At 32.6% G+C, this 909,504-nt stretch overlaps 17 protein-coding genes, 1 long non-coding RNA gene and 1 other non-coding gene across 31 annotated transcripts; 9 read left to right on the top strand and 10 right to left on the bottom strand.

The window, feature by feature from the left end:
- Window positions 1–6,202: 6,202 nt before the first annotated feature.
- On the bottom strand, window positions 6,203–496,250 carry LOC130663026 (uncharacterized). Of its 6 annotated transcripts, XM_057462056.1 has the most exons (13): window positions 496,016–496,249; window positions 495,801–495,942; window positions 495,477–495,700; window positions 495,276–495,359; window positions 293,186–293,311; window positions 226,316–226,443; window positions 226,100–226,225; window positions 205,732–206,086; window positions 205,485–205,656; window positions 192,878–192,977; window positions 142,420–142,594; window positions 129,649–129,891; window positions 6,204–10,805 (listed from the first exon to the last, which is right to left on the bottom strand). In XM_057462056.1, the coding sequence occupies exons 5-13, from the start codon at window positions 293,259–293,261 to the stop codon at window positions 6,946–6,948; spliced, it is 5,235 nt and encodes a 1,744-aa protein (XP_057318039.1). In that variant the 5' UTR covers window positions 293,262–293,311; window positions 495,276–495,359; window positions 495,477–495,700; window positions 495,801–495,942; window positions 496,016–496,249; the 3' UTR covers window positions 6,204–6,945. The 6 variants fall into 6 exon arrangements, with proteins under 6 accessions (XP_057318042.1, XP_057318039.1, XP_057318038.1 ...); XM_057462055.1 differs by having other exon boundaries at window positions 495,801–496,249; XM_057462059.1 differs by lacking the exon at window positions 226,100–226,225 and having other exon boundaries at window positions 6,203–10,805; window positions 495,801–496,250.
- Window positions 93,439–94,210, top strand: LOC130663034 (uncharacterized). The gene is made up of 3 exons (XM_057462081.1): window positions 93,439–93,592; window positions 93,678–93,928; window positions 94,018–94,210. Exons 1-3 carry the CDS (start codon window positions 93,518–93,520, stop codon window positions 94,049–94,051), a joined length of 360 nt encoding a protein of 119 aa, XP_057318064.1. The 5' UTR covers window positions 93,439–93,517; the 3' UTR covers window positions 94,052–94,210.
- Window positions 171,270–173,553, top strand: LOC130663036 (uncharacterized). Its single transcript, XR_008989149.1, has 6 exons — window positions 171,270–171,380; window positions 171,623–171,740; window positions 171,879–172,404; window positions 172,514–172,859; window positions 172,954–173,090; window positions 173,238–173,553. It is a non-coding gene; the product is annotated as an uncharacterized LOC130663036 (long non-coding RNA).
- On the bottom strand, window positions 388,397–394,819 carry LOC130678392 (uncharacterized). Its single transcript, XM_057485543.1, has 4 exons — window positions 394,529–394,819; window positions 394,272–394,448; window positions 393,835–394,204; window positions 388,397–388,603 (listed from the first exon to the last, which is right to left on the bottom strand). Exons 1-4 carry the CDS (start codon window positions 394,690–394,692, stop codon window positions 388,397–388,399), a joined length of 918 nt encoding a protein of 305 aa, XP_057341526.1. The 5' UTR covers window positions 394,693–394,819.
- On the bottom strand, window positions 421,112–427,534 carry LOC130678391 (uncharacterized). Its single transcript, XM_057485542.1, has 4 exons — window positions 427,244–427,534; window positions 426,987–427,163; window positions 426,550–426,919; window positions 421,112–421,318 (listed from the first exon to the last, which is right to left on the bottom strand). The coding sequence occupies exons 1-4, from the start codon at window positions 427,405–427,407 to the stop codon at window positions 421,112–421,114; spliced, it is 918 nt and encodes a 305-aa protein (XP_057341525.1). The 5' UTR covers window positions 427,408–427,534.
- Window positions 496,251–541,101: 44,851 nt separating the features above from the next.
- Window positions 541,102–541,896, bottom strand: LOC130664289 (uncharacterized). The gene has a single exon (XM_057464180.1). The coding sequence runs from the start codon at window positions 541,894–541,896 to the stop codon at window positions 541,102–541,104; it is 795 nt and encodes a 264-aa protein (XP_057320163.1).
- A 12,464-nt stretch (window positions 541,897–554,360) lies between these two features.
- LOC130664288 (uncharacterized) lies at window positions 554,361–555,215 on the top strand. The gene has a single exon (XM_057464179.1). It carries the CDS (start codon window positions 554,361–554,363, stop codon window positions 555,213–555,215), a length of 855 nt encoding a protein of 284 aa, XP_057320162.1.
- A 36-nt stretch (window positions 555,216–555,251) lies between these two features.
- On the top strand, window positions 555,252–555,854 carry LOC130664283 (uncharacterized). Its single transcript, XM_057464170.1, has one exon. It carries the CDS (start codon window positions 555,252–555,254, stop codon window positions 555,852–555,854), a length of 603 nt encoding a protein of 200 aa, XP_057320153.1.
- A 13,348-nt stretch (window positions 555,855–569,202) lies between these two features.
- LOC130678771 (DNA-binding protein RFX2) lies at window positions 569,203–684,729 on the bottom strand. Of its 3 annotated transcripts, none has more exons than XM_057486229.1 (16): window positions 684,341–684,729; window positions 653,252–653,555; window positions 652,876–653,068; window positions 633,135–633,240; window positions 632,962–633,061; window positions 632,737–632,892; window positions 596,757–596,885; window positions 583,456–583,637; window positions 579,667–580,140; window positions 579,467–579,588; window positions 579,269–579,366; window positions 579,045–579,200; window positions 578,770–578,972; window positions 570,050–570,203; window positions 569,924–569,975; window positions 569,203–569,845 (listed from the first exon to the last, which is right to left on the bottom strand). In XM_057486229.1, exons 2-16 carry the CDS (start codon window positions 653,483–653,485, stop codon window positions 569,802–569,804), a joined length of 2,403 nt encoding a protein of 800 aa, XP_057342212.1. In that variant the 5' UTR covers window positions 653,486–653,555; window positions 684,341–684,729; the 3' UTR covers window positions 569,203–569,801. The 3 variants fall into 3 exon arrangements, with proteins under 3 accessions (XP_057342212.1, XP_057342211.1, XP_057342213.1); XM_057486228.1 differs by having other exon boundaries at window positions 569,204–569,845; window positions 684,180–684,729; XM_057486230.1 differs by lacking the exon at window positions 596,757–596,885 and having other exon boundaries at window positions 569,205–569,845; window positions 684,180–684,728.
- LOC130664281 (uncharacterized) lies at window positions 664,303–664,764 on the bottom strand. The gene has a single exon (XM_057464169.1). It carries the CDS (start codon window positions 664,762–664,764, stop codon window positions 664,303–664,305), a length of 462 nt encoding a protein of 153 aa, XP_057320152.1.
- Window positions 684,730–688,962: 4,233 nt separating the features above from the next.
- LOC130678773 (solute carrier family 35 member E1 homolog) lies at window positions 688,963–699,649 on the top strand. The gene is made up of 3 exons (XM_057486231.1): window positions 688,963–689,389; window positions 697,274–697,482; window positions 697,552–699,649. Exons 1-3 carry the CDS (start codon window positions 689,071–689,073, stop codon window positions 698,053–698,055), a joined length of 1,032 nt encoding a protein of 343 aa, XP_057342214.1. The 5' UTR covers window positions 688,963–689,070; the 3' UTR covers window positions 698,056–699,649.
- A 9,169-nt stretch (window positions 699,650–708,818) lies between these two features.
- On the bottom strand, window positions 708,819–730,560 carry LOC130663497 (uncharacterized). The gene is made up of 5 exons (XM_057462749.1): window positions 730,364–730,560; window positions 730,056–730,272; window positions 715,443–715,676; window positions 715,072–715,363; window positions 708,819–711,025 (listed from the first exon to the last, which is right to left on the bottom strand). The coding sequence occupies exons 1-5, from the start codon at window positions 730,402–730,404 to the stop codon at window positions 710,565–710,567; spliced, it is 1,245 nt and encodes a 414-aa protein (XP_057318732.1). The 5' UTR covers window positions 730,405–730,560; the 3' UTR covers window positions 708,819–710,564.
- Window positions 730,561–780,014: 49,454 nt separating this feature from the next.
- On the bottom strand, window positions 780,015–782,483 carry LOC130678437 (uncharacterized). Its single transcript, XM_057485633.1, has 3 exons — window positions 782,073–782,483; window positions 781,540–781,648; window positions 780,015–780,861 (listed from the first exon to the last, which is right to left on the bottom strand). Exons 1-3 carry the CDS (start codon window positions 782,312–782,314, stop codon window positions 780,169–780,171), a joined length of 1,044 nt encoding a protein of 347 aa, XP_057341616.1. The 5' UTR covers window positions 782,315–782,483; the 3' UTR covers window positions 780,015–780,168.
- A 213-nt stretch (window positions 782,484–782,696) lies between these two features.
- LOC130678435 (uncharacterized) lies at window positions 782,697–786,307 on the top strand. Its single transcript, XM_057485630.1, has 4 exons — window positions 782,697–782,941; window positions 783,045–783,156; window positions 783,215–783,443; window positions 784,658–786,307. Exons 1-4 carry the CDS (start codon window positions 782,697–782,699, stop codon window positions 785,680–785,682), a joined length of 1,611 nt encoding a protein of 536 aa, XP_057341613.1. The 3' UTR covers window positions 785,683–786,307.
- A 1,178-nt stretch (window positions 786,308–787,485) lies between these two features.
- LOC130664276 (uncharacterized) lies at window positions 787,486–792,326 on the top strand. The gene is made up of 9 exons (XM_057464164.1): window positions 787,486–787,806; window positions 789,786–790,034; window positions 790,128–790,196; window positions 790,283–790,342; window positions 790,468–790,677; window positions 790,742–790,872; window positions 790,964–791,171; window positions 791,255–791,415; window positions 792,175–792,326. The coding sequence occupies exons 1-9, from the start codon at window positions 787,486–787,488 to the stop codon at window positions 792,188–792,190; spliced, it is 1,425 nt and encodes a 474-aa protein (XP_057320147.1). The 3' UTR covers window positions 792,191–792,326.
- On the top strand, window positions 792,183–795,184 carry LOC130678434 (uncharacterized). 2 transcript variants are annotated; one of them, XM_057485629.1, is made up of 6 exons: window positions 792,183–792,635; window positions 792,709–792,861; window positions 792,918–793,080; window positions 793,146–793,249; window positions 793,813–794,067; window positions 794,165–795,184. In XM_057485629.1, exons 1-6 carry the CDS (start codon window positions 792,234–792,236, stop codon window positions 794,843–794,845), a joined length of 1,758 nt encoding a protein of 585 aa, XP_057341612.1. In that variant the 5' UTR covers window positions 792,183–792,233; the 3' UTR covers window positions 794,846–795,184. The 2 variants fall into 2 exon arrangements, with proteins under 2 accessions (XP_057341612.1, XP_057341611.1); XM_057485628.1 differs by lacking the exon at window positions 793,146–793,249 and having other exon boundaries at window positions 792,200–792,635; window positions 792,918–793,094.
- Window positions 795,185–803,490: 8,306 nt separating this feature from the next.
- On the bottom strand, window positions 803,491–868,035 carry LOC130678432 (uncharacterized). 4 transcript variants are annotated; one of them, XM_057485625.1, is made up of 8 exons: window positions 867,717–868,035; window positions 867,561–867,616; window positions 866,531–866,668; window positions 866,269–866,452; window positions 864,408–866,189; window positions 830,319–830,487; window positions 829,840–830,247; window positions 803,491–804,107 (listed from the first exon to the last, which is right to left on the bottom strand). In XM_057485625.1, exons 4-7 carry the CDS (start codon window positions 866,383–866,385, stop codon window positions 829,853–829,855), a joined length of 2,463 nt encoding a protein of 820 aa, XP_057341608.1. In that variant the 5' UTR covers window positions 866,386–866,452; window positions 866,531–866,668; window positions 867,561–867,616; window positions 867,717–868,035; the 3' UTR covers window positions 803,491–804,107; window positions 829,840–829,852. The 4 variants fall into 4 exon arrangements, with proteins under 4 accessions (XP_057341608.1, XP_057341606.1, XP_057341607.1 ...); XM_057485623.1 differs by having other exon boundaries at window positions 867,561–868,035; XM_057485624.1 differs by having other exon boundaries at window positions 866,535–866,668; window positions 867,561–868,035.
- Trnal-caa (transfer RNA leucine (anticodon CAA)) lies at window positions 855,360–855,475 on the bottom strand. The gene is made up of 2 exons: window positions 855,438–855,475; window positions 855,360–855,404 (listed from the first exon to the last, which is right to left on the bottom strand). It is a non-coding gene; the product is annotated as a tRNA-Leu (tRNA).
- A 5,281-nt stretch (window positions 868,036–873,316) lies between the features above and the next one.
- Window positions 873,317–877,784, top strand: LOC130678436 (ran-binding protein 3). Of its 2 annotated transcripts, none has more exons than XM_057485632.1 (4): window positions 873,317–873,453; window positions 873,680–873,766; window positions 876,430–877,148; window positions 877,228–877,784. In XM_057485632.1, exons 1-4 carry the CDS (start codon window positions 873,438–873,440, stop codon window positions 877,537–877,539), a joined length of 1,134 nt encoding a protein of 377 aa, XP_057341615.1. In that variant the 5' UTR covers window positions 873,317–873,437; the 3' UTR covers window positions 877,540–877,784. The 2 variants fall into 2 exon arrangements, with proteins under 2 accessions (XP_057341615.1, XP_057341614.1); XM_057485631.1 differs by lacking the exon at window positions 873,317–873,453 and adding an exon at window positions 873,470–873,610.
- The last annotated feature ends 31,720 nt before the right edge of the window (window positions 877,785–909,504 follow it).

The following is a 909,504-nucleotide window of genomic DNA, read 5'->3' as shown; positions in this document are numbered from 1 at the left end:
ATAATTTTAAAAATATTAAAACTCATTGAATTTTACATAAACGAGATAATTAGTTTAAATAATAATTTTAATAAACTCAAAAACTTAGGTTATCTACAGATAAACAGTGTTTTCAATATGACATTCAATTCAATAATAGTATATAATTACTTACATTCATACATTCGCGTTACATAATCTTCTTATTATTATTAATAAATAATTATTTATTATTATTATTATTATTATTATAACATAACTAATAAACATAAATATTCTTAGCGTCAATGTTATTGCACATGTAACGGAAGATAAGTTTAAAAGTTACGAAGTATACCGAGTGCGGCCGAACAGCTATACACTTACGGAGGCACACGAACTGGCCCAAACGTTACCGAAAGTGAATTTTTTTTTGTTACACCTATGATCCCGTGATGAGAAGAATGCTCACAATTTCCGACGCGCATGAAAAAAATATTTTTTTATAAATTATATATAATATTGAGGGATTTCAAAAGTTCATAATTTGGAAATAGATAAAATTACTCGAAGGTAGAAAAAATTTCATCTACCCTTTCCATTTGAAAAAAAAAAGTTATCATCGTTTTAAATCAAGCGTAAGCAAAATGGTCATAACGTGAGTGCTGACGGGTTAATAAAAATAAATCACAGATAATAGCATAGAGTACAAAAGTTGATCACGAGTTTATATCAGAGCACTTATTAAGCATAATTCGATTGCGTTTAGTTTTCATTGAGTTTAATATAAATTACATGGCACCGTACACATGAAATATTATATACATATATATATATATAGAGCGCAGTTGATGTGAAGATTGAGTTTATCGAGTTTATGGATTACGATTTTTTTCTATAATTTTACACGGCACCATACACGTGAATTAATTTATAGGATAGAGCGCAGTAATGAATAACTTATTAACAATTAATGATTTACAAATATCACAATTAGTTCGAGTATAATTTTAATTCACGAATAAATTTATAACGTTCACTACTATTTCACACTACCCACGGCGGAGTGTGGTTAGTGTCAAATAGGCGTTATGGCCCACCGATGGTAAAAACTGAAAATAAAAATAAATAAACAGAAAAAAACAAAACCAAAAATGTCCTTTGGAGATGCCCACGATCCCACTGGACACTCAGCTCCTCTCAGGCTGGGTTAGAAATCCGAATTGGGCGCCAGTTCGTGTACCCCACGAACAAAATAATAAATCAAACAATAAATAAAAGAAAATGAAATAATAAAATAAAACAGAGAGCAGTTTTCAGGTATTGGAAGAGGATAGCAAGAAAGAGATAGTTTGCAATAAATAAATAATAAGATTTAAATAAATCCCGGGTTGGTAGCCATTTACCCGATTTAATTTATAAATGTGCAGCGGGTATATAAACAATAAACAATAATAAAGAAATAATAGTAATCACTTCACAATATAAAAGTACTGACCATAGTCAAATAACGCAAAAAAAAACAATAAATATAATAAACAAATGTTCCTTTGGTTATCACTCGCACGTGATAAATAATAAATATAAATAATTAATTATAATACTTTTTATGCGCACAATATGAATATATCACAATATTAATTATTAAACTCAAAATAACTTAGAACTGATAATAGATTAAATCAGTATCGCAACTAATAGAGCACCCACTGGTGATATTCAAATAAGTGTAAAATATCTTTCCTATGATATTCAAAATATGATAAGTAAATAACATAAATGTTAATAATTATTTACCGGCAAACATATACACGGTCACCAATAATTATTAACTAATACAAAATAATACTTGTAAATATCAGTAATTATTTACCGTCAATCCTATACACGGTCACCAATAATTACTTATTATAAAACATAATACTAGTAAATATCAATAATTATTTACCGTCAATCATATACACGGTCACCAATAATTATTGAATAACAAAATATAATAAATATTACTTTCCAAGTTTTGGACAAATTTCCGTTGGGACAAACAAGTACGCGATTATATATATGTATATAATGGAATTTACTCTAAGTATTGCGCTCTCTCTCACTCACACGTGAGAGATATATGAATGGCCACCAACGCGGGACAAATTACACGCCAATGTATAGAGCACAAAGGTACTTACAGTCTTCGTTGTAATATAAAATGCGTACAGGTTCCATTGGCATCAATTATTATTTTGGCAATAGTTATTGCAACAACTGCAATCACGCCAATTGCCAAGTGTCCAATACACTTTATAAATTTCAATAATGGCCAAATGGCGTCCCAACAAAATACTTTATGGCAACAGCAACACACCTTGCTCTTACAATTGCTTATCCACGTCTGACCATGGCAGCACGTGAGTCCCATGCCGGCACCTCGGCCGGCGCCATCTTATAGTGTTCTCCCATTTTAACCAATGGAGCCATATACCTGTCGCATGTTAATGTACTCATCGACACCAACATGATGCATGAGTTGTTTTTGTATGTAATTTGTCCATTCCCGACATTAAATGACCATTCGCATATTTCAGGGCCAATTAATAATATAATATTATAAACAAATATTCCCTCATTTTATTTATAAGACCCGTAAATTTATTTTAAATAAGTAAACAAATTTACGGCGGCCAACTGTTGCGTTGACGCGCATGCGTCAACCAACCAAAATAATAATAATAATAATCAAATAATTAAATAAATAAATGCGCAATTATCCATCCCAGCGTATATAAAATCCATTTTATCGTTTATAAAATTCAGTAAATTTTACTGAGCTGAACGCAATTTTTACCTAGGAAATTGAATACATAATAGAAACACAGTAAATAAAATAAGATAATACATAAAATAATAATAATAATAGTAACGACAATAATAATAATATATGAGACGTGTTGAGCAGCGTGTGCTGCCATCTGCTGCCTCATCCGACCTAATGCGAAGATGCCGCGATATCTAAATATCGTGACAAATTTAATTACGCGACATGAAGAGTACGAGTGAGAACCGAGTAAAAATAATTAGATGCATCGAGAGCCGAGACTGAACGTATATATAATTTTGCAGTCACAAATAAAATTTGATATTGATTTTAGGGATTAAGTATGACTGGATGACTGACTGATGACATCAGTCACACCAGTTGGCGTCAAGAACAATAAATAATTAAGCAATGAGTAGTAAAGTAAATTGTAAATTGAAATAAATTATTTGTGGCTGCAAAGTCACGTGATGGCGAATGCATATATAGATATAGCCGGCAGGTTAGTTTAACATGCGGTCAGCACAAAAATGATCACAGATTTTATGTATGAAATTAGGAATATAATTGAAAAATATAGATAATAAACAATACCTGATAAATCAGCGAGTAATGGTCAGAATAATATAATCGATAACACAGAGTAATTTGCACGATGTAATTAACTTGAATAAATGCTGATAGCACGTGGTGTTCTATAACAGGTGTTGTAGAATAATGCCAGCTGCCGCGTAGCTGGCTATCGAGTTGAAATTCCGAGTATCAGAGGGCGCGTCGATAGCAGCACCTCTGGTATAGTAGAGCGTAGAGTTATCAAGTGTTCTGGCGCGAACATTTGATATTTACGCAACAACTATAATACGGCGTATTTCGAGTCTCGTCATATAGTTTGTACCTGCTCTTACCGATTCCGGATAATCATTATTATTAATAATATTATTTTTTTTTTTTGTTATTTTTTTTTATTTACTATTTGTGTACTAATAAATAATTTAAAGTTAAGTATATGTGTGGATACTAAGTTACCGACGATTGTGGATGTCAAGTGAATTGACATTACATTGCCGCCAAGTTGCAAAACCGCGTAGAGTCCTACGTTCTATGTTACATACAGTATCTCAAGTCGGAGTAACCCGTATTATTATTTTGTTTCCGGCTGTTAGTTTTTTTTGTTTTGTTATTGATTTAAACTATTTCTAATTAAAATACAAGTTGTTCTAGAGTCAGTTGTTAACCGAGTCCGGTGCCGACGCCGGGGTAGTTCTTTGTAACGAGTTGTCTCGTTATACCGTACAATTAATGTGTGTTTCCGAATAAACTGATTTGTTTGATTCCAAAATACAGACCATTTATTTAACGTAATTTTAAGTGCCCATCCTATTCCCGATCCGCCACCCTGAGTCGACGACAACGACGATTGCGAACTTCGGTGAGTAAACTCACCTGGCGCCCAACCACCGCAGAAACCGAACAGGTAAGCCAAATAGTTGTGAGGGGATTAGTTCGCCTGACGGATTCCAGGCGAACTAAATAACCGGTCACAATATATATACTATATACATATATAAACTTTTGAACCATCGGTATTTTAGTAACCTACTGGATGAATTATAATAGATTATGGCAAATTCTTTGAAAGTTCTACCATGAGGACAAATGCTAACGATAGATTTCTATAAAATCTACTGAAAACGTATGTGATAATAGAAATAACTACTTAGCTATATTGATAAGACGTTTCTTAATATTGATTAATCATAAGTATTTTTTACTTTGTAACGAGGATTAAGTCTCCTCATTATCATACCGTGATAATAGGCCATCACATGAGGTAATTTGCCCCATGTTCTCTAATTTATCTACCAGAAGCCTCTGCTAGACCGCATTATTATTATAAACCCCTTCTACCTGATTTATCGGAGAAAGGATGCGCACGATGTCGACGCAATAGCGCCGGCGAATCTATAGAAAGGCCTGCGCGCCATATATCATTGTTCAATATTCATTATCCAAGTATAATGTATTGAAACACAGTATTATTTCTTTTTAATTAGTATTAAGTACCATGATAGAGTACGCGTTTCATCGTCTAACCTTACCCTATCCCCTCTTAATTCTTTCGTCCGTTTATCCTTATCCATTCACGAAAATTGTGATAACGGCCTCAGAATTGTCTTAGTAAGTAAGCCGCTTTCTATCTATTTTTATCTGCTATACCAGTGATCTATACCCATGGGTAAGAAGAGCAACATCCTGATTCAACATCTACATCAGCTAAGTATAATAATTTTATTATGACTTATTTAACCGGGTATAATTAATCAACATCTGATTACGTGGCCAATTATGCAAATAATTAACCTTTTCATATAATTCATCTTTACCTTGGCCCCATTAATCCCAATCCTTTATATACGCACACCACGTATATATAAACTCACGGTCACATGGTCGTCTGGTCTTTACGAACCGGGTAATACGGGATCGATTATCAAATAATCAGCTCAATAGCTAAAAGGGTCACGGGCCCATTTAATTGAAAATGGCTAACGGATGGTTGATTTACCCCTTTTACAGGGGTGGACCTCAACTTCGTTTCAACTTTCATAAATATTTTATGGTCTAAATAACTACAAAGTTGGGTTGATAAAAAATTTACTATTTATTAATCAAAAGTAATTTTAGTTTTAAAAACTAGTGATGATAGATTTAACTCTTTGGCTATGTTGATAAGAAGTAGGTTGATTGATTACTTATAATAAATTAAATACTTTTAATTTTTAAAAATATGTGATTCTAAAAGTATGTACTTGCCTGTATCTTTCTAATCGCTACTTAATATATACTATCTTATATTACTTAATATAATAAATCGTTAATAAAAATTGTTGCTAAAGTTCTTTTATAAAATTAAACGAATAGAATAAAGATAATAATATTTGAAATACACTTCTTTATCTCATAATAATTTATCAATACTTCAATTAGTATCATCTTATTTTAGCTAAAAAGATATTATAAAATATATTTGAAGTTTAAATATTCGCGCCTATTTCAAGTAACGACACTAGCACCACATGACAGTTACTTTGGACATGGTGAAAAAATAAATTTCTGGCAACCTTGCAGTACAGTGACTTAACTCAGCACGATTCGTTCAATTATTAGAATTGCACCAAGAACATGTCTTAAAATGTTGTCAGATCAAATGGGACTTCAGCAAGAATAGTGCTGCCAACTTCTTTTCGCAAAACGAAAAAAAACTAATTCAATTATAACTAGGAAAACTGTGAAGATTTGTATTTAAATATCTTTAATCTCAATAGTTCAAATATAAAAATATAGAGTGAATAACTATGTTAAGTATATGATTATTCTTTTTTTTACGAAGTGAATCAAACAAATTGTATATTTGTGAGTGAGACATATATATTAATTAAATAAATCATTTAATTAAAAACTATAATGTTCATGTATTTTATTATTTTAACAGCTTAAAATTATATACAAACGCAAATATTTAGAAAAATGAAAATAAATTAATGATATTCAATCAAAATAAATAATACTTCAATACTCTTTATTAATCAGCCATTCAAATAATGATTCGATCATTTTTCGTTACCCATGTATACATTCACATATGTGGTTGAATGCGTACTTAACGAGAGACACTTCCGTGCTTCTAGCTTAAAGTACTACAATTCTTTTCATTCACATAATATTTTAAATAATTTTGTAAACTTCTATCATAATTGTATTTAAAAGAATATCCATTTTGTATTCAATATATATACTTATTGTTTCATGTCCATAAAATGATTCTTGATTCTGTCTATTATCCATGGTTAATGATCTTTTCGAATCTATTAAAACTTTATTGATTTTATTTTGATTAGATTTTACGCTCGATTGGATTCCACCTGCCAATACTAATTTCAATACTCGTCACATTGTATTTTTAGTTGAATACGTCTCAAAATGCAATGTAGGACAAAGTATTATTTAATTGCACTTTGGCTTCCTCACTCGGAGTTTTTTGTTTATTCTGAAAACATATCAGCCTTTGATGAAAGTTGTGAGTATTGTTTTGTACATTCCAAAGACCATTGTTTGTCTTCAAATTCTGCATGTGCAACAGTTTTAATTTGATTATTTATCTCTATATTTGATAACGGTCATAACTTATTTATACTATTAAGAGTAAAATCATCTTCTTTAGAGTATTCATAATCAGCTGATAGCTCTTCAGAGGCAGTTTGAAGTATTGATAAATGAGAATTAAATTTTGTGTCTACATTCATAGTTTTTTTAGGTGATATCATTGAAGAGTCTGAAGTGTTTTGTTTATCATCATTTAAATGGTTATCATAATGATTGGGTGATTTATTTAAATGCACCGCAGCTTCTTGATCGGTCTTACAAGAGTACAGAGATGAAATATCCGTACATATTTTTTGATTAGGTGAAATTTTATCTTCATAGCAAACACGAAATTTATATGAATTGTGCAACAAAATTTCATCCTGATTTTTTATTTCATAATTTTCAGAAGTTGTGACATGATCTTCGTTAGGCTCGAAGCTAGATTCCCACGATTTATTACGTGTATTATGCGAAAATTGTTTACTAGAAAATTCAAAAGGAATGCTTTTCAATACTTGAACATTATAGGGCTCATGGAAAGGGTGAGAAATATCTGGAGATATGAAATTAAATGTTTTTTCAAATTCATCATAACATTTCACAGGAATTTCACTTTTAGACCGAGCCGATGATTCTGTAATATGACCGAGTGGTGACACTGATTCCTGAATCATATTAGAGAGATTTGATCGCACAGAATCATGTGGTGACATTTTATCCAATTTCTCTAATTCACGATAAATGTCAATGTCACTGTTCAAAAATAAATCTTCAGCTCGAGGACATATTGATTCCATACTATACTCTTTCAAGTTATCTATACAATCTGGAAACTTTTCAGGATGACTGTAAGTATCTTTAAAGAAGTGGTAATCTCTTTGGTGTTCTAAATTCTTAGAAAATTGTTGAAAAAATTCATTCGATGAGCAGCTACAAATATTCAGTGCTTCAATATCATTAGGGCTTTTTTTAGAAAATTCACTAAAGAGGCATAAATTATTTGGCGATTTTCGTTCGCACTCGTCTATCATCCTTGAGAGTTCCTCATCCATCTTATTGTGGATTAAAGGTTCTTTTGAATACAAGAAATTAGTTATAGATATTCTATCCTCATCGAAATGGAAAACTTCTTTATCATCAGTTAAAGAAAGTTGAGAATGTTCGACATTGATTTTCTTATCAAATTCAGATTTTTCAATACCACTCGAAGGATTGAAATCACTAAAATTAATATTGGCTAATTCCTCATTTATTTCATATTCGTTCAATCCTATGTGCTCTAAGATTGGGCTAAAAATTTTTGATATTTCCTCATTGATAGGACTGATTGTAATTTCTTGTGATATTTCTTCCAAATCTGGTAGGCATTTCTTAGCCTGACAAGTAAGGATTTTGTGAAGGATTGCTGAATTTTCTTGTATTATTTTCAAAGCTCGATCACAGCTGTCCCTCCGCCCATTTTCACCCTTTTTTCGTGGTTGAACTTTAGTCCAAACACCTAATTTACATTCAATTTTACCACTTGATTCGTCAGTATCTTTGTTTTTTGCATACTTTATTAAAAAGCTGTCACTTTCTTCATCCATTTGAATTTTTGGTTCAATAGCATAACTTTTACTAGGATTGGTCAATACGTTGGAACCCGAAAATTCGACTTCATCTTCAGATAATTGACAAGCAAAATCATGTAAAGAATATTCACACCTCTCTTTGAAATCATTCAAATCATTACTTTCATCAGATTTTTTTTGAGAAGTGAGAATGTCTGTTTTATTTCCCGCTATGGATGATTGAGTTCCAGTAAGTTTTGAATTTTCAAAAAAATTCCTAGAAATGTTTCTAGTTGTCACTGACCCTTGCATTGGAGTAGATATTTGCAGCTCACTAAGATCTTTATTACAATGATGGTAATTCTGTTCAAAAAATTTTGATCCACATAATTGAGAAGTTGAATGATCCATTTTTTTTGACGTATTCAAATATTTTGATTGATTATCAGATTTTATCTGTGATATAGATATATTATCGGTAGATATTTTATCTGGTAGCCTTTTATAATTTGAACTGATCACGTCCAAATCCATAATACTTGATTCTTCGTTTTTCTGTTTTCCGCAATACCACAAATCTACAAATTGAGTTGCAGAAGTGTTTGCTGAATTAGAACATTCTGTACGTAAATCATGTATAGGTTGTGTATCGGTAGTTTGTGAAAATGATAACAACTTTCCTCTATCGTAAAAATTTGATTTGTCATACTCTTTCAAACTTGTTGATCTCGTGGGTAAGATATTTTCAAATGGAATGCCATTCTTTTCCATTTCATTGGTACGAATTGGTGAAGGAGATTTTTTAATGGATTCTATGATAGGAAAAAAAGGTGAAATTACAGGACTAGGTTTACATGGAGATTTGAAAAAGTCATTTTGGTGACCGTTGAGCGCATGAAATTTATTTGTAATGCCTTTTACTGGTGATTGGAGTATGGGATTGACTATTTTCTCAGCATTTTCGGCTTCTATATGATTATCTAATGAGTTTCTCAAACTTTCAGTTATGGATTTATTAGGAAAAACGTTTACTTCATGATTGGGAAAATCTAAATTAAAAGCAGTTGATGAAGTAGATCCATCAACCTTTAATCTGGAACTATTTTCAAATAAGCTTGAGTCGACTGTTAACCTTGAGTGTACATTATCTGACTGAGTCAAGACCAATTGCAATCTATTTAAATTTCCATTAACAGAATAATGTTTAGAGTTATAACAATTTTGTTTCCTCTGTGAGTGAGAATTCTTCATGATGAAGAAACCATTCGAGTCTGATATTGCTGATTCTTTAGAATTACAAAATATCTTATTGAGTTTATGGTCATCCTGCTGTCTACCTTCGTCAACATTAAGATTGCGAAAGTAATTGGGAATCACTACTGGTTCTGTTTGGTTATGTATAAATGTATTCTTTCCTTGTAAAATATCATTGATCTGCTCATTAGATTCAGTGATTTTATTTGTCAACAGTTCTAAGTCAGTTAACATTACCTTTCGATCAACGACAGATGACATTGGTGAAAGATTTATGATATCATAATTTGAGTCACCTACTGTTTGTTCTATACTTTTTTTTATGTTGGATGATGAATAAGAATCGATTATTGCATTATCTTTACTTAGCGTTGTAGGAATGAAAATTCCGTTTAGAGTACGTTCACTTGATAATTCACTACCTATCAAAATAGATGAGTTTTCGAGTAGAACATCACTATTCACTAACGCATTGCTAATCGAAGGTTCTTTAGCACTATCATAATGTTCGTCTATTGGAGTATCATTGTCATTTTCCTGGAAACTCGTTTCGATGGGACTTGAATGAGAACAGTTACTGAATTTATCTTCAATATTTTTCAGTACAGATGATTTTGAACACATAAATTCTTTATCTTGTGACTTCAGAATTTCATTCGTTTTTTCATTTTTCAAATTATCTTTATCAATGCATGTCTTAATCTCAATTAAATTATTGTCTGCAGAAAGACTTCGGATATTATCAGCAATTTTAATGATGGATGAAGAGCAACCTACCTTCATCCATTTTTCGTTTTCACATTCGTTTACTTCATCGACCGATGAATCTTTTTCCATACTTCGTAAACTATAACTTGATGGACAGTTCGTTGGAAGATCACTTGATCGTGGATGTTTTCCATCAATTGATTTTATATCGGGGTTGTCTGACAAAGAAGCTTGATCTTCGCTATCACTCGAATGTCCATGTTCGTCACAAAGTTCTGTTGATGTACTATCGCTATCAGTACTCTGTTTTCTAACATATGGACGACAAGTTAAACTTTCTTCTAACGGTCGTAAACATTTTGGTTCGTTCTCACCTGCACCTGAAAAAGTAACAAATGATTTACTTTTTGGAGAAATGACCTAATTATTCTAAAAAGCAATACAAAAGAAATAACAAGTACAATAATAAATTAACGTTTAATTTTTTGCTTTCCACTTATGACAGACATCTAGAACTAATTAAATTTATTTTTTCCAGATTCAACGAAATTTGAACGATTCGATTCTGTTAGCAGAAAGTAGGATGTGATAATTCATATACTATCAACCCCCCCCCCTCCAAGTTGTTATATGGGAAAATTCATTAGTGTATCGTTCTTGAAAAATCATTCATATAAATTTTATCAATAGCAATTATAACAAGAATCCTACGTTTATTCACAACAGGGACGCCAATAGTTTCGTCTTGTTCGTTATAAATTACACACGTGCGATTAATTTAATGAAATAATAAATAACGAAAATTATACAAACATTAATACTCAAGATGCGCCTGCTTTAGTTCTTCAGGCTAGGCTACTGTACGATAGGCGTAAGCTTGCTTTTATAAGACAGACAAAAATAATAATAATTCAGGGAAGAAATCCTAAGCTTAAGCCCAAAGCGGAATGACAACCAAAGAAATATAATAAAATAAAATTTTAGTAGATAATTATCACTAAAAAATATCCAGGAAATAAATAATTGCTACCCTTACAGAAAATTAACTAAAGAACACTACAAAAAATTTATTTGAGTTGCAGCAATCATGACATATGGAACGTCACAAGCACCAACGAATTTTGTTGTATTTACGAGCATGGTAACTCAAGACTTATAATTAAGCTTACAGTAATTTACGATTTTGATACAGATTTTTGATTAAGTTATAGTTTGAGAATTAAATATGGAGTAACGTTTGGCTACAGTTATGGATTTTTGCTAAGAAAAATTATAGTAAAGAATTAGAATCAGAATTATAGAAATTAAATATGGAATATGGTTTGAAATTAAAGTTCTGAAAATGATAAAGTTTGAGGTTTGGATTTACTGTTTTTAGTATTTTAAGTATGCGGACGAGTCAGTGTTACCGTGGAGCGGGACTTGAATTAGTCACCTGGTATCATCTGATGATAGAACCTAGTTCTATCTCTCTGAGACTTTTTGGTTGATTGCAGAGGTCTAGCTGTGATGCTAGCGCTCCAGAATATACAGAATTTGACGGATGCAGGATGGGATCAGTTTTGGAGTTTTGGTTTGGCACGCCTCAACAGTAATTTTGTGACCGTTGCTATTGTGGAAGCCGTTTGGTCATTTTTAGTTATTTAGTCTGACAGGCCTCAGAGGCCAAGCTATGGCCACTTGTACCACTGAGAAAGTCATAGGTCACTTAGTTTATAATTTTTATGATCTCAGCTGAAGTCTGTTTCAGGAGAGCAACTACCAAGGATATCCATACTCAGAATCAGGTAAATGAGAACGTTTGGTCAGGCATGAGCCTCCAGTTACCGATATAGTAAAGATTTAGATTGATTTATGGATTTAGAATATAGAAGTCAGTTATAGATTATGATAACGTTTAGTTTGGATTTTGAATTAAGAGAGAGAAGTCAAAGGGAGATCTTCGAAAAGTACGGACGTGAGCATTTGACTCTAATCGCTCGAAGCGAGTAGACGTGTGCAGTAACTACGCTCCAGTTCATGGCATTGCGGAGAGCTACAAGTTAAGATTATTGCTACAAAAGTATCATTCAGAAGAGTGTAAGACGTTACTTGATATTTATTCATCAGTAATCAGGTATGAAATAATTATTATAAATAATTAATCGAGTTCGAGTCAAAGTCTTGAGATATTATGCTACTGTTTTAATTAAAGAAAATATTTGCGATCTGAAAGAATAATGAGAATATTGTTACAGGTTAGAATCACGTTCACGATTTCTTGTTAATATTATCGTTATAAAATAATTATAAGAAATATGTTTAGTTATTAAACTAATGAACATCAATATGAGACCCACGTACGTTTGTTTTATGATTTTGTTAAAGAAAATGTTCTAGAGTATCGAATTTATAATTATTGTTCTAGTTTACCGAATATTATTCGATTACCGTTTAGTTTCAGTTAATTAATTAATTAATTTATAATGTATCGATACGCATCATTTAGATGTCCATTTACTTCCCGTTAAGATTAATTTTATTATTATTACATTCAGTATTTCGTTAAAGGGTGAAATTATTTGTATTAAGCTACAGTATTTTGTTTATTGTTAATAAAAAATATAAGAAATTTATTTAATTGTGTTTAAAAGATTTTTTTCCATTTTTTCAGCAGCAATTTTCTGCTATTTTATCGATTTTTTGCAATTTTATGAATGTTTGAAGGGAATATGGGCCAAATTTATTGCAGAATCAGATCAAGCAGATTAAATTACATGACAATCTTCGTCAATCCGGGTCCACGAAATTTTGTATACCAAGATAATCTCAATTTTCTTCGATTTTTGCAATTTTTGATGATTTTTTACAATTTTTTTAGATTTAAAACGGTTTATGATTGAAGTACGATCGAAATTAGTATTTAACAGATCGAAATACATGAAAATTATGTTAGCCTTAAATCTCAAAATTTCTTTTCTTGCCAAAACATCGAATTTTGGCTATTCTTTAGGGTTTTTTGCAATTTACTCGAAATCAAAGGCTGGACGCCTAAACTGACTCGAAATTTGTATTCAGCGGGTCGAAAAACATGCCCGTAGATAGGTGGCGCCCGGTGTACAGACAATTTTTTTTTGTGTGCCGGTGTTATTAATGCGTGGCTTTGGTGATAGTTCCACAGATTAAAAAGTATCTAGTTTTATTTTATGCTAGGTTTTGAGATAATTCCACAGATCAAAGATTATCTAATTCCATGATTTACTGGTGTGGTGATTCCAGTGATAAAAATGATCTGGCGCCCTATTCGTATTGAGACTGGAGGCTAAAGGCAGAGAACGAAGTTTCCGTCTAGAAAAAATTCGTTCCAAAAACGGTAATGATAGCGAACTTCTGAAACTAAGACAATTGGGAACTTCAAAATGAACATTGAAAAAATGAGAAGTGTGACAAATTTTGAACAACGGTATACTTTTCTTGCAGGATATTTATATTTTTTGAGCGAAAATAATTTAGATTGACAATTTTATGATTTTAACCCTTAACGGCCACACGGGGTGATTAGTAACCCCAGGCTTAAAAAAAGTGGGATTAGAGGTCTTAAACCTTACAAATAAATACAATAAACGCCATCTGCCGGTAACAGACATGTGTGAGATGTGACTTCACTACATAGAAAGCCAAAGAAATGCACGGTGGCGTTGTGAGCGTTCGTTTTATCGGCCTGGGGTAACTAGTTACCCCAGTGTGGCCGTAACCGCAGTTCAGTCACAATATTTATTTTATTTTTATCAACTTATTTCAGTGTCAATCGATAAAATAAAGGTAAATTGTTCATTTTTTGTGGACACCATTTAAATATAGTGGAAACCTAAACATGCAAACATGCAAATAACCTTTTCAATAAGACAATTTATAAATAAATTGAGAAAAATATAGTTAGCCCGAACTGGGAATCGAACCCAGACCAATTCGGTATCGCGCCGAGTGCTCTACCAGTTGAGCTATCCGGCACTATACTATATTCCATTCAATTTGATCTATAACTTATTGAGCCTGTATTTTGCCTCCATAGTAATTTTGCAAAATAACTATACTTTTTGAAGAATTGGTGGATACTGTTATTTTTTGTAGTAGTGGTATATATTGTGCAGACAACCCTAAAGTTTTAGTCGTTAATATTGCAAAATGGCGGAGTAGTGAATTTTTTTGCAAAAAAAGCCATTTTTTCAGAATTTTGACCTATATGACCAGTTTTTAGAACGCCATCTATAAATTAACCAAGTTAAACCATTAAAAATATTGAAGAACTCGTCAACGAACATGACCCAATTAGTTAAAAGTCTCAAAAACATTTACACATCTTGTCTGGCCGGGTTTTTTAGCGTGAGGTAATGAGTTACCCTATGTGGCCGTTATGAGGCCTGAGGGAGGTGTGGCCGTTAAGGGTTAAAGAACTTAAAAATAGTATATTTATTTGAGGATTATAAAGATTAGAATATGTTAACTCATACCAGAATTTTTAAGGTTTAAGTCTAAAAAATTTTTGTTTTTGTATTTTTTTATTTCTTAGAAAATTAAAGATTTGAGAATTACTATAAACGTCTTCTAGCTTTTTCCGGAATCTTATCAGAATGAAATCCGTTCGAGATTTTCTTTCTTGTTGGAAAATAGTTGAAAAAAAAAAAAAAAAATTTATGATTGGAACTAATCATGAACATTTTTTCACTCTTAGTAGAACTTTTTGGCAAATTTGAGGATTTGTATTATCTTGCTACTTGTTCAGAAAATAGTCAGTAAAAAAGTTTTTGGAACCAATTATGAACATTTTCTGACTCTTATTAGAACTTTCTGGAAAACGCTGGGTTTTGAATTATGTTACTACAAGTTCAGAACAGGTTAAGAAAAAAAGTTTTTAGAACCAATTACGAAAATTTTTTGACACTTACAAGAACTTTTCGGAAAATTCCGGTATTTATCATATTTTAAACATGTTCGAAAGCTGTTCCAAAAAAATAGTGTTTGGGGCGCATTATATATAGGGGAAGGGCGGCAAAATGGGCCCTCTAAAATTTTGGATGCCTTGAAATATTTTGGGGCGAATTGGTCCCCCAAAAATTTTTACCATGCAAAGTGTTGGGTGGGAGAGGGGGGTAAAATGGGCTGCCTAGACTTTAATAACCTTCGAATATTTTCTAGCCCAACGGGTTGCTAAAATTTTGTTAACAGAAATGATTAAAGAATCATGATAAGAAACAAACTAGGTCACGAGTTCAACAGCATTACTAACTATAATTTTTTCTAAAAACAATGAGCATGAGCAGTTTATATCGAATATTATATGTTATGGCACGAAAATTCAATTTTTTCAAAATATTCGAATAGTAAATAATCCAACAGCAAACGTTGAGACAAATCGTTTCTCTCTTTGCCAATCTAACCAGTAGCCACCAGGATTCGCGGGTTGAACCCTGGCTAAGGCTGGCCTCTACGAAATTTTTATTTTTGCTGGGACAGAGCAATGGGCTAGGGTTCTTGCTTTGCAAGTGCTTCGCACTTATTCCAACACGGCAACGTATGAGAAAACTTATCAACTTACCTCACGGCTTATAAAGTTATAGATTAAACTTATCGATAGTCGAATTACTACTTGTAACTTAATTGATATTTATTTATTCAAACTATTCAATAATCTTACCAGTATTTTCGGATGTGAATAGGATGAACAGATAATAGATACAGTGAATGATTAACAATTGCAATGATTGTTTATTGCCAATTATAATAATGAAAATTACTTACAAGAAAATGCAAGCGCTGGATGTAATGTAGACGGCACAGTATATTTTTATATCGCAAGTATACTGCCGGTAACGTACAGTAATATTTAATTTGTTTAAACTTTATTTGAAAGAATTAATAACTAAACAATAAAATCTAGTCACGATAATTGCCAGTAATATACAGAATGTCGCAAATAAATTGCTAATATATTAACAGGATCACAAATAAATTGCTAGCAAATTACAATAGTAGATAATTTATACGTTTTAATGTTAATTGATCCAGGATCGAAGTGATTGACCGATAATTTAGGGCGTAGGACTAGCCTCGGGACTGTCCTCACTACACTCTTACGGACATGCGTCGACGTGATAATTCGTCATGTGAACGAGGCACTATGGCTCATGTAGATTCAGACGGCAACGAGACGGGGAAAATTGGGAACCGCAAGGTTGAGGACGAAGATAACAATGCAAATTGTCTCAACGTTGAATTGAGTTATTTTAGAGTCCAAACGTTCACAAACAACTCGTTTCTATACTAAATACATAGTAAAAAGTTTCAAAACATAAAACAAACGAGAAACATGCATTGAGTTTTGTTGGGGGCCCGTTATACCTAACTTTTGAGGATTATTTAATTTTAATAGACACAGCAAATTAACCCCAACAACATAGCAGAAGAAAAAAAAAGTGAAACAAGCTGAAAAACTCACATGATAACGATTTTTGGAGACGGCCCATATTGCTCCACATTTTCAAATATTTTATTTTTAATGGACAGAACAAATTAAGGTCAAATACGTGGCAAGGGAGTAAAGAAAAGAAAAACAAATAAAAAAAACTGAAGATTTGAAAAATTTTTTGTATTACTCAAAAAATGTTAATAATTAGTTCTAAAAACTTTTTTTCTAAATATTTTCTGAATAAATAGCAAAATAATACAAAACCCTTAATTTTCCAATAAGTTTATATAAGAGTAAAAAAATTTTTATGATTGGTTCCAAAAACTTTTTTTCTGAACATTTTCTAAACAAGTAGCTAATATTAAAAAACACCAAGTTTTCCAATAAGTTCTACTAAGAGTCAAAAAATGTTCATAAATAGTTCAATAAACCTTTTTTTCTGAACATTTTCTGAACTAGTACACTCCTCACATAAATTAAGGGAGCAAGAAAAAAATCCAAATTTTTGGGGGATTTTTAACAGGCTGTAACTTGTAGAAAAATGGTCGTACCGAAAATAAAAAAAAAGGAAATTGTAGCTCTAAGTGTCTAGTTTTTGGATCTAAGTTCTAAAATTTTTTTTCTCAATTTTTTTTCAAGTAATCTTAAGAAAACCACCGAAAAAAAAATTTTCGAAATTTTTTTGTTTTTTTCTTTTATCCTACGGACTTGGAAAAAATTAATTAGACTCAACCTTTATATAGACCAGATAACTTGTTTATTCAGCTTTAATTTGCTTTTTTAAAGATCTTGATACGAGCATTTTTCGCTGAGATATCGGTGTTTGAATGGAAAAAGATCATTTTGTCTTTGATTATCAATATCTCAGCAACCAATGATCGCACAGAAAATTCAAGGTTGGTTTCAAAAACTTGAATAAAGTCTCTATAAGAATTGGCTATTGAGTTTTTGAAAAAAAAATTTTTTTCAATCATAACATGAATTTCAAAAAGCAACCAAAAATGGGCTTTTTGTGGTTTTTTGGAAAATCAAGCGCCTACTCAAAAATATCGCGGAAACCACTAATGTTAAGTGTGCCTTTTACTATTCAATATACCCACAAAAACCCTACCAAGTTTCAATTTAATCCAGCCAACCGTTTTTATATCCCACTTGATTGAATTTTTGAAAAAATTAAAGGAGCAAGAATTTCGCTCCGAAAAGGTCATAATTATTTTTAAAAATAAAAAAAAAATGTTTTTTTTTTCATTTGCCTCTCAATTCTGTACCAGTGACTTGGTAAATTTAGAAAAAAAAAAAATCGAAAATTTTTGAAAAAAAATTCAAAAATTCAAAAAAATTTTTTTTTTTTTATTGACTGAAAATTAAAAAAATATAATGACTCACGTTCTAACCGATTTTCCTTTTCCGGACTTTAATTTACCTAGTCACAAATTAATTGAATAAATTAAAAGTTGACACTCCCAAGGCAAATTGAATATTCGTTCTACGAATATTGGGACAATAGTTTTTTGTGAGAAGCTAAACAGTGTCTAAAAAAAAACAGTTCTCCTTAAAATTATCCTGCTTTCTTGGTAATTGAACCGATCAACAGTTTTTCTCAAAACTACCGTATTTTGGAATTTTTACTAAAACAAATTAACTGTGAGTTTTTGCAAACTTTAGTTTTTGTTTTAATTTTTTATAATGCCTAGGCGGCATTTATCCGCGCCACAAGTCGCTCAGATAGTGACTCTAGTCGACGAAGGGTACACTTACCGAGAAGTCGGGGATCGTCTGGACATTAGTTCATCTGTCGTAACTCACGCATATAATCGGTATTTGGAGACTGGTGATTATCAACGACGAGTTGGCCAAGGTCGTCGACGCGCAACTAATCCTCGCGATGACCGAGCGATCGTTCGGCGCGTTCGTCAAGAACCTTTCGTTCCTGCAAACGTTGTCGCCCGAAATTTTCCGAACCGTCGACAACAACAACAACAACAACAACAACAACAACAACAACAACAACAACGACGACGACGACAACAGCGACCGCGGAACATTTCAGTTCAAACGGTTCGAAATCGTCTCCGTGAGACTAGAGTGCAATCAAGACGTGCCGCCCGAGTACCGATGTTATCAACCATACATCGCCGAGCCCGTCTGGCTTATGCTCGTCAACATGTTCATTGGTCCACGAGGCAATGGAACAATGTTTTATTTTCTGATGAGTGTCGGGTATGCCTGTTTGGAAATGACCGAAGATCCCGGGTTTGGCGCCGTCAGGGAGAGCGTTTTTCACCTAACTTCACTCAGCCAGTAGCTGCTTATAACGGAGGGTCGGTGATGGTTTGGGGAGGAGTTTCAAGATTTACGTGAACTCCTTTGGTAATCGTCCACCAAAATCTAAACGCTACGCGCTACATTAATTAGATCTTACGACCTGTTGTCTTGCCTCTACGGCAGCATAATAGAGGATTTATTTTCATGCAAGACAATGCTCGGCCTCACACAGCAAACATCACCCGTCGGTTTTTTCAAAGACACGACATAACGTTGTTAAGGCATCCATCGGTAAGCCCCGATCTTAACCCTATCGAGCATGTATGGGATATCCTGAAGCGCCGATTGCGTCAGAATTATCCCAATTTAAGGACTTTAGCAGCATTGGAGCAGGCGCTAATCGAAACTTGGCAACGGATTCCGCAGTCAATGATTCGAAACTGCATTTCGAATATGCCTGAAAGGTTGCGGGCTGTTATTAGGAGCAGAGGTGGCAATATACGGTATTAGCAAACACACACACACACACACACACACACACACACACACACACACACACACACACATGATCTTCGGAGATTGAGTTTGGAGTCACAATTTACTGTGGAAGTGACGAACCACAGGGTCTCATTCTCTGATAAAATCACACACATACACGTGCGCAAGCACAAAAGAAGCGTAGATCCGCCGCGCAACCTCCACGTGGTACGCTTTGGGTAACGCTAATGTCGGCGGTAATTTTTTTTAGTTTTTGAATTTTTTTTCAAAAATTTTCGATTTTTTTTTTTTCCAAATTTACCAAGTCACTGGTACAGAATTGAGAGGTAAATGAAAAAAAAAACATTTTTTTTTTTATTTTTAAAAATAATTATGACCTTTTCGGAGCGAAATTCTTGCTCCTTTAATTTTTTCAAAAATTCAATCAAGTGGGATATAAAAACGGTTGGCTGGATTAAATTGAAACTTGGTAGGGTTTTTGTGGGTATATTGAATAGTAAAAGGCACACTTAACATTAGTGGTTTCCGCGATATTTTTGAGTAGGCGCTTGATTTTCCAAAAAACCACAAAAAGCCCATTTTTGGTTGCTTTTTGAAATTCATGTTATGATTGAAAAAAATTTTTTTTTCAAAAACTCAATAGCCAATTCTTATAGAGTCTTTATTCAAGTTTTTGAAACCAACCTTGAATTTTCTGTGCGATCATTGGTTGCTGAGATATTGATAATCAAAGACAAAATGATCTTTTTCCATTCAAACACCGATATCTCAGCGAAAAATGCTCGTATCAAGATCTTTAAAAAAGCAAATTAAAGCTGAATAAACAAGTTATCTGGTCTATATAAAGGTTGAGTCTAATTAATTTTTTCCAAGTCCGTAGGATAAAAGAAAAAAACAAAAAAATTTCGAAAATTTTTTTTTCGGTGGTTTTCTTAAGATTACTTGAAAAAAAATTGAGAAAAAAAATTTTAGAACTTAGATCCAAAAACTAGACACTTAGAGCTACAATTTCCTTTTTTTTTATTTTCGGTACGACCATTTTTCTACAAGTTACAGCCTGTTAAAAATCCCCCAAAAATTTGGATTTTTTTCTTGCTCCCTTAATTTATGTGAGGAGTGTAGTAAGATAATGCTAACCCCCGAATTTTCACGAAACTTTCAATAGGAGTCAGAAAATGTTCATGATTGGTTCTACAAATTTTTTCTGAACATTTTCTGAACAAGTAGCAAGATAATACAAATCCTCAAATTTACCAGAAAGTACTACTAAGAGTGAAAAAATGTTCATGATTAGTTCTGTTTGAATAATTAATAGTTAATTAACTATAATAATAAGAGGATGAGAGGATCTGATGTGTGTGAATTGGTCGCGATGAAATAATTTTATTTCACTCAAGATTTACTGAAATAATCACTATAAATAATTTATTTACACTATGTACATTAACTGAGATTTTATTTGCATGAGAATATCAATATTTAATTGTATTTAGTATTTAAAGTAATTTACACTCACGTGCAACACGTGGCCGAATAATTGGCACGTGGTGAGAATAATTTACCTGAAATAACTTGAAATTCAACACTGAGACCAAAAATAATTTACGCAATAATTAACTGGAATTATTACACGCAAATTTGAACTATTATTTGAATGAAAGCGATGAATAAAGTTTTTGACTGGTGCTCGTCCACCAAGTATCCAGCACTTTTTGCGAACATGAGACAATGTGAGTTGGGTACCTCCATGCAAGGTGCGTAAATGAAAATCTGCGATGATGAGATATGAGAGCGTACAATCCTTGGGCAGGATCGCTCGACGTTTGCTGTCAGAATCCAAAGTAGAGTTCTGAAGACATTCTCTGACTTTGATAAGACCAGCTTGGTCGATATATGCTGTGAGTCGGGTGAAAAAGTGAGATTTCTTGAGAGCTTTACCTTGAGATAGTGATGAGATTTCTGATGAGAAATATTCCTGCTGAGTAGATTTAATCCAATAGACCAGAGCCGCTTGAAGTTCAGCAGGAGTGAGAGGTGAGATGTTGATCTTTGTACCAGGTACCTTTTTGAAACATGAGATTTCTCGAAAAACTGTTGCTGTGCAACGTAGAAGAGCTGTGAGGGTTGTCCATGAGTGAATAAAAGATGATAGTGACATGAGAGGTGGACTAGTTGAGACATGAGACTGGCAAGGTCTTATTTCTGAGTTTACTTGCTCTGTTTCGTCAGATGTCGAGCTGAGAACTTGATGAGATGGCCATTAAGTGGAAGGATCAGCTAGCCAGCTGGGTCCTGACTACCATAGCTGATGATTGATAAGTTGAGGCGCTGTGAGACCCCCTGGAAGCACAGTCAGCAGGATTCTGCTTCCCTGAAATGTATCCCCATTGTGCATCTAGAGAATGTTGCTGAATGGCTTCAACTCGATTTTTGACGAATCCCTTACATCTTATAAGTTCACTGGTCACCCAGGCTAGTGTGGTGGATTAGTCAGTCCAAAAATAGGTCGGAACATGAGATAGTTGAAGCGTTGTTGAGACATGAGATGCAAGTTTTGAGAGCAATAATGCAGCTGAGAGCTCAAGTCAAAGAATATTAAGTCGTTTGAATGGTGAGACCTTTGTTTTTGAGCAAAGGAGAGAAATAAGAGCTTGTTCACCAGGTTGACAGACTCTGAGATATACTACTGCAGACATTGCAGCTTGAGAGGTGTCAGAAAACCCGTGAATCTCGATGCTTGATGAGTTTCGGATGAGTTGATCCATCGAGGAATTCTGAGTTGAGAGAGTTGAGGAAGTTCATCGCGGAAAGTCTTCTATCGGTGAACTAGCTCTGGTGAGAGTTCATCGCCCCAGTCGACCTTTTAAAGCCAAAGGTCCTGGATGAGAATTTTTGCTTCAACGATTACTGGTGGGATTAAACCCAGAGAGTCAAATAATTGAGCAGCCTCTGAGGTGATGGTGCGTTTAGTGATGCTAAGAGTCTGAGAAGTTTCGCCAGTAAACGTGAGAACATCTTCTTGACAGTTTCATGAGAGGCCCAATATTTTTGAGATATTATCTGAGAATGAATGAGAATCTTCTGGACTGAGTGATGATGAGATTTTGCTAAACTCAGGATTATTGCTATTCCATTTAGCTAATGGAAGGCAACCTGAGTTGCAGAGTGCTTCAACATGATTTGCAATGTCGTCGAGATCACTGAGATTGTCAGCACCACCGCCGATGTCGTCAACGTAGCTGCCTTTTTGGAATGGTTCCACTGCTAGTGGAAATTGAGACTCTTCGTCAATGAGAAGTTGTTTGAGAACTCGGCCAGCTAGGTACAGTGCAGGTCGAGTGCCGTAGGTGACAATCTTGAGTTGATATGTCACGATGAGATCATTCTCAGTCCAGAGAATACGCTGATAATCTCTGTCATCAGGGTGAATGAGAATTTGACGAAACATCTTCACAATGTCTGTCAAAAAGATGTATCTATGACTTCTGAGATATAGCAGTACATCACAGATTTTTGATTGCAAGCTTAGGCCGATATGCAGATGATCATTGAAAAAACTAGCTGATGATGTTTTGCTCGAACCGTTGAAGACGATTGTCAACTTGGTCGTTTCACTGTCTTTACGAACGACGCAGTGATGAGTTAAATAATATACATGAGATGGTTCAGGCGATGATGATAATGAGACTCGCTGCATGTGTCCGAATGCTTCATACTCGGTGATAAATGCGGTGTACTAACTCTGAAGTTTAGAGTCCTGAGACAGACGCTTGTTGAAGCGTTTGAGACAACGCTGCGCAATATGGCGAGATTCACCTAGCTTCTAAGATGACGATTTGAAGGGTGAACGTACGATGTATCGTCCTGATGCATCTCGAGAATGAGTGGCTAGAAAGTGAGCTTCAGAATTCAGCTTCCTCGACAGTGAGAGTTTCGTTGCAAGACTCTGGAACCTCTTCAAGTTTCCAGAACTTTGTGAGAGAGTCGTGCAGTTGAGAATTTGACATGATATGATGAGACAGACCAGGTGATTGATGCGATTGATCATGAACTGGACCCAGGATCGTCCAACCGAGTATTGTTCTCATAGCAATCGGTTCTGCACTGAGAAAAAAAAATACTATTTTCCAAACATGAATTTCTTCGTTCATGAAATCCGTTCAAAATTATTATTGTTATTATAAATTATCAATTCCTTGAGAAAAGAGCATCGAATTTATTTTTGTTATTATATGAATTCGATATTATATTATGAGTAAACAAAAGAATAGCTCTACTTGAATTAAATTAAAATTATTTCCTTCAATTCTACGAATTCTTGAGACAAAATTATATATTCTTGAAAATTATCAAGAATATATGTTCTTGTATCGAGTAAATGTTCTTGATAGAAGTATTTTTTTTTCAGTGTGAGGAACTCCCTGACTTGAGACCTGGTCGTATAATTTTACTGTAGAAATCTGTGCCAATGAGAAAGTCAATTTTTCCAGATTCGTGGAATTCTGGGTCAGCAAGTTCTAGATCTTGAACATGAGACCATAGAGCTGGTGAGATTAAGACTGATGGAATCTGCGCTGTGATGTTCTTGAGAATGTGAGCGTTAAGAGATGCGTGCTCTGATGAGATGGTAGAATGCAGTATGAATGAGACCATACCTTCTGATTTTCCTGATGAGATATTGCCGACTCCTTGTAACGGTATACGCTATGACTGCGCGATGAGACTGCAAGTGCGAACAGCAGCTTGAGAAATCAGAGTAAGTTCTGATCCAGGATCAATGAGAACTCTGATACGATGAGACGAACCCGATGGGTGAGAAATCAGAGCTTGTGCGGTTGCCAACAGCACTGTAGGTTGAGTTGTCACTGGCTTGTGATCTGATGCACGGCTGATGGCTGATGAGATGACAGCTGCTGTCTGAGAAGCGCAAAATTGTTATTGCTGAGACTGTTGCAGCTGAGATTCTGGCTGAGATGCAAGTGGAGGTGAGTTAGTTTATGCCTCATCTTCAACTGCTAGTGGCTTCTTTGTCAGCCTCATGAGACGAGAATAGTGCAGCATCGAACGATGTTGCTCATCGCATTTCTTGCAACGGCGACGGTCCTTGGAACGGCAATTTTCAAAGCTGTGATCGCCGAGACAGTTACGACACAGATACTAATGAACTGCAAGCTGAAATCGTTCATTTGGACACATTGCCTGGAATTTCGGACAACCCACGATGAAGTGATTGCCTTTACAGCATGCACAGTAATCCGATTTGAATGAGAGCGTATGTTTAGGTGCTGCTGGGTGAGACTGAGACGTGTTAGTTTGAGACTTTGAAGGCTAAGACTGCTGGTTACGTCGTGCTTGATGAGACGGAGGCTGAGATCGATGAGACTGATCATGAGTAGCGACGAATGCCTGCGCGGAAGGATTTCGGGGCTTGTTGCCCTTGTTGACACGCAAAATCTGCCTGAGGATTACGTGGTTAGACGCCACACTCCATCGCTTCACGGTCTCTTGCGCGACCTGTGAGAAATCTGCGCAGGTCTTCGTAAGTTGAAAACTCTGTAGAAGTGCCTAAGTGCACTTCCCCAGCCTCTCGTAATGAGATGCCCAGCTTCTTGACGATGAGATGGACCAGGATCTGGTCCCAGTGCTCTGTCGGTGATCCCAATGTCTTGAGAGCTTGCACTGCCTCGTTGGCAGTGTTGATGATGGCCTCGAGTTGTTTGGCGGAGTTGCTGTCAGCTGGTCTAATGCTGAACAGCTTTTCTAGCTGCGCCGAGATGAGAAGACCCTTGTTGTCGTATTGTTGGACAACTGCGTCCTATGCAGATGCAAATGAGTCCCCAGTGACTCAGATGTTTGCGATGAGACGGGCGGCATCACTTTTCAATGCCGACTTGAGATGGTATATCTTCTCAACAGTGGTGAGAGATGCATTTTCCCCGATGAGAGATACAAACATGTCGTTGAAGTGTTTCCACTCTTGGTATCGTCTTGAGAATTTAGGCACAGGGATAGTCGGGACATTAGGCCGACTTTGAGTGGGCACGATGAGACTAGAGTTGGCGAGAACACTGCCTTGTGAGGAAAGTGCCGACTCCAACTCATGAATTCGGTGCAGGAGAGCGTCCTGCGCTCCTTGAAATAATTTGAGAGCCTTCTCAAACAAACCGTCCGTAAAATATTTGTGTTCAACGGATACGTCAGCCTTGTGCGAGAGTAGTTTTACATGATCCTCTATAAATTTGGCCCAGTGATGAGAGAGGAAGTCCAACTTCGTGTTGGCTGCACGTAATTTGAGGTTGTCAATTACGCCCGCTTCTGCAGATGCTGACACTGAAGTGAACACTGAGATCCGGTTTTGCTGCAGTGTAATTCGGTTTGAGACCGTAGTCATGTCTGAAAAAACAGCAAATGAGACACAAAAGAAACTAAAATTGAGTTGAGAACGTTACTGAGATGAGGAATGAACTGACAGTGGTCACTGCTCTGTTATGAGACGTTGAGATGAAATACTCTGTAATGAGACGCTGTAGATAAGATCTAACTTGTACACTAAACACTTTACAATAATTACTCTGCACTGAGGTATCCCTTAATTATTTTCCACACGTGAAGTACCACATCCAGGGTACTCCGCATGAACCTGTGTTGAAGTGAGAAATATGCACTGAACAAAAATTCACTTTGCGTCACTGAGAAAGTTTTTAAATAAAATTATTCAACCAATTCACACGATCCGGCTCGAAGGACCACAAAATGTTTAAAAAGTTTGGAAAATCCAAATAAGCATGCCTCAAGCGCTCGTGTCATACACGAATTATTTAGATTAAATGTTTATGTTACGATTTGTTAATTTTTTCATAACGACTCCTAACCTTTTTTTTTTTTAATTTTTTCTTACAGCTGTATACAACCTCTAAAAAACTAGAAAGTTGAACTGTGTGCTACGCGTACGCTTTTATTCTCACAATCAGAAATCGGAGGCCGCAGCATTTTGAGATATTCGATACTAAACAACTTCACGTTTAATCTCAACCTCTAATTAAGATATTTATTTTTAAAAAATGACGGATCTAAATATAAAGAATTTGAGTGTAATTGCCAGGCAAAAAATTTAATTACAGCTAAACGGTCCTATATACAGCTATGACTTTCAATACGCCTATTTCCTCTTATTTAATGTTTTTTTTTATACAATAACGGAACAAATTAAAGGATCAAAAAAAAAATTCCCACTTTTTGGGCGATTTTCAACAGGCCCTAACTTTGAGAGAAATGGTCGTACAAGAAATAAAACAAAAGGAAATCGTAGCTCCAAGTGTCTACTTTTTGGATTAGAACTTCAAAATTTTTTAGCGTCAGCGGTATTAGAGTAATCTTAATAAAACCAGCGACAAAAAAATTTTCAAATTTAAAAAATATTTTTTTTTTGGTCTTCGGGCGTGGAAAAATTTTTTTTTGCTTAACCACTATGAGGATTGGATACCTTCATTATTCAGCTTTAACTTTTTTTTTTTTGGACCTTGATACGTCCACTTCTCGCCGAGATATCGGTCTTCAAATGGAAAAGGATCCGTTTGTTTTTGATTATCGATATCTCAGAAACCAATGATCGCACAGAAAGTTGATGGTGGGTTTTAAATACTTGAAGGAATTTTCTTCAACGATTAGCCATTGCTTTTTCGAAAAAAAAATTTTTTCCTATCGACACATGAATTTCAAAAAAAAAATTTTTTCAAAAAAATGCACAGTTTACATTTTCGATTTCCTCAATATTTCGTTTCAGCGCTTGATTTTCCAAAAAACCACAAAAAGCCCTTTTTTTGTTGCATTTTTAAATTCATGTGTCGATAGGAAAAAATTTTTTTTTCGAAAAAGCAATGGCTAATCGTTGAAGGGAATTCATTCAAGTTTTTAAAACCCACCATTAACTTTCTGTGCGATCATTGGTTTCTGAGATATCGATAATCAAAGACAAAAGGATCCTTTTCCATTTGAAGACCGATATTTCGGCGAGAAGTGGACGTATCAAGGTCCATAAAAAAAGAAATTAAAGCTGAATAGTGAATGTATCCGATCCTCATAGTGGTTAAGCAAAAAAAAATTTTTCCACGCCCGAAGACCAAAAAAAAAAAAATTTTTAAATTTGAAAATTTTCGGAAAAAATCTTCGGAAAAAATCTTGGTTTAGTATGCTACACAGTTTCGTCCTAAGCACGTTATTTTTGACGTACTCTGCTTTAGACTGTATTAACGCGTTCTGCAAAAATGAATTATACACATACGCAAAAATATACTACATACATAACAATATTACTAAGTAATTTTTTTTTAATTATTTACTTTCAAGTAATAAATACGAATTTTTATAACATCTTGTTTCATTTCATTTTTAACTACTCTCTAAACATGGATAAGTGAAAATAAGTGAATATTCACTAATTCCAAGTGCAAACCAAATCACTAACTTCGAAAAGTCCGACAACGTTTCACTGCAGAACTTTTTTTTTTTTTTTTCCTTTGATGGCTAACGGCCCTTCAGTGCCATGTGCTAGTATCTGTTATGGATTGTTAATTCACTGCAGAACTTGCTGAGCAAAGGTGTGGCTATCAGGGCCACTTCCCTGATAGCCAAGTTGGCCGCAACTTGTTGGGAATTGACAATCTACTGCCGTAACCCGTCGCCAAGTTAACCGCAAAAGTTGGTATTTCCATAAGTTGACGGCAACTTTCCGAGAAACTTGTCGACAACTTTCAGCTTGTGTAACTGTTGCCGAAAACTTGTCTACAAGTTGCTCAAAACTTGGTGATAGGTTGCGGCAGTAGATTGTCGCCAAGTTTCTCAGCAACTTGTAGCCAACTTGTAGTCAACAATTACACAAGCTAAAAGTTGTCGTCAAGTTGGTCGCAACTCAGATACACCAACTTTTTGATCAGAAACTCTGGCTATCAGGGTTACTCTTTATTATAATTAATTATTTAACTATTTATTTGTTTTCTTTTTTTTGCTTAGGGGAGACCGGGGCAAGACGGCCCACCTAAGCCGGTTATTATTATTTGTGGCTTTTAACCATCAAGTCGATTTACTCTTGTCCAACTTGAACTCAATTCACCAAAATTTTGGTGAAGCTCCTGAAAGAAAATATTTTTTTTTTTTTTTTGGCAAGACGGCCCCCTCCGAAAAAAAATGAAAAAAAAAATTTTTTTTTTTTAATTGTAAAAAAATTTCCCGCGTAACAAATGTTTATATTTTTCTCTTTAACAACTGTATTTACTTTAATATTACTCGAAATAACCTTTTTTGATATAATACGAGTCATTTTTTCACTTCTGTAGAAAATTGATTATTGGTTTTTTTAACTTTTTCAAATGCTCTATTTTAATCCAAATCCATATAATTAACCAAAAAATGATATTTCTATTAAATTAATCATGACTAGGTTATAATACTATGAAATACATTTTCTTTTAGAATTTTTGAGTGGTTCATTTTGCCCCAAGTTTCACGTATCGGGCTAAAAATGAGTAAATAATCTAAATTTGTGATAATCAAAAGAAAACAAGAAAAAAAGATTTTTGGTTAGTTTTTGAGGTGGGCCTTCTTGCCCCAGGTGGGTCGTCTTGCCCCGGTCTCCCCTACATTTAAGGAACTACTAAACTAATTTATTATAATAGAAAATTATTATAGAAAGTATTAAAAAATTCCCGCGGATAGAATGGAAATCTTTGCTAACGCCATCTAGCACGCTCCGATAGAAGAAGCAGGTCTTCACTAACTCTGTTTATATATTTTTTTTATATATGGCAGCTTGAGATGTAAATTTTTTAGCTTCGACAGTACACATTTTATTATTTTATAATCAAACGAATAATAATAGAGTTGTAGATTTTTAATCAGTTTGTCACAATGAATTTACGGATATATTGAAATAAAATTTAAAAGAATTAGTTTTGTTTTTCGAAAGTTATGGAGATTACAAGAAGAGTGTTACATGTATTTTACAGTATTTTTTTCCGCAAAATTCATTTTTTATCTAAATTGTGGGTTGGACCAACTGTTTATTGTTTAGAAAAATGACCATTGATGTTTTCTTTTATTGTGGTATGAAGGCTGACCTGCTTTAACCACTATATTATTATTTATTTAAATAAAACTCTGACGGAACCCAGTTTTTTAATTTTTAGGCGAGAGTAGAGCATACCTACGCTCGCGCTTAAGGCATGCAATAATGAATAGTTTATTAATTATAATAATGAGAGGATCAGAGAATCTGGTGTGTGTGAATTGGTTGGGATGAAATAATTTTATTTGACCCAAGATTTACCGAAATAAACACTATGAATGATTTATTTACACTATGTACATTAACTGAGATTTTATTTGCATGAGAATATTAATATTTAATTGTATTTAATATTTATTTGAAGTAATTTACACTCGCGTGCAACACGTGGTCAAGATGGCTTCGAGGCGCGAACAATGCCGGTACACGCGGTGAGAATAATTTACCTGAGATAACTTGAGATTCAACACTGAGACCAAAAATAATTTACGCAAAAATTAACTGGAATTATTAGACGCAAATTTGAACTATTATTTGAATAAGAGCACAACTGATTCATTAATTCGAGAGCGATTTAATAAAAGCACAAGGCGTCCACCATAAATAACTGTAAGCAATAGGAAAGAGAGAGAGCTTTAGATGGGTGAGAGAGACAGCACTTCTGTCTTCTTTATCCCCACTCAAACAGTCTTGCGATGAGAATGAGACTAGCGGAGCCGCCTATACTTGAGAGACGGTACTGTCGATCAAGTATCCGCCGTGAGAGCGCGGGAGATTTGAACAAGTTCCAATCGTAAATTTTTTTTTTTTTAACTATTTTCCAAGAAGAAAGAATATCTCGAACAGATTTTATGTTGATAAGATTCCGAAAAAAGCTAAAAGACGTTCATAGTAACTCTCAAATCTTTAATTATCTAACAACTAAAAAAATACAAAAATAAAAATTTTTTAGACTCAGACCCTAAAAATTCTGGTATGAGTTAATATATTGACATTCTAATCTTTATAATCCTCAAGTAAGTATACTTTTTTTAAGTTCTTCAAAATCATAAAATTGTCAATCTAAATTATTTTCGCTCAAAAAATATAAAAATCCTGCAAAAAAAAATATACCGTTGTTCAAAATTTATCACACTTCTCATTTTTCAATGTTCCGAAAATGTTCATTTTGAAGTTCCCAATTGTCTCAGTTTCTGAACGTTCACTATCATGAACGTTTTTGAAAAGAATTTTTTTCACATGAGTTTGTATAAGAATTTGTTCAATTATAAATTTTTGGAACATGTTGAAAAAATCGTTCAATTAAAAAATACCATTAATCATTAATCCTTCATTACATTACAAGTATAAATACAAACTTTAAAAATAGTATATTACACACCTAGGGAAGTAAAGTAAGAAATGTCTCAGATCAAATGTAATTGTTGGCCGAGGCGAAGCCGAGGTCACCAAATATGTAATTTGAGGCTTTCTTATTTACTTCCCTAGGAGTGTATACTATTTTTCTCCTCGATGGAAGCAGAAAGCGGCAACTTCGTTTTGCACAGCGGGACGAAAGTTGCACTTTCCGCCCGAAGGTGAGAAAAATTAATATCAAAATGAAAGTGAGAGTATATGTTTATAGAAAATTTCTAAAATAACACATTCATACAATTTATTACATTTTTAACTTCCCGCTAAGAAAATTGTAAATTTTCAAAAATTCGGGAAGTTAATGTTTTTACCCTGCTTTTCGAAAATCGAGTTTTCATCAGATGTTGTTTTAAGGTCCTAGGAAGCTATTCTGACTATTTTCAGAATGATGTCCGAGTGTATGTATGTCCGAGTGTATGTATGTATGTGTGTGTGTGGAGTGTAAACTTTTTTTAACTTTTTAGCTAATGAATCGATTTGGATGTTTAAGGTGGCAATCGATAGAGCTTGTTGGCCATCAACTTTCCTAAAAATTTCGAATCATTTGATCATGTACACTCGAAAATATTGGCGAATTACGCAAAAAAAAAATTTTTATTGAGTTTTTTAGTGATTTTTCTGAAACAACTTGAACGATCAACTTCAAAATCTAGTTAGCTCTAGAATTTGATAAAATGCGTCTATTGATGCCTTAGACATCTCAATCGGATAATTTGTTCGAGAGATATCGCGGAAGAAAGAGATGGTAAAAAACAGTTATTTGCGAATGTCTTTGAGACGACTTAACCAAACAATTTCAAAATCTAATCTGCTCTAGAACTTAATAAAACGCGTCAATTGCCACCTCAACCATAACAATCAGTTAATTCGTTCACGAAATATCGTGGGAGAAATAAATGCTAAAAAACGGTTTTTTGTTAAACAATGGCATACGAAAGTATTTTCGAGCTCAAAAATGTGTTCACAATAATGTTTTCGAGCTCAAGAAGCTCGAAAACAGCGGGAAGTATTGGGGCTGGCCCGCAGGGTCAACCGATATACCGATTTTTATTTACCATATCAGTATTATAATTTTTTTCGCATAAGTTATTATAGATATTTTATAATCACAAAATTTTTAAAAAATGCATACATGAAATTCTATAACAATTAATTTATAAAAATACTACTGAAGGAAATGAAAAAAAAAATCTGTCTATCGGTTAACCCTGCGGGCCAGCCGTACAACTTCCCACTGTTTTTGAGCTCTAGGAGCTCGATAACATTGTTGTGAATACATTTTCAAGCTCTTCGAGCTTGAAAATACTTTTAAATGCCGTGGTTTTCTCAAACGATATCTCTCAAACGAATTGACCGATTGAGATGGTTGAGGTGGCAATTGGCGCGTATTATTTAGTTCTAAATTGATCAGATTTTGGAATTGATCGGATGAGTCGCTTCAAAGATAATGGAAGGAAACCGTTTTCCGTTTTATTGAATTCTAGAGCTAGTAAGATTTCGGAATCGATAAATTAAGCCATTTCTGAAAAATTAAAAAAAACTGAAAAAAAAACTTTTTTTTTCTGTGTTTCTTCTATATCTTAGAGTCCATTTGATCTACCGATTTCAAATTTTCACAAAAGTTGACGGTCAACAAATTCTCTCGATTGCCGCCTCAACCATCTCAATCGGTCAATTCATTCAAAAGATATGAAGAGTTTACATCCATACACACACACACACACACACACACACACACACACACACACACACACACACACACACACACACACACACACACACACACACACACACACACTCACACATACAAACACACACATACAAGCCCACAGACAATCGAAAATCCTTCTGAAAATAATCAGAATAGCTTCCTAGGACCTCAAAACGCCGACATCTCATCAAAACTCGATTTTCGAAAATCGGGGTGAAAACAATAACTTCCCGAATTTTTGAAAATTTACAATTTTCTTAGCAGAGTTAAAAACAATGATAATAATTATTAATAAAATTATAATTGTAATTACAATAATAATAGTTATAATAATTATAATAACAATAATAATAAAGAATCTCATCCTCTCTACATATATTTACGCATAGGTATTCATACGTTAGTATGTGTGCGAGAGTTGAAATCTTCAAACAAAGCACACCGAACAGGCACACATACACACATAGGTCACGTTACATCGGATTTGTGTCTAGAGTCGCCTGTCCATGAGTATTGGTTTTGTGTTTTCTTTAATATACTTACACTCTCTTATAGTCATCGAACATTGACTATACCAAGCAACGTATGAAACTAAGTGCCTTCTCTTACGGACCGACCAATCAGTGCGATTGTCGCTTATTTGATGCTCGTGGACACTCACGTGTTGTCAAAATATATCATTAGTCCAGTCTAGTCCAGCTTATGCTGTTGTGCCGAACAGTTCAAAAGTGATTGTAAGCATTATCCGAAGTGAACGTATTGTTTATAAAAGTCTACATGTTTGCTCACATAAAATTTGTTAAAAGTGGAAAGTTCAAAATAGTCCGTGTAGAGCAGTTATGTAATTACAAGCCTGACTGTCCCAAAAAAATCTGTGAGATAGAAGAAGGTGAACTTTATCTTAAAGCTATTGTCGTCGTGGTTCGAAGTAAGTGAATCTTAATAACATGATATATCTCGCTTCTTATAATTAATTACATATCAATTGTAAATTATTGAGATATAATATTAGCAAAGTACATTTTATTTGTATACTGGTCGATTTAAGATTATTCGATCTTACATTTGTTATTTCTAATATTCAATTAATCAAGTATTTAACGAGCTCGTAAATTTGACATATTTTTTTTTTGACCAAAATAATAGTTAAAGATAACAAATGTAAATCATAAATAATTACATAAAAAACCATAAAGCTTTGTGAAAACTTACAAAATCTCATAGGGACTTATAAAAACTCATAGAACTTATGCTCAATGTCAAATAACTAATTAAACCGTATAGAACTATAATTTATGTTGCATTGCAAGTACATCATCAGTTTCAGTTGTCATTGGATCTTTCAATTTTAAATAAATTTTACATAATTATGATATTTTTTTTGATAACTGTTGACTGTTTGTAAATAAGAGAGGTATCGAAAAATACTTCGTTAACTAATCAATTGAAAAATAACTTTAAAAAAATTCACACTCATACATCGATCGATCAAGGTTTATTCAGACCTATGCTTATAATTTATAATATTACAGTTCCATTTATTTAATCAAATGTTTAAAATAACTTATAATTTCAATATTTTTTTTACGGCCAAAATAATTGACAGTGAGCAAAAGTATAAATCATAAAAAATTACAAAAAAATAATGTTGAACTGATAAAATCCAATAAAATCTCTCAAAAAATCATAAAGCTTTGAAGAAACTTATAAATTCTCATAGGAACTTATAAAAACTCATAGAACTTATGCTCAATGTCAAAAAACTTATTGTACCGTATAGAACTAAAATTCTTGTTGTACTGCAGGAACAGCAATTTCGGTTGCAATTGAATTTTTTTATATTCATTAACACTTATCGTCATATCGATATAGATTGTAGATAAGCGTACTACATAATTATTAATGATCTGTTTCACTCTAGATTCTGAGAAGGAGTTATCCAAAGCAGTGGAATCAAGAAGGAAAAACCCCTCCTGTGACACTATCGTCAGAATTATCTGAAGGAGAACTAAAAATTTAAAAAAAACGGGAACCCAAACTGGATGATAAAATACTTATTCATGCTTATATCACTGTCAACTCTAAAACCTCATAGAACCTTACAAAATACTTTAAGAATTCCAATGATAACAGCACCTTATATTTTTGTATAAATCCTTATACAATTATACCTATAAAATACTTGTTCATACTTATTAATTCAACTGTCAACCCTAAAATCTCATAGAACTTTATAAAGACTTTGAGAATTCCAATGTTAACATCGTGTTCTATTTTTGAATTAATCCTTATGAAAATAATAGCTATAAAATACTTATTCATGATTATATCACTGTCAACCCTAAAACCTCATAGAACCTTATAAAATACTTTAAGTATTCCAATGATACCAGCGCCTAATATTTTTGTATAAATCCTTATACAATCATAACTATGAAATACTTATTTCTACTCATATAACTGTCAACCCTAATGTCTCAAATAATCTTTTAAATAGTGCAAAAAATCTCAATAATTATCAATCATGAAACTCTTTCGATCTGATAAATACCGTCAGTCATGTTCTGTACAAATTTTTCTTATAAAACGTCATAAAAGAAGAGAATACTTTCGTTGTCTCATAGAAAATCTATAAGGTTTTATGATAAATGGAAACCAAAGTAACAGGTTCGAAATTGTTCTCGAAAATAATTTCTATGAGGAACTATGTGTAATTACAGTGCCTAATACACATCACTTTCTCCTACATTTTTCCATATACTTTTATTCTTATGAGAATCTATAAGATTTTTTTAACATGGATCATTACATATTTTATTACACATGTATATTTTCGTTTCTAACTAGGTTTACTCAGTGTCAGATTACCAATCCGACATTTTGGTAATACGCGGTTAACTCAGTATCACTCGTACATTTATAAATAAATATATAAGGATATTAAAAATATTTGAATCGCGGATTAAGAATCTTGAATTGAAAAACTGACCTTCAATTGGCTTCAACTTTGCCCTTGCGACATTAAAAACATTCTGAATACACTCTGGAAATATTCTGGTAACACGATGCAACCATACGGACTCCAGAGTATTTCCAGAATGGTTTTGTGCCCTTTTCTGAGAGTGAACCCAGAGTATTTCCAGAGCGGATACGGAGTAAATCCAAAGTGTTTCCAGAAAGTATCCAGAGTGGATACATACTGACACCGTTATGCATCCACATTGAACACAAACTGATACCAAAGTGTTTCCAGAATGTTTCCAGAGTGGGATCAGAGTGGGATCAGAGTGAATACATACTCAAACCAGAGGGTATTCAGAGTAAATGAATACTGAAAGAAAAAAAAAATTTACCGAAATATATTATTTTAAGAATATTCAAGAGCATTTATTGAATACAAAAATCAATTTTTTTTTGTCATTACCTGAAACGTATTTTATGTTTCTGGATTGTAAAAACAATTTTTTCAAGAAAACAAAAATATTTGACATTATTGTCACAATGTAATATAGCATCTACTATATGACCATCCAAACAGGCACTTGTCACTCTGTCAAATAACAGAGAAATAGCCGTGACAGAATTATTTTTAAATATAGAATATAAAAACTCTGAAACACCTATCTAACCAGGAACAGGACAATCATAAGTTGGGCGCGATCTAGCGGCGAACACTGAACTACTTCCACTGCTGCTTAGCACCAGTGACTTTCTCCTCCTTCACATATATCTTCTCCCAGCAAATTTTTCTCTCAAGTCTTTCACATTAAAACCCGGGTCAAAGCAAAAATTTTTTTTTGGGATAAAAATACTTAATGAAAATAACAATTTTTAAAAAAACAATTGTTTCTTAAAAAATATTTTTTATTGCTAAAAAGCGAATTTGCTAATTAATAATTTTTTTGTATTTATTAAAAAGTATTCATAAAAATTACTGTTATTCATAATTCCTTAAGCAATTGAGTTAGAGCTTCGGTTACAAGCTCGATTTGTTTAATGATTAATGGATAATAAAAACGACTTGAAGTGTTGTAGTTGTGTCTTCAATAAGTTATTTTAATAACAATAGAGAAGAACAGAAAGGTAGCGACAAGTCCAAGTGTACAATAATTTAAAAAATTATATAAAAGATTAAAAAAAATTTTTTTCTACAAAATAAAACGCATGGTTATTTTTAGTATTTGAAAAAAATATGGCGTGAAAATTTATTTGTTTACAACAAATTGTTTGTTTAATAAACAAATAATAAATAAATGAAAAAAATTTTTTTTCTAATATAACAGAACATGATAAATAATTATTAAAAAAAAATAATGGTTCCTTAATATCAATATTGAGTAAAAAAAAAAATTGTTAATTAGCTAATGCGCTGTTTAGCAAAAAAAATTTTTTTAAGAAACGATTTTTTTCTTAAAATTCCTTATTTTTATTAAGCGTTTTTTTCCCAAAAAAAAATCTTATTAAATCTAATTAGCAATGTATTTGTTTATGACAATTATTTAAACAATGCAAGTAAAAATTTTTTTCAAATTATTGTTATGTAGCTTTCAGCAATAAAAAAACAAAATAATCAAAAAAAATAAATTTTCTTGATTGCTTTATTTACGTTTTTTATTTTTTAATGGCTTAGATTGTTAATAAAATCGAAATTTTTTTATTTTTTCACCAGCTATCTTTTCTAAACCCTTTTAAGAATAGCTTTAAGAAGTAAAAAAAATTCGGGGTTTTTAGTTTGGAAATAATCAGGGTTTTTATGTAAACTTTCAACAAGTAAAAATTAATTAATTAACAAAAGCATAGTTAATTAAAAAATTTGGGTTAAGATTGTTTTTCTGTAGATTATTATTGATTTATGAGTTTAGAAAGTACCCAATTTTTTTTATTCCTTAGTATTTAAATTTTATCGACTCTGGGCCCATTTTGAAAACACTCTGATTTCATCCTGTACTCATTTTGAGCCCATTTTGAAAACACTTTGATTCCATTCTGGACTCACTGTGGGCCCATTCTGAAAACACTTTGATTTCATTCTGGATTCACTTTGAGTCCATTCTGAAAACACTTTGATCTACTCTGGATCAATTCTGAAACCACTTTGGTTTCACTCTGGAAAAAGGGCACAAAACCACTCTGGAAACATACTGGATTTAGAATGTTTACATTCTGACTATGATTCCAGAGTGTTTCCAGAGTGGGTTGAAGGTCGCAAGGGTGGTGAAAATGAACAAGGGCCGCCTTCGTTCTGAACTAAGCGCGAGCTAGCGAAAAGTTGGAGAGGTGCTGAAAATTTTCGAATAATCTACCTTCCATTCTGGCCACCAAATGGCATTTTTTATAGATGAAATCTGTTTTTTGGCTGATTTCACTCCTTGTGTGAAAAAAATTGCTCAAAATAAATATTCGAATTTGTGAAATAAAGGAATTTATATGATGTTTTATGCCATAACCATATAATGTTTCATGACCGGATACTGTAAAAATTTATTAGTGAATTCGTCAGGAATTAATTTACTTCACGTACAAAGTAAATAGTGCATTTAAAAGTAAATTTCCAAGTTTAGGTTAAATTTAAAATGATCTTATAGCAGTTTAAAAGAAGAAAGTAAGTATTAGCAAACATCTATTTTGTCGTAAATATTACGCGATTAGATCGTCATAGATCTCTATCGATCTGATAGTAAATGAAATTATTTGCCGTACGTTAATCTACGATGATCTACTTAGATCATAAGCTACCCGCAGGTAATAAGACCTAAGTGACAGAAATGATATTTAAAATAACCGCCTCCACTAAACGCTACCCTGGTAGAAGGGTCTTGCATAGAGATGCAACGACAAGTTTATAGAAATCCGATACTACGTTCTCTGTCTCCTATATTTCATCATCCATCATATGATGTCGTAGCGCAGAAAAAATCTTAAAAAACAATCTAGTCTTCTGTCTTTATAAAAGTATTGTTGCTAAATTTAAGTGATGATTCATCTCTAATACCAATTTTATTAAGTATAATTCAACGATTCCAGTTTGATTAACCCGTAGTAAAATAAGCCCTATTCGTATGATTTTTGTGAAAGTTTAATTTTTTGTTCGTTTGTGGTATAAATTACCATGACTTCATTATATTTTATGGCTGATGTATTGAAATAAAGATTGATGATACATTCTGATGATGAAATGCAAGATTTTCGATTCTTTTCAAAATATCCCTTAGCTAGGCCTTATTACCCGCCGGTACCTTATCCATTTTTTTAGGAGTTAAAAAATAAAATTTTAATTATTTGTTTGTTTATGCATTCATTGTATTATATTTCTCTTAATTACTTTATATAAAACAAAGAATTTAAAAAGTTTCGAAACAAGAATCAATCGTATAGAAACATCATATTGTAATTTATAATATGCCATTTATTTATTGGTAAGTTTCTTCTGTGTCACCTTATACAATATACCGAAGAAATGGAAGACTATGAAATAGACAATTTTGGCAACTACGTCAAACCGCTTTGTAAGTACAGTTTTTTTATATCGACTTAATAAATTTTAATCTAATTCAAGTATTTGTAGTACATAAATGTTTTTTTTTCCAGGTAGTCAAAGACTCGAAAATCTGTTAATCTGGATCGGGATTCAAGATTAGAGTGATGAATTTAAAATTTTAAAATGGTCAGATGCTGACATTAGAATTAAATCATTATGGAAGTGAGTGATTGTTATATTTTACAATAATTGTTCAATTGCATTTATTAGTTTAACAGAATACTAATGAAAATCTTTTTATTTCAGAGAAATCGCAGAAGACAGTCAGTTGAAGGGGCGATACACAGCGGTGGAATGTTGGATTCGCTGGTGTCGACTCGTTCAAAAATATAGCGTTCGTATGATTTTAATTTTAAACACGTACTTTCGTTAGTATACTTTAAATAATTTGATGATCATTTAAAAAAATTACAACGATTATTTTTTCAGAGATTAAGAACTATCAATATAGAAGAAAGACGGAGCATGTCTAATCATTGGACATTAGGGTACTTCAAAAAAAACTTTAATTTTTTTTTTTCGCTCTTACCCCATAAAACGTTAGTGGTTGCCGGTGAAAAAATCCTCCCAAAAGATGGACTCTCCAGCTCAACTCTAAGAGGTCGCTATTTTAATTTTAATTTCCCATCTGATTCAAATGTAAAAATTTATTTTTTTATTCAAAGTGTAATTACTCGTAAGCTGCTCAATATTTTTCAAATTTATATATAGATCATCAAAGTTGATTTCTCAAGCTTTCCAAAACCCTATGACAAGTCATGATTATCCCCAATTGAAGCTAGCAAAAAGAAATCGAAAATTAACAATTTCATTTTGAAATACAAAATCGATACTTTTCAGATAGCTTTACTTGACATTTGAATAAGGGTAATTATGACTTGTCATAGGGTTTTGGAAAGCTTGAGGACTCAGCTTTAAAGGTCTATGTATAAATTTGAGAAATATTGATCAGCGTACGAGTAATTACACTTTGAATGAAAAAATAAATTTTTACATGTTAATCCGATGGGAAATTAAAATTGAAATAGCGACCTCTTAGAGTTGAGCTAGAGAGCCCATCTTTTGGAAGGATTTTTTTCTCGGCAACCACTAACGTTTTAGGAGGTAAGAGCGAAAAAAAAAATCTGGGCGTCGGTTGACCCTGCGGGCCAGCCCCAAACTTCCCGCTGTTTTCGAGCTCAAAGAGCTTGAAAACATTACTGTGAACATATCTTCGAGCTCGAAAATGCTATTACCTGAGATTACTTTTTTATAAGCTATTCAAGCTCTACCAAGTTAGGTTTATTGCTAAAGTTTGACAAGTTAAGAATCGAAAATTATTAACGACGAAGCGGTTTTCAAATTTTTATTCTCGGTTATGTTCAATGAAATAAATGTATCGAGGCAGAAATCAATGTCAGTGATCAAAATCAAGATTTGAATGAGTTTTGACCTAGGTCAGAGCAACAATATATGAAATATCCGAGAAACATATTAAAAACTGGGTTTTCTGAATTTTTTGCTGATAATATGATTCAAACTAAAGAACAAGTTAGATGTCATTGTATGATGCTTGACAGAGAGTATAAAGAGAAAGAGTTGGTATGATTTCAGACACATTTAGTACATTATATTTTGATTTATCCGGAAAAAATAACATTTTATGTTGTTTTCTTAACTTTTCAACGCCGATATCTTTTTAAATAATCAACCGATTTTGACGTTTGAGGTGGCAATCGGCGCGATTTCTAGATCTTTCTAGAATTCTAGATCCGATTAAAATTTGAAAACGATCGGTTCAACCGTTTTGAAGATATGTGAAAAAATCCGTTTTTCACTATTTCTTTCTCCAACGATATCTCTCGAACGCATTAACCGATTGAGATGGTTGTGGTTGCATTCGACGCGGCTTATGAAGTTCTAGAGCTGATTAGATTTTGAAGTCGATCGTTCTACTCGTTTCTGAGAAATCAATAAAAAACTAAAAAAAAAAAATTTTTTTTTTTTCGTAATTCGCCAATATTTTCGAGTATACTTGATCAAATAATCTGGAATTTTCAGGAAAATTGACGGACAACAAGCTCTTTCGATTGCCACCTTAAACATCCAAATCGGTTTATTAGTTAAAAAGTTACAAAGACTTTACACACACACACACACACACACACACACACACACACACACACACACACACACACACACACACACACACACACACACACACACGCACACACACACACACACACATACACTCGGACATCATTCTGAAAATAGTCAGAATAGCTTCCTAGGACCTCAAAACGTCGACATCTGATGAAAACTCGATTGTCGAAAATTGGGGTGAAAACAATAATTTCCCGAATTTTCGAAAATTTTTGAAGTTTTTTTTGAAGCACTCTATCGGACATATTATTTTATGTTTCGGAAACATGAATTATTATTACAAGATATGTAAATTCTTTTGCATTTAAATCTAAATTTAAATCTAAATACAAGACAAAAAATATATATTGTTAATAACATGAATACAATTTATTAGCTTATGTGCATTTAATTTCAAATAAATAATTGTCTTACAGTGCTCTTTGGATATTTTAATTGATCGTGATCTCATTGATCGACATAAAAAAAACTAGAGAGCACTCAAATCTTGGAGGTTGTTTTCATGACAACGAATAAAAATTATTCAGGGCTTCACTAGAGCCGAGACAAGACAAGATTGGGAAAGTCTTGTCTTGATCTCGAAAGCTTTGATCTCGTCTTGATCTTGACTTCAAAATGCAAGTCTTCCATCGATCTCGAGAAATAAGTTATTAATAATATTGTCTTGTATTGTCTTATCAAGATCTCGTCTTGGTCTTGAATAGCCTAAAATTTTTTTAATATCTGTCATAATACAACACACAGTTGAGTATTTTTTTTTCAATATAGGAAAAATTTATTATTTTTTAAATCTTCTATAAATATACTCGATCGTTTTAAGTACTTTTAAAATGTTATAACTTTTAAACCTAATAAACATTATTATAATTAATAAACTTAATAAAAATCACTTAGGGTAAGATTATAAATAATTAAATCTTTCCATACAGTGTAAAACATTGTCGTAAACAATTTATTAACATACAAATTCTGAAAATGAATGAATAAATGAAACAGCTTATTAACATTCTATAATAGTAATTAAACTTAAAAAATACTGATCACAGAGTTTAAAAGTTTATTGTTGTTGATCGACATTTTAAAAAGTAATACTTTTAATTTTATTTTTTAAGCTACATGTTTTTAAGTCTTGTCACGACTTAGTGAGATGTTTTTAATGATTTTGGTCTTGGTCTTGAATTGCGATCTATAATATCGTCTTGGTCTTGTCTTGACAAATCGAGACGAGGTCAAGACAAGACCAATATAATCTCAACCTTGAGTGGAGCCCTACAATTATTTATGTTTATGACAAATTATTTGTACAATAACCTGTACAGAGAAAATAAATAATAAATAGATAATAAATACTGAAGAAATAAAATATAACATATAAAGTAAGAGGCTTAAAAACCTTGTACAATATCACAATCTTGCTGCCAACCCAAAAAGCGATGCCAATTACTCAAAAATCAATGGAATAACTTGAATGATTTGTTGAATATTTATAAAAGTGAAAAGACCTTTTCCCTTCGGGGATGTGGGCTTTTTTCTTTAATCGGTTTTGAATATATAAGTGACAAACTAGCTTTAGATTTTGCAACATGAAAGAGAAGGAGGAGGAAGAGATTTTAACGTGGATGGTCTTTGAGTCTTGCAGGTAAACTTGCGAAACGATAAGGCGGGAACGCTGGAGACAGGTGCCTTGTGGGAAGAGGAACGTATTGATGTCCTTCTTCTGCAAGAGCCATACGCAGCTGCAAGTAACAAATGTTTTAGTATACCTGGTTTTGGAAAAAATGTACAAATTGCTACTACAACTGGGGGGAGGCCATTTGCGGCCATTTGTCTAATTAATCCAAAGTATAAAATGATACAAATTTCGCAACTAAGCACCGCGCACTGCGTATGCGCTCAAATTGTGGGTCCAGGCATTTCTCTCTATGTGGTATTGTCATACTTCCAGTGTCGCGACGAAATAGAAATTCACAACACGCAACTAGAAAAGGTAGCTCAGGCACTAATGGGAAACAGGGTTTTATTCGGGATGGACGCGAACGCTAGGTCTATTAGATGGGGCCCAGAGACAAACGAGAAGGGAGAGAAATTGGAAGACTTTATAGACTACTATGGGTTGGAGATATTCAATATAAAAAGGGAGAGCCCAACTTATGCTTCGACATCAGGGGAATCATACATAGATGTCACCTTAGCCACCCCAAAACTTGCACGGTACGTACGAGACTGGTCCATCAAACGCGAGTGGGTGCAAAGTACCGACCACTATGCGATCGATATCAGCCTAGGAATTCCAAGAGATTGGGAGGGTCTCGATGGGGCAGATCCCAAGCGGTTCAACCTAGCGTTGGCTGACTGGGAGAAGTTCCGCGAGAAATAACCAGAACTCGCAAGAGTGAACCTTGAGGGCCTAGTGCTGGAAACGGTCGAGGACGTGGAAAAGTATTCCAATGTACTTACTAAAGCCATACTAGTGTCATGCGAATTTGCTATCCCACGGAAGAAGGCACACGTAAAATCATACCCATGGTGGACCAGAGAATTAACCAAAGAAAAGAGAGTAGTCTACAAAGCTTGAAAAGGATATCAGAGGAAGGCGGATAAAAGTAAAAAGACAGAACTTAAAGAGACGTACTTAGGACTTTGTAAAACATACTTGAAACACGTTAAAAGACAGAGAGAAAACAGCTGGCGAGAGTTTGTTACGTCCAACGTTAACAAGGAGCACTGGGGCATCGTTTACAAGCTCCAGGCAGACAAACACCGAGTTAACAGAGTGCTCACCAATCTCCGCGCGATGGACGATCCACAAAAAAGTTTTAAGGACACAGCTAGCTGCTTTCTTGACACACAAATTGTAGACGACAATCCTGCGGAAGAAACAGAAGAGCAGAAAGTAACTCGGGAGAATTCAGAGACGCCACCAGACACCGTGGACGCCGACTTATTCACCCCGCGCGAACTATGCGAAATTTGAAGGACCCTCAAAAATAAAAAAGCATCCGGACCGGATTTGGTAGAAAACGATGCTCTTGGAACCGTTTGTCCTGATAGTTGTCGTAAATTACCGCATTATTTATTTTATTTCATATTTTATCTAGTAGTGTATTGAGTTTTGTGATTCGTCATCGTTGAGAGGTTCCCGATGTTGTATTCAGGTATTTATTTGCGTGATGGACCGAGGGTACTGGACCGAGGGCTTTTTGGGCCCTCCGCGTCACTCCCGCGTCATCTTTACGGTATTTTATTTTGTTTTATTTTGTTATTTAATTTTTAATATTAATTTCATTGATCGGCTTCATTCGCATTAAAAGAACGGCGACCCTCTCTTCACAACCTAGCATACTGAGCGCACCAGGACAAGCCGCTACCACCGGTCATGTCTCTCATCTTCGAAAGGTATAGTTTTTAGGTTTTAATTTACGTGTACGTTTAGACCGGTCGCCGATATTGGTGAAATAAAAGTCGGCTGGCGCCCTTCAGGATCTGGAGGAGATGAGAGGGATGATTGTGGGTGAAGTGTAACGTAGCCCAATTTTGTTTAATTAGAGTTTTAAGTTATTGAGTAATTTTATTGAGCAAGGCATTTTGAGTAATTATTGGGTTTAATTGAGTATAAGAGAATATTACGTTACAGCTCCTTGAGAGCAGTGATAGAGACGCGAGTGACCCCAAATCTTATAGGCCAAAACCACATCCCCAAACTTTAAAATTTTTAATGGTTTCAGCAAAGATTGTCTCCACCACAAGCTCAGCAGCCAGTTCCAACACCGAGAGGAGGGAGGAGAGAACTACTAGATCGCGGCTCAACTGGGGGGGGGGGGCGTATTCCAAGCCCCACTTCGATCAGAGTCTCTTTATTTCTTGAGATGGGAGGAGTGTTGGGTCCACGTGAGGTTGGACTCGTAGTGGCTGTGGTTAGATACCACACGTCATGAGGATTCTTGATTATACCTCCGGTTAATGTCCACCTTAGTTTCGACTAAGTGCGTCGTCTGGGTAGAAGAGATGGGATTTCGCAGCGCGTGTATGCCCTAAAGGGTGAGGCAACGGCTTTCGGTTGGCGGAGGTGGACTTAGGTCCCGTTACGTTAACTAACTATCGTATCAGGAGTTTTTAGATAAGCTTCTAGTATTTTTGTTAATAATGATGTTTGCTTGCCATTCGTATTACTTATGAATGCTCTGATTGACAATCAATGGAATATTGACTGTAGAATTGTATTTATGAAATTAAACGTTCCGTTATAATGTTCTAGGCCTTTAATCATCCTTAGTTTAATTTGAGGTTTTATTTGTTTTTTCTCTAGAATATTAAAATCATAACTCTTCTACCACCCATTGAACATCAAAATTTTTTAGCCCAACTACGCTGAGAAACTTAGATTTCTGATAAATCGGGCCGACATATTTTCCTAAGGCGGTTATATTCTTCTATGGCAAACTCACTGGTGCTAATATTATCAGGATCAAAATTGATTGCATGAAGATCGTTTAACGTTGTTAGTCTAGACAATAGCACATAAATCTGACCACTTGAAATAATTTAATTACCAACATCAATAACTGCATTTGGGAGGCTCAAACTTTGACTTTTGTGTATATATTATACCATAACTAAGGCATATCGGAAATTTCTCACGAATAACAATCGCATTGTTCATCGCTTGGAATTTTACACCCATTCGTTTAATTTTATATTCTTTATCTGAACTTAGAATAACTATTAAATAATCAACAGTTTCACAATCTTAAGCCATAACTATAGATTTTACTGTTTCAATTGCACCATTTTTGAGCCCTAACGTACTATCAAAGTTTCGTGTTATCATTATTTTAGCCCCTCCTTTTAATAATATCATTTTCGCTGAACCTGCAGTTCAAATCTTATCATCAAGTTGATTTCAAACTAATATGCTTGTCTTTTAAATGATTTCGAACAATCCAGTAAATCACATGCTTCAATTACTACCTCATCCGATGAAAGTCAATTTAACATTCTGCTGTTAAATATATCACATTGCTTACATGTCGGTAATAAACATACTGTTTCAATAAGTACTTTTATTCATGAAATCTGTCACGTTACGATTTAATTTATTGAATATTAATTAGTTTGTAAGAGTCAAAATTAAATTCTAAGTTCGAACTTAAATTGTTACGCGAGCATTTCACCGCTACGCCAGCGTCGAGACATCTGTCTGCTCGCAAAAAGCTCGCCTGCGCGTAGCGCTGTGTGTGTGCATGTATACGAATTAAATTTAATTGATAATTTAAAAACATTCATGAATAAATTTTTTAGTTTTGAGTTTAAACTTATAATTTGAAGGTATTTGGGCAACCTAATTCATCATAACATTGTGCCCCAATAATTACTTTGTATTTTATTTAACTAAACATTTCAGCCAGGTATTGAGGTATTGGAAGGTGCCACGCGTTAATATCCGCGCCAAAATATTCCCGCGACAAAGTATCCGACGACAATATATTCTCACGACAAAATTTCTCTGCGACAAAATGTCCCACGACAAAATATCTCTGGATAAAATATCTTTAAAATTAAATATTTTTATAACGGAATCATTTAAAAAATCTTTTTATAACAGAATCATTTGAAAAAATTGAAAATAAAAAAAAAATATTTTGATGAAAAAAAAATTTATTTTTAGTTTAAAAAATTTGTATTATCAAGTAAAAATTTGAAACTAATTGCAATATTCAGTTCATAAGTAGCTTAAAAATCATTCATATGAAATTTGTGATTTCCGAAATTCGAATTCTGGCGCCGTTAATTAATTCAATAATGTTGCATCACCTACATTTGAATCTAATGACGATGCACGAAGCATTTTAAGTTGTTGGGGTGTCCAGCAGATTCCGGCATTATAGCTATTGATTGTTATTAATATTTTGCGCAATAAGGTTTCTTAAGTAATATAAAAAAATCAATTTCAAAAATTTTATCCATTGTAAGTTATGTTATAATTATAAAATGCCGTTAAAATTAGTTCCTTTACAGAAAAGTAATAAATTATTATTCCACAATGGTGTACTGTACTTTAAAGAAAAAAACAATAAGAATAGTGTAACTTGATTATGTGCAGTTATTGATTGTAAAATTATCATCCACACTGATTGTGAGGAATGTACAGGTTTGTTTATATGTAACCATAGTATATTTTGAATGTTTGAAGATTTAACTATGTGATATATATTGTGACATTGGGAAAATATCTGGTCCTCGGCGGATCCCACGTGTCACCGTATTTTTGCTAGTTGATTTTTTTTTATTTGATTAGTTAGATAATAATAACACTCAATGTTAGCCTACAAGGCACACGTGAGTGAAGTTGAGCAAAAAGGTCAGGCAGCACGACTGATGACAGGCCTCCGGCAACGATCCTCAAATGCTTTGGTAGGTAAATATCTTTCAATGTTAGTTCAAGTTAATTTAAGTAAGTCGAGATAATTAGTTGATAAGTAGCCGATGGAACACGAAACCACTCGCTTCACCGGAACAGGACCGCGATTTTTTGTGACGAACAAGCGAAGTGCGCTGTTATGCGTGTGTGTGTGTGTGTGTTATAACAAATATTATTTGATTAATTACGTATGAAAAACAATCGTAATGATTTGAACGAGTGATCGAAATACAATTATATTATATTATTTAATTTAATTCAAAGATTTCGGAGAACTGCGGATTTTCTGTGTCTTGTCCGTAACGACAGTTGAGTCTTCACCGCGTACAATACTCTGACGTCACTCGTCAAGTATTTCGTTAAGACAGGCAGTTATATTTATGTGATCAATTTGTGTGCTAAACAGGAATGAACCGTATGATAAATTGAGTTGGTTTTTGTTCATTTATGTTAGTTTATATCGGATCTTAAGCCGAGTTCCAGTGATCTTTATTTTGTTTTGCTTCGAAAACTGATTATGTTTATTTGTTATATCGATCAATTTGGTATTTGGTTAAATATAAGTTAATTTTATTTTGTGTTGATTCTGATCAATTATTTAATTGTAATCTTGAGTGCCTGACCTTTCTCGAAACCGCCACCCTGAGCCGATTTGTTTTGATAATTGATATTTGGTGATTATAAAATCACCTGGCGCCCAACTCTAAATAAGTTTGAACAAGGTTACCAAATTGTACAGGTACTCGAACATCACTCCGGTAGATCCCCAGTGATGGAAAACCCATGACAATATATATATATATATATATATATATATATATATATATATATATATATATATATATATATATATATATATATATATATATATATTTAGTGGTTGAGGTGATAATATAAATTATTAAAACCAACTAATTAATTTAAACAAATTGTTTTATTTAAATAAACGAAAGTAACACAGTGATTGTAAGTATACAGTAAAGGGAAAATGCTTGGATGCGTATCTGCAGTCCAGCGCTCTATTACTTATTGTCCCCACTAATGTGGTAGAGATGGATAAATGAAAAAATCGATGTTCGACGGAAACTGTCGAATTTTATCGATCGCGTCACCTAGTAGCAACGTTACATAGATATGGGGTATTCCATGCCAAATCGACCACTTTTGAACCCGACCCCTTTAGATTTAGCTGAAACTTTACTATTCTTTTCTACCCTTTGAAAAACATTTTTGAGAATTTGTTCAAATTTTTTTATCCAACCCAAAAAAAGTTATGAATTTTTCAAAAAAATGGCTTTTTTAGTTTCAAATAGTTATAACTTTGTTAGAAATTGACTTTTGGGTACCTTTCTTTTTTTTTAATTTTTGTTTTTGAATGAACTTTTCGAAAAAATATACGAAAAAAATTTAACATGATCAATTATATTAAATATCCGGTTGTTTTAAGTAAAATCGTCATTTTTTCGAAGTCCGCCATTTTCTTATTTTTTTTCGTGTTATGTCCAATTTGGTAGCTTGTACCGTAATAATTTGGACAAATTATTATTTTTATTATTTTCAGTCTTAGTCTTTTGACCACTAGAACTGGATCACACTGAGTGTAATTATCTGGGAGGTGTGTTGAAATAAAAGATGTTTGATGGACAAATTAAATTACTATATATTATAAACTTGAAAAATTCGATGATATGAATACAATAAACTTGATATTATTTTATGAAAGTATTAGGTGGCTAGTCAGCCGATTCTAATGTACAATAAATTTCGTTTTAATAACTAGAGAGGACTATAGGATTTTGAATACAGTATAACTTTCATGATATTTCCATGTGTTGGAAATGTTTTTGTTTTTAATACAACATAAACTTAAAATTTACAGTACCTGTAGTCACAGCAACTGGATGTTTGTATGATCGTAGTTTTCACTGACTCTAGGGATTACCTTCGCTAACAATTTATTTTAACAGTTGAATTTAAACTAATAAAATCACTAATTTTAATAAAACTCTTAATAATGTAAGTGTGCGGACACTTGTATAATATAAACTAGTACGGAACTAGTGTAAAAGTGTGAGAACACTTGTATAAAATTGAACTAGTACGGAACTAGTGTAAAAGTGTGAGAACACTTGTATAAAATTGAACTAGTACGGAACTAGTGTAAAAGTGTGAGAACACTTGTATAAAATTGAACTAGTATGGAACTAGTGTAAAAGTGTGAGAACACTTGTATAAAATTGAGCTAGTACGGAACTAGTGTAACTTAATTTTTGTGAAGACACTGTGACTTGAACTTCACTGCCTCAATGGACCTCTTGTCCGGGACTAACTATTTTTTGTTTAACGACCCTTTTCATAATTTCTTATCGGATCCTATTTCGTCTATTGTTTGGGGGAAACTGTGTCCAATCGAAACACAGTTCCTATGAGTCCTTTCCCTTTCTCTAAGATTTTCACCTTAGGAAAGCGGTAAGGGCACACCCCTATGTGGGCCTATATGCGTGCGCACCCACACATCCATCCACATGTACAATTTTTTTACTTATAACAATATTTTAAATTTAAATGTTTAAATTTATTTATTCTTCTTTGTAATATTATGATTTGTTAACTTAAAATATTAATTTTAATTAACATTATATTTTTGTGATTGGCGTTGAACCTATATTATTTATTTGTCGTTTAAATTTATTTATAATTATCGTTTTTGAATTTGTTTATTATACTGTGTAATAAATTTGTTTATTATACTTTGTAATATTATGATTCGTTTGTAACAGGGTAAAATAGATCCCAATAATTATTTAATTATTTCTAAAATTGGATTTGTCCACGGTCGATAACGGGCCCTAATTATAATTCGGTTCATTAAATTGAGTGATTTGACATGTCACCGGGTGTCGCTAATCAGTGAGACCCGAACATCCGCCCCTCTCTTTTGCTAATAAATTTAGTAGGGATGAGTTTTCTGGGGGTGAATCAAAGAGACCCGAGTCGAATACTTATAAGGGAGTGCCGTGCCAAAAATCGGGAGAGTTCGTTGGACACCCAGAGAGAGTCAATCGGACGACCGAAGGCGATGGACGCCTAAGTGAGAGTTAGTGAACAACCAGAGTGATTGGACGCATCATCTACACCATTCTATACGAGGCAAGACGAGGATCTTAATAATCGGGAGCAAGAACAATCCGAAAAATTGGGAACCAGAAGAGCAGATTCACCTGTAAGGAAAACTGGACGACAGTTGGATGAATAGCCGGTTATCAGCTACGAGTCTCATCTGGTTGCTGCTGAAAAAATTCATCAAGGTAAAATTATAATTAATTAAGGCCGGAATTTATATTCCAATGGCAGAATTAATTATAATTAATTTAATTAATATCTTTCCGTTGGTCCTCGCGTATATAAATTGGAAGTTGTAGGCCGTTGGCCATTACAACCACGCTCCTCGTCTTTTCAAAAGTTGTGTCACGCCGCTCTTATTCGCCATCTTGTCTATAACTCTGAATTATTTTATCCGAGGCCTTTGGCTGGAATAAAATAATTTTCCCGCGTAAATAATTAATTAGATAAACTATCGTATCACGTCAATAAATTAATTGAGGCCGGAATTTATTCCAGTGGCTGAATTAATTCATAAATAAACTTTAATTTACTCGAATCCGTCAGTAAGATTCAAGACCCAAGTGACGCCAGATCAATGGCCAAATTTCTAGTCAATTCATAACGTAATTCTAGTCGTGATTTAATTATAAATTAATTTTAAGTTAATTAATTAAAATATCTAAATGAAATGAAGTCGTAAAAAGGACGCTAGAGTTGTGATATATTGTTATTGAGTAAAATGGAAAGAAACGGATTATTTTATTGTGAAGTAAATTAATGTATAAAAATACTGGTAAAATTATTAGTGGAAAATTATAAGGAAAAATTAATTAATTAATACTTAATTTAAACAACAAATTAATTAATTGATAGGTGTAAAATCAGTGAGTTAATTATAGATTAAGGAAGTGATAAATTGTAATCAGAATGAGTTAATGTGGGAAATTTTATATGAGAAATTTAGTTGAATTAGAGTCATATAATATTGGGTGAAAAGATTGTAATGATGTTGAAGGTACAAAAGGATAACAGAGTTTTGAGTAGAATCAAGTAATGTTAATTGAAAGAAAATGTGTCTGTGATTTAGGTCCTGTGGACAAAAATATAAGTTAGGTTTAAGATATGTCCGGTGGACACTAGAATTAGGAAAATGCGGGTTAACGTCCTGTGGACGGTTTTTTAAAAGTAGAAATTAAGGAAAATAAGGTTTAACGTCCGGTGGACGGTTTTTTAATCAAGGTGTATTAAGGTTCAAGGTTTAACGTCCGGTGGACGGTTTTTTTACGAGAGTGTGTGTGTGACGTCCGGGAGACGCTTAAAATACGTGTGTGTGTGTTAGTGTGGAAACGTCCAGGGGACGCATTTAGTTTGTCATAAGTTTAGTTTGTCATAAAAATATTAGTTTGTCATAAGCATAGATTGTCATAAGATTATTAATTGTCATGAAGGGAAAATAAATAATAAGCAAGGTGCTTAATTAATAAGAAATTGGAATTAAAGCATTTAATAAATTTATTTCAGCCTGTTCATCATTCCTCTCCTCTCTCACAAAATTATAAAATTTACGAACGACCCTGAGCATATATTAAAATTACATTAACATCCGGTTCTGGAAGGCTGAGTCCATCTTTCAGTGGCGCCCTAATATTCGACTATAATACTTAGGTGTGACCAGACTTGGCAAGCTAAACACTCTGTCATAGGTTAACTTTAAAATATCAATTTTAGTTAACATTATATTTTCTTGATTGGCGTTGAGTCTATATTATTTATTTGTCGTTTAAATTTATTTATAATTATCGTTTTTAAATTTGTTTATTATACTTTGTAATATTATGATTGGTTAAATTTAAAATATCAATTTTAGTTAACATTATATTTTCTTGATTGGCGTTGAGCCTATATTATTTATTTATTGTTATAAGTTTTCTACTATTTTTGTTAGTCAATTAAATCCTAATTTAAATTTAAAATAGGTGGCTAGCAGCCAACTCTAATTATTTGATTATTAGTTATTCTTTTAATATTTGAATCTAAGAAATATTACGTTTTAGAAATTATTTATTTGGTTATTAATTATTTTTTTTTATAATTTCATTATTTGAATATTACGTTTTAAAAATTATTTATTCAATTGTTAGCTATTTTTTTAATTGACGTTTGAATTTTTTTTTTATTTATTTTAAATTATTAAATTTTATTCAATGACCATTTCGTCATTAAAATTTAATTTTTCTATTTGTTTTGTGATGCCAAGATGTCTCGACAAAATTGCACTCAAAGAGAAAGTGAGGGATTAAGATTATATTTATTTGTAACTAAAAAATATATTCCACGTACACTTTTGCTGATAAATATTTTTGGTTTTCTACAAAAGTGTTTTCAGCTGGCCTTTGGGCCTTTACAATTGCCTGAGGGGTCATTAAGATTACATTTGGGTGTTTGCTCTAGCATTTCAAAAAAAATGTCAAAGCAAACAAGTCTAAATCACTTAAAAGCATTTTACATTCGTCATGTCTTATCACTAAATATTATCGAAACATAAAAATGATAATAAAGAAAATAAAATCTGGTCGTCGGCTCAATTTTAATAAATAAAACAGAAATTAGCGATAAAATACAACGTTCAGCATTTTAGCTGGACGTAACATTCTCAAAAAAAACTTCAATTTACTTGACGACTATCCCCGCTAATCCCGAGATGGGCCGATTTTTTTTTATATTTTTATTATTCATTTAAAAAAAAATTATCAAATTTTCAAAAATGGAAAAAATTTTTTTTCTGAAACTTTATTTCTATCATAAAATAAATATAATTTAACGATTTTGTGATACAATTCTCAATTTATAATATGTATAATTTTAACCTATCAGTAAGGTCGATAAACTAGGGTAGGACAATTGTAGACTTTCCTACAGTCAGTATACTAGAAACTATATGCTAGTATGTATCGATTTATAAATACGGTTTTTTCATACTGTCTAAAATATAACCTGTAAATTGCTGTTAATCTTTTGTGCGATCAAGTGTCTAGTGAAAGATTGTTGATATCACATTTGGTACATAAATAAATAATTATTTTAGTTTATGAAGGCTATTTTGATTTGGTGTTATTTGAAAAGCTAATTGTTTTATTCTATAAAACCAAATTGATTGGAAGAATTTTATGAAAACATTATGGCATCAATGAAGCGATTCGATCGATGTTGTAATCCATTTAAGTTGGAATCACAATTAAGAAAAATGGGTTTACGTCCAGCAACTGACATTATGAAAGTAACGTTAGGATTAGATGGAAATTATTTGTTATGCAGATCGTGTCGAAAAGAAGCTTCAAAATTAGTAAAGGAACAAACAAATACTAGTGATGATCCTAATGTTGATGCAAGTGACCATAATGATGATTTTAATGACAACAATGAGAACAATGATGGTGCTGACAGTGATAGTAACACAACTGCCACGGATCTTCCGTTATCCTTATCATTCCGTAAGTTTTTTAAAATTATTCATACATTACTTAAATACATTCCTAGCAACTACATGTTTCATTGTTTTTTTAAGGTTCCTTGTCGTTTAATAGCAAACCCAGAAATTCACAATCAAGCTCGGCATCCCAAGTTAGCGCTGCAACTCAATTACCCGTTATAAACGATGCATTGCGACTGTTGAATCAATCACCGATTCCTACAAAAAAATTGAATGATTATCAATTTTTAAATAATAAAATAATTCAGATATCTGACAGCTTAAAAAAAATTTTGCTCTCAGCTGCCGATGAAGGATCGATCGACGAAGATGGTGAAAATTTTCGCTCCTTAATTAAAATGCTGTTGATAAATTCAATGATAAAAAAACGGATAAGTCTTTAAAAATACAAATTATAACATTGTTACCTGAAAAATGGAATGAAAGACGTATTTGTGAAACTATGAATACATCACGACATTTAACAAGGGTAGCAAAAAAGTTGGTTGAAGAAAAGGGTATACTTTCAACACCTGAATCGAAATTAGGTAGGTATTGCGTGGAATTGATGTTTCTGGTACATCTGAAGACTGAATTACTTAACATTTTTTGTATAGGGAGGACAAATACTCATCAAATGTTATTAAAAATTGAGAATTTTTACAACGATGATGAGTATAGTACTTTGATGCCCGGTATGAAAGACTTTGTTTCAGTTCGAAATATTGATGGTAATCGAGTACAAGTCCAAAAACGGCTTGTTCTGTCTAACTTAAAAGAACTGTACCAATGTTTCCGTGAAATAAACTCAACAGAGAAAATTTGATTTTCGAAATTTGCTTCTTTACGACCGAAACATTGTGTGTTAGCAGGAGCAAGTGGAACACACACCATCTGTGTATGTACGATCCATCAAAACTTTAAGTTGATGATGCTCGGTAATTATCAAATTAATTAATAATTATAAGTGAGTGAATTTTCTGTTTATTTAACAACTTTTCTTTTAAGTGCAAATCTTCATTCCTTAACAATAAATACAGAAAAGCTCATGAAACACTGTAGTGATTGTTTGGACATGATAATTTGTGAGACTTCATCGGTTCAATGTTATTTGGGTAGATGTAACAACTGTCCAGGGGTAGATGAGTTGAGTAACATTCTACTAACATGTTTTGAGAATCAGGAGATTGAGAATATTACGTATAAGTGTTGGATATCAAAACCGAGAAGTAGTTTGGAAACTTTTATCAAGCCTACAGAAGAATTTGTTGAAAACTTTTGTAGTGAATTAAAAGTTCTTTTACCTCACTCATTTATTGCTAAAGAACAAGCCAAATATTCGAAAACATTGAAAGAAACACTGAAACCGAATGAATTGTCATTATTTGTGATTTTGCAGAGAATTACGCGTTCGTAGTACAAAATGCAGCATCTGGTTTTCACTGGAATAATAACCAGGCAACAGTTTTTCGCTGGTTATTTATTACAAAATAAATGATGAACTTGATCACAAAAGTTTAGTAATTATTTCAGATTGTAATAATCACGATGCCGTTGCTGTTCATGTTTTCATCAAACTAATAACTGATTATGTAAAAAGTCTTCCTGAACGCTGTAACAAGATTTATTATTTTTCTGATGGGGCTCCTCAACAGTTCAAAAACTTCAAAAATTTTGTAAATTTATATTATCATGAAGATGATTTTGATATTCCTGCTGAATGGCATTTTTCTGCGACTGCCCATGGCAAAGGTCCGTGTGATGGAATTGGTGGCATCATCAAACGACACGCAGCAAGAGCAAGTCTCCAGCTTGCAGTTGATAAACAAATAACAACACCGATAGAATTTTTTGAATGGGCTTCTAATCCGAATAACTTACCAAATATCATAGTTAAGTTTTCTCCAGAAGAAGATCATAATACAGCGATAACTGATTTAAATGACAGATTTTTGAAAACGAAACCAATTGTAGGAACTCAACAATTACATTGTATAATTCCGGACAAAAATGGTTGTTTGTATGTTAAAAAATTTTCAAACTCTAATGAACACAGAATTTGTAAAATATTGAAACGCGAAAGAGAAAATTAATAAATAATTTTTTGTATTGTTTTTGTGAAATCATTGGATATCAACTGTATTAATCATTAAGCTTAGTTATTACAGTCGTGAATTAAATCTATAAATTGAGAATTGTATCACAAAATCGTTAAATTATTTTTTTTCTATGATAGAAATAAAGTTTACAAAAAAAAAAATTTTTCCATTTTTGAAAATTTGATACTTTTTTTTTAAATGAATAAAAAAAATATAAAAAAAAATCGGCCCATCTCGGGATTAGCGGGGATAGTTGTCAAATAAATTGAAGTTTTTTTTGAGAAAAAAAAAAAAAAATAAAATGGCGGACTTCGAAAAAATGACGATTTTACTTAAAACAACCGGATATTTAATATAATTGATCATGTTAAATTTTTTTCGTATATTTTTTCGAAAAGTTCATTCAAAAACAAATATTTAAAAAAAAGAAAGGTACCCAAAAGTCAATTTCTAACAAAGTTATAACTATTTGAAACTAAAAAAGCCATTTTTTTGAAAAATTCATAACTTTTTTTGGGTTGGATAAAAAAATTTGAAAAAATTCTCAAAAATGTCTTTCAAAGGGTAGAAAAGAATAGTAAAGTTTCAGCTAAATCTAAAGGGGTCGGGTTCAAAAGTGGTCGATTTGGCATGGAATACCCCATATATATATATATATATATATATATATTCGAGTTTTTATACATGACTATTGGACTCAAAAATGCAGCACGAGCGTTCCAGAGATTTATCGACGAAATCACCGTGGTCTGGATTTCATATTCCCGGGAAAAACGAATCATATATGGTCATATATAGATCATACATGGGACATATATGACGATACATGGGAATATATAGTTTTCGATTGTCATTGTATATGAATATATATAACTATATATAGGTATATATAGTAATATATATTGTGACGTTATTTTTTTGGACGAGGCTTGGATTGAGTTGACGTCACAAGCACCAACTGATTTTGGGGCATAATCGAGTATGGTAACTCAAGATTCAGAATTTAGCTACAGTAAATTGCGATTGTTATACAGTTTTTTTTGGTGATCGAGTTATAGTTAAGAATAAAATATGGAGTAACGTTTGGCTACAGAAAATTTATATGGGAAATTTATTATGGGATATGGGCGGAGATTAGAGTTGGTTAAAAGATAAAGTTTGAGTTTTGGAATTTACAGGTTTTGATTTATTGAGTATGTGGAAAAGTCGGTGCAACCGTGGAATGGGGCTCAGGTAATTGCCACCCGGTTGTATCTGATGTCAGGATGCTTGCCTGACCCTATGAGACTTCCAGGTGGAGTGCAGAGGTCTAGCTGAAATGCTAGCGCTCCAAAATAAGGACTATGGCTTAGGAATATGAGATCAGTTTTTGTCTTTATGATTGGCAGGACTCAGCGATGGTATAGTGACCACTATCGCTGTGGAAGCCGCTATTTCTGGTCAATTTTTGGAGTTTTGGGTTTTGTTGGTAGGCCTCAGTGGACAGCTTTGACCAGTGTGCTGCTGAGGGTAACAGTTGGTCACTTAAATTTAAGAATTTTAGTCTGCGATCTCACCGAAGCCAAGTCCAGGAGAGCGTACACATTGGGATATCCATACTCAATATCGAGTTGGAGTTATGGAGTAAAGTATAGAGAGCCGGTATAATGGCGATGATGTTTTTGGTTTGGGGAGTACAGTAGGGGATTCGACTCTGGTCGCTCGAAGCGAGCAGACGTGTTCAGGAGTGATGCTTCAGAAAGCTACAGGTTGGAAATATTGCTACAGAAGTATTGTTTTAAACAGTGTGAGACGTTACTTGACATTTTATTCATCAGTAATCAGGTATGAGATAATTATTATAAATAATTAGTCGAGTTCGAGTTAGAATCTTGAGGTATTATGCTATGGTTTTAGTAAAAGAAAAGATATAGGATCTGTGAAAAGTATGAGAAAGTAGTTACAGTTTAGAGTCATGTTCGCGATCTGTTGTTAATATTATTTTTATAAAATAATCATAGGGAATCTGTTAGTCAGTAAGTTAATTATTGCCTAATGAACGTCAAAAATGAGATCCAGGTACGTTAGTCGTACGATTTTTGCTACAGCAAGTATGCTAGAGTAACAAATTTAAGATTATTGTTCCCGTTTACCGAGTACTATTTGAGTATCGGTTGGCTCCAGTTAATTAATTATTTTTAATTAATTTAGTTATCAAGTTTTGACGTGCATCATGTAGATGCCAAGTTGCCGTCCGGATTTACCGGATCGTTGTATTTTTCGGATTCAGTATTTGGTTATAGAGAGTAAGATTATTTGTACTATGTCCTAGTATTTGTTTTGTTTTATTGTTAAATAAAAATTGCAAATCATTTAATAATTTACACGAGTTTGGGATGATTTAACCCGGACCACTCCCTCTCTCCATAAACCTACACACTGAGCGACACCACGGCATACCGTAACTCTGTTTTTAGTGCTCCAGTCTCTGTCTTGTTTCGCTATTAAGTTCTAAACATTTTAGTTTTAGTTTTGAATTTTACTTCTGCGTGGTTTTGATGATAATTCCACAGATCAAAAATTATCCAATTTATTTATGCGTGGTTTTGATGATAATTCCACAGATCATAAATGATCAAAATTTTCTAATTTACTGGTTTGGTGATTCCAGTGATAAAAATTACCTGGCGCCCTATTAGTATTGAGACTGGAGGCTAAGGACAGAGAACGAAGTTGTAGCGCAAGAATTAGCGTATAATTTTTGCGTTATAATATTCATACATAAAAGTTAACATGAAAATTGTATACATCTCAAATTCTATGTATGACCATATGTTACTTTATTCGGACATATATAACAATACATGAGAATATATAGTTTTCAATTGTTATTGTATATGAATATATATTACTATATATAGGTATATATAATAATATATAGTCATACATGAAAGTGAACATGAAAATTTCTTACATCTCGATATCATATACATTAAATATTAATTAACCAATTTTTATTGTAATAACAATACTCAATTAACCAGTATCATTATATTTCGCTTTTTCGAAAATAATTATATTTGTTCCGTCGGGAACGGAAGTCCTAAAATTAATTGTCATCATAATAATATTTAAAAAATGAAATAATTAAATGAGTCCCCATCTAGCGGTGCTCAAATTCATTTCGTCGCCAACTCGGGTCGCACCGCGAACGCGCGCGCTAAACATAGCGTCGGTTTCTCTGTGCATCTTCGTTGCACTCACGCCTTCAGCATATCTCTGTCACTCGGGTGTCTAACGTTTCCGTTCCGTCGAAACCACAACCCGGCGTCACCGCGTCTTTTCGTCAGTTGACCACAAGTCTTCATACTGTACGCACTTGCTGTGAACATTCTATCTAATAAATTGCCAAGCCAATATTAAAATCAGTAATAATTGTTAATTAATTGAGTATCAGATTCAATTTGAATCCATTGTTGACGGATAAGTATCTTTCAATAATATTTATTCAATACTTGATTTTATTTTGTGAAATCAGAACATTCTTGTGCTAACAATAAGATCGCGTTTTTATTACGTCGTAGTACAAACAAGCCGGGACTTGTTGCGCGTGGGTCTTACCCATTAAATCTCGAATACTTAGCCGTGTTTCCATTAATTATTCAATAGGATTGAATTTGATATTTAATATTAATATTCGTATTAATATTAAATAATAATAGCTTCAAATAATATTGAATATTTAATAATTATCAACTTACATTAATTTCAGTCAAATCGCCGGGTCTATTCGTTTACATCTTAAATACTAGTTACCGTTGCAGTGATTTAACATAAATAATTATCATACATACGTGATAATCATAATCCAGATAACACTAAAATTTGATATTTGTTCGCGCCTTAATTATTCTCAACGCACCTTGCCGTTGTCATATAGATATCATATCTAACCTCATTTATACGATAGCCACATGACTAACAGCATCTAACAATTCAATTGATTAAATTCATGTTTAACTGCAGTCAAACAATATCTTTTGTCATAAGTAACAATTTCATGACAACAACGATCGGTCAAAATTAAATCAAATCAACGACTAGTCGCATTATATTGTCACCAGACAATTTATTGAAATTTCAACATATCGAGCGCAATTTGCGATCTCATTACTTGAACAATTCAAATCACATAACCGATCTGATCAATCGGTAACATCGCCGCAGCGCACCGAAAGCTTTCACTCATTCATTCGCTCTCTAGTACCAAGTACTAGCTAATCGTCCCACAGTGGACACTCGAGCTCTCGCTCACAATATACAGACGTGTATATTTTCTTACAACCAACTCGATCCAAGATCGAAGTCAGTACGACGATCCAACGTTCGCGTACTCTCTGACTTATACGACGATCCAACATCGCGTAAACTTTCGCTATATCTAAACTCTCGTGCATATCATCACAACACACACATATATACATTAAATTATACATTCAATATCTTGTGTCAATTGTTCAACGAGTTACCATCATTATCATATCTCAATCTTCTTAATCTTTCTCATTGTACTTCTTCAAAGGGTTTTATGCCGTAGTGCTTTCCCTAACTTTTTTTTTGGGTCAAAATATATTCTTCATTTTTGATATACCCAAACCACGACTTTCATTGAATAATACCTATTCATCCTATCCATCCTTATAATTATTTAATTTAAAACTAGATCATTAATTTAATTTCATTTACAGGTAAATTTAGATTTTTAAATATAAAATAAAATACAAAAAACAAAGGGAACATTTTCCCACAAACAATATTCTTTCAATCTTGAGTAGCACAACTAAACTTCGTTGTAACTGTCGGTCACATAGCCAAGTCGTCAAAGCGTCGGTCTCTCGTACGGAAGGTTCTGGGTTCGAGTCCTACTAAAGCGGGTGCGGTCATTAATAAGTCTAGCGTTTTTTCTCTGAATTGAAATTTTCAATTCAATCAGGAATTCAATTATTCGCAGGTCTAATAATCTCTGCGTTGCCAAAATAATGAAAAAAATAAAAATTTTTTTAATTCAGTCAAAATTACTATACATAGTCATATCAAGTCGTATATGGTCATATCGAACTATATATGCCCATATATTGTCAATTTCTATACATAGGTCAAGTTATATATATTCATATTAAGCTATGTACGGCCGTATAAAATTATATTATTTTTATATACAGCCAATTTCTATATATAGCCATATATGTTGCATTTATATATGGCCATATATAATTCGTTTTTCCCGGGTTTCCATACATCGACGATATACTAGTCACATCCGAAGACGAAGAGGAGCATTTAAAACACCTCAAGACATTATTTTAACGTCCTCGTGATTACGGATTAGTAATAAACGTTCCAAAGTGCCAGCTAGGCAAAACTGAAGTTAAATTCCTCAGTTATTTAGTCAACGAACACGGCATTAAACCATTGCCGGAAAAGTTAAGGCTATCGTTAATCTCCAGCCTCCTAAAACCGTTAAAGAACTTCGTGGATTCCTTGGCAAAATTAATTTCTTCAGAAAGTTCATTAAGAACGCTGCAGAAATTTTAGCGCCGTTAAATAAAGTACTGGAAGAACCGAAAATCAAAGAATCGCATCCTGTCAACTGGGCAGCTGATTTGCAAAACGCTTTTGATGCCGCTAAGAACCCAAGAACTCCAAGAACCCACGTGAATTGGGCAGTTTTTACTGATGCATCAGAAATCGGGATCGGTGCCGTCCTCCAGCAACGCGTAAACAACGACTGGCAGCCGCTGGCTTTCTTTAGCCGTCGATCCAAAAATTGTCGACTTATGATTGAAAACTACACGCGATCTACGAAGCCGTGAGACATTTCCGGCACATTTTCGAGGGTTGACACGGAATGATCTATACAGACCACAAACCGCTTCAACACGCGTTTAAACAGCGTACGGAAAGAGTTTTACCATGGAAATTCCGCCGTCTGGATTTTATCGGTCAATTTACGACTGACATTAGACATGTGTTGGGCAACGACAATATTGTCACTGAAACAGTGTCACGAGTCGAAGCAGTGTCTATTGCTATCACATCGGAAGAACTTGCCGATGCACAAAAGCAAGATCTCGAGCTTCAACAACTGCTGCAACAGACAACCGCGTTGCAGCTTCGACGAATCATTGTCGACAACGGTTTAGCATTGTACTATGACATTGCGTCAGGTACGGTGCAACCAAACGTCCCAGGACCGCTGAGAAAGAAAGTGTTCGATTCACTACATACGCTCACTCACCCTGGAATCAATGGATCATTGAAAATGATCTTTAAACGATACGTCTGGCCGTCGATTAATAAAGATTGCCGAGAATGGGCGAAATCTTGCATTGATTGCCAGAAGAATAACATTCAGAGAAACGTGTCATCGCCGATCTCCAGCTTTGAACCTCCAACTGAACGATTCAAGCACATTCATATCGACCTAGTGTCTTCAAAAGCATCAATAGGCTTTAACCAGTGTTTAACGATCATCGACCGATTCACTAGGTTTTCTGAGGCTGTCCCGTTATCCAATGGAACTGCAGAGACAATAGCTCATGCACTATCGCTGCACTGGATTTCACGCCACGGAGTACCAAAACGCATAACTTCGGACCAAGGTCCGCAATTTCAATCATTATTCCAGTCACTATTAAAAATGTACGGAATAAAACATCTACACACTACGCCGTATCATCCGCAAGCCAACGGTCTCGCCGAACGTTTACATCGTCAGCTTGAATCAGTACTTTAGTGTCACCAAGAGTAATGGTATGACGCATTACCAGCCGTTTTGCTCGGCTTACGCGCTGCCTGGAAAGACGACATACAGACGACACCGGCTAAAATAGTATACGGTGAGCCTATCCGATTACCCGGTGATTTACTTACTCCCACTAATAAAACTACGCCTTATGACATTGTCAACACATTAAAACGTCATTTTAATTCATTGGCACCGGCCGAAATGTCGCATCACAGCAAGCATTCTGTTTTTCGTTTCAGGAACCTTAGTACTTGCAGCCACGTACTGGAACGGAATGAACAAGTTTGACCATCTTTCTCACCGCCGTACGAAGGCTCATATCGTTTCATAACCCGGCACGACAAATACTTCATCGTCGATTTTCGCGGACAACAAATCGCCATTTCTGTGGACAGATTGAAGCTGGTTTACGAGATGAATCCAATGGACACGACGATGATAACAAACTCCCAGCCGAATAACACAGCAACCTGTGTTAACATTCAAAAATTCACACGATTGAATTTTTTATCATATTAAAGTTCTTATTACAAAGTAATAATTCACCACATTATTATATTCATTCATTTAATAATTTATTTATTCAAATCGATTGTAAATATGTCATTACTTTAATTATCGTGTGTTAAATTTGAAAACAAAAAAACAAAGCGGGTTCTGTAGCGTTGCTACTAGGTGAAGCGATCAATAAATTTCGGCAGTTTACGTCGAACATCGATTTTTTATTTTTCCGTCTGTACCTCATTTGTAGAGACAATAAGTAATAGACCGCTGGGCTGCATAAACAAATCGCAGCATTTCTCTTTACTGTATACTTATAATTACTGTGTTACTTCGTTAGTTAAATAAAACATTTTTTTAACGTAATTAGTTGGATTTAATGATTTATAATATCACCTCAACCACTGAGTATATATATATATATATATATATATATATATATATATATATTAGGGTGCTTCATTTCCGAGCCAGATTTTTTTTTTTCAAGTTTATATGAAAAAAACCATAGTTCAACACAAAAAAAAAAATTTTCGCGCAAGAAAAAAAACTCCATGTCGATTACAGATCTAACTCATTGAAAAATCCGATTTTCCCATTTAAATAACATGGGAAAAATTTTTAACTTCCCCCTAAGAAAATCGATGATTGATCTGACTATTTTCAGAATGATGTCCGAGTGTATGTATGTGTGTGTGTGTGTGTGTATACACTTTGTAACTTTTTAACTAATGAACCGATTTAGATGGTTAAGGTGACCATCGAAAGAGTTTGTTGGCCGTCAACTTTCCTAAAAATTTCAGATCATTTCATTAAGTAGACTCGAAAACATTGGTGAATTACGAAGAAAAAAAATTTTTTTTTTTAGTTTATTATGCATTTCTTAGAAACGAGTTGAACGATCAACTTAAAAATCTAATCAGCTCTAGAACTTGATAAAACGCGTCGATCGCCGCCTTAACCATCTCAATCGGTTAATTTGATCGAGAGATGTCGTTGGAGAGAGAAATGGTGAAAAACGGGTTTTATCAAATATGTTCAAAACGGATCAATTCCAAAATTATATCAGCTTTAGAATTCGAGAAAACGCGCTGATTGCCACCTCAAACGTCAAAATCGGTTCATTAGTTCAAAAGATATCGGCGCTGAAAAGTTAAAAAAATAACATAAAACGTTATTTTTTCCGGATAAATCATAATATAATGTGCTAAAATGTGTCTGAAATCATGTAAACTTTTCCTCTTTATGGTCTCTTTTGATTATCATATATAGTCATTTAACTTGTTAGTTGGTTTGAATCATATTATCAACAAAAAATTGATAAAACACAGTTTTTAATATTTTTCTCGGATATTTTATATATTATTGCTCTGACATGAGTCACAACTTATTTAAATCATGATTTTGATTACTGACAATGATTTCTGCCTCAATACGTTTATTTCATTAAACATAATCGGGAATTAAAATTTAAAAACCGTTCTTCATTAATGATTTTCGACTCTTAAATTTTCAAACTTTAGCATAGAACGTTACTTGTTAGAACTTGAAAAGCTTATAAAAAAACAATTGCATGCGATAGGATTTTCGAGCTCGAAGAGCTCAAAAATAAATTCACAGTAATGTTTTCAAGCTCCTTTAGCTCGAAAACAGCGGGAAGTTTTGGGGCTGGCCCGATGGGTCAACTGACGCCCAGATTTTTTTTTTAGCTTCAAGTATTTTTAACCTCGTTAACAATTGAATAGATCGAATATACTAATACATAATTTTGTAGGAAATTGATCGCTCTACATAAAAGGTCTCTAATCAATTTTCGATAAATCCATCTGTTTCAGAGTTATTAGAGCTTAAAGTAAAGTTGGAGATCGTTTTACTTTTCCGGTGAAACTATCAGACTTATCACGAAATACTGTAAGGTCTTTTTTGTTGTCAATTATATTTTCTACAAATTATTATCAGTAAAGTTTTTTCAAATTCCGCATTATTTTCTAGTTATTTTCATTTTAATTTCAAGCTCTGAAAAAAGTGGTTCTGATCGATGTCAAGAGCTCGACATCAAAATGAAAATAACTAGAAAACAATGCGGAATTTGAAAAAATTTTGCTGAAAATAATTTCTAGAGAATAAAATTGTCAACAAAAAAGACCTCATAAAAATTTGTGATAAGTCTGATAGTTCCACCAAAAAGTAAAAAGGTCTACAACTTTACTTCGAGCTCTAATAACTTTTGAATAGATGGATTTATCGAAAAATGATAAAAGCCTTTTTTTGTAGAGCGTTCAATTTCCTACAAAAATATGTATTAGTCTATTTGATCTTTGGATTTGTTAATGAGGTTAAAAATACTTGAAGCTAAAAAAAAATTTTTTTCCATGTTATTTAAATGGGAAAATCGAAAATTTTTTTTTTGTGTTGAACTATGGTTTTTTCCACATGCACTTAAAAAAAAAAATCGGTCGATCGGTTAACCCTGCGGGTCAGCCCCAAAACTTCCCGCTGTTTTCGAGGTCAACGAGCTCGAAAACATCACTGTGAATACATTTTCGAGCTCGAAGAGGTATGCCATTGTTTTCTAAAGAAACATTTGTTACCATTTCTTTCTCCCACGATATCTCGTGAACGAATTAACCGATTTTAATAGTTGAGGCGGCAATCGACGCGTTTTATTAAGTTCTAGAGCTGATTAGATTTTGAAATCGAATGATTCAATTTTTTTGTAGATATCCGAAAAAAAAACATTTTTCACTATTTTTTTTAATCAACGATATCTCGTAAACGAATGGGCCGATTAAGACGATTGACGCAGCAATCGACGTGTTTTATCAAGTTCTAAAGCTGATCAAATTTTAAAATTGATTTATCTAGCTGTTTTTGAGAAATTTCAAAAAAACTAAAAAAAAATTTTTTTTTGAATTCTTTCGTCAACGGTTTTTCTTGAACGAATGAACCGATTTTGATGGTTGAGGTGGCATTCGACGTGGCTTATAGAGTTTCAGAGCTGATTAGATTTTGGAATCAATCCATCGAGCAAATTAAACGTTATCCAAATAAAACATTTTTGAAAAAATTTTATTTTTGAAATATCTCTGAACGCACCCTACCGATTAAGTTTTTACGGCTTCAAGATTTAACAAGCCGCGTCGAATGACACCTCAACGATCAAATTCAGTCCATCCCTTCAAGAGTTATGAATATTTACATACATACGTACGTACACACATACATACACTCGGACATCATCGTGGAATTAGTCAGGATAGCTTCCTAGAACCTCAAAATGTCAAAATCTGATAGAAATTTGGTTTCTGCAAATCGGACCGAAACCAATAACTTCCCGAATTTTTGAAAATTTTCAATTTTCTTAGCTGGAAGTTAAAAAATCTGGCTCCGAAATGAAGCACCCTAATATACACATACATACATAAATTTTTTAACGAATGGTATTTTTGAACTTTACTCAACTAATTATGATAGTTTATGACGAAATCCTTTGAAAAATCGACCATGAGGACAAATAAAATAGTTAGATTTTTAAAAAAATCTACCTAAAAATAGTCGGTGTTTTGGGCTACCCTAATATATATTTATGTAATATACCGGACTTTTGAGGACACGATTGCGTCTACAATTCTTATCCGATCTTAATGAAATTTTCTACACTTATATTATGTGTAATTACCACGGTTAAGTTCAAAGATAGGCTAAATCGGTTGATTTGCTTAGAAGTTATGGCTGTTTGAAATTTTAACGATTTTCGAAAATATCAGTTTTCAATCACTTTTAAAGTCCATATAACATTAAAACCAAAATTCATAGATAATTTCTGTAAAAAGTATTTTAAAGCTTGACTGATAAGCTTTAATTTTTGACCTTAAACTTTATATTTTGACCATTTCTTCCCAAAATTTGATGGCCTTGAAAATTATAATGGAATCAAAAAATGTTGAAAATATGGTTTCCATTCTACATAACTTATGCTTGTCCTATTATAATCGAGTTTCATCAGTTGTATTCGATTGTGCACAAAATAACCCGTAAATTATACAATTATTTTGTATTTTGAAGGTATTTCTTTCATTATTTATGATGTTTCAATCGTACCTGTACGTCCTATAATTATAATTGGTCTTGCCATCGTAATAGCAATTACAATAATGATCTCATACTAATTACATTTTCTATACTTTGTTTACGTGAAGGTTAGTTTGGTACATTACCTATATCAGGGTGGCGCAAAAAAACCAACTATTTTTTTTTTTCGATCTCGCATGAAAATTTTTTGATTTAAGATGTTTCAAGAAGCCTCTCCAAAAATCAACTCGATAAAAAATTTTCAAGAGGTCGCTCACGAATTTTGAAAATATAAAAAAAAATACCATTCAGCAGCCGAAATGGAAGGTAGATTTTCCAATTAATCTATATAAAAAGTTTCATACATACATATCTTGTGAGATATGTTAGTGTATAGTCATGATATGAAATTAGGCTTGTTTTCTAAGAGTGAGGGTAAAAAAAGAAAACGACGATTTTCGATAGAGAACTTCAAATAGTTGATTTGACAAAACATTATATAGGTAACGTACCAAACTAACCTTCTCGTAAACACAGTATAGAAAATTTAATTAGTATGAGATCATAATTGTAATTGCTATTACGATGGCAAGATCATTTATAATTATAGGACGTACAGATACGATTGAAACATCATAAATAATAAAAGAAATACTTTCAAAATATAAAATAACTGTGAAATTTACAGGTTATTTTGTTCACAATAAAATACAACTGACAAAATTGTATTATAATGGGAAATGTATAAGTTGCGTGGAATAAACCCCATATTGTCAGCATTTTTTGATTCCATTAGAATTTTTAAGGCTATCAAATAATTAGAAGAAATGTTCAAAACATGAAGTTTAGGGTCAAAAATTAAAGCTTACTAAACAAGCTTTAAAATGATTTTTACTGAAATTGTCTATTAGTTTAAGTTTTAATGTTATATGAACTTCAATAGTGAATAAAAACTGATATTTTCGAAAAATCGTGAAAATTTCAAACAGCCATTACGTCAAAACTAATCGACCGATTTCGCTCATCTTCGAATTCGATCAAGATAATCGCCTATAGAATAAGTGTAAAAAATTTCATTAAGATCCGATAAGAACTGTGGGCGCTATCGTAATGACAAGACCAGTGATAATCATAGGGATTAGAGGTACATTTGATACATCATAAATAATAAAAGAAATACTTTTAAAATCTAAAATAGCAGTGAAATTCACAGGTTATTTTGTTCTCAATAAAATACAACTGACGAATCTGGATTATAATCGGACAAGCATAACTTATGTGGAATGAAAACCATATTTTCAACATTTTTTGATTGTATTAAAATTTTCCAGGCTATCAAATTATTGGAAGAAATGGTCAAAATGTGAAATTTACGGTCATAAATTAAAGCTTATTAGTCAAGTTTTAAAATACTTCTTACAGAAATTCTCTATGAAATTTAGTTTTAAAGTTATATGGACTTTAAAAGTGATTAAAAACTGATTTTTTTGAAAAATCGTTAAAATTTCAAACAGCTATAACTTCTAAACTAATCGACCGATTCAGCCTATCTTCGAACTTAACCGTGGTAATTGCACCTAAAATAAGTGAAGAAGATTTCATTAAGATCGGATAAGAATTGCAGACGCAATCGTGTCCTCAAAAGTCCGTTATATTACATAAATATATATATATATACATATATATATATATATATATATATATATATATATATATATATATATATATATATATATATATATATATATATACATATATATATATATACATATATATATATATATACATATATATATATATATACATATATATATATATATATATTAGGGTGGTCCTTATTCTGGACATTTTCGAATTTTTATGCTCCCAGAGGCTTATGTGGTTCGAAATAAATAAAAAAAAATATCCTCGAAGTTCCAGGTCTCTATCTCAATTTTTACCCGTGCCGCACAGCGATGTAACTTTCCCATTTAAATAACACGAGGTTTTTGGCATTGAACAATTAATTTTTTATTCCGGCTAAAATAATTGTTCGAAAAATTTGAAACTCTGTAGACTTTATCCTTATATTAGCAGCTGCTCCTCAGAATTTCTACAGATTATCAGCTACTATAATTTTGGGGGTACAACATGATGAAAAAAAAGAAAAAAAAATTTTTTCATTTCTATCTAAAATTTTTTTTAAATAACATATCAAATCACTCTGCATCCTTATCAGAAGTTCTTCCTTTTTTTCATTCTCGCACCCAAGTGGGTAAACGGCACATCTTTGTTGCACTAATACAGTAATCAGGAGCTTTTTTTTTTTCAATTACAACAGTAAAAATTCCCTTAAAGTTTAAGCTCTTAATTCTTACGGGAAGAGTTACCGCAAAATTTTTCTTGTGATTTTTTTCAAGAAATATTTTCGTTTATGTTATTTGACTTTGTGTCTTTTTAAGAAATACATAATGCATTTAATTGATATCTGAGATCGGTATATCTATTGTAACGGGGTGGAATGCTCCCACATTACAATTTAAATATAATCTCGACTCGCGCCAAAAGATCCGCCCTTCTTCTTCAACAACTGTCAACAACTGAACAAAATACAGTCACTGATGCGCCGGGGTCGCTACGGTCGAGTCCCGACTTTTGGTTTTAGGGGTTGGCCAACCTGAGTGGAGAGGTACGAGGGCCAGAGACGACGAGCGATCGGTCTCTTGGCTCGCAGCAACCGCCGTGGACGGACGTGCCTTTCTATCAACTACCACTAACATCTTGGTTTCCACAAGTATCTACTACTACTACTACTACACGTGCTGCTAGTCATCATTCAAATTGGGCCAAGAGCATATAAGCCCACGGCTCGTGGAAGGTTATTTCTTTAATTAAGTTTATTAAGTTTATTTAACGGTTATTTATATAATAATTATTGTGGATTGGATCTGGTCGATGGGAAAGGATTGGAACGGTTTGGTGGACTTGGAAGGAAGGACTGGGTCTGGTTTTGGTCTTGGAGGAAAAGGATAGTTGGAATAAGAAGGACTGGTTAAGGTTGGAGATTGTTGGAGTAAGTGAGCTCGTTTGTCTTATTGTCGGGTTAACTATTCATTTGTTAAAAAATATTTTATTAATTGAGGAGTCGTTATCTGTTAAAGTAGTCGAGTCAATTTATTAGAGTCAGTAGAGTCACATTGCTGTTTATAAAATTAGTCGAGTCAGTGTCATCCGTCATTTTGGTTATTGTTCATCTCATTAATTATCTGTAAAGCGGCTTCGTCAAATAAATGCCATTGTTTTATATTTAAATTGAACATATAAATTTAATCTACCACAACCTTCCTAATAAGTTAGGTATAAGAAATTCTCTCTTCATATTTTAATACTGTGTGGTCCAGTAAGGGGCTTACCCTCACCTGGAGATACTGAGTTCAGCTAGACAGGTTTGCAGGACACCTTAAGTTTTGCACATGTGTGGGACACTTATTGTATTGAGACCACAATCACAAATTAATATAATAAGTGCACCCATTACACTATGCCACTAGTCATATTACGTCTTAGTTTAACATTTAATGAATATTATCAATAAATTAAATTTCTTTCAATATTTGCTTAAATAAATTGGTCACCTCTAAGTTTATTATTTGTTTTAAGCAATAAATAATAAACAAAAGGTTGATAGTTTTGTGTATTATAATATCGAAATAATTATTTATTTACAATTTTCTACCCTCGCAGATTTGAATTACGGTGGAAACACGATGGGTTTGTTCCATTGTACCACTGTGATTACGCGGTGTATCCACCGTGATTCCACCGTGGCTTTGCCACCGTGTATACACAGTGGTCAAGCCACCGTGAAATCATGGTGGATACACCGCGTAATCACAGTGGATACACTGTGTATACCCGGTGGTAAAATGGAACAAACCCACCGTGTAACCACGGTGGATCCACGGTGTTTACACTTCCACGGTATTTCCACCGTGATTCAAATCTGCGAGGGATAACTATAATAAATTATTAATAAAACAGATCTCTTTTATAAATAAATATAATGAACTTAAAAAATCACAAAAACAAAATTTGCGGCACGTGGTCCTGTTGAAATTAAGAGCTCAAACTGTAAGGAAATTTTTTCTGTCGTAATTGAAATCGTTTGAGAGGCGATTTTAATAAATTCAAAAAATCCGTTTCAGGAACACTTTACTGCACACTTATGCAAAGTTCCTGATTACTGTATTAGTGCAACAAAGATATACCGTTTACCTACTTATGTGCGAGGATAAAAAAAAGTAAGAACTTCTCATAAAGATGTAGACTGATTTGATATGTTATTTGAAAAAAATTTCAGCTAAAAATAATAAAAATAATTTTTTTTTTTTTTCATCATGCTGTACCCCCAAAATTATAGTAGCTGAAAATCTATAAAAATTCTGAGGAGTAGCTGCTAATATGACGATAAAGTCTACAAAGTTTCTAATTCTTCGAACAATTACTTTAGCCGGAATAAAAAATTAATTGTTCAATGCCAAAAACCTCGTGTTATTTAAATGGGAAACTTACATCGCTGTGCGGCACGGGTAAAAATTGAGATAGAGACCTGAAACCTTGAGGATATTTTTTTTTATTTATTTCGAACCACATAAGCCTCTGGGAGCATAAAAATTCGAAAATGTCCAGAATAAGGACCACCCTAATGTACTTTTTTATTTTTATACCCTTTTTGTACCCTATTTGTACCCTATATTTGTGCCCTAAAGTACATAAAAAACTTATTATTTCTATTTCTCGGGTTATATTTTCATTCATTGTCATGCAAATTAATGGTGATAAAATCTTTATTATTAGTAGAAGCTTTATTATTAATATTCAAGGGTCGCTCAAAAACGTCCAAAAGACAGCACTCGGAAACATTCGAAATTCTTGAGCGAGGTTTAAATATTCAAATTTGGGGCTGAAATTCTCAGCGTAGTCATGATTTCACAAATATAAACTATTGCTGCCACGAGAAAGAAAAAAATTTAGAAATAAAAATCCGAATTTCGATTATTCTTGATATTTTCAAAATTCGTGAGCGACCTCTTGAAAATTTTTTATCGAGCTGATTTTTGGAGAGGCTTCTTAAAACATCGTAAACCAACAAATTTTCATGCGAAATCGAAAAAAAAAAATTGTCAGTTTTTTTGCGCCACCCTAACCTATATAATATTTTGTTAAATCAACTATCAGAAGTTCTCTATCGAAAATAGCCGTTGACTTTTTTTACCCTCACTCTTAGAAAACCAGCCTATTTTCATATCATGACTATACACTAACATATATCACGAGATCTGTATGTATGAAACTTTTTATATTATTTAATTGGAAAATCTACCTTCCATTTCGGCTGCCGAATGGCCTTTTTCTTGTATGGTTTTATTATTATGGTTTCGAGGGACGATTATCATGTTTTTGTTTTTTTGTGGGGTAAAAAAAGCCGATAACGGCCAGAGAAACCCGTTCGGGTTGAGGTTTTTTTTTAGTACTTCGGTGTGTTCGATTTTTGTTTAATTTGTTATGTAAGTGTACCAAGCGTGAGGACACACAAGATAGGCACAAGCGGCAAGTAGTTGTAAGAGCCGAACGTGGCATAAACTATTATGTGGATCTCCTTATTAGTATTTAAGTCGAATAAGACTGAGCACTAGGGTGTCCGTTATTTACCAAGTTGGCTATTTCCACTTGGGTATCGTCAAAATCGGTTCTTGTTTACCTAAAAACAATTTTAGAAACAAAAAAAAATTTTCACGATGCCGTTTAACCCTGCCTAAATAACGATACTTTTCCCATTTGATTAACATAGGATTTTTGCACTTGTTAGCAAATAATTTTTATTTCGCTCATTATACTGATTAACTTACCAACAATGCTCGATTCTGCTTCTCCCTGGTTAAAAAAGTGAATTAAAAAGGATTAAAAAAGCACACATACTTAATACTCCTTAATACTCTTTAATACTCTTAATTCTCCAGAGAATTCAGATCGAACATAAAATGAATCCTTTTTAATTCTCCATCATCTAGCGACAAAATTATTATCGTTTTAGGATTAAAAAGAATAAAAAAGGATTAAATATTTTTAATCCTAACTTATCCTTTTTAATTCTAAAATAATATTGCAATTTCTGATCGCGCAGAGGATTCAAGAGAATAAAAGAGGATTCAAAAAGTTTAATTCTAACTAATTCTTTTTAATTCTGAAAAAATATTCAATTTCTGTTCCCGTGGAGGATTCAAGAGAATAAAAGAGGATTCTAAAACGTTTAATCCTAACTAATTCTTTTTAATTCTAAAATAACTTGGAATTTCTGTTCTCGCGGAGGATTTAAGAGAATAAAAAAGGATTCAAAAGAGTTTAATCCTAACTAATTCTTTTTAATTCTAAAATAATATTTAATTTCCGTTCCCGTGGAGGATTAAAGAGAATAAAAGAGGATTGGAAAAAGTTTAATTCTAACTAATCCTTTTTAAATCCAAATTAATATTAAATTTCTGTTCCCGTGAAGGATTCGAGAGAATAAAAGAAGATTCAAAAAAGTTTAATCCTAACTAATTCTTTTTAATTCTAAAATAATATTTAATTGCTGTTCCCGTGGAGGATTCAAGAGAATAAAAGGGGATTGGAAAAAGTTTAATTCTAACTAATCCTTTTTAATTCTAAAATAATATTGAAATTCTGTTCCCGAGGAGGATTCAAGAGAATAATAGAGGATTCTAAAAAGTTTAATCCTAACTAATTCTTTTTAATTCTAAAATAACTTAGAAGTTCTGTTCTCGCGGAGGATTTAAGAGAATAAAAAAGGATTCAAAAAAGTTTAATCCTAACTCATTCTTTTTAATTCTAAAATAATATTTAATTTCTGTTCTCGTGGAGGATTCAAGAGAATAGAAGAGGATTCAACAAAGATTAATCCTAACTAATCCTTTTCAATTCTAAAACAACTTTGAATTTCTGTTCTCGCGGAGGATTCAAGAGAAAAATAGAGGATTCAAAATAGTTTAATCCTAACTAATTCTTTTTAATTCTAAAATAATATTTAATTTCCGTTCCCGTGGAGGATTCAAGAGAATAAAAGAGGATTGGAAAAAGTTTAATTCTAACTAATCCTTTTTAAATCCAAATTAATATTAAATTTCTGTTCCCGTCGAGGATTCAAGAGAATAAAAGAGGATTGAAAAAAGTTTAATCCTAACTAATTCTTCTCAATTCTGAAATAACTTGGAATTTCCGTTCCCGTGGAGGATTCAAGAGAATAAAAGAGGATTGAAAAGGTTTAATCCTAACTAATTCTTTTTAATTCTAAAATAATATTTAATTTCCGTTCCCGTGGAGGATTCAAGAGAATAAAAGAGGTTTGGAAAAAGTTTAATTCTAACTAATCCTTTTTAATTCTAGAATAATATTTAATTTCTGTTCCCGTGGAGGATTCAAGAGAATAAAAGAGGATTGGAAAAAGTTAAATTCTAACTAATCCTTTTTCATTCTAAAATAACTTTAAATTTCTGTTCTCGCGGAGGATTCAAGAGAATTAAAGAGAATTGGAAAAAGTTTAATTCTAACTAATCCTTTTTAATTCTAAATTAATATTATATTTCTGTTTCCGAGGAGGATTCAAGAGAATAGAAGAGGATTAAAAAAAGTTAAATCCTAACTAATTCTTTTTAATTCTAAAGCAACTTTGAATTTCTGTTCTCGCGGAGGGTTCAAGAGAATCAAAAAGGATTGGAAAAAGTTCAATTCTAACTAATCCTTTTTAAATTCAAATTAATATTAAATTTCTGTTTCCGTGGAGGATTCGAGAGAATAGAAGAAGATTCAAAAAAGTTTATCCCTAACTAATTCTTTTTAATTCTAAAATAATATTTAATTTCTGTTCCCGTAGAGGATTCAAGAGAATAAAAGAGGATTGGAAAAAGTTTAATTCTAACTAATCCTTTTTAATTCTAAAATAATATTAAATTTCTATTCCCGAGGAGGATTCAAGAGAATAAAAGAGAATTCTAAAAAGTTCAATCCTAACTAATTCTTTTTAATTCTAAAATAACTTTGAATTTCTGTCCTCGTGGAGGATTCAAGAGAGTAAAAGAGGATTCAAAAAAGTTTAATCCTAACTAATTCTTTTTCATTCTAAAATAACTTTGAATTTCTGTCCTCGCGGAGGATTCAAGTGAATAAAAGAGGATTCAAAAAAGTTTATTTCTAACTAATTCTTTTTAATTCTAAAATAACTTTGAATTTCTGTTCTCGTGGAGGATTCAAGAAAATAAAAGAGGATTGGAAAAAGTTTAATTCTAACTAATCCTTTTTAAATCCAAATTAATATCAAATTTCTGTACCCGTGAAGGATTCGAGAGAATAAAAGAAAATTAAAAAAAGTTTAATCCTAACTAATTCTTTTTTATTCTAAAATAATATTTAATTTCTGTTCCCGTGGAGGATTCAAGAGAATAAAAGAGGATTGGAAAAAGTTTAATTCTAACTAATCCTTTTTAATTCTAAAATAATATTAAAATTCTGTTCCCGAGGAGGATTCAAGAGAATAATAGAGGATTCTAAAAAGTTTAATCCTACCTAATTCTTTTTAATTCTAAAATAACTTGGAATTTCTGTTCTCGCAGAGGATTTAAGAGAATAAAAAAGGATTCAAAAAAGTTTAATCCTAACTAATTTTTTTTAATTCTAAAATAATATTTAATTTTCGTTCCCGTGGAGGATTCAAGAGAATAAAAGAGGATTGAAAAAAGTTAAATCCTAACTAATTCTTTTTAATTCTAATATAATATTTAATTTCCGTTCCCGTGGAGGATTCAAGAGAATAAAAGAGGATTGGAAAAAGTTTAATTCTAACTAATCCTCTTTAATTCTAAAAGAATATCAAATTTCTGTTCCCGTGGAGGATTTAAGAGAATAAAAGAGGATTCAAAAAAGTTTAATCCTAACTAATTCTTTTTAATTCTAAAATAACTTGGGATTTCTGTTCTCGCGGAGGATTTAAGAGAATAAAAAAGGATTCAAAAAAGTTTAATCCTAACTAATTCTTTTTAATTCTAAAATAATATTTAATTTCCGTTCCCGTGGAGGATTCAAGAGAATAAAAGAGGATTGGAAAAAGTTTAATTCTAACTTATCCTTTTTAAATCCAAATTAATATTTAATTTCTGTTCTCGTGGAGGATTCAAGAGAATAGAAGAGGATTCAACAAAATTTAATCCTAACTAATCCTTTTCAATTCTAAAACAACTTCGAATTTTTGTTCTCGCGGAGGATTCAAGAGAAAAATAGAGGATTCAAAATAGTTTAATCCTAACTAATTCTTTTTAATTCTAAAATAATATTTAATTTCCGTTCCCGTGGAGGATTCAAGAGAATAAAAGAGGATTGGAAAAAGTTTAATTCTAACTAATCCTTTTTAAATCCAAATTAATATTAAATTTCTGTTCCCGTCGAGGATTCAAGAGAATAAAAGAGGATTGAAAAAAGTTTAATCCTAACTAATTCTTTTCAATTCTAAAATAACTTGGAATTTCCGTTCCCGTGGAGGATTCAAGAGAATAAAAGAGGATTGAAAAGGTTTAATCCTAACTAATTCTTTTTAATTCTAAAATAATATTCAATTTCTGTTCCCGTGGAGGATTCAAGAGAATAAAAGAGGATTGGAAAAAGTTAAATCCTAACTCATCCTTTTTCATTCTAAAATAACTTTAAATTTCTGTTCTCGCGGAGGATTCAAGAGAATTAAAGAGAATTGGAAAAAGTTTAATTCTAACTAATCCTTTTTAATTCTAAAATAATATTAAAATTCTGTTCCCGAGGAGGATTCAAGAGAATAATAGAGGATTCTAAAAAGTTTAATCCTACCTAATTCTTTTTAATTCTAAAATAACTTGGAATTTCTGTTCTCGCAGAGGATTTAAGAGAATAAAAAAGGATTCAAAAAAGTTTAATCCTAACTAATTTTTTTTAATTCTAAAATAATATTTAATTTTCGTTCCCGTGGAGGATTCAAGAGAATAAAAGAGGATTGAAAAAAGTTAAATCCTAACTAATTCTTTTTAATTCTAATATAATATTTAATTTCCGTTCCCGTGGAGGATTCAAGAGAATAAAAGAGGATTGGAAAAAGTTTAATTCTAACTAATCCTCTTTAATTCTAAAAGAATATCAAATTTCTGTTCCCGTGGAGGATTTAAGAGAATAAAAGAGGATTCAAAAAAGTTTAATCCTAACTAATTCTTTTTAATTCTAAAATAACTTGGGATTTCTGTTCTCGCGGAGGATTTAAGAGAATAAAAAAGGATTCAAAAAAGTTTAATCCTAACTAATTCTTTTTAATTCTAAAATAATATTTAATTTCCGTTCCCGTGGAGGATTCAAGAGAATAAAAGAGGATTGGAAAAAGTTTAATTCTAACTTATCCTTTTTAAATCCAAATTAATATTTAATTTCTGTTCTCGTGGAGGATTCAAGAGAATAGAAGAGGATTCAACAAAATTTAATCCTAACTAATCCTTTTCAATTCTAAAACAACTTCGAATTTTTGTTCTCGCAGAGGATTCAAGAGAAAAATAGAGGATTCAAAATAGTTTAATCCTAACTAATTCTTTTTAATTCTAAAATAATATTTAATTTCCGTTCCCGTGGAGGATTCAAGAGAATAAAAGAGGATTGGAAAAAGTTTAATTCTAACTAATCCTTTTTAAATCCAAATTAATATTAAATTTCTGTTCCCGTCGAGGATTCAAGAGAATAAAAGAGGATTGAAAAAAGTTTAATCCTAACTAATTCTTTTCAATTCTAAAATAACTTGGAATTTCCGTTCCCGTGGAGGATTCAAGAGAATAAAAGAGGATTGAAAAGGTTTAATCCTAACTAATTCTTTTTAATTCTAAAATAATATTCAATTTCTGTTCCCGTGGAGGATTCAAGAGAATAAAAGAGGATTGGAAAAAGTTAAATCCTAACTCATCCTTTTTCATTCTAAAATAACTTTAAATTTCTGTTCTCGCGGAGGATTCAAGAGAATTAAAGAGAATTGGAAAAAGTTTAATTCTAACTAATCCTTTTTAATTCTAAAATAATATTAAAATTCTGTTCCCGAGGAGGATTCAAGAGAATAATAGAGGATTCTAAAAAGTTTAATCCTACCTAATTCTTTTTAATTCTAAAATAACTTGGAATTTCTGTTCTCGCAGAGGATTTAAGAGAATAAAAAAGGATTCAAAAAAGTTTAATCCTAACTAATTTTTTTTAATTCTAAAATAATATTTAATTTTCGTTCCCGTGGAGGATTCAAGAGAATAAAAGAGGATTGAAAAAAGTTAAATCCTAACTAATTCTTTTTAATTCTAATATAATATTTAATTTCCGTTCCCGTGGAGGATTCAAGAGAATAAAAGAGGATTGGAAAAAGTTTAATTCTAACTAATCCTCTTTAATTCTAAAAGAATATCAAATTTCTGTTCCCGTGGAGGATTTAAGAGAATAAAAGAGGATTCAAAAAAGTTTAATCCTAACTAATTCTTTTTAATTCTAAAATAACTTGGGATTTCTGTTCTCGCGGAGGATTTAAGAGAATAAAAAAGGATTCAAAAAAGTTTAATCCTAACTAATTCTTTTTAATTCTAAAATAATATTTAATTTCCGTTCCCGTGGAGGATTCAAGAGAATAAAAGAGGATTGGAAAAAGTTTAATTCTAACTTATCCTTTTTAAATCCAAATTAATATTTAATTTCTGTTCTCGTGGAGGATTCAAGAGAATAGAAGAGGATTCAACAAAATTTAATCCTAACTAATCCTTTTCAATTCTAAAACAACTTCGAATTTTTGTTCTCGCGGAGGATTCAAGAGAAAAATAGAGGATTCAAAATAGTTTAATCCTAACTAATTCTTTTTAATTCTAAAATAATATTTAATTTCCGTTCCCGTGGAGGATTCAAGAGAATAAAAGAGGATTGGAAAAAGTTTAATTCTAACTAATCCTTTTTAAATACAAATTAATATTAAATTTCTGTTCCCGTCGAGGATTCAAGAGAATAAAAGAGGATTGAAAAAAGTTTAATCCTAACTAATTCTTTTCAATTCTAAAATAACTTGGAATTTCCGTTCCCGTGGAGGATTCAAGAGAATAAAAGAGGATTGAAAAGGTTTAATCCTAACTAATTCTTTTTAATTCTAAAATAATATTCAATTTCTGTTCCCGTGGAGGATTCAAGAGAATAAAAGAGGATTGGAAAAAGTTAAATCCTAACTCATCCTTTTTCATTCTAAAATAACTTTAAATTTCTGTTCTCGCGGAGGATTCAAGAGAATTAAAGAGAATTGGAAAAAGTTTAATTCTAACTAATCCTTTTTAATTCTAAATTGATGTTAAATTTTGGTTTCCGAGGAGGATTCAAGAGAATAGAAGAGGATTAAAAAAAGTTAAATTCTAACTAATTCTTTTTAGTTCCAAAGCAACTTTGAATTTCTGTTCTCGCGGAGGATTCAAGAGAATAAAAAAGGATTGGAAAAAGTTTAATTCTAACTAATTCTTTTTAATTCTAAAATAATATTTAATTTCCGTTCCCGTGGAGGATTAAAGAGAATAAAAGAGGATTGGAAAAAGTTTAATTCTAACTAATCCTTTTTAAATCCAAATTAATATTAAATTTCTGTTCCCGTGAAGGATTCGAGAGAATAAAAGAAGATTCAAAAAAGTTTAATCCTAACTAATTCTTTTTAATTCTAAAATAATATTTAATTGCTGTTCCCGAGGAGGATTCAAGAGAATAATAGACGATTCTAAAAAGTTTAATCCTAACTAATTCTTTTTAATTCTTAAATAATATTAAATTTCTGTTCCCGAGAAGGATTCAAGAGAATAAAAGAGAATTCTAAAAAGTTTATTCCTAACTAATTCTTTTTAATTCTAAAATAACTTTGAATTTCTGTTCTCGTGGAGGATTCAAGAGAATGAAATAGGATTCTAAAAAGTTTAATTCTAACTAATCCTTTTTTATTCTAAAATAACTTCGAATTTCTGTCCTCGCGGAGGATTCAAGAGAATAAAAGAGAATTCGAAAAAGTTTAATTCTAACTAATCCTTTTTAATTCTATATTAATATTAAATTTTTGTTCCCGAGGAGGATTCAAGAGAATAAAAGAGTATTTAAAAAAGTTTAATCCTAACTAATTCTTCTTAATTCTAAATAACTTTGAATTTCTGTTCTCGCGGAGGATTCAAGAGAATAAAAGAGGATTCAAAATAGTTTAATCCTAACTTATTCTTTTTAATTCTAAAATAATTTTTAATTCCTGTTCCCGTGGAGGAGTCAAGAGAATAAAAGAGGATTGGAAAAAGTTTAATTCTAACTAATCCTTTTTAATTCTAAAATAACTTTGAATTTCCGTCCTCGCAGAGGATTCAAGAGAATAAAAGAAGATTCGGAAAAATTTAATTCTAACTAATTCTTTTTAATTCTAAAATAATGTTGCATTTTTCTTTCTTCCCGTGAATTCGAGAGAATAAAATAGGATCCGAAAAAGTTATATTCCATCTTATTTTTTTTAATTTTAAAGTCATGTTGCAATTTCTGTTTTTTCCGAGAATTCGAGAGAATAAACCAGGATTCGAAAAAGTTGTATTCCATTTTATTTTTTTTTAATTTCAAAGTCATGTTGCAATTCCTGTTCTCGCTGAGAATTTGAGAGAATTGTAACCATAACAAAAAAAATTATTTTTCTTTTAAGGGCATTCTCAGACAGTGCCCCCACTTTTTAAGAATATGCAATGACTTTCAACTATCATAACCGTATTAAAATTTTATTAATCAATTAAAAAAAAATCAAAATTCTAATTGAAAAAAAGACAACGTAGTCGTAATTTCGTTGCGATATAGAATTTAGAAAAAATTACTTACCCAACAAAATTAAAAAATTCTAATTATAAAATTGACAGGACGATTTCACGAAAATTTATATAACGAATTTTGTTTAACTTCGAATTTATCTCAAGTGTAAATAATTTTTTTTTTATATTTATATATCGGCGTAATTACAACTACGTTGTCCTTTTTTCAATTAATGCTTCAATTTTTTTTTAATTAACTGCTAAAAATTTGATACGCTTATAACAGTTGAAAGTCATTCAAAATTTCTAAAAAGTGGGGGGCACTGTCTGAGAATGGCCTTAAACTTTGAAAAAACAAAATAATAATGATTAGTAATTATTTATATATTAAAATTTTATTCTGGGAAAGAAAAGAAATAATAATTTTATACGTGAAATTTTATTTTTTTTTATGGAGAAATTTGTGGAAAAAAAAAGTAATTAAAAGAGAAAAAGGCAACGGGAAGAAAATGTAAGAGTGATCGTGAGACGCTCGCCGACCGACAATCTGGCGGGAGAGAGTAAGTGATCAAAAGTTAGTTCCGCGCTCACCGCTAGAGCGTGCGGGCTTCTTGGATATGGACACTTATAGTAGAAGTGGTAAAAGCAAATGCAGCGGACGTTAATCGTCAGTCTTCACTCTACTGCTACCAAGTGAACTTTGCGTAGCAGAGTGGGAAGTACCTACTGGTAGTGGCGCAGTATACCCTGCACCACGTCCTATATATATATATATATATATATATATATATCTGGTATAGATAATATATTATTTTTGGTATAACCAGTGGTCTTCTCCATGGACAATTCGGGATATCCATCCCAGTTCAGGCTCTCTATATTTTTCTTGAGAATAGTTCTTTATTCTTTTCGATTAATATGAAGAGAATTAAAAAGCATTAAAAATTTTAAAATATGAATTCTCCTCAATTCGATTTAATTCTCTAAAGAGAATTAAAAAGTATTAAAAATTACAAAATATGAATTCTCCTCAATTCTATTTAATTCTCTGAAGAGAATTTAAAAGTATTAAAAATTTTAAAATATGAATTCTCCTCAATTCGATTTAATTCTCTGAAGAGAATTAAAAACTATTAAAAATTTCAAAATATGAATTCTCCTCAATTCTATTTAATTCTCTGAAGAGAATTTAAAAGTATTAAAAATTTCAAAATATGAATTCTCCTTAATTCTAGTTAATCCTCTGAAGAGAATTTAAAAGTATTAAAAATTTTAAAATATGAATTCTCCTCAATTCTATTCAATTCTCTGAAGAGAATTTAAAAGAATTAAAAATTTAAAAATATGAATTCTCCTCAATTCGATTGAATTCTCTGAAGAGAATTAAAAGGTATTAAAAATTTCAAAATATGAATTCTCATTAATTCTATTTAATTTTCTGAAGAGAATTTAAAAGTTTTGAAAATTTCAAAATATGAATTCTCCTTAATTCTATTCAATTCTCTGAAGAGAATTTAAAAGTATTGAAAATTTCAAAATATGAATTCTCCTCAATTCTATTTAATTCTCTGAAGAGAATTTAAAAGTATTAAAAATTTCAAAATATGAATTCTCCTTAATTCTATATAATTCTCTAAAGAGAATTTAAAAGTACTAAAAATTTCAAAATATGAATTCTCCTTAATTCTATTTAATTCTCTGAAGAGAATTTAAAAGTATTAAAAATTTCAAAATATGAATTCTCCTTAATTCTAGTTAATCCTCTGAAGAGAATTTAAAAGTATTAAAAATTTTAAAATATGAATTCTCCTCAATTCTATTTAATTCTCTGAAGAGAATTTAAAAGAATTAAAAATTTAAAAATATGAATTCTCCTCAATTCGATTGAATTCTCTGAAGAGAATTAAAAAGTATTAAAAATTTCAAAATATGAATTCTCCTCAATTCTATTTAATTCTCTGAAGAGAATTTAAAAGTACTAAAAATTTCTAAATATGAATTCTCCTTAATTCTATTTAATTCTCTGAAGAGAATTTAAAAGTTTTGAAAATTTCAAAATATGAATTCTCCTTAATTCTATTTAATTCTCTGAAGAGAATTAAAAAGGATTCAATTCATTTTTAATCCTCTCTAATTCTCTTTTTTAACCAGGGCTATTATGATCTCTTTAAACGGAGAAATTTTCATATTGGCTCAAAAAATTTATCACATAACCTTTGGAAAGGTCAAAATTTATTTTTATTGATTTTTCTGGTTATTTCGCTTAAACTACTGACTAATTAATTTTTATTCTGTACTTCATTTAAAGTTTCTTATTTTTTGCTTCCAAAGAATAATTCTAATACATAGCCCTCTAGCGGACGGTTGTTAAAGTGAAAAAAAACAATAAAATAGTTTTTTACTTATTGTCTATTCTGGTTGTTGTGGTTCTGTTGACAACAATATTTTATTTTTGGATAGTCAACAGTATAATTCTTAATTCATGTTATAATATCAAATTTTTAATTGTTAAGTTGAAGTGACAATGCAATGAATTGAAAGTGGGAAAATTGATCAGTATCCAACTAAAAAATATCTTTCTAACCTCGAGAGCTCCAATCGATTGAAAATTGAGATCTTTCATCATGAGTTTAGTAAAAAATTTACGAAAACCGATGTTTTTATTGGAGAATCTTACGGATGATATAAATAGTAATAAATTACCTACTAATAAACAAGTTTTAAGGTTACTATTTTACTATACTAAAAACATGAAAACTACAATTTACGATGGATGTAAAATAACTATTGAAAAAGTTAAAAAATTTTGGATATTTGCTGGTATTTTTACATTAGATGACAAACGATGTATTCAAAAATTGCAAAAATTGCATGATGAATACAGAAATGTGCATAAAAATGCAGGTGTGTCATCAAACCAACAAAAAGAGCAAGAGTTTTCAATCAAATTAGAAAGTTTATCTGACATAGCTCACGCTAGAGTTTTTGAAATGGTCAGAAATGATATAAAAAACTTTTTAATCGATCAACGATCAGAAAGACAATTTCATCTGAATTTTTCGGGCAATCAACGAGGAAATGTAATTGAGTTATCTGGTAATATCAATAAAATATTAGTCAATTAATAAATGAAACGTTTATAAAATACTTGAATTTACTTTTGATGTGACTTAATATTCAATATATATGGTATTTCAGAGAAACAGGATGATGATCGCCCTACTGAAGTATCAACTTCTGATAATCCACTTGTTGTAAATGATAATCGGTCCATCGAAGTGTTAACCCCTGAAAACATTGAAGCAGCATCTTGGAATGTAGAACACTAGTTAAAAGATTCTGAATTATCAAGAGAAAATTCAGGTATTCGACTTGAACTTAATCATTCCGTTGAATTATCTATTGAGAGCATAAATTGAGCAATAAAACATAATTGATTTTCTTTCAGAAAACTATTTGCCGTTGAGTTTGACAAGCAGAGGTGGAGCAACGTCTAGTGGGGAAGCATTAACTTTTTCTTCACTACCAAGTCAACGATCAGAATTTGAACCAGGTGGAAGATATTATAATCGGAAGGATGAGAGAGGAACTATTAATATTATGACAGAGAACGTTGTCGCTACATTGGATAATTGTAAAGTCTCTTATAGAAATTCTGTCCGTATTATATCTGCAATATTTGAAGCGTTAGAATTTGATACCAATAATCTAATTTTGAACAAAACATCATTCAATGAACAGCGAGAAAAAATTCGAGAGCAAAAAGCTTTAAAAATTCAAAAATTATTTGGTGACGTCCCGCTTACTGCAGCTGTTCTTCATTGGGATGGTAAGCTTATACCAGATTCTGTTTCGTGTAAGCAAGTTGATCGCGTACCTATTTTAATTAGTAATAATGGGACTGAAAAACTTTTGAGCGTACCTGTTTTACCTGACGGAAAAGGAAAAACTTAAGCTGAAGAAATTTTTAGTGTTCTTAATAATTTGAGCTTAACCGAATCTATCAAGGCACTGTGTTGCGATACAACCGCTTCTAATCTAGGTTGCATTAATGGAGCCGCAGTATTATTGGAACAAATGCTGGAAACAGATTTATTATGGCTACCGTGTCAGCATCACATATATGAGCTAACTCTTACGAGTGTTTTCGCTTTAAAGTTACCAGGTACTACTGAACCAAACGTCCCTTTGTTCAAAAAGTTTCAAAGTTCTTGGAATACAATAAATAAAAATAAATTTAAAGATGGATTAGAGGGAAACAAAATTAACAGAAAATTGATTAATCGAGTTGACGAAATAGATCGAAACATCCAAAATTTATTAGGTACGGTTGTACCCCGCGACGATTACAAAGAGCTTCTTGAATTGTCTCGAATATTTCTTGGTACTGTCGACCATCAAAGTGTTCATTTTTATAAACCTGGAGCTTTCCATCACGCTCGCTGGATGTCGAAAGCCATTTACTCATTAAAAATTTACATTTTTCGAGATGCTTTTGAACTATCACCAGAAGAAGAAAAAAGTTTATTGGACGTTTGTTTATTCGTGGTATTTATATATGTGAGATTTTGGTATACAGCACCTCTTGCTATAACGGCTCCGAACCAAGATTTGCAAGTTTTGAAAGCAGTTTATGCTTATAAAACTATTGATAAGTGTTTATCTGAAGCTGTCTTGAAAAAAATTAAAAACCATTTATGGTACTTGAGTTCAGAAGTGGTGGCACTCTCATTTTTTGATAAAAATATATCAGACTATATCAAACGCAAAATGGTCAAAGCGTTGACCTTAGATACGGCTTATGAATTTGGTTGTCCCAAAAAGTATTCTATAAACAATGATAGTGATATAAAAAATTTACAAACTAAAGAAATTGATTACTTTGTAAATTGCAATACTTTAGACTTCTTTAAGAGATTTGATATTAATCCGAGATTTTTGGAACTTGACGTGCAGAGATGGCATAAAAATGATGGTTATTTGAAAGGATTAGAGATTGCTGAGAAGATTAAAGTTGTTAATGATGTATCAGAGAGAGCTGTACAATTGACTCAAGAATATATAAATGTGTTAGCTAAAGATGAGAATCAAAAACAGTATCTTCTCCAGGTGATAAAAGAGTATAAGAATGAATTTCCAAATGCTACTAAGGAATGCCTGACAAAAAAGATGAAAGTTCAATAATTTACATATGTATTAAAATAAAATCAATCATGATTTGTGTGTTAAAATTTACATTTATAACCTGTATGATTATTGAAAGTTTGAAATAAAAGATTTTACACGAAATTCAGAATAAAAATTAATTAGTCAGTAGTTTAAGCGAAATAACCAGAAAAATCAATAAAAATAAATTTTGACCTATCCAAAGGTTATGTGATAAATTTTTTGCGCCGATATAAAAATTTCTCCGTTTAAAAGGATCATAATAGAAGCAGAATCGAGAATTGTTGGTAAGTTAAAGAGTATAATGAACGAAATAAAAATTATTTGCTAAAAAGTGCAAAAATCCCATGTTAATTAAATGGGAAAAGTATCGTTATTTAGGCAGGGTTAAACGGCATCGTAAAATTTTTTTTTTGTTTCTAAAATTGTTTTTAGGTCAACAAGAACCGATTTTGACTATACAGACGTGGAAATAGCCAACTTGGTAAATAACGGACACCCTACTGAGCACCCTATTGAATAAAAGACTTAGTTTGGTATATTGTTATTAATTTCTTTTGGTGATGGGTAATCTTAGAGTTATTTGTTTACAGCATCCAGATGGTGACGAACTAGTGATTGTAGAAGTACCAGTGTTCGAAATGAATTACGACTGGTTCCCCGTGTCGACGTCTGGGGAGGGGTGTTGTGATATTTTAAATTTCACTTTATAGTTCGACGCCGACACGTGATCACTTTATTTATTTAATCCTTACATCATTTTGAATAATGTAAGGCTGTGTTTATTTTAACAGCTGCCGTATTTCGACTTGGCTGATCACGACTGCTTAAATAATTTTTCCTGCGGATATTAATTTCATCGTTCAGTTGGCAACTGGGTACAACAAGGATCCGAGCCTCGGAATACCTATGATAATCATAGAGCACTAAGTTAAGTACTAATTGAGTTAGTTTAAGTTAGACAATAACCGACAATAGCCGAGGGACGACTTTCTGTTTTATTACCGCCAGCGAAAACTTCCGAATTTAACATCGTCCAGCGAGTTAGCCGGCAGGACGACCGTACATCCGAACGAATAGGCCAATGTCCACGAACAGACGTAGCAAAGGTTTATACGGCATATAGTAGACTTGCACGGCGTATTTATTGTTAAAGCCGGATTGACATCAAGTACTCGAGGAGCAACTTGGCATCGACCGTCCCCAATTGGTAATCGCAGCCCGGCTCGAGACGCTACCGACACACCGTCGAGTGTGAGATCCCGGAACTGAAGGTTAGATTGAGAAAACGAAAACAGATGACGCCATCCTGGATCGTACCTCGTGTTAGAGAAATTTAAAATGTCACAATATATATTGTGACGGGTTTTTCACCTCCGGGGATCTACTGGAGTGAAATCCGAGTACACGTACTACTTGGCGACCTTGTTCAAAATTTTTTGAGTTGGGCACCAGGTGATTTTATAATCACCAATCAAACAATCATTAAAAATCGGCTCAGGGTGGCGGATCGGGGAAAGGTCAGGCACTTAAGATTACTATTAAATAATTGATCAGAATTCACCCAAAAACTAGTCGTATACTAAACAAACAAAAGAATTGATCGGTATCTCAAATATTATCGGTTCACAACAAAATATAAATGCCGTTGTCGGTTTGTCTCGATATAAACACAAAAAAAGTGTATGTGTCAGCTCCGATGCACAATTGGAGTTTACTCCTTCAGATAGACTGTCTAAATAGACACAAAGAAGGCTAACCAGTTATACAAAGCTAGATGACGAAACGTTTAAAAATACTGGAATCTGGATAGCTAGGAAAATTCAAGTGATTTTCTATGTTCGTTGTTATAATTTATATTTATTGTATAATGGTAAAATTCACTATATTTAAATTCACATTAATTATATTATCACAGTGATATTTATTTATTCGAGTCTATATAAACATTAATTTGCAGAAGCGCGGTAAAAGTAAATCACTTTTAAGTTAAGCACACACATGCCATGCGGTCGAGAATTCAAAGCCGAGAATGGATGCTGATTTTATCAAAAACGCGATGCAAAGCTGAACTGAACACTGATGATAATGGAACTAATGTCACTAGAACAAATTAAAGCGTTATTATTTTAATTTATAGCAAGATTGATTAGTTTTTGCGAGATTAGGAAAAGCAAAGATAACTTTATTGAAACGAGGTTTTTGCAACGAGAGAGCAAAAGCAATAATAATTAACAAAAGATAAGCTAGAGAGCGCCTGTTGTACAAGTTAGCGACTGATAGGACTTCACGTGGGGCAACTAGCAAGCTTCACGTTGGTTAACCGTGGCTGAATCGATAGTGCAGAGATCTACGGTGCGTGCGATCGAAGCGACGGCTGAGAGAAAGCGAGGGAGATTTGAAGACTAGTCTAAGAAAAAGATTAATACCATATCAAATGGTAAAACGAATAAATGAAAATACTGAAATAATGTATTTTTATTCTATTTTAGTCTAGTCGAGAAGTTGATTTCCTGCAAAAAATAGTTACCGTTCTCCTAAAAATGTGGATGATGGCTTGAACGATCCGAAATGGTGTCTAGAAAAAGACATTTTTTTGAATATTTTCTGGAAAAGAAAATAACGATTGTTATTAACAAAAAACCGTTTAAAAAATTAGCCGTCCAGCTTTTTGGCAAAATCTCAAAAAGTATAAGTAATAGCTCAAATATTGAAAAAGTTTCTAAAAGAGCAGAAAATTTTAGTACGAAAGTTCTGTACTCCCCGCATTGTTGCTCCAATATTCATAATTTTAATTTAACTTTGAAAATCGGCTTTTGCGTGGCAGTTTCGGAGTGCGCGCGCCACCACTCTAGTGAGCGTAGTTGTTAAATAATCTGCTATGTAATTAAGTATTAATTGAAAAATTCTGGTGTCATCTAGACATTTCAAAGAATATGATTCTTGCCTTGCAAAGTTACAGCAATTTGTTTGTTGACAAATCGAGTCAGTGCTTGGACTTTGTCGTGCTCCAAAATCCAGGTGTTTTTTATAAAATTGAAAAAAAATGTTTTTTGCTATGTTGTTGCAGGTTGCTGTTTTTGTAATTTTTTAATGTTCTAGAAATAAATTAAAATGAAAAAAAAATTGTTTATAACAAATTGTTGAATAAATACATGAATAAATTGTTGACAAAAAAAATTTTTTTTGACAAGAAACATTTTTTTTATTAAAAATCATTATTTTCTTACGCTAACAAGATGGTGTAAAACAAATTTTCAAAAATACTTAATTAATCCATTTGTTTATAAAAAGTTCATAAAAAAATGATATGAAAAAATTCGAATAGTAATCATATAATGCCTAACAAGAATATGAAATCAGTCATAGCTTAAAATTAAAAAAAAAAATTATTTAACATACATTATTTTAATTTTCAATTCTTTTGTTACTTTAAAAATTAATAATTAATAAAATTAAAATATTTGATCAACTTTCACAACGTCATCATGTTGATTATGTTTGTGAAAAGGGCTCCAAGAATAAAAAAATTTATAGTTTATTTATTTAAACTTTTATACCGCCTTTTACGACAACACAAACCCGTAAAAAGAATCTTGATGAACGATTGAATAACTTTTTGAAGAATGGTGATACCCCTGATTAAAAAAATGTATTTGACAGGATTAAAAAGGATTAAAATTTTAATACTTTCAAATCCTTCTAAATACTGTAAATCCTTTTTTAAAATTCACGATTAATCATATTAAATACTTTTTAATACTAAAATAATCGAAAGGAGTAGAAGGATTTGAAAGGATTTAACTAGCATTTAAAATTTTTAATGCTATCGAATACTTTTTAATCCTGAAATAAAGTCTTTATTTTAAAATCTTTTTAGGATATAAAAGGATTCAACTAGCATTTGAAATTTCTAATGCTACCGAATACTTGTTAATCCTGAAATAATTTTTATATTTCGTTATCTTTTTAGGATATGAAAGGATTCAACTAGCATTTAAAATTTTTAATGCTATCGAATACTTTTTAATCCTGAAATAAAGTTTTTATTTTAATATCTTTTTAGGATATAAAAGGATTCAACTAGCATTCGAAATTTCTAATGCTACCGAATACTTTTTAATCCTGAAATAATATTTTTATTTCATAACCTTTTTAGGATATAGAAGAATTTCACCAGTATTTAAAATTTTTTATGCTACCGAATACTTTTTAATCCTGAAATAATTTTTATATTTCGTTATCTTTTTAGGATTTAAATGAATTTAACCAGTATTTGAAATTTCTAATGCTATCGAATACTTTTTAATCCTGAAATAATGTTTTTATTTCGTTATCTTTTTAGGATATGAAAGGATTCAACTAGAATTTAAAATTTCTAATGCTACCGATTACTTTTTAATCCTGAAATAATGTTTTCATTCCGTTATCTTTTTAGGATATAAACGAATTTAATCAGTATTTGAAATTTTTAATGCTATTGAATACTTTTTAATCCTGAAATAATTTTTATATTTCGTTATCTTTTTAGGATTTAAATGAATTTAACCAGTGTTATGTCCGCCGCTTAATTTTTAATTATTTATCCGGGATTTCTCCCTTTGGTAGCGATAGTAATTTTTGGACAAGCGGGTTGGAGGGTGCGGACAACAATAAAGAATACGAGGAAGAAATTATCTTCCTATAATTTATTATTTATAGTGGATCTTTTCGAAAATTAAGAACCCAAACGTCTTCAAAGAGACTGGTGCTCTTGTTTAAGCCAAAAGTAATTTTTATGATGATAGAAAAATAGTTCTTTCACCTACCTTTCGATGTCAATTCTTCTAGTGCGGCAGCTATTATCCCTCCAGAACTAAACAGCTCACTCGGCCTTCCTGTAAGGTTGGTAGAATGGGTGCGGCTGGGTTGATAGGATGATATCTTATGTACTACTTTCGAATGAAAATCGAACGGCTTGAGTGATGAACTTGATCTTTTATTATATTTTAATTTACAACGTCTTAACTGAACGTCACTTGTTCACTCTAGTTTTTCACAACTTTATATTTTATTTATATTATAAAATTATTTATCTTATCGGATATTTTTAAACAGATTTTTATTTATAAATGCGTCCTTTTTCACACCCAAAAGGGGTTTTATGCGCAGAAACTCGGCACAAAGTGAGATCACAAATTCACGTGATTTGTGTCACAATTCACTCGAACCGGATAGATCTTCGAGATCTTTCAATTGCAATTAAGAACTATACTCTACACGATAGTTGACTATCAGCCGAGTATCTAACTCAATTGACAATTTAATTTATTAATAATGACCGTAAATGAATAAATTAATATCCTACACGAACTTAATCAGCCGGATACCTAGATCGATTTACGGTATAATTGATTTGAATTTTTGTAAATGAATAAATTAATATCCTACACGAACTTAATCAGCCGGATACCTAGATCGATTTACAATTTATTTATAGTGAATTTGGAAAACCGTAACTGATAAAATAATATCCTACACGAAATTAATCAGCCGGATACCTAAATCAGCGACGATTACTTATTGCCACGTCGGAAGATTTCTGCAATAAGATTACGGGCTATCGACGCCGTTTACGCGGACCAAGAAGTTGAAAATGAACTGAAGGCCCTGAGCCATGGTGCTCAGGCTTTTTATAAACTTTGTTTTGACAATTGATGGGGAATTTTTAATTATCGTCATTGGTTGAGAGTGACGACAGTTTATCATTTATTCGTTAAACTTATTGCAGGTGTCTTCCCACTATTCTTTGCCGCATAAAAAGGTGAAAAAGCTGACGCTGCGTTGTCGCGCGCTTTTCAAAGAGGAGCTCAGGAATAATTATTTTAAATAATTATTAACATAAAAAAAAAATTATTTGGACATAACAATCCCCCGGAAAGTAAGAGTGTTGCAAAATTCTCTTGCTTTCCTAAACATATGTCCCCTCTTTCGAAAAGCTCGCGATAACGCTTACAAATTTATTCAAAAAGAAACTTACAGCTAAATATATGAAAGTATTTAAAATATAGAAGATTACATCTGAGGTTCCCAATATTTATGGTGTATACGTTGTAATGCACGTATATATGTTAGTTAGTAAAAATTTATAAAGTTTTTCCCCTAAAATCTACGATTTCCATCACCAAAGAAAAATATAATTATTATTTATAAATATAAGGATTAAATATAAAATTCCATTCATATGATTCCCATATAGTTGTAAATATATATATAGATATATTATATATATATGCATCAATATACAGGTGACCTTGAGAAATATAAGGTTGTCTAGATACTGAAATAAGCTGGAGAAGATAGTTTCGCGATTGACTGCAAATCTGCATCGAGCCGACATCTGGCGATGTTTAATTGCGAGTTCGTTTTGCCGCGTCTGCACAAGCGAATTTGATCTCCGGCTACCGTCTTATCTCGGTACGCATTCCAATTGCTGCTGAGAGCTATTCTCAGTGTGCAATTCGACTTGTTGAAGTGAAGGTGAATAAAATAAAAAAAAAAATTTTGAAATGTATGCCACCGACGAACATATCCAGGGCTTCTCGTCCTGGATGCAATACGTCATTCACCGCGGTGGATCCAGGGTAAGTTTGGCTCCATTTATTGATCGTATTTATCCGTCGGTTTTTTTTTTTTTTTGATTAAAAAAAAAAAAAAATTTTCTTTCAGACCATCTTACAGATGGGTGTTCTCGTGGGTAGCTTGGTCGGGTTTATAAACCCGACCAATGCTATCGAGGTGATAGACGTGGTGTGGTCGATGGCTGCGGGGCATCTTCCACCGGAATTGATCCAGGCTCGGTGGTTCTTCGAAGGTGCCCTGGAGTCCACGGGGCCATTTGAGGTTGTCATGGCCCCCAACCATGAGGAGATCGAGGTATTGTCGGTCTGCCTCATGGAGACGGCCGAGAGCCTGTTACGGTAAGCTAAAATTCATCTGAATTAATAAAAAAAAAAAAAACCTATTAATGTTTATCCCTTATCTCCCCCCTTTTTTTTTTTTTTTCCAGCGACTGGACTCGGGAACTCCTAAGGCTCCAGTAGGGTTCCACGGTCGAATAGGGGAAGAGGCAGAGGGAAGCCGAAAAAGAGAGGAAAAAAAAAAAAAAAAAATTTTATACCATAATTAATAAATATTAAGTGTTATAAATATCCAAAAAAAAATTCAATTTCGTGTGTGGTGTTTTTTTTCTTTCCAATAATAAAATTTAAAATTTAATTTTTTTGAATTTCTGTGTTTGTTTGTTTTTTTTTCTTTCCCCCCCCCCTTTTTATTTTCCATTAAAAGAAAATCAGTAGGTGGGTTTATTAATTAAGTTATCAAAATAAGTTAGTTTAATTAATTTAGGTTAAGTCGTTTATTATTTTATTTATTTTAGTTTTAATAAAACTTAGTTTAATTATTATTGTTAAATTTAATTTATAAAATGGTCGTGTAGGAGCGAGTGAGCGCGATAGATTTAGTCGGGACGTGGGAGGGAGAGAGAGCCCGTTGCGCGACCGTGAGCGACAGCTGTCGCTAATCGGTCTCTTCTTTGCCCGCGTTCGCAACTCTCGCGACGGTGTGGCATCAATGAGATGCTAAGTATCGACCGCTGAATTGATCTTAGATTTACCGGTAAGTGTCTCCATCTTACAGTCACCGAAAGGACTATTCTCTAAACAGCTTATTTCATGTATAAATCAATGATATGTTTTATATCGTAAATAATTTTGAATAATTGATGGCTTTTTAATGATAATGTTGAAGAATTCGACCTGAAAATTAAGAATGAAGGTCACTTATATAGATAGCATGCATGAGGAATGATTTTTTTTTCTTTTTTTTTTTTTTTTTTTTTTTTTGAGATTATTCTCAGTATACCCATAAGTATTTCAGTGATATTTTATGGAAAGATTTTTGAGGATTCTTTTCGTTGCTTTTGCGTATATCGCTTGGTTTTATTCGCGGTCAGTTTTTTTTTTTTTTTAATTTGCTGATTTCGCAAGGCCACGGTTATTATTGTGTTTGTTTTTTTTTTCTTTTATAGAGTAAGAAAAGATGATTTTTAAACATATTTCTTTACATCAAGTAGTTCTTAAAGCTAGTGGACGCTCGTTACAGTTGAGGGGTAAGTCGGTATAAAAACCCATTTTCAATTTAAAATTAAGGAATTTGATAACTCCAAAAAAAAAATATTTATATATTGAAACTCGTAATTTCAGAATTTACTGAAAATGTGTTTTACTCGTCAAACTATCGAGATTGCTGATCCGGAAATGGATCTTTTACCAGTTTTACTGGATGAAATTTTGATGGAGGTGCGAGCCCGTTGGTACCTAGATTCGGATCCAATCTTTTTGTTCGTTTCTCATCAATATGAGGTTGACTGGATCCATTCAATAGCACCACCCTTGCCCCCAATAGGAGCGGATGGTCGCGCTCTTACCTTACTAGAGGTATTTTTATATACTCATATTTTTCTTTATATACGGAGGCATTCTTTAAAAGTGATAATTTTTGACCATTTTAGTATGTCGTGATCAACTTACATTGGTATTTTACGGACGATGTTCTAATTGGTAACAGCTATTTAATGGAAGTCCTGAGATATATCCGTCGCATTCGAGGATGCAGAAATGATTTGCGTCTGTTAAATTCTACTCTGAAAGACTCTAGTATCGCCTGGCTTTTCAAAAGGCGCTAATGTTTTGAATTTGAAAAAAAAATAAATTTCGAACGAATTTAGAAAAATGTATAGCGTTTTATTTGTTTAGTCTTTAAAAATCATTCTCATTGTTTTAGTCTTTAGTTTAGTTTGCGTGACTTCGACAACCGTTCTCACGGTTAGCGCGTCTTGTTACTGCTGACGACGCGTAGAGTGACGCTCACGGTTGAGAGTGACGACAGTTTATCATTTATTCGTTAAACTTATTGCAGGTGTCTTCCCACTATTCTTTGCCGCATAAAAAGGTGAAAAAGCTGACGCTGCGTTGTCGCGCGCTTTTCAAAGAGGAGCTCAGGAATAATTATTTTAAATAATTATTAACATAAAAAAAAAATTATTTGGACATAACAATCCCCCGGAAAGTAAGAGGGTTGCAAAATTCTCTTGCTTTCCTAAACATATGTCCCCTCTTTTAAAAAGCTCGCGATAACGCTTACAAATTTAGTTAAAAAGAACTTACAGCTAGATATATGAAAATATTTAAAATATAGAAGATTACATTTGAGTTTCCCAATATTTATGGTGTATATGTATGTATATATATGTTAATATGAATTTTATATAGTTCTTTTCTTAAAATATATCATTTCCCATTACCAAAATAATTATAATTATTCTTAAATATAAGGATTACATAGTATGATTATCCCAAATTAGGATTACAATATTATTTATTTCAACTTTTCACACGCATATGATGTGTACACTTAAGCATATTTTATGACCTTGAGAAAATAAAGGCAAAGTGAATTTCAACATGTTTGACAATTTAGTTTAATAGTTTTAAGAGTGACTTTTATTATTTTATTCATAAGTTTAATTCCATGTGATTTTAACAAACACTCTCACAGCTACCGCGTCTTATTACCGCTGACGGTGCGTTTATACGTTAAGTCGGGCATTCAGTCATCTGATTTGGAACTGGCACAATGTGCACGTCTTTCGATCAAAAGTATGACCTTGGGGATCCCATTTATTATTTTATAAGATTTTACGCCGAATTTACTTATATTCGGAGGAATTTTTTTTTTTTCAATTTGGGATCCCAGAATTCACATTTGTGAGTGTTATTACTCGTGTGGTGTGTGTAATAATCTGTTACACGTAAGTGTTAAAGTGTCAAGTCCAGTTAATTGTAATTGCAGTGTTTATTAATTCGTCTATTTATCCAGTTTTATTTAAGTCGGGGTTCTCTACCGTGCTGTCCATCCCGGCTAAAGCGTGAGCTTTTCCTGGCATGGAGTAAACATCTTTGAAGGGAAAAGGACGAGGACTTGGATGATTGGATGGAGGACTGGATATCAATTTTCTGGCTCTTTAGGGAAGATGGAGGTGATGAGCCAGAAGAGTAGGAATTCGAGGTAGCGGAAGAAAATGGGGCAATTCGGCCATCACCAGCGTTCGCTGGGTAACCGAAGTGATGTTACCACTTGCAAGTCAAGTTCACCTGTCGGTTTTCTCTTTTTAATAAAGAGAAAATGAGCTTAAAGATCGTGTGTTCCTTCTTTTAACTCAAGAATTCGCCCATTCCGTCAAATAACCATATACAACTTGGATATGGTTAAATATGCAAGTGTATACGTCAAGAAAACTTGGTTTTCCCTTTTCTTTTTGAGCTTAAAGTTTTTTTTTTTTTTTTTTATTACGGCGCAATTATCTAAATTCGCCAGGTAAGTGTTTTTAGTTTATTATGGAACTTATGACTAGTCTTAGGTGAGTAACATCCTGAAGTTGGTTTTTGAAAGAAAAATTTCTTTCTATTTACTGCTTCCATTTTCTTGTTATAGGTGGTGAAAAGGAGTTTTTTTTTATGGAGTTTCCATGGGGCTTAAATTTTCAAAAGGAGAATTTGGCAGAGAAATGGCGTCCTGTAAGAAAATTTTGTCAAGGCTGTGATAATATTTGTCAGCGGCTGTCATCTGCGTTTGGATTCGCGCATGCGCTAAAGGTAAACGTTTAAATAATTTGCTTAAGTTTCAAAAGTAATTTCGCGGTTTTTAACAGGAATTTACCAATTATCCTGTTTTCTCGAATGTTCAGGTGATTTTAAATTCCTTTAATAGTTTAAATGTAAAAAGCTATTATTAATTTTCTTTTTTTCCTTTCAAAATTTATCCTAAAATTTAAGTCTAGTCTAGTAATATGTCTCTTAATTAAAATTTTCCTTTTTTTTTAAAGTAAAGTGGTGGTAAAATAGGAATCTTCTTCGAAGATAACCATAATATGTTTAACTGAATACAAAAATTTATAAATGTTTTCAAAAATGGCCCCGAAAATTACTTCGGGATCAGTTCCTAAATAATTAGAAGAAGATTGCTATTTTTACCACGCGAATTTTTTTGTTTGATTATACATTTCTCTTATCTTATTTAGGTTGATTATATTGGTGCATTGAAGTCGGAGAGACGGAGACCTCTGGATGTACGAGTTGGAGTTGTTCGCCGATTTGCGGAGAATGAGACATGAGTTGGTGTCGACGGATGATCTTGGAGTTCGATGACCTCTGGTTGGTCCTTAATTTGGACTGCCTTTGGTTTGAGATCGGAGGTACGTTTGGTTTCTGTCATTGTCTTATGAAGTACCTCGACTGGCTGCTTGTTTTTCTTGTAGGTGAAGCAGCGCCTCTTGCCTGAGCAAATACAGAATTTGAAGAAAACTGGAACGATGAGAATAACACACAAGATAACGAGGATGGACATATTTCCCGCCGTCATTGTTCGTTGTATCTCGTCTTCCTGATGATGCAGCGCTATTTCAGACATCCGGTTTTCTGTTTCTTCTAATCCTGCTCCCCAGGGTTGAAATTTATCGATTGTGTTTAACGGGTCGATGTTCTTTTTGAAGAGAAATCCTGAGACTTTGGGCTCAGCTGTTAAATTTGTTGACAGTGTTTCCAAAGTTAAATTTAACTTCGGCAGCGTGATATTCAGCTGGGTGATTTCTTCATCTATACTTTTGATTAAGTATTTTCCGTTTTTTATTTCACATCTGCCCTGGATATGGATCATCCCTGTTCCATTGATGTAGTAGTCTTTTTCCACTGGGTCCAAACATTTGAGACTTAATCTTTCCTCTTTGCAGGTCGAGTAAGCCCAAGAGTTTGGTTGATTGAGCTTGGTCCACGTAGTTTTGCAATCGGGGATAATGCGGATGTTGCAAGTTCTCGAAATGTCTTCTGTCGATTTCAAGAGCAGCTTCATTTCGCAGTCGACTTCTTCAGGATCTTCTGTAGATTGAAATGGAATATCGGGACGACACGATAGATCTTCTCCGATGGTTCTGCATTTATTTATATATTCAGAGTCTGCCAGGAAAAAATCTTCGCAGGCCTGGATCGGTAACCAAGAACCTTTTGGATGGTAAGATGGTCAAAGTTTGAATTTTTCCGTTCACATTTTCTGGTTTTGGCAACGGTCTCATTTCATACGATAGTAGCGGAATCTTGTGGAACAGAGGCAAGGTTACTATAATGAGTAAATAACCTTTTGCCCTCGCTACCTTTACTGTCGATACTGCTGACAAAGTTGAGAGGTCCATCCTGTCAATCGGCTGAGGTGGATTTAAATCAGGATGTTTCCGCATGATGTCGATCGTTGCTTTGTAAAGTTGTTTTGGCGATATCGCTTGAGGAGAGAGTCTGCCGGCTTTTGCCTCTTCGATGATAGTTTCAGCCTCTCTCAGGACTCGTAGGTGGTGATTGGCGACTTCTAAGCGCTCATCCCCCAGCATGAGGACTTTCGTGACATAAACGACTTTTTCTAAGGAGTTTAGCGTTGCGTTTATGAATGCGTGAGTGACGTCTGCGAGTTTGTTCAGATTTGACTGCATCTGAGCCTCACTCTGAAGGATGGTATTAATCTCACTCTTGACGATGTGGGTGGCGTTCTGTACCAGGTGCACCATTTCGGCATTATCTTGGTATAACTTGTTGATTTCCTTATTAATGTGTTCCTTGTCTTCATAATCCATGGTCCCAAACAATTCTCGAGAAATCGTGCCTATAAAACCGAACCATGGAGCTCTCTGGTTACGGTCAAGTGGCGGTGTTTGGAAATTCGTTTCGTCGAGGAGTTGGTCTAAGCGATGCATGGCCTGATATATTTGAACCTGTACCTCATTTATCATGTCGATTTTCAGATAATGCATGCAGGACCCGACGTCGATGATCTTGGCACAAGCGAGCATGGTTGAGTGTATATGTTCCAACTCGAAGGGGTACAGGTCTACCAACCCCTTGACGTTAATGGAAGAAATGATGCACCAATTTTCTTCAATCAAGTGAATCCTCTTAAATGGGTCATACAATAACCCTGGGTTGTCTGCCAATGGTTGAATGGTCATGACGTCCTTGGATTGGCTGCCTTCTATGATGATGGCCAAGAATATCAACAACGCCTTCATGGTGGTAAATTATTTCCTTGGATCTGAAACAGAGAACTTTATAAAGGTTTAGCCTTTTGATCGACAGCAGGTTTAGCCTTATTAGGGTTGACCAATTTTCGGTTCCCTTTGTCATTCAGGTAAATAAGACTTCCAAATTCGTTAATTTCGACAATTTCATAAGGCCCGGTGTAATAAACATCGAGTTTATTTTTCCTCGGCTCTTTTAGAACATAAATAAAATCACCTACTTTAAAGGTTCTGGCATGTATGTGTCGATCATAACGAATTTTGGAATCTTGTTTTGCCTTATTGAGACAATCAGCAGCGATTTCTCTAACTTCCGATAATCTTCCCATAAGGTCAGCGAGATAATCAGAATAAGTTTCGATTCTGGAATAATCAGGGAATTGGGTTGGCAATCGAGCTCTCCGACCAAACATCAACTCAAATGGAGTGAATTTGGTAGAGGTGTGCACGTTTGTATTGTAACTCAACGCAGCAAGACCCACATATCGATCCCAGTTCGGATACTTATCTGAAATTACTCGCAAGAAGTCTATCAGTGGTTGATGGCTCCTTTCTAAGGATCCGTTTGACTGGGGGTAATAACCCGAAGTCGTTAATCTTTGTATTTTTAAAGCTTTTGCAAGCTGTTGTATTATTTTCGAGGTAAATGACGTACCTTTGTCTGAGAGGATGACTCTCGGACACCCATAATAACACATATATCGATCGACAAGGGCTTCAGCCACTGTTGTCGATCGGATATCGGGTATTGGAATCGCGGTTACGGCTTTCGAAAAGTTATCCTGGATCGTCAGGATATGGACATTTCCACTTCTGGTCATTGGAAGTGGTCCAACGGTATCGATGGAAATTTTCTCGAAGGGCTCGAAGGGAGTATCGGTTATCATCATTGGTTGTTTAGTTTTTATTCGCGTGAGTTTGTTTTTCTGGCAAATTTCGCATTTCTGGATAAATCTATAGATCTTTTCCTTCATGCCGGGCCAGTAGAATCTCTCGCGGATTCGCCAATAAGTTTTCACGACACCTTTGTGGCCTGCTATAGGGCTACAGTGGTTTTCTTCGATGATTTTATCGCGTAATTCTTCGGCAGGAACTTCTATATTTCCTTCGCAAAGAGTTACCTCGATTGGACAATCGCCCAACTCTTGTATGAGATAAGACTTTATGTTCAAATCGTCGAAGTCATCCCCCTGTTTCGCTATGCGGAACGTATAAATCTCATGTTTGAACATGGATGCTCGTAGATTTCGTAGTCCTTCAATTAAATTTGTTAAATCAATTTTTTCGAAATGATTCTTCTTAACGAAGACAGTGAAGATGAGGCATTGACCCAATTTAGTGACAAGTACGTCACCCATTTTTGGTTTAGCCACCTTCAGGTCTTCGCGATTGATGAAAGTAAGATCTCTCAACAGACGTGAAACTGGTTTCATCATCTCGCAATCCAGAGACAGGAAATGCACCATGTGATCTCTCACATACGTGATTCCATCTCGACTGTCTTTGAATTTAATTTGATTTTTAGGCAGTTTCTGAGGTCTGTCAGATTCAGAGCCAGATGAAGAAGAAACTTCGGGCGGTGAGTAGTTTTGACCACTCAAATCTTCGGCTATGTCCGAAGATGGAGGATCGAAGACGCACCCTGGAGCTTGATTCGGAAATTTGGGTGGCAAATCATCATTCACAGCCGGCTCATCCCCCAGTTGTTCGTCAACAACTTCCGGATGTGTCACATGGCGAAGATCCGATTCATTTGCCTGCTCATTTCCGTCGTCTTGTTCTTGGTGTACCTCTACTTGAATCACCGTGGCTTCGTCATATTGTGTGGTCTCTGATTGGTTTGATTGAGAAGAGCTCTCTTCCCCTCTCGTCAGATCTTTTGTAGAATTTTTATTTGGTGATTTGGGTTGCTGGTTTTCGTTCGGCAACGTTTTGTCATTATCATTATTTTTTGGAGAAACTTCCCCCGTTCGCTTGGGAGTTTCCCTTGGTGCTATACTGGAAGATGCAGCTGGAAAATCTTCAGTATTTAAGGTTTGAGAAGTAGAAGGTCTTGCTGTGATGGTAGAATTCCGATTGTCTGCTTCTACATCGTCATTCCAATAGAAGGTTTTAGAGTGGTCATCATATTCCAGTCCTTTATGCTCTTTCTGCGCAGCTCTCAACACAGTGTGTTTCCACATGGGAGTAGATGGGCTTGAACCACCACTTAAATATTTTTCGCGAAGTTTGGTAGCTCGCGACAACGGTGGAGTTGCTGGATTTGTCTCGACTTGGACTTCTGGTTCAGAGCAGCTGGCTTCGCTGGAGTCTTCATCTTCTTCAGTATTTTCATTATCTCGAAGAAATTCGTCTTCTTCTTCTTCTTCTATTTCTTCGGATTCGTCCGGGTCTTCGTTTTCATCGTGTTCGTGCGGAAGGTAACTCTGTTCAAGATATTCTCTGACTTCTTTGGCCACCTGAGGGCTGACTACTGGCAGTGGATTGTAGTAGTCGTCTGGATGGACAGAGCAATCCGCTTCTTTATCTGGGATGTTAACGGTTCGTTGTTCAAGAGCTCTGTTGAAACGTTCGAATGATTTTCTCAAATCTTCCCGCAATTGTTGTCGATCTATCGCCTCGGGCGAATTTTCATCCCCCTGATCGCTGGAGCTTTTATCCTGTTCGTTCATCAGATATTCTTCGTTCATGAGTCGGACTGCTTCTTCTTCCTCCTCATCTGTTTCTTCCGAATTTGTTTCAGGTTCTGGTTCCGGATCTACTGGAGCTTGAGGTTTTGATGATGCGGGTGGTTGATTTTCTTCGAATACGTCGTCTTCAATACCCCCTGAAACGTCAGGTTCGGCGGTACTTATCTCACAATAATTTACCTTTTTCCGATTTGGGTTTAGTTCTGTGGCTCTTCTCATACGTAAACGAGAAGCAATTGTGTCACGAGGTTGTGGAGCGCTGTTGACACGGGGTTTATTTTTACCTCCCGGTTTTCGACCTCGTTTTACTGCTGCTACTGCTTCGTCGTCAGGACAAGAGTTTTTCTTGAGCGGTAACATTACGGCTTCCTTGATAGGTGTTTCTTCTGAATTAATCTCTGCCGGAGATCTTCCCTCGGGATTGTAAGATAGTCCTTCTGCATATTGCTCGGAGATTTTATGACGAACAACAACAGAGAATTTATATTCGCTTAATTTAGATCTCCATTTGATTTGGCGTTCTGTAACGGTTTGGCTATCCTTTAACCAGGACATACAAGGACTACTCGTATACAAGGTGAAGGGCTTACCGTAGAGGTAAGGCCGGAATTGTTGCACCGCATACAAAACAGCCAAACATTCTTTTTCGTTGTGTGTATATCTGGTTTCAGTTTCTTGCAAAACTCTAGATGTACATGAGACAATCTTTTCAACAATTGCGTCTGGGTTTTCGGGAGTTTGATCTTCGTTATCGAGTTCTTGACTCAAAATACCCGAGATGCCAACATCAGACGAACTAGTCGCTAATATGAATGGTCGATTAAAGTCTGGGTAAGCGAGGAATGAATTTTCGCACAGTGCATTCTTTATGTCATCGAAAGCTTTTTGAGAATCAGCTGACCAGACGAACGGCTTAGTTTTTCTGGTAAGGTCAGTGATTGGTTTCGCTCTTTCAGCGAAGTTTTCGATGAAACGTCGGTAGTAGTTAGCTAATCCCATAAATTTGCGCGCCTCCGTATGGTTACGGGGGTGGGATGCATTTTTAAGGGATGAAATTTTTTTCGGGTCAGGTTTCACGCCATTTTTAGTGATAATATGACCCAAATATTCCACCTCAGGGCAGAGAAATTTACATTTCTCGGGCTGAAGAGTTAGCCCAGCCTCTCGAAGGCGGTTGAAAAGTCTTTGCACTCGCACTTCATGCTCTTCAAGTGAAGATGCGTAACTTACGAAATCATCCAGGTAAATGAACAATTCAGTGCCTTTTAAGCCACTCAAAGTGGAGTCCATCATGCGTTGGAAAATTGCTGGAGCGCACTCAAGCCCGAAGGGCATACAGCAGTACTCCCAATGGCCATCAGGGGTAGAAAACGCAGTTTTCTCAGCATCCCTGGGATCCATTGGTACTTGATGGAAACCGCTTGCAAGATCAAACACGCTGAAATATTTCGCTCCACCGAGTTGATCTAAAATGTCAATTATGAGTGGTAAGGGATAAGCATCCCCGATGGTTATTTTATTCAAATTTCGAAAATCGATAACCATTCTCCATTTCTTATTACCTTGTGCGTCAGATTTCTTAGGGACGATCCACAAGGGCGAATTATACGGAGATTTGGATTTACGTATAATTCCCTGTTTGAATAAATTATCAACTTGTTTCTTGATTTCCTCGCGATGTTCTTGAGGAAAACGATATTGTTTGATTCGGACTGGCGTATCGCTTGTGGTTTCGATTTTACAAGTGAACTTTTTGGAGCGACCCAAACGATCGCCAGGAAGATGAAAAATATCATGATTTCTCTGTATGAGTTTAAATATTTGTCTTTTCTCGAGTCGATTGAGATGGTGCGTCGGAATTTTATTCAGGATCGCGTCGATACGCTCCCTTCTGGATAAAGATTTCCTTTCGGGTGAGGAATCAGGTGTTTCAGAATTTTCATCTGAAAGGTCTGGATGGTCGTATTCAAATTCCTCGAGAATCTGAGGCTCGATGTTAATTTCTGCTGGGTCGGATGTAGTATTGATGACCATACACATCGCTTGACCTTCGTCCACTGAGACAACAGCTTCGCCCATTAAGAGTCCTTCCTCTAGAGGAATCTTACGGAGATAGCCTTGTTTGATTTTTGGATTCAGGACAGGTACAGAAACAGACATTCGCATACGGGGTGGGATTACGTATGAACGAGATGGTTTTACTCCTAGGCTGAAGTATAGAGGTCGAGATGGTCGAGAGAATAAGTTCAGAGATTGATGATTATATGAGATTTCTGCTTGCTCTTTTCTCAAAAAGTTGTTCCCCAAAATGCCCACGCCATTGAAGGGTAAATTACCTTCACAAACGTGAAATCGAATTTTGGATCCCAAAACTTTCAGTTCGACAGAACCGATCGTCTCCATGGGATGCCCATTCAAACCACGGAGTAGCATCGTGTCACCACGATCCACTCTAATTTCGGGTTTAAGGGCTGAAGAATTTATCAAACAGACATCCCCCCCTGTATCCACAAGAAAGCACTGTAATTCTCCGTGAAGAGAATTACATGAATCGAATATTTTTGGGCCTGTCCCCAGCGACAGGATATACCCTCCTTCAAGGTCGTCTTCCATTGTGAAAGGGATAGGACGGATAGGTCGATTTTTGAGGACCAGCGTATTCCAGTAAAAGGAAATGCCAGCTCGTTCTTTGATGAAAAATTCGTTTCCAAGGATACCCGGGTAACCTCCAGGTGATCCAGGTACAACCTGAAAACAAATATCTACTTCAAAGACCTTGAGCGTCACAGTTCCGATGATTGGCATACTGCTGGTCGCTATGCCGCCCACTTTACCTCCGTTTTCTGGGTAAACGATGGTGTCATCCCCCAGAGCGTCGATACAAAGAAGGTTCAGGTCAGAACCTGTATCCAGTAGAACTTCACAACCACCCTGGAAGAGGTCTGGAGATTTCATCCAGACTCTCGGACCTTTACCGATTACTAGTGCGAGGGCTTCGGGCGTTGAAGGATTTTGAATTCCTTCGCAGTCTGAGGCCTCTGCTGGGCACTCATGGATCGGCGAGGCTCGCGGGGCATACTCGCAGTCGCCTCGGCCTGTCGAGCGCCCATTAAGTTTAAATGATCGTCGTTGTTTTTCCTTGGGGCGGATTTATTCGAATCGCGGTGAGGGCAGAACGGACAGTCGCAACATGGAGCGTTTAATTTCAGATGCTCCAGTTTTTCGGAGTCTATGTCAGCAGGATCAAACGTCACTGTCTTTGGTCTGGCTGTAAACTGCTCTTCCGTACGAGAACGTGGAGTGCTTTTCTTGTACGTTCGTGGAGTTGAATCATCGTCACGAGTCTGGCTACGTCCCCCTTTACTTGAGGTGTAAGCGTAAGTTAAGTAGTCTGCGGACTCTGCACTGGCGTCAGAGTCTACACTGTATTCGTCGTCTGTGTCATATTTACTTCGTCTGTGGTTATTCTTAGAGTAACTGAATGTTCGTCCTCTAGTCTCTCTACGATCGTCGTAATCGTTGTAATCTCGACGAGGTCTCTGATAATCGTCTTTCGAGTATCGTCTGTTATAGTCTCCGTCATAGTCTCGACGGTCTTTATGAGAATTACGCGAAAATTCGTTAGAATCGCGTTTCCGAGCAGGCCGCAAACATTCGCGAGTTCGCTCTTCTTTAATCGCCTTGTAAAGCTCTTCCAGCGTTCTGGGGTTTTTTAGACGCGCAAGACATTTTGGAAGGTCAGGCAAAGCGGAATAAAGGAGGTCGAATGCAACCTTTTCTTGCTGCGACATGATGGCGTCTCGATTTTCTGCTGGGAGTGCAGCTTCCAGGCCTTTGATCATCTTGCGTAACCTGAAATAGAAGTCTTCGATAGTTTCCCCGTCCTTTGGGGACGCTGCAGCTAGACGTTTGTGCCAGATAAGAGCTGGATCGCCGTGGCGAAACCTCTCTCCCAGAGCGTCGAGAAGTTCTTCAACGCTGTGAATCGGAGTGTATTCAATGATGCTCTTAGCACGACCCGAAATTCTCTTCGCGATTTTTGCAACGAACATGTCATGGTGGTCTGGGAGGATGCATGGTAACCAGCTTCGTACGATTGCGTCAAATTCTCTGAAATCTTGTTCGCAAGTCGGGCCTTCACCGTTGAAATTAGGTAGCTCTCGATAGAGATCTTTGGCCATATCGTACTGGGTTGGTGGGGTGTTTGCATCGTGCAAAGTGGCATCCAGCCGGATGATGGGTCTGTCGTTGTCAGGCATTTCTGCTTGTAAGCCGTGAAATGGGGGAGGCGTTAGATTTCTTCGCCTCCGGTGTTGTTTATTACGAGTAATGGTGGTGACCACACCCTAAGGTGTTGCGAAGCGACGATTTTATGAGTCGTTAAACTCGAAATGCAAATTGCTGACTTAGTCAGACAGAGAGAGAAAGAATTACTTTCAACAGCTCGAAGCTGGGACAATAAAGTCGATGTTTGACTTTTCGCTGACTTTGCGGTTTGATCGCGAAGTCGCGGACTGTGAACTCAGGTGTTTCGCAACTCGATTGAGGGGCAGAAAACGCTGAGTTCGCAATACGTGGAATTGCTAACCGTTAAGGTGTGGCAAGTCCACGAAAACAGGGTGTGGCACTTTCAAAAATGCCACGAAAATATAATTTTGAAATTTTTAGAATTTTGAAAATAGGAAAATTACCACAAATCTACCTTTAATATCAAAATTGGTAGAAAAATGATACCTGTGGCTCAAAAAGAAGGATTTTTAATTTCGAAAATCCCACCGCTGCCACCAGTGTTCTTTATGTTATGTCCGCCGCTTAATTTTTAATTATTTATCCGGGATTTCTCCCTTTGGTAGCGATAGTAATTTTTGGACAAGCGGGTTGGAGGGTGCGGACAACAATAAAGAATACGAGGAAGAAATTATCTTCCTATAATTTATTATTTATAGTGGATCTTTTCGAAAATTAAGAACCCAAACGTCTTCAAAGAGACTGGTGCTCTTGTTTAAGCCAAAAGTAATTTTTATGATGATAGAAAAATAGTTCTTTCACCTACCTTTCGATGTCAATTCTTCTAGTGCGGCAGCTATTATCCCTCCAGAACTAAACAGCTCACTCGGCCTTCCTGTAAGGTTGGTAGAATGGGTGCGGCTGGGTTGATAGGATGATATCTTATGTACTACTTTCGAATGAAAATCGAACGGCTTGAGTGATGAACTTGATCTTTTATTATATTTTAATTTACAACGTCTTAACTGAACGTCACTTGTTCACTCTAGTTTTTCACAACTTTATATTTTATTTATATTATAAAATTATTTATCTTATCGGATATTTTTAAACAGATTTTTATTTATAAATGCGTCCTTTTTCACACCCAAAAGGGGTTTTATGCGCAGAAACTCGGCACAAAGTGAGATCACAAATTCACGTGATTTGTGTCACAATTCACTCGAACCGGATAGATCTTCGAGATCTTTCAATTGCAATTAAGAACTATACTCTACACGATAGTTGACTATCAGCCGAGTATCTAACTCAATTGACAATTTAATTTATTAATAATGACCGTAAATGAATAAATTAATATCCTACACGAACTTAATCAGCCGGATACCTAGATCGATTTACGGTATAATTGATTTGAATTTTTGTAAATGAATAAATTAATATCCTACACGAACTTAATCAGCCGGATACCTAGATCGATTTACAATTTATTTATAGTGAATTTGGAAAACCGTAACTGATAAAATAATATCCTACACGAAATTAATCAGCCGGATACCTAAATCAGCGACGATTACTTATTGCCACGTCGGAAGATTTCTGCAATAAGATTACGGGCTATCGACGCCGTTTACGCGGACCAAGAAGTTGAAAATGAACTGAAGGCCCTGAGCCATGGTGCTCAGGCTTTTTATAAACTTTGTTTTGACAATTGATGGGGAATTTTTAATTATCGTCATTGGTTGAGAGTGACGACAGTTTATCATTTATTCGTTAAACTTATTGCAGGTGTCTTCCCACTATTCTTTGCCGCATAAAAAGGTGAAAAAGCTGACGCTGCGTTGTCGCGCGCTTTTCAAAGAGGAGCTCAGGAATAATTATTTTAAATAATTATTAACATAAAAAAAAAATTATTTGGACATAACACCAGTATTTGAAATTTCTAATGCTATCGAATACTTTTTAATCCTGAAATAATGTTTTTATTTCGTTATCTTTTTAGGATATGAAAGGATTCAACTAGCATTTAAAATTTTTAATGCTATCGAATACTTTTTAATCCTGAAATAAAGTCTTTATTTTAAAATCTTTTTAGGATATAAAAGGATTCAACTAGCATTTGAAATTTCTAATGCTACCGAATACTTTTTAATCCTGAAATAATTTTTATATTTCGTTATCTTTTTAGGATTTAAATGAATTTAACCAGTATTTGAAATTTCTAATGCTATCGAATACTTTTTAATCCTGAAATAATGTTTTTATTTCGTTATCTTTTTAGGATATGAAAGGATTCAACTAGCATTTAAAATTTTTAATGCTATCGAATACTTTTTAATCCTGAAATAAAGTTTTTATTTTAATATCTTTTTAGGATATAAAAGGATTCAACTAGCATTCGAAATTTCTAATGCTACCGAATACTTTTTAATCCTGAAATAATATTTTTGTTTCATAACCTTTTTAGGATATAGAAGAATTTCACCAGTATTTAAAATTTTTTATGCTACCGAATACTTTTTAATCCTGAAATAATTTTTATATTTCGTTATCTTTTTAGGATTTAAATGAATTTAACCAGTATTTGAAATTTCTAATGCTATCGAATACTTTTTAATCCTGAAATAATGTTTTTATTTCGTTATCTTTTTAGGATATAAAAGGATTCAACTAGAATTTAAAATTTCTAATGCTACCGATTACTTTTTAATCCTGAAATAATGTTTTCATTCCGTTATCTTTTTAGGATATAAACGAATTTAATCAGTATTTGAAATTTTTAATGCTATTGAATACTTTTTAATCCTGAAATAATTTTTTTATTTCATAACCTTTTTAGGATATAGAAGGATTTCACCAGTATTTAAAATTTCTTATGCTACCGAATACTTTTTAATCCTGAAATAATTTTTATATTTCGTTATCTTTTTAGGATATGAAAGGATTCAACTAGCATTTAAAATTTCTAATACTATTGAATACTTTTTAATCCTGAAATCATATTTTTATTTCGTTATCTTTTTAGGATATAAAAGGATTCAACTAGCATTTAAAATTTCTAATACTATTGAATACTTTTTAATCCTGAAATCATATTTTTATTTCGTTATCTTTTTAGGATATAAAAGGATTCAACTAGCATTTAAAATTTCTAATACTACTGAATACTTTTTAATCCTGAAATCATATTTTTATTTCGTTATCTTTTTAGGATATAAAAGGATTCAACTAGCATTTAAAATTTCTAATACTATTGAATACTTTTTAATCCTGAAATCATTCTTTTGATTTCGTTATCTTTTTAGGATATAAAAGGATTCAACTAGCATTTGAAATTTCTAATGCTACCGAATACTTTTTAATCCTGAAATAATGTTTTTATTTCGTTATCTTTTTAGGATTAAAAAGTATTTAAAAGTATTTGACAGTTTAAATCATTTCAAATCCTGTTAAATCATGTTTTCAGGATTAAATAGTATTTAACAGAATTAAAAAATTTGAATCATGTTAAATCCTTCTGAATCATATTTTCAGGATTCGATAGCATTCATAAGGATATAAATTTTTTTAATCCTTTCAAATACTTTTGTTTAATCAGGGACAACTTTTATTATCGTGGAATCATATTCTTTGAAGTGTCTAGATGACACCAGAATGTTTTAATTAATATTTAATTGCATAAAAAATTATTTAAAAACTACGCTTACTAAAGTAGCGACGCGCGTATGCCGAAACAGCCGCGCAAAAGCCGATTTTCAACTGTTATAATAATAAATAAATGCATGCCAGGACTGGTTGGTGGTTAGGATGTTGGAAAAATATGCATATTTAAAAATATAACAATATTTTTATTTGTCACAGCACAAATTATCACTGGATTACAAATTAAATCGTTGATTTAATTTATCAATACTGTTAAATGTCTGAGGTCATGAATACGTAAATGATTGAATACAAATTACTGAATTGAGCTCGAGTAAATAAACGAAGTAAAATAATTAAGTTGAGTTTAATTGAACACTGAGTTGATCGCAAAAATTGCACACATGAATTACTATTTTTGATAGCACTGAATGCATAACTAATTTAGTTATTGAGTTTTAATAATAATGATCACTTGATTGAATTGAATTTAATGAGCTCAGAATAAATTACACTGATTTTAATTTATTTGGTGAACACGTGGTAGCATGATAGCAGAGACTACCGAGCGAAAAATAACTTTAATTTAAGTTGGAAATTGAGCATAATGATAATTAAATAAATAATAAAACTGAGTCTTTTACTTTTATGAGCACTTGAATTAATTTATAAAGTAGTAATTAAGCACCTGTACGAATTTCCGTAGAATTAACCTCCTCAGGAATAGGTTGTAGATCACTGGATTGCTTGATGTTTTTCATTATTTATTTTCTGAGCTCGCAATTATAAAAATAATTATATTTTTATAGAGAGTTATGAACCCTTAATGTAATTAATGAATTACTTTTATTTATTCACTCAAGATAAGTGCAAATTTAATAGATTATGAAAAACACGTGCCCGGGAAAAAATGATCAGGCCTGACCATGCCTGTTCATGTATGATTAGGCCTGAAATTAGACCTGATCATGCCTGTTCATGTATGATCAGGCCTGAAATTAGACATGATCAGGCCTGATCATACCTGTCCATGCCTTTTCATGTCTGAGGCGTTAAATACACTCAGGCCTGTTCATGGCTGTTCATGTCTGTTCATGCCTGACCATGTCTGTTCATGTCTGAAGCGTTATATGCGTTCAGGCCTGATCATACCTGTCCATGCCTGTCCATGTCTGTTCATGTCTGTTCATGTCTGAAGTGTTAAATACAGTCAGGCCTAATCATACGTGTCCATGCCTGGTCATGTCTGTTCATGTCTGAAGCGTTCAATACAGTCAGGTCTGATCATGCCTGTTCAGGCCTGATCATGTCTGTTCATGGCTGTTCATGTCGGAAGCGTTAAATACAGTCAGGTCTGATCATGCCTGATCATGTCTGTTCATGGCTGTTCATGGTTGTTCATGTCTGAAGCGTTAACTACACTCAGGACTGATCATACCTGCCCATGCCTGGTCATGTCTGTTCATGTCTGAAGCGTTGAATAAGCTCAGGCCTGATCAGGCCTGTTCATGCCTGGTTATGTCTGTTCATGTCTGTTCATAGATATAAAATTTTTTCAACCAAGAATCTATCACGTATAACCCGGGAAAAAAAGATCAGACCTGATCAGACATGAACAGGCATGAGTCTTAAGACTTTCAGTACTTGAAGTTCGTACGAGACCTATTTTTCAACTTAATCTCTTAGGTCAACAGGTAACGAGGCGAACTTTCAAGCGCAAGGTCCACGGTTCGAATCCTAGACACTCCCATATTTTTTATTTTTTTTTCATTTTTATAGAAATAATTATATATAATTGTATATAGTTATGCATAATTATATATAATTATATAGGACCATTTTTTATATATAATTGTTTTACCAGAATGGGCATGAACAGGCATAAACAGACCTGATCAGACCTGAACATGCCTGATCAGGCCTGGTCAGGCATGACCATTTTTCATGTCTGATCAGGCCTGAAGACTCATGCCTTCTCATGTCTGATCAGGCCTAAACATTTTTTCCCGGGTGGTGTCACTTGAAATAATCTGAACGCAAGAATAATGGCGTCGGTCTTCTCGACACGAGGCAGGAAATTCATGCGCGCATGCGTCGCACTGCGTAAGTCAAGTTTTAATTGCTAGACACTAGGCCCCAGTAGGTGGTGCCTCTATTTGCCGGAAGTGCAACTACATTCAAATTTGAATGTAGTTGTGATTACGCAACATCAACGTTAAATTAAAATTATAAATATTAGAGCTACAATTCGGAAGTTGAGAACTTATGCACTAAAATTTTTTGCTCTTTCAGAAACTTTTTTAATATTTGAGCCATCATTTATACTTATCGAAATTTTCCCAAAAAGCTAGAAGTCTTATTTTTTTAACGGTTTTTTGTTAATAACAATTGTAAAATTCTTTTCTAGAAAATATCCAAAAAATGTCTTTTTCTAGACGCCATTCCGGATCGTTTAAGCAACTAACCATATTTTGAGGACACCTGTAACTATTTTTCGCAGAAAATAAACTTCTTGACTAGACTAGCATACCCTATGTATGTCTTAATACTCAGGCCTAAAAAGTGAAAGGTGTCCAGAATAGGTTGCGCACAAAAACGTTACGAAGTCATTCATTCAGTAGATTTCACTCTTCTCGCCTTATGTGAAAATCGATTCTTAAGAAGTAAACTCCAATATTGCTCGTAGAAATCCTACTTGATTAAAACATACAGTCAGTTCGTTACTCAAAAGAAAAATAGTCGATTGACGAAATAAAGAAAAGTCGGTTATTTTATTGTCCGGAGACACACATACAGCGTAAGTATTAACGAAATACTTGACGAGTGATGTGAGAGTATTCGTACACGGCGAGGCAACAACACTGCTGTTGCGAATGAGACACAAATAATCCGTAATCCTCAAAATTGCTTGAATGAAATAAAATAAAATAGAAATAATATTTCATTTCAGTAACGCATTGAATTTCACTATCATATAATAATTACACGTAATTAACTATTTAATTAGTATTGTAAAACGCACTTCACTTGCTCATTAACACAAAAAAATCGGTTATACACGTTGTTCAGTTTCGCGCCGATACTTTGGCTTGTTCACTTGTTTACAAATAAAGCGGATTACGGTTCAATCGAAATTAATTGATAATCGGTTAATTGTCCGTTGATCAAACTCGGATTGGTCGTAAAAGTCGTACATCGCGTTGTTCAAGAGTCGGAATTGAATTCTTCTATTGGTCGGGGTCAAATTGTTCAAAATACCAAAACGCGGCTGTTCAGTTCGACGTCTCAGCCGGACCTCTCGTTTCAATCCAAGCGTTGGATCGATACTCGGTCGAAGTCAAAATATTCGCTCATAGGTGTCACCAGAATTGGCTCAATGAAAAATGAAGTTTAATAAATCACAAACTATAAAAGGAACTCAAAAACTTCATTGTTTGATACCAAATGACGATGGAAGTTTACTTGTAAAACAATACTCAAATTCAACTGAATTTAAAATTTACAAATTGGTTAAGTGTCAAAAAAAATAAACATCATTCATTACTTTAGAGTTTAAATCCGGATCAATTTCATTTACTGTCTTTCCTGGAGGTTTTTTTTTCCTTATTGGCTATTGTCCCAAAAAGCCCACGTGCCACCTCTCCTAGATTATAAAGATAACTCATAAGAGTTACCCTCGCAGATTTGAATCACGGTGGAAACACCGTGGAAGTGTCAACACCGTGGATCCACCGTGGTTACACAGTGGATTTGTTCCATTTCACCACCGGGTATACACAGTGTATCCACGGTGATTACGCGGTGTATCCACCGTGATTCTATGGTGTCTTGACCACTGTGTATACACGGTGTTTCCACTGTGATTACGCGGTGTATCCACCGTGATTCCACGGTGGCTTTGTACTATTTCACCACCGCGTAATCGCAGTGGAAACACCGTGTATACACAGTGGTCAAGTCACTGTGAAATCACGGTGGATACACCGCGTAATCACGGTGGTAAAATGGAACAAACCCACCGTATTTCCACCGTGATTCAAATCTGCGAGGGTTCTTAGTCGATTTTTAAAATTCATTTACTGAATGAGTGGGAAAACTTAAAAAAATAGCATACTCCGAATGGCACAGTGTTTAAAAAAAATTATAGCAGCTAAATAGACCGATCTGAGAATGTTTATTGGTCAAACTCAGTCGGAAAATAATATTAAGGGAAAAAAAAGAATTGATTACCCACAATCGAATTAGTCTCAAAATTTTACAAATTCATCCAAGTTTTTTTGAGAATTTTTTCAAAAAAATCGAAGGGGGCATACATTTCGATAAAACGTTTTTTTGCTTAAAACTTAAAATAAACAATAAAGGATTCGATTAAGAATAAAAACGTATTTTTTTCTTGAAATCACATCCGAAAACGAAAATTATGAGAGAAAAAATGATCCGTTTGGTGTATTTTTCGCGAAGTTATAACCGTTTGAAAAAAAAAAACCTTGTATTTTGAAAAAAAAATGGTATCTCGGAAACGAGTAGTCCAAAACATTTGAAGAAATTCATGAAAGCATTTTTTATCAGCCTTCAAAACACATAAATTTTTCAAAAGTATTGGAGGGGGTGACCTCAAAAAGTGTCCGAATTGGTATGGAACGCCCCATACACACTAGGGTCGGTAAAAAAAATCAACTATTTTTTTTTGCACGTCCCACGGAAAAATGGGTTGCTAGACACCTTGAAAAAATTCTCACCAAATAGGAGCTCTTAATTTCAATCGGAAGATCCTCCGCATGGCAGTTGTTTATTTTTTTTCTTAGTACAATAGAAAAAGATCCATACCTCATCATTAATTGATTGTACATAAAAATGTTTAAAAAAAAATTTGTAGAAAATTTGTTGCTCTTCAAAAAAGGTATCGTATATTTTTTCCGTAAACCTCACCATTTGAATGATATTGAAGATTTAAGTTTGATCGTTTTAAGACAAATTTCATTTTTGTTTATAAAATTCATAACTCGACAATAAATGACCATTATAAAATGCGCAATATCAATTTTTGTAGAAAATTACCTGCTCTATGAAAATGGTGTCTTATGTTTTGGCGATTAAATTAAGCGTTCAAAAGATATCCATCATCAAAGTATCATGTGTGCTGATTGTAAGAGTTTTTGATTAGATGACCGAAAAATTTCAATTTAATTTATAGGTTTTGAGAAAAAGGTATAGCCGGATTACTATGGGAATTCTGCCCCCATGGCTTATTTGACTCAATTTTTAGCTCTTTAACTCGAACGGTATTCAAGAATTTCAAAAAAACCTATTTTTTCTGAATTATTTTTATGTTTATAGTAAAATTCGGAATTATTCAATAACGATTTTTTTCCTAATTCTGACGAGTCCAAAACATAAAACAAATCATATGATTGTGATTCTCAAACGGAAAGCCAATTTTTAACGGAGAAAAGAAAATAATAATCTTTTTTTTTAGCCTTTTTGAAACATGTCACTCACCAAAATTTGTCAGAAAATGTCTTTTATACTTCTTTGTACTCAGGAATTTTCCGTAATTTATTGGAGTGGTGGAACAATTAAAAAAAAATAAAAAACTTATTCCTTTCTTAAATGCTTGCGTTTTAACAAGCTTATATTTTTTTTTAGTACAAATACACTGGTCATGAAAATTAAGGGATAGAAAAAAAATTTGAAATTTTTGGGTTATTTTCAACATGCTGTAACTCGGTGAAAAATGTTCCTAGAAAAAAAATAGGAAGAGCAAATTGTAGCCTCAGGTTTTTTGTTTTCAGATCTGGACCTCAAATTTTTTTATCATGCACGATTCCGGAGTAATCATAGAAGAACCGACAAAAAAATCGGTCTGTCAGTTGACCCTGCGGACCAGCCCCAAAAACTTCCCACTGTTTTCGAGCTCAAGAACCTCGAAAACATTATTGTGAATACATTTTCAAGCTCTTCGAGCTCGAAAATACTTTTGTATGCTGTTTTTTTCGAAAAAAAACGTTTATCACTATTTCTTTTATCAACGATATCTCTCGAACGAATAAACCGATTGAAACGATTGAGGTGGTGATCGACGCGTGTTATCAAGTTCTAAAGCTGATTAAATTTTGAATTCGATTTATCGAGTCGTTTTTGAGATATTTAAAAAAAAATAAAATAATTTATTTTTTTTAATTCATTCGACAACGGTTTCTCTTGAACGAATGAATCGATTTTGATGGCTGGGGTGGCATTTGACGCGGCGTATAAAGCTTCAGAGCCCAGTCGATTATGGAATCAATCGATCGAGCACATTAAAAGTTATCCAAAAAAAACATTCTTGAAAAAATTTTATTTTTTGAATATCTCTGAACGAGCCCTACCGATCAAGCTCGATTTCTCACAGCTTCAAGATATTGACAAGCCGCATCGAATGACAACTTACAGTTCAAAATCGGTTCATCCGTTCAAAAGATACAGGTATTTACATACGTACGTACATACATACATACACACACTCGGACATCAACTTGAAATTTAGTCTAGTCGATAAGTTGAAAATGGTCGAAAATAGAGATACTGCTCTTAAAATTAGGCGAGATAGCTCATTGGATCCGGAATGACGTCTAAAAAAATGTGCCAAAAGATTGTATTAGCACGTAAAAAATTGCAAAAGTTATAAACAAATCAAGATGAAAAAAAACAGGCTTTTCGTTTTTTGCCAATATTTCATAAACAATTAATATTTAAGAAATCTAATAAAAAGATTCTTTAAGAGGAGGAAATTTCAAAATAAAAACTCCCATCTCCCAAATTTCTATCTCCATTACTTATAATTTTGATTTAACGCTGAAAATGGGTCTCCGCGCGATATTCTTAAGTTGCGCGCGCAGCGTCAAAAGCAAGTTCGACACAATAATTAATTTATTTAAGGTATTAAATATTTTTTTTTTAATTTATTCCCGTTGGAAATTTTACTTAAAGTTAATTTTTCAACAAGTTGAACGATTGTTAACTAACAAAATTTTCTCGAACTGAGTAAATGAGAAAAAATGTTTAAATAATTGTCGTATAAATTTTTCGCTTCGTGGAGCCTTTCTTACATACATACTTAACAAGATCACGCGATGAAAGTTAAAGAAATATTCATACTTTGTTTATAATAATTTTTGTACTTGAACAAAAACTGAACAATCCAAGTAATGTTGCTAAAAAAATTTTTTTTTCTCTTAATCATCATATTATCGTTCTTTCATTAATACAAGATATCAATTGATTTGGAAAAAAAAATTTTTCCGTCATTTGTTGATAAATTTTTTATAAACAAATTGATTATTTTGATATTTAAAAAAAAGTTTTTTTTTACAAATTCATTCTATTACAAATATTATGATTTTTAAAAAACAAATTTTTCCTTAATAACAATTTTTAATTGTTTATAATCGTTTTTTTTATATTTCGATGGTTTAAATAATTAGTTAAGAAATTATTTTTTATCTAAAAATCATAATTGACAGTCCTCTATAAAGTAACAAAAAAAAAATATTTTTTTATCAACAATTTTATTGTTTATTAACTTACTAATTTGTTATAAACAAATTTTCAACTTTGTTATATTTTTTTTCTGAATCTTATAAAATTTACAAATACGACCACATATAACAAAGTATAGAAAAAAAATTTTTTCAATTTTTTATTGTACTTTTAAAAAATACGTGCTACAAAAGTTGCAGCGACTGCGTCATTTGTCTACTAAAAAACTAATATAACTTTTAAACTATTAGAGATACGAAAATAAATATTATTGCCGATTTTATAAAGGGTTAAACGATCTTTCAAATAAGCTGTTATAAAAATTTTTAGTCATTGATAATCTTCTGTTATGCGCATTTGTTTATAAAAACTAATATTTTTTTCGATGCTTGTCGAACTCTCGTGATTTCTAACTAGTGAGAGAATCGTAAAACAGAAAAAACGGCATTTAACTTTTTAAAAAATGCATGACAATAGATTATCAATGACTAAAAATTTTTATAACAGCTTATTTGAAAGATCGTTTAACCCTTTATAAAATCGGCAATAATGTTTATTTTCGGATCTCTAATAGTTTAAAAGTTATATTAGTTTTTTTGTGGACAAATGAAGCAGCCACTGCAACTTTTGTAGCACGTATTTTTTAAAAGTACAATAAAAAATTGAAAAAATTTTTTTTCTATACTTTGTTATATGTGGTCGTATTTGTAAATTTTATAAGATTCAGAAAAAAAATATAACAAAGTTGAAAATTTGTTTATAACAAATTGGTAAGTATATATGGGGCATTCCATGCCAAATCACCGAGGTTTCGGCCCGACCCCCTTCGATTTCGCTGAAAATTTTTTATCATTTTCTACCCTACCAAAGACATTTTCCTGAATTTTTTCAGATTTTTTTACCCAACCCAAAAAAAGTTACGAATTTTTGAAAAAAAACGCTCTTTTGTTTTCAAATTGCTGTAACTTTGACACAAATTGACATTTTGGCACTTTTTTTTTTTTGAAAAATTTTGTTTTTAATTGTAGTTTTCAGAAAAAAATACAAAAAATTTTTCGGAAGTCACGATATATAAAATATTTCATTTTTTTCAATAAAACCGTAATTTTTTCGAAGTCGGAAACCTTCGATTCTCAATTTTTTTGTCTCAAAAAAAACTTCAACCAAGACAGTATTGGACCCCGCCATTCCCATTTTGTGCCGACTTTCCTTTACATTTTTTTTTTTCGATTGAAATTAAAAAAATTTCTAAATTTGGCTTATTTTTTATGACTTTGCGCTGAAGTTTCTTTGGATTGTTTTTAAAAGCTCAGAAGTTGAATAAAATTGGACAATAACAACCGTAAAGTGTATTAGGGGCAAGAATTGATTTTTTCGGAAGAAAATTCCCAATTTTGAAATACAGTGAAACCTAAACCTACAATTAACCTTCTCACTAAGACAATTCATAGATGAACTCAGAAAAATATCGATAGCCCGAACTGAGAATCGAACCTAGACCATGTCGGTATCGCGCCGAGTGCTCTACCAGTTGAGATATCCGGTACTATACTATATTCCGTTCAATTTGATCTAAAATTGTCTATAAGGCTATCGATATTTTTCTGAGTTCATCTATAAATTGTCTTAGAGAGAAGGTTAATTGTAGGTTTAGGTTTCACTGTATTTCAAAATTGGGAATTTTCTTCCGAAAAAATCAATTCTTGCCCCTAATACACTTTACGGTTGTTATTGTCCAATTTTATTCAACTTCTGAGCTTTTAAAAACAATCCAAAGAAACTTCAGCGCAAAGTCATAAAAAATAAGCCAAATTTAAAAATTTTTTTAATTTCAATCGAAAAAAAAAAATGTAAAGGAAAGTCGGCACAAAATGGGAATGGCGGGGTCCAATACTGTCTTGGTTGAAGTTTTTTTTGAGACAAAAAAATTGAGAATCGAAGGTTTCCGACTTCGAAAAAATTACGGTTTTATTGAAAAAACTGAAATATTTTATATATCGTGACTTCCGAAAAATTTTTTGTATTTTTTTCTGAAAACTACAATTATAAACAAAATTTTTCAGAAAAAAAAAGTGCCAAAATGTCAATTTGTGTCAAAGTTACAGCAATTTGAAAACAAAAGAGCGTTTTTTTTCAAAAATTCGTAACTTTTTTTGGGTTGGGTAAAAAAATCTGAAAAAATTCAGGAAAATGTCTTTGGTAGGGTAGAAAATGATAAAAAATTTTCAGCGAAATCGAAGGAGGTCGGGCCGAAACCTCGGTGATTTGGCATGGAATGCCCCATATAGAGGACTGTCAATTATGATTTTTAGATAAGAAATAATTTCTTAACTAATTATTTAAACCACCGAAATATAAAAAAAACGAATATAAACAATTAAAAATTGTTATTAAGGAAAAATTTGTTTTTTAGAAATCATAATATTTGTAATAGAATGAATTTGTGAAAAAAATTTTTTTTTAAATATCAAAATAATCAATTTGTTTATAAAAAATTTATCAACAAATGACGGAAAAATTTTTTTTTTCAAATCAATTGATATCTTGTATTAATGAAAGAACGATAATATGATGATTAAGAAAAAAAAAAATTTTTTTAGCAACATCCTAAGAAGCTATTCTGACTATTTTCAGAATGATGTCCAAGTGTATGTATGTATGTATGTGTGTGTGTGTGTGTGTGTGTGTGTGTGTGTGTGTGTGTGTGTGTGTGTGTGTGTGTGTGTGTGTGTGTGTGTGTGTGTGTGTGTGTGTGTGTGTGTGTGTGTAAACTCTTTGTCACTTTTTAACTAATGAATCGAGTTGGATGGTTGACGTGGCAATCGAAAGAGCTTGTTGGCCCTTAACTTTGCTGAAAATTTCAGATCATTTAATCAAGTAGAAAATATTGGCGAATTATGAAAAAAAAAAAAATTTTTTTTTTCGTTTTTTAGTGATTTCTCAGAAACGACTTGAACGATTGACTTGAAAATCTTATCAGCTCTAAAACTTGATAAGCCGCGTCGAATGCTACCTCAACCATCTCAATCGGTTAATTCGTTCGAGAGATATCGTTGGTGGAAGAAATGATAAAAAACGGTTTTTTTCGATTATCTTTGAAGTTACTTATCCGATCAATTTTAAAATCTAATCAGCTCTAGAATTTAAGAAAACGCGCCGATTACCACCTCAAACGTCAAAATCGGTTGATTAGTTCAAAAGATATCAGCGCTGAAAAGTTAAAAAAATAACATTTTATGTTATTCTTTCCTTATAAATCAAAAATATAATGTGCTAAAATGTGTCTGAAATCATACCAACTCTTTCTCAATATAGTCTCTTTCGATCATCAGCTAATGTCATGTAACTTGTTCCTTAGTTTTGAACATATTGTCAGCAAAAAATTGAAAAAACCTAGTCGTTAATGTTTTTCTCGGATATTCCATATATTATTGCTCTGACCTAAGTTAAAACTCATTCAAATCTTGATTTTGATCACTGACATTGATTTCTGCCTCAGTACATGTACTTCAGAGAACATAATCGAAAATAAAAATTTAAAAGCCGCATCTTTATCAATGATTTCTGATTCTTAAGTTTTAAACTCTAGCTTGAAACGTTATTTGTTAGATCTTGAAAAGCTCAAAAAAAAATGATTGCACGTAATAGCTTTTTCGAGCTCGAAGTGCTCGAAAATATATTCACAGTGATGATTTCAAGCTCCTTGAGCTCGGAAACAGCAGGAAGTTTTGGGGCTGGCCTGCAGGCCCAACCGACGCCCAGATTTTTTTGTTTCGATATTTTTCTTCTTTATCATCTTCAAAATGATTTTTCTTAACATCGAAATCATTTTGAAGATGATAAAAAAGAAAAATATAAAAAAAAATGTTTTTTAAGAATTACTGATTTTGGTTGAAGAAACGAAGCTTGTCGCTAAAAAAAACTTTTTGACATTGAAGAAATGATTGAAAACCAAAGAATCGCTAATTATGCGATTTTTGGCTAAATCAATAAATTTAAAGCTTCGGGACACTAAGAAAGAACAATCGCAGCGCATTGAAATTTCTAGGGTTTTTCCAGGACACTTTGAGGTTGAAAAAAAAAACGACGATATCCTTTGTTTATCCGTTGTATCCAAAGTTATAGCAAGATTTCCAAATATCCTTAAACATGCAAATTTTGACCTGTTTTTTAATAAACATTATCGCTTCAAAATAAATTTTTCCATCAAAAGCCACTAATTTTGCCTTATAAGGTATATTTTGCAGTTTTTAAAACCCTACTTCCATTCTCTGTGCAACTAATAGGTCCGGAGTTATTGATTATCAAAGCCAAAATGGACTTTTTTGCTTTGATCAATGATAACTCGGTACCAAACTGTCGAAAAGACATGTTCAGGCCGCCAAATTAAGGGGCACAAAATTTCCTAAAAGAGTCGTAAAGTCGGATTATTCAAAAAAATTTATTGAAGCCCACAGACTTGTTGAAAGACGAGCAAAAATTTTTTTTCGTCGGTTTTCTTATGATTACTCCGGAATAGTCTATGATAATAAAATTTGAGGTCCAGATCTGAAAACTAGAAACTTGAGGCTACCATTTGCTTTTCCTATTTTTTTTCTATGACCATTTTTCACCGAGTTACAGCATGTTGAAAGTCACCCAAAAATTTCGAATATTTTTTCTATCCCTCAATTTTCGTGACCAGTGTAAATACGTAGAAAATTTTTTTTTAACAAAAATATATCCTCGCAAAAGATAAACATATATACTATGTGTATAAGGCCCATACTGTTATATGCGTCTTCAATATGGAGCAATCCAAGCAAAGTAAAGTATGACAGATTAGAGAAAATACAAAAAAAAGCCTGCGTATAGCACTAAATGCCAAACCAGGGTTAAGTATCAAATCAATTATTAAACAAACAGGATTCTCTAGAATTAAAGATGCTGTGTTACGACACACAACGAATTTCTACACGACTCAAATTAAAAATATATATATTTTATTTGACTTATGCTGTGAAACTACCAGAAATCCATGGCATACCCTGGCGGATCTTATTTTACAGTATTTTTCGGTATCACTATCGTAGTTTACCGGAACTTACCGTAGAATTACCGTACTTGACTACCGTAAACTACGGTAGTGATATCGAAAAATACCGTGAAATTAGATATGCTCACAGGAACAGTAATTGTACCGTAACTTTTGCGAAATTCATCTGTTTAAAGGTTATTGGAGCTTGAAATCCAATTGATAGGAAGCTTCGAGATCTTTCTACTTTTTTGGTGAAACTATCAGACTTATCACGAAACGTCATAGAATCTTTTTTGTTGAGAATCCTATTCATTAAAAATTATCTCCGATAATGTTTTTTAAAATCCCGCATTTTTTTCTAGCTATTTCCATTCTAATGTCAAGCTCTTAAAACAAATTAGTGTTCTGATCGATTTCAAGAGCTTGTCATGAAAATGGAAATAACTAGTAAACAATGCGAAGTTTTGAGACACTTTATTAGAGGTAATTTGTAAAAAATAAAAGTGTGTACAAAAAAGACACTAACATTTTGTGATAAGCCTGATAGTTTCACCGGAAAAGTAAAAAAATCTAGAAATTTGCTATAAATCTGACTTTTAAGTTTAGAATAAATTAATTTATTAGAAAAATTTTAATTTAAGTTAAGAATAAAATAATTCTTATAAATAGCACGTAATAAATCGAATTTAATTATTTTTCCTAACTTATTACAGCAACGCTAAACTTAACCAATAAACTCAGCATGTCATAAACAAAAATTAAACTGATTATTATAATCACTTGTTAAGCATATTCTCACGCAAAAAATGTAAAAAATCACATATCATAAATTTTTATGTTTCAATTATTTGAAATCAATTGATTTATCATTTAAATCCACAATGATTATTATTCAATAATGTAACGCTTATAAAATGAACAGGAGACACTGCGCAGAAAATCTAATAGCTGATTATCTGGCGAGGGAGCGTGTTTCAGCTGTCTCAAAATAGCCCGGCAAATTCAAATGTATGAAACTTAAAAGAAAGAAAAACTTAATAAAATAGTTTTCTGATTGCTTTTAAGAGCTCAACATTGAAATGAAAATAACTAGAAAACAAAGCAGAATTCGAAAAACTTTATCCGTAATAATTTGGAAGGAATAAAATTACCTTCAAAAAAATTTTTATGACATACCCGACTAGAATTTCTTCCTGATTTGCCTGAAGTACCATAAGGACCTTATCGGGTTAATATAAGGTTTGCCTTATTAGGGCAAACCTGACAAGTTCCTTGTCAGGTCCTCATCAGGATATCCTAATTAAAAAAAAATTTATTTGCCACCGGGCCAACCCGACGAGTTCCTGATCAGGATCTCGTCAGGATATCCTTATTCAAAAAAAAGTTATTTGCCATCGGGTCAACCTGACAAGTTCCTGATCAGACCCTCGTCAGGATATCCTTATTCAAAAAAAGTTATTTGCTATCGGGTCAACCTGACAAGTTCTTTGTCAAGACCTCGTCAGGATATTTCTATTTAAAAAATCTGTCTATCGGTTGACCCTGCGGGCTAGCCCTAGAACTTCCCGCTGTTTTCGAGCTCCTTGGTCTCTAAAACATTGTTGTTAATACATTTTCGAGCTCTTTGAGCTCGAAGACACCGTTGTTTCCCTTTTTATGAGCTTTTCAAGCTCAACAGGGTTACGTTTTATGTTAAAGTTTAAAAATTTAGAATCTAAAATAATGAATAAATGAGGATTTTTTAACTTCCCGCTGAGGAAAATCAACGATTTTCAAAAAATTCGGGAAGTTATTGGTTTCACCCCGATTTTCAAAAACCGGGTTTTCATCATATGTCGACATTTGAAGGTGCTAGGGTGCTATTCTGACATTTTCAGAGCGATGTCTGTATGTATGTATGTATGTATGTGTGTGTGTGTGTGTGTGTGTGTGTGTGTGTGTGTGTGTGTGTATGTGTGTGTGTGTGTGTGTGTGTGTGTGTGTGTGTGTGTGTGTGTGTGTGTGTATGTGTGTGTGTGTGTGTGTGTGTGTGTGTGTGTGTGTGTGTGTGTGTGTGTGTGTGTGTGTGTGTGTGTGTGTGTGTGTGTGTGTGTGTGTGTGTGTGTGGATGTAAACCTCTCATATCGTTTTGATGAATGAACCGATTTAGATGGTTTTTGCGGCATTCGAAAGATATCTTTTGAACTTAGATTTTCAAAAAAATTTTAGACCAATTAGTCAAATAAACTCTGAGATATTTAAGAAATACGAAAAAAAAAAAATTTTTTTTTCGTTTTTTTTGGATATTGTGAAAACTGTTGGATCGATCAATTCCAAAATCTAATCAGCTTTAGAACTTGATAAAAGCTTTCGATTGCCACCAAGAACGGCTCAATCAGATAATCCGTTCGAAAGATATCGTCGACGAAAGAAACAGTAAGAAACGGTTTTTTGCAAATATCGTCGAAACGACTAAACCAATCATTCCCAAAATTTCATCAGCTCTAGACCTCAATAAAACGCGTCGATTGCCACCTCAACCGTCTTAATCGGATAATCCGTTCAAGAAGTATCGTCGACGAAAGAATGGAAAAAATCGTTTTTTTCCGTTTTTCGTGGATATTTCGGAATCTATCAAATCGATCAAGTCCAAAATCTAATCAGCTCTAGAACTCGATGTGAGCATTCTATTTCCACCTCAACCGTCTCAATCGGATAATCCGTTCAAGAGATATCGTCGACAACAGAATGGAAAAAAATCGTTTTTTTTTTTTTATTTTTCGTGAATATTTCGGAAACTATCGAATCGATCAATTCCAAAACCTAATCAGCTTTAGAACTCGATAAAAGCATTCGATTGCTGCCCAGAACGTCCCAATCAGATAATCCGTTCCAGAGATATTGTTGACGGAATAATAAATGTAAAATCTATATGTGCTTTTTCCATTAAAAAACATCATAATTACTGAACATAATTACTCAAAACTAATATGTTCTTCTTTATATAAGTCATTGAAAGTGATTGCTCAAAAATTGTCATGTTCGCTGGTATCACGATATACTTACACGATGTAGATACAACGAATCACGTAAATACTTATTTTTGAGCTAATTATTGAACATAATTGTAATAAAATATATAAAAAACGCTCATTCATTCGTTATTTTGGATTCTAAATTTTTAAACTTTAACATAAACCGTAACCCTTTTGAGCTTGAAAAGCTCATAAAAAAGGGAAACAAAGATATTGTCGAAAATGTATTTATACCAATGTTTTCGAGCTCTTAGAGCTTGAAAATAGCGGGAAGTTTAGGGGCTGGCCTGCAGGGCCAACCGATACCCAGATTTTTATATTTGTTCACAATTATGGTCAATAATTAGCTCAAAAATAAGTATTTACGTAATACGTTGTATCTATATCGTGTAAACATATCCTGATACGAGCAAACATGACGATTTGTAGGCAATCACTTCCAATGACTTATATAAAGAAAAAAATATTAGTTTTGAGTAATTTTTTCAGTAATTATTATGTTATTCAATGAAAAAAACAGATATTGATTTAACATTTATTATTCCGTTGACGATATCTCTCGAACGGATTATCTGGTTGGGACATTCTTGGCACCAATCGAATGATTTTATCGAGTTCTAAAGCTGATTAGATTTTGGAATTGATCGATTCGATAGTTTCCGAAATATTTACGAAAAACGAAAAAAAAACGATTTTTTTTCATTCTTTCGTCGACGATATCTCTCAAACGGATTATCTGATTAAGACGGTTGAGGTGGCAATCGGCGCGTTTTATTGAGGTCTAGAGCTGATTAGATTTTGGAATTGATCGATCCAACAGTTTTCACAATATCCAAAAAAAAAAACGAAAAAAAAATTTTTTTTTTTCGTATTTCTTAAATATCTCAGAGTTTATTTGACTAAATGGTCTAAAATTTTTTTGAAAATCTAAGTTCAGAAGATATCTTTCGAATGCCGCAAGAACCATCTAAATCGGTTCATTCATCAAAAAGATATGAGAGGTTTACATCCACATACACACACACACACACACATACATACATACAGACATCGCTCTGAAAATGTCAGAATAGCATCTTAGCACCTTCAAATGTCGACATATGATGGAAACCCGGTTTTTTAAAATCGGGGTGGAACCAATAACTTCCCGAATTTTTTGAAAATCGTCGATTTTCTCAGCGGGAAGTTAAAAAAAGTGATTTGCCATCGGGTCAACCTGACGAGTTGCTGTTCAGGGCCTCGTCAGGATATTCTTATTAAAAAAAAAGTTATCCCATCTCTTTAAATATTTCATTTACAGGCTAAAAATTAAAAAAAGTACAAAATAATATCATATAAAAATCACGTCAATCATTGTAACACAGATTTTTTACTTTTTCATCAATTATTCTTTGACATCATAATGAATATTATATTTACACTTTCAAGATCACTTGTGTATGTTAGCCCAGTGGATAGCATCGAGGACTTTGAATCGAAAGGACGCAGGTTCGAGCCCAGCAGTTATCGGGATTTTTTAATCAATAAAAAATATGTTTACTTCCTTTAATTAATGCTCTCAATACAATAGATAACATTCTCGATCGAATTAAAATTCTCTTATTTTTGTTTTGCAATTTAATATTTTTTTAAAAATAATTACTAATAAGGTAATCCTGATAAGGATTTGATGAGGATATCCTGATAAGGATTTGATGAGGATATCCTGATAAGGCAATCCTGATAAGGACGTGATGAGGATATCCTGGTAAGGTCCTGATAAGGCAATCCCGATAAGGACCTCATGGGTCTTAAGCGTTACATCAATATCAGGATCCTCGTCAGGATACCCTGATCGGGACCTTATTTGAAGTAAGGTTAACCCGATAAGGACCTCGTCAGGCCCTTATGAAAAATTCTAGTCGGGTATTTTGTGATAAGACTGATAGTTCCGCCGGAAAAATAAAAAGATCTCAAAATTCACTATAAACTTTACTTTAAGCTCAAATAACGTTTAAACAGTTGGATTTATCAAAAAATAATAAGAGAATTTTTTTGTATAGCGTTCAATTTCCTACAACCATAATAATCTTGCATAAACATCCGTTCATTGGTTTATGAGCTTTAAATTTTCTACACTTTCAATTTTTGGACACCATGAATAAATAAAATTGAAAAATGTTAGTACATCAACTTTTTTGTGTCCATTTTTCTCATAGCATTTCCAACTTAACCCATACCTGAATTATAGTAGATTTTCGAAGATATGTTTATCTTATTTGTTGGTAGATTTAGCCATTTTTTCTAGCCTTTTATTTTTGAGTCCCAGATGGTAAAAGTTATTAAATTGTAGTAGAACTTTAGGTACTTGCCAAATTTACAGAAATACTTTTAGATAACTGTATTCTACGGTGGCAGACAAAAAATTTACGGTAAGAATACAGTAGGCTTACCGTAAAAGAATTCTATACCCATTTCGGAATTTTTGCGGTAGATTACCGTAACTTTCCGTAATTTTGCGTGAAAATTCGGTGGGATACCGCAATTTTACCGCCAAATTCGGTAGCAGTACGGAATACTACGGTATTCTGTGTTTTTTACGGTAATTTACCGTAAATTCACCTAAATTTCGGTTTTTTACCGTATTTCAGGTCCGCCAGGGTAAATATAAAATGCCGCGTCGAACGCTAATAAATAAGCATCTGACCTAGTAGTATTAAGTCTTAATTTGTAAGTAGTTTGTAAGGCTGTCTAGTCATAACAATCAAATATTAATCTAATTAGGTTTTTTCTAAACTTTTTCCTAAACAAAATGGAATCTAAATGTTAATTTTTTATGAAATTATAGAATAATATCTGTAAAATAAAGAAAAAACGAAAGTTCATGCGAGTTAAGTCTTAAGGACAGAAATCGAAAATAAATAATAAGTATAAGCAATGTATTAATTATACTATTGAATGTAAAATAGATCAACAAAATATTATGAAAACTGTAACTGTAGCGGCAGTGCATTAATTCTTCACCAGTCTAACTGGAAAGAATACTCTCTACAGATAGCCAGCAAAGCTATCAGCGCTCCTCAACGAATAAATATTCAAGCGAGCAAGGCTTCAATATTCTCTAGCTACGTCTCAACAACAACCAGTTCTTTTTATAACTAACGTTGTCTTAGCTCTTTTCAGGGCTAGTCAACTAGACCTCCGGGTCAACGTAAGACTACTTGCCATCTCAACGGTTCTTTTTAGAACCAGTCATATCTATTTTTTAACGTTATAACTCAACAGTCTTTTTCAAGACCAAACCGGCCTTTTTCAAAGCTCCAACACTTTCTAACGTAAGAAATTTGCTTCAATAGTAAACTATACAACCGGCAGACTCCTCGTTAAACACAATTTTACTACAAAACTTATACTTCTGCATTAGTTTCATACATACCAGAAGATTCCCTTTTTATTTCCATGAAGGTATTTGTATTTCGGTTGTTTACTGCAACACTGTTGTAGTCCACTTGACTCTTGTGACAATGAAGGGCTATAAGTCGAGTTTTTTGTGATGGAATTGAACTTGTCGCTGGTCGCAGCCGTCTAGTTTTAGCACTTATTAATGCACTTTTCCCAAAAAATAGATCATTCATGGTTTGAGATGATGGTGGTATTACAGTTTGCCTCACACGTGCTCCTGTTGAAAATTCATATAACAATTTTAAATCAAATAATTTTCGATGATTGGTAATTATATTGAAAGTTCTAGGTATTTTTTACGGTTTTCTAATCTGTTAAGACGGTAATAATTATTTTTGTTGCAAAGCAAAAAAATATGACAATATGTCAAATACTATTATACGATTACAAGATAGAGACTATGAGCCACTGATTCATGTTATAACTGCAATGCTTTATAGAACATATGTGACCTACACATATACTTGCATAATACATGTGACTTCCGATATAGTTATTGATCAACCACCACTTTTTAATTTAAGATTGAAGAAAATTAGTGTAAAATAAAAATTACAGTTGTATCAACTAACTGGAGTAATAACGATTCACTTACACTTTACTTCCGGGTAAAACGAATTAAATATGGCTGTATAGGACTGTATATGGAGCATACATACTTTTTGAACAATTCCATAAGGGTCATTCCATGTCAAATGTTGTGAAGGAGATGGAAAGAATGCAACGACTAGGATCTCCAGCACCGTGAATAGAGACACGTATTCAATATTTTTCACTAAAAACGATCTAGATTTAATTTGTTTTAATATTGTTAAGCATAAATTTTATAAAAAATGATTTTTGTTTACTTCCTAGTTTTATTTTTCACAAACAAAAACAATAAACTAGTTCGATAGATTACTGGTAAGTAGGTAGTTGTAACGATTTTCTATTTTAGATATGATCAGGTGGAAAGAAACCAACATAAACATGAGATTTGTAGCATGTCTCTGTACTTATCTTATCAAGGTGTTCAAAATCAATTTCAAAATTTTACACACATGCTACATCCCAGTCTGCTCGTCAGATGTCTCTGACCATTTTTAAATACTAATTATAACGTAATTATTACATACTAATTAAGACGTATAATTATAATTCAGCAAGTTGCAGGATATAATCAGATGTAATAATATGATAAAATATAATAATATAATATAATATAATCCCTCACTGATTTGAATCACGGTGGAAACACGGTGGGTTTGTTCCATTTTACCACTGTGATTACGCGGTGTATCCACCGTGATTCCACGGTGGTTTGACGACTGTGTATACACGGTGTTTTCACTGTGATTTCGCGGTGATACACCGTGGAACCACGGTGGTGAAATAGCACAAAGCCTCCGTGGATCACGGTGGATACACCGCGTAATCACAGTGGATACACTGTGTATACCCGGTGGTGAAATGGAACAAACCCACCGTGTAACCACGGTGGATCCACGGTGTTTGCACTTCCACGGTGTTTTCACCGTGATTCAAATCTGCGAGGGATAATATAAAATAACATAGTATAATGTTATTCAGAATATTTAAAACATATGGATAAAAAATTTTTTCTCTTTATATTTCTTATATACAAATAAACGCTGACACCTCGAGTTTCTCTCGGGACTCTCAGCTGCACAAGTACCTATTTAGTTCTAAAATAACTTTTGATCAATGGTAAGGGACTTATTTGTTAATAACAAAAACGGAGAGAGCGTGCGAACAGAGAATGAATCATTCGAGAATATTGCTTATATCGATCCACCCCTCTACATCGAACGTTGTGCGGGGCTGATGCGCAAACGCCACGTTTTGATAACACTTACTCTAGTTTTTCTCGATCAAGAGGAATCAGTCCGAAACTTAGAATCATTGAGATCAATCAGGCTCATAAAATCTTAACTTCGTTCTCACCTTCTTGAAGTAATTGATAGGAATATCTTAACATTATTATAAATTACTTCAATTGTATATTTCCACACTCTAAAACTATTTCTTTACAATTGAATAAGTAGGATTTAGATATATCGAATAATATATCCAAACGACCAGATTATTACAACCACCAAATGGTGGCTGTTCAACTCATACTTAATTATTATTTGTAATTAGCGGTAGAGGCAGCCGTTTGGCACGCACGTGGCTCGGGCGATCACCAAAGTTACGTACCATCGAGCAGGATTGCTACTTGACTGGGTGACCGCTTAGCCACGCGTCGGGTTCGAACGAAGGTCTCTGACCGTTAAGCGCGGGATGAGGATCTAGTGGTCGGTAAAATGGGAATTTTATCGATCACTAGAGCCTCACCCAATCCAAACTATACTGGCTATGTTTTCTCTGTGGTTTTCCTACGCCACTGCAGGTCTATCGTGAGGTGAGATAGTGGGGCATCACTGTAATGATGTGGTACAGTATAAGCACAAGTCAGCCACAAAATAAAAGCAGAGGGAGAAGTAAGCAGTTTACGATAGAAAGGCGAAAGTGTACAAGGCCATGAGGCTATACACTGCAACAATGCGATTAATTATTATTTATAATTACATGCAAGTTCATATTGCGTCCATCTTAAATCTACCGTCAAACCACGCCAGCACCAACACATGAACTAGAACGTAACAACTTATATATAATTTAAATTGTTGGCAAAGATGGATTCGAACAGACTGGTCAAATCAGAAAATGAGAAAATTTTTTTTTACAAAAAAAATGACATTAAGTTATCAGAGTGAAATTGAATCAACACAAAAAAACTACTATCGAAATTTTCTTTAGTGTGCTCGAAATTTTTTTTTTCTAACGTAAGAATAAAAAATAAAAAGTAAAATTGTGAAACAAAAGAAAAAAGTTGAGTGAGAATTGAAGTGAGCGAAATAAATAATAATAAAAATTTTAATAACTGAAGTTAAATATTTGAGAAGAATTAAAATAAAACCATTATAAAAAGATTTTAAACTAAACATTTAAATTAAAAATTTGGAAAATTGATTTTTCTTAAGATCTAAAATCCAATTTTTTAACTTCCCGCTGAGAAAATTGAAAATTTTCAACAATTCGGGAAGTTATTGGTTTTGGTCCAATTTTCGGAAATCAAATTTCTATCAAATTTTGACGTTTTTAGGTTCTAGGAAGCTATTCTGACTAACTTCAAGACGATGACTGTGAAAATTTAAGCTCGATCGGTAAAGTGTGTTTGGAGATATTCCAAAAATAGAATTTTTTTTAAAATGTTTTTCTTGGATAACTTTTAATTTGCTCAATGGATTGATTCCTAAATCTAATCAGCTCTGAAACTTTATAAGTCGCGTGGAATGCCACCTCAACTGTCAAAATTGGTTCATTCGTTCGAGAGAAACCATTAACAAAAGAATTAACAAAACATTTTTTGTTGGTTTTTTTAAAATTTCTCAAAAACGACTCGACAGATTAATTTAAAAATTTGATCAGCTTTAGAATTCGTTAGAATGCGTCGATTGCTCCCTCAACTGTCTCAATCGGTTGATTCGATTAAGAGATATCGTGGGAGAAATAATGGTAGTAAACGTTTTTTTTCGAAAACAACGGCATACAAAGGTATTTTCGAGCTGTTCGAGCTCGAAAATATATGGGGCATTCCACGCCATATCGGACGGTTTCAAAAATTGATTTTTCCGATTTTCTTAATTTTTTGATATTTGTTGGTGCCCCTCAAAAGAGGCTTCCTGGTAAATTTTGAGATTTTTTTGATCAATGGTTCAAAAAATATCGAGTTTTGAAAAAAACCGCTCTTTTTATGGTTTTTTGATCATAACTTTCGTAATAATGGTCGAAATTCAATGGCTTTTTTTTCAAAATTTTCGATATGAGATGGCCTTTACAGCAAAAAATACAAAACAAATATACAAAATGTTTTTAATCAAGATTTTTGAATTTTAAGTTTTCAACCGTGTTTTTACAAAAAGATGTATCCGGGTGGATGTTAAAATCCCACATAGCCAAAATCCCACATCGCCAAAATCCCACACAGCCAAAATCCCACATAGCCAAAATCCCACACAGCCAAAATTCATTGGTTGAGATAGAGAAAAATTCGAGAATATTCGATAAAATAATAATAATAATAATTTAGGTGGGGTTTTGAGTAGGGGATTCTGAGAAAAAAATTATTTATCTGTTTATTATATCAAAGTTTCAAAATATCTAGATTACTGTTTAAATCTTACCCCCTCCCCCGCCCCACCCACTATAGTTTTAAAAGGGTTTAATTGAAAGGGTTAAATACTTAAGAAACTATTTAAAAGTTTAAAAAAAATATTTAAAACTTAAAAAAAAAAAAAGGTTTGTGTGTCAGCTCCGACGCACGATTGGAGTTTACTCCTTCAGATCGACTGTCTAAATAGGCACAGAATTAAAGGCTTACTAGTCTAAGAAAAAGATTAATACCATATCAAATGGTAAATAAACGAATCAATGAAAATACCTAAATAATGTATTTTTTTTCTATTTTAGTCTAGTCGAGAAGTTGAGTTCCTGCAAAAAATAGTTACAGGTCTCCTAAAAATATAGTTGATGGCTTAAACGATCTGGAATGGCGTCTAGAAAAAGACGTTATTGGATTTTTTTTGGAAAAATCAAATTACAATTGTTCAATCAATTAAAAAATTGAAAACATGCTGGTGTCATCTAGACACTTTAAAGAATATGATTTCGCGGTAATAAAAGTTGCATCACCATTTTTCAAAAAGTTATTCAATTGTTAATCAACATTTTTTTTACGGGTTTGAGTTGTCATAAAAGGCGGCATAAAAGTTTAAATAATTAATCTGTAAATTTTTTGTTTCTTGGAGCCCTTTTTATAAACATACTCAACAAGATGACAGTATGAAAGTTTATACAATATTTTGATTTCATTAATTATTAATTTTTGAACTACCAAGAAAATTCAAAATTAAAATAGTGTATGTTAAATAATTTTTTTTTAATTTTAAGTTATTACTGATTTCATATTCTTCTTAGGCATTAGATGATTACTTTTCAATTTTTTTATTGCCCTTTGTTTATAAATTTTTTATACACAAATGGATTAATTAAATATTTTAGAAAACTTTTTTTTCACCATATTGTTAGCGTGAGGAAATAATGATTTCAAAAAACAAAATTTTCTTAAAAACTATATCTTATTGTTTATAATCGTTTTTTTCATCAAGGAATCGTTTTTTTTAATCATCATTTGCATTTCTAAATATAATGGCAAAAAAAAAATTTTTTTTGTCAACAATTTGTTCATTTGTTTGTTTGACAACTTTTTTTTTTATTTTAATTTTTTTCTAGAACATAAAAAAATTACGGAAGCAGCAACCTGCAACAATATAGCAAATAAAAATTTTTTAAATTTTTTACAAAACATCTGGATTTTGGAGTACGACCAAGTCCAAGCACTGACTCAATTTGTCAACAAACAAATTGCTGTAATTTTGCAACTATTGCAGATACAGTTTTCGACCTTCTAGTAGTTTTTATACAGTATGAGTTAAGCTTTCTTATAAATTCTAAACCTAACGTTTATCTATTATGCAGTTCTCTAACAACACGCATTTATTTATAAATATTATAAATGCATTTTTAAGAAAAAAAATTTTTTTTTTATTATTATTAGCTTACGCTAACAATATGGTGAACAAAAATTTTCCAAAAATATTTAAGTAATCCATTTATTTTTAAAAAGATTATAAAGTTTATAAAATGGCATGAAAAATTTGAAAAGTAATCATATAATGCCTAACAAGAATATAAAATCAGTAATAGCTTAAAATTAAAAAAAAACACATGAGAATACAAAATAATAATGCTCACTATACGTACCATTAGAGTACGACTGATATACTATATATATATTTATCATTTAAAGACGCCGTAGAGTATATATATTATATATATATATATATATATATATATATATATATATATATATATATATATATATATATATATATATATATATATATATATATATATATATATATATATATATATATATTAGGGTGCTTCGTTTCCGGCGAAAGTATTTTTTTCGTTGCTCATCAAGCAAAATATTGTTTTTTATGCTGAAACGAAAATTCCTGGTAAGTTTGAGCTCTTAATTCCAATCCTAAGTACATTCCATTTGATTTCAAAGATTTCCCATTTAAAATACACGTAAATTAAATTACTTTTTTCTTAACTTTCTAATACTCAGCTGCGTTTTTTGATATCGGCGCGGTTTTGGTTGCAAATTGTAGGCTATTTGGTGTTCTTCAAAAGTGCCCGTAGTTACTTAGCTGTAATTCCAGCTGTTTTACTTGTGACCGTTGCGGAAGTTATTTTTCCTATAAAATTGACCTTTATTGGCTTGCAGAACGTAAACCAATGAAACTACACTATAAATGCTAATAGAAATTTTATAGGAAATTTTATTCCCTTCAAAAAAAGTCCTATGAGTCAAGTCGCTAAAGTCCATAGTTTCCGAGTTATAGTAATTTTAATAATTTGAAAAATAAAATATAAAAAAAAACAATTACAATTGATATTTTATTTTTCAAATTATTAAAATTACTATAACTCGGAAACTATGGACTTTAGCGACTTGACTCATAGGACTTTTTTTGAAGGGAATAAAATTTCCTATAAAATTTCTATTAGCATTTATAGTGTAGTTTCATTGGTTTACGTTCTGCAAGCCAATAAAGGTCAATTTTATAGGAAAAATAACTTCCGCAACGGTCACAAGTAAAACAGCTGGAATTACAGCTAAGTAACTACGGGCACTTTTGAAGAACACCAAATAGCCTACAATTTGCAACCAAAACCGCGCCGATATCAAAAAACGCAGCTGAGTATTAGAAAGTTAAGAAAAAAGTAATTTAATTTACGTGTATTTTAAATGGGAAATCTTTGAAATCAAATGGAATGTACTTAGGATTGGAATTAAGAGCTCAAACTTACCAGGAATTTTCGTTTCAGCATAAAAAACAATATTTTGCTTGATGAGCAACGAAAAAAATACTTTCGCCGGAAACGAAGCACCCTAATATATATATTAGACTGGGCCAAAAAAATTGACTATTTTTTTTTTTCATAGCTATATCGAAAATATTATTCAGGATGACAAAAAAAAAATTTCATGAAAGTTTGAGTCCTTAATATTAATTTTAAGAGGTCTATCATCGCAATTTTTAATTTTAATTCATAATTTGATGTTTTACGTCAGAACTGCTAAAACATTGGAGTAAAAAAAATTCATTTCCACTTTTTCTTATGTAAAATTGAATTCCCTACAAAAAAAGTCTGATTGAAAATTTTCGTCAGACAAGCCGTTTCCGATTAATTGAGCTTAATAAATTGATATATTTTTTCGATTTAACATTTTTACTTTTGAATTTTGTAACTGACAAATCAAGAAATATCTAAAATAGATCATGACAGATTCTTAAAGGAAATTTAATGCTCTACAAAAAAGGCCTCTTAACATTTTTTGCTAAATTCACTCCTTCGAAAGTTATTCAAGGTTGAATTTGAGTCAAAACGATTTCAATAACGTAAATAACTTTCGAAGGAGTGAATTTAGCAAAATATGTTAAGAGGCCTTTTTTGTAGAGCCTTAAATTTCTTTCGAAAATCTGTCATGGTCTTTATTAGATATTTATTGATTTGTCAGTTACAAAATTCAAAAGTAAAAATGTTAAATCGAAAAAATATATCAATTTGTTAAGCTTAATTAATCGGAAACGGCTTGTCTGACGAAAATTTTTAATCAGACCTTTTTTGTAGGGAATTTAATTTTACATAAGAATAATTGGAAATGAATTTTTTTTACTCGAATGTTTTAGCAGTTCTGACGTAAAACATCAAATTATGAATTAAAATTAAAAATTGCGATGATAGACCTCTTAAAATTAATTTTAAGGGCTCAAACTTTCATGAAATTTTTTTTTTGTCATTCTGAATAATATTTTCGATATAGCTATGAAAAAAAAAATAGTCAATTTTTTTGGCCCAGTCTAATATATATATATATATATATATATATATATATATATATATATATATATATATAGGTAAATCGTATACATACCATGCATTCGTACGGTGCCCCGTAGGATACCCTATACTATGGAGACTATATATACGTATATAGTCTCCATACCTTATACACTCACGCCGTAAAGTATATATTATGTACCTATATATATTATAGGTACTCATATTTTTTCCATAGCGGGCTCCTTATCTGAAAATCGATTTTAAGGAGTAAACTCCAAAAAAATATTTCAAAATTTTTAAAAATATTTAAAACTGTTCAAAGCGCAACAGCCTCTGAAAATCTGCAGAAATCCGTTTTATCGGGGGGAGGGGGGGGGTGAAGCCCCCCAGTTTAACTACTAATGAGAATTAACTTTTGTTCCACTAAGAAAAAAATAATGAGGAATGGAAACTGATTTCATTACCCATTATTATAGTAATGAGTAATGAAACTCAAATGCATTAACTAAAGTAATGCATTTTTTACAACTCTGCTCATATATATACATACATATATAAATTTTCGAACCAATGGTATTTTTGGAACCTACTCGATTAATTATGACAGATTAAAGCAAAATTCTTTGGAAATTCTACCATGAGGACAAATGCAAAAGATAGATTTCTACGAAATCTACTTATAGATTTCTATAAAATCGACTAACAACATCTCAACAGTTTTTTCAATTATTCCAAGAGTTTTACAAATCTGGAATTCTATTTCTACCAGAACATCGACGAAAGGTTGTGGAAACACATGGCGTTTATTGTATTTAAAATTGGTCTTGTGGTTATTGTGAATAGATAATAAAATATTTACTTCAGAAATGCAAAAACTTTCTTGTTGACCCAATATTTTATGTTTGAGCATGCACATTTTTGATAGATACCTGCATGATCAAGCCATCAGCATGCATATGTAAATGAACGGAGACGAATTTTAATTTGATATACAACTTACGTTAACTTATTGTATGAACGCTTGTTCTCATCACAAATAGGAAAAATTATGTTTGTAAAGCACTATTTATCAGTAATGTCTAAGCCACCTACAAAATTTTGAAATTCATTATTGTTGTTCTCAATGAAAATTGAACAAAAGTATGAATGGCAAATATCTTGAAGAAAAATAGTATTTTCCCTATATTTTGTTACGTCCAGCTAAAATGCTGAACGTTATATTTTATTGTTAATTTCTGTTTTATTTATTAAAATTGAGCCGACGACCAGATTTTATTTTTTTGATTATCATTTTTATGTTTCGATAATATTTAGTGATAAGACATGACGCAGTTGTAAAATGCTCTTAAAAGATTTAGACTTGTTTGCTTTGACATTTTTTGAAATGCTAGAGCAAACACATAAATGTAATTATAATGACCCCTCAGGCAATTGTAAAGGCCCAAAGGCCAGCTGAAAACACTTTCCGTAGAAAACCAAAAATATTTATCAGCAAAAGTGTACGTGGAATATATTTTTTAGTTACAAATAAATATAATCTTAATCCCTCATTTTCTCTTCGAGTGCACTTTTGTCGAGACATCTTGGCATCACAAAACAAATAGAAAAATTAAATTTTAATGACGAAATAGTTATTAAATAAAATTTAATAATTTAAAATAAATAAAAAATATTCAAACGTCAATTAAGAGAATAACTAACAATCGAATAAATAATTTTTAAAACGTAATACTCAAGTAATGAAATTCTAAAAAAAATAATTAATATCCAAAAAAATAATTTCTAAAACGTAATATTTCTTACATTCAAATATTAAAAGAATAACTAATAATCAAATAAATAGAGTCGGCTGCTAGCCACCTATTTTAAATTTACATTAGGATTTAATTGACTAACAAAAATAGTAGAAAACTTATAACAATAAATAAATAATATAGGCTCAACGCTAATCAAGAAAATATAATGCTATCTAAAATTGATATTTTAAAGTTACCCAATCATAATATTACAAGGTATGATAAACAAATTTATTACAAAGTATAATAAACAAATTTAAAAACCATAATTATAAATAAATTTAAACGACAAATAAATAATATAATCTCAACGCCAATCAAGAAAATATAATGTTAATTAAAATTAATATTTTAAGTTAACAAATCATAATATTACAAAGAATAATAAATAAATTTAAACATTTAGATTTAAAATATTGTTATAAGTAAAAAATTGTACATGTGGATGGATGTGTGGGTGCGCACGCACATAGGCCCACATAGGGGTGTGCCCTTACCGCTTTCCTAAGGTGAAAATATTAGAGAAAGGGAAAGGACCCATAGGGACTGTGTTCCGATTGGACACAGTTTTCCCCCAAACAATAGACGAAATAGGATCCGATAAGAAATTATGAAAAGGGTCGTTAAACAAAAAATAGTTAGTCCCGCCCTGTGGAAAAGCTCTCATAAATTCTGATAAAATATTGAATATTTTTTATGAGAATCTATGAGCTTCGAAAATATCTATGAGATTTAAAAAAATTCTCATATGAATTTTTATGAGAATCTATGAGTCAAAGCTTTTGATGTTTTCCTATCATGATTTCCGTACTAGATTTTTAAAAGAATGAGTAAGATTTTTTAATTTATGAGATTTTGTGACTCGAATTCCGCCAACGATTATGAGATTCAATAAGTACTTTCATTTCTATAAGATTGTTACAGTTTATTCTAATGTATTTTCAATAAGAATTGATCAGGCGAATTTCGATGTTATAATACTTACAAAATCTCAATAAGATTATTTTTTTATGCAAGTTTCTTCACGCAAGTTTTTTTGTATTCTCCGACCAAAATAACAAAAGTTGTTTAAGCCAAGAGAAAAAATTTCTCGGGAGAAAAGATCGATATGGAGAAGGGGAAAGTCACCGGTGCTAGGCAGCAGCAGCGGGAGTAGTTCGGTGCTCGCCACGAGATCGCGCCTACGATTTGTAGTGTCCCTGGTAAGACATTTATTTCAGAAGTGTTATATTCCAAATTTCAATACGATTTTATTCGAGTACTCCTGTCATTTGACAGACCAACAAGTACCTGTTTGGGTTGTACTATGGTATATCCCATAATACATCATGACTTTAATATTTAATATTAATGTTTACTTGAGTAAATTTGATAAATAAATAAATGGACTCAATTTCATAGATTTTTCGTGAATAGATTGCTAAAGATTTTCCGCGTAAATACTCATACAAATATTCTTGAGTATACATAATAGAAACTTTTTGAATTCATGCTAAAAAATTCAATAATTTAGCATATAAACTATATGGAAAATAACTGTACTCACATTGATTAATCAGTATCAAATCTTGTATGATTACTTTAGAAATCGTCTCATACAATTTTATTCATTTCCAAAATCTACTCAATTGTAAACTTTACATTTTTCAAAAACTTATAAATACTTATAATTACAATATTACAGCTTCTGTTTCTTATAGATTCTGATAATTTATATGAGAATTTTAAGAAAAAAATTTTTTTGATGCACCATCTATGAGAAAATAATTGTATCAGAATTTTTGAGATTTTTCGTGGACAAATACTGATCGTTTTCTCATAGCCAATTTTTTTTTATGAGTTTTTATAAGACCTTTTCCACAGGGCGGACAAAAGGTCCATTGAGGCAGTGAAGTTCAAGTCACAGTGTCTTCACAAAAATTAAGTTACACTAGTTCCGTATTAGTTCAATTTTATACAAGTGTTCTCACACTTTTACACTAGTTCCGTACTAGTTCAATTTTATACAAGTGTTCTCACACTTTTACACTAGTTCCGTACTAGTTCAGTTTTATACAGCGTTCTCACGCCTTTACACTAGTTCCGTACTAGTTTATATTATACAAGTGTCCGCACACTTACAGTATTAAGAGTTATTAAAATTCGTGGGTTTTATAAGTTAAATTCAACTGTTAAAATAAATTGTTAGCAAAAGTAATACCTAGAGTCAGTGAAAACTACGATCATACAAACATCCAGTTGCTGCGAATACAGGTACTGTAATTTTTAAGTTTATGTTGTATTAAACAAAAACATTTCCAACACACGGAAATACCGAAAAAATGTATTGTATTCAAAATTCTATAGTCCTCTCTAGTTATTAAAACGAATTTCATTGTAAATTAGAGTCGGCTGACTAGCCACCTAATACTTTCATAAAATAATATCAAGTTTATTGTATTCATATCATCGAATTTTTCAATTTTATAATATATAGTAATTCAATTTGTACATCAAACATCTTTTATTTCAACACACCTCCCAGATAATTACACTCAGTGTGATCCCGGTCTATCGGTCGAAAGACTAGGGCCGAAAATAATAAAAATAATAATTTGTCCAAAATATTACGGTACAAGCTACCACATTCTGACCATAACAATTTAGACAATCGATCAACGAAATAAAAAGACATTATAGTCATCTTTCTATAAGAAATTTGATAATAGATATTCTTGTCAATAAACGAATAACCTTTTTTTCCGTTCGTAATGGGATATAACAAAAACCTGAAGTAATAAAACGAAATTTTTCCTCAGCACTTAAGTAGCAGCAATTAGTAGAAAAATTTAGTAAAAAATAATAGCATTCTTTATTTTCTCCGATTTAGAGTGAATTGCTTTGGAAACAAGAATTTATATTGTATTGCTAATAATATTAAAAACCTTTTGTGATACGACGTGGAACTGCAAATATTGTAGCAGCAACAGGCAATTTGTCCTCATCTTCTGTCTCACTCTCTTCATTGTCACTTAATGTTCGAGCCCACGGAGTAATATTATATCGATGTTTCTCTCGTAAATCATCAATTCTATGCAGAGTGCCCATATTTACAATCGCCTGATAAATAAAATACGTTAGTAAGACGAGATAGTTCTACAATGAAATATTTTTTTAACATTAGACATCGTGATAATAATTCAATAGTAATCATCATACATTTGTCTAGTCCCGAGTCGAAATATTAGACGTAAATCGAACGTTCTTAACGTTTTAAACGTAAATTGAACGTTTTTACTGTTTTGGACGTAAATTGAACGTTTTTAACGTTTTGAACGTAGATTGGAGTATCATAAATTGAAAACATATTTATCATAAAACTAAAACTCATTTGTACTTCCAATAAGAAAACATAAGCATATACAAAAAAAGTTTTTTCCTCGATTTTGTACTCCTGGATTATAATCACGTCAATTCCTTAAAATTTTGTCGTCCGCTTATCTGGCTCTCAAATGAAGAATTCTTATTTTAAAAAAAAATTTTTTTCAGTTTCATACTTCTATCTTCAACACTATAAATGTATATCTGTTAATATATTATGATATCAAGGTGATGAAAATTGTTATTACGAATATTGAAATAAATTAATTGATGTTATCATTAAACTAAAATCATAACTCATGAAATTACCAATTTTTTATGAACCAAAATACAAAAAAATCGTTCAAATTACTTTCAAAACGTTCAAAACGTTTAATTTATGTTTAAAACGTTAAGAACGTTCAAATTACGTTTCAAACGTTAAGAACGTTCAAATTACGTTCAAAACGTTAAGAACGTTCAACTTACGTCTAATTTCGACTCGGGGTTGTCCGAACAGTTATAAAAAAATAAAATTACAGTGCTCCCTCTCTATAATTCCGAATTCGGGGCAAAAATTCTATGAATTCCTTCTTAGAGAGGGACCCCACTTTTTCTTAAGAGTAGTAAACAGAGAAATCCGCGCGCATTCTTTCTAAACGTACATAAATATATTCTGTATACAACGTAGCGAGAGTAGGGGAACACATTCCCCTCAAAATGAGGAGAAGAAGAATTATAGCAAGGGAAATTATTGTGAGGGAGCACTGTATCTTGTCATGTCCTAAGATGCAAAATATGTGATGTCATGGGAATGATGAAACATAAATTTTTCTGTCGATCCTATATGATGACACAAGTATCACTGCTGTTATTAATAAATACAAACTAAACGAATCCCTTTATTAAATCATTCACTCGTTGGTTATTAAGATATCAAATGAATCGATTTGGATGATTAAGGCGGCAATCGAAAGAGCTTGTTGGCCATCAACTTTCTTGAAAATTTCAGATCGTTTGATCAAGTAGACTCGAACGTATTGGCAAATTACGAGAAAAAAAAATCGGTCTGTCAGTTGACCCTGCGAGCCAGTCCCAAAACTTCCCGCTGTTTTCGAGCTCAAGAACCTCGAAAACATTATTGTGAATACATTTTCGAGCTCTTCGAGCTCGAAAATACGTTTGTGTGCTGTTGTTTTCGAAAAAAAAAACGTTTTTTACCATTTTTTCTCCAACGATATCTCTCAAACGAATAAACCGATTGAGACGGTTGAGGTGGCAATCGACGCGTTTTATCAAGTTTTAAAGCTGATTAAATTTTGAATTCGATTTATCGAGTCGTTTTTGAGATATTTCAGAAAAAATAAAAAAATTTTTTTTTTTTTAATTCTTTCGACAACGGTTTCTCTTGAACGAATGAACCGATTTTGATGGTTGAGGTGACATTCGACGCGGCTTATAAAGCTCTAGAGCTCAGTCCATTTTGGAATCAATCCATCGAGCACATTAAAAGTTATAAAAAAAAAACATTTTCGAACAAATTCTATTTTGGGAATATCTCTGAACGAGCCCTACCGATCAAGCTCAATTTTCTTACAGCTTCGAGATATTGACAAGCCGCGTCGAATGACACCTTAAAGTTCAAACTCAGTTCATCCGTTCAAAAGATACAGGTATTTACATACGTACGTACGTACATACTGAGACAATGTGAATTGTCTTCTTCACCTTCAGCCTTGCGGTTCCCAATTTTCCCCGTCTCGTTGCTGTCTGAAAAGACACCAGTCATAGTGACATGGTCACATGACTGATTGTTACGTCGACGCATGTCCGTAAGGGTGAAGTGGGGACGGTCCCGAGGCTAGCCCTACGCCCAAAATTATCGGTCAATCACTTCGATCCTGGATCAATTAGCGATAAGACGTATAATTTAGTTTTGCTGTCATATATTAACATTTTATTTGCGACTTTGTTAATACGGATAACTACTTTGTAAATCGGGAAATTAACTTGCGTTATAGTTGTATTACTGGCAATTCTCTTGCGATATACTTTACTGTCCAAGTTTACTGATTATTATAAACAAAGTTAGTTCCATTAAATATTACTGTACGTTACCGGCGATATAATCGCGATATAAAATTATACTGTGCCACGTATCTGTCTACATTACATCCAGCGCTTGCACTTTCTTGTAAGTAATTTTCATTATTATAATTGGCAATAAACAATCATTGCACTTGTTAATCATTCACTGTATCTATTATCGGTTCATCCTATTTATTTCCTATTTTACTGGTAAGCTTATCGAATAGTCTGATAAAATAAATATTAACTAAGTTACAAATAGTAATTTGACCATCAATAAGAATATCCTATAATTTTATAAGCCGTGAGGTAAGTTGATAAGTTTTAACATGCGTTGCCGAGTTTGAATAAGTGCGGGTCATTGCTTTGCAAGAACCCTAGTCCACTGCTCTGTCCAAGTAAAATAAAATTTGTTAGAGGCCAGCCTAAGCCAGGGTTCAACCCGCGAATTCTGGTGGCTGCTGGTAAAAATCGTGAGTACAGAAAGCGATTTGTCTCAATACATACATACATACATACACTCGGGCATCATCTTGAAATTAGTCAGAATAGCTTCCTAGGACCTCAAAATGTCGACATCTGATGAAAATTCGATTTTCGTAAATCGGACCGAAACCAATAACTTCCTGAATTTTTGGAAATTTACAATTTTCTTAGCGGAAAGTTAAAAAATTTTTTTTTTGTTTCTTATTGATTTATTAGAAACGAGTTGAACGATCGACTTCAAAATCTATTCAGCTCTAGAACTTGATAAAACGCGTCGATCGCTGCCTTAATCATCTCAATCGGTAAATTTTTTCGAGAGATGTCGTTGGAGAAAGAAATGGTGAAAAACGGGTTTTTCCAAATATCTTCGAAACGGCAGAACGGATCGATTCCAAAATTGTATGAGCTCTAGCATTCGAGCAAAGGCGCTGATTGCCCTCTCAAACGTCAAAATTGGTTCATTAGTTCGAAAGATATCGGCGCTGAAAAGTTAAAAAAATAACATAAAACGTGATTTTTTCCGGATATTTCATATATTATTGCTCTGACCTAAGTCAAAACTCAAGCAAATCTTGATTTTGATCACTGACATTGATTTCTACCTCGATTCATTTATTTCATTGAACATAATCGAGAATAAAAATTTGAAAACCGCTTCTTCATTAATAATTTTCGATTTTTAACTTGTCAAACTTTAGCGAAAAACGTAACTTGGTAGAGCTTGAAAAGCTTATAAAAAATACTCCAGGTAATAGCATTCTCGAGCTCGAAAATATATTCACAGTAATGTTTTCAAGCTCCTTGAGCTTGAAAACAGCGGGAAGTTTTTGGGCTGGCCCGCAGGGTCAACCGATGCCCAGATTTTCTTTTCAGCAACGAACAGTGTCTTGAATACTATTGTAACGTTAATTTAGCAACCAGACCAGTCATTTTACTCCTAGGCTACCTAAAACTCGATTTTATGTAGAATTAAATTTTTTTTTAATTTTCTGAAAATTCAAAGAAAAGAAAAAAAAATGTGATGAAATCAGTGAATTGTTTTTTTTTTTATTAACAAAAAATTAAAAATTAAAAATTCTGCTTACCGTAAATTAATTTTTAAACCTATTAAATACGTTAAAATACGACATATAAATTGCTGGTATTATGAAAAAAATTTCCTAGATAATATAGAAAAAAAAATCGGTTTATCGGTTGACCCTGCCAGCCCTAAAACTTCTCGTTGTTTTCGAGCTCTTTGAACTCGAAAACGTTGTTGTGAATATATTTTAGAGCTTATTGAGCTCGAAAATACTTTTGGATGCAATTGTTTTCGAAAAAAACCGTTAATTAGCATTTGTTCTCTCACAATATCTCACGAAAGAAGTGACCGATTTTGGTAGTAGAGGCGGAAATCGACGTATTTTGTTGGGTTCTAGAGCCGATCAAATTCTTGAATTGTTTGGTTGGGTTATTTCAAAGATATTCGCCAACAACTGTTTTTTACCATTTATTTTTCCCTCGATATCATTTCGTGAGAAATCAGTAAAAAACGAAAAAATAAATCGGTCTGTCGGTTGACCCTGCGGGCCAGCTCTAAAACTTCCCGCGATTAAAAACTCCTTGAGCTTGAAAACGTTGTTGTAAATACATTTTCGATCTCTTCGAGCTCGAAAATACTTTTGTATGTCATTGTTTTCGACAAAAACCGTTTATTGCACGACTCATAATTAGCATTTCTTTCTCCCAAGATATCTCCCGAACGAATTGATCGATTTTGATGGTTGAGGTGGCAATCGACGCGTTTGATTAAATTCTATACCTGCCTGGATTTAAAAATTGATCAAATAAGCCACTTCAAAGTTAAATGAAAAAACCGTTTTCCTCTATTTCTTTCGCCAACAATATCTTTTGAACGCATTAACTGATTGAGATGGTTGAGAAGGCAATCGATGCGCTTTGTTGTGTTTCTAAGCTGATGAGATTTTAAAATCAATCGATCGAGCCTTTTTTGAAAAATTTGAAAAAAATCTAAAAAAAAATTTTTTTCTTTGTATTTCTTTAATATCTAGAGTCTATCTTATTGATCGATCTAAAAATTTCAGGAAAGTTGACGGCCAACAAACTCATTCGTTTGCCACCCCAACCATCTCAGTCGGTCAATTCATTAAAAAGATATGGAGAGTTTACATCCATACACACACGCACACACATACATACATACAGATAATCGGATTTCATCCTGAAAATAGTCAGAATAGCTTCCTAGGACCTCAAAACGTTGACATCTGATGAAAATTCGATTTTCGAAAATTGAGGTGAAAACAATGACTTCCCGAATTTTTGAAAATTTACAATTTTCTTAGCCGAAAGTTAAAAATCGGTCTATCGGTTGACTCTGTGGGCCAGCCCCAAAACTTCCTGCTGTTTCCGAGCTCCTTGAGCTCAAAAAAATTGTTGTAAATACATTTTCAAGCTCTTCGAGTTTGAAAATACTTTTGCATGCCGTTGTTCTCGTAAAAAACCGTTTTTTAGCATTTTTCTTCCGACGATATCTCCTGAACTAATGAACCGATATTGATGTTCGAAGTGGCGATCGACGTGTTTTGTCGAAATATAGAGCTGATTAGATTTTGAAGTTGATCGTTCGAGTCGTTTCTGAGAATTTAAAAAAAAAAACTAAAAAAAACTCGGTCTATCGGTTGACCCTACGAGCCAGCCCCAAAACTTCCCGCTGGTTTCGAGCTGTTTGGTTTAACTAAATAAGTCAAAATTCATAAAGAATCTGTGCCACGCGCCCAAATAAATTATATTGGAATTGTTGCCGCTGACGAGCGACAAGATAATTACTAAATCTATTTCTACGAATAATCGTAAGTAATTTTTATTATTATATCTGGCACAATAAATTGTTTATCATATTTCATTATGTTGCCTGTACTTTGCCTACATTTCTTAAAAGCAACTTATTCTTTATTAATTAAGTAAATTCGAGAATATATAGCCGTAAGGTGGGTTATTGTAGTTTTGTCTGTTGTCTGATCGAATGAGTGCGGGTTTATTTCTTGCGAGAACCTCACTGTATTGTCCAAGTAATGTAAATTTCGTAGAGGCCAGCCTAAGCCAGGGTTTAACCCGCGAATTCTGGTGACCGCTGGTAAAAATCGCGAGTATAAAAAGCGATTTGTCACAGTATATATAATTGTTTATTAAATTGATAATCAAAGTTAGAAGTATGTATATCCGCCATTGTCTTCTATACGGATTTCAACAAGGAAAAAGTGCTGCTGAAGGTCAAAGAATAATCAGTGCAACTCATGGTGACAGTGTTATTGATGACAGTGCTTGTCGAAGATGGTTTCGGAAATTTACAAATGGAGATTTTAATTCAAATGATAAACCACGCTCTAGAAGGTCTTCAACAATTAATGACGAGGAATTGCAAAAATTACCAGATCCAGATTCTGCGCAAACGCTACAAGAACTTGCAGAAAAGCTGAGCATCACTCAACAAGCTATTTCTGAAAGATTACGTGCTTCAGGGAAGATTCAGAATGAACGAAAATACCCCATGAATTAACTCCAGATCAATGAAAGAGACGAGTTGATACCTGTCTGTCTTTGTTTTTACGGCAGAAAAGAAAGTTTTTTATGGAAACTTGTAACAGGTGAAGAAAAGTGGGTTTATTATGAGAATTCTAAACGTTGCAAACATTGGGTAGACTCAGGACAACCAACGACATCAACACTAAAGCGTAAAGTTTTTGGAAAAAAAAAAATTCTGCTTTGTATTTGGTGGGATGAATGGGGCGTGCTATATAATGAGTTACTCAAACCAGGAAAAACCATTACTGGAGAACGCTACAGTTGTCAATTAAAAAATAAGCAGATGAAATCAACGAAATAAAAAGATTTGCGGGACAAAAACCTCGGCAAGTGATACTGCAGCATAATAACGCCAGGCTGCAGATATGTTCAATCGTCTACCGCACTATACATGATATACAGTCGGAAGTTTTACGGCACGCAGCGCATTTACCAGACATTGCACCATATGATTTTCACCTATTCCGGTCGTTGCAAAATAACTTGGCAGACAAACACTTACAAAATAAAAGTAAAGCGCAAAAAATAAAAAGTGACCTCATTTCATCAAAAAATCAAGTATTTTATCGCCGTGGAATTAATTGGTTGCCTGAGCATTAGCAAGGGGTGATAGATGCTGACGGTGGTAATTTTGATGAAGATTCGTATTTTATTTAAAAATTTTTCAATATACACTGGCCACAAAAATTGAAGGATAGATCTGGACCTCAAATTTTTTTATAATGCACGGTTCCGGAGTAATCTTAAGAAAGCCGACGAAAAATAAATTTTCAAAATTTTTTCGGATAATCCGACCTTATGACTCTGTTACGAAATTTTATGCCCTTTAATTTGGCAGCCTGAAAAAGTCTCTACGATGATTTGCCGCCGAGTTATCATTGATCAAAGCAAAAAAGCCCATTTTGGCTTTGATAATCAATAACTCCGGACTTATTGGTCATACAGAGAATGGCAGTAGGCATTCGAAAATTGGAAAACATTCTCTATAAGGCAAAAATAGTGGCTTTTGATAGAACAAATTTTTTTGAAGCGATAATGTTCATTAAAAAACAGATCAAAATTCGCATGTTTAAGGATATTCGGAAATCTTGCTATAACTTTGAACGGATGAACAAAGGATATCATCGTTTTTTTTAACTTTAAAGTGTCCTGCTTTTTTGCGTTGATCAATGATAACTCGGCGCTAAATTGTTGTAGAGACTTTCTTAGGCCGCCAAATGAAAGGGCGAAAAATTTCCTAAAAGAGTCTTAAGGTCGGATTAACTAAAAAAATTTATTGAAGCCCATAGACTTGTTGGAAGACAAGCAAAAATTTTGAAAATTTTTTTTGTCGGTTTTCTTAAGATTACTCCGGAACCGTGCATGATAAAAAAATTTGAGGTCCAGATCTGAAAACTAGAAACTTGAGGCTAAAATTTGCTATTTTTTTATTTTTTTTCTAAAACTATTTTTCACCGAGTTACAGCTTGTTGAAATCACCCAAAAATTTCAAATATTTTTTCTATCTCTCAATTTTTGTGACCAGTGTGTTTCTTTTGACAAAAAACAGGTAGAACTTTTTTGTACACTTAATACTTTTTGTTATAAATGTTTCGATCGTTTAAATTACCCTGGCAAGTGGAACAATTACATTGTTTGAAAAATTAAAACAAAGATATGCTTTCTATCCATGTGAAACAAATTTTATCTTTATAAACTGTTTATTTTTTTTATAGTTACTTAGTTGATTACACAAACGAGTTAAAAAGTGAATAAACTCGCTTAACGACCTTCTCGCGCTTACTTACCTCTACTATTCGTTCTCAAGCTTTTACGGCATCTATTTCGTACTCATTGTTGTAATTGGAAAGAATAATGTTGGTATGAGCTCTAACTTCCAATACCTCAATGATTGCTGAAAAGTTATTGAGGCATGCAATGAGAAAGTTTGATAGAATACAACAATAAACAAAATTGAATTTTTTTAAAGTCTCTAGGACCAATTGTTACTAACAAATTCATTACTCAAAAATGCCATTTGGCAGCCAGAATGGAAGGTAGATTTCTCTGAAAACGTTCGCAAAATTTTGAATTCTCATAAAAGTAGTCAAATTTATTATAAAATGACAATCAAAACAAGTTATAGACTATCTATTACAATATAATCGGCGTATACCGCTAACGATAAACAGCTGATGAAACCTTGTATAAAACGAAAGACACATTTGCCAAGGGATTTACTTGGAATACTTGAAGAGACTACGGCTAGGAATTTTACTCGATTTCCTCTCAGACTAGTGTTGGTTTTCGTACATTTCTTCATTATGATTTCACTTTCTACAATATGAATGAACGGAGTGTCTATAGCCACCAGTCAAGGATAGATCCAGAACTGTAAAAACGCACAAATGGCACTGAAAACTGCCGTTCCGTGACTGTGAGAGTTAGAGGCATGGGCTAGTAGTAAGAGTGGGCTACAATTTTCTATTTCGTGACCGTAAGAGTTGCAGACTCGGACAAGTTAGAAAAGGGAGCTATGATTTTTAGTTGCGTAATCGTAAGAGTTAGAGGAACAGACTAGTTAGAAGAGGGGGCTATAACTTTCTGTTCCATGACCGTAAGAGTTAGAGGCACAGACTAGTTAGAAGAGGAGGCTATAACTTTCTGTTCCACGACCATAAGAGTTAGAGACACGGATAAGTTAGAATAGTCCAAGAGCTGGTGACACATTTTTGGGAAGGTCCTCACGGCAAGTTGAAATAGCGAAAAAATATAATTTTGTCAATTCGCGAATCGAGATTTGCGAGTCTTGCAAAGAGTTAGCGGTTATTTTTTTACTGCGCAGCATATAACATTTTCATAAAAAAATTCCAAAAAATGTATTTTTGGCAACTTAATTCTTTTTTTTTTCTTTTAATTTAGCTCATATATAATAAAAAAAAAAGCCATATCTATAATAACACATTGTCCAAAGCCAATTTTGAAACTAAACTTAAGAAACATTATGAAAGAAAGCTCAAATTTTCTATTTTACACAATAAAAAAATTGTTGGTCCCATTAACCGTGAAATTGACGAGAATTTATATTCTCTGTTGAAAGAAAAACCCATCCTTCATAGTGCTGTTCTCATCTTGTTACGGAAAATATTAGAAATTGAAAAAAATCGTTACCAGAGGAAATAACTACGTCAGAATTGTTGAAAGGAGAATGCAACATTCCTCAAACCTTACAGATTTTTATCTTACAGTTTCAAGTGGTTGTCACGGTTGTTACGATGTTGGCATCGTACGCCTCCGGTTGTTATCGGGACAGAACTGTCACATGACTAGTGCGACAGTTCTGTCTATAAAAGAGCGCGTTAACGTGCTACCGGTGCTTTTTCACAGTCGGCTTTAGCTTGTTTCACTGTTGGCTTTTGCTTATTGCTGTGCGTAGTAATTGACCTGTTAGCTGATCGTCATTACTACTTATTAATTTATTCTTAACTCATATTTGTTGGTAACTTGTCTAGTGTCAGTGATAATTAGTTAAGTAAATTATCCAGTATTTATTACATCATATCTGTTTGTGATAAATAATAGCTCATATCTGTTGCTATACCAGAGACAGTTATTTGAATAAATTGGTAGATAGCCCTGTACCGTTAAGTACAGTAACGATATTGATAAACCAGTGTGTGTGCGACGTGGCATAATAGTTTATTATTGGTTAAATAAATAATTATTCTATTTACTGAAACCAGTGTTAGAGTGAATTCACCTGTGTTTCCCAAGTCCACATTAGACAATTAAGAGTCTCCTTAGCTACGACATTTGGGTATCAGTATCACGGTCCAAGGAGGCGATTTCCAAGGATCAACCAGTTGCCAGTCCAAGGACATCCAGGACTACATCTATCTCCGAACTCAATCTTAGGCTAAGTACTAGTATTAGTTTAGAATTGTGAGGCTCGTTCGGGTAAATTAATTTATTGCAAAGGCATTTTTTTAAATTAAATCTAAGAAGTCAGAGTTTCATAAGAGCTAGCGGGGCAAACTTTGACCCACTACCTGCACCCTTCCACCATTAAGTGCAGGATAACGTACCCCAGCGTTACACGGTAGACGAAGAAAAGGTTATGACAGTTATAGAGTAAGCAACTCGCTAGCTTCTGACCTGATTTATTATGTGTCGAAAGGTAAAATTAAAACGAGTAAACATATAACTTTAAGGATGACTTTAAAAAGTTTAACTAGCAGTCGAAAAATTGTTGAAATTATTAATCGATATGGCCACTGCTGCAGTTATCATGTTGTTGAAGAGCTTGAAACAGAAGCTACGTTTACATCGTCTGGTCAATCGGAATTATGTCCTGATGGAATTATAAGAGCAAATGGATTAAATACAGGTGTAGCATTTGACGATTTTGACCGCTTCGTTGATACTGCTTCTGGCAAAAATACACTACACGACCCGGTTGGAATAATCTACCAAGATGTCGTTGAAAATCCCACAGTTGTGCACAAAAATTGACCTCGAAGATGATGCTGCTGCTGTAGACTTAGAAAATGATGCCGCTTATGACCTTGAAAACCATGGTGCCGTTAATCTCGAAGATGGTTCTGCTGCTGAAAACTATGAAATTCAACCTAAAAAAATACGAAAAAGACGACGGACATTTGAAACGATTCGAGCGGAATTACAACCAATACACAAGATTCCTAAGATGTCAGCTCTGTTATTACCTATTACAGATGATCGACGTTTAATAGTCCCACAAACATTAGACCAAATCAATAAAATTGATACATTGTGGATGTTCTCACATGCACTGGACATTCAAGATACTCCAATGTGGGTTGGATTTAATTGCAAGTTTACAGAAGACAAAAATAAGAAGAAACAAATCATTCGTTATCTAACACCTCTAAATGAATCTCCAACTGATCCAAAAGTTGTTCTTGAAACCATGAATTAAAGTTTAAAAATTGCCGATGAGCTTAGCGAACCAATCATAAGTGTGTCTTATGATTTAGCGATTGCTAAGATTGCCATGCACATTCAGTCAGTTCAAAGTCTGGAATACGACAATTTGTTTATTCATTTAGGAATGTTTCATGTGATGTTTGCGTACTTTAAAGCAGTCGGAAAATTCATAGCCGGATGCGGGTTAATGAATGTCGCAGTTGGTTCAGGGCTGTTAGCAAGTGGATCTGTGGAATCATTCCTCACAGGCAAACACTTCAATCGCTGCAAGAGAATTCATCCTATAATGTCACTAGGGTTAGAAATGATGAACTTCCAATTATTCCTAGAAAACAGAAGCATCACGATTGGAGATGTCCTGCGTATGGAACTTCTTAAATTTAATAAAAGTAAATTATCACTCACAGCAATATTGGAAAATGAAGAAATGTCAGAGCTTGGAAATTCATATTTTTTATATTGAGAAGACTGTTTAAACGGATCGTTCGGTAAAACAGTCCAATTTTATACGACATATAAATTTTATTAATTATTATCACTTGTTAAGTCGGAGTATCAGGGCGGGAGATTTTGCAATATTTAAATATGTTTTGCCAAAAATTGCAAATCTATTTTTTGTGCTCAACCAGCCGAATTACGCTCGTTGGTTAGTGAAATATCACAACAATTTACTTACAATCGGCGAAACCCATCCGGAAATTAGTCAAACGATGGAAAAAGGATGTTTAGGAATTCAGAGGACTGACAAATCTTTTTCAAGGCAGCCTATCGATCTAACTCTAGAACGAACAATTAATGCTGAAGCTGCAAAGAGATTAGTCAGTATTATTAATTTTACGAATTCAATCTCAGCTCGACAACGGTGGTGTAAAAGCCATGAGATTCGATCTAGTGTAATATCGTATACATATGAAATTACAGGTCCCCAAAAACGCCAGGACGTTACAAATGATCTAGAAAAGCATAATATAAAGAGAAACACGAAATTGTTGAGAAATTTCATCAACGCATTTTCAAAATTCATGAATCCTTTTGATTCTACCCTCGACAAGAATGTGCTTTACAATATTTCAAATGGAAAATCAGCTTCTGAAAATGTCAAAAAATTTTTAATAGGCCTGGAAAGTGCTGGTAACGAGTCCCGAGTAAAATTTATTTCGGAATGTTCCGAATCTCATGATTTATCATGTGACGGTCACGAAGAAGCAGACACAAAAATTGTACACCATTTCTGTAAAATAAATAATGATACTGCAACAAATGTAATAATAAAATCTTGCGATACAGATGTTCTAATTATCATGCTGGAAAACATGGATCACTTGGAGTGTGATAACCTTTCAATTTTTATGGAATATGGAAACAACAATAAGAAAAGATTAATTAATATATCCCAGTTGTCCATTGAACTAGGACGAAAAGTGTATTCGAGTTTACCTGGCTTTCATGCCTTGACTCGTTGCGACTATAACCCTTCTTTCTTCAAAAAAGGGACGAAGAGGCCACTCCAAATTTTGAAAGGTAATGAGGATTACCAAAAAGCTTCAACAGATCTCGGATCTGCTCATGTAACAGGCTTAAAATTTCAAGCGTTTTCGGTATTAGAGAAATTTGTTTGCGAAATGTATGGTTTTAAAACTTTAACTAATATTTATACTGCTAGATTTGAAAAATTTTGTTCGACTTACAAAGCGAATAACCCCGATGAACCATTCAAAAAATAGTTCAAAATCTACGACGCATCAAATCTGCCACCATGCAAGGCAGAATTACAGCAACAACTTCTTCGGACTCTATACATTACCAGCATTTGGCGTACTTCGCATTTACGTTTCCCAAGTACTTTGGCACCAACCAGAAATGGATGGGACCTTCAAGATGGAAAGTATGAATTTTACTGGTTGGAAGGAGATTGTATGCCGTCTTCTGTTATGGATGCTTTAAAAGCAGTAAACGAAAACCAACAACAAAATACAACTAAACGTCATTTTATCGCATTCCATATAATTCTATTATTTAATGTATACTAATCATATGTTATTTTTCAGCAATTTCACAAGATATTGACGAAAATTCAACAGAGGTGAATATTGAAGATGATCAGTTTGACAATGATAATCTCTTCGACAATGAAGAGGATTTCTCTGGCAGAGAATCTTCTGAGAGCAGTGAAGAAGAAGAAGAAAATTAATAACATAATAAATATGTATAAATTTATTTTCATATTATAATTCGAACGTAATTCTTAATTTAATAAAAATTGACAACTGAAAAAAATGATTGAATTATTTAATCCCTAAAAATTATTCTTCCTGTCAAGAAGAAAAAAGTTATTGACCGTGGCCTGGTTTTTGTTTTTTAAGCTTTAATAGTAATTAATAACAATGATTGAATAAGTTATGCGAGACCATAAATTAATATATTCCATGTGTAATTAATTGAAATATCATAAAATACTAAATAACAAAAAATTACATAAAATAAAAGTTTTTTTTCTATTTTTTTTATTGACGTCGGGAAATCAATAATTGGGCCTAAATTTTTAGGATTGTTGCAGAATTTGAACCCGAAAACTGTAACCTATTTAAATAAGGTTATATTCAATTATTTTAAATAAGGTTATTTGTGAATTATTATATCGACGAAACGCGAGAAAATTAAAATTTTCAGAAGCTGTGCGCCTTACCTTACAATACAAAATGATTTTTTTTTTTCGAAAATACAAAATTATGTTAAATATAAATTATTTATTTTACGTAAAATTTTTGCTTAATTATTTTTTCAAGACAAAAATAAAATTTTTGGAATTTCACAATTTTTTAATATATGCGACAAGAGCAATTGTCGTTTCTTAAATTTTTAATTTTTTTATAAATTAAAAAAAAAAAACTTCAGAATACTCCGTTGTAATCACAGAGCTCGAACTATAATCGAAACACGCGGTTTCTCAGTAACCAATCACAGCGCGAGGAGCGTGGGCCCCCATCAGCTGCCGTCATGCGTCGATAAGCTATCTCTCTCGCACCTATGTCGACACATAAGACTTTTCTGTCATATTTATTTTCAAGCTTTATTCACGTCTGGCAATTATTTAAAACCGCTAAATCTGTCTGGCAATTTGCAGATATGATTAAAATTACTCAATAAATACGATGATTAAAATTTGAAATTGCCAAAAGTACATTTTTTGGGAATTATAATAAAATATGTTCAGAGGTGTCTGGCAATATTTTATAACCAACAAAAAAGTCTGGCATTTTTTTTTTTTATTATATATGAGCTAAATTGAAAGAACAAAAAAGAATTAAGTTGCCAAAAATACATTTTGTGGAATTTTTTTTGCAAATGTTATATGCTGCGCAGTAAAAAAATAACCGCTAACTGTTTGCAAGACTCGCAAATTTCGATTCGCGAATTAACAAAATTATATTTTTTCGCTATGTCAACTTGCCGTGAGAACCTTCCCAAAAATGTGTCACCAGCTCTCCGACTAGAAAAGGAAACTATAATTTTCTGATGCGTAGCCGTAAGAGTTGCCGACATGGAGTAGTTTTAAGAGAGGGCTATAGTTTTCTATTCTGCTATCGTGAAAGTTAGAGGCGTGGACTAGTTATGAGAGGGGGCTATAATTTTCTCTTCTGTGACCGTAAAAGTTAGTAGCACTTACCGGTTTATCAAAGGAGATTTTTTTTTTTTTTTATACAACAATACTGAATCGACTTCCTATATCGACAGATTTAATTCGCACATTCTGCATCTATTATATTAAAAAATTTGAAGCCTGGAAACAAATGATTAGACATGAGGAGGCAGTAGCGGGCATGACAATACCTGATCAGGCACAAACACAGACATGATCAGTTCTGTAATTATTGATCCATGTTTAACCAACTATTAACAGGCTTAATCATGTAAATTGTTAATTTTTTCAAGATTGTAGAGCTCGGAAATACAATAATATGAAGGGCATTGTGAAGCTTGCAAAACCTGTGAATATTGACAATAATGTTATGGAACTTAAGGAGCTTGAAAACAGCAGGAAATTTTGGGGTTGCTCTGCAGGTACAACCGGTTTTTCAATTTTTTTGCTTAGAAATATTAGACTGGATTTTCGATACAATTTGATCAATAAGAATAAATTTTATTAACTCTTAATTCTCACGTCAAAAAGCCTATGAGTCTTTTTCCTATGTTTGATCATCATCAATAAAAAAACGTACATTCGAAAATATTGCATCTTCCAATTTCACAATCATCAATCATATAGAGTACAAACACGCTTTTTGTATGACGAATCAATATTCAGGCGCATACAAATGACGAGCACTTCGGAATTTCGAAAATTTGGTAAGAAACATTTCGTAAGGAATGCAATGATGCACAAAAAAGTTGCCAATATGAGATTTTATTATAACACTGATAGTTTTGCTTGAAAAGTTTAGTAATATTGCTATTTACTATGACTTTAACTTTGACTTACATTTCTTTTGATAAAGTTAATTTATATACTGACGATAATAGATATTTATTTCTGACCATTCAATTCTCTAAAAAAATATGTATTGAACTTTACGGTACCGTGGTTCGCTAACGAGTTATGTATGTTGATTCAACGCTTGAATCAAAATAAATAGTTTGGATTTTAGATCAAAACTTTAGCAAATTCTTTCTCATATTAGTTCAACGGTAAATGGAACAAAATGAAATTGGTGCCTCTATAATGATGAATATTGAAAGCTCATATTTGGCTAAAATACTGAGTCTTGAATACTCTTTTGAAATTTTCGAGACACATCTAAAGAAAAAGAAAACTATCCGGAGATCGATTGACCCCGTTGCCAGACCTAAAGCTTCCCGCTGTTTTCGAGGTCAATCAGCCAAAAAACAGCATTGCCAACACTATCAATCTTCTTGAGGATAATGGTGTCCGAAAGTCAATGGTGTTAAAATTTCAAGACAAAATTCGAGTCATATAAGAAGTAACTTCAACACTTTTCAATTGCTGACAGCAACACAATAAATCTGTCTATCGGTTGACCCTGTGGGCCAGCCCCAAAACTTCCCGCTGTTTTCGAGCTCCTTGAGCGTGAACGAATGAACCGATTTCGATAGTTGAGGCGGAAATTGACGTATTTTATTGAGTTCTAGAGCTGATCAGATTTTGGAATTGTTTGGTTAAGTTTTTTTCAAAAATATTTGCAAATAACTGTTTTTTACCATTTTTTTCTCACTCGAAATCTCTCGAATAAATTAACCGATTGAGATGGCTAAGGCGGAAATCGAAGCGATTTATTGAGTTCTAGAGCTGGTTTGATTTTGAAATTGATTGATTCAATTTTTTTGTAGATATTCGAAAAAAAAACGGTTCTCACTATTTCTTTCATCAACGGTATCTTTCAAATGGATTGACCGATTGAGATGGTTAAGATATCAATCGACGCGTTTTATCAAGTTCTAATGCTCATTAAATTTTGAAATTGATTTATCCAGTCATTTTTTAAAAATTCCAAAAAAACCAAGAAGACAGTTTTATTTGAATTCTTTCGTTTTCGATTTATATTAAACGGATAAATTAGTCAGAATAGCTTTCTAGAACCTCAAAACTTCAAGATTTGATAGAAATTTGACTTCCGAAAATCGGAGCGAAATCAACAACTTCCCGAATTTTTTAAAATTTTCAATTTTCGTAGCGGGAAGTTAAAAAAATGTTAACTTATATATTTTGTTTTTGTACCATGGATTATTTTTAGGTTATCTAAAGTGTCAACAATTATTGTTCAACATTGAACTATTCTGTAATAGTAAACATGACCCTAAATATCGCAAACAGTTAACGATTTTCGATTTCTTTTTTCGACAAATAAATTACAAAAAAAAAAAAAAAAAAAAACTATGGACATGTAAAAAAAAAAAGAACGAAGCTACGGATGCAATTTTTTAAATACTTTTTTTTTAACTATGCGAATCATGAACTCTGTCAACTTTATTTTTTTTTTTCAATTGAAAATAATTAACACCCAGGTAACAAAAATAATAACTAACCAAACAAAACTGATGCTTAATGGCGACTTCCGCGTGAATCGAAAAATGACATTTTTTTAATCCAATTCAACTGTCGCTTCAACACTTTTTTATGTTGATTTCGAAGTAACACTTACTAAATGTTGATAATTCCAATTTTCGTATTAGGTAACACTTTCAAAGTGTTGAATAGTAGATTGATCAAAAAGTTTTAAAGTAACACAGAGAATTGAGTTGATTCGACACAAAATCATCGACACAAAAAAAATAACACGGACTGTTGTTAACACAGATACACAATATTTTTTACTGTGTATGGAGGGAACAAAACAGACTAAATAGACAATGTGCTGTTATAAATTTCAAAACATTTGGTGGATTATATTATAAGTTATATGAAAAAAATGAGGAGAATTTTTATTTATTACATTTTTCGTCACCGATATTTTTTGAACTAATTAACCACCTTCGATGTTTAAAACTGCAATCGACGCGTTTTATTAAGTTCTAAAGCTGGCTAAACTTATTAATCGATCAGCCAAGTCTCTTCTGAGAAATTCCAAATAAATGGGTTTACTCAAATACGACCTCATCCTAGCTCTAATATCGGCAGCTCTAATCAAACACAGATTTTATGTAATAAAACATTCATGAAAGTGACACGGCCGATGATCCAAAAACAACTGATACCCGACAATTGGTCTCCGACAATTGATCCTTGAGACAATTGATCCGCCGATAAAATATACTCACACACATATAAATGTGAAAAATTTGTGTGAGTGTATTTTTTATGTTACACGCACCCAAAATTAGTAAAAAAAGGGCGTAATTTTTCACATTTATATGTGTGTGAGTATATTTTATCGGTGGATCAATTAATGCAAGGATCAATTGTCGGGGATCAATCGTCTTTGGATCAACGGTCAGGTAACCATTCATGAATGTATTCTGATTTTAGATGACCATACATAAACCTTTACCTGATTTCATGTAATCATACATAATAATTTTATATTGTACATATGACCATGACAAAAACATTTTTGCACCGAGAGTTTAAATTTTTTATTCAATAAAGTGTCCTGATATCCAAGTTGATGATAAGTTGGCATCAATTTATTGCTGTAACTTGTCGCCGAGTTGAATGCAATAAGTTACCGTGCGCACAAATTGACATCGACTGGGTGTAAGTTTTCTGTTCAACTTAGCGAAAAATTTTGACAAGAGACTGACGCAATCTTTATGGGAAAATCGAAGCTAAATTGTGGCCGACAGCTGCAAAGTGCTTACTTACCGTCAAATTGTTTCAACTAACTGACATCGCCTTGCCAGAACATCACAGTTGCTCATTGAACTTCAAGACAGTATTACCCCTGTAAGTGACGGTCTTTCACTACGACGAATTTTTTCATTTTTACAAACTTTGCTTAACGCTAAACCAAAAAAATTTTCGAAATACCTAAGACCCTCACTTAATATTTTAGTTTCATAGTGTGAGTGTGCGTGTGTGTATGTGTTTGTGTGTGTGAGCATGTTCGTTGCATTTTATTGAGTAGTTGATCATGTTATGAGATTTTTAGGGGCAATATGGGCATGCAACAATTGTAGGCAATGGGTTTTTTTTTATTTAAAATTTATCATATTTAATGAAATTGATGAATAGTTTTAATTCCATGAAATGATTCTATAGTGCAGTTAGCTTAAAAATAAAAGACCATTTGTAGGTGACTTCCTCATAAGATGATCTGATCTAAAAACTATTTTAAAAAATACTCCAAAAAATACTTATAAAAACGTCCAAAAATATTTATGCGAGGATCGCTACGCTGTAAAAAATTTGCGGAGTAAACGCGGAGTGGATGAATTTTTGTTTATTCACTCCCTTTCGGAGTAAAATTCACTCCGAATGGAATTTATCGTGGAGTGGATGATTTCTTATTTATTTGAAGTACTCGGAGTGAATTCAACTCCGAAGGAGAGTTTCAAAAAATATTCATTATAAAAAAGTTACTAATACGTAGTGAGCATAGGTCTTTGATATTTTGACATTTTTTTGAGTACGGCAATAATTATGAGCTCTTTTTTCATGTATTCGCACAATATGATTTTTAAAAATTATAAGCGGCTGACAATGAAATTTTCACAAATATAATTTAACTGAGTCACAAATTGTCATATGACTTACATCAAGCAGACTAAGAGATAACATTTCATATTTTACCGGAATATCAAACATTTCCATAAAACTATGTCACCAAAGCTATTCAATGATTTATTTTTTTCAATATGTGTTATGCATATAAAATTATGATTTAGCGAGTTGCTAAAATATGTTATCAATAAAAAACACAATATTTTAAGCTTACACTGAGAAAAAAATTACTTTTAGGAAAAATGCCCTTGTTTGGTTGAAGATACTCTATTTGGTTCAAGTAAGTTGATTGGCTGAAAAACGTATAAGTTCAGAAAAAACAGTTGGCTGTTTGAATAAAAGAATTTTTTCTTTTCGTTTCAGTAAATCAATTGATTTATTGGCTTAAGATATTTCAACTTTACTCAATACATTTACTATAATTGATCAATTCATTTTCAAAATACTTTTTTAAAATAATTAATCTATGATACAAAATTTATATAGTTTTCAGGCAAGCAATACTTTATACTATTGAACTCACGATAGATTCAGTTGAGCAACTATTAAGCAATTTAATGTCGCAAAAGAATATAGTTCACACAAATATGTACAATATTAATTCAAATTTTAAAAAGTTACTTTCAAGATAATCTACACTCGCATGAATGTAGCATATATGTTATAGCTAAACTTCAAATATTTGATGTCATCATTTAAATATTTTTGTCTCAAAAATATTTACATTGTGTTTAATAAAAAAAAATAAAATTCAATACTAAGTTAATATCATATCCACTAACGCTAAGAGAATACTATAAAATAAACTACACGTTCTCATCCGAAAATGATAATATAACTACATATTTCCTTTAAGTTCATTATTTAGACTTTTTATTCTTACATACAATAATAAAATGAATGAGGTTAGAAATTTTTTCTTTATTTTTAAATTTTCAAGAAGTTACGAGAAAGCGCCTTTTTCTGAAAAAATATTTCTATTGGCAAGGTGCGCGACGAAAACGACATCTGTCGACCGCATTAAATCATCCTCAAAAAGCACAGAGAAAATACGGAAAGTTTTTATAAACAAATAATTAAAATTTTTAAAGATTGCGAAATATATGTGTGATACCACATTTGAAAGGTGGAAAAATATAGAGTAGATTGTACTGAAAAAAATAAGTATCAAAAATTTTAATAAATACAAAATAAATATTATTTTGAACGACATAAGGTTAGCTTGTAATAATAATAATAATAACAATAATAGTCATAATAACAAATGAGTTAAAATAATTATAATTATAATTTTTTCAAAGTTAAAATTATTAATTTGCATTAAGTAAAGAAAGTGAAGTGATTTAAATTATTCGTAATTTTGAATTTTAAAACTCAACAATTAAAAATACTTTGGGTTAAAAATTTGTAATTTAAAAAATTCCCCGTAATAATTTTTAGCCAAAGATGAATATCATGGATGGAAATGTATAAAACTTGCAATTACTATTTCTGTCAGTATTTTTGCAATTAACAACACAACAACTACTTGTTCTTATTTTTTAACATTGCTTTCATTTAACTATTCACAAGACAAGTGCGATTTAACGCGTATTTCGTCCACTGCAGGCGCTACAATCGATTCGATTGTCCCCACCCTATACTCCACACCCTGCCAATACTTAATGATAAAACGTAGTTTTTTGAAGACATCGCTCAAGGTTAGTTATTTCGAGAATTGAAGTATATTTTTAAATGTTTCTAACAGTTGAATATATGAAACTGAATTATTCTCGAAAAAATGTTTTGATTCTATGCGACGATTGAACAAGATTTTTCTCAAAAATCTTATTTATTTTGTCTGTTTTGTACTGAACAAAAAACTTCTTATCTCAAATCTGAATTAGAATATGAATATTATTTTTTTTCCATTCAAAGGAGGTTGTTTCTGAAGCATATAAGTGAGTTCTTTATTCAATGATGTAACATAATTAACTTCATAACTTCGTATTATTACCTGGAGACTCATTTAGTTTAATGCAAAATAAAATTTTTTGTTCAGCAAAATCAAAATCTGGCCTCAAATAAATAATTGTTTGGTATCTTTAATGCATAATGAGCATGCTAAGTAATTACGATCTTACTGAAAAAACACGAAAAATCCGGATGCATAGCATAAATTGATAAAAAATATCAACCTAAATCAGAAAAGTATTCTTTCACAAAATGACAGTTTTGTTTCAAGTCAGTCTGTTTTCTCAACTCGAAAAATTATTTCTGAATTGTAGACTAAAAATCTTGAATGAAGTATTTTAAAAATCTCCAACCAAAAGTTTTGCTCTCGATCAGAAAATTTTCATTCTTGAAACAAGTATTTAATATTCTTGAAGCGAGTATTTGTAATCTTGTACCAATATTGTTGTCAAAAAATTTATTTTCTTGTTTCCAAATATTTAGGGCATTCTTTGGATAAAGATTGCAACAGAAAATTCTCTTTATTGTAGCTATATTACAGTTTTGAAAAATACACTGGTCACAAAAATTAAGGGATAGAAAAAAAATTTGAAATTTTTGGGTGATTTTCAACATGCTGTAACTCGGTGAAAAATAGTTGTAGAAAAAAAAAAGAATAAAGCAAATTGTAGCCTCTAGTTTCTTGTTTTCAGATCTGGACCTCAAATTTTTTTGTCATGCACGATTCCGGAGTAATCTTAAGAAAACCGACAAAAAAAAAATTTTCAAAATTTTTGCTCGTCTTCCAAGAAGTCTATGGGCTTCAATAAATTGTTTTGGGGAAACCGACCTTATGACTCTTGAAGGAAATTCTATGCTCTTTAATTTGGCGGCCTAAAAATCTCTCTACGACGATTCGGCGCCAAGTTATCATTGATGGTGTGACACTTTTTCGGACCAAGACAATTCATCCCCGATGATTCATCTCCAACAATTCATCCCCGCGGGAATTTATCCCTGCGACAGTTCATTCTTTGATAACTCATCCCTGACAACTCATCACTTAATTCTGATATTCTTAATAGAAATCAAGAAATTTTAAATAAAATTCAATAAAAAAAAAAAAAAACTAAAACAAAAACGAAATTTAATCAAAAAAAAAAAAATATATTTTTAGGTAGATTTCTTTAGAAATCGGACTATTGCAATGGGTCTCATGATCGAATTATCAAAGAATTTTACCACCATATATCTTCGTTCTTCCCTGATTAAACAAAAGTATTTGACAGGATTAAAAAAATTTATATCCTTATGAATGCTATCGAATCCTGAAAATATGATTCAGAAGAATTTAACATGATTCAAATTTTTTAATTCTGTTAAATACTATTTAATCCTGAAAACATGATTTAACAGGATTTGAAATGATTTAAACTGTTAAATACTTTTAAATACTTTTTAATCCTAAAAAGATAACGAAATATAAAAATTATTTCAGGATTAAAAAGTATTCGGTAGCATAAGAAATTTGAAATACTGGTTCAATCCTTCTATATCCTAAAAAGGTTATGAAATAAAAACATTATTTCAGGATTAATAAGTATTTGGTAGCATTAGAAATTTCAAACACTGGTTAAATCCTTCTATATCCTAAAAAGGTAATTAAATAAAAAAATTATTTCAGGATTAAAAAGTATTCGGTAGCATTAGAAATTTCAAATACTGATTAAATTCGTTTATATCCTAAAAAGATAACGGAATGAAAACATGATTTCAGGATTAAAAAGTATTCAATAGCATTAAAAATTTCAAATACTGGTTGAATCCGTTTACATCCTAAAAAGGTTATGAAATAAAAAAATTATTTCAGGATTAAAAAGTATTCAATAGCATTAAAAATTTCAAATACTGGTTAAATCCTTCTATATCCTAAAAAGATAATTAAATAAAAAAATTATTTCAGGATTAAAAAGTATTCGGTAGCATTAGAAATTTTAAATGCTAGTTGAATCCTTTTATATCCTAAAAAGATAACGAAATAAAAACATTATTTCAGGATTAAAAAGTATTCAATAGCATTAGAATTTTCAAATACTGGTTAAATTCATTTAAATCCTAAAAAAATAACGAAATATAAAAATTATTTCAGGATTAAAAAGTATTCGATAGCATTAAAAATTTTAAATACTGGTTGAATCCTTTTATATCCTAAAAAGATAACGAAATAAAAACATTATTTCAGGATCAAAAAGTATTCAATAGAACTAGAAATTTCAAATGCTAGTTAAATCCTTTCAAATCCTTCTACTCCTTTCGATTATTTTAGTATTAAAAAGTATTTAATATGATTAATCGTGAATTTTGAAAAAGGATTTACAGTATTTATCAGGATTTGAAAGTATTAAAATTTTAATCCTTTTTAATCCTGTCAAATACATTTTTTTAATCAGGGTTTACCTAGTAGAGTCAAAAAATACTATCGACTCAAAAGTTTATATATGTATATTAGGGTGCTTCATTTCGGAGCCAGATTTTTTTTTTCGAGTGCATGTGTTAAAAACTATAGTACAACACAAAAAAAAAATTTTTGCGCCAGAAAAAAAAATTCCATGTCGATTACAGACCTAGCTCATTGAAAAATTCAATTTTCCCATTTAAATAACATGGGAAAAATTTTTTTTTTAGCTTTAAGTATTTTTAACCTTGTTAACAAATCAATAGATCGAATAGACTAATACATACTTTTGTAGGGAATTGAGCGTTCTACAAAAAAGGTTTCTTATCATTTTTCGATAAATCCATCTATTCAAAAGTTATTAGAGCTCGAAGTAAAGTTGGAGACCTTTTTACTTTTCAGGTGAAACTATCAGTCTTATCACGAAATTTTATGAAATCTTTTTTGTTGACAATTTTATTCTCTACAAGTTATTATCAGTGAAATTTTTTCAAATTCCGCATTATTTTCTATTTATTTTCATTCTAATTTCAAGCTCTTAAAAATGTAGTTCTGGCCGATTTCAAGAGCTCGACATTAAAATAGAAATAACTAGAAAACGATGCTGGATCTTAAAAAACTTTACTAACAATAATTTGAAGGGAATAAAATTGTCAACAAAAAAGATCATATAACATTTTGTGATAAGTCTAATAGTTTCGCCGGAATAGTAAAAAGATCTCCAACTTTACTTCGAGCTCCAATAACTTTTGAACAGATGGGTTTATCGAAAAATGATAAGAGACCTTTTTTGTAGAGCGTTCAATTTCCTACGAAAATATGTATTAGTCTATTTGATCTATTGATTTGTTTAATGAGTTAACGATACTTAAAGCTAAATAAAAAATTTTTCCCGTGTTATATAAACTATAATAATAAAATCCCGATGGCTGTTGGGCTCGAACCTACATCCGTCTGATTTAAAGTCCTTGATGCTAACCACTGCGCTGACACTCATATGTAATTTTGTAAGTGTAATTATTATATTCATTATGATTTCAAAGAATAACCGATAAAGAAGTAAAAAATCCGTGCTGCAATGATTGACGTAATTTTTATACAATATTCTTTTGTACTTTGCTTAATTTTTACCTTGTAAATAAAATATTTTAAGGGACTGGATAACTTTTCTATTAATAAGGATATCCTCATGTAGTCTTGATAAGGAACACGTCAGGTTGACCTATCAGCAAATAAATTTTTTTAACTTTCCCGTTAAGAAAATCGATGATTCTCGAAAAATTCAGGAAGTTACTTTTTAACTAATGAACTGGTACTTTTTAACTAATGAACCGATTTAGATGTTTAAGGTGGCAATCGAAAGAGCTTGTTGGCCGTCAACTTTCCTGAAAATTTCAGATCATTTGATCAAGTAGACTCAAAAATATTGGTGAATTACGAAAAAAAAAATTTTTTTTTTTTAGTTTTTTATTAATTTCTCAGAAACGAGTTGAACAATCCACTTCAAAATCTAATCAACTCTAGAACTTAATAAAATGCGTTGATCGCCGCCTTAACCATCTCAATTGGTTAATTTGTTCGAGAGATATCGTAGAAGAAAGAAATGGTGAAAAACGGGTTTCTCCAAATATCTTCGAAACGGCAGAACGGATCGATTCCAAAATTATATCAGCTCTAGAATTCGAGAAAACGCGCCGATTGCCTTCTCAAACGTCTAAATCGGTTCATTAGTTCAAAAGATATCGGCGCTGAAAAGTTAAGAAAATAACATAAAACGTTATTTTTTCCGGATAAATCAAAATATAATGTACTAATTGTGTCTGAAATCATATCAACTATTCGTCTTTATAATCTCTTTCGATCATCATAGAATGTCATCTAACTTGTTCTTTAGTTTAAATCATATTATCAGCAAAAATTGAGAAAACCCAGTTTTTAATATGTTTCTCGGATATTTCATATGTTATTGCCCTGACCTAAGTCAAAACTCACTCAAATCTTGATTTTGATCACTGACATTGATTTCTGCCTCGATACATTTATTTCATTGAACATAATCGTAAATAAAAATTTGAAAACCGCTTCTCCATTAATAATTTTCGATTCTTAACTTGTCAAACTTTAGCAAAATACGTCACTTGGTAGAGCTTGAAAAGCTCATAAAAAATAAACCCAGGTAATTGCATTTTCAAGCTCGAAGAGCTTGAAAATATATTTACAGCAATGTTTTCAAGCTCTTTGAGCTCGAAAACATCGGGAAGTTGTGGGGCTGGCCCGCAGGGTCAACCGACGCCCAGATTTTCAACTTCCCGCTAAGAAAATTGTAAATTATAAAAAATTCGGGAAGTTATTGGTTTCGGTCCGATTTACGAAAATCGAATTTTCATCAGTTGTCGAGGTCCTAGGAAGCTATTCTGACTAATTTCAAGATAATGCCCGAGTGTATGTATGTATGTATGTACGTATGTACGTACGTACGTACGTACGTATGTAAATACCTGTATCTTTTGAACGGATGAACTGAGTTTGAACTTTAAGGTGTCATTCGACGCGGCTTGTCAATATCTCGAAGCTGTAAGAAAATTGAGCTTGATCGGTAGGGCTCGTTCAGAGATATTCCCAAAATAGAATTTGTTCGAAAATGTTTTTTTTTGATAACTTTTAATGTGCTCGATGGATTGATTCCAAAATGGACTGAGCTCTAGAGCTTTATAAGCCGCGTCGAATGTCACCTCAACCATCAAAATCGGTTCATTCGTTCAAGAGAAACCGTTGTCAAAAGAATTAAAAAAAAAAAAATTTTTTTATTTTTTCTGAAATATCTCAAAAACGACTCGATAAATCGAATTCAAAATTTGATCAGCTTTAGAACTTGATAAAACGCGTCGATTGCTACCTCAACCGTCTCAATCAGTTTATTCGTTTGAGAGATGTCGTTGGAGAAAAAATGGTAAAAAACGTTTTTTTTTCGAAAACAACAGCACACAAACGTATTTTCGAGCTCGAAGAGCTCGAAAATATATTCACAATAATGTTTTCGAGGTTCTTGAGCTCGAAAACAGTGGGAAGTTTTGGGGCTGGCCCGCAGGGTCAACTGATAGACCGATTTTTTGAATAAAGATATCCTGATGAAGTTCTAATACGGAACTTGTCAGGTCAGCCGGATGGCAAATAACTTTTTTTTAAATAAGGATATCCTGATGAGTTCCTGATAAGGAACTCGTCTGGTTTGCCTTAATAAGGCAAACCTTATATTAACCTGACGAGGTCCTTATGCACGGAAAAAAGAGCAGTTGAAAAATTACAGTTTCTACAGTAGAAAAGGCTTTCAGAGCAAAAATTTTTAAACATTAAAGCTTAAAATGTAATGTTAGAAATTTGTTATAGTAATAAAATTAATATAATTTTAAGCAGCTAATGTTACAGTTTAAATCGACAGTATCGAGTTTGAAACTGTAATATTTGTTATTTCTGTAAAATTTACTGATAAAAAATGTAATTTGTACAGTTTCAGACTCGGAGCGCTTTACTACTATACGAAACTGTAATTTTTCAACTGCTCTTTTTTCCGTGTGGTACTTAAGGCAAATAGGGAAAAAATTCTAGTCAGTATGATACACTGTAAAAAATCAGTAGGAATTCGGAGTAATTACGGACTTTATCTAAATCCAAATTTACTCCGTTACTCAGAATTTCAGAGTTTCAGAGTTTTAAAAAAAAAGTCACTCCGCATACGGAGTAAATAGGGAGTTTGACTCTTTAGCGGAGTAGTCTAGATTCTATTTCAGTCTGCATAATAGATTTGGAGTTTTAATAGTAAAATAAACTCGCCTTTGGAGGAAATTTGACTCCGATTAATCGAGCTTGAGCTAAGAGTGGGTGCCCCTGCCTTGGCCGTCCAATAGCAGTCCAGACTTGGGCCAAGGTAGGATTACCTAAGTTTGGCTATAACTATTGTTTAATAAGTAGATCATATAAATATATTAGTTCAATATTAGTAAATTCGTTCAGTAGCTATCGTTCGGACCTAGCAATCAGAAGGACGACAGTTCACGCCCAGAGCCCAGCAGAATTTTCACTGAGTTTTTTTCGCATCATTTACCTCCCTTTGATAGTTTAAACGTTAATGATCATGAACTCTACAAGGTTAATAATAATAATTTTTTTTTTTTAATTAAATTTATCTGTTTCTTCGATGTATGGGCCAGATCTGGCAACGAAGCCCGGGCCAGGTCTGGCAATGAATCATGAGCCAGGTCTAGCAATCAGGATAGGCCCTGTGTTATCATTCCAGACTTATACCAAGGCTGGCTTGTAAGCTTGGCCCAAGGATACTGGACTCTTTCATTGAGTCCTCGGAATAATTGTAACCGTTGCAGAATGTAACGTTACAATTTATTGGCATGTGAAAAACTCCAAAACAAAACTTTCTTGACGCAAGACTGTAATAGCCTTGGTTTCAGTAAGTAACACATTTTGTTTAAGAAAAGTGTTTATTATATCAAGATACGCAAATTTAAAAAATGAGTAATTCTACTACTGAATCGAGTGTGAAAAAAGTATAGTTTTAAAAATTTTTCTTTTTAAGTAACAAAATTATTTTACTTCATCCAAGAAATATCTGGTTTACCCTCTGTCTACTAAACAATTTCTTTGATAAAAAAGAATGATCTCCATCCGATAAATTTTTTTTTGTGTATATGTGTGTTTATTCTGTGATTTTCTTTTGTTTAAGTTATGCGATTGTTTTATTTATAAATTAAGATTGATTTAGTATCATCGTTTGTTATTAAAAAAAAAAATTATCATAATGACAGATATTTATGTCAAAGATTTTTTAGTTTTGTGTGGCTTGGATGAATATTCTGAAGTTTTTGAAGGTATGTGTACCATTTTTTTATAGTGGAAACCTAAACATGCAAACCTCTCAATAAGACAATTTATAGATAAATTGAGAAAAAGATAGATAGCCCGAACTGGGAATCGAACCCAGACCTATTCGGTATCACGCCGAGTGCTCTACCAGTTGAGCTATCTACACTACTCAATATTTTATTAATGTTGTTCAAATAAAATTTACAGTATTAACTTACTCTTTATTGATTTAAAATTTTATGTATAGATTACGGCGTTGATAAAAAAAGTTGTTTCGATTAAACGATAATCTAATAAATAATTACGTCTCCAGTCCAGAGCATAGAATTATATTGAAGACTAAATTGAAAGAAATAATATCTAACGTGAGTAACACAAATAGTTTTTTAATTTATTATTATAATAATATTTTTTTTTAATGTGGTGGATAAATATCCTAAAATATTAACCATTTATTGCACACCAAAAATTTAGTTAAATTTTGAAAATTATTAATTTTATAGAATGACAACTGTGGAGAAAACGACGAAGATGGTTTATCAGTAGTATCTTATGAAGAAAATGTAGCTCTCGAAGTTTTGACTGATATTTATGCCCAAAAAATTTGTTTGTTTAGCAGAATATCTGTATCTGAAATCGAAAAAATTCTTCACTCAAATTATATAACAAATTATTTGGTTAATAATTATAAACCTGATGTTGGAATTGATGATTCACAATCAAATTGTATTGTAGACGTAATTGCTAATAATTTGCTGTTAATTACTGAAGACTGGGAAAGTCCACACTATGAGACTATTGCAAAAAATATCATAAAAATTTTTCCAAGTGAAGATTTAGCTACTTACTATATTCCACGAATATTAAAAAAAGAATCTCGTGACAACGCATATCATCCTCCTCGTGGAAAAATCGTTGACAAGTTTAAAAATTCAAAATATGAATGTCGTAAGTATTCAGGACGCTGTCAAAAAAGATTGAGAGATCCGTCATCAGATGAAAATACTGCTAAGATTCCTAAACTTGATGGTAATGTATTATTTACATACACATCATAACTCTAATTCAAATTAAAAAAAAATTTCTTCAATTAATTAATTGTTTTATGAAAATTCGAAACGAATTATTTTTTTCAAAGCAAAACTTAAACGTACAAGATAGCGTAAAGTGGTTGGAGGAATTCGAGTACCCAAATGAAGATCTTATTACACATTGGAATATTGCAGCTAACTACCGTTCTGATTGGATAAAAAAAAGCAACTCCGGAGTAGCCGATATTATCACTGCATGGCCAGTTTTAAAAAACCCTGCAGTTGGTATCAAATTAATTCTTGAAGACTTTAATAGTTTAGGTCTAATCACTGGAAATCCAATAAGTAAATGGGGTAAATTTATAAAAAATATACGGGATTTAACGACACCACTAAAAAACGACTACGTCAAGACTTTGTGTGAAGTCATTGAGTTGGAGTCATCATCAAAGAGTATAACATTTTTCAGATTTTATTTATACAGTTATATTAGCTTTTAATTTATTTCTTTAGTTTTAAATATTACAGTAATTGATTCTATACCTAGATTCTCGAGTTGTTGCTCAATTATTATTGATTCCTCATCTTATCGCTCCGAAAGTGAAATTATCGAAAACTAATGAATTTAAATCTCCAAAATGTTCAACTCAAATTACAAAAAACAGTCTTGTAATTATTGTAAAAGTACGTATGATTTTCAATTTGTTATAAAAAAAAAAACTCTCAAAGAGTGCTCAATAAATAAAGTTAGTTTATTTTATTACATAAATAATTTAAAGATTTTTGATATTAAAATAAACAGTATTTTTTTATTTTGTTCGATTGCTAAAGCGCATGATGATATCAAGAAAGCTTCAGGTAATACATTTTTACCTCCGCACATTGTTGCGATTGGGCAAGCTGTTTCCTACATCAAGGCATTGTATCTTTGTGTGGATTCGATAAAGTATCCTGTTGAAGGTATACAAGCTATTGACGCTTGTTTTAAATTTTACTTCGTTTTTTATATTAACTACCCTAAAGCAAGCCGTTATATATGGAATACAATACAACAAGTTTTATACAATTTTACAACTAAACAAGATTACCAAGAGTCTCATGTAATGAGATTGATGAAAAAGTTGCAGCGGTCATTTAATGATGACAATTCAACGTGAATAATTGACTAATTTCTATGCCAATATTTGAATAATGACTTCATTACCAACCCGATAATTACCTGAATTAATTATGAAGCCATTATTTTATTGCTTTTTTTTGTTTAGTATGATGAAATTTTTTTTAATTATCCAATAACTTACTTGATTCTGGTTAAAACTCTTGAATATCATTGATATAGCGATTTAAAGGAGTGAAGTTTCTCATGTTAAAATATTTACTTAATATTATTTTATGCTCCACTAAAAATCTTGAAAACGTGTTGAATTAATATGTTATTAAAATACTTTACACATATTAAAATCATTGATGTGATTACAATAGAATAATATTGAGTAAAATAACAGAAGATTAATAGTATTTTTCCCGAATAGTTTATATTGTTCAATGCTTAAATGTTTCATTTGATTTTATAATTTCAATTTATTAATTAATTGATGTATACACTGAGAAAAAAAAATACTTGTATCAAGAACATTTACTCGATACAAGGACATACATTCTTGATAATTTTCAAGAATATACAATTTCGTCTCAAGAATTCGTAAAATTGAAGGAAATAATTTTTATTTAATTCAAGTAAAGCTATTCTTTTGTTTACTCATAATATAATATCAAATTCATATAATAACAAAAATAAATTTGATGCTCTTTTCTCAAGAAATTGATAATTAATGATAATATAATAAATATTTTGAACGGATTTCTTGAACAAAGAAATTCTGGTTTGGAAAATAGTATTTTTTTTCTCAGTGTATTAATTAAAGTTTTCCCAACAACTTTGTTTACTACTTTATTCTTCAAATGAGTCTCATAAAAAAATAATTTATAATACTCCAATATTATTTCGATGTATCAACTTAATAGTACGATCGATAAAAGTTAATTATTATCCGTTTAATTTTTTTTTTCCATATTTCGAGATTATATTAAATTATTTTAGGATTATTATGGCCCACGCATGCCCTTTCTGTCAAAAATATTTAGATTTTCCTGACTTAATGACTCATATTAAAATAGATCATAAATTACAAAAACAACAACAATGTAATTGTTGTCATCTCTATAGTAGTTTCGAAAATATTTATAGCTATATGAAACATTTAAATGCGAAGCATTTGGATTCAAAAATATCTTCGAATAGTTCAGTCATACGAGTAAACTCATTAAATAACGTTTCTGTTTTTTTAAACAAATATACTGATGAACTGACCGATATCACTCCTTTAAAAAAATTAAAACTTGACGAATCATTCTCAAAACAATCTGAATCAATTCATTGTAGTAGTTCCTCAATTGATAGTAATTGTTGTTTAATTGATAAAGAAGACGAATATCAACCTCAAAACCTAATTTTACAAAATAAAAGGTCATTTTTGTCTAATAAAATAACACATAAAGATTTTCAAAAAACTCAATTAGATACACCACATTGTTCTTTAAATAATTCTGTGGCAATCCGAACAGAAACAGTGAATAATTTTAGTGGTCGAATGACAAAAAGTTCTATAGACAATGATACCTTATTTGATTCCGGCAATAAAGCTTTTGATAATGTAAATAAATTCGCAATGAAATGGCACAGTAAATTAGAAATACCGCGATGTATGGCCCAAGAGCTGATCAATGACGTAGCTAGTTTAAATAATTCTCTTCTATCTGACACATTCAATCAAACAAATTGTTCTTTGGACCGTGAACATATGGGTTCATTATCACAAGTAGCACAGAATACTTTTTCCCATTTTAAAACAGAGCACCTGACACTAAACATTTTTAAAGCTTCTAAAAATTATATACCTCCCCGTTCGCTCATCATAACAAATGTTTTACATTCGAGAAAAATGAATAAAATGCGCAGTATACGAAGTAAACCAATAAAAATTGAATCGATACCTATTAAATTGGTTTTAGAAAGATTTTTGTCTCTTCCAAATAGTTTTAAGATAATTACAGATCATATGGAGACAGTAAAGTGCAGCAAACGTGTTATCTCACCTCTACAAGGTAATCTTTGGAAAAATATAGAAACTAAATTTTCGGGTAAAATTGTATTACCATTATTATTCTATTTTGATGACTTCGAAATTAAAAACATTTTCGGATCTCATCGAGGTTTACATAAGCTTGGTGCAGTTTATATATCCATGCCTTGTCTGCCAAAAGAATATTCTAGTCTTGTTAATAATATTTTTCTTGCACAGCTGCATAATAGCAGAGACTATAAAAATTTATCAAACCGTAAAATTTTTGCTCATATAAAAAAACAACTAGCTGAATTGGAGCAAAATGGCTTAGTTATTAATGTAAATAGGAAAAAAATTACTATTTATTTCGCGTTGTTGTCAGTTATTGGGGACAACTTAGGACAGCATGAGCTTCTAGGATTTACAACCAATTTCTGGCATAATTCAGCGTGTCGCATATGTTTGGCAACTAAAATTACTCGTAGTAAACTGTCAGAAAAAAAAAATACTTAGAAAAAAAATTAATTATAAAAAACATTCACGCGAAAAATCACATGGAGTTACCGAAGAATGTGTGTTTAATGATTTAAAAAATTACCATATTATTGATAACGTTTCAATTGATTGTATGCATGATTTGTATGAAGGAGTTTGTCGATACGTAATTCCAAAAATACTGTATAATTTAATTAAAATTCACAAATATTTTTCGATTGATACTTTAAATTCTACAATAAAAAATTTTGATCACGGTTCCTCTTATGGGTTAAATATTCCTCCTGAAATAAAAATTGCTGCTTTGAAAAAAGGTTCGCTTATAATATCCGCATCTGAAATGAAAACATTAATTAAATATCTCGGTTGTTATGTAGGAGGTCTTATTCGTCAAGAAAATAAAGAATAGAAACTATATACATTACTAAGGCAAATAATATCTATTGTTGATAGTGTAACGAGTAAAATAATGGGTTAAATTAGAATTATTAATTAAACATTAAATATAAGCCAAATTAATTATGAATCAAAATCATTTTAACTACCAGAAAATCAGAACTTGGATGAATTCGCAAATTGTTACCAATTATACATCACCACATTGATAATTTCCAATAAATAGTTACCCCTTTTTGCTCAGTTTAGCTCGCCGGAGTCCAGGGTTCAAAAGGGGTCTTTAATTTATAGACAGTTTTATGAATAAACAATAATCAAAACTTTATTTAAACAAAACAAAAACCTTTTTACATGAGCTCCGATGCTCAGTTCTACTACTCTTACAATAATTAACATCCATAATTTAACGCGGGTTAATAACAAAATGTCACTGGTTATTAATATTTCCACGCGGTCACGTAACACACAAAATACACACACACACATACCAAAATTTACGCGGCCTAACATCGCGGTCTACCCCTTCCCGGTTGCTTCAGGGGAGTCTGGTCGACTACCCCGTCGGCCCTACACGCGTCCTATCCCCCGAAGGTAAGCGGATGGTCTCCGACCTCTCCGACAAACCCCCATCTACTCGGCTAAGATCACCCTTTGGCAGAATGCCTCTGGGTGGGGATGCTCAACCCTCCATGAGAGAAAAGGTTCGTTTACCTGGTTCGGTCGAGCTCCTGGTAAACGGCCTTCCTTGATGTTGACTGGGAATGGTCTTCCTCGGACAACCTCTTGGAGAGACTAAGTTCGCCTCTACGGGCTTATATGCGCGGTTTTATCGTCATATCTATCCGCTGTAGATGTGGACGGAAATAAATTCCATCACCCTCTATTGTCGAAATCGAAAGTATACTGTTTGTAGAATTCTTCTAAGTCCAGAGTTATAGAGTCAAACGGAATCGAGAAAAAATAATTTTATCAAATGTAAAACTGAATTTAAAGACAAATAATTCGTTTAAGATGTTAAGTAAATACTAACTACCAAGAACTTAGCCGTGCGAGCGACGGTAATCCGGGCGGACGGATAGAAAATGAAAGAATGAACGATTGAAATATTAGAGTTTATTTCAATTTCAGCTAATATTTCTCGTATTTCAGTTTATTTTATAATTCTTTCAATCTCTTGAATCTTTTAAAAGGTTCATTTGAAATCTCTATAAGCGTTTTTATTCTATTTCCTTTGACTCTGCCTGCTCAGGACTTAAAATAATTTTCGCTTGGGCGCGCATTCACATACTCATACAGTGCATCCATATAATTTTGTATCTCGCTAGATTCATTCAACTTAAACTTAAAAGTCGATAAACACAGTAATATAAGTATAAATAAATAATAATACGTCATTACCGAACGGAAATAATAATGTTTATAATAAGAAAAGAAAAAAAAATAAACCCAATAGTATATAAAAGTAATACAAGAAATTAGTATAAGTCATATTAATAAGAAATAATAGAAATATAAATAAGAAATAGTTTTTAAGTCAGTAGATTTAAGAGTAGTAGTAAGTACATAGTAGATTAGTAATTAGTTGTTTAAACAATAAAACAAACATAGTATTAGAATTTTAGTCCTAGATTTAAGTATAGTAATAATACTAGTTTTAAGTAATTATAGTGACAATAATTTAGTATAATAATATAAACGATAAGTAGTAATAAGAACTAGTGGCAATAAGTAAATCAATAGTAATTAGATAGAATACTAAATATAAGGAAAAAATAGTCATGAAGTAGTATTAAGTCATAAGTAGTGTCGCAACTTTTGCCCGTTTAAAAAGTCCTAGAGAAAAAAAATTGAAAATCGTAAAATTAAAAAATTCAAAAGTCGTGATTTCAAATAACGAGGCAGCTAATTTCACGATTCCGAATATTTATTTAGAATCCTGCTTAGAAAAACAAAGACATAGTTATGATTGAAGCTAGCAAAAAAACCCGTCTGAAAAAATCAGAGTTATTCAAAAAATGAATTCAAATGCTTAAATAAAACAGAACGATTCGATAAAAAAAATTAATTCACAACGAAAATTAACTGTCAATCTGACATACTGAACGTAAGAGGAAATGAAATATGTGTCAATTAAATAATAATGATCCCACACACTTTCCCACACATTATCCCACACATTATCCCACACATTTTCCCACACGATTTGCCACACATTCAGTTACACATTATCCCACACACTTTCGCACAAATTATCCCACACATTTTCCCACACATTTAGCCACACAATCAGACATACATTATCGCACACATTTTCCCACACACTTTACCACAAATTATCCCACACATTCTCCCATACATTTAGCCACACAATCAAACACACATTATCCCACACATTTTTCCACAGATTTTCCCACACATTTAGCCACACATTTTACCACACGCTTTCCCACACATTCAGTCACAGATTATCCCACACATTTTCTCAAACATTATCCCACACACTTTCCCACACATTCAGCCACACACTTTCGCACACATTATCCCACACATTTTCCCACACATTATCCCACGGATTTTCCAACACATTCTTCCACAAATTTTCCCACACATTTAGCCACACATTTAGCCACACATTTTCCCATACATTATCCCACACATTTTCCCACACATTCAGCCACACACTTTCGCACACATTATCCCACACATTTTCCCACACATTATCCCACGGATTTTCCAACACATTCTTCCACAAATTTTCCCACACATTTAGCCACACATTTAGCCACACATTTTCCCATACATTATCCCACACATTTTCCCACACATTATCCCACACATTTTCCCACACATTTTCCCACACATTATCCCACGGATTTTCCAACACATTCTTCCACAAATTTTCCCACACATTTAGCCACACATTATCCCACACATTTAGCCACACATTTTCCCATACATTATCCCACACATTTAGCCACACATTTTCTCACACATTTTCTCACACATTATCCCACACATTATCCCACACATTTAGCCACACATTATCCCACACATTTTCCCACACATTTTCTCACACATTATCCCACACATTTAGCGACAAATTATCTGACACACTTTGTGATATAATTGTGTGGCTAAATGTGTGGGAGAATGTGTTGGAAAATCTGTGGGATAATGTGTGGCTGAATGTGTGGGAAATCGTGTGGGAAAATGTGTGGGATAGTGTGTGACTGATTGTGTAGGAAAATGTGTGGGATAATGTGTGTCTGATTGTGTGGGAAAATGTGTGGGATAATGTGTGTCTGATTGTGTGGGAAAATGTGTGGGATAATGTGTGTCTGATTGTGTGGGAAAATGTGTGGGATAATTTGTGCAAAAGTGTGTGGCTGAATGTGTGGGAAAGTGTGTGGGATAATGTTTGAGAAAATGTGTGGGATAATCTGTGACTGAATGTGTGGGAAAGTGTGTGGGAAAATGTGTGGGATAATGTGTGGGAAAATGTGTGGAAAAATGTGTGGGATAATGTGTGTCTGATTGTGTGGCTAAATGTATGGGAGAATGTGTGGGAAAATGTGTGGGATAATTTGTGGTAAAGTGTGTGGGATAATGTGTGGCTGAATGTGTGGGAAATCGTGTGGGAAAATGTGTGGGATAATGTGTGGGAAAGTGTGTGGGATCATTATTATTTCATTGACACATATTTCATTTCCTCTCACGTTCAGTATGTCAGATTGACAGTTAATTTTCGTTGTGAATCAATTTTTTTTATTGAATCGTTCTGTTTTATTTAATCATTTGAATTCATTATTTGAATAACTCTGATTTTTTCAGACGGGTTTTTTTTGCTAGCTTCAATCATAACTATGTCTTTGTTTTTCTATGCAGGATTCTAAGTAAATATTCTGAATCGTGAAATTAGCTGCCTCGTTATTTGAAATCACGACTTTCGAATTTTTAAATTTTACGATTTTCAATTTTTTCCCTAGGACTTTTTAAACGGGCAAAAGTTGCGACACTAGTCATAAGTATAAGAAATAGTAATACTACAAATAGCAATAGTAGAGTAGTTTTTAAATCACAATGATAGTAACTAGAGTAAGTATTCATTTTCACAGCACTATTTAAAAATCACAGGTGCCCTCCGTACTGGTTCACTGGGTCACTCTACTCCACCATCACAATAGCTATAGTTATATTTCGAGTCAAATCTCAAAATTACAAAAACTTGGTTCTCAACATCATTTTTTATATATGAAAATTTTTAATAAATCTTTAGTATTCAAATTTCATTATCTTATAAGCTACAGTCGACTGATGAAAGTTCTTGGGCCCTTGAAATACTATTCTTCAATGCGCTATGAAGGATACCATAAAAAATTGAAAAAAATTTCTAAAGCCACTAACTCGAGAGTAAATCCTGCACACACTTTAGGAATAAAAAATCAACAAAAAATATATCAATTATTTAATGACAATTGTGGACTTTCATCACGTTTATCGTGTAATATTTCAAATCAAAAAAATGTCTGCTCTGTTGATGAATACTCAAATTTCGCAGATATTTTGCCGTTGATATTATCAAATTGCATTGTAACAAAATCGTTAAAAATTTATGGAACAAATTATGAAACTAATATGATATTAAAAGTCGATGGTAGTGATGATGATGATAAATCACATGCAAAATTCGGTCAAATTCGCTATATTTGTCTCAAAAACGAATATACACTTGATAAAATTGCGTTTTTATATACATCTATGAAAAACGTAAATTTTTCTTATCAGATTCAGGGACTTGAGGTTAATGACAGTATAGAATGGGGCATAATTTTTCACGATGATCTTGACAATTATAAGCCACTTGAAATTCATATAGTAGAAAATAAAAAATATATTGTAATGTTATAGTGATAAAGCTATTATAAAAATGTGCTTATTTATAAAAATTAAACAAAAATATTTATATATTCAATGACCCTTAAATATTTACAATTTACCATATAAAAATGGATATAGTGGTTTAAAAAAGAACATCTTTTAATCAAACTTTGTGTATTTTTAAGTTAAATTCATAAATTAATGTAAAAGTGTTATTTCTTATAAATAAAATGCGATTTAACAAAAATAAATAAATTTTGTAATAAATATTCATATTTTTAGCTTGAGCTAGAGCGTAATTTTATTTAATTATTGAACAGTATAATTGAGAAGTTTTTATTTGAACTGCAATAAAAAGTATCATCACAATAAAATCTAATAAATTTTTAAAAGTGAAAAAAAGATCAGAAATTAAATACTGACTTTTTTAAGGTAAGAATTTTAAATTTCTATTCCATTATATTATATACTTTAAATGAACAATGATTCATTGACACGAAATGGGAACCATATAGTTTCAAAATTTTATAATATAATGAAAATATAGATTTTTTTTTTGTTACATATTTTTTTTTTTATTACATATATGTTTTATCCTAATTAAGATATCTAATATTTAATTAACGTAATAAGTATGTTAAATTAGAAAAACTCTTATTTTAACAAAAACAATAATCATTAAAATGAAAAAATGACTTAGTCTGCATAAAAAATTATTTACTTTTCTGTTCGTCGTAAGTTTTGAAGTAAAAAAAAAAACTTAATAGATTATGCCGTATTATTTTTTATTTACTATAGATGACTATCTAATTCTAAAAATAAAAAAATACGCGCAAAAAAATATTATACTGAATATGTAAAATTAACTGTAAAGAATAAAAATTTGTTGATTTATTCAACACAGTAATTCTATCATACATTTTGCACTTTCTCGAATAAAGAAATCTAGAATTTACTCTTCATCTGTTATATTTTCAAAGAATTTTTGGTTTGATAACTTTTAAAGATTTTCTACACCATATGCTTCATTAGCACTACATCCAAATTTATGTGATAAATAAAAATTTATTATTACTCCACGTGATATCAAATTTTTTTAAAATATTAATGAGTCAATTTTATCAACTGATTTAGTGAAAACAAAAGTTGATAATGCAAAAGACAAAACTAATACATCGAAGTAATTTATTATAGTTTTACAAGTATAAAAAACGTACTGGAGAAAGGTGCATTGTCTCTTTAAAAAATGGCGTAGTCTTGGGACCGTAGTTTACATTCTTCTAACAAGACAACAATTGATTTTACCAATACTAAACGTCATTGTAGAAAAGTAAAATTATTTTGAAATAGTGTATTTTATATTTTTACAGTCCAACTACAATACTACTGACCAGCTCCATAAGAAATGATTGAAGTGTGTTTTTCCGTTGCGAATGAACTTATTTTATAAATAAAAAATATTAATACTCTGACAAGATTTAAATTCTTCAGCTCAATATTATGTTTTATTTTTATAAAATACTATTTACATAGCAAGCATAACAACATTTTCGACTTTCTACATTCATTAGCTCTGACGAAAATTTAATACCTAGATAGAATTAAATTATTTATAATATGAAACAATGAAATATTTTACCTATAATTATTTTACCAACAAAAGAAGTAATCATATACATCTACTAGATCACTAAGTATTATAAGTAATACAAAAAGATTTTTTATTTCAGAATTTATAACCTTGTTAAGATCAATAAGTAATGCCAAAAAATAAAAACTTTGATCGTAATAAATAAAAACGTTTCTTGCTTGTAGCCGTTTTAATTTAGTTGATTATTTCAAATCTACTGACATTAAAATTAAATGTAGTTTTAAAAAATGGTTAGTTATGTAAACAACATTTGGTAATATAGTAACTATATTATTTTATAAAGATAAACGTAATATACTCTTTGTATACAAAAGAAAAAATAATTTTACGTTCAACAAATTGCTTTAGTTAAGTTAGCTTTACTTGATTCAAGCTAATTTTTATTTATTTTTTTTTTTTTTAATTTCTTGTGTCAATAATTTTGCTTTTTTTTTTCTCAATAACTTTAAACCATTTCAAACTAATTATTTTCATCATGATAAGAATGTTACTTTTACAGTAGGTAACAGAAGACTTTGTAATGAATACAAATATTTTCTGAGCTTTATACATAAACTTCAATCAATTAAATAGGCTTTCACATTAAATATTTTCAAAATTACAAGAAAGAAATTAACTTGACTTACAGAATATTTCATTATATTATTGAGATCATTATATTGTCAAGAGAAATAAAATATATAATCATATAAAAAGTTTTCCGTTATTAAATGTTTGAAATTTTGAGAGAAGAAATGCTTAGGTTGCTTTGAAAATTGTTTTCTCTTTATGATAAAAAAGCTGTATTTTGAAAAAAAAATTACTATGCAAAAAATTGTATTTTCTTCAATCAAAAAAGTATGATGTTGAAAATTTTCAACAAATTAATTTCTTGTAACAAGAACGTACTTATTTGTCAAAAGTACTTTTTTTTCTCAGTGTAAATATCAATATTTGAATGAATTATTTATTAAAAAAGTTATTTTTCTAATTACCAACTGTTTCTATTTAATATAAATTTATTTAAGTATTAAAACGCTGGACCGGAGTGAACGCAGGGTGAAATAAAATCCGTGTCACTCCACAATCACTCCGCCCATGAAAAAGTTCCTATTCTCACCACCTGTGGAGTAATTCTTACTTAACTCATTGTTGCAAGTTGTACTATTGAATAATAATTATTTATGTGGGTGACGAGAAATAAAAAGTTAAATGTCACTCCCGAGTCAAAGTGTCAAGAGCACACGATTTTCAAGTCCATTTCCTAATTATTATTTAATTATTTATTCTTTATTTGTATTTGCCGCTTAAAGCGACAGCTAAGTTATTATCCTTATTTTGGATGAGTTGGTGTCGGTCTACGCGTCGCTTGACGGCGCATACACTCTCCCGCTCGCTCGCTGTGGCTCGCTCACGTGCTTGTCACTTGGCGGTTTTATGTGATACTACGTAGTTACAACTAAAGTATTTTTGTACTGCTTATATTATAATACTTATAAATTAATACTAAAGATTGTTAAGAAGTTATTGATGTTTATTAGAAGTTAATGAAGATTAGACTCAGTTAATATAATTAATGTGTTCAACTTTTATTCAAAACCCGACAGGTTATTGGGCTTCAATGCACGCTTCCACTGCGTACGTGGTTTATTTATTAAAAAAATTAAATTTTGTGGAAGTGATTTATCACAAGATAAGAGTATTTATGAATATTGTTTTAGAAAAGAAATTTCGAAAAATCAATATAAGAATATAAGACGTAAGTAGAGATGAATGAAGCATGCATGCAAGAAAATATAAAACGCAATAAATATGTTTGCTCACGCGATTATAAATGTAGTTTTTTCTATTATTATATTTTATTATACGTATTTTTTGTGTCGCTAAAGTCCTTGAGAATTTTCAAAATGTTTAAATTTTACTCTCTCGGCAAACTTTGCTTAAATATTTGTGCCTTTAAATAATATTTATCATAAGTCCAATATTTGCATTCTATATTTAAAATCAAATCCCAATTGTTGTATGTCGAAGTACGGATAGTAACAAAAAACTTAAACAGACTAATAATTTATGACTTAATCATCAAGGGTTCAGTCCTAAGTCTCCAAAAAATATACATTTTTACCACTGTCTCGCCAGCTGAACTAAATTACTTTATTACTCCTTCGATCCTAAAATACTTTCCCATGCCTTCTTCAAGCCCATGTGTTTCTTGTATTGTTCTACCGTAGTACAGTACTTCGAGAGTTCTATCCTTTTCTTTTCCTTATTGGTCTTTCCTTAGTTTCTCTCGTTCGTTCTACCCTTCTTCCTTCACCTATCTGTCCCTCCTGTCTATTTTCCGCTTGCCAATCAGATGTCCAAATTTTCCAAAGACACCCCCAGCTGACCTTTTTCCCACCCACCCTTGAGGACTCTGACGTCACGATCGGGGACTCAGACTCAAGTTCGTTCTTTAAGAAATAGTTAGTTATCAACCATCAGTTAACCCGATCTGTCGAGATTCTTTTGAATTCTCTCCATTATCCAAAATTACCACTTGTCGAGACTCGCCGAGTTCTCTCCGTACCAATTAAACCGTATTCTTACTTTGAATCATAACAACTAAGAATTATTGTTCGTTTAACTTGACCATTTTTTACAATTTACGTTTATATCTAAATTTAATTATAATTACTTTTGTTTGTATTGTAAAATCTAACGGAAGTGCATTAAACTATACAATCATTAATAAGACATTAGTTTTGTTCTTATTAAATTTATCATAAATTTATTTAAACATTCCCTTTAGATTTAAGTATTTTTTATGATAAAAAACAAAATACGTTTTAATAGACGCTTAATTTAGACAACCTAGAAAGATTTGACAAATCTTTATTTGTTTAATTTAATAAATTCATAGATTTCTGAAAATATTTTTCAGTATATTAGATGGTGACAAATAGATTTACATTAAGTAGATTGTCTTTTGTTTTATGATGAAATCGCTGGCGAGGCTGGTAGACGCAAAAAAATTCAAGATGTCGGCCAACAACGTCATAATAACAATAGTACACGAAAACCACGTGTATTACAATAGTACTTTTAGATTATGATTTTTAAAAGATGATTTGAATTAAATTTTAAATTTAATTATTATTTTTTTTTTCATTATTTTAAAACTGTATTTGGACATGTCATTGATAGTGATCAATATAAAATTCGTATTAAAGCTATTTCGGTAACTTTGGCTATGCGACGCTTGTGTTCGGCATCAAGTAGCTTATAGTTTGTGAGGTTGTTTGTTTACATAATGTATCCCGAGTGTGTGCGTGATCAACCGCCTCCAACGTTGTTTTATTGCCGTGCGTAAAACTGTACGTTGGAATAGGTGTGCGTACTCGAGGTGATGCTGTGGGAATGATCAATCTTGCTTCCCGATGAAAAAAGATTTTGTCTAATCATATATGATTATATATGTTCATATATCTGATCATATATGATTATATATGTTCATATATCTGATCATATACGATTATATATAACCATATATGACATTATATATAATCATGCATGATTATATATAATGTCATATATAATATTATATAATTATATATGACCTCATACATAATTAGATCTGATCATACCTGGCTGTTATAAGCCCATATATAAGTCTATGTACGATCAGATCTGATCATATATGTGTATATATAGTTAGATCTGATCAGACATGGCTAATATAAATTCATGTATAGCCGTGCATACGCTTATATATGATTGGATCCGATCAGGCATGACTGATATATGGAGTTATATACGTCTATGTATGATTAAATCTGATCTGACTTTATTGATATGAAACCTATAAATATCTAATTATATATATATATATATATATATATATATATATATATATATATATATATATATATATATATATATATATATATATATATATAACGCGCCATGTTGCGACGATAGCGGCCACAATTTTTAACAGATCTTAATGAAACTTGGCCCACTTATTCTATGAACGATTAGCTTGGTTAAGTTCGAAGATGAGCAAAATCGGTTCACTAGTTTAGGAATGGCGGACATTTGAAATTCTAAAAAAAACGAAAAATCCTACTTTTTTGGTTTTTTTCGTAAATAACTTTTTAACGGGTACATCTATCCTTATTATGTAAAAAGAACTTGATAGCCGACAGAAAAAGCTGTATTTTAGTTTTTTTATTTTTTGTTTTACGATAATTGTTTGACTTTTAATAAGGGTTCAAAGTGACATAATTGACTTATGTGTTATGGTGATAATGCTATTGTTAATATCTTTAAAAATTTTTGATGGGTGATTATTAAATTATATATACTTATTAAAAGTGGAACAATTATCGTAAGAAATCTACATCCATTTCGGATGCCGAATGGCCTTTTTTTTTCTTTTTATTTACTTTTTTAAGTATAATAAAAAGTTAATTATATTATATAGAATTTTGTTTTATTTAAAAAATTCGAAAAATCCACAGAGTAATGTACTTTCTAAACATAAATAAATGGAATAAGTAAATATTCACTAATTCTGAGTGCCAACCGAACCACTTTTTGAAATCAGTGGTTCAGTTTGCACTTGAAATTAGTGAATATTCACTTATTTATGTTTAGAGAGTAATTTACCACAGAGTGACACGGTAAGTTTCCAAGAATAGTAATATATATAAATTACGATTTTTTTTTATTTTTTATTAATTAAGAGTCCACTATGAAAACCGAAAATTTAAAATAAAAAAAAAAGAAGAAAGCTGCTTATTTGAGTTTGATTGTCGGAATTTGCGTTTTGAACAGATATTTTTTAAGTCCCAAAAATCGTTCTTGACAATTTGCAAATTGTATATGTAAATAAGCTCAAGTTCAAAATAGAAAAAAAAATCTGAAAAACGGGCGACCTTGCGGGCCAGGCCCGAAACTTCCCACTGTTTTCGAGCTCGAGGAGCTCAAAAATATTGTTGTCAACACATATCCAAGCTCTTTGAGCTTGACAATACTTTGAATGCATTGGTATTTTTGAGCTCTTCGAGGTAGGAATAAGTTACGTTTTGTTACATTCTTCGAGAATTCGAAGAATAATTAAATTAATCAAGAACATTCGTTTTTTAAAGTTTCGCTCACATTTGAATCGTTTATTTGAGAAACCCCATAAGTCAAGAAAACAAAATTTTTCAGGAAACACAAAAAACATTTTTTTGGAAAAACTTGACATTGAAAGAATAAATAAATAATTGAATACAATGATGTTAGCGTCTCTGAAAAAGATTTCAACAAGAAAAATTTAATTTTTTAATCGAAACGACGAAAAAATTATTTAAAGTTGGTTGACTTATGGGGTTTCTCAACCAAACGGAAAAAAAAGTTAAAAAATCATTGTTTTTTTTAATATTTCCACTCGAATCATTCATTACACTGATAAAATGAAGTATTAAATTTGTATTTAAACTCTGGAACTTAGAAATTACAAAAAATTATAATTAATTCAAACATTTTAATTAGTCATATAACAGTCAACAATAAAACAACATTTGAAATTAATTTCCCAAAAAAGCGTGAATTTTAAATAGAAAAAAAAAGTAATTTCTGTAAAACTAAAACTCCATATGTTTATTTGAGTCATCGACTTATGGGGTTTCTCAATTAAGTGAAATTGCTGTCACCCCGGTAATTTTTATGATACTGAAGTTAGCCGACGTTTAATAAATTTTGCACTTTTATTAAAAACGACAAATTTAGAAAAAAAAATTTTTTAAAAAATTGCTCCAAGGCTTCTAACTTTTCTACATGTGCATATTTTTAGTTTTTTTTTTTTTTTAAATTAAAGTGTTGAAAAAAAATTCAGAAATTTTAAATTGTCTGCAAACTTCAGGATCATTAATTTTTTTTTAAACGCTGATTTCATGCATATTCTGATTGATTTCTATGGAGGGACATCCAAAGAACCCAAAATTGCAAAAAACCCAATTTCGTAAAAAACATGACTTATGGGGTTTCTCAAAAAAACGATTCATTTATGGTTGCTAAATTTAATTTTTTGAAAAGAAATTGAAAGATATGATGAAGATGGAAAGTTACATGAACTTGATATTAAATCAGCGAATTGATATATACAACATACGAAAAATAGTAATTAATAGACCATGCGTTTTTTTTAATTTTTATCCATGGTTATACTTGAAAAATCGATGTATTCAAACAGAAATTGATAAAAGGGATTGAGATGCAGAATTATGAGAATTTTAAATTTCTATCAAAAAATTCTTTCCGTGTAGATAATCGTACGAGTTTGCGATGACAATTTCCTCATCTCCGTAAAGAAATTGTTTCTTGCTTGGAGGTCTGGAGTATATTCTTCTCTCAGAATTTTATTGATTAAGCATAAAGAGTAGAGCTTCCAGTTATATGGCATATTTTTCAGAAATGCATTCTGAATATTATCAGGGCCTGGTGCCTTAGTATTCTTGCAGCTGGCGGAAGCCTTATCTAATTCTTCCATGAAGAATTCTCAGTCCAATACTGGGTGTTCTACCCCATAGAACAATGTGTTATCAAAAGAACAATGAGGGATGATTTTGTTGTAGAAATCTTCCCAGACCTCAAGAGTAATTGGATTACGTGTAAATTGAGTGCGCCTGACTCCATTTATTGTCTTCCAGAATTTAGTTATATTTTTAGTATTTGCAAGAGCGTCTAACTTTTTTGCTTGTAACTTCCTCTTTTTATTCTTAATTAACTTCGAATAGACTCTCTTGGCATTTCTGTATGCATCGAGTTCCGGTTTGTTGAAGGCTGTTAATTTACAGTCGGCAAATAATTCCTTAAATGAATTGCGTGCGTTTCGACAATCAATGTCAAACCATTCTTGATTATGCTGCTTCGACTTCCGGTGTTTCGCGCTAGATTTGCAGATCATATAGTAGAGAGTGTGGCATCGTTAATGGCGTCATTGAGCTTTGCGCTGATTCGATCTATATTTTCTTCAGCGAAGTTGACTGCAATTTTACACGAGTTTCTTAGGTGGTCCTTGTAAATTACCTTATTTTCCGGCTTGCAGGTAAGGAATTTTCTCATCACATTATTTTCAGGTTTATTGAGTCTATCTTCACTCTGTACAAATAAGCTGATCATGATTGGGAAGTGGTCGGAGGGGTTGTGTTCTTGAATAACCTTTAGGTCTTTAATAGCATAAAGCCAGTTACTGCTGATCCATCCTAGACCCACAATGCTACGACCAATATGGGCGCAGGTGAATTGTGCCGGAGTGCCACTAACTGTTCTTCCATTAAGTAGTACCAGGCTGTTGCTCTCCAAGCATTCGGCCAACTTTGGACTTCTATAATTGATCGTTGTGTCTAATGAGACTCTTTCAGGGCTTAGATTTGTTCCATATGTTACCTCTTTCGGCAGAGTATTGAGGTTACTACGTCGTGCATTGAAATCGCTCGTCACTAATAAGGGGAGATGGTCCATAGGAGCACATAATTTCATCTAGCGTGACTTGGAAAAGATCCAGTAGTGTGCTTATGTCCCGAGATGGCCTGAAGTATACACAAGCAATAGCAATAATTGCTTCAAGTTGCTACAATTTGCAGTGAAAAAAGATCCAGCTGTCTGATATTTCAATGGCTTTGGCTTGGTAATGTTTTTTGATGATAACCGCAAGTCCTCCACAAGCGCGTCCAGTGCTTCTTTCTTTGATTGCATTGGCGTTAAAAGCTTGGTACGTGTCCCAGTCACGAGGAAGAGATAATGTAGTAGTTGACCACGTTTCGCAGATGCAGAAGATATCTGCGGCATATATTACTTCTTGATTGAAAAGATTGCTAATGCCACTTGAAATCCATACTATTATTGAAAATTTTTAGTTTGTTGCTGGTTACTTGAATGATTGCTGAGTGCATGCCTTTGATTTAAAGTCTTGTCTAGTTTTAAAATATTCTGATTGTGATCCCAGTAGTGCCAGGTGCCATCTAATTTTATTTTGTGACCCTTTATTTCCGTTCCCAGACTAAGAATATTTTTTTCTTTCGCGATTAAAATCCGTTTAGTTCTCTGTTCAAGTTCACGGGTTGTTAAATCGTTGGATCCACCATGGTTACACGGTGGGTTTGTTCCATTTCACCACCGGGTATACACAGTGTATCCACTGTGATTACGCAGTGTATCCACCGTGATTCCACGGTGGCTTGACCACTGTGTATACACGGTGTTTCCACTGTGATTACGCGGTGTATCTACCGTGATTCCACGGTGGCTTTGTGCTATTTCACCACCGTGGTTCCACGCTGTATCAACCACGTGATCACAGTGAAAACACCGTGTATACACGGTGGTAAAGCCACCGTGGAATCATGGTGGATACACCGCGTAATCACAGTGGTAAAATGGAACAAACCCACCGTGTTTCCACCGTGATTCAAATCTGCGAGGGAACTTATAGACTAGCTATCTTGTCAACTTTCTATTCCTGCAGATTAAATGAAAATTGTGATTGTACTTGCATTATTTAGTTTAGTTTGATTAATAGAGCACTTTTTGAGTTCACCACTTCACAGTATCGAGGACACTTTTTTCTATTTATTATATGAAGCAGGCAGTCATTCTAACCCATAGCGCTTAGTAAAATCAATGACAGATTCTAGCTGTAAATTATTTGTCATGGTTGTGAAATTATTGAATATTTTAAAAGTTCAACTATTTTTGTATAGAATCACTATTTCTCACCTCCAAAAATATTGAAATAATTATCTGAATTTAAGTAAATACCGGGAACACTAAAGTTTGTGTGTTTATATTATTGCAGTGCTATCTAACCTCCGCTTTTGAGGCAATTAATAAAACGTGAATAGCACACATGAGTTGTAAATAAAATTATGGATGCAACATGTAGGTTAAGTCATAATACGTTACTTGTGATGTGTGGCAAAAGAGGTGAAGCGCCTTCTATTGGGTGCCAAACCAGCAAGTACCACCCACTCCTCAGGTTTTGCCACTACTAGTCCAAACCGTTAGGAGTATCAATTATATAATGTTTTGCATCATATTACACGTTGCAATGCTGTGGTTGCAGGAAGCCAGTAGGTACCGTTGCGAAGTAGTGGATGAAACCTTTCTTAGGGTATAGGGAAAAGTTGCCTTCCACCAGTTATCAATGAGCAACCTGTCGACCAGTGCAGGAAATTGGTACCACGGAAGGCCACTTCTCCAAGCCCTCTTCGGTCAGAGTCTCTTTATTTCCTGAGATGTCCAAAACGAGGCCCACAGAGGTAGGACTCGTGGTGGCTGTGGTTAGATTACACGCACAATGAGAAATTTCGGTTATACCTCTGGTTAATGTCCACCTTAGTGGATTATAATTTGGATTATATTTTTTGGCTAAGAGTGTTTTTTCGGTCAGAAAGTGGAGATGACCCCGTCACGCGCGTATGCTTAAAAGGGTCAGATAACGACCTCCGGTTGGTGGAGGTGGACTTTGGTCCCGTTACATTAATTAATTAATTCACAAGTCTTGTTACATCAACTAACACCTGTGATTTGTTTGTACGTTCAATGGGCCATGATTATTGAGTTACTTTAACTCTGATTTATTATTTGAATATACCTAAAATAGTAAGTACCTAAATTTTTCTTGATCCCCTAATCTGAGACTAAATTAATCAATTAGTTGGTATTTAATTACATCTCGTACCCAACTTTTTAAATAAGGTAAGCCGAGTATTTTGTGCCCTATTTGGCTGCCTGAAGGACGGAGAGGTGCTCCCAAATCTAGTTTCAATATAGAAGTGGGTTCTCCAATTACGAAAAATTATTTGAAATGATTTAAAACAATTTAAATCAACTAATATATAGATATATACTTAAAATGGAGTCAATCATTTTTCATAATCAGAGTTTGTAAATAAATATGAGTATATAAATTCAGAAACCTTAATTAAAATATTTGTGTCTGTAAACTCCAGCATTTCTCTCGTAAGAACTCCCATGATGCTATAAAATTCATCAGTAGATGTAACAGTTATGATACGGCTGAAACAAAAAAATCGTTATTATAAATAAAAATTCATGATTTAAGTAACTTTTCGCTCACAAATTAATCGCTCTAATATCACTTTTCCGGGAAGTTATTACGTTCGGGAAGTGTATTGAGAGACAGCGAAGTAGAGAGTTTTGGATCTGCCAATGAGCAGCAGAGAGTTTCTGAGTAGCCATGACGGAGTCACGAGCCGATACCAAACGCTGTGGATAGCGATTATCAAGAGGTAAGTCTAGTCAAATGTACAAACCACATTTTTTTATTGTGTTCCGGTGTTATTACATAAACCTAAGGTTAATTTATAATCAATCTAAACTTATAATAGGATGCCAATTAGCACCCTAACATTTTCACCTACACTATGACCTGTCCATATTCCTACTAGTGCCCAAGAGTGAGCGTTAATTGGCAGTTCTACCCTGTTTTGTAACCCTGAGCACAACAGCAGCTCGGGTTTCCTCTAGATTTCGTACCGATATTCTCACCTGCTACTATCACTAACAATTATACGGAGTCAGCATCCACAACGAAATATTTCAAAATCGCGAAAATTGAATAAATTAATAATTTATTAAATAATCGACGACCAGGACCCACCGAAGGGTTCTTGCACTCTAATGAGACCCAACCTGGACTTGAATAATATCATAAATAATTAAAAAAATGAAATTAATGTTGAAAAACTACCAGTATGTAACATTGGTGCAGTGAACACGATCAGAAACCATTGTAGAAACAATAAAAATATTTAAACAATGCTGTGAAATTTTCAGTATGTACACGGTGAAAAATTTCTATGGGTGCATATTATCCGTGAGCCATACTGATACTTTATAAAAATTTAAAGTGGAAATACACTAAAGTCGTACTGTTCTAGTAAGTATTTGTAATGACTCATAGTATATTCAGAAATCTCATCTATTAATATAGTTAATTGAAATACATTCTAATAGTAGAAATTCATGCAACTCAATGAATATGAAAGATTCCTACAGCAACTCTATATTAGGTAGATTTTTCTGAAATCTAACGATTGCATTTATCCTCATGGTCGATTTTTCAAGGAATTTTGTCATAACCTATCATAATTAGTTGAGTAGGGTTTAAAAATACCACTCGTTAAAACATTCATATCGATATACTGCCATTCTAATACGTCGTATCCCACAAAATTTGACATTTTCACTTTTAATGAAAAATGGAATCATTGTAACAATGTGCGCAGCTTATATCAAAATTTTAGAGGTCAAATTGGTTATTTAGTATTTTTTAATAAATATTCTAATATGTCGTATCCCACATTCGCATAGGTTCAGTCACGCTTAACATTTTCAATTTTAAGTTAATTTTAAGTAAGCAATTAATGACATCAGTAAGAAGGCAATTATGCATATTTTTTTACTCTCCTTACAGCATACAATTCAAAATTGTTTATTTACTACAACTGCGTGTATTTTATAAAAAACATAATAATAAATTTGTAGGTTATACCAATGTAAACATATCACAAATAATTTTCTCTGCTGACCGTGAAACGTTGTTATCGTCTCCTGAAAAATTTTCCAAATGTGGGATACGACGTATTAGAATGGCAGTATATATATATATATATATATATATATATATATATATATATATATTTTTAAGTTTGAAGATGGGCTAAATCATTCGATTAGTTTAGAAGATATGGCTGTTTCAAATTCCCACGATTTTTCAAAAAAAAAAAATTTTATCCACTTTTAAGTTCATATAACTTTAAAACTAAAACTCATAGATAATTTCCGTAAAATGTATTTAAAAGCTTGTCTAATAAGCTTTAATTTATGACCTTAAACTTGATGTTTTGACCATTTCTTCCAATAATTTGATAGCCTTAAAAATTTTAATGGAATCAAAAAATGTTGAAAATATGGTTTTCATTTCACATAACTTATGCATTTCCCATTATAATACAATTTTGTCAGTCGTATTATAGTGTGAACAAAATAACCTGTAAATTTCACTGCTATTTTATATTTTAAAAGTATTTTTAATTTCCCGCTAAAGAAAATCGACGATTTTCGAAAAATTGGAAAGTTATTGTTTTCACCCCGATTTTCGAAAGTCGAGTTTCCATCAGATGTCGACGTTTTGAGGTCCTAGGAAGCTATTCTGACTATTTTCAGAATGATGTCCGAGTGTATGTATGTGTGTGTGTGTGTGTGTGTGTGTGTGTGTGTGTGTGTGTGTGTGTGTGTGTGTGTGTGTGTCTATGTGTGTGTAAACTCTTTGTAACTTTTTAACTAATGAATCGATTTGGATGGTTGAGGTAACAATCGAAAGAGCTTGTTAGCCCTCAACTTTCCTGAAAATTTCAGATCATTTGATCAAGTAGACTCGAAAATATTGGCGGATTACGAAAAAAAAAAATTTTTTTTTTAGTTTTTTAGTGATTTCTCAGAAACGACTCGAACGATCGACTTCAAAATCTAATCAGCTCTAGAACTTTATAAGCCGCGTCAGATGCCACCTCAACCATCTCAATCAGTTAATTTGTTCGAGAGATATCGTTGGCGAAAGAAATGATAAAAAATGGTTTTTTTCGATTATCTGTGAAGTGACTCATCTGATCAATTTCAAAATCTAATTAGCTCTAGAACTCAATAAAACGCGCCGATTGCCACCCCAAACGTCAAAATCGGTTGATTACTTCAAAAGATATCCGCGCTGAAAAGTTAAAAAATTACATTTCATGTTATTTTTCCTGAATAAATCAAAATATAACGTGCTAAAATGTGTCTGAAATCATACCAACTCTTTCTCAATATAGTCTCTTTCGATCATCAGATAATGTCATGTAACTTGTTCCTTAGTTTTAAACATATTCTCAGCAAAAAATTGAAAAAACCCAGTCTTTAATGTTTTTCTCGGATATTCCATATGTTATTGCTTTGACCTAAGTCAAAACTCATTCAAATCTTGATTTTGATCACTGACATTGATTTTTGCCTCAATACATAGACTTCAGAGAACATAATCGAAAATAAAAATTTAAAAGCCGCTTCTTCATTAATGATTTTTGATTCTCAACTTTCAAACTCTAGCATAAAACGTTACTTTTTAGATCTTGAAAAGCTCATAAAAAAATGATTGCATGTAATAGCTCTTCGAGCTCGAAAATATATTCACAGTGATGTTTTCAAGCTCCTTGAGCTCGAAAGCAGCGGGAAGTTTTGGGGCTGGCTTTTTATCTGGGAGGGAATGACGTATCTTATTGTCTAAACATTTTTATTAGAACTTATTCTTAAAGATTGAAGCAACTCACGCTAGCATAGCGTAGAGTATCAAAAAGTATGGTTGGATGGGATACGTTGTTCCCATGATCTGGCTGCAACGGCCCTTTTGTGGAGTGCGTTTGTAAAAGATTTTTGGGAGAAGTAGAAAAGAAGGGGAATAAACTACGACTAGAATAGAAGGGCTAACGTAGTCAGTCGAAAAGAGTGTTCAATAGAGTGTTTCAAAAAAATTGAATATTTTATTTTTTTTTCAATGAACGTTGAGAAATCGTTAGAGTATCTCTAGAAGAAGATCCTTTGAAGATATGAGCTCTTAATATTAATATTTAGAGGTGGTGTTTTGTAATTTTCTATTCCTCATTTGAATAACATAGAAAAAAATTGTTTCCAACTTTGAAATCTTGTAACTTGACAACAAATCGCTGAAGAAGATTGATAAAAACATATTCTTTTAGGAAATTGAACGCTCTATAAAAAAGGTCTGAATAAAGGTTTCTGTAAGTCACGTCGTATTGAAGATATCAAGCCTCAAATTTGGACCTATTCCAAATTTTTGAATTATTTTTTTTAATTGTGACAAAATTAATTCATATCAAATACAAAACAAATTTTCTGATCAACTTATGATCAGAAATCCATAATAATTAATAAAAAATGATTATTTTTATCTATTTTTAACAAAAATTACTAATATATCACTGATATACGGCAAATATCATTATAAATTATTAAATAATATGTGACGTCACGACGTCGTATTCCTGCTGTCAATCAAATTATTAAAAATCGTACATGCTATGCCATCTGGCTATGCATAAATTAATTAATTAGCAAATGACTTCCAGCCATTATTACGGCTGATGATTTTTAAATTTGAATTGAAATTCAAATTATTTTTATTATGAAATATTGTTGTTGATAATTATAAATAAATAAATATAAAAATGAAAAATTTGATTTTTTTTCAAAATTTTTTTTTCCAAAATTTTTTTTTTTACTATTTTTTTCGATAATCGATCTTTTTGATCCAAGAAATGAAGATTATCGGTAAAAAAAACATTTTCAAATCGAAAAAATGAACAAAAACTGAGAAACTACCAATTATGGTGATTTTTGACAAAATCGATAAATTTAAAGCTTCGGGGCACTAAGAAAGAAAAATCGCAGCGATTTGAAATTTTCAAGGTTTTTTCAGGACACTTTGAGGTTGAAAAAAAGTCAAAGTTATTCTTTGTTCATCCGTTATATCCAAAGTTATAGCAAGATTTCCGAATATCCTTAAATTTGTAAATTTTGACCTGTTTTTTACCAAACAATGTCGCTTTAATAAAAATTTTTCCATCAAATGCCACTAATTTTGCCTTATAGAGAATGTTTTCTAGTTTTCAAAACCCTGCTTCCATTCTCTGTACGACCAATACATCCGGAGTTATTGATTATCAAAGCCAAAATGGACTTTTTTGGTTTGATCAATGATAACTCGGCGCCAAATCGTTGTAGAGACTTTTTAAGGCCACCAAATTAAAGGGCATAGAATTTCCAAGAAAAGTCAGACAGTCGAATTATTGAAAAAAAATTTATTGTCACCCATAGAGGTATTGAAAGACCAGCAAAAATTTTGAAAAATATTTTTTCGTTAGTTTTCTTATGATTACTCCGGAACCGTACATGATAAAAAATTCTAAGGTCCAGATCTAAAAACTAGAAACTTGAGGCTACAATTTGCTTTTTTCATTTTTTTTATACGACCATTTTTCACCGAGTTACAGCATGTTGAAAATCACCTAAAAATTTCGGATTTTTTTTCTATCCCTTAATTTCTGTGACCAGTGTAGATAATTTATATATATACTAGACTGTGCCGAATGAAATCGATATTTTTTTTTTCGGTCCCATACGAAAATTAGGTTGTCTCACTAAAAAAAAAAATCCTGAAAAAATTTCAGCTCGATATGTCTATTTTTTAGTTAGCGTTTGCGTAAATAAGAATTTTCTAATAAAATTGTTTTTTATCCCAACTTAATATTTTACAAGTCAGTAAATATAACTGATTCAAAAATGGCCAAGGTGCCATTTTGTAGGGAATTTCATTCTCTACAAAAGGAACTTTTGATCGAATGAAAAACATCAGCCAATTTTTTACTGCAGCCATTTTAACCTAATTTTTTTTCAAAATTTATATTTATATTTACTATTAAACGCTTAGAAAATTATGTTGCTATGTATGAAACTTATTGAATTCAATTTTTCTAGGAACCTTTATGATCCCAAGGAATAGTTTTTACACTTAAAGTAATAAAACTAACATTAAACTATTGATATTAACGATATTTCTTACAAGACTTCTTCTTCGTTTTGACATTTTTCGCATTTAATCTTTCTAATAATTTTTTTCTGCATTAGAATATCGTTCGTAATTGTGATTTTGAGATTCTCATACTGCTGATCAAAAATTATTACTTTATTGATAAAAATATACATTGTTTATCATAATAAAATACCCATAAAAATTCAATTAAAGAAAAAATTGACGTTCGATTTCCTACAAAAATATATGTATTAGTCTATTCGATCTATTGATTTGTTAACGAGGTTATTAATACTTGAAGCTACAAACAAAATTTTTCCCATGTTATTGAAATGGGAAAATCCAATTTTTCAATAAGCTAGGTCTGTAATCGACATAGAATTTTTTTCCTTGCGTGACATTTTTTTTTTTGTGTTGAACTATGGTTTTTTCCACATGCACTTAAAAAAAAAAATCTGGCTCCGAAATGAACCACCCTAATATATATGTCGGAAAGTCATTACAAGCTTGGGCGTTATCCCGAGTATTGGTTTCAATATTAATATCTCTCAATTTTATTTAAAATGTAAACGAATTATAATTATGCAACACAGTAATTTAATATTAAAAGTATTGTTCACGAATAATGATACTTAGACAAGTAATATAATGGAGATAGTGTCGCACAAATATCAAAATACACTAAATACTAACTAATGCAATAATTGATTACAAAGGAAATTATAATAATTGTAATACACGACAGTCCCCATAATATTCAAATAAAACCCGATCGAATAATTTACAAATACTACGGCAAACTAGGCTCGAGAACGAATCCACGGTCGACAGGATAACTTGAACTCGCACAACGAATGCTCAATCAGAACTGACCGACTCAACTAGTCCAAAAAACTCTGTACTCTTCATTAGAAACCTTTTAGTCAAAATGTTTAAAGAAGGACAACAATCTTATTATCTTACTATCTTGTCCTCTGTGTCTTACTATATCCATCCTGTGACCGTGGCTACGTTTGGTGAACAGATGTCACAGCGAGCCTAAGCCTCCCGTAATAAACATAATCTACTTAAGTTGTAAACAACTAGAGCTTAAATTTTATTTAATTGTTACTGTAAAAACTAGTCTCGACTGTTAGGAACTTCCCGTCCAATTGGAAAACCCCATTTTATTCTTTCATCTCCGACATATATATATATATATATATATATATACATAGACACGATATAACGAGCCTTGTCATCACGATAGCGCCCGCAATTCTTAACGGATCTTAATGAAATTTTATACACGTATTATTGGACGATTACCTTGATCAAGTTCGAAGATGAGCCGAATCGGTCAAATTGTTTGGAAGTTGTGGGTGTTTGAAATTTTTTTTGATTTTCATAAAAATGAATTTTCTGGCTTTATTCTTAAATAACTTTTGAACCAAAAATGATAACTCGATTCTGTAAAAAATATCTCAAAATTTGGACGATTAGCTTTAATTTTCACTGTAATACTTGATTTTTTTAAACATCTTTTCTAATAATTTAATGATATCGAAAATTTCACAAAAAATAAAAAAAGCTTATTTTTGCAGCTTAGTCTTCAAATAACTTCTAAATGATAAGGCATAACTTATTTACTCGAAATTCATGTTGTTGCGTAATCACAACTACATTCAAATTTGAATGTAGTTGAACTTCCGGCAAATAGAGGCAGCACCTACTGGGGCCTAGTGTCCATCTATGAGAACTTGACTTGCACTGTGCGACGCATGCGCATGAATTTATCCTGCCTCGTGGCAAGAAGACCGACGCCATTATCTATTCGTTTATACAATTTCAAGTGTCACCACGTGTTTTGTATAATCTACAAAAATTGCGCTCATCTCGAGTAACTAATTAAAAGTAATCAATTAATTACATTCAGAGTTCATTACTCTATATAAAAATATAATTATTTTTATAATCGCGAGCTCCAGAGCTCATAAAATAATTAATAAATAACATCAAGAAATTCAGTGTTCTACAACCTGTTCCTGACGAGGTTATATCATCGAGAAAGCAACAGGTGCATTTTTTATTAAACATTTACTTGCTATCAGTGCTCAATTAATTTAAAAGACTCAGTTTTATTATTTATTCAATTATCATTATGCTCAATTTCTTAATTAAATTAAAAGTTATGTTTCGCTCAGTAGCCTCTGCTATCATGCTACCACGTGTTCAACAAATAAATTAAAATCAGTGTAATTTATCATGAGCTCATTAAATTCAATTCAATTAAGTGATCATCACTATTAAAACTCAATAACAAAAATATTTATGTATTCAGTGCTATTAAAAATAGTAATTAATGTGTTCACTTCGCTCAGTAACCTCTGACATCATGTTACTTATTATCATGACATTTTTGCATTCAACTCAATGTTCAATTAAACTCAACTTGATTATTTTTAATTCATTATTTACTCGAGCTCAACTCAATAATTTGTATTCAATTATTCACGTATTCATGAGCTCAGACAATTAACAGTATTTATAAATTCAATAAACTATTTAATTTGCATCCCAGTGATATTTTGTGCTGTGACAAATAAAAATATTGTTATATTTTTAAATATGCGTATTTTTCAAACATCCCAACCACCAACCAGTCCTGGCATGTCTTTATTTAATTAATATTACAACACATGTATAAGCTTACAAAATAAGTATTAATTACACTATTGTAGCTATATTGTATTTACATAAGAAATCTACCTCTCCACTCCGGGTAAGGCTAGATGACTCTTTTTTTTTTAACTTTCCAGCGTTGATATCTTTGATCTAATTAATTCATGTAACGGGGCTGTTAGGCCCACCTTAGGGATGGTAAAGTCGACTTCGATTTTAATCGAAAATCGATTTTTCACTCAAAATAATCGATTTTTTACAATCGAACTATCGTTATCGAAATCGATTGATAATCGACTTCAAGCTTCCGACTTTAGTACTGTTGACGTCGCAACAGCAGCGCACCAAAGTCCGCAGATGCTATTTTCATGCAAATGGAAAATATAAAGACGAGATCTGTTCACGCAGAGAATTTTACAGTATTTTTTGCATCAAAAATTTATACACAAATTACTATAGTCATAGTAACATGAGGACAGTATGGAATTATTGTACAAATTACCAATACTGTAGAAATTTTTGAAATACATCGAACAGAATTCACAAGGTGCATTGTAATTTTGACAAAGCAACAAGTAAAATTCATACCAACTGCATAGTAAAATTTACCAGGCTAAATCAGAATATTTAGTATGCAGTTGGTATAAATTTTGTCTGTTGCTTTTTCAAAATCACAATGCACCTTGTAAATTCTGTTCGATATATTTTAAAAATTTCTACAGTATCATTTGTTACTATGATCAAAATGTCCTCATGTTACTATGACTATAGTAATTTTTCTATAAATTTTTGATGCAAAAAATACCGTAAAATTCTCTGTGTGTGATTATGCCTAATAACTTATCGCTAGTAACACATCACTGTTTACATTTTTTTAATAACTCTCTCATGACTACATATTTTTTAGTATTAATAGTCTTTTTTACCGCTGTTTGCAATTTAAATTTCCAAATAAGTTCCTGTGATTCATAACAAACACCAAATCAACAAATATGTCAAGTATAAACGATAAGTACGGAGAAATCATTTAGATCTAATAGGTTTAAGTGTTTGTTTTCGAATATTTTAAATTGTTGTTCTTGTATGTTGATATAGCTTAAAAGTATGGATATGTTGAAATAAAAGTTACAATATAAATATAAGTTTTGAATCTTTGTCTTTTAAGTAAATTATCATATTGTATGCAATAGTTTGCTTGAATGATAGAATAACCGAAAAAATCGATTAAGATCGATTGTGAACAACGATTAATCGATTCTTATAATTACAAAAATTACGATTAATCGAAAAATTGAAAATCGATTTTTTGAATTCCGTTTCCATCCTTAGCCCACCTCCGTTTGACGGGAGGCCGATACCTCGCCCTTTTGAATATACTTGCGCTGCGTGGTCCCTATTTATATAATCAATTTCCACCATATATTATAAAAGCGAAATTTGAGCATAAGCTCACATTAACTCACCCATTAGGCATGCATCGCATGTGGGTGCCTCACTAACAACCGCCACGAGTCCGGCCTCATTTGGACCCTAAGACTCCTCCCATCTTAGGAAATAGAGAGACTCTGGTCGAAGTGGGGCTTGGAATGGATCCCCCATGGTACCAGACTTCAGCTCTGGTCAACCGCTTGCATAGATTCGTAGTGGGATACAAGTTCTCCCCATACCCTATGTAAAAGGCTTCTCCACTTGTCTCTTTCCGGTTCCCAACAAGCAATTATCCGCTTGTTCGTCCCCTGCTAGATTTTTTACTTTTTCCAAGCCAGTACCAGTACCACTCTAATTATTCAAGCCGAATCAAAGTTTAGAGCAACTTGGGGGGCTTTTGAACTAATAAACCGATTTTGACATTTGAGGTGGCAATCGGCGCGTTTTCTTGAATTCTAAAGCTGATTAGATTTTGAAGTTGATCATTTAACTCGTTTCTGAGAAATCAATAAGAAACTAAAAAAAATTTTTTTTTTGTAATTCGCAAAGATTTTCGAGTCTACTTGATCAAATGATCTGAAATTTTCCGGAAAGTTGATGACCAACAAGCTCTTTCGATTGCCGCCTTACCTATCTAAATCGGTTAATTAGTTAAAAAGTTACAAAGAGTTTACATATATACACAAGCACACACATACATACAGACACTCGGACATCATTCCGAAAATAGTCAGAATAGCTCCCTAGGACCTCAAAACGTCGGCATCTGATGAAAACTCGACTTTCGAAAATCGGGGTGAAAACAATAACTTCCCGAATTTTTCGAAAATCGTCGATTTTCTTAGCGGGAAGTTAAACATAATTTTAAAACCCTACGCCCCCCTGAATGAACTTCAAATAATTCTATAAATTTTCAATTTGATCCGAATGTTTTCTTCAGGACGATTGCTCGAAATTTTACAAAACAATTGAAGGAACAAGTTTTGTTCTTTTAATTGTGTAATCATCGTCAAAATGAACAAATTATTTATTTTTCGACCTTTCTTCTATTTTGGCGGTATCGTCACTTATTATCCGAAGACGAAATATCCGCGACAAAATATCCGTATACATTTGATGCGATAGACGCAATATCCCCGGACTAAATACTGAATAGATAAAATATTCCCGACACAATCTCTTATAATGAAAATACTTTTCACATAAATAGTACGGTACTTTTTTATTAGAAATGTTTAATATATTCGCACATAAAATTTGGGTGTGTGATATTAACCCGTCAGTACTCCCGTTATGAGCATTTTGCTCACGCTCGATTTTGAATATGAATAACTTTTTTTTTTTCAAATGGAACGAATAGTTAAAATTGTTTCTATCTTTGAATAATTTTATACATTTTCAGATTCCGTTTAAAAAAAATTTGTTTGGTTGTCATAGAAATTATCAAAAAATTTTTCTTTTAATGCTCCTCATAAAATGTGAGCATTTTCCTCATTACGGGCGTAAAGGCGTAAGTGAAAAAATTCTATGTTCGGTTACTCTCGTGACTGCTCGTATACCTTCGACAGTCTGCGGTGTGCGAAGTTATTCGGTTGAATTCGTTAAAGCTTAAACTACGTTTATTAATCGTAAATAAAATACAATCATCATCTAATTGTTTTTTATTATTCTTATAATACATAGAGTAATTAATTAATGAAAAATATTTTCTTGTTTAAAATTTGAAAAAATTTGTTTGGTGCCTACGCGCATAAGCGTTGAGCGTGAGCTAAATTCTCATCACGGGCGTAAAGTATACCGAAAAACTAACGGGAGTGCTGAGGGGTTAAAAATAGATCAACACATATGCTTGAAATCGTACTGCGCCCTTTTTTCACAGATTTTGGGTGAGTATGATTTTGTACATAGGTCAACACATGCTTGGGATGGTACGGTACCCGTTTATCGAAAACCAGTAATTATTTTTTCACTTAAAATATATATTCGGATATTTTATCGCGGATATTTTGTTGGGGATATTTTATTCGCGAACTACAAGTCGTGCTACCATTTTTGCTTTAGCTACTCAGTAAATATAAGGCAAAGATAAAAAAAAATTCCCTATATTTCACGATATTTTTCATGATTTCTCAATAGTCGTAGCTCTAAAAAAATTTCGATCAAATGATCTCAAAACTAGAGATTTCAAGCTGGAAGATGCTTTTTTTTCAAATCTCGATACGATAATTTTTCACGATTCAGCCTTCCAAAAGTAACTACAATATTTCTAAAATTCTTTTGTTCCTTCAAATTTTGCGTTAATATATAAAGGTCAAGAACTCCTAAAAAAAACTCTTGATTCGAAAGCGTGTCAGTACGCTGGCTTTCTGAGCACAGGAATTAGAGCCTTACACTCCATCTTGATAGTCGCTGTCCATAGCGCTCAGTATTCGCTCGTGACTCTTTCATGGACACTCGTAGGCTAAACACTTTTCACTAGTAGCTACAAGCAGGTTCCATCGTAGCCTTTGCAGAATGTAACATTACAATACATACATGTATGAACTTTTGAATCAACGGTATTTTTGGAAGCTACTCAACTAATTATGGTAGAGTATGACAAAATTTTTTGAAGACTCTGCTCTCTGCTGTAATGGTAGATACAAAGTGATTATACGTTGGCACTATAGGCATTGCGGTTAGTTGAAAAGACATGGCAAGATAAAAATATCATCAATCTTGTTTAATGAGTTAGCAAGAGAGTCAAAAGTGGTATTTACTTTCAATTCAAAAGTTAGTAATAACTTTTTTTAACAACTTCTAGTCAAAAAAATTAATTAGTTACATACTCGGAAATCCCTTCCCAAATAGCCAAAGCCGTCTTCAAAAGTATTTCATTTCCTTCTAGAAATATTAAGTCCCAGACACGAAGAACAGTATGTTGAGGTAAGCAATGACAGAAAAGTGTAAGAAACCATTGCATTGTGAACACGTTGATCAAAGGTGGTTCATAGCTGCTCCCTGTAATGACGAATTATTATACTTCGAGATAAGTAAAAATACTAATGCTCAGAGGAATAAGTGTTAATAATGTACCTGTTGTGTTATTTTTTATATTATTTTGTAGAGATTCTAAATGTTTAGATAATTTAGGTAACTTCATGCGTAAAAGATCTCCGAATACAGCCATATCCACCGATAAACCTCGCAGATTTTCCGCAAAATAATCTTCCGGCAACACACCTTCAATTAAATAAATTAGTACTTTAACAGCAGATACTTCAGTTCTGTCTGTCACTTGAAGAATAAGAGCTGCAAGAACATTTAGACCTTGACAGTATCCGACAGATTTGTTCCAACGTGCATATCCTAATAATACTCGCCGCAAAACCTTCTGATTATCACGACCAGCAGCACCACAAAATAAGCTGCATCCAGTTCTATGCAAATCCTATAAAACAAAAAATCTTCTCATGTAAAATATAATCAATCAGCTGTAAAAATAAAAAAAAAATGATTTCATTCAATTTTATAATGCATTATCAAATATTAGAAAACAGATTTTATAAATATGGACATTATAAAATTCTATAAGATTTCATATAGTTTTTGTGAGTGAAGTCAATGTTATAATAGAAAGGAATATAGTCATATAATATAGCCATATAGTCGTATAATATTTAATAAACCCCTTAAGTATTATTTAAAGATTCACTGACTTTAAGGAATCGAATACAATAAGAAGGAAATGTATAGAGGTTTTTTTCCACTGGCCAATAAAAAATTGCAAAAGTTTTGTAAGATTTACCATAAAGATTATTATATTTTTATAGATTGAAATTCAACGCTAAGAATAAAAATCATAAAATTTTCTAAGTATTGAAAAATCTCATAAAGTATAAATACAGGGAACAAAATATAAAAAAATTCTATGAAACTTTGTAGAATATTAATTCACCCCATCACCCATGAGCCAGTTAAATTGTTACAAACATATTTATTAGATCAAATAATAAATTCAAGCAATACGTTATCTCCAGGATTGGACCAATGATAAGGTTAAAACTTTGACTATCAAGCTATGAGCGAGATGCGTTAACGACCTTTAAACGGGACTTAAATATTATTGATTTGTTCAGCCCTAGTTTTGAAACTTGTAACGGGTACTTTTATTACTAATTTATTGTAAACACTCTTACCCCCGGCTCGAGTGAAGCTCGCCGGAGTCCAGGATTCTAACGAGGGTAAATTATTGTGTAAAGTCAACTATAAGTAAATTACAGAACCTCTTTATTCTAATAAAATAACAATAGTACAATTACAATACGGCGAATAACCAAAAAAAAAAACCCCACTCGTACTCGGCGTTACAATTCTCAGTTACCGCCGTCGGTACAAAACGTTTTCCCAAATCGCGTTGCAAAGCTCCCCTTTTCGGCCCTCTGTCCCCGGTTCCTGACGGGTAGCTAGTGCCACCCCGCAGGCCCTATTCCGCATTACCCGAGGGGAGAGTGAATAAAATCCACCTCGCCCCCACCTACTCGGTTGTGATCGCCTACCACCGTTTGGCTGAAGGCCTCCCGGTGGGGAGTTGCCTTTTCGTCGTGGGTGAAACTGTTCACTTACCTGTGTCGTAATCCGCGCCAGGTAGAGTGGACCCTCTTTAATTCCTCGTCTAGAAGACTCCCGTCGAGGAATTAAACCCAGAGAAAAGTTGCCCAACGGTGGATAATTTTGGGCTTTCACTTCAACCTTAGTGATCTATAAGCGAAAATTATTCGCCCAACATCGCCACCTATCGTGTGCCGTGGAACTTCGAAAAACTCACCGATCATTCTAAGTCCCAATTAATTTTCGCTGTTAAATATTTATTTTCACTCAGACAATTCATAATTTTCACAACAAAATATATTTTCATACAAATGCTCTCCGGAACTTAGGCCCATGACATTCAAACAAAAAAATTATTTTATCATAAATTATTTTCTGTTCTAAATTTCCTTAGGACTTAGAATGAAAATTTAATGAGTATTAATTCATAACATTCAAGTAGATAATACTTTGAAGAAACTCAATTTTTGTTCTTCTTTAGAACAAAAATCGGCTCACTAATTCGCTTTTATCAGTTCGACGGTAGTTGCCGCAAGCGAACCAACGTCGACCTTGTCGGCCCTCTATCGCAGCGATGGAGAACTCTCGACGTTCACTCTCATTTAAACATTCATTCAAACTGAACCGTCGCTGATAACAATTTTAATCACGGAAATAATAAACCAAAATAAATATAATAAATGTTTATAATAATATTCGTCGTACGCAAGTAACTAACTAATAATTTTTAAATAATCATTTAATCATAATGAAAGAATATATAATACTAACAATAGTAATAAATGTAATTAATTATAATAATAATAACGATAGTAATAGTAATAGTAATAATCGTAATCATAGAAAATACGAAACAAAAATAATAATCGTAAACAAAACAAAACAACAAAAACAAAATACTGTAGTGTCATGGTCCAGTCCATGTTCCTCACAAACTGATAGACTAGGAACGTCAAAATCTTGTATAAAGAAGTATCGGTTAGTAATAAATAATAGAATTGTAATATTCATATTCCTGGCGGTTCGTAATTTTGGTGGACCACCGGTGGAAACACCATGGAAGTGTAAACACAGTGTAATTTCAGTGGATCCTCGGTAGTTACACGGTGTTTTTAGGCCACTATATCACAGTGTATACACCAAATTTTACAGTGGCAACATGGTGATCGCACAGTGTACCCATTATAGTCACGCATTGTACTCACGTTGGTAACATAGTGTATTCATCGCGGTTACACTTTATACTCACCGTGGTTACACAGCGTATCTTTAGTTATCATCCAATACATTCATCGTAGTTTTATAGTATTTCTATGATTATCACACGGTATATTTTCCAAGATTACACAGAGATTTAATCGTGGTTACACGGTGTATTTACGGCATTTGCAAAGTGATTACACGATGTATTTTGATGGGTTCATAGAGTTTTCGCGGTGATTATATTAAAGTATTTTCTTGATAACTGGATACCATACAGATTCGCAAGGAAGTTCAAAAATTACTTTCTTATGGTTTTATATTTCGAGATACGCATAAGTAAAATTTAAAACAAATTACTGATTTGAACACAAATAATTAGATTGCAAACATTTTCTGGAAAATTGAATCATAGACAAGTTTACCATCATGTAGCAGGTATGTTAGAGTTTTAAATAATTCTATTATGTAAATGGAAGTGTTGGACACTAAATGTAAATTTGGATATTTTCAATTTTCCGTCAATACAAATTTCAAACTTTCTAGAGAAAAAGAGAGGGTTGTACTAGAATTGTTTTAAAATTTATTTTTATTTGTGAAAAACTCGTAAACCAATTTGTTTTGTTTATATTATAATTATCAATTTTAATCTAAACGATGCATATGTTGTGCCAAGGCAAATCGCACAGTCTATCTTGTGCAACTTTTACCAGACACGTAAGCATCGCAGTAACAGTTTACCCCGAATTATCCGAATGAATCGCACAATCTATTCCGAGCAATACTGTCTAATGCAACAAGCTCACATCAAGCCCAACTGGAAGTTACGTAAATACCCCACTATGTTCCTGCCAATTCTTCATGCAGCCTTCTAAACCTGTCAATCAGATCCACAGAAGCCTGTTATGCCAATGTCATCAGAATGGACATGGCGTAGAATTTAAAATTATCTTCCAAAGACTTAACGGCTCAAGACTTCTTAAGATCGGTTAGCTGAAAAATCATCACGCTGAGTCAGACTGAACGACAGGTCCTCAATGTGCTACCGGAGCTAAGAGAGGGAAACAACTAATTTTTGTGGGGGTGATTACCAGAACTGGAGAAACTGGTACGATTTGAAGCTGCGTTTCTCCGATGGTTGGGTATGAAGCAAAGTGACCCAGAAATCCACATAGAGATTTCCGCTAAAAACAATTAGCAACGTGAAACCTTACCGGTGCCCAGAATCGTAGATGAAATACCAGTCCAAATCGCCAATGTGAATAACCACAACACAACGTTGAGGGGTCCATTGCGAGGCAGTGAACCGAATCGGGTGCTATGTCAAATGCAAGAGGTGAAGAAAGTCAAATCCGGTCGGAGCCAGAAAAGTACAAAGACAAAGTTCAGTACTACGAGTCTGAGTACGACCAGGATAAAGAAAGTAATAGAGGGGGGGGGGGTCCTTAGTGCATCATTCTCCCATCCCAATACAGGGGGCAGGTCTCACTGTTGGGAAGTGCAGTTCGTGAGTCAGACGACCCCTGTTTATTAGGGTGAAGTACCAATGTTCCCGGGGTGCAGTCGACACCACAAGGGTATGAACAAGTCGAAAAAGAAGACTCTAGAGGTCACCAATACGCTAATTAGCTCAACGACGTGTCGTCAGTCGAGAACAACTTTTACGTAGCAGCGAGCGGGTTCGATCCATCGTCAGAAACGGCCAAGTTGGCCATTGAAATTTCCATTTTGGGCATTTGGTCAGACGGTATTCTAGATACGAGAGCAGAAAGGACCTTCATGTCATCACAAGCTTACGAGAAGGTGCAATCGTGTGCCGCAAAACCCCCAAAGCCTACTTTGGTGTGTAGAGCAGGTGTGTGGTTAGCAGACGCTCACACGGTGCATCCTAAGGTAGGTGCTTTTTGTTATTGAAGTCAATGGAGGACAAAGCCCACAGTCATCCGATCGTTGAGTTGCGACGTTGTTATGAGAATGGATTTTTGCAGATATTGGAAAGTTGAGGCAGAAAAATCCACGTGGTGATCAGCATAATTTGACGTCGAATATCTGGTCCTATGAAAGAAGTTCACTAACCTTTCCTCGGCTCTCCAAGCACTGTCCAAAAGCAAAACGGAGGTATTGGAGAAATTCCTGGACGATCCATTTGCATTTATAAACAAAGACGACGTGGGTCTCATTGACATAGTGACGCACAAAATCAAACTCGTTGACGAGACCCGAATCAGTGGAAGGATCAGAAAAAGACCCAACGTAGTACAGAAGGCTCTACACGGCGAAGTAAATTGGTTACTGAAGAAAGTTTCATTATGAGAAGTAACAGCACGTGGGCGTGTCAACCGATTATGGAGAAGAAACAAGACGGGCCATAGCATTTTTGCGTAAACTTCACTCCCGTTAACGACAGAATGGAAAACCCCATGTACGCCATCCCGTTTATGTCGGCTATCCTAGACACATTGAGGAATGCGACTTTCACCTCAACCATTGACCACAAAAAAGCGTTCCATCAGGTAGAGATAGACTGAATTTAATTAAATTAACTCTGAAATTAATTTCTTACCAAGGACACTACAAGCGGTTTGGCGTGATTTCGTGGTGAGCACCGAACTATTCTCGCTGCTGCTGCCTAGCACCAGTGACTTCCCTCTTCTCCATATATTTCTTGTCTCCCAAGACATTTTTCTTTCGTTTTGAGCAACATTTTTTTTCTTGGTTAACGAATAGTAATTATTCCAAGAAATTTAATTTTTTTCAAACGAAACAACCCAATATTGCTAAGATAACCTGATACGGCTTTCTTCAATAAAATATCTCTTTTATCAAGAAATAAAAAGTCTTGAAACAAGTAAAAATTTTTGGATTGAAGCATAAAAATATGTTAACTTGAGGAAAAAAAATTTTAATCCAAGATAAAAATTTATAACAAATACTGTTTTTGAATTCGCGACGGAGACGCGAACAACCCCAGTACTGTATGCGGTCACCCACGTGTAAAACAAAAAAAATTATAATGTCGAAAGTCCAAAAAAAAAATAAAATATTGGTCAATGTTACTTCAATTAAATTTTAAATTAATAAATAAATAATAAGGTTATTAAATTGCAAATAATGAATAAAGGTGTGCCTGGACCAGCTCCTCAGGCTGGGTTAGTGCACGTAGGCGCCAGACCGTTTCTCTAAAACGGACAAAATATTTTATCAGGGGGAAAATTTGCGAGGGAAAATCCGAGCGAGTATAGCCAGTAACAAGGCGGATAAATCGAATGAAATAATAAAAATAAGAAATAATCAGAAAAGGAAAAAAAGCACAGTTGAAAATATATATAAATAATAAAATAAATTAAATATAGCAGAAAAAAGACCCAGGAAAATAAATATAGAGTATTTCCCCGAGAATTGTTGGATCCAATTATTTATATAAAATTATCAAGAATCTTTGATACAATATTTCACTGATAATACAAATTATAATCTTTAATAAACCCCTGGGGGCTGAATCTATACAATGCAAAAAAATTCCGAACTTAAATCCAATATTTAAATTAATAATAAAGTATGGGTATATCACAATAATTCACTTAAATAAATAAACAATCCTTCAAGATTAATTAATGTAAATAAAAATTTATCACTACCTCAAACCTTGGGTTACCCTTTACACTATATAGGGGGAGAAAGATACGTTGCACTCTCGCTCTCATTCACCGAATTTCCAAAATTATAACATAAATTATTTAACATAAATAATTATCACTCTTTCAATAATTATAGATAATAAAAGAAATATAATATAAATTGCTTGACCACTGGGGTACACAAAGACTGCAAGTTATGCACAGAAAGAAAGAAAAATATAAATAATAATTACTCGGGATTAATTAATTAAATAATAATAATAACTATAATATAATAAAATTAAATAATAATAATAATCCCACTTTATAATTATTATGATTTGCTCAGGAATTTTTCCTCTGAACGATTACGTCGTCGGCTTAGGAATTTTTTCTCTTAGCCGGTGTATAGCTATAGCTATAAGTATAGATATAGGTAGCTATCGATATATCGATATATCGAACTACCGCAAACGCGCAATTCCCAATGTTAAATCATAAATTAAACAAAATACAATTAATTTATTATCCCCAATTCCTTTTATATATGAAAATGTATCATTCAGGGGTATCTAAACACAAAATCAGCCAAATTATTCGCGTCGTGATTGCCAACAATTCCCGGGGAGGTTACAGGTAACAATGCATGGAGAGGAATCAAAGTACTTACTAATTACTGCTTCAACTTCCAAAAAAGAACCCTGATAACCACGTACCCGGTGAATTTGACAAATAAACTTTTTATTAGTTAGACCACAAATGATGACGAAATTAATTAATAGACCAAAACGTATTGACAACGTAAAATAAAAAACAGCGTCTGCTCAGTAACACTTTCCGTACCTTTCTGAATACTTAATGGGCCGGCCACTTGTTGGCCACCCACGTGGCGCAACAATCGCCCTTAATTATTATTATCGCTGTTACCTAGCCCCGGGCCTTTGAATTAATTAAATAAATTATAAGAACATTTTTACCCCACCTGAATGATACATAATAAATTAAATACATTTAAGTAGTATTTATTTATACCAGAATAATAATCGTAAAACATATATATAATTAAATAATAATTATTTAACACATGTCACCCGCGTCGATATTTCAGGAGAAAATATTGATTTTTCCCCTCCTCTGCGGTCAATATTTCTCATCTCCTCAATACCTGGACATGAAATTTGATCGAAATAAAATAAAAACAATCGTTGGGGCATAATGTGACCACACATTATGTCCCCTGAATAACGCCAAATCATAAATATCCCCTTTTAAATAATAAATAATAAATGTAATTATTTTTAAATTAAAAATTAAAATTCTAGCACACACGTGCTCTCATTCACGCCGCGCGCATGCGCGAGCAAACGCTGTCTCACCGGCGTGGCAACGAAATGCCCGCGTAACCATTCAAATTTAAACTTAAATACTATTTTTATTACTTATTACTAATTGATTATTAATTTATTTGAATGGTTACGTGACGAATTTCAAAATAATTATTTATTTGGCGTAAGAAAATTCTGATTTTCCGAATTGTTAAAAAAAGTTTTTTTGTATCAATAATATTTTTCTTGGTTCACGCTAACTGTATTTCTGTGTAGAAAAACTTAAATTTGACAGATGCGTGTAGGTTTTCATAACGTACAAATAAAAAACGTTATGAGAAAAAAATACTATTATTACAAAATACTCATACAACATGAACACTGCAGTGTTTAGAAATGTTTAAATTGATGGAGTTTTATAATTTTTATATCATAAAATAATTCTAGTTATTAATATTGATTCTAAATGAATTTATAGTGTACTGTTGACACCCGAAGGTGACGGACGTGCCTTACGTATAGCGAATTATCGAGTTAGTGTTAAAAAGTATAATATAGTGTTTTCTGGATCATAGTGGCGGTTGTAATTTCAGTGAATTTGTTATGTGGTTAATATAACTCATAGGTTGCTACAACAACCCTTTATTTGGTCTGTTCTTCTCGCCGAGAAGAGTAGAAAAACAAAAATGCCACTTCAACAGGAAAGATCCTACGCCACAGTAAGCGAACGATCAACCAAAGAGCAAGCTATCATAATCGAAGCTATTCATAAAATGCCAATTGAAGAATATTGCAAAGAAATTGAAAGTAAAATTGGACCAATAACCGTGCACTATGGGTCAAGGATCTCCCAAGACAGAATTTGTATATATGTAGCAAGTAAAGAATTAGCCCAAACCCTCGTTAATACCCACAAATACATTCATGTAGAAGGTAATAGACTCCCGATAAAGCCATTGTTTACCCTAAACAAGAGAATTATAATATCAAATGTACAGCCGTTTATCCCCAATAATGTCATTAAGCAAGCATTGCTCACTTCAAAAAACATTAAACCCTCACGGGTATTTTGTCACTTCGAGCTGGTGTGATTGACCAAGACTACTCACACTGTTTCAGTTTCAGGTGCCAAATGTATGTTAAACCCGAAGACGCAAGAATAATCCCAGGGCAATTACAAATCAAGCATGACAATACCAAATAACAACCGAATAAATAATTTCTGAAACATAATATTTCTTAGATTCAAATATTAAAAGAATAACTAATAATCAAATAAATAATTTCTAAACGTAATACTATTATAATTTCTTAATATTATAAATAGAGTCGACTGCTAGTCACCTATTTTAAATTCAAATTAAGATTTAATTGACTAACAAAAATAGTAGAAAACTTATAACAATGAATAAATAATATAGGCTCAACGCCAATCAAAAAATATAATGTTAATTAAAATTAATATTTTAAGTTAACAAATCACAACATTACAAAAAGTAATAAATAAATTTAAACATTTAAATTTAAAATATTGTTATAAGTAAAACATTGTACATGTGGATGGATGTGTGGATGCGCACGCAAATAGGCCCACATAGGGGTGTGCCCTTACCGATTCCCTCAGGTGAAAATCTTAGAGAAAGAAAAAGGACCCATAGGAACTGTGTTTCGATTGGACACAGTTTTCCCCCAAACAATAGACGAAATAGGATCCGATAAGAAAACATAAAAAGGGTCGTAAAACACTAATATAGTTAATCCCGGACAAGAGGTCCATTGAGGCAGTGAAGTTCAAGTCACAGTATCTTCACAAAAATTAAGTTACACTAGTTCCGTACTAGTTCAATTTTATACAAGTGTTCTCACACTTTTACACTAGTTCCCTACTAGTTCCATTTTATACAGCGTTCTCACGCTTTTACACTAGTTCCGTACTAGTTTATTTTATACAAGTGTCCGCACACTTACATTATTAAGAGTTTTATTAAAATTAGTGGTTTTATAAGTTTAAATTCAACTGTTAAAATAAATTGTTAGCGAAAGTAATACCTAGAGCCAGTGAAAACTACAATTATACAAACATCCAGTTGCTGCGACTACAGGTACTGTAATTTTTAAGTTTATGTTGTATTAAAAACAAAAACATTCCCAACACACGGAAATATCGTAAAAGTTGTATTGTATCTAAAATTCTATAGTCCTCTCTAGTTATTAAAACGAAATTTATTGTACATTAGAGTCGGCTGACTAGCCACCTAATACTTTCATAAAATAATATCAAGTTTATTGTATTCATATCATCGAATTTTTCAATTTTATAATATATAGTAATTTAATTTGTACATCAAACATCTTTTATTTCAACACACCTCCCAGATAATTACACTCAGTGTGATCCCGGTCTAGTGGTTGAAAGACGAGGGCCGAAAATAATAATTATAATAATTTGTCCAAAATATTACGGTACAAGCTACCATTTTGGACATAACAAAAGAATAAAAACTGATTTCTATGATATTTTTTTTCCTTATCATCATCACAATTGATTTTCTTAATATCAAGAGTATCGTGAAGATGATTAGGAAAAAAAATATAAAAAAAAAAATTTCGAAAAAATCAATTTCTTAAAAAACATTTTTCAATGGTAAATGTTTTTGATTTCATTATTCGGCATACCTTTGATCAATTACTACGGAAAAACGGTTCAATGGGTCAATGTGAAACTTTACAGGGTTACGAAGGGCACACACTAAAATAGGATTTCTTGGCACAAAAAATTCTTACTCACTTCAGGAAATTTATTACTTGTTCTAAGAAATTCCTTGCATTATGAATTGAAGAAGAAAATTTTCTTGGGACGATAAAAAATTTTCTTGCTAAGCAAAAATTTTTTGCACCAAGAAATTTTTTCTAGTCCTTAGAAATTTTTTGTTTTCATTTCATAATGAAAAATTTTGCTTGCTCCAAGAAATCCTTCTTCTTTGTGCAAGTTCAATTGAAAAAAAAACGTAGTGACATTAGGATTTTCCCCTATATCCATTACCTAGTGGTTGTGTGAAATGAGACGATGAACAAATTGAGTCCCCTGCAGATATGGCTTGCCTAGTAATTAATAATTGTAACGCTGAAAATTACAAATAATAATTTAGTATTTATTGAAAGTTATGTACACTAAATTTTATTGGTCGAAAATTCGCCATAGTGAATGCGACAATTAATTCAATGTTAAATAGTAGTGAATGCTATAAGCGGCTGAGGCAGCCGTTCGGCATGCGCGTGGCTCGGGCGATCACCGAAGTTAAGTAGCATTGAGCATGGTTACGATTTGGCTGGGTGACCGTTTAGCCACGCGTTGGGTTCGAAAGAAGGTCTCTGACCGTTAGGCGCGGGATGAAGATCCAGTGATCGGTAAAATGGGAATTTTATCGATCACTGGAGCTTCACCCAAACCGAAACTGTACTGGCTAGGTTTTCTCTGTGGTTTCCCTACGCCACTACACCTCCATTGCACAAGGGAGGTTGTAGGGCATCACCGTAATGATGCAGTACAGTATAAGCACAAGTCGGGCCACAGCCGCACAATGAAGGCAGAAAGAGAAGTAAAGCAGTTGCGATATAAAGGCAAAAAGTGTAAAAGGCCGTTACTACGGCTATATACTAGAAAACAATTAAAAATAAAAAAAAAATAGTAGTGAATGCATCTAGAAAAATTATCACGAGAAAAAAAATGTGACGCGTGGTTGTTGGTGAATGTAACGAGAACACGTGGCAAGTTAATTAATTTAATTCACAGCGAGAATCGTTATTAACTCAATGAGTAGTTGCCTTGAAATCACGAACTACTTATCGAGAATAATTTAGCAATAAAAAGCGAATCCTGTACGTATCCTTCACTTGCCGCGCGATGGTGACGTGTGCATCATGGATGCCGAAGCAAATTTTGCTACTTGCCTCAAAAGGCGTCAATATGTAGTAGTTAGCCGCCAACTTTTTCAATTGGTTGGTTAATAGCTGGGCTCTTGAGTCAGCTGGACGCAACAATAAAGCCAGAAAGTACGTACAGGTCCCAAATTGTAAGTGATCCACCAATAACCTGACTTCAAAGTTAGTTAGTAGTTTGGCTACTTCCGGATGTAGCAAAGATACCCGAACTTCACTTAGAGCGAACATGATTATGACTGATGTTACGTCCAGATACGGACTTAATTTTATATTTATTTTAGTCCAAGCCAACGGCTTATAGACTGGGAATCTGTGAGGATGTTTGTCTGGGTTGAAGATTAATAAAACTTAAATTACAATTAATTATCTATATTGAGACCAGAGATATAATTTTACAAATACAAAATTTTACAAATAAAAATTCTAACGCTATAACTTAAAATATTCTATGAAAATACTAGGTGGTTAACGGCCGACACTAGAGTCTATGAATTTGGGTTTGTCTGTATATTAGGTGGCTATCAGCCGACGCTAAGTAGTATGAATCTGAATTTATATATGAAGTCGTTACCATGAGAGTAATTTCAATAACCGATTGAATACAAAATAATTTGACATATAATTATATATAAAGTAACTTGAAAATTACAGTACCTGAGATCGCAGCTATTAGCTTGGTTTATTACACTGAATGGACTAAATAGAGATTACAAAAAGTACTCGCGAAATATTGAAGAGTTTAAATGAGGAAGCACTTGCACGATAATTGAATGGACTTGAGTGTGTGGACACTTGCAAAATATTTGAATTAATTTTCAGTGTGAAGACACTTGAAATAAAATATTTGAATCAATTTTCAGTGTGAGGACACTCGAAAATCAAAAAATATAGTTGAATTAATTTTCAGTGTGAGGACACTCGAAAATAAAAAAAAAGGAAATTAGTGCTGAACTAATACGGAAAAAGTGTGAGGACACTTGTATTTCCTTTCCTTAATCAACCGGAACTAAACTGGACTGAGCCGAACTGCCTCGATTTTTGGTTCGAGTCGAACCGTTCGACGACACTTTTTATAATCTCTTATCTGGTCTACTCAAAGTACTGTTTTGGGGGAAATCTGTGTCCAATCGGAGCACAGTTCCTATGGGACCTTTCCCTTTCTCTATGATTTTTACCTTAGGAAGGTGGGAAGGGCATGCCCCTATGTGGACCTATGTGCGTGCGCACCCACACATACACCCACATGTACAATATTTTACTTATAAAAATATAAAAATTTAAATATTTAAATTTATTTATACTTATTGTTTAAATTTATTTATAATAATATTACTCAAATTTATTTATGATAATATCATTAAAATTATCTATAATAATATTATTTAAATTCATTTATAATAATATTACTTAATTTATTTATAACAATATTACTTAAATTCATCAATAATAATATTATTTAAATTTATTTATAAATTTATTTAATGTTATAATTATAAGCTTAAAATATCAATTTTAGTTAACATTTATATTATTTAAATTGGCGTTGAGCCTATATTATTTAATTATTATTATAGGTTTTATTTAACTTGAAAATTATTAATTTTGTTGGTCAATTAAATCCTAATTTGAATTTAAGATAGGTGGCTAGCAGCCGACTCTATTTGTAATATTAAAAGTAAAAATTATATTTTCTATCTTAAATTTTAAATTACTCATGACGTTTTTGTATGAATTTTTAATTATATTTTTAATTATTCTTTCAATTGAAGTTTATAAATTGAATTATTCTTTTATTTATTTAAAAAGTCTATGTTTTAGAAATTATTATTGAATTATTAATTATTCTTGTAGTTGGAGTTGATGAGTTATATATTTGAATAATAATATTACGTGTAGAGATTATTTATTTGATTATTAATTTTTCGTGTAGTTGAAGTTGAAGAGTTATATATTTGAATTTAGAGATTATCAATTTTTCTTGTAGTATATATTTGAGTTTTGTTTTTAAAAATTATTTATTGGATTGCTATTTATTATTTGAATATTTTCCTATTTTATTTATTCTTTTAAATTGTTTATTTAAATATTTTTTTCATTTGTTTTAAATCATTGAGTTTCAGTTAATGACCATTTCGTCATTAAAATTAGATTTTCTATTTGTTTTGTGATGCCACGATGTCTCGACAAAGTGCACTTAAAGAGAAAGTAAGGGATTAAGATTATATTATTTTTAGCTCAAAATTTATGTTCCACGTACACTTTTTGTTGATAAATATTTTTGTTTTCTACGAAAAGTGTTTCCAGATGGCCTTTGGGCCTTTACAATTGCCCGAGGGGTCATTAAGATTACGTTTAGGTGTTTGCTCTAGCATTTCAAAAAATGTCAAAGCAAACAAGTCTTAATCCCTTAAAAGCATTTTTACAAGTACGTCATGCCTTATCAATAAAAATTATCAAAAAAATAAAAATAATAATAGAAAAAAATAAAATCTGGTCGTCGGCTCGATTTTCATCAATAAAACAAAATTAGCAATAAAATATAACGTTCAGCATTTAGCTGGACGTAACACTGAACAGGTTGATTTACTGTAAAACCGAAAAAGTCAATTTTTTGTACTTATTTCTAATAGATGTTACGAATAAAAAAATTATTTTTTATAAAAAATTATGAATGGGTCTTGTAGAGAATTTTTTAAATTATTCAAAGCCACCCTCCGATTTTCTGTGTGATCATTAGTAGCTGCAATATCGATAATCAAAGCCAACAAGATCCTTCTTTGTTTAATAGCTAAGATCTCAGCAACAAATTGTCGGGCACAGCTCATAAAAAACGCAAATTAAATCTGAATAAATGTGCTAACTGACCTATACATTAGTTAAGCTGGAAAACATTTTCGTCAGCGCGTAGATCCTTGAAAAGAAATCTGGGCGTTGGTTGACTCTGCGGGCCAGCCCCAAAACTTCCCGCTGTTTTCGAGCTCAAGGAGCTTGAAAACATTACTCTGAATATATTTTCGAGCTCTTCTAGATCGAAAATGCTATTACCTGCGGTTATTTTTTATGAGCTTTTCAAGCTCTACCAAGTTGCGTTTTTTGCTAAAGTTTGACAAGTTAAGAATCGAAAATTGTTAATGAAGAAGCGGTTTTTAAATTTTTATTCTTGATTATGTTCAATGAAATAAATGTATTAAGGCAGAAATCAATGTCAGTGATCAAAATCGAGATTTGAGTGAGTTTTGACTTAGGTCAGAGCAATAATATATGAAATATCCGAGAAAAACATTAAAAACTGGATTTTCTCAATTTTTTTGCTGATAATATGTTTTAAACTAAAGAACAAGTTGGATTATATTAAATGATAATCGAAAGAGACTATAAACAGAAAGAGTTAGTATGATTTCAAAAACATTTAGTACATTATATTTTGATTTATCCGGAAGAAATAACATTTTCTGTTATTTTTGTAACTTTTCAGCGCTGATATTTTTTGAACTAATAAACCGATTGTGACGTTTGGGGTGGCATTCGGCGCGTTTTATTGAGTTCTAGAGCTGATTAGATTTTGAAATTGATCGGATGAGTCACTTCAAAGATAATCGAAAAAAACCGTTTTTTATCATTTTTTTTCGCCGACGATTTCTCTCGAACAAATTAACCGATTGAGATGGTTGAGGTGGCATTCGACGCGGTTTATAAAGTTCTAAAGCTGATTAAATTTTGAAGTCGATCGTTCAAATCGTTTCTGAGAAGTCACTAAAAAACTAAAAAATAAATTTTTTTTTTTCGTAATTCGCCGATATTTTCGAGTCTGCTTGATCAAATGATCTGAAATTTTCAGGAAAGTTGAGCGCCAACAAGCTCATCCGATTGCCACCCCAACCATCCAAATCGATTCATTGGTTAAATTGTTACAAAGAGTTTACACTCACACACACACACACACACACACACACATACACTCGGACATCATTCTGAAAATAGTCAGAATAGCTTCCTAGGACCTTAAAACGTCGACATCTGACGAAAACTCGACTTTCAAAAATCGGGGTGAAAACAATAACTTCCCGATTTTTCGAAAATCGTCGATTTTCTTAGCGGGAAGTTAAAAATTTGTCTATTGGTTCACCCTGCGGGCCAGCCCTAAAACTTCCCGCTGTTTTCGAGCTCCGTGAGCTCGAACACTCTGTCGTGAATACATTTTCGAGCTCGAAAATACTTTTGTATGCCGTTCTTTTCGAAAAAAATAGTTGTTTACCATTTTTTCTCTAACGATATCTCTCAAACAAAAAAACCAATTAAGACGGTTGAGGTGGCAATCGACGCGTTTTATCAAGTTCTAAAGCTGATCAAATTTTGAATTCGATTCGTCGAGTCGTTTTTGAGATATTTCAAAAAAAATATAAAAAAATTTTTTTTAACTCTTTCGACAACGGTTTCTCTTGAACGAATGAACCGATTTTGATGGTTGAGGTGGCATTCGACGCGGCTTATAAAGCTTTAGAGCCCAGTCGATTTTAAAATCAATCTATTGAGCACATTAAAAGTTATCCATAAAAAACATTTTTGAAACAATTTTAGTTTTGGAATATCTCTGAACGAGCCTTACCGATCAAGCTCAATTTCCCACAGCTTCAAGATATTGACAAGCTGCGTCGAATGACACCTTAAAGTTCAATATCGGTTCATTCGTTCAAAAGATACAGGTACGTACATACATACACACATACACTCGGACATCATCTTGAAATTAGTCAGAATAGCTTCCTAGGACCTCAAAACATCGACATCTGATGAAAATTCAATTTTCGTAAATCGGAACGAAACCAATAACTTCCCGAATTTTTGAAAAATTTACAATTTTCTTAGCGGGGAGTTAAAAAGAACAATTTGGAAAATTTCTGTCTCGCATCATTTCTCATGATTGTGTGATATTTGTAGCTCTTCCAAAAATTTGATCAGAAGACCTAAAGACTAGAGATTTTAATCATTTAACTATTTTTTCAAAATCTCGATACGGATTTTTTAACAAAGATACAGCCTTCCGAAACTTATGACAGAGTGATTAGCTTGCCAAGTCTGGTCGCACCTAAGTATTATAGACGAATATTAGGGCGCCACTGTAAGATGGACTCGGCCTTCAGAACCGGATGTTAAATTAATTTTATCATATGCTCAGGGTCGTTCGTAAATTTTATAATTTTGTGAGAGAGGAGAGGAATGATGAACAGGCTGAAATAAATTTATTTAAGACTTTAATTCCAATTTTAACCAGTATAAGCACCTTGCTTTTATATTTATTTTCCCTTAATGACAATTATAACCTTATGACAAACTAAATTCTTATGACAAACTAATTATTCCTTATGACAAACTAATTGTGTCCACTGGACGTTTTTCACACTCTCACACACGTATTTTAAGCGTCTTCCGGACGTAACACACACACACACACACTCTCTTTAAAAAACCGTCCACCGGACGTTAAACCTTATTTTCCTTAAATTCTACTTTAAACAACCGTCCACAGGACGTTAACCCGCATTTTCTTATTTCCTAGTGTCCACCGGACATATCTTAAACCTAACTTAATCTTTGTCCACCGGACTTACATCACAGACACAGTTTCTTTACTCTAACTTGACTCTACGAATTAATTGACTCTAGTTTTAACAATACTCCGTAACTTTTCCCACTTAAATTTTTACAATTCATAATTCACTGTCTCTCCAATCAATTAATTTATTTTTGTTTAACGTAATTTATAAATTAATTAATTTTTGCCACTTATAATTTCCCTCTCATTATTTTCTCTGATTAATTTACCACAATTATTATTCATTTATAACTTTCAATTTCTAAATTCTTCACTGACAATTTTCACAATTAAATTTATTTCACATTCAAAATAATCCGTTTTCTCAACTTTACTCAAAATTTAATATACCCAAACTCTAGTATCTTTTATTTAGTTTTTAGATATTTTAATTAACTTAAAATAAATTTAATAATCACGTAATGACTAGAATTTGATTTCGGGTTGACTAGAATTTTAGGCCGGTGAATTGGCGTCACACGGTTCCCGATTTTATTGACGTTGATAGAGTAAATCGATTGAATTAATGAATCTTAGAATTAATGCGGCCGACGGAATAAATTCCAGCCTGTATTAATCTTAAGGGGTTATATCCACTTGCGAGGCAGAAAAAACGCGTTTTTTTGTGAATTTTTTTCCAAGAGGCATTTTATTTTATACATTAATGGAAAAAATGTACTTAAACAGAATTTAATGTACTTTAACAATCAGCGGTTTATTTAAAAAAATATTGGATCCCCTAGCTCCTGTAGATGATCTGCGGAGAGACCTCCAAAAAAAGGTGCTTGGCGGTGAGCAAGATATCTCTGGTCCAAATTATCTGAAAACCAAAAACCAAAAATATTTAGTTTTGTAATAAATAAATACAGGTAATGATCGAAGGTCTAGTCAAAATTTTGATTTTTGACAAAATGGCGGCTGTTCAAAAAAAAAATTCAATTTTTCATGAAAATTTTTCACTTTGAAGTGGCTTAAAAAATCGAAATTATTGTCCAAAACCTTATTCCTTCGATCATTACCTGAAAAATATATCTGAGTAAGTCGTGTAAAAATTTCAAACCGATCGGTTTAGCGGTTTCGGAGAAATTTTGCTCACCGACTCTGAAAACACGGTTTTGAGATAAACACGTTTAAAGTTTCGGGAACGATTTACACTAAATTAAAATTTTTTTTTTCAACTTACATCGTGTCATCTATTCCAGCATCATAAGAGGAACCCTCTGCTTCGTCGTTTGCCTCCAAAATGTTTAATTGTTGTTGTCTACGAGCCATTCTCCCCTCGCGCGTCGACCCTTGCGCTATTGCGTCCGAAATTGAGATGCGCTCTGCGTCGTCTTTACTCGCGTAGGAATGAGCATTGGGTCCAAGTGATAATCCCATAGCACTCAAATAACATTTACTTTAATTAATTGAACCTTACACACTGAGAAATACACAAACTGAGCACAAACACAACTTGTCTACGTGGAAATCACTTTTAACTGATGAATTCACATATTTTTAACTTAAAATTCCTCAACATAGGTTTCAAGTATAAACTAGACCTTTTGTATTATTATTTTAGGGTCCCAAACACAATATAAGTCGAGAACAAAAGTATAGCGGCTACGAGAAATAGCTGCTACTCCGGCTCGTGCTCTGCCTACTTTCGAACGCTCGGAGACGTCCTTACTAATACGCTCATATCTCCGAAACTAATTGTCGGATCGATTTGAAATTTTCAGAGAATATTCTTGAATATATGTACATTCAAAAAATTACAAAAAAAAAAATTCGATTTTTTGAAAATCACAAGTGGATATAACCCCTTGAGATCAATTAATAAATTAATTTATAACGGCTGGAGAGCCTGAAATAAATTAATAAATTAATAGTTTTAATGACCGGATTATTTATGCGATAATTTTATTTTATTCTGGCTGTGGAGCCTTGAATAAATACTACAGAGTTTCGAACACTTAATGGCGACAAAACGAGACGCGATAGAACTTTCGAGAACACGAGATTGAACGGCTGGAAAGCCTGAACTATCCGTTTCTTTACGCGTGATCAACCGAAAGATATTAAGTAATATAATATAATTAATTTGCCAGATTAATAAAATTAATCAGAGGCCTGAATTAATTATAATTTACCTCTAATTTTAATTTCAGCAGTCCTTGGAACTTATAGTGATGATCTGCCCCGGCTGCTAGCAATCGCTCGATGTTAGTGGTTTTCTTTTTCAGGTTTCCGTTGTCCGGATTTCGTCCTCGTATTTTTGCTTCCGTCACAAATTTTATTATTTAATTCGCAATGTACTAGATAACCTTGTATTACAATGTGTCTGATCACTTTTGTCGTTCACTAACTCTTGTCTTCACTTAGGCGTCCATCGCCTTCGGTCGTCCGACTGACTCTCTCTATTTTTGGCATTTCACTCCCTTATAACTCTTCGATTCGGGTCTCTTTGATTTACCCCCGGAAAACTCATCCCTACTAAATTAATTAGTCAAAGAGAGGGACGAATGTTCGGGTCTCACTGATTAGCGACACCCGGTGACATGTCGAATCACTTTATTTACTAAACCGGGTTATAATTACGACCCGTTATCGACCGTGGACAAATCCAAATTTAGATCTTAATAAATAGTCATTGGAATCTATTTGACCCTGTTACAAACTAACCAATATATTCTTAGAATTTTTCTGTTTCTTCAATATTTTCCATTAATGTATTTCAATATCTATCTAACTAAACGATGTCCAATTTACACAAAATCGAAATTCTAAAGAACCTTTTCGATTGTCACGACGGTTAGATCGGTTTGTTCGTCACAAATTTATCGAAAATTCACATGCATAGACACACACACGTACGCGCATGCGCACACGGAAACTTGAACACACACAGCTATCACTCTGAAAATAGTCAAAATTGTTCCTTAGGACCTGAAAACGTTTACGTCTAATCAAATCTTAATTTTAAAAAATCAGTATAAATTCAATTATATTTGACTTGTATTCGTGGTTAGAAGTTATACTTTGAAATCGTTATGTTTAATTTTTCAATTCTTTATTGGAATAGAACTAAATACTGTCGTCCTTAACATGGAACTTTTTATTGATTTTTTATATAATTGATAATTGTAAATAGTATTATTTGATTTAGAATGTAATTGATTCTAAAGTCTTACCTTCACAATTTGGATACCAAGCTTTTCGTCATCTGCGCTTGTCCACTCGTTGAAACAAAGTTTTTCTACTTTTTTCCAGTCGATTCCTCGCTGCTCTAAATGACGGTCTGCTAGTATCAACCATAACTAATGAATAGCGTTTATATTTATGATAAACGATTCCGATATTTAATTAAAATGTAACAGTACTAGATTAATCAATTATAGATACTATACCTTTTTACGAAATTCATGAGGTATTCCTTCTGATAATCTTGCCACCATTTTCATTGCATCAAGCCATTGCGCGAATCCATTCTCACCTGGTTGAGGTGTTATACTCATATCCATTTTCATATCTCCACCTATGTATAAACAAAACAAAAATCATCGGTTTGACCATGTGATGAAATCTAATGTGTAAAAATATTTTGGATAAAATTATCAAGTTGTCAAAAATAAACTTTTTAGAAAATTTTTACAAACTGATCGAGACCTTACAAATGCCAATTTATATGTTTTGAGATGTTAAAAATCCATATTTTTTAGATCATCTTTCCTAAAATTTTTTTCACAATGCTTCAAGACTCATGAGTCACCGATATTCCAAGTTTGAAATACTGGTTACTTGAAAAACTACAGATTCAACGAGAGTACGGAAGACCACTAGTGTGATTTTAATTATTGTTTTTTTTTATTGGTTTCTAAATATCCCTTGCGGGTTATAACCTGACTTTCACTTCACAACTACATAAAAATAGAAAAAAATCAACATATACATAGATATTTTTAAATATAAACAACCGTTTTACATCAAATATTTCTTAATCCTAAAATCTTGTCCTACAAAACACTCCTTTACATATTCCAATCTTCCACCCTTCATCCTTCACACTCCAGGGCATCAATAGAAAAAGAAACTCTCAAAGAAACAACTCATTTACCTTTACTTATTCCTTCACTCCCTCACACACATCCCGTGACCTCCGTTTCCGTTGCTCTTTACCTAACTATCTTCCCCTCCTTCCCCCCTCATCTCCAATTCTTTAATTCAGTTTTCCCTTTGCCCATCCTTCCCTAACACTTCCTTCCTCATCTCCCGCCACCCTTTTTCTACCCCGAATCCCGAGCAAACCACCCATACGTGTTCCCATGTCTCTTGTATCAACACATCCTACATATCCGTTCCTCCTCTTTTCCCCAATACCTAGCCCCGTTCATTACATCCTCAAGTCTGAACCTCGCCACCCTTCTTCACTTTTCTTCCTTTTAGCTCCTCTTCAAATACCTCGGTACCCCTATCCTCTTTATATATTTATATTCTCTATTTCCCTTCGAATCCCTAATCTTTTTTCATCTATCCTTCCACTGCCTTTTCCTATCTGCTTCCGTTACCCTTTCCCCTCTCATTTCTCCATTCTCTCATTTCTTCTCTACCTCTGCTAAATCCCACCCTCTTTTCTCGTAATAGTCTTTTCTCTTACCTTCCCACATTTCTCCGCTTTTTCCCGCTTTCACTCTTGTCCTCATTTCTAACCTACATCTTCACTCCAGCTCTCCTCCTTTTCTTTCCTCTATTCGTTTTTCATACCCCCACGCTCTCATTCCTGCTCTTACTACCATCTCATCCCTGCTAAGCTCTTCTCTGACCATAGATCCCGGAACCCTCCTCGAAACCCCTAACACCCGTCTCAAGGGGCTCTAGGGCAAAACAACTCCAGTCAAAACGACTCGGTACAAAAACAATTCCGGTCAAAACACTATATACAAATACAACTCCGGTCAGTAAAACTCGGGTTAAGCAACACGCAAACTAAAAGTTTACTTGTCGCACTTAAATTTACTTGTCGCAGGCAGATAATCGTATAACGCACACGAATGTCGTGGAAACAGTTGAATGGGCGAACAGCTATTTGGTGAACAAAAAAGCGTGCACTAAGATAGCACTTATATTGCTATAAATATAACCCTTATATTGCATTAAAGGTAACCCTTCGCTCATCGCTTTCACTTTCTCCGATCGTGACAACATTTTAGAATTCAGTTACTTCAATTTAAAATTTACTGGAAAACTATTATCAGTTGTGACGTTACATTGCTGAGGAAATGGAGTTTGAAGGTTGGAGTACGTGTGAGTCGGTGTGATAGAGAGATAAAACGTGAGTATGTGTGTTGAGTTGAGTGTAGTAGATAACGAGTTGAAGATATGGAGTATAAATGTGTATGATAAGTTAAGTGTGCGATAGTGTACGTGTACGGTATGTGGTATGTTTTGGAGTGTCTGTGTGATGGAGCGTGGATTTAACGGGGGATGTCTAGCTGTGTCGCGGATAGTGGCCAAGATAACGTGCCTCCCGACCAGTGATGACGACTAGGCCTAGGCTTAGCCCTCGGGGTTGACGTGGTGATTGCGAAGGTGCGACTGAGATGTCGCCGCCCCTTCGTGGTGGTACCCGGAGTTAGCTGGGGTACGTGTACGTTCATTGGGGGAATGGCAGGCCTCGTTTGCGATGCTCGAGGAAGCCAACAATTCGTTAACTTCAGATATCATGGGGAGTGACATTACGGGAAGGCCCGTGAGTCCACGGCTTGTATGCTTGTGAAGGTAAGAATGGATGGAGAAGCGAGAATGTGAGATTAAAAGAGAAGGAATGAAGCGAGTGGGAGATTATCGTGGAACAGTCGGGTAACTACCGTTGAAGAAAATAGTGAAGAATTGGCGTCGCTCGTGAACGAGTCGACCCAGTAGTCGAGTTTGGAGTCAGAGTAAGCGGTGGTGGGTTGGAGAGTCGCCATGGTGGACCTCGACCGCAACCGTGGACTGCTGTCGTTTTGGAGCTTGTTGCTCTGTGTATGGTGCTCTTGGAGCCGTCTGTCGTATTAATTAACTGTCGTAAATTACCGCATTATTTATTTATAGTTTATTTTATATCTTACGTAGTAGTGTATTAAGTTTTGTGTTTCGTCGTCGTCGAGAGGTTCCCAATGTCTTGCCCAGGTATTTATTTGCGTGATGTACCGAGCGTACTGGACCGTGGGTCTTTCAGGCACTCCGCGTTGCTCTCGCGTCATCTTTATTGTATTTTATTTAGTTTTGTTTTGTTATTTTATGTCTTTTATATTGGTTAATTAATCGGCTTCTTTCGCAGGAAAAGAACCACGACCCTCTCTCCACAACCTAGCATACTGAGCGCACCAGGACATGCCGCTACCACCGTTCATGTCTCTCATCTCCAAAGGGTATAGTTTTTAGGTTTTAATTTACGTGTACGTTTAGACCGGTTGCCGATACCGGGGAAATAAAAGTCGGCTGGCGCCCGTCAGGATCTGGAGGAGATGAGAGGGGTGATTAGTGGGCGAAGTGTAACGTAGCCCGATTTCGTGTAATTTGAGTTTTGAGTTTTTGAGTAAATTTATTGAGTAAGAATTTTTGAGTAATTATTGGGTTTATTGAGTATATAAGAAATATCTACGTTACACAGTATAAGATTCATTTTTTTGAAATCATTAACAGTCGTTTATTTTACCCAACTAAAATTATTCATTTAATTCAATTTAAGATTTATTAAGTTGAAGATTTATTAATATCATCAATCCATCCTGAAACTCAACAATTATTAATATTCTTGAATTGATTTAATTCAACTTAAGGTTGCTCGGACATAAATGCACTTTTCAAGATCAGAATCTAATTTTTTGATATGTTATGAATTGCTATCTCATACGTCTAAATTAACTTTCGGAATAGATCTGACGAAGGGTTATTGTTAAATAAATTATTAAAAATTGAAATTTAACATGTAGCCTATAGAGAATATTGGCGAGATACTCATATATCGATTTATACGACTAACTCTTATAATGATTAAAAGACAACAAACTTCTATTTCAATTAATCAACTGTCATGAAATACGTTAAAAATAAAATGAAAATTTTTTGACAAAGGCTTTAAAAAATATTTCAATGCAAAAGATAAAAAATTCACGAGAATATCAGTCCACTATACTTAAAAATAAATAAATCACGTGATTTAACACAGTGTGGCAACGTTGCATAGAATAAATCGCGCCAACTTCGAATTGTAAAAATTCTAGTGTATTTTTATCGGTTATGCTTTTATATTTCTTTATAAAGAACAGAATTTATTGTTTTCAATTTATTAAACTGAGAAAAAATATTTATTTTCGATACGTATGCGGCACGGTCGGGATTCTGACAGCTTGAAGTGACGTCACGAGTTTGAAGCTATGGGCGCTTTCTTATCAAGACCGGATATAGTACGAGGTCTTAATGAGAATGTATCCATAGCCTCAAACGCGTGTCAGCACTTTAAGTCTGTCAAGGTTCCTACTTTTGAGCATAAAGTATCGGATAACATTTTTTGTCATATCAACGGCGGAAGTTGAATTTGGAAGAGAAACAGTCAAAAATGTTTTAAGTCGCGTAGGAATGTAGAGACAGATAGAGAGAGAGAGGTTACTTTTCGATACAAGTTCGAGGAAAGTTAACCAAACTATAGATTGCCAAAAATGGTATAGCTTGCGCCCTCCGCTTGGTGCTTGAAAATCCAACTTTCGATGTTGATAAGACAAAAAAATATATTTTAAAATATAACTATAATATTAAGAATGTAATAAGCAGTGGAGGAAAAAGAAATGCAGAAACACTCAACACTTTACATCACATTTTTTTTTTATTTATTTTTAATCTCGCAAATCGCCTATTGTGCAGTGTTCGGCAAAAACGATATTTTCGTCAATTTCATTACCACTAATAACTCTGTGTTAAGAAATTGTATAACTGCTGCATTGAATATTATTCATTACTTAAACATTCAGTAATTAGACAATAATGTATTTCTAATATTTTAAAATTCGATAATTAATATTCGATTGTTAATCAATAAATTTATAACTTGTAATTGAGATCAAATAAATACTCAATAACCAAGTAATTAAAATTTAGCTCATGCGGATTACCGATTTTTAAAAAAATTACGTAATTGTTCTTTCAAAATTATCAATTATCTGAATAATTAGATACTTATGTACTCTAATTACTAATTTTTAAAAAAATTAATTAATTATAATTTCCAATTATCGATTACTTGAATAATTAAGAACTTATGTACTCTAATTACTAACTTTTAAAAAAATTAGTTAATTATAATTTCCAATTATCGATTACTTGAATAATTAAGAACTTCACTTTTCTAATTCCTACACAGAAAAAACAGATATCTTGAGTCAAGAAAATATTTTTGAAGACAAACGTTTTCGGGAACCAAGTCAAGATTTTCTTGAGCCAAGAGAATTCGTCTTGGTTGGAGAAGATTTCTACTTTATCTGAGAAAATTTAGGTCTCCAAAGAAATTTTCTTGAATCAAGAATATTTACCTTCAGTCAAGAATTTTTTTTTTGTGTGTAGTTGCTAAAAGAATTGTTTAATATTATTTCTACCTATCAATTAAGGAATAAAATACTTAATTGAACTTATTGTTTATAAATTTCTCAAACAAGTCTCAGTTTCCCAAAATGAAAGTTGAGAGTTGAAAACAACATTGAACTTTATAATGCCTATTTAAGTCGGTCAATAACAAAATTTCAATGAAGGATTATTTTTGAAGTAATAGGATCACTCCTATTTCATTAAAATTTTGAAGGATAAGAAAAAGTTTTTCCCCTTTCTATTAAAATAGGACACAGATGAATTTTTAAATTGCCAAAATTTAATAACAAAAATGTACGTTCCATTTAAATGTGGTTTTAGTACTGGAAAAATTCATTCATTAATTTAAAAAATGATATTGGTAAAGGAAATAATTAAAAATTTTCAAAAAGTCCGATAAAAAACTAATTTTTCTACTTGAAAATCTCAATTTTTAAGTGAAAAATTAATTTGGTTAACTAAAAAGTAATCTTCCGTTTCAATAATCTCATTTTTCAACATTAAAAAAATTCATTTTCGCGGTATTTCCCTGAAATAAAAAAAATACGTACATCGGGGAGGGTGGGGCAGAGCGGCTCTCCTAAGCCAATTATTACTTTTTGTGGCTTTCAACCATCAGATCACTTTACTTTTGTCCTATTTCGAACAAAATTATGGACATTTTGCCGAAATTCTGAAAAAATTTTTTTTTTGTGGGGCAGAGAGGCCCCCCTTCAAAAAAAGATAAATTTTTTTTTTTTTTTTTAAACTGTTTTCATCATTAAGAATGTATTTCTTTCTCTTGACAACTATTTTTGGTTTTATATTAATCAAAAAAAATTTTTTAAGGTGTAATAAATTTACCCCAGCTATAGAGAATCAGCCAAAAAATGGATTAATATGTTAAATTTTTTATTAAAATTTTCGGCTGGTCCTTTTTGCCCCAGGTGTCATGCGTAGGGATATAGTAATTAGACAAACAAAAAAAATTTTTTTGTTGATCAAAATTTCAGGGGGGTCGCTTTGCCCCACCCTCCCCTATACAGAAATTTTAGCTTTTAACCTGTGATTAACAGTCCCGCTCGAAGTTTAAGGCGAATCTTCATATATATATATATATATATATATATATATATATATATATATACAGGCATACAAATATCTAATTCTGTTTAGTTTTTTATCGATTATAATTAAACAATAAGGAATTAAGAAACTATTTCTATTAATAATCTTCTCCCTACGATGCCGAAGTTAATACATAAGAAGTTTATCATTTGCTTTCATTTTGAACAAAATAAATGTAGTAAAAATATGTCTGCCGTGTTTCAAAAAGTATTTTCCTTGATTATTGTATACTTATATTACCCTCTAAGTAAAATATTAATACGTTGAATTAAATTCAAGTTCTGAAAATTTTTTCACCTTAATAAGTTGAGAGTAATGCACAACCTTAAACGCTTCGCGTTATAAGGTGTGCAATATTTAAAATATTTTTAAATTTGACTTTTAAGTTGTAAGGTTCATCTCTTTTTAAGATGAATTCACATTTTATATTTTTTAAAAATTGCTGGTGACTAGCTAAAATTTCTTTAATAATTTCAATGCGTGGGTTAAATCGTGGAGTCTTTATAATTATTATTTTCTTTGGTGTTTAAAACATTTGATAATTTTTTTGTTTTTATTAATTACTAATAAAAGCAATTTCTAATGTTATACGTTATATTAATTTTGTTGTTTTTAACGACTGCGGCTGATAAAAAACCAACTGATAGCAATAAAAATCAGAGAAATTTCAATAAAATTTCGATGCGATATCGATGATTAGCAAAAAAATAATTTTTTAATTTGAAAATACGTTTCTGGGATCTCAAAATGGCAACTTCGGATGAAAACTCGATTTTTGAAAATCAGACTGAAATCTAATTCTAATCATAGTAATAATAATAATAGCCGTAAAAATACTCAAATAAGAATAACTTATACGCTGTGATAAAGAAAATTAAATACACGGTCGCGGCAGCGGTGGCTCGCAATCGTCGCTCGCTCTTTTCGTCGGTGAGTACCACAATGCTGGCTCTCACTGTTCGCGATGCCTCTTCGCCTCCCCGCGTCTGCTACCTTCTTCACATTCCACTAGTAGTAGGATCAATGACACAATCGATTATATCCGAGATTAATCGATAAGGGCCGAAAAGGATTATTGAAGAGCGGGGAGTAGTCCTACCACTACATATGTAGCTTAAGCTTGCAAGTAAAGCTTACGCAGCAACTGTGTTAACCAGTTTTAAACACGTTCTGAAAAGAGTTCTTACATAGTAATTTAATATAGTGGAAACCTAAACATGCAAACATGCAAATAACCTTCTCAATAAGACAATTTATAGATAAATTGAGAAAAATATAGATAGCCCGAACTGGGAATCGAACCTAGACCAATTCGGTATCGCGCCGAGTGCTCTACCAGTTGAGCTATCCGGCCCTATACTATATTCCGTTCAATTTGATCTATAACTTATTGAGCCACACCGTCCATCGTACGGTAATACACCATTTAAATATAGTGGAAACCTAAAAATTTTCCAAGAATTCTTTTGTAATGGTCGACATTATTTTTAACGTATTTTGTGTGTTGATTTCACAATAACATATAGAATATACAGTAACATATTTTCTACTAATTATTAATTTTCCAAAATATTTGGCAATATTTTCTGGCTAATTACTAATTTGAAATAAAAATTAGTAATTATTTCTACTAATTATTTAATTTTATGAAAAATTAGTAATAATTTTTGGCTAATTACAAATTTAAAAAAAAATTAGTAATATTTTTTTGCTAATTATTTATTTCCCAGAAAATTAGTAATTTTTTTCTACTAATTATTTAATTTGATGAAAAATTAGTAATAATTTCGGGCTAATTACTTATTTTTACGGAAAATTAATAATATTTTCTTGCTAATTACTAATTTCTGAAAAAAATCATTAATATTAATTTGTTAATTCTTAATTTTTTTAAAAATTAGGTAATGGAAATAGAAAATTTTTTTTTTGCTGATCACTGCTATTGTGTCTAAATTGATTTGTATAACTCATCTTGCTGTTACTGTTGCGTAAATTTCAAATGTTCGCGCCAGAACATTTGATAACTCGACGCTCTACTATACCAGAGGTGCTGCTATCGACGCGCCCTCTGATACTCGGAATTTCAACTCGATAGCCAGCTACGCGGCAACTGGCATTACTCTACAACACTTGTGATAGAACACCACGTGCTACCAGTTTTTATTGTAATTCAATTACATCGTGTTAATTACTCTACACTATCAAGTACATCATTTTAATTGTAACTCGCTGATACACCATGTATTTGTTATCATCTATATTCTTCAATTATATCCGGTTTTTCATATATAAACTCTGTGCTCATTGCTGTGGTGACCGCGTGTCAAATTAACATGCCGGCTATATATATATATATTTACATATACTCGCAATCACGTGACTTTGCAGCCACAAATAATTATTCTTAATTTACATTCACTTTCATTACTCATCAATTAATTATTTACTCGTACATGATGTCAACTGGTGTGACTGATGTCATCATTCAGTCATCCAGTAATCTTAATCTCAAAAATCAATATCAAATTTTATTTGTGACTGCAAAGTAACTATTATACGCTCAGACTCGGCTCACTAAGCATCTATTAAGTTCATACTCGGCTCTTACTCGTTCTCAATGTCGCGTATCAAATTAATTGTGACGAAAACTCATACTCGAAATATTTGCGATCGTTGTGAATTATTAATTGTTTATAATTCATTCATTACTGCGCTCTATACTATAAATTAATTCACGTGTATGGTGCCGTGTAAATTATAGAAAACTCATAATCAATTAAACTCAAAAACTCAATCTTTCATTCAACTGCGCTCTATGTATATACTTATAATATTTCATGTGTACGGTGCCATGCAATTTATATAAAACTCAATTAAACTCAAATGCAATTGAATAATGTTCAATAAGTGCTCGAATATAAACTCGTGATCGACTCTTGTACTCTACGCTATTATCTGTGATTTATTTTTATTAAATATGGACAATACACCAAATAAGTGAATTTTTATTTCTTTCACCATCCCGATCCAGCAAACTAAATATTTAATGTAGTTTTTAAGTTAATATTTTACATTATGGTCCTTCGAGCCGGATCGGATGGTGGAAACCGCGTAAAAGTGATCACAGACTAAACTCGTGCTCCTATACTCTAGAAACTCTAATCTTATAATCAATTCACCATATTCTCCAATTGTGATGGAAAGAAATCGACAGGGGAGGGAGTTTCTAAGACGGACGCTCCAACTCCTATTCACTCCAAGCATCGTCGTCCATGAGACAAAGTGCTCCTGCTCAAACACAATAAGAATTTGCGCTTCCGCACGACACTCAAGCACTCGACACGCACTCGCACTCGCCTACTACAAACTCACCGCACTCATACAACACTCTTGCCCACACTCAAGCTCAACATACTCATGATCGCAGCACTCGTACTCATCACTCGCCCACTCAAAACTCAACAACTGGTTGTACTCAAACTCATCATTACGCTACGTTACTAGCGACTTGTCAAGTCCACGTAGTGACCAAGTTAAGTACTCATCCAATACGCATTCTCTTAGATACCGGTTCTGAGATATCCTTTGTTTCAGATTCATTGGTAAGAATGCTCAATATTTCTCGTGCTCGATCACACCTTACTATCCTAGGGATCGGTGCAGCCAAGGCTGGCCATACCAGAGGGTGTGCAACTCTCACTCTGCGCTCATGCCACTCGAATCAATCACTCACGATCAAGGCACATATTCTCAGTGGTTTAACTGCTCAATTACCATCTGACCAAGTCCTAGATACCGACTTGGCACAGTACTCGCATCTCACGCTCGCAGATCCAGAGTTTGGAACCCCAGGTCCAACGGATGTCATCCTTGGTGCTGATTACTACGGCCAGGTCATCACTGGCGAGATCATCAAGTGCAAATCTCCTGGATTACTCGCTCAAAACACCATCTTTGGCTGGATTATCATTGGTCCAGTCCAAGCTCGGCTCAACAAACCACTGAGAATTCATCATGCTGTCTCCAATCATCATGATCAAGATCTTCAAGATTTATTAACTCGGTTCTGGCTCCAAGAAGAGGTCAGTTCAACTCAATTACGCTCATTAACCCCCGAAGAAGAGGCTTGTGAAGCCCACTTCCGGGACACTCACACTCGAGACAGCTCTGGCAGATACATCGTCAGACTGCCATTGATATCAGACCCGCAACAACTGGGGAACTCATACACAGCAGCCCGTCGCTGCTTACAACATCTCATGCGACGGCTTGATCATGATGCTCGGCTCAAAACACTCTACATAAACTTCATGGCAGAGTATCTCGAACTCAAGCACATGGTGCCTGCGGCATCATCTACATCATCAGTTCAATACTTCCTACCCCACCATGGGGTACTGAAGGAGGACAACAACAACGTCAAGATCCGTGTGGTCTTCAACGGCTCAAAACCAACCAGTTCAGGACTCTCACTCAACGACATCATGCATACCGGGCCAAAATTACTCGTTAACATCTTCGACGTACTCATCAGCTCGCGACAACACCGGTTCATCTTTATCACAGATGTTACCAAAATGTATCGACAGATTTTGGTTCACGAAAAGGACCAAGGTCTGCAACAAATACTCTGGTTTGATAAGGAAGGAAACATCATCCCCTTCAAACTTACTACAGTTACTTATGGGACGAAATCAGCTCCATTTCTTGCTGTTCGAGCCCTGCTCCCATTGGTCGAAGATGAAGGACATAGATTCCCACTCGCAATCGATCCACTCACTAAAGGTCGGTATGTCGACGACATTTCCGGAGGCGCAGATGATCTCGAGTCATTGCAAGCCGTTGCAGATGATATCGAGGTTCTGTGCAAGGCGGGCGGATTCCCACTCGCCAAATGGGCAAGCAATCATCGCAAATTACTTCAGCTCAATCGTGCGGAAGCGATTACACAATAAAATTGAGGATCCAGAAGTCAGCACCAAAATTCTTGGGATGTACTGGTCTTCAAACAAGGATCAATTCTCGTTCAAACACTCGCCTCCATGCTCAACTCAACCGTGCACAAAACGTGCAATTCTATCAGAGATTGCTCAGATCTTTGATCCACTGGGATTCCTATCACCACTCATAATTCAAGCCAAAATGTTCATGCAGGAACTTTGGCTTGTCAAACTCGGCTGGGACACTCCATTGTCTGCAGAATTACGACAGAAATGGACTTCATTCAAAACTCAACTCGATATGATTCATATCATCAAGATTCCCAGATGGATCCACTCGTCCACGAACTCGGCTCTAGAAATCCATGGATTCTCCGATGCCTCGCAATTGGCGATGGCCTCGGCAGTATTTATCAAGGTCCTACCGACAACTCGAACTCAGAGGGCAAAGGTTACGCTGCTTTGCTCTAAAACCAAGGTGGCACCGTTGAAACCCCTAACGATTCCACGCTTGGAACTCACTGCGGCTCACATGTTGGCAAAACTCGTCAAACACTGCCAGACTACACTCAACTACTCGCATGTGCCAACATATCTTTGGACCGATTCATCAATCACGCTCACGTGGATACACTCGCATCCGTCTCGCTGGAAAGACTTTGTCAGGAATAGGGTGTCATTTATTCAAGAACTAATTCCAGATGGCCACTGGAAGTTTGTCCCTGGCACTGACAATCCAGCAGATTGTGCAACTCGAGGCTTGACAACCAGTCAGCTTAAAACTCATCAACTATGGTGGTCTGGCCCATCATGGTTGCTCGAAGACTCGCCGTCCTGGCCAACCAGTCCTATTCATAAAGATGCAGATACTCACCTGGAAGAACGTCCAGTCAAATCACCCTATGTTTCGGCTCAACCACTCAACTCGTCTTGGACGCTAATGGAACGTCCAATCCCACTATTGCGTATGCTCAGAGTTACAGCAATTTGTGGGAGGGTACGCGATATAATCAAACGCATACCACACTCGACTCTCACTCATCCACTCACATCAACTGAAATCAACCTTGCACTCCAGTTCTGCATCAAGGAAACTCAACGTATTCATTTCTATTCTGAACTCCAATTACTCGCAAAACAGGCATCATGGCCAAAGGATCACCCATTTGCTCGGTTGGTGGCTTATCAAGACACCGATGGCATCATCCGAGTAGGGGGGAGATTGGACAATGCTCCAAACTCAGATCAACAGAAGCATCCTGCAATTCTACCTCGTGATGCTGCTCTAACTCGACTCGTCATCTCTGATGCCCATCAGCGTACCATGCATGGTGGTACTCAACTCACACTCGCTCATACTCGACTCCGATACTGGATCATTGGTGGACGTCAACCAGTACGTTCACACATACCCAAATGTCTCGTCTGTGCTCATCGAGGTGTTCGCGCTCAGCAATTAATGGGACAACTCCCAACTCAACGTGTCACTCCAGCGCCACCATTTTCTCACACTGGAGTTGATTACGCTGGTCCAGTATCAATAAAATCATGGAAAGGTCGAGGATCCAGGATATACAAGGGCTGGATCTGTGTGTTTGTCTGCCTGACCACATCAGCAGTTCACGTCGAACTTGTCAGCGACTACTCATCATCAGGATTCATAGCAGCTCTCCGACGGTTTATTCACCGTCGAGGGGTATGTACAGCACTCTACAGCGACTGTGGAACGACATTCCAAGGCGCGTACTCGGAACTCAAGCGGCTCTTCACTCAAGGCACTCAAGAATCTCATGCTCTACTCGATTGGGCCACTGTGCATCAAATCACATGGCATTTCAATCCTCCTGCTGCTCCCCATATGGGTGGTAAATGGGAAGCCGCAGTGAAATCAGTGAAACATCACCTGACTCGCACACTCGGAGAATCAGCCTTCACGTTTGAAGAACTTACGACTCTTTTAACGCAAGTGGAGGGGATTTTGAACTCGAGACCATTGGAGGCTCTATCCGACGATCCTCAGGATCCTTCATCGCTCACTCCAGGTCATTTTGTCATTGGGAGACCAATTGTTGCGATCCCTGAACCTTCACTCATGGATACAGAAGTATCAAGACTCTCTCGCTGGCAGTTCATTCAGCAACGTGTCCAGCATTTTTGGAATCACTGGTCTACCAGTTACATTCAACGTCATCTGGCTCGAACCAAGTGGCATCATGCTCGCAATGACATCAAACTCGGCTCACTAGTCCTTCTCACTGATGAACGAACTCCACCAACTCGATGGCCACTCGCGAAAGTGACTGCACTCCATCCAGGGAAGGACAACCTCACTCGAGTGGTAACCATTCAAACAGCCACTGGTACTCTCACTCGTCCAATTGCCAAGCTCGCACTCTTACCACTTGCTCCAGAACCAGATGCCTAACTCAATGGCAATCTACTCACCAATCATCAGGTACTCAAGATCATAATCAGCAACTCTGTTCCTGATGGCGGGCGGAATGTTGCGTAAATTTCAAATGTTCGCGCCAGAACATTTGATAACTCGACGCTCTACTATACCAGAGGTGCTGCTATCGACGCGCCCTCTGATACTCGGAATTTCAACTCGATAGCCAGCTACGCGGCAACTGGCATTACTCTACAACACTTGTGATAGAACACCACGTGCTACCAGTTTTTATTGTAATTCAATTACATCGTGTTAATTACTCTACACTATCAAGTACATCATTTTAATTGTAACTCGCTGATACACCATGTATTTGTTATCATCTATATTCTTCAATTATATCCGGTTTTTCATATATAAACTCTGTGCTCATTGCTGTGGTGACCGCGTGTCAAATTAACATGCCGGCTATATATATATATATTTACATATACTCGCAATCACGTGACTTTGCAGCCACAAATAATTATTCTTAATTTACATTCACTTTCATTACTCATCAATTAATTATTTACTCGTACATGATGTCAACTGGTGTGACTGATGTCATCATTCAGTCATCCAGTAATCTTAATCTCAAAAATCAATATCAAATTTTATTTGTGACTGCAAAGTAACTATTATACGCTCAGACTCGGCTCACTAAGCATCTATTAAGTTCATACTCGGCTCTTACTCGTTCTCAATGTCGCGTATCAAATTAATTGTGACGAAAACTCATACTCGAAATATTTGCGATCGTTGTGAATTATTAATTGTTTATAATTCATTCATTACTGCGCTCTATACTATAAATTAATTCACGTGTATGGTGCCGTGTAAATTATAGAAAACTCATAATCAATTAAACTCAAAAACTCAATCTTTCATTCAACTGCGCTCTATGTATATACTTATAATATTTCATGTGTACGGTGCCATGCAATTTATATAAAACTCAATTAAACTCAAATGCAATTGAATAATGTTCAATAAGTGCTCGAATATAAACTCGTGATCGACTCTTGTACTCTACGCTATTATCTGTGATTTATTTTTATTAAATATGGACAATACACCAAATAAGTGAATTTTTATTTCTTTCACCATCCCGATCCAGCAAACTAAATATTTAATGTAGTTTTTAAGTTAATATTCTACAGTTACAAATAACCTATTACAACTGAGCACTACACGGCGAGGTAAATATAAACAGCTTTTAAGCGTGATGTTGCCAGGTCTACGTTTTGTAAAAAAATACTCGAGTCAAACGTTGACTATTTTTTGTTTTTGTTGATAAAATTATTGAATTAATCTAATTAATAATAATGTTAGGTAACGGTTAAATTATAGCAATTAATTTTCGTATCCAAATTTATAATTTTAATAAAAAAAAATGTAGATTCTATTATGACTTACGGAGTACTGTCCGTGCACCTTAAGATTCATCGCAAATTAATTAACATTATAAAATTTAATCTGAAATTATTAGCAGTTTTAAACTCACTCATGATTATTGGCATATCAAATTCATTCAATTTAAATTAAAATAGATTTATGATTGATCAACATTATTCTGATCTCATTAACAAATTTTATTGGCATATCGAGTTCATATCAACTGGAAATTTATTGTAAGATCCATGTCGAATTTATTGACATTTTAAATACATTTAATTCTCAACCAATTAAAATTTCAAAAATTATTTACTATTTATTTATTTCAATTGGAAAATTATCTTCAAATTGTTAAAATTAAAATTTCTTAAATTCTGTTTACATGAAAGTTCATTTTCAAATAATCTTCTACAACTGAATAATCATCAGTTTATTTTACAATTTCGTAAAAACTTTACCTAAGGCTTTTATTTAATTGTGAAAATTTATTGATTCAATTTTCCGTTGAGGACTATAACATCAATCTCTTAAGTCTTATTCAGGATTACAGGTTCATTGACTGACTCATTTATTCAATTAAGAATTTAACTTAGTAGTATGAAGATTTTACTTAAGAGAGAGAATTCTGTCAAAACCATATTAGGTTTATTTTCTTCTGTTTATTTGATTTCATTATTAATTAAATTATTCAATTCATTTACTCCGATCAATCGGATTAAATTAACACCAATCAATTAAATATCATATTATTTTATTCCTTTGAAATTTAAATTCAATTCAGATCAATCTAGTTTTATCAAGACCTGCAACAAATACCAAAGTCCCTCATCATCTACTCCTTCTCCCTTGTCCAGAAAAATGGCTTAATTGTCCTAAATACACAGTGATTATATATAGCAAAAAATAGATCGATCCCGGTTTGTCAATGATCACTCTGTTCATGTTCTTAGTGTATTTCAAAAACCTATAAGTAAACCATTTCCTTACTGTTCACACAATCTTGTTCAAACACACGATTAAAATCTCAATTGTTCAACCAGTAAAATTATTCAATTTTTTTCTTTCTATTAAGAGTCAGTAAAGGAATCGCATATTCTGAATCGTGAACAAGGTTATTCCTTCATTTTCTTCTCTAACTGAGTTAATTTATAACTTGATTTCTTTTGAAAGCGACTTTTGGGACAAACTCCGTTATCAATATATTTTCGAACAGACCCTATGGCGCTGAAACTACGCAGGCCTAAGGGCTCTGTTTTAAAGCCAAAATATATTGAAAATACGACTCCTGTACGGAGTACGCAAAGATATGTTCTGGTCCTGGTTTAAAAAGGATTAAAGAAGCACACATATTAAATACTATTTAATACTTTCTAATACTCTCAATTCTCAGGAGAATTAATATCAAACCTAAAACGAATCCTTTTTAATTCTCCTTCATCTAGCAAAAAAATTATTATCATTTTAGGATTAAAAAGAATAAAGTAGGATCAAATATTTTTAATACTAACTTATCCTGTTTAATTCTAAAATAATGTTGCAATTTCTGTTCTCACTGAGACTTCAAGAGAATAAAAGAGGATTTGAAAGAGTTTAATTCTAACTAATTCTTTTTAATTCTAGAATAATGTCGCAATTTCAGTTCTCGCTGAGAATTCGAGAGAATAAGGAGGACTTAAAAAAGTTTGATTCTAACTAATTCTTTTTAATTCTGAAATAATGTTCAATTTCAGTTCTCGCGGAGGATTCGAAAGAATAAAGAAGGATTTGAAAAAGTTTAATTTTAACTAATTCTTTTTAATTTTAAAATAATGTTGCAATTTCTGTTCTCCCTGAGACTTCGAGAGAATAAAAGAGGATTTGAAATAGTTTAATTCTAACTAATTCTTTTTAATTCTAGAATAATGTCGCAATTTCAGTTCTCGCTGAGAATTCGAGAGAATAAGGAGGACTTGAAAAAGTTTGATTTTAACTAATTCTTTTTAATTCTGAAATAATGTTCAATTTCAGTTCTCGCGGAGGATTCGAGAGAATAAAGAAGGATTTGAAAAAGTTTAATTCTAACTAATTCTTTTTAATTCTAAAATAATGTTCCATTTTCGTTCTCGCGGAGAAATCGAGAGAATATAAGAAGATTAAAAAAAGTTTGATTCTAATTAATTCTTTTTAATTCTAAAATAATGTTGCAATTTCTGTTTTCGTGGAGGATTCGAAAGAATAAAATAGGATTCAACGGCGATTAATATCCATCTATCCTTTTTAATTCTAAAATGTTGTCACAATTTCTGTCCTCACGGAGAATTCGAGAGAATAATAGAGGATTTGAAAAAGTTCAATTCTAACTTATTCTTTTTAATTCTGAACTAATGTGCAATTTCTGTTCTCGCAGAGGATTCGAGATAATTGTAACGAAAACAAAAAAAAATATTTTTCTTTTTAACTTAAAAAAAAAAAAATAACAATAAATAGTAATTATTTATTTAATAAAATTTTATTTTGAAAAAAAAAAAGAAATAATGATTGTATACGTGAAATTTTATTTTCTTTTATGGAGAAATTTTTGGAGAAAAAAAAAGTTATAAAAAGAGAAAAAGGCAAAGGGAAAAAAAATGTGTGAGTGAACGTGAGACGCTCGCCGATCGATAATCCGGCGGATGGGAGTAAGTGAGTAAAAAATAGTTCTGCGTTTACCGCTAGAGCGCGCAATCTTTTCGGATATGGACACTTATAATAGAAGTGTTAAAAGCGAATGCAGCGGACATTTTTGGCAGTCAGCACTCCACTATTACCAAGTGAACTTCACTTAGCAGAGTGAGAAGTACCTACTGGTAGTGGTGTAGTATACCCTGCACCACGTCCTATGTATATTAGGGTGGTTGTTAAATATTAAATTTTCTCAGGCGCTTCATAAAATGCTTCTTTTTAGTGAAAAAATAAGTGGGGAGTTCAGTTTTGTCATTTTAAGTAAAAAGAACAAGTGCCGAAAAACGATCAAAGTTCATTTTTCGATATAATCGCGGTTTTTTTTAAATATCTCATGAAATATGCAGATCAAAGGGAAAAACCATAAGAACAATTTTGTAGAAAATTGAATTCTTGACAAAAAAAATCATCTTCATTTCTTTTATGAAATGTGTATTCATGAAGATAGTTTAAAAAACCTACTTTAGATCTGATGAATTGAGCGTTTTAAGGATTACAAATTTTGAATATAACATTTTTCTAAGTTTATAGAAACTGTAACAAGCATTAATAATTGATATGTTACGAGTTACAGAGTTGTCTATGTTGAAGATAAAACGTTATTTTTAACATTCGTTATCCTTAAAATGCCCAATTCATAAGATCTAAGAAAGTTCTTTTAAAATATCTTCATAAATACACGTTTTATAAAAAAAATGAAGATGACCTTTTTTGTCAAGAATTTAATTTCCTACAAAATTGTGTCTATGGTTTTTTCCTTTAATCAGCATATTCCATGAAATATTAAAAAAAAACCTCGAATGTATAGAAAAGTGAACTTTGATCGACTTCGGCACGTGTTCTTGTTACTTAAAACAAGAAAAACATATTCCCCACGTATCTTTTCACTATAAAGAAGCTTTTTATGGGGTGTCTGAGAAAATTCAATTTTTAACGACCACCCTAATATATATATATATATATATATATATATATATATATATATATATATATATATATATATATATATATATATATATGTATATATATATATCCGGTATAGACATTATATTATATTTGGTATAACCAGTGGTCTTCCCCATGGACAATGCGGGATATCCATCCCAGTTCGGGCTATCTATATTTTTTTCGGGAACAGCTTTTTGTTCTATTCAATTCCCGGTGAATGATTCAATAGTATTGAATGGGATCTAAAATAAAAGACTCAATACATTCGAATTCGAGAATAAAGAATTTAAAAGTCTTAAAAATTTCTCAATTTGAATTCTTCTTGATTCTATTCCATTCTTCATAAAACATTCGGTAGTATTGAAAGTCTTTTATTTTAAATCCAATTTAATACTTTTTAATCCTTCATGGAAAATTAAATAGAATAAAAAGCTTATAATGCTGAATTTTTAGGTAGATTTCTTTAGAAATCGGACTATCGCAATAGATCTCATGATCGAATTATCAATGAATTTTGCCGCCATATATCTTATTTTACCTAGTAGAGTCATAAAATACCATCTACTCAAAAGTTTATATATGTATGTATTGTGACGTTATTTGTCGTAAAGGGGTCAAATCAAAGTGAACGTCACAAACACCAACGAATATTATTGTATTTACGAGCATGGTAACTCAAGACTTATAATTTAGCTTACAGTAATTTACGATTTTTGATTAAGTTATAGTTTAAGAATTGAATATGGAGTAACGTTTGGCTACAGTTATGGATTTTTGGATAAAGAAAATAAGAATTAGAATCAGAATTATTGAAAATTAGTATGGGATATGGTTTGAGATTAAAGTTTGGGAAAATGATTGTTTGAGTTTTGGATTTTTAATATTTTGAGTATGTGGACGAGTCAGTGTTACCGTGGAGCGGGACTTAAATTAGTCACCCGGTATCATCTGATGATAGAACCTAGTTCTATCCCTCTGAGACTTCTTGGTTGATTGCAGAGGTCTAGCTGAGATGCTAGTGCTCCAGTATATAAGGAATTTGACGGATGCAGAATGGGATCAGTTTTGGAGTTTTGGTTTGGCAGGCCTCAACAGTAATTTTGTGACCGTTGCTGTTGTGGAAGCCGTTTGGTCATTTTTAAATTATTAGTCTGACAGGCCTCAGAGGACAAGTCATGACCACTTGTACCGCTGAGGAAGTCATAGGTCACTTAGTTTATAAGTTTTATGATCCCAGCTGAAGTCTGTTCCAGGAGAGCAACTGCCAAGGATATCCATACTCAAAATGGGTTTAGTGAGTACGTTTGGTGAGGACTTGAGCCTCCAGTTACCGTTATAGTAAAGATTGGGTTGGATTTTAGAATTTAGAATATAGAGGTCAGTTATTGATAACGATGGGATTGAGTTTGGGGTTTTTAGAATTGAGAATTGAGAGAGAGAAGTCGAAGGGAGACCTTCGAGGAGTACGGACGTGGGCATTCGACTCTAGTCGCTTGAAGCGAGTAGACGTGTGCAGTAATGGCGCTACAGTTCAAGGCATTGCGGAAAGCTACAGATTAAGATTATTGCTACAGAAGTATTGTTTAAAAACAGTGTAAGACGTTACTTGATATTTATTCACCAGACATCAGGTATGAACTATTTATTATAAATAATTAATCGAGTTCGAGTCAGAAGTCTTGAGGTATTATGCTCCTGTTTTAATTAAAGAAAAGATTTTAAAATCTGAGAGAATTATGAGAATAATGTTACATTTTTAGAGTCACGATCATGTTCCATTGTTAATATTATTTTATAAAAGAATTATAAGAAATATGTTTGATTGGTAAACCAATTAGTGTCTAATTAACATCGAAATGAGACCCATGTACGTTAGTTTTACGATTTTGCTAAAGAGAATGTTCTAGAGTATCGAATCCATAATTATTGTTCTAGTTTACCAAATATTATCTGATTATCGTTTAGTTCTAGTTAATCAATTGTTTTATTTATAAAATATCGATACGTATCATTTAGATGTCAATTTACCTTCCGTTAAGATTAATTTTATTGTATTCAGCATTCGTTATAGAGACAAAACATTATTTGTACTGAACTACCGTATTTTATTTATTGTTAAATAGAGTTTTGGGATTATTTTTTGTTAAATAAAAGTTGCAAATTTAAAAATGAATCTACATGACTTTGGGAATGATGTAACCCGGACCACTCCCTCTCTCCATAAACCTACACACTGAGCGACACCATGGCATACCGTAACTCTGTTTTTAGTTTTCCAGTCTCCGTTTTGTTTTGCTAATAAGTTCTGAGCATTTTGTTAAGTTTTAGTTTTAGTTTTGTTTATGCGTGGTTTTGGTGATAATTCCACAGATCAAAAATTATCCAAAATTTCATGATTTACTGGTTTGGTGATTCCAGTGATAAAAAAATACCTGGCGCCCTATTCGTATTGAGACTGGAGGCTAAAGGCAGAGAACGAAGTTATAGCGCAGAAATTAGCGTCTAGTTTTTGTGTTATAGTATGTATATATATATATATATATATATATATATATATATAAACGTATGTATGTATAATGCATAGTTTGAGCCACTTTTTGTTTTGATTTTTCTACTTAAATTTGTCTCCTTGATCATTTTCAAAAAAAACTTTTTTTTATAGAGCAATATTTCTGAGAAGTGTCCCCAAATATGCGTTCTGCTTAACGTATAGTTTGGGGATTGTCCCCATAGTATGCCCTATATTTAACGCATACTTTGAGGTCTTTTTGGCTGACACGACTGCGCCGGCTAATGGTGCATTATATGTTTATACTGTCCCCAAAGTATGCGTTCTGCTTAACGCATAGTTTGAGGACTGACCCGGAAGTATGCATTATATTTAAAGCATACTTTGACCTGACTATTTCTTCATTTTTCTTCTTAAATTTGCCTCCTCCATCCGTTCCTATGCATACTTTAGGGACATCTTGCTTATATATCGCATAGTTTTAGGACAATTTGATACTTTAGGTACTGTCCCCATAGTATCAAATTGTGCAACGCATAGTTTAGGGATCTGACTTTAAAATATTCTATCAAGTATTTATAGACATTGTCGTCACTCTATCGCATAGTTAAAGGACGACCATATATTCTGAAAGCCGTTCTAAAAAAAAGGATCTAACGCATAGTTTGGGGAAGTTTTTCCGATATATATCATAGCTTGGAGAAATTTTACTCTATATATCATATAGCTTGGAGACAGCAGAATACTCAGGAGACCGTTCTAAAAAAACACTTTAACGCATAGTTTGCGGACATTTTTTCGATAGATCGCATAGTTCGAGGAGAACTTAATAATCTGAAAACCGTTCGAAAAAATGGCTTTAACGCATAGTTTGAGGATATTTTTCCGATATATAGCATAGATTGGGGACATTTTCCCTATATATCAGACAGTTTGGGGACAGCTCAATACTCGGAAGATCGTTCTGGAAAAAATAGCTTTAAGGCATAGTTTGAGTACTTTTTCCCGATATATCGCGTAGTTTAGGGACGATTTCCTAATGTGTCATATCGCTCGAGGACAGCTTATTACTTTAAAGACCGTCAATCAATATTTCTTTAACGTATAGTTTAAGGAAATTTTCCCGATACATTGCGTAGTTTGAGGACAATTTAATATTTAGAAGCTCGTTCTAAATAAATGGCTTAAAGGCATAGTTTGAGGACTTTTTCCCGATATATCGCATAGTTTAGGGACAATTTCTTTATGTGTCATATCGCTCGAGGACAGCTTATTACTCTGAAAACCGTCAATCAAAATTGCTTTAACGCATAGTTTGAGGACATTTATCCGATACATCGCATAGTTTGGGGACAATTATCCGGTACATCGCATAGTTTAGGGACAATTCAATATTCCAAAGATCGTTCCGAAAAAATGACTTTAAGGCATTGTTTGGGGACCTTTTCCAGATATATCGCATACTTCGGGGACATTTTTCCTATGAATTGTATAGTTCGAGGACAGTTGTTCGATTTATCGCATAGTTTGAGGGGCTCCGCGACATTTGGCCCGTGGACAGAAAACCCCCTGACGATTGATCCCCGGATAGTTGATCCTGAGGACTATTATCTGAAACGGTTTTAAATGCGTTTATATAAATATCGATGGTGATGTGGCACATGGATAGTAAAAAAGACAACCATGTACACATAGATGGCGTTTATTTACCTACGTGTTGCCAGTAACTTACTATCTTACAATAGATTAAATAAAAATTAAACAATATTTAATAATTAGTTTTATTCAACACCGTACAATGGACGGTGGCGTTATAGGTCGAACCGATTTATAATTTTTTGGTAACTTCAGTATTAGGTATGAGGTAGGATGCATTGGAGGTGCCTTATTGATGTTTTCACCAACACATCTGGGGAGGAACCTAGTATTGTTCGGAGTCTATTAAACTTTAGGTTTGATAAAGATTATAAGTTCGGTGATTTAACGCGGCAAATTACACATTTTAATATGCGATATCCACTAATTATTGACTAGTTATTAGCTAGATATTTAATTGTACACGAGTCAGTTAACATCAATAAAATGGCGTTCCATGTATCATCTTTAAATATACTCTAACATCAATTCTTGTTTTAAGTTTTAACTTTGAACAAGATTACTAGGAATATAACTGTGATTGGCTCTTTGGGAGATTTCGGCCCTTTTTTTACTATTAACAAAAATATATAAAAAAAATGAAAAATTGACTTTCGGAGCTAAAACAATCAACATAGATCGCGTTAGAGCAAAACCGTTTTACACACTTTTACAAAGATCAAATATTCAACAAATAAAATGGATTTCAAAACGATAGCATAGAATCGGGCTAAGTTATATTACTTTACGAAAAAAAGTTATTCGATATACATGCTTTTTATATAGGAAAAATTTAATGCTCGAGAGGAAGTACTTGAAATAAAAATTAAGAGCTGAAATTTTTAGGGAAGTATTTTCTTAACATGAACAACGAAATTTTCTTGTGTCAGCTAAAAAAATAATTTTCGTTTCAAACGAAGCACCCTACTATAGACCCAAAAAACAAAACGAAAAAATTAAAAAATCTTTGTCTCAAGCTATTTCTGATGATTACGTCATGACCGTGTTCAAAAAACTAATTTTGCCAAAAAATGTTTAAACTAAAGATTTCAAGCTTTAAATTCGGAAAGGTCCCAAAACTAGCTTTAAAGCCATTTGTTTAAAACAGTTTTCAGAACAATGAATTGTCCCCAAACCATGCGATGTATCGGAAAATGTCCCTAAACTGTGCGTTAAAGCCTTTTTCTTTCCAACAGTCTTCAGAGTATTAAGTTGTCCTCAAACTATGCGATATATCGAGATAATGAAAAGAACGTCCACAAACTATGTGATATATTAAGAGCATGTTCCTAAACTATGTGATATATCGAAATAATGTCCCAAAACTATGTGAAAGTTTTTTTATAGAACGCTCAGACTATTAAGCTGCTGCCGAGCTATTTAATATACAGGGAATATGGTTCGAAACTATGTGATAGATCGAAAACGTCTCTAAACTTTCTCCTCAAACTATATGATACATTGAGGAAATGTCCCCAAACTACGCGATTAAGTTTTTTTTCAAAAACGGTCTTCAGAGTAGTAACGAATCTACACTTATCCAAAAGAAACAAAAAAGTGTTTCAGAGATATTTGAAAAGCTGTATTTCCGTAAAAAATGATCGTGTAAAAAAAAACAGAAAAAACGATTCGAATCGGTCCAGACAAACAGTTCAATCTGTCTGGAGACCCAAAAAACGAAACCAAAAAATTTAAAAAATATTTTTTGCAAGCGATTTCTTACAATTAAGCCATAACTATGGCTGGAAGATTATTTTGCAATAAATCGAAAAGATCCCTTAACTATACTTCAAAGCCATATGTTCAGACTGGTCTTAAGGATATTGAATTGTTCCTAAACCATGCAATATATCAATAAAATGTCCTTAAACTGTGCGATATATCGGGAAAAAGTCCCCAAACTATGCATTAACGCCACTTTTTCAAAACAGTCTACAGAATATTGAATTGTCCTCCAAAAATGCGATAAATCGGAAAAATGACCCCAAACTGTGCGTTAAAGCCGTTTTCTTCAGAAAACAGTCTACAGAGTATTAAGTAGGCCCAAAACTATGCGGTATGTGAAGAAAATGTCTCCGAGTATGCGATATATCGAGTGAGTGCCCCAAACTACGCGATTAAAATTTTTTTTTTTTTAGAATGGTTTTCAGACTATTAAGCTGTCCTCAAACTGTGCGATATGTCGAGAGAATGTCCTCAATCTATTTGATATATCGAAGAAATGTCCCAAAACTATGCGTTAAAGTTGTTTCCTTCAGAACGATCTTCAGAATATTAAGCTGTCCCCGAACTATAGGATACATAGAAAAAATCCTCCTGAACTATGCAATATCGGGGAAACGTCCCAAAACTATGCGACACAGCCATAGTTCAAGAACGGTTTTCAAAGTGTCAAGTTGTCCACAATCTATTCGATATATTGAAATAATGTCCCCCAACTATGCGTTACAGTTTTTTTTTTCATTCATGCGATATAAGTGCTATCTTGACGCACGCTCTTTTGTTCGCCCAATAGTTGTTTGCCCATTTAACTGTTTCCACGACCGTTGTGTGCGTTCTACGATTATCTGCGTGCGACAAGTAAATTTGAGTGTGACAAGTAAACTTGCGACAAATTTTAGTTGTTGCATGCAGATTATCGTGTAATCCACAAAAATTTGGCGGCAACAGTTGAATGGGCAAACAGCTACTTGGTGAACAAAACAGCGAGCACCAAAATAGTACTCATATCGCATTAATAATAAAAAAATGTATGTTTAATTCGGGCGGTGTTGCCGATTACCCAAACAAGCAAATGAGCGCACTCATTTCGTTTGTGCGATCAACTCTGCTCTCGTGAGCAATCAACAACGTACCGCACTAGTTGTACAATATACTATTTTAGAATGGTCTTCTAAGTATTAGGCTGTCTCCGAACTATACGCTGTGTAGGGTAAATGTCCTTAAACTATACGATATGTCGAAAGAATGTCTTCAAACTATGCGTTAAAGTTATTTTTCCAGAACGGTCTTCTGAGTATTATGCTGTATTCGAACTGTACGCTATGTGAGGTGGAGCGTATGGGAAAACCTGATAAAAATCGTTCACGTTAACGTAATATTTTAGTTAAATTGAGAAATCAAAGATACGTCAGTGACTTTATAACAAATATTAGAAATAACCCCCTTAAAGTTGGGAAAGTGATTCCAGGATGTGATAGAGAATTAGATACTTTAATTTATATTCATCGCAGGCATCCTCCAGCTTTGTACAAACTTCGCATGGATGTGAGGTAGCAATTCCCGAATATTTTACCTTAAAATATTTGGATTTATTGCTCCTCAGTATGTGTAAGGTATGCAAATGAGAAGCCTCCAAGTAAGTTATTGCCGTCAACGGGTACGGAGCCATTGAAAAGGATGTTAGATTGATGATCAGAGGCTCCGTGTCTACCATCATCAGCTATTTCAGTTCCTATAATTAATGTTAATAATTCAACAGCACATAACTTAAGAATATGCCATATTAATGTGTCCTGAGAAAACTATAATTCCGCGGCGACCACCTGCACCTTGGTTTACTGAAGATATAAAAGTATTACAGAATCGTCGTGATAGGTTATAGAGAATTTATAAAAGAACAGAAAATGCGTATACGGAGTATTCAAATGTGAGAAATTGATTAAGCAACGTATCACTACAGCAAAAAAACAATATTTTGATGTGCAATCAAGTATGGCGAGGAATTCACGTGGGTTATGGAATGATTTACGTAGGTTTGGTTTAGTTAAACGTAAAAATGTAGACCCTCGCAGATTTGAATCACGGTGGAAACACGGTGGGTTTGTTCCATTTTACCACTGTGATTACGCGGTATACCCACCGTGATTCCACGGTGGCTTAACCACCGTGTATACACGGTGTTTCCCCTGTGATTACGCGGTGGATACACCGTGTGCCGTGTGTGGCTGTGTGCCATTTCACCACCGTGGTTCCACGGTGTATCCACCGCGTAATCACAGGGGAAACACCGTGTATACACGGTGGTCAAATGGAACAAACCCACCGTGGTTACACGGTGGATCCACGGTGTTTACACTTCCACGGTGTTTCCACCGTGATTCAAATCTGCGAGGGGAATCTACTTTTAAATTTAATTTGAATGAATTAAATGATTATTTTGTAAAATCAGTTAGCGTTTTGAATGAGACAAGTGATGATCTAGCTGACATTTCATTATGTAATAATAACAATGATGTATTCTTTAATTTTAGTGAGCTTAGTCATGAGTCAGTTAAAAAATCTATAATGAAATTAACATCCGATTCAGTTGGTCCTGATAACTTTTCGATTAAGGCCTATAAAATTGTGATACCATTTTTGTTACCGGCTTTCACTACATTGTTTGATAAATCTTTATCGTCTGGTATATTTCCTGCATCGTGGAAATCATCGCATATAATACCTATCCCTAAAAAGTGCAATCCCACAATTTTTAAAGATTACAGGCCAATCTGAATACTAAGCAATCTGTCAAAAGCGTTAGAAAGATGTGTTTGTGAACAAATAGTTAAATATATTGATGATGATAATTACTTTGATAAGTATCGAACAGGTTTTAAAGAGGGTTCAAGCACTCAAATGGCTGTTATTGAATTCCACGATAATGTTCGTTTGTTTATTGAAGAATCTAAAGTCACCATTGCTGTCCTCTTTGATTTAAGTAAGGCGTTTGATTTGGTTAATCATAAAAGACTACTGCATAAGTTGCGGTGCATGAATTTCTCAGAAAATGTAATTAACTGGATAGCCTCTTCTTCAAGTCAAAGAAAGCAATCAGCTAGATGGGACAAGAACACGTCATCTTGGGAAGAAGTACTAAGTGGCGTACCACAAGATGGCGTACTTGGTCCTCTACTATTTTCATTATATATAGTAGATTTAGCCAATATATTAAATTGTAAATATCTCTTTTACGCTGATGATCTAATTATATATTTATCATGTTATCCATCGTAAATATGTGACTATGTAATTATGCTCAACAATGAGATTAAAAAAATTGTGGACTGGTGTAAGCTAAACTATCTCAGGATGAATGCTTCAAAAACAAAAGCAAGTATACTTGGTAGTAGAATTAAAGTTAACTGTGATGAATGTAAATCAGCACCGAATATTATTGTAAATAATTGCATTATTCCTTATGTTAATTCTGTTAAATATCTAGGAGTAATAATTGATAACACTTTGTCATAGGAAAATCAGGTCACAAATATATGTAATCGTACGATGAAAACATTGGCACAATTAAAAGTTAGTAATGAAATATTTAATGAGCAGATGCGGATAAAATTAGTAACGACACTGATTTTTCCGATTTTTGATTATTGTACTGCAGCTTTTCTAATATTATAAGTAGATTACAACTTAAATTACAAAGGAAACTGAATGCGTGTGTTAGATTTATTTATAAAATTGCTAGGTTTGAACATGTCAATGCGTATTGTAAAAGATTAGGTTGGTTAAAGTTAAAATCGAGGAGAGATTATTTTATTGCTTGCATATTTTACAAAGAAATACGTTTGAACTTTAACCAACTATTTTGATCGAAATTAGAGTTTCTGCCTGTTTTGTTACTTAGAGGAGATATTAGGTAAGACTACTTAAGAATATCAAAATGTAGATCATCAATATATGAAAACTCGTTTTTAATTCATGGTATGCATGTATGGAATTCTTTACCGCCAGAACTAACTACTTTGCAAACTTTTGAAGAATTTACGATATAATAATTAATTAATAATTTTTTTTGTTAAAAATGTAAAACATACACATGTATATATTTTACAAGATTTTTTTGTATTTTTTGGTGGTCCTCAGGAAGCTACGGCTCTAGGATCAAATAAATATATTCATCTATCTATCTATGTAGGAAAAATGGCCCCAAACTACTTGATACATCGGGAAAAGGTCGCCGAACTTTGCCTTGAAGTCATTATTTCAGAACGATCTTCAGAATATTGAATTGTTCTCAAACTACGCAATATATCGGAAAAAGATACTCAAACTATGCGTTAAAGCAATTTCGATTAACGGTTTTCGGAGTAATAAGTTGTCTCTGAACTATATGATACATTGGGAAATTGTCCCTAAAATATGCAATATATCGAGAGAAAGTCCCCGAACTATGCTTTAAAGCCTTTTTTCCGAAACAATCGCCAAAATATTGAATTGTCTTCAAACTATGCGATACATCGAAGAAATATTCCCAAACTATGCGTTCAAGTCTTTTTTTCAGAACGGTCTCCAGAGTTTTGAGCTGTCCTCGAACTATACGATATATAGGGAAAATGTCCCCAAACTATGCGATATATCGGGGAATCATTCCCAAACTATGCAATGCGGCCATTTTTTAAGAACGGTTTTTAGAGTATTAGGTTGTCCCCAAACTATGCGTTGACGTTTTTTTTCAGAATGGTCTTCAGAGTATTAAGCAATCCCTGAACTATACGATACCTAGGGACAATGTCCCCAAACTATGCAATATAAGATGAACGTCCCCAAACAATGCGAAAAAGCCATTCTTTAAAAACGGTTTTCAAAATATTAAGTTGTCCACAAACTATGGGATATATTGAAATAATGTCTCCAAACTATGCGTTAAAAGACTTTAACGCATAGTTTGGGGACATTTTTTCATTATATGGCTTAGTTTGAAGACAATTCAATATTTTAGAGATCGTTTTGAAAAAATAGCTTTAAAGCATAGTTTAGAGACTTTTTCTCGATATATCGCAAAGTTTACGGACAATTTTCCGATGTTCCATATCGCTCAAGGATGGCTCATTACTCTGAAGAACATCAATAGAAATTGCTTTAACGAGTAGTTTGATGACATTTTTCCGATACATCGCGTAGTTTGGGGACAATTCAATATTCTAAAGACCGTTCTGAAAAAAAAGACTTGAGGGCATAGTTTGGGGACATTTTTTCGATATATCGCATAGTTTGAGAACATTTTTTCTACATATATATCGCATAGTTTGGAGACGAATTGATACTCTGAAAACGGTTCTTAAACCGTGGCTGTATCGCATGGTTTGGGGCCATTTTCCCTATTTGTCGTATATTTCGGGGACAGCTCAATGCTTTGAAGACAGTCAATCTAATTTGCTTTGATGCTTAGTTTGAGGACATTTTTCCACTACATCGTATAGTTCGAAGACAATTCAATATTTTTATGATCGTTCTAAGAAAATGGCTCTAAAGCATAGTTTCAGGACAATTTCCCAATGTATCATACCGCTGTAGGATAGCTTATTACTCTGGCGACCGTCAATGGAAGTAGCTTTGAAGCATAGTTTAAGGGTATAGTCTAGTTGATCATTTTTGAAAAATTGTTTTTGTTTTTTTTTACATTTTTTTGATGTATATGTATCCAAGCATATTGAACTAAATTTTTATGTAGATCCGATTAGTGTAAGTGTATTTTCCTGAATCTAAAGGTCAACAAACACGATTTTACGTGTATCAAATATATGAACAGACACAGCGTGGACACATCAAGAGAGAGCAGAACGGAAGAAAAGAAGGCCAAATTCGAAGCAAACGAAAGTTTTGATTAAGAAACTGCACTTCGTTCGGTGCAGGCATTGCAGATCAAATTTTGGTAATGTTTTTTTTTTATTCAAAAAAACTTTAAACGCGCTTATCTCAAAACTACGTTTTCGCCTGCGTGAATTACGATTTTTTCGGAACCCGTGAGCTGATCCTTCGGAAATTTTAACCAAATATTATACATATAAGTACTTACAAGATGAACTAAAATCATATTAAAATTTTAATTTTAACTAATTTTTTTTTTTACAAATAACAGCGAAAAAACACTGTTTTTCATTGTTTAAAATTTTGTTAATTAAAATTAATAAAAATGGTCCAAAATTAATATCGCTAGTCTGCCTCGTAGCTACTGTCATGCCGAATTTAAAACACTTGTTGTATGAACATACTTATATAAATAAATAAATAAATTTTTTTTTTATAATTCAAGACTTCATTTATCATCCCTTACAGTGTTTGAATACTTATCTTCATAGCAAGCTTGCAAAAAATTCTCGAAAGTAGACTATTTTTCTAGACCACGAACTAGACTACACCCTTAGGTACATGTTTCCGATATACTGCGTAGTTTGGGGACAATTCAATATTCTAACGCTCGTTCCGAAAAAAATGACTTTACGGTATAGTTCGAGGACTTTCCCCAATATATCACATAGTTTGGGGACATTTTTTCTACATAGCGTATAGCTTCGAGTCAGCCTAATACTCATAAAACCGTTCTAAAAAAAAAAAAACTTCTTTTCAGAACGGTTTTCAGGTTATCAATTTGTCTACAAACTATGCGATATATTGAAATAATGTCCCTAAACTATGCGTTAAAGTCTTTTCTTTTCAGAACGGTCTTCTCAGTTTTTAGCTGTCCTGAAACTATACGCTATGTAAAGAAAATGTCCCCGAACAATACGATATATCGAAAAAATGTCCTCGAACTATGCCCTCAAGTCTTTTTTTCAGAACGGTCTTGAGAGTTTTGAGCTGCCCGTGAACTATACGATATATAGGGAAAATGTCCCCAAACAATACGTGACAGCAATTGTTATTGACGGTCTTCAGAGTAATAAGCTGTCCTCAAGGGATATGATACATAAGGAAAATGTCCCCAAACTTGGCGATATATCGGGAAAATGTCCCTAAACTAGGCGCTTAAGCCATTTTTTTATACGGTCTTCAGATTACTAAATTGTCCTCAAACTGTGCGATATATCTAAAAAATGTCCTCAAACTATGCGATATAGCAACTACAATGTGTATTAAAACTTCATAGAATATTTCAAGTCCGGTCCCGAAACCGCGTCCTTTGAGAACATTTCCATAAACTATGCAATGCACGATTTGATAATTTGAAGACTGACCCCAAAGTATCAAAATGTCCGCAAACTACGCAATATATCGGAAAAATGTACTCAAACATGTTTCAAAGCAATTTCGATTGACGGTCTTCAGATAAATAAACCATCCTAGAGCGATATGATACATCGGGGAGTTGTTCCTAAACTATGCATTAAAGCAATTTTGATTGTCGGTCTTCAGAGTGATAAGCTGTCCTGGAGGGATATGGCACATAAGAAAAATGTCCCCAAACTATGCAATTTATCGGGAAAATGTCCCCAAGCTATGCGTGATAGCAATTTTAATTGAGGGTCTTCAGAGTAATGAGCTGTCCTCGAGGGATATGGTACATAGGGGAAATGTCCCCAAACTATACGATATATCGGGAAAATGTCCGCAAACTATGCGTTGAAGCCATTTGTTTCGACGGTCTTCAAATCATTAGGTTGTCCTAAACTATGCAATATAACAAAAAAATGTCTCCAAACTATGCATTAAAGTCTTTTGTTACTTTCCGCTAAGAAAATTGTAAATTTTCAAAAATTTGTGAAATTGTTTTTACCCCGATTTTCAAAAATTGAGTTTTCATCAGATGTCGACGCTTATAGGTCCTAGGAAGCTATTTCGTCTATTTGCAGCATGGTGTCCGAGTGTGTGTGTGTATGTATGTGTGTGTGTGTGTGTGTGTGTGTGTGTGTGTGTGTGTGTGTGTGTGTGTGTGTGTGTGTGTGTGTGTGTGTGTGTGTGTGTGTGTGTGTGTGTGTGTGAGTGTGAGTTGTAAACTCTTCGTAACTTTTTAACTAATGAATCGAATTAGAGGTTCAAGGCGGCAATCAAGACAGCTTGTTAGTCATTAACTTTTCTGAGAATTTCAGATCATTTGATCGAGTAGACTCGAAAATATTGGCGAATTACGAAAAAAAGAAATTTTTTTTCAGCTTTTTATTGATTTCCCAGAAACGAGTTGAACGATCGACTTCAAAATCTATTCAGCTGTCGAACTTCATAAGCTGCGTCGAATGCGACCTCGACCATCTCAATCGGTTGATTTGTTCGAAAGATATTATGGGACAAAGAAAAAGTGAAAAACAGTTATTTGCAAATATCTTTGCAATAACAACCAAAATATTCCAAATGTTCTTAAACTATGCGATATATCAAGAAATGTCCCTTAACTATGCGACATAACAGTAAGTGTCCTCAAACTATGCATTAAAGCCATTTTTTTGGACGGTCTTCAAATTATTGAGTTGTCCTGTAACTATGCGATTCATCGGAATAATGTTTCCAAGCTATGCTTTAAAGCCATTTTTTGAGAATGGTTTTCAGAATATTGAATTGTCCTCAAACTATGCGATATATTGGAAAAATGTCCACAAACTAAGCGTTCAATCCTTTTTTTCTTGAAGGGTTTTCAAAGTGTAAAGTCGTCCTCAAACTATGCAATATATCGAAAAAATGTCCCCAAACTATGCGATATATCGGGAATATGTCCCCAAACTATGCGTTAAAACCATTTTTTTGAACGGTCTTCCAAATATCGAGTTGTCCTCAAACTATGCGATATATCGAAAAAATGTCTCCAAACTATGCTCTAAAGCTATTTATTGAGAACAGTTTACAGAATATTGAATTGTCCCCAAACTATGCGATATATTGGACAAATGTCCTCACACTATACGTTCGATGCTTTTTTTCTAGAACGGTCTTCAAATTATCAACTTGTCCTCAAACTTAGCGATATGTCAGAAAAATGTCTCTAAACTATGCTTTAAAGCAAGTTTTTGAGAATGGTTTCCAGAAAATTGAATTGTCCCTCAACTATGCGATATATTGGAAAAAGGGCCCCAAACTATGCGTTCGATCCTTTTTTCTAAAACGGTTTTCAAAGTGTAAAGTCGTCATGAAACTATGCAATATATTGAAAAAATGTCTCCAAACTTTGCGATATAACCACGATAATATGTATAAATACTTTATAGGATATTTCCGGGTCTGGTCCCCAAAATATGCGTTGAGCTCAACGCATACTTTAGGGACATGTCCCCAAACTATGCGCTGCACAATTTGATAGTTTGAGGACAAACCCAAAAATATCAAACTGTCCCCGAACTATGCGATATATTGTGAAAGTATCCCCAAACTATGCGTTTAAGTCTTTTTTTAAAACGGTTTTTAGAGTATTAAACTGTCCCCGAACTATACTATGTATAGGAAAAATGTCCCCATACTATGCGATTTATTGGAAAAATGTCTCGAAACTATTCGTTAAAGCCATTTTTTTAGACGGTCTTCAGATTTTTAAGTTATCCTCGAACTATCCGAAATATCGAAAAAATGTCCTCAAACTATGCGATATAGCCATGTTTTTTACGTTTAAAAACTTTTGTGGCCCTGAAAAGGGCCGTTTTGTTTTTATGAAACGATGACTATCATTAGAGCAGCTGCTCGAACGTTCCTCCTCCAACTTGGATGCAAAGACGGCAGCGTCTTATCAAATCTGTCCTGACTTTCTCCATCATGTCAGGAGTAATGTTCAGGTATGCCACCTGAATTCTCGCCATCGTCTCAAACTGATCCTCAGGTTCTATCTCGTAAACGACTCCTTTTATGTAACCCCACAAGAAAAAATTCAGAGGTGTCAAGTCTGGTGACCTTGGAGGCCATGGAAAGGGACCGTTTCTCCCGATCCAAGAATTGGGATACGTTGCATTCAGGTACTCTGTCACCTGCGCTGCTGTATGCGTCGGTGCACCATCATGCTGGAACCACTGAGGACGTTCATCAGGTGGTAGCTGCGCCAGAGCTTCCGGCAGCACTTCTTGTAGGAACGTCAGATAATTGGCGCCCTAATTCACATTTTACTAAATAAACGATCTATCACAAGAATTATGATTTACGTAAATTTCCCTACTTACGTTCAGAGCGTCCGGCAAAGGATGGAGAATTACGACGTTGCCAACAATGCCACCCCACATATTAATTTTCCACTTATTTTGGAAATTGCGGTCTCGAGTGAAATGAGGATTTTTTACGGCGTACTCATGCGAATTGTGTTGATTAAAACACCCTTCACGAGTGAAAAGTGATTCGTCTGTCCACAATACACGCTGTAAAAAGTCAGGATCATTGGCAACCATCTCCAAAATACGGTTGCAAAAAGCTATCCGCTGTTCAAAATCACCAGGTCCTAATTTTTGAACTTTAGTTGCGTGGAATGGATGCAATTCTCTCGCTTTATTTATACGATTAATTGACGTACGAGAAATCTGCAACTGACGCTCAAGTTTGCAGACACTAGTGTGAGGATCGTTCTCCACTGCGTCAACCACACGATCTTCATTACGCAGATTACGTATGTCTCGAGGACGACCTACACGCTCGACGCGGGCTGGCAAAATATTTCCAGTATCCCGAAGACGTTGAGCAGCACCGAGAATCACGTGATGGTTTGGATGACGAGCACGGTTTGGGTAACGTTCAGCATACACACGACAAGCATCCCTAGCGTTATAGTGACACTCGCCGTACAACATGATCATGTCCGCATAATCCGAAGCAGAATACTGATTTTCACGAGGCATAGCGAAAAGAAGTGCAGTTATTGAAGATTCAATAGAGACTAACGTTTGTTAATAGTTTGCATCGATAAATTTTAAAAACAAGTGAAAAACGATGAACAGAGAGAAACAAAAATTAGTAAAACGAGAAAAAGACAGCGAGTGTCTTGGACACAGCGTCAAATTTCCAAGAAAAAAAATTCAATAAAGTATATTGAAGAAAGCAACAAACAGTAAGGAGTAAAAGAGATACAAATAAATACTCAGTAGCATTTGAAGAAATACTCATAAAAATTATACAAAATAACAACATCGGCGATCGTCCTATGGAGGCTTAGCTGTCGGCATAATACTAAAAGTGAGTTAATAATAGAATGGAAAAAAAACAATCTGTCGCGAAATTTGACTGAAATGAAAATAAATAAAAAATTTCAAACGTCTTATCATCTCATGCCAATCAGTCGATAAGAACAAAAAATTTTTAGTTTTCAATTTATGCGAAACTAGATTTTTATAAAAAATCCTCAGCATTTCATTAAACTGCCGGCAGTCAGTTAATAAAAGCAGAATAATTTTTTTTTTTTGCATGACTGGACTTTTACTTGTGAAAAATCCTCAGATGATCCTCAAACTGTCGGCAGTCATCTGACTACCAGTCAGTTCATAAGAGCAAAATAATTTTTTTTTTGCATGACTGGACTTTTATTTTTAAAAAATTCTCAGTTCTTTTCGAAACTGTTGCCAGTCAGCTGACCGCCAGTCAGTTGATAAGAGCAAAATAATTTTTTTTTTGCGGGACTGGACTTTTATTTTTAAAAAATTCTCAGTTCTTTTCGAAACTGTTGGCAGTCAGCTGACTACCAGTCAGTTGATAGGAGAAAAATAATTTTTTTTTTGCGGGACTGGACTTTTATTTTTAAAAAATTCTCAGTTCTTTTCGAAACTGTTGGCAGTCGGCTGGCTGCCAGTCAGTTGATAAGAGCAAAATAATTTTTTTCTTACGCGGGACATGATTTTTAAAGAAAAAATCCTCAGCCGTTCATTTAACTGTTGGCAGTCAGCTGACTGCCAGTCAGTTGATAAGAGCAAAATAATTTTTTTTTTGCGGGGTTGAATTTTAGATAAAAAATTCTCAGCCGTTCGTTTAACTGTTGGCAGTCAGCTGACTACCAGTCAGTTGATAAGAGAAAAATAATTTTTTTTTTGCGGGACTGGACTTTTATTTTTAAAAAATTCTCAGTTCTTTTCGAAACTGTTGGCAGTCAGCTGACTGCCAGTCAGTTGATAAGAGAAAAATAATTTTTTTTTTGCGGGACTGGACTTTTATTTTTAAAAAATTCTCAGTTTTTTTCGAAACTGTTGGCAGTCAGCTGACTGCCAGTCAGTTGATAAGAGCAAAATAAATTTTTTTTTGCGCTACTGAATTTTAGATAAAAAATTCTCAGCCGTTCGTTTAACTGTTGGCAATCAGCTGACTGCCAGTCAGTTGATATGTGCGAAATAATTTTTTTTTAATAATTGCGAAACTAGATTTTTTAAAAAAAATCCTTTGTTATTTTTTAAACTGGTAGCAGTCAGCTGACCGTTTGTCAGTTAATAACAAAATAAAAATTAGTTTTTTTTCGCAGGACTCGATTTTTGCGAAGAGATAAAAAATTAAATAATTAAAATTTCCATTCGCGTGCATCTCGCGTTGTGAAAGCCGCTGAACGACAGCCGAGCGCTCACGCATTGAAGCTTCCCCCAGACTGTTCACCCCACTTTACTGGTTCGCGCTAATGCTCTCTTCTGATTGGCTACCTTTTTTAATCAATAACAATTTACCTGTTCGTCAGGTGAAAAAATGGCAGAGGACTTTTCGTCCCAGAATTTCGTCCTCTATCTGGCCTTAAAATTTGGGCCGGAACTTTCGGGACACCCTATATATATATATATATATATATATATATATATATATATATGTCGAAAAGTCATTACAAGCTTGGGCGTTATCCAGAGTATTTGTTCAAATCCCCCGCGCTCAGTTATGCTATTCTCACCGTCGATATCTTATCGCCCGCATTACCGATCAGTCGCCTACTATAGGCGGCTCCGCTAGTCGCGTTCTCATACCAGGGACCGCTGGAGTGGGGATGAAGAAGACGGATGCGCTGTCTCTCTCACTCTTTCAACGCTCTCTCTCACACATTCTGTTACAGTGATTTCATGGCTGACGCCTTGTGCTCTCATAAATCTTTTCGTAATATTCTAATCTTTTGCGTTCTCAGTAAAGTAATCAGTGCATTTTGTTCATAATAATTCATAGTAATTATTTATTGCATTATTTTTGTTCTCATTAATATTCTCAGTGTTTTTTTTTTTGCATAAAATTAGTCTCACCTCGTGTACCGGCATTGTTCGCGCCTCGACGCCATCTTGGCCACGTGTTGATCGCGAGTGTAATTCTCATTAAATAAACATCAATAACATTAAATAATCTCAAGTCTCATTATAAATAATTAGCAATAAGTGTATATATTGTAAATAACATATTTATAGTGTTTATTATTGCAAATTGAAGTGTTAAATAAATTTTTTCACTACCCGCCAATTCACACACACCAGATCCTCTCATCCTATCATCATATAATTAATTAGAAATTAATTATTTAAACAGTATTGGTCTCAATATTAATATCTCTCAATTTTATTTAAAATGTAAACGAATTATAATTATGCAACACAGTGATTTAATATTAAAAGTATTGTTCACGAATAATGGTACTTAGACAAGTAATATAATGGAGATAGTGTCGCAAAAATATCAAAATACACTAAATACTAATTAATGCAATAATTGATTACAAAGGAAATTATAATAATTGTAATACACGACAGTCCCCATAATATTCAAATAAAACCCGATCGAATAATTTACAAATACTACGGCAAACTAGGCTCGAGAACGAATCCACGGTCGACAGGATAACTTGAACTCGCACAACGAATGCTCAATCAGAACTGACCAACTCAACTAGTCCAAAAAACTCTGTACTCTTCATTATAGAAACCTTTTAGTCAAAATGTTTAAAGAAGGACAACAATCTTATTATCTTACTATCTTGTTCTCTGTGTCTTACTATATCCATCCTGTGAACGTGGCTACGTTTGGTGAACAGATGTCACAGCGAGCCTAAGCCTCCCGTAATAAACATAATCTACTTAAGTTGTAAACAACTAGAGCTTAAATTTTATTTAACTGTTACTGTAAAAACTAGTCTCGACTGTTAGGAATTTCCCGTCCAATTGGAAAACCCCATTTTATTCTGTCATCTCCGACATATATATTAGACCGGTTCGAGAAAATCGACTATTTTTTTATTTTCAAAACCCGCAGTGAAATATCTTCCTAGTCATTAAAGAAGAAGCCTGTGGAAACGGGAGCTCTTAATTTCAATTTTGAAAGGTCGCTCATGGTAAATTTCTATTTTACGTTTAAATAACATGGGAAAAAAATTTTTTTATTTTTTTATTTTTCTAGCTCGGCATTCGCACGTCATATAAATAAGTCCATAGCATATTCTTGTAGAGAATTTAACGCTCTACAAAAAAGATCTCTTATCATTTTTTGATAAATCCATCCATTCGAAAGTTATCGGAGCTAGAAGTCAAATCTATAATAAATTTCCAAATCTTTTTACTTTTCCAGCAAAACTATCAGGCTAATCAAAAAATGTCATGGAATCTTTTTTATAGACAATTTTACTCCCTACAAATTATTTCCAATGAAGTTCATTCAAATTCCGCATTATTTTCTAGTTATTTTCGTTTTAATCTTAAGTTCTCAGAATAGAGTAGAAGACTCTTATTTTTACGAGCTTGGCATTAAAATGAAAACAACTAGAAAACAATGCGGTATTTCAAAGAACTTCATTGAAAATAATTTGTAGGGAATAAAATTGTCTATAAAAAAGATTCTATGAAATTTTTTGATTAGTCTGATAGTTTTCTTGGAAAAGTAAAAAGATCTGGAAATTTATTATAGATTTGACTTCCAGCTCCGATAACTTTTGAATGGATGGATTTATCAAAAAATGATAAGAGATCTTTTTTGTAGAGCGTTAAATTCTCTACAAGAATATGCTATGGACTTATTTATATGACGTGCGAATGCCGAGCTAGAAAAATAAAAAAATCAAAAATTTTTTTTCCTCTGTTATTTAAACGTAAAATAGAAATTTACGATGAGCGACCTTTCAAAATCGATATTAAGATCTCCCGTTTCCACAGGCTCCTCCTTTCATGGCTGGGAAGTTATTTCACGGCGGGTTTTGAAAAAAAAAAAATAGTCGATTTTTTTGAACCGGTCTAATATATATATATATATATATATATATATATATATATATATATATATATATATATATATATATATATATATATATATATATATATTTATATTTATATTTATATATGTGTGCTAGCTTACAATTGTACCTATATAATTATCAATATATGAGCTGACTTATAAACTTACGGATATAATTAACTATACTCAAACTTACTACATTATATATGAGAAACTATATATCGTTTTTGGCCACTTATATGGTCCTATATTTGTCCATATGGGGCATTCCACGCCAAATCGACCACTTTTGAACACGACCCCTTTAGATTTGGCCGAAAATTTTTTCTCTTTTTCTACCCCATCAAAAACGTTTCGCATAATTTTTTCAAATTTTTTCACCCAACCAAAAAAAAGTTATAAATTTTTGAAAATAATGGCTTTTTTTGTTTTTAAATAGATATAACTTTTTCAAAATTCGACTGATTGGGACTTTTTTTTCCAAATTTTTGTTTTTAAATTTACTTTTCGAAAAAAAAAAATACAAAAAAATTATTGCAACCTATCTTCATTGTTTTTTTTTTTTGTAGATTTTTGGAAGAAACCAAAAATTGTTTTATGTTTACCATTTTTGATTTTTGATTTTTTTTTTTATATAAAACTTTGACATTTTCTGCAAATCCTCAAATTTTTTCAGATTGATGTTTTTTCGATTTATAATTTTTTTTTTCAGTTATAAAAAAAAATTTTCACCACTAGCCTTATTTCTCATAACACCATGCTTAAAATTTTTGAGAGTGCTCAGAGAACTTTTAAATATGGAAAAAACGATAAATTTGAATGGTAATCATCGAAATAATTTAAATTTTGTTCGAAAAATCAAGTTAAATAATAAAAGGACCTAGTGAATAATTTTTTTGTATTTTTTTCTGAAAACTACATTCAAAAACGAAAAAATAGGAGAAAAAAAAGTTTTCGTTTAATCCATTTTCGGACAGATACTGGCAATTAAAAAAAAAAATTCTTTTAACCACAAGACAATGAGTGTAGAAGGAGTTTTTTTCGAATCACCAGCATTTGTCCAAAAATGTACCAAACGAAAACTTTTTCTTTTCATTTTCTTCGTTTTTGAATTTAGTTTTTAGAAAAAAAAATTATACAGAATGTCCTTCTATTTTGTGACTTGATTTTTCAAACAAAATTCAAATTATTTCAATGATTACCATTTAAATTTATTGCTTTTATTTTTTTTTTTTAAATTTAAAAGTTTTCTGAGCACTCTCAAAAATTTTATGCATGGTGTTATGAGAAATAAGGCTAGTTGTAGAAAAATTTTTTTTTTCAAGTGGAAAAAAAAATGTAAATAGAAAAAACATCACTGAAAAAATTCAAGGATTTGCAGAAAATGTCAAAGTTTTATGTGAAAAATAAATTAAAACTCGATAATGGTAAACATCAAAAAATTTTTGATTTTTTCCATAAATCTACAATAAAAACCATGAAGATAGGTTGCAATAATTTTTTATATTTTTTTTTCAAAAAGTACATTTAAAATCAAAAATTTGAAAAAAAACACGTTCCAATCAGTCGAATTTTGAAAAAGTTATAGCTATTTAAAATAAAAAAAGCCATTTTTTTAAAAATTTATAACTTTTTTTTGGTTGGGTAAAAAAATTAGAAAACATTTTGAGAATCACCCTGGCGGATCTGATTTTACGGTATTTTTCGGTATCACTACCGTAGTTTACGGTAATGTCACCGTAATTAAGTACGGTAAATTCCGGTAAACTACGGTAGATTCCGCGGAAATCACGGAAAATTCCGCGGAATCTACCATCACTGATAAGACTGATAGTTTCGCCGGAAAAATAAAAAGATCTCAAAATTCACTATAAACTTGACTTTAAGCTCAAATAACTTTAAAACAGTTGGATTTATCAACAAATAATAAGAGACTTTTTTTGTATAGCGTTCAATTTCCTACAACCATAATAATCTTGCATAAACATCCGTTTATTGGTTTGTGAGCTTTAAATTTTCTATACTTCCAATTTTTGGACACCATGAATAAATAAAAGTGAAAAATGTTAGTACATCAACTTTTTTGTGTCCATTTTTCTCATAGCATTTCCAATTTAACCCATACCTGAATTGTAGTAGATTTTCTAAGATATGTTTATTAGGGTGGCGCAAAAAAACCAACTATTTTTTTTTTTCCATCTCGCATGAAAATTTGTTGGTTTACGATGTTTGAAGAAGCCTCTCCACAAATCAGCTCGATAAACAATTTTTAAGAGGTCGCTCACGAATTTTGAAAATATCAAAAATGATCGAAACTCGGATTTTTATTTAAAAATTTTTTTTTTCTCGTGGCAGCAATAGTTTATATTTGTAAAATCATGACTACGCTGAAAATTTCAGCCCAACATTTAAATATTTAAACGGCGCTCAAGAATTTTGAATGTTTCCGAGCGCAGTCTCTTGGACGTTTTTGAGCGACCCTTAAATATTGATAATAAAGCTTCTCGATTTTTTCACCATCAATTTGCATGACAATGAATGAAAATATAACCCGAGAAATAGAAATAATAAGTTATTTACATACTTTTTTATTTTTTAATCCAATTTGTAGGTTTTTTCGCTTATTCAGAACTGACCGAATTTCATTGTTTAAGACTGTTCTGTATATTTTTGGTTGTGCAAAAGTTATGTTTAAGTGAAATAACAGTAATTGAGTTATAAAAACTAATTTAAACTATTAGTTACATATTATCAGTTAATATTCGAAATTTTTGAGTGCCGTTTAAATATTTATATTTTGGTCTGAAATTTTCAGCATAGTGATGATTTTACAAATATAAACTATTGCTGCCACGAGAAAAAAAAAAAAATTTTTAATAAAAATCCGAATTTCGATCATTTTTTATATTTTCAAAATTCGTGAGCGACCTCTTAAAAATTTTTTATCGAGCTGATTTGTGGAGAGGCTTCTAAAAACATCGTAAACCAACAAATTTTCATGTGAGATGGAAAAAAAAAATTAACGTCTGGAAAGCCAGCATTGTGATTTGAGCAGAATCGCACAATTTTTATGTATTAATTTAGTGCTAATTTAGTGCCAATTTAATGCCGGTGTACGGAATTTGGTGCTATTTTTGGATCTGAGAAAATTGGTACAATGCTAGCTTCTCTGCAAGCTAGCATTGTACCATGGAAAAATACAAATTAACGCTGCATAGAAAATTGGCTCATAGCTGCATAATTAGTGCTCAATAGGTGCTGTCGATCCAGCTTAAGAGAATGCTTAAAAAAATTTTTAAACATATTTAACATACCTAACAATGCTAGTTCGACAATCACCAAGCATAGAGTGGTCAGTATCGAAAGTTTTGAATCGCTGCGCACATTTTTGTTACAAAGAGAATTAAGTGCTCATTAAGTGCTGTTGATTGAGCTCGAGAGTATGCATTAAAAAAATTTTTAAACGTTTTTAATGCACATACAATGCTAGATTGACGATCACCGAGCATGGAGCGGGCGAAATCAAGAGATTGGAATCACTGCGCACATTTTTGTCGCAACAAGAATCAAGTGCTCATTAAGTGCTGTTGATTTAGCTCGAGAGTATGCATTAAAAAAATTTTTAAACGTACTTAACATACCTAACAATGCTAGCTCGGCGATCACCAAGCATAGAGTGGCCAGATTCAAAAAATTCGAATCACCGTGCACATTTTTGTCGCAAAGAGAATTAAGTACTCATTAAGTGCTGTCGGTACAGATGAATAGTCTAAATTAAAGAAAAAACAATTTATAGATTTATTATATCTTACAATGCTTGCTTGACGATTACTAAGCTGAAAACAGTTGAAATCGAGGGATTTGATTCACTGCCTACGTTTTGGTCGAAAATAGGATTAAGTTCTCATTTACTGCTGTCGATACAGTTGAAGAGTGTACATTAAATAAAGTTTTAAAGACTTATTATACCTTACAATGCTAGCTCCACGATTTCTAAGTAAAAAGTAGATAGAATCAAGGGATGAAAATCGCTGTGTACTTTTTGGTCGCAAATAGAACTAAGCGCTCATCAAGTACTGTCGATACAGCTAAAGCGTGTACATCAAATAAAGTTTTATAGACTTATTATTCTTTACAACGCTAACTGGAGGACTACCAAGCGCAAAGCAACTAGATTCGAGGGATTTGAGTCGCTGCGCAATTTGTCGCTGTAAGGGGAGTTAAATGCTCATTACGTGCTGTCGATACAGCCGAAAAGTTTTCGTTGAATTATATTCTCATGTATTTAATATGCTTTTCAATTCTATTATACAGTTACCAAGTGTTGCTGACTACAATGTTCCGCACTATTTTGTTCAAAAAGTGTTAAGTACTAATTACGTATTTCGTCGATGCAGCAAGAGGTTGATTATTAAATGAATTTTTTCCTTATATCTTTTATACTCTTCAATGCTACCTTAATACTGAATCGTTAGATTACCAAGGTTTCAGTTATTAGGTACTCATAAATCCCACTCAATATTCAATGCGTAACGTCTTTGCTGACATAGCTGAAAAACGTTTTAAAATAGTATATTGTCTAGTGAGGATACTAAGGTAGCCTTCATGTGACAAAGGCAATGTTTTCAGCACGAGTCGTAAGGTTACATACACGGTCCGAAGGCCCGTATACGTTTCCCGGAGACGTGTGCTGAAATCATTGCGCTTGCCGGATAAAGACTGTCTGAGTGTCGTACTATGCACTACATTTTATTCAACAATTGCCTGATTAACGCGATTAATGACAATCTGCGAAGCGATGTCTGCGGCTGCTTAGGGACACGGTGCACCCAGCAAATGACAACAAACCATCGGCTTTAAAATTTAAAATTTATATTTGATTGATTTAAAATTCACTCAGGAAATTACGATACCTGAACTCAAACCTGAGCTAAACAATTTGAGTAATCGCTTAAGTCTCAAAATACAAGGATTCCCATTGCTGAAACGTTATAGCTCCCTTCGTAAATTGCAGAGGGTGGTGTCTTACTTATTGCGATTCACGTTCAACACAAGGCACAATAATCGGAGCCGTTCAGGCCCTTTGAGTTCTTCGGAGATTTCTACTGCCCACAACCTCATCATAATGCTTACCCAATCCTCATCCTTCTCTCGAGAAATCAATTGTTTGAAAAGAAATGAATCTTTGCCCGAATCCAGCAAGTTAATTCCTTTAACTCCATACTTGGATGATACAGGAATATTAAGGGTTGGTGGTCGACTTTAGCGATCTTCTTTGCCCTTAGATCAGTGTCATCCCATCCTTTTACCTGCACACCATCACATAACTCATCTTATTATACGCGATGAGCATACACGCCTCATGCACGCTGGTGCCCAAGCGACTTGATATTCCATTCGCCAAACTTATTGGCCGTTAGACGCACGAAACGCTATAAGAAAAATTATTCATAAGTGCTTGCCCTGTTTTCGTGCAAAACCTCGTTTAGCTGATCACGATCCCGGTCTCTTGCCTGAATATCGCGTCATAGCTGCGCGGCCTTTCCTTAAAACCGGAGTAGATTATTGCGGTCCGTTAAATATAAAAGAAAGACGACTTCGTAACCGCAGAAAACTCAAGGTCTATGTGGCCATCTATATATGCATGTCAACCCAGGCTGTACACCTGGAACTGGTTTCCGATCTAACCACGGAAGCCTTTCTCGCAGCGCCAGTCTCAAGCGCCTGTTTTCTCGAAGGGGAAAGTCTCTTGAAATTTTTTCTGATAACGCAACGAATTTTGTAGGTGCTGACAGAGAATTACAATCATTATTCGAGTCAGCTGAGCACCAAACTCTCCTTAAGCAATATCTTGGTACTGAAGGGATTGCTTGGCATTTTATCCCTCCCAGATCTCCTCATTTTGGAGGGCTCTGGAAAGCCGCGGTCAAATCCTTTAAAAGACATTTAATTAGAACTGTTGGAGACACTTTATTGACAAACGAGCAGTTATAAACATATATAATCGAAATAAAAGCGATATTAAACTCTCGTCCTTTGTCACCTATGTCCTCTGATCCTAATGACTTTTTATCCCTGACCGCTGGTCACTTCCTAACTGGTAGTCCATTGACTAGCTATCCGGAGATCGACTTCTCCAGCACTCCATCCAATCGCCTGTCTGCCTGGCAGTAAGCACAAAAGTTGAAGCAGCATTTTTGGAAACGTTGGCATAAAGAGTATCTGAACAACGTAATCAGTTCATGATGATAAGGACGGGCAGGTTATTTATAAATAAGATATTGGTATTCGTGGTTATTACGTTAAGTATATTACAGGTATATAATAATATACAGGGTGATTCAGAATTACCTTCACAGCGGGAAAACTTGAATAGAGGAGACGATTCTAAGCATAAAGTTCCTTAGCCATTTTTCAAAATTCTCAATAGTTTTTGAGTTATTTAAAATCTAAATTGACCAATCAACGACATGCTTTGAGATTTAAAAAAAATTAAAAAGAATAATGAATAAGTTTGGCAACGCCGCAACAGTAAACTTCAAGTTATACACTATTTATTTAATTTAAAAAGTTCGATTTGTCACAGAAGAGAAACAAAACACACAATTACAACATAGAATATATTCGTATATTTTGTTTTATCTTTTCTCTTTTTATAGAAAGAATTATTAATGGAAAATAATGCTTTTATTGAAAATGAAGCTTTTGGAAATTCGAAAAAAAAAAAAAAAATTACAGATTTTTAATTATATGATGAGCAACCCAGATTAAAAAAAGAAATTTGAAAACTAATTGAATTGTGTTTTACCAGAATGAAAGCAATTTCAAATAGACAAATATATAGATATACACATCATTTTAAAATCTTTTATTTCGCTTGCTCTGTCTCGCTCAAGACTTTGCTAAGCGCTCATTGCACGTCATACTAAACATATTTGTAAAGATCTCGCGGATTGTCTTGTGAAACATGTTCCAAGTGATCTTTCTCGGCGATTAGCTATCTGACTATCTCGCTAATGGTCTTGCTGGTGATCTTTCTTAGAATTTTGCTGGTGATCTTGCTGACCATCTGGCTGATGGTCTCCTGGTGGTCTTGCTGACCATCTTGCTGGTGGTCTTGCTGGTGATCTTGCTGGTGGTCTTGCTGGTGGTCTTGCTGAAGGTCTTGCTGGTGGTCTCGCTGGTGATCTGTCTTGTGGTCCTGCTGGTGATCTATCTGGTGGTCCTGCTGGTGGTCTTGCTGAAGGTCTTGCTGAAGGTCTTGCTGAAGGTTTCGCTGGTGATCTTGCTGATGGTCTTGCTGAAGGTCTTGCTGGTGGTCTTGCTGAAGGTCTTGCTGGTGGTCTTGCGGGTGGTCTCGCTGGTGATCTTTCTTGTGGTCCTGCTGGTGATCTATCTGGTGGTCCTGCTGGTGGTCTTGCTGATGGTCTTGCTAGATGGTTAGCAAGACCACCAGCAAGACCACCAGCAGGACCACCAGATAGATCACCAGCAGGACCACAAGAAAGATCACCAGCGAGACCACTAGCAAGACCACCAGCAAGACCATCAGCAAGATCACCAGCGAGACCACCCGCAAGACCACCAGCAAGACCTTCAGCAAGACCACCAGCAAGACCTTCAGCAAGACCATCAGCAAGATCACCAGCGAAACCTTCAGCAAGACCTTCAGCAAGACCTTCAGCAAGACCACCAGCAGGACCACCAGATAGATCACCAGCAGGACCACAAGACAGATCACCAGCGAGACCACCAGCAAGACCTTCAGCAAGACCACCAGCAAGACCACCAGCAAGATCACCAGCAAGACCACCAGCAAGATGGTCAGCAAGACCACCAGGAGACCATCAGCCAGATGGTCAGCAAGATCACCAGCAAAATTCTAAGAAAGATCACCAGCAAGACCATTAGCGAGATAGTCAGATAGCTAATCGCCGAGAAAGATCACTTGGAACATGTTTCACAAGACAATCCGCGAGATCTTTACAAATATGTTTAGTATGACGTGCAATGAGCGCTTAGCAAAGTCTTGAGCGAGACAGAGCAAGCGAAATAAAAGATTTTAAAATGATGTGTATATCTATATATTTGTCTATTTGAAATTGCTTTCATTCTGGTAAAACACAATTCAATTAGTTTTCAAATTTCTTTTTTTAATCTGGGTTGCTCATCATATAATTAAAAATCTGTAATTTTTTTTTTTTTTTTCGAATTTCCAAAAGCTTCATTTTCAATAAAAGCATTATTTTCCATTAATAATTCTTTCTATAAAAAGAGAAAAGATAAAACAAAATATACGAATATATTCTATGTTGTAATTGTGTGTTTTGTTTCTCTTCTGTGACAAATCGAACTTTTTAAATTAAATAAATAGTGTATAACTTGAAGTTTACTGTTGCGGCGTTGCCAAACTTATTCATTATTCTTTTTAATTTTTTTTAAATCTCAAAGCATGTCGTTGATTGGTCAATTTAGATTTTAAATAACTCAAAAACTATTGAGAATTTTGAAAAATGGCTAAGGAACTTTATGCTTAGAATCGTCTCCTCTATTCAAGTTTTCCCGCTGTGAAGGTAATTCTGAATCACCCTGTATATAGATACAAGATACACGTCCGTTCAGGATGGTGTACTGGTAAGAACAAACCACTATACATAGATTGGCAATGGTCATTAGTATAGCTAATACATTCTGGTAACTTCTGGAACATACTAACACTATGAACCTTGCCCCTCAACACCCTCTCTTAAGTTATATAGTACGTGCATACTAATCCAAGCTCACACACACTGATTTACAATACCTATATTGCTCACACATTTTCTGTGTTTAATACCACTCAAACCTTTTGTAAACATATCTGCTGGCATTCTTTCTGTACACAGATATTTTACATCTATCACACCGCACGCATACTTATTTCTTACAAAATGATGTCTTACATCGATATGTTTAGTACGCTGGTGATATACATCGTTCTTGATCATACTGATTGCGCTCTGATTATCATTCAGTATCGTGACAGTCTCTGATTCTTCCTGTATACCTAAACTTACTAACAGGCCTTTCAAGTATAGGGCCTCTTTAGTAGCCTCCGCTACCGCCATATACTCTGCCTCTGTACTTGAGAGTGCCACCGTTTTTTGTTTACGCGCTTCACAACTAATTACAGATCCCGCCAGAATGAATCCATACCCCGTATACGACTTACGGTCCGTTGAGTCCCCTCCCCAGTTAGCATCTACAACGGCAAATAGAGCTAGCCCGGTTTGCTCAAATCTCAACCCGTAATCTAACGTACCCTTCAAATACCTCAAAACCCTTTTCGCGGCTTTCCAATGCTCGACATTGTAGTTGGTATTGAATTGACTTAAATAATTCACCGCGTACATTATATCTGGCCTGTAGTTATCGCAAGATACAACAACGCTCCGATTAAACTCTGGTACGGATACTTATTCATTTCCGATTCACTCACACGTTCTGGTTTTACTAAATTACTTTTAGCCTCGACGGGTGTGTCTATCGGCTTACACTCATCCATCCCAAAACGTTTAAGTATGGCCCTGGCATACTGTCTCTGTCTCAAGAACACACGTGACTTTTCGTCCCGCTCAAACTCGATACCAATACAACTTTTAACTAGTCCGAGATCTTTAGTCTCGAATGACTTTGACAACGTTTTCTTTATTTCACCTATCCAGGCCTTGTCGTCACTAGCTAATAAGATATCATCTACGTATATTGCTATATACATCATACTGTCACCTTTCCGGTTCACAAACAGATATTTGTCGTGTGGCACTGCATTAAAACCTAATACATGAATTATATCTACTAATTTTCGATGCCACTCAACCCCGGCTTGGCGCAACCCATACAACGACTTTTTCAGAGCACATACACTGTCACTCCCCGCTTTCAAGCCCTCTCTCCAGCGCTTTACGGTTTCTATTATTTTCCCGTCGCGTATTATCTTTCCGCCTAAACCGATGGGCTCACCCGCACTTATTTTTTCGATAATCTCATGCATACACTCGGGCACTTCCATGTATACACTTTCGCGCAATTCACCGTTTAAATACGCGGTAACTATATCCATCTGGTGAATTTTCAAGTTGAATTCCGCTGCTATCGCTGCCATGATCCTCACTGACGTTGACTTCACTACTGGTGAAAATGTCTCGGTGAAATCTTCTCCTGGCCTCTGAGAACACCCTTTTGCTAATAATCTGACCTTTCTTTTGCCATCAGATTTAGTGCAAACTACGTAGCGACTTCCGATTACCTTTCTGTTTCTGGCTCTCCTTTCGATTTCCCATGTCTTGTTCTTTATTTGAGCTAGCATCTCTTCTTCTAATGCTATCTTCCACGAGTCCGCATTTTCTGTCTTGCTCGCTTGTTTCCATGTAGTCAGATTTTCCGTCACTGTCAGATATGCGAAAACATCTTCTTCCATCGCATCATCTTCTATTCCTTCATTCTCTCCTTCGGTAGCAGCTTCGTGGTCATCTCCACTCTGTTCGTCTGGTACTGTGACGTATACTTTCTTCGGTCTTCCTACCGATCCTGTCCGAATGTACATCGGTCGTCCCCGGCCTCTCTTGCTGGGTAACTCTACGCCTTCCCAAGACTTTGTAGCACCTCTCTTTCTCTGGGGTCTCTCTAGTTTCGTTTCTGGTTCGGGCTTCTCTGGCTCTTCGCTCGGCATCTCGAGTTCTTCACACTGCTCATCACACTCCTCTTCGCAATGCTCCTCTATTACCTCAGTGTTTCTCTCGTTTTTAAATATTTCCTTATATTCGCCCTCAAAACCAATCTGATCGACAAACTTCACATCCCATGTAGTTTTCACTGATCTATCTTGTGGAAAATAGACACGATATGCCTTCGAGGCAAGTGCATATCCTATAAATACCCCTGGTACTGATCTGGAGTCTAGTTTCCCGCGTTTTTGCGTCTTATCCAAGACGAAAGCCTTTGTTCCAAACACTTGCATGTGTTTTACTGGAAGGGGTTTTCCCCACCACACACAATACGGTATTTCTCCGTTTAACGCACTGGTCGGACATCTATTTCTGGTATAGTTTGCGTTGCTTAACGCCTCGGCCCACAGGTGAGGGGGTGCCCCTGCCTGCCGCATCATACATCGTACCATCTCTATCAGTGTTTTGTTTTTTCTCTCCGCAATGCCGTTCTGTTGGGGCGTGTGAGGTACCGTCAATCTTTTCCGAATTCAATTTTTCCGTAGATATTCGTTGAATTCCCCGTTACAATATTCCGTTCCGTCGTCTGATTGTAGAGCCTTTATCCTTTCCCCGGTCTGGTTTTCCACCTCGCTCTTGTATTCTTTGAACTTCTCCACGACTTCAGATTTATTTTTCATTAAGTATATCTGACACCATCTTGACTTGCCATCAATGAAGGTGACGAAATATCTTTTTCCTGAGTTAGATGTGTGTCGCATTGGTCCAAATACATCTGAATGCACTATTTCTAATAACTTCTGAGTTCTTTGTTCACTGGTCTTGGGAAAAGGTAATCTGGTCTGTTTTCCTTGTATGCATACTTGCACTCTGATAATTTTTCACTATCGCTTATTTCCAAGCCATACACCAATTTATTTTTGGCAATGAGCTTCAGGTCTCGCTCATTTACATGCCCCAACTTTTCATGCCGCTTATCTATCCCTAGTTTTTCACTAGTTACGGCACTGTTAACACTGTCTTTGATGTCTTTTATAAAGTACAGGTTCCCGTGTCTCTGCGCGCGCATAATCACATCATTATTTTTATTTACCACTACCACTTCAGTTTTCCTGAAGGTCACTGTATGTCCAAAGTCTATAGCCCGTGCCACCGAGAATAGATTGGTTCTCAAATCTGATACATATGATATGTTCTTAAACCCGATGTCAATTGTCTTTTACCCGTCGACACTTTCACCGAAACGTTTCCCGTTCCCAATATTTTAGTGTTTTTATCAGTTGCCAGGCTCAACGCTGCATGTTTAGGCTTAAACTCACTAAACTTATTCCTACTGTTACACAAATGACTGGTCGCACCCACTGTCTATACACCAACACGCGTTACCACTACTACTGTCCATAGCTTGTTCACTGGTACTTAACGATGACTCATTTACATTTCTCGCACTACTGTATTCTCTTCTGTTTCTTTCTGGGCAGTTCTTTGCGATGTGCCCTCTCTTATGACACTTGAAACATTCGACTTCCCGCCGAAAATTCTCGTCCCGAGAACTCGACACCTTTGGCTTTCCGCCATTTTGTCCACGTTGTCTCCTCTGATTTTACCTCGAATACATTGCTCTTTGTGCTGGCTCGACATGTTGTTCTGCATGTCCCTCCTGGTATTCAAGAATTTTGACCCAGAGTTCGTCCAGTGATGGTAACTCCTTCTGTGTTTCTATCGATGTCTGGAACACTGTGTAACTTTCTGGTAAGCTGTTTAACAACAGGATCACCAACATCTCATTGGCTATCTCCAGCTTGACCTCTCGCAGTCTTTTCACTGTCTCTGTGAACTCGGTGATGTGTTTCCTCACATCATCTTCCTCTGTCATCTTTAACAAAGTTAGCTTTTTCAGAAGGTAAGCTTTTCGCGCCGGTCCCCCAGATTCGTACGTCGCCTTGATCTAATCCCAGATTTCCTTCGACGTCTCCAAGTCATCGTATGCTGCTGCCTTGTCTGTCCCCAATGCTATCAAAAGATCCGCCATCGCCTTTCTGTCCTTTTTGACCCACGCTGCGATATCTTCTGTTCCTGGTCTGGGTTTGGTTTTTTCACCAACAACATATTCCCACGTTTCATGACTCATTAGAATACCCTTCATCTGTGTTTTCCACGACTGGTAATTCTCTCTAGTAAGGGGATCTATTTTAATTGAAAAAGCCATTTTTTACTGATCACTAAAGAACCACAAATCGACACTATCAACTTTTATGCTAGTCACAGCACACAACGGTTTTCCCGCCGAAATTGTTCGAGCTCTTATGCCTAGTGTCTCACAATGACGAACTCCACGCCGCTGCACGCTATCAAAACTTCTCGATGCTTTTCGCGCGTTTTTCACGTGCTACTAATTAATTACTTTATTTAATTAACAACCACTTTGATCTTAACGATGGGATACCCACGTTATCTGGACCCATAACCTGATGATAAGGACGGGCAGGTTATTAATAAATAAGATATTAGTATTCGTGGTTATTACGTTAAGTATATTACAGGTATATAACAATATATATAGATACAAGATACACGTCCGTTTAGGATGGTGTACTAGTAAGAACAAACCACTATACATAGATTGGCAATGGTCATTAGTATAGCTAATACATTCTGGTAACTTCTGGAACATACTAGCACTGTAAACCTTGCCCCTCAACAGTTCACATCACCGATCTGGAAACAACATTCAACTGCAGGTGGGAATGTTGGTGATGATCCTCGAGGACAACCTACCACCCCTGGCCTGGTCCATAGGCAGAATCACTGCTGTTCATCTAGGAGAAGATGGCATAGTACGCGTGGTAACTCTGAAGACTAAGAATGGCGAGTACTAGCGTTGTACTAAAAAACTATGCCCTTTGCCTCTGGAGTAAAATGTCCACCCTATCTCATTGAACTAGGATCGTTCAAGGACGGCGGCATGTTTAGTTGTCTGCATTTTTTAAATCAAAATTTAAATAATAAAATTTTTAATATTTAATTATCAAATAGTTCTATACAAAATGATTGTAATTTTAGTATGAATCATGTCTTGTAAAAATACTTAATTCTATTGTTTGCCTATTCTATATTTTTATGAAATAAGCCTGGTAGCTGCACATTTTTTCTTATTCATTTTTTTTAAGCTCTTAGTCTTATAATGTTTTCCCAATACTTTATTTTATAAATGTTTTTAAGATGACCCCTGGAACAATAACTTGGTTTTCCCAATCTTTTCAAAGTAAGCTACCATGTACACCTAAAATTTATTTTCAAACATTTCTTTACTGCTTTCATAGAAATATTTTTATATATTTGTCAAACATGCCATTGTCCATTAAGTTAAATATTTTTTGCCTAGTTTTAATCTTTTAAAAGTAAAAATTGTAATCCTTCATGTTTATGACTTTGCGACTTTTCTCAGGTACCTCTATCTCCCGGTCCCAAAATCTCACTCCTACGTCACGTCTAACTGAGTCCTGCCCTTCTTGGGAGGTCACTAGTCCCTACTTCCCTAATTATTCTCCAATTACTTTCCTCCATTTCCTTCAATTTAGTCTACTACTAAAATTTCCATCCCCTCCCGGCTTGTTTGTCCAACTAAGTAATTTTTTGCAATCTATCTCATAAGTTAGTGTTAAGTACAATAATGTTGAAGCAACCACGCTTCAGTCTCTTGTTCATCTCTTTAAATAAATACTTGTCTTAGCATTCAATACAGCGTCTTGCTACAATTACTTAGTGCATGAACACTATACGTTATATATTATTATAGTTATAAATAATATATAATTCTCTTTCAATATCTCTCGTATCAAAATAGTTACGGGGCAAAACATTGGTAATTATAACACAAAAAATAGAAAATGGCACTAGAAAGTTAAATAATTTTAACTAATCCGGCTCGAAGGACCAATGTTTAGACTCGCGGTTGGTTTACCGTAAGTGATTGTTGTTACGTGCAAGACTTGGGATAAGTTTTGCACCAAAAAATATATTCAAGATATAAGTGAACTAGTATTTTTATTTATGCGACTGTGCGCTGTGATACTTCCAAGAGTAACTGAACTTGCAATAGTTTACAATATTTTGAGATAACTTGACCCAGGGCGTGGGTCATTACAACATTTAGTAGTGGGAATGGGGAAATAGGAAGTAGGAAAAGTTGTCAACGAATGGCAAGTAGGTCAGGTGACCAGAAGGAGGAGTAATTAACAAGGGACAGTTTTTGGGAAGGTGTAGGCGGCGAGAGAGGCCAGGTGCAAGGTTTGACGTCATTGGGTCCAAGAGCATACCTGAGGATAATTGAGGTAACGGAATATCTGGACCCTAATAGCAATGTTTACCAAACTTATAAGTACGTCTACTGAATTTTATAATAATTTGCAGACTACAACAAAGGAAATAAACCCAGAATATTGCTAAGAGATTACAAAAATGTCTAAATGTACACTTTATGACTATAAGAGGATGACCGGGAATACCCATCTGTTCTGCTATAAATATTTGAATGTTTTCTAAAATATAATACTTTAATGACTGGGAAAATCCAGTTTTTTGGCGACAACTTACTATAATTTTTAAGCCTAAGACTGCAATGAACAAATAAGCAGCTTCAAACTCAAGTAAAAAATGAAATTTAAGTGTTCATTTAAAAAATGCATTAGAAACAGATCAATTAAAAATCTAAAGTCTAGACAAAATAATTATTTTTAAATATAATAAAAAATATTTAAATTAAAAAATATAAAATTATAATTGCGCGACTGAACATGCCGCCCCCCTTAAACGGTCTGGTTCAATCAAATGGGGTGAAGTCATCATCTTCTCCATCTATGGGAAGAGGGCAGAGCTTCTTGACACATCGCTGGTATTCGCCGGTTTTGGTTTTGAGTGTTACTACTCTTACAATTCCATCCTGGCCCGGATGTACGGTGACGATGCGTCCTAGAGCTCATTTTAAAGGAGGCAAATTCTCCTCAAAAATGAGAACTAATGATCCGACCTTGAGATTAGGAGGTTCTGAACGAGATCCGCTGAATTTGATAAGTTGCTGCAGATACTCCTTATGCCAGCGTGTCCAGACGTGCTGCTCAAGCTGCTGAGCATGCTGCCAGGCTGACAAACGATTAGCTGGTGTTTCCGAAAGGTCAATCTTTGGAAAAGAAGTCAATGGGCTACCAATAAGGAAATGGGTAGGAGACAATGGGAGAAGATCGTTGGGATCAGAGGACATAGGAGATATGGGTACAGCTTTTGTGCACATGCATATATATACCGCTACATAAACCTTTATGAGACCGCGGTTTCGATGACGTTTCTCTTTAATATAAAAGGGACCACAATAGTCCACACCAACGCGAAGGAAGGGCCTCGAAGAGGTCTTACGTTGAGCAGGTAGAATTCCCATACGATGATCTAAAAGACGTGGCTTAGCACGATAACAGGGCACAGATTTGTGAATTACGCTCCTCGTGGTACTCCGGCCGTTCAAAGGCCAATATACCTGGCGTACAGAATATAGGGTCGACTGTATTCCCGCATGCTTAAGCCTTATGTGTTCTGCTCGTATAATTATCCTTGTAATATGATGCTGGCTCGGCAATAAAATAGGATGGCGCTGGTCCGAGGCTATAGAAGCATGTGCGATCCTGCATCCAACACGCAGGATACCACAGTCATCCAAAATTGGGTTCAATGGAATTAATTTACTAGTAGCAGGAAGCTGTTCACCTCTACTTATTAATTCGATATCTTTTTCAAATGATGATAATTGGACCATTTTAATAATTAAATTATGAGATTGCGAAAGTTCATCGGTGCTTAATGGACCCAATTTGCGCTGCTTATTAGATATGGCGTTGTAAATCAAACGCATTATGTATGCAATAACTCTCTGTAGCTTGCTGAATGAGCTATATCTTTCAATAAGATTATACTTTTTGGCGGCGGAAAGTTCCTCAAGCTCCCAAAAACGAGTTAAATTTACGTCTGGAGGGCCTGACTGAACAGCCATATGACAAGATACACTTGTAACCTGAGGAAATTGATTGAGCTCACCGGCAACAGTCCAACCCAATTGTACTTTTTGCAATACCGCCTCAGAGTGGTTTTTTAATGATATTTGCCCTACGCTGAGCAATTTATAAAATAATTTAACTCCAATCAAGGCATCCACCTTGGAAGGCTTAAAGAAATCAGGATCTGCTAGTTGTATATTTTGAGGTAAATCGAGCGCAGCCTGATTGATAGAAATAGAAGGCATAGTTTGGCTGATTTGAGGTATAATTAAAAAATCAGCCGTTTTTTCATATTTGCTGACACGAGAACGCAATGTAACACGTGCAGAGAAATTAAAATTAGTAGAAGTATTATCAATGCCTATGACAAAAGTATTTGTAGGTTTTTTAACGAAATTTAAAAAATTTGCAACGTCCTCAGTTATAAAATGCGCTTGAGAACCCGCATCCAAAAATACACGACAAGGTTTACTTTTACCTTGACTATTAACTAGGTCAACGATAGCAGTGGCTAATACCGCTTGTGATGGTGATTGAACATGCATGCTCGTAGTACTTGTGGCAAAATGTGACGAAACTTGATTTCCATTAGTTTGACCAGAATGATCATTACCTTTTCCAAAGTGCAAAAGCATATGGTGCTTTTGCTTACAATTACGGCACGGTTGAGATGTACATTTGAACGATCGGTGGTTCTTTTTTAAGCAATTGGTACACCAACCCCCATTTCTTGATGCTTCGAACCGATCGTAAGGAGTTAAGGCAGTGAACTTGCTGCGAGTGTATACTTGATGGTTTTCATTACAGTATACACACCACTGCTCATGCGTGGCAGCCATGAATGATTGCTGCGGTTTATTATCATTATTATGATGCCGAGAACTCTGCTTTTCTTTTACAGGTTTTGGAGCTGAAGTCTGCGCTCTAACACCTTCTAATTGAGCGCGTCGCTTAAGAAACTCTATAAAATTTTTAATAGTAGAGCGACCTGCACCAGTACTGACATCCTCTCTCCGTTCACGGGCGGAAAAGTTAAGTTTTTCACGAAGAATAACGATTAAGATGGAGTCCCATGAAGCTATGGGCTCCTTCAAAGCCTTGAGAGCACGTAAGTGCTTCTGTAAGCTATCCAGGAAAGATCGCACTGATAATTCCTTAGATAAAGAAGGCATATCTCTAATGGCTATAATATGATAATCCCGTATGTAATTACGATCATCATATCTTCCTTTTAAAAGTTCCCAAGCCACTTCGTAATTTTCATCAGAAGCCTCAATGGCCTCAATTATCTCAGCTGCTTCACCTTTCAAACAACCTTTTGAATAAAACAGCTTACGAACAGGTAGGATATTTAAATCCTTATGAACTAGAGAATTAAACAAATCATGTAAACCCAACCAAGTGTCATAAGTCCTCTTGAAAGTTGGCAACGAAATAGTCGGCAATCCGGATGCAGTATTAGCATAAGGATCATACGAGAAGCTTTGCGCAGCTTGAGGCATTAACTGCGGTTGATTGCGAGGACTCAAATCATGAGAAACTCCAATTTGCTGACCAGGGTCGGGTTGCCTAGGAAAAACTTGCTCCTGGCTTGTTGAGATCGCTGCAGGCGGGTCGAGCACCTCATTATTAATTGGAAGCGTTAAGTTACTGGTATTGCTTCCGTATCGTGAGCATTGAGATTTTCTTGCTGTGGCGCGATATTTTGAGACGAATCTTGTGAAGGAGCTGCAGGCGTGGCGAAATTTTTTGAATACTGCACCAAAAGTTTAGTAGCGATACCATATTCATTAAAATACATTTCATCAAATTCAATACGATGTGCAAAAAACTCATCAGATTCATCCTGCAAGCCTTCAAGATCTTCTTGAAACCCGAGGAATTTATTGCACACTTCCTCTATTTCGCGAAACCTTTTTTCGAGAACCGAGACATCACTTTCTGGTCCAAATTTAGCCAAAAAATTAGAATAAGCAGTTAAAGATCTCTTGGCATCAGTCCGTTTGTTGGCCAATGATTTAATAAGAGCTTCCGTCATAGTGAGATAGTGAATTTAATATAATAATGATAATAAAACGCGGAAAAATCAAAATAAAGGCAATAACCAAAAGTGTAAGGAAATAGGAAGTCAATTAACTTACTTTATCAACTGGATGATGATTACAAAACTTGATGAAAAAGCACTGCAGACTCTAAATACTAGAAGTTAAACAGGAACAGCCGACGTCGTTTCCACTGGATAACAGTTGTTGAACAGGAACAGACGATGGAGATAGGTTCACCGGTCGATGCTTGATACTGTAAACTCTGATTGCACTTAAATCTTGTTGAACACGCACTGACTCGATATTAATAAAGTTGCGCAATTGCAACGTAATTATAACACAAAAAATAGAAGATGCCACTGGAAAGTTAATCAAATTTAACTAATCCAGCTCGAAAAACCTTTAAGGTTTAGCCCCGTAACTATTTTGTTACGAGAGATATTGAAAAAAAATTATATATTATTTATAACTATAATAATATATAACGTATAGTGTTCATGCACTAAGTAATTGTAGCAAGACGCTGTATTGAATGCTAAGACAAGTATTTATTTAAAGAGATGAACAAGAGACTGAAGCGTGGTTGCTTCAAAATTATTGTACTTAACACTAACTTATGAGATAGATTGCAAAAAATTACTTAGTTGGACAAACAAGCCGGGAGGGGATGGAAATTTTAGTAGTAGACTAAATTGAAGGAAATGGAGGAAAGTAATTGGAGAATAATTAGGGAAGTAGGGACTAGTGACCTCCCAAGAAGGGCAGGACTCAGTTAGACGTGACGTAGGAGTGAGATTTTGGGACCGGGAGATAGAGGTGCCTGAGAAAAGTCGCAAAGTCATAAACATGAAGGATTACAATTTTTACTTTTAAAAGATTAAAACTAGGCAAAAAATATTTAACTTAATGGACAATGGCATGTTTGACAAATATATAAAAATATTTCTATGAAAGCAGTAAAGAAATGTTTGAAAATAAATTTTAGGTGTACATGGTAGCTTACTTTAAAAAGATTGGGAAAACCAAGTTATTGTTCCAGGGGTCATCTTAAAAACATTTATAAAATAAAGTATTGGGAAAACATTATAAGACTAAGAGCTTAAAAAAAATGAATAAGAAAAAATGTGCAGCTACCAGGCTTATTTCATAAAAATATAGAATAGGCAAACAATAGAATTAAGTATTTTTACAAGACATGATTCATACTAAAATTACAATCGTTTTGTATAGAACTATTTGATAATTAAATATTAAAAATTCTATTATTTAAATTTTGATTTAAAAAATGCAGACAACTAAACATGCCACCGCCCTTGAACGATCCTAGTTCAATGAGATAGGGTGGACATTTTACTCCAGAGGCAAAGGGCATAGTTTTTTAGTACAACGCTTGTACTCGACATTCTTAGTCTTCAGAGTTACCACGCGTACGATGCCATCTTCTCCTGGATAAACAGCAGTGATTCTGCCTATGGACCAGGCCAGAGACGGTAGGTTGTCCTCGAGGATCATCACCAACATTCCCACCTGCAGTCGAATGTTGTTCCCAGATCGGTGATGTAAACTGATTACGTTGTTCAGATACTCTTTATGCCAACGTTTTCAAAAATGCTGCTTCAACTTTTGTGCTTACTGCCAGGCAGACAGGCGATTGGATGGAGTGCTGGAGAAGTCGATCTCCGGATAGCTAGTCAATGGACTACCAGTTAGGAAGTGACCAGCGGTCAGGGGTAAAAAGTCATTAGGATCAGAGGACATAGGTGACAAAGGACGAGAGTTTAATATCGCTTTTATTTCGATTATATATGTTTCTAACTGCTCGTTTGTCAATAAAGTGTCTCCAACAGTTCTAATTAAATGTCTTTTAAAGGATTTGACCGCGGCTTCCCAGAGCCCTCCAAAATGAGGAGATCTGGGAGGGATAAAATGCCAAGCAATCCCTTCAGTACCAAGATATTGCTTAAGGAGAGTTTGGTGCTCAGCTGACTCGAATAATGATTGTAATTCTCTGTCAGCACCTACAAAATTCGTTGCGTTATCAGAAAAAATTTCAAGAGACTTTCCCCTTCGAGAAAACAGGCGCTTGAGACTGGCGCTGCGAGAAAGGCTTCCGTGGTTAGATTGGAAACCAGTTCCAGGTGTACAGCCTGGGTTGACATGCATATATAGATGGCCACATAGACCTTGAGTTTTCTGCGGTTACGAAGTCGTCTTTCTTTTATATTTAACGGACCGCAATAATCTACTCCGGTTTTAAGGAAAGGCCGCGCAGCTACGACGCGATATTCAGGCAAGAGACCGGGATCGTGATCAGCTAAACGAGGTTTTGCACGAAAACAGGGCAAGCACTTATGAATAATTTTTCTTATAGCGTTTCGTGCGTCCAACGGCCAATAAGTTTGGCGAATGGAATATCAAGTCGCTTGGGCACCAGCGTGCATGAGGCGTGTATGCTCATCGCGTATAATAAGATGAGTTATGTGATGGTGTGAAGGTAAAAGGATGGGACGACACTGATCTAAGGGCAAAGAAGATCGCTAAAGTCGACCACCAACCCTTAATATTCCTGTATCATCCAAGTATGGAGTTAAAGGAATTAACTTGCTGGATTCGGGCAAAGATTCATTTCTTTTCAAACAATTGATTTCTCGAGTGAAGGATGAGGATTGGGTAAGCATTATGATGAGGTTTTTGTCACATAAAGGCTATCTTAATATTCTAACTAGACAATATACTATTTTAAAACGTTCGTCAGCTATGTCAGCAATAACGTTACGCATTAAATATTGAGTGGGATATATGAGTACCTAATAACTGAAACCTCTGTAATCTAACGGTTCAGTATTAAGGTAGCATTGAAGAGTATAAAAGATTTAAGGAAAAAATTTATTTAGTGATCAACCTCTAGCTGGATCGACGAAATACGTAATTAGTACTTAACACTTTTTGAACAAAATAGTGCGGAACATTGTAGTCAGCAACACTTGGTGACTATAATAAAATTGAAAAGCATATTAAATACATGAGAATATAATTCAACGAAAACTTTTCGGCTGTATCGACAGCACGTAATGAGCATTTAACTCCCCTTCCAGCGACAAATTGCGCAGCGACTCAAATCCCTCGAATCTAGTTGCTTTGTGCTTGGTAGTCCTCCAGTTAGCATTGTAAGGTATAATAAGTCTTTAAAACTTTATTTAATGTACACTCTTCAACTGTATCGACAGCACTAAATGAGAACTTAATCCTATTTTCGACCAAAACGTAGGCAGTGAATCAAATCCCTCGATTCCAACTATTTTCTGCTTAGTAATCGTCAAGCAAGCATTGTAAGATATAGTAAATCTATAAAATTTTTTTCTCTAATTAAGACTATTCAGGTGTACCGACCAGCAGCGATTCAAAACTTTCGATACTGACCACTCTATGCCAGGTCGTCGAGCTAGCATTGTTAGGTATGTCAAATATGATTGACAATTTTTGTAATGCATACTCTTGAGCTGAATCGACAGCACTTGATTCTCTTTACGACAAAAATGTGCGCAGCGATTTATCTCTCTTGATTCCGCCCGCTCCATGCTCGGTGATCGTCAATCTAACGTCGTATGCACATTAAAAACGTTTAAAAATTTTTTTAATGCATACTCTTGAGCTGGATCGACAGCACTTAATGAGCACTTAATTCTCGTTGTGACAAAAATGTGCGCAGCGATTCAAAACTTTCGATACTGACCACTCTATGCTTGGTTATCGTCGAGCTAGCATTGTTAGGTATGTTAAGTATGTTTAAAAAATTTTTTTAAGCATTATCTTAAGCTGGATCGACAGCACTTAATGAGCACTAATTATGCAGCTATGAGCCAATTTTCTGTGCAGCGTTAATTTGTACTTTTCCATGGTACAATGCTAGCTTGCAGAGAAGCTAGAATTGTACTAATTTTCTCAGATCCAAATATAGCACTAAATTCCGTACACCGGCATTAAATTGGCACTAAATTAGCACTAAATTAATAAATAAGAATTGTGCGATTCTGCTCAAATGACAATGCTGGCTTTACAGACATAAAAAATTAGTCGGTTTTTTTGCGCCAACCTAATGTTTATCTTATTTGTTGGTAGATTTAGCCATTTTTTCTAGCCTTTTATTTTTGAGTCCCAGATGGTAAAAGTTATTAAATTGTAGTAAAACTTTAAGTACTTGCCAAATTTACAGAAATACATTTAGATAACTGTATTCTACAGTGGCAGACAAAAAATTTACGGTAAGAATACGGTAGGCTTACCGTAAAAGATTTTTATACCCATTTCGGAATTTTTGCGGTAGATTACCGTAACTTACCGTAATTTTACGTGAAAATTCGGTGGGATACCGCAATTTTACCGAGAAATTCAGTAGCAATACGCAATACTACGGTATTACGGTTTTTTACGGTAGTTTACGGTAATTTACCGTAACTTCAACGAAATTTCGGTTTTTTACCGTATCTCAGGTCCGCTAGGGTCGATTTTGATGGGGTAGAAAAAGAGAAAAAATTTTCAGCCAAATCTAAAGGTGTCGTGTTCAAAAGTGGGCGATTTGGCATGGAATGCCCCAGATATATTTATTATACATGGTATTTTCATGCGGGAGAGTAGCCATTATGAAGAACCATGTAAATTTCAAAATGCCATATTTTTTTACTGTACTATATGAAAAATCATTTGTTGTATCAATTATCCGTCTTTAACAAGAGCTACCCTTAGATCTGATTTAATCAGTATTGAGATTTTTAAGAATAAGTTATATGATTATCCACTAAATCTAGATTTTAATTAATGAAATTTAGAACGGCATATAGTTGAACTTTACATCTCTCATTATTATTTGTATTTTCGTCTTTATGACTGATTTAAATTGTTAACTCTACTCTCTAAACATGAATTAGTGATTTTTCACTAATTTTAAGTGAATATTCACTAATTGTCAATGCTACAATCGTACCACGCAGAATTAGTGAATATTCACTAAATGAATATGTAAATATTGGAATTCACTGATTCGATAAGTGAATATGAGAATCCACTAAATTGAAAAGTGAATGAGGAAATCCACTGATTTTATCGGTGAAAAAAAATATTATATTGCGAAAAAAAAAATATAAGACACTTGTCATTAGATCCAAAATGTAATTAATGTATTAGAATCATTACTTAGAGGAAGTATACATGATTTTGATTGATAAAAAAATCCCGGTGACTGCTGGGCTCGAACCTGCATCCTTCCGATTCAAAGTCTTTGATGTTATCCACTGCGCTGGCCTATGCTTACGATCGCGTGAGTGCAAATAGTATATTCGTTATGATCCCAAACAATAACTGATGAAGAAATAAAAAATCCGTGATGTTATGATTGACGTACTCTTCATATGAATATATTACACCGGCACACAAAAAAAAATAAGTTCTCTGTACTTTTGACGGGACCGATTTATTCCCATGTATTTTGACCCGCTGAATCCGAATCCGAGGTCCGTTTAACCCGTACACCCTCAGATTTTTAGAAAACTTTAAAAAACCTCAAAAATACACAAAAATCGACTGTTTTTCAAATTTATAAATTTTTTTAACCCTAACTAAGCATGATTTTTATGTACTTCGATCCTTTACATACTAACCTGAAGTTTATTTAAAACATTAGCCATTTAAAGTCTGAGTAAATTCCAAAAAATCCCAAAAAATTGCAAAAAAGCAAAAAAATTCTTAGTATTGTGATGAAAAAAATTTTATAGGGCTAAATAAATAATTATTTTCATGTATGTTTATCTGTCACATATAATTCTCGAACATCCATGGCTCAGACATCTCTAAAATTTTAAATAAATGGCAAAAATTCCCAAAAAATCGAAAAAAATAAAATTTGGTATAACAAAAATCATTTTTTAAATCGAAATAAATAAAAGAAATCATATTGTTCGATCTGTGATATATATATATAAAATATTTTGGCCTAAAACATAAAAAAATTTTAATATGCTTCAAAAAATTTTGTTCATCACAACACTAAGAATTTTTTTGCTTTTTTGCAATTTTTTGGAGTTTTTTGGAATTTACTCAGACTTTAAATGGCTAATGTTTTAAATAAACTTCAGGTTAGTATGTGGAGGACTGAAATACATAAAAATCATGCTTAGTTAGGGTTAAATAAATTTATAAATTGAAAAAACGGTCGATTTTTGTGTATTTTTGAGGTTTTTTAAAGTTTTCTAAAAATCTGAGGGTGTACGGGTTAAACGGACCTCGGATTCGGATTCAGCGGGTCAAAATACATGGGAATAAATCGGTCCCGTCAAAAGTACAGAGAACTTATTTTTTTTTGTGTGCCGGTGTTATTGTTCTGTACTTCTATTTTTTTTTATTTTGAAAGTTTTTTATTACAATTTTTAAAAATAGTACCATAATTATTAATTATATTTATATCGAATAAAATATTTAATTATTTGCTAGGTAAAGTTACTAGTGAAATTGTGAAATTCATCAATTAAGAAGTGAATAACAGTTTCACTCGTAGAAATTATGAAAATATCGCTAGTTCAGTAGTGAAAATCACTAATTTGCTAGTGAAAATTATAGTACTAAATTTATTAGCAAGAATTCACTAATTTGTTATTTAAATACACTGATTATGAAGTGAATACTGCTTCACTAACGTAATTAATGAAATTTCCACTAATTCATGTTTAGAGAGTATTGTTTTTTGATCACTTTTGTAAGATTATTTACATGATTTCATCTTATTTTTTAATCAATTTTGTAAGATTATTTTCATGATTTCATCTTACCAATTGACTTATGCCTTAGCATGAAAAATTAAACAAAAAAAAAATAAATAAATAAATAATGGTCACTCTTAAAAAATTTGCAAAGAATTTTTGTGTGTATTTGAAATATTTATAATTTAAAAAAAACTAAATTAAAAAGTTACTAAAAAGTAATTACTATTAATGAATAAATACCCCCACGTAAATTACTGTATAAAATTTAATAAAAAAGTCTTACAACATTTTGTGATAAAAATGATATTTTCGTCAAGAATGTTAAATGATACTAAAATTTACCATGGCTTGGTATTTGACGTTAAATAAGTTTTGAAATGGTGAATTTATCAAAAAATTATAAGATACCTTTTTTTGTGGAGCATTCAATTTCCAAAAAAAATATCTATCGACATTCCAGTACAATAATTTGCTGATAAGTGAAAAATTCGAAATTAATAAAAATTGCCCCGTGATATTTGAATGGTAAATAGAGAACTGCAATCAGGGAGTACTTAATATTATCATTAAGGGCTCAAATTTTAACAGGCGTCTTTTTTTATCCAACTAAAACTTTTGAGTGTGTCCTTAAAAAAAAAAAAAATAATAATAATCGATTTCTTCGAATTGGTCTAATATACATGCATACTAGGGTGGTCACTAAAAATTAAATTTTCTCAGGCGCCCCATAGAAAGCATCTTTTTAGTGAAAAAATAAGTAAAGAATTTGGTTTTTCTTTTGAAGTGAAAAAAATATGTGCTTCAGGACGATCAAAGTTCATTTTTCGATACAATCGCGGTTTTTTTTTTTAAATATCTCATGAAATATTCAGATTAAAGGAAAAAATTATGAAAACAATTTTGTAGAAAACTAAATTTTTGACAACAAATTTATGTTTATTTTTCCATAAAATGTGTATTTACAAAGATATTTACAAAAACTTTTTTTGATCTTATCAATTGAGCATTTCCAGGATTACGAATGTTAAAAATAACATCCTTTCTTAGTTACAGATAACTTCGTACCTCGTAATACATCAATCATTAATGCTTGTTATAGTTTCTATATATTTAGAAAAATGTTATTTTCAACATTTGTAATCCTTAAAACGCTCAATTCATCCGATCTAAAAAAAGATTTCATTACATATCTTCGAAAATACATATTTTATGAAAAATAAAGATTATGACCTTTTTTGTCAAGAATTTAATCTCTTTAAAATTGTTCCTATGGTTTTTCCTTTCATCTGCATATTTCATAAGATATTTAAGAAAAACTGCGATTGTATCGAAAAAATGGACTTCGATCGTCCTGAGGCAAGTGTTCTTGTTACTTAGAAAAAACCAAATTCCCCACACATTTTTTCACTAAAAAGAAGCTTTTCATGGAGCGTCTGAAAAAATTTAATTCTTAACGACAACCCTAATCCATACATCCTACATACATATTTACACGCACAATTTGTTATTATCGAATAATGCATCCTCTGAATTTATATTATTGTTTAGGTACAAATGGGGCTTAGAATCACTGATAGGGAGGCATTTGATATATATAATTGCATTACCTTTATACTTTGTAGTGCCAGCAACATGAGCAGTTCCAGTTGCGAGATTCTTGAGGGAGTTGAAAAATGCACTCATTTTTGAAATAAATCCTCCGATTTTTATTGTTAGTTCTTCTCATTTCGTTTCTATAACAATATTTTATTTCGATTTTAATAAGAAATACAGTCATTCAAAAAATTAAAAGAACCGAAAAATTTCGCTCAGTAAATCGGAAAGTGGCTTTAAAATCTTTAACAAGTTCCCTACAAGACTCCTTCATAATTGTTTATCAAACAAATTTAATTCTATTTGTAACATCCATTAGAAAGAAGTACGAACTGGAAAGACTAATGTTGCCAAGTTCTTCTTTAGCTGAATGTACTTGTACCCCTGTACTGCTAAAATGATGTTATAAATTTTTGAATAGATCCATCAAAGTATTTTTCCGGCGCAATTGATCAAAGTTTTACATAACAATTAAAGCAACAAGTTTTGCGACTGTGGTTGTGTTATCATCATCATCGAAATGAAAAAATTATTCTTTTCAGTTTTTGGTAGATTTTATAGCAATCTAACTATTGTATTGGTCCCCGTGACGCAACTTTTCAAAAATTTCATCATTTTTTTTTCGTTTATTAGTTGAAATTCGTTAGTCGATATTATGAAAATCTAACTATTGTGTTTGTCCGCATGACACAACTTTACAAAAATTTTGACATTTTCTATCTTATTTAGTCGAGTAGGTTCCAAAAATACTATTGGTGAAAAAATTTATATACCCTGGCAGATTTGAATCACGGTGGGAAAAACGTGAAAGTGTAAACATCGTGGATCCACTGTGGTTACACGGTGGGTTTGTTCCATTTCACCACCGGGTATACACAGTGTATCCATTGTGATTACGCGGTGTATCCACCGTGATTACGCGGTGGCTTGACCACTGTGTATACACGGTGTTCCCACTGTGATTACGCGGTGTATCCAGCGTGATTCCACGGTGGCCTTGTGCTATTTCACCACCGTGTTTCCACGGTGTATCCACCGCGTAATCACAGTGGAAACACCGTATATACACGGTGGTCAAGCCACCGTGTAATCACGGTGGATACACCGCGTAATCACAGTGGTAAAATGGAACAAACCCACCGTGTTTCCACCGTGATTCAAATCTGCGAGGGATATGTATTCATGTTAGGGTGCGTCATTTCGGAGAAACATTTTTTTCTTAAGTGCATGTGGAAAAAATCATAGTTCAACACAAAACAAAAATTTTCGCGCAAGAAAAAAATTTTTATGTCGATTACCGACATACTCATTGAAAAATTCGATTTCCCATTCAAATAACACGGGAAAATTTTTTATTTAAGGTTGAGTATTTTCAATTCATTATGTTACGATGTGGGATCGTACGCCGCCGTTTGAGCTCGGGTAGTGATTGTCACGTGCTCCAATATGGTGTTGCCGCCTATATAAGCACGTGCAACCAGTACCTAGTGATTTTTACTTGTAGCGGAGTTGCTGTATATACTACCGACTTTTGCTAAGTACTACTCGCAGTATAAATCATAGTAGCTATTTGTCGTACGTGCTTTTACTGCCACCGTATCAGAGTCAGAGTTAATTGATGTTATAGTTGGTTACAGTTAGTTAACCAGGTCAATTAACCAGTGCAATTATTACATTTAGTTAATAATTATAATAACCAGTTAGTGTTATACCAGTATCGGTGAATTATCCGATTATTTTGAGTATTTGGAGTAGTAAGCCCTGTGCACTTAGTCACAGTAACGTTGATATCATACGCAGTTAGTTGTGTGATTATCAGACTTGTACCAGTGTGTTTGTGTGTGGCAATTAGATAATTATTAGTTAAATAAATAATTAACTAAACTTTAACTGAACCAGTGTTTGAGTGAATTCACCTGATCCAGTCCACGCTCCTATAATTAAGTATAAGAGTAGCAGCACCAGGTCAACCACGGATCCAAGAAGGAGATTTCCAAGGATCAACCACGCCAGTTCACGATCATCAAGAACTTCTATCCCGAACATTGAGATTAGGCTAAGTACCTAGGTTTAGTTTTAATCTTGTAAGGCCAGTTCGGATAAAATCAAAGAAAGACGAGTCTCATAATTGAGTTTAGCTGGGTGATCTCGCGAAAGCTATATCTAACATCGAAAATATAGTTTGTACGTAAACCCGACGTTACAATAGCGCCCAACGGGTTTTAATTAATTAATTAAGCCAAAAAAAAAAAAATTAACATCTTCCAATTGCATAAACTTATGTTAGTTACTTTGTAATTAGAAAAATTCCAGACGTAAAAACCAGTAAATTTCGAGTTAGAGCCTGCGAAATAAAGTAAAACATCGGATAAAAGTTATCAGTTATCAAGCAGGTTCAATTACAAAAATTGTTCCCGGAAAAATTCCTAAAGCGTTGACTTTTTTCGCGTTTTATCAGAAAGAAAACGCGCAATAATTATTTTTATTTAAAACATTTAATTTATTAATCATAAATTTATTATTTTTCTTTGCATTTTTTTGATTAGTTTTCGAAAAAACTAAAGTTTTGTTTTATTTTTATTTCAATTTCCAAAAAAATTGGAAATAACAAAAGAAAAATTACCCGGGATTAATTTTTCTAAGAATTCCTTTTTGCCCGGGAACACAAAAGATAAAATTATTACATAAATAATTAAACAGTGCACATTCTTCCGGTAGAGAATTAAAAGAAAGTACCAGAAAAATAATAGATTAAGATTGTTAATTTTAATATCTAAGTGTATAAATAATTTTGTAAAATTAGTTATAAGTAATATTTATATGTGTAATTAGTAATTAAGCATATTTAATTTATCAGTTTACTATAAAAGTACAAAATTTATCAAATAAATGATAAAGAGATTTAGTACAAAACCGGAAGTGACAAAATAAAACTTAAGAATTATAAAACCAGAAAATTCTAGAATAAAGTCTTTGTGAGAAAATAAAGGTCAATAAGGATTAAAAATCCATTGAAAATAATAATAACGACTCGCTTAGCAACAGAGATTTTGAAAGAAAAAAAAAACTTAAGTTTTAAAGAAAATAAAATAATAATAATAATCCGCTTAGTAACAGGAAATAAATCAGAACGACAAATATCCGAACAGCCAGGAAGACTCATTGTCGCGATCGAATTATTATTATTATTATTATATACAAATATTAGATCATAGAGAATAAGAGATAATCCGCAAAAGCGGCAAAAATTTGAAATTGTAATTATTTGTTACAGAGAATTGCCTGAGAATTCATCCGCCTTACAATCGGTAACATAGAAATTACCAGAATAAATATCCACCTAATAAGTTACCGCCATCTGTACAGTCAGTAAATAACCAGACTCGATAAAAAAAGACGCAAGTAAAGTTGTTGACAATAAAATTTATTACGCATCACGGATTTGCATAAAGCGAAATAAAGTACAAAGTAAATAAAATGTAATATAAACGTTTTGATATAAAATAAAACTAAAGTTATATAGTAAAGTATATAAATTTAAATACCAGAAAATAAAAGGGATATAAGAGATACCCAAAAATATAAAATTTTTAATAACAGGTTATCTACGCAGATACATACAGGTATTGAATTTAATATATTTTATATTCAAATAAAATGAAATAAATAATAAAATATTAAATTTTAAAAATATAGTTAAAAATATTTAGTATAACATTCTGGAAAAAAAAATATAGTTTTTTATATAAATCAATACATTTAATTTCAAAACGTGATCGCGAATAATAATACTGCCTTATTGTAAGTCAACAGGTGTAACAAGCGGCAAGCGGAGGATTCTGGTCATCGAATATATTGTTTAATTGTTATTTTTTTCATTTTTATTTTTTATTTTTTGTTTTTTTTCACTTGTCCAATTTTCTGTTTATTCTTTCCCCGCGGGTAATCTCAAAAAATTCAAGATGGTCAAAACAAGAAAATATACAAAAGAACTCCAAGCGGAAATGAGATCAATGGTAAACCAATCGATGGCGGAAATAAAAAAGGAAGTGAAAGAAACGATTTGCCAACAATTAAACACAACAAGATATCATGGAAACCAAGATCGACAAGCAGACAGAACAAATAAATTTGACCAGATAGAACGGCAATCGACAGAGCCAAATAAAATCAATCAGAAGGCATGCAGACAAATACGAGTAATTACAGAAAACAGAAAACTATCAAAACCGTACACACTCATAAGACATGATGAGTGGATGTCGGCAGACCAGTTCGATTTCGTACAAACTTCCGAAGGTGAGGATGACATTGACAGTGAGGAGATAATAATACACGCGCCTCCAAGACACGAGTCACAGCCTTTAAATGTGACAACTCTAACAAAGGAAGAAAGACTATGGGGTCTAGACAAATTTAAAAGAGAAGTGTTCATGTCAAATGTGAAACAAACAGAGGAACTACAAGTTGACAACGTGATATGGTGCAAGATGATGGCCGATGTCAACTGGACAAAACACAGGGTGAGAACAGAAAAAAACCTGACGGCTCGCATCGAAATAATTGAGTCGATGCCAAAATTTACTAGTCAAAAACACGTAGAACAGTTGGAAAAGGAACTGGGAATAAGAAAAGGAGATGTGGGATATTGGGACAATTCCATAATAATCTATATAGTAAAGGATGTACAACTCTGGGACAATACAGAAGACCTGAAGGGAATCCAGAACTCAACCAAAATACACCAGAAGACGCAACACGAGATGAGATCACGCGAGAACGAAAACGTGCCCATGAATAATTACAACAAATATTCACTGCAGTATACGCAACCTCAAATATATGCGCACAGTAGACCAGAGATACAAAACACGTCCAGACCAGGACAGAGAACCCAATATCAAGGTCACCAGGGATTCCAAACGGTAAATACTACGTACAATACACGAGAAGAAAATATGAAAAGACGAGCCGATAAAATAAAATCAATGGAAACATTGATAAGAAGTAATAACCTGAAATATACAGCAGACTCACAACCTAAGCAGTGGCTACAAGCATTCACTGAGACCTGCATTGAACAAGACATGGAATTTGAAGGAAGAATTGATCTGTTAAAAATAGCAATAGCCAATAAAAAAGAATGGTTCAAACAAAACGTGAACACATGGACGAACTGGGAGGATGTGAAAAAATCATTCAATGTATCATTCTGTAAGACAACGTTAGACACAGAAATACTCCAAGAGATATTTGGCATATTCCAGAAGAAGAATGAGGACACACAGGAATTTGTGAGACAGGTGAGGAGCAAATTCGCTGAATTAGAAGATCCGATGTCAACATCCAAACAACTGGAGGTGATAAAACCAAAGCTTAATGTGGAGATTCAGAGAGAATTAAACTCGATGCCGAAGGCAACGACATACAAGCAATTCGCTGAATCGATATCCATCGCGGAAAGCAGAGTAGCGGATATGAGAAGATCAAGAGAAAATAGGAGATCAGAAATCCGTAGGCTGCAGTCGACAAAAGAGTCAATGGCGGAAACAGAATCGGAAACAGAAACAGAACGGGATAAAATCAGAAGAATCCAGAAAAGGATTAAACAACATAAAAAAATTATAAAAAAGAACCAAGTCAAGCATAAAAATGCTGACGACAATAACGACAAGAAAAAGTTAAATGTCGTATTCAACAAAGAGAAATACAGTTACAGAGATATATCAAAGTCAAGTGATCGCAGTAAAAGATCAGGATCCGATACATCGAGATCATCAGGGAGATCAGTAGGCGGCACGTACACGTGCTTGAACTGCGGAAAGAAAGGCGATCACAAGACCAGAGTGTGCACAGAAGACAAAGTAGACGTCTGTGTACGCTGTTTTAAAATAGGGGAGACAGTAAAGAAATGTAACTGTGTAAAAAACTAGAGAGGCGAGCGCATCAGCGGGAATTGTTGCTCGTACCTCAAATACTCCCCGCAACAACCCGTCAACGCAAGGGGGAGAGGCCATCCAGCCACAGCTATTCAGATAACACGAATAGCATGACAGACGACCACATGACATCAAGCGAGTCGGAAGTAAGCGCGGACGGGATTAACCAGACTAAATATGAAAAAAAAAATTTTTTATAACTGTAAAAATAGCTGTGCCATAATGGGAAATTACATTGCGACGTGTTGTTGGGATGACTATTACGAGCCGTCACCGGTCCGTACGAGGAAAGTGGTAGTGAATAAACAACCAGCAGCAGCCCAACCAGAGAAAGTGTGTACAATCTACTAACCACCATTACTGGCCTAACCTACATTATGACGTGACAGAGTATTCAACAACTGTGAAGTCTGAAAATTGAATAAACCAGATACTAATCCACCACAAGTCATACCAGGACATCGACCAATAACGGAGTTATGGGAAAGTGTCTCAGTGAACACAGTCGGACCACTGCCCAGGTCAACACACCAGAAAACTCACCTGATTGTCTTGTGTGACATGTATTCAAGATACTCGGAAGTTCAACCCATCTCAGAACCTACGGGTAGTAAGATCGTATTTTTTCTACGTTCTGTATTTAATCGTTGGGGCTACCCAAGGGTAGTTGTCACAGACAACGGAACAGAATTTGTAAATAAGGTAGTATCAGAGTATTTATAGACTAATAACATCATACATGAGTTGACACCCACCTATCATCCACAGGCAAATCCTGTGGAAAGAATAAACAAAAATTTAAAGACTTTAATCAGAACTTTTCTTACAGATAAGCATTCCAAATGGGACCAGAATCTTCCAGAACTTGTTTATGCTTATAATACATCTGTTTACAGCTCGCTGACCGTCAGTCCAGCTTATTTAAATTTCGGCCGCGACCCGAGGTACCTAGATCTCCATCGGGGAGGAAAAGTCTTAACAGAATTTCATAATCCGAATCATCGAAATACAGTTTTGTCGCTAATCGATGAATAAAGACACTATATCGAGTCTTTTATGATCAAAGCTCAAAATAGACAGGATAAGCAGGCACCAGAGCCCAATATCGAGATTGATATCGGTACAGAGGTATTTATTAAAAATAAACAGTTGAGTAAAAAGGCTGATGGATTCGCAGGTAAGCTTGCGGCACCCAGAAAAGGGCCGTTTTATATACATAGTTTTTACTGAAACAGTTTAGTAAATGTATGCGACAAAAATAATGTATTGATATGGACATATAGTATCAGTGATCTGACAATACCGCGCAGATCTACTAGACACCAGTTAAAAGTCAAACAATCAGTCGTATAGGTGTTAGAAATCTAAATAAAATATTGTAATGCTGATACTAGTATGGTACACAGTTTAATCTCAGTGTTATTCCAGAATGGAGGCCCTGGGGCAAGTATTGTCTTCAAAGACCAAGTTACCACAAGAGATGTCGGATGCTCGACAGCTGCTTAGAGCGCAGCGATTTCACGGAAAAATCGGCGACCGCCAATCGTACTGGTTGCACCCGGCTTTCACTTCACCAGCCGGTTACTTTGGTTTTGATATCCCCGTGACGATGAACATCACGTTATTATCAGGGTTCCACCGGAGAAAGAGTAACGTCTTCATTTATTTGGAACGAGACTCAGTATTAGCAGTGCCTGAGGAACCAGTGGAAGTAAAAGCTAAATTGCCAGTAATACCGGTACTATCAGTACCAATCAAATGCCAGATCACAATGGGTCAACACACGCAGTTTGTTGACACCAACTTGAAGCATGTCCCGTCCAACACCGAATGGCAGGAAGCAGTGAAAAAATCGCCAAGACAATGACTGCAAAAACCACCCGTACAGTAGCCACGCAAACTATTGAAACGCGGCTCGCACCAGTTCCTGAACCAGGGTGCTTAAAATGCAAACAAGCGGGTCATTCATTCGACAAGTGTCCAAATGAATTACGAGGTGATTGTTTCTGCACCAATTGCAGACGGCTTAGGCATACCAACGATGACTGTCCATACCAGATGTGGCGCACTGATGGCTATCAGGCAATGAGAGGATACTGTCGTCGTTGCTCGACGCAGCATCCATTTGAAAATGACTCCTGTCAAGACTGCAGACAGAGAAGTCTAATGACCAAAGCAGCGCGGGGAGCTTATTCAATCCTGCCCCCGTAATTTACCAGAAGACGACCAAGAATTTATGCATCGACAAGAGATCCGACCAGTATTGCTCAAGAAAAGTGTGGATATTCTACAATAGTGATTTAATTTATAAACCGGTTTTTTGTTCTTATTATTACATGGTCAATATTATTTTTTTTTTATTTTTTATTTTTGTTTTGAGTGCATAAATTCAGAATTACAGATTCAGACTAGTAATTAACCAGAGTAATTGGTTAAAACTTTTATTTGACAATAGTATAATACAGTAAATGTTCAGTTCATTTTAATTTTTTATTTTTTACTTATCCCTGATTAAAAAAAATGATTAAAAATGATTTCACACGTTAAATGTCCATAAGAGACAGGATTAGAAATGATTTGAAGGATTAAAAAGTATTTAAAATGATTAAAAAACAAATCATTTTAAATACAGTTATCCAAAAAATTAAAGGAACAAGAAAATTTTATAAATTTTTTAGTGATTTTTGGAAGGCTGTATTTTCGTGAAAAATGATCGTATCGAAAAAATAAAAAAAGGAAATGGAAGCTTGAAATCTCTAGTTTGAAGATCTTTCAGCTAAATATTTTTTTGAGCCACGGTTTTTGCGGAATCAGAAAAAAAAGGTCGAGACAAAATTTTTCTAAATTTTTTGGTTTCGTTTTTTAGGTCAACGGGGCCGGGAAAATTTTTCTCGAAAAAACGAATTTATGGTTTGTTAAGGAAATTTATTCAGCTACAATTTGCTTTTTTTTGTTTCTCTGTGCGATAATTTGCTGCTGAGATATCAGCCTTCAAATGAAAAAGGATCCTTTTGTCTTAGATTATTGATATCTCAGCAAGAAATGGTCTCACAGTAATTTAAAGGGCAGTTTAATAAACTTGAATAAATCCCCTACAAGCTCCATTTTTGATTTAAAAAAAAAAATATTTTTTCATCCTTGATATCCATTTGAAAAACCTTTAAAAAATGGCCATTTTCTGGTTTTTTAGTCGACTCATCGCTACTCTGCAAATATTGATAAAAAAAATAATGTTGCCAGGTAATTTTACAGCTTAATGTACCCCCAAAAACCCTGGAAATTTTCAGATTGATTCATTGAACCGTTTGTCCGGTCCGATTGCTCAAAGTTTTACAAAACAATTAAAGGAACAAGTTTTGTTCCTTAATCTGTGTAATCGTTATCAAAATGAAAAAATCAATTTTTTTCGGATTTTCTTTCATTTTTGCGTTAATTATTCAGTAAATGTAAGGTAAAGAAAAAAAAAAAAATTTTCCAAAAAACGAGACCAAACAAGAATTTTTTCCAATTTTTTTTTTTAATGTTTTATTCGGGGGGTTATTTTTTTTTTCGTTTTTCGGAAAAAAATTTTTTTTTTTCTTTACCTCACATTTACTGAATAATTAACGCAAAAATGAAAGAAAATCCGAAATAAATTGATTTTTTCATTTTGATAACGATTACACAGATTAAGGAACCAAACTTGTTCCTTTAATTGTTTTGTAAAACTTTGAGCAATCGGACCGGACAAACGGTTCAATGGATCAATCTGAAAATTTCCAGGGTTTTTGGGGGTACATTAAGCTGTAAAATTACCTGGCAACATTATTTTTTTTTATCAATATTTGCAGAGCAGCGATGAGTCGACTAAAAAACGAGAAAATGGCCATTTTTTAAAGGTTTTTCAAATGGATATCAAGGATGAAAAAATTTTTTTTTTTTTTTAAATCAAAAACGGAGCTTGTAGGGGATTTATTCAAGTTTATTAAACTGCCCTTTAAATTACTGTGTGACTATTTCTTGCTGAGATATCAATAATCAAAGACAAAAGGATCCTTTTTCATTTGAAAACTGATATCTCAGCAGCAAATTGTCATACAGAGAAACAAAAAAACTCAAATTGTAGCTGAATAAATTTCCTAAACAAGCCATGAATTCGTTTTTTTGAAAAAATTTTTCCCGGCCCCGTAGACCTAATAAACGAAACCAAAAAATTTAGAACAATTTTGTCTCGACCTTTTTCTTCTGATTCCGCAAAAACCGTGGCTCAAAAAAATATTTTGCTGAAAGATCTTCAAACTAGAGATTTCAAGCTTCCATTTCCTTTTTTTATTTTTTCGATACGATCATTTTTCACGAAAATACAGCCTTCCAAAAATCACTAAAAAATTTATAAAATTTTCTTGTTCCTTTAATTTTTTGGATAAGTGTACTTTTTAATCATTTTTTTCAATCAGGGATAATGTATAAGAATTATTATTTGTAATTTCCATTTTTATTTTTATAGTTTGTCTACTACTGGAAAAGTGTACCTGAAAGTAAAATAATGTATAAGGACATTGATGAGTCCATGACTGAACTGCTAAGTATTTAATACTAAAAGATGTCAATTGACAATATTTATATTTGTATTAATGTTTAATTTATAAGATGTTTATAAAAAATATATTTATTTTGATGAGTACTGGGATACTTGCTATGATATTGTACAGCAGTATCACCAGATTATGCCACGGTGTGAATGTGAGCTTGCATCGTGTGATATAAATGTTACTGTCGGCGTATTTATCATTAACTTCAACCGGCTTACCCTCAACTTGGTAGTTGATTTACCCGGGTTAAAGTTAAGGGGGGTGGTGTTACGATGTGGGATCGTACGCCACCGTTTGAGCTCAGGTAGTGATTGTCACGTGCTCCAATATGGCGTCGCCGCCTATATAAGCACGTGCAACCAGTACCCAGTGCTTTTTACTTGTAGCGGAGTTGCTGTATATAAGTCGAAATTTCGTGTACAATTATTGCAGGAATCCGCCCTAGGCGTTGAAAAGTCAATCAGAGGATTTTTAATAATTTTTTAACTTAAACCCTATTACAGGAATCCGCATCTGCGTTGAAAAGTCGATAGGGCACTTCTTAAATAATCTAGGCTAATTCTTATTGCAGGAATCCGCATCTGCGTCGAAAAGTCAATAAGAAATAGTCAAAGATTGCTAAATTCTATTAACCTTACTGCAGGAATCCGCCCTAGGCGTCGAAAAGTCAGTAAGGGATTTAAATTTTATATTAAAAATCCTCAAATATTGATCTAAAATTCGATCTGACGCAACTGTAGTAATCGTTCGTCTAGTACAATATTTGTCGGATTTATAAAAACCATCCGGTACGATCGAACCAGTGACGCAAATCACGTGAATTTGCGATTCCATCTCGTGCCGAGTTAATTTGCGCATAAAACCACTTTTCGGGTGTGAAAAAGGACGCATTCAAAATAAATTGAAATTTTATAAAAATATCTGTTAAGGATAAATAATCCTATAATATAAATTAAATATAAAGCTGTGATAAACTAGAGTGAACAAGTGACGTTCAGTAAAAACGTTGTAATTTGAAATAATTAATAAAAGATCAAGTTCATCACTCCAACCTTGCGGTTTCATTCGAAAGTAGTACATAAGATATCATCCTACCAACCCTGCCGCACCCATTCTACCAACCCTCAGGAAGGTCGAGTGAGCTGTTTAGTCCTGGAGGGATAATAGCTGCCGCGCTAGAAGAATTGACATCGAAAGGTAGGTGAAAGAGCTATTCTTCTATCATCATAAAATACTTTGGCTTAAACAAGTGCACCAGTTTCTTCGGAGGCGTTTGGGTTCTTAATTTTCGAAATGATCCACTATAAATAATAAATTATAGGAAGATAATTTCTTCCTCGTATTCTTTATTGTTGTCCGCACCCTTCAACCCGCTTGTCCAAAATTACTATCGCTACCAAAGGGAGAAATCCCGGATAAACAATTAAAATTAAGCGGCGGACATAACAAATATATAAATAATTACTAATCATTATTATTTTGTTTTTTCAAAGTTTAAAAGAAAAATAATTTTTTTTTGTTATGGTTACAATTCTCTCGAATTCTCAGGGAGAACAGGAATTGCAACATGACTTTGAAATTAAAAAAAATAAGTTGATATTAAGCTTTTTGAATCCTGTTTTATTCTCTCGGATTCTCAACGAGAACAGGAATTGCAACATGACTTTGAAATTAAAAAATAATAAGATGGAATTAAACTTTTTCGAATCCTGTTTTATTCTCTCGGATTCTCGGGAAGAACAGAAATTGCAGCATTATTTTAGAATTGAAAAGAATTAGTTAAAATTAAATTTTTCCGAATCCTCTTTTATTCTCTTGAATCCTCCGCGAGAACAGAAATTGATTATTATTCTAGAAACCCTAGCGAATTTGTTAATACCGAAAATTTAAGATTCTTTTGATGAATTTTTCGATTTTCGAAAGTCGAGTTTTCATCAGATGTCGACGTTTTGAGGTCCCAGGAAGCTATTCTGACTATTTTCGGAATGATGTCCGAGCGTATGTATGTATGTATGTGTGTGTGTGTGTGTGTGTGTGTGTGTGTGTGTGTGTGTGTGTGTGTGTGTATAAACTCTTTGTAACTTTTTAACTAATGAATCGATTTGGATGGTTGAGGTGGCAATCGAAAGAGCTTGTTGGCCCTCAACTTTTCTGAAAATTTCAGATCATTCGATCGAGCAGACTCGAAAATATTGGCGAATTACAAAAAAAAAAAATTTTTTTTTAGTTTTTTAGTGATTTCTCAGAAACGACTCAAACGATCGACTTCAAAATCTAATCAGCTCTAGAACTTTACAAGCCGCGTCGAATGCCACCTCAACCATCACAATCGGTTCATTAGTTCAAAAGATATCGGTGCTGAAAAGTTAAAAAAATAACATAAAATGTTATTTTTTCCGGATAAATCGAAATGTAATGTACTAAATGTTTTTGAAATCATACCAACTCTTTCTGTTTATAGTCTCTTTCGATTATCATTTAATGTCATCTCACTTGTTCTTTAGTTTAAAACATATCATCAGCAAAAAATTGAGAAAAACCAGTTTTTAATGTTTCTCTGGGATATTTCGTATATTATTGCTCTGACCCTAGTCAAAACTCACTCAAATCTCGATTTTGATCACTGACATTGATTTCTGCCTCGATAAATTTATTTTATTGAACATAATCGAGAATAAAAATTAAAAAACCGCTTCTTCATTAACAATTTTCGATTCTTAACTTGTCAAACTTTAGCAAAAAACGCAACTTGGTAGAGCTTGAAAAGCTCATATAAAATAATCGCAGGTAATAGCATTTTTGATCTAGAAGAGCTCGAAAATATATTCAGAGTAATGTTTTCAAGCTCAAGGAGCTTGAAAACAGCGGGTAGTTTTGGGGCTGGCCCGCAGGGTCAACCGACGCCCAGATTTTTCATCTCAGTATAACTTCGGTATAAATTGTCCAAAAAAATACCTAAATTATTATAATGGATAAGTGTAATTTGAGTATACTTTTAGAATTCTACTGAAAACATACCAAAATGATACTCAAATACCAGGTAAGTTTTAGATATTTTTTCGGTGTAACCAAATTCGCTAGGGATTAAAAGGAATTAGTTAGAATTAAACTTTTTCCAATCCTTTTTTATCATATTGACTCCTCCGCGAGAACAGAAATTGAATATTACTTTGGAATTAACAAGAATTAGTTAGAATTAAACATTTTCGAATCCTTTTTTATTCTCTTGAGTCCTCCACGGAAACAGAAATTAGATATTATTTTAAAATTGAAAAGAATTAGTTAGAATTGAACTTTTTGAATCCTTTTTTATTCTTTTTAATCCACCGCGAGAACAGAAATTGCAACATTGTTTTAGAATTAAAAAGAGTTAGTTAGAATTAAACTTTTTCGAATCCTCTTTTATACTTTCGAATCCTCCGCACGATCAGAAATTGAAATATTATTTTAGGATTAAAAAGGATAAGTTAGGATTAAACTTTTTTGAATCCTCTTTTATTCTCTTGAATCCTCCGCGGAAACAGAAATTAAATATTATTTTAGAATTAAAAAGAATTAGTTGGAATTAAACTTTTTGAATCCTTTTTTATTCTTTTCAATCCACCGCGAGAACAGAAATTGCAGCTGTATTAAAGAGAATTAAGTAGTATTAAATATGTGTGCTTTTTTAATCTTTTTTAATTCACTTTTTTAACCAGGGGTTAGTGTTATACCGGTATCGGTGAATTTTCCGATTATTTGGAGTATTTTGAGTAGTTAGCCCTGTGCACTTAGTCACAGTAACGTTGATATCATACGCAGTTAGTTGTGTGATTATCAGATTTGTACCATCTAAACTATAACTGAACCAGTGTTTGAGTGAATTCACCTGATCCAGTCCACGCTCCTATAATTAAGTATAAGAGTAGCAGCACCAGGTCAACCACGGATCCAAGAAGGAGATTTCCAAGGATCAACCACGCCAGTTCACGATCATCAAGAACTTCTATCCCGAACATTGAGATTAGGCTAAGTACCTAGGTTTAGTTTTAATCTTGTAAGGCCAGTTCGGGTAAAATCAAAGAAAGACGAGTCTCATAATTGAGTTTAGCTGGGTAAACTCGCGAAAGCTATATCTAACATCGAAAATATAGTTTGTACGTAAACCCGACGTTACAATTAGCAAATCAATAGTTCGAATAAACTGATACATATTTTCGTAGGGAAATAAACGCTCTACAAAATAGGTCCCTTATTATTTATTAATAAATCCATCTGTTCAAAAGTTATTAGAGCTGGAAGTAAAGTTGGAGATTTTTTTTACTTTTCCGGCGAAACTATCAGACTTATCACAAAATGTTGTAGGGTCTCTTTTGTTGAAAATTTTATTCTTAACAAATTATTGTCAGTCAAGGTTTTTCAAATTTCGCATCGCTTTCTTAGTTATATATATGTATATATATTAGGGTGATCCAAAAAATAACAAACTTTTTTTTTTTTCTTCCAAACAGGTTCAAAAGTTTCATTTAGATAAAAAAAGACGCCTGTGAAAATTAGAGCTCTTAATATTAACATTAAGAGGTTCCTCATCGCACTTTTCTATTTTCCATAAGAATAACATGGGAAAAATTTTTTTTACGTCTTCTGATTTTTATAAGTAGCTAACGATGCGTCATAGGAATAAATGGCAGGCATATTTTTGTAGGGAATTGAATGCTCTACAAAAAAAGATTCTTATCATTTTTTGAGGAATCTATTTGTTCAAAAGTTATTTGAGGTTGAAGTCGAATTCATATTAAATTTTGAGATTTTCTACTTTTCCGGTGAAACTATGAGACTTATTACAAAATATCAGCAGACCTTTTTTGTAGAAAATTTTATTCCCTAAAAGTTATTTCTAATAAAGTTTTTTCGAATTCCGCATTGCTTTCTAGTTATTTTTATTTTAATGTCAAGCTCTTAAAATCGATCAGAAGACTATTTTTTTATGAGCATCACATTAAAATAAAAATAACTAGAAAACAATGCGGAATTCGAAAAAACTTTATTCGAAATAACTTTTAGGGAATAAAATTGTCTACAAAAAAGGTCCAATGGTATTTTGTAATAAGTCTGATAGTTTCGCCGGAAAAGTAGAAAATCTCAAAATTTAATATGAATTCGACTTCAACCTCAAATAACTTTTAAACAAATAGATTCCTCAAAAAATGATAGGAATTTTTTTTTGTAGAGCATTCGATTCCCTACAAAAATATGCCTGCCAATTATTCCTATGACGCATCGTTAGCTACTTATAAAAATCAGAAGACGTAAAAAAAATTTTTCCCATGTTATTCTTATGGAAAATAGAAAAGTGCGATGAGGAACCTCTTAATGTTAATATTAAGAGCTCTAATTTTCACAGGCGTCTTTTTTTATCTAAATGAAACTTTTGAACCTGTTTGAAAGAAAAAAAAAAAAATTTGTTATTTTTTGGATCACCCTAATATATATACATATATTTGACGATATTATTGAATCGTTATTTGGCGACATTCTGAGGATATTGGAAAATTTATCAATGATGTAATTGCGTTTGCCAAAAATACTGAAATTACCCGGGAAAAAATCATCAGGCCTGATTATGCTTGATCCAGGCATGACTTTACACGATCATGCAAAGACATGTCCAATCATGTATGACATGGCAAGAATAGTCATACGTGATCCATGCAATATCATGCATGACCAAGCATAATTATGAATGATCATGCCTGAATTTGCATGATTCAGGTATGATCGTGCATGATACAGGCATGACTGTACACGATCATGCAAATCCATGTTCAATAGCGCATGGTCATGCATGACGAGGAAAGTATAGTCACGCATGATTCGTGCAACGTCATGCATGACCAAGCTCAGTCATCAATGATCATTCATGGCACTGCACGAATTATGCATCGTCATGCATGACCATATAAATTCATGTTCAATTGTTCATGATCATGCATGACAAGGAAAGTATAGTCACGCATGATTCGTGCAACGTCATGCATGACCAAGCTCGGTCATCAACGATCATTCATGGCACTGCACGAATTATGCATCGTCATGCATGACCATATAAAATCATGTTCAATTGTTCATGATCATGCATGACGAGGAAAGAATAGTCGGACATGATTCATGCAACGTCATGCATGACCAAGCTCAGTCATGAATGATCATTCATGACACTGCACGAATTATGCAACGTCATGCATGAGCATGTAAAATCATGCCCAATCATGCATGACTATATATAACGGGAAATTAATCATCATGCATGAAACTGCATGACTGAGTATGACTATGCCTGATTCATACAAAGTGATATTCAATCATGTATTATCATAGATGAGAATGTATGATTCGGAATGTATAATAATAGTTATAATTAAAAAATTTTGTTGCTTAAAATTCATTTTTTAATAATATAAAACTATTACATAAATCATTTCCTACACGCAATACATAGTGCATTGTTTCAATTTAATTTATTGTTAGAAATAATAGTTTTCCACTTTCACGAATGGGCATTATATGAGTTATATTCACCTGATTTTCAACATTACAGAAAAATTTTGTATGTTCAATAACAAATTCTTCTAAAACAAAACGTATTATTTTCCCTAACTCTACGAAAAATTGTATTGATCCGTAAATAATTTAATCATTATCAGCCAAAGTTATCTGTACTGTGAAACTGTTAGTTTTTACTATTTTATAAGCTTTAAGGCTTAGACCAGACTAAGCATGGTCATGTATGAATCATGCACGATTAAGCATGATTCATGCAAAATCATGTCTGATCATGCAAAAAAATACAATCGAAATCCGATCGAGTTTGAATCAGACTTAATTGAAGTTTTTAATCAGGAATAATCAAATGTTTTTGATTGAAAAATTTCAATAATTCAACATTTATTTTTATTTTGAAGTTAGTAGTTAAAGTTATTTTGTTTATTTTTATCGATGATTAAAATAAATTTAATTTATAATTTTTGATTCAACTAAGAATTCAAATTAATCTTTTTTCTAAAAAATAATTAAAATAGATTTAATTACAAATTTTCTTTTTATTTATTGAAGAATTGAATTAATAAATTATTGTGAAATTGATAATGATAGTCAATACAATTGCATATTTTTTTTTCTATCAATGAATAATTAAGATTAATTTTATTGTTAAATTTGCTTGTAATTTATAACTAGAATTATTTCCATTGATTATTAAAAAAATATGTAATAACCAAATCAAGATTGAATTCGAATGATATTTTATTTTTTACAACCGGAGTTTTTAAAAGATGTTAAGAATCGTCGTAATCTGAATGAGACAGGTCAGCCTAGTGGACAGCGGACGTGCATTATAACACGACGGTCGTGGGTTTGAGACCCGTCACGGGTTAAATTTCAATAACACTTTTCAGCCAGTAAACATTAACTATGCATCAATACCAACAAAATAAGTTAATTTAAAATTGAATTATCATTATTTTAATTTTTTTAAAATAATTCTAGGGATTATGCTTGATCAGGACTGGTCATGCTTGGTCAAACATGATTATGCTTGCTCAAGCATGAGAGAGCATGAGAGAGCATGATCATGTCTGACCGATCATGATCACGCATGCTCATGGCTGGCAAATATTCAGGCATGATCATGCATGAGATTAACGTATGATCATGCATTATCAGGTCTGATGATTTTTTCCCCGGTATTGAAAGTGCGCGAGAAGTATCTTGCCCCGGCTATGCTGAAAAAATAAAGTTAGCATAGAATCTGTTCGAAATTAGTCAAAAAACGGAAAAATTGAAATTACCTATACTTATGAAATCATAAAAATGGGTCCTCACGGTTCAAAGTATGTAAGAACTGTTATTTTTTTTTTTTTAATAACTTAGCTATAAATATTTATTTATTTACTAACTTTTATAGACTTCACATATGCACTGATGAGTGTAACCACGATGCCCAAATCGAGTTCGAGGATATAAGCGACGAAAGAGACATTTTCGACGACGACGACGCTGCTGCTATCCCAGATTCCTATTATTTTAGAAAAGCGAATGAGGGAAAAAACAATGAATTGGCTATCCGAAGAAAAGAAATCGAATTACAATTCTCTCATTTGAAGGAATTATTATCATGCTTTAAAGATCGCAAAGATTACAAACAAGGTTGTCATGAAATAACATTTATATTAACCAAGTTATTGTTTGAAGCTAACAAACCGCAATACTGGAACTAATAATTGATTTTGGGGTTTTGAGATGCCCGATGGCAGATTTGTGATAAAAGAACTTTGTTCTAGTGATATTTGTGATGAAGTGTATACATATGGACTTGCACGATGTAAACATTGGTTGTTTGAACCACCTTTGGATCAAATTGAGGTTGCTGTAATGCAAAAAAGTGTTAATCACTGTGGACATCAACATTAAATATCATGAATATCTGGTATGCTACCATATGGATTATTGAAAGAAATTCTAAATATTATAGTCAAAAGTACACATTACTTTAGCATACAAGGTTAACAAAAGAAGAAATGGCTTGAAGACCTAATTGACTCCACTGTAACGATTATCGATTTATACTTCATGTGCATTTCAAAATGTCCAAGAGTTCCAAAGATGGTCCTGGCATTATTAAGGAATTCAACCAACCTATGGAAAGTCTGTTCACATCTTCAATCAATTGCGGAATTTACTTTGTATGGATGATCGAGATATTGCATGTCTTGATGATACGTTTATCCATGAAAATGCAACCCAGCAAATCGATAACGCTTGGCACAAACTACCGGAACGATTAAAAAATAGTGAAAATTGATGGGCTATCAAAGGTGTCGGGATCATTTTATTTTCCGTAATGATATCCCTGATAGCTTTGCATATCCATTTAGAAAAGATTGCTCTAACTGTAGTGTATTTTTAGGTTAAGAAAAAATATCAACAATCTATTATACTATGTATTTGAGGTTATGTTACACTAAAATGTATATTTTAAGGTTAAAAAAAAACTATAGTTTATTATGTATTTGAGATTATGTCAAATAAAAAAAAATATTTAAGGTTATGCAAGTGTTCAGCCACGAGCTTGATTAAGTTTAAAAGCTTCGTGCATTTCCACTGGTCCGGGAGCTGCCAAACTCGCTACTGACTTCAAGGTCAGAATAGTGCCGGGTCACTCGCTATATGGCCCCGACACTTGTAATTTATTGCTCATGACTGTGTCAAGACGGCATGAGAACCCGCTACCAAACCGACCAATCAGAAAAATTGGCGGTTAACTGTTTCCTGTTGGCGCGCTTTTCAGCCAATGGGAAAATTTGCTGGGACAGCCATGCTGTCGACGTCACCTTCAAGCGGGAACGAAGGAAGAAGCCATCGTTTCATCATGCTATTCTATAACGTGCTCTTGTACTGAAAACCTCGTGGGTTAAAACCGCTCTGATAATATTCAGTATTTTCTTGTGAACTAATACTAAAATCTTGTGCTAATTTATCCTCAATATTTAGTCAGTAAATTAAGGCTGCTATTTATTGAGAATAAATAAATCATGTTTCGCGTGTAATTAATAAGTAAATTAATTTCCGTGAACTTAACCGCTACCGACCACGTGTCGGCTTTTATACGTGATTCTTTCTTTATACTGTCTCATCCGCTATCGCGTATTTATTAAAGTTGAATTCGCCATTACTAATTATTTCTCGCAATAATTACATGCATAAAGTAGAAATAAATAGTTAATTTATTTCTTATAAAAAGTTGTGTAATTTTTAATTGTTAAAATTACTATCACCTACACCAGATCCTCTAGATTAATTCGCTCATTTTACAGTAAGACTTAAATGTATATGTTAGGCTACAAGTAATAAAAACAATATATATCAATATAAAAAAAGTTTAATCATGTATAAATGTAAATTTTTTAATTAATACAGGTTCAATGATTATATTTGATTTATTAATTCTTTGTTTAAATCGTTCTCGATCTCTTGCTGCTTGTTTCCATTCGCATCTTCTTGCTTGTTCGTGTGCAAATCTCCGTACATACATGTAACGTATGGTTGGCGTTGGATTAAATGGAACAGTCTTCATATTAGTTTTCGTACGATGCTGCTCATAGGATTATATTCGACTATGCGATCATGTATAATGAGGCAGGACATTGATTTACAGATTCAAATTCCAGGTTAATGTCCACTGATCCAGATTTAATTAATTCGTTTTGTTTCGAGCAATCGATAACATACAGTAGTGCTTGTTCCAAAAATATTTTCTTCGTCAGCAGTGGCTGTCCAGTTCGGGCTATCTATATTTTTCTCAATTTGTTTATAAATTGTCTTATTGAGAAAGTCAATTGCAAGTTTAGGTTTCACTATGTTTAAAAATTGGTATATTACCGTAAGATGGACGGTGTGGCTCAGTAAGTTATAGATCAAATTGAACGGAATATAGTATAGTACCGGATAGCTCAACTGGTAGAGCACGCGGCGCGATACCGACATGGTCTGGGTTCGATTCCCAGTTCAGGCTATCTATATTTTTCTCAATTTGTCTTATTGAGAAGGTTAATTGTAAATTTAGGTTTCACTATATTTAAGAATTGGCAAAGTCCATCGGATAAAATGTCATGCAACCGAGCATATTGCACGACTCATGATGCGAAGCATCAGAGTGTGCTTCACGATCGAAAAATTTTTTTCGCCTCACTTTGGCAACTATTTTAATTATTATACCCTTGTTAGTTCACGGATTTAAGATATTTTGCATACTATTTTGAAGATAATTTAATGAAGATTAGTTCCATACTTTTCAAAAATTTATTTAGTTTAATAAAAACGGAGAAAACATCAAAATAGTTTTAAAAAATATCCTTTTTGTCAAGTCTGAAACCCATATACATTGTAACTTGTGAAAAAATGCAGTAATTGAATCAATTTTAATTTTTTTAAATTCTTTAAAAGAATTGTAAGTCTCCTATAGCAAATGGCTAGGTAACTCAGTGTCGTTTAATTATAATTAATAAAAGAATGAAAAAGGCTGTATAACTATATCTATATATACAGTCAGAACCAGTGATTGATACCACCCATGGTTACAAGCGTACCAACAGAAAACTCTATGCAAGAAATTTCTATGCTCGGATATCTTTCTGTAGTAAACATTCCTAGTCGGCATAATTATCATTGAGGGCAATTATATTACAAGATATTTTGATGTCAAAATTATTCTATGCAGAATATTTCTATGCAGGACTTCTCTGTGCAAGATATCTCTATGCAAGATATCTCTACGTAAGATATCTGTATGCAGGAGATCTTGATGCAAGGCATCTCTATGCAGGACATTTGTATGCAGGACAAATATATGTAAGACTATGGCTTCAAGAGTAAATACACTGGTCACAGAAATTAAGGGATAGAAAAAAAATCCGAAATTTTTAGGTGATTTTCAACATGCTGTAACTTGGTGAAAAATGGTCGTATGAAAAATCTAAAAAAAGCAAATTGTAGCCTTAAGTTTCTAGTTTTCAGATCTGGACCTCAAAAATTTTTATCATGTACGGTTCCGGAGTAATCATAAGAAAACCAACGAAAAAAAAATTTTCAAAATTTTTGCTGGTCTTTCAATACCTCTATGGGCGACAATAAATTTTTTTGAATAATCCGACTGTCTGACTTTTCTCGGAAATTTTATGCCCTTTAATTTGGTGGCCTTAAAAAGTCTCTACGACGATTTGGCGCCGAGTTATCATTGATCAAAGCAAAAAAGTCCATTTTGGCTTTGATAATCAATAACTCCGGATGTATTGGTCGTACGGAGAATGGAAGCAGGGTTTTGAAAACTAGAAAACATTCTCTATAAGGCAAAATTAGTGGCATTTGATAGAAAAATTTTTTTTTAAGCGAAATTGTTTGGTAAAAAACAGGTCAAAATTCACAAATTTAAGGATATTCGGAAATCTTGCTATAACTTTGGATATAACGGATGAACAAAGGATATCTTCGACTTTTTTTCAACCTCAAAGTGTCCTGAAAAAACCCTAAAAATTTCAAATCGCTGCGATTTTTCTTTCTTAGTGCCCCGAAGCTTTAAATTTATCGATTTTGTCAAAAATCACCATAATTGGTAGTTTCTCGGTTTTTGTTCATTTTTTCGATTTGAAAACGTTTTTTTTACCGATAATCTTCATTTCTTCGATCAAAAATATCGATTATCGAAAAAAATTGAAAAAAAAAGATTTTGAAAAAATTTTTTTTTTTTCTCAAAATTTTTTTTTCCAAAAATTTTTTTTTTTCGAAATTTTTGTTGTTGTTGTATCTGCAATGATTCATCATTGTCAAAAAAAATTCCTAAAATTTTTTTTACCGCTGTAACTGCATCTGCTTTAAATGTCAACTTAACAAACATACGCTTTGGGTAACTCTAATGCCGGCGGTAAAAAAAATTTTAGGAATTTTTTTTGACAATGATGAATCATTGCAGATACAACAACAACAAAAATTTCGAAAAAAAAAAATTTTTGGAAAAAAAAATTTTGAGAAAAAAAAAAAATTTTTTCAAAATCTTTTTTTTTCAATTTTTTTCGATAATCGATATTTTTGATCGAAGAAATGAAGATTATCGGTAAAAAAAACGTTTTCAAATCGAAAAAATGAACAAAAACCGAGAAACTACCAATTATGGTGATTTTTGACAAAATCGATAAATTTAAAGCTTCGGGGCACTAAGAAAGAAAAATCGCAGCGATTTGAAATTTTTAGGGTTTTTTCAGGACACTTTGAGGTTGAAAAAAAGTCGAAGATATCCTTTGTTCATCCGTTATATCCAAAGTTATAGCAAGATTTCCGAATATCCTTAAATTTGTGAATTTTGACCTGTTTTTTACCAAACAATTTCGCTTTAAAAAAAATTTTTCTATCAAATGCCACTAATTTTGCCTTATAGAGAATGGTTTCTAGTTTTCAAAACCCTGCTTCCATTCTCCGTACGACCAATACATCCGGAGTTATTGATTATCAAAGCCAAAATGGACTTTTTTGCTTTGATCAATGATAACTCGGCGCCAAATCGTCGTAGAGACTTTTTAAGGCCACCAAATTAAAGGGCATAAAATTTCCGAGAAAAGTCAGACAGTCGGATTATTCAAAAAAATTTATTGTCGCCCATAGAGGTATTGAAAGACCAGCAAAAATTTTGAAAATTTTTTTTTCGTTGGTTTTCTTATGATTACTCCGGAACCGTACATGATAAAAATTTTTGAGGTCCAGATCTGAAAACTAGAAACTTGAGGCTACAATTTGCTTTTTTTAGATTTTTCATACGACCATTTTTCACCAAGTTACAGCATGTTGAAAATCACCTAAAAATTTCGGATTTTTTTTCTATCCCTTAATTTTTGTGACCAGTGTATACAAAAACAATTAATGAGCCGTTTCGATTGCCGCCAAGAACGTCTAAATTGATCGATTCGTTCTAAAGATATCGTATACGACAAAAATTAATTTCTTTTAGCAAAATATATTTATATTTTCGTTGAACAATAAAATAAACATTTTTTTGACTTCGAAGAGCTCAACAATTTGCCAATCAAAACGTTTTTGAGCTTTCTGAGCTCGAAAAGAGCGAGAAGTTTCCGAGTTGGCCCACTGGGTCAACCGTTTTCAGGTTTTTTTTTTACTTTTTTCAAAGGAATTTTTTCAATGAAAAAAAAATATTTCACTATTTATTATTTTTTAAAACTGAGATCTATGTGTTGAAGTTATTTTATTATGGAGAAAAATAATTAGACATGTATTTGTTTAGCATAGAAATCTGCCACATAGAAATGTCCTGCATAGAGATATCTTGCATAGAGATGTCCTGCAATAGAAATATTCTTCATAGAAAAGTTTTAACATAGATTTATCTTATAACATAATTGACCTTCATATAACTATGCTAGCAAGAAATCTATTGCACGGAGTTATCACAGCATAGACTTGTCAGTTGGTACGCTTGTAACCATGGACGGTATGAATCACTGGTTCTGACTGTATCTATGTAAAATTAACATGGATGGTCATATATCTATACATGATACGTACATTTACTCCACCAGGGGCGCTTGCGCATTGCCGCCCCAGTACAGCTGTTTTTTTTGCTAATTGGTAAGCCTGAATTTTTTCAATTCAATTTTTTAAATTTTTTTTTTCATTTACATATATTTTGTTTTTTGTTATTAATCGAGATATTTTGAGTAGGTTTTTTTATAATGATAAAAAAAATACTTATATATTAAAAAAAAAACAATAACAAATTTTAATGAAAGAAAATTGTATATATTTTAAATTTATTCGTGCTTCCCGCCATTTTTTTATTATTATCTTATTTTTTCATAATAAATGAACATTATGAGTCGGACACTTTTGGATTTTTCAAATTTTGATTGTTTGCAATGTTGAGGTTTAAATTCCCATAAGGGTTCCCTCTAAGAGTTTAAAAATAATTTTATGTCCCTAATGTTGCAGTGATCGAATCCGGTGGTATTTTTAGTTGCGTCATTTTTTCTTGCTGTTTGGAATCCGGGGATCACATAACGTGGTTTCTCGAGCTGCGTAGAAGTTTTGACAGCCCGGATGTGCTTCGAAGTATTTGGTAATAGAGGATACTCGGACAGCTCCTAAGCACGGAAACTGATTGAGATAGCTGGATCACTTGTAATATAATTCAAAGTTCCAATTTTTTGTTTATCAGCCATAGTCACATATGGTACAATCCACTCGATTTTTTGCAGTGTAATTTTAACAGCTTTAGCATGAGCTTTAGCAGCAGGTGTAGCCACAATGTATGCATTTAAATCAGAATTTGATCTTATTAAACTTAATTCATGCTTTGCATTGATGACAATTTTATGGTAGTCTTCAGCAAATCCAAGTAGAAGACTCAGTGGTATAGATACATCAAAGTAGCCATTATCATTGTGTAATTTGCTTATAGCTTCATCCATAATCCAGCCTGAATTTTCGAGTGTATTTTGTTGAGCTGGACTCAGTGATGTGTATCCTTCTATGATACTTGTGATACCAACATTTTTGTTACGATCAATCTTATCACCATTGAGTTCATAGCGCATTTCTTCAAACATATGACAAACTGTCATGTTGACCATGTGAGTCGTTGCACTTACAGGTGTACCATCGGACTTTGTTAATTTTCCGTACACATGTAATGTACTTCTACTTGGAATTAGACACAAATCTTGATGTTGAACTGCAATTCTTATTTTAATCTTTAGAGCTTTAGCGTACTTCAGTAAGTCGATGTTTGCGAGTGCTCGATGTGGTAGCTCTACTTGTTTTTTGACTTGCATCTTCTGCCTGCTGGATATGGTCGCAAGTATAAACCCACACCACGTCTGTAAAGCTTCAAGTATAAACCTTTACCTATGAATATTTGTTCCAATTTAAAATTATGACGTTTGCTCTCTTCTAGTCGATTTTTAGCAGCACTTGTATCATTTACAGATTTCGCTATACCAGCAACACCTCCAGCAAAAGCTCCTGTGGCACTCAAGCCAGCAAAAAGTGGTATTAAAAATGCTAGTATACCGCCAACTTTAGATGGAACGTAAAATTCGTGGCAGCCTGATATTTTTTTTCCCCACCAGATGTTTTTACTGTCTGTCGAGTACCCTTCAACGTTTTTTTAATTGGATCATCTCCAGGAGTCATGGACTTTTTGGCAGCTGTGACAACTTGCCTTAGTGCTACTTGCTTCTTTTCACTAGTTTTTCTCTTGCTGGTCTTTCTCTTGCCAGTCATTCTCTCACTAGGCTTTCACTTACTAGCTGTTCTCTTCTTCAACCCCATGGTACGCTGATGGGCATCAGAGATGACGAATCAAGTTAGAGCAGCATCACGAGGTAAAATTGCAGGATGCTTCTGTTGATCAGAGTCTGGAGCATTTTCCAATCTCCCCCCCTACTCGGATGATACCATCAGTGTCTTGATAAGCCACCAACCGAGCAAATGGGTGATCCTTTGGCCATGATACCTGTTTTGCGAGTAGTAGGAGTTCAGAGTTGAAGTGAGTACGTTGAGTTTCCTTGATGCAGAACTGGAGTGCGAGGTTGATTTCAGTTGATGTGAGTGGACGAGCGAGAGTCGAGTGTGGTATGCGTTTGATCATATCGCGTACCCTCCCACAGATAGCTGTGACTCTGAGCATGCGCAACAGTGGGATTGGACGTTCCATAAACGTCCAAGTTGAGTTGAGTGGTTGAGCCGAAACGTAGAGTGATTTGACTGGACGTTCTTCCAGGTGAGTATCTGCATCGTTATGGATAGGACTGATTGGCCAGGACGGTGAGTCTTTGAGCAACTATGATGGGCCAGACCACCATAGTTGATGAGTTTTCAGCTGACTGGTTGTCAAGCCTCGAGTTGCACAATCTGCTGGATTGTCAGTGCCAGGAACAAACTTCCAGTGGCCATCTGGAATTAGTTCTTGAATGAATGACACCCGATTCCTGACAAAGTCTTTCCAGCGAGACGGGTGCGAGTGTATCCACGTGAGCGTGATTGATGAATCGGTCCAAAGATATGTTGGCACATGCGAGTAATTGAGTGTAGTCTGACAATGTTTGACGAGTTTTGCCAACATGTGAGCCGCGATGAGTTCCAAGCGTGGAATCATTAGGGTTTTCAACGGTGCCACCTTGGTTTTAGAGCAAAGCAGCGTAACCTTTGCCCTCTGAGTTCAAGTTGTTGGTAGGACCTTGATAAAAACTACCGCAGCCATCGCCAATTGCGAGGCATCGGAGAATCCATGGATTTCTAGAGCCGAGTTCGTGGACGAGTGGATCCATCTGGGAATTTTGATGATATCAATCATGTTGAGTTGAGTCTTGAATGAAATCCATTTCTGACGTAGTTCTGCAGACAATGGAGTGTCCCAGCCGAGTTGGACAAGCCAAAGTTCCTGCATGAACATTTTGGCTTGAATTATGAGTGGTGATAAGAATCCCAGTGGATCAAAGATCTGAGCAATCTCTGATAAAATTGCACGCTTTGTGCACGGTTGAGTTGAGCATGGTGGCGAGTGTTTGAACGAGAATAGATCCTTGTTTGAAGACCAGTACATCCCAAGAATTTTGGTGCTGACTTCTGGATCCTCAATTTTATTGTGTAATCGCTTCCGCACGATTGAGCTGAAGTAATTTGCGATGATTGCTTGCCCATTTGGCGAGTGGGAATCCGCCCGCCATGCACAGACCCTCGATATCATCTGCAACTGCTTGCAGTGACTCGAGATCATCTGCGCCTCCGGAAATGTCGTCGACATACCGTCCTTTGGTGAGTGGATCGATTGCGAGTGGGAACCGATGTCCTTCATCTTCGACTAATTGGAGTAGGGATCGAACCGCAAGAAATGGAGCCGATTTCGTCCCATAGGTAACTGTAGTAAGTTTGAAGGGATTGATGTTTCCTTCCTCATCAACCCAGAGTATTTGTTGCAGACCCTGGTCCTTTTCGTGAATCAAAATTTGTCGATACATTTTGGTAACATCTGTGATAAAGATGAACCGGTGTTGTCTTGAGCTGATGAGTACGTCGAAGATGTTAACGAGTAATTTTGGCCCGGTATGCATGATGTCGTTGAGTGAGAGTCCTGAACTGGTTGGTTTTGAGCCGTTGAAGACCACACGGATCTTGAAGTTGTTGTTGTCTTTCTTCAGTACCCCATGGTGAGGTAGGAAGTATTGAATTGATGATGTAGATGATGCCGCAGGCACCATGTGCTTGAGTTCGAGATATTCTGCCATGAAGTTCATGTAGAGTGTTTTGAGCCGAGCATCATGATCAAGACGTCGCATGAGATGTTGTAAGCAGTGACGAGCTGCTGTTTATGAGTTCCCCAGTTGTTGCGGGTCCGATACTAATGGCAGCCTAACAATTTATCTGCCAGAACTGTCTCGAGTGTGAGTGTCCCGGAAGTGAGCTTCACAAGCCTCTTCTTCGGGAGTTAATGAGCGTGATTGAGTTGAACTGACCTCTTCTTGGAGCCAGAACCGAGTTAGTAAGTCTTGAAGATCTTGATCATGATGATTAGAGACAGCATGATGAATTCTCAGTGGTTTGTGGAGCCGAACTTGGACTGGGCCAATGATAATCCAGCCAAAAATTGTATTTTGAGCGAGTAATCCAGGAGATTTGCATTTGATGATCTCTCCAGTGATGACCTGGCCGTAATAATCAGCTCCAAGGATGACATCCGTTGGACCTGGAGTTCCAAAGTCTGGATCTGCGAGCGTGAGATGCGAGTACTGCACCGATCCCTAGGATAGTAAGGTGCGATCGAGCACGAGAAATATTCAACATTCTTACCAATGAATCTGAAACAAAAGATATCTCAAAACCGGTATCTAAGAGAATGCGAATTGGATGAGTACTTAACTTGGTCATTACGTAGACTTGACAAGTCGCGAGTAACGTTGCATAATGATGAGCTTGAGTACAACCAGTTGTTGAGTTCTGAGTGGGTGAGTGACGAGTTAGAGTGCTGCGATCATGAGTATTGTGAGTTTGAGTGTGGGCAAGAGTGCTGTTTGAGTGCAATGAGCTTGTAGTAGGCGAGTGCGAGTGAGTATCGAGTGCTTGAGTGTCGTGCGGAAGCACAAATTCTTCTTGAGTTTGAACAGGAGCACTTTGAGTGTGAGTTGCAGGGATTCCTGGATGAATCATAGAGTGGTGCTGTCTCTATCTCAATTTTAACCCGTGCCGCACAGCGATGTAAGTTTCCCATTTAAATAACACGGGGTTTTCGGCATTGAACAATTAATTTGTTATTCCGGCTAAAGTAATTGTTCGAAAAATTTGAAACTCTGTAGACTTTATCCTCATATTAGCAGCTACTCCTCAGAATTTTTATAGATTTTCAGCTACTATAATTTTAGGGGTACAGCATAATGAAAAAAAAAAAAAATTATTTTTTTTATTTTGAGCTAAAATTTTTTTCAAATAACATATCAAATCAGTCTGCATCTTTATCAGAAGTTCTTACTTTTTTTCATTCTCGCACATAAGTGGGTGAACGGTATATCTTTGTTGCACTAATACAGTAATCAAGAACTTTGCATTAGTGTGCAGGAAAGTGTTCCTTAAACGGATTTTTTGAATTTAATACAATCACCTCTCAAACGGTTTCAATAACGACAGAAAAAAATTCCCTTAAAGTTTGAGCTCTTAATTCCAACGGGACCACGTGCCGCAAATTTTGTTTTGGTGATTTTCTAAGTTCATTATATTTATTTATAAAAGAGATCTATTTTATTAATAATTTATTATAGTTAGAAAATTGTATATAAATTATGATTTCGATATTAAAATACACAAAACTATCAACCTTCTGTTCAATATTTATTGCTTAAACCAAATAATAAACTTAAAGATGACGAACTTATTTAAGCAAATATTGAAAGAAATTTAATTTATAGATTATATTTACTAAATGTTAAACTCAGACATACAGCATAGATATACCGATCTCTGATATCGATTGAATGCATTATGTATTTTTGAAAAAGACACAAAGTCAAATAACATAAACAAAAAAATTTCTTGAAAAAATCACAAAAAAAATTTTGCGGTAACTCTTCCCGTTAGAATTAAGAGCTTAAACTTTAAAGAAATTTTTTCTGTTGTAATTAAAACTATTTTGAGAGGTGATCGTAATAAATTCGAAAAATCCTTTTAAGATACACTCTACTGCACATTAACGCACTATTGTCTTACTTAGCAAAGTGCGCTTTAATTTTTTGAAAATATTCGTTTGTTCATAAGAAAAACTCGTCCAAAGCTCCTGATTACTGTATTAGTGCAACAAAAAATGCTGTACACCCAATTGGGTACGAGAATGAAAAAAAGTAAGAACTTCCGATCAGCATGCAGAGTGATTTGATATGTTATTTAAAAAAAATTTTAGATAGAAATAAAAAGTATTTTTTTTTCTTTTTTTTGATCATGCTGTACCTCCAAAATTATAGTAGCTGAAAATCTGTAAAAATTCTGAGGAGCAGCTACTGATATAAGGATAAAGTCTACAGAGTTTCAAATTTTTCGAACAATTACTTTAGCCGGAATAAAAAATTAATTGTTCAATGCCAAAAACCCCGTGTTATTTAAATGGGAAACTTACGTCGCTGTGCGGCACGGGTTAAAATTGAGATAGAGATCTGAAACTTTGAGGATATTTTTTTTTATTTATTTCGAACCACACAAGCCTCTGGGAGCATAAAAATTCAAAAATGTCCAAAATCAGGACCACCCTAATATATATATATATATATATATAAATAAATATATACATATACATATATATACGAACACACAAAATGTAAATTTTTTTTTTTTTGTACTATATGAAAATTATACCTACGGAACACTAAAAATATGTTTAAATTGTCATTTATTTTTACTGAACAAAAAAACAAACAAAAACCAATTGGACTAAAACTAATCTAAATTTTCGTGTTTCAATAAGATACTTGGTAGTCATTTTGATTTCAAAATTTTTTCATACGTTAGATGCAAACTTGGCGCACATTTTTATAGATGAAATCTGTTTTTTGTCTGATTGAATCCTACTAAAACTATTAGTTATATTTATTTCAGAATTTTTCCATGTAAAATAAGGAAAAATATCTGATTTTATTGTATTTCTTAAGCATATTTCGGAATTTTAGCATCATCGACATAGGGCGATATTTATTTTATGTTAAAAATTCGATTATTTTTGTATTTCTTAACAATTAAAATAGTATTGATTTGTTTAGAGACAAAATTATCAAAAAATATTAGTTTCTAATTTTTGTCATAATGTTGCACCAATACGAAAAAATTGACAAATTCCTGAGTAAAGCCGAGCGTAAGAGACGTCTTCTGACAAAATTTAGCAATTGTATGTTTTCAAAAACGCAGTCAAAATAATGATTTTAGTTTTCTTTCTATTGTTAAAAATCGGCTTTCAATTGGCGACTCACAACATAAGTGTTTTTTCATGGCTTTTACTTGTAAGTATTTAGGAAAAAATCGCCATTCATTAATTCCAAATTTTACTATTGAAAAAAAAATGAAACTCGAAAAACAGGTTTTTTTTTAATAACTCGAAAACTATTTGAGATTAAGAGCTCAAATCCTGACTGAATTTTTTTCATTTGGTACCAAATCAACCCCCGAAGTGCCGATAGAAAACCGTGGGGGCCGATTCAGCATGCTTATCCGGCTATACCTCAGATAATAAACATATATAATTATTTACATAAAATTTTCATTTTTACAAACTTATAAAATCAATTATAACTATTTTTATTAGCATTCTCATTTTCACAGTTATTCCTTCTTCATCTACAATTATATCGTGAATACTTGGCACTTTGTAACCCCATGGCAAAGTGTCGGTACTGTTGTCAATGAGCTGACGTTTGTCATCAGCCCAAATTAGCGCTACTTCATTGTGTACAATAGTTTTGACATTATGTTTTTCGCTCTTGATTAAATATTGTTTTTTCGTGAAATTAACATAATTTTTCAAGCATCGCTTGTAATCATCAAACGTGATTGTTCGCAAAGTTAGACCTTTCACTCCCTTTGCTTGATTTTTGGCCTTTTCATTCTTGTATGTCTTAAATGCATATAATTTAGCCCTGAGTCCAGTGAATTCAGTCATAATTTCACCATTATTTTCATCTTTCATTAGACCCAGGACTTTTTTATTTGCTAGCGGCATGTTGTAAATGTTATCAGCCAGGTAGTCTGAAGTATCAAACTTTGAAATATCACGTTTGATGGTTTCAAATATATCTGGCACAGTGAAGTGATAAATTAAACTATCTGTATCAGTGTACATTAATTTAGACTCATCATTTTTTGAATTTTATTTGATATAATTATACTAGAAGTCATAGATGAATGTTTTTGAAAAGTCCAATATTGTAAAACCAACATAAATTGGTTGATTAAAGAAGACTATTGCTTGCGTTAGTTTAATTATAACCATATCTTCATCAAATATGGTAAGACTATGAAAATTCGGTTTGAAAATCAAAGCTTTAGCACCAAATCTTCCTGTCCATTTAGTTTTAATTTGATCATCTCTATGCTTCCTAACGTTTTCCATAGTCTTGCCAAATACAGCGTTGTTCATTAGTTTAAAAAAATTTTTTTCAAACTCATTTTTTGCTAATTTTCTACAATCTGTGTTTTTATCTATATATGATTGAAGCCAAGCAGACTGTTCGAATTCAAGAATACTGTGAACTTTTTTAAATTTTAATCCTAATTCTAGACACTGTTGCAAATTTTTATAGTGTATTACATAATTTTTTTTATCATTCATGCAATATAAGTGCTATCTTGGCGCACGCTCTTTTGTTCGCCAAATAGCTGTTTGCCCATTCAACTGTTTCCACGACATTTGTGTGCGTTAAACGATTATCTGCGTGCGACAAGTAAATTTGAGTGCGACAAGTAAACTTGTCGCACTCAAATTTACTTCTTGTCGCATGCAGATTATCGTTTAACCCACAAAAATGTCGCGGCAACAGTTGAATCAGCAAAAAGCTACTTGGAGAATAAAACAGCGAGCACTAAGATAGTACTTATATTGCATTAATGATAAAAAAAACTGTGTTCAATTCGTGCGGTGTTGTCGATTACCCACTCGAGCGAATGAGCGCACTCACTTCGTTCGTGCGCTCAACTTCGCTCTCGTGGGCAATCGACAACTTACCGCACTAGTTGTACAATATACTATTTTATCATTCAAAGTAGATGATAGTTTAGAATGTTTACTTCCTGGTGGTACAAAATGCCCAGGACACAAAGGCAAATCTTTATGAAGCTCAAGTAAGTCTTCAGGATACTCTAAATCTACTTCTAATATATATCCTATGTTTACATCATTAAAGAATTTATCAAAATCATCTACATCCTTTACCCACTCAAATGAGATTTTTGGTAGTGGCATACTTATTGCCGTACCATACAAATTGTTTACATCATAGTACATGAGATAAGATTCAGCCTTGCTAGGATCGAAATCTTTACACGGAAAGAATTTGTCGATAAAAATTATTCTCTAATTTCGAGTAATCCTGGGCCATTGCAAAAAATTGGTATTTTTTGTTTTAAATTAAAAATTTTTTGTTTAAATCCCTAGCGGATCCGAATTACGGTAGATACAGTGATTTACCGTAATTTACGGTGCCTAGCAGAATTACCGTAAATTACGGTAATCTATGGTAAATTACGGTAATCTACGGCAAATTACGGTAAATTGCCGTAATTTACGGTAATTCTGCTAGGCTGAAAAATTACGGTAAATTACGGCAATTTACCGTAATTTGCCGTAGATTACCGTAATTTACGGTAATTCTGCTAGGCACCGTAAATTACGGTAAATTACGGTAAATCACTGTATTTACCGTAATTCGGATCCGCTAGGGATATTAACGTTGCTAGACTATGTTTTACTCTACTACTGAGTAATTTTTTAAAAGTCTTATATTTAATCGATTATTGTGAATATCTCATCTTAATCTATTAATTTTTACTCCATGCGATTAATTTTTACTCCCCAATATACCATTCTTTTAAACCCATTAACTTTTTGATGAAAAACTGCTTATAGCTCGAATAAATTTTCTTATCTATGGGAGTAATTTTTACTCTAAACTGCAGAGTAGTACTTCAGTAGTCTCCGTTAATCTTCGGTTAATATCGGCTTCAATTAAATGTCTTTTATTTTGCTCGCGACTAGTTAACTTCCATGTTACGCACACAAACGTACGGCTGGAAAAAAAGACGATCTCTGTATCTCTCTATAACTTAATATTTACTGAAAAAAAAAAAAAAAAATTTGTATTTTCTCTTCTTCAACACAATAAGAGTAATATTTTTTTTTATTCTTCTTCAAAATATTTATTTTAAGTCATATTCTAAGGCAATTAGATGGTTTTTAGATTTTTTATATAAATTTCAGCCTATTAATTGTAATTTTTATTGTAATTCAATATAAATTCTATAAATTGAATAATCAACTATTTATCATAACCTAAGAGTAAAAATTGAATTAGAGAGAATTTATTTAGACATCCGCTAGGGGTAATTTTTACTCGCAATTATGAGTACAAATTAATCTGATTGATTTTTACTCACTGAAAGAGTAAAATTTCGTAATTCGAAAGTAAAAAGTCGTAATGGCCCAAGATTACTCGATTTAGAGTAATTTTTAGAATAAATAACATAGCAATATTCATACGAAAATTCTTTCCGTGTACCCATGTACCGATTATTAGCAGCAGCATCCTGGTTTGTACACTATGAGATCGCATCAAAAGCAAGTTTAGTAATGTAGCGGATCTAGACTGTAAGTTTTGAAACAGCTGCTACGAAAATTCTCAAAAACATCAGCTAACAGAAGTACATCAGTTTTAAGATATAAATTTGAGTAATCACCGAGAGTTTTAACGTTAAACTTATCCCAAACTAAATTTGCAAAAGAATAATCTTCACCCGAAATATTATTATCAGTTAATTTAGAAAAAAATTTGTCTTTATCAGGCAACTGTTTATCATTAAGTTTATCTACACTGATAGAAAATTTATATTGACTCAAGAAATATTTTCTTGAGCCAAGAATTTATTTCTGAAGAAAACCAATTGTCTTGCTTCAAGAAATTCTTGTCTTGATTTAGATTTTCTTGGCTCTATAGATTTTGTATCTTCGATGGATAACTCTCGTGTCTTGACCCGAAACTATATTATCTTCAATCGATACTATCGAATTCTTCAAGCAAGACCACTTGTCTTCAACTAAAAATGTCGTATTATTATTTTAAGAACTTTACATTTTTTGTTCAAGTAATAATTTCTTGATTGAAGATGTTTTTAAAGTAATGAAAAAAACATTTTTTTTTTAAATAAATTTCTACTTTAACATATCTGAAGTAAATGAATAGAGTCCTAAAAAATCACTTTGAAACTTTTTATTTTTAAAATAAAAAAAAAAGTTTTTTTTCAAGCTGAGTAAATTGATATCTTGATTTAAAAACCGCGCCATTCTCGAAACGAGTCGGTAATGTCTTAAACCTACATTTTGCCTATCTCAATCCAAGAGCAAGAAATTCTTGAGCGAAATATGTCAGAATTTTGTTTCAAAACAAAAAAGGCTTCATCGAAAAATCAAATTCTCAAACAAAGAATTTTTTTTCTCTATCCGAGAATTTCAATTTTTTGGTTCAAGGACTTATTTCTTGAATTAAAACAATTAAAAATTTTGAAACAAGAACCACATTTTGAAGAAAAAATTTTTCTTGAATCAAGATAGTTTTTCTATCAGTGTACATTGTCAACATACTCATATGGGAATACACCTTTGCGGGTAACTAATTTTAATTTTTCTACATCAGGATAGTGAAGTTTTGTTATTTGTTTCTCATCATCACCAAGATATGCTGCTAATTAATCAAGACTTGATGCCATAAATCGGAATGAGTTTATGAAACGCAAAGAAACTGAAATACTTGCAATAGACTTTGTGAATGATATATATCTTCCTTTGTTAATTGGTAATAATATCATATCACCTTCAAAAGTTGAAAGACTATGGGAATAACATAAGACTTGAGATAGTTGACATTACGAGATATATGTACTGAACCGCGATAATTACCCGTAAAGTGACAGTGATCATAACATTTATCTGTATTTGAAGAAAATGATCTTTCGCAAATACGACAAAGAGTTGCCTGATTATGATTTGCTTGCTGTTGTTTCGTTAGTGGCTTCATGGCTATGGGATGTTTTAAATATCCTTCAAATTCAATAGCCAAGTCTGAGTTTTTTCGAAAACCACTCAATACATGTTGGTGATCGACTTATTTCGAATTTGGATAATTTATTACCATAACTACAATGATAATAGAAAACTATACTGTGTAGGAAGTGCTTTTGTGTTTCAACATATTGTGACTCAAGTGTACATTCCAGGTCTGCGTATACAACAAACGGGACAGTGTCTTTACATTTATAATTTTTAAATTTAAAAATTCTATCATTCCCATCAGGAAATTCCATTCGAACTTGTTCAACTTTCTAACTGTCTGCTTTATGATTTTCATACGAATATTTAAATTTAAATGATTCAAACATTGATCACAAAAGAATAATTGACAATGAGCATCTGATATTTGGCTTTTAACTAATCGAGATAAATTTTTTATTAATGCAAAGTGAAATTTGGGTTCAAAAGTTTTTAAATCTTCAGATATATTTAAATTTACATTTTGTTAAACCATTAAAAGATGAATACCCTCGCGGTTTTGCGAATGCCGTAAAAATGCCGTAAATTTTCGGCATTTATGCACATGCCGTAAATTTACCGTAATAATTTGGTAGTAATATGGTTATATTGGCCAGTTTTTTTCCTGTAGTTATGCCATATACTTACTGTACTTATACTGTAGAGTTATCAGATTACTACAGTAGTATTACTATAAAAATGCCGAACTTTTACCAAAAAAATGCTGTAAAAAAACTATAAAAATGCCGAACATTTACCAAAAAAATGCTGTAAAAATACTATAAAAATGCCGCACTTTTACCGAAAAAATGCTGTATAAAAACCATAATAATACGACAATTTTATAATAATAAAATCGTATTTTTTTGGTAATAATACCGTAGATATCCTGCAATTTTGCCAGATTTATCCTGATATAATGGAAAATTGTAAAAAATTTGGTTTCATTTTTTTGTTTGCTTCTGCATTTAAAATCATTGAAAATGTGCAAAATGTAAATTTTTTTATTTTATTCTATTAGTTCACACATTTCTTATGCAAACAAAAGAATGTGAGTGAATATAACAATCCGGGAAAATTGAGTTTTTCAATTTTCTTAAGTTTGTTTGTATCCATATAAATACAATTAGTACCAGGTTCCAAGTAAGCGATTTGGCATAATTATTAACAGATCAGACTTTGAGTCGTGAGGACTCGGGATCAAACTCACGAGTTGACGGATTTTTTTTTTTTTTTTTTTTTCAGGACAGTTATTGAATATATAACTTTTTAATGTTATATATAATTATATAAAATTATATATAACTAAATAAAATTTTATATAATTTTTTTTCCGGGTTGAACGGTTTGATGCTGCAAAAATGCCGAAAATATGCTGTATAAATACGGTTTTAATGCGATTAAAATACCGTATATATTCTGTTTTATTACCGTAAATATTCTGAATTTATTTCGTAAATTTTTGGTAGTAATGCAGCAAAAAAACTGGCCAAAATAACTTGAGTAATACCATATTTATGCAGTATTTATACCGTATAATTCCGGTATTATTTCGGTATTTCCAAAACCGCGAGGGTAGTATCGTTATCAGATTTTAAATTGTTACTTAAATGCAAAAGAATAATTACACTTTTTTCAGTTTTTTTACCGGTATATTTAGACTCAATACCATAAACATTAATCGATAAATTATTTAATTTTTCAAATTCAGGAATGTCTTTGATAGATATAGGATACTGAAAACCTTCATACTTAAGAATTGAGCTGAAATGGTTGTATTCTGAAGTTCTCTGGAAGTTTGGAACGGGCTGATGTAACACTACATTGACGGAGCATAGAAAACAAAACTTATCCGAGTTCTGAATATTTATAAATGTTTTTTTGTCCCAGATGTCCTTGGGCATCATGACAAACGTTGAATCACCAGCTTGAAGAGGTGCATATCTTGACATCGTGATGACCAAGTTATTTATTTCAATCAAACTCCACCCAAAATCTTTTTGATTAAAGTCTTCAACTTTTTTTAACACTTTTTCATATACATTGTCGGTACACTAGTCAGCAAGAGATGTTGCAGGTAAAATTTCGCTGCTTTTAATGTTGAATGATTTTGTTTCTTCAACAGTGTTTTCGTTTTTTGCATTTCTGAATTTGCAAAATAATTCTACACTGACTTTAAGACCTGCAACATCATTCAACATATCTTAAACTTTTGCAATCACTAAATTTTGAGAGTCAGTTAAGAAAGTTCTCAAGTCAGTGTGAGCACGATTCACCACACAGCCAGTCTTGATGTTATTCGTAAACGCGTTTTCTAGGTCTTGCCATTTAATTGAATTATTTCTTACACCCAAGTCACCACCGGTAACTTGACCACTAACACGAGCAAATTGATCGCCATACCAGCACAGTAGTACAATGTTCGCTTGCACACTTCTTTTCACTTAGACACTTGTTTGCTGATCCAACAAAATGTCATTAAAATAATTAATTGTGTCAACACACATTTGGTAGCACTTTTGACATTGTTTTTCACTCACTGTGTCTTGTTGCAAATCATTAAATGACTTTGCTACTGTATCCACTAAACTTTGAATTGCATCAATAATACCACGAGATTGCGCTATCTTTAATAAAATTGTTTTTATTCAATCACTAATTTACATGATTAAAGATTTTCTGCTTAAAGTTTTTTGAATGTACAAAATAAGTGTTTTAAGTCTAAACAGTTCTTTAACACAGAAATAAATTGTAGACATAATTAAAAAAATATTTTTGATATAAAATCCCAGTGAACACATCAACGTAACAGGGATGTCACATTTATAGAATGAAAACTTCCGGTTACGTAAAATCATAAGTCACATGTCCATCACATCTTCATAACATGTATATCACAATTTCACACTCATTTACGTAACATTGTTACGTAACACAATGAACATAAATGTGATGTTAACGTGACGTACATGTTACATTGGTGATATAACGGTGATGTGATTTGAATATTATATTTACATAACATAGAAGACATGAAAAAAAACAAATTTTACGTTAAGGTTATATAACAGTGACCTCTAAGTGACGTCATTTTCTATTAAATTGTACAAGGCACTTTTATGCGCTAGAAATTATAATTGCTATATTAATAAAAAAATTCACAAAGGAAAAACATAAGAAATATTAATATGTGATTTATTGGCTGAAAAACATACATACTTTTTTTATAAACTTATCCAAAAAATTAAAGGTACAAAAAAATGTTATAAATTTTTTAGTGATTTTTGGAAGGCTGTATTTTCGTGAAAAATGATCGTATTGAAAAAACAAAAAAAGCAAATTGAAGCTTGAAATCTCTAAAATTTTTTTCATCCTTGATATCCACTTGAAAAACCCTTAAAAAATGGCCATTTTCTGGGTTTTTAGTCGACTCATCGCTACTCTGCAAATATTGATTAAAAAAACAATGTTGCCAGGCAATTTTACAGCTTAATGTATCCCCAAAAACCATGGAAATTTTCAGATTAATCCATCGAATCGTTTGTCCGGGCCGATTGCTCAAAGTTTTACAAAACAATTAAAGGAACAACCCGGGTCAAAAATAAAACTTGATTTAGACTTGGTTTACTAAGTCGAAATTTGGAGCCGTTTTTCACAAGACAAACTCGACTTTTTTTACGGAGATATGGAATACATTGAGTTTTCGCCTTGGTTTAGATTTAATTGGCTTACTTAGTCACGAGTTGAGACGAAAAAGTAGAAATCAAGTCGAAATTGACTTGGTTTAGACTTATTCGACTTAACTTATAAGTCGAAAAAGTCAGATCTAAGGTAAAATAATTTTTATACACTAATGGAAAAAATTAAAGGATCAAAAAAAAATTCCAAATTTTTGGGCGATTTTCAACAGGCCTCAACTTTGAGAGAAATGGTCGTACAAGAAATATAAAAAAAGGAAATTGTAGCTCCAAGTGTCTACTTTTTGGATTAGATCTTCAAAATTTTTTAGCGTCAGCAATTTCAGAGTAATCTTAGAAAAACCAGCGACAAAAAACTTATTAAATTAAAAAAAATTTTTTTTTTTGGTCTTCGGGCGTGGAAAAATTTTTTTTTTGCTTAACCACTACGAGGATCGGATACCGTTATTATTCAGCTTTAATTTCTTTTTTTATGGACCTTGATACGTCCACTTCTCGCCGAGATATCGGTCTTCAAATGGAAAAGGATCCGTTTGTTTTTGATTATCGATATCTCAGAAACCAATGATCGTAAAAAAAGTTGATGATGGATTTTAAAAACTTGAATAAATTCCCTTCAACGATTAGCCATTGCTTTTTCGAAAAAAAAAATTTTTCCTATCGTCACATGAATTTAAAAATGCAACAAAAAAAGGGCATCTTGTGGTTTTCTGGAAAATCAAGCGCTGAATCGAAAATATTGTGGAAATCGATAATGTTTACTGTGCATTTTACAGTTCAATATTTCCACAAAAACCCTACAAAGAGCCAGATCAATCCAACCAGCCGTTTATTTGTTTCACTCGATCAAAGTTTTGAAAAAATGAAAGGATCACGTTTTTTGCTCTAAAAAGCTCATAATCTTCAACAAGATGATAATAAACATTTTTTCTGAGCTTTGTCTACAATTTTATCGCAGACAGTGCTTAAATTTCCAAAAAAGAAAAAAGTTTTTTTTCAAAACAAAATTTTCAAAAAAAATTTTTTTTTGGAATAACTTTAGGAAATTTACAAAACTAACACCCAATTATTTTTAACACGTTTTCGTAGCTATGTTACGTTCCCGTAATATTTTATTGATTAAATTAAATTAATTATTTTTAATAAATTAATTTTTTGCAATGTAACGGAAATCGTTTACGATAAGAGAGTCGCCGTGGCTCGCGGGTAGTCAAAACAGATGACGATGCATGAGACCCGGGTTACGATGATTCTCTCACAGAGAACCTGAGATGCAGCGTCAACATTTTGTCAACTCTGTTGACTTTATTATATTTTTATAATGACTAAATAGTCAGTCCTTCGAGAGAGCTCATAGAGCTCGATCCTCTGCTCTCTATATAGTTAATAAACGTAATTAATTCTAAATTAATTCAACCTTATTTTGGGGTGCCAATTGGCACCCCAATATTTTCACCTACACTATGACCTATCCATTTATAACAGGGCTAAGCTGCTACTCTGGTCGTCCTTACAAAGGGCGCCACTGGAAGTAATAACGGCCTCCCAGAGCCGGATCTTGGATCGTCAGGGTCGGTGTAAAATAGATTTGTAAGAGAAGGAAGAGGAAGGATAATTTATAATTAATTAATTTATTTCACAATTAACAATTTTAACCTTTATTTATTTAAACCTTGACAATATTTATTTAAACCTTTATTCTTATAACCTTTTATTACCTTATTAAACCTTATTACCTATAACTTTATTACCTAATGTCAACTACCTTTGACTATATCACACACACACTCACTCTGAGTCCCCTGGACTATAATACACATACACGACTTAATACTTTCCACGCGGTCGACAAGACCCTCTACGTGGCTAATATTTTCCCGCGCGGTCCCCTGGACCCTCTACGCGATATAAAACCTTAACTAATTAATTCACGCGGTCCCCTGGACCCTCTACGTGATTACAAAACCTTAATAACTATTTCACGCGGTCACCTTGACCCTCTACGTGAATAAAACCTTATTTAATTAATTCACAAATTCCATAATTACACTATCCACTCCCACACACTTTACAATATAAAATTCCACTATTAAAATTTAACCATATTCAAATTCCTTATCAATTAATTTACCGTTTACAATTACCACATTATTATTTACCAAATTAAAATCACTAATCAATTACTAACAACTAATTTCTTATCAACGTTAAACTTTCTTTTAACAACCATTTTGTTAAGCCGGTTTTAGGATTTATTTTAGTTTACCGGTTAACATTTTATTCACTGACTCTATATCCAATACTCAAACTCGAACACGTTTTACTTAACGACACTTTTTAACGTTTATATATTATTTGATTTTTATTTAATTACTTAACTTAATTATAATTAATTTATCCTATTATTAGTGACTAGATTATTTTGACTAGATTGCAATTGCTTTTCCGGCGAATGCCTTACACAACCTGCCTGGAAAATTCCAGAAGAATTTTCCGGCGATGCTTTATACAACCTGCCTGGAAATAACAAAGCTAATTATTAAGACCGGCTTTCGATTGAATATTACACGAAAATAGACACGACAATACTTCGCGGACACGATGTATAACTGCGTATTTAATTAATAAATATTCTGGGAATATTCTATAAAATACTTATCACGATTACGTTTATTCTTTCCCCATCGGTTGTCCAGTATTAGTTGTCCTGGTCTGGTAATTGTCCTGGTCCGTGTAATTGTCCTATTCCATGTAGTTGTCCTGGTGGTCACTTGGTCCTCCCGGCTCGGTGCTTCCCGGTTGTAACTTTGGGCGTCTAGATGTTTGCCCGATCCTCTGGACTCTTGTCTTGAACGTCTGTTCAGTCTGGTCGTTCCGGTCACTACTTCTCTTTTTCACTGCTGTCTTCTAGTTTTATTAATTTCTCTCGATTATTTTCGGCAATGATCGGAAAACCCCTCCCTGATTAATTATGATTGGGCCTAGCGTGAGAGTATTTTCTATTAGCGCGCCCGGCGACAAGTCGAAAAACTTAATCGAATGCTTAATTGGGGTAGCAGGTAAGGTAGGTGGCCATCAGTGATAAATCACAATTTTGGTCAATAGAATGACCCAATTTACCCCGTTACACATTCACTATCCAAAATAAATAATTACAATAAAATAATCGACGACCAAGGCCCACCGGGGGTCTGTCGATACTCCAATGAGGCCAAACCTAAATTAAATTTAATAATTAAAAATTATTTTTATTTTTAATTAGTTTGGGGTAATTCTCAAAACGTAACAGTGTTGCTGTGACTAGGATCAGTGACCATTGTTTATAGACTATACAAATAATTATTGAATAATTAAAAATTAATATTGGGAATTATTCAAAACGTAACAGCTGCATTCCGTGATTTTACTGATCTCTCAGTCATTAAATTCAAAAAAAATTTTTTTTTTGAAATTTTTGTTTCGATATATATATTAGGGTGCTTTTATTTTTGCGACTATTTTTTTTTTTTTCGCTCCCATCCCGAAATTTTGTTGGAAATACCCCCAAAAAAATTCCCTGAGAGTTTGGACCCTTAATATTAATATTAAGTACTCGACCACAGCGTGTGAAGATTTCCCATTTAAAATACACGTAAACTTGGGTTTTTATTTTTTAAACTTCTATAACTCCGCGGCATTTTATGATATCATCTCGCTTAAAGTCGCGATTTTCTCAGAATTAAATGCTCTACAAAAGTGCCCGTGGTCGCGAAGTCGTAACTCATACAGGTGGGGTAGTACGGACCACTAAACTGAATTTTTTCATAGGATTCTTGTTTTTTCTCTCAACAACAAGACCTACAGAAAAAATGTAAATAATAATTTTATAGGAAATTCAATTTTCTACAAAAAAAGGTCCTTAGCACCAAATCACTCAGATTGATATTTTTTGAGAGATTAGTCAAATAAGAAATCAATATTTTCTAAGATTTGCTTCGACATTTTACGGGAATTCAATGCTACGTAAACTTCAATAATTAATATCTCACAAAATATCAATCTAAGTGATTCGGTGCTAAGGACCTTTTTTGTAGGAAATTAAATTTCCTGTAAAGTTGTCGTTTGCATTTTTTCTGTAGGTCTTGTTGTTTATGAGATAATGAGAGAAAAAACAAGAATTCTATGAAAAAATTCAATTTAGCGGTCCGTAGTACCCCACCTTTATGAGTAACGACTTCGCGACAATGGGCACTTTTGTAGAGCATTTAATTCTGAGGAAATCCCGAATTTGGACGAGATGATGTCATAAAATGCCGCGGAGTTATAGAAGTTTAAAAAATGAAAACCCAAGTTTACGTGTATTTTAAATGGGAAATCTTCACACGCTGTGGTCGAGTACTTAATATTAATATTAAAGGCTCAAACTCTCAGGGAATTTTTAGAGGGGTATTTCAAACAAAATTTCGGGATGGGAGCGAAAAAAAAAAAATAGTCGCAAAAATAAAAGCACCCTAATATATATATATATATATATATCCGTATTTTATTCAAAATACATTTTCCTTTTTAACTTTGGGCGCCGCCACTGGCAGCCCAATATTAATACACACCTCATACTGGGCGCCGCCCCCGGCAGCCTAATATTCTCACCTGCTTTGGGCGCTGATACTGGCAGCCCAAGCACTTCCTTCCTGACTTCCGAAATTCATGCCAAGAAGCCGAAGGACAGGTAAAGAGGCCCAATTACGTCGGGTCCTTCGTACGATCCATGAGGATCTCGGTCGTTCAGTTCATCAACGCCGCCGCCTAGAAATCGTTGCCGAGGAAGTTCTTCTCGATCCAGTGACGTTGGTTATTCCGAATTCGGGTATTGCGTTAAGTGAGGTTCGTGAGTTACCGAGCTCTTGTGTTGTTGAGCCGTCGAGCTCTTGTGTCGTTGAGCCATCGAGCTCTTGTGTTGTTGAGCTGTCGAGCTCTTGTGGTGTGGTCCAACAGCTGGAGTCGCTCGTCCTTACGGAGGAACCAAGCCTTCAAAGCTCTTCCTGTGCAGAGGAGGATTCACGGGCAAACCCAGTCTTCTGGACTGGTATCAGTGAGGGTTGGCAGTTGGATCCAATGGGCGTTCCATCCGTCCATCCACCCAGCGGGAGCATCCCTTTCCACGACCCTCGTTACGGGTACTACTCAGAGTCCTATTTCAAGGCCACCGACCGAGACGAGTACGCACCAGCGGAGGCGAAGAAATTACGAAAAAAAGGGATTATTTGGGCCGACTTGTGGAGCCCATAATCTCCACCATGGTAAGTCATTGAACTTTTTGCATAAAATAAGAGAAGGGCAACAGCTGACGCACCTGGAGTCTATCGACACCCTAACGACATCAACCTGGTAAAATTAAAAATATTCTGTCTGATTAATAGATAAGCCAGAATGTAACAACGTTCTATTCAGTTTTTTTTTTTTTTTCGTTTTTCAGAAATTTTTTTTTTCCTCTTTACCTTACATTTACTGAATAACTAACGCAAAAATGAAAGAAAATCCGAAAAAAATTTATTTTTTCATTTTGGTAATGATTACACAATTTAAGGAACAAAACTTCCCGGGTCAAAAATAAAACTTAATTCAGGCTCGCTACGCCTTATTTTCTTCTGAAGTTATCGATTTGCCGACGATTTTTTGATAAGATCTCGACTTTTTCGACTTAAATTTAAAAAAAGTCGAGTTTGTCTTGTGAAAAACGGCTCCAAATTTCGACTTAGTAAACCAAGTCTAAATCAAGTTTTATTTTTGACCCGGGTTGTTCCTTTAATTGTTTTGTAAAACTTTGAGCAATCGGCCCGGACAAACGATTCGATGGATTAATCTGAAAATTTCCATGGTTTTTGGGGATACATTAAGCTGTAAAATTGCCTGGCAACATTATTTTTTTAATCAATATTTGCAGAGTAGCGATGAGTCGACTAAAAACCCAGAAAATGGCCATTTTTTAAGAGTTTTTCAAGTGGATATCAAGGATGAAAAAAATTTGAGAAATTTCAAGCTTCAGTTTGCTTTTTTTGTTTTTTCAATACGATCATTTTTCACGAAAATACAGCCTTCCAAAAATCACTAAAAAATTTATAAAATTTCTTTGTTTCTTAATTTTTTGGATAAGTGTATGAAAGTACACTTTTTTAAATTGCTTGACCTTGACGTGTTGAGAGTAGAGCACTACCTCAACTCTTCGCTTATGAGGCGTGCAATAAATATTTAAAAATCTCCAAGTTCTTACTTTTGTTTATTTTTCTTGATACTGAAATATTATTTGTATTTTTTTAGTACCGTCCCATACGGATCGATACCAGACGAAAATGTATCCGTTGGACTGGTTACCTCGAATGTGCATTCGATTGGGGGATAAAAGTTGGATAATATGTATCCTTGAAGGAACAATTTGCGAGCCCATAAATTTCTTAGCGGTGGTTTCTTGAACTACCAAATATTTATTATGCAGCAACTACATGTTCGCACATCAGACCCGTTATTAATTTTTCCGCCTGCTTATAAATAATTATTTTATAATTATTTATTTGTATTTAATTTAATAAAAAAAAAAATAAAATAACAATAAAAATTATAAAAACCAAACAAAATGTCTAATAATAAAAGAAATATATTAAAACAATAAAAATAATTATTTCAATTATTTACAAGCAAATGAAAATACAGATGGAAATTTTTATAAATAAAAAAAAAAAGTTTACTTCACCGATTCGACATGAAACTCAGCACGTTTCAATAACAAATATTATTTTTTACATAAATTAAATGTAAAATTATTAATTATAGCAAATACATAATTTTTACGCATAAGCCTTCCTATTGCAATGTCGTCAAATACGTACATCATTTTAAAGTAAAATTTTTTACATAAATGTGATGAAATGTTTCGATGTAAAATAAATATAACTATTTTTATGTTAGAGTGCTGTAACATTATGAACATATCCGAAATATTACATTGTGATGTAAATGTGACCGTGAAATAGAATCACCAAGATTATGTCACTTATAAGTCGATTTTGTTACGTGATTTTGAGGTAATATCTAGAATGTAAAGCTAACGTTAGTATGTGATATAAATATAGAGTCACATTTAGGTCACCACTGTGATATCACTCGGTCAGTAACATGCATGTAATCTTAATGTCACATTTACGACACAAATTTGGCGTACCATTTACATTCCAATTTATATCATCAGAATGTAAATTTTACGTTGAATTTGTTATGTTACATCTTCTCTAGATGTGATATCACTGTTATGTTGGTGTGTTCACTGGGATAAATCACTCACAATTAAAAACACCAAAAAAAAAATTGTCTGTGCACCGGGTGCCACCTATCTACGGGCATGTTTTTCGACCCGCTGAATACGAATTTCAAGTCCGTTTAGGCCGCCCAGCCTTCAATTTCGAGTAAATTGCAAAAAACCTCCAAAAATATTGAAAATTCGATGTTTTGGCAAGAAAAAAAATTTTGAGATCTAAAGAGAGCACAATTTTTATGTATTTTGATCTGTGAAATACTAATTTCGATCGTACTTTAATCATAAACTTTTTTAATTCTAAAAAAATTGTAAAATACCCTTAAAAATTGCAAAAATTGGGATTATCTTGGTACAAAAATTTTTGTGGACCCGGATTGACAAAGATTTTCATGTGTCGCGTGACCATTCAAATTAATTTATAATTAATTAGTGATAAGAATTAAAAATAGTATTTAAGTTTAAATTTGAATGATTACGCGGGCTTTTCGACACCACGCCGGTGCGGAGACAGCGTTTGCTCGTGGAGTGGCGCATGCGCGCGACGTGAATGAGAGCACGTGTATGATGATATTTTAATTTATGATTTAAAAATAATTATCATTAAGATTTTTTAATTATAAGTTGACAGTTATAATTTTATAATGTCTGGGCAGTATAATGTGTGGTCACATTATGCCCCAATAAGATTTAATATTTTATTATGATTAAACTTAATATCCAGGTATCAAGGTCCTGATAAATACCGGCCGCAGGGTAGGGGAGATCGATATTTTCCTCTCCAATATCGACACTGATTATTTGAGTTTAAATAATTATTATTTAATTTATCGTATAGTTTAAAATTATTATTTTGGCATAAATCAATACTAGATAAATGTATTTAATTTAATATGTATCATTCAGGTTGGGGAATAATGTTTCTATAATTTATTTATTGAATTTAAAATAGGCCCAGGGCTAGATAATAATAATAATAATTACGGGTGATTGTTGCGCCACTTGGGTGGCCAACAAGTGGCCAGCCCAAAAAGCAATTAGAAAGGTACGGACAATCAAGACAAGCAGACGATGTCGCTAAAAATTTGCTAAATAAGTTGCTATTGCGTTTTATTTAATTAAAATTGGTAAATTCACGGGGTGTGGTGAATTGGTTATTAGTTCGAGTTTTTATTTGGATTGACCTGGGAACAATATCGAGTAAGTACTCTTGTATTCTCTTTCCATGCATTGTCACTGATAACTTCCCCGGGAATTGTTAGTATTCGCGGCGTAAAATTCACGTGTGTGCATCACACACCCGTGAAAAATTTAATTTATCCTGTATTCCTTTTCTCCTGAATGATACATATGTACGGAACATTCCATACCAAATCGACCACTTTTTGAGGTCACCCCCTCCTATATTTTTGAAAAATTTATATGTTTTGGAGGCTGATAAAAAACGCTCTCATGAATTTTTTCAAATATTTTTGACTACTCATTTCCAAGATGACAATTTTTTTCAAAATACGAGGTTTTTTTTTGAAACAGTTATAACTTTGCGAAAAATATACCAATCGTATCGTTTTTTTTTTTTCAAAATCTACATTTTTGAATGTTCTTTCAAGAAAAAAATACGCTTTTATTCTTAATCAATTCCTTCATTGTTTATTTTAAGTTTCAAACAAAAAAAAAATTTTTTCGAAATGTATGCCCCCTTCGATTTTTTTGAAAAATTTCTCAAAAAAATTCGGATGAATTTAGAAAATTTTAAGACCAATCCGATCTTGGGCAAACAATTCGTTCTATTTTTTTTCTTAATTCGAAAACATTTTTTTTTCTTAAATATTATTTTTCGACTTAATTTGACCAATAAACATTCTCAGATCGGTCTATTTAGCTGCTATGATTTTTTTTTTAACACTGTGCCGGTTGGAGTATACTATTTTTTATAAGTTTTTCTATTCATTCAGTAAATGAATTTTAAAAATCATCTAAGAACTACTTATGAGTTATCTTTATAACCTAGGAGAGGTGGCACGTGGCCGATAGTCAATAAGAAAAAAAAACCAAGGAAAGGATAGTAAATGAAATTGATCCGCATTCAAACCCCAAAGTAATAAACGATGTTTATTTTTTTTGAAGCTTGAACAATTTTTGAATTTTAAATTCAGTTGAATTTGAGTATTGTTTTACAAGTAAACTTTCATCGTCATTTGGTATCACACAATGAAATTTTTGAGTTCCTTTTGTAGTTGCTGTTCTATTAAACTTCATTGTGTGATAGTGATACTCATATGAAGTTCTTAGTTGATTTTTAAAATTCATTTACTGAATAAATAGAAAAACTTAAAAAAATAGTATCTCCAACCAGCACAGTATTTAAAAAAAAATCATAGCAGCTAAAAAGACCGATCTAAGAATTAAGAAAAAAAATAGAACGAATTGTTTGACCACGATCGGATTGGTCTTAAAATTTTCTAAATTCATCCGAGTTTTTTTGAGAAATTTTTCAAAAAAATCGAAGGGGGCATACATTTCGAAAAAATGTTTTCTTCGTTTAAAACTTAAAATAAATAATGAAGGAATTGATTAAGAATAAAAGCGTATTCTTTTCTTGAAAGAACATTCAAAAATGAAGATTCTGAAAAAAAAATGATACGATTGGTATATTTTTCGCAAAGTTATAACCGTTTCAAAAAAAAAACCTCGTATTTTGAAAAAAATCGATATCTCGGAAACGAGTAGTCAAAAAAATTTGAAAAAATTCATGAGAGCGTTTTTTATCAGCCTCCAAAACATATAAATTTTTCAAAAATATCGGAGGGGGTGACCTCAAAAAGTTGTCGATTTGGTATGGAATGCCCCATACATATATCGAGGGTTGAATATAATAAAATAAATATATTTTGTTTAAAATTTAATTAAAAAGTAGAAATTGCGTGCGTACAGTGGTTTGCTGTATATATATTTGGGTGGCCCAAAAAAACCGACTATTTTTTTTTTTCGAGTCTCTAATGAAAATTTGTTGGTTTAAGATGTTTCAAGACGCCTCTCTAAAAATCAGCTCGATAAAAAATTTTCAAGAGGTCGCTCACGAATTTGGAAAATATCAAAAATCATCGAAATTAGGATTTTTTTGTTCTAAATTTCTTCTTTCTTGTAGCAGCTGTAGTTTATATTTATAAAATCATGATTACGCTGAAAATTTCTGCTCAAAATTAAAATATTTAAACGTCGCTCAAGAATTTTGAATGTTTCCGAGTACTGTCTCTTGGACGTATTCGAGCAACCCTTGAATGTTAATAATAAACCTTCTCAATTTTTTTACCATCAATTTGTATCATAATGAATAAAAATACAACCCGAGAAATAGAAATAATAAGTTATTTACATACTTTTTTAGTTTTTAATTCAATTTTTAGGTTTTTTTCGCTGATTCAAAACTTACCCAATTTTATTGTTTAAGACTGTCCTGTATATTTTCGGTTATGCAAAAGTTATATTCAAGTGAAATGACAGTAATTGAGTTATAAAAAAATACAAAAACTAATTCAAAGTATTAGTTACATATTATCAGTTAATATTCAAAATTCTTGAGCGCCGTTTAAATATTTAAATATTGGGCTGAAATTTTCAGCACAGTCATAATTTTACAGATATAAAATATTGCTGCCACGAGGAAGAAAAAATTCCGAAACAAAAAATCCTAATTCCAATCATTTTTGATATTTTCAAAATTCGTGAGCGACCTCTTGAAAATTTTTTATTGAGCTGATTTTTGGAGAGGCTTCTTAAAACATCTTAAACCAAAAAATTTTCGTTAGAGACTCAAAAAAAAAAAATAGTCGGGTTTTTTGGGCCACCCTAATATATATATATTGAAACGATGTTGTGGTCCACCCCCTGTAATAGTGGGTGAATCAACCGTCCGTTACCTATTTCTGACTTTCGTAAGAAATAGGCCCGTGTCCCTTTTAGCCAGTGGGCTAATTATTTGGTAACTGATCCTGGTGTTACCCGGTTCGTAAGGACCAGACGACCGGTTGGCCTTGAATTTATATATGCCGAGTGCATATAAAGGATCGGGAGTCGTGGGGCAATATAAATTATATGAAAAGAAATTAGATTACAGGTATTTGCGTAGCAAGCCAAAGAGTGATAAACACAAGAGGTTGAAAAAGTTATAATAATAATAGAATTGTTATACTTACCTATGGGTTGCTGGTTAAATGATGCAGGTAGAAATTAGAAGGTAATAATTATAAGAGACAATTGTGACCTAAGCATCACAATTGTCGATTTAAAACCACGAGAAGGTGGATTACGGGGTTGCCGTCTTCTGTAGGGAATGCTATAGGCTATGGTGTACGACCAAGGTCGTACGAGGCTGCGCAAAGCACACCTCTACGGGGTTACCGTCTTCTGCAGAAAATGCTGCAGGCTAGGATGTGTGAGTAATTCACACGAGGATACGCCAAGGAGTACCTCTACGGGGTTGCCGTCTTCTGTAAGGAAAGGATACAGGCTATGGTGTATGAATAACTCATACGAGGATATGTAAAAGTATATCCCCACGGGGTTTCCGTCTTCTGTGAGGAAAGGACACAGGCTATAGTGTATGATAGTCATACGAGGATACGTAAAAGTGTATCCCCACGGGTTTTCCGTCTTCTGTAAGGAAATTATACAGGCTAGGAGGTGCAAGCAGGTTTACACGAGAATGCAGTAATTGCATTCCCACGGGGTTTCCGTCTTTTATAGGTAAAAGGCTATAGGCTAGGAGGTGTGTAATCACACAGGATAGACCAAAGTATATCCGTATGGGGTTTCCGTCGTCCATAGTGAAAGCTATGGGCTAAACTTATCTAATGGTAATGCTTAGAAACTACTAGACAAGCAGGTAGAGTTTTGAAAATTAAAAAAAGGTTAAAATGTAAACTAAGTTTATTATAAAGACATAATGAAGAGTATATAAGAAAAGCTGATGATAATCGGGGCGCAGGCCTTTTTATAGATTCACGTCGATGCTTACGCGTCGACGTGGTGCGCATCCCTTCCATTAAAAATGCGAATGGAGAGGGATTATGAAATAATAATAATAATTAAATAATGCTAAAGTAGGTAAACCAGATAACAAGTGGTAGATACCCTCGGTAACCGTCTATTATCATGGTATGACAATGAGGTATTATAAACCTCGTTACAATATATATTTATATATATATATATATATATATATATATATATATATATATATATATATATATTTATACACTTATCCAAAAAATTAAAGGAACAAGAAAATTTTATAAATTTTTTAGTAATTTTTGGAAGGCTGTATTTTCGTGAAAAATGATCGTATCGAAAAATTTAAAAAAGCAAATTGAAGCTTGAAATCTTTTCGAGAAGAGAAGAAAAATTTTTTTTTCCGAAAAACAAAAAAAAATAACCCTCCGAATGAAACGTAAAAAAATAAAAATGTGAAAAAATTCTTGTTTGGTCTCGTTTTTTGGAAAATTTTTTTTTTTTCCTCTTTACATTACATTTACTGAATAACTAACGCAAAAATGAAAGAAAATAAAAAAAAATTAATTTTTTCATTTTGGTAATGATTACACAAATTACGAAACAAAACTTGTTCCTTTAATTGTTTTGTAAAACTTTGAGCAATCGGTCCGGACAAACGGTTCAATGGATCAATCTGAAAAGTTCCAGGGTTTTTAAGGGTACATTAAGCTGTAAAATTACCTGGCAACATTATTTTTTTTATCAATATTTGCAGAGTACCCTCGCAGATTTGAATCACGGTGGAAACACGGTGGGTTTGTTCCATTGTACCACTGTGATTACGCGGTGTATCCGACGTGATTCCACGGTGGCTTTGCCACCGTGTATACACGGTGTTTTCACTGTGATTACCCGGTGGATACACCGTGGAACCACGGTGGTGAAATAGCACAGCCACCGTGGAATCACGGTGGGTACACCGCGTAATCACAGTGGGAACACCGTGTATACACAGTGGTCAAGCCACCGTGAAATCACGGTGGATACACCGCGTAATCACAGTGGATACACTGTGTATACCCGGTGGTAAAATGGAACAAACCCACCGTGTAACCACGGTGGATCCACGGTGTTTACACTTCCACGGTGTTTCCACCGTGATTCAAATCTGCGAGGGTAGCGATGAGTTGACTAAAAAACCAGAAAATGGCCATTTTTCAAAGGTTTTTCAAATGGATATCAAGGATGAAAAAAAAATTATTTTTTGAAAAAATCGAAAATGGAGCTTGTAGGGGATTTATTTAAGTTTATTAAACTGCCCTTTAAATTACTGTGAGACCATTTCTTGCTGAGATATCAATAATCAAAGACAAAAGGATCCTTTTTCATTTGAAGGCTGATATCTCAGCAGCAAATTGTCGTACAGAGAAACAAAAAAAGCAAATTGTAGCTGAATAAATTTCCTAAACAAGCCATAAATTCGTTTTTTTGAAAAAAATTTTCCCGGCCCCGTTGACCTAAAAAACGAAACCAAAAAATTTAGAAAAATTTTGTCTCGACCTTTTTCGTATGATTCCGCAAAAACCGTGGCTCAAAAAAATATTTTGCTGAAAGATCGTTAAACTAGAGATTTCAAGCTTTAATTTGCTTTTTTATTTTTTTCGATACGATCATTTTTCACGAAAATACAGCCTTCCAAAAATTACTAAAAAATTTATAAAATTTTCTTGTTCCTTTAATTTTTTGGATAAGTGTATATTAGGGTGGGCCAAAAATCCGCTTTTTTTGAATTTTCATTATTAACACCAAAAATATTTTTCTTTGTACGAAAAAAAAATTTTTCGGAAAACAAAAAATATTTTAGGTCGATATCTTAGGCTTGCCGAATCCCGCTAAAGTTAGAAGTTGTTTAAAATTTTTTTTTCAACTTATTTTGATCGGAAATTTAATTCTCCACAAAAAAGGTCCTATAATAGAATTACGTAAAGTTGATAGTTACTGAGATAATTGCAATTTTGCTCTAAAAAATGAAATTTTTCAAGATATTATTACTTTTTCAGGGTGAAAAATAAATTTTATCATAAAAATTTCATAGGAAATTCTATTTTCTACAAAACAGACCTAATAAAAATTTATTCAAAGTTGATAGTTACAAAGATAATAGCAATTCTTGGTGAAAGCCACCAAATAACGAGAAATGTGACTATCTAAACACAAAACTGCCAGTTTCTGAATAACTCTAAATTTCAAGTTCTTACCAGAAGACCAATTTTGTAAGAAATTTAATTTTCCATGAAATTTATATGATAAAATTCATATTTTACCCTGAAAAAGTGATAATATCTTGAAAAATTATATTTTTTAGAACAAAATTGCAATTATCTCAGTAACTATCAACCGAATGTAATTTTATTAAAGGACCTTTTATGTCGAGAATTAAATTTCCGATCAAAATAAGTTAAAAAAAAAATTTTAAACAACTTCTAACTTTAGCGGGATTTGGCGAGCCTAAGATATCGACCTAAAATTTTTTTTGTTATCCGAAAAATTTTTTTTTTGTACAAAGAAAAATATTTTTGGTATTAATAATAAAAATTCAAAAAAAGCGGATTTTCGGCCCACCCGAATATATATATATATATATATATATATATATATATATATATATATACTCGTATCCATAGCGATACGCCGGCTCTGGAAAGAAAGTTCCTGAGGCGACGACGTAATCGTTCAGAAAAAAATTCCTGGACAATAATAATAATTATTAAAATCGGAAGTATTATTAATTAAGATTATTGTCATTATTATTTAAATAAGTATACCCGAAATATTATTTATGTTTCTTTTCTGCATATAACTTACAGTTATTATTTACCCCAGCGGTCAATTAATTTATATTATATTTGTGGTTATAAACAATTATTGTAAGCCATATCTTTCTCCCTGTATACATTGTAAAGGAGTAACCTAAGGTTTACGATTGCGATTAATTTTTTTAGGTAGATTTTTTTAAAAATCTAACTATTGTATTTGTTCTCCTGGTCGATTTTTCAAGGGATTTCGTTATAAACTATCATAATTAGTTGAGTAGAGCTCAGAAATACTATTCGTTAAAAAGGAAATGAGAAAAGGAAATTGTAGCTCCAAGTATCTACTTTTTAAATTAGAACTTCAAAATTTTTTAGCGTCAGCAGTTTTTGAGTAATCTTAGAAAAACCAGCGACAAAAAAATTCTCAAATTTTTTTAATTTTTGGTCTCCGGGCGTGGAAAAATTATTTTTGCTTAACCACTATGAGAATCGGATACCTTCATTATTCAGCTTTAATTTCTTTTTTTATGGACCTTGATACGTCCACTTCTCGCCGAGATATCGGTCTTCAAATGGAAAAGGATCCTTTTGTCTTTGATTATCGATATCTCAGAAACCAATGATCGCACAGAAAGTTAATGGTGGGTTTTAAAAACTTGAATGAATTCCCTTCAACGATTAGCCATTGCTTTTTCGAAAAAAAAAATTTTTCCTATCGTCACATGAATTTAAAAATGCCACAAAAAAAGGGCTTTTTGTGGTTTTTTGGAAAATTAAGAAAGTTAAGCTGAAACGAAAATATTGTGGAAATCGATAATGTTTACTGTGCATTTTACAGTTCAATATGTCCCCAACAACCCTGCATAGAGCCAGATTAATCCAACCTGCCGTTTTTTTGTTTCACGCGATCAAATTTTTTCTGAGCTTTGTCCACAATTTTATTGCAGACAGTGCTTGAATTTCCAAAAAAGAAAAAACTTTTTTTTTGAAACAAAATTTTCAAAAAAAAAATTTTTTCAAAAAACTTTTTTTTTGAAACAAAATTAAAAAAAAAAAATTTTTTTCAAAAAAATTTTTTTTTGGAATAACTTTAGGAAATTTACAAAACCAACACCCAATAATTTTTAACACGTTTACGTCGCTGCATTCCGTGATTTTACTGATCTCTCAGTCATTAAATTAAAAAAAAATTTTCTTTTTTTAAATTTTTGTTACGAAAAAAAACTTAGTTTCTTTTTTGGAACTTTAAGCACTGTCTGCAATAAAATTGTGGACAAAGCTCAGAAAAAATGTTTGTTTTCATCTTGTTAAAGATTATGAGTTTTTCAGAGCAAAAAACGTGATCCTTTAATTTTGTCTAAAATTTGATCGCGTGAAACAAAAAAACGGCTGGTTGGATTAATCTGGCTCTCTGCAGGGTTTTTGTGGACATATTGAACTGTAAAATGCACAGTAAACATTATCGATTTCCACAATATTTTCGTTTCAGCGCTTAATTTTCCAAAAAACCACAAAAAGCCCTTTTTTTGTGGCATTTTTAAATTCATGTGACGATAGGAAAAATTTTTTTTTTCGAAAAAACAATGGCTAATCGTTGAAGGGAATTTATTCAAGTTTTCAAAACTCACCATTAACTTTCTGTGCGATCATTGGTTTCTGAGATATCGATAATCAAAGACAAAAGGATCCTTTTCCATTTGAAGACCGATATCTCGGCGAGAAGTGGACGTATCAAGGTCCATAAAAAAAGAAATTACAGCTGAATAATGAGGTATCCGATCCTTATAGTGGTTAAGCAAAAATAATTTTTTCCACGTCCGGAGACCAAAAAAAAAAAATCAAAAAAATTAAAAATTTTTTTGTCGCTGGTTTACCTAAGATTACTCTAAAACCGCTGACGTTAAACAATTTTAAAGTTCTAACCCAAAAAGCAGACATTTGGAGCTACAATTTCCTTTTTTTATATTTCTTGTACGACCATTTCTCTCAAAGTTAGGGCCTGTTGAAAATCGCCTAAAAATTTGGAATTTTTTTTTGATCCTTTAATTTTTTCCATTAGTGTATATATTATAACACAAAAACTAGACGCTAATTTCTGCGCTATAACTTCGTTCTCTGCCTTTAGCCTCCAGTCTCAATACGAATAGGGCGCCAGGTAATTTTTATCACTGGAATCACCAAACCAGTAAATCATGAAATTTTGGATAATTTTTGATCTGTGGAATTATCACCAAAACCACGCATAAACAAAACTAAAACTAAAACTTAACAAAATGCTCAGAACTTATTAGCAAAACAAAACGGAGACTGGAAAACTAAAAACAGAGTTACGGTATGCCATGGTGTCGCTCAGTGTGTAGGTTTATGGAGAGAGGGAGTGGTCCGGGTTACATCATTCCCCAAAGTCATGTAGATCCATTTTTAATTTGCAACTTTTATTTAACAACAATAATCTCAAAACTCTATGTAACAATAAATAAAATACGGTAGCTCAGTACAAATAATAATTTTCTCTATAACGAATGCTGAATATAATAAAATTAATCTTAACAGAAGGTGAATTGACGTCTAAATGATACGTATCGATATCTTACAAATAAATCAATCAATTAACTAGAACTAAATTATAATCAAATAATATTTGGTAAACTAGAACGATAATTATAGACTCGATACTCTAGAACATTCTCTTTAGCAAAATCGTAAAACTAACGTACATGGGTCTCATTTCGATGTTAATTACACTAATTGGCTTAACAATCAAACATATTTCTTATAATTCTTTTATAAAATAATATTAACAATGGAACATGATCGTGACTCTAAAAATGTAACATTATTCTCTCAGATATTAAATCTTTTCTTTAATTAAAACAGGAGCATAATACCTCAAGACTTTTGATTCGAACTCGATTAATTATTTATAATAATTATTTCATACCTGATGTCTGGTGAATAAATATCAAGTAACGTCTTACACTGTTTTAAATAATACTTCTGTATCAATAATCTCAATCTGTAGCTTTCCACAATGCCTTGAACTGTAGCGCCATTACTGCACACGTCTACTCGCTTCAAGCGACTAGAGTCGAATGCCCACGTCCGTACTCCTCGAAGGTCTCCCTTCGACTACTTCCTCTCAATTCTCAATTCTAAAAACCCCAAACTCAATCCTATCGTTATCAATAACTGACCTCTATATTCTAAATTCTAAAATCCAACTCAATCTTTACTATAACGGTAACTGGAGGCTCAAGTCCTCGCCAAACGTACTCACTAAACTCATTCTGAGGATGGATATCCTTGGCAGTTGCTCTCCTGGAACAGACTTCAGCTGGGATCATAAAACTTATAAACTAAGTGACCAATGACTTCCTCAGCGGTACAAGTGGTCATGACTTGTCCTCTGAGGCCTGTCAGACTAATAATTTAAAAATGACCAAACGGCTTCCACAACAGCAACGGTCACAAAATTACTGTTGAGGCCTGCCAAAACAAAACTCCAAACTGATCCCATTCAGCATCCGTCAAATTCCTTATATACTGGAGCACTAGCATCTCAGCTAGACCTCTGGATTTAACCAAGAAGTCTCAGAGGGATAGAACTAGGTTCTATCATCAGATGATACCGGGTGACTAATTTAAGTCCCGCTCCACGGTAACACTGACTCGTCCACATACTCAAAGTACCAAAAATCCAAAACTCAAACAATCATTTTCCCAAACTTTAATCTCAAACCATATCCCCTACTAATTTCCCATAATTCTGATTCTAATTCTTATTTTCTTTATCCCAAAATTCCATAACTGTAGCCAGACGTTACTCCATATTTAATTCTTAAACTATAACTTAATCAAAAATCTGTATCAAAATCGTAAATTACTGTAAGCTAAATTATGAGTCTTGAATTACCATGCTCGTGAATACAATAAAATTCGTTGGTGTTTGTGACGTTCACTTTGAGTTGACCCCCATACGAAAAATAACGTCACAATATATATATATATATATATATATATATACACTTATCCAAAAAATTAAAGGAACAAGAAAATTTTATAAATTTTTTAGTGATTTTTGGAAGGCCGTATTTTTGTGAAAAATGATCGCATCGAAAAAACAAAAAAAGCAAATTGAAGCTTGAAATCTCTAGTTTGAAGATCTTCCAGCAAAATATTTTTTTGAGCCACGGTTTTTACGGAATCATAAGAAAAAAGTCGAGACAGAATTTTTCTAAATTTTTTAGTTTTGTTTTTTAGGTCTACGGGGCCGGGAAAAATTTTTTCAAAAAAACGAATTCATAGCTCGTTTAGGAAATTTATTCAGCCACAATTTGCTTTTTTTCGTTTCTCTGTACGACAATTTGCTGCTGAGATATCAGCCTTTAAATGAAAAAGGAGCCTTTTGTCTTTGATTATTGATATCTCAGCAAGTAATGGTCACACAGTAATTTAAAGGGCAGTTTAATAAACTTGAATAAATTCCCTACAAGCTACATTTTCGATTTTTTCAAAAAAAAATTTTTTTTCATCTTTGATATCCATTTGAAAAACCCACAAAAAATGACCATTTTCTGGATTTTTAGTCAACTCATCGCTACTCTGCAAATATTGATAAAAAAAATAATGTTGCCAGGTAATTTTACAGCTTAATGTACCCCCAAAAACCCTGGAAATTTTCAGATTGATCCATTGAACCGTTTGTCCGGTCCGATTGCTCAAAGTTTTGCAAAACAATTAAAGGAACAAGTTTTGTTCCTTAAATTGTGTAATCATTACCAAAATGAAAAAATTAATTTTTTTCGGATTTTCTTTCATTTTTCCGTTAGTTATTCAGTAAATGTAAGGTCAAGAGGAAAAAAAAAATTTTTTTCCGAAAAACGAAAAAAAAAATAACCCCCCGAATGAAACGTAAAAAAAAAAAAAATGTAAAAAAATTCTTGTTTGGTCTCGTTTTTTGGAAAATTTTTTTTTTTTCTCTTGACCTTACATTTACTGAATAACTAACGGAAAAATGAAAGAAAATCCGAAAAAAATTAATTTTTTCATTTTGGTAATGATTACACAATTTAAGGAACAAAACTTGTTCCTTTAATTGTTTTGCAAAACTTTGAGCAATCGGACCGGACAAACGGTTCAATGGATCAATCTGAAAATTTCCAGGGTTTTTGGGGGTACATTAAGCTGTAAAATTACCTGGCAACATTATTTTTTTTATCAATATTTGCAGAGTAGCGATGAGTTGACTAAAAATCCAGAAAATGGTCATTTTTTGTGGGTTTTTCAAATGGATATCAAAGATGAAAAAAAATTTTTTTTTGAAAAAATCGAAAATGTAGCTTGTAGGGAATTTATTCAAGTTTATTAAACTGCCCTTTAAATTACTGTGTGACCATTACTTGCTGAGATATCAATAATCAAAGACAAAAGGCTCCTTTTTCATTTAAAGGCTGATATCTCAGCAGCAAATTGTCGTACAGAGAAACAAAAAAAAGTAAATTGTGGCTGAATAAATTTCCTAAACGAGCTATGAATTCGTTTTTTTGAAAAAATTTTTCCCGGCCCCGTAGACCTAAAAAACAAAATTAAAAAATTTAGAAAAATTCTGTCTCGACTTTTTTCTTATGATTCCGTTAAAACCGTGGCTCAAAAAAATATTTTGCTGGAAGATCTTCAAACTAGAGATTTCAAGCTTCAATTTGCTTTTTTTATTTTTTCGATGCGATCATTTTTCACCAAAATACGGCCTTCCAAAAATCACTAAAAAATTTATAAAATTTTCTTGTTCCTTTAATTTTTTGGATAAGTGTATATATATATATATTTATGTAATATAACGGACTCTCGAGGACACGATTGCGTCTACAATTCTTATCGGATCTTAATGAAATTTTCTCCACTTATTTTATGTGTAATTACCACGGTTAAGTTCGAAAATAGACTGAATCGGTCGAAAATATGGTTTTCATTCCACATAAGTTATGCTTGTCCCATTATAATCCAGTTCCGTCAGCTGTATTTATTTTTGCACATAATAACCGGTAAATCTCACTGCTATTTTGTATTTCAAAAGTATTTCTTTTATTATTTATGATGTATCAAATGTACCTCTAACCTCTATTATTATCACTAGTCATGTCATTAGAATAGCACCCACAGTTCTTATCGGATATTAATGAAATTTTTCACACTTATTCTATAGCAGATTATCTTGATCGAATTTGAAGATGAGCTAAATCAGTCAATTAGTTTTGAAGTAATGGTTGTTTGAAATTTTCATGACTTTTCGAAAAAATCAGTTTTTATTTACTGTTGAAGTTCATATAACATTAAAACTAAAACTGATCGGCAATTTCAGTAAAAGGTATCATAAAGCTTGTTTAGTAAGCCTTTATATTTGACCTTAAACTTTATGTTTTGACCATTTCTTCCAATAATTTGATGGCCTTGAAAATTCTAACGGAATCAACAAATGTTGCAAATATGGTGTTCATTCTACATAACTTATGCATTTCCCTTTATAATATAATTTTGTCAGTAGAATTTTGTTGTGAACAAAATAACCTGTAAATTTCACAGCAATTTTATGTTTTAAAAGTATTTCTTTTATTATTTATGATGTATCAAATGTCCCTCGTAGATTTGAATCACGGTGGAAACACCGTGGATCCACCGTGGTTACACGGTGGGTTTGTTCCATTTCACCACCGGGTATACACAGTGTATCCACTGTGATTACGCGGTGTATCTGCCGTGACTCCACGGTGGCTTGACCACTGTGTATACACGGTGTTTCCGATGTGATTACGCGGTGGATACAGCGTGATTCCACGGTGGCTTTGTGCTATTTCACCACCGTGGTTCCACGCTGTATCCACCGCGTAATCACAGTGGTAAAATGGAACAAACCCATTTTGTTTCCACCGTGATTCAAATCTGCGAGGGGTACCTCTAATCCCTATGATTATCACTGGTCTTGCCATCGTAATAGCGATTACATTTATGATCTCATACTAATTAAATTTTCTATACTTTTTTTGCGTGAAGGTTAGTTTAATACATTACCTATATAATGTTTTGTCAAATCAACTATCTGAACTTCTCTATCGAAAATAGCCGTTGTCTTTTTTTACCCTCACTCTTAGAAAACGAGCCTAAGTTCATAACATGACTGTACACTAACATGTATCACATAATATGTAGATATGTAACTTTTTATATAGATTAATTGGAAAATCTACCTTTCATTTCGGCTGCCAAATGACCTTTTTTTTTTGTTTACATGAATTAATTTTCATGAATTGTTTATTCCGTTTAAAGGGAATTATTATGATATAGTAATTATTATTATTGAATTTAAATTTGAATTTTTGGATTTATATAGATTCTATCCTCAGGGGTTTATTTATGATTATAAGTTATATTTATAATTAAACTATTGTATCAAAGATTTTGGTATTTTATGTAAATAATTTAAGCCAACAATTTTCGGGGAAATACTCAGTATTTATTTTTCCTGGGTCTTTCTCCTACTGTATTTAATTTGTTTTATTATTTTCTATATAATTAATTGTGCTTATTTTCTGATTATTTCTTTTTTTAATTTCATTCGATTGTTATCAGCTTCGAACAACCTGCTCGCTCGGATCATTCCTCACAAATTTTCCCCTGATAAATTATTTTTGTCCGTTTTATGTAAACGGTCTGGCGCCTAAGTGCACAAATCCAGCCTGAGGAGCTGGTCCAGGCACACCTTTATTTTATTTATTTATAATTTAATATCATTATTTATGAATATTTAAATATTATTATTTTGAGTCGTATTTATTATTTATAATTTAAAATTTGATTTACACACGTGGGTGACCGCATACGGTACTGGGGTTGTTCGCGTCTCCGTCGCGGATTTAAGAAAACAGTATACGATATACATGTAATTTAATCAGCTTGATCTGATTCTGCAATAAATTTGGCCCGTAGTCCCCTCAAACATTTATAAAATCGCAAAAAATCGATAAAAAGCAGATAATTGCTGCTGAAAAAATGAAAAAAAATCTTTTAAACACAATTAAATAAATTTCTTGTATTTTTTATTAACAAAATACAAGATTAAGATCCAAGAATGTATATAAATTCGATTTTTAACGGTTTTTCAAGGGTATTGTACTGTTTCATTCTCAAATGATCTACGACGTGGATACCTCTTTTTCCACCTTTTCCTTTATTTAGTAAAAATTTGCCATCGTGTTAGGCTTTCAACTTCTTCGATGTGCAGACTTCATTTCATTGCATAATCGCTTGTATTTGCAACCAGGGCACCTCCTCGGGGTGACGGTGGGCAACAAAACCATCTGGCAGAGTCCCTGGGTTAACGGCGTGTGTGCCGTCATGGCAGGTACAAGTGATGACTACTTTACGATGCAGGGATTCGGAAACCCAGTATCAGTGTCTGGTCAGGGTGAGAAAGCAGGCCCGCAGGCGTCGTCATCCAGCGACTGCAGCTCTTCAGTAGTGGGAACCTTAGCTACTGGAGGGTATACTATTACAAGAAGCAATTCCCATCTATGCAATAAGAGTCCTGATCTATTTTGTTACGTTTGTGGGGAGTTTGAGCCGGTAAAAAACCGCAGAACGTTTTCAGATAGATTAAAACGAGATTATGCAGAATGCTTTTGCATTCAAATTCCAAATTTGAATTCTGCCTGGGTCCCACACTTTGTTTACGGTCGATGTAATACTATGTTGACACGATGGGAAAAAACCAAAAACAGAGAAAACTTGAAATTTGCAATTTTCATGATCTGGACTTCACCAACTAGTTCGCATAACTGTTTTTTCCGTATTACTGAAATTGCCGGTTTTACTTCGTTGAATAGAAGTAAAATACAGTACGCCAATGTTTCATCAGCTGTTAAGCCACATAAAACAGTCATTGTTGATGAAACCGAAGCTCTTGAAGAGATGGAAGTAGAAAAAGAAGTAGTACCAGTGGAGGAAGAAGAGGAAGAAGAAATTTCTGATAATGAAAATCCCGAAGATGAAGATTTCATGCTTGATGGGAAAACGAAAGACCCTGAAACATTTAGTCGAGAAGAACTAAATGATCTCATACAAGATTTAAATTTGCCTAAGGATGCCTAAAGCTGAATTACTGGCATCAAGACTAAAAAATTAAAATTTGTTAGCTAAAAAGGTAACGGCTTACTTTTATCGGAATAGAGAAGAGGAGTTCCGGAAGTTTTTCACAAAGGACGATGAGAACTCGGTGGTGTACTGTTCCAATGTTAAAGGCTTGGTTGATGAATTAAAACCTAATATCTATAAAGGCGATAAGTGGAGACTCTTTATAGATTCATCAACTAGAAGTCTCAAAGCTGTCTTGCTTCACATTGGAAACATATTAGCGCCAATTTCAATAGCCCATTCGACGAAGCTTGAAGAGACCTATGAAAATTTGGGAATTGTATTGGATAAGATAAAGTATTCAGAACACCAATGGCAAATGTGCGGGGATCTCAAAATCGCAACACTTCTTTTAGGCCAACAATCAGGATTCACAAAATATCCTTGCTATCTATGTTTGTGAGATAGCAGAGATAGAAAGAATCACTATGTGAAAAAAGAATGGCCTATGAGAGTGCAATTAAATGCCGGTACTTATAATGTAATACGAACACCATTCATTCAGCCTTCAAACTATTTGCTACCGCCACTTCACATCAAACTAGATCTCATAAAACAATATGTCAAAGGATGGACAAGGATGGTGATTGTTTTCAGTACTTGAGAGAAAAGTTTCCGGCGATAAATGATGCCAAATGAAAAGAGGGAATTTTTAATGGACCCCAAATTAGAACTCTATTTCAGAATGTTAATATTATAAGTAAAATAAATAATATAGAGAGAGCAGCTGGGGTAAGTTTCAAAAATGTGTGTCATAACTTTTTAGGAAATAATAAAAGTGAAAATTACAGGGCAATAGTCGAAGAATTAGTGACAAATTACAAAAATTTAGGATGCTTAATGAATCTAAAATTATACTTCCTAGATTCTCACATCGACCACTTTTCTGAAAATCTTGGGGAGTACAGTGAAGAACAGGGTAAACGTTTTCATCAAGACATAAGTGAAATGAAGACTAGGTATCAAGGAAATTGGAATATCAACATGATGGCAGACTATTGCTGGACACTCAAAAGAGATATACCAAAAGAAAATAACAAACGGAAGAAAAATCCACTCCGTAGATCATTTGAAAATAAAAGAGTTCGATACCACCGGAAAACAGTTTAAAAGTTAGGAAAATCATTCTTCTAATTCTGTTTATACGTCATTTTCATAGATTTTACAATTTTTTTGCATTTTTAGATTTCCATCTCGTATTTTGTTAATAAAAAATACAATAAATTTATTTAATTGTGTTTAAAAGATTTTTTTCCATTTTTTCAGCAGCAATATTCTGCTATTTTATTGATTTTTTGTAATTTTATGAATGTTTGTGGAGACTATGGGCCAAATTAATTGCAGAATCAGATCCAGCAGATTAAATTACATGAAAATCTTCGTCAATCCGGGTCCAAAAAATTTTTTATACCAAGATAATCCCAATTTTCTTCGATTTTTGCAATTTTTGATGATTTTTTACAATTTTTTTAGATTAAAAACGGCTTATGATTGAAGTACGATCAAAATTAGTATTTAACAGAACATGTTGCGTAATCACAACTACATTCAAATTTGAATGTAGTTGAACTTCCGGCAAATAGAGGCAGCACCTACTGGGGCCTAGTGTCCATCTATGAGAACTTGACTTGCACTGTGCGACGCATGCGCATGAATTTATCCTGCCTCGTGGCAAGAAGACCGACGCCATTATCTATTCGTTTATACAATTTCAAGTGTCACCACGTGTCTTGTATAATCTATTAAAATTGCGCTCATCTCGAGTAACTAATTAAAATTAATCAATCAATTACATTCAGAGTTCATTACTCTATATAAAAATATAATTATTTTTATAATCGCGAGCTCCAGAGCTCATAAAATAATTAATAAAACAACTTCAAGAAATCCAGCGTTCTACAACCTGTTCCTGACGAGGTTATATCATCGAGAAAGCAACAGGTGCATTATTTATTAAACATTCACTTGCTATCAGTGCTCAATTAATTTAAAAGACTCAGTTTTATTATTTATTTAATTATCATTATGCTCAATTTCTTAATTAATTTAAAAGTTATGTTTCGCTCAGTAGCCTCTGCTATCATGCTACCACGTGTTCAACAAATAAATTAAAATCAGTGTAATTTATCATGAGCTCATTAAATTCAATTCAATTAAGTGATCATCACTATTAAAACTCAATAACAAAAATATTTATGTATTCAGTGCTATTAAAAATAGTAATTAATGTGTTCACTTCGCTCAGTAACCTCTGACATCATGTTACTTATTATCATGACATTTTTGCATTCAACTCAGTGTTCAATTAAACTCAACTTGATTATTTTTAATTCATTATTTACTCGAGCTCAACTCAATAATTTGTATTCAATTATTCACGTATTCATGAGCTCAGACAATTAACAGCAACCCAGTGATATTTTGTGCTGTGACAAATAAAAATATTGTTATATTTTTAAATATGCGTATTTTTCAAACATCCCAACCACCAACCAGTCCTGGCATGTCTTTATTTAATTAATATTACAACAGAACAAAATACATTAAAATTATGCTTGCCTTAGATCTTAAAATTTTTTTTCTTGCTAAAACATCGAATTTTCGCTATTTCTTGGGGTTTCTGCAATTTACTCGAAATTGAAGGCTGGACTGCCTAAACCGACTTGAAATTCGTATTCAGCGGGTCGAAAAACATGCCCGAAGATAGGTGGCACCCGATGTACAGACAATTTTTTTTTTGTGTGCCGGTGAAATTATATGACAGTTTTTTCTGTTTAAAGTTTTCGAATGCACAAAATAACTTTTTTTAGTCTAAGCACTTCTTTAACACAGAAAGAATAAAAATTTTTATTCACAATTATTGATAAATAATTATTATTAAAATGATATTTTTTCTAGTACAGAGTTTTTTATCACTTATCAACAAATTTTTTACCACAAAAATCTTTTAAGCACGAAAGTTTTATGTTAAAAGCTTTGTAATAGGGTAAAATAGATTCCAATGACTAATTAATTATTTCTAAAATTGGATTTGTCCACGGTCGATAACGGGCCCTAATTATAATTCGGTTTATTAAATTGAGTGATTCGACATGTCATCGGGTGTCGCTAATCAGTGAGACCCGAACATCCGCCCCTCTCTTTTGCTAATTAATTTAGTAGGGATGAGTTTTCCGGGGGTGAATCGAAGAGTTATAAGGGAGTGCCGTGCCAAAAATCGAGAGAGTTCGTTGGACATCCAGAGAGTCAGTCGGACGACCGAAGGCGATGGACGCCTAAGTGAAGACAAGAGTTAGTGAACGACTAAAGTGATCAGACACATTGTAATACAAAGTTATCTAGTACATTGCGAATTAAATAATACCATTGTGACGGAAGCAAAAATACGAGGACGAAATCCGGACAACGGAAACCTGAAAACTCAACTAACATCGAGAGATTGGTAGCAGCCCGAAGCAAATCATCACCTAAAAATTCCAAGGACTGCTGAAATATAATTGGAGGTAAATCATAATTAATTCAGGCCTCTGATTAATTTTATTAATCTGGCAAATTAATCATAATATATTATTTAATATCTTTCCGTTGATCTCGCGTAAAGAAACGGATAGTTCAGGCTCTCCAGCCGTTCAATCTCGTGTTCTCGAAAGTTCCGTCGCGTCATTTGTCGTCAATATCTGGTTTAAACTCTGTAGTATTTATTCAAGGCTCCACAGCCAGAATAAAATAAAATTATCGCATAAATAATCCGGTCATTAAAACTATTAATTTATTCCAGGCTCTCCAGCCGTTATAAATTAATTTATTAATTGATATTAAGATTAATACAGGCTGGAATTTATTCCGTCGGCCGCATTAATTCTAAGATTCATTAATTCAATCGATTTACTCTATCAACGTCAATAAAATCGGGAACCGTGTGACGCCAATTCACCGGCCGAAAATTCTAGTCAACCCAAAATCAAATTCTAGTCATTACGTGATTATTAAATTAATTTTAAGTTAAATAAAATATCTAAAATTTAAATAAAAGATACTAGAGTTTGGGTAAATTAAATTTTGAGTAAAATTGAGAAAACGGATTATTTTGAATGTGAAATAAATTTAATTGTGAAAATTGTCAGTGAAACATTTAGGAATTGAAAGTTATAAATGAATAAGAATTGTGGCAAATTAATTAGAAAAAATTAATCAGTCAAAATAATTGGTGAAAAATTTATAAGTGGTAAAATTAATTAATTTATAAATTACATTAAACAAAAATAAATTAATTGATTGGAAATACAGTGAATTATGAATTGTAAAAATTTAAGTGGGAAAAGTTACTAAGTATTGTTAAAATTAGAGTCAATTAATTTGTAGAGTCAAGTTAGAGTAAAGAAACTGTGTCTGTGATGTAAGTCCGGTGGACAAAGATTAAGTTAGGTTTAGGATATGTCCGGTGGACACTAGGAAATAAGAATATGCGGGTTAACGTCCTGTGGACGGTTTTTTAAAGTATAATTAAGGAAAATAAGGTTTAACGTCCGGTGGACGGTTTTTTTTATCGAGGTTTATTAAGGTTAAAGGTTTAACGTCCGGTGGACGGTTTTTTAAAGAGAGTGTGTGTGTAAGTGTGTTACGTCCGGGAGACGCTTAAAATACGTGTGTGTGTGGGAATGTGAAAAACGTCCAGGGGACGATATTTAGTTTTGTCATAAGGAACACCGTTCAGGGGACGAGATATTTAGTTTGTCATAAGAATATTAGTTTGTCATAAGAATATAGTTTGTCATAAGGTAATTAATTGTTATAAAGAGGTTAAATAAATAATAAGCAAGGTGCTTAAAATAATTGAAATTAAAAGCAAAGTTTTAATAAAATTTATTTTAGCCTGTTCACTGTTCCTCTCCTCTCTCACAAAATATAAAATTTACGAACGACCCTGAGCATATAAAATAAATACAATTAACATCCGGTTCTGGAAGGCCGAGTCCATCTTCCAGTGGCGCCCTAATATTCGACTATAATACTAAGGTGCGACCAGACTTGGCAAGCTAAACACTCTGTCATAGCTTGCTAAAAAATATTACTTGAAATATTGATTATTAAAATCAGAATAACTTTTAATCGCGAAGTATTTCACACAAAATTAACAGAATGAATACACGGGGTGATGTACTTCACTGCAAGGCTCGTACTTCCTTTTAATGAAGTACGCTCTCACGCGCGTCGTTTTGTAGGAATCACTTGTGCAGTAGAAAATTTTATAGTTCTCAAATGTACCAACTTTATTAAATAAAATCCCCAGAAACTTGAAAAAATCCCCTAGCAAATGACAATAATTCCCTAAAAAAGAACAAAAATTCCCTAGATTGCATCAACATAACCTAAGATGTAGATGGCGCGACGAAAAGTTTGACGTCATCTTCTACGAAATTGAAAATTGAACTAGATGACGTTTTGATCTAAAAATAGAATCGAGTGAGTCATCATCTTAAAATAAACATTCTACTGCGCAGTTAAAAATTAAAATAACAATGGAACGTTTTTTTCTCAGAACTCGATGAGTCATAATCTAAAAATAAAAATCCTACTACGCAGTTAAAAATTAAACAAAGGAAGTTGATGAGTCAACTTCATTTGAAAAATAAACATTCTGAAACATTCTACTATATTTTTATCGATTTATCTATAAATTGCCTTATTGAGAAGGTTATTTGCATATTTGCATGTTTAGGTTTTCACCTTATTTGAATGGTGTATTACCGTACGATGGACGGTATGGCTCAATAAGTTATAGATCAAATTGAACGGAATATAGTATAGTGCTGGATAGCTCAACTGGTAGAGCACTTGGCGCGATTCCGAATTGTTCTGGCTTCGTTTTCCAGTTCGGGCTATCTATATTTTTTTTCAATTTATCTATAAATCGTCTTATTGAGAAGGTTGTTTGCATGTTTGGATGTTTACGTTTCCACTATATTTAAATGGCATATTAACGCAGTTATCTCAAACGAAGGACATTTTCAGCTAATGAAATTGAAGATTACTAGTTAAAAATAGTGTCGTGCGCGAAATAATAAAAATAACAAATAGCTGAGCTGTATTAATTCTCCAGTTACTCTACGATTGTTGCTGAAATACAAGCTATAAAAATGGAAATAATACTAGTTGTGCAAGGGTTTAGAGGTTCCGATAATCAATTTATCGTGAAAGAACTCAACGATTCAACATGAAATTAAAGGACTTAAAGAGTTATCATGTACACTATTTCAACCATCATATAATTGAGAATTGCTACCACATCAATGTCAACGTCAAAACACCTGGATCATATACAATCACCATGGAATCACCTGGAATGCTGGAAAGATACCATATTCTAAGCTACATGAAGTTTTTGATCATGGGACAAGTAATTATAAGTACATTTATGTCAAAGGCGGTGAAAAAAATTTATGGGTACAAGATATAGTTGGACAAGATAAAGTTGTCATCAATGTGGAAGATTTCAAATGACCCGCCCTTAGAAATAATAAATTTTTCGATTGTAATTTCTGTAATTATCATTGCAAATTAAATGATAAATATCTATGTGCTATAGAAGATGTAAAATTGATGAAAAATTGGTTTTTAAATTATTGAGCAAAATTTAAAAAAAAAAAATTTATTTCTGACTTTTTTCAACTTAAATAATTTTTATTTCTCACTTTCTTTTTCTCTCAAACTTAACTCAACTAATTTTAATTTAATTATTATAAAATAGTGTAAGGTTACTTGGTTAATAATTATATATGATGTTTTAAGGTATTAAATAGTTAATTAATTTTAAATTTTGCTTGATTTTAATAAGTGATTTTTATAAGTTAAAAATTATTTTAATTTAAATCAAAAGAAAAAGAAATGATTTTATTGAAAAGTATGCAACTGTTTCATTGTTTAAAAAAATATATAGTTATCAAGTAAGTGTATCATTTTTTTTCATTATTAATTAATTTGTTCTATTTATTTTTTTTTTTCATTACGATGTGAAAACATAGAGATGTATAGAGTTAACATCAATCTCAGTAGCTGGTTAATCCCCCTAGATGGCAGTTTTCACCTAAGTGCACGTTCTGAAGTCTTTAAGCGCGCTATACAAAAGCGAACCAATCAGGTCCCTTCTTTTATATAATAAGTTTTTTGATCGGTTGGTTTTTACCACAACAAAGAAATTGTTTACTTGAGAAGATAAAAACCTGTCAAGCCTTAAACCTAAAAAATACGTCTAGAGAAGCTTCAAGAGTGCCATCTTTGTATATACGTCGTAAGTATTGTTTCATTATTAATGTAAAAATAATAATTGAATAAACATCGATAAATAATTGAATCGCTTAATAAACAGTAACAACGTCAGTCAAATAAAAATGAATAATTGTTATCTTTTAAATGAAAAAATATCCTTAGAAAATGTGACACCTGTGTGTCGAGAGCTCGAAGAGCTCGAAAATGTATTTACAATAATGTTTTCGAGGTTCTTGAGCTCGAAAACAGCGGGAAGTTATGGGGCTGGCTCGTAGGGTCAACTGATAGACCGATTTTTTTTTGTAGCTTCAAGTACATACTTGAAAAAAGGTTAAAAACTTTTTAACCTCGTTAACAAATCGATAGATCGAATAGACTAACACATATTTTTGTAGAGAATTGAACGCTCTACAAAGAAAGTCTCTTATCATTTTTCGATAAATCCATCTGTTTCGAAGTTATTAGAGCTCGAAGTAAAGTTGGAGATCGTTTTACTTTTCTGGTGAAACTATCAGACTTATCACAAAATGTTACGTAGTATTTTTTGTTGCCAATTTTATTCTCTACAAATTATTATCAGTAAAGTTTTTCCAAATTCCGCATTGTTTTCTAGTTATTTTCATTTTAATTTCAAGCTCTGAAAAAAGTGGTTCCGATCGATTTCAAGAGCTCGACATTGAAATGAAATTAACTAGAAAACAATGCGGGATTTGAAAAAACTTTACTGATAATAATTTATAGAGAGTAAAATTTTCGACAAAAAAGACTCTACAAACTTTTGTGACAAGTCTACGTTTGATGAACAGATGTCACAGCGAGCCTAAGCCGCCGCAATAAACATAATCTACTTAAGTTGTAAACAACTAGAGCTTAAATTTTACTTAATTGTTACTGTAAAAACTAGTCTCGACTGTTGGGAATTTCCCGTTCCATTGGAAAACCCCATTTTATTCTTTCATCTCCGAGATATATATTGAGACAAATCGCCTTTTCGCTTGGCGATTCTAACCAGCAGCCACCAGGATTTGCGGGTTGAACCCTGGCTTAGGCTGGCCTCTACGAAATTTAATTTTTGCTGGGACAGAGCAATGGGCTAAGGTTCTTGCAAAGTAAGAACCCGCACTTATTCCAACACGGCGACGTATGAGAAAACTTATCAACTTACCTCATGGCTTATAAAATTATAGATTATTCTTATCAATAGTCGAATTACTATTTGTAACTTAATTAATATTTATTTTATCAGATTATTCAATAATCTTAACAGTAAAATGGGAAATAAATAGGATGAACAGATAATAGATACAGTGAATGATTAACAATTGCAATGATTATTTATTGCCGATTATAATAATAAAAATTACTTACAAGAAAGTGCAAGCGCTGGATATAATGCAAACAGATGCGTGGCACAGTATAATTTTATATTGCGAGTATATCGCCAATAATGTACAGTAATATTTAATTCAACTAACTTTGTTTATAATAATCAGTAAACTTGGACAAAAAAGTATATAGCAAGAGAATTGCTAGTAATACAACTATAACGCAAGTTAACTTCCCGATTTACAAAGTAGTTATCCGTATTAACAAAGTCGCAAATAAATTGCCAGTATATGACGGTAAAACTAAATTATACGTCTTAATGCTAATTGATCCAGGATCGGAGTGATTGACCGATAATTTTGGGCGTAGGGCTAGCCTCGGGACTCCCCCACTTCACCCTTACGGTCATTCGTCGACGTGATAATTAGTCATGTGACTACTGCGCTATGACTTGTATAGTTTCAGACGGCAACGAGACGGGGAAAAATGGGAACCGCAAGGCTGAGGACAAAGATGACAATTCACATTGTCAATATATATATATATATATATATATATATATATATATATATATATATATATATATATATATATATATATATATATATATATATATATATATATTAGGGTGGCTCATTTGAAACGACTATTTTTTTTTTTTTGGTCCATTGACGGAATATTGTTCTAGACATAAAAAAAAAATTTTCCACAAAATTTGAACCCTTAATTTTAATTTTAAGAACTCGCTAATTGAATTTGAAATTTTCCCATTCATTTAGCATGTAAAGTGGAGGTTTTTTTTTTTTAATTATCTATAGCTCTGCTGCATTTCACGTTTTTTTACTGTCCATAGGCAGAAGTTATAGGCAAACCTTTATACTTCAAAAGTTCCTACAGTAAAATTTATGTGACAGGAACGGGGTCAGAGTTAAAAAATGTAAAAGTCGATTTTTATCGATTTTTGCGTATTTTTTGAGTTTTTCGTAGAAAATATTGTAGTTACCGAAAAAAGGTAAATGACAAAATTGTAGGAAATCAAATTTGCTACAAAAAAGGTCCTGTAAGCCAAGGCTGTAAAATCTGTTGTTTCTGAAATAAATTGAATTATACATATGAAAATTCAAGATATCTTTGCAGTATATGGTTTGTTAAATTAATAATTTAATTTTCATTTATTAAATGTTTTTTTTGAACATCATATTACTTTTTCATAAAAATATAACTTAAAAAAAATTTATCTATATGGGGCATTCCACGCCAAATCGGACGGTTTCAAAAATTGATTTTTCCGATTTTCTTCGATTTTTGGTATTTTTTAGTACCCCTCATAAGAGGCTTCCCGGTAAATTTTGAGATCTTTTTGATTAATGGTTCAAAAAATATCGAATTTAAAAAAAAAACCGCTCTTTTTATGGTTTTTTGATCATAACTTTCGTAATAATGGTCGAAATTCAATGTTTTTTTATTCAAAATTTTCGTTTTGAGTTGGCCTTTTCAGACAAAAATGCATAACAAATATACAAAATGTTTTTGATCGAGATTTTTGAATTTTAAGTTTTCAACCGTGTTCCAAAATTTTATATAATTATTCGAAAAAGCGACGAAGCTATATTCACTAAGGAGTCCTCTAGTTCATAAAACAATCGTTAATGTAAAATTTTTGAAAGAACACGGAAATAATTAAAAACGTTTGTGATACAGTTTTGTCGCTTTTCCGAATAATTATATGAAATTTTGGAGCTCCTATAGCAAATCTAATGTTTCTTTTGCTTCGAAATAGTTGCTTTTTAAAAACTAAAAGTATTTATTATAACAGCTTATAAATAGCATTAACTTTTACTTACTGCTTTTAAATCCCTACTCAGAACGAAAAAATATCGGAATCAATTTATAATATTCAAGAAAAACAAGTGTACAATGTCAAAAATCGGTACTGATAATAATTTATAGCAAAAAAAAAATTTTTTTTAATTTCGAAAAATCGAAAAAAAATAGTAATTATGGAAGGCCCACTACTGGACCGGGCTTAAAAGTTGCAGAATGGATAGAAGTTTAAGATAGGAAATTCTCAAGAAAATCGAAGGATACACCCTTTTTTAAAAACACGGTTGAATACTTAAAATTCAAAAATCTCGATCAAAAACATTTTGTATATTTGTTATGCATTTTTGTCTGAAAAGGCCAACTCAAAACGAAAATTTTGAATAAAAAAACATTGAATTTCGACCATTATTACGAAAGTTATGATCAAAAAACCATAAAAAGAGCGGTTTTTTTTTTAAATTCGATATCTTTTGAACCATTAATCAAAAAGATCTCAAAATTTACCGGGAAGCCTCTTTTGAGGGGTACTAAAAAATACCAAAAATCGAAGAAAATCGGAAAAATCAATTTTTGAAACCGTCCGATTTGGCGTGGAATGCCCCATATAGATAAATTTTTTTTAAGTTATATTTTTATGAAAAAGTAATATGATGTTCAAAAAAAACATTTAATAAATGAAAATTAAATTATTAATTTAACAAACCATATACTGCAAAGATATCTTGAATTTTCATATGTATAATTCAGTTTATTTCAGAAACAACAGATTTTACAGCCTTGGCTTACAGGACCTTTTTTGTAGCAAATTTGATTTCCTACAATTTTGTCATTTACTTTTTTTCGGTAACTACAATATTTTCTACGAAAAACTCAAAAAATACGCAAAAATCGATCAAAATCGACTTTTACATTTTTTAACTCTGACCCCGTTCCTGTCACATAAATTGTACTGTAGGAACTTTTGAAGTATAAAGGTTTGCCTATAACTTCTGCCTATGGACAGTAAAAAAACGTGAAATGCAGCAGAGCTATAGATAATTAAAAAAAAAAAAACCTCCACTTTACATGCTAAATGAATGGGAAAATTTCAAATTCAATTAGCGAGTTCTTAAAATTAAAATTAAGGGTTCAAATTTTGTGGAAAATTTTTTTTTTATGTCTAGAACAATATTCCGTCAATGGACCAAAAAAAAAAAAATAGTCGTTTCAAATGAGCCACCCTAATATATATATATATATATATATTAGGGTGAGCCAAAAAAATCAACCTATCGAAATTATGTCTTAAAAAGCACCTATATATCTAGAAAAAAATTCTCCCATTGGGCAAAATTTTTAGCTCAATTTTAAAAGGTGTCGGTAGCCATCTGAAATTTCCCATTTAAATAACATGCAAACAAATTTTTTTTGATTAAAAATATTCTAACTTTTGAACCATGTGAGTCAAAAATTCGGCTCTAGAATATTCTTGTAGGGAATTAAATTTCTTAAAAGAAAGTCTTGGGAGTCGAATTTGTAAACTTGATACTTCGTATTATCAAAAAAAATTTGTTTGCATGTTATTTAAATGGGAAATTTCAGATGGCTACCGACACCTTTTAAAATTGAGCTAAAAATTTTGCCCAATGGGAGAATTTTTTTCTCGATATATAGATCCGTTCTAAGACATAAATTCGATAGGTTGGTTTTTTTGGCTCACCTTAATATATATATATATATATATATATATATATATATATATATATATATATATATATATATATATATTGAGACAATGCGAATTGACTTTGTCATTTCAGCCTTGCGGTTTCCGTTTTTATCCGTCTCGTTGCCGTCTGATATTGTACGTCATATTGCCGTGGTCACATAATGAGTCTTTACGTCGACACATGTCCGACAGGGTGAGGTGGGGATGGAGCTCACCGGCAGGCCCTAGACCCTTAATTATCGGTCAATCACTTCGATCCTGGATCAACTTGCGTATAGACGTTTTCTTAATTAATTATCCAGTATCTATTCTGGCAATTGTACTTGCGAGTTTATATTTCATATCTTACTGCAAATTAGCTTGTAATGTTATTCCTTCTTAGTTAGTTATTAGTTGTAGTAAATAAGATTTAAGCAAATACATTTTTCTGTACGTTGCCGGCGATATACTCGCATTACAAATAATATCAAATCAGATAATAAATTGAGTGTGTTATTCCACGTAAAGGTATATTGTATTCAGCGTAAACCAGGACTCTCCTGATTTTTTTATCTTTCGAAAACGTTATTGTAAGTACTTGAGATTTATTATAATTGGCAATAAACTTGCATAATTTTCAATATAAATCTTTCACATTATACCTCGTTTCTCATCCCATCTATATCCTAAAATACTGGTAAAAGGGTTGAATAAACCATCAGTATTCCCGATGAAAAAAGATTTTGTCTAATCATATATGATCATGCATAATTGTCTATATATGATCAGATCCACAAATTGGCCAGGTCTGATCATACATAACTTGATCTGTTTATATATGAACAGATATGTTCATATATGATGATCATGCATGAACGAATATAGTCATTTTTAGAATCTCATTTAGAATATCTGTAAATTATTAATTAAGTTAATTAGGATTTATTGTCTTCATCAATTTAAATGTTGGTTAAATTTAAATAATAAAAAAAAAAAAAATTATCCGTTGACTACTATTTTACTACGAGGTCACCCGTCCAATTAATGTCCCACGCCGATGCTGCTTAACTTTGGTTATGGATGGATTGTAGTCTGATCCTCTAGTCTGTTCTACACTTATAATTAAGAAAAGTTTATGGCATTACTTAACTCAAATAATCAAATCGATACGTTATACTTTTAAATTGCTGCCGAAACCTTTGAACATTTTTAAAGTATTGGGGATTTAAGTTTGATTGATAGTTGACAGAATAAAAATTTAATAACTTTGATATTTAAAAATTTTCATATTATTTAATATATATTGTAACGAGGTTAATGATACCTCATTATCATACCGTGATAATGGACGATTACCGAGTTTATTTACCATGTGTTATTTAATTTACCTGCTAACATATTGACTAATTATTATTATTATTTCATAATCCTTCTCCATTTGTGTTTTAAATGGAAGGGATGCGCACCACGTCGACGCGTAAGCATTGACGTGAATCTATGAAAAGGCCTGCGCCCCGATTATCATCAGCTTTAGTTTCTCACCTTCAATTTCATTATGTCTTTATAATAAATAAGATTTATATTTTAACTTCTTTCTTTTAACTTTTAACTACCTGTTTACGCCTGAGTATCCAGTAGTATCTAAGTACTCCCTTAGATAATAATATAATCATAAACTGCAATGATTCATTTCGTGTAAACCTACCTACACATTATCCTAGCCTACAGTACCTGCCTGTAGAAGACGGCAACCCCGTAGAGGTGCATACCTGCTGTATCCTCATCCTAGCCTATAGTACCTGCCTATAGAAGACGGTAACCCCGTAGCGATGTATACCTGCTACATCCTTTTCCTACAATACCTGCTTGTAGAAGTGTGTACCTGCCACGATATTTTCCCACAATACCTGCTTGTGGAAGCGTGTACCTGCCACGATATTTTCCCACAATACCTGCTTGTGGAAGCGTGTACCTGCCACGATATTTCCCTACAATACCTGCTTGTAGCTGTACCAGACAATTGTGATACTGAACTCACAATTGTCTTAAGTAATTACTGCTCATATTTGTCAATACCAGTGAATCAACAACTCAAAGGTAAGTATAATAACACTTATTATACCTTTTATAATATCTTGTGCTTCTCACTCTTTTGGCTTGCTATGCAAATACGTGTAGTCTACCTTCTTTTCATATATCACTTATATATAACTTGCCCCACGACTTCCGATCCTTTATATGCACTTGACATATATAAATTCAAGGCCAACCGGTCGTCTGGTCCTTACGAACCGGGTAACACCAGGATCAGTTACCAAATAATAAGCCCACTGGCTAAAAGGGACACGGGCCCATTTAATTAAAATGGGTAACTTCACCCGTTCTTCGGTTGATTCACCCCTACTAGAGGGGGTGGACCTCAACATCGTTTCAATATATATATATATATTTATTGGAACTATATATATAATTAAATATTTATAGGTTTCATACTAATAAAGTCTGATCAGATCCAATCATATATAAACTTATGCACGGCTGTACATGAATTTATATTAGCCATGTCTGATCAGATCTAATTATATATAGTCCTATATCTAATTACACTAATGCAAAAAATTTAAGGAGCAGAAAAATTTTATAAATTTTTTAGTGATTGTTGGAAGGCTGTAACTTGGTGAAAAATGATCGTATCAAGATTTTAAAAAAAGCATATTATAGCTTGAAATCTCTAGTTTTGGTGCATTTTTTTCAAAATTTTTTAAAAGCTCCGGTTATTGCGCAAACATGAGAAATACTGATAGACAAAAAATTTCTTAATTTTTTTTCTTTTTTCCGAAGAGCCTACGGACCGCGAAAAAATTCTTTCAACTAAACGAATGCATAGTTCGTTTAGCAAATTTATTCAGCTTCAATTTGGTTTTTTTTAACCTCGTAGGACGATTTGTCGCAGAGATATCAGCCTTCAAACAGAAAATGATCTTTTTGGCTTTGATCATCGATATTTTCGGTACCAATGATCGCACAGAAAGTTGAAGGGCGGCGATAAAAACTTGAATAAATTCTCTACGAGACCCTGTCATCATTTTTTGGAAAAAAAATTTTTTTCATTTTTAACATCCATTAGAAGTAAGTACAAAAAAATGACTTTTTTTGGTTTTTTAGTAAATCAACCGCTACTCTGCAAATATCGATAAAAAAAATAATGTTGCCAGGGACTTTTTTAGCTTAATGTACTCCTCAGACCCCTGTAAATTTTTAAATTGATCTATCGAACCGTTTTTTGGGAATCATCAATCAAAGTTTAGCTAAACAATTAAAGGAGCAAGTTTTGTTCCTTTAATTGTGTAATCATAATCAAAATGAAAAAAATTTTTTTTTTCGACTTTTCTCAAATTTTTGCGTTGGTGACTCAGCAAATGCAAGGAAATGACAAAAAAAATAAAAAATGTCAAAAAAAAATTTAGAACACAAAAAAAAAGTTTCAATTTCTTTTTCTTCTTTTTTTTTCTTGACGTTTTTTATTTTTTTTGTTATTTCCTTGCATTTGCTGAGTCACCAACGCAAAAATTTGAGAAAAGTCGAAAAAAAAAATTTTTTTCATTTTGATTATGATTACACAATTAAAGGAACAAAACTTGCTCCTTTAATTGTTTAGCTAAACTTTGATTGATGATTCCCAAAAAACGGTTCGATAGATCAATTTAAAAATTTACAGGGGTCTGAGGAGTACATTAAGCTAAAAAAGTCCCTGGCAACATTATTTTTTTTATCGATATTTGCAGAGTAGCGGTTGATTTACTAAAAAACCAAAAAAAGTCATTTTTTTGTACTTACTTCTAATGGATGTTAAAAATGAAAAAAATTTTTTTTCCAAAAAATGATGACAGGGTCTCGTAGAGAATTTATTCAAGTTTTTATCGCCGCCCTTCAACTTTCTGTGCGATCATTGGTACCGAAAATATCGATGATCAAAGCCAAAAAGATCATTTTCTGTTTGAAGGCTGATATCTCTGCGACAAATCGTCCTACGAGGTTAAAAAAAACCAAATTGAAGCTGAATAAATTTGCTAAACGAATTATGCATTCGTTTAGTTGAAAGAATTTTTTCGCGGTCCGTAGGCTCTTCGGAAGAAAGAAAAAAAATTAAGAAATTTTTTGTCTATCAGTATTTCTCATGTTTGCGCAATAACCGGAGCTTTTAAAAAATTTTGAAAAAAATGCACCAAAACTAGAGATTTCAAGCTATAATATGCTTTTTTTTAAATCTTGATACGATCATTTTTCACCAAGTTACAGCCTTCCAACAATCACTAAAAAATTTATAAAATTTTTCTGCTCCTTGAATTTTTTGCATTAGTGTATATATGGGTTTTTATCAGTCATGTCTGATCAGATCTAATCATGTATAGATTTATATATGATTATAAATGGAGTAATAACAGCCCCGTATGATCATATCTAATTATACATAGACTCATATATGATCAGATCAAATTATGTATAGGCTTATATATACTCAGATCTGATCATATATAGACTTAAGTATGAATATATTTGGGGTCATAACAGCCAGGTATGATCAGATCTACTTATATATAGACTTATATATAAATAGATCTCATCATTTATAGACTTATATATGGGCTTATAACAGCCAGGTATGATCAGATCTAATTATGTATGGGGTCATATATAATTATATATAATTATATATGACCCCATATATAATCATGCATGATTATATATAACTTTCTATATGATTATATATAATCAGATATGATCATGTATATGAACATATATAATCATATATGATTAGACAAAATCTTTTTTCATCGGGTTATTAGTTAAGTCATAAGTTAGAAATCTATAAAAATAATTAACAATTTATAATAAGCCGTAAGGTAAGTTGATAAGTTTTTTTACATACATTGCCGAGTTTGGACAAGCGCAGGTTCTTACTTTGCTCTGTCCCAGTAACTAAAAATTTCGTAGAAGCCAGCCTAAGCCAAGGTTCAACCTGCAAATCCCGGTGGCTGCTGGTAAGAATCGCAAAGAGAAAAGGCGATTTGTCTCAACTGGCGCTCGAACATGGACTTTGCAGTAGTTCAAACAGGCAACAAAAAATTCTATTAATTTTTCTCACGGCTTTACAGAAAAAAAAATCAGTCTATCAATTGACCCTGTGGGCCAGACCCGAAACTTCCCGCTGTTTTCGAGCTCAAGAACCTCGAAAATATTATTGTGAAAACATTTTCGAGCTCGAAAATACGTTTGTGTGCTGTTGTTTTCGAAAAAAAACGTTTTTTACTATTTTTTATCCAACGATATCTCTCAAACGAATAAACCGATTGAGACGGTTGAGGTTGCAATCGACGTATTCTATCGAGTTCTAGAGCTGATAAGATTTTGGAATTTTTTACTTCAGTTGTTTCAAAGATATTCGCAAAAAATCGTTTTTCACCATTTCTTTCTCCCGCGATAACTCTCGAGCGAATTATCCGATTGAGATGGCTAAGGCGGCAATCGACGCGTTTTATTGAGTTCTAGAGCTGATTAGATTTTGAAGTTGATCGTATAAGTCGTTTCTGAGAAATCAATAAAAAACTAAAAAAAAAAAAATTTTTTTTTTCGTAATTCGCCAATATTTTCGAGTCTACTTGATCAAATGATCTTAAATTTTTCAGAAAAGTTGATGGCCAACAAGCTCTTTCGATTGCCGCCTTAACCATCCAAATCGGTTCATTAGTTAAAATGTTATAGACCGGTCACACACATACATACACACATACACACACACACACACACACACACACACACACACACACACACACACACACACACACACACACACACACACACACACACACACACACACATACATACATACATACATACATACTTACAGACACTCGGACATCATTCTGAAAATAGTCAGAATACCTTCCTAGGACCTCAAAACGTCGACATCTGATGAAATTTCGATTTTCGCAAATAGGGGTGAAAACAATAACTTCCCAATTTTTCGAAAATCCTCGATTTTCTTAGCGGGAAGTTAAAAATTTCATAAAATTTTCAGTAATAGTTTTTAAAAATTTCTTACCAGTATCAAAAAAAAATATCTATTCCTCTACATTTATCATAGCGTCACATGTCACAATCCATTACCATCATCCAATGTCACCATATAATTAATCTCCAAATTTTTCTTAATTATTATAAATTATCTGAAGTAAAATCAAATCATATTTGTCATTGTTATATTGTGTGCCGGTTTCGTTCCTATAAACTTCTCGTGCACTTTAACCTTGAGCGTATACTGGCTGCACGCGTCGCTATCTGAGACACCAGTATTTGTTATCTTTACAGTTTGCAGTATATTTTCTTTACACTTTACAGTATATTTTCTAAAGTACAGTAAATCCCTTTTTTTCGTGACACAAAAGATTATATTCGTTTTCGATTTAAAATAAAATATCTTTTGCTCGACAAAATAAAATAAATACTTAAACAAACTACAAATAAAATCTTTGCAGTGATAAATAAAAATTTATTAGTCATCAAGAATTGTAATAACCAAAGTAAATCATTAACTACTCTATCCAATAAATAAATAATCTTCACAGCTTTGAATTAAATTTCAATTTGATAATTATTGACAAAACAAATTTACTTATAATCCAACAAAAATTTTAATAGTTCGGATTGAACAAAAGCATCAATTATAAAATCTTGATAAATCATTTCTGCAAAGAGTTTATTTTCGATTAATGAAAAATTTTTGGTCAAATTATGCTGTTAGCGAGGACGCCGACTTTACAACTACCTCCTTCGGTCAGTTCAGCCAACAACCCCACTGATCTCTTACATTTCCCTACTACATCGGGCGCGGCAATCGCAAGTACGAGCGCAATGGATGATCTCGTTGGGCTCATGCAGCGTGACGATGTACATAACAGCACCGGATGTACCCAAAATTCAGCTAGAAATAATCATAATAATGTCGCGACCACCAGCGCGGGCGGTAATGTTAATGTTAACCCCTACAACGTTAGTGGGGTTGTACCGATTTCTGAGTCTCAGAATACAACCTCTGTTGCCGTATTACAAAACGTAGTTCTGGGACTACAAACAGTAATCGAAGCACTGCGGGCCGAACGTCAGCACTTACTTCGAATATCGAGTACGGTTTGGTGACCCTTGGGTGCACCATCACCACCCTTAAATATTTGGCCTAACGCGTCAAGCATGTGGGTGTCGAGAGAGTTATTTCCCGCTGATACTGTGACGTCACAAGCAGCAAACCCCCTCTTTACTAGTCATGTTAATTTACATTCACATGCACCCATTCCGACAACGCAAGCGAGCGGACTGCAGTTCGCCATGCCTAGTTTACCTGCGCGTGAACCGTACGCGCACCCGATGATCCCACCACCAATTCAAACGTTACCGCCACATATGAATCTCCAGTCTTCGCTTCCATACACACACACACACAATCACACAGTGGTAATAACGTACCAGCACATGCGAACATATACTCTCGAGTTCTATTGCCGTCTACCTATCCACCAGCACAGCCGTCAGTGTGGTATAGTACTTATACAGTCCCGGCGGGAAATTCAAATACGAGCGGATCCAATTCTATGCAGTTATATGATCTTAGTCGGCTTGTTAAATCTTGGAATATCTCGTTCCCTCCTCGTAATCGATCTTCTCCTATTGGCAAGGTGCGCGACGGAAACGACATCTGTCGACCGCATTAAATCATCCTCTAAAAGCGCAGAGATAATACGGCAAATTGATATAAACAAATAATTAAAATTTATAAAAATCGTGAAATATATGTGCAATACCACACTTGAAAGGTGGAAAAAAATAAATAGGATTGTATTAAAAAAGTAAGTATAAAAAATTTAAATAAATATTAAATAAATATTCTTTCGCACTGCATAAGGTTAGCTTCTGATAATAATAATAACAACAACAATAATAGTCATAGTAACGAAAGAGTTCAAATAATTATAATTATTTTAAATTTGAAAACATTAATTTGCATTAAGTAAAGAAATCAAAATGATTTCAATTATTTGTAATTTTAAATTTTGAAACTCTAGAATTTAAAAAACTTTGTGTTAAAAATTTTTAACAACTATTTGTTCTCATTTTTTAACACTGCTTTCATATAACAATTCACAACATAAGTGCGATTTAACGCGTGTTTCGTCCACTGCGGGCGCTGTAGTAGATTCGGTTGTCCTTACCCTATATCCCACACCTTGCCAATTGGTGCAAAGAAATATTTAAAATTAATTGAGCAGCGGATGGTTAGCAACGATTTTTCCTTCCAAAAATTTTCAGGCAGTTTTAACAAACACCCTTAACGGCGACGTACTCGAGTGGTACTATAAAAATGAAGGTTTATTTCATAGCTGGGCGGCTTTCAAAGAATTTTTTAAGATTAGGCAGGTTCAGCAAACAGATGAGGTGGTGTTGCAGGGGATTTATTCGGCAAAACAAAGCAGCGACGAGACAGGAGTTACGTTTATTAATCGCATGCAAAGCGTTTTTGCAAAACTCGAAGATCCGTTACCACAAACAAAACAAATTCGAATTATAACTTCGCGATTTAATCCTCATTTCCTTCAAAAATTTTCGGACACCACAATAATGACGTACGCGGAATTATATACACGGGTCAGTGCTTGGCAGCCGACGGCTGATGCGCTGATCCCTCATTTCAAAATTCCTAAAGAAAATAACAGTAGAATCAAAACGCGTAGTCAATTGAATTCCATCAAAGACTCAGAAGCAGATCAACTAAACAGTATAGGGACGGTACAGTCTTCTACCTCACCCGGTAATAATAACTTTGCAAACAATAATTCTAATAGAAACAATAATTTTAATAGAAATAATAATTTTAACAACAATAAAAATTTTCATAATTCTAAATACACTCAAAATCCTGCACAGTCAGATTCATCTAGTAAAAATTTGAATTCTGAGTCTTCTACCTTATTAAATAACTTTAAGTCTATGATGAAAACCATTTTAGAAAAATTAAATCAAACCGCTGTAAATACGTCACCGGGAGAAGTCAATTCAACCCCAGTATCACCAAATATTACACCAAAAGCTCCTGTCTGCGGTCGTTGTGGAAGAATTGGTCATGTTGCTGAAGTTTGTTGTGGGCCCGTAACTGATGAGTTGCGTATTAAAGCAAGATTGCCTCTTCATGCTCGTCCTCCGATTCCAAAAAACGCGTAAGTGCCCTGGTAGATACCAACCACCTTACCAGGGCTTCTGTGTCAACTAATAACTCGGATAAGCTCATTGAAATTAATAATGATAAACCTGTTTCGTCGCAATTAAATCCTGATGCTCCTAAATTTATGATTAGCAATGGAAAATTCTTTTTAAATTATTCTACTGCTGCTGATGCTCCAAAATTGGTCGGTAACGTTGCAGAAAATCTCAACGTTGATTTCATTGACTTGTCAACTCCTCTTGATCAAATTACTGACAAGCCGGCAGATGCAGAGTCCAATTGGGAGACGAGTTCCGAAGCTTCTCAGCAAGTGCGAAATATTAAAAAATCAAGAACTGAAAACTCGATGAAAACCTTAAAATCAAAAATTAAAATTCTATAACCCCGGCGCGTGGTCCTTAAATTAAAACTAATAAAACTCAATTAAAAAATTCTTTACTTGACCTCAAAATCGAAGAACGGCAACGGCAAACTGTCACGAAGTTTGAGAATGAGTCAGAGACAGACGATACCCCTCTCTGTGATCTAATGGAGGATAGTAGTCCTTTATATGACTCAGAGATCGATGAGTATCGCTTTGATTCAAGTGAAGAAATTGCCCATACCCCAAAATTTACGATACAAATTGATGCAGACAATCCACAAAGTACATTACTACCGATGTTCAGTAATGATAATAAATTCGGCTCTATGACGTCTTCAGCAAGCCTTAAAGCACCGTCGACAGTCAGCTGCATGATTGCAAAAATTTTTATTGGCAAATACGAGCTGGAAGCATTACTGGATAGCGGGAGTGAGCGCAGTTATATTTCTGAGGTTGTTTATGAACAAATCAACGAAAATCAACTGCAAGATCTCACGCCTGATCCCACTATCACTCACGGAGTAACGATGGATAACTTCAAGTCCACGCAAACACGTGGTGGAGCGCCATTTAAAATAAAACTAGATGGTCATGATAGCATTACTTGGTTAACTGTCTTATCTGAATTATCTACTCCAGTAATTCTTGGTCTTGATTTCTGATAGCTAACAGATATTCAAGTAAATTCCAAGGAGAATACTTGGAAATGAAATACCAGTAATGTCACTCATTAATTTTTCTCTTGGTCTGGATTTACAAATCAATCAGCATTGAATGTACTATCTTTAGCTGAACGGGTTGATCTTGAAAAATTTTTATCTAACGAATTTGAGAAAAATAAACAAGACCAGTTGGGTCTAACCCATGTAGTTCAACATCGTATTGAACTAACAGATGACACTCCAGTGCGTACTAAACCTTATCGCAGAAGTCCTCCAGTAATGAAAGCCATGCACGACAGAGTTGACGAATTACTTGCGAAGGGTTATATTCAGCCTTCGAATAGTGCTTGGGCAAGTTCACCGGTAATGGTACTAAAGAAAAACAATACTTGGCGCATGTGCATCAATTACCGGCCATTAAATAAAGTAACGAAAAAATCTGCTTATCCGTTACCGATTATGCACCGCATCTTATCAAGTCTTCAGGGTGCGAAAGTAATTTCGGTACTTGATTTCAGTTATGCCTTCCATCACGTTTTGGTTGAGCCAAACAGCCGTCAATATACCTCCTTTTGTGTATATGGACGAGGGTTATTTGAATGGATCCGGATGCCATTTGGTCTTACTAATGCACCTAGTACTTATCAAAAAGTCTCTGATACGGTACGACGAGGAATCATTGAGTAGTTAAAAACACAGTTTTCTAATACCCCGGGAAAAAATGATCAGACCTGACCATGCCTGTTCATGTATGATCAGGCCTGAAATCAGACCTGATCATGCCTGTTCATGTATGATTAGGCCTGAAATTAGACATGATCAGGCCTGACCATACCTGTCCATGCCTGTTCATGTCTGAAGCGTTAAATACAGTCAGGTCTGATCATGCCTGTTCATACCTGTCCATGCCTGTTCATGCCTGGTCATGTCTGTTCATGCCTGTTCATGTCTGAAGCGTTAAATACGCTCAGGCCTGATCATACCTGTCCATGCCTGTTCATGCCTGGTCATATATGTTCATGTCTATTCATGTCTGAAGCGTTAAATACGCTCATGCCTGATCATACCTGTCCATGCCTGGTCATGTCTGTTCATGCCTGTTCATGTCTGAAGCGTTAAATACGCTCAGGCCTGATCATACCTGTCCATGCCTGTTCATGCCTGGTCATATATGTTCATGTCTGTTCATGGCTGTTCATGTCTGCTCAAAGATCTAAAATTTTGTTGACCAAGAATCTATCACGTATAAGATTTTCATTACTTGAAGTTCATACGAAACTTACTTTTCAACTAAATCTCTTAGGTCAGTGGGTAGCGAGTTACACTTTCGAGCGCAAGGTCCACGGTTCAAATCCTGCACACGCCCGAATTTTTTATTTTTTTTATTTTTATAGCAATAATTATATACATGTATAATTGAATATAGTTATACATAATTATATATAATTATATAGGGTCATTTTTTGTATATAATTTTTTTACCCAGATGGGCATGAACAGACATGAACATACCTGATCAGACCTGAACATGCCTGATCAGGCCTGGTCAGGCATGGTCATTTTTCATGTCTGATCAGGCCTGAAGACTCATGCCTGTTCATGTCTGATCAGGTCTGATCATTTTTTCCCGGGACTGAGGCCGAAAATAAAATTTTCGCTTATCTCGACGACTACATAATTGTCAGTGATGACTTTGTGACGTTTGCTACGTAAATATTAAAATCATTGGGTGTTTGATGTCGCAACACGGAGATTTCTAACGAAAAACAACCCTGGGACCTAGATCTCTCGGATGTCCCACTTATGGTGAAAGCATTGGAGAGATCTGGTGGCGTCACGAAGTGAATGTTTAAGGGTAACCTACCCCATTTGGTACCATACTTTCACTTTACCTTCTAAAACGTCCCCTCCAGAGACTCAGGGTGCGCAGTAGACCCCTAAAATCTGTATATAAACCCCCGAGAATCTTCCAAAGACAGTCAGTCACTCTCAGTTGTAACCAAGTAAAGACTGAACTCAGTAGTGCAAGCAAGTCTGTTCTACGCTCGAATAATACCATCATCCAGGTCTAATTGGCACAGAGAAGTTGATTCACCAAGCGAATTGAGCCCCATGGTGGCAGCGGCAACGCTCAACTTGTGAGTACCCTGCAATCGAATCGCTAAAAGGAATTACGCTCAACTTGTGAGTACGTTCCGAACCTGATTCGAGTCGCGAAGAGACTTGTCCATTGCAAGTGACTAGAAGATTCACGGGTCACACCCAAAAAGGGTAAGCAAACGCACTACTCAAAAACCTACCGCATTACTAACACTAGATTGTAACAGGAATTAATAAGCATTGTAAACACATTGGTAAAAGAATATATTCTTCTCTTTCTCTAAAACAAGTTTCATCATTTCCACAAAACCTTTCACTTTCCCAAATCGTAGAGAATAAGACTTCTCGAGGTCTATCCGGCAGCCCACCTCTCTTTCATTCCTAATACCCTAGTAGCCACGCAGGGTAAATAAATTGGGAACCCGATAGAATTCGCATCTGCTCGGCGAATTACTATGAAACAAATCACGCCCATCAAGGTAGGCAAATAAAATACTAATCATAATAAGCATGAGTTACGACACATGTATGCAACCACCCTCGATACTGAGTACGTTGCTTTAATATATTTTCAACGTCTAAATTGACGCGTATTAATTAAACGGGAACAAAGTAACCCGCTATTTTCTTTTATTGATTTCTTTATTGTGCATCGATAACCGCGAATTATCTAATTTAAGTATTAAAATACCTACCCCGGACGTGACAACTTAAAAGAGCATGAAATTCTTCTTCAAGCTGTTTTTGAAGGATTCCGCAAGGCTGGAATAAAAATGAACGAAGAAAAAAGTCATTTCGTATGCTCTGAAGTTCATTTTTTGGGCTTCATCATTAATGAAGAGGGTTTGAAACCTAATCCAGCCTGATTGGAACCGATTGCGGATTATAAACGACCTACTAACCGGAAGGAACTGAGAAGATTTAATGGGTTAGTTAACTGGTACCATAAACATCTTAAAAATGTCGCACAAGTTTAAGGTCCATTGAATAAGTTGACAAGTACTCGAGTTCCATGGGAATGGACAGATATTGAAGAAAAAGCTTTTGTGGAAACGAAAGAAGCTCTATTAAAAGCCGCAACATTGTCATTACCACGTCCAGACTTGTCTTATTGTTTATATACTGATGCCATCAACACTGGGTTAGGCTCTGTCTTAACTCAGTATGATCCAGAACATGACCGGGAATATTTAATTATCTGTTTGAGTCGACCGTTAAATAAAGCAGAAATAAATTACACAACAACAGAGAAACAATGTCTTGCTGTTGTGTGGTCCTTACGAAAATTACGCGGTTATATCGAAAGTCACTATCTATACTGATCACTCCACATTGAAATGGCTTCACTCGCTAAAAAATCCTGCAAGTAGATTAGCAAGGTGGGCTATCGACATTTCTGCTTACGATATTGAAGTTGTCCACTATCGGGATACGCAGAATGAAGCTCCAGATGCACTTTCGCCTCGATATGAAGAACCAGAGACCGCCGATTCACTTGTTTCAGATTCCAATCCTTCATTGCTGTGTGTAATTGCGCAAAATTCCGCTTGATATGATGAAAAAGTCCGCGTCGTTCAAAAATATCTTGATAATTATCGCGAGTGGAAATACGAGAATGATAAGTTGTATTTTTATCGTCCATTAGCTGTCAAGGAAATACTGAGTGAATTAAATCCTTGGAAAGTCGTTTTAACTGAGCCAGAAATTCGTCCAGCTATCGAGAAAGCCCACAATGAAGCACAATCCGGCCATCTTGGGATTGATAAACCTTATCAACGGATACGCGATAATTTCTACTGGCCAGGCATGTTTAAAGATGTCTCATCTTACGTTTCAGCTTGTGAGACCTGCATAATGACCAAAAGTGACCGGACAAAACCGCAAGGATACATCGGAACAAGACCACCAACCCAACCTTGGTCTATTATCTCGATTAACACAATCGGCCCATATACTCGTTCAACTATGGGAAATCAATATGCTCTCGTTATTGAAGATCTTCATACGCGCTATCTCGAAATCTTTCCCCTGAAACAACAATCTGGAAAAATCATAAAACATCACCTGACGGCTGTATTTAATCATTGGGGTCCTCCTTGTCAAATTATTTCGGATAACGGCAAAGAATTCATAAACAAAGACATAATTAATTAAAACAGTCAATTTAATATAAAATTCACACCAACCACTATCAGTCACCCTTGCGCAAATCCCGTCAAACGCTGTAATCGTACGATTAAACCCATGATTGTCGCGTTTACGAGTAAAAATCAGAAAGACTGAGACAAACATCTTGATGATTTAAAGTTCGCGTATAATACCGCAGTACATACTGCCCTAGGTGTATCACCATTTTATTTAAATCACGGACGCGACGCACGACTGATTAATGACACCGATCCTTTTGAGAACTTCGACGTATCTGACGTTACCGTTTGGCAAGCCCAAATGGACCGTGCAGTCGAATTAAGACATTTTGTTGAGTAAAATATGTTGAAAGCTCGGGAACGTACGCGTATACAACATGAGCAGAAATTTTCTGATATTCCAATAGATTTAGAAATTGGTGATGAAGTTTACTATCTGAATAAAAAATTAAGTAAAAAAGTCGATGGTTACAATGTTAAATTGGGACCCGCCATTGTATCTAAAACTTTAGGTCCTCTAGTAGTTCAATTACAAGATGATGCCGGTAACGATATTGGCACATATTATTACAATGATTTAAAAATTCCTAGACGGTCTCGAAGACGTCACTGATTATTTTCGATATATTGCAGATCACTCACCATGAAAGTCAAATTATTTGGAGATTCAGATACTGACGTTTCACCTCATGAGTCTGAGAGTGAAGTATTTGATATCGAAATACCATCAACTCATTTAGTCACACCATCATCTGATCAATTATCACTTTCATCAAACACTACATCAGCACCTACATTGGAATTACGTGCTACTAAAACTCCACCATCAACTGCGTAACCGGCTGCACCTGCAATCTCAACAACAATCGCACCGTCACCAACAGTACCAATAATAGCTGCCACAACATCATCACCGAATTGGTTTATGGGATCCTAGTTTTCGTCATCGCTGTGGCAGACTACCATGAATTTGGAGTTTAATTGTCCATCACCTGAACTATACCAACAGAGTGCAAATACTTTGCCGTCGTCATATATACATATACATATATATATTAGACTGTGCCAAATGAAATCGATATTTTTTTTTTTCGGTCCCATACGAAAATTAGGTTGTCTCACTAAAAAAAAAAATTCTGAAAAAATTTCAGCTCGATATGTCTATTTTTCAGTTAGCGCTCGCGCAAATAAGAATTTTCTAATAAAATTTTTTTTTATGCCAACTTAATATTTTACAACTCATTAAATATAACTGATTAAAAGATGGCCAAGGTGCCATTTTGTAGGGGATTCGATTCTCTACAAAAGTAACTTTTGATCGAATGGAAAACATCAGCCAATTTTTTTCTGCAGCCATTTGAACCTAATTTTTTTTCAAAATTTACATTTATATTTATTATTAATCGCTTAGAAAACAATGTTGCTATGTATGAAACTTATTGAATTCAATTTCTCTCGGAACCTTTATGATCCCAAGAAATAGTTTTCATACTTGAAGTAATAAAGCTAACATCAAACTATTGATATTAACGATATTTCTAACAATAATTTTTCTTCGTTTTGACATTTTTCGCATTTAATCTTTCTAGTAATTTTTTTCTGCATTAGAATATCGTTCGTAATTGTGATTTTGAGATTCTCATACTGCTGATCAAAAATTATTACTTTAATGATAAAAATATACATTGTTTATGATAATAAAATACTACTAAAAATTAAAATAAAGGAAAAAAGAGATGTTTTAATTGTGCAGAAAAGTTTTTATCGATTCTGTTACTAGTTTTTAAGAGCTTATGATATGTCAGAAGACCCTATTGCGAATATAAACTGTACTTGCTCCAAACTAATTAATTAGTTAGTTTATTAATCAATAAATAGATAAACTAAATAACTTCTACTAGAAGTTGTTGCTGCCCATTGTAGGCAATTTTCAGATTGTTTGCAATAGGTTCCCGAGTCGAAATATCGAGTGTGATTCCAGCGCCTCGAGCGTCTCGAGTGTAATCCCAGCGCCTCAAGCGTGTCGAGTGTAACTCCAGCACCTCGAGTGTGTCGAGTGTAACTTTAGCGCCTCGAGCGTGTCGAGTGTAACTCCAACGTCTCGGACGTTGCAAATGTAAAATCCATGTTTTAAAAGCATTACAAACATGAATTTCATTTTGTAAATATAAAAAACGTAAATTAAACGTAAGATTCTCAGTACAGTGAAAATCCGAAATGGTTCATTGTTATGGAATCAATTTCCTCGAAGCAGGTGGTCCTAAATAGATAAGTTTATCTATTGTGGTAGTGAAAAATTATTCGTTTTGGTGTTTAACCTTCCGTTACACGCGCTTTCTCTAGTGTTTCACTCGTATTCACGCCAACTCTATAGGTGCTTTTTCATGCTGACGCTTGATGCTGCTTTTTAGCGTCAAATTCTGTCACGTGATGAGAATTTAACTTGTGCGCCATCCAGAAAAAATGAAGCGATAACTTATAGCGTTTAGCGTCAAATTTAAGCGATAAATAATACACGAGTATCGAAAGTCGATGTATTGATGTCCAGTCTTTCTATCTTTGTACTTTATAATTGATATTTCCCTCAAAACTCATTGTAAATATTTCCCCCGATAACCAGAGTTTCTGATCAGAAAGTTGGTGTACATGAGTTGCGACCAACTTGACGATGAGTTGTCGACAACTTTCAGCTTTTGTGACTGTTGACTGCAAATTGTTTTCAAGTTTTCCAGAAATTTGGCGACAATCTACCACTGCAATCTGTCAAAAACTTTCTGAGAAACTTGCAGTCAATGGTTATAAAAGCTGAAAGGTGTTGACAACTTTCTCAGAAAGTTGCTATCAACTTATGGAAATGTCTACTTCGCGACAGGTTGCGGCAGTAGATTGCCGTCAAGTTGCGGTCAACTTGGCTATCAGGGGTTAAAGAATCAAAGTAACAGTCAATATTACAACTGGTAACGTAAAACAAAAACCTATCTGATATTTCTCAATATTTATTTTAGCACCCGCTGCATTTATGAAATCACAAAGTAACAGCTGATTGTTGTTTTGAAAAGATCGGCTATTATCGATGCGATTCTTTGAGTGACTTTGACGCTTATATGACCCGGCAAGAAAAGCTAAACTAAATTTAGCTTTATCGCTACATTTTTTCTAGGTGGTGCACATGTTAAATTCTCATCACGTGATCGAATTTGACGCTAAAAAGCAGCGTCAAGCGTCAGCATGAAAAAACACCTTATTAGGTTGAGTAGTGATGTGCGGGGAATCCCCGTATAGCGCGTGTAACGAAGGGTTAATAAATGGTCGAGATCGAAACTACTCGTTGTATTAGGCTTATCAACTTTTCGACTGGTCGATTATGTGAGGATCATTTGTGTACATTGTAGTATCGATTGTGACCAATCGAATGTAATCAGCTGATAGGCTGACAGGTCTGATAATTGTTGTTAAAATAAGAACACATATTTAAACTAAATGTTTATTCTTTAAATGATTAAAATGATAAATTTTAATTTAAAATATTTTATTGAAAATGATGGTAAGTGATTAATAAATTTTCAGTGGCGTATTTTATATATATTTCATCTTCTGAGTTAACCTGAAAAAAAAAACTGTTTATTTTTTATTTCTCTACTTAAAATACATGTACTTTAAAGATTTCTACTTATAATAATTAATTTAAAAAAATAAAATTTATGTCAATTCTAAAAAAAACTATTGAAACTAATCTTTGGTAACACTTTTATAAATTTCAATTATAGAAAGTGAAAAAATTTTATTGTTTTTTTTTTTTATCACAACTAAAAAAATTAATAGTAAATCATTATACAAAGCATAATGCAATGCAGTTTTTTAATATCAATTATAACTTAGAACTAAATAGGTTAATAAATATAATTTATAAAAATGAAATTTTTAATTCATTTAATTTATTGTTACAGCTTTGCCGACATCTCAGTAATAAATCGTCAAACAAACTGATTATTATTATGTCTAAAGATTTAAAAGTGTCACAAAAAAATAAATACGTCAATGACTGGATGTGGTTTTGTTCAAAAAATTTTTCACGTGAAAATAATTTTTTAGAGTTTTTGAGTCATTGAATTAATCAGATCAACTCGGCCAACTTATCTGCTGATCAAACTTGAGCTCATTCAGTCATTGAGTATAAAAAAGTGAAATGTCATTGAAATTTTTGTAATAATGCTCTTATAGACATGGAACTTCTAGAGGTTACTTATCATCGATTAAAGTTTGGGAAATAATTGATTCTATAGATTCTATTTTGGGCATACTCGCGTGGTCATCTTTGTACAGCAAATAAAAACCTTCTGGCAAACTGATGAATATCTTCAATGAACACTGGTACTGATCATCGTTTTGGTTGTAAGACAATTCATCGCTTGTATAAATACTCTCTAATGCTATGATTTCATCTTTCTGTTGTTCACTAGCCATTTCAAATTAATTATTTGATAAACCAACAGCTACTTAAATAAATAGAGCTAATATTTTTTTGGTAATTAAAAATTGAAGCGTAAAAAATTATGAGTTATGTTGGTTACTTTATAAAACTAGTCTGTATTTATCAGAAAAATTGCGACTACGTCAACATAAATTTTATTGATCATTATGTTCAATAAAATATTTTAAAATGAAATTTATCATTTTAATCATTTGAAGAATAAACATTTAGTTTAAATATGTGTTCTTATTTTAACAACAATCATCAGATCTGTCAGCCTGTCAGCTGATTACATTCGATTGGTCAAAATCGATACTACAATGTACACAAATGATTTGATATATTAAATTCATAAAATATATATAATATATTAATTTAATATATTAAATTCATAAAAATTCAAGCTATACTTAGTAAATAAAAATTGAGAAAGTTTTAAACTTTTATTGTGCATAACCTTTTTTAATATTTAAAATATGCTTAATTATTTACGATCCTGAATTTAGCAGACAATTAAAAATTTTTCGATTTTTTTTGAACAATTAAATTTGAATAAAAAAAAAAAAAAATAAAAATATGCACATGTAGAAAATTTAAAAGACTATAAGTGCAATTTTTGGAAATATTTTTTCTTTTATAATTTCTCGCTTTAATAAAAATCCAAAAACTATTAGACGTCGGCTAACTTCAGTATCATTAATTATTTTAAGGGTCATACAAAATAAATTAAATAAATAAAAAAAAAAGAATGGTTAGTTTGAAGACAAAGTGTTTGAGATAATGTAAAACGTTATTAAATTAAAAAGATGAAAATATGCAAATGAACATGAACACTTGTACTGCACTGAAAAATAAAACTATGTAAATTCAAATAAAGTAACCTTTAACGGCATTAAATTTATAAATGTGAGATGGTACTGAGTCCCATCCTACATTGTAGTCAGTTAAATGTAGCATGGTAACTGAATAAATGTTAGATTTAAATAGGTCCCATCGGTAACATAGGACTGGTTACCATCCTATAGATTGGACTGACTCCAATGTAAGATCGTAGCCACCACCACGCGGGATTCGACTCAGTCCCATGTTACGCAGCCCCATCTTGGATGGAACTGAGTACAATCTCAGATTGGACTGAGTTAAATGTACATTGTAGCCACTACAATGTAGATTGTAGCAGGTCCAATGTGTAAATTTTTTTCACACCAGATGGGACTCAGTACAATCCGACATTGTACCCAGTCCAATCTCGTTCTTTCCGTGTAGTGTATAGTTATGATATGAAATTAGGCTCGTTCTCTAAGAGTAAGAGTAAAAAAAGACAATGACTATTTTCGATGGAGAACTTCAGATAGTTGATTTGACAAAACATTATGTAGGTAATGTACCAAACTAACCTTCGCGTAAGCAAAGTATGGGAAGTTTAATTAGTATAATCATAATTGTAATCGCTATTACGATGGCAAGACCGGTTATAATGATAGGACGTACAGGTACGTTTGAAACATCATAAGTGATAAAAGAAATCCATTTAAAATATAAAATAGCAGTGAAATCTACAGGTGATTTTCTTTACAATGAAATACAACTGAAAAAAATGTATTATAATGGGAAATGCATAAGTTATGTGGAATAAAAAACCATATTCCCAACATTTTTTGATTTCATTAAAAATTTCAAGGCTATCAAATTATTGGAAGAAATGGTCAAAACAAGAAGCTTGAGGTCATAAATTAAAGCTTACTAAACAAGCTTTAAAAAACTTTTTACGAAAATTGTCTATGAATGTTAGTTTTAAAGTTATATAAGCTTTAGCAGTGATTAAAAACTGATTTTTACGAAAAATCATGAAAATTTCAAACAGTCATAATTTCAAAACTATCCAAACGATTCATCCCATCTTTGAACTTGATCAAGGTAATTGCCTATAGAATAAGTGTAAAATTTCATTAAGATCCGATAAGAACTATGGGTGCTATCGTAATGACAAGACCAGTGATAATCATAGGGATGAGAGGTACATTTGATACATCATAAATAATAAAAGAAATACTTTTAAAATTTAAAATAGCAGTGATATTAACAAGTTATTTTGTGCACAATAAAATACAATTGACGAAACTGGATTATTATGGGACAAGCATAAGTTATGTGGAATGAAAACCATATTTTTAACATTTTTTGATTCCATTAAAATTTTCAAGGCTATCAAATTATTGGAAGAAATGGTATAAATATAAAGTTTAAGGTCATGAATTAAAGCTTATTAGTCAAGTTTTAAAATACTTTTTACAAAAATTCTCTATGAATTTTAGTTTTCAAGTTATATGGACTTTAAAAGTGATTAAAAACGGATTTTTTCGAAAAATCGTTAAAATTTGAAACAGCCACAACTTCTAAACTAATTGACCGATTCAGCCCATCTTCGAACTTAACCGTGGTAATTACACATAAAATAAGTGAAGAAAATTTCATTAAGATCGGATAAGAACTGTAGACGCAATCGTGTCCTCAAAAGTCCGTTATATCACATAAATATGGGTCATTCCACCAAATAAAATTATTTTTACGGGGCGACCCTCGCAGATTTGGTTTAAACTTCGTGGAGGTGTTCTGTATACTAAAATAAAAATTCTCTAAAAATTTGAGCCTTCAATGTGTAGCTGTTTCGAAGTTATGATTTTTTGAATTTTAAGAAAAATTTTTTTTCAACATTTTCATTAATTTTTTTGAAGGAAAAAACTTTTTTCAAAATTCGAGGCCATAACAGTTTTTTGTAGGAAAAATTCTCAGCTTTCCAATAAAAATATCTATTTTTTATTTTACGTTACAGAAGACTTTAAAATTCGATTAAAGTGGAAAAAACGATTTTTCTGACTGTGCGGCGCGTGATACATCGAAGTTAATATTTTTTTCTGAAGGCTGAGACTTTTTCCCACAAAATATGTAATTTTCACGATGTGCATATTTTTTGTTTAAACGAAGTGAAATAAAATGTAAACTCTCTATGATTAAAAAACTTTAATTTTCGAACTTTGCGATGAAGTTGATACATTTTTAACATAAGCGTATCGTAGGTTATTATTGATAGGTGAAAAAAAGTGTAATGATTGGGTGCCTTTCACCGTTTTTGACTCCAAGTATCGTACGTCTAAAATATCCTTTTTCTGTAAATACTCTTAATTTTTTATGAAAGTAAAATCAATACCAGTCAAAGTTTTAGAAGCCCAGGAGTAAAGATCTTGCGGTGTAAGGATATGTTTTTTGGTACCCATTTGCAGTGAAGCTCTGGCAGCAAGTCGTTTTACTGTACCTGCGAGCCCATCGCATGGCCCTTTACCATGGGCGGTGGCGAAAAAATGCCATTCAGCATATATTTGAAAATCATCATTATGATAACACATGTTCATAAATGCTTTTTTATTCTTAAATTGCTGTGGCGCTCCGTCTGAGAAATAAAAAAGCTTTTTTATGACAGCAAATTTTTTTTTCAGATAAGCAATAAATTGGTCTTGAAACAAATAAACTAGAATTGTGTCATGTTTGAGGCAATCAGAAATTCCAACTAGGCTGCAATGTTTGATAACATTATCTTCGTTAAAATAAACGACCATTGGAAATAAGGTAGCCTGATCATTATTCCAATGAAAAGCTTGAGCTGCTTCTTGTGCAACAAATGCATAATTTTCTGCAAAATCAAGAACTATTGCAAACTCACCGACTTTTAAATTTAGCTTCAAATCTGAAAAATATCGGCTTCGCGTTTTCGCTATAAAATCGTGTTTCAAGAGTTTTTCAAGATTCAACATTAACGTATCAATGAATTTTTCTGAATCTAAAACGACATCAACGATAGTACATCGATCTGCAGATGTCTACATTTTGTATTGGATTTCACCAACATCCAATTAATCAAATGATGCATGAAAATAGCTAGCGATTTTTCCGCTAGTCGGACACCTTTGACAATTTTTGAAGTAGCAATTCCGTCGGATTAGTACAAACCAATTTTCTTAAGAGATTGTTATAAATCGGCTGAGATTCAGAAATCCATGGACTATTTTTGGCGATTTTTAAAAAATTACATCCTGAAAAAAAGATTGAAATGAAACAATCATGAAATTAACAAAGATTGACGCACTGTATGTAATTTACAATTACCTTCCAGCATTAACTTTACATTTTGATGTATAGTACATACACATACAACGTGTGTACCACTACTTCCAGCAAGGATACAGTGCCCAGGTCTTAAACTTGCAAATCTTGAGAAATGGATCGGTACTGAATCATATTTAGTCTTAAGGGGGGGGGGGGGGGGGGGTAGGGTTTTAAATGCGAAAAAGAAGCATATTTTTGTGATTTTTTTCCGGCGAGATGAGTAATATAATTTCATTAAACTTAATCACATATTATTGTACAACTTTTGAAGAATATCAGAAAAAATTTTTAACGAAAAATATTGATTAATAAGCTGGTGACGTTGATACTCCGGAGGCGCCTCGAAAAAAAGTCGTTTTGCGGTGTACATCATAACTCGTTACCGGATCATCGGAAAACAAAAAAATTAATATGCATTTTAAAGTTGATGTATTTCTCGAGGTAACCACGAAGAGTTTTTTTTTTTTTTTTTTTTTCAATTTTTTGCAGCACTTGAAAGTGAAAAACGTGATTTTAGCTCAAAAAATCGCGGTTAATTTGTTATTAAAAAATAGAAAAAAAAGAAAAACAAAAAAAAACTCTTCGTAGTTACCTGTTAATTTATGTGAAGAAGTAATGTTCAAATTTTCAAAGGGATCGGTTCAGTACATTTTGAGTTATGATGTTCACGGACTTTAAAAATACCGTTTTCGGGAAAATCCATTTAAAGTTTTTTATTCGTGAAAATTTGAAATAAACTATCAATCAAAGAATATGAATTTTTATACTTATATTGAGTCATCAGTTTACATCCTTTGAAAGACACACTGCCGGAGAAAGGGATTCGGAAGAACAAAGAAAATTGCAGCTGATTTCTACTAGGGGTATGTAGGGACAGGTCGGGCAGGTATAAAATTCAGGTATACCGGCCGGTCATTTGAAACGCTGTAATTCCGTTAGTTTTACTCGGATTGATTTAAAATTTGTACACAATATTCTTGACATATTGCTCATTCAGAAAAAAAATTAAAAAAAAATTTTTTTTTAAATAATTTAAAACCCCTACCCCCCCCCCCTTAAAATTTTGGTATAATTCCTTTAAATTACACAAAATTAATTTTTTTTGGACTCTACTACGGACACCATCAGAATTCTTCACCGATTTAAAATCCTTCATGCCTGCTAATTGCTTTGAATTTTCTTCACTTTCGTAAAAATCAATCACAAGTTTCCTAACATCTAGGTTAAGTAGTTGATTACCCGAAGATCTTATAGGATCAGAATTTTCATTACTCTCCTGATCAGCTTCTAATTCAATATTTTTTAGTTTCTGTTTCAAGTTCACGGCCTTTGTTCGAGAACAGTTGAACTCGCTCTGTATTAGACTGATCTCCCAACTATCGGGTAAAAAGGAAAGTAATTTATTTTTGATAGAACTAAAAAAAAAGACAGTGAATATCGATAAGAAAACAATTGAGTGATTGTATTGTAAAAAAAAGTTACGTGTTTGTTTCAGCGTTATATAATTCCTTCAATTTAGCTATCATTGATCTATAATCTTGACTAATCTTACGGTATGTAGATTCAGGTAATATTCCAAATTGTGATCGAAATTTATTGTCAAGAGCAGCGTAGCTCTCATCAAGTTTTTTTACTCCATATTGTTTTTCAGAGTACAATCTAAAATTAAATATGAAGAAGTGTGATTAAATATGTTCATGTTGGTACAGTAATAATCAAATTAATATAATGAATCATACTTATTCTTTTCAATAGGAGAAATATTTAAGAATTCCTCCAATGAGTGATCATTAAAATCGCACATATTAGCACTAAAATTACTGATAGTTCTAGTTACAGCACTTTCTGAAGTACTTATTTCCTCTGATATACTTAAATTCTCAACACTCACTTGACTTGACATATTTGCTTCTTCTTGTGGGTCTGTTGGAATAAATTCTTTGACGCTAAATCGACAGCGAACACATAAAAAAGAAGTTTCATCCGCTTCAGAAAATTTCCAAAGATCTTGCTGTGGGAATTTGCGTAAATCTGTTGTATCTTTTTTATCTGAATATATAAATTACACTAATGGAAAAAATTAAAGGATCAAAAAAAAATTCTAAATTTTTAGGCGATTTTCAACAGGCTCTAACTTTGATAGAAATGGTCGTACAAGAAATAAAAAAAAAGGAAATTGTAGCTCCAAGTGTCTACTTTTTGGATTAGAACTTCAAAATTTTTTAGCGTCAGCAGTTTTTGAGTAATCTTAGAAAAACCAGCGACAAAAAAATTTTCAAATGTAAAAAATTTTTTTTTTTGGTCTCCGGGCGTGGGAAAAATTATTTTTGCTTAACCACTATGAGGATCGCATACCTTCATTATTCAGCTTTAGTTTCTTTTTTTATGGACCTTGATACGTCCACTTCTCGCCGAGATATCGGTCTTCAAATGGAAAAGAATCCTTTGGTCTTTGATTATCGATATCTCAGAAACCAATAATCGCAAAGAAAGTTGATGGTGGGTTTTAAAAACTTGAATAAATTCCCTTCAACGATTAGCCATTGTTTTTCCGAAAAAAAAATTTTTTCCTATCGTCACATGAATTTAAAAATGCAACAAAAAAAGGGCTTTTTGTGTTTTTTTGGAAAATCAAGCGCTGAAACGAAAATATTGTGGAAATCGATAATGTTGACTGTGCATTTTATAGCTCAATATGTCCACAAAAACCCTGCAGAGAGCCAGATTAATCCAACCAGCCGTTTTTTTGTTTCACGCGATCAAATTTTTCAAAGAATTAAAGGATCACGTTTTTTGCTCTGAAAAGCTCATAATCTTTAACAAGATGGAAAATAACATTTTTTCGGAGCTTTGTCCACAATTTTATTGCGAACAATGCTTAAATTTCCAAAAAAGAAAAAAGTTTTTTTTCGAAACAAAAATTTCAAAAAAAAAATTTTTTCAAAAAATTTTTTTTTGGAATAACTGTAGGAAATTTACAAAACCAACACCCAATAATTTTTAACACGTTTACGTCGCCGCATTCCGTGATTTTACTGATCTCTCAGACATTAAATTCAAAAAAATTTTTTTTTTTTTAAATTATTGTTTCGAAAAAAAACGTTTTCTCTGGTTTACCCGCTCTAGCATTATTTAATTATTATTTTTATTTCATAATCCCTTTCCATTCGCACTTTAAATGGAAGGGATGCGCATCACGTCGACGCGTAAGCATCGACGTGAGTATATAAAAAGGCCTGCGCGCCGATTATCATCAGCTTTTTCTTATATATTCTTCATTATGTCTTTATAATAAATTTAGTTTACATTTTAACCTTTTTAATTTTTAAAACTTTACCTGCTTGTCTAGTAGTTTCTAAGCATTGCTATTAGATAAGTTTAGCCCATAGCCTTTACTATGGACGACGGAAACCCCGTACGGATATACCTTGGTCTATCCTGTGTGATTACACACCTCCTAGCCTATAGCCTTGTACCTATAGAAAACGGAAACCCCGTAGGAATACAATTACTGCATTCCCGTGTAAACCTGCTTGCAGCTCCTAGCCTGTATAATTTCCTCACAGAAGACGGAAAACCCGTGGGGATACACTTTTATGTATCCTCGTATGAGTTATTCATACACCATAGCCTGTGTCCTTTCCTCACAGAAGACGGAAACCCCGTGGGGATATACTTTTCCATATCCTCGTATGAGTTATTCATACACCATAGCCTGTATCATTTCCTTACAGAAGACGGCAACCCCTTGGCGTATCCTCGTGTGAATTACTCACACTTCCTAGCCTACAGCATTTTACTGTAGAAGACGGCAACCCCGTAGAGGTGTGCCTTGCGCAGCCTCATACGACCTTGGTCGTACACCATAGCCTATAGCATTCCCTATAGAAGACGGCAACCCCGTAATCCACCTTTTTGTGTGGTTTTTAATCAACAATTGTGACGCTTAGGTCACAATTGTCTCTTTTAATTATTACCTGCTAATTATCTCTACCTGCATCATTGAACCAGCTATTTATAGGTAAGTATAACAATTCTATCATTATTATAACTTTTTCAACCTCTTGTGCTTATCACTCGTTGGCTTGCTAGGCAAATACTTGTAATCTAATTTCTTTTCATATAATTTATATTGCCCCACGACTCCCGATCCTTCATATGCCTTTTGCGTATATAAATTCAAGGCCAACCGGTCGTCTGGTCCTTACGAACCGGGTAACACCAGGATCAGTTACCGAATAATTAGCCCGCTGGCTAAAAGGGACACGGGCTTATTTCTTACGAAAGTCAGAAATAGGTAACGGACGGTTGATTCACCCACTATTAAAGGGGGTGGACCTCAACATCGTTTCAATATGTAATATAACGCGCCATGTTGCGACGATAGCGACCACAATTTTTAATAGATCTTAATGAAACTTGGTTCACTTATTCTATGAACGATTAGCTTGGTTAAGTTCGAAGATGAGCAAAATCGGTCAACTAGTTTAGAAATGGTGAACATTTGAAATGCAAAAAAAAAAAAAATTCTACTTTTTTGGTTTTTTTAGTAAATAACTTTTAACGGGTATATCTATCCTTGTCACATAAAAAGAACTTGATAGCCGATAAAGTAAGCTATATTTTCCTTTTTTGATTTTTTGTTTTACGATAATTGTTCGACTTTTAATAAGGGTTCAAAGTCACATAATTGACTTATGGTGATAATGCCATTGTTTATATCTTTAAAAATTTTTGATGGATGATTATTAAATTACATATACTTATTAAAAGTGGAACAATTACGTAAGAAATCTACTTCCATTTCGGATGCCGAATGGCCTTTTTTTTAGTAAATATATACTTGTTACCAGTGCTCAAATAATTAAAGGACTCAATATTACAATTAATTACTTATCATTATGCTCAATATTTTCAAATAAATAAAAAGTTATATTTCGCTCAGTAGCCTCTGCAATCATGCTACCACGTGTTAAACACATAAATTAAATTCAGTGCAATTTAATATGAGCTCATTTAATTCAGTTACTTCAGTGATCATTATTGTTAAAACTCAATAATTAAATTATTATGTATCTAGTGGTATTTAAAAATAGTAATGAACGTGTTCAATAATTAACTTCGCTCGATAACCTCTGATTTTATGTTACTTTTCATTCTGACATTTTTACAATCAAATCAGTGTTCAACTAAACTCAAATTAATTACTTAAATTATTTACATTAATTGCTCGAGCTCAAGTTCACAATTTGCATTCATTTAACTACGTATTCACGAGCTCAGACAATTAACAGTATTAATCAATTAAATCAACGATTTGATTTGTAAACCAGTGATATTTTGTGCTGTGAAAAATAAAAATATTGATATATTTTTTAATATGCGTATTTTTCCAACATCCTAACCACGAACCAGTCCTGGCATGCATTTATTTTACTATTATTACAACACTGACTATAGGTTGAGCCTTGGCCCTGTTGTCACTTGCCGAGCTTCGGCAGCTGAGCGTTGGCCCAATGGTTTGATTACGTTGAGTCAAGTCTTGGCAGCTAACCATTGGCCCAAGTCTACGCCGAGGCTTGGTTCAATGGTTTCATTAAATTAAGCCGAGCCTTGGGTAGTGACCATTGGCCCGAGCTTTGGCCAGGGCCAGACCCTATGTTTTGATTTTTGTTAAATCGAGCCTTGGCCGCTGACCATTGGCCCAAGAATCAGCCGAGACTGGGCCCGATAGTTTAATTTTTGTCAAGCTGAGCCTTGGCAGCTGACCATTGGCCAATGCCTCAGCCTGGGTTAAATTTTTATTTAATATTAAAATTAGCAACTTTACATGGATCTATATATGTAGCGTTGCTACAATGATAAGCGATCAATGAATTTTGGCAATCTACGCCGAACATCGATTTTTCTATTTTCCGTCTTTGCATCATTCGTAGAGACACAATAAGTTATACCACTGGACTGCATACACGCATCTAAGCATTTTTCTATTGTCTTCTTAATTTTACTGTGTTGCATTCGTTTGATAAATGAAAATATTTATTCATAACATAATTGGTTGGTTTAAATAATTTATTAATTATATTTAATATTACCTTAACCGCTATAATTAGTGACACCCAGACGTTTGGTGAAACCCTATCACGCATCTAACGTCCTCCACATCCACATTAGGCACGTCCCTCTCTTCACAGGACGAAGTGCGACTGTACTCTTAAAAACTGAGAAACAAGTACGCCCACTTGTGTGATGACTCGGACTCAGACAATTCTCGCTCCTGGTTCGTTCTTTCCTTCGCAGGTTGAGTACACACTATCCTGCCACAAAAGAAGTTGTCAGAACGGCTACGGATGCAAAACACCAAAGACCTCAACGTTATTTCCAAGCTGTTAATGCTTTCCTCTGACTGTTCATCCCACTCTACCCATTTGCGCTAATGCTTTATTCTGATTGGCTATATTGTTTAATTAATAACGATTTACCTGTTCATCGGGTGGAAAATCGTAGAAAACTTTTCGTCTCAGAATTTTGTCTTCTATCTAGATTTCAAGTCTCGGGCGAGACTTGTGGAACACCCTGTATATATATATATATATATATATATATATATATATATATATATATATATATATATATATATATATATATATATTAGGGTGGCTCATTTGAAACGACTATTTTTTTTTTTTTGGTCCATTGACGGAATATTGTTCTAGACATAAAAAAAAAATTTTCCACAAAATTTGAACCCTTAATTTTAATTTTAAGAACTCGCTAATTGAATTTGAAATTTTCCCATTCATTTAGCATGTAAAGTGGAGGTTTTTTTTTTTTAATTATCTATAGCTCTGCTGCATTTCACGTTTTTTTACTGTCCATAGGCAGAAGTTATAGGCAAACCTTTATACTTCAAAAGTTCCTACAGTAAAATTTATGTGACAGGAACGGGGTCAGAGTTAAAAAATGTAAAAGTCGATTTTTATCGATTTTTGCGTATTTTTTGAGTTTTTCGTAGAAAATATTGTAGTTACCGAAAAAAGGTAAATGACAAAATTGTAGGAAATCAAATTTGCTACAAAAAAGGTCCTGTAAGCCAAGGCTGTAAAATCTGTTGTTTCTGAAATAAATTGAATTATACATATGAAAATTCAAGATATCTTTGCAGTATATGGTTTGTTAAATTAATAATTTAATTTTCATTTATTAAATGTTTTTTTTGAACATCATATTACTTTTTCATAAAAATATAACTTAAAAAAAATTTATCTATATGGGGCATTCCACGCCAAATCGGACGGTTTCAAAAATTGATTTTTCCGATTTTCTTCGATTTTTGGTATTTTTTAGTACCCCTCATAAGAGGCTTCCCGGTAAATTTTGAGATCTTTTTGATTAATGGTTCAAAAAATATCGAATTTAAAAAAAAAACCGCTCTTTTTATGGTTTTTTGATCATAACTTTCGTAATAATGGTCGAAATTCAATGTTTTTTTATTCAAAATTTTCGTTTTGAGTTGGCCTTTTCAGACAAAAATGCATAACAAATATACAAAATGTTTTTGATCGAGATTTTTGAATTTTAAGTTTTCAACCGTGTTCCAAAATTTTATATAATTATTCGAAAAAGCGACGAAGCTATATTCACTAAGGAGTCCTCTAGTTCATAAAACAATCGTTAATGTAAAATTTTTGAAAGAACACGGAAATAATTAAAAACGTTTGTGATACAGTTTTGTCGCTTTTCCGAATAATTATATGAAATTTTGGAGCTCCTATAGCAAATCTAATGTTTCTTTTGCTTCGAAATAGTTGCTTTTTAAAAACTAAAAGTATTTATTATAACAGCTTATAAATAGCATTAACTTTTACTTACTGCTTTTAAATCCCTACTCAGAACGAAAAAATATCGGAATCAATTTATAATATTCAAGAAAAACAAGTGTACAATGTCAAAAATCGGTACTGATAATAATTTATAGCAAAAAAAAAATTTTTTTTAATTTCGAAAAATCGAAAAAAAATAGTAATTATGGAAGGCCCACTACTGGACCGGGCTTAAAAGTTGCAGAATGGATAGAAGTTTAAGATAGGAAATTCTCAAGAAAATCGAAGGATACACCCTTTTTTAAAAACACGGTTGAATACTTAAAATTCAAAAATCTCGATCAAAAACATTTTGTATATTTGTTATGCATTTTTGTCTGAAAAGGCCAACTCAAAACGAAAATTTTGAATAAAAAAACATTGAATTTCGACCATTATTACGAAAGTTATGATCAAAAAACCATAAAAAGAGCGGTTTTTTTTTTAAATTCGATATCTTTTGAACCATTAATCAAAAAGATCTCAAAATTTACCGGGAAGCCTCTTTTGAGGGGTACTAAAAAATACCAAAAATCGAAGAAAATCGGAAAAATCAATTTTTGAAACCGTCCGATTTGGCGTGGAATGCCCCATATAGATAAATTTTTTTTAAGTTATATTTTTATGAAAAAGTAATATGATGTTCAAAAAAAACATTTAATAAATGAAAATTAAATTATTAATTTAACAAACCATATACTGCAAAGATATCTTGAATTTTCATATGTATAATTCAGTTTATTTCAGAAACAACAGATTTTACAGCCTTGGCTTACAGGACCTTTTTTGTAGCAAATTTGATTTCCTACAATTTTGTCATTTACTTTTTTTCGGTAACTACAATATTTTCTACGAAAAACTCAAAAAATACGCAAAAATCGATCAAAATCGACTTTTACATTTTTTAACTCTGACCCCGTTCCTGTCACATAAATTGTACTGTAGGAACTTTTGAAGTATAAAGGTTTGCCTATAACTTCTGCCTATGGACAGTAAAAAAACGTGAAATGCAGCAGAGCTATAGATAATTAAAAAAAAAAAAACCTCCACTTTACATGCTAAATGAATGGGAAAATTTCAAATTCAATTAGCGAGTTCTTAAAATTAAAATTAAGGGTTCAAATTTTGTGGAAAATTTTTTTTTTATGTCTAGAACAATATTCCGTCAATGGACCAAAAAAAAAAAAATAGTCGTTTCAAATGAGCCACCCTAATATATATATATATATATATATTAGGGTGAGCCAAAAAAATCAACCTATCGAAATTATGTCTTAAAAAGCACCTATATATCTAGAAAAAAATTCTCCCATTGGGCAAAATTTTTAGCTCAATTTTAAAAGGTGTCGGTAGCCATCTGAAATTTCCCATTTAAATAACATGCAAACAAATTTTTTTTGATTAAAAATATTCTAACTTTTGAACCATGTGAGTCAAAAATTCGGCTCTAGAATATTCTTGTAGGGAATTAAATTTCTTAAAAGAAAGTCTTGGGAGTCGAATTTGTAAACTTGATACTTCGTATTATCAAAAAAAATTTGTTTGCATGTTATTTAAATGGGAAATTTCAGATGGCTACCGACACCTTTTAAAATTGAGCTAAAAATTTTGCCCAATGGGAGAATTTTTTTCTCGATATATAGATCCGTTCTAAGACATAAATTCGATAGGTTGGTTTTTTTGGCTCACCTTAATATATATATATATATATATATATATATATATATATATATATATATATATATATATATATATATTGAGACAATGCGAATTGACTTTGTCATTTCAGCCTTGCGGTTTCCGTTTTTATCCGTCTCGTTGCCGTCTGATATTGTACGTCATATTGCCGTGGTCACATAATGAGTCTTTACGTCGACACATGTCCGACAGGGTGAGGTGGGGATGGAGCTCACCGGCAGGCCCTAGACCCTTAATTATCGGTCAATCACTTCGATCCTGGATCAACTTGCGTATAGACGTTTTCTTAATTAATTATCCAGTATCTATTCTGGCAATTGTACTTGCGAGTTTATATTTCATATCTTACTGCAAATTAGCTTGTAATGTTATTCCTTCTTAGTTAGTTATTAGTTGTAGTAAATAAGATTTAAGCAAATACATTTTTCTGTACGTTGCCGGCGATATACTCGCATTACAAATAATATCAAATCAGATAATAAATTGAGTGTGTTATTCCACGTAAAGGTATATTGTATTCAGCGTAAACCAGGACTCTCCTGATTTTTTTATCTTTCGAAAACGTTATTGTAAGTACTTGAGATTTATTATAATTGGCAATAAACTTGCATAATTTTCAATATAAATCTTTCACATTATACCTCGTTTCTCATCCCATCTATATCCTAAAATACTGGTAAAAGGGTTGAATAAACCATCAGTATTCCCGATGAAAAAAGATTTTGTCTAATCATATATGATCATGCATAATTGTCTATATATGATCAGATCCACAAATTGGCCAGGTCTGATCATACATAACTTGATCTGTTTATATATGAACAGATATGTTCATATATGATGATCATGCATGAACGAATATAGTCATTTTTAGAATCTCATTTAGAATATCTGTAAATTATTAATTAAGTTAATTAGGATTTATTGTCTTCATCAATTTAAATGTTGGTTAAATTTAAATAATAAAAAAAAAAAAAATTATCCGTTGACTACTATTTTACTACGAGGTCACCCGTCCAATTAATGTCCCACGCCGATGCTGCTTAACTTTGGTTATGGATGGATTGTAGTCTGATCCTCTAGTCTGTTCTACACTTATAATTAAGAAAAGTTTATGGCATTACTTAACTCAAATAATCAAATCGATACGTTATACTTTTAAATTGCTGCCGAAACCTTTGAACATTTTTAAAGTATTGGGGATTTAAGTTTGATTGATAGTTGACAGAATAAAAATTTAATAACTTTGATATTTAAAAATTTTCATATTATTTAATATATATTGTAACGAGGTTAATGATACCTCATTATCATACCGTGATAATGGACGATTACCGAGTTTATTTACCATGTGTTATTTAATTTACCTGCTAACATATTGACTAATTATTATTATTATTTCATAATCCTTCTCCATTTGTGTTTTAAATGGAAGGGATGCGCACCACGTCGACGCGTAAGCATTGACGTGAATCTATGAAAAGGCCTGCGCCCCGATTATCATCAGCTTTAGTTTCTCACCTTCAATTTCATTATGTCTTTATAATAAATAAGATTTATATTTTAACTTCTTTCTTTTAACTTTTAACTACCTGTTTACGCCTGAGTATCCAGTAGTATCTAAGTACTCCCTTAGATAATAATATAATCATAAACTGCAATGATTCATTTCGTGTAAACCTACCTACACATTATCCTAGCCTACAGTACCTGCCTGTAGAAGACGGCAACCCCGTAGAGGTGCATACCTGCTGTATCCTCATCCTAGCCTATAGTACCTGCCTATAGAAGACGGTAACCCCGTAGCGATGTATACCTGCTACATCCTTTTCCTACAATACCTGCTTGTAGAAGTGTGTACCTGCCACGATATTTTCCCACAATACCTGCTTGTGGAAGCGTGTACCTGCCACGATATTTTCCCACAATACCTGCTTGTGGAAGCGTGTACCTGCCACGATATTTCCCTACAATACCTGCTTGTAGCTGTACCAGACAATTGTGATACTGAACTCACAATTGTCTTAAGTAATTACTGCTCATATTTGTCAATACCAGTGAATCAACAACTCAAAGGTAAGTATAATAACACTTATTATACCTTTTATAATATCTTGTGCTTCTCACTCTTTTGGCTTGCTATGCAAATACGTGTAGTCTACCTTCTTTTCATATATCACTTATATATAACTTGCCCCACGACTTCCGATCCTTTATATGCACTTGACATATATAAATTCAAGGCCAACCGGTCGTCTGGTCCTTACGAACCGGGTAACACCAGGATCAGTTACCAAATAATAAGCCCACTGGCTAAAAGGGACACGGGCCCATTTAATTAAAATGGGTAACTTCACCCGTTCTTCGGTTGATTCACCCCTACTAGAGGGGGTGGACCTCAACATCGTTTCAATATATATATATATATTTATTGGAACTATATATATAATTAAATATTTATAGGTTTCATACTAATAAAGTCTGATCAGATCCAATCATATATAAACTTATGCACGGCTGTACATGAATTTATATTAGCCATGTCTGATCAGATCTAATTATATATAGTCCTATATCTAATTACACTAATGCAAAAAATTTAAGGAGCAGAAAAATTTTATAAATTTTTTAGTGATTGTTGGAAGGCTGTAACTTGGTGAAAAATGATCGTATCAAGATTTTAAAAAAAGCATATTATAGCTTGAAATCTCTAGTTTTGGTGCATTTTTTTCAAAATTTTTTAAAAGCTCCGGTTATTGCGCAAACATGAGAAATACTGATAGACAAAAAATTTCTTAATTTTTTTTCTTTTTTCCGAAGAGCCTACGGACCGCGAAAAAATTCTTTCAACTAAACGAATGCATAGTTCGTTTAGCAAATTTATTCAGCTTCAATTTGGTTTTTTTTAACCTCGTAGGACGATTTGTCGCAGAGATATCAGCCTTCAAACAGAAAATGATCTTTTTGGCTTTGATCATCGATATTTTCGGTACCAATGATCGCACAGAAAGTTGAAGGGCGGCGATAAAAACTTGAATAAATTCTCTACGAGACCCTGTCATCATTTTTTGGAAAAAAAATTTTTTTCATTTTTAACATCCATTAGAAGTAAGTACAAAAAAATGACTTTTTTTGGTTTTTTAGTAAATCAACCGCTACTCTGCAAATATCGATAAAAAAAATAATGTTGCCAGGGACTTTTTTAGCTTAATGTACTCCTCAGACCCCTGTAAATTTTTAAATTGATCTATCGAACCGTTTTTTGGGAATCATCAATCAAAGTTTAGCTAAACAATTAAAGGAGCAAGTTTTGTTCCTTTAATTGTGTAATCATAATCAAAATGAAAAAAATTTTTTTTTTCGACTTTTCTCAAATTTTTGCGTTGGTGACTCAGCAAATGCAAGGAAATGACAAAAAAAATAAAAAATGTCAAAAAAAAATTTAGAACACAAAAAAAAAGTTTCAATTTCTTTTTCTTCTTTTTTTTTCTTGACGTTTTTTATTTTTTTTGTTATTTCCTTGCATTTGCTGAGTCACCAACGCAAAAATTTGAGAAAAGTCGAAAAAAAAAATTTTTTTCATTTTGATTATGATTACACAATTAAAGGAACAAAACTTGCTCCTTTAATTGTTTAGCTAAACTTTGATTGATGATTCCCAAAAAACGGTTCGATAGATCAATTTAAAAATTTACAGGGGTCTGAGGAGTACATTAAGCTAAAAAAGTCCCTGGCAACATTATTTTTTTTATCGATATTTGCAGAGTAGCGGTTGATTTACTAAAAAACCAAAAAAAGTCATTTTTTTGTACTTACTTCTAATGGATGTTAAAAATGAAAAAAATTTTTTTTCCAAAAAATGATGACAGGGTCTCGTAGAGAATTTATTCAAGTTTTTATCGCCGCCCTTCAACTTTCTGTGCGATCATTGGTACCGAAAATATCGATGATCAAAGCCAAAAAGATCATTTTCTGTTTGAAGGCTGATATCTCTGCGACAAATCGTCCTACGAGGTTAAAAAAAACCAAATTGAAGCTGAATAAATTTGCTAAACGAATTATGCATTCGTTTAGTTGAAAGAATTTTTTCGCGGTCCGTAGGCTCTTCGGAAGAAAGAAAAAAAATTAAGAAATTTTTTGTCTATCAGTATTTCTCATGTTTGCGCAATAACCGGAGCTTTTAAAAAATTTTGAAAAAAATGCACCAAAACTAGAGATTTCAAGCTATAATATGCTTTTTTTTAAATCTTGATACGATCATTTTTCACCAAGTTACAGCCTTCCAACAATCACTAAAAAATTTATAAAATTTTTCTGCTCCTTGAATTTTTTGCATTAGTGTATATATGGGTTTTTATCAGTCATGTCTGATCAGATCTAATCATGTATAGATTTATATATGATTATAAATGGAGTAATAACAGCCCCGTATGATCATATCTAATTATACATAGACTCATATATGATCAGATCAAATTATGTATAGGCTTATATATACTCAGATCTGATCATATATAGACTTAAGTATGAATATATTTGGGGTCATAACAGCCAGGTATGATCAGATCTACTTATATATAGACTTATATATAAATAGATCTCATCATTTATAGACTTATATATGGGCTTATAACAGCCAGGTATGATCAGATCTAATTATGTATGGGGTCATATATAATTATATATAATTATATATGACCCCATATATAATCATGCATGATTATATATAACTTTCTATATGATTATATATAATCAGATATGATCATGTATATGAACATATATAATCATATATGATTAGACAAAATCTTTTTTCATCGGGTTATTAGTTAAGTCATAAGTTAGAAATCTATAAAAATAATTAACAATTTATAATAAGCCGTAAGGTAAGTTGATAAGTTTTTTTACATACATTGCCGAGTTTGGACAAGCGCAGGTTCTTACTTTGCTCTGTCCCAGTAACTAAAAATTTCGTAGAAGCCAGCCTAAGCCAAGGTTCAACCTGCAAATCCCGGTGGCTGCTGGTAAGAATCGCAAAGAGAAAAGGCGATTTGTCTCAACTGGCGCTCGAACATGGACTTTGCAGTAGTTCAAACAGGCAACAAAAAATTCTATTAATTTTTCTCACGGCTTTACAGAAAAAAAAATCAGTCTATCAATTGACCCTGTGGGCCAGACCCGAAACTTCCCGCTGTTTTCGAGCTCAAGAACCTCGAAAATATTATTGTGAAAACATTTTCGAGCTCGAAAATACGTTTGTGTGCTGTTGTTTTCGAAAAAAAACGTTTTTTACTATTTTTTATCCAACGATATCTCTCAAACGAATAAACCGATTGAGACGGTTGAGGTTGCAATCGACGTATTCTATCGAGTTCTAGAGCTGATAAGATTTTGGAATTTTTTACTTCAGTTGTTTCAAAGATATTCGCAAAAAATCGTTTTTCACCATTTCTTTCTCCCGCGATAACTCTCGAGCGAATTATCCGATTGAGATGGCTAAGGCGGCAATCGACGCGTTTTATTGAGTTCTAGAGCTGATTAGATTTTGAAGTTGATCGTATAAGTCGTTTCTGAGAAATCAATAAAAAACTAAAAAAAAAAAAATTTTTTTTTTCGTAATTCGCCAATATTTTCGAGTCTACTTGATCAAATGATCTTAAATTTTTCAGAAAAGTTGATGGCCAACAAGCTCTTTCGATTGCCGCCTTAACCATCCAAATCGGTTCATTAGTTAAAATGTTATAGACCGGTCACACACATACATACACACATACACACACACACACACACACACACACACACACACACACACACACACACACACACACACACACACACACACACACACACACACACACACATACATACATACATACATACATACTTACAGACACTCGGACATCATTCTGAAAATAGTCAGAATACCTTCCTAGGACCTCAAAACGTCGACATCTGATGAAATTTCGATTTTCGCAAATAGGGGTGAAAACAATAACTTCCCAATTTTTCGAAAATCCTCGATTTTCTTAGCGGGAAGTTAAAAATTTCATAAAATTTTCAGTAATAGTTTTTAAAAATTTCTTACCAGTATCAAAAAAAAATATCTATTCCTCTACATTTATCATAGCGTCACATGTCACAATCCATTACCATCATCCAATGTCACCATATAATTAATCTCCAAATTTTTCTTAATTATTATAAATTATCTGAAGTAAAATCAAATCATATTTGTCATTGTTATATTGTGTGCCGGTTTCGTTCCTATAAACTTCTCGTGCACTTTAACCTTGAGCGTATACTGGCTGCACGCGTCGCTATCTGAGACACCAGTATTTGTTATCTTTACAGTTTGCAGTATATTTTCTTTACACTTTACAGTATATTTTCTAAAGTACAGTAAATCCCTTTTTTTCGTGACACAAAAGATTATATTCGTTTTCGATTTAAAATAAAATATCTTTTGCTCGACAAAATAAAATAAATACTTAAACAAACTACAAATAAAATCTTTGCAGTGATAAATAAAAATTTATTAGTCATCAAGAATTGTAATAACCAAAGTAAATCATTAACTACTCTATCCAATAAATAAATAATCTTCACAGCTTTGAATTAAATTTCAATTTGATAATTATTGACAAAACAAATTTACTTATAATCCAACAAAAATTTTAATAGTTCGGATTGAACAAAAGCATCAATTATAAAATCTTGATAAATCATTTCTGCAAAGAGTTTATTTTCGATTAATGAAAAATTTTTGGTCAAATTATGCTGTTAGCGAGGACGCCGACTTTACAACTACCTCCTTCGGTCAGTTCAGCCAACAACCCCACTGATCTCTTACATTTCCCTACTACATCGGGCGCGGCAATCGCAAGTACGAGCGCAATGGATGATCTCGTTGGGCTCATGCAGCGTGACGATGTACATAACAGCACCGGATGTACCCAAAATTCAGCTAGAAATAATCATAATAATGTCGCGACCACCAGCGCGGGCGGTAATGTTAATGTTAACCCCTACAACGTTAGTGGGGTTGTACCGATTTCTGAGTCTCAGAATACAACCTCTGTTGCCGTATTACAAAACGTAGTTCTGGGACTACAAACAGTAATCGAAGCACTGCGGGCCGAACGTCAGCACTTACTTCGAATATCGAGTACGGTTTGGTGACCCTTGGGTGCACCATCACCACCCTTAAATATTTGGCCTAACGCGTCAAGCATGTGGGTGTCGAGAGAGTTATTTCCCGCTGATACTGTGACGTCACAAGCAGCAAACCCCCTCTTTACTAGTCATGTTAATTTACATTCACATGCACCCATTCCGACAACGCAAGCGAGCGGACTGCAGTTCGCCATGCCTAGTTTACCTGCGCGTGAACCGTACGCGCACCCGATGATCCCACCACCAATTCAAACGTTACCGCCACATATGAATCTCCAGTCTTCGCTTCCATACACACACACACACAATCACACAGTGGTAATAACGTACCAGCACATGCGAACATATACTCTCGAGTTCTATTGCCGTCTACCTATCCACCAGCACAGCCGTCAGTGTGGTATAGTACTTATACAGTCCCGGCGGGAAATTCAAATACGAGCGGATCCAATTCTATGCAGTTATATGATCTTAGTCGGCTTGTTAAATCTTGGAATATCTCGTTCCCTCCTCGTAATCGATCTTCTCCTATTGGCAAGGTGCGCGACGGAAACGACATCTGTCGACCGCATTAAATCATCCTCTAAAAGCGCAGAGATAATACGGCAAATTGATATAAACAAATAATTAAAATTTATAAAAATCGTGAAATATATGTGCAATACCACACTTGAAAGGTGGAAAAAAATAAATAGGATTGTATTAAAAAAGTAAGTATAAAAAATTTAAATAAATATTAAATAAATATTCTTTCGCACTGCATAAGGTTAGCTTCTGATAATAATAATAACAACAACAATAATAGTCATAGTAACGAAAGAGTTCAAATAATTATAATTATTTTAAATTTGAAAACATTAATTTGCATTAAGTAAAGAAATCAAAATGATTTCAATTATTTGTAATTTTAAATTTTGAAACTCTAGAATTTAAAAAACTTTGTGTTAAAAATTTTTAACAACTATTTGTTCTCATTTTTTAACACTGCTTTCATATAACAATTCACAACATAAGTGCGATTTAACGCGTGTTTCGTCCACTGCGGGCGCTGTAGTAGATTCGGTTGTCCTTACCCTATATCCCACACCTTGCCAATTGGTGCAAAGAAATATTTAAAATTAATTGAGCAGCGGATGGTTAGCAACGATTTTTCCTTCCAAAAATTTTCAGGCAGTTTTAACAAACACCCTTAACGGCGACGTACTCGAGTGGTACTATAAAAATGAAGGTTTATTTCATAGCTGGGCGGCTTTCAAAGAATTTTTTAAGATTAGGCAGGTTCAGCAAACAGATGAGGTGGTGTTGCAGGGGATTTATTCGGCAAAACAAAGCAGCGACGAGACAGGAGTTACGTTTATTAATCGCATGCAAAGCGTTTTTGCAAAACTCGAAGATCCGTTACCACAAACAAAACAAATTCGAATTATAACTTCGCGATTTAATCCTCATTTCCTTCAAAAATTTTCGGACACCACAATAATGACGTACGCGGAATTATATACACGGGTCAGTGCTTGGCAGCCGACGGCTGATGCGCTGATCCCTCATTTCAAAATTCCTAAAGAAAATAACAGTAGAATCAAAACGCGTAGTCAATTGAATTCCATCAAAGACTCAGAAGCAGATCAACTAAACAGTATAGGGACGGTACAGTCTTCTACCTCACCCGGTAATAATAACTTTGCAAACAATAATTCTAATAGAAACAATAATTTTAATAGAAATAATAATTTTAACAACAATAAAAATTTTCATAATTCTAAATACACTCAAAATCCTGCACAGTCAGATTCATCTAGTAAAAATTTGAATTCTGAGTCTTCTACCTTATTAAATAACTTTAAGTCTATGATGAAAACCATTTTAGAAAAATTAAATCAAACCGCTGTAAATACGTCACCGGGAGAAGTCAATTCAACCCCAGTATCACCAAATATTACACCAAAAGCTCCTGTCTGCGGTCGTTGTGGAAGAATTGGTCATGTTGCTGAAGTTTGTTGTGGGCCCGTAACTGATGAGTTGCGTATTAAAGCAAGATTGCCTCTTCATGCTCGTCCTCCGATTCCAAAAAACGCGTAAGTGCCCTGGTAGATACCAACCACCTTACCAGGGCTTCTGTGTCAACTAATAACTCGGATAAGCTCATTGAAATTAATAATGATAAACCTGTTTCGTCGCAATTAAATCCTGATGCTCCTAAATTTATGATTAGCAATGGAAAATTCTTTTTAAATTATTCTACTGCTGCTGATGCTCCAAAATTGGTCGGTAACGTTGCAGAAAATCTCAACGTTGATTTCATTGACTTGTCAACTCCTCTTGATCAAATTACTGACAAGCCGGCAGATGCAGAGTCCAATTGGGAGACGAGTTCCGAAGCTTCTCAGCAAGTGCGAAATATTAAAAAATCAAGAACTGAAAACTCGATGAAAACCTTAAAATCAAAAATTAAAATTCTATAACCCCGGCGCGTGGTCCTTAAATTAAAACTAATAAAACTCAATTAAAAAATTCTTTACTTGACCTCAAAATCGAAGAACGGCAACGGCAAACTGTCACGAAGTTTGAGAATGAGTCAGAGACAGACGATACCCCTCTCTGTGATCTAATGGAGGATAGTAGTCCTTTATATGACTCAGAGATCGATGAGTATCGCTTTGATTCAAGTGAAGAAATTGCCCATACCCCAAAATTTACGATACAAATTGATGCAGACAATCCACAAAGTACATTACTACCGATGTTCAGTAATGATAATAAATTCGGCTCTATGACGTCTTCAGCAAGCCTTAAAGCACCGTCGACAGTCAGCTGCATGATTGCAAAAATTTTTATTGGCAAATACGAGCTGGAAGCATTACTGGATAGCGGGAGTGAGCGCAGTTATATTTCTGAGGTTGTTTATGAACAAATCAACGAAAATCAACTGCAAGATCTCACGCCTGATCCCACTATCACTCACGGAGTAACGATGGATAACTTCAAGTCCACGCAAACACGTGGTGGAGCGCCATTTAAAATAAAACTAGATGGTCATGATAGCATTACTTGGTTAACTGTCTTATCTGAATTATCTACTCCAGTAATTCTTGGTCTTGATTTCTGATAGCTAACAGATATTCAAGTAAATTCCAAGGAGAATACTTGGAAATGAAATACCAGTAATGTCACTCATTAATTTTTCTCTTGGTCTGGATTTACAAATCAATCAGCATTGAATGTACTATCTTTAGCTGAACGGGTTGATCTTGAAAAATTTTTATCTAACGAATTTGAGAAAAATAAACAAGACCAGTTGGGTCTAACCCATGTAGTTCAACATCGTATTGAACTAACAGATGACACTCCAGTGCGTACTAAACCTTATCGCAGAAGTCCTCCAGTAATGAAAGCCATGCACGACAGAGTTGACGAATTACTTGCGAAGGGTTATATTCAGCCTTCGAATAGTGCTTGGGCAAGTTCACCGGTAATGGTACTAAAGAAAAACAATACTTGGCGCATGTGCATCAATTACCGGCCATTAAATAAAGTAACGAAAAAATCTGCTTATCCGTTACCGATTATGCACCGCATCTTATCAAGTCTTCAGGGTGCGAAAGTAATTTCGGTACTTGATTTCAGTTATGCCTTCCATCACGTTTTGGTTGAGCCAAACAGCCGTCAATATACCTCCTTTTGTGTATATGGACGAGGGTTATTTGAATGGATCCGGATGCCATTTGGTCTTACTAATGCACCTAGTACTTATCAAAAAGTCTCTGATACGGTACGACGAGGAATCATTGAGTAGTTAAAAACACAGTTTTCTAATACCCCGGGAAAAAATGATCAGACCTGACCATGCCTGTTCATGTATGATCAGGCCTGAAATCAGACCTGATCATGCCTGTTCATGTATGATTAGGCCTGAAATTAGACATGATCAGGCCTGACCATACCTGTCCATGCCTGTTCATGTCTGAAGCGTTAAATACAGTCAGGTCTGATCATGCCTGTTCATACCTGTCCATGCCTGTTCATGCCTGGTCATGTCTGTTCATGCCTGTTCATGTCTGAAGCGTTAAATACGCTCAGGCCTGATCATACCTGTCCATGCCTGTTCATGCCTGGTCATATATGTTCATGTCTATTCATGTCTGAAGCGTTAAATACGCTCATGCCTGATCATACCTGTCCATGCCTGGTCATGTCTGTTCATGCCTGTTCATGTCTGAAGCGTTAAATACGCTCAGGCCTGATCATACCTGTCCATGCCTGTTCATGCCTGGTCATATATGTTCATGTCTGTTCATGGCTGTTCATGTCTGCTCAAAGATCTAAAATTTTGTTGACCAAGAATCTATCACGTATAAGATTTTCATTACTTGAAGTTCATACGAAACTTACTTTTCAACTAAATCTCTTAGGTCAGTGGGTAGCGAGTTACACTTTCGAGCGCAAGGTCCACGGTTCAAATCCTGCACACGCCCGAATTTTTTATTTTTTTTATTTTTATAGCAATAATTATATACATGTATAATTGAATATAGTTATACATAATTATATATAATTATATAGGGTCATTTTTTGTATATAATTTTTTTACCCAGATGGGCATGAACAGACATGAACATACCTGATCAGACCTGAACATGCCTGATCAGGCCTGGTCAGGCATGGTCATTTTTCATGTCTGATCAGGCCTGAAGACTCATGCCTGTTCATGTCTGATCAGGTCTGATCATTTTTTCCCGGGACTGAGGCCGAAAATAAAATTTTCGCTTATCTCGACGACTACATAATTGTCAGTGATGACTTTGTGACGTTTGCTACGTAAATATTAAAATCATTGGGTGTTTGATGTCGCAACACGGAGATTTCTAACGAAAAACAACCCTGGGACCTAGATCTCTCGGATGTCCCACTTATGGTGAAAGCATTGGAGAGATCTGGTGGCGTCACGAAGTGAATGTTTAAGGGTAACCTACCCCATTTGGTACCATACTTTCACTTTACCTTCTAAAACGTCCCCTCCAGAGACTCAGGGTGCGCAGTAGACCCCTAAAATCTGTATATAAACCCCCGAGAATCTTCCAAAGACAGTCAGTCACTCTCAGTTGTAACCAAGTAAAGACTGAACTCAGTAGTGCAAGCAAGTCTGTTCTACGCTCGAATAATACCATCATCCAGGTCTAATTGGCACAGAGAAGTTGATTCACCAAGCGAATTGAGCCCCATGGTGGCAGCGGCAACGCTCAACTTGTGAGTACCCTGCAATCGAATCGCTAAAAGGAATTACGCTCAACTTGTGAGTACGTTCCGAACCTGATTCGAGTCGCGAAGAGACTTGTCCATTGCAAGTGACTAGAAGATTCACGGGTCACACCCAAAAAGGGTAAGCAAACGCACTACTCAAAAACCTACCGCATTACTAACACTAGATTGTAACAGGAATTAATAAGCATTGTAAACACATTGGTAAAAGAATATATTCTTCTCTTTCTCTAAAACAAGTTTCATCATTTCCACAAAACCTTTCACTTTCCCAAATCGTAGAGAATAAGACTTCTCGAGGTCTATCCGGCAGCCCACCTCTCTTTCATTCCTAATACCCTAGTAGCCACGCAGGGTAAATAAATTGGGAACCCGATAGAATTCGCATCTGCTCGGCGAATTACTATGAAACAAATCACGCCCATCAAGGTAGGCAAATAAAATACTAATCATAATAAGCATGAGTTACGACACATGTATGCAACCACCCTCGATACTGAGTACGTTGCTTTAATATATTTTCAACGTCTAAATTGACGCGTATTAATTAAACGGGAACAAAGTAACCCGCTATTTTCTTTTATTGATTTCTTTATTGTGCATCGATAACCGCGAATTATCTAATTTAAGTATTAAAATACCTACCCCGGACGTGACAACTTAAAAGAGCATGAAATTCTTCTTCAAGCTGTTTTTGAAGGATTCCGCAAGGCTGGAATAAAAATGAACGAAGAAAAAAGTCATTTCGTATGCTCTGAAGTTCATTTTTTGGGCTTCATCATTAATGAAGAGGGTTTGAAACCTAATCCAGCCTGATTGGAACCGATTGCGGATTATAAACGACCTACTAACCGGAAGGAACTGAGAAGATTTAATGGGTTAGTTAACTGGTACCATAAACATCTTAAAAATGTCGCACAAGTTTAAGGTCCATTGAATAAGTTGACAAGTACTCGAGTTCCATGGGAATGGACAGATATTGAAGAAAAAGCTTTTGTGGAAACGAAAGAAGCTCTATTAAAAGCCGCAACATTGTCATTACCACGTCCAGACTTGTCTTATTGTTTATATACTGATGCCATCAACACTGGGTTAGGCTCTGTCTTAACTCAGTATGATCCAGAACATGACCGGGAATATTTAATTATCTGTTTGAGTCGACCGTTAAATAAAGCAGAAATAAATTACACAACAACAGAGAAACAATGTCTTGCTGTTGTGTGGTCCTTACGAAAATTACGCGGTTATATCGAAAGTCACTATCTATACTGATCACTCCACATTGAAATGGCTTCACTCGCTAAAAAATCCTGCAAGTAGATTAGCAAGGTGGGCTATCGACATTTCTGCTTACGATATTGAAGTTGTCCACTATCGGGATACGCAGAATGAAGCTCCAGATGCACTTTCGCCTCGATATGAAGAACCAGAGACCGCCGATTCACTTGTTTCAGATTCCAATCCTTCATTGCTGTGTGTAATTGCGCAAAATTCCGCTTGATATGATGAAAAAGTCCGCGTCGTTCAAAAATATCTTGATAATTATCGCGAGTGGAAATACGAGAATGATAAGTTGTATTTTTATCGTCCATTAGCTGTCAAGGAAATACTGAGTGAATTAAATCCTTGGAAAGTCGTTTTAACTGAGCCAGAAATTCGTCCAGCTATCGAGAAAGCCCACAATGAAGCACAATCCGGCCATCTTGGGATTGATAAACCTTATCAACGGATACGCGATAATTTCTACTGGCCAGGCATGTTTAAAGATGTCTCATCTTACGTTTCAGCTTGTGAGACCTGCATAATGACCAAAAGTGACCGGACAAAACCGCAAGGATACATCGGAACAAGACCACCAACCCAACCTTGGTCTATTATCTCGATTAACACAATCGGCCCATATACTCGTTCAACTATGGGAAATCAATATGCTCTCGTTATTGAAGATCTTCATACGCGCTATCTCGAAATCTTTCCCCTGAAACAACAATCTGGAAAAATCATAAAACATCACCTGACGGCTGTATTTAATCATTGGGGTCCTCCTTGTCAAATTATTTCGGATAACGGCAAAGAATTCATAAACAAAGACATAATTAATTAAAACAGTCAATTTAATATAAAATTCACACCAACCACTATCAGTCACCCTTGCGCAAATCCCGTCAAACGCTGTAATCGTACGATTAAACCCATGATTGTCGCGTTTACGAGTAAAAATCAGAAAGACTGAGACAAACATCTTGATGATTTAAAGTTCGCGTATAATACCGCAGTACATACTGCCCTAGGTGTATCACCATTTTATTTAAATCACGGACGCGACGCACGACTGATTAATGACACCGATCCTTTTGAGAACTTCGACGTATCTGACGTTACCGTTTGGCAAGCCCAAATGGACCGTGCAGTCGAATTAAGACATTTTGTTGAGTAAAATATGTTGAAAGCTCGGGAACGTACGCGTATACAACATGAGCAGAAATTTTCTGATATTCCAATAGATTTAGAAATTGGTGATGAAGTTTACTATCTGAATAAAAAATTAAGTAAAAAAGTCGATGGTTACAATGTTAAATTGGGACCCGCCATTGTATCTAAAACTTTAGGTCCTCTAGTAGTTCAATTACAAGATGATGCCGGTAACGATATTGGCACATATTATTACAATGATTTAAAAATTCCTAGACGGTCTCGAAGACGTCACTGATTATTTTCGATATATTGCAGATCACTCACCATGAAAGTCAAATTATTTGGAGATTCAGATACTGACGTTTCACCTCATGAGTCTGAGAGTGAAGTATTTGATATCGAAATACCATCAACTCATTTAGTCACACCATCATCTGATCAATTATCACTTTCATCAAACACTACATCAGCACCTACATTGGAATTACGTGCTACTAAAACTCCACCATCAACTGCGTAACCGGCTGCACCTGCAATCTCAACAACAATCGCACCGTCACCAACAGTACCAATAATAGCTGCCACAACATCATCACCGAATTGGTTTATGGGATCCTAGTTTTCGTCATCGCTGTGGCAGACTACCATGAATTTGGAGTTTAATTGTCCATCACCTGAACTATACCAACAGAGTGCAAATACTTTGCCGTCGTCATATATACATATACATATATATATTAGACTGTGCCAAATGAAATCGATATTTTTTTTTTTCGGTCCCATACGAAAATTAGGTTGTCTCACTAAAAAAAAAAATTCTGAAAAAATTTCAGCTCGATATGTCTATTTTTCAGTTAGCGCTCGCGCAAATAAGAATTTTCTAATAAAATTTTTTTTTATGCCAACTTAATATTTTACAACTCATTAAATATAACTGATTAAAAGATGGCCAAGGTGCCATTTTGTAGGGGATTCGATTCTCTACAAAAGTAACTTTTGATCGAATGGAAAACATCAGCCAATTTTTTTCTGCAGCCATTTGAACCTAATTTTTTTTCAAAATTTACATTTATATTTATTATTAATCGCTTAGAAAACAATGTTGCTATGTATGAAACTTATTGAATTCAATTTCTCTCGGAACCTTTATGATCCCAAGAAATAGTTTTCATACTTGAAGTAATAAAGCTAACATCAAACTATTGATATTAACGATATTTCTAACAATAATTTTTCTTCGTTTTGACATTTTTCGCATTTAATCTTTCTAGTAATTTTTTTCTGCATTAGAATATCGTTCGTAATTGTGATTTTGAGATTCTCATACTGCTGATCAAAAATTATTACTTTAATGATAAAAATATACATTGTTTATGATAATAAAATACTACTAAAAATTAAAATAAAGGAAAAAAGAGATGTTTTAATTGTGCAGAAAAGTTTTTATCGATTCTGTTACTAGTTTTTAAGAGCTTATGATATGTCAGAAGACCCTATTGCGAATATAAACTGTACTTGCTCCAAACTAATTAATTAGTTAGTTTATTAATCAATAAATAGATAAACTAAATAACTTCTACTAGAAGTTGTTGCTGCCCATTGTAGGCAATTTTCAGATTGTTTGCAATAGGTTCCCGAGTCGAAATATCGAGTGTGATTCCAGCGCCTCGAGCGTCTCGAGTGTAATCCCAGCGCCTCAAGCGTGTCGAGTGTAACTCCAGCACCTCGAGTGTGTCGAGTGTAACTTTAGCGCCTCGAGCGTGTCGAGTGTAACTCCAACGTCTCGGACGTTGCAAATGTAAAATCCATGTTTTAAAAGCATTACAAACATGAATTTCATTTTGTAAATATAAAAAACGTAAATTAAACGTAAGATTCTCAGTACAGTGAAAATCCGAAATGGTTCATTGTTATGGAATCAATTTCCTCGAAGCAGGTGGTCCTAAATAGATAAGTTTATCTATTGTGGTAGTGAAAAATTATTCGTTTTGGTGTTTAACCTTCCGTTACACGCGCTTTCTCTAGTGTTTCACTCGTATTCACGCCAACTCTATAGGTGCTTTTTCATGCTGACGCTTGATGCTGCTTTTTAGCGTCAAATTCTGTCACGTGATGAGAATTTAACTTGTGCGCCATCCAGAAAAAATGAAGCGATAACTTATAGCGTTTAGCGTCAAATTTAAGCGATAAATAATACACGAGTATCGAAAGTCGATGTATTGATGTCCAGTCTTTCTATCTTTGTACTTTATAATTGATATTTCCCTCAAAACTCATTGTAAATATTTCCCCCGATAACCAGAGTTTCTGATCAGAAAGTTGGTGTACATGAGTTGCGACCAACTTGACGATGAGTTGTCGACAACTTTCAGCTTTTGTGACTGTTGACTGCAAATTGTTTTCAAGTTTTCCAGAAATTTGGCGACAATCTACCACTGCAATCTGTCAAAAACTTTCTGAGAAACTTGCAGTCAATGGTTATAAAAGCTGAAAGGTGTTGACAACTTTCTCAGAAAGTTGCTATCAACTTATGGAAATGTCTACTTCGCGACAGGTTGCGGCAGTAGATTGCCGTCAAGTTGCGGTCAACTTGGCTATCAGGGGTTAAAGAATCAAAGTAACAGTCAATATTACAACTGGTAACGTAAAACAAAAACCTATCTGATATTTCTCAATATTTATTTTAGCACCCGCTGCATTTATGAAATCACAAAGTAACAGCTGATTGTTGTTTTGAAAAGATCGGCTATTATCGATGCGATTCTTTGAGTGACTTTGACGCTTATATGACCCGGCAAGAAAAGCTAAACTAAATTTAGCTTTATCGCTACATTTTTTCTAGGTGGTGCACATGTTAAATTCTCATCACGTGATCGAATTTGACGCTAAAAAGCAGCGTCAAGCGTCAGCATGAAAAAACACCTTATTAGGTTGAGTAGTGATGTGCGGGGAATCCCCGTATAGCGCGTGTAACGAAGGGTTAATAAATGGTCGAGATCGAAACTACTCGTTGTATTAGGCTTATCAACTTTTCGACTGGTCGATTATGTGAGGATCATTTGTGTACATTGTAGTATCGATTGTGACCAATCGAATGTAATCAGCTGATAGGCTGACAGGTCTGATAATTGTTGTTAAAATAAGAACACATATTTAAACTAAATGTTTATTCTTTAAATGATTAAAATGATAAATTTTAATTTAAAATATTTTATTGAAAATGATGGTAAGTGATTAATAAATTTTCAGTGGCGTATTTTATATATATTTCATCTTCTGAGTTAACCTGAAAAAAAAAACTGTTTATTTTTTATTTCTCTACTTAAAATACATGTACTTTAAAGATTTCTACTTATAATAATTAATTTAAAAAAATAAAATTTATGTCAATTCTAAAAAAAACTATTGAAACTAATCTTTGGTAACACTTTTATAAATTTCAATTATAGAAAGTGAAAAAATTTTATTGTTTTTTTTTTTTATCACAACTAAAAAAATTAATAGTAAATCATTATACAAAGCATAATGCAATGCAGTTTTTTAATATCAATTATAACTTAGAACTAAATAGGTTAATAAATATAATTTATAAAAATGAAATTTTTAATTCATTTAATTTATTGTTACAGCTTTGCCGACATCTCAGTAATAAATCGTCAAACAAACTGATTATTATTATGTCTAAAGATTTAAAAGTGTCACAAAAAAATAAATACGTCAATGACTGGATGTGGTTTTGTTCAAAAAATTTTTCACGTGAAAATAATTTTTTAGAGTTTTTGAGTCATTGAATTAATCAGATCAACTCGGCCAACTTATCTGCTGATCAAACTTGAGCTCATTCAGTCATTGAGTATAAAAAAGTGAAATGTCATTGAAATTTTTGTAATAATGCTCTTATAGACATGGAACTTCTAGAGGTTACTTATCATCGATTAAAGTTTGGGAAATAATTGATTCTATAGATTCTATTTTGGGCATACTCGCGTGGTCATCTTTGTACAGCAAATAAAAACCTTCTGGCAAACTGATGAATATCTTCAATGAACACTGGTACTGATCATCGTTTTGGTTGTAAGACAATTCATCGCTTGTATAAATACTCTCTAATGCTATGATTTCATCTTTCTGTTGTTCACTAGCCATTTCAAATTAATTATTTGATAAACCAACAGCTACTTAAATAAATAGAGCTAATATTTTTTTGGTAATTAAAAATTGAAGCGTAAAAAATTATGAGTTATGTTGGTTACTTTATAAAACTAGTCTGTATTTATCAGAAAAATTGCGACTACGTCAACATAAATTTTATTGATCATTATGTTCAATAAAATATTTTAAAATGAAATTTATCATTTTAATCATTTGAAGAATAAACATTTAGTTTAAATATGTGTTCTTATTTTAACAACAATCATCAGATCTGTCAGCCTGTCAGCTGATTACATTCGATTGGTCAAAATCGATACTACAATGTACACAAATGATTTGATATATTAAATTCATAAAATATATATAATATATTAATTTAATATATTAAATTCATAAAAATTCAAGCTATACTTAGTAAATAAAAATTGAGAAAGTTTTAAACTTTTATTGTGCATAACCTTTTTTAATATTTAAAATATGCTTAATTATTTACGATCCTGAATTTAGCAGACAATTAAAAATTTTTCGATTTTTTTTGAACAATTAAATTTGAATAAAAAAAAAAAAAAATAAAAATATGCACATGTAGAAAATTTAAAAGACTATAAGTGCAATTTTTGGAAATATTTTTTCTTTTATAATTTCTCGCTTTAATAAAAATCCAAAAACTATTAGACGTCGGCTAACTTCAGTATCATTAATTATTTTAAGGGTCATACAAAATAAATTAAATAAATAAAAAAAAAAGAATGGTTAGTTTGAAGACAAAGTGTTTGAGATAATGTAAAACGTTATTAAATTAAAAAGATGAAAATATGCAAATGAACATGAACACTTGTACTGCACTGAAAAATAAAACTATGTAAATTCAAATAAAGTAACCTTTAACGGCATTAAATTTATAAATGTGAGATGGTACTGAGTCCCATCCTACATTGTAGTCAGTTAAATGTAGCATGGTAACTGAATAAATGTTAGATTTAAATAGGTCCCATCGGTAACATAGGACTGGTTACCATCCTATAGATTGGACTGACTCCAATGTAAGATCGTAGCCACCACCACGCGGGATTCGACTCAGTCCCATGTTACGCAGCCCCATCTTGGATGGAACTGAGTACAATCTCAGATTGGACTGAGTTAAATGTACATTGTAGCCACTACAATGTAGATTGTAGCAGGTCCAATGTGTAAATTTTTTTCACACCAGATGGGACTCAGTACAATCCGACATTGTACCCAGTCCAATCTCGTTCTTTCCGTGTAGTGTATAGTTATGATATGAAATTAGGCTCGTTCTCTAAGAGTAAGAGTAAAAAAAGACAATGACTATTTTCGATGGAGAACTTCAGATAGTTGATTTGACAAAACATTATGTAGGTAATGTACCAAACTAACCTTCGCGTAAGCAAAGTATGGGAAGTTTAATTAGTATAATCATAATTGTAATCGCTATTACGATGGCAAGACCGGTTATAATGATAGGACGTACAGGTACGTTTGAAACATCATAAGTGATAAAAGAAATCCATTTAAAATATAAAATAGCAGTGAAATCTACAGGTGATTTTCTTTACAATGAAATACAACTGAAAAAAATGTATTATAATGGGAAATGCATAAGTTATGTGGAATAAAAAACCATATTCCCAACATTTTTTGATTTCATTAAAAATTTCAAGGCTATCAAATTATTGGAAGAAATGGTCAAAACAAGAAGCTTGAGGTCATAAATTAAAGCTTACTAAACAAGCTTTAAAAAACTTTTTACGAAAATTGTCTATGAATGTTAGTTTTAAAGTTATATAAGCTTTAGCAGTGATTAAAAACTGATTTTTACGAAAAATCATGAAAATTTCAAACAGTCATAATTTCAAAACTATCCAAACGATTCATCCCATCTTTGAACTTGATCAAGGTAATTGCCTATAGAATAAGTGTAAAATTTCATTAAGATCCGATAAGAACTATGGGTGCTATCGTAATGACAAGACCAGTGATAATCATAGGGATGAGAGGTACATTTGATACATCATAAATAATAAAAGAAATACTTTTAAAATTTAAAATAGCAGTGATATTAACAAGTTATTTTGTGCACAATAAAATACAATTGACGAAACTGGATTATTATGGGACAAGCATAAGTTATGTGGAATGAAAACCATATTTTTAACATTTTTTGATTCCATTAAAATTTTCAAGGCTATCAAATTATTGGAAGAAATGGTATAAATATAAAGTTTAAGGTCATGAATTAAAGCTTATTAGTCAAGTTTTAAAATACTTTTTACAAAAATTCTCTATGAATTTTAGTTTTCAAGTTATATGGACTTTAAAAGTGATTAAAAACGGATTTTTTCGAAAAATCGTTAAAATTTGAAACAGCCACAACTTCTAAACTAATTGACCGATTCAGCCCATCTTCGAACTTAACCGTGGTAATTACACATAAAATAAGTGAAGAAAATTTCATTAAGATCGGATAAGAACTGTAGACGCAATCGTGTCCTCAAAAGTCCGTTATATCACATAAATATGGGTCATTCCACCAAATAAAATTATTTTTACGGGGCGACCCTCGCAGATTTGGTTTAAACTTCGTGGAGGTGTTCTGTATACTAAAATAAAAATTCTCTAAAAATTTGAGCCTTCAATGTGTAGCTGTTTCGAAGTTATGATTTTTTGAATTTTAAGAAAAATTTTTTTTCAACATTTTCATTAATTTTTTTGAAGGAAAAAACTTTTTTCAAAATTCGAGGCCATAACAGTTTTTTGTAGGAAAAATTCTCAGCTTTCCAATAAAAATATCTATTTTTTATTTTACGTTACAGAAGACTTTAAAATTCGATTAAAGTGGAAAAAACGATTTTTCTGACTGTGCGGCGCGTGATACATCGAAGTTAATATTTTTTTCTGAAGGCTGAGACTTTTTCCCACAAAATATGTAATTTTCACGATGTGCATATTTTTTGTTTAAACGAAGTGAAATAAAATGTAAACTCTCTATGATTAAAAAACTTTAATTTTCGAACTTTGCGATGAAGTTGATACATTTTTAACATAAGCGTATCGTAGGTTATTATTGATAGGTGAAAAAAAGTGTAATGATTGGGTGCCTTTCACCGTTTTTGACTCCAAGTATCGTACGTCTAAAATATCCTTTTTCTGTAAATACTCTTAATTTTTTATGAAAGTAAAATCAATACCAGTCAAAGTTTTAGAAGCCCAGGAGTAAAGATCTTGCGGTGTAAGGATATGTTTTTTGGTACCCATTTGCAGTGAAGCTCTGGCAGCAAGTCGTTTTACTGTACCTGCGAGCCCATCGCATGGCCCTTTACCATGGGCGGTGGCGAAAAAATGCCATTCAGCATATATTTGAAAATCATCATTATGATAACACATGTTCATAAATGCTTTTTTATTCTTAAATTGCTGTGGCGCTCCGTCTGAGAAATAAAAAAGCTTTTTTATGACAGCAAATTTTTTTTTCAGATAAGCAATAAATTGGTCTTGAAACAAATAAACTAGAATTGTGTCATGTTTGAGGCAATCAGAAATTCCAACTAGGCTGCAATGTTTGATAACATTATCTTCGTTAAAATAAACGACCATTGGAAATAAGGTAGCCTGATCATTATTCCAATGAAAAGCTTGAGCTGCTTCTTGTGCAACAAATGCATAATTTTCTGCAAAATCAAGAACTATTGCAAACTCACCGACTTTTAAATTTAGCTTCAAATCTGAAAAATATCGGCTTCGCGTTTTCGCTATAAAATCGTGTTTCAAGAGTTTTTCAAGATTCAACATTAACGTATCAATGAATTTTTCTGAATCTAAAACGACATCAACGATAGTACATCGATCTGCAGATGTCTACATTTTGTATTGGATTTCACCAACATCCAATTAATCAAATGATGCATGAAAATAGCTAGCGATTTTTCCGCTAGTCGGACACCTTTGACAATTTTTGAAGTAGCAATTCCGTCGGATTAGTACAAACCAATTTTCTTAAGAGATTGTTATAAATCGGCTGAGATTCAGAAATCCATGGACTATTTTTGGCGATTTTTAAAAAATTACATCCTGAAAAAAAGATTGAAATGAAACAATCATGAAATTAACAAAGATTGACGCACTGTATGTAATTTACAATTACCTTCCAGCATTAACTTTACATTTTGATGTATAGTACATACACATACAACGTGTGTACCACTACTTCCAGCAAGGATACAGTGCCCAGGTCTTAAACTTGCAAATCTTGAGAAATGGATCGGTACTGAATCATATTTAGTCTTAAGGGGGGGGGGGGGGGGGGGTAGGGTTTTAAATGCGAAAAAGAAGCATATTTTTGTGATTTTTTTCCGGCGAGATGAGTAATATAATTTCATTAAACTTAATCACATATTATTGTACAACTTTTGAAGAATATCAGAAAAAATTTTTAACGAAAAATATTGATTAATAAGCTGGTGACGTTGATACTCCGGAGGCGCCTCGAAAAAAAGTCGTTTTGCGGTGTACATCATAACTCGTTACCGGATCATCGGAAAACAAAAAAATTAATATGCATTTTAAAGTTGATGTATTTCTCGAGGTAACCACGAAGAGTTTTTTTTTTTTTTTTTTTTTCAATTTTTTGCAGCACTTGAAAGTGAAAAACGTGATTTTAGCTCAAAAAATCGCGGTTAATTTGTTATTAAAAAATAGAAAAAAAAGAAAAACAAAAAAAAACTCTTCGTAGTTACCTGTTAATTTATGTGAAGAAGTAATGTTCAAATTTTCAAAGGGATCGGTTCAGTACATTTTGAGTTATGATGTTCACGGACTTTAAAAATACCGTTTTCGGGAAAATCCATTTAAAGTTTTTTATTCGTGAAAATTTGAAATAAACTATCAATCAAAGAATATGAATTTTTATACTTATATTGAGTCATCAGTTTACATCCTTTGAAAGACACACTGCCGGAGAAAGGGATTCGGAAGAACAAAGAAAATTGCAGCTGATTTCTACTAGGGGTATGTAGGGACAGGTCGGGCAGGTATAAAATTCAGGTATACCGGCCGGTCATTTGAAACGCTGTAATTCCGTTAGTTTTACTCGGATTGATTTAAAATTTGTACACAATATTCTTGACATATTGCTCATTCAGAAAAAAAATTAAAAAAAAATTTTTTTTTAAATAATTTAAAACCCCTACCCCCCCCCCCTTAAAATTTTGGTATAATTCCTTTAAATTACACAAAATTAATTTTTTTTGGACTCTACTACGGACACCATCAGAATTCTTCACCGATTTAAAATCCTTCATGCCTGCTAATTGCTTTGAATTTTCTTCACTTTCGTAAAAATCAATCACAAGTTTCCTAACATCTAGGTTAAGTAGTTGATTACCCGAAGATCTTATAGGATCAGAATTTTCATTACTCTCCTGATCAGCTTCTAATTCAATATTTTTTAGTTTCTGTTTCAAGTTCACGGCCTTTGTTCGAGAACAGTTGAACTCGCTCTGTATTAGACTGATCTCCCAACTATCGGGTAAAAAGGAAAGTAATTTATTTTTGATAGAACTAAAAAAAAAGACAGTGAATATCGATAAGAAAACAATTGAGTGATTGTATTGTAAAAAAAAGTTACGTGTTTGTTTCAGCGTTATATAATTCCTTCAATTTAGCTATCATTGATCTATAATCTTGACTAATCTTACGGTATGTAGATTCAGGTAATATTCCAAATTGTGATCGAAATTTATTGTCAAGAGCAGCGTAGCTCTCATCAAGTTTTTTTACTCCATATTGTTTTTCAGAGTACAATCTAAAATTAAATATGAAGAAGTGTGATTAAATATGTTCATGTTGGTACAGTAATAATCAAATTAATATAATGAATCATACTTATTCTTTTCAATAGGAGAAATATTTAAGAATTCCTCCAATGAGTGATCATTAAAATCGCACATATTAGCACTAAAATTACTGATAGTTCTAGTTACAGCACTTTCTGAAGTACTTATTTCCTCTGATATACTTAAATTCTCAACACTCACTTGACTTGACATATTTGCTTCTTCTTGTGGGTCTGTTGGAATAAATTCTTTGACGCTAAATCGACAGCGAACACATAAAAAAGAAGTTTCATCCGCTTCAGAAAATTTCCAAAGATCTTGCTGTGGGAATTTGCGTAAATCTGTTGTATCTTTTTTATCTGAATATATAAATTACACTAATGGAAAAAATTAAAGGATCAAAAAAAAATTCTAAATTTTTAGGCGATTTTCAACAGGCTCTAACTTTGATAGAAATGGTCGTACAAGAAATAAAAAAAAAGGAAATTGTAGCTCCAAGTGTCTACTTTTTGGATTAGAACTTCAAAATTTTTTAGCGTCAGCAGTTTTTGAGTAATCTTAGAAAAACCAGCGACAAAAAAATTTTCAAATGTAAAAAATTTTTTTTTTTGGTCTCCGGGCGTGGGAAAAATTATTTTTGCTTAACCACTATGAGGATCGCATACCTTCATTATTCAGCTTTAGTTTCTTTTTTTATGGACCTTGATACGTCCACTTCTCGCCGAGATATCGGTCTTCAAATGGAAAAGAATCCTTTGGTCTTTGATTATCGATATCTCAGAAACCAATAATCGCAAAGAAAGTTGATGGTGGGTTTTAAAAACTTGAATAAATTCCCTTCAACGATTAGCCATTGTTTTTCCGAAAAAAAAATTTTTTCCTATCGTCACATGAATTTAAAAATGCAACAAAAAAAGGGCTTTTTGTGTTTTTTTGGAAAATCAAGCGCTGAAACGAAAATATTGTGGAAATCGATAATGTTGACTGTGCATTTTATAGCTCAATATGTCCACAAAAACCCTGCAGAGAGCCAGATTAATCCAACCAGCCGTTTTTTTGTTTCACGCGATCAAATTTTTCAAAGAATTAAAGGATCACGTTTTTTGCTCTGAAAAGCTCATAATCTTTAACAAGATGGAAAATAACATTTTTTCGGAGCTTTGTCCACAATTTTATTGCGAACAATGCTTAAATTTCCAAAAAAGAAAAAAGTTTTTTTTCGAAACAAAAATTTCAAAAAAAAAATTTTTTCAAAAAATTTTTTTTTGGAATAACTGTAGGAAATTTACAAAACCAACACCCAATAATTTTTAACACGTTTACGTCGCCGCATTCCGTGATTTTACTGATCTCTCAGACATTAAATTCAAAAAAATTTTTTTTTTTTTAAATTATTGTTTCGAAAAAAAACGTTTTCTCTGGTTTACCCGCTCTAGCATTATTTAATTATTATTTTTATTTCATAATCCCTTTCCATTCGCACTTTAAATGGAAGGGATGCGCATCACGTCGACGCGTAAGCATCGACGTGAGTATATAAAAAGGCCTGCGCGCCGATTATCATCAGCTTTTTCTTATATATTCTTCATTATGTCTTTATAATAAATTTAGTTTACATTTTAACCTTTTTAATTTTTAAAACTTTACCTGCTTGTCTAGTAGTTTCTAAGCATTGCTATTAGATAAGTTTAGCCCATAGCCTTTACTATGGACGACGGAAACCCCGTACGGATATACCTTGGTCTATCCTGTGTGATTACACACCTCCTAGCCTATAGCCTTGTACCTATAGAAAACGGAAACCCCGTAGGAATACAATTACTGCATTCCCGTGTAAACCTGCTTGCAGCTCCTAGCCTGTATAATTTCCTCACAGAAGACGGAAAACCCGTGGGGATACACTTTTATGTATCCTCGTATGAGTTATTCATACACCATAGCCTGTGTCCTTTCCTCACAGAAGACGGAAACCCCGTGGGGATATACTTTTCCATATCCTCGTATGAGTTATTCATACACCATAGCCTGTATCATTTCCTTACAGAAGACGGCAACCCCTTGGCGTATCCTCGTGTGAATTACTCACACTTCCTAGCCTACAGCATTTTACTGTAGAAGACGGCAACCCCGTAGAGGTGTGCCTTGCGCAGCCTCATACGACCTTGGTCGTACACCATAGCCTATAGCATTCCCTATAGAAGACGGCAACCCCGTAATCCACCTTTTTGTGTGGTTTTTAATCAACAATTGTGACGCTTAGGTCACAATTGTCTCTTTTAATTATTACCTGCTAATTATCTCTACCTGCATCATTGAACCAGCTATTTATAGGTAAGTATAACAATTCTATCATTATTATAACTTTTTCAACCTCTTGTGCTTATCACTCGTTGGCTTGCTAGGCAAATACTTGTAATCTAATTTCTTTTCATATAATTTATATTGCCCCACGACTCCCGATCCTTCATATGCCTTTTGCGTATATAAATTCAAGGCCAACCGGTCGTCTGGTCCTTACGAACCGGGTAACACCAGGATCAGTTACCGAATAATTAGCCCGCTGGCTAAAAGGGACACGGGCTTATTTCTTACGAAAGTCAGAAATAGGTAACGGACGGTTGATTCACCCACTATTAAAGGGGGTGGACCTCAACATCGTTTCAATATGTAATATAACGCGCCATGTTGCGACGATAGCGACCACAATTTTTAATAGATCTTAATGAAACTTGGTTCACTTATTCTATGAACGATTAGCTTGGTTAAGTTCGAAGATGAGCAAAATCGGTCAACTAGTTTAGAAATGGTGAACATTTGAAATGCAAAAAAAAAAAAAATTCTACTTTTTTGGTTTTTTTAGTAAATAACTTTTAACGGGTATATCTATCCTTGTCACATAAAAAGAACTTGATAGCCGATAAAGTAAGCTATATTTTCCTTTTTTGATTTTTTGTTTTACGATAATTGTTCGACTTTTAATAAGGGTTCAAAGTCACATAATTGACTTATGGTGATAATGCCATTGTTTATATCTTTAAAAATTTTTGATGGATGATTATTAAATTACATATACTTATTAAAAGTGGAACAATTACGTAAGAAATCTACTTCCATTTCGGATGCCGAATGGCCTTTTTTTTAGTAAATATATACTTGTTACCAGTGCTCAAATAATTAAAGGACTCAATATTACAATTAATTACTTATCATTATGCTCAATATTTTCAAATAAATAAAAAGTTATATTTCGCTCAGTAGCCTCTGCAATCATGCTACCACGTGTTAAACACATAAATTAAATTCAGTGCAATTTAATATGAGCTCATTTAATTCAGTTACTTCAGTGATCATTATTGTTAAAACTCAATAATTAAATTATTATGTATCTAGTGGTATTTAAAAATAGTAATGAACGTGTTCAATAATTAACTTCGCTCGATAACCTCTGATTTTATGTTACTTTTCATTCTGACATTTTTACAATCAAATCAGTGTTCAACTAAACTCAAATTAATTACTTAAATTATTTACATTAATTGCTCGAGCTCAAGTTCACAATTTGCATTCATTTAACTACGTATTCACGAGCTCAGACAATTAACAGTATTAATCAATTAAATCAACGATTTGATTTGTAAACCAGTGATATTTTGTGCTGTGAAAAATAAAAATATTGATATATTTTTTAATATGCGTATTTTTCCAACATCCTAACCACGAACCAGTCCTGGCATGCATTTATTTTACTATTATTACAACACTGACTATAGGTTGAGCCTTGGCCCTGTTGTCACTTGCCGAGCTTCGGCAGCTGAGCGTTGGCCCAATGGTTTGATTACGTTGAGTCAAGTCTTGGCAGCTAACCATTGGCCCAAGTCTACGCCGAGGCTTGGTTCAATGGTTTCATTAAATTAAGCCGAGCCTTGGGTAGTGACCATTGGCCCGAGCTTTGGCCAGGGCCAGACCCTATGTTTTGATTTTTGTTAAATCGAGCCTTGGCCGCTGACCATTGGCCCAAGAATCAGCCGAGACTGGGCCCGATAGTTTAATTTTTGTCAAGCTGAGCCTTGGCAGCTGACCATTGGCCAATGCCTCAGCCTGGGTTAAATTTTTATTTAATATTAAAATTAGCAACTTTACATGGATCTATATATGTAGCGTTGCTACAATGATAAGCGATCAATGAATTTTGGCAATCTACGCCGAACATCGATTTTTCTATTTTCCGTCTTTGCATCATTCGTAGAGACACAATAAGTTATACCACTGGACTGCATACACGCATCTAAGCATTTTTCTATTGTCTTCTTAATTTTACTGTGTTGCATTCGTTTGATAAATGAAAATATTTATTCATAACATAATTGGTTGGTTTAAATAATTTATTAATTATATTTAATATTACCTTAACCGCTATAATTAGTGACACCCAGACGTTTGGTGAAACCCTATCACGCATCTAACGTCCTCCACATCCACATTAGGCACGTCCCTCTCTTCACAGGACGAAGTGCGACTGTACTCTTAAAAACTGAGAAACAAGTACGCCCACTTGTGTGATGACTCGGACTCAGACAATTCTCGCTCCTGGTTCGTTCTTTCCTTCGCAGGTTGAGTACACACTATCCTGCCACAAAAGAAGTTGTCAGAACGGCTACGGATGCAAAACACCAAAGACCTCAACGTTATTTCCAAGCTGTTAATGCTTTCCTCTGACTGTTCATCCCACTCTACCCATTTGCGCTAATGCTTTATTCTGATTGGCTATATTGTTTAATTAATAACGATTTACCTGTTCATCGGGTGGAAAATCGTAGAAAACTTTTCGTCTCAGAATTTTGTCTTCTATCTAGATTTCAAGTCTCGGGCGAGACTTGTGGAACACCCTGTATATATATATATATATATATATATATATATATATATATATATATATATATATATATATTAGGGTGTCCCAAAATAAAAAAATATTTTTTTTTTTAACGTCTTATGGGCTCAAAAGTTACTTCATGTTATAAAAAGAATCCTCACAAAATTTCAGCCAGATATCTTTAAAATTGAGCTATCACAAAGGGGGGTCCCCTTTCCCATTTAAAACACACGCAAAAATTTTTCATTTTAGTTTTTCGTTATAAAGACTATGAAAAAATTTTTTTTTCCAGTTTTGCCTAGTATGATTTTGTAGGAAATTAAATTCTCTACAAAAAAGTGCTGATGCATTATGTATGTCAAACGAACTGGGAAAAAGTTACGGGGCTTCGAAAATCAACAAAAATTTAGTTTAATTAGTGTCCAATTTTTTTTTATTATTTTTTATTTTTATTGCATCAAAAAATTTTTTTTCAAATTTTAACCCCTACGCTCTTGTAGGAAATTTAATTTCCTTCAAAAAGTATCTGGTATAATATATACGTCAAATGAATGAGAAAAAAGTTACAGGGCTTTCTATGTCAACGAAAAGTTTAAAAAATATTAATTTTTTGAACTAAAATGTCAACGGAAAGTGAACTTCATTTTTCGTTGACATAGAAAGCCCTGTAACTTTTTTCTTATTCATTTGACGTATATATGATACCAAATACTTTTTGAAGGAAATTAAATTTCCTACAAGAGCGTAGGGGTTAGAATTTGAAAAAAAATTTTTTGATGCAATAAAAATAAAAAATAATAAAAAAAAATTGGACACTAATTAAACTAAATTTTTGTTGATTTTCGAAGCCCCGTAACTTTTTCCCAGTTCGTTTGACATACATAATGCATCAGCACTTTTTTGTAGAGAATTTAATTTCCTACAAAATCATACTAGGCCAAACCGGGAAAAAAAATTTTTTCATAGTCTTTATAACGAAAAACTAAAATGAAAAATTTTTGCGTGTGTTTTAAATGGGAAAGGGGACCCCCCTTTGTGATAGCTCAATTTTAAAGATATCTGGCTGAAATTTTGTGAGGATTCTTTTTATAATATGAAGTAACTTTTGAGCCCATAAGACGTTAAAAAAAAAAATATTTTTTTATTTTGGGACACCCTAATATATATATATATTAGACTGGGCCAAAAAAATTGACTATTTTTTTTTTTCATAGCTATATCGAAAATATTATTCAGGATGACAAAAAAAAAATTTCATGAAAGTTTGAGTCCTTAATATTAATTTTAAGAGGTCTATTATCGCAATTTTTAATTTTAATTCATAATTTGATGTTTTACGTCAGAACTGCTAAAACATTGGAGTAAAAAAAATTCATTTCCACTTTTTCTTATGTAAAATTGAATTCCCTACAAAAAAGGTCTGATTGAAAATTTTCGTCAGACAAGCCGTTTCCGATTAATTGAGCTTAATAAATTGATATATTTTTTCGATTTAACATTTTTACTTTTGAATTTTGTAACTGACAAATCAAGAAATATCTAAAAAAGATCATGACAGGTTCCTAAAGGAAATTTAATGCTCTACAAAAAAGGCTTCTTAACATTTTTTGCTAAATTCACTCCTTCGAAAGTTATTCAAGGTTGAATTTGAGTCAAAACGATTTCAATAACGTAAATAACTTTCGAAGGAGTGAATTTAGCAAAATATGTTAAGAGGCCTTTTTTGTAGAGCCTTAAATTTCTTTCGAAAATCTGTCATGGTCTTTATTAGATATTTATTGATTTGTCAGTTACAAAATTCAAAAGTAAAAATGTTAAATCGAAAAAATATATCAATTTGTTAAGCTTAATTAATCGGAAACGGCTTGTCTGACGAAAATTTTTAATCAGACCTTTTTTGTAGGGAATTTAATTTTACATAAGAATAATTGGAAATGAATTTTTTTTACTCAAATGTTTTAGCAGTTCTGACGTAAAACATCAAATTATGAATTAAAATTAAAAATTGCGATGATAGACCTCTTAAAATTAATTTTAAGGGCTCAAACTTTCATGAAATTTTTTTTTTGTCATTCTGAATAATATTTTCGATATAGCTATGAAAAAAAAAAATAGTCAATTTTTTTGGCCCAGTCTAATATATATATATATATATATATATATATATATATATATATATATATATATATATATATATATATATATATATGTGTGTGTGTGTGTGGTGGTTCGGCTTCACTCTGCGAGATGGCATTGTACAACTCGCCTATCGCAATACCTCCTCCCTACACCTGTTTCAATATATAACATTTCCAACATGTAACTTCCAATTTGGCGTCTTAGGTGGTGTATACGATAGACAAACTCAACTGAAGAGTCTCAGCTATCGTATACTTAGACGAAACGCCTCTCACGCCACAAATACTTTTTTCTACCTCTCCTCTTCTCATCATTACTCACAACGTTACACTCTTTGGTACACTGTTAAAAATTTTTGTAAAATTACACTAGTTTTACAAAGCAATGGTATGGTAATAATACAAACCACTGTATGCCAATACAAAATTACTACACAATTTGAGTGATCTTGCAGGATGTATTAGGAAAACTACTAATATAAGTTGCGATTTTACCATTTCTGTGTATAAATCGTACTCAAGTTGTAATTTTACAAAACAGTACATTGATTTTAAATAACAAGCTGAAGATGAGAGTTTTACAAAAAATTTTTGTGATTCAAATTGCAATAATTCTTAGTAAAAGTATAAATAAATATTGCAATTTATATTGCAGTGAAATCATTCAAATTTTACAAACCTTAATTATTTTTTTACAAATTCTATTTCAGAATTACAGAGTGTATTGTAATTTCTCTATGAGTTTTTTTTATTACACACGAGCTGTAATTTTACAAAACAGTACGTTGATTTTAAATAGAAATCGTTCAAAATTTACCAAAAATGCTTGTAATTTAATTCACTACAATCCTTAGAAAATTAAGAAAAAGTATTGTAATTGATATTACAATGAAGTCATTGAAATTTTACAATCCTTAGTTTTTTTCTTACCAATTCTATTGTAGAATTACAGAGCATATTGTAATTTTATCATACATTTCTATTTATTATACCCGATTTAAAATTGTACAAAACAATACGTTGATTTTAAATGACAATCTTTTAAAGTTTACACAAGATGTTTGTCAGTCTATTTGCTACAATTTCTTGTAGAATTAAAAAAATGAATTGTAATTAATATTACAATGAAGTCATTAAAATTTCACAAACTTCAATTTTTTTTTTTCACGAATTTTATTGTAGAATTGCAAAGCGTATTGTAATTATACCATCAGTATTTAGTACTTTAGCCCGCTCGGCCACCACACGCATTCGGAACTAAATATTTAATCTGTTACTTCCTGCTATTCAATACTATATATACTCAAGACTAAGCTATAAGAAAAATTATTTTATTAGATACTATAAAATTAAAAGAATTCGATATTTATAAAAAAAAAGTTTTTGCCTTTATTTGTAAATCATCAAGTTTTCTTAATTTAAGAATATTTTATTTTAAATTATGATAAATAATAAATATTCACTATTGAAATATTAATCTAAATGATGTTCTCTTTATTTTTTGCAATAGTTTAAATTCAATTTATACAGTTTTGAAAAAAAAGCTATTCAATTTTTTTATTTATTTATTTTGTTTCACAATTCTGAAGAATTTTACAGTCTTAAGCTTTTATAAAATTAACTAAATTAGATAATTACAGATAAAGTTTTGCTCGGAAATTCCTAAAATAGCTAAATTCATAATAAATAAAATACATATGTGCCCAAATATTTGCTAAACACAAATAATTATAGGAGCATTTATGAAATAATTGATATTATTTTTTTTTTAATTTCATTTCTATCGATTAATGACATTAAAAATTCAAATTTTGATTTTGAAATTGGATTAATGATAGATGTACCGTAGCAGATCACTATCAAAGGAGAGTTAAATCATGGAGAAAACACTGATAATTTGCTGTGAAAATATCATAGAGTCACAGTGCTAATACTACTAGGTCTCCATGGGATCACAGTAAAATCATGGTAAAACTACTATGAACTGACTGTGAAACTATTGTGAAGCCGCAGAGTTAACACCATCAGATTACTATGGAATCACAGTGAATTCTTAGTGAAACCACGATAAACTTTCTGCAAATCCATGATAAAGCCTCAGTGTTACCATTGTCGGGTTACCATAAATCGATAGTTCATCGACAGTAAGATTATCATGAAACTATAGTAAATTAAACGTTAGCCTACCAAAGAATCACAAGTAAAATCAAAATGGAACTACCATAAAATTACTGTAAAATTACTACAGAATCACAGTGACGAAATGGCACAAAATGACTGTGAATTCACTATGGAATTACCGTCAATACACAGTAAACTCACGGTAAAATTGATCTCACTGTCATTTCACTGTGATTTTACAGTAACTCCGAATCCGCAAGGAATTGAATCGTATTTAAATGTTTTTCTTTTGACATATTACATTTTGAAATAAAAAATCTTAGAAAATGTTAAAAAACACCCCTAAAAAGTTAAAAAAATCTTATGTATACCTAATGGAATGCAATGTTAACACTATAGTGTACAATTAAATTCAGCAGTCCCTGTCGGTTGCGTGGCCTAGTCGTTAAAGCGTCGGTCTTTCGTGCGTAGGGTCCCGAGTTCGAATCCCACTAATGTGTGTGCGTTTATTAATAAGTTTAGCGTTTTTTCTCTGAATGAAAAATTTCTAATTCGATTAGAAATTAAATATCGCATATCTAATACTCCCAATATCGTCAAAATAATTGGACAAGAAATTAAAAAAAAAACTTTTTTATTTCAATGTTTGTAATATTACAATACTATATTGTAAAATTACTTCAAAGAAAGCCATTTGTTGTAATAATAATTAAATAAAGACATGCCAGGACTGGTTGGTGGTTAGGATGTTAGAAAAATACGCATATTTAAAAATATAACAATATTTTTATTTGTCACAGCACAAAATAACACTGGGTTGCAAATTAAATAGTTTATTTAATTTATCAATACTGTTAAATGTCTGAGCTCATGAATACATGAATGATTGAATACAAATTATTGAATTGAGCTCGAGTAAATAAATAAATTAAAAATAATCAAGTTGAGTTTAATTGAACACTGAGTTGATTGCAGAAAATGTCATGATAATAAGTAATATGATGTCAGAGGTTACTGAGCGAAGTAAATTATTGAACACGTAAATTACTATTTTTAATAGCACTGAATACATAAATAATTTAGTTATTGAGTTTTAATAATAATGATCACTAAATTGAATTGAATTCAATGAGCTCATAATAAATTACACTGATTCTAATTTATTTGTTGAACACGTGGTAGCATGATTGCAGAGGCTACTGAGCGAAAAATAACTTTTAATTTCCCTGATTAAAAAAAATGATTAAAAAGTATTTAAAATGATTTGTTTTTTAATCATTTTAAATACTCTTTAATCCTTCAAATCATTTCTAATCCTGTCTCTTATGGACATTTAACGTGTGAAATCATTTTTAATCATTGTTTTTAATCAGGGTTAATTAAGAAATTGAGCATAATGATAATCAAATAAATAATAAAATTGAGTCCTTTATTTTGATGAACACTGGAATTAATTTATAAAGTAGAAATTAAGCACCTGTACGATTTTCCGTCGAAATAACCTCCTGAAGAACAGGTTGTAGAACACTGGATTTCTTGATGTTTTTTATTATTTATTTTATGAGCTCTGGTGCTTGCAATTATACAAATAATTATATTTTTATATAGAGTTACGAACTCTTAATGTAATTAATTAATTACTTTTAATTATTTACTCGAGATGAGTGCAAATTTATTAGATTATATAAAACACGTGGTGTCACTAGAAATTATATGAACGAAATATAGATAATAATGGCGTTGGTCTTCTCAACACGAGGCAGTAAAAATCGATGCGCATGCGTCGCACTGCGCTAGTCAAGTTTGAATTTCTAGACACTAGGCCCCAGTAGGTGCTGCCTCTATTTGCCGGAAGTGCAACTACATTCAAATTTGAATGTAGTTGTGATTACGCAACACCATTATATGTGATGTAATATTCAAGTAAGATATTGTAACGTTCCGAAACCGACTGATTGAAAATTGTTTGTAAAATTACTAAACTGTTTTATAATATCCCTAATTTAACAGAGCTTCATATGTTTCGTAAAATTACAAAACTTACAACGTAAAATAATAGGCTAATTCTCGAAAAACGTTTTGTATTATTACTATAACTACTTTGTAATATTCCAAGGCAAATACAGTGGAAAATGTTTTGTAAAATTACGATAGAAATTTTTAACAGTAGGTATTGCAATTTTACAACACGTATGATCTCTTGAAAGTATCGTATTAAAACAGTTACACATTGTGATTTTACAAATGATTTCCAATTGAATTGTTTTCGAAAATTATAACATTCGTTGTGTAAAATTTACAAACCTTTTTTTATTATCTGTTTTGTAAGATTAGTAGTTTTGTATTGCAATTTTCCAAAACAAAAATTGTAAAAAATGTGTAATAAAATTACAACACTGGTTTTATTAAATCACAAAACTGCATTGGCAATTGACTTCCAACACATTTCTTGTAAAATTACCATAGAAATTTTTAACAGTGTATGTAGCGACTCAAGCAGTGATTGTTTCAATCTAATCCTAAAGAGTCGTCGCTATATGTATATGTATATAGAGGACCAGGGCACAACGGTCCACCAAGTATAAGATTAATATCAAGAGTTGAAATTTTCTAAAAAGTAAAATTATTTGATATACAATAATTTTTATTTGATTAGTTATTGCTATGTACAAAACTTTAGTCAACATAAATGTTAAAGTTCAATAAACAATATAGTAGTGCTACTTGATCTTACTCTTAATTTATTCATTTATATAAAATCATAAAATTACAAATTAATAAATATATGTCATTATACTCATCACATAATTTTAAGTTTGTTAAATAAAACTACACTTCACCTCATCTTTACGATCTAATATTTCTAAATTAAATTGCATTTAAATAATTAACAAACAAATAAATCATGATTATCTGAACATCAGATTTAGCACAGTAGATAGCGTCCCGGCCTAGTAATCAGAAGGATCTCAGTTCGAACCCCGATAGCCCCCAAATAATTTTATTTGTTATTTCCCATTAATTCCGTAATTAGTTAATTACACTCCAATGTAATGTCGATAAAAGTGTGATCAAACTTTTTTTAAATTATATTTATTGATTTCAATAATAATATATTAGATCGAGCATTGGGTCAGCTTCAGATTTTTCGCTCCCCGAGGTTTGGCCGAGGCTTGATTTTTCGTTTCCCAAGCCATGGACAGCATCCAAGGCTTGGACCGATGCTCACCCAATGGTTCAGCCAAGGCTTGACCAAGGTCTGCGCCAAGGCTCGGAACTCTGGCATGATGACTGGCCAATGCCTGGCCCGAGCCTTGTCCAATGGTCCCTTCCTATCAGGGTAGAGTCCCAAGCCAAGAAAGTTTCGTCTTGCATTCGCTCATAGGTGCTTCCTCCTTCGCACCCTAAGGAATGAATACTCCTTACTCTTTCTTTCTCACACTAGCGCAGCAAATGGATTTTTAGTCAACATTTTTGTTTTAAATAAACTAAGAATTAAATAACTAAATTATGTTGCATCTGTCCGTACAATTGAGAGATAGAAAAAAAATTCTAAATTTTTTTGTGATTTTCAACATGCTATAAGTCGGTGAAAAATGGTGGTAGAAAAAAAAAATAAGCAAATTGTAGTCTCAAGTTTCTAGTTTTCAGATCTGGACTTCAAATTTTTTATCATGCACGGCTCCGGAGTAATTCTAAGAAAACCGACAAAAAAAAAATTTTCAAAATTTTTGCTCGTCTTCCAACAAGTCTATGGGCTTCAATAAATTTTTTTGGATAATCTGACCTTATGTCGTTTTGACTCAACTTCAACCTTGAATAACTTTTGAAGGAGTGAATTTAGCAAGAAATGTTAGGAGACCTTTTTTGTAGAGCATTAAATTTCTTTCAAGAACATGTATCTTGACCAAAAAAAATTTTAATATTTCTAGTAGTTAGAAAAATCCAAAATAGAAACAATCAATTTGAAAAACAAATCAATGTTCAAGACACGGTTACAAGGAAACGGCTCGTTTTACGTTAATTTACATAGAGAGATTTTTTGTAGGGAATTTAATTTCCTTTAAAAATATACATTGCTCAAGTTTTTCAAGTAGATGATTTACGAGTTTTGGGTAAAAAATGAAATTTCTGCCAAAAAACTAAAAGTCGTAACGATACTCCTCTCAATATCAATATTAAAGGCTCAAACTTACACAGTAATTTTTTTTTGTCATCAGGAACAATATTTTCACAGTATTGAAAAAAAAAATAGTGGATTTTTTTGCCCAGTCTAATATATATATATATATACAGGGTGTTCCAAAAGTCTCGCCCGAGACTTAAAATCTACATAGAAAACAAAATTCTGAGACGAAAAGTCCTCTACGATTTTTTCACCTGATGAACAGGTAAATTGTTATTAATCAAACAAGATAGCCAATCAGGATGAAGCATTAGCGCAAACGAGTAGAGTGGGATGAACAGTCGGAGGAAAGCATTAACAGCGTGAGCGCTCAACTGACGTTCAGCAGCTCTCACAACGCGTGATGCCCATGGATGACACATACATTTGTTTATGTTTTTTATTTTTCATAAAAATACAGTCGCACAGACAAAATGTTTCTTTTCTTATCAGCTGTCTGACAGATAGTCGACAGTCAACAAATGGGAGGTCAGCAGAAGATTTTTATTTAAAGTCCGCAAAAATAAAAATAAACTTTTTATTTTCTTTCATCAACTGACTAACAGTCAGTCGACTGCCAGAAGTTGGGAGACAGCGAAGGATTTTTTTCTTAAATCCAGTCTCGCAATAATAAGAACTCTCATATTCCTGACGTTAGAAAAATTTGGTGGCCCTGAAAAGGGCCGTTTTTTTTATGTTGAATGTTGCTATCACTTGAGCAGCTGCTCGAACGTTCTGCCCCCAACTTGTATATATAGACGACAGCATTTTATCAAGTCTGCCCTGACTTTGTCCATCATGTCAGGAGTAATGTTCAAGTACGCCACCTGAATTCTCGCCATCGTCTCAAACTGATCCTCTGATTCTGTCTCGTATACGACTTCTTCTATGTAACCCCCAAGAAAAAATCCAGAGGCGTTAAGTCTGGTGATCTTGGAGGCCACGGAAAGGGACCGTTTCTCCCGATCCAAGAATTGGGATACGTCGCATTCAGGTGCGCTGTCACCTGCGCTGCTGTATGCGTCGGTGCACCGTCATGCTGAAACCATTGAGGACTTTCATTAGGTGGTAGCTGTTCCAGAGCTTCCGGCAGCACTTCCCGCAGAAACGTCAGATAATTGTCACCCTAATTACTATGTTACTCAATAAATGATCTATCACAAGAATTATTATTTCCATAAATTACCCTACTTATATTCATAGTGTAACAGGGTAAAATAGATCCCAATAACTATTTAATTATTTCTAAAATTGGATTTGTCCACGGTCGATAACGGGCCCTAATTATAATTCGGTTTATTAAATTGAGTGATTCGACATGTCACCGGGTGTCGCTAATCAGTGAGACCCGAACATCAGCCCCTCTCTTTTGCTAATTAATTTAGTAGGGATGAGTTTTCCGGGGGTGAATCGAAGAGTTATAAGGGAGTGCCGTGCCAAAAATCGGGAGAGTTCGTTGGACACCGAGAGAGAGTCAATCGGACGACCGAAGGCGATGGACGCCTAAGTGAGACTTAGTGAACGACTAGAATGATTGGACGCATCATCTACACCATTTTATACGAGGCAAGACGAGGACCTTAATAATCTGGAGCAAGAACAACCGGACAATCGAGAACCAGAAGAGCAGATTCACCTGTAAGGAAAATTGGACGACAATTGGAGAAATAGCCGGACATCAGCTACGAGTCTCATCTGGTTGCTGCTGTAAAATTCATCAAGGTAAAATTATAATTAATTAAGGCCGGAATTTATATTCCAATGGCAGAATTAATTATAATTAATTTAATTAATATCTTTCCGTTGGTCCTCGCATATATAAATTGGTAGTTGTAGGCCGTTGGCCATTATAACCACGCGCCTCGTCTTTTCAAAAGTGTCGCGCCGCTCTCATTCGCTATATTGTGTCTATAACTCTGAATTTATTTTATCCGAGGCCTTTGGCTGGAATAAAATAATTTTCCCGCGTAAATATCTAATTAAATAAATTATTCGATAACGTCAGTAAATTAATTGAGGCCGGAATTTATTCCAGTGGCTGAATTAATTCATAAATAAACTTCAATTTACTCGAATCCGTCAGTAAGATTCAAGACCCGAGTGACGCCAACTCAATGGCCGAATTTCTAGTCAATTCATAACGTAATTCTAGTCGTGATTTAATTACAAATTAATTTTAAGTTAATTAATTAAAATATCTAAATAAAATGAAGTCGTAAAAAGGACGCTAGAGTTGTGATATATTGTTATTGAGTAAAATGGAAAGAAACGGATTATTTTATTGTGAAGTAAATTAATGTATAAAATTACTGGTAAAATTATTAGTGGAAAATTATAAGGAAAGATTAATTAATTAATACTTAATTTAAACAATAAATTAATTAATTAATAGGTGTAAAATCAGTGAGTTAATTATAGATTAAGGAAGTGATAAATTGTAATCAAAATGAGTTGATGTGGGAAATTTATATTGGAATTTTAGTTGAATCAGAGTCATGAAATTTTGGGTGAAAAGATTGTGATGATATTGAAAATACAAAAGAAAATAGAGTTTTAAATAGAGTCAAAGTAATGTTAATTAAAAGAAATTGTGTTTGTGATGTAAGTCCGGTGGACAAAATATAAGTTAGGTTTAAGATAGGTCCGGTGGACACTAGAATTAAGGAAATGCGGGTTAACGTCCTGTGGACGGTTTTTTAAAAGTAGAAATTAAGGAAAATAAGGTTTAACGTCCAGTGGACGGTTTTTTATCGAAGTTTATTAAGGTTAAAGGTTTAACGTCCGGTGGACGGTTTTTTAAAAAGAGTGTGTGTGTCTGTTACGTCCGGAAGACGCCTAAAATACGTGTGTGTGTGGGAGTGTGGAAACGTCCAGGGGACGCATTTAGTTTGTCATAAGAATTTAGTTTGTCACAAGGTTATAATTGTCATTAAAGGAAAAATATAAAAGCAAGGTGAAAAGCGGCTGAGGCAGCCGTTCGGCACACGCGTGGCTCGGGCGATCACCGAAGTTAAGTAGCATTGAGCATGGCCACTACTTGGCTGGGTGACCGTTTAGCCACGCGTTGGGTTCGAACGAAGGTCTCTGTCCGTTAGGCGCGGGATGAAGATCCAGTGATCGGTAAAATGGGAATTTTATCGACCACTGGAGCTTCACCCAAACCGAACTGTACTGGCAATGGTTTTCTCTGTGGTTTTCCTTGCCCCTATACCCCCACAGCCAAGGTGGAGGATAGGGTATCACCGTAATGGTACAGTACAGTATAAGCACAAGTCGGGCCACAGCCGCACAATGAAAAGCAGATAAAGAAAGGAAGCAGTTGCGATGTAAAAGGCAAAAAGTGTAAAAGGTCGTACATGCGGCTATACACTGGAACAATTATTCATTCATATAAAAGCAAGGTGCTTATAATTATTAAAATTGAAAGCAAAGTCTTAAATAAATTTATTTCAGCCTGTTCATCATTCCTCTCCTCTCTCACAAAATTATAAAATTTACGAACGACCCTGAGCATATAAAATAATTACATCAACATCCGGTTCTGGAAGGCCGAGTCCATCTTCCAGTGGCGCCCTAATATTCGACTATAATACTATAATAATAAGGTGCGACCAGACTTGGCAAGCTAATCACTCTGTCATAATAGCGTCCGGTAAAGGATGGAGAATCACAACGTTCCCAACAATGCCACCTCACATATTAATTTTCCACTTATTTTGGAAATTGCGATCTCGAGTGAAATGAGGATTTTCCAAAGCGTATTGATGCGTATTGTGTTGATTAAAACACCCTTCACGAGTGACGAGTGATTTGTCGGTCCACAATACGCGCTTTAAAAAATCAGAATCATTCGCATTCACCTCTAAAATTCGGTTGCAAAACGCTATCCGCTGCTCGAAATCACCAGGTCCCAATTTTTGAACTTAAGTTGCGTGGAATGGATGCAATTCTCTTGCACGAGTTATACGACTAATCGACGTATAAGAAATCTGCAACCGACGCGCAAGTTTGCGGACACTAGCGTTAGGATCATCTAGCACTGCCTCAACTGCACGATCTTTGTTACGGCCCGTACGTACGTCTCGAGGACGACCTATATGCTCAACGCGGGCTGGTAAAATATTCCCAGTTTCCCGAAGACGATGAACAGCACGAAGAATTACGTGATGATCTGGATGACGAGCACGATTCGCGTAACGATCAGCATACACACGACAAGCATTCATAGCGTTGTGGCCACACTCGGCGTAGATCATAATCATGTCCGCATAATCCGAAGCAAAATAATGATTTTCACGAGGCATAGCGAAACGTATTGTGTCGTTACGGAAGATTCAATGAAGACTAACATTCGCTAATAGTTTGCACCAATAAATTTTAAAAACAATTGAAAACGATGAAAAGAGACAAACAATATTCAGTGGCACAAGAAAAAGACAGCGAGTGCCTTGGACACAGCATCGAATTTCCACGAAAAAAAATTAAATAATTGTCTTGGGAGAATGCACAAAACAGTAAGGAGAAAGAGGGATAAAAGTAAATACTCGATATTATTTAAAGAGATACTAGCTAAATTTATTTTGACTGAGAAAATCGGCGATCGTCCTCTGAAGGAATGGCTGTCAGCATTATGATCTTAAAGGTTGGTTATAAAGTAAATGGAAGAACAATCTGTCGACGAATTTGTTCGAGATAAAAATAATTAAAGATTAAGAATGTCACATTAGTTTTTGATGATTAATGTGAGACTAGATTTAAAAAAAAAATCGTCAGGTGTTCTCTTAACTGCTGACATTCGACTGACTGTCAGCCAGTTGATTAAGAAAAATAAAAAGTTCATTTTTATTTTTGAGCGACTGGATTAAAAAAAAAAAGGCCATTCGGCATCCGAAATGGAAGTAGATTTCTTACTTCAATCAAACCGTTAATAATAGATGTACCCATTACAACGTTATTTAGAAAAAAATAACACAGAAAACAGCATTTTTCATTCATTAGAAAATTAAAAATTGCCACCATTTCTAGAATGCTTAATCGATTCTCATAAATTTTTGAACTTGATTAAGATAATTACCTAAAGAATAAGTATTTACAATTGAATAATCACCCATCAAAAATTTTCAAAAATATAAGCAATGGCATTATCACCATAACACATAAGTCAATTATGTGACTTTGAACCCTTATTAAAAGTCGAACAATTATCGTAAAACAAAAAACAAAAAAAGGAAAATATAGCTTATTCTATCGGCTATCAAGTTCTTTTTACGTAATAAGGATAGATATACCCCGAAGGAAGTGAAGGAATCATTTTCAATCAACCAGGAAGTCCCACTGAAGCACCAAGCACTCCAGGTATTTAAGTTGTCCCGGATTACCAGGACTCTCTGGATTTTCTTCTGAAAGACTAGCAGAGGAAGTGAAAAACATCATTTTCAGCCAACCAGGCTAGAAGGCAATCCCACTGGATTTGGAGAATTTAAAATGACCAGGACTCTCGGGATTTTTTTTGTACAAAAATGAATGGCGGAAAACTATTTATTTTCAGTAAAGAATACTTTTCCACTGAAGCACCAAGCACTTGGTGGTTTAGTGGAAGTGTCAGGTTGGCTAAAACGATTGTTTTTCCATTGCCTTTGACATTTTATTAAATACAATCCAAAGAATCCTGGTCATCTTAAAATACTTCAAGTCTCGAGGCGCTTGGTGCTTCAGAAGGGGTGCTTGGTTGGTTAAAACTGATATTTTTCACTCCTCGTGTCATTTTCTTAACGGAAAATCCAGAGAGAGCCCTGTAAATTTGGGCCACTTCAACACCTGGAGTACTTGGCCCGCGCGAAAAATATAGATCTCTGGAAAATAGTATATACCCGGCTGATATATTTAATATCGTCGTAAGCATTCTATTATGCTGGGATGTAACCAAGATGATATATTTTTGCCTATGAAGATCCTCCAGTAGAGCTGTTGGGTTGGATGAGAATAATTTTTTTACTACGTTTGATAGTTTTTTCAAAGAAAATCCAGATAATCCTGATTATCTTGGACCACTCAAACACCAGGATCGCTTGGTATTTCAGTGGGACTTCCTGGTTGGCTGAAAATGATTTCTTTCACTCCCTTCGACAGTTTTTCATTAGAAAATCCAAAGGGTTCTGGCACCTTGGGCCACTCAAACACCTGGATCACTTGGTATTTCAGTGGGACTTCCTGGTTGGTTGAAAATGATTTATTTCACTCTCTGATAGTCTTTCATGAAAAAACCAGAGGGTCCTGGCACTTCTGACCACCTTGACACCTGGATCACTTGGTGCTTCAGTGGGACTTCCTGGTTGGCTGAAAATGATTTCCTCCACTTCCTTCGATAGTTTTTCATAAGAAAATCCAGAGGGTTCTGGCACCTTGAACCACTCTAACACCTGGATCACTTGGTGCTCCACGGGGACTTCCTGGTTGGTTGAGAATGATTTTTTTTCTCTCTCCGATAGTCCTTCAAAAGAAAACTCAGTGTGTCCTGGTCATCTTGGACAACTTTAACACCTGGAGTGATTTTCACCCTAGTAGAACTATTCGGTTGGTAGATAATGGAGCTCTCAGGCTGTTAGGACAACCACTAGCAACGTGACGCTGATATTTGCCGCTCGTACTCTATGACGCCCTACTATTGAAACCTCAGTCAGCGCATACAACCAAAATATATTAAAAATGTATTTTTTTTGTATTTTGTAGGTATTTTTAGAAATATATTTCGAATATATTTCTCATATATTTTTTATATATGTACGCATACATTCCACATATATTTTAAATATATTTTAAATGTAAGAAAAACGGCCAAAAGTGATATAATCAAAATGTAGGTTTAATATATTCTAAATATATCTTACATACATATTTATGTATTTTTTATATATTTCTCATCTATTTTTAATATATTCATAAATATATTTTTTTTATATTTAAAATATATATTATTTCCATGGGGGTATAGCTGTTCAAAATTTTCACGATTTTTAAAAAAAAATTTTTTATTCACTGTTAAAGTTTATATATCTTTTAAACAAGGCTTTATATTTTAACCAGCTAAGCCGGTTAAAAAAGTTAACCAGGCTAAAAATTAGCCAACCACTCAGCTAAGCCGGTTAGTTCAAATTAGCTAAGCTAATCAGCTAAAAGTAAAATCAGTTAAAAAGTGAACACGGTATTAAACTTAAATAATCATGACGTGATAGTTTAATTGCGATTTTAAATTAGATAGAATTTAACGCTATGAATTTTCACTTCGATTTACTATATTATATTTAACCAAAAAATTAAAACTAATATTAAATTAAGTTTTCTATTGATATATTTACAATTTTCAATTGATTTCCTCTAAAAGGTCACGATTTTGATATAAAAATATCAATAAATTGGCATTCTCCGGTAATAAACAACTCCTTTTAGCAGAAATAACATTTCCTGCAGTCGAAAATACTCTCTCGGAAGGTGTACTTGACGACGGGATGCCCAAATATCTTCTAGCATAACTAGCTAAAATTGGATACTTGTGACGCTTTGAGTTCCACCATGGCAAAGGATTTTCTCCTTTTGAGATGGTGAACTCTTTTTCATATTTATCCATTTAAAATCATGAACTTCCAACTTCAGCCAAGGATCAAAGAGAGCAAAATTTGGAGTACCTTTTTGATCCTAAACGTGGTTTATCGGGGGGACTTGAACGAATGGTCAGTTTTGAAGATAAAACTGTCGTCGAAAAAGAAATGGATAAATATGAAAAAGAGCTCACCATCTCAAAAGGAGAAAATCCTTTGCTATAGTGGAACTCAAAGCGTCACAAGTATCCAATTTTAGCTAGTTATGCTACAAGATATTTGGGCATCCCGTCGTCAAGTACACCTTCCGAGAGTATTTTCGACGGCAGGAAATGTTATTTCTGCTAAAAGGAGTTGTTTATTACCGGAGAATGCCAATTTATTGATATTTTTATATCAAAATCGTGACCTTTTAGAGGAAATTAATTAAAAATTGTAAATATATTAATAGAAAACTTAGTTTAATATTAGTTTTAATTTTTTGTGTTAAATATTATATGATAAATTGAAGTAAAAATTCATAGCGTTAAATTCTATCTAATTTAAAATCTGCAATTAAACTATCACGTCATGATTATTTAAGCTTAATATCGTGTTCACTTTTTAACTGATTTTACTTTTAGCTGATTAGCTTAGCTAATTTGAATTAACCGGCTTAGCTGAGTGGTTGGCTAATTTTTAGCCTGGTTAGCTTTTTTAACCGGCTTAGCTGGTTAAAATGTAAAGCCTCACTTTTAAACTAAAGCTGATAAACAATTTTCGTAAGAAGTATCTTGAAGCTCGTTTAATCAGCTTTAATGTTTGACCTTCAACTTCATTTTTTGACTATTTCTTCCAATAATTTGATAGCCTTGAAAGTTTGGACATCATCAAGAAAATAAGAAAATATGGCTTCGATTCCGGATAACTAATGTATTTCCCATTATAATCTAATTTCGTCAGTTCTATTTCGTTGTGAACATAATAATCTGTATACTTCACAACTATTTTATATTTTCAAAGTCTATATATATAAATATATGAACGTCGCGGCGCGAGTCAACTGTGTCTATACCGATGCCATATGCCTGTTTAACCTCTTTCGTATTCAAATTTATTATAATAATAAATAAATATAAATTATAACTGTTCAGTCAAGACCCAATTCGCTACCACCTGAGAACGCCGAACCTCACCAATAGGTCGGCAGCACCTTCGCTATTTGAACTTACGCGCGAAATCTTGGCCAATGGGGAAATTCCATCATTTGAATAATTAGTTCCAACTTTGAATAAAAGAGTTGCGACATGAAACGCACTCATTGGCTCAAGATTTCTACAAGCTACGTGGATTTTCGCTATTGGCTGAAATTTCGTCAGCGTCGGCTATTAATTTTCTGATTGGTCTACCGCTCTGACGTCATAAAGAAACCGTTGTGAGCTTTCACTTTACAACGTTTCCTCAATTTCTCAACGTGCTTTTGAACAGTTCACCTCGTGTACTAAAATCGCTTCGCTATTATAAAAGTTTTCTTGTGCTTTTAAAGTAATTCTTGTGCTGAATTATATTCAATACTTAGTCAGTATATCAAGGCTGCTATTTATTGGATATAAATAAATTGTCATCCGCTAATAATAAATTACTCAAAGTAATTTCCGTGTGTTTAACCACAAAGTACCACGTGTTTCTTTTATACTCGTGTATTAAGTCGCATTCGCTATCTAGTATTGTCGCATTCGCTATACAGTATTCTTACAATTATATGTAAAAAGTGTAAATAAACAGTTAATTTATTTTATTCTAAAAGTGTGTAATTTTTAATTATTGAATTCACCACACCTACACCAGAATCCCACAGAGCACTCGCTCATTCTACAATAACTGTTATTTACCTAATTGTTTATTAATCTATCATTATTCTCTATCAATTCTATGAAAATTCCTTGAGCTTAATATTTAAGTTTTCATTTTGAAGTCTCTAAATATTTGCTTGCGCCGTTTTTGATAATTTTGATGAATTTATAAATTCCGAATTTTTTATGAATTGTGTAAGATTTCATCAATACATATTTTATTACGTGTCTATATTTCCATTTCTAACCATGCTTACTTAAATTCGGTTTATTAGTCCGAGATTTTAGTAATACGTGACGAACTTCATATTGCTCGTACATTTATATATAAATATATCAGTATATTAACAATAATTGAATCGCGGATTGAAAAATTGATCTTCAACCTTAGTAAAAATAAAAAAGAGCCGCCATCGTTTTAAACTCAGCGCAAGATAACTTGTGTTAATAGATGAGTGACTCATTTGTTAGTAACAAAAGTGAAGAGATCGTGAGAATTGAGTATATCCAACAAATATTGAAATAGATCATTCGAGAACATGCGTTATCTCGAATGACCCCTCCATATGAATCGGTGCGCGGGTCTGATGCCCAAACGTATTGGTAAGAGTTACTCTAGTTTTTCCCGATCAAGAGAAGTCAGTCTGAAGTATAGAATCATCGAGAGCAGTCAGGCTCAATATTAAAAACTCAACTTCGTTCTCACATTCTCGAAGCTATTGTTAAGAATAACTTAACAATATTATATCACCACAATTGTTCGTTTCACAATTCTCCAACTATCTCTTTATTCATTGAATAAAACAGATCCAGATAATATATTTAATTACACATAAATATTACCAGTTTATTTCAACCACCAAATGGTGGCTGTTCAACCCATACTTAATTATTATTTATAATTATATATAAGTTTTCATCACGTCCAATTTGAATCGACCGCTCAACTACGCCAGCGCCAAAACATCAACCAGGACGTAACAGAATTTATAACCAGCAAATTTTATTTTGAAAATATACAATGCTCTAAAATAAAATATATATTTTCTTTTATAGTTAATGCTATAAGAAAAAACATACTTTCAAGTTATATGAACATTATATTCAAACATACATAAATTTTCGCCGTTTTATATAATTATATATTTTCATACACTGTAAAAAATTCGCGGAGTGAATGCGGATTAAATCCGGAGTGAATGAATTTTTAATTATTCACTTCCCTCGGAGTGAAATTCACTCCGCAGGGAAGTTTTCGCGGGGTAGATAATTTTTTATTAATTTAATCTCTCCGGAGTGAAATTCACTCCAGAGCGAAGTTTTGAAAATATTATCAATAAAATATAACTCCACTCAATAAAATTGAAGTAAAAATTAGCATATTACATTATTGATCAGCTGATATAGACACACATACGCACATACATATTTAGGCACACACGCGCACTCACACACACACGCACGCACACATTTGCACACAGCACACATTTGCACACACGCACAAATTTGCACACACGCACATATTGCACACACGCAGAAATTTGCACACATGCACACATTCGCACACACGCACACAAACCCCTGCACACACCCAAACACACACATGCACGCAAACACACACTCGCACACACACACACATTGTTTAGCAGTTTAATATAAATTAATATCAATTTATTTAAGTATTAAAACTCCGGACCGGAGTGAATTGGGAGTGAAATAAAATCCGCGTCACTCCGAGATCACTCCGCTAAAAAAAACTCCTAATTCACTCCGCATGCGGAGTGATTTTTTTTAAAACTCCGGAACTCCGAGTGGCGGAGTGAATGCGGAGTGAATTCGGATTTAATTTCAATCCGAATTCATTTCGGATTCACTCCGGATTTTTTACAGTGTATAAAAAATAAAAATATTCATTTTTTTATGCGGGATATCATTTGAACTAACTAAACGATTTTGATGTTCGATGTGACAATCAGTGCGTTTTAATGAGTTTCAGAGCTAATTAGAGTTGGAAATTAATTGATTGAGCCGTTCCTACAAAATTTCGACAAAACTGTTAAAACCTAAGTAAATCGTTAGTTTTGAAATTTTTATTTAATTCTTTCGACAACGGTTTCTATCGAATGAACCCTCACGGTTTTAAGATTGCCGTAAAAATGCCGTAAATATTTGACATTTATGCGCATGCCGTAAATTTTCCGTTATAATTTGATATTATCATGGTTAGAGTGGCCAGTTTTTTTACTATAGTTATGCAGTATCTTTACTGTCCTTGAACTGTAGAGTAGGGTGGGCTGAAAATCCGCGTTTTTTAAATTTTCATTATTAATACCAAAAATATTTTTCTTTGTACAAAAAGAAAAATTTTCGGAAAACAAAAAAAATTTTAAGTCGATATCTTAGGCTCGCCAAATCCCGCTACAGTTAGAAGTTATTTAAAATTTTTTTTCCAATTTATTCTGATCGGAAATTTAATTCTCTACAAAAAAGGTCCTATAATAAAATTACATAAAGTTGATAGTTACTGAGATAATTGCAATATTGCTCTAAAAAATATAATTTTTCAAGATATTATCACTTTTTCAGGGTAAAAAATAAATTTTATCATCAAAATTTCATAGGAAATTCAATTTTCTATAAAACAGACCTAATAAAAATTTATTCAAAGTTGATAGTCACAAAAATACTAGCGATTCTTGGTGACCCCCATGGAAAAAATTTATATGTTGAATATATTAAAAATATATTTCTACATATAAAAAAAATATAAATAAAATATATATGGAATATATAACTTTTGGTCGATTTTCGTATATATAAAATATATGTTCAATATAATGAAGTTATATGTATAATATATTTTCTATGGATAGTCACAAAGGGTGACACGACCGATGATCCGAGGACAATTGATCCGCGACAATTAATCCGCGACAATTGATCCTTGCGACGATTGATCCGTCGATAAAATGCGTTTAACATAAAAAATTACGCCCTTTTTTCACTAATTTGTGTGTGAGTATATTTTTTACGTTACACGCACACAAAATTAGTGAAAAAAGGGCGTAATTTTTCATGTCACACGCATTTTATCGACGGATCAATCGTCGCAAGGATCGATTGTCACGGATTAATTGTCGCGGATCAATTGTCCTCGGATCATTTGTTACGTGACCTCACAAAGGCAGTAGAAGCTTAAAGAAATATATACAAAATATATTGGCTTTATATTTAAAATATAATTGATAGAATATATTGTGAATATATGTTAAATATATTTAGTTTATAAGGAAAATACAATAATTAAATATAACCAAAATATATGTGACGTATATTTGAATTATATTAAAAATATAAGTAGGTACCCTGTTTAGAAAATCTCATAGAATCCAATAGGTTCTCATAAGTTCCCATAGAGATTTTATAAGAATGAATGAGTTCTATGAGAAGTGCTATAGTTAAGTATAGGGTCTTATACATACAGCTATAAGAATCTATCGGATTTTATAAGCAGGGTACTTCTAAAAAAAATTATATGCAGATTATAGTAGGTGTATATATAAAATATAAAGAATGATATATAAACTAAATATATTGAAAATATATACAAAATATAAGCCGAACATATGATTGAAATGTATAAAGAATGTATTTCGAGAAAAATGATTCCAAAATGACTAGGAGGACCTATCATGGAGTTTTCTTTGGAAAATTTGGGCCTGAAAAGTTAAGGAAGGTAACCTGCAGGGGTGCCTAGAAAAACCGATCCAAATTTGTCACACGGAATTTTGTAGGAGTCTTTCTAGAAGAAATTTGTGCCTGAAAAAAATAGGGATGGTAACCAACAAAAGTGCCTGGATAAAAAAGTCGAAAATTTTCATAGGAGCGAGGTAATCAGTCATATTTTTTCCAGGCCTAAATTTTTTCTAGAAAGACTCCCACAAAGGCCCCATGACATTTTTGGAACTTTTTTTGAAGGCACCCTCGCAAGTTACTACGCCTATATTTTTCAGGCACAAGTTTTTGTTACGAAGACTTTAATGACAGTCTTCACGGTCATTTTGGAGTTTTTCTCTCAGAAACCTCAGCTGCTGACCTCGATTATTTTTTTCAGGTTAAATTTCTCCTAAAAAAAAACTCCTACAAAAACCCGTGTGACAAATTAATTTAGACCGGTTTTTCTAGGCACCCCTGCAGGTTACCGCCCCTAACTTTTCAGGCCCAAATTTTCCAAAGAAAACTCCATCATAGGTCCGCCTAGTCATTTTGGAATCATTTTTTTCGGAATATATTCTTTATACATTTCAATCATATGTTCGGCTTATATTTTGTATATATTTTCAATATATTTAGTTTATATATCATTCTTCACATTTTATATATGCACCTACTATAATCTGCATATATTTCTTTTAGAAGTACCTACTTACATTTTTAATTTAATTCAAATGTACGTCACATATATTTTGGTTATATTTAATTATTATATTTTCCTTATAAACTAAATATATTGAACATATATTCACAATATATTCTATCAATTATATTTTAAATATAAAGCCAATATATTTTGTATATATTTCTTTGAACTTTTACTGCCTTCATGATTATCCATACAAAATATATTATACATATAACTTCATTATATTGAACACATATTTTATATATACGAAAATCGGCCAAAAGTTATATATTCCATATATATTCTATTTATATTTTTTAAGTTCCCGCTAAGAAAATCGACGATTTTCGAAAAATTTGGAAGTTATTGTTTTCACCCCAATTTTCGAAAGTCGAGTTTTCATCAGATGTCGACGTTTTGAGGTCCTAGGAAGCTATTCTGACTATTTTCAGGATGAAATCCGATTATCTGTATGTATGTATGTGTGTGTGAGTGTGTGTGTGTGTGTGTGTGTGTGTGTGTGTGTGTGTGTGTGTGTGTGTGTGTGTGTGTGTGTGTGTGTAAACTCTTTGTGACTTTTTAACTAATGAATCGATTTAGATGGTTGAGGTGGCAATCGAAAGAGCTTGTTGGCCCTTAACTTTCCTAAAAATTTAAGATCATTTGATCAAGCAGACTCAAAAATATTGGCAAATTACGAAAAAAAAAAAATTTTATTTAGTTTTTTAGTGATTTCTCAGAAACGACTTGAACGATCGACTTCAAAATCTCATCAGCTCTAGAACTTTATAAGCCGCGTCGAATGCCACCTCAACCATCTCAATCGGTTAATTTGTTCGAGAGATATCGTTAGCGAAAGAAATGATAAAAAACGGTTTTTTCCGATTATCTTTGAAGTGACTCATCCGATCCATTTCAACATTTAATCAGCTCTAGAATTTAAGAAAATTCGCCGATTGCCACCTCGAACGTAAAAATCGGTTGATTAGTTCAAAAGATATCGGTGCTGAAAAGTTATAAAAATAACATTTTATGCTATGTTACGTCCCAGCCTGTATGGCAGATGACGTAGGCTTTTATACTTCCTTAATTCCCGACCTGAAACCTAACTAATTATATCGAATATCGATAATCTAGTAATTCCAATAATATTTAATTAATCATATAAAATAATATAATATAATAATAGAATAATATTACTTAAGACATTTGAACGTTAAGGATATGAGTAATAGTTGATAAACTTATTTTTCTATATTTTATCAAATATAAATAAGCGCTGACGCCTCGAGTTAACCCTCGAGACGTGCAGCTGCACAAATACCTATTTTGTTTAAGATAGCTTTTGTTAATAGATAAGTGACTCATTTGTTAGTAACAAAAGTAGAGAGATCGTGAGAACTAAGTATTTTCAATAAATATTAGAATGGATCATTCGAGAACATGCGTTATCTCGAATAACCCCTCCATATGACTCGATGCGCGGGTCTAATGCCCAAACGTATTGATAAGAGTTACTCTAGTTTTTCTCGATCAAGAGAAACCAGTCTGAAATATAGAATCATAGAGAGCAGTTAGGCTCAATATTAAAAACTCAACTTCGTTCTCACATTCTCGAAGCTATTGTTAAGAATAACTTAACAATATTATAACACTAGAATTGTACGTTTCACAAATTCTCCAACTATCTCTTTATTCATTGAATAAATCCGATCCAGATAATATATCTAATAACATATAAATATAACCAGTTTATTTCAACCACCAAATGGTGGCTGTTCAACCCATACTTAATTATTATTTATAATTATATGTAAGATTCCATCACGTCCAATTTAAATTGACCGCTCAACTACGCCAGCGCCAAAACACCAACCAGGACGTAACAACTTATATATAATTAAAATTGGTGGCAGCGACGGATTCGAATAGCCCCCGAATAGACTGGTCAAAATCTCAAAAATCCGAAAATTTTTTTTTTAAAAACAAAAAAATTGACATCAAGCTATCAAAGTGAAAAATTAAGTGAGAATTGAAGTGAGTAAAATTAATAATAATAAAAATTTAAATAAACGAAATTAAAATTTCATAAATAATTAAAAGAAAATCATAAAAAAAATAAATAAAATAATAATATCGAACATTTAAATTAAAAATTCGGAAATTTTTTCAATCTCCGAGATCTGAAATTTAATTTTTTTTTCGCTCTCATAAAATAATAAATAAAGAAAAATATATAAAAATCGATTGAAACAAAAATTTCAAATTAAAAATTAAAGTCAAGGTAAAATTATTAGTGAGTGAAGTAAGTGGATAATAAAAAAAAATTTATTATCAAAATTAAAAGTAAAACTTCAAGACAATATTTAAAGAGAATATTCAGGTCGAGTAAGCAGAGAACCTGAAAAATTGTTTTTTTTGCTGATTCAACCAAATTACCATCATCATTCACGGCTTCCGACGGACAGTTCAACACCAATAAGTGCTGAGAAATCTGCAACATCGTGTTACCTGCAATCTTCACTATCAAGCTTCCGACGGCAACGAAGATCTTCACATCAATCATAATTTATTTTTACAATCATCTAAGTAGTAAGTTGATTTATCGATATCATTTAATTTTGTAAATTTTTTTTTGCGTTATATAAATTTAAAAACATAAATTCATAAAAATGTCTAAAATAGAAGCTATGGAAGTTTCTCTCACAGAAGCAAAAGTCACAATAGAAACATTAGTGAATGAAATTCGAAAATTGAGATCAGATCATGAACAAATAAAAGATACTTTTAATGAAAATTTTGAAACTGAACTAGCGCGACGCGTACGAGAGGAAATGAATAAAACGAACACCACAAATTTAGATTCACAATTAATAATAAATTCTAACAGAACCCAAAATAATAATAATATTAATAAAATTGATTATAAAGACTTTCTAAAAACCATCCCAGACTTCGACGGTACAAAAGACGGTTATCCCAAAGAGTCATTTACAAAAGCGTGCAGAAATGCTAAGAAAATTTTTAAAGACGATATTAACGAAGAATTTCTAGTTAAATTAATACAGACAAAATGTAAAGGTGAACCTTTAAAAAGGGTTAGTACCATAGACCTGACAAATATCGACGACTTTATTTCATTTTTAAATTTACACTTTAGACAAAGTAAAGAAATCTCACTATGGATGAGAGAATTTGATAACTTTCAACAATACCCAAACGAACGCGTCAGAGATTTTAACTATAGAATAAGCCAGCATTTGCGAAATACATTGTCAGAAATTGAATATACCGACGGGGAAAATAAAACAGAAAAGGCTACGCTAGCTAAAGAAACCGCTATTCGTTCATTCATATCAGGGTTACACCCAAAATTTGCTATTTTTTTACGAGAAGATAAATACCCAGACCTCGACTACGCGACAAAATCAGCCGAAAAAGTAGAAAAACAACTACAACAAATGAGAAATGTCGATAATTTTTTCAATATATATGATTCTCGAACACAAAGTAAAGATTACCATCACGTTTTAACTTCACATACTAGACAAAACCTTCAAAATAATACTGACTTAACCCAGAACATTCGTAATTCAAATAATGATCATAAAAATCCAAATCAATTTCAAAAAAATCATCAAAACTATTTTGAAAAATCGAGACAAGATAAATATCAAAATCCTAGAAATTTTAATCAAAATACTAGATTTTGTAATTTCTGCAAAAGAAATAATCATAATATCGGGGAATGCAGAATTTTAATGCAAAGGAAAAATATTGAATCTAATCAAACTATAAACAAAAATATTCTTCAATGTGATTATTGTAAAATGAACGGTCATTTAATGAATAATTGCAGAAAAAAAATGTATGACGAAAGACATCGTGACAGACTAGACTCAAAACCGAGTTCAAGTACGGGAAACGCAAACCCGTTCCCTCGAGTCGGCGCTCCGATGGGAAACGTATCAGCTCAGCGCCAAATTTCGAACAAAAACTAAGAATACCAACGCGAACTTATGTCGTAGGTGCTATATCAATAGATTACAAACCTACGTCTATCATGCTCAAATCTAAAGATATTATATCGAGTTACGGAAAAATTTTAATTGACACGGGATGTAGTTTAAATTTAATAAAATACGGCGAAGTAAAATATAAAAATTTAATTGATGATTCTTATTGCTATAAACTAAATGGAGTATCTGAAGCCATTACTTTAGGTAGAATTAAAATGCAAATCTTTAAGGGGTTATATCCACTTGTGATTTTCAAAAAATCGAATTTTTTTTTTGTCATTTTTTGAATGTACATATATTCAAGAATATTCTCTGAAAATTTCAAATCGATCCGACAATTAGTTTCGGAGATATGAGCGTATTAGTAAGGACGCCTCCGAGCGTTCGAAAGTAGGCAGAGCGCGAACCGGAGTAGCAGCTATTTCTCGTAGCCGCTATACTTTTGTTCTCGACTTATATTGTGTTTGGGACCCTAAAATAATAATACAAAAGGTCTAGTTTATACTTGAAACCTATGTTGAGGAATTTTAAATTAAAAATATGTGAATTCATCAGTTAAAAGTGATTTCCACGTAGACAAGTTGTGTTTGTGCTCAGTTTGTGTATTTCTCAGTGTGTAAAGTTCAATTAATTAAAGTAAATGTTATTTGAGTGCTATGGGATTATCACTTGGACCCAATGCTCATTCCTACGCGAGTAAAGACGACGCAGAGCGCATCTCAATTTCGGACGCAATAGCGCAAGGGTCGACGCGCGAGGGGAGAATGGCTCGTAGACAACAACAATTAAACATTTTGGAGGCAAACGACGAAGCAGAGGGTTCCTCTTATGATGCTGGAATAGATGACACGATGTAAGTTGAAAAAAAAAAATTTTAATTTAGTGTAAATCGTTCCCGAAACTTTAAACGCGTTTATCTCAAAACCGTGTTTTCAGAGTCAGTGAGCAAAATTTCTCCGAAACCGCTAAACCGATCGGTTTGAAATTTTTACACGACTTACTCAGATATATTTTTCAGGTAATGATCGGAGGAATAAGGTTTTGGACAATAATTTCGATTTTTTAAGCCACTTCGAAGTGAAAAATTTTCATGAAAAATTGAATTTTTTTTTTGAACAGCCGCCATTTTGTCAAAAATCAAAATTTTGACTAGACCTTCGATCATTACCTGTATTTATTTATTACAAAACTAAATATTTTTGGTTTTTGGTTTTCAGATAATTTGGACCAGAGATATCTTGCTCACCGCCAAGCACCTTTTTTTGGAGGTCTCTCCGCAGATCATCTACAGGAGCTAGGGGATCCAATATTTTTTTAAATAAACCGCTGATTGTTAAAGTACATTCAATTCTGTTTAAGTACATTTTTTCCATTAATGTATAAAATAAAATGCCTCTTGGAAAAAAATTCACAAAAAAACGCGTTTTTTCTGCCTCGCAAGTGGATATAACCCCTTAATGAAACTACATACTTTCATGTCATCCCAGATGAATTTTCTTTAGATTATAGTGGAATACTCGGTATGGAATTTTTACGCGAACATGGCGGGATAATCAACTTAGTAGAAAATACTATAACTTTTAAACATTTAAATAATTTAGAATTATCATTCACGGAGGGAGAATATTTCGTTTTAAAAGCTCGAACAAAAACAGCAATGTTTGTTCGAGTCGACAGTAAACTTAAAGAGGGTTATGCACCTCGTATAGAATTCGAAGACGGTATTTACGCAGGCGAAGCTTTAGTTAGGAATAATAATGGTATTGCTTATTTGTACGCGATTAATACTCTTAGTAAAGATGTTAAAGTAAAAGTGCCCGTAATTCTACTGTACCCCTTTGGGACAAGTGAAGACGAGGACAGTACTTTGACGCAAGACGACACAGATAAATACGATAATAGTACCACGGCCGGGGAAAATCGTGTCAATAAAGTGTTAAAACTCTTGCGTTTAAAACATTTGAATGGGGAAGAGCGTAAAGCGATAGTTTCTCTTGTAGAAAAATACGCTGACCTGTTCCACATTCCAGGAGAATCATTGCGCGCTACAGAGACAGCGGCACACAGTATACCTACTAACGATGACGTACCGGTAAATACTCGACAATCTCCCTATAATTCCTCTCTATGGATAGTACCTAAAAAGGCTGATTCAAAAGGCAATAAAAGATGGCGTTTTGTAATTGATTATCGTAAATTAAATGAAAAAACTATTAAAGACGCATACCCATTGCCGTTGATAAATGATATTCTTGATCAACTGGGTGGCGCAATTTATTTTTCAATTTTCGATTTAAAATCTGGATTTCACCAAATTAAAATGCATCCAAAAGATAAACATAAAACAGCATTTACAACTCCTCATGGTCATTATCAATTTAATAGAATGCCATTTGGACTTAAAAATGCTCCTGCAACGTTCCAAAGGTTAATGGATTTAGTTTTACGCGGGTTACAAGGAGCTGATCTCTTTGTTTACTTAGACGGTATCGTTATTTATGCACGTTCTCTAGAAGAACATAATACTAAATTTGAAAAACTGGCCGAACGTTTGCGTGGTGCAAATCTAACTCTTCAAGCTGATAAATGTGAATTTTTAAAGAAAGAAGTAATTTATCTAGGCCATCTTATATCTGCTGACGGTGTCAAGCCTGATCCCGATAAAATTAAAGCGATCAAATGTTTCAAAACACCCGTAAATACAACACAAGTGAGAGAGTTTTTTGGACTTGCTGGTTATTATCGGCGATTTATTAAAGATTTCGCAAAAATCGCTAAGTGCCTATCCGATCTTACAAGTAAAAACGCAAGATTTACATGGACGCCTGAACATCAGGTAGCTTTTGAAACCTTGCGAGACAAACTATGTACAGCTCCGATATTGCAATATCCTGATTTTTCGAAACCATTTATTTTAACGACCGATGCATCTAACTATGCAGTTGGAGCAATTCTCTCACAAGGTAAAATTGGAGAGGATACTATCGTCGTGGCAGCTTCTCGTGTGCTTAATAAACACGAAAAGAATTATTCGACCACTGAAAAAGAAATGGTCGCAGCTTTATTCGGTATGAAAACAATTAGACCGTATCTCTATGGCAGAAAGTTTACTCTTGTCACCGATCACAGACCGCTTGTGTGGGTAAATAATATGAATGACCCAACATCGCGTGTAATGAGATGGAGAGAACGGCTTAAAGAGTTCGAATATACCGTATTATATAAAGCGGGTAAAATAAACACCAACGCGGACGCTTTATCGCGTAACCCAATAATCAAAAACAGCGAAGTTTATCCTATTAAAATTAAATGGTGACCTGGTAAACCTGGAATCGCTAGATTGCGATCTTCGGATCCATCTGACTCCGGAAGAGTCATAACAAAAAAATCCAAAAAATATACTAATACAGAGTCAAGTAACTCAGAAGAAAAATTAAAAACGCGAAATATTAATAAAAATAAATTGCATGTAAATTTAAGCAAAAATACGGAAGAAAATGTAAGTTCAGAGGAAAGTTATTCAAGTAGTTAAATAAATTCGGTAATTCAAATTCTCGAGCCAAATACTCGAGCGGTCGATAATGAAAATTCGGTCGAAAAAAGTAAAGTAAATGAGTCAAGAACTCAAATGGTTGGGCCCATCAATAAATTAACTACGGACCCAACAGTCAAAAATACTAGCGACGGCAATAGGATTAGCTACCCTATCGATCGACGATTAGTTTACATAAACAAGGAAAACGGATATACCGGTGAAAATAAAAACTTAAAAAAGAAAACATCTAACGTTAGACGGTATAATCCATATAATAAAATTTCAGAAACCGAATCAAGAATAAATAAGAATAAAAATGAAAATGATAAAGTAAATAAAAACTTGGAAAGTTATAATCCTCGAAATCCTTTGAATAAAAATTCCAATCTTAATGATGAAAATAAAAATAAAAAAGAAATTAATAAAGTAACATCTGATAAAAATTTAAAAAGTAATAAAAGACAACCTTTCGAAAATTTTGAGTCAAATATATCTATTATACTTCCTGATTATTCTGATGGATCATCCTCATCAGGAGACATTTATGACGCGGCAGCCCTAAGAAAACGACTCATTAAAAATCACCCTTCGTATTCAAGTGACGATTCTTATTTGACAGATTTTGGTCTTTCTTATATAGCAAATTAATCTATAAAATTCCCAAAACATAAGAAATCTCGTAATTCATCAGCATTATCTCAATCCTCACATTCGTATATACCTGAAACTCCTAAAATCACTGATCTTTCATTACCATTATTAACAGACGTACAGACGCCAATCACAGCTTCAACCTCAAATTTAAAACCACAGACAAATATTGAAAATACAGAAATCAATAAAAACAAATCAGTACTTTCTCAAATTAAAAGATCACATAGACTAGCAGAATTTACACCTTCCCCAGCAGTTCGCACACGCAGAAAAATAGAAAAAACTAACGATAAGACAAAGAAAATTATTACTCTAGACACCTCAGACGACGAATCAAATATAGACGAAACAGAAATTATAAATTCAAAAATATATTCAAGCAACTCAAATGACAACGACACAGACTCGCCAATTGAGACTATTCCTATTATCCCAAGATCGCCTACACGGAATGTTACAAAAAGCCCAATTAAATTATGCCCAGATCCCATACGAAGTCCTATAAGAAAAATTAATAATTCTAAAAATATAGGAGGCGCGATTTCATGGTCATCAGAAGAAGGTGGTGACCACCCAAAAATTTTAAATGTAGAAGCTTTAGTGCATGCAGATCCTTATGTCGAATCTAACGCTCATGTAAATATGGAAATTGATAAAACTACTTCCAACAACTCACTTACACGACCGATGGACATACAGACGTCATCCGATGATAACGTAATACCGCCGACTATTGTAAACATTGATAAAAATAAAACTAAAGTACAAAAAGTAGAAATAAAAAATAATCCTAAAACAAATAATGACGAACCACGACAACAAAGTCCTAGTAAAGCCATAGAAAAACATCGTGTAGTAACAAATAGTCAAACGATAAATAATGTTACTAACAGCGAACAGCAGCTACGCAGGTCAAAAAGACAGCATAAGCCCAAAACGTGCTCGTGTTGCACAGATAATGATAAACATACGCATTAGGGTGATTCAAAAAAAAAGAATATTTTTTTTTTCGTTTGGTACTTTGAAAAATAGGTTCCTATACACCTCTAAGAAAGCCTCTCCAAGCATGAGTTCTTAATTGTAACGGGAAGGTCCTCCTTCTTACAGTTTTCTATTTTTTCTTATTATCAGATAGAAAAATTTATATCTCGCTCCCAACTACTTGAAAAAATATCTTGTTCTTGAAATTGAATGCTCTACAAAAAAGGTCTCTTACGATTTTTTCGTAAACCCAACCGTTTAAAAGATATTAACGGTTAAAGTTTGATTATTTTTGGGAAAATTTTTTATTTCTTATGAATTTTATAACTCAATGAAAAAAAATCATTATGAATGATGAAACTCATAGTTTTGTAGGAAATTTACTGCTCTATAAAAATGGTCTCTTATGATTTTTCGATCAAGTTGAGCGTTTACGAGATATTCATCGTCAAACATCAATGCATATCAATTTTTCTAGTTTTTGATCAATAATTCGAAAAATTTCAATTTATTCTGTGAGTTTCAAGGAAATTTAGACAAATTGAGTTTTTATTATAAAAGCAACTTCTATAGATGTTTTCTGTTCAAAAATTCATTTGAAAGTTTTTATTCTAATAATATTTTTTTTTAATTTTATCTTTAACAATTTAAAATCTTAATCGCGTTGTCATTTATTATTATGAAATTTGTTCAGTGCGTATTTTTAAATTGTTTTTCTCAAAATATACATAAAATTTTCGTTCGAGGGGATTTTTGTTTTGAATTCCATTTCTTCTTCTGTTTGTCTTCTGAAACTAACGCCATCTATGTTTTTTACTCTCAACTATCTTCAGTATCTACCCATTTAATACCGTATTTTCAGTGTTCCTAAAACTGATCATCTTGAATACGTAATAAAATAATTCATTCCAAATAAGTCTTATAATCATCACATAAATTTATTTATCATCAATTAACCTACAATGAATAAAGAAATACGTTTTATCGGAATACCTCTAGAAAGAATTTCGGAACGTGAAAGAGGTTATGCGTGTGTTTTTCTACCAACTTAAAATTTTAAAGTATTCAATCAAACAAAGTGCTAAAAATTCAGTTGACCAAGTTATTGAACTGTGGAGAAAAAATCAGATTCCAACTAGTGGAGCTCCTAATGCAGTCAAAAAATTTCTTCGCTATCACAATCAATGGTTAAAATTACAAAAAAATTTCGATAAAAAGAATTCAGCGCAAAACCAAAAGGAAATGAAATTTCAGACTGATCTTGAACAATTATTCGACATTGTGAGCGAACAATCCTTAAAAGTGCTTGACGATAGTATTAGAAAGTTGTATTTGGATCAAAAATTCGGTACCCATAAAGAGATTCTTTCTAATAATGTACCTGTATCAAACTTAACTACAACTATGATGGGAATAGATGAGAGTAGTAAGTATCTGAGATATTTAATTATTATAAAGTCAGGTAGTAGTGTAACTTATCATAGATGACTAGATGACATTTGACTAGACAATTTTTGGAGTCCTTTCTTAATTATTTGTCATCAAAATGAATAAATTCTATACATTTTCTTCGTTTAATTTATAAAACAGATCTTATTCCAGACTTAGATCAACCGTCTACCAGTCATGCGATTGTTCCAAGTGAAAAATCAGAGTCGTTCTCTACGTATACATTAAGTGGAGTTACAAATTTTGGATCTGATTCAGAGTATGAACCTCCAATTCCGACAAAACGAGCAAAACTTGATGTCTTAACTCCTGAAGTCATTTTTGGACTCGACCGAGCTAATGTCAGCAGTAGAAATGTGATGTTTATTATTGCTCCGGTTTTACTAGCGGTAGGTATTAAAATTGAAGATACAACGCTCAGTTATAGTTCAATTCAACGAGCTCGTATGCTTCAAAGAGAAGACATTGCTAAAGGACTTAAATACAACTTTAAAACACACGATAAATACGTTGTGCATTGGGACGGAAAAATGCTGAATGACCTTGTTGGATCAAAATCTGTGGAACGGCTACCAGTTATTTTAACTCCCTCGCAGATTTGAATCACGGTGGAAACACCGTGGAAGTGTAAACACCGTGGACCCACCGTGGTTACCCGGTGGGTTTGTTCCATTTCACCACCGGGTATACACAGTGTATCCACTGTGATTTCACGGTGGCTTTGTGCTATTTCACCACCGTGATTCCACGGTGTATCCACCGCGTAATCGCAGTGGAAACACCGTGTATACACAGTGGTCAATCTACCGTGGAATCACGGTGGATACACCGCGTTATCACAGTGGTAAAATGGAACAAACCCACCGTGTTTCCACCGTGATTCAAATCTGCGAGGGCTGCATTTGGTACCGAACAATTACTTGGGGTTCCAAAAATGAATTCTGGGACGGCAGACAATCAAACATCAGCCATTTTATCGACATTGAGTGAATGGGGTATTATTAATTATGTTAAGGCGATGTGTTTTGACACGACGGCAGTTAATACAGGTAACTTATCAATGATAATTTAATCTAAAAAATATTTAATTATTAACGTTCTAGTTTAATTTTTATTGCTTACTGAATTTCACTTTTGAAATTATTGAGAATTATTTACTCATTTAGATTTTAAATATAATCTACAATTTGTTTAAAATATTAAATTTAACGATAGTTATCTATTTTCTTCATACAGGAATTCATAACGGTACATGTAAGGCAATTGAAAAGACTTTGGGAAGAGAGTTAATCTGGTTACCATGTCGTCACCACATTTTTGAGATCATATTGAGAAGTGCATTTGAAGTATATTGGCCTGTGTCATCGGTGGCACGTCTAAATACCCGAAGACAAATCACCCGTGACAGAATACCCGCGACAAAATACCCGACGACAAAATACCCGATACCAAAATACCCGACGACAAATCACCCGACGACAAAATACCCGCAAACCAAAACACCCTCGACAAAACACCCGCAATTAAAAACACCCGCCACACGGTGTGACGCTTTTTGACCAAGATAATTCATCCTGAAAATCAATTGAAATTAAAAAAATCTCTTTATTTTTTTTATGTGTGGGTATATTCTTTTAATTGCACACACACAAAAATCGTGAAAAAAGGGCGCTATGCTTCACACCCTTTTATGTATGTTGGGTATTGGACTGCGAGTATTTCATCGTGGGTATTTTGGCGTCGGGTATTTTGGCATCGGGTATTTTGTCATTGGGTATTTTGTCGCGGGTATTTTGGTTTGCGGGTGTTTTGCCGCGGGTATTTTGTCGCGGGTATTTTGTCGTAGGGTGAATTGTTACGCAACCGTGTCATCTGGGCCAAACGTACCAATGTTCGGAAGATTTAAAAAATCATGGGATGAAATAAATAAAACTAATTATAAATCTGGAATTGAAGATACTGTTGTTGCTGATATCATTTTGGATAAAAAAAATGAAATATCTAGTTTAATTGCACAATCCTTACAGGTATGATTTAACTGCGATTTTAAGAAAACAAATTTTCTTGTTTCTGACAAATTTTTAATTGTTTTTGATAGTTACTACAACCCCGAGATGACTATAAAGAATTGTTGGAATTGTCGTTGATTTTCCTTGGAGAAATGCCTCAAGAAGAAATTTTTTTCAAACGTCCTGGTGCAATCCATCATGCTAGGTGGATGGCGAAGGCAATTTACAGTTTAAAAATGTTTCTATTCAGAAATGAATTTAAACTTTCTAATAAAGAATTGCACGGTCTTCGGCAAATTTGTATATTTATAGTTACACTGTATTTAAAAGCTTGGTTTTCATCAACTTCTGCAACAACTGCTGCTAATCATGACTTGCAGTTTTTGAAAAATTTATTCGAGTACAAAAATATCAATTCATTGATTTCTTCAGCAACTTGTGAAAAAATGATTTTGCATTGATGGTATTTAAGTGATGAACTTGCCATTTTATCATTATTTGACGATACCGTTTCATTGGAAGTAAAAAAAAATATTGTTGGAGCTGTTAATACTCGTAACGGTACAGATTCTAAAGCTAAAAAATTTATAATTGATAAAAACGATTTGAATTCATTAACGCAAAAAAGTCTGAGTGACTTTGTTTCTAAAAAGTCTTTAAATCTCTTTAAAATCTTTGATTTACCATATGACTTCCTTGATAAAGATATTGAATCGTGGCCTACTAATGACAGTTACATTGAAAATAAAGAATACTTTAAGCAATTGAAAGTTGTTAATGATTCAGCAGAACGAGCTGTTGCATTAGTTAGTGAGTATAATCAATGCTTGACAAAAAATGAAGAGCAATTCCAATACTTATTGCAAGTTATCAAAGAACATCGAAAAAAATACCCAAACTGCAATAGAGGAAATTATTTACAGTAAAAGTGTACCGTTATGTTGAAAATATTGAAAATTATATGGCAGTTGATAATTAAATAAATAAATTTTTCGATAAAATAGTGAAACACATGTGAAACACACTAAATTGAATTATATATTTAAAAAAATGCACTAGTTTTTTGTTTTAATGTAATCAAACATGCCCAAGACTAAAAAAACTAATTAAAAAAATAGTTCATAACATATTTCTATTCATAGAAACTCAAATTTGTCTAAATTTCCTTGAAACTCACAGAATAAATTGAAATTTTTCGAATTATTGATCAAAAACTAGAAAAATTGATATGCATTGATGTTTGACGATGAATATCTCGTAAACGCTCAACTTGATCGAAAAATCATAAGAGACCATTTTTATAGAGCAGTAAATTTCCTACAAAACTATGAGTTTCATCATTCATAATGATTTTTTTTCATTGAGTTATAAAATTCATAAGAAATAAAAAATTTTCCCAAAAATAATCAAACTTTAACCGTTAATATCTTTTAAACGGTTGGGTTTACGAAAAAATCGTAAGAGACCTTTTTTGTAGAGCATTCAATTTCAAGAACAAGATATTTTTTCAAGTAGTTGGGAGCGAGATATAAATTTTTCTATCTGATAATAAGAAAAAATAGAAAACTGTAAGAAGGAGGACCTTCCCGTTACAATTAAGAACTCATGCTTGGAGAGGCTTTCTTAGAGGTGTATAGGAACCTATTTTTCAAAGTACCAAACGAAAAAAAAAATATTCTTTTTTTTTGAATCACCCTAATACGCATACACAAAAACACATTCCATATAAGATACAAAAACTTTCAGAAAATATCAAAATAAGAACGAAAAAACCAAAAAATAATAAAAATAATTTTCTACCCCAATTGCCGAAAATAATGGTTACCCTCGAAGCAATTAATCGCCAATAAAATGCAATTGATAAGCTTTCAAAAAATAAATTGAGCGTAATAAATGAAAATGTACAACCGATCAATTCCCAAAATTCCTTCCCAAATAGAGAACCACAAAATCCTGCGAAACATATAAATTCACCCGTTGATCAAAATTTGAGTTCAGTCGAACGAATAAATTCATTCAATGACCGAAATTTTGATCAACGAGAACAAATAAATTCATTTAATGATGAAAACCTTGATCAAATCGAACAAATAAATTTATCTAGTAATATAACATATTTTTAACAAAATTTAACAGAACTAAATTCAGATAGTAATCAAGAGCAAATAAACAGTGTAATTATAGCAGAAAATAATAATCCGTCTAATGTACAAATAGATTCAGACGATGATTCATCCGTAGTTTCAGTAATGTCGAACGACTTTAGCAACGATAATATAATAGAAACTAGAGACAATTTAGAAATGCAAAAAAGTAGTTATTTATGTTTTTTTAATACAGATGGTCCCGTTCCAAGCGAAATAGGAAAACAATTATTATTGTCAGGATATTTAAATTTAAGTCCATTTGCTGAATATAAAGTAGGTCAAGTAATCAAAATGGGAACATCTAAAAGAAAAGTATTTGCGTTAGTTATTAAAAATAACAACACAGATGTAGCTACCGAAAAAGATTATTGCAAAGCTTTTAAAAATTTAAAATTATATATGGAAAAATCAAAATTAAAATCTATTAGTGTTTCTCAAGGACGAAGTAATTTACCCAAAACTGTATGGTCAAAAATTAAAAATATTATAGCTAAAACATTTAAAGGAACCGATATTAAAATAATCATTTGTAGAGATCAAATAAAATTTGGAAAATCCAAAAGTGCACGCCTCGAACACTCATGTTATGTTTTTTTTTAAAAGTTAAATTTCGAATAAAATTGAATATCCCGCTCTTTTCCCATAGAAGTTTCCATGATAAATATACGGTAATAAAAGTAAAAAAAAAAAATAAGGAGAACATTCCTAATGAAAAATGGCGGCAGTGTGTGTTTGTTTACATGTAAAATTGCCGGTTTTAACCGTTATGATTTATTTTTAAAAAAACGAGAAGGCCTACAGTAGTGATTTTCAAAAGGAACCTTCTTTGCTTAATTCTGAAAATTGTGAAAAAAAAATTAAGTAGTTTCGTCAAGTCGTTCTCGAGATATCCATACCACGCCGTTTTTTTTAACCACAGACTAATGGACGTCCACGATAAATTTTTTTTAATGAACTTTTTTTTATATTAATACATATTGGACAAATTAAAGAAAGTATCAGGATTATTTATTAGTGTTTCAGCTTTATATTGATGTGCTTTTCATAATGTGTAAGAGTAATAGAAAAAAAATATATGCACTTTAATGAGTGGAATTCGTGTGACCTTGACAGGTCGGTTATAAAGCACAACCTCGCCGCTTCGCTTCCGAGGCGTGCAATAATACCTCCGGTAGAAGAGAGACAAAAGATAATGGCAGAGAATCATGAAACCCCAATGGCAGGTCATAAAGGTGTCACTAAAACTTACAATAGAATTAGACAAAGATATTTTTGGGATAATATTAAAAAAAATGTTGAAGATTTTGTTAGAAAATGTATCAGTTGTCAGAAAAAGAAATTAGTAAGAATTAAAATAAAACAACCGATGGTAATTACCGATACATCCGCAGAAATTTGGGATAAATTAACATTAGATATAGTAGTACCGAATAAAACATCGGCAAACGGTTATTCATACATTTTAACAATGCAAGATGATCTCCCTAGATATTGTTTTGCAATACCATTAGTATCCATGACAGCCAAAGACATCGCGATAGCATTAGTAGAAAATTTTATTTTAAAACACGGTTGCCCAAGAGTAATTTTAACCGTCCAAGGTCAAGCATTTATAGGTAAAGTTATGAATTGTTTAGCCAAAACTTTCAAAATGAAACAAATAAAAACAACAGCTTTTCACCCTCAATCGAATGGTTCATTAGAAAGAAGTCATCAAGTCTTAACAGATTATATCAACCATTTCACAAATAAAAATGACTGGGATAAATGGTTGCCTCATGCAACTTTTGCTTATAATACGAGTGTACACGAAGGTACAAAGTTCACCCCATATAGATTAGTTTTTGGTAAAGAAGCGCGATTACCATCAGAATTTTCATGTTTAGACGATATCCCTACATACGCAGATTACGTTAAAGAACTCGCAACTCGACTGTTAGAATCAAGAAAAGAAGCAAGAGAAAATTTAGAAAATTAAAAATTAAAATCCAAAGTACGATATGATAAGAAAATAAATCCTGTAAAGTTTAAAATAGGTCAAAATATTTATTTAATAAGAAACCAGAGAGACGGTTATTTTGATGACAATTATTTGGGTCCTTATAAAATTACCGAAATTTTCCCAGATATAAACGATATAGAAATTGAATATAAACCTGGAAAAAGAAAACTTATCCATTGCGACAAAGCTAAGATAGCTTATAAGTAAATCGAAATTTTTTTTACACCAATACCTTTTCAAAAACGCATTTAAGTAACCCTAGGGAACAAATGATTCATCAAAAGTAACAAAAAAAAAAATAAATAATATCAAATAGTTCATGTTCTGATTTAATAACTACGTATGATTAAGGAAATTAAAAATTCTAATACAAATACTTTTAAAAGACATAATTGAAATTAAATGTTTAGAAAATATAAGATTAAATAATAAAAAAAAAAAAAAATATAAATAAATAAACAAAAAAATAATGATAATAAAAATAAACGAATAAAACGAATTAAATAACGCTAAAAATAAAATATTCTAGAACCAGTGTAATAATAGCTAATAATTATAGTTAATAATATAACCCAGAATAGATAATAGGTAATCGTAAAAATAACCAAATAGTAACCAAATTTTTGAAATTAAAACAATATGAGATATTGAAAATATAAAACGAATAGAAAAGAAAAGGAAAAGTAAATTAATTTAAAAAATAGTTTAACAGAATATATCGTATAGATACACTAAAGAAAAATGAATAAATAAATGAATAAAAAGAAAAATTTTATTATAATAAATTAATAATAGACAAATAAAACAATAGAATTTTTTTTTCTTTTCCATATGCATAACCGGAATCAATATTTATTTAATAATTTAGTTATAAAAAAAAGAAGAAAATAAACAAAAAAAAACTTATTAGAAATAAAAAAAAATAATAATAAATAAATGAATAAGTAAATAATATAAATTTTTTTTTAATAATAATCTCAAGAAATAAAAGAAATAAGAACTTTTTTTTGCAAATGTAACCATTATAGTGAATAACACATTTATATTGTATAATATTACATAAGTAAATTGATATGTAAGCATAATTCTTTAATGATTTAAGAAAAAAAAATATAAAATGAACACAAAAAAATGATATATGAAAGAAATTAAAAATGTACAGATTTCACGTCGGTAAAATAAAACTTGAATATTTAGTATCTTTCACAGATAAGGCCCGAACGAGCGAGGGCGCTCGTCTACCGGGTTGGGGCGTGTTACGTCCCAGCCTGTATGGCAGGTGACGTAGGCTTTTATACTTCCTTAATTCCCGACCTGAAACCTAACTAATTATATCGAATATCGATAATCTAGTAATTCCAATAATATTTAATTAATCATATAAAATAATATAATATAATAATAGAATAATATTACTTAAGACATTTGAACGTTAAGGATATGAGTAATAGTTGATAAACTTATTTTTCTATATTTTATCAAATATAAATAAGCGCTGACGCCTCGGGTTAACCCTCGAGACGTGCAGCTGCACAAATACCTATTTTGTTTAAGATAGCTTTTGTTAATTGATAAGTGACTCATTTGTTAGTAACAAAAGTAGAGAGATCGTGAGAACTAAGTATTTTCAATAAATATTAGAATGGATCATTCGAGAACATGCGTTATCTCGAATGACCCCTCCATATGACTCGATGCGCGGGTCTAATGCCCAAACGTATTGATAAGAGTTACTCTAGTTTTTCTCGATCAAGAGAAACCAGTCTGAAATATAGAATCATAGAGAGCAGTTAGGCTCAATATTAAAAACTCAACTTCGTTCTCACATTCTCGAAGCTATTGTTAAGAATAACTTAACAATATTATAACACTAGAATTGTACGTTTCACAAATTCTCCAACTATCTCTTTATTCATTGAATAAATCCGATCCAGATAATATATCTAATAACATATAAATATAACCAGTTTATTTCAACTACCAAATGGTGGCTGTTCAACCCATACTTAATTATTATTTATAATTATATGTAAGTTTCCATCACGTCCAATTTAAATCGACCGCTCAACTACGCCAGCGCCAAAACACCAACCAGGACGTAACAGTTATTTTCTCCAGATAAATCAAAATATAATGTGCTAAAATGTGTCTGAAATCATACCAACTCTTTCTCAATATAGTCTCTTTCGATAATCAGATAATGTCATGGAACTTGTTCCTTAGTTTTAAACATATTCTCAGCAAAAAATTGAAAAAACCCAGTCTTTAATGTTTTTTTCGGATATTCCATATATTATTGCTCTGACCTAAGTCAAAACTCATTCAAATCTTGATTTTGATCACTGACATTGATTTCCGCCTCAACACATTTCTTCAGAGAACATAATCGATAATAAAAATTTAAAAGCCGCTTCTTCATTAATGATTTTCAATTCTTAACTTTTCAAACTCTAGCATAAAACGTATCTTGTTAGAGCTTGAAAAGCTCATAAAAAAACGATTCCTTGCAATAGCATTTTCGGGCTCGAAGAGCTCGAAAATATATTCACAGTGATGTTTTCAAGCTCCTTGAGCTCGAAAACAGCGGGAAGTTTTGGGGCTGGCCCGCAGGGCCAACCGACGCCCAGATTTTTTTATATGTAGCATATATTCGCTTATATTTTCATTATATTTGACATATATTTTTGTTATATTACGTTTATATATGATTTATGTGTAGAAATATATTTTTAATATATTCAACATATAAATTTTTTCCATGGGGGGAAAGCCACCAATTAACGAAAAATGTGAATATCTACACATAAAACTGCCAGTTTCTGAATAAATATAAATTTCAAGTTTTTACCAGAAGGCCAATTTTGTAAGAAATTCGATTTTCCATGAAATTTATACGTTAAAATTCATATTTTATCCTAAAAAATTTATAATATCTTTATAAATTATATTTTTGAGAACAAAATTGCAATTATCTCAGTAATTATCAGCTTTACGTAATTTTATTATAAGACTTTTTTGTAGAGAATTGAATTTCCGATCAAAATAAGTTAGAAAAAAAATTTTAAATAACTTCTAACTTTAGCGGGATTTGGTGTTACGTTCTGGCTTTAATTAAATTTAAATAAAAATTTTAGAAATATTTTTTTTGAAGTCTCGAATTATTTATTCGCCACAGTGGGCGAATAAACGGTTCGACACTTCTTATAATCATAATTAATTAATAAATTAATAAATCGTTACTTTGTTGGCGATATTATTTTTATTCACAGCCAACAATGTAACGGAAATCTCTTGCGATAAGAGAGTCGGCGTGGCTCGCGGATAGTCTAAACAGATGACGATGCATGAGACTCGGGCCACGACGATTCTCTCATAGAAAATCTGAGATGCATCGTTAACATTTTGATAATGTATAATACCAAGGAGCGACAGAATCAAGTCAGTCGTTAACAGTCAGTCGTTTACAAGGCAGTCGATCACAAGATCTGGTAGAGCCCAGAACTCTACACAAACCTGCTGGCTTGATCCTGTCACTCGGACTTGAAGCAAAATATATATCCGTATTTTATTTAAATACGCACTTCTTATTTAAACTTTGGGCGCCGCTACGGGCAGCCCAAAAATCACATACCTCGTATTGGGCGCCGCTACTGGCAGCCCAATACGCTCACCTGCTTTGGGCGCCGATACTGGCAGCCCAAGCACTTCCTTCCCGAATCCGAAATTCATGCTTCGAGGCCGATGACGCAGGAGGTCAGGATGTGCGGTACAGCTCGGTCGCGGGAGTCGAGGTGTTATCGCGGACCTCACCGAAGGTCGTCCGAGAATCAAGTCGGAGGAAGTTTTTGTTGAGCTTTCGAGCTCATGTGTTGTTGAGCTTTCGAGCTCGTGTGTTGTTGAGCTTTCAAGCTCTTGTGTTGTTGAGCCTTCATGCTCTGGTGGTTTGATCGACGAATTAAAATTGCTTTCCTCTACGAAGGAACCGAGTCTTCGGGGCTGGTCTTGTTCGCGTTCAAAGGAGGCATCAAAGGAATTACTTGGGGCGAGCTATAGGGCCCACAATCGTCATCATGGTAAGTCAATAAACTTTTTTTTGCATAAAATAAAAGAAGGTCAACGGCTGACGCACCTGGGGTCTATTGACACCCTAACGACGTCAACCTGGTTAAATTAAAAATATTCTGTCGGATTAATAGATAAGCTAGAATGTAACATTGGCGAGCCTAAGATATCGACCTAAATTTTTTTTTTGACCGAAAAATTTTTTTTTTGTACAAAGAAAAATATTTTTGGTATTAATAATGAAAACTCAAAAAAAGCGAATTTTCGGCCCACCCTACTGCAGAGTGACCAGAATACTACAGTAAAATTACTATAACAATGCCGAACTTTTACCGAAAAAACGCTATATAAAGACCGTAATAATACGATAATTTAATAATAAAAAATCGTATTTTTTTGGTAATAATACTGTAGATATCCTGCGATTTTGCCAGATTTATGCTGATATAATAGAAATAAATCACCAACAAACCCAAAGAACATGAAGAGAGAAGAGGAGCGGACTTCAACGCCACGATCTCAGCATAACGTTAAACAAAATTTTAATTAATTATAAGGTTTCTGAAATTATCTTGACCTGTGAAATACCAAAAATGTAACGAGCAATAAAGAATATTTAAATTAATGATCAACTGATCAGACTTTGAATAATTAGGACTCGGACCGAGCCCAAGAGTTGACGGTTTTTTTTTTTTTTTTTCCATGACAGTTATTGCCCAGTGAACACATGACCTTATTTTGACGTCATACGTAGGTCATAGAAATGTCACGACATCTGATGTAAATTCGATGTCAATCTGACGTTCTGCATGACTTTAATATGATGTAAAGCTTGTGACATCATATTGATGTACACATGACTCTTGTATGACGTCAGAGTTATGACTTATGTATTACGTACGTTTGACATAAAATCTACATCACATTATTACGTAGTAATAAAGTCATTATCGTATATCACAATGATGTAATTTTAAAATCATACATTTATGTCAGTAGCAAAGTCACGGTTATACGTAATATGGATGTCACTCTTAAATCATATCTTTACATCAGTGACAAGTCATCATTTTACGCAATGCTGATGTAATTTCCGAGTTATAGTTTTTTATCATCTATTTATTAAAACAAAACAATCATAGAATAAATTTTCAAAAATTTGTAAATGTGTAAAAATAACAACTAAACGTTGTAGATTTTTGGGTCCAAAGTAATCGATAAACTCGATAATAGATTATTCAGACGTTTTAGATTGAAACATTAGCATCATAAAAAAATTAATTTTATTTTTTTAAATGATATATCGAAATCATCATTTAGGATGACAAAGAAAATGTAACGACAGTTTGAACTCTTTTGATATTAAGATTATAAAGTTTAGTATCGCAATTTTTCAATCGATTAAATTTCATTCGATTTTGTGCAATTGTTTAATATTTCGAAAAATTTTATATAAGATTTTTTAATTTTCACATCACAACAAAAAATTAAAAAATTTGATAAAACTAAATGAAATTTTAAACAATTATCATCGAGGCCGAAAAATATTGTTTCTATAAATTTTCATATAAGTTCATAAAGTTTTTTTAAATTTTGTAAAAATCTTTCACGAAAACTAATGAACATTGTCTTTTCCGGCATTTCACTCTAAATACATCAATTAAGCACGAGATTTGAACTCCCGTGATGTGGACTAGTGAGCAACGTTCAAGACTACCAGCCAAGAGGAACCGTGTTCGAACCCAGCAGACGCCCAGGATTTTTATATTATTTAACGTTATCTAATCTTGTTCCTGAATTCACAATACATTCGCGCGGTAATAATCAGATCAAAAATTCGGTATTTCATTTTTTTTTTTTTTTTTTCAAAAATATTTTTTCTGAATTGATAATTTTGACATCACCCATATGTCATATTGACGTCATAGAATGTCACACAGACATCACATTGACGTCAAGTATACGTCATTAGTTTTACATCATAATCTTACGTAAAAAAGTGGGAAATAATGAGTCACACCTGACTCATTCGTGACTTATATCTTACGTAAATGATGACTTAGCGTAAAGTCACTCTGACGTCAAATTTACGTAAATGTGTTTACTGGGTATGTATATATAACTCTATAAAGTTATATATAATTATATAAAATTATATAATATATACATAGTTATATATAAGGGGCATTTCATACTAAATCGACCACTTTTTGAGGTCACCCCCTCCGATAGTTTCGAAAAATTTATATGTTTTGGAGGCTAATAAAAAACGCTCTCATGAATTTTTTCAAATTTTTTTGACTACTCGTTTCCAAGATGCTGATTTTTTTCAAAATACGAGAATTTTTTTTTAAACGGTTATAATTTTGCGAAAAATATACCAATCGGATCGTTTTTTTTCTCAAAATCTTTATTTTTGAATGTTCTTTCAAGAAAAAAATACGCTTTTATTTTTAATCAATTCCTCTATGGTTTATTTTAAGTTTTAAACAAAAAAAAACGTTTTTTCGAAATGTATGCCCCCTTCGATTTTTATGGAAAAATTCTCAAAAAAACTTGGATGAATTTAGAAAATTTTGAGACCGATCCGATCGTGGGCAAACAATTCGTTCTATTATTTTTCATAATTCGAAAACATTTTTTTTTCTTAAATATTATTTTTCGACTTAATTTGACCAATAAACATTCTCAGATCGGTCTATTTAGCTGCTATGATTTTTTTTTTTAATACTGTGCTGGTTGGAGTATACTATTTTTTGACGTTTTTCTATTCATTCAGTAAATGAATTTTAAAAATCATCTACGAACTACTTATGAGTTATCTTTATAACCTAGGAGAGGTGGCACATGGCCGATAGTCAATAAGGAAAAAAAAACCAAGGAAAGGATAGTAAATGAAATCGATCCGCATTCAAGCCCCAAAGTAACAAACGATGTTTATTTTTTTTTACGCTTAAACAATTTTTGAATTTTAAATTCAGTTGAATTTGAGTATTGTTTTACAAGTAAACTTCCATCGTCATTTGGTATCACACAATGAAGTTTTTGAGTTCCTTTTGTAGTTGCTGTTCTATTAAACTTCATTGGGTGATAGGGATACTCATAAGTAGTTCTTCGTTGATTTTTAAAATTCATATACTAAATGAGTAGAAAAACTTCAAAAAATAGTATACTCCAACTGACACAGTATTTAAAAAAAAATCATAGCAGCTAAATAGACCGATCTGAGAATGTTTATTGGTCAAATTAAGTCGAAAAATAATATTTAAGAAAAGAAAATGTTTTCGAATTAAGAAAAAAAATAGAACGAATTGTTTGCCCATGATCGGATTGGTCTCAAAATTTTCTAAATTCGTCTAAACTTTTTTTAGAGAATTTTTTCATAAAAATCGAAGGGGGCATACATTTCGAAATAACGTTTTTTTTTGTTTAAAACTTAAATTAAACCATGAAGAAATTGATTAAGAATGAAAGCGTATTTTTTCCTTGAAAAAACATTCAAAAATGAAGATTTTGAAAAAAAAACGATCCGATTGGTATATTTTTCGCAAAGTTATAACCGTTTCAAGAAAAAACCTCGTATTTTGAAAAAAATCAGTATCTTGGAAACGAGTAGTCAAAAAAATTTGAAAAAATTCATGAGAGCGTTTTTTATCAGCCTCCAAAACATATAAATTTTTCAAAAATATCGGAGGGGGTGACCTCAAAAAGTGGCCAATTTGATATGGAATGCCATAATTATATTAAATTATGTAATACTAAATAAAATTTTATATACCCTCGCAAATTTGAATCACGGTGGAAACACCGTAGAAGTGTAAACATCGTGGATCCACCGGGGTTACACGGTGGGTTTGTGCCATTTCACCACCGGGTATACACAGTGTATCCACTGTGATTACGCGGTGTATCCACCGTGATTCCACGGTGGCTTGACCACTGTGTATACACGCTGTTTCCACTGTGATGACGCGGTAATTATATATACATTTTTTTCCGGGTAGAACGGTTTAATGCTACAAAAATGCCAAAAATATACGATAAATATGCTGTACAATTACGGTTTTAATGCTGTTAATAAACCGTATTTTTTCTGTTTTATTACCGTAAATATTCTGAATTTATTTCGTAAATTTTTGATAGTAATGCGGAAAAAAACTGGCAAAAATAACTTGAGTAATACCATATTTATGCAGTATTTATACCGTGTAATTCCGGTATTTCCAAAACCGCAAGGGAATGAACCGATTTTGATAAACGAAGTGGCATTCGTCGCAGCTTATAAAGCTTAAAGCTGATATTAATTCAGAATCATTGGCTGAGCTGTTTCTGCAAAATTAAAAAAAAAACTATGAAGATTAAAGTAAATCATTGTTTTTAAAATTTTTAATCGACAATATTTTTGGGAACTATCCCTGTGGAAAAGGTCTTATAAAATCTCATAAAAAAAATTGGCTATGAGAAAACGATCAGTATTTGTCCGCGAAAAATCTCAAAAATTCTGATACAATTATTTTCTCATAGATGGTGCATCAAAAAAAATTTTTTCTTGAAATTCTCATATAAATTATCAGAATCTATAAGAAACAGAAGCTGTAATATTGTGATTATAAGTATTTATAAGTTTTCGAAAAATGTAAAGTTTACCATTGAGTAGATTTTGGAAATGAATAAGATTGTATGAGACGATTTCTGAAGTAATCATACAAGATTTGATACTGATTAATCAATGTGAGTACAGTAATTTTCCATATAGTAATGAAAAAATTTATGAGATTGATTAAGTTATAGTTTCTTTAGTATTGATTAAGGTTTATATGCTAAATTATTGAATTTTTTAGCATGAATTCAAAAAGTTTTTTTTGTGTATACTCAAGAATATTTGTATGAGTAATTACGCGGAAAATCCTTAGCAATCTATTCACGAAATATCTATGGAATTGAGTCAGTTTATTTATTCATCAAACATTACTCAAGTAAACATTAATATTAAATATTAAAGTCATGATGTATTATGGGATATACCATAGTACAACCTAAACAGGTACTTGTTGATCTGTCAAATGACAGAGGAGTACTCGAATAAAATCGTATTGAAATTTGGAATATAACACTTCTGAAATAAATGTCTTACCAGGGACACTACAAATCGTAGGCGCGATCTAGTGGCGAGCACCGAACTACTCCCGCTGCTGCTGCCTAGCACCGGTGACTTTCCCCTTCTCCATATCGATCTTTTCTCCCGAGAAATTTTTTCTCTTGGCTTAAGCAACTTTTGTTATTTTGGTCGGAGAATACAAAAATACTTGCGTGAAAAGAATAGTACTTGTTCCGAGAAATTTTATTCTATTTAACCAAAAAAATGCAATATTGCTACAAAAAAATAATGTACCTTGCACCAAAAAAAAAAAAATGGGGCAAGATACATTACTGGGTTTGTAAAAAATCACATAAACACTTATATTTTCACTCATCTCCGAACAGTTAAAATATTCAAAGTACAAAAAAAAGTGATAATATTAGTATTTTTGGTGTAAATTCTTGTAAAAAAATGAAGTTAAGCAATTATTTTTGAATGAATCTGATAAAATTAATATTTTATGTGAATGGAAATTATTTATAAAATCTCATAAGTACTCCATAATATTTTATAAGTAATAGCCTTCTAACTAAAACTTACAAAAACTCATAAATCACATAGCTTTTAAATTAAAATTAAATCTTTTAAGTTTTTACAAGTTAATTCTATTATAGATTTTCTTACTAATTCTCATAAAATTTTTATGAGAAAAAGGTCTGCATTTGTCCATGTGATTCCTGATTCAGTCTCATAAAATTTCGAAGAAATACATGTTAAATATTTTCTCATAAAATATGACAAATATTTTATGATATTCAATAAGATATTATCTCCTAGGATAACTCTTACTAAAACTTATAAATTCTGAAAATTTCGTATAAATAAATATTCCTATGGAGATTTTGTAAGTAATATAACATCGGAATTCGCCTGATCAATTCTTATTGAAAATATATTAGAATAAACTGTAACAATCTTATAGAAGTGAAAGTACTTATTCAATCTCATAATCGTTGGCGGAATTCGAGTCACAAAATCTCATAAATTAAAAAATCTTACTCATTCTTTTAAAAATCTAGTACGGAATCATGATAGGAAAACATCAAAAGCTTTGACTCAAAGATTCTCATAAAAGTTCATATGAGAATTTTTTTAAATCTCATAGATATTTTCGAAGCTCATAGATTCTCATAAAAAATATTCAATATCTTATCAGAATTTATTAGAGCTTTTCCACAGGGATGAACCGATTTTGACGTTCAAGGTGAAATTCGATGTAGTTTTTTGATCAATCACGTTGAAAAACACATAGTCGTCAGTTAGTTCAACGATTCAGATTTTATCAGAAAAAAATCTGGGCGTCAGTTGGCTCTGCGGGCCAGCCCCAAAACTTCCCGCTGTTTTCGAGCTTAAGGAGCTTGAAAACATCACTGCGAATATATTTTCGAGCTCTTCGAGCTCGAAAATGCTATTACATGCAATCATTTTTTTATGAGCTTTTCAAGCTTTAACAGGTTACGTTTTATGCTAGAGTTTGAAAAGTTAAGAATCGAAAATCATTAATGAAGAAGCGGCTTTAAAATTGTTATCATCGATTATGTTCTCTGAAATAAATTTATTGAGGCAGAAATCAATGTCAGTGATCAAAATCAAGATTTGAATGAGTTTTGACTTAGGTCAGAGCAATAATATATGGAATATCCGAGAAAAACATTAACGTCTGGGTTTTTTCAAATTTTTTCTGACAATATGTTTAAAACTACCCGATGAAAAAAGATTTTGTCTAATCATATATGATTATATATGATCATATATATGATCATATATGATTATGTATAATCATATATGAAGTTATATATAATCATGCATGATTATATATGGGGTCATATATAATTATATATGACCCCATACATAATTTGATCAGATCATACCTGGCATTTATAAGCCCACATATGAGTCTATGTATGATCAGATCTGATTATATATAAGACTATATATAATTAGATCTGATCAGATCTGATCATATGTGAGTCTATGCATAATTAGATATGATCATACCTGGCTGTTATAACCCCATATATAATCATACATGAGTATATATATGATCAGATCTATTTATATATAAGTCTATATATACCCAGTGAACACATGACCTTATTTTGACGTCATACGTAGGTCATAGCAATGTCACGACATCTGATGTAAATTTGATGTCAATCTGACGTTCTATATGACTTTAATATGATGTAAAGCTTGTGACATCATATTGATGTAAGCATGACTCTTGTACGATGTCACAGTTATGACTTATGTATTACGAACGTTTGACATAGAATCTACATCACATTGTTATGTAGTAATAAAGTCATTATCCGTATATCATAATGACGTAATTTTAAAATCATACATTTATGTCAGTAGCAAAGTCACGGTTATACGTAATATGGATGTCACTCTTAAATCATTTCTTTACATCAGTGACAAGTCAGTATTTTACGCAATGCTGATGTAATGTCCGAGTCATAGTTTTTTATCATCTATTTATTGAAATAAAACAATCATAGAATGAATTTTCAAACATGTGTAAATGTGTAAAAATAACAACTAAACATCGAACATTTTTGGGGTCAAAGTAATCGATCAACTCGGTAATAGATCATTCAGACGTTTTAGATTAAAACATTAGCGTGAGCATAAAAAAATTAACTTTATTTTTTTTAATGATATATCGAAAATATCATTTAGAATGACAAAGAAAATGTAACAACAGTTTGAACTCTTTTGCTATTATGATTTTAAAGTTTAGTATCACAATTTTTCAATAGATTGAATTTTATACGATTTTGTGAAATTATTTAATGTTTCGCAAAATTTTTACATAAGATTTTTTAAATTTGACATCACAACAAAAAATTAAAAAATTTGATAAAACTTAATGAAATTTTATACAATTATCATCGAGGTCGACAAATATTGCTTCTATAAAATTTCATATAAGTTCATGGAGTTTTTTAAATTTTGTAAAAATCGATCACGAAAACTTATTAACTCTGTCTTTTCCGGCATTTCACTCTAAATACATTAATTAAGCACGAGATTTGAACTCTCGTGATGTGGACCAGTGAGCAACGTTCAGGACTCCCAGCCAAGAGGAGCCGTGTTCGAACCCAGCAGACGCCCAGGATTTTTTCATCATTTAACGTTATCTAATCTTGTTTCAGAATTCACAATGCGTTCGCGCGGTAATAATCAAATCAAAAATTCGGTATTTCATTTTATTTTTTTTTTTTTCAAAATATTTTTTCCGAATTGATAATTTTGACATCACCCATATGTCATATTGACGTCATAGAAAATCACACAGACATCACATTTACATCATGCATACGTCATTAGTTTTACATCATAATCTTACGTAAAAAAGTGGGAAATAATAAGTCACACCTGACACACTCGTGACTTATATCTTACGTAAATGATGACATAGCGTAACGTCACTCTGACGTCAAATTTACGTCAATGTGTTTACTGGGTAGTTAGATCTGATCATACCTGGCTGTTATAAGCCTGTATATGAGTCTATATATGATCAGATCTGATTAGATATAAGTTTATATATAATTCGATCTGATCAGATCTGATCATATATGAGTCTACATATAATTAGATATAACCATACCTGGCTGTTATAACCTCATATATGATCATATATAAGTCTATACATGATTAGATCTGATCAGACATGATTGATACTAAGCCATATATAATTAGATATAGGCCTATATATAATTAGATCTGATCAGACATGACTGATACAAACCTATATGTAGTTATATATGTCTATGTATGATTAAATTTGATCAGACTTCATTGATATGAAACCTATAAATATTTAAATATATATATATATATATATATATATATATATATATATATATATATATATATATATATATTAGGGTGATCCAAAAAATAACAAATTTTTTTTTTTTCTTCCAAACAGGTTCAAAAGTTTCATTTAGATAAAAAAAGACGCCTGTGAAAATAAGAGCTCTTAATATTAACATTAAGAGGTTCCTCATCGCACTTTTCTATTTTCCATAAGAATAACACGGGAAAAATTGTTTTTACGTCTTCTGATTTTTATAAGTAGCTAACGATGCGTCATAGGAATAAATGGCAGGCATATTTTTGTAGGGAATTGAATGCTCTACAAAAAAAGATTCTTATCATTTTTTGAGGAATCTATTTGTTCAAAAGTTATTTGAGGTTGAAGTCGAATTCATATTAAATTTTGAGATTTTCTACTTTTCCGGTGAAACTATCAGACTTATTACAAAATATCATCAGACCTTTTTTGTAGACAATTTTATTCCCTAAAAGTTATTCCGAATAAAGTTTTTTCGAATTCCGCATTGCTTTCTAGTTATTTTTATTTTAATGTCAAGCTCTTAAAATCGATCAGAAGACTATTTTTTTATGAGCATCACTGTATTATGGATTGTATCCAATTTAAACAAATAAACACTCGATAATTGAAATATATATATATATATATATATATATATATATATATATATATATCTGTATATATATATTAGGGTGAGCCAAAAAAACCAACCTATCGAATTTACGTCTTAAAAAGGATGTGTATATCGAGAAAAAAATCCACCCATTGGGCATAATTTTGAGCTCAATTTTAAAAGGTGTCGGTAGCCATCTGAAATTCTCTATTTAAATAACATGCAAAACAAACTTTTTTGATTAAAAATATTATAACTTTTGAACCGTGTGAGATAAAAATTTGGCTCTAGAATATTCTTGTAGGGCATTGAATTTCTTTAAAAAAAGTCCGAGGAGTCGAATTTGTAAACTTGATATTTTATATACTAACAGGCCATCAAAGTCTAGAGTAAACAGAACCATACAAATTTAAGGTTTTATTATTAAAAATATCAATACTACGAGAAAATTTGTCCTACATGTAGTGCAATGAAATCACCAACAATATCCACGTTGTAACAAATAATATTGTGTTATCGATCACAATAAAAGAAAAGTATTTGGAAAATCCACATAAAACCTTACATTTGTATGATTCTGTTTACTCTAGACTTTGATAGCCCGTTAGTATACGAGATATCAAGTTTACAAATTCGACTCCTAGGACTTTCTTTTAAGAAATTTAATTCCCTACAAGAATATTCTAGAGCCGAATTTTTATCTCACATGGTTCAAAAGTTATAATATTTTTAATCAAAAAAATTTTTTTGCATGTTATTTACATATGAAATTTCAGATGGCTACCGACACCTTTTAAAATTGAGCTAAAAATTTTGCCCAATGGGAGAATTTTTTTCTAGATATATAGGTGCTTTCTAAGACGTAAATTCGATAGGTTGGTTTTTTTGGCTCACCCTAATAAATATATATTAAATAATATGACAATTTTTCAATATCAATGTAATTAAATTTTTATTAAGTCAACTATCAATCAAACTTAAATCCCCAATACTTAGAAAATATTTAAAGGTTTCGGCAGCAATTTAAAAGTATAAATCGATATGGATTGATATACGAATATTTATAAGTTTATAGATAAATAGATTGGATTATATGTATCTAATGAATTCTATTGTATTTTATGTACAAAACGAAATTCATCGTTAGGCGTATTATTTACTTAGGATGTATCAATTTGATTATTTGAGTTAAGTAATGCCATAAACGTTTCGTAATTGTAAGTGTACAACAGACTAGAGGATCAGACTACAAACCATCGATAACCAATGTTAAACAGCATGGACGTGGGCCATTAATTGGACGGGTGACCTCGTAGTAAAATAATAGTCAATGGTTAATAATTTTTTTTTTTTTATTTAATTTTAACCGACATTTATATTGATGAAGACAATAAATCCTAATTAAACTACTTAATTAATAATTTACAGATATTCTAAATGAGATTCTAACAATGACTATATTCGTTCATGCATGATTATATATAATCATATATGATCATGTATAATCAGATCAAGTTATGTATGATCAGACCTGGCCAATTTTTGGATCTGATCATATATAGACAATTATGCATGATCATATATGATTAGACAAAATCTTTTTTCATCGGGATATCTAGGGGTGAAACTACCCATCAAAGTTTAGGCCCCAAACGGGTGTTTTTCAAGTTTCGCATACTTGCAGTTTGAATTGTGAGCGGGCAGTTTGAGGAGGAAGTACCCGGCGGTCTTGAAGACGTGACTTGAGGCTCGTACTTCGGCTCATTCACTGTTGCTCTCTCTCTTTCCACTTTGTGTCCAGGGGACGTATTGTGTTGGGGGCTGTTGTGCGCACGGGGAACCGAGAAATCGGTTAATGCGCATAAATCATGGCTGAGTGGGCTGGAAGCCCTCGATGTGCTCGAAGAAATTAATTGAGTCCCGGACGTCGTTTGGAACGGTCAGAAGAGAAATTTTCTCGCTTGTCTTTTCGCGCCTATAAGATACTCCAGATAATCAGACAATTCGTCTCGTTTTCAAAATCTTTTCCGATAAGTTTAAAGTAATTAAATAAGTTTTAGAAGTTAAATTTTAATTGAGTGAGAACTTGATACACGCGCGGCCATCGCGAGTGCGACGTACGTCAAAGACCCATTACAGTCGTTCTGACGCCATTTGGTCGCAGCCAGTTGCCGAGGGTCTATATTGTAACGAATGTAAACAATAGGATGTAACGATGAGATATGTTTAAGTATGAAATTTAATAAAATGTTAGAGATACTTGTTTTGTTCTTTATTATGTGCAGATAATATTTCCAATTTCATTGGGAAAGGAGAGAAGGAGTCCATTCCTTGTCCTTCACGGAGGAGGGGAAGGAGTTCTTGTTCCCATCCCGCCCTCGCGGTTTTGGAAATACCGGAATGATACCGGAATTATACGGTATAAATACTGCATAAATATGGTATTACTCAAGTTATTTTGGCCAGTTTTTTTGCCGCATTACTACCAAAAATTTACGAAATGAATTCAGAATATTTACGGTAATAAAACAGAAAAAATACGGTATTTTAACAGCATTAAAACCGTAATTATGCAGCATATTTTCAGCATTTTTGCAGCATCAAACCGTTCTACCCGGAACAAAAATTATATATAATTATATAATATTTTATTCAATTATATATAACATCATAAAGTTATAGGTCTAATAATTGTCATGAAAAAAAAAAAAAAAAAAAAAAACCCGCCAACTCGTGGGCTCGATCCCGAGACCTACTGATTAAAAGCCTGATCTGTTAACTATTAGGCCAAATTGCTTACTCGAGAATTGATACTAATTGTATTTATATGCATACAAACAAACTTAAAAAAATTGAGAACCTCAATTTTCCCGGATTGTTATTTCTACTTACATTATTTTGTTTCAATAAATGTGTGAACTAATAGAATAAAATATGAAATTTTACATTTTGCACATTTTCGATGATTTTAACTGCAGAAGCAAATATAAAATAAAACCAAATTTTTTACAATTTTTCATTATATCAGGATAAATCTGGCAAAATCGCAGGATATCTACGGTATTATTACCAAAAAAATACAATTTTATTATTATAAAATTATCGTATTATTACGGTATTTATATAGCATTTTTTCGGTAAAAGTTCGGCATTTTTATAGTAATTTTACTGTAGTAATCTGGTAACTCTACAGTATAAGTACAGGAAAAAAACTGGCCAATATAACCATATTACTACCAAATTATTACGGTAAATTTACGGCATTTTTACGGCATTCGCAAAACCGCGAGGGCGTACCTGTTCCCATTCCCATTGAAAATCCATTAATCAAGAGAATGCTTACATTTTTAATTTTATTTATTTTGATTCGTTGAATAGGAAAATAGAGTCACGTTCACTGATTTACTTTTTAGCAGAATATTTTATTTTTTAACTTTCCGCTAAGAAAATCGACGATTTTCGAAAAAATTCGGGAAGTTATTGTTTTCACCCCGATTTTCGAAAGTCGAGTTTTCATCAGATGTCGACGTTTTGAGGTCCTAGGAAGCTATTCTGACTATTTTCAGAATGATGTCCGAGTGTGTGTGTATGTGTGTGTGTGTGTGTGTGTAAACTCTTTGTAACTTTTTAACTAATGAATCGATTTGGATGGTTGAGGTGGCAATCGAAAGAGCTTGTTAGCCCTCAACTTTTCTGAAAATTTCAGATCATTTGATCAAGTAGACTCGAAAATATTGGCGAAATACGAAAAAAAAAATTTTCTTTTTAATTTTTTAGTGATTTCTCAGAAACGACTCGAACAATCGACTTCAAAATCTAATCGCCCCTAGAACTTTATAAGCCGCGTCGAATGCCACCACAGCAATCTCAATCGGTTAATTTGTTCGAGAGATATCGTTGGCGAAAGAAATGATAAAAAACGGTTTTTTTCGATTATCTTTGAAGTGACTCATCTGATCAATTTCAAAATCTAATCAGCTCTAGAACTCAATAAAACGCGCCGATTGCCACCTCAAACGTCAAAATCGGTTAATTAGTTCAAAAGATATCGGCGCTGAAAAGTTAAAAAAATAACATTTTATGTTATTTTTTCCGGATAAATCAAAATATAATGGGCTAAAATGTGTCTGAAATCATACCAACTCTTTCTCAATATAGTCTCTTTCGATCATCAGATAATGTCATGTAACTTGTTCCTTAGTTTTAAACATATTGTCAGCAAAAAATTAAAAAAACCCAGTCTTTAATGCTTTTCTCGGATATTCCATGTATTATTGCTCTGACCTAAGTCAAAACTCATTCAAATCTTGATTTTGATCACTGACATTGATTTCTGCCTCAATACATGTACTTCAGAGAACATAATCGAAAATATAAATTAAAAAGTCGCTTCTTCATTAATGATTTTTGGTTCTTAACTTTTAATCTCAGCATAAACCGTTACTTGTTAGATCTTGAAAAGCTCACAAAAAAATGATTGCATGTAATAGCATTTTCGAAAATATATTCACAGTGATGTTTTCAAGCTCCTTGAGCTCGAAAACAGCGGGAAGTTTTGGAGCTGGCCCGCAGGGCCAACCGACGCCCAGATTTTTTATTATCAATTCTTAGCTCAATTAAACTATAGACTATTTTTTTATTTTTTTTATTATCTTTGCGTTAGCCTGCAGGGTTGTTTTTTGGCTACGGTGTTTTTTTCCCTGTAGGGTGATAGATAGGGTGTGTTGGGACCATAGCGGAATCGAACGAAGATTGTAAATAGTTTTAATTTCAATTAAGTTCGATTCTTCCAACACAAATTTTATCGGGACGATAATTTTATTGAGAAGGGGGTAGTGTAACGAATGTGAAACTGATCTATTAAATATTTGAATAGCTAGAAAACAAATGCCTTCTTCTCTTGTTTTATAGATACGCGACAAAAGTCAGTCAGTCTTATATTGACAACTAAACAGCAAACATTGTATCTCAATAAACTATATTGCTCTCTCTTGCTTTCTTTTACTGCTGTTAATTGTGGTGTTATTATTTATAATTTAAGTGTGTTATCATTGTAGTGTATAAGTGATATTAATTTAAGATACCAATCACTACAATTTGGTGTCAGAAGTGCGCGTAACCTTCGTGTGTATTTACAAATATAAAATAAAAAAGCTGTCAAAATATTGCGACGCGACGGGAAAGACAAAGATTTGAAACGATCGTGTTTTCGATATTAAAAAAAAAAAAAAAAAAAACGTAAATTCAGTGATCAATTAAACGAGTTTAGTGAAAAAATATTTTTTTTAATTTGTGATAAAGTGCGTGTGTGAATTTAAATAAATTCGGTGATGAATTAAATAAGTTTTGCCAATATTTTTTTTACAATATTAAAGTGCGTGTAAGTGAGTGAAGTGACATATTAAAAAAAAAAAAAAATAATAATAAATAAATAATTATGCCACGACGGACAAGGCAAACAATTGCCGATGATGTTTCGGACATCATCGAAGACGCTCGGGACAATAGGCTGAGAAACGAGCTTGATAACAAACTAGAGGAGTTCCGCGAGCACATTACATGCTGTTTGGAGAAGAAGAGTGAAGAAGATGAGAAAAAGAGAGAAGAGGATGAAAAGAGGTTCGACAGCCTGGAATCCAAATTCTCCAGGATGGAAGGATTTCTCAGCAGGATTGCAGATAAATTAGAAGACACATCAAAAAGGCACAAATCCGGTGATGTACCCCTTACTAATAATAATAATAATAATAATAATAATAATAATAATAATAATAATAGTAGTCGCGACACAACATTTGATGCGGTTCCTCGTCGGAACATTAATGTTGACGCGGAAATTCATGTTGACGCGGAAATAAATAAAAATTTAGAAAATAAATCGGGCGAAAAATTTGATAAAAACAAACCAAAAATAATCGCGACATCAAACCCATCATTTGTTTTTAGACCGATTGATTCAATTAAGCCAGACACATTTGATGCTTCTATATCTGCTGATAGATATCTAAAACATTTTGAAATCGTTTCAAATCACAACGGATGGACAGATCAAATTAAAGCATCATACTTAGGAGCTTTATTGAGAGGAAAAGCTCAAACAATTTTAGAAAAATTATCGTCGGATGAATTAAAAAATTACGATAAAATTAAAGAAATTTTAATATCGCGATTCGGAGAAAGAAAATTTTCTTATGTTTATTTAAATGAATTACAAAATAAAGAACAAAAATTTAACGAGCCTCTTGACAGCTTTGCTGAAACAATAGACAAACTTTCTCGCCTCGCGTATCCCGATTTAACAGATGATATGATTGAACGCCAATCTTCTCAACAATTTATTAGTGGGTTACTAGACAAAAAATTACGATATTCTTTAAGATCTGAAAAAATTTTTACGTTCAATAAAGCTTTAGAAAGAGCTTTAGAATTAGAATCAATTTCAAAATTAATTGACAGTGAGGAAAGAAATAAAATTCACCCAAATAATAATTTTAAACAATTAGATAATTATAAAACTAATTTAAAAAGAAAACTAGAATTTGATAATAGTGATCGTAAATGTTGGAATTGTAATAAACAAGGTCATTTCATGAGGGATTGTAGAAATCCACAAATAAATAATCAACACAATTCGCAACAAAATAAGAAACCTCGATATAACCAAAATAATTAAAAATTTATTTACTTCAATGCGATTGGGAGGGTCCTTATGAAATTGAAAATAGGCTAAATAACGTAGTTTATAGAATCAGAAAAATCCCCAAACGAAAATATAAAATCGTGCATGTAATCCGTCTTGCACCGTACTGTGATCAATAAGAAGAAATAAAGAGAAGTCCGGCTGGGGCCCTGAACGATCTCAGTGTAGACGTTGTAAAGGGTTCCCGGGATTCTGTAGTCAGTTAGTAAGTCTAGGATATCTTGCAAACTGATAGAATTGAAGATGTCTGAACGACTACTAAAGACTGGTATAGTCCTTAGGAGAAATCTGGCAGTGGACCCTGAATAGCCACACTGTAGACGTTGCTGAAGAGTTCCCGAGATTCTGAAAGAAGTCTGGCTGAGGGCTCTGAACGATCTTGGTGGTAACGTTATTCGAGAGATTCCCGGGATTCTATAAGGACTGGAAATGTTCTGGGTTTGAGTATATTAGCTGAAGGGAAGTCTGGCCGTGGGCCCTGAACGATTAATCGTTGCGGGGTTCCCGAGATTCCTCAGTCATTGATCGGAGACTGGATATTTCTTTTGATCTAAGTGAGCTCAACGAGGATCAAAAGTTTGATTCTGAGGACTTATCAATGGCTAAGAGCAACCTGACTGGAGCTTTGGGATCCATCCGGAGTTGACACAGTCGACATTTCTCTTTTGTTGATGGCCACGACTTCTGAGAGATAGATGGATGCCCTGGAGAGTTTCCGAGGAGCTTTTAGGGAGAAAAATGAAATTCGTTGCAACGTGTGTTATTCAGAATCATTGGTATGTTAGCTCGAGATAACATATCGGAGAATGGTCTGGATGAATCGAACGGCAGAACATTGAGCATTTAAGATCAAAAATTATTGAATTGATCACACTAAAAGTTTATAATGAACAACTGATAAATAATGGAATGTAACGATGAAATATGTTTAACTATAAAATTTAATAAAATATTGGAGATACTTGTTTTGTTCTTTATTATGTGCAGATAATATTTCCAATTTCATTGGGGAAGGAGAGAAGGAGTCCATTCCTAGTCCTTCAAGGAGGAGAGGAAGGAGTTCCTGTTCCCATCCCGTACCTGATCCCATTCCCATTGAAGGTCCATTCAATCAAGAGGAGGGTTACATTTTAAATTTTATTTATTTTTGATTCGTGAATAGAAAAATAGAGTCACGCATACCAATTAACTTCTTAGCAGAATATTTTATTTTTTATTATTATCAATTCTTAGCTCAATTAAACTATAGACTATTTTTTTATTTTTTTATCATCTTTGCGTTAGCCTACAGGGTTGTTTTTGGGCTATGGTGTTTTTTTCCCTGTAGGGTGATAGATAGGGTGTGTTGGGACCATAGCGGAATCGAACGAAGATTGTAAATAGTTTTAATTTCAATTAAGTTCGATTCTTCCAACACAAATTTTATCGGGACGATAATTTTATTGAGAAGGGGGTAGTGTAACGAATGTGAAACTGATCTATTAAATATTTGAATAGCTAGAAAACAAATGCCTTCTTCTCTTGTTTTATAGATACGCGACAAAAGTCAGTCAGTCTTATATTGACAACTAAACAGCAAACATTGTATCTCAATAAACTATATTGCTCTCTCTTGCTTTCTTTTACTGCTGTTAATTGTGGTGTTATTATTTATAATTTAAGTGTGTTATCATTGTAGTGTATAAGTGATATTAATTTAAGATACCAATCACTACAATTTTTTTTTTTTTTTATTTAATTTTAACCGACATTTATATTGATGAAGACAATAAATTCTAATTAAACTACTTAATTAATAATTTACAGATATTCTAAATGAGATTCTAAAAATGACTATATTCGTTTATGCATGATTATACGTAATCATATATGGTCATGTATGAACATATCAAGTTATGAATGATCAGACCTGGCCAATTTTTGGATCTGATCATATATAGACGATTATGCATGATCATATATGATAAGACAAAATCTTTTTTCATCGGGTAAGGAACAATTTATATGACATTATCTGATGATCGAAAGAGACTATAAAGAGAAAGAGTTGGTATGATTTCAGACACATTTTAGCACATTATATTTTGATTTATCTGGAAAAAATAACATCAAATGTTATTTTTTTTACTTTTCAGCGCCGATATCTTTTGAACTAATCAACCGATTTTGACGTTTGAAGTGGCAATCGGCGCGTTTTCTTGAATTCTAGAGCTGATTAAATTTTGAAATTGATTGGATGAGTCACTTCAAAGATAATCGAAAAAAACCGTTTTTTATCATTTCTTTTGCCAACGATATCTCTCGAAAAAATTAACCGATTGAGATGGTTGAGGTGGCATTCAACGCGGCTTATAAAGTTCTAGAGCTGATTAGATTTTGAAGTCGATCGTTTAAGTCGTTTCTGAGAAATCACTAAAAAACTAAAAAAAAAATTTTTTTTTTCGTAATTCGCCAATATTATCGAGCCTACTTGATCAAATGATCTGAAATTTTCAGGAAAGTTGAGGGCCAACAAGCTCTTTCGATTGCCACCTCAATCATCCGAATCGATTTATTAGTTGAAAAGTTACAAAGAGTACACACACACACACTCGGACATCATTCTGAAAACAGTCAGAATAGCTTTCTAGGACCTCAGAACGTTGACATCTGATGAAAACTCGACATTCGAAAATCGGGGTGAAAACAATAACTTCCCAATTTTTCGAAAATCGTCGATTTTCTTGGCGGGAAGTTAAAAACACATTTTCACAATTTTTTCGACAACGGTTTCTCTCGAATGAATTAACCGATATTGATGGTTGAGGTGGCATTTGACGCTGTTAATAAAGTTTCAGAGCTGATTCGATTTTGGAATCAATTCATTGAGCACGATAGAAGTTAGTAAAAAAAAACATTTTTGAACAATTTTTACTCTTGAAATATCTCCGAACGTATGGTACCGATTATGCTCAATTTCTCAAAAATTGTTGGAATTGATGAGCCGCTTCGAACACCACTTTAACGAGCTAAATCGGTTACCCGTTCAAAAGTTACATAATATTTACATTCGAACGTACTTACATACACTCGGACATCATCTTGACATTAATCAGAATAGCTTCCTAGAACCTCAAATGGTCAAAATCTGTTAGAAATTTGATGTTCGAAAATCTGACCATAACCAATAACTTCCCTTTTTCAATTTTCAATTTTCTTAGAAAAAATATCTCTCACTTTAAGAAATATAAATTCTTGAATCAAGTAAAAATTTTTTGATTTAAGCGTAAAAATTTCTTGACGCGAGAGAAAAATTTTAATATAAGTTAGAAATTTAAAGATAATTTTCTACTTGTTGCAAGTAAATTTTGATTTTTCGAGTAGATCAAAAATTTTCTTGAATCGAAAATATTTTTTTTGATTCAAGTTAACTGTTTTTTCTGTGAAGACATCTTGATCATTTACATTAACACTATCATCAAATGTATAATTTCTGACATAGTTATTACAAAACGTAACATGCACACACATGTACGGGTCATTTTATCAATAATCAACAATTATTTATACACGAGGAATTCTTTCATAAAACCGTTAATTCAATAAATTTTAAATTTGTAATCTCTGATTTCTCGTTATTGTTAACTTAATGGTAGAGTGTTGCTGTCATTGTTCAAGATGTCTGATGTAATTAAAATAAAAATATCGAAACATAGCGTTATGAACAATTAAACGAACAACACGTTTTTTTCGGTCTTTTTTCTCCTAAATACTAGAATATTTAAGAGATATTAGTATATATTTATTCGAAATACCAGTTTTGAGAGTAGATTGATGTATTTTAGACCACTGAACAGTACTTGACATATTATGCAGAGAAGTAGTCCACTTCGAAGGTCCTAAAAGAAGTTCGCATAGATGACATTTAAATTTTCTTTCGTTTTTATTACGGTTATTAAAATCTATCGAATAATCAAAAAAATTTTGAATTATTCATATAAATATTTTTTACTAACTTTTGTGAAAGCTTATGACAGCAATATCAATCAACTTCAACGGAGAGAAAACCAATTGAAATATATATGACTTGTGCCAGTTAATGTGGAAAGGTGGACTCGATATCCTCGATAGTAATCAGCTGTCACGTTTAATATTACTGTAGGGAGATTTAAAATATGGTGTATTCTACTCAAAAAAAAAAAACCGACGAGTTCAAAAGCTGGTACAACTGCAAATTTTTCTGTAAATAATAAAATCATTTTCATTCTTTTACGTACTTACACAAAGACTCAGTTTTTATTTCACTTATTGATTAAGAGTCCTAATATTTATTGATGTACCATTTTCACTGTGGTGATCTCCATTGAAAGCTGAGCTTAGTCTGTTTCTATTGTTCAAACAGCTTATTTTTTTACAATCTACTTTGGTTTATCGGTTATTATTTTAATTAGCATGTTGGCAATGAGGAAGAACCATATATATCTACAAAAATTTCAACTTCCAAGTTAGAAATAGTGTAAAATACAATTAGCACTTCCGAGAAATAATACGATACTTTATCAATCAAATGTCAATAATTGTTAACTTCGTTTTCTTAATCAATCTGCAAAATTAGTTGACACACTTGCACCGTGTTTTACTGTGTAATATTTAACAAAATAAAAAAGTCACTTCGTTGATTTCACTCTGGCAAAATATTACAAATGTACCTAACAACTTGACTGAGTCAGCTGAGAGCTAACAGGGAGTAACGTAATCGAATTTCCAATAATGTAAACGCGTGCGCACGCCTTGTTTTACCCATAGCCATAAAGTTCACTATCAACATGAGAAAGCTCTGATGTTTTCTAGAAACACTATAGACGGTACATTACAAGAGTAGTGACTTTTTCATTTTATCGTTTGGATTTTCACGGAAAATGTAATGTTTTCATTGTAATAATAACTACAAAATTTGTAAACTTACAATTCTTAAAAAAAAAATCTCATCTTCTGAAGACAGTTTTCGTATATATGTTACGATTTATCTAACGTAATAAAATTACATTGTAGAAAAGATTTTAGTTACTCATGAAGAGACTGGATACTTTCAACATGACTGATTCTAATACACTGTATTCAACCTATTGCGGATGCATCGTATGAAACATGAAATATAATTTACAATTTTTATTAAGATTGTTACTAACAGGCAAGCAATAAAAGTGAAAGATACTATAAAAAAATAGTTTGAATAATCATTTATTTTGTGCCCTGCGCAATCATATATTAGGGTGATTCAAAAAACAAACGAAGTTTTTTTTCTTCTAAACAGGTTCGAAAGTTTCGTTTAGATAAAAAAAAGACGCCTGTGAAAATTAGAGCTCTTAATATTAATATTAACATTGTCCGCATTGCACTTTTCTATTTCCCATAAGAATAACATGGAAAAAATTTTTTTTACGTCTTCTGATGTTTATAAGTAGCTAACGATGCGTCATAGGAATAATTGGCAGGCATATTTTTGTAGGGAATTGAATACTCTACAAAAAAAGATTCTTATCATTTTTTGAGGAATCTATTTGTTCAAAAGTTTTTTGAGGTTGAAGTCAAATTCATATTAAATTTTGAGATTTTCTTACTTTTCCTGCGAGACTATCAGACCTATATCAAAATATCATTGGACCTTTTTTGTAGACAATTTTATTCCCTAGAAGTTTTTCTTATAAAGTTTTTTCGAATTCCGTATTGTTTTCTAGTTATTTTTATTTTAATGTCATGCTCTTAAAATCGATCAGAAGACTAGTTTTTTTATGAACAAGACATTAAAATAAAAATAACTAGAAAACAATGCGGAATTCGAAAAAACTTTATAAAAAAAACTTCTAGAGAATAAAATTGTCTACAAAAACGGTCCAATGATATTTTGTAATCCCGCATGGAAAAACTTTATATGTGAAAAAATATACTTAAAAATATATGAATATTATAGTGTGATATATCGCACAATATATAAAATAATATTTATATTTTTGCCGTATTAATATATGATAATATATTGACAAAAAATATATTGCTACAATATATTAACTATACATTTATCAATATAACTTTTTTTATGTATGTTGAGCATATATATCTTGCATATATATCTTGATATATTTTACTATATATTGATATATTGTATTGTAAGTAGTATATTCATTAATATACAGTATGATGTATATTTATAACATAAGTTTTCCAGTATATTGCAAAATATATGGTACTCCATATATTTTGCAACATATAACGTCCAATATATTTCAAAATATATGGTACTATACATATTTTTGTACTATGGTATGTTACATAATAAAAACCATGCATTTTAGTTTGTAATTTTCATTTCTATGCTATTGGGCAGCTTCTCAAAAAATATCGGTATATAAAGACTATAATTTTCAATATATCGAGAAAAATATAATTTTTAATATATTGGAAACATATAACTTCAATATATCGCAAACCATAAATTCAAACATATTTCTTCCATGTATGATCAATTATATACAGACAATATAGTACTAATTATATGAGTCAAAATATATATAAATTTTATTATATTATACTTTATAAATTACATACATACCATCCATATATGACGAAAATATATTGAGCATATATGAGATAATATATATAGAAAAATATAAAACATTATATAAAAAGAAATATATTATTAAAAATATATAATCCAATATATGTCACAAACATATATTCATAAATATATATATTTTTGCCGCCATATATTTATCACATATTCTCCATATACATTTTTATATATTTTTAACAATATATAGCTTTTCCATGCGGGATAGGTCTGATAGTTTCGCAGGAAAAGTAAGAAAATCTCAAAATTTAATATGAATTTGACTTCAACCTCAAATAACTTTTGAACAAATAGATTCCTCAAAGAATGATAAGAATCTTTTTTTATAGAGCATTCAATTCCCTACAAAAATATGCCTGCCAATTATTCCTATGACGCATCATTAGCTACTTATAAAAATCAGAAGACGTAAAAAAAATTTTTTCCATGTTATTCTTATGGGAAATAGAAAAGTGCAATGCGGACAATGTTAATACTAATATTAAGAGCTCTAATTTTCACAGGCGTCGTTTTTTATTTAAACAAAACTTTTGAACCTGTTTGAAAGAAAAAAAAAATTTGCTTGTTATTTGAATCATCCTAATATATATACAATATGTATAGAAAATATATTTCTAATAGCTAACTTTTGGCCGATTTTCGTATATATTTTACATATTTTAATTGTAACTTAAATATATTAAAAAAAGGGTGAGAGGGGCAAAGCGGGGTACTCAAGGAAATACTGAGTTTTTGAGGACTTAAATACAGTAAATCTTTTTAACTTCCCGCTGAGAAAATTGACGATTTTCAAAAAATATGAAAAGTTATTGGTTTCACCCCGATTTTCAAAGATCGGGTTTTCATCATATGTCGACGTTTGAAGGTGCTTGGATGCTATTCTGACATTTTCAGAGCAATGTCTGTATGTGTGTGTGTGCGTGTGTGTGAATGTAAATCTCTCATATCTTTTTACACTGTTAAAAATAATTTGAAAATTACATTATAAAAGGAATTGAATTTTCATAACTAGATATTCGAATTGTTTTTTCAATAAGAAAAGCTTCAAATTTAATATATGTAATTTAATAATCAAGCTGGTATTTAAAATTAAAAAAAAAATATGAATTTTAATAAACGTATTTAAAATTTATACTTGTTTTTTAAATTTTCAAAGCAAGTATTAAAAATTTTAAGACATATTGAATTTTAATAATTCCATTTGAAATTTCAGAATACTTATTTGAAAATTCAAATGCTTGTATATGAAATTTCTGACGTGATGCGCGGTCAGTAATCAAGGATTCCCTGATTAAAAAAAGCGATTTAAAACGATTTGTAATGTTAAATGCCCATAAGAAGAGGGATTCAAAAGTATTCAAGGTATTCAAAAGCATTAAAAAGTATTTAAAATTTTTTCTTTCGAATCGTTTTAAATAGCTTTTTTTAATCAGGGTTGTGTAGTGAAATACATAATATATGTGAATAATGTAAGCGTTGTAAATCAGACTTTGTTATTGTTAAGTTTTTATTTGCTAAATAATATAAAGTAAATAAAACCTGTGACTGAACTGAACATCATTGACAGTATAATAAATGATGAATGATAAAATGATAGTATTAAATGTAATATAGCATAATACTAATAAACACAATAGTTTTATAGTGATTTAAATATTAAAATGTAATTTAACTTTAAAATATTTATTTAATTACTAGTGCTTTAAACGTTCAAGAAAAAAAAATATAATTACCCGCTATGTTATGTTATATTATAAAAATAGTTGATGAAAATACAAAATTTATAATGTTGTTTATAAGGAATTGATAACAGTTTACAAAATGTTGAAGCTTTATCAATGAACATTTTGTTACGTTTTATACCTAATAGTCTTTAATTTCCATCCCGTATGAAAAAGCAATATATGAGCTTCAGTATAATTCAAAATATATGATAAATTATATAGAATTATAAGAAGTCATATATGGAGCCATATACAAAATTTTGCCGAAATATAATATGATTTTATAATTCGCAACTTATATATCGGTAGAATATTTTTTTTTCACATGCTAACTTATAAGTATTGCTTATAATATTTTATACTATACTTTAAGTTATATGATAAGATATATGATTTAATTATATGACTCACATATAATATTTATACATGTAAATATATAATTATATAAATATTGAGACAAATCGCTTTTCGTCTTCGCGATTTTTACCAGCAGCCACCAGAATTTGCGGGTTGAACCCTGGCTTAGGCTGGCCTCTAACAAATTTTATTTTACTTGGACAGAGCAGTGGGCTGGGGTTCTTGCAAAGCGAAGACCCGCACTTATTCAAACTCGGCAACGCATGTTAAAACTTATCAACTTACCTCACGGCTTATAAAATTATAGAATATTCTTATTGATGGTCAAATGACTATTTGTAACTTAATTAATATTTATTTTGTTAGACTATTCGATAATCTTACTAGTAAAATAGGAAATAAATAGGATGAACAGATAATGGATACAGTGAATGATTAACAATTGCAATGATTGTTTATTGCCAATTATAATAATAAAAATTACTTACAAGAAAGTGCACGCGCTGGATATAATGTAGACAGATGCGTGGCACAGTATAATTTTATATCGCGAGTATATCGCCGGTAACGTACAGTAATATTTAATTGAACTAACTTTGTTTATAATAATCAGTAAACTTGGACAGTAAAGTATATCGCAAGAGAATTGCCAGTAATACAACTATAACCCAAGTTAATTTCCCGATTTACAAAGTAGTTATCCGTATTAACAAAGTCGCAAATAAATTGCTGGTATATGACAGTAAAACTAAATTATACATCTTATCGCTAATTGACCCAGGATCGAAGTGAAGTTCAATCATTGTAGGATCTTAGGGCTGAATTTTTGGGCTTGCTCCCCAATTCCCCTCACGGTCATGCGTTGAGGTGATAATTAGTCATGTGACCATGGCACTATGACTCTAGCTTTAGGTGGTTTCAGACGGCAACGAGACGGGGAAAAATGGGAACCGCAAGGCTGAAGGAGAAGATGACAATTCACATTGTCTCAATATATGTTCACATATATTTGTATAAATGTATGTAAATATATATTTATATAGATATATGTTTACATATATTTGCACAAATATATGTATATAAATATATGATAATTACATTATATATTATAATTACATAAATCTAAGCTATGATATTTTTAGTATTTTTATGTAGTTACATGATAACTACAACTATTTATATTTTTTTCTACTATCGTGATGTAGTGTATTTGTTTTTACTTTATTAACAGAATTTATCTGAATTTAATAGAATTAAAAATTTAATTCTGTTTAATTCGATCGAATTCAGTTGTTTAATCAGGGATCATATGTATACAATCCCTCGCAGATTTGAATCACGGTGGAAACACGGTGGGTTTGTTCCATTTTACCACTGTGATTACGCGGTGTATCCACCATGATTCCACGGTGGCTTTACCACCGTGTATACACGGTGTTTTCACTGTGATTACGCAGTGGATACAGCGTGGAACCACGGTGGTGAAATAGCACAAAGCCACCGTGGAATCACGGTGGATACACCGCGTAATCACAGTGGATACACTGTGTATACACAGTGGTTAAGCTATCGTGGAATCACGGTGGATACACCGCGTAATCACAGTGGATACACTGTGTATACCCGGTGGTGAAATGGAACAAACCCACCGTGTAACCACGGTGGATCCACGGTGTTTCCACCGTGATTCAAATCTGCGAGGAATATTACATATATTATAAATTACATGGATTCTAATAACATTGAATTTATAAATTAATTTATAAGATAAAACATACATTTTACGTTACAAATTAATATATAAAACGGACATATAATTTTTGATACAATATCAGATGAATATAATCACACATATTATAAATGATATGGATTATTATAATATTAAACGTATAAATTATTATATATGATAAATCATATATTAATCAATATTAATAATTTTGCCGCCATATATATTCAGTTATTTACCATATATTTTTATATATATTATCGACAGTATATGGTTTTTTCATACGGGATGTAACCATACACTGTTAAAATAATTGTTTGAATTTCCAAAACATTGTATATAACGCAATAAACACATACAATTCTGTTTGAAATCTCATTGTAACGATCGTATAGAATTTAAAATACACGCTTTTGAATTTTCGAATAAATGCTTCAGATTTTCAACAACATCTATTTAAAAATTAAAGAGAAAGTATTTGAAAATTAAAAAAAAGCATTTAAAAATCCAAAGTGTTAATTTGAGAATTCAAAAACGTGTATTTTAAATTCTATATGAAATTAGTAATGAAATTTCAAGCACAAATGTATGTGTTTATTGCGTTATATACTATGTTTTGTAAATTCAAACAATTTTTTTAACAGTGTAATGAATGAACTGATTTAGATGCTTCTTGCAGCATTCGATAGATTCCTTCTGAACTTAAATTTCCAGAAAATTTTAGATCATTTAGTCAAATAGACTCTAAGATATTTAAGAAATCCGAAAAAATTTTTTTTTTCGTTTTTTTTTTATATTTTGAAAACTGTTGGATCGATTAATTCCAAAATCTAATCAGCTCTAGAACTCGATAAAAGCTTTCGATTGCCGCCAAGAACGTCTCAATCGGATAATTTGTTCGGAAGATATCGTCGACGAAAGAAATAGCAAAAACGTTTTTTTGCAAATATCGTCGAAATGACTGAACCAATCATTCACAAAATTTTATCAGCTCTAGAACTCAATAAAACGCGCCAATTGTTACCTTAAACGTCTCAATCGGATAATCTGTTCGAGAGATATCGTCGACGAAAGAATGGAAAAAAATCGTTTTTTTTTCGTTTATCGTGAATATTTCGAAAACTATCGAATCGATCAATTCCAAAATGTAATCAGCTCTAGAACTCGATACAAGTATTCGATTGCTGCCAAGAACGTCCTTATCAGATAATCCGTTCGAGAGATATCGTCGACGGAATAATAAATGTAAAATCTATATCTGCTTTTTTCATTAAGAGCTCTTCGAGCTCGAAAATACTTTTGTTTGCCATTGTTTTTTAAAAAAACATTTTTTAGCGTTTCTTTTTCTCACGATATCTCGCGAACGAATGAACCGATTTTGATGGTTGAGGTGGCATTCGACGCGGCTCTTGAAGTTTTAGAGCTGATTAGATTTTGGAATTAATCCATCGAACAAATTAAAAGTTATCCAAATAAAACATTTTTGAAAAAATTTTATTTTTGAAATATCTTCGAACGCACCCTACCGATTAAGCTCAAATCTTTACAGCTTCAAGATATTACCAAGCCGCGTCGAATGACATCTCAAAGATCAAAATTGGTTCATCCGTTCAAGAGTTATGAATATTTACATACATACATACGTACGTACGTACACACATACATACACTCGGACATCATCGTGAAATTAGTCAGGATGTAACAGGGTAAAATAGATTCCAATGACTATTTATTAAGATCTAAATTTAGATTTATCCACGGTCGATAACGGGTCCTAATTATAACTCGGTTTATTAAATTGAGTGATTCGACATGTCACCGGGTGTCGCTAATCAGTGAGACCCGAACATCCGTCCCTCTCTTTGACTAATTTAGTAGGGATGAGTTTTCCGGGGGTAAATCAAAGAGACCCGAATCGAAGAGTTCTAAGGGAGTAAAGTGCCAAAAATCGAGAGAGTTCATCGGACACCCAAAAGGATCAGACGTAGAAAACAAAAAGGTAAATATAAAAGTCTGCGTCCGCTTCACGTGAAACGAGGCGATTAATTCTGTTAATTATCAATTTTTACCTGGCACTTAGAGGCCATTCTATTAAGTAACTATATATATAAAAATACTTATACGTACTGATCATTGACAAATTTCAATCAATCATAACTTAATAATTATATCCATTGGCGTAAAGAGGCATAAATTAAGGAGCGAGAAGTTATTGAGGCAACGGAAAAACCTGGAAAATTTGGAGATATCAACATCAGCTACTGAACCGCATCCGACGGCAGAACAATCGCTGAATCCATCAAGTGTTGCTGAAATTATATTTGGAGGTAAATTATAATTAATTAAGGCATCTGATTAATTCATTAATCTGGCTAATTAATTATAATATATTACTTAATATCTTTCCGTTGATCTCGCGTAAAGAAACGGATAGTTCAGGCTCTCCAGCCGTTCAACCTCGTATTCTCGAAAGTTCCATCGCGTCTCGCTTTGCTGCCGTTAAGTGTTCGAACTCTGTAGTATTTATTCAAGGCTCTACAGCCGGAATAAAATAAAGTTGTCGCGTAAATAATCCGGTAATTAAAATTATTAATTTATAAATTCATTCCAGGCTCTTCAGCCGTTATAAATTAATTTATTACTGCATCTTAAGATTAATACAGGCTGGAATTTATCCCGTCAGCCGTATTAATTCCTAAGTCAGAAGTTTTCAATCAACTTACTCGAATAACGTCAGTAAAAATCGGGATCCGCGTGACGCCAATTCACCGGCTGAATTTCTAGTCAACCCGAAATCAAATTCTAGTCATTACGTGATTGCGAAATTAATTTTAAGTTAATTAATTAAAATATCTAAAAATTAAATGAAAGATGCTAGAGTTTGGGTAAATCAAATTTTGAGTAAAGTTGAGAACGGATTATTTTGAAAGTGAAATAAATTTGATTGTGAAAAGTATCAGTGAAAAATTTAGAAATTGAAAGTTATAAATGAATAATAATTGTGGCAAATTAATTATAAAATTTCAATAAGTCAAAAATAATTAGTGGAAATTTACAAGTGGTAAAATTAATTAATTTATAAATTACATTAAACAAAAGAATAAATTAATTGATTGAAAAGACAGTGAATTATAGTATGAGAAACTTTATATTGAGTATTGAGAATTTTGAATTGTAAAATTTAAGTGGGAAAAGTTACTGAGTAATGTTAAAATTAGAGGCAATTAATTAATAGAGTCAAATTCATGTTAATTAAAAGAAACTATGTCTGTGATGTAAGTCCGGTGGACAAAGATTAAGTTAGGTTTAAGATATGTCCGGTGGACACTAGGAAATAAGAAATGCGGGTTAACATCCTGTGGACGGTTTTTAAAGTAGAATTTAAGGAAAATGAGGTTTAACTTCCGGTCGACGGTTTTTTAATGGGAGTGTGTGTGTGAGTGTGTTACGTCCGGAAGACGCTTAAAATACGTGTGTGTGTGGGAGTGTGAAAAACGTCCAGGGGACGATATTTAGTTTGTCATAAGGAAAACGTCTAGGAGACGAAATTAGTTTGTCATCAGATTAGTTTGTCATAAGATTATTAATTATTATAAAAAGGGTTAAATAAATAATAAGCAAGGTGCTTAAAGTTATTAAAATTGAAAGTAAAGTTTTAAATAAATTTATTTCAGCCTGTTCACTATTCCTCTACTCTCTCACAAAATATAAAATTTACAAACGACCCTGAGTTTCTAAATAAAATCCAATTAACATCCGGTTCTGGAAGGCCGAGTCCATCTTCCAGTGGCACCCTAATATTCGTCTATAATACTTAGATGCGACCAGACTTGGCAAGCTAATCACTCTATCATAAGGATAGCTTCCTAGAACCTCAAAACGTCAAAATCTGATAGAAATTCGGTTTTTGCAAATCGGACCGAAACCAATAACATCCCGAATTTTTGAAAATTTTCAATTTTCTTAGCGGGAAGTAAAAAAAGTTATTTAAAAAAAATATATAACAGCCGCCAGAAAAGCTGGGTATCCATTAGACCGGTTCAAAAAAATCGACTATTTTTTTTTTTCAAAACCCGCAGTGAAATATCTTCCTAGTCATGAAAAAAGAAGCCTTTGAAAACGGGAGCTCTTAATATCAATTTTGAAAGGTCGCTCATCGTAAATTTCTATTTTAAGTTTAAATAACATGGAAAAAAAAATTTTAACTTTGGAGTTTTACAACTCACTTTGGAGTTAACATTTCGAGGTGAGAGATACATATTTTCGAAGGAAATTAAACGCTCTAAATAAATTGTCTCCTATGTTTTTTCTCTAAGTCTACTCCTTTAAAAGTTATTCGAGTTGAAAGTTCAACATGTAATTAATTTAACCTTTTTTTCTTACTTGTTCTTAAATATTTCATGATTATTATTGAAAAAAAAAATTTGTCTTAAACTATTAAATTATCAAGTTTAACGTCGTTGACAAAGTAGATCCTTATTGTTCTACTATGAGGAATAAATGACGTCATTTATTGAAAAGTACTTTTCAATTTAAAAAATCTGAAATTATTTCTCTCTTTGAAGTTTAAAAAACAATTGAATTGTATGTACATAATTTTTCCTGAGTAAGTGTCGTCTTTTCATCAAAATGTCATTGTTTGGTTATCGATATTTAACTGTTGTTCTTAGCATTATTCGGAATGTATACTTAATAAGTATACATTTGTTTTCATTATTGATAATAAAATACTATAATTTTTAAAAAGTGAAATATCTTTAAATAATTATACAACAGTACCAAAAAAGAAAGTTGATAATGCGGCACATCTCTATTTCACCGGTAAAAAAGTGCACTACATTTTCTACAAACCACAGTTGGTCGTTTTTCCGAAAAATTATGTACATACAATTCAAATTTTTTTTAAACTTCAAAGAGAGAATTAATTTCAGATTTTTTAAATTGAAAAGTCATTTATTCCTCATAGTAGAACAATAAAGATCTACTTTGTCAACGACATTAAACTTGATAATTTAATATTTTAAGACAAACTTTTTTTTTTCAATAAGAATCATGAAATATTTAAGAACAATTAAGAAAAAAAGGTTAAATTAATTACATGTTGAACTTTAAACTCGAATAACTTTTAAAAGGATAGACTTAAAGAAAAAACATAAGAGACAATTTACTTAGAGCGTTCAATTTTCTTCAAAAATATGTATCTCTCACCCCGACATGTTAATTCCAAAATGAGTTGTAAAATTCCAAAGTTGAAAATTTTTTTTTCCCATGTTATTTAAACGTAAAATAGAAATTTACGATGAGCGACTTTTCAGAATTGATATCAAGAGTTCCTGTTTTCAAAGGCTTCTTTTTTCATGACTAGGAAGATATTTAACTGCGGGTTTTGAAAAAAAAAAAATAGTCGATTTTTTTGAACCGGTCTAGTATCCATACCGAATAAATATAAATCAGAGTACTTGGGTGGTGTTAAATTGGTGTAAAGACGAAATAATACCGATGTAAAAGTGAGGTAAAATGCGTCCGTTCAGAGTATTAATTTTATAAAGCTTAGAAAAGACAAAAAATGTCAGTATTTTATGAAAATTTATGAAAAATATCATTTCAAAAAAAAATTCAACGTATAGAACTTGGAAAAAAATACAAACGAGAAGATATAAAAATTTAATGAATATTAGTGTCTAATGTATGGTTTACGGAATGACTGTCATTTACGTCGAGAAGATGAAAACCTGCAAAAAATAGTTACAGGTCTTCTCAAAATATGGTTAATGGCTTATACGATCCGGAATGGCGTCTAGAAAAAAACTTTTTTTGGATTTTTTCTGGAAAAGAAAATTGTTGTTGTTATTAACAAAAAACCGTTAAAAAAATTAACCTTCCAGCTTTTTGGAAAAATCTCAAAAAGTATAAGTGATAGCTAAAATATTAAAAAAGTTTTCATTAAATTTTCCCAGAACAAGAGGATCACCTCAAGCTTTGCTCTCACCTGGAATCTCCTGCACTTCATGAGCACTTAAATGACGTACCATTCAATTTACTCTGAGACGATAAAGTCTGAGCTTTACCGCTGAAAAATCTCAAGCTGGCAGACCAAACCGAAACTAAAAAAAAATTAATGTATCATGATTCTTGAGTCGATTATCGACTAATAGTTGACTAATGATATCATTAGAATCATTGGTGATTGAAATGGTGGACATAAAATTGTGTAATTCTTGAATAAATTATGTATAACATAAATAATTATGTAAATAAGTACATATCGCAATTCAAATTTCTTCCTGATAATATTCATTAAATTTTTATATCTTATAACGGTGGGCCCTGGCTACTGCGTGTCCATGTAGCCAAGAACCACTGTTAAGTTATTATTCCCGGTCTTTATTATTAATTAATTTAATTCGCGATTTAGTTCGATTACCGTTGGTTCTGAAACTCGGGAACTTGAAATTCTCGGGGTGAGTCGGCTCGTCCTGAGCCGGACACGCGGCTGAAAATAAACTTAACTCTAAAGGACTCTGGTGATAGTTTATTAATTAATACTCAAATAATATAAACTATTGTATTTTATTTAACCAACCCTTTACATATAAATTTTCCCCTTATTTATATATATATATATATGCGTAATCATTACAAATTTTATTCAAAGAATTTATCGGGTGATCTGCGCGGGAATAAGTATCGTGGAAAATGAGAAATATTGGCGGGAAATCACCGCGTTGAAGAGAGAGGCATCATACGAAATCGTTATAGATTAATTATTTATATATGCGAGTAAATATCTGGACTTACTGCCGGAATCGGACGACGTTGCATTTTCCTAGTCCCTGGGTGATCCACGGGGTAGATGACAGATCCGGGTATGTACAGCAGTTAGCCTCCTTAGGTGAATATTCAAAACAGCACTTGGTTTACTTGACCAGCCACAACCACAAGTAGTACAAATCACTGGAGAAAATAATTTTAAGCAAAGTAGAGAAAAGAAAAGCGACTGGTCGATCAGCGCACTCGAGCACAAATGTCGTCTTCAAATTAACTGTCTCGGGTCAACACCTCGTGTTGACCCCCTTCCAATTATGCGCAGTGACCAATTTCCGCATCTCCGCTGCGCTAAGACTTCCGCCAAGACTCAGCCAAACTCGCAAACGAGAAAACCAAATGAGAGCGAGAGAGAGAGAACAAAGGAAGCGAGAGAGCCTCACTCTCACGTCTGAAAATCGCTGCTACACGGTTACAATCTTCTCGTTTGTATTACATTTTTTTTCCAAGTTCTATACGTTGAATTTTTTTTTAAATGATATTTTTCATTAATTTTCATATGATACTGACATTTTTTGTCTTTTCTAAGCTTTATAAAATTAATGCTCTGAACGGACGCATTTTACCTCACTTTTACATCGGTATTATTTCGTCTTTACACCAATTTAACACCACCCAAGTACACGTCTTACACTGGTGTTATTATATTTCAACACCGCTTTTCTTACAGTGTAGTACATATGCTCTGATTTATATCTATTCGTTATGGATACCCAGCTTTCCTGGTGGCTGTTATATATTTTTTTTAAATAATTTTTTTTTTCAGAGAATGCATTGAGTTTTTCGGGAGCACTTAATAAGCACTTAAATCTTACGCCATAAAAAAAATAATTTTTTTTATCAAATGGTTTGCCAGTCTTTAAAATTCTAGCAGTCCATCCGTTTTTTGTAAATTTTGCGAAAATCGTTTGTGCACCTAATTTGCTATTGGCGCACCTAAATAGCACCTAAAAAGCCCCTAATTTGTTCTTAATCTAAATTCAATTTTATTAAGTTGGGTCAGCTAATTTTACAGGCATTACTTATTACGCTCGATATAAAATTTATATAAATAAAAATACTAATCTTTACTTGATTTAATATTATTTACTCTGGGGAGAGACAGACGCGGGAACTCAAAATATATATTTGGCAACACTGGGTTGCATACCATCAAATTACAAAATAAATTTAACCCAGAGAAATAATATTTTAAAAAACTATTGTAAGAGAAGGAGTCAAATACGCTATCCTTGTCTATAATCCACTAAGGTATTCGACGCGTCTACGCACGTATACCAAACTCTGGGACATACGCCGAATATACTCAACTTATTATTACAACAATAACTCAGGTTTAATTATTAATCAATTAAATATCGTGATCAACTCTACGAGGGTCCAGCGATAGCCAATGTAACAAATGATAATACAGATGACTTACCGGCGTTGATAATAATTGACTTCTGGAGTTTTAAATAACAATTAATACGAAACTTTTGAATTGAATTGAATGGAATTGAATTGAATTGAGTGAGATTTGACTCCTTTGTTGGTTTAGTGTAGAGCCGAGCATTCAGTTCTTTTGAACCATTGTACTCGGCCCTACTCGGTCAAATCTCGTTAAATTAAGGTTAGATTGGCAGATTTATGGATTTCGAGAATCGCAGATTCTCTAGTAGGTTAGGCCGAGTACCATCACATATCCCTAAGATGTCTTTCCTTACATCCTCTAAGGCCCTGCATTGGCTCAGCAAGTGAAGAGGAGTTTCGTCCTCTGAATTGCATCTGGGGCATACCGAGTCATCGGTGATGCCCATGAGCTTCAGATGCCTCCCGGTAAACCAATGTCCTGTGACAAGCCTGACAATAATCCTCAGTTTGGATCTATCGAGCTCTACTAGACTGGTACCTAGCAACCTCGATGGTCCTTCAACTGGTGCCCTCGTATGTCGCATGCCTCCGGCCTCAAGCCACAGGTCCCGGAACCTGTTACAGGTCCATTAAGTCAAGTGGTTTCTAATGAAGCACGAAGGCACCGGAATTTAACAGACTGGCTCGGAGCCCGTTTTGCAGGCCCCTGCCCTTGCTAATTCATTTGCTGTGTCATTCCCTTTTATACCGCTATGACCCGGTACCCAAATGAAATTGACATAGTTGGCGCTCGCTAGTTTGTTAGCGAGTGTAATACAGTCCCGTACAAGCTTTGAAGTCACCACGACAGATGTGAGTGCCTTGAGAGCTGCACGGCTGTCACTGCATATGTATATGTGTTTGTTCCTGTGATCTAGCTCTAGAATATGCTTTACACAGGCCCAGATCGCATATATCTCTGCCTGAAAAATAGAGGCAGTGTGTTCCAGTCCAAGAGATATCCCAGTTTTGGGTCCGCCGCTATAAATTCCCGCTCCTGCTCCCTCTACCCTTTTGGACCCGTCCGTAAACCAGACTAGCCCTTGGGGGGATAGGATTCCATCACTCTCTTCTTCCCATTCCTGCCTGTTCGGAAAGAGGACTTTGAATTTATATCGTAGGTGGTAGCTACGAGCACTATAGTCCCCTCCTTGGGCCAGGACCTTTTCGAGATCTCTGTTCCGTAGGATGGACGCATGTCCCGTCCTAGCCTTCGACCACAGTCCAACAAAATGTAGCCTCAATGCCGTTTCACAGCTAGAGATTCTGCAGTTATGTTTGGAGAAACTACATTTAGGAATGCCCCCATAGCCAGGGTAGGAGTTGTTTTAAACGCTCCTGTTATGCCTAGCAAAGCAAGTCGGTAGACCTTATTTAATGCCTTCATGTTGATGTCCCTTAGTATTGCGGGCCACCAAATGACAGAGGCAAAGGTTAGCTGGGGTATCAAAATAGCCGTGTAAATCCACTTGACTATTTTGGTTTTAGACCCCACGTTGTACCAAATATCCTTCTACAGGCCCAAAAAGTGGCAGTGGCTTTATAAGCCTGTTTTCCTATATGGCTTCTCTACGTGAGCTTATTGTCCAGAGTTACTCCAAGATAGCGTACCTCTGTTGAAAACTTCAGCTCAGTGCCGAAAATTGAAGGCGCATTTAACTTCTGCTTCCTCTTTTCAGTGAAGAGCACCATCTCTGTCTTGCTAGGGTTAACTTTCAGAGATCTATCGGTGCACCATTTCTGTACAAGATCGGGTGCTCTTTGCATCCTCCATCTTATCTCTACTGGGCTACAACCTCTGATCATCAAAGTAACGTCATCCGCGTAGCCCACTGCGTGTACTCCTAGCTTCTCCAGCCGTACTAGGAGCTCGTTAATGACACAGCCAAATGAGAGGAGAGGTCACGCCTCCTTGCGGACAGCCTCTTCTAACACGGGCCGGTACCTTAGTGTCACTAAGTTCGGTTGTCACTATTCTCGAGCGAAGCATATTGTGGGCCCATTCTGTGATAGATTCCTCTATCCTAAATTGTTCCGCTGCTTCGCAAATGGCTTCGAAGGGTGTATTATCAAACGCCCCTTCAATATCAATGAATACTCCCAGAACTGATTCCCTCTGGCGAAAGGCCCCCTCGACGTAGCTAACTACTTCATGTTGAGCCGTTTCGACGGATTTGCCAGCCTGGTATGCATGTTGTGAATGATGCACTGGTATTCGACTCAGCGCTTCATCCCTTATGTGTCTGTCTACCATCCTTTCCAGGGTTTGTAAAAGGAAGGAAGTCAGACTAATAGTCCTGAAGGATTTCGCCAGGTCATAGCAACTTTTCTCAGGTTTTGATATAAAGACTACCCTGACCTCGTGCCATGCCACAGGCCCTAAAAATTTGTAGAAGGTGTTTGCGAAGTGATTCTTCACCCTCTTGTCGCTGGAGAAGGTGGAGACAGAACGACCACAATTTCTGGAGGTATGAGAGCAGTGCCAGTTTCCTGAGCAGCACCAGCCACTTCAGTCTTCTGGCCCTGCTTCCCTACCTTTGCTTTTGCCTTTGCAGGAGGCACTGCTCCGGACGTAGACTTCGCTGCCGTGCCAGCAGCCCCTCCCGAAGCACCCCCACCCGCCCTAGCTGCGCCCTTGGATGAGGCCTCGTGAAAACGAGCCTTACCCAGACCGAAGTGGGGAGAGTAGTTGCACCCCGAGAGTGCCGCCAGTGACCGCTGGTCCACTCCCAGAACAAGGTGGATGGTTTTACCTACTACCCGACGGTCCCAGACCCACTACAATTGAGTAGTGAGCCCAGGATTTTGTCGTGCCAGCCTGTTCAGGATGACCTTGGTTTCCTCAGTGGTACCAAGAACCGCCGTCAGCTTCTTCAGTCTAGGAAGTTTTTCATTCTCCAGAGCTTGAAGAACGAGTCCCTCTTCAGCCTTAATAGCCGGGACAGTCTCCAGCAACCACTGTTTAGCTTTATCATCAGCACAGGTAACCCACAGAGCTCCCTGATCCCACCAGCATCCGTCAAAGCACGGGACGGACTGTCCTGTGGGGACAGCATCCAACGCCTTGACTAACGCCTGTGTGACCAGATCACCCGTCTCCTGGCTCAGCAACGCGTCAGGGTATCCAGAAGGTACGATATTATATGGCCTTCGCGCATATACTATGGCTAACTTTCTGTCCGCCCTAACTGCGTCACCGAAACCAGTCGGCTTGTAAGCCACTTTGCCGCGTTTTGTCACTTTTTTACCTCTGGTGGGGTTCGGTCCTCAGGTCTGGGCCTTTTAGAGCAACCAGCTACTGAAGAGCCATCCTCCACCGAGGTTACGCTGATGGGGGAAGGAACGTCCCCGCTGTTTTGCCCCGAAAATTGTTCCCGTGCGGCCGATTTGGCTTTCCGGGCCCTCTTTTTCGCAGCTCCACTGCGGTTCTTTTTCCTTCCCCCATCCTCTAGAGTTCCAAGCGTTAGCTGAGCCTCCCGTGCCCTCCTCAACGTCCATGTGGACATTTAGAAGATCGGAGTCCTCTTTCGAAGCCTCCAATCCAGAGTTTTTATTTTGAAATGTTTCCATATTTGGTCCCACGAGTAGTCAGGAAATATGAGGTCGCCGCTGGCAGAGCCTGATTGCACAGCGGAAGGTGCATGAATACAATGGGGTTGCACCTGGTGCCCCAAGGTGCATCGTTGAGAACACAGTACCCCTGTGCCATCCAGCCCTCAGTACGATAGCTTACACCTTGGCTTGGGAGAGGTCCGCGACATGGCCTTGGTCCCCCTGGGCTGGTTTTTACGCCAGCCGGGTTTCCTGTAGCACATGTTAACCAAAGTAGTCGTGGCCTGCCCACAATGTCCTTCCCGCTGGAGGTCATCGTGAGCCACCACCCCACCCTGGCCGTCCCCCTATCCACCACCTGGGGACACGCCCGGTTCGCCCTCAACCATGTTGCCCGCTCTCATTTACGGAGATTAGACAACCCAGGTACGAAACTTTTACTTTCAATTCAATATAACAAAAAAATTAACTATCACCAAATTAACTCTCTTTAATATTCATAAACTTTTATAACGGCAACTGGGCCAGAATAATTTTACTTAAAAATTGCGGACAATAACACGTCCTATCTTTACAATAGCCCGGTCCTCTCTAATTATTTTTCCGCGTCGGTTTTCCGACGGATGGGTATCACTCACGTGTTATCCCCTCTAATGACCTCGGACCCGAAATCATAAATTAAAATTAAATATTTAAACATATTACCCGACCTGAGTTATATGACAATAATGAATGAAATAATATTATTCATCAATATTTATACACATAATAATAATAAAGCCTTAAAACAGTAACATAATAATTATTTTAGTGCACCACGTGGCGGGAGGGATATATTGATTTTTATCCCCACTATATTGACTTAATCTCCCTTCGGTCAATATTTTTATACAATATATACGCGCACGTGTGCTACTAACTGAAATGAAAATATTGATTAAATACATGAAATTCAAAATAATTATCAAAACATGAACATAATAAACAATTCACGGTGAGATGGAAAAGCCCGCGCAGCGATTTACGTTTGAATCGCTACGTGACATAATATATGTTATAATATATTAATTTTTGGTTATAATTTTCAGCTTTATTTTGAAACACTGTACTCAGCTTTGTAGTGTGTACTCTACGAAAGTAGTATTTTTCTGTTTGTTCATAAAATTCAATTTTTTTTCTAAGTTCAGCATAATCACTGAATTCTTGGTTTTCAAAAAGTTTGGCTTTTCATAATTATAAAATCACTGTTGTCTCTTTCATATATTTTTTAATAACGCAATTAACACAATGTAATGGACGCAGTAGCACAATTTAATGAACATTGTAAGTTAAACGCGAAAAAACAATCAGAATTCTGATTAAAAACTCCGATTGAATCTGATTGAAACTCAATCAGAATTCTATCAGTTTCAATCGGAAACAAGTTTTCAGTCAGAAATGTTCGGGAGCGTTAGAGGTCTCCGATTGACTTTCAATCGGATTCAATCGGAAAATTTTTTTTTAATTTTCTGATTGAATCTGATTGAAATATTTCAATCAGATACAATCGAATTCAATCGAAAAATAAAAATTTATTTCTTGATTATTATTATTATTATTTTTTTTTTTGTTAAATGCTCAGGGGGGTATCCCCGGTAGTACGACTCTACCAAGGGCCTCAGCTGAGCGCCAAATCGTTACTGCTGCGATGCATCATCAACAAGATGATCAGCATGCGCAGCAGGCCAAGTTTCTTTGCCTTAGGAGACGGAGGGACCCGAAAATAACAGCCTTTTGCATCCGCGATGCCAGAAACTCAACTTGCGCTGAACAAGTTGGTATTCTAGCCAATGCAGATACAAAAGACTGTTTCATCCCTCCAAGGACGCCAACAATGAGGACGACAAGTTTGACACGGTAGCCGGGGTAAAGTTTGCCAATTTCAAACAGGAAATCCTGATACATCTCGCGTTTGTGCTCTTCATTAACCGTTATGTTATACTCAGCAGGTGCTGAGAACTCAATGACATAAATGTCACGAGTGGTTTTATCGAAGAGCACAATATCAGGTTTGTTGTGATCTATTTTCCGAGTTGTTGCGAATGGCACGTTCCAATAAATACGGCAACGGTCATTCTCAACAACTAGCGGAATATCTCCTGGCAGATAAGGCAGCACTGGTGTTTTATCGATACCGTGCGTATGTCTAAGGTGGTAATAAAGTACTCGCAGAGCAGCATTGTGACGCTGGATGTATGCACCTTTTGCCAGCACAGGACATGCTGACAAGATATGCATAAGCGTCTCTGGATGTTGCTTACATACCCTACACGATGTATCGGGTAGCTGCATCTGGAGTACTTTCGCACGGTATTCGAGGGTATTGATTAAACCATCTTGGCAGGCAAAAATATATCCTTCGGTCTCGGACATCAGGCCAGCTGACTTAAGGAAGGAAAACGTCAGCTGGGTGGACAAGCCATGATCACGCACGTGTTTAAAGAACACGCTGTGCATGGACTTGTCCATGTGTGTACTGAGCAGTTTTTGCTGCTCAGCATTCCTGACGACACTCTTAAATTCCTTCTTAGCGAGTTCAATAAGAGGGTTTACTCTTTCGAGACCGAGGGATTTTGCCGCGTACCTTGCTGCCTTATATAAGAACGTTCCCTTCTGCAGATTCTCATGACTATGAACAATCTGCATAAGGAAGTCGTTCTCATCTGCAGTGAAATGGACAACTTCGTATGTTAGACCAAAAACCAAACGATCGTGTAGACACTCCAAGCTCTGTAGACCTCTCCCTCCGATGTGCCGGGAAAGGTATAATCTGGTGACTGAGGACTTAGGGTGCATGCTCCGATTGATATTCATGACTTTGCGTGTCTTGATATCGAGATCTCTAAGCTATTTTCGGGTTCATTTAAGGACACCGAAAGAGAAGAGTAGTACTGGGACAGCAAGCATGTTTGTTGCAGGGACTTTGTTTTTTCCGGAAAGTTCTGATTACCAGATCTTCCGGAGTCTCCACCCATACTCGCTGCAGAGAGTCGTTTTGATTTTCGAGACGTCCTGCGTAGGACTCCCGTCAATCCCTCGATATTTGTACGACTCTCCGGCGTCAAGATGGTCAATGACGCTCCCATCTACTAACTCGATATTGTCGCGCAAATCAGAGCACTTACCCTTCACCAGATTAACGACCGCGCACTTGTCCAACCCAAAAGCCATGCCGACATCCCGTGTATACTCCCCTACAATGTTCAAGGCTGTCTGAAGGTGTTCCTCATCAAGAGCATATACCTTCAGATCATCTATGTAGAGTAAGTGGGTGATCGAATATTTCCGATCAGTTGGTGGGCCCACTGAGTATCCACGGGTACGGCGTAGCGCAACAGATATCGGCAGCAGTGAGATGGAAAACAGCAGAGGGCTCAGGGAATCTCCCTGGTAGACATCTCGTTTGTACTGTACAACTTCGGTCACACGTTTGTCGTTGCCACATGATATGTGGAACCGTGTTCACCAAAGTTGCATCGTACGCTGTATGCATCCTACTGTATCGCGATTGACCCCAAGGCATGTGAGCAAAAAGAGAATGAGCTCATGAGATGTCGAGTCAAATGCCTTACGGTAGTCAATCCAGGCCATCGACAGGTTGCGCTGATAGTAGACCGCGTCTTGAATGACACAACGATTGGATTATTACTAACAGATTCTCTTTGCAACCTGACAGGCCTCTTTTACTGCCACGCTGTTCGTATATCTGCTGCTATACAGGATCTATCTCCTGCAGAATGCGATTGTTCAAGATTTTTGTGAAAATCTTATAAACCGCATCCAAACAGGTGATAGGCCTGAAGTTCTTTGGGTCAGACAATTCGCCTTTCTCGGGGATGAGCACGGTTTGCCCTTCTACAGCCAGCACGGAATAGGTTCGTTGCCTCTGATAAACGCTGTAAAAATCTTGGCCAGATGGCTATGGGTAGAAGTAAGTTTCTTCCACGAAAATAAGTTAATGCCATCCGGACCCGGAGCAGCCCAGTTTTTACCATTATTCAGAGCCAAACGAACTTCTTCCACGCTGACTCCAGGGCTCTCTTCATCAGCATTGTCGTTTCGTTGGTGGGGACAAAATGCCTCGAAGTCGTTGAGAGCTGGAGTGTCACTATTCACGTTCAGTTGATCACCATACAACCCGGACCAGAAAGCTTCTACTCGCTCGATAGATGGGGGATCGCCAGAAACCGATGTCTTAGGTGTCAGAAAGCGTGGAGGACTTAACCGAAACAAAGAGTTATCGGTCAGCCGCTTCAGCTTTTTCTCTAGTGACTTTTTAGCAGTCACCAGAGCCCGCAATCTGTTAAGGGAACCTTCTTTGATGTTAAGGAGATTCTCCTTATTCAGTGTCTGATGTTGATATCGTAGTCCAGCCGCAATACGGCGGACTTTAGGCGTAAACGCTTTACGAGCATTTACGTACTCAATCACACACTGAATGCGGAAGACATGTTTCCGGAGATCATCAATCTTCAGTGAAAGCTGCCTAATGCGACCTCTCATCTTAGCCTCAGGAGAAGAAGTCTTCTTTTTTGCCGGAGGTAAGAGTGAGGAAGCAGCATTATAGACAGCTTGATTGATGGTGAGTAGAGTAGAATCCTCCTGAATCCGAGTCGTTAGCTCGTGGTTTTCCGTGTCAAGTAGATGTTTCGGGTATTGTATCTTCTTAGAGATACATACGTGCCGTGTGTCAAAATCATTGTCGGCGTCTTCGGAAGAATGGCGTCTCTCCTGATGTAGCTGTGCTGGAAAAGACAGACGGTGAGATACTCGTCTGTTAGGTAACAGTGATCGTCTTGTTTATCGGAGATGAAAGGCGTAATCACGAAGATGTTGTCGTGAACAATGGCTATGGTTAGGGTGCATATCGCTCCAGAGAGCATGCATCCTAGCCATGTAACCTCTCCGCTTTGGTTCACTGTTATTATAGCACATCAGGAGATCGACTCGTAATTCCTCCGTCCACCTTAATGCAGTCCGTTGTTCGCCAGGGTCGTCATCATTCGGAATCTCGGTGCTCCGCCCAGCTAGTGGGTAGCCCTCATCCGAGAAGGGCCGGTTGTGGGGAGCACTTCTGTGTTCAGGATTATCTTGAACTCAGTTTACTTTACATTGGGGAGTTAACCCAATGCAAAGGTTGTTGTGCGCTTTGTAGGCCAGCAGATGGAAGGCCAGCCTACTTTGCCCACGATGCGCCACGGGGTAAATGAACCCCCGCTGGCCACACAACATGCACCGTGGGCAATTATTATTATTATTATTATTATTGTTATTATTATTATTATCATAAATTAATGAAATAATTTCTTTTACAGTCTCGTGTATAATACTTTCTGTGCGCACAGCTCAACATGTATTGGTGTACCTGGATCTTGTGTGATACTTCCTGTGTACACACGTTCCCGATGAAAAAAGATTTTATATAATTGTATACAGTTATATATGAATTATATACAATTCGATAGTAGTGATATATAATTATATTAAATTTTTATATAATTATATAGAATCGTATACAATTATATATAATCTATACGAATACAGTGTGTGATTATATACAAATGTATATATTTGTATACAATTATATAGAATTGTGTATAATTTCTTGTTGTTAAATTGCAGGGAAAAATTATCGATTTTAATGTAAGTGTCTATTATATATAATATTGTTATAAATTCTGACTTTTCAACTTAAATTCTATCTGTAGTATTATACATTATAACGATAAAATAATCAATAATAGTTGTGATAGATTAATTTATTATTATTTATTCAATGTTTACCAAACCTCTCTTACGTCGTCAGGTTTTTTACAAATATAGTTACCTACTCGTACAAGATAACAAATATATTTCAAATTTTCTAGTTCAACAAGAAAGTATTTCATAGACTCAGTTACTGGTATTATATGTTTTACCGTTGATTTAGTCTTTAAATGAGTCATCATCTTATCTTGTTCAACATGCAAACATCTAATCATGAAGTACAATCGCCTTTGTCTCTCAAAAAAAATCTCAAATGAAAATGACCCGATCCAATTGTATACAATCGTACAGAATTATATACAATTATATACGATTGTATATAATTAGATAAAATTATGTCTGATTGTATACAATTGGATCGGGCCATTTTTTCTATCCAATTTATATATAATTTTATACAATTTCATAAAATCTTTTTTTATCGGGTTATTACTGTCTTTAAAAAAAAATTCTGCAGTAACCTGTCGAAGACGTCCTGTGCACACAGGACCTGTCTACAGGAGTCCATGTGTAGTGCGAATAGTCACTACGGGAATTAACTGCTCTATAAAAATGGTGTCTTATGTTTGGCCGATAAAATTAAGCAAAAATTATATAAATCTTTCTAATTTCATTATATATAAATATATGTACCCGATGAAAAAAGTTTTTGTCTAATTATATATGATTAATGATCATATATATAATCATATATAATTATATATAATTATACATGAAATTATACATAATAATACATGATTAAGTAAGAAATAATAAGTAAGAAATAACTAACGCAAGGCTTAAACCAAAGAAGTATTTATTATACAAGCTTAAACCCGACAATGTTTAACGAAAGTAAGTAGGTATATCTATATCTATTCGACGATGTGACCGCTCAGCCGTCCAGTACAATTGTAATCCCTCTGCCTCTGCCTTCTGAGGCCCTCGGGTCCCTTGACCTGTGGGGGTAACGGAGACATCACGTGATGGGGGTGGGTTTGACGTCACAGCCAGGCTGTCCAGCAGCCTACGTGTCCGGGGCAATATGGTCGCTTCTTACATACATGGGATTATATATAATTATATATAAGCCTATATATAATCAGATCTGATCATATATGAGTCTATATATAATTAGATATAATCATAGCTGTTACGACCCCATATATAATCATATATAAATCTATACATGATTAGATCTGATCAGACATGACTGATACAAACCCATATATAATTAGATATAGGCCTGTATATAATCATATCTGGTCTGACATGGCTAATATATATTCATATATAGTCGTGCATAAGTTTATATATGATTGAATCTGATCAGACTTTATATATATGAAACCTATAAATATTTAGTTATGTATATAGTTTCAATAAATATATATATATATATATATATATATATATATATATATATGTAGGAATTGTTGTTGGTCGGGGAAAAACAATTCACTACGTTAAATAACAATTGGTTATATATTATAATTTATATATCACAGAATAATGTTATTAACAAAAATCGAAACTGCACGTGGCAATCAATATAAAAGCTAGTTGCTAACTGTGTCTCTAAATAGGTAAGCGGTGATTACCAAAATCTTCGAGCGCCGAGTGTCGGCGGAAACACTCGAAATATTTAATTTTAATTGTACGACTTGGTCGCTACAGTACTTCCCTTCTTAAAAAAAAAATTTGATAATTAATATGTATAATGAATTATGGTAAGTTATTTACAGTGAGAGAAAAAAAAATAATAAATAAACTAATAGTTCGAAAATTATGATGGAAAGTGCAAAATAAAAAAAAATGATAAAAAAAATTGCTAATCGTCGGTTGCGACGTAAACAGGCTTCAGTCTGTCTATAGAGATCGCCGTGTTTGTGCCCTTGAGATTCACGATGAAGTATTTCTCATATCGGGTGATAACTTCGTATGGGCCTTCGTAGGGTAAAGAAAACGACGGTCGAATTTGGTCGTTGCGTACCAGAACGTGAGAACTTCAGTTGAGGTCTCTGAAACAGAAACAGAACGTGTTCCGTGACGCGACGTTTCGGCCGGTGCCAAGTTATTAAAATGTACTTTTAAACTACGGAGAATACTTTGAGCATTCTCATGTTTGTTCGACGGAACAATGAGTTCTCCGGGTAAGCGGATAGGCTCACCATATACGAGTTCAGCTGGTGTAGTTTGTATGTCCTCTTTCCAAGCGGCGCGGAGACCAAGCAGGACGGCGGGTAGTGCGTCGTACCATGTGTCATCGTGGCACAGTAGGGCGGCTTTGAGCTGTCGGTGAAGACGTTCCACCAGGCCGTTTGCCTGAGGATGATACGCGGTCGTACGCAGGTGTCTTATACCGAAGAATTTCATCAGCGATTGAAACAATGCGGAGGTGAATTGTGCTCCTCGGTCCGACGTTATTTTTACTGATACTCCGTACCGGGAAATCCAATTGATGATCAGGGCACTCGCCACAGTGTCAGCGTCTCCATCTCTTAAAGGAATAGCTTCTGGGAAGCGGGTAAATCGATCGACGATCGTCAGGCATTTATTGTATCCATGCGATGCTGGTAAGATGACGAGATCTATGTGAATATGTTCAAATCTTTGTGTTGGAAAATCGAATCGAGAGATTGGAGATGTCACGTGCCGGGTGATCTTGTTGCGCTGACAGTTGACGCAAGCTTTGGCCCATTCTCGACAGTCTTTTTTAATCGATGGCCAGATATAGCGTTTGCTTACCAATTTTTGCGATGCTTTTGTTATGTCCAAATAAAATTTTTTTTGTTAATAATTATTTAAAATAATTATTTCTGAGCTCCTCTTTGAAAAGCGCGCGAAAACGCAGCGTCAGCTTTTTCACCTTTTTATGCGGCAAATAATAGTGGGAAGACACCTGCAATAAGTTCAACGAATAAATAATAAACTGTCGTCACTTTCCACCAATGACAATGATTATAAATTCCCCATCAAATTACCAATCAAAGTTTATAAAAAGCCTGAGCACCCATAGCTCAAGGCTAGTCGGTTCTTAAAACTTACGGTCCGCGAATATTCGAACGTCGAAATTTCGTGCACTCTTATTGCAGGATTCCGCCCTAGGCGTTGAAAGGTCAATAAGAGGATTTTTAATATTTTCAATATAAACCTTATTGCAGGAATCCGTTTCGGCGTTGAATAATCAATAAGGCATTTCTTAATTTATCTAGACTAATTCTTATTGCAGGAATCCGCTACGGCGTTGAAATAATCAATAAGAAATAGTCAAAGATCGTGAATTTATCACTAACCTTACTGCAGGAATCCGCCCTAGGCGTAGAATAATCAGTAAGGCATTTAAAACTAAAATCTTTTGAGTCAATTATTGCAGGAATCCGTTTCGGCGTTGAATAATCAGTAATTGAATTCAAATTATTATTAAAAATCCTCAAATATTGATCTAAAATTCGATCTGACGCAACTGTAGTAATCGTTCGTCTAATACAATATTTGCCGGATTTTAAAAATCATCCGGTACGATCGAACCAGTGACGCAAATCACGTGAATTTGCGATTCCATCTCGTGCCGAGTTAATTTGCGCATAAAACCACTTTTCGGGTGTGAAAAAGGACGCATTAAATATAAAATAAAATCTTAATAAAATAATTGTCAAGGATAAATAATCCTATAATATAAGTAAACTTAAAATTGTGAAAACTTAGAGTGAACAAGTGACGTTCAGTAAAAACGTTGTAATTTGAAATAATTAATAAAAGATCAAGTTCATCACTTCAACCTTGCGGTTTCATTCGAAAGTAGTACATAAGATATCATCCTACCAACCCAGCCGCACTTATTCTACCAACCCTCAGGAAGGTCGAGTGAGCTGTTTAGTCCTGAAGGGATAATAGCTGCCGCACTAGAAGAATTGACATCGAAAGGTAGGTGAAAGAACTATTTTTCTATCATCATAAAATACTTTTGGCTTAAACAAGAGCACCAGTCTCTTTGAAGACGTTTGGGTTCTTAATTTTCGAAAAGATCCACCATAAATAATAAATTATAGGAAGATAATTTCTTCCTCGTATTTTTTATTGTTGTCCGCACCCTCCAACCCGCTTGTCCAAAATTACTATCGCTACCAAAGGGAGAAATCCCGGATAAATAATTAAAAATTAAGCGGCGGACATAACATAAAGAACACTGGTGGCAGCGGTGGGATTTTCGAAATTAAAAATCCTTCTTTTTGAGCCACAGGTATCATTTTTCTACCAATTTTGATATTAAAGGTAGATTTGTGGTAATTTTCCTATTTTCAAAAGTCAAAAAAATTCAAAATTATATTTTCGTGGCATTTTTGAAAGTGCCACACCCTGTTTTCGTGGACTTGCCACACCTTAACGGTTAGCAATTCCACGTATTGCGAACTCAGCGTTTTCTGCCCCTCAATCGAGTTGCGAAACACCTGAGTTCACAGTCCGCGACTTCGCGATCAAACCGCAAAGTCAGCGAAAAGTCAAACATCGACTTTATTGTCACAGCTTCGAGCTGTCGAAAGTAATTCTTTCTCTCTCTGTCTGACTAAGTCAGCAATTTGCATTTCGAGTTTAACGACTCATAAAATCGTCGCTTCACCAACACCTTAGGGTGTGGTCACCACCATTACTCGTAATAAACAACACCGGAGGCGAAGAAATCTAACGCCTCCCCCATTTCACGGCTTACAAGCAGAAATGCCTGACAACGACAGACCCATCATCCGGCTGGATGCCACTTTGCACGATGCAAACACCCCACCAACCCAGTACGATATGGCCAAAGATCTCTATCGAGAGCTACCTAATTTCAACGGTGAAGGCCCAACTTGCGAACAAGATTTCAGAGAATTTGACGCAATCGTACGAAGCTGGTTACCATGCATCCTCCCAGACCACCATGACATGTTCGTTGCAAAAATCGCGAAGAGAATTTCGGGTCGTGCTAAGAGCATCATTGAATACACTCCGATTCACAGCGTTGAAGAACTTCTCGACGCTCTGGGAGAGAGGTTTCGCCACGGCGATCCAGCTCTTATCTGGCACAAACGTCTAGCTGCAGCGTCCTCAAAGGACGGGGAAACCATCGAAGACTTTTATTTCAGGTTACGCAAGATGATCAAAGGCCTGGAAGCTGCACTCCCAGCAGAAAATCGAGACGCCATCATGTCGCAGCAAGAAAAGGTTGCATTCGACCTCCTTTATTCCGCTTTGCCTGACCTTCCAAAATGTCTTGCGCGTCTAAAAAACCCCAGAACGCTGGAAGAGCTTTACAAAGCGATTAAAGAAGAGCGAACCCGCGAATGTTTGCGGCCTGCTCGGAAACGCGATTCTAACGAATTTTCGCGTAATTCTCATAAAGACCGTCGAGACTACGACGGAGACTATAACAGACGATACTCGAAAGACGATTATCAGAGACCTCGTCGAGATTACAACGATTACGACGATCGTAGAGAGATTAGAGGACGAACATTCAGTTACTCTAAGAATAACCACAGACGAAGTAAATATGACACAGACGACGAAGACAGTGTAGACTCTGACGCCAGTGCAGAGTCCGCAGACTACTTAACTTACGCTTACACCTCAAGTAAAGGGGGACGTAGCCAGACTCGTGACGACGATTCGACTCCACGAACGTACAAGAAAAGCACTTTACGTTCTCGTACAGAAGAGCAGTTTACAGCCAGACCAAAGACTGTGACGTTTGATCCTGCTGACATAGACGCTGAAAAACTGGAGCATCTGAAATTAAACGCTCCATGTTGCGACTGCCCGTTCTGCCCTCACCGCGATTCGAATAAATCCGCCCCAAGGAAAAACAACGACGATCATTTAAACTTAATGGGCGCTCGACAGGCCGAGGCGACTGCGAGTATGCCCCGCGAGCCTCGCCGATCCATGAGCGCCCAGCAGAGGCCTCAGACTGCGAAGGAATTCAAAATCCTTCAACGCCCGAAGCCCTCGCACTAGTAATCGGTAAAGGTCCGAGAGTCTGGATGCAATCTCCAGACCTCTTCCAGGGTGGTTGTGAAGTTCTACTGGATACAGGTTCTGACCTGAACCTTCTTTGTATCGACGCTCTGGGGGATGACACCATCGTTTACCCAGAAAACGGAGGTAAAGTGGGCGGCATAGCGACCAGCAGTATGCCAATCATCGGAACTGTGACGCTCAAGGTCTTTGAAGTAGATATTTGTTTTCAGGTTGTACCTGGATCACCTGGAGGTTACCCGGGTATCCTTGGAAACGAATTTTTCATCAAAGAACGAGCTGGCATTTCCTTTTATTGGAATACGTTGGTCCTCAAAAATCGACCTACCCGTCCTATCCCTTTTACGATGGAAGACGACCTTGACGGAGGTTATATCCTGTCCTTAGGGACAGGACCAAAAATTTTTGACTCGTGTAATTCCCTTCATGGAGAATTACAATGCTTTCTCGTGGATACAGGGGGGGATGTCTGTTTGATAAATTCTTCAGCCCTTAAACCCGAAATTAGAGTGGATCGTGGTGACACGATGCTACTCCGTGGTTTGAATGGGCATCCCATGGAGACGATCGGTTCTGTCGAACTGAAAGTTTTGGGATCCAAAATTCGATTTCACGTTTGTGAGGGTAATTTACCCTTCAATGGCGTGGGCATCTTGGGAAACAACTTTCTGAGAAAGGAACAGGCCGAAATCTCGTATCATCATCAATCTCTGAATTTATTTTCCAGACCTTCCCGACCCCTATACTTCAGCCTAGGGGTAAAGCCATCACGTTCGTATGTCATTCCACCCCGTATGCGAATGTCTGTCTCCGTACCTGTCTTGAATCCAAAAATCAGACAAGGCTATCTCCGTAAGGTCCCTCTTAAGGAAGGACTCTTAATGGGCGAAGCCGTTGTTTCTGTGGATGATGGCCAGGCGATGTGTATGGTGATCAACACGACATCGGACCCAGCGAAAATCGAGATCGAACCTCAAATGCTTGAAGAATTCGAATTCGATCACCTCGATTCATCCGACGAATATTCCGATACTGCTGAAACTCCACCGGAAACGAACTCACTTTCTAAGCAAGAACGTGTCCACTCAATCTTTGACAAAATCCCCACTGACCACCTCAGTCGTACGGAAAGGAAACAAATCTTTCGACTTATACAGAAAAATCACGATATTTTTCACCTTCCTGGCGACCGTCTGGGACGATCTAAAAGGTTCACTTGTAGAATCGAAACCACGAGTGATACGCCAGTCCGAATCAAACAATACCGGTTTCCTCAAGAACATCGCGAGGAAATCAAGAAACAAGTCGATAATTTACTCAAACAAGGAATTATACGAAAATCAAAATCTCCGTATAATTCGCCCTTGTGGATCGTCCCTAAGAAATCTGACGCACAAGGTAATAAGAAATGGAGAATGGTTATCGATTTTCGAAATTTGAATAAAATAACCATCGGGGATGCTTATCCCTTACCACTCATAATTGACATTCTAGATCAACTCGGTGGAGCGAAATATTTCAGCGTGTTTGATCTTGCAAGCGGTTTCCATCAAGTACCAATGGATCCCAGGGATGCTGAGAAAACTGCGTTTTCTACCCCTGATGGCCATTGGGAGTACTGCTGTATGCCTTTCGGGCTTGAGTGCGCTCCAGCAATTTTCCAACGCATGATGGACTCCACTTTGAGTGGTTTAAAAGGCACTGAATTGTTCATTTACCTGGATGATTTCGTAAGTTACGCATCTTCACTTGAAGAGCATGAAGTGCGAGTGCAAAGACTTTTCAACCGCCTTCGAGAGGCTGGGCTAACTCTTCAGCCCGAGAAATGTAAATTTCTCTGCCCTGAGGTGGAATATTTGGGTCATATTATCACTAAAAATGGCGTGAAACCTGACCCGAAGAAAATTTCATCCCTTAAAAATGCATCCCACCCCCGTAACCATACGGAGGCGCGCAAATTTATGGGATTAGCTAACTACTACCGACGTTTCATCAAAAACTTCGCTGAAAGAGCGAAACCAATCACTGACCTTACCAGAAAAACTAAACCGTTCGTCTGGTCAGCTGATTCTCAAAAAGCTTTCGATGACATAAAGAATGCATTGTGCGAGAATTCATTCCTCGCTTACCCAGATTTTAATCGACCGTTTATACTAGCAACTAGTTCATCCGATGTTGGCATCTCGGGTATCTTGAGCCAAGAACTCGATAACGAAGATCAAACTCCTGAAAACCCGGATGCAAATGTCGAGAAAATTGTCTCATGTACATCTAGAGTTTTGCAAGAAACTGAAACCAGATATACACACAACGAAAAAGAATGTTTGGCTGTTTTGTATGCGGTGCAACAATTCCGGCCTTACCTCTACGGTAAGCCCTTCACCTTGTATACAAGTAGTCCTTGTATGTCCTGGTTAAAGGATAGCCAAACCGTTACAGAACGCCAAATCAAATGGAGATCTAAATTAAGCGAATATAAATTCTCTGTTGTTGTTCGTCATAAAATCTCCGAGCAATATGCAGAAGGACTATCTTACAATCCCGAGGGAAGATCTCCGGCAGAGATTAATTCAGAAGAAACACCTATCAAGGAAGCCGTAATGTTACCGCTCAAGAAAAACTCTTGTCCTGACGACGAAGCAGTAGCAGCAGTAAAACGAGGTCGAAAACCGGGAGGTAAAAATAAACCCCGTGTCAACAGCGCTCCACAACCTCGTGACACAATTGCTTCTCGTTTACGTATGAGAAGAGCCACAGAACTAAACCCAAATCGGAAAAAGGTAAATTATTGTGAGATAAGTACCGCCGAACCTGACGTTTCAGGGGGTATTGAAGACGACGTATTCGAAGAAAATCAACCACCCGCATCATCAAAACCTCAAGCTCCAGTAGATCCGGAACCAGAACCTGAAACAAATTCGGAAGAAACAGATGAGGAGGAAGAAGAAGCAGTCCGACTCATGAACGAAGAATATCTGATGAACGAACAGGATAAAAGCTCCAGCGATCAGGGGGATGAAAATTCGCCCGAGGCGATAGATCGACAACAATTGCGGGAAGATTTGAGAAAATCATTCGAACGTTTCAACAGAGCTCTTGAACAACGAACCGTTAACATCCCAGATAAAGAAGCGGATTGCTCTGTCCATCCAGACGACTACTACAATCCACTGCCAGTAGTCAGCCCTCAGGTGGCCAAAGAAGTCAGAGAATATCTTGAACAGAGTTACCTTCCGCACAAATACGATGAAAACGAAGACCCGGACGAATCCGAAGAAATAGAAGAAGAAGAAGAAGACGAATTTCTTCGAGATAATGAAAATACTGAAGAAGATGAAGACTCCAGCGAAGCCAGCTGCTCTGAACCAGAAGTCCAAGTCGAGACAAATCCAGCAACTCCACCGTTGTCGCGAGCTACCAAACTTCGCGAAAAATATTTAAGTGGTGGTTCAAGCCCATCTACTCCCATGTGGAAACACACTGTGTTGAGAGCTGCACAGAAAGAGCATAAAGGACTGGAATATGATGACCATTCTAAAACCTTCTATTGGAATGACGATGTAGAAGCAGACAATCGGAATTCTACCATCACAGCAAGACCTTCTACTTCTCAAACCTTAAATACTGAAGATTTTCCAGCTGCATCTTCCAGTATAGCACCAAGGGAAACTCCCAAGCGAATGGGGGAAGTTTCTCCAAAAAATAATGATAATAACAAAACGTTGCTGAACGAAAGCCAGCAACCCAAATCACCAAATAAAAATTCTACAAAAGATCTAACGAGAGGGGAAGAAAGCTCTTCTCAATCAAACCAATCAGAGACCACACAATATGACGAAGCCACGGTGATTCAAGTAGAGGTACACCAAGAACAAGACGACGGAAATGAGCAGGCAAATGAATCGGATCTTCGCCATGTGACACATCCGGAAGTTGTTGACGAACAACTGGGGGATGAGCCGGCTGTGAATGATGATTTGCCACCTAAATTTCCGAATCAAGCTCCATGGTGCGTCTTCGACCCTCCATCTTCGGACATAGCCGAAGATTTGAGTGGTCAAAACTACTCACCGCCCGAAGTTTCTTCTTCATCTGGCTCTGAATCTGACAGACCTCAGAAACTGCCTAAAAATCAAATTAAATTCAAAGACAGTCGAGATGGAATCACGTATGTGAGAGATCACATGGTGCATTTCCTGTCCTTGGATTGTGAAATGATGAAACCAGTTTCAAAGCTGTTGAGAGATCTCACTTTCATCAATCGAGAAGACCTGAAAGCGGCTAGACCAAAATTGGGTGACGTACTTGTCACAAAATTGGGTCAATGTTCCATCTTTACCGTTTTCGTCAAGAAAAATCATTTTGAAAAAATCGACTTAACAAGTTTAATTGAAGGACTAAGAAATCTACGAGCATCCATGTTCAAACATGAGATTTATACGTTCCGCATAGCGAAACAGGGGGATGACTTCGACGATTTGAACATAAAGTCTTATCTCATACAAGAGTTGGGCGATTGTCCAATCGAGGTAACTCTTTGCGAAGGAAATATAGAAGTTCCTGCCGAAGAATTACGCGATAAAATCATCGAAGAAAACCACTGTAGCCCTATAGCAGGCCACAAAGGTGTCGTGAAAACTTATTGGCGAATCCGCGAGAGATTCTACTGGCCCGGCATGAAGGAAAAGATCTATAGATTTATCCAGAAATGCGAAATTTGCCAGAAAAACAAACTCACGCGAATAAAAACTAAACAACCAATGATGATAACCGATACTCCCTTCGAGCCCTTCGAGAAAATTTCCATCGATACCGTTGGACCACTTCCAATGACCAGAAGTGGAAATGTCCATATCCTGACGATCCAGGATAACTTTTCGAAAGCCGTAACCGCGATCCCGATACCCGATATCCGATCGACAACAGTGGCTGAAGCCCTTGTCGATCGATATATGTGTTATTATGGGTGTCCGAGAGTCATCCTCTCAGACAAAGGTACGTCATTTACCTCGAAAATAATACAACAGCTTGCAAAAGCTTTAAAAATACAAAGATTAACGACTTCGGGTTATTACCCCCAGTCAAATGGATCCTTAGAAAGGAGCCATCAACCATTGATAGACTTTTTGCGGGTAATTTCAGATAAGTATCCGAACTGGGATCGATATGTGGGTCTTGCTGCGTTGAGTTACAATACAAATGTGCATACTTCTACCAAATTCACTCCATTTGAGTTGATGTTTGGTCGAAGAGCTGGATTGCCAACCCAATTCCCTGATTATTCCAGAATCGAAACTTATTCTGATTATCTCGCTGACCTTATGGGAAGATTATCAGAAGTTAGAGAAATCGCTGCTGATTGTCTCAATAAGGCAAAACAAGATTCCAAAACTCGTTATGATCGACACATACATGCCAGAACCTTTAAAGTAGGTGATTTTATTTATGTTCTAAAAGAGCCGAGGAAAAATAAACTCGATGTTTACTACACCGGGCCTTATGAAATTGTCGAAATTAACGAATTTGGAAGTCTTATTTACCTGAATGACAAAGGGAACCGAAAATTGGTCAACCCTAATAAGGCTAAACCTGCTGTCGATCAAAAGGCTAAACCTTTATAAAGTTCTCTGTTTCAGATCCAAGGAAATAATTTACCACCATGAAGGCGTTGTTGATATTCTTGGCCATCATCATAGAAGGCAGCCAATCCAAGGACGTCATGACCATTCAACCATTGGCGGACAACCCAGGGTTAATGTATGACCCATTTAAGAAGATTCACTTGATTGAAGAAAATTGGTGCATCATTTCTTCCATTAACGTCAAGGGGTTGGTGGACCTGTACCCCTTCGAGTTGGAACATATACATTCAACCATGCTCGCTTGTGCCAAGATCATCGACGTCGGGTCCTGCATGCATTATCTGAAAATCGACATGATAAATGAGGTACAGGTTCAAATATATCAGGCCATGCATCGCTTAGACCAACTCCTCGACGAAACGAATTTTCAAACACCGCCACTTGACCGTAACCAGAGAGCTCCATGGTTCGGTTTCATAGGCACGATTTCTCGAGAATTGTTTGGGACCATGGATTATGAAGACAAAGAACACATTAATAAGGAAATTAACAAGTTATACCAAGATAATGCCGAAATGGTGCACCTGGTACAGAACGCCACTCACATCGTCAAGAGTGAGATTAATACCATCCTTCAGAGTGAGGCTCAGATGCAGTCAAATCTAAACAAACTCGCGGACGTCACTCACGCATTCATAAACGCAACGCTAAACTCCTTGGAAAAAGTAGTTTATGTCACGAAAGTCCTCATGCTGGGGGATGAGCGCTTAGAAGTCGCCAATCACCACCTACGAGTCCTGAGAGAGGCCGAAACCATCATCGAAGAGGCAAAAGCCGGCAGACTCTCTCCTCAAGCGATATCACCAAAACAACTTTACAAAGCAACGATCGACATCATGCGGAAACATCCTGATTTGAACCCACCTCAGCCGATTGACAGGATGGACCTCTCAACCTTGTCAGCAGTATCGACAGTAAAGGTAGCGAGGGCAAAAGGTTATTTACTCATTATAGTAACCTTGCCTCTGTTCCACAAGATTCCGCTACTATCGTATGAAATGAGACCGTTGCCAAAACCAGAAAACGTGAACGGAAAAATTCAAACTTTGACCATCTTACCATCCAAAAGGTTCTTGGTTACAGATCCAGGCCTGCGAAGATTTTTCCTGGCAGACTCTGAATATATAAATAAATGCAGAACCATCGGAGAAGATCTATCGTGTCGTCCCGATATTCCATTTCAATCTACAGAAGATCCTGAAGAAGTCGACTGCGAAATGAAGCTGCTCTTGAAATCGACAGAAGATATTTCGAGAACTTGCAACATCCGCATTATCCCCGATTGCAAAACTACATGGATAAAGCTAAATCAACCAAACTCTTGGGCTTACTCGACCTGCAAAGAGGAAAAATTAAGTCTCAAATGTTTGGACCCAGTCGAAAAAGACTACTACATCAATGGAACAGGGATGATCCATATCCAGGGCAGATGTGAAATGAAAAACGGAAAATACTTAATCAAAAGTATAGATGAGGAAATCACCCAGCTGAATATCACGCTGCCGAAGTTAAATTTAACCTTGGAAGCACTGTCAACTAATTTAACAGCGGAGCCCAAAGTCTCAGGGTTTCTCTTCAAAAAGAACATCGACCCGTTAAACACAATCGATAAATTTCAACCCTGGGGAGCAGGACTAGAAGAAACAGAAAACCGGATGTCTGAAATATCGCTGCATCATCAGGAGGACGAGATACAACGAACGATGACGGCGGGAAATATGTCTATCCTCGTCATCTTGTGTGTCATTCTCATCGTGCCAGTTTTCCTCAAGTGTTGTATCTGCTCAGGCAAGAGGCGTTGCTTCACCTACAAGAAAAATAAGCAGCCAGTCGAGGTACTTCATAAGACAATAACAGAAACCAAACGTACCTCCGATCTCAAACCAAAGGCAGTCCAAATCAAGGATCAACCAGAGGTCATCGAACTCCAAGATCATCCGTCGACACCAACTCATGTCTCATTCTCTGCAAATCGGCGAACAACTCCAACTCGTACATCCAGAGGTCTCCGTCTCTCCGACTTTAACGCACCAATATAATCAACCTAAATAAGATAAGAATAATGTATAATCAAACAAAATTCACGTGGTAGAAATAGCAATCTTCTTCTAACTAATTAGCAACTGATCCCGAAGTAATTTTCGGGGTCATTTTTGAAAACATTTACAAATTTTTGCATTCGTTTAAACTTATCTATAGTTATCTTTGAGGAAGATTCCTATTTTACCACCACCTTATTTTAAAAAGAGGAAAAAAATTTTAACTAAGAAATATACTGCTAGACTTAAGTTTACCAGATAGATTCTGAGAAAAAGAAAGAAATTTAATAATAGATTTTTATATCTAAACTATTAAAGAGATTTAAAATCACCTGAACAAAAAAGGGAAACAGGATAATTGGTAAATTCCTGTTAAAAACCGCGAAATTACTTTTGAAATTAAAGCAAATTATTTAAACGTTTACCTTTCATAGCGCATGCGCGAATCCAAACGCAGATGACAGCCGCTGACAAATATTATCACAGCCTTAACAAAAATTTTCTTACAGGACGCCATTTCTCTGCCAAATTCTCCTTTTGAAAATTTAAACCCCATGGAAACTCCTTAAAAAAAAAAAAAAAACTCCTTTTCACCACCTATAACAAGAAAATGGAAGCAGTAAACAGAAAGAAATTTTTCTTTCAAGACCAACTTCAGAATGTTACTCACCTCAGATTAGTCATATGTTCCATAATAAACTAAGAACACTTACCTGGCGAATTAGAAAATTGCGCCGTAATAAAAAAAAAAGGGAAACAAAAAAAAAAGGGGGTGAAACTTTAAACTCAGACAGAAAAAGGAAAAACCAAGTTTTCCTTACGTATACCCTTGCATATTCAATCATATCCAAGTTGTATACGGTTATTTTTGGAATGTGTGAATTTTTGGGTTAAAAAGAAAGAACGCACGATCTTTAAGCTGATTTTCCTTTTATTAATAAGAGAAAACCGACAGCTGAACTTGACTTGCAAGTGGTAACATCATTTCGGTTACCCAGCGAACGCTGGTGATGGCTGAATTGCCCCATTTTCTTCCTCCATCTCGAATTCCTCTTCTTCCGGCTCGTCCTCTCCATCCTCCCTAAAGAGCCAGGAAATGGATTTCCAATCCTCCATCCAATCATCCAAATCCTCGTCCTTTTCCCTCCAAAGGTGCTTGCTCCATGCCAGAAAAAGCTCACGCTTTAGACGGGATGGGCAGTCCGGCAGAGAACCCCGACTCAAATAATACTAGACAAACAAACCGACATTTTAAATAACACTAAAATCACGATCAACTAGATCTTTCACCTCAACACTTACGTGTAGCAAATTATTACGCACACCACAAACATCATAACACTCACAAGTATGAATGTTGGGGGCCCAAATTTCAAAAATCCTCCGAATATAAATAAATTCGGAATAAGATCTTATAAAATAATAAATGGGATCCCCAAGGTTATACTTCTGACCGAAAGACTTACACATTGTACTAGTTACAAATCAGATGACTGAATGCCCGACTTAACGCATAAACGCGTCGTCAGCAGTAACAAGACGCGCTAACCGTGAGAACGGTTGTCGAAGTCACACAAACTAAACTTAAGAATAAAACAATGAGAATGATTTTTAAAGACTAAACAAATAAAATGCTATACATTTTTCTAAATTCGTTCGCAATTTATTTTGTCAAATTCAAAACATTAGCGCCTTTTGAAAAGCCAGGCGATACTAGAGTCTTTCAGAGTAGAATTTAACAGACGCAAATCATTTCTGCATCCTCGAATGCGACGGATATATCTCAAGACTTCCATTAAATAGCTGTTACCAATTAGAACATCGTCCGTAAAGTACCAATGTAAGTTGATCACGACATACTAAAATGGTCAAAAATTATCATTTTTAAAGAATGCCTCCTTATATAAAGAAAAATATGAGTATATAAAAATACCTCTAGTAAGGTAAGAGCGCGACCATCCGCTCCTATTGGGGGCAAGGGTGGTGCTATCGAATGGATCCAGTCAACCTCATATTGATGAGAAACGAACAAAAAGATTGGATCCGAATCTAGGTACCAACGAGCTCGCACCTCCATCAAAATTTCATCCAGTAAAACTGGTAAAAGATCCATTTCCGGATCAGCAATCTCGATAGTTTGACGAGTAAAACACATTTTCAGTAAATTCTGAAATTACGAGTTTCAATATATAAATAATTTTTTTTTTGGGAGTTATCAAATTCCTTAATTTTAAATTGAAAATGGGTTTTTATACCGACTTACCCCTCAACTGTAACGAGCGTCCATTAGCTTTAAGAACTACTTGATGTAAAGAAATATGTTTAAAAATCATCTTTTCTTACTCTATAAAAGAAAAAAAAACAAACACAATAATAACCGTGGCCTTGCGAAATCAGCAAATTAAAAAAAAAAAAAAAAAAAAACTGACCGCGAATAAAACCAAGCGATATACGCAAAAGCAACGAAAAGAATTCTCAAAAACTCCCATAAAATATCACTGAAATACTTATGGGTATACTGAGAATAATCTCTAAAAATCATTCCACATGCATGCTATTTATATAAGTGACCTTCATTCTTAATTTTCAGGTTGAACTCTTCAACATTATCATTAAAAAGCCATCATTTGTTCAAAATTATTTACGATATAAAACATAGCAATCATTCATACATGAAATAAGCTGGTTTAGAGAGTAGTTCCTTCGGTGACTGTAAGATGGAGACACTTGCCAGTAAATCTCAGATCAATACGACGGTCGATACTTAGCATCTCATTGATGTCACACCGTCGCGAGAGTTGCGAACGCGGGCAAAGAAGAGACCGATTAGCGACAGCTGTCGCTCACGGTCGCGCAACGGGCTCTCTCTCCCTCCCACGTCCCGACTAAATCTATCGCGCTCACTCGCTCCTACACGACCATTTTATGAATTAAATTTAACAATAATAACTAAACTAAGTTTTATTAAAACTAAAATAAATAAAATAATAAACGACTTAACCTAAATTAATTAAACTAACTTATTTTGATAACTTAATTAATAAACTCACCTACTGATTTTCTTTTAATGGAAAATAAAAAGGGGTGGGGGGAAAGGAAAAAAAAACAAACACGGAAATTCAAAAAAATTAAATTTTAAATTTTATTATAAGGAAAAAAAAACACCACACACGAAATTGATTATAAATAAAAAATTTTTTTTTGAAATCATGAAATTATATTAAAATTTTTTTTTTTTTTTGAATATTTATAATACTTAATATTTATTAATGAATATACTTTATGGTATGTAATTTTTTTTTTTTCTTCTCTTTTTCGGCTTCCCTCCGCCTCTTCCTCTAGTCGACCGTTGAACCCTACTGGAGCCTTAGGAGTTCCCGAGTCCAGTCACTAAAAAAAAAAAAAAGGGAGATAAGGGATAAACATTAATAGATTCTTTTCTTTTATTAATTCAGAGGAATTTTAGCTTACCGTAATAGGCTCTCGGCCGTCTCCATGAGGCAGACCGACAATATCTCGATCTCCTCATGGTTGGGGGCCATGACGACCTCAAATGGCCCCGTGGACTCCAGGGCACCTTCAAAGAACCACCGAGCCTGGGTCAATTCCGGTGGAAGATGCCCCGCAGCCATCGACCACACCACGTCTATCACCTCGATAGCATTGGTCGGGTTTATAAACCCGACCAAGCTACCCACGAGCACGCCCATTTGTAAGATGGTCTGAAAGAAATTTCCTTTTTTAAAAAAAAAAAAAAACGACGGATAAATACGATTAATAAATGGAGCCAAACTTACCCTGGATCCGCCGCGGTGAATGACGTATTGCATCCAGGACGAGAAGCCCTGGATGTGTTCATCGGTGGCATACATTTCTTATTTTTTTTTTATTTTATTATTCACCTTCACTTCAACAAGTCGAATTGCACACTGAGAATAGCTCTCAGCGGCAATTGGAATGCGTACCGAGATAAGACGGTAGCCGGAGATCAAATTCGCTTGTGCAGACGCGGCAAAACGAACTCGCAATTAAACATCGCCAGATGTCGGCTCGATGCAGATTTGCAGTCAATCGCGAAACTATCTTCTCCAGCTTATTTCAGTATCTAGACAACCTTATATTTCTCAAGGTCACCTGTATATTGATGCATATATATATATATATCTATATACATATTTACAACTATATGGGAATCATATGAATGGAATTTTATATTTAATCCTTATATTTATAAATAATAATTATATTTTTCTTTGGTGATGGAAATCGTAGATTTTAGGGGAAAAACTTTATAAATTTTTACTAACTAACATATATACGTGTATTACAACGTATACACCATAAATATTGGGAAACTCAGATGTAATCTTCTATATTTAGAATATTTTCTTATATTTAGCTGTAAGTTTCTTTTTAAATAAATTTGTAAGTGTTATCGCGAGCTTCTTAAAAGAGGGGACATATGTTTAGGAAAGCAAGAGAGTTCTGCAACCCTCTTACTTTCCGGGGGATTGTTATGTCCAAATAAAATTTTTTTTGTTAATAATTATTTAAAATAATTATTTCTGAGCTCCTCTTTGAAAAGCGCGCGAAAACGCAGCGTCAGCTTTTTCACCTTTTTATGCGGCAAATAATAGTGGGAAGACACCTGCAATAAGTTCAACGAATAAATAATAAACTGTCGTCACTTTCCACCAATGACAATGATTATAAATTCCCCATCAAATTACCAATCAAAGTTTATAAAAAGCCTGAGCACCCATAGCTCAAGGCTAGTCGGTTCTTAAAACTTACGGTCCGCGAATATTCGAACGTCGAAATTTCGTGCACTCTTATTGCAGGATTCCGCCCTAGGCGTTGAAAGGTCAATAAGAGGATTTTTAATATTTTCAATATAAACCTTATTGCAGGAATCCGTTTCGGCGTTGAATAATCAATAAGGCATTTCTTAATTTATCTAGACTAATTCTTATTGCAGGAATCCGCTACGGCGTTGAAATAATCAATAAGAAATAGTCAAAGATCGTGAATTTATCACTAACCTTACTGCAGGAATCCGCCCTAGGCGTAGAATAATCAGTAAGGCATTTAAAACTAAAATCTTTTGAGTCAATTATTGCAGGAATCCGTTTCGGCGTTGAATAATCAGTAATTGAATTCAAATTATTATTAAAAATCCTCAAATATTGATCTAAAATTCGATCTGACGCAACTGTAGTAATCGTTCGTCTAATACAATATTTGCCGGATTTTAAAAATCATCCGGTACGATCGAACCAGTGACGCAAATCACGTGAATTTGCGATTCCATCTCGTGCCGAGTTAATTTGCGCATAAAACCACTTTTCGGGTGTGAAAAAGGACGCATTAAATATAAAATAAAATCTTAATAAAATAATTGTCAAGGATAAATAATCCTATAATATAAGTAAACTTAAAATTGTGAAAACTTAGAGTGAACAAGTGACGTTCAGTAAAAACGTTGTAATTTGAAATAATTAATAAAAGATCAAGTTCATCACTTCAACCTTGCGGTTTCATTCGAAAGTAGTACATAAGATATCATCCTACCAACCCAGCCGCACTTATTCTACCAACCCTCAGGAAGGTCGAGTGAGCTGTTTAGTCCTGGAGGGATAATAGCTGCCGCACTAGAAGAATTGACATCGAAAGGTAGGTGAAAGAACTATTTTTCTATCATCATAAAATACTTTTGGCTTAAACAAGAGCACCAGTCTCTTTGAAGACGTTTGGGTTCTTAATTTTCGAAAAGATCCACCATAAATAATAAATTATAGGAAGATAATTTCTTCCTCGTATTCTTTATTGTTGTCCGCACCCTCCAACCCGCTTGTCCAAAATTACTATCGCTACCAAAGGGAGAAATCCCGGATAAATAATTAAAAATTAAGCGGCGGACATAACACTTTAGAGCCTGGATGTGCAAGAGAGTGCAGAGCGTTGAAAACTTTCCTTCGTAGTGGACCAGGAATGTAAGGACGCGGTTTACCTGACGAAACGTCACAGTAAACTGCGGTTGGGTGGTCGTCGAAGATGATGCGTTGCCACTGTAGTGATGTCGTTGCGTTGTTTAGTAGATCTTGTAGTTCGAGGTCGACTTTCTGAGCGTTTGCAAGCTCGTGGGTCGTGATTGGTGTCGAAATGGTTTCGACACGTGACAAGGTGTCTGCGACGATGTTTTCGGGGCCCGCGATGTGTCTGAAATCGCTTGTAAATTGTCCGATGAAATCGAGGCGTCGAAATTGCCATGGAGAAGCTCTTTCAGTGCGTTGTTGAAAAGCGTGAAGCAAAGGCTTATGATCAGTGTAAATGGCGACGTGCTTGCCTTCGAAAATGTGACGGAAGTGTCGTACAGCTTCAAAGACCGCGTGAAGCTCACGGTCATACGTCGAAAGTTTTTGGATTGAAGGTTGCAGCTTTTTGCTGAAGAAGGCCAGTGGCTGCCATTGACCTCCAACTTGTTGTTGAAGAACCGCTCCAATAGCTGTGTTGGAAGCGTCTGAAAATATCGCCCATGGTGCATCGATTACCGGGTGCGCGAGCAACGTCGCGTCAGCCAGTGCTCGTTTTGCGTCGTTAAAGGCTCGTCGGAGCTCTGGAGTCTCTACTATTGGCGATGAGCTTCTTACTCTTGGACCTTCCAAAAGTTTGTTCAGTGGCGCCAGGATTTCGGCGGCGTTCTTGACAAATTTCCTGTAAAAATTAATAGTGCCCAGGAAACCGCCCAGTACGGAGATAGTACTAGGGAATTTAAGGTTAGAAATCGCGTCAACCCTGTCGGGCAACGGCTTGGTACCTGCGTCGCTGACCTTGTGTCCCAAGAATGTTACCTTTTTTTGCCCGAAAACAGATTTTGCTGTGTTGATGACGAGTCCGTGGTCCTCTAGTCGTCGAAACAGGATGCCTAGATGTTCTAGGTGTTGGTCGTCGTCTTCGGAGGCAATCAAGAAGTCGTCGATGTACGGGAAAACAAATGGTAGGTCTGATGTAATCTCATCGACGAATCGTTGGAATGATTGCCCGGCGTTTCGTAGTCCGAAAGTCATGAACAAAAATTCAAAAAGTCCGAACGGCGTGATGATCGCCGTTTTCTCGATATCATTTTCGGCGACTGGGATTTGATTGAAGGCGCGAACTAAGTCGATCACGGAAAATACTCTTTTACCGTGTAATGTCGCCGTAAAATCTTCTAGTCGTCTGACTGGGTATCTGTCCGATACTGTGCGGGCATTAAGGAGGCGGTAGTCACCACATGGTCTCCATTCTCCGGATTTCTTGGGAACAAGATGTAATGCAGATGTCCATGGACTCTTGGATGGTCTTGCTATGCCAAGTTGGACCATTTTTCTGAACTCTTCTTGCGCGATCCTCAAGTTGTTCGGAGCGAGAGGTCTCGCTTTGCATGAGACTGGTTGCCCAGGCGTCGTTTTGATGTAGTGGACCGTGAAATGTTTTCTAGTCGTCGCGGCACCGTCAGGTCGAGTAATAGATGGGTACTTCAACAACAGTTTGTGATAAACTGTGTCTCCCTCTACTACTTTAATACAGTCCATGTCGGACGCTATTGAATCGACGTTTGTTTGAAGGCCTGTGGATCCGTCACGAAGTTTCTTATTTTTCAGGTCGACTACCAAGTCAAAATGACTCAAAAAGTCGGCGCCGATGATCGGTTTCGTGACGTCAGCGATGATAAATTTCCAGGTGAATTCGCGACGTAGTCCGAGGTTAAGCGAGAGTGTGATGACGCCGTAAGTTTCGATGAGAGAGCCGTTGGCTGCGCGTAGTTGATAGCCGACGGGGGTCGGTTTGTACTTCAACCGCTGATACGGGTATATGGAAAGATTGGAACCAGAATCCACGATATATTGTGTATTGGTGGCTAGATCTGTGACAAATAGGCGGTGTGAAGATGACAGAGAGTTGCTTCCCGCCACTAGGGACTCCCGTTTGCGTTTCCCGCGAACTTGCATCCGTCGGCGCACTTGTAAGCCTGTTTGCCGAATTTTATGTGGTAATAACAGATGCCGTCTTTAAGTTTGCCTCGTCCTTTGGACTGGGACCTATTTCGGGGTTTTCGAGACGTCAAAAGTCCTCTTTGTCTGATCTGAGCTGATGATAGAGCGGCGACGCAGTGAGTTAGCTCGGAGATCTGTTTTTCGAGCGCTGAGATCTGAGTATTCGATGGTGTGGACACTGCTGCGGCGGAATTGTGAGACACAGCGAACATCTCATGAATTTTGTCTGCTGTTTTGGCCAAGTCGTCGATTGTCGCAGTATCTGGGGACACGGCGAGTAACTCTTGCGTCTTCTTTGGCAGATTCGACTTCCATCTGGTCCTGAGTACAGCTTCATCAATCGTTGGGGCTAGCGATTTTAGATGTCGTAGGAATTGTGAAGGTGAGCGATCACCTATTGCCTCGCCGTCTAAGAGCTGGCGCAGTTTGGCTGATTCAGACGCGGAAAAACACTTGATCAGCGCTTCTTTGAGCTGGCTGAAAGGCGTAAGTGTTGGCGGGTTGATGATCATTGCCTTAACTTCGTGTGCGGACTCGGAGTCGATCAGCGAAATAGCGTGATTGAATTTTTCCCGCTTTTGTACAATGCCGTGTATAGAGAATTGTGCTTCCAGTTGCGCAAACCATATTTTGGCTCGCTTCGGGCTGAAGGGAGGCGCCTTGATAGCGTTGACGAACAACTGCTTGGTGTCTTTCGTCTCGTTCTCTGACATAGTGATTATTTTTCTATCTGATAAACACAAAGTATTAGTAATAGAATAATCAAGACAAAAAAAGGAACAATACTTAAATTCTCAGTCGGTGTGGAATTCTTTCTGGGATTAACTTTTCAATACTGACGTCACAACTCTGGAATGCGGCGGCGCTTGAGTTTCGGCGCCAAAAAAAATATGAACAATACTGTCGATCCTTCAAGGTCACGTCGCGGTAGGATTCACCCTCACACACACTTATCACTTTCCGATTTGCACTAGAGTGGCCCTCGGGATAAACTAATGCAGCACAACATCCAGGGCGCTCAGCAATGCACTAGCTGTGATAAGTTATGCACTACGTCGGATTTCTCACTTTTGCAACACCACAAAAGAAATGGACGCGGTTGAAACCAACTAAGATGATTAATTTCATGCAAACTCGACGCTTTCCTTAATAATTAATAAAAAAAATCACGTCGGGGTCACCAATGTAGGAATTGTTGTTGGTCGGGGAAAAACAATTCACTACGTTAAATAACAATTGGTTATTTATTATAATTTATATATTACAGAATAATGTTATTAACAAAAATCGAAACTGCACGTAGCAATCAATATAAAAGCTAGTTGCTAACTGTGTCTCTAAATAGGTAAGCGGTGATTACCAAAATCTTCGAGCGCCGAGTGTCGGCGGAAAAACTCGAAATATTTAATTTTAATTGTACGACTTGGTCGCTACATATATATATATATATGTCGGAGATAAAATAATACTTGGGTTTTTCCTGACTTGGGAAAGTCCCAACTATATTGAGTTCGTTTTTAGACAATAAAAACTTAGTAAAAATATTTTACAATTTAATCCGCTTAAGATTTTGTTAGTTTTCATATTTACGTTTATGACGGTAGACTTAAGTCGAAGGAGCCCGTCTGGGCATCCAACGTAGACACGATCGAGAGATAGCAATATTTTCGGTATAATGAATTTTCAAACATATGGAAGTAATTGTACGAGTTTGTAAAAATTACCTGAGATATAGTTTTGGTCGATTCGGGGACTCAAGAATATTGGGTACAGAGAGTTAGTTCTAATTGAGCAAAGGAACGGACAACATTGCTATCCGACCGATCGTGTATTCGTTTCGATTTTAACTTTACCGCCGCGCACATTTCACAACAGTAACTAGAATATTGTCAATAGTTGTTATTCTCTAGTAAACTAATCGTTTGTAATAATTTGTGTATTTAATATTGTGTAATATTTGATATTTCTGTAATCTTTAATATTTTCTTGGATACTTTGATATTGTGTAGTTGTCCGATACTGATATTATTGCTTGTAATATTATTGCTTAGTGTATGCGATATTTGTGAGTAGTAATTACCTGTGTGTGTTCGTTAATTTATTTAATAAATAAGATGAGTGACAAAGGTAACAACGTAGACCCGAGTCTCATTTATACCTTAACTGGTAATTCGACATATATATATATATATATTTGGCGACGATGCTTTAGGATTAGATTGCAATAATCACTGCCTAAGTCGCCAACTACCAAAGAGTGAAGCGTTGTGAGAGATAATGAGAAGAGGAGAGATAGAAAAATCAATTTGTGGGGAGAGAGGCGTTACGTCTAAGTATACGATAGCTGAGACTCTTCAGTTAGGTGTGTCTATCGTATACCCCACTTAAGACGCCGTGTTGGAAGTTACAAGTTGGAAAATGTTATATATTGAAACAGGCATAGGGACGAGGTATTGCGAGAGGCGCGAGTTGTGAATGCCATTTCGTAGAGTGAAGCCAAACCACCACACATATATATATATATATATATATATATATATATATATATATATATATATTCAATAATATGACAATTTTTTAATATCAAAGTTATTAAATTTTTATTTTGTCAACTATCAATCAAACTTAAATTCCCAATACTTAAAAAATGTTCAAATGTTTCGGCAGCAATTTAAAAGTATAAAGTATCAATTTGATTATTTGAGTTAAGTAACCCTGGCGGATCCGATTCCACTAAATCCCCTGAAATTCCACCGTGTAAATGTGAAAAAATTCCACACAACATACACTTAAATTACACCGTACTCCTCCGGGTTACACGACTTTTACCTGCTACTCCCACCGGAGCTTTGATGAAAGAAAGAGTACATCAATACTACACTGACTTTACACGACGACTGTTTCAGTGAAAATTTAAATTTTACGCTTAAATTACATCGTATTATACGATTTTTACTTGCTATTCCCACCGGAGCTTCAATAGAAGAAAGAGTACACTATAACTACACTTATTTTACACCACGGATGATTCAGTGGAAATGTAAATTGTACGCTTAAACTTCATCCTATACAACGTATTAAATAAATTGTAAATTTTTTTCATATAGTAGAAACTCTATACTTTTTACAAAAATAATTTTTTTTTGTAAGTCCAAGTTTAATTTCTGAGAATTAATATTCACGGAAGCATTGGTAATAAATACTAATGCCATGATGTAAAATAGGATATACTATAATACCACGAAAAAAGGTACTCATCACTTTGTCAAATGACAGAGGAGTACTCGTGCCAAAATTGCTTATAGCACCAGTGACCTCCCTCTCCTACATATATACATATATATCATTACTCCCGAGTTATTTTTCTCTTAGTTTAAGCATTTTTTTTTTCGTGCGTGGGAGGCTATCACCGCTAAACCCACCCACGTGTTACGTCCTGGAGTCGTGTCGGCTTGTGAGTTGCCGGCGCGAATTGTTTGAATTGGACGTGACTGTAGATCTTCAGATGCGGGGTAGTTCTCGAAAGCTCGAAATAACTTGGTCGTAATTCAAAGAATAAATATGTTTGATTTATTTATATAAAATAGAATAGTCGAAGAATTTGGATGAATATACACTTGAATTTACAATTATTATGTGACAAATAACTTCGTGTCAAAAGAATAATATAATTAATTTATACCGGGAGTTTACTTGCGTGTTATATACCGCACTACTATAATTTCTGGTTGATGTGAGAGAGTGATGCATTGGGCATCGGCTTTTTATATCTTTACATGAGCCAACACCCTAGAGAAAAGTGGGCTAAGGTTTTAGGGCCTTATTCCCAAAAAAAGGGAGTTCGTTATCATCGTTCGACGCGGATGCTATTGCGTCAGCAGTCGGACGATGTTTTTCAATGTTTTCACTTTTTCGTGGAAAAACTAATTTCACTTTTTATATTCTTTTAACAGTCATTATTTGTCGTACAATTATTCTTATCTATTTTTATTCATTAACATTCCTTTAGAGAAATTGTTGATGATGAATAAATATTATAATGCATTAAAAATATCTTATCTATTTGACTATTTTTAAGTGCATACTTATTAATATTTATTATAAAGAAAATATATTATTATTCTATTATTTAAATATATCGATTTGGCGGGTCTCAGGTCGGTCTATTATTATTTAAGATTTAAAAATTGGCAGAGCCATCTGATGAGCAGGCTGGGACGTAACACACGGAACCCAAGCTGCCCTAGTAGAAATAATCGAGTTTTCACTCGATATAAACCAGTAACTGGCCAGTGATATTGAGTAAAAACTCGAAATCGCGCCACCTACAACTAAGTCATAAACATTGGTCACACCGACACTGAACCTTTACTATTGTGTGTGTCTGTTTATTTTTTTCTGTTAACCTGTACACGTCGTTGTTTTAAAAAATATTAAAAAACAGTGTGAATTAATTCAAATTTGTGTATGTCAACGTGGAAATATTTTACAAAATATATTACAAAATGGATGCGGTAAAAAAAGTTGACACAATAAATGAATATTTTTTTAATTTTCTTCAATTAAAAATAATTACTTTATTGTCAGATTTATTGTTGTTATTCTATTAATCTAATGATGTTATTTATTTCATAATATAAAAAAATATAAATTAAACGTTTATGTCATATCGTTTATTTAACATTATTTTTATTTTATTTGACAATTTTTTATAACCCTTGATAACCTCAATATTCAAAATTGATAGTTTCACTGAAGCCGCCATGTTTTGCTCGATCTCTAGTAAAACTGGCCAGTTACTTGACAAGACTCGATATTACACTGGCCAGTTACTGGTTTAAGTCTAGTTAAACTGGCTAGTTACTGGCTAAAAACTCGATATCATTTCTACTAGGGTGACGTTCACGAAGCTTTACAACACTCTGATGCATTCCACTAATTATCGCTTGAGAAGAAATTGGTCATGTACATCTGTCGATGGCTCCCGGACTATGATGTTAATTTGAAAAACCTACAAAAAATGGCCTTTTTATGGTTTTTTAGTTACTTAACCGCTGCTTCAAGAATATTGATGGAAAGGGGAATGTTTCCAGGTGACTTAGAGCTTAATGTACCCCCAAAAGCCCTGGAAATTTTCAAATCGATCCATTGAACTGTTTGTCCGGGTCGATTGTTCAAAGTTTTACAAAACAATCTAAGGAACAAGTTTTGTTCCTTAATTTGTGTAATCATTACCAAAATGAAAAAATTATTTTTTTTCGAATTTTCTTTCATTTTTGCGTTAGTTATTCAGTAAATGTAAGGTAAAGAAAAAAAAATCTCCAAAAACGAGATGAAACAAGAATTTTTTGACGTTTTACTCGGAGTTTTTTTTTTTTTTTTTTTTTTTTCGTTTCTCGGAAATTATTTTTTTTCCTTTTTTATTATAAGGCTGATATCTCAGCAGCAAATTCTCGTACAAAGAAACAAAAAAAGCAAATTGTAGCTGAATAAATTTCCTAAACGAGCCAGTAATTGATTTTTTGGAAAAAAATTTTCCCGGGCCCGTAGACCTGCAAAATAAAACCAAAAAATTAAAAAAAATTTTGTCTCGAGCTATTTATTATGATTCGGCAAAAACGGTGGCTCAAAAAATTATATTGCTGGAAGATCTTCAAACAAGAGTTTTCAAGCTTCAATTTGCTTTTTTACTTTTTTCAATACGATCATTTTTCACGAAAATACAGCCGTCCAAAAATCACTAAAAAATTTATAAAATTTTCTTGTTCCTTTCATTTTTTGAATAAGTGTAGAATTATATTAGTAGTTTATCTATCGAGTGCAATCGTGTTTAAGACATGAGTGTGAAGATTGGTGCCCGAGCCGAAGGCGAGGGTACCAACACGCGAGCGTCTTAGACTCGATTGTACTAGATAAATACATTAGTTTTTGTGACAGATATTTGAAATTTACTACATTTAGTGCTTATAAATGGCAGGTTATAAATCCGCGTTTATTTATTTGATAAGATTGTTTTGAGTATTTGTTGAAAATTAGAGAGAAGTCGGTAAGTGGACTAATTCAAATGATGATAAATTTTGTCACAAGATGGCTCATTAAGTTACTTCGATATTTTTTAGTCGTTTGCTATCGCACATGTAACCACAAAATATTTTTTGATCCGATGATGACGTCACTATTAGAACGATTAGGTATCTTTTTTACCAGCTGTATCTTATCTAATATTTTTAGCTGCCGGCTATAGGCACTAAATGTCGTAGATTTCAAGTGTCTGTCACAAAAATAATTATATAAAATCACATATAATTTTTTTTACTCGGGCGCTTAAATTACATCTTATCACACGGTTTTTACATGCTCTTCCCACCGGAGCTTCGATGAAAGAAAGAGTACACCAAAACTACACTTATTTTACACGGCAGCGGTTTTAGTGGGAATTTCAATTTTACGCTCAAATTACACGATATTATACGGCTTTTTCAGTGCACGAACTCCTTCAACGTGAAAATAACTATTTTAGATACTAATTACACCAAAAATTTAAAAATTTTAAAAATACGCTAGAAAACGCAGACAATACGTCGTAAAAACTCCAAGGAAACACAGTAGAAACCTCTTGTCATCATGGTAGACAAAACAGCGTTTTTTAACGAAATACACCGTTGATACGTCGATTTTTTAGCGAGTTTGTACGGTGGCGCTTGAACCACTAGAATATACAGTGGAAACTCAATGGTAATAGAATGTAAAAAAAGTGTCAGTAGATTAGTGTGAAACAAGGGTAAATTAAAAGTGAAATTTTCACAAACCCACCTTGTGATACACGTGAAATTCCGGTGTATTTTCAGTGTAATTCGGATTACACTAAGTTACACTGAAACCCACGGCGAAAACGGATCCGCCAGGGAATGGCATCAACTTTTCTTAATTATAAGTGTAGATTAGACTAGGGGATCTGACTACAATCCATCGATAACCAAAGTTAAGCAGCATCGGCGTGGGACATTCATTGGACGGGTGACCTCGTAGTAAAATAGTAGTCAACAGATAATAATTTTTTTTTTATCATTCAATTTTAACCGACATTTAAATTGATGAAGACAATAAATCCTAATTAAATTACTTAATTAATAATTTACAGATATTCTAAAAGAAATTTAAAAAATGACTATATTCGTTCATGCATGATTATATATAATCATATATGATCATGTATAAACATATCTGATTATATATAATTAGACCTGGCCAATTTTCGGATTCAATCATATATAGATGACTGTGCATAATTATATATGATTAGACAAAACCTTTTTTCATCGGGTAATTATAGAATTATATATATATATATATATATATATATATATATTTTTTTTTATATAAATATACATAATTATGTTATCTTATATATAATCATACATATTTATACATTCGGTTGAAAAAATTTTATATAATTTTATGTAATTATATAAAATTTTATTCAATTAAGTTCTAAAAATTTTGATCGAATGGCAATTTCTGCGTGAATATCGAGCTGTGCGGGTGTGTGAATCATAATATTTTGAGAAAAAATTTAGATACGACCAAACAACGTAAGATTATTCATAAAAACTGCATAATGATTAATAAAATAAAGTCTATAAAATTTTTTAATTTATTATCGCATTCATAAATGTTATGAAAAAAAACTTTTTTTTTTATTCTTGGAAATAAACTAACAAGACCCAAAGCGGGATGACAGCTAAAAAATTTTGAAGTTTCGACAATGAATTAAGTTATAAAAAACTGAGATATAAAATTAAAAAAGTCTTAGTTAAGTTTAAAAGATTTTAACTTCTCATTTTTTTTTAATTTGCCAAAAGAAGGAATTATTGCCCCACTATTAGTGGGTATACCGCTATTGGTCTCTTTACCCTATAAACAAAAACATAATTAAATCCAATCCAAATAATAGAATCAATCATTTATTAATGTCTTCAATTTTCTAAAGTCCATTTGTATCCAAATAAATGTATACAATCCCTCGCGGTTTTGGAAATACCGAAATAATACCGGAATGATACGGTATAAATACTGCATAAATATGGTATTACTCAAGTTATTTTGGCCAGTTTTTTTGCCGCATTACTACCAAAAATTTACGAAATAAATTCAGAATATTTACGGTAATAAAACAGAAAATATACGGTATTTTAACCGCATTAAAACCGTATTTATACAGCATATTTATCGTATATTTTCGGCATTTTTGCAGTATCAAACCGTTCTACCCGGAAATAAAATTATATAAAATTTTATTTAGTTATATATAATTTTATGTAATTATATATAACATTATAAAGTTATATATTCAATAACTGTCATAAAAAAAAAAAAAAAATACCCGTCAATCCGTGAGTTCGATCCCATGTCCTAACGATTCAAAGTCTGATCTGTTAACCATCATGCCAAATCGCTTACTTGAAACCTGATACTAATTGTATTTATATGGATACAAACAAACTTAAGAAAATTGAAAAACTCAATTTTCCCGGATTGTTATATTCACTCACATTCTTTTGTTTGAAAAAGAAATGTGTGAACTAATAGAATAAAATAAAAAAATTTACATTTTGCACATTTTCAATGATTTTAGATGCAGAAGCAAACAAAAAATAGAACCAACTTTTTTACAATTTTCCATTATATCAGGATAAATCTGGCAAAATCGCAGGATATCTACGGTATTATTACCAAAAAAATACGATTTTATTATTATAAAATTATCATATTATTACGGTTTTTATACAGCATTTTTTTGGTAAATGTTCGGCATTTTTATAGTTTTTTTACAGCATTTTTTTGGTAAAAGTTCGGCATTTTTATAGTAATACTACTGTAGTAATCTGATAACTCTACAGTATAAGTACAGTAAGTATATGGCATAACTACAGGGAAAAAACTGGCCAATATAACCATATTACTACCAAATTATTATGGTAAATTTACGGCATGTGCATAAATGCCGAAAATTTACGGCATTTTTACGGCATTCGCAAAACCGCGAGGGATTAACTTATCCTTTCAAGTTTGTGATTCAGCAAAGTGGTTAACACATCAGACTTCGAATCAGAAAAGCTTGGGTTCAAGCCCAGCAGTTGGCGAGGTTTTTTTTCTTTTATATTATATTCTTTTTATCATAATTCTATATAATTATATATAATTTTTTTTTCCCGGGTTTGCAGTAAAACTTACTAAAAATTTACGGTGGGTTTACCGTAAATTACGGTAGGTTTACCGTAAACTACGGTGGGTTTACCGTAAATTATGGTGAGTCTAGTCTAATTGTCACGGTGGATTTACCGTAAAATACCGTAGATTTACGGTAAATCAGGTCCGCTAGGGTCGTGATTTCTAAATATTAAAAATAAAATGTTTAGAATCATTGAAGAAAAATTTTTAAAATAAAAGTGAAGTAATGAAAATATTTAGGACATAAAGTGGAATTTGTATGAAATTCATAAACTAAATTGAAATTTTTCGATTATCTAATCAAAAACTCTTAAAATCAGTACACATGAAAGTTTGATGATGAATATCTTTTGAAGGCTTCATTTAATTGCCAACCCTGGCGGATTGGAATCACCCCGGAAACACCCTGGAATCACGGTGGATCCACGGTGGGTTTTTTAACCTCCCGCTAAGAAAATCGACGATTTTCGAAAAATTGGGAAGTTATTGTTTTTACCCCGATTTGCGAAAATCGAAATTTCATTAGATGTCGACGTTTTGAGGTCCTAGGAAGCTATCCTAACTATTTTCAGAATGATGTCCGAGTATCTGTAAGTATGTGTGTGTGTGTGTGTGTGTGTGTGTGTGTGTGTGTGTGTGTGTGTGTGTGTGACCGGTCTATAACTTTTTAACTAATGAACCGATTTGAATGGTTAAAGCGGCAATCGAAAAAGATCGTTGGCCATCAACTTTGCTAAAAATTTCAGATCATTTGATCAAGTAGACTCGAAAATATTGGCGAATTACGAAAAAAAAATTTTTTTTTTAGTTTTTTATTGATTTCTCAGAAACGACTCATACGATCAACTTCAAAATCTAATCAGCTCTAGAACCCAATAAAACGCGTCGAATGCGACCTCAACCATCAAAATCGGTCAATTCGTTCCTGAGATATCGTAGGAGAATGAAATGCTAAAATCGGTTTTTTTCGAAAACAATGGCACACAAAAGTATTTTCGAGCTCCAAGAGCTTGAAAACAGCGGGAAGTTTTGGGGCTGGCCCGCAGGGTCAACCGATAGACAGATTTTTTTTCATTTTGTCACCGTGATTCCATGGCGGTTATACGGTGTACCCACCCTGATTCTACGATGGTTACACGGTGTACCCATCGTGATTCCACGTACACCGCCTAATCATCGTGGAATCTCGGTGAATACACCGTGGAATCATAGTGGGTACACCGTGTAATCATCGTGGAAACACCGTGTGACCACCGTGGAATTAGGGTGATAAAATGGCACAAACCCACCGTGTAACCACCCTGGATCCACCGTGATTCCACCGTGTTTCCACTCCCAGGGTGTTTCCAGGGTGATTCAAAACCGCCAGGGAAAACATAAGACACCGTTTTTATAGAGCAGTTAATTTCCTACAAAAACGTGTATTGCGCAATTTATAATACGCTGAGAAAAAAAAATACTTTCATTAAGAACATTACTTGATACAAGAACATATGTTCTTGATAATTTTCAAGAATATATAATTTTGTCTCAAGAATTTGTAGAATTGAAGGAAATAATTTTATTTAATTTAAGTAAAGCTATTCTTTTGTTTACTCATGATATAATATCAAATTCATATAATAACAAAAATAAATTTGATGCTCTTTTCTCAAGAAATTGATAATTAATAATAATGAAATAAGTATTTTAAAGGGATTTCTGGAACCAAGAAATTCTTGTTTGGAAAATAGTATTTTTTTCTCAGTATAGTCATTTATTGTCAAGTTATAAAATTCGTAAACAAAAATGAAATTTGTCTTAAAATAATCAAACTTAAATCTTTAATATCATTCAAATGGTGAGGTTTACGGAAAAAACATAAGAGACCTTTTTTGTAGAACATTAAATTCCTTACAAAATTCTCTCAAAACATTTTTCTGTAAAATCAATTAATGATGAAGTATCAATTTTTTTCTATTGGACTGAGAAGAAAATAAAAAACTGCGATCAACGCCATCTTCCTATTGAAATTAAGAGCTTCATATTTGGTGAGAATATTTTTAAGATGTCTAGCAACCCATTTTTTTGTGTCACTTGTAAAAAAAAATAGTTGATTTTTTTAACCCACCCTATTACTTATACATTTTAAACAAAAAAATGATTTTTTATTTATTTATCTTTGTTTCAGTGGGTTAAGACAATGCCGCTATACCAATTCGACATCATTAGCGTCGGGTGTCCGGAACGCCTTTTGAATATTTTGGAGAGGATTCGGGACCGAATCTCCATCAACGGAGATTGGTCCAACGTCCGCAAGCGGGAATGTTAAGAGGGCAGTGAAGAAGAAGAGAACTTTTAGAAAAAATTTAAAAATTAGTGAATATAAGTATTTACGTGTGCGTGTATGTGTGTGGATGTAATGAAGATATCTGTTTTTATATCCATACATGTGGGAAAAATAGAAAATAATCTGCTTTTAAAATGGATGTGTCATGCCGATAAAAAAAAAAAATTAATTCTATTAGTACGTGTGTGTATGTGTGAAAAATAGAAAAAATTTGTTTTTATAAATAAGCGTGTGCGTGTGAAGAAAATGTTAAATAAAAAAAAAAACAAAAATCTGTTTTTATTTAAATTATACCGCCATTAGATTTAATCTCCACACCTGCATGCCATAAACTCCAATGTCTAATTTCCCATTTGATTTATTGCACCTTCGGTACACCTGCATGCCATAAACTCCTATTTTCCTCATGTAAATATTTTCACAACTCAACACCTGCATGCCATAAAAGATCGTTTAAATATTTTCACACCTCCACACATGCAGCCGCTTTCCACACTGACAAAGGAAATTCCCTGTGACGTCACCAGACCCCTGTCCACCTCACCCTTCCCCCTCGAGAAAACCCCCTCATAAAATCCAGGAGTAGGGGCCAGACATGTCTCCCCAGTTATGCTCTATACTACTCAAGTGCAGAAAATTATACTAAAGCATGGGCCTTTTTAACCGAAACTTATTAGAAAGAACGCGCACTAGTTTTGAGACACTATGATGCTATTTTAGGTCTTGGTTCCATACTTAATTCTACTAACGAAAATCTTACCAAACTCATAGATGACGCCCGTGAACACTTAAATGATTTAGAGTCATTAAACGCAAAACCGACTGATGCATTTGTAGTGCAAATCTTAGAACTTAAATTACCAATGGAAATTCGATACAAATGGGAAGAAACTTTTACTGAAGATAACACTCTCTCAACATTCGAGTCTTTTAGTAAATTTATAATAAAAACAGCCATCCGGCTTAGCACACGTAAACCCTATCAATAGCACAATACTAACAACTCTTTTAAACGATAACGTACAGATCATGCAGGAAACGCTCATAAAACACAAAAAGGTTAACCTACGGCCTGGGCCCTTCTCACATCAAGATCTATCACTTGTTCTCAATGCAAAGGTTCACACCCTCTTTACAAATGTCAAAACTTTAATATTCTACCAGTTGAACAACGCATAAAATTCGTCAAATCAGCCCGACTTTGCCAAAATTGCCTCCGTGAACATAAGGGGACCAGCAATTCTATCAAATGCAAAATCCGCCAGAAGTTTCACTACACTATACATCTCAAACAAACCTCAACTCATCAGCCAACTAATCCAAATACAGTAAAAACCAGTACCTCCAAACCTGATGAAGTTACCACTCCAATAGTAACAGACAAGGAAGGAACAGCATGACTATCCGTACACACTCTTGCAACGATCTTAAGAACACCACGATTTCCATTGATGATGAGTGCCATCATACAGATGCGTGATTCAGCTGGTAATTTTATGCGAGCTCGTGCCTTGCTTGATACCTGTGTAACAGCCAATTTCATTACAGAAAATTTAACACACAAATTTAAAACTTCCAACGCAAATTTGTTTTCTTCCTATCAGAGCAGTTAATGGAATGAAAACCTTCTCCAAGCACATTGTTCAAGGAACTTGCAAATCTCTGAATAATAAATTTCAAAAATCATTATCATTCTTAACAGTTGACCGAATTGCGGACTTAAGTCAAAGTGAAACGTTTCCACGTAACGTAATTCACATACCCAAAAATGTAAGATCGGCTGATCCTCAATTTCATGTACCACGAACAGTTGATGTACTCATTGGTTCAGGAACCACTTTATCTTTCTTATACATCGGGCAAATTAACCTCTCACATAATGCCTGTGATATAATCTTGCAAAAAACACAACTTGGCTGGGTCGTAGCGGGGGGAGTCAATAATGACAATGACGTGCAACCTGTATCTTGTCGATTAACAGATCTATCAAGTCAATTAACTAGATTTTGGATAATTGAGGACGCAGGCCCAAAGAGCTTTAGATCTCTGAACGACTATCTATGTGAAACTCATTATCACTGTCACACTACTCGTAATACTGACAGACGCTACGTTGTTCAACTAACATTCCGTGTTGAAAATGTTGAATTCGGAGATTCAAAAACCCAAGCTTACAGACGATTTTCTTCTTTCCAGAGGAGATTAAATGCTGATGCGCAGCTTAAGACAGAATATTGTAAAGTTATGCGAGAATACATCGATCTTGGTCACATGGTACATGTCTCAGACAATCATGAACCTGGATATTATATGCCTCACGACCCGGTGATTAAAGCTTTCAGCACCACCACCAAGGTGCGCGTCGTATTTAACGCTTCTGCCAAATCTGATAAAGGTATTTCTCTAAATGAAGTCTTGTTGACCGGACCTACTATCCAAGGCCATCTCTTTACTATTCTCTTACGTTTCTGAACGCATGTCTATGCTATGTCCTGAGATATTGCACAAATGTATCGACAAATTTGTGTCTATCCTGATCATCACAAATTCCAACGAATACTTCACTATCATAATAACATTATTAGTACCTTTGAGCTTCAACGAGTGATATTTGGAGTACCTGCTGCACCGTTCTTGGCAACGCATACGGTAAATCAACTTGCTGATGATAAAGTCCATAACTTCCCAAGAGCTTCTAAAATCTTGAAACGAGATTTTTATGTCGACAATCATTTGACTGGAACTAATTCTCTGGCTGAAATTTTACAATTACGCGATGAAATCATCCAACTTGTAAGAAAAGGGGGTTTTGGACTGAGACAATGGGCATCTCATCATCAACGTACTCTCGATAATTTTGATGAAAAAACTCTCGACTTAGACTGTGCAATTAATGATGATCCAATTACAAAAACTCTTGGTGTTGTCTGGAATTCACGTACTGACAGTTTTATTTATACTGTCAATCCAATTGATCCTTCTCGAAAAATAACCAAGCATCCAATTCTATCGGACATTGCAAAAATTTTTGACCCCATCGGCCTTCTGGGTCCTGTGGTTTTAGCCGCAAAAACCATTATCCAAGAATATTGGAAAATCAAGATTCATTAGGACGAAGCCGTTCCGCAAGAATTCCACTCCCACTGGCTTAAATTTTCCGAACAACTACCTCGTATCAAAGATTTCTCTATTGAGCGTAATCTCATCATTCCCAATGCAATTGACATACAAATACACGGATTCTGTGACGCAAGTAAGGTTGGCTATGGTGCGTGTTTGTATGTACGATCAACAGATTAACACGGACAAAAAATTGTCTGGTTAGCTTGCTCAAAATCGAGAGTTGCCCCTCTCAAGGACATGACAATACCAAAATTGAAATTGTGTAGCGTACAATTAATCTCACGACTATATCGAGACACACTCCCAGCCTTCAACTTCTCTAAATCTCAAATTATATTTTGTTCACTCTACTATTGTTCTCCAATGGTTGAAACGATCACCTCACTCCCTCAAGGTTTTTGAAGCCAATTGCGTCGCAGAAATCCAATCTCTTGGAAATGAAGTAGAGTGGCGATATGTCCGAACTCAAGACAATCCAGCTGATTGCTTGTCCAGGGATCAACTCCCCTCTGACTTCTTAACCAATCACAGGTGGTTTGAAGGCCCGTCTTGGCTCTCACAGGATCAAAGGGAATGGCCTGTTTCCATTCAACTTACCCCATCAGAACTTCCTGGTGTGAGAAAAAATACCTGTTTAATTGCTACCGCCGCAAACCTGTTCCAACGCTTCTCGTCTTACTCTACACTTATAAATTCTCTCGCATATTGTTGGCGTATGCTCAAATCCAGTACTTTCAAATATAAATCTATGAGTGTGGAAGAGAGAACCTTGACTGAAATGAAAATTTTATTGTTACGTCCAGCTAAATGCTGAACGTTATATTTTTATTACTAATTTTGTTTTATTGATGAAAATCGAGCCGACGACCAGATTTTATTTTTTTCTATAATTACTTTTATATTTTTGATAATTTTTATTGATAAGGCATGACGTAGTTGTAAAAATGCTTTTAAGGGATTAAGACTTGTTTGCTTTGACATTTTTTGAAATGCTAGAGCAAACACCTAAACGTAGTCTTAATGACCCCTCGGGCAATTGTAAAGGCCCAAAGGCCATCTGGAAACACTTTTCGTAGAAAACAAAAATATTTATCAACAAAAAGTGTACGTGGAACATAAATTTTGAGCTAAAAATAAAATAATCTTAATCCCTTACTTTCTCTTTAAGTGCACTTTGTCGAGACATCGTGGCATCACAAAACAAATAGAAAAATCTAATTTTAATGACGAAATGGTCATTAACTGAAACTCAATAATTTAAAACAAATGAAAAAAAAAAAATATATTTAAATAAACAATTTAAAAGAATAAATAAAATAGGAAAATATTCAAATAATAAATAGCAATCCAATAAATAATTTTTAAAAACGAAACTCAAATATATACTACAAGAAAAATTAATAATCTCTAAATTCAAATGTATAACTCATCAATTTCAACTACAAGAAAAATTAATAATCAAATAAATAATCTCTACACGTAATATTATTATTTAAATATATAACTCATCAACTCCAATTACAAGAATAACTAATAATTCAATAATAATTTCTAAGATGGTCCAACATAGACTTTTTAAATAAATAAAAGAATAATTCAATTTATCACTTCAATTGAAAGAATAATTAAAAATATAATTAAAAATTCATACAAAAACGTCATGAATAATTTAAAATTTAAGATAGAAAATATAATTTTTACTTTCAATATTACAAATAGAGTCGGCTGCTAGCCACCTATCTTAAATTCAAATTAGGATTTAATTGACCAACAAAATTAATAATTTTTAAGTTAAATAAAACCTATAACAATAATTAAATAATATAGGCTCAACGCCAATTTAAATAATATCAACGTTAACTAAAATTGATATTTTAAGCTAATAATTATAACATTAAATAAATTTATAAATAAATTTAAATAATATTAGTATAGATAAATTTAAGTAATATTGTTATAAATAAATTAAGTAATATTATTATAAATGAATTTAAATAATATTATTATAGGTAATTTTAATGATATTATTATAAATAAATTTGAATAATATTATTATAAATAAATTTAAACAATAAGTATAAACAAATTTAAATATTTAAATTTTTATATTTTTATAAATAAAATATGGTACATGTGGGTGTATGTGTGAGTGCGCACGCACATAGGTCCACATAGGGGCATGCCCTTCCCACTTTCCTAAGTTGAAAATCATAGAGAAAGGGAAAGGTCCCATAGGAACTGTGCTCCGATCGGACACAGTTTTCCCCCAAAAACAGTACTTCGAGTAGACCTGATAAGAGATTATAAAAAGTGTCGTCAAACCAAAAATCGACACAATTCGTCAGTTCACAGTTCGATAGTTCGGCTCAGCTCAGTTTAGTTCCGGTTGATTAAGGAAAGGAAAATACAAGTGTCCTCACACTTTTTCCGTATTAGTTCAGCACTAATTTCCTTTTTTTTTTTATTTTCGAGTGTCCTCACACTGAAAATTAATTCAACTATATTTATTTATTTTCGAGTGTCCTCACACTGAAAATTAATTCAATTTTTATTTCAAGTGTCTTCACACTGAAAGTTAATTCAAATATTTTGCAAGTGTCCACACACTCAAGTCCATTCATTTATCGTGCAAGTGTTTCCTCATTTAAACTCTTCAATATTTAGCGAGTACTTTTTGTAATCTCTACTCAGTCAATTCAGTGTAATAAATCAAACTAATAGCTGCGATCTCAGGTACTGTAATTTTTAAGTTACTTTATATATAATTATATGTCAAATTATTTTATATTCAATCGGTTATTGAAATTACCCTCATGGTAATGACTTCATATATACATTCAGATTCATACTACTTAGCGTCGGCTGATAGCCACCTAATATACAAACGAACCCAAACTCATAATCTCTAGTGTCGGCTGATAGCCACCTAATATACAGACAAACCCAAACTCATAGACTCTAGTGTCGATCGTTATCCACTTAGTATTTTCATAGAATATTTTAAGTTATAGTGTTAGAATTTTTATTTGTAAAATTTTGTATTTGTAAAGTTATATTTTTGGGTCTCAATATAGATAATTAATTGTAATTTAAGTTTTATTAATCTTCAACCCAGACAAACATCCTCACAGATTCCCAGTCTATAAGCCGTTGGCTTGGACTAAAATAAATATAAAATTAAGTCCGTATCTGGACGTAACATTATCTATAATTCAAAATGAACAGTTTCATTGTGAAATTGAACAAATTAAAGAAACCGGTACGACAAAAAAACTACGATTACGAAGTCTAAATCCATTCATCGATCAGCACGGACTGTTGCGAGTTGGTGGGCGTTTGAAACACGCACCCATCTCCTTCACTGAAAAACATCCCTCGCAGATTTGAATCACGGTGGAAACACGGTGGGTTTGTTCCATTTTACCACTGTGATAACGCGGTGTATCCACCGTGATTCCACGGTGGCTTGACCACTGTGTAGACACGGTGTTTCCACTGCGATTACGCGGTGGATACACCGTGGAATCACGGTGGTGAAATAGCACAAAGCCACCGTGGAATCACAGTGGATACACCGCGTAATCACAGTGGAAACACCGTGCATACACAGTGGTCAAGCCACCGTGGAATCACCGTAGATACACCGCGTAATCACAGTGGATACACTGTGTATACCCGGTGGTGAAATGGAACAAACCCACCGGGTAACCACGGTGGATCCACGGTGTTTACACTTCCACGGTGTTTCCACCGTGATTCAAATCTGCGAGGGATCCAATTTTATTACCTTCTAATCATCATGTTACGGACCTAATTATTCGTGAAATACATAAAAATTCACATCATTCAGGTATCCAAAGTACTCTCTCAAATCTCCGACACCGATTCTGGGTATTGGATGGAAAAAATCAAGTACGGCGGATTGTTCGACGATGTGTCGAATGCATTCGACACCGTCCCACGTTTTTACATGGGAAAATGGCAAATTTACCAACTGCTCGAGTTACTGAATCAGCCGCTTTCTCCCACGTAGGTGTGGATTATTTCGGACCCTTATTCATCAAAGAACGAAAATTAAGAAATCGGAATAAGATCAAAGTTTATGGATATGTTTTTATTTGCTTGGCCACGAAAGCCGTGCACCTAGAGATCGCAAGTAACTTAACTACTGACGGTTTTTTGAGGTCCTTTCGGCGATTTATTAGCCGTCGAGGTATTCCTTCTCATGTATATTCTGTTAATGGCACTAATTTTGTGGGCGCGAGCAATCAGCTACGAGAACTCTATCTCCTATTTACCTCAAAATCTCACCATGACCAGGTAAATGATTAAGCTGTCCGAAAAAATTTTAACTGGCATTTAAATCCTCCCTTATCTCCTCATTTTTGGGGCATTTGAGAGGCTGCAGGAAAATTATTCAAACACCACTTCAAACGAGTGGTAAAAGACCAACTCCTTACCTTTGAGGAATTAAATTCTTTGACTATACAAATTGAAGCCATACTCAATTCTCGCCCCTTATGCTCTTTATCTAGTGATCCTAATGATCCTATTGCCTTGACACCTGCCCACATTTTGATAGGACGCCCTCTCACCATGCTACCTGAAAATGATTTTTCTGATGTTCCAGATAATCGGCTTAGCGTCTAGCAATTCATAGCCAAGACCAGACAAGATTTTTGGAAACGCTGGTACTTGGAGTAGCTCCGGGAGCTCCAAGTCCGTCAAAAATGGCAATCATCTCAGGGTGAGATTAAAACCAACCAGATTGTGCTTCTCATGAACAAGAATCAACCATGCATGTGGTGGCAGCTGGGGGTGATTGTCGAAACTCATCCAGGCGATAACGGAATCACACGAGTCGCATCAGTCAGGACTACACAAAGGCTGTTTAAACGAAACGTCACTCTGCTATGTCCTTTGCCAATCAATTGTTAAAATCTTAAATTTGTAAAATTGTATTATGTATTGAATTGTATAACATCATATTTACACAGTACATTGCTCACTTGTTCGCAACGGGGAGAGTGTGTTGAGTTGTCGTCATAACGCAGAAAGGGCTTCGTGAATTTAACATCAAATTGCTTACACAAATTTAAATGAGTACGAACGACGCGCTCAAATACACACACATATATATCATCTGTGTAGATGCTCTAGCAAAGGGCTAGAACAACGGTCTCGTACTCGACTCCCAAGCTCCCTGACTCAAAATCAAACAACGATCGCCGCCGCTCATGCGCGGACGTCAAGTCGGAGAGAGGCTGAGCTGCCGGCACAAACCAATAGCTCTGGGCCTTCCAAACGATACAGTCTCCCTGTGAACACGGTTACCTTTGCTAATATTATACGCATTTTGAACATAGCGCCTCTCGGCCATTTTTGCTTCACAATTAACAATTATTAATCGCAAGTAATTATCATTGTGATAATTACATCACAATAACTGGTTCCCACACCAGCAATTAATAAAAATCAGTTAGTTCTTACGCTAACAATTAACGGCGGTTGAGCTCACTCCTATTGCGTCTTAACTCAAAGACGTAATTATAACACATACATACACACATACATCACATTCACACGATCGTGTATGAATCACGGAGGTTTTATCTCAGCCAATCTGAGTTTTTCTCCTCTGGGAAAATAAATTCATTCATATCATCCCCAACATTATGGAATTATTTAATTATCTAACCTCAACCTAATTTATTTATAACAACTTAATTAATCAAAAACAAGAAAGACGGGAAATAGACTAAGTGTTGTAATAACAATAAAATTAATGCATGCCAGGACTGGTTGGTGGTTAGGATGTTGGAAAAATACGCATATTAAAAAATATAACAATTTTTTTATTTGTAGCAGCACAAAATATCACTGGGTTACAAATTAAATCGTTGATTTAATTGATTAATACTGTTAATTGTCTAAGCCAATGAATAAGGAATTAAATGAATGCAAATTGTCAAATTGAGCTCGAGTAATTGATTTAAATAATTCAAGCAATTAATTTGAGTTTAGTTGAACACTGATTTGATTGTAAAAATGTCAGAATGAAAAGTAACATGAAATCAGAGGTTACCGAGCGAAGTTAATTATTGAATACGGTAATTACTACTTCTAAATAACACTAGATACATAATAATTTAATTATTGAGTTTTCATAATAATGATCACTGAATTAAATGAAGTTAATGAGCTCATATTAAATTGCACTGAATTTAAGTTATTTGTTAAACACGTGGTAGCATGATTGCAGAGGCTACTGAGCGAAATATAACATTTAATTTATTTAAAGGTTTGAGCATAATGATAATTAATTAATTGTAATATTGAGTCCTTTAATTATTTGAGCACTGGTAACGAGTAAATATTTATTAAAAAATGCACCTGTTTCTTTCCCGATGAATAACCTCGTGGTCGATGATCGCTGATTTAGTTGAGTTCCTTATTAATTTTTTAATGAGCTTTTATGATTGCAATTATAAAAATAGTTGTATTTTTATAACGCTTTATGATCACTAAATGCGTTGAATTAATTACATTCATTTAATTACTCGTGATGAGCCCAAAATGAATAGATTTAATATAACACGTGTTGTAACATGAGTATACGTAAACCGAAAGATAATGGCGTCGGTCTTCTCGTCACGAGGCAGGAAAATTCTATGCGCATGCGCCGCACTGCGCTAGTCAAGTTTGAATTGACACACACTAGGCCCCAGTAGGTGCTGCCTCTATTTGCCGGAAGTGCAACTAAATTCAAATTTGAATGTAGTTGTGATTACGCAACACTAAGTGACTATCTTTCGACAAAGAGGGGCCGCTGTGCCCCACTCTCCCGTATGGCCATGCATGGCCGTATATAGTTCATACATAGCCATATATGGCCATATATAGATATACAGATTTTTTATATGAAAAATTTGAGCTGACTATTACAATTACTTATAAACAGGATGTTGTAGCCCTGGTGGTTTTGAATCACCCTGGAAGCACCGCGTAATCACCGTGGATACACCGTGGAATCACGGTTGGTACACCGTAGAATCACGGTGGGTACACCGTAGAATCACGGTGGGTACAACGTGTAACCATCGTGGATCCACCGTGATTCTACCGTGTTTCTACTCCCAGGGTGTTTCCAGGGTGATTCAAAACAGCCAGGAAGTGTAAAAAAATAGTAAATTCTTTTGATATCACTAACAGCATATTGACGATTATATTTTGCTTTTTCGAAAGTGATTATATTCTTTTAATCTTACGTAGCACAACTAAACTTCGTTGTAACTGTCCGTTGCATAGCCTAGTCGTCAAAGAGTCGGTCTTTCGTACGAAAGGTCCCGGGTTCGAATCCTACTGAAGCGGGTGCGGTCATTAGTAAGTCTAACGTTTTTTCTCTGAATTAAAAATTTCTAATTCGATGAGGGATTCAATTATTCGCATATCTGATAATCTCTGCGTCGCCAAAATAATTAAAAAAAATTTTTTTTTTTTAAATTAGTTAAAATTTCGGTTATACTTTGAAATACGAGACCTCATCAATTATTTTATAATATACAGAAAAAGTCTCACTGTAACATATAAAAACGAGCGCAGAACATCTAAGTTGCCGATGGAAACGAATAGATATGATTAATTAGGAATTTGTGCATTAGATGGCGTTGTTGATTTATCGATAATCAATAACTCAATAAAATTTAATTTTTACTTAATAATTAATTTTATTTAAACCGTACGATGGACGGTGGCATGATAGGTCCAACCCATTTATAATTTTATGGTAACTTCAGTGTTAGGTCTGAGGCAGGATGTGATAGAGGTGCCTCACTGACGATTCCACCATCACATCCGAGATGAAACCTAACATTGGTCGGAGTCTAATGAATTTATTCGTTAAAGATTGTTATTGGTGAATTAACAACAAGGTTAACCCAAAATTTAGTGATTAATTTGTTAATTAATTTATCAATTAATTCATAGGTATAGTGAATTTTGAGCACGTGTCGTGTGTGTACATGGTGTAAACATCAAAATGGTGGCTTATCCGACTTCATCGACAATAAATTCGCTCGGGTAGCTTTCTTATACACAAAAATAAAGATTGTGTGAAAGTTACAAGTTAAAATAAAGGGTCTCGTATTCTAAAGTATAACCAAAATTTCTATACTAGTCATATCAAGTCATATATGTCCGTATCAAGCTATGTATGGTCATTCATGGCCATAGCTGGCCAATTTCTATACCTGGCCGTATATGGAGCATTCATACATGGCCATATATGAATCATTTTTCACGGGAGTAACCGTTTAAAAATTAAGTAAACTTTGTAGATTATGGAATAGCAATAATTTATTTGCGTAAAGGTTACATTTGGTATATTATCTATATGATGTTTTGTCAAATTAACTATCTGTAGTTCTCCAAGAAAGAAAGTCGTCCATTTTTACCCTTACTCTTAGAAAACGAGCCTAATTTCATACCATTATTACACACTAACATGTATCACAAGATGTTCATGTACGAAACTAACTTATCCAATTGATTGAGTGAGAAATCTACCTTCCATCTCGGCTGCAGAATGGCTTATTTTGTGTTATAATATCCCTGGCGGTTTTGAATCACCCTGAAAACACTTTGGAAACACAGTGGAATCACGGTGGGTTTTTTTTCATTTTATTACCGTGATTCCACGGTGGTTACACAGTGTACCCATCCTGATTCCACGGTGGTTACACGGTGTACCCACCGTGATTCCACGTACACCGCGTAATCACCGTGGATACACCGTGGAATCTCGGTGAATACACCGTGAGATCACGGTGGGTACACCGTGTAACCATCGTGGGAACACCGTGTAACCACCGTGTATACACGGTGATAAAATGGCACAAACCCACCGCGTAACCACCCTGGATCCACCGTGATTCCACCGTGTTTTCACTCCCTGAGAGTTTCCAGGTCGTTTCCAGGGTGATTCAAAACTGCCAGGGATATAAGTGAAATACCAGTGGCCTACTCTCTCACTCACTGACTCACTCACTCATCACAAGATCCCCCGAACTATAGGTCCTATTAACTTGAAGTTTGACATACATATTTCTTTCTCAACGTAGACGCTCTATACACTGTAAGTATTCACGTTCATTAGCCAAAAAACTCACAGAATTGAGATCCGAAAAGAATATAACTCACGATTCGAAAAAATTAATAGCACTTTTTTTTTTTTAAAGATTAACTCTTACAGCAGTTCGTAAGGACGTCGAAAATTTAACTATATCCGATTTTTTTGTCAAGAACCTACAAATTTGGAATTTCAAATAAATATTAGTTACAATCAGAAAATCAATGGTCTAAATTTTCAACTTCCCGCTAAGAAAATTGAAAATTATAGAAAATTCGGGAAGTTCTTGGTTTCGATCCGATTTTCGAAAACCGAGTTTTCATCAGATGTCGACGTTTTGAGGTCTTAGGAAGCAAGTCTGACCCGGTGCTTTCTTTGGAAATTTTTATTTCTCGCGCATGCGCAGATCAAATGTGCACTGGTTCTGCGCATATTTGTTTTAAGCGCCAGAATTTAAAAAAAATGTTTATGAAAATTAATTAAAATTTTTTCTAAGATAGTACCTCAGCGCTATCAGTAATCTTAGATCAAGTTACAATTGAAAACATCCTAAAAATAATATCTCGTTTGTAAAATATATTCATTACTAATTTCGCTTCGATAATTGTTGATAATAAATCAAATACATATTCGTCGACCCCGTTTATGAAAATAATTTTCAACTTCCCACTAAGAGAATCGAAAATTTTCAAAAAAAGGGAAGTTATTGGTGTCGATCCGATTTTCGAATATTGAATCTCTAACAGATCTTGACGTTTTGAGGTTCTAGGAAGCTATTCTGATTAATTTCAAGGTGATGTCCGAGCTTATGTGTGTATGTACGTACGTACGTACGTATGTATGTAAATATTCTGTAACTTTTGAACGGATGAACCGATTGAGCTTTTCAAGATCGCGTCTGGAGCAGCTTATCAATTCCAACAATTTCTAAAAAAAAATGAGCATAACCGGTACAGTATATTCGGAGATATTCCAAAAATAAGATTTTTTCAACAAAATTTTTCTTCGAATAACTTGTGACGTGATCGGTTGATCGATTCCAAAATCTCATCAGGTAAAATATAAGCCGCGTCGAATGCTACCGTAACCATCAATATCGGTTCATTAGTTGAAAAGAAACCGTTGTCAAAAGAATTTTGAAAAAGTATCATTTTCTAATCAAACCAAAATTGTTGAGCTAAATTATAAAATATTTTTTTAACATCAGCGGTCAAAATACTGCGTCAAATGTCACTTTAAACGTCAAAAATCGATTTACCATTTCAAAAAATATTGGTGATTAAAAGTGAAAAAAATAACGATTCCTTCTTTTTTCCCGAATAATTCATAATATCAATTATCAAATGTTTCAAAATTTTTTTTTGAATGTAGAGGTCAAAAAATTGTGCCAAATGCCTTATCGGACTTCAAAATCAGTTCATTATTTCCAAAAATATTATTGATATAAGATAAAAGAAAAGAACGGTTTAGTTCTTTATTTTTTGTTTGTTATTGTTTATTACTTGAATTTTCGGGATATGATGATTTATTTGACATGAGATGATTTATTTTCCGTCTGTTTCAGAAGAATCAGTCGAAACGTTGCAAAAAATCGAAAAAAAAAATTTTTTATTCTGAGGCACGAAGGCCTCCTCCCTAAAAAATTATAAAAAAAAAAATTTTTATTTCCCGTGAAGTTATGAACTCTATAATGTCACGTGCCAAATGCTAAAAGGGCGTATCAAAGTTATACGCCCTTTTGGCTTTGAAGAACCAAAAGGGCGTATAATTTTTTTTTTTGTGCCAATCGTTTTGTAGACATGTTCTAAGTCTAAAAATGAAAAAAAAATCTCCAAAGCCAAAAGGGCGTATATCTTCAGATACGCCCTTTTGGCGTTAGTACGTCAAAGTTTTTTTTTCTGCAGATCTTTACGTTTCGAACCATTCTAAAAAGAATGGCAAAAAAAAATTTGTTTATACGCCCTTTTGGCATGGAACCCTATCTAACTGCTGTAATACGCCCCTTTGGCATTTGGCACGTGGTGTTTTTATCATATGTTAGGCCAATATGTGATATGTGGAGTAAAATGGACCAATTAAAAAAAAAATTTCGACTAAAAAATTAACTTGACCGAAAATAAAAAAAAGTAATAATTTTTTCGTTAAAATTTTTTTTCGAATAGTCCATTTTGCCCCACATATCACATATTGACCTAAAATATAATAAAAACATTAAAAAAGTCATAACTTGACGGAAAATGAAAAAGAAAAATAATTTTTTCAAGTGGTCCATTTTTCCCCACATATTACATATTGGCCTAAAATATGATAAAACCATTATAGAGGTCATAACTTGACGGAAAATAAAGAAAAAATTTTTACCTAATTTTTGAGGGGGGCCTTCGTGCCCTATGCTCCCCTACTATCTTAGAAAAAATATTAATTAATTTTCATAAAATTTTCTTTTAAATTCTGGCGCTTAAAACAAATGTGCGCAGAACTAGAGCACATCTTGATCTGCGCATGCGCGAGAAACAAAAATTTCCAAAGAAAGCACCCGCCATTTTCAAGATAATGTCTGAGAGATTGTATGTAGTGTGCGCGCGCGTGTGTGTGTGTTTGTGTATGTGTGTGTGTGTAAGCTTGCTATAACTTCTTAACTAATGAACCGATCCGAACGGTTCTTGTGGCAATCGAAAAAGCTTGTTAGCTATCAACTTTCCTGAAAATTTCAGATCAATCAATTTAATGGTCTCGAAGATATAAAAGAAATACGAAAAAAAAAATAAATATTTTTTTGTTTTTCGGAAATTTTCAAAAAACGACTCAATCGATTAATTCCAAAATCTAGTCAGTTTTAGAACTTAACAAAATGCGTCGATTGCTACCTCAACCATCAAAATAGATTAATTCTTTCGAGAGACATCGAGGGAGGAAGAAATGCCAAAAAACGGTTATTTTCCAAATATTTTTGAAACGGCTGAACTGACTAATTTCAAATTTTAATCAGCTTTCGAACTTAATGAAACGCATCGATTGCCACATTAAACGTTAAAATTGATCAATTAGCTCAACAGATATTGGCGTCGAAAAGTTAAAGAAACGCTCATTCGTTAATTATTTTCGATTCTAAGATTTCAAACTTTAACATAAAACGTAACTCTTTTGAACTTGAAAATGTCATCAAAAAACAATCGCATTAGAAAGTATTTCGAGCTTAAAGAGCTCGAGAATGTATATGTATTAGCATTTTCGAGCTTTTTTTTCTGAGCTCGAAAACAGCGGGAAGTTTTGGGGCTAGTCCGCAGGGCCAACCGTTGCCCAGATTTTTTTTAACGACTTGAATTGTACAGGAGTTCTTGAGAGCGTCAAAATTGGAGATTTTTGTACTTCGACCAAAAGACTTACAATATCAGAACTTGAAACGAATATTAGCTACCATACAAGAAAATCAATACTGAAAATTTATTACCGATAATATACTCTTCGAAGACTTTGCGAGGACGTTTAAAATTCAAATTTCTCCGTTCCTGAACCAAAAGACCTATAGACTCGAAATTTAAAACAAATTTTTACTCGCGAAAAGAAAATGAAGGGCGTAAATTTTTTTCAGAAAGTTGACTTTTATGAAGGTTCGCAGGGTCGTAAAACGAAAATTTTGACGTCTTTAATTTTAAAGATCTACAGGCTTAAAACGTGAAATTTTTATAATCTACACTGCAAAAAATAACTGGTGCACTTTTTTCTTATAAAACCTATTGCCATGGAGATAGCCGGAGTACCCTGATTAAGAAAAATTATTTGAAATGATTCAAAAAAATCTCAAATGATTTAAAACAATTAGAATTGACTAATATATACACTTAGCATGGATTAAATCATTTTTCTTAATAAGGGTACCGTGTCTCCGGATGTAACTTTTTTCTATTGTAGACTATATGTTCATTACAAAAAAAAAAAAAATACATAAGGGTAAAAATACATAAGAAAAATGATTTAATCCATGCTAAGTGTATATATTAGTCAATTCTAATTGTTTTAAATCATTTGAGATTTTTTTGAAATGATTCAAAAAAATCTCAAATGATTTAAAACAATTAGAATTGACTAATATATACACTTAGCATGGATTAAATCATTTTTCTTAATAAGGGTACCGTGTCTCCGGATGTAACTTTTTTCTATTGTAGACTATACGTTCATTACAAAAAAAAAAATACATAAGGGTAAATATTGTTAAGGTATATTTTATTATTTTTTTTTATCAGGCATTTTTTTATTTAAGTTTATGTTATTGTAAAGAAATTTATGGACATGTTAAAAAAAAAAAAAAGATTTTGTGAGTATACAACTTTCAATCAATTATTTATATCTTCGGATGAGTTTTCTAAGAGAACGCTGAATGTTGATGGTCCCATAGATTTGATCAAATGCAGTTCAGCTAAAAAGATGGTTGACGCTCATTTATTGTATCTAAAAACATCTTCTGCTTTTTAATAAAATGGTTTTTTATTCTTCAACTTTATTTTATTTTACTTTTTTTTTTTCGAAGAACTTTGCAATATTTATTAATCATTTTGTTTTATTCGTTACATAAACTTAAACCTCCTCATTTTGGTTCTGCTTCAAGACTATTGTGGATTAGTCAGAATATTTGTTATTCTTATTAAGTTACTGATGTCCGTCAAATTCCATTCTGTTTTAACATAAAATAATTTCTCAAACTAGTTTATACTTAACGACATGTGGTTTTTAACAAAATTTCAATATTGTAAGAAAAAGTCTATATATTGCACAGATTCTGTTGTTTAAAGAGCACTGGCACTTAGTTAGCTCATTTTCATACGTTTTTGTTCGCTTATAGTTGGAGAATCTAAAATATTTTCAATTTCACAATTGATTATCGCATTTATATAATTATTTATCGTTTTAAGTTACGGTAATTACTCACTTCCATTTGAAGTTACATCATAATTATTGATAATCTGATAAGTTTGGTTTTTCTGAAATTGATGAAAAAATTGTTTCAATTTCTGAGTGATCAGCTAAATTTAATTAACATGAATATAGTTATTACATCACCCATTACAGCTATTGGAGTAGTGCCCGTTGCAATAGCGACCTGATGCTCAATAAGGTAAAACATGTATTCATCGTAAAGTAATCGGATGAGATGAAAAGATCCAAAACTGGCAGCACTGCGTAATGTCAAATCACGGATAACCATAGAACTGAAAATAAAAAATAAATTATTGAGCAAGTATTAATGAATATGATTTACACATAAGCCATTCCATTAAATGAAAATATTTTTTGGCCCGTGATTATTCTTTTAATTACATTTACTTCGTACATTTTAAAAATATTTTATAACTAATAGAACATAAGAAATCAATGTGGGAATAAAGCATTAGAAGCACAGTCGAACAGTAATTTTTCAACTGGTTCCGTAGCCTAGCGGTATTATCGTTGGTCTCTCGCGCATGTAGTGTGGTAGGTATTAGGTTCGAATCCCCCGTGGGGTAGTGACGAAAATCCTATTCTCAGAAAGAAGAGCGAGCATATAGGTATGATATAAATGTGTTAATGCAGTATGAAAGTAATTACCTCGTACTTCACTTGAATAGAGAGGAAAAAAAAAATTAATTTTTTGAATTTATCGTTATTGAAATAATTGAAGGCGCTAAACTAATATAGTAGCTAAAACTATTAATTTTTAATAGTGATTACTATATTTATTAGGGTGAGCCAAAAAAACCAACCTATCGAATTTATGTCTTAAAAAGGACCTATATATCGAGAAAAAAATTCTCCCATTGGGCAAAATTTTTAGCTCAATTTTAAAAGGTGTCGGTAGGTATCTGAAATTTCCCATTTAAATAACATGGAAAAAATTTTTTTTTTATTAAAAATATTATAATTTTTGAACCGTGTGAGATGAAAATTCAGCTCTAGAATATTCTTGTATGGCATTAAATTTCTTTAAAAAAAGTCCTGTGAGTCGAATTTGTAAACTTGATATTTCGTATACTAACAGGCCATCAAAGTCTAGAGTAAACAAAATCATACAAATTTAAGGCTTTATTATTAAAAATATCAACACTACAAGAAAATTTGTTCTACAAATGTAGTGCAATGAAAGCACCAACAATATCCACGTTGTAACAAATAATATTTTGTTATCGATCACAATAAAAGAAAAATATTTGGAAAATCCAAATAAAACCTTAAATTTGTATGATTCTGTTTACTCTAGACTTTGATAGCCTGTTAGTATACGAAATATCAAGTTTACAAATTTGACTCCCAGGACTTTCTTTTGAGAAATTTAATGCCCTACAAGAATATTCTAAAGCCGAACTTTTTGTCTCACATGGTTCAAAAGTTATAAGATTTATAATAAAAAAAAATTATTTTGCATGTTATTTAAATGGGAAATTTCAAATGGCTACCGACACTTTTTAAAATTGGGCTACAAATTTTGCCTAATGGGAGAATTTTTTTCTCAATATATAGGTCCTTTTTGAGACGTAAATTCGATAGGTTGGTTTTTTTGGCTCACCCTAATATTTATATTGTAATGATAATTATATCAAATTAGGCTTGCTAACGATAGAAGTATAGTTGTCATAACAATTCTCTTCTAGACATGCTGATAAAAAAACTGCTACCTGAAAAAAACAAAAAATTTGCTACCGTGACAAAAGTCAAGATTACGCAGCTATTTGTTAAGATAACAAATCTATCTTGGTCAACGCAACGAAGTGATATTTGTTGTGGCAAGTAAAGTGAAGTTGCCGTTGTAACAAATGACATGTGTTAAGTAAAATATTATTTATTTGTTCACAATTGTTATCTGGAAAATAACTGTCTGTCTAAATTGAGCTAAGTATCACGTTTACAACTATGACCAATACTGACTATCAGCCTTAGTAATGTATTAGATGAAGAAAATTCTATGCGTATTCGAAAAGTTTTCCTCAACACATTATTTGTTAAAACAGCAACTTCACTTTACTTACCACAACAAATGTCACTTCATTGCGTTAACCAAGATAGTTTTGTTATCATACCACATAGCTGCGTAATCTTGACTTTTGTTACGGTACCAATGTTTTTTTTCAGTGCGCAACAAATGATCATTAATCATCTTTAACTACTTAATCAATAACTATGTTAATATTGCTTATATATTAAATAGTATTTTAAACATTTAAATATTTTTATGATTATTCTTTCTCAACGCAAAATTATCATAAATTACACATTTATACGCTTGACAGTGTAAAATTTTTAATTCACACCACCTAAATTTAACACGATATTTGGTGTAATTTTCACACCGAGTCATTTACACTACACCGGGTCCGAAAATTTTTTTACAGTGGATTAGTTAGAATGCACTTTTTTGACTGTAGCATTTTTTTTTTTTTTTTCATTTTCAGACTTAGACTAAACTTTTTAATAAATTCCTTGGAACAAAAATTTGTAGATCCTTTTAGCTTTAGGTCACAAAATTTTCAAATTCCTTAAGCTAAAAGGGCGCATAATTAAGGGCATACGCCCTTTTAACTTTAGGAAATCTATGTTCGATTTTCATGCGTAAAAAATGTTTACTAATCGATTAGCGATAAGAAAAAAATTTATGCGCCCTTTTACCTTTTAGCACGCGATATATTAGGGTGGTCCTTATTTTGGGGATTTCGGACTTTTTTTTCACGATAGTCCTCAATCGGTTTCACATAAATAGAAAAAAATTCTTGTCAATTTACAGCTCTTAATTTCAATTTTAATCTGGCCCTTACCGCAGTCAAAGTTTTAAATGGAAAATACGTATGATTTCGATGCAAAAATTTGAAACTTGGCATATATATTCATTATATTGTAAGGAATAAGTTGGTAACTTACGATTTTTTTCGTAATCAATTTTTGGATATTTGTATCATCCAAAAATCTACTTCTTACTCGATTTTCGAAATTTTAATTAAATGAGAGGATTCAATTTAATAGATAATTATGAGTGTGGAAAAAAATATGGGGGTTGAAAAAAGTTACCTTCGACGATATGTCTATGACTGATCTAGAATGTTCTGGGTTGTTCTATAGAAATTTCAAAAATAATCTTGAAAGTTCTTAAATATATTTAAATTTTTATAATCATTAAATAATTATCTTAATCAGTCTGGAAAGTTCGGGATTGTTCTAGAAATTTCGAGAATCATTTGGGAAGCTCCAAACTGTTCTTACTGGATTTAAATCAATTGAAAATGATTCTAATTTATCTACAATGCTCTGGAGTGTTCTATAAATTTCAAGGATTATGTGAAAAGCTCTTAAGTATATTCAAAATTTTAAAAGATCACTCATCTCCAAAGGATTGAGATCTTAGGTTTTAATTCACGTGTACATTTAGACCGGTTGCCGATACCGGGGAAACAAAAGTCAGTTGGTTCCGTCAGGATCTGGAGGAAATGAGAGAGATGACAGGTGGACGAAGTGAAGCGTGGCCCGATTTTGTCTAATTTCAGTATTGAGTAAAAGGGCATAGCCGGATTAATATAGGGATTCTGCCCCCATGGCTTTTTTGACATAAACTTAGGGGGTCGATTTGGTGTCGAATGAAAATAATTCACCTCAATTTTTAGCTCTTTAACTCAAACGGTAATATGAAATAATCTATAATAGTATGAAATAATCTATAAGTATTAGGGTGTCCAAAAAAAAACAAATATATTTTTTTTCAACGTCTTATGAGCTCAAAAGTTACTTTATGTTATAAGGAAAATCCTCACCGAATTTCAGCCAGATATCTTCAACATTGAGCTTTCACAAAGGGGGGTCCCCTTTCCCATTTAAAATATGCGCGAAAATTTTTCATTTCAGTTTTTCGGTATTAAGACTATGGAAAAAATTTTTTTTTCAATTTTGCCTAGTATAATTTCGTAGGAAATTAAAGTCTCTACAAAAAAAAGGCCATTCGGCAGCCGAAATAGAAGGTAGATTTATAAAAAGTCACATACATACATATCTTGTGATGCATGTTAGTATAGACATGATATGATATTAGGCTCGTTTTCTTAGAGTGAGGGTAAAAAAAGACAACGACTATTTTCGATAGAGAACTTCAGATAGTTGATTCGACAAAGCATTATATAGGTAATCTACCAAACTAACCTTCACGTAAAAAAGTATAGAAAATTTAATTAGTATGAGATCATAATTGTAATTGCTATTACGATGGCAAGATCAGATATAATTTTAGGACTACAGGTACGATTGAAACATCATAAATATTAAAAGAAATACTTTTAAAATATAAAATAGCTGTAAAATTTGCAGGTTATTTTGTTCACAATAAAGTACAACTGACAAAATTGTATTATAATGGAAAATACATAAGTTATGTGGAATGAAAACCATATTTTAGACTTTTTTTGATTTCATGAAAATTTCAAGGCTATCAAATTATTGGAAGAAATACTCGAAACATAAAGGTTAAGGTCATAAATTAAAGCTTATTAGTCAAAATTTGAAATACTTTTTACAGAAATTATCTATGAGTTTCAGTTTTAAAATTATATAAACTTTAAAAGTGGATAAAAACTGATTTTTTCGAAAAATCGTGAAAATTTTAAACAGCCATAACTTCAAAACTTTTCAAACGATTTAGCCCATCTTTAAACTTGATCAAGATAATCGCCTATAGAATAAGTGTGGAAAATTTCATTAAGATCCGATAAGAACTGTAGGTGCTGTCGTAATGACAAGACCAGTGATAATCATAGGGAGTAGAGGTACATTTGATACATCATAAGTAATAACAGAAATACTTTTAAAATATAAAATAGCAGTGAAATTTACAGGTTATTTTGTGCACAATAAAATACAACTGACGAAACCGGATTATAATGGAAAATTCATAAGTTATGTGGAATGAAACCCATATTTTCAACATTTTTTGATTCCATTAAAATTTTCAAGGTCATCAAATTATAGGATGAAATGGTCGAAATATAAAGTCTAAGGTCATAAATTAAAGCTTATTAGACAAGCTTTCAGATACTTTTTACGGAAATTGTCTACGAGTATTAGTTTTAAAATTATATGAACTTGAATGTGGAAAAAAATTGATTTTTTCAAAAAATCATGGAAATTTCAAAAAGCCATAACTTCTAAACTAATCAACCGAGTTTGCCCATCTTCGAACTTAACCGTGATAATCACCCATAGAATAAGTGTGAAAAATTTCATTAAGATCTGATAAGAATTGTAGGCGTAATCGTGTCCTCAAAACTGCGTTATATCCCATATATATATATATATATATATATATATATATATATATATATACATACATATATAAATTTTTTAACGGATGGTATTTTTGAACCCTACTCAACTAATTATGATAGGTTGTGACAAAATTCCTTGAAGAATCGACCATGAAGACAAATACAATAGTTAGATTTTAGAAAAATCTACCTAAAAAGTGTTCAAGCATTATATACGTCAAACGAACTGGGACAAAGTTACGGGTTTCAAAGATCAACAAAAATTTAGTTTCCTCAATGTTTATTTTTTTAAAATTATTTTTCATTTTTATTCCGTCAAAAAAATTTTTTTCAAATTTTAACGAGCACATTCTTGTAGAAAATTTAATTTCCTACAAAAAGTATCTGATATCATATATACGTCAAGTTTGTTAAAACGCAAGAATTTTTAAAAAAATGAGTTTTTAATTTTTTTTGAATTGTTCTACCAATTCAAAAAATTCAAAAAAATTCCTGAGTATAGAGGAGTATGAAAGACATTTTCAAAAAGGCTAAAAAAAAAGATTATAATTTTCTTTTCTCCGTTAAAAATCGGCTTTCCGTTTGAGAATCACTAACATATGATTTTTTCATGTTTTGGACTCGTAAGAATTAGAAAAAAAACCATCATTGATTAATTCCGAATTTTACTATAAAAATGAAAATAATTTCGAAAAAACAGGTTTTTTTGAAATTCTCGAATACCGTTTGAGTTAAAGAGCCAAAAATTGAGGTGAATTATTGTTATTCGACACCAAATCGACCCCCTAAGTTTAAGTCAAAAAAGCCATGGGGGCAGAATCCCCATATTAATCCGGCTATACCCTTTATGTGTAATTTTGTTGAGTCTGATAGAGTAATAAAATTATATGTTACAATATACTGTGACGTAATTTTTCGTATGGATTTTATAGTTTTAGTTTTAATTTCGCGTGGTTTTGGTGATAATTCCACAAATCAAAAATTATCCAGTTTTTATGTATGCGCGGTTTTGAGATAATGCCACAGATCAAAAATTATCTAACTTAGGATTTACTGGTTTGGTGATTCCAGTGATAAAAAGGCCATTCGGCAGCCGAAATGGTAGGTAGATTTTCCAATTAATCTATATAAAAAGTTTCATACATACATATCTTGTGATACATGTTAGTGTACATGTTGTGACGTTACATTGCCGAGGGGATGGAGTTGAAGGTTGGAGTACGTGGGTCTGTGTGATAGCGAGAGAAAAAGTGAGTATGTGTGTCGAGTTGAGGGTATTGGATAATGAGTTGAGGATATGGGGTATAAATGTGTATGGTAAGATAAGTGTGTGATAGAGTACGTGTACGGTGTGGGGTATGTTTCTGGAGTGTCTGTGTGATGGAGCGTGGATTTAACGGGGGAGGTCTAGCTGTGTCGCGGATAGTGGCCAAGATAACGTGCCTCCAGACCAGTGATGACGACTAGCCCTCAGGGTTGACGTGGTGATCACGGAGGTGCGACTGAGATGTCGCCGCCCCTTCGTGGTGGTACCCGAAGTTAGCTGGGGTACGTGTACGGTTACAGGGGGGATGGCAGGCCTCGTTTGCGATGCTCGAGGAAGCCAACAATTCGCTAACTTCGGATATCTCGGGGAGTAACATTACAAGAAGGCCCGTGAGTCCACGGCTTGTATGCTTGTGAAGGTAAGGATGGATGGAGGAGCGAGAATGTGGGATTGAAAGAGATGAAGTGGAGTAAGCGAATTAGAGTGGGAGATTATCGTGTAACAGTTGTGTGACTACCGTTGAGGAGAAAAGTGGAGACTTGGCGTCGTTCGTGAACGAGTCGACCCAGTAGTCGAGTTTGGAGTTTTAGAGTAAGCGGTGGTGAGTCGGAGAGTCGCCCGGGTGGACCTCGACCACGACCGTGGACTGCTGTCGTTTTGGAGCTTGTGGCTCTGGGTATGGTGCTCTTGGAGCCGTTTGTCGTGATAGTTGTCGCAAATTACCGCATTATTTATTTATATTTTATTTTATATCTTATCTAGTAGTGTATAAAGTTTGTGATTCGTCGTCGTCGAGAAGTTCCCGATGTCTTGCCCAGGTATTTATTTGCGTGATGGACCAAGAGTATTGGACCGCGGGTCTTTTGGGCCCTCCTCCGCGTCACTCTCGCGTCATCTTCATGGTAATTTTATTTAGTTTTGTTTTGTTATTTCATGTCTTTTCTATTATGTAAATAATCGGCTTCTTTCGCATTGAAAGAACCGCGACCCTCTCTCCACAACCTAGCATACTGAGTGCACCAGGACATGCCGCTACCGCCGGTCATGTCTCTCATCTCCAAAGGGTATAGTTTATAGGTTTTAATTTACGTGCACGTTTAGACCGGTTGCCGATACCGGGGAAATAAAAGTCGGCTGGCGCCCGTCAGGATCTGGAGGAGATGAGAGGGGTGATTGGTGGGCGAAGTGTAACGTAGCCTGATTTTGAGTAATTTCAGTTTTGAGTTCTGGAGTAAATTTGTTGAGTAAAAAGTTTTGAGTAATTATTGGGTTTAATTGAGTCTTAAAAAATATTACGTTACAATGTATAGTCATGATATGAAATCAGGCTCGTTTGCTAAGAGTGAGAGTCAAAAAAGACAACGACTATTTTCGACAGAGAACTTCAGATAGTTGATTTGACAAAACATTATAGATGTAATGTACCAAACTAACCTTCACGTAAACAAAGTATAGAAAATTTAATTAGTATGAGATTATAATTGTAATGACTATTACAATGACAAGATCAGATATAATTATAGGACGTGTAGGTACGATTGAAACATCATTCATAACAAAAGAAATACTTTTACAATATAAAATAGCTGTGAAATTTACAGGTTATTTTGTGTACAATAAAATAAAACTGACGAAATTGGATTATAATTGGAAATGCTTAAGTTATGTGCAATAAAACCCATATTTTCAACATTTTTTGATTTCATTAAAAATTTCAAGGCTATCAAATTATTGGAAGAAATAGTCAAAACATAAAGCTTAAGGTCATAAATTAAAGATTATTAGAGAAGCTTTCAGATACTTTTTACGGAAATTGTCTATGAATATTAGTTTTGAAGTTATATAAGTTTTAGCAGTGATTAAAAACCGATTTCTACGAAAAACCATGAAAACTTCAAACAGCTATAATTTCAAAACAATTCAAACGATTCAGCCCATCTTCGAACTTGATCAAGGTAATTGCCTATAGAATAAGTGTAAAAAATTTCATTAAGATCTGATAAGAATTGTAGGCGTAATCGTGTCCTCAAAACTGCGTTATATCCCATATATATAAATATATACATACATTTATAAATTTTTTAATGGATGGTATTTTCGAACCCTACTCAACTAATTACGGTAGGTTGTGACAAAATTCCTTGAAAAATTAAGCATGAGGACGAATACAATAGTTAGATTTTAGAAAAATCTACCCAAAAAAAAAATAAGTTTGATAATATGAATGACTGATTGTACCTGTAAAATGACCATTTTAATAAAAATTGACGAGCTGCTTTCGCAAATGATGATTTCCCTTCAAAAGGTTTCAATACTTGAGTAACGACACTTTTCAACCAAATTGCCCACTGTTCTAATGAATTTTGCTGTTGTAAAGTGACCTTAAAATCTGCTTCTAATCTTTGAACTACTGTATAATCACATTGGCAAACCCATGAAGCCTTGAAATAAGTTCAATAATTATTTTCATTTATAAAATAAATGTAACGCATAATTAATCATCCATTACGTACTTGCTCTTGAACATTATGAAAATCTACACGATTTAAGTCTGCCAACATTTGATTGATTTGACTAGAATTTTGAAGTACAGCACGTGCAGCCTGAGCAAGGTGATTCAATGACGTATATCTACGTAGAGTTTGGGCAAAAGCTGAAACAGCTGTTAACTGAAAATAAAAACGTGAATTTTATTCTGTCTTATAATAAATATGTTTAAAAAGTAGAGTCAACCCACTTTAATTTGCATCATTTCTTCTGGACAGTCATTCATGGCTGCCGTTAACCAGGATTCCAATCCTTTTGCAAAATTTCTAATAGACTGTGTCAGTGTACCTTTATATATTCCCAAACAAAGTGGATTATTAGAAACACAGATGAAATATGGAATATTCGTCATACGCCGAAAAAAAAAAAAAATAATAACTAAACTCACTGGGAATCGGTCGAAGAACATCTGGCATCAACACTTCGACTAGATTTTGATAAAATGTATAATCAACTGTCTTAATAAAATCTTGAACTTCACCACATTTACACATATGATATAATTTCGTTCTGTTGAAAATGAATTATTTAATATAAATAAAGTTGTAGCTAATAATTTATAAAATTATATAATATTAATAAATTTACTTTGATAAATATTTTTCTTCCTCACATTCGTCTCCATTATTATTATCTTGACTTCTCCAGAATTCTCGCCAAAGACTTTCGATCGTACCAAACTCAAAGTTTAGAACCGCGTCGAGAAAAGCTTCACAATGTTCACGATAAATACTACGAAATGTATCAATATCTTCTAGTGTGCAATCTTCAGGAAGTGATGAGTCATGATTAACAATTATCTCAGGAAATTCGGGAATAGCACCATTCGCTTCACCCAAGTACTGATGATATTGTGATGACAAATTACTTGAGGAAATACTAGCGGTCCCATGGGAATTATTTTCATAGATTGCCTCTTGTTTTTGATTATTAATAAATTTAAATCTTTTGGTATGGCTATTTGAATTTTGTTGATGTCGTGATGTTCCATCTTCATTCAACATTATTAAAGGAGAAGTCGGCTTTACCCGGATCCCGTAATAATGATATTTGGAATTTCCACTAAAAATGTAAATGTCAAAAAATTCCATAAAAAATACTTTAGATGAAAAATTTAAAACAATATTTTCCCTTATTTTCGAAATATTCAATTTTTATTAGCGGGGAGTTAAAAAATGTTTTTTTTTTTTTTTTTTTTTTTACAAAAATCGATGTTTTTCTTATTTCTAAGAATAAAATTTAGACAAACGTATAAATCCTTAGTAAAACCAGATAAAATCACGATTAAAGTTTAATTAAATTTTTAATTATGAATTTTACATAAATAAAATTATTTAGTTACAGCATTATCCATTTTTCCTCAACTAATTCTTGAATTTAGTTGCGAGCAGCATATTTCAAGCACGAGAGAACCTCGCCGTTTTCACCATTATACTTTATAGTTATATTGAGAAAAAGCATAACGCTGACATTCGTTTTAAGCAATTTTGTATTTTAATTTAAGTTTATCATTTGTTAGAAATCGCCAAAGTGATTCTCCCAGCCTTGGGAAAGAGCTCAAAAGTTTTCAACAGTCGATAACAAGTTAATGCCATCTCGGGAGGTTCTCCTTCGAAAAGTCGATATAAGAAATATCAAACAAAGTACAGTAAGAGAATAGAGAGATACTCCTGGAGTCTTTACTGATTGGATATTGTGACGGCTAGCTGTGTTTATTTTTGCTTTTTCGCTTTACTTAGGCTGTATTTTGATAAAATTTTAGGTTAGTTTATTAGTTAATCAACAACTTAAGTGGTTGTTAACTCACAGCTATCGAATTCGAATATTAAGTAAGATTAAAATAATCGAGTTAATTCTGGTCACGCGGTAATTAAGCATTTTGTTAATTTGATTGAGTACTTGTTTACGATTTTTAGTGCGAGTTTCCTTGATTTAAAACTTCAATCCAAACCGATTGATTCTAGTTGAATATTAATCGAATTATTTGATGGCATTATGGTTTTGTTTGTGATAATTTTTTAACATTTGGAAAATTGTTATTGGGGTGTCTAGCTATTAGAAATTATTATTGCAGCAATACTCAAGTGCAATTATTTCGTTTCACGAGTAAAGTGTATATGTTATATGTATGCTTTACGTTATCTGCATTTGTGGTTAATGATATTAATTGACTTAATCAATTTTTTGAGTTTACATCAAGTCTTCGCTTCATTTGTAACTCATCTGTCATATCGTAAATTTGTATTTTATTAAATGATATTTTTAACTTCTCGTTAAGAGAATTTGAAGTTAAAAAAATAAAGGTAAGTTATTGTTTTCAGTCCGATTTTCAAAAATCGATTTTTTAATAGATGTCAATGTTTTCAAGTCCGGGGGGCTGTTTTGACTATTTTCCGAGCAGTGTATGTGTGTGTGTATGCATGCATATGTGCTTGCGACTATATGTAATCCTTCTATAACTATTAAAATAATCAACCGATTTGAATGGTTTTTCCGGCAGTTAAAAGAACTTGTGAGCAGCCGATATTCCTGTGGATTTCAGATCATTAGATCGAATAGATGCTGAGATAATTAAAGCACACGAAAAAAACTTGTTTTTTAGAATATGTGAATTTTTCAAAAAATTCTTGGAAAATCCAAAAATGTACACCTCAAACACTCACGTAATATTTCGGGTAGCTAATTTACTTCCATTCATTAATGAATCACATATTTCTTTTCCATTTAAAAAAAAAGTTTTATCTGTTCAATTAATACGAAAGATTTTGGATAGTACGATACTGACAATTCATATTTACTTACCGAGAAAAATAGTTAAATAACTAATAACAAAAATAGAAAAAAAGCAACTAACCTAATTACATTAATTTTTTATTTTATTTCAATACTCTGCTACACGTCATCCATAGTTTTTGTCTCAGTTTAAACATTTTTTTCCACATAAGAAATAGCCGCTTTCAGTTTGCATCACCAGGTGTCTCATTGAAAGTGATCAAGTTTCAAAAGTAAAAAAAAAATGTCTGCAGTATGTGTTTGTTTACATATTAAACTATCAGTTTTAAAAATAATGATTTAATATAAAAGAACGAAAAGGAGTACAGAAGTGATTATTGAGAGGAACTATCTTTTCATGATTCTGAAGATAGTGAAAAAAATAAGTTGTTTTGTAAAATAGTTCTCGAGATATATTGTTCACAGAGAATTTATGAATCACAGACTGAAGGACAACCACGATATAATTTCTTTATCGAACTTTTTTTATAATAATGCGTGTTGTTGTTCAATTTAAGAAAAGCGTCAATCTTGTTCATTAATTTTTCCTTTTTCTATTAATGTACTTTCCATATCGTATTAGTGCGGTGAACAAAAATAAATACGGCTTAATGTGAGGAAAACGCGAGACTTAAAAAATTCGACAGTAGAGCCCAAGCTCTCCGCTTCGCGTTCAAGGTGTGCAATACGACTTGATTAATCAATTCGAAAATCAGTTAACGAATTCAACAAAATGCGTCGATTGCCGTAAGAACTATTACAATCGGTTGATTTGTTTAAGAGATATCGTTTATTAAAAATTAAAAAAATAATAATTCAGCGTATTTTCTTTGGATAACTCATAATTCAATGTACTGAAAGTTTCAAACATGATATCAGATCTCTATCATTACTGTAAATATTCATTACTGCATGATTCATACAATAGAGAATTCGTCTAAAAAATATTAAAAAATTGAGTGTCTCCTGAATTTTTCTTAGATATTTTATATTGCGACGTTTCAATCTAATTCAAAACTCATTTCATCAAAAATGATCCGAAGCAAGCATTCAAGAGTGGCTCTTCGCGCTCAAGATAAGTTATGTCTTGCCTAGGGCTACAAAAGCTTGAAAGTTTGATTATAATTAAAAAACATACAATTCTGAAATTATTGTATATGATTATTATTAAGTAAAGGCAAAGATTTCGACAGAACTAGATTTAAGTAACCAGGATAAAGAGTAAAAGCAGTTTTGGATTGAATTGCAACTTTGCAATATGAAGTATCAAAAAAAAAAAATCAGACGTACTCGAACAATTCTTCAAGTGTTAAGTAGATTTCTCATAAAAATCTAACTGAGGTATATTTTTTTAAACATTTCACCATAATGTCTCATTTGTATAAGCAGGTTCAAAAAATATCACTAGATTACAAGTTTATAGAGCTATGTTATATTGTAAAGCGTTGTCAGATAAATCGCGTCGATAACTTTCAATTTAAAAACAAATATATTAATAAATAAAATTTAGCTTTACACCTTAAAGCCAATTTGTTTGATCGATATCGATTACTCTCAAAAGATAAATTAAGCAAGTTTAAGAAAAATATATAATTATTATTTTACCGAGTTCCTAGACGTCGAGTTCTCAAACCAAGGAATACAGATCGAATTAATTTACCAAAACTTGCTGCATTCACAGGATCTAGTTTATTATCGGAACAGTGGCGTAAATAATGATTATAGAGCGTTGATCTTGGTAGAGAAACGCCGTCAGCTGTCTCATAGTTTTCCAATAACCATTGAACCTGTTGATTAGAAATTTAAATATGAATAAAAAATAATTGTTTTAAGAAACAAAATCAGATATGTAAAAATCATCAAACAATTTATGTTTATTCGGGTTATTTTAATACAACAAAATGTTCTCATAAATCACCACACCATTTTTGATTTTGTTGCGACTAGTCAAAATCGTTCTTTTACATGCTAAAAAATAATTTCTGATAAAATCCATTAGAAGTAAAAATTAATCTTGTCAGCATCATAAACTCTAACGTGTTAAACGATATATAAAAAAATTTTAGACTCGGTTTCATAGTTTTTAAATTATTGAATTTTAAAAGCATAGCTGTCATGCAACTAGCAACATTTGACCTCGATTTATATGATGTTATTAAAAAATATTATAAAAAATAAATGTAAACCTGAAAAACTCTATTTGATCATTGCAAAATTGAACAAAAAAAAACAAATTTTGTTAATTTGACTTAAAGGTATCGTGCATAAAAAGGACCATGCTATCATGAAGATAATAAAAATAGTTAGAATCAGGTTACTTTCTTTGTTTAATTTGTTGCAGGAGGGTTCGTGAAGCGCGTAGAACTACAAAAAAAGCCATTCGGCATCCGAAATAGAAGTAGATTTCTATATTTATATAATTTAATAAACGAAGTTTATTTTTTTTGACGCTTAAACAATTTGTGAATTTCAAATTCAGTTGAATTTAAGTATTGTTTTACAATCCCGGGAAAAAATGATCAGACCTGATCAGACATGAACAGGAATGAGTCTTCAGGCCTGATCAGACATGAAAAATGACTATGCCTGACCAGGCCTGATCAGGCATGTTCAGGTCTGATCCGGTATGTTCATGTCTGTTCATGCCCATCCGGGTAAAAAAATTATATATAAAAAATGGCCCTATATAATTATATATAATTATGTATAACTATATTCAATTATACATGTATATAATTATTGCTATAAAAATAAAAAAAATAAAAAATTCGGGCGTGTGCAGGTTTTGAACCGTGGACCTTGCGCTTGAAAGTGTAACTCACTACCCACTGACCTAAGAGATTTAGTTGAAAAGTAAGTTTCGTATGAACTTCAAGTAATAAAAATCTTATACGTGATAGATTCTTGGTCAACAAAATTTTAGATCTATGAGCAGACATGAACAGCCATGAACAGACATGAACATATATGACCAGGCATGAACAGGCATGGACAGGTATGATCAGGCCTGAGCGTATTTAACGCTTCAGACATGAACAGGCATGAACAGACATGACCAGGCATGGACAGGTATGATCAGGCATGAGCGTATTTAACGCTTCAGACATGAACAGGCATGGACAGGCATGGACAGGTATGATCAGGCATGAGCGTATTTAACTCTTCAGACATGACCAGGCATGAACAGGCATGGACAGGTATGAACAGGCATGATCAGACCTGACTGTATTTAACGCTTCAGACATGAACAGGCATGAACAGGCATGATCAGGCCTGAGTGTATTCAACGCTTCAGACATGAACAGACATGAACAGGCATGGACAGGTATTATCAGGCCTGATCATGTCTAATTTCAGGCCTAATCATACATGAACAGGCGTGATCAGGTCTAATTTCAGGCCTGATCATACATCAATAGGCATGGTCAGGTCTGATCATTTTTTCCCGGAAAGTAAACTTCCATCTTCATTTGGTATTACGAAATGAAGTTTAATAGAACAGCAATTACAAAAGGAACTCAAAAACTTCATTGTGTGATACAAATTGACAATGGAAGTTTACTTGTAAAACAATACTCAAATTCAACTGAATTTGAAATTCACAAATTGTTTAAGCGTCAAAAAAATTAAACTTCGTTTATTACTTTGGGGTTTAAATTCGGATCAATTTCATTTACTATCCTTTCCTGGGTATTTTTTGTTCCTTATTGGCTATCGTCCCAATAAGGCCACGTACCACTTCTCCCAGGTCATAAAGATAACTCATAAGTAGTTCTTAGTTGATTTTTAAAATTTATTTATTGAATGACTAGAAAAACTTCCAAAAATAGTATACTCCGAACGGCACAGTATTTAAAAAAAAATCATAACATCTAAATAGACCGATCTGAGAATGTTCATTGGTCAAATTAAGTCGAAAAACAATATTTAGGGAAAAAAACTTTTTTCGAATTAAGAAAAAAAATAGAACGAATTGTTTGTCCACGATCGGATTGGTCTCAAAATTTTCTAAATTCATCAAAATTTTTTTTAGAATTTTTTCAAAAAAATCGGATGGGGCATACATTTCCAAAAAACGTTTTTTTTGCTTCAAACTTAAAATAAAAAATGAAGGAATTGATTAAGAATAAAAACGTGTTTTTTTCTTGAAAGAACATTCAAAAACGAAGATTTTAGAAAAAAAAACGATCCGATTGGTGTACTTTTCGCGAAGTTATAACCGTTTCAAAAAAAAAACCTCGTATTTTGAAAAAAATCGGTATCTCGGAAACAAGTAGTCAAAAAAATTTGAAAAAATTCATGAGAGCGTTTTTTATCAGCCTCCAAAACATATAAATTTTTCAAGAATATCGGAGGGGGTGACCTCAAAAAGTGGCCGATTTGGTATGGAATGCCCCATATATAGGTCATTCCATCAAATAAAGTTATTTTTACGGGGCGACCTACGCAGATTTGGTTCAACCTTGTGGAGGTGTTCTGTGTATTAAAAAAAAAAATTCTCTGAAAATTTGAGAAAACCATAACAGTTATTCGTTGGAAAAATTATCAGCTTTTCAATAAAAATACTCATTTTTTATTTTAAGTTACAGAAGACCTTTTAAAATTCGATTAAAGAAGAAAAAACGATTTATATGACTGTGCGGCGTTTGATACATCTATTTTAATATTATTTTCTGAAAGCTGGGACTTTTTCCCACAAAATATGTAATTTTTACGGTGTGCATATTTTTTGTTTGAACAAAATTAAATAAAATATTAACTCTCTACGATTAAAAAACTTTAATTAGCTTTAAAAAGCGTCAGCAAGATGACGAGCAAGGTGGTGAGCGATACCGTCAGCAAAATTATGCCATGACCGTTAGCTGGACGACAAGCGAGACCATCAGGAAGATTACCGTGCTACACCAAAAGTATCTGAAATTTTATAAAAGAAATTTTGCCTCCTATTTATTCACGATTGAATTGATGTCACACTGTTGAAAATCGGGATCGAATTCGAAGTGATCACGGATTTCATTTGAATCCGTATTTACTCCGTCATTTGGAGTTCAGAGTTTTAGAAAAAAAATCACTCCGCATACGGTGTGAATAGGTACTTGGAATTTTCTGCGGAGTCATTTCGAAGTGGATTTTATTCAAATCAGAATTTTCTCTAATTCGGAGTTTTAATATTAAAATAAACTCACTTTCGGAGTAAATTCCACTCCGAAGAGGATTTAATTCGCGTTAACTCCGCAAATTTTTCATAATCGCAAGTATTTTGCAAAATCTCATTCAATAATTTGATTTGTTCGAAATCGCAATAGGTTACATGAATTCCACGTGTTTTGCTGTCAACCTCTTTAATATTTGACATTTGAGTTATTATTGATTTCGATCTTGTTTTTGTTCTCTTTTTTACGTTTAATTGTTAGCACCAACTTCCAGGCCCTGGGAATTAGTAATTTGAACTTTGATTTTCGTGTTTTGTTTAATAGTGATTTCAGACTATTGATGTTATCTGCTTTAATGACAGTTCTGACTTTGTAATCAAGTTTGATAAAAATTTGTGTAAATAATAAATAGTATTTATGGTTTCTGTTTAATTATAAATTGCAAATCATAAGTTACGCGTACACTAATGGTTGATCACACCATTGATCTTAAATTAACTTGATTCTAACTGGCTGCTGACACTGAAACTAATTTTCAATGCAGGTCATCATGAAAAAAATAGTGTGAACCACGACTTCACGTTGCAGTTATTGTCAAATTTTGCCTACGGCTCGGGCAGCCTACTTCACTCTCGTCTGATATAGTTTTGTTTCATCTCTTGTTACACAATAAACTATTAGAGTTTGATAAAACTATAAAATCACTGACTTGTATTTAAATAATTATTGATTTTATTCAAACAAAAAATATGCACATCGTGAAAATTACATATTTTGTGGGAAAAAGTCTCAGCTTTCAGAAAAAAATATCAAAATCGGTGTATCAAGCGCCGCACAGTCATAAAAATCGTTTTTTCTTCTTTAATCGAATTTTAAAGTCTTCTGTAACGTAAAATAAAAAATGGATATTTTTATTGGAAAGCTGAGAATTTTTCATACAAAAAACTGTTATGTGCTCATTTTTTTAAAAAAGTTTTTTCGCAGGGTCTACCGATAGCCAGATTTTTTTGTTTGATACAAGCAGTCCATGAAAAATTTATCCTACCGATGAATATCCTACCGTTTCTGTCCTTGCTGCTATCAACTGCACTGACGTAATCGTGTATGAATAAATAGTAAATTTATCAAGATAGGAAATTTTATTCTATCATAAATTTTATAAAATTTGATATAATTTTGAATTAACTAATCGTTTCATAAAAAACTATACAACATATAATTAATAATATAAGAACGAAATTATAGATCGCAAAAAAAGTAATTATTTTATTAAAATTTATAAAAGTTCGTGAAAGTTATAAAACCACTATAAATTTTGTACAGTAAAAAAGTATGAAATTTTACGAAGTTTTATCAAATTTTATAGAATTTCGAACATTTTCACAAGCATTTTAAAAATACTGAAAAAACATGAGCACTGAATATAATTTTGTTTTTCAAAAATTTAAGTATTGAAAGGTGTTTTTTTCGAAATTACAGTTAATAATTTCGTAAGAAATTTTATTCTGTCCAAAAATTTGTTCACATCTAATGTTTTTACGGTCTCGTCATAATGCCAAAAAAAGATGCACTCAAAACTTGAGGAAAAAAAACGTGAGCGTCATTTGTTATTAACAACAAACAAAAACAAGTAACAACATATGATTGTATTTTCGAAGTTATTCATCAAGGCCTTATTTCAAAGAGCAATTAATGTAGGAACTTTGTTAGTTTTCTTTAACTTTCTGTTGAGAAAATTTGAAAAGTTTTCGTTTTTACCCCGATACTGAAAATTCGTGTTTTCATCAGATGTTGATGTTTTCAGGTTCTAGAAAGCTATCCTGATCATTTTCAGAATGATGGCCAAGTTTCTATATTTATGTAGGTGTGTGTGGTGGGTAGTCGTGAGTGTGTGTGTGTGTGTGTGTGGTGGGTAGTCGTGAGTGTTTGTGTGTGTAGATGTCAACCTCTCTTATTTTTGTAATAAACGAACCGATCGAGATAGTTCTCGCGGGATTTGAAAGAGTTCTTCTAAATTTGGAGTTTTGTGTAAATTTAAGATCATTTAGTCAAATAGATTCTGAGATATTCAAGAAATACGAAAAAAAAAATTCTTTTTTTATTTTTCTAGAATATTTTGAAAACTGTTTGATCAATCAATTCCAAACTCTAATCAGCTCTAGAACTCGATGAAAGCTTTCGATTGCTTCCGCTCGAGAGATATCGTTGACAGAAAATTAGAAAATAATTGCTTTTTTTGTTTTTCTCAAATATTTTTGAAACTCCTTGTTATTAAAAAATATTATTTACTGAAAAAAAAAAAATTGTAAAAAAAAAAATTAAAAATCTTTCGAAGTATTGACGATATCATGAGGCAAAGCTTTGTTGGTGGAGTAAGTAATTGCCTAGGTAATCGAAATGAATCAATTCATGTTGACCTTCGGAAAAGTACCGGAAATGTCTTGCGACTTCATAGACCACAAGTAACTTGCGGTCGTAGATTAATAATTTTTTGATTGATGGCTGTAATTTTTAGCTAAAAAGCTCGCTGGCTGGCAATCTTTAAATGCGCCCTGCTGAAGAACAGCACTGATTCCTATTTCTGATGCAGCAGTAAAAACAGCGCAACCCACGTCGATTTGAAATCCACTACTCGATTTGCACTAAAGGTTCCTTGTATTAATACTGATGCTGGATAACGGTGATAAATGCTCCGAAATACACCAGTAGTGATAAAAGATAAAAAAATGAACAAGGATAAGAAAAATATGAAACACTACACAAAATGAATTCACAAAAAATTTATGTTGTAGTAATTGTGCATTATAATCGCAGTCTCACCGAGTAATCGGCAATACGACAAAAATTAATGGTTAAATGACGCGAGTTCTCACAAGACTTTTTAATGCTTAACAACACGTATTCGACGCTTCCCTTAAGAAGAGATTACGTTTGTCCCCACTTCGGCGTCGAACTATAGGATAAGAATGGAGTAATTACTGCCTAAATCGTTAAATACTAGATAGGGTGAAACGGTGTTTATGTGAATGAGAAAAATATAAAAATGGTTATATTTACGATCAAGTGAGTATTTACGGTGAATGAGTTTGAAAATAAAAGATGAAAAAGTAAATTTAAGAATGAGAAGGGTTTTATCTAAGTATACGTTAGCTGAGACCCTTAAGATAGGTGTGGCTATCTTATACCCTACCTAAGACACCGTGTTGGATAGGACATGTTAGAAACAACGAGTCACTGCAAAAGGCACAAGTAACACAATTTTGAAAATGCTACCGTCCGATGGACAGTATCTCAATAGATATATTGAACGGAAAATGGCAAAGGCCCGGATAGCTCAACAAGTAGAGCACTTGGTGCCAACCGACATAGTCTGCGTTCAACTCCCAATCCAGACTATCCATATTTTACTCGATTTATCTACATATTTTTGATTGAGGTGGTTCTTTCCTTATTCTTTCCAGATCGCTCCTATCTTAATCCTGCTCTCTTAATAATAACTTATAAATTTTATTTCGTTAACGACATTATTGAATCGAATAGATCCTATCAATGTGAGCAACGATGAATTTTCTTAGTTAGTTGATTTTGTTTTATATCAACTCATGTTCAAAAGTAAGTCATTAACATCGCGCGGACCATGGAGAGAAACATTAACTCATAAACTTTGTGCGGACCATTGCACCTCAAAGCATTGCGGCGACAACTCTACCCCCTCCAGTCCCAAGCTGGGCTTCTTATTGGACTGCAATAACTCGACCCCCTCTACTCTCAATTCAGCCACCTCGTTGGAGCGCAGTAACCGAATATTTCCACTACATGCTGAACATTCTAGAAGCCGGCTCTCGGGTATAAGAGGAAGGAAGCTGAAAGTGGCAGCGTATTCATTCATGACCAGTTAATTGGTAAAGAATACTCTTCAGATAGCGAGCAAGGCTATCAGCGATTACTAACGAACAAATGTTCAAGCGAGCAAGGCTTGAATATTTTCCAGATACTTCTCATACACCAACTTTCTCATACCAAACCGGTTTTTTTCAAGGCCACCAAACAATTCTAACGTACGAATTCGCTTCAATCAAGTTACTAAATAACCGGCAAACTACTCGTCGAATAACTTATAAGCTAATTTTCAGCAGATCTATTAGTTTGAACGATCGATTATTGTGATATCGATCAATTTAATTATGTTTGTTTCATATACAATAGTTTATTTTCATTATTTTTGATTTGTTATTTTGATCGTAATCTGAAGTGCCTGACCTTGCCCTGATCCACCATCTTAGATTACAAAATACAAGATTTGTTTATTGATGTTTATTACATCTGGCACCCATCTTAAAGATAATTTGAACAAAGTAAGCCACATAGTAGTTTTGTGCTGCAATCAGTCAGCTACTGATCTATAGGCAACTTGAAATCCGGTTACTACATTCACATAAATACAACAACATATATACGTATGTTGGCGGGAAAGTTAAACTGATTTTAAAACATTTGTATGTCTGGAAAAGCAATGCTTCCTTTTTATTGGATAGAAGCGTGGTTGAGTTAGTCAGATATTGACAACTTAACAGAGTACATCTTGTATATCAATAAACATTCTATTCTTTGTCTTTCTTTTACCGTTGTAAATTGTGGTGTTATTATTTCTAGTTTAAATGTGTTATTATTTCGATTTTCTGTGTTATTATTCCAGGTTTAAGTGTGTTACTATTTTGATATAAGCTGTAACGAAATAAAATTTATTTATCATCAAGGATAATCGTGATTTTCCGCGCCGGTCAGTTACCCGAGCCGTAACCCCAAATGAGTACCAGTATCAGTTTTTCGACTTATCGCGGGGCGTGATAATTGAAAAAGTTCGAACGTCAGTCTCAATTTTAACTAAGTGGGAAAGCCATTTTCCGATAATTGCCGAAAATGCTCTAGTTAAAGATATAGAATCTTAAGACGGTGACTGAAAAAAGGAGCCAACAAGTTAGACAGACGCACATCTGGTCGTTAATTTTACCTAGAAAGCAGGAAACAAAGTGAAGACCAAGATAATTCTTGAAGACACCGAGCGTATTTTTCAGTACAAACGTGTGAAATTGAGTGTTAACGAATCAGTGTCTCCAGTGAAATAAAATCTCGGCAGGAAAGTCAGAATTTATAATAAACAAATAAATTAATAATTTATCACGTGTTTATTCAATGAAATTCTCGGCAACAAAGCCAGAATTTATTATAAATAAATATTTTACGGCAAGAATTTACTAATTACGTAATTCCCATTAGTATTTGGTAAAAAAATAACTCTTGGTAAGGAAGCCAAAATTAATTGTGAAATTAAAATAAATTAATCATTTCGAATAATAATCCTTGGCAAGGAAGCCAGAGTTAGCTATTAAATTAAATTATTATAATAAGGATTTAACTATAATTGAAAATTAATAAACATAATTATTACAATAAATTGTGGAGTAAATAGATGAGAAATCTGAGTTTGGATAAAAAATGTAACGAGGTTTCAAAAGAAACCTCATTATAAGGCAATTATAACCGGTATCTGTCGGTATTTTACTTGATGTAACCTAAGAATAACCGTTATTATCAATTAGTAAAACTGTAGTAAATTATGGACATTTTTGGTTGAGAACTTCGACTGATCCTGCTTCACGAACTTTGATTAGACCAACAAGCAACTAGTGCAGTGCACAATATATATATGCAACGATTCAGAAGACAAGGATGGGAATTATGATCTGTCCGATGAATCTCATCGAGAACTATTGCCTACAATGAATGTGGGAGAGTTAAAAAGGCTCTTAGAAATGGATCGCAAATTCACTTCCCGTCCAGCAATAGAAAAACAACTCGAAGCTTGAGGAAAGTCATGAAAATATTCAATTTGGTTACTACATAAGCTGATACCACTTTCATGGAGCTACTTAGTCACCATCGTACTAATGAGTACGGCAAATTAACCCAGTTAAATCTATGATTTTCTTTGAAATAGTAAAGTACTATTGCAAGTGCATAGGTTTATATATTTTATATGTCCACGCACACAAAACCCTTGAAAAAAAGGCACCGTACTATTTCAAGCGCATAGGTTTCTATAATTTACATTTCCACGCACACAAAACCTGAGCAAAAATGGAAATCGCATTATTTTTTATCGATATTTAATCTTGATGATATTTTGACATCAGATATTTTATCGCGGATATTAACGCAGGTAACCCCTAAGAATATGCCCTTTGCGACACTGAAAATATGACGAGACCACATAGAGAAAAGTTCCAGGACCCACTATTTGAGCGCATATGCAGTGAGAAGTGTTCAGTTGAAAAATTTGAATCGTTTCGTACATTGGATTCGTTAAGCAAATAGCCGCAATTGACCTTTTCCCAGTTGTAGCGGCGAGCTGCACATCACTGCCAAAATCGCGTGTATTGAAACCTTTGTCAACTTTGTCGCTGCTGCGTACAGCTCTTGCAGAAAAAGGAAATCAATACGTGGCTTCTCCTACAAGGCACCTGTCCCTAGTTTTCCGGCCCTATCGTTTCGCAAGTTTATCTGCAGGACTCGATGGCCATCCATGCTAATACTTGTTTCGGCCAGACAAAAAATTAATTCATGTAATGAGGCCGAAGTCCATTTGACAGAAGGACGTTTTCTTGCCTATTTCAGACACACACGCGCTGCGAATATCATGCCTTTTCTACTAAAATGTCACCCAAGCAAAATATTGAGTATAGACCGATTATTGGCATTACCCTAGGATCAATGATGAGATTGAAGATTCTTTAGCGTGTGGGTGCCGAACAAACAGCCATCACGAGTCTATATCTCTTTTGGGTCAAACACTACTACCATCTCGGGAAATAAAGAGACTTGGGTCGAAGAGGGCTTGGAAAGGTCCCCCGTGGTACCAATTCCCTGTATTGGTCGACATGTTGACATAGATTCGTGATGAGATGCAACCTCACCTCAATACCCTAAAAAGGGTTTCTTCCACTTATAATCACAAAGACTTCAGACATGACATTAGACATATCTACCTTCATCCATCACCTAATGATCTCTAATCTACGAGCTTTTTCGGGCGCCATAATTTTTTAAGACAAATCACGGCGGGGTACGGTCCACTCAAGAGGCCAGGCTTAACAAGGGTAACTCTTCTATTATAAACTGACTGATGATTACATTGAATGTCTAGTTTATAAATATACGCCTATAAAAACACGTCTTAAAAACCCGCCATCTTTGTACACGAAATTATTTCATATCTGAATATACTAAGCCAAGTTTTTTTCAACTGTAGAAGCACCGTCGTTGTCTATCACCTGCCATCAACGCGAATGCAGAAATAGAATGCCTTCTTTGTGGAAGTTTTTAGGCTTTGGATTAAAGAAAGTCGGAAGACTACTTGTACGGCAATCTTCATTTATAAATATTTTATCTTCCAATTAATGAAGTAGAGAAGGAAATAGGTGGTAATCTAATGGCATAATAACTGGAAAGCACGGCGGATAGGAAAGGACAGCCCAGCCAAATGGAAATATTTTTTCATGAAAGCTCTTGCTGAGCAGACACTACTATCGAGTAAAAGTAAAAAGTTAACTTTATTTTGATTTTTCAGAAATCTCGCTGCTATCCAATTGCTTACAGTAAATGTTTTCGGTGATGGCCGTGTTCGTTGGCAGGTGCTCTCAGTAAATAATTCCGTTTATATTCAACGACACACTTGAAAAAACTTTTTAATTCATGTCAGGTATTTGTGGCAGTGTACTCGTTTCTCCAGTTCCAAGCATTTAGCGTGTACGCGACTAATTGACGTAAATAACCCACTTCTCATTTACTCCAATGACACGCCGTAGTCATTCATTAATAGGACGGTAACTAAGTAGTTTCTTGCATGCGTTGGCTCTCTTTCGAAATTGATGCAGAATTAGCTCATGTAGCAACCAAACAATATTTCCATAACTTTTCTAAAGCGTAGAGTTGTGTTTCTATTGCAGTATTAGAGTACTGAAGTTTATTGCTGTTGTCACTTTAGGAGAAGGTTTATATTTCATAGTCTTGTAAAAATGAATAATAAAAAATAAAACTAGTAAAATCGAGATCGTTGTTTTTTCACCACAATAAAACACATTGTTAATTATAAGCGCAGTTAATCTATCATAAGGATACAAAAAATAAAAACCGAAAAAAATCTGAAAAATAGTTGATATAGCAGATCAGGTCTTGAAATATTAACAGCCTTAGATTTAAAAGATTTAATACATTTTTGATGTTTTCAAACTCAAAAACTGATATTTGCGTAGGTTGAAACGAAAAGATGTAAACATTTTGAATCACGAAATATATAGGCTACTTTTCGAAGATTTTTTCAAGATTATTGAGAGATAGTTGGAAACAGTAGTTAATAAATTCAACCGAATCGAACTAATAAGCTATAAAATACGTGCATAAAAAACGATGAAAACCCGGTATTCTTCAATTTTCAGTTGTCACTGATTTCTCTCCAACTGATAAACCGATTAAAAAAATTTTCAAAAAAATCAATTTTCTTGAAAAAAAAAATTTCTATTCGTGTCTTATAGACGATGTTTTAAAGTTCTTAAAACCCTACTTCGGTTCCCGGTACGACCGATATATCCCGAGTTATTAATTGTCTCCGTGCCAAATCTTCGTAGAAACTTTTTGAGGGTGGCAAATTAAAGGACATGAAATTGCCTAAAAGAGTCATAAGGTGAGATTATCAACAAAAATTGTGTGAAGCCCATGGACCTTTTTAAAGATTAGTAAAAATTGGTAAATTTTTTTTGCGGTGGTTATCTTAGGATTACTCTGGAACCGTACATGGTAAAAAATTTTGAAGGCCAGATCTGAAAACTAGAAACTTGAACTACAATTTGCTTTTTTTTCCTTCACTGTAAGACCATTTTTCTCTGAGTTACAGCATATTGAATATCGTTAAAAAATTTACAATTTTTTTTATGTCTCTTAATTTCTGTTAGTAGTGGAGAAAACCTGACTTTGTTCGGGCTCAAAGAGCTTGAACATATACTGGCAATAATTTTCGAGCTCCTTGACCTCGAAAACAGCGGAAAGTTTTGGGCTTGCTCGCAGGATCAACCAGATTCCAGATTTTTTTGTTCGAAACTTCCAATGCTTACAGTAGGAAGTTAGAAAAAAAATATCATTTGCATTCAAATTATTCATATTATAAAGGAACCGTCAAAACATATACTAATATAATCATGAATAATCAAAAATGAAATTGAATCAATCTTCATTTTTTATTAACAACTATTTTAAATGTAAATAAAATGGTTTATGGATTTTCTTGAATCAATGATAAGAGTCAATTCAAGTAGTCTCAGAACCATTGGAATGTTGAAAAAAAAAAAATTATCGTTTCGAAGTGTATCCAAACATGTAAAAAAACGATTCATCTCAGCAACAGTAAAATCAACACTGGTACAACAACAACTTAAAACAATTTTATATGGGATGCCTAAATTAGCAGTAGGAAATTAATTTTTCGAGGTTTTATATTGTTCTGGACATATACACTAATCGAAAACTGTGACAAATAGTACATCACAACTATTAAATAATGAACTTATGCAAAATTATGACAAAGAAGCTACAGCAATATTAAATAAGCTTAAAATTACAACAAAGAAAATCATGCATATGTATTAAACAGTAGCCTTAATTAAAGGTGTGACACAAATGAAGAGTTGTTCTGTGGCTTACAGTGGCCTGAGAAACTCTAGTGGCATGCGTCATATTTGCTACAGAGTTGGCTTCTTCTACGCTGATAGTAGCACTTCCCGCATTACCGCTGATCAAGTATGCCCCTCCACCCCCGCTAACAACAGCTTCCTATCAAAAACCCATTGCCATTCATTTGTTAATAATGCAAATCAACAATACTTGTAATAACGTTTTATCATTAAACTTATTCCTCTCCTTATTATGACACAATTACATTATAGCAAATATTTTTCTATAATTCCAATTTAAGTTATCCATTTACTAATCGTCTCTCATTCATTAACGGGTATTCTCACATTTAGAAATCGAAAAATCATTTTTTTCCTTCATTATAACATTGCCAACGCTTTATACAAAATTAGTGCTAAAGTTATTTGCAATGTTGAAAGTTTTATAAGAAATTATGACAGTAGAGCAAACCAGTCTAAATGCTTTGATTCGAAACAAAATAATTGTATTAAAATGAATTTATTGATTTATATATATATATATATATATATATATATATATATTCTTGAAAATGTAAAACTTATTTATTCTCATGACGAATTAATCATGCTATTATTAAACTAGAGCTGAAAAAATTAATAAACAAACTCAATGCTTTCGGCGGAATTAGATAATCGATTTTTTTTTTCAGATGAATGTTTCGTTACTACTTGCATTTTACAAAGTGATTAAAAAAATTACGGGTAAAAAACATCTTAAATAAGTAACTAGCTTATCTTTCTGTAAAAAGCATTTTGTTACCCTCAGTCGATGATAAATAAATAAAAAAAATTAAAAAATATCATACGAAATGATCACGTGAAATATATATTTTGTCCGGAATATTTTGTCGCGGTTATTTTGTCCGCGGATATGTAGTCGTGGCACCATATTTGTAAATTATGATAATTATCCATGAAAATTCTTATTGTTGATATTTATTATCGTACTTCACGCTTTCGAAATTGTCAAAACTATATTATCGAAAGTATCAAAATTATACACTGTGAAGTCATGTAAAACTATAAGATGCAATAGCTTTTCGTCAATATATTTTATAATAGATTAATTTTCATTAGTTACGTTTTTTAATTTTGATATTATTTTCTATGCAAATCATTTAACAAATTCACAAAATTTTGATCACTCGCGCTATTTTATTACTTGATTCACATACGCTATTTTCACACATCATGCCTTTCAGTTCAACAAGAAGTGATTATTGGTTATAAATTAGTTGATATAATTGTTTTAATAATAACATTAAGTCGAATCGAACAATAATTATCGTTGTTGAATATTCATAGTAATCATAGAGTTATACCATTTGGAAGTTTTACTGCGATTTCCAAACTAGTGCTAGTTTTATGCATTGATTGATCCTTAGTATTAATTTGATATTTCCTACAGTGTTCTCAATGCAGTCATTAAATTATTGATTATAGTTTATATCGCAAAATAAAAAATAAACTCAGTGTGAGCAGAAATAAAGGGATTTCTATTATTGTAATTACCACTGTGATTATATTTCGTTTCATCATGCTGCATCAACTCCTATTATTCCTAAAGCAGTTTTTTCTTCTTTAATTAGAAAAAAAACTTTAAACTTAAAAAATTGATCAAAATATTGTAAAAATAAAAAAAATGATCTTCCAAGTTTTTTTTCAGCTTCAGCAATAGAAGAACTATTCCAATAATTGCTTTATAATGAAAAATATTAAAGTCATTTGACGAAATAAGTTACAAGATTTTTTTAACTTCCTGCTAAGAAAATTGAAGAAAAACTCAACATTTCGGGAAGTTATTGTTTTCATCCGAATTTTCAAAAATAGAAATTTTATCAGAATTCGACGTTTTGAGGTCCTAGGAAGCTATTCTGACTATTTTCAGAATTGTATACGAGTGTCTGTATGTATGTTCGTGTGTGTGCTTGTATGTGTATCTATGCATGTATGTAAACTCTTTATAACTTTTTTACCAAACAATCAATTCGAATGGTATCGCTGGCAATCGGAAGAGCTTGCTAGCCATTAACTTTCCGGTAAAGTTGTCATCAATCGGTCGAATAGACTTGAAGATATATGAAATAAACGAGAAAAAAATTCTTTTTCAGTTTCTTAAAAATTTATGAAAGCGACTCACTCGATCGATTTCAAAATCTAATCAGCTCTAAAACTCAATGAATCGCGTCGAATTCTGCAACAGCCGTCTCGATTGAATAATTCGTTCGAAAGATATAGCGGGAGAATTAAATGGTAGAGAACGGTCTTTTGCGAATATCTTGAAAACAACCAAACCAAACAATTCCAAAATCTAATCAGCTATAGAATTTAATAAAACTCGTCGATCGCTACGTAGAACATCAAAATCGGTTGATTAGTTCAAAAGATATCGACGACAAAAAATTTAAAAACTAACATTTTATGTCATTTTTCTCGGATAAATCATAATATAATGTACTAACATGTGTTTACAATAATATCAACTCTTCGTCTTTATGGTCTCTTTCGATCGCGTAATAATAAAATGCAATTTATTCATTATTTTAAATGATATTATTAACAAAAAAATTGAAAGGAAAAACCGTTTTTAATATTTTTCTCGGATATTATATATGTTAACGCTCTGATTTAAGTCACAACTTATTTAAATCCTTATTGTAATCACTGACATTGATTTCCACCTGAATACATTTATTTTATTGAATATAATTCAAAATAAAATTTAAAAAACGTTTGTTTAATAATTATTTCCGATACTTGAATTTTCAAAATTTTATGTAAAACTTTATTTATTTCGAGTTTGAAGAGCTCGAAAATACCAATGCTGTTAAAAGTATTCTCAAGCGCTAAGAATGAAAAAAAAAACATCAATAATAATAATGTTTTCTAGCTCATTGAGCTCGAAAAAAGTCAAAAGTTTTAGGGATGGCCCAACCCGCAGGGTCAATCGATTTCCAGATTTTTTTTTAATTAATTACAGAATAAACAGTCTAAGTTTTATGGATAATAAAAATTAAAAAAAAAATTACCAATTATTAAGAATAACTAAATACTGACAATCCAGTAATATAAGAAAGCAATGACTGCTTTTATCAGGATTTTAAGGATTATTTGAATGCTGCATTGATAATATCTAAGAACATTGTCATGAAATAATTAATAAACATATGAATTTATGATTTAGGAATCGTTATATGCTATGAAAAAGTTACAAAAATTCTTTGGCGAAATTTTTTGAAAAAGTATATTATTGCTGAATCCACATCAAATTGATTGACGAGTAAACAACCACGGAGAGTAAAGTGAAAGGCTTTTATCGATAACTTACAGCGTTAGACTACTTGCTTATATCTATTAGGGTGTCCGGTATTTCCCAAGTTGTTTTTTTTTTGCTGCCGCCCCTCGAATTTTTAGTTTTTGCCCTAAAAAAAATTTTTTTACCTAAACAAGCTTTTAATTTTCAAATTATGCCGTACCGAAATCATAGTACATTTTCCACTCAAATAACATGGCATTTTTTTACATTTTGCATTTAATTTTTTATTTCTGAAGCAAATAAAACTACAACTAGGATCAAGAAAGATTTTGATAAGAAATTTTTCGCTCTACAAAAAAGGTCTTTTTGATTTTTTCGATAAAATCATTCTTTTAAAAGTTATTCACCATTGAAGTTGTGTCCATAGTTTATAACTAACTTTTTTTTGTAATTTACTGCAAATTTAAATTGCACCTTTTGATTTTGCCCAAAAAAGGATCGGCAGGTATACGACTCAGTCATAAGTGACACTACCAAAAATAAAACTACTCAATTGAAATCAGCCGCAACATGCCTATCTAGAAAATTCCCGCTCCAATAAAATATCCACCATCTTAAAATCTCTATCAATGAAAAAATCTACCACGACATAATCACTACCAGACAAAAAAACACTACCAAGTTTCATTTATGAATAAACTCTACTATTTGAAACCCCTACCATCGACTTACGGATGTATATTTTGCAGACGATAAATTTATTTTTGATTAATTGGGAATCATTTGGGAAGATTAATGAATATAATTTCATTTTTAAGGACCAATTAATAAATGAGTAGTTAATTTATTTTTTTTGAGCGTTTAGTAAGCATGTTAGAAAATAAAATTAACACGATTTTTTCGTTAGTTAATAGTAATCTATTTGGGAAGAAAGTTATGAATCGTTTTAGTTTCAGCATCCCAAATGCTAATTACTCATTAATTAATTAGTCCTAAATAATAGTGTTACATTCCTAAATCTTTCCAAATAATTCCCAATTAATTAAAAATAGTTTTAATCAAAAAAAAAATTTTTTTCGGTTAATTATACAGCCGTAAGTTGATGGTAGGAATTTCAAACGGTATAGTTTATTCGTAAATGCAACTTGGTAGTGTTTTTTTCTGGTAGTGATTACATCGTGGTAAATTTTTTCATTGATAGAGATTTGAAGATGGTAGATATTTTATTGGAGCGGGAATTTTCTAGATAGGCATGCGACTGATTTCAATTGGGTAGAGTTTTATTTATGGTAGGGTCGCTTATGACTGATTTGTATACCTGCCGCTCCTTTTTAGGTCAAAATTAAAACGTGCAATTTAAATTTGCAGTAAAGGATAAAAAAATTCAGTTATAAACTATGAACACAACTTGAATCGAGAATAACTTTAAAAAAATGATTTTATCGAAAAAATCAAAGAGTATTTTTTTTGTAGAGCGGAAAATTTTCGATCAAAACTTTTCTTGATTCTAGTTGTAGATTCATTTGCTTCAGACATGAAAAATTAAATGCAAAAAGTAAAAAAATCCCATGTTATTTGAATGGGAAATATAACATGATTTCGGCACGGTTTAATTTCAAAATTAAGAGCTTGTTTAGGTTGGATAATTTTTTTTAGGGCAAAAACTAAAAGTTCAGGGTGCGGTAGCAAAAAAAATAACAACTTGGGAAATAACAGATACCCTAACATCTTAGTTATTCATGCACCTTGGGCGAACCTCGCGCCATCACGGTCAAGGTGAGTAATGTTTGCAACAGGGATAGTATAAAGCCGAAGCCCGTTAGGGCCGAGTAAGCGCACAGATCCTCATCTACACCACCACTCAGTTTACTCAACAGTATTTGTTTTATCTCACTCTTTTTATTTCATCCCATTCCCACATTCTGTCATTTACCTCTTTTTTTTTACGTTTTCTCGTGCTCTTCCATCCTATAAGGTGCTCTGGTGTTTCGAACTCATTCTCACATAACCTACATCCCCAATCTTTGTGCTCTTTTTCAAACACTCTCCCCACGCACCCACACTTCAGCCTCGCCTATTGCTCCTTACATTCACTTTTTATCTCATCTTTTTTCAATAGCTAATTTTTTCTACTTCCTGGACTATGCCCTTATACACTTTGCTGTAACTGGACACTCTTATCCTCTCCCACTCATTCTTCCTTATCTTCTTTTTATGTTTTTTTTTTTTTGCCATTCCTTAATTTTTTTTTCTATCTCTACCATTTCTTTTTCCTCATATATCATTTTCACTATTTTCCCACATCCCATTTTTGATGAAAATTCTTTCACCGTCTTTCCCTATTTTGATGGGTCGTTGTTTAGAATTCCCCTTATATCTTCCTTCAGACCAACTCTTGGCCATCTCTCTGCTCACTTTTAGTATATTTATTATGTATCTTGCCGCTCTTTCCTTGATTATTATTTCTACCTCTTCGCTATTTGTTTCTCTTCCAACTATGTAGTCTGGCATATTTCTTGCTGCTCCTAATGCCATCCTATTTAGCTTAATTAGTACTATTTTTATTCTCGCCGCTTTGCTCCATCCCCATACCTCGACACCATACATGCATCTTGTATTCACTAGTATGTTCATCAGATATGTCCTGTCTTTAATATTATTTCTCTCCGTCCTTTTTATTCAACACCATGTCACGTTAGCTGTTCTTCAGTTTTCCCGCCAATTCTTTTATGTATCTCTCTACTTCGTTTTTAACCGTGAACCAGTATCCTAAATATTTAAATTCATTTACCACTTCAATTTCCTGTTTCTGAAAGCTCCGTTCTTTATCTTTGTTTTTCCCTCCTCTTCTAAATACAATTACCTAAGTTTTCTTCATGTTCACTTCCATTTTATGTTTCCCCACATATTTCTGAACCGTCTTCAGCATTTCTCTAAGACCCTCTGCCTCATCAGCTATAATGGCCACGTCATCTGCATATTTCTCAATAATAATTTTTTCCTTGCCAATCACCGTCCCTCCAATATTCTGTCTCATTATTTCATCCTTTAAGTTCTTCTGTTACTCTATTTCCTAGCATAACTTCGTTTGTCGTGTTTTCATAAATTTTCCTAATCATCTTATGCATCCTTAGTCTCATACCCACCTTCCACAAATTCCGTAGCATTATTTTCCTATCAACTTTATCGAACGCCGCTCTAAAATCAATAAAAGCTACATACAATTTTTTTTTATTCTTTTTCAATCTGTTATTTATTGTAGAATTCAGCGTGGATACGTGATCTCTTGTTCCTCTCCCTTTTCTAAACACCGCTTGACTCACCTTCATTTTATTTTTTCTGTCCACCCATCTGCTAATTTTCTCCGTCGTCATTAATTTTAGTATTTTATATCCAAAGTCTAACCGTGATATCCCTCTATAATTCTTGCTCGTTCCCAACCTTGCATACTTCCCTCTTTCCACATTTTATTTATTATTCTTCTTGATTCCTCAATCATTCCTCACTGATTGTCTCTTTATAGTCCGCCGCTTGGTCTTTATCCCATCTTATCGAGTATTCTCCCACTGCTTTACTTTGTCCGTCTTCTTCATTCTCTACACCTTCGCCCATTGGACTTTTTCTTTCTTCTGTTTTATATGTTAGCCTTATGAACAGGTGATCCGATTCTATTCTTTCTAGCACTTCAAATTTTTTCACTACGTCTTTATCTCTTCTTTCTATTATCAGCGCTAAATCTATCACCGTCCCGCAGCACTCACTTACCCCTCCTATAAATGTTACTTTTCTCAGTTCGTATTTTCGTATTTCCTATCCCACTTATGTATGTCTGAATTGCATTGCTTTTTCCCTTGCTTCTGTGCGTATTCGTCTGTTGTTCTCCAGCTCTTTCTCCGTTATGCTGCTCTAATTCCTGATGCGTATCGTTCTCCACGCTATTTGCTCTTCCAACAATTTTTTGTTTTTCCTTTTTTAAATCCTTGTTCAGCATCGCCACTTTTTTTCCAGTTCATTTATTCTTGATTTCAACTTCTCCCTCTCCTCATACCACATTCTTCTTTCATACTCCGCGTTTCTCATTTTTTGTGCCAATTCTTCCGTATATTCCTCGCAATTTAAGCATTCATATCCGTTTAAAGCCTGTTTGATGATCTCTTTGCACTCTTTCATTTCATTAACTTCCTTATCATGTTGTGTTTTCAACGTCTTGTCCATTCTGTTTGCTATTAGCTCCAGTCCACACTTTTCTGTCTCCCATTTCTTTTCCCACTTCTCCATCATCTCCTTTAGCTCCTCCATATTCTCGGCTATTACCTTTCTCATTTTCTCTTCATCCTTACGCCTTTCACTCTTGTTATTATTATCTCCACTGTCTCTTGCTGTAATTTTTTCACTATTTTCTATAATTTGCTCTTCTGCTTTATCGCCTCCCTCCACTTCTGTAGCTTTCTCCTTATTGCTGTCATTTTCTGGCATGTCATCTTGCTCATCTGACTTATTATTTACGACTTTTTCCCCGCTTTCTATCTGACTCTCCTCTGTCACCATGTCATTTTTCTTCTCCTTCTCTTTGTTCCTACTCGTCATCTCCGCTGCCACTGTATTGCCCTCCTGTTTTTGTGACTTCTCCGCCATCTGCGAGTTACTTCTCAAAGCGTATTTTCGAATGTCTTCGAACTCAACCTTCCTTTTGGTCTTGTTGTTAGTACCTGTACTTACAGGTGTCTCTGTTAACTCGCTTCTTCTGTCTTTTCCACTCACCACTTTTGCCTTGCCGCCTTTTTTGGCGTCTTTCGTTATAACCTTACACTGGACTTTTTTTTTCAGCCCACCTTTCTTTCCACTTTTTTATCACTCCTCTGCTTTGTTAAATTATTAACTTACTCTTTTTTTGTAATTTTTATTATTTTTAGCTACTATCCCTTTTGATTTCGTTATTTTCCTTCTAAGCGTACAATTGCTGGTCTTCACTGTTTCGCCACCTACCGGCTTTCTCTTTTTATTAGATTAGTAATTACTTAATTAAGTAATAAGAAACAATAACATATTTGAACTTTAACTACAACATATTTAAACTTTAGTAGGAAACAATTTTTTTTTTCTTAAATAATATTTTTAACTAGACTTTTTGGCTGTCTAATCACTCAATAAGAAATCTTACTTTTTTTTTTTAATTCTGACGTCAACATATGTTAATCATTAATATATTAATCACAAGTAAATTTTTTGACAAAGTTACCAGTCGTAATACTATTTAATGATTATAAATAAAATAATTACTTGTGATTAATTAGTATGTTACAGTTGTCGCTATCAGAATGAGAATTATTCAAATCCATTTTTCAAATCTTCAATTCGTGTTAAACAACTAAGAATACCGTAACACTCAGATTTCAGTTTTGATTTTGTATTATCTTTTCTACATAACATGCGCCCGGCACACTTCTCGAAATTACAGCTGACAACACAGCTACTCGACCATATGAAGATCAGTGCACGCATGCGCAACTTTCTCCTCGACTGTATAGAGCTCATTACAATCCACTAGCCACTAGCGCGTAAGCGCATTATTTACCGATTGAGTTTCGTCTGCACGTAAAAATCCGCATACGTCCGCCGAGGATAAAAATAAGTATATACTAGTTATTATCATATAATTTCACCATAGACTATTATGCACTAATCGCAGAAATTAACAAATATAAAAAAAATTCCAAATTTTTAAGTGATTTTGAACATGCTGTAACTCGGAGCAAAATGGTCGCACAGCAAAAACAAAAAAGCAAATTGTAGCTTTAAGTGTCTAGTTTTCAGATTCGAATTTTCAGGATTTTCATCATGCAAGGTTCTGGGGTAATGCTTACGTTGAAGAAAGTCTGTGGGCTCTAATAAATTTTTTTGATAATCTTACCTTAAAGCTCTCTTAGGTAATTTAATGCCCTTCAATTTCCCATCCTCGAAATGTCTCTACGACAATTTGGCGCGGGTTATCATTGGTCAAAGCAAAAAAGTCTATTTTGGCTCTGACAGTTAATAACTCGGGATATATCCGTCGTACCGGGAATGGAAGTAGGGTTTTAAAAACTTCAAAACATTCTCTATAAGACCCGAATAGTGGCTTTTAATGAAAACGTTTTTTTCGATGCGACAATGTTGATTAAAAAGAAGGTAAAAATTCACATATTTAAGGATGTTTGGGAATCTTGGTATAACTTTAGATATAACGGATGAACGAAGGATACCGTCGATTTTTTTTCCAACCTTAAATTGTCTCGAAAAACTCCTGAGAATTTCTAAACGCAGAGATTTTTTTTTTTTAGTGTCCCGAAGCTCTAAATTTATCGTTTGCGCCAAAAATCGCACAATAAGCTATTCTTTGGTTTTCGATCATTTCTTCACTTTCAAAATGTTTTTTAGTGACAAACATTTCTTTAATCAAAAACATTAATTATTGGAAGAAATTGAGAAAGAAACTATTTTTTGAAAACTTTCTCTTTTTTCAAAAAAATCGATTTTTTCAACTATTTATTTTTTTGATTGTTTTATTCCTTATCTCCCCAATGCTTTCGATGTTAAAAGAATCAATTGTTAAGATGATAAGAAAAAAAAATCGAAAAAATAAAGTTTTGAAAAAGTCGTTTAAAAAAAAAAAGAAAGAAAATTTTCGAAAAAAAATTTTTTTTTCAAATTTTTTCCAATAACTATTGTTTTTGATTGAAGAAATAAGGATTATTACTATAAACAACCTTTTGAAATTGTATAGATGCCACCTGGCAACACGAATGAAAAGTACGTGCAAAACATCAGATGTAATAAAAGAAATACTTTTAAAATATAAAATAGCTGTGAAATTTACAGGTTATTTTGTTCACAATAAAATACACTCAACGGCTTTGGATTATAATGGGAAATAAATAACTTATGAGAAAAGAAAATCATATTATCGAAATTTTTCGATTCCATTAAAACTTTCAAGGCTAACAAATTATTAGAAGAAATAGTCAAAAGATAAAGTTTAAGGTCATAAATTGAAGCTTATTAGACAAGCATTAAGATACGTTTTACGGAAATTGTCTATGAGTATAAGTATCAAAGTTTTATGAAGTTAAAAGTGAATAAAAACGGATTTTTTCGAAAATAGAAATTTTAAACAGCCATAACTTCTAAACTAATCAACTGATTGAGCCCATCTTCGAACTTAACCGTCATAACTACACATAGAATGAGTGTGGGAAATTTCATTGGGATCTGATAAGAATTGTAGTCACAATCGTGTCCTTAAAATTCCGTTGTATTACATATTTATTAGGGTGGGTTATTTCGGAGCAACAGTTTTTTTTTTAAATGCATGTGGAAAAAATCATAGTTTTTTTGATGTCGAGCTCATTTCAATGTCAAGCTCTTGAAATCGATCCGAACACTACTTTTTTAAGAGCTTAAAATTAAAATGAAAATAAAATTCTCAACAAAAAAGACCCTATAACATTATGTGATAAGTCTGATGATTTCGCCGAAAAAGTAAAAAGATCATCAACTTTACTTCGAGCTCTAATAACTTTTGAACAGATGGATTTATCAAAAAAAGATAAGAGATTTTTTTTGTAGAACGTTCAATTCCCTACAAAAATATATATTTGTTTATTCGATCTATTGATTAGTTAACGAGTTAAAAATACTCAAAGTTAGAAAAAAAATTTCCTGTGTTATTTAAATGGGAAATCAAATTTTTCAATGAGCTAGGTCTGTAATCGACATAGAATTTATTTCCTGCGCGAAAATTGTTTTTTTGCGTTGAACTATGATTTTTTCCACATGCACAAAAAAAAATGTTTCTCCGAAATGACCCATCCTGATAAATATGTAATATAACGGAGTTTTAAGGACACGATTGTGCCTACAATTCTTATCGGATCCTAATGAAATTTTCCACACTCATTCTATGTGTAGTTATCACGGTTAAGTTCGAAGATAGGCTCAATCAGTTGATTAGTTTAGAAGTTATGGCTGTTTGAAATTTCCATTTTCGAAAAAATCCGTTTTTATCCACTTTCAAGTTCATATAATTTTAAAACTAATACTCATAGACAATTTCCGTAAAAAGTATCTGAAAACTTGTCTAATAAGCTTTAATTTATAACCTTAAACTTTATGTTTTGATCATTTCTTCCAATAATTTTTTAGCCTTTAAAGTTTTAATGGAATCAAAAAATGTCAAAAATATGGTTTTCATTTCACATAACTTATGCATTTCCCATTATACTACAATTTCGTCAGTAATAACTTGTAAATTTCAATCCGGGATTTCAGTAAAACGTAATTAGGATAGTATTACTCGTACATATATATATAAATTTATAACTATACTAACAATATTTAAATCGCGGATAAAGAATCTCGGATTGCAAAACTGACCTTAAAAAATTAGCTTCAACCTTTGTAAAAATGAACAAGGGCCGCCTTCGTTTTATACTAAGCGGGAGCTACCAAAAAGTCGGGAAGGTGCTAAAACTTTTCGATAAATCTACCTTCCATTTTGGCTGCCGAATGACCTTTTATTAAAATCCTCTCGTGTCTAAAGTTTTCAGAAAAGAAGGATAAATAACAGCTGATATTTTTGGTGTCGGTATCTTCTGGTGATATCTATAGTAATTTTCCTTAATTGCTCCGATTTCGTTTATATACGGCCATCCAAAGCCGATCAATTTTTCAAGAATCGCTATGTTCAGATAGCTATTACTTTTTTCTCGAAACTTCGATTTGCTTCAAATTTTCAGAAAAGCTGTTTTGTTATCTCCCTAAAAAGCACTGAAAATTTCGACTTTGGTATCAAACTTGGATCCGAGGTATAAATTTTCAGACATCCCGAAGATTGCTTTGTTTAAAATAATTTTTGCGAATTAGTTTTCATATGTCTAATGAATGGCTTACTTGTTTTTAAGTTTTTTATCAATACCTGATTGGAATTTTTTATGCTACTGCTGTTGATTCTTATTTAAGTAGTGTATTAAATAATAAGGACGATCACAGCGTTCTTAAACACGAAATATTTACTTCCTGCACGGAAAAAAATAAATAGAACTGGCTACCATGTCAGATTGTAGTCAGTGCTATCTGTAGAAAAAAAAAAATTGAGATAGCAGTGGGTCCTATCTACGTAGTACTGGCTACTCTCTACATTGTACTCAGCGCCATGTCGGATGTTGCTCACTACTATCCTACATATTACACTCTTACATATTGCCCAGTTCTATGTACATAGCAGCCAGTCGTATGTCAGATAGCAGAGGTTACTTTTTGCACATATTACCCACTGCTATCTGCAGATAGCGCCTGCGTCTATTTTTACATATTGCTGGTTACTGTGTATCATAGTAGAGAGTTCTATGTAAGATAGCAATGAGTACTATCTGAGATATTTTTTCCCGTAACGACTTAAATAATTTTTTTTAGGGATGGCGCTAGTATTCATTACTGACAACGAACAAATAAAATTATTATCTGACATACGATTGGCTGCTATGTACATAGAACTGGGCAATATGTAAGAGTGAAATATGTAAGATAGTAGTGAGCAACATCCGACATGGCGCTGAGTACAATGTAGAGAGTAGCCAGTACTACGTAGATAGGACCCTCTGCTATCTCAAATTTTTAACTTCCCGCTAAGAAAATCGACGATTTTCGAAAAATTGGGAAGTTATTGTTTTTACCCAGATTTGCGAAAATCGAAATTTCATCAGATGTCGACGTTTTGAGGTTCTAGGAAGCTATTCTGACTATTTTCAGATTGATGTCCGAGTGTGTGTCCGTGTGTGTGTGTGTGTGTGTGTGTGTGTGTGTGTGTGTGTGGGGGGGGGGTATGTATGTGTGTGATCGGTCTATAACTTTTTAACTAATGAACCGATTTGGATGGTTGAGGCGGCAATCGAAAGAACTTGTTGGCCATCAACTTTTCTGAAAATTTCAGATCATTTGATCAAGTAGACTCAATAATATTGGCGAATTACGAAAAAAAAAATTTTTTTTTTTTAGTTTTTTATTGATTTCTCACAAACGACTTATACGATCAACTCCAAAATCTAATAAGCTCTAGAACTTGATGAAACGCGTCAATTGCCGCCTTAGCCATCTCAATCGGATAATTCGTTCGAGAGTTATTGTGGGCAAAAGAAATGGTAAAAAACGGTTTTTTGCGAATATCTTCGAAACAACTGAACCAAACAATTTCAAAATTTGATCAGCTCTAGAACTCAATAAAATACGCCGATTGCCACCTCAACCATCAAAATCGGTCAATTCGTTCCTGAGATATCGTGGGAGAAAGAAATGCTAAAATCGGTTCTTTTCGAAAACAATGGCACACAAAAGTATTTTCGAGCTCGAAGAGCTCGAAAATGTATCCACAACAATGTTTTTGAGCTCGAGGAGCTCGAAAACAGCGGGAAGTTTTGGGGCTGGCCCGCAGGGTCAACCGATAGACAGATTTTTAATTATTTTTTCGTTGTCACTATGAATTTTTCCAAAAACGATTCAATTTTTTGAAAAGATTCTCAAAATCGTCGCTAGGTGGCGTCTTGCAAAGAGACAAATGATAAACAATAGATAATTACCGAGTTTGTGGTTTCTACAGTTTAAAAAACATTTTATTTAATAAACAGTATTATTTAAATGATAAAAAAAATTATGTCTTTTAAGACAGTCAATGAAAAATGTTGTATTTGCTCAAAGTTTTTGAAAAAAGTTCCTGGTACTTATAAGCGTTTATGTACAAATAAAGACATTGATGAATATTCGTTTATTTTTTATTATGATTTTTCTATTGGTGACGGTGTCTGTGGAAAATGTCGATTGGAGATGTATAAAAAATAACCACAAACTCGGTAATTATCTATTGTTTATGATTTGTCTTTTTGCAAGACGCCACCTAGCGACGATTTTGAGAATATTTCCAAAAAAATTGAATCGTTTTTGGAAAAATTCATAGTGCCAACGAAAAAATAATTAAAAAATGCTCTGATCACCAAGCTGTAAAACAAAAAGTTGTTTTTAAAAATATTTCTTAAATTTAATAAATAATTAATTATTTTGAACTATTTTAATTTTTTACATTGATGAAAAAATTTCTGTCATTGTTTTAAATACAAAATATTATTTCTGATAGCTACAAACTATCTGAATATGCATTAAATTAAAAAAGTATAGCCTAAACTTTTTGAATAGATGCATTAATTGAGCTGAAAAATGGTTTTTATTTTTTTTTAACGATGGCCTACCTTTTTTAAAAATCTGAAAAAATTATGTGTTATAGGGGAGTACATAAGGCTTTGAAAAAAAATAGTTTCATAATTGTGCCAAAATTTTATCATAGTTAGAAAAAACAATTCTGAAAAAAACAATTTGTTTTTCAAGAATCTTATGAAGCTATAAAACTGTTAATTTTTTTTTTGAAAACTATTATGAGCTCCCAAAACATACTAAATTTTTAGACAAATCGGTTAAGCCAATCCTGAGAAAAAAAAATTTTTCTATTTTTTACATAATATTTATTTCCTTGGAAACGGATTTAGTTAGACATCTGAAACTTTCAGGATCTTAGTATCTTATTAGTACCTTCATATCCTCTAAGTATCATTCAAATATCTTTCCGGGGCCGATCCACCATACTTATACCCCTAGGGCCTTGATTCTATCTAATATTTGAGGAATAAGCGAAATAAAAAAATTATAAAGAATTTTTTCTTAATGTCACGAATCAAAATAGTAAATGTGAGCTAAATTAAATATTCTACACTGGTCACAGAAATTAAGGGATAGAAAAAAAATCCGAAATTTTTAGGTGATTTTCAACATGCTGTAACTCGGTGAAAAATGGTCGTATAAAAAAAATAAAAAAAGCAAATTGTAGCCTCAAGTTTCTAGTTTTCAGATCTGGACCTCAAAATTTTTTATCATGTACGGTTCCGGAGTAATCATAAGAAAACCAACGAAAAAAAAATTTCCAAAATTTTTGCTGGTCTTTCAATACCTCTATGGGCGACAGTAAATTTTTTTGAATAATCCGACTATCTGACTTTTCTCGGAAATTTTATGCCCTTTAATTTGGTGGCCTTAAAAAGTCTCTACGACGATTTGGCGCCGAGTTATCATTGATCAAAGCAAAAAAGTCCATTTTGGCTTTGATAATCAATAACTCCGGATGTATTGGTCGTACAGAGAATAGAAGCAGGGTTTTGAAAACTGGAAAACATTCTCTATAAGGCAAAATTAGTGGCATTTGATAGAAAAATTTTTTTTAAAGCGATATTGTTTGGTAAAAAACAGGTCAAAATTCACAAATTTAAGGATATTTGGAAATCTTGCTATAACTTTGGATATAACGGATAAACAAAGGATATCTTCGACTTTTTTTCAACCTTTAAGTGTCCTGAAAAAACCCTGAAAATTTCAAATAGCTGCGATTTTTCTTTCTTAGTGCCCCGAAGCTTTAAATTTATCGATTTTGTCAAAAATCACCATAATTGGTAGTTTCTCGGTTTTTGTTCATTTTTTCGATTTGAAAATGGTTTTTTTACCGATAATCTCCATTTCTTTGATCAAAAAGATCGATAATCGAAAAAAATTGAAAAAAAAAAAATTTTGAAAAAAAATTTTTTTTTTTTCAAAATTTTTTTTTTCAAAAATTTTTTTTTTTCGAAATTTTTTTTTTGTTGTATCTGCAATGATTTATCATTGTCAAAAAAAATTCCTAAAATTTTTTTTACCGCCGGCATTAGAGTTACCCAAAGGGTATGTTTGTTAAGTTGACATTTGAAGCAGATGCAGTTACAGTGGTAAAAAAAATTTTAGGAATTTTTTTTAACAATGATAAATCATTGCAGATACAACAAAAAAAAAATTTTGAAAAAAAAAAATTTTTGAAAAAAAAAATTTTGAAAAAAAAAAAATTTTTTTTCAAAATTTTTTTTTTTCAATTTTTTTCGATTATCGATCTTTTTGATCAAAGAAATGGAGATTATCGGTAAAAAAACCATTTTCAAATCGAAAAAATGAACAAAAACCGAGAAACTACCAATTATGGTGATTTTTGACAAAATCGATAAATTTAAAGCTTCGGGGCACTAAGAAAGAAAAATCGCAGCTATTTGAAATTTTCAGGGTTTTTTCAGGACACTTAAAGGTTGAAAAAAAGTCGAAGATATCCTTTGTTTATCCGTTATATCCAAAGTTATAGCAAGATTTCCAAATATCCTTAAATTTGTGAATTTTGACCTGTTTTTTACCAAACAATATCGCTTTAAAAAAAATTTTTCTATCAAATGCCACTAATTTTGCCTTATAGAGAATGTTTTCCAGTTTTCAAAACCCTGCTTCTATTCTCTGTACGACCAATACATCCGGAGTTATTGATTATCAAAGCCAAAATGGACTTTTTTGCTTTGATCAATGATAACTCGGCGCCAAATCGTCGTAGAGACTTTTTAAGGCCACCAAATTAAAGGGCATAAAATTTCCGAGAAAAGTCAGATAGTCGGATTATTCAAAAAAATTTACTGTCGCCCATAGAGGTATTGAAAGACCAGCAAAAATTTTGGAAATTTTTTTTTCGTTGGTTTTCTTATGATTACTTCGGAACCGTACATGATAAAAAATTTTGAGGTCCAGATCTGAAAACTAGAAACTTGAGGCTACAATTTGCTTTTTTTATTTTTTTTATACGACCATTTTTCACCGAGTTACAGCATGTTGAAAATCACCTAAAAATTTCGGATTTTTTTTCTATCCCTTAATTTCTGTGACCAGTGTATTTGGAAGTATAGAGTAAATGAAGTAATTTTGAGAGAACAATTCGTGATGTTAATGTGTCACGTAGCGATTCAAACGTGAATCGCTGCGCGCGCTTTCCCATTTCGCCGTGATTTTAACAACACCTCCTAGCTATTAAAGCGCATTTATTTATTATAATATTTTATTATATAAGTATTTATATTATTTTGATTAATTATTTAATTATGATTTATTTTTGAATTATTGATATTATTGTTTATTATGTTTATGTTTTGAAAATTATTTTGAATTTTATGCACTTAATCGATATTGTCATTTCAGTTAGTAGCACACGTGCGCGTATGTATTGTACAAAAATATCGACCGAAGGGAGAGTAAGTCGATATGGTGGGGATAAAATCCAATATATCCCTCCCGCCACGTGGTGCACTGGAATAATTATTATTTTATTGTTTAAAGGGTTAATTATGATTATCTTTATAAATATTGATGAATAATATTATTTAATTTATTATTATCATATAACTCAGGTCGGGAAATATGTTTAAATATTTTATTTTAATTGATAATTTCGGGTCCGAGGTCATTAGAGGGGATAACACGTGAGTGATACCCATCCCTCGGAAAACCGACGCGTGGAAAATAATCAGAGAGGACCGGGCTATTGTAAAGATAGGACGTGTTGTTGTTGTCCGCGATTTAAGTGAAATTATTCTGGCCCAGTTGCCGTTACAAAATTAATTAAATATTAAAGAGAGTTGATTTGGTGATCATTAGTTTTTTCGGTATATTGAATTGAAAGTAAAAAGTTACGGATTAATTGTTATTTAAGACTTCAGAAGTAAATTATTATCAGCGCCGGTAAGTCACCTGTATTATCATTTGTTGCATCGGCTATCGCTGGACTCTCAATAGAGTTGATCGCGATATTTAATTGATTAATAATTGAACCTGAGTTATTATTTATAATAATAAGTTGAGTATATTCGGCGTACGTCCCAGAGTTTGGTATACGTGCGTAGACGCGTCGAATACATTCCTTAGTGGATTATAGACAAGGATAGCGTTTGAATCCTTGTCTTACGGTAGTATTTAAAATATTATTTCTCTGGGTAAAATTTATTTTATAATTTGATGGTATGCAACCTAGTGTTGCCAAATATATTTTGAGTTCCCGCGTCTTTCTCTCCCCAGAGCAAATAATATAAAATAAAGATTGGTATTTTTATATGTATAAATTTTAAATTGAGTTCATATGGTAAAAATTTGTAATTTGTAATTTGAATTCCCCAGTGGATAATTTAAGTTAATTTGATTTTTATTATTATTATTTGACGGTATTAAGTATATTATTATTTGTTAAAATTTACTATAAAGAATTAATGTATGGTAAATAACATTTGGTATTATAATAGTTTGTTGGATTTATATTTATAAATATATTTGAATTAAATAATAGTAAAAGGATTCCAGTGATAGCCAACATTTGTTTGTTTATTTCCTGGATATATTTTAGTGATAAGTATTCCTTGTTTATTTTATTCATTATATTTATTTGGTTTATTTCTGCTTGGTGCATACATTCTCGCTCGAAATTTGGTCCCGTGACCTCTCCCCTGATTTAATATTATTTTTGTCCGTTTTGTAAAAACGGGCTGGCGCCCTCGTGCACTAACCCAGCCTGAAGAGCTGGTTCAGGCACACTCTTATTTTATTTATTATTTTGAGACATTTATTATTATTATTATTATTATTTATTATTTATAATTTTGTATTACACGTGGGTGACCGCATACGGTTTACCGAATTTATTCGCGTCTCCGTCACGAATTAAAAAACGGTATACGTTATAAATGAGTTTAAAGTCTTATGAGTGTCTAGGTTGCTTTTTGAGCCTCATTGAGAAACCTTCTAATACGCATTATTATTTGAATTTAAATGAATTAGATATTACAATTTTCTATGCAATTGGGACACTATGTTTTTTACAATAATAATAATTGTATTATGTACATTACCTTTATTCTAGAATTCATATTGATTCAATTACCGTGAATCAAGATTCAAATTACGCTATTCACGCGTTAAATCATTGGAATTTTACTGTGTATCACGGTGAACTCTCACGGTAAATCACTAGATTTTACCGTGAATTGGATCAGCCAGGGGTAATAAGCTACTTAAATAAGAATCAACAGCAGTAACATAAAAAATTTCAATTTGGTATTGATAACAAACTGAAAACCAAGTAAATCATTAGATATATGAAAACTAATTCGCAAAAATTATTTCAAACAAAGGAATCGTCGGGGTGTTTGAATCACCTTCTTTTCTGATCTATTTTCGAGAAAAAAATTGGTGTCCAAATCGATGATCCACGCGCGCACACTTTCATCGAAAAGTAATGGATCTGCCCATACATATGTATATATGTAGCGTTGCTACAATGAGAAGCGATCGATTAATTTCGGCAATCTACGCCAAACATCGATTTTTCCGTTTTCTGTCTTTACCTCATTCGTATAGACACAATAAATTATACCGCTGGACTGCATATACGCATTTAAGCATTTTCTATTGTATTTTTACTTTTACTGTGTTACATTCGTTCGTTGAATTAAATGAATATTTTTATTACATTATCTTGAAATTTTAATCTTGACTTAAAATTTTTTATCCTTAAGTCAACATGTTTTTATACACGGAAAGAATTTTCGTATGAATATGGCCATGTTATTTATTCTAAAAATTACTTTAAATCGAGTAATCTTGGGCCATTACGACTTTTTACTTTCGAATCACGAAATTTTACTCTTTCAGTGAGTAAAAATCAATCAGATTAATTTTTACTCACAATTGCGAGTAAAAATTACCCCTAGCGGATGTCTAAATAAATTATCTCTAATTCAATTTTTACTAGTAGGTTATGATAAAAAGTTGATTATTCAATTTATAAAATTTATATTGAATTACAATAAAAATTACAATAGGCTGAAATTTCTATAAAAAATCTAAAAACCATCTAATTGCCTAAGAATATGACTTAAAATAAATATTTTGAAAAAGAATAAAAAAAAAAATATTACTCTTATTGTGTTGAAAAAGAAAAAATACAAATTTTTTGTTTTTTTTTAAATAAATATTAAGTTATAGAGAGATACAGAGATCATCTTTTTTTCCAGCCCTACGTTTGTGTGCGTAACATGTAAGTTGTCGCGAGCAAAATAAAAGACATTTAATTGAAGCCGATATTAACCGAAGATTAACGGAGACTACTGAAATATTACTCTGCAGTTTAGAGTAAAAATTACTCTCATAGATAAGAAAATTTATTCGAGTTATAAGCAGTTTTTCATCAAACAGTTAATGGGTTTAAAAGAATGGTATATTGGGGAGTAAAATTTAATCGCATATGGAGTAAAAATTGATAGATTAAGATGAGATATTCACAATAATCAATTAAATATAAGACTTTTAAAAAATTACTCAGTAGTAGAGTAAAACATGGTCTAGCAACGTTAATATTTAAACAAAAAATATTAAATTTAAAACGAAAAATACCAATTTTTTGCAACGGCCCAGGATTACTCGAAATTAGAGAGTAATTTTTATCGAAAAATTCTTTCCGTGTACTTAAATAGAAAAATTTTCACTTGTTTCAAGAAGAAAGATATGTTGGTTTTTTGTGGCAATATTGCATTTTCTTGTTTGAAGAAATTTTAATTTCCCGGAACGAGTACTATTTGCCCCATGAAAAAAATTCATTCAAAAAATATATCTAACACACGTGTAAAAAATATATTTTTAATAGCTAAATTTTGGTAGATTTTCGTAAACATTTTAAGTGTAATTTAAATACACTCATGCAAGAAATTGAATAAATCGAAAAATTTTAAAATTTCTTGAATGTTTTTGCAAAGCTATAACTTTGTGAAAAAAAATCTTATCGAACTTTGAAAAAAAGCATTTAAAAGCCTGAAATCTCTAGTTTCTATATATTTTCATCGAAATTTATCTAGAGCTACGACCATCGCGCAATCATGAGAAATAATAGCCAAACAAAAATTTTCGAAATTTTTTTGTTCTTTTAGAGTCCACAGGCCGTGGAAAATTTTTTCAGCTAAGCCAATCAAAACTAGAGATTTCAAGATTTTAGATGCATTTTTAAAATCTTGATCCGATTTTTTTTCACAAATAAGTTACAGCCTTGCAAAAAATCACTAAAAAAAATTTTAAAATTTTTTTTGTACAATTTTTTGCATTAATGAATATTAAAAATATATTTTAGAATATAAAAAAATATATGCATGAAAATATTAATAAAATATATTAAATACATGTTGAAAATTATAGAAAAAAATATCGATATGATAATATAAGAAAAATATATTGCCATAAAATTTCAAAGAAGGTAAAAGCCCCTAACCCGCTCAGTACCATAAGTCGCTCACTTTAACTTTAATGCGTTTTTTATAATTTTTATAAAAAAATTTCAACTAAAAAAATCATTATTGATAAATAATTATTTGTGAATCTAAATATATTGAAATATGATGTATCAAAGTATTTTATAATAGATTATAAACTTAAATTAATTGAATGTTTTCAAAAATTCATTGATTAAATTTAGGTTACGTCAAATTTTTTAAGAATTGTTATAACTATAATAAGCTATGTCTTACTAAATATATTTTTAAAATTCATGAAAATTTATATCATGAAAGAATAAAGTTGTGTAATTTATAAATTATTTTCCAAATCAATAAACTTGTCATGGTTTAATTGATATTGTCTTTGAGCGACTATAGGGCCATGTGTTGATCGAGTAATGGTACATCACAACTTTTAACGAGCGACTATGGGCATACTCAAGGACCTTATTTAAAAAATTAATTATAATTATTTATCAATATTATTCTTCAAACTAAAATTTTATTCTAATACTTAAAACTACAAAAAATAACTAACAAAAAAAAAAGTTTTTGATTTTATTTAATCATTTATATTGAGTGATATAATCTCACTCCAATGAAAAGTGAGCGGGTATAGGGGCTTTTACCAAAAAATATAATTATGGAAGTCTAAAAATTATATTTTTAATTTAATCGACATAGGAAAAAAAATTATATCTTTTTTATATAATTTTTAATATGTTATTCATATAATTTTGTTATATATTTTTTTTTTCTATGTTGTTGATCAAATTGAAACTATGTTTTTAATATTTTCATAATTATATTTTTTATACCGGAAAAAAATGATTTCTTGACGGAAGAAATATCTTGAATTATGACTAGAAGACTATAATTTTTTTAGGTTTGGAAAAATGTCTTAGGGCAAGAATTTTTTTCTCGACTCAAAAAATACATTTTTGCTCCAAAAAAATTTTTGCTTTTAATTTAGGGTACTAAAAATTTCTTATGTTAAGTAAAAATTATTTGCGCAGCGAAACTTTTTCTTGTGTAGATTTGAAATATATTTTTAACTTCCCGTGAAGAAAATTGAAAATTTTCGAAAATTCAGGAAGTTATTATTGGTTTCGATCCGATTTTCGAAAATTGAATTTCTATCAGATCTTGGCGTTTTGAGGTTCTAGGAAGCTATTCTGACTAACTTCAAGATGATGTTCGAGTGTATATATGTGTGTATGTACGTACGTACGTATGTAAATATCTGTAACTTTTGAACGGATAAACCAATTTCGATCGTCAGGGTGGCATTCGACGCATTTCTTGATAAAATTTGTGTAATTTTTTCACTGTTAAAATTCCAACACCACTAACCAGATTCTCTTAGTTTATTCGCTCATTTTACATTTTGGTCCTTCGAGCCAGATCTGGCGTGGTTTTAACAATTAAAAATTATTAAAATTAAAAAATCGTAAAAAAATTATGAGAAAAAGTGTGTGATGTCAGTGATCGTGAAAGTGAAAATCGCTAAGTGCTGTGGGCATTGCTGAGCACTGCTAGAGTGCTGCCCTTAGTGATCAAATTTACACACCGGTGTAAAAAGACTCTTCAGCTTTTTCGATCGAAAACTTAGCGTCGGTTTCACGTCTCGCATCTATTTTGTGCATTACGTATTATCAAGATGGCCGCCAAACTCCAAGTCGCTCTACAACTGAACTGCATCGACACGATGCACAACATGGCTACCCGTTTAACTGATGACGCACTCGCTTCACAAAGCGCTGCCACTATTGATGCTGAACTTACGATTCTGAAAAGTTCACGAACTCTTGTCAAAAAAAGATGCCTCCAATCCCGCTTGGAAATTGTTAATCATTCGCTACACTAATCGCGTCGATACATTAAGACGTTACATCGATGAATTCGCTTATTGAGGCGCCGCTTCTCGCCAAGGTACCGAATAGTTCCAATTTCGATACCTTTCACAGAATTTTCTAACTCTTTCTGCTTTCAGTTAACACAATCGCTATCAATTGATGTCTTACTCGCTACCGCTATTGTAAAGTTGAATTCGCTAACAGGAAGTACATGTACTGCTCGTGTACTTATTGATCAAGGATCGGAGCTATCTTTTGTGAAGCATTCGTTAATTAAGAAGCTGGATATACCACTCACAGTAGAAAATTTCGTTGCTACTCAGAAATAGAATCAGAGATACGACCGTAGTATGTGATGATCACGAAAAAAGCAAGTATAACATACTCAATTTATTTTTCTAATTTGTTTTTTAATTCTTTCAATACTTATTGTTTTGGATCAAAGAAATAAGGATTATCGCGAAAAAAAATCTTTTGAAAATTGAAAAAATTAATGAAAACCGAAGAATTGCTCATGACACGATTTTTGGCGGAAACAATAAATTTAAAGCTTTGGGGCACTAAGGGAAAAAAATCGCAACGCTTTGAAACTTGCAAGGTTTTTTTAAGACACTTTTAGGTTGAGAAATTATCGACGATATCTTTCGTTCATTCATTATATTTAAAGTTATACCAAGTTATCCAAATATCCTCAAGTATTTGAACTTTTTCCTTTTTTTTAATCAACATTTTCACTTCGAAAAGATTTTTTCCATTAAAAGCTACTGATTGTGACTTGAAGAGAATGTTTTGCAGTTTTTAAAACCCTACTTCCATACCTTCTAAGATCAATATGTCCCGAGTTATTGACTGTCAACTTCAAAATGAACTCTTCTTCAATCGGCGATAACTCTGCGCTAAATCGTCATAAAAACTTCTTAACGGCGGCAAATCAAAGGGCATTACATAACTTAACAGAGCTTTGAAGTAAGATTATCGAAGAAATTTTATTGAAGCCCACAAGGTAAAGTACCCAGTACTTGAACACTTCTAAAAATGGGACCAGTAGTTGAACAGACTTTTAGAATTGTTGTTATACAAAATCCGTATATATATTATGAGTAATACGCACATGTTATAATTATTCAATGATACAGTAATTGATTACTGTAAGTTTTTTCAATTATAACTCAAAAAAATTATATATTTTTTTTTAACTTTAAAGTTGACATGTCGAGAACAGCCGATAGATGCTATTTTTTTCATGAAAAAGATACTATGCCGTAAGCCAAACAGTCAGTAAAAAAAAACGGTATATCATCATTTTAAATAAAAAAAATTATACCACCCAATGAAATAGTCTTTTCTAAATACTATATATTTTTTGCAAAGACATAAACTAAAATTTTTATATTAAATTTTAGCGTCTAACTATACCTCTCAATGTTCAAACAGGTACCCAAAACTTGAACGAGATAGCGTTACATGTTCAAGTATTAGGTCCATATTATTTTCATGACAGCAATAGGTGAACAGCGTAAAATTTATTCTAGTGCAATAACAAATAATCTAATTTGATTATTTATTTTTCAAAAAGACATACAAAAATAAAGTATGAGTGATTCATCAACAATTAGTGTAATAATTTTAAGTGATTTTGTGTGAAAACGTATCTATTTCATCAAAATAAATTTTTATTATTTTCTAACCAAAAAAAGTTCACAACATATAGGTAAGATGAAAATTGCGAATAACATTTATCTGTTAATAAAAAATAATCCGTTACAATTAGTAAAATTTACAATAAAGTTTGTTAAATCCATAAATTTTCACGACTTAACAACTTTACAAAAAACTTTAAAAATTAAACAAGAAACTATTTAGATCTAAAAGTTTAAATTCTTGTTCTGTCCTTGTAATAAAAAATTTACATTTATAATAAATAAATAAAAGTATTTATGATTTTCAATTCAGGTAACAGTTCATTTTTTGTGTTGTTTTTAGTTCATAATAATTAATTCATTAGTAATAAAAAATGTAATTAAAAAATTGAATACAAATATTTCTCATTTTTAAATCATCATATTGTTCAAGTATTATTAATCAAGTATTATTTTTAATATTATTCAATAACATATTATAATTCTTTTGATATTTCAATAAAACGTTGAAAAATTTTGGTGTGCCTATTGCCATATATTTTATTAGTTTAACTACTGCTCCCGGAGTGTTCAACTACTGCGGCTTGTCAGAGTTGATCGTTCAACTACTACTCCTTTCATAGTCTATCTTAAAAACGTTGTCATAATATAAATATTCAATTATCTATGTTATTTTGCGCTTCAATTAATTCAAAATTGTTTATATTTTCATGAAAATCATTAATTTAAACTAATAATTACAACTTTATATATTAAAAGTAGGGTCAAATACGTTTTACTTTAAAACCTGTTCAACTACTGGGTACTTTACCTTAGACCGTTTTTATGAAAAGCCAAAATTTCAAAATTTTTTTTTGCGGTGGTTTTCTTAGGATTACTCTGTAACCGAGCATAATAAAAATTTTCCAATTCCAGATCTGAAAACTAAACACTTGCAGCTCCAATTAGCTTTTTTTATTTTTCCTGTACGACTATTTCACTCCTAGTTACAGCATGTTGAACGTCCCTTTAAATTTTGAATTTTTTTAATATCCATTAATTTTTGTGACTAGTGTATACAAAAATATACGTATTATAGATGCAATTTGGCCTGGATATGTTTTTTTAGTATAGGAATACAACGACCGAAATGCAGATACAAAATAATAATTCTATAACAGCTGTACTGTATCCCTTATGGAAAATCACGATTTAAATTGTAACACAATGCTTTGGAGTACAAAAAATGAAAATCAACTAAAATGACATAACTTTCCAATTTAAGAAGTAAAGTATTAATTGCAAAAAGTCAGTAATCATGCAAATTAACAACAATAATTATAACAGTCGTCAAGTGCGCAAAAAGTAACCCTCACTCACCCGATGCCACGTATCTCACCTGGTTGCCGTGCCTCTAGTCATCGCCGAAATCCAAATCGAATGTGAGAGCCTTGTCATTTGCACCCAAACTCATAAGCATGTGTTTACAATGCACGAGTGTTCAACAATATTATTAAAAAGCCTGATTACCGTGCAACCAACAAGCAACTTGATAAAGTAATACTTTACACAAAATCAAGACCGATAATAATACGACTTAACGATAGTAGTACCTCTGAATTAAATCAATTGAGCCAAAATGACACAAAAATATACACATCGAACCGGCACAAAGCTAACACAGGTACGACTAGATTGATAGCTCGTTATTCTCCGAGCACGCGGTTCATGATACCTCCATATCGATCGTTGACGAACGATCTCAAAAATTACTTATTAAGGAGGTTCGAGCGAATCTAATGTAAAAAGGATTTTCCAACTTTAAGATTCGAAACAAGAGCTAATAAGCCCACTGGGTGGAAGCTTATTTGGAATTGTTGGAGTCTGTGAACATCATTGTTGGAGTCTGTTAGTATAACTGTTGGAGTATTGAAGTGGACTTGGACTTGAAGATTTGGAAGCGATAACTGTTGGAGGATTGGAGGACTGGAGGACTGGTGTTGATTGGAGAGAAAGTTGGAATGTCGAAGGAAATTTATTCAGAGTTGAAGTGAGTGGAGTTAATTTGTCGAGTAAAATTTAGAGTCAGTAGAGTCACTTCATCAGCCAAATTTAATTATTGTTCATATCCATTTTTCTTGTTGTAAAGCGGCTTCGTTAGTAGCTATAAGTATAAGTGAAATAAGATTTCTCTCAAAAGTGTGATACTGTGTGGTCCAGTACGGGGTCACCTTCATCCTGAGATTACTGAGTATAGCTAGACAAGTACATAAAACACCTCAAGTTATATATATGTGTGGGCCCTTGTTTTATCAAGACCACAATAAGATTGATAAGATAAGTGGATCCATTACAATACATAGTATTAAGGGTTTGGCAACGTCATGAAAGCAGGCGAGAGAAAAAACAAAGATAGAAATACATTAAAAAGAGAGACGAGATTAAGATGTTTAAGAAGTTTAAGAAGTTAGAACGCACTGTTGCCACATCTTTTTATTAAATCATATGAGTCAAAAACAACCGAGTTATTTCGTTACTTTCTTTCATTAAATAAGTAATAATTTTTAATTTATAAATTCGTTATGTTACTATGAATTAATATAACTATTACACGGACAAAAAACTCTCGCAATTTTCACAATCTTTTTATCAAACTTTTTATTCTATAAAATTGTAACGCTGGACCAGACTCTCCAAATAATATACTATATACTATACCCGGGAAAAAATGATTTTGCCTAATCATATATGATCATGCATAATTGTCTATATATGATCAGATCCAAAAATTGGCCAGGTCTGATCATACATAACTTGATCTGTTTATACATGATCATATATGATTATATATAATCATGCATGAACGAATATAGTCATTTTTAGAATCTCATTTAGAATATCTGTAAATTATTAATTAAGTAGTTTAATTAGGATTTATTGTCTTCATCAATATCAATGTTGGTTAAAATTAAATAAAAAAAAAAAAAAAAAATTATTAACCATCGACAATTATTTTACTACGAGGTCACCCATCCAATTAATGACCAACGCCGATGCTGCTTAACTTTGGTTATCGATGGTTTGTAGTCTGATCCTCTAGTCTGTTATACACTTACAATTAAGAAAAGTTTATGGCATTACTTAACTCAAATAATCATATTGATACTTTATACTTTTAAATTACTGCCGAAACCTTTGAACATTTTTTAAGTATTGGGGATTTAAGTTTGATTGATAGTTGACAGAATAAAAATTTAATAACATTGATATTAAAAAATTGTCATATTAATTAATATATATATATATATATATATATATATATATATATATATACATTTAAATATTTATAGGTTTCATATCAATGAAATCTGATCAGATTTAATCATAGACATATATAACTACATATAGGTTTATATCAGTCACGTCTGATCAGATCTAATTATATATAGGCCTATATCTAATTATATATGGGTTTGTATCAATCATGTCTGATCAGATCTAATCATGTATAGACTTATATATGATCATATATGGGGTTACAACATCTAGGTATGATTATATCTAATTATATATAGACTCATATATGATCAGACCTGATCATATATAGACTTGTACATGATTATATATGGGGTCATAACAGCCAGGTATGATCAGATCTAACTATATATAGACTTATATATAAATAGATCTGATCATATATAGACTTATGTATGATTATATATGGGGTCATAACAGCCAGGTATGATCATATCTAATTATACATAGACTTATATATAATCAGATCTGATCAGATCTAATTATATATAGACTTATATATAATCAGATCTGATTATATATAGACTTATATATGGGCTTATAACAGCCAGGTATGATCAGATCTAATTATGTATGGGGTCATATATAATTATATATAATTATATATGACCCCATATATAATCATGCATGATTATATATAACTTCATATATGATTATATATAATCATATATGATCATATATATGAACATATATAATCATATATGATTAGGCAAAATCATTTTTTCCCGGGTATACTATCGTAAATTCTATTTGATAAATATTACTACCAAAAACATTATAATGACCAATACTATAGAGCAAATTTTACAAGCCTGGTTAACAATACGAGTATCGTAAAATTCAACAATCGATAATGTGAAATTTTCACCCCTACGAACGAAAAAGAGAAGGTTGCTGACTGATGCAGCCAGAGAGAAAATAGAGAAAGAGAAGCATTGAAGGAAAATTTTAGAGGACACATGGCTCTTGACAAGATTGTCAAATAAGTATGAGGTAGAATTGTTATATATTGAAACAGGCATGAAGATAAACACTTGCGAGAAGCGTAGATGGTAGTGCCATCTCGTACAGAAAAGCCGAATCCCAATATACATTTATATATACCCATACAAACATCTTATCATAGTGTAGGTAACTCATACACTGGTCACTCATATGTACACTAGCGCTATGCACAAAAAATACTATTAACATCAATTTAGAAATACTCCTATTTGAGTATCGTAAAATTTGTTACTTACACTGAAAAGATACAGAGGCAGCACTGGAAAGTTAAAAAAAAGTACAAGAATAATTATGTTTTTGTATCTTATTTTTCATTCCTATACTTTTTACGATACCAGTATTGTATTTTTCTAACTAAACTTAATACAACAATCTTTTGGTAAAATTACGATGGTAAATTGTAAAAACTCTTTTGTAAACAGTAAGTTTTCGTAAAAAATATTTGATAGTTTACGGTAAAACGAGTAGGGTGCGGGATTACAATACTCGTATAATAAATTTTCATAGAATTTTTTTTTCGTGTAGGACAATTAAGCAAACAAAACAATTCAAACACTACTTTGACTCACTAGTTTCGCGTAACCTCCTTAATAAAAAAATCCTCCTATAATTTCAGTTTAGTGTCTCAAAAATTGAACTGGCACAAGGGGAGGTCCCCTTCCTATTTAAAAAAAAAAGATTTCTTTTCTACTTTGTAAATAACTGTCAAAAAATTTTATCTATTTTTGGATTCTGAAATCTTGTAGGAAATTGAATTCTCTACATAAAAAAAAAATTTGGGCGTCGGTTGACCCTGCGGGCCAGCCCTAAAACTTCCCGCTGTTTTCGAGCTCAAGGAGCTTGAAAACATCACTGTGAATGTATTTTCGAGCTCTCCGAGCTCGAAAATGCTATTACATGGAATCATTTTTTTATGAGCTTTTCAAGCTCTAACAAGTTACGTTTTATGCTAAAGTTTTAAAAGTTAAGAATCAAAAATCATTAATGAAGAAGCGGCTTTTAAATTTTTATTATCGATTATGTTCTCTGAAATAAATGTGTTAAGGCAGAAATCAATGTCAGTGATCAAAATCAAGATTTGAATGAGTTTAGACTTAGGTCAGAGCAATGATATATGGAATATCCGAGAAAAACATTAAAGACTGGGTTTTTGAATTTTTTGCTGACAATATCTTTAAAACTAAGGAACAAGTTATATGAGATTATCTGATGATCAGAAGAGACTACAAAGAGAAAGAGTTGGTATGATTTCTTGCCTTGATTCACGGGAATTCAAAAACTCAAAAATAATTTTAAAAAATTAGGATAATTTTTTTTTTTTTAATTTCGTTTTCATCGAAATCTTATGAACTAATCAACTGATTTTTATGTTCTATGCGGCATTAAATTCTGCTTTTCAACCACTAACGTTACAAATATTTAAAAATTAATCAGTACAACAATTCTGATATTATTCAAAAAATGCTAGGGTTGCACTCGAGCCGAGACAAGACAAGATTGGAACGAAGATTTATAAATAAAAAAAAAAAAACATTTTCGTTTACACTTTTGTTATGGAATAACTCGAAACGTATTGGCAGGGTGTGGAGTATAGGGTGGGGACAATCGAATCGATTGTAGCGCCTGCAGTGGACGAAATATGCGTTAAATCGCACTTGTCTTGTGAATAGTTAAATGAAAGCAATGTTAAAAAATAAGAACAAGTAGTTGTTGTGTTGTTAATTGCAAAAATACTGACAGAAATAGTAATTGCAAGTTTTATACATTTCCATCCATGATATTCATCTTTGGCTAAAAATTATTACGGGGAATTTTTTAAATTACAAATTTTTAACCCAAAGTATTTTTAATTGTTGAGTTTTAAAATTCAAAATTACGAATAATTTAAATCACTTCACTTTCTTTACTTAATGCAAATTAATAATTTTAACTTTGAAAAAATTATAATTATAATTATTTTAACTCATTTGTTATTATGACTATTATTGTTATTATTATTATTATTACAAGCTAACCTTATATCGTTCAAAATAATATTTATTTTGTATTTATTAAAATTTTTGATACTTATTTTTTTCAGTACAATCTACTCTATATTTTTCCACCTTTCAAATGTGGTATCACACATATATTTCGCAATCTTTAAAAATTTTAATTATTTGTTTATAAAAACTTTCCGTATTCTCTCTGTGCTTTTTGAGGATGATTTAATGCGGTCGACAGATGTCGTTTTCGTCGCGCACCTTGCCAATACTACCGATCAAGCTCAATTGTTCACAGAATCGAGGCAATGATGAACCACTTCGAATGCCATATTATCCAAAAGTTCCCATAGAATCCACTGAAATGGGTCAAAAATGACATAGAAACCAATTAAGTCGGTTGATTTCTATGCGGTTTTCGACCTATTTGGGTGGATTCTATGAGAATATGTACGTACATACACTTGGACATCAGCTTGAAAATAAGAGCTTAAAAAGAATAGCTTACTACGACTTTAAAAATGATGAGGTCTGCTCAAAACTCGGCTTCCGAAAATTAAACCAACACTAATAACTTTCCTTTTTTTTTTTTTTAATTTTAAATGTTCTTCGCAGGAAGTTGGAATATCTGGAAAAAAAAATTGACCCTGCAAGGCAGTCGCAAAACTTACATCTCGGCCAAGTAAACCGATTAAGATGGTTCTTTCGCAATCAATGCGTTTTATTGAGTTCTACACGGAAAAAACAAAACAGTACTGGTTATTGTTCTGCGCAGTAATCGACGAACAGTACAGGGAAAAATACATTTTAACATGACCGATTCATATTACAGCAGGGATGAGTCATAGCTTAACACGTACTATTACTTTTTGAACAGTAACCAGTGCTGTGCTACACAATACATGAAACATATGACTGGTTATTGACAAAATAGTTGCTATTAACATTCAGAACAGTACTCAGTCCTGTTCTGACATGAACGGTTACTACATTCATATGTGTCTTTACTATTCTTGAAAGTAGAGGTCTATTCTAACCTTTCTCTATAGTTGAATAGTTTTCTGTCAATTAGCTTTAATGCGTTTTACAAACTGATGATTAAACTTATAATTTGTTATAAAAAAAAAGTTAGAAATAAATAATATTCTCTAATATATCTAGCCAAATATTCTCATAAAATCATCATTAAGAAGTTTCAATTTCTGGTATATTAAAGAATATTATTTATTTCTAACTTTTTTAACTTCCCGCTAAGAAAATTGTAAATTTTCAAAAATTCGGGAAGTTATTGGTTTCGGTCCGATTTACGAAAATCGAATTTCCATCAGATGTCGACGTTTCGAGGTCCTAGGAAGCTATCCTGACTAATTTCACGATGATGTCCGAGTGTATGTATGTGTGTACGTACGTACGTATGTAAATATTCTATAACTTTTGAACGGATGAACCGTTTTTGATCGTTAAGGTGTCATTCGACGCAGCTTGTTAAATACTATGAGCTGTGAAAAATTGAACTTAATCGGTAGGGTGCGTTTAGAGATATTTCTAAAATAAAATTTTTTCGAAAATGTTTTATTTGGATAACTTTCAATTTGCTTGATAGATTTATTCCAAAATCTCATCAGCTCTAGAACTCTATAAGCCGCGTCAAATGCCACCTCAACCATCAAAATCGGTTCATTCGTTCAAGAGAAACCGTTGACGAAAGAATTCAAAAAAAAAATTTTTTTTGGTTTTTTCGAAATTTCTCAAAAACGACTCGATAAATCGATTTTAAAATTTGATCAGCTTTAGAACTTGATAAAACACGTCGATTGCCGCCTCAACCATCAAAATCGGTTAATTCGTTCGCGAGATATCGTGGGAGAAAGAAATGCTAAAAAATGGTTTTTTACAAAACAATGGCATACAAAAGTATTTGCGAACTCGAAGAGCTCGAAAATGTATTCACAATAATGTTTTCGAGCTCAACGAGCTCGAAAACAGCGGGAAGTTTTGGGGCTGGCCCGCAGGGTCAACTGACAGACCGATTTTTTTATAACAAACTATAAGTTTAATCATCAGTTTGTAAAACGCATTAAAGCTAATTGACAGAAAACTATTCAACTATAGAGAAAAGTTAGAATAGACCTTTACTGTCAAGAATAGTAAAGACACATATGAATGTAGTAACCGTTCATGTCAGAACAGGACTGAATAAAAAAACATGAAACTTTTCATTTTTATGTATAATTATTCTTAAGAAAACATGTTTTTTAATAATTTTTTATATGTTCATACTTCGAGGATACAAATAATTTTTTTAGCTCAAAGAGATCAAACAAACAAATTCACTCAAGGGTATTATTGAGCTTAAAGAGCTCGACAATGTATTCACAAGGATGGTCGCGAACTTCAATAGCTTCATAACAGTAGAAATTTTTGAAGCTGGCCCACAAGGTCAACCGTTTGCCAGAGTTTTTAACTTCCTGATAAGAAAACTGAAAATTTTTAAAATCAAAAAAGGTAAGTTATTAGTTTCAGTCCGATTTTTGAAAACCGAATTTTGAACAGATCTAGACGTTTGGAGGTTCTAGAAAGCTGTTCTGACTAATTTCGAGATGATGTGCATGCACGCGCGCGTGTGTGTGTGTGTGTGTGTGTATGCGCGTGTGTGTGTGAACCTTTTACACTTATCCAAAAAATTAAAGGAACAATAAAATTTTATAAATTTTTTAATGATTTTTTGAAGGCTGTATTTTCGTAAAAAATGATCTATCGAAAAAACAAAAAAAGCAAATTGAAGCTGGAAATCTCTGGTTTCAAGATCTTCCAGCAAAATAATTTTCTGAGCCACGGTTTTCGCGGAATCATAAGAAATAGGTCGAGACAAAATTTTTCTAAATTTTTTAGTTTTGTCGTTTAGGTCTACGGGCCCGGGAAAATTTTTTTGAAAAAAACCAATTCATGGCTCGTTTAGGAAATTTATTCAGGTACATTTTGCTTTTTTTGTTTCTCTGTACGACAATTCGCTGCTGAGATATCAGCTTTCAAATGAAAAAGGATCCTTTTGTCTTTGATTATTGATATCTCAGCAACTAATGGTCGCACAGAAATTTGAAGGGCAGTCTAGGAAACTTGAATGAATTCCCTATAAACTCCATTTTCGATTTAAAAAAAAAAAAAATGTTTTTTTATCCTTCACATCAATTTGAAAAACCCACAAAAAACGGCCATTTTCTGGTTTTTTAGTCAACTCATCGCTACTTTGCAAATATTGATAGAAAGGTTAATGTTGCCAGGTGATTTTACAACTTAATGTACCCCCAAAAACCCTAGAAATTTGCAGATTGATCCATTGAACCGTTTGTCCGGTTCGATTGCTCAAAGTTTTACAAAACAATTAAAGAAACAAGTTTTGCTCCTTAATTTGTGTAATGATTACCAAAATGAAAAAATTAATTTTTTCCGGATTTTCTTTTATTTTTGCGTTAGTTATTCAGTAAATGTAAGGTAAAGAGAAAAAAAATTTTTTTTTCGAAAAACGAGATAAAATAAGAATTTTATGCTTTTTTTTTACGTTTTACTCGGGGGTTTTTTTTCGTATTGATCGGCAGTTATCGATCAAATTGAACGGAATATAGTATAGTGCCGGATAGCTCAACTGGTAGAGCACTCGGCGCGATACCGAATTGGTCTGGGTTCGATTCCCAGTTCGGGCTATCTATATTTTTCTCAATTTATCTATAAATTGTCTTATTGAGAAGGTTATTTACATGTTTGCATGTTTAGGTTTCCACTATATTTAAATGGTGTTTTACCGTACGATGGACGGTGTGGCTCAATAAGTTATAGATCAAATTGAACGGAATATAGTATAGTGTAGTCCACCATTTAAATATAGTGGAAACCTAAACATGCAAACATGCAAATAACCTTCTCAGTAAGACAATTTATAGATAAATTGAGAAAAATGTAGATAGCCCGAACTAGGAATCAAACCCAGACCAATTCGGTATCGCGCGGCGTGCTCTACCAGTTGAGCTATCCGACACTATACTATATTCCGTTCAATTCCGTCCGAAGGAAAATAAACAAAATTATTTAAATTTTTATTTTTTTTATAACTTGTAAACTACTTAAGCGATCGACTCCAAAATATAATCAGTTTTAAGTCTTGATGAACACTTTCGATTGTCGCAAAGCACGTTCAAATCGGTTAACTTGCTCCAAAGATATCGTCGGACAAAAAAAGGTTACACACACATACATGCACACACACACATACACAAAGCCAGACGTCCATCCGGAAATAATCAGTACAGTTTTCTAGAACCTCAAAACGTCGGGATCCGATGAAAACTCAATTATCGAAAATCGAACCAAAACCAATAACTTTCCTTTTTTTTTGAAAATTTTCATAGCGGGAAGTTAGAAGAGTCAACTCAGAAAATACTGACACCTTACTGTAAGTAGTGGTAAGTTCTACGACTGGTTCACATTGTTAACCAGTTTTCGAATTTTTTATCCATTTGCCGAGAAATGATCACCTTGTCATTATTAGAAAACTTCTTAAATACATATTTAGCCTTGAGATTCAGCTATGGCTTTTCAGAAATCTCGATTTTTCGATGTTTTAAATGGAAATATCTGCTTGGTTACAACTAAATGTTATTGTGTCAATGATTTAAAGAGAAGAAATTTTTTTTAAAAACTCAAAATGATTGTATCGAAAAACTCACTGCATTTTCAGTTTGTGGACTCGCTCGAGTTGCTGAAGTAGATATCAGTGCATGAGTTGAGTTATCACCTTCAACAACACTCTGCTGAATCAAATAAGTGCCGTTACCTTGCGATAATATTTGACTGGCAGTAGTATTCGAGCCTTGTCCGGAAACCTGGAATGTCATTGGTACTCAAATAATTTTTCAAGGCGCTAAATCGATAAACTAACTTTTGTTTCGTACTTGGGCATAAGTTACAGGCGTATTAGTGGGCGTGTAATATTGGCTTGAAGAGGAGGTGTACATAGTTCCTGCTTCGCCAACAGCATAAACTGGATATGTCCTAAAGTAGAAAAAAAAATTTTTAATTCCGTTTAAGTGATTGAACTGCCACATTTGGTATTAAAAATCAGTACATCTGTCCGTTGGATATATTGTAAGTTGAACCATCTCCTTCAACATATTGCACATAAGTAGGATGTGATACCGATTCGGAGCTGACTGCTTCACCATCACCAGATACTGAAAAAAATTGGAAAAATATCAAATGTATTTCAGAAAATTTGACTTGAAATAAAAATCAGTACTCTCTTAAAATGAATCAGCGAAATTTCACTAGTTCAATCAGTGAACTTTTAGTGTGATTGAATCAGAATATCACGCTCATTGGTTTCAACCAGTTAACTAAAAATGTCGCGTACAAAATGCCAAAAGGGCGTATAAATTGATTTTTTTGCCAATCACTTTGCAAACATATTCTAAGCTTAAAAATAAAAAAAAAATTCCAACGGCAAAAGGGCGTATGTCTCAAATTATATGCCATTTTGGCTTTAGGAACTTGAACACTTTGTGATCCAAAGCCAACAGGGCGTAAGAAAATTTTTTTTTCTAATCGCCTGTCAAACATATTCTAAGCTGGAAAATGAAAAAAAATGTCGAAGCCCGAAAAGCGTAATGTTTATTTAATCCGATTTTATTACAAAATAAATGTTTAATTTGAATGCTTCAGAAAATGAATTATAATTTCCTGAAATTGAAACAAAGAAAAAAATTAAAAACAAAGAAATGAATTATAATTTTCTGATTTATAATTTACTGAAAAAAAAGTATTTTTCCTTCCGGAATCCAAAATACTATCGATCCAGTTTTTCTTATAGTTAGTAAACGTATTCTTACTGTGAGAAACCTGGTATAATTCCCACAGCAATACCAATTTTTCTTGTGGGACTAAACCTTTATACTATTTTATGTTTACGTATAACATGTTTTACATAAACATTTATTATAACCGCTTATAAATAGCATTAACTTTTACTTACTGCTTTCAAATCCTTACTCAGAACAAAACAATATCGAAATGAATTTATAATATGCAAGAGAAACAAGTCTGCAGTGTCAAAAATCGGTACTGATCATAATTCATAGCGAAAAAAAAATTTTTTCAATTTTCAAAAATCGTAAAAAAATAGTAATTATGGAAGGCCTACTACCGGACCGAGCTTTAAAGTTGCAGAGTGGATAGAAGTTTAAGATAGAAAATTTTCAAGAAAATTGAAGGATACATATTTTTTTAAAAACACGGTTGAAAACTTAAAATTCAAAAATCTCGATTAAAAACATTTCGTATATTTGTTTTGTATTTTTTTCTGTAAAGGCCATCTAAAAACAAAAATGTTGAAAAAAAAACCATTGAATTTCGACCATTATTACGAAAGTTATGATAAAAAAACTATAAAAAAGAGCGGTTTTCTTGAAAATTCGATATTTTTTGAACCATTGATAAAAAAAATCTCAAAATTTACCAGGAAGCCTCTTTTGAGGGGTACTAAAAAATACCAAAAAATTAAGAAAATCGGAAAAATCAATTTTTGAAACCGTCCGATTTGGCGTGGAATGCCCCATTTAATACCCTAAAATGGGTGAAGGAGCTGAAAGGTACATCTTTCATAGACAATTTCCTATTTGGATAGGATATTTTCATGCTGTTTAATCATATTATAGACTTAGAAATACACTGGTCACAGAAATTAAGGGATAGAAAAAAAATCCGAAATTTTTAGGTGATTTTCAACATGCTGTAACTTGGTGAAAAATGGTCGTATGAAAAATCTAAAAAAAGCAAATTGTAGCCTCAAGTTTCTAGTTTTCAGATCTGGACCTCGAAAATTTTTATCATGTACGGTTCCGGAGTAATCATAAGAAAACCAACGAAAAAAAAATTTTCAAAATTTTTGCTGGTCTTTCAATACCTCTATGGGCGACAATAAATTTTTTTGAATAATCCGACTGTCTGACTTTTCTCGGAAATTTTATGCCCTTTAATTTGGTGGCCTTAAAAAGTCTCTACGACGATTTGGCGCCGAGTTATCATTGATCAAAGCAAAAAAGTCCATTTTGGCTTTGATAATCAATAACTCCGGATGTATTGGTCGTACGGAGAATGGAAGCAGGGTTTTGAAAACTAGAAAACATTCTCTATAAGGCAAAATTAGTGGCATTTGATAGAAAAATTTTTTTTAAAGCGAAATTGTTTGGTAAAAAACAGGTCAAAATTCACAAATTTAAGGATATTCGGAAATCTTGCTATAACTTTGGATATAACGGATCAACAAAGGATATCTTCGACTTTTTTACAACCTCAAAGTGTCCTGAAAAAACCCTAAAAATTTCAAATCGCTGCGATTTTTCTTTCTTAGTGCCCCGAAGCTTTAAATTTATCGATTTTGTCAAAAATCACCATAATTGGTAGTTTCTCGGTTTTTGTTCATTTTTTCGATTTGAAAACGTTTTTTTTACCGATAATCTTCATTTCTTCCATCAAAAAGATCGATTATCGAAAAAAATTGAAAAAAAAAGATTTTGAAAAAATTTTTTTTTTTTCTCAAAATTTTTTTTTCCAAAAATTTTTTTTTTTCGAAATTTTTGTTGTTGTTGTATCTGCAATGATTCATCATTGTCAAAAAAAATTCCTAAAATTTTTTTTACCGCTGTAACTGCATCTGCTTTAAATGTCAACTTAACAAACATACGCTTTGGGTAACTCTAATGCCGGCGGTAAAAAAAATTTTAGGAATTTTTTTTGACAATGATGAATCATTGCAGATACAACAACAACAAAAATTTCGAAAAAAAAAAATTTTTGGAAAAAAAAATTTTGAGAAAAAAAAAAATTTTTTTCAAAATCTTTTTTTTTCAATTTTTTTTGATAATCGATCTTTTTGATCGAAGAAATGAAGATTATCGGTAAAAAAAAACGTTTTCAAATCGAAAAAATGAACAAAAACCGAGAAACTACCAATTATGGTGATTTTTGACAAAATCGATAAATTTAAAGCTTCGGGGCACTAAGAAAGAAAAATCGCAGCGATTTGAAATTTTTAGGGTTTTTTCAGGACACTTTGAGGTTGTAAAAAAGTCGAAGATATCCTTTGTTGATCCGTTATATCCAAAGTTATAGCAAGATTTCCGAATATCCTTAAATTTGTGAATTTTGACCTGTTTTTTACCAAACAATTTCGCTTTAAAAAAAATTTTTCTATCAAATGCCACTAATTTTGCCTTATAGAGAATGTTTTCTAGTTTTCAAAACCCTGCTTCCATTCTCCGTACGACCAATACATCCGGAGTTATTAATTATCAAAGCCAAAATGGACTTTTTTGCTTTGATCAATGATAACTCGGCGCCAAATCGTCGTAGAGACTTTTTAAGGCCACCAAATTAAAGGGCATAAAATTTCCGAGAAAAGTCAGACAGTCGGATTATTCAAAAAAATTTATTGTCGCCCATAGAGGTATTGAAAGACCAGCAAAAATTTTGAAAATTTTTTTTTCGTTGGTTTTCTTATGATTACTCCGGAACCGTACATGATAAAAATTTTCGAGGTCCAGATCTGAAAACTAGAAACTTGAGGCTACAATTTGCTTTTTTTAGATTTTTCATACGACCATTTTTCACCAAGTTACAGCATGTTGAAAATCACCTAAAAATTTCGGATTTTTTTTCTATCCCTTAATTTCTGTGACCAGTGTAGAATAAACAAGCTTACATTGAACATATACATCAACAAGCTTACATTGGACATATACGACTAATTTTGCTTCCCGAGTTGCTGTTAAGATGACTATTTTCGTTTATTTCGTGTCAAAAATAGTAATGACCATCGTTACATTGTTAGATTATAGATGCTATTCAAAAGTTATAGTTCTATCTTGCATAACACCAGTGGACTCATTCAAAAAGCTAATATTAATATCTCTGCCTCAAACTACTTTCTATTAACATGATCGGAATTGAAGTACTACAACCCGATTTTCAAAAATCGAAATTCCATCAGATGTCGACGTTTTGAGGTCCTAGGAAGCTGACTGTTTTCAGAATGATATCCGAGTGTCTATACGCGCGCGCGCATGTGTGTGTGTGTGTGTGTGTGTGTGTGTGTGTGTGTGTGTGTGTGTGTGTGTGTGTGTGTGTGTGTGTGTGTGTGTGTGTGTGCGTGTGTGTGTGTGTGTGTGTGTATGTATGTGTGTGTGTGTGTGTGTGTGTGTGTGTGTGTGTGTGTGTGTGTGTGTGTGTGTGTGTGTGTGATCATTCTATAACTTTTTAACTAACCAACTGATTTAGATGGTTTTTGCGACAATCAAAAGAGCTTGTTAACTATCAACTTTCCTGTGGATTTCAGATTATTTGATTAAATAGACTATAAAATAATAAAGAAATACAAAAAAAAAATCATTGTTTTTCTGAATTGACTCAAAAACAACTTGATCGACCGATTCCAAAATTTAATCAACTCTAGAACTCAATAAAAAGCATCGATTGCCGCAAAAACAATCTCAATTCTTGAAGGGAAAGAAATGATAAAAAACGGTTTTTTGCAATTATCTTTGAAGTGACTCGCCCGATCGATTACTTAATCTAGTCAGCTTCAGAACTAAATAAAATGCGACGATTGCCACAATGAACGTCGAAATCGGTTGATGTTTTTAAAGATATCGGCGTTGAAAAATTGGAAAAATAACAATTTACCTCGTTTTTCTTGGATAACTCAGAATATAATTTACCTAATGGTCCAAAAATCATACTTGCTTTTCGGCTTTATAGTTTTATTCGATCACCATTGTGATGGTGGGATGGTGTACTGCCGAGATGACCAGTACCCAGTGAACACATGACCTTATTTTGACGTCATACGTAGGTCATAGCAATGTCACGACATCTGATGTAAATTTGATGTCAATCTGACGTTCTATATGACTTTAATATGATGTAAAGCTTGTGACATCATATTGATGTAAGCATGACTCTTGTACGATGTCACAGTTATGACTTATGTATTACGAACGTTTGACATAGAATCTACATCACATTGTTATGTAGTAATAAAGTCATTATCCGTATATCATAATGACGTAATTTTAAAATCATACATTTATGTCAGTAGCAAAGTCACGGTTATACGTAATGTGGATGTCACTCTTAAATCATATCTTTACATCAGTGACAAGTCAGTATTTTACGCAATGCTGATGTAATGTCCGAGTCATAGTTTTTTATCATCTATTTATTGAAATAAAACAATCATAGAATGAATTTTCAAACATGTGTAAATGTGTAAAAATAACAACTAAACATCGAACATTTTTGGGGTCAAAGTAATCGATCAACTCGGTAATAGATCATTCAGACGTTTTAGATTAAAACATTAGCGTGAGCATAAAAAAATTAACTTTATTTTTTTAAATGATATATCGAAAATATCATTTAGAATGACAAAGAAAATGTAACAACAGTTTGAACTCTTTTGCTATTATGATTTTAAAGTTTAGTATCACAATTTTTCAATAGATTGAATTTTATACGATTTTGTGAAATTATTTAATGTTTCGCAAAATTTTTACATAAGATTTTTTAAATTTGACATCACAACAAAAAATTAAAAAATTTGATAAAACTTAATGAAATTTTATACAATTATCATCGAGGTCGACAAATATTGCTTCTATAAAATTTCATATAAGTTCATGGAGTTTTTTAAATTTTGTAAAAATCGATCACGAAAACTTATTAACTCTGTCTTTTCCGGCATTTCACTCTAAATACATTAATTAAGCACGAGATTTGAACTCTCGTGATGTGGACCAGTGAGCAACGTTCAGGACTCCCAGCCAAGAGGAGCCGTGTTCGAACCCAGCAGACGCCCAGGATTTTTTCATCATTTAACGTTATCTAATCTTGTTTCAGAATTCACAATGCGTTCGCGCGGTAATAATCAAATCAAAAATTCGGTATTTCATTTTATTTTTTTTTTTTTCAAAATATTTTTTCCGAATTGATAATTTTGACATCACCCATATGTCATATTGACGTCATAGAAAATCACACAGACATCACATTTACATCATGCATACGTCATTAGTTTTACATCATAATCTTACGTAAAAAAGTGGGAAATAATGAGTCACACCTGACACACTCGTGACTTAAATCTTACGTAAATGATGACATAGCGTAACGTCACTCTGACGTCAAATTTACGTCAATGTGTTTACTGGGTATTGAGGGCACCTGTGATTTGTGTTTGTGATAACTTGTGCTTAATCTAATGTTCTTATTACTATGACTACTTATCGTTTATATATTACTATGCTTATTGTTAATACTATAATTACTTAAAACTAGTATTAATACTACTACTACACTTAAAACTACTGACTTGAAGGCTATTTCTTATTAATATGACTATTATTATGAAAACTTATGATTCATTTATCAATGTTCTAATTTTGTGTTATTTTTATATACTATTGGGTTTATTTTCTTATTATAAACACTATTTGTTTATATTAATATGGCTGTGTTGAATGAATCTAGCGAAATATAAAATTATATGGATGTACGGTATGAGTATGTGAATGCGCGCCCGAGCGAAAATTATTCTAAGTCCTGAGCAGGCAAAGTCAAAGGAAATAAAATAAAAACGCTGATACAGATTTCAAATGAATCGTTTAAAAGATTCAAGAGATTGAAAGAATTATAAAATAAACTGAAATACGAGAAATATTAGCTGAAATTGGAATAAACTCTAATATTTCAATCGTTCATTCTTTCATTTTCTATCCGTCCGCCCGGATTACCGTCGCTCGTACGGCTAAGTTCTCGGTAGTTAGTATTTACTTAACATCTTAAACGAATTCTTTTTCTTTAAATTCAGTTTTACATTTGATAAAATTATTTTTTGCTCGATTTCCTTTGACTTTATAACTCTGGACTTAGAAAATATTTCACAAACAGTATACTCTCGATGTCAACAACAGAGGGCGATGGAATTTATTCCCGTCCATATCTACAGCGGATAGTTATAATGATAAAACCGCGCATTTAAGCCCGTAGAGGGAACTTAGTCTCTCCAAGAGGTTGTCTGAGGAAGACCATTCCCAGTCAACACCAAGGAAGGCCGTTTACCAGGAGTTCGACCGAACCAGGTAAACGAACCTTTTCTCTCATGGAGGGTTGAGGGTCCCCACCCAGAGGCCTTCTGCCAAAGGGTGAATTTAGCCGAGTAGATGGGGGTTTTATCGGAGACCATCCGCTTACCCTCGGGGGAAAGGAACTCGTGTAGGGCTGACGGGGAAGTCGACCAGACTCCCCTGAAGCAACCGGGAAAGGGTAGACCGCGATGTTAGGCCGCGTAAATTTTGGTAAAGGATGTATGTACGTATGTGTGTGTGTGTGTGTATTTTGTGTGTTACGTGACCGCGTGGAAATATTAATAACCAGCGACATTTTGTTATTAACCAGCGTTAACTTATGGATGTTAATTATTGTAAGGGTAGTAGAACTGAGCATCAGAGCTCATGTAAATAGGTTTTTGTTTTGTTTCTTGTTTAAATAAAGTTTTGATTATTGTTTATTTATAAAACTGTCTATAAATTAAAAACCCCTTTTTGAACCCTGGACTCCGACGAGCTTAACCGAGCAAAAAGGGGTAACTGTTTATTTGAAATTATCAATGTGGTGATGCATAATTGATAACAAATTACTTATTCATCTAAGTTCTGATTTTCTGGTATTTAAAATGATTTGTCATAATTAATTCGGCTTATATTTAATGTTTAATTAATAATTTTAATTTAAACCCGTTATTTTACTCGTTACACCATGTAATATCATGCAACTCTTTCTTTAGTTTAAATATTATTATCATTAAAAAAATTTAAAAAACACCGTTTTTAACAATTTTCTGGCATATTTTATATCTAAGCGCTCTGATCTAAGTTCAAAACTCATCCGAATCATTAGTTTGATCACTTACATTGATTACTGCCTGATTACATTTAATCTATTAAGCATAATCGTGAATAAAAATTAAAAAAAAATTACATTCAAAAGTGTTTCCGAGTTTGAAAATGCATTCTCAATAATGTTTTCGAGCTCCTCGAAACACCGGGAAGTTCTAGGGCCAATCGTCACCTAGATTTTTAACTTCCCGCTAAGAAAATTGTAAATTTTCAAAAATTCGGGAAGTTATTGGTTTCGGTCCGATTTACGAAAATCGAATTTCCATCAGATGTCGACGTTTTGAGTTCCTACACGGAAAAAAATAAATAGAACTGGCTACCATGTCAGATAGTAGTCAGTGCCATCTGAAGAAAAAAAATCGGTCTGTCAGCTGACCCTGCGGGCCAGCCCCAAAACTTCCCGCTGTTTTCGAGCTCGTTGAGCTCGAAAACGCTATTGTAAATACATTTTCGAGCTCTTCGAGCTCGCAAATACTTTTGTATGCCATTGTTTTGTAAAAAACCATTTTTTAGCATTTCTTTCTCCCACGATATCTCGCAAACGAATTAACCGATTTTGATGGTTGAGGCGGCAATCGACGCTTTTTGTCAAGTTCAAAACTGATCAAATTTTGGATTCGATTTATCGAGTCGTTTTTGAGATATTTCAGGAAAAATAAAAATTTTTTTTTTTTTAATTCTTTCGACAACGGTTTCTCTTGAACGAATGAACCGATTTTGATGGTTAAGGTGGCATTCGACGCGGCTTATAAAGCTCTAGAGCCCAGTCCATTTTGGAATTAATCCATTGAGCACATTAAAAGTTATCCAAAAAAAAACATTTTCGAAAAAAACTTTATTTTTGGAATATCTCTGAACGAGCCCTACCGATCAAGCTCAATTTTCTCTCGGCTTCAAGATATTGACAATCCGCGTCGAATGACACCTTAAAGTTCAAAATCGGTTCATCCGTTCAAAAGATACAGGTATTTACATACGTACGTACGTACGTACATACATACATACATACACTCGGACATCATCTTGAAATTAGTCAGAATAGCTTCCTAGGACCTCAAAACGTCGACATCTGATGGAAATTCGATTTTCGTAAATCGGACCGAAACCAATAACTTCCCGAATTTTTGAAAATTTATAATTTTCTTAGCGGGAAGTTAAAAATCTGGGCGTCGGTTGACCCTGCGGACCAGCCCCAAAACTTCCCGCTGTTTTCGAGCTCAAGCAGCTTGAAAACATTACTGTAAATATATTTTCGAGCTCATCGAGCTCGAAAATGCTATAACCTGGGATTATTTTTTTATAAGCTTTTCAAGCTCTACCAAGTAACGTTTTTTGCTAAAGTTTGACAAGTTAAGAATCGAAAATTATTAATGAGGAAGCGGTTTTCAAATTTTTGTTCTCGATTATGTTCGATGAAATAAATGTATCGAGGCAGAAATCAATGTCAGTGATCAAAATCAAGATTTGAATGAGTTTTGACTTAGGTCAGAGCAATAATATATGGAATATCCGAGAAAGGCTGTGTTTTACAATTTTCTGCTGACAATATGTTTAAAACTAAGGAACAAGTTATATGACATTATCTAATAATCGGAAGAGACTATAAAGAGAAAGAGTTGGTATGATTTCAGACACATTTTAGCACATCATATTTTGATTTATCTGGAAAAAATAACATAAAATGTTCTTTTTTTAACTTTTCAGCGCCGATATCTTTTGAACTAATCAACTGATTTTGACGTTTGAGGTGGCAATCAGCGCGTTTTCTAGAATTCTAGAGCTGATTGAATTTTGAAATTGATCAGATAAGTCACTTCAAAGATAATCGAAAAAACCCGTTTTTTATCATTTCTTTCGCGAACGATATCTCTCGAACAAATTAACCGATTGAGATGGTTAAGCTGGCATTCGACGCGGCTTATAAAGTTCTAGAGCTGATTAGATTTTAAAGTCGATCGTTTAACTCGTTTCTGAGAAATCACTAAAAAACTAACAAAAAAAATTTTTTATATTCCGTAATTCGCCAATATTTTCGAGTCTACTTGATCAAATGATTTGAAATTTTCAGGAAAGTTGAGGGCCAACAAGCTCTTTCGATTGCCACCTCAACCATCCAAATCGATTTATTAGTTAAAAAGTTACAAAGGGTTTACACACACACACACACACACACACACACACACACACACACACACACACACACACACACACACACACACACACACACACACACACACACACACACACACACACACACACACACACACACACACACACACACACACACACACACACACACACACACACACACACACACACACACACACACACACACACACACACACACACACACACACACACACACACACACACACACACACACACACACACACACACACACACACACACACACACACACACACACACACACACACACACACACACACACACACACACACACACACACACACACACACACACACACACACACACACACACACACACACACACACACACACACACACACACACACACACACACACACACACACACACACACACACACACACACACACACACACACACACACACACACACACACACACACACACACACACACACACACACACACACACACACACACACACACACACACACACACACACACACACACACACACATACATGCCTACATACAGACATCGCTCTGAAAAAGTCAGAATAGCATCCTAGCACCTTCAAATGTCGACATATGATGAAAACCCGGTTTTTGAAAATCGGGGCGAAACCAATAACTTCCCGAATTTTCAGAAAATCGTCGATTTTCTCCGCGGGAAGTTAAAAAAATTGAGATAGCAGTGGGTCCTATCTACGTAGTACTGGCTACTCTCTACATTGTACTCAGCACCATGTCGGATGTTGCTCACTACTATCCTACATAGTACACTCTTACATATTGCCCAGTTCTATGTTCATAGCAGCCAGTCGTATGTCAGATAGCAAAGGTTACTTTTTAAACATATTACCCACTGCTATCTGCAGATAGCGCCTGCATTTATGTCAACATATTGCTGGTTACTGTGTATCATAGTAGAGAGTTCTATGTAAGATAGCAATGAGTACTATCTGAGATATTTTTTTCCGTAAGGACTTAAATAATTTTTTTTTAGGGATGGCGCAAGTATTTATTATTGACAACGAACAAATAAAATTATTATCATAACTAAATTAATTATGATTTATTCAACTACGTTTACGTATTTAAATATATAATTATTAATTATATATGATATTTTTTTTGATTTGTTTATATTTATTTATATTAAGTATTTAAAAATATAATTACATCATATGAGTTCGTTAATTGCTGAACACTTAAATTTTAAATTTTATTCTATAAAATAAGTTTTTTTCAGTTACGGTAGTAAATTTATAATAATAATTATTATTATTATAATTAATTTATTTCCATAAATGAAAAAAACTTAATTTATAAAATAAAATTCAAAATTCAAGTGTTCATTAATTATAATTAATAATTGTAATTGTATAATAATTGTTGTTATAATAAAGTTATTATCATGAATGAAAAAAACCTTATTTTATAAAATAAAATTTTAAATTTACGTGTTCAGCAATTGACGAACTCATATGATGTAATTATATTTTTAAATACGTAATATAAATAAATATAAACAAATAAAAAAAAATATCATATATAATTAATAATTATATATTTAAATACGTAAACGTAGATGAATAAGTCATAATTAATTTAGTTATGATAATAATTTTATTTGTTCGTTGTCAATAATAAATACTTGCGCCATCCCTAAAAAAAAATTATGTAAGTCCTTACGGAAAAAAATATCTCAGATAGTACTCATTGCTATCTTACATAGAACTCTCTACTATGATACACAGTAACCAGCAATATGTTAACATAAATGCAGGCGCTATCTGCAGATAGCAGTGGGTAATATGTTTAAAAAGTAACCTTTGCTATCTGACATACGACTGGCTGCTATGAACATAGAACTGGGCAATATGTAAGAGTGTACTATGTAGGATAGTAGTGAGCAACATCCGACATGGTGCTGAGTACAATGTAGAGAGTAGCCAGTACTACGTAGATAGGACCCACTGCTATCTCAATTTTTTTAACTTCCCGCGGAGAAAATCGACGATTTTCTGAAAATTCGGGAAGTTATTGGTTTCGCCCCGATTTTCAAAAACCGGGTTTTCATCATATGTCGACATTTGAAGGTGCTAGGATGCTATTCTGACTTTTTCAGAGCGATGTCTGTATGTAGGCATGTGTGTGTGTGTGTGTGTGTGTGTGTGTGTGTGTGTGTGTGTGTGTGTGTGTGTGTGTGTGTGTAAACCCTTTGTGACTTTTTAACTAATAAATCGATTTGGATGGTTGAGGTGGCAATCGAAAGAGCTTGTTGGCCCTCAACTTTCCTGAAAATTTCAAATCATTTGATCTAGTAGACTCGAAAATATTGGCGAATTACGGAATAAAAAAAATTTTTTTTGTTAGTTTTTTAGTGATTTCTCAGAAACGACTTAAACGATCGACTTAAAATCTAATCAGCTTTAGAACTTTATAAGCCGCGTCGAATGCCACCTTAACCATCTCAATCGGTTAATTTGTTCGAGAGATATCGTTCGCGAAAGAAATGATAAAAAACGGGTTTTTTCGATTATCTTTGGCGCTGGAAAGTTAAAAAAATAACATTTTATGTTATTTTTTCCGGATAAATCAAAATATAATGTGCTAAAATGTGTCTGAAGTCATACCAACTCTTTCTCTTTACAGTCTCTTCCGATCATCAGATAATGTCATGTAACTTGTTCCTTAGTTTTAAACATACTGTCAGCAAAAAATTGAAAAAACCCAGTCGTTAATGTTTTTCTCGGATATTCCATATGTTATTGCTCTGACCTAAGTCGAAACTCATTCAAATCTTGATTTTGATCACTGACATTGATTTCTGCCTCAATACATGTACTTCAGAGAACATAATCGAAAATCAAAATTTAAAAGCCGCTTCTTTATTAATGATTTTTGATTTTTAACTTTTAAACTCTAGCATAAAACGTTACTTGTTAGATCTTGAAAAGCTTATTTTTTTTCTCGAAAACAGGTTCAAAAGTTTTATTTAGATATAAAAATACGTCTGTGAAAATTAGAGCATGGAATAATTTTTTTATTCAACGCATGCCTGATTATCACGACTTCACATATCTGCAAAGCAAATACTAAATGACCGTTTACCGATCAGTGTCAATCGCAAATATCCGATCAAATCCTACTGAAGTGAATCGGATTTCTCAACCAGGGTGTGTAAATATTCTGTAACTTTTGAACGAATGATCCGATTTGGCTTTTTCAAGTAGCGTTTGAAGTGGCTCATTAATTCCAACAATTTGTAGAAAATTGAGCATAGTCGGTACAGTGTATTCGAAAATATCGCAAAAATGAAATTTTTTTTCGGATAGTTTGTAATGTACTTGATGGTTTGATTCCAAAATCTAATTAGCTCTGAAACTTTATAAGCCGCGTCAAATTCTATACAGAAAAAACAGTTAACTTGAACCAAGGAAGATATTCTCGATTCAAAAATTTTTTTTACCGATTCGGAAATTAAAATTTACTTGCACCAAGTAAACAATTATCTTGGAATTTTTATCTTGAATCAAAATTTTTTTTCTCACGTCAACATATTTTTACACTTAAATAAAAAAATTTTCACTTGTTTCAAGAATTTATACTTCTTAAAGTAAGAGATATGTTTTTTGAAGCAAGATGTATTATCTCTTTGTAGCAATGTTGCATTTTTTTGTTTAAAAAAAATAAAATTTCTTGGAACAAGTACTATACTTTTCACGCAAGTATTTTCGTGCGCTCCGACCAAGAAAACAAAAGTTGCTGAATCCCAGAGAAAAAATTTCTTGGGAGAAAAGATAAATATGGAAAAGGGGAAAGTCACCGGTGCTAGGCGGCAGCAGCGGAAGTGGTTCGGTGCTCGCCACGAGATCGCGCCCGGCTCCGTGTGAATTTGAATACAATTTTGTTCGAGTACTCCTCGGACATTCAATAGAGTAACAAGTACCTTCTTCGATTGTACTATAGTAAATCCAATAGTACATCATGACATTAATATTTAACATTAATGGTTACTTGAATGATTTTTCTCAAAATAAATAACAAAAAAATACGTTTCAAATAAAAAAAAGAATTGACACGTCAACTTTTCGGAGAGAGACTACACTTCTGACTGAGGAAATTTTCCGTTTTTACTAAAGAAGCAAACTTTTGGAGCAAGATTTTTTTTCTTGGCCAAGGTATGTTGGTACTAAGAAGATACGTTGATCATGCAAGTATTAGACCTTTATTTTCTGTGGGTTTTGAAAAAATAAAAAAAAACCGAAAATTAGAAAAAAAAATCGGTCTGTCAGTTGACCCTGCGGGCCAGCCCCAAAACTTCCTGCTGTTTTCGAGCTCAAGAACCTCGAAAACATAATTGTGAGTACATTTTCGAGCTCTTCGAGCTCGAAAATACGTATGTATGCTGTTGTTTTCGAAAAAAAACGTTTTTTACCATTTTTTCTCCAACGATATCTCTCAAACGAATAAACCGACTGAGACGGTTGAGGTGGCAATCGACGCGTTTTATCAAGTTCTAAAGCTGATCAAATTTTGAAATTGATTTATTGAGTCGATTTTGAGATATTTCAAAAAAACTAAAAAAAAAAATTTTTTTAATTCTTTCGACAACGGTTTTTCTTGAACGAATGAAGCGATTTTGATGGTTAAGGTGGCATTGGACGCGGCTTATGAAGCTCTAAAGCCCAGTCCATTTCGGAATCAATCCATCGAGCACATTAAAAGTTATCAAAAAAAAACATTTTTGAAAAAACTTTATTTTTACTAAGTTTTTATTGTCTAAAAACGAACTCAATATAGTTAGGACTTTCCCGAGTCTCAGGATAAACCCAAGTATTATTTTATCTCCGACATATATATATGGATTAGGGTGGCCCAAAAAAACCGACTATTTTTTTTTTCGAGTCTCTAATGAAAATTTGTTGATTCAAGATGTTTTAAGAAGCCTCTCCAAAAATCAGCTCGATAAAAAAATTTCATGAGGTCGCTCACGAATTTTGAAAATATCAAAAATGATCAAAATTCGGATTTTTTTGTTCTAAATTTCTTCTTTCTCGTGGCAGCTATAGTTTATATTTATGAAATTATGACTACGCTGAAAATTTCAGCCCAAAATTCAAATATTTGAACGTCGCTCAAGAATTTTTAATGTTTCCGAGTACTGTCTCTTGGATGTTTTCGAGCGACCCTTGAACATTAATAATAATGCTTCTCAATTTTTTCACCATCAATTTGTATCATAATGAATCAAAATACAACCCGAGATATATAAATAATAAGTTATTTACATACTATTTTATTTTTCAATTCAATTTTTAGGTTTTTTTGCTTTTTCGAAACTTACCCAATTTTATTGTTTAAGACTGTCCTGTATATTTTCGGTTATGCAAAAGTTATATTTAAGTGAAATGACAGTAATTGAGTTATAAAAAAATACAAAAACTAATTCAAAGTTTTAGTTACATATTATCAGTTAATATTCAAAATTCTTGAGCGCCGTTTAAATATTTGAATTTTGGGCTGAAATTTTCAGCGTAGTCATGATTTCATAAATATAAACTATAGCTGCCATGAGAAAGAAGAAATTTAGAACAAAAAATTCCGAATTTCGATCATTTTTGATATTTTCAAAATTCGTGAGCGACCTCATGAAAATTTTTTATCGAGCTGATTTTTGGAGAGGCTTCTTAAAACATCTTGAATCAACAAATTTTCATTAGAGACGCGAAAAAAAAAATAGTCGGTTTTTTTGGACCACCCTTATATGGATACATATTGTAACGGGTTGTTCACTACCGGGGATCTACCGGAGTGATGCCCGAATACCCTCATTTTTGGCAACCTTATTCGAATTATTATAAGTTGGGCGACAGGTAATTTAATAATCACCCATTAGCATTTCTTTCTCCCACGATATCTCGAGAAATAATTAATCGATTTTGATGGTTGAGGTAGCAATCGACGCATTTTAATAAATTCTAAAGTTGATTAGATTTTGGAATCGTTTAGTTCAGTTGTTTCGAGGATATTCGAAAAAAAACGTTTTTCACTATTTCTTTCATCAACGATATCTCTCAAACGAATTGACCGATTAAGATGGTTGAGGTGGTAATCGACGCGCTTATCAAGTTCTAAAGCTGATCGAATTTTGAAATTAATTTATCCACCCTAGGGTGGTCCTTATTTTGGACATTTTCGAATTTTTATGCTCCCAGAGGCTTATGTGGTTCGAAATAAATAAAAAAAAATATCTTCAAAGTTTCAGGTCTTTATCTCAATTTTAACCCGTGCCGCACAGCGATGTAAGTTTCCCATTTAAATAACACGGGGTTTTTGGCATTGAACGATTAAGTTTTTATTCCGGCTAAAGTTATTGTTCGAAAAATTTGAAACTCTGTAGACTTTAATCCTCATATTAGCAGCTACTCCTCAGAATTTTTACAGATTTTCAGCTACTATAATTTTGGGGGTACAGCATGATGAAAAAAAAGAAAAAAATTATTTTTTTTATTTTTAGCTAAAATTTTTTTCAAATAACATATCAAATCAGTCTGCATCCTTATCAGAAGTTCTTCCTTTTTTTCATTTTCGCACCTAAGTGGGTGAACGGTATATCTTTGTTGCACTAATACAGTAATCAGGAACTTTGCATTAGTGTGCAGTAAAGTGTTCCTTAAAAGGATTTTTTAAATTTATTACGATTACCTCACAAACGGTTTCAATTACGGCAGAAAAAAATTCCCTCAAAGTTTGAGCTCTCAATTCCAACAGAACCACGTGTCGCAAACTTTTTTTTTGTGATTTTTTAATTTTATTATATTTATTTATAAAAGAGATCTATTTTATTAATGATTTATTATAGTTAGAAAATTGAAAACAAATAATTATTTCGAAATTATAATGCACAAAACTATCAACCTTTTGTTTATTATTTATTGCTTAAAACAAATAATAAATTTAAAGGTGACCAACTTATTTAAGCAAACATTGAAAGAAATTTAATTTATTGATAATATTTATCAACTGTTAAACTGAGACATAATATGATTAGTGGCATTGATATACCGATCTCAGATATCAATTGAATGCATTATGTATTTTTGAAAAAGACATATTGTCAAATAACATAAACAAAAATATTTCTTGAAAAAATCACAAAAAAAATTTTGCAGTAACTCTTCCCGTCAAAATTAAGAGCTTAAACTTTAAGGGAATTTTTTCTGTTGTAATTGAGAAGAAATGCTCCTGATTATTGTATTAGTGCAACAAAGATATGCCGTTCACCCACTTGGGTGCGAGAATGAAAAAAAGGAAAAACTTCTGCAAAGGATGCAGAGTGATTTGATATGTTATTTGAAAAAAATTGTAGCTAAAAATAAAAAAAATAATTTTTTTCTTTTTTTTCATCATGCTGTAGCCCCAAAATTATAGTAGCTGAAAATCTGTAAAAATTCTGAGGAGTAGCTGCTAATATGAGGATAAAGTCTACAGAGTTTCAAATTTTTCGAACAATAACTTTAGCCGGAATAAAAACTTAATCGTTCAATGCCAAAAACCCCGTGTTATTTAAATGGGAAACTTACATCGCTGTGCGACACGGGTTAAAATTGAGATAAAGACCTGAAACTTTGAGGATATTTTTATTTATTTATTTCGAACCACATAAGCCTCTGGGAGCATAAAAATTCGAAAATGTCCAAAATAAGGACCACCCTAATCCACCCGTTTCTGAGAAATTTCAAAAAAACTAAAAAAAAAAATTTTTTTTTAATTCTTTCGTTAACGGTTTTTCTTGAACGAATGAACCGATTTTGATAATTGAGGTAGCATTCGACGCGGCTTATAAAATTTTAGAGCTGATTAGATTTTAGAATCAATCCATTCGAGCAAATTAAAAGTTATCCAGAAAAAACATTTTTAAAAAAATTTTATTTTTGAAATATCTCCAAACGCACATTACCGATTAAGCTCAATTTTTCACAGCTCATAGTATTTAACAAGCTGCGTCGAATGACACCTTAACGATCAAAAACGGTTCATCCGTTCAAAAGTTATAGAATATTTACATACGTACGTACGTACACACATACATACACTCGGACATCATCGTGAAATTAGTCAGGATAGCTTCCTAGAACCTCAAAACGTCAAATCCTGATAGAAATTTGGTTTTTGCAAATCGGACCGAAACCAATAACTTCCTGAATTTTTGAAAATTTTCAATTTTCTTAGCGGGAAGTTAAAAAACAAAAATTATCGTATATTGAACAAAACAAAATAATTAATCGGTATCACGAAAAAAAATTATCGGTTTACAAGACAAAATATAATTCACCGGTTTCGGCTTGACTCGATACAAACAAAATTGTTCGTAAAGTAATCGTACTTGATCTACGTCACATAGTCAGTTCATTCGATACAAAAATTCGGTTGACGAAATAAATTAAACTTTTATTTTCTTTTCCGGACACACATACAACGTACGCATTATCGGAATACTATATGAGTAACTTCAGAGTATTTTACACGGTTAGGCTATAAGACTGCCATTGCAAATGGAACACAGTTAATTCGTGGTTCTCAGAAAATTTTTAATGAAATGAAATAAAATATAAAATAATATTTTATTTTAATAACGCGTTTAAATATGCACTGTCATTCAATTATTACACGAAATTAATCAATTATAACTTTGTATCGAAGTTTCTTAACAGCACGATGGATATTCTTCTTGCTTAAGCGCGAGAAAGATCCCTGTTCGAATCTTCATCAAAATAGTTTTTTGATTTTCCGTTATGAAAATCGATGTTTTTCGGGAAATTTGCGAAGATCATTTTCACTTCAATTTTCGAAAGTCGAGTTTTCTTTAGAAGTTGGCGTTTTGAGGTCCTAGAAGGTATCGTGATTATTTTCAGAATGATATTCAAGTGTCGCGCACGCGTGCGTGTATATGTGGATTTTAATTTCTTAGAAATGACTTGAATCGAACTATTTTTAGTTCTAATCATTTCTATAACTCAGTAAAATACGCCAATTGTCGCGAGAATCATCTTAATTGACTAATTTTCATTTGATATATTTTATATTTCGCAGTTATGATCTAATTCGAAATTCCTTTCACTCTATCTTGAATAAGGTAAAATACTTAGTAACCGATCAGAGAACTAGTTGTCGATCACTTAATGTATTTGTATATCTATATTTAGTAAATTTAGATATACAATTACATGAGTGATCGGGTATTGGGTCTCTTACCTTACTTTCATCTAATTCTGTTCAAATCTATTTTTCCCCTTACGAATAATCGTTCACAAAATTTTAAGTTGCATGTTTTTTCCTGATTTTTTTAATTTTCTCGATGCAAGGCCAGACTGCTTTTTAGCTCGAAAAGAGCGGGCATTTTTAGGGCTGGCCTGCAGCATTAACCGTTTCCCAGATTTTTTATTATAATATTTGTTTTGAACAACTCAATAAATGCAACAGATTCTTTTTAATATTAATTTTCTATTCGTTACGTGTTTGTGCGGTACAAAAATAATATAAATAATTAAATGTAAATGAGTCGCGGGATCTTGGCAGTTCGATAATAGAGCTCAACCTTTTCACTTCCGAAGGGAGTAATAGTATTGACAATTTATAAGTTGAATATTGTGATGATAAATTTTAAACTATTAAACAAATATTTCACCTGTGACGGTTATATAGTGCGGTGAACCACTAACGATTGCGCTTGTAGATGTAGACGCTACATCCGAGTTGATGAGGGTATGCTGACCTGAATGAGTTGTATTCACAACTACTTGAGCTGTCACGTGAGCAGAAGTTCCAGAAGAACTATTCGACGAATCCGCAGCGGTTTCCAATGAATCTTGAACTACGAGCTGAAACGATCAGTTCGAATAATATTGTATTTTTCAGCTTTTGTGAGACTACGAATATCACTCGACAGACATGTTTTGTTTTAACTCGAATGCACAACAAAAAATAGCTACAAATCAATCGAAAACCACATTGTAATTTTACGAAATCAGAATTTAACAAATAAACCTAAACGCTGCACGAACCTGTATCGGCTGAAGGTTATTGGTGGTTGTAGAATTCGGACTAGCGACTACTGTAATAATTTGTTGATTCCTTGTAGATTGACCTTGTGATATGCTACCTGTATTACTGGCACTAGTAGTAGTATCGACAATGATGCTTGGCTTAGTTTCCACTTCTACGATTGCTGAATTATTGCCACTATGAGCAGTCCCTGTGGAGGCTGCTAGAGCAAATTGGGCTCCAGTTGTGGTCATATTTTTGAAACCAATTTATCTCGTTGCACTTGAGATATTACGGCTACTTCTTTGAATCTGTACAGACGCTCTAACAGAGATAAAAGCACATAAATTTAATTACAAAGTAACTGCAATGTGTTATAATATTTTCATAGAAGTCATATTCAAAACTTAGAAGCATAAAATATGTATTAAAGAAATTCATTTTGAGGAAAGATTTTTTTTTACCCACCAAGTAAAGTATTATTAAACGTGGTAAAACTCTAATTGCCTACAGATTTCAACCCTTAATGTAAATTCTAAGTACTTTTAAATGTGTTTTAAGTTTTTCCATTTAGAAAGTATAGGAAATTTATTAATTACTGTGTAATTTTCTGATGCTCAGTCGTTTTCTGAGATATTGGGTCGACGTTTGCGGTATTCTTTAAAAAATGAAATGCTTTTCAAAATAACTGTTGGTAACTTTACTGAGATTTAAATAGTTTCATCCGTGTCAGTTACAGAAGTCATTTATTTATTATAACATATGTTACTTTGTAGACAGTGAATAAACAACGAAACTAGTGGTAGAAAAGCAAATAAGAACTTCGTAGCAAATTGAATTCTCTACAAAAAAAAAAGTATTATTAGACAAGTTGCGAAAGTTGTACGTTTATAAGATGTACACTACTAGAACAGAAACTACACTAACAGAAATTAAGGGATAAAAAAAAAAATTGCAAATTTTTTAGCGATTTTCAACATGCTGTAACTCGGAGGAAAATAGTCGTACAGAAAAAAAAATGGAAATTTTAGCTTCAAGTTTCTAGTTTTTAGATCTAGCCTTCAAAATTCTTTATCATGCACGGCTCTGGAGTAATCCTAAAAAAACCACCGCAAATAAAATTTTCCAAATTTTTGCTCGTCTTAAGAAAGCTCTATGGGCTTTAATGGATTTTTTTCGATAATCTCACCTCAAAGTTCTTTTAGGCTATTTTATGCCCTTTAATTTGCCGCCCTCAAAATGTCTCTACGACGATGTGGCGCGGAGTTATCATTGATCAAAGCAAAAAGTCCATTTTGACTTTGACAGTCAATAACTCTGGACATATTGGTCGCACACAAAATGGAAGTAGGATTTTGAAAACTGCAAAACTTCTCTGAGACACGATTAGTGGCTTTTGATGAAAAAAATTTTTTCGAAGCTACAATGTTGTAACGGGGTAAATTGAGTTACATTATCGACCAAAATCGTGATTTTTCACGGATGGTCACTTACTCCACCTGCTACCCCGAATGAACATTCAATTAAGTTTTTCGACTTGTCACCGGGCGCGCTAATTAAAAATATTCACACGCTAGGCCCAATCATAATTAATTAAGGGAGGAGTTTTCCGATCATGGTCGAAAATAATCGAGCGAAATTAATAAAACTAGAAGACAGCAGCGAAAGAGAACATCGGTGACCGGGACGACCAGACAGAACAGACGTTCAACACAGTCAGTAGGACTGGGTAACCACCAAGACGCACCCAGGAACAGAGCCGACAGGACCGGATAACCACCTAGACGCACACAGAGTCGGCAGGACTGGGCAATCATCGGGACGCACAGACACGAGACGATACACGGACCGGAACAAACTACACGGACCAGGACAACTAATACTGGGCGAGCGACGGGAAAAGAATACAACGTAAATCGTAAAAGGTATTCTGTAAAATATCCCAGACAGGGAAGCCGTAATATTTATTAACTAAAACACATAATTAAACGTTGTGTCCGCGAAGTATTGTCGTGTCTATTATCGTGTAATATTCAATCGGAACCCGGACTCAACATAATTAGCTTTGTTATTTCCAGGCAGGTTGTGTAAGTCATTCGCCGGAAAATTCTTCTGGAATTTTCCAGGCAGGTTGTGTAAAGCATTCGCCGGAAAATCAATTGCGATCTAGTCAAAATTATCTAGTCATTAATAATAGGATAAATTTATTATAATTAAGTTAAATAATTTAAATAAAAATCAATTAATAAATTAGAAAGGTTAAATGTGTCGGGAAGAAAACGTGAAAATTGATAATCAAGTTTTGACTATTAGATATAGAGTCGGTGAATAAAATGTTCAGCGGTCAAATAAAATAAATCGTAAACCGGCTTGACAAAATTAAATTGATAAAGAAAGTGTTAGTGGTAATAAATAATTAATGTAATTGATAGTGATTTTAATTTGGTAAATAATGATGTAGAAATTAATTTTATTTTAAATCAGAGAATAGATAAATTGGAATTTTATAATGGTAAAAGTTTGTGGGAGTGAAAAGCGTAATTATGGAAATTGTTGATAATTAAATAAGCTGTAAATAAATTTCGTGAATTCTGCTAAAGTTCTTGAAATCGCGTAGAGGGTCAATGTGACCGCGTGAGTTAATTAATTAATGTTTGATATCGCATAGAGGGTCCAGGGGACCGCGCGGAAAAATATAAGGTTTTTAACCACGTAGAGAGTCTCGTCGACCACGTGGAGTAAATTTCTAAGTCGTGTGTGTGTATTATAGTCCAGGGGACTCAGTGTGAGTGTGTGTGTGTAATAGCCAAAAGTAGTTAGCTTATATTAAGTTGCATATATTCGTCAAAAGTAGTTGACGTTAGGTTTATAAGGTTTAATAAGATTTATAAGGTCACAAGGTTATGAAGTTTAATTATATATTGTCAAGGTTAAATAAATAAAGGTTAAAATTGTTAAAAGTGAAATAAATTAATTAATTATAAATTATCCTTCCTCTTCCTTCTCTTACAAACCAATTTTTACAACGAGCCTGACGATCTAAGATCCAGCTCTGGGAGGCCGTTATTACTTCAAGTGGCGCCCTTAAAAAGGACGACCAGAGTAACAGCATAGCCCTGTTATAATGTCAAATGAAAAAATCGGTCTATCGGTTGACCCTGCGGGCCAGCCCCAAAACCCCGCTGTTGTCGAGCTCCTTGAGCCCGAAAATATTGTTGTAAATACATTTTCGAGCTCTTCGAGCTCGAAAATACTTTTGTATACCGTTGTTTAAAAAAAAAACCGGTTTTTACCATTTTTTCTCCAACGATATCTCTCAGATAAATTGACCCATTGAGACGGTTGAGGTGGCAATTGTCGCGTTTTATTGAGTTGTCAAACTGATCAGATTTTGGAATTGATCGGATGAGTCGCTTCGAAGATGATCGAAGACAACCGTTTTCCACCATTTCTTTCTCGATCAATATCTCTCGAAGGAATGGACCGATTGAGATGGTTGAGACGGCAATCGACGCGATTTATTGAATTCTAGAGCTGATTGGATTCTGGAATCGATCGATGGAGTCATTTCTGAAAAAGGCCCTAGGGGTATAAGTATGGTAAATCGGCCCCGGAAAGATATTTGAATGATACATAGAGGATATGTAGGTACTAATAAAATACTAAGTTCCTGAAAGTTTCAGATGTCTAACTAAATCCGTTTCCAAGGAAATAAATATTATGTAAAAAATAGAAAAATTTTTTTTTCTCAGGATTGGCTTAATTGATTGGTCTAAAAATTTAGTATGTTTTGGGAGCTCATGATAGCTTTCAAAAAAAAATTATTAACAGTTTTATAGCTTCATAAGATCTTTGAAAAACAAATTGTTTTTTTCTAACTATGATACAATTTTGGCACAATTATGAAACTATTTTTTTTCAAAGCCTTATGTACTCCCTTATAACATAATTTTTTCAGATTTTTAAAAAAGGTACGCCATCGTTAATAAAAATAAAAACCATTTTTCAGCTCAATTAATGCATCTATTCAAAAAGTTTAGGCTATACTTTTTTAATTTAATGCATATTTAGATAGTTTGTAGCTATCAGAAATAATATTTTGTATTTAAAACAATCACAGAAATTTATTCATCAATGTAAAAAATTAAAATAGTTCAAAATAATTAATTATTTATTAATTTTAATAAATATTTTTTTAAACAACTTTTTGTTTCACAGCTTGCCCGTGTAAAAAAAATTTCTCCCGGAGGGATCCCGCTAGGATCCCGTATTTGGAACCTGCCGTTCATGAGACTGACCGGAACTTTAAGCGGAAGATTGGCGGAACCTTTTAAATTGGTAAAGAGCATATAATATAGCTGTAGAATTCTCAAGAAAAATGTTAGCATCTATTTTGAACGAAAATTAGTAAATCCTGCTAACTTTGATGATGTCTAAGATTTTAAATAGTGCCGCTAAAATTCCTGAAATCTTCCGATACGAGTATTTTGGGTATTTTCAGGTGAAACTGCGGAATTCTAAAAATACCAATACTGCCGCGTGAATTCCTGGAATCTTCCAAAAAGAGTTCGTAGGGTGCTTTCAGGTGAAACTGCGGAATACACAAAATACCAATACTGCCGCGGCACTATTAGTATTTTCGTATTTCGCAGTTTCACCTTAAAATACCCAAAATACTCTTATCGGAAGATTTCCGGAAAGTTAGCGGCACTTTTATTATTTTTTGTATTCCGCAGTCTCATCTGAAAGCACCCTACGAATTCTTTTTGGAAGATTCCAAGAATTTACGCGGTAGTTTCGGTATTTTTTGTGTTTCGCAGTTTTACCCGAAAGTACCCCACGATCTCCTTTCGGAATTCACGCGGCAGTATTGGTATTTTTAGAATTCCGCAGTTTCACCTGAAAATACCCAAAATACTCGTATCGGAAGATTTCAGGAATTTTAGCGGCACTATTTAAAATCTTAGACATCATCAAAGTTAGCAGGATTTACTAATTTTCGTTCAAAATAGATGCTAACATTTTTCTTGAGAATTCTACAGCTATATTATATGCTCTTTACCAATTTAAAAGGTTCCGCCAATCTTCCGCTTAAAGTTCCGGTCAGTCTCATGAACGGCAGGTTCCAAATACGGGATCCTAGCGGGATCCCTCCGGGAGAAATTTTTTTTACACGGGCAAGCTGTGAAACAAAAAGTTGTTTAAAAAAATATTTATTAAAATTAATAAATAATTAATTATTTTGAACTATTTTAATTTTTTACATTGATGAATAAATTTCTGTGATTGTTTTAAATACAAAATATTATTTCTGATAGCTACAAACTATCTAAATATGCATTAAATTAAAAAAGTATAGCCTAAACTTTTTGAATAGATGCATTAATTGAGCTGAAAAATGGTTTTTATTTTTATTAACGATGGCGTACCTTTTTTAAAAATCTGAAAAAATTATGTTATAAGGGAGTACATAAGGCTTTGAAAAAAAATAGTTTCATAATTGTGCCAAAATTGTATCATAGTTAGAAAAAAACAATTTGTTTTTCAAAGATCTTATGAAGCTATAAAACTGTTAATAATTTTTTTTTGAAAGCTATCATGAGCTCCCAAAACATACTAAATTTTTAGACCAATCAATTAAGCCAATCCTGAGAAAAAAAAATTTTTCTATTTTTTACATAATATTTATTTCCTTGGAAACGGATTTAGTTAGACATCTGAAACTTTCAGGAACTTAGTATTTTATTAGTACCTACATATCCTCTATGTATCATTCAAATATCTTTCCGGGGCCGATTTACCATACTTATACCCCTAGGGCCTTTATAAAAAACTAACAAAAAATTTTTTTTTTCTTGTATTTCTTCTATATCTTTGAGTCCATTCGATCGATCAATGTGAAATTTTCAGAAAAGTTGACGGCCAACAAACTCTTTCGACTGCCACCTCAACTATCTCAATCGGTCAATTCATTAAACCGATGTAAAGAGTCTACACCTATACACACACACATGCATACACACACACACACATACGTACATACAGACACTCGGACACCCTTCTGAAAATAGTCAGAATAGCTTCCTAGGACTTCAAAACGTCGACATCTTATGGAAACTCAATTTTCGAAAATCGGGATGAAACCAATAACTTCCCGGATTTTTGAAAATTAACAATTTTCTTGGTGGGTAGTATTAAAAGGTAGAAATTTGCATATTAAGGGATATTTGGAAATCTTGGTAAAACTTTGGATATAACGGATAAACGAAGGATACCGTCGGTTTTTTTTCAACCTCAGTGTCCCGAAAAAACCCTAAAAATTTCAAAGCGCTGCGATTTTTCTTTCTTAGTACTCCGAAGCTTAAAATTTTTCGTTTTGACCAAAAATCGCATAATGAGCGATTCTTTGGTTTTCAATCATTTCTTTATTTCAAAAGGTTTTATTAGGGAAAAACCTTATTCCTTTGATCAAAAACATTAATTGGAGGAAAAAATTGAAAAACAAATTTTTTTCAAAAATTTTTTTTTTTTTTTCAAGAAAAATGATTTTTTCGAAATTTTTTGTTTTTCGATATTTTCCTTCCTTGTCATGTTCACAATGCTTTTGATGTCAAAAGCTTTCGTTGTTTATTTACTGTCTACAAAATAAAATGTTATAGTAAAAAAATGACTTTTGTAGCTGACACAGGCGCAACAATCCACACTCAGAAAAAATTTATTATCACGAATGAATACTTCTTGAGTATTTATTCTTGACTCAAGAATCCATCGACATAGTACAACTATTTTTTGTTTAATTCAAGTTTAATCATTCATGGATCAATCTGAAGCTGTAAAATTAAGTATTATTTTTATTTTCTTAAGGAGCTTTTCAGTGCGAAATATAATCCATTAGAAAAGTTAAATGAAAATAATTCTTGACTCAAGAATTTCTGCTTTCAATGCATTGAACAATAATAATAAACGAAAAAAATTCTACTTAAATTTATCATGCTAACATCGTAATTTTTCCTACTGATCATCGTAGTGGTGGACTATACCTTTACAATCATAATTGGCAGAAAAAAAAATTTATCGGATTTTTTCAATCAAAAAAAAAAAAGTAAAAATTTTTCCAGCTTCATGATAAAATTCCCTGACATTTCCAGGTTTTCCAGAAATGTAGCCACCATGTTTTTAGTTTTTTTAGAATTTTTCAAAAACGGCTCGATCGATTTCAAAATCTAATCAGCTCTGAGACCCAATAAAACGCGTCGATTACGGCCTCAATTATCTCAATCGGTTAATTTGTTCGAGAGATATCATTGGCGAAAGAATTGGTAACAAAATATTTTTCGCAATTTCGCAAATATCTTTGAAACGAGTGAACCCATCATTTCCAAAATTTTATCAACTCTAGAACTTAATAAAACGTGCTGATTGCTACATTGGCCATCAAAATCGGTTGATTAGTTCAAAAGATATCGGTGTCAAAAAAATTCAAAAGATAACAATTTATCTCATTTTTTCTGCATAACTCGAAAAGTATAACTGAATGGTCCACAAATCATACCAGCTCTTCGTCTTTATAGTCTCTTTTGATCACCACACAGAAAAAACAGATATTTTGAGTCAAGAAAATATTTTTGAAGACAAACGTTTTCGGGAACCAAGTCAAGATTTTCTTGAGCCAAGAGAAGTCGTCTTGGTTGGAGAAAATTTCTACTTTATCTGAGAAAATTTAGGTCTCCAAAAAAATTTTCTTGAATCAAGAATATTTACCTTCAGTCGAAAATTTTTTTTTTGTGTGCACGTTATGTCATGCAATTCGTTCTTTAGTTTAAATGACATTATCATCCAAAAAATTGAAAAAACATGGTTTTTAATATTTTTCTTGGATATTTTATATATTAGCGCTCCAATCTGAGTTCAAAACTCATACGAATCATTATTTTGATCAACTACATTGATTCCTGCCTGAATACATTCATTTGATTGAACGTAATCGTGAATAAAAACTTCAAAAACGTTTATTCATTAATTATTTTCGATTGTTAAAATTTTAAACCGGAACATAGAACGTAACGTGTTTGAGCTCATAAAGCTCATTACTAGAGCCAGGAAGTTCGCCCTGCTAAAAATAGCGCTAAAAAAATTTTTATAACAACAATTCCGATTGGCTCATTTAATTTTTAAATTAAATCGAATTCAAAGAGAAAACAAAAGAACGATCTACATTGAAAACAATTTTAAGTATTAATAGTATATTTATAGGAGATTTTATTTATGTTTTTTTGTATTTTATAGGGAAAACCAGTAGACTTGGTCCAAGTATGACAGCTCGACCTCTTGATTCTCCAGCTTGTTCGGTCAACTAGTCCAATTTTTTTTGCTTTTTAAAAAAAACAGGTGTCTCGGTCCAAATATGACGGCTCGACTACTTGGTACTCTAGCTTGTTCCTCCAACTACTCCAATTTTTTTTTGTTTCTTTTTGGAGGAAAAACCCGTCTTGCTCGCGATCTTGCTGGCAATCTTGCTCGTGATCTTGCTGGCAATCTTGCTCGTGACCTTGCTGACAGTCTTTCAGCAATCGTGCTGGCGATCTTGCTGGCAATCTCGCTCGCGATCTTGGTGGCGATCTTGCTCGTGATCTTGGTGGTGATCTTGCTGAGAGTCCTGCTAGCAATCGTGCTCGCGATCTTGCTAGTGATCTCGCTGACAGTCTTGCTAGCAATCGTGCTCGCGAACTTGCTCGTAATCTTCGTAGCGATCTTACCGGCGATCTTGCTGAGAGTCTTGCTCGTGATCTTCGGGGCGATCGTACCGGCGATCTTGCTCGTGATCTTGGTGGCGATCTTGCTCGTGATCTTGGTGGTTATCTTGCTGAGAGTCCTGCTAGCAATCGTGCTCGCGATCTTGCTAGTGATCTCGCTGACAGTCTTGCTAGCAATCGTGCTCGCGAACTTGCTCGTAATCTTCGTAGCGATCGTACCGGCGATCTTGCTCGTGATCTTGGTGGCGATCTTGCTCGTGATGTTGCTGGCAATCTTGCTCGTGATCTTGCTGGCAATCTTGCTCGTGATTCGTGTAGTTAATCAAAAAAGCTTGAGTACCAAATAGTCGAGCCGTCATACTCGGACCGAGACACCTGTTTTTTTTTAAAGCAAAAAAAATTGGACTAGTTGACCGAACAAGCTGGAGAATCAAGAGGTCGAGCTGTCATACTTGGACCAAGTCTACTGGTTTTCCCTATAAAATACAAAAAACATAAGTAAAATCTCCTATAAATATACTATAAATATTTAAAATTGTTTTCAATGTAGATCATTCTTTTGTTTTCTCTTTGAATTCGATTTAATTTAAAAATTAAATGAGCCAATCGAAATTGTTGTTATAAAAATTTTTTGAGCGCTATTTTTAGCAGGGCGAACTTCCTGGCTCTACTCATTACAAAAAATTATATTCAAGAGTATTTTCGAGCTCAAAAATGTATTCACACTAATGTTTTCGAGCTCCTTGAGCACACACACACACACACACACACACACACACACACACACACACACACACACACACACACACACACACACACACACACACACACACATCTGAGTCCCCTGGACTTTATCACACACACGCGACTTTTCTGAACCTATCTCCACGCGATAAACAAGACCCTCTACGTGGCTAAAACTTAATACCTAGGTCCCGCGGTCCCCTGGACCCTCTACGCGACTAAAACACTTATTTTACGCGGTTGGCTTGACCCTCTACGTGGTTAAAACCGTATAATTAATTCAAGCGGTCCCTTGGACCCTCTACGTGATTACAACTTGTTTACTTCTCAACAATTTCCATAATTACACTGTTTGCATTCACATATTTTAACAATATAAAATTCGTTTTTCCCATTTCTTTATATGAAATCAATTTCCGTATAACTATTTACCACATTTTTAAAATCACTAATCAATATGTATAAATAATTGTCTATAACGCTCACAATTTCTTTATTCCAAATTAATTAATAAATTTGTATAAGCCGATTTTACGCATTAACATTTCAATACCAATTTTATATCCCAATACTTAAACTCGAACATTAATTCTCACGTTTTACTTCGCACGACACTTTTATTGTTAACAAATTATTAATTGATTTTATTTAATTTAATTTTCATTAATTTATTCTAATCTTAATGCTTAATTATATGTGACTAGATCCGAGACTAGGTTCGCATGAATATTTCCGGCGCGTGGCTTCCACTAACTGCCTGGAAAGTTCTGGAAGAGTTTTTTCAGCTCGTGGTTTACACGACCTGCCTGGAAACTCCTACTACGTAGTAAATCTGGCCTTCCTGCCTGTATATAACGAAATTAATAATGTCTAAGTCCGGTTCTGATTTAATATTACACGATAATTGACACGACAATACTCCGCGGACACGGCGTTTATTTAAGTATTTTAATTGAAAAATCTTCCGGCCTCTCTGCCTGAAATATTTTACAAAATTTCTAATATGATTTACGTTGATTTCTTTTTCCGTCGCTGGTTCTGTATAAGTTATCTTCGTCGGTTATTTATCCTGAATCGTGTTTTGTTCTCTTTCGTCCGTGTAGTTGGTTCGGGACCGTGTATATCCAAATCGTCTGGAGCACCGTTTTTAATAATTTTCTCGGATATTTAAATACTCTTTCGATTGCCGCAAGAACCATTCAAATCGGTTGATTATTTAAACAGTTATAAAGCGTTTACACACACACACACTCACACACACACACACACACACACACACACACACACACACACACACACACACACACACACACACACACACACACACACACACACACACACACACACGAAAGAGAGAGAGAGAGAGAGAGAGATTAGATTAGATTAGATAAATTAGTTTATTGTTCGTAGAGTCAAACAAATATTACAGACAGAATACAGTATATATAAAGTTAAGTAAAAATATATAGTAATTGTAACAATGTAAGTAGATTTAATTAGGTCAGTATCACCGTAGGACGAGACAGTCATCTCGAACAGTTCAGCACAAAAAGTAGGTATCAGTTGTAAAGTAGTCACTTATGCAATTCTTGCTTGAAAGTCGTTGTACATCGAATACTTCGGATGCTCTCTGGGAGATCATTCCACACATATGGAGCAGCCACAGCAAACGAAGCTTTACAAGCTTCGATGCGATGTTGTGGGATAACAAGTGTAGTAGAAGAGCTAAGGCTACGCAGATTTCTGGCTGCCGTGTAAACAGCAATAAGGTCAGCTAAGTAAGATGGTGTTCGTTCAATGAGAGCCTTACGAACTATCATAATCAGCACACGCGCTCTTACTTTGGAAGTAGTTAGCCATCCTAGCTCATTTCTAGCTTGAGAAATTGGTGAGTCCCAAGGCAACCCCAATATATAGCGCACGCCCTTGTTTACCAGTCGCTGCAGAGCTTTATCAAGTACTGTACCAATGCCATTTAATGCAGAACAATAGTCGATATGCGGTAAAATGAGAGCGTTAACGAGAGTTTTTCTCATATTGACATTGGTAAAGTCCTTTAGGTTACAGAGCTGATAGAAGGCTGAGTTGACTTTCGAAGTAATGTGGTCCACATGCTCCTTAAAAGTTAGCTTTGAGTCAATAAATACCCCAAGGTTGCGTACAGAGTCTACGAAAGGAATATCCAATCCATCACAGCAAAAATTGAGCCGAGACGTGTCAATTGTGTTAACAAAAGACTTTGAGCCAAGAATGATAGCTTTAGTTTCACTAATGTTGAGTTTTAGTGAGTTTTCTGCAGCCCATACACTAATGCATGCTAAATCCTGATTGACAAGCTCAATACGGTCTTCCAGTTCATGAGGATAGTAGGCTGCATAGATCTGGAGATCATCAGCATAAAGAATACGCTTACACTGCCTGATGCAGATTCCAATGTCATTAATGAACAGAGAAAATAGGAGTGGACCCAAGATTGAACCTTGTGGCACCTCACTTTCAGTAAGACATCAATCGGATAAGTTTCCACCCGGATCCTTGACCGCCTGCGACCTACCCGCTAAATTCGACTCAATCCAACGCGCAGCATGTTCAGAGAAGCTTATTATAACTAGTTTTCGCACTAGCAGACTATGATTCACCGTATCGAACGCTTTCGAGAAGTCAAACAATGTGAGCAACATGACCATTCTTTTATCAAAGTTGAATCTGACGTCATTCATTAGCTCAAGCAGTGCTGTTTGTGTACTATGACCTGTCCTGAAGCCACACTGAAATGGATCCAAGATGTTATAACTTTGAATGTTTGTTGGCAAGACTTGATGCAAGGTCGACATGGTTATATGTCGATTTGGAGATAGACGCAAATGCCAGATTCAATTCATTAGCACTGACAGCCAGTGTTTCAAGTACGGGACGTTTGATCAAGTCAAGGTTGCGAAGCTCTTTCCATATTACCGAACCACTAAGACCTGAGAGCCTGGAGCAGTAGTAGTGATTTCTTGCAGCATGAAGCCAAGCACGATGAGAATTCCTGGCTGCACGATAGGCCAGTAGCTCATGAGCTTTCCTATTGCGTTGGTAGCGACGGTATAAGATACGTACGTGGTGTTTCGAGTCACGAAGATCTCTCGTGATCCATGGGGCATGCCTCACTGAGTTGACTGTGATGACACGAGCCGGCGCTATGTCATCAAGATGCTGCGTACTTATACTATTGAAGTAATCTAATGCTTGATTTATGGTGCAATCCGGCGCAGTAACCATTGACCAATCTTTGTCAGTTAAAGAGCTAATAGCAGTTGGATCCAATAAGTTGTCCAATTTCCTTGACACAATTTGTCGACCTTGAGGTGATACCTTAAACAATTTCAGAGAAACATGGATCATGAAGTGACTAGCACCAATAGGCCGATCAGATTTACCCCATGCAGTAATGGTGTCCATCTTGTCCACCATGCAAAGGTCAAGCCACGTTGCAGCATTTTAAGAGATATGCGTAACACCATGGCCGACTAGCTTAAGATTGTTGTTGTTCGTAAAAGTTCTGATATATTCCGCATCAGCGCTAGGTTCAATCTGATTAGCGTTGAAATCATGTAGTATTAGCTTGTGACTGAAACCATCCATGGCAGCACTGATGGTTGATGCTAGGTCTACTGGAATAGTGGACGGGGAATGCGGGGGCCGATAAACAACTGCAATGAACAAATGCAATGAGCCTTTGGCACTCAGTTTGCATGTTAGGAATTCCGGAGATCCCGGTGGTTTGGACCAGACTATTTGAGACTTGAAGTCGACGGTTAGGTGTAAAGATTCATGATAGTATAAAGCAATGCCACCTCCATGAATGTTTCGATTGTTTCTTATGATGTAGTAGCCCTGAAGTTGGACCACTAAATCGGGAATGCTTGGGCTCAACCAGGTCTCCGTGATAGCGATGACATGTTGCAGAGGATTGGAGTCTAGGAACTGTCTTAAGACATTCGTATGCGCCCGCAAGGAATTAGCATTGAGACAACAGACACGCAGATCATAGTATGACTCATTTTTATTGACAGAATTATTGACCTTATCATATACAGAGTTTTTAATGTTGGAATTACATAATTGTGTGAGAACTGTTCGAGATGCTGATTGTTATTGAGAAGTCGGAGCAGGGAGAGTCTTGATTCTAGTGATATCCTCTAGAGATGATATCAGATGCACTAGTGAAGAGTCATCTCTTTTGGCAAAGACGGAGCAGTGCTTGGTCCACACATACTTGTATCCAACAGGTTTGAGTACTTTCTTGGCCTCATTCAGTAGCTTCCAGACTCTACGAGGTAGTAATTCGTTTACATAGACCAAAAAGTCTGCACCAGGCCGGATATCTGGGAGTTGGGAAGAAATAGCAGGATTTGCAGTTACTTTGGTCCACTTAAGTATACCATACTTCTTCTTGGCAGTAATTATTTTGGTTACAAATTTAGGGCTGAGGCATTCAACAGCTAGAGTTAGCCGAGTAGAAAGAGGTTGCTCTTGAGAAGAAGTAGCTGTTGCATTTTTCCCAAGGATCCTCGTATCACCAAAATCATTGGCATCATATTCAACTTGCAGTTCAGTCAGTACTGGATACATTAGTTGAAGTTGACCACACGATGAAAAGGTTCGAGGAAATCCAGAGAAGACCAGCTCGGTGCACGTCGAGTTTTGGTTTAAAACCCTACGTAAGCCAGTTGTATTTGCATTTGTAGCCGCCAGTAGTGCACCTGGAATTTTCTAGAGTATTTCCGGCAACCTGCCTGGAAATATTTTCTACGCAATAGCTCCGGCAGCCTGCCTGGAGTTGATTAATTAATTATTATGTATAATTATTACGATTTATTTGATTTAATTTTAATTTACGACTTTATTTATTTCGGTCACTTAATTTAGACGTGACGATAATCGACATACAACTACGTACTTAATTAATTTTTCCGGCTTCCTGCCTGGAATAAATTAACTGAATACCTTTACAATTAAACTCTCCAGTTCCTTTCCTGCAGTTGTATTGGTCAGATGTTTTGTCCTGGTCTCGTCCTAGTCTCGTCCTGGTAGTTTGTTAGGTCTCGTTCTAGTCTTGTTTTATCCCTGTACTCTTTACTCACTCGTCTTAACCCTCGTACTCTCCTTCAACCTGCTATTCAGACGCAATCAGTAACGTTGACAAAAGGTATCGGCTACCTGCCTGGTATCTTGTAACAATTTTGGATTTAATTTATCACTTGATTCCACAATATAAAAACCAAGTGCGAATTGATAATTACCTGATGTATCGTTGTAGCATCTGAGTAATGGCGTCTCCCTAGGTGTTAGCTCTGGCTCTTACTGCGGCTTAGACAACGTCTATGCAGTCTGATCGTTCCGGTCACAAGTGTCGTTTTTCGTTCCGTGTTCCGATTATAATAACTTACTCCCCGCATGACTTTGGGCGTCTTCGGTCTTCAGTCACTCCTACTTATTTATAATTCTAATTGGGGACTGACAGACGAGCCTCCAATTTTCACACCCCGGTCGACTAGTCGCATCCTAACCCGGATAACCCTGGGTGGTTTTGCAACATTATCGACAGTGCACATAATAGATGTTATTTTAATTTAAATTGAACGCGGTAAATCAAATTTACCCCATTACAAAATGCAATAACTGTGATGACAAATGATTATTGCTTATAATTTTTTCAGAGGCTACTTCAAACGATTTTCTAAACAAATACTCAAATCGATTTTTATCTATGATATCAGAGTATATCTGTTGATCAGATCCATTAGTTTTTTCTTTACAGGATACTTCTAAACCACTTAATGATCAAATGAAATTATCGGTAGTATTTTCTGGGATGTTATTTTTTCAATTAATTTTTGTATTATTTCATCAACTATATTATCGTAGTTTTTCGCCCATACAAAATGAACACTTGTCCAGAATGATCAAAAATTAGTTTTCCCCACACCAAGATATTGACAAATTTGACGGAATAGTGGCTTATTGTTTACAGGATTATCTTCTATTTCATCAAACTTTTGTACAAATTTTAAAACGACTTGAACAAAATTAGTGTGGTTAAATTTTATATTTAATTTGTCTAATGAAAATAGTTTTATGAATGAATTAATTTATATTAATAACTAAAAGTTAAGAACAATCTCTAGTCTGGCATTTGTACAACTGCCTGATCTCAACTGCAGAAAACGAAATTAAATTGTCCAGTTTTGCCACCTACTTCAGAAAAAAAAAATCTGGACGTCGGTTGACCCTGCGGGCCAGCCCCAAAACTTCCCGCTGTTTTCGAGCTCAAGCAGCTTGAAAACATTACTGTAAATATATTTTCGAGCTCATCGAGCTCGAAAATGCTATAACCTGGGATTATTTTTTATAAGCTTTTCAAGCTCTACCAAGTTACGTTTTTTGCTAAAGTTTGACAAGTTAAGAATCGAAAATTATTAATGAGGAAGCGGTTTTCAAATTTTTGTTCTCGATTATGTTCGATGAAATAAATGTATCGAGGCAGAAATCAATGTCAGTGATCAAAATCAAGATTTGAATGAGTTTTGACTTAGGTCAGAGCAATAATATATGAAATATCAGAGAAACATTAAAAACTGGGTTCTCAATTTTTTGCTGATAATATGATTTAAACTAAAGAACAAGTTAGATGACATTATATGATGATCGAAAGAGGCTATAAATAGGAATAGTTAGTATGATTTCAGACACATTTAGAACATTATACACTTATCCAAAAAATTAAAGGAACAAAAAAATTTTATAAATTTTTTAGTGATTTTTGGAAGGCTGCATTTTCGTAAAAAATGATCGTATCGAAAAAATAAAAAAGCAAATTGAAGCTTGAAATCTCTAGTTTAAAGATTTTTCAGCAAAATATTTTTTTGAGCCACGGTTTTTGCGGAATCATAAGAAAAAGGTCGAGGCAAAATTTTTCTAAATTTTTTGGTTTTGTTTTCTAGGTCTACAGGGCCGGGAAAAATTTTTTCAAAAAAACGAAATCATGGCTCGTTTAGGAAATTAATTCAGCTATAATTTGCTTTTTTTGTTTCTCTGTACGACAATTTGCTGCTGAGATATCAGCCTTCAAATGAAAAAGGATTCTTTTGTCTTTGATTATTGATATCTCAGAAAATAATAGTCGCACAGTAATTAAATCGGCAGTTTAAGAAACTTGAATGAACTCCTTACAAGCTCCATTTACAATTTAAAAAAAAAAAAAATTTTTTTTATCCTTGATTTCCTAAACGAGCCATGATTTCGTTTTTTTGAAAAAATTTTTCCCGGCCCCGTAGACCTAGAAAACAAAACCAAAAAATTTAGAAAAATTTTGTCTCGACCTTTTTCTTATGATTCCGCAAAAACCGTGGCTCAAAAAAATATTTTGCTGAAAAATCTTTAAACTAGAGATTTCAAGCTTTAATTTGCTTTTTTCATTTTTTCGATTCGATCATTTTTCACGAAAATGCAGCCTTCCAAAAAAAACTAAAAAATTTATAAAATTTTTTTGTTCCTTTAATTTTTTGGATAAGTGTGTTTTGATTTATCCGGAAAAAATAACGTTTTACGTTATTTTTTTAACTTTTCAGCGCCGATATCTTTTGAACTAATGAACCGATTTTGACGTTTGAGGTGGCAATCGGCGCGTTTTCTCGAATTCTAGAGCTGATACAATTTTGGAATCGATCCGTTCTGCCGTTTTGAAGATGTTTGGAAAAACCTGTTTTTCACCATTTCTTTCTCCAACGATATCTCTCGAACAAATTAACCGATTGAGATGGTTAAGGCGGCGATCGACGCGTTTTATCAAGTTCTAGAGCTGACTAGATTTTGAAGTTGATCGTTCAACTCGTTTCTGAGAAATCAATAAAAAACTAACAAAAAAAATTTTTTTTTTTCGTAATTCGCCAATATTTTCGAGTCTACTTGATCAAATGTTCTGAAATTTTCAGAAAAGTTGACGGCCAACAAGCACACACACACACACACACATATACGTCTGACCCCGGAGAACCTGGTGGAACAGATGTTGTCGTCAGAGGCAGCATGGAAGGCGATAAGTGCCTACGCTGCTGTCGTGATGAAGGAGTTGCGCAGATAAGAGCGAGAGAGAAAGAAGATGACGCCAGAACAACAGGCAGCCCAGGAGATAGCAAGGGACGCCGACCCCTAATCCAGTCAGTCCAACCGCAGTGGGACGGGGGACGTAACGTCGCTTGAAAATGATGGAGAAAGAGCTACGGCTAACGGCCTCTCCCGCGAAGTAATACCTACCGGTGGTACCGCGGGAGGAATGAAAAGGCCACAGAGGAAGAGAGAGAGAAATCTCGGGTTTAGTCGGTAAGGTGGCGTGCCATCAGCCCGACACGCGGGACACCTGCGTCTATCAGTGCATAAAGCATTCACCCTCAACTCTTCAAAAAAAAAAAAAACACACATATACATACACTCGGACATCATTCTGAAAATAGTCAGAATAGCTTCCTAGGACCCCAAAACGTCGACATCTGATGAAAACTCGAGTTTTGAAAATCGGGGTGAAAACAATAACTTCCCGAATTTTTCGAAAATAGTCGATTTTCTTAGCAGGAAATTAAAAATGCGAAAAAGTTGCTTAAAAAATCGAAGATATTTGAATCCCACTTTGACAAAGGGCTTAAAAAATTTGTTTTACAGTCTAGTGAAACATATATTTTTTTGAAGAAAATCAAAAATGTCAGTCTTCAAAAAAAGTCAAAATTTGAGTTAAAATGTAAAGAAAAACGGTGAAAAAGAAAAATTTTTGTTTTTCGATAATTACATTTGAATGTGAAGAAAATAGCCACTGCCGAAATGAAATTACGATAGTTTAATCAGGAGTTGTGAATTTCTGAAAATGACCTCATCGTTATTTTTTCGCGGTTTTTAAAAATTCATATCTCCAAGGTTTTTGAAAATTAAGGGCTCGAAATTCAGGATTAGGTGTCTTTTTATATGTACAAAAACATATAAAAAATTCAACCGGATCAAAAAATATGATTTTCAAAATCAGGTGATTTGGCGTGGAATGACCCATATATACATTTATGATGACAATGACCATACCCGTTCATCGAATTATAAAAATTATAAGTTAAATTAACAATAATTATGTGAGTTTTTCATTTTTCTACAAATTGTAATGGTTGACTGAGCATATTGACCACCCAATTTAGAATAGAAAAAAAAAAGATCATGCATGCGTAGCTCTTGGAAAAAGGAAAAGATGTCATGCTTAGTTTTATCTTTAAAATAATTTTTCTCACTCATATGCTTCGTTCAAAAATTCGAAAAATTTTTTTCTATCATTTTTTCCAAAATATGACAGCAATTTTCAAAAACAAAAAAGTTGCATCTCTAGATAATAAAAAAACGAAGAGGTGCTTTTTTCACAAAATAGGACGAGCTAAAGTTTTTTTTCAATTTCCAAAAAAAAAAAACGAAGGAGCCATTAGATAATAGTGCCATCAAGAAAGTAATACAATATAAAGTTATTCCGATCATTTGAAATGTCAGGTTAGTTTGCTAAAAATTTTGATTTTGAATAAATCCAAAACAGTGAGCTAAAAAAAAAATTGCTAGCATATCTAGTTTATTTCAATAAAATTCTATCCCATTCATTTTTGTCTATAATTAGAATTGTTTAAAAAATATCCGCTATTAAATATTTCATTTTTCTTTGGTCTGCTAACTTCAGGCTCATATACAATTAATAGTCTTTTGACGATTAGAGACGATTAAATGTGAAAAACTATGACGATTATGAGTATTATAGACGATTAATGATGATTTAATTTTTAATCGTTTTTAATCGACTCAAATCGAATTTTCTAATCAGGGATAGGAATCATTAAAACGTACAATCTCGAATATATTCACTAAGAAAATAAAAGTATATTTAAAAAATAATTAGTATTATGACTCTTCAAAATGTGAAAATTGTGGTGTAACTGACAGTCTTAATATATTAATTATAATTATGGTAGTTGTCCTGCTACAATATTGTCAAAAAGTTATGAGCCATATACGTGATTAGAGTAGGTTAGGTGGTAGTTAAAACAAGACATTGCTTTTGATTGATACTGTGCCCACGACAAGTTTACCTACACACTACTTACAAATACGTATACACAAACACAATTGAACATTTTATCAAATTAAAATTTGACAACGTCGCATATGCTCTGCCAGTTGCTGTATAGTGCACACACAAAATATTGAGCTGCGATTTTCAAAAGGTTTTCGCGCATTAACTATATAATGGAATAAGAAAAAAAGAATGTAACGGGGTAATTTGGGTCATTCTATTGACCAAAATTGTGATTTATCACTGATGGCCACCTACCTTACCTGCTACCCCAAATTAAGCATTCGATTAAGTTTTTCGACTTGTCGCCGGGCGCGCTAATAGAAAATACTCTCACGCTAGGCCCAATCATAATTCATTCAGGGAGGGGTTTTCCGATCATTGCCGAAAATAATCGAGAGGAATTAATAAAACTAGAAGACAGCAGTGAAAAAGAGAGTAGTGACCGGAACGACCAGACTGAACAGACGTTCAGGACAGAGTCAGCAGGATCGGGCAAACATCCAGACGCCCAAAGTTACAATCGGGAAGCACCGAGCCGGGAGGACCAAGTGACCACCAGGACAACTACACGGAATAGGACAATTACACGGACCAGGACAATAACCAGACTAGGACAACTAATACTGGACAATCGACGGTGTAAGGATTCCACATAATCGTAATAAGTATTTTATAGAATATTCCCAGAATATTTATTAATTAAATACGAAGTTATACGTCGTGTCCGCGAAGTATTGTCGTGTCTATTTTCGTGTAATATTCAATCACAAACCGGTCTCAACATAATTAGCTTTGTTATTTCCAGGCAGGTTGCATAAAGCATTGCCGGAAAATTCTTCTGGAATTTTCCAGGCAGGTTGCGTAAGGCATTCGCCGGAAAAGCAATTGCAATCTAGTCAAAATTATCTAGTCACTAATAATAGGATAAATTAATTATAATTAATTTAATTAATTAAATAAAATCAATTAATAAAATATAAACGTTAAAGGTGTCGTTAAGTAAAACGTGTTCAAGTTTTGAGTATTGGATATAGAGTCGGTGAATTGAATAGTAAGCGGTAAAATAAAATAAATCTTAAACCGTCTTAACAAAATGATTGATTAAATTGATAAAGAAAGTGGTAGTGGTTATAAATAATTAATGTTAATTGATCAGTGATTTTAAAGTGTAGTAATTAATTATATGAGAATTAATTTTAGTCGGAAAATAGGTAATGAAATTTTATATTGTAAAGTGTGTGAAAGTGGATAGTGTAATTATGGAATTTGCTAATAAGTAAATAAGGTTTTCTAATCACGTAGAGGGTCCAGGGGACCGCGTGAATTAATTAGTTAAGGTTTATATCGCGTAGAGGGTCCAGGGGACCGCGCGGGAAAATATTAGCCACGTAGAGGGTCTTGTCGACCGCGTGGAAAGTATTAAGTCGTGTGTGTGTATTATAGTTCAGGGGACTCAGTGTGAGTGTGTGTGTGATATAGTCAAAGGTATTTGACATTAGGTAATAAGGTTTATAAAATAAAGGTCATAAGGTTTATAGAATAAAGGTTCAATAAATGCTGTCAAGGTTTAAATAAATAAAGGTTAAAATTGTTAATTGTGAAATAAATTAATTAATTATAAATTATCCTTCCTCTTCCTTCTCTTACAAATCTATTTTACACCGACCCTGACGATCTAAGATCCGGCTTTGGGAGGCCGTTATTACTTCCAGTGGCGCCCTTAAAAGGACGACCAGAGTAGCAGCATAGCCCTGTTATAAGAACTAAGTTGAAAAATTGTATTTATTAACCTTTCGTCACTCGCTCAATGAGCGTGGCGCCGCCATTTTTACATTTTAACGTTTTTCTTATAATTTTGAAAATGAGTAAATTTTGGAAAAATTAAAATACTTCAATTGAACATTTTAGAAAATTTTAATGTACTTCAAATGTAAAAAATCAGTTTTTTAGTTGAATAAAAAAATTCTTTAATGGCAAAGAAATTGAAAAGCAGCGGTACGCCACCCGGTGCGAGTGAGTAACCGGTAAATGACTGAATCACCATGTTGCCAAGTTTTACTTGGTTATATTCTTACATGATATATAATTGGTGCTGTGTATAGCTAGCATGGTAAGTAAACAAATTCATTCTTCACAAATAATTATTAATAAAAAAAAAAACCAAATAATTTTCATTAATCATAAAATAATTGATAATACTTATGTTTCTAAATAAATATCAATTTGTTTTATGTCAGTCGATTAATGAGTTGATAACTGTCTTGAAAACACAAGTGAAATTTGGAGGGTTAAATATGCCAAATACGTAAATTTTATATTAGAAAATAAAATTTATCAAGTGATTTTTACTTTAAAGAAGTATTGAATATATTACTATAAATTGTAATATTAGTTAATGTTAACATTATTACCATCATAGTTTTCATTATCAATTAACTCAATAATGTTATAATAAATAAATAATTTAAATAATTCACCTGTTTTCCCCAATTAAGTTTCATTAACAAGAAATAATAATAATAACAATGATAGTAATTATTGTAATTTTAAGAAAATAAAAATTTGTTCAAAATTTGAATCTCAATAAGTACAATTATTGTTTTTATTGACGTTTAATTTAGAATAGATTTGGCAACACCGCGCTCGGTTTAACACGGCGGCGTAGCACTCACCACGCGAGTGACGAAGGGTTAAAAGTTATAGTGTTTTTAAGTCCATAAACTTCTCACGAAATTGACATTATGAGTCACTGATAACAATGTTTTGAATATTAACACCTTGATTGATCGACTTAAAAATGTATCAAATCTGTTCTTTCATCATTTTTTTGTAACACTGTATTTTTTTACATCATTGAAGTGTATATTTTAACTTGAACGATAATTTTCTATGATAAATAAAGATTCAATTTCATAAATAATATATATATATCTATACTAATATAGAGATCTATAGGCTCTGTCTGTACATTGTGTTTATATTTCGAATTATGCGTCAAATATCATTTTTATGAACTACTCATACTGAATTTACCCATTTTTGGAATTTTTGTCTGTCTGTTTGTACCTTTATAACTGATCAACCACGCATCTGATTGAGATGAAATTTTTTATACATATACAAGATGCTGTCACTTAGAATATAGGCTACTTTTTAAATTAATTATAAATCAGCATTCGGGTATATAAATTATTTTTCTAAAAGTACAATAAAAAAACAGTTGAATTACAGCCATCAATTGTTTTTATTCCATTAGCGTTAATGGTTTTTTATATTTTTTTATCGATTAGATTTTGTTTCATTTATCAATTGTTTCTGTCAACTGAATCGTATATCACAGTTTATTAAACAGTCAAAATAAAAGAGTCTAATCTGACTTATTTGTAACTAAGTAAGAATGTAAATCTATTCAATATAGTATCTCTGGAACTATAAGTCTTACGGATTTAAAATTCAGCGTGAACGTTTGTTATGTCATGTAGGTATTCTTCATAAGGGCTTTAATAAAATTTACTCTTAACAGGGTTTGCGTGGGCTTCAAGCGTTAATATGCTGCGGTTTTTCAAATACATACGTTACAGTGTTGAAATTCGGCATGAACGTTTATTATGTCATTTAGGGATCCCTCATGAAACGGCTTTAATAAAATCAACTCCAAAGGGGGTTCGCGGGGGCGTCAAATACTCCTGTTTTTTGAGTATAGGTGTAACTGACTCAAAATTCGGCCTGAACGTTTATTATGTCATGCCAGTACCCCTCGCTAAATAACTATAACAAGATCGGCTTCAAAAGGGCTATGCGAGGGCGTCAAACGTTAATATACTCCCGTTTTAAAATATGTGTTACAGAGTTGAAATTCAGTGTGACCGTTCATTATGTCATGTAAGTATCCCTTATAAAACCGCTTCGAAAAAATTTACTCCTAAGGGGGTTTGCTTCAAGCGTTAATGTGCTTCCGTTATCCAAATACATACGTTATAGAGTTGAAATTCGGCGTGAACGTTTATTATGTCATGTAGGTGTCCCTCATGAAACGGCTTTAATAAAATCAACTCGTAAGGGGGTTCACGGGGCTTTAGAGGTTAATATGCTTCCGTTCATTGAATATATGTGTTACAGAGTTTAAATTCGGCATGAACGTTAACTTTGTCATGTATACAGAAAAAAAAATTCTCGACTGAAGATAAATATTCTTGATTCAAGAAAATTTTTTTGGAAACCTAAATTTTCTCAGATAAAGTAGAAATCTTCTCCGACCAAAGCAAATTTTTTTTAACCAAGACAAATTCTCTCGGCTCAAGAAAATCATGATTTGAATCCCAAAAACATTTGTCTTCCAAAATATTTTCTTAATTCAAGATAACTTTTTTTTCTGTGTAAGTATCTCTCATAAACCGGATTTAATAGATTCAACTCCTAAAGGAGTTTGCGGGAGTGTCAAACGTTAATGTATTCCCGTTTTTTAAATATATGTGTTACAAAGTTTAAATTAAGTATAACGATTAATTGTATCGTCAACTTATGTACTACACTGAAAAAAAACTTTTCTCAAGTATAAAATAAATTATAATAAAAAAAAATTTTTTACGTATTCATTTGAACTAAAAAAAAAATTTAAGTTTGTTAAAACGCAAGATTTTCAGAAAAAAATGAGTTTTTAATTTTTTTTTAATTGATCCACTACTTCAAAAAATTCAAAAAAATTCTTGAGTATAGAGGAGTATAAAAGACATTTTCTGACAAATTTTGGTGAGTGATATATTTCAAAAAGGCTAAAAAAAAAAAGATTATAATTTTCTTTTCTTCGTTAAAAATCGGCTTTCCGTTTGAAAATCACGATCATATGATTTTTTTATGTTTTGGACTCGTAAGAATTAGGAAAAAAATCATCATTGATTAATTCCGAATTTTACTATAATAATAAAAATAATTTCGAAAAAACAGGTTTTTTTGAAATTCTCGAATACCGTTTAGTTGAAGAGGTAAAAATTGAGGTGAATTATTTTCATTTGACACCAACTCGACCCCCTAGGTTTGAGTCAAAAAATCCGTGGGGGCAGAATTCCCATATTAATCCGACTATGCCTTTTTCAAGAAAAGGGAAGTTATTGGTTTCGGTACGATTTTCGAAAATCGAGTTTTCCCCGAACAGACTTGATCTACCGTAAATTTGCGGTATTTTTAACGTAAATTTACCATAGAATACGGTAAATCTACCGTGAAAATTCGGGTGGATTTATCGCAATTTACGATAAATGGGTAAATTGAAGTGGGTTTACCGTAAAATACGGTAAAGTACGTTACAGCCTCCGTAAAATACGACAATGTTACAAAGATACTATTGCAAAATCCATCATAAAACATTAACAATGAATCACAGAACAACGCTGAATCTTTTGTAAAATACGGTAATTCCGCCGTAAATTGCGATAAGCCGGTATTTTTAATGTGGATTACCGAATTGCCGTAAATTACGGTAAATCCACCGTCATTTACGGTGAATCGGCATTATACGCTGGGTTTACCGTAATTTACGGTAATTTGGGTCCGTTAGGGTCATCAAATGTCGGTGTTTTGAGGTCCTAGGAAGCTATTCTGACTATTTCCAAATAGTCATCCGTGTGTGTGTGTGTGTGTGTGTGTGTGTGTGTGTGTGTGTGTGTGTGTGTGTGTGTGTGTGTGTGTGTGTGTGTGTGTGTGTGTGTGTGCGTGTGTGTGTGTGTGTGTGTGTGTGCGTGTGTGTGTGTGTGTGTGTGTGTGTGTGTGTGTGTGTGTGTGTGTGTGTGTGTGTGTGTGTTAGATTTTGGAGTCAATCGGTTATGTAGTTTAGAAGTTACATGAAAAATAAAAATAAAGTTTTTTTTTTTAGGTTTTTTGCGTATAACTCATCCCTGGTTAAAAATACTGATTGAAAAGAATTGAGAAGCGGCCACTCCATGCAAACTGTATATCTATATATTAGACTGATTAAAAAAAATCGACTAATTTTTTTTTTCTTCATTATATTGAAAATATTGTTGGAAATGACGAAAAAAAAATGTGAAAGTTTGAGCTCTTAATATTAATATAAACAATTGCCGCATCGCGATTTTCTATTTCCCGTTTAAATAACATGGGAAAATTTCTTTTTTAAGCTTTGGAATTTTGTAGCTCTCGGTGGGACCAATACTTTTGAATGTTCAAGACATATTCTTATGGGAAATTTGACGCTCTACAAAAAAGGTCTCCTATAATTTTTCGATATTTTTATTTCTTCAAAAGTAATTCGAAGTTAAAATTAGATTGACGATAAATTTTTACATTTTTTAAATTTTTTGACTCAAGCATCAACTTTATCCGATAATTTTAAAGGATATTTTTTGTAGAGCATTTTATTTCCTACAACTTATCTCAGAGAAAATTTTCGATATTTCTCATAAGTTGTAAGTTATTCGCAATTAACTGAAAATTCAATATAATTAATTTGGAGCAACAAAATCTAGATTATTTAAGAAAATCTTCAGTTAATTGCAAATAACATACGACAAGTGAAATATCGAAAATTTTCTCTGAGATAAGTTGTAGGAAATAAAATGCTCTACAAAAAATGTCCTCTAAAATTTTCAGATAAAGTTGATGATTGCTTCAAAAAATTTAAAAAATGTGAAAATTTATCGTCAATCTAACTTTAACTTCGAATTACTTTTGAAGAAATAAAAATATCGAAAAATTATAAGAGACCTTTTTTGTAGAGCGTCAAATTTCCCATAAGATTATGTCTTGAACATTCAAAAGTATTGGTCCCACCGTGAGCTACAAAATTCCAAAGCTTAAAAAATAAATTTTCCCATGTTATTTAAATGGGAAATAGAAAATTGCGATGCGGCAGTTGTTAATATTAATATTAAGAGCTCAAAATTTCACAGTACTTTTTTTTTTCGTCATTTCCAACAATATTTTCGATATAATGAAGAAAAAAAAATCAGTAGATTTTTTTGAATCAGTCTACTATATAAACAAACAAAAGAATTGAAATTATCAAAAAGAATTCGAATTTCATCATTTTTAATTTTTTTCAACCAGTATTGCTAACCAGGGATAAACCACTTGTCCGGTTCGCCTTAAAATGTAATCAGTTCTAAGTCTTTGTGAGCTTTTTCGATTGCATCCAAGAACGCTTGAATCGGTTCATTCGTTCCAAAGATTTCGTTGGACAAAAATTATTTTTTTTCAGTGAAATGCGTTCGTGAAATGAGCTCGAAGAGCTCAAAAATTTCCAAGTAATAATGTTTTCGAGTTCCCTGGGCTTGAAAACAGCGGGAAATTTTGGGGCTGGAAGGTAGGGTCAGGCAGTTTTCAGATTTTTTTATTTTCAGGCGAGTCCAAAGCATAGATTTCCCGCTTAAGGTATACAAAAAGAACTTCTTTATCTTCTGAATGTATTTAATTTTCTTAGGGAAAAGTCAAAAATAGTGAAGAGCTTCAATCAAATCTTTGTTATGCTACTTATAGATAGCTACAGTCGATGAGTGCTCAGTTATTTAGCTTTTTTACTTGCCTTTTTCGAAACTGTTTTCAAATTCATAGTTTCAAATAAGATAAAAAAAAACATCAGCTAACACAAAGTAGTTTTATTTTAACTTATACTAGTTTAATATATACGAGTTCCAGATTGAATAACTTCTGTATAGTATCAATTACTATTTATAAAATAAAAAATATCAACTTTTCAGTTATGTTGTATTTTATATTAACTTTTAAACGGTAAGCCTCAAAATTTGCATGCTACACTGAGAGAAAAGTCGATAGTCACTTTAACTAAAAGGACTTTAACTATTAAAAATTAGTTATTGGTACTAATGCGTTAGTATGGCTAACTATTCAGTAGTTGCCCGAACTAAAAAAAAATTAATTAAAGCAACTAAAATTTTTCTGTCCCCGAAAATTGTTGTTTTAACTAAAAAAATTTAGTTAATAGTAGATGAATTTTTAAATTAACGATAACTTAATTTTTTTAGTATATGTAAATAAAAATTGTTTTTATTATAATTGCTGATTTAAAGTTAATATAAAATAGTTGTTATAAATATAAATCTAGTTAATGGAACTAAAATTTTGAAGTTACTGTAATTGAGTTAAACGTAGGCAGGAAATGGATTTTTAATTTTTTTTTCAAAACTTAATGATTGAGTAAGTAAATGTTTTTAAATCGCCAGAAAGTTTTTGTCAAAAACTTTTTCTCAAACATATTTTTTGTTGCAAAATTTTTATTTTCTAAAAAAATTATTTTTCAAAGAATTTTTTTTTCCAAAAAATTTTTTTTCTTAATTTTTTTAAGAAACTTTAGTTGTTAAAAGTATTTTGAAAATAGAAATAAATATTTATATCAATTATTTAAGATAAATTGGAATACTTAAACTGCACCGTCGTACAAACATTTTCGATTTAAGCATAAAAATATGTTAACTTGAGAAAAAAAATTTTGATTCAAGATAAAAATTGTATGATAATTATTTACTTGGAGCAAGAAAATTTTGATGTTCCGAATCGTAAAAAAAAATGTTCTTTAATCAAGAACATTTTTCTTGATTCGAGTTAACTCTTTTCGATGTAGTTATAATCCGCAAAAATATTGGATAATTTTAAAAAACATTTAGGATCAATATTAATAGCTGACAAATTTTTTCCTTTAGCTAATAAGTTTCGTCATTTGTACGTTATGAAAACCTAAATGCGTCTGTCAAATTTTAGTTTCTCTACACTGTAAAATATTATTGGACTCGGTGTAGTGTAAATGTCTGTGTAAAAATTGTGGTGTGAAAATTAAACCAAGTATCGTATTAAATTTAGGCGGTGTGAATTAGAAATTTTTCCTCCGTCAAGTGTGTATATGTGTAATTTATGATAATTTTGCGTTTAAAGCAAATAATCATGAAAAAATTAAAATGTTCAAAACACGAGTGAATATCTAAATAAAATTGCTTAAACCAAGAGAAAAATTTCTTGGGAGAAAACATATGTATGGAGGAGAGGAAAGTCACCAGTACCAGGCAGCAGTAGCGGGAGTAGTTCGATGCTCGCCACGAGATCGCGCCCAGCCGCTGTGTAGTGTCTCTGGCAAGATATATATCTTAGAACTGTTAAATTCCAAAGTTAAAAACAATTTCGTCATCAGTACAACTCTGTCATTTGAAAAAGTGACAATTACATTTTTGGATTGTATTATAGTTTATCCTATATTACATCAAGACATTAATATTTATTATTAATGGTTCAATAAATAATTTATCTTTGAAATTAAACTTGAACTTTTAAAAAAAAATTAATTCTAATTAAAACTCTATAGAGTCTCTATTTAATAATTAAAACAATGTGAATGGTATATTTGTACGAAAAAAAATCATTTATTGCACGCCTCATAAGCGAAGCGTTGAGGTAGTGCTCTACTCTCAATACGTCAAGGTCAAGCAATTTTCTGGCCTTAAGATGACTCTATTGCGTTGATATTTCATCGATATGATAATATGAGTACACGTATATCAAGAAAAGACTTGAGAAAACTTATTTTATGTTTTTTAAAGAACATTGGTTCTACTACTTTAAAGAAAAAACGAGTTTGTAAAAAATTTTACTTGGACGTCCGGATGTCTGTATGTATCTACTTTTTTGGGATGTAGTCAGAATAACTGCCGAAAAAATTATGGTATCGAAAGCGGTTTTTTTTCATTTTGTTCAGAATTTTCTCAAGATGACGCTTTCGATATTCACTATCGTAGTTTCTATCGTTTTTTTAATATTAAATTAAAAGTGATGACTGATAGCATTTATGTATGCAAAATCCCGTGTATATTTTTTTCCATTGATGCTACCTCTGACGGATATTTTTGCAAGCCTCATATATATAGATATATTCTGTTATGAGCCCTTTACCGGTGCTGCATCCAGGCGGCTTTTTTTTGCACAACTCTTTTTTACTTTCTATTTTTTTGACGTCAAATGTTGCAAAAACAGTAGCGTGATAGTAGCAAAAACATTTTTTTTTGTTTTACTCTATAATTGAGGGATACAAGTTATTTTGACTTCAAAATTAAATAAGCGTTATGAGGCGTGCACTTTTGAATTTTCCAAACTTTTTAATGGATTTAACTAAAAAATATTCATTGAATTAACTAAAAAACATTGTAATGATACTTAATATTTTTGTTTGCTTTAATGAAAAAGTTATAGATGAATTAACTACCTAAGTTCAGTTTAACAAATTAAAATTCCTAATTGAATACAAGTTTAAAGATCAGTTAAATTAACTATTTATATAGTTAATTGAATAAAAAAATATTTAACATAACTACTTAGAGATATTTATAATAACTGTGTATTGGTGTTGTAGTAACTCCGAAAAAATAGTTGAAGCGCTATTTAACTGTCATTTTATAGTTAGATTTACTGGATTTTTCTCTCAATGTACGGGTAACGCCAGTCTGACAGACCGCTATTAGAATTACACTCGGTTTTTTTACTTTTGAGAAGGGGATCTTATCTATTACACGAATAAAACTATATCTTTATGAAAAAATTTAATTCATGCTTACCGAAAATTAACTCAAATTACTGTTATAATTTTTAGATCATAAATGAACATAAACGATTCAAAAAAGAAAGAAAAGATTACATTTTTAAATACAGAACTACCCAACTGTTTTCGCCTAATCTGTTATCAAACATTTCTCTTAATTTGTTCAAATTTTCACGTAATCTATATTTAAGAACAAGTAAAAAATGTGATCTGATATTCCTGGCTAGCTTGGTAATGAACTTTAAGATCTGATCATGAAAGTACAACTCAATTTGTAAATTGAATAGATTAATGTTTTTTTTTTGTCAAAAATTTTTCGTATATATTAAAAAATAAATAATCTGAACAGTATTTGAAAAAAAGTTGTATTATTTGAAGACATGCATCAAGACTATGATCCGGAAGTTAGCAGACAATCAACAATTTTCGAATTTTTCTTCAACAATTTAATTAACATAAAAAAAAAAAAAAAAAAAAAATATGCACATGTAGAGGATTAAAAAGCTACAGGTGCAATTTTTGTGATATTTTTTTTTTTATAATTTATTGTTTTTAAAAAAATTTTAAAATTATTAGACGTCGGCAAACTTCAGTATCATATCAAGACTATATAATCGTCATGAAATATTGAAATATTAAAAACTAAAATGAAGATGAGGTTGAAATTGATACCACCCCTGACATTTTTCCATAATGATGGTAAAATAATCAAACAACAATGAAATTATTTATGAAATATTGTAATTGAAATACTATCATCATACCTGTATTCAACGATCGCACTGTTTGCAAAGTCAATCAATTTTTAAATTTACGATAAGCTCATAAAATGATAGATCCAAGTTATGTCGTTGATTTTAGTATTTTAATTTTGACTGTCACTGAGAAAAATACGTTAAAAACTAGATATTAAAGTCAAACTTACTGCGATTAATTTATAATATTATTGACGACGCCCGGTCAGTGTTACTTGTCTACTTCGCGGTCTCCTTGACTACCATACAACAAACCGCATTACTCATCTATCAAACTGAATTGTTTTTTTGTACATGGATGCAGAAAAACGTTTATTTTTTTTTCCTTTTTTGTACGATTACGTATAATGTTTTAATTATTCACGAGCTCCTACTAAAATATAAATAATTTCAAAAATAGAACCGAAAAAATCACAACACGCACACATAGAAAAACACTACGAGAAACAGAGTATTAAGCATAAGAGTACTTTAAATTTCGTGATATATTTGTGTCATTACGTTAGACTAAATCCAGTATTACGGTACACATCCAATAGGTGCTCGCCGAATAAGTACTTGTCAGTCCGTACCTTAATGGCACAGTTTGCCTTAGCAAAAGTTTACTTACAAAAATTTCCTTGAATTTTTCGTCAAATTTCCGTCAACTTCGAACTTTGCCGTTTTTTACGACAATTTGTATGCAACTGCTATTCAATTTGACGTAAATTTACTACCCGAATTAGAATGCAAATTCACTTCAAAAGTTGACTAGAAAAAAGTTGTCGTCAATTTTCAGGCAAATTTTATGTCAATTTAGTGTTAATTTGACTTGAAAAATTGTAAAGTATATTTTTTTACCGTCAAATTGTAGACATTTTTATGTATAAATTTGCTTACCTTCAGAAATGGTAAGAAAAAACATTACTGACTTTTTTTTATCGTAAAAAGTTACCCTGATGTTATGTCCTGGGAGGTTACTAGGATCGGAGCTGACGCCACCTCCTGGACAGTGGGCAGTTCGTTGTCACGCGGGACCAATTTTGAATTTGAAAACAGTGATAAATTTATTGTTGACTATGATGATGATGATAATTATGATTATTATTTAATATGAAATAATGAAATTATGGATAAGGATAGATGTAATTGATAAAATAACTTTTATCTGAAGACTGAGTTTTATTATAAAGTGTAGATTAGATTTGATCAGTAATAACAGTTGTGCTCGTCAATAGTTCTCGGAGAGAAGTGAAGTTACATCAGACGGCAGAGAGATCTCTGACCTCTACTCTCCAACTTCTCCCCACTACTCTCATGTTCACACTCAGGCTCATACAATATACATATATATATATATCCATGTTCTTTACCAAATATACTTATACTTTTTACTAATACTAATTCGAGACATAAACTTACATATTTACGTTCTTTACTTTACCCATTCTATGACTTTACTTATTACTTATATTATTTATATTCTATTTTTCTGTATTTGGATACAATCTTTCAGTTAAATATTCTAGACTATCAGAGGTGTATTCTTTTATAATTATTCTATATTTAATTAATTGATACGATTGACATTATCATTTATCGTGAAACATCATTATAGTTATTCTAATGTTATATTTCTATATTTCTATTAATTTATTTATTATACGAGTCACTCTTTATTTAATACGTATATATATTAACAATAATAATTGAGTTCTTGTGATATGGTTTTCATTTATAAGTAACATTTATTTATCAAATATATCTTTTTCTTATTTGTTTATAGAGTATGCATTTGTTTATAACCATATTTACTGTTAACTATAGAACAAGGGCCTATTCATGATTTTTATGCGTGTGTTTTGTTTAGGTTTTAAGTATCGGGTGACAGGAAACGTTCCAAGACCACTCAAACTGTATTTATATTTCTCTGAATACAAAATAAAGATTTATTTATCTATTTATTTAAAGTTTCTTATTATAAAATATATAATTTAATAAGTATGTGCCACGACGATTTATTATTTAAACTATTGACTAAATATTGATAAGACGCAATAACTGTTGTAAGATAATATATAATTTCAAATGAAATTTAAATGCGCGCCTATTTATGGATCTCAAGTTCACTAATTCATTAACAGGTGGAGGCACCTGAGGCCACTGAGGACATAACAGTACAGCTGGCTATCAGGGTGTTTGCTCTCCAACGCTTTCCTGTAAGTTGGCTTTAGAATACAACAGTAGCTTGAAGTTAACTTGTGGATAAGGTACCCTAATAGCCACTTGAGCTTGAAATTGACGGTAATTTGATGTTGAAATTACCTGAAATCTGCTGCCCGAATTTGCCTACAATTTGACAGCAAAAGTTGAAAACAAAAATTTGTGGTTAATTTTTCTTCAATTTAGAGGTAACTTTTTACAATAAAAAAAAGTCAACAATGTTCTTTCTTACCATTTCTGAAGGTAAGCAAATTTATACATAAAAATATCTACAATTTGACGGTAAAAAAATATACTTTACAATTTTTTAAGTCAAATTAACACTAAATTGACATAAAATTTGCCTGAAAATTGACGACAACTTTTTTCTAGTTAACTTTTGAAGTGAATTTGCAATCTAATTCAGGTAGTAAATTTACGTCAAATTGAATAGCAAGTTGTATATAAATTGTCGTAAAAAACGGAAAAGTCCGAAGTTGACGGAAATTTGACGAAAAATTCAAGGAAACTTTTGTAAGTAAACTCTTGCTAAAGCAAACTGTGCTATTAGGGTGCTCAGCAAGTTCTGCCGTGAAACATTTTCGGATAACTTAACGCCAAGTTTCTGGCAAACCCTCGGTTGGACAATACTTGCGGGCAAGTTGATGCGAATTTACTGCCGTCATCTAAATGTAATTTAACAGAAAAACTTACCGTCAATTTGAAGTGAAACTTTCAATCAACTTAACGTCATTGACTGACAGGAACACTTGTAGTCACATTGAATTCAAGTTACAGACAATTTACTGTCAACTTAAAGGTAACTGTTTGTTCTCCAAAACTTTCCTGTTGGCTTCAGAATACGGCCGTAGCTTAAAGTTAACTTACGGTTAAGGTGGCTACCAGAGTATTAGGACCAGGGGTGGGTAGTTACGCGTAACGGACAGTTTCTTACGTATTTTACGTAAACTACGTATAATACCTTAATTACGGTATTATACGTCGATTTTTGTGCCAACTAGCGGATGTTACTTGAAATTGCACGATTTTTAATTTCGAACCGTTTTTCAATTGCTTCACAAGTGACGGGTCGAAGTATATAATTTTACCCAAAATGAGTTTATTTAAAAAAAAAAATGTATCAATCATTCTTGGAGGAAAATGATTTTGTAATTGAAAAATTGGATAAGAAAAATATTGCTCGATGTTTAAAGTGTAATCATATGCTAAAAAATACTGCACAACTCCGATTACAGAGTCAGCGGTAAATATTTTATTAATAATTATTTATACTTTTATTTAATTAAAGAAAGTATTCATTTTACAATAATTAATACACTTATCCAAAAAATTAAAGGAACAAAAAAATTTTATAAATTTTTTAGTGATTTTTGGAAGGCTCTATTTTCGCGAAAAATGATCGTATCGAAAAAATTAAAAAAGCAAATTGAAGCTTGAAATCTCTAGTTTAAAGATCTTCCCGCAAAATATTTTTTTGAGCGACGGTTTTTGCTTTTCCTCTTTACCTTACATTCACTAAATGACTAACGCAAAAATGAAAGAAAATCCAAAAAAAATTAATTTTTTCATTTTAGTAATGATGACACAAATTAAGGAACAAAACTTGTTCCTTTAATTGTTTTGTAAAACTTTAAGCAATCGGTCCAAACAAACGGTTCAATGGATCAATCTGAAAATTTTCAGGGTTTTTTGGGGTACATTAAGCTGTAAAATCACCTGGCAACATTATTTTTTTATCAATACTTGCAGAGTAGCGATGAGTCGACTAAAAAACCAGAAAATGGCCATTTTTTATGGCCCTGATTAAACAAAATGATTAAAAATGATTTCACACGTTAAATGTCCATAAGAGACAGGATTAGAAATGATTTGAAGGATTAAAAAGTATTTAAAATAATTAGAAAACAAATCATTTTAAATACTTTTTAATCATTTGTTTTAATCAGGGGGGTTTTTCAAATGGATATCAAGGATGAAAAAAAATTTTTTTTTGAAAAAATCGAAAATGGAGCTTGTAGGGAATTTATTCAAGTTTATTAAACTGCCCTTTAAATTTCTGTGTGACCATTACTTGCTGAGATATCAATAATCAAACACGAAAGGATCCTTTTCCATTTGAAGGCTGATATCTCAGCAGCAAATTGTCGTACAAAGAAACAAAAAAGCAAATTGTAGCTGAATAAATTTCAAAAAAGATGATTATATTTATACAAAAAAAAATTTTTTACGCTAAATTTTGCAAAAATGCGTCTTCTCTCTGGATTTATGTTTATCGAGTTCGTCTTACGTCAACAGGTGGCGCTACAACACTAAACGTAAAATACGTCATGTAGAAAACTCAGTAGGTATTATACCTAGTATTATACATGTATGAAACTATGTATGATACGTCAAGTATTTTACTTGCCCTTCCCTGATTAGGACACTTTCAAATTGACAGAAAGTTGTGAGAAAGTTTGCGTCAACCAATTTTTCACCAACTTTTTGCAGTCAACTTGTCGTCAAGTTTGAGCCGTAATTATCCGTCAACTTTCAGTCGAGGAAAATATTAAGGTCGTGTGTTGGCAACCTCGCCTCCGATTTGGGTAGAGCCTCAAGTGCCACAACACAAAACTCGTATTTTAATTTTTATAAACAACAGTACCAGATATATAAACTATTATTGCGAGTGTGTATTTTTTGTATAAAACCAAAAATTATGATGAAGCAAAATCAAGATATCGCTAAAGTAATTTTTTTATGTGTTCTGTGGTATATTATTTCTAGCACAAATAATGTCGTTGGAAAAATATTACTATTAGAATTTCCTTATCCATTGACAGTCACAATGGTACAGTTAACCTCAATCACTATATTGTCTGATCCGTTTTTTCGTTTTTGGGGTATACGAAAGACATCGGAAATTTCTTGGAATTATTATTTTCGTTTACTTGTACCACTTGCACTCGGTAAATTACTCGCCAATGTACTCAGCCATATCAGTATTTGGAAAGTTCCTGTATCTTATGCCCATACCGGTATGAATTATAATAAATATTCATTGTATTTATTTTTAATTATTAGATAGTGGTAGCCCTTTAATTGACAATATTATGACATTATGAGTTTTATCTCTTGTAAGGTAAAAGACCCAGTTATTGACACTTTCAACTTTATTTTAAATTTCAAAAAAAAAATTGACTCGAGTAGATAAATAATTTTTTTTTTAAATTGATAAAACTCATCCTGTACCTAATCAATAGCAATAACAAAAATAAAATCTAGAATATCTTAATAAAAATAAGTTTTTAACAGGGGTTCGCACTTTCTCTCTATGATACTCAAGTCTACGAACAGTACTATCTTTGTTGCACTTGTACAGTAAATGGAAACTTTAGCCGAGTTTTTCTCTTAATCAAACGATATTATGAATCAATTACAGCGCACTTCGCTAGATTAGACAATAATGCATCAAAGTGCGGTCTGTGTTTTGTATTGAGAGATTTTGTTTCTGAAAAAAAATACAGCCGAAAATATCTGATAACCCCTATTAAGCCAGGAGTAGCTGTGGGAACCATTTTTTAGTTGTAGCGTAAGCAGTTTACGGAAGAGCGTTCCAGAATTGAATATCGTGTCCCTAATGCCAAAAAGGCATATGCTGTATATAGACCCTGATTAAAAAAAATGATTAAAAAGTATTTAAAATGATTTGTTTTTTAATCATTTTAAATACTTCTTAATCCTTCAAATCATTTCTAATCCTGTCTCTTATGGACATTTAACGTGTGAAATCATTTTTAATCATTTTTTTTAATCAGGGGATCTACAATAAAGCTAAAAAGGCATATACATTTTTTTTGTTTGCTCAATCGCTTAGAAATGATTTGAAATGAATATTTTGATAATAAAAAAAATTAAAACCAAAAAGACCTATAAATATACAAAAGCCTTTTTGCTTTCAGGCACAATGATCATCAATGCCAAAAAGGCATATAAAAAAAAAGTATATAACCATAAAGTTAAACCCGTCAATTCAAATTTAAATATACTAAGGGAAAAAATTAAAGTCAAAGAAAATTTCGAAATTTTTCAGTAAGTTTTGAGTAGCTGTATTTATGTGGATAATGGTCGTATCGTGAATAAAAAAAAAAAAAAAAAAAAAAAACATTTTGAAGCTCGACGATTCTACTTTTCAAATTTTTCGGTGAAAACTTTTTAGGAGCCACTTCCCGAGTCGAAAATTCAGACCTGTTTAAATTGTATTTTTTTCTAACAATTCTCAGAAAATTGAGTGTTCAAGAGAGAGTCTGTTCTATAAAATACCATATGAACTGGACGCCTGGTTTGACTGTAAATAGTGGAGTTTTGTCCCATTTTAACAGGATTACATTCAAACCAGGCGTCGAAGAATAATAACAATTTAAATAATAATAATTATTTTTCTTGTATCGTGCCTAGGGATGCAGGTTCGAACCCTACTTAGGAACAGGATTTTTTTTTTTAATAATAATAATAATAATAATTTATTTAAAGTTTAATAAATTCAACATAAAATATATTATTATTAATTGAAATGTTTCTTATGTGAAATTAGTGTTTTTTGGCAAGTTTTTGATAGGTATCTGGTCGAAATGTGTCCGAAAGACACTTCCCAGACACTTTCCAGACACTTCCCAGACACTTTCTATAGACTTTCCATCGAGATAACTGATTGATGACCGATAGATTACTGAATGAAAACTGACAAATAACCAATTTCAAGTAGCCAAAGTTTACGAGCATGAATATCATTGGACTTGTAAACTTTAGGTGAACCTTCAGACGCCACCGTCCATCTTACGGCTTTAAATAAATTATATTATTATTAATATTATTATTATTATTATTGTTTCTTTTTTAGTTAAATGCTCAGGGGGTTATCCCCGGTAGTCCGACTCTACCGAGGGCATCACCTGAGCGCCAAACAAATTAATATTTTTGTATACTAGAATATAATTTGGTTCGAATTAAAACTTATATCCCGTTATTATTATTATTATTATTATTATTGCTTTATGAAGAAAAAAAAATTAATAAATAAAAGTTCAACTTTGATTTGAAATCGAATCGTTACGCATTAAAATCTATATGGTGCTCCTTATAAGATGTTGGGAATCCCCAAACTTAATATATACCTTCAAATTAAAATAATGATTATAATAATAATAATAATAATTCTTTGGATAAGATTTACATTGAAAATGGAACTCAGTGGAGCTGTTTTCACCGTATCTTTAGTTCATTCCGACTTTTACTGCTTAAACAGGCGTCTTTTAAGGCTGCGATTCAAACTGCGAAGGATTCGAACACTTTTACAGCTAAAACGGGTCTGATATTTCGGCTCGGGTTATCGCTTTAGAATCACGAAATTGATCAAAAAACAAAATTTTAAATATTAATGCCAAAATGGTCTATAACAGCAAGCATATGCCTTTTTGGCATTCATTTTATTTTTAATTTTTTAGCTAATGTCAAAAAGGCGTATAAATAAAAAATCAATAAAATTAATTAATTGGTTCAATTAAATATTTATTAACAAAAAATGAATGAATTTAATATTTTAATGATTTTTTATTTATACGCCTTTTTGGCATTAGCTAAAAAATTAAAAATAAAATGAATGCCAAAAAGGCATATGTTTGCTGTTATAGGCCATTTTGGCATTAGTATTTAAAATTTGGTTTTTTGATCAATTTCGTGATTCTAAAGCGATAGGTGAATTAAAAAAAAATTGTGTGCCTTTTTGGCATTCGGGACGCGATATGTTATCTTATCACCATGAAACTATAAAAATATAATCTACTAAAAATTCTAAACTTGTTTTTTATATAAAATACTGTTTATGTATATGGAATTTTATATTAGTTATCATAGAATAATCTCAGCTGTAACTCTGAAAGTGTCAAAAACAGGGTCCTTTACCTTATTTTACTTCAGCCGTGAAAATTCAGTTTCAGTACTTCATGTTTTACTGCTTATAATTGATTTTTATTTAAATGATAGTAACGCAGAAATGAAGGTGTTTATTTTATTATTTATAACCTAAAACCGATCAGTATAAATATTTGCCAGTAATTATAACCGTTATAGTTTATAGAAAGCAATTAAAATTGTTACACTAAGCTCTTCAAACTCTAAAACATTATTCGTAATGAGTGCAAAGTTAGCCGACATCCGACAATATTTTTATTTTCAGCAGAGCATATCTCCGATGCAATGTAAGTTACTTACATATTGAAAGTGAGAATTGGCGCATTTTTTCAAATCCTAAATGTCTATTTAGAAAAAAAATTTTTTTTTTCAATACCTAAACGACAATTAAAAAAATAAAACTTTCATAAGCTCTGCGACGTTATCTAACAATCTAATTTCATGAAATTGAAATATTCTCGTTTACTCATCATAATATAGATGCCCATTTTCCGTTTTGTTTTTAATTTTCTAATGACAACCTTTGGAAGGTCATATCTACTTGAAAAATCGTTCGTTTCGAATAAAAAGAATTTTTGTTTATTCATTTTTGTAAAATCTCAATGTCCATTTTTTTTAGTTTTTATATTAGAATCTTTAATTCAAAACTATTGATAAAAATAAATTTTGGAAAAATTTTGGAAAAGAATATCAAACTCAAAATTAATCAAATTAAAAAAAAATGGACATGTTTATTTTTGAAAAAGCTAATTATCCATTTTTCATTTACTTTTTTTTCCAGTAGAAATAAAGTTATATTAAAAAATTAATCAAAATTATTTTATCAGCGCGATATATATTTAAATACATATATTATCCGTACTCCTTCTAATATCGCGTTACTAAATCCAAAAGGACTTATGTTGTTATATGCCTTTTTGGCTTTAGTCACTAAGCCTCAAGCCAAAAGGGCGTATAATTTTTGTTTTGTTAATTATATTGTAGACTTATTCTAAAGCTGAAAATTGGAAAAAAATTTTGTAAGCCAAAAAAGTATACAGCTTGAATTATACACCCTTTTTGCTTTTAAAATTTTTAACTTCCCGTTATGTAAATTTTCAAACAAAGAAAAGTTATTGATTTCGGTCCAATTTTCGAATCTTTGGGACGAATCAACCGATTTGAATGTCCTTGGCAGCAATCGGAAGGGCTCACCAATACTTAGAACTGATTAGATTTTGAAGTTAATCGGTCGAGTAGTTTGCAAGTTATACGAAAAATAACAATTTAATAATTAAATTTTCTTTTTAGGTTTTTGTTGTATAACTTGTAAATCGCTTGACTGATTTGTTTCAAAGTTTGATCAAATCTAAGTCTCGACGAGCTCTTTCGTCTCGAGGAGCTCAAAAGTTTAACAATATTAACGATTCCGAGCTCTCCGAGCTAGAAAACAGTGGGAAGTTTTGGGGTTTGGCCCACAGGGTTAACCGTTGTAAAGATTTTTTTTTTTAACTTTCAGCTTTGGAATAAGTCTACAATATATATAGTTAAAAAAAAAAATTATAAGCCCTTTTGGCTTGAGGCTTAGTGACTAAAGCCAAAAAGGCATGTAACAATATAAGTCCTTTTGGATTTAGTAACGCGATATTAGAAGGAGTACGGATAATATATGTATTTAAATATATATCGCGCTGATAAAATAATTTTGATTAATTTTTTAATATAACTTTATTTCTACTGGAAAAAAAAGTAAATGAAAAATGGATAATTAGCTTTATCAAAAATAAACATGTCCATTTTTTTTCAATTTGATCAATTTTGAGTTTGATATGCGTTTCCAAAATTTTTCGAGAATTTATTTTTATTAATATTTTTGAATTAAAGATTCTAATATAAAAACTAAAAAAATGGAAATTTAGATTTTACAAAAATAAATTTAAAAAAATTTTTTTTTTTTACTCGAACGATTGTTCAAGTAGTTGTAACCTTCCAAAGGTTGTAATTAGAAAATTAAAAAAAATGGAAAATGGACATCTAAATTATGATGAGTTGTTGCGTAAATTTCAAATGTTCGCGCCAGAACATTTGATAACTCGACGCTCTACCAGAGGTGCTGCTATCGACGCGCCCTCTGATACTCGGAATTTCAACTCGATAGCCAGCTACGCGGCAACTGGCATTATTCTACAACACTTGTGATAGAACACCACGTGCTACCAGTTTTTATTGTAATTCAATTACATCGTGTTAATTACTCTACACTATCAAGTACATCATTCTAATTGTAACTCGCTGATACACCATGTATTTGTTATCATCTATATTCTTCAATTATATCCGGTTTTTCATATATAAACTCTGTGCTCATTGCTGTGGTGACCGCGTGTTAAACTAACGTGCGGGCTATATTCATTCACATACTCGCCATCACGTGACTTTGCAGCCACAAATAATTATTGCAATTTGCAATTTACTTTATTACTCATTGCTTAATTATTTACTCGTACTCGATGTCAACTGGTATGACTGACGTCATCATTCAGTCATCCAGTAATCTTAATCTCAAAAATCAATATCAAATATTATTTGTGACTGCAAAGTAATTATTATACGTTCAGACTCGGCTCGTTACGCTTCTTATATTTTTGCTCTTCTTACTCGTACTCTGTGTCGCGAATTAAATTTAATTGTGACAAAATGTATACTCGAACTATTGATGATAATTGTAAATCATTAATTGTTAATAACTTATTCTTTATTGCGCTCTTTTGTGTAAATTAATTTACGTGTATGGTGCCGTGTAAATTTATAAACTCGTATTCATTAAACTCAACAAACTCGATCTTCAACTACGCTCTATATGTATAAATAATGTTCATGTGTACGGTGCCATGCAATTTATATAAAACTCAACTGAACTCAAATGCAATCGAATAATGTTCAATAAGTGCTCTAATATGAACTCGTGATCGACTCTTGTACTCTACGCTATTATCTGTGATTTATTTTTATTAAATATGGACAATACACCAAATCAGTGACTTCTTATTTCTTTCACCATCCCGATCCAGCAAATAAATATTTAATGTAGTTTTTAAGTTAATATTTTACAATGAGTATACGAGAATATTTCAATTTCATGAAATTAGATTGTTGGATAACGTCAGCAGAGCTTATGAAAGTTTTGTTTAAATTGTCGTTTAGGTACTGAAAAAAAAATTTTTTTCTCAATAGACATTTAGGATTTGACGAAACGCGCCAATTCTCACTTTCAAACGTAAAGAACTTACATTGCGTCGGAGATATGCTTTGCCGAAAATAAAAATTGTCGGATGTCGGCTAACTTTACACTCATTAATTCGTAGCACTTTACATTTTTGAGCTCGCCTAGCTTAGAAGTATTGTTTCTTACAGTTTATTAAACAATTAAAAGACCACGATTAACTCAAGAATATTATTTTATTTTTTTTAATTCATTGTGTAAATGAATTGATAGAATTTAGAACATCTTATAGTAGTTGATTTATGCACTTATTACGGTAATTTAACAATTACTTTTGCTTTTGCTCTCTAAAAAAAAATTATGACCTTTCAAAAAGCCATCACTCGAGTTAAAATATTACTATCAAAACGATAAAAACGACATTTTAAAGCTTTAGGCTTCTATTTTTAAATGATTTGAGTGAGTTAGTAAAAAGAAAAAAAAGATCCTAAAGAGCAGGTCATGAAGTGCTGGAAAAAATACCTAGATTTTTGTTTTTGTCAATATTTTTATTGATATAGATTGAACGCGAAATCTGATAGTTGAATTCAAAAAATTACGACTTTGAGTTACCACAAAACAAATTTCATTGAGATTGATGCACTTTCATGTTCTAATTAGTTATCGCTGTTCCAGTAAAAACTTTTGATTTAACGTTTCATAAATCAGAAAGGATTCATCATCGAAAACCTTTAGAAAATGTAATATGCATCTGATGTAATAAACTTCTTGATTTATTTACTCGTAAAAAAATCTTTTTCTGCCCTCCGGCCGGAAAGTGGCAACTTTCGGGCCGCTGCCCCAAACGAAGTTGCGACTTTCCGGCTTCGTCGAGCAGAAAAATAGTATACGCACCTTGGCCAGTAAAAAAGAAAGCCTCAGACCACATGTTTGTCAGCCTCGGCTTCGCCTCGGCCAACAATTACATGTGCTCTGAGACTTTTCTCATTTTACTGGCCTAGGTATGTAATATACTATTTAAGAAATTCCTGTAGTTTTATGAAATTGTATAAATTTCTGTAATATCTTACATATTTTTGTAAAATTTTTAGAATCCGATAAAACTACAAGCTCCCCTAAAATTTCATGAAAATTTACTTTATTTTCTGAAATTTTTCAAAATTTAATATTGTTAATGTCTATCTCGTGAAAAAAATCTTTGTATAAAATTTCTTGAAATGTTTGGAAATTGTATAAAGTTCTGTCAAATTTTAAATAATTTCATAAAACTTAATTGCACTAAATTAAGTTTTATAAAATTTCATTACAGCAATCTTATAAAATTTTTAATCTAATGAAATTTTATAAGAAGGTTTTTTCACAGGTAATGGAGCTAATTTTTTTGTTTGCATCCAACAAAGGTTTTTTTTTCTATCAACTACCTTGAATATGTTAAAATAGACTTGGAGCCTTTCGAGAATTTGTAAATTCTTTGATGCGTATTAATAAAACTTTTCATAAGTATGAATAAATTTCGTGATCGGTCCGTGAGTCAGTTTGAAAGCTATTTGAAATTGTTAATAAATGTGATAGGCATAAATTGATAGCAAATTAGTTACAATAATACATAGACAATGCATTTATAATTTGATAGATTTTTAGTTGAAAGTTATTTTTAATTATTAAAAATAAGTTTCAACATTATTAATGTTAATAAGTTGAATGATTGATTTAGTTATTAACAACTGATTGAAATTTAACTTTGAATTAGTGAAGGCTACCATGCCGTTCTTCACAGTCATCTTGTCAAGATTGATTCTGCGGGAACAACAAACGTTTGACATTTATTTGAGCTTGGTACCGATTGTTGGTGGGGTAGCCATAGCCACCCTTACCGAACTTAGTTTCAATCTTATTGGACTCATCAGTGCTTTGGCATCAACAATGGCATTTTCTCTCCAAAATATTTATTCTAAAAAAGTAAAATATAATTTTTATGTTTTCTTTTATTATTATATTGTTCATAATTAATTTTTATCATTGTTGTAGGTGCTTTGTGATACCGGTGTCCATCATCTGAGGCTTCTATTTATTTTAGGACGATTAGCATTATTTATTTTCTTACCAATCTGGACTTTTTATGATTTGAAAAGTTTAATTTCTGACTTTGTAACAATGAAATCGGAAAGTTACAAAATTTTATGTTTATTATTATTAGATGGTTTTTTAAATTGGTGCCAAAATATCGTAGCCTTTTCTGTAATGTCGATTGTAACGCCTTTAACTTATGCGGTTGCAAACGCAAGTAAACGAATTTTTGTTATAATAGTTACACTTTTTATTCTTGGTAATCCAGTGACCGGTCTAAATATTTTTGGAATGTTACTTGCAATTACTGGTGTATTTTTGTACAATAAAGCTAAATATAATCAACGACAAGCACAAAAAAAGCAATCTCTCTTACCTAGTTACGTCGACTTAAGTGACAAAGATAAGTCTAAATTTCATAATAATGATTGGGTTGAAGATACTCGGCGGCTTCTCATAATCTAGCCTTCGAATTATTAAACAGTCTGTTATAAATTTGTTTCTATTTTATTCCAAACTTTTCATCATTGAGATAATAATTATTTTCGCTTCAATTCAATCTTCATTCGTACAGATTTTTTTTTCTATTGTAATTATACATAAAGATTATATTTTTAATAATGACTGAAAACTCGGTAGTAATTTTAACTGAAATTAATATTCTGAAAGCATTCAACGTAAACTTTTAGATGATGACAATTCCAAAAATTTATTTTTACCTGGAACTTTTCATAAAATAATCATATAATAATATCGTAAATAAACGAAAGAAAAATCTGTTATTCAGAATAATTCTACAAGTTCTTCATTAATATTCGTTTCAAAAACATTAAGTCTCACAACTGCTAGAGTTTCAATAAACTCTTGTAAATTTTGTAATGTTTAAATGGTAAATTTCCAAAAAATCATGATTCTTGAATAATAATTGTTGTAAATAAAGATTATTAGTCCTGAAAAATAATTATTAAATCTCAGAGAAATATTTAAATATTAATAGCTCCAAGTGAACTTCCATCTTCGGGTACGAAAATTCCGTACAGCATAATTCAATTTTTCACAGCATTAAGATGGAAAAGTAATCTTGATTGATTTGTTAATCAGAAAGAAAAGTTGGTTAAAGAAGAAAAATAATAATTAAGCACAAAATACGATATTTTTAGAGAAATTCTCTGGATGAAAGGAAGAATACAAATTTTTGTAAATATTTTACAATTTATTTTCAAAATGACTCATAACATCAATCATCATTATATATTTATTGTTAAAGATAAATCAGATAATTACTTCGCAAATGATATTTTTAAAAGAATCATTGAAAAAATAATCTTGATGAATATGAAAGCTTACCCTGATTAGAAAGTGCGGATCAAAATGACTTAAAAAGTCACTTTTTATATGCGTTTAGCCGTGTGAATAGTTTAAAATCATATTTTCTAAACAATTTTATTATCTTTAACATGAATCAAAATGTTAATGTGATAAAAAATATATGATTTTGTTGATAGTAATATAATTTAGACTATATCTAGAATTCATAAAAATAGCTGATGATTGAATAACGAAGAAAGATAGATCAGAAAGTAAATTGAAATTTTGATTTCAAGATACAGTTGGTATTAAACCAACTAAAATTATTATATAATCATGTCAAAAGCAACATATAAAAATACCGAACCTCCAGAAAATTCAGATTTGAAATGAATTTCAAAACTCATTAGAAAAATATCCCAACACGACGGTACACAGAAAAAAAAGGATTTCTTGGCTCAAGAAATATTTTACATTATGAATTGAAGACAAAAACTTAGGAGTAGAAAAAATTTCTTGGCGCGATAAATTTCTTCTTGCCTCAAGAAAATTTTTTCTCGCACCAAGAAAATTTTTGCTTTCCATTTATAATTCACAAAATTTCTTGGGGTAAGTAAAAATTTTTTTCGGGCAAGTAAAAATTTTTTGCGCCAAGAAATACTTTTTTCTGTGTACTCATATTTATTTAGTATTTTTCCTTCACTGTACAACTTATTAGTTTTTTACAGAATATATTGTTATAAATCCCTTACTTTTCAATTTCCTAAGCTCATTATTCCTTGTACCCAATTTTTGCGGCTGTGGCCCGACTTGTGCTTATACTGTACTGCATCATTACGGTGATGCCCCCCTACCTCCCTTGCAATGGAGGTGCAGTGGCGTAGGGAAACCACAGAGAAAACCTAGCCAGTACAGTTCGGTTTGGGTGAGGCTCCAGTGGTCGATAAAATTCCCACTGTACCGATCACTGGATCATCATTCCGCGCCTAACGGTCAGAGACTTTCGTTCGAACCCGTACGCGGCCAAGCGGTCACCTAGCCAAGTAGTAATCATGCTCGATGCTACTTAGCTTTGGTGATCGCCCGAGCCACGCGCGTGCCGAACGGCTGCCTTAGCCGCTTCTGTGTACTCATATATTTCTTCCCTAGTTTTAATCACTATTTTTTATTTATTAGTTATTAGTTATTATTCAAACATGCAACTTTAAAGTTGCTCTATCAGAAATTCAAAAGAAAGTTCAGAAAATCGAATAAAGCTCACATTAAATTAAATAATTAATTAATAATACGGCGGATTAGCCGTATTCTATAGTGGGTTTACCTGTTGTCCTATGATGGTTTTTTTTCACACCGGATTTCCCAACTGTTTTATGGTAGATTTATCATATTCTGCGATGAATTTATTGTATTTTACGGGTTTTTACATCACTGCTTGGTTTTTTACGTTAAATTTATTATAATTCACAGTGGTTTGAACATTTCTTTTCCCGTAAACGAATAATCTTATGTGAAATAAAAGGGCTGGGTGTTATTACAATATATTTACCGTAGCACAGGCTAAATTTATCGTATTTGGAGACACGGTAGTGTCTCATGCCAAGTACATGTTCAAAGACAAATATATGTGTGTGCGTGTACATGGGCGGCGCGAGCCGACCGTGTTTCTATACCAAAGTCAGAGCACTTATATTTCAAACGGATAGTTCTTTAAAAATATGGCATAATAACCTTTTTCACCTATTTACCACATAACAATCTTGTTCAAAGCTTGAGCAACTATGGTCTCAAGTTCGATGGAAGTTAGTGTCTTTTCCTACCCATGTGTCTTCCTGCAGATACTCGTGGCTAGATTTCAATAGCAAGTTCGGTGCAAGCCTTACACAAGAAATTTGGTCCAGATTATAACTCGAATCTGGAGGAAGACTATAGTTGAAAATAGTTGCTCATGGCTTGCTCGAGTTCTGCTCAAGGCCCAAAATTGACCTTGAGCCTTGAGCAGATCTTGAGCAAGCCATGTCTAAGTACCTGCCGTAAGTAACTGGTCCAAGATATGCACCAGAAACTTTTTAACTGAACTGGATCTAAGATGTTTTCAATATTCTTGTGTACAATGCATTGAGCAAGTCATGCACAAGTCTTGATGACGATTTCTTGCTAAATAATCTTGCGGAAGACCCACACGTAGAAGAAGACACTAGTGACCAGGGATTTTGCTCAAGGCACTGGCATCAGAATCTTGCTCAAGCATGTGTTACTAGGGTATATATTGATAATTTTCTTATTTGTGCCGAATTCACTCTGAATTTGCGTACTTTTATGATCTATTGAAAAAAAAATTTTTTTTTTAATTTCTCTTACCCCGATTCAGGGATCCACAATATGAAACTCGGATTTTTGTCGAATTTTTGTTCTTTGGTGAACTTCATATCATAGTAAGACATAAAAGTAGCTGGTTCAAATGTTTTTTTATTGAAATTTCTTCAGGTAGGCAACTTAACAAAATTATATTTATATAGTATGTGTATTTTTTTAGCAACCTAATACAGTCGGACCTTGTCATAAAACTAGTTCGGGGCTACAGGGAAAAGAATTCTTAGAATTAAGGTTCTTCCACTAGTGTGCTCAAGAACATTTGCGCCCAAGCCTCGCTATAAGACTATTGCCGTTTTGCGTTTTATTTATGTATTCGGTTCAAATCTATTCTATTATACAGTGAATCTATTTTATGTATAATTAAAATTATAAATAAACAGAATTTTGTCGTCTTTCCCTTCATTAATTATGTGAAACCATATACCTGAACATCGGAACGTTTTTCGCGCAACGGAAAAAAAAATTTGATAATAAAAAATCTATTGGATAATTAGATTCCAGAAATGTTTCTCATGTAGATGCTGGTATGTCGGCCAAAAATTTTTGGCCGGCCCCAATCTCTGGAACTACCCCTTAAGCAGTTAAAGTACATCATTTTTTTCATTTTCGTCGCGCGAAAAACGTTCTGATCTTCAAGTACATGTGAAACCATGAAATTGTAAGTAGTCTTTATGAAAATAAAGTTACCGTAAAATACCGTAAATTCACGGTAAATTAGGTCCGTGAGAATACGCTAACATTTATTGAAAATTACAGTGAAGCTACCGTAAATTTACGGCAAATCAACGGTAAAATTTACCCTGATTAAACAAAAGTATTTGAAAGGATTAAAAAAATTTATATCCTTATGAATGCTATCGAATCCTGAAAATATAATTCAGAAGGATTTAACATGATTCAAATTTTTTAATTCTGTTAAATACTATTTAATCCTGAAAACATGATTTAACAGGATTTGAAATGATTTAAACTGTCAAATACTTTTAAATACTTTTTAATCCTAAAAAGATAACGAAATAAAAACATTATTTCAGGATTAAAAAGTATTCGGTAGCATTAGAAATTTCAAATGCTAGTTGAATCCTTTTATATCCTAAAAAGATAACGAAATAAAAATATGATTTCAGGATTAAAAAGTATTCAATAGTATTAGAAATTTCAAATGCTAGTTGAATCCTTTTTTATCCTAAAAAGATAACGAAATATAAAAATTATTTCAGGATTGAAAAGTATTCGATAGCATAAGAAATTTTAAATACTGGTGAAATCCTTCTATATCCTAAAAAGGTTATGAAATAAAAAAATTATTTCAGGATTAAAAAGTATTCAATAGCATTAAAAATTTTAAATACTGATTAAATTGGTTTATATCCTAAAAAGATAACTGAATGAAAACATTATTTCAGGATTAAAAAGTAATCGGTACCATTAGAAATTTTAAATTCTAGTTGAATCCTTTCATATCCTAAAAAGATAACGAAATAAAAACATTTTTTCAGGATTAAAAAGTATTCGATAGCATTAGAAATTTCAAATACTGGTTAAATTCATTTAAATCCTAAGAAGATATTAAAATAAAAACTTTATTTCAGGATTAAAAACTATTCGATAGCATTAAAAATTTTAAATGCTAGTTGAATCCTTTCATATCCTAAAAAGATAACGAAATAAAAACATTATTTCAGGATTAAAAAGTATTCGATAGCATTAGAAATTTTAAATGCTAGTTAAATCCTTTTATATCCTAAAAAGATATTAAAATAAAAACTTTATTTCAGGATTAAAAAGTATTCGATAGCATTAAAAATTTTAAATGCTAATTGAATCCTTTCATATCCTAAAAAGATAACGAAATAAAAACATTATTTCAGGATTAAAAAGTATTCGATAGCATTAGAAATTTCAAATGCTAGTTGAATCCTTTTATATTCTAAAAAGATATTAAAATAAAAACTTTATTTCAGGATTAAAAAGTATTCGATAGCATTAAAAATTTTAAATGCTAGTTGAATCCTTTCATATCCTAAAAAGATAACGAAATAAAAACATTATTTCAGGATTAAAAAGTATTCGATAGCATTAGAAATTTCAAATGCTAGTTGAATCCTTTTATATCCTAAAAAGATATTAAAATAAAAACTTTATTTCAGGATTAAAAAGTATTCGATAGCATTAAAAATTTTAAATGCTAGTTGAATCCTTTCATATCCTAAAAAGATAACGAAATAAAAACATTATTTCAGGATTAAAAAGTATTCGATAGCATTAGAAATTTTAAATGCTAGTTAAATCCTTTTATATCCTAAAAAGATATTAAAATAAAAACTTTATTTCAGGATTAAAAAGTATTCGATAGCATTAAAAATTTTAAATGCTAATTGAATCCTTTCATATCCTAAAAAGATAACGAAATAAAAACATTATTTCAGGATTAAAAAGTATTCGATAGCATTAGAAATTTCAAATGCTAGTTGAATCCTTTTATATTCTAAAAAGATATTAAAATAAAAACTTTATTTCAGGATTAAAAAGTATTCGATAGCATTAAAAATTTTAAATGCTAGTTGAATCCTTTCATATCCTAAAAAGATAACGAAATAAAAACATTATTTCAGGATTAAAAAGTATTCGATAGCATTAGAAATTTCAAATGCTAGTTGAATCCTTTTATATCCTAAAAAGATATTAAAATAAAAACTTTATTTCAGGATTAAAAACTATTCGATAGCATTAAAAATTTTAAATGCTAGTTGAATCCTTTCATATCCTAAAAAGATAACGAAATAAAAACATTATTTCAGGATTAAAAAGTATTCGATAGCATTAGAAATTTTAAATGCTAGTTAAATCCTTTTATATCCTAAAAAGATATTAAAATAAAAACTTTATTTCAGGATTAAAAAGTATTCGATAGCATTAAAAATTTTAAATGCTAATTGAATCCTTTCATATCCTAAAAAGATAACGAAATAAAAACATTATTTCAGGATTAAAAAGTATTCGATAGCATTAGAAATTTCAAATGCTAGTTGAATCCTTTTATATTCTAAAAAGATATTAAAATAAAAACTTTATTTCAGGATTAAAAAGTATTCGATAGCATTAAAAATTTTAAATGCTAGTTGAATCCTTTCATATCCTAAAAAGATAACGAAATAAAAACATTATTTCAGGATTAAAAAGTATTCGATAGCATTAGAAATTTCAAATGCTAGTTGAATCCTTTTATATCCTAAAAAGATATTAAAATAAAAACTTTATTTCAGGATTAAAAAGTATTCGATAGCATTAAAAATTTTAAATGCTAGTTGAATCCTTTCATATCCTAAAAAGATAACGAAATAAAAACATTATTTCAGGATTAAAAAGTATTCGGTAGCATTAGAAATTTTAAATGCTAGTTAAATCCTTTTATATCCTAAAAAGATAACGAAATAAAAATATTATTTCAGGATTAAAAAGTATTTAATAGCATTAGAAATTTTAAATGCTAGTTAAATCTTTTTATATCCTAAAAAGATAACGAAATAAAAATATTATTTCAGGATTAAAAAGTATTCGGTAGCATTAGAAATTTTAAATGCTAGTTAAATCCTTTCAAATCCTTCTACTCCTTTCGATTATTTTAGTATTAAAAAGTATTTAATATGATTAATCGTGAATTTTAAAAAAGGATTTACAGTATTTAGAAGGATTTGAAAGTATTAAAATTTTAATCCTTTTTAATCCTGTCAAATACATTTTTTTAATCAGGGTACCTAAAATAGGTAAATTTACGGTAAATCACCATAAATTACGGCGGGTTTACCGTATTTCACGGTAAGCCTACCGTAGTTTACGGTAAATCCATGGTAAATTTGTGACTATCTTTGAAACAACTGAACCTTATAATTCCAAAATCTTATCAGCCTAGAACTGAATAAAACGCGTCGATTGTTCCATTGAACATCAAAATCGGATAATTAGTTCAAAATATATCGGCGTCTAAAAGTTTAATAAGTTACATTTTATGTTATTTTTCTCGGATAAATCATAATATTATGTACTAAAATGAGTTCAAAATCATACCAACTCTTCTTCTTTATGGTCTGTTTCAATTACCACACAATGTCATGTAACTCCTTCTTTGGTTTACATAATATTATCAACAGAATAATTAAAAAAATACCGTTTTTGATATTTTTCTCGATTATTTCATATATCAATGCTCTGATCTGAGTCAAAACTTATTTAAATACTTATTTCGATCACTTACATTGATTTCATTCTGAATACATTTATTTTATTGAACATAATAGTGAATAAAAATTAATAAACGCCTTTTCATTAATTATTTTTGATTCTTAAATTTTGTAACTTTAATTTAAAACTTAACTTGTATGTGCTTAAAAAACAATTACATGCAAGAGTATTTTCGAGCTTGAAGAGCTCGAAAATGTATTCACACTAATGTTTTCGAGTTCCTTGAGCTGATGACTGAATGATCAGAACAAGCCAGTGGATAGATTCAAACTTATATCCAATAGCTAGATTAAAACAATGAGGTAGTGAGAGTGCAATTATAAATAGCTAATCGCTGGCTAAAAAATATGAGCTAATGACAAGATATGAAAAGTAGCCAATGGTTAGCGAAAAATCTGAGTTCATGATAACTCGTTAATTTTGAAAAAAAAAAAAAAATTTATTTTTCTATTTTATGCTGGCTCTACTTGTCCGTTTTTTCAATTTACAATTCATATTTAGATTTATTTTTTTATGAAGCTATTATCGAATTAACCGTGATTTCCAGTTAGGCGGCGACGGGAGTTGAACCTGGATCCATAGGATTATGAGTCTTGCGTGATATCCACTGGGCTGCTACAGCTGGTTGGAGTTGACTACTATTTCATGATCCATATATGTTTGATTTAGTGCTCTATATAACTAATCGTGACTAAACAACTATAAGATACGGCGAGGTGAAATTTATTTTTTAAGCAGCTCAATCTATAACTAATAATTACTGGACATCCATTAGATACTGGTGAGTTACATTTATATTTTTATGTGGCACCATCTGTAGCTAATAGCGGCTGGACAATCATGAAATGCTGATTAGTTATGTAATCGCCTCCTCCTAGCGGTTGGCTAGAAGGTTATTTTTAAGGTCTTAAATTTATCGACGGGGTCGATTCGCCTGGGAATATTAAAATATTCGACTTCGAGAGCGCGATGAATAGAAAAAAATAAAATAACTTTGAGCTTAACTGCAGGCTCTTCGAATAAAACAAAATAATTAAATAAATAATTATGATTCTAGAAGTCTGTATTTTATCAGTAGGTTTATAAGGCACGTCTTGTCTACTCGACTCAGACAATCTTTCTATCTTAACATAACTTAAAATTATGGCAAGTCCGCGCTGATGGTTTGAGTGGGGGAGTTGGGTCCGTCCTAGGGCTGGTCCATCTGACGTCACGTGAGCGACCTCCTCTGGCAGGATCGGATCTCCTTTTGACCACCGGCTCCGTCTGCTCTGCAGCTGTGCTGTTATCCGGCGTAGTTAGGGTTTTTCCCAGGGTACGATCTTTTATGGCTCTGGACTTGCCGTTTTTCCGACATTAGGGTATCCAAGTTTATTAGGGTCTCTAATCGGCTCAACTATTTTTAGCTTAAATAATACAGTTACAATATTTATAAATATTTTACGTTTACAAAAAATAAAGAGCTTATATCTAGAACAAATTCCATCTTTTAAATAAAAGGACAAACTTGGGAAAAATAAGTTTCCTAAGACTACGGGTTTTCCCGAGATCTTACAATTTTATGATCTCGAAGAATAGAGAAATGCTTAAGTGGCCAGGCCTAGCTTAAATAAATTCTTTGGAAATTCCCAAAGAAAAATATGATAAGATATAACTAAAACACGACAGAGTATATTATATTGTAAAATTAAATGCTGATATCTTTAAATAATCCCGCGGAATCGCGTTTATCTCATAATCTACGCGGTGTTGCTTTAATCGCTCGTACTGACCGTGATAGGACATCACAGTTACTATTATATTTTTATATAGCTCCATCTGTTACTATTAGCGACGGAATAACCATGAGATAACTGATGAGGTAAATTTTATTTTTTGTACAGCTCTATCTGTAACTAATTTTTGTTAGACAACCATGAGATACTACCCTGATTAAACAAAATGATTAAAAATGATTTAAAATGATTTGTTTTTTAATCATTTTAAATACTTTTTAATCCTTCAAATCATTTCTAATCCTGTCTCTTATGGACATTTAACGTGTGAAATCATTTTTAATCATTTTGTTTAATCAGGGTAGTGAGTTACAGTTAAATTTTTATGTTGCACCGTCTATACTTATTTGAGGTTAGGTTGATATATTGTTTTTATATAGTTGATGCTTATTAAGGGAGTATTCTAGTGTAGAGACATGAATTTTAGGTAATTTTTAGTGTCGTAAAAAAAAAGCAATCAATATTTTTACCATCCATTTTTTTATCAGTTATTTATTAATGTTTCAAGAGTACAGAAAAAAATTAAAAAAAAAAAAAGTCAAAAATTTCAAAAACTGGCAGCCGATGAAGTGGGGGGCGTCAAAGAATTGGCAGATGAGTTTTGACATGATTTCAACCCTCCTAGTCATCTGAAATGAAAAAATAAAAAAGATTATTAATCTGCAATGATGTCGCAAGAATCTGAACTAGCGATGAGTGAAAAAAAAATTTTTTGACAAAATGGCGACTGTTTGAAAAAAAAAACGATTTTTTTTACCATTTTTTTGAGTTTCTCGATTTTTTTTAAAAATAGTCAAAATTGAAATTTGGAGATGAGGCTAGTTCCAATTCTTGAGAGGTCTATAAAGAAGATTCTCTGAAAATTTCAAGTGAATCGGTCCAGTAGAACTCGAGAAATCGTGACAAATATATTGAAAAAGTCTGTTCTGAGAAAAACGCGTTTAAAGTTTCGCGTAAAGTTTTTCGCTGTCAAAGTCATGAAATGATATATTATACTTACTTTTATAAAAGACACGTCACCTTGGGTTATTATATTACACTAAATACATACACACATATATATATATATATATATCCTTTATATACATATATATATAAAGGACAAAAGGTTTAACTGAGAAATATAGATTCAGGTAGACGGAGAATCCCTAATGTCGTTTGTTCGACTAGACCCAACCGAACCAGTTTGGAGGCCGGGTCAGTAAAATGTCTATAGCTCCGAAAATAATTTAAATTTTCAAAAATCCTCTCGTAGACATATTCTTAAATAGTTAAACTTTGAAAATATAAAAAAAAAAATCGATTTTTTTGAAATTCTACTCTAGAATACCCCCTTAAGCTAAGTATACATAGTTATAGTTGGATTAGCGAGAGTTTGCGTTTCGGATATTTTCTGTTTTTACCCCCACCATCTAAATTTAATACCTAAGACATTGCGCCTTGATGGTGGGGGTAAAAATCCGAAGCGCAAACTCTCACTAATCCAACTATATATTGAACAAAAAATGTTATCTGGTTAATCACCAATAACCAGTTAGCTAATTCTTTTTATATAGCACTATCCGTAAATAATAAATAGTGGTCAGCTATGAGTTTACAGTGAGAAAGTCATCTTTTGAATTTATAACTGCACTATCTATAAATAATTATTCCGAGCCAACTGAGATGTAATAATGAGTCAGGATTTTATTCTCGTACAGAGCCATCTGTAAATAATACATAATGGCCAGCTATTAGCTTATAGTGAGCTATTTTTTATTTGAAAATAGCGCCATTTATAACCAATTATTTTGAGCCAGCTGTGAGGCAATGGTGAGTCAAGATTTCATTCTTGTACAGCGCCATCTGCAAATAATAAATATTGCCCTCCTCACGAGATATCGATGAGCTAAAAATATTCTTGAAAAAAAATTAACCAACGGTAAGCTCGTTATTAGCTAAATCTGCTAGCTAGTAACGCTGAGCTAGGGACTGGCTTTAAACTCATCTTTATTAGCCAGGATTCTACTCGGAGTAGCCCTCTATCCCCTTTCGATCAAGAAGGTCTTCGTTTTTACCTGAAGGGCGTGCTTTTAAGGATTGTGACAGGGCATTTTTCCTTTAAATGTGTGTCAAAATTATGTGATGAATTCCAATGACCTTGCTTTGATGATTTTCGGCAACTATTTTTATAAATTCATCGATAGTTTTTAAGAATAAAACATATATGACAATTTCTATGTTTTTATTTGACACTCAGTTTTCGTTATCACTTAAATTTCTAAATAATGCAACTTTTTGATCTACTTCATAAATTTTGGGAAATCTACTGTCAACACTGCTGGCTACCGAATGGCATTTTTTGTTTTATTGCACAATGATAGAGGACCAATTATTACAGATTGATTAGTCGTTGAATTTCTGCCAAAGAAGACTAATTTGAGCGGGTAACTACACGGAGAGAAATTTATGGTAACCGTTCCTAGTACGTTTATGAAATATCATCCCATACTGTTATGGTAATGATTACTTGGAATTATGGGATATAGGCCCATACTTTCTGGAAAAAGTTCCCATAACTATGGGAATAATTCCTATAATTATGGTAACAGTTCCCATATCGCATGTGAAAGAATTATGGTAATGATTACCATAATATTATGGTAATCATTCCCATAATACTATAGTAAACGTTATCATAATATTATGGTAAACATTACTATAATATTATGGTAATGGTTACCATAATGTTATGGTAACGGTTACCATAATATTATGGTAACGATTAATATAATATTATAGTAATGATAACTAAAATATATGGGTGCCATTCCTATAATCAACATTTCAAAAAAACCGGTTACCATGCATCATGGAAACCATTCCCATAATATATTGTAATTGTTACCATAAATTTCTCTCCGTGTACTTAGGACAAAATGAAATTCAAAAGAACTAGGTATACACAAAAAAAGGGAGATACCGTTAGGTAAATGAAATAAATTATTTATGTAGAGAGGTGACCAATCTACAACAGTAGTTGAAGTTATACGTTTTCCAGTGGTATGATTCGCAAGTACAGTCGAACTCCATTAACTCGGACCGTTAATCTGTGGAGGAGTTTGTGAATATTTAGAAAAATAGCACGCTTTATTCGGAAATAGATTTTTAATGACTGCAAAAATATACTAGGTTGCATTTACACTGAACATACACTTTACACTGTTTTATTTTTGTACTCGATTACTTCTCTTATGGTAGACATACTTTTTATGAACCATACGGAAAATCATAGTTTTATTTACAGTCGAATCGAATAAATTTTAGTGCCTCTGAAGTACATTGCTTAAAATTAAATGAAATATTAATTGTTCGACAACACTTAATTGGTGATTTCGTTAATGCTTCACCCACTTTAATTACCTGACCTTGTCTTACAGAAAATTTGACATCTTTAGGAGCTTCAAATAAAAGCACTATTGTTGATCCTAATCTGAATTCGCCAAATAGTTCACCCTTAGAAATATTCACAGAATTAAAATCTAACTCTTGCCAATCTTCCTCTTCTTTCCAGTTTTTTCTATTTGTCTTAAGAGTATTATCGCAATACACTCTTACAGAACCTACATTAGTTGCACCAACGGCAGCATACGCCATAAAACCTCCTGCCCAATCACCTAGGTAAACAACTCTCTCGTTGATTTCGAAAAGATTTGGCAACCAATGAACTACTTTTGGATTCACACTGAGCAATTTACCTAAAAAATTCAATATCAAATTTAATAATGTCAATTTAGTTGAAGAAATATTAGCTTTAGTAAAATAATATAATATTAGGAATCCTAAGACTAGTCATTCGACATAGAAGTTCTTTACAATCCCAGTCAAAATAAATTGTAGTGCAGAAATGTGTACTGCCTAATTTATCTGCAGTTGAAAGATACTTTCTGCAGAAATTATCTACAGTTTTATTTTTAAAGGTATGTCAACACCTTTACACAAACACACACATATATATATTAGGGTGATCCAAAATATAACAAACTTTTTTTTTTTTCTTCCAAACAGGTTCAAAAGTTTCATTTAGATAAAAAAAGACGCCTGTAAAAATTAGAGCTCTTAATATTAACATTAAGAGGTTCCTCATCGCACTTTTCTATTTTCCATAAGAATAACATGGGAAAAATTTTTTTTACGTCAACTGATTTTTATAAGTAGCTAACGATGCGTCATAGGAATAATTGGCAGGCATATTTTTGTAGGGAATTGAATGCTCTACAAAAAAAGATTCTTATCATTTTTTGAGGAGTCTATTTGTTCAAAAGTTATTTGAGGTTGAAGTCGAATTCATATTAAATTTTGAGATTTTCTACTTTTCCGGCGAAACTATCAGACTTATTACAAAATATCATTCGACCTTTTTTGTAGACAATTTTATTCCCTAAAAGTTATTTCTAATAAAGTTTTTTCGAATTCCGCATTGTTTTCTAGTTATTTTTATTTTAATAACATGCTCATAAAAAAATAGTCTTCTGATCGATTTTAAGAGCTTGACATTAAAATAAAAATAACTAGAAAACAATGCGGAATTCGAAAAAACTTTATTAGAAATAACTTTTAGGGAATAAAATTGTCTACAAAAAAGGTCGAATGATATTTTGTAATAAGTCTGATAGTTTCGCCGGAAAAGTAGAAAATCTCAAAATTTAATATGAATTCGACTTCAACCTCAAATAACTTTTGAACAAATAGACTCCTCAAAAAATGATAAGAATCTTTTTTTGTAGAGCATTCAATTCCCTACAAAAATATGCCTGCCAATTATTCCTATGACGCATCGTTAGCTACTTATAAAAATCAGTTGACGTAAAAAAAATTTTTCCCATGTTATTCTTATGGAAAATAGAAAAGTGCGATGAGGAACCTCTTAATGTTAATATTAAGAGCTCTAATTTTTACAGGCGTCTTTTTTTATCTAAATGAAACTTTTGAACCTGTTTGGAAGAAAAAAAAAAAAGTTTGTTATATTTTGGATCACCCTAATATATATATATATATATATATATATATATATATATCTGAGGATATGGCCACCCTTTTCGTTACTCCGCGAGCCGTCTATTAGTATGGTAAATTCACTGAGAGAAAAATGCATAGTAGCCTGAACTACGACGTCACAACTATTAAATATTAGTTCTGTAAACTAGTTTTCGTAGTCACTGGTACTACACAGTAGTGCTCAAAACTAATACAAAATAGTAACACCAACTATTCTTTACGAACCATTTTTACCTGGTTATAACAATTATGAAAAAATAGTCTTCGCTACTTAACATGTAATAGTAATAATAACTACATTTCATAGTCGCGTCAACAAATTAAAATAGTATTAGTAACTACTTCGGCTTAGTTAATGTTGAGTAGTTGATATAACTTCGAAAAAAAAGTTATTGCTACTGAAGCTTGAGTAGTACTGACAATAATATTTTTATTATTTGCTTCACTACATGTTAATAGTATCAGTTACAATTTTGACTTAATAAAATACTTTTTCTTTTTAAATATCGAGAAAAATTATTTAAGGAATTATTAATGTCATTATGTAGTTAAGCATCTACTATATGACCACCAAAACAGGTACTTGTCACTCTGTCAATTAACAGAGGAATATCCATGCCAGAATGGTCTTCAAGCATCGTATATAAAAACTCTGAAATACCTATCTAACCAGGGACAGCACAATAAGTTGGCCAACCATCTAGTGGCGAGCACCGAACTACTTCCACTGCTGCTTAGCATCGGTGACTTTCTCCTCTTCAATATACATCTTCTCCCAACAAATTTTTCGGGAGAAGATGTATATTGAAGAGGAGAAAGTCACCGGTGCTAAGCAGCAGTGGAAGTAGTTCGGTGCTCGCCACTAGATGGTTGGCCAACTTATTGTGCTGTCCCTGGTTAGATAGGTATTTCAGAGTTTTTATATACGATGCTTGAAGACCATTCTGGCATGGATATTCCTCTGTTAATTGACAGAGTGACAAGTACCTGTTTTGGTGGTCATATAGTAGATGCTTAACTACATAATGACATTAATAATTCCTTGAATAATTTTTCTCAAAAAAAAAAAAAAGGATAAATAATACTCTCCAGTTAACAAACAAAAAATGGTTTTCGAATCAAAACAAAATTTCGAAAGACAATATATACACAAAATCTGAATGACTATGTTCAATTGGTTGATATTACTTGATATAAATATTAAATTATTACCATATCGCATAGTTTGCGCTCACTATAAATTTTTAATTTAATAGACTCAGCCCAAAGTAGTTAACTTAACTTAAAATAAAGTGTTAAGTTTACATGAATAACATAGTTCTGCTGAGTAGTAATTTTTAATTTAAATTATCCAACTCAGAACAGTCATGTTCACTAGTATCATCGTAGTGTTTTCATAATAGTGTAATCGACTACTTTTTTGTAGTACTGTTTACTATTACACTTTAGTTACAGATACTAACAAACCTATAGCTGAGATGTTTTTTTACTACGTTTTCCTAGTTCCGAAAACCTGTTTTTTCTCTCAGTGATTCAGTAGTGCTTACTTCACGTTCGATATAATTTTATTTAGCAATAATATTATCAAATTGTAGCACTTTAAACTTGAATGAAGGTTACTGGGTTTGCTATAGATTCTGCGTTTGAGCTCAGATCGACTCGGAAATAAAGAAACTCGATATCTTAAGCAATTCTACAGCAACACTAACATTGTTATATAGCACGCATATTTCTACAGATTTCCATAAGTTTAAGAAGAACTTTAAGCAAGACTTAATGACCCTCGCAGATTTGAATCACGGTGGAAACACGGTGGGTTTGTTCCATTTTACCACTGTGATTACGCGGTGGATACACCGTGGAACCACGGTGGTGAAATAGCACAAAGCTACCGTGGAATCACGGTGGATGCACCGCGTAATCACAGTGGAAACACCGTGTATACACAGTGGTCAAGCCACCGTGGAATCATGGTGGATACACCGCGTAATCACAGTGGATACACTGTGTATACCGGGCGGTGAAATGGAACAAACCCACCGTGTAACCACCGTGGATCCACGGTGTTTACACTTCCACGGTGTTTCCACCGTGATTCAAATCTGCGAGGGGAAGTCTTTGGCAAGTATACTTATGAAATCCATCTTGTCAAGTTTTGTTTAAATCTTCCGGAAGAAACTTGCTCAAGGATTTTCCTCAAGTAACTTGCTTAAGGGGATACGCTACCGGACCTCTTTCTCACACTCAGAAAAATAAATGGGACTGTCTTTGTTGCACTCGTTGAGTGAATGAGAATTTTAAAACAATTTTTCTTGGAGACGAATTAGAATTTTTGAAAATACGAAATTTCTAGCGCTCTGGTAAGGTTTTAAAAAACGCTAAAGACTCTCTATTTTAGGTTTCTAGTGTTTGTCCGTAAATTAAATTGAATTGAAAATCGGTTACCGTTACCCCTTAAGACAATGCTACTAGAATATTAGTGGATAATGATAAAAAGATCCAATTATATTTTTGAAGAGCTACAGAGAAAAAATAATGTCGATGAAACCAGTGATTTTTCATGTAATTCAATGTTAAATGTATGAAAATCCAAATTTTACTGATTCTTTATAGCTCTTAAAAAATTAATTGAATCTTTTTCTTACCGTCAATTACTTATATGTTAAATTTCATTAAATTCTGAACGGTCATTCTAAAACCGACAGTACTACTTTAAAGAATCACCACTATCATACTGTTACAATACCTTGAAAATGGCGGCGAATTTTTATTTTCCAGTCAGTCGCACTATGAAATCTATGATAATCTCCAGGTGCCAAGTATACTGTCAACTGATATAATGAATTTTTTGGATTTTTCAAAAGTAACTTTGCCAAATTATCATTATCATCATAAGTAAGTTCTTTCTTTCCCTCATATAATTTTAGTTTCTTTTCACCCAAAAAATTTTGAAGATTATAGGTAACTCCTTTAACTTTTTCCAACTGTGAAGATAAGACGGGTCCTAAGTACAATACTGTTCCATCTGCAGGAGAAACCTGAATATTATTTACTTTAAATATGATGTCACATGGCATATTTTTTTTTATTCGTATCGAACGAAAGAAAATGACTTACGATATTTGTATTTTTAGCAATAGGTCTTGAATTTAGTTTTAGTGACCTTACAAAAAAATCGGCCAAACTGGGAAACAACAGAAGATCACAATCAATTTCATCTAAATTTATATTGAAAAACTGAGCGTACGTATTGTATAAAAACGGACGCAATCTCGGAGGTAGCTCTATTTCTGCTAACCATCCAAACATTCGGCTTGTAACTCTCAAAGGTAACCAATAATAGCACTGCATCTGTTTAATTAATGAATAAAATCGTTAAAATTAATAGCGGGTTTTTAATTAAATGACACCGTGCAATAATATATGGTACGGTGAAGTTCAAATTTTAATGCTTTCTAAAGAAACTAAAAATATAGAGGGTACATAGATATCTTGATTTCATAGAAAAGAGCTAACATTCGTAAAAACAAAAATAGTATATTACACACCTAGGGAAGTAAAGTAAGAAATGTCTCAGATCACATGTAATTGTTGGCCGAGGCGAAGCCGAGGTCAACAAACATGTGATCTGAGGCTTTCTTATTTACTTCCTGAGGAGTGTATACTATTTTTCTCCTCGACGGAGGCGGGAAGCGGCAACTTCGTTTTGCACAGCGGGACGAAAGTTGACGCTTTCCGCCCGGAGGTGAGAAAAATAATATCCTAATTGTAATTTTCACCATGAAATACATCTAAACCTATCGTTTCGGAACTACCAGGCACGCGCCGACTGCTTCAGTATTAATACACAATTAATTCAAGTAAAGGCATATCCGAATAAGTATGCTGAATCGGCCCCACGGCGTTTTCTATCGGCACTTTGGGGATTGATGTGGTACCAAATAAAAAAAATTTAGTCAGAATTTCAGCTCTTAATCTCAAATAGTTTTCGAGTTATTACACTGGAAAAAAGAAATATTTGTCCCAACTAAATCAATTTATTTGTGGCTTTTTTTAAATATTTCTTAATGACAAATAAATATATTTGGTACAACAAAATATGACAGTTAATTCAAATAATTTTATAATTTGACGGAAATATATCGTTTATTTGTGATAAGTAATTTATATATTTGTGGTAAAGATATTAAATTTGTGATATATAACCTAAAATTTGGCGATACTATACATATACTTGAAGCCCTTATTTATTTGTAGCAATTGGATCATTTCTTTACCACAAATAAATCACTTACTTCACGCAATTAAACTACTCAAATATATTATATCTTTCTCACAATTAAATATTTATTTGGCCATATCTAAATATACGATATCTTTGGCTCAAATAAATCTTAGTTGGCTCAATTAAATCTTTTTTTCAGTGTAAAAAAAAAAACCTATTTTTCAATTTTTATATTTTTTTTTTCTATAGTAAAATTCAAAATTAATTAATGGCGATTTTCTTCTAAATACAAACAAGTAAAAGCCATGAAAAAACACTTTTGTTATGATTCCCAAGTTATAAGCTGATTTTTTTACAAAAGAAAGAAAACTATAATCACTTTTTTGACTGCGTTTTCGAAAACATGCAATCACAAAATTCGGTCAGAAGACATCTCTTAAACTCCTCTGTATTCAGGAATTTTTTAGGTTTGATGAAACATTATGAAAAAAAATTAAAAACATATTTTTTTATAATTTTGTCTCTAAACTAATCAATACTATTTTAATAGTAAGCAAATATATAAATAATCGTGTTTTCAACATAAAATAAATATTCTACTACGTCGTTAATGCTGAAATTCTGAAATACGATTAAAAAATATAATATAATCAAATCTTTTTTCATATTTTTCATAGGAAAATTCTGACATAAATATAAGTAATAATTATAGTTAAATTGAATCTGTCAAAAAACAAATTTCATTTGTAAAAATGTACGCCCGATGAAAAAAGATTTTATACAATTGTATAGAATTATATATCAATTATATATGGACTATATATAATTATATATAGACTATATATAATTGGATAGAAAAAATGGGCCGATCCAATTGTATACAATTTGTATAGAAAATTGTATATAATTCTATACAAATTGTATACAATTCTATATAATTATATACAATTCTATACAATTATATATATTGCAATTATATAGAAATGTATATAATTATATAGAATTGTATATAATTTGTATAAAATTGTATATAATTATATAGACTTGTATACAATTTGTGTAGAATCGTATACAATTTCTATACAGTTATATACAATTGGATCGAGCCATTTTTTGTATATAATTTTATACAATTGTATAAAATCTTTTTTCACCGGGCGTCGAGTATATATCTATCGTAGTAAAATTTTTTGTAATCAAAGTAACAGCGGCACACGTGTATACCAAGTATCTTAGCAGCACATGAAAATTTTGATAAATTTTCGTTCAATTTAAGTCAACAATTGATATTTGTTGGTTCCTTGTTCAGTAATATTTAATAAAAAGTTAAAAATTTTTTCAGTGCCTCTTAGGTATAATTTTTATATAACAAAAAAAAAAAAAAATTTTAATTAATACGAATGAACTTGGTGAGTCAGTATTATACTCATTTATGACATGCTTATCTAAGCTGATACTGACTCACCAAGTTCACCCGTATTATTTGTATATTTTATTATTTATTTATAATAAGACCCAACAGCCAGATGGACAATAACAGGGTCACAGTTAGATACAAAAGTATAACAATATCAGGCATCAAGTAACAACATATAATTTATACAAATCTACATGATGCTGATTATTTAACGTAATTACTTTAAATTAATTTAGATTATACATGTAGCGACGACTCTTTAGGATTAGATTGAAACAATTACTGCCTAAGTGGCTACATACCAAAGAGTGCAACGTTGTGAGTGATAATGAGGAGAGATGGAAAAAGGTATTTATGGGGTGAGAGGCGTTTCGTCTAAGTATACGATAGCTGAGACTCCTCAGTTAGGTGTGTCTATCGTATACCCACCTAAGACGCCGAGTTGGAAGTTACATGTTGGAAATGTTGTAAATTGAAACAGTTGTAGGGACGAGGTATTACGAGAGGCGAGTTGTACAATGCCATCTCGCAGAGTGAAGCCGAACCACCACAGGGCTCCCCTTCTTAGAAACAACGTTGAGGTCTTTGGTGTTTTGCATCCGTGGCCGTTACGTAAGCTTCTTTTATGGGAGGATAGTGTGGACCCAACCTGCGAAGGAAAGAACGTACCAGGAGCGAGAATTGTTTTGAGTCCGAGGAGACATCACACAAGTGGGCGTCTTTGTCTCAGTTTTTGGGCGTACTAGTCGTACTTCGATCTGTAAAGAGAGGGACGTGCCAAATGTGGATGTGGAGGACGTCAGATGCATGGTAGGGTATCACGTCTCGGGGTCACCAAATGTAGCGACTTAGGCAGTGATTGTTTCAATCTAATTCTAAAGACTTCCTGGTCAACTTCGAAAGAAAGTTTTCGACGCGCTGCACTCGTTGGCACACCCTGGTACCAGAGCATCTCAGAAACTGGTGAGCAAGCGCTACGTTTGGCCATCAATCCAGAAAGATTGCCGAGAATGGGCCAAAGCTTGTATAAATTGTCAGCGAAACAAGATCCATCATCACGTGTCTTCATCTCTCGCTCGTTTTGAATTGCCGACACAACGTTTTGAGCATATCCACATCGATATAGTCTCTCTACCAGTATCTCGCGGCTACAACAAGTGCCTAACGATCGTCGACAGATTTACCCGATTTCCAGAAGACGTAGCACTTAAAAACGGAGACACAAATACTGTCGCACTCGTGCTGTTTAGAGAATGGATCTCAAAATACGGTGTACCAACTAGAATAACGTCCGATCAAGGAGGAAAATTCAGATCATCGTCGTTTTAATCTCTGAACAAATTATTTGGCATCACCCATCTTTTAACGACGCCTAAGAAGTAGTAGGAACGCCTACACCGGCAACTCAAGGCCGCACTGTTGTGTCATGACAGCACTTGGTATGACGCGCTACCCGTTGTCTTACTTGGTCTACGAGCAGCCTGGAAAGAGGACATATAAGCTATCCCAGCCGAAATTGTATACGGTGAGCCGATTCGTTTAGCAGGTGGACTACTAGTTCCGTCAAATAAACACGCAAATGCTGAAAGCGTTTGACGTGATTTATAATCATACTTCAATAACTTGGCACCGGCCGAAACCTCGCGTCATGGAGAGCGTTCTGTTTCCTGTTTCAGAGAACTCAACACTTGTTCCCACGTAGTAGTGCGAGTCAGACAAATTGGACCATCTTTCTCAGCTCCATATGAGGTTCCGTACGAAGTCGTCGCGCGACACGATAAATATTTTATCGTAAGCTAGGGATGGCAAAATCGATTCCAATTCTAATCGAGAATCGACTTTTCTTTTAAAAAAATCGATTTCTTAGAATATGACAGTAATATGTGGGGCATTCCACCCCAATCAGCGAGGTCTTGGACCCGATCATTGTTTATTCACTCGATTTCTTTACATGTTACACTCTTTGTTGAAAAACACATCCACGATTTATTTCGAATTCTTATAGTGCTCTTTCGAAAAATTATGAATTTTTGAAAATTCTGGATAAAAAACATTTGAATGTTGCTACATGATAATTTTCACTTAAAAATCGATTAAAATCGAATTTTTGTGTCGATTAATCGATTTCAAGAATCGAAATGAACAGACTCGAAGTGGGAATCGGAAATCGATTCTTTGATAGATCTTTCCATCCCTATCGTAAACTACAAACGCACAAATACTGCAATTTCTATTGACAGACTGAAACCTGTCTATTTCGTAGTCGACGACGTATAAAAATATTATTTTTTTACAATTTAAACTCGTTTAAATTCTTTTTCTTTTTTTATTATTTATTGTATTCTCTCTAGCTAGTACTTTCCTCAAAACGTAGCACACATGCTCAAATTAGTTTTTTATTATTTTTGTTTTGCATTGTAAATATCTCTTATTATTTTTCATTTGTACATAAGCATCATATTTTTTTTTTTAAGAGGGGAAGTACTGTAGCGACTACATCACTACACGGAAAGAACGAGATTGGACTGGGTACAATGTCGGATTGTACTGAGTCCCATCTGGTGTGAAAAAAATTTACACATTGGACCTGCTACAATCTACATTGTAGTGGCTACAATGTACATTTAACTCAGTCCAATCTGAGATTGTATTCAGTTCCATCCAAGATGGGACTGCGTAACATGGGACTGAGTCGAATCCCGCGTGGTGGTGGCTACGATCTTACATTGTAGTCAGTCCAATCTATAGGATGGTAACCAGTTCTATGTTACCGATGGGACCTATTTAAATCTAACATTTATTCAGTTGCCATGCTACATTTAACTGACTACAATGTAGGATGGCACTCAGTACCATCTCACATTTATAAATTTAATGCCGTTAAAGGTTACTTTATTTGAATTTACATAGTTTTATTTTTCAGTGCAGTACAAGTGTTCATGTTCATTTGCATATTTTCATCTTTTTTAATTTATATGTGTTTATTATTAGAGTAAATTATTTTCAATTTTTATTCTTTTAATTTTTAAAAGGTAAGTTGCTAAAAGTATCGAATTTTAAACAATTTAATAACGTTTTACATTATCTCAAACACTTTGTCTTCAAACTAACCATTCTTTTTTTTTATTTATTTAATTTATTTTGTATGACCCTTAAAATAATTAATGATACTGAAGTTAGCCGACGTCTAATAGTTTTTGGATTTTTATTTAAGCGAGAAATTATAAAAGAAAAAATATTTCCAAAAATTGCACTTATAGTCTTTTAAATTTTCTACATGTGCATATTTTTATTTTTTTATTTTTTTTATTCAAATTTAATTGTTCAAAAAAAATCAAAAAATTTTTAATTGTCTGCTAAATTCAGGATCGTAAATAATTAAGCATATTTTAAATATTAAAAAAGGTTATGCACAATAAAAGTTTAAAACTTTCTCAATTTTTATTTACTAAGTATAGTTTGAATTTTTATGAATTTAATATATTAAATTCGATACTTTTAGCGACTTACCTTTTAAAAATTAAAAGAATAAAAATTGAAAATAATTTACTCTAATAATAAACATATATAAATTAAAAAAGATGAAAATATGCAAATGAACATGAACACTTGTACTGCACTAAAAAATAAAACTATGTAAATTCAAATAAAGTAACCTTCAACGGCATTAAATTTATAAATCTAAGATGGTACTGAGTCCCATCCTACATTGTAGTCAGTTAAATGTAGCATGGTAACTGAATAAATGTTAGATTTAAATAGGTCCCATCGGTAACATAGAACTGGTTACCATCCTATAGATTGGACTGACTACAATGTAAGATCGTAGCCACCACCACGCGGGATTCGACTCAGTCCCATGTTACGCAGCCCCATCTTGGATGGAACTGAGTACAATCTCAGATTGGACTGAGTTAAATGTATATTGTAGCCACTACAATGTAGATTGTAGCAGTTCCAATGTGTAAATTTTTTTCACACCAGATGGGACTCAGTACAATCCGACATTGTACCCAGTCCAATCTCGTTCTTTCCGTGTACTTATATTATTAAAATTCATAATTTCGGATAAGTCCGTCGATCATCGATCATCATCGATCGCCAAATATTTTCCCCCACGCGGATATAATATTCGGTAGCAACAGTTAGGGAAGAGAATTTACCGGTGAAATAAATATTTTACTTATTTTACCAATTTTCAGCAGGTTATTTACCGGATAAATAACCAAGGTAGTTAATTTTGTTCCGTGGGTGGCGTTGATGTGCGATTGAAGATGTGTACAATGTAGACTAAAAATTATTAGCAATTATCTATTATCTTTCAATATTATTGAGTTAATAAATAAATAGTTAAAAATGATAAAAGTGAAACATTGATCAAGGTTATTCGCGGATCTTGTCAAATGCAGCTTTAGTATTGAAATACGACCTTCTGTAGAGTTCTGTTATAACGAAGTAGGTTGAACAGAAGAATTTGAGATTCATCGACCCAGGTTCGAATCTGCGGCATGCAATTTATTATTTTTTTTATTTTACTGAAGTTAGCGGACATTTTTAATTTTTTTTTATTTGTTTTCAATAATTAAATTAGAACAAAAAACATTTTTTTAAAATTGCACTTAAAGTTTATCAAGTTTTTTAAAAATAAAATTTATTTTTTATCTTTTTGTAATAATTTTTTCAATAAACAAAAATTCAGTATGCCATATTGCTTTTAAAACTTAGTATACTAAACTATATACACATTCGATGCAAGTAGATATTTATCATTCAAATAAATATTCTACCGGTTAAATAGCCAAATAACTTACCGGTTAATAACCGGATATTTGTCCACTCGAATCACTAGCAACAGTACACAGTAGACAGTACACACACGTATAATAGAGAAATACTCGGCAACTAGCTAAACACTCATCTAAGTTTTTATTGATCAAAGCAAAAAAGTCCGTTTTGGCTTTGACAATCAATAACTCGAGACATATTGGTCGTACAGCAAATGGAAGTAGGGTTTTGAAAACCGCAAAACATTCTCTGTAAGACACAATTAGTGGCTTTTGATGGAAAAAAATTTTTGAAGCGATAATGATGATTAAAAAACAGATAAAAATTCGCATATTCAAGGATATTCGGAAATCTTGGTATAACTTTGGATATAACGAATGAACAAAGCATACCGTCGGTTTTTTTTAACCTCAAAATGTCCTGAATAAACCCTGAAAATTTCAAAGCGCTGCGATTTTTCTTTCTTAGTGTTTGTAACCGTGCAGCAAGCTTAAGACGTGAGAGTGTGGCACTCTCGCTTCAATTTATTTTCTCTTTCTCTCTCTCTTCTTGCTCTGAGAGTCAAGTGCAGCAGTCTAGTCTCTGCGTTAGAATTTGGGGGATGATTTCGCGCAACATGGGACCGCAAATTAGTCTCTGCGCATAATTAGGTGGGGTCAACAGAGGTTGGTGGCCCAGAGAACTGACCCGAGATGGACACTTGAGTTCGGTCAGCGAAAACGCACCGACGCATAATTATTTCTGCTCAAGTAATTATTAGAACTTGTCTTTGATATATTAAACTAAATTTATTCAACTAATTAGAAGTGATACGAAAACCTTCCGCTTGAGTCTTTCATAATTTATTTGAATTAAAAGTTAACTTGTTAATTGAGATACGTGGTGTTGCTTTAATACACCAAATTTAATATTACACCTAAAGTTCGTTTCTCTGATCAATTAAATAAAACCAAAGTGTATAAAGTGAGTGGTGTGGTTTACCTTCGTGTGCGACAATCTGCCGACGCGGATCCCAGGAGCCCGAGAAACCTATTGGACACCAACATCACCGGGACCAAGCCGAGAAGAATCGCCAACCATTATCGTCAGTAAGCAGACCAAGATTCTGATAAGTTTAAACAAATTTTATATAGATCTACGCATCATAATTCCTTTTCTCTCTCTTCAACGCGATCGAATATTTTCCGTCACTAAATTTTGCTCCCGCTCACAACGAATAAATCCACACGTCCCGAATCTATTAATTACTCGCTAGACGTCTTATGAATAAATAAATTTACTATAAATTTAAGTAACAAAGGAGAGACTGTATATATGGGATTTGGTTAAATAAAATTTATAAATTTAATTTCTATTAAGCATTCAACCTTAATTATCACCAGAGTCCTTTATTTAAGCTTATCTCAGTCGCGTGTCCGGCTCAGGACGAGTACCTACTTCCTGAGATCATCTCCCGTCTTTTGGAACCAGATTTTAAAATAAAATAAGTATAATTAATAATAGTAAATTTAAGTAAATCAGTAATTTCGGGAAATTTATCTAACTGTGGTTCTTGGCTATCTGGACACGCAGTAGCCAGGGCCCACCGTTATATGTTCCGAAGCTTTAATTTTATCGATTTTACCCAAAATCGCATAATGAGTGATTCTTTGATTTTCCATTATTTCTTCAATGTTAAAAAGTTTTTTTTAGCGACAAGCTTTATTTCTGCAATCAAAAACAGTAATTATTAAAAAAAATTGAAAAAAATTTTTTTTTTTCAAGAAAATTGATTTTTTCGAATTTTTTTTTTCGATATTTTTCTTCCTTATCATTTTCGAAACGATTTCTAAAAAATAGGAATGATAGGGTTGAGTAGGAGCGAGCTGTTAAAAGTGAACTCGATTCACTTCGTATTAATAATACTTGGACATTGGTACCACGACCTAAAGATAAAAATATTGTAGACTGTAAGTGGATATTTACAATTAAAAATGATGAGTTTGGAAATCCACATAAATGTAAAGCTCGATTAGTTGCTAGAGGTTTTAGTCAAAGAATATATGGTAGACTATGATGAAACTTTTGCGCAAGTTGCTAGAATTGCTAGTTTTAGATTCATAGTTGCATTTGTCAATCAGAATAATCTGTTACTGCATCATATGGATGTGAAGACAGCTTTTTTGAATGGCAAATTAAAAAGCAGAAATTTAAATGGAAATACCAGAAGGAGTCAATAAAAATCAGGTGCGCAGATTGAACAAAGCTCTGTATGGTTTAAAGCAGGCTGCACGCTACTGGTTTGAAGCATTTGAATCTACATTAAAAGAATTAAAATTTCAAAATTCTCCGGTAGATCGTTGTATTTATATTTTAGATCCAGGAGATGTCTTAAAAAACATTTATGTAGTATCATATGTTGATGATCTTTTTGTAGCAACTGCAGATATGAATACTATGAATAGTTTTAAAGAGTATTTGATGAATGAAATTCAGATGGTCGATTTAAAAGAAATTAAATTATTTTTAGGCATAAAAGTTACAAGAACAGATAATGAAATAACATTAGATCAAAATGCATACATCAATTCAGTCTTAAATAAATTTAATATGCATGATTGTAAGTATGTAACTACACCACTAGAAATTAAAATTAACTATGAAGGTTTAAATTCAGATGAAAATTATGATGCCCCATGTAGAAGTGTTATTGGTTGTATAATGTACTTAATGGTTTGTACACGACCAGATTTAAGCATATCAGTGAATATCGTAAGTAGATATATGAATAAAAACAATAAAACACTGTGGCAGTATCTGAAAAGAGTATTAAGATATTTAAAGGGTTCTAGTAATATTAGATTAACATATACTCGTAATAATTATAAAGAAATAATCAGCGGTTATGTAGACGCAGATTGGAAAAGTGATAACAATGATAGAAAAAGAAATCAACCGATTATTTATTTGTTATTCGATCATTGTACTGTTTGCTGGGCATCTAAACGACAGGCATCTGTGGCACGTTCAACATCAGAAGCTGAATATATGGCTCTGTATAAAGCTGCACGACAGGCACTGTGGTTGCGATCTTTAGCGTAAAGTATAAAGATAGTTATATCAGGGCCAGTAGTAATTTATGAAGATAACAATGGTTGCACTAGTATCGCAAACAATCTATCAAGTCATAAAAGATCAAAAAATATCGATATAAAACATCATTTCTCTCGCGATAAAGTAGAGCAAGGTTTATTGAAACTAGTCTATATGTCTACAGATCAACAGATTGCTGACACACTGACCAATTCTTTGACTGGACCAAAATTTGTGGAATTCAGAACACAAATGGATTTGAAATAATTTTAAAGAATATATTTATGTTGCATATATTGTATGTATATTAGGGTGGTCCTTATTTTGGACATTTTCGAATTTTTATGCTCCCAGAGGCTTATGTGGTTCGAAATAAATAAAAAAAAATATCCTCAAAAAACCCGTGCCGCACAGCGATGTAAGTTTCCTATTTAAATAACACGGGGTTTTTGGCATTGAACAATTAATTTTTTATTCCGGCTAAAGTAATTGTTCGAAAAATTTGAAACTCTGTAGACTTTATCCTTATATGAGCAGCTGCTCCTCAGAATTTTTACAGATTTTCAGCTACTATAATTTTGGGGGTACAGCATGATAAAAAAATCTGTCTATCGGTTGACCCTGCGGGCCAGCCCCAAAATTTCCCGCTGTTTTCGAGCTCCTTGAGCTCGAAAACATTGTTGTGAATACATTTTCGAGCTCGAAAATACTTTTGTGTGCCATTGTTTTCGAAAAAAACCGTTTTCAGCATATCTTTCTTCCACGATATCTCACGAACGAATTGACCGATTTGGATGGTTGAGGCGGCAATCGACGTGCTTTATTGAGTTCTAGAGCTGATTAGATTTTGAAGTCGATCGTTCAAGTCGTATCTGAGAAATCAATAACACACACACACACACACACACACACACACACACACACACACACACACACACACACACACACACACACACACACACACACACACACACACACACACACACACACACACACACACACACACTCGGACATCATTCTGAAAATAGTCAGAATAGCTTTCCTAAGACCTCAAAACGTCGACATCTGATAAAAGTTCGATTTTCGCAAATCGGGGTGAAAACAATAACTTCCCAATTTTCCGAATACCGTCGATTTTCTTAGCGGGAAGTTAAAAAAAGAAAAAATAGTATATTACACACCCAGGGAAGTAAAGTAAGAAATGTCTCAGATCACATGTAATTGTTGGCCGAGGCGAAGCCGAGGTCAACAAACATGTGATCTGAGGCTTTCTTATTTACTTCCCGAGGAGTGTATACTATTTTTCTCCTCGACGGAGGCGGAAAGCGGCAACTTCGTTTTGCACAGCGGGACGAAAGTTGACGCTTTCCGCCCGGAGGTGAGAAAAAAATTTTTATTTTTATCTAAAATTTTTTTTAAATAACATCAAATCACTCTGCATCCTTATCAGAAGTTCTTACTGTTTTTCATTCTTGCACCCAAGTGGGTGAATGGCATATCTTTGTTGCACTCATACAGTAATCGGGAGCTTTGGACGAGTTTTTCTTATGAACAAACGAATATTTTCAAAAAATTAAAGCGCACTTCGCTAAATAAGACAATAGTGCGTTAATGTGCAGTAGAGTGTATCTTAAAAGGATTTTTCGAATTTATTACGATCACCTCTCAAAATAGTTTCAATTACAACAGAAAAAATTTCCTTAAAGTTTAAGCTCTTAATTCTAACGGGAAGAGTTACCGCAAAATTTTTTTTTGTGATTTTTTCAAGAAATGTTTTTGTTTATGTTATTTGACTTTGTCTTTTTCAAAAATACATAATGCATTCAATTGATATCTGAGATCTGTATATCTATGCCACTAATCATATTATGCCTTAGTTTAACATTTAATAAATATTATCAATAAATCGAATTTCTTTCAATATTTGCTTAAATAAGTTGGTCACCTTTAAGTTTATTATTTGTTTTAAGCAATAAATAATAAACAAAAGGTTAATAGTTTTGTGAATTATAATATCGAAATAATTATTTATTTACAATTTTCTAATTATAATAAATTATTAATAAAATAGATCTTTTTTATAAATAAATATAATGAACTTAAAAAATCACAAAAAAAAATTTGCGGCACGTGGTCCCGTTGGAATTAAGAGCTCAAACTTTAAGGGAATTTTTTTCTGTCGTAATTGAAATTGAATTCAAAAAATCCTTTTAAGGAACACTTTACTGCACACTAATGCAAAGTTCCTGATTACTGTATTAGTGCAACAAAGATATACCGTTCACCCACTTAGGTGCGAAAATGAAAAAGAGTAAGAACTTCTGATAAGGATGCAGACTGGTTCGATATGCTATTTAAAAAAAATTTTAGATAGAAATAAAAAAAATAATTTTTATCTTTTTTTTATCATGCTGTACCCCTAAAATTATAGTAGCTGAAAATCTGTAAAAATTTTGAGGAGTAGCTGCTAATATAAGCATAAAGTCTACAGACTATCAAATTTTTCGAACAATTACTTTAGCCGGAATGAAAAATTAATCGTTCAATGCCAAAAACCCAGTGTTATTTAAATGGGAAACTTACATAGCTGTGCGGCACGGGTTAAAATTGAGATAGAGATCTGAAACTTTGAGGATATTTTTTTTTATTTATTTCGAACCACATAAGCCTCTGGGAGCATAAAAATTCGAAAATGTCCAAAATAAGGACCACTCTAATGTATTTATATTATAGACTGTATAATTGAAATATTTAAGATAAATGGTCGGATTAGGTTTTCCTGGGTTTTCCTAATCACTTTGCAAATTAGTTGGGCCATAATGTTCGCACCCCCAGATTGCGTGAAAGGATATGTCTTTACAATTTTAATCTTAGAAGTTAATTGATATAATAAGTTTATCGTAAAGGTATCATATATAATTAGTATTATGATTATGTAAGCTAATTTAATTTTAATTTTTTTATTTAAAGATTAATTTTTGAGGGGGCGTGTTGGATTCTCTGTACAAAAATGAATCTTTATTCTTATATATACTTTATTTAATTATTTCTCTTTACTAAATATTCTGTTCGAAATATTATTTCGAACAGTGTCGCATTTAAGTCATAATACTTATATTTAAGTTCAAAATATGTATATGTTTACTTAAGGAAAGAAAGCTAGCATGGATCAAATTTTATGACCTTAGGTACTTGGGTCGACGAGAGATTGAGGCCCATGTTCCAAGTAAATGCAAGGCAATATGTTTTTCTTCATTTGCACTCATATATATATATTTTGAACTTAGAGATTGTTGTTATACAAAAAGAGGAGAGGTTGTTGGACCTCAGTGTTAAATAATATTAAAAGAATAAGTTAGTCTAAGCTAAATCTCTTACGAGTGAAGACATACCAAGATATACAAAGATATAATATTCATTTGTTTAATAAATTGATTTGTTTCATTCACGATTACCATACCTAAATTCCCAACATGAAATAAAAAAAAAATGGAAAACAATGATTAAAAATAAAATGAGCGATTGAGGGGTGCACTTTTGGATTTTTTAAATTTTTTAGCAATTTTTCGAAAAACCGTAAATCGTTCCCTGGTGATTTTGATCTACAATAAATCACGGTGAATTACTGAGAGCTCCCTGCGATTTACTGTAATCTCCGTGATTTATTACTTTCATTATTACTACTAGTATATTACTGTTACTAGTCGAAGAAATGTAATCTCTCTTCAAAAAATTGACGTGCCAGGTCAGATAAATAATTTTTTGGACTATGCAAGGTCAATTTCAAAAGAAAATTATTCTTGGAGACATTGATAATAAATATTAATAAGACTATAATAAGTGAAAATAGTAAACTAATGCGGTTGAACGACGGGCATAAGAAATTCAATAGGTTTTAGAAGAGGTAGCATATTAGTGCGACCACACTACAAAATAATAATTGTTGTAATATGCAAAAAATATTGATGTTGAAAAACCGCTGCTTTGTTTTAAGCAATATTGTAACTCCTGCCATGCTAAAATTTTGTGAAAAATTCTGTCATGTTTCCTCATTTAAAACCTATCGCAATTGATTAAATATTTTTCAATAGAAAACTAGAAAACATTATTATCATAAACCCTTTCAGAACATATCTAGGACTGTTAGATGAATTTATTGAACTTAATACTTTAATAAATTTTTCTAATCGTCCATTCGAAAGTTAAGATAGTCATTTATAGAATATCATACTATTAAATCATTGGCTGGATCAGTCATCACATTAAAACCAGCAAAATTTCCTTGCCTCTTAGCACGATTCCACTGCCAAATGGTAACAACTGATATCCCTATTCCGATAGGCACAAAAATCTTCCAGTTTTTTGCAATTTTCATCGATTTATCAGATTTTCTACTGAAAGTAGAATTTCTAGTGTTATCTGAATAACCGCATTGAACAGGAATCAACCTAAACAATCAAATTACATTGACTTGATGATAAGTTTATTCGATGTTTCTACATAAAAATTTAACTCTTTTACATCTTAAGTAATTATCACCTTATATGTCGAGAGAATTTTGAAAATTTGAAAAATGACATTTAGTAACAAGATAATTTTGTTCAACAAATAAAAATCACTCTTACTAGAAAGCTCTATCTCACAACCCCCAAAGTTATCTATTGTCATACACAACAACACAACAATTTCATAACAATGACCCTGATATCGACATTATAGGTCCTTAAGAGGGGACGGGGACACTGCTGACAAATATGGCGGCTGCCTCAAGGTTTCAGTTGGCACCATTATAATTGCATAAAGGAGTTCACACACAGTACAGGAATATCAAGTGCTGTTGTTGGGCGGTGAATCAGTGAATAACATAAATAGTGACCCTAATAGCCACCTTGTTATGTCCTGGGAGGTTATTAGGATCGGAGCAGACGCCACCTCCTGGACAGTGGGCAGTTCGTTGTCACGCGGGACCAATTTTGAATTTGAAAACAGTGATAAATTTATTGTTGACTATGATGATGATGATGATTATGATTATTATTTAATGAAATAATGAAATTATGGATAAGGATAGATGTAATTGATAAAATAACTTTTATCCGAAGACTGAGTTTTATTATAAAGTGTAGATTAGATTTGATCAGTAATAACAGTTGTGCTCTTCAATAGTTCTCGGAGAGAAGTGAAGTTACATCAGCCGGCAGAGAGATCTCTGACTCTTCACTCTTCGACTTCTCCCACCATTCTCATACTTACACACATACTTGTGCTACATATGTACTTATACATATCAACGTTCTTTCTAGTTATATACTTATACATTTATACTTCTTACTCATACACGTACGAGATATGAGTTTACACATCTACGTTCTTTATTTATCCCTTCTATGATTTTACTTACTACTTATTTTATTTATATTCCATTTTCCTGTACTTAAATACAATCTTTTAGTTAATTATTCTATATTTAATTAATTGATACGATTGACATTATCATTTATCGTGAAACATCATTATAGTTATTCTAATGTTATATTTCTATATTTCTATTAATTTATTTATTATACGAGTCACTCTTTATTTAATATGTATATATATTAACAATAATAATTGAGTTCTTGTGATATGGTTTTCATTTATAAGTAACATTTATTTATCAAATATATCTTTTTCTTATTTGTTTATAGAGTATGCATTTGTTTATAACCATATTTACTGTTAACTATAGAACAAGGGCCTATTCATGATTTTTATGCGTGTGTTTTGTTTAGGTTTTAAGTATCGGGTGACAGGAAACGTTCCAAGACCACTCAAACTGTATTTATATTTCTCTGAATACAAAATAAAGATTTATTTATCTATTTATTTAAAGTTTCTTATAATAAAAATATATAATTTAATAAGTATGTGCCACGACGATTTATTATTTAAATTATTGACTAAATATTGATAAGACGCAATAAGTGTTGTAAGATGTTAATATATAATTTCAAATGAAATTTAAATGCGCGCCTATTTATGGATCTCAAGTTCACTAATTAATTAACAGGTGGAGGCACCTGAGGCCGCTGAGGACATAACACTAATTTTTCGTCGGATGTCTGCTACTTTCAGGGTCATAATTGGGGCAGCAAATTTCAGGCAATTCCAATTTCAAATTACTGTGAATTTCAAGCTAAAGTGGCTATTCGGGATACTTGTTGTCAAATTGAATTCAAGTTCCAGGAAAATTTACTGTCAACTTAAAGGTAACTGCTTGCTCTCCAACACTTTCCTTTTAATTGGCTTCAGAATACGGCAGTAGCTTGAAGTTAACTTTGTGGATAAGGTTGACATGTCCTCAGTGGTCTCAGGTGCCTCCACCTGTTAATGCATTAATGAACTTGAGATCCATAAATAGGCGCGCATTTAAATTTCATTTGAAATTAAATATTATCTTACAACACTTATTGCGTCTTATCAATATTTAGTCAATAATTTAAATAATAAATCGTCGTGGCACATACTTATTAAATTATATATTTTTATTATAAGAAATTTTAAATAAATAGATAAATAAATCTTTATTTTGTATTCAGAGAAATATAAATACAGTTTGAGTGGTCTTGGAACGTTTCCTGTCACCCGATACCTAAACCCTAAACAAAACACACGCATGAAAATCATGAATAAGCCCTTGTTCTATAGTTAACAGTAAATATGGTTATAAACAAATGCATACTCTATAAACAAATAAGAAAAAGATATATTTGATAAATAAATGTTACTTATAAATGAGAACCATATCACAAGAACTCAACTATTATTGTTAATATATATACATATTAAATAAAGAGTGACTCGTATAATAAATAAATTAATAGAAATATAGAAATATAACATTAGAATAACTATAATGATGTTTCACGATAAATGATAATGTCAATCGTATCAATTAATTAAATATAGAATAATTATAAAAGAATACACCTCTGATAGTCTAGAATATTTAACTGAAAGATTGTATCCAAATACAGGAAAATAGAATATAAATAATATAAGTAATAAGTAAAGTCATAGAATGGGTAAAGTAAAGAACGTAAATATGTAAGTTTATGTCTCGAATTAGTATTAGTAAAAAGTATAAGTATATTTGGTAAAGAACATGGATATATATATATATATATATATATATATATATATATATATATATATATATATGTATATTGTATGAGCCTGAGTGTGAACATGAGAGTAGTGGGGAGAAGTTGGAGAGTAGAGGTCAGAGATCTCTCTGCCGTCTGATGTAACTTCACTTCTCTCCGAGAACTATTGACGAGCACAACTGTCATTACTGATCAAATCTTATCTACACTTTATAATAAAACTCAGTCTTCAGATAAAAGTTATTTTATCAATTACATCTATCCTTATCCATAATTTCATTATTTCATTAAATAATAATCATAATCAACATCATCATCACAGTCAACAATAAATTTATCACTGTTTTCAAATTCAAAATTGGTCCCGCGTGACAACGAACTGCCCACTGTCCAGGAGGTGGCGTCTGCTCCGATCCTAGTAACCTCCCAGGACATAACATTAGTTTAGCTAGGGATATCTAGGGTAATAATAGTTACCATAAATTTGAAAGTTGCCACTTGTTCATTGGCGCGAGATCTCTAAGTGGTAGATTTCAAAATAGTATATTACACACTGAGGGAAGTAAAGTAAGAAATGTCTCAGATCACATGTAATTGTTGGCCGAGGCGAAGCCGAGGTCAACAAACATGTGATCTGAGGCTTTCTTATTTACTTCCCGAGGAGTGTATACTATTTTTCTCCTCGACGGAGGCGGAAAGCGGCAACTTCGTTTTGCACAGCGGGACGAAAGTTGACGCTTTCCGCCCGTCGAGGAGAAAAAAAATTTTTTTTAGTAGAAAAGTTTTTATGATAAAAAATAATTTTGAGATGGCTCTCCAAAGATTACAAATTATTAAAAATAAATTTTTATTTATTAATCTTAGACTATTTACGATGATTTAAATGTGGTTTCTGTTAAAATTTCGAAATTTCTTTTAGAATTTTTGGTGACGAATATCCGTCTCAAAAATCGCTTAAAAAAAAAAAAAAAAGAAATTTGAAGATTTTTTAAAAATCTACATGTGGAGATTTTTTTTTTTTTTTTTTTTTAATTTATTTCATTTATATTTAAAAAACAAATTTTTTTTAATTTTTTGGATTGGGATATCAGCTAAGAAAAAATTTTTTTTCTTCCAAATCAAAGTTCCACATTTTCTTTGTGCTCAAAAGTTTATGTGGATTCCTTTTTTTAAAAATTTTTTTTAATCTATAAATTAGGGTGATTCAAAAAACAAACAAAATTTTTTTTTTTCTTCCAAACAGGTTCAAAAGTTTCGTATGGATAAAAAAGACTCCTGTGAAAAGTAGAGCTCTTAATATTAATATTAACATTGTCCGCATTGCATTTTTCTATTTCCCATAAGAATAACATGGAAAAAATTTTTTTTACGTCTGCTGATTTTTATAAGTAGCTAACGATGCGTCATAGGAATAATTGGCAGGCATATTTTTGTAGGGAATTGAATGCTCTACAAAAAAAGATTCTTATCATTTTTTGAGGAATCGCTTTGTTTAAAAGTTATTTGAGGTTGAAGTCGAATTCATATTAAATTTTGAGATTTTCTTACTTTTCCGGCGAAACTATTAGACCTATAACAAAATATCATTAGATCTTTTTTGTAGACAATTTTATTCACTAGAAGTTATTTTCAATAAAATTTTTTCGAATTCCGCATTATTTTCTAATTATTTTAATTTTAATGTCAAGCTCTTAAAATCGATCAAAAGACTATTTTTTTTATGAGCATGACGTTAAAATGAAAATAACTAGAAAACAATGCGGAATTCGAAAAAATTTTATTGAAAATAACTTCTAGTGAATAAAATTGTCTACAAAAAAGATCTAATGATATTTTGTTATAGGTCTAATAGTTTCGCCGGAAAAGTAAGAAAATCTCAAAATTTAATATGAATTCGACTTCAACCTCAAATAACTTTTGAACAAAGCGATTCCTCAAAAAATGATAAGAATCTTTTTCTGTAGAGCATTCAATTCCCTACAAAAATATGCCTGTCAAGTATTCTTATGACGCATTGTTTGCTACTTATAAAAATCAGAAGACGTGAAAAAAATTTTTTCCATGTTATTCTTATGGGAAATAGAAAAGTGCAATGCGGACATTGTTAATATTAATATTAAGAGCTCTAATTTTCACAGGCGTCTTTTTTTATCCATGCAAAACTTTTGAACCTGTTTGAAAGAAAAAAAAAAAATTTGTTTGTTTTTTGAATCACCCTAATATATATTTAATATTCCCATTTCAAAATTTTGTTTTGGTATATGTAAAAAAAATCGTTAATTTTTTATAAATTTTATATAAATTATTATTTTTATTCATTTATCAACTTCAATATACTAACATATCTTTATAAAAATATATTTTTAAAAGTTAATTATAATATAATTTTTCAGTCTTGTAACAACCATCTGCTACATAAATCGCAATTGTACGAATAGCTGTCTTGCTGTATTTGTACCAAAGTTTTTTTCAAATGTTTTAATTTGTTAAAGGGTTAAAGATAAAGGGTTAAAATATTTAAAGCCATTAATAAGGAAAACTGTGAATTGGTGAAATTAAAAAAATAAACTCATGCATATACTGACAGTAGGATACATCAGACAATTTTTTATTTTTATAGACAAGATACTTGTGAGCAAAATACAGATTTTTTGAATATGCATAAAATAATATCTTATTCATCATGTGGAATATCGGTATTATACTCAAATGTGAGTTTGGTGGCACGAGCGAAGCTCGTTATTGGTTTGAATTACTGAGTAGGGGTATGCTTAGCCGAATTCACTGCAATTCAGTGGTTTAATATAAACATGAGTGTTTAAATATATACTAACCACTCTTTTGACCAATCCGACAGGATTGTATTTTAATATAAAATTTTATGATAATAACTTTAGCCAGTCAACGGCGTATTCTTCGGTATGAGTTACATAAAGATTTTTAAAAGTTATCGACATGCAATTGTCAAAATTTTTTTCTAGGAGTATTTTATTTATTTATTTATTGAAACGAAAAATTGTTATTTTTCAAGTCTGCTACTTTCAGTGTCATACTTGTGCGTACTATATTTGTGCGCGAGTTTTGTAGAAATGCAGTTTTTAGTATTCGTTGATATTGGCGGCAAATTAAAATTTTGGTTGATTGAAATTTCGTTATATTATATATTTAATTTTTAAAAATATATTTTTATAAAGATATGTTAGTATATTGAAGTTGATAAATGAATAAAAATAATAATTTATATAAAATTTATAAAAAATTAACAACTTTTTTTACATATACCAAAAAAAAATTTTGAAATGGGAATATTAAATATATATATTAAAAAAAATTAAAAAAAAAAAGGAATCCACATAAACTTTTGAGCACAAAGAAAATGTGGAACTTTGATTTGGAAGAAAAAAATTTTTTCTTAGCTGATATCCCAATCCAAAAAATTAAAAAAAATTTGTTTTCTAAATATAAATGAATTAAATTAAAAAAAAAAAAAAAGAAAAATCTCCACATGTAGATTTTTAAACTTTGTTCAAAATAACTTCTAGGGAATAAAATTGTCTACGGAAAAAGTCCTATGATATTTTGTAATAGGTCTGATAGTTTCGCCGGAAAAGTAAGAAAATCTCAAAATTTAATATGAATTCGACTTCAACCTCAAATAACTTTTAAACAAAGCGATTCCTCAAAAAATGATAAGAATCTTTTTTTGTAGAGCATTCAATTCCCTACAAAAATATGCCTGCCAATTATTCCTATGACGCATCGTTAGCTACTTATAAAAATCAGAAGACGTAAAAAAAATTTTTCCCATGTTATTCTTATGGGAAGTAGAAAAGTGCAATGCGGACAATGTTAATATTAATATTAAGAGCTCTACTTTTCACAGGAGTCTTTTTTTATCCATACGAAACTTTTGAACCTGTTTGGAAGAAAAAAAAAAAATTTGTTTGTTTTTTGAATCACCCTAATATATATATTTATTGAAACTATGTACATAATTAAATATTTATAGGTTTCATATACACTTATCCAAAAAATTAAAGGAACAAGAAAATTTTATAAATTTTTTAGTGATTTTTGGAAGGCTGTATTTTCGTGAAAAATGATCGTATCGAAAAAATAAAAAAAGCAAATTGAAGCTTGAAATTTCTAGTTTGAAGATCTTTCAGCAAAATATTTTTTTGAGCCACGGTTTTTGCGGAATCAGAAGAAATAGGTCGAGACAAAATTTTTCTAAATTTTTTGGTTCCGTTTTTTAGGTCTACGGGGCCGGGAAAAATTTTTTCAAAAAAACGAATTCATAGCTTGTTTAGGAAATTTATTTAGCTACAATTTTCTTTTTTTTGTTTCTCTGTACGACAATTTGCTGCTGAGATATCAGCCTCCAAATGATAAAGTATCCTTTTGTCTTTGATTATTGATATCTCAGCAAGAAATGGTCACACAGTAATTTAAAGGTCAGTTTAATAAACTTGAATAAATCCCCTACAAGCTCCATTTTTGATTTAAAAAAAAAAAAAATTTTTTTCATCCTTGATATCCATTTGAAAAACCTTTAAAAAATGGCCATTTTCTAGTTTTTTAGTCGACTCATCGCTACTTTGCAAATATTGAAAAAAAAAATAATGTTGCCAGGTAATTTTACAGCTTTATGTACCCGCAAAAACCCTGGAAATTTTCAGATTGATCCACTGAACCGTTTGTCCGGTCCGATTGCTCAAAGTTTTACAAAACAATTAAAGGAACAAGTTTTGTTCCTTAATTTGTGTAATCATTACCAAAATGAAAAAATTAATTTTTTTTTAGATTTTCTTTCATTTTTGCGTTAGTTATTCAGTAAATGTAAGGTAAAGAGGAAAAAAAAAAAATTTTCCAAAAAACGAGACCAAACAAGAATTTTTTCCAATTTTTTTTTTTATGTTTTATTCGGGGGGTTATTTTTTTTTTTTCGTTTTTCGGAAAAAAATTTTTTTTTTTCTTTACCTTACATTTACTGAATAACTAACGCAAAAATGAAAGAAAATCTAAAAAAAAATTAATTTTTTCATTTTGGTAATGATTACACAAATTAAGGAACAAAACTTGTTCCTTTAATTGTTTTGTAAAACTTTGAGCAATCGGACCGGACAAACGGTTCAGTGGATCAATCTGAAAATTTCCAGGGTTTTTGGGGGTACATAAAGCTGTAAAATTACCTGGCAACATTATTTTTTTTATCAATATTTGCAAAGTAGCGATGAGTCGACTAAAAAACTAGAAAATGGCCATTTTTTAAAGGTTTTTCAAATGGATATCAAGGATGAAAAAAATTTTTTTTTTTTTTAAATCAAAAATGGAGCTTGTAGGGGATTTATTCATGTTTATTAAACTGACCTTTAAATTACTGTGTGACCATTTCTTGCTGAGATATCAATAATCAAAGACAAAAGGATACTTTATCATTTGGAGGCTGATATCTCAGCAGCAAATTGTCGTACAGAGAAACAAAAAAAAGAAAATTGTAGCTAAATAAATTTTCTAAACAAGCTATGAATTCGTTTTTTTGAAAAAATTTTTCCCGGCCCCGTAGACCTAAAAAACGGAACCAAAAAATTTAGAAAAATTTTGTCTCGACCTATTTCTTCTGATTCCGCAAAAACCGTGGCTCAAAAAAATATTTTGCTGAAAGATCTTCAAACTAGAGATTTCAAGCTTCAATTTGCTTTTTTTATTTTTTCGATACGATCATTTTTCACGAAAATACAGCCTTCCAAAAATCACTAAAAAATTTATAAAATTTTCTTGTTCCTTTAATTTTTTGGATAAGTGTATATCAATAAAGTCTGATCAGATTTAATCATACATAGACATATATAAGTTTATATCAGTTATGTCTGATCAGATCCAATCATATATAAACTTATGCACGACAGAAATTTTCAATACTTTTTAATTCTCTTCAGAGAATTAAATACACTGTTAAAAATTTTTGTAAAATTACAATAGTTTTACAAAGCAATGGTATGGTAAAAATACAAACCAATGTATGCCAATACAAAATTACATCACAATTTGAGTGATCTTGCATGATGTATTAGGAAAACTACTAATATAAGTTGTGATTTTATCATCTCTGTGTATGAATCGTACTCGAGTTGTAATTTTACAGAACAGTACATTGATTTTGAATAACAAGCGATGAAAGTTTACAAAGAATGTTTGTGATTCAATTTGCAATAATTCTTAGTAAAATTATAAATAAATATTGTAATTTATTTTGCAGTGAAATCATTCAAATTTTACAAACCTTAATTATTTTTTTACAAATTCTATTGTAGAATTACAGAGTGTATTGTAATTTCGCTATGAATTTTTATTTATTACATACGAGCTGTAATTTTACAATACAGTACGTTGATTTTAAATAGAAATCGTTCAAAATTTACCAAAAATGCTTGTAATTTAATTTACTACCATTCTTAGTAAAATTTAAAAAAAGTATTGTAATTAATATTATAATGAAGTCATTGAAATTTTACAAACCTCAATTTTTTTCTTACCAATTCTATTGTAGAATTACAGAGGGTATTGCAATTTTACCATACATTTTTACTTATTATACCCGATTGGTAATTTTACAAAACAATACGTTGATTTTAAATGACAATCGTTTAAAGTTTACACAAGATGTTTGTAAGTCTATTTGCTACAATTTCTAGTAAAATTAAAAAAAAGTATTGTAATTAATATTACAATGAAGTCATTAAAATTTCACAAACTTTAATTTTTTTTTTCACGAATTTTATTGTAGAATTGCAGAGTGTATTCTAATTTAACCATCAGTTTTTATGTATTATACACTAATGAAAAAAAAATTAAGGGATCAACAAAAAAATTCAAAAGGGTATAGCCGGATTAATATGGGAATTCTGCCCCCATGGCTTTTTTGACTCAAACTTAGGGGGTCGATTTGGTGTCGAATGAAAATAATTCACCTCAATTTTTAGCTCTTTAACTCAAACGGTATTCGAGAATTTCAAAAAAATCTGTTTTTTCGAAATTATTTTTATTTTTATAGTAAAATTCGGAATTAATCAATGATGATTTTTTTCCTAATTCTTACGAGTCCAAAACATGAAAAAATCATATGATCGTGATTCTCAAACGGAAAGCCGATTTTTAACGGGGAAAAGAAAATTATAATCTTTTTTTTTTTAGCCTTTTTGAAATATGTCACTCACCAAAATTCGTCAGAAAAAGTCTTTCATACTCCTCTATACTCAGGAATTTTTTTGAATTTTTTGAATTGATGGAACAATTCAAAAAAAATTAAAAACTCATTTTTTTCTTGAAATCTTGCGTTTTAACAAACTTATATTTTTTTTTAGTACAAATAAAAACGTAGAAAATTTTTTTTTACCAAAAATATATCTTTGCAAAAGATAAACATAAAAAATCAGTAGCTTACAGTCATTATAAGGGTTATTAATGATTCAAAAGACACTTAAAGGTAATACTTATTAGGGTGTCCCAAAAAAAAACAAATATATTTTTTTTCAACGACTTATGAGCTCAAAAGTTACTTTATATTATAAAAAAAATCCTCACCGAATTTCAGCCAGATATCTTTACAATTCAGCTATTAAAAAGGGGGGTCCCTTTTCCCACTTAAAATACACGCGAAAATTTTTCATTTCAGTTTTTCGTTATTAAGACTATGAAAAAATTTTTTTTTTCCAATTCCACCTGGTATAATTTTAGAGGAAATTAAATTCTCTACAAAAAAGTGTTCAAGCATTATATACTTTAAACGAACTGGGACAAAGTCACTGGGTTTCAAAGATCAACAAAAATTAAGTTTCCTCAATGTTAATTTTTTAAAAATTATGTTTCATTTTTATTCCATCAAAAAAATTTTTTTTTTTCAAATTTTGACGAGCACATTCTTGTAGAAAAATGAATCTCCTACATAAAGTATCTGATATCATATATACGTCAAATGAATGAGTAAAAAGTTACAGGGCTTGAAATGTCAACGAAAAGTTAAGTTTAAAAAATATTAAATTTTTGAACTTAACTGTCAACGAAAAAGTGAACTTCATTTTTCGTTGACATTGAAAGACCTGTAACTTTTTTCTTATCCACTCGACGTATATAAGATGTTAAATATTTTTTGTAGGAAATTAAATTTCCTACAAGAACGTGCTTCTCAAAATGTGAAAAAAAAAATTTTGATAGAACAAAAATGAAAAATAATAAAAAATAATTTAACACTGATGAAACTGAATTTTCAGTTGATCTTTGAAGCCCCGTAACTTTTTCCCAGGATGTTCAACGTACATAATGTATAAGCACTTTTTGTAGAGAATTTAATTCCCTATAAAATTATACCAGGTGGAATTGAAAAAAAAAATTTTTTTTCATAGCCCGGGAAAAAATGATTTTGCCTAATCATATATGATCATGCATAATTGTCTATATATGATCAGATCCAAAAATTGGCCAGGTCTGATCATACATAACTTGATCTGTTTATACATGATCATATATGATTATATATAATCATGCATGAACGAATATAGTCATTTTTAGAATCTCATTTAGAATATCTGTAAATTATTAATTAAGTAGTTTAATTAGGATTTATTGTCTTCATCAATATCAATGTCGGTTAAAATTAAATAAAAAAAAAAAAAAAAAATTATTAACCATCGACAATTATTTTACTACGAGGTCACCCATCCAATTAATGACCAACGCCGATGCTGCTTAACTTTGGTTATCGATGGTTTGTAGTCTGATCCTCTAGTCTGTTATACACTTACAATTAAGAAAAGTTTATGGCATTACTTAACTCAAATAATCAAATTGATACTTTATACTTTTAAATTACTGCCGAAACCTTTGAACATTTTTGAAGTATTGGGGATTTAAGTTTGATTGATAGTTGACAGAATAAAAATTTAATAACATTGATATTAAAAAATTGTCATATTATTTAATATATATATATATATATATATATATATATATATACATTTAAATATTTATAGGTTTCATATCAATGAAATCTGATCAGATTTAATCATAGACATATATAACTACATATAGGTTTATATCAGTCACGTCTGATCAGATCTAATTATATATAGGCCTATATCTAATTATATATGGGTTTGTATCAATCATGTCTGATCAGATCTAATCATGTATAGACTTATATATGATCATATATGGGGTTATAACAGCTAGGTATGATTATATCTAATTATATATAGACTCATGTATGATCAGACCTGATCATATATAGACTTGTACATGATTATATATGGGGTCATAACAGCCAGGTATGATCAGATCTAACTATATATAGACTTATATATAAATAGATCTGATCATATATAGACTTATGTATGATTATATATGGGGTCATAACAGCCAGGTATGATCATATCTAATTATACATAAACTTATATATAATCAGATCTGATCAGATCTAATTATATATAGACTTATATATAATCAGATCTGATTATATATAGACTTATATATGGGCTTATAACAGCCAGGTATGATCAGATCTAATTATGTATGGGGTCATATATAATTATATATAATTATATATGACCCCATATATAATCATGCATGATTATATATAACTTCATATATGATTATATATAATCATATATGAACATATATAATCATATATGATTAGGCAAAATCATTTTTTCCCGGGAGTCTTAATAACAAAAAACTAAAATGAAAAATTTTCGCTTGTATTTTAAATGGGAAAAGGGACCCCCCTTTTTGATAGCTCAATTGTAAAGATATCTGGCTGAAATTCGGTGAGGGTTTTTTTTTATAATATAAAGTAACTTTTGAGCTCATAAGACGTTGAAAAAAAATATATTTGTTTTTTTTTGGGACACCCTAATAAGTATTACCTTTAAGTGTCTTTTGAATCATTAATAACCCTTATAATGACTGTAGGCTACTGATTTTTTATGTTTATCTTTTGCAAAGATATATTTTTGGTAAAAAAACAATTTCCTACGTATTTATTTGTACTAAAAAAAAATATAAGTTTGTTAAAACGCAAGATTTTAAGAAAAAAATGAGTTTTTAATTTTTTTTGAATTGTTCCACCAATTCAAAAAATTCAAAAAAATTCCTGAGTATAGAGGAGTATGAAAGACTTTTTCTGACGAATTTTGGTGAGTGACATATTTCAAAAAGGCTAAAAAAAAAAAAGATTATAATTTTCTTTTCCCCGTTAAAAATCGGCTTTCCGTTTGAGAATCACGATCATATGATTTTTTCATGTTTTGGACTCGTAAGAATTAGGAAAAAAATCATCATTGATTAATTCCGAATTTTACTATAAAAATAAAAATAATTTCGAAAAAACAGGTTTTTTTGAAATTCTCGAATACCGTTTGAGTTAAAGAGCTAAAAATTGAGGTGAATTATTTTCATTTGACACCAAATCGACCCCCTAAGTTTGAGTCAAAAAAGCCATGGGGGCAGAATTCCCATATTAATCCGGCTATACCCTTTTTGGGCGATTTTCAACAGGCTCTAACTTCGAGAGAAATGGTCTTACAAGAAATAAAAAAAAGGAAATTGTAGCTCCAAGTGTCTACTTTTTGGATTAGAACTTCAAAATTTTTTAACGTCAGCGGTTTTTGAGTAATCTTAGAAAAATCAGCGACAAAAAAATTTTCAAATATTTTTAATTTTTTAACTTCCCGCTAAGAAAATCGACGATTTTCGAAAAATTGGGAAGTTATTGTTTTCACCCCGATTTTCGAATGTCGAGTTTTCATCAGATGTCGACGTTTTGAGGTCTTAGGAAGCTATTCTGACTATTTTCAGAATGATGTCCGAGTGTCTGTATGTGTGTGTGTGTGTGTGTGTGTGTGTGTGTGTGTGTGTGTGTGTGTGTAGAGCATAATCGAAAATAAAAATTTAAAAGCCGCTTTTTCATTAATGATTCTTGATTCTTAACTTTCAAACTCTAGCATAAAACGTTACTTGTTAGATCTTGAAAAGCTCATAAAAAAATGATTGCATGTAATAGCATTTTCGAGCTCGAAGAGCTTTAATTTTTTTTTTTATAGACCTTGATACGTCCACTTCTCGCCGAGATATCGGTCTTCAAATGGAAAAGGATCCTTTTGTCTTTGATTATCGATATCTTAGAAACCAATGATCGCACAGAAAGTTAATGGTGGGTTTTAAAAACTTGAATAAATTTTTTTTCAACGATTAGCCATTGGTTTTTCGAAAAAAAATTTTTTCCTATCGTCACATGAATTTAAAAATGCAACAAAAAAAGGGCTTTTTGTGGTTTTTTGGAAAATCAAGCGCTGAAACGAAAATATTGTGGAAATTGATAATGTTAACTGTGCATTTTACAGTTCAATATGTCCACAAAAACCCTACAAAGAGCCCTCTAGCGGTTTCAGCGGCACGATAAAATTACCGTTTATTAACGTTAAATCGTCATAAGTTCTGCCGTCGAACATTCGACTGCATGGAGTGATTTGACGATCGTTTCCGAGTGCGATTGGGAAAAATCTTCACCATATATTTTTTCAGTACTTTACGGCAATGACACCATCTGATCATTGATTATATATCGCTAAATAACGATAGTATGAGCGTTGATCACCAATGTCATAATAGTTGATTTACCGACTGTGGATACCGAAAGTACAAACATATGTGAATAATTTCACTGCATTTTGATCGACACTTTACGCTCAATTTACGGTAGATTAATTCTTTAATCACACGCATTTAGATGTGAAATTTGCGAATTCATGGGACTGCCCGGGAAAAAAAAATATAGTATAATTTTATATAGTGATTTATATGTATACAATAACTGCCATGAAAAAAAAAAAATATTATCCTCACCGAGGAATGGACTCGAACACAAGACCTTCTGATTCGAAGTCTGACGTGTTAACCACTGTGCTGAATCACACACTTGGGAGTAGAAGTTAATTGTATACATTTATTTGGATACAAATGAACTTTAGATAATTGAAAATTTTATTATTTAAGTGTTTTTTACATTTTTTCACGACACGAATAATTTCAGTATACTTGGAGTCTATCACTAGCTATCAGAGACATTTAAAAAATGAAAAATTTGACCGACAACTAATCGATAGTTCACTAACAAAAAGTTTCTCACTTACCGACACTATACGCTCGATTGACAAGTGTTTGATTCACTCAATACTGTAAATGAACCGCCAAGTTTTCGGTTTTTGACAATCCCTATACTTATCAATGACCATAGAAGGACCGTCCATTACCTGTTAATTTACGGTCACTAGTCAGCTGAAATATAATGCACATACAAAACATCAACTATAAAGTTACTGTCGAGAATTTTCACAACGGCACTTGTCTTTCACCATCAAATAACGCTTCTTTAACAGTCGATATACGGTCATTTGTCGGTACCGTAAATTTACGGTCATTCGACCGTCGTTTTACGATGATTTTACAGTGATCACGAATCCACCAGGGCCAGATCAATCCGACCAGCCGTTTTTTGTTTCACTCGATCAAATTTTTGAAAAAATTAAAGGATCACGTTTTTTGCTCTGAAAAGCTCATAATCTTTAACACGATGAAAAAGAAATTATTTTGGAGCTTTGTCCACAATTTTATTGCAGACAGTGCTTAAATTTCCGAAAAAGAAAAAAGTTTTTTTTTCAAAACAAAATTTTCCACGCCCGAAGACCAAAAAAAAAAAATTAAAAATATTTGAAAATTTTTTTGTCGTGGTTTTTCTAAGATTACTCGAAAACCGCTGACGTTAAAAAATTTTGAAGTTCTAATCCAAAAAGTAGATACTTGGAGCTATAATTTCCTTTTGTTTTATTTCTTGTAAGACCATTTCTCTCGAAGTTAGGGCCTGTTGAAAATCGCCCAAAAATTTGGAATTTTTTTTTTGATCCTTTAATTTTTTCCATTAGTGTACATGAATTGTAATTTCATAAAGCAGTACGTTGACTTTAAATAAAAAGGGATAAAAGTTTACAAAATATGTTAATAATTCAATTTGCTATAATTCTTAGTAAAATAATAAAAAAATATTTTAAATCAAATTACACAGAAATCACTGAAATTTTACAACCCTAAATTTTTTTTATCACGAATTTAATTGAAGAATTACAGAGTGTATTGTAATTTTACCCAAAAATTTTTAATTATTATACAGGAGTCGTAGTTTTACAAAACAGCATGTTGACTTTAGAGAAAACGGGTTCAAAGCTTACAACTGATGTATGCACTGATAGAAAATTTATATTGACTCAAGAAATATTTTCTTTAGCCAATAATTTATTTCTGTAGAAAGCCAATTTTCTTGCTTCAAGAAATTTTTGTCTTGATTTAGATTTTCTTGGCTCTAAAGATTTTATATCTTCGATGTCCTGAGTTATTAACTGTCAAAGTCAAAATGGACTTTTTCGCTTTGATCAATGATGAATTCGCGCCAAATCGCCGTAGGGACTTTTTAAGGGCGGCAAATTAAATTAACCAAACATTTCATCCGAACATTTTTTTTTAATTAATCACATCATTAATCAAATAAGGATTGCATTGAAAAATGTTCCTTAATAAATTTCCTTTAAAATGGTATACATCATTAACAACTTTGGTGTACTATAAAGAAAGTAGAGAGGATTTAAAGTCCGTGAAAGGGCCGAGAGTGAGAGAGTGGCAGTAAAGCACACCTAACGCTTTCGCGATTGAGGTGTGCAATATCCCATAATCGAGTGTGTGTATACGTGGCAACCAGAGAGCTAGCCAATGATCTCATCGATACTCACAAGAATGTAGTAATCAACGAACAATCAATTGTAATTCGACCCCTGGTTTCTCGGAATAAGAGACTTATACTTTCTAACGTACCCGACTAGAAATTTTTGGGTGCGACCACTTGGGCTCTCGTTGGGATTCCCAATTAGGGCCGTACATAGGGATGTCACGCAAAGACCTATTGGGCCCCAATGGGGAAATCCCACTTGTGCCCCAATAGGGAAATCCCACTTGTACCCCAATGGGGAAATCCCCAAGAGATCCCACTAAGGCATCCCTGTTAGAAAAAATATTAAAATGCAAAAAAAGAAAGATAATTGTAATTAAATCCGAATTTTAATTTAATGTACTAGGAGCATTATTTAGAAGGAGTGTACATGATTTAAATTAATGAAAAAATCCCGGCGACTGTTGGGCTCGAACCTGCATCCTTCCGATTTGAAGTCTTTGATGTTATCCACTGCGCTGACCCACGTATGTGATCGCGTGAGTGTAAATAGTATATTTATTATGATACCAAAGAATAACAGACGATAAAACCAAAAAATGGTATTCGGAGTGTATAGAAGAGTTTTCAGCTGCCGTTAACAAAAATATTTTTATTTTAAACGGCTAAAATGGGATACCCCTTGAAAAAGGTAAAAATATTTTTTTATTTTAACGTCGGGATTTCCCAATCAGGCCCCACACAGGGCCCAATGGGGAAAAATGATAATATTTTTTTAAATTTTACGTTGGGATTTCCCACTTGGATCCCACACAGAACCCAATTGGGAAAAATGACAATATTTTTTAAAATTTTACGTTGGGATTTCCCACTTGGGTCCCACACAGAACCCATTTGGGAAAAATGACAATATTTTTTTAAATTTTACGTTGGGATTTCCCACTTGGGTCCCACACAGAACCCAATTGGGAAAAATGACAATATTTTTTTAAATTTTACGTTGGGATTTTCCACTTGGGTCCCACACAGAACCCAATGGGGAAAAATGACAATATTTTTTTAAATTTTACGTTGGGATATCCCACTTGGGCCCCACACAGAACCCAATAGGGAAAAATTGCATCAATTTTTTTTATTTCCACGTTGGGATTTCCCACTTGGGTCCGACACAGAACCCAATTGGGAAAAATTACAATGTTTTTTTAAAGTTTACGTTGGGATTTCCCACTTAGGTCCCACTCAGGCCCCAATTGGGAAATATCGACCATAAATTATTTTATTTTTGTTTGGGATTTCCCGATTGGGTTCTGATTGGGCCCTCTTGGGAATTCCCCATTGGGATCCAATTGAGGCCAGATACATACAGTGGGCATTCCCACAGTAATTTCTAGTCGGGTACCACCGATAATCCCTACAAATTTAATAGAGCACAAACTCAAGGAGACAGGTATAATCCCAATGTCTACAATTACTACGTTAAGAGCCGGACTTAATGATCCGGGCTATCAACATATCCCGCACTGTCCATGGGAAAGAGCACTGGTTATACCAAAAATAATATCATATCTTTACCATATATATCTATATCTATACTCTATACTAATATATAAATCTATAGGCTCTGTCTGTACATTGTGTTTTTATTTCGAATTATGCGTCAAATATCATTTTTATGACCTACTCATACTGTATTTACCCTTTTTGGAATTTTTGTCTGTCTGTCTTTCTGTCTGTTTGTACTTTTATAACTGATCACCCTGATTAAACAAAATGATTAAAAATGATTTCACACGTTAAATGTCCATAAGAGACAGGATTAGAAATGATTTGAAGGATTAAAAAGTATTTAAAATGATTAATAAACAAATCATTTTAAATCATTTTTAATCATTTTGTTTAATCAGGGCAACCACTCATCTGATTAAGATGAAATTTTTTATACATATACAAGATGCTGTCACTTAGAATATAGGCTACTATTTAAATTAATTATAAATCAGAATTCGGGTATATAAATTATTTTTCTAAAAGTACAATAAAAAAACAGTTAAATTACTGCCATCAATTGTTTTTATTCTATTAGCGTCAATTGTTTCTATATAACGCATATCAATTGTGTTTTATAATTTTTTTCATAGATTAGATTTTGTTTCATTTATCAATTGTTTCTGTCAATTAAATTGATAGGTTATCCCAATGCCTTATTGAATAACTAAATAACTTTATTAAACAGTCAAAATAAGAGTGTCTCATCTGACTTATTTGTAACTAAGTAAGAATGTAAATCTATTTAATTTATTACTTGAATTTTTTTAATTTTTTGTATGATATATAGGATTAAAAAGACAAAATAACATATCTTACACAATACCCTCGCGGTTTTGGAAATACCGAAATAATACCGGAATCATACAGTACCCGATGAAAAAAGATTTTGTCTAATCATATATGATCATGCATAATTGTCTATATATGATCAGATCCAAAAATTGGCCAGGTCTGATCATACATAACTTGATCTGTTTATACATGATCATATATGATTATATATAATCATGCATGAACGAATATAGTCATTTTTAGAATCTCATTTAGAATATCTGTAAATTATTAATTAAGTAGTTTAATTAGGATTTATTGTCTTCATCAATATCAATGTCGGTTAAAATTAAATAAAAAAAAAAAAAAAAAAAAATTATTAACCATCGACAATTATTTTACTACGAGGTCACCCATCCAATTAATGTCCAACGCCGATGCTGCTTAACTTTGGTTATCGATGGTTTGTAGTCTGATCCTCTAGTCTGTTATACACTTACAATTAAGTAACGTTTATGGCATTACTTAACTCAAATAATCAAATTGATACTTTATACTTTTAAATTACTGTCGAAACCTTTGAACATTTTTTAAGTATTGGGGATTTAAGTTTGATTGATAGTTGACAGAATAAAAATTTAATAACATTGATATTAAAAAAATGTCATATTATTTAATATGTATATATATATATATTTATAGGTTTCATATCAATGAAATCTGATCAGATTTAATCATAGACATATATAACTACATATAGGTTTATATCAGTCACGTCTGATCAGATCTAATTATATATAGGCCTATATCTAATTATATATGGGTTTGTATCAATCATGTCTGATCAGATCTAATCATGTATAGACTTATATATGATTATATATGGGGTTATAACAGCTAGGTATGATTATATCTAATTATATATAGACTTATAGATGATCAGGTCTGATCATATATAGACTCATATATGGTTATATATGGAGTTATAACAGCCAGGTATGATTATATCTAATTATATATAGACTTATAGATGATCAGGTCTGATCATATATAGACTCATATATGGTTATATATGGAGTTATAACAGCCAGGTATGATCATATCTAATTATACATAGACTTATATATAATCAGATCTGATCATATATAGACTTATATATGGGCTTATAACAGCCAGGTATGATCAGATCTAATTATGTATGGGGTCATATATAATTATATATAATTATATATGACCCCATATATAATCATGCATGATTATATATAACTTCATATATGATTATATATAATCATATATGATCATATATATGAACATATATAATCATATATGATCATATATATGAACATATATAATCATATATGATTAGACAAAATCTTTTTTCATCGTTTTTATATATAAATACTGCATAAATATGGTATTACTCAAGTTATTTTGGCCAGTTTTTTTGCCGCATTACTACCAAAAATTTACGAAATAAATTCAGAATATTTACGGTAATAAAACAGAAAATATACGGTATTTTAACCGCATTAAAACTGTATTTGTACAGCATATTTATCGTATATTTTCGGCATTTTTGCAGCATCAAACCGTTCTACCCGGAAAAAAAATTATACAAAATTTTATTTAGTTATGTATAATTTTATGGAATTATATATAACATTATAAAGTTATATATTCAATAACTGTCATAAAAAAAAAAGGCCATTCGGCAGCCGAAATGGAAGGTAGATTTTCCAATTAATCTATATAAAAAGTTTCATACATACATATCTTGTGATACATGTTAGTGTATAGTCATGATATGAAATTAGGCTCGTTTTCTAAGAGTGAGAGTAAAAAAAGACAACGACTATTTTCGATAGAGAACTTCAGATAGTTGATTTGACAAAACATTATATAGGTAATGTACTAAACTAACCTTCACGTAAACAAAGTATAGAAATTTTAATTAGTATGAGATCATAATTGTAATTACTATTACGATGGCAAGATCAGTTATAATTATAGGACGTACAGGTACGATTGAAACAGCATAAATAATAAAAAAAATACTTTTAAAATAGAAAATAGCAGTGAAATTTACAGGTTATTTTCTTCACACTATAATACAACTGACAAAATTGTATTATAATGGGAAATGCATAAGTTATGTGAAATGAAAACCATATTTTCAACAATTTTTGATTCCATTAAAATTTTTAAGGCTATCAAATTATTGGAAGAAATGGTCAAAACATTAAGTTTAAGGTCTTTAATTAAAGCTTATTAGACAAGCTTTCAAATACTTTTTACTGGAATTGTCTATTAGTTTTAATTTTAATGTTATATGAACTTCAACAGTGAATAAAAACTAATTTTTTCGAAAACTCGTGGAAATTTCAAACAGCCATAACTTCACAACTATTCGAACGATTCAGCGCATCTTTGAACTTGATCAAGATAATCGCCTTTAGAATAAGTGTGGAAAATTTCATTAAGATCCGATAAGAACTGTAGGTGCTGTCGTAATGACAAGACCAGTTATAATCATACGTCGTAGAGGTACATTTGATACATCATAAGTTATAAAAGAAATACTTTTAAAATATGAAATAGCTGTGAAATTTACAGGTTATTTTGTGCACAATAAAATACAACTGACGAAATTTGATTATAATGGGAAATGCATAAATGATGTTGAATGAAAACCATATTTTCAACATTTTTTGATTCCATTAAAATTTTCAAGGCTATCAAATTATTTGAAGAATTGGCCAAAACATCAAGTTTAAGGTCATAAATTAAAGCTTATTAGACAAGCTTTCAAATACTTTTTACGGAAATTATCTATGAGTTTTAGTTTTAAAGTTATATGAACTTGAAAGTGGATAAAATTTTTTTTTTTTTAAAAATCGTGGGGATTTGAAACAGCCATATCTTCTAAACTAATCGAACGATTTAGCCCATCTTCGAACTTAACCGTGGTAATCGCCCATAGAATAAGTGTAAAAAATTTCATTAGGATCCGATAAGGATTCTAGGCGCAATCGTGTTCTCAAAACTTGGTTCTATTACATATATATACATATATATATATATATATATATATATATATATATATATATATATATACATACTGTGACGTTATTTTTCGTATGGGGGTCAAATCAAAGTGAACGTCACAAACACCAACGAATATTATTGTATTTACGAGCATGGTAACTCAAGACTTATAATTTAGCTTACAGTAATTTACGATTTTTCTACAGATTTTTGATTAAGTTATAGTTTAAGAATTAAATATGGAGTAACGTCTGGCTACAGTTATGGATTTTTGGATAAAGAAAATAAGAATTAGAATCAGAATTATGGGAAATTATTATGGGATATGGTTTGAGATTAAAGTTTTGGAAAATGATTGTTTGAGTTTTGGATTTTTAGTATTTTGAGTATGTGGACGAGTCAGAGTTACCGTGGAGCGGGACTTAAATTAGTCACCCGGTATCATCTGATGATAGAACCTAGTTCTATCCCTCTGAGACTTCTTGGTTGATTGCAGAGGTCTCCCTGGCGGTTTTAGCGCCACGGTGATCTTACAGTAAAAACACCGTTAAAACACCGTGGAACGACTGTGAAAACGTGGTTGTAATGCAGTGAAATCACGGTATTTTTTGTGCAGTCACGCCACTGTATTCCGACCGCGTTTCCATTGCACTTAAAGTGTGTTTCCACGGTGTTTCGATCGTAAGGTCACAGTAATCTCACGGTGGTTTTACGGTGAAACCACCGTAAAACTACGGTGGCTCCACAGTGGTTTTCAGCGATATCCACGGTGAGTTTACAATGGCTTTCCGATGGCTTGACAGTTTTTTAACCGTGAATTCATCGTATTTCCACAGTGAGTGCATCGTTCCATGGTGTGTCCATAAATTTTATAGCGAAAAAAAAAAAAAAAAATTACCGCTGGCTCGGAGAATCGATCCCAGCGCCTTCGCATTCAAAGTCTGATCTGCTACCCACTGTGCCAAATCACACACTTGAGTGTGTGGATTGATTGTATTTATATAAGCACAAATGAACTTGAGAAAATTAAAGATATCTAATAAATGATTGATTTTCTGATTTGTATTACATTCAATTATATAATTGTTTATAGCGTAACGAGACCAATAGCGGTATACCCACTAGTAGCGGGGCAATAAATACTTTTTTTGGTAAATTATGTAAATGAGAAGTTAAAATTTTTCAAACTTAACCATACAATACTTTAAATTTGAAATCTAAGTTTTTTATAACTAAATTCATTATTCAAACATCGAAATGTCCTTAACTATCTCACTAATGATCTTATTAGCTTATTTTCAAAAATTTTAAAAAAGTTTGCGTACTTTACAACATTTATGAATGCGGTAAATTGAAAAATTTTATAGACTTTATAAGATTTATGAATCATTGTAAAATCATTTTTTTCGAATAATGTTACATTATTTAGTCGTATAGAAAGTATATTACAAAATATAATGATTCACAAACCTGCGCGGCATATTTACTCAGAAATCGCTATTAAATAGAATTTGCTAGAACTCAATTATACAAAATTTTGCATTATTGAATAAAAAAAAAATTCACTTTGGGACTAGAAAAATTTTTTGACGCAATAACATTTTGTTTTCGCCTAAAAAAATTTTTTTTTGAATTCAGAAAATTCTTTCTCGCCACAAAAAAATTTTTGTTTTCAATTCATTATGCTTAAATTTCTTTAGGGCAAGTCAAAATTTTCTTGGAGTGAGTGCAACTTTTTGGCGCCAAGAAATTCCTTTTTTCTGTGTACTCATATTGATAAGATAACTTAAAATGATAAGCTTTGTTCATTTTAATAATTTAACAATATACTTTAGAAAAGATAATTATCAAAAATACTGAGAAAATAAGAAAATATGATTGACAGAGATTTGGAAACTATAAGAAAAAAATATATTAATGGTGAAGAAACCATGAAATCATCGTGAAAACCACGAGGAAATACCGAACTACCACAGAGAAAACGCTGAAAAATCCACGCGAAAATACTGTGAGGCCATCGTGGGACCACCGTGAGCTCACCGTGGAAATTACTGCCAACCACTGTGAAACCACTATGAAAACACTGGAAATTCACTGTCAGAACAATGTGAACTCGCTTTCGAAACACCCTTAAACCACCGTAAAAACACAGTGTGGCCCCGGTCGGTACATAGTAGCGTGACTGCACAGAAACCACCGTAAATTCACCGTCGAATCTCCGCCGCTTCACTGTCAGAACACGGAAGACGTGTTTTCACGGTAAAAACACCGTGATTCGACCGTGTTTTCACCGTCGCGGTGAAACCGCTAGGGCTAGCTGAGATGCTAGTGCTCCAGTATATAAGGAATTTGACGGATGCTGAATGGGATCAGTTTGGAGTTTTGTTTTGGCAGGCCTCAACAGTAATTTTGTGACCGTTGCTGTTGTGGAAGCCGTTTGGTCATTTTTAAATTATTAGTCTGACAGGCCTCAGAGGACAAGTCATGACCACTTGTACCGCTGAGGAAGTCATTGGTCACTTAGTTTATAAGTTTTATGATCCCAGCTGAAGTCTGTTCCAGGAGAGCAACTGCCAAGGATATCCATACTCAGAATGGGGTTTAGTGAGTACGTTTGGTGAGGACTTGAGCCTCCAGTTACCGTTATAGTAAAGATTGAGTTGGATTTGAGAATTTAGAATATAGAGGTCAGTTATTGATAACGATAGGATTGAGTTTGGGGTTTTTAGAATTGAGAATTGAGAGAAAGAAGTCGGAGGGAGACCTTCGAGGAGTAAGGACGTGGGCATTCGACTCTAGTCGCTTGAAGCGAGTAGACGTGTGCAGTAATGGCGCTACAGTTCAAGGCATTGTGGAAAGCTACAGATTGAGATTATTGATACAGAAGTATTATTTAAAACAGTGTAAGACGTTACTTGATATTTATTCACCAGACATCAGGTATGAAATAATTATTATAAATAATTAATCGAGTTCGAATCAAAAGTCTTGAGGTATTATGCTCCTGTTTTAATTAAAGAAAAGATTTAATATCTGAGAGAATAATGTTACATTTTTAGAGTCACGATCATGTTCCATTGTTAATATTATTTTATAAAAGAATTATAAGAAATATGTTTGATTGTTAAACCAATTAGTGTAATTAACATCGAAATGAGACCCATGTACGTTAGTTTTACGATTTTGCTAAAGAGAATGTTCTAGAGTATCGAGTCTATAATTATCGTTCTAGTTTACCAAATATTATTCGATTATAATTTAGTTCTAGTTAATTAATTGATTTATTTGTAAGATATCGATACGTATCATTTAGACGTCAATTCACCTTCTGTTAAGATTAATTTTATTATATTCAGCATTCGTTATAGAGAAAATTATTATTTGTACTGAGCTACCGTATTTTATTTATTGTTACATAGAGTTTGAGATTATTGTTGTTAAATAAAAGTTGCAAATTAAAAATGGATCTACATGACTTTGGGGAATGATGTAACCCGGACCACTCCCTCTCTCCATAAACCTACACACTGAGCGACACCATGGCATACCGTAACTCTGTTTTTTTGTTTTCCAGTCTCCGTTTTGTTTTGCTAATAAGTTCTGAGCATTTTGTTAAGTTTTAGTTTTAGTTTTGTTTATGCGTGGTTTTGGTGATAATTCCACAGATCAAAAATTATCCAAAATTTCATGATTTACTGGTTTGGTGATTCCAGTGATTAAAAATTACCTGGCGCCCTATCCGTATTGAGACTGGAGGCTAAAGGCAGAGAACGAAGTTATAGCGCAGAAATTAGCGTCTAGTTTTTGTGTTATAATACATATATAAATTTTTCAACGTATGGTATTTTCGAACTCTACTCAACTAATTATGATAGGTTGTGACAAAATTCCTTGAAAAATCGACCATGAGAACAAATACAATACCTAGATTTTTAAAAAAATCTACCTAAAAAAAAATACCCGTTAATCCGTGAGTTCGATCCCATGTCCTAACGATTCAAAGTCTGATCTGTTAACCATCATGCCAAATCGCTTACTTGAAACCTGATACTAATTGTATTTATATGGATACAAACAAACTTAAGAAAATTGAAAAACTCAATTTTCCCGGATTGTTACATACACTCACATTCTTTTGTTTGAAAAAGAAATGTGTGAACTAATAGAATAAAATAAAAAAATTTACATTTTGCACATTTTTAATGATTTTAGATGCAGAAGCAAACAAAAAATAGAACCAACTTTTTTACAATTTTCCATTATATCAGGATAAATCTGGCAAAATCGCAGGATATCTACGGTATTATTACCAAAAAAATACGATTTTATTATAATAAAATTATCGTATTATTACGGTTTTTATACAGCATTTTTTCGGTAAAAGTGCGGCATTTTTATAGTATTTTTACAGCATTTTTTTGGTAAATGTTCGGCATTTTTATAATTTTTTTACAGCATTTTTTTGGTAAAAGTTCGGCATTTTTATAATAATACTACTGTAGTAATCTGATAACTCTACAGTATCAGTACAGTAAGTATATGGCATAACTACAGGAAAAAAACTGGCCAATATAACCATATTACTACCAAATTATTACGGTAAATTTACGGCATGTGCATAAATGCCGAAAATTTACGGCATTTTTACGGCATTCAAAAAACCGCGAGAGTATGTAAAATAAATGAAGATCATATAACCTATAAATAATCATTTATATTATTTATCAACCATTTTTGGGCATTAACTTATATAAATAATTTGGTTTGAAAGATAAGTACTTGATTTTGCTTAGTTATTTATAATAATTTTTTTATTTTTGTATGCTAAGTTAACCAAGATTGACCAATTCAATATAACTTATAGTGATTAATAATTTTATATTTTATATCTATACTTCTATACTAATATATAAATCTATAGGCTCTGTCTGTACATCGTGTTTTTATTTCGAATTATGCGTCAAATATCATTTTTATGACCTACTCACACATTATCTACCCTTTTTGGAATTTTCGTCTGTCGGTCTCTCTGTCGGTTCGTACCTTTATATCTAATTGACCACTTATCTGATTGAGATGAAATTTTTTATACATATACAAGATGCTGTCACTTAAAAAATATAGGCTACTTTTTGAATCAATTGTTACTCAGGATTCGGGTATTTAAATTGTTTTTCTAAAAGTATAACAAAAAAACAGTTAAATTACAGCCATCAATTGTTTTTATTCCATTAGCGTTAATTATTTTTTATATTTTTTTTATCGATTAGATTTTGTTTCATTTATCAATTGTTTCTGTCAACTGAATCGTATATCACAGTTTATTAAACAGTCAAAATAAAAGAGTCTAATCTGACTTATTTGTAACTAAGTAAGAATCTAAATTTATTCAATATAGTATCTCTGGAACTATAAGGCTTACGGATTTAAAATTCAGCGTGGACGTTTGTTATGTCATGTAGGTATTCTTCATAAGGGCTTTAATAAAATTTACTCCTAACAGGGTTTGCGTGGGCTTCAAGCGTTAATATGCTTCCGTTTTTCAAATACATACGTTACAGTGTTGAAATTCGGCATGAACGATTATTATGTCATTTAAGAATCCCTCATGAAACGACTTTAATAAAATCAACTCCAAAGGGGGTTCTCGGGGGCGTCAAACGATGATATACTCCTGTTTTTTGAGTATAGATGTAACTGACTCAAAATTCGGCCTGAACGTTTATTATCCCGAGTCGAAATTTAGCGCCTTCCTTAACTCTTCTATGGTCGGACTTATTGCGGACTTGAAGATTCAAAGTCGGAGCTGGTCCCATGTTAAATGAAGTCCGATTTTGAACCTCCAAGTGTTACAAATTTCCGTTTTCACCATTAAGGGGTCTAAAGTCGGAATTGCAGGAATAAAAATTAGTTCCGATTTTGAACCTCTGTATCCGACTTTATAATAATAATAATAATAATAATAATAATAATAATAATAATAATAATAATAATAATAATAATAATAAATATTATTATTATTATAACTGCACAATTAATATTATTAATAATAGAAACAATAGAAATTTATACTTTTAAAATATTATATTGTTATTGTTTAATACTAAAATTATTATGAGTACATAACTATTATTATATAATAATTATTGTTAAAATTATTGATATTAAAAAAAGTTTTTTTTTATGCTCATATTCGTACTACAACGAATGGATAATCTCTGATATCAATCATGCATGTTATAGTAATCTCCTATCATATGCGAAGTTTAAAAATTCTGATAGTCTAAAAACAGAAACGGTCACTAAATAAGATTTTTTCACAAAATAAAACTAAATAAAAATGAGTCATTAAAGTCAATCGGTGAACGCCATCAGTGATCAATGATTTACAAAGACGTTAGATGATTTTTTTCAGTGCCAGTTGTCGAATCTGTAAGAAGCAGAAATTGAAGATAATATCACTCTAATAATTAATTAACATCACGATTCATTATTGAAGAATCTTGTTATAAACGAATAAATTCACTTACCTGATTCATAGCCACTAATTGCTGTGCCCATGTTCATGTTATCATGGTGGATGTATTGATGGTGATTTCCAGAACCTCCATAGTAATTAATTGGATAATATTGCTGTGGATATCCATTGAATTCGTACATTTCTTCAGAGCCCAATGATAAAGTATTTGAAGCATCAGGTGAAGCAGGAAACTCATGATTTTCATAGGTTTTTTTACACTGATATAACTCTGAATTGAAAATTAATTATTTGACTTCTAATTTTAGCAGTTAATTATAAGAAAAAAATTTGTTATGTTTTTATTCACTATTGCTTTGAAAATTAACACTTAATTATTGCTTAACACTCTTATAGAATAGAATATTATAATGATATCTAAATGAAGTTAAAACAAATTAAATTGCATCATGCTATTGCAATAGTAAAAATTTGAAGTATGTATAAATCATCAATAGAACAGATGTACATCATAGGTACATATGGACAACAATTTTTGTTATGATTAATTGATTTTTTATTATTCTTGATCAAAAATTATTTATCATTACATGATAAATTTAATTTTATCGGATTTGGGGGTTCAAAGTCGGACTTCTCGCGAAGCAGTCGGACTTGGGGGTTCAAAGTCGGACCTCTCGCGAAGTAGTCAGACTTGGGGGTTCAATATCGGAGCTAGTCGGACTTAGAGGCTCAGAGTAGGAACTATCTAGGACTAGGAGGATCAATGTAGGCGCTATATTTCGACTCGGGATGTCATGCCAGTACCCCTCACTAAATAACTATAACAAAATCGGCTCCAAAAGGGCTATGCGGGGGCGTTAAACGTTAATATACTCCCGTTTTAAAATATATGTGTTACAGAGTTGAAATTCAGTGTGACCGTTCATTATGTCATGTCAGTATACCCCACTAAATGGCTATGATAAAATCGGCTTCCAAAAGGAAATGCGGGGGCATCAAACGTTAATATACTCCCCTTTTTAAAATATATGTGTTTTAAAGTTGAAATTCAGTGTGAGCGTTCATTATGTCATGTAGGTATCCCTTATAAAACGGCTTCGAAAAAATTAACTCCTAAGGGGGTTTGCATGGGCGTCAAGCGTTAATATGCTCTGTTATCCAAATACATACGTTACAGAGTTGAAATTCGGCATGAACGTTTATTACGTCATGTAGGGATCCTCATGAAACGACTTTAATAATCTCAACTCCTAAGGGGGTTCGTGGGGGTGTCAAACGTTAATATACTCCTGTTTTTTGCGTTTAGGTGTTACTGACTCGAAATTCGGTGTGAATGTTTATTATGTCATGTCAGTATCCCCCACTAAATGCTATAATAAAATTGGCTCCGAAGGGGGTATGCAGGGGTTTCAAACGTTAATATACTCCCGTTTTAAAATATATGTGCTACAGAGTTGAAATTTAGTGTGACCGTTCATTATGTCATGTAGGTATTCCTTTTAAAACCGCTTCGAAAAAATTTACTCCTAAGGGGGTTCGGGTCAAGCGTTAATGTGCTTCTGTTATCCAAATACATACGTTACAGAGTTGAAATTCGGCGTGAACGTTTATTATGTCATGTAGGTGTCCCTCATGAAACGGCTTTAATAAAATCAACTCCTAAGGGGGTTCACGGGGCGTTAAAGGTTAATATGCTTCCGTTCATTGAATATATGTGTTACAGAGTTTAAATTCGGCATGAACATTAAGTTTGTCATGTATACAGTAAAAAAAATTCTCGACTGAAGATAAATATTCTTGATTCAAGAAAATTTTTTTGGAAACCTAAATTTTCTCAGATAAAGTAGAAATCTTCTCCGACCAAAGCAAATTTTTTTTAACCAAGACAAATTCTCTCGGCTCAAGAAAATCTTGATTTGATTCCCAAAAACATTTGTCTTCCAAAATATTTTCTTAATTCAAAATAACTTTTTTTTCTGTGTAAGTATCTCTCATAAACCGGATTTAATAGATTCAACTCCTAAAGGGGTTTGCGGGAGTGTCAAACGTTAATGTATTCCCGTTTTTTAAATATATGTGTTACAAAGTTTAAATTAAGTATAACGATTAATTGTATCGTCAACTTATGTACTACACTGAAAAAAAACTTTTCCCAAGTAGGGGAAGGGGGGGGGCAAAAGGGGGTAGGGTAGGCAAAACGGGGTACCCCCAAAATTTTATAAAAAAAAATTTTATATTTTATATGGTTTTTAAACATTCCAAAATCACTTCTGTAAATACAATTAAGCATTACTTTGATTTTTTTTTGATAAACTTTTTCAAAAATCAATTGTCAGTTGAAAAATATTAATGACGTTCGTTTTATGTAAAAACTATTAAAAATTTTTTTTCTTCTATTGTATCCAATAAACATGTAAAATATAATTTTTCTTCATGTAAATTACTTAAAAAAAAATCGGTCTGTCAGTTGACCCTGCGGGCCAGCCCCAAAACTTCCCGCTGGTTTCGAGCTCGTTGAGCTCGAAAACATTATTGTGAATACATTTTCGAGCTCTTCGAGCTCGCAAATACTTTTGTATGCCATTGTTTTGTAAAAAACCATTTTTTAGCATTTCTTTCTCCCACAATATCTCGCGAACGAATTAACCGATTTTGATGGTTGAGGCGGCAATCGACGTGTTTTATCAAGTTCTAAAGCTGATCAAATTTTGAAATCGATTTATCAAGTCGTTTTTGAGAAATTTCGAAAAAACCAAAAAAAAATTTTTTTTTGAATTCTTTCGTCAACGGTTTCTCTTGAACGAATGAACCGATTTTGATGGTTAAGGTGGCATTCGACGCGGCTTATAGAGTTCTAGAGCTGATTAGATTTTGGAATCAATCCATCGAGCAAATTAAAAGTTATCCAAATAAAACATTTTCGAAAAAATTTTATTTTTGAAATATCTCTGAACGCACCCTACCGATTAAGTTCAAATTTTTACGGCTTTAAGACATTAACAAGCCGCGTCAAATGACACCTCAACGATCAAAATCGGTTCATCCGTTCAAGAGTTATGAATATTTACATACATACATACGTACGTACGTACGTACACACATACATACACTCGGACATCATCGTGAAATTAGTCAGGATAGCTTCCTAGGACCTCGAAACGTCGACACCTGATGGAAATTCGATTTTCGTAAATCGGACCGAAACCAATAACTTCCCGAATTTTTGAAAATTTACAATTTTCTTAGCGGGAAGTTAAAAATTCAACTTAAACAAATTTGTTAAAAATCCAGATTTTTTTTTTTACCTTTTTTAGGGGGTACCTCCATTTTGCCCCCAGAAATGAAAAATTTTTTTTTTCAACGGTAACTGAAAATTTCTTCTATTTACTTTGTATATCATTAAAAAAAAAAGATTTAGCGTTTTTGAGTCCTCGAAAACTTGGTATTTCCTTAAGTACCCCCTTTTGCCCCTCCCTCCCCTATAAATACTTCATTTAAAGAAATATTTACCCGGTACTATACAAACAAATTATATTCTTGGTCATATAGTAAATATGTACTTCAACCGAGTAATGTTTTCTTGATTTAAGAATTTCTATACTTAGTTTGAGAAAATATACTTGATCGGAGTACATTTTTACTAAGATTAAACGAATATTTACTCGGTAGGATACAAACATTTATATACTTGAAAAAAGTTTTTTTTTTCTTAGTGTAAAATGGGTTTCAAAGGTACGATATTAATTTTTTATACACTCTTTAACTGGATTACTTCGATAAATCTATGTTAAAGAAAAAACAAAGAATAATTACATTTCAATCAAAATATTAAGAACTCCGTCTTTTATCCGAGATCTGATGAGAGAGACGTGTATATTTTCAACTCAAAAAAAATAAGCAAATAACTTTTTTTGTCCCATCGTTATGATTGTAGTGGAATTGTTTCTAATTGCATTTTGTCATTAGTTCTTTATAGCTCATTACAATAATATCAATACAATTGCCGAGGAAGTCATCGGTCAAAGCCATAGTTATAGAAATATTTTTAATCATGAAATGAAAAAATCATCACTTAACTGTAATTTACGCCCAGCGAAGCGGGCGGGTAACGGCTAGTATATATATATATATATTTATATATATATATATATATATATATTAGGGCGAGCCAAAAAAACCAACCTATCGAATTTACGTCCCGGGAAAAAATGATTTTGCCTAATCATATATGATTATATATGTTCATATATGATTATATATAATCATATATGAAGTTATATATAATCATGCATGATTATATATGGGGTCATATATAATTATATATAATTATATATGACCCCATACATAATTAGATCTGATCATACCTGGCTGTTATAAGCCCATATATAAGTCTATATATAATCAGATCTGATTATATATAAGTCTATATATAATTAGATCTGATCAGATCTGATTATATATAAGTTTATGTATAATTAGATATGATCATACCTGGCTGTTATGACCCCATATATAATCATACATAAGTCTATATATGATCAGATCTATTTATATATAAGTCTATATATAGTTAGATCTGATCATACCTGGCTGTTATGACCCCATATATAATCATGTACAAGTCTATATATGATCAGGTCTGATCATACATGAGTCTATATATAATTAGATATAATCATACCTAGCTGTTATAACCCCATATATGATCATATATAAGTCTATACATGATTAGATCTGATCAGACATGATTGATACAAACCCATATATAATTAGATATAGGCCTATATATAATTAGATCTGATCAGACGTGACTGATATAAACCTATATGTAGTTATATATGTCTATGATTAAATCTGATCAGATTTCATTGATATGAAACCTATAAATATTTAAATGTATATATATATATATATATATATATATATATATATTAAATAATATGACAATTTTTTAATATCAATGTTATTAAATTTTTATTCTGTCAACTATCAATCAAACTTAAATCCCCAATACTTCAAAAATGTTCAAAGGTTTCGGCAGTAATTTAAAAGTATAAAGTATCAATTTGATTATTTGAGTTAAGTAATGCCATAAACTTTTCTTAATTGTAAGTGTATAACAGACTAGAGGATCAGACTACAAACCATCGATAACCAAAGTTAAGCAGCATCGGCGTTGGTCATTAATTGGATGGGTGACCTCGTAGTAAAATAATTGTCGATGGTTAATAATTTTTTTTTTTTTTTTTTATTTAATTTTAACCGACATTGATATTGATGAAGACAATAAATCCTAATTAAACTACTTAATTAATAATTTACAGATATTCTAAATGAGATTCTAAAAATGACTATATTCGTTCATGCATGATTATATATAATCATATATGATCATGTATAAACAGATCAAGTTATGTATGATCAGACCTGGCCAATTTTTGGATCTGATCATATATAGACAATTATGCATGATCATATATGATTAGGCAAAATCATTTTTTCCCGGGGTCTTAAAAAGGACCTACATATAAAAAAAAAATTCTCCCATTGGCCAAAATTTTTAGCTCAATTTTAAAAGGTGTCGGTAGCCATCTGAAATTTCCCATTTAAATAACATGCAAAAAAATTTTTTTTGATTAAAAATATTATAACTTTTGAAACATGTGAGACAAAAATTCGGCTCTAGAATATTCTTGTAGGGCATTAAATTTCTTAAAAGAAAGTCCTGGGAGTCGAATTTGTAAACTTGATATTTCGTATACTAACAGGCTATCAAAGTCTAGAGTAAACAGAATCATACAAATTTAAGGTTTTATTTGGATTTTCCAAATACTTTTCTTTTATTGTGATCGATAACAAAATATTATTTGTTACAACGTGGATATTGTTGGTGATTTCATTGCACTACATGTAGAACAAATTTTCTCGTAGTATTGATATTTTTAATAATGAAGCCTTAAATTTGTACGATTCTGTTTACTCTAGACTTTGATGGCCTCCCAGTGAACACATGACCTTATTTTGACGTCATACGTAGGTCATAGCAATGTCACGACATCTGATGTAAATTTGATGTCAATCTGACGTTCTATATGACTTTAATATGATGTAAAGCTTGTGACATCATATTGATGTAAGCATGACTCTTGTACGATGTCACAGTTATGACTTATGTATTACGTACGTTTGACATAGAATCTACATCACATTGTTATGAAGTAATAAAGTCATTATTCGTATATCATAATGACGTAATTTTAAAATCATACATTTATGTCAGTAGCAAAGTCACGGTTATACGTAATGTGAATGTCACTCTTAAATCATATCTTTACATCAGTGACAAGTCAGTATTTTACGCAATGCTGATGTAATGTCCGAGTCATAGTTTTTTATCATCTATTTATTGAAATAAAACAATCATAGAATGAATTTTCAAAAATGTGTAAATGTGTAAAAATAACAACTAAACGTCGAACATTTTTGGGGTCAAAGTAATCGATCAACTCGATAATAGATCATTCAGACGTTTTAGATTAAAACATTAGCGTGAGCATAAAAAAATTAATTTTATTTGTTTAAATGATATATCGAAAATATCATTTAGGATGACAAAGAAAATGTAACAACAGTTTGAACTCTTTTGCTATTATGATTTTAAAGTTTAGTATCACAATTTTTCAATCGATTGAATTTCATACGATTTTGTGAAATTATTTAATGTTTCGCAAAATTTTATATAAGATTTTTTAAATTTCACATCACAACAAAAAATTAAAAAATTTGATGAAACTTAATGAAATTTTATACAATTATCATCGAGGTCGACAAATATTGCTTCTATAAAATTTCATATAAGTTCATGGAGTTTTTTAAATTTTGTAAAAATCCATCACGAAAACTTATTAACTCTGTCTTTTCCGGCATTTCACTTTAAATACATCAATTAAGCACGAGATTTGAACTCTCGTGATGTGGACGTGAGCAACGTTCAGGACTCCCAGCCAAGAGGAGCCGTGTTCGAACCCAGCAGACGCCCAGGATTTTTTCATCATTTAACGTTATCTAATCTTGTTTCAGAATTCACAATGCGTTCGCGCAGTAATAATCAAATCAAAAATTCGGTATTTCATTTTATTTTTTTCTTTTTCAAAATATTTTTTCGAATTGATAATTTTTGACATCACTCATATGTCATATTGACGTCATAGAAGGTCACACAGACATCACATTTACATCATGCATACGTCATTAGTTTTACATCATAATCTTACGTAAAAAAGTGGGAAATAATGAGTCACACCTGACTCATTCGTGACTTATATCTTACGTAAATGATGACATAGCGTAACGTCACTCTGACGTCAAATTTACGTCAGTGTGTTTACTGGGCTGTTAGTATACGAAATATCAAGTTTACAAATTCGACTCCCAGGACTTTTTTTAAAGAAATTTAATGTCATACAAGAATATTCTTGAGCCGAATTTTTATCTCACACTGTTCAAAAGTTATAATGTTTTTAATCAAAAAAAATTTTTTTGCATGTTATTTAAATGGGAAATTTCAAATGGCTACCGACACCTTTTAAAATCGTGCTAAAAATTTTGCCCAATAGGAGAATTTTTTCTCGATATATAGGTCCTTTTTAAGACATAAATTCAATAGGTTGGTTTTTTTGGCTCACCCTAATATATATATTAGGGTGGTCCTTAGCAGGGATATTTTCGAATTTCTTTGCTCCCAGGGGCTCAAATGGTTTCAAATAGATAAAAAAAATTCCCTGAAAATTTGAGCTCTTAATATTAACTCTAGAATAGGCCGCTTTCCAACCAAAGTTTCTTATGGAAATAACATGCGAAAAATTTCTTTCGTTCTTCAAAGTTCCGTAACTCGGCGACAACTAATTCTAAAATAATAAGACATCTATGTTTTCATCGAGAATTTAGCGCTCTACAAAAAAGGTATGTTATGATTTTTTGCAAAGTCTATTCGTTCAAAAGTTATTCGAGCTCAAACGTTAATTTTTATACAATTGTCAATATTGTTAAGCCTATTTATAAAAGAAACGTTAGTGTTATAAAACTCGCTTATATTTTTAATTTCTAAGCGGTCGAATTTTCCGAACGCTTGTCAAATTAACTCTGATAAAGTTTTTCCAATTTTCGCATAACTTCCTAGTTATTTCTATTTTAATGCCGAGATTTAAAAAAAAAGTGTTCTGATCGATTGCAAGAGTTGGACATTGACGTTATCGATCACTTACGTTAATGATCATTCACGTTAATGATCACAAACTCTATTTCGTTAATAATAATAAAATTTTTTCTCATTAAATATATTTGTTTTGTCTCTGCATGGGCCAGCTTTGGCAAGCAAGCATGGGTCAGGGCTGGCAACCAGGCTTGGCACGGTGTTACCATTCCAGACTTCTACCAAGGCTGGAAAAAGACTGGCTTACAAGCTTGGTCCACAGTTCTACATAGTTGAACCAAGCCTGGGCCCGTCGTACTTTCCTCTCTGGGTATAAATAGAAATTAAAAATATAAAATTTTGAAAAAATTGAAGGATATCAACATTTAAAAAAATTTTTTTTTAAATTTCAAATTCCAAAATCTTTATCAAAAAACTTGAAATACTTTTTTTCTATTTTTTTCTCTAAAGGTCATTTAAAAACGGAAATTTGAAGAAAAAAAACAGTCAAATTTGAACCATTTTGGAAGGATTTATGACTAAAAAACTAAAAAAAAGCGATTTTTTCGAAAATTCGTAGTATGTAGTTATGTATGTCTATGTATGATTAAATCTAATCAGACTTCATTGATATGAAACCTATAAATATTTAAATATATATATTAGGGTGATTCGATTTGAACGACTATTTTTTTTTTCACTCCCACTTGAAAATATTGTTATAGACATTGAAAAAAAAATTCCCTGCAAGTTTCAGCCCTTAATTTTAATTTTAAGTACTTTATATTCGATTTTAAAGTTTTCCCATTTAAAATACATAGGAAAGTTGGGATTTTTTTTTTTAATTCTTTATAACTCAGCCGCATTTTAAGTTATCGGGTCGCCGTTTGCAGCATTTCTTAGGCAATTTGATACTCTTCAAAAGTCTCCTCAATAGTTTTACTCGGACTCTAATTGTTTTTTCTGTATTGGTTCTGAAAATAATTTTTTTAATAATAATTTGGGTTTTTAGTTGATATTAACTAAATAATGAAATTTACAGAAAAAGTGCAGATGACGATTTTTTTGGAAATTTTATTCGCTACAAGAAAGGTCCTTTTAGTTAAGTGGCTCAAGTTCTTCGTTCACGTGATATAGGGATTTTAGTAATTTTGTAAATAAAATATATGTCAAAAAATTCCACCAAATGCTATTTCATTTCAATTTTAAATCAGTAAATAATTTTTCTTTTATTAATTTAATCCAGACATTGAAATCAGAAGGGGTCAAATTGATGAACTTCGGAAAAATTTTTGACAAATATTTTATTTACATAATTACTAAAATCCCTATATCACGTGAACGGAGAACTTAAGCTACTTAACTAAAATGACCTTTTTTGTAGCAAATAAAATTTCCTAAAAAATTGTTATCTGCACTTTTTCTGTAAATTTAATTATTTAGTTAATACCAACTAAAAACCCAAATTATTATTAAAAAAATTATTTTCAGAACCAATACAGAAAAAACAATTAGAGCCCGAGTAAAACTATTGACGAGACTTTTGAAGAGTATAAAATTGCCTAAAAAATGCCGCAAACGGCGACCCGATAACTTAAAATGCGGCTGAGTTATAGAGAATTAAAAAAAAAATCCCAACATTCCCATGTATTTTAAATGGGAAAACTTCAAAGTCGAATATAAAGTACTTAAAATTAAAATTAAGGGCTGAAACTTGCAGGGAATTTTTTTTTTCAATGTCTATAACAATATTTTCAAGTGGGAGTGAAAAAAAAATCGTCGTTCAAAACGAATCACCCTAATATATATATATTAATATGACAATTTTTTAATATCAATGTTATTAAATTTTTATTCTGTCAACTATCAATCAAACTTAAATCCCTAATACTTAAAAAATATTCAAAGGTTTCGGCAGCAATTTAAAAGTATAAATCGATATCGATTGATATACGAATATTTATAAGTTTATAGATAAATAGATTTGATTATATGTATCTAATGAATTCTATTGTATTTTATGTAAAAAACCAAATTCATCATTAGGTGCATTATGTACGTAGGATGTATCAATTTGATTATTTGAGTTAAGTAATGCCATAAATGTTTCTTAATTGTAAGTGTATAACAGACTAGATGATCAGATTACAAACCATCAATAACCTAAGTTAAGCAGCATCGACGTGGGAAATTAATTGGACGGCTGACCTCGTAGTAAAATAATAATCAATGGTTAATATTTTTTTTTTTTTTTTTTTATTTAATTTTAACTGACATTTATATTGATGAAGATAATAAATCCTCATTAAACTACTTAATTAATAATTAACAGATATTCCACATAAGATTCTAAAAATGACTATATTCGTTCATGCATGATTGTATATAATCATATATGATCATGTATAAACAGATCAAGTTATGTATGATCAGACCCGGCCAATTTTTGGATCTGATCATATATAGACAATTATGCATGATCATATATGATTAGACAAAATCTTTTTTCATCGGATAAAGATCTGAAATTTGCAGCATCGAAGTATCTTATGGGTACCAACATTTGCTGAAATTGTGAGCCCGATACTTTTCTGGGGCCGATTCGGTATTCTTATCGTCCCATGGCCTTTTTGATCCAATTGATGACGGTGTTTTTTCGAATTAAAAAACTGCCTCGAAAGTCACCTGGAACGTCGAAATCAATTCATCATTTCAAAAGATATTGGTGATTAAAAATACGAAAAATGACGATTTTCATTTATTCGGAATAACTCACAATATGATCTACCAAATGTTTCAAAGAAAAATTTCCAATGTTAGAGGCCAAAAAATTGCGTGAAATGCCATTTTAAACCTCAAAATCGGTTCATTATTTACAAAGATATTGCTGATATAAATCTAAAAAAAAAAGGATTTATTTTATTATTTTTTTAACTTTCCGCTAAGAAAATTGAAAATTTTCTAAAATTCGGGAAGTCATTGGTTTCGATCCGATTCTCGAAAATCGAATTTCTATTAAATCTTGAAGTTTTGAGGTTCTAGGAAGCTATTCTGACTAATTTCAAGATAATGTCCGAGTGTATGTACGTACGTACGTACGGTGTGTTCGGAAATATTGTGCGTCCTAAATCTAATCAGCTTTGAAGCTTTATAAGCCACGTCGAATGCAACCCCAACCATCAAAATCGGTTCATTCGTTCAAGAGAAACCCTTGTCGAAAGAATTTTTTTTTTAGTTTTCTTAAAATTTCTAAACAATGACTAGATAAATGAATTCGAAAATCTAAACATCTCTAGAATTCAATAAAACGCGTCGATGGCCACCTCAACCGTCTCAATCGGTTGATTCGTTCGATAGATATCGTTGGAGAAAAAAATGGTAAAAAACGTTTCTTTTTTTAACAATGGCATACAAAAGTATTTTTGAGCTCTTCGAGCTTGAAAATGTCCTCACAACAAAGAGCTCGGAAACAGCGGGAAGTTTTGGGGCTGGCTCCCAGGGTCAATAGATAGACAGATTTTTTTTTAGTTTTATTGAAATTTCTCAAAAGCAATTTGATTAATTGATTTCTAAATCTAATCAGCTTAAAAACTTAGTAAACCACGCCGATTGCTGGGAGAACCATCTCAATCAGATGATTTGTTTGAGAGATATAGGTGGAGAAACAAATATAAAAAAACGGTTTATTATTGTAATCTTTAAAAAGATTGATTGGAGCGATTAAAATGCTAATCAGCTCTAAAACTTACTAAAATCCACCGAATTCCGCCCCAACCACTAAAATTGGACCATTTCTTCTAGAGATATCGTTGTCAAAAAAAATTTCAAAAATTTATTTTTTATCAATAAATTCGAAATCGCTGAACCAACTGATTCTAAATACTTTGCAGTGTTAGATACTGAAAACAACGTCAAATACCGCCTTAAACTTCAAAATCGATGGATTATTTCGTAAGTTATTAGCAATAAAAATTGGTCGAATAGTTGACCCCGCGGGCCAGCCCCCAAAGTTCCCGCTGTTTTCGAGCTTCTTGAGCTTGAGTTTTAAAGCTGATAAAATTTTGGAATTTGTTGGTTGAGTTATTTCAAAGATATTCGCAAATAACTGATTTTTACCATTTTTTTCTCCCGCGATAGCTCTCGAACGAATAAACCGATTGAGATGGCTAAGGCGGAAATCGATGTTTTATTAAGTTCTAGAGCTGAGTAGATTTTAAAGTCGATCGTTTGAGTCGTTTCTGAGAAATCAATAAAAAAATTTTAAAAAAATTTGGACGTCGGTTGGCCCTGCGGGCCAGCCCTAAAACTTCCCGCTGTTCACGAGCTCAAAAAGCTCGAAAACATTAGTGTGAATACATTTTCGAGCTCGAAAATGCTTTTACATGCAATTGTTGTTTTATGAGCCTTGTAAGCTCTAACAAGTTACGTTTTATGTTAAAGTTTGAAAAAATAAGAATCGAAAATCATTAATGAACATCCCTGATTAAACAAAATGATTTCATACGTTAAATGTCCATAAGAGACAGGATTAGAAATGATTTGAAGGATTAAAAAGTATTTAAAATGATTAAAAAACAAATCATTTTTAATCATTTTGTTTAATCAGGGATGTGGTTTTTAAACTTTTAGTCCTGATTACGTTCAATAAAATAAATAAATTGAGGTAGAAATCAATGTCAGTAATAAAAATCAAGATTGAAATGAGTTTTGACTCAGATCAGCACAATAATATATAAAATATCAGCAAAAAATATTAAAAACTGTGTTTTTTACATTTATTTGTTGATAATATGATTCAAACTATAGAACAAGTTAGATGAAATTATTTGGGGATCGAAAGAGACCATAAAGACGAAGAGTTGGTATGATTTTGGGCATATTTTATTACATTAAAATATGACTTATCCGGAAAAAATAACATGTAATTTCTTTAACATTTCGACGCCGACGTCTTTTGAACTAATCAACCAATTCTAACGTTTAATGTTGCGATCGACGCGTTTTGTTGAATTCTAGAGCTGATTGAAATTTGAAATCGATTGGTTCAGTCGCTTGAAAGATATTTGGAAAAAACCGTTTTTAGCATTTTTTTCTCCCACGATATTTCTTTGACAAATGATCTGATTTTGATGATTGAGATGACAATCGACGCGTTTTAATAAATTCTGAAGCTGATCAGATTTTGGAATTGTTTAGTTCGGTTGATTCAAAGATATTCGCAAAAAACTGTTTTTTATCGTTTCTTTCTCCCACGATATCTCTTAGACAAATGACCCGATTTTGATGGTTGAGGTGGGTATCGACGCGTTATAATAAATTGAAAAATTGATCAGATTTTGGAATATATTAGTTTAGCTGTTCCAAAGATATTAGCAAAAAAACTGTTTTTTACCATTTCTTTCTATCACGATAACTCTCGAACGAATTATCCGATTGAGATGACTAAGGTAACAATCGACGCGTTTTGTTAAGTTCTAGAGCTGATTAGATTTTGAAGTCGATCGTATAACTCGTTTTTGAAAAATCAATAAAAAACTAAAAAAAAATTTTTTTTTTCGTAATTCGCCAATAGTTTCGAGTCTACTCGATCAAACGATCTGAAATTTTCAGAAAAGTTGATGGCCAACAAGCTCTTTCGATTGCTGCCGTAATCATCCAAATCGGTTCATCACTTAAAAAGTTATAGGCCGGTCACACACATACATACACAACACACACACACACACGCACACATACATACAGACATTCGGACATCATCCTGAAAATAGTCAGAATAGCTTCCTAGGACCTCAAGAATCGACATCTGATGAAAATTCGATTTTCGAAAATCGGGGTGGTAACAATAACTTCCCGAATTTTTCGAAAATTTACAATTTTCTTAGCGGGAAGTTAAAAATTTTTTTTTTTTCATAATTCGCAAATATTTTCGAGTCTACTCGATCAAATGATCTGAAATTTTCAGGAAAGTTGATGGCCAACAAGCTCTTTCGATTGCTGCCTTAATCATCCAAATCGGTACATTAGTTAAAAAGTTATCATCGATTTTGACATGGTAGACATGGACGCTGGTTTAATTTTGAATCCATGTCACTCTCTATCTGGACCATTTCTACCAATTTTCGTCCGAGAATATTGAACTAATCGAGAATAATTATCAGCAATACTTCAAAAAACGATCCTTAGAGATCATTTTCTATTTCTCAAATTTTGAAACATTAACATAAAACGTCTTTTTCTTGAAGCTCGACAATACCACTGTATTTATAGGTATTGTAAGCTCAAAAAGCGTTGATGTTTCGACGTTAATGCTTTCAAGCTCCTTGAGCAGAAAGTTTTGGGGCTGGTCCGCAGCATCAACTGTTTCTCAGAGTTTTTCAACTTCCCAATATGAAAATTGAAAATTTCCTAAAATCCGGGAAGTTATTGTTTTCACCCTGACTTCGAAAATCGAGTTTTCAACAGATGGTCACGTTTTGAGGTTCTAGGAAGCTATTCTGACTATTTTCAGAATGAAGTCCGAGTGTGTGTGTGTGTGTGTGTGTGTGTGTGTGTGTGTGTGTGTGTGTGTGTGTGTGTGTGAACGCTTTATAACATTTTAACTAATCAAGCGATTTAAATTTTTCTTGCGGCAATCGAAAGAGTTTATCAGCCGTCAACTTTCATGAAAATTCCAGATCATTTGATTCAGTAGATTCAAAAATATTTGCGAATTACAAAAAAAAATTTTATTCTTTTATTTTTTGTTAATTTCTCAGAAACAACTCGAAGGATCGTTTTAGAAAAACAATCAGCTCTAGAACTTAATAGAATGCTTCGATTGCTGCCTAGACCATATTATTCGGCTAATTCATTTGAGAGATATCGTCGGAGAAAGAAATGGTAAAAAACGGTTTTTCGTGAATATCTTTAAAACGAAGGAATCACTTGTGAAATTTTACCAGCTTCAGAACTTAATAAAACGCGCCGATTGCCACATTGATCATCAAAATCAATTGATTGGTTTAGAAGAAATCGACGGCGAAAAGTTTGGAAAATAACAATTTATGCCATTTTTCCCCGGTAAATCACAATATAATCCAATGTGCGTTTTGCAGCAATTGGATTCATGCAAGGTGCACCGGCATAAGTTCTGCCGAATTTAAAAAAATAGCTAATGACATCAAGAAGAACAATTTTAAATGGAAATGTTCATTTTGTGAAAGTGAGGTTAACGTCATAGTGTCGGACGATTTATTTGATGCAGAAACCGATTATGAAGCAACAGCTGGAAAATTTGATAAAATACTTAGTAAGTACTTCTCGATGTTCAGAAGAGACTTCGAAAACTTCAAAAGCGATATTGAAAATAATTTAGTTGGTAATAAAGCGGAGGTGAGTAAACTAGCCAGTAGATAGACAGAGGGAGTTCTGGATACAACGGGGCAAGATGGGCATGATCTGTTGTACCGACAGATGGTAAGTTATCGACTGTTGGTTATCGACTGTCAATAATGTATCGACTGTTGGTGATGTATTGACTGTTGGTGATGTATCGACTGTTGGTGTGGTTATCTGCAGCCTTTTGACGCTAATTGACATCATTTGAGCTTATCTGGGGTCTATTTTACCGCCTGAGCTTATCTAGGGTTCGTTTGATGCTAAATGTCAGCCATTTTGAACTCGTACCCACCATTTCAAGCTTATCATGAGTCCTTTCTCCAGATTATTGATGCTAATTGATATCTATTTTGAGTCCAATAACAGGTGGCGCCTTATGTATCAGCAGTCGTTTAACCGGTCGAGCTCATGTTTGAGCTTATCTGGGGCCTTTTTGATATCATTTAGACGCTAATTGACAAAATTTTGAGCTCTTTTTTGCCATTTTGAGCTCATGTTATGACAGATGGCGCTTCATGCATATTTTGAGTGGGAATTTTTGAAACGATTGATACTCGTGTTGCCCTCATGGTTGGTAGTTTTGAGCTCATGTCCACCATTTTGAATTTAATATTTTTCCCATATCCACCATTTTGAATTAAACATTATACCCATTTCCGCCATTTTGAATTAAATATTATGCTCATGTCCACCATTTCGAATTTAATATTTTTCCCATATCCACCATTTTGAATTAAACATTATACCCATTTCCGCCATTTTGAATTAAATATTATGCTCATGTCCACCATTTTGAATTAAATATTATGCCCATGTCTGCCAGTTTGAATGAACTATTGTGCCCATGTCCGCCATTTTGAATTAAATATTATGCCCATGTCTGCCAGTTTGAATGAACTATTGTGCCCATTTCCGCCATTTTGAATTTAATATTTTTCCCATATCCACCATTTTGAATTAATTTTGAATCTTTCAAGCTTGCGTTTATCTGGAGATTACTATATGAAGGTATAAAATTTCCAATCACTTTAAATGATATACCAAAATTTGAAAAATTAAATAATTTATCAATCAATGTCTACGATACCGTTATACCTTCATATTTTAATACAGAACTAAAGTGAGGATATGATGATTTTTTCGCAGGATTACTATTAGCAGGATGTAATGCTGCTACAACGCTCCAGAGAAAACAGTGTTCATCAAAATTCTGAATATTTAATACTGCTTTTTTCGCCTGGATGTCCTTGGGTAGCTCTATAAACGTTGAATCTCCAGCTTGAAGAGGCGCATATCTTGACATTGTAATGATTAAACTGTGGATTTCAGTTAAACTCTACCCAGAGTCTTTTTGATTGAATTCCTCGACTTTCTTCAACAATTTATCATTAACATGATCTTTGTACCAAGTAGCAAGAGATGTTGCGGGTAAAATTTCTCGACTCTTGGTGTTGAATATCTTTGTTTCTTCAATGACATTATCAGCTTTTACATTTTTAAATTTGCAAACTAATTCGACATTCACTTTAAGTCCAGGAACATCTCTGAGCATATTCTCAACTTTTTCAATGATAACGTCTTGAGCATCATCAAGAAAAGCACGAAGATCAGTATGAGCTTGATTTGTCACGCATCCTGATCTAATATTATTTGAGAATGCGTTTTCAAGATCTTGCCACTTGATGAGGCGTCGGTTTGCACGCAAGTCACCACCAGTTACTTCTCCACTCAATTGTGTAAATTGATCAGCATACCAGTACAAAAGTATAATATTTGCTCGTACACTTCTCCTGACTTGAACATTTATCTGAGGATCTAGCAAGATCTCATTGAAGTAATCAATTGTATCAGCACACACTTGATAACACTTCTGGCAATGTTCTTTAGCTAATGGCTTATCACGAAAATCATTGAATGATTTAATTATTGAATCTACTGGACGCTGCAGCGTCGCAATAAAATCATTTTGTGCCATTTTTTCAAAAATTCATCACTAAAGTTACTGTTTAAAATTACACTTGAAATTGTTTTTTAAAAGTTTATCACCAGTATTGTTTATTAAGTAGTTTTTATATAAATTAATTAGTTTATTAAAAAATAAATTTTTAAAAAATCACTAAGATTGTTCATTTAAAAATTTATCACCAAAACACTTAAATTATTTATATATTGTTCAAATAACCACTTAAATTATTTTTATATTGTTTAAATAATCACTTAAATTATTTTTATATTGTTTAAATAATCACTTAAAATTGTTTATAAAAATTTTCAGAAAAAAAATTTTTTAAACGCACACACAAAGAACTTTTAATCGTGAGAGATTCGTACTTCATTGAGAGAACTCGTACTTCTTTTTGTGAAGTATGCTCTCGCGCGGTGCTTTTATAGGTGGGGCGCGACTCATCAACTGCGTAGTAAAAAGTTTTATAGTTCTCAAAAGTACCAACCTAATGAAATAAAATCCCCAGAATCTTTCAAAAATTCCCTAGAAAATTACAAAGTACCAACCTTATAAAACAAAATTCCCTAGCATCTTGGCAAAAAAAATTCCTAGATTGTATCAACATAACCTAAGATCTAGATGGCGTGACGGAGAGTTTGACGTCATCTACTACGCAGTTAAAAATTTAACTGATGAGTCATGAACTAAAAATAGAATCGAGTGAGTCACCATCTAAAAATAAATATTCTACTGCGCAGTTAAAAAACAATGGAAAGTTTTATTCTCGGAACTGGATGAGTCATTATCTAAAAGTAAACATTCTACTACGCAGTTAACAACAATGGAAAGTTTTTTTCTTGGAATTGGATGAGTCATCATCTAAAAATAAACATTCGCTGTTGCTAAAAAAAAAATATTCTACTACGCAGTTAAAATGGAAAGTTTTTTTCTCAGAACTGGATGAGTCATCATCTAAAAATAAACATTCTACTACGCAGTTAAAATTAAACTCGATGACATCATCTAAAGATATAATCAATTAAGTCATAGCTAATAAAAAAAATCGCTGTCGCTAAAAAATAAATATTGTAAAATCTTACAATTTTTGATTAGTGTATCATAACTTTTTTTAAAAATGCACTACTTATTCATATAGTAATCTCCAGATAAACGCAAGCTTGAAAGATTCAAAATTAATTCAAAATGGTGGATATGGGAAAAATATTAAATTCAAAATGGCGGAAATGGACACAATAGTTCATTCAAACTGGCAGACACGAAGCCTAGATAGAAGGAGAACGATCGCTATAGGTTTCCTCGCCGTATATGTGTCCTCAAAAATGAGGCAATATCGGGTACAATAATTCTTCACGAGGGCGGCGGTACTGTTCGGGAGTTCAGATTTTTGTATATGTGTTTTTGTACTCACAAGTAGTGTTGTTTAATATTTATTCTGTTATTAGTTATAAATAAAAGTGAGATATGGTTAAATATTGCACTGTGGTGAGTTGTACGAATAGCAAAAACAATAAAAAAGTAAAAAAAGAATTACAACTACAGAAAAATTCTATGTTTACAGTACCTAAAGTAAGTATAACCTTAAAGCTTCAATTTACTCCATGTAAAAATATTAATTTGATAATTAAATAATATTATTTATTAATTTTCATACAATTAAACTATATTAAAAATCCAAATAAATATTTAAAAGTCTTATGATGCATAAGGTTATAAAAATAATTACGCTGTGACTATTCGCCCGATCTACGGGTCTACGGGAAGCTTTCCCGTAAATGACCCGTGGATTGATTGAATTTAGTTCAAGCTTTCAGATCTACGGAAAAATTTCCCGTACTTCTCAAAAATTTTTACATCTACAGATAAATAAGTTCTTAAAAAAATTATGTGATATTTGTAATAAAAATCGTTATAGTATATGTAAATATATATATACAATAGAAATGGATAATTAATTTTTTCTCTGATAGCCACACCTCGCTCAGCAAGTTCTGCAGCTAAACATTTTCAGCAAACTTAACGACAAGTTCCTGGTAAGCCTTGGCTGGAAAATACTTGCGAGTAAATTGATGTAAATCTGCGGCCGTAAACTGAATGTAATTTGACAGAAAAACTTGTCGTCAATTTGAGGTGAAACTTTTAATCAACTTAACGTCATTATCTGACAGTAACATTTGAAGTCAAATTGAAATCAAGTTACTGACGATTTCCTGTCTGACTGTCAACTTAACCGCAACCCTTTGCTCTTCAATTTTTGCTGTTAAGTTGACTTCAGAATCCTGCTGTATTCTGAAGCCAACTTAGCGGAAAGTGTTGGAGAGCAAACAGTTATCTTTAAGTTGACAGTAAATTGTCTGTAACTTGAATTCAATTTGACTACAAGTGTTACTGTCAGACAATGACGTTAATTTGATTGAAAGTTTCATTTCAAATTGACGGCAAGTTTTTGTGTCAAGTTACATTCAAGCTACTGCCGTATTCTGAAGCCAACTTAAAGGAAAGTATTATCCAGCTAAGCTTGCCAGAAACTTTCTCGTTAAGGTAGCCGAAAATGTTTCACTGCAGACCTTACTGAGTAAGGTGTAGCTATCAGAGTAGATGTTTATTTTAATTTTTGTGACAGACATCTGAAATCTACGACATTTAGCGCCTATAGCCGGCAGCTAAATATTAGATAAGATACAGCTGGTAAAAAAGATACCTAATCGTTCTAATAGTGACGTCGATGACGGATCAAAAAATATTTTTTGGTTACATGTGCGATAGCAAACGACCAAAAAATATCGAAGTAATTCAACGAGCCATCTTGTGACAAAATTTATCATCATATTAATTAATACATTTACCGACTTCTCTCTCATTTTCAACAAATACTCAAAACAATCTTATCAAATAAATTAATGCGGGTTATAACTTGCCATTTATAGGCAATAAATGTAGTACATTTCAAATATCTGTCACAAAAACTAATGTATTTATCTAGTACAATCGAGTCTAAGACGCTCGCTTTCGGCTCGGGCACCAATCTTCACACCTCGCGTCTTGAACACGGTCGCACTCGATAGATAAACTACTAATTTACTATCACCTGAGAGATTGAAAAGTGCAATTTTCGGATTTTTCAACATTTTTGTGAATGACGTCCTGGTAACTAATAATGTTATCTGACGTCAAATTATAAAACTGGGTCATAGCAGCAGGATACGGATATGGGTACGGGATACGGATACGGGTACGGGATACGGATACGGGTACGGCATACGGGTACGGGATACGGGTTTAGAGTATGAGATACAGACACGACCCGAGTCAAAAAACAAGTTTGGATTTAAGTCCCAAAATTCTCAATGAGGATTTGAGGATAAAATTAGAATTTTAAGATCGACAACAGTATCGAAAGTTATCCTAGTTTAGTCTTCAGAGTAGTAGTTAAGACCAATTTTACCACTTTGAGGACTAAACTAGAATAACATAATCTGGTTTAGACCCTCAAAATACTCAAGACATACAGGAATAATTTTATCCAATTTGAACCTCAAAAGCCTCATTCGACGTATTCTCTCCCCTCCCTTTTCTATCTTAAATTTTTCAAAGTCCGAAGTATAACTTTTCATTCGTTGCGGATTTTGAGGTCTCAGTTATAATTTAAAACCGATAAATTATTCACATTTAGACCTCATAGTTTTCATTGAGGATTTTTAGTACTAAAGTAGAGTTACTTTCTGATCGGCAAATAAAACATCAAATGAATTGAGGCTTTCGAGGACTTAACTAGAATTTGCTTTTTGAATCGGGAGGATACGGATACGGGATATGGGTATGGAACATGATTATTATGAAAAATCATAAATAATAGAAAATTATTGATAAAGATCATTATTTTATTTGTACTAATAACGGTTCATATCTCAAACAAAATTGTTGTTAGAATAAAAATAAAAAAACACAAATAATAAATTGAAATAGAATTTAGATCCATATTAAAGATTTGAAGAACGTGAAGTTCTTTTTTTAATCAATAATAAATTTTATTATTATAGAATAAAGTTGTTAATCTAAGCATATCGCTTGGGTCGCCCGCAACTTCTTACTTTTTTATTAGTATCTAATATTATTAAATTTTTAGGATTAACTGGTAATTTAGAATGCAATTCTACGTCAGATTTTCCACTTGGTATCAAAATAGGTTGTATGGGTGATTTTGCTGCCATTTCTTCTATAATTTTTTCCATTTGAACCAATTTATTCTGTGATGTTTCTTGGGCTTTAAATTCGAAACCCTTAAAATTTAGCGGTGGCTCATTAATTGACATGTTATTTTTGTTAACATTTTTGTCAACTGAATCCTGAATACTAATAATGATGTTATTTTCTTTTGAAGTTATATCTTGCACTATGTATTCATTATTGTCATCATTATTATTTGACAGGTAAATATCTTCTGATTCTTCAGAATTGGAATAATCGGGTAAATTAGATAATAATTGACTTATACTCATAGGCTCCATAGCCCATACTGGAGTATAGCTTCCGTTATCAAATAAACTCAATAATTTTTCAAAAGATTCTTCTTTAGCTTTATAATCTTCTTCTGAACAGTTTAGAAAATGATTTTCTAATCTTTTTCCCAATATCATAATTTTTTGTCGCCTTAGCTCTTGAATAGTAGAGTCATCATGAGTCTCTATGCTGAGTAAACTCTCTTCACACTGAACACATCTTTTTTTTACCAAGCGTTGATTAAATACCTACACAAGACATAATTCTACTAAATTAAATATTCATTTTATTAATAACTAATAATTATGTATACAAAATTGTATATAATTAAATATAATTATATGTAATTCATCAGCTAAAAACATCAACAATTTTTATAAAATGTTTTCCACGTATTAAAATTAGAAATAGTATAAAATATTCATGAAACATTGTCATTTGATTCTGTCAATATAATTTTTTAAATGGTTTTAAACAAAAAAAGTCACAGTAACAAGAGTATATATGTATTCATTCAAATTGATATTGCCATCATTGCTTTTAAGAAACTGTTTGAAACCTTTTGGGTATTTGTATAAGAAATCTTGTTGATCGTACAATGTCTTTTTTTAAAGCTTAAAAAACATCATGAATATTGAATCAATTAAAATTATTGAAATATATATATATATATATGATTTTTAGATTAACCAAAAATGCGAGATGAAATTTTCATTCAATTTAAATTTAAATACAAAAAATGCGTAGGAATGAGTAAGCTCGAGTAAATCAGCCAATAATTTTATCGATCAAGCAAATCTTAATGCGAATTCATATGTGTGATTCATGTAAAATAATTTGATAAAACAATAAAGTTTCAACCAACTAAAAATGCATACTTTTTAAAAGTAATTTGCACAAGTAAATAAATGAATGAAATAAGTTACCTGGAGAGGACTATGATTATGTTCATAACACAAATCGGTTATGTATAAATAATCTTTATCAGCACTTGTTCTTACTTCTATTTTAGCTTTGCAGCCGGTCTTTTGAGATCTGTAATGAAATAAAATATATTTATATTTAGTTATAAAGGCAATTATTATACCGTAATGATGTTTGTCATTAATCCGGCATGATTGAATATCTGACAGTCAAAAATTCAAATGGTGAAGAAAATTAATAAAAACAAGAGGTTATAAGCTTAAAACAATAATAGTAACATATTAACTCTATCTCTAAAATATGAGATATAATAACGGTCGTAACGCTGGTATCATTATCATAAACTACTTGAGTATTAGTTTGTTTTTATTTATTTTTTTCATCTTTTGGCATTTTTTAATAAGTGCATCAATAGTTTTTCAGCCATAAAAATTATTATAAAAATAAGCTTCACAATTGATCACCTCAATATATATTTATTTATTATTTATTGCCAAAGAATCTTGTAATCAAATGTAAAAGAAATCATACTTACAGTCTTGGTAACACATCGCATCCTTTACTTTTCTGTAAACCACCATACGTACACTTCAAATAAATTTCATCGTAAATAAGATTCTGATTGCATTTAGGGTACCGCGAGAGATCCATACTTTTTAGATATTTACTATTGGAAGTAAAAAGTTGAAATTTTTCATTATCTTCATAACTCTTCAAAATTTGAAAGAATTCCCAGGATTTAGTAAATCTTTGATTTATTGTAAAATACGACTCCATTTCTAAGAAAATAATTAATTCTTAGCAATGTTAAAAAATGGCTATCAAAGATTTAATAGTACGTATTTATTGCGTAGTAGGATAAAATAATTTGTTTTTAATTTAGTGTTAAGTTCAACAGATGAGGGACTCACATTATATATAGTTAACTCACTTTGTCGACCACATAAATGTTAGTTTACATGACTACAAGAACTTAACTTAAAAACGAGTGACAGAAACTATCACTAGAGTGCATTCCAATGCAACCTATGTTGGTAACATTGAAATACAGTCAATTATAATTATCGCCAGTTAATATGAAACTAAGATCTTGACAAAACTATATATTTACATGTTACACATATATAAATATAAAATATACATTTATATGTTATAAAAAATGGCAGCAGAAATTATAAAACCTTCTATTGGACAAAAGTTTAATAGTTTTGTAGATTTAGAAACATTTATTAAAAATTATGGAAAACAAGAAAAAGAAGTTTTTACTGTGTTTTCTAGTCAAACTATTAAAAATCATCATCTCTTTCGATTTAGTGTTGATCATTCATTAAAATATGTGTATGTTGAATATCGATGTAAATTTGGCAAAGAGCGTGAAACAACTGCCGAGCATCGGCGGTCAAGGTAAGTTTTAATCATTTTGTCATTCACTAAAAATTAATTAAAAACGTCAATAATTATACATAAAATAAATTTCTTCTTCTTAAATGTTTTTTATATATTTTAGTACATACAAAAGAAATTGTGAAGCATTTATACATCTGAAATTGTCACCAAACAAAAGAGAACTAGAGATTGACAGCTTAAACCTGGATCACCTTAATCATGCACAGTCGAAGGCAAGTAAAAATGAATTATTCACAAGACAAGTTGTTTGAATTTAATATTTTTTGACAGTTATGCTATAACGCTATAGTGGAAAATCGAAAATTGTCACCAAGTAGCCTACAAAAATATCAAAAACTTTTTGAAACTGATGGCAAAAATCAACTCATTAAAAATGTGATTTCAAGAGAAACAAACAAGTTCTTATCAAATAGAGATATACAAAACATCAAATCTAGAAATAAATTGTATGAAAAAAAAGATTTGTTGGACATTCAACATTTACTTCAACATGATTATCGTAAGTAAGACTATTAAATAAAGGGTAGGGTAAGACTATTCGATATGTTACATTTTCATTTCTAATCCTCCTGTAATATTTTGTGAATGAACTTTTAAAACTGTGAGTATATATAAATTGTTAATTCGTCATGAAATTTCGATCTTTTTTTTTTTTTTTTTTTTGCGAAAAACTTATGTTTTATGGTAAAAATTTCTATTAGTACGATATATTACTGGCATTTAAGTTTTGAAGTAACTTAAAATTTTTTCAATTGATTATTAGTCGAAAAATATGCAAAAAAATAATTTAAAAAAAGAAATCATCCATAATTTGCATATCTTAATACTTGAAAAAATAAAGTGTATCATAGTCATTTACTCATCAAAACAGTTTTATGTATCAAATAGCATCACTTTGGTCATCGTGTTGATTTTCTTGTAATGCACAAAGCAAAAAAATTCAAACACATTTTAGCATCTTGCTTTAATAGCTATAGATGAAATACATTTTTCACCTTAAGTTTTTTAAGTTATAACTATACTTTATTTCTGAGAAATTTTCCTGTTATTTATATCAACTATACCCCAGACAGCATGAAAGTCAGAATGACTACTTTACGACGTATTTTTGAAGGAGTCTTCAAGAAGTCTTATAATGACTTCTTAAAGGTGTCATTTTTAAGAACTCTAAATTGAGAGTTCTTGAAGACTTCATAAACAAGACATCAGCTTTGTGACGTCTAAATGTATTCTTTTTTTAACTTTTTTGAAGTCAAAATGAAGTCAAAATTAGGAACTCCTTAAGACGTCATGGTAAGTTCATTCTGAAGTCTTAGTTGCGGAGTCAGAAAAAAGAACTCTTTGAGAACTCTTTGAGAACTTTTAAAGATGTCTTACTGAGTTCGCTAGGTGGCGCATTCGACATCTTGAGAACTTCTTAAAGACTTCTTTAACGTGTTTTTAAGACGTCCAAATCATAAATAGGAACTCATTCAGAACTCATCAAGACGTCATTTTGCTATCTGGGACCTGTTTAATGTATTATTTTTAAAAAAATATTTTTCTTTATGATCGTTTTCGACACTATTTTTTCACGTTAAAAAACTTTTTTTTTGCTTATATAAAATCATATTTTATTTCAATTTAAATCAAATTAAATTTATTTAGCTCTTAAAAATATATTAATCTGATTTTCTTAATACTTTCACTTTAAAAATGATATAACTGTTACAGGCTGCCAAGTTGAAATACGATGTGACGAACAAAATTACTTTAAAGGAATTTATTTTTCAACTGAAGAAATGAGACGATCTATGTCATTGTGGCCTGAAATAGTCTTTGTTGATGGCACTTACCAATTAACTAATTTAGACTTAACACTAATGATTTTAATGGTGGAAGATGGTAATGGACGTGCTGAAATTGTTGGTGCTGCATTTATAGCCGTAGAAGATGCTGATACGATGAAATGGTTTTTTGAATCATTTAAAAAACAAAATTTTGAATCCTCTAAAAAAATTTTGTGCTTTATGACTGATAAAGACATGACTGAAAGAAATATGATTCGTGAAGTATTTCCGAACGTAATTCTATATCTTTGTTTATTTCATACATTGAAGACATTTAAGCGCACGGTTAATGATAAAAAATATAGTCTTCAACCAGTTGAGAAAGAAACTATTTTAAAACTTCTTGAAGGTTTAGTTTATAGTGTAGATGAAAGTGATTATCAAATTAAGTATGATAATTTCAAAGAATTAGTACCTACTAAAATAGTGCAATACTTCAATGATAACTGGCATCAAAATCATTCAGAATGGACAAAATATTCAATGATTTATGGTAATTTCAATAATACCACCAACAATAGACTTGAAAACGTCAATGGAAAAATAAAAGAAATTGCTAAGCGTAAAGATACTCTACCAAGTGCGATAAAACGTTTTTTTGAATGGAATATTTCGCATAACCAAGAAACTGATATTAAGTTGGCACAGCATATTTTAAAAAGACCAATTATAATATCTAGCAATGATAACATTTATTATAAATATGCTAATTATTTGACAGATATAGCTTTTAAAGCACTTTCCCCACACTTGGACTGCTACAAAGCTGTTACATTGAAATATTGTTGTTTGGAATCTCAAAAATGTATCATTAGTTTTAAAACAACAGAACTAACAACAACGCCTACTACTTGTACCTGTGAGTTTAACCAATCGATGTCTTTACCTTGCAAACATATTTTTTTGTAAGATCTTATTTTAAGTTACCATTGTACTTGGAAACTTCCCGGGAAAAAATGATTTTGCCTAATCATATATGATTATATATGTTCATATATATGATCATATATGATTATATATAATCATATATGAAGTTATATATAATCATGCATGATTATATATGGGGTCATATATAATTATATATAATTATATATGACCCCATACATAATTAGATCTGATCATACCTGGCTGTTATAAGCCCATATATAAGTCTATATATAATCAGATCTGATTATATATAAGTCTATATATAATTAGATCTGATCAGATCTGATTATATATAAGTCTATGTATAATTAGATATGATCATACCTGGCTGTTATGACCCCATATATAATCATACATAAGTCTATATATGATCAGATCTATTTATATATAAGTCTATATATAGTTAGATCTGATCATACCTGGCTGTTATGACCCCATATATAATCATGTACAAGTCTATATATGATCAGGTCTGATCATATATGAGTCTATATATAATTAGATATAATCATACCTAGATGTTGTAACCCCATATATGATCATATATAAGTCTATACATGATTAGATCTGATCAGACATGATTGATACAAACCCATATATAATTAGATATAGGCCTATATATAATTAGATCTGATCAGACGTGACTGATATAAACCTATATGTAGTTATATATGTCTATGATTAAATCTGATCAGATTTCATTGATATGAAACCTATAAATATTTAAATGTATATATATATATATATATATATATTAATTAATATGACAATTTTTTAATATCAATGTTATTAAATTTTTATTCTGTCAACTATCAATCAAACTTAAATCCCCAATACTTAAAAAATGTTCAAAGGTTTCGGCAGTAATTTAAAAGTATAAAGTATCAATATGATTATTTGAGTTAAGTAATGCCATAAACTTTTCTTAATTGTAAGTGTATAACAGACTAGAGGATCAGACTACAAACCATCGATAACCAAAGTTAAGCAGCATCGGCGTTGGTCATTAATTGGATGGGTGACCTCGTAGTAAAATAATTGTCGATGGTTAATAATTTTTTTTTTTTTTTTTTTATTTAATTTTAACCAACATTGATATTGATGAAGACAATAAATCCTAATTAAACTACTTAATTAATAATTTACAGATATTCTAAATGAGATTCTAAAAATGACTATATTCGTTCATGCATGATTATATATAATCATATATGATCATGTATAAACAGATCAAGTTATGTATGATCAGACCTGGCCAATTTTTGGATCTGATCATATATAGACAATTATGCATGATCATATATGATTAGGCAAAATCATTTTTTCCCGGGTTTGTGTAATCCAAGGTGGACCAAAAAGTATATGACGGATAACCATCGTGTTTTTCAAACAAAAAACATTAATGAAAAAAATACATTTCCGAATCCTATAATTACAAAAACAACAAAGAAAAAAAAAAAAAGTATTCAAGAAAGAAGAAATGAAGTGATAAAAATAACAGATAAACTTGCAAATGTTGTAAGTCAATCCTGTGGTTCACGATATGACCAAAAAGTTTTAGTTTTAAATACACTTTTAAACGCTTTTGCTGAAGGACAAAATGTATTAATAAATAATGTGAATGAGAAAACATCTTGTTTGAATATTGAAAGTAATAATTCAGTAAATCAGAGTGAGAGTGTCATCACGTGTGCTGAAAATAATGCACATAATTTATCTGTTCAGTTGGAAGAGTTGGAGATTAATGATTTTGAAAACCAATTAGTGGCTATTGAAGAAATTATAATGCCATCACCGATAAGAATAATAGGAAAGCCAAAAGGTTTAGGACGCACAACATCGTCATATGTTAAACGACACCAAAAAAATAAAACGAATACACTTCTTCATGAAAACTTGTTGATTGAAAAAAACGATCAACCTATTTTGATAGATGATCAAGCAGACAACATCGACAACGCTAGTTGTACTAACAAATCAGATTCTATTGCGATGAGTGTTAGAAATGAAAAACAAGCGGAAACTACTGATGACACAACAACTAGTCCGATAATTTTAAAGAAAACAAGAGGCCGTGGACGTCCAAGAGGTCGTACTCAGACAGCTGTTGGTCGCCCTATAGCTAAAACCAGCAGTAGTAAATTTTCAATGCTTTCTCATTTTTTACAAATAAAAACTGTTTTGTCATGGATAATTACTCCTGTAATAATCGATAATGTTATTAGTAGAGAGTACACTATTGTAGAAAATGATATTAATTTTGCTACTATACCAGATTCCTTAACCAGTCATAGCATTACTCCAATAATTTTCAATACTATACAAAAATATTTTGAAAATAGTGCATTCCAAAAACTATTAACTGTTATAAATTTTAAACAAAAAAACGGCCCGTGGACCTGTGGTAAATGCTGCAATATAATATTATCAGAAGACTCGAAAAAAATGAGCATTGAATGTGAATACTGTTTGATACGATACGAGCTTAAATGAATCCAGTTAAAAACTGTACCGAAACGATGGATATGTGAAAAATGTAAAGGCTCACAAGCCAACTAAATTATTAATCGAAATATGTTTTATTATAAGTAAATTTTATAAAGAGAAAAATCTGTATTATTCACGTTAATTTTTTAAATTTTAATAAAACGATTTAATTTGATCTATAATTGTTATTAATAAAAACAATAAAATTATTTCTATCATAATAAATAGTAAATTATCATAATTTACAATAATCATTCAATTGCATAAACAAATTATTTTTGAATCAGTAACCCATCCGTATCCTGTACAGGTATGACCTATTTGTCACCAGTCCCGGAAGCCGAGTTTTATTATTTGAAGTCATACGAAAATAATGAACTCAAAATAAAATAGAATTTTCCATAGCCGGTAAATTACCGACAACATTGACATCCCAAATTGAAAAAACTCTGCTCTGATAGCCACACTCTCAAATATAATTGCTTAGCACGTTTTGCAGTGAAACATTTACGGCTAACTTAACGACATTTTTTTTGGCAAGCCTTGGCTAGATAATATTTGCGTGCAAGTTGATGCAAATCTACTGCCGTCATCTGAATGTAACTTGACAGAAAAACGCCGTCAATTTGAAATGAAACTTTCAATCAACTTAACGTCATTGTCCGACTGTAATACTTGTAGTCAAATTGAATTCAAGTTACAGACAATTTACTGTCAACTTAAAGATAACTGTTTGCTCTCCAACACTTTCCGCTAAGTTGGCTTCAGAATACAGCAGGATTCTGAAGTCAACTTAACAGCAAAAATTGAAGAGCAAAGGGTTGCGGTTAAGTTGACAGTCAGACAGGAAATCGTCAGTAACTTGATTTCAATTTGACTTCAAATGTTACTGTCAGATAATGACGTTAAGTTGATTAAAAGTTTCACCTCAAATTGACGACAAGTTTTTCTGTCAAATTACATTCAGTTTACGGCCGCAGATTTACATCAATTTACTCGCAAGTATTTTCCAGCCAAGGCTTACCAGGAACTTGTCGTTAAGTTTGCTGAAAATGTTTAGCTGCAGAACTTGCTGAGCGAGGTGTGGCTATCAGAGAAAAAATTAATTATCCATTTCTATTGTATATATATATTTACATATACTATAACGATTTTTATTACAAATATCACATAATTTTTTTAAGAACTTATTTATCTGTAGATGTAAAAATTTTTGAGAAGTACGGGAAATTTTTCCGTAGATCTGAAAGCTTGAACTAAATTCAATCAATCCACGGGTCATTTACGGGAAAGCTTCCCGTAGACCCGTAGATCGGGCGAATAGTCACAGCGAAATAATTAATTCCCCCGAAAGCGTAAATAGCAAATGTCTTTGAATTTTGTTATGGAAAAAATATTCATGTATAAAAAGAAGATAAAAAAATTTTAAATCTCTACTTTTTCCGCTTTTAAAAAAAATTAGGAAGTTCATAACTTCTAGTACCCAGTTGTCAGTCATTTCTACATTTATTTTGTATATCAATTTTAGTTATAAATAATTTCATACAATGAAGCTTATATATGTTGAACTAATTGAAAATATTACATATTTTCTGTAGGATCCTGAGATTGTCCGAAATTGGAGTCAAATATTAGAACAAGATTTAGTTTTTAGTTCATTCATTTGTGATAAGCATTTTGATGAGGAATATATTTTAAGAAAAGATGTGATAAATATCCCTGGTCAAGAACCGTACGTATCAGAGAGGAAAAAAATAACTCTCAAACCTGGTGCCATTCCTACATTATATAAAAATATCAACGAGACGTCACCTTTAATTAATGTGCCGGTTGATGAAACTGTAAATGTGAGAGCTGCTGTCAAAATTTTATTAATTTGAATTTCAAATAACTACTATCATGTAATAATTTTAAATGTCATTGAATTTTTTATTTTACAGGAAATTATTGTAGATCTCATAGATGAACGTCAGTTTATTGAAAGTCAGGATTTAGTGGAAGTTAATGAGGTTTTTTTTTTTTTATTTTTATTATTTTTACGATCCAATAAAACTATAATGAAAAAAAAAAGGGCTAAACTAAAGAAATTTTTCAGCAGATTTCAGTTGATTTACAAATTGATAATTACGTTGTAGAAGCAAATAATATTGTGCAGGTAGGACTAGAAGATTTCATTATATATTATAGGGTGATGATAATCGACCTGGAAACTTGAAGATATTTGGATAATAATAATTCTAAAATTTCTTCGGTATTTCTAATGTTTTCACATTTTTATAGAACGAATGTATTGATTCGGAGTTATCCGAGTTAAATACTCAATTCTCTATTTATGAATTGGTAAGAAATTTAGAAACTTATAAGTTACCTCAAAAATGGAGCTGGGTTGAGGATCATCTTGATTCACCTGCTGTCATACTTTGCTATTTAGATTATAAATCATACGATGTTAAGTTTCGTGTTAAAGTAGATAAAGCTCTGAATATAACAGTAAGAACTTTTTTTATTCGTTTACAATTTTTAGAGAAGAAAATTAATTGTTTATTTTTTATAGGTAACGAATGCGAAGAGTAATCAATCAGTGAAAAGTGATTTTATTATATCCAACATAAAGGAATTTTGGAAATTTCTCGAAATATTGGAGATATCACAAATATGTAGTGGTAGTGGATTTGACGACCAAAAGTACGTATTATTAAATAAAGTCTTGGGCTAATGTTGTTTTTAATGATAAACGTTCTATTCGTTTGAAACCACGATACTCATATTGTGATAGGTCATCGGAAGCTTGTACATTTTTTTTGACAGTTGATGAACAGTATAAAAAACAAGCAGGAATATACCGATGTGGCGAATGTAGGCAACTTAGGAAAAAATTACGTAACCAATTATATAGACCTAAAATAGATGCCGATGATCAGAATAAAAAACTTAAACTGGAGCTAAACAATGTGAAGAAGAAATGTACTCGGTTAATTAATAAGGTTTGTTTTTTTTTTTTTACTTAAAATACGCCTGCAATAGTTAATTATAATTTCTAAATATAGACATCTCATTGATTATTTAGAGTGTTAGATTAAAGGAAACAATCGAAGAAGAAAAGAAAAAGTGTGCTAATGCTTCTGAAAGTGCTGTTGAAAATGAAATATTACTTATGCCACCAATACAACAGGAAACAGTTAGAGCATGTTTTGCTGCTGCTAAAGTCAAAAATTCTAAGCAAAGAAGGTACACTATTGAGTGGGTATACGAGTGTCTTTTATTAAGAATTAAAAGTGCGGTGGTTTATGAACGACTTAGATCTCGACAAATCTTACCCCTTCCGTGTAAAGATACCCTGCAGAAATACATTCAAAAGTTAGATAGCTCATTCGGTTTTTCTGATGCTCTCTTTGAAACCCTTAAATTGAAAGGCTCTAGAATGGAAGTTAACTTGAAAAGGGGTATTTTTTATTTCATTGTTTGTAAACGTGTTGCAGCAGATCGTAGAATTAACAATCGTTAAAAACGTACTTCCTAACTTACAACTAACCATACTATAGCTTTTTAATAATAAAACTTAGGTGCCGTAGTTATATTCGCTTTTTAACTCGTTCTATTTTGCTATAATTTGCTATTCTGCTTTATTTCAAAATCTGTTCTTTCTACTTTTTTTTAGTTTTCTCATGAGCTTTCTTAATACTTACACTGATAAAAAAATTAACTTGACTCAAGAGCCAAATTCTTGAACCAAGAATACCATTTTGAAAAAAATGATTTTCTTGAGTCAAGAGAATAAATACTTGAGACAAAAAAGTTTACTTAAATCAAGAATAATTTCTTGACTCAAAAATTTATTCTCTTCGCTCAAGAAAATCATTTTCTTCAAAATGGTATTCTTGGTTGAAGATTTCAGCTCTTGAGTCAAGTTAATTTTTTTATCAGTGTACAATATCATAACACGAATTATACATATGCTGATAAAAAATATTTTTCTTCATTCACTAGGCACTTTACTTCTTGATGAAGTAGCTCTAAGCGAGTGCGTAAAATTAAACCAACGAACAATGAAGTTAGATGGTTTTGTTGATTTAGGTTTTCATATGCCAGAAAAGGATCTTAACACTAGAGCTGATCACGCCTTAGTATTTATGTTTCAACCCTTTGAAGGTGATTGGGTACAAGTGATAGGCTGCTTTCTGAGTCGAAGTGCGACTGTCAGTGACATATTACACAAATTAATAATTGAATGTGTATTACTTCTGGAAAACGCTGGATTTAAAGTTGATGCAGTAACTTGTGATGGAGCTCAATGGAATCGAGGCGCGTGGAAGTTGTTTGGCATCGAAGATTATAAATTCAGCTGTCAACATCCACATGATCCAAGTCGGCGTTTATGGTTCATCTCAGATTTTTCTCATCTACTTAAAAACTTCAGAAATAAAATCATGGAATTACCATCTTTTTGGGTAAATTTTTGATAAAAATTACTAGATGTCAATTTAATTGTTAGATATTAGCTTGCTTAACCACTATTTATAGATTCCAGATGGTTATGTTTATCGCAAGCATTGGGAGGCTCTTTTAAAGTACGAAAATAGTTTCAAGGCTAATTTATCTGTAACGTACAGATTGACACCCGGGCACATAAAACCTGAACAATACCAAAAAATGAATGTACTTTTAGCAATTGAGGTAAATTAATTTATACTCATGATAGTTAGTTTTTGGCGTAACAAGTTTACTTGTAGTTGTTTTCAAAACGATTAAGAGTGGCTATGGAGCTTTTTGAAGAGGAATGTTCAGAATTAAAAGGTTGTAAATCCACGATTGTTTTTATGGAGAGAGTTGACCGTCTTATAACAGCCATGACTTCAAGAACTCCACAGAATGCTTTACGCCCAGATATTTCATGTAAAATGAGACAGGTATCTTACATATTTCATATAAAAATATTATTCTGTTCAAATATTTTGTAGTGACGTATCAAAACCTGGACAGGCTGTCCACAAATAATGTTTCACTGATAAAAGTGATAATAAAATCAGAGTTCAATCCATTACTGATGATTAACATGACTAGAGTAAGTAAGTCAATTGAAAAATACTAAAGACTTAAATAACAAGTCTTATAATCAATCTATTAACTGATCTGAATATTTTGCCTGCTTTTTATTTCGCATCAATTACATAGTGCATTTGATTGTATCACTTACGTAACATGAACTACTATTGGAAAGGTGTGATTCGTATGCGTTGTATTTTTATAAAATTTCTCTAAATGTCAAAACAAAAATATTTGTATGTATATTATTCATATTCGTAACAAATTAGATGAACTGAGTAACAAGTCCCCTGATAGTTGTATTGACTAACGTAAGCATCCTACCTGCTTTTTATAACGTATCTCTAGCACAATGCATTTGGTTGTATCATTTTCATCGTATTAACTATAATGTAGAAGGGGTGTGGTCTTCATACAATATTTTTCCGTTGAATCAATAATATTTTTTTTTCATCTACTGCCTTTTTACCACACTTGCCATTAATTACAAAAAAAAAAAAAATGAATATAAATACGTTAATTTATTTTCTATGATTTAACAAAACCATTTACTCTTATTTACTCAAGCTTTCTTTTCGGTAGGCTATCGTTGAGTTTATTCAATACCTTCGAGAGTGGGAACACAAGTCAATTGAAGAAAAAGAAAAATATAAATATTTGAAAAAGCATTTAGATGAAGATCAGCTACCTGGGAAATTTGATTTTGCAATTACTTCAAGTACACTAAGTGGGTTAAAAATTTCGCTTGGAGCAACTCTAGAATTAGTAGAATTTTTACACACTGAATGTAATTATGATTATCTAATGACTATACGTCTTACCCAAGATGCATTAGAGGTAATGACTTTGAACTTTATATTTATTTTCTCTTTTTCTTTCGAACTATTTTTTAGCCGTTAGTTGAGGTATGTACTAACTGAATTCTTATTTTCAGAAATTTTTTGGGATTATGCGAAGTGCCTGCGGATGTAACGATCACCCAGACGTTATGTTATTTGGTCAAGTTTATCGATTACTTTGTTCTTATTCCTTGGCGACTCCACCAAAAGGTTCGAATGTGACTGCTGGGGAACTATTGCAATCCTTGATGCAGACGAAAGATTCCTTGGCTTTAGCTTCTACTTCTAAAAACGAATGGCTGAAAAAACTTGATGATATTGTAGAAGGGGGTATTTGCGACATTTCTGAAAAACGAAGTGATAATGGTACTGGTGAGGATGAAAATGTATTTAAAAATCACCTAGAAGATGATTCCATGTTGACTGGACAAGTTTATGTTGATCGTAGACCATTCGAAAGTCTTGTTGATACGACAGATAATGATGAAGATCAAAGTGACCAAATCCACGAAGTTCATAGTCGAAAGCCGTTTGAAAGCTTGGTTGATGATAGTGATGACGAGGACAATAATATCAATAACAACAATGATAATAAGGACGAATATGAATACCATCCAGATCAGGAATACACTGCGGCATTTCAAGATCCTCATCATGATCATGATTATGATGTCGTGAAATCGAGTGATGAAATTGTCGCGTACATTGCTGGCTACATGGTAAGAAAGACCAGTCGCTATACAAAATGTTTCACGTGTATTGAGACATTACAATAGGCTAATAAAGCAGCAAGTGGTAGAGATAAATTTATTGAGTTAATGAGTGACGGTGGATTGATTTTCCCTAGCGAAAATTTATTTTTACTTATTAAAAGTCTTGAGGAAGACGTTTTAACTATTGTAGGCACAAAAACTATCAAGTGCAATACGATGCATCAAATTCTTGATAGAATATCGTTAAGAAAGTCTCTTCCTACACTTGGGTGCCCCGATCACTCTAAACAGTTGATTATGAAAATAATTAATTATTTTATAGTTATGCGGGGAAATTTTTTGACTAAATTATTTAACAAAAACCTAAATCAACGAAAGTTATTAACAAGAAAATATCGTAAAACTGCAAAGTTAATATAACTAATCAATATTATGTTATTTTATTATTTTTCTAATGTTTATCTCAAAAATAAAATTTACATAATTTTATAAGTCGTATTTTTTTTGCTATTATTCAACTATTTAATGATTTTACGTTAATTAATCGATTTATATCCTTATAGCTCATCAGGTAATCTACGATTATACATTTTTCAGCTTCTTTTAATTATCAATTTAATTTTTAGATGATTTTTTAACTTAACTGCTGAATTAAAAATCTTATTAATTCCATATTGATCATTTACCATTTTATTTCATAAGTAAATAGGTTGATTTTTTTATATTTTTCCGTGTCATTCTTCTCAATATTTAATTTTCTGATATCATAATTTGTCATTCCATTTCCATCAGTTTACAAATTATTATTTAATTAATAGATATAATTGTCAATTTTTTCCGATTAAAATCAGTAATACATTTATTTAAAAAATCTGAATTGTCAAACCGTTGCGCTCTCTAGTGGCAGTATAAATCATCTGATCATGCTTCATATCCGTATACACATTCCTAACACTGCGATCGTTCTCCTTCTATCTAGGCTTCGTGGTATCCCCATTTCATTAATTCTACTTGGTTCTGGAGGACGAGCCTCCAAAATTGGCGCTCCCGGTGACAAGTCGATAAACTAAGTCACGGGGTTTATGGTTATTGGGTCATTGACCAACCGCGGGAAATTTATTCAAGCTTAAATTTCAAATTATTGTAATTTATTAAATTTACCCCGTTACAAACAAAGTATCAAGTTTTAAACTATGTAGACTCGGGCGCTCTACCGATGGTCGAATTCGGCCTCTTTTGATTGGAACCGCATCCATTACTGAAGCCTTCTACTGATAGTGATACTCCAATATCGTTTAAGCCTGTCCAATCCCCGACTCAGTTAGCTCACCTGAAAACACTTCTTTAGGAGCTAAGTCACCTAGTAAAAAATGGATAGACAAACAAAACTATAAAATACGTACACCTAAAATCGTAGATACCAATTTTCGCACGCTCAACAAGAAAGATCAAACCTCCACAAAGCCTAATAGTATACTTTCAAAACTCAAGAGGCTTGAGAACAAAACTCACTAGTTTTCTAATTGTATCATCGAGTAGTCAATGTGATGTCATCTGCATCACTGAATTTTGGCTGCACTCATCTATATCTGATAGTGAATTAATTGATAATACGTATGTCCTCTATAGAAAGGACAGGGACGCTGCAATAAGTGGATGTGAACGTGGTGGTGGTGTTTTCGTTGCTCTAAAATGCACCATACAAGCTGATTTAATCCCAACTGAGGAAAATGAACTGGATTCCATCTTTGTCAAAGTCAAAGGCGAAAATTCTGATGTCATTATAGGATGCGTCTAAATACCGCCACATTCAACTCCTGATACTTACCTAAGCACCTGGAAGTCTTATTTCATATTAGGAGGAAATTTATTGATAAAAAACTGATACTTATGGGTGATTTTAACTTACCTAGTAGTATCCAACGCGAGGAATGTGAAAAACTGATCTATGAAAAATTCTCGTTATTTGAATGTAAACAACTTAACGTAATTACTAATGATTATGGCAGAATCCTTGATCTATGCTTTAGTAATATGGACATCTCAGTCGATAGAACTTTTGCGCTCACAACCGAGGATAAGCACAATCCTGCGCTAAACATTTGTCTTGAGTTCCGATCTAGATTAAATTCTGAAAATTCTCCTACGTTCATATTTAAAAGCGCTGACTATGTCAAACTTAATAGTTTTTTTCTTAGGACAAACTGGATTGATCTGTATAAAACTGATACGGTTGACGACCAATTCAGTTGGTTCTATGATAAAGTCGTCGAAGGAATCTCGCAATTTTCCCGGTTTACTCGAAGAAAACTGCTGACTATCCATGTTGGTTCTCAAGAGAACTCATAAAGAAAATCAAGCTCAAGAAGGCTGGCCATGCTACTTATAAAAGGAAAAAAATAAGATCTAACTATAAGAAATTTAGCAGTCTCAGGTCAGAGTGCAAAAATCAATCTGGTGACTGTCTTTTTTGTCTCATGCAATAATTTCTTGCGACAAAATTTCTCAGCAATAATTTCTGAAAGCATAATTTCTCACCACAAATATTTATTGATGTAAAAATTTCTCTAGACATAATTTCTCGGGGGAGAAATTTTTTATGTGAAATATTTAATTCTGAAAATAATTTGGGATTAATAAAAGCCGGGAGCCATATTTAATCTGGTATTGTTTCTTCATCGCTCTATTGTATACTAATCCCTCTACTAGTTTCCCATACCCTCTACTATCTGATAATCACTTTACTACGATAATGAAAATTATTTGAAAGTTATTTAGTATCGTTTCTTCAGTGTCGTTGACCATTTCGTTACTCTCTTAATTTGAATCAGTGAGAAATCCACTGGTTCATTCAGTGAGTAAAAAATGTCACTGGTGAATCAATAAGATTCAAAGTTGCTCACTGGTAAACCAGTGAGTATTGGGTTCACTGATTCAATGTTAATATTAATATTATTGTTTTTATAGTGAAGTATATTTGAAGTATATAAACAATTCAGTTAAATAATTTTGGCGTTCTATAAAATAGTATATTCACAATATACTATTTTATAGATATTGAATTTGAAATTGTGATAAATTTATAGCAATAAATAAAAATGTTCATTTATAGAAATTTTCAATGTTATTATAACAATTATTATTCATATTTATGTTTAAAAAATGGAGATGGAGAGCGTAGCACCCATATAAAAAATAATATACATTTGGTACGTAGAGAAATTTTAGTAGTGAGTAATTTTGGTTTTGAGAATTTTTTGTAGCGAGAAATTTTTGTGTCGGATCAATTTTTGTTTGAGTAATTATTAAGCTTAGCATATTTAGGTTTCCACTATATTTAAATGGTGTATTACCGTACGATGGACGGTGTGGCTCAATAAGTTATAGATCAAATTGAATGGAATATAGTATAGGGCCGGATAGTTCAACTGGTAGAGCACTCGGCGCGATACCGAATTAGTCTGGGTTTGATTCCCAATTCGGGCTATCTATATTTTTCTCAATTTATCTATAAATTGTCTTATTGATACATTTAAATGGTTTCCACCATTTAAATATATTGGAAACCTAAACATGCAAACCTTCTCAATAAGACAATTTATAGATAAATTGAGAAAAATATAGATAGCCCGAATTGGGAATCAAACCCAGACTAATTCGGTATCGCGCCGAGTGCTCTACCAGTTGAGCTATTCGGCCCTATACTATATTCCATTCAATTTGATCTATAACTTATTGAGCCACACCGTCCATCGGACGGTAATACACCATTTAAATATAGTGGAAACCTAAACATGCAAACCTTCTCAATAAGACAATTTATAGATAAATTGAGAAAAATATAGATAGCCCGAATTGGGAATCAAACCCAGACTAATTCGGTATCGCGCCGAGTGCTCTACCAGTTGAGCTATCCGGCCCTATACTATATTCCATTCAATTTGATCTATAACTTATTGAGCCACACCGTCCATCGTACGGTAATACACCATTTAAAAATAGTGGAAACTAAGCTTACTACTCTTAATATCAAAAAAGAAGCGCGGCCTGATGGCCTCCCGAATATCTTTCTGCGAAACTGTTCTGTGGGTTACCTGACCGTTGATCCAAAGACAATTGATCCCCGACAATTGATCCTTGCGACGATTGATCCGCCGATAAAATATTCCACACACATATAAATGTGAAAAATTACGCCCTTTTTTCACTAATTTTGTGTGCGTGTAACATAAAAAATATACTCACACACAAACTTTTCACATTTATATGTGTGTGAGTATATTTTATCGGCGGATCAGTCGTCGCAAGGATCAATTGTCGGGGATAAATTGCCGGGGATCAGTTGTTTTTGGGTCATCGGTCGTGTCACCGTTTTGTGGGGCGCTGTGAACCAATTACACACATCTTCAGACAATCGTTACTCCGTGGTGTTTTTCCAGCGCAATGGAAGGTGTCATATGTTACCCCAATTCACAAATCTGGGCCGAGATCAGATGTAACCAACTACCGACCTGTATGTAGTCAGTCATCCATTGCCAACCCAGTAAACACATTGACGTAAATTTGACGTCAGAGTGACGTTACGCTATGTCATTATTTACGTAAGATATAAGTCACGAATGAGTCAGGTGTGACTCATTATTTCACACTTTTTTACGTAAGATTATGATGTAAAACTAATGACGTATGCATGATGTAAATGTGATGTCTGTGTGACCTTCTATGACGTCAATATGACATATGGGTGATGTCAAAATTATCAATTCGGAAAAAATATGTTGAAAAAGAAAAAAATAAAATGAAATACTGAATTTTTGATTCGATTATTACCACGCGAACGCATTGTGAATTCTAAAACAAGATTAGATAACGTTAAATGATGAAAAAATCCTGGGCGTCTGCTGGGTTCGAACACGGCTCCTCTTGGCTGGTAGTCCTGAACGTTGGTCGCTGGTCCACATCACGAGAGTTCAAATCTCGTGCTTAATTGATGTATTTAGAGTGAAATGCCGGAAAAGATAGAGTTAATAAGTTTTCGTGATGGATTTTTACAAAATTTAAAAAACTCCATGAACTTATATGAAATTTTATAGAAGCAATATTTGTCGGCCTGGATAATAATTGTATAAAACTTCATTAAGTTTCATCAAATTTTTTAATTTTTTGTTGTGATGTGAAATTTAAAAAATCTTATATAAAGTTTTGCGAAACATTAAATAATTTCACAAAATCGTATGAAATTTAATCGATTGAAAAATTGTGATACTAAACTTTAAAATCATAATAGCAAAAGAGTTCAAACTGTCGTTACATTTTCTTTGTCATCCTAAATGATATTTTCGATATATCATTTAAAAAAGTAAAGTTAATTTTTTTATGCTCACGCTAATGTTTTAATCTAAAACGTCTGAATGATCTATTACCGAGTTTATCGATTACTTTGACCCCAAAAATGTTCGACGTTTAGTTGTTATTTTTACACATTTACACATATTTGAAAATTCATTCTATGATTGTTTTATTTCAATAAATAGATGATAAAAAACTATGACTCGGAAATTACATCAGCATTGCGTAAAATACTGACTTGTCACTGATGTAAAGATGTGATTTAAGAGTGACATCCATATTACGTATAACCGTGACTTTGCTACTGACATAAATGTATGATTTTAAAATTACGTCATTATGATATGCGGATAATGACTTTATTATTACATAACAATGTGATGTAGATTCTATGTCAAACGTACGTAATACATAAGTTATAACTGTGACGTCGTACAAGAGTCATGCTTACATCAATATGATGTCACAAGCTTTACATCATATTTAAGTCATGTAGAACGTCAGATTGACATCATATTTACATCAGATGTCGTGACATTGCTATGACCTACGTATGACGTCAAAATAAGGTCATGTGTTCACTGGGAAGTTACTAGTGAAGCTAGTTGTACCTCAGTTCACTTTTGCATTCAAAAATATTATTACCACGAAACAACATGGGTTTATCAGCGGCAGATCCACAACAACTAATCTTTATATCTATATCAACTACATAATTAATTCTATGAATAGTGGATTTGATGTACACGGAATTTACACGAATTTCAGCAAAGCTTTTGATAAAGTTGATCATGATATCCTGTTAGGCAAGCTAAGTGAATATGGTGTTAGTGGGATTGCACTCGAATGGTTCCGCTTATACTTCTGGCAGATATTTACAAGTTGGAGTAGATGAGCATATCTCAAATGAATATGTAGTTACGTCCGGGGTCTCGCAAGGCTCTCTTCTTGGTCCGATATTATTCAATATATTCGTTAATGATATCGACAGCAAGCTTATATCCGAATGTTTGTTGTATGCGGATGATCTGAAGATATTTAGAAAAATAACCGGTGAGATTGATGTTGATATATTACAAAACGACATCAATGAGATTCACAGATGGTGTCAAGTCAAGAAGCTTATCTTAAACATAAAAAAAAAAATGCAGTGATGTCTTTTTCTCGGTCTCACCAAAATTCCAACTGAGTATTTCATTGGTGGCCAGCGCGTTCAAGAAGTCTCAGACATTAAAGATCTAAGCATTGTTGTTGATAACAAGTTAACCTTTGCCAAACACGTAGACAAGGTCACTCTTCAGGCCTACAAAGTGCCTGAACTCGGCATCAGATCCAGCAAGGACTTTTGTAATGTGTACTCGCTCGTTATTCTCTACTATACTCTTGTTAGGACCATACTAGAGTACGGAACCATTATATGATCTCCTTTTACTAGCATACTTAGCAACAGAGTGGATGCGGTGCAACGTAAATTTCTCAAGTCTCTTCGTTCTTTAGTTCAAATAATATTACTAACAAAAAAATCGGTCTATCGGTTGACCATGCGGGCCAGCCCCAAAACTTCCCGCTGTTTTCGAGCTCAAGGAGCTCCTTGAGCTCGAAAACATTATTGTGAACACAATTTCGAGCTCTTCGAGCTCGAAAATACTTTCGTATGCCATTGTTTTCGAAAAAGACCGTTTTTTAACATTTATTTCTCCCGCGATATCTCTTAGACAAATGACTCGACTTTGATGGTTGAGGTGGCAATCAACGCGTTTTAATAAATTCTAAAGCTGATTAGATTTTTGAGTTGTTTAGTTAAGTTGTTTTAAAGATAATCGAAAAAAACCGTTTTTTACCATTTCTTTCTCCAACGATATCTCTTGAACAAATTAACCCATTGAGATGGTTGAGGTCGCATTCGACGCGGCTTATAAAGTTCTAGAGCTGATTAGATTTTAAAGTCGATTGTTCAAGTCGTTTATGAGAAATCAATAAAAAACTAAAAAAAAAAAATTTTTTTTTTGTAATTGCCAATATTTTTGAGTATACTTGATCAAATGATCTGAAATTTTCAGGAAAGTTGACGGTCAACAAGCTCCTTCGATTGCCGCCTTAAACATCGAAATCGGTTCATTAGTTAAAAAGTAACAAAGAGTTTACACACACATACATACATACATACACTCGGACATCATTCTGAAAATAGTTCGAATAGCTTCCTAGGACCTCAAAACGTCGACATCTGATGAAAACTCGATTTTCGAAAATCGGGGTGAAAACAATAACTTCCCGAATTTTAGAAAGTTTACAATGTTCTTAGCGGGAAGTTAAAAATTGAAATAAAAATTGAAAAAATATCCTTTTTTAACATTTTCCTCGGCTATTTTATATATAAATGATTTGATCTTAATCGAAAATCATTGAAATCCTTATTTTAATCGCTGAGATTGATTTCTACCTGATTACATTGATTTTTAGAACATAATCGTGAGTAAAAATTTTAAGAACGCTTGTTTATTAAGTATTTTCGATGTTTTAATTTTTTCAAGTTCAATACATAACGTACCGTTTTCAAGTTTAGAAAAAACAATGAACTCAAAGGAATCGTCAAGTTAAAAATATCGTAAAGTAGGTTTTCGAGCTCTTTAAGTTTGGAGCGGGGGGAGGGATGACCTGCAACGCATGTATGCCTAAAAAGACGCGGAAACAGCCTTCTGTAAAACGGAAGTGGACTTCGGCCACGTTATATTAATTAATAAAACTTCTTTTCACTGAAAAATTTCGTCAATTCGTGAGGACGCATGCGCACATTATATTTTCCATTTACATGAAAATGGCACATGCAGAGTTTTATGCGCAACTGTTGCGACGTCAGCTGTACTAAAGTCGAAACCTTGAAATCGATTATCAATCAATTTCCATGACGATAGTTCGATTGTAAAAAATTGACCATTTTGGGTGAAAACTCGATTCTCGATTAAAATCAAAGACAACTTTACCATCCCTAGTACACTCATTTTTATAGAACTCAATCACAAAGTCATAACTGTAACTTAAATAGATTAAATTAGTAATCTGAAATAACTCACAAGCAAATAGTAAGCATCAAAGCTAAAATTAAGAGTGAAACTAGCTTTCAGTAGGGAGAAACATTTTTTATATTTACCCAAGAAACAAAACAAGTTTGTTTCTGACCACTGACTGAAGTCGTTCACAATTTATGTATGATATTATTTGTTTGTGGCATTGGGATGGAATCAGCCTGTTTAATTGACTGTAAAGATACTGAAACTTAAAGCTTCAATGATGAAATCATGGAAAAATCGATAAATTTAAAAATTGGTGTAGGAAAAAATAATAACGACATGTTTTCATTTTAGATAAGTAAAATCGCTTACAAATTATTTTTATTTAATAAGAAAAGTGATAACAAGAAAAGATGTCCTGATGACGTACTATGGCATTATCTATGTTCTGATGAAATATGAAAGTTTCCTGATTTAATATTTACGACAACCCCATATTTAAGATTAAAATTTAAAATAATGCCATTATGCAGAAAGAATATATATGGTTGTACCAAACAATTGAGAAACTCAAGAAATCAATTAACAGGGAAGCTGTTAAGCATGTGAAATAAAAATTCGTAGTTATCATTATCAAGTTTAACATAAAAAAAATGCTATTAAATTTGTAAAGTAACTTAAGAGCTTGCGAAATAGTGAATAACTCCATTTTAATAAAAAGAAAATAGACATAAAATAAAAAAATATAGATTATTGTAAATATCATAAAATTATAAATAATTAACAGCTTACAGAATCACAATTTCAAAATATCCTTGTATATAAGGAAAGATAAAGTGAGTTCTGATATGAAATCAACTCGATTTTATTTTCATTTTGATCTATTTAGTCATTTCCGATTAGAAATTTCAGCTACATGATCTTATTCCTTTTCATCTTCTGACAATGATGATAAACACATGAATCTGAAATAATAAAAAACAATAAAAACGATTAAATTTTCAAGAAGCAAAGTATTTTTAAGATATAAAGACACTTGCAAATAATTAGTTGAAGTTATATGAATATACAGTGATCGAATACGAAGCATTTGCTTATTTCTCTTATGAAAATAGTAAATATAACAAAAGTAAATCGGCGCTAGAAACTTAAAGTTTTTTTTATAGGCCCACACTGAGAGAAAAGTGCATGGTTGTGGTAACTAAAAAAGAATGAATATGAACGAATAATAATCTTAACTAATATATTTATAGTTTCTTGTACTATATCATAGTGCCCGAACCTATTTGAAAGTAATGATATCAACTAAGCATTACTAACACTTTTAGGTAGATTTTTTAAATAAAAAGTTTGGAAAATCCAAAAGTGCACGACTCATAATGCTTATTTGATCGTAAACATTAAAATATTCCGAAAGGGTAATGTCGCAGGCAAAATAAAAAAAATAAAAATAAATAAAATTTGAAGTACAAATGTTATTTATTTATATAAAAATGATAAAAAAAATAATTTTATTTAAAATAAAAAAAAAAAAAATAATAAATTTCAAACGTAAAAAATTCCGAAATTTTTCGCCGTACGATCTGTGAAAAATTTTACTTTTTTTTTCTATTTTTATTTTTCACTTGTTTATTTATTATTTTTATTTATTTATTTATTCGTCTAATCTCAATTTTTTATATTTTTATTTTCGAAATACCCGCGCCAAATGAATCGGTTAAAAGTATGGCGCAGGCACACTGGGTGATAGTATTAGAAAAAATTTTCGATCGTAAAGCACTCCCTAATGCTTCGCATTATGAGTCGTGCAAAAAAAAATACCACGCATGCGCACTTGTTGAGACGAATGTCCACACATATTTTTTAGGCTAAAATTAAAGAAAATGCGATTTAATTTTTTATTAATTACAATTGCATAACACAAAGTTAGATAGCCATTTTCGAAAGCAAATCCTTCTAGGGCAAAACGAGTCATTTAAAAAAAAAATGGAGTTAAATTATGGATTCTTTTTCGAGATATTGTGTTTTCAAGCTACAAAATTTTTTTACTGCTTGACGGGAAAATATTTTAGTTTATTTTAATGATTTTCTCGTTTCTATTGCACTGAATTTGTTTTCGAAAATCGCAGAAATAATCTTTATTACATTGTCTGTAAATTGGTGCATCATGTGAGATGTTTCTGTTCACTAATAAGACGATAATAACAGAAATAGTTGTAGAAAGGAGGCGAATAAAAATTTTCGATCGTAAAGCACTCCCTAATGCTTCGCATTATGAGTCGTGCAATAACTGTTGTATTTGTCCTCGCGGTCGATTTTTCGATGAATTTTGTCATAACCTATCATAATTGGTTGAGTAAGGTTCAAAACACCACTCGATACAAAAAAAAAAATATATATATATATATATATTAGGGTGCTTCATTTCGGAGCCAGATATTTTTTTTTCAAGTGCATGTGGAAATAACCATAGTTCAACACAGAAAAAAAATTTTCGCGCATGAAAAAAAATTCTATGTCGATTACAGACCTAGCTCATTGAAAAATTCGATTTTCCCATTTAAATAACATGGGAAAATTTTTTTTTTTAGCTTTAAGTATTTTTAACCTCGTTAACAAATCAATAGATCAAATACACTAAAACATATTTTTTTAGGAAATTGAACGCTCTACAAGAAAGGTCTTTTATCATTTTTCGATAAATCCATTTGTTTCAAAGTTATTAGAGCTCGAAGTAAAGTTGGAGATCGTTTTACTTTTCCGGTGAAACTATCAGACTTATCACAAAATGTTTTAGGGTCTTTTTTGTTGCCGATTTTACTCTCTACAAATTATTATCAGTAAAGTTTTTTCAAATTCCGCATTGTTTTCTAGTTATTTTCATTTTAATTTCAAGCTCTGAAAAAAGTGGTTCTGATCGAATTCAAGAGCTCGACATTAAAATGGAAATAACTAGAAAACAATGCGGAATTTGAAAAAACTTTACTGATAATAATTTGTAGAGAATAAAATTGTCAACAAAAAAGACCCTATAACATTTTGTGATAAGTCTGATAGTTTCACCGGTAAAGTAAAAAGGTCTCCAACTTTACTTCGAGCTCTAATAACTTTTGAATAGATGGATTTATCGAAAAATGATAAGAGACCTTTTTTGTAGAGCGTTCAATTTCCTACAAAATATGTATTAGTCTATTTGATCTATTGATTTGTTAACGAGGTTAAAAATACTTAAAGCTAGAAAAAAATTTTTCCCATCTTATTTAAATGGGAAAATCGAATTTTTCAACGAGCTAGGTCTGCAATCGACGTAGAATTTTTTTTCTTGCGCGAAAATTTTTTTTTTGTGTTGAACTATGGTTTTTTCCACATGCACTTGAAAAAAAAAAATCTGGCTCCGAAATGAAGCACCCTAATATATATATATATATTTGGGTGATTCGTTTTGAACGACTATTGCACGCCTCGGAAGCGAAGCGGAGAGGTTGTTTTTTTTTTCACTCCCACTTGAAAATATTGTTATAGACATTGAAAAAAAAAAATTCCCTGCAAGTTTCAGCCCTTAATTTTAATTTTAAGTACTTTATATTTGATTTTGAAGTTTTCCCATTTAAAATACATAGGAAAGTTGGGATTTTTTTTTAGTTCTCCGTAACTCAGCCGCATTTTAAGTTATCGGGTCGCCATTTGCGGCATTTTTTAGGCAATTTGATACTCTTCAAAAGTCTCATCAATAGTTTTACTCGGACTCTAATTGTTCTTTCTGTATTGGTTCTGAAAATAATTTTTTTAATAATAATTTAGGTTTTTAGTTGATATTAACTAAATAACGAAAATTACAGAAAAAGTGCAGATAACGATTTTTTAGGAAGTTTTATTCGCTACAAAAAAGGTCCTTTTAGTTGAGCGGCTTAAGTTCTCCGGTCACGTGATGTAGGGATTTTAGTAATTTTGTAAATAAAATATTTGTCAAAAGTTTTTCCGAAGTTCATCAATTTGACCCCTTCTAATTTTAATGACTGGATTAAATTAATGAAAGGAAAATTATTTACTGATTTAAAATTGAAATGAAATAGCATTTGGTGGAATGTTTTGACAAATATTTTATTTACAAAATTACTAAAATCCCTATATCACGTGAACGAAGAACTTGAGCCACTTAACTAAAAGGACCTTTTTTGTAGCAAATAAAATTTCCAAAAAAATCGTTATCTGCACTTTTTCTGTAAATTTCGTTATTTAGTTAATATCAACTAAAAACTCAAAGTATTATTAAAAAAATTATTTTAGAAACCAATACAGAAAAAACAATTAGAGTCCGAGTAAAACTATTAAGAAGACTTTTGAAGAGTATCAAATTGCCTAAAAAATGCCGCAAATGACGACCTGATAACGTAAATTGCGGCTGAATTATAGAGAAAAAAAAAATCCCAACTTTCCCATGTATTTTAAATGGGAAAACTTCAAAATCAAATATAAAGTACTTAAAATTAAAATTAAGGGCTGAAACTTGCAGGGAATTTTTTTTTTCAATGTCTATAACAATATTTTCAAGTGGGGGTGAAAAAAAAATAGTCGTTCAAAACGAATCACCCTAATGTATATATATATATACATTAGGGTGGCGCAATAAAACCGACTATTTTTTTTTTTTCCATCTCGCATGAAAATTTGTTGGTTTACGATGTTTTAAGAAGCCTCTCCACAAATCAGCTCGATAAAAAATTTTTAAGAGGTCGCTCACGAATTTCGAAAATATCAAAAATGATCGAAATTCGGATTTTTATTTAAAATTTTTTTTTTTTCTCGTGGCAGCAATAGTTTATATTTGTGAAATCATGACTATGCTGAAAATTTCAGCCCAAAATTTAAACATTTAAACGGTGCTCAAGAATTTCGAATATTAACTGATAATATGTAACTAATAGTTTGAATTAGTTTTTATAACTCAATTATTGTCATTTCACTTCAATATAACTTTTGCATAACCAATAATATACAGGACAGTCTTAAACAATAAAATTTGGTAAGTTTTAAATAAGCGAAAAAACCTAAAAATTGAATTAAAAAATAAAAAAGTATGTAAATAACTTATTATTTCTATTTCTCGGGTTATATTTTCATTCCTTGTCATGCAAATTGATGGTGAAAAAATCGAGAAGCTTTATTATTAATATTTAAGGGTCGCTCAAAAACGTCCAAGAGACTGCGCTCGGAAACATTCCAAATTCTTGAGCGCCGTTTAAATATTTAAATTTTGGGCTGAAATTTTCAGCATAGTCATGATTTTACAAATATAAACTATTGCTGCCACGAGAAAAAAAAAAATTTTTAAATAAAAATCCGAATTTCGATCATTTTTGATATTTTCAAAATTCGTGAGCGACCTCTTAAAAATTTTTTATCGAGCTGATTTGTGGAGAGGCTTCTTAAAACATCGTAAACCAACAAATTTTCATGCGAGATGGAAAAAAAAAAAAATAGTCGGTTTTTTTGCGCCACCCTAATATATATATATATATATATTAGGGTGATTCAAAAAACAAACAATTTTTTTTTTTTCTTCCAAACAGGTTCAAAAGTTTCGTTTAGATAAAAAAAGACGCCTGTGAAAATTAGAGCTCTTAATATTAATATTAACATTGTCCGCATTGCACTTTTCTATTTCCCATAAGAATAACATGGGAAAAATTTTTTTTATGTCTTCTGATTTTTATAAGTAGCTAACGATGCGTCATAGGAATAATTGGCAGGCATACTTTTGTAGGGAATTGAATGCTCTACAAAAAAAGATTCTCATCATTTTTCGCGGAATCTATTTGTTCAAAAGTTATTTGAGGTTGAAGTCGAATTCATATTTAATTTTGAGTTTTTCTTACTTTTCCGGCGAAACTATCAGACCTATTACAAAATATCATGGGACCTTTTTTGTAGAAAATTTTATTCCCTAGAAGTTATACCAAATAAAGTTTTTTCGAATTCCGCATTGTTTTCTAGTTATTTTTATTTTAATGTCAAGCTCCTAAAATCGATCAGAAGACTATTTTTTTTATGAGTATGACATTAAAATGAAAATAACTAGAAAACAATGCGGAATTCGAAAAAACTTTATTCGGTATAACTTCTAGGGAATAAAATTGTCTACAAAAAAGGTCCCATGATATTTTGTAATAGGTCTGATAGTTTCGCCGGAAAAGTAAAAAGATCTCAAAATTAAATATGAATTCGACTTCAACCCTAAATAACTTTTGAACAAATAGATTCCGCGAAAAATGATAAGAATCTTTTTTTGTAGAGCATTCAATTCCCTACAAAAGTATGCCTGCCAATTATTCCTATGACGCATCGTTAGCTACTTATAAAAATCAGAAGACATAAAAAAAATTTTTCCCATGTTATTCTTATGGGAAGTAGAAAAGTGCAATGCGGACAATGTTAATATTAATATTAAGAGCTCTAATTTTCACAGGCGTCTTTTTTTATCTAAAAGAAACTTTTGAACCTGTTTGGAAGAAAAAAAAAAAATTTGTTTGTTTTTTGAATCACCCTAATATATATATATATATATATATTGTAACGGGTTTTTCACCACCGGGGATCTACCGGAGTAAAGTCCGAATACACTTACGACTTTTGGCAACCTTGTTCAAAATTATTAGTTGGGCGCCAGATGATTTTATAATCACCAATCAACCATTATCAAAAATATAGCTCGGCTCAGGGTGGCGGATTGGGGAAAGGTCAGGCACTTAAGATTACGATAAATAATGGATCAGAATTAACAAAAATAATTAATCGTATATTGAACACAGAATAATAAATTGATCGGTATCACAAATAAAATTATCCGTTACAAAAAAATTAAATGCCGTTGTCGGCTTGACTCGATATAAACAAAATTATCCAAAAAAAATCGTAGTTGATCGAAATACAATTAGTTCATTGCTCGGAGAAACACAGTCGGTTATCGAAATAAAACAAAATACGTTTATTGTCCGGAGGCACACATACAGCGGAAGTATTAACGAAATACTTGACGAATGACGTCAGAGTATTCTTACACGGCGAGGTGACAAGACTGCTGTTGCGAATGAGACACAGATAATCCGTGATTCTCAGAATTGCTCGATTGAAATAAAATAAAATATAAAATAATATTTTATTTCGGTAACACGCTAAATTGTACGATCTTATAATTTTTACGCGTAACTAATTATTTAATTAATTATTATTACGTACGCACTGCACATTTTTTTAAATTATTGCACTCGTACACTTTGTTCAGTTTCACGCCGAGGCTTCGGCTTGTTCACTTGTTCACGGAGTCAGTTATTGTCGGTCGAAATTAATTGTCGTGATCAATTAATTTAACTAGTCGTTGATCAAAACTCGGATTGGTCGTTTTAGTCGTAAATCGCGTTGTTCAATCGTCGGGATCGAAATTGGTCGGAGTCGAATTGTTCACAAAAAAAAAAAAACGTGGCCGTTCAGTTCGGCATCTATCCCGGATCTCTCAATACAATATATATATATATATTAGGGTGGTCCTCATTTTGGATATTTTCGAGTTTCTATGCTCCCAGAGGCTTATGTTGTTCAAAATAAATAAAAAAAATATCCTCAAAGTTTCAGGTCTCTATCTCAATTTCAACCCGTGCCGCACAGCGACGTAAGTTTCCCATTTAAATAACACGGGGTTTTTGGCATTGAACGATTAATTTTTTATTCCGGCTAAAGTAATTGTTCGAAAAATTTGAAACTCATTAGACTTTATCCTTATATTAGCAGCTACTCCTCAGAATTTTTACAGATTTTCAGCTACTATAATTTTGGGGGTACAGCATGATAAAAAAAAGAAATAAATTATTTTTTTAATTTCTATCTAAAATTTTTTTTAAATAACATATCAAATCAGCCTGCATCCTTATCAGAAGTTCTTACTTTTTTTCATTATTGCACCCAAGTGGGTGAAAGGCATATCTTTTTTGCACTAATACAGTAATCAGGAGCTTTGGACGAGTTTTTCTTATGAACAAACGAATATTTTCAAAAAATTAAAGCGTACTTCGCTAAATAAGACAATAGTGCGTTAATGTGCCGTAGAGTGTATCTTAAAAGGATTTTTCGAATTCATTACGATCACCTCTCAAAATAGTTTCAATTACAACAGAACAAATTCCCTTTAAGTTTAAGCTCTTAATTCTAACGGGAAGAGTTACCGCAAAATTTTTTTTGTGATTTTTTCAAGAAATGTTTTTGTTTATGTTATTTGACTTTGTTTTTTTTTTTTCAAAAAAAAAAAATGCATTCAATTGATATCTGAGATCAGTATATCTATGCCACTAATCATATTATGCCTTAGTTTAACATTTAATAAATATTATCTATAAATTAAATTTCAATATTTGCTTAAATAAATTGGTCACCTTTAAGTTTATTATTTGTTTTAAGCAATAAATAATAAACAAAAGGTTGATAGTTTTGTGTATTATAATATCGAAATAATTATTTATTTACAATTTTCTAACTATAATTAATTGTTAAAAAAATAGATCTCTTTTATGAATAGATAGATTGAACTTAAAAAATCAAAAAAACAAAATTTGCGGCACGTGGTCCCGTTGGAATGAAGAGCTCAAACTTTAAGGGAATATTTTTCTGTCGTAATTGAAACCGTTTGTGACGTGATCGTAATAAATTGAAAAAATCCATTTAAGGAACACTTTACTGCACACTAATGCAAAGTTCCTGATTATTGTATTAGTGCAACAAAGATATAGCGTTCACCCACTTAGGTGCGAGAATGAAAAAAAGTAAGAACTTCTGATAAGGATGCAGACTGATTTGACATGTTATTTAAAAAAAATTTTAGATAGAAATAAAAAAAATAATTTTTTTCTTTTTTTAACTTCCCGCTAAAAAAATTGTAAATTTTCAAAAATTCGGGAAGTTATTGGTTTTGGTCCGATTTATGAAAATCGAATTTCTGAGAGATTTTGACGTTTTGAGCTTCTAGGAAGCTATTCTGACTAATTTCAAGATGATGTCCGAGTGTATGTACGTATGTACCCAGGTAAGAATTGCCAAGGCTGACTATAGGCCGAGCCTTGGCCCTGTTGTCACTTGCCAAGCTTCGGCAGCTGACCATTGGCCCAAGTTTGATTAATTAAGCCGAGCCGTGGGTAGTGACCATTGGCCCAAGGATCGGCCGTGGCTGGGTCCGATAGTTTAATTTTTGTCAAGCCGAGCCTTGGCAGCTGACCATTGGCCAATGCCTCAGCGTGGGTTAAATTTTTATTTAATATTAAAATTATCAACTTTACATGTATCTATATATATGTATATAGAGAAGACCAGGGCATAACGGTCTACCGAGTATACGATTAATATCAAGAGTTGAAATTTTCTGAAAACAAAAATTATTTGATATACAATAATTTCCATTTAATTAGTTATTGCTATGTACAAAACTTTAGTTAACATGGAATTTATATTTTTGGCGGGCAAAATGGGGTATCCTTTAAAAAAGTTGAAAAAAAAAATCTCTGAAACTTGATCAAATTTCATTAAATTCAAATTTTTTAAATGTAATATACATAAAGAAAAATTACATTTCACATCATTGGTGGATACGAAGGCAAAAAAAAATTTTTTTTTAGGGGCAGAGAGGCCCCCCTCCAAAAAATGATCTTTTTTTTTTTTATAAAATGGTTTTCACCATTAAGAATGTATTTCTTTCTCCTGACAACTATTTTTGGTTTTATAATACTCAAAAAAAATTTTTTCAGGTGTAACAAATTATTTCCCCTCGATTAGCTTAATTACTAATTGTTATTTAATAAAAAAAACCAATTCTATATTTTTTATTTGTCATTATTTTGAACCCAAAAAACGTGTTTTTTGATTTTTTAGATTTCAGAGTATTTTGCATTATTTTTAGTGACCGAATTTGCCCCAGCTATAGAGAATCAGCCGGAAAATGGATTAATATATGAAATTTTTTTTAATTTGACGATAAAAATATGAAAGAATCATTTTTTCAGAATTTTCGGATAGTCCATTTTGCCCCAGGTGTCATGCGTAGTGCTAAAAATGCGCAAATATATCGGATTGATAGCAATTAGACGAAAAAAAAAAATTTTTTTTATCTAATATTTTGGGGGGACTGCGTTTTGCCTACCCTACCCCCTTGTGCTCCCCCCCCCCCTTCCCTAGTAGTGTTACTCGATCTTACTCTTAATTTATTCATTTATATGAAATCATAAAATTATAAATTAATAAAAATATGTCATTACTCATCAGACAATTTTAAGTTCATTAAATAAAACTACATTTCACCTCATCTTTACGATCTAATATTTTTGAATTAAATTGTATTTAAATAATTAACAAGCAAAAAAATTATGATTATCTAGACATCAGATTTAGCACAGTGGATAGCGTCCCAGCCTAGTAATCAGAAGAATCTCAGTTCGAACCCCGGTAGCCCCCAAATAATTTTATTCGTTATTTCCCATTAATTTAGTAATTAGTTAATTACACTCCAATGTAATGTCGATAAAAGTGTGATCAAACATTTTTAACTTCCCGCTAAGAAAATCGACGATTTTCGAAAAATTGGGAAGTTATTGTTTTCACCCCGATTTTCGGAAGTCGAGTTTTCATCAGATGTGGACGTTTTGAGGTCCTAGGAAGCTATTCTGACTATTTTCAGAATGATGTCCGAGTGTATGTATGTATGTATGTATGTGTGTGTGTGTGTGTGTGAAACTCTAGCATAAAACGTAACTTGTTAGAGCTTGAAAAGCTCATAAACTAATGATTCCATGTAATAGCATTTTCGAGCTCGAAGAACTCGAAAATATATTCACAGTGATGTTTTCAAGCTCCTTGAGCTCGAAAACAGCGGGAAGTTTTGGGGCTGGCCCGCAGGGTCAACCGGCGCCCAGATTTTTTTAATTATATTTATTAATTTAAATAATAATATTTTAGATCGAGCATTGGGTGAGCCTTAGATTTTTTGCTTCCCGAGGTTTGGCCGAGGCTTGATATATCGTTTTCCAAGCCCTGGCCAAGGCTCAATTTTCCGTTTCCCAAGACTCGGCCAAGGCTTGATATTTTGTTCCCCAAGGCTTGGGACATGGACTTCATCCAAGGCTTGGGCCAATCCTCACCCAACGGTTCAGCCAAGGCTTGACCAAGGCTTGCGCCAAGGCTCGGGACTCTGGCATGACGACTGGCCAATGCCTGGTCCGAGCCTTGGCCAATGGTCCCTTCCTACCAGGGTAAATACCTGTATCTTTTGAACGGATGAACCGATTTTGAACTTTAAGGTGTCATTCGACGCGGCTCGTCAATATCTTTAAGCTGTGATAAATTGAACTTGATCGGTAGGGCTCGTTCAGAGATATTCTAAAAATAAATTTTTTTCAAAAATGTTTTTTTTGGATAACTTTTAATGTGCTCGATGGATTGATTCCAAAATCGACTGGGCTCTAAAGCTTTATAAGCCGCGTCAATTTTCACCTCAACCATCAAAATCGGTTCATTCGTTCAATAGAAACCGTTGTCGAAAGAATTTAAAAAAAAAATTTTTTTTATTTTTTTTGAAATATCTAAAAAACGACTTGATAAATCAAATTCAAAATTTGATCAGCTTTAGAACTTGATAAAACGCGTCGATTGCGACCTCAACCGTCTCAATTGGTTTATATGTTTAAGAGATATCGTTGATGAAAGAAATAGTGAAAAACGTTTTTTTTCGAATATCTACAAAAAAATTGAATCAATCGATTTCAAATTCTAATCAGTTCTAAAACTTAAAGAATCACGTCGATTGGCAGCTGAACGTTTTTTTTCAAAAACAACAGCATACAAAAGTATTTTCGAGCTCGAAGATCTCGAAAATGTATTCATAATAAGGTTTTTGAGGTTCTTGAGCTCGAAAACAGCGGGAAGTTTTGGGGTTGGCCCGTAGGGTCAACTGATAGACCGATTTTTAACTTTCCGCTAAAAAAATCAACAATTTTCGAAAAATTCGGGAAGTTATTGTTTTTACCCCGATTTTCGTGTGTGTGTGTGTGTGTGTGTGTGTGTGTGTGTGTGTGTGTGTGTGTGTGTGTGTGTGTGTGTGTGTGTGTGTGTGTGTGTGTGTGCACAGTAAAAAATATTGTGTATTTGTGTCGAAAACGGTTTGTGTTAAAAATTGTTGTGTGTTAAACTAACACCATTTAAATATAGTGGAAACCTAAACATGCAAACCTCTCAATAAGACAATTTATAGATAAATTGAGAAAAATATAGATAGCCCGAACTGGGAATCGAACCCAGACCAATTCGGTAACGCACCGAGTGCTCTACCAGTTGAGCTATCCGGCCCCATACTATATTCCGCTCAATTTGATCTATAACTTATTGAGCCATACCGTCCATCGTACGGTAATACACCATTTAAATATAGTGGAAACCTAAACATGCAAACCTCTCAATAAGACAATTTATAGATAAATTGAGAAAAATATAACAAGTTTGTGTCACTTTATTTTGTAACATAAAAAATTTGTTATACACTCTTTATTAACACATTTTGTGTGTTACTGTGGAATTCTTTGCGCCCTCTTGTGGCTATATTTCAACATAATCTTTGTGTTAAAAAGGGGTTACACAAAGTTTGTGTCGAAATTTCAACACAAATTTTATGTCAACCGTTTTTAACACACAAACTGTGTTGATTTTACACAATATTTTTTACTGTGTGTGTGTGTGTGTAAGCTCTTTGTAACTTTTTGACTAATGAACCGATTTGGATGTTTAAGGTGGCAATCGAAAGAGCTTGTTGGCCGTCAACGTTCCTGAAAAATTCAGATCATTTGATCAAGTATACTCGAAAATATTGGTGAATTACGAAAAAACAAAATTTTTTTTTAGTTTATTATTGATTTCTCAGAAACGAGTTGAACGATCGACTTCAAAATCTAATCAGCTTTAGAACTTTATAAGCCGCGTCGAATGCGACCACAACCATCTCAATCGGTTAATTTGTTCGAGAGATATCGTTGGAGAAAGAAATGTTAAAAAACGGTTATTTTCAATTATCTTTAAAGTGACTAATCCGATCAATTTCAAGATTTAATCAGCTCTAGAATTCAAGATAACGCGCCGATTGCCACCTCAAACGTCAAAATCGGTTGATTAGTTCAAAAAATATCAGCGCTAAAAAGTTAGAAAAATAACATTTTATGTTATTTTTTCCGGATAAATCAAAATACACTTATCCAAATAATTAAAGAAACAAGAAAATTTTATAAATTTTTTATTGATTTTTGGAAGGCTGTATTTTCGTGAAAAATGATCGTATTGAAAAAATTAAAAAAGCAAATTGAAGCTTGAAATCTCTAGTTCAAAGATCTTCCAGCAAAATATTTTTTTGAGCCATAGTTTTTGCGGAATCATAAGAAAAAGGTCGAGACAAAATTTTTCTAAATTTTTTGGTTTTGTTTTTTAGGTCTACGGGGCCGGGAAAAATTTTTTTAAAAAAACGAATTTATGACGTTTAGGAAATTTATTCAGCTACAATTTGCTTTTTTAGGTTTCTCTGTACGACAATTTGCCGCTGAGATATCAGCCTTCAAATGAAAAAGGATCCTTTTGTCTTTGATTATTGATATCTCAGCAAGTAATGGTCACACAGTAATTTGAAGGGCAGTTTAATAAACTTGAATAAATTCTTTACAAGCTTTATTTTCGATTTTAAAAAAAAAAAATTTTTTTTCATCCTTAATATCCATTTGAAAAACCCTTGAAAAATGGCCATTTTCTGGTTTTTTAGTCAACTCATCGCTACTCTGCAAATATTGATAAAAAAAATAATGTTGCCAGGTAATTTTACAGCTTAATGTACCCCCAAAAACCCTGGAAATTTTCGGATTGATCCATTGAACCGTTTGTCCAGACCGATTGCTCAAAGTTTTACAAAACAATTAAAGGAACAAGTTTTGTTCCTTAATTTGTGTAATCATTACCAAAATGAAAAAATTAATTTTTTTTGGATTTTCTTTCATTTTTGCGTTAGTTATTCAGTAAATGTAAGGTAAAGAGAAAAAAAAAAAATTTTTTTCCGAAAAACGAAAAAAAAATAACCCCCGAATAGAACGTAAAAAAAAAAAAATTGTAAAAAAATTCTTGTTTGGTCTCGTTTTTTGGAAAATTTTTTTTTTTTCCTCTTTTCGATCACCAGATAATGTCATATAACTTATTCTTTAGTTTTAAACATATTTTCAGCAAAAAATTAAGAAAGCCCAGTCTTTAATGTATTTCTCGGATATTCCATATACTATTGCTTTGACCTAAATCAAAACTCATTCAAATCTTGATTTTGATAACTGACATTGATTTCTGCCTCAATACATTTATTTCAGAGAACATAATCGGGAATTAAAATTTAAAAAACGTTCTTCATTAATGATTTTCGATTTTTCAATTTTTAAACTTTAGCATAGAACGTCACTTGTCAGAGCTTGAAAAGCTCATAAAATAACAACTCCAAGCAATAGGATTTTCGAGCTCGAAGAGCTCGAAAATATATTCTCACTAATATTTTCAAGCTCCTCGAGCTCGAAAACAGCAGGAAGTTTTAGAGCTGGCCCGCAGGGCCAACCGACGCCCAGATTTTTTATCACGCTGTACCCTCAAAATTATAGTAGCTGAAAATCTGTAAAAATTCTGAGGAGTAGCTGCTAATATAAGGATAAAGTCTACTGAGTTTCAAATTTTTCGAACAATTACTTTAGCCGGAATAAAAAATTAATCGTTCAATGCCAAAAACCCCGTGTTATTTAAATGGGAAACTTACGTCGCTGTGCGGCACGGGTTGAAATTGAGATAGAGACCTGAAACTTTAAGGATATTTTTTTTATTTATTTTGAACAACATAAGCCTCTGGGAGCATAGAAACTCGAAAATGTCCAAAATGAGGACCACCCTAATATATATATATGTATATATATATATGGCATTCCACGCCAAATCGGACGGTGTCAAAAAATATTTTTTCCGATTTTCTTAATTTTTGGTATTGCACGCCTCGGAAGCGAAGCGGAGAGGTTGTGCTTTATAACCGACCTGTCAAGGTCACACGATTTCCACTCATTAAAGTGCATATATTTTTTTTCTATTACTCTTACACATTATGAAAAACACATCAATATAAAGCTGAAACACTAATAAATAATCCTGATACTTTTTTTAATTTGTCTAATATGTATTAATATAAAAAAAAGTTCATTAAAAAAAATTTATCATGGACGTCCATTAGTCTGTGGTTCAAAAAAACGGCGTGGTACGGATATCTCGAGAACGACTTGACGAAACTACTTAATTTTTTTTTCAAAATTTTCAGAAATAAGCAAAGAAGGTTCCTTTCGAAAATCACTACTGTAGGCCTTCTCGTTTTTTTAAAAATAAATCATTACGGTTAAAACCGTCAATCTTACATGTAAACAAACACACACTGCCGCCATTTTTCATTAGGAATGTTCTCCTTATTTATTTTTTTTTTTTACTTTTATTACCGTATATTTACCATGGAAATTTCTATGGGAAAAGTGCGGGATATTCAATTTTATTCGAAATTTAACTTTTAAAAAAAAACATAACATGAGCGTTCGAGGCGTGCACTTTTGGATTTTCCAAATTTTTTTTTTAATACCCCTCGAAAGAGGATTCCTGGTAAATTTTGAGATTTTTTTTATCAATGGTTCAAAAAATATCGAATTTTCAAAAAAACCGCACTTTTCATGGTTTTTTGATCATAACTTTCGTAATAATGGTCAAAATTCAATGGTTTTTTGCTTCAAAATTTTCGTTTTTAGATGGCCTTTACAGCAAGAAATACAAAACAAATATACGCAATGTTTTTAATCGAGATCTTTTAATTTTAAGTTTTCAACCGTGTTTTTAAACCTGTGTGTATCCTTCGATTTTCTTGAAAATTTTTATCTTAAACTTCTATTCATTCTGCTTTTAAGCCCGGTCCGGTAGAAAGCCTTCCATAATTACTCTTTTTTTTCGATTTTTGAAAATTGAAAAAATTTTCTTTTCGCTATATTTATTTATTATTTTTCCTTAACTGTACAACTTATTAGTTTTTTACAGAATATATCGTTATAATTTCCCTTGCTTCTCAATTTCCTAATAGAGCAAGATCCCAGGGCCGGCAGGCGTCACGTATTTTCTGACAGATGAAATGTGGACGATTGAGTAGTGTTAGTATCTACTACGATCGTATGCCTACCTGCTAGCTCGGTCAAACGGCCAATTTCCAGGTATCAGGTGATCAAGGTACATAAAAACATTACTTACTTCACATAATTTCTCATGGCTGATTTTCACGTATGTTTTAAACAATATAGTGAAAAATAAGTCTTCAATACTGCCAGACACTTTCTGTCAGCCATATTGCTGTGCAGACGCTTTAAAGCTCCCGAAATAATTAGTCAACTTCACGTAAATTCTGATGCTCCATTTTTATATATGTTCACTAGCTAACTATTTTAAAACCTTTGACAAGAAGACAGAACGATCCAAGGGGCCAATCATCCCCTAAAATCAATTTTAATACCTCTGTGGGTGGGAGCGCGAGAGCATTATCCACCCGTATGAGACTGAGTGAGACCGACTGCGCTATTAAGGCCACAAAAATTAATTGAGCAGATATTTTATAATTTTTAGAACTTTTGTTAACAAATAAATTATGACAACAATAATTGACATGTAATAATTTTGAAGAATTAAAAATGCAATTTTTTAAAAATAATACTTAAGTTAGCCGACGTTTTTAATTTTTTTTTTTATTAATCAATTAGAATTAAAAAATACTTTTTAAAAATTTCATTTATAGTTCTTTAAGTTTTTTTACAAAAAATTTTTTTTTATTTTTTTCTAATAATTTTTTCAATTAAAAAAAATTCAAAAATTTTTAGATGTCGGCTAACTTATTTTTCATTTTTTTAAAAATAATTTTTTAAAATTAATTTAATTGTTAAATAAAATTAAAAATTGGTCAGGTGACAGCTAACTGTAATGCAATGTAAAGGCCCCCTGGGGCCCAACAGCTAAAGTCACTCACAAAAAAAATATTCAGTGTTTTACGTGTCTGTTGAGTGCAGCTGTGGTTATAGTGAGATTGGCTCGATGATGAATTGTCTAATTTAAACGACGATGATAATGAAGATTAGAAGCCACTACTTAGGGGAGTGGGGGGGGGGGGCAAAAGGGGGTACCTAAGGAAATACTAAGTTTTCGAGGACTAAAATACGCTAAGTCTTTTTGTTTTTAATAATATTCAAGGTAAATAGACAAAATTTTTAACTGCCGTTAAGAAATAACATTTTTATTTTTGGCGGACCAAAAGGGGTACCCTTAAAAAAAGTTAAAAAAAAGAATTTTTGAAAGTTGATCAAATTTCATTCAATTAAATTTTTGTATGTAATATACATAAAGAAAAATTACATTTCACATCATTGGTGGATACGAAGGCAAAAAAAAAATTTTTTTGTGGGGCAGAAGGCCTTCCTTCAAAAAATTATAATTTTTTTTTTTTTTTAATTCGTTTTTATCATTGAGAATGTATCTCTTTCGCTTGACAACTATTTTTGATTTTGCAATACTCAAAAAAAATTTTTTAGGTGAAATAAATCGTTTCCCCTCGATTAACTTAATTACTAATTGTTATTTAATAAAAAAAAAAAAAACAATTCTATATTTCTTATTTGTCATTATTTTGAACCCAAAAAACGTGTTTTTTATTTTTTAGATTACAGATTATTTTGCATTATTTAAAAAATTTTGTCAATAAAATATTATTTTCGAATATTTTTAGTGGCCAAATTTGCCCCAGCTATAGAAAATCACCCGAAAAATAGATTAATGTATTAAATTTTTTTTAATTTGACGATAAAAATCCGAAAGAATCATGTTTTCAGAATTCTCAGCTGGTCCATTTTGCCCTAGGTGTTATGGGTAGGGCTAAAAATGCGGAAATATATTAAATGTTTTTTAATTTGACGATAAAAATTTGAAAGAATCGTTTTTTCGGAATTTTCCGCTGGTTCATTTTGCCCCAGGTGTCATACGTAGGGCTGAAAATGCGCAAATATATCGGATTTATAGTAATTAGACAAAAAAAAAAAAAAATTTTTTTTTTATAAAATTTTGGGGGTACCCCGTTTTGCCTACCCTACCCCCTTTTGCACCCTCTTCCCTATAAATGTTAAAGGATTAATATTTTTCTACTTTATTTTTTGTAATATTAATTCCCAAGGAAAAATTAATTTTAAAAAATTGTTGTTATTTGATTAATTTGTTAACTGTCAAGTTTTTGACATTTCATTAGCAAAAAATTGAAGTTCACTCGATTATATTAAAACAGCTTGCAGAGTACAATTCTAGAATTGTTGTGGTCACATAAGCTGTTTTTTACAAGTTAATCTTTAATTATTCACCTGATTTTTTAATTTTTTTATTTTGAGCTGATTTTTTTTTAAATTTATAATTAATTGATACGAGTAAACTGTAAGAGAGAGAGAGAGAGAGGTCCACTATTTTTTAGTTCTAATTAATAAATGAAAAAAAAATTAAAAACGTCGGCTAACTTAAGTATTATTTTTAAAAAATTGCATTTTTAATTTTTCAAAATTATTACATGTCAATTATTGTTGTCATAATTTATTTGTTAACAAAAGTTCTAAAAATTATAAAATATTTGCTCAATTAATTTTTGTGGCCTTAACAGCGCAGTCGGTCTCACTCAGGTGCAGTGGGCTGGCCTTTACAAGGTCCGTGATTCGAGAACTGAATGAACGTGAGTTATTTTTTCTTGGCCGATATGCATAATAATTTACATATAATTTTATTTTTTATTTAATTATATAAATTTTTTTTCTCCTGGCAAATCTAATCAACACAAATTACCTGGATGTAAGAAAATATTATAAAATGACTTTTCATAAAAAATGGGTTGTTCAGTCTAAGCCCGTGTTAGGTTTACCACTCAACGGCCAAGGCTAGGTCATTCAGTCTTGGTCCATGTTAGGGTTACCATTCAACGACCATGGTTAGGTTTCGCAAACTTGGCCCAAGTTACGGTGACTCTAGGCTTGGCCAAGGCTAGGTTATCCAGTCTTGGTCCATGTTAGGGTTCCCATTCAACGGCCATGGTTAGGTTACGCAAACTTGGCCCAAGTTAGGGTGACTCTAGGCTTGGCCAAGGCTAGGTTATCCAGTCTTGGCCCATGTTAGGGTTACCATCCAACGGCCGAGGTTAGGTTACGCAAACTTGGCCCAAGTTATTGGAATGGCCAAGACTAATTACCCAGTTATGGCCGGGGCATGGGACAGTATAGGTTTGCCAAGATGGGCTTCCCAATAATGTCCCAGGCATGGCCCCGTCGTTCAACTCTGGGGCTTCCTGTATGGGCTCGCGCTCCCACCCACAGAGGTATTAAAATTGATTTTAGGGAATGATTGGCCCCTTGGATCGTTCTGTCTTCTTGTCAAAGGTTTTAAAATAGTTAGCTAGTGAACATATATAAAAATGGAGCATCAGAATTTACGTGAAGTTGACTAATTATTTCGGGAGCTTTAAAGCGTCTGCACAGCAATATGGCTGACAGAAAGTGTCTGGCAGTATTGAAGACTTATTTTTCACTATATTGTTTAAAACATACGTGAAAATCAGCCATGAGAAATTATGTGAAGTAAGTAATGTTTTTATGTACCTTGATCACCTGATACCTGGAAATTGGCCGTTTGACCGAGCTAGCAGGTAGGCATACGATCGTAGTAGATACTAACACTACTCAATCGTCCACATTTCATCTGTCAGAAAATACGTGACGCCTGCCGGCCCTGGGATCTTGGACTAATACTAGTTATATAACTTCGTGAAAAATAATCGTATCGAAAAAGAAAAAAAGGCATTTTGTAGCTAGAAATCTCTAGTTTCGACGCATTTTCATCAATTTTTTTTTAGACCTTCAGCCATTGCGCAAACATGAGAAATACAGCGAGATACAAATTTTCTAAATTTTTTCTTTTCTTTGAGAGAGTCCACGGGCTGCAAGAGAGAAATTTTAGCTAAACCAATGCATAGGTCGGTTAGAAAATTCAATCAACTTAATTTACTTTTTTTTTAGATTCGTACGATAACTTGTCCCTGAGATATCAGCCTTCAAACGAAAAATGATCCTTTTGGGTTTGATCATCGATATTTCAAGTACTAATAATCGCACAGTAAATTGAAGGGTGGCGTCAAAAACTTGAATAAATTCCCTACAAGACCCTTTCATCATTTTTTGAAGAACAAATTTTTTTTAATTTTAAACATCCATTAGAAGTAAATACAAAAAAATGACTTTTTTTGGTTTTTTAGTAAATCAACCACTACTCTGCAAATATCGATAAAAAAAAAATGATGTTGCCAGGGAATTTTTTTGCTTAATGTACCCCCAATAACCCTGCAAATTTTTAAATTGATCCATCAAGCCGTTTTTCGGGGTGGATTGATCAAAGTTTTGCAAAACAATTAAACGAACAAGTTTTGTTCCTTAATTTGTGTAATCATTATCAAAATGAAAAAATCAATTTTTTTCGGATTTTCTTTCATTTTTGCGTTAGTTATTCAGTAAATGTAAGGTAAAGAGAAAAAAAAAAAATTTCCGGTGACAAATTACGGAAATTTAAGTTGCTTAATGAACCTCAAACTACACTTCATGGATTCTCACGTCGGCCACTTTCCTGAAATTCTTGGAAACTACAGTGAAGAACAGGGAGAACGATTCCATCAAGACATAAGTGTAATGGAGACGAGGTATCAGGGAAATTGGAATATCATTATGATGGCAGATTTTTGCTGGGAACTTAAAAGAGATACACCAAGAGATGATAACAAACGGAAGAAAAATCCACTGCGTAGATCGTTTGAGAACGAACGAGTTTGATACCAACGAAGAACAGTTCAAAATTCGAGCAAATCGTTCTCTTCATTCTAGTTATACGTCATTTTTATAGATATCACAATTGTTCATATTTTTAGATTCTCAACTTTTATTTTAGGCGTGAAAAAATATAATAAAAGTATTCAATCATGTGTTACGTCCCAGCCTGTATGGCAGATGACGTAGGCTTTTACTTCCTTAATTACCGACCTGACACGTAACTAATTATATCGAATATCGATAATCTAGTAATTCCAATTATATTTAATTAATCATATAAAATAATATAATATAATAATAGAATAATATTACTTAAGACATTTGAACGTTAAGGATATGAGTAATAGTTGATAAACTTATTTTTCTATATTTTATCAAATATAAATAAGCGCTGACGCCTCGAGTTAATCCTCGAGACGTGCAGCTGCACAAATATCTATTTTGTTTAAGATAGCTTTTGTTAATACATAAGTGACTCATTTGTTAGTAACAAAAGTGGAGAGATCGTGAGAACTAAGTATTTTCAATAAATATTAGAATGGATCATTCGAGAACATGCGTTATCTCGAATGACCCCTCCATATGACTCGATGCGCGGGTCTGATGCCCAAACGTATTGATAAGAGTTACTCTAGTTTTTCTCGATCAAGAGAAGTCAGTCTGAGATATAGAATCATAGAGAGCAGTCAGGCTCAATATTAAAACCTCAACTTCGTTCTTACATCCTCGAAGCTATTGTTAAGAATAGCTTAACAATATTATGACACCAGAATTGTACGTTTCACAAATTCTCCAACTATCTCTTTATTCATTGAATAAAACAGATCCAGATAATATATTTAATAACAAATAAATATAACCAGTTTATTTCAACCACCAAATGGTGGCTCTTCAACCCATACTTAATTATTATTTATAATTATGTGTAAGTTTCCATCACGTCCAATTTAAATCGACCGCTCAACTACGCCAGCGCCAAAACATCAACCAGGACGTAACACATGTTTTATAGATTTTTTCTCATATTCATAAATGCAATTTTCCCAATTTTTTGGTTTTTTGAGATTTTTTTCAATTTCGAATCGTTAATGAGACAAGAAAACTTTAGATTCAGATTCAGTGGAACAAAATACATAAAAATCATACTCAATCTGAATCCAAAAAATTTTTTTCATCTCGATAATTTCGATTTTTCATGATTTATTGCAATTTTTTTCGGTTTTTCGCAATTTTTTCAAATTCTGACGGCTCAGCGGGCTAATTAACGTTCAGATTTAGATTCAGTAAATTGAAATACATAATAATCATACTTGATCCGGGTCCACAAAAATGTTTTCATTGCTGTGACTACAATTTTTTGCCTTTTTGGGGTTTTTTGCGTTTTACTCAAATCTGGAGGGTGACCGGGCCAAACGGACTTCAAATTCGGATTCAGCGGGCCGATATACATGTCCGTAGGTGGGTCCGGTCAAAAGTACAAACAACTTTTTTTTTGTGTGCCGGTGTAATCTATGTAATTATAATGATTTCTACACTTACGACTGGAATCGTATTCAGGTTTCATTTCACATTTTATGTGTATATCATAAATACATAGAATGTGTTACACATACATGTATGAAATCATGGGAAATTCCCAGCTCAAGTTTGACATCATCGTCAATTGCAAGAACTTGACGTAAACTTACTGTGAAGTTAATCAAAATCACTGAACGTTAAATTTTTGAAGTGATAGTATGGCCATCAGGGATTGGACTGATAAAAATAATTTTTGAAATTCTATCCTGGAGAGATTTTGTCATAGGGAGATTTTTTCGTGGGGAGATTTTGCCGGGGAGAACATATCCAGAGAGATAAAGTCGTGTTACCTTGTAATAAAGGGTTTGTAGATAGTAGCACTACTGAATATATTTGTAACAAAAAATTTATTTACCTATTATCGGAAATAGAATGATAAAAAAAATAGTTACGATCGGCTGTGAAATAAAACACAGCGCTGTAGGTGATGGAAAATAAAAATAGAAGCTTTCGAAGGAAACTCATTGGTTGTGAGGATTCTTGAAAATGGCTTATACATGCCAAGTATGGTTATTAATTAATTTTCGATAAAATGGGCTACTGATATATTTACACTATTCGTAGAAATTAAGGGATATAAAAAAATTGTAAATTTTTAAGCGATTTTCAACATACTGTAACTCAGAGAAAAATGGTAGTACGGCAAAAACAAAAGAGCAAATTATAGTTTCAATATTGAAACCTAAGTTAAGCCTAAGAAACTCAAGTTTCTTGTTTTCAAAACCAACGCAAAAAAAAATTTTCCAAATTTTTGCTCGTCTTAAAAAAGGTCTATTGGCTTCAATAAATTTTTTTAGATGATCTAACCTTAAATCTTTTTTAGGTAATTTAATGCCCTTCAATTTGCCACTCTTAAAAAGGCAATTTGGCGCAAAGTTATCATTGATCAAAGCAGAAAAGTCCATTGTAACTTTGACAATGCAATACATTTTCTACAAGATACAAATAGTGGCTTTTGATGAAACGTTTCTTTTCAGAGCGACAATGTTGATTGAAAAGAAGGTAAAAATTCGCATATTTAGGGATATTTTGAAATCAGTATAGCTTTGGATATAATGGATGAACGAAGGATATCGTCGGATTTTTTTCAACCACAAAGTGTCCCGAAAAAACCCTGAACATTTCAAAACGCTGCGATTTTTCTTTCTTAGTGCTCCGAAGCTTTAAATCTATCGTTTTCGTCAAAAATCGCATAATGAGCGATTCATCGGTTTTCAATCATTCCTTCAATTTCAGAAGTTTTTTTTAGCGACAAACCTTATTTCTTTGATCAAAAATATCAATATTGATATTTTTCTTTCTTTCTATCTTCACAGTTGATTTTCTTAACATCAAAAGCATCAAAGCAACGCTTAAAAATTTGTAATTTTTTTTATATTCCTTAATTTCTGCGACTAGTGTACATATATACTATATAAACTATTTTATCTACACTGTAAAAAAAGATTCCTGACGTCAAACCAGATTCGTTTGGCTCAAGTACTCCGTGCGTTTGGATACAGCCAAGCGCGTCAAGCGATTGAGTCTACACTGATAGAAAATTTATATTGACTCAAGAAATATTTTTTTGAGCCAAGAATTTATTTCTGAAGAAAACCAATTGTCTTGCTTCAAGAAATTCTTGTCTTGATTTAGATTTTCTTGGCTCTATAGATTTTGTACCTTCGATGGATAACTCTCGTGTCTTGATCCGAAACTATGTTATCTTCAATCGATACTATCGAATTCTTCAAGCAAGACCACTTGTCTTCAACTAAAAATGTCGTATTATTATTTTAAGAAATTTAAATTTTTGGTTCAAGTAATAATTCCTTGATAGAAGATGTTTTTAAAGTAATGAAAAAAAAAAATTTTTTTTAAAATAAATTTCTACTTTAACATACCTGAAGTAAATGAATGTAGTTCTAAAAAATCACTTTAAAACTTTTTATTTTTAAATTAAAAAAAAAAGTTTTTTTTCAAGCTGAGTAAATTGATATCTTGATTTAAAAACCGCGCCATTCTCGAAACGAGTCGGTAATGTCTTAAACCTAGATTTTGCCTATCTTAATCCAAGAGCAAGAAATTCTTGAACGAAATATGTCAGAATTTTGTTTCAAAACAAAAAAGGCTTCATCGAAAAATCAAATTCTCAAACAAAGAATTTTTTTTCTCTATCCGAGAATTTAAATTTTTTTGTTCAAGAACTTCTTTCTTGAATTAAAACAATTAAAAATTTTGAAACAAGAACCACATTTTGAAGAAAAAATTTTTCTTGAATCAAGATAGTTTTTCTATCAGTGTACCGCCCTCTACGTTTGACAGTCTATTTTGCTTCAACTGAGATTTTCTTGAGGGAAGGTACCAAGTCATTTGAACTAACTCTATAGTATTTGATATAACTCAATAACTTTTTTCATTAAAAAAAAATAGAAATTAGTTCAAGTCATTGAAACTGTTAATACAATAATGATTTTTGTTTTATATAAAATAATTAAAAATTTCACTCAAAGTAAATTGTAAAGTGATTGAAACTATGAATTTTCAGTTAAGTCAAAATTTTATTAAAGCAAATGAATTTTAGTGTTGAAAGTAATATTTTTGTAGGTCCGTTGAAACTGTTCTTGCAATTGATTCAATAAAAAATCGAATTGTTTCAAGTTGCTGTATTACATTGATCCAAAAAAACAGTAATCTGCATCAAGTGAATATTGCCTTTAATTATTTCATCAATGATTAATTTAAAAACAATTTTTTTTTTTTACGTATTTTTTTATTTTTGATTTTATTTTTATTATTATTATTATTATTATTATTATTATTACTATTAGTATTATTATTATTTTTTTTTTATTAAGTATTGGGACAATTACATTATATTATTATTATTATTGTATTATATACATTACACTTTACAAATAGTTCTGACATACTCAGTTTTTAGTGAAAAATTAAATAATCGTAGAATTGGTATCCGGAGAAATCGAACCCAGCACCTTACGCGCGAGAGTCAGGCGCTTTACCGCTACGCTACGGGACCAGTAGGAAAGTTTGAGTTTAGTTGTGCTTCTAGTACTTTGTTCTCATATTGAATGGATATACACAGTCAATTGCTTATACATAGATCTAAACGTGATAAATATGTGACTCTTTTTATAAATAAATTTTTTTATTTAACCGATAATATAAAGACTTTCATTCAAATATAGTTCGATATTTTGTAACTAATACATTTATATTTTTGTCGAATATTTTTCAGTTTTAATGTGAGTGCGTCAAATCATTCCTACAACCTCGTCGGATTCTCTCCCCAAGAAACTCGTCGGTTGACACGACACGTTCGGTATTATAGGAAACTACTTTTGTTTCATTGAAACATGTGAAGTTGTCAAACTAAACGTTTCAAGAGTTTCAGTTAAATTTCTTAAAATTGAAAAGTTTGCTTCAACAAGTTTTTATTTTTAAATCAAGTACATCCAAACTTTAATTAAAATATATTTTACTATTCGTTCAAATGTTAATTTAATTACGGTCAAACTTTAACATAAACGCTTAATCAATTTCTCATAATCGAGTAGAGATTTTCATTCAATAAAAACGATTTTCTTGAGACAAACTAGTTTTCGTTGGTTCAAACGAATTTGGTTTCACTGAAGAGGAAATTTGTCAAACTCTCAAGGAGTTTGATTTCAGTACCTTATTTTTTACAGTGTATTAGGTTGCTAATGAAATACACATGCAATTGCGAGTAAATAAGATAGAAATACGATAATTATTAATATCTAAATAGCAAAGCATTATTACTATGCCATTTTTATTATTAGTTATCACTTTAAAATCTGAGTTAAACAGAGATCTGACTCCAGTATCGAGACACGTTCGTCTCGGGCCGCTCATGGACACGCACACACATATGTTTTTGAACGTATACTTTGCGCGAGACATTGCCATGATTCCGGATTTAAATCTTTACAACTGGCGATAATTTTGCTGTTTGTTAATAAGTGTATCTTCTATATCTCAACAAAACGAATTCTTTTCCCCAATATTAAAATCGAAGTATCCAGAGATGTCATTTAGAAAGGAAAATTAACAACAATTTTTGAAATAGCTAATAAATTGATTATATATATATAAAATAAAAAATTACCTGGTTTTGAGTTTCACGATAAGCCTTGAGGTGTAAAACAGATCTTCTCTAATTCACCAGTAGATGAGCTGACAGGAGATTCTGCCCGTTCCTCTTGCTCGATTAATTGTTCACTATAATAATGCGGTGTACTCAAGTAGTCAATAAGACGACGAGGAAGAGGAAGTGTCGGGATTAAATCCCTTCGCACCATTTTTAAAATAATAAAGCGACAAATGTGCTGTAGCGATTGAACTTGTTTAAATCTTGATACTGGATGTAGTAATTGTACCCTCATTGGACCAAGTACTGGTCGGCGATGAAGAAAAAACAAGTATCGACCACTTCGAGAGTGTTCAACTGCATTCTCAATAAAGTCTACAATTGTATGCGATTTGAATTTAGTACAGCTTCCAAAACTGAAGTTACCTATAATATTTGAACTACATTATATTTGGACAGTCATTGATCATTTTCAACAAAAAAAATATAATACTTACCCTGATCATGCTCAATTCTAACATGTCTGACGCAACTGTTCAGTCTGAAGGATAAGGAAAAAATGTAATGATCATCACTACTATCTCGTACAATAAATGAACCATCTGGCTCATTAGATAGTATTTTTTCCGCTGCTTCACCAGACATAGGGCCCCAGTACCATCCATACTATAAACAGAAGAATAGATAAATTCAAATATATACATATACACTAGCTGTTACCCGCCCGCTTCGCTGGGCATATTGTAATATTAGATAAGTCTATATTTTGTTTTGATCATTGATATCAATATCCCAACATTAACCGTTCAAACTTTCGTGGATATACTTATTTTCTCGCACTTTTCTATATAAAAAAAAGTTGTAAGTGGTAAAATAAATAGGACTAAATTTTCAATGGACAATTTTCAATTAAATAGTTGTTAATTTTTGTAACTAATATTTATTTCAAATATCAATATTAAAGATCTTATTATTACGTCGTCGCAAGCCACCACAGAGTTGGATTATTATAAAAAAAAGTTTAACTCCATTTCTCTTCTCGTATGGTAGGTACTATTCCATTCAAATGTTAAGCCTGTGTGTCTCTTGGTCAAAAAAGTGAAAATTTCTAATTCAGATGCCCCCGCAAACATCTATAGCAATTGATTGTATAAAAAAAAAGTTGAGCTATCGATTTTCTTGTATTGATGGTAATATTCAAATCTGGAAGTCTCTTGCCCAAAAAAAAAGTGAAAATTTTTATTTCTGACGGCCCCGCAAATCCCCACAACAATGAATTTTATAAAAAGAAATTAAGCCATCAATTTTCTCGTATCAATGGTAATATTCAATTCAAATTTCAAGTTTATAGATCTCTTGGCAAGAAAACTTAAACATTCTCATTTTTTACGCCTCCGAAAGCCCCACCATAGTCGAAATTTTTATTCCAAATTTCAAGTCTGTACATCGCTTGATCATAAAACGTAAAAATTGTCATCGCTTCTCAAGCTCGAAGAACTTTTATGCCATTGTTTTCGAAAAAAACCGTTTTTTTAGAATTTCTTTCTCCCACGATATTTCACGAACGAATTGACTGATTTTGATGCTTGAGGCGGCAATCGACGCATTTTATTGAATTCTAGAGCTGCTAAGATTTAGGAAATGATCGAATAAGTCACTTCAAAGATAAATAAAAAAAAACGTTTTCCTCCATTTCTTTCGCCAACGATATCTCTTGAACGCATTTACCGGTTGAGATGGTTAAGGTAGCAATCGACGCGCTTTATTGTGTTCCAGAGCTGGTTGGATTTTGAAATCAATCAATTGAGCCGTTTCTGAAAAATTCAAAAAAAAAACGAAAAAAAAAAATTTTTTTTTTTATATTTCTTTAATATCTTAGAGTCTATTTTATCGATCGATCTGAAATTTTCAGAAATATTGATGGCCAACAAACTTTTTCGATTGCCACCTCAACCATCTCAATCGGTCAATTCATTAAAAAGATATGGAGAGTTTACATCCATACACACACACACACACACACATGCAGATAATCGAACGTCATCCTGAAAATAGTCAGAATAGCTTCCTAGGACCTCAAAACGTTGACATCTGATGAAAATTCTATTTTCGAAAATCGAAGTAAAAGCAATAACTTTCCGAATTTTTGAAAATTTACAACTTTCTTAGCGGGAAGTTAAAAAATTATCGATTTTTTGATTTATTTTAAAACTTTAACATAAATTATATTGATAGTTGATGCGAAAATCTATTAAAAAAAAATTTTTTTAATTAATTATAAACAATTGAAAATTGATGAAATTTTAAAAAAAATCACGTGCCTGCGAACGCGCCACGATTGGTCGTCATGTTTGTGACGTAACAATGTTAAAGGAATTTTACGATAGTAGTGTCAACAGCTTTTCCACGTGAATTGACTAAAAATATCCGAAATTTAGTTTAAAAAAAATTAATGAAATCAGTTAATTTTATTTAGTCATGTGTGATAATAGATTTATAAAGGCTAATTCCATTTATGACGACGTTTGAGACTTCAGACAGTGCCCCCCACTCTTTAAAAATTTTCGATGATTCAATTGTCATAAGCGTTTTAAAATTTTATGAATTGGTTAAAAAAAAATTAAAACTTGAATTGAAAAAACGACAACGTAGTAGTAATTTCATCGAGGTATAGATTTGAAAACAAATTACTTACATTTGATATCAATTGGCAGTTATTCGAAATTTGTTAAATAAATTTCAGTCAAGTCTCTATGTCAATTTTATAATTCGAATTTCCAAATTTTTTAGACTAAAATCTATTCAAAAAATTTTGTTCAACTCCTCTCGTGAAAAATGAATCATACATGGCCATGCATGGCCGTATATGGTTCATATATGAAGCATATTTGACCATACATGGAGCATATATGGCCATACATGAGCATGTATGATTCATTTTTCACGGGCATACATGCCCGTGATTAATTAAATATATATGGCCGTACATAGTCCACGTATGGGCATATATGGCCATACATAGTTGTAGTGTTGAGTAATCTTCCGGACAGTAGTGGATAAAGTCTAGATAGCATACAGTACTGTCTAAAATTTTTCTCTTACAGAAAGAACTCAGCACTATCCCAGAGACTTGCCATTACTATATTGTTTTTTCCGTGTATGATATACATTTCTTGAAATGGAAATCTGTTAAACTATATTGAATATAATTTCAACCATATATTTACCCATGAAAATGAAACATATATGGCCATGTATGGCCGTATATAGTTCATACATGGACATATGTGGCCATAAATAGACATACAGAATTTAGATATAAAAAATTTTAGCTGATTATTACAATTACTTATAAACAGGATGTTGTAGTGTAAAAAAAATAGGAAATTTTTTTGATATCATTAACAGCATATTGATGATTATATTTTGCTTTTTCGAAAGTGATTATATTCTTTCAATCTTACGTAGCACAACTAAACTTCGTTGTAACTGTCGGTCGCATATCCTAGTCGTCAATGCGTCGGTCTCTAGTACGGAAGGTCCCCGGTTCAAATCCTACTAAAGCGGGTGCGGTCATTGATAAGTCTAGCGTTTTTTCTCTGAATTAAAAATTTCCAATTCGATTAGGAATTCAATTATTCGCATATCTGATAATCTCTGCGTCACCAAAATAATTAAATAAAAAAAATAAATAAATAAAAATTTTTTTTTTTTAATTTAGTTAAAACTTCTATACATAGTCATATCAAGTCATATATGGCCGTATCAAGCTATATATGGCCATATATGGCCATACATGGTCATGTATGATTCATTTTTCACGGGCTAATTGACAACAACTGTGAGTAATTTTTTAAAAATTCTGTATCTCGGCGAAATTAATACACCGTTGTCTTTTTAGGTAGATTTCTCTAAAATCTAACTATTGTATTTGTCCTCATGATCAATTTTGCAAGGAATTTTGTCACAACCTATCATAATTGGTTGAGTAGAGTTCGAAATTACATTTTGTAGGGAATTCAATTTCCTTTAAGAATATACATTGCTCAAATTTTTCAGATGGATGATTCACAAGTTTTGGGTAAAAAATGAAATCCTACCAAAAACAGATTCTCTGTATAAAATCGCGCCAAGTACACGTTTAAAATTTTTTACAATTAAGAAAAGATTCTTTTTACAAAAAAAATAAATCAAATCGAAAAAATACCAAGTACCTAATATAATTCGGAATCATGAAAAACATTTCCATAGAATTAAAAAAAAAAATTGAAAAAAAAATTTCAATGTACTTGGTGTGCATTACTAAATTTATTCAAGCAAAATTAATTTCGAGAATTGATTTCGCATATAAATTATTTTCTAATAAAATTGAATTTCCTTTTTTTTTCAGTTTATAGGCACACCAAGTACATTGAAATTTTTTTTTTCAATTTTTTTTTCAATTCTATGAAAATTTTTTTCATGATTCCGAATTATATTAGGCACTTGGTATTTTTTCGATTTGATTTATTTTTTTTGTAAAAAGAATCTTTTCTTAATTGTAAAAAATTTTAAACGTGTACTTGGCGCGATTTTATACAGAGAATCTGTTTTTGGTAGGATTTGTCTTTTTTTTGTCATGTTGATTGTTAATGATTTTGATATACACTATTAGAAATCGATTTATAATTTAAGACAAGTGAGCCTATATTGTTTATAGTATTATCTTGTAGAAACAATAAAATTGTTTGTTAACAATTGTAGTAATTTTGTACTGCTAACCCTATCCAAAAATTCCCATAGAATCCACTCAACTGCGACAAAAACCGCATAGAAACCAATACAGTCTATAGGATTCTATGCGGTTTTTGTCGCAGTTCAGTGGATTCTAAGGGAATTTTTGGATAGAGAAATATCATAACCTGATGAATTAATTTTTATGTATAAATTCGCTTATCTTCAGCAATGGTAAGAACGAACATTACAGACTTTTTTTTTGTAGTAAAAATTAACCTTTAAATTGAGGAAAAATTAACCGCAAATTTTTCTTTCCACTTTTTGTTGTCAAACTGTCGACAAATTCAGGTAGAAAATTTCAGGCAATTTCAACATCGAATTACTGTCAATTTCAAGCTAAAGTAACTATTGGAGCATTTGTATCTGTCATCGCGCTAAATATTATACGATTTTGATACCACCTAGCGGATATAACTAGATAGAAACTGTAACAAGCATTAATAATTGATATGTTACGAGTTACAAAGTTGTCTATATTTAAGAAAAAACGTTATTAATAATATTATGGGAATGATTTCCATAATGGTATAGGAACCATTCCAATTGCATTATGGGATTCATTCCCATAATATTATGGGAATAGTTCCCATACTATTATAGGAACCATTCCCATAATATTATAGAGAGTATTCCTATAAATTATAGGAACCATTCCTATAGTGTTATGGGTATCATTCCCATAATTATAGGAACTATTCCTATAATTATGGGAATCATTCCTATAATTATAGGAACCGCTCCCATAATTTATGGTCGTAATTCCTATGATGTTATAGGAAAAAATTTTACAAAATTATGGGAACCGCTGCCATAATTTTCTTTCCGTGTACTTTTTTAATTTAATGAATATTCAGATAGTTTGTAGCTATCAGAAATAATATTTTGTATTTAAAACAATGACAAAAATTTTTTCATCAATGTACAAAATTATAATAGTTAAAAATAATTAATTATTTATTAATTTTAATAAATATTTTTAAAAACAACTTTTTGTTTCACAGCTTGATGATTCATACAAGATGAAATTAGGTTTAAATAAATAAACAATTAAATGAAAAGAAAAATAGTATATTACACACCTAGGGAAGTAAAGTAAGAAATGTCTCAGATCACATGTAATTGTTGGCCGAGGCGAAGCCGAGGTCAACAAACATGTGATCTGAGGCTTTCTTATTTACTTCCCGAGGAGTGTATACTATTTTTCTCCTCGACGGGGGCGGAAAGCGGCAACTTCGTTTTGCACAGCGGGACGAAAGTTGACGCTTTCCGCTCGGAGGTGAGAAAAAAATATATCAGAGGTATAAATATAATAAATATTCCACAGAAAAAAGTTTTATTAATCTTCGTCACTGTCCTCTTCAATTACAACTGTAGTATTGTCTTTGTTGAATAATTTACTCAAAATTGCAGCAGGCCTTGGAATTTTTGATAAGTATCTTCCGTGCGACAAATAATAAATAATTGCGGCAACGTGGAAGCAACATCCAATAGTTCTAAGACCATTTGCACACTCACAGCTGTGTCTCACGACACTTTTGTGTCCAATAGCATTTGGTTTATAGTCAATGAAGCATCTATTAACTTTTCTGCTTATATGACGTGATTGAACTTCAGCTTTTAGTATGTTTGAATGGTCTTTAACATACTGAATAGTGATATTACCCGAGTCATCTATCATTTCTGACAAGTACGATATCGCTTGTTTAAATTGATAAGATCCAGTGAAAAAAATCGGTCTGTCAGTTGACCCTGCGGGCCAGCCCCAAAACTTCCCGCTGTTTTCGAGCTCGTTGAGCTCGAAAACATTATTGTGAATACATTTTCAAGCTCTTCGAGCTCGCAAATACTTTTGTATGCCATTGTTTTGTAAAAAACCATTTTTTAGCATTTCCTTCTCCCACGATATCTCGCGAAGGAATTAACCGATTTTTGATGGTTGAGGTGGCAATCGACGCGTTTTATCAAGTTCTAAAGCTGATCAAATTTTGAAATTGATTTATTTAGCCGTTTTTGAGAAATTTCAAAAAACCTAGGAAAGTTTTTTTCGAATTCTTTCGTCAACGGTTTCTCTTGAACGAATGAACCGATTTTGATGGTTGAGGTGGCATTCGACGCGGCTTATAGAGTTTTAGAGCTGATTAGATTTTGTAATCAATCCATCAAGCAAATTAAAAGTTATCCAAATAAAACATTTTCGAAAAAATTTTATTTTTGAAATATCTCTGAACGCACCCTACCGATTAAGTTCAAATTTTTACGGCTTCAAGACATTAATAAGCCGCGTCAAATGACACCTCAACGATCAAAATCGGTTCATCCGTTCAAGAGTTATGAATATTTACATACATACATACGTACGTACGTACGTACACACATACATACACTCGGACATCATCGTGAAATTAGTCAGGATAGCTTCCTAGGACCTCGAAACGTCGACATCTGATGGAAATACGATTTTCGTAAATCGGACCGAAACCAATAACTTCCCGAATTTTTGTAAATTTACAATTTTCTTAGCGGGAAGTTAAAAATTTGAAGATCTTTTTCCGTCATTTCTGGAAAATCTTCTAGATCACTTGATGATATAGACTGGAATGGTAGTTTTTTCCGTTGCCAGCCATTTCGTTGTACTTCATCAGCTAACGTGTTTTCAATCTCATTTTGAGATATCATTCTTTCTACGATCTCATCCGGAAACTCTATATCAGAAGTTAGGCGTTTACTGTACTTATTATGGAGAAACGAGGCGATTCTATAAAAACTTCCGATTCTAAGAAGCATTTTGGTATGGTAGAAACCACAAACTCGGTAATTATCTATTGTTTATCATTTGTCTTTTTGCAAGACGCCACCTAGCGACGATTTTGAGAACCTTTTCAAAAAAATTGAATCGTTTTTGGAAAAATTCATAGTGTAAACGAAAAAATAATTAAAAAATGCTCTGATCATCAAGCTGTGAAACAAAAAGTTGTTTTTAAAAATATTTATTAAAATTAATAAATGATTAATTATATTTAACTATTATAATTTTGTACATTGATGAAAAAATTTTTGTCATTGTTTTAAATACAAAATATTATTTCTGATAGCTACAAACTATCTGAATATTCATTAAATAAAAAAAGTATAGACTAAACTTTTTTAATAGATGCATTAATTGAGCGGAAAAATGGTTTTTATTTTTTTTAACGATGGCGTACCTTTTTTAAAAATCTGAAAAAATTATGTATTATAGGGGAGTACATAAGGCTTTAAAAAAAAATAGTTTCATAATTATGCCAAAATTGTATCATAGTTAGAAAAAACAATTTAGAAAAAAACAATTTTTTTTTCAAGGATCTTATGAAGCTATAAAACTGTTAATTATTATTTTTTGAAAGCTATTATGAGCTCCTAAAACATACTAAATTTTTAGACCAATCGGTCAAGCCAATCCTGAGAAAAAAAAATTTTTCTATTTTTTACATAATATTTATTTCCTTGGAAACGGATTTAGTTAGACATCTGAAACTTTCAGGAACTTAGTATTTTATTAGTACCTACATATCCTCTAAGTATCATTCAAATATTTTTCCGGGGCCGATTCACCATACTTATACCCCAAGGGCCTTTCCAATCAAAACGTGTTGGAAAAAAAATTTTAAACAACTTCTAACTTTAGCGGGATTTGGCGAGTCTAAGATATCGGCTTAAAATTTTTTTGTTTTCTGAAAAACTTTTTTTTTGTACAAAGAAAAATATTTTTGGTATTAATAATGAAAATTAAAAAAAAGCGGATTTTCGGCCCACCCTAATGCACACTGTCGATATAGTTGCAAAACCACCTAGAGTTATCCGGGGTAGGATGCGACTAGTCGACCGGGGAGTGAAAATTGGAGGCTCGTCTGTCAGTCTCCAATTAGAATTATAAATAAGTAGGAGTGACTGAAGACCGAAGACGCCCGAAGTCATGCGGGGAGTAAGTTATTATAATCGGCAGACGGAACGAAAAACGACACTTGTGACCGGAACGACCAGACTGCATAGACGTTGTCTAAGCCGCAGTAAGAGCCAGAGCTAACACCTAGGGAGACGCCATTACTCAGACGCTTCAACGATACATCAGGTAATTATCAAATTGGTGACTTGGGTTTATTATTGTGGAACCAAGCGATAAAGAAAATCCAAAAATTTAACAAGATACCAGGCAGGTAGCCGGTACCTGTTGGAAACGTTACTGATTGCGTCTGAATAGCAGGTTGAAGGAGAGTACGAGGGTTAAGAGCGAGAAGGCAGGAGTTGAAACGGGACGGGACACAACAACCAGGACGAGACAGAATTTACAAGTACGAGACGAATACCAAACCAGGACGGATACTACTACGGAGAGTAACTAGAGTAAAAGATCGTAAAGGTATTTATATAAATTTATTCCAGGCAGGAAGCCGGAAAAATTTATTAAGTATTTAGTCGTACGTCGGTTATCGTCGCGTCTCGATTAATTGTCCAGGGGACTTGAGAGTGTGTGTCTGTGTAAAATTGATCAAGTGATCAAAGTAATGGCGGGTAAATTAATAGTTTTTAATGTAGTGAAATAAGGTCTCGCGAAGGTTAAGCGATTTTAAATTAGTATTGTAAGATGCCAAAGGTACTTGGCTTATTAAGGTCTAAAAGTGTGTGTGTGAAGTCGCCAAAGGTAGTTGGCTTAGTTAAGGTAAATTATTAAACAAGTAGTCAAAGGTAATTGACAATCCCTAGCGGATCCGTATACACCGTGTAGACTTAGTGTAAACTCGATATATACCTAGTGTCAGTGTAAATTAGGGGTTTATTTGGTGTATATTCGGTGCATATTGAGTATACACCAAGTACACTCAAAGTTTACACTGAATTTACACGGTGTATATGCGCACGATGTACAGAGTTTACACTGAGTATACACTAAAAAAATTTTTGAAGTCCTCAGAACAAACGTTGTGAAGAAAATTGTTTTTGAAAAAAATTGAAATAAAAAAAAAATCAAATTTTGAAAAAAAATTAACATTTTTAAAAAAATTAAAATTTTCAGAAAAATTAAAAAAAAACCTACACATAAGGTAAAACACCCTGTTGTTGACCATGACCCGGTTTCTGACCTTTTCAACTTTTTTCTAACTTACTTAAAAAACTATAACTTTAATAAGAAAATCGACTTTTTCTTAATTTATAGTAATCTATTCTCAGCCTAATTAATGGCAATTTAAAAAACATAGAAATTATTAACTGAATAAAAAAAATGATTTAGTCGTAGGTGGCTGAGGAAGCGATTTTTTAAGTGTAGTGTAGTCTAAGCAGTTGACGTTAGAAAGTGCGACAATTGAATCTGTGCACTAATTATCATGTCAGTAAAAAAATTTAATTAAAAATGTATGGATAGATCAATATTAAATTAAAATTTATTTTAATATACTTATAAAACATATTAAAATGAGTTTTGGTGCTAAAATTTGAAGGTTAATAACTAGTCTCAATTTTAAAGGTGTGATGAAGTGGTTGAACCTCAAATTCTAACCTACTACGAACGAGGTTATCTTTTTTGTTACATGTCTGTACAATGTAAAAATAACAATATTTATAGTTTTATTAAAGTATTTTTTATAATACAGGTATAAATTGACATTAAATATTTATTTTATAAATAAAAGATCATATTTAGATCTTGAAAGTATATTTTCGGAGTGATAAAATGGAGGAAAAAAAATCAACCAGAGTAGTTTTAACAAATGATTTTAATTTTTTCATTTATTGTTTTATAGCATGACTAATTATTTATATTTTAAATATTTAAAAAAACTATGTATTTGCTATAAAAAATTTTTTTCCAGTCACACTTAAAAAATTTTTGACTTTGCTTACAGCACTTAGAAATTTTTATGAAAATGGGACTTAGAAAAAAAATTTTGGTGTAAACTTGGTGTAAACTTGGTGTATACTCAGTGTATATACGCCGCGTATACACCGTATATATTTGGTGTATACTTAGTAGATAGCGATCCGCTAGGGAATGTTTTTGAACTGCGGGTTGATAATTAAAATATAAGGTCTAAAATTAAAAGATATAAAAGGTTATAAGGTTTATAAGTAAAAAGTTATAAGGTTTATAAAGATTCATAAAGGTTTATAAAAAGTTTATAAAGGTTTTTAAAAGTTATAAGGTCAAAGGTTTATAAGGTATAAGATTTACAAGGTTAAATAAATAAAAGGTATAAAAATGGAAAATTAAAATTATATTAATTTATTTATAAATTATTCTTCCTCATCCTTCTCTTACAAATCAATTTAACAACGACCCTGACGATCTAAGATCCGGCCCTGGGAGGCCGTTATTACTTCCAGTGGCGCCCTTTGTAAGGACGACCAGAGTAACAGCATAGCCCTGTTATATTTTCACTAAAAAGAAACTTTTTATGGGGCGCCTGAGAAAATTTAATTTTTAACGACCACCCTAATATATATATTAGGGTGCTTCGTTTGAAACGACTATTTTTTTCTTTTCGCTCCCATCCCGAAATTTTGTTGGAAGCACTCCAAAAAAAATTTCCTGAGAGTTTGAGCCCTTAAAATTGATATTAAGTACTCGACCACAGCGTGTGAAGATTTCCCATTTAAAATACACGCAAACTTAGGTTTTTATTTTTTAAACTTCTATAACTCTGCGGCATTTTATGATATCATCTCGCCCAAAGTCGGGATTTTCTCAGAATTTTTAAATCGAATTTTTTCATAGAATTCTTGTTTTTTCTCTCATTATCTCATAAACAACAAGACTGACAGAAAAAACGCAAATAACAATTTTATAGGAAATTCAATTTCCTACAAAAAAGGTCCTTAGCACCAAATCACTCAGATTGATATTTTCTGAGATATTAGTCAAATAAAAAATCAATATTTTCTAAGATTTGATTTGACATTTTATGGGAATTCAATGCTACTTAAACTTCAATAATTAATATCTCAGAAAATATCAATCTGAGTGATTTAGTGCTAAGGACCTTTTTTGTAGGAAAATAAATTTTCTATAAAATCATCGTTCACAATTTTTCTGTAGGTCTTGTTGTTTATGAGATAATAAGAAAAAAACAAGAATTCTATAAAAGAGTTCGGTTTAGCGGTCCGTACTACCCCACCCGTATGAGTTACGACTTCGCGACACTGGGCACTTTTGTAGTACATTTAATTCTGAGAAAATCCCGACTTTGGGCGAGATGATATCATAAAATGCCGCGGAATTATAGAAGTTTAAAAAATAAAAACCAAAGTTTACGTGTATTTTAAATGAGAAATCTTCACACGCTGTGTTCGAGTACTTAATATTAATTTTAAGGGCTCAAACTCTCAGGGAATTTTTTTTGGAGTACTTCCAACAAAATTTCGGGATGGGAGCAAAAAAAAAAAAATAGTCGGTTCAAACGAAGCACCCTAATATATATACACTGGTCACAGAAATTAAGGGATAGAAAAAAAATCCGAAATTTTTAGGTGATTTTCAACATGCTGTAACTCGGTGAAAAATGGTCGTATAAAAAAACTAAAAAAAGCAAATTGTAGCCTCAAGTTTCTAGTTTTCAGATCTGGACCTCAAAATTTTTTATCATGTACGGTTCCGGAGTAATCATAAGAAAACCAACGAAAAAAAAATTTTCAAAATTTTTGCTGGTCTTTCAATACCTCTATGGGCGACAATAAATTTTTTTGAATAATCCGACTGTCTGACTTTTCTCGGAAATTTTTTGCGATCGATTATCGAAAAAAATTGAAAAAAAAAAAATTTTGAAAAAAAATTTTTTTTTTTTCAAAATTTTTTTTTTCAAAAATTTTTTTTTTTCAAATTTTTTTATTTTGTTGTATCTGCAATGATTTATCATTGTCAAAAAAAATTCCTAAAATTTTTTTTACCGCTGTAACTGCATCTGCTTTAAAAGTCAACTTACCAAACATACGCTTTGGGTAACTTTAATGCCGGCGGTAAAAAAAATTTTAGGAATTTTTTTTGACAATGATAAATCATTGCAGATACAACAAAATAAAAAATTTGAAAAAAAAAATTTTTTGAAAAAAAAAATTTTGAAAAAAAAAAAATTTTTTTTCAAAATTTTTTTTTTTTCAATTTTTTTCGATAATCGATCGTTTTGATCAAAGAAATGAAGATTATCGGTAAAAAAACCATTTTCAAATCGAAAAAATGAACAAAAACCGAGAAACTACCAATTATGGTGATTTTTGACAAAATCGATAAATTTAAAGCTTCGGGGCACTAAGAAAGAAAAATCGCAGCGATTTGAAATTTTCAGGGTTTTTTCAGGACACTTTGAAGTTGAAAAAAAGTTGAAGATATCCTTTGTTCATCCGTTATATCCAAAGTTATAGCAAGATTTCAGAATATCCTTAAATTTGTGAATTTTGACCTGTTTTTTACCAAACAATATCGCTTTAAAAAAAATTTTTCTATCAAATGCCACTAATTTCGCCTTATAGAGAATATTTTCCAGTTTTCAAAACCCTGCTTCCATTCTCTGTACGACCAATACATCCGGAGTTATTGATTATCAAAGCCAAAATGGACTTTTTTGCTTTGATCAATGATAACTCGGCGCCAAATCGTCGTAGAGACTTTTTAAGCCCACCAAATTAAAGGGCAAAAAATTTCCGAGAAAAGTCAGACAGTCGGATTATTCAAAAAAATTTATTGTCGCCCATAGAGGTATTGAAAGACCAGCAAAAATTTTGAAAATTTTTTTTTCGTTGGTTTTCTTATGATTACTCCGGAACCGTACATGATAAAAAATTTTGAGGTCCAGATCTGAAAACTAGAAACTTGAGGCTACAATTTGCTTTTTTTAGTTTTTTTATACGACCATTTTTCACCGAGTTACAGCATGTTGAAAATCACCTAAAAATTTCGGATTTTTTTTCTATCCCTTAATTTCTGTGACCAGTCTATATATATATATATATATATATATATATATATATATATATATATATATATATATATATATATATATATATATATATACTATATATATACATATATATACATATATATGGGATAGAACCGACTTTTGAGGACTCGATTACGTCTACAATTCTTATCCGATCTTAATGAAATTTTTCACACTTATTCTATGGGCGATTATCACGGTTAAGTTTGAAGATGGGCTAATCATGCGATTAGTTTAGAAGTTATGGCTGTTTGAAATTTCTACGATTTTTCGAAAAAATCAGTTTTTATACACTTTTAAGTTCAGATAATTTTAAAACTAATACTCATAAACAATTTCTGTAAAGAGTAACTGAAAGCTTGTCTAATAAGCTTTAATTTATGACCTTAAACTTTATATTTTTACCATTTCTTCTAATAATTTAATAGCTTTGAATATTTTAATGGAATCAAAAAATATTGAAAATATGGTTTTCATTCCACATAACTTATGCATGTCCCATTACACGGAGAAAAAAATATTGCTCCTCGAACGATCTAAAGTATAGTAACTCGTAGATCGTTACCACAACAATACGTATGCTTATGGTAACAATACCGTATCGTTCCGGTAACTATCTATTAGATAGCTGTGAGCCCTATACGACTTTCCGTAGTCGTCACCTCACACGGCACCGTCTAACCTAACTAAACATCCATTTTCGCGCCAACTTTTGAATATTGTATAATTATTGCTAGCAGACGTTTGATAAAAAAAATAGTGTAAAAAATAATTGTGATGTTGAAATATGGACCCACGGATAATTAATAAATTAACAGAGTAGAATCTCCATAACTATTTTGATATATTTATTGATAAGTGTTTTTTATGCTTTTTGTAATCAAATATACATTCATAACCAAAAATCTAAATATTATATATAGTCAATGTTTTATAATTTAAATGTGATACGTAAATAGTAGAAAAATAATTAATAAACAAATGAGATCTGAATTATTATTTAATTTAAAATTAAATTAATAATAAATAAATTCAAAAAATTAAAAGATATATTTATATTTATATTTAAAATTTATTTAGATTATAACTAACTAATAAATCAGTTTTATAAATTATTTTATTTAATGAAAGTTACTTGCTTATCATTTATTTATGAATGATAAAGGTTTTTAAATATCTCATACAATTTGCAACGCGCGTGACGTCAGATAGGGCTCAGAACGATACCGTATAGATCTCAGAGCTATCCACCGTATTGTTGTCAGAACGATACAGTAGATCGTTGCAGTAACAATCTAGTAGATAACTATAGCGTATTGTTACTGTAACTATACAGTATACTTCTGAGAACAATATTTTTTTCTCCGTGTATAATTCAGTTTCGTCGGTTGTATTTTATTGTGCACGAAATAACCTGTAAATTTCATAGCTATTTTATATTATTATTAAGATTCTTATCCATTTTTTATAAAATATGATACAATTCTCCTCTGCACTGCAAATTCAAGTGTTTTATTTTAAAGCACTTTAAGCATTTAAATACTTGTAGTCACCAACTAAACACTATTTTAGTGTTTAAAGTGTAGTAAACATTTTAAACGTTTAATTTTAACACACATAAAGTGTTTTAGATAATAAGGCACCTTAAGTATTTAGGCATCAATACACACTTTAAGTGATTAGTGTCATTAATTAATAATATAAATATTTTTCAAATAAAAATAATAATTTTTCTATTGAAGTACAATCAATGAAATTTTTATAATAATATTTCTAATATCAAAAATAATAGTTGCCTTTGAATAAAAGTCGTTATTCAGAACGTTATTCAGGACGTCGTACAGAACGGCCGCGTTTCAATTTTTCTAATAATTTGACTCCCGACCAAATAGAACAATCTTGACTTACGTAAAGAACAATTCGCTTTAAGACTGCGTAGAAAAATCCCGAGTTTTTATTAACGACTAATTAAATTAACCGACATTAAATTAATAACTTTATCTGAACGATACATCGCCTCTTGTGAACAACAACCGACTTTTGTGAACAAGCCGAAGCATCGGCGTGAACTGAACAACGTGCACGAAAGCCGTTTGGCCAAGTGAAGTGCGTTCGTCTTACAATTAAACTTAATTAGTTAATTACGTGTAATAATTGTATAGTAGTGCAGTTTGAGTGCATTACCGAAATAAAATATTATTTTATATTTTCTTTTATCTTACTCGACACATTTTGAGAATTACGGATTATCTCTTTCGCATTCGTTGCGGCAGTCGAGTATTGCCGTGTAAAATACTCTGACGTCACTGGTCAAATATTTCGTTACAACGTACGTTGTATGTGTGTCCGGAAAATAAAATATAAGTTTATTTTATTTCATCAACCGACCGTTTTTCTTTTTAGTAATGAACTGACATTGTACCTTAGACCAAATACGATTTCTTGCGACCAAATTTCTTTTATATCGAATCAAGCAGAAACCGGCAAATTTATATATCGTTTGGAAACGATAATTATTTGTGATGCCGATCGATTTATTGTGATGTGTTCAATATACGAAATTTATTCTGTGTTAATTCAGATCAATTATTTAATCGTAATCTTAAATCCCTGACCTTTCCCTGATCCACCACTCTGAGCCGACATTTTCGACGATTGTTTATTAGTGATTATTACATCATTTGGCGCCCAACTAATCGTAATTTGAACAAGGTTGCTAAATAGTAAATTTACTCAGACATCACTCTGGTAGATCCCCGTGGTGGAAAAATTCGTTACATATTTTGGCGCCTAACGTGGGGCTCAAAAGCTCAGGAAGGCACGGATATACACGAGGCCACCACCGTCATTTTGAACACCCCGTTTACGAATCGACTAATTAATTTGATCAACTTAGTCAAGATGTTCGATGCGTTGGTATTGGTCGTGTTGGTTCGGATCGGTGTATCGGAGACTCAATCAGCTGGTACTCCTGTCGGTGAATAAGCGGCAAGTGCGTCAACTTAACTGCTAACGGCACGTTTCCTCTCAGTATCTTATGTCGAGGGCTCAGTATGGGTTTACATTGTTCTAATTGTTCGGTCGTGACAGTCGTGGTTGATCGTCGTTCTTGTTCTTCAAGTAGACGTTCAACTTCTTCTTGTTGACGTCTCAGATCCTTGATTTCAGCAACTACCCGTGGCTGAATAAACTCAAGTTGAAGTCGTTGTGTAAAACCACGGGTCGATGTCGAACTTCTCCGCATGTTACAATGTATATGGGTCATTCCACCAAATAAAGTTATTTTTACGGGGCGACTCTCGTCGATTTGGTTCAAACTTTGTGGAGTCGTTCTATATATTCAAACGAAAATTCTCTAGAAATTTGAGCCTTTAATATGCAGCTGTTTCAAAGTTATGATTTTTTGAATTTTTTAAAAATTTTTGTTTTCAACTTTTTCATTAATTTTTTTAAAGGAAAAAATTTTTTTAAAAAAATGAGCACATAACAGTTTTTCGTAGGACGAATTCTCAGCTTTCCAATGAAAATATCCATTTTTTATTTCAAGTTACATAAGATCTTTTAAAATTCGATTAAAGAAGAAAAAACAATTTTTACGACTGGGCGGCGCTTGATACATCTAATTTGATATTTTTTTTTGAAAGCTGAGACTTTTTCCCACAACATATGTAATTTTCACGTTGTGCATATTTTTTGTTTGAACAAATTCAATAATTAAGGTAAATATCCCAATACCGAAACAAGACCCAATACCGGAAAGATTTGATAATCATTATATTATATTTTAACTCGTTCGCGATGAAATTAAATAAAACTTTCTTTATTGAAAACCTTAATCTTTTAGTTATAAAATAGGATATGAAGTAGATTTTAGAATATATCCGAAATATGAAAAAAAATGTTAAGTATAGCAATAGTCTCGGATCCATGACTTTTCCATGTCTCTTAATGGTTTTGCTAAGAAATCAGTCAATGGTCTAAAGCTTATAGAAAATTTATAGAATTCCTTTTCAATAATTTTTTTTTTTTTTGTATATGCACACGGAAAAAAATAAATAGAACTGGCTACCATGTCAGATAGTAGTCAGTGCCATCTGTAGAAAAAAAAAATTGAGATAGCAGTGGGTCCTATCTACGTAGTACTGGCTACTCTCTACATTGTACTCAGCACCATGTCGGATGTTGCTCACTACCATCCTACATATTACACTCTTACATATTGCCCAGTTCTACACTTATCCAAAAAATTAAAGGAACAAAAAAATTAGATAAATTTTTTAGTGATTTTGGGAAGGCTGTATTTTCGTGAAAAATGATCGTATCGAAAAAATGAAAAAAGCAAATTGAAGCTTGAAATCTCTCCTTTAAAGATTTTCCAGCAAAATATTTTTTTGAGCCATAGTTTTTGCGGAATCATAAGAAAAAGGTCGAGACAAAATTTTTCTAAATTTTTTGGTTTTGTTTTTTAGGTCTACGGGGCCGGGAAAAATTTTTTAAAAAAAACGAATTTATGACTCGTTTAGGAAATTTATTCAGCTACAATTTGCTTTTTTTTGTTTCTCTGTACGACAATTTGCTGCTGAGATATCAGCCTTCAAATGAAAAAGGATCCTTTTGTCTTCAATTATTGATATCTCAGCAAATAATGGTCGCACAGTAATTAAAAGGGCAGCTTAAGAAACTTAAATAAATTCCTTACAAGGTCCATTTTCGATTTTTTCAAAAAAAAAATTTTTTTTCATCCTTGATATCCATTTGAAAAACCCTTGAAAAATGGCCATTTTCTGGTTTTTTAGTCAACTCATCGCTACTCTGGAAATATTGATGAAAAAAATAATGTTGCCAGGTAATTTTACAGCTTAATGTACCCCCAAACACCCTGGAAATTTTCAGATTGATCCATTGAACCGTTTGTCCGGTCCGATTGCTCAAAGTTTTGCAAAACAATTAAAAGAACAAGTTTGGTTCCTTAAATTGTGTAATCATTACCAAAATGAAAAAATCAATTTTTTTCGGATTTTCTTTCATTTTTTGCGGTAGGTATTCAGTAAATGTAAGGTAAAAAGAAAATAAAAAAAATTTCTGAAAAACGAAAAAAAAAAAAAAAAAAAAAACCGAAAAAAACGTAAAAAAAAAAAAGTGAAACAATTCTTGTTTGATCGCGTTTTTCGGAAAATTTTTTTTTTTCTCTTTACCTTACATTTACTGAATAACTAAGGCAAAAATGAAAGAAAATCCGAAAAAAATTGATTTTTTCATTTTGGTAATCAGTACACAAATTAAGGAACAAAGCTTGTTCCTTTAATTGTTTTGTAAAACTTTGAGCAATCGGCCCGGTCAAACGCTTCAATGGATCACTCTGAAAATTTCCAGGGTTTTGAGGGGTACGTCAAGCTGTAAAATTACCTGGCAACATTATTTTTTGAATCGATATTTCCAGAGTAGCGATGAGTAGACTCGAAAATATTGGCGAACTACGGAAAAGAAAATTTTTTTTTTTTTTAGTTTTTTATTGATTTCTCAGAAACGACTTGATCGATCGACTTCAAAATCTAATCAGCTCTAGAACTTAATAAAACGCGTCGATTGCCGCCTTAGCAATCTCAATCGGATAATTCGTTCGAGAGTTATCGTGGGAGAAAGAAATGATAAAAAATGGTTTTTTGCGAATATCTTTGAAACGAATCAACCGAACAGTTTCAAAATTTGATCATCTCTAGAACACAATAAAACACGTCAATTGCCGCCTCAACCATCAAAATCGGACAATTTGTTCGTGAGATATCGCGGGAGAAAGAAATGCTAAAAAACGGTTTTGTAAATGAAAATGTATTCACAACAATGTTTTCGAGCTCAAAGAGCGGGAAGTTTTGGGGCTGGCCCGCAGGGTCAACCGATCGACAGATTTTTTCTTATTATAGTTTAGCTAAATAAAATTTTTAATTAAATCCAAACTATTCTTTAGAATTTCCTCTTGACATTGGTGTACTTTTTTCCATAGAGGTAATTTATAAACCCTGATTAAGAAATCTAATTTGGAATGATTTGAGGTTACGTACCTCTTAATTATTTTAAATCATTCCAAATTGACTAAATTATTTTGTTTTCGAACAAAAATTTCAGAACGAATCATTTTAAATCGTATGGAATTGAAAAATAAGGAAATATTATTTTATGATTTGAAATTATTTAAAATAATTCAAACTCTCAAATCATTTTAAATTGAATTGAATTAAGAAATAATATCGCAATTTCCGGTTCGTCGACTGATTTAAAATTATTGGAAATAATTGAAACTCTCAAATCTTTTTGAATTGAAATGAATTAAGAAATAATTTTATGATTTGATACAATATGAAATAATTTAGATTTCCCAAATCATTTCTAATTAGATTTCTTAATCAGGGAAATCAATAGAAATGATTAAAGGTAGGTAAATCTGGTTTTCACGACGAGTCGATTATAGAGCACAACCTCTCTCACTATCGCGTCCGAGGCGTATAATTCATAACTTGAAAATTTATTGAAATTAAGAATTCGGATTGACCTGATTTTAAAGAGTGGACTTTTAGCTATGTTTTTTGTTTTGAACAAATTGATGTAGGATCAGTAGATTGCTATACAATGATCGGCTGAACTAAAGAAAAATAGTAAGTTCTGGCAAAAATTTTTTTTTTTCAAATTTAAAAGTTCATAACTTAGAAAATTATAATTAAGGGATGAGGTTAGTCATAGTTTAACGGAAGGAATAGTATCTGCAAATTTTGTTGGAAAAAGATCGATCTAGGATCAATAATTTTCGAGATATTGATCTCTATAGACAGACTGATTTTGGGAAACAAATTAAGTTTTGCTAATAATTGATTTCTTGTTTCTAAGCTTAAGAAATTCATAACTTGGAAACTAATTGAAGTTAAGAAATGGGGTTGGGCTCATTTTGAGGGGAGGTCTTGCAGCTACAACTTGTGAAAAGAACGTTGATTTAGGATCGATAGTTCCTGAGACATGAATTGTTTACCACACTCAGAGAAAAAAATTTAGTAAAATCAACTAGTTTGAGGACAACGAGTCAGTTTGATACTTAGGACTTGGTTCAGGTAGTTGTTAGAACTATTTACAAGTAATATAGACTACAAAAATTTTTTTGTGGCAACTAGCTCTGATACTAGTACTAGTAACTCTATAGTTTCTCTCATTGTTGCTATACTTATGTTGTGCAAGTAATAAAAAGTTTCTCAGTCTTTACTACTGATCTCTCATAGTAAATACAGCTATACAAGTATAGTTAGATTACGTAATCTATTTAGTTAATTTTGTAACGGGGTAAAGTGGGTCATTTTATTGACCAAAATCGTGATTTATCACTGATGGTCACCTACCCTACCGGCAACCCCAAACGAGCGTTCGATTAAGTTTTTCGACTTGTCGCCGGGCGCGCTAATTGAAAATACTCTCACGCTAGGCCTAATCATAATTAATTAAGGGAGGAGTTTTCCGATCATTGCCGAAAATAATCGAGCGGAATTAATAAAACTACAAGACAGCAGCGAAAAAGGACAGTAGTGACCGGAACGACCAGACTAAACAGACGTTCAGGACAGAGTCAGTAGGATCGGGCAAACATCCAGACGCCCAAAGTTAGAACCGGGAAGATAGAGCTGGGAGGACCAAGTAACCATCAAGACAAGACACAGACCAGGACAACTACTCGGACCAGGACAAATACCGGACCAGGACAACTATTACTAGACGAGTCACGGAAAAGAATTCAACATAAATCGTAAAAGGTATTCTGTTAAATATCACAGACAGGAAAGCCATAATATTTATTAATTAAAACATATAATTAAACGTCGTGTCCGCGAAGTATTGTCGAGTTTATTAACGTGTAAATAACTAATCGAAAACCGGACTCAACATAATTAGCTTTGTTATTTCCAGGCAGGTTGTGTAAAGCATCGCCGGAGAAGCAATTGAGATCTAGTCAAAGATATCTAGTCACTAATATAAGGATAAATTAATTATAATTAATTTAAGTAATTAAATAAAATCAATTAATAAAATGAACGTTAAATGTGTCGCAAAGTAAAACGTGTTCAAGTTTCGAGTATTGGATGTAGAGTCAGTGAATAAAATGTTAAGCGGTTAAATAAATTAAATCCTAAAACCGACTTAACAAAAATTGTTGATAAAGAAAGGTTAACGTTTATAAGAAATTATTAGTTGTTAATTGATAGTGATTTTAAAGTGTTATAATTAATTATATGGGAATTAGTTTTAGACAGAAAATAGGTGTAATGAATTTTTATATTGTAAAGTGTGTGAGTGTGGATAGTGTAATTAGGAAAATTATGGATAAGTAAATAAGGTTTTACCACGTAGAGGGTCAAGGTGACCGCGTGAATTAATTGTTAAGGTAAAAGTCGCGTAGAGGGTCCAGGGGACCGCGCGGGAAATAGTTTTAGGTTTTAGCCACGTAGAAGGTCTTGTCGACCGCGTGGAAAATAGTATTAAGTCGCGTGTGTGTGATATAAGTCCAGGGGACTCAGTGTGAGTGTGTGTGTCATAGCCAAAGGTAGTGGCTTAGTTAAGGCTTTATTAATTATTGTTTAAGATAGTCAAAGGTAGTTGACAGTAGGTAATAAAGTTTACACGGTAATAAGGTTTATAAGGGTTATAAAATAAAGGTTTAAACAAATATTGTCAAAGTTAAATAAATAAAGGTTAAAATTTTTAATTGTGAAATAAATTAATTAATTATAAATTATCCTTCCTCTTCCTTCTCTTACAAATCAATTTTACACCGACCCTGATGATCTAAGATCCGGCTCTGGGAGGCCGTTATTACTTCCAGTGGCGCCCTTTGTAAGGACGACCACAGTAGCAGCATATCCCTGTTATATTGTACATAGTTATTGGAACTATTTTTTTTTGTTCTGGTAGAATTCAAGTCCTCTTAAAATGATAATGAAAAATATAATAAATTTTTTTTAAAATTCTTTTGTAATTTAGAGTTTATACCAGCGGTTTATGACCACAATAGAGTATTTGATATAAAATGGAATACTTCAAAAATTTTTTAATTTTCTTATAAATGACGCTAGAAAAATATTTAATTTTACACCGGAAAAAAAACGCTTCTCAAAAAACATTATTTAAGTATTACAGTATGTTGAAATTGTTAATGATTTTAAAATTTATACTTTAAATATCTTTTGTATAACCTTCCACCTATTATATACTAAAATTTAAACATTTCGTTTTTGTTAAAAACTCTAAGAACCTAAAATTTTTTTCAAAGTATTTTATAACACTCATATTTAGGTACTACATCTGTTAGCCATACAACGTCTGAAAATTTTAACAAAGATCTTTTTGTAATAGGATTCCTTTTTTTTATTACTCTATGTAACTCTTAATACTCGACTTTTTAGTTTTCACGTATCGTTTTTATCCTTTTCTAGTTTCTTTGCTTTGACTTTTAAAACTTACTAAAATTTCCTGATACCTAAAATATTTCCAGCAAAGATCAGTTATATACAAGTAGTCTTGAGAGCACGTCGTGGCCACATTTACTACTCATAACCCTGATTTAAAAAAAACGATTCGAAACGATTTGCAATGTTAAATGCCCATGAGAAGGGCGATTTAAAAGTATTCAAAAGCATTAAAAAGTATTTAAAAAATTTTTTTTTCTAATCGTTTCTTTTAATAAGGGAAATTTAAACCAAATTAAATTATTTTAATAATAAATTATAACTTCTAATTCAAGATGATATTTGAAACAACTAATATTATTTAGTATTCATTACCGCGCCAAAAAAAATCTGGGCATCGATTGGCCCTGCAGGCCAGCCCCTAAACTTCCCGCTATAAGCATAAATACATTTTCGAGCTCTTTGAGCTCGAAAATACCTTTGTTTCTCTTTTTTATAAGCTTTTCAAGCTCAAAAGCGTTACGTTTTATGTTGAGGTTTAAAAATTTAGAATCCAAAATAATTAATGAACGAACGTTTTTTATATGTTTATTTACAATTATGTTCAATAATTTGCTCAAAAACAAGTATTTACGTTATACGTTATATCTATCTTGTGTAAGTATATCGTGATACGAGCGATCATGACGATTTTTAGGCAGTAACTTCCAATGACTTATATAAAGAAGAACATATTAGTTTTGAGTGACGTTGTTCAGTAATTGTGATGTTATTCAATGAAAAAAGCAGATATAGATTTTACATTTATTATTCCGTCGACCATTTCTTTCGAACGGATTATCTGATTTTGACGTTTTTGGCAGCAATCGAATACTCCTATTGAGTTCTGGAGCTGATTAGATTTTGAAAGTGATCGATTCGATAGTTTCCGAAATATTCACGAAAAACGAAAAAAAAAACTATTTTTTTCCCATTCTTTCGTCGACGATATCTCTCGAACGGATTATCCAATTGAGACGTTTGAGGTGGCAATCGGCGTGTTTTATTGGGTTCTAGAGCTGATAAAATTTTGTGAATGATTGGTTCAATCATTACGACGATATTCGCAAAAACCCGTTTTCTACTATTTCTTTCGTCGACAATATCTTTCGAACAGATTATCTGACTGAGACGTTCTTGGCGGCAATCGAAAGCTTTTATCGAGTTCTAGAACTGATTAGATTCTGGAATTGATCGATTCGACAGTTTTCAAAATATCCAAAAAAAACGAAAAAAAAAATTTTTTTACGTACTTCTTAAATATCCCAGAGTCTATTTGACTAAACGATCTAAAATTTTCTGAAAATCTAAGTTCAGAAGGGATCTTTTGAATGCCGCAAGAACCATCTAAATCGATTCATTCATTTTTTTTTTTACACACACAAACACACACACACACAGACATCGCTCTAAAAATGTCAAAATAGCATCCTAGCACCTTCAAACGTCGACATATGATGAAAACCCGATTTTTGAAAATTGGGGTGAAACTAATAACTTCCCGAATTTTTCGAAAATCGGGGTGAAACTAATAACTTCCCGAATTTTTCGAAAATCGTGAATTTTCTTAGCGGGAAGTTAAAAATCGGCTGAACTAAAAATATTTTGTTTGCGCAACGAATTTAGCTTGTAATTGTAACAGGCTATAAACTTTTGACTAAGCTAAGTACATTCAGTCTGAATAACAAAAAATAGATAGCCAGGTTACGAGTTTCTTGAACTATCTTGACTTAGTTGCATCAACTATAGTGCAGTCAATACAACTGTATTCGGATAGCTGATTTTACTAGGCAGCGACTTGTATTGCCAACTTAGGAATGTAGTTGAGGTATTTTTTTACTAGAAATTTCTAGTTTTTCACACTAGATTTTTCTCTAGGAGCATGATTAAGAAATTACCGATTTTCGATTCTAGATTATTATTAAAATTTTAAAAACCTAACACTTATTGTTTCTAATAGGGATTAAAGCACACAATAGTCTTATTCTTAAGACTATCACTTGTATGATTATAATTTTGCTCGTAAATTTAAAAGATGTTGATATTTTAAGCTCACTCTATTTAAAGTAAATTCGAATTGTTTTCTTAAAATTAAAAATTTACTTTTAAAAATTAATAACTTTTAAACTTATTGATACTATAAGGAATGTTATCAGTAATAGTCAGATTTTTGGCTATAATTTTTACAACACTTCAAGCTATTTTCCATAACTAGCTTGCGATAAACAAAAGTTTAAAAATTTACAAAATTAAAAAAAAAATTATGACTATTTTACTTTGTTAATTTAAAAAAAAAAATTGAATTGAATGGAAAAAAAAATTTTGTCAGAAGTGGGATTTGAACCCACGCCCTCATAGAGGACCAGAAGCCTCGGATCCGTTATACGGACAAGGTATTAACCTTGAGTCTGGCGCCTTAGACCGCTCGGCCATCCTGACATATTTTTGGACACGTGTGATAACATATATGAACGTAGGCAACTTTTATCATTTTTTTATCGAGCAAAACACGATAAATTTAATGACTTATACAGTTATTAATATTGAGATAGTCAGAAATGAATAAAATACGGTTTTTACTACAAAATTCAATAAAAACTAACAAATGTGCTTGCTTTTCTCTCACGATATCTCAGAAGCTATACATCAGAACCTTATAAGTTTGCGACTGTAATTGAAGCTAAATACCTAAGCTTCAAATTAAGCGCAAGTAGAACTTCGAGTGTTAATTACTTTAGAAGTTATGAATTTTGAAATTTGGAGAGAGCGAAATTTGAATTTTTTATAAAAAGTTACTTGTCTTAAAAATTCAATACTTCGGAAATTTATGATCGAAACCTTACCATTATGCCAGTGAAATTGAAGCTTAAGATTTAAGCTTTCAAATGAGCGCAATCAGGTTTCTTCATCTTAATTAGTTTAGAAGTAATTAATTTTCAAAGATTGAGGACAAGAAATCCTAATTCTTTCGATGCTGGATTTAAAAGTTTTGTTCAGAACGTTTTATCTCGAAAACGACAAATCGAAAGTCTATGATCATCCAAGTGAACTTGAAACTGAAAGTCTAAGCTTAAAAATGAGCGCAACAAGATCCCTTAATCTTGATTAGCATAAAAGTTATGGATTTTCAAAGACAACTAGATTTTATCATCAAAAAAATTCAACTTTTCGCTGTAAAACAGTTAGGCGCCTTCTGTTCAATATTATTTCTTTATCGTTGTAACCAATAAACACCAAAAAAACCAACTGAGCATTTCTTAAGCTACTCTAGAATGAGCCAGAGGGCAGCACAGCGCAAATCACAACTAAAACTTAACGAAATGCAGCATAGTTTCAAAACCAAGTCCACGAGTTAACTTTAGTCTTCACAAAAAAGCAAAAAAGTAGAAGCTTAGGCTAAGTAATCGCTAATTGTGATAAATTCCTCGTCAAATTAATTTTACTGGAGATGACGCCACGGAACAGCAAAAGTTTAGTTGAAAAATTAGAATCCACGAACTCAACTGGTGCAGCCAGCACCCGTAACGCTTAGGGGTCACAATCTGACCGAAAATGACGGTATCGATCCCAGAACTTTCAAGCCAAAACCAAAACCTTCAATATTACGAGTTTATAATTTTATAAATAGGACATTATGGTAGTTATCAGTGAAAGTTCAATTGAAGACGAACTATAGGTCACACAAATAAAGATTACTTGCGTCAATACTCTGGATTAGAGTTTTCATTATGCTAATAATCATCTGTTGATGTCAAGAAGGCATAAAATTTAGTTAAGGGATAGCTAAGTCAGTTGATGAAGCCAAGCTAGCTTTTTAGAGCCCGCACATTCAATGTCAGCTTCGTACAGAGCCGATACCTTACCCATACTGGGAAAGTCACACTAGAGTTTTTTTTCTACTTAGATGACAGTCCCTATCTGTACATACGATCAATTGACCAGCGATGTCCATTTTCTAGTGAGTTTGTCACGTCGCTAATTAGATGACAAGGCATATATTAAATAAACCCCCCATCGGCTCAGTCACCATGAACCCAAAATTCCACATGGGTTGTCCCTGGATCAGCTAGATGTAACTGGTCTATTTTACGTGAGGTCAACCTCCTGAATTGGTCATCAAGTTGTACAGGGACCGTTTGTCCAAGAGAAATTAGTCATTTTAGAAAAGCCAATGATTTCAGAGACCAGTCCTCCGGAAGCCGACGTCTTGCCCATGTGAGATGGATAATGCTCGCACTGGGGTTCCTTATTGTCTACTTAGACAATCCTAATCTACGCGTACAATCGATTGACTGACTAGGGGTTGGCATTTCCTGGAGGCGTGTCTGAACACGCCCCATCAGCTCGACCATCGTAAGACCAAACCCTTGGGCCCACACCCTAGTCATTTTAAATAATAGAGAGACTCTGGTCAGGGTGGTGCTTGGGAGGTTTCTCCAAGCTCTCAATTTCCCATATTGGTCCCTGGGCTCCTTCAGGAAGTGGTAAGAAGCCGCGTTATCTTCGCCCCTATAAAAGGCTGCCTCCGTCATAATATTTTCAAATACCAATAACTCGGAAACTAATCATCAGAACCTTATAATCATGGTAATGGAATTGAAGCTCTAAGTGTAAGTTTTAAAACAAACGCCAGCAGGTTTCTTAATTCTGATTACTTTAAAGATTATCAACTTTTTAAGATGGCCACTTATCGTCTAAAGAGCGGGGTTTTGACTACAATGACTCATTTCCTACTCGATATCTTAGAAGATTACGATGGAAATCCTATAAACAGACTAATGAATTTAAAACCACTGTCCTAAGCTTTGTAATGAGCTCAATGCTATTTTTTAATCGAGTAGACTCGCGATTTTCTTCCGATCCTCGGAGATGTTTGAAAGAAAATCAAGATAAGCTTAAAAGGAGTGGTAATTGGTGGTGGGGATACGTCTGTGTGAATGTTTCGTGTATTTGTGCAAGAATAAAGGATCTTCAAGGAAAATAGTGTAATATTCTAATATCTAATATTTATTATTTCATTCATCGTATCAATATATGAAATGTAGTTATAACTATTTTAATTCGTATCCATTATAGAATTACTGACATTATTTGAATTGGGTTTTTGAAAAAAAAAAATCTGGGCGTCGGTTGGCCCTGCGGGCCAACTCCAAAACTTCCCGCTGTTTTCGAGCTTTTTAAGCTTAAAAAGCTCGAAAACATTAGTGTGAAAACATTTTCGAGCTCGAAAATGCTTTTACATGCAATTGTTGTTTTATGAGCCTTGTAAGCTCTAACAAGTTACGTTTTATGTTAAAGTTTGAAAATATAAGAATCGAAAATCATTAATGAACATGTGGTTTTTAAATTTTTAGTCTTGATTGTGTTCAATAAAATAAATAAATCGAGGTAAAAATCAATGTCAGTAATAAAAATAAAGATTTAAGTGAGTTTTGACTCAGATCAAAGCAATAGTATATAACAAACAATAGAAGAATTTAAGTATAAATATACATTAAGACAAATGGTAATATGTGAAATTAGGAATTGATTGCAGTCGTATAACTGTACATATGGCCAACTGAAAAAAAAAAAAACTTTATTTTTGAAAATACCTCTGAAAGAAAAGTTGTTTATTTGGTATAATTTTGAAAAGATGAAATAAATCAACGGACTATTTTACAACTGAAAATATGTAATTTTAGAAATTAATGTAATCGTAAAAAAATATCGATGGTTAATTGAATAAAACTATTTATATATAAATGAACATATGAGTTCATGTAAAAATTAATTTATGGACAATCATAAAAATGGACATTTGAATAAACGAACTTACATTCTAATGAAATTAACTAAATGGACAAACCATTTTATAGTATTTCCTATGTTAAAGACGAGAATCGAACTTCTATCGTGGTCACAGGAATTATTGAGTGTGTATTAAATAGAAAGTATGTTGGAGGAACTGAGACCTCAAATACCAAAACATCTTCTTCGAAGGTTTTGGCAAAGAACGCTAGAATCTAATATAATTTATCAAATATCAGGCAGCGAGGTGTCAGAGGAACTGGAAACTCAACTACCAAGACATGTTCTCTGAAAGTTTTGGTGGAAAGCGCTAAAATACAAAATAATTTATCAAATATTAGGCTGAGATGATATTAGGGGAATCGCGAGCTCGACTACCAAGATATCTTCTCCGAAGGTTGTTGTGGAATATAAAATAATTTATTACATAACAGGAAGAGAGGGTTTTGAATCTTTTTAAATCCTTTTCCTAATCGGGGCAACATTCGAATTGTTCGCAATGCTACATAAAACTGACAATGATATACTAGTGCCCTACTACGGCTAATCTCGGTCATATATGCTGGTTCGCTGGTTTTTAAGAAAATGCTGAACTTTTCACATGATATTTTATAAATATGAAATTTAACATTGAGAACAAAAGAAAACAGATGAGTGTAAAATAAAATAAAAAAAGTCCTTATTAAAAAAAAGAACATATTTTTTTTCCGAAGCGGCTTTCTAGAAAGCCTTTTCTCAAAGAGTTTTCTTAGAAAATGAGCTATAGCTTCCACATTTTTAGTACCTCGATAAGGGTGGTGCAAAAAAACCGACTAATTTTTAACTTCCCGCTAAGAAAATTGAAAATTTTCACAAATTCGGGAAGTTATTGGTTTCGGTCCGATTTGCAAAAACCGAATTTCCATCAGATGTCGACGTTTCGAGGTCCTAGGAAGCTATCCTGACTAATTTCACGATGATGTCCGAGTGTACGTATGTACGTACGTACGTATGTGCGTACGTACGTATGTATGTATGTAAATATTCATAACTCTTGAACGGATGAACCGATTTTGATCTTTGAGGTGTCATTCGACGCGGCTTGTTAATGTCTTGAAGCCGTAAAAATTTGAACTTAATCGGTAGGGTGCGTTCAGAGATATTTCAAAAATAAAATTTTTTCGAAAATGTTTTATTTGGATAACTTTTAATTTGCTCGATGGATTGATTCCAAAATCTAATCAGCTCTAGAACTCTATAAGCCGCCTCGAATGCCACCTTAACCATCAAAATCGGTTCATTCGTTCAAGAGAAACCGTTGACGAAAGAATTCAAAAAAAAATTTTTTTTTGGTTTTTTCGAAATTTCTCAAAAACGACTTGATAAATCGATTTCAAAATTTGATCAGCTTTAGAACTTGATAAAACACGTCGATTGCCACCTCAACCATCGAAATCGGTTAATTCGTTCGCGAGATATCGTGGGAAAAAGAAATGCTAAAAAATGGTTTTTTACAAAACAATGGCATACAAAAGTATTTGCGAGCTCGAAGAGCTCGAAAATGTATTCACAATAATGTTTTCGAGCTCAACAAGCTCGAAAACAGCGGAAAGTTTTGGGGCTGGCCCGCAGGGTCAACTTATAGACCGATTTTTTTTTTTCGATCTCGCTTGAAAATTTGTTAGTTTTCATTGATTTAAGAACCCTCTCCAAAAATCAGCACGATTAAAAATTTTTTAGAGGTTGCTCACGAATTTAGAAAATTTCACAAATAATGAAAATTTGATTTTTTCTTTTTTTAAAATTTATTTTCTTGTTGCGGCAGATATTTATACACCAAAAATTATCAAGTCCCTCACAGCGGCTGAGGCAGCCGTTCGGCACGCGCGTGGCTCGGGCTATCACCGAAGTTAAGTAGCATCGAGCATGGCCACTACTTGGCTGGGTGACCATTTAGCCACACTTCGGGTTCGAACGAAGGTCTCTGGCCGTTAGGCGCGGGATAAAGATCCAGTGATCGGTAAAATGGGAATTTTATCGATCACTGGAGCTTCACCCAAACCGAAACTGTACTGGCTAGGTTTTCTCTGTGGTTTTCCTAGCCACTGCACCTCCATTGCACAAGGGAGCTTGTAGAGCATCACCGTAATGATGCAGTACAGTATAAGCACAAGTCAGGCCACAGCTGCACAATGAAAGGCAGAAAGAAAAGTAAAGCAGTTGCGATATAAAGGCAAAAAGTGTAAAAGGCCGTTACTACGGCTATATACTAGAAAACAATTAAAATTTAAAAAAATTAAAAATTATCAAGTCCCTCAAAATTTCAACTCAAAATATGAATTTTGAAAGGTCGCTCAAGAATTTCGAAAATTTTTAAGTTCAACACTTTTCATGTTCCTGAGTGACCTTTCAATATTAATATTAAGACTTGATTTTGGATTCACGTCTTATTCATAATATAATGATTAAAAATTTCTAACGAGACAAAAAAAAAATTGAAAAGAGCATAAAAATTGTAATCTTGTAATTAATGGATATTCTTGATTGAAATTTTAATAGTACTTTTTTATTTACAAGTATTTTTTATTTTAATAGTATTAGTTTTTAGCAAATTTCATAGTAATATTTTGATTGTGATAATAATAAATAGTAATAGTAAAAGTAATAATAATAAATTAAAAAGAAATCTCTATCTTAACGATGTTGGAGGGAAATGATAGTAGCTACCAACTAGAGAAAGAAATTCCATAGTCACTAAAATATTAACGATAACTTTTCGACTATGAGAAGACATAAAAAAATTTGAGACCAGTAAATTGGAAAAATTTTAACGATATTTCATCAAGTATTAGTTTAAACATAAAAAAACTTTAGATCGGCCAATCGAGAATATTTGCCGTGTTAATAACTCTTCGAAAACATTATATTACGTAATTTTTGAATGAAAGAAAAATTATAATATGGTAATGATTATATGGTGGTGATTTAAAATAATATTAAAAAATCTGGACATCGGTTGGCCCTGCGGGCCAGCCCCAAAACTTACCGCTGTTTTCAAGCTCAAGGAGCATAACATAAATGTTGTGGTCGAAAAAAAACATACAGACGTAGAGCTGGTATGATTTTTGTGAATTATATTCTGAGTTATCCGGAAAAAACGCGGTAAATTGTTATTTTTTTAATTTTTTAACGTCCATATCTTGTCAACCAATTAACTGATTAACTGACCAATTAACTGATTTGGAATTTTAATGTAGCAATCGACGCGTTTTATTGAGTTCTAGAGCTGCCTAGATTTAAGAATTGATCGGATGAGTTACTTCAAAGATAATTAAAAAAAAACCGTTTTTCTCCATTTCTTTTGCCAACCATATCTCTCGAACGGCTTTACCAATTGAGATGGTTAAGGTAGCAATCGACGCGCTTTATTGTGTTCCAGAGCTGGTTGGATTTTGAAATCAATCAATTGAACCGTTTCTGAAAAATTAAAAAAAAAACGAAAAAAAAAAGATTTTTTTTTTGTATTTCTTTAATATCTAGAGTCTATCTTATCGATCGATCTGAAATTTTCAGAAAAGTTGATGGCCAAAAAACTTTTTCGATTGCCGCAAGAACCATCTCAATCGGTTAATTCATTAAAAAGATAAGGAGAGTTTACATCTGTACACACACACACGCATACACACACACACACACACACTCGGACATCATTCTGAAAATAGTCAGAATAGCTCCTTAGGACCTCAAAACGTTGACATATGATGAAAATTCGATTTTCGAAAATCGGGGTGAAAACAATAACTTCCCAAATTTTTGAAAACTACAATTTTCTTAGCGGGAAGATAAAAAGATTGGTTACTTAAAATATGCTAATCCTACTAAAATTTTAATTGCAAATGTATATTAATTACAAGATTATAATTTTTACGCTCTTTTCAATTTTTTTTTTGTCTCGTTAGAAATTTTTAATCATCATATTATGAATAAGACGTGAATCCAAAATCAAGTCTTAATATTAATATTGAAAGGTCACTCAGGAACATGAAAAGTGTTGAACTTAAAAATTTTCGAAATTCTTGAGCGACCTTTCAAAATTCATATTTTGAGTTGAAATTTCGAGAGACTTGATAATTTTCGGTGTATAAATATCTACCGCAACGAAAAAATGAATTTTAAAAAAAGAAAAAATCGAATTTTCATTATTTTTAGAATTTTTGAAATTCGTGAGCGACCTCTAAAAAATTTTTTATCGTGCTGATTTTTGGAGAGGGTTCTTAAATCAATGAAAACTTACAAATTTTCATGCGAGATTAAAAAAAATATGAAATATATTAAAACCTAATCAGCTCTAGAACTTTATAAGCCGCGTCAAATGCGACCTCAACCATCTCAATCGGTTAATTTGTTCGAGCGTTATCGTGGGAGAAAGAAATGGTAAAAAACGGTTTTTTTCGATTATCTTTGAAGCGACTCATCCAATCAATTTCAAATTTTTATCAGCTCGAGAATTCAAGAAAACGCGCCGATTGCAACCTCAAACGTCAAAAACAATTCATTAGTTCAAAAGATTTCGGCGCTGAAAAGTTAAGAAATAACATAAAATGGTATTTTCTCCGGATAAATCAAAATATAATGTACAAAAATGTGTCTGAAAAGCTCGAAAATATACTTAAAGTGATGTTTTCAAGCTCCTTGAGCAGTCACCGGCTTATTCATCAATATATTTTATTGAAAATTTTTTCTGATATACTTTAAAAGTTGTACAACAATATGTAATTAAACTTAATAAAATTATATTACTCATCTCGCCGCGAAAAAATCACAAAAATATGCTTTTTTTCGCCTTTGATACCCTAACCCCCCCCCCCACTTACTGTTAATGAAATTGACATGATTAGATAAGTTTTGACTTGAATTAGTGCCTTTTCATAGTTTAAACTTTTTTTAATTGCCAATTATTGAGATAAATAGATGTATCTATACCATTCGAATTACATTTAAATTACGCGAGAAAAAAGACGATCGTATTCATTTTCTTTAAATAAATTAATACTTTAATTATTCTGTCACTAAATATGACTGAATGTTACAGAATATATAGCTATATTATTTATATCGCGTTACTTATTCCAAAATGATAGATTTTTATACTCCCTATTGGTTTTAGGAAGCTGCTCAAAGCCAAAAAGTGTGCATAGAAAAAAAAGGGTTCATTGACACGAAAAATCTTTACTCGCCTAAAGAAAATTTTTACTTATCCCAAGAAGTTTTTTGCATTGTGAATTGAAAACAAAATTTTATTTAGAACTAGAAAAAATCACTTGGTGCCCGGAATTACTTCTTGACCAAAAAAATCTTTTCTCGCCCCAAGACAATTTTTGTATTTAATTGATAATGATAAATCCTTTTTTTCTGAGTATTTTATAAATTTAGTAGTGATATTTGGGCAGTCACGTAGTGACTGCAGATTGCTCATACAATTTATGATCTTAGATACTTTAATTGACTCTCAAATGTTAACATAACAATCGATGCTGTTTACTATAAAAAAGAATAGAAACATTCCATATTAAAGTATAGTATAACTCAAGATAACACTTACATCTTTAACTTTCTCTATACTAGCTGCAAAATCCATACTGGTATCTTCAGGAGGCAACTCTTCTTCTCTTGGCGTTGAAATATGATGAGTTAAGGTTGGTGAATCGATTTTGGTATGGATAACTGTTAAAGCGTCTTCACCTTGTTCTACATTTATTTGTCCATTGGTTTTTGGTAAAGGTGGTAAAGCACGTTTGAAAAACGGCATCTTTAACGCTGACGGATCGACGTCTAACGTTGTGTTGTTATTATTGGCATGTTGATCGGAATCACCTTCTTCCTCTTCAACAATTTCACCTTGTACAATATCATTTCTTTTTTCAACAAAATGATCCGGTGACCCCAATCGCCTGAATCTAAATATATTACATAATGTTTGTTTCAGACTCAATGAAAAATTACGCTGGCTTTTTTTAATTTTTTCTCTGTCAGTATCTCCTTTGTCCTTATGTGTTTCATCCTTAACTTTTTTATGCTTAACGTTTACAAATGAACCTTTCTTATGCTTTCTCACATTCATATGATTATTGTTATTGTTAATTAACCCATTAGTACCTTTATTGGATATTGACGTATCTGTCGTACAGTCAGTATGAGGATTACTATATCTATTATTATTTACATTAATATTTTTTGGTACACTGAGGTGTATTGGTGTTTGGTTGGTTAATACTTTATTACACTTTATTTTATGGTCACTTGAGTCACTTGAACTCGAATAAAGAGTTTCTAAATATTGACGCACTTCATGCAATGTCATATGTATCGGTTCACCGATATTATGAATATGACTATTGTTTGGAATATGAGACCCATGTCGCCCAGAAGTACCGGGCACACTATGACGTTTGCCATTACTACTATCATTACAACATACATCAGCTAGTAATCGTTGTGATTTTATAACATGTGTTACAGCACGAGGCTTACCACAATAGTGTCTTGTTTGCTGAATGTGAGTTTCAAACTCACTTTGTGAGCTGGCTGAGACATTTCTTCTTCGTTTACGATGATGACGATGACGCTTTGGACGTTGAGGAATTCGAAGTTCGTGGAACGGTTTTATAACATCAATCGGAACAGTGTAAATGTCGGAATCAAAGGGCACATTATACATATCACTTATCTCACTAGTCGTTAACACATCATGGGACATTGCTGACGTAATGAAACTACTATCGTCAGCTTTATTGCACAAACCTGAAGTATTTATCGAATTATGGGAACTTGAAAGGCGTGAAGAAGCTAATGAGCACCGCGAGTTTGGACGATTGAGTGTATTGTATGGAGTTATTGTAATCGTGGCAGTGCTTGCTTGACGTGAAGATGACGACGGTAGCATTTCTGATGCCCAAAATCGCAGTTTAGAGTTGAAAATATGAGTGATGTTCGTAGTTTGAATTGTTCGAGTCGATGTAACTTGAGCTAATCGACCTTCAGGCCAAGAAATACGACATGAAATGTCAAGGGCTTCTTCAATTATTTGTTGAACTAAATTTTCACTCAGTTCTTCAATCAATCGAGAAATTTTTTTTCTTAACAACCGCGGGTAACAAAGTATTTGTACGTTAGACCGTACTGAATCTGGAGGTGAAGGACTATCTTGAAATTCTGGTGGGGGTTTTATTGCTACGTCAACTACATCAACTCCTTCAAGCTTGCTATCTAAGTCTGCCCATCCTGGTCCTTTTTTTAAAGTATTAAAATTCTGACTACACATCCCGTCAGAGTAATCGAAAGAATCTTGAGATAAAGATTTACTTTCCATGTCACTTTCTTGCATCTGGAAATAATTTAAAAATCAAATTGATGGTATTACAATCAGTGATTTATACTTCAATATAATAAATCGATAAGGATACCTCAATAGCAAGTTGAGCTCGAACAGAATCACTTGATATCGATCCACCAAGTCCACTGCTACCCAATTCACTTAAAGGACCTGTAGTACTGAGCGAACATGATGGCGGAGAATCCATTCTATCAACTTTTTTGTGATATTCTTGATAAAATTAAAAAATATCTTGAAATACTCCACGTAGTTATCTAAAATTCAAAGTACAAGTATTAAATAAATGCAAAGGTAATTAATATTGCCATTTTACTACTCAAATTAAATTTTACCTACAAATAGCAATTTACACTAATTATAAATATTCTCCTGCAACATTTAATTAAAAATGTGAGTATGTTTTCCATATTAGACTGAATCATACTGATTATGATTTGCAGGTTTGTGAGCATATTCTTTCTCTATGAAGCCTGTAAAAAAAATGATTAATAGAAAGCCATCAATTACCTTATGGATTTGCTTAAAGCAAAAGATAAATATTACAAGTATAAGTATCTTGTGAGGAAAAATACAAGCTCAATTTTAATAATATTAGTAGTAGTCTGACACTATATCTGTTTGAACCACTATACTAACAAGTCTATCAATTACTCAACAAATACAACAATTATTAAACTATGCCATCTTCAATGATTAGTTGCTACAATTTAATTCAAGTGTTTCTTGTCACCTCTAAGGAAGTTCTTGGAAATAAATTTTGCTAAAGTATATTATCTAACATTTAAGCACTAGAATGCATTAATTTGTAACTAAATTTCACTAAACAATATTAATAAATATTGTAGAAACATACATTAAAAAACATAAACTGATCTTCCCAATATGCTAATAAACCACAGTTTAAACATTAAAATTAATGGTACATATAAATCACGTATAAACCTTATGAACTGTTTTTGACAGTTGTATTATAGATGATTTTAAATACTCAATATAGTCACTTTATATTTATTTTAAATTAACATTTATATATATAACATGTACAACGAATAATGACATTTTACACTGACTCACGGACATGAATTTATTGATGGTTATACTCATGCCCTAGACTTGCCGGCATCATTAAGATGACATTTTCAAGAATAATAATTACAATTTAATTGCAATTAGGTCCGATCAAATACTCTTGAATAGTAATCATGATGAAATATTATTAAAGCATTAGAAGCCTAATGACATTACACGATATCAATATTTTTTTGGTAAATAGTACTAATGTTTACTGGACTTTCAACAGTATTAGTAACATTTATGACAAAAAATTTATTTATTAATTTGTTTTTTTTTTATCACACTTACTGTTGTATATTTGCGGTATATTTTCTCATGCTACGCATTATTACTTTTTGTTCTATCTGCAGAGAAAACACGATGATTTATAATCATTTCTATTGTTTCAAAGCATTTGACATCACGAATCAATATTTAAAAGATATAGAATACACGGATACTCACCACACCAACTCAAATTTTCTACTCTATACTTTAGTATTATTCTGTACTACCATACGTTAATGTGCCATGGAAATATTCAAATAAGAACATATATAAGAATCTGACACATGTAGACGCCATTTTTATTCGTAATACTACGGTATTACTTTTTAGAACTGTATAATAAAACTCATACTCTTTAATTCACTATTCTAAATTTATTGATCTTTTGTAGTTATTTAACTTTTTAAATATCTATTTTCTTAAATATACTTGAAAAAGTTTTAATAGTTAAATAGCGCTATTCTTTTGTATCTATCTATACATACTCCTCAAAAATATCTGTTCTCAAATATTTTTTCCAATAATAACAAAAGCATTCAAGTATAATTGATATGTTATCATTTGAGTGATATCAAGCGTTGATAAAGCAGAAAATTATTTTCTTGTGTCTAACCCCCTGATAGCCTGAGAGCCACCTCTCAGATAACCAGATATCTGATAGCCACCCTAACCGTAAGTTAACTACTGCCGTATTCTAAACGTAACTTAAAGCTCGGCAGTACTAAACGAACTTTCGAATTTTACTTTTCTAATTACGTTTTGAATAATTACGTCACTCAAATGATGAAAACCTTCCGAAAAAGTTTGTTTTTCACATTTTTTCGGAAGCTATAAAAATTACTGTAATAACAATTGATTAATAAATTAAAAGAAAAGTAAAATTCAAAAATTCGTTTAGTTCGGCCCAGCCTTAAAGGAAAGTATTATCCAACCAAGCTTGCCAGAAACTTTCTCGTTAAGTTAGTCGAAAATGTTTCACTGCAGACCTTACTGAGTAAGATGTGGCTATCAGGGGAGTTTCAGCGCAATTTTTGAGCTGAATATTTTGTCGTCTCAATGACGTACAGTACACATAAAAAATTTCAGTTCATTTTTTGAGCGCTCTTTGACGTCAAATTTTACATAAATGTGACGTAAACTTAAGGCTGGGCTGCACCTAACGAAGCCCTGAATTTAAGAATTCTAATTATTTATAAAATAATTATCATAACAGCAATTTTACTAGCTTCCGACTAAAAGCAGAAGACGAACTTCCTTGGAAGATTTTCATCATCCGAGTCCCATGAATATTCAAAAAGTAATTAGAATCCTTAAATTCAGGATTTCGTTAGATACGGCCCACCCTTAAAGCTACTATTAGACGTCCATGAGACATCAAAATTTGAGACGCAACAAATGACGTCAACAAGACCTCAAATGCAGAGATATTTTTTACCTTTTGATTTTTTAATTTACTTTGTTGAATAGTTGCTAGGTGTCACGAGCTGGCTTCTCTTCAATATGAATCCTTTCCCTTTTGTGATTACTATATCACGCAGAATGTTAATTTTCCAAATCAAATGTTACACTGTTAAAAATAATTTGAAAATTACAATACAAAAGACATTGAATTTTCATAACTAGATATTTGAATTGTATTTTCAATAAAAAAAGCTTCAAATTTAATATACGTAATTTAATAATCAAGCTGGTATTTAAAATTAAGATAAAAAATATGAATTTTAATAAACGTACTTAAAATTTATACTTGTTTTTTGAATTTTCAAACCAAGTATTGAAAATTCTAAGCCATATTGAATTTTAATTATTCCATTTGAAATTTCATAATACTTATTTGAAAATTCAAATGCTTGTATATGAAATTTCTGCGCGTGACGTGCTGTGCGTTCAGTAATCAAGGATTGTGTATAGTGAAATATATAATATCTGTGTGAGTAATGTGAGCGATGTACATCAGACTTTATTATTGTTAAGTTTTTCATTCCTTAATAATAAAAAGTTAATAAAACTTGTGACTGAACTGAACATCATTGACAGTATGATCAATTATAAAATGATACAGTGTTAAATGTGATATACACTGTTAAAATAATTGTTTGAATTTTCAAAACATTGTATATAACGCAATAAACACATACAATTGTGTTTGAAATTTCATTGTAACGATCGTATAGAATTTAAAATACACGCTTTTGAATTTTCAAATGAACGCTTCAGATTTTCAAATACATTTATTTAAAAATTAAAAAGAAAGTATTTGAAAATTCAAAAAAAAGTATTTGAATATTAAAAAAAAAGTATTTGAATATTAAAAAACTTGTATTTGAAAATTCAAAAAGAAGTATTTGAAAATCCAAAGTGTTAATTTGAAAATTCAAAACCATGTATTTTAAATTCTATATGAAATTAGTAATGAAATTTCAAGCACAAATGTATGTGTTTATTGCGTTATATACAATGTTTTGAAAATTCAAACAATTTTTTTAACAGTGTACACAAAAAAATTAAATTTTTTTGTTATTAATTATCATTTAGAATATATTTTATTAAGATGAAAAGTACAACTAGATACACTCTTGTAGTTGTATAAAGATTTATTCTGACCAATCAATTTGCTAGAGAAATTATGAAAATATATTTTTATAAAATTCAACACCGAAAATGACTTGATAAAATTTATTTTAATTTTACAGACAATAATTATTGAAAAAATAATTGATAATTCTGATTCAGTCCTATATGATCTATTAGTTTATTCTGGCAGTTGCTTGGCTGGAACATTGGGCTATAAAATTTTTAACTCATAAGAAATTTTATACAATTTTATAAGAGTTAATGCGACATTATATAATTTTTAAAGAATTCATGATCTTTATAGTATAGTATTCATAGTAGAACATGAAATTCATCAATTTAGAATATATAGATTCTTCTACTTTCGCCATCTAGTGATGGAATTTATAATAATGCATTATCTAGTGAAGGTCAAAATTACCTTCTGAAATGGTAAAATCGAATCTAAATAATTTAGGTCAACTTGAGCTACTACTGCAATCAAATTTTGCTACCCAATTTTCGATGTCTCGAGTACGTCAAATCGCGGCTTTAATTTGACGTCAAATTGACACTCAATTTGATTGTTGGTTGAGCTCAACTGGCTGTCAGGGTCAATAAGTTGATGATCACTTTCTGAGAAAGTTGGTGGCCAAAAGTTGGCAATCCATAAGTTGACGGAAAGTTGCCTTCAATTTTCTCAGAAACCTGCCTTCGAATTGCGGCTCTTTCCTGGCACCAACTTTCTGAGAAACTTGGCGATAACCTGCAGCCAAAAGTTGCAAAAGCTAGAGTTGTCGACAACTTGTCGTCAAGTTGATCGCCAACTAATGAATACCAACTTTTTGACGAGCAACTCGTGCTATCATATCAGGGGGGTATATAAGAAATTTCAATTAAACTTTTTAGCTCTTTAGCCGTAAAATAGCATGTAAATTCGACGTTAAATTAAAATTGCTATATTACATCAAGTTTATATGTAATTTTACGTGTGGAAGACAACAATAAATTAAAATGAAATTTTTTCATGAGTACTAGCCGTCATCGACATGTTAAATGTTTCATTTTAATTTTTGAGTTAAAATGTTGATCATCTAGAGACCTTAATAGCCAATTTAGCTTGAAATTGACAGTAATTTGACATTGAAATTACCTGGAATTTGCTGCCCGAATTTGCAGACAATTTAACAGCAAAAATTGTAAAGAAAAAATCGTGATTAATTTTTGCTCAATTTAGGGTTGCTCTTATTAGGGCGAGTTTTTATCGAAGTCAATTTTTGATAACTCAATATTTGATCTTACGTATACGTGAAATATCTGCTTTAACTTGACTGTTGGTTGAGCTCAACTGCCTATTTGGACTTCTATTTGGCGCTGATTTTTCCCTGATAGCCAAGTTGGCAGCAGACTGGCGACAACTTTCTGCAGGAGTTTGTCACCAAGTTGGCCGCAAAAATTGACATTTCTAAAAGTTGATGGCAACTCTCTGAGAAAGTTGGTGGCAAAAGTTGGCATTACATTAGTCGACTGAAAGTTGCCGTCAGTTTTTTCAGAGAGTTGGCGACCAGTTGCCGTCAACTTGTGGAAATGCCAATTTGTGTGGCTAACTTGTTGACAAGTTGCTACAGAAAATTGTCGCCAGTCTGCTGCCAAATTGGCTATCAGGGATACTAAATCTTACTAAGTTTACTTAAGACTTGGTTCGGCCAAAAAACATATTTACTACAGTCAATCTTACTACCCTAATAGTAGCAATTTTATCCGGAAATTGATGGCAACTTGAAAATTCAACTTACCCGAAATTTGTGCTGTCGGAATTTAATGACAAATTTACGGCAAAAGTTGTAAAGAAAAATTTTCAATTAAGTTTTCAACAATTTGTACAGTATTTTACCTTTACATTGTAGTCAAAAAACAGATTTATAAAAGTTGACGAATACTTGATGTCAAATTGAATAGCAATTTGCCTGAAACTTACTTCTGAAATTTAACGAAAACTTGAAAAATTAAGTTTTCCCTAATAGCCACTGTAGCTTGAAATTGACAATTGAAATTACCGAAATTTGCTGCCCGAATTCGCCGACAATTTGACAGCAAAGTTTGAAAAGACAAATTAACTTTTACTAGAAAAAAGCCCTAATACCACAGTTTACTTAGCAAAAGTTTACTTTACAAAAGATTCCTTGAATTTTTTGTCAAATGTCCGTCAACTTCAGGCTTTCCCACTTTTGACGACAATTTGTATACAACTCTTTTGAAGTAAATTTGCATTCTAATTGGGGTAGTAAATTTACGTTAAATTGTATAGCAAGTTGTATACAAAATTGTCGTCAAAAATAGGAAAGCCCGAACTTGATGGACATTTGAGGAAAAATTCAAGGAAACTTTTGTAAAGTAAACTTTTGCTAACGAAAACTGTGCTCTTCAGGTTAACAGAAATCTAAAATTCGAGCATTTGTTAGGTACGGCCCAACCTTAATGATAATTTACAGTCGAAGTAGTTATTAGCCCTAATAGCACAGTTTGCTTGAGCAAAAGTTTACTGTACAAAAGTTTCGTTGAATTTTTCTTCAAATTCCCGTCAACTTCGGACTTTTCCGTTTTTTACGACAAATTGTATGCAACTTGCTATTGAATTTGAGGTAAATTCAATGCCCGAATTAGAATGCAAATTCACTTCAAAAGTTGACTAGAAAAAAGTTGTCTTTAATTTTCAGGTAAATTTTATGTCAATTTATCGTTAATTTGACTTGAAAAATTGTTAAGTATATTTTTACGCTCAACTTGTAGACAATTTTATGTATAAATTTGCTTACCTTTTGAAATGGTAAGAATGAACATTACCGACCGTTTTTTTTCGTACAAGTTTACCTTAAAATTGAAGAAAAATTAACCGCAAATTTTTATTTTCAACTTTTGCTGTGAAATTGTCTGCAAATTCGGGCAGCAGATTTCAGGTAATTTCAACATTAAATTACCGTCAATTTCAATGCAAAGTGGCTATTAGGGAGAGTATGCCGGGGGCTCTAAAGTTGTGGAGAAATTGCATCAACTTGTGAACATAAAATCTGTAACATCAACTTGACGTCAAATTTCGGCAGTAGCTTTTAGTCAATTGGCAGTCAAAGAGCGTGTTTAGCGAACTAAGTTTACTCACGATTTCGTTCGGGCAATCACGCCCAAAGTGGCTATCAGCGTGAGCCGAATTAATTTTTTTTCTAATTTCCGTGTTATACTCATAGGTAGAGCCACTATTGAAAAAAAAAACAATAATATCGATTCTTTACAGAAGCTCTAATAAGTGTTCCCTCATACATAGGTGCTATCGTCCTAGGCATTAAAGCTATGGCGGATTGTGAGGGTATGTATTTTGTTATGAAATTACAATTTTTTCTCAATTACAGTAAGCGTTAAAGAAAACTCAATTTCTTTATTCAAATAATTGAGGATATTAGATTATGAACCTCCATATCTTCAAATGCAAATCTTTTTCCTAATATTTCATCGATTAGTAGATGGTTGTTATAAAATACTTCTGTACAATTAATTATTATACAACAAATCACAACTTTCATATGTTATTTTAGAGAATGCTGATGATAAATGCCGACCTCTACAAAAAATTGTAATGAAATTCGATGATCCTCCTGAATCAGATGAAAATTCTTCCTATGGTAAATATTTATTGTGTCAAACGTCTTCCGATTATAATAGAATGTAAAGCCCATTTTAAATGACAACATCATGATTGAATTTTACAATTGTAATAATTTTAGCATTGACAGAAAATGAAATATTTTATTAATGATAATATCAATTACTGTGAGCTATCTATCTTGTAAAAACTCGATTTTCATATTATTTAACTACTTGTGGTTTGCATTGAATCAATATGTTGATACACTTCACTCATACGCTATTTTCTCGTGTACCTCATTAATGTGATTATGAAAAATTTATTTTAATGACAATCAGTTAAAAACTCAAGCAAAGTTAGGCTCTTGTTTGTTGGCGCTGTGATGAAGTTAGTTTTTTTTTCAATTGTTTTTTTTTTTTTTAAATGATGCAGATTCCATGATACCATTCAAAATACGATTGACTGACCTGTCGAGCTCTATAATTGTCTGCTGTCTTAAAAATTCGAAAACTATTTAAAATACACTTTTCGAAACGTGCTAATTCAATCTCCCATCCATATAACAATCTTTTTAAATTCTCGAGCAAGTCTGCTCACAATATTGATAGGTGCTAGTGTATTTTTCTACGTATGTCTCTTGCTGCAGATATTTATGACCAGATTTAAATTGCAAGCCTTACACAAGAAATTCATGCCAAATTATAATTCAATTCTGGAGGAAAACTATAGTTGAAAATAATTGCGCATCCCTTATAATAAGAAGCGATTTAAAACGATTTGCAATGTTAAATCCCCATAAGGAGGGAGATTCAAAAGTATTCAAAAGCATTTAAAAGTATTTAAAATTTTTTTTTTCTAATAGTTTTAAATCGCTTCTTTTAATGAGAGATGGCTTGCTCAATATCAGCTCAAGGCTCAAAATTGACCTTGAGCCTTGAGCAGATCTTGAACAAGCCATGCGTAAGTACCTACTGTAAATTATACTAGTGCAAGAAATGCGTCAGATACTTTTTCATCGCACCGTGTTGAAGATATCATTAATATTCTTGCGTACGATACCATGAGCAAGACATAAACAAATCTTGACATAGGTTTCTTGATAGACGATCTTGCGAAAGACACATACGTAAAAAAGGACACTAGCAGCTAGGGGTCTTGCTCAAGATATTTACTCCAGAATCTTGCTCAAACAAGTGTTACTATGGTCCAAGGAGATAAAAAGTCATTATTAATCATATATACATACCTAAACTTGTGAAAGAAATCGGTCTATCGGTTGACCCTGCGGGCCAGCCCCACAACTTTCCGCTGTTTTCAAGCTCCTTGAGCTCGAAAAGATTGTTGCGAACACATTTTCGAGTTCTTCGAGCTCGAAAATACTTTTGTATGCCATTGTTTTAGAAAAAAACCGTTTTTTAGCATTTCTTTCTCCCCCTTTATCTCACGAACGAATTGGCGATTTTTATGGTTGAGGCGGCAATCGACATATTTTATTGAGTTCTAGAGCTGATCACATTTTGGAATTGTTTGGTTGAGTTATTTCAAAGATATTCGCAAATAACTGTTTTTTACCATCGCGCACACACGCACCCACACGCATACACACGCACACTTGGACATCATTCTGAAAATAGTCAAAATAGCTTCCTAGGCCCTCTATACGTCAACCTCTGATAAAAACTCGATTTTCGATAATCGGGGTGAAAACAATAAATTGCCGAATTTTTCGAAAATCGTTGAGTTTCTTAGCGGGAAGTTAAAAAAATTCCATTTGGCAGCCAGAATGAAAGGTAGATTTCTCTAAAGACGTTCTCAAAATTATAAAATCACAATTCACTGCTCGCAGAAATTAAGGCATATCAGAACAATTGTAAATTTTTAAGCGATTTTCAATATGCTGTAACTCGGAAAAAATGGTCTTTTTCAGGACGAGCAATAATTCGGAAAATTTTCCTTGTGGTGGTTTTATCAGGATTACTCCGGAACCGCACATGATAAAGAATTTTGAAGTCCAGATCTGAAAACTATAAACTTAAAGCTACAATTAGCTTTTTTTAGTTTCGCTGTACGACCATTTTGCTCCGAGTTACAGCATGTTGAAAATCGCTTAAAAATTTACAATTTTTTTCAAATTCCTTGATTTCTGCGAGTAGTGTAGTTAATTCTAAAATTATTCAAATCAACTACTGGGATCTCGAAAGAAAAATAAATTGAAATTAAAAAAAAAAAATTCGACAAAATTTTTTTTTAATTCGTACCTATTCAATGCCCAATTTCAGAAGTTGCTCAAAAATTTTGTTTTTTAACGTAGAATTTTATGGCATTTTTTGGAAAAAAATCTGAAGTGTCCTATTAAAAAAAAAAATTGAATTTTCAAAGTAAAAAATCGCTAAAAAAAATTTTTTTACGCCATTTTAGAAATTTGTTTTAAAAAGAACATTAGAAAACAAAAATAACGACCCTTTACAAAGTTAGAATATCTTGATTCGTGTTAAAATCATGAATATTTTAGGGATATTTTTTCATTAATCGATGTCTTAGATGCAGGTTGAGTCAGAGAGCTCAAAATCTACAAGGAGACTTCTTAGTACATACATGAAAACATATTAAAATATAAAGATTGAAGAGGGTCACCTACGCAACCTCGCTGAATTGGCATAGAACAACCCATGTATAGTGATTGTATTTTTTTTTTTGTAGGTCCCATTTTATCTCAGTCAAAATTTGGTAACTCCTCTGGTATTAGCGAATTCAGTAAACTATCATCAGAGTTCAGTGGTTTAAAGCCATCAATACTTAGACCATCTCAATTTAGTACAGTCTCTAATCTACCTGGTCCATCATCAAAATCACTATCAGATTCTCTGAAAACTCAAAGTTCTTTTATTAAAGTCTCTGATAAGACCATACGTTATAACGATGATCCCAAAGATAAAAATGGTCGGAGTATAGATTCAAAAATAGATACTGAACCTAATAAAACTGAAAAAAGACATAAAGAGGATATTAAATTAGCAACACCCAAATTTCTGCCTCTAGCTGCTAATCCTAAAGAAAATAATCCTCTTACGGATACTATTGGTACAGTAAACTGTTTAACATCAAGTTTTATATTCGGTCAGAACATCAAGGATCGCGTAGCAGTGGGAAAAGACAACGATTGTTCTGAAGATGAGACTGAAAAATTAACGAATGAAGAATTAGTAGTCGATAAATCATCTGAATTACTTTTTTCCAATGCTGCTGCTGTTTGTTCGAGTACTACTAAGTCTGGGTTAACGTTATCACAAGCTGCTCATGAAGTGGAAGAAGCAAATCGAGCTAGTAAAAGAAAGTACAATCAAGTTATCCCGTTAACTGGTGAAGAAGAAGAAGTCAATATTCTCCAAATTAATTGCAAACTTTTTACCTTCGATAAGGTATTTGTCCATGAAACTCAAAAATATTAATCTACTTAATGTTTTTTCTAAGCTATTAATTAACATATTTTTGGTGTAGGTGACAAGTGGTTGGAAAGAGCGAGGACGAGGTATTCTTCGACTCAATGACCGAGATGAAGAATCACGACTTGTCGGACGTGCGACTGGCACTCAAAGGCTTATTCTGAACACAAAAATATGGCCAGAAATGACCGCCGAACGTGCCGGACCCAAATCCCTTAGATTAACTGCTATGGACATTCATGGTGACATAAGAATTTTCATAGTTCAAGCGGCACCTTCAGAAGTCGATCAGCTTTATAACCTACTCATACAACGACTCGAACGTGCCAAAGAAAATCAACCGAAAAAATTTGCGGCCGATCATTGACAATTGACTAGTTAGAATTTAAACTAAGAAACAGCGCGATAATTTATTTTTAAAATGTAATTGCTAAAAAATTCATTTTTCTTTTATAGATATATTAAATTATTTGATGTTTCTTGATACTATGATTACTAGATTAATAATAAATTAGTTTCGGTATATTTGTTTAATTTTGCAAGTCATTCACACTTAATGTATAATTTTAATTTTCTGCAATAAAATAAAATAAAATAAAGTCTTGAAAAGTATATTAATATGTTGAGAAATCGCCTACCATTTTATTCGACTTTTATTTTTTTATAATTAGGGTGAATGGAAAAAAACATTTTTTTTTTATTAAAATCGATCAGAACACTATTTTTTAGGAGCTTGGCATTAAAATGGAAATAACTAGAAAACAATGCAGAATTTGAAAAAAATTTATCAATGATAATTTGTAGAAAATAAAATTGTCTACAAAAATGATTTCATGACATTTTATAATAAGTATGATAGTTTTGCCGGAAAAGTAAAAGGATCTCAAAATTTACTCTTACTTGACTTCGAGCTCCAATAACTTTTGAACAGATGGATTTGTCGAAAAATGATAAGAGACTTTTTTTGTAGAGAGCGTTAAATTCCCTACATAAATATATGCTGGGCTTATTCGTACAATAAGCCATTGCCGAGGTGAAAAATTCCAAACTAAAATAGTTTTTTTTTTCCATGTTATTTAAACGCAAAATAGAAATTTACGATGAGCGACCTCTCAAAATTGATATTATGAGCTCCCGTTTCCACAGGCTTCTTTTTTTATGACTAGGAAGATATTTCACTGCGGGTTTTTAAAAAAAAAAAATAGTCGATTTTTCTGAACCGGTCTAATACATATGTTAAATATTGATCTTTTACATCGATTAAATATCCCTGTTGAAAAAATCTGATAAATTCCAATAAAAAGATTTTCTTTTTTGATATCATGAAAATTCACTTTAAAATTCATGAGTTTCAGTGTGTATTTATCGCGGCAAAATGTACTTGTTTAGAATCAGATTTGATTGATAGCTTTCATAAAATAGTAAGTACAAAATAAAATTGATTGTATCCTAAACTGCCCGGTCGCTTTTCACATGAGAATTTTTTTATTAAAAATAATCAGGATGATCTTGGTTTTCGCAATATTTTCGATACTAATTTTCATAAGAAATACCATCAATTTATTGATCATAATCTCTTCAGGAATATATTAGATATTGCTGATGGAAAGTATACTATTTGAATAAGACTTGACAATAGACTTAGAGTATAATCCCTGATAAAACAACTGAATTCAACCGAATTAAACAGAATTAAATTTTTAATTCTATTTAATTCAGATTAATTCTGTTAATTCGGTACCTAACTGCAAAATGAATTCTGTCTAATCCGGCAGGAAAATCAGACTTTATCCGAATTGAAACGAATTTAAAAAATTCTATTCGGTTTAATTCGAAAATAATCCTTGAATTTCTAGTAATGACTCCGAATTAAACTGAATTGAAACGAATTCGAAATTTTTAAGTCGTTCGCAAGAATCGCATGAATTTTTTTCTTAAGTCAACATTTTCAAATCCAAGAAACTTCTACTTCGCCCAAGAATATTTTGAGCTTCCTTCCCGCCCATAAAAACTTTGTTGGGTTGAGAAAAGTTATCCCGAGGCAAGTATACCTTTTGTCGTGTGTACACAGTCAACAGCAAAGATATTTATAATCACTATAATTTGTTGTCTTGAACAAGACTTTGGTAAGGAAAAATTAAAAATTGTTAACAATATTTGTCATTTGTAATGTTCGGAATATTTTATTGAATTTCAAAATCGTTAGGTTAAATACATAAATATTTCTTATAGCTATTATCATTATTCAAATTCTCAGATTTTATACATATATACACTAATTTCTCTCTTATAGCCGATACTGGAAAATCTATTATATTTTCTGTATAACTAGTAATTATCCACGTATGCTCTAGATTAGCTACCGGTGTAACATTTAAAATTTCGACTTGCATATGTGCATCTCCATTTTTACAAAAGGAATTACAAATTTGCACCATCTGTCTATCATGCAATAATACATGAGAGTTACTTGTTTTGATTGACTTTGTATACAACTTGGTATCGTAGACTTTACCTCCAAAAATACACCGATGATAACTAAATGCTGAACTACTTCCTGAATCATTTTCACTGTTTAATAACACTGGATTATTGTTAATCCGTACACCACCTTTGGTGATCGATTTTTAACTTCCCGCTAAGAAACTTGTAAATTTTCAAAAATTCGGGAAGTTATTGGTTTCGGTCCGATTTACGAAAATCGAATTTTGATCAGATGTCGACGTTTTGAGGTCCTAGGAAGCTATTCTGACTAATTTTACGATGATGTCCGAGTGTATGTATGTATGTATGTACGTATATAAATACCTGTATCTTTTGAACGGATGAACCGATTTTGATCGTCAAGGTGGCATTCGACGCGACTTTTCAATATCTTAAATCTGTGAAAAATTGAGCTTGATCGGTAGGGCTCGTTCAGAGATATTCCAAAAATAAAATTTTTTCAAAAGTGTTTTTTTCGGATAACTTTTAATGTGCTCGATGGATTAATTCCAAAATGGACTGGGCTCTAGAGCTTTATAAGCCGCGTCGAATGCCACCTCAACCATCAAAATCAGTTTATTCGTTCAAGAGAAACCGTTGTCGGAAGAATTAAAATAAAATTTATTTTTTATTTTTTTTTTAAATATCCCAAAAACGACTCGATAAATCGAATTCAAAATTCGATCAGCTTTAGAACTTGATAAAACGCGTTGATTGCCACCTCAACCATCTCAATCGGTTTATTCGTTTGAGACATATCGTTGGAGAAAAAATGGTAAAAAACTATTTTTTTCGAAAAGAACGGCATACAAAAGTATTTTCGAGCTCGAAGAGCTCGAAAATGTATTCACGACAAAGTCTTCGAGCTCAAGGAGCTCGAAAACAGCGGGAAGTTTTAGGGCTGGCTCGTAGGATCAACCGATAGACAGATTTTTTTTTTCGTTTTTCAGAAAATTTTTTTTTTTCTCTTTATCTTACATTTACTGAATAACTAACGTAAAAATGAAAGAAAATCTGAAAAAAATTGATTTTCTCATTTTGGTAATAAGTACACAAATTAAGGAACAAAGCTTGTTCCTTTAATTGTTTTGTAAAACTTTGAACAATCGGCCCGGTCAAACGCTTCAATGAATCACTCTGAAAATTTCCAGGGTTTTTAGGGGTACATCAAGCTGTAAAATTACCTGGCAACATTATTTTTTGAATCGATATTTCCAGAGTAGCGATGAGTTGACTAAAAAACCAGAAAATGGCCATTTTTCGAGGGTTTTTTAAATGGAGATCAAGGATGAAAAAAAATTTTTTTTTGAAAAAAATTGAAAATGTAGCTTGTAAGGAATTCATTCAAGTTTCTTAAACTGCCCTTTTAATTACTGTGTGACCATTATTTGCTGAGATATCAATAATCAAAGACAAAAGGATCCTTTTTCATTTGAAGGCTGATATCTCAGCAGAAAATTGTCGTACAGAGAAACAAAATAAAAGCAAATTGTAGCTGAATAAATTTCCTAAACGAGCCATGAATTCTTTTTTTTGAAAAAATTGTTCCCGGCCCCGTAGACCTAGAGAACAAAACCAAAAAATTTAGAAAAATTATGTCTCGACCTTTTTTTTATGATTCCGCAAAAACCTTGGCTCAAAAAAATATTTTGCTGAAAAATCTTTAAACTAGAGATTTCAAGCTTCAATTTGCTTTTTTCATTTTTTCGATACGATCATTTTTCACGAAAATACAGCCTTCCCAAAATCACTAAAAAATTTATCTAATTTTTTTGTTCCTTTAATTTTTTGGATAAGTGTATAATGTTCTAAATGTGTCTGAAATCATACTAACTATTCCTATTTATAGCCTCTTTCGATCATCATATAATGTCATCTACCTTGTTCTTTAGTTTAAATCATATTATCAGCAAAAAATTGAGAAAACTCAGTTTTTAATGTTTCTCCGATATTTCATATATTATTGCTCTGACCTAAGTCAAAACTCATTCAAATCTTAATTTTGATCACTGACATTGATTTCTGCCTCGATACATTTATTTCATTGAACATAATTGAGAATAAAAATTTGAAAACCGCTTCCTCATTAATAATTTTCGATTCTTGACTTGTCAAACTTTAGCAAAAAACGTAACTTGGTAGAGCTTGAAAAGCTTATAAAAAATAATCCCAGGTAATAGCATTTTCGAGCTCGATGAGCTCGAAAATATATTCACAGTAATGTTTTCAAGCTCCTTGAGCTCGAAAACAGCGGGAAGTTTTGGGGCTGGCCCGCAGGGTCAACCGACGCCCAGATTTGTTTTTATTAATTTGTTCCCTACAGTAGTCCCAGGCTAAGGCATTAGATTCACTAAGTAGTCTAAGTTTAAAAGTATTGTATCTATGCGTACGGCAGGCCATTTGTTTCATAGCTCCATTAGGACCACTAACTTACAATTTTAACAGAATGTAACAGAATTAAAATTTTTAATTCGGTTGAATTCGGTTGTTTAATCAGGGATATCACAAAAGTCTAGAGGTATAAGTAGGAATTAATCTGTAATATTTCAATAGTTGTTTATTTGATACGTATCCTTTCATAACGTACCGGAATTTATTCGCGTATTCTGATGGTTTTACATCAAAATTAAACTAGATTTTATAATCATTTACTGATTGTCATTCTACTACGTTGTATAAGTATTCTCAATTTAAAATCCTTTCTTTTTCAATAGGAATTAATAAGAAAACGATGTTACTATTAGATTATAACTATACTACAGTCTATAGGAAGTATCATCTACCCTATTGGCCTTTACATGATATTTACAGTTGTCAAATTAATTAGAATGAATTTGTTTTTCCTGTGGATATTGTCGTACCAATTGTAATCAAATATTATAATGCTATCCTCACGACGCTCTCAACAGGAATATATTAACCGTGAAAAATGAAACATATATGGTCATGTATGGCCGTATATAGTTCATACATGAAGCATATATGGCCATACATGGAGCATATATGGCCATACATGAGCATACCAACTTTTTTAATACAGTCATGCATGGCCATATATGACCCATACAAGGTCATGTATGGCCATGCATGGTTTTGTATGACTATTTATGCCCATGCATGATTAATTAAACATATGTGGCCGTATATAGTCCGTGTATTGCCATACATGTTCATACATAGTCATGTATGACTATATATTAGGGTGTCCGTTATTTCCCAAATCGATTTTTATTTACCGATCGCCCCCTGATTCTTTAGTTTATGACCTAAAAAAAATATCCAACACAAAACAGGCTCTTAATTTTCACATTAAACCGTGACGAAATTATTTTATATTTCCCATTTGAATAACATGGGATTTTTACTTTTGACTTTTAATTTTTTTTTTCTGAAACAAATGAGAGTAAAAATTTGATCGAAGCGTATTCTGATAGAAAATTGAAGGCTCTACGAAAAAATTTCTCTTATGAATTTTCGATAAAATAACTCCTTCAAAAGTAATTTAACGTTAAACTTGTGTTTATAGTCAATTCTATTTTCATTTTTACCTTTTTTGGCTATAAAATCGTTGAAATAAAAGATAATTATTATTATTACTAGAGTACCAATGATCATTTATGTTGATATCATGGCCTAAACAGGAAATCAAGGGAAAAAAATTAATTTTTGAGAAATAAAAGCGATAACAGAACTTTGGGCTTGCTATGAACATGAAATTAAGTTTATATAGTATAAATTCAAGTATTTTAATCGGCATTTTGTGGTTACTTAGTGAATTCAATTCTATTTAATTAGAGAACCCGATGAAAAAAGATTTTATACAATTGTATAGAATTATATATCAATTATATATGGACTATATATAATTATATATAGACTATATATAATTGGATAGAAAAAATGGCCCGATCCAATTGTATACAATTTGTATAGAAAATTGTATACAATTGTATACAATTCTATATAATTATATACAATTCTATACAATTATATATATTGCAATTATATAGAAATGTATATAATTATATAGAATTGTATATAATTTGTATAAAATTGTATATAATTATATAGACTTGTATACAATTTGTGTAGAATCGTATAGAATTTCTATACAGTTATATACAATTGGATCGGGCCATTTTTTGTATATAATTTTATACAATTGTATAAAATCTTTTTTCATCGGGAATGTAGACATAATAGCAATTCAAATTCAATTTTTCACTATTCCACCTAATGCCATTTATGAGAGGTTTGTTAGAACTTGAGGTTAAAACTATTTTATTGAGTTTAATTATCGATTGATCCGTAAGCAGAAGTTAAAACAAAAAAAGCAAATAAACTTGTGTAGCGTTTTTTGTTAAACTATATTGAATATAATTTCAACTATATATTTCCCGTGAAAATGAAACATATATGGCCATGCACGGCCGTATATAGTTCATACATGGGCATATATGGCCATATATAGCAAATAGATTTTTTATATAAAAAATTTGAGCTGACTATTACAATTGCTTATAAACAGGATGTTGTAGTGTAAAAAAAATAGGAAATTTTTTTGATATCACTAACAGCATATTGATGATTATATTTTTCTTTTTCAAAGGTGATGATATTCTTTCAATCTTATATAGCACAACTCAACTTCGTTGTAATTGTCAGTCGCATAGCCTAGTCGTCAAAGCGTTGGTCTCTCGTACGGAAGGTCCCGGATTCGAATCCTACTGAAGCGAGCGCGGTCATTAATAAGTCTAGCGTTTTTTCTCCGAATTAAAAATTTTCAATTCGATTAGGAATTCAATTATTCGCATATCTGATTATCAAAATAATTAAAAAAAAAAAATTGAAAAAATTTTTTTTTTAATTTAGTTGAAATTCCTATACATAGTCATATCAAGTCATACATGGCCGTATCAAGCTATGTATGATCATACATGGCCAATTTTCATACATGGCCATGTATGGTCATATGTGACCATATATGGGCATTAGGGTGTCCAAAAAAAAAATTTTTTTTTTAACGTCTTATGGGCTTAAAAGTTACTTTATATTATAAAAAGAATCCTCACAAAATTTCAGCCAGATATCTTTAAAATTGAGCTATCACAAAGGGGGGTCCCCTTTCCCACGTAAAATTTTTCATTTTAGTTTTTCGTTATTAAAACTATATAAAATATTTTTTTTAAATTTCGTTTAGTATGATTTTGTAGGAAATGAAATTTTCTACAAAAAAGTGCTGATGCATTATAAACGTCCAATAAACTGGGAAAAAGTTACGTGGCTTTAAAAATCAACAAAAATTTAGTTTAATCAGTGTTAAATTTTTTTTTATTATTTTTCATTTTTATTGCATCAAAAAATTTTTTTTTCGAATTTTGACGAGCATGCTGTTGTAGGAAATTTAACTTCCTACAAAAAATAAAAAATCTGTCTATCGGTTGACCCTGCGGGCCAGCCCCAAAACTTCCCGCTGTTTTCGAGCTCCTCGAGCTCGAAAACATTGTTGTGGATACATTTTCGAGCTCTCGAGCTCGAAAATACTTTAGTGTGCCATTGTTTTAAAAAAAAACCGATTTTAGCATTTCTTTCTCCCACGATATCTCAAGAATGAATTGACCGATTTTAATGGTTGCGGCGGCAATCGGCGTATTTTATTGAGTTCTAGAGCTGATAAAATTTTGAAATTGTTTAGTTCAGTTGTTTCGAAGATATTCGCAAAGAACTGTTTTTAACCATTTCTTTCTCCCGCGATAACTCTCGAACGAATTATCTGATTTTGATGATTGAGGCGGCAATCGACGTGTTTTATTGAGTTCTAGAGCTGATTAGATTTTGGAGTTGATCGTATAAATCGTTTCTGAGAAGTCAATAAAAAACTAAAATAAAAAAAAATTTTTAATTCTTATTTTTTGTATAACTTGTAAACTACATGACCGATTTACCCCAAAATCTAATCAAGACTAAGTTTAGGTGAGCTCTTTTGATCGCCACCAAGTACGTTCAAATCGGTTCATCCATTCCAAAGATATCGTCGGACAAAAAAAAGTTCACACACACACACACACACACACACACACACACACACACACACACACACACACACACACACACACACACACACACACGCACGCACACGCACACGGACGTCCACCCGGGAATAGTCAGAATAGTTTCCTAGGACCTCAAAACGTCGACATCTGATGAAAACTCGATTTTCGAAAATCGGACCGAAACCAATAACTTCCCTTTTTTGAAAATTTGCAATTTTCTTAGCGGGAAGTTAAAAATATCTAATTGCATATTTACGTCAAATGAATGTCAAAAAAGTTACAGGGCTTTAAATGTCAACGAAAAATAAAGTTTACCTTCCGTTGACATTTTAGTTCAAAAAATTAATATTTTTCAAACTTCACTTTTCGTTGACATTTAAAGCCCTGTAACTTTTTTCTCATTTATTTGACGTATAGATAATATCGGATACTTTTTGTAGGAAATTAAATTTCCTTCAAGAGCACACGGAAAGAACGAGATTGGACTGGGTACAATGTCGGATTGTACTGAGTCCCATCTGGTGTGAAAAAAATTTACACATTGGACCTGCTACAATCTACATTGTAGTGGCTACAATGTACATTTAACTCAGTCCAATCTGAGATTGTACTCAGTCCCATCCAAGATGGGGCTGCGTAACATGGGACTGAGTCGAATCCCGCCTGGTGGTGGCTACGATCTTACATTGTAGTCAGTCCAATCTATAGGATGGTAACCAGTCCTATGTTACCGATGGGACCTATTTAAATCTAACATTTATTCAGTTACCATACTACATTTAACTGACTACAATGTAGCAAGGTTACTAGAATAGGGAGGTTGGGACAAGTTTGTGTCGCTGGTCCCTTTTTTTATTGCATGTCATTTTTAACTTCCCGCTAAGAAAATTGTAAATTTTCAAAAATTCGGGAAGTTATTGGTTTCGGTCCGATTTACGAAAATCGAATTTCCATCAGATGTCGACGTTTCGAGGTCCTAGGAAGCTATCCTGACTAATTTCACGATGATGTCCGAGTGTATGTATGTGTGTGCGTACGTACGTATGTATGTATGTAAATATTCATAACTCTTGAACGGATGAACCGATTTTGATCTTTGAGGTGTCATTCGACGCGGCTTGTTAATGTCTTGAAGCCGTAAAAATTTGAACTTAATCGGTAGGGTGCGTTCAGAGATATTTCAAAAATAAAATTTTTTCGAAAATGTTTTATTTGGATAACTTTTAATTTGCTCGATGGATTGATTCCAAAATCTAATCAGCTCTAAAACTCTATAAGCCGCGTCGAATGCCACCTCAACCATCAAAATCGGTTTATTCGTTCAAGAGAAACCGTTGACGAAAGAATTCAAAAAAAATTTTTTCCTTGGTTTTTTTGAAATTTCTCAAAAACGGCTGAATAAATCAATTTCAAAATTCGACCAGCTTTAGAACTTGATAAAACGCGTCGATTGCCACCTCAACCATCAAAATCGGTTAATTCGTTCGCGAGATATCGTGGAAGAAAGAAATGCTAAAAAATGGTTTTTTACAAAACAATGGCATACAAAAGAATTTGCGAGCTCGAAGAGCTCGAAAATATATTCACAATAATGTTTTCGAGCTCAGCGAGCTCGAAAACAGCGGGAAGTTTTGGGGCTGGCCCGCAGGGTCAACTGACAGACCGATTTTTTTCTATGAAAACACTACCATAATATCGTGTGTGTCTGTAACATTTCAGAGCGATGGTTGATCGTTCCGTGATTTTCAATACCGATAGTAGTAAACAGTTCTCCAATTTTGTTACATCTGTTAGATGCCGTTACTTTAGTATTCAAAACTTTCATATAATTCTTAAGGGTCGGGAGTATTTTACTTTTCTAATTACATTTTGAATAATTACGTCACTCGAATGATGAAAACCTTTCGAATAAGTTTGTCTTTCACATTTTTTCGGAAGCTATAAAAATTATGTGATAACAATTGATTAATAAATTAAAAGAAAAGTAAAATTCAAAAATTCGTTTAGTACGGCCCAGCCTTAAAAAAATTAAAAAACGACGGGATCATGCATGGTACAGAAAATACGGTATCATGTTTAATAATACATTCATGCACAATAATTTTTATCCGGGTAGTTTTGCTTGTAGGAAAAATGAAATCAATAATAGGATACTTCTGTATGAAAATTCCTACAATAAATGATGACGGACTGAATAAAAATTATAAAAAATTAGTTCATATGCTTTATAAAGTTCATTTAAAATATTGTAATAAATATTGAATGAACAGAATATTAATGGCTCTGTAGACTTAAAAAAAAAGGTAGTTTTTTATTTTTTTTTAGCTGAAGTCGGGTTCCAGGCCGGTTCAGACAGCCAAATGCGATTAAAATAGAAAGTTCGATGAGTTGAATCAAATCAAAGCGTTAATAGACAAAATATCTAAGAGGTGTAAAAAACAGTGATTTTTCATATATTTTGTCGACAATATTATGTAACAGGGAAAATTGAGTTATTTTATTGACCAAAATCGCGATTTTTCGCTGATGGTCATTTACCCTGCCCGCAACCCCAAACGAGCAATTTAATGAGTTTTTCGACTTGTCGCCGGGCGCGCTGATTGAAAATACTCTTATGCTAGGCCCAATCATAAATTAGTAGAGGAGTGGTTTTCCGATAGCCACCGAAGATACTCGAGCAAAATTATTAAAAACGCAAGACAGCAGCAGAGGACACACAGAACCGGCAGGGCCGGCTAACCGTCAAGACGTACAAAGGCAGAACCGGCAGGGCCGGGTAGCCATCAAGACCTACACATACAACTGGACAGATCACTGAGGATGGAGACGCTGAATTAACGCAGTAGAGTACAAGTAAATTTGGAACTTGGACGAACAAGACGGAGAGCCAAAGGAACCTGACGAGACGAACCACCAGACGGAGACAAAGCTACCGGAAAACATCAAAAATAAAATCAGGTATTAATGAAATTAATTGTTCTAGGCCCAAGCCAGAATATTAATTTAACTCACGTAAATACTTAGTCGTTCGTCGGGTAAATCCGCGTCTAGGCCCGTAATAGATTAATTAGTGTAAATTTTGTTAAAATTAATTTAAGCCAGACGTTTGTCTAACCAGATCCAGGCCCTTCAGCCGGATCCAGGGTGTCGTTCATAATTCCAGGCCATTGCCGGAATTATTGCGTTGTAGAAATTTCTAGGCCCATTGTGTAAAACACAAGCCAGAAATTCCAGGGTCTAGTTCAAGTAAAAGAAAAGAAATTAATTAAAACAAATAAATAAAATTATGTAAATTAATTAAATAAAATTAATTGAATAAATAAATTGAAATTTATAAAGAGACCGTTAAATAACTGAATAAGACAAAGTTAACAGACACGAAAGGTCTGAGATAAAATTTAATTAATCAATAATTAACATTATTAAATAATAGTAATTAATAAATTATCGTAATTTAAGTTAATAACAATAAAATAAAATCAAGTGTCTGAACGGAACAGAAAAGAATCAAGGAAAGTCAAAAGTAGTCAGTGACGCATACTTTGGAGGATCGGGTAAATGTGGTATTGGAAATTCTGACGTAAATTTATTGTGGTTACAGATAAAATGAAAATGGAAATAAAAGTAATAGTGAGACAGTTGATTAAAAATTAATTAATTAATAATAATATCTTTAAACTAAATTTTAATTAATTAATTTATTGTTAATGAAGGACGGTTAATTGGTTGTATATTAATTGATTTGTAATTTTAAACGGTGAATTGAATTGGAGGATTTTAATATTGGTCAAAGGAAAATTTTTAAAAGAATGTGTGGGTTAAAAGTGAAAACAGTGTTAGTGATAGTAAAATTGTTAGTGGTAAAATCACGTTGAGGGTCAAGGTGACCGCGTGAATTATTGTAAAGGTTTTAGATCACGTAGAGGGTCCAGGGGACCGCGTGAATGAATTAATTGTTAAGGTAAAAGTCGCGTAGAGGGTCCAGGGGACCGCGTGAAAATAAAAATAAGGTTTTAGCCACGTAGAGGGTCTTGGTGACCGCGTGGACGATTGTTAAGGTTTACTTAAGTCGAGTGTGTGTATTATAGTCCAGGGGACTTAGTGTGAGTGTGTGTGTGTTATAGCCAAAGGTAGTTGGTTTTATTAATTATTGTTTTAAGATAGCCAAAGGTAGTTGGCTTAAATAAGTTTTAAAACGTCAAAGGTAGTTGGCGGTAGTAATAAGGTTTATAAGTGTTACAAGGTATAAAAGGTTTATAAAGTCATCCAAATAAAGGTAAAAATTATTATTTAAATAAGGTGTTAATAATTATAAATTATCCTTCCTCTTCCTTCTCTTACAAATTAATTAATTTACAACGACCCTGATGATCTAAGATCCGGCTCTGGGAGGCCGTTATTACTTCCAGTGGCGCCCTTAAAAAGGACGACCAGAGTAGCAGCATAGCCCTGTTATAATTATTTAAATATTTTATCGCCGATATCTTTTGAACTAATAGACCGACCTATTCTAGTAACCTTGCCTACATTCAAGGTTACTAGAACATCCATTTTTATATAGTGGAAACCAAACATGCAAACATGCAAATAACCTTCTCAATAAGACAATTTATAGATAAATTGAGAAAAATATAGATAGCCCGAACTGGGAATCGAACCCAGACCAATTCGGTATCGCGCCGAGTGCTCTACCAGTTGAGCTATCCGGCACTATTCTATATTCCGTTCAATTTGATCTATAACTTATTGAGCCACACCGTCCATCGTACGGTAATACACCATTTTTATATAGTGGAAACCTAAACATGCAAACATGCAAATAACCTTCTCAATAAGACAATTTATAGATAAATTGAGAAAAATATAGATAGCCCGAACTGGGAATCGAACCCAGACCAATTCGGTATCGCGCCGAGTGCTCTACCAGTTCCCTACATTCAAGGTTACTAGAATAGGGAGGTTGGGTCAACCATTATCCCAATGTTAAATTTTGTCGCTGGTCCCTTTCTAGGGATAAATGCTGGTCTACCAATCAGCTTTCCCGAAGCATTTGGATGAATTTTCAATACTCTACAGAGATTTGATCTGTGCTCTATAGGTAATTAAAAGTAAAAACCAAGCGCGATAGATAAGAAGCAGCAAATGGTAATATTTTTATATATTAAATTCGAAAACTAAATGCCGCTGATTTATATAAAAAGTGTAGGGAAAATGTTTCAATAGAAAATAATTATTTTCAAATTTAATTTTGCAAAACTTTGCAATCAACTAAACTAAATTTGTAAAGAAACATGGATCTAGAATATGATCGTTCGAAAATTTTCAGCAAAAGAACTTTTTTTTTTAATGTGGTTTTTTTAACTCAAAATAAGTTACTAACTAGAAATTTTCATGAAAACAAAATTTTATAAAACTTCTTGGACAACGATTATTTCATAGTAAAATGAAATTAAAATTAAAAATTTCAATCAAAATTAAGTCTTTTATACAAGCGAAAATTCTACGTTGATTAATTTTATGTGAATTTACAAAATTGAAAAACGTCAAATCTGATTAAAAAAAAAATTTATTTGCAGCATAAGCCAGTGAGTCCTGATTTTCTATAGATTTTTTTAGACGTTAATCCTCTAGCTAAAACTACTGTCTCGATCGAATTTTCGAGTCTGGAGACATCAGAGATGTCGTTTGGAAGAACGCTAGCATATGAACGTAGGGGAAAAATAAATTTTTAACTTCCCGCTCAGAAAATTATATATATTAAAAAAAAGGGAAGTGTTACGTTCTGGCTTTAATTATATTTAAATAAAAATTTTAAAATTTCTTTTGATAATATATAATAAAACTTCGGTGAAGAAAAATTCCCCATCAAAGTAACTACAGTAGATAAGCGATTTCCGCGAACACCGTCGTGGCCCGTAGTCTAAACTCATGACGAGGCATGAGACCCAGACCTCGGCGACGTTCGCTAGGGTAACCTGAGATGCGACGTTGGACAATTTATAATTTTATAATTTTCTGTACTGGATCTGCGGAGACAGAACAGGCAGTCAGCCGACGAACATCTAAGTCACCGGATCTCGGTCCGGTGACTGACTGACTCAACCTAATATTTTATTAATTAAAAGATACCTCATTTTAGTAAATGTGGTGTACCATTTATTATGTAACCCTAATCAAATATTTATAAAAAATTCTTAATCACTAATAATCGACGACGGACACGCCTGGGGTCGATAGATACCCTAATGATGTCAAACCTGAACATTTAAATTATTAATATAAATTTATTTATATTTTTAATTATTCTGGGGTAATACCCCAGAATGTAACAGAAGTCTTTGGTTTCGGTCCGATTTTCAAAAACCGAGTTTTCAACAGATCTCGACGTTTTGAGGTCCTAGGAAACTATTCGAACTATTTTTAAGAGGATGTTCGAGTGTATGTATGTAAATATTCTATAACTTCTGAACGAATTAACCGATCGAGATCGTTGAGGTGGCTTCCGAAGCGAATTATTAATCTGTAATAGGGTGCTTTTTTTGCGACAATTTTTTTTTTTTGATCCCATCCCGAAATTTTGTTGAAAATACCCCCCAAAAAATTCCCTGAGAGTTTGAGCCTTTTATATTAATATTAAGTACTCGTCCACAGCGTGTAAAAATTTCCCATTTAAAATACACGGGAACTTTGATTTTTTAAATATTTTTATAGCTCAGCGGCATTTTATGGTATCATCTTGTCCAAATACGGGATTTTCTCAGAATTAAATGCTATACAAAAGTGCCGATTGTCGCGAAGTCGTAACTCATACTGGTGGGGTAGTATGGACCGCTAAACTGAATTTTTTCATAGGATTCTTATTTTTTCTCTCACTATCTCATAAACAACAAGACCTACAGAAAAAATGTTACTGACAATTTTATAGGAAATTCAATTTTCTACAATAAAAGTCTTTAGCACCGAATCACTAAGATTGATATTTGCTGAGATATTAGTCAAATAAAAAATTAATGTTCTCTAAGATTTGAAATTTTATGAAATTCAATGCTATACGTAAATTTCAATGACTAATATAAGCTTAATCAGTACATTATGTTCGGAATTATTTGAAAAATAAAATTTATGAAAAAAGTTTTTTTCGAATAACTTCGAACTTACTTCATAGATTGATTCCAAAATCTAATTAGCTCAAAAACTCTATAAGCCACATCAAATGCAACTACAACAATTAAAATTGAATCATTTATTCAAGAGATATCGTTAACTAAAACATTTCAAGAAAGTGTTTTTTTTTTCGAATAAAATCAAAAACGTTCAATTGATTATTTCAAAAAAACTTTAAGCTTAAGAGACTAAAAAACTGCGTCGAATGTCACATTAGACGTCAAAATCGGTCTATTAGTTCAAAAGATATCGGCGATAAAATATTTAAATAATATTGTCGACAAAATATATGAAAAATCACGGTTTTTTACACCTCTTAGATATTTTGTCTATTAACGCTTTGATTTGATTCAACTCATCGAACTTTCTATTTTAATCGCATTTGGCTGTCTGAACCGGCCTGGAACCCGACTTCAGCTAAAAAAAAATAAAAAACTACCTTTTTTTTTAAGTCTACAGAGCCATTAATATTCTGTTCATTCAATATTTATTACAATATTTTGAATGAACTTTATAAAGCATATGAACTAATTTTTTATAATTTTTATTCAGTCCGTCATCATTTATTGTAGGAATTTTCATACAGAAGTATCCTATTATTGATTTCATTTTTCCTACAAGCAAAACTACCCGGATAAAAATTATTGTGCATGAATGTATTATTAAACATGATACCGTATTTTCTGTACCATGCATGATCCCGTCGTTTTTTAATTTTTTTAAGGCTGGGCCGTACTAAACGAATTTTTGAATTTCCCTGATTAAACAAAAGTATTTGAAAGGATTAAAAAAATTTATATCCTTATGAATGCTATCGAATCCTGAAAATATGATTCAGAAGGATTTAACATGATTCAAATTTTTTAATTCTGTTAAATACTATTTAATCCTGAAAACATGATTTAACAGGATTTGAAATGATTTAAACTGTCAAATACTTTTAAATACTTTTTAATCCTAAAAAGATAACGAAATAAAAACATTATTTCAGGATTAAAAAGTATTCGGTAGCATTAGAAATTTCAAATGCTAGTTGAATCCTTTTATATCCTAAAAAGATAACGAAATAAAAATATGATTTCAGGATTAAAAAGTATTCAATAGTATTAGAAATTTTAAATGCTAGTTGAATCCTTTTATATCCTAAAAAGATAACGAAATATAAAAATTATTTCAGGATTAAAAAGTATTCGGTAGCATAAGAAATTTTAAACACTGGTGAAATCCTTCTATATCCTAAAAAGGTTATGAAATAAAAAAATTATTTCAGGATTAAAAAGTATTCAATAGCATTAAAAATTTCAAATACTGATTAAATTCGTTTATATCCTAAAAAGATAACGGAATGAAAACATTATTTCAGGATTAAAAAGTAATCGGTAGCATTAGAAATTTTAAATTCTAGTTGAATCCTTTCATATCCTAAAAAGATAACGAAATAAAAACATTATTTCAGGATTAAAAAGTATTCGATAGCATTAGAAATTTCAAATACTGGTTAAATTCATTTAAATCCTAAAAAGATAACGAAATATAAAAATTATTTCCGGATTAAAAAGTATTCGGTAGCATAAAAAATTTTAAATACTGGTGAAATTCTTCTATATCCTAAAAAGGTTATGAAATAAAAATATTATTTCAGGATTAAAAAGTATTCGGTAGCATTCGAAATTTCAAATGCTAGTTGAATCCTTTTATATCCTAAAAAGATATTAAAATAAAAACTTTATTTCAGGATTAAAATGTATTCGATAGCATTAAAAATTTTAAATGCTAGTTGAATCCTTTCATATCCTAAAAAGATAACGAAATAAAAACATTATTTCAGGATTAAAAAGTATTCGATAGCATTAGAAATTTCAAATACTGGATAAATTCATTTAAATCCTAAAAAGATAACGAAATATAAAAATTATTTCCGGATTAAAAAGTATTCGGTAGCATAAAAAATTTTAAATACTCGTGAAATTCTTCTATATCCTAAAAAGGTTATGAAATAAAAATATTATTTCAGGATTAAAAAGTATTCGGTAGCATTCGAAATTTCAAATGCTAGTTGAATCCTTTTATATCCTAAAAAGATATTAAAATAAAAACTTTATTTCAGGATTAAAATGTATTCGATAGCATTAAAAATTTTAAATGCTAGTTGAATCCTTTCATATCCTAAAAAGATAACGAAATAAAAACATTATTTCAGGATTAAAAAGTATTCGATAGCATTAGAAATTTCAAATACTGGTTAAATTCATTTAAATCCTAAAAAGATAACGAAATATAAAAATTATTTCAGGATTAAAAAGTATTCGGTAGCATTAGAAATTTCACATGCTAGTTGAATCCTTTTATATCCTAAAAAGATATTAAAATAAAAACTTTATTTCAGGATTAAAAAGTATTCGATAGCATTAAAAATTTTAAATGCTAGTTGAATCCTTTCATATCCTAAAAAGATAACGAAATAAAAATATTATTTCAGGATTAAAAAGTATTTAATAGCATTAGAAATTTTAAATGCTAGTTAAATCCTTTTATATCCTAAAAAGATAACGAAATAAAAATATTATTTCAGGATTAAAAAGTATTTAATAGCATTAGAAATTTTAAATGCTAGTTAAATCCTTTTATATCCTAAAAAGATAACGAAATAAAAATATTATTTCAGGATTAAAAAGTATTTAATAGCATTCGAAATTTCAAATGCTAGTTAAATCCTTTTATATCCTAAAAAGATAACGAAATAAAAATATTATTTCAGGATTAAAAAGTATTTAATAGCATTAGAAATTTTAAATGCTAGTTAAATCCTTTTATATCCTAAAAAGATAACGAAATAAAAATATTATTTCAGGATTAAAAAGTATTCGGTAGCATTAGAAATTTCAAATGCTAGTTAAATCCTTTCAAATCCTTCTACTCCTTTCGATTATTTTAGTATTAAAAAGTATTTAATATGATTAATCGTGAATTTTAAAAAAGGATTTACAGTATTTAGAAGGATTTGAAAGTATTAAAATTTTAATCCTTTTTAATCCTGTCAAATACATTTTTTTTAACCGGGTTTACTTTTCTTTTAATTTATTAATCAATTGTTATCACATAATTTTTATAGCTTCCGAAAAAATGTGAAAGACAAACTTATTCGAAAGGTTTTCATCATTCGAGTGACGTAATTATTCAAAATGTAATTAGAAAAGTAAAATACTCCCGACCCTTAAGAATTATATGAAAGTTTTGAATACTAAAGTAACGGCATCTAACAGATGTAACAAAATTGGAGAACTGTTTACTACTATCGGTATTGAAAATCACGGAACGATCAACCATCGCTCTGAAATGTTACAGACACACACGATATTATGGTAGTGTTTTCATAGAAAAAAATCGGTCTGTCAGTTGACCCTGCGGGCCAGCCCCAAAACTTCCCGCTGTTTTCGAGCTCGCTGAGCTCGAAAACATTATTGTGAATATATTTTCGAGCTCTTCGAGCTCGCAAATTCTTTTGTATGCCATTGTTTTGTAAAAAACCATTTTTTAGCATTTCTTTCTTCCACGATATCTCGCGAACGAATTAACCGATTTTGATGGTTGAGGTGGCAATCGACGCGTTTTATCAAGTTCTAAAGCTGGTCGAATTTTGAAATTGATTTATTCAGCCGTTTTTGAGAAATTTCAAAAAAACCAAGGAAAAAATTTTTTTTGAATTCTTTCGTCAACGGTTTCTCTTGAACGAATAAACCGATTTTGATGGTTGAGGTGGCATTCGACGCGGCTTATAGAGTTTTAGAGCTGATTAGATTTTGGAATCAATCCATCGAGCAAATTGGAAGTTATCCAAATAAAACATTTTTAAAAAAATTTTATTTTTGAAATATCTCTGAACGCACCCTACCGATTAAGTTCAAATTTTTACGGCCTCAAGACATTAACAAGCCGCGTCGAATGACACCTCAACGATCAAAATCGGTTCATCCGTTCAAGAGTTATGAATATTTACATACATACATACGTACGTACGTACACACATACATACACTCGGACATCATCGTGAAATTAGTCAGGATAGCTTCCTAGGACCTCGAAACGTCGACATCTGATGGAAATTCGATTTTCGTAAATCGGACCGAAACCAATAACTTCCCGAATTTTTGAAAATTTACAATTTTCTTAGCGGGAAGTTAAAAATGACATGCAATAAAAAAAGGGACCAGCGACACAAACTTGTCCCAACCTCCCTATTCTAGTAACCTTGCTACATTGTAGTCAGTTAAATGTAGTATGGTAACTGAATAAATGTTAGATTTAAATAGGTCCCATCGGTAACATAGGACTGGTTACCATCCTATAGATTGGACTGACTACAATGTAAGATCGTAGCCACCACCAGGCGGGATTCGACTCAGTCCCGTGTTACGCAGCCCCATCTTGGATGGGACTGAGTACAATCTCAGATTGGACTGAGTTAAATGTACATTGTAGCCACTACAATGTAGATTGTAGCAGGTCCAATGTGTAAATTTTTTTCACACCAGATGGGACTCAGTACAATCCGACATTGTACCCAGTCCAATCTCGTTCTTTACGTGCATTCTTGTCAAAATTAAAAAAAAAATTTTTTGTGATAGACACTTGAAATCTACGACATTTATCGCCTATAGCCGGCAGCTAAAAATATTAGATAAGATACAGCTGGTAAAAAAGATACCTAATCGTTCCAATAGTGACGTCATCATCGGATCAAAGAATATTTTTTGGTTACATGTGCGATAGCAAACGACCAAAAAATATCGAAGTAACTTAACGAGCCATCTTGTGACAAAATTTATCAACATTTTAATTCGTCCACTTACCGACTTCTCTCTAATTTTCAACAAATTCACAAAACAATCTTACCAAATAAATAAACGCAAATTTATATCCTGCCATTTATAGGCACTAAATGTAGTAAATTTCAAATATCTGTCACAAAAACTAATATATTTATCTAGTACAATCGAGTCTAAGACGCTCGTGTGTTGGTACCCTCGCCTTCGGCTCGGGCACCAATCTTCACACTCGCGTCTTAAACACGATCGTACTCGATAGATAAACTACTATTTTGATGAAATATAAATGAAAAATAATGAAAAAAAATTTAACTTTTTCCCAGTTTGTTTGATGTTTATAATGCATCAGCACTTTTTTGTAGAGAATTTCATTTCCTACAAAATCATACTAGACGAAAAAAAAAAAAAAATATTTTTCATAGTTTTAATAACGAAAAACTAAAATAAAAATTTTAGCGTGTATTTTAAATAGGAAAGGGGACCCCCCTTTGTGATAGCTCAATTTTAAAGATATCTGGCTGAAATTTTGTGAGGATTCTTTTTATAATATAAAGTAACTTTTGAGCTCATAAGACGTTAAAAAAAAATCTGTCTATCGGTTGACCCTACGAGCCAGCCCTAAAACTTCCCGCTGTTTTCGAGCTCCTTGAGCTCGAAGACTTTGTCGTGAATACATTTTCGAGCTCTTCGAGCTCGAAAATACTTTTGTATGCCGTTCTTTTCGAAAAAAATAGTTTTTTACCATTTTTTCTCCAACGATATGTCTCAAACGAATAAACCGATTGAGATGGTTGAGGTGGCAATCAACGCGTTTTATCAAGTTCTAAAGCTGATCGAATTTTGAATTCGATTTATCGAGTCGTTTTTGGGATATTTAAAAAAAAAATAAAAAATAAATTTTATTTTAATTCTTTCGACAACGGTTTCTCTTGAACGAATAAACTGATTTTGATGGTTGAGGTGGCATTCGACGCGGCTTATAAAGCTCTAGAGCCCAGTCCATTTTGGAATTAATCCATCGAGCACATTAAAAGTTATCCGAAAAAAACACTTTTGAAAAAATTTTATTTTTGGAATATCTCTGAACGAGCCCTACCGATCAAGCTCAATTTTTCACAGATTTAAGATATTGAAAAGTCGCGTCGAATGACACCTTGACGATCAAAATCGGTTCATCCGTTCAAAAGATACAGGTATTTATATACGTACGTGCGTACGTACGTAGGGGAGGGTGGGGCAGAGCGGACCCCCCAAGCCAATTATTACTTTTTGTGGCTTTCAACCATAAGATCACTTTACTTTTGTCCTATTTCGAACGAATTTATGGACATTTTGCCAAAATTCTGAAAAAAAAGAAAATTTTTTTTGTGGGGCAGAGCGGTCCCCCTCCAAAAAATGATAAAAAAATTTTTTTTTTTGTTTATTTTTTTTTAATCGTTTTTATTATTAAGAATGTGTTTTTTCTCTTGACAACTATTTCTGGTTTTATATTACTCGAAAAAAATTTTTTAAGGTGTAATAAATCGTTCACCCTCGATTATCTTAATTACTAATTGTTATTTAATAAAAAAAATAAAACAATTCCATAGTTTTAATTTATTTCAAAAATTTATCAACAAAAAAAAAATTTTATATTCATAAATTTTTGTAACCAAATTTGCCTCTTACATAGAGAAACGGCCGAAAAATATGGAAAAATAATTTTTTCGGAAGTTTCGGCTGGTTCATTTTGCCCCAGGTGTTATGCGTAGGGCTAGAAATGTGGAATTATAATAATTTTTTTTAATTTGACAATCAAAATATGAAAAAATCACTTTTTCAAAATTTTTGGGTTGTCCATTTTGCCCCAGGTGTCATGCGTAGGGCTAAAAATGCGCAAATATATCGGATTTATAGTAATCAGACGAAAAAAAAAAAATTTTGTTTTTGATCAAAATTTCAGGGGGCCCCTCTGCCCCACCCTCCCCTACATGCATACATACATAAACTCGGACATCATCGTAAAATTAGTCAGAATAGCTTCCTAGGACCTCAAAACGTCGACATCTGATCAAAATTCGATTTTCGTAAATCGGACCGAAACCAATAACTTCCCGAATTTTTGAAAATTTACAATTTTCATAGCGGGAAGTTAAAAATATTTTTTTTTTTTCGGTTACCTTAATGGGCATATCTGGTTATATATAGCCACTAGGGTATCCGTTATTTACCAAATTAGATTTTTTTACTTGGGTATGATATAAATCATATATTTGTGATCCAAAAATAATAAAAAAAAATAAAAAAGTTTATTCTAATGCCGTTTAACCCTGCCTAAGTAATGATACATTCTCATTTCAGTACAATGAGAAAAATGTAATTACTTGCTTAAAAATGAGTGCACAGTAATGACTAATACATTGTTTTGTAGGAAATTTCCCGCTCTTCAAAAAAGGTCTCTTATGTTTTGCTCGTGAATCCAACTGTTTAAGAGATATTGAAGGTCAAAGTTAGATTTGTTTAAAAAAATTTGCGTTTTTGTTTGAAATTTTATAACTCTCTATGTTTGTGGGAAAATGTTCCCTTTCTTTTTATCTTAATTTTATATTTAAAAATCTAAATTTACCTGTAAATTAAATTAAATTAGTAATTGGAATGTAATTAACTTATTATAATGATAGGTAGGATATGACAGGTATTGTTTAATAAAACTCGTGGTTTGGGTATATCAAAATCGAAGAATATATTTTGACCCAAAAAATAGGGAAAGCGCTACGGCATAAAACCCTTTGAAGAAATACAATGAAAGATTGAGAATGTTAAGATAATGAGAATGAGGGTAACTCGTTGAACAATTGATACAAAATGAAATATAGAGATGTGTGTGTGTTAATGTGTACTGTGATGATTGAGAGTCCACTGCGGGACAGTTAAATAGTACTTGGTACTAATGCGATGGTAAGAGTCCACTGCGGGACAGTTGAATAGTACTTGGTACTAATGCGAGCGAATGAGTGAAAGCTTTCAGTTGATAACGATTGCGTCGTTAAATATTTGTGTTCTGATATGCGTCGCGACGATGTTACCGATTGATCAGATCGGTGATATGAATTGAGATGTCAAAATTGTAATGGGATATTCAAAAGACAATATGACGACGTTAAATTATTATTATTATTATTATTTGTAACAGAGATTGTTATTTAACTGCAGTTAATTAAATTCTCATCAATTGGATTGATGGATGCGGTTAGCACGCGGCTATGGTGCGAATGAAGTTATATATGATATTTATATGACAACGGCCAAATGCGTTGATGATGATTAAAGCGCGGATAAATCAATTTTTAGTTTTATTTGTATTATGATTATCACGTATGTATGATAATTATTAATGCTTAATTATTGCAAGGTACTTAAGATGTAAACGAATAGATCGATGAATTGACGGAATTTAATGTAAGACAATAATTATTAAATATTCAATATTATTTGAATCGATTATTATTTAATATTAATACGAATATTAAGATTAAATATCGAATTCAATCTTATTGAATAATTAATAGCAACACAACTAAATATTCGATGTTTGATGGGTGAGACCCACGCGCAACAAGTCCCGGCTTGTTTTTACTACGACGTAATAAAACACCCGGTCTTTATTCAATTCCCGAAATATTAGTGAAACTCAACGAAATAATTAGCAAAACTTATCAAACCGTATTAATTAATACTTATCTTGGCACGACGGCACGAATTCGTAATTGATAATCAATTAATTAACAATTATTGTTAATTTTAATATTGGCTTGGCAATGTAGCGAAAAGAACGTTCACAGCAAGTGTGTACAGTCTGAAGACTTGTGGTCAACTGATGAAAAGACGCGGTGACTCCGGGTCGTCGTTACGACGGAACGGAAAAATTAGACACCCAAGCGACAGAGATATACTGAAAGCATGAGTGCAACGAAGATACACTAAGAAACCGACGCTACGTTGAGCGCGCGCGTTCGCGGTGCGACCCGAGTTGGCGACGGGATGTATTTTAACACCGTTAGATGGCGACCGGTTTAAATGTTTTAAATTTTAAATATTATTATGCTGACAATTATTTCCAGACTTCCGTTTTCGACGGAACACTCTAACACCTAGACATAAAATTAAGCGCTGTAAACTTTCTTGTAGAAAATTTATTACTCTTCAAAAACGGTATCCAACACTTCTTCCCTAAATCCAACCATTTGAGTGATATCGAAGCTCAAAGTTGATAGATTTAAAAATGAATGTTTTTCGATTAAAATTCTATAACTCTCCAGCAAACGAATATTTACGTAGGCTTTTAACAGTTTTTCGTCGGAAATTTACCGCTCTACAACAAAGGTCTCTATAATTTTTTCGATAAACTCAACCGTTTAAGAGATATTTAAGCTCGAAAAAAAAGAAATTTTTTATATCATCAGAGCAAAATTTTGTGTGGGTTTGTAAAATTTTTCTTTCGACTTAAAGCTTAAATATTTTAAACGGTTGAGTTTATCAAAAAAATTAAAGAATCCTTTTTTGTAGAGCGGTAAATTTCCGACGAAAAGCTGTTAAAAACGTAAATATTCGTTTGCTGGAGAGTTACCCGAGTAGAATTCTGGCTAATGAAGATGAGTTTAGAGCCAGTCACTAGCTCAGCATTACTAGCTAGCAGATTTAGCTAATAACGAGCTCACCGTGGGCTAATTTTTGTTTCAAGAATATTTTTAGCTCACCGATATCTCGTGAGTGAACAATATTTATTATTTACAGATGGCGCTGTACAAGAATGAAATCTTGACTCACTAGTGCCTCACAGCTAGCTCAAAATAATTATTTATAGATGGCGTCGTTTTCAAGTCAAAAGACGACTCACCACAAGCCGATAGCTGGCCATTATCTATGATTTACAAATGGCGCTCTATAGAAATCTAACGCTGACTAATCATTATCTCACAGCTAGCTCAAAAAATTACTTATAGATGGCGTCGTTTTCAAGTCAAAAGACGACTCACCACAAGCCGATAGCTGGCCATTATCTATGATTTACAAATGGCGCTCTATAGAAATCTAACGCTGACTAATCATTACCTCACAGCTAGCTCAAAATAATTATTTATAGATGGCGTCGTTTTCAAGTCAAAAGACGACTCACCACAAGCCGATAGCTGGCCATTATCTATGATTTACAAATGGCGCTCTATAGAAATCTAACGCTGACTAATCATTACCTCACAGCTAGCTCAAAATAATTATTTATAGATAGCAAAATTTTCAATTCAAAAGATGGCTAACTGTAAACTCCTGGCTGGTCACTACTTATTATTTACGAATGGTGCTATAAAAAAAAGAATTTACTAATTTGTTATTGGTTTTTATCTAGATAATACTTATTGTTCTAGACAGAAAAAAAGGATTTCTTGACGCAGAAAATTTTCACTTGTCCTAGGAAAAATTTTACATCATGAAATGAAAATGAAAATTTTCTGGGAGCGAGAAAAACCTTTTTGGAACAAAAAATTTTTTTTAATCTCACGAAATTTTACGATCCATTATTTAGAAGGTTAAATAATATTGTAACCAATTTATACTCAGCTTAATAAGCATCAACTTAGTAAATAACAATAGTTACAGATGGAACTGTATAAAAAATAAAATTCACCTCGCCCATATCTCATGGTTATCTAGTCGCTAATAGTTACAGGTGGCGCTGCATAAAAATATAAATGTAACTCACCAGTATCTAATGGGTGTCCAGTAATTATTAGCTATAGATGGAGCTGCTTAAAAAATAAATTTCACCTCACCAGTATCTTATAGTTGTCTAGTCACTATTAGTTACAGATAGCACTGTATAAAACATATATGGATCATCAAATTGTAGTCGATTCCAACGAGCAGTAGCAGCCCAGTGGATAACACGCGAGACTCATCATCCCAAGGATCCGGGTTCAACTCCTGTCACCGACCAACTGGACATCACGATTAATTCGATGATAAACTCATAAAAAAATTAATCTAAATACCAATTGTAAAGCCAGTGTAAAAAAAAAAAAAAATTTTTTTTTTTTTTTTTCAATTTCCGAGTCATCGTGAACTCATATTTTTTAGCTAGCCACTGGCTACTTTTCATATCTTGTCATTAGCTCATTTTTTTTAGCCAGCGATTAGCTATTTATAATTGCACACTTACTACCTCATTGTTTTATCCTAGCTATTGGATATATGTTTGAATCTATCCACTGGCTTGTTTTGATCAGTCAGCTATCGGCTAAGATGGCGTTACATAGTGAGGTTATGGCTGGCCAATTCTATTAGGCAGTGATGAGGTATAACTAAAATCTGTTAGCTACGGGCTGGCCACCTATGAGTTTTAATTCTACTCGGGTATAGAATTTTAATCGAAAAACATTCATTTTTAAATCTATCAACTTTAAGCTTCGATATCACTCAAATGGTTGGATTTAGGGAAAAAGTGTTGGATACCTTTTTTGAAAAACAATAAATTTCCTACAAGAAAGCTTACAGCGCTTAATTTTATGTCTAGGTGTTAGAGAGTTATAAAATTTCAAACAAAAACGCAAATTTTTTTAAACAAATCTAACTTTGACCTTCAATATATCTTAAACAGTTGGATTCACGAAAAAAACATAAGAAACCTTTTTTGAAGAGCGGGAAATTTCCTACAAAAATATGTATGTCATTACTGTGCACTCATTTTTAAGCAAGTAATTATATTTTTCTCATTGTACTGAAATGAGAATGTATCATTACTTAGGCAGGGTTAAACGGCATTAGAATAAACTTTTTTATTTTATTTTATCATTTTTGGATCACAAATATATGATTTATATCATACCCAAGTAAAAAAATCTAACTTGGTAAATAACGGACACCCTAATAGCCACGTCTGGCCAATTTCCATACATGACCATATATGGAGCATTCATATGGCCATGTATGATTCATTTTTCACGGGTAGGTATTATTACTTGAATTATATGTATATTCAATTGAGAAAAATAAATGAGTTTTATTAATATACACTTATTCAAAAAATTAAAGGAACAAGAAAATTTTATAAATTTTTTAGTGATTTTTGGAAGGCTGTATTTTCGTGAAAAATGAACAATGAAAAAAAAAAAAAAAAAACCCGAGTACGACGTAAAAAAAAATAAGTAAAAAAATTTTTGTTTTGTCTTGTTTTTGGAAAAAATTTTTTTTTCCTACCACTTCCACTTCCAAAAAAGTAAGGCTACAAAAAAAAGTGATTTTTGTATTCAATAAATGCTCTTGAAAATTCTAAAAATAATAAATTTTAGCAATATTTTTTTTCAATATTCATTTACTCTGGATACCCTCTGTTTTGAGTATTTTTTCACTCTGATTTCACTCTGGTATCAGTATGCCCGAGTCAAAATTAAAACACTAATTCGAGCCTCAAAAACCTCATTTCTTTTGATGTTGTACCTACCGCTGAATGTGAAATACTATTTTTTTATCACTATACTCAAAATAGGGTATGGAGGCCGAAATTCGTGTTTTAGCATAATATTTTCAACCTCCAAAACCTAAGATCGCTTAAAACCCTATTTTTCGGTACTTCAGCCTACTAAGAGTATAAGTAGGTTAATTTTACGATTTCATGGAACATAGAATTTCGTCAATCTACAATTGTTGATCAACAATGTAAGGAAAAACATATAAAAAATATGTTTTTTACATAAACTTTTTATATTTCTTTTTCTATGTTGTTGATTAACAGAAAAACATATTTTTATATAATTTTTTGATATTTTGATAATTATATTTTTTATAAATTTAAAATATATTACGAATATATTTTTTTATCTCACCATACCTATATTTTTGTTATATTTACAAATATATTTTTATGCATGTATTTTTTATATATTCTAAGATATATTTTTAATACATTTTTGAATATGAAAAATATATTTTTTCTATAAATTTTTTTCATGGGGGTACATGGCCATATATAGAGCCTATATATTTTTTAAATAATTTTATACATAACTATATAACCAAAATTACACATATCACAATTACTTACACGCAGGATTATATAGCACACGAAAAAAAATAAGAAATTTTTTTGTTATTACTAATAATAGATTTTCAATTATATTTTGCTGTTTCAAAAGTGAGTTATTCTTACAATCTCATATAGCACAAGTAAACTTAGCAGTCACTGTTGGTAGCGTAGCCTAGTCGTTAAAGCGTCGGTCTTTCGTTCGTTAGGTCCCGGGTTCGAATCCCACTGAATCGTGTGCGTTCGGTTGATATTTATAGCGTTTTTTCCCTAAATTAAAAATTTCTACTCGGGTAGAAATTAATATGATCGAAAATCTGATGCATCATCAAAAAAAAAAAAAAAAAAAAAAAAATACAGAAATGGCTCAATTTTCGCGTCTTCTCTTTCTAAAGTAATTTGATAATTTTAGTTATATTTTGTTCAAATTTCTGAAAATTATAATTAATAAATAAAAAAATAATTTTAAAATTTTAAATTTTTCCCGCTCCCGGCAGCCATTTTGATTTCAATTCCTTCTCCTTTCCCTTCTTTCCCCGCACCTGATTCAAATTGTAGGCTTTGGAGGGTCATTTTAGGGTTCTGTAATACTAATTTCAGCCTAAACTTGGTAAAAGCGGACAAAAATACCAAGTTTAGGCTGAAATTAAGGTTTCGTTGTACAGCTTGGGCTTATCTAAAAAACTAATTTCAGCCTCCTTACCCTCGAGTAGAATTTGGAGGCTGAATCTAGTTTTTTAATTTTGACTCGGGTGTATTCACTGTGGATGCATTACAGTGTCAGTATTTACGTCAATGTGTTGACTGGATATGTATCCACTCTAGATACTTTCTGGAAACACTTTGGATTTACTCTCTATTCACTCTGGAAATACTCTGAGTTCACTCTCAAAAAGGGCACAAAACCATTCTGGAAATACTCTGGAGCCGGTATGGTTGCATAATGTTATCAGAGTATTTCCAGAGTGTTTTTAAAACCACAAGAGGTGGTTTAAGCAATTTTTAACTTCCCGCTAAGAAAATTGAAAATTTTTAAAAATTCGGGAAGTTCTTGGTTTCGGTCCGATTTGCAAAAACCGAATTTCTATCAGATTTTGACGTTTTGAGGTTCTAGGAAGCTATCCTGACTTATTTCATGATGATGTCGGAGTGTATGTATGTGTGTACGTACGTACGTATGTATGTAAATATTCATAGCTCTTGAACGGATGAACCGATTTTGATCTTTGAGGTGTTATTCGTCGCGGTTTAATAATATCTTGAAGCTGCAAAAATTTGAGCTTAATCGGTAGGGTGCGTTAGGAGATATTTCAAAAATAAAATTTATTCAAAAATGTTTTGTTTGGATAACTTTAAATTTGCTCGATGGATTAATTCCAAAATCCAATCAGCTCTAAAACTTTATAAGCCGCGTTGAATGCCATACCTCAACCATCAAAATCGGTTCATTGGTTCGAGAGAAACCGTTGACGAAAGAATTCAAAAAAATTTTTTCTTTGGTTTTTTTGAAATTTCTCAAAAACGACTGGATAAATCAATTTCAAAATTTGATCAGCTTTAGAACTTGATAAAACACTTCGATTGCCACTTCAACCATCTTAATCGGTCAATTCGTTTACGAGATATCGTTGATTAAAAAAATAGTGAAAAACTTTTTTTTTCGGATATCTACAAAAAAATTGAATCATTCGATTTCGAAATCTAATCAGCTCTAGAACTTAATAAAACGCGTCGATTGCCGCCTCAACCATCAAAATCGGTTAATTCGTTCGCGAGATATCGTGAGAAAAAGAAATGCTAAAAAATGGTTTTTTTGAAAACAATGGCATACAAAAGTATTTTCGAGCTCGAAGAGCTCGAAAATGTATTCACAATTATGTTTTCGAGCTCTTTAAGCTCGAAAAAAGCGGGAAGTTTTGGGGCTGGCCCGCAGGGTCAACCGATAGACCGATTTTTTTTTCTTGGTTGGAGCATACGAAAATTTTTGCGTTAATAGTATTACATACCTAGGCCAGTAAAATAATAAAAGTCTCAGATCACATGTAATTGTTGGCGGAGGTGAAGCCGAGGCTGACAAATAACATCGTATGAGAATAATAAAATAAAAATTATAATTCAAAAACTATATTTATTCATTTATATATATTTCTATTTACTTTGAATAAAATAAATATTACAGTGCTGCCTCTATTATAATACGATGTAAGTTATAAAAGTTACGATGTTACATCGTAATTTTTAAGTAACTGTGTCCACCGTTAAAGGTGTTCTCGTAACTTATGACTGCTTGTTTATATCGTTTATATGGATCTTAAAAACTATCTGCACTAGCTGTAAAGAAAAATAAAATGAAAATAATAGACGACCCTGGTACACAGGGGGTTGGTCGTTACCCCAAAGATGCTAAACTTGGGCTTTATAGGAACACAACTTTTAAAAATAATTAAATCAAAATTAGTAATTATCTAAAACCTACCAGTTGAAGAAAAATTAATCAATGGTTATTATTAATCAACTCAATTCATCCTGCCATAGTTCGAACGAGTTGATTTTATTTCCAAAATTTATTAGCGCTCGGATTATCTAATTACTACTCAACTCGAAATAATTTTCAGTATCATGTCCTTAGCATTAATTAATATTCCTCAACATTATTCTGCTAATTAAATCCCTTATTACAAATTCTATTTGACTTACATCTGATTCCAAAATTACTCTCCGAGCTATTTATTCAGTGGAAGGCAGTCTGTGATTCACCACTCTCCTACAGATATCACCTCATTTTCTTATTAATTTCTTAATTTTTCTAATTTTGCATCCGGTGCCCTGCCGGTTCAAGGGGTTCAAGTGCCTCTTTTACTAAAATTGTACATTAGAGTCCAGCGATTCCATGTCCAGTTCTTCACGTGACAGTACCATTGATTTTGTTTACTCTTGTTACAGCACTTGTTGACTTTGCCTTGCCACGTTAATAACCCTAATAGCACAGTTTGCTTTAGTAAAAGTTTACTTACAAAAGTTTTCATGAATTTTTCGTCAAATTTCCGTCAACTTCGGACTTTTCCGTTTTTGACGACAATTTACATACAACTTGCTATACAATGTGACGTAAATTTAATACCCGAATTAAAATGTAAATTCACTTCAAAAGTTGACTAGAAAAAATTTTTCGTCAACTTTCAGGCAAAGTTTTACATCAATTTGTTGTTAATTCGACTTGAAAAATTGTAAAGTATTCTTTTACCCTCAAATTGTAGACATATCCATGTATAAATTTGCTTGTCTTCTGAAATGGTAAGAATGAACATTATCGACTTTTTTTTTCTAGTAAAAAAGTATACCTCTAAATTGAGCAACAATTAACCGTAAATTTTTCTTTCCAACTTTTGCTGTCAAATTGTCTGCAATCCGGGCAACAAATTTCAGGCAATTTCAATGTCAAATTGCTGTCAATTTCAAGCTAAATTGGCTATTAGGGTAAACTATTCATAATTAATCTTAAAATTATAATTAATATTATTAATTAGGGAATTCAGAAACTTTAGCTGGCGATCCGCTAGGTGTCTCTTAATTTTTTTGGGACCAGTAACCTACTTGGCATCTTAACGTTTTTCTCGAAGCGAGGGAGCAGAGCTTTGCCTGCTGAAATGTTGGCAATTTGAGGTTTTCACCTCTCAGCTCTCACTGACTGGTTTAACGACTCCCTACTTCCCATGTAGCCCACATTCCCTCATTTTTCATCTTTCTCCCTC

This window comes from Microplitis mediator, chromosome 2 (genome assembly GCF_029852145.1).
Source record: "Microplitis mediator isolate UGA2020A chromosome 2, iyMicMedi2.1, whole genome shotgun sequence".
Lineage (NCBI taxonomy): Eukaryota > Metazoa > Arthropoda > Insecta > Hymenoptera > Braconidae > Microplitis > Microplitis mediator.
Note: the sequence above shows the minus strand (reverse complement) of the source record. Positions and strands in the feature narration are given on the sequence as shown.

Coding starts and splice junctions, on each gene's coding strand:
- LOC130663034 (XM_057462081.1), top strand. CDS start 93,518: ATGTATGCCACCGACGAACATATCCAGGGCTTCTCGTCCTGGATGCAA. Junction 93,593..93,677: donor TTCACCGCGGTGGATCCAGG/GTAAGTTTGGCT, acceptor ATTTTCTTTCAG/ACCATCTTACAGATGGGTGT. Junction 93,929..94,017: donor ACGGCCGAGAGCCTGTTACG/GTAAGCTAAAAT, acceptor TTTTTTTTCCAG/CGACTGGACTCGGGAACTCC.
- LOC130678432 (XM_057485623.1), bottom strand. CDS start 866,385: ATGGATTCTCCGCCATCATGTTCGCTCAGTACTACAGGTCCTTTAAGT. Junction 830,488..864,407: donor GTATAGAGAAAGTTAAAGAT/GTAAGTGTTATC, acceptor TTCTGTTTATAG/TATGGATGGTACTGGGGCCC. Junction 830,248..830,318: donor TAGAATTGAGCATGATCAGG/GTAAGTATTATA, acceptor CAAATATTATAG/GTAACTTCAGTTTTGGAAGC.
- LOC130664276 (XM_057464164.1), top strand. CDS start 787,486: ATGCCATCACCGATAAGAATAATAGGAAAGCCAAAAGGTTTAGGACGC. Junction 790,035..790,127: donor CGGTTGATGAAACTGTAAAT/GTGAGAGCTGCT, acceptor TTTATTTTACAG/GAAATTATTGTAGATCTCAT. Junction 790,343..790,467: donor AAGCAAATAATATTGTGCAG/GTAGGACTAGAA, acceptor ACATTTTTATAG/AACGAATGTATTGATTCGGA.
- LOC130678771 (XM_057486229.1), bottom strand. CDS start 653,485: ATGACCACAACTGGAGCCCAATTTGCTCTAGCAGCCTCCACAGGGACT. Junction 570,204..578,769: donor TTAAAATGGTCATTTTACAG/GTACAATCAGTC, acceptor TTTTATTTTCAG/TTCTATGGTTATCCGTGATT. Junction 569,846..569,923: donor TGATGTAACTTCAAATGGAA/GTGAGTAATTAC, acceptor AAAATATTTTAG/ATTCTCCAACTATAAGCGAA.
- LOC130678434 (XM_057485629.1), top strand. CDS start 792,234: ATGAAGTTAGATGGTTTTGTTGATTTAGGTTTTCATATGCCAGAAAAG. Junction 792,636..792,708: donor TGGAATTACCATCTTTTTGG/GTAAATTTTTGA, acceptor CACTATTTATAG/ATTCCAGATGGTTATGTTTA. Junction 792,862..792,917: donor ATGTACTTTTAGCAATTGAG/GTAAATTAATTT, acceptor GTTTACTTGTAG/TTGTTTTCAAAACGATTAAG.
- LOC130678392 (XM_057485543.1), bottom strand. CDS start 394,692: ATGTCAAGTCAAGTGAGTGTTGAGAATTTAAGTATATCAGAGGAAATA. Junction 394,205..394,271: donor TATAACGCTGAAACAAACAC/GTAACTTTTTTT, acceptor CTTTTTTTTTAG/TTCTATCAAAAATAAATTAC. Junction 388,604..393,834: donor AAAATTTTAAGGGGGGGGGG/GTAGGGGTTTTA, acceptor AGTGAACAACAG/AAAGATGAAATCATAGCATT.
- LOC130678436 (XM_057485631.1), top strand. CDS start 873,571: ATGCAAATCTTTTTCCTAATATTTCATCGATTAGTAGATG. Junction 873,611..873,679: donor ATTTCATCGATTAGTAGATG/GTTGTTATAAAA, acceptor ATGTTATTTTAG/AGAATGCTGATGATAAATGC. Junction 873,767..876,429: donor AGATGAAAATTCTTCCTATG/GTAAATATTTAT, acceptor TTTTTTTTGTAG/GTCCCATTTTATCTCAGTCA.
- LOC130663497 (XM_057462749.1), bottom strand. CDS start 730,404: ATGTCATTTTTCAAATTTTCAAAATTCTCTCGACATATAAG. Junction 730,273..730,363: donor AAATTCTCTCGACATATAAG/GTGATAATTACT, acceptor TTGATTGTTTAG/GTTGATTCCTGTTCAATGCG. Junction 715,677..730,055: donor ATCCAGCCAATGATTTAATA/GTATGATATTCT, acceptor TTAATTAAACAG/ATGCAGTGCTATTATTGGTT.
- LOC130664281 (XM_057464169.1), bottom strand. CDS start 664,764: ATGAGAAAAACTCTCGTTAACGCTCTCATTTTACCGCATATCGACTAT.
- LOC130678773 (XM_057486231.1), top strand. CDS start 689,071: ATGATGAAGCAAAATCAAGATATCGCTAAAGTAATTTTTTTATGTGTT. Junction 689,390..697,273: donor TGTATCTTATGCCCATACCG/GTATGAATTATA, acceptor ACTTTGAATTAG/TGAAGGCTACCATGCCGTTC. Junction 697,483..697,551: donor AAAATATTTATTCTAAAAAA/GTAAAATATAAT, acceptor TCATTGTTGTAG/GTGCTTTGTGATACCGGTGT.
- LOC130678437 (XM_057485633.1), bottom strand. CDS start 782,314: ATGGAGTCGTATTTTACAATAAATCAAAGATTTACTAAATCCTGGGAA. Junction 781,649..782,072: donor TGCGATGTGTTACCAAGACT/GTAAGTATGATT, acceptor ATTTCATTACAG/ATCTCAAAAGACCGGCTGCA. Junction 780,862..781,539: donor ATAATCATAGTCCTCTCCAG/GTAACTTATTTC, acceptor TGTCTTGTGTAG/GTATTTAATCAACGCTTGGT.
- LOC130664283 (XM_057464170.1), top strand. CDS start 555,252: ATGTATCGACAAATTTGTGTCTATCCTGATCATCACAAATTCCAACGA.
- LOC130664289 (XM_057464180.1), bottom strand. CDS start 541,896: ATGTCAGAGAACGAGACGAAAGACACCAAGCAGTTGTTCGTCAACGCT.
- LOC130678391 (XM_057485542.1), bottom strand. CDS start 427,407: ATGTCAAGTCAAGTGAGTGTTGAGAATTTAAGTATATCAGAGGAAATA. Junction 427,164..427,243: donor TCTCCTATTGAAAAGAATAA/GTATGATTCATT, acceptor ATTTAATTTTAG/ATTGTACTCTGAAAAACAAT. Junction 421,319..426,549: donor AAAATTTTAAGGGGGGGGGG/GTAGGGGTTTTA, acceptor AGTGAACAACAG/AAAGATGAAATCATAGCATT.
- LOC130663026 (XM_057462055.1), bottom strand. CDS start 293,261: ATGAGTGCATTTTTCAACTCCCTCAAGAATCTCGCAACTGGAACTGCT. Junction 206,087..226,099: donor TTGGTATCCAAATTGTGAAG/GTAAGACTTTAG, acceptor TTTGTTTTATAG/GATTTGCATAGAACTGGATG. Junction 192,978..205,484: donor ATTTGGGAAGGGATTTCCGA/GTATGTAACTAA, acceptor TTTTTGTTTCAG/CCGTATCATAACTGTTACAT.
- LOC130664288 (XM_057464179.1), top strand. CDS start 554,361: ATGAAAACCTTCTCCAAGCACATTGTTCAAGGAACTTGCAAATCTCTG.
- LOC130678435 (XM_057485630.1), top strand. CDS start 782,697: ATGGCAGCAGAAATTATAAAACCTTCTATTGGACAAAAGTTTAATAGT. Junction 782,942..783,044: donor GCCGAGCATCGGCGGTCAAG/GTAAGTTTTAAT, acceptor TATATATTTTAG/TACATACAAAAGAAATTGTG. Junction 783,444..784,657: donor TTTACTTCAACATGATTATC/GTAAGTAAGACT, acceptor TAACTGTTACAG/GCTGCCAAGTTGAAATACGA.